Source organism: Urocitellus parryii, chromosome 1, assembly GCF_045843805.1.
Source record: "Urocitellus parryii isolate mUroPar1 chromosome 1, mUroPar1.hap1, whole genome shotgun sequence".
Lineage (NCBI taxonomy): Eukaryota > Metazoa > Chordata > Mammalia > Rodentia > Sciuridae > Urocitellus > Urocitellus parryii.
Genome location: NC_135531.1, coordinates 124,218,222 through 125,371,654, shown reverse-complemented (window position 1 = coordinate 125,371,654; position 1,153,433 = coordinate 124,218,222). Strand labels below are relative to the sequence as shown.

The 1,153,433-nt window shown below is 40.6% G+C and overlaps 6 protein-coding genes, 1 long non-coding RNA gene, 2 other non-coding genes and 1 pseudogene across 11 annotated transcripts; 4 read left to right on the top strand and 6 right to left on the bottom strand.

Moving 5' to 3' along the window:
- Positions 1 to 107,623: 107,623 nt before the first annotated feature.
- Positions 107,624 to 107,787, bottom strand: LOC113198099 (U1 spliceosomal RNA). The gene has a single exon (XR_003302800.1). It is a non-coding gene; the product is annotated as a U1 spliceosomal RNA (small nuclear RNA).
- Positions 107,788 to 267,410: 159,623 nt separating this feature from the next.
- On the bottom strand, positions 267,411 to 772,199 carry Spock1 (SPARC (osteonectin), cwcv and kazal like domains proteoglycan 1). 3 transcript variants are annotated; one of them, XM_026410690.2, is made up of 11 exons: positions 772,014 to 772,199; positions 677,706 to 677,714; positions 553,736 to 553,781; positions 427,235 to 427,349; positions 400,276 to 400,402; positions 345,918 to 346,032; positions 281,989 to 282,105; positions 277,947 to 278,168; positions 273,786 to 273,848; positions 268,194 to 268,331; positions 267,411 to 267,675 (listed from the first exon to the last, which is right to left on the bottom strand). In XM_026410690.2, exons 1-11 carry the CDS (start codon positions 772,197 to 772,199, stop codon positions 267,485 to 267,487), a joined length of 1,329 nt encoding a protein of 442 aa, XP_026266475.1. In that variant the 3' UTR covers positions 267,411 to 267,484. The 3 variants fall into 3 exon arrangements, with proteins under 3 accessions (XP_026266475.1, XP_026266474.1, XP_026266473.1); XM_026410689.2 differs by having other exon boundaries at positions 281,992 to 282,105; XM_026410688.2 differs by lacking the exon at positions 677,706 to 677,714.
- On the top strand, positions 412,695 to 413,442 carry LOC113198096 (small ribosomal subunit protein eS6 pseudogene; annotated as a pseudogene).
- Positions 772,200 to 872,506: 100,307 nt separating the features above from the next.
- On the bottom strand, positions 872,507 to 975,738 carry Klhl3 (kelch like family member 3). Its single transcript, XM_077796968.1, has 16 exons — positions 975,647 to 975,738; positions 958,676 to 958,795; positions 950,366 to 950,472; positions 940,007 to 940,128; positions 931,785 to 931,947; positions 927,241 to 927,243; positions 917,174 to 917,283; positions 904,802 to 904,918; positions 901,051 to 901,200; positions 887,984 to 888,101; positions 887,394 to 887,591; positions 885,506 to 885,607; positions 882,201 to 882,329; positions 878,985 to 879,125; positions 877,098 to 877,241; positions 872,507 to 873,270 (listed from the first exon to the last, which is right to left on the bottom strand). Exons 1-16 carry the CDS (start codon positions 975,658 to 975,660, stop codon positions 873,242 to 873,244), a joined length of 1,767 nt encoding a protein of 588 aa, XP_077653094.1. The 5' UTR covers positions 975,661 to 975,738; the 3' UTR covers positions 872,507 to 873,241.
- Positions 975,739 to 980,056: 4,318 nt separating this feature from the next.
- On the bottom strand, positions 980,057 to 980,165 carry LOC113198100 (U6 spliceosomal RNA). Its single transcript, XR_003302801.1, has one exon. It is a non-coding gene; the product is annotated as a U6 spliceosomal RNA (small nuclear RNA).
- An 11,964-nt stretch (positions 980,166 to 992,129) lies between these two features.
- Positions 992,130 to 994,657, bottom strand: Hnrnpa0 (heterogeneous nuclear ribonucleoprotein A0). The gene has a single exon (XM_026410691.2). It carries the CDS (start codon positions 994,567 to 994,569, stop codon positions 993,664 to 993,666), a length of 906 nt encoding a protein of 301 aa, XP_026266476.2. The 5' UTR covers positions 994,570 to 994,657; the 3' UTR covers positions 992,130 to 993,663.
- Positions 994,658 to 1,050,047: 55,390 nt separating this feature from the next.
- Positions 1,050,048 to 1,051,163, top strand: LOC113198093 (neuropeptide Y receptor type 6). The gene has a single exon (XM_026410685.2). The coding sequence runs from the start codon at positions 1,050,048 to 1,050,050 to the stop codon at positions 1,051,161 to 1,051,163; it is 1,116 nt and encodes a 371-aa protein (XP_026266470.2).
- A 44,875-nt stretch (positions 1,051,164 to 1,096,038) lies between these two features.
- LOC113175957 (uncharacterized) lies at positions 1,096,039 to 1,105,094 on the bottom strand. Its single transcript, XR_003300018.2, has 3 exons — positions 1,104,792 to 1,105,094; positions 1,101,260 to 1,101,368; positions 1,096,039 to 1,097,534 (listed from the first exon to the last, which is right to left on the bottom strand). It is a non-coding gene; the product is annotated as an uncharacterized LOC113175957 (long non-coding RNA).
- A 93-nt stretch (positions 1,105,095 to 1,105,187) lies between these two features.
- LOC113175953 (palladin-like) lies at positions 1,105,188 to 1,110,945 on the top strand. Its single transcript, XM_077798287.1, has 7 exons — positions 1,105,188 to 1,105,392; positions 1,105,789 to 1,105,906; positions 1,106,620 to 1,106,682; positions 1,108,128 to 1,108,269; positions 1,109,424 to 1,109,447; positions 1,110,482 to 1,110,601; positions 1,110,698 to 1,110,945. The coding sequence occupies exons 1-7, from the start codon at positions 1,105,385 to 1,105,387 to the stop codon at positions 1,110,943 to 1,110,945; spliced, it is 723 nt and encodes a 240-aa protein (XP_077654413.1). The 5' UTR covers positions 1,105,188 to 1,105,384.
- A 5,482-nt stretch (positions 1,110,946 to 1,116,427) lies between these two features.
- On the top strand, positions 1,116,428 to 1,133,549 carry Myot (myotilin). Its single transcript, XM_026380346.2, has 10 exons — positions 1,116,428 to 1,116,534; positions 1,119,542 to 1,120,114; positions 1,123,293 to 1,123,467; positions 1,124,340 to 1,124,441; positions 1,127,119 to 1,127,168; positions 1,127,741 to 1,127,873; positions 1,130,115 to 1,130,322; positions 1,131,918 to 1,132,083; positions 1,132,582 to 1,132,715; positions 1,132,922 to 1,133,549. The coding sequence occupies exons 2-10, from the start codon at positions 1,119,762 to 1,119,764 to the stop codon at positions 1,133,092 to 1,133,094; spliced, it is 1,494 nt and encodes a 497-aa protein (XP_026236131.2). The 5' UTR covers positions 1,116,428 to 1,116,534; positions 1,119,542 to 1,119,761; the 3' UTR covers positions 1,133,095 to 1,133,549.
- Positions 1,133,550 to 1,153,433: the final 19,884 nt, after the last annotated feature.

Genomic DNA, 1,153,433 nt, shown 5'->3' with positions numbered 1-1,153,433 from the left:
GTTGCCTCTCCACTCTTAATTGTCCTCTGTGCAGCTTCTAATTTTGATGTAGTCTAGGTTAGCTATTCCTGTCTTTTTTGGCCTGTACTTTGGGTATTGTATGCAAGAAATCATTGTCAAATCCAGTCTCAACCTTTTCCCCAGTTTTCTTCTAAGATGTTTTAGTTTCAGGTCTTGCATGAAGGTTTTTGATGCATTCCGTAGCACACACTTTTATAGTTACTGCAATTATGGAACAAAGGTCTGAGACACTCAGGCCTCAATCATTCATAGATGGATTCACAGTTACAGAGATAAACTAAATTTCCCAGGCAGTTTCTTCTCTTGACACAGGTTACTCAAAAGTCCTTAAAACCATACCTGGGCTCACAGGAAGTCCAGCTAGCCACTGCATGCTGTGAAACAGGTACAATCAAATCCAGAAAATATCACTGCCCTGTCGAGCTGTTTGCCATCTGTCATGCGCCTACTTTTTCATGAAACATGGCAGTTTCCCATAATCCACCACTGTCACTTCCACCAACTTACAGAAGGACCAACCACCAGCATGCTTCTGGGTCTTTTCAGGAGCCATAGCTGTGGTAGTGGTCTGGGTTGACACGGAGGAGCACAGCTTCCCCTCTTATGACACTACATGACCCTTAATTGGGTACACATTGGAGGTTTGGTTTTTGTTTTATTTATTATATAAACAGAATGCTTTCAGTATTTGCTGACTCCAACTTCCTCTCTCTCTAAAATACAAACTCATGACGTTGAGGCTGAGCTTGAGACGAAGCCAGTGGTAGGGCAGTCACAGTACCATGATTAGACCCAGCACTCCACTCCAATAGCAAATCTTTGCAATTGGTCACAGGTGATGGTTCCTAGATCCTCTTTCTCTCTGGATGAGTGCTTTTCCATAGATCCCGAGTCTCTTGTGCACAGAGACTTTTTCTACCTGTTCTTCCCATTAGTGTTCCACTGAGACCCCACCTGATTCTGTGAGAATGATCTAAGCTCAGAAAGCAGACTCCCAGCCAGGCTGCAGATCTGCTGTTAGTCACTGCACCAAATAAAGCTCCAATGTAGGATGTTCCCAAGCAGATTCATAAATCTAATCTATTTGGCACTTATGAAGAATCTTTATTCTTGATTTAGAAGGGATATTTATCATATACCATCCAATATTTATGAGTTAATTTGAATCTCACAATAAAACAAGATAAAAACTCTAATCAGAAAACACTAGTAATCCTTCGATTGTGCATCACTGTTAACTCGGTTCATTTCTTTCTCTTTGTAGTCTTATCACTGAAACTCTGGCATCTGTTTGGCAATAATTTAAAGTGGTCCAACCCAAGGAAGATGGGGAAAATGCAAAATAAGCAGGCAATGAAGCCAGGGAAAAAGCAGAGATAGGAATTCACCACCTGGATGCTAGAACCTATTGTTCATGCAGAAGGGTCAAGTGGCACCAACAGCCCCTGGAACTTTACCCAGGCTGAAGAGGAAAAGGGATATCCCTTCATGCCTAAATTCCTCATTGGCACATGTGTAATTGTCAGTTTGTATTAATAGAGGGCTGTTGTGAGGATTTAATAAGAAAATACAAAGGAAGCAGAAAGCATAGCTCAGTAAAGGGTTGTTTAAAATCGAACGTCCTATTATTTTTAAAATGCAGATTGAGGGCACGGGGTGGTGTGGAAGAAAGAAAATGAACTTTGTGATCCAGTAACACCTTCAAAGAATAATGAAATTAAATAAGATAAAATGGTACCTAGGAGACAGTACCTGGCCCATTGTAGAGAAGCAGTAATAAATGATGTTTATTGGTCATTAACTATATGTCTGTCTGACAGGTTGCTTAGCATCTTAAGTAAGTAATAGTATCTAGTTGAGAGAGAAGGAAACTGAAACCCTGACAGGTTAAGTGACTTGACCAAGGTCACAAAAAAATACTCATTTTTGAATTGAAACCATATGAGTTTGATGAGAAGCTGGTGAATTAATCACATTGTAATAGTTGACATGCTTCCTTATTGCAAGACCTTCTCCATTAATGTTTGGTGGTTTGAGATCAGAGAATCCAGATAGGGCGGTGTGAATGAGGGAAGGAATAAAGGAGTCAGAAAGATGGGAGACTGAAAGTCTGAAGGTACCATAGAATGCTTTGTTGAAATGGTTGTGAAATGATGGTAGACAAGAAATGTATGCACACAGGTGGATGGGGAAGGAGTGTTGGGATATGGGCATGAAACCAAAACACCGTAATGGACAGAGGCAATAGAGCAAATCTAAATGATTAGAAGGAAAGATGAAGTCCAGAGTCTAACCAAGATGTCTCAGCTGTTGATCCAATAATTCCCTAAGGCTTCCAAGAGAAAAATGGAAGAGTGCCTCTATGTTGTGCTGTCTAGATTCCCACAAGCATGAAAAATCATAGCAAGAAGAAGAAATCAGGGTAATCTCAGTATTGCTCACTGTGTAGAAATCCTTCCCTAAAAATTCTTGTTGAATAAAAATGCATGGATAAGAATTTTAAAATCACAAGATAAACAGAGTTAAGTAGACCAAGGTCACAGGGAACTTTATGAATGTTCTTAAAAAACTTATTCACCAATACGAAATGCATCCAATTCAAAAAATATCAAGTGCATTTAGCATATTTTAAATTAATAACTGCTAATATATGATTAAAGTATATGTGATATGAAAACTAATATTCTTCATTGTATATTAGAAAGATGCTTAGGATATATTTCAATTTACTGTTGCTTTTATTTTTCTCTATTTAATTTTAAATCCAAATGTTTACTTTTGATTGGATGATTTGGATTTTTTGCCACCTATCTCCCCAGGCTCTGGTTCTAGTGATGGTCCTGAGCACACACCATTGATACACACTTCAGTTTTGTACAATTCAGTTCTCACTTCCTAACAGATGTGAGGTGCAGCTCTGAGCATCAGGTCAAAATTTTCTCTCAATATTTCTTCATCATAAAAACTTCTGTTGTGCATTTCTATTTCCAAACCCAAATTTCTCCTTTTTTATGACTATTGCTGATAGTAATGACCCATATGCTATACCTAAAGTTCTTATGTATGTGTAAAAGTTAACACAAAAAATCTCTGTGCTCTCATATTTTAAACCTAGGTTGTACATTCGGTTCAGGAAGAATCATAACCTTGTGTTTTAGAGTTAATCAGAAGTGTTTCCCTGTTTTCCCACAGCAAAACATTTAAATTCAAGTTCATGGATATCTAGGGAATTCTCCCTCAGATAATGCTGTGAAAGTCATTTGTATTCAGTTGCCTTACTGTGGAGCCTCACAAAGACGAAATGTGTTCATTAGAGCTGTATATGAGGTTGTTTGATGTGGCACTGTTAATATACCCAAAGGATGAGAAGAGGACTGTAAGTATCATTTGATGCTAAATGAAACAATGAGAATGAAAGTTTGCCTGCAAATTAATTAAAAATATTGAAATGATATTGTTGGAAAGAGTATTTTTAAATGGGCACCAATATATGACCAGTGAAATCATCATTTGGTACCACCTTTCTAGAAAGAGCCTTAGCACTATGTTCTAAGAGTTTTTAAACTTGATTCCATATGCACCAAGTAAACTCTAATTTAAATTTGGATTCTTATTGCTACATCTTTGGGGAAGAGAGAACACTAGTCATGGCACTGAGAGAGTGAAATTTTTTAGTGTAAATTTAAAAATTGGCAGTATGCATCTATGAGAAGTGGAATGTGTGAGTCTGTACCTAAATGGCAGCTTTTCTTTGGAGATTCTAGCAAAATCAGGCTTCTGTACATGTGAGTTTAATGCTATCCTGTAGCCTATAGTAAATAGAACAAGTGTTCCCTAAGCAGCCCCTTGACAGCACCATAGGGGGCAATCCTTTGCAACACCCTAATCAACTCTTCCCTGTTCTTTCAAACTGCATCAGAAAACTAAGAGAAATATATTCTTTGAAAAGAAAAAAAATGATGTTCTTCAATGTTGGAATCTGAAGGAAAGATCCAAGAGAACAAAACAGAAGTATATCTTGAGAATTTGATAGGACCTGCAATCATAACCAACATGTTGCTTCCACCTGTTCTGAAACAGAAAATACACTTTCTGGAGTTTATGTTAGAAAAATAGAAATTAAGACAAAGATTTGTACATATGTGTGTACATTACAAAATCTTTTATTGAAGGTTCTACCAGGGATTGATCTCAGGGGCACTCAACCACTGAGCCACATCCCCATGTCTATTATTTTATTTAGAGACAAGTTCTAAGTCACTTAGCACCTCATTTTTTTAAAAAAAATATTCTAATTCGTTATATATGACATCAGAATTCATTTTGACTCATTGTACACAAATGAAGCACAACTTTTCATTTCTCTAGTTGTACACAATGTAGAGTCACAACATTCGTGCAATCATATATGTACCTAGAATAATGATGTCCATCTCATTCCATCATCTTTCCTATCCCCGTTCCTGATACCCACCTCTCCCTCACCTTTGTACAATCCAAAGTTCCTCCATTCTTCAAATTCATCCCCCCCCCATTACGGGTCAACATCCACTTATCAGAGAGAACATTTTGCCTTTGTTTTTTTTGGAATTGGCTTACTACGCTTAGCGTGATATTCTCCAATTCCACCCATTTACCTGAAAATGCCATAATTGTATTCTCTTTTAATGCTGAGTAATATCCCATTGTGTATATATACCACAGTTTCTTTATCCAGTCATCTATTGAAGGGAATATAGGTTGGTTCCACAGTTTAGCCATTATGAATTGAGTTGCTATAAACATTGATGTGGTTGTGTTACCGTAGATGCTGATTTTAAGTCCTATAGGTATAGACAGAGGAATGGGATAGCTGGATCAAATGGTGGTTCCATTCCAAGTTTTCTAAGGAATCTCCATACTACCTTCCAGAATGGCTGCACTAGTTAGCAGTCCCACCAGCAATGTATGAGTGTACCATTTTCTCCACATTCTCGCGAACATTTATTGTTGTTTTTCATAATAGCTGCCATTCTGACTGGAATGAGATGATATCTTAGAGTAGTTTTGATTTGCATTTCTCTAATTACTAGAGATGTTGAACATTTTTTCATATATTTATTGATCAATTATATATCTTATTTTGAGAAGTGTCTATTCAGGTACTTGATGGGGTTATTTGTTTGTTTATTTGTTGTTTTTTTTTTTTTGGTGTTAAGTTTTTTGAGTTCTTTATATAACCAGGAAATTAGAGTTCTATCTGATATGCGTGTGGTAAAGTTTTTCTCCCATTCTGTAGGCTTTCTCTTTACATTATTGATTGTTTCATTTGCTGAGAAGAAGCTTTTTAGTTTAAATCCATCCCATTTATTGATTCTTGATTTTATTTCATATGCTTATGAAGGAAGTCAGGACCTAATCCCACATGATGAAGATTTGGGCCTATTTTTCCTTCTATTAGGCACAAGGTTTCTGATCTAATTCCTAGGTCCTTAAACACTTTGAGTTGAGTTTTGTGCATGGTGAGAAATAAGGGTTTAATTTCACTTTATTGCATATGGATTTCCAGTTTTCCCAGCATCATCTTTTGAAGAGGCTATCTTTTTACCAATGTATGTTTTTGGCACCTTTGTCTAGTATGAGAAAACAATATTTATGTGGGTTTGTCTCTGTGTCTTCTATTTTGTACCATTGGTCTACATGTCTATTTTGGTGCCAGTACCATGCCATTTTTGTTACTATAGCTCTGTAATGTAGTATGAGGTCTAGTATTGTGATGTCTCCTGTTTTTCTCTTCTTGCTAAGGATTGCTTTGGCAGTTCTGGGTCTCTTATTTTTCCAAGTGAATTTCATGGTTGCTTTTCCTTTATCTATGTGTAATGTCATTGGGATTTTAATTGGAGTTGCATTAAATCTGTATAAAGCTTTCGGAAGTATGGCCATTGTGACAATATTAATTCTACCTATTCAAGTACAAGGGAGATCTTTCCATTGTCTAAGGTCTTCTTCAATTTTTTTCTTTGGTGTTCTGCAGTTTCATTGTAAAGGCCTTTCACCTCTTTTATTAGATTGATCCCCAAGTATTTTCTTTCTTTTCTTTTCTTTTGAGGCTATTGTGAATGGGATAGTTTTCCTAATTTCTCTTTCAAAGGGTTCATCACTGATGTATTGAAATGCATTTGATTTATGGGTATTGATTTTATATACTGCTACTTTGCTGAATTCATTTATTAGTTTTACAAGTTATCTGGTGGAATTTTTTGGATCCTCTAGATATAGAATCACATCGTTGGCAAATGGTGAGAGTTTGAGTTCTTCATTTCCTATTTGTATCCCTTTAATTTTTTTTTTTATCTGACTAATTGCTCTGGCTAGAGTTTCAAGGACTATATTGAATAGAAGTGGTGAAAGAGGGCATCCCTGCCTTGTTCCAGTTTTAAGAGGGAATGCATCCAATTTTTCTCCATTTAGAGTGGCATTGGCCTTGGGCGTAACATAGATAGTTTTTACAATATTGAGGTGTGTTCCTACTATCCCTAGTTTGTCTAGTGTTTCAAACATGAAAGGGTATTTTATTTTATCAAATGCTTTTTCTCCATCTATTAAGATGATCATATATGATTTTTATCTTTAAGTCTATTGTTGTGATGATTTATGTTTATTGATTTCTGCAAGTTGGTTCATTTCTATATGTTGCATGCCTGGGAGGAACCCCACTTGATCTTGGTACACTATCTTTTCAATGGGTTTTTTATGCAATTTACCAGAATTTTATTGAGAATTTTTGCATCTATATTAATCAAGGATATTGGTCTGAAGTTTTCTTTCCTTGATGTGTCTTTGTCTGGCTTAGGTTATCAGGATGATATTAACTTCATAGAATGAGTTTGAAAGGGTTCCTCCTTTTTCTATTTCATGGAATAATTTGAGGAGTATTGATATTAATTCTTCTTTGAAGGTCCTGTAGAACTTGGCTGAGAATCCGTCTGGTCCTAGGTTTTTCTTTGTTGGTAGGCTTTTGATGGCATCTTCTAGTTAATTGCTGGAAACTGATCTATTTAAATTGTGTATGTCCTCCCAATTCAGTTTGGGCAGATCATATGTCTCTAGAAATTTGTCAGTGTTATGAAGATTTTCTATTTTATTGGAGTATAAATTTTCAAAATAGTTTCTAATTATCTTCTGTATTTCAATAGTGTCTGCGGTGATAGTCCTTTTTCATCAAGAATTTTAATAATTTGAGGGTTTTTTCTTTCCTTCTTTTCACTGGTGTGGCTAAGGGTTTATCAATCTTATGTATTTTTTTCAAAGAACCAGCTTTTTGTTTTGTTAATTTTTTTCAATTGTTTCTTTTGTTTTCAGTTTCTTTGATTTCAGCCCTGATTTTCATTATTTCTTGTTTCTGCTACTTTTGATGTTCTAGGGCTTTGAGATGTAATGTCAGTTTGTTTATTTGTTGATTTTTATTCGTTTAATGAATAAGCTCAATTCAATGAACTTTCCCTTAGCACTGCCCTCATAGTGTCCCAGAAACTTTGATATGTTGTGTCAGAGTTCTAATTTACCTCTAAGAATTTTTTTTTAACTCCTCTCTGATGTCTTCTGCTATCCATGCATCATTCAATAGTGGTATCTATTTTTTACTTTGTCATTGATTTAGCACTTGCTTTTTCTGAGGCTGGCTTTGAACTCACAATCCTCCTACCTCAGACTCCTGAGCTGCTGGGTTTACAGGTTTGAGCCACCATACTGGATCATCACAAAATCTTTTTTAAATATTTTATTTTTTTATTTGTAGTTGGACACAATGCCTTTATTTTATTTATTTATTTTTATGTGGTGCTGAGGATTGAACCCAGGGCCTTGCACATGCTAGACAAGTGCTCTACTGCTGAGCCACAACACCAGCCCTCATTACAAAATCTTAACAGCTAAAGATGATGGAGGTAGTTAAATAACAATAAATTCTTATGATAGATTTTTATACTGCTTTGAGAAATGCCTTTCAAATTAAGAAAACAACAGCACACCACATTGATATACCTAGCCTAGTTATCTCATTAGATTAGAAGCCAGCTTGTCACAAGTTATGAAGGATTCATTTCTGTTTTCTGTAAAAATATCAGGATGTCTGTATGGCCTGGCCATTAGTTGATGTTGTAAAGCTGATTGGAATGCCTGCCCGTGCCCTGAACTCACCCAGGTCTGGTTTTCCCTGACCAGATAACAACCCTTTCCTAAACCTTAGTGACGCCTCATAAATTCTGGCCCTCCCTGGCCAGATAACGACCCTCTCTGAGTCTCTAAGATCTCCATAAATTCTGATGCCGGGGCCAGCAAAAATGTAAACTTGTGTTCTGCTCCTCAGAGTGTTGTTATCTGTAACCCCCCCCTTTGTGTAACTTTTTGGGCTATAAAACTGGGCCACAAAGAAGCCTCGGGGCTGTCTTGTTCCCGCTGTTTTGGGAGGGAAAGGCAGCCCGGCCGGTCGAAATAATAAGCTTGCTTTAATTTGATTTTAATTGGAGTCAGTGGTCTTTTCTTGCGTCCTGGTCTAACATTTTGGAGTTCCCCAGCGAGATGACCCTGCCCGGCCAGACCACAAGAGCAGACTGCTGGAAATCCTGAAGCCGGCCTTCGCTCCAGGGCTCCGGGCTGGAGAGCCACTCTAGGGGGTGCGCACCTTGAGACGTCCCAAGGCCTGGGAGTGAGCCTTCGTCCCTGGAGCACTGCAGTGAACTGCCGCACTAAACTATCAGCAAGCACCTGGGGGAGGAGGCCTCCATAGGTAAGTGGCGCCTTTATAACATCTGGTATCCGGTTAAGGGAGATCTCTTCTGATGACAGAGAGGTGGCCTGGCGAGGCTCACATATACTCCTGTCCGGACAGTAACGAGAAATCGTTCTGTCCTCTGTTCTGTTCTGTAGGGAATTCCTCTGGAAGGGTAGAGAGGTGCCGACGGGCACGCACGCACTCCTACCCCGGAGCTTTGGCAAGACGTTGCATTGCTCTTCTGTTTTTCTGTTTCGGCGCTGGGTTTCTGTTTTCTTGTGTTTTGTTCTGTGTTCTATATGTTTTTTGTTTGTTTGTTTTTGTGCGTTTTGTTGTGTGATTTCTGTGGTAAAAACTTAAGGATATTGGATGTGAAAATGGGTAATAAAGCAAGTCAGCCTGACACCCCTTTGGACTGTGTTTTAAGGAACTGCGATGAACTTTACCCCCCTTTGTTAAGCAGGAGGAGAGAAGCCCCTAGCTGGCTGCTGGAGCACACCCACTGCAGAAGGCAATGCCTGCTGGGGATCTAAGAACTGAGTATCTCCCAGGTTAACAAGTGAACCTCCTTTAAAACCCCTTGTCCCTCCAGATCAAGAGAGTCCCCTGTGTTTCTCCTTTGTTAGCAAAGCAATAAACCTCCCTTTTTCTTTTTCTCAAAACCCTGTCCTCATTATTAAATTGGCATTGATTGGCTCTAAGGTCAGGAATCGAACTCTCAGTTACAAATTTTGATACCACCGCCCCCCCCCCGCCCCTAACTTTTTGAGAACTGACTACTGAAATGCTAAGAGATGGAGTGTGCTTGGGGTGGAATCCTGTAAGTAAAAGGAGGGACTGAGGGACTCCCAGCAGCTGCTGAAGCCCTGTTGCTTCGGGGATTCCCTCCTTCCTTCCCTGTACTGTAAGGATTATGCCACCTTTGTCTTCTTGAAAAGAGAAAAAGAAAAAGGAGACACTTAATGCAGTAAAGTCACCATGGAGACCCTTGATTTTATATTTCAGGTTGCCCCTCTGTGAAAACATCTGGTCCCCTTGTGGGGACATCTATGGTGCCACTGGTGTAAGAGATTTTTCTCTTATCTGCTCTGTTTTAAATGGTTTCTGTCTGTCAGCCATAGTCTGGAGCTCCTCTCTGTCTGTCCTGTGTCTTTGTTTCTGACCCTTTAAGACATGTGCAATAGTGTGTTGATATTATAAATTGTTTCTTGGGAATGATCTTGGCTGAATGTGTGTCTAAAAGATGATGTTTTATTGTAACAATGTGGTATCTGAATGGGTTTTTGATGCATTGCACAATGCTGCAGTTAAAAGTTGGGTTTAGGTAATTGTTTAGTTTATGATTTCAGATAATTCATGCCAGAGAACTTAAATACTTAGGATGGAATAGTAAATCATAGTACGGTATCTGTTGACAAAACAAGATGTAAAGATATAAAATTTTGTGAATTGTATCTTAAACTTGTATCATAATTTTCAACATTCGAACCTGAAAATTATGACTTATAGTTAAAATGCCTTAGGCCTGAGGTGTCCACTCAGAATAGCAGTTTTTCCCTGCTCCTTCCAGACCTCAGCCAGGACTTATGTTGAAATGCAAATGAAAGAAGCCTGCAAGCTCAGTAGGAGACTGATCTGAGACCTAAGAAAAAAAAAGTAAATTGTATGGTATTTACTAATTACTGGCCAGTCATTTTTACTAGGACTCTTGTTTTTTTTCCTTAGATTCTGTATTTTTTTTTTTTGAGCTCATGATTTTGACCCTACAGACCTAGGTTAATGTTTTTCTGATCAGTCCTATCTTTGACCAACTGTGGAGTTTTTGAAACATTGCAATGGAGATTTCACCTGCGAAAAGCTACTAAGGCCTTTACTATTGTTATGTGTGCACACTTTTGTTATGTGTTGTATGTCTATATATACATATGTCCGTATATCATATATATGATATACAAATTAACATATATAAGGAGCGCTCATAAAAACAAATTTAAAAAAATGGATCCAAAGATCTTTAATTCATGTGATTTAAATGGTTCAATTTAAATTGGATAAACAGATAAAAATAAATGTCTTTAAAATTTAAGCTTACAAGTTTTTCTAGGTGTTCAAAAACCTCATAAAATATTAATGTCTATAAAATGTCTAATATGCCCTGGTTCTAGGACTTTTCCTTCAACAAAAAATGGTTTACACTGTTCAATACATTTGTCTAATATTTTGATAAATAAGTAAAGTAAATTTGATATGGGATTACTCATTCATGAGTACTTTTGTTGGATATCTGATTGATTTACTAAGGTCTGTATAAGATTGTAAAAATCAGTCATGTGTTAAAGAGACAAAAATTTGTTAAAACATAAGTTTACCAATAACATTGTGTTTATTAAGTTTTATTTTTTTCCTAGAGCAAGCAACCATAAAAATTAAACAACTGGTTAAATAAGAACTGTTATTTTAGAGCACTGTACTGCCATTTCTTTAAAAGTTAAACTTGGTTAATGTAGAAACATCAATGTAATTGTGATGCTATTAATGTGCTCATATTTTCCAGGTATACAAGTCTGTAAGGTAGAAACTTTGAAAGAGCATTATATCAAGCTGGTGTTCAGAAGTTGTATGGTAAAAAATATATTGGGGATTTATTTACCTGTTATCAATAAGATATGTAAAGTTTTGTTACTATTTACATTGGGGAACAATTTGAATGTATTCTTAAGTTAATGAGAGCCTAATCTATGTAAAGGTTAAAAACTTTCAGCCTTTCTTTAATTCATGTTTTAAATGTGATATCATATGGTGTTAGCTAATGTTCATGTGACCTCAAACAATTTATGTAAACTTTGTAAAATGATAATTTAAAATACAAAGATCAGCTTTAGAGCTAAAACACTTAAGATTTATAAAGAGCCCTGCCTCACCTGAGATAAGGCTCTGTGTCCCATCTTACTACATGTGAGAATGACTATAAAAGTAGTAGACCAGATTTTAGTTCATTTAAAGTTATGTTCAAAAGTTTGTTTTTTTCTGTCAAGATTACTAGGATATCAAACAGGGGATATAATGTATAACTCAGCCAAAAATTCAGGGTAGCTGTTACAGGAACTAAGTGTTTTTACTATTGTTAATTTTATTTTGTAATTTCCTTATAAGTGATCTAAAGATTCCCTGTTAGTGTTTTACAGAAGTGTTGCTTTAAGAACACAACATGGGTTAATTTGAGATAATAAGCCATCACCTACAAGACAGATAGGATAATACAGATCCCAATTAATAAAAAGATGAATAATTATAAAGTTATAGACATTAAAGCCCAGTACCCTTAATATAAGGCTGTTAAAATTTATTTGCTGGATGTTTAAGATTAAGTTTTTAAATTAAAGTTAAATTAAAAGGGCCAGAAAAACCAATATTTGGCTCTTGCCCTCTGAGTCAGTCTGAATCCAGGGAACAGGGGACTTCTCTAAAGAGCTTTGCAACTCTGGGCCACATAACCTCCCAATCAGGGAGACTAATGAGACCACTGGAGAACAGAAGCCAATCAGTGCATTTGCTATGAAGAGGAGAGTCATCAGAGAAGGGAGACATCCCTGATGCTTCCGAGAGAAGCCACATGGTCAAGCAAGACCTAGACCCATCCTAGCGCAAATGGCACTAGCAGAACTGAGAAGTTTCCCCAGGAATGACTCCCATAAAAGCTCAGCTGACTGTTAACAATAGATAGAAACAAAAGTCAGTTTGACTGCTTCATCTTAAACACTTAGCAAAGACATTAAAACCAAAATACAGCCATTCCTGGGCATTTTAAATAATAATAATAATAATAATAATAATAATAATAATAATATTTTAAGGTATACACTTTATGTTAGCCTCCCAAAATAAGTAAGACTGGAGGCTACAAAGAAGGATTCTCAGACAGAAATGCCTGATAACTATAAAAAGAGACTATCAAGAGGAGCTGCCAGAGACAGAAGTTTTTTTTTGTTTAAGACCTACAGATATTCCTATCCTACACAGGTAGGCTTCGTGTTTGTAGTATGATTATCCAGCCCTGAGTAACAGAATTAAAGGTTTCTCTATTAGACACAGAGCTCATACTAGTAGAAGAATTTTGCAAGATCAGATGACATTAAATTATTAAACTGTATCTTATGGGGAGGGACAACTGTAACACTAAAAGTTAAATGTTATGCTTACAATCCTGATAACTGGGAATGTTAAAGCCTGGTGAGGGAACTTCTATACAGTGACACGTTCCAGCTGCTGCAACATTTACTTAGTACTCATGGTTTTTGTTTCTCTCATAGAAGCACCATCCCCAGATGACTTTACAACCTGTTCTTCCCCAACTAGACTTCAAACCGAACTGACTTCTAAAAGGCAACTCATGTCCCTCACGCCGTGCCCCCTCACGTCACCCTCTCTCAGCTCAGAAGAAGCCAAAATGAGTGACACCTCTCTTCTTACAACAATGGAGCCAAAAATAAAAAGACTATCAATAAAAGTAATTAATTAAGTCAGGTAAAATCAGGGAGACCGGTTTTGGGTGAGTTCTAAAAATTTAGAGACTGTTACCTGAGGGATTAAAATTCCCACAGAGCTCTTCCCCTACCCTATCAAAGATTTGAAAGGGACACATAAGAAAAGGGGGGAATGATATACCTAGCCTAGTTATCTCATTAGATTAGAAGCCAGCTTGTCACAAGTTATGAAGGATTCATTTCTGTTTTCTGTAAAAATATCAGGATGTCTGTATGGCCTGGCCATTAGTTGATGTTGTAAAGCTGATTGGAATGCCTGCCCGTGCCCTGAACTCACCCAGGTCTGGTTTTCCCTGACCAGATAACAACCCTTTCCTAAACCTTAGTGACGCCTCATAAATTCTGGCCTTCCCTGGCCGGACAATGACCCTCTCTGAGTCTCTAAGATCTCCATAAATTCTGATGCCGGGGCCAGCAAAAATGTAAACTTGTGTTATGCTCCTCAGAGTGTTGTTATCTGTAACCCCCCCTTGTGTAACTTTTTGGGCTATAAAACTGGGCCACAAAGAAGCCTCGGGGCTGTCTTGTTCCCACTGTTTTGGGAGGGAAAGGCAGCCCGGCCGGTCGAAATAATAAGCTTGCTTTAATTTGATTTTAATTGGAGTCAGTGGTCTTTTCTTGCGTCCTGGTCTAACACACATATTTATTAAAATATTAAGCAGAAGAGAGAAGAATATAAAAATGAACATGTAAAATAAAATACAACTTTGAGATCACATGTGATATAACAGAACCACTTCAAAGCCAACAGCCTTGTCTGAACCTTCCTGCTTCGCTTAGTCTAGAGAGAAAAAGAGTTACTTGCCTACAGCCTTATACAAGGCGAGGGTTGGAGTAGAACCAAAGACAATAGCTGTTTCTGGAAAAGAAAGAAACTGCAAGAAGGCATGAGGCAGTCTTTTTGGGCTGTCAGAGGATACAAGCCCAGTATTGGAAATCACTGAGATGGGGACAATTTTCAAAAAGAAAACTGATACATCCCTCTTCTCCCTTGCTTATCCTGGCAGGGCCACGATGTCATAATCCCTGCAGAGTCTGATTCAAGTCTTTAAGGTTTGGCCATGATCACAGGGAAAGCAATTTGCTTCCATGCCTACTCCACGTCACCTCAGTGGCCACTGTAGTCCTCAGCTCACTGTTTCTGTCCCAGATTATCTTGGAACACAGTAATTTTGCAGAATCTAGCTGTTTGTGTTTTGCAGAAACAATTTATGGAAATTGATCATTAGCAACATGAATTGCCTAATCGCTCACTACATGCAATTTTATCTCTTATGTATTTATGGAAACAATAACGAAGCCTGCCTTCTTTCTCTAGGATATTAAAAAACAGTTAAAAATGGAGATGCTAGTATTTTTCGGAAAGCAAAATGTATTTCATTTAAATACATTTTAAAATGTGAAGCAGTTTAATTTGCTATTAAAAATGACAAGAGGCATATTTTATATATATATATATATATACATCACAAAAAGTAGTACATGAAATAAAGTATGAACACTACACCACGTATTACTGAGGTGTAGCAAAATTCATACAAAACCTACAAGTTTAAAAGCAACATTATCATAAATGGTAAAGCAGTGAAATAGAGTCTAATTTAGTTACGCATGCCTTGAGAGAGATTATAAAATTCATAAAAGGTATAATTTGAAGAAAAGAAACTTGATACACTGAATTTAAGCCACATGATGTATTTCATTAAATGTTTTTAAATGCAAGAAATATTAACTCCTACTGACTTTAAAAATAAGAAAATTACAGATCTGGTGTAAGGAGGCAAAGTCTAATTCAGGGTTGGTTTAGTCAGAGGTTCAACCACATCACGGGGACCCATGGGCTTTTCATCATCTCTGTACTGCCATGCACAGTGTCACATTCACCCTAAGGTTGTTCCATGCCATGGTGCAGTCGGGATGGCAGTCAGTTATACCTGGAGAAACTTCCCTCTTCATATCTAGGAAGAGAGGGAACTCTAGGCAAGGCATGGAACCAAAGTCCTTCCCTTCTTTTGGATGGACATTGTCATTTGTGGCCCCCACCTGATCTTGGCAGCTGCCAAAACACACCATGTACTTTTTGTCAAGAATCAGAATCTACCACAACGATTGTGGGATAGAGCCACTTTGCTGTGTGCAGTGGGAGGAAAGGTAGATAACTGAGCAAAATTGGAAAAAAGAAATGAGGAGATAAGTGGATGCTGAGTAGGCAAGGGCTAGTGATGACCACACCCATCTTTTTGGCTCCCCCAAACATGACATACCTACCTTTCCATACATACACTTCAGCATTTCTAAGATGCATGCAATAGTCTCACTCCTTGGCCTCATCTGTTCCCAACTCTAGGATCTCCTGATATGGGTAAGTCCTCCCCTTCAGATCTGAATTGTCTGGTCTCATAGGGCCAGTGGTTATTCTGGGCTTTGTGCGGCTCAAATCTTATACAATTTGGAAGGACCTATTTAAGAAAGATAATACTAAACTATAAACACCAAATTAGACACATAATGGGAATAATTACTTAGAATGAGGGAACAAATCACAAGATATTCTAAATTTTAAAAAGCTGACAAATAACCAAAAATAACAAAAAACCTAAAAAAAATATGTAGGCATTATTGTTAATTAACTGCCTGATTAATTTCTTTTACTACATTTTTTTTGTTGGTATACCTCTTAGTCACCTATTCATATGGCAATGATTTAAATTTCCATGAAAAGAATAGAAGGATAATATATTTTTATCAGTGAAAGAAATATTTTAAACTATTTATTTCACACTGGCTTTCTTGTTTTAATACTACAGTTTTTAGCAGACTCTTCAGTTTCTTACCCAGGTAGCCCTTTCTGTTTTGAGATAAGCTCTTAGAGATTTTGATCTCACAGGACACTGGTGCAGACTGCAGGCTCCATACCAGCCAGTTCAGCCTAGTCTTGGTACCCTCAGTTCCCCCTACCTTACCACTCTCATCCTAGGGTATAGGAGGTGAAGTTCTGGGTTGTTTTGTGCTTCAATCAGGGAGCAGAGTTGTTCAGATCTTCCTTCTTCGGTAATATGGTTCAATACAGGCAGACTGCCCCTGAGGGCCAGGCAGATGGAGAGGCAGCACTGATAGCCCATTGAAGAACCAAGGCCACACCTGTGAGTGCAGAATACATCCTCTTCTGTCTCTGGCTGCTGTGCCTTGTCTCCCTAAGACCCAAAGAAGGGGTGAGTCTATCTCTTACTATCATTAAAATATCATTTAAGAATTTCCAAGTGGATCACTATGCAATGGCAAAAAAGGAGTAGATTAATAATTCTATTAAAAATTATGAAAGAGATGTAATAGTAGCCACTGCTACTAGAGTATTCTGTTTGTTGGGCAAAACTTTTGAGAAACTTCTGTCCAGACAATGGAATATAGCTTCAACCAGTAGTCTTCCTATCCCTGATTGTACTGTCTGGGGTGATTCTATTGCTCCAGTTTCCTCCATGGCCCCCACTGATGTGTCCTGGGGTGGGGTAATGTGCACTTTACCTATAAAGATGCACAGCTTTTGCAGTTCACTTCCTGACATTATGAATGTCAAGGTCAAGGGGTTGCCTTAGAAATTAGGCATTATAAGCTATTGTCAGCCAGCCCAGAGCTATATTTGCAAATAGAACCAACCGCTGGTAAATTTAATGTTTCTAGTCTATTTGTTTCACCTGGCCTGAAAATGTAACTGTTTCATATTGAATCATTTCCAACCAACAGCTTTATCTGAATAATCAGCAAAAATAAGCCTCTCCTTGACCCCATGCTTCATCCTAAATATGTCTTCCCAATGCACATGATGATTCCCTTTCTGAGAGGTACCACTATGTCTTTTTCATCTCTTTCTCAGTCTCCTGCCTTTTCTAAGGTGAGCTTCAGCATTGGGCAGAGAATTCAACCTTTTCAAAGTCTCCAAATTGTTCAATTCATATTCAATCTGGATTTTTCAGACATGGGCAAAAAATATCTCCTTAGTAACGCTGCATTGTCTTACCACTTCACTCTTAGAATACAGTGTAGCCCAAATTTACCTCTTGTAAGATGGCTGAAAAAAAAAGTGGCTGAAAATATAACAAGTGCCTTCTTAAAGATATCCCTAAAGGTCTAGCCCTGTCTGGCTCCTAAGGTGCAATAGGCAACATTTTCAGCAAAATGTTTCCCAGCTACATCAGCACGTTAAGCAGTTTCCTAAATGGGAATAGTAGGTCCTCCAAACTGAAGGCATAAAGGGTTGAGCCATGCTGTGAATGACTGAAATGTAATTTAATATTTTTTGCTAGCTAGAGATAGCTATGTGGATTACAATGAGCTGCATATAAGAGAAACCAGATTAAAAGTGGCATGAATCTTAAAATAGTTGTTTAAAACAAATACCAAATACACAGATATGTGATTATAGGGTTGGTTCAGAGATTTACAAATGCCAAGGCTCTGTGTCTCCAGGCTGTAATGCTTTTGGTTTTTCTTCTGTTTTATTTGTTCTAATTAGTTATACATGACAGTAGAATGCATTTTGATATATCATACATAAATGGAGTATTCTTATTCTTCTGGTTGTACGTGATATAGAATTACACCGGTCATGTAATCATATATGCACTTAGGGTAATGTCTGATTTATCCTACTATCCTTTCTATCTCCAGACCCTTTTCCCCCTTCACTCCTCTCTTTCTAATCCAAAGAACTTCTATTCTTCCCTAGCCATGCCCTTATTGTGAATTAGCATCCGCTTATCAGAAAAAACATTTGGCCTTTGGTTCTTTGGAATTGGCTTATTTTGCTTAGCATGATATTCTCCAGCTCCATCCATTTACCAGCAAATGCAATAATTTCAGTCTTCTTTAAGGCTGAGTAAAATCCATTGTGTGTATACATCACAGTTTCTGTATCTACTCATCTGTTAAAGGGCACCTAAGTTGGTTCCATAGTTTAGTGATGTGAATTGATCTGCTATAAACGTTGATGTGGCTGTGTCATTGCCGTATGCTGATTTTAAGACCTTTGGGTATGAACTGAGGAGTGGGATAGCCGGGTCAAATGGTGGTTCCATTTCAAGTTTTCTGAAGAATCTCCATTCTCCTTTCAATAGTGGTTGCACTAATTTTTAGTCCCACCAGCAATGTATGAGTGTACCTTTCCCCCCACATCCTCACCAACGTTTATTGTTGCTTTCATTCTTGATAATTGTCATTCTGACAGCAGTGAGATGGGATCTCAGGGTAGTTTTGATGTGCATTTCTCTAATGGCTAGAGATTTGACTATTTTTTATATATTTGTTGACCATTTGTAGTTTTTCTTCCGTGAAGTGTCTGTTCAGTTCCTTAGCCCATTTATTGATTGGGTTATTTTTGTTAGTTTTTTTTAAGTTCTTTATGTAACCTGGAGATTAATGTTCCATCAGAGGTGAATGTGGTAAAAATTTTCTTTCATTCTGTAGGCTCTCTCTTTACGTTCTTGTTTCCTTTTCTGTTGAAGAAGCTTTTTACTTTGATTCCATCCAATTTATTGATTCTTGATTTTACTTCTTGTGCTTTAGGAGTCTTATTAAGGAAGTCAGTTCCTAAGCCAACATGATGGAGTTTGAGGCCTATTTTTCTTCTTTTAGGTGCAGGATCTCTGTTTTAGTGCCTATATCCTTGATCCACTTTGAGTTGAGTTTTGGGCAGGGTGAGAGATAGGGATTTTCTTTCATTTTGCTACATGTGGATTTCTAGTTTTCCCGGTACTATTTGTTGACCCTTTAATTCTTATCTCCAATGTATGTTTTTGGGGGGCCTTTGTCTAGTATGAGATAACTGTATTTATATGGGTTTGCCTCTGTGTCTTCTCTTCTGTTCCATTGGTCTTCATATTTCTTTGGGTGCCAATAACATGCCATTTTTATTGCTGTAGCTCTATAGTATAATTGAAGGCCTGGTATTGTGATGCCTCCTTCTTCAATTTTCTTTCTAAGGACTGCTTTGGCTATTTTGGACTCTTATTTTTTCAAACGAATTTTTATGACTGTTTTTTCTATTTCTACAAAGAACATCATTGAAATTTTAATAGGAATTTCAACAAATCTGTGTAGTACTTTCAATGTTTTAGCCATTTTGATAATATTAATCCTGCCTATCCAAGAACATGGGAGATCTTTCCATCTTCTAAGGTCTTCTTCAATTTCTTTCTTTGGTGTTCAGTAGTTGTCATTGTAGAGGTTTTTTACCTCTTTTGTTAGATTGATTCCCAAATATTTTTTAAGAATATTGTGAATGGGATAGTTTTCCTAATTTTTCTTTCAGTGGATTCAATGCTGATGTAGAGAATCACATTTAATTTAATTCTACTTTGCTGAATTCATTTATTAGTTCTAAAAGTTTTCTGGTGGAGTTTTTTGGATCTTCTAAATATAGAATCATGTCATCAGCAAATAGTGATAGCTTGAATTTCTCTTTTCTAATTGTATCACTTTAATTTCTTTTTTTCTGTTTAATTTCTCTGGCTAGAGTTTCAAGAACAATGTTGAATAAAAGTTGTGAAAGAGGGCATCCTTGTCTTGCTTCAGTTTTTAGAGGGAATGCTTTCAATTTTTCTCTTTGGGTTTAACACATATAGCTTTTACAATGATGAAGTATGTTCCTACTATCCCTAGTTTTTCTAGTGTTTTGAACATAAAAGGGTGCTGTATTTGTTCAAATGCTGTCTCTGCATCTATTGAGATAATCATGTGATTCTTGTCTTTAAGTCTACTAATGTGATGAATTACATTTATTGATTGCTGTATGTAGAATCAACCTTGCAACCTTGTGATGAATCCCAATTGATTGTGGTGCACTATCTTTTTAATATATTTTTGTATGCAATTTGCCAGAATTTTATTGAGAATTTTTGCATCTGTGTTCATCAAGGATATTAGTCTGAAGTTTTCTTTCCTTGATGTGTCTTTGTCTGGTTTTGGTATCAGAGTGATACTAGCTTCATAGAATGAGTTTGGAAGGGTTCCTCCTTTTTTATTTCATGGAATAATTTGAGGAATATTGGTGTTAATTCTTTTTTGAAGGTCTTTAGAACTCGGCTGTGAATCTGTCTGGACCTGGGCTTTTCTTAATTGATAGGCTTTTGATGGCATATTCTATTTCATTGCTTGAAATTGACCTGTTTAAATTGTGTAATGTCCTCCTGATTCTGTTTGGGTAGGTTATATATGTCTAGAAATTTGTCGATGTCTTTGAGATTCTCTATATTATTGGAGTATAAATTTTCAAAATAATTTCTGATTATCTTTTGTATTTCAGTACAGTTCATCATGAAATTTTCTTTTTCACCATGAATTTTAGTAAGTTATGTTTTCTCTCTCTTCATTAGCATGGCTAAGAGTTTATCAATTTAATTCATTTTTTCTAAGAATCAACTTTTTCTTTTGTTAGGTTTTTGAATTATTTCTTGTGTTTCCATTTCATTGATTTCGGCATTAAGGGTGAAAAGTTGTTTGCTGAAGTTTCAGTCAAACCATGGTTAAGCCATAGCGTCCTATGTAGGCTGTTAGGGCAGGAGCAGCAAATGGGTATCTTCCTCTGGCTATGTCTTTTCTTTTACCATGAAATTAAATCTTTCCTAGAAGTTCCCCCACCCTGAAGATCCTGTCTTAGTCTTACTGGGCAGAAATGAGTCACATAGGCATACCTCCAGCAATAACCAATCAAGAGGACTGGGATGACATGGGATTACATGGTGGATTAAACCTCCAGCCCCTGGGGTGTGAGAATGTCTCTCCCCTGAGCCCACTAATGTCCACAAGACTTGTTTCTGTTCACTAGAAAGATGTGGGAGTGGCTGAGAGAAAGGCATCTATCCTGAATTCCAGACACAGAAAGACTGAACAGTGAAGACAGTGCCTGGAGAATGTTAAATGTTTATGTAATCCTTTTGGAAATTTACCACATAAGCCTAAAAGCCACTTGAAGTTTCTGATCCACAGACTGAAAGCCTTAACAAGAAATAGACAATGGTGGGGGTCAGGATGGGGTGGGGGACATCAGCAGATGAGAGGGTAAAACAAAGGGATGCAAATTAAGAAATGAAAATGGGAAAGGAGGGGGGATTTGAAGAATACCAAGAGACAGAAGAGAGCCCCTTTTCCCTCAGATTTTTACAGTGAACAGTTAATAAAGGGTCTCAGAGGGAACTCCTGGGAGGAGGAACAAGGGGTAGGTACAGGAAGCAAGACTTTGTGAACAGGGCTTAATCTAGGTCCTATGGGACCTTAACTCTATGCAATTAGAAGGGTCTTCTTTAAGAAAAAGGAAAATATGCCGATGTACTACAAAATATGAAAGTGATTATTTACTTCAAGTGAGGAAAGAAATCTAAACAAACTATAAATTTTAAAAGTCTAACAAAAATCCAGGAAAAATAATATTACTTTTATTAACTAGCTGACACACCTCTTTAATATGCCTTTTCATGTTTATGATAAGCTTGAAACATTTTTTTTAGAAAGCTAAGGATAATTCTGTCTTCTTGCATAGTAAGTAAAAATGAAAAGGTATGTTTTATTCTAATTGGAATACATAAAACATATGACTTCCCACACAGATGTCCTCACTGGAGAATTGCTTCTGGCTTGTGCCCTATGCAGGCTGTCAGGAAAGTTCTGTTTCATAATATTCCATTTAGAAAAGGGAAGAACATGTATGGTTTGATTTTAATTGCATTTGAGGTATATTCGTGACAGAGGAGAATTTCTGTTTTGACAAGGTGACAATGAAAACCAAATCCTCTGCTTAGAATTTTACATATCTGATGATGAAGTTTTCCTGGATCAGCTTCTGTCCCCATATTTTAAAACTTTTTTGCCTCTACTAGCCACATATTCCCAATGCCAGGGCCCTGAAGCGTGAACTGATCTGGGTATGCTGCACCTTTGTTGCCATGAGACCCGGCGGGTGGGCCGAGAAGATCAGCAGTGTGCCTGGGTGCCATTCCTACTCCAGATGGCTGCAATAACTGTGCACAGAGATGATGTAAATACCATAGGCATATTCCTCCTAGACCCAAACTAGATGTGTTCAGAAGTCAACTTCTTAACCAGATCTGAAAAATTCATCACAGATAACTCCAGCACTACTCAAAACAAGATGAAAGGTGATAGAAGAGAAATTGGCCTGGAAAGAGACAGAGTCTTAAACAATTGTGGTGAAAACATTTATTTAAATTTCACAAAATATGTGATCATGTGAAGTTTTTGCTAGACCCCTACCCAGGACCTGAATCACAAGTTTCTTTTATTCAAGTAAACCTACCCATCTGGAGAGTACAATGGGTATAGATGGGATGATGGGTATTATCAGTAAATAATTTCACATCAATATTTTTTCCTTGGTCTACTCTTTTTACCAGCTTCCTGACTCAAGTACCCTTCCGTGATCAAAGTAAGACAACAAGTTATTCACCTTTGTTGTGAGCTCAGTCTAAAATCTTTTCCATCCTCAGACATTTGGTGAACTGGCTTCATTCAGGTCTACAATTTCTCTCCAGAAAGTATCTCCTGATCTGTAGAGTAAAGCAGACTCCTCTTCCTTCCTCTGATTTATTATCACAGCTCTTCCAACCTCCTCTCACACACCACTGGAATTAACCTACTTAGACTCTGAGTTCTTCTTCTTATTAGTATTATTCGTCTATTTAATTTGTTCTAATTAGCTATCCATGACAGTAGAATGTATCATTTCATTGTACACAAAGGGAGCACAACTTTTCATTTCTCTGGTTGTACATGATCTAGAATCCTACCATTTGTGCAATCATACATGTACCTAGGGTAATAATGCCCTTCTCATTCCACTATCTTTTCTTACCCTCACTATCCCTCCTCTTCCTCCCTTTTGACCAATCTAAAGTTCCTCCATTCTTCCCATGCCCCCTTCCACCATTATGGATCAGCATCCACTTACTAAAGAGAACATTCAGCCTTCAATTTGAGGGGATTGGCTCATTTTGCTTAGCATGATATTCTCCAGCTCCATCCATTTACTGGCAAGTGCCATAATTTCATTCTTCTTTAAGGCTGAGTAAAATCCATTGTGTGTATATACCACATTTTCTGTATCCACTCATCTGTTGAAGGGCATCTAAGTTGGTTCCATAGTTTAGTGATGTAAATTGATCTGCTATAAACATTGAGGTGGCTGTGTCATTGTAATTTGCTGATTTTAAGACCTTTGGGTATAAACCGAGGAGTGGGATAGCTGAGTCAAATGGTGGTTCCATTTCAAGTTTTCTGAAGAATCTCCATTCTGCTTTCAATAGTTATTTCACTAATTTTCAGTCCCATCAGCAATGTACCTTTTCTCCCACATCCTTGCCAACATTTGTTGTTGCTTTTATTTTTGATAATTGTCATTCTGACAGCAGTGAGATGGAATCTCAGGGTAGTTTTGATGTGCATTTCTCTAATGACTAGAGATGCTGAACATTTTTTATATATTTGTTGACTAGTTGTATTTTTCTCCTGTGAAGTGTCTGTTCAGTTCCTTAGCCCATTTATAGATCTGGGTTCTTTTGTCTCAGGAGGAAGGCATCAATACATCCCCAATGTTCAGCCTGGTACCCAGCACAGAGAGGATAACTCTAGAAATATCTTTAGAAAGAAAATCTGGAGAGAATATGCCTACTGTTAATATAAATAATGACCTTTCTAATAATTTCAGTAATAATAGGAGGCATAAGTTTTGAGCATTTATATGTGGCAAGCCACTTGATGGCCATTGTCTCATTTAATCTTTATAGTAGTTCTATGAAGTAGGGACAATTATCACTCCAACTTTATGCAGTTCAGAAAGTTGAAGTAGTTATACAACTAGTAAGAAGCAGAGCCAGGATTCCAATCTAAGTCCTTGCAACTCTTTAGGTTCATAAATAACACATTCATTTCTTATACCAAGATCACCATGGCTGACCCTATATAGATTATAGGGTACAGGAAAGTCAAATAAACTCTCTTCTGCTGGGTTCATAGTCAAAATCACTAGTAGATCAGGACCCTTTTAGCATCTTTTCTGGAAGTTTAGTCTACATCCATTTCCCCTAACCAATGAAAGAGGAAGAATTAAAACTTATGTTTCCTCCTGTACCAAGTCCATTCCCATGTTTGACAGATGTACTTGCTCAAGTCTACAGAAGGAATTTGTTCTAGGTCTAGGTCAAGGACCCAAGTCTCCACTCTCCATTCAGTGGATTTTAATCTACACTGGGTAGCTGGTAATCTCAATTTTGTTGCTCAAATTTTTTCTTTAAAAATTTTAAATTTTTAGTGCATTATAGTTACACATAATTGTGGGGCTCATTTTGACATATTCTTACATGCACATAATGATTTTCTCCATTGTAATCCCCAATACTACACCCTTCCCTCCCCTACTCCCTCTACCCTGATCTCCTTCCTCTATTCTACTGGTCTTCCCCCTATTTATTCATCTATTTTAATCAATGCTTTATTGTTATGTATAAAGTTGGAATGCACTGTGATATAATTATAAAACCAAAGAGCATAATTTGGTCAACTTCAGTCACCAAATTCCCTTCACTCCTCTCTCTCTCCCTTGGTCCCCTATTTCTACTCTATTGATCTCCCTTCTATGTTTGCAAGATCCTTCCTTTTTATTCATTTTTTCCTAGCTTCTGCATATGAGAGAAAATATTCTCCTCTTAACTTTCTGAATATGACTTATGTCACTTATCATAATGTTCTCCAATCTCATTTATGAGCAAATGCTATAATTTCATTATTCTTTATGGCTGAGTAGACCTCTGTTGTGTCTATATCCACAATTTTTGATCCTTTATATACTGGTACACAGCTAGGCTGGTTCTATAACTTCGCTATTGTGGATTGTGCTGCTATGATCATTGGTATGCATGTATCCCTACAGTATGCTGATTTTAGATCTGTCAGATGTAGAGCAAGAAGTGGGATAGCTAGATCATATGGTGATTCCATACCTAGTCTTTTAAGGAATTTCCACACTGCTTTCCAAAGTGGTTGTACTAATTTACATCCCCACCAACAATGTATACCTTTCCAGCAGTTATTATTACTTGTATTCTTGATGGTTGTCATTCTAATTAGAGATAAAATCTCAGTGTGGGTTTAATATGCATATTAAATAGCAGGCATAAGTTTTGAGCATTTACATGTGGCAAGCCTGATTGCCAAGAAATTTGAATATTTTTCATTTATTTGTTGGTCTTTTATGTTTCTTCTTTTGAAAAATATCTGTTTATATCTTTTTCCCATTATTGAGTGAATTATTAAGGTTTCATATGTGTGTGTGTATGCATATGTGTGTGTTGGGTTTTTAAAGTTCTTTATTAATTCTGATTATTAACCCCCTATTTGGAAGAGTAGTTAGAAAAATTTCATCCTATTCTAAAAGGTGCTGTCTTCATCCTCCTGATTGTTTCCTCTGCTGTGCAGAACCTTTTTAATTTGATGCTGTCTCATTTATTCTTGGTTTTGTTTCTTGAGCTTTAGGGGTCTTGCTAAGGTAGTCGGTGCCTGTGCCAATATTGACCCTGTTTTCCTCGATCAGTTTCACTATTTCTGGTCTCTTTTTATTGTTTTTTTTTAAAAAAATATTTATTTTTTAGTTGTAGTTAGACACAATACCTTTATTTTTTACTTATTTATATGTGGTGCTGAGGATTGAACCAAAGGCCTTGCATGTGTTAGGCATGCGCTCTACCTCTGAGCCATGACCCCAATCCCAGGTCACTTTTCTTGAGATATGAATCTTTAGAAGATATTCCCCATGAGTTAGTGTGATTTAGAAAATCTATTATAGTTGATTGCAAAGTGAGGCCTCTGTAAAGAGTTATATCCAGAATTTCTTCCAGTGATGTTTTATCTTATAACCCATCTAAATATAATGCGTATATATGTATAAAACTAATAATACACAATTATGTATTATATATGTTATTGGTAAATATGACTATATAAACATAACAGCTTAATGAACTGTAATTGGCTCCGCTCCTCTCTCCTCTTTCGGGGAAAATAATCTACTTTATCAGTTTTATGATGATTCATTCTTAGCCAGTCATATTAGATATATCAGTGGCAGAAGCTAATATGTTATGAGTGTTGAAAACTGAACTTGGAAGACAGCTTGATTCTCGGAATATTCCAACCTAATTTACATCAGAAAAATATAAAATCAATTTGGGCCAAAATGGAATGAAAATATCTAAAGTGCACTGATGTATAATAAATGCTTCAATGAAGCCACTAGAAATGAGCAAATGACTGACAAATCAGAAACTCTCTCCCTGGCGGCTCCTATGTCTCCTGTGCCCATGAGGCTGGCCTCTCCTCCAATTTCCTAAGTGACTCCCAGGACCCTCCTCAGACACTGCTCACAGACCTCCCTGATGAACCCTGCTGCTTCCCTCAGGTTCTCAGCTTTCCCTTCCCAACTGAAGCAAGTTCCCTTTATTCACCACTGGTTCTACATTTTGCCGTTCTGTTACTTACTCTTTCTTTTTCCCAAGCCAAGACAGTTTCAATTCCTCCATCCATTCCTCCCTCACATCCTGAAAGGTCTAGCTTTTGGGGACTACTTACATCCCAAAAAGTGAGGTTAGTGTTCATACTATCTAAGGGAAAGAGCACTGGTTAGATAATCACAGCAAGGTGCAGAGGTTGGACTTTTTATCATGAGGGCTCTGAACTCAACCATGGACTGATCCATTGATGGCTGATGGACCTAGCTGGAGGAGTAGGCTACTGGGGCTGTGCCCTGGGAGGGTTTATCTTATACCTGGCTTCTTACCCCCCCCCCCACCGCTCTCTTTCTCTTGCTCTCTATCTCTGTCTCTCCTGATTGCCATGAGCTGAGCAGCTTTCCTCTGCCACTCCCTTGTGCCATGATGTTCTATCTCACCTCAGGCCCGAAGAAATGCTGTTGGCTAGCCATGGACTCAATCCTTAAAATTGTGAGCCAAAACAAACTTTCCTCTGCTAAATTGTTCATGCCAGGTGTTTTGGTCACAACAACAAAAGGCTGACTAAGTAGATGTTGAGGAACTTGGCCTACACCTATAATGAATTCCTATTATAAAATGTGTGCTACCCCTGCTTTTGCAGTACAGCTATCAAGAAAAACATTCTCTCAGAGTTTTCAAGCCAAAAGAACACACTAGCAAACAGAGAGTTGATCAAGTTTGCCTTGATGAAACCTGCACATTGTCTCTGAATTTAAAGGGTCTCCAGGTCTTTGAGAAGCCCACTTTTGAGTTCTAGACGTTTGTACTACCACATCTCAGTACCCACCTCTCATCTTCTCTAAACCAGGATTCCTCAGGGTGGTTGTCAGTGGACACAAGTCTCTTAAATCTGCCTAATAACAAAAATGAATCCCAGTGGCATCCTGTGATTAAGTTCAAAGGCACCCACATTTAGGATCTCTAAAATTCAAAGTATGACCCTGGACTTCAGAACTGCAGGAAAGATACCCCAAGACTGGTGTTGAAAATTCAGCTCATGTCAATAAGTGTCAGCTGAGCTGAACCAAACTGAGCAAGAGCACTTCTGGTACCCTTCATGTTAGGCCTTGGTATTTCCACAGTCCTACTGCAGATGAAAAGACAGGACATAGAAAAAACAGCAGATGGTTACTAGCTGACACCTTAGGAAAGCAATAAGGCCATCCCTCTGTCCTCTGGAGTGTAGAAAAGGAAAGAATACTAATGTATATTAAGCTCTTGCTGCTTGCCAGGAGGTTCCAAGTGCCCTATAGACTTTGGTTGACTGTGGTCAACTTTCAAACAGGACAGACCATCCACATTCCAGTGGTACCACTGACTCAGGAGCAAGTAGTGGTTTTGACCTCTTTTGTAGTGGTGGGTATCTTACAAACTCCTCCACTTTCATCTTTCTTCCATAATCCCTGTGAGCCTGAGCACAGCAGGAGCCCAGCCCCCCGCACCCTTGCTTCCTATAACCGTTCTTAAGGTGCCAGACTGAAAGTTGGAGATGTGAAGTTACTTGGATACTTTCTGTCTAAGGATTTCCATCTCATTTAATGGTCCCCAAGGTATTCACCTAGGCCTGTTAAGATCTGTAGCCTGTCCACTAATTTAAGTCATAGAGTGCCTTTCTCCCGTTCCCTCCCTGCATGCATGCCTTCTTATATTTCATTCCGAGCCAGCATAAGAACCACAAAAAGTTGTTCTAGGCAGAGAGAAGAGCAAAGACCTTAAAGCCAGAAAAAGACTATGGGTATGCTCAAGGGCTTAGAAGAAGGTGGAGTTAAGCATGTGGGTTCTTGAGTTAAGTACTGCTGAGTTCAAATCTTTTCTTTTTTTTTTTTATTGTTGGTCGTTCAAAACATTACATAGTTCTTAATACATCATATTTCACAGTTTGATTCAAGTGGGTTATGAACTCCCAATTTTACCCCGTATACAGATTGCTGTATCACATCAGTTACCCTTCCATTGATTGACAAATTGCCTTTCTAGTGTCTGATGTATTCTGTTGTCTGTCCTATTCTCTACTATCCCCCCTCCCCACCCCTCCCCTCCCCTCCCCTCCCCTCCCCTTTTCTCTCTCTACCCCTTCTACTGTAAATCATTTCTTCCATTTGTATTATCTTGTCTTACCCCTCCTTTCCTCTTATATGACATTTTGTATAACCCTGAGGATCGCCTTCCATTTCCATGCAATTTCCCTTCTCACTCCCTTTCCCTCCCACCTCTCATCCCTGTTTAATGTAAATCTTCTTCTCAAGCTCTTCGTCCCTACCCTGTCCTTGTTTACTCCCCTTATAACAAAGGGGTCATTTGGTATTTGTTTTTTAAAGATTGACTAGCTTCACTTAGCATAATCTGCTCTAATGCCATCCATTTCCCTCCAAATTCTATGATTTTGTCATTTTTTAATGCAGAGTAATACTCCATTGTGTATAAATGCCACATTTTTTTTATCCATTCATCTATTGAAGGGCATCTAGGCTGAATCCACAATCTTGCTATCGTGAATTGTGCTGCTATGAACATTGATGTAGCAGTGTCCCTGTAGCATGCTCTTATTAGGTCTTTAGGGAATAGACCGAGAAGGGGAATAGCTGGGTCAAATGGTGGTTCCATTCCCAGCTTTCCATGAAATCTCCATACTGCTTTCCAAATTGGCTGCACCAATTTGCAGTCCCACCAGCAATGAACAAGAGTGCCCTTTTCCCCGCATCCTCGCCAACACTTATTGTTGTTTGACTTCCTAATGGCTGCCAATCTTACTGGAGTGAGATGGTATCTTAGGGTAGTTTTGATTTGCATTTCTCTGACTGCTAGCGATGGTGAGCATTTTTTCATGTACTTACTGATTGATTGTATGTCCTCCTCTGAGAAGTGTCTGTTCAGGTCCTTGGCCTATTTATTGATTGGGTTATTTGTTATCTTATTGTCTAATTTTTTGAGTTCTTTGTATATTCTGGTTATTAGGGCTCTATCTGAAGTGTGTGGAGTAAGATTTGTTCCCAGGATGTAGGCTCCCTGTTTATCTCTCTTATTGTTTCTTTTGCTGAGAAAAAACTTTTTAGTTTGAGTAAGTCCCATTTGTTGATTCTAGTTGTTAACTCTTGCGCTATGGGTGTCCTATTGAGGAATTTGGAGCCCGATCCCACAGCATGTAGATCATAACCAACTTTTTCTTCTATCAGATGCTGTGTCTCTGATTTGATATCAAGCTCCTTGATCCATTTTGAGTTAACTTTTGTGCATGGCGAGAGATAAGGATTCAGATTCATTTTGATGCAAATGGATTTCCAGTTTTCCCAGCATCATTTGTTGAAGATGCTATCCTTCCTCCATTGTATGCTTTTAGCCCCTTGATCAAATATAAGATAGTTGTAGTTTTGTGGATTGGTTACTGTGTCCTCTATTCTGTACCATTGGTCCACCCGCCTGTTTTGGTACCAGTACCATGCTGTTTTTGTTACTATTGCTCTGTAGTATAGTTTGAAGTCTGGTATCGCTATACCGCCTGATTCACACTTCCTGCTTAGCATTGTTTTTGCTATTCTGGGTCTTTTATTATTCCATATGAATTTCATGATTCTTTTATCTATTTCTACAGGAAATGCTGTTGGGATTTTGATTGGCATTGCATTGAACTTATAGAGAACTTTTGGTAATATCGCCATTTTGATGATGTTGGTTCTGCCTATCCATGAGCAGGGTATATTTTTCCATCTTCTAAGGTCTTCTTCTATATCTTTCTTTAGGGTTCTGTAATTTTCATTGTATTAATCTTTCACCTCTTTTGTTAGGTTGATTCCCAAGTATTTTATTTTTTGGGGGGATATTGTGAATGGAGTAGTTGTCCTCATTTCCGTTTCAGAGGATTTGTCACTGATATAAAGGAATGCCTTTGATTTATGCGTGTTGATCTTATATCCTGCCACTTTGCTGAATTCATTTATTAGCTCTAATAGCTTCTTTGCGGACCCTTTTGGGTCTGCTAGGTATAGAATCATATCATCTGCAAATAGTGATAATTTAAGTTCTTCTTTTCCTATTTTTATGCCTTTAATTTCTTTCGTCTGCCTAATTGCTCTGGCCAGTGTTTCGAGGACTATGTTGAATAGAAGTGGTGAGAGAGGGCATCCCTGTCTTGTACCAGATCTTAGAGGGAATGCCTTCAATTTTTCTCCATTCAGAATGATGCTGGCCTGTGGCTTATCATAGATTGCTTTTACAATGTTGAGGTATGATCCTGTTATCCCTAATTTTTCTAGAGTTTTGAACATAAAGGGATGCTGTACTTTGTCGAATGCTTTTTCTGCATCTATCGAGATGATCATATGGTTCTTATTTTTAAGTCTATTGATGTGGTGAATAACATTTTTTGATTTCCGTATATTGAACCAGCCTTGCATCCCAGGGATGAATCCTACTTGATCATGGTGTATAATTTTTTTGATATGTATTTGAATCCGATTCGCCACGATTTTGTTGAGGATTTTTGCGTCAAGGTTCATTAGAGATATTGGTCTGTAGTTTTCTTTCTTTGAAGTGTCTTTGTCTGGTTTCGGAATCAGGGTGATGTTGGTCTTGTAGAATGAATTTGGAAGTTCTCCCTCTTTTTCTATTTCCTGAAATAGCTTCAAAAGTATTGGTGTTAGTTCCTCTTTAAAGGTTTTGTAAAACTCTGCTGTATACCCATCCGGTCCTGGGCTTTTCTTAGTTGGTAGTCTTTTGATGGTTTCTTCTATTTCCTCTATTGTTATTGGTCTGTTTAGGTTGTCTATATCCTCCTGACTCAATCTGGGCAGATCATAAGACTTAAGGAATTTATCTATGCCTTCACTATCTTCTATTTTATTGGAGTATAAGGATTCAAAATAATTTCTGATTATCTTCTGTATTTCTGAAGTGTCTGTTGTGATATTGCCTTTTTCATCCCGTATGCTAGTAATTTGGGTTCTCTCTCTTCTTCTCTTCGTTAGCATGGCTAAGGGTCTGTCAATTTTATTTATTTTTTCAAGGAACCAACTTTTAGTTTTGTCAATTTTTTGAGTTGTTTCTTTTGTTTCAATTTCATTAATTTCAGCTCTGATTTTAATTATTTCTTGCCTTCTACTTCTTTTGCTGTTGTTTTGCTCTTCTTTTTCTAGGATTTTGAGGTGAAGTATGAGATCATTTATTTGTTGGTTTTTTCTTTTTTTTGAGGAATGAACTCCAAGCAATGAATTTTCCTCTTAGAACTGCTTTCAATGTGTCCCATAGATTCCGATATGTTGTGTCTGTGTTTTCATTTAACTCTAGGAAGTTTTTAATTTCCTCCTTGATGTCTTCTAAAACCCATTGATCATTCAGCAACCTATTGTTCATTCTCCAAGTGATGCTTGATTTTTCCTTCCTTCTTTTATCATTGATTTTCAGTTTCATTCCATTATGATCAGATAAGATGCATGGTATTATCTCAACCCCTTTATATTGTCTAAGAGTTGCCCTGTGACATAATATATGGTCTATTTTTGAGAAGGTTCCATGTGCTGCTGAGAAAAAAGTGTAACTACTTGATGTTGGGTGGTATAGTCTATATATGTCAATTAAGTCTAGGTTGTTAATTGCGTTATTGAGTTCTATAGTTTCCTTATTTAACTTTTGTTTGGTAGATCTGTCCAGTGGTGAGAGAGGTGTGTTGAAGTCTCCCATGATTATTGTATGGTGGTCTATTAGACTCTTGAACTTGAGAAGAGTTTGCTTGATGAACACAGCTGCACCATTATTTGGGGCATATATATTTATGATTGTTATGTCTTGTTGGTGTATGGTTCCCTTGAGCAGTATGAAGTGTCCTTCTTTATCCCTTTTGATTAACTTTGGCTTGAAATCTATTTTATTAGATATGAGTATGGACACTCCTGCTTTTTTCCGCAGTCCATATGAGTGGTATGATTTTTCCCAACCTTTCACCTTCAGTTTATGAATATCTTTTCCTATGAGATGCGTCTCCTGTAGGCAGCATATTGTTGGGTCTTGTTTTGTGATCCATTCTACTAGCCTGTGTCTCTTAATTGGTGAGTTTAAGCCATTAACATTTAGGGTTATTATTGAGATATGGTTTGTTCTTCCAGCCATATTTGTTTATTGATGTTACTAAACCTGATTTGTTATCCTCTTTGACTATTTTCCCCCCTTTACTGTCCTACCTCCCATTGTTGGTTTTCAATGTTATTTTCCATTTCCTCTTCCTGTAATGTTTTGCCAAGGATTTTTTGAAGAGATGGTTTTCTAGCTGCGAATTCTTTTAACTTTTGTTTATCGTGGAAGGTTTTAATTTCATCTTCTATCCTGAAGCTTAATTTCGCCGGATACACGATTCTTGGTTGGAACCCATTTTCTTTCAGTGTTTGAAATATGTTATTCCAGGATCTTCTAGCTTTCAGAGTCTGTGTTGAGAGATCAGCTGTTATCCTGATTGGTTTACCCCTAAATGTAATCTGCTTTCTTTCTCTTGCAGCTTTTAAAATTCTCTCCTTATTCTGTATGTTTGACATCTTCATTATAATGTGTCTAGGTGTGGATCTCTTATGATTTTGCACATTCGGCGTCCTGTAGGCTTCTAGGATTTGGGATTCTGTCTCATTCTTCAAGTCTGGGAAGTTTTCTCGTATTATTTCACTGAATAGACTGTTTATTCCTTTGGTTTGGAGCTCTGTGCCTTCCTGTATCCCAATGACTCTTAAATTTGGTCTTTTAATATTGTCCCATAATTCTTGGATGTTCTGCTCATGGTTTCTTAGCAGACTTGCTGAGCTGTCTATGTTCTTTTCCAGTTGAAATACTTTGTCTTCATTGTCTGATGTTCTCTCTTCTAAGTGATCTACTCTGCTGGTAGTATTCTCAATTGAGTTTTTAAGTTGGTTTATTGTTTCCTGCATTTCTAGGATTTCTATTTGTTTGTTTTTTTATTCCCTCTATCTCCCTGTGAAATTGATCTTTTACTTCCTGGATTTGTTTGTCAATGTGATCTTTCATTGTCTGATTTTGCTGTCTCATGTCTTCCTTGAGACTCCAGATCATCTGAAGCATATATATCCTGAACTCTTTATCTGACATCCCATCTGTTGCAGCTATTACCTCTTCTAAAGTTGAGTTGACCTGCATTGCTTGTGGTCCTTTCTTTCCTTGTCTTTTCATACTGCTCGCGTTTCTTTCTGCTTAGTGCAACTGTTGTGTTTTTGAAATTTACCCCCTATTTATTTATATTGCTCTTGTATAATTGGGAAGTCTCCCTTGCAGGGCGGGTAGTGGCTGTGCTCCTCCTCTAATTATGGTGGTCTGCCTACCAAGCTGATCGGTTGCAGGTCTGCCCCCCCTTCGGGCACGGGTGGCGGCCCTGCTCTGCCCCCATTCCAATTGTGGTAATGTAACTACCACGTCCTGGGGTCGTTGGTCCTGATCTGGATGTGGGTGGCGGCTCTGCTGGGTCCCCACTCCAATTGGTGTGACGTGTCTACCTCGCTGGCAGACCTCTAGGCCGGTGGGTCGCAGTTCTGCACAGCCCCCACTCCCAATGGGGGTACCTGTCTACCTCTCCAACGGGTCGCTGAGCCCCCTCCGGACCTGGGCGGCGACCCTGCTCCACCCCCACTCCAACCAGTGTGATGCGACTGCCTCGGTGTTGCGTGTCCACCACGCTGGCGGGCTACCGGGCCTGTCTTGCCAGTGGGCGGCAGGTCTGCCTGCCCTGCTTGCTCAGATGGCAGCTCTGCACAGCCCCTACTCCAAATGAGGTTACTTGGCTACTGTGCCGCGGGGTCGCTGGTCCTGTTCTAGGCGTGGGCGTCTACTCTCTTCAGCCCCAGCTGCATTTGGGGTGTCATGATACCACGCTGGCGGGTCACTTGGCCTGCTCTGAGTGCAGGTGGAAGCTCCTCTCTGCCCCCACAGCACCCAGCAGGACCCTGATTGAGAAGCAGTCACCGCCGGTTCCCTAGCCTTGGGCCAAAGCAACTTAGGTAGCCAGAACCCCGCCTCTCCTATCCCGCCTCACTCTCCGCTGGGAGCTGGCTCCAGCGAGCGACCCCCACGGGGTCCCCAGCCCCAGGCCAAAACTGTTCCGGGAGTCAGAACTCAGTCGCCCCAAGCTCAGCGCACGCTCCACTTGGAGCTGGCCTCCACCGGCAGTCTCCGCAGTTTCCTCAGACCTGGGCCAGGTTAGCCCCGGGAACCAGAATCCAGCTGCTCAGTGCCCGGTGCACGCCTTGCCAGGCACGAGCCTCTAGGAGTATTCTCCACAAGATCCCCAGTCCCGAGCCTGAGCAAGAAATCTGTCTGCTAGACGCAAGCAAATACCAGCCTGAAATCACCTGTTCCGTAGCTGAATTAGCTGAGATCAGTAGAACATGGGGATGATTACATCATCTCTCCGAAATGGCAGCTGCTGTCCTCCTCTGTGGTCCGACCGGTGTCTGGAACCATACTGGGCCGCTTCTCTCCTCTGTCTCAAAGCCGGAACTCAGCACTACGGGCTGCCAATGTACCACTGGCGGGAGCCCCCCGAATCCGTATCGCTGCTCCCCCGCTCCGGCACTTTGCCGCTCCCCAGCGCGCCACAGATTCCAGCCTCGGGGCGATCGCCTGTCAGGCTATGCGACCCTCCGTGCGGAGAAATGGAGCTCTCACAGCCGAACTTCGCACGATGGAAATCTGTCCACTAGATTCTGGAGCACCTCAATTTCACTGGAAATTCCCAACAAGATAGCCTTCAGCCGTTTCACATGGTCTTTCTCCCGCTTAGTGACACGGCGCACTGGGGTGATGCACTCCCTTCACCGCCATCTTTTTCCTCCCTGAGTTCAAATCTTGATTCGCTCCATCACAAGCTGTATAACCTTCAACTTATCTTTTAGGACCCTCCGTCTGCTCACAAAGCTTAGAAAACTAAATGAAATAAAGTTTTGTAAAGTGCCTGGTGTATTGTTGGGCACATAGAAAATGATTCACAAATATATATGTATAAGGGAGAGAAAAGATGTGGGCTTATTCAACCAATGGAAGAACTCTTGTTAGAGAAAATACAGATTTGGGTTTAGCAAATAATGGTCAGTTTGGGGTTATGAAAATCATAGGGTAATATGGAACAGAAATAAGAGAGAGAGAGATCTAGCTGAAGTAAGAAATTGATGGTGCTGGAATAATTGGTTATCCACACAGAGAAAAGTGAAACCGGTCACCTGTCTCTCACAAGCTACAAAGTTCAACTAAAATAGATGAAAGAGTTGAACACAGACTTTGAGAAGTATGCAACAACTAGAAGAAAACATAGGGCAAATACTTCAGAACACTGGAATGGGCTAGGAATTTTGGGATAAAACAAAGACAAAAATAGACAAATGGGAATTCATCAAACTAAAAAGTTACTGTACATCAAAGGAATAATCAACAGAGTAAAGTGATAACCTACAAAATGGAAGAAAATAAAAAAGATCAATAGCAAAATAAAAGGGATTTCAAGGTATTCAATTGATGTAAGCACACATTTCTCAAAATAAGACAGACATACAACATAAATGTAACCAAAGTGACCAACAGGTATATGAAAAATGCTTAGCCATACTAATCATCAGGGAAATGCAAATTAAAGCCATAATGAGATATCACCTTACTCATTGGTTATTATAAAGAATACAATAGATAACAAGTGTTGGCAAGGATTTAAAGAAAGGGGAATCCTTGAACAATGTTGGTGGGAATGTAATTAATTCAGCCATTATGGAAAAACATATGAAGGTTCCTCAAAAATTAAAAATAGAAATACATAAGATCCAGCAGTCCCAATGAGTATATATACAAAAGAAATGGAATTAGTATGACAAAGAGACATCTGCACTCCAATTCCCCCTGAAGTGCTATTCACAATAGCCAAGAAAGGGAAAGAACCTAAGTGTCTATCTACAGGTGAATGGATTAAGAAAATGTGGTACCTATCAACAATGGCTACTATTTGGCAACGGAAAAGAATGGAGTCTTGTCATTTGTGACATGCTTAGAACTGAATACTGTTAGGTTAAGTGAAAGAAGACAGGCACAGAAAGACAAGTACTGCATGATCTCATTCATATGTGGAATATAAAAATAGTTAAGCTCATAGAAATTGATATTGAACTGTGTTTATCAGAGGCTAAGGAGAGTAGGGATTGGAAAGGGATGGAGAAGGGTTGGTCAATGGGTACTAATTATCAGAGTAGGAAGTTCTGAAGTGCTATTGCACAGTAGCATGATTGTAGACAAAGATAATGTACTGTATATTTCAAAAAGCCAGAAGAAATGATTTAAAATATTTTCATCATAAACAATAAATTTTTGAGCAAATGTTCTCATACAATCTTTTTAAGACAGTAATTCAACTAATAACACCATTATTCAATCAATAAAGTCATAAAAATTGGAATGGTGAAAAAGGATTCAATTTTTCTCTCCTGTGGATAGAGGTCATTCCCCCCACACAGAATCCTAGTCTCCCACTCTGTTATTCCACCCTCTCTCTACACACAGGCTCTCTCCCCTGTCGCAGACTGTTCTCTCTAATCTTTTCAACACCATCAATTTCTTACTTCAGCTAGATCTCTCTCTCTTATTTCTGTTCCATATTACCCTATGATTTTCATAACCCCAAATTGACCATTATTTGCTAAACCCAAATCTGTATTTTGTCTAACAAGAGTTCTTCCATTGGTTGAATAAGCCCACATCTTTTCTCTCCCTTATACATATATATTTGTGAATCATTTTCTATGTGCCCAACAATACACCAGGCACTTTACAAAACTTTATTTCATTTAGTTTTCTAAGCTTTGTGAGCAGACGGAGGGTCCTAAAAAATCATCCTGCCTCCCATGTATGTTACCGCCATTTTTGAAAATCAGTTGGCTGTAGATGTGAAGATTTACTTCAAGGACATCTCTTTTGTTCCATTGACTTGTGTCTCTGTTATAATGCAATTTTATACTAGCCATGTGGCGTAATGTCTCCTGCCTGTTCTTTTGGCTCAAGATTGCTTTGACTATATGGGGATTTTTGTAATTCCATCTAAGTTTCAGAATTGTACTTTTCTAATTCTTTGGTTACTTTTATATTGTATGTCTGTCTTTTTTTGAGAAATGTGTGCTTACATCTGTGAAGAAGGTCTTTGGCATTTTGAAAGGGATTACATTGAATCTATAGATCACTTTGGTTAGTATGGACACTTAATATTACTTCTTTAAAATCAGAATGGAGATGTCTTTCAATTATTTTTTCTTCTTTGATTTTTTTATCAACATTTTATAATTTTCTCTTCTTGTAGAGATCTTCCTCTTCATGGTTTGTTTTTTTTTCCCTAGAAAGGTGTGTTTGTGTGTGTGTGTGTGTGTGTGTGTGTGTTATGAATGAGATTGCTTTCATAGTTTCTTTCTCATCATTGATGTTTAGAAAAACAATTGTGTTTTGTATGTTGACTTCGTATTCTGAATTCATTTATTAGTTCGAATTTTTTTTGATGGAGTTTTGGTGTTTCTATATATAAAATCACATCATCTACAATAAGTCACAATTTGAACACCATTTATTTATTTATCTGGTATGATTGCTATGGCTAGGAATTCAAGTACTATGCTGAATAAAAGTGGTGAAAAATGGGCATCCTTGACTCTTTCCAGAACAAGAAAGCTCTCACCTTTTCCGTATTTATACTAGCTATTACATTTATTATGTTCAGGTACATCCCTTCCATACATAATTTCTTCAGGGTTTTTATCATTAAAGTCTTGAATTTTATCAATGCTTTTTCTGCATCCACTGAGATAATCATATGGATTTAATTCTGTTCATGTGGTATACCATGTCATAGATTTGTGTATGCAAAAGCATCCTTGGGATGAATCCCACTTGATCATAGTGAATAATGTTTTTAATGTGCTGTTGGATTCACTTTGCAAATATTTTGTTGAGCATTTTTATACCCATGATCAAGATAGTGGCCTATGTCTCTTTTTTTTGTGCTCTCCTCTGGTTTTGCTATCAGGGTAATGCTTGCTTCATAGGATGTGTCTGGAAGAATTCCCATATCTTTAAGTTTTTTGAACAATTTAAGAATTAATATTAGTTCTTTGAATATTTGGTAAAATTCAGAAGTGAAGTCATCTGACTCTGGGAGTTTCTTTTTTAAAATATTTATTTATTTATTTTTAGGTGAACACAATATCTTTATTTTACATTTATGTGGTGCTGAGGACTGAACCCAGTGCCCCATGCATGCTAGGCAAGCACTTTACTGCTGAGCCACAACCCCAGCCCCTCTGGGAATTTCTTTGATGACAGATTTTTATTATCAATTCAATTTCATTACATGTTATTGATTTCTTCAGGTTTTCTATTTCTTCATGATTTGATTCTGGTACAGTGCATGTGTCCAAGAATTTGCCCATTTCTTCTAGATTATCAAATTTATTGGTATATAGTTTATAATAACATCTAATAATCCTTTATATTTCCATAGTATCACTTTTAATGTCTTCTTTTCAATCTCTGTTTTTGTTTATTTTGTTTTCTTGGGTTTTTTTTTAACCTAGCTGAGAGTTTGTCTGTTTTATCTTTTCAAAGAACCTGCTCTTTGTTTTATTGGATTTTGGATTATTTTTTGGTCTCCAATTTTTTAATTTCCTTCTACTAATTCTGGGTTTTATTTGTTCTTCTAGTTCCTTGAGGTGTAGCAATAGATTATTTATTTGAAATCTCTCTGCTTTTATGATGAAGCCATTGGTTGCTATAGACTTTCCTCTTGGTACTGCTTTTGCCGTATCCAATAGGTTTTGGTATGTTGCATCTTCATTTTTGTGTGTAAATGTTTAAATTTCTAAATGTACTTTTTTATTTCTTCTTTGATCTTCAGAAAGTCTGCCATATGCCCAGAACTGATGTCCAAGACTAATTCCTGTTGCTAGCTTTTATAACATACTGCCTAGCAAGTGGAATCCTGCATCCTTTGTTCTGCTCAAGTCTGGAGAAGAGTTCTATTGGGGGAAGTCCCTTGGCTGCTTTGATTAATGCAACTTCTGCAGTTCATTACTTGGGTTCTTGTCCTGGGCAGGAATCAGAGAGCTCTCTCCAGCAATGGGTTTTACTGTGGCAGCCCTGGAACTGGGCTTCAACTTTAAGGTGTGGATTTAAATTCCAAATTCCTTCTTCCTTTCCCAAGATGAAGGCATCTCTCTTTAAGCTGAGATGCTTGGAGTTGGTAGAGGGGTGACACAAGTAGCTTTTTGCTTTCTACCTTCTTCAATCCATTTTTTCTTATTGTTATACTAAAACCAGGCACCGTGGCTCTCACCTGCCTCCCATAGCTCTTGTGAAGGTAGTTTGGTTCATGAACATCTATTAAATTATTGTATTTTGGGGGAGACAATTGCTGGAGGATCTCACTCAGTCAAATTTGCTCCACTTTCCCAGTTAATTTTCTAAATGGAATTATTATGCACGTTAAAAATACTCATTTTAATACAGTTTTAGATTCTCAGAAAAATTATAAAGATAGTATGAAAAGCTCCCATATGCCTTTCATTATATTCCAAATTAAAAAAAATATTTTAGATTATTACGTTATACTTGTCAAAGTTAATGAGCCAATATTGCTGCCTAGGCAAAGTCTGTACTTAACTCATATTTCCTTAATTTTATCAAATGTCCCTCTTTTGTTCCAACATTCCATCCAGAACGCCAGAACAAATGTCATTGTCTTTTATTTTGTCTGAGTCCTTTCTGACTTACCTTGTTTTTGATGTGTTGATAATTTTGAAGGCAGTATTTGTCTAATGTTCTTCTCTTAAATAGATTTGGGTTATGGCTTGTGGGCAGAAAGACCACAGAGGTAAAGTGTCATTTTTATCATATTCTATCCAGCACACACACTGCTGATATGAATCTTGATCACCTTGCTGATGTAGTGGTTCTCAGGTGCCTGTAAAGTTATCCTATTATTCCAATTGAACTTGGTGTTCGATGGAAGAAAGTCACTATGCACAGCCTAAACTTAACAAGTGAAGACCTATGGTAGCTTTGATAGCAGAATATCTACACAAATTATTTAGGATTCTTCTGCATAGGAATTATGTCTGATTCATGTGTATTTGTTTAATCATTTCTTTATATCATATGGATTCATATGTTTTATACTTTAGGTTATAATCCAATACTTCGTTTATTTTGTTGCTTAAATTGTTTTAGTTGTGATCATTGTGAGTTCTTTCAGTGTTTCTTTGACATACACCTATCATGAATTTTGGTCTGGCTTGCTTGTTAACATTACAAAGTACTCCAGGATTATCTTTACTGTTTGATTCCAAGAAATAGCCATTTATCCAAGGAACCCTGGTTTTCTTTTCTTTCTTTCTTTCTTTCTTTTTTGTTTTACTTTTTCTTCTTTTTTTTTTTGAGATTAGAAAGCAAGATCTGAGCTTAGAAGTACTCAGAGCTACTATGTTTTCATTGAGTGTAGGCCCTCTTCCACTGACAAAGCAAACATATAAATGTGTATAGTGTATAGGTTAATCCTGTGTACCCATAGGTTTTTAATATTATGGCAAATGTGAATTCAGACAGATGTTTTCAACTAATCCATCATTATAACCTCCTTCCCTTGCTTATCTGTAACCTCTCACTTCTACAGTAAGAAATATGGCTCAACCATCCTCCACCCATTTACTTAATTCTTCAGTTCCAATATATACATATAGTAGTATCAAATTGTTAAGTCAAACTATAATGCAAAACAATTTTATCAGTGAGACTACAAAGTTTATGTATAGCTTATACTGACTTCAGTCTTAGAGACTCCACTGACTTCCAAAGCTAAGTTAGTTAATAACTTTTCTCCACTCCCTTTAGTGAGATTATCTCATGCATTTGTGATACAGTTAGATTATTTTATCACCTTTTCCATTGCATCTTGGAAAGCTCTCAATGAACTGTTTTAAATTTGTATATATTAACTCTTTGTGCAGTAAAGTTTTATGGGTTCTGGTGAATGACAGCAGTATATATTTACCATTAAAGCAGAGTTGTTCCCCTTTATCAGTGAGGGATGTGTTTGAGTGGATGTATGAAACTTAGACAGCTTTTTATCACTGTGAACAAAATACTTGATAAGAACAACTCAGAGGAGGAAAAGTTTATTTGGGTTTCAGACGTTTTAGTCAATGGTTAGCCAACTGCATTGCTCTCAGCCTGAGGAGAGGCAATGGGCATAGCAGAGAAAACTACTCAGCTCATGGTACACAGGAAGCAAACAAAAAGACAGACGACAGGCAGGCAGGCAGATAGAGCAAAGATTCAGGGGTAATACATATTCCTCAGGGGCATGCCCCCAGTAACCTCTGACACTCCAGCCATACCCCACTTGCCAACAGTTACCACTCAGTATTCTATTCTGCTTCTTGAGCTCTCACATGAAGTTACAGTTCTCATAATCCAATTTTTCCACCTCTTTCCTAGATCTAAGCCATAACAGAAACTGGATAGTACCAAATTCTATATACTAAGGTATATTTCAAAGATACTATGAATTAGGTTCCAGAATATGTCACCAAAGGGACTTTCATAATAAAGTAAGTAAAAAAAACCTTTTTTTCCAGTGCATATAAAAATTATGCTTTACTATACTAAAATATATTAAGTGTAAAATAGTTTCAAGTGTAAAAAAGGTACATATCTTAATTAAAAATTATTTCTTTCTAAAACTGATAGTGATCATCTGAGCCTTCAGAAAGTCATAATCAGTTTTGCTGGTAGGGAGTCTTATATTGATACTATGGCTACTGATTGATCAAGATGGTGGTCACTGAAGGCTGGGGTGGCTGTGGCAATTTCATAAGACAATATTGAAGTTTGCTGCATCAATTGCCTCTTTCTTGCATGAAATATTTCTCTGAGGTATGTGATACTGTTTGATAGCATTTTATCTACAGTAGAATGTCTTTAAAACTCTGCCACTGCTTTATCAACTAAATGTATGTAATATTCTAAATCCTTTGTTGTCATTTCAAGTGTTCACAGGATCTTTATCAGGAATAGATTTCATATCAAGAATCCCCTTTCTTTGTTCATTCATAAGAAGCAACTTCTCATTTATTTATTCAGTTATATCTTTAGGCTGTAGTTTTCTTAAAAGTTTTCATAGATCTAGTTCTAGTTCTTTTGCTGCTTCCAACACTGAAATTATGAACTCCTCAAAGTCATCCACAAAGATTGGAACTAGATTTTTCCAGAATTCTATAATAATACTTTGACCTTTTCCAGTGAATCATAAATATTCTTGAACTCAGAGGTGTTTAACCACTGAAATACATCCCTAGCACTTTTTTATACTTTATTTAGAGACAGGGTCTCAGCGAGTTGCTAAGTACCTTGCTAATCTGCCGAGACTGACTTTGAACTTGTGATCTTCCTGTCTCAGCCTCCCAAGTTGCTGGGATTACAGGCATGCACCACCGTGCCTGATACACAGATATTTTTAACGGCATGTAGAATGGTGAATTCTTTCCAAAAGGTATGAGTTTACTTCGCTGAGGGCCTTCCAAGGATTCACCATCTCTCACAACTATAGCCTTAAGAAGTTTATTTCTTAAATAGTAACACTTGAAAATCAAGATTACTCCTTGATCCATGGACTGAAGAATGGAAGTTGTGTTAATACACAAGAAAACAACATTAATCTCATTGTACATATCTTCAAGAGCTCTTGATCAAATACATTGCCAATGAGCAGTCATATTTTGAAAGAAATCTTTTCTTCTGAGCAATAGTTCTCAACAGTGGACTTAAAATATTCAGCAAACCATGTTGTCAATAGATGAGTATCTTCTAGGCTTTGTTGTTCCATCAAAAGCACACAGGAAGAGTAGATTTAGTATAATTTTCAAGGGCCTTAGGATTTTCTGAATGGTAAATTAATGATGGACTCAACTTCAAGGCAGCATCTGATCTGGATTAGCTCCTAACAAGTCTGTTAGCCTGTCCTTTGATGCCAGGCTCTCATTTCTCCTCTTAACCATGAAAGTCTGAGATGGCATCTTCTTCCAGCATAAAACTGTTTTATCTACATTGAAAATCCATTTTTAGTGAAACCGCCTTCACCAACTCTTTCTCCTGGATAATAACTTGCTGCAACTTCTACATCAGCACTTGCTACTTTCCCTGTACTTTCATATTTTGGAGACAGGTTCTTTCCTTATACCTCATGAACCAACCTCTACTAGCTTCAAACTTACTTTCTGCAGCTTCCTCACTTCTTTTAGCACTCATAGAATGAAAGGGCGTTGGGGTCTTGCTCTGGATTAGGCTTTGGGTAAAGGTGATATTGTGACTGGTTTGATCTATTGAGACTGCTAAATCTCCCTCCGTCTGAGCAGTGAGGCCATTTCATTTCCTTATGTCCGTGTGTTTTCTGGAGAAACGCTTTTCATTTCTTTGAACTTTTCATTTAACAACTAGACTACCTGTTTAGCCCAAGAGGCAAAGCTTTTGGCCTGTCATGGATTTCCACATGCCTTCCTCACTCGGCTTGATCATATCCAGGTTTATATTTAAAGTGAGAGGTAGGGAGCTCTCCAGGTGTTGCACTTGGATACTTAGAAGCCAAGGTAGGGTTCCTAATGGGCCTACTTTCAGCATTGTCATATCTTGTGAAAAAGGGAGGCCAGAGGAGAGGGAGAGAGATATGGAGTTTTGCCTATAATCATACCTTAATTAACCACACGTAATTAGAACCTCAGAAAACAAAATCTGGGATAAGGTATGGGGGACAGGGAGCTGTTGTATCATACAGAATAATTTCACAGCTCTAAAATCACCTGTAGGTGCTTGGCACCTATTCAATCCTCCTGTCCCTGAATTTACAATAACCAATGATCTGTTTCCCATCTCCAAAACTCTGCTTCTGCAGAATGACATATAGTTGGAATTATACAATACATAGGCTTTTTAGAAAGACTTTTCACACATAGAAATATGAATTTAAGATTCCTTCAATTCTTCTCATGGCTGGATAGATCATTTCTTTTTATTACTGAATAATATTACATTGAACAGATACAACAGAACAGAACAGAACAATCCAAATTTGTTTATCCATTCATTTAGTTAGATGAAGGACACTTTGATTGTTTGGGGGTTTTGGTGATCATGAATAAAAATGCCACAAACATTTATATGCAGGTTTTTGTGTGGACATAGGTTTTTGAGCTCTATTGGAAGAAAGATTGCTAGAACATGCAATTGGCTTTGTGAGAAATTGCTACACTCTCTTCCAAAGTGACAATTTCATTTGTATTCCAGCAGCAATGAATGAGAGTTCTTAGAGCTCTAGACTACTATTTGTTGCCATCAGTTTTTGGATTTCAGCTATTCTAGCAGAAGCAGAGTGATACCATTTGTTTGTTTTTGTACCTCCCTAGTGACATATGATATTACACATTTTTTTCTTTCTCTTACTTGCCACATGCATATCTTCTTCCATAGTGTGTTCAGGTCTTTTGCCCATTCTTTTTGGGTGGGTTTTTGTTGTTCTTGATGAGTTAAAAGAGTTTTGTGTATATTTTGGATAGAAGTCTTTATCCAGAGGTGTTTTTGCAAATATTTCCTTTCAGTGTACTTTTTCCCTCTGCATAGTTACTATATGATTCTATATGATTCCAACTATCTGACATTTGTAGTAATAGCTACAGAGATGGCAAACAGATTAGTGGTCGACAGGGATTAAACAGAGGGTAGAAAAATGAATAGTTCGGACAAAGAGGATTTTTAAGGTGGTGAAACTATTCTGCATGATGGTTACTTTTTACATCAACTTGATTGGGTCTTGGAGTGCCTAACTCTTGGGGCAAACATTATTCTTGTCAGTGTTTTAAATGATATTAGCATTTGAATAAGTAGATGGAGTAAAGCAAATTGCCCTTTCTAATAAGAGAGAATCTCATTCAATTACTTGAAAGCTTGACTAGGCTGCCTGTTCTGAGAGGAAGAGGAGATCTCCTCTGTCCTTATGCCTTTACCTACAAATTTTCTTTTCCTGCCTTTGGACTCAACTAAAACATTGGGTCTTCCTGTGTCTTGAACCTGCAGACATTTGGGATTGCATTGCAATGGTCTTTGTGGTCTCCAGTTTGCTGACTGCATATTTAGGGACTTGTAAGTTTCCATAATTGCATGAAACAAGCTCAACAAGCTCTCTCACTCCCTCTTTCTCTCCTGCCTCCCCACTGCCTCATCCCATTTGTTCTGTTTCTCTGTAGAACCCTAACAAGTATAATATGGCAGAAACATGACATCATGTATTTGTCAAAACCCATATAACTGAACAACACAAAGAGTAAACCATTATATAAACTGTTGTCTTGCTGTTGTTGTTCTTAATAATGTATAGATATCAGTTTAGTAATTGTAACAAATGTGCTACACTTAGCTAAGATGTTAATAAGGGCAGCTGAGGGGAGGAGGGATATGGGAACTCTCCATGTTATCTGTTCAATTTTTCTGGGAATATAAAACTATTGAAATACACAGTCCTTGGTATGTTGATGCTGTTTAAGGGAAATAAAGTTAGTAGTGGGATGATGGTGGCTGCTATCAGATATCAGAAGTACATTGATTTTTAATTAAAAGAAAGTCAGATGTTATAACTGGAAAAGACTGGGTGCAGTGCAGTGCTCCCCAATAATCTCCAGATGAATTGATAGTGGAGGTGATAATGGAAGTTGTACATCCTACACTTGGATACGGAATCTGAATCAATCAAGTACAAGTAATTTTGAAGTATTAGGGGACTTAGAATGGTATTGTGTACCCCACCCCTTCAGTAATTCCTGTAGGGCCCGAAGTCACCAAAAAAAAAAAAAGTAGATTAAATACAATGAGTTCACATACTGGGGAAATTCCTCAGCTGTTCCCTTATTCCACTTGCAGTTAAATGACTTCTGCCTTGGAGGGCTATCCAGGAGACTCTTCCTGGTTCTCCACTTGCCCTGCCCTACAGACTTTTCTGTCTTTTATCCTTTGGAAGCAAGTCCTGTTCTCTCCCCAGTACCCTCATCCCATCCCAAGTTCTCTGCAGCCAGTCAGCTCCCTCCTGCTGGTCTCCAGTGGTCTGCAGATGACACTCTGAGCCCTGTGAGGTTTTGCACAAGGCTCTGTCTCTCTACACTGGCCACAGAGACCCTTTACATGAGGGAGGAGGAAGAACAGAAACCCTACCTCGCTGCTGAACTATTATTACTATTGTTGTTGGTACTGGCAACTAGAATATCCTGCTTCTTGATTGCTTTTCTGTCCCTGCCAGGCCCTGGGTACGCCAATAGTAACCCCTTGTCCTTTGAAGGAACTTGAGTGAACCTCTGGGGAGAATGCCAATTGTCTCCAAACCCCTGATCTTCTTCTTTCAAGCAGCTCTTGCTCCAGGATGTGAGGAGGAAACACCGCACCAGGTGCAGCTCTCTCCACAGGAAACAGCAAAAGATAGACACCTGGATTCTCCCCTGACTTACCTCTTAATGAGAACTACTTGAAGAAGAAGGCAGCTTTGATGGGTGTTGAGAGCCACAGCCAAAGGGGCCCTAGCAAACTTCCAGCTGCCAGCAAACTTCCAGCTGCCGGCTGATGATTGGCTCACAGCGGCCCCAGCAACATCTAGCTGATTGGCTCCTCTGCGGTGATGTTCATTGGGCTGTTTCCCTGCCCTTCAGACTATGGAACTGCTCATTGGGGGACTTCTTTGGCTCCGCCCACGCGACCCAGCCAATCGGCCTCAAGAGCAGGAGGATTGTGGGAGGTGGTGTGGTTTGTGTGGAGAGAGGCTTGTGGAAGCCGGTGGTGGCAGTTGGGCTCTGAGGGTTTTTCCTGAGGAGCTGTTTTGCTTGGCGTTTGTAGTTTTAAAAATAAAGTTAGTTTCTTTTGACAAGTGGCTCCTGAATTGTGCCCAGCCAGACTGCGGCATTTGGTGGCTCGCAGGGGAGCGACTGAGGGTAAGTAAACTGCTCGCCCCTGAGGGCAGGGCGAGAGGATGGGTAGCCATTCTAAGTTTCCTCTTTTGTTTTGCTTCATTTTTGTTTTAACTTGCCTGTCCCTGGAGATGAGTGAGAGGGAAGAAAAACCGCTCACATCTGAGGAAAAACTATTTGCGTCTGAGGAACAGATAGGGAGAAAGGAAGGATGGACATTTCAGTCCCTGGAGATGAGTGAGACGGAAGAAAAACCGCTCACATTTGAGGAAAAACTATTTGCGTCTGAGGAACAGATAGGGAGAAAGGACGGATGCACATGTCAGGAGGATAGAAAGGCTATAATGAAATTTTGTTGTTCCATTTTTATTGGATTCTGTCTCGGTTTGGTTTGGTGTTATCTTGCTGGGTTGTATTATAGAAATACGGGATCAGCAATTAGTAAAAAACAAACCGAAAGAGTGTTAAGTAAATTGTTAGACGAAGGAGGCATCCCAGTAAAATCAAGAGCAGTCAGGGCATACGTTGATATAATACAAAAATATAGCCCATGGCTTTTTAAGGAGGAGTTGTTAGATATATCACAATGGAACCATCATGGTGAGGATTTAAAAAGAATAGAAAAGAAAAGCCCAGGGACTCTGCCAGTTGGCACATTGCCAATGTGGACACTCGTATCTGGCTTGCTTAGTCGAAAGCCTTCAGTTCAGACAAAGGTAGAGGAAGGAAGTTTAGAGCAGCAAAAGCCATCAGGGGAAAAGTTACAACAGGAGACTGCTAATAACACCATTCTATCACCAGAGGATGTAAATGTCCAATCAACAGCACCACCTCCATACGCTAGGAGGCTCCCAACCCCCGCAGTTGATAGTTGGGATCCAGATATTTGGATATTTGGATTCCAGAGAGATTAACCAAGGTCCTGACCCAGTGATTGTCTGGAGTCGGGGGGCCTGTTTGTGTGTTTCCACAGGGAGAACAGAAGCCGATTTGGATTCCAGAGAGATTGACTAAAGTGATTTCTACAGACCAAGAAGAAGATGATTTGGCTCAAATCCATAACAGCTGATATCCAAAACTCCAATTTGGCTATCCTTACATCTGCGACAGAACCAGGATGCTTTTTTCAATATCTGTTTTATTATTGCCCTTTCCCATATCATGAAGTTCTATTTTGTTTTTTGAGCTCATACAGACCTAGGTTAATGTTTTGCTGATCAGTTCTATTTGTTTTCTTTTTTGACTATTGAGTTTTTAAACATTGGAATGGAGATTTCACCTGTAAAAAGTTATAAGGCCTTTACTATTATGTTATGTGTTGTATGTATTATATGTGTGCACACTTGTGTTTTGTGTTATATGTTTGAATGTGCATATGTCCATATATCATATATGATGAGCGCTCATGAAAAAATGGATCCAAATATTTTTTTTTTATTCACGTGATTTAAATGGTTTAATTTAAATTGGGTAAATAACTGTTAAGAATTATTAACAAAAAAGGAGGTTATCAGATCTGTTTGTTTACTTTCACCTATCCTTTTCATTATATTTAATAATTATTTTCAAGATAATGTAAATTGTTAAGAAAATTGTTTTCTTTTAGTGCCTTCTAGAATGTTATACAATTATTAATATTAGCCATTATTGCCAAAATTCCTATCTTCATCCCAGTGCCGGTGAAGATAATGTAAATTGTTAAGAAAATTGTTTTCTTTTAGTGCCTTCTGGAATGTTACACAATGTTTTAAAATTGTTTTCTTTTAGTGCCTTCTGGAATGTTACACAATGTTTTCTTTAGCCATTATTGCCAGAATTTCTATCTTCATCCCAGTGCCAGTGAAGACAATGTAAATTGTTAAGAAAATTGTTTTCTTTTAGTACCTTCTAGAATGTTACACAATGTTTTCTTCATCCCTGTGCCGGTGAAGACAAAGATAAAACTAATCTACAGTTTCTGCAATAGCCATCACTGAACCGCTTACAGAACTTGCCTAAACTATGTGTCACTTGTATGCATTGTAAACTCACTTGTATGCATTGTGAACTATCTGTTGGTGCAGCGACTTGTGGTAGTGTTGGAGTATTTTTGCTGATGATGTCATCGGTGGTACAATTTTTCCAACAAGAGCTGTCGATTGGCTTGGTATATCTTCCTCCCTTCTGCTTGTCATGATCGTTCAGCTATTTGGGGGCCAACAGAGGTGAGGCAAAGAACCTCACCCCCCCGCTGGTACCTCTCCACAGGTGTGGCTGTATACCGGACCGGTAGTCAATGACGGGTAAGATCCAATTACAATGGTACCAACCTAAGACAGGAGGCTGACGCCCTGAGGTCAGCTCATCCGAAGACGGGTAAGGACCATATGTAGTATTGGACAACCTAAGGCAGGCACGGTCCCTAAGCCACATGCTTGTTGTTTAAACAGAGAGGGGGAGATGTTGAGAGCCACAGCCAAGGGGGCCCTAGCAAACTTCCAGCTGCCAGCAAACTTCCAGCTGCCGGCTGATGATTGGCTCACAGCGGCCCCAGCAACATCTAGCTGATTGGCTCCTCTGCGGTGATGTTCATTGGGCTGTTTCCCTGCCCTTCAGACTATGGAACTGCTCATTGGGGGACTTCTTTGGCTCCGCCCACGCGACCCAGCCAATCGGCCTCAAGAGCAGGAGGATTGTGGGAGGTGGTGTGGTTTGTGTGGAGAGAGGCTTGTGGAAGCCGGTGGTGGCAGTTGGGCTCTGAGGGTTTTTCCTGAGGAGCTGTTTTGCTTGGCATTTGTAGTTTTAAAAATAAAGTTAGTTTCTTTTGACAAGTGGCTCCTGAATTGTGCCCAGCCAGACTGCGGCAGATGGGTCTCTGCAGGGACAGACCCACCTGAATGTTATGCCGAGCTATTATTAGGAACATGGTCAGAACTGACGCAGCAGCTCTGCCTACCATGAGGTCTCCATGGCCATCTCCTTTCCGGGGATATTCACAGCCTGAAGGTTAGCTCCCCTCCCTGTCCAGTGGTCCCACCTGATGACTAGGGGCCAGCCTGCCCTCCAGTATCCCATTTAGATACACCAACCTCACATGTCAAGGGAGGATGAGCAATTTCTCTTTCTGCCCTGAAGGCCAGAATAAACAGACAGCATAATGCCAGCCCTTAGGGATCAGAGCCCTTTTATCCAATTCCTCCAAATTAACATTTCAAATCCAGAGAGCTGAATGCCTTTGTTCATAAAAGGTCACAAGAAGAGCATGTTGACTCCAATCAGCATTCTTAGCAATCCCTCTGGTCAGGCCATTCCTGAAGGGTCAGTCTCTAGAAAGCCACATCACACAATGACAAGAAACTCCAAGGGGCAATGGAGTGGAAAATCTTGTCTAATTACCCAAAGCCATAGCACCATATCAGAATAGGCCCTGAGCTCTGTTCCTGTTTCTGTCACATGCTTACCAGGTGACTTCTTTCCCTAGGGCCTTAGCTTTCTTTCTCTGAAAAGAAAGGATAGACCACTCTGGAATAAGCACCCCCAACCCTGGCTCCACTTTGGAATTACCTGGCAAGCATTTTTTATTTTCAATTTAATGAGTATGGATTCCTGGGCCCAGTGCCAGGCTTGCTAAGTCAGTATCTCTAGGGCTGTGGCCTGGGACCTTATACACTTAAGGAGAATCCCTGTGATGCTGAGGCAGCTAAATGAGTACCCACAAAACCTAGTTTGGAAGCCACTGACCTGAACAGCCTCTGTTTGCCCTTTGTTATATGATGGTTTTGAAGATACTTTATTTTAATAATGTGGGTAATTTTTAGAGAAAAAAAAGATAATCCTAAGGATAATAATTCTACCAGCTAAAGATTCCTTATGCATGGGTTTCTGGGAGCTTTGCTTTTGCTGGTTTGCATAATTATAACCAGATTACAAATACAAATCTGCATCTTGATTTTTTTACTCAGCATTATCTTAAAAACAACTCCTCACTTTATGTATTTTTGCATAGTGAACATTTTCAAAAGTAAATAGCATTAGCTGTAAGTATGGGCCCTTGTTTACTTTGTCACTCCCTTTTATTGGGTACTTTCAGCTAAAGAATTGGACCACTTCATGGCAGAGCTCTTCATCTGAGGGATGTGACAGCAAAAGATGGGCCAACTACTCTCCTGTTCTGGTCTTTGTGGAGCCCTGACAACCCACTTCCTGCCCACAAAGTGCCCTACTTCGGCATTTGTGCCAGATGAGGACAAGTTCCCTGAGTCAGACACTTCCATGGAAATCCAGCACAGAACCTCTCCATGGCTCTTGGATTCCTCTGCCTGAGTTCCCTGTATTATTGCTGCTGTTGGAACAAATTAGTGGAGAAATGGAAGGATCTGGCCTAGAAAACACCTTCTGATCATTCCCTGTCAGTTTTCATTTGCCGTGGCTTGTTTGGCCACTTTATAGGCTGCAGTGTGCTTCAATATTAATTGGTGAAATCTCAGGTCAGAAAGCTCATTCATCAACTCAATCACACGCCCCTCCAACTGAATAACGGGAACTCAGGGCTAGACTCTGGGCAGAGATGATGCTCAGGTACCAGCAGATCAGAGGCACCACTGTACCCACTAGAGTTTGCGTAGGTGATAAAACTACAGAAGCCATCTCACAGCACATTTTTCGAGGACGGAGATAAACTCAGGCAAAGGAACTAGTCTAGGGTCTTTCAGGGCATGTGTGGCAGAGCCTGTGTGCCAGGACTGGTTCCTGCTCTTACCTCCTGTCACCCGACATAGAAGTGCCAACACAGGCACTTCTGTGCCTATGTCTGTAACCACTGAGCTCACAGAGCCCCGTCAATTCTCCATATTCTCCAATCACCCACTTTACCTAAAGCCCATAGCAATCTGAAGTCCACATGCTCATCCTGCCTGTCCTTCCTTTCCTCCCTCCTTTCATACATTCCTCTCATCTTTTTTTCCTTTCTTTCACAAAATTTCCGTAGTATAAGAAAAATAACAGGTACTCTACTGGAGATTCAAAGGATCCACCGGCTAGTAGAGCACAGGCCGGCCAGCAGGCAGCTTCCTCTTCAGAGAGGTAAGTACCATAAAGAGGTATGGGAGTGCAGGGAAGGGCTCCAATCCCAGACCTGGGTGGGAGACTTCCTGGAGAAGGTGACCTCTAAACCAAATCCTGACCTGAAGCCTGCGTAGGAAAAGAGCATGATGAAATGTCAGCAAAGGAGGGAGATCTTTGCTCCTGGCAGGGAGAAGTGCATGTGCAAAGGTCTGTAGGTGAGGAAGCTCATGACTCCTAGGAGGGACTGCCAATCAATTCCACCTAGGGCCCGAAGAATTCACAGGGCAGTGTGTTTTGGGTTGGGGTGAGGATCAAAGCAAGAAAAGAAGACAAAATGCAAAGGCTACAGGTGACAGCAGCCTTACTCATACTTGGACATTAATACCTGTCCTTAGAGTGGTGGGGAAGGTGACAATCAGAGTGCACCTAGAACGTGTCTGTGGAGAGACTAAAACTCACATGAGAGACAGTGGTGGCCTTCGTCAGGTTTAGATTGTGGGGAAGAGAACACATCTGTCAACACCCCTGCTACAGGGCTTCAGGATTCCAAGAGAGTGCCCACTTCTGCTTCCAGGCAACCCACAAAGAGCCCCCAGAACAGACAATGAAGATACTGAGCTCAAATTGCTGAGCCCTGTCCTTCTCCAGCCACCCCACCCACCCAGGTCCTTGGTTCCCTGGAGCAACCAGTGAATCAGACACCTCAGGGCAGAGCCTGGCTGTTCACCAGTTCAGCCTTGGAGATTGACAGCCCCTGACCACAGATGGAAGGAAATATGCTCACCTTTGATGGGGACTAATTGAATTTTTGTGTCTCTAAATTCATTATTAACGGCCCTAAAAGGAGAAGCACTGGTGTTTTATTTTTCCTTGTAATCTAAATAAAATTGACATTTATGAAAATACAGCCCTTAAAGGATATAGCCAATTTTTCTATTGCCTCAAAAAAACATTGGTATTTTTTATACCCACTGGTAAGTTCATACTTAAAATTGCTCTTTACTATTATTTACTCTTATTCCCTTTCTCCAAAGGTGCTGTATTGCCTCATAGGTATAAGATGAAGGAGAAGGTCTTTTAGAAAATGCAAAGGGTGGGCTGGGAATGTAACTCATGGTGGGGCACCTGCTTAGCATGCACAGGCCATGGGTTATATCCCAAGCACTGTAAAAATGAAACAAAACAAAAATGCAAATGGTAAGTTTGCATCTGAGGTGAGGGGTGCAATGATGGGACATATTCTCTGGTAAGAGTGGTGTCCCCTTGCCACTGAGCATAAAGAGCAAAAATTTAACCATCACAATAAGCAGTAGGTAGCTGCTCCAACAGAAGAAAACTCTAGCTCTGTGCACCTGGGGAAGCTGAGGACTCCACCTGAGCTCTCCAAGGGAAGGAAATCTACTTTGATTGAATAATACCCACCGGAAGGCCTCTTTAAATTGTAGATGTAACTAGGAAGAAGCTATCATATTTAGTCATTTTGTTTGACATCTCTACTTTACTGTGCCTAATTAGGCAGGCACCCAGCTGGGCCTTGGGGTGATAGAAAATTGCTAGATTTTCTGGAAAAGAATCAGATAATATCTAGAGTAGAGCTTGACCAAGTGGAATACTGCTCTGAATGTTCCCAGGCAGCTGAAGGAGGAAGTCAGCTAAAGCAAAACACACCTGCAGCAAAGATTGACCTGGGCGCCAACTTGGCTTATCCTGGTCAACTGTGTCCTGCAAGACAATAGCATTATTCTCTCTGGGCACTTCGCTGCTTGCATCTAGTTTATTAGAACTCAAGAGTCATGGACAAGGCATGTTGTAATTATAGGATTTTTTAAAAAAAATTTTAATCAAGACAAATAATGATCTGAGCCTTCTATAGAGATAATCTACTTGGGAAAATTGGAACTCATTGTTTATAAAAATCACCTCCATTTGGGCCATGAGCTAATTCTGGGTGATTTCAGATATTGCCACCCTCCAGTAAAAATGATCACTAGACATTATCAACTAATCTGTTGATCAGCATTTGCTACTAAGGATCTTGTAGAGTTATTTCTTAGGCACATAGTTTAGCTGTTCTCTGGATAAACTGGAAGCAATTATAACCTGGGGACAGTCTAAAGACAACTGAATCCTACCACTCCCAGTGGCTTTTGTCTTTTTGTAATCCTCATTCTTTGAGTATGTGCAGAACCCTGTGCACATAATGGCTGATCAGATTCATGAGCAGACATGTTCCATGGCAAGTATTGTTCAGAGATAATGAAGGTTGACATTGAGTAATTAAAAGGGACATTATCCAGGTGGAACTGATCCAAGTATACAGCCCTGTCAAACTTACATGGAGAGGTCAGAGACACAGGAAGTGAGAGAGCTGAAGAAGGAAAGAGATTAGCACTGAGGACAAGTATCCATTGCTGACTTTGAAGTTGGAGAAGCAACACGGGTGGCCTTAGGATTGAGAGCATTGCTAAGCAAGAGTATGCAACTGATTGGAGCCTCAGTCCTACAGCCACCAGGAGCTGACTTCTGCCAATACCACATGTGCTTGGAAACCCAAGCTCTGGAGAGGAAGTCAGTCCAGCTGACACCTTGAGTACAGCCTTGTGAAAGCCTTGTACAAGAGTCCAGCTCTGCTGGATTTCTCACCTACACAAGCCAGGAGGAAATAAGTGACTATTATTTTAAACTTCTGGTTTGTTCACTGATTACATAGCAATAGAAAGTGAATACAGAAGATGATGAGCTAGAATTTAAAATTGAGACTGTCTGGACCTACGGCTGTGCTCCTCCCACTGCAAAGCAGCCTCTTTCTTCCGTGCAGGGAGAGGACGGACAATAAAATTCTACAAGTGCTTATTGAGAGCCAGTCTATGCTCAGCCATGGAGTAGGCAGTGGGTTTGCAAGATGATTAAGACTGGACAGAATCCCAAAAGGGGCTTTCTGCCTAGCAGATAGACAAGCAGCAGATGGTGATAATGTGAGAGAGCTTGTGGAGACCTGAAAGCAGTGTGTTTGAGAGCTGAGGTGGGGAAGGCTCCAAAGGAAAGAAGACTTGAGCTTGGACCTGAAGCCAGGGTAGGAGGCCATGGAAACAGAGTGGGAAGTGCGTGAGAGAAGGGGTAACAGCCCTGGCAAAAGCAGAGACAGAATATACACAGATAGTTTTTGTTCTAATAAATACCCTGTGGTATCTGGACTGGTAGGTATACATGGGCAAGTGGAAGATTGAGCTGGAAATCTGAAGTAGGCCAGATGGAGAGGGCTTTTCATGCCGTGATATGGCAGTTGTGCCATTTCTTCTAGGCAATGAGAATAATGTCTCTGTCCGACTGGTCCTCTCTGCCCAGAGACTCCACAAAAATCAATAGGCAACTTATTAGGTAGACAACATGCTAGGCTGTCTTAATAGACACTACATGCCAAATCTAAGACCTCAAATAGTGCTGTTTCTTTTCACTTCATTTAATCAGTAATTCATTCAACAAACATTCCCTGTGTTGCTTTTTTTGCTGGATACTGTTAGGCCCAGGAGGTACATAAATTCCCTCAGGTTGCTGATAAGGTGGGGAAGCTGCATTGATCCTATCTGGGGGTGGGAAAGGAGAAGGGGGAAGTATTAAGGAATTTTTTTCCTGAAGGACTAAACCCTGGAAGTAAAGCAGGAAGAAGCTGGAAGACATCAAAGACTTTCCTTTTACAGAACATTCTAGAATTCTCTACCCCAGAGGACTTGTTTCTTTTGATGAATAGTGATCAGACTTCAGCAGGAAAATTTATGCAGGTTACCATAACCAGTTCATAGCTGGCGACTGTGCCCAGCTTAATTGGATGCTCAGAGCTGAATTACCATAAATTCTTTGCCTTAATTGCATAATGGCTTCTTAATTAACATTTGGCATAATGACATCATAAGCAACAAAATATTTCAGGAGAGTTTTGGAAAGGGTTGTGTTCTTTCCTACAGCACACTTCCTCTCACCTTCTCACTCTCAGGGTTAGAGCTTTTCTATTTTTTAAAAATAAGAAATCTAGGGGAGTGGAATTGTTTTGTATCTTGACTACAGTGCCCAGTTCCTGGGTCAGCTCTAGCTGCCATAACAAAATACCCTAAACTGGATAACTTGAATGACAGACATTTATTTCTCACAGAGAAATTGGTGTCTCTTCTTATAAGCATACTAATACTCTCATCTAAGGGGCACCAGAGAGCTCTAAGAACACACTGAGAAGTCAGCAGTCTGCAACCTGCAAGAGGCTCTTACAGAACCTGGCCACTCTGGCACCTGATCTTGGTCTTCAAGTTTCCAGAACTTGAGATAATTAAGGCTAAATGAAGTCATCATAAGGGTGGTCCTAGACGGCTCTGTCTCTAGTACCAGCATAATGTGGATTAGAGCTTCAATTTACAGATTTGGGGTAGACACAATCTGGTCCATAGCATGTATAAATTTTCCAGAATGTAAAAAAAATTGCTTAATATGACTGCAGTTTATTATAAATAACCTATACATCTATAAAAATCATTTTTTAATGGAAGAGGTCCCCAACAACCAGATTTTGGCTCTACAGATTTAATACAAACTTTTTAATCTCCAAAAGGCCATGGGAGAACTGTGCTGTGAGTGAAAAATTCCAGGCACCTACTGGCCTAAAGGTGCCCTTGCAGGACATCCTCCAAAGCTGTCATCTTCCCAAGGGACTTCATGCTCTAATTTTTTACCCTGTTCTTGGATGTGTTTATGTTTTAGTTTCTACAGTCTCAGTTTTCATATAATGTACTGGTGGATAGTAATAACTTTCATGATGCTGAGTTGCCTCTTAATGTAAAAAAAGCAAAGCATTCTGGAGGTTGGATTTGAATCCTGATGCCTTCAATGTAATCCCTACTGAACTGCTGTTCATCTGCCCTACTACGCCGGAGGAATTGTTCTAAAACCCCCAAAGATTCAATTACTCAGATGATTATAGTCCTTCATTAATCATTCAGAAATAATATATCAAATTTCTGCTGCTCTCAGCACTGAGCACCCAGGAATGAATAAGATGGAGTTCCTATCCTTTAGGAAATCCGTCTGCCAGAGGCATGTAGACCTGCATTTTATGTAAATAGGTAAATGTCACAGAGGGCTGAAGGTGCCTTGATCCAAGTCATAGGATGTAGAAAAGCCCAAAGGAGGGAGATGTCAGTTCTCCCTCAGTCTCAACAGAGTGTCAAGGATAGTTCCAGAGACAGATTGACCAGCAAGTTCTGGAAGTGAAATGGTAATTTATTTTGAGAAGAGGAAACTACATTGAATAAGCCATGAACAAAATTTGGGAAGAGGAAGTTACATTAAAGGGAACAAATTCAAATTTAAGTACCTGGTTCTTTCTGCTACTCAACACTGCAACCTCATCTTTTCAGTTTCACAATGCTACTGCGCATGTCTACCATGCATAAGATATTTGGAGCAATGTAGAAAAGAGTTGTATAATGTTCTCCTTAAAATAGCATATGTAACACAGAGAATGTGATTACATATGCTGTGGCCCTTTCAACTTTGCAATTAACATTATCCTTTAAGAATCACTATTTTATGTTGTCTGGTGTAATTTTCTGGTGACAAAGCACAAACATCACAATAAAACCAAAATCTTATTGACCTGATACTCAGCACTTGACCAAAGCTTTGGCTTATATTTTCTTATGAGCAAAATAAAATGAGCTCTAAGGCTATCAGGTACTGTTCTTCTTGTACTCACATTTAAGTCACGTAACCCAACCTGTCATTCAAAGAGCGGTCCATTTTTGCAGTTACAGTGTTGGGTCTGCCATGTGCGTTTCCTGGAGAGTGACTTAGAATCCATAAATAAGAATCAATAGTCAATCTATTTTTATGCCAGGAAGATTTTTTCTCATAGATGTCTGAATATCTACCTCCAAATGTCAGAGGGAAAAGCAGCAACTAGATCCAGGTGAATAGTGTCAACATCACTCACATGACACTTGTGTGTTAATCGAAGGTGGATCATGTCATTTTAAGTCATTTGGAGCCAGAGCTGGGGTATCCAGGATCAGTGATATCCTGGATCATGGGAACCAAGAACCCCAGCCTCACTTCTTTTGGGACAGAGGGAGGGCAGGAGACTGGGAATGATCCTGAAGCCTAATCTGTGAAATCTCTGGAACTCCTACCTGGCCCTTTAGGAGAAAATTCTCTGTCCCTTTAAGAGAAAATTCCAGCCCTTCTATTCCATAGTAGTTGAGCCCAGGCCAACCTGGGGCTGGGGCAGGCATCACTAATCAATTGCAAGGCACTGATGTTGATCCCAGAGAAAACTTCAGACTCCTTTTCCATACAAATTTTCAGGAAATTACTCCTAATTCATAGGGTTGATACCAAGATGAAGACCATTTGCTACTTTTTGGCCCAGAGGATGAGGGAACACTTGCTTTGTCCTGTCCTTGTCTTGCTGCTTCCCACTGGATTCTCCTGCTGTTCCAAGCTTGGCTGCATACCCGTAGATTTCAAGCTATTAAGAAAAATGTCACATACTTGGATTTGGGTCAGTAAAGCTTTGCCATATATCTCTGCTCCTTCCTTCCTCTATCCTCAGCTCTTACCAACTGACTGATGAGCAAGCATTCTGTTCTCTTGGCCTTTGTCCATTTGCTTTTTTCCTTCACTCTGATTTGACCCATGCCCCTCTACCTGGCTGATCACTTGTCGGTCTTCTCTCTACCAGTTCCTGTTCTCTAATGATCTCCCCCCACACCGGAAAAAAATCAAATCTTGGTAAATGTAAACAGAGAGTAATTTCAGTTTTCTCTTTCATTGTTAATAACCCAGAGAATCGAACATGCCAGTGTGCTGGTTCCTCTAGCTCCAGTGTCTCTTAATTTATAACTAAAAACCCTGTCACCTGCTGCCTCACAATGTTTTATCGTCCACTATCTCATGAGGTCCCTGAGATGCTTGTTAGGTAATATTCCTCTTTTGGAGAGTTTCCTTTCCCTCCTTTGCCCTGAGTTCCCTTGACTTCTCAGGTTGGACCTAAATCTCCCACTACAGCAGGATGTCAGAGGAAGATGCCAGTAACAGGGCCTACGTGGCCTCAATTACTCTTAAGCCCAAAGGCTCTAGGGGATTGTTAGATAATTTCTGCTTCTTTTAGAGGAAAGAATTCAAATCTGGGTTTTCCTCCAAGAATGTTAATTTCACTCTGAAGGTGGTAATAATCTGTTTGGTCTATTTGCAATGAGAAGCCTTCAGGGCATACAGAAGAGGAGTGGACAGGCAGCCTTTGTCTTTGCTTCTGTCCCAGTGGGTGATGGATGTCTTTCTTATATTATAATATGTGAGACTTAAACCTGGTGGAGTGGAAGTAGAAGAAAGGGAAGAGGCAGAGGTGATGGCCTCCTTTGTCTAAAACCACTTAGTTTCAACTAAGTCATCACAAAACTTTAAGGACAATAGGTATCTGAGGTGTGCCTTGTCAAGACTCACAATGACTCAAAACAAAGCTCTACCTCTCCAGCCCTGCCCTCCTGGGTTCATCCTGCATTATCATGATTTTATGAAATGTAAGGCTCAGATTCTATCTCCAGTCTTGGAAAGGCCAGGTACATACAGAGCTCTGGGACAAGGGTCAGAGAAGTGATCTTAGGAGAGAGTGAACTCTGCATTGCCCATAAAGAATTAGAGAATTCATATCTGACAGATTCAGCAGTGGGGGCTGTGATGGTGTGCAGAAAAGTAAGAAGGAACTAGAAAACAAAAATCAAAGAGTTTGGAGTGGAGTTGTAGCTCAGTGGAAGAGCGCTTGCTTTGCACATCGAACCAGAGGCCCTGGTTCGATCCTCAGCACCACATAAATAAATAAATAAACAAACAAACAAATAAATAAGGGTATTGTGTCCATCTACAACGAAAAAAAATATTTTTTAAAAAATTAAAACAATCAAAGAGTTTGGCAAAATAGTAAAGTCATATTCTCAATCATCCAGTAAGTATCTACAGGGTCTCCCCCCCAAGCCGAGACTTCTGAGTGTACTTTTGGACAAGATCATGGGCTTTGGGGCCAGTGAGACAGCTGGTCTCTTGCCATATCTAGATGAGGCCAAAACACAGTTTGGAGGCTGCCCCCTCTTTTCTTCCAGGACTCTGGGCCTGACTAAGAAGCAACTCCAATGCACCCAGGTGGGAAGGAGCCTCTGTGCCTGTAGTAGTTCATTTGGAAGCAGTCACAGCCAGCTGTCAGCTCAGAGGCAGAAGAAGCCAAAAGCCAGGGGAGGCAGGGAGAGGGAGGGGAGAGGGAGGGAAGGTCAGACCCCAGAATGCCAAATGAGGCCTACTGGGGCAGCTGGGACAGGAGGGAGGAGGGGTGGGGAGTGTGAAGCCAGGTCAGCTCTGCAGGAGACATCTGATCTGAGCAGTGTGTGAAAATTGGGACTTCAGATTCAAGGGCAGGAAGAGCTTGTTAGCAAGTCAGGGCCAGTTTTCAGGACAGCTCCTTGGTTGGCTGGAAAAAAAACTGCTTCCAGAAGATAGAAGGCCAGAGCATCATCAGAGACCAAGCTCATCTTCATCCTTCCCCTTCTTCTGGAAGTTTCTACTGCCCCAGGTCTTAAAGGAACAGCCATCCAAAACTAGTGCCTGTTGTAGGTTGAGGAGCTGGCCAGTATTATACAAGCAGAAGTTATCAAGGATGTGTGGGGAAACCAAGAGGGGGTCTTTATCTTAGCAGAGAAATAGCCTGCATTCTTGACCTTGTGTGGTGGTGCACAGGGGTAAACTGGTCTCCTTAGTCCCCATCTGGGCATTTGCAGTAGCAAGTATTTTGTATTTCCTTAGCATTTTAAATTTTCTGTGATAAACTTTGGAACAATCACTTATCCTGAGATATCATAATACCAAATTTCAAAACCATAAACTTGAGCAGTATCCAAAGAGCTTTGAGGACACAAAGCACTGGACCAGCTCAGGTGCAACTTCCTTTCTTCCTCCAGTCCTCTGTGAGTATCTCCTAAGCACCTTTCCCCTTATCACACACACACACACACACACACACACACACACACACAGGCACACTTCTCACAGTATTCCAGCATTCTCTTTCCAGGGTCCCAGCTCTCCAGAGGTATTTAGAGCTGGCCAACATTTTCTATTCCATTCCTAAGTTAAGAACAAAAGGCAGAAAATGAGCTTTTGACGAGGAGGGTTAGGGAAATAGCCACTAGAAAGGCAAGAAAACCACACATGACTTAGGCCAGATAGTTAAGCACAGTGTTTATGATTTTTTTCTTCTCCATGATGTCTTTTTTGTCTCTTTGCCTAGAGGAGCACTTTCATACAATTTCCCAACTTTAGAATATGTGATTCAACAGGAAAAAGAGTTGGGCAGTCTAGTTTCCCACTGAGCGATCTGACTCATCCTTGTAATTTTTAATGGCCTTGATTTGTAATGCCCTTTACCTGACCTTGACTATCAGCAGAAGAAATTCTCTTATCAGCATGTCTGCAGCCTCAGCTCAGAGCCATCACCTGATCCTATAGGAAACCCAATCTTTGATGCTAGGTCTGATGAGGGTGTTCCTTAAGGAATAACCCTCTTTCCATCTTGCACAGGAATCTTCCCTCTCTGAAATATTCTTTCCTATCCTGGGCTAATCATCACCTACAAAGAGCACCCTAAGGGGTTTTTGATCCCAGTTTTCTTGAAAGGGTCTCAAAACTTGCTGAGTGTAACCCCTTATGAGGACCACATTCACCTCCCCAGAGTAGCCTCCTGTCCCCACTCTAGTCATTTTGTGCTGGGCCACAACTGGCTCATAAGGGCAGGCAATAAAATCCAGTCCTACACATGGAAAAGACATGTTCATGGGCACAAGATCCAGGTCACTGAACCTGTGACTTTGTTACAAAGAAGAAATAAGGTAATGTAAAACTTCATTTGAAAATTGTAAGTGTGCACAAAGGTAGATCTAAGGATAAACAGGATAGGGCTAGTGTCCTCCACGGCCTCTTCTCTTCTCTGTCCTCCACAAGCACTTCTGGAGCACCTCAGTGTGCCATGAGCTATGTTGAATGTCAAGGGTAGAGCAACTCACAAGAAAAAACCCATATCCTTGATCCCATTGGAAGTATACTTTTGAGATAAGCATTGCCCTGGCACGTGTTAGGCTGTCAGAGATGGCTAGTTGTTGATAATTGAATTATTCTATATCCTGAATACATATTGTATTCATTTAGTTGTGTCACTCTTTCTGATAAGTTTCACTTGCTGTTGGTGCTTTGCAGCCAGGGAGAGAACGAAAGAACTGGTTTCCTTTGCTCTGCAATTAATATAACATTCCCAGTAAGAGTTCAACAAAATGTTCATACTTAACTAACCACCGTTAGCAAAGCCCAACTTCCAGGAGGGAGTTTTTAGAAGAGTTTATAGTGGCAAGAGTAACACATGTCAAAACCACCTCCCATCCTTTGAGCTTTGGGTAGAAACAGAGAAGGAAAAAAGAAGAAAGATCCTTGCAGTTAGCTGGGTGAGACAGGGTGGAATCAAACAGAATAATCCAAAGCAAAGTCACACAAGCAGGTCACCCCCAGTGGAGAGTAGACTGAGGGGGACGCACATGCAAACAGAAGGATAGCCTTGTCAGATGTCTCTAAGAACTTATGTTTACTTTTCCCATTTTACTACTATGAGAATCCACCAGATAAGGATGTATGAGGAAAAGGGAAATGAGCCCACAAAATGTATTTGTTAACGCAGCGTGGCACAATGTCGGTGATTTTAGCAGCAGGTAGAAATAAGCTCCTTCAGTAAATTAATTCAATTGTAGTGACAAAGCATATTGAACCAGGGAGGCTGTTTCTGGCAAAGTTTCAGCTCCTTGGCAGCAGTGTTTAAACCCAACTTTGTATAATTAAAATAAGGGAACCTCCTTTCCAGGGGAGTAAGCCAGAAAACCAAAGAAAATGAATTCTCAAAATGAATTTTCTTTTCCCAATTAGTTCAAGAAAATGCTAATGGAATGGGCAGAATCAATTAATGGTGTTCCTAAAATAATAAAGCTGGGAGTCTCCTGCCCTCTCCTGTTAATAGGAACCTCTTACATCTCTCAGGTCATGTGCCCCCCAGCCGAGCTCCTCCTCAGCCAAAAACAAAATAGCAGAACCACACTGGGTTCACAGTGCTGTCTTTTCAACGACGTGACTTTCAGGAAAATCTGGACACCCCACCAGGAGAAACATAAATGGTTTCCAGCCTAGACTGGCTTTTGCTGCTTGTAAATCTCATCCATGTGGACACTCACATCATACAATTTTAGTTTTGCCACAAGTGTTAGAAGATGGCAGAGTGAGTGATGGTAAATGGACAAGGTGCCCCGCGTACTAGCTGGGGCCCAGGGCTGGGAGAGCGTGGCTTGGCACTCCCTGAAGCCGTGGAGATTCTCATCAGGACACACAGGCCTCTAAAGTCCAGTCCTTGCTTGCTTCTCCAGCTTCCATTCTGTTCATTTGAAATTGATCTGGGATCGCTGTTTCCTAGCTCCATGTCTCGTAGCAACTTGATTCCCTAATAGAATGTCTTCTCCCTTCCCCTTAGGACAACTGAGGATTCTATCCCCAGCCCCCAGGAACCCTCTTCTATGAATGGCTCGGCTAGCCTGGCCGCACACTTCCCAGGGCCTCTCTTGCATCTAGCCTGGCACTTTTCGTGTGCAGGTAGCACTTTGTTTTGTGGAGTTTGATTTTCATGTACAGATACTTTACTGCCTCTGAACTCTAAGCTCCTCAAAGGCAGAGACTGTGTTGATATTTGTTTGAACCTCCCACCCAGAAAGTGCCTCGAACACTACAATTGAGTAACTGGTGGTAGTAGAAAGAAGAGAGGAATTTTTACTTCATGTCTAGTACCAGGGAGAGGAAGATGACATATTTCAAGGCTTTAGTAAAAAAAAAAAAAAATGGAGGATTTTTGTGCAGTCCTTATTCCAAATAGGGAGACAGACTAGAATCAGGAAACCTGGGCTGTCATATATCCTATCTGTGACCATAGGCAAATTGCTTCACACTTTCATGCCTCAGTTTCTCCACGGCTAGAAATAAGCATTCCCAAATCTGTCACAGTAATGAAATTGTGTGATTTTAAGAATAGCACAATATAAAATAACTAAAAGCAACAATAACTACAGAGAAAAAATGTTTTCATCATTATTACTGAATATACACAGTCATTGAAAGGATTTATGGCTTAGACATTATTTACATTATAATCAGGAAATGTGACTCTGAAAACCATCATTAGCATAGTTCCTATTGGATGAACATTATTGGAACACAAGTCATGAAGTAAACTCCATTATTTTTGAAAATTTATTCTGAGACATATAGGAGCTCTTCTCCTCATTGGGGGAGATGAAGTAGAGGTGAAGAGGACTGACTTTCCCAGTTTCCTCTGGCTAACAGCAAGGAGCTCTGCCAAGTACATGTGTAAAAAGGTTATTGAGGGGAGAAAATAACTCAGTTTCTCAGTTTATTCAAGTTGCTGAATTTGAGCTCTAGGCTATTGAAATTTTCCATTTTCTTCCCCATTTTGGAATGATAACTGTCCGTAGGAACAAGGCACACACTCTTTGCTCAGTTTGAAATATTGGTTATTAAGGCAGGAAAGCCAGCTGGCATGTCTTTAAAAGATTCTGAACCCCACCTCTGAAACTGAAAAGCTTCACTGGCTACAACAGAGTTAACTAGAATATTCAGTTCTGAAGAACACCATGATTTACTGATATTTCTGGTTACTCAACATTTTGCTATATTTGGCATTGAAATGAGGGATCCATTGTTCAATACTTGATGAGATGCTGCCTGGCCCAACAGTGGAGGCTGGAAATAAGGCAACTTGGCTTTGTTTGTTTTGCGGAAAAGTAGCCTGGTGGCTTAGGAAAATTAACCTCTTTGAGGCTCAGAGAGCCAAACTGGAAAATTAAGGTATGAAATTAGAGGCTATCTAAAATTCTGTAGTTCTAAGTGCCTTGCACATGCTGAATCATTTACCAGGTACTACAATTGAAGCCGAGATGTCAGCTAGGAGTGATCTTCACAAAGCACCATGGGTCCTCTCAGTCCCTTCCCCAATCTGTTGATCATTTCCTAATGCATACTGAAGGCAGTCCTGGGAACAGGGTTGAAAGCTTTCTATCTATGATGACAATGGGAAAGGAGGAGGAAAGGAACTGCCTCTGATCCCAGGACAGGTAAGGTGAGAAATAAAAGTCTCTCTGACTATATCACTGCAATTGCTGCTGGGTTGAAATTCAATAGAGGGACACAGGGCTTTGAACAGCAAGGAACTCTGCCAAGTACCTATGTATAAAGGTCATTGAGGTGCCCCACTCGGCACTTAGAGACTCAGTGTCAGTGATGGCTAGGAGGACTCTGGGATTCTGGGCACTAGAAGCTACGGTCACTCAGCAGCTGATTACCAAGGCCAATTCCCTCTCCTTCTAGAAACACAGCTGGACTGTTTCCCTGCCTCTTTTGCAGCTAGGTGTGACTTTGCCACTGTACCTGTCCTATGGGTGGATAACACTTTTCTAGGGTTGACCCATGAAAACCTCTCACCCATTCTTCAATTTCCCCTCTCCATCCATCTGATGCCCAGGGCAACTGTGAAAGAAGCCGCACATTGAAGACGAAGGAGTCTGGATATTCCCCATTCCTGAACAAATAGCTTCCTCCACAGACTGCACTCTGTGAGAGTAAGAAATCAACCTCAGCTACTGAAGATCTGGAGTTTATTTGTTATAGCTGCTAGCCGTGTGTAGAAATGTCTGCCTGTGTATCAAAAACAGGTGTTTGTGCTGTTGATTTTTGTAGCATGGGGCAGTTAATGGTAGCTTTGGGGGCTTCACCTAAATCAGTTAAGCCACCCACTGTGGTTCTGATAGCAGTTTCTCAGGTCTTAATGAATGAATGAATACTGCACAAATCACTGGATAAATAAAGAATCAGGCCCATCACCAGTGGGTACCCGGGAGGGCAGAGTGGGGCAAGATGGCAAAAACATCTTCTCCCCTGGGCCTTCCTATTTATGTCTGGAACAGCTTGGAGCAGCCACTGATTTATTCCTTGGGAAGTGAGACATAAATCATAATGCAGGCCTCAGAGTCTCAGAGGCAGTTAACAAGAGGCCCAGAAAGAGACTGGCTGGCCTACAACTACTGCCCAGCAACCGAGAAGGGAGGAAGGAAATAGTGGGAGCAGGCCCATTAAATTAAGAGGCACCACAGTGCCACATTCTAGAATTGGGAAACAAAGAGCAGCTGTGTCCATCTGACTGTCCATCCTGCCAGCTACAGTGTTTCCAGTTATAATATTTAACGATTAAAAGCATGACTCAAAATATAGAATGACTATGTGTCCATGATTATTAACTAAATAATGTGGGGGCCCATAATGGTGAAGTTGGTGCATAGTATTTTTTAAAACATGGGTTACACCAGTTCACCACAAAAGGCACTCTGAAATAAATTAACTATTAGGAAAATGGAATTTGGAATCTTCATGTTCCATGTTACTCATTGTGTCTAACCCTGTAATAGCAGAGTCAATTCATTTCCCTCTGTATTAATTAGTCCTCAGAGAAGCCTGTGAAGCAATACTCCAGTGTGTTGTGCAAGGGACATGATGCCACCCATGCCTTACTTTCTGTTTTAAAATATTTTTCTTTCTTTTCAAAAATTTTATTTAGTTTTTTTTGTATTTTTTAAAAATATAAATGACAGCAGAATGCGCTACAATTCCTATTACACATATAAGCACAATTTTTCATATCTCTGGTTGTATATAAAGTATGTTGACACCAATTCATGTCTTCATGATGTCAGGGACTGGCTAGAATTTCCAGAATTATTTTTAGTTCAGAAGTAGACAGTTTCATGAAAGTAGCTGCTTTAGCGGAAGAAAACTATTTTAGATGACTGAATTAGTTGATGGAGATTTAATTGTAGTTATGTGTTTTAGAGTGTTATCATTTCCCAGTGTTCTATTTTTGATGGATATATGAAGAAATAGATTATTAGACAGCAATTCATGTACTTTAGATAATGATGTCTATCACATATTTTTCTTAACAGCCCCCTGTTTTGACCACAGATAATCTCCAAAGATTATTCTTGATCATAAAAAAAAAGTCTGGTCTCACTGTGTGTTAGTCTGATTATTTTCAAAGATGAAGCAGAAGAATTAAGAGACCATGAAATCCTCCTGGAGTATATGGTACTGAGCAACAGTTAAGACCAGAGAATTAACTTTTGTCTGGAAATTTCATTGAGGAATCTCAGGTTGGGCATTTTGAAAGACTTCATTATTTGATGTTCTTTCCTGAGGCTAGAAGTCAAGCCTGTGAAATTCCACCTGATTTAACAAGCAATACCTACAGACTTTGGTGAATTCTTCTCAGAGATTTTCTCTGTTTTATTAAGGGAACTGCTCTGTGTCTGGATAAGTCTCTATAAACATTCACTCCACATGTGAACTATAACTCTTTTGAGGGAGGCTTCTCATATCTGATTAAATGAAGCCAGCTTTCAACATGAGAATCCAGTTAGGGCCCTGGCTTCACAGTTAACTTTATAAATTAAATCTCAGTAAAAACAGAATCATATTCTCGCTAAACTTATGCAAATAACTACATTGCTGAGTAAATAAACTCTGTAAAAATATTAGTTTCTGAGTTCTGAAGTGTTGGCAAAATCAGACCATTAAAAGTGTCATATTTTAGTTTGCCTAAGCATAATCTAATTCTTCATATACCCATCAAAAATAGATCACTGGGAAATGATAATACTCTAAAACACATAACTACAATTAAATCTCTCATCAACTAATTCAGTCATCTGAAATTGTTTTCTTTCGCTATGTCTTAGGTCAGCAGCAACTTTCATGAAACTGCTTCTGAACTAAAAATAATTCTGGAAATTCTGGCCGGTCCCTGATATCATCTAATAGTCATCTACACAATGTTAGCCTTCACCTTGGCAGCTTGACTTGAAGTCCAGGCTTGAAGCCTCAGTAGTTACTTGTACCATCTATAGGCTTTTCCTCAAGACTCTGAACCTGTTTTTCATAGAAGATAGATCCAGCCTGTGGGCCTTTGTGAAATTGTCACAGGAAAGTGGAACCCATCAATAGGTGACACTGTATGTCCACGGTTCACTTTTTGTAGTGAACAATAACATCAAAATAGAGAAAAGTTAGATTTTCTGTTAGGTTACGATCCATAACTTTTTCCAAGAATTTGATCTGTTTGCTTCTTGGAAAAACCATATTAAGGTCAGTAAGAGTATTGTTGAGTCTCCAGGGCCTCCTAATCCGTCTGTAAAATGTATGTGCTCTGAAACATTAAAGATATTTTACCTATAAATAATTAACATTTAACTTGACAAATCAGTTTTTGTCAGTCAGCTTTTAGAACTGTGTTGAGCTAATGAATATGCAAAACAGACTTAATTATTTCTAGCTTCTCCTTGTTTCATAAGATTAAAGAATAAATCTTTGGGAGTTTCCTTGGGGACATAGAAAGATGCTTAGGTATAAAAGATATCCTGTTTCCTTTTGTTCTAAATTATGGCCCAATTTCAGGATAGCAAAATCAACAATTGAGAGATTTGGGCACTGGGTTAAGACAGAAACAATAACTTGGTTGCCTATTAATCAAAGTGACAATTATATTTTAAATAAACATTGTTGCACAATTTCATGGAACCTTATCTCTTTAGGAATCTAGGGCATAATAAAGTCACACAAAGCACAGGAAAGTTTCCTGGTGAGTAGAACCCTGGCCATGCAGGCAGATAACATAGTACAGACAGAATACCCTTTAGAGATCAGTAGAAAAGAGAAAGGGGACCTGGGTCAGAGGTGGGAATGGAGGGAGGAAGTGCTCGGGAGGGATGTTGGCCAAATCACATCATTATATTGTGTGCGAGTAAAATACGTAGCAACAAATCCTACCATTATGTATAACAATAAAAATGTGGAGAAAGAAATAATAAACTTTTATGTTCCCTCATAAAGGAGACCAATTTACCATTCTAACAGAAAGAAACTGAAGTCCACTTTTTCAATAATATTAGGGTTAGCAGGGAAGATTTGCAAACTTCTCCCACCCCTTTAATTAAACTCACCATTGAGCCCATCTCACTGAGTAGGGTCCTCCACAATCTGAATGTTCCTTGCTTTCCCTCAGAGTCATTATTTTTGGGTATTAGAGAGCAAGGTGAATAAAACATAATTTTACAAACCTTCTGCAACTACTATATCCAAGTTTTGTCATCCATTATTCCATTTCACATTATGGAACAATAATACACTGTGGGTCAAACTACCTTCCTTTTTTCCTCCGGTGATATGCACCTGTTTATCTTACAAACAATTGAAATTCTTTGCTATTATGCCTAATCTTAACCATATGTATTCATTAAAACTTGCAAATAAATTCTATTTTAAAGAAAGAACAGAGAAGGAAGAAGGGAATCGAGAAATACCTATCACACACAAGCAGTTAGGCAGACTCAAAAGTTCAGAGGAACATAGCATATTACCCCCAACAGCCACTTACATGCCTTTAATACCTTCTCCAAGTGACAAAAAGAAAGGTTTCCATTGATAGAACCCACTCTATGACATGAAAATAGGAAGCAGAAGTACACACTGAGACACTAAACTGTGCTCAATAACCAAGATTCCTATATGCACTTTTACTTAGAAATATCAAGCTAGTCATAGATCATTAACCAATTGACTCAATTTTATATTGATGCTTGGTTGTAAAGTTTACTATGGCTGTTGGAAATTATGTTCAGACAAACTGCGCACATAATTGCTGTTGATATAAAAAAGATTTATCAGAATTATAATTCAATTTAGTTCAAAAATTTTACATTTTTAAAGTCCTAAATATTATGTAGAAACAATATTAGCTTATCTGATAAGGAAATTAGTATAAAAAGTTTAGGAAGTTTAGATTAACTAGTTTTTTCAAGACAAAAGCATAAAAACCTTCAAAAAAATCTTGTATTATAACCCTTAGTGATAAAAACCACAGAAATTACATAAACTATTACTAAGTCAAAATGCTTAAATCAATCTGATTTGCCTAAGGATTTACTTTGAATTACCTAAATTTTGATTTAAAAAAAATGCCTCAGAATTTTCTATAAGAAAGGTTTCTCAAAAGCTAGCTCATTTAATATATCGGGAGTTTCAATTTAAAAAAATTTTTGCAGGCAATTCTGGGAATATTAGATTTATGTAAGTACTTAAAATCTCTATGAACCAATTAATTAATTTAAGAGAGGTTGTAATCTAATTTATTAATACCCTTCAGGGGAAGGAAAATATTTTACACACAGTGAGCAGTAAGGCTTTCCTTAGTTACACACATTCAAACCCACAGAGAGTTTCTAACTTCATTTCCCAAACTCAGTCACAGGTCAGGAACAGAACTGTGAAAACTCTCTGCTCCACATCTCAAAGGTCTGCTCCTTTGACTCACAAATGGTCAAACAGACAAACTGAAAAGGCAAAAACTGGACTCTTGGTTGTTTCTCACCCAAGAGAATAGGTCCCCTCATTCCAGCATTAATTCCCAAATGATCAGACTAAAACCTGAGTCCCAATGATGGCAGTCACCCATATTAAATAACTCCTGATCATGCATAAATCAGAACCAGAACTAAAGTTGGCCAAGGACCAGAAATAAATAATAATAATAATAATAATAATAATAGGTGGGAGGAGAGGTTGAGGGGAAGAAAGAGAGAGAAAGAAGAAGGTAAGTCAGGAAAGAAAGTTTTACTTGGTATCTATCCAAAGAGCCAAAATAGCATGCCAAGGATAAAACAGCCCATGAGGTGCACTTCCTGTAAAGCACATTTTAATTGGCACAGGCAGGTCTCAATGAAGCTCTAGACTGACAACTATAATTCCTTCAATTCTCAAAATGTTAAAAACACCCAGATATAGAATGAATATGTGTCAAAGACTAACTGATTCATTAACAAGGGAGCCAGTAAGATGGTAAAGCCAGTTAAAGAAGCATTTTTTCTTGTACAGGTTACATGATTTATTTATTTTCTTTGTTTGTAATCAATTTGCATTTGGGGAAACTGGGGTCATACAGTTTACCAAGAAAGGCACTGTGAAAAAATGGTTGTCATTCTATTGTAGCAGGCAGAAAAATGACCCACCAAAGATGCAAATGACCTCATCTCAGAAGCTGTGAATGTGGGACCTTACATGGCAAAAGGAATTTTGAAGATTAACATAAGGATCTTAAGTTTGAGAGATAATCCTGATTATCTGAGTGTGCTCAATTTAATGACATGAGTCCTTGAAAGTGGGAGAGTAAGGCAGAGTGAAGGTCAGAGTGATGTACATGAGAAGGACCTGCAGGTGCTGGCTTTGAAGATGGAGAAAGGAGAACTTGAACCAAGAAAAGTGGTGACCTCTAAAGGCTCGAATGGCCCTCCACTTTGACTCAGCAGGAACATGGCACCTCCATCACATGCCTTCAAGGAACTGAATTTTTCCAACAACTCAGAAAATAGAGTCTCCCCAGGACAAGCAAAACTTGCAGATACCTTGATTTTAGTCTGGTGAAACCTGTATTGGACTTCCGACCTCCATACTGCAAGGTGATTACTTTGTGCTGTTGTAAGCCACTGAATCTGTGGTAATTTGCTATGACAACAAGAACAAAGTAACACACTGGGGCCAAGATAAAATTTGTTAACATTCTATAGAACAATAAAACTGTAACGTTGAAGGTTATCTTTCTACCAGACAGGCACCCACACAGTGCATTTAACTCGATTTTGATTTTATAATAGTAAAGCACAAAATCAAACATAGGTACATTACTCTAGAGTATTAAATCATTTTTAGTAAGTGTATTAAACAATCAGTACGATATTGCAAGTCATGTCATGCACCTTGTTGTCTTATTTCTGACTTTAATTTTCCTAACAGAGAAGGTATTGTTCGATTTTATAGATTGTAAACTTCATGAGGGCAAGCATTGTATTTATAACAATAAATGTAGTCTTATCAGAGGCCAGCATGATGCCTGACACATAATCGGTGCTAAATTAATAGAGCGAACCTCTGAAACTTCATCTCTAAATATTTCCCTTATGTGATATCTGAGCCAGTTACACTCAATGCTTTGAATATAAAGAAGCCATGCACTTTTCTACTATGAGACTTCTCATTTGCTTTTGCCTCCACCTAGAACCCACATTTGCATTTGGTCTGGGTAACAAGCAAACATACCTTGGGTCTCAGCTCAGATATCACTTCCTCTGGGATGTAGTGTATGGTTGCCCTCATCTTCCCACATAGGGTTCTGCCTGCTCTCAAAGTCCCTATACTTACCCCCTTCACAGCACTTAAGCATTATACTTGCCTTGTATGCATACTCCTTGAAGGTCAGATGCAGAAAACTACAATAGTTTCTGCTTCAATCCCAGAGTCAGACTGCCTGACTTTGTAATTTACAAATTGTGTTATTTTAGGTAAGCTAATTAATCTGTGACTCAATTTTCTCATCTGCAAGACAGGGAAAATATCAATATGTTTTCTGTACAGAGTTACTGAATAAAGATTAAATGTCAAGGACTTAGGACAGAGACTGGCACACAGCTAGCACACCAGAAGCTTTTGCTGGTTTTGTGAGTTGCATGAAATCAGAAATACAGTATTGTTCAGCTCATCCTTAGTTTCTGACACTGAATGCCTGACATATTGTAAGTGTTCAGTATGCTCAGTATCCTTTGGTGACTTAAATGGAGTTGTGATCCTATAAAGACTGTCTTGTTTGACCAAAATTGTAGATAAAAGAGCAATGTCTTGACAATGAGATAAGCTACCTAATGACATTCAATTTCAAAGTCAGGAGAGCTCCCTGCTCTCAATCTAGAAATGTTTGAAAGTCAGCATACTCTAATGCTTTAATGTTCTCTGGAAGGGTCTGTTGACTCAGTCCTGGGATACAACACAGGTGCAAGTAGGTGCAAGCATCCATCCCCAAAGGATCATGAATTCTCAGCAATAGCACACCCTTCCCATTCCTATCTCCTCAACACACAAACTCACAGCCTTCCCTCCATACCATCCCCATGGCTTCTGGACTAGGAAATTCTCAAGAAGCCTTAAAATACATTATTCTGACCTAGGAATCAGTCTTTGAAAGTTCCCAAGAGCTTGCTCAGGCTGAGGGAACACAGTGCCACTCTTCTCTCTTTGGTTGTTTGATTTGCTAACTAAGCCATCACACCCCTGATGTTGTACACCCTCTTCACTATCCTCCTTCAGCCCTCTGTCCAGGTGGGTTGGAATCACCAACCCAGCCAGGAATAGCACAGATGGAAACCCACCAATGACTTAAACTCGTATCCTACAGGCATCTGCCTGCAGTCCCTACAGAGTGAAAAAGGATCAGAAATTATGAGAAAGGCACTGTCATTTTATATAAATTAGCCTGAGCCAGCATGGAATTTGTACCTGCACAGAATATATCAGAATTAATGTGAGTTTTTTAAAGGCCTAGTCATGCTATGTGCAGGATAGGTGTATGTGGCATCCAAAAAGGGTGAGAGGAAGCTTCACTTATGACAGTCTAAGCCCTCCTTCTTTCCATCTATAGAGTTTTATTATTATTACCTTTGCAATTTCCATTTTGATATTTCTATTGTGCCTATTACTAAAGAAATGTTAAATCTACATAAATAAAAACAGAACAAAACTAAATAGCATCCTTCTGAATTATTTTGCCTTTGAGAAAAATGAGCCGGAAAAGTTACATAATGTGTCAAAAGTTGTATAAGATGACAGGCAAAGAGTCCAGATTCCTAGGCTCCAGATTTTTAGGAATATTACCTCATCTAATCTGGATCAACCACAATTCAACAAGTTAGGTGCTACTGTCCCAATATTAGAGGACTAAGAAGTACTATGTTGAATGGAATAAGATTGGATTCTGAGGGTGTGTTAGTCAGCTTTTTGACATTGTGACCAAAATACCTGACAAGAATAACTCAGAGAAGAAAAAGTTTATTGTGGATCATGTTTCAGAGGTTCCATTTGTGGTTGGGTGATCCATTGCTCTAGGCCCAAGGTGAGGCAGAAAATCATGGTAGAAGGTTTTGCAGAGACGTGCTGCTCCACGTCTCTGCTGGGGAGGAGCTGCAGGGAAAATGAGCCCTTCCAGAGGAGCTCCCAGTGACCCACTGCCTCCAGCCACTCCTACTTACCTACAGTTACCACCCAATAGTAGTCCTTTGAAATTATTATTCCATCAATTGTATTAATTAGCTGATTAATTAATGGCTCTCATAGTCTAATAACTTCAGCTCAACATTCTTACATCAATAGGAGCTTTGGGGGGATACCTCATATGTCAACTGTAACAGAGGACAGATATTTAACAGAAAAAGAAAACAGAATTTTACATACCTGAGTGACTAGAAGGTAAATAAGAGCATTCAAAGGTATAGCAGTATTGGTGATGTGAGTCCCACATGCCATATCCAGGCTAATTTTCTTCCTCTCATCTCTAGCATGCATTTCATTGATATTTGAAGGGTTGCTGTCCCAGAAAACAGCTTTCTTGGCCCAAGAAACCAGCATAAATCATAAGACCAAGCTAAAAAGACACAAAGAAGTTCCTCTTTGGCTCCAGAAACCTCCCAGCTTCAATAGAAAAAACAAACAAACAAAAAAACACCTTAGTGACACTGCTTCATGATTTCCAAGACCAAGTTTGCATCAACCCTTTGAGCAATATTATCTTGAGTCCACCTCAAGAAAGAATAGGAGGTGTAATTTCTTCAAATGTAACCCCCTCCCCTAGAACTTTCCTCCCCTTTACCTCTCCCAGGAAGCTGGAGAGGAGGGGAGCAGTGACATAGCCAACCGGACAAGGTCACACCTGGGTACAAACAAGAATAGTATTTGTCCGAGGTCTCCTTTCCCAGGCTCTAAGTGAAAGTGTCTCATTGTCCCTTCACCAATCCCAGGAATGCCTCTTGGGCTGGTCTCTGTATGTTAGCCCTTTGCCATCTTTCCATCGTGGCTATCTCCCTCTCAACCTTCACTCCTGAGAGACTCACCCTGGCTGCTGCTTCCACAGAATCATGAAACTGCTGCCACAGAATCCTGAAGCAGAATCCTGAGCAAGTGAAATATTTCCCCTTATTATCTGTCAGTAGCTGGTATCGATTAATGTGCCCGCCCACTAGGCTTCGTATGTCTCTTTTCAAACAGGGGACTTCTTGAGACAGGACTTTAACCTGTAAGTGACATGATAGCTGAGGAAAGATTTGGTGGTGGAGGGGAGTCAATGGTTCCAGAACTAGCCCCACGTTGTCAACTGCCAACAACAACTTTCTCTGTCATTTGTTAAATTGTGATTCTACGTATACTCTGTTTTTCACACACACACACACACACACACACACACACACACACACACACCATCTCCACTGCTTGACTGCGTCATCAAGCGGGGGGCCAGGCGGAGACACCAGGCCTCAAAGAGCAATGTGTTTGAGTTAGCTTTATGTCACAAGACAAAAATGCAAGGAAAAATCAACTTAATGGAGGAAATACTTATTTTGACTCATGGTTTCTGAGGTTTCATTCCATGGTCACTGTTACCTTTGGCCTTGTGGTGAGGCAGAATATCATGGTGGGAGCACATGGCAGAGGAGATTGCTCACCTCATGGCAGAAAACAGAGAAATGAAGGGATGGGGCCCCAGTACCACCTTTAAGGACATATCTCCAATGACCTAACTTCCTTCTACTAGGCCTCATATACTAATGCATCCACCAACCTCCCAATAGCACCCCAGGCTGTGACCAAGAACTCAGCATTTTTACCCTTGGAGGACACTTAAGATCCAAACTATAACAGCATTTCCAAGCCTGGCTCACCACCAATGTCTGCTCAAGAAGGTAGGAAGACCCCATGGACTCTCTTAGCAGTTCTCATGCCTTTTATCCTGTTATCCCAGAGCATCCCTAATAGGTGTAGGTCTGGCAAACCCACATCCTCACCTGAGTCTTAACTGCAGGGGCAGAGGAGATGGAATAATCCAGATCATCAGCAACTCTGGGGAATAAAGAAGGAAAGTAAGTAAAGCCATGACCCATGAACTCTTGAGCTCTTTAAGGTGTGGAGTGGCACAAAGCACAGACTTTGAAACACAGCCACTTTCTGTGGCATAAGTAACCTGTAAGGTGAACACACAGAATTAAATATCACATGGCCAAGGGTACTATTCTTCAAGGTCGTCTTTTCGATGGACTTGATACTTGTTTCAAAAGTGCTTCATGATCTAACATGATTGACAAGCTCCAGCTTCAAAATTACTTCCAAAGCTTCTTTTGCTATCTTCATGTGATGTCAAGTCTTTGTCATGGGAAGATAGATTTAAATGTTGGAAAAAGAGCCCAAGGTTAGATCATCAAGAATCTAACCTGATGGGGAGTTTGTTGAATTATACTGTCCTTCAATGCCCCTTGCTTCCTTGCACAGTGATTGTGGAGAAATGAAGCCAAATTTTTTGTGCAATTAGTAATGTGAACCTAAGGATCGTCTGAAAATAGCAGAAGAAGAGTAACTGAAAGGTCTGTTGGGAACAATCAAGGCATCTCTGGAATAAGTACACGGCCTTCCAAAGTGAGTACTGAGAAGTGGGTAACGTCGCCAGGGTAAGAGGTCTGGGCAAGAAGTATTAAAAAAGTACGGGGCTGGGGATGTGGCTCAAGAGGTAGCTCCATCGCCTGGCATGCGTGCGGCCCGGGTTCGATCCTCAGCACCACATACCAACAGAGATGTTGTGTCCGCCGAAAACTAAAAAAAAAAAAATAAATATTAAAATTCTCTCTCTCTCTCTCTCTCTCTCTCTCTCTCTCTCACTCTCCTCTCTCTCACTCTCTCTTAAAAAAAAAAAAAGTACAACCATGGGCTGGGGATGTGGCTCAAGTGGTATCGCACTCGCCTGGCATGTGCGGGGCGCTGGGTTCGATCCTCAGCACCACATAAAAATAAAATAAAGATGTTGTGTCCACAGAAAACTAAAAATAAATATTTAAAAATTCTCTCTCTCTTTCTCTCTCTCTCTTAGAAAAAAAAAGTACAACCATCTTTTCTATCAGAGCCACAATAATAAACAAGTAGTGTTTTGTCTTGATACCACTTCTTAAAGCCTGAAGAAGGGAAATAGGCTTGTTAAAATCCAGAACTTTCCTAAAACCCTCTTTCTTTAAGTCCCTCCATGCACATGGGAGGCAGGAAGAGAATGAGAGAGACAGCATATGATCGCGTGCACATGGAAGAGAGAAATATAAAAAAAAAAAAAAAATTGCCAGAGACATGGAGATTTCTTTTTCCCACAGAGTCCTTTCCACTTGATAATTCACTGGGGATGGCTGAGTATTGGCTCATTTGCCTCCAAGCTCTTAAGACCAAAAATGTAAATTATAGCAATGTGTTTATTTAAATAAAATATAGTTATAAATCTGAAAAATAATTTATAAATCACACAGCAATCAAGTTTCTAGAAAAAACATATGGGTCATGCTTAGGATTGAAAAAGTCTAGTGATTTAGAAGCTGAATGCCAAAGGAATAAAGATGTTGAACACTACAACCCCTCTGTTCCTAATTGAGTAGAAGTAAATTTATTTGAATTGTTTTATTAGGTCTATTAGATTCTATTTCACATGTAACCAGCACACAGCTGGTCCTGGGAGACTCACTTACCACTAAATTGCTTCCTGGCCAGAAGGTCAAGTGCTATTTGTTGGCATTTGGTCCAATTAGAAATCCCCACCTCAGAGTGCTGGTCTAATCTCTGTCTCCCAATAGAGCAAAGCAGAAGTGGGTTGGCTGTGGACTGGTGCACACCTCATTAAGTCTGGGGATGTGTTGTCTGAGGAAGTCGGGAAGCTTGGGCTCCCCTCTAGTCTATCACACATGAATGCCTGCAATGTCTCCCATCCACCACGAGGACAGGACTCGGAACCAAAGCGTTGGGAAGAACCTGTTAGTGGACACAGGTCGAATGTCCTGGACAAAGTATGCTGTCCAAAGCCACTACTAGTGTTATCCGTTTTCCCATCCATGAGATCACAGATCTGTAGCCGATAGTCTCTTCACCTCTCTCAAGATTGCTAATTGACAGCTACTGTCTTAGTCTATTTTATGCTTCCACAATAAAACACCTGAAGCTGGAAAATGTTAAAGAAGAGAAATTTGTTTTATCACAATTCTGGAGGTTAGAAAGTACAAGATCAAGGTGTGGCGGGTTGGGCTTGTCTGGTGAGGGATACCCTTTTCTTCCAAGTTGGCACCTTGATGGGAAGGAACACTGTGTCCTCACATTGTGGAAGACAGGAGACTCAACCGTCATTGAGGAAAGTAGGATCCAAGAGCAAGTTCAAGGTCAAGATTGAGTCCGTTGCCTCACCACCTCCTCGCCCACTTTAAGATCCCTAGAATGCCCTTGAGAGACCCTGGAAGTTTCCCAACCCTGCCCAGAACACTCCTCTCTCCCAGTATCTCTGACCTTTGAGGGAAATAAAAGCCTCGAACATAGATGAGGTAAGATGGTATAAACGGTGCAACAAAAACCAGAAGAAATGGGCTCTCTCTCCTCTACCATCCCTGCAAAAGGAAAACGGGATGATAATTGCAAAGTTTTGAAAAGCAAATACCAAGTAGCAGCCATTTTATAGACATCACTGTGTTAATATCCTTAAAACCTTCATAAAGAGGGAAAACACCATCTTGATCTAGAAGAGTCAGCTCTTTAGATGCCAGGTCCTCACTTTGCCTGGCCTTCCTTCAGGGTGTGGCCTGGATGCCCCTTACACTGGAATAGCCTTCCTATCCCCCACCTCTCACAAGCTTAATGTCTTTCTCTGTGCTCTCACAACTCTCTGGGAGTTTCTCTATAAGAAAATGTGTCCCTTCACTAGGATTGTCAGTTACCTATGGCTGTCCTCCTCACTCACATTGTGAGCTGCAAGAGACAGGCTTTATTTGTCTCCATGAATCCAACCCAATCCAGTACCAAGGACTGATGTGTGCTCAGAAAGTGGTTATCAAGTAGGTCCCTGGATGGGTGGGTGGGAGGCTGGGTGGATGACAGATGGATGGATGGAGGGTGGATGGGTGGATACATAATCTACACACAATTTGGGCCTGGAGTCAACAGATATTGAACATCTCCTACACACCAGGCTCTGTGGTAGGTACTAAGAATTCAATAATGGACACAGAGATATGGTTTCTGCTTCTAAAGAGTTTCCCATCTGTTTAGATTCCAACCCCTTTCCTTCTCTTTACCTGGGGAACTTACCTGACAGCTTTGTGCTCAGTGTCTGGGCAACAGCCAGCCTCTTTTGCACATCAAGGACACAGCAGAGGTCTCAGCCACATTTCCACATTTACTGCAGCAAGTGTAATGACAGCCTAGAGATGGTCGTGGGAGAGAAGTTTGGCTATCTTTTGGTTACTCTTCAAAGGATCCAACAGTCCCTCTCGAGCCTTTAGCTGTTTCCCATCCAGGTGCCTACTGTCCTGCTAACCTCCCCAGCCAAAATCCAGTGCAGCAGACACCAGAACTTTCTGTCTCTCCATATTGGGTGCAAATCACATAGTATTAGGTGAGAGAGACACCAGAACTGACCACCCTCTGCCCCTTCCCCTTGGCACAAGGAAGTAGCTTTGTGCTAATGAGGAGGTGCAGTGCATCAGCTCTCAACTAACAGCAAAGTAAACATTTCAGTTTCCATCTGGAATGTCCCCCAAAAGCTCATGTGTTCAAAGTATGGTCCCCAACACTGCAAGGTTCAGAGATGCGCCTTTTAGGCAATGATAGGATCTTAAGGGTTCTGATCTCATGAATGGATTAATCCAATGGTAGCAGAATGGATTACTGAGAGGTGGGTCCTATTGGAGGAATCAGGTCACTGGGGTATGCTGTGGAAGGGTTTATCTTTACCCTGGCCTTCACCTCCCCTCTTCTCTGCTTTCCAGCTGCCACAAGCAGAACAGCTTCCCTCAGCCATACCCTTCCGCCATGATATTTCTGCCTCGCAGTCAAATGAGCGTGGACTGAATCCTCTGAAACCATGAGATAAATCTTTCCCCTTCTAAGTTATTCTTGTCAGGTGTTCTAGTCACACCAACAAGAAGCTGACGAGCACAATAAAGATCTCAGATATGGGGTCAAAGCTCTCAGACGTTGGGTAGACTAGTTTATTGCCAACAGAACTTAACTTGGGGCTTGCAGGATCCACAGCAAATGCTCATCCCACTCCACCAGGCTCTATGGAACAGAGTGAAGGGCTTTACCTCACACAAGCAGGGGGCAATTTGCTAAAACGACCAAACTTCAGTTCTTTGCAATCTTATGAAAGGCTGTGGTTTCCTTCTTTGGAACTGCAGTCTTCTCTCTTACGACCTAAAGAAAAAACAAATCTTCATTAGGTAAAAGAGAGCTGACTGGAAGAAGCTCAGGCAGGCTTACCAGGGTAATGCTAAATTGCCACTAAACAAGTGAGCTGTGGCAAATGCTTCACTCAAGATCAACTTTACAATCCACTTGGGGGCAGCATGTCACCTGCTATGCAAATGAGATTCCAGAAAAAGGCACTGATGTCAGAGTCGAATGGGGCTTTCTTCCCATAGCATGTTATGAGCTGACAGACTGTTGGGGTGATATTGAGACCCCAATGTGTCATGGTCATTTTCAACTATTGCAGCTAATATGTTGGGTGCCAACTCTGGACTGGACCCTAAATGTTCAGTCATGAAATTGGTAGTGCTCCTAGTTTGGTGAAGTGACAGATCAACAAACCTGAAATGGGTTACTCCGACTCACACGTCTGCAAGTGTGAATAGCAGCTCCTGCCCTCTGGGGCTTGCAGCCTCTATGCCTATGTAAGATAAAGGCACAAACTCCTGACAAGTGGCATTCAACAAACACCCGTAGATCAGTGAGAAGACAAGGCTAGCAGGACACAGGAAGCTTGTTACTTTGCCTGTGGTCATGAGCTGGCATGTGGCAGAAACAGGATTAGAAAGAATACTGTCCACTGGCCACCTAGCCTACATCTTTCTGTGGCACAGTGGATGCTGAAGTGACTAAGGTTGCCCTCTGAATGTATCTCAGGTATCTATGTTCATTTTGGGGTACTCCCATGGAGTTTGAAGAGATGCTCTGATGTAAGGTCAGTGGTTTGTTCAGGCAAGTTGACTCCAAGGCCTATAAAGGGCTCAAATGGTCACAGAAACTCTTGCTGGGAGTTTACACTTCAAGGAAGGGTTTGCTGCTCAGCTCCTGGGGAGTGCCATCAGCAGATGCCTCAGCTGTCACATCCTGCAGGACCTGCCTCAGCTGCAGACAGCCACCCAGCTGGGCTCACACCTTCCCAGGCAGCCTGTATGCAGGGCTCCAGGGCCCAGTTCATTTCAGCCCAACATGGAATGGTGGTACTTGTTCTCAGTCTTTCCACCAGGTTGGCCAAGGGTTCATCAGGCCTACTTTGTTGGCTCCTTCTACCCAAATCCCACTTCCTACCTTTCTTTCACAGGCATTCATCACTAATAGAGGCCTTGTATTCCACAGGTCATCTCAGCATCTTTTCAGAGTCTCCAACCTGCATGGCGTGTGGAACACCTTTAGGAGTATGTACGTGTGAGGGGCAGGATTGGGGAGGGTGATGGGTACTGACCGCATAGCCCTGGCTCTCTCTGGGCACAGTGTCCCTCATTAGGCAAAGGGGAGAGGTGTGAATGGTTTAGCTTAGATTCTAATCCTCCATACTGCTTTCCAGATTGGCTGCACCAATTTGCAGTCCCACCAGCAATGAACAAGAGTGCCCTTTTCCCCCCCGCATCCTCTCCAGCACTTATTGTTGTTTGACTTCCTAATGGCTGCCAGTCTTACTGGAGTGAGATGGTATCTTAGGGTAGTTTTGATTTGCATTTCTCTGACTGCTAGCGATGGTGAGCATTTTTTCATGTACTTATTGATTGATTGCATGTCCTCCTCTGAGAAGTGTCTGTTCAGGTCCTTGGCCCATTTATTGATTGGGTTATTTGTTATCTTATTGTCTAATTTTTTGAGTTCTTTGTATATTCTGGTTATTAGGGCTCTATCTGAAGTGTGTGGAGTAAAGATTTGTTCCCAGGATGTAGGCTCCCTGTTTATCTCTCTTATTGTTTCTTTTGCTGAGAAAAAACTTTTTAGTTTGAGTAAGTCCCATTTGTTGATTCTAGTTGTTAACTCTAGTGCTATGGGTGTCCTATTGAGGCCTCCTGCCTGTGCCGAGAACCAGCACAGCAACCACAGAGGGCTGGGGCCTCACAGGAGTCCAGGCCCCGGTCACCAGCATCTTCCTGGCTGATCTGCCATTGCATTGCTCACAACCTGATCTTATAGCCACTAACACTGTCTCGTCCAAGCCACCAGCATGTTTCTGGGGCTCCATCACTGATCCCTGTGCTTCCAGTTCTTCTCCATGTCACACACACCCACAGTAAACTCAAAATACAAAAGAGATCACCTCCCTCACTGTATCAAGAGCTGGTAAAGACAACATTCAGGCAGGTTTTGTGGAGAAATCAGTTCTGCTTGGGCATGTCAAGTTTAATATTTTATCTCCTTTGATCCTTCTTGAACTCACACCACTCATCCATCAGTTTCTATAAAATGCAAGCTGGTTTTACCTTGGGGCCTTTGCACTTGCTGTGCCTTCCACAAGATGCACCCCCTCCCTTACACAGGCAGTGGGGTGCAGCCATCTGAGAGGCAGACAGGGCTCTGACTCCCAGGCAGTTTCTTCCTTCAGGTCTCAGCATGACGATCACTTCTAGTCCCATGTGTTGAAAATACACCCCAATTACATTCCCAACTGTTCACCTGTTTTTATGGCATTTATCAATATCCATAATCTTGCTGTTTCTTTGTTTATCTCCTAGTCTCATGGCTCTGTGAGAGCTGGGACCATGTCTCTTCTACTCCCCGGTACCTAGCTCAGAAACCGGCACATAGCGGATGCTCAATAAACATTTGTTAAATTAATTTAACAGAGAATAGGAGTCATGGTTCTGTATCCCAGGGCCTCACTCCCAGGGAGAGGAGATGTCACTGAAGATTAGTCACAGGTGAGAAAGAGCAAGCACAGGCAGGGCTGAAAGCTGAAAGGGACACCTAACAAACAGGGGTGGGGGTGGGGGGTGGCAGAGCAGGGACAGAGACAAGATCCAGCAGAGAGAGCCCGGGCAAGGCCAGCTCAAGAGAAAACCTGGGCAGGAGGGAAAGCCATGCTTAGCAGAACAGGTAGGGCATGGTCAGCCAACCAAGGGAGGTGGGCAGGCCTTGGGAAGAGGGGAGGGAGGAAGGGTGAAGTGACCTTCCCTCCTCCGTGGAGCCAGCAGAGGGCAGTTGCACAGGGCTCCACCAGGCCCAGGGCAGGAAGCACCAGGCACAAAAATAGCAGGGATACCTGCAGCAAAGCATTCTGACTGCTCCTTCTCCCTGTGGTGGAGGGAGGCACCCATGCCATAAATCAGGATTAAGTACAGCTGTCATGCATAGGGTAATCCTCCAGCGGCTCATCACAGACACAGGAGGCAAGAAACCCCACTGGGTTGGCCACCGGCACAGGCCTTTGTATCTTCTAATAACATCCACTCTGTTTGACCCCCCAAACTGCAGTCAGAGCTTCCCAGAGAACTAGTTAGGACCTGGGAACCCCTCGCCTTGAATATGGTGGCCCTTCCCAGCCTCCAGCCAAGGTTAAGGCCTAAAGGAAACAGGGCTACTGAAATATAACACAATGTTCTCAGTATGCCAGCCTCCACCCACCCCACCGCTCCAGCTCCAGCTCCGGCCTGGGAGCCTGGGAGGTGTCTCTGAGCCTCTGCATGGGTGGGGCCAAGGAAAATGGCATTTCCATGTCATCAAGAGAACCAGTGGCCTGTGTCGGCTCAGAGCAGGGGGTGAGCAGTGGTGGGAGAGGGGATCCGGGCAGGGGCACCCCAGGACAGAGCCCATCTGGCACACCTCCTGGGAGCCACAGGGCTGACTGCTGAGGTCTTTGTTTAGCAGCAGCTTTTGGAGCTAAGGTTGAGTGGACCCCAGGATTCCTCTACCCTGCATATTTTTCCCTTAGGTTTCTGAGGTCTTAAAAAGCAAGGCCTTCCCTCCCCATGACTCTGGCTGGGGTCTGTGCAGGGTTAGACGAGCTCCCCTGAAGGCAGGACCCCACTGCATCAGCACTGTGTGTGATACAAAAGGGATACATACAATAGGAAGGACCCCCCACACCACCACCACCACACACACACACCCACATTTCAGAATACTGAGGGCCCCAGAGGCAGCCTTTGCACTTCTGAGGGAATTGGGAGCATATCCAAAAGTGTCACGGGGTCTCAGGGTGGCTGGCCCTCCGCAGGTTCCTCTCCTGGGATTTTAGATCCCTGGATATTCTTGGAGAGGCTTTCCTGGACCATCCTCCCTGACTGATGAGAATCCCAGCCTGGGCTCCTGGTACAGAGGCCCCAGCCACACTCCCAGTCTGGTCCTTTACCGCCCCCCAGTGGCTGTTGAGGCTCACTGCGGTTGAGTTGACTGTTTCCCTTGTTTTCCTTATACAAGGCAGTCCACCAGTTCCTGTCATAGGCTACCACCCTCCTTAGAGCAGCAAGGAGGACCCAGTGCCTGCCTTAAAAAAAGAATACCACAGCCTCTCCTTAACCACAGGAGATATGTTTCAGCTCCAGGGGATGCCTGAAACTTGATTGTTCTGAATCCTATTTATACTGTTTTTATTTTCCTATACATATCTATGAGTTTTAATTTAAAAATTAGGCACAGCAAGTGATGAGCAACAATACTTAATAATAAAACAGAACAATTATCACAATATATGCTACCGTGACAGTGGAACCAATAACTAAGTGACTAACAGTGGTGGTCCTGGACAAAAGGACACTTTGTATCTCAAGTCAGATGGAGCAGGATAGTGTAAGATTTCATCACATTACTCAGAATGGTGTAACATTTAAACCTTGTGAGTTGTTTATTTCTGGAATCATCATCATCATCATTTTTTTTTAGTATTTTCAGACTGTGTGGTTCACTGTGCTGCAGAAGGCAAAACCATGAGATAAGTGGAGGCTACTGTAGTCTCCCCAGCAGGTGAAGTCATGCCCTCCAGGGAACAAAAGAAGCCAACAAGACAGCATGTGCTTTTGGAGAAAGATAAGGTCATAGCATGGAGTGAGGAAGAAGTTCAAAAAGGATGTGAAACCATGGCACGCCTTAAAACATGCTGTGTGCCAGGGGTGGCGAGAATGGGAAGACCTCTGGAGACAAAGTCACCAATGTGGGTAAGGGATGGGAGGGGAAGGACCTGTGTGTACACAGGAAGGAAATGGGGCAGATGCATGACTGGGACTCACAGCCTGTCTGACTTGCTCCTCTTCCAGGGGAGAGGTTGGCAGGGACGCTGACCAAGACTTCCTAACTTATGGGATGCCTTGAAAGAGCCTTTCCCCTTCAAATGCTGGGACTCTCAAAACAGTGTTTCAGTAAGACAAACTTGACATCATGGACCACACCTGGAGATCACACCTGTAGACATGACAGGTTCCAGGAATGACAAGCACACAGGGCACCTGGAGATGCAGCCCATCAGCCCTGAAGTAGCTCATGCACCTGCCAAGACTCCAGTGCACCTGATCCTGCAGGCTTCTGATAGCCTGCTATCTTATTTAAGCCCCACAAGTGTCTTGATAGGGAAGCACAAAATTGTTGCCTTTCACAAGCAGGAAATCCAGGCTCAAAGAGGTTAAGTACAAGGTCACATAGTTGGAAAGTGTCCAGGGCAGAAGTTCAAGTACATCTGTTTCCACACTTTATGATGGAAGTGCTGCCCTTTATGACCACCACAGACTACCTTATGGTGAGTTTATAATCTTCAAGATACTTTTGTACATTTCATTTAGTTCAATCCTCATGTCAACCCCAGGAAGCTAGAGGCATTGATTCCATTTTATAGGTGAAAAAAATAAAATCTCATATAATATACCCCATGACTCATAATCTAATAAGTGATTAAGATTTAAAATCAAACACAGGTGTGTCTGGTAACCCAGGATTCTCTCGATCTGGGTCTCCTCCTGTCTGGGAATTGGGAGTTTTCCTACAGAAGCATTTCTGCTATCTCCCAGTCCAACCTGGATCTCACCTGAGCCTGTCCTCTTATTCATAAGTGTCTGCCCTTGCCAGAGAAAGTCAGTGGCATAGAAACTCAAAGGACAAGGAGCACCAGGCATAGCCCACATCACGTTGTCAGCAGATGCGACTGATGCTGTCAGTTTGCCACCTTTAGCCTTGAACATCTCCATTCCCAGATTCTGGAAGAAGACAAAGCTAGAAGCAAATCTCCCTGTGATTCTATGAGTGCCTATAAATCCCAGGCCATGGGTGAGGGGAGCCTGGAAGGGGTGATAGGGACATGTTTTGTGAGGTGTTCCTCCACCATTTCCCTGAGAATTTTTTTCCTGTAGAGGTGAAAATTTGTGAGGGATTACTTCTACCCAGGTGGACAGATGTCTGTGTGAAAGAAACATCTCCCAGCAACAGGAAAGGCATGGGAAGGTGAGACAAGCATCCTGAGAAGCAGGGGCAGTGATTCCCACTACCTGAGTGCAGATCAGGGATGACAAGCAACAGAAACAGAGGCACAGGGCCAACATTAAATATAGGATCAAAGCACAAGGTAATTTTACCTGATTAGCACTGGACATTCTTCACTCCATATAAATATTCTAACAACCCAGTAAGGTGAGAATTTTCATGTTCCCATTTTATAGAGGCAAATGTGGAGGCTCCGTAAGCTTGGGTAATTTGTTCAAGGCTTCAGAAGCCAGGGTGAATCTCTTCTCTTTGTTCAACATGGCATCTGATAAAAAAGCTACTCTCAGAATCATCCTGAAAGTTACACCTAGACTTTCTAACTTAATAGGTCTAGGGTATATGAACATTTGCACTTTTAACAAGTTACAAGATGACCCAGAAACTTTGAGAACTATTCTAGAGGTTGGAAGGCTAAGGGGTGGTTTTCTCAAAGTCTAGCCAAGTTCAGTGCCAAAAAGGGATTTATATCATCTTGCATTTGAGGGTGAACTGGGCTGGTGATGCTGGTGAGCTTCCTAGCTGTGGCAGCCTGCTCCCCTCCCTCATGTCTGGCTCCTGTGGAGCAGAGGCACTCCTGAGCCAGAAAAGATCTCAAGCAGCAGGCTCCACAGGGTAACATGTTACCAAGGACAATGCCAATGTGGTGGGCTTGAGAGGCTATGTCTGATTGCCAGTGAGTGCTGGAGGCTGCACAGAGGGAGACACCTTCCTCTAGGAGTACCTCCCAGGCAGCTTGATCCTACTCTCTACCTTGTTCAAACCACATGAATCCAAAGTGCACATCCCTGGAGGCTTGGCTTTACCATTTCAAGATAAAAGAGCAGATACTTGTTCTGCCTGCCGCTCCAAGGACTCAACCTGTCCCTGACCCACACATAGCTCAGAGGAGAGGTTGAAAATTGGTGCAGAAAAGGGAAGAATGGGATGCAGCAGCCAAGGGTGATGAATGGAGGACTGCAGAAGACCCCATGCCCTGTGTCCCAACACAATGCCCCTGTCAACTGAGAACTCACCAGTGTTGATTTGCAAGTGGTAGAAAGAGATTTAAATTCATAGTAAAAGAATGGTCCCCACATCATCCTATGTAGCTGCTCCTCTGCTCAGGTCAGGCTGGCCCTGGCCTCCTACTCTGGACAGGCAGTCTGAATGAAGATGTGTCGTCAATACCAGGAGCTGTCCACCTGGCAAATATGCTTCCTAAAAACTCCACACTTTAGATCTTCACGAACAGGGTAGTACAAAATCAAGAAAGCAAGTAATTTGTAGGAACTCTGTTTAAAAGCCTATGCTTGAAATTTCATTGCCTACAGCAACCACCCTTGATTCTAAGACTGAATGCTTTAAGGATGAGTGTCCAATACTAGCCCAGCAGTTGCAGACCTTTCCTGGGTCAGAGGGTAATATCCAAAAGAAAAATATAAGTGGTTTTCAAAGAAACATTTTAGTAAATAAAACATGCCCTGAAACCAGCTGTGTAGATTGAGAAGCGAAAGTCACAGTTGCATTTATTTTTTTTATAACGATATGAGATTCAGTTAAAATTTTAAATTAAGGTAAATATAAAACACAAAACAGAACAATGCCAACAAATAATGAAAAGGGAGAAAAAAGAGCTACTTGTATCTCTATGAGGCTGCACCACCAACTGCTGTGATGATAAACACTGGATTGCCCAGGAGAGGGGAGCCCAGGGGAACCAGGCAAAGCCAGAGCTCCCAGTCCTGCACCAGGAGGGGGCGCTCTAGGGGAGACTCACCTTCCCCAGCCCGTCTTCCCTGGCTGGCTGGACCAGGGCCCTGGAAGAAAGTCTAGTTTCCTAGGCTTGCAAGAGCTTGTGAAGGGCAAAAGACACTACTAATTCATTACCCTGACCAGCCGTTAGGGCCAGTGGTTCTTGTCTGTGGCTGAATATCAGAATTATCTAGGGAGCATTTAAAATCTTCAGGTCAAGTCACAGTCCAGAACAATCAGATTAGAATTGCTAAGAACCAGGCACCAAAGCTTTAAAAACTCTTCAAATAACTCAATGGGGTGCCCAAAGTTGAAAATCACTGCTCTCAGATAGCCTCGTTAACTGAACTTCCTGGATTTATTGGCAGATTTTGGTAATCTGTTTACTGTCATCATCCATGTGGTCATGTCGGACCTGGTACTGAATCCTCCTCACTGGCCATCTCTAACACTCTGTATTCTTATTTAATTTGCACTGATTTCCTCAAAATGGGCACGAATGGAGTCCAATAATTATTTATATTTAAAAAAATACAATTGAAAAATATTTCCCGGTTCCCCCAGCATATGATCTTCTAAGAATACAATGATATCCTATCCAGTTTCTTTAGCCACAAATCCCTCTGCAGAATAAACTTCCATCCTAAAACTATCAGCAAACCAAAGGAGGGTTCTTCTCCCATTTCCAATCAGTCTCTTGGTTTTTTTCTCCCTTGGAAAAAAAAGGAAAGAAAGAAAGAAGAAAGAAAGAAAGAAAGAAAGAAAGAAAGAAAGAAAGAAAGAAAGAAAGAAAGAAAGGAAGGAAGGAAGGAAGGAAGGAAGGAAGGAAGGAAGGAAGGAAGGAAGGAAGAAAGGAAGAAAGAAAGAGAGAGAGAAAGAAAGAGATTTCCTTTTGGAAGATCTGACATCTACCTCTTAAATAACTTTAAATATTTTTAGTACATGTGATAATGTAAGAGTTCTGATTTGAAAAATTATATAAGACAGTCTTAGATAATTTTTCCCACTTCATCATACTCTTGTCCTATTCTTTTGTAAGTTCTTTTGGAAGTGCGTCTTCTAATCAAAAGAGGGCCATTTATTTAGAGATCTCTAAATAGCTGTGATTCTTTAAGATTCTTCTAGAACATTGCATTCCTCTGACTCTCTGAAGGGTTGATTTTCCTCCTAAATTTCTTATTCCTATACAATCTTTTGAAAAAATATTCCCCTATGGGAAAATCTATGACAGATGCACCAATACAAGAGGGACCATGTCAAGTTCCCGGAGGGATGACAATTACTTAATAAATGGATGGAAAACAGTGAAGTGTCTTTTCACCCAGATACAGGTGTCAGTACTACTAACAACAACACATCCCTAGGTTAAGTGCATCTGCCACAATTCTCAAAACACACCCAGGAAGACAGCATTATTAAAAGCTGTGCCAGTGGTGATTTCCATGAACCAGTAGGGGGATTACTCAATCTCTACTTTCCTCTCTGTTGAATCTCAGACAGATTTGGGGGAAAACCAGTTTGAATTCAGAAGAAAGAGAACTCTTGAGATCATTTGGTGTCTTGGGGATTTGTTTATTGCTACTTAAGATATTAGATTATTTTTCAGTTTTTTTTTTCAATCAGCACATCTTATTTATGCATTAACATTTCTGTCTGGATCTTGCCTTCTACATCAGGCACGGTTTACAAGTTGACAACCACCAGTCTTTATGAATGGCTAATGTGATTCAGGAAATTTTTTTTCATAATTTTAATCAAGAAATGACTTGGTAACATGGCTAAAAGGGAGTCAACCTCCAGGAATTATGATCAGATGTCTAGTTAATCCATCTTCCCTAACCCAAGTCAGGTGTTTGATGGTCTCTTGGAGAGACTTGTGTTTTAGTCTACACTTTACTCTTTCAATAGGGATGCAACTTGTTCAAAAAGGAGCAAGAGAACTTTGTTTGGAAATTCAATCTTCATTTTGGATAGGAGAGCAGGGTTGGTTATCTATCTAATTGTTTTTATTGTTGATATGACTCAGTTTCCCCATAGTGATAAATTGTATTCGGAAACCAATTGATTTGGAGAGAACCCGTGATAAAACAGTCAGAGACCCATCAGCTACCTGTCATCCAGATTGTCTCAACATGCTGATCTATCTTTCACAAACATGTGTTTCTGTGCTTGGATTCTTTTCTAGTACTTCTAGGGAATATAAGTGGGATAGAAAGATTATTAATCTTCTTTGAGATATAAAACTTAACAAATGCCATCAAAACATTACCGGTGGGGCTGGGGTTGTGGCTCAGAGGTAGAGTGCTCGCCTAGCATGCATGAGGCACTGGGTTCGATCCTCAGCACCATGTAAATGTAAAAAAAAAAGATATTGTGTCCACCTAAAAAACTTAAGGATTAAAAACAAAACAAAACAAAAAACAAACAAACAAACAAAAAAACATTACCAGTGCAGGGGAAATCACTGACTTCAAGTTGAAAGCAAAAGCAGGTGGGCATTTCAAGGAAACCAAACATCAGCCAGAAAACAATCAGAATCTGAGTAGTTATTTCCCTTGTAGCTGTTGCCATTTGTGTCTGTCTCTGCCGCTAATGGTGAGTCATTCTTGCAAACAAAATGAATATTAGTAAATTTATTCACATAGCACGCTTTATATAAATCCTGAGTAGTGTTCACAGAAATAACAAGTTTTGCAAACAAAATTGGCAATTTTGACATGATTGTGTGTAGTGTCATTAATCTTGCTAGAAGATCTGAACACTGCATTATTGGAATACTATCAAATAATGTTTTGCTGGCATTTTCCAGTCTTTGAATATTGCTATAGGTTACAGTTCTTTGTAAAGACACTAAACTTAAATTTCCTTCTTCTTCTTCTTCTTGCTTATTCTTATTTATTAAATGCATCTTTCAGATAACAATAATAATGATTAAGGAATATGAAGAATGTTAAAAAGTGTTTTAAGAAAAAACTTGTGATTTTGGAAATTCCAGAAATTTCAATTTCTTGCTTCAGATTCTGGAGACCTTCAGGAATTTGGAAACATTGCTTTCAATAAATTCCCTAGTCTAGTACCCATGTCACTGCCTCTAATGTAAGATGCTGTGTCCCCATTAGATAAGGTTAACTGAACCAGACCCCTACTGGGTTCCACTTAGTCCATGCTCTATACCAGAGCCAGAGAGTGAGTTGCTCATTTCTCCCTCCCATTTAAGACAGTTTAATGGCTGCCCATATTTAAATGTGCTTAACTCCTTTAGTAACTTGAAAAAATAAAAGTTACAACCACAATTAGAGATCAGTACATACCAAGATTGACCAAAAAAATGTACTAATCCACAAGCAGAGAGAGAGTGTGTCTGTTTTGTTTTGTTTGCTTATGATTTTATTTATGAGATTATTACAATGCCAGACAATTAGTAGGTGCTTCATGCCTATCGGTAGTTGAAATGGGCAACCCGAAGATTTGGTCCCACTATTTATTTGGGTAAATGAATGAGAATGGCCCACACAAGAGCTTTCATTCTCTGATGTTGCCCATGGTTTCACTGATATACCTGGCAAAATAGAGGATCTTTCCGAGAGTCCTCTGGACTTTGCCTGCCATCCTTTTTCTTCTCCAAGCCTGACATTCAAAGATCCCTTTGTTTGTCAAATACCTTCTCCCATTAGAGTGGTGAAATCCATTCTTAGGAACCCCAGTTTTTCCATCTTGAATATTAGAAGACTCTATTAACATGCTTGGTGTTTCTTTCCTTTTGAAAAATTATCAAGCTATAACAAATTATATAAAAATTTACTTAAACATGTGCTAGCATTAGCAACACCATTTCCACCCTTCTTGTTGGATAGCCATGAGAAAATAAATGAGGTAATGCACATAAAGTTCTCCATAAAGCACAAGGTATCAGGCAACATCAATATCCAACATTATTAAATCAGCTGCCCTTTTACAAACACAATCCCGACCACCTAAATTTATATCTCAGGGCCTGGGTGAATTCAGCCTTAACCAACCTGGAGAGTACCTATCCAGTTCTCTTTGTCCTCTTTCGGGTGCCCAGAATTTGATATATAATTTCCATAATAAAGGTATTCATCATCTGACTTGGAGAAAAATAGATTTTAGAATCAAACATATCTGGTTTTGGAATTTTGGCTTTGCAGCTTGAAATTTCTTTGAAACTTGATCAATTTCTTCTTATTTCTGAGGCTCAGTTTCTGCATCTATAAAATTGGAATGATAATCTCTCCCTGGTTAAGGATTTTTGGAGGATTGAATTATAAAGCCACATGCTCAAAGTAGCTTCCTTACTATGTGATTCATAATGAATATACTTATTAGTTCCTTTCTATTTCCTTGAGTGATCTCAACTAATTGAAAAATTCATCTTTCCTAAAAGAAGAAGCCAAATGCAGAGTCTCTTGGGTAAAACAAAACAAAACAAAAAAGCAAATATCATATCAGATAAGATAGCAATCCAAAAACATTGAAAGAGATAGTCGCACAGAAGCCTAGCAGTCCCTCCCAAGACCATCAGATATTCTGGGGGGGTGCAAGAAAAGGAGCTGCCCTACTAAGCAAGGACCCTTGTCTGAAGGTATGATCTAGGAGTGTGATGAATTTCCTGGTCTCAGAATCATAGCCAGCCAGAACCGGCACCATCCTGGATTTGAGTGGACCATTTGAACACATTCTGGGAGCTCTGCCAACAAAATGTAGATACCAGCCTGTGGTCCTGAATTATGTATTCCTTAAACCTGGAGTTTCAGTCTAAGGATGTTTCCTCGTAGGCCAAGACCTGTAATAGGAACAGCCTATTGCGATAGAGTTTGCTGAGGCACTTTTGCAAGACCACACTCTCTGGGTGCTTTTTTCTATCCATATACAAACTATGTAGAATGGGCTTGGACAGTCTAAGGGCCCTCTCCATACTGTCTCCTGTTGATCAATATTATAAGCCTTCACCTGTGGCAGCTCATAGAATCAGTGATCTGTTTCTTTGGTTTTAAATCGCAATCATTCCTGCTGTATTTGAAAACTGCCCCTGCACCCCCCTCCCTTTTTGTTTTCATTTGCTGGAAGCTTCCAGAACCCTCATGCCTTTGGTTTCTGATCTTTTGCTTCACACACACTCTGAGGTCCTCAGCCTCAGCTGTGTGACCACCAGGGTGCTGGCTGTCAGCACAATGGTTGTCAGGCCATCCTGACATCAGCAAAGAATGCTCTATTCTCTGCCCTCTCCCCATCACTTTGACACAAACTAGTATCTGGTACACAATATGAAAGTTTGATAATTTCCACTCTGACTTCAGTACATCAATGGAATCAGAAGCTGCTTTGATCAGACACAAAAGGCTCCTCCTAGCTATAATAACCTCATGTCAAGGATTTTTCAGGATAGTCCCAATTTTAAATATTAGGCTCAATTTCTACATCAGGAGTTCTAATTTTCAATTATAAAGACAATTACTACCTTGAGGACGAAGAGAAGGAAAGTGGTTGTAAAGTTGACCTTGGTCAGAGATGTAAGCGATAAGGAAAGTCCATGCCTGTGAGTCAGAGCAGGATCCACCCTGACAGAAAGAAAGTGCAATTTAGCAAGCGCTTCTCACTCTAATGACCCCCAATGTGTGTGTGTTTTTATGTGTGTGGTTTTCCTGCCCTCTAGTGTCTCAGAGTACTAAGATGTGCTGAACCTGGAAATGCCTTCTTACCACTGACTTAACAGAGTCACAGATCATAAAATATGAGGGGGTAAAAAACACCTGAGAGAAACATCTAACAACCATCATCAACTTTTGACCTGAAGGGAAATTGAAAACCAGAGAGGAAAGGAGTTGCTCCGTCCGCCAAAATTAGAGACAGCAGGGAATGATCACCTCTTTCAGCCATTCATCTATTCACATGCAGCATATGCTCATTTTCTTGTGTAATATTGGATAAAATTAATTATATGCTTTGTTCCTTAAGTTAGAGCATTTTTTTTTTGAGGTTCCTGGCGACAGAAAGTTGTATCTCTCTGACTCCAGAGCCAGAATTCTTAACTCAAACTTTTATTCTAACCCCTTTATATTCCCTAGGAGCAAGGAAAGCATGTTCCTTCTCAGTCCCAACTGAATTCCAAGTACTTTGAACAGAAATTGGTGTATGTTACACGCTAAATCAATATTTGTTAAATCAATCAATCAATAAATGATTGGCAGAATAATTTGTTCAAGTATTTATTCCACGATTACTTAAGTTTAGTTAATTATTAATTGTTAATTAGATGTGGTTATTTTTATTGTTCTCATTGCTCTCATTAGGCAGTTTGTTGAGAGAGCAGAATTAACAAGGTCTAGTCATAGAGCAACACTATTCCAACCACTGCCCTTTTAAGGCTGCTTCGTGGGCTTGTATTTTGTTGTGGTTTTATTTTTGTCCTCACATTGGTTAAATCTAGGATGGATCACCTGACTTGGGGCTCTGTCTGGTCACTTTTAAACACAGTATTGAAACTTCCCCCCACTTGGAGGTAGGCTTCTCTACTGTTCCAGTGCCATTCTTGGACATGGGAGAGGACAGGAGGGGAATGAGGGGAAATTCAGATTTTGGGGCCTGCTAAGAAGGAGGAGACCTAGAAAATCCCAGAGTTTCGGTTGCAATCTCTTCCCCACAAAGATCCACACTGGATTAGGGTAGAATGAAGCTCAACTGCACTGTCAGGATTTGCCTCTAGGCCAGCTATCTGCCAGAAGTAACAGGAGGACCTCTCTGGAGGAAGATAACATCGCCCATGGTTCAACTGGTCTCTGCTGTGGTGTAATTGTAAGCACCATACTCAATCAAAACCAGCCAGAATACAGAACACAAGACCAAAAGCACCTTAGAATTTCTGAATATTGATGAGTCATCACATGGGCTGTAATTAATGTCTTCTGAGAAAAGACCAAATGGAAACTTAAAAAAAAAAAAAAAGGAACTATAAATCAGAAAATAAATACAATGGAAATTTTAGAACTGAAAAACAACAAAATAAAGATTTGGAATAGTTGAAAAGAGAGTTGATAAATTGAGATATGGATCAGAAGAATACATTCAGATTGAAGCACAGAGACGAAATAATGGAAAATACACAAAAGAAAAGTAAACACACTATTTGAGCCCAGAAATTCAGATGAGAAAGAATGGATTGGAAACAGTATTTGAAGACCTTTTCATATATGTGTTGGACATTTGCATTTCTTCTTTTGAGAAATGTTGTTTAGTTAAGTAAACCTATTTATTGGCTGGATGGTTGGGTTATACGTTTTCTTGGTGTTACCTTTTTTTTTTTTTTTTTGAGTTCTATTCTGGTATTTATCCAAAAGAACTAAAATCAGCATACTAGAAAGATATATTTATTCCAATGTTTATAGCAGTGCAATTCACAATAACCAAGTTATGGAATCAGCCCAGGTGCCTGGCATAAAGAAATGCATAAAGGAATGCAAAAAGGAATGCATAAACAAAATGTGATATATGTATATACACACACACCCCACTACACACAAACACAATGGAGTTCTACTCAGTCATAAGGAAGAATGAAATTATAACATTTGCTGACAAATCAATGGGACTGCAGAACATCATTCTAAGTGAAGTAAGCCAGACTCAGAAAGCTAAGAATCATATGTTTTCTCTCATATGCAGAAGCTAGAGAGAAAAAAATTAATTTTTTAAAAAAGGATCTCAATAATATAGAAGGGAAAACAGTAGACTACAGGAAGGGGATCTAGAAAGAGGGAGGATGGGAGGGAAAGAGGGGGTACTGGGGAATAAAATTGACCAAATATGTGCATGCATAAATATATTTTTTTGTATATTTTTTGTATACTTATAATGCACCAACTTAAAAATATAAATAGAATGAAGAACAGCAGAGTAGAGCAATGAGATCTGGGGATGGGAGGAAGAAAGGGAAAATACTGGGGAATGAAATGGAACAAACTATGTTAAGTACAAGTATGAAAATGTCCCTATGAGCCACACTATTATTTATAATTATAATGCACTAATAAAAACACAGAAAAGAAACAGCATTTGAAGAATCAATGGCTGAAAATATTCCAAGGCTATTAAAGAATTAAGCCATCTATTTCAGAAGCTCCACAAGCACTAGATAAGATAAACACAAAACAATTCCTCAGCCTGTCAAAATAAATCTTATGAAAATGAATAAAAATTAAATTGTATTATATTCATGCTATGGAATGGTATATTGGAGCGAGGACAAATGATTTATAATTACTTGTAACAGCATTTTTAGTGGCTATAATGTTTAGTAAATCAAGACATAAAATGAGTAGAATAATGGTTAACTTTGGAAGAGTAATAATGACTGAAAAATAAGGGACAGAAAGCATGGTAAATCATAAAAGAGATTGCATTAAATAACATTGGCTTATGGGATTTAAATGTATGCAAATAGATATGTACATGTGCATGTATAATAAATATTTTATTTTAGTATATTGAGTATATTTATACATAACAGTTATATTAAATTAGAAAGAAGTAACAAAAGATAAATTTAAAATTTTCCACGTATTTGCAAAATTTGGCAATATCCTTTCTGAATAAATCATTAGACAAAGAGAAAATTCTAAAGAAAAATAGAAACACTTTAAACAGATGATAAAAATATGACATATTAAAACTTGTGAAGTGTAACTAAAGCTGTGCTTAGAGAAGTATGAATGATCTTGAAGGCATATTTTGGAAATAAACATCTAAAAACTAATAACTTAGTTATCTCAAGCTATTAGGAAAGAAGAGTAAATTAAGCCTAAAGAAAGTACAGACAAGAAAACAATAAAAGTAAAATAAGAAATGAGTGAAGTAGAAAACACAAAATGGAAAGAATTGGCAAAATAAAAAACTGGGGTCTTTTCCCAAAATATCAATTAAATGGATACACTACCAACAAGAGTGAACCAGAGAAAATAAAGCAGAAGACACAATATTGTCAGAAATCAGAAGAGATCCAAACAGGTGGTAGAAATAATGAAAACATATCATATCAATCAGGTTAAAATTTACATGAAATGAATAATTTATCTTACCCTAATTGGCACAATTAAAAGTTAGAAAAGTTCAACTTTTGTTTAATTGTATCAAATATTAATATTTAAATGTCTTTCCAAAAGAAATCTCAAGACACACTCTTCATGAAGAAATTCTTCAGAAGTTTCAGAATGCAAAAATATCAAACATACACAAAACCTTCCAGATAATAGAATAAGTGATCCTAAGTCTTTTTATGAAACTGTAGCTCAAGTCACAAGGACATTGCAAAGAAAGATAAGTTACAGATCAATATATCTTAAGGATAAAGATGAAAAGAGCCTAAGCAAATGTTACCCAGCAGAATCCAACAAGATAAATATAAATACAGTCTTATATGTATATTATATATGACATTATACATTGCATATTTATATAATATTAATGTATTACATATAATATATTGTTATGTTATTATATTACATATGTACATATATATCACTGATTTCTGTTTGTTTACATTTGTTCAAGCTGTTTACATTTGTTTGTATGGACAATAGGTATGTATGTGTGTACATATATTTGTGTGTTTGTATATATACATATGTATTTATACACATTATTCAAACAAATAGGGTTAATTACAAGAACTAAGGGTTATTTAACTCCTGAAAATTAATCACTGTGTTTTGCCATATTCATATTAACAAAAAAGGAAATAAAAATTACATAGATCTTTTAAAAGATACCTAAAAGTCATTTAAAAAAATCATCATTCATTTGTGATTTTAAAACCTCTTAGCAAACTAGTGATAAAAACTTCTTTATTCTAATAAATAAGAGCTTCTAACAAATAATGCCTAATTATTTGTAATATGTAAATAATAGGCAGTACACACTTATAATTAGTGGTGAAATATTGAAAGTCTTCCTTTGAAATCAAGAACAAGACAGTAATTTTCATTAATACCACTTCCATTTAAAATTTATTGGAAATCCTAGACTATACAATACAGAAAGAAAAACAAATGAAGGCATAAAGATCAGAGAGGAAGAAATAAAAATATGATATATAGACAGCATGATTGTTAACTCTTAAGACTTAAGTTATATTATGATTATTGGATATAAAATCAATATTCAAAAATCACTAGCATTTCTACATATGTCCAATAGATAATTAGGAAATCAAATTTAATGAACACATTTTTAGAATAACATAAAAACTATAAATATATAGGTAAAATTTTAATGACAGATGAACAAGTACTCTACTTAGCAAAATACATTATTCAAAGAAAAAAACAAATGTGTGTATACCATGTTCATAGATTAGATGACTCAGTATTATAAATAAGTTTTTTTCCAAATTGATTCATATACTCAATACATTCTTGAAATTATTTTAATTCTACACCACTTTCCATGGAAGTTGAACACCTGAGTCTAAAATTTATATAAAATGCAGAGAGGCCAAGTATTGCCAAAACAATCTTAAAGATGAAACAAATTTGTATGAATTGCAAAACTGGATATCAAGGGTTAATGGCAGTAATTAAAACAGCATTGTATTGACACAAGAATGAAGAGTAGAAAATGGTATAAACTTTATTAAGGAATACTTGATTTTTTAACATAACAAAGAGTCTTTATTAAATATTTATAGATTCATAGGTTATCCATATATAAAAAGAAATATTTTATCCTTACCTCACACTACAAAAGTGAATTCTAAGTGTATTTTATATCTCACTGTGAAAGGGTAAGCATTAGGTATTCAAAAAAAATAACATAGCAGAATTTTTTCATGACATTGGAGCAGGTAAAGATTTCTTAAACAGGACATAAAAACAGTACCCATAAAAGAAGTTTTTGATTAATTGCTTGACATTTAAATTATGAATTTCAGCAGTCAACGGCCACCATCCAGGAAAGCTGAAGGATACACCGCCACTCTCCCACAGATTGCAACATCAAAACACCCAGCAGCAGGACCCTGGAGATCCAGGCCAACTGATTCTCGCGGCCTGCCCTGTGGCTACAGAAGGTGTGGCGCTGCAGAGAACCCATTAATTAGCAAGCAGGGAGATTAGGGACTGCCATTAGGTGGAATCCCGCCAGCCAAGCCCACACTGACCCTTGGGCTGAGTATGGGATTTCAGAAGGGGAAGGAAGCGGTACAGTCCCATCCCCCACAGCGGACACTCCACCGAGGCAGTCAGCGGCCACCATCTGGGAAAGCTGAAGTATCCACCACCAATCTCCAACAGATTGCAACAACAAAACAGGAGAAATCAAGACTAACAGGAGAAACCAGGAGACTAGAGGCAAGACCCTGGCCAGTGGGCGGCTGGAAACCGCAGGCCCACCTGCGACAGTTCACCCACTGCCTGCGTAACTGGGTGGTAGGAGAACGCCGCCCGCGGACGACCGATCACCCGCCAGCGGCCTGTGATACTGGGCGGCTGGAGACTGCCTGCCCGCGGTGACTGGGAACCGAAATCAAACAGAGGCAGTCCAGTCACACCCCCCTTTAGGACACCCCAGCAAGGAGCCTGGGGCCCGCCATAGCAGAGCAGTGTTGTCACTGGAGCTCGGACGTCAGAATTCCTTCCCAGCGGAATCCAAGTTAGCAGGCATAGTTTAACAACACAAAGGAGCGACATCAGAGTAATACAGAACCAAAACAAAGCTATAGAAGAGAGCAGAAACACGACAATCAAAAAGAGCTGGAAAGTAACGTGGACAACATGAGAAAACAAGGGAAAAAAGGAGTACAAACAATGCAAGACAACTTAATGCTACAGGAGGACATAGAAACATCAGAAGCAGGGATAGGGAAAGAACTCAAGGCATACCTAACTCAAATGGAAAGGAATATTAGAGAAGACGTGAGACAGCAAGTCCAAGAAATAAAAGTATATTTTGAAAATGAATTAAACAAACAAATTCAAATGGCAAAGAACGAGCTCTACCAGGAGATAGAGATCTTAAAAAAAAATCAAACGATAATCCTAGAATTGCAGGAAACTATAAACCAAATTAAAAATTCAAACGAGAATATTACAAATAGACTTGATCAAGTAGAAATCAGAACATCAGATAATGAAGACAAGGTTTATCAACTTGAAAAGAGTATAGTCAACACAGAAAAGATGCTTAAAACCCACGAGCAATCTATTCAAGAGATATGGGACGTCATAAAAAAAACAAATTTGAGAGTCATTGGGATAGAAGAAGGAACAGAGATTCAAACCAAAGGAATGGACAGCATATTAAATGAAATAATTGTAGAAAACTTCCCAGAGATGAAAGATAGAATGGATTGCCAAATCCTGGAAGCCTACAGGACCCCAAGCATTCAAAACCATAATAGACCAACTCCAAGACACATAATAATGAAGATAGCCAACATACAGAACAAGGAGAGAATATTAAAAGCTACGAGAGAAAAGAGGCAGATCACATTCAGGGGTAAACCAATTAGGTTAACGACTGATTTCTCATCACAGACTTTGAAAGCGAGAAGATCCTGGAACAATGTATTTCAAACACTGAAAAATAATGGATTCCAACCAAGAATACTGTATCCAGCAAAATTGAGCTTCAGATTTGACAACGAAATTAAAATCTTTCATGATAAACAAAAGCTAAAAGAATTCGCAGCAAGAAAACCAGCACTGCAAAGTATTTTGAGCAAAATACTACAAGAAGAGGAGTTGAAAAATAGTGCACAAAACCAATAGCAGGAAGTAGCTCAGTAAAGGGGGAGGAAAATAACCAAAAAGTAAAATTAGCCAAACTAAAATAAATAAATAAAGAAGCATGACTGGAAGTACAAATCATATCTCAATTGTAACCTTAAATGTTAATGGCCTAAACTCACCAATCAAGAGACATAGGCTAGTAACCTGGATCAAAAAAATAAATCCAACAATATGCTGCCTTCAGGAGACTCATATGATAGGAAAAGACATACACAGGCTGAAGGTAAAAGGTTGGGATAAATCATACCACTCACATGGCCCTTGGAAACAAGCAGGAGTGGCCATACTCATATCGAATAAAATCAACTTCAAACCTAAGTTAATCAAGAAAGATAAAGAAGGGCACTATATATATAGAATATATCAACCATCATCAAGTGTATACACTTTCTTCTCAGCAGTACATGGATCCTACTCAAAGATAGACCATATGTTATGCCATAAGGCAACTCTTAGTAAATATAAAGGTGTGGAGATTATACCATGCACCATATCTGACCATAATGGAATGAAATTGGAAATCAATGATAAAAGAAGGAAGGAAAAACCCTACACCACATGGAAAATGAACAATACGTTATTGAATGATCAATGGGTTACAGAGGACATAAAGGAGGAGATGAAAAAATTCTTAGAGTCAAATGATAATACAGACACAACATACCGGAATCTATGGGACACAATGAAAGCAGTTTTAAGAGGGAAATTCATTTCTTGGAGTTCTTTCCTCAAAAAAAGAAAAAACCAACAAATACATGATCTCACACTATGCCCCAAAAATCTAGAAAAGGAAGAGCAAAACAACAGCAAATGTAGTAGAAGACAAGAAATAATTAAAATTAGAGCAGAAATCAATGAAATTGAAACAAAAACAACCATTGAAAAAATAGATAAAACTAAAAGTTGGTTCTTTGAAAAAATAAATAAGATAGTCAAGCCCTTAGCCATACTAACGAAAAGAAGAAGAGAGAGAACTCAAATTACTAACATACGGGATGAAAAAGGCAATATCACAACAGACACTACAGAAATACAGAAGATAATTAGAAAGTATTTTGAAACCCTATATTCCAATAAAATAGAAGATAGTGAAGATATCGATAAATTTCTTAAGGCATATGATTTGCCCAGATTGAGACAGGAAGACACACACAATTTAAACAGACCGATAACAAAGGAAGAAATTGAAGAAGCCATAAAAAGACTACCAACCAAGAAAAGCCCTGGACCGGATGGGTATACAGCAGAGTTCTACAAAACCTTCAAAGAAGAATTAATACCAATACTTTTCAAGCTATTTCAAGAAATAGAAAAAGAAGGAGCTCTTCCAAATTCATTCTATGAGGCCAATATCACTCTGATCCCAAAACCAGACAAAGATACTTCAAGGAAAGAAAACTACAGACCAATATCTCTAATGAACTTGGATGGAAAAATTCTCAATAAAATTCTGGCGAATCGAATACAAAAACATATCAGAAAACTTGTGCACCATGACCAAGTAGGATTCATCCCTGGGATGCAAGGATGGTTCAATATAAGGAAATCAATAAATGCTATTCACCACATCAATAGACTTAAAGACAAGAACCATATGATCATCTCGATAGATGCAGAAAAAGCATTTGACAAAGTACAGCATCCCTTTATGTTCAAAACACTAGAAAAACTAGGGATAACAGGAACTTACCTCAACATTGTAAAAGCTATATATGCTAAACCTCAGGCTAGCATCATCCTAAATGGAGAAAAATTAAAGGCATTCCCCCTAAAATCTGTAACAAGACAGGGGTGCCCTCTATCACCACTTCTATTCAATTTAGTTCTCGAAGTACTAGCCAGAGCAATTAGACAGACAAAAGAAATTAAAGGCATAAAAATAGGAAAACAAGAAGTTAAATTATCGCCATTTGTGGATGACATGATAATATACTTAAGAGACCCAAAAGTGTCTACAAAGAAGCTGCTAGAGTTAATAAATGAATTCAGCAAAGTGGCAGGTTATAAAATCAACACGCATAAATCAAAGGCATTCCTGTATATCAGCAACAAAACCTCTGAAATGGAAATAAGGAAAACCACTCCATTCACAATATCTCCAAAGAAAATAAGATACTTGGGAATCAACCTAACAAAAGAGGTGAAAGATTTATACAATGAAAACTACAGAACCCTAAAGAGAGAAATAGAAGAAGAACTCAGAAGATGGAAAAATGTACCCTGTTCATGGATAGGCAGAACTAACATCATCAAAATGGTGATATTACCCAAAGTTCTCTACAGGTTTAATGCGATGCCAATCAAAATCCCAACGGCATTTCTTGAAGAAATAGATAAAGCAATCATGAAATTCATATGGAAAAACAAAAGACCCAGAATAGCAAAAGCAATTCTAAGCAGGAAGTGTGAATCTGGAGGTATAGCGATACCAGAGTTCAAACTGTATTACAAAGCAATAGTAACAAAAACAGCATGGTACTGGTACCAAAACAGGTGGGTGGACCAATGGTACAGAATAGAGGATACAGAGACTAATCCACAAAGTTACAACTATCTTATATTTGATAAAGGGGCTAAAAACATGCAATGGAGGAAGGATAGCATCTTCAACAAATGGTGCTGGGAAAATTGGAAATCCATATGCAACAAAATGAAATTGAATCTCTTTCTCTCACCAGCCACAAAAGTTAACTCAAAATGGATCAAGGAGCTAGATATCAAACCAGAGACACTGCGTCTGATAGAAGAAAAAGTTGGCTACGATCTACATATTGTGGGGTCGGGCTCCAAATTCCTTAATAGGACTCCCATAGCCCAAGAGTTAACAACAAGAATAAACAAATGGGACTTACTTAAACTAAAAAGTTTTTTCTCAGCAAGAGAAACAATAAAAGAGGTAAATAGAGAGCCTACATCCTGGGAACAAATTTTTACCCCCCACACATCAGATAGAGCCCCAATATCCAGAATGTACAAAGAACTCAAAAAATTAAATAATAAGATAACAAATAATCCAATCAACAAATGGGCCAAGGACCTGAACAGACATTTCTCAGAGGAGGACATACAATCAATCAACAAGTACATGAAAAAATGCTCACCATCATTAGCAATCAGAGAAATGCAAATCAAAACCACCCTAAGATACCATCTCACTCCAGTAAGATTGGCAGCCATTATGAAGTCAAACAACAATAAGTGTTGGCGAGGATGTGGGGAAAAGGGTACACTTGTACACTGCTGGTGGGACTGCAAAATGGTGAGGCCAATTTGGAAAGCAGTATGGAGATTCCTGGGAAAGCTGGGAATGGATCCACCATTTGACCCAGCTATAGCCCTTCTCGGACTATTCCCTGAGGACCTTAAAAGAGTGCACTATAGGGATACGGCCACATCAATGATTATAGCTGCACAATTCACAATAGCTAGACTGTGGAACCAACCTAGATGCCCTTCAATAGATGAATGGATAAAAAAATGTGGAATATATATACAATGGAGTATTATGCAGCAATAAGAAACGACAAAATCATAGAATTTGCAGGGAAATGGATGGCATTAGAGCAGATTATGCTAAGTGAAGCTAGCCAAGCCCTAAAAAACAAATGCCAAATGTCTCCTCTGATATAAAGAGAGCAACTAAGAACAAAACAGGAAGGAAGAGCATGAGGAAAAGACTCCCTGTAAACAAAGACAAATGGGGGGAGAGAAAGGGAGAGAGAAGGGAAAGGATTTGCAAATGGTAGGAGACCTTCAATGATACACAAAAGTATAAGAGGTTATGATGGGCAAGGGGGAGGGGGGAAAAAGGGAGAGAATTGAACAACAGCAGAGGAGGCAGAGAGGGAAGGTGGGAGGGGAGGGGAGGGGGGATAGTAGGGGTTAGGAAAGGTAGCAGATTAAGACAGTCACTAATATGCCATTATGTAAAAATGTGAGTATGTAACAGATGTGATTCTGCTATCTGTATTTGGGGTAGAAATGGGAGTTCAAAACCCAATAGAGTCAAATGTATGAAAGATGATTTATCAAGAGCTCTGTAATGTTTGGAACAATCAATAAAAAAAAAAAGAAAAATAAATAAATAAATAAACAAGCAAAAAACAAAAAAAAAAATAAATAAATTATGAATTTCAGATTTTAGAGGTGCATCATTAATAGAGTAAAAGGACAAGCCACAATGTGTGAAAACATGTCTGCAATTTATACTGCTCACAAAATACTTTTATCAATATGTAAAGAAATCCATTAGAAAAATGACAACTCAAAATAAGTGGATAAAAGTTATAACACTCACCAGATCAAAGAGATCCAAATGGCTAATACACACACACACACACACACACACACACACACACACATATAGATAGATAGATAGATGATTAACCTCGTTATTTATCAGAAAAATGCAAATTAATATCATAATGTGATTCCATTATACCCTACCAGAATCCTTGAAATAAAAATGGCTATCTTATCAAGTCTTAGCAAGGCTGGGGAACACTGATTTCTCATATGTTTATGATGGAGGTATACATTAGCAAACCACTTAGGAAAACTCTTCAGCAAACAGCAATATATGTATACTTTTAGATGTATATACAGAAAAAATATGTAATATGTGCACCAAAAACCATACAACTATATGTACACAACTGCACTCATAAGATCCAAAAATCATAAACAACCAAATGCCCACAAACTTTGATAATTAATATACAGCATTATGTCTAGATTGCTATAAAAACGTGTATGGACAATTCTGTTCAACATATGGCTGAGTCTCACAAAGCAAGTATTGAGCAAAAAAAGCCAGAACCCTTCCCTTCCAAAAAAATGCATACTAAGTGATCCCAGTGGTTATACTTTGGAAGAGATAGAGGATAGTGGCCAAGAGAGACATGCAGGAGCTTCCAAGGTACTGGCGATGTGCTCTCTCCTGATTTCCGTGATGATTATGTAGTTCTGTTCACTTGTGGGTAAGATGTACACTTACTTTGTATTCACTTAACTGTGTGTGTGTGCATGTGTGTGTGTGTGTGTGTAATATTACAGCAAGCTTTTGTTTAAAGATTGAATGTTTGAATAATTGGGCATAAACCAATGTGGTCAATTTCTAAAGGACAAAGTGCTAACATGCATTAAGAGTCTAGACATTTTCATATCCTAGGGTGTGGAAATTAGGTCAAAAATAGAAAATTATCAGATATTTCTTTTAGGTTTCTAATTGTGTTAAATAAACTGTTGAATTATATTCAACAAAACCTTTTTGAGTATTAAAAGCTGAACTGATTTGAGTTTTTCCTTTTTAATGCAGTTTTTGTCAGTACATTATAATTATGCATAATAGCGAGACTCATTGTGCCATATTTGTTACATGTGCATAACATAATTTGATTAATCTTATTTCCCCATTTTTTTCCTGGGGAGAGCACGAACACTGTCTCCCACTACCACAAATTATACAGTTGAATTTCCTGCATTTGGGGAAATCCCAGGGGTCAGCACATCTGGAGTACAATGGGTAAGCCTTGCCCTGGGAAAACCACCTTTGTGATCATGGTATCTCTCCTGCCAGGTAATTATCATTCCCCCATTTTTATTATCCTAACTTTGTTTTCTATAGCAACAACACTATGTAAGTTGTGGTATTTTTTAAGAGCAGGGGACCTGCGGGTTCTTATAATTGGCCTGATTCTGGGCGTTAAGGAAGTATGGATATGTATGGTACTGTATGGTACCTCCTATTGTTTCATGTTTAGGTTTCTGGCAGGGGGATGAATTATTTTATTCTGTCTGTCTAGCTCCCCTAATTCTGTGATCCAAAAGACCTTTTGAGTCTGGGAGCTGACTTGCTCTGTCATACATTTTTGCAGAGACAGCCTTTAAAAAAAATTTTTTTTTCTGGAACATTTTCCCATGGAAAGCAGCACTAGGTGGAAGTATCTGGGTATCCAAGAGGTGATCCAATGGTGAATCTAATTACTCTCTTCTGGGTCGTATCAGACTAAGCACAAACTATCATTAACCACATGAATTCTGAATCCAGGAAGTTACTAATGTGCAAAATATGGTGTTTGCAACTCAGGTGCAGTTTTAATTTTTTCTCTTTAGAGGCATAACCAGACGGAGTAGTAGGATAAGTAGGATTATGCCAGTACTGGCAGGATTTGAACTTTAGGTGATAAGACTGTTACAAAGTAATTTTGTACATAGCCCTCCATCCTGCTGGGGACAGCACGAACACTGTCTTCCTATAAATGCTCATCTACTCATGCAGTAAAGCTAAATACTGTTGCCATTTAGCCACCAACTTTGATTTTTACATGTAGAGATCTGGAGATGATAAAGCTGAATCTCTTTTAAAGAATAACTTCCTTGGAGTCAGGGAGATGTTGGTCAAAGGACACAAAATTTCACTTAGGAGCAATAAGTACAAGAGATCTGTTGTACAACATGGTCACTACAGTCAGTTAATGTGTTCCTAAAAATTGCTGTGAAAGTAGATTTTAAGTGTTCTCATTATAAAAAGTAATCAGAACGTGAAATATGCATGTTAGTTAACTTCATTTAGTCGTTCCACATAGACACATTTGAAAGTGTTGTTTCTGATAAATACATACAATTTTTATTTGTTAATAGAAATAAAGAGAAAATGGAAAAAAAAATATTTCTGTTGAGTATGTACCTTGACCCAGCACAGGGATATTCTTTTTACGACCTTACAGGGTACTTAATAAAACCCTATTTCTAGGCACAACGTTGTCAATGGTTACATGACTTGTTCAAGCACATTTTTAGTAATTAGTAAGGTCAGATCAGAATCCTCATCTCTCAACGCCAAACTAATTTTTCTTTTTTGATGGACCCTTGTTCTCCTCTTTTCTATAATGTTGTTAGACTGGCCTTTCCCAACATTTTGACAGTGATTTTCTGTAGGTGGGGTGACAGACTTGATTTTCATAGCCCTGAAGGCGTGCTACATCGACCCATGGAGTCCAGCAGCACACCCAGCCCAAAGGAGGCAGGCTGCCTGGCTTCCCTGCCCACCTCCCTGCCCCCTCTGCAAAAGGCACAGCTGATGCTTCCAGGGCACTCTCCTGGTGACTGGAGTGGAAAGACACAAAGAAGTCAAGCTGAGCAGCTTTTAATGCTTCTAATTGCCACGCATTGTATACCTACTTTCCCTCTAGAATTGACATTCATTTTAGGAAAGGGCAAAGAAAGTTCAGTTCCTCACAGTACATCCCAAATTTCTTGATTGGAGGAGTTAGTTCTCAGAATTTCCAGCTGTGACTCCTATGTGACTTTCAGGATCTCTCCCCAGGGCAGTCTGTGGGGAGCATACTGAAGTCACACTCAGCCTGCCATCAGTGTCTTTATTTGAACCTGAAAACTGCTCAACAGTGAATCCTTTGAGGACAAGGGCAACAGTTGACTAGCTTCCAGATGCTTGGCATAGTGCCCAGCATGTAGTAGGTGATGGTTAAAGGATTGCCGTGTAAGTCACTGTGCTGTCACCATTCCTTTGCCAAGCACTTCTGAGTCCTCTGCCTGTTAAATTTTCAAGCTTGATAGAATTTGAATAAAACACACACAGTCCCCAATTTACAGTGGTTCAGTATAACAATTTTTCAACTTCCTAATTATCCAAAAGCAATACGTATTTACTTTGATTTTGAATTTTGGTAGTTACCAGAGCCAGTGAAAAGCCATACCATAGTCTCTCATGACACTGGGCAATCAGCCCATGACCTGGAGGTGGAGAATCAAAGCTCTGCAGTGTGTATGTTGCTAAGCTATGATGTTCTGCAGGTTAGGTGTATTAAATGCATTTTTGAACTGCAGTATTTTCTTCTTACAATGGGCTTATCAGGACATATCCCCATTACAAATTGAGGAGCATCTGCAGTTGGAATAATGTAAGTAGAAATTTCACATCCCATTTTACAGGTGAAGAGTCTGAGGCACATGATAAAGCCAAGAGCTACATAAGCAGAACCAAAGGACGAAGGCAAAGACGGATCAGAAGTTATCAACAGAGGCTGGGGATGTGGCTCAAGTGGTAGCGCGCTCACCTGGCATGCATGCAGCCCAGATTCGATCCTCAGCACCACATACAAACAAAAGATGTTGTATCTGCTGAAAACTGAAAAATAAATGTTAAAAAAAAAATCTCTCTCTCTTAAAAAAAAGAAGTTATCAACAACTCTGTTCCCTCTTGCTTGGAGGATCCCCTTCCATTTCTCTGTCTGGTTCACTTTTTCTTTTCTTCTTTCCAATCCTACTATTTCAGAAGTTCCTCTTCTCTTAAACCAGTCCTGAAGGTACCGGCAACACAGTGTCAAAGATGCAAAAGCCCCTTGGTAAGGTTTGGATGTGGATGTGGCTTGTCTCCCAAGGGTTCATATATTGGAATTGGTCCCAGTGACTGAGTAGAGGTGGAGGGACCTTTAAGAGTTAAGGTCTAGTAGAAGGTGACTAGGTCATGGGTACCCCCTTCAAAAGGGATTAATGCCATCTTAAGAGAGTAGATCAGTTCTTGAAGGAGTGTGTTAGTTCCCACAAGAGTGGGTTTTCTCAAAAGAATAAACCTGGACTTTTTCATTCTCTTGCTTCCTGTCTCACCATGTGACTTCTCTCACCCTCTTATGTGCTCCCACAGTAATGCCATATACCATGTTGTGATGTAGACCGAAGACCTTTACCAGAAGCAGAACTGATGGGGTTTCCTAGTCTTTGACTTTCAGACTCCAACACTGTAAGCTAAATAAGACTCTTTTCTTAATAAAGTTCCCAGCATCAGGTATTCTCTGATAGCAACACAAGTGGACTAAGACACCATGTCTTTATCAAAATAAGAACAAAGACCAAAGTGAAGAGGAGTGAAGTACTCTCCCACTTAAGTTCCTGATGTTTCTTGGTCCATATGTGTCCCCATGGGGTTGTTGGAGCATAACAGAAAAACAGTATGGACTTGTGGAATTTTTAATAAACATAGACCACCAATCCTATGCTGTGGATTATTTGGGTAAGACAAATATGCTGTCTTTTTGGAGTCCACAGGATTACACCCAGTGGGTAGGCCCTTGTGGAATGAATGAAAGCAGGGCTAATGAGTGTTTTACATTATTTCATGAGTACTCTCCATGTGCTAAACACTAAGTTCAATGGGTTTCATGCATTATTTGAAAATGAATGGTAGGCAACAGAGCTAGAGAGTCAAACCATGCCCATGTCTGTTTTATTCTAAGGCCCAAACAATTAGAAAAAAAAAAAAAAGAAAAATGTGTGACATAAACCAAGTCAAATATATGACACATAGTAGGCAGCATGGTTGAGTGGAACAAATCTGGATTTGGAGTCAGAAGGACAAGGGGTTGTGTCTTACAGTGTCCACCTCTAGTTGTCTGTGATGATCAGCCACAGGGGTGAGTCCATGTCAAAGCACAGCCTTATCAGGCAGAAACTACTTCCTTCTTAGTATCTGAAAGAAAGACATTGATAGAATTCCATTATACTTATTTGACCAAAAACATCCTTTTTTTCGGCCAAGCACTCTTCCAGAATCTTAAGAAAAAGACTGAGATGGACAGATCTGCAAGAATCAAATAGCTGATTAATAATACCATTCTCACCGATAACACTACTAACATGACCGCTCTGTGTCCTTCAGTACCCTATTCAGAGCCTCTTTTCTATTTTATGAGGGAGAAAACCATAGCTCACAGCTCCATAGCCAGGGACTTGATCCCAGGCCCTGCTTTCTCACGCTCCTTCTCAGGAAAGCACCCTCCACCCAGTCCAGACTTCATTTAGGTGGACCAAAAGGTGTCGTCTGAAGATGAGCTTTGATGAGACTCAAAGCCCTCAAGACCTGAAGACTCTGTTTAATTGGGAAGCAGTCTCAATTAAGATAACAGAATTATTCTAATCCAACTCATACAGTCTCTGGGCCTCCCAGATCTTCTGCTAATAAAAACTTCTGTTCTGATCATTGTTTTCATGGGATTGTCTTTGCTACATTGATGTAGCTGTGTCACTGTAGTATGCTGGTTTTAACTGTTTATAAGGAACGAGCAGGGAGTAAGGAAAGCATAAGACATGGCACACCTGGAGTCTGCTAATAGTGGGACACTGTGAAGACCCAGAGCACTCGGGAGGGAAAGATAAGATCAGACAGAGACAGCTATGTGGCAAGGACCACCTGACAGGAAAAGGGGTAGTGTGACATTATGTGAGGGGAATGAAGACCTTGTTCCCTGGGCTCTCCCTCTCTGCCTGTGGCCTTCACTGGATAAACACAGCCAAAAACCAGTGAGCAAGGCTGCCATTGGTACGGTCAGCCTCCTAGCCCTGCACAGGGTGGGGAAGGGTAAAGGATATCTGAAGGGCAAACCTAAGACAGCCAGCCCAATCAGGAATGCACTCTTGTTTTCAAATATCCAGACATTAAAGGTTAGCATAGATCCTTTCAGACACTATTCAAAGTTGTTTCCTGTGTAATATATGCCTTCACAAAGTATGTGATTCTGTTCTGCTTGTGTGGGTGTGTGTGTTTTGTAAACAGTGTGGTACAATATGTATTGTCGAGCAACTTTGCTTTTTCACTCCACAATATGGCTTGGACTTGTTCCATGTCAGCAGGTAGAGACCTAAATTGTATTGAACCTCTGGGCGGTGTTCCCAGTGTGGTTGAAGAAAGGATTATTCTCCAGTATTCTAGTTCTCTCCCACTCTTCCTGGGCACACAGGAGCACAACAGTTTCTACCCCATTAAATTCAGGTGTGTCGGTGTGATTGCCTTTGGTCAAGAACATAAAAAACAAGTGTTGGCTACATGTGTCACTCACAGGCAAAAGCTTTCAGAGTCAACACACGCTTCACCATCTCTTTCTTCCTTTGCCACTGAGACTAGTGAGGTTCTAGGGTCAGCACTGTCTAGGCTGCTATGCAATTAAAAATGTTCTAGGGATGGGAAAAGGAAGGAATAGTGGAATGAAAGTGACCAAATTATCCTATGAACATATAGGAGTGTACTTCAGCGAATTTGACCTTTATGTATATCTATAATGCACTAATTTAAAAAAATCTATAAATAGATGAAAGACCAGTAGAACAGAGGAAAGGGAACAGAGAAGAGGGGAGGGAAAGAGGAAGAAGTACTAGGGACTGGATTAGAGCAAATTAGATCCCATGCTTGTATAATTATGTCAAAATTAACTCCCAATATTACATATAACTATAAATCACTAATAAAAAATGTTGAAATGTTCTGTAAGTCATATTTTTAAAATTTAAATATACACAAATTAAGTTTAATAATACATTTTCTTTCACCAATTTACCCAAACTACTATCATTTCAACATGCAATCAATATTAAATATTACTAGTAAGCTATTTTAAATTTTTTATTAAGCTTTGAAGTCAGTGTGTACTTCACACTTACAGTGTATATTAATTCAGACTAGCCACGTTTCAAGTGCTCAGAAGCCACATGTGACTATGGCCACCATTTAGAATAGCACAGATCTCCCCTAATCTTAAGATGACACACAGCTGAGTCCCCAACCAAACTGTGCTGTCCCAACATTGTGACTGAGAAGCCTTTTATGTTTTCTGAAGCCATCAAGATGTGACTGTGGTTTGCTCCCACAGAACTCCTTGCTTATGCAGATAAACACAGACATCATGATTCGTTTTACCATTCCCAATGGGTGGGCAAACATTTGTTTCTAATTTTTTGCTGTTATACAATGTGTCAGTGAATTTCTTTATGCTCAATTTTTTGTTCCCATATACAACTTTTTCTTTGGGATTATCCCCCAAGAATAAAAGCATATATACTTTTCTTATATTAACATTTTTTTCAAAAAGGCTGTCCAGAGCAACTTTACAAATTTTCATTTATGTCAAAAGTACATAAAAGTATCCATTTTGCCTGTTTCTTTACCAGTATCAACTAATTTATATCATCTAATTTTCTTATTTCAAAGATTTGCTTTTCTACTTTTTATATCCATCTCTGATATCATGCTTGACACAATCTAACATCATGCATTTTTATCCTGATTAAGTTTTTTCATAAACTTCATTTTTAAATTGTACCATAAAAACATGATATAGACATTAAAAGTCAATTTAACCATTTTATTCATGTTTTGGACATTCACATTGGGATTATTTCCACATTTTATTGTACATAATACTATAATGAATGTATTTATACATGCAACATTTTGTATATATTAGTTATTTTTTTCTTAGGATAAATTATAATAGTGTAGTTGTTGAGTCAATATACCCCTACCCTGTGTTTACAGTTCTTGATCTTTGCTAGCAGATTCTGTTTTTCCAGAAAAATTTCTAGCAATTGCATTCCTGAAAGGGCATTTCAGATTTTTAGATGACAAATGTTGGACATTTGCCACATGAAGATGTTCTTAGATGCATGATCATGTCTAGTGCTTATGAGGGTCCTGCAGGTTGGGACAAGGGGAAATGACCTGTCTGGGGCCACAGCTAAGTGAGAGGTGCTGACATTTGAACCCATGAATAATAAATTCAGGCTCTTTATTTTGCCTAATATGTCAACTGTCTCCTTTATTGTCTATGGAGAAATAGCCTTCCCCTTGATTCCCATTTCAGCTGTAACACTTGGTTCCAAATGATTGGTTAGTTTAGATCTTCAAGTTGAGAAAACTAATATTAACGATGGTTTATGTAGGAAAAACCTCCTCCGTGTTTGAAACAGAGAACATTAAACTATAACTTCAAGATTCCAGGAGAGGGCACTGCTGGCCCATGATATACCTCAGAAACAAACAGAAGAGCTCTCAAAGAGAGGCTGAGAATGTTTTAGATGGTTTCCCTGGGAGAGAGACCTTCCCTTCCACTGAAGGAATATTAAAGTGGTGGCGGGTGTACAGAGCTGTTTTCCAATGAAACTCATTGGGTTTCTCTATTTGGATGATTTATCTACACAAACCAACCACCTGATTTCACAATGACTGGGGAGCCATGATAAAATAGGACTCAAACTCCTTGAGATGGAAACCATCACAGATATTTGTGAGCATCGTTCTCACTATTGCCAACAACAATAAAATGCAAATTATGGGGAAAGAGGGCCAAATGCAAAATGTCTTTTTAGAGTTTGACAGAGTGGAATGTGTCAGAAAAGATCAGGAACAATCTCTCCACATTTTTATGTTTTATTCCTTGGACACTGTTGATACTCTGTAGCATCAGCTGAAAGCAGAATGATGGTTTGTGCTCTCTGAAGACATCCCTCCCTGTGGTGATCTGAGATCCTTTCTTGCCTGTATCATGGCCATACCTTTCTTATTAGTTTTTCTTCTCCCATTGCCACATTTCCGTCCCTGCTCACCCCTTGACCATACGCTGTAACCTGAATGAACTTTCTAAGAAAAGAACTGAATCCCATAGAATTTCTACTCAAAGCCCACCAGTGGTTTCCCACAACTTAGAAGATAAAAGCCTTTATCATCTCATGTCCTAAGCTACCTTCAAAATCAAGTCTCCTCCAGCTTTCTCAGCCCCATGTCATACCACTCGTCCTGCAGCCCTTCCTGGTATTCTGTTCCAGCTACACTGATTGTCTTATCTTCTGCTGTGGCCTAAATGTGTCCTGTCTTCCAAAATTCCTATGCTGGAAACTTAATCTCCAATGCAAGTTAGAAGGTGGGACCTAGTGGGAGGTATTGAGATCATGAGGTCTCTGCCCTTATCCACAGGCATATGCTGCCAGGAATGGTTTTGTGGAGGTGCATTAGCTCTTTCCTCTCTTCTTCCATGTAAGGATACAATGCTCCTCCTCTCTGAAGGATGCAGCCTGGGTGCCATGTTGGATCCAGAGGTCGAATTTACAGGCACCATGATCTTATATTTCTCAGCCTGCAGAATTGTGGGAAATCCATATCTGTTCTTTACAAATAACCCAGTCTTCTGTTACAGCAGCACTAAATGGACTAAGACATCTTACCCCAAATGTGCATGCTCTTTAAGACCTCAAACACTGTTTCCATATTCTTCATTCTGCCTGCTAGGTTCTTCACCATTTTATTTAACTCACCAAATTCCTGTTTATTCTTCAAAATCTAACTAACATCTCACCTCTGCTTAATGTCTTTCCCAAACCTCCAGATACAGATAAAGTCACTTGTATTTGTCAGAGTTCTCCACAGAAACAGAACCAATAGGGAACCAGGGAAACCAGTAGCATAGCTCTGTCCAAGACCAAGGGCTTGAAAAACTGGAAGTGAGTGGTGCAAGTCCTGGAGTCCAAAGTCCTGAGATTTCCTGTTTAAAGTCCTTGATTTCTGTTTAACAATTTTTATTGGCACATATTAATTGTACACATTAATGGAGTTCAGTGTGATATTTTATATGTGCATATAGTGTGCACTGATCAAGTCCAACCTCTCTTTTCCTACCCTTCCTCCCCTAACACATCCTTCCCAATTTCTAGAATTCACTATTCTATTTTTAAGTCGACCTGTTTACCTTCTACGTATGAGAAAGAACATTCAGTACTTGTCTTTTGGTGTTTGGTTTATTTCACTTAACATAATATCTCAGTTTTATCCATTTTGCTTCAAACCACAAGATTTTTGTGTTTTTTTGTGGCTGAATAATACTCTATTCTGCATGAATACCATATTTTCTTTATTCACCTATGAATAGGAAGCTAGGCTGAACATATCTTTTTTTAAAAGTTTTTATTGATTTTTTAAAAAATAAATGACAATGGAATGAATTACAATTTTATTATACATACACAACACAAATTTTCATACCTATGGTTGTATATAAAGTATGTTGACACCAACTCGTGTCTTCATACATGTACTTTGGATAATGATGTCTATCACATTCCACCATCCTTGCTAACCCCCTGCCCCCTCCCTTTCCCTCCTACCCCTCTGCCCTATCTAGAGTTTGTCTATTCCTCCCATGCTCCCCCTCCCTACCCTACTATGAATCATAGGCTGACCATATCTTAGCTATTTATAAATAGTGAAATAATGCCAAAGCAAACATGGATGCACAGGTATTTCCTGGGCATGCTGATTTCGTTTCCTTTGGATATATATATACCTGGGGTGGGATTGTTGCTAGCTAGGTCATGTGTTAGTTCTTTTGTTGTTATTGTTCTTTGTTTGTAATTTAGAAATCTCCATACTCTTTTCCATAGTGGTCATACTAATTTACATTCCCACCGATAGTGTATAAGAGTTTCTTTTTATCCATATTGTCTTCAGCACTTGTAATTTTTAAAAATATAGTATCAATTATAACTAGGGTGACGTGAAATCCTATTTTGGTTTTGATCTGCATTTCCATGGTGGCTAATGATACTGAGGATTTTTGTCACATATTTGTTGGCCATTTGTATATCATCTTTTGAGAGGTATCTATTTAGATAATTTACCTATTATAAAATTGGATTGCTTGTATTTTGTTTAGTTTTTGAGTTCCTTACACATTCTGAATATTAATTATCTTCTGTCAGAGGAGTACCTGGCAAATATTATCTCCCTTCTGTAGGTTGTTGTTTTCTCACTCTGTTTATTTTCCTTTTCTGTGCATAAACTTTTTAGTTCGATGTAACCCCATTTGTCAACTTTTCCTTTTTATTCTATGCTTTTGGACAAAGTCCTATCCAGAAAATGATTGTTTGCACAATGTCTTGAACTGTTTCTCCTCTGCTCAGAGTTTTGGGTCTTAGATCTTTCACCCATCTTGAGTTAATTAGTGTACAGAATGAAGATATAGGGGGAAAATTTTAATCTTCTGCATCTGAATATTCAGGTTTGTCATCACCATTGGGTAAAGAAGCTGTCCTTTCTCTAATGTATGCTTTTGACACTCTTGCTGAGAATCAGCGGGCTGGAGATTCCTGGGTTTGTCTCTGGGATCTGTATTCTTATCCATTGGTCTATGGGTCTGTTTTTATGACAACATCATGCTGTTTTGGTTACTATGACTGCAGTGCATCTTCAAACCAGGTATTGCAAAGCTTCTAACTTTGTTCTTTCTACTCAAGACTGATGTGGCTACTCTGGGTCTTTCATATGAACTTTAGGGTTGTTTTTTCTAGTTCTGTGAATGATGTCACTGATATTTTGATGAGGATTGCATTGAATCTGTAGATTGCTTTAGGTAGTATGGACATTTTTTAATGTAATTTTTTTATTTATATATGACAACAGAATGCATTACAATTCTTATTACATATGTAGAGCACAATTTTCATATCTCTGGTTGTATACATAGTATATTAACACCAATTTGTGTCTTCATACCTATATTTTGGATAGTAATGATCATCACATTCCACCATCATTAATTACCCCATGCCCCCTCCCTTCCCTTCCAACCCCCCTGCCCTAACATTATTAATTCTTCCAATCCATGAGCATAGAGGGGCGTTCCATCTTTTAATGATGTCTTCAGTTTCTTTCTTCAGGGTTTTGTGATTCACATTACAGCATAGATGCATAGGTTCCAGCATAGGTGCATAGGTGCATAGTTCTTCTACTTCATGGATTGTTTATTCCTATGTATTTTATTTATTTTCTTTTTATAAATACTGTGAATGGGATTTATTTTATGATTTCATTCCCAGCAAATGCATTATTTATGTATAGAAAGCTATTGATTTTTGTAGTTGATTTTGTATCCCAATATATTACTCAATTTACTTATCAGTTCTGATAGTCCTTTGGTGGAGTCATGGGTTTCTCTATATATAGAATATTATCTGCAAACAGAGATAGTTTGGGGCTGGAGATATGGCTCAAGCGGTAGCGCGCTCGCCTGGCATGCGTGCGGCCTGGGTTCGATCCTCAGCACCCCATACAAACAAAGATGTTATGTCCACAGAGATAGTTTGACTTTCTCCCTACTTATTCATATTACTGTTTTTTATTTCTCTTCTCTAATTAATCTAAAATTTCTAGTACTATGTTGAATGAGAGCAGTCAGAGTGGATTCCCATGTCTTGTTCCTGATCTTAAAGAAAATGTTTTCGGCTTTTCTCCCTAGAATATGATGTTGGCTGTTTGTCATTATAACATTTATTATGTTCAGGTATAATCCTTCTATACTAATTTGTTCATAAATTTTATCACGAAAGGACACTGAATTGTATGAAATGGTTTTTCTGCATCTATTAAGATGATTATATTCTCATTTTATATATTACATTTGTTAATTTGTGTATGTTAAACCATCCTTGCGTCCCTGAATCATGGTGAATGATCTTCTTAATATACTGTTAAATTTGATTTGCTAGCATTTTGTTGAGAATTTTCACATCTATCTTCACCAATAGTTTTATTTTTATGTCAAATACTTGTCTGATTTTAGTAACAATGTAATGCTAGCTTCATAAAATGCTTTCCTAAGGGTTCCTTCCCTATTGGTTCTTTGGAATAATTTGATGAGAATTGGGCATATTTCTTCTTTAAAAGTTTGGTACACTTCAGCAGTTAAGCCATCCAGTGATGGGCTTTTCTTTATCAGAAGACATTTTGGTACTGACTCTGTCTCATTAATTGTTATTAATCTATTTAAGTTTCTATGACTCCATGTTTTAATTTGGTAGATTATATATGTTCAGAAATTTGTTCATTTCTTCTAGGTTTTCCAATTTGTTAGCAAATTATTTTGCTAAATAATCCCTTTGTAGTCTAACTGAATCAACTTGTAATATCTTGTTTTTTATCTCTTGATTGTATTTATTTGGGTATTCTCCCTTTCTTATTCTTGGCTAGTTAGTAAAAAAAATTGTTGATTATTTTAATCTCTTTAAAAAAAACCAACTCTTTGTTTCATTAATTTTTTGTATTCTTTTTTTTTTCTTTTTCCTTTTTTTTCTTTTATTTCTGCTTGACTCTTTGTTATTTCTTTTTTCATAATAATTTTCAGTTTGGTTTGTTCTTTATTTTCTAAATCATGAAGATGTACCATTAGGATTTTTGTATGAAATATTTCTTTTCTTTCAATGTAGACACTTACTGCTATGAACGTCCCTGTTAATACTGCTTTTTCTGTCTCATTTGTTTTGGCATATATTTCCATTTTTATTTGTTTCCTGAAATGTTTTAATTTCATTTTTGATCTTTTCAGTGACCCATTGTTTGTTTAAAATGTGTTGTTCAGTCTCCATGTCTTTATATAATTTCCAAAATCTCTTTCATTATAGATGTCTACTTTTATTACATTGTGATCAAAGAAGTTATGGTGTACAATTTCATTTTTTTTTTCATTTGTTAAGCCTCGTTTTGTGAACTAATATATAGTCTATTTGAGGGAAAGTTCTATACACTGATGAAAAATGTATATTCTGCAGCTGTTCTTTTTTAATATTTATTTATTTATTTTTAAGGTGTAGATGGACATAACACAATGCCTTTATTTTTATGTGATGCTGAGGATTGAACCCGGGTCCCACCCATGCTAGGCGAGTGCTCTACTGCTGGGCCACAATCCCAGCCCCTCTGCAGCTGTTTGATGGATTATTCTGTAAATGTTATTTAGGTTTATTTGATCTATAGTATAATTTAACTCTGATGTTTCTTTGTTGATTTTTTTTTGTTTGCTTGTGTTTTTTTTAATTTTTTAAATTGTAGATGGACACAATACTTTTATTTTACTTATCTGTTTGTTTGTTTTTATGTGATGCTGAAGATGGAACCCAGTGCCTCACACATGCAGAAGAGTGCTGTACCACTGAGCTATAGCCCCAGCCCCAGCACCTGCTTGTTAGTTTTTTTGATTTGAATGAGAAAAGTGATAAAGGTAGGTTGCTGAATTATCCAACTGTTATTGTATTGGAGCCTGTCTCTTCCTTTAGATTCAATAGTATTGTTCTATAAAAATTGGGTGTTCTGGCATAGGTGCCTGTAGATTTAGAATCATTCTATCTTCTTTTTGAATTGATCCCTTGATCATTATATAGTGACCATCTTTGTCTTACAGTTTTTGTGTTTTTAAAGTCTGTTTGTATTTCTATATAAGTTTAGCTACTCCTGCTCATTTTAGTTTTTCATTTGCTTGGAATATCATTTTCCATTCTTTTACTTTCAGTCTCTGTGTGTCTTTACCAGTGAAATTAGTTTCTGGTAGCTTCATATTGTTGAATCTTGCTTTTAATCTACTCAATCAGTCCAACTTTTAATTGAATAATTTAATCCATGACATTCAATGTTATTATTGATAGGTAAGGACTTACTCCTGTTATTTTGTTTATTTTCTTCTAGTTTTTAAATATTCCTGTTCCTTGTTCTTTTCTTCCTGTCTTGTTCATCTTTGTGGCTTGGTTTTTTATTGAATTTATAGTGGTTGATTCTTTTACATGAAAAAGTAATACATACTTTTTCATAATACATACATATACATACTTTTACTCTTTCACTTTTGGATGTAGGACTCTCTTAATTGTCTTTTGTAAAGTGGATTTGGGAGTCATGAATTTTTTCCATTTTTACTTGTCTTGGAAGGACTTTATTTCTCCCTCATTTCTTGCTGGCTATCTTATTCATGGTTGTAATTATTCTGTTTCAAGATTTGATAGATAGCATTCCTTTCCCTGTTTGTCTGCAGGGTTTCTGCTGAGAAATCTGCTATTGGTCTGGTGGGGATACTCTCAAATTTGACTTGGTGATTTTTTTCATGCAGATTTTAGAATTTTTGTTTGATTTTTGGACTTTTGATAGCTTGACTATAATATGCTATGGTGTAGGTATTTTCTGATTATGTCTACTTGACATCCTATATCTTCCTGTATGTGGATACCCATATTTTCCCCAAGATTAAGGAAATTTTCTGCTATTATTTCATTGAATAGATTTTCTATGCAATTAATCCTTTTCTTCTCATCAGGTATTCAATGTTGTCCCACCCAAAGGTCTTGAATGCTGTCTTCATTCTGTTTTTTTTCACTTACTTTTTTTTTCTGTCTGTCTGAAATATCTCAAAAAATCCCATTTTGTAGTTCTGATATTCTTTCCTTCCACTTGATCTAGTCTGTTCCTCAGGTTTTTTATGTCTTTTGTTTGATTTATTGAGTTCTTCATTTGCAAAATTTCTATTTGGTTCTTTTTCAAGTAGTTATTTCTGCACTGACTTTTTCATTCATAGCCTGCATTTTCTTCCTAATTTTATTTAACTGTTTTTCTGCTGCTTTCTCCCTTTCCTGAATCTCATGGAGCTTTTTAAAATAATCATTTTTTTGTAACTCTTATCAGGCATTTTATCCATATCAATTTCTCTGGAATCTGTGGCTAGAAAGTTGTCATGTTCTTTTAGAGATACCATATTACCATTTTCCCCCTGTTTTTAATGCTCCTACAATAGTTTTATCTGATGAATCAGATATTTCTACCACCTTTATGAGGTGACCTTCTTGGTCAGTGGCTGACTCCTGAATATGTGTCTATAGGTGTCAGTTTGTTCTTCAATGTTGGGTTTATTTCCAGATAGGCACCATACTGTAGCCTCCCTGTAGCATCTTTGGCTATGATTAATGACTTTGGGCATAGTGTCTACCATGGCAGAGTTAGAAAGATCTACTTTCTCTGAGTGCCATGAAAGAGAGAATTCTAGCAGTGTAGATAGGTGTGTTGCAGACAGCAGTGAGTATGGGGAACCCACTGTGTGCCTACACCTACAGTGAGAGTGGTGGCCCCTACAGGTGACAGTGGTTTCTTCAGGCACTGTTGATGTCAGCTATGCTACTGGCTAGGGCCTCTGGCACTTGAAACCTCAGAGGGGTGAAGATTCTAAAGTATTTTTTTCTCTGACCAATCAGTGGTTCAGTTCAGATACTGCATGGGGAAAGTCAGTGGTGGAGAGTACAGTTCCTCCTCTGTGGCACCCACACCCAGTTCTGACAGCAGTATGTGTCAGACAAAGAGTGGGATTGGAATGGCAGTGGGAACCATGGTGTTTCTCTTTGCTGGTAGTAGCGCATGCCCAGGAGCAGGGCTATGACTAGCCCTGGGCAAAATTTCTCTCATGTCTCCTTGACCCTGAATTCCTGGAGGTGATATGATAGCTGGAGCAGGGCTTTTCTTCTCTACTTACAACTCTTTTAGAAATACATGGAGATTCAGAGTTTCTCTGGGTTCCTACAGAATACCCCTGTTTGCAGGGCAGCATGAGAATCAGTGTTTCTTCTGCACCGTGTCAGTAACAGACACCTGTGCATGGCTCAGTCATGCATTCAGTCCTGGTCCTGGTACTACACAGCTGCTCATATCCTTGGCCTCAGAGAGTAATTACCCAGATATTCTGGTTCTTGAGGGCATAGCTTTCTTTTTCTACCCATGTCACAACACCTGTCCTTTATAGTACAGGGCACCAACAGGTTTAGGTCATAGTCACTCTCATGGATCAAGTTGGGTTTACAAGGCAGTGCAGTGGCATGTCTATGGAGTTCAGAGATGGAAATATGTAGGGTTTCTGACCCCTAGAGCAATCCAAATATTGCTTTTCTCAAGATGGCTCCTGCCTACAGCTTTCTTGGTGTTTACTGGGAGACGTTAGATTCTTCTACAAAGAAAAACTACTATGCAGATTTCAAGTTACTTATTAGATGTGGTGTAAACCTGGGAAGTTTTTGAGACTTTTTAGTAGCTAGGATTGCCAATGTCCACACCAATGGAGTTTGGTGGGACTCTCTCTTTCAATTTAGTGGGACTTTCTCCTTAATGCTGGAAAGGGGAGATGTTCCCTCCCGCAACTGTAAAACTAGAGTGGCAGATGCTGGAATGTTTTGTTTCTTTTCTATGTTGTTGTCCGAGGTCTCTGAATCTTACAAAGGTCCACTCTCTCTATTGCTGATTTTCAGTGTTTTCCCATGGTCACTCACCTCAAAATGCAACAATATATTTTTACCTTAGTTCTTCTTTGTGGAGGGGAAGGTGACTGCTGAGTACCTCTATTCTATAATCTTGAATCCCCAAGAATCTTGATTTCTCATATCTAAGGGCAAAAGAAGATGGACATTCCAGCCCAAGAAGAGTGAGCAAATTTGACTTTTTGTTCTCTTGAGGCCTTTAATGAATTGGCTGGTGACATTGGATGACAGAGGATTCTTCTTCACTCAGTTTACTGATTCAAATGCCAATCTCTTATGGGGATACCCTCACAGATATCCCCAGAATTAATGCTTTACCTACTATTTGAATATCCCTTAATCCATTCCAGTTGACACCTGGAGTTAACCATGACATCACTCCTCTGTAGATCCACTCACAGGTGATCTTACGTTCATATCATGCTGCTATTTCTACCTTTGTGTTTATCAGCTGCTCTTAGAAAAGAGCTCCAACAGAAAAGAGACCATATCTCAGTCATCATTTAATTTCCAAATCTATGCTTATGGCTGACATGTAATCAACCTGTAATAAACTATTATTGTTATTTGCACTTGGATAGATAGAGAGGTTTCCCGTGAACTTCAATTTCTAGCCATATGTATCATTCTAAAATCTTTTGGAGGTCCTGTGACAACATTATTCTTAATTTTATCATTCACTCTTAAGATAATGTTTGCTTATGCTTACTTCTATTTTTTCTTTTTCTGGGTAATTTAGTTTCAACAGAAGGAAAGAGGATATATGAGGCTACAATTTGGGCCAATGCCAACATAGATTTTTTTTAAAAAAAGAAATGGAATTTAAATGAGAGGAGGGAGACTTCTCAGTGAGTAAAAAGGACATCCTGCTTCTAGCATTTCACAAAAGAAAGCAGAACAATTAAAGTGGAGAGGAGAACAAGGATCCTTGAGAGCAGTTTTGTCACACTCTAGAGAAGAGAGATGGAGTTAGAAAGGAGGGAAGCAATGATTTTTGGCATTTCTTCTTTATACAACTTCCATTGCTTCCCCAGTGGCAGACATTAACATGGGTGAAAAACAATTGTCAAGTTTCTGCCAACTCCCCCCATTCTTTCATGTGGTTATGAGTCCTGAATGATCATTCCATCTTCAAGTGTAGAAAGTCACTAAAGGAAACATTATTCATTCCGAGATCTAGGAAGACTATCACTTCACGATGTACACTGTTTTAACAAGTTTTGAAACTCTATCCTGGTCCTGTATCACACAGTCATGACCAACAGCCTCCATAACCACAGAGTGGCATAGGCCTGCACACATACAAACACAGGGTCTCACAAATCTAGCATTCTGCATGGCCTATGATTCCATTTTCCTACTGATGGTTGGAGTCCTTGTGTTTAGATGAACCATCTGTCTTCCAAATAGCATTACTAGTGCTTCAATCACGTCTCTAATAATCACTTTCCCTAAACACATTAGTGGGAAATGATGTAAAAAAATAATTAAGCATAACTACTCAGTGCATTAGAAATTGATGGTATCTATGTTTTATAAATTAGAGACATGTAAAAGAAAGTGATTATTCTCACATCTGATTGCTACAGAAAGATCTCTTAATTATCACAAAGCATTCATTCCAGGAACAGGAATATTTGAGAAGTTGATGTTTAAAAGGAAAAAAGTAAAGACTTTAAACAAAAGAGCTACTTAGAAAAATGGAGGAGACAGAGTTACTAGAAAGGTGAGAGGGAAAGTAGAAAAGGAGATTATACCAGCAACACCTGCTTCTCTATTGGGGAAATATAGTCTAGAATATATTGGCACAGCCCCTGTGACTCAGGAAACTCATAGACATTTGATCCTAGAAGGCTGATTCTGGCTCATAGTGAAATCTTCCCATAGCCTTAGACACAACTTTTTCATATTTATCACTAACTTACCTGTGAAAAATATGTTATCCTAAAGTAGGTAAGTAGAAACTTTATTCACTACTATGCACCAAGTTCAAACACACAGCCAAGGTCATGGAGCAACAGCTCTCAAGAGGAGATGACACTTTTTGGGGCAAAGTACTGCTCCCTCACTCCTTCAGGGCATTTCAAGCTCACACATTTTTTTCCCAGTGAACTGAATCTTATTCATGGACATAAACTCTGAGGAAACTACTAAACAAGATGTATGGTGAAAATGCCTGTGTGTGTGTGTGTGTGTGTGTGTGTGTGTGTGTGTGTGTGTGAAAGAGAGAGGGAGGGAGGGAGGGAGGGAGAGAGAGAGAGAGAGAGAGAGAGAGAGAGAGAGAGAGAGAGAGAGAACACTAGCATGTTTTTCCCATACTAGTTGAATGCCCAGTGGGAACAGGAAATTGGACTGGGAACTATGTTATTTGCTCTTTGATTATGAAATATGAGAAGAAAAGGTAATTTGAGTTCAAAGGTCCCAATGTTAAATGAATCTATAGCGACATTTGGCTTTAGATAAACCTCATTTATTCAAGCACATAGGATGAAAACTCTATGGAAACCATGAGAACATTCTACAAGACTGGTGAAGAAGGGTCTTATTATTCTATGCAGAGGAACAACAACACTTTGAAGATAATCTACTACAGAATAAAAGAGTTAGAAAATTATTTGTATGCATAATAGATGCCAGGGGAAGTTGGGCATAGTGGTGCATGCCTGTAATCTCAATGGTTAGGGAGGATGAGCAGGAGGATAGTGAGTTCAAAGCCAGCCTTAGCAAAAACAAAGTGCTAAACAACCCATTGAGATCCTGTCTCTAAATAAAATACAAAATAGGCCTGGGGATGTGGCTCAGCAGTTGAGTGCCCCTGAGCTCAATCCCTTGTACAAAAAAAAAAGCCACATAATATGGTTTTTAAGAAACAGAAACAGCAATTAATAAGGTTAGAATAAACTAAAGTGAAAAGACAACATGATAAGATGGAACAGAAGACAACAGATTACCATCAACTGAAAGTACTGAATTAAGTTTAAGTGGAAATCATTAAAGATCAGAAGTTGCAGGGAAAATCAATTTAGTTATGTAAGGAATCAATGTTTAAAAATATTTAATAATCAGAGGAATAGAATAAATACTTAAATGGAAATTATAATATATAGAAGGAAAACAGAAAGTAGACTGTTAGCAATTATAAGATTTTTCTAAGGAAAAAAACCCTGAGAATTGCTAATACTAAATCAATAATAAAGAACATAATAGAAGAAAGTTGTGCAGAGCTTTTTAAAAAGATGGACATTAATAGCAAGATATTGGGGAAATGGGGAGTCTTATTACATTCCCAGTTAGAATCAATGAGGTATGAACCAGATATAAACCAGATAAAAGATATTTTAATTATAAAGAAATTAAAAGAAGTAATTATAAAGAAATTTTAATTATAAAAAGAAAATTACCCATGTGTCCTTTCAGATGACTCACAAATGACCCACAAAGAAACATGTATCTGATTGGTTTAAAGTTTTCCTCTGTGATACTAAATTATTTAGAACAAAAGAGCCATCATTTGAGGGACAAACAATAAAATATGATAACCCATATGTAATAACATATATGAGATACATATGTGTTAAATATATGTGCCATTCACATATCCACATTCAAAAACTACTTGAAGAAACAAGTTGGCAAAAGGCCTGTAAGTCAAGAATTGGGATGACATTTAGAAAGCACTGATTTCTTCTGCCAATCAGAATCTCTTAACTTGAGGAAATAATTTTATATGCTAAGATTTATTGAACAAGATATTAATGGAAGCATTATTTTTAGCCAAATATTGTAAGCAAGCTAAATGTCCAACATCTTAGAAATATCAAAAGACAGATTGTTCTTTACTCATTAAAAATATTATTTAGGAAAAATCTTAAACATATGGCAAAATACTTATTATACACAGTTAAATGAAGATAACATGATCGACAGTTATGTAGAATAATATTTACTATGTAAAATAGATTTGAAGAAAATACAATGAATTTTAATTGTGAGTTCCTCTAAACAAGGGAATTAGGGACTAAGATTTATACTTTTATGCAGTTTCAAAACTTTCTAGGAAAACCTTGAGGAGAGGGATAGAGAAGGCGGAATGAATCAGAATTTTAGAACTTAAAAGGACTTTAGAGATGGTCTAATTTTGTGATTTCCAACCATGAAGCTATTTATGGAATTCCTCAAGCAATATTTAGTGCCTCAAATAATAGAAAGTTGCATTTATTACACATTCACAGAGTGTTAGTCACTATGATGATTCATTTACATATACTCCCTCCAAGTTTAAGAGTCATACATGTACTCATCCAAAAGCCTAGGACCTGTATCTCCGCTCTTTAATTACTGGCCTTCCTAATATTCTTAATTTGTACCACCGAAAGTGTTCTCGTGGGCTGATGGTCAATACACCTGGTTTTCACTGGTATATATCCCACTTTACTTCCAGGAGGAGAAACATGGGAGGTTTTTTGCAGAAGCAGTTGCAATGCAAAGTGCTGAGAGCCTGACAGAATTGGCATTCAAATATAACTCAAAAACTTAAAAGCTGGATGATTTTAGGCAAGTCAATTAACCTTTCTGAAATTCTCTATTATCATAGAAGTGTTCTAAGATTTAATTAGATGACACATATGGAGTGCCTGGCACACCGCCTGGCATGTAGACCCCGATTGTAACTATTGATTCTCTTCACCTCTTCACAGTGTCTTCAATATCTGTGTTGATGATCCTTTTGACACCGGGACCTCGTAATCTGGAAAGGGGAGCACTCTGTGCCCCATTTTCAAACATAATGGAACAGCTTTCCTCAACCCTGTAACTTGTTCCAAGTGCTCTCTTCTCTTATAATGTCTAATTGAACACCAAATACTGCAGATTCTCTTGGCAAGAGTTCTAAGGGGCTTCCTGCTTACTTGCAAATCTGCCTCTGATTTAGCCTATTTTCTTTGCCTCTAACAATGCCAGTGGTATCCTCCGTAGAGACTTCAAACAATGTTGTCTAAGCCACAGGGAGCAGGCACTACCTGATATGGAAAGAACTCCCATGCCACCCTGGCATGGATGCAGGCACTTCTGCTTTACTTGCTCCCTCCGGCTGAATCACACCAGGCTCAGACTCATTAATGGAGGGACTAATGTGCAGAACTGACATCTTTTTTTCTGTTTAATGGATATGTCCCAGGATACAGACAGGGAAGAAGATTGGCTCAGAGGCATATTTGGCCCCAAACTAATCTAACCCTTCCTCTCATCTTCTCAGTGACTGGAACATACCATTACAATCTCAGCAAACTTCTACCCACCCTGATCTTCCTTCTAGAACATTTTCCAACTCCCTTTGCAGTTCTCCACATTATAATAACCATCCTTTAGTCTTCAATTGCAATCCCATTTCCCCTAGGAAGCATTTTCTCATTACCCCAACCTTCTCCATCCCCTGCTTGAACAGTAGCCTTGTACCACTAGGTTACTGCTCTTATGCAACTGTCTTTGAAATTGAAGACTGGAGTTAGACATAATGAATCTCTTGACTCTTGTTCTCATTTTCTGTGTGATCTTGAGAGAGTGAGTAACATTTTCTAAATGCAAGTTTTATTTTCCATTTGTAAATTAGTAATATTAATAACATATACCTTAGAGGAGTGCTATGAAGATTAAACAAATAATCCATAAAAACACAACATATAAAATGTTTTTTATATAGTTAAGTGTTTAACGAGCATTTTCTAAGTCACTCAAAATTTTCACTGTAAGTTCTTACCATGCAACATCATCCATCCATCCATCCACGAGCCCATCCAAACTTCAACACTTTGGGACACAGAGATAAATCAAACCCAGTCTTTGTCCTCAAGGACAGTCTTACTGGGGAGTCAGAAAGGCAAACAGGTTTATCAGTATGTGATCCATCTGAAAGACTCAGAGCCTACCACTTTGGAACCTATCAGTTGACCCTAGTGATAGAACAGCTAAGACAGGGCATTCACATTTGACCACCCTGTGCTTCCTCCTCATCGCTCTTTGCTACTGAGGTCTCTTGAACCCAGACAAAAACTTGGATGCTATGGCTACACAGGGGTGTGGAGGGACTTGTTCCATGTCCTGATTTCATAGTAACCTTCTCTTTTGTCATGTGGAAAATGGAACAACTTCCCAGCATAAGCTGGTGAAATTCCTAGAAACTTTGCCAGAATTTTAGTTCATCCAAACTAATTATTCCAAGCTGAGGGGCAGTTCCAAATCTGGATGTAATCCTAGAATCAGACAGCAAAAGTTGCAGGTCAGCTGTGAAACCTATTCAATGCCTCTCATCCCTCAGGTTTATCTAAACCATACTAAACAAGGACTGAGATTAGTCCTTGGAAGATTTTCAGAGAAGTCAGTTCCACAGATGTCCTTTTCACTATGAGATTAATCATAAAACCTCTGAATCATCATGCAAAGCTGTGAGAGTGCACAAATATAGAAATAGTGTCCAATTAGCTCAGGGGATTACAACAGCCTGTGAGTGCAGTCTTAGGGCTGTGGTTCCCATGTAAGCCAGCTGGCCTTTCTTGATGCCAGCAGATCTAATGCTGATAGGATTAGAGCAGACCAAAAATCAAAAGCCATTTTCTGTATAGCCTCTGTGTCTTTGCAACATAGTGTTTTTCCCAATTGGCGCCTTTTGCCCACCTGGTCTACCTGTTCAAGGGCAGGGCTTATGTGTTCCCTTATGTGTCTTCCTTTCTGTGAAAGTACTGTTCAGGAAACTTTGGTAAGGTCTTGTTTTGGTTTCAGATATGCACATCGATATATTTTATTACTTCTGCACATGCCTATGTTCTCAGACTTGGACTCCTCAAAGGCAGGGGTGTCTTCTCTCTTCCAGTGCTCGACACAGAGTTGGTTCAGAAGAGATGAATAAATAGGACAAGATGAATAAGTAATAAGGTTAGAATTCCATTGGGGAATTGTTCTGGGAAAGGAATAGGACTGCCATCAGCAAAGAACTAAGACAAATGGAATTACCTCTGATAGTCTCCTGGGTTAGGAGGTGAAATGGGCAGCTTTTGAGTTGGAATGGAAGATATCAGCTCAGCCCCTTGTTGACTGTTTCCCACAGTTTAGCAACTCTTTAGTCTCCCAGAAACCCCCAGACACCTGGCTTTGCTTTTATTTTTTCCTAATTAACTTCCTATATTTTTTATTATCTATGTTCTTACATTATCAACATCTTTTTTATCTGTATGGTACACCATTATATACTATTTGACAACACAAATACAATAGATGTCAGTAGCCTTCAGAAAATAGATAAGAGTAAACTGTAGTAAAATAATTAGGAAATAAGTTTTGAGTACATTTTATCCTTTTAAAATGTAATTTAATATGTAATTCATTATAATTATGTATATATACTTCGTTAAATTGTAAATATACATAGATGCTCATCAATTTACAATGGGGCTATCTCTCAATAAGTTGAAAGTATTAAAATCGAAAATATGTTTACTATATGTAATCTACAGAATAACAGTAACTTAGCAACTCAGTATACGATACAGCATCTGTTTTTTTTGGGTTTTTTTTTTTTTTTTTTTGCCCTGCTGATCTTGTGGCTGTCTGGCAGCTGTGGCCACTACAGCTGCTTGGCAAGACAAGAGAATATCACATACTTCTTAGCCCAGGAACATATAAAAATTCAAAATTCAAAGTACAGTTTCAACTGAATGTATACTGCTTTTGTACCATCATAAAATACAAAAAAAAAAATCATAAGTGAAACCAATGTAAGACAGGGACCATCTGTAATTTAATTTTAACATGGCTGTGTTTTAACAACCAACTTGGTAAATTTCTAAATACATGACAATCAGCTCTTGTGAGTTGCATGAGTCAGCTCCAGCAAATCACTGACAGAATAACTAGCTCAGATCATTGCCTTGGACTATCCCTCTGGGACTCTGTGGACCATTGGGAGTATTTCTCATTCTGCCACAAGAGTCTTGAGCTTTAAATTTGTCTAGACATTTGCAAGATCAAAGAACTCTGGGCATCAAAGGAACTGTCACTCTACTCATCACATCCTAGGCTACAAAGAAGGCCCATCTTTATACCAGTTGCTACAGGTTTGGTCCCCTGGGGTCAGAGGGCTCTGACAGGGAGATGTGTGTTTGTTTGGGACTGCTATTGGGAATGATACCTGCAAGTGAGTGATGGAACAGGATTGGGCAGAGGAAGTTGAATTGGGATGTAGCTGCAATGAGGGCCCCAGCTGATCCCATGGGGATCTCCAAAGCTGAGAAGATCCTTGGAGTCATCCTGTATTTATGCAAAGTGGCCAGGCTTTTGTGTGACCCTGACCTGGTTCACTGGCTATGAGCCATTCCTGAGGAGGAAGTGTGGCATTGGACAGGCAGTAATTGAGGAGAGACTCAGCTGGGAGCCATCCAGCATGCTGAATACCACTGGGAGCTAGAAGATTAATGTTGTGATCCTATAGGGATGACTGGCCTGCACCCCATGGCATCCCTCCACTGGAACGGACCCTGGATTAGCATCGGTTGGTGTTATGGTTTGGATATTAGATGTCCCCCAAAAGCTCACATGTGAGACAATGCAAGAAGGTTTGGAGGAGAAATGATTGGGTTATAGCCTTAACATATCAATGAATTAATTCCTGATGGGATTAACTGGGCAGGAACTGGAAGCAGGAGTGTGGCAGTAGAAAGCCATTCATTGGGGGTATGGCTATGGGGCATATATTTCAACTCTAAGCAACTCCTCCTGACCCCAACCCCATGGCACTACAACTCTAACCCTTCTCTTCCTGCTGTGGACATCACCTACTGCCAACATCAGGCCTGCCTCACTGCTGTCTCTCCTCTTCTTGGTCTCAAGCTTTCTGTGTTCTCTGCAATGGTCAGGGTTCCAGGAGGAACAAAAATGTAGCCATAGGTTGGTTAATTGAGGGAAAATTTGGTAAAGGGACTTTTTGCAAAGATGTGGCCAGGATTTCAAGAAAAAACTAAGGATAGGGCAGTCATCCAGGGCTGGGAGTAGAAGCAGTGCTATTGGAACCTGAACAGCTATGGAGAAGGCCACATGATAGAAACTATGGCTTCTGCTCGAGGCTCACAGCCAACCTGGGACAGCAGAGATGGAGGCTAGGAAATCAACCCAGCATAAATCTTCTCCTCTCATCTGGTCTTCTGCAGTTGACTTGCACTGGCTGGACTCCACCAGAGGCTGGCAGGCAAGAGAGTCCACTGAAGCAATAAGCAGAGGTCCAATACCCAGGCACAGGGCAGCATTGAAGGGAAGTGGGGAATAGCTCCCAAGCCACAGAGAGGCACTCTCCATCTAGCCCTCTTTTTGTACCTACCAACTCAGGGAAAAGGAAAGTGATTATTTTATTCCAGGGAAAGTCATCTAATATAATAGACAGGCTTTTTTTTTTTTTGGTTTAATCTTATTTAACCTGCCATATAATTTTGAGAAAACCATTTAATCTGTATGCATCTGTTTTTACCTCTGCAAAATGATGATAATACGTATTGTATAGGATTTTTATGAGACCATTATGGTAGGTATAAAGCCCATAGAATGTGAGCTGGCATACAAGAGGCCTGGGTAAATGGCAAATATCCTTGCCAGGTCCATCTTTCATCATGTGTCCTTAATCATATCAGTATTCCCTCTTGCTTTTGCAGTTTCATTCTCTCCCAGAAATTATTCCCTTCTCTCAGCAAACATGCCTGGACATCCCTTTCCCTAATTCAACTTTCATCCAGTTCACAAAAATAAGTATGGCCATTGGCACATTTATAGCTCTGCTCACTACTCCTGGAGGGCCAGAGCCCGGGTGTGGAGGCAGCCCTGGACAACAAGCAAACTCATCATTTTTGATCCACTCAAGGACTACAACCAGCCAATAACCTCAGCTCTCTGATTGGGTCAGATGGCAGAAACCCAGTGAAGGTTAGATGTCTTAGCAAAGGTGGCACCAAAATAGGGCATCCCATTCAACCAGTTCCGGGTATGTTGAGCCAGAGAGGGGCAAAGACAAATCTGGAAAAGACTGGCTACCTTTGGATGTGATTAGCTACCCAGCATACATGTTTATAGTTTATTGGTCTTTTCCAATCACGTCTTGAGTGTGAACAATCCTCCAGTTCGAGGAGACAAGATGGGTTCTTTACTGATGATGTGATAAGAAAGTCACAGCCCTGAAGTAGATGTCTTGCTACCTTCAGGATTGACTGTTAGTTTGTGAGGGCTGCTATAACAAAGTACCACAGAGTGGATCCCTGGAACAGTGGAAATTATTGTGTCATAATTGTGGAGCCAAATATCCAAAATTGGAGTGTCAGCAGGATTGGTTCTTTCCATGTGTGGTGAGGGGAAGGTGGGTTCCAGACCATTCTTCTTTGACTATAGATGGCCATCTTCTCCCTATGCCTCTTCTCATCATCTTGCTTCTATGAATGTCTCTGAGTCCAAATTTCCCCTTCTAATGAGGACACCAGGCATACTGGACTAGATCCCATCCTAATGATCTGGTTTAAATTGATCACCAAATAAAGTTATATTTTCAGCTGTTAGGAATTAGGACTTCATTTGAACTCTGAGAAGACACATTCAACATATAACACTTTCTTAATGGCTCTTGAGTCCATGGAAGTGCATATAAATAAACATATCTAGAAAATTCTCAAGTTGGCTTCATTGCCATAAATTAATTTTCTAACCAGCTACTTTTTACCAAAGGCATACTCCTTTGTCCTACTCCTTTATCCTTTTTGTTAGTGTCTGTGTATGACAAATGGACCGAAGAATTCACACAGTCCAGAACGATTGACCACACTGACCTCTTCCCTGTGCACAGAGCTGGTCCCTGAAGAGCTCTGAATGAACTCACAGGCAGAGAACTCAGAGTTGCAGTCTGAGCCTGTCTATTTACCTGTATCTGCCTCTGTCACATCCTTGGGTAATACTGTCTGAGAGCCATTATTTATCTTGTCAACACAGACCAGGAATAGAACATTAAAGTTGAGCTCTACTTATTCTGCCTTTTCTGTATCTTGTCCTATACCTCAGGTCCAGAATCCCAGGGCAGTCCTGGCACCTACCCCCAAGGCAGTATGAAAAAAAGGTTTTTCTCTTCAGGGCTTGAAATGTTCAGATGGATTTCTCTGGCTCCAGGCTTCTGAGTCTACAGATGTTCTGCTGCAGAAAGTTAATATTTCTCTGCTCAAGACTGAAGCAGAGGCAGGCAGGATGCACACAGGGAATTCTATTTACCATACCCAGCATCTGCAGAGAACGATGTGCCAAGTGTTGGGTTAGGCACAGGGGAGACGGGCGGATGAACCACAAAACTCTGCTCTTAACAAGCCTACAACTCCTCTGAGGCTCATTATGGACTGCGAGGAATTGAGGCTGAGGGGAGGCTGGAAAGGAGGTGACCCATGCTCACATGGCCCTGCCTGGACTGGCCTATTTGTGTTCTACTTTGCGGGATGGATCTTACAGGTTCTTCTTAACACCAAATAGCCCAAACTATTGCATGTAGAAATGGTGACCTCTTGAATAATTTTTAGTTTAAACCTGTAATGTCAGACTGGTGGTGAGATTTCTCCTAGAAGGATTGAAGATATACATTGTCCATCATCCTGGGCAAAAAATGATTTGGAAGGCAGGCTCTAGGTTGGGACAAGACAAAAATTTCCCCCTTTGTCATGGTCCATCTGGTCCAAATTCTGAAGAATGTTTGAGTCTTGGTTGAGGAGTTGGGTGAGGTGCTGTACCCTGACAAGGAAGCCACTTGGTGATGAATAAATGAGATAGAAGATAGGTTCCTCAAGGATGGGTTTTGCCTGTCCAGCAGTTGAGTGCTGTTCCTCTGTATTACACTACTTTCTCAACATTCTTGAAACTTTGGTAGAATTTAAAAGTTATAGCCTGGCCTGTATCCTTTTACAGGAAATGACAGAGGGGAGAGAAGAGAGTCCTGATTAACAGGGAAGGAGATAAGGGAACTGAATGTCTTCCAGCACCAAATGGTGGCATCCTCTGGGGACAGGTAGAGAGTCATTTCCTGAAAGAGGAACTTGTGGAACACACGTCACTGCAATTCAAGTCGCATGGCAGTAAACAGTCAGTTGAAAAGTAGCCTGAAAAATTTTGTGCACCAGGTCAGCACAGGGAGAGTGTAGAATGCAAATGAGGTATACTTGAGTGGTTCTGAGCAAGAAAGTATGGCCAGGTGGTTACAGTGGCTCAGGAATAAGATAGCTTTGGCTTGCGGGCTTGCTGACTCTGTGCTTGTGGGTAAGTTGGCTCCCCTAAACTTCAGTTTCCTGATCTATAAAATGGAGATGATAATAACACCTTGTAAGAGTCTGGTAGAATACAGTGAGATACCATTTATAATTTAGAAGTAATGCATTGATCATTTGCAGGTATACCAGGTCTCTAAGTGCCAGAATCATCAGTGAATAAAAGCAGACAAAAACTCTGCTCCCAGCGCTCACACCCCACCCCGCTGCCACCACCAAGTTTACATCCATATAGTATTTAGCATGAAACCTCCAAAAAAGTTAACAAATGATGTTGTTCCTCAGATAGCATTGAGGAAAGGGATAAAAGAGTGATGGAGGAAATGAGAAAGGAGGTGAGGGAAAGGTGTTTGGGGCAGAGCCAGCCACACAAGCAAACTTGGGGATGACAGAACATACACAACTGGGACTTGGATAGGCTCTCCACATCTCACTATGACCAGCCATGGCAGCCAGTCCTGTGGAGTTGGAGAGCAGCTGGCTGACCTTGCAGCTTAGAAGCATCATGTCATCCCAGAAAATCCGATGGAGCTGAATGTGCTTTCAAATGGTCCTCAGGAAATGGTGAATCAGGCTGAACTGGAGTGAAATTCAGAAGGATCCTGTTTCACTATTCCGATTCTTGCAAATGGTGGTAGCCTTCCTATTATTTAACAGGATTGAGTGGTAAGAACAATTAGAGGGTAAGAAAATTATGCGGCACTTCAGCCTGAGAGAGCATAGAAATCAGTGATTGCATTATTGTCATGGAACATGTGACAAGGAAATTTTGAGAATGTTGATCCTCTTGCTGAGATAGCCAGCCTGTAGAAGATTCTGGCAACACTATAACAAACTATTTCCTAATTCAACTAACTAAAGGCTCTCACTGCCTAAGGAAATTGTGCAACATTCTTGCCATCACATCTCAGGACCCCCTGCCATTCAGAGTAAGTCAGTGTGACTGTGATGTCTGCAGGGCTCATCTGCAGAGAAATCTCCATTTGTTCCTGGCTTAAGCAGTTCACCAAGTGTCCTGAACCAGTCACCACCTGTGGTTTGTGAGCAGGTGGCTTGCCCTGTTTACTGTGCAAGAACATTTAACAGGATCCTGACATCTGCCTGGATCACAACATATCCCTCAGGGGAAAGCCAGGCAACAGGAAGTCAGCTCTGCACCATAGCATTCTGGAGCCAAGCACTGGCACTGCTTATTATGGAGCAAAATCCAGAGGGTGTCTCATAACCTGTCCAGAAGTGATAATTGTAGAAGAAGGCTAACATTAATTATGCAATGATTAGCACTAACCTAAGTTCTTACTATGAATAAAGTACCATTGTAAGCATTCCACATATGTTACTTAATCTTCACAAAACCTCTGTATGTTATGTACAATTATCAATTCTATTTGGCAGGTGAAGAAACTGAGACCATGAAAGTTTAAGTAACTGGTCCAAATCTGCTCAACGGATCAAGGTTGGAACCACGGCTTGAATCCAGATTGTCTCCCCTCAGGCCCTTGTTTCTGTAGTTCATCTGAAGTTTCTCCTCATGGTAAGCCTGACAGTCATTCATCTGGGGCCATAGGTGACCTTAATCTAAGGTATGTACTGATCAGAAAGATACCACTCAATTTTAGAGAATCAATTTAAATCCATGTCTCATCTGTGAGGGTCAATTCTTTACCCTGGTTGACATGCTTATCACTCACTTATTGAAATACAGCTGGAGTAGCTGGAGATCACTCAAACTCAGAGCTGAAGTGTTTAACTGAATTTACCTGTTTGAATCAAGACTTACATTGAGTCATTCTAACTGCTTGAGGAATCTGGGTGAGAAGACAGCCCAAGAAGATAGAATTCCCATTTTTCTGGCTCTGGTGACTTCTCTTCTCTATTTTACACATAAATGGGCAGACATGACTTGTATTGTTAAAATTATTCAATTGGGGAGCAGTGTCTTAAAGACACTATCCCTAGAGTAAGTTGCCAAGATTTTTTATTATTAATTTAGTTAAGCATTCACAAACCAGCATTCTTCTCTATGACCTGTGAAGCACAGGAGACCCTTACAATATAGTGGGAGTGGAAGGCTGAAATTGCAATGATGCCAATAGCCCTTGTCATCTTGAGCAAGTTCTAGAGTCTGCACAGAGAGTGTCAGGGGACCCAGACTTGGCCTGATGGGGCAGGTCTTTTCAGATTCCTCTCCAGGGAGAAGTGATGATTTTTTACCACATTGTGAAATGTTTGCCATCCTCCCTTGCAGAGTGCATAAGGATGCTAAGCCTCAGGGACAATACAGTCACTTGAGAGTGCACTCCTAGCACGTTCCCTCCAGAGAGACAGAGCTGCCTCCTTCTCAAGGCACACAGTGTACCTGGATGGAAAGAATTAGTGTTGTAAGATGTCAGTGTTCTGACTTCATCTGAATGTTTCAGTGAATCCTAAATCAAAATCCTAACAGAATATTTCATGAAGCCTGTCAAGTGGATAATAAAATGTAAAACAGAAAAAAAAAGTTTTAAAAGAAAAAAACTGTTGAAAGAGAAAGTGAGGGAGGTACTTGACCTAACATATATAAAAATATACAATAAAGGTAGAGTAATTAAAACAATATGACCTATACCTAATGGTCAATGTTTATAACAGCTCAATTCACAATAGCTAAACTATGGAACCAACCTAGGTGTCCTTAAATAGATAAATGGATGAAGAAAATGTGGTACATATATACAATGGAATATTACTCAGTTTTAAAGAAGAATGAAATTATGGAATTTTCCAGTAAGTGGATGAAGTTGGAGAATATCATGCTAAGTGAAATAAATCAATTCAAAAAAACCAAAAGCTATGGATGCTAATTCACAATAAGGGGAGCAGGGCACTAAAGAAAAATAGCATTACCTTAGATTAGTAGAGGGAAGTGAAGAAAGGGGAGGGGAGAGGATGTGGGGATAGGAAAGATAGTAGAACTAAACAGACATTATTACATTATGTATATATGTGACTGCATGACCAATATGATTCCACAACATGTACACTCAGAAAAATGAGAAATTATATCCCATTTATGTGTCTATAAATGCATTCTACTATCATGTCTAATTAAAGCAAATTTTAATTTTTTTAAAAAAATCAGTATGGTATTGGTGGAGAGGTCAATAAGTGAATCATTAAAATAAAGCAGTTTCCAAGTATACAAAGAAATTCAGCTTATGGGAAAATTGGAATTCCACATGGGTAGAAAATGAATAGACTACTTTGCCCTCAATTGGAGAGCAAATTTTCCCCAACATCATTAATGTAACAAAGGTAGAATGGTCCAACCCTCTGTTTCATTACCAAAATATACCTGAGGTAGTCTTAAAGAACTCTATATTTAAGGCAGTGGTAAAATTAGGCAAAAATGATAATATTTTCATTATCTTGTACTGAATGAAGTCTTCAGGTAAATGTCAAAATGTCAAAAGTTACAAAAACTTCTCACCGGTGCATATAATAAATTTAAACTTTGTTGAAAGAGAACAGTGAAAGGATATACTTAATCTGTATACAAAAGGCATTACAAGAAAATTTTAAGAAAAGAAAAGCATATTTTTTTCAGATTACTGAGTATTTGAAACTTTTCATAATAAAATTTGGGGTAAAATAAGCAACACACCAAGAAAAATGTTTATGACACAAATTATAGGTAGGATTAATATTCAGAACAAATGAAAATCTGTATAAATGCTAAAGAAAAGAAAAATTGAGGAAGAAGAGAGATAAGCAAGTAGCATGAAAATAAATGCCAACAGACTATAAACGTTTGAAAAGTTGTCCAAGTTAACTAGTAATCAGGGAAATGAAAATTAAATCCACAATTAGCTCACATTTCTTATCCATAAGATGGGAAATAATTAAACATATTGATCATGTTCAGAGTTGGTCAGGAAGCAGACACTCTCAATGCTATTGTTTGGAGTATTCATGGCAAAACCATTGGGAGGACAACGTGGTGGAAGTATTATCAACACATTAAATTTCACAGCCTTTAACCCAGAAAATCTATGTCTCAGAATTCATTCTAGAGAAAGACACATTTTCTTCAAGATTCAAATAAAAACATTAGGAAAAATGTCTCTCGTTAGAGGAATAAGCTACTGATATACCTAAACTACCTACTGTCACTAGAAAGAGATGTGGTAAATGTGTTGACACAGAAGTGTTTCCAAGGCATTTTTCTTCTTCAAAGAGGAATCGATTCGTAGAAAACGATTCCCATTATATATAGGGGAAACAGACATATTTGTTCTGCTTGAAAAGACTACTAGAAAGATGGCCATCATAATGTCTCCTCTCTTTCTGACCCAGCATTCTGGTCCTCTGAGCCTTTAGAACAGGCCAATCTCTTTCCCAACTCAGGACCTTTGTACTGCCCTGAAGTAGTCTTCCTCTAACTCTTCACAAGACTTCTCCCTGTATTTCTAGTGATTATTAAGCAGCGGTCTTCCCCCCACCTCCAGTAATATTTGTCCCGTTCCCTTTCCTGACAGGGACACAATGTGGTTTTTGGAAGGACCAACTCCAAGTTTAGTTCCTAAAGTGAGTCAGAACTGGCCTAAGTTAATCAGTATATCCCATCTCCTTGTGACCATCTCCCTTGTAAAGTATTGATTTGGAAATGGGCAAAGTTAGCCCGATCAGGCCAGCAAAATTTAATTGTAGGCCTCTCTGGTTTGTAGCATGGGTGAAGTAATGACTAGGAGTGAGAAAAGCAGCAGTCCCAGGAGCTGCTGGAAAATGCAACAGGTATGTGAAGATGCAATCCAGCTGAGAAGGGGACCCATGCAGAGGTAGATAAGCCAAAAAGAGGAGAGGGGATGCAGCTCCTGGATGATGACACGGAAATGCCTGGGTCAAGCTCTGTCTCTGGATGATTTGGTTAGTGTTACAGATTGAATATGAGTGTCCCCCAGAAGGAATGTTCAGAGGTCAAAGTATTAGATTATGAGGGCTGAAACCTAATCAATGGATTAACCCATTTGATGGATTAATAATTTTAATGGATTACCAGATTGTAACTATAAGCAGGTGGGACATAGATGGAAAAAGTAGGTCACTGGGTTTGTGCCCTAGGGAATTATATTTTGTCTCTGGATCCTCTCTCTCTCTCCCTCTTTCTCTCTCCCTATCTCACTCTCTTTCTCTCCCTTTCTCTCTCACTCTCTCACTTGCTCTCCACTTCCTGGCTGCCATGAGCTGGGCAGCTTTCCTCTGCCATGCTCTTCCACCATGATATTCTACCTCACCCCGGGCCCAGAGCAATGGAGTCAGCAGGGCAGGGACTGAAACCCTGAAACCATAAGCTCCAAATAAACTTTTTCTCTTCTAAGTTGTTCTTGTTGGGTATTTTTGTCACAATGATGCAAAGATGTCTGACACAGTTAGAATGCCTGGGTTTTCTGTTACTTGCAAAAGAAACAGAAGCACTCATATCTGAACTGTCCTCCTCTGTCCCATTTCCCCACACCCCTCATTTATTGTCTGGGTGCCCCTCTAGAATGTACACTCCCTAAGGCCATGTGTCTATATTAATTACTTCTTTAACTCCAGGGTTTAGTGCCAGATCTAAATCATCTATTCAATTATGATGAGATAAATGAATAAGTCAAAGAGAGGGATACCATGAGAGATTTATTTTTCATGTTTTGCTTTGTACACATATGTGCAAATTGACTCTTTTACCTAGAAGATATTTACTTTTGTAATGTTTATTAAAAGATTAAAAAAGACAATATACCTCCACATATTCATAGAAATTGTCTGATCTTTGGATTTTTTTTCATTTTCATATCTTTGAATTTTCCAAAATTTCTACAATGAATGTACATTGCCTATATTTCTAAGAACAATTTTTTAAAAAGAAATATTTTTTAAAGACTTTCTGAGCTCAACATCAAGGCTCCTGAAGTGTGAGTTGGACGTGAACAAGAACAATGATGATCAAAAGGAGTTAGCTCCTCAGAAACCCAGGTTAAGATTAGTAATAAGCCCCTTGATGTGGAACAGTAATGAGATTAAAAATAATGATTCTTTATAATTTGTTACATTTAACTTCATGCAATAAAGTTTCTCTGAAGTCTTTAATATATGGCAGAAAGTGCTGTTTGTTTTCCAATCTCTATTCTAGTCATCCTTAGCAAAAACAAAATAAAACAAAACAAACAAACAAAAGCACAGCTGTACACACACCCATTAGGATAAAGATTACATCTCCCATCTCTGAGCTTCCTTTGAAGCTAATGTGGCCGTGTCACTGAGTTTCAGGCAATGGATGAGAAGCATAAAGTGTATTATTCCTGTAGGAACAGGATGCCACCCATCCTTTTCTTTTTTTCTGCTGCCTAAAGTGTGGCTCAAAATAGCTAGAGCACAAGTGTTTGGGATCCTGAGCAGGAGGTCCATATGCTAAGGATGACAAGACAAGACAGAAGACAGAGGAAGGTTTGGTCCCCGATGCCAAAATCACCTTGCCAGCTCTGGGCTGCTGGCCTCCAGTGTTCTTTTATTGAGACAGAAACTTGTATCTTGCTCAAGCAGCCAGTGTTGTTTTTCCTTTTTTTTTTTTATCATAATGGAGCTGAACCTAAATCTAACTGAATATGGCCATCCTCAATAAATTCTTTTTCTTAGTCATTCTCTGTCAGTGTTCTTATCCTTTTCATACAATCCAAAGTTATGAAATCTGCTGAGTGCTAGTATACTTAGTTAACTGGACTGAGTAGACACTTCCATGAATAACTCAATAGAGCTTCATATATCGCACGGCCAAGGAAGTACCACCCCTAACTTCTGCATGGAGAGAACAGGTTTCACTAGGTGCCCTCTCTATGCCACTGACAGTGGATGTCCCAACAGAAGAAAGATAGGGACGGGGGGCAATTTTTCTTTTCTTTCTTTTTTCTTTCTTTCTTACTTTCTTTTTTTTTACAGTTTATCAAGGTAAACACTTGCACCTCATTTTTTATTTAAATAGAAAAAGAAACAATCTAACAAAGATAATGTAGAGTTTGGGTTACACAGAATAGATAAATAACATGAGAAATGCAATTCTCTTGCAAACACAGATAATGTATTGTGACCCAATATCTCAGGGGTGGAATGGATCTGAGAGGTTATCCATTACCATGAAGTTATTTTCATTATATAATTCTGAAGTAGATACCTTATCACTGTGGGTGGATTTTCAGAGGGGGATAAAGTTGAACGTGAATTTTGGGAGGAAGAATACCGTGCAGTGTGGACAGATGAAGCTTCTGGAGAAAATTAATCCCCTTGTTTCTGTCCTAATCTGCAAAGCAGCATCTGGCTGTGTTGAATGTGGTTATGCACAGGTGGAGTTTGGGGAAATTATGGGAGAAGCTCAGGGACATCACCCAGTGAATGTATAACATCACAGTCACTGCTTGAGTTTGGAATTCCCTCTCTGTCTCAAGGATCCATGAAGAACTGGTACTTGTCTAGGATTTTTTTTTCTCCACATGGAATTATAGAAGTAGCCCTTTATTTTAAAATGTTGAGTGTCTTTAGAAGAGGAGAAAAGGGCAAATAAAAGAAAATAAGCATCTCTTTTATGTCTGAATTGTTCTTTTTGAGTGGGTATGCAGGTTTTGTCCTGGGATTGAATGTGGAGGTTTTGCTCTATTTGATAAATAAGAATAGAAATCTAGAGGCTCAATAGAAAAAAAAATTATTGGTTCTTTATTCCTCCATTCTTGGAAGATTATTCAGGTCATTGGTTTTCATTCTGGGTCTTTTAGAGGAGTTAGAAATACCAGAAGGTAGGAAAGCAAAAGAGCCACTCCAAGTTTTTCCAAACTGTACGCACCTCAATGAACTTTCTTGATAGTGTGGCAACTGTTGTGTCTACATCTCTTCCTCTAGGAATTCTCTCCATCCATTCGTAGTCTCTTGAAAGGGCACAGCTAGACAGCCCTGACAGTGCCATATCCAGCTTTCAATTCAATTTGTTGCTTCAATAGTAACAAATCAAATTCTTTCTCCTGAGAATTCAACTGCCACAGGAACCAAAGCAGTCTCTTAGGGCCCTGGAGTTGACAGGCTCTGTAAAAAGTCAGGTCTGGGCTCAGTGCCAGGAAAATCCAAGTCAAACATGAGCCAAATGTAGAGGAGGACCAACTTAGCAAGACAGCCTACTGTCAGGGAGAGCAGAGTCCTTGTGAGAAAGGAGCTGGAAGAGACTGTGCCTATGGGATGGGGAAAAGGAGGAAAAAGGTTCAGAAACACAAACTCACAGGCTTCATGACTATACACAGTGAGAAGGGACTTGCAGTGGATATTTATGAGATTGCCTGCTTACAACAAATTTCCTAAAATAGGTGCTAATGTGGGTGACGTCTATTCCTTGTTGTCATAAGACACCTGTGTTTGATGAAAGTAATCCATCTTTCCATTCATACTTATTGGTGTGGAGAGAGAGAGAGAGAGAGAGAGAGAGAGAGAGAGAGAGAGAGAGAGAGAGAGAGAGAGAATGTGTGTGTATGCGCACGCGCACACAAGTTACCCCTAAGAGATTAGCAACTAGTCTATTCAAGCTTTCTTCTCCGCCAGTACAGACTTGTGGCCATGACCAGATAACTCCACTTAAGTAACAATTTTCAATTTAAGGACTGATTCTTTAAAATAAACTCAGCTCCTTTAGCATATGCTAAATATGATTTATAATACATGATTTTAAGGAAAATTTTATCTAAAACAAGGCCACTCTAAACACACAACCTATTCTTATCTGCCTCTCTCTGGCCAGCTACATCATTACCTTTGTCTTGCCGTGTTTTTCCACTATCGGGGACCTAGATTATAAGGTGCAATATTCTCCTTTGCAGATGAAGAACACTGAAGTCCAAGGAAGTAAACTGATCTACTTACTCCGGGTCCCAAAGTGATGTGGGACACACTTAGACTGGAATTCAGATGTCCTGAGCACCAAGCCCCCATGAACTCCCCTTGACTTGAGCAGCCTGATATTCCTAACCTGGCTACAATAGGCCCTACTTGTCCAGTTCAATCTAAACAAAGACATACTTTATTTCTTTTCCAGTGAAGTTTTTTCCATGTGTTCTTTTATATAATTGGTCCTCAGCTAGGAAAGTAAATGTATGCTGGTGTCAGGGGGTAAGCCCTCCAACTGTTCCAAACTTAGATTTCCACCCGCTACATTTTTCAGCTGCAGCCAAGTAAATCTAGGACAAATGCTCTCACAAATCACTGATGGGGTCTGTAAAGAAGGATGCTTCTAGGTCCTCTGAGGCCTGGCTTAAGAAATGCAAGTAGATTTAGAAAATGAGAAAGACTGCCACTTTTCAAACCAATATTTTGTCTACCCTCTGAATCTCTGACCTGCAAGCACAATATTTAGCTCAAACAAACAGGATGCACTCAGCTTCACCTGGCTTCTCATCTCAAATCCCTGTCCTGCAGAGCTTTGTACATGACGAATAAGACTGTCTGGAGACAGAAGGAACGACTGCATGGGAGCTAGAATAACAAGTCAAGGAGGAGCCAAAAGATGCCAGGGAGTCAGGTAGAGCAACTCTGCAATGGCTGGGAGCATGGAAGTACAGTGCAAGAGGCTCAGGAGTGTGAGGAAACCTGATTTCCCAGCCAGGTTCCTGCCCACAGTGCAGACTGTGTTGCTCGGCCCAGTTGTGTGCAAATGGAATAGACCAAAAGAAAGACACTGAATGAAACTTGTAAATTTTGGGGATGATGAAAGCAAAGCTTCAGAAAGGAAGCCAATCAGCCAGGCAAGGAGTGAGGGTCAGTTTTGAGCCTGAGCTTTGAGCCTGAGCTTTGAGCCGGTGCTAGGCCCTCCTCAGGGAAGCAAGCACTACCTGCAAGGCTCATCCCAAGCCCCTCCCAGCTCTGTTCCTTTGGTAATTTGTACAAATAGTACAGTACACCACGGATTGGGCTGGCATTTATCCTTGTTCTGTGCTGAGCATTCTTTATGTGCATTAGCTTTCATTTAATCTTCCCTGATACTTATCAGGCAGGTTGTTGCTATTATACCCATTTTCTGAGTGAAACAGAACTCTGCAAAGTCCAACAACTTTTCCAATTTTTTCTCTTGTAAAGGAGGAAAGTCTAGTTTTAAACCAAGGTCTCTCTGACCTAAAACCCTGAATTCTAAATCACCATGCTCATTATCTCTTGCAATGTATGTTTGTTCTATAAGCAATTGCTGACCCTCTTGATTACCAAGGTCAGATGCTGCCAAAGTAATTCATAGGGCCTAGGATTTTTAATTCTTTTCTTCATTTTTACCTGGCACCCTTCTTCTCTTTATTCTTATTATTCCTTTCTTTTTCTTTCCTCTACACCTCTTGAGAAGCTCTTCCTCACTCCCAACAATACTATTAAAACCAATATTTAATTTCCCGTGTCAAAATGTTTCCTGTCTGATAGCCAAGGTCACACTCCCCCTGTTCCTTTGGTAATTTCCAACCCTCTTTACCAGAATTTTCTTTCAAGGATCTAACACCTACAGGAAAGTGGAGTAGTTGTTGAGATGCACAAAGGAAATGCCTAGTGTTGTTAATAAAGAAACATTATTCAGGGGCCACAAACCACAAAAGAAATAAGAACAAAGAGGAGATGAAGTCACTAAGGAAAAGACTAAGCCACCAAGAAGAACTGGGGAATTCCCCAGGTCAATGGGTTAGAGATGTTTCCTTAGGTCTTATGATCAGGTGTCCCCCAAAAGCTCATGTGTGAGGCAATGCCGGAAAGCTTAGAGAGGTGAAATGATTACATTATGAGAGCCTTAACTGGATCAGCGCATCAATCCACTGAAGGGATCAACTGGGGGTAGCTATAGGCAGGGGTGGCTAGAGGAGGTGGTCTCTGGGAGGGGGCGTGCCTTTGGAGTTTATAATTTGTCAGTGGTGAGGAGAGCTCTCTGCTTCCTGATTGTCATATCCTGAGCTGCTCTCCTCCACCACGCTTTCCTCATGATGCCCTGCTTCACCTAGGGCCCAGAGCGATGGAGCTGGTCTGAGACCTCTGAAACTGTCAGTCCCATATAAACTTTTCCTCCTGTAACATTGTTCTTGTCAAGACTTTTGGTCACAACAGCAAAACAACTGACTAAAACACTAAGGGCTGGGTAGTGGGAAGGAGAGATGGTCGATGAGTCTGTTGACTCTCAATGCTCTTCCTTCTCCCGAGGCTGCCTCCCTGTAGCCCAGCCATGGAAACACCCAGTTTCTCTTATCCTATAGCATGATTTACCCACTGAGGTCCTAGAAAGAGTCTTTATGGACAACCTACCTCCCTTTGCCACCATAAGAAAGAACATTCCCAGAGATAAGTCTCAGAGTCTGCAACTTTTCACTGCTAGAGTGAGCAGTGCAGCTAAGGAAACTTTACACAATGTCACAGAATTATGAAGGCGGCCAACACCATGAGGACCATCACTCCTCATTCCTGTGTTTTATTACCTCAGTTCCACTGACTTAACTAGAACCGTCAGAAGCTCATTAAAATATCATGCAGCATGAGATGTAATTCTCAGAATCATGTTAACATCGCACAAGCAGTTAGGACACAGGATTGTTCCAACCCTGTGAGTGAAGAGGCATTTTGGTAGGCAAGCGCTCTGGTCACCAGTGGAGCTTGGCAACTGGGAGGAGGGAAAAGGGACATCTACAAAGGGGCTGATGCTGAGATGTTAGAAACTCCAAGTGGATTTAGCTAAATTTAGCCACAGTACAAATATCCAATTTCTTGAAATTTAATTCTTTTTAAAACCCGAGTCTATTGATAACTTATTTTCTAAATTGAATAAGAAATCAGTAATTTTTCCATACAAATCAACCACCACTTTTTAGAGAAGTTGTTGAATCAACCTTGGAGTCTGCCAACATCATCTTTCCCAAAGAGAGGATCGACCCTGTTGTGAGGCATCCTGGGAACCATCACTCAGCAAAGGACCTGCAGAAGTCATTGGTTTGGCACAGTATGAAGAACACAGCCACAGTTAGTTCTTACATATAGTCCTGTCCCAGGCACCGTGGTGGTTCATACAGTATGCCCCCAATTTCACGTCTACACAAACCATAAAAAGTGACTTTGTTTGGAAATGGGCTTCCACAGATATAATTAGCTAAATTAAGAGGAGGTCCTACTGGATTCGTGGGGTATACCACGAAGTTGTATCCTACAGAGGAAGGGAGGCATTCAGAGCCACATGGGGAAAGTCGTGGGAAGACAGAGGCAGAGGTTGAGTGTTGCAGCACCAAGGGATGGGGAGGGTCCTGGGACCAACAGAGTGAGGAAGCAGCGCCCGGAGCCTCTGAAGTGACCGTGACCCTTATTCTTATATTTGGATTTCTGGACCCCATAACTATGAGAGAAGACATTTCTGTTGTTTGAAGCCACCAAGGTTGTTGCAATGTGTAATTGCAGCCCTAGAAAGCTAATGGTCACATATCAACTGAGTAAACTTGAAATAGTTACTTATCCCCTCAGACTCTGTTTCTTTATCTGCAACAGAGTTTAGGACCATCATTTTGGGTAAATCCTATAACCAGCCTATTTTTTCATCTTAAGACGAGGATAATATATTTTTAAAATTTTTTATTTGTTCTTTTTAGTTATATATGAGAGTAGAATGTATTTTGCCATGTCATATATACATGGAGTATAACTTCTCAATTTTGTGGTTGTACATGATGGGGCATTACACTGCTTGTGTATTCATATATGAACACAGGAGAGTTATATCCAATGTATTCTACTGTCTTTCCCATTCCCATCCTCCCTCATTTCCCCTCCTACCCTCCATGCAATCCTGTGAACCTCCACTCCTCCCTCCTTCCCACTAATTTTGAGTCAGCATCTGCTTGTCAGAGAGACTATTTGGTCTTTGGTTTAAGGGGATTGGCTTATTTCACTTAGAATGATAATCTCCAGTTCCATCCATTTACCAACAAAGGTGACAATTTCATTCTTCTTTATGGATGAGTAATATTCCATTGTGTATACACACCACTTTTACTTTATACATACTTACACTTTTACTTTATACATTCATCTGTTGAAGGTCCTCCAGGTTCTAAGGCTTAGCTATTATGAATTTTTAAGCTGCTGTAAACATTGATGTGGCTGCATCACTGTAGTATGCTGATTTTAAGTCCTTTGGGCATATGTAGAGGAAAGGGATAACTGGGTCAAATAGTCATTTCATTCCAAGTTTTCAGAGGAATCTCCATACTGCATTCTAGAGTGTTTGTATCAATTTGGGGTCCCATCAGCAATGCATGAATCTACCTTTTCCCTCTACATCCTCACCAATATTTGTTGTTACTTGTATTCTTGATAATTGCCATTCTGACTGGAGTGAGATGAAATCTCAGTGTAGTTTTAATTTGCATTTACCTAATTGCTAGTGATGTTGAACATTTTTTTTCAAATATTTGTTGACCAATTATATTCCTTCTTTTGTGAAATCCAGTTCCTTTGCCCATTTCTTGATTGGGTTATTTGTTTTTCATTAAGTTTTTTGAGTTCTTTATATATCCTGGAGATTAATGCTCTATCTGAGATGTAGGTGGCAAAGATTTTCTCCCATTCTCTAGGCACTCTTTTCACATTCTCTTCTCTCTTGACGATTTCCTTTGCTGTAAAGAAGCTTTTTAGTTTGATATAATTCCATTTATTGATTCTTAATTTTACTTCTTGGACTTTAGGAGTCTTGTTGAGGAATTTGGTTTCTAAATTGACATGATGGAGATTTGTGCTCACTTTTTCTTCTAGTAGGTGCAGAGTCTCTGGCCTAATGCCTGGGTCCTTGATCCACTTTGAGTTGAGTTTTATGCATGATTAAGAAATAAGGGTCTGAACTCATTTTGTTATATATGGCTTTCCAGTTTTCCCAGCCCCATTTGTTGAAGAGGGTATCTTTTCTCCAATATATGCTTATGGCATCTTTGTCTAGTATGAAATAACAGTATTTATGTGCCTTTGTCTCTGTGTCTTCTATTCTATACCATTGGTCTTCAAGTGTGTTTTGGTGCCAATACCATGCTGTTTTTGTTACTATGACTCTGTAGTATAATTTAAGGTCTAGTATTGTATTGTATTCTGCTTTACTTTCCTCACTGAGAATTGCTTTGGCCATTTCTGAGCCTCTTATTTTTCCAAATGAATTTCATGACTGCCTTTTCTATTTTCATGAAGAATGTCATCATAACCATAATAGGACTATTAGTGGGGACTAATAGGACTGTTAGTGGGGAATAAAGAGAGAAAAAGAATCAAGGGAAACAGATATATAATATATATATAATATATAATATATATAATTTTTATTTATACTTTTTAATATATTTTTAATTTATACTTATATATAAGTATAAATAAAATAATACAAACCAAAAGTTAAATATACTAATTAAACATCCTAGTCCTCAAAACACTGATCCATAAAAATTAAATGGCTTCAAAAATGCTAAAAATGAAAAAAAAAACCAGCATGTATAAATGTCCATGAACCATGAAGTTCTCAATGAAAGAGAGAAAAGAGAAAAGAGAGAGAGAGAGAGAAAGAGAGAATAAAATATTGATGAAAAGTTAAAGAATTGTTTCCGTTGGAGCTCAAAAGATTCTCGGCTTCTCTTCTCGGCAGAGTTAGGTGGTGTCATCTGGAGCATGATGCTCCACCCTCCAGATTGCAGGAGTGAGGGAGATAATCTCATAGGCAGATTTCCTGAGGGCAGGGTTTAGGTTAGGTGGTCTCCATCTAATTGGTCTGGAGATTTTAAATCAGAGCACCTCCAATGCCCAGTATGTGCTGGCCCATTCTAGAAAACTGCATCCCAGGGACCTCCTCTGGTTTCCACTAGTGTGGTGGGAGAGCCAATTCCTAGTCCCCTGTGTCCCCTGTGAATCCCACGTTTCCTGGTCTCAGGTTCATTCATCAAAGAGTCTTTCCCACTCCTGCCTTTCTGAGTTCCCAGCCAGCTGCATCTCTCCCAGCTGGTCCTACAAGCCACAGGATTAGAGAACAAGGGGGAAAGCCAAGTGGGTTTCCATGACCAGTTGTCCTCTGTGTCAGCCTCTCTCCATATCTTATTTTCTCCTGATCACTTAGGCAAACTCTGTGTTGTACGGTGTGGGTTTTCCAGGCCTGTATTTCAGGCTAAACCCAGGTTTGCTAGGAATCAGCTCCCTCAGCTGCTGGTCCGGCAACTGCAGCTGCAAAATAGTTTCTTCCTCTGTCCTCTGCACACCACTAGGAGAGATGGCAGCTTCTTTCCTGCCTAAGGGTATTGTGTAGCCACCTTTCATTTTACTTGGGCAATGTCCTTGATCTCTAAATGCACCATACCCAGACATGCCTCAGGCCTCCTAAAAATGTGGGGTTCCTTTAATTCCCCCTGTCCTTCCACTTTGGTTATGGAAGGACCACTCTGGCTGGTACTTTTAGCTTTAGCAGTGGCTGTGGCACGGGAGATTTTTTCCTTATGTTTTCATATCTAACCTCCTAAGTTCCTGATCTGCTTTGAATGTTCAGTTTTAAATTCCTGTAAAATCTTCTCCTTTTTTTTTTTTTTTGTTATTGTTCACCCACCTTGCTGAGAAGCTGCCTGTGTGCTTTCATGGTTTCACACCATTGAGCAGCCAGAAAAGTGACCTTCTCTATTCCACCATCTTGAAAACCTAAAATGAGGATAGTATTACTTTTAAATAGAATTGAAGTTAACATGTGTTGAGCTCCTAGAAAATCATAAGTATTAATAGCCATCTCACTAAATATTTGTTGTCTATTTCTGACGTGATTTGGAAGTAAGATGAGATGGCTTAACAAATTCTTGCCATAAAGTATGATACATTTGGACAGAACTTTCATGCTAAGCTTTCCAATATAGAATGCAAAAGCGGAAACATGACATTTTATGTGATTCACATAGCCACAGGGTAAATTATCACAGTTTTTTCCAGGCATTCCTAGAAAAGATCTTAGTGACCTAAACCAAACCTTCCCATGGGTGTAGAGGTTTCCTATACATGCTACCAGATTTGATTTGGGCTCATATATTATTAAATTTCTACTGTGTGCAAGGCTGACAGTAGCAGGAGTAAGAAAAGACTTGACTCCTGCCCAAAAAGAACTTCCAGTGGAGTTTAGAGAACTGACATGCAATCACACAGGAAACGGATGTAAGGCAGAATAGGATCCTGTCTTCAGTCCTTTGAAGCTTGAAGGGATAGACAAGTCACTGCAATAACATTCCAACCCAACACAAGCTCATGTTTTATCTCACAGCAAGGGAAACTGTTTCCAATAAAACCATGGTCATCCCAAACATCATCTCACCTCCTACCCCATGCAGAGTAGTTTAGAAAATAAAGGTCTTCTTTTTTTTCTGAAAAACTTACTCAGAGTATTATGATTTAAAAGAAAATCAAAGTGTAGGAATTAAAGCAAGAAACAGTGTGCTAACTACTGGGAATAAACTGGTAGGTAAAGGCAGACAAGATTCTTGTCCTGAGAGTTTATATGCTAATAGGGGAGAAATAATCCTCTGATCATCTCCCAGTTGAAGGTGAATAGGTGCGTCTCTGAGAGTAGATAATAAAGATGATTGTTCTGGTTAAGGAAATCAGGGGAGTTGTCCCATAGATACGATATTTGAGCTGGTTGAAAGATAAGTATATTTTGTCTAGGAGAATAGGGAAGATGTTATAGTTTGGATATGAGGTGTTCCCCCAAAAGCTCTCATGGTAATGCACATGAAATGATCAGTGTATTAATCCTTTTAATGGATTAATAATTTGAATGGACCCACTCAGTGGTCACTGTAGAGAGGTGGAGTGTGACTGGAGAAGGTGAGTCCTTGGGGGCATATCCTGGAAGGGTTCATGTTCTCTGTCCCCCCCACACACACTTCCTGGCTGAGCTGCTTTCCATCATGCCCTTTTACCATGATGTTCAGCTCCAAATCAGGCCCAGAACAATGAAGTCATCCTCCTCTAAGTTGTTCTTGTCTGGTATTTTGGTCACAGAGATGAAAAGTTGACTAACACGTGTGAAAGGAGCATTTCAGGAACAAAGGCCCTGGGATGAATAGTTTGAGTAGCAGAAAGGACTGAGGAAAGGCCAACATCGATGCTTTTGAAAAAGCTCAGTAAGTCATGCAGGGAAGAGGAATCATATGGCAGCAAGACCACATGACGACCATTTTGGGTACCATTTTGTTCTGTCTTTATCCCAAGATAAAGATTTTTACAAAGGCAGAACCTTAGGCCAAACTGCATAGCTGCTGAAACAGAATCAGCAGCTCCCCAGGTCATTTTGTGCATATTAAAGTTTGAGAAGCTCTGGTTTAGAATGTTCTCAGGTAGTAGAAGAACTGTGAAGTGTTGAACATCAACTCAAACCAATTGTGTTAATAAATATCCATATATGTATGCATGTATCAAGAAGGGACAATCACAAATCCAATCACAGAATCATGATCAATGGTACCACACATCACTTTATTCCATGTACACTCTCCTTGAAAGTGATAACCATACTTCCTACTGCATCAAAGCTCCTCCATATACTTGAGATAGTACTGGGTATGTTTGGTATGCTCTATAATCATTGCATGACTCAAAGAAGTCTGTATCCATGTTGAGAACTCTGAGGCATTCAGTCCCTCAGTGGGGTCAGCTCCCACTCACAGAAGATATCTCTCATGAACCAAGCTCCTTCTGTAACTAACCTCCAGAGTTTAATTATGGCCTGAGATTCTCTCTAAGCAGATCTCTAGTGCATACGGATAGATCTGAAGACACACCCAAGATTAAGTGTGGGAGACCAACCTTGCACATGACTGAGTCATAGTCCCAGGCTGGATGCTGAGGTGCTCAGTTGCAGAAATGTGGCAGAGCTTTCCCCACCCTTCTTGGGTTCAAGGGTCGGTGTCTCATGCATGGGTGTGTCTTGCTACAGCCCCATGGTGAAGCTATGCTCACCTGTTTCTTTGTAATATAACCCCTTGCCCTGTTTAGGATAGAACTTCCATGTAAGTGCCTTGTGTGTCCCCTTCTCTTACTGTGTCCTTGGGTGTGGCCTACCCAGATGTCAGTCAACCTGGTGACAGTGGACATCATGAAAATAGACTCAGCCCCCTGAAACCTGACCCCTTGTCTCATTTGAATAGCTTCTCCTCAATAAAAGGGGTCAGCACATGCTCTCTCTCTCTCTTCCTGTGGACCCTTAAGATCAGAGGAGCCATCACAGCCACCCCAAAGAAAAAGGTATTTGTGCCTCTTGTGTGGTTATTTTGTGCAGCCCAGTCAGCCCAGTTTAACTGGAGTGACCCCTGAGCCTTTTAGTTGAGAACAGAAACCCAGCAATTAAGTCAATTTGCCACTCTCAATTTTGTTGCACAAGGTACAGAAACAAATGTTAGCAAAAATCCAAAATATTTGAAGCTTTCAATGTGTTTACTCAGGATCCCTCTAGCCTGCAAGTCTAATTTCTGAGAATATCATTCCAAGAGGGAAACAGAACCACACCCTTTTAGAGCTTGGCCACAGCAGCAGTGATGGTCATGCAGCAGACAACCCAACCAGGAGAGGAAGAATGTACATGGCTCTATGAATTTGCTTCCTACAGAGGCACCCTTGGCTCAGTAAAGAACAGCACTCTTCTTTGGGTCATGTAATGATTATGGAGCTTGCCAAAGATATTCAGCACTATCCCAAGTACACAGTGGAGTTCTGACATGGGAAGAAATGCAGTTATTGCTCTCAAGCAGTGCTTTCTCTTGGGGGAAGAAATCATTTGTTCTTTTTGAACCACTAGAGCTGCCTGTGGGTCTACAAAGAAGGATGACTGGAAGCTGTTCAGAAAGATGACTTAGTCTTCCTCCCACTGGGCACCTTCAGCAACCACAAGTTTAGACAGAGATGGATAAACTGTCAAACACCACAAAGCTAATCCTAAATCTCTCAACCATGCGAGCATCCCAGTAGCATGAATAGCCAGCCTAATTTTTCCCTAAAAGTGTTTATAAAAGGACAGACAAATCTTTCTCTCCCCCAACAAATGCATAGAGATGAATGACAAAACTGGATCTGCCACCAACTATGCCAAATCTAACATTTGGCCGATTCTTTCAAGTGCTACCATTTTTTTTTTCTGGGCCTCGGATATTTATGTGCAATCAAATGAAGTTGACTGTATTTATGAATGAATCGAATTCATTATTTTGAAGTTAAGTGGACTTGGCCTTGGTCAAGTTGTATCCATTTGATAAATTCAAAAGGAATACCGGGTGTTCTCTGAGTGTCCTTTTGAGTCCTAGGGATAAGAGAAACCAGCAAGAAACAAAGGACATAGCTCCATCCAAAAAAATCATTGCCATATAATTAAGTGACATTTTATTTACCCACATGACATCATCAGAGGCAAATACATGGGAAACTTAAAAATAATATCAAACCACAAAACAGGTTTGGGGTAGTGAGGAGGAATCCACAAATATCAATGGGGGCTGCAAGCTCAGAGGAAGAAGGGAAACTGGGGATGAATCCTGGGAGTTCAGAAGGGGAAAAAATAGTTGAAATGTTGCACAAGTCATTCAGTGGATATATATGTAGCTTCACTGAGCATTTTCAGAGGCTCCACTGATACTGTACCCTTTACCTATAGAGAACTTGGCCCATGGAGACAGTAAAAAAAAGGTACCAGGCTGACAAATTCTGGAAGAAAGATCCTCGAACAGATGGAAACATCTTCATTCTAAACATCAGAAGTCCTATGAAATCTCTCTGCAATGCTCAGAAAGATTTACTCTGGAATGCAAAAAGGTAGCAACTAATTCCAGCTATCATAGCTGAGTACTATAATTTCTATATTCCCCTGGGAGTTTTTCCCACCACAGTTTTATTTTATTACTGTGTTTGGGTTTATGCTCAACATGAAAACTTAAGACTTTGCACCACCAAATTCTGTGATGCTGATTCAATATTTTTTATAATTCAGCTAAACCCTCTGGGAAAAGTACTATTGAGATATATTCCTGTTTGAAAGAGCTATGATTTTTATTAATTTACACAAAGCCCACTGCTCAACAGAAGACGTGCATTTGAGTATACTTATTATGTATCTTTAGCATTGTATAAAGGCTCTGTACAGTAAGGGAAGTGTGAATTCATTCAGAAAGCTGGTCAATCAGATTTCAAATGGTGAGAGCATCTGGATGAGGTATGAAATTTAAATGAATTCTTTGAAATTTCATGAATGGGATGGGTTTGATGAGAAGTAGGGGGAATGCCTAAAGGAGTCTTAAATGTATTTAGTTGACTTTCTTGAGATGGATATCTGAAACCAGAACATGATCTATAGTTTAAGCAATAGATAGAAGCAATTCCAATAAAAAATGATACTCTGCCCAATTCTTATCAGAATATAATAGGGGGAAAGGCCATGTTTACATCTGGACTCCTCATTTTAAGAAGCATAAATATTCATGGGAATGTGTGCAGGGATGTGATGTATTCAGACACTGCGTCAGGTGAGGAATGACAGAGGGTATTTACCTAATGTTAATCCAGGGAGGAAGGCTCTGCAAAGAGTCTGAATGACTGAGGAGTAATTTTGTGGAAGCAAATCATTCTGTTTTTCTAGGAGGCCAGAAGCCATGAAGAAGTGAGCACATGATAGGATTTTTCAGTTGACCAGATCTGCCAGGGATTGAATCAGGGTGGCAGAAGCAGAACAATATGGAACAAAAAAAGAGAGAGCAAGAAAAGTAGGTCAAGGAGTAAGGAACTGAATGAACAAAGGTATTGGAGACCTGGCCCAAATCTCTACATAAAAGAAATCAGGACTCCCTGGGGCTGGCTTACTTTTTCAACAGATTTCATTTTTTAGAACAGTTATGGATATAAAAAGTTGAGGAGACAGTGAGATAGTTCTGGTTTCCTTTAGTATTAACCGCATGCATTGCTATGATACACTTGTTAGTTAATTATTTAATAAAACAATATTGACACATTCATATAGCATTCTCAACTATCTGCAAGTTCATACTTTATTCAGATTTAAATTGTATTTAATGCTTTTCTCTGTTTCAGGATCCCATCCAGGACACCACATGACAATGAGATGTCATGTCTCCTTAGGTTCCTTTGGGCTACAGCAGTTTCTCGTTGTTTTGATGCCTGACAGTTTTGAGGAGTAATGGCCAAATACAGTGGAGGATGCCTTCACGTGGGATTTGTCTGATGTTTCCCCTCATAACAGACTGAGATTATGGGACGGGCAAACAAGATCATAGAAACAAAGTGCCATTTGCAGCACATTTTATCCACATTGTTTATCACTGCTGACGTTGACCTTGGTCACATGGCTGAAGTCGTCGGCCTCATTAGGTTTCTCACTGTAGAGTTACTCTTTCCCCCCTCCATTTCCAAGATGCACACTTTGGAAGGAAGTCACATGTGACGCCTACACTTAAGGAGTGGGGGTTTTACGCTCCCCCTCCTTGAAGGTAGAGTATTTGCATGATTTATTTGAATTCTTCTGCAGGGAAATTTGTTTCTTCTCCATCAATTATTTATATATTCATTCAATCATTATTTATATCAGTATGGGCTCATGAATTTTTATGTTATATTTTGGTTTACACTCCACTACTACTATATTTTGTTCAAATTGTTCCAGCTTTGGCCACTGGGAGCTCTTTTCCGTCAACTTCTGTGTCCCTTTGACATGACCTCATCAATGTGGTGTGCTTTTGTTTGTTTAATTTTTAAGTACTTCCTTACTTTCTAGAATTGTAAAACTCCAGGTTCACCTTAGTTGTACTTAATGTTTCTTTTTTTTTCCTGTACATTTCCTGTCCTTACACTAGAATCAGCTATTTCTGCAAGATAGCCTGGCTCTTTTCAAAGGAAAATGGTATAATAGACCAAGATTTAGGTGCTAGGTATATACATTGCTACTGGGGTATTGTTTCTAGACCCTTTCACCTGAGAATACAAGGAAATATGTTTGCATATTAAACATGTGTGTACATTCATCCATAATATTTCTACATGTAACCATATGTGTCTGAATTCAGCTAAATATGAGTTCATGCTGATGTTTCTGAATCTAATCCAGTACTACATGGATCATTCTAGCCTCCTCCCCTTGCTTATCTGTAGCAAACTTGATCCTCACACTATCATTTAATGTACTTAATTTTTCAATGAAAGTATACATGGATAGTAGTTTACATGTAATGCAGTATTTAAATTATTAATCCATACTTCATTGAAAACAACTTTGTCAACTAACAATGCTATGTGAGTTCCTTTTTCCTTTAGTCCTAGAGACTTCACTTATAGACTCCAAAGTTTCCTAGGTCAATGCCTTTCCCTCCTATGTCCTTTAGTGATGTATTTTCATAAATTTGTAACGCAAAGTCTCCCAACAGTCTGAATTCCTTCCTGGGATCCCCTGAACTCATATTTTTAAATTTTGCATCAATAACTAAAGTTACTCTCTGAGCTATAGAATTCTATGAGTTTTGAAAATATTGTTATATCTACCATTATAGTACGCAGAATAGTTGCCCTGTCCTGAAGATATCCCGTATTTCACCTATTTAACCCTTTCCCCTCCCTGTGAAACTCAGACAAACACCAATCTGTTTACCATTACTATAGATTTCTCTTTTTCAAAATGTCACATAACTGGAATCATACAGTAAGTAGCCTTTTCAGATTGGCCTCTTTCACATAGCAATTCACATTTGAGGTTCATCTGTATCTTTCTGTGGCTTCATAGTTTGACTTTTTTTAAAATCATTGCATGAATGTCTACATATTCACTTATGGAATGATATCTTGGTGGCTCCCAGTTTTTTTCATTTATGAATAATGCTACCAATAACAGTTATCATTTTTTTCTAGACAATTTTTCAAATAAGTTGGGTAAATATCTGGGAGTATGATGGGTGGATTCTGGTAAGACTATGTGTAGCTTTATTTAAAAAACTCATAAACTGTCTTCCAACATGACAGTTTCATGCCCATAAGCAATGAGTGAGAACTCTTGTTGCTTTGTTTCTTCACCAACATATGCTATGGTCAGGTTTGGGGAGATTTTAGCCATTTTAATAGCTATGTGGCACTATCTCATTGTTGATCTAATTTCCTTAATGATAAGAAATGTTGAGAATCTTTTCATATGGCTATGTTTCCTCTGCCTATCTTCTTTGATGATGGGTCTGTTTAGATCTTTTGCCCATTTTTTAATTGTGTTGTTTGTTTTCCTATTATCAAACTTTAAGCATACTTGCATTTTGGATACAAATCAAGGAACTTATCAGCCATGTGTTCTGCAAATGTTTTCTTCCAGTCTGTGGTTGTCTTTTCATTCTTCTAATAGTGTCTTTCACAAACAAGCTTTTACTTTTAACAAAGTACCACTTATCTTTCTGTCACCTCCAAACCCAAAATCACTTAGATTTTTTCCTACATTTTCTGCTAGAAGCTGTATAATTTTGGAGTTTATAATTCAAATTCATGATCAATTTGAATTACTTTTTACAAATGGTGTAAGGTCATGTCTAGATGGTTTTGTGTGTATGTGTTTATTTGCTTTTGCATTTTGATCAGCCCAATTGTTCCAGCTTCATTTATTGAGAAGGATATCTTTTTTCCACTGAATTGTCTTTTACCCATTCATTGTAGATCAATTGACTTTATCTGTATGGGTCTATTTCTGGGCTTTCTATTCAGTTCTGTTGATTTGTGCATCTTTTCTTTGACCAATAGCATGCTGTCTTGATTACTGTACATTCACAGTGAGTCCTGAAATCATGCACTGTTGGTCCTCTAGTCTTGATCTTCAGTGAGTGTTGTATTGGCTATCCTGGGTTTTTTTTTTTACTTTTCATATGCACTTTGGAATCAGTGTGTTGATATCTACAAAATAGCCTGCTGGGATTTCGATTGGTATTGAATTGAAATTTCAGAACATGTTGGGAAGAATTGACATTCCCCAAATAGTGAATCTTCCTATTCATAAACACAGAATATCTCCATCTATTTTGATCTTTTACTTCTCTTATCAGAGTTTTATAGTTTTCTTCATATCGACTGTAAGGCAACATGTCACAAGTGAGGTTAAAATAAAAGCAAAGATAGGTTTATTTGGGTGCAGACTAGATTAGCAAGTTGAGAAACACAGATTCAGTTAGACTGAATATTTGCTCAGGGGAAGGAAGATGGACTTGGACTTTCATAAACTAAAGAAGTGGGTACATGCAGCTTAGTGTTCTTTGGGGGAGATAAGCAGGGTTGGGGTAAGTCCAACAGTTGAAAATCTGGGTGGTGGTAAATTTTGTGAGTGCTTTGGCATGTCCAGGTCAGGAGACAAACTATTCTCTCAGATTTTTCTCACACCTTGCAAGGCATTGTTAGATCCCATAAGGTTGTTCCCTCTGGCAGAATGAGTTACCAACATGTTGTCTGTGTGGTGATTTACTACTCTCAGCAAATCTCTGGGGCTCAGAAAAGGATTTTTGCTCTCTTTTCTATCATTCCACAGCCATTTCCTTTTCTCTCTCTCTCTCTTTCTTTCTTTCTTTCTTTCTTTCTTTCTTTCTTTCTTTCTTTCTTTCTTTCTCTTTGAAAACAGCACCAATTTTATTATATCATCTGAATATAATGAATATGCTAATTAATGATCGAAATAAATTGAATGCTAAAAGAGAAATAAGATGGGATTATCCCATGACAGTAAAATGGGTATTCCATGGCTCAGATATGTTTCTTTTTTTTTAAAAAAAAATGCAATTTAAAAAATTGATTCTTTTTAGTTACATATAATATTAGGATACATTTTGAGGAGATCACAAAAGCATGGAATATAATTTGTTCTAATTCAGTTTCCAGCACTCCTATCCTCTTCTCTTCCCCTGCTCCCTTCCAGATATTCTGCTGATCTTACTGCAATTTATTCATAATATTTTTTAATAGTGTCTTTTTCCTTTTTTTTAATTGGGCGGGGTCTTTTGCTTTTTTTTTTTTTGTTGTTGTTACTAGGTGTTGAATCCAGGGGTGCTTTACCACTGAGCTACATCCCTGCTTTTTTTTTGAGACTGTGTTTCCATGCTTGGCATCAACAAGCATTTTGGATTTTATGTTATCAGGACCCTGTATATATTTTGTTAGATTTATACCCATACATCTCATTTTGTCCTTCTGTAAATTATTTTATTTGTAATTTAAAATATCTTCAACAAATATTTCTTAGCTCCCTCCATCTTAAGGTGAGACAGAAATACTATAAGGGGACTGAAGTAGGTTATTTTCTTCTCTCCCTTCTGCCTAGGTAAGATGGGGTTCTAATTAAGTCTTCTTCATTGGAGAATAGTCCTTCCTTATGGAGAATGCTCCAGATGTATTTTACAATGGTTACTTTTTCCTTTCTACAGCTGGAACCATGAGATGATTTCCTTGGATCTTTACCCTGAGATGCTGGGGGTACCAGAAGTTAGAACCCACAACAGTCTAGGATTGTCACCCTCAGGAGTTTCTCAGTCTCAAGCTAGTCACATTCGGTCTCCAGTGATCATCAAAATTAGCATCAAAGCATTGCTATTAGTTTGTGGCTCCAGGGATTTCTGCTCTAGATAAACTAATCTTGGGTGTGATTTTTCTATATTCATCCATTTCTTCAGATCTGGGGGTGATGATTCATTCTGTAACCTTGATTCTTTGATGGGTCAAAGAAAAGCTGTTGATTTTCAGCTTGTTCAGCTTTTCATTCTTGTTGTAAGGACGGGGAGTAATGAATGACTTTCCAGCTCTTTGCAGGTCAGAGCTGAAAACAAAGACCTTGAGGGAATGAGACAAGAAACTAAATCACAAATGAAATGTGGATTCAGAATTTTGATTTTCATTCTCAGAAAAGGATTTCAGCTGTGTCCTATTTTTCTCATCAAATGAGGTAGGCTGTGTGCATACTGCATATGGTGTTGATGCTCAGCCATGGAGTTGGTTAGACACCCATTTACCCAATTTGAATTAACTAAACAACAGAGAAGACTTTACTCAGCTATGGCATGGAGAAGAGTGTTATTGTTCATGGTATCTATGTTAAATTGTGGATAGTACTCCAGCTGATGGCCCAAAGCTAGAACTCATGCTGTTTCTATTCTTGTGGGTTTTTTTTCTTTTGTTAAGCCCAAAGTTTTATTCACTAATTGTTAATATTTGTATCATTTGCTTTATTTTTCTCTTTATATGGATGGATACATTATTTTCGGAACCTCTTAAGGGTGGCAGATATCTAAATATTTTTGTACATGTCTCCAAAGACTATTCAGCTGCATAAGTACAAGACAATTATCACTTTCAGAAAATTTAATATAGATTCACATGCTTATTTAATATCCAAATCATTTCCAAATCTTCCCCCCAAAATTGCTTATGGTTTTGGTCCATTATCCAATCAAAAATCATGAATTGCATTTAATTGGTTATGTGTCTTTAGTTTTCTTCAATGTACAACACTTGTCCAAACTTTGTGTGTGTGTAGGTGGAAGGGCCCCTTTGATTATCTGAACAGTTTTTAAGAATCCAGACCATTACTCTTTTCAGAATGTCTGTAAGTTTGGGTTTGTCCAAATGCTTTTCAACAATTCAGTGCAGGTTGAACTTTTCAGGAAGAAATACCACTTTGGTTATGTGGTGCCCTTTTAAGTAGTCATTTCAGGGGACACAGAACGTCAGTTTTTCCTCCACTGATGATGTTAAATTTGATCTGTTGTTTAAGGTGGTGTTCATCAGGTTTTTCCATTATAAAAGAATCCTTCAAATTTGTAATTAATATGGAACAGACAGGGAGACATTTGATCTGTAAATATCCCAATCCTAAGCATTCTTTCTCTTAATAGCTAAAGTATCCACTAATGTTTACTGTTGGAATAAATTATTAATCTCTGGCTATGGAATTGTGATATTTCTATTTTTTTTCTTTTGCATTCATCCCTTGGCATTCTCTATGATAGGACTTTGTATCGCCCACCATACATGTTCTTAAAACCAGTAATTGTGTGGTGTATATGCATGTATCTACACATACTGGCTACTACAGGAATTTGAGGCCCCTGGCCCCTGTGGCCATAGATATTTATCAACATACACTCATGTGTTTTGTTTTAATCCATTCCTATTATTTTTCATTTTTATATTTAAGTTTCCCTAATTTGGCCAAGTAAGAACTTTTTAAAGCTGACTTTCGCATTCTTTTTAGTCTTTGAGCAAATTTTTATTTTTTATCCCAACAAGATGTTTCAGGTTTTCTTTGTTCTTTCTATGTAGAAGACCTAGAATTGGCCATTTGTCCAAACACCATATGTTTCTTTCAGTGGGAAATGGTATTAGAAATCAAGATCTGGGTACAAGGTGTACTCATTGCCAGGGGGTATCATTGCTCCTATGCCTTCAGTGGAAAAAACTAGAACATTTTTAGAATTACAAGTTTATACTATTATCTCTAATTCTGACCCAGTAGCATAGAATTCTTCCTCTTTTCCTTAAATTCCACATATGTATTTCCTTTCTCCCATGGTGAGAATTAATATTCTGTAAACATACTCACAACTCTGCTTCCCCATATCAGTACAGTTATTCATTTCTCAAATCTACAATACACAGATAAGTAGTTTCAGAATTGCTACACCAATACCACTTCCAACCAAAAAAAAAATCTCATAAAATAACTTTCAAGGTACTTTTGGTTGTTCTTTTCCTCTTTAAACTAAATCCCAACAAGGATATTTAGAGTAATGTGTTCAAAAGTTATCCAAGTAAGTTCTGTTTTACCTTTGCGTGGTTTTGCTCTTTGATATTAAAGTAGGAAAATTTGTATTTAAATCTAATTTTCACTTTCCTCCATCTTTATTTATTTATTTATTTTTATTACTTGAAGTATATAAACCATTAATTTAGAATCAAAGGCAAAGCTATACATACATTCAGAGAAGCTACAGTTCCTTTCCTTACACCTTCACCTTAATCCTACCCATCTCTCTTTCTTTTGCCAAAAATAACACACACACACACACACACACACTTACTTTATTATTCCCTATTTAGATTTTTAAGTCGTTAATTTTTTTAGAGCAATTTTAGGTTTACAGCAAAATTCAGAGGCAAATACAAGGATTTCCTGTAAAGTGCCTCACCCTACCCATGCACAGCACTACCCACTGACAATATCCCCACCAAACAGGTTCTTTTACTAAAGTTGCTAAACTCACATTGACACATCATTATTACCAAAGCCCATAGTATGTTGGGGTTCACTCTTGATTTTTTACATTTTTTGTGTGTTTGGACAGTGTATGACCCAATGCTATCATTATAATATCACAGAGTATTTTCACTATTCTAAAAATCCACCATACTCTCTTCCATCCCCGACCACAGGCAACCACTTTTTGTGTCTCCATAATTTTTCCTTTTCCAGAATGTCATATAGTTGGAACTATACAATAAGTACTTTTTTCAGAGTGGCTTCTGCTTTTAGTCATTTTCTATTGCTTCAACACTTGTTAATTGGTTAATTTACAGAAACAAAATGTCATTTTGGTTCATGATTTTGAAGTATGAGAAAGTCTTGGCAGATGTCTGCTCAGCTTTTGATGAGGACTTCATGCTGTATCAACTCATGGTGGAAACATCAAAGGGAAATTAGTGAGCACAGACAAGATGACATAGTGAAAGAGGAAATAAGAATGGCAAACAGGTGTGTGCAGAAGACGGCACATTTGTGCCTCCAACCACACCCTACCTGCCTTCAGTGACCACCCAGTTCATGCATTAAAGTGGATTCATGTCCCAATTAGGTTAAGGCTTTCAAAAGCAAATCATTTTACCTCTAAACTTTCTATATTGTCTCACATGTGAACTTTTGGGGAACAACTCATGTCTAAACCATAACAACTTGTTAGCTCATTTCTTCTTAGCATTCAACTATATTCACAATTTATTTATACATTCACCACTTCTTGGTTATTTTCAGGTATTGGCAATTATAAGTAAAGCTTCTATGAACATTTATTTTCAGGTTTTTATGTAGACATAAGTTTTTAACTCCTTTGGATTAATATAAAGAAGTTTCTGAGTTTGATTTTGTTTTCCATAAGACTAAAGTACTTCACTTAATATTTTGTACCTTGTTACGTTTTCCTTAAGGAGACATATCTTGGGAATCTGTCCAGGTCAGTTCATAAATACCATCCTCACTGACTTCTAAAAATGCATATCACTTTGCTGTGTGCCAGTGATGCTTTATGAATAAACATTTGATTCATTTCTGATATTTTTCTATAACAAATGATGCTTTAGTGAATAGCATTGTTCATCTAGGGGTTTGTTTGTCCACTTTTGGCATTGTCGAGAATCAATCTTTGGGGTAAATTCCTGGGAATGATATTGCCAAATTAAAATTTTTTCTAATTTATTTTCTCTTTGCTTGAATACTTTACTTTTGCTTTATTTTGAAAGCAAAATATGGCTTGTTTTGCCATATATGTATATATCTCCTAAAAAGGAAATAAGTGATAAAAGAACACTTTGCTTATACAAAATTGTCAAGGCTCAGGCAATAGGGAACTGTTTTAGTCAGCTTTTATATTACTGTGACCAAAAGATCTGACAAGAACAATTTGAGGAGGAAAAGTTAATTTTGACTCATAGTTTCAGAGATTCAGCCCAGAGATGGCCAAGGAAAGCTGTTCAGGAAATGAGAGCCAATAAGAAAACAGAGAGTTCTGTTCACCACAGACAAAATATGAACCCTAAAAGCATGTCTTCAGTGACCTACCTCCTCCAGCCACACCTTACTTGCCTATTGTTACCACCCAGTTAATCCACCAGTGGATTCTTCCACCAATCAGGTTAAAGTTCTCATAATCTAATCATTTAACCTCTGAACTTTCTTGCATTTTCTCAAGAGCTTTTGGGGGACATCTTATAGCTAAATAATAACAGAAGCTAAGCTTTAGCAAAATAATCTAGAAATTTAATTTTTTAGTTAACCTAAAATTTTACATTTGTCTGGCGCCCATTGCAAATGAGATTTTTCAGGATGAAGAGAAAGCAACCTGGTATTCTTATCTGGTGTTATGGTTTGGATGTGAAGTGTGTACCTACTCTGTGCCATAATAGACAGTCATGTTTATTACTTTCTGCAGAACCTCGTGTGATTTCCTCAACCTGAGATCAGCTTCCTCATCTGTAGTAAGGGAGCTGCTTGGAGCACTGACAACCTAGTCTAGGATAGCCTAGGACCAGCAGCACAAATGTCACCTGGGAACTTTTTAGAAAAGCATTTTCTCAGGCCCAAGCAGGGGTTAGCAGGAAGGGCTGGCAACTTGTGTTCTAACAAGCCTACCTGGGGGTTCTAAGATATGCCGGAGCCCAGAGAAGCAGTGGCATTTGGTTGAAAGTGTGGATTCTGCAGCTTGACTATGCTTTGTATCCCAGGCCTTCCCTACTTTTCAGCTTTCTCACCTGGTGTTATGGTTTGGATGTGAGGTGTCCCCCAAAAGCTCATGTGTGAGACAATGCAAGAAGATTCAGAGGAGAAATGATTGGGTTGTGAGAGTCTTAACCCAATCAGTGAATTAATCCCCTGATAGGGATTAACTGACTGGTAACTGAAATGGTGGGGTGTTGCTGGAGGAGGTGGGGAATTGGGGGCATGGCTTTGGGGTATATATTTGTATCTAGAAAGTGAAGATGGCTCTCTCTGCTTTCTGATCACCATGTGAGCTGCTTCCTTCCACCATACTCTTCTTCCATCATGATGTTCAGCCTCACCTTGACCCCAGAGAAATGGAGCCTGCTGTCTGTGGACTGAGACCTCTGAAACTAACCATAAGCCTCCAAATAAACTTTTCCTCCTCTACAATTGTGCTAGTGAGGTCTTTCAGTCACAGCAGTGAAAAAACTTACTAAAACACCTGGGTTATTTAATCTCTGGTTACTGAATCTGAGTTCACTCATCCATGAGATGGATTAATAATTGTACCTTCAATTTTGACATTGTTATGAACAGATAACACAGCAGTGCCTGGTACATACTGAGCATTGCAGTGAGTATTTTTTAGCTGTGAGTTAAACAGAATAAATAAAAATAGGGGTTACTGGGGGAAATCAGCTAATGTGTGTAAATTGTGCTTGGCCCCATTGTAAGTCCTCAACAGATGCTAACAATTATTATCATTAGGAGCAATAATGTCTTAATAACTTGTCCTAAAGTCCCAGAGTCACTAAAGGATAGCAGTAGAACTGGATGAGCTAGATCTGTTCCATGCCTCACCACAGGACACCCTGTTTCCCACATGATCACAGTTTCTGCTTTCAAAAGGCGATAAAAATAAGTGCACACTAAGCAGGTGGGCGTCATGGCAGAGAGAAACCTAGGAGCCCTGGGCAGTTACAAGCAGAGCTGCATGAAACTTAGAAGGAGGGATCAGGATGGGGGAAGCCATGGAGGGAGGAGGCTGATGGCCTGCTGGGTCAGGATTGAAAGGGACACACCATTTCAGCTGGAAACACTCAAAACATCATTATTTCGAAATTGCAGAGCAAATTCAATGGCTGGTATTGCTGTGCTAATGTGTTAATAATAATTCTGCAGTTAGAGACAAGCCTGGGCTGTTAGCATTCAAAGCCACTTAAATTTTAAAGAGTCATTTTATGGAAAGTTTTAATTAGCTCTGGATTGTAACTAACATTCTCTTTAAAACTGTTGTGGGCGTTTGATTAGGTCTGGGTTTCAGTGGATAGAAATGAGAGCTGGATTTTACTCATTGCTCTGCAATTGGGTCCAAAGCAGTTCATCTCTTTCCGGGCCTCGGCATGAGCTCTGTGTAGCCAGGAATTATGCTCATCATCGAATTCAGGCTCGTGTGTCCTCTTGTCCTTTGTGCAGAAAAAGAAGCGTAGCCGGATGCTCAAAGAGGAAGGTTGATCTGACCCTCAACTTTAGCCCCTGGCTCTCTCCTGCTGCAGCTTACACCACTGTTCCTAGAGCCCACATGCCCTTCCTAGCCTTCAGCTCAGCCTCCTGGTACAGCTGCATATTCCAGCTCCTTCAGAGCTCCCTTCAAAAATCCTACTTAGACTTGCAAGCCGGGCTGTTCACTACTCTTTTGCAGCATGGTGCAATAGTACCAACATCAACAGAATTCTGGTGGCCCTATGTTTGAAAACCAGCTTTGACACATATGTATATATGTTCTGTACCTTAGGTTCATCAATCTCTCAAGCTCCATTTTTTTCATGTATAAATGGATGTAAAATGCCAATCAGTGTCACTGTGAGGATTGGAGATAGCCCAGTGACTGGCACCTAATAAGGGTTAATATAGTAACTATTACAATCACTTCCAATCACACTAGCATTTGATTCTATTCTGCCCTTCTTGAGTTATTTTATGTCCTCTCTCCAACCCCTGAGGGCAAGGACCTGGCTGACTTCTCTAAAATCTCTTCCTACTTTCACACCTAGTTCTTTTTTTTTTTTTAAACTTTTCTAAGAACTGCAATTCTGTTTTTGAATTTCTATAGTCTCCAATTACTTTCTGTCTTAGTTGTTATTATTTCCTATCTTTCAAGTTATTAAATTAAATTAGTAATTATCACACCTAGTTCTTAACACAGTAATCAAATTTCCTTTTGACAGGCAGATCCCCTCCCGCACAGGACCCGAGCAACCTTGTTGATGGTGGAATTGGGGCCACTGCAAGTCACCAGCCTCAGGCTCAGAATGGAGGAGGATGAAATGCCTCCAAGGATCACAGCACTGAAGGAGAAAGGAAAACCATAAATCAAATTGGATATCTAGGACTTCCTGATCCATGCTGCCATGAAGAAAGGAAGCTCGGGTGCAAGGTGTGATTTGTGCAGGTCCTGCAGCTGCCCATTTTTTAAAGCTCACATGAATTCAAAGGATTCAGAGAGAGTAAAACAAGCCTCACCCACATCTACAACTAGGCAGCAGGGAGCAGGGAGCTCAGCAAAAGAGTGACTACATAGAATTGGACAACAGGGAAGATTGTGGCCTCAGGCAGCTTCTGATGGGGATCCTTTTTTTGCAGAACAGAAAGAAGGGAAAACCAAATGGAGCTAGTAAAAGATGGGTTGCACTAACACACACTTCTGGTAGGGGTATTCTAAGGAGCCTGCTGGGCTGTGTGTGTGTGTAGGGACTGTCCTTATGTTCCTCCCCCATGGTGAACCACCTAATACCTCATGACAATCTGCCTCTTTCTTGCCATATGGCTGTTCTAAATGTGGTCTTCATTTCTATTGGACTGGGAATTCCTTGGGACCTGAAGCTCTGATTTTGTATGTGTTGAATTCAGGGGTCTAGCTTGTGCTTGGGCCATAATATGGAAGTTATATGGACACAGGAAAAGAAATGAGCTTCCAAATTACCCAGACCTGAGTTTGAATTCAGACTATGGCATCTGCCTGCTTATTTGTATTGGACAAGTCAGTCATTTCTTTGCCTTAGTATCTCATCTTTAAGCAAAATAAGACTTATTTTTCAGCTGTGAGATTTCTTTGTTAAAGCACCTGTAGCATATTGCCCACTCATCGATGGTAGCTATTTGGTGCTCAGTCACATGGGTGGCTAGATAAGGTCTTAGCTTAGAAGATCCAGGGAATTGTTCAAGGGATGACTAGCTCCAAATGACTAAAACCCTTTTCCCCCCAGCTAATTTAGATCAGCCATGTTTAGCTAATGCAATCAGTTCTTAGTCACCAATGGATAAATTGTCCTCATCATAGGCTTAACCATGCAGCTAATACAGTTTTGAGATAGATTGATTAACAAAGCCCTAATTGAAGCCAAATAAATGAGATAAATCCACAAGTCTATAAGGCTAACTAGCAGTCCAGAAATGACCAGTGGCAAAATTGAGTTGCTAATTTATTTGGCAATATTTCAACAAATACTTATTCTACATCTACTTTGTGTATGGCAGGGATAGGACAGCATCCTTTGTTGAAGTTGAATGTTATGTGAATACATGCTCAGTTCTATTCATCTGAGTAGAGTATCATTGGGGAGGATGACCACTGTGGGCAGAACTAGAGCAAGAACTCCAAGACAAAGCAGGAATGTAGCCAAAGGTGAGAAGCCAATGCCAGGCAGCCCCCAGGAGTCAAAACTTCTCAAACCAAGAGATCCAGAGCTATTTGTCAGTCCACAGAAGTAGAAAAATCCAATAGGAAGGGTAGAATAGGGATCAAGCACCCGTGAGAAATGGAATGAGAGCAGGGAGGAGTGAACACACAGGCTTCTTTTATGGCCTGGCTGAGGAAAGGTGCATTTATGCATGCATGAATTAACACAGTTTTCAGGCACCAAATAGTCCACGAACTTGTTGAAATCAACGTCAAAGTTTCATTCTCCAGTTAAACATGAATGTTGACTTTATAGCCATAAATCTGCCTATCCTCCCCGATGAGCATATATAACTGTACAGACAAGAAAATGTGTGTGCATTTTCCTTGACTTTAATTGTCATCTCAGCGCTGAGCCCATGTTGTCTAAATTTACTGCATGCCACATTTTCTGAACAGGGCCATCTCACATACTTGCATAGCTTGCCAAAGTAGAATTTCTTGGCACTGGCTATGTGTCTTTTCCAATGTGAAGAAAAGCACTGTACAGCTTAGTAGAAGGATCAACTCAATGTTTACCACTTTATTTTATTTATTTATTTATTTATTTATTTTGGTACCAGGGATTGAACCCAGGGGCACTTAACCACGGAACCATGTCCCCATTTTTAATTTTTATTTATTTTTTTTTTGATACAGTGTCTTACTATGTTGCTTGGGGCATTTCTCATTTACTGAGGCTGACTTTGAACTTGTGATCCTCCTGCCTCAGCCTCTTGAGCCTCTGGGATTACAGGTGTGCACCACTGTTTCCAGTATCAGTATTTACTTTATTGTCCAATTTTAATCAGAGTTAGTGTTATTACCCTTTTCTCAGTAAAAAGTGTTTATCAATTTTTCACCCAAATTGTAACAACTCTGTCTCCTTTGGAAACAATGGATAAAAGAGAGAGGAGAATGTGATGGCTAATTTTATGTGTGAACTTCACTGGGCTAAGGGGTGCCCAGGTAGCTGGAAAATGTTATTTCTGGGTGTGTCTTCAGGAAGACGTTAGCATTTGAATGAGTAGACAGAGTGCAGAAGATGGCCCTCACCAAGGTGAGCAGGATCCCCAAACTCTTGAGAATAGAGAAAGGGCAAGTTTGTGCTCTGCTTGAGCTGTGCCATTCTTCTCAAGCCTTCAGATGTCAAGCCTGGTTCTCTGGCCTTCAGACTCAGACCACGTCCCACACCATTGGCTTCTCTGATTCTCAGACAAGGGTCTGAGAACCAGAACTCTTACTGGCACCTCAGACCAGAGGCCCAGCTAAATGGTGTGCCACAGACTGGATTCAATCACCCATCTGCATCAGAAACAGAGAAAACAGCATAAAGAGGAAAACGAATGTAATCATAGTTTGATCAAAGCTAGGAAGGCAGCTACCCTGCTTCTGACTTCCTTTAGTCCTATAGAAAGTTATAGTTTGTAGGAATGAAATCAGGAAATATAGGCATGTTGGTTAGCCAAGCTGGGCTAGCCACCGAAGTGATGCAATTCAGGTTTCATTGGCATGTGCAGGAGCCAGAGGCGGCTGCTTCTCAGTTTCCATTCTGAGCATGAGGAAGCTGAGATAGAGATATATAGGTTACCAGGAAATGAAAGAAAGAAAAACCAATTGGGGGTTTTTAATTCAAAGGGGCCCTTTTACAGAGCTACATTGCTGGTTTTCCTGGGCCTCAGGCTTGCAGACAGCAGATCATAGGATTTCTTAACCTCCATAATCCTGTAAGCCAGTCCTTCATAATAAATATCTTTGTATATGTTGATATCAATCTTATTGATTGTTTTGTGAAGAAGCCTGTCTAACACAGGGCCAGGGACCCTGTATCTCTCCTGGAAGGATTTAAATAGGCATTGACCACCTCTCTCCACCTCTCTGCAAACATTGCTCAGGTGAGGAGTTTAAACAGTCTTGCGTTTGTTCCGTTTTTGTGTTAGCAGGTGATGCACTCCAGTTTCAGCCTTTGGTTAGATCTGCTTCACGTGTTGGCTCACAGAGCTTACTTTGCTTGCCTAATATTTTTACATCTCAGGTGTTCAGTTCTGCCTCAGAGGATGTCTGCCATTTAACGGAAATAGTGTGTCGTGTGATACCAAATTGCCCTCCGTCTTTGGTTCTGCAAACTAAAGCTTCAGAAAAGCTGTCAGTTTAGGGAGGTCCCAGTAACAGTCCCAAGGGAAGTGAAAGTATTTTCCAGCAGTATGTCTCAGAATCCAGCTGGCTCCTGAATACAACCTAAATTATGTTTGATTTGGATATACTTAGTTGGGAATTTTGATGATCGGGAATTACATCCCAATATTGATTTGCAGCATTCGAGGACCTGGTGGGACCCAAGGAAAAGGTTTAGAGAGGGCGTTGTGCCCTCTAATTCTTTATACTCTTTTTGAGCCTCTATCTCCTTAAGTAAATGAGAAATAATTTCACTTCTTGAGTCCCATTTTAGAAATGCCACCTGAAAAAAGAAAGATCAGTTTTCCTAACTAATGTTTACATCTGAACCAAAGTGAAAGTCATGGGGGAAAATGGTCATTAATTTTCAGGGAAATCAGTGTCTTCTTCTCCTGGCTTCAGTTCTGAAGGTTACACCAGCCTCAGCAGAGGCTGCCTTAGGGGTACATTTGTATGTTCCCATCACAGATGCTAGGTATCAGCCATGGAGCCATTAATGCCACCAATTTGCTATTCTGAAATTAGAGTGAATGTGCTCTTAAGTCATCTGTCACGGGGAGTTGGAAGAAAAACCTGCAGCAGGACATTTTCCTAGAGGTCTATCAAGTGCATGGGTATTTGGAATCCTCTCACGTTCGCCTTAGCCCTTTTGCTTTGAGTTAGAAGGCAATTCCTTTGACAAAGAATTTGTTGATTTCTTTTGTTAGCTAATTATTTAAGTTGGTCCCCTGATTGTTCCCTCTCAGCTGCTGTAAACCACTATAGAATCCCGTTTCTCAGCTCCTCTACTTCTAATCTAAATTCTCAAAATGTATTTTTAGAACAAGTATGCTTAGAAGTAGGTTTTTGACATTTTCAAATATTAGAATTGGGAGAATTTTTTTTTCCTATATCAAATGCACAATGGCAGAATGTACTCTTAATTTCAAGACAACTCATTAAAAACTTCCATCTTGATACATAATTATTAAGAGTCAAAGTGGTCATGATTAGTCAAGCCTCACAATTAAAATCTTATTTGATGAACTTTTGAAATAAAATGCCATTATCATCTAAAACCTCAATCATCTATGATAATGAGGCTCTCAATTAATTCTTTTGTTCTTCACAAAAAGATTAATAATGCTAGTTCATAATTTTTTTAAAGTATCAACATCTGCAACAGGCATGCCATATAAACCATATGTAACTAATCTCTTCCAAGGGGAGCAAGAAATAGATTTAGGCATATGTTTCATGGATAGCTAATATTTTCCTACAATAACTGCTCATGTTAATTATCTTCCTTGAATTGATTATGTTTGCAATAAATTATCATCTTTATGATTATTACTAGTTTCAGGCAAGTATTCACAAAATAAATAGTGGTTGGTCTAAATGACCTGCACAGAGTTAGTGTTTCAGATAAGTGCCACATTGAGTGGATAATTGCTGTGATCTGATCCTCACTCTTCTATTAGCTTCTTCTGGTCCAGCTGCTATTTTGGAAATCTTGAACACCAAAGCTGAATTCTATGATTATTAAAACTTGTGAACATACTTTATATACAGTGTTAACAAAAAATTGTGCTCTATGTAGGTAATAATGAGTGGAATGCATTCCACTGTTGTCATGTATTTTAAAAAAAAAAGACAAAAAGGGTAGTGATAGGGTTTTCTAATTTGTGATTAGAATAAAATTTGCTAAATTTTTTACACTTAAATTTTGTTTTGGGGTAAATAATCTTTATTATGATTGAAGAACTTCTTTCTACTTTTGCTTTTCTTAAGCTCTTTGTACGAATGCCTGTTGAATTTTACCATGTGTCTTTCAGGCACTATTGATTGATTGCCTAATTTTGTCCCTTAATTCATGTGTGGGATGATTGGACACATTTCCTTCTATTAAGCCACTCTTACTTTTCTTTGCATGTGTTTTCATGATTGTTTTGTAAATTCCTAGAGAAATGTTTACCAAAATGTGTCAAATGTTAGTAGATATAATTTAATAAAAGGACATTATTCTACATAAACCTAAGGACTGTTGAGTAAGTCCTTAGGTTTATGTAGAATATTGTCCTACATAATTGTGACCATGGTGGTGGTCAAGGTAGTATGATTCATCGTGGAAGCAAAGGACTGACTGACACTTCATTTGCTTACATGATTAAAACGCTGTACCTGAGGCAATATTTGGTCATCTCTGTCTATAAATTCTACTAACACTGACAATCCTTATGATCGAGAATATTTTCTTTATAGTTTAAATTTGTTATTATAATTTATCTTCTATTCTAAAAATAAGCACTAGGTGTTCAAGTTTTATTGATTGTTAATAGACATTAAAAGAGAGAGAAAAACTATTTATGGAGAAGATTCACAAAGCTAACTGTACATATGGATTACCTATTGCAGGAAGGTCTCTGCAGGAGGCTTCCTATCAGATCACTCAGCAGATTACAATTCATAAAGTAATCAAGTTCAAGTAGGGTATAAGCTAAACATCTGAATCTACCCTCAGCAAAATTAACCTAGGATCCAGATATTTCTTTAGGTCTTACTTTCTACCCCTAAAATACCACACTGGCCCAACATTCAACAAAGATGTGCAGCGTTCAGTGGGCCAGACCCTGCATCTATTTCCCTGAGCAGTCTGCTGTGGGATATCAAATAGATAATCACAAAACAAGTTATGGTTAGGGTGGACATGGAACTGACTTGACACAGAGAGGTGCGCCTAGACCAGAGGGAGTTATGGAAGACAGGCTGGAAACAGTGACATCTGGGTGGAATTTTGAGTGATGCACAGGAATTAAGAGAAAGCAGTGTGCCTTCTGAGGGTTGGGGAGGAAAACAGAGAGTTTGTTCTGGGTTCTAACAATGGGAATTCTATGCCAAAGGCCAAGAGGGCTTAGCACATTTAAAGAACAGAAGTAGCTAGGCCTATAGAAGTACAAAGTTTGCATTTTATGTGTAAGGTAAAGGAGAGCCATTGCAGAATATTAGGAGTGGAATGATGTTATCAAATGTGCATTTTAGAAAACACATTCTGACTACAATGTGGACTATGGACTGAAGGAGCGGAGGGGAGACCTATAAACATGCTAGAAGCATATTCTTAGAATAAGAATGGAGCCCACTCTGATACCTCTTACTTTGCTGTGTTCCCTGCAAGGAAACAACCACTTTGGGAACCAAGTCAACAATTCAAGGTTGTTTTCAGTTATTCTGAGCAACAACATAATCTGCTTCAAAAGAGAAAAATGCTATTTGCCATAGTTGAAAAGTACTCAATTGGTAGTTCTCTGGGAGAAACTACTCAGTTTGCTAAAATTTAAATACCCACAGAGTAAAAACAAAGACAGCTAATAAGAAACGTGTCGTCGAAATTGAACAGAAACTAGAGAAGTCCCATTTCTTGTTCTTTTTATCTTTTCAAAAGCTTGGCTCTGCAGCAATTTACCAGCACTATCATTCATCCTTTGTATCATTAGCATTTGGGAAGATGCCTGAAACTGTCACCATGAGACAAGCAACATGTAGAAACTAAAAATGCAGTTTGAGAAAATTAGAAAATAAAACTCTTAAGGAAGAGGATTGAATGTTTCATTAAACATAAAGATGCTGCTAAAAAAATCCTTTCTGACTTCAAGAGTTATAGGCTACAGAAATGTTATCATCAATTACATCTTTTTTGCATGCTCTGTGGTGCAAAACCAATTACCCTGACAGTCCCCGTCCTTGAAACACCGAGACCACTGGTGTGGGCAGACCCAGCAAGAGCCAATTTTGATATAAACATATATTAAAGCAGGCATCATTTTTTAAAAAATTATTTATTCATTCACTCATTTATGCATTTAATCATTCATGCACTTACACACCATGCAAGGCAGGAGGTCTGGGGGAGAAGCCAGGAGAGCATGATATAGGTCATGCCTATAAGTAGGCTTAGTTGTTGTCTACTAGGAGCTATATCAGGGGCTTAACTGGGGTGGGTGGTGGGAGTGGAAAGTAGTAAGTACCTACAGAGACTGTTTCTATAATGCTAAGTGAAGTTAGCCAACCCCCCAAAAAACAAATGCTGTATGTTTTCTTTGATATAAGGAGGTTGATTCATAGTGGGGATAGGAAGGGGGAGCATGGGAGGAATAGACAAACTCTAGATAGGGCAGAGGTGTGGGAGGGGAAGGGAAGGAGCATGGGGTTATTAATGATGGTGGAATGGGATGATCATTATTATCCAAAGTACAGGTATGAAGACATGAATTGGTGTGAATATACTGTATATACAACCAGAGATATGAAAAATTGTGTTCCATGTAATAAGAATTATAATGCATTCCACTATCATATATAAATAAAATTTTAAAAATAGTGAGTGAGGAAGATGGCAGGAGATGTTGGGGAACAGTGAAGAGATAGAGGAACAAAATAATAGCATTTAACATTTTACCAGACCAGGCAAGTGTTAGTAGTGTGTGTGTGTGTGTGTGTGTGTGTGTGCGTGCACACTTGTGTTAGAGATTACCATTACTCATTTTAACATGAGGGAACTAAATTTTCGAAAGATTCAATAGTTCAATAGTTTCCTCATCCTGGGACCTTGTATAGAGCTAAGCCACAGTGATCACTACTCTGGTACTTTTTGAACTTCTAAGCACTTATTTTACTTCTGATGTACTCTAGAATTGAGATATCTGGGAAAGAAGACATATGAGTTTCAGAATTTTGCAGGCTTCGTAAGGTAAAGGAACCATTATCACATAATGTGTTTAACTTTGAGAATTCCACATATGCTCTTCAAGTAATGAGACAGCGGGCAGGAAGTGTGGAGTTGACGGGGTATAGAGTCCCCTCTGGTAAGGGACCAGGATGATCAATTCAGGTAACGAGCATTCTGAAATTCCAGAATTGAGATGTTAAGATGCCAAGGAAGTTTTCTTGGAGGAAATGGGACATATGTTGGGCCTTTGAAAGTAGGGCATGAGCCAAATAAAAGAACAAGGAAATTCTAGGAAGGGAAGAGAACAAATCCTGCATCCACTGGAGACTAATATTGTTTCTAGTTAAGACAAGAAAGCCATAGGGAAATCAAGAAGTAACACAATGAAGGGGCCACAGACCAGAGGCAGTCTGCGCCACGTGGATTGGGGAGATGTGATCTAGAGAAGCAGTGGATGGTGGACAAGGAAAGACTGATCCCTTGGTCTCCCCTTGCCTGCCCCTATCCTTGAATAGACACAGTGGACATTTTCTTAGTTTCAACAAATGCAGCTTTACCCCTCCTTCTTGCCCCACCCCAGCTTCCAATAAGAATGCCTACCTAAGCATCCCTTGAAGCTGCTACTTCAAAGAAGGGTGAGTTAAAAGGAAGAAGGCAGAAGAAACTAGAGTGTATCTTTCATTGGCTGTCACTGTCTCTTCCTCCATGGTAGATTTATTTACCTGGTTTATAGCTTTACTTCTGTCACTGGTTGAACATACCAAAAAAAAAAAAAAAAAAAAGATACTCAATGTCAGAGAGCTCTGTCCGAACATGGTATATTCCAGGAAAGGTTAGGGCACTGGGAGGAAAAGTCAACTGTTGAAGTTAGATCACAGGAATTGGAGACTATGGATGTTTTATGGCCATTGGGCTGAGATACAGGAATAAAGTGTGGAGTTTTTGTTTTGTTTTGTGTTTGTTTGTTTGTTTGTTTTAAGAGATTGGAGTAGCAAAGAATTACTTTTTTCTTTTTATTTATTTATTATTTCTTATATACATGACAATAGTGGAATTCATTACATTCATAATTATCCATTCACAGCACAATTTTTCCTAAATCTGTATATAAGTATGTTCAAACCAAATTATGCCATTATACATGAGCTCTCTTATTTTTTTTGCATTACAATTTTTAATACACCTTTATAGCACAATTTATCATATCTCTGTTTGTATATAAGGTATGTTGACACCAAATTCACATCTTCATACATGTATTTTGTATAATGATGACCATCTCCTTCCACCATCCTTGCTATTCCCTTTCTCCCTCCCTTTCCCTTCCACCCCTATTCCCTATCTAGAGGTAATCTTCCTCCCGTGCTCTCCCTCCCTACCCCACTTTGAGTCACCCTCCTTATATCAGAGAAAACATTCGGTATTTGTTTTTTGGGGATTGGTTAACTTCACTTACCATAATCTTCTCTAATGCCATCCATTTCCCTGCAAATGCCATGATCTTTTTTTTTAGTGCTGAGTAATATTCCATTGTGTATAAATGCCACATTTTTTTATCCATTCATCCACTGAAGGACATCTAGGTTGGCTCCACAGTTTAGCTATTGTGAATTGTGCTGCTATAAACATTAATGTGGCTGTGTCCCTGTTCATCACCTTCTTTATAGGAAAGCAGGTTGAAGGCAGTGTTGTATGGATATGTCCTATAAAAATCAGAAATACAGTAGAAGAAAGAGAGATGGCTTATTCTGTTTTCTGTTACTGTAACAGAATACCTGAGACTTGATAATTATAAGGAAAAGAGGTTTGTTTGGGCTCACAGTTATGAAGGCCATGAAGTCAAAGAGCATGGTGACAGCATCTGATGTCTTCTGTTGAGGGCTTCATGCCATCAACTCCTGGTGAAAAGTGAAAGGGCAAGCAGAGGCATTAGGAAGAAAGAGAAGATGAGGGGTGGACTTGCTTTATAAAAAAATAGCTTTTCTGGTAATGAATCTAGCCCTGAGAGGGTGAGAACTCCTACGGAAAGGCATTAATCCATTCCTGAAGATTCTTTCCTGTGACCCAAACACCTCCTGCCAGACTCCACCCCCAACACTGCCACACTGAGGCCCAGACATCAACCTGAATTTTGGCAGGGACAAACCATAGCAAGAGAAGAGAAGGGCTTTCTACTCCTCCACCTACATTTTGACTCTGACACTTGGCATGGCTGCCATTGGCAGATGACCAATAAATACAGTGAATTCTTAGAGCTCACTTCTGTCCATAATGGTGTTAATTCAGTTGAAATGGCCCTAGTATTCACAGGTAGAGTGAACTGTTGTGGTAGAAGACCCATGGACACCTACAATCTAGAGAAATAAAATACATTCAAAAGAAGGATGTACACAGCTTCAGAGGGGCCTTTGGAAAGACCTTGGGGAAGCAAGAAATTGCTTCAATCCTTCATCTCAATTTTGGGTTGGTAAAGAGACTAACCTGGTTTGGGGTGGGTTTTCTTTTTCTTTCTTTCTTTCTTTTTTTTTTTTAAAGGGAATATCATGCTCCAAAAATTCTTCATTTTATTTATGTATGTATGTATTTATTTATTTATAGTGCTGAAGATCAAACCCAGTGCCTCACACATGCTAGGCAAGTGCTCTACCACTGAACCACAACCCCAACCCTCCGGTAGGTTTTTCTGTAGGGAAGATAGGAATCTATGTTTTCTTTCACTGATACCTTTTGACATTTTAGATCTTCTTGGTCAATAGAGTTCTTTTTAAAGATCCCTTGTCTCTCTATATAGCTTTCTTCCTACCTTGCTATCTTTTAATACCCTATGGCCATTTTATTTTATTTATTTTATTTTTTATCTCCTAAACAAGAGTGGTCTGACTCCATTTGCAATACGAGGAGCTACTATCAAGGCCAATCTTTTTTAAGCACTGTGCCAGTTAAGCTGGTGCCCAAGCACAAAAAAATATGCAAAATTCTTGTTGAATTAAACAGAATATTGCAAAAGAGGGCAGGAACACAAACAGTAAGAATAAGCCAGGCATGGTGACGCACAACTGTAATTCCAGCGACTCAGGAGTCTGAGGCAGGAAGATTGCAGGTTCGAAGCCAGCCTCAACAACTGAGTGAGGCCCTAAGCAACTTATTATAACCCTGTCTCAAGATCAAAAATAAAAAGGGCTGGGATATGGCTCAGTGGTAAAGCAACCTGGGTTCAATCCCCATTACCAAAAAAGAAAAAAAAAAGAATAAAATATCTCATTTACTTTGAGTGTATTCATACTTGCCTCTTCCCAAGATTATAAAACATTTTCCTGTACTCTAGACATCACACAAAATAAGTCAATGGTACCATTCTGGTTTTGAAGAGCCAATCCACCTACGGCGGTACTTTGATGTGTTAGAAAAAAAGTCAACCCTATTATAAGTGGCTGAGTGAGAGTTCTGCTTTAGCTGTTATGTTATTGTTCTTCCAGTCTCCTTAATGAAATCAGTGGACAAAGCTGGAAGTGTAAATGTGATTAGGAAAGAGAAGGAAAAGAAAACTGAAGTACCTGTAAGGACTTGGTGGGAATTACCAATTAGGGAACAGGAAGGATTAATTAATGTTTCTCTGTCTAATCAATCCGTCCTGCTGCTGTGAACTAGGAAGTCAAAATGTAATGAATTAAAATATAATCGAATCTATTTCTTTGAAATATGCTTTACACAGGATTAGAACAAATTCTTGAACCATCTCTTTGTTGAAAAGGATCTACAAATTTAGTAATTACTTTGGTACAACTGCTAAACACTTTCAAAGTTAATTCTGTCCCTAACATGATGTGTCCAAATTATTTCCAGGGGAGCTAAATATTTAAGTATAAATATTTAGAACTTAAAACTACTTAAACAAGCTTGTTTATTCCAACATGATGTCAGAGACTGAACCCACCGGAGAGGGGACAAGAGAGGAGAAGTAACTGGATGACATGAATGCTCCCTAAAGCTTCCTTATACAATAGGCATTGTAAACAAATCTAAAAGGTATATAGTAAGAACTGGAAAAAAAAAAAAACCTCATCCTATGACAAAAGGCAAATATAGGGGGAGAAATAACAATAAATATTCAAATACCCAAAAATTATACAAAATGTATTCACCTCTCCTAGGCAACTCAAAGATACAGCAAAATGGCAAGTATTTTAAAACTAATGCAAGGGAGCAGCCCAGACTCTTTCAGTCACTGGTACTAAGAAATAATCTTTCTGGGTCAAAGGCACATGTTTCAAATTTGGTATATTATTTGGCCTAGAAATTTCATACTTAGGAATCTATCCTATAGAGTAATAACCAAAAACAAAGATAATAACAACAGTAGCAAGGAAAAAAAACACATAGCTAATACCTGCTACACATTTATTATGTGCATGTTATGAAAGCAATTTACTGGCTTTATTTCATTTATTATTCCCTACAACCTTATGAAAGTGGGACTATTATGTTGTATTTTTTATTTGTTTGAAGAAAGGGTCACCTAAGTTATAGAAAGTTGGAAAATCAAGTTTTTGATTATTAGGTATTTGGGGAAATCATAAAAAAAATATTTAAACAACTTTAAAGTCTGAGATAAGATTTTGTTAAGTGATGTCACAATTCTACTATGGAATTCAGCCATTCTGATATTGAAAATAATGGTGTAAAATACTGTGACCTACAAAGATGTCTATAATGTATTAAGTGTGAGAAAACGGGTTTTAAGAGACTATAAAGTATCATCTCACTTTTACCTAAAATATTGGTTTCTGTTTTAATCAGCTTTTTTGCTTCTGTGACTAAAAGACCTGACAAGAATGATTTTAGAGGAGAAAAAGGTTAGTTGGGGATTCATGGTTTGAGAGGACTCAGTCCATAGACAGCAGGCTCCATTCCTCAGGACTCAAGGTGAGACTGAACACGATGGTGTATGAGTGCGGTAGAAGGAAGTGACTCACATGATGATCAAGAAGCAGAGAGAGACTCCACTGGCCAGATATAAAATATATACCCCAAATTCATGCTCCCAGGGACCCACTCCTCCAGGAATACCCTACCCACCTTCAGTTACCACTCAGTTAATCCCATCAGGGGGGATTAATTCGATGATTGGGTTAAAGCTTTCATAACCCAATCATCTCACCTCTGAAAGTTCTTGCATTGTCTCACACATGAGCTTTTGGGAGACTCCCAATCTAAGATATAAGAGCCTCTATATATTCAGGCATATTTTTATAAGTCTCTATATATACAGGCACTTGTTTTATAAATTTCAAAGTATATACACAACTTAGAAAGATCCTGTCTGAAAATAAAAATAAAGAAATAAAAAAGACTGGGGTGTGGCTCAGTGAGTGGTTAAGTGTCCCTGGGTTCAATACGCAGTACTAAAAAGCAAACAACAACAACAAAAAACCTCAAAAAGAACAAAGTAAAGTAACAATTAACAACAGTGGTGTTCCACCACTAAGCTATTCCCGGCTCCTTTTTTAATTTTTATTTTTGAGACAGAGTCATGCTAAGTTGCAGAGGCTAGCTTTGAACCTGTAATCCTCCTGCCTCAGCTTCCTAAAGCACTTGTTTATTCTTACCTCAAGTTGAGAACAGAAGATCCAAATGTCTTGCACTTAATGGAAAACTTATCAAAGCTGGCTCAAGAAAAACAGGTTTCAGGCCTGGGGCTGGTGGCTCAGTGACAGAGCCTTGCCTAGTATATGTGAGACACTCACTGGGTTCAATTCTCAGCACCACATATAAGTGAATAAATAAAAATAAAGGTTCATCCACAACTAAGAAACAAAACAATTATATATATAATATATATTATATATATTATATATATACATATATATACACATATATAATATATAAATTTTATATGTATATATTACCTATTATATATAAATATTATATATTATATATATAAAGGTTTCAGTTGGATTCTGAAATATTTTTTGACCACCAAGGAGTGAAAATTGAAATGCCTAGTAGAGGTAGATGGTCAGGGCTATGTGGCTGTATGAACAGCAAATAGGAGTCTCTCTAAAGCTGAGTTGCTGTCAACAAGTGCCACCAACTGGAACACAGGTTCTAAACGTGGGGCAGATTAGGTGCACGAATAAATTAAGGGGCCCATGAACTTAGATGGAGGGAAACTACATTTTTATTTTTACTAATGTCTAGCTGCAAATTAGAATTTCCTTCAGTTATAAGTGTAGGCAAAGAACTCCCATTGTTGTGACTTTGTCACAAGTAGAAAACTCCTATATTTCATATCATATTACAAGTGTTCATATTATTTACATTTATTGTTACTTTGAAATTATTATATCTGCCCCTTGGTCTATTATTTGCTGCTACAGTAAAGCACATATACAGTTATATCACATCTTTTTTAAAAAAATACTTTGCTAACCATGTTTTAATAACATTGTTTACCTATGGAATCCTATGCATCATAATTTTGTGTGTCTAAAAATATGGTTCTGAGGGGCTTAGTGGCTCACAACCCTTGTCTCAGCAGTTCAGGAGGCCCTGGCAAGAGGGTCACAAGTTCAAAGCCAGCATCAGCAAGTTAGTGAGGCCCTAAACAATTTAGTGAGAACCTATGTCAAAACAAAAAATAAAAAATGCTGGGAATGTTTTGTGATTAAATAGCCCTGGTACAAAAAAAAAAAAATAGAAAAAAATCATGGTTTTAAGAAGAGACCCATAGATTTCACCAGAGTGCCAAAAAGATCTGTGGTGGTTAAAAGGCCCTGTTCTGAGATCTGTGGGTCAGATGATTCTGAATAGTCAGCAGACACCACCAGTCCTCTAAAGTCCTCAAGGAGCCCTCTGGCCCTGTGCCGGATGGATGGGTCACAGAGCTGGTTACAAAAGGGTGAGCACAGTAACTGCACACAGTAGGCCCGTTAATATATGTCTGTTGTTATCTTCACTCCTGTCCTTACCTACTTCATTAAGTGGCCAATGGTTATCCTTGCCTACAAGTCACTTCACAAGTAAGAAGTTAGTGACTGGCTATTTTCAAAACGGCCATCTGTTCACAGATTCACTGATGTGTAAAAAAAAAAAAAAAAAGTGATCCATTCAAACATCTGCAGAGCACACATCAGGAGCAAGGTCCATGGTATGGTCCTTTAGACACACACTGTTAACCCATGTCCTCAAGGAGAGTGCCATATGCAGGATAAAGGAGAGGAGCAAGCAAGCCATTGCCACAGAACCAGGGCGTCAGAAGGAGCATTTGAGCTTGATTTGGGGGGTATGGCTACACCCTTATTTCTAGGATATCTCACTTGTCTATTTATTTCTGAATAGAGCTTGGCTTAATTTGTGTGGTATTCTTGAGAAAGAACATCCAAAAAAAAAAAAAAAACGTACTGAACATACCAACTACCGTTCCTCACCTCTTGTGTGTGTTCTTCTGCCCTTTCCACTGGTAGATCTCCATACTTTCCTACTGATGACGACACAGTGGGTGCTCAAGGGCTCCTTGCTGGTGGATGAAGGTGGAAAGCATTCTAGTCTGCAAGGCACCTTCACATGGGTTGACTGATACTGGGGTTCATCAAAGTCAGGCCCATGAAACAGTTAGATTGCTAAAAGCAGATCCCTGGGACCTTCTGAGTCAGAACCTCTGAGATTTGGCCCTAGAAAACTGAATTTAAGCAAGTTCTCTCTCTTTTCCCTTTTTGGTCCACTTCCCCAGTAATTCTTATGCATGAAAATTAGAGAATTGCTATATTACATGATTGCCATAATAATCCCATAAATGAAATAGGACAAACACTATCAGCACATTCTAGAAAGTAGGAAAATGAACTTATGTGGTTTTGTTTAAAACGATACATTTATAACTTTGGGTATTATTCTCAGGGATGGGGCTCTGCAGGGAGGAAACAGAATTCCTGTCAGCCGGAAGCAGTGAATTCAGACACACAGAAGAGCAGTATGAGGTGGACGTGGCTGAAGTGTTAGGTTGGGTAGAAAGGCAGTTTAGGAGAATTCTTACAGTATACCTTGGCAAGGGGAACCAGTGGCTTTAGCAAGGGCAAGGGTATCAGGTAAGAGAAGAAGAAAGCATAGTCGGGTCTCATTATTCACAGATTCCATATATGCCAGTTTGCCTCCTGGCTAAAATTTATTTGTAACCTCAAAATCAATACCCAAGTTGCTTCCACTGATATTCATGGACATGCATGGAGAGTCAGAAAATTTGAGTTGACTGACACTCACATGCGCAGCTGAGATGAAGCAAAGAAATACTCTATCTTATTGTTGAAGTTCTCCAACTGTCAAGAAGTGTCCTTTTGGCAGTTATTTGATGCCATATGCTTTACATTTTTGCCATTTCATTGGTGATTGTGTGTTTAAAATGGCCTCCAAGCCTAATGCTTAGGTGCTGCCTAGTTTACATAAGTGCAAGAAGATGGTCGTGTGCCTTCTGGAGAAAATGCCGGAAGCCATCCATGAGCCATCTTTGAACTGTGCGTGAAATAAAACCACATGGAAGGCATTAGGCAGGAAAGTCTGGTATCGGGAACTCTCAGCAGCAACCCAGCAGGTTTGAGAGTGGCCTCATCATGTGACTTCCTACCTAGCTCTGTCACAAGTTCAGCACAGCATCAGAGATGGGGAGACCCACTGGAGCCACACAGCCTCTCAGAGATGGGTATGGTTGGCCAAAATGCCAACCAACCTGTTTACTGCAAGACCCCTGCCACACAGAGAAGCAAGACTCCTCCCGATGAAACCTTACCCCTGCCTTTGATGTACAACCCCCTTAAATAAAGAATTTGGGGCCATTTTTCAGTTGTTCAGACCCAACTCCTATCAGGACTGGAAGACCTAGCAGGCGCTCCACTCTATCTAATTTCTTACTAATTATTTCAGGATTTTCATTTCCCAGGCAGCTCGCACCTCCTGGGCAGGAACATACCCTGTGGCAGGGTACTGGTCATCCTGCAATAAGAAAATACTCTACATTAAATAAACTTCATTCAGGCACAAGTTATAATGATTTTGGCCATGAGTCCAATGTAGGTGCATCAATAAAGTACTAAATAATGCGTCATTAAACAGAAACCACCAAGAACAAGGATATAAGTTCATCAAGTGATGAAAATGTTTTGATCAGAGGCTCATAGGAGCCAGCCCTGTACTTCCTTGGGAACACTGGTTCAGTGTCTATGCCAACTTTATGAGCTATAACATAACTACCCTGAATAATGAGAATCAGCTGGAAGTATCTGCTCTGTATCAGTCCCTCTGTGCTTCAGTGGCAACACTATTAGATTCTACAACACCTGCAATGTGTTTGTCAGGAGTTACAGGGCAAGGATTAGGAAACTGAGGCTCAGAAATGTTGAGACTATCCTAACTCATTCGTGAAAGAAATGCTGAGCACGAGTTTGTGAAATTTCAGAGTCTAACCACCAGGGCTCACTTACTGCTGGGATGGGTGGGCAAGGAAGAGGGAGCGTTTTAAAAATAGTCCCAAAATGTCAAGTCCTGTTGACCAGGAATATGGTGGTGCCACTAGGAAGAAGAAAAGACTACAAGAAAAATACGTGCACTTGGTATATTGGACTTTAGACTTGACTTTAACCCCACATTTGGAAGTAATCCACAAAGATGCCCATTGAGACCTATGAGAGGATGAAACATAACCCCCTCCAGTGCCATCAGAAAAAGAGGAAAACTTGAAAATGTTTGTATTTAAGGAAGTGAAGGGAAGAAAGGGGAAAGCAAAAAAAATAATAATAATAATAAAGGAAAGAAACAAAAATGACCACCAGAAACAGAGAAAGAATATAGAAACTAGAATATAATGGGGAAAAAGCGAATTTTCCCAAAAAGGTGAGTAGGAGATGGTCCATAATGTGAGATACTCAGAAAGGTCAAACAGGATGAAAACTGAGAAAAGGTCACTGCATTTGCTGATCAGATGTCACTGGTGACCTTTGGGAGATTGGTTTCTGTTGGTGGGGACTGAAGACAGAAAGAAATAGTGAGTAGTTTGTGAAGAAATAGAGACTGCAGATGTGGACTGCTCCTCTCCCATCCCAAAACCCAGAGGGATGAGATGGTAACTGCAAGAAGAGATGGGAGCAATCTTGGACACAAGGAAATGGGGATCATGGAAAATGGAAAGGCAAGAGAAAATGTAGTTTCAAAACCCAGAAGGGAACAAAAGAGGAGGAACAGGTTTGTCCTCTAGAAAGTGATCTCTCCTCTTTTAAGAGTGCACAACAGTGGCACATACACCTAATCCCAGCAGCTTGGGAGGCTAAGACAGGAGAATCACAAGTTCAAAGCCAGCCTCAGCAAAAACAAGGGACTAAGCAACTCAGTGAGATCCTGTCTCTAAATAAAATAAAAAATAGGGCTGGAGATGCTGCTCAGTGATCGAGTGCCCTGAGTTCAAACCCTGGTATACCTCAAAAAAAAAAAAAAAGACATAGCTTGCTTGTGTTGATCTAGAGAGAGAAATGTGAAGTTCTTAAGTTAAGACCTCAGCCAGTGAACACGGTCATCTGAAAAACCAAATATGAATAAACTGAGAGAAAAAATGAGATGCCTTCCATTTGGAGTTTTCAGTCTCAGAGGGAACATGTCAGGACATCTTCATCCATTCTGACTGGAGAAGGTCTAGTCACTTAGGGAAACAATACTGTGGAAGAAACAGAGTATTATTTAAAGGCAGGTAGACTTACTTGGATAATTCTTGCAAAGCTGTGACCTAGAAATCTTGCTAAATCTGATTTTGCCATTGGTAATAACTATTAAGGAGTTGGCATTTTCAGGCAGACACCATCCTTAAGTTTATTACAAATAAAACAACAATAAAACCATTTAAATCTCTGAGGGAGGTTAAACACCACCCATTCTCACTTGTCTGTTTTCCTTATTCATTTGGAAAATCTTTTATCTACAGATGTTGCAGGAGCGAACTTCAACCAGGTTCAGGTTAAATTGTCACAAAACCCAAATTAATAAGACCTGACGGCCTCATGCTGCACAGATGCTGAACCCAAATAGTACTATTTCTCTGTCCATGGGCACAGGAGAGTAGGCAGGTGATGTTAGTGTGTCTTGATGATAAAATGCTTTCAGATATAGAAAGTTCCTAACAACCTGTTCCCTAGGAAATGAAATATAGAAGCTGATGGGTAATAGCCCCTCCCTCAGCCCAGCCCAGCATGAGAATTGAGATTCTAGTCACTCTCATCCTGGGTTTGATTCACAGGTGTTACTCTCTCTGTCCTGTCACTGGACACAGAAGGAAACAGCTCACCAGCACCTGATAGCCCTATACAGTGGCTCTCTGCTCAACCTATTGTTACCTGACAGCCCTGTAGCTATACTCCGTCCCTAGGCCTCCTGCAGTCAGCCAGACTTGGAACAAATCTCAACTATGTCACATTTCAGTGGTGAATTTCAGGCTACTTAGTAAGCACATTGGAGCCTGTATATGTGAGCATAGAGCTCTTCTGAGATGCAAACAGGTCTATGCAAAGCTCTTAGCAGGGGACACGATGCAGAGCAGGCAGCATATATTGGCTTGCTATTACCATTTAACACTCTGTGTTATTTTATAGGCCAAGTAATTTACTAATCCTAATTTTTAAATTATTCTCATCTTGGGTTCCAGTAACATGTGTTCCTTGTGACAAATCAAATGATACAGAGTTGTGCAAAGAAACCTTACTTTTCCTTTCTTTCCTTCCAGCACCTCACCCATGCTCCCACAAGCATCCAGTAATATGTTTTATGGATGTCTCTCACACTTTCGTCTCTACTCACACTAATGCATGTGTAAATATCAGGGACTACTTTCCCTAAGTTTGTGTATATTGTTCTTGTTGCTTTACAAAAACGGATCATACTGTCCTTTAATTTTTTACAATTCATAAACATCTGTCTATTGTCAATATTATAGATAAATGTATATTTTTAACAGTCACATGTTATCCTAAATGTTCTATTAATATCATAAGTACATCATCAAACACTACCATCATTCACCCAACAAGTCTCCTGTTGACAGAATGTCAGACTACTTTATATTTTGTTTCTCTGGCATATCTACTGTCATTAGTGTAATAGTAGTAGTAATACTCCATTGTGGTCATAAAACTGGACCTCTTGTAATATCACCATTTTGATGAAAAAAAAAACGAATCCATAATTAGCCCCATATTCTGCATTATCTCAGACCCTTCCTTGGTGTCCTTCCATCTACCTCTCCCTCTTTCTCCCTTCTCCATGCAGTTGCTTCTCACATACCTGGAAACAAGAGGGCTTAGACATTTGTTTTCATTTCTGCATTTTATTGGACCTGGACTTCAGAGATCCTGTACTCATTTTTATGACAAAGTTGTAAGAGGATTTTGCAATCCCTAAGCTAAAAGTCCTATATTATAAAGGAGTTAGCAGCCTCTGTTCTTGATTGGCAGATATGTTGTCCCATTCCTGATGGGTTCATTCTATTCCATTAGTTTCCCCAGAAAAAATCAGAAATGTAAGCATTCCCTTTAGCAGAGGAGAGCTCTCATTTTACTCTGAAGAAGCAACATTGGAAATTTTTTACAATTCTTATCATAAATTGAACTTGTGAATCTGTAGGCTGAGATGGGCACACTTTCTGAGATTTGGTTCACCCTGTTCTTCCCATAGCATCTGCCTCTGGTGCATGGACTAAGCTTGTTTTAAGGTCAGAGGACCCAACATCATGGCCATCTTGCTTCCCAGGGTGGTTCCTACAGGTGGCCAGCAGTGGACAAGGAACAACATAGTCCAGAGCTAGGGAAAGAGATGGGGCTGGTCCTGGTGGGGGCCAATACTGGTTCCTAGAACAAGAACTGGCTCAAACAAGCCTCATCCATGTGGCAAAAGAGAATTACATTTATATTGATCTACTATATTCTGTCCAACCTATAGTGTTTGAGTCACTTGTAGCTGAAAGAAATCTCTCCTAAGCATTGAGTCAAATTTACCCTCTGTTATTATTTATGAGCTATTTGTAATTCTAAGTGCCTGCTCTGCCTGCCCTGGTTTTGCGTGCGCGCGGGCGCACACACACACACACTTGCTGATTCTCCTTAAGAAACTGAAAGGCAGAAGGGTGGGGGATGTCTGCCCTTGCGCCTCTCTGCGCCCCTTCTCCCTGCTCTGAGAGCAAGAGGCAGGAAGCTTCCACCAGTCTTTCGTGGCCTCTGTGCCTCTGCCTTTGCCTGGCTTGGTATACTTGATATTTAACCTCCTTGTTATTTCCTCACCTGTTCCAGGCCCACAGGCATCTACCATGCCAGGTCTGGCCAGCAGGAGGTTGGGAAAAAGCTTTGCCACCTACTTCCTCACTCTGTCACCCTACCGTCTCTGCCGTTTGGTCTGTTTCACCCACAGGGCTACTGCTATGTAACACCAATTGAGAACTGAATACCAGTTCCTGTGTTCATAGTCATCCCTAAATTATCAAGAACATTCCCTGGAGATTACTCAGAGAAAGAAAACAGCTGGGAAATGTAGGTCTTGCTCCTCCTTGACTTTCCCCAGAGTTCCTCTTCTCTCTTTGCCAGTCTTTTTATTCCTTCTGTTTGGGTTGCAAAAGGCACTAAATCAGTTGAAATTTATTTTCAACTTGGTGTAGATTTGCAGAGGCTGTTCCCAGGAAGCATATTTCTTCTCTTTTGGAAGATGAAGGATATAGCCTCTCTGGCTATGAGCTGTGAAATGCCTTGACAACTGGGAACTGATGGGGTCAGGGACCAGTGGACAATCAGAAAGAGCAGTAAGGGCATCTTTTAGTGACACTTCACATCATTTTGTCCTATAATTCCATAATAAATTATGTGACCAAGTACTGAATGTAAGTTTTCCATCTGCTGGAAGAGGCAGTATTCTTCACGGCGGCAGAAATTGCGCTATGGTGCTACAGTTCATTCTTGCATCCTCAACACTTTGCACATGACCCGCCACACCACAGGTGCTCAGTTAGTATTTACAGAATGAATGAAGGAACTTCAAGCCAGTACCAGAAGTCAGAATCTGACTACATACAAGCGTGATTTCTACCAACCCCAGGAAGGCTGCCTGGTCTTCTCAGAGTCCAAGGCCAGAATACATGCCTGAGGTCAGGGCATCTAGAAAGAACAACTGGAGAAAGAGGGGAAAGGACCCAGCAAAAGGAAGAGATGTAATACCTGCTGGAGTGAGATGCCAAGTGTTTATGTCTGAGTATTAAGAATGAGAATTTTTGTCTGCTAGAGCAAGATCCCAGCTGTCATCAATGGCCATTTTCTATACCTTAGCTTGGGTTGAATTCATCAAGGAAAGCGAGAAAGGAATCTAAATCCCATCCACTTTGCTCTTTCATTTGAAAAGGCTTTGTCTGTATGCTTGGGTGCACGTGATTAAAATCCACAAGTATGGCATGCTCTCTTTAGTTTTATACCAGGGTTTGTTATTACCACATTTATGTGGGAGGCAATACAATACAGTGTTTAAGAGGGCTTAAAATCCAAATTCTGCCACTTCTTAGCTATTTTCTCTGTTACGGAACTCTCTAAGTCTTAGATTCATTATCAGCAAAACAAGAGAATGTGCTTGTAATAAACATTTAATAAATGTTAGCATCTGTCACAGGCAGAGCAAAAACATACCCCACAACTCTTGCCTCTTGTTGGTCAACCCAATTGCATTCATTCATTTACAAATGAAGATAATTTATAAATAGCATTTGGGGATTCTTTCAACTAATATTTCTTGAGCTACTGCTCTGTTTTAGATCCTGGAGCTCTACTATTGCAGCTCAGATTCTTGCTCAGATATTCACTGGTTAGGTCACTTTGGGCAAATCACTCTCTCTTTAAACCTCCATCTGCAAAGTGAGTATACCAATTGAATTTAGAATTTGGGATTTTGGACTCAGGGGTGAACAGAACCATGTATAATAATAATAATAATAATAATAATAATAATAAAAAGCGAGGCAAGACTGGTGCTGTTGAGGGGCAGACTGAAGGTGGCCAGGCTGGAAGTACAGGCAGGCACCAGATGGTACAGCCTTTGGAAGCAAGGTAAGGATTTTGCCATTGATCTAAAGAGCAGCAGAAGCCATCAAGGCAAACTCATGGGAGCAGGGGAGTGATATGGTAACTTCCTCTTACTGTCTTGTCTTTGGACAAGAACATGAGATGAGATGTGGACATGGGCTCTGGCCACTGAGTCACCTGACGCTTTCTCCTTCATGACTTCATCAGCTAAGCCATCTCAGCAGAGGCACAGCCAGGTACAAATCTTGGAAAACTCTAGGGGGCTGAACAATTTGAGTCTCCAACCATTCCTGTCTGGCATTCTCCCACTAGAGAACATGCTTCTAAATAAAAGTGGTAACAGTTATTTTTCTATTCTAATCAAACCCTGGGTGCCTAGATCAATCCACCAAAAATGGTGGATGTTCAGTACATCACCAATACTGATATTAGGGCCCAAGATCTCCAACCCAGATCATTTTTCATTCCTGCCCTTATGGTTAGTGGGCCGGCATGGGGCCTGCCTACTGGCCTTCCCTGAAGCCCTGGCACAGCTAAGGCAGAGTTGTTTCTGCTTTTAAGCAGCCCTGAGCTTCCCAGAGACAAGATGCTGTGACACTGCTTTGCTTCATTTCTATACTTTGCTTTGAGCAGCTATTTGTTCCCTCTCCTAGTATCTCTTTGAAAAGCTCCAGATTCCCTGGGAAGGATTGAAGCCATTTGCATTACAATGCATTGTATTCCGGAGCCCAGGTGTCTGTACAGAGAAACCTGCCCTTGATCAAGCACGAGGACTGCATAGACTGGAAAGGCACAGCGCTGTCTTTGCTATGCCTGAGGAGTATGTTTGGAGAAAACACTGCATTCTCTGTGTAACAAATCACACCTGTCAGGTAGGCTGCCCATCGTGGGGAGAATTAAGCGCAAGGCCAAACTCTGCAATCTTCCCTGGGCCGCAGCTGATTTCTGGAGGATTGATTAAACAGCAAATGCACAGTCTGTACAGACAAATATAGGTCAGTTCCCCCTTTGATGGCTGAATTGCTGTCATGCAGGGGACCTCCTGCATGTCAGATCCCTAACAAGGTTTTGTTTTACATTCTCCAAACAAGCTGACTCATAGAATCTTCTGCCACCCACGTAGGCTCCCACTCTTCAGCTCCCAGCGGCACAAACCTCTCCCCTCCTATCTTGATCCAAATGCAATGATGGTACAATTCAATTCAGATTCAGTTTAGGGAATATTTTTATTTTCTGGGTGAATAATTCTAGAAAAGATATAGGTTTAGTTCTGAGTCCAACTGGCTTATTGGATTTATGTATTTAAAAACAACTTTGATTTGCTTCATAGCTCACTTGAAACTAACCTGGGCTCCATCTGATTTGGAAAATGAGTGTGACTGTGATCCATCCCAACTTCCTGCTTGGTGTTCAGTTAAAGACCCTGCACCCCACATAGAAAGCTAAATGAAGCTCAGTTCTAAGAAATAAATCTTTCAGGGTCCTGGTCTAACTGTGCCTGGGATCCAAGGATATTTGAAAAGTCCCCTTTAAGCAAACAAGTTTGGTCTACAACCAATTTAATAAAAACAACCTTGCTTTTTTGTGGAGACCAAAAGAATGGCTTTCCATAAACTAAGAAAAGCTTAAAGGGATAGCAACTTCCCCCTGAAGCTTGGCAGCAGCTCTAAGTTCTTCCAGGAAATAGAGGAATTAACCTTGCCCAATTCTAACTAATCGTGATAGCCTCAATGCTTCTCTCAGATCCCTACAGTGTCTCTTTTCTCAGTCTCCTATTTTCTAGTTGATGATTCCTTTGCTATTCATTGAACAAATCACTGGGTGTAATATATAATAGGTGCTTGCTAGATGTGAGTTGTATTAAATCTAACACTTACCTTGCAGGAGTTAGGATTTGATTTGGCTGCAATGAGCAGACATCCCCCAAAGAGGGACCTAAACCAGACTGAGGTTGGTTTCTCTGTAGCATATAAGAACAGAGGATTTGTCATTGATACACAGAAATGCCTTTGATTTATGGTGCAGTCAATATGGAAAGCAGTATGGAGATTTCTTGGAAAATTGGAATGGAACCACCATTTGACCCAGCTATCCCTCTTCTCGGTCTATACCCAAAGGACTTACAAACAGCATACTACAGGGACACAGCCACATCAATGTTTATAGCAGCACAAATTCAGAATAACTAAACTGTGGAACCAACCTAAATGCCCTTCAATAGATGAATGGACAAAAAAAAATGTAGCATATATACACAATGGAATATTACTCAGCAATAAAAGAGAATAAAATCATGGCATTTACAGGTAAATGGATGGATTTAGAGAAGATAATGGTAAATGAAGTTAGCCAGTCCCAAAAAACCAAATGCCGAATGTTTTCTTTGATATAAGGAGGCTGATTCATAATGGGGTAGGGAAGGGGAAGGTGGGAGGAAAAGGTGAACTCTAAATAGGGCAGAGGGGTGGGAGAGAAAGGGAGGGGGCATGGGGTAATTAATGACAGTGGAATGTGATGATCATTACTTTCCAAAGTACAGGTATGAAGACATGAATTGGTGTGAATATACTTAGGATATGAAAATTGCCCTCTATATGTATAATAAGAATTGTAATACGTTCCGCTGTCATATATAAATAAAAAAATTTCTGCTCTACAAAATACACTGTAAGAATAAAAATGCAATGGATTAAAAAAAAAAAAAGAAGAAGAAGAAGGACAGAGGTAGGCAGTCCAGGCCTGACCTGGCATCATCATGATACCCAGAACCCAGTTTTCCCTTCTGTCTGTATCCCAGGGTCCTGCATAGAGCCTCTCCATAAGGACAAGGCAGTGGTTCACTTTTTTTGGCTCTCATTGGTCTCATGGATAGCCCAGGAATGATCCTGCAAACTTATCAGCATGTGGGAACATTTTTTCCAATTCTTCTTTATGCTTCTCTGATTAAGACACTGTGAAAGTGCTCTTGATATCACATGATTTTTCTTCACTCTGAAGTTACTTCATGTTCAAGAAATTCCCATGTTTGCAGGTAACTCCACGTTTCCTGGTTGCTCCACAGTTTAACTGACTGAACTGAGAGCTTTCCTGATTTCTGGTTTTCTTTTCCCTTTTTCAGTGCCTGGATATTTCTGGAAATTTCATCCTGAAGTATGATTTTCTCCATTTTTATTCTAGAGTTTCTTCCTAGGATTCTTTTCACTGCAGTCCCTGGGCCTGTTCTGAGCTCTGTAGAGAACTCGAACTTACTTTGCCTTAATAGAAACCAGGTGAGTCAGGAGGTGCTTAAGTGTAGTGTTCAATCCTCTCTGCTTCTCTAATTATTATTTTTATTTAGTGCTTTTCCATGTGGATTTTAGCTTGAATGATTTTTTTTGTAAATTACCTTCTCAAATCAGACATCCTTTTTTATAATTTACATTTTATGTCTCGTTTATTTGTAAGATTGAAATAAAATAGTCATTATTTATGCATAGTTATATAAGTAAAAGATCCCCCAAAAATCTATAGAGAAATGATTAGAATAAGTGAGCTTTTAAAAAATTATTGTGGATACAGTTTGTCAATTGTTGTGATACAAACTTTTTTTATATTCCACGGCTTTACTTTTTCATTCCCATAAGACTATTTTCTGATAGTATATGCCTTTACTTTTAATGTAGTCAAAATTAGCTTTATTGTGTGTGTGATTAGTGTCTTCCGTGTCTTAGTAAGAAATTTCTCTTTAACCTGGAATCATAAAGGAATTTTACCATTGTTTTCTAGATTTGCTATTTTTTCATATTTTGACTTCCTATCCTCCTAGGTCTGATTCTTATGTATGTGTGGAATAAGGTCAAGTGCTTCCCATTGGTCATGCAATAATTATAGAACTACTTATTTAAAAATCCATCATTTCCCCTCTTCTTGGCAGTTTCACCCTTTTTCATTAATTGGGTGTCCATATACATATGGGTGTGTTTCTGAGCTTTCTAATCTATTCCACTGATTTATTGGTCTCTCTCAGAAACACACCCAATACTGCATTGTAAAAATTGCTGCAGCTTTGTAGTAGGTCTTAATATTCAGTAAAGCCTGACTTTTTACTTTCTTCTTTAAGAATATCTTCACTTTTTCTGGCCCTTTGTATTTAATTTCAAAATTGGTTTATGAGGTTATCCGTGCCCACACATACACATGCATAAACCTCTTGGGGTCTTGATTGGAATTTCCTTAAATTTATAGATTAAATTTGGGGAGAACAGATAACATTGGTAGAGTACTGCATTTCAAATCTACACACTTGGCACATTTTTTTTTCTAATTGGGTCTTTGATTTTTCTCAATAATATTTTATGAATTTCTGTAATAACCTATATGTAAAAGCCTAATACAGGTTATTTCTAGTTATTTGATAACTTCACTGTTGTTATACCTTAAAATTTCACTTTCTTGTTGATATGCACAAATGAGATGAATGTTGATATTTTGATCATGTAGCCAATAATTTTTAAAAGCTCACTTATTCTAATCATTTCTCTATAGATTTTGGGGGGGATCTTTTACTTATATAACTGTATGCATAAATAATGACTATTTTATTTCAATCTTTCCAATCCTTATACCTTTTCATATTTTTATTATACTTTTTTTCATTGCCTTTTGTAAGACCTCTACTTCAGGGTTGAGTTGAAATAATAATAGCACCCTTTTGGGTTTGCGATCTCTCAGGGAACCCTTTCAACATTTCACCACTACATTGATTCTTTGCTGTAAGTTATTTGAAAGCATCACGTTTCAGACTGATAGGTACCTCTATTCTCAGGTTTTCAAAAATCATGAATGGTTGTTGGATTTTACCAACTAATTTCACTGTGTCTATTGAGAAAATCATATTATGTTTCTTTTTTACTTTTTTAATGTGGTGAATAACACTGAATTTTTTCCTCATGTGAAAACAAGCTTTCATTCCTGAAATCAACCCAACTTGCTTGTGGAATATTCTTTTTACATATTGTTGAAGTTGGATTGCTAATATTTTACTTAAAATTTTCACATCTATGTTCATAAATGATTTAGCTTTTACTATTCCTTTCTTAGGGTTCTTTGATGTTTTGGTTGTATAGTTATCCTGAGATCGTAAAAAGATTTGGGAAGTTATTTTTTATCTACTGGCTGAAAGAATTTGTGTAAAATTCATGATACTTTTTCCTTAAATATTTGGTAGAATTCTCTAAGGGGATTCTCTGTAGGAAGGTTTTATGGATCCAGTTTCTTTAATGAATAAAGCTATGCTAATTTTCCACTGCCGGTATTAGTTTTAAGGTATATTTTCTAAGAATTGAATAATTTCATCTGAATTTTCAGCTTCCTGGCATAATAACTTATCTTTTCAAGGTCTGTGGAACATGAATTGATGTGTCATTCTGACTTCTGCCATTTTACTTTGTTCAACTTGTTCTAAAAAGAAATTTATTAATTTTATTAAAAGGCTAACATTTAACTTTGATCCTCTCTATTTTGTCACGATAACATTTCACTACATTCCTTTATTTGTATGCACTTTCTTTCTAAAACCCTTTTGGGCTTTAATATCTTAGTGTTTTCTAACTTCTTTAGATAAATTGTAACTTTTTGATTTTTTTCACAGCCTTCCTTCTTTTCAAATATATGTATAAAGCTCTTTAACCATGGGTTTTTATGTGAATGTTTCCTTATCATTCAGTTGCAAACATTTTGTTCTTTAAACATGCAGTAATTTTTATTTTTTGACCTGTATATTTTTAAGACATTTATCTATAAACTTTCACACACTTAAGGACTTTGTATTTTTCATTTTTATTTATTTCTAGCAGAATTTTATCCTGGGCAGTATATATTATCTATGTTTTCAATCTTTGAAATTTGTTGAGACTTTTTTTCAGCCCAGCATATGGTCAACTTTTGTTAGCTAGTCTGTCTGCAATGTCCTAATGTAACCCTATTAAGTCAGGTAGAATAAGCTGTTACTCAAATCTTTTTTTATTACATATAAATTATAAATGTGTATAATTGTAGATTTTAATATTTCTCCAGATTTTTTTCTCATTTTAAAAAAATTTGAAACTATGCTATCATATATATTTAGGTATTAAACTCATGTATTTTTGATAAATTCCATTACTTATTTTGTAAAGCTTACCTTTTCATCTCCATTGAAGCTTTTTGACTTAAAGGTTTTTTTAACTTCTAGTTGTAGATGGACACACAATAACTTACTTTATTTATTTGTCTGTTTGTTTGTTTGTTTGTTTGTTTATTTATTTAATGTGGTGCTCAGGATTGAACCCAGTGCCTCACTCACATGTGCTAGGCAAGCGCTCTACAACTGAGAAACAACCCCAGCCCCATTGACTTAAATCTTGATGTTAATGTGACTACTAGCTGAACAGACACTTCTCAGAAGAAGATATACATTCGATCAACAAATATATGAAAAATTGCTTAACATCTCTAGTAATAAGAGAAATGCAATTCAAAATAAGATTTCATCTCATACCAGTAAGAATACAGTTATCAAGAACAGACAACAATAAATGGTGGCGAGGATATGGGGGAAAAGGCACACTCATTTATTGCTGGTGGTACTGCAAATTGGTTGCAACTAGTCTGGAAAGCATTATGGAGATTTCTTAGAAAACTTGGAATGGAACCATGATTTGACCTACCTATCCCACTGCTTGGACTTAAAATCAGCATACTATAGTAACACAGCCACATCAATGTTTATAGCAGTTCAATTCACAGTAACTAAACTGTGGAACCAACCTAGATATCCTTCAACAGATGAATGGATAAAGAAACTGTGATACACACACACACACACACACACACACACACAATGGAATATTACTCAGCAATAAAAGAGAATAAAATCATGGCATTTGTAGATAAATGGATGGAGTTGGAGAATATCATGCTAAGTGAAGTAAGCCAATCCCTAAAAACCAAAGGTGGAATGTTCTCTCTGATAAGTGGATGCTTATCCATAATGGGGAGGGGACATGGGAAAAATGGAGGGACTTTGGTGGGGCAAAGTGGAGGGAGGGTTGGGGAAAGGTAGGAAAGATGGTGGAATAAGATGGATATCTTTACCCCAGGTACATGTATAACTGCACATGTGGTACAACAGTACATCGTGTACACCCATAGAAATGTAAAGTTGTGCTGCAATTGTGTACAATGAATCAAAACACATTCTGCTGTCATATGTACCAAATTAAAATAAATTTTAAAAAAAGAAAAAAAATGTGACTATACTATTTTATCTTGTGGTTAATGTTTGCTTGGTATCTCTCATCTCTTTGCTAAACTTTATGGCCCTGAATTGGTGCCTTTACGTATTATGTAGGTCTTTTTCCCTACAGCTGGATGTTTTTTCTTAATACAATATGATAATTTTTGTCTGTTAATTGGCGATTTAAATCCAATTGTGATTAAGGAAAGTCCTGTTACATTTGGAGTTTTGATATTTTCTTTTCATCCTGATTATTCTTCATTTCTCTTTTTCCTCCTTTCTTGGTTGATTTGGGATTATTTTTGTTATTCCTTATTTCTCCTCCTTTATCTTGTCAATGAAGCAAGCTTTTGCTTCTTTATTTTGTAGTTGTTAACACAGAGATTATTACATGCAACCAGTTCTAGCATTAATAGTGACTTACAACCCCATTCCACACAATTCAGGGCCATAAGAAAACTCTAATTCTGTTGTCATGAATTTTGCTTATATATATTGTAACTTGCAAGAACTATTTTTAATGCACTTTAGATTTACTGTATTCACACATATGTTAAGCACTTGCTTTGCTTTTTATTTCTCTTTGCATCTCTGGGTCATTTTCTTCTATCTTCCTTTTTAAATTTTTTCTGTTGAGGTCAGTATAATTGTTGCCACACTGAAGGCAACATTAAAACATTTTTAAAAAAACATTCTATTTACCATTAAAGCTTTTCTCTTTTCTTGTATCAGAGATTTCACTATCATTTGCATACCTACTGATTTCTATTTATTTGACTTAGGGTTCAACATCCCTTCTAAATATATATTTCCATGTCTCATTAAATTTTGGAAAACACTCAGTCATTTTCTTTTCAAATATTGCTTCTGTCCCATTTCTCTCTCATTTCCTTCAGAAAATTATATGTACATTAGACCATTTAATTATTCTTTATGTCTCTTACCCTCTCTTCTGTGATTTCCTCTTTTTTAATCTCCCTGTGTTATTATATTTTTTCTCTCCTAAATTTTGACACACTGATTTTCTCTTTAGCTGTGTCTTATCTGAGTTAGGTTCACCTTTTGTTTTTCAGTTCCATAATTTCCATTTGATGCTTTTTGAAAACTATTGTTATTTTTTACAGTTTTCCAGATCTCTGCCAAAATTCACATAGCTGTTTTTTTAATCTATGAACATAGTAAGTCAGTCCACTTTCAATATTTGGAGACCTTCCCGATAGGATGTCTTCTTGTTGTCTAATATTTTTGTTTGCTCTTTTCCATTGTCTCATGAACATGGTTGTTTTTTATTGGATGTCAGTAATTGTGTCTAATAAAATAAAAACATAGAGACAATGTGAAAAGTAAGAAGATGATATCTTCTTTCAGAAAGAGTTTGTGTTTGCTTCTGCTGGCACCCTGAGGGCTCTAGTGATAAAGGACCCCTTACACCAGTTTTGAGGATTGAAATGATTTGAAGCTGGGTTGTTGTCCTGTGAGAGCTTGTCTACTTTACACTAAGCCCTGTAGGAGTCTCATCTCAATCAGAGGGTTTGTCAGAGAAAGTTCACTTCTTTGGCAGACCTTAGACTCAACTTTTATGCCTCTATTCCAATGAGACTATCAAAAGTACATCTCCGCTTCTTAGCAATCTCTGTTGGACTTTGAAATTCCCCTGGGAAAGAGTCACCTCCCATCACAGGCTCAGATCTCTATGTTTCTGTTCTCTGGTAGATCTTGGCCTAATAATTCTTTGCTTTGTTCTATTATTATCAGATGTATATGTTTCATTGGCCTAGATTTTCTAGCTTGTCATAGGCATCTATTCTTTCATTTTTATTAACAAACATTTTATTGAAATAGAATAAACATAGAGCAAAGTATACAAATCAAAAGTGGACAGCTTAACCAACTTGTGTAGTGACACACAAAATGAAAAACTAGAACATTTCTTCCCACTTTGAACCATCTTCCTAATACGACCACCCTATGGATTACGCACACATTGATTTTGCCTAGTTTTGACTTGGTTACCCATGGAGTCACTATGTCATAGCCTCTGTAGATATTCATTCTAGTGGCTACCACCATATACTCTAAGAGCTCACACCATGTTGCACTCCCATTATCCCATTTGGGCCACATCCTTGACATAACTTATTATTTTCTCCTCTTCATTTTTGTCATTTCTGTGGGTATAAGATTGTGGTTTTCATTGCATTTACCTAAAGAGTAATATATTTAAGCAAGAATTTCATGTTAATTTGCCATTTGAATATATTCTTTTGTGAAGTGCCTGTTCTTTTATCTATTTCTCTATTGCACTTTTTGTTTCTAATTGACTTGACTTTAAGAATTTCTTATATATTTTGGATAATTCTTTTGTAAAATATAAATTATAAGAGTCTTTTTACAGTTTTTGTTTTGAATTTTCATTCTCTTGAAGTTGTAATTTAATGAAGTTTTATTCTTAAAATAGTCTTCTGTATAGTTAAAACCCTGTGTCATATTTAAGAAATCTTTGTTTATCCCAAGGTTATAAAAAGTCCTCCTATGAGGTTTGTAAGGAAGGCAGAGGTTTATTAACAGCAAAAGTAACCCTTTAGGAGAGCAGAGTGGGCTGAACTGCAAAGTAGTCCAAGGCCCAGTCTGCACAGTGGAGCTTGATTTTATTGGACTGTGCTAGTTCTTCCCACTTTCCCCTGGGTGAATCTGGGGTTGATTGGCATCTTGATTGACAGCTGAATTTTAAATAATTTTTTTCTACTATTGATGCTGAAGCTTCTTTTTCTCCCAGAAGATGCACAGATGGGGAGCAAACCGCCATGTTAATGATATGTCAAATAGCAACAAGTTAATTTTAGTCCAGTTCCTTGGTCTATTGCACATGCCCAAGACTGGGGCTTTCCCTTTGTGGTCCTGAATTCCCCTTGTGGTCTCCAGAATTCTCCCTTTAATACCAAGATGGCTCGGCTTCCCTTCACAGGAAGGGACTTCAGGTGGAGTGCAGCTGGAAAGCCCTTTCCCATACCTTATCTCCTATCTACCACTTTCATTTATGTATCTTTCCCTGGGAAAATTTTAGTCACAAGCCCACACTAAGAGCAAGGGAGGCTGGACAATGTAGTACTTGAGTTGGGAGGACCTATGCTTAGCTAAAAATCCAGGTTTGGTTTGGAGAGAGAAAAGGATACTTGCTGGACCATAGAGAGTCTATATCATGAACTGTCGGATATTGCCACATCATCTGGGTGGAGGCTCTCGCTTTGCAGGCACTTGGTAAACTTTGCTTTCCTTAAACTTTGCTTTCCTCACTTATACCTCAGCTCCCAGGATGCTCCTCTTTATCTGACTGCTAAACTTTGTTTGTTTTTTTTTTTTCAAGAAGGTTTATTGCTTTGCTGGCAAAGGAGAAATACAGGGGACTCCTGTTTTAGAGGCTGTGATTCTTCCCATCAGGAGGAACAGAAGGCGCGCACGTGTGTGTGTGTGTGTGTGTGTGTGTGTGTGGGCCTTGTGCATGCAAGGCAAGAACTCTACCAACTGAGCCATATCCCCAGCCCTGATTGATAAACTTGTGACACTGGGCACACAATGTGGTGGGATGAGGGTCACTTACCACCAGAGAACACCATATTTCCTCTGGTAATTCTGTAAAGGAGCCTGGGATTTGTTTTAATTAGGCACAAAGACAGGAAAATGGCTATCTTGAAGGAAGGAGCTTTTATACTCATAGCTTCCAGAAACAAGTGACTGCCTGTGGGATCACGTGGGGGTGCACCAGCTTTGGTCAAGGGGCAGAGGGAATGAGGGGGAAGGGGTAAGAGCTTTATTATGTGGCAGGAAGGAACAGGTGAGGCACGGTGAGCAGTCTGAGGCTTGGCCAGTTTGAATAATTTCTGTAGGTGCTGGGATAGAGGGGATGTCACCTGACCCTGAGGTGATCTGGGTGATAGAATAGTGGCCTGGAGTATAAAAGCCTAAAAAATAATGGTTGGGTCTCTGAAATGGCTCTTGCTTATGAATTGTGCTTGCTGATGAGTCCTGGGCTGTCTCCAGGATCTGGCCAGGGCATTCTGGAAGGGGCATTCCCTCCAGGGTCAGCAAGGCCCCAGATGTCAAAGCATCCAAAAATAAAGAAAACAAAAAACATAGCTAATGCTCTGAGACACTAATTTATACTTGTTAAGTATGTTTTTAATAAAATAAATAACAAAATCTATGTCAAGTTTAAATTTTGGTGAATGTTAATAAATTATATACATAAAACTATCAGTACCATCAGAACAGTTTCTTCTCCCTAAAAATGTTTTCTCCTATTCCTCTTCAATGGTTTTCTCCTCCTCTGCAAGCTCTGCAAACCACTATTCTGCTTTCTAGCCTAGTTTTACCTTTTTCTAGAATTTTATATGTAAATGAATTGTGTAGAACATAGTTATTTATACTAAATTATTTCTCTTTGCAGGTTCATTAAGTTATACCATATATTCATCCAAGTTATACCATATATTAGTATTTGCTAAGTAGTGTTTTATAGTAGGAGTCTCAGAATTTCTTTATCCACTTAGCAATTTACGGACAAATGTGTTTTTTTTTTCAGATTTTTGTCTATTAAATAATGTTGCTATGGACAATTCCCATGCATAACATTGTGTGGACATATGTTATCAATTCTTTTGAGTACAATCCTGGGAGTGGAATCACTTAATATATGATATGCATATATTAAGCTGTAGAAAATACTGCCATACTGTTTTCCAAATTGACTGTTCAGGTTGTATTCACATTAGCAGAGGTTGAGAGTGAATTTCTACTGCCAATTATTTTAACATTAGCCATTCTGGTAAATATGTGGTGGAATCTCATTTTGGTTTTCACTTGCAGTTCTCTGAAGATTAGCAATGCTGAACATCTTTACATGAATTTTCTGGACATTTGCTCATTCTACTTTACAAAGCATCTGTTCAAATCTCATGTCTATTTTTAAGTTGGGATTTTTAGTCTTATTGAGTTGTAAAAATTCTTTATATATTTTAGAAACAATCCCTTCATGTGAGCATTAGTGTTCTCCAAAGAAAGAGAAACAATAGAAGAAAGATGGACAGACAGACATGCTCGCACATGCTCGGGCGCACATATATACACACACACACACACACACACAAACACGCACATACACAGGCACACCTTGAAAATGGTGTGTATTTTGTTCCAGATAGCCACAATAAGGAAAATATCCTAATAAAGTAAAACACATGAAATATTTTGGTTTCCCAAAGCATATGAAAATTTTGTTTATACTATACTGTATTCTTTTATGAAGTATGAAATAGCATTCTGTTTTAAAATTGTATGTGCTTTTTTAATTAAAACTACTTTATTGCTAAAAATTGTTAATAATCATCTGAGCCTGCAGAAAACCATGATAATTTCAATGGTGGAGGGTCTTGCCTTAGTGTTAATGGCTGTCGACTGATAAGGGTAGTAGTTGTTGAAGATTGGGGTGGTTGTGGCAAATTCATAGACTAGGACGATGAAGTTGGCCATATTGATTGATTCTTTCATGAAATATTTCTCTGTAACATGTAATAGAGTTTGACAAAATCTCACCCACAGTAGAACTTCTTTCAACACTGGAGTCCATTCCCTCAAACTCCACCACTACTTTATCAACTAAGTGTATGTAATATCCTGAATCCTTTGTTGTCATTTTAACAATGTTCACAGCACCTTTACCAGGAGTATGTTCTCAAGAAACCATTTTGCTCATTGATAAGAAGTGATTCCTCCTCTGTTCCAATGTTAGGATGAGATTGCGGCAATTCAGCCACATCTTTAGGCTCTACTTCGAATTGTAGTTCTCTTGCTATTTCCTCCACATCTGCAGTTACTTCCTCCACCGAATCTCAAACTCCTCAAAGGAGGGTTGAAATCGACCTCACCTGAATTTCTGTTAATGTTGATATTTTGAATCCCATCCTATGAATCATGAATATTCATTTACTGTGGCAAGTTCTTTCCAGAAGGTTTGCCCGGATCCATCGGAGAATTTGCTATCTATGACCACTATAGCATTATGAAATGTATTTCTTAAATAATGACTTGAAAGTCAAAATTATTATTATTATTATTATTATTAGATACAGAATGGACATTGTGATAGCTGACATGAAAACAACATTAATCTCCATCAGAGCTCTTAGGTGACCAGATGCATTGTCAATGAGAAGTAATTCTTTGAAAAGAATCTTTTCTTCTGGTCAAAAGCTCAGCAATTGGCTTAAAATATTCTGTAAACCATTTTGTAAACAGATGTACTGTTATTCAGACTAGGTTGGTCCCTTTATGAAACATTGACAGAGAAGACTGAATGTAATTCTTAAGGGCCCTAAAATTTTCAGAATGGTAAATGAATTGTTGACGTCAACTTCAAGAGGCCATCTGCATTAGTCATAGAGTCAGTCTGCCCTTTGAAGATTTGAAGCCAGGATTACTTTTCCTTCTCTCCTATGATTTTTCTCAAGAAGTGTAATACTTTTCGTTCTTACAATGGGCTTATGATTTATTTTGTGTGAAAGATTTTGCAATTGAGATAAGGGCTGAGATTTTGTTTCTTATGTTTGTTTTTATATAAGAGTAGCCAGTTGTTATAATTTGTTTAAAAGGATGTCTTTTCTCTATTAAATTACTTAAGATCTTTTGTCAAAAAAATTAGTTGACCATAAAAATGTAGCTAATTCTAAACAATTTTTTTTCCATTCAACTATGTGTGCATCCTTACACCACTACCACACTGTGTTGATTATGTGTAGCTTGAAATTACATAGTGGAGTTTCCTGTGCTATATTTTTCCCCAAAAATAGTTTTGGCAATTTTAATTCCTTTCTCAATTTCTTCTAAAAAAGTCTATTGATCTTTTGATTGAAATAAATTGCATTGAACCTATATATCAACTTAAGGAAAATATCAGCTTAGGAAAATAGAGTCATCGCATCAATGAACATATGTCTCCATTTATTTATGTCTCCCCTGATTTCCCTTTATTATATTTTGTAATTTCAGTTATTGCTTCAAGTTATTTCTAAGTATTTATGCTATGATAAATGGAGTTTTTAAATTTAATTTTCTAATCACTCATTGCTATCATATATAAATGCAATTAATGTGTATTCCCCTTTTCTGCATAATTTTGTATATGCAACCTTGTGATGTACACTTATTAACTCTAGTAACTTTTTGTGCATTAATTCTTTAAGGTTTTAGTCACACCTGGACATTATCATCTGCAAAGAAGAAGAATTTTCTTTCTTCATTTTCAATACTTTTAAAATGTAATTTTCTTTCTGCATTGCTCTGGCTAGAACCTCCAGTATTCAAGTGGTGACAGAGGATGTCCTTGCCTTGTTTGTGATCTTGAGAAGATATTACTAAGCCTCACAATATTATCTTCAGGATTTTCATAGATGCTTTTGACTTGGATTAAGAAATACCTCTCACTAATTCTTTTCTTTTTTTCTCTTTCTTTTCTTTTGAACCCCATGTTCTCTTTACCACTGAGATTATATGTTAGTCCTTTTTATTTATTTATTTATTTTTTTGAAACAGAATCTTCGTAAGTTGCTCAGACTGGCCTGAACTTGCAATCCTCTTGCCTCAGCCTCCTGAGTCTCAGGGATTATAGGTGTACACCATTGTACCCAGCAATTTCCCTTTTACTGCTAGTTTGTCAAAAGTTTTTACCATGAAAGGGTATCAGATTTGTGTGTTGAGAGGTGGGGTATTCTGCATCTATTGAAAATTTTCTCTTTTTTTACTAATATAGTCAATTGCATTGATGAAGTTTTCAGTCAATAAAATTGATTGATGTTCCTCCTACTCTGTTTTCCAGGACAGACAAATTAAAATTCTTTATTTCCTAAATATTTGATAGAATCCATCAACAAAGTCATCAGGCCCAGGAGGTTTTTTGTTGTTGTTGTTTATGGGAAGTTTTAAAATTATAAATTCAATTTTCTTAAGTAGTATAGATCTATTAAAGTTTTCTGCTTCTACTTGGGTCAGTTTTCACAGTTTGTGTCTTTCAGGGAATTTTTACACTTTTGTCTATATCATCAAATGTATTGTCATAAAGTTGCCCACAACATTCTCTTATTATCCTTTTAACATCTAAAGGAGCTATAGAGATATTATTATTGGGGGATATATTTTCCTGTTCTTGTCTGCTTGAAAGAAAAATTTTAGATAAGAAACATAAATAAGGGCTGGGGATGTGGCTCAAGCGGTAGCACGTTCACCTGGCATGCATATGGCCCAGGTTCGATCCTCAGCACCACATGCAAACAAAGATGTGTCTGCCGAAAACTAAAACATAAATATTAAAATTCTCTCTCTCTCTCTCTCTCTCTCTCTCTCTCTCTCTCTCTCTCTCTCTCTGTCTCTCTCCCTCTCTAAAAAGAAAGAAAAACAAATAAGAGAAGCATAAAGGGTTTATTTAATGAATGTAAAGGCCCCCCCCCAAAAAAAAAAGAGGAAGTGGCACGAGGTTTTTCCTTGTGACCAGTTTCCATGTTTGATCTGGAAACCTCCCTCCTCATGTACTATGCTTTTGGCTTGGCTACCACAGTTCCCCACCCCATGGATGAAGATTTCTCAGTCCTCGTTAACTGTTAAGGGCTTGGGATAGGGAATTTTAAGGCTCCTTAATTTAGCCTAGATAGGTTATCTGCCTAGATAGGGTTTTTGATGGCAGATGAGTACTGCAGAATCTTCGACCCACTTGGTCTAATACAGATGATGCTGGCAGCAGGGCCTTAGGCATAATAGGTTGGTAGTCACCTGCACGCCTCACCAGCATCTGGAGATTGACAGCTTATAGGTGGGAAGAGAGAAACTTAATGAGGAGTTTCAGTAAACAGGGCCCCCCCAAAATAAGCAAGAGGATTAAGAGTAATAGCCCTATAAAGGGGAGAAGCCAGGAGAACAATGTCTAATTCCCTTTCCAAGAGAGTCCATTGTGGGCTGCCTTCTCCCTAAATTGTGATGCCTAGTTGGTTGGTTTATGGTATTTTCTTAAACCTGTCCTGCTTTGTTCACCCAAAATACCACTCTTCTTGGAGCATTATACAGGCTCTTTCCTCTGAAGCAATGATCCTGTCTAAAGCTCAGGGAATTGACCAACTGTAAGCCAGTGAGAGCCTCCACCATGGTGTCAAGGCTATCAGCAATCTCAAGGCAGGTCAGTGTATAGGAGTGGGCTACCATGTAAGTGTTTAGAAAGGCTAAGCAGGAGATGAGCCTCTGGTGCAACATGGAGTCTGAGAAGAACAATAGCACTGGAACTGTTGTAATCAGAAGATACAAATTTTTCTGGGAAATTAAGAAGTATAGTAGCCAAAGGTCTTAATAGTGGTAACCACCAGGTGAGGTTAGGTAAGTAAATTGTAATACTTTCCCAACTGTATACATCTCAAGATTTCGGTGTTTTTAAAAGGATGGTCTGTTAGGTCAGACTTCCATTTGATCAGGCAAACTTATGATTTTGGTTTAGTCTCTTTCGATAATTATCATCATACATTTTTGCATAAGACCCCATTTTAATTTTGGTAGACGTGACACAGTGCACATTTTAAGACACAATTAAAAGAACCATTTTCTTTCCCTTTTAAATGTTCATGCATGACTGCTATATTTCTTTGTCTTTTCTTTTACTATCATATTGGTACATTTGTCTTTAGTTATATTTTCCTGTTGGGTATTTAAGAACAAGTAGGTGATCCCAATGTTGACCAAAAATAATAGGTTTTGGTTTTGGTTTTGTTTTACTGTTAATGTCAGCCAAGAATTTCTCAGGTATTAATTTTAGGAATATGAGAGAATACTCTTGGCTCCTTCAGTCTTCTTCTACCAATTGTGCTTTCTGCCTAGATAGGTTAGAGTCTTACTGACCACATGCGGCCTCCTTGGAAGCATTAGGGACATTTTACTTCCCAATGATCCCCTTCTTTAAAGAATGTACACTGGTTTCCTATTCTCTAAGAGTTTCATAATTTTCATCACTATCAGGTTGGGTGACTCCTGATTGGGACCCATTATTCCCTGATTGACCTGGGAGGACAAGGGTCAAAACATTGGCAAATCTTTAGCCCTTTTATTTTCTTTGACTGTGGTCTCCAAGTCTCAGTTGTTGAACATTCAGTCAGTTCCACCAGTATTGAAATACAAATGGTACATTTTAATATCTTTTATAATTTTTTACTTACCTTTCCATTTAATCAGGGTCAATATTTGCACTGGGAGTCAGTATCATATCCTATCTGTCCTGTAAGTTATGACTTCTTATCTGAAATCAACGCAGGTTATTCTGGTAGAAGTTGTACTTCTGCAAAACGCTAACAAGCAACAGTTATAGTTTTACATGAAAAAAAAAGAGTTTAGTTTGTGATTATCAGTGAATTCCAAGAATTTGGTCATATCTGACTATCTTGGTTCAAAGATGATAGCCATATATGCATGGCATATTTAGCCCTCAGATGTATGCAATCTCTATTCAGATAGAGTATCAAATACAACCTAAAATAATGGTTATTTATTTAGACTTGAAAAGCAATCATTTAAAAGATTTAAACTATAATTCTTTTGAGATTATTTTCCTAAGTAATGAAAACCCACTAGATACAAGAAATTATTTTGATACAGCACACATCTTTATTCTTTAAGTCAGTTCTTTACAGATGTTATCAATAATGCATAAATGTTTTAAGAAAACCTTGTTGCTTTAACATGAGAATTAGATTTTGGGTTATACAGAGATACAGGCAAGTAAGCTTGACAATGTCTTGTTTGTTTTTTCCCTTTTGAGGATCCATCACTCTCTTCACAACCAGCTCTACTGCCTGACTTCACCTTTCTACTTCCCAAGTGGGAGAGTCTACAGGTATTTTCATGTAACCCCCACCTGCCTCTGTGCATATAGTTTAGCCCAGGCTGAAAGCCTTGCAGAGGGGACCTTATTTATGTAGCTCCCTGGATCCCTCCTCCAAACCAGCAGATCGTTTTCCCACATTTGCATATTCTCTTCACTTGCCAGCACCTCAGGAAGGTGGGTTTTACATCCTATCCCCAATGAATGGTTGTTTTCTCTGGGAGATGGAGTTTGCCTTAATCCATTATATCCAGAATCAGAAATTTTCTCTAGAATCCGATTAGGGAGGTGTACAGAGAAGAAATCCAATGGCAGTGAGTTTAGACTGACCTACTAGTCTACCTGACATAAATGTTTCACCAATAAATGTCCTGGTTTTGACACTTGGGTAGGAATAACGGTATCAAACTTCATCTCCTCCTATCCAGAGTGCCCAGGCACAATGGCCTTCTGAGCAGGAGCCTCAAAGTGGGCCCCAGGCACATATCTACACTGACTGCATTTAGAAAGTTAATGGTATGGTCCATAGAACATGGATCAGGGCTGGCAATTAGAAGATCAGTTCCCATGAAGAGGAACTGTCCTGACCGTAGTCCCCAGTGTTCCCCAGTAAGGACAGCATACATATATATGGTGCATACATACATACATACATATATAGAAATAAATAAAGGAGAATTAGTAGGAGAGGCCAGAAACTGGGGAAAATGAAACTCACACTTGGAAACAGAAACATAAAAAGCACTGGAGTTTATTAAGAACTGACTTGTGGAACCATTCGGGAAATAAAGTTAGGAACAAACATGTAGGCAGAGAGAGAGGCTGTTTATTAGTCCATTTGGGGCATGCATCCCATAGGGAGGAAACCACTGGGTATTGAGTGCACGCAGTCTTCTGGCATTGCTGGGGCTGCCTCACGGCCCCTATTGGACAGAGAAGGAAACTGAACTTCAGATAATTGTTTGTTTTTTGTTTGTTTTTGTTACTGGGGATTTAACTCAGGGGCACTAGACCACTGAGCCACATCCCCAGCCCTGTTTTTGTAGTTTCTTTAGAGACAGGGTCTCACTGAGTTGCTTAGCGCCTCACTTTTGCTGAGGCTGGCTTTGAAGTTGCGATCCTCCTGTCTCAGCCTCCTGAGCTGCTGGGATTACAGGCATGCACCACTGCACCTGGAGAGCCTCAGATAGTTTTTATCACTTGCCCAAGATTTCTTAGGGGGGGGTGCCAAAGTCAGAATGGGAACCATGGACTGCTAGGCTCAGCCAAGGTGGGGAATAAGTGTGTAGGGAGGACTTTGACCCATTCCCTGGATTCAGAGGTTTTTTTTGCCTTTTCCATCTCTTAACATGGTTAGTGGATCTTTATTACCCACTCAAGAAAGCAAACTGAAAGATAAATGAGCAAGACTGATATTGTTAAAAATTAAGCATGAATCTCAATTTATTTAAGGGAGAAAGAAAGAAAAGAACCCATTTGCACATTTTAGTGTCTTGATCATTATTCATGACAAATTATGTGAGTCACCCCCTCATAATTTATCCTAACCCATCAGTGTGAGAGTGCAGGGCTGGGGAGTATCCACCCTGAGACAGGGAAATGGCCCATATTTGGATGCAGGCACTCCAGCAGGAAAGAAGCCGAATCCTCTCCTCCCTGCTTTGCAGCAGAGCAGTAACAGGCAGCCAACCAGAAGCTTGGTTTCTCCTTTCCGCCCCAGCCCCTCTCCTCCTCCTCAGCTTGCTCCTTGCCTGCAATCAATCTGGTCTTTTAGAGCTATTGACCAGGCTGCCCGAAAGCCATTGCCCAAATTCCATCTCCTCTCAAATCCATTTTCCCTGCCTCAGAGAGAGCCAATTGGATTTCTCAATTATCATTGTAGAGTTGTGAGCTTATATACTTCTAAGAGGTAATATGGTGTAAGTTTCTTTTCCATGGAAATGTCATACAGGCTCCTTTGGGGAGTGCATGGAATATTTAAAATACTCGTTCCTCCTCTATGGCCCATTAATAGGGATGCACAAGTGAAATGTACTGCTGGGGCTGCAGTAGAATCCTCTGTTCTTTAAGAACCTTTAAAGCGGTTTGCTTCACTGATAGCATAGTACCTAATCTTGTGTTATCTGTTTCTCTTTCTACTTTTCTACCCGGTTTTAAAAGTATATAAGTGGGCACATGAAATTTCACATAAAATTGAAACACATAGAATAATTTTGGCAATGTGTAGCATCTTTAAGAAATAATTAAATCAGTAATGCTTGTTTTCAGTTTTTTGTTTGTTTGTTTAAGTAAAAGCAACTACCATTTATTATTAATTTACTAGGCACTTTAAAGTGCTATATAATCTTTTTTGTTTTGGTACTGGGGATTGAACTTAGGGGCACTTGACCCTGAGCCACATCCCCAGCCCTATTTTGTATTTTATTTAGAGACAGGTTCTCACTGAGTTGCTTACTGCCTCACCTTTGCTGAGACAGGCTTTGAACTCACAAGCCTCCTGTCTCAGCCTCCCGAGATGCTGGGATTCCAGGTGTGGGCCACCATGCCTGGCATAAAAGTGCCAAATAATCTTTTTGTGTGTATGTGGAAATGTTTTTTTCTCTTTTTTTAAATTTTAATTTGTTATTTATGACAGCAGAATGCTTACAATTCATATTACACATATAAAGCACAACTTTTCATATCTCTAGTGGTACACAAAATAGAGTCACACCATTTGCGTCTTCATACACGTACTTAGGATAATGCTGTCCATCTCATTCCACCGTCTTTCCTAACTTCATGTCCTTTCCCTTCCCCTCCCTCCATTTTGCCCTATCTAGAGTTCATCTAGTCCTTCCATGCCCACCCCAACCCTTTTTATGAATCAGCATCATTAAATTAGAGAAAACATTCAGCATTTTTTGATTGACTAACTTCACTTAGCATTATATTCTCCATCTCAATCCATTTACCTGCAAATGCCATGATTTTATTCTCTTTTATTACTGAATAATATTCCATTGTGTATATATATACATTTTCTTTATCCACTCATCTACTGAAGGGCATCTAGGTTGGTTCCATCCACAGTTTAGCTGTTGTGTACTGTGCTGCTGTAAACATTGATATAGCTGTGTCCCTGTAGTGTGCTGTTTTTAAGTCCTTTGAGTATAACCAAGGAGTGAGACAGCTGAGTCAAATGATGGTTTCATTCCAAGTTTTCTGAAGAATCTCCATACTACTTTCCATAGTGGTTGCACCAATTTGCAGTCCTACCAGCAATGTATGAGTGTGCCTTTTCCCAAAAATCTTTGACAACACTTATTGTTGTTTGTATTATTAACAGCTGACATTCAGACTGAAGTGAAATTAAATCTTAGAGTAATCTTGATTTTCATTTCTCTGATTGCTAGAGATGTTGAGCATTTTTTCATATATTTGTTGATTGTATATCATCTTCCGAGAAGTGTCTGTTCAGTTCCTTGGCCCATTTATTGATTGGGTTATTTGGGTTTCTTGGTGTTAATATTTTTGTGTTCTTTATATATCTTAGAGATTAGTGCTCTGTCTGACATGTGTGTGTTAAAAATTTGCTCCCAAAATGTAGGCTCTCTACTTAGCTGATTGTTTCTTTTGCTGAGAAGAAGCTTTTTAGTTTGAATCCATCCCATTTATTGATTCTTGCTTTTAATTCTTGTGCTATAGGAGTCTTATTAAGGAAGTCAAAGCCTAATCTGACATGATGGAGATTTGGACCTACTTTTTCTTCTAATAGGCGCAGTTTCTCTGATTTAATTCCTAGGTCCTTGATCCATTTTGAGTAAATTTTGTGCATGGTGAGAGATAGGTGTTTAATATCATTAAACCCCATTTTGTTACATATGGATTTCCAGTTTTCCCAGCACCACTTGTTGAAGAGGCTATCTTTTCTCCAAAGTATGTTTTGGAGCCTTTGTCTAATATAAGATAACTGTAGTTATGTGGGTTTGTCTCTGTGTCCTCTATTCTGTATCACTGATCTACCTGTCTATTTTGGTGCCAATACCATGTAGTTTTTCTTACTATTGCTCTGTAGTATAGTTTAAAGTCTGGTATAGTGATGCCACCTGATTTACTCTTCTTGATAAGGATTGCTTTAGCTATTCTGGGTCTCTTATTTTTTCCAGATAAATTTCATGACTGTTTTTTCTATTTCTATAGGGAATGTCACTGGGATTTTGATTGGAATTGCATGAAATCTGTATAGTGCTTTTGGTAGTATGGTCATTTTGACAATATTAATTCTTCCTATCAAGGAACAAGAGAGATCTTTTCAGCTTCTAAGGTCTTCTTTAATTTCTTTCTTTAGCATTCTGTAGTTTTTGTTGTAGAGGTCTTTCAACTCTTTTCTTAAGTTGATTCCCAAGTGTTTGTTTGTTTGTTTATTGAGGCTATTGTAAATGGGGTAGTTTTCCTAGTTTCCCTTTCGGAGGATTTTTCATTGATGTACAGAAATACCTTTGATTTATGGGTGTTGATTTTATATCCTGCTACTTTGCTAGTTCTAGAAGTTTGCTACATTTACTAATTCTAGAAGTTTTCTGGTGTAATTTGTGGTATAGAATCATATCATCAGCAAATAGTGCTAATTTGAGTTCTTCTTTTCCTATCCATATCCCTTTAATTTTTTTTGTCTAATTGCTCTGGCCAGTGTTTCAAGAACTATGCTAAATAGAAGTGGTGAAAGAGGGCATCCATGTCTTGTTTCAGTTTTTAGATGGAATGCTTTCAATTTTCCTCCATTTAGAATGGTATTGGCCTGGGACTTAGCATAGATAGTTTATATGATGTTATCCCTCGTTTTTCTAGTGTTCTGAACATGAAGCAGTGCTATATTTTGTCAAATGCTTTTTCTGCATCTACCTAGATAATCATATGATTCTTATCTTTTTTCCTGGAATCTATATTTATTAAAAACCTAATATTGGCAATTAATGCTTGGAATTATTTTTATAATAGATAAAATTATTATAAAATATCTTATAGTTTTAACTTATTAAACATTTCAGTTTGTTTTCAAACTTTAAACTCTGAGGTTATTATATTAATTAATTCTCTTGCCCTGAACTGCATTCCATGGTGAGTTCTTGAAAATTAGAGTAATTGCAGTTTTCTTGTGATTAAATGTATAATTAATTCTTGGGAGATTATGAAACACAGGTTCAAAAGTTTCTAAAGGTGGAGTATTTCTGATCCAAAAATCCAAAGTCTGCTCCAAAATTTGAAACTTTCTGATCTTCTATATAAATATCCCTAAATCAAACATAATCCAAAATATGATTCTTATCTTTAAGTCTATTGATGTGATGAATTACACTTATTGATTTCCTATGTTGAACCAACCTTGCATCTCTTGGATGAATCCCATTGATTATAGTGCATAATCTTTTTGATATGTTTTTGTATTTGATTTGCCAGAATTATTATGAGTTTTTACATCTATGTTCATTAGAGATATTGGTCTGAAGTTTTCTTTTTTTCATGTGTCTTTGCCTGGTTTTGGAATCAGGGTAATGTTGGCTTCATAGAATGCGTTTGGAAATGCTCCCTTTTTTTCTATTTCCTGAAATTAATTGAAGAGTATTGGTATTAGTTTTTCTTGTAGAACTTGGCTGTGTATCCATGCAGTCCTGGGCTTTCCTTGGTTGGTAGGCTTCTGATGGTGTCTTCTATTTCATCACTTGAAATTCATCTGTTTAAATTGTGTATATCATCCTACTTCAATTTAGGCAAATCATATGACTCTAGAAATTTGTTGATGCCTTCAATATTTTCTATTTTATTGGAGTACAAGTTTTCAAAGTAATTTATAATTATCTTCTGTATTTCTGTAGTATCTGTTGTGATACTTCCTTTTTCATCATGTATGTTAGTGATTTGAGTTTTCTCTCCTCATCATTAGCATGGCTAAGGGTTTGTCAATTTTATTTATTTTTTCAAAGAATCAACTTTTTGTTCTGTCAATTTTTTCAATTGTTTCTTTTGTTTTAATTTCATTGATTTCAGCTCTGACTTTAAATATTTCTTGTCTTCTACTACTTTGAGTGTTGATTTGTTCAATTTTTTCCAGGGCTTTGAGATGTAATTTTAGGTTGTTTATTTGTTGACTTATTCTTCTTTTAAGAAATGAACTTCATGCAATGAACTTTTCTCTTAGTACTGCCTTCATAGTATCCCAGAGATTTTGATAGGTTATATCAGTATTCTCATTTACCTCTAAGAATTTTTAATCTCCTCTTTGATGTCTTTTGCATCCAATTGTTCATTCGGTAGCATATTATTTAGTCTCCAGGTGTTGGAATAGCTTTTATTTTTTATTTTATCATTGATTTCTAATTTCATTCCATTATGATCTGATAGAATGCATGATAGTATCTCTACTTTTTTGTTTACTTATAGTTGCTTTGTTGCATAATATATGGTCTATTTTAGAGAAGGATCTATGTGCTACTGAGAAGAAAGCATATTTGTTCATTAAAGGATGAAATATTCCATATATGTCAGTTAAGTCTAGGTTATTGATTGTATTCTTGAGTTCTATAGTTTCTTTGTTCAGCTTTTGTTTGGAAGATCTATCCAGTGGTGAAAGAGGTGTGTTAACATCACCCATGATTATTGTGTTGTGGTCAATTTGACTCTTGAACTTGAGAAGAGTTTGTTTAATGAACATAGATGCTCCATTGTTTGTGGCATATATATTTATAATTGTTATGTCTTGTTGGTGTATGGTTCCCTTGAGCAGTATTAAGTGTCCTTCTTTATCCCTTTTGATTAACTTTAGCTTGAAGTCTACTTTATTTGATATGAGGTTGGAAATCCCTGCATGCTTCCACTGTCCATGTGAGTGGTATGATTTTTCCCAACCTTTTACCTTCAGTCTGTGGATGTCTTTTCCTAGGAGAAGGGTCTCTTGGAGGAAGCATATTATTGAGTCATTTTTAAAAATACAATCTACCAGCCTATGTCTTTTGATTGATGAGTTTAGGCCAGTAACATTCAGGGTTATTACTGAGATATGATTTGTATTCCCAGCCATTTTTGTTTATTTTTGGTATTTATCTTGTCTTGGTTTCTCCTTTGATTAGTTTTTTCTTTATTGTAATACCTCTCTTTGCTGATTTTCATTGTTGTTTTTCAATGAGTATTCCTCTTCATGGAATATTTTGCCAAGGATATTATGTAGTGTAAGCTTTCGAGTGATACGAATTGACCTCCCCTTATATGTGATCTGATTCTTCTCTCTTGCAGCCTTTCAAATTCTATCCTTATTCTGTATGCTAGGCATTTTCATTATAATGTGTCTTGGTATAGATCTATTGTAATTTTGTATATTTGGTGTCCTATGAGCCTCTTGTATTTGATTTTCCAATTCATTCATGTTTGGGAAATTTTCAATAAAATTTCAATCAATATTATCTCATTAAAGAGATTGTGCATTACTTTGGTTTGAAACTCTGTATCTTCCTTTATCCCAATAACTGTTAGAGTTGGTCTTTTCATAATATCCCATAATTTTTGGATGCTCTCCTCATGGTTTCTTACCATCTTCAAACTGTGTTCAACTTTATTTTCTAGATGGTATATTTTGTCTTCATTATATGATGTTCTGTCTTCCAAGTGATTCAGACTGTTGGTGATGCTTTCTATTGAGTTTTTTATTTGGTTTATTGTTTCCTTCATTTCAAAGATTTCTGCTTTTTTTTTTTTTTTCAAAATCATTTTCTCTTTCTTGAAGTAATCTTTTGCTACCTATATTGGTTCCCTTATCTCTTTGTTAGTGTGATCAATGGATGCCTGTATTTGCTGTCTTATCTCTTTGTTGGAATGGTCATTTTTTGCTTGTATTTGCTCATTTGCTCATTTAATTCACAGATCATTTTAATTATGAACATCCTAAACTCCTTCTCTGACATTTCATCAACTTTGCTGTCCATGGGTTCTGTTATTATAGTGTCCTGGTTTGTTTGGGGCACTTTCCTCCCTTGTTTTTTCATGTTGTCTATGTGTCTTCCTTTCTTGCAGTGTGGTTCTGAGGTACTAAAGTTTCTACCCTATAATCCTGTAGTACCCGTGCAGATAATCTGTACCTCACCTTGGTGTTGGGCTTCCAGACCGCTCCAGTGACCCATGATGCATGTAACTAAAGGTGTTGGTGGCAATAGCAGAGGTAACTCAAGATAGCAGTGGAAATGCCCTAAGATGGATACAACATCTTTCAGAGATGAGGCTGAACTGGTGGACTTCACATTCTCTATAGGATGTCTGCTCCTAGATGCAGGACCTGTCTGTTGTTGCAAGGTAGAGGCTACTGCTTGGGGAAGGCTATGGCGATGGCTGAGGTGACCCAAGATGGAAATGGGTTAGGCCTGGGCTCCCAGGTGTCGGGGAATGGACCTTGCCCTACCTTGGGCCGGGGCTCATGTAGGTCTGTGAAGGTGAATCAGAGCCAGGGCCTGAGCTCTAGAAGGGGTCTGCTGTTGGAGGGATGGATCTGGGCTTACTCAGGGCCTGGGTTCCCGTGCAGGTTGATGGAGTTCTATAGTTCTTTGATCTGGCCAGTTGTCTGCGGGTCTGAGGAGGTGGATCTGGGCCAGAGCCTAAGCTTCTGCAGGGGTCTCAGTGCTATCTAATCTTAAAAACAAATTTTTGCTAATAAAAATATCTCAATACATCCTCCTTATAAAACTTCAAACACTTTTAACACTGAAGCCAAATTTGATCACAGTGCCTCTCCTCTGACTCAAGACTCTGCTGCCCTACCCCAAAGTAACACCTTTTCAGTGTGGTATGTCCTTCCAGAATTTTTTTATGCATTTACACACAGAGATTCCTATAGAAGCAAGATAGTGCTTTGTGTGTGTGTGTGTGTGTGTGTGTGTGTGTGTTCTGTAAGTAGAATTAACTATCTCTTTCATGCTATAATTTTCTTTTCACATTCAGCAGTGTGTCTTGGGTAAGAGTATTGGTAAGAGTTCTGGGTCACTCTTTTAAATTCCTGTTTTGTTTTTCCTAACAAGGTAGTACCACATTTTATTTCACTATTCCACTATTCACAATTAGGTTGTTTGTTCTCTTTTCTTTGCTATTACACACAAAGGAAAATTTCTATATTCCTCAGAGGATTTGGTGTCTTTTTGCTTCCTTGTTACCAACAACGACAGAAGTTGGCCAACCTTAGTGTGTAGATTACACAGACAAGATTTCAAAACCTAATTTCTAATGTAAGATTACAAGACTCTCTGTATTTTATTCTGAGGATGGTGGAAGAGAGACAAAGCTAAAAATACAAATGATAACCATTGAGATTTCACTTCTGGGATCAGTTACATATTTTTCAAACAATAAAAAGGACAACTGAACCCTAGGAAGCACATAGTTGTCATTTTCATTTTGGTTTCTTTGTGTCTTTAATTAGAAAGCAACAGAAATCTCCTGTAGAGATGAGGAAAACACACTCTTAATTAAGAAGAATGTGTGAGGTATGTGGAGACCTCATTCTTTCCAGACGCTCCATGTAAATGCTAATTCCTATGCACACCACAGGCACAGGCAGCATCCTATGGATTCAGCTCTGGGGGTGCTGCAATCCTCTCATGGCTGTGCATCTCACGGAGCTGCACTTCTGCCCTGCAGGCTTCCAGAGAACAAAACACAAACATTTGCATTTATCTGTTCAAAATTAATAGCTTTGTTTAGTGGGAGGTTTTATATAAACATGATTTATTTTCATATAAGATATTCAAGCATTATGGAAATGTAAAAAGAAGAAAGTCATAAAGCCATATTCCCCGATTTCTCTGCCCTAGTGTTAATTAATATTTTGGTAAGCATCTTCCAGACAGTGCAGTGTCAGTCATTCTCTGTCTCTGAAAAATATACTTTTCTATAAATGACTATATGTAGTTTTGTTTTGTTTTTTGAGAACTAGCTTTATTCACACCACAACATAGTCTACAGATCTTTCTTTAAAAATACTAATAGATGTGATTTGTCCTTGTTATTGACTATGTCATAATCAATCACATAGTGCTATGGTACATTTGATGGTTCATTCATTCATTCCTTCATCCATTTGTCTCCCATATCTTTGTTTTGTGACTTGTTACATGACAGGCAATATACTAAGCCCTGGGCAAAATGGTGAGCAAGATAGGCCCAGTATGACGCCCTTAGGAATTTAGTCCAGTAGAGAAAACAAATAGCAATAACAATGTGTGATAAATCTTATGGTACCTAGTTTAAGAGGTGTGGTTAGGGAGGCTTAGGTGACACAAGTAATGACCATGGTAAGTCACAGAGCACGGGGGAAGGGGGGCTTGCAAGGCAATAGAAGGGATGGTGGTTAAGCCAGGGGGAACAGCATTTGCAAAGACCTAGAAATGAGAGTGCTCCAAGCCATTTGGCAAAATGAACTTATTGCATCCAGCTGTAGCACAGTGTTTGGGAGGTAAGGGAAGAGAAGACAGGGGTATAGGTTGTCACATTAGCCTTGCTCTATGAACCTCTAAACTTAAACCAGCATTTATTTTCTAGGCATGAACATATATTATCCTTAAATCATCTACTTAAATTCAGACCTGAGCATAACTCAAGTAAGAAGGAAGAACAAATTAGCTCTATTTTGATAGAACTTGTGGAAAGTTAGAAATATGACCATTATAAATATGATCAAGGACTTTAGAAAGGATGTTCGAAATGAGATAGAATACTTTGGCAGTGAGAGATCATGCATTGATTCCTTCCTGGCACACAATATAGTTGAGTGGGACTGTAGAGCCAAGAAATTGAGTATGTCTGGGAATAATTGCCCAAAGACCTAGGTCTATATTGCTCAGCTCCTGCTGGTTTCATTATGATAGGCAGAAAAAAAAAATCTCATGAAGAATATGAAGGTATTACTTGTATGGAAACACTTGAACCCTGAACATTTTTAGCATTCAGAGCATATTGTGGTAAGACAAGACACTTGTAATCCAGCTTTGCATCCTATAACTCAGGAGCAAATGCAGGTCTGGAATTTAGTGAGGGGAATGGTCAACACAGAAGATTTGGGACATCTGAGTCAGGATGAGGATCAGAAGTGTTCCCATGAGAAAAGAAAGCAGCAGCACAGTCACCAGTTGTAGGTCAGTTCACCAGAGAAAGCAGGCCAGCACAGGAGCAGCCTGCAGAAGCAGGTCTCTCCTCATTAGGTGGAAGAGGTACTGAATCATGGCTCCTAGTTCTAGCTACTGATGGGAAGAATGTCTTCTACAGCTTGGGTTCCAGGGCAGAGAAGTCAGGGTTCTCACCTATGAGAACCCTAGGTCCTTGGCCTGTGTTTTTGCCTGGGTAGAGTGTCCTTTCTCATGGTATTTCTTGTTCTTTAGGATGAGCTAATGACACTCCCTTCCTGAAGTCAGGGATCTATAGGACTGGTGGTGGTTGGCAGTGGTGGTGACAGTCATGCTTACGATACCCACTAGAACACAAAATGGGAGACCAAAGGCAAGGAAGTTACTCCAGGGAAACATTCCTTCATGACTTTGATCCCCCCCCCCCACAAAGCTATAAAGAGAAGCTAAGCTGTACCAGGGAAGCAAAAGTGTTGATCTCTGCCAGAAGACAGGCTCTTCTTCCATTAAACACCTTCAGCAGGGAGAGAAGAGAAGCCACAAAGTGCCATCACTGCACTTCTAAAGCCCTGGTTGGGCAGAGTCTACCAGGCTTCCAAGTCTACACAGGAGCAAGACCTGGCCAGACATTGGTGTTAGGATTGCCAGCTCTGATGGTCCAAGGGTTAACTGGCAAGATTCTGATCTTAATGATGGGAATAAAAGAACTAATACAGGGAACCAGACAATAAACAATAATTCATATTTTTTTTTACATGTAAAAGTACCCCTATGCCAGGCATGATGGTGCACACCTGTAACCCAAGCCACTTTGAGTCTGAACAGGAGGATTGCAAGTTCAAGGTCGACTTCAGCAATATAGTGAGACCCTAAGATACTTGGTGAGACCCTGACTCAAAATAAAAAATAAAAAGGGCTGGGGATGCAGTTCAGTGGTAAAGTATTCTTGGGTCAAATTCCCAATACCAACCCTCACCCCTACCCCCACCCCCTGTAACCACCAGGGGTGGGGAGGAAGTATCCTTATTTCCGCAAGAATAGCTTTGGGAGATTTGTAATTTGGGAAACTCTCAGCAAAGAAAATTCTGGCAAATGAACGTAAAGCCATGATCCTGTTTGCTTTATAAATACTGAGTTTTCCTGAGCTTAGTGATTAAAATACCTATTTTTCCCTCTGCCCTGAACAAGCATGTTAAGTGCCTACCAGGATACCTAGGTAAGTTGGGCACTGTCCAAAGTACCAAAGGAGAAAATAGCTTTGATTATATTAGGACCCCAATAGTCAGGTTAGAAGCAAATCATTCTAAGACAGTAGGAAAGGATTTGAAAATGAATTAAATTCCAATGTGTACAGTACCACAGGCAGTTTGTACATTAGAAGGAAATGTTTACTGACTATATATTATACCAAGAAATAGAAAGGATAAATATTTGCACTTCCATTGAGACACATTTAAAATTCCCCAACACCTATTATATAATCTGCTAAGCAATTTACCCAACTGTTTTGCATTCTTTTTCTGAACAGGTGATTACAATAATATTTATTCTAGTCTGTGTAGGTTTGTTTTTGGTGATAATTTGTAATTGTTATTTATCTTTTGCTAGTTTTTTTTTGGTGAGGGGATGGAAACAACTGAAATTATACATAAATATTATAATAAATTTATTCTAATCTTTTAAAAATAAAATTCATTTTTTTCTTCATTGACATAATATACAAATCTACAGTCTTGAAAAATGTTTGTTATACAAAATATATTAGGTAGTGTTACTCTGTTTTTAAAGTCATGGGTTTTCTGGTTAATCAAATATACTGGTTGATAAAAAGCTATCACATGTATAATACACCTCAAATATAATAAAAGGTGTGACACTAAATTAAAATCAAATGTATTTTTTCTTTGCCTCAGGAGCTTAAAATTCCATGAGGGGCACCACCATGGGTCATTTCTTACTCTCTAGAGGATCCTTGGAGAGCTCAGATTAGGCTGGTGCTGAGGGGCACAGCTTGCCATAGGTTTTGCTCACTTGACATTTTGGTGTTCAGAGAGTGGATTTTCAGGACACTAAATGAAAGGGTATTTTAGGTATATTTGAACAGCAAGTATATACATGAAAGCCTGGGTTAAAAGTAAAGAGAAAGCTAGGTAAGATGGCCCATGCCTGTAATCTCAGCTACTCAAGAGGCTGATGCAGGAGGATTGCCAAATTTGGGGGCAACTTGGTGAGACCCTGTCTCAAAATAAGAAAGTTTTAAAAAGGGATTGGGATATAGCTCAGTGGTATAATACCCCTGGGATCAATCTCCGGTTTGGGGGTGGGGATAGGGGAGAAAAAGAGAAGAAGACCGAAAAACAGGAGGATGAAGGGAAAGAGAAGGAGAAATGGGAGATGTAGAGACCAGTTGTGAGGCTTCAGGATAAATCCAGACAGGAAGAGGAAGAGGTCTCCATGAACCTGAGGGCAATAGAGGTGAAAAGGAAAGGGTTAAATTAGGCCAAAAAACGGGGGAGATCCAAAAGAGTAAGGGGAAGATGTCAAGGACGCTCAAGTTTCAAGGCAATGGGGGTATATGCATTATGGGGAAAATAAAGCCTTTGGCATTTACTTTTGAGACCATAGCACTAAGAGACTTGGAGCTCCTTCCGACTGGCCACATTAGCACTCTATTTCTGAGAGCTCATGGACAGGATTTCATTAATTATAGAACTTTCCCTCTGAAGTGTACTTGCCTTTTGTCTTTCCCTTTCCCCTGGCCATGAGTTCTTTGATGGTGGCTCTTTAGCTCTCATCTTTGCATTCTTAAAGGACCTAGTGCTGTTGTGCCTGGTGCACAACAGGAACTTATTAAGTATTTGAAAAAGGAAAAATGTGAGAAAATTAAAGAAAACGAGAGATTGAGTAGAAAAGTATTTTTTTGTCATTTGATATTCATCTGAGAATTTAATAACTGAAAGAAATAAATTCTAGAGCAACATCTTTAGTTTACATAATACTAAACTGAGACACCCAGGCAAAAGAAGCAGCTTGTCCAAGCAAGGTCAAGTTGAGGCACTTAAAGGCAAAGATCAGGCTCATCCTTTCCTCTGTTCTCTCCCTGTCTGGCGAGCAATTCTGCCTCCATCCAGGGAACAGTGCCTATTTTACTTTGCCCAAAGTAAACAAGATTTGAAACACAAGGAAGTAAATACATGAACAATATCTTTTAATAAACAGAAAGTGAGCCGTGATGATTCCAACAGGGTGAGGTTCAAGCCCATAAGACTGAACACAGAAAACATTAGTTGGATATAGAAAATTGAATTTTTGAGATTTGATTAAATTTTTTGATATGTAATATAATCATATAGCTTGAAACCTTAAAAGAATAAACATGCATAAGTAAATAGGCACAGCGAGAAGTCTCCTTGCCTACCTTCCTTCCCTCCTCAACCAGTTTCTACCTGTAGCATAGATACACACTATTCCTCATTTCTTACTTACCTTCCAGAGTTTTTTATGCTTATAAAAGATAAATATGAATAAATATTCTTATTTACTTCTACTTGATCACACAAAAACTGGCATATTGCACATATTGATCTGTGCCTTGCTTTTTTTTTTTAACTTAAAATATATCTTGGAGAACTCTCATATTAATACCCAGAGAATACCTTTAGCTACAAAGCATTCTTTTGGATGGATGCAGCATAATTTAATTAAATGGCCCCTTATTGATGGGTGTCTGGGTTATTTCTAATCTTTTGATGTTAGAAAAAAATCCTTTAATGACTAACATTGTACATACTCCAAGCGTTTTGCATTTGCAATTTCGACATATTGCCAATTACCCTCCTAGTGGTTGTGCCAATTTACATTCAGGTCCTCAATCTGAGAGTACCTGATTCTTTACAGCCTCCACATCAGAGTGTTATCAACATTTAGGATATTAGCCAATCTGATGGGTGAAATTCATACTTCGGGTTGTTTAATTTGCATTTATTTTAGTAATGCTAGAAAATGGAACTACAGAATAAAACTAAAACAGAATCTATCTATACCAAAATGGAAAACTAGCATTCAGTTGGCTATAGAGGATAAGACCTCAGCCTCCTCTGAGTGACACTTGGACCAGACTACCCCTCACTGTAAGCACTTCACATGGATTAGCTCATTCAAAGTCACACAACTTTTAATGGTAGGCACCTGGAATTTCCATTTACAGATGAGAAAACTGGAGTTGAAAGAGAGCAGTTTTCCAGAGATCTGGTAAGTGACAGAGCAAGAGACTTGAACTTAGGTCTGGAGGATTCCAGGACCCTGGATGGCAACCACTAGCCTGCACTGTTTGGGATTCTGTATTTATGCATAGAGTTTGAATTAGGTCATTTGTATGCTGTTCTTCTCCCATTGGATTTATGCTCGTTTCCCTGGTCTAGCCATCTTCCAACTCTGCGCCTGGTTTGGAAGGACATATTTTTTCTTTAATATAGCTGTGGTTCATTGCTTTTCCCTGTAGAATTTTGAGATGCTGCAAGTTTACTCTTGGGTAGACTCTCCTTTTCTGCACTTTACCCTTTTCTGCTGGTGTCTTGATAAAAGCCCTTGTGTTGGTAGAAAATTATAAATATTGATCTGTTTTCTCTCTCACTGCCATATAAATACGGGAGTTGGAGCATTGAGCTGCATAATGCTAATAAAAAAGCAGCTGGGGAAAAAGTATTATTTTCTTGATTATACATAAGGAATGAGCATAATTGTGTAAGGATAAAATAATGCCAGACCGGATGATTTTCAACCTACTTATTAAATACAGATGGGCTTTTCCAGAATTACCTGGGAAACACTAGTTCTCCCAAAGTAGAACTATTATATTGGAAATAATGGGGAATTTAAAATTCAGTTTTCAAGATATGTAGCATATGTGTCTGAGCCACCATAGCCAGAGTGGATTGTTAGTCTTCCACTGAAGTGGTACTTACCCTGCTAGAGTGGATTGGGAGCCCTATCAGCAATAGGTATCTATTTAGGAAAATAACTAACATCTATTTGCTTCTCTCCTTTCCAGCTTTGCGAACCCTTCCAGCTTCCTTTGATCTCTCTGGCATCTGTTCTCTTTCCCAGTAACTTCATCCACAATTATCTGACAACCCAAGATGGCACTTCTACAGACTGTTCTGCCTTCTCCATCAGACCCTTGCTCCTTCCTACTGTTGTCCTGAAACCTCAATACTGCTGCTGTAGGAAGGTACGCCATGTGAAAGCCACGTCCCAAACTCACAAAACCTTATACCCAGCAGAATCTGAGTTTCCCAACCTGGGGTGATAACTGTCCTGGAAACCAAGGACCAGGTTAAGGCTGTTTCTAGTCAAAATCACTGGGGCAAAGCAAATCCAGAAAACTGTCATGAAAATGCACTCCAATGCCTGACATGCAGTTCATTTAAGAAATGAAGAAATTTAAAGAATTGCCACTCATGTCCCTATGCCATTTACCTCATCCTAAGAATTTCCCTCAGAGGTATGTCTTTTCTCCTAGGTGGAGGTGCTTGAGGAAGAAGGACTTGGCAGGAAGAAAGAGAAGAGGAATCAAAAGATAGGCATTTCTGGGGCTGGGGATTTTGCTCAAGGGTAGCGCGCGCGCCTGGCATGTGCGAGGCACTGGGTTCGATCCTCAGCACCACATAAAAATAAAAAAATAGAGATGTTGTGTCCACCAAAAAAAAAAAAAATTAAAAAATTCTCTCTCTCTCTCTTTAAAAAAAAAAAAAATAGGCACTTCTATTTTCTTCTCTGCTTCCACTGGGAACAACCTCCTTTTACTTTAAATAGTGATTCTCTCCTTGGCTGCACATTGGATTCACCTGGTGAGCTCTTAAATACTGATACCTGGATCCTGTTAGATTTGGATGGTCTATGGTGCCACCTGAATGCTCAGTTGCTTAAAAACTCCCCAGGAGGTGCGCCTGTGTTCATAGGAGCACTACTCACAATAGGTATCCACTGATGAATGAGTGGATAAACAAAATGTACACACTCACACAACCATGGAAAATTACTCATCCTTAAAAGTGAAGGAAATTCTGATATATGCTACATTATGGATGCCCTAGGAGAATCCCGTGGGGTCTCTGGCTTTCTTCTTATAAACCATAAACCCCAACTTTCAATGGTTAAGAGTGTTAAGGAGCCTGGCATGGTGGCACACGCCTGTATTCCCAGCGGCTTGGGAGGCTGAGGCAGGAGGATCACAAGTTCAAAGCCAGCGTCAGCAAAAATGAAGCTCTAAGCAGCTGTCTCTAAATAAAATACAAAATAGGTCTGTGGATGTGGCTCAGTGGTCAAGTGCCCTTGAGTTCAACCTACAGTACACCCTCCCCCGAAAAAAGTGTTAAGGATACAAACTTGAATAATCTCCCCCAAAGAATCCTCAGCTCTGCTTCCAGGTTTCCTTTCTGCCCGGAGGGAATTCTGCTGCTTCTCTGTTGGCTACAACCCTCCTCAACATTTGAGGCCCCTATTAACTTTAATCTCTTCCAGAAAACTTTCTTGGAATCCCTTCCTCATCATCATTCCTGCTATTGTCACCCACGTCCTGGCAGCTTATCACAATTAGTTATGAGCATTAGGGCTTTTTCTAGGATAGGGTGTGTAGATCTAGATCTCGCTCTTTTTAAAACTTATCTTTATTTGTTCCAATTAGTTATAAATGACAGTAGAATGCATTTTGATTCATTGTACATGAATGGAGCACAACTTTTCACTTCTCTGGTTGTACACAATGTAAAGTCACACCATTCATGCAATCAAACACGTACCTAGGGTAATGATGTCCATCTCATTCCACCATCTTTCCAACCCCCATGCCCCTCCCCTCCCATCACTCCCCTCTGCCTAATCCAAAATTCCTCCATTCTTCCCCTGCCACCCTCCAACAATATAGATCAGCATCCACATATTAGAGAGAACATTTGGCCTTTAGTTTTTGGGGGGATTGGCTTATTTTGCTTAGCATAATATTCTCCAACTCCATCCATTTATCTACAAATGCCATAATTCATTCTTTTTTTTAATGTTGAGTAATATTCCATTGTGTATATATACCACAATTTCTTTATCCATTCATCTATTGAAGGGCAGCTAGGTTGGTTCCATAGTTTAGCTACTGTGAATTGAGCTGCTATAAACATCGATGTGGCTGCATCTCTGTAATATGCTGATTTTGAGTCCTTTGGGTATAGACCAAGGAGTGGGATAGTTAGATCAAATGGTTTTTGTTCTTGACATTTCCAGGATATGGTCTCTTGCTGGAGTCTGAATATCTCTGGGACAATAAGGAGCTTCCCTGGTCCTAAGCATGATGCTTGGCTCAGAATAAATATTTGGTATTTATTATATTAAATTGAATTTAACTTTCCAGCTCAGAGTTTAGTTCTAAGCTACAGACAAGCATATCCCTATGATCCACGGGATTTCTCAACCTTTTAAACCAGAACACAGTCAAAACGAGTTCTTGATTTTTCCCTGCAGTTTTCCCCCTTCCTGATTCCCCTATCCCCACAATGGCAGCTCCATTGATCCAGTTAATTGCTCCAGACAGATTGATAGACACTACTTTTTATAAAACACCATAGTGTTCACCTCCTAATCCAGTCAGACATCAGGACCTGACAATCTACAAAAAAATAATAATAATAATAATAAATAAAAATTCATATACACTCCCTTTTCTCCCACTACAGGGTTTCATCTGTCTCTACCACCTGAAATGCCCCCCCCAGTCTCAAGCACCCACCCGCAACCCTTCCAGTTGGTTCCCCTCTGTGTGATGAGGCTGCAGTTTATAATGGGTCTGGTTATTTCACACCAATATTCCACCCTTCCAGCTCAAACCCTTTGCTGGCATTCCACTGCTCTTGACAGTCAGTCTTCACAGTGTCTGGATGGCTTTGCTTGATTGAGTTTGTCTGTGCCCCCTGCCACTCACCCTGCTTTGCTTCCTACTCTAGAAACACCAGTCTCACCACTATACTGTTTTTGGACCTTTTCTCTTTCCTTCTTCAGAAAATTTTCCCATAAGGATCACCCTGCCTGCAATGCTATCACTATACTTAAGGCTTCGGTTTTAATGTCACTGCCTCAGGGAGACCTATCCTCAGACCAAGTATAGGAGAACCCCTTGCTTACCTCCTCAGAGGACCGTGGATTTTCCCACTTTATAAGTATGCCTACTAAAAGTAATAATTTATTGGATATGCTCACTCTATTGGGATCTATCCCCAATTCTGCTTCTTTCTTCAAGCATAAAGGCTCAATAAATAGTTGTTGCATGAACCAACTCTGTTCAACCATACCATATATACTGTTTTGTTTTCCAGGCCCTACTTCTTTCCAATACCAAAGTAGAAAAAATTTATTAATATATCTTCCACAGAATTGTTACCTTTTTGATTAGTTTATACTAAACTAATCATTGATATATAAGGTGGGGAGGGCTGGCTTAGGAAAGGGAACAGCAGGAGTGGGTCCCTCATTATGGTAATCATCCTGCTGAAAAGAGTCCTCTGTCTCTCTGTGGCTAGAGCTCTCAGCACAATTGGGTCCCCTATGGCCAGGCTCTTAGCCTAACACTGGAGTTTGGAGAGAGGAAGGCCCCACCCCTTTCTTTGCCTCTCCAGGCACATTATCAAGAACAAAAGAGAGAGAAGGAGGATTATTTTCTTGAGATGAATGTTGCATTTTAAATGAAGTTCCTTAGGCATTTAAACAATCATATTTATTCTACATGCAACAGTAGTTTCATTATATATAGTGAAAATCCTTCTAAATGTTAATGTAACGTTGGCCCAAGGAACCTCACATTTGGAATGTATAAACTGAGATGTGGCCTCCCATCAGTGAAAACTTAACTGAGCCCAGTTTTCTGCTACAATTTGTTTTAGAGAGAAATCAAATTTTCATACTTGTAAGAAACATAGCCTTTGAAGTTGAAAAAAATTTGGATTTAAATTTTAACTCATGAACTGGTAACTTTAAAGTATTTATTATTTCTGAGCCCATGTATAGGGCTTTTGAAAGGATCGAATTAATGAAAATGTATCGACTCATTAGTACACAATGCTTTTAGCATAGACAGGTTGGGTATCCTTTATCAGATTTCAATATTTTTTGTGTGTATTTTGGAATATTTGCACATACAGATCTAAACACAAAATTCACTTGTTTCAGATATACTTTACACAGATAGCCTGAAGATAATTTTATCTAATACTTTTTATGGCACCTTTTAGTGTACCTGTTTTAACGACAACCTGTCATATGATGTCACAAGTGGACATTTTCCACTTGTGGTATCAGGTCAGCACTCAAAAATTTTGAATTTTGGAGTATTTCAGATTTAGGATTTTCAGGTTAGTTATGCCCAATCTGAAGTATAGTCACATTTTTTAATAAGTCACAATTTTAATATGTATGATGTAGAGTTAATATTCAATAAATGGTAACCATTAGTATTATAAATTCCTTATGTTCTAGCTCAGTAATAGAGCTTATATTTATTGCACTTTTGCTGTGCTTCAGGCAGTATATTAGATATTGGGTCATATTTTGGTGAATAAAATGAACATAGTTTCACCCTCATGGAGCTTAATATTCAATGGAAGGTAGAAAAACAAGTAAGCAAACCATTTAGCTATACAATATGGCAGGTGCTACAGAGAATGAGCTGTGCACTATGAGAAGAACCAGTGGGAGGAGCTAGATCCATGGGAAGAGCAGATAAGTGACAATGAACCACCGCAAGGCATGGCGGAGTCCTTGACTTATTCTTCTTTCCAACCTGGTATCATAAGAGATTTAAGTCAAACACTTTGCTTACACATCATAGTGCTTTCAAATTTTCTGATACCTTTTACAAAGCAAGCCTGTCTCTGATGCTCTAATATGACCAAAAAAAAAAAAAAGTGAACATGCTGTACACACCCACCACTCTCCTGGTTGGTAGTTTAAAAAAAAAAGAAAAAAGAAAAAAAGAAAATCTTTTAATAAAATGCTACAAAACAAAACTCAGCAGCATTTATTTGCATGAAATAGCCTATCACAACCAATTAGGTTTATTCCCAGATGTCAAAGATGGATTGACATAAGGAAGCCTAATATAATTTATCGTATCAGAGGAGTGGGTCAGACTGCATCCTCATCTCCTCCAAGTAGAACAATCCTTCATTGTATTCAGCATTCACAATAAGTCTTTCCCTTATTACTCATGCTGTGGTTATTTTGCCTGAAGTTCTAAGGCTTTTGACTACCAAGAATGCTGATTAAAAAAATCAAATTCTCAAGGTTAATGAAGAAAAAAAAAAACATTTAAGTGCATGGAGAGGGTGTAAGCTGGCCATTTCTACCAAGTTAGTTTAAGTGACATCAGTATCCACAAAATTTCAGAACAATATAAGAACCATTTCAGCTTAGCCCAAGAGCTGAGACAGAAGTCACAGGGGGGAAAAAAAAAACCCAGGCTATGGCCGCTCACGAGTGAGATGGTTTATGCCATTGTATAACCGACTGACAGCCTCCCTTTCTGAAATTAATTACTGTTCCGGAGTTAAATTTACTGATGATGCTTCTCACAAAAATATGAGGTCTTTACAGAGCAAATGCTCTAATTAAATAAGAATAAAGGCAGAAAACTTCCAGAACTAAATGAGATACATTTATTCCGTGTGTGTGGTTGAATCTTTAATAATTTGAAATGTAACAGCTCCTTCCCTCCTGGGATAGTGATGATATCTTGCTCTTGCCTGTATTTGCATCTCTCTCCCGTCTAATGTTTATGTATGACTGTGGCAAAGGGAAGAGATGCACTCACTTTGTTTTTCTCTCTACTCCTTGCCCAAGCTCTCAGACAGTGCTGAGTGCTGCCCCTCAAATTCATATTGATGCCCTAATCCCCAAAGTGTTTGTATTTGAAGATCGGGCTTTAGAAAGTAATTAAAGTTAAATGAGGTCCGAAGGGTAGGGACTGGTGGCCGCTGAAGGAGAAGACCTCTCCCTCTGCCTCACCTTCTCCTTTCCCCTCCAGGCATTGAGGAAAGGTCTCATGAACACACAGCCAGGAAGAGGGTCCCCGTCATTGTGGCTGCCTGATTCCAGAAGTGGGAGAAGACATGATTCTGTTGTTCAAGCCCCAGTCTAGAGTATTTTGTTAGGACAGCCTAAGCAAACTATGACATCCAGACAAGAGAGGCAGGGGTTGCTGGGAGTGTAAGCAGGGTGGGTGGGGACTGCACCTTTCTCTCCCTTCCTCCTTCATCTAAACAGTCTTTCCTGCTATCAGCCCTTGGTCCATTCAGGGAAGATAGGTGAGTGACTTGAGTCCTTTTAATTAGATTCTAGGGAATCAAAGGTTTGTATACGTTTACCTGCATGGGGCCCACAAATGTGACTGTTGTGCCAGAATCAATGTCTCTCATCTCTCCCTCTCTGTCTATTCTGCTTCACTACCTCTTCCTCCTCTGCATGCACCCCTTGCTTAGACTCTCTGGTCTACAGGGTGGACTATGGTGTCCCATACAGGCAATATTGCACGTTCTCATCTTAGCTGTCCAGAGACTTCTGGGTTACTTTTTCTTTATGTATCCCTAGGAGAGAGAACCTGGTAAGTCTTCCACCTTGGGTCAATTTACTGTGATTCACAGATGCAGGGGCTCAGAGTAAGCACAGCATGAGTTGAAGACAAAAAAAAAAGTCTCAAAAATGTTTATATCACAAAAAAAGGAGAGGAGGGAGCTCAGGAAAGAACACTGGCCAGCTTTTGTCACTGCCTTCCAACTATCTTACTGTGCTCTAGATGATATGATGAATGCAAGAGAATAAATCCTTGTACCCTATGGTCCTGGTTGGAGAGATCAGAGATACCTAGAAGAGATCATTTCTGAGCAACATGAAACAGAACTGAATTTATGTGGCCAAGATGCATTTTCTCAGAGGGCCAGAAGGTGAGCGGGGTCTATGGCAGTGAGGTAGAAACTCCAGTTCACTAGGCCAAGCATCTGCTAGATGTATTTATATGTTTATCTCATTCCAGCCTCTCAACAATGTACTGTAAGGTGAATGCTAGTTGAAACAACTTCCTGGAGGATGGAAGGAAAGAGCATTCTAGCAGAGCAGACTGCAAAGGTTTGGTAATAGGAAAGCCCATGGTTTGTGCAGGGGAGGTTCACATGATCAGTATGCATGAAACATAAAATGCTTTGGAAATGGTGGAGTTGGTAGGAAGAAGTTTAGTAAGAGCACAGACTGATGAAATCACATTCACTTATCAGTATGTCTCATGCTCACTCATATCCTGCTGGAATCATACCTACTCTACTGGGAGGGTAGAGAGAAGTGAGATGCTGCACAAACTTTGAGAAGTCCACAGTCTAGTGGGAAGAGGAGCAAATGTTGGAAACCATAGGCACGACCTTTGCACGTTTCAAAACTGAAGCATCAACTAAGGATTCTGGTTTCTCAGTATCTGAGCCATATTTTGCTAGATCATACAGAGAAGGCAGGAGAGGAAGCCTAGAAGGTCATTAGTGCAACCTCTTTGAGGCCTTATTATTTTAAAGGACACTTACGGAGATTTTAAAAAGAAATATATAATAATCTAATAGCTAAGACTTAGGGGATTTAAGGGTGAGCTGGGACCCCAAACCACCTGCCCAAGACACACATCTGTAGTACCAATTATAAAAAATACTCTTAAAAAGTTGATGCCACACCACTGGGTAGCAACTGTGTAATGCTGTTCATATAGAATAAATCTCATTTTTAATAAAAATGTATCTGTAAGATATACACAACGATTACCCTAGAAATAGATTGGACTGTCTATTATATTGATATATACACAATCTCAGAAATTTGTCTCTAGTGCCTGGTTTACTATACACCAACAGAATTTAGAGCTCCATAAAAATACTTTATGGCATTCAGGCAGCAACGTTCCTATTTCTTATGCGGATACATTGGAAATGTGGTTGGGGCTGTCATTCATCTCTGGCACTTAAATGTTTTTCACAAATAGTTGCTGCCTTAAGAAAGTATCACCAAATAAAATGTTTTTATTTGGTTCTTTGGTGATATGTCAATAGACATTAAAATAAAAACTTCCTTGTACTTAGGTATGATAGCTCCCTTCAAAATGTTTTCAAGGGGCGCTTGAGGGTCTCTAAGGACCCATCAGTGAGATGAGGAGGCAGAGCTGGGGGATTATTGCCTCTTGAAAGGATGGCTCTTTCTATTGGCCACTTCACCTTTATTGGCAAGGAGGGAGCCTAACAGAATTTTATAAGACAAATCCTCACATGTCCAGAGGATGGTCATATCCCTGTGCCTTGTGAATCTGCCAGCATAGAGGGAGCACACTTGTCCTCATCTTAAGAAACCAATGCTCTGCACAGGCCTCTTTCTGCAAACAAACTCAGTCTATGATGATGTCTTTACCCACTGAGTGTGTGGTTCAGGAGGAGTAGGATATGAAGATTTCACAAAATGAGTCTCGATAAGAGCTTTCTATCACTATAACAAAATACCTGAGGTAATTAACTTACAATTACAAAAGGTTTGTTTTGGACCCAGTTTTGGAGATTCCATGATCAATTGGACCCATTGCTTTGTGCCTGTGGCAAGGCGGCACACCATGGCAGGGAGTACATGGCAGAACAAAACTGCTCATTTCATCAGCCAGGAATCAAAAGGGAAACAGGATATCTGAGGACTCACAATCCCCCTTAGGGGCATGCTTCCAGTGACCTAACGACCTCCCACTAAACCCCACCTTTTAAAAGTTCTCCATTTCTCTATAACACCACTCTGGTGAGCAAGCCTTAACATATCCTTTGGGGATACTTATCCAAACCATAGTAAGAGGACATTAAAAATAAGCTTTTGCTTCCATAAATTACATTTGCCTTCCCAGTTTTATTGCTTGGAAAAGGTAGCCTATAGAGAATTTGGACTCTTGTCTTATTAGTAGTAATACAACTACTAAAAATAACAATAGTACTCCCTAGTCCCCTTTCTTGCCTTAGTTTTTTTTACACCACTTATAATTTGAAATACCATTATATTTTTTTGTTTATTGTTTGCCTCCTTCCATTCAAATGGGCAGACAAATATTTTATCCTTATAGACTAGAATACAACTAACTGGCTCAAAGCATGTGCTCAATAAATTCTTTTTTGAATAATGTGAAAAATAACCTTTTACATATATTTGTTGATCGATTGTACTTCTTCTGTGAAGTGTCTGTTCAGTTCCTCAGCCCATTTATTGATTGGATTATTTGGGGTTTTTTTTTTTTTGGTGTTTTTTGAGTTTCTTATATATCCTAGAAATTAATGCTTCATCAGAGGTGCATGTGGTAAAGATTTTCTCCCTAATATTAGAGATTTAACATAATCTCTAATTATATTAATTTAACATATTATATATTATATTAATCTCCAATTTCTCATCCTTGTGTAAATAACTCTTTTCTTTGTACCTCAGTTTCTCAATGTATAAGATCATTGTTCTTGGGCTGGGGATGTAGCTCAGTGGTAGAATGTTGCCTAGTAAGCATGTTCAATCTTCAGCACCACAAAAATATAAATAAAAAATTTTTAAAAATGCTTCAAAAAAAAAAAAAAGATTTTCTCCCAATCTGTATGCTCTCTCCTCACGTTTTTGTTTTCTTTGCTGAGAAGAAGCTTTTTAATTTGAATCCATCTTATTTATTGATTCTTGATTTTACTTCTTGTGTTTTAGGAGTCTTGTTAAGGAAATCAGCCTAGGCCAACGTGGTGAAGATTTGGGCCTATTTTTTTCTTCTATTAGGCGCAGGGTCTCTGTTCTAGTGCCTAAGTCTTTGATCCACTATGAGCTGATTTTTGTGTAGGGTGAGAGAGAGAGAGCGGTTTAAGATAGTAGAATAAAACAGATATTGTTACTGTATGTACATATGTGACTGCATGACCAATATATTCTGCAACATGTACACTCAGGAAAATGAGAAATTATATCCCACCTAGGTATGATATATCAAAGTGCATAAATGCATTCTACTGTCATGTATAACTAATTAAGACAAATAAAAAATAACCTTTTAAAAATCTTGACTGTATCCCTTACCTTATTTAATATAATAATATGAGCAATACTATTTGTTATTCACATATTGTGTGCTTAATAAAATAAAGACTTTTATATGAAGAGTTAAAATACCACTACTGCCCAGATTATGGTCTATAAATTTCACTTTCCACAGAACTGAGAAAAGACCTCCTAGAGAAATGGTTGATTTCAGAAAAGGGCTGGGAAATGTGCAGAATGAGTCTGGAACATCCTGTTATACAGAAATCAAGGAAGCTATCAAAGATGACTTGAGTTGTATCACAGGGTTAAGAGGCTCCCACTGGCCAAAGGTGAGGCAATATGGGTATAAAAAGAATAACTGCAATAGATGGAGAATCTTAAAATGTTAAAATCCATTAGTTCATACTGCTACTTAAAAATAGTGCCTGATTGGTCACCTTTGGAAAATGCTAGGGAACAAACTCTTTATTCTGATAGTGGTAAATAAAAGAATCAAGACTTCCAGTTTTAGCTCAGAAACAGAGCCAAAAAAAAAAAAAAAAAAAAAAAAAACACAGCATTGTTCCCACAGTGACAGAAGATGAAAAAAATAGGGGGAAGGAAAAAAAAAAGCTTGATAAACTACAAATGAATGACTTTTCTTAAATTTCCAAAGAATCAAGGTCACAGAACAAATAGCTAAACTGAAATTTGGTGTCAAAGACAAAATGTGCCAGACTATTAAGGACATGATTATATTCAGGCTACTGCAATATGGAGAACACCTGAGATTCAAAGAGCAGAGTGTCTCGGCTCTTTGCCTTAGACTATTAGAGAGAGGAGTAGACCAGGTACAGGTGGGCTGATTTGCAGATGGAATTGTTCTGCAGTCCCATCCAGCTGAACTGGAAATGTTTACCTCTATATCTCTCTGGTTTTAGTGAAACAAAGAATTCTAACTAGTTACTCGGGAAGCAAACTTGTAGGCAAATTTCTTGTGCTTTGCTGGCCGCTGAAGGTGCAGGAATTAGGTGAAGTTCTACACTGTCTTTGGAGAGAGGGAGAAATAAAACCAAAGCAGTACCTTACTTGGGTAGACTACCACTACCACAGCCCATTGACAGAGCCAGGTAGAAGACTTAAAGGAATAGGAAAAGCTGGAGTTGACTTTGATTTGAATCCTTTAGGGGATGTAGACATGAACAGGTTTGCAAAGGCTGGACAAGCATGGGTCCCCTCAGGAGCCCCCTTAGCTGACTGGGCTGGGGGACAGCAGCTCCTGTTGACGCTCCACTGAAACCTGCTTTTATAAAACAAGTCAATCTTCAGAAAGAAGAGCAACAAAAACTATAGCCTATGGTGCTAGAGGCAATCCATTGCAGCTGGGAAAAGATAAATAAAAGCTCCGCCTCCTGGGGCAGAAGGGCAGGAAGAATGTGAAGCTGGGCCCTAGTCTGGAGGCCACCCCCCCTAAGATCAGGCGCAGTGATTGCCCACAACTAATATCAACCAGAGGATTAGAGAACATCACTGGGAAAAAGTAGCCCTGGAGCACGGAAGGGGGCAGCAAAACAGAAATGTTCTCTGGGAAGCAGGGCGAAGGAAAACCAATGATGAGCAAGGAGATGAAAAGCCAAGCAGGAGCAGAACTGGAGAAATACCCTTCAGCAAATTAGCCTCTACCCTAAACAAGGAAGGATGAGTCATGATGGAAACAGGTTTTTAAATCCATTTTCACATTTTGTCTTGTTTTTGCCTTAACAGTTAGCTTTGTTGATATCTCCTGCCTTATATTTTCATCACTTTGATGTCACTTCGTTTCAGATATACTTTTTTGTAAGAGCATGTGGCCACTTTTGTTGTTATGTTGTATCGCTTTTTTATAATGGACTTTTTTGAATCCCTCCAGACCTTTTTGAAAGGGTTGATAGGATCGTAAGCTTGGTTAAAGCAGCTTGCTGGGCACCATGATCTGCTGGGACATTTCCCTTAACTTCCATAATTCTCTTGCTTAGTGTGGGTCTCAATCATATGATAGCCACATCTCTAGGAAGCAGGCATGCATCTAGAATTTCCTTAACCCAATGTCCTTTTGTGATAGCTGGTGGTTCCAGCAAGGTGAGCAAACTCCTCTGCTTCCAAAGCATCCTGAAGTTATGCACTGCTCCGGAAGCATGGCTGCTATCCGTGTCTATGTTTACTCTCTGATCCTTGGCTAGTTCATAAACTGCAGTAAGTACAGTTAAGTCCTGGCACTAGGGCTGATTCAGGTGAGGACTATTATCTGAAGAAGTACTTAGACTAGTGGTAGCTCATCCTGCTTGATAGGTTTAGTTTCAGTTTTGAGGTATGACCCATCAGATAACATCACATCTAGGTTTACTTACTGGGAGTCTTTAGTACTCTAAGTAAGGTACCGGCACCGAGTTCCCCAACAGAGAATAGACAATCATGAGTCTCCACCCTCATAGGGGCAGGAGAGTGGGAGGCTTCTGGTGTTGCAGAAGCAGATACTCAGGTGAGAGGGAGACAGTATTAAATCTCCTAAGAGTTTAAACAGCTGACTGAAAAGTGTCCTGCCTTTAAGTCAATAGTGCTATCCATAGAGCAGGAGGACTATGAGGCTAAAGAGGGAAACAAGAGATAGTTCAGCAGAAAATTCAAGCTTGTAGCAGCAGCTTAGCTTTTGCCATGGGGTCAAGGGAAAAGCTACAATAAATGATGGGTTTTGATGGTTTCCATGAAGCTGAGTTAAAACCCAAGGGCTTTCCAGAATACTCATGCAGAAATAGGTAGAATGATTTTTTGAAACTAGAGATGCTTAGAAAAGGAGGCTGTGGAAGAGGCTCTCCTTCATCCTATAAGACCTGTTCATGTTTATCTCTCTGAGCAGAGGGTCTTTACCTATCATAATCATAAATAGGTTTTGCAGTCTCAGAAAAGGTTGGTACCCATGGTCCACAAAGCCCAGTTAAATATAGACATCCTCAGTTCTCATTTGAAAAATTTCTAGGATAAGTTTGAATAGCCTTCAGTCTATCAACAGAGAGGGCCTCCCCGTCTTTAGATCCTGCCCTAAATAGCTCTTCTGGCAAAATTACAATATATCTTTTAAAACTTTATGTCCCCCTTTTCCATGATAAGCAATAAGTAAATGAAATCTGTTTTATAGGCTTCTTTGTTCTCTGAACAAAGGTCATATACACATAGTATGTGAACTGAATCACAAAGGAAACTTAGATTTTATCGGTCTTCAGAAGCACTTGGAAAAAGTAAAAGACCTCAGTAAGCCCCTAGGGCAGGACTGTGTAGGTGCTCTCTTGTCTTCCTAGGGGAAGGCAAAGAGGCCTTGACTCTTGACTCTCCTGGTCTAGAAGCATGCTAAAAAAGAGCAAAGGTCCACCATGGTGAAGCAAGTGACCTCAAGAGGAATAGGGACACAATGGTGTTGGGATTAGATACTTCTGGGAAGCAAGCGCTAATAGTATTGTTGATGGCCCAAGGTCTTGAACAAAACATGTCATTACTCATTTTGTGTTCTTGACTCTCAGGAGTATTACAAGGGCTAGAGCAGAGTGTGAGAAGACTATGAATCTGTAGACTTGGGCTTTCAACTTTAAATTTGATCCCTTGCTTTGCATTTGTCTTTAAGGAAAACGGGGAAGTTTAAATAATGGTTTGGTAGAATTTGAGTTTTTAAAGGTTCTTCAAATATTTTGCCTATATCAATGAAATTTTCAGCCCATGACATGTCAAGTCCAATGTCAAGATCCTTATCCAGGGCATATATTAAATATAATGGAGGAAGCAATGGTATATAAACAGCAGGCATAACCTGACTATGAATGGGGGAATATTCTGGAACCTTAAGAAATGGTCCCTCTGTTGGGCACTGTTCCATTTGCAAAATATACCTCTCAACACTGAATTTGCAGTGGTCATATAACAGCAGGAAAGATTTTTTTTTTTTTCAGTGCAAGGCCCATGAATTAGGTTGAAAGCTGGGAGACAGGGAAAATCTATAGGTTATTTGAAATACCTACCACCTGCGTGGCAAATATGCTCTGAGGAAAATGTTGAGTAACAGCAATAGGGTGTGTTGCAGAAGGAGTATCAGGAATTGATGAGGGTGACATATTTATAGTTAATTCACCTTGAGTGCTTAAGGGATTTTGAGTACTTTTGCCTTCCTTGAGTACCCCCATTGATCCTAATTAAGGAACTTTTTGACTTTGTCTTTTCCGGCACAAAATGGAATAATCTTTCTTCCACTGTCTCTTCTATTAACAATTCTAGAAATGTCCTTGTCATTAGGTAGCTACTTGGGGAATGATCCACCCAGCTGTTTAATCTCCAGGGTCATAAGTTTACTTTGGGTCTTATCTCATTTTTGTCCTAAAGCCCTATCAAAATGTTATATCAGGTATGGTAGATTAGAAAAAGAAGACATTTTCTAATTTGGATTAGGTCTGTAAGTTCAAGTTTAACTTCACTGACTAAACAAGACAAAAGGGCTTCTGTTCTCAGCACCCTCTGTTCCAGTGTGATGTCTGAAGGGATTTCCCAGTCTGTCTTGAAAAGCTCCCGTAGTTTAATGGGCGGTGTGTGTGTGTCTTTGCATGATTCAAAGACAGTTCCATCAATTTTTACTGGAAATGTTTCAGGTGAGTTTGAGAAAACTTTGAGCTGCTTTTCTAGCCCATCTTTGAACCTCAGGTTTGTTGTGGGAAAAGGATTCTGTAGTTTCTTTTCTGGGTCAGTCCATCAGGATTTAGCATCCGAGGTTCAGAGCAACATGTGTGCAAGTTGGTCTAGGGCAGGTAACCCCAGATTGTACATACCCCAAAGAATCCTAAATCTTCTATGAATATTTGCTGTCCTGTTTGGGTTCAGAGAAATCTTTAATTATAGCTCTTAATTCACCCCAGGCCCAAGGTTCTACAGTTGCCTGCATGCTTAGCTCCCCCGGGAGGGGTGGAACTCCCCAGGCAACTGGCATTGTGGGATTTTAGGAGGGCTGTTGGGAAATAGTATTGGTGTCTAGACAGGGGAGAGAGGAAGGTAGATTTGCACAGAAAGATCAGAAAGAGAAGAGAGAGCTGGATGTACAGAGGCAGCTTCAGGACAAGGACAGGGAGAGTTCACTATGGAAATTAGTCTGCTCTTAAGTTTGTCATTTTGGTCTTTTGGTTCAGTCAAAGAATCTTTTAGTGATGCCGTTTTTTTATTCAGAATTTTATTTGGAAGTCTCTGAATGCTAATTTAAAAATGCTGCCCAGGGGGTTTATAGAATCTTTAGTTCCTTTCTTTTCTCAGGTGCCTCCCAAATGGACAATTCTGTCCAAATCAGACGTCCCCCAGAGGGGTACTGAAAGCCTAACTTATTCTTGGTGAAGTATGTCAATTAGGCCCAGGAATAAGGGTTGTGATCAGAATACATTCTATTTTTTTTTTTTAAAGAGAGAGAGAGAGAGAGAGAGAGAGAGAGAGAGAGAGAGAGAATTTTTAATATTTATTTTTTTTAGTTCTCGGCAGACACAACATCTTTGTTGGTATGTGGTGCTGAGGATCGAACCCGGGCCGCACGCATGCCAGGCGAGCGCCCTACCGCTTGAGCCACATCCCCAGCCCCAGAATACATTCTAAAAGCAAGATTTTTTCCAAGCAGGGAGGATTTAGAAGACTCCTGGGTGACAGTGTGGTTAGTAGCCATGTAGTATTTATACATCTCCTATCTCCAACCTCCACCTTAGAGGTTGGAGATAGGAGATGTATAAATACTACAGCTTCCTCTGAACACAGACCCGACAGTCAGTGCCCCTGGCAGATGGGGAAGTAGAAAGAACACTTTTTGGATCAAAGCCAAACTCTCAGTAAACAAAATCGAATTGGAAGGAGAACTTCACCTGGATTGTTGGTGACCCACAGTAGTCTATCTAATGTCCAGTGGGAACTGAAAACTATGATTTGTAAGGCCAGCTCCAAAAACAGGCTTACAGGAAATTGTCTGTTCTCCACCCTGATTCTCCTCCTGATGACAAAAAACATTTTTAGACAGCACAGCACAAAACAGGAATGCGTGTCAACCTAAAATAACAACAGAGAGAGTGGCTTTCCAATGAAATGAATTTGCTTAGGGACAAGTCAGGGAACTATGCTATAGGATGTGCATACTGTGGCAGATCATAGGCCATCCCAGGAGGATGAGGCAAGTAGAAACTTTAAAGGCAAAGAGAAGAAGTACATGCAGGTTGTTTTGAAATGAGAGTTCATGGATTACAAAGGCTTCTCACAGGTGATGACATGTATACTGGCCATTGCTAGGAGGGGGTATTCAGAGAAGCATCCCCAACTATAAGCTTGTATTTTAGTAACGCTACTAGCTAGGTGGTGGTTAGGACTGGATGTTTCTGAAAAGATGTCCTCATAGAAATGGCCTTAACTACAAGGTTGACCACAACCTCTTGGCAGAGTCTTTTGCAGCAGTTCTTGTTAACAAGCAAGCGTGTGAGGAGCAACTGCCTTCATGGCCTGCTGACTCCATTTTATTAGGGTTTGACATAGTAACTCTTGATTGTGACAAATTTCACAAACAAAATACATCAAAAAAAAAAAGGAGGAAAAGGAATGACCTGATTCAGCCAAGGATGCCAAACAAATAGGATCCAATAACAAAGCCTGTAATCCAACAGGATGAATAACCAAGGGACTGGGCACAAAGGGGCAGAGTTCAGAGCCAGCACTGCCTTAGAGCTGGAAAGCCATGAGCAGGGAGGTACTCGGGGCCTCTGGGTACTGTTGACGATGGGGTGTGTGCAGGGCACAGTGCAGATGGGGTCTTTGTGAGCCTCCAAAATGACTTTGGGAATAAATGAAGATCAATCAAATGAGAACAGGCAGAGCTTATTTATTTAGAACTTGCTATAGCAAGGAGGTCATCCACCATCACCTATGCTTAGGGTGACTCAAAAGGCAGGCAGAGTTGTACAAAAAGGAGAAGGGTTCAGCCTGATGGTGGCTGGTAAGGGGAGGACCGAGGGAGGGTAACTGATAGTGAGACAGCCTATGGGGGTACATATTGGCTTTCTCCGGTCCTAAGATGGGATAAAATTAGGGGAATCATCAGTTATTAGCAAAGTCCTTGCTGTTTAGAGATAGTTCTTACAGGTGTTATTGCTTGGTTATTGTTGTTAGAGATCGTGTCTGACTTTGTACAAATCTGACTTAGGATTTCTATAGAAAATAGCTTGGCTTCCTGGGCTGGCTAGGACAGAATATGGGTCAGGATTTGGTTCTTACATATAGTTTGACCAATTTCTATTTGAATTATCAGTCTTTCATGGCAATCTGGTTTATTCACATATAGGTATTCTGTGTTTTCCTAGCAGATTTTGGAGTTTCACGTGAATCTTTGATACTGTCTTGCATGACACTTTTAATAGTCCCTTGCAAACTGAAGACTTGTTGACCTTCAGTTCTTGGCTATTCTTTCTTATTTCTTTTCTTTGTTTTCTTCTTTTTTCCCCCCAAGGATTGAACTCAATGGTGCTTAACCACTGAGCCATATCCCCACCCATTTTTTATGTTTTATTTTAAGATAAGGTCTCACCGAGTTGCTTTAGGATCTTGCTAAGTTGCTGAAGCTGGCTTTGAACTCATGATCCTCTTGCTTCAGCCTCCCAAGCCAAAGGGATTACAGGTGTGTGCCACCACACCTGGCTTCTTTCTTATTTCTATCCTTTCATTATTGATTCTCACCCTCTCTATAACTCCCATTAATAGCTTGTTTGTTTTGGATCTCTCTTTCACATTTAAGTTATCTTTCCTCCTTTTCATCTGATTACCACTTGGCTACATTCTGGAAGAATTCCTTCATTCAGTCTTTCAGCTTGCTAATTTTCTTTCTTTGATGTTTCCGCTCATCTATTAAAAAAATTTTCCTCATCAATTATGTTTGTTTCTGAACATCTTCTAGTAGAGTTGCTAATATTTCATAAAAGTCTTACATAACTTTGATTCATGTAATATATATTTGGTTGCATTATAAATGGTGTCTTTATTTATTACATTTTCTAGAATTTGATAACATAGAGAAATGTAATTAAGCTGTGGCACGATTCCCTTTCCACCTTATCCTCAGCACCTATCTGTCCTCTCTTTGCTTTATTTTCTCCGCACATAACACTCTCTAATATACTGTATAATTTTATTATTTTGTTCATTATATGTTTTCCTTTGCAAAAATCTAAGTTGCTGAGGCAGAGAATTGTATCTGTTTTATTTGCTGTTCTCTAGCACCCAGAACAATGCTTCACTTATGAAAGTAGGTCTTCTGTTGAACAAATGAGTGAACTCTCATTCTAATAACTCATTTTAAGAATCGTTGGGGTCATTCTATGAGGTCAAATCCTATCAAACACAATTAATGATAGTCTAAGTGCTTCCTTTCGATCCATGCCTTTATTGTTGTCTTGTTGCCCAGGTAACTTTCCTTCTTATAGAACTGGATGGAATTTGATACTGAGCATGGTGGTAGTCTTTCCTTGGTATGGATTTTAAAACATAAAATGTCTACCATTTCTCTCCCACACACGAGTGGTATGTGTACTTCTAATGGAGGACATTTCTTTATCAGTTTTAGAAAGCTTCCTTTTATTCCTAGTTTGATAATTTAAAAATATTTTTAAATAACTACATTATTTAGTGTGTTGTATATATACTATTGATTGTAGGTGAAAAACCAGTCAGTTGGTTTAGCATGGTAAAAAATGAATTAATAGTTTCTGATATTAAACCTATGTTGAATTTCTGGGATAAACTAGACTCAGTCCTGATGTATTTCTTATTTTCTTATGTTGCATTCTTATGTGAAATGCAGTATGTTCTTCTTTTATTCCATTTATTTATTTATTTATTTACTTATTTATTTTTTGGTCCCAGGGATTGAGCTCAGGAGTGCTCAACCACTGAGCCACATCCCCAGCCCTTTTTTTTTTTTTTTGTATTTTATTTAGAGACCGGGTCTCACTGAGTTGCTTAGCACCTTGCTTTTGCTGAGGCTGGCTTTGAATTCGTGATCCTCCTGTCTCAGCCTCCAGAGCTGCTGGGATTACAGGTGTGTGCCACTGTGCCTGGCTGTTTTTATTCTTAAGGAATTTTACATCTATGTTAATGAGTAAGGCTGAGCTGTAATTCTTTTATTTCCTGTAATTTACTTCCCTGATTTTGGTATCAAGCTCATACTAACTTCAAAGGATTTTCAGTATTACCTTTGTGTTGTTCTCCAAAAAGTTTGTGTAGATCATAAACCTTTTCTTTAGTATTTCATAAAATGCCTCTGTAAATCATCTGAGTCTGTGTATGCTTGATGAAAAGTTTGTCTTTTAAAACTAATTAATTTTAAAAGAGTTTTACATTTTTTTTCTTGCAACAACTATAGTTTATTTTTTCCCCCTGAGTGTTTAATTTCATCTGGGTTCTAAAATTGATTGGCATGAAATTTATACTTATTTTTGTTGTACTTTAAATCTTGGATCTATCTAGAGTTATGTTCCATTCCCATTTCTAACATATAGTTGTATTTTTCCTCCTTTTTGTTATTGCTAGATAATTATTTCTATTTTTTAAAAGATTCAATATTGATTTTTGTTGATCTTCATCTTTTTATTCTATATTTTTTCTCAATCTCATTAGTTACTCCTAAATTTCAAACATATGGGTTTTTCTTCCATTTACATTTTATTATTGATGTCTAACTTTGAGATCAGAGAATAGGTCTGTGTGATAGTTATTGCTTGAAACTTATTGAACTCTGCTTTATGTCCTGGTATATACATGTGTTTTCTCACATAGGATTTAGTTCTATACCTATCTGTTAAATTTGGATCCTATGGCATTCAGTTCTTTTATAACCTTACTATTCCTGTTTGATTTATCACTGAGAGGCATGTTTTAAAGTCTATTATTATGGTGAGTTTGTCAATTTCGCCTAGTGGTCATTCAATTTTTTGCTTGTTCGGGTTTGAAGTATGTTATTAGATACATACAAACTCAGAATTTTAATTCACTTGTTTTAAATTTTCTGTTGTGTTTACTGCTTTATTGATAGTGTCAAGCATAGTAGAGTCCCAAAAGTGTTTGTTGGTCTTCATCTGTTCTGTTCTATATACATAGAATTCGTGATCCTTCTGTGTGTGTGTGTGTGTGTGTGTGTGTGTGTGTGTATTTGAAATATTATTAGGTCTGAAACCATATTCCAGATCTACTGAATCCAAAATCTGCAACTGAAGTTTAGGAATGTGTTTCTGAAAATTCACCAGGAGACTGGTCACACACATACATAGTAGACTCCCCAAAACATTCATTGAGCAAACTGAAGTTTTTTATTAACATATAGCAATTCTATAAATTTAAGTAATTTCTTATATTGTAAAGTGTGTTTTAAAAGTAACAGAACTGTAAAAACAATCTTTGTATTCATTTAGTTTTTTATTTTTTATTTTATTTAATATATTTTTTATTTTTTTAATTTTTTATTGGTTGTTCAAAACATTACAAAGCTCTTGACAAATCACATTTCATACATTAGATTCAAGTGGGTTATGAACTCCCATTTTTACCCCCAATACAGATACAGATTGCATAATCACATCTTTGTATTCATTTAATACAGTTTTTGTATCATTTTCCTTTTAACTTTTCTAATATCCTTGTGTTTTAACTGCATCTTATGAAGAGCAGGATCTTATTTTTCTGAATCCAATATGATAGTCTATATGTAGTTATTAGAGAATTTTGTTGATATTGACTTTGTTTTCTGGCATATTTAGATTCTTATTATTTTTTCCTTTTTTTTTTTTTTTTTTTGGTACTTGTGATTAAACATAGGGACACTTTACCACTGAGCCACATCCCCAGCCTTTTTATTTTTCATTCTGAGACAGGATTTCTTTAAGTTGCTGAGGCTGCCTTTGAATTTACAATTCTCCTGCCTCAGCCTCACGAGCCACTGGGATTACATGCATGTGCCAGCACACCTGCTACTTTTTTCTTTTTGTGAGTTTGTTTGGAATATTTTTCTCTCATTTCATACTTTCCTGTTAACTAATTTGGTGTTATATACTCTTTTACTGATCTTACAGTAAATGCACTGGAAATATATATATATATATATATATATTAATTATTAGGTCTGAAACCATATTCCAGATCTACTGAATCCAAAATCTGCAACTGAAGTTTAGGAATGTGTTTCTGAAAATTCACCAGGAGACTGGTCATAGTGGTGCATTCCTGTAATCATAGTACTCAGGAGACTGAGGCAGGAGGATGGCAAGTTTGAGGTCAACAACTTAGTAAGACACTGTTTCAAAATAAAAGATAAAAAGGTCTGAGAATGTGGCTCAGTGGTAGAGCACCCCGGATTCAACCCCTAGTACCAAAAAATAAGATAAAATAAAATGTCTGCCAGTTATTTCTGCAATACTAAATTTGATACTTCATGATCCAATTGTTATTCCTTTGAAGGATGAAGGTAACACATCATTTATTTCTAGCTGCCTTTAAGGTTTTTTGTTTGTTTCCAGATACACTATGATATATCTAGGAATGGATTATCTATTTCAATGGAATTTCTTAGACTTTGGTGACTTAATTAATTTTTGGAAGATTTCAACAGTGAGTTCTAAGCCTTGGAGTTATCTGAGCCTTGGAACATAATTAGTAATTCGAGTGCATGTGAGACCTGGTTTATTATTTTCCTTTTTCTCACCCTGCCTGCCGCCCCCACTTTAAAAAAAGTTGCATTGAGCATCCAAACCAACCAAAAGGCCCAGGCTATGCTTTCTGTGTGATATAGAAGTGGCCTCTTCTGATGGTTGATCAGGAGCCTCCAAAACTCCAGTTAGACTTCTATTTGACTTCCTCACCTTATATTCCTTATTTTTAAATAATTTCCCTGTATTTTTCATATCTTTGGTATCTTCACTACACATGCAGTCATTTCTTCATCTGTGCCTAAATATTTGAATGTGCTTCTGCTAGGGACTCATTAATTTTGATTTTTTTTTCTTGGGGTTTTAGATCACAAAGGCAATATGAATCGTGGACTTTTCAAAAATTCTCGTAGAAAATGGTTTCCCTGCTTTTATCCTACTCGGTAGGGAGGCAAGGCCAAGACTGGCATGTCAATCCTCCAATACCCTGCCCATTTCTCTATTCTGCTTTTATTTATTAACAAATTAGTTCACTCAGAGGCAAAATAGATATCTTACTATTTTTAAAATATAGCATTATCCTGGTACAGTGGCACAGGCCTGTAAACCCAGGGACTCAGGAGGCTGAAGCAGGAGTATCACAAGTTCAAAGCCAGTCAGCAATTTAGGCCCTAAGCAAGATCCTGTCTCAAAATTAAAAAATAAAAAGTACTGGGATATGGTTCAGTGGTTAAGGGCCCTGGGCTCAATCCCCAGTACCAAAAAATAAAATAACACAAACACACAAACGCACACATATAATACTTTGAATGATTTTAAACTCTAAAGGTTTCAGAAATTCAAAGTTGATTTCTGTTACCAGGAATTGAATTTAGTATGTATATACATTCTCCAACTATAATTGCAATAGCTAAAATAATGCTAACATTTTTATAGCACTGAGATTAATTAATTCTCTAAACCAAACTCATATATACATCATTTTTAATAGAATTTAAAAAATTTTTATAATATAAAACATAAATTTTTTAAATTAATAGGGTACCATATATTACTCTACACATGTATAAGAAGTTACTGTGTTTTTTTATTATTAGTTGTTCAAGACATTACATAGCTCTTGACATATCTATTTCATACATTTGATTCAAGTGGGTTATGAACTCCCTATATACAGATTACAGAATCACATCGGTTATACATCCACATTTTTACATACTGCCATACTAGTGTCTGTTGTATTCTGCTGCCTTTTCTATCCTCTACTATCCCCCCTCCCCTCCCTTCCCCTCCCCTCTCATATTCTCTCTCTACCCCATCTACTATAATTCATTTCTCTCCCTTGTTTTTTTTCCCTTTCCCCTCACTTCCTCTTATATGTATTTTTGTATAATGATGAGGGTCTCCTTCCATTTCCATGCAATTTCCCTTCTCTCTCCCTTTCCCTCCCACCTCTTGTTCCTGTTTAATGTTAATCTTCTTCTCATGCTCTTCCTCCCTGCTCTGTTCTTAGTATCAAAGAAGACATTTGTCATTCGTTTTTTAGGGATTGGCTAGCTTCACTTAGCATAATCTGCTCTAGTGCCCATTTTCTAGTTCCCAATTTTTCTAAGCTTACCCCCATCCTGCTGAGGCCTAGCTTTAACTACTAATTCCCTATGAACAGACTATTAGTACACAGCTAGAGACCATTGAAAGATTAGCAGGAGCACAGGGTTGGACATCTGCACCTCCGCCAGAGCAGTACTAACTCCAGAGATGGGAGTTCAAATCATTCCCACAGGGGTAAAAGGACCTCTTCCCAAAGGAACAGTAGGCTTATTATTGGGACGCAGCTCCCTCTGGTTTGTCTGATGAGGGATCTGATGGACAATGTGTCCTGGGCACTACCCTGATGGGGTTGCTGGGTTCCTCCAGTGCTCCGTATATTTGTGGTTTGGGGCCCCGGAGCATTGGGCCCCCCTGTCCATTTTTTGGCAACGGAGCCCCATGCCTTTCTCCACGATATTGTGGATAAACACCTGGTCCTTGTTCGTTTTTTGATAATGGAGTACCCTCTATTGTGGTTTGAGAACGGCATTCATTAGCCCAATGTCTCCCTCTACGGGAAAATGATGGAGTAGAATCACCAATCCATTGGCTATCTTGGGTCTAGCAACTGTGGTGCCCTCAGACAGAGGGGCCATAAGAGTTGGAGAGTTGGGAAGATCTCTCTGCTCTGAACGTCACAGATTCTAGAATGGAGGAAAAATCATAAATGAATACAGTATGAAAGAGTACTATAATAAATGTTGAATGGATCAAGTTCACAGAGATTTATCTGAGCTTTGGAACATATTTAGTAATTCTAATGCATGATAGACCTGGTTTATTATTTTCCTTCCCTGCCCCCTCCCCCCACTGCCGCCTCCACTTTCTAAAAGAGTTGCATTGAGCATCCAAACCAACCAAAAGGCCCAGACTATGCTTTCTGTGTGACAGAGAAGTGGCCTATTCTGATGTTTGAGGGGGAGCCACATGGGGTAGTAGAATATCACCTCAAAGACGTCAGGGCCAGGCATGGGCTTTGGCCAAGCCCTGGCCTGAGATGGGGAAGTGAGGGAGTATTTCAGCAACAGAGAAAACCCACAATCAAATAAAAGTAAATCAGGTTGAGGGAAAAGATGAAAAGGGAAAAGGAGGCCAGGTCCAATGATGCTAGGCCTTGTAGACATTGAAAACCAGCTGTGGAGTTTGTGTGGTGTTTATGTAGCCAAAGAGAGTCATGGGCTTCTGACCACAAATGGTCTGGGATATTTTCATATTAACAAAGGTGGTTGACTGAAACCATAGATAGGCCAAGAATTTGATGATGGAATTTCAGGGCGTCCTTAGAGTTCCTGGGAGTGATTGGTGAGGTTGTATCTAGATGAGGTGGTCTATGTGGCAGCTGGAGGACTGTCTCCCATGGCCAGCTGGTTGTGACATTATAGAGCATCTGTACTTTTCACCCAGACCCTGAAAAGTGGCTTCATTTCTGCTGGGTAACCAGCCAGCTCCTAAATCCTGGTCTGGTGCTCATCCAGAGTGCTAAGTTCCTTTCCTCATGAACTATTTGTTAAAGTATAAAACGACTTGGGAATTATTCCGCATGAAATGTCAAGTGGCAGAATAAATAACCATTCCCCTCATTAATCCCTACGGGCAGCGTCTGTTTGAGAGCTTTGCTTTTCCATAATGAAAATATGTCAGCTCTGAATATATGTTTGCGCTATTGAGACTGAACAGTGAAATGAAATGAATTCTCCACTCAGCTGCAAGTGAAATATGGCAGTTTGTGGTGAACAGGGCACTGCGAAGTTGAGACCTGGACTTTGAGAAACCATAGGGAGGCTAAGATGGAGCGAGAGAAGGAGGGCAGTGTGTGATGGAAGTGTAAAGCAATTCTCCAAACAAAATTCATCTTAATTCACCCCCATTTGTAAGAGAAAGCTACTCCCTGTGGTGCAGCTTGTGTTTAAGAAATATGTGGAGTTTTGTTGTCCTTGAAGCTGTGAAAATCAGAGAAAATCCAATGGGTGTAAGTTAGAGATGCAGAAAGTATGTTGTACAGGGAGCCCTGAGACCACAGGCTGCCGGTGAGTACAGAATCATAGAACCTCAAACACCAGCAAATCCAGTCTGTTCATTTCACAGGGGAAAACTGAGTCCCAGAAAGGGAAGATACTGACCTGAGGAGCCAATGAGAGTCCGGAAAATTCTCACCCAAGATGTCTTTGTTCAAACTAGCCTATTAACACCCCACTAAGTGTGAGGTACCTGATGGTCCATCTTCTCTCTCCTGCAAGGGAAATTCTTTCAAAGTCTCATTTCCTCCTCTTAAAATGCTAGGTACCTGGTGGCTGATAAATGTGAATTGATGTATTGTTGGACTTTCCCCCAAAGTTTAGGGAGTCCACTTTGTTGTGCATGTGTGTGTATGTAGTTACCTTCCATTTAATCTATTTTTATTTTTTGTAAGTAAAATCACACAGCCTTACAGCATAACAGCCCCATTGCATGAGCTTTGGAAACTACCTATGTGGATTTTAGATCCTCACTGCCATTAACTAGCTGTGTGATTTTAGAAAATTGCTTAACTTCTCTATAAAATAAGAAGAATCATTGTATCTATCCACAGAACTATCATGAGAATTCCATGAGATAATTTAGACATAAAAGCAGCTTACAGTATTAGCATCAAATTGTAGTTATCAACATTTCCCTTTTATCCCAACTTAAACCTACACCAGTTGTCCCATGGCAAACAGTGCTGTACCAAGGTTGCACTTTGACTATTTTGGATACGGTGTTCTCATAGCATCGCTCTACAAATTCATTAAGTCCCAAATTTTCAATTCTGCAAATGAAATTGACACAGGTGCATTAAAGTAGGTTGGAAATCATAATCAAGAGTTTAAGTATCTTTTCTTATCATTAAGAACAAAATGTATGCCTGGCATAGTGGTGCACACCTGTAATCCCAATGGCTCAGGAGGATGAGGTAGGAGATTTGCAAGTTCAAAACCAGCCTCAGCAACGTAATGAGGCCCTAAGCAACTTAATGAGACCCTGTCTCAAAATAATAAAAAAAGAAAAAGGGCTAGGGATGTAGGTCAGTGGTTGAGATACCCTGGATTCAATCTAGTTACCAAAAAAAAAAAATTGTCCTATACATAGGACACTGGGACAATATAGTGTCCTATAGATAGGACATTAGACAGATGATATCTGGGATGATGGGACAAAACTTAAGGCACTATTTTTTTTTCTAGCTTTCAAAGATAGTACCTGACAGTGTTCTTCTCAATGTGAGAAGAATGTGAGCTGCTGAGTAGACTTAAATTGACATAACTTTTGATTTTTGAAAACAGGCAACAATAATCAAAAGGTGAATGAAAACTGCCTTGAGCCTCAGATCTACAAGCCACATCATCAGATCACATCAGATTACACAGACATATCATCCAGATCTCTATTTTAAGAAGTGATCAGAATTTTCATGAGAACTGAGACTTGAGTTTTAATTAGTCTCAATTTTTTTTCCTGAATGTGATTAGTGATATGATTTAAAAAAAAAAAAAAAGTAAATGTAGATTGGATAAACTTCTTAAAAGTAAGTTTAGACAATTCAAATTAGTGGAAAATAAGAGAGAAAAGAATTTTTTATTGCAAATAATCACATTTTCAGTTCTTTTTAGAAGGAAAAGGTGGGTGGTGAATGGTTAAACCAGGAATATTAGGGTAGAATAGCAGGAATGTCAGGGAGAGAGAACAACTTTCTGACTTTGGAGGGCACATGTTGTTACCTGTTTTAACTCTCAAACCCATGGTGGAAAACCTTACAGATCATTACTTAGCACCAGGGTTACCATCTGAATCTGTAATCTTCATGCTGTGAACAATAGAAAGCCCTGAGAGCAGATTTGTCATCAGTGGTCCTATATAAAGCCCACATGTGCCACTCTATTAATACCAAGAGTTCACGAAAGACAGGAAGTAGTTGGCAGTCTCCTGGGGCTCAGGGTGGGAAAGGGAAGGACTGTGAAACAGAACCTGGGGTTTCTTCTTGGGGCAGTGGAAATGTTGGAAAATTAGATGTGGTGTGGTTAATTACCACCAATTTAATAAAAGTCACACTTAAAATGGATGGTTTCTTACCAAATGCATTATAACTCAATAGAGCTATTTTAAAAATTCAACTTTTATGAATTCAAACTGTGGAAAGTTATTGATCAAATGTCATCCTTCCTATGAGGTCTTAAAAAAACAAAAAGCTTTTCAGGCAGAATTAATTGGCCAGTCTTTTTTGCTTCTATTACTATTTGCTTATTCATATTCATCCAACAGACAATACTGGTCACCTGCCATGTTTTGAGCACTGAGAAGGAGAAAGACCAGGACAGAAAGACATTTTTCTCTTTTTTAAAAAATCCTGTCACATACTATGCACAGCATAAAACTTACTATTTTGACCATTTTTTTCAGTGTACATGATATGGGATGAAGTATACTCTCATTGCTATGTAGCCATCACTTCTATCCATCTCCAGAACTTCTTCATCAGCCAAAGCTGAGACTCTAAACCCATTAAACGGGAAATTCCCATGGTCCACCCCCCAGCTGCAATTTTATTCTAATTAATTATCATGACAGTAAAATGCATTTTGACACATTGTACACAAATGGAGCATAACTTCTCATTCATCTGGCTGTATGTGGTGCTGAGTCACACCAGTAGTATAATCACAAATGTATGTAGGGTAATAATGTCTGTCTCATTCTACGTCCTTCCCATCCCCACCACCTCACCCCTCTACCACTCCCCTCTGCCCAATCCAAAGTTTCTTCATTCTTCCATCCCCCTCCCCTGACTATGAAACAGCATCCACTTATCAGAGAAAGCATATGGCCTTCGGTTTTGGGGGATTGGCTTATTTCATTTAGCATGATATTGTCTAGTTCCATCCATTTACTTGAAAATGCCATAGTTTCATTTTTCTTTAAGGTGAGTAATATTCCATTGTGTATATATACCACATTTTCTTTATCCATTCATCTATTGAAGGGCATCTAGTTTGGTTCCATAGTTTATCTATTGTAAATTGAGCTGCTATAAACATGGATGTGGCTGTTTTATTGTAGTATGCTGATTTTTAAGTCCTTTGGGCATAAATCAAGAAGAGGGATAGCTGGGTGAAATGGTGATAAAGAATTTTCTCCTATTTCATGGGATGCCTTTTTATTCTATTGATTGTGTCCTTTGATGCACAAAAGTTTTTAATTTTTATAAAGTTATGCCTATTTTTTTCTGTTATTGTTTGCACTTGCAGTGTTACATCCAAGAAATCTTTACCAAATCCAGTATCACAACATATTTTTTCTTTTCAGAGTTTTGGCCACTCACATTTGCATACACCTATAATTCCAGCAACTTGAGAGGCAGAGGTAAAAGGATCACAAGTCCAAGACCAGCCTTAGCAATTTAGTGAGGTCCTAAGTACCTTAGCAAGATCCTGAATTAAAATAAAAATAAAGCAGACTGGGGATGTAACTAAGTGGTAAAGGACCCCTGATTCAGTCTATAGTACCAAATAAATAAATAACCCCATAGAAATAAAAGTGTTAGGAACCCGAATTACAGTGTACTGGTTTTTTAATTTGACCATGTAGTACCTTTACCAGAGAACTTTTTTGTCTTTGTATGGCTTTGGTTTACTATCTAGCATTGTTTCAGGTCAACTTGACTTCACTTAGCATTCCTTAGAGGGACAATCTAATGATACAGAAATTCCCCAGCTTTTGTTTACCTGGGAAGTGGCCTAATTTCTCCCATTTTTAAAGGATACTTTTACTGGATTTAGACTTCCTGGTAAACAGATTGGACTTTTTTCTTTGAGCACTTTAAATATTATTCCTCTGCTTTCAGTTCTACAAGGTTTCTGAGAAACCACCTTATAATCTTATTAAGGATCCTTTGTCCATGATGAGTCACTTCTTTCATGCTGCTTTCAAGATTCTCTCTTTGGTTTTGACTTTGAATAGTCTGATGATAGCAGCCTTGAACATGTCTCTTTAAGTTTGTCCTACTTGAAGTTCATGGTGCTGCTTGGATTTGTAGATTCATGACTTTCCTCAAAGTTAGGATTCCCCTCTCCACGACCCCCACCAGTAATATCTGTATCCCTTCCTTCCTTTCTTCTTGGATTCCCAAAATATGCCTATTGGTTCACTTCATGGTGGCCTCTAACTCCTGGAGGAGTTCAGTTTCACTCATTCCCTTTTCTTTTTTGTTTCTCCTATTGATCATTTCAAATGTCATATTTTCAAGTTTACTGATTGTTTCCTCTACCTGCTTAAATACTCTAGTAAACTCTTCTTATGAATTTTTGACTCAGTTATTGTGTTTATCAGCTCCAAATTTGCCTGCTTCCTTTTCATAATTTCTATTTTGATCATATTCTCATTTTTTTCAAGTATCATTTTCCAGCTGGAAGTGGTGTAATCCCAGCAGCTTGGGAGGTTGAGACAGGAGAATCTTGAGTTCAAAGCCAGCCTCAGCAACTTCAAGGCACTAAGCAACTCAGTGACCCTGTCTTGACCCTGTCTCTAAATAAAATACAAAATAGGGCTGGGGATGTGGCCCCATGGTCAAGTGTACCTGAATTCAATCGCCAGTACAAAAAAAAAAAACCCAAATATCATTTTCCTTTGTTTTTTTATCCACCTGTTTCCACATGCAGTGGAAACCAGTCTCCATACCTCCACCACTCAAGGCTAAGGGTGCTCAACTTCTATATGGCAGCTCCTGACTCCTTTAAATGGGCCATGTTTCTATATTGCTTTGTATACCTTGGTTTTTGTCATCGTTGAAAATCAGGTATATTGTAAAAAAAAAAAAAACCTGCCACCTCTCTTTTCAGATTGGCACTGTGCCAGGGTAGTCTTTGATTAATTAATTAGGCATATCTCAGTCTTGGAATTAACTCAGGCTGGAAATTTAAGGTTGTATCACTCATTTGTTTTACCTGAGTTATTTGTCTTGATTGGGATTGTATGTATGGCTTTTTCAAAACCTCCATATGCATAGCTGCTTTTGTTTTTTTTCCCCCTTTTTTTATTGTTGGTCGTTCAAAACATTACACAGTTCTTAATATATCATATTTCACAGTTTGATTCAAGTGGGTTATGAACTCCCATTTTTACCCCGTATACAGATTGCTGTATCACATCAGTTACCCTTCCATTGATTGACATATTGCCATTCTAGTGTCTGATGTATTCAGCTGTCTATTCTATTCTCTACTATCCCCCCTCCCCTCCCCTCCCCTCCCCTTTTCTCTCTCTACCCCTTCTACTGTAAATCATTTCTTCCACTTGTATTATTCTTCTCTTACCCCTCCTTTCCTCTTATATGTAATTTTGTATAACCCTGAGGATCAACTTCCATTTTCATGCAATTTCCCTTCTCTCTCCCTTTCCCTCCCACCTCTCATCCCTGTTTAATGTTAATCTTCTTCTCTAGCTCTTCGTCCCTACCCTGTCCTTAGTTATTCCCCTTATATCAATGAAGTCATTTGGCATTTGTTTTTTAAGGATTGGCTAGCTTCACTTAGCATAATCTGCTCCAATGCCATCCATTCCCCTCCAAATTCTATGATTTTGTTGTTTCTTAATGCAGAGTAATACTCCATTGTGTATAAATGCCACATTTTTTTTTATCCATTCATCTATTGAAGGGCATCTAGGCTGGTTCCACAATCTTGCTATCGTGAATTGTGCTGCTATGAACATCGATGTAGCAGTGTCCCTGTAACATGCTCTTATTAGGTCTTTAGGGAATAGACCGAGAAGGGGAATAGCTAGGTCAAATGGTGGTTCCATTCCCAACTTTACAAGAAATCTCCATACTGCTTTCCAAATTGGCTGCACTAATTTGCAGTCCCACCAACAATGTACAAGTGTACCCTTTTCCCCACATCCTCTCCAGCACTTGTTGTTGTTGGACTTCCTAATGGCTGCCAATCTTACTGGAGTGAGATGGTATCTTAGGGTGGTTTTGATTTGCATTTCTCTGACTGCTAGCGATGGTGAGCATTTTTTCATGTACTTGTTGATTGATTGTATGTCCTCCTCTGAGAAGTGTCTGTTCAGGTCCTTGGCCCATTTGTTGATTGGATTATTTGTTATCTTATTGTCTAATTTTTTGAGTTCTTTGTATACCCTGGATATTAGGGCTCTATCTGAAGTGTGAGGAGTAAAGATTTGTTCCCAGGATGTAGGCTCCCTGTTTACCTGTCTTATTGTTTCTTTTGCTGAGAAAAAACTTTTTAGTTTGAGTAAGTCCCATTTGTTGATTCTAGTTGTTAACTCTTGCGCTATGGGTGTCCTATTGAGGAATTTGGAGCCTGACCCCACAGTATGTAGATCATAGCCAACTTTTTCTTCTATCAGATGCCACGTCTCTGATTTAATATCAAGCTCCTTGATCCATTTTGAGTTAACTTTTGTGCATGGTGAGAGAAAGGGATTCAATTTCATTTTGTTGCATATGGATTTCCAGTTTTCCCAGCACCATTTGTTGAAGATGGTATCCTTCCGCCATTGCATGCTTTTAGCCCCTTTATCAAATATAAGATAGTTGTAATTTTGTGGATTGGTTTCTGTGTCCTCTATTCTGTACCATTGGTCCACCCGCCTGTTTTGGTACCAGTACCATGCTGTTTTTGTTACTATTGCTCTATAGTATAGTTTGAAGTCTGGTATCGATGCATAGCTGCTTTTGAATGTCATTTTTCCAAAGAAGCTTCTCCTAATTTTTTAAAGAAGCCTCTCCTTGGAATCTTAAGTGGCCTACTGCATTCCTGTACTCATAACCTCTTGTTCCAGGCAAGTGTATGTCTGTAGGTCTACTGCACCTTTCATGAACATTGCCTGCTCCTTTTGCCTACCAGAGATTCAAGTGAAGTTCTTTATGTAGGCTTCAAAAAGATTAGGCAATTTCAAATAAGATCTACTCTGTTTCTTCTGGTTGAGGTAGGGGATTGGTTACTAGGCTGCAACCTTCTGTAGAACAAGACCATACTGTACCAAGCAGGGGATCAACAGTAAGTTAAAGCACTAAAGATCTCTGTTTTCAATGTACCCATTTCTTGATTGGAAATTCACTTAATTGATGCAAACCTTTACCTATTTTACAGAGTTCCCATAAGGTTATGTGTGTGTGTGTGTGTGTGTGTGTGTGTGTGTGTGTGTGTGTGTCTTTGTGGCAAATAGTGCTGGGGAGCTTCCTAGTTCACCATTTTGTCATCACTCATTTTCCAACAGCTTTTATTTGAATGAACAGTTGAACATGGGAAATAAACAAGAGCTATGTCATAGGTGTATAGGGTGCCAGAGGAAGAGTAGAGGCATGCTTGTTCCTCTGAGAACAATCTAGAAGAGTTTCTAAACAATGATTAATTGAGCCAAGTTTCCATTCCTTTGAAAGAACTAGAGGTTCTTGGGGGGGAAGTTAGAATTTGAAATGTGAGTAAAGAACCCATATATTCTCAAAAGCAAAAAATATCTAACAACATTATCAGAAAGCATGGGTGTCAGCCATCTTATTAATGGAATGGTTCTATTGATGCTTTACTAAGCTAAGGGAAAAGATATCTAAAAGGGAAAAAGTTGTTATTTAAAGTCCTATTAATAGTAGGCACTGTACCTGATCATCCTGAATCTGTCTGTTATGAAAATGTCAAGATTGTAATTTTACCTCCAAATACAACCCCAATGCTTCAGCCACTTGACCATAGATAGGGCTGCCAAGGTCACATACCCCCACCTGGCCCTTGATCACATTCAGTCAGCAATTGATACAGATCCTAATCTTGATATAAGGCAGTGCTGGAAATCATTCACAACTACTGACACAAAAACATTCATCAAAGCTGCAATGGATGTATTAAAATGAGAAACCATACATGTCTACTGGGAGAACTTATGAAGTTATGAATGATTTTAAAGGCTTCCTAGGGATTGATGGAGAAGTTAGAAAAATCATTTACATAGCAAGACAAGTTGGTAGAGAAGGATTTGCTGACACACTTAATGAAGAAGTGGAAGAACATACTGAAGGCCAGTGACAATTATTAACAGGAATTGGAAGAACTTGTGGAGTTATCTAAAGAGGAAGAAGGAGAAAATTAAACAGAATGAGCACTGTGGACATTACTGAAATTTGCCAAAATGTTTCATATTGCATAGAAATATACAAAATACACTCACATGGACATTAGGACAAAATTATGGAGTATGATCCTTGTATGGAATGCAGCAGGGTGTTCCTGTATTAAAGTCACCCAGATGGTCATTAATGGCTTACAATCTCTTCAGCAACACATTTATGAATTAAAAAGAAATAGAAAACAACTTCCAATTACACGGTTTTTCTAAAAGACTTTGGAAGAAAAAAAAAAAAAACCCAACCACCCTGCAACTATCAAGGATCCCCAGTTATTTACATCATCTGTTCCTGATTATCATCAACATTGTTGCAGTTTGAACCAGAATAACCCCAAACAGATGATCCTCCTTTCTGATGTAAAGTCATAAAGTCAAGACTAGACTGATCATGCATCACAGTGCTCATGCCATTCACCTCACTTTGTCTAATCACATCATCACCGTATCATCTCACATCGTCACAAGAAGGTATTGGTGCAACAAGGTATTGGTGGGGGGCAATATTCACATAATTTTTATTATAATAACATTGTTTTAATTGTTCTATTTTAATTGTTCTCTTACTGTTAATCTCTTACTGTGCTTAACTTTATCTTAAGTATGTACGCATAGCAAAAAACCATGGTGTTAGTTCTAACCACAGTTTCACGTATCCGTTGGAGTTCTTGGAATATATTCCCCGCAGATAAGATGGGACTACTGTAGTTTATATTTGGACCACAAATTGATGGAAAATTTGAAATTAAGTGGGGACAGTGACACAATCAATATTGCCCTTGAGAATTACTCTGGTGGCAGCATCAGGGAAGATGGAATGGAGCTGGGCAAGAACAGTTACTAGTGAAGAAATTGAGAGGCGATGGGACAGAGAGGAAGAGATGCTTAGAATTGACAGAATCCACTGACTTCTCGCTGGTTGAGTGGGAGAGAGAGGCACAGATGGCAGTGCCATTCCTGAGACTCAGGGCTGGGGAAGAGGCATTGTGAATGATGAATGCTGTTTTTCTTATTTTCTTAAAATCACACAAGATGATATGATGTATTGCTTTGTGACAAAACAAAACTTAGAAATGAGGCTAATGTCCATGCCCTCATGGGCCATCAGCCCCAATCCCTGTTCTTCCCTTAGGTTACTCAGTTGTCAGGTTGGTGTGTACCCTTTAAGTCCTCCTTCTGTGCATTTCTACCTCTGCCCCAAGAAGTATCACTTTTTAGATAAATAACTTGCATATTTCATACTTTGTCCCTTGACTTTTCCCCTCATATAACTAACATTTTAGAGGTTTTTAAGTCAGTACATATAAAGTTACTACATTCTTTTTGATCAGAGTATAGACTCACTTACGGTCCCTTTTGCTGGGTAGTTTCTTTCTCAATTCTCCATTCTAACAAGTGATGCTGCAATGGATACTTTTACAGATATCCTTGTAAACTGCTATAATTTTTTTTCCCCTCTGGGAGTAGCTAATGAGAAGTGAAATTTCTAGGTCCTAGAGTGTACATCCTTACATTGGTAGCAATTGCCAAACTGCCTTTCACATGATTCCGCAGTACACAGGAACACCCCTTAGCCCACACTCACATCGACACTTGACATGATGGTGATTTTTTTTTTCTTAGTGATACATAATACACCGTTGCTTTAATTTCCACTACTTCAATCATGGGTGAAATTGGGCATGGTTTCATTGCCTTTTGTATGTTTTCTATGAATTGCTTGATTTTATCTTTTATCCACTCGTCTGTTGGCTGTATTTTTCTTATGAATTTATAGGCGTTTTAAAAAGATACTTTATCCCCTAATCCTTCATCTGTTTTATGTCACCAATATCTTCTTTAGCCTCTTGTTTATATTTTAGGTTTGTTTATGATGTGTCATTAATTTTTATGGAAGCACATTTATTCATCTTTTTCTTTATGGCTTGTGTTTGTTAGGACTTAAGAAAAGCCTTGCAGACACCTATTGCATAGGCATATTCACCATTTTTCTATTTTTTAAGCCTTCAAATTGAGATTCCAGTGGGAAATTCAAGTAGAATAATATAAACAGCAGATGATGGTTGAGAAAGGAGAAGTCAAAACCTGAAGATACCCACTAAGTCTTCTTCAGGGTTCGAAACCATAGGCATAAGACTATCCAGAGAAAGCATGGAAAACTAAAGTGCAGTGGATCAGGAATGCAGATCTGAGTACCAGCAATATTAACAATGGATTGAACAAAAGGATATTGAGGAGATGGAAAATGAATGGCCCAAGGGGTAGGAGAAAATCCAGGAAATGATGGGTAAAGGAACAAAGGAAGGCAAGCTTTACTAAGGTTTGGGTTGCCACTGGCATTGGTGATGACATCCCTCCACCTACTTTTGTCACAATGCTTTACTGTGTCTTTTATCAAGGAGATAAATCTACAGAGCAGGCAGTTGGTCTATTTTTACATTCGTAGAGCTGTTTGGCCTACCCACATTGACATACATTCATCCAACTTGGATCAGTCTATAAATCTACTAATGAGACTAGAAGGGCCTGGTGATTGAATAAATTTTGAAATCTTCCCCTTTCTCTGAATAACTGCATCAAAACAAATCTAGGGTCAAACATATTCAGAAATTACTACTACCTTTTTGCTTAGGCGCAAAACCAAAGATGAAGACCTGGCTTCTGGTCTCTTTCTCTTGGTCTCAGCCTTAAAAGAACCAAGGTGCCATCCAGGAAGGTGTAACTTTAGGCTTTGTAATTATGGGGCTTTGACTGGGTATGGTGGAGCACACCTGAAATCCCAGCAGCTCGGGAGGCCTAGGTAGGAGGATCGAAAGTTCAAAGCATGCCTCAGCAAGTTAGTGAGCCCTAAACAACTTAGCAATTCCCTGACTCAAAATATAAAAAGGGCTGGGGATCTGTCTCAGAGGTTAAGCATCCCTGAGTTCAATATCTTGTACCCATAAAAAGAAAAGAAATATGGTGCTTTACTTATAAAACACCTGCTCATTGCAGAGGACTTTGGGGTATGTCTGCAAAGGCTGACAACTCTTGAATGGACCATTTACTACCTTGGAGGCATCCTTTTAGTCATTTTTTTCTCCTGACATTAGTTACTCTGTGAATATATGAAGCACTTTTTCTTGAACTGTCAATGTGTAAATTGTAAAATCTCATCCATGGGGTAAAGGAATGGAATTATTTATGTGATAATTTCTACCTCAGTTTATGATGAAATTACTCACTCAAGTTGTAATTAAGTCATAGACACACTTTCCCCAGTGAGGATAAAAGTAGAGAGGGAATAGTGGCTGTTCTAATCTGGGTACTTAGGGATGTTTGACAGGCATCTGGTGTGTAACTTTATGAATGGAGCAGAAGTTAGGGTCTTTGTAAAAAGGAGAAATGCCCCTCCCCCCAAGGAGTACAGGAGAATAACTGGCTGGAGAGGAAGGGAATAAGTAAAGTTGTAAATAGGATGTCAGTAGGGACATCTGGTGGATAAGGAATAAAGTTGGGGCCTGAGACAAGTAATAGCAGCTAACAGAGGGGCCATGTGGTATGGCTCTGAGCAGAGACAGCACATGCATGTGCCAGGGAGTGATAAGTAAGATCAGGAGGTGGACCACGAGCAGATCAACTTCCCCATGATGGCAGTGTTGCGCGAGCACCTTGGTGGCAATTCCCTTTGGCTGCCCAGACTGTTCAATAGTAATTGTGTGGTGATGTGGTAAGTTCACATCCAAGCTAACACAATAAGAACACTTAGGTATTGCAGACAAAGTAAAATTTATTGAGACAGACAGAAATGCACCTACTCAGGACTACAGTTAAGCATTTGCTCTTAACCAAAGAGTTGTGTTCACATTCCAGATAAGTCTATGTGGAAAAGCATTCAGAATACTAGTTTTTCTACATCACTATTTCATCTACAATAGGGACAACAAACTGACACTTTGGATTTGATGAGCTCTTGTTACAACGCTACACATTTAACAGGGACAAACATCAGTGACTTTGAGAAAAAGGTATAAAAAGACCAAAACCACCCACTGTAGAAAGGGCTCTTGGATGTTGCTGTGCAGTGTGATCAAGATAAAGCGGAACTGAAACCAAATGTGCATGGCATCCTGGGAAGAGCAGAGGGGCAGACCTGGAGACACATGTGGTCACTTGTTTCTGGGGGGAGGGAAAGGGGCATAAAGGAGGAGAAACTGATAAAACCCCTCAAATCCAGTATTAAGGTATTCCCATGCCTAGAAAATATTTGTAGAAACAAAAAGACATTTACATGGCAGACAACTAACCATGGTGGAAGAAGATTCTGAGGCTCAAATTGGCTGCCACAATAATGGAATTAAGTAAAGAACTATTTATAAAATAAGAATGAAACTATTCTCTCTACAGAGTTTCCCAAAATGAGTGAGAATCCAACTCAACATCTGTCTCAAAAAGGGACTGGATTATCAATAATACTATTTTCTTTTTTTTTTTTTTAAATCAATCTTAGGTATACTTGGTCACTGTAACTAAAGGACCCATTTGAAAAAATAAAAATTTGACTTTTAAGGATTGGGAAACTCAAAATCTCAAAATCTAAAGAACTTGTGGAAAGTACTAAAGATCACTAAAAAACCTAATGCCGACATGCCAAAGTAAGGCATGAAAAGCATTGTTAATGTTGCTTCATTGGTTTGGGGTCCAGTCTTAAGAGGGCTTTTTATTTAATATTTTAATGAATCAAAACATCTTCTTGGAATATATGTGAAAATGGCATCTCATTTTCCTGGGAATTGCCTACAGAACACTCTTCTCCATCATTAAGTTAATGCTAAGGATCTTTAAGTGTCATCTTAATTTGATACTTGTCATAAGATAATTAGGCAAATTAAAATCAGTGGTTCACTCTGATCACAGAGGTTTCTCTAAGTGAAATCAATTTGTCAATTTTAATTTGTTCTCTTGTGCATTTTTCCAAGCTTGAGGAAATAGTAACAATGGTTTTCTTTGATGGTCTAACCTGAGATTCTTTAATATGTCTTATTTTTAATGTACTCTATTGTAATTTAGCGGCAATTAAACACCTGTCTTCTAAACTATGCTCTCAGAGTTTTGTCTGAGGAAAAAAATATGGAAACAGAGGTGATGGAGTTGAGATCCCAATGCAGAGCTTGCCTATCCTATGGTCTCTACTTGGGGAGAGTATACACAGATCCTCAGGATCCTGGCTGTAATTTGTATCTTCCAAGCCAAAGGAGTTAGCAACACTAAGTGTATTCATTTTCCATCTGGGACCAACTCAGAGGAGAATGCCACTTTGTCCAGTCTATCGCAAGGAGTGGAAAATGCTAATTTTAGTAGGTTACTACATACCGAATGGTCAATTTGGGGTGGGTTGAGGGCTGGCCAGCCACATGGTGAGCATGATTTGGCCAAATATACTTTTTGCCTGAGTTGATGTGGTTGTCATGTGGCTTGGTTGAAGCTCATGTGGAAGACCAGAGAGATGTGGCCCTGGCTAGTTAGGGTAAACGGGTCTGTAGAAAACCAATACAGGAGCTTATGGAATGGGGCCATTGTGAAGACTACTCTTTGGTACTTGCGCAAGAAAAATCCTAAAGGATATACAGACGATGCCCCTACCAAATTTGGAACTAGACTCCAATCACAAGGAAGAAAAATGCAATGCTGTAAAGCTTTCTTCAGTAGTTATCCAGACATTTGTGGGGAGGGGGAGGGGGAGGACCAGCACTTAAAAACCTAGCCCTAGCATCCATGTGTTTCTATGAAATTTTTTTTCTAGGACTCCATTTGGGACTCTTTACAAAGGATGGAGAGTGAGAAAAAAATAATCTCTACAACTTTTGTACCCTCATCACAATTCATGGATAGAAAGGCGGGAAAGCAAAATATTAAGAACCCTAATTGTTTTTCTTCTAAGGAATACCATGGTACTATCTTCTCAGAGAACAGGGTGAGTGTGTGCACACCTTAGAAAAAGCCCTTGAGTAGGTAGGGAAGGGAAGGGAGATGCAACAGACAGCGCTGCTGCAGCCTGAGGGGGGCTTTGAGCTGAAAATGATGAGGATGGCTTGTGAAGCTGCCCGAGTGGGAGTTACATGGCTTCTGCAAGGAAAATGATTCAGGCAAATGGAGGCTTATCCAAATCAAAGAGGCTTCCAGTAACTCTGCTAATGCATAGAGAAGAAACCTCCTCAGCCTACAGGCTACAAGGGTTGACTGTTAGTGCAAAATAGGACTTTGATACAAATTTTTCTTATTCCAGAAATTGTGTTCCAGGTCTGGACAAGTTGACAAATTTGTTATTGTATTTCAATGAATTTTTAATAGCTAACCAGACACTTTTTCTCAGAGGTGTGTGTTTGTGCAATGCACGTACATATGGTCTCCCCTGTACATGCATATGTAAGCACATGCAGAAAGAATCATTCAGACACCAATTTTTAATAAAGAAGATGAGTTCCCCAAAGGGACTCTTTGACTGAATTAAGGCTGTTGTTTGTAGGAAGCCGGGTATAGTGATGTGGAAAAAAATCTTTTTAATAATAAACACCAGGGGTGGTGGGGCAGGAGGAAAAGGTACAGTGTGGTGTGTTTTCCACGACAGCTACAGGACACAAGAAAAGCACTGAGACACCGTAAGGCTGGGAACCATGCTGTGATAACCACCGATGTGGGTAATCAAAAAGGGTCTTTGACGTTTCAGAGGGTGGGGGCTCCCTGCACTGCTGGAATTCCAATAAATCACATGCTTGTGGCAGAAATCTCACAGGAGGGAAGAAGGCTCTAATTAAGCCAACCGTTCTCTTGTCAAAAACATAAAAAAGAAAAAAAATAATAAAAGTAAAACCCAAAACAACACCTTTCTCCCACACAACTGTATGCAAAATCAGAAAGCTCTGGGGACAGGCAGTTGACTTCCAAACCTTAGGTTGGGTACAGAGAGCAACAGTGGAGAAGACCTTGGTGCCTTGGAGTCTTAGATACAAATGCAGGAACAGGAAGTGTCTTGCAATATTGAGCAAAACGCATGTCCTCTTCCTCATGGGGGCACTACCATATGTACCCAACCTCGTCTTCTTTGTCGTCATCCTCATCCTCGTCGTCCTCTGTCACAGCTCGGGTGTGCACCCTCAGCTTCCCCCCTTTGTCCTTTGGTCCCAGCTCCCGTTCATCCTCTAGGTCATCCAGCAAGACCACGGAGCCACCACTGCCAAAGTCCCCGGAGGTTTCCTGCTCCTCTTCTGACACAGGGGAAAAAAAAATGGTTTCAGGTTGGTTTCTACGTATATCTCATGTCCCACATTGGGAGGTTCCTTCTGCCTGAGACTTAAATGGTAGGGTACAATGCATGGAAATTACTTCTGATGATGTAAATCTCATCACCACCCAGGGAGGGTGAGTCTCTACAGCATGGACCATAGCTGTTTGGATATGAACCCTCAGATTTTTGAGTTGATTCTACATTCTTAGGAGATTTACTATCCTAAGGAGATTTACTATCCTAAGTGAGAAGTGACAACAGCCTATTTCTCTGTGCCACTGACAGTTCCCTGTCAAAAACTGTTGTCTAACCCATAGGTCCTACCCCTTGCAAAATTAGCAATGGGTGAGCTCCTTCAACTTTTGGGTTCATGTGTATCTATCGTAAACTCGCTGAAGACCAGAGCTAACTCTTGAAATTCTTCTGTGATCCTTCCATGTCCAGGACCCACAGGTCACCCAGGGTCACTGTGGAGTTCATGCAGAAGGTCCTACTCACCACAGCTCACAGCACCCTGTTTCCTGGAGCCAGCCAGCTCATTCCCGTATTTATCCACACACCAGCACTGTCCTGTGCTGCCATGGCACTGGGTGGCTTTGTAATAGCCATCCTCATTGCACCGTGGTATGAATGCCCCTAGGGGAACAGGAAGTCCAACTTTAATCAGAGAAGCACAGACACATTTAGGTTTAATCCCATCCAAGACAGAGAAGAGAATTCACACATCAGGACAAATATTTGCTGCAGGGCTGGCAGGAGAGAATGTGGCTGCTTGGTGATTAGTCAAGATTATAGGGACCATGGCCTTTAAGAGCCCAAATGAATTGAACTCAGTTTTCCAAAGGGCTTGATAATAGCTGTCAGGTGTTGAATGCTGACATGTATTCTGGGCACTAAGACATGCACATATACAAATATGTATATACATATACAAATACAATCTCCATGAGTCTAAGGCATATGTATCCTTGCTACTTTTTAGTAAATAGGACACTGAAATACGGGAAAATTAAGTAATCTGCCTCAGGCACCCTCTAGAAAATATCAAGTCCAGATTTATGTCAGTCATTCTGAATCTAAAGCAATGCTTCTTCAACTTCTATAATGAAGAACGTACTTGTTTTAACTTCCAATCTATTGTGGACCAATCCTTGATCCAACCACATATGATGACACTGCTATTAAAGTTTCTAAATGTATCAATTTCTGTGCTTACTTCTGAGCAGTAATGTGTTCTGTAAATTACCACAGAGCACATAGTTGCCAGCCTTTCACCTTCCCTGCCATCCTGCCTATAAAAAGGCAATGATAGCTAAGAGCTTTCCTTGCATTATTTCATAGCGTCATCCTAGTATCACCAAAGATGTCGGTGCTGTGTCTACCTCCCTGTTTACATATGGAAGAAATGATGAATTACTTGCCCAAGGTTAGTCGGGATTCCTTCTTTCATGAATTCTTACATTTCCCTTTAAGTGGGTACTACTGTTAATTGCTTTTATTAATACTTGAGAAAAATCATGGTTTTTATCTTTATATACTATTAATGAAATGAATACTGGAAAACATTTAGAATGCTCCTTTCTGTGGATTTAATGTGGATTCTTTTATAAACATGTTACTATTAAAAGCCTTTTTTTGTAAAACGGAAAAAAACCCCTCCTAATTTATTTATAAAATGATTTGGGTAATTTTCTATATGCTGGACATTTTATATAAAATGAGAGTGATATCTTCCTTGAGGATTTTTCCATAAAAATATTCTGGGCCTGTTGTTGCCTATTCCGGCAGGTGAGAGCAGCATTTTGATTCATTTCATGGTTTTGACTAATTGCTGTCCTCTCATTTTTGTGACCAAAAGTTGGTAACTGATAGTATCCATTCCATCTAGGTTTTCATGATTGTTTAATTTCTTTTTCTTTTTTTTTTTTTTTAGCACTAGTTATCAAACTTTGGCCCCAGGACTAGCAACAGAATCTGGTAATCCCTTAGAAATACAAATGCTGGGGCCCCATGCTCAAAGCACTGAGCCAAAAACTTGAGAGGGTGGGGCCCAGCAGTCTCTGCTTTGAAAAACCCTCCAAGCTGTTTGAGAGCCACAAATCCAGGTTCCTCCCATTTATATCACTCAAATATTTGAGCTTTTTCACCTCATTGTCCCAGATTTCTCCATTTCATTATTTTTTTCGAAGAAACCACTTCTGATTTGCTGTTGTGTTATTTATTATCTTATTGTTTTATGCTTTAATCTTATCATTTCAGTTTACTGTATTGTCTTGTTAATTTTATTTTGATCTTCATTTTCCACAAATGCACCAGAAGGTAAGTAGATTCCTCTAAGCTTCACCTTAGTTGTTTCCAATAGGTTTTGGTACACAGTGCTTTTCAGTTTCATTTTACTTCTATTATTTATCTGAAATTTGTTGACTTTGTGGCATAGTCCATGGAAGGACATTTCATGTATATTTGAAAGACTGTATACTTTATGCCTATCTGCAGGGATACATATATAAATGTGAATGATAATTTGCTGTTCAGTTCTTCTCTATCCTTTTTTTTTTTGTCTAGTTGAACTGTAATTTTCCAAGGCTCTAAGTATGATTATGGAAATGACAGTTCTTCTTTGCAATTCTATGACAATTTGTTTTAAAGTTGTGATTACATCATCAGTTTGATGGTATAATAGGGCAAAAGGAACATTTTGACAAGATGATACTCTTTGCTTTTTAGAATGCAAAGTATTTGATTTTGTCAGATATGAACACTTATAAAAAGGAATATTTTCTATCTTTAAACTTCAGCTTCCATGGAATTGTTTTAAGTCTAACTTTCTTTTAAAATACCAATCAATAGTTTTGGTCTCATAATAAATGAGATTGGCCCATTTACATTTATTGTGATGATGGATGGCTTACTCTTATGTTTCCCATTTCCTGCCTTCTGTGGAAATCATCCAGTTTAATTTTCTCCATGTTTTCTATGCATTTAAAAACTATCTTAATATTTTTGTGGTTACTTTTAAGTTTTCTAGAGAAGCAGTTTTTCCTAGCAAGATCTAAAGTTAATTTATACTTTCTTACTGAAGAAACAAACAAACAAAATCCCAGACACATTTATACCATGTTTGTTCATTGCCCCCAATAAGCTGAAATTTTAATTATGGTTTGCTATTTTTGCGGGGGTGGGGATACTGGTGGTTAAACTCAGTGGCACTCAGACTGAGCCTCATCCCCAGCCCTATTTTGTATTTTATTTAGAGACCAGGTCTCACTGAATTGCTTAGTGCCTTGCTTTTGCTGAGGCTGGCTTTGAACTCGTATTCCTCTTGCCTCAGCCTCCCAAGCCGCTGGGATTACAAGTGTGTACCACCACACCCAGCAGTTTGCTATATTTTTGTAGACTATTTTTATTTTGAGTGAGCAGCATGTCATTTCTTCTTTTTTTTTGTAGTTGAATCTGTAATTCTGGGATAATTTGCCTGGTAGAGTAGGTCCTTTATTGATATTTTATTAAGTCTATGATTGTTAAGCCTACTGACTCTCAGTTTGAGAATCACTCTGTCATCACACTTGAATGATCATTGGGATAAGTTTAAAATTGTAGGTTTAAAGTTCTTTCCCTTTAGCACTTAGGAAATACAATTTTCTTTAAATTAGCTTTGCCACTAACAAGTTTGATGTCCACCTGACAGTCTTTGTGATTGTTTTGCAGTTTTTGTTTTCCTAACAAGATATCTGAGTGTGCTTCGTGACTGTGTGCTCATCTTCTGTGGGAGGATTCTTAGTGTTACCTTTTCCTCAACCTCATGAGCACAAGCCCCTGCTTTTGTGGCTTTCTACTCCCTAATCTTATTTCTGTGTCTTTTAGAGGGACTGAGTTTTCAAATCTACTTTCTATTTCATGGAATGATCCCAGAAAAAGAGTGTGGCATTTCGACAAATTGGAACCAGAATTTAAACATTTTACTCACCAGACTATTCCAACATGACCAGGGTCTCAGAGATCAAATGAGATCCTGGAGAGGAAGGTACCCTGGGGACCCTCAACACCATAGTAAGCAATAAGGAAAGGATGCTGATGCCCCAGTTCGAGGCTCTTAGGTGCACATGCCAGTGTGCATTATCCCTAGTTTTCAGAGAATGGTAGAGGAAATAGAGATAGTACATGCTGTCAATAGTCCCCAAAACCAAAGGGAAAAAAGGAAATAGAGAAAATACATGCTGTCAATAGTCCCCAAAACCAAGGGGAAGAGAAATTTGTGAACAGATTCTCAAAGACTGCAAAGAAAGAGAACAAGCAGAGAGTAGGGAAATGTTGATCCTCCCCCTGGAGCTATAGTTAGAAAACAACAGCACTCAATCGACCTAAAACAAATAAATAAAAATTGGGCCGAGCCCCTGGGTTGGTAAGAAGCAGGTGCTGCACTAAATCTATAATTTAACAAGATTACTGCTTTTTCTAAGTAGGGAGTAATTATAACTGATTATAATTTGTTGCTTGAATATCCCTGAATATGGTTATTATATTAGTATGGTTATTATATTAGATTTCCCCATGCATAAAATAATTGGTAAGCAAATAAATGGCTTTTTTTTTTTTAGCCAGTATGAACTCTGTATATACAAGATGTGAAAAGACAATGTGTCTTTCTCCTAGTAGGAGAAAGGCATTTTATTCACGTGTGCTAGGGTAAATGGAAAAATGAGACATCTCAGATGACAGACCTTATAGTTTTCTCATTAATTATTAAATAATGAGGCAATAACAAGATATTCATATCCCATGGAAACTTTTAAAAATATATATACTAATTTCATAATGTCATGTAGATCTTAGGTACGTCACTGAAATCCAAAAGGTTATCTCATGTGGAGGAGCAAGATCAGCCAGCCTAAGTCCCTGCACTGGAAAACGTATGCAGGAGAAATCCAGCCACTTTGTCTTCAGGCCAGGGTGATGTCTTTTTCACACAGGAGAAGAACCTAGACTCCAAGTTAAAAATCAAGACATCTTTAGAGTCTTTTCTGAGTTGAGTGGGGTGTTATCAGAAGTCAAAGGTATGAAGCAAACCAGGGAAGTAATTTTCAAATGTAGAAGGAAGACAGAATATTTACTTTGATTTGATCAAGAAATCGAGAAATCTCCAGAATCCATAGCCTGCTACATTTTACAGTCTGCGAGAAAATTTGCCGGTTTCTTTCAAATAACTAGATAAACTTCTGAAACGGCAGGCTGCTTAGGGAGCGCACCTGCCTCTGCATGCTTAACAAGGAGAATTCTGGATTATTGTGTTGCAGCTGTCAGCTCTTTTAAAAAGCAAAGCAAAGTAGGCTCCTTTTTTTCAGAAAATGAGGTTTGCCAATGTCTTGGTGACAGCCTCTTCTGAATGCCACCATTCCCCCAAGTGGTGGAGCCAGGAAGGCTCAAACAGGCCTGTGTGTCACAGACTTGCATATTAGGGAAACAGGCACAACTCCCTTGTCTATGCCTTAACACTGGAGGTGAAATGAGCAGTTTATAAACAGCCTGAGTGCTTTCCTCCAGGGATTGGGTGAAAGCAGAAATAGGGAAAATTGCAGACACCCCTCAGCCCTCCCTGATTGATAAACTCTGAAGGGGGTACAGCTTGTCTTCCTCCTTGAATGGACAGCTTACTTTGGAGACTAGAAGACATGCTCTCATTTATAGGCCTCATACGTTTAGAGCTGAAAAGAATATTTGAGAACTCCTTTTGATGCCTCTACCTGAAAGAAGAGAAAGCCAAGGTTTGCTGTAGCCCAATATCAGGCAGGACCTAGCAGGAGAGATGGTACTGGCTTTTCAGCTTGACTGAGCTGCCCATTAGACCCAGCCTGACCTGTGGTTCCTCCCGGTGGTAGAGCATGCAGCAGTTCTTAGCCAGCCAGTCCCATTTATGGCCAGATGTCTGTGGCATACTACCAGCTGCCTGTGAGAGCTTGGCCTGGGCCAAAACGAAACATTTCCTTCATGAGACACTGGCCTTAATTGAATAACCATTGCAGGGCTGAACGTTACAAGGGACATGGATGGTTTAATTAGTTGTTTAAACGGGTGGCAAGAAATTGTACTTACCCAACAGGCTTTTCCCCTTGCTCAGCTTCTGAATTCTGTTCATTTCATTCTGGCAAGGGAGACCTAAAAAATAATTTATGGAAGTCAGTTTCCAGATGGTATGGATATAATCTCTAATGATTGACTTCACTCTGGATGTGAAATGCAGACAATGACACACCTGGGAGTAGAACTGCTCCATATGCTGCTATTATGCAACAAAACAAATTCAGGCCATTAGAGTTACTAATTAAAAAAGAAACCATATCACGAGGTACTTAAAATAGTATTTAGGGGCTACTTGCATTGTAACAGGAATTTTTCTTCCTTCTAGCAACTCAAGCAAATGCCTAGTGTCTAATAGGTGATTTGCAAATCGACTTTTCCCCTTTATATCGAGAAGGAAGACTTCAGCAAAGGCTTCTGTGAGCTGAAAACTGGGACTAAGGCTTATTAGTGGGTAAGTGTTCTGAAGCCCCAGACCAAATAAGCAGAGGTGACAAATTTGTGATCTACCCCACGTCTTGCTACTAGAGGAAGAGGACTAAAACTACCCCCAGGACAAGGATGAAAATACAGAAGAGATCTAGAGAGGCAATGCCCATCACAGTTAAGAGCCTTTAAATTTAGGATCTGCCCCTACTCTGAGTACTCTGGCCAGCCTCTCTACCTCTGTCAGCCACTAAGTCCTTAGTTATAAAATGCATGTTGTATGAGCCCCCACGAAACCATCAGGTTTCAAGGAAAGTATGTAGCACTCTCTCCTCCCTAGAAAACTGATTTCCTTTCCAAACATAGTGATGCAACCTCCTTAAATCTCTAGAATTTGACTCTGACTTGCTTTGGCAGGTCTTGCATCTCTGGGAGGTTCTGCTATTTGCTTATGATCCTTTGGGCCACTGTTCCAGTTCCCTGGACTCCTATTGACTCTTTCTACAAGTCCCACACATATGAAGGATCTAAGTGCCTCTTAGATCCTTCATATGTGTGGGACTTCTATCTCTTACTTTGTGAATTTCACAATACTATCTGGTCTTCCTGTGAGAGAAACAGGTTATATTAGGACTTCTGGTTTTAGGATGCTTTCAGAGTAAAGGAGAAAGATCCAAAGTGAAAGACAACAAATACGAGTAGAACCAAATTCCATCTGTGACTATGAAAGGTAGCATTTATTACAACAAATAATTACCATTTTACTGAACTGTTAAAAATGTGCCAGGCAGTGTTCAAGAACCTTACAGGTCTTCATTGCATCCTCACAACCACCCTACAAGCTAGGTACCTATATTATTTCTCTTTTGCAAATGGAAATTCTCTTCTTTATAACTATTTAGAAAGATGAGAAGAAACTGGGTGTTTGGAATGCTGCTCCTGAAAATGAGGAACATCAAAATCATTCATAAACACCGTGTCAGACAATTTACTATGAAGCAAGTTTCCAATTTCTTTCAAATTGTCCTATAGCAATTTTTAAGACTCTTAAGGAAAAAATTAACTGACAAAATCTACTCAAAAATGGGGGGGGGGGGAGGAGATAAAACTCCAAAGGGAGACATGTTCATCATAGATTCCTCTAAGAAAGCAAGGATTTTAATGAAAACTAAACTGTGTAAAGCAAGATTTCAATGCACAGATGTATAGACTAAAGGATAAAAATGACATGGAAGAGAATTAGGCCATTAAAGAAATGAAGGCCACCTCCAAAGCAACAAAATTTATAAGAAACATCCATGTCATCAATGTTCTTGAGGAAGGAAGAATCAGACAAAACAAAGACAGTTTTCAAGGATAAAGTTAAGTTCCCTGAAAACTAGGATTAAAAAAAAAAAAAGAATTCAGTTCAAAGGAGCATAACACATCTCGGGGGAAAAGTGACAGTGACACAGAACATGCTTTAGTTTTTCTCTAAGAAATGAATGTGCTTGAAAAGAAGAGAAAGACTGCCTTTAGCTTCCAGGAGAAACATGGCTAGTACTTAACAGCAATTTGTACATACTAGCTGATGTCATTAGAAAACAAAGAAATGAAGTATTAAAAAGTAAAAGAAATTATTTGCAGATGATGGCATCCCATACCTGAAGAATCCAAGCAAACCAACCAGAATATCTTTATGAACACAATGAGAAGGTATAAAGATGGTTAGACATGAAATTGGTACAACCACTAGTGAGAAAGTTCAATGGAAAAAAAGTAGATTTCATTTACGATAACAGTAAAAACAAGAGAAATATAATGGTGAGAACAAAGCTTAAAAATGTAATTCCAGTGGTTGAGGACAAATCCTCTTCTAAGATAAAAAGAGTCAATATTATATAGCTAACAGGAACTTTGTTTTAATTGGACAAATGGCTTCGAAAGTTCACAGTGGAAGAGAAATATATGAAGAGTCAAGAAAATTTTGGAAAAAAAAATTAATGCTACAAGAGAATTGGCCTACCGGATATTAGAACTTACTGTAAAACAACTGAGATGTAATAGTGTAGAATTGATTTATGATTAGGACAGAGTATTCAGGAAGATCTATATCTTATAGGTACCATTTCAAATTGCCGGGAGAAAGATTAACCAATAAATGACACACAAGGACATCTGGATAACTATCTCTAGGGTTGGGGTGGAACTGAGTCCTTACTTGATTTTGTTTAGATACTTGCACAATCTAGAGTGATACAAGATTTAAATAAGCAACAAAAACTAAAGGTATTGAAGAAAGCATAAGAGGACTTGTTTACTATCTTAAAAATTACAAATACCTTTCTAAGGCTAATGTAAGATTTATGATTTAAAAAAAAACAAAATAAAAAAAAAATGGAGACATTCAACTGTCTCAATTTCTCTCTAGAAAAAAAATCTATGGTCAAAGGTGGGGAAAATATTTACAATATGACTAAAACAGTTCTAATTTCCTTAATATATTGTTTCCTATTAAAACACAAAATTCTGATAAAGTGTATAATGAACATAAACATTTATAAACATTTCAAAAATAAAGGAAATCTAAGAGTGCCACAAAGATGCTCAACCTAACTCAGGATTTATTTCATTTCTATTATCATATTTGGACATAATATTTCTTTCCACTGGGCAATGATCACAGTTTGGTTATTCCATGGAGAAATAGGTATTCTTAGGTATTTTGAGTAAGAATAAAAACTAGTGTAACACTTTAAGGGCAAATTCAAAATAATGCCCAAATTAAAGATGTGTTTACTTTTCTCTGGTAATTCTGATTCTAGGAATGTATCTTAATCCTATAAATGTGTACATAGGAAATCATTCAGTGAAAATCCACTGAATGCCCTTTTGTAGTGCCCACAGTTTTATTATGTGTGTATGTTGTCCGTGGATATATAAATAAAAATATATACATAATTTAAATACTATTAGTAGCCATCCTTTTTTCCCAGGGGTGGGGTCGGCCATCCCTGCCTGTAGTAGATTGTCCTTTATACCTCACTCATGCTGAACCAGATTTTCCTGTGGCTTGGAATTAGAATTCCAAAGCAAACCAAGCTGTGCTGGCTCCTTAAACTGTACATACCCCAAGGAAATTGAGACAGATGTAAGTAAAGGGAGGCCCCAGAGCCTCATAGGAAGTCAAGACATCTGCAACAGGATTCCTGCGAGTTCCTGTCTGAGTGTGGGTTACATGAGATATAGATATATTCTTCAAATCTTGTCTTTTTCTTTCAATAGCTGCAATTTATTTATAACTAAAATGTCCTTGTCTGAGACACTAAGTATAATACTTGCAAGTAACCTTCACTTAAGGGAAAATGGAGAATTCACGTCACAATGGGGATTATAATGCCCTTACATTTGCACAGTATTTTTCAACACAGAGAATCTCTTAATGACCTTGGGGATTATGCAGTGAAGGTTTATACACATCCATTTTACAGGTAAAAATATTGAGATACAATAGGGTTGGAGACTTTCCTAAAGAAAGGAACAACTCAAATAAGAGACTCCTTGATTATATTCTTAGTTTTTTAATGTACCATGTTATAAATAAGGAGAAATGAGCCATTGGGATGGCCTTTAAATGGTATGAGCTCTGCCTTCTCCAGCTGTGTCTTTCTATGCACTGGTCCCTGTTCACCTGCTTGCTATGTGATGGGGTCTTCCCTGGCACTCACTTGGCTGCCCTGGGCTCTGAAGCCCACCTCCCTCCAGCCTTACCTCCAGGCTTCTGGAAGCAGTAGCACCACTCGTTGTTAGACAGCTTGCCATCCTTGAAGGAGTCACAAGAGTTGAAGAGTGGCTTGATACAGGGCTCGTACTTATCCAGGTAGATGGCATTGATCTCTGAGTGGTCAAGCAGCAGGTCATAGTTCATGTCCAACTTATTGAACATCCAGCCCAGGGAGTCTTTGCAGATGGGCAGGATGCTGGTATCAAATCCTGCAAGAAAAAGGCTCATCTCAGGTACCACCCAGCCTGGCCTTTCCCACCCTGCCGATCTTCAGATTTCTGCCCCCAGGAGAGACAAGGGCTGGGCTCCACCTCATCCTGGACTCAGGCTGGTTTCTTGCCCAGATATAGTCTCCTTAGTCTGATGGAATATTTTCTTCTTGTTGTGGGTTTCTTAAATGAAACCTATTAAAATGTGCTAAAACAGAAGTCAGTGTTTGAGGAAAATATCTGCTAAAGAAAACAAATCCCCAATTCTAATTTATCTGTGATGTAAATATGGGTTTTCATTTACTAGATCTGCTTAAAACAGGGTATGCCTGAAACGAAGGATACAAATGTCCTGAAAACTACACTTCTCTATTTAGGAAAAAAAAAATGAAAAAACCAACACAAAATATTGTGAAAAGGATAGCAGTGAAATGAAACTATGTAGTGTAATCCAGAAGCACTGATTATATCCCAAAGGGCTGTTAAATCCAAACAGTCTGAACATTAATGGCAAAACAAGCCAGGTACTGCCTTCGTCCCCATTCTTCTTTTCTGCAATCCCCTAAAGAGATGCATGAGATGGAATCCAAACCAACTCAGACAATCATTTCTTTCTTATTTCCCCAGGGGAGGGGAAGTAGTTTTCTTAAAGAATTATTTGTTTCCACAATGGAAACTGTATGCACTTGAATAACAATACTTAGCTCAACACTTGGGACATTGAGACCACTGTAGACAACCCCCCCCCCAGAAGACATGCCCCAAATCTAAATCTCATCTTTCTTTCAGAGTCAAAGGCATGATACAATCTCAGGTTATTTTATAAATTGGATTTCTAGGACTGGTTTCATTTTCCTGGAATACTGTGATAAAAGTTAACTTTTGTATTGCTATATACAAAGCTCTCCTTTAAGCATTTTAGACTTAATTATCTCACTAAATCCTTGTAGCAGTCCTATGGAATGGTACCACCTGGTCTCTATGGATGAAAAAAATAAGGCTCAAGGTTTGAGTTACTTGTACAAGATCCTGTAATTGTAGAGCTGGAATTCAAACCCAGGCAGCCCAATCCAGAGTCTGTGTCCTCAGTGACTCCTCTCCCAGGGTTACCTTGGTATTCCTACCCTCAGGACATCCACTTGGCTCAGGATGCCATATTCGGGGACAGCCCAAGAAAAACGGTGATACAATGACTATTATGAAGGGTCCTAATGGGTTCAGTTGCCTACTCCATCAGTCCCTACCGACAGCCTGGTCATCAGGTTCTTTATGTACCTTCAGGAGCCCCTGCTCAGGCAGTAGGATATGAGATGCAGGAAAGTGTACCCAACCTTATAAAAGTTGTAACTGGAAAGAAGTCTTCACTGTCCAGAAGTCAATAAAATGAGTTTAACACCTCCCCTCTGAGCTTTCAGAGAGCCCAGTGCTGCCCCTCATTGTCCACACTTATTCATCAGATTTTTAAATACCCCGAGGGCAAAGAATGTCTTAACCCATTCCGTAGAGTCACCATGACAGTCACATGGTCAGTGTCATTAAAACAAGCCAAGGCCTGCCTCAGTCACCACCATCCCCTTTCATTATTATGATTATTGCTGAGAGAAGTTTTCTAGCTACTTTTAAGTTTACCTTTTCCAACATAAAATATCTGCAATTTAAAATTCATTAATTTTGATATGTCAGAATATATCTTTAAAAATCCCCCCTTTCTAGAATGGAAGACATAATGTGTCCCCTTCTCTGATTGAACATGATGACTGTCAAGAGTCTCTATGCTGATGAGGACCCTAAGGGCTGCTACAGGATGACTGACACTAACACCTGGCTCTACACTTTTATAGGCGATATTTTACATTATCTGAATCAATTTTATAGGATATTGACATTTTATACGTAGAAAAGAGGGGTTTATTGCTGATGGGTCATCAAAAAGATTTCCCAAGCTAGTTAGCTAATAATCAAAAGGTTGAGCCCACTCTGCACTCATTCAAAATTTCTAGAAAGAGGCACCTGTATCTGGCATCTGTGGCTACCAGGGGCAGAGGGCCTAGCTGGCCTCAAGTGCACAGGGCCCAGCACAATTCCAAAGCTCCCCCTTCAATGCTCCTGGATTAATAAAAATGTTGCTCCCTCTCTGGACTTCAGGGCTAACCATGCATCCTTCCTCTATATTCCCTCCACACCAATTGCTTCAGGACATCAAACCTAAAGCCTCTTTGGGGACTTTATTTGCTCCTGGCCAAACAAGTCTTTTGCAGGATCCTTGCTGTCTGTGGAAGGAGTCTCCTGGGACTGCAGGCTGTAAGGAGCAGCTCTCTTCACATCAATCTGCTCTCTGTTGAAAGGTTGTTCTGAAAGCCCAAGGGCCAGGCTGCTCCTAGAGGACCCAGGGAAAAAGTTTCCCTAGATCATCTGAGAATTAATTGCCTACAAACTCCCAAAGAACCTCTGCAGGAATGCAAAATAAATTATCTCACTTCACCCTTCCTATAGATACAACCATCCAATAACCAGCCTTCCCATCTAGATCCTGGGAAAAAAATGCTACCTTGCCCTTAGGATAAAAGATTAAAACTATTAAAATAAATATCCCCTAGGTATACATTCTTCATGGTATTTCTAGAAGGTTATGAGCAGCAAAGAACAATCAAAGATTAAGGTGGGTTTGTTGTTGTTGTTATTATGATGTCTGAGATGGATCTTGCTGTGTTGCCCAGACGGGATCCTAATAGTGGGCAATATAAATTCTTACCTTCTGCATTGAACCAGGAGCATTATTTTTGAAAATTCCATCCAAACAAATGGAGGATCAGGGATGGGATAAAATGCTTTGTTTTAAACAACATGTTTTTATATTTTGACCAAGTAATATCTAAGTGGCTATACAGAATAGGTTGTGGCAGAACTACATGCATCTGAACAATTGTGTCGCTCAGCAATATATTCTGTGCCAGTTGACCACAGTGTGGAGAGCCCATCTCTAACCACCATTGAGTTAAATGCATAGAGGGACTCCATTGAAGTGCAAATACTGGTGGCCCAGGAGCCTCTTTTCTGGCTGATGACAGGGCAGAATATGGCTTCTGCCCATTCAGCAGCCTGGGCCAATGGTGGCTCCTTGAGGAAACTATAGGGTGATGCGGGGTAGGGCCCACTTGTCTGGGAGTTTGAAGAGATAACAAAATGCAGTCTGACCAATGTATACAAAGACATTAGCAAAGATACTTGCAACAGTGTTGGTTTAGCTAAACCTTACCAACAACCTAAACTCCCCAAAATAAAGGTCTACATAAATATATTGTTATATCTAAAAATTAGAATTCTATGTAGCTATTGCAAAGAATACTTCTCAACAATATGACTGAATAGTCATATTTCTAAATAAAAGGTCATAAGACAATCTTAAAGTTTGACCCAAACTTTGTAATCAGTCATACACATAAGCACATGTACTTTCACACAGGACAAGGAAAAGCCCTCCGAGTTTATACTGGGGCATGCTCATAGTTATTAAAATGGTGGGAGTATATATTTTTCCTTTTCTTTTTGTACACCAAATGTGTTTTCCAAAATGTCTATAGTAAACACAATATTTTAAATTAGCCTTTTCAAAACACAAACTGTTTTTTGAGTCCAAAGCATTGCTTCCTTCTCCACATTTTAATATTTCTAAAATTGGGACATATTTTAAAATCAACATGTACATTTAATGTAGGGTTTCTTTAACCCCAAAATGCTATTGTTAAATCAATAAAGTCTAATAACTGAAGAAATGTGATACTTGCAGTGAGATAAATTAGCAAAAGTAGAGTGGTCTTACTGCCTTGGGCTGTGTCGGAGCTGGTGGGCTTGATGACCCTGTTTGCATCCTCATGCAGAGCTCCAAACCAGTCTTTCAGCCGGGAGGCAAGATTCCTCAGTTCCTTGTCCGTGCAGGCTGGAAAAAAGCAAATAGAACAAACAGTGAGTCCTGAGTTTTCTGCCCTCAGTGTGCAAGGCTATTGGGAAAGTCACGTTCAAAGCAAACCTCAAACACAATGTAAATCCCACCTTTGCTCTGAAAGTACCCCAAAGGATGCTGCCATCACAAGTAGAGTAAAATAAAGAAGAGCCTAAATTCCCAGGACAGCCAGCATTGTTCAGACTTAAATTTGGATAGCCTGCATGCTGGTAAAGCAAGCTGCACAAGCCTCTCAGTTGTGTGTGCAGCATCCTCAGAAGACCAACACTGATCCTTTTTGCTAACCACATACAACTTGCTATTGCACATTTGCCAGAGCAAATTACATTTTCCACTATACTCATGCCAAGAGATTAACACCAAGCAATAGCTAATGCTCTTAGGGAGAGGCTGCTTAGGACACCAAAAGATTCCAGTAATAGCAGACTCTCCAGTTTGTTTTAGCTCAAGAGTTGAATTTGAGTTTGGGACTTATTTTTCTTCCTATGGACTCAGTCTTACTTTCCATTATTGACAGATGGATGCCTTCTCCATGGAAGAGTCTTTTATGTCTCAGCCCATCTATAACTATCTGGCTCATTTTGGGGGATATGAGTTGGGGCAGATGGATACTCCTGAGGAAAGAAAATACAGATGGATGGATGCACAGGCAGGTGAGCAGGTGAGTACAGCTATTTGAAGTTGTCTTAGAAGTCTGGAATAAGACTTGATAGGAGAAACCATAAAGCAGAGAAAAGGATGCAGACAGGAGCCGACTTTGCCTATTTTCCTGACTTTGCCTCAGTGAATGCTTTAATTCTGAGTTTGAGAATCCTGGCAAAGGATTCAGGCAGTGGGCCGCTACCAAGAGACAGAAAAACCAGCAATGCATTTTGTGGCCTTTAGCAATTGGGGAGAGAAATTAGAAACCCACATAGCCAAAATCCCAATGAATAAGGGATGTGGGGAGGAACACCACAACTGTCACTTTTCCCAAATTCTAAAGCTCCACAAGCAAGCAGCTAAGCAGTCAAAAGCTCAGTGTTGCACAGTGAGCCAAGTTCTGAGTGTCTCTGATGCTAAAGGCTCAGAAGCCACCACACATCTAGACTCATCCTCACCTGGGTACCTAACCAGCCTCCAAACAGCACAGACCCTGACTGAATTGAGGTGCCTAGCTACCATCTGCCTTGCAAAGGCCAGGTGACTCTTCACCAGAAGAAAACACCACCATACAGAGCCTCTCCTTATTTCTGTTTTCCATGTCTGCTTCATAGTCCAGCTCATCTTTCCTAAGCCTGGAGCCTGGTAGAAAAGCCAGCTTCCCAGACCTCCGGCAGGAAAGATGTCTCATTCACCAGTGACTAGGCCCAGACTAGCTCTATGCAACCTAAAAGCTACTTTCATTCCAGCTAATATCCAAACTTTAAACTCTGCAAAGTACCACCTGGATGTGTGTTCAGTGCTTATACCCAAGTTGCTAATTACCTCAAGACACTTCCTTGCTTTTACCAACTAGGACATGACCATATTTTAAAACAGCCACTAAGAAATGTCTTCACAGACCGCATAAAAGGATGTGGGATCTGTGGTCAATCTCACATTTGAAATTGGAAAATTCATAGCATCTATGTTTTCTCTCGCTATGCACACCATCTATTCCAAATGTTCTCTGAGCAGAGAAAATTGCCAAGTCAACTTGCAAAGGAAATCACTCACTGCAAGATAAATTACTCAGTTGTGTTTCACTAAACCCTGACAGATGTGCAGGTAATCTGTATCTTCACAAGACTCCTGGATTTCCCATAGGCTTCCCAAAGTACACAGGCTGTGGACGGTCGATGGAATCAGGCACTGGAATCTTGAAAGAGTGAATCTGTCACTCAGGGACAGATCCACAAGCAGGGAGCTGTTGGCATGGATAGAGAGAGATTGGAAAACCAAAATGGAGATAGGTCCTCAACAGAGAAGTCCAAAACCCTGTTCACTCATAGTGCCCTCAACAGAGAAGTCCTTGGGAGGAGAAAGTCAGGCATATCCAGCCTAGAGCTTGCTATATTCCAGAGGAAAAAAAATAATCAAAGATGACAGCCTGCAGAGAGCCATTTGTTCAGATTTGGTTCTCCAGCCACAGTACACAGCTGTACATGGGAGGAAAACACTTGCCTTTTAAGGGTTCATCACCACCCCGAACAAAATTTCTAACCTGTGATTCTTGCTTTCAGAAGTGAGGGACCCAAGAGTCCTTGCAATATACTTAGTACCTTCCTAGGGAAAATTAATTTTTTTTAAGAGAGAGAGAGAGAGAGAATTTTTTTAATATTTTTTTTTTTTTTTTTTTTTTTAGTTTTCGGCGGACACAACATCTTTGTATGTAGTGCTGAGGATCGAACCCGGGCCGCATGCATGCCAGGCGAGCCCGCTACCACTTGAGCCACATCCCCAGCCCCTAGGAAAATTAATTTTATGGGGAAGAAAGTGTAAAATCATATCCACCTGCTGTTCCTGCACTCTGCCCTGAAGTGGGCCAGTCTTATCATTTCTAATGAGGAGTCCTGCTGCTCTCCACCCTTCCTGGTGAGAGATGAAGGTGCTCAGCATCAGTCTTCAGAGGAAATATGGTGCTGTCTAGGGAAGCATTTGGTTAAGTCATGAAGATCAGAGAGCTGAGCTATTTTTCCACTACATTACTTTCCTGAGTGGATGACTACCAGCTAGCCCCCTTCTTCTCCCATGTTCAGTTATATCCCCCTCTGGCTTCCACCTGGATTTCAGCTTGCTTTGCGTTGTTCTCATTCTCCCAGTAGTCTCTGCTCAGAATCTTCCATCTCAATGATGTTTCCCCATTTGCCTTTCTTGTTTCTCCAGGTCACTTCGTACCTTTCTTACGTGACCCCAATCTGCTCCAACATGGCTGGTACATTGGCATCATTTTGGGGATCCACTGATTCCCAAGGTGAGCCTCTTCTCACAGGAGGTACCCAGATATTCAAAGCCTCAGGTAAACACTTAGGAATTGTCCTAGATTTGTCTTCTGCACTCTCCTTATCAGTGGGCCACAGAATGTTTGCTTCTTGCTATCTCTGCCTTTATTCCGGTCCATAATGCCCAGGGACATCTATACAGGCTCCAAATTGAACTCCCATCTTTCTCCCCACATTCTCTTTTTCATCCAGCAGCTAGAGTGACCTTTCTAAAATGGACATTTGTCACTTTCCTGCTTGAGCTACTTCAAAGGCTCACACTTACTCTGTAAGTTAAGTCATAACTTCATGGTATGACCTAAGTGATGGTAGGGTCCATCACTGAAGACCTTGCTGTCTCCATTCTGCATTCACCTGCCTTGGCCTCCATGTTCTGTCCTTCCTCCCATTCCTTCACTCTTTCACCTGGACATACCTCTCCTTGTCTCCTTGACAATGCCAATGTCTCCATTATATCTTAGTTTTAAGGTTACTTCCTCTCTGAGTACTTCCTAACACTCGGACTTGCTCCTCAGATGACTTTTATCCCACCTCTGATTTCTCATTCAATGCCCATATCCCCCTAGATCATAGCAACATAAACATGTTCTGAGATTCCTCAACATCAAACACAGCCTGGCATAGAAATGCTCTCAATATATACCTACTGCTGGGCTGTCATAACCCCCTTGTTGCCTTTTGAAAGTTACATTTTTTCCATCTGCAAAATGGCATAATAAAACTTAGCTAATAGCATCAGTAGAACATGGCTCATAGCTTCTGGCCTATAGCAGGGACTCAATAAATTTATATTCTCCTTTCCATACCGCAACAGTCTACATAATGTTAGAATTGTATTGTTATGCTTTATTTTTAAGCCCTGGGGAGTTGCTGGTAGCATAAAGAGTAACATGTCTCCTTACTTCTTTTATAGGCAAGTCAGTCAGAAGTTCAAGAGATTTGGGTTGCAATTTCTGCCTGCCTTCTCTCAAGTGGATAAACTCCACAGTGGGGGGATAGGTCTGACTTGCCCACACCTATGTTCCTATTACTTACCATAAAGTGTATGTAGTAGTTGTTCAAAAGAAAACATGAATGAAAGGACACATGAGTTACAAATTCCCAAGGTCAAATGCTATTATGTTGTAGAGTCGGGACTTGAATGCCATCCCTGTGTGTGGGACTGGTTTCCTGGATAGATTTGGCTTACAAGTTTTTAGTCCTCATGTATGCCATTAATATACATGGTCCAAGCTCTGGGTTGAAAGAAGTACAAATGTCAGGTCCTCGCATGTAAAGGATGCTCTATAATGACACAGGCAGGCAGCTTGCTGAGCGATACAGGACAGAGCAAGCCCTTACCTTCATTAGCTTTGGTGTGAGAACAATGGCCTTTTGGGAGGACTGCCAGAACAGCCTGCTACACGTCACATGGGCAGCCACTAGGGCTTCATTAGAGAAAAGCATAGTGCCATTGCACATTACTCCACAATGTGAAAAAAAGACAGGTCCCTCCCCTAGAAAAGCAGAGCACACAGGCAGGGAAGGGCCCAGGTAATCTGAGGCTCTCCCAATGGACTTTGCCTGTCTGGAAAATATGACTGAAATGCAATAAGCAAATGTAAATGAGGCACATGCCATATCCATGGAAGGTAGATAGCACCGGGAAACAGATGTGATGGCCATTTCCACCTGGGCACCTTCTCGCCCCTCCATCCAAGGGTGTGGAGCTTTAAAGCACCATGAGCTAGCCTGGATTTGAATGCAGACAGCATTGAAGAAAAGCCTGAAGTACAGCATAAGCAACCCAGTTGACAGAAGTGGAAAGGACTCACTGTTGCCAATAAGGTAGAAGAAGCTCTTCCAGGGTTACTGCAGCAGCCCTGGAGGTTAGAGAAGGCCAAGGGAGAGGACTGATCTCATAATATTTGCTTATGGGGCAGTTAGGCTGCCTGGGCAGCAGATAATGGGGGAGGAAAGGCATTGCTTCTGATCTGAATGAATGTCACTAGCCTATCTCCGCCTAACCCTGGCCCCTGTGTTCCATCCTCCCTCCCAAAGTCAAGGGCTAATGAAGAGCTAGGAAGAAAGTTTCAAAATTTTGGAAGGAGAAAACCAATTTTCAATTAGAAAATTGAAGCTTCTTTAAAAAGTACTCCCAAAGGCTCTAACTGGTATCTAAGCCTGTTTTCAGCTTATTGATGACTTTGGGGGCAGAATGATACTCTCAGCAAGACCTTTCAGAGGATTAGACTTAAAGGGAAAGAAAGAGGTACAGAAAATACTGGGCAGGTGATATTAAGAAATAAATAGAAGTAGGAACAGGATAAAAAGACTATATTCAAAGCTGGATTGCTAATATCTACCAGAGGGAGACAGGGAGCAAGTGTGACCGGGTGTGTGTCTGTATTAGCAATCCTAACTGAAGCCACATTTGAACACTTGACTGGGGATGCCTCAAAATGGCAAATCTGACATATAAGCATCATAGAATATCTATAAACTTGTGCTAGGAAACCAATTACTGGTCTGCTCTTGAATGTATGGAATCCTTCAGGTAAAGGGCCCAAGGAAAAAATACCTCAAAACACACACACACACACACACACACACACACACACACACCGATCTCCCTCTCCCACCCAGCCTCACTGATGCTGAACTCAGGGTTCTGGTAGAAGCTAATATGAAAACAACCAGGATTTAATTTAAACTTTAGTGCCTCTGAAGGTAATTAAAGAGTTGGGCCAGGCTCAAGTTCTCCCTGGGAGCAGGCTGGGAGGCCTCTCAGCAATGGAGACCTGGGGCTGGCCCTTTCACACTAATCTCCTTCAGCCCTCCTAGGTGCTGTTGGGAATAATTACTTCATCAGAGCAGCTCTGGATCAATGCACCCAGAGTGTTTGCAATTAGCAGTTCCTGAAAAAGGTCCAGCTGAGCCTTCTGTAGGGCCGAGAGTAGAAGCTGGGATAACACTTCCTGAGCCTGGAATGGAGCAAAGGCGAGATGCCTTCTTAAACTGCCTTTCTTGGGCCCAGCCTCTTCCCTGCACTATTGCATTCTCAGGCTGCTGGTAGCCTGCAGGACTCTAGAATCCTCCTCACCAACATCACTCGGTCCCTCCTGTTGTATATCTGGTCCACAGCCGGTAACCCAGTGCTGGAGCAATCTGCAGAAGTGCTGAGGATGCTGCACACCATGGAACTTGAAAGAGGGAGAAACAGCGAGTCTACAATTCCCTTAGGCACGTGGGCTCTAATAAACTGGAACACAAATAGGTTACAGTTGATGCTGCTTAATACAGTTTTAAGAGCAATAACCAGACTCATTGAACTTTCAAAGAACCCTGGGGAGGCAGGAGAGACTAAGTAGGTTTTGGAATCCGGTGGAACTAAGCACAATCCCTTTTTTGCCACCCCAGCTGGGACTGTGGAAAAGTTAGTTTCAAATCACAATCTCCTCATCTGCAGAAGGAAAGTGAAAAGCAAACTAGTTACCAGGATTATAAAGGTTAAGCTGGAATGTACTTAAGCACTCAGCACCAGATCTGCCACATCGTCCACACGCAGTAGCTGCTGGCCATGATCTTTGTGTTTGTGGACACAGGGTAGCATGGTGATCAACCAGTTTGTGAACTGAGATCCTAGATATGGTATTTGCACAGGAAATGGTCTCCTGAAGCCATCCAGCAAGATACAATTCTCCTCTGTCTTGTTTCAGAGAAGTTCAATGATCTCTCCCAGAACCTACAGATGGTCAATGGCAAAATGGAGATGACACCCAGCTCTCTTAACTAGGAGTTCACTCATCTGCTCTTAGGGCATGACCCAAGTCTCCCAGAGCTGCCTGTATTTGCTCTTGCACAGTCCCCAGAGGCGCACTATGAGGGCCTATGCCATAAGGTAACAATCTCGCACTTAAGTTAAAGGGTTGGAACTTCAGGTTTCTGCGTCTGAATACCAGTGTTGTTGTTTGTCAGGAAAGTCAGGGATCTTCTCTGAGCCTCTGCCTTCTTATCTGTAAAATGGGGATGGCCATAGTACAGGCACCATCAACCACTCAGGCTGCATAAGTGCTTAGCATGAATATTAAGCTATCAAAAATTATCAGGTAGCCACTGTCATCTTCTGCTCTGAGGATGTTCAGGAACTTGTAGCATTCACCCTTGAGAGGCTAATAGTATGCTCCCAGCCACAACCAACTGCAATGACAGAAAACGCACTTGGGGCTCAAGGAAGGGACTTCCAAAGCATACACGGATGAATCCCATTTCTAATTGGAGCTCATCTGACAGGGATTTGAGCCAGGTTATGTCTGCTCAAATTAAATTGTATTATATGCAATTCCAGTTTTTACTTTTCAGTGCCTAAAACATCAATATATATTCATGTTCTTTTACCCTCAGAGAAGGCATCATTTTATATAAAAATGGGCATGAGGAAAGGAATCAGGACCCTATTATTCAGGCGCTTGCTAACAAAGTCTTTTTTTTTTTTTTTTAAGAGAGAGTGAGAGAGGAGAGAGAGACAGAGAGAGAAAGAATTTTTTTTAATACTTATTTTTTAGTTCTCGGTGGACACAACATCTTTGTTGGTATGTGGTGCTGAGGATCGAACCTGGGCCGCACGCATGCCAGGCGAGCGCGCTACCGCTTGAGCCACATCCCCAGCCCACAAAGTCTTTTTTAAAACACAGTTTTTGCAAGAGCTTAAAATACTGACATTAAACTTAGAAGATGAGTTAAACTAATTAATGCTACAACCTACAAGCAAAGATGGATAAATCTCCCTATTAAAGCCATTAAGACTATTCTTGGTAACCTGATTTGAGGTGACTTTAATGTTTCCCTTGATTCTAATGGTAATCCTTCATCTGGAAAAAGAAATACATTTAGAACTTGCACAATACTGGTAAATGTGCATTAGTGGAGTAACACTTACTTTTCCCCCTGAATAATATAGAGCAGAAAGGTTAGTTAGAAAAAATAAGCTTTTAAAGCGTCTGATAAAATCCAGTCTTTTCCACATTCTGCCCCCCCCCCAAAAAAAAGAATATGCAAAATGTTGGTTAGAAATGCCAACTTGGGATTTAATTGTATTTCCTAGCTAATGGTTCAGCATTTCCTTTTCCTCATATGTATGGGAGACCTGGAACAGATTGGCAGTGAATGTAGAAAACAGAATTATAATGATCAGTTTTACTGAAGGAGTCAATGGCCAACCAAACTACTTAGGTCTTCAACTAATAAAGATGAAACTTGAAAAATAATAGTAGGTGCTACAAGACGAGACATGAATGGGCTCATCCAGGACTACTGAGAGCCAGGATGGACAGAGCCCTGGGAAAGGGGTTGGTGTAGTGATAGCTGATCTCTGCCTGGGCCACATCCCTGCAGAAAGAGTATGAAAGTCACTGTGACTTTTGGTAATGTGTAAACTCGAGTAGCCAATGGCAGTCAAGGAAGGCTTCTGGGAGGAAGCAGAAGTTGAGCTGAGGTTCACATGTAGGGAGGAGGTAGGGAAACATTCTAGGCAGGTTTTCAAAACAACAAAGACAGTTTGAATGAAGTGATTGATTGATTGGTTAAGCTGATTTATACTTAAGATTAGCTTTACTCAAATCAATTTTAATAGGATTAAATCTATTTCTTATCTAGTGTGGTGGTATATGCCTGTAACCCCAGTGGCTTGGGAGGCTGAGGCAGAAGGATTGCAGCCTCAGCAATTTAGTGAGGCTGTAAGCAACCTAGTAAGATGCTGTCTCAAAATAAAAGATAAAAAGAGCTGGGGATGTGGGTCAGTGGTTGAGTGCCCTTGGGTTCAATCCCTGGTACCAGAAAAGAAGAAAAAAAAAACTATTTCTAAACTGTAAATGTATATAAAAATATGAATGCACATAGGTGTGTCTGTTAATTTCTGTTTATCTATTTTAAAATATTCTGCTCTACTACACACCACATATGTACATATACATTCCAAGGGATGATTTCTGACACAGCACTATTCCAGGACTCATCCTGAAGCCTAAATCTGTAAGTGGCTTTTAGGTACATAAATAGAAAATGTGTTTTTAAGATACATATAAGAAGAACCTCTATTCCCAATGGGCAATTTGCATCCAGTTTCACCATCTTGAATTCTGAGTCCAAATCTAGGTGCTATTAAACATAGCTTTAGCTTCTGTTTTTCAATGCTTAAAACATCAACATATGCATGCATGTTTTTACTCTTATAAAGGAGGCTAACCTACGTTGTTATTTAATGTGTCATGAAGCCACAGGGATTGGTGGAAGACCATGAGTGACAAACTTGAGAACTTAGATCTTATCCTGACAATATAGGAAGCTTAAGAGGCATTGGGAAACTGAATGGTTCTTTTACTTGGGGGTGAAAGAAGGACACAACTGGAAACCTCCATACACAGATTTGGTGGTGGACCACAAGTGGACTTAGGTACATGAGCTCCTCTTACTTCTCTCAGATCCTCCCCAAGACCCTACCCTGACCTAGATGGATGGTGACATCAGTGGACAGGCTGGTTGGTTGGACAGGTGGGAGCTCCATGCTCTTCTGTAACAAAGGTCCACCAGCATCTCCAGGGGTCTAGGCTGAAGCTGGCATTGAGGACCTGGAGAAGCCTGGGCCAAATGCAGCCTGACTTTTTCACTTTTATACATCTAATAGACAAACTAGTAAAAATATCATTATAAACAAATCAGGAGCCCAAGAAGAACCTTCTGAAACCATAAAGTGTGTCTTAGGCTACTGTTAATGCCACCAGGATGAGTACTTGACTCATGAATTCTCCTACCCTTCAGATCATACAACTCATTCTCAGTTTGTCCCCTCTCTTCCTCAGGGCATGAATGGGAACAGTGACCTGGTATAAGAAGCAGCTGGCAACCAGCCTCAAGGACCTCCTCTGGACTCATAGAAAACCTTGTGACTGACACAGAGATAAAATATTAGCTATTATTATTTCTGTTTCTAGTAAAATTGTTGTATTTGCTCAAACTGTGGGTTGAGAGATACAGTGTCTAACCAGGTGGTAGGACAGAATACAGCTAGCAACTTCTCTCTTCCCCTCCTGCATATCAGATATAATTAACAATGAAAACAGGGAGACAAGTCATATATTTCACTTCCACTTACACTAAAAAAAGAAAGAGAGCCTCTAGGCTTCAACAGTATAGCAGAAGCCACCCAGATGGAAATTAAAAAGTAAAAGGTCCAAGTGGGCCAATAAAAAAGCAAACAAATAAAAATCAGCACAAATATCTTTCCCACAGGCAAAGGGTTCCTTATGAAGTGATAGACCAAAAGTTCCTGCTCAGCAAGAACTAAGGGATAGGTGAGAGTTGAAATGAAAAGGTAGGATAGAGGAAAATGGCCCAGGGGCCCCGGATCTCAGAAGATGCCTACAAAATTGTTTCTGTGTAAGGAAGAAGCTCATTGCAAAGCACTTAGTTGGCACAGCCAGAGAACGAGAGAGGGGGTGAACACAGCTGAGGAGAGAAACTCTTTGGGGCCCCATCTGTTTCATAGGAACAGAAAAAGATAGGACTAGCTAGAGGAGCCATTTTAATAGGAATTCATCTGTCACGGGTGAACCACTCAAGCTAGGGGCTGTTGGACTCTGAAGTCCGTGGGTGGCCTCGTTCCTCAGTTTCATCCACAGGACTCCTTTATGAATAAGCAGACCAGTAAAACCTAACTTATTCCAATAATAGTTTTTTGTTGTTGTTGTTATAAAAGTGGCTGATACGTTGATTTTAAAAATTAATTAAAATTTTGAGAAAAGGGCATCAAAACTTACCACATAACAATGAGCAGAAAATCATGAAAATATGGACCAATTATAATATCATGTATCCAAGTGAAACAATCACCCATTGGAAAGGAGGAGGCAGGGGGTTAGCAAGGAATGTGATGGATATCATTATTCCAAGTACATGTATAAAGACACGAATTGATGTGGACATACTTTATACACAGAGATATGAAAATTGTGTTATATATGTGTTATAAAAATTGTAATGCATTCTGCTGTCATTTATTTTTTAAAAAATAAATTAGAAAACTAAAAAAAAAAAAAAAGACAATGAAGTGTACAAAAACTCAGAGATGAGGAGACAGTTCAGGTGATGAAGCCAGAACTGGAAGAAGTACAGAAAACACAGTAAGAGGGAAGGATGTCCGAAAGAAAAGAGGAAATCCCAATGGTTTAGAGAATAAGTGAGAGCTTTAGAGAAGAGGCACGGGAAACCTCACATGAGGCTGATTCCCCCTAAGAGACCATTGAAAATGATGGAACAGGACACATTTAAAATATAATCCATCTAAACATTCCTGAAATAAAGAAGAATTGAATCCACATAAGAAAAAGGCCTAGTGTGCACCAGGGAAATGGACCTGGAATGGTCAATACTAAAGTTCATCCTAATTAAATTATGTACTAGATTTTCAAAATAAAGAAATATCAACATGGTAGCAGAAGTATGTGCAAGTAACTTGTGAGACTTAAGAGAAATAAGGCTGCCCTGAGATTTTAGTACAGCAATATTCAAAGCCTGAAGTCAACAACAGAGCAGTATCTACAAGTTACATAAGAATAGAATGCAAAATCTAGGGTTTTATGTCTATCTGAACTCTCCTTGAAGAATAAATAACACAGAAAAGAGGTTCTGAATACAGAACTTGAGGACTATTGTTCCCATGAGCCCTTCCAAAGGACCTACTAGGTGACTCATGCCAGCTGTGAAGGTGACTTGAAAAATACATTTTCTTCCAATAAACAAAGGTGAAAATTTGGCAACAGAATGCTCTAGCAATGAGGAAGTGGTAAAAGTAACAACAAAACAGGCAGAGGGAAGAAGTAGGTCCAGCTTGTGAGTTACTTAATCTGTAATAACTGGTGCAGCATAAAAGCATCAAAAGACGAAAAATCAATGAAATTTTATAGAACAAAGGTAAACCCTAAAATGATAAATATATTAATTATCAAGTGGTAGAAGAAGGGGAGGGGACAGAGAGAGGCAGAATTTCATCACTGTTCAAAGTGATAATACTTTGAACTCCTAAATATCAGAATAATTATACACACATGCCCTCTCACAAAGAAGACAGAATACATAGTGAGAAAAAAATACACAAAGGAAACCAAAAACCAACAGAACTGTTGTGACCAAACTTTTTATATCAGTAAATATAAATGAGTCAAAATTTACCCCGCAAACAAATAAGATTATAATTTCAGACCTGGTCACAAAGAAAAGCGTGACCATATACTGATTACAAATAATAGAACAATAGTAAAGGGATTTAAAAGGTTGCTAGCTGTTTTGATTCTCAAATTTCCCTGTGGGATTCAGATTTACACTCACAAATACCTATTTGCAGCAACACTACTGTATTGTTTAAAATAGCAAAACCTGGAAATACTTCAAATATCCACAGTTAAATCAGCTATAATATGCCCACACAATAGAAAATGACACAGCTATATGATGTGCTAGAATTTTCAAGATATATTAAATTAAAACAGCAAAGTACAGCATATATCATATATGACTATGTTAAGGGGAAAGGGCCAAGTATTTGTGTTTGTTTCTATATGCATCAAGAACCTTATCAAGGGGAGCCAGGTACAGTGGCTCATGCCTGTAATCCCAGCAACTCCAGTGAGTGAGGCAGGAGGATTCCAAGTTCAAGGCCAACCCCAGCAACTTGGTGACACCCTGTTGCAAAATTAAAAAAAAAAAAAAACACAAAGGGCTAGAATGTAGCTCAGTGGTGGAACACCCTGGATTCAAGCCCAGTAGTGCAAACAACAACAACAACAACAACAACAAACCTCTCTTGAAGGATAGATAAAAAACTAATAATCATGGCTTCTATTTGTGGAGGAGGCGGGAAGTCAGGCTGATGGGAGACAGGAATGGGAGGGACAATTTCTGTATTTCTTTGAATGATTTTGGTTGTGATATAAATATATATCTTCAAAAAATTAAAGTTTGTTTCCTTGTTACCTCCCTCACCAAACCACAGGCTCTCAGAAAATAGGTATCATGTCCTACTCACTCAGTTATCTCCTTGGCACTGTGTTCAAGACCTGAAACAACCCAACACTAGTAGCTGGGTGAGGTTTGCTGAGTGGTTGAGTAAATGGAGGAACGTAGTACAGGGCCACAGGCCCAAGGTGGGAGAGAGTGTGAGTGACAGGACCACAGGAGACTTGTTAGATGTAACTCAAGAGAGTTCGCACGGCTCCATCAGTTCTCATGCCACATGCTAACATTTTTCTTTTTAGCCCAAAGGGGAAAAATAATCCCTAAATGCAGGATTTTTTAATCAACACAATCAGTGTACTGTTCTCCATTCTGCCCTGGGACCTTGGGCAGATCTAAATTCAATTCCAGCACTCCCTGAGCCAGACACTCTGGGGGATACAGAGATGATTAAGACACAGCCCTTGCCTGGTGTTGGGTCTCCCCTCTCCTGATTTGTAAAAGGAGAATACTTGCTCTCCATTGAGTTGGTGGAATTTTAATGAGGGAGACGCAAGCTGTTTCTCTCCCAGAATGCTCCTTCCTGGAGAACCAAGGCTCTGCTCAAATATATCTTCATCTAGGGAATCTCCTCTCAACATCCACCCAGGAAGATTCCTGGGGATGTCCGCGGGTGCAGGTCCCACAGGTGCCGCTTCTGTGCATCATTACACAACCTGTTGTCCACTCTGGACTGAGTGCAGAGTAGCGAGGATGCTAGATAGTCACATCTAACTGCCCCCAGTTCCCAGCAGAGAGCCTGGATGAAAGCAGACAGGGATAAATTTGAAGAAGGCACAAAAGAAAAGAAGTAAATATTTTAAACCAAGTGTAAGCACTGTTTCTGTTACCATAAAACCACCACTAGTATACATGGTAAAATGGCTTAACAATCAAGTGACCATTGTATACCTTTGAGGATGAGGTGGAAAGCTAAAACTATCATGCTTGACAGCTCCAAATTCAGAGATTTCCTGTGCTGAAATTGGGTCTCCTGGTTTTCAGATTGGTGCTAACTCCTACTGCTAACATCTCAGACCTCAGCCCAACCTGGCAACAGCCTGGGGGTCCCTCAAATCTTATTTCCGTGTTTCTTTGTATATTATGATCGAATGATGCTAGACCTATTGCACACACCTGGCTTGTTTCCACACTGGCATCTCATTCCTGTCTTTATAGTTACCACCACATAATTTAGTTTGTCTGTGTCTCTGCAAGCTTATTTGGAAACCATGGAACGCTGCTTACAGAAAATTAAGCTTCATTTTCTTGAAGCATCCAGCCAATAGTGCAGGCAGAAAATGGTGATTTGGAGGTAACTGGCTTATGCATATGTAAACATGATGCATTTAGTAAATTATGTAGACTTCACACCTCAGAGCATTGAAGAAAACAAAGGTACCTTCCAAGAAAACTTTGGTGCAATAGAGTCATTCTGAAAGGAATACTGAATTATTGTTTGGAAGAATACTTGAGCTCACATATGAATGGAAAATAATGGTTTCTAATGCAAAGCATGAGCATGAACAAGAATTTGAACAGGTCTAATTTTAAAAGGTATTATAGCATCTCTAAGGACTCCCAGGAGTTATAGCCCATAACGTGTCTTGAGATTGAATTCATGGTGTGATGAGGTTGTACAATTCAGACTCAATTCCACAGTGACTCCTCGTACTTCACACAATTTCCCAGTACATATTTTTCTCCATGGGCCTAGAGAGAAAATTCTAGGCCCACCCTCAGCTCAAAAACCATTACAATAGTTAAAACATTCCTGCAATCTATTACACACAGTTTCCATTCTCCACCAGGACCTGTTGCCTCAATCCCTTCTAATAATCTCATCAGCAATAAATCACACTGAAGATGTAATTAAAAGCTTGACTTCTGTAAGGAAAACATTAAAAGCCTACATTGTAGACTTTAAAATTCCTGCACAATTCACGTCATAGTAGATGAGCTTAAGTGGCTCCCAATTTGTAGGCTTACAGAAGAGGTGGTTCATTTGTCTGCAGGCATTGCATCTACAGGGCTAGTTAATTTCCAATGCTCAAACTGCCAGCTATAGACTTCAAGAGTCTATGTGGTACCTGTGCAGCTCCAGCACTCGACACTGGGAGTAATAATATGCCCCAAGAGCTGCCATGTGTGAAACAATGCCAAGACCACACTAGTGCTCTCTCTACCCTCGCCCCCCATCCTAGTGATAACCCTTGGGAGTCATTATTATTATTTATATCTTACTAATGTAGACACTGAAGCAGAGGGACAGTAAGTGACTTTTTTTTCTGGTTCCTGCTGACCATTTATTATAACACAGGCATTGCACACACACACAACCTCATGAATTATCACACCAACTCTATGAGGTGGGGACTTCGGCTGTGAATGAGAAGAGATTACATATCTACATCCAGGAGCTCCTATGTGGCAGAGCTGGGTGACACATTCAGGGTTCAGCCAAGTCTATCCTGCTATGTCCTTCATTCTCACCATTTAAAAATGGGTCCCCACTGCCAGAAAATGAGGGAGACCTTGGGGAAAAATGTCTTGTGCATGCAGAGGTCATGCTGGTCCCTGTCACTCAGTACTTCCCCTTTGTCCTCCTGTCTATCCCACAAAACATGCAACATACACAAGTACACACACATGATTACAAGTTAAATCCTAACCACAGTTCAATAAGGCAGGCACTCTGATCTTTCCCATTTTATAGCTATTAAGACTGAGGTTTGGGAAAGTTATGTGACCTATTGAAATTAAGCAAACTGTTAAGTGCAGGGTCAGGGTTTGTACCAAAGCTGTCTGACTCGAGGTCTTATACTTTCTGACACAACTTATATATTAGAAAATCTAATAAGAGACCATTGCTCATCAGCTAGCTCTAACTAGGATTGTCTCAGGATGAGAAACAAACTGTGAAAATTATCATGCTTTAGTAGATCTTCTATAAAACCTAAATCAAATTAGCATAGATGGATTCAAACATTTAATTATTCACTTACAAATGACAACAACATATATAACAGGAATAAAAACAAACCAAAAAGCCTCACCCAGAAACAAATGTTTATAGTATTAGGAATTACAGCATGGAAATATGTTGGAAGACTAAGAAGCCATTACAAAGTATGAGAAAGAAGGACCTCATAATGTGGAAAATACTTACATTCATTGGAGAAAAAGCAAATTACAGCAGTATCTCTGATTTGATCCCACTTTTCGGATATGAGATGGGTAGTGTGAAAACATGTGAGAGACTGATGGGAGGGCAACAGGGAGATACAACCACAGGCTAACAACAGGGCCACTCCACAGGAGGAGCATGCTGAGTGTGTTCTAACTTTCTTCCCTTAACATTCTATCCATCATTTTGTGATTTTTTTTAAAAAAAAAAACTTGGATTTTTTAGGCCCAACAACTTGGATATAGCTGAGGGTAAGACAAAATGGCCCAGTAAGTCTAGAAAAGGTAACTGGGGACCACACCAACATTTCAGAGTCTAGAGTATGTGGATATTTTCAGAAACATGTTTCATGGTGACATTTATTTGGCAAATTTTCCATCTTTCTTTGGTGACTTGCATTCCAGTCTCCTGTCAGGACGTATTTAAAGTTTGCTTAATTAGGTTTCCTAATTTATATAAACATGGAATATTTTTATGTAGGGGAACTGATTGGTATTACGCAGATCTGAGGAAGCCAGATTGGGAAATGTGTTCCTGTAAAACAATATTCATCGTTACAGGCCATGCATATAGTCCAAATGCCAAACTCTCTTTCTAGGAATTTCCTCTCTCACCAGAGAAACTAATGAAACTTTTCCTCTCTGAAAACCCTATGAATACTTTTAGAATCTAAGTCAAAGAAGCCAGGTTCTTAATCATTCTAGGGGTGAGACAGCTGGATCTGCGCTTAAGACATTTTGAAAGTATGAGACACTTTCTTTTTTCAGTGCTGTAGCTGCTAACATCACCAAGAGTGTTGTCACTAAGAGCTATACTTTTTTTGAGAGCTGGCCTAGGAGTCCTATTATCAAGCCTCAATATTACTCAGAGGAGAGCAACAGGGGGTTGGGACAGTTGTGGCCTGATATTATGGAATAAGTATGTGGCGGAGCAGTGGCGATGGCTCTGGTTATCTTGGTTCCTCACTGACCCTCTTTCTTTGGCCATGTGGTTCCAGGTGGGGGTGTGACCTACAGACATCCAAGATCACTGTGTATCCTTGCCAGTCCATGAATGGGGGTCTCTGAGCATCATAATTTGGGATCAGGTAGTTGAGCCTGCTGTGCCCAAACTGTGTCTGAGGTAGAGGGAGGAGAGGACACACTGCTAGGTCTTTAAGAGCAATCTAAAGGAGGGTCTTTCTATGTCCATATACCTGAGCTTATCACCCACCATGGACTATGTACATAGCTAAGACCCATTAATCCAGTTTTCTATCTCAAAGGATATTAGAATCCTGACAAGAACAAACTCCTGAGAGGGTCGAAATACATCATCTTTTATTTAGGTTTGTTTTGCTTTTGTAATCCTGTGTAATGATGTGAAAAACCCCCAATGACTCTGACAGAAATCACCCACTTATCTGACAGTTATATTACAGTACATTCAGCAAGGGTCTCATGGAGAAAAGGTAAATGGACAAAGGCCAAATCTGTCTGAAGGAGACTTCTCCAAGATGGGCAGATTTTCTCCTGTGAAATTAGGCTGGAACTAATTCAGACCTCTCTGGGTAAAAGTGAATTCTGAAAGCCTCATTTTTCTCTCTTCACCAAGAGGTGCCTTAAGTATCTGTAGAAAAGAGTTTATAGCATGGTTATCACATTAGTCTTGGGAAAGAAATTAGTCTGCTTTTTTTTTTTTTTTACAGAGCAGAGCAAGGATTCAGACATTAATGTTTTGTAATATACACATTTGCATTCAGGGCACATTCTCTCCCAAACAGAAGGCTGATGGATCTGAAGACATGCTGGAAAGCACAGGTGGAACCCTAAAAGGTCAGGACCTTCTGACACAGTTGCCTCTTGCCAGTTCTTGGCATGGAATAAAAGTAGGGTCTGTTATTTGCATATACACATGTGAATACAGTAGACCACAGAGGGCAATTCCTTTCCCACCCTTCTGCACTCATATCCTCAGGAGGTGCCATGTTTGTTTGGGCCACAGGTGTTACCTGCCACCTGGAGGTATGGGTAGATGGGGAAGGGGCCAAAAAGAGGACTGGTTTTACATCATCCAGGTCAGCACACCATCTTAGAAAGCCCTGGCACTTCAGCATCTGACACAGAGCCTTCTGACACAGATGGCTTGAAGAGAAAGCATCCAGCACTGAGGGAGAGAAGACAGAGTGTTCCATACTTTGGAGACATTTTTTTTCAGAGTCTGAAGGGTAATTTTATTGAAATAGCTAGATTTAGGGAGGTCAACTTTGCTGCTGAAAAGGGAAAGGGCTTTGGGCAGAGAGGGTGTGTGTGGTATCAAGATGCATAGGTCCCTCTGGAACAAGGCCACTTTCATTGCAAAACCAGATCACCAAGGAAAGCCCTGTGCATTCCTGTCTGTGGATATTTGCAAATGTGACCATTTCTCATAAGCTGCTGTGCTCTCCTTGTGTGCTCTGATGTGACACTCGTGTACATCCTGGAAAAATAATGTCCCCACCTCTCCCACTGTCATGCAGATTAGTGAAGGTGATGCACGACCTCAAGTGTGAGCACAGCATGTTGTGGGTGGTTGTCAGGTGTTTCAAGGACATTATTCTCTGGCTTACATGCTTAGGACTCATTGAAACTGAAAAGATGAAAAGAAAATACATTCACAAGTTCAAATTCAAATAGTAGTTCCAAATAAGCAGACATAGAAATCTGTAGAAAATAGGCTCATACCAATAGCAAAACCCAGATTATAAGAACTTGGAAAAATCAGACAGTTAACTTGATACCAACAGATGTCAACCAGCTATGACACAAAGGAGTCACCTACTTCTTACATAGTTTTGACCAGAGGGGCTGGATATGGTTTTCTAGACTCCTGGAAGGAAACCAATCAACCCATCTTATAATTAAGAACTAGGTCAAGGAAAGACTGCTCAGGCACCCAATGAGGCTGCCCAGGGTCAAAACCATTTGCCAAATTCTACAGTACAAAATAATCAATCATAAACACTCCTCCAATATGGCCCCAGTAGTGTGAGATGCCTGAGGAGGTCCTATGAAGGGAGCCTAGGAGGAGTAAAGATAGGAAACCCAAGAATGAGAGAAGCTTTGCTTGGAGAACAGGTGCTGAACCAATCCTGGGTGCTCACACACATGGGGTACCTCCAACTGGTGAGTCCAGGAAGCCCCAGGCATGCTGTATACAGAGTCTTCCTCCCCATTATTCTAGTTGGCATCACTATCTAGAGGAAAGAAGGCTAGCCACAGGGAGCCTCACAGTCCTGGTGTTCTGCAACAGGGGGTCTGTGGCTGGTTCTCAAGGCTGCTGCTGCTACCCTGAAGGAGACTCCAGCAACCCTGGAGCAAGGAGGGAAAGAGTCGCATGGGCCAGAGGAGGCAGTGCCCATGGTTTCCTCTTTGAAGTCTGTCTCTCTGCCTGACTGCAGCAGTCACAGACAGCATGATGGTTGCCTCTTATGGTAGTCCCTTGACGCGGTAGGAGTTTAATATACACTTTCGACCAATGAAGAGAGTCTGAGACGGCCAGTCTTTGCCACTTTTCTTAGTCAAATTCCAAAAGAAAACTTTAAATGTTTTTCAAAAAACTCACAAAAGAAAAGTAGGATGAAATATTTGAGTTATATAGATTCCCACTGTCTACCTAGGTGTTGTGTGTAAATAATTAATGTACAAAGAGCTTCTTTGCTCTAATAATTAAAAACATAATACTATAAGACTCTTGACAGAATCTTGAAACAGAACGTATGACTCTGTAAAAGTAATAATGAATGTCTTAAGGAGCAGAATGGAATTATTCAAGCAATGGCATCATTACGTTTGTCATTTTAAAAGAAAAAAAAAACTGCAAAAAGTTAAAGCCGTACCTCACAAATCACATCAATGTGAGTTTTATAGGGATTAAAGGCTTAGGGTAAAAACAATTAACAGTGCCAATTATTAGAAGATGAATAAAGAGGGACTCTGCACATATCAAGGCAACAAAAGTAGTTACCAAGAAAAATATTAATAAAATTGAATATAAAAATGAAAAATTTTCTTAAAAGGTTTGCTATAGCCTCCCACTGTGGAAGGAAGACCTGTGGCTGACCAGCCACCATTCCATCAAATTGACATCAAAACAATTTGGGCCTGAAATTCTCCCAATTGTAATCCAATCTAAAGTTCCCCAAAATCTAGAAGGAAACCTCTGGTTTTCAATGCCCTGTGTCAATTTACAGTGGTTCTCAACTAGGGCCAATTTTGTCCCTAAGAGGACATTTGGTTATGTCTGGGACATTTTTTGGCAACTGGAACAATAATTCTGGCATTTAGCAGCCAGGGCTGCTGCTAAACATCCAGCACAAACATTATCTCACCCTCCAGGCACAGTGGCTGGCGAATGCCTATAATCCCAGCAGCTTGGGAGGCTGAGCTTGGAAGATTGAAAGTTCAAAGCCAGCCTCAGCAAAAAGCAAGGTGCTAAGCAACTCAGTGAGACCCTGTCTCTAAATAAAAATACAAAAGAGGGCTAGGGATGTTGAGTGCCTTTGAATTCAATCCCAAGTAACCACCCCCACACATACCAAAATTTTATCTCACCCCAAATGAGACTTGTTGCCCAGGTTGAGAAACCCCAACCTACAAGAGGAAAGAGATCAATCTTTGATATTCACAACTTATAATCATCATTCAGGTGATAGGGAGGAAGAAATAGATGTAGGACCAGACCTCAGGACTTCTGGCAAAAAGTGGAACTACCATCGTGTTAATTCCTAGTAGACGCTGTATAGACTTGAGTAGAGGAGTGATTTCTAATGCTTTCCTTCCTCTTTGTCCACCAAACCCAAATGTAGGATATGGTGACGGGGGGCTATATTAGCCATTAAATATATAGATCCAAAGATTTCCACACAAACATCCACAGAGTGACTCTGAGACAAATCACCCCCATTCATCATCAGTTAAAATCTCCAAAGAGATACTCTTCATTCTCTTATGCTTTTTCAAACCTTATTTTAGAGGCACATTTCATTAATTTCTCTCTCCTTATCCTCAAAATATATATTAGAATCTCTTTGAATATCTAGACTACCCTGTTTATGGTTAGTACTTTCTTTTTTTCCAAATGTATACCTGAATCATTTTTAAATGAGAAAATTAAAAGAAACACATTATTATAAATATTAAAAGACAAGTCAGAAAACAATTTGAAAAAAGGCAGAGTCAATATTCTTAATATATAAAGAGCCCTTACAAATCAATAGGAAAGCCATTAAGAATGTAATTGAAAAATCGACAGTGGGTATGAGCAAATGCTCTAAAGCAAGAAGAAATACAAATGGCCAATAAACGCAGACATAAAAAGTGTTTGATTTCAACAGTAATTAAAATAATGTAAATGGAAATAATAATGAAATACCTCTAGACACTTACAGAATTGGCAGACAGTTAAAAATATAACTGCTTGTCATATACTGCTGGGGTTGGATGTGGGTGTAAATGATCCAGGCTTCTTGAAAATAATTTTGAATATAAGTCATTTATAAATCAAATCATTGGTTTTGAGTTATGAACACTTTGCTTGTAGAGAAAGTTTATAAAATATCAAAAAGTATAAACATGAAAATAAAAAACACCAATCATTTCAATACCTGAGAAAGAATTTTAACTTTTTTGCTGTATCATTCCTAGGCTTTCTTCATGTTTGTGTCAGTGTGTGTAGTATATAGTACCCACAGTTTGGTACCTTGTTCTTCATCCCTTAGTTATTCTGTGATGATCATGTTCTTTTTCGACTGGTATATCTTTTAAAACAAGATAATTCCTGGAAGTGTAATGCCATATGAATGTATTGGTGAAATTATCCACTCCCTGACTATTGGACATGTAGATTTTTTAAATCCTCCTCCCTTCCTCCTCCCCTTCTTCTTCCTCCTCCTCACCTTTTTCCTGCTCCTCCTCCTCCTCTTCCACCTTCTTCCCCCCATCATGAATAATGCCATGCAGATCATCATCAGGCCCCAATATTTTCTGTATCTTTGATGATTGCTATCTACCTAGATTATACTTAGATTTACAGGTGACTACAGATATTGCAACAAGCAAATCAGATACTTTGTCATTAACAGGCTTTTACCATAGAAATCGCCAAAGGGTAAACTTCAGATAGAAGAAAATGGTTACACACAAGATTTCTGAAGGATAAAAAGGGATGGGACAAAGCAAAGGCAAATATAGAGTTAAAATTAAAAGAAAACAATGATAACATTTTAGGAGTTCAAAGAAAAACATAAAACAAAAATCCATATCAGCACCACCATATAAGTAAGCATTAAAATGCTCTAGGGTTCTGTCTGGGTTGTCTGCGAGGAGAGCAAAGATACTGAGAATGTTTAGACTCCAGGAAATAGTGTGTGTGTGTGTGTGTGTGTGTGTGTGTGTGTGTGTGTGTGTCAGAATTTCTAAATTAGTTACTGTAAGGGTAACTGAAGATTTCAAATTTGGTGGAGCAAGCGAAAAATTAGAAAAAAAAACTCTAAAAGGAAAAAAAAGAAGAAATAAATCATGGAAAAGGCAAAACAAAAAAGCAGAAAATATTAATAAGAAAGTAGAATTATGATAAATATATGTGAGCCAAATGCTTTTGTTAAGACAAATATTTTAAGACAATAAAAAATAAAACCTAGCTATTTCCTGATAACAGATAACCTAGAAAAGGGGATAAGGGAATAGTGAATGCAAAGGATAAAAAATGGCACACATAGTACACACCAGGAGAGCTCCTGTGGCTATGTGATCAGAATATCAGAACTGCAATATTGGAATTCTTAATTGTCTAAAATTAGAAGCAAAAAGACTATCAAAATATCCAGAATATAATGATTAGAGGTAAGCCAGTAAGCAAGGTCTTCTTCAATGGGACAAAAGTCAACCCAGGCATATTGCACACTTATATATCAAGGAAAACATTATAAAGATTTTAGAAGAAAAAATAATGGAATAATAATGGAATATATTATATGGCTTCAAGGTAGGGAAGGTACAAAATTAACAATTTCTATGTATTAAAAGGTGCCACAAAGAGAATAAAAGAGAAGCAGCCCACAAACTTTGAGAAGGTATTTGGAGCATATAACAAAAATAAAGGTTAGTATCCAGAATAGAAATTTTTTTCCTATATATAAAAAGAAGGAAAAAATGACTTTGTACAAAAATCAATGAGACCTGAAAAAAAGATCTTATTGAATAAGAAAACCAGGACTAAAAAAACAATAAGAAGAAAAGATTCTAATAAATACCAAAGAAAATCAAAACTAGGTATCATTTCACAAACATCAGGTTGGTAACAATGAAAACAAACAACAAGCATCCAGAAAGTGAATTTTGGTGAGGAATGTAAAGGAATGCAAACGTTCATATCCTAGGAAAGTATAAAAGGGAACAATATCTGTGGAACAGAATTTAGCTTTTATAATAAAATCAAAAACAAGCATTTGTTATACCTCATCAATTTCAATGCAAGATATGTACCCTGAGAATAAGTTTGTGCATGTACACCTGGAGACATGTAAGTATTTAAAATGTCACCACTGGTTTTGAGAGGAAGGGAAAATATATAGAAAAGAGAAATGCCTATCACAAAGTACGCTATGTTTATAATATTGAATACTATTTAGCAGTGAATGTGAGTGAAATCCAGCTACCCACAGCAACATAGATAAATCTTGAGAATGTAGCATTTTCTGAAAGAATGCAGTATGATTTTCCACTATGAAAATGTTCTAAAGCAAGCAAAACTAAACAAAATACCATTAAGAGATGAAGTATGTAGTAGAGCATAAAGAAAATTAATGTAGCAATAAACACAGGAATCAGGATAACAGTTACCTCAAACTAGAGAGGAAAAGAAATTGGGTCAGGAAGTGACATGAGGTGACTATGAAGTTACTGGCAACCATCTCTTAATGTTGATAGTGTTCCCTGTCTTCTTACTATTTATTCCTTATACATGTTTCATGAATAAAAAATAATTTATACTAAAAATTATTTATACTAAATAAAATAATTCCAACAAATTAAAAACAAATATGATGGTTAGAAGTGTTTATTCACTAAGGTACACCTGAACCTAAACCAATTCACAATAATCTGGTAAAGGATGAGGAGGCAGCTCTCTGTGAACTCTAGAACACCAAGATGGAATTCAACTAACCATACTATGAATTTTTGTGGTTATGTTTAACATTCCTGGAATTACAGTAAATTGTTTATGCTTAGCTTGAGACAAAGAAGAAAATATTTTCTGTTGATTGATACTACTCAAGATGCATACTTGATTTTTGTTTGATACTCAGGATGTCTCACTGGAAAAACAGCTGATATCGATGATGAATTGAAAGAGAAATATCTATGCTGACAGAAATATATGCTTGATGGAGAAGCTTCAGCTGTAAAAGAAAGGAATTGGGGAAAAAATGACATGTCAGACTGCATTTTCCAAATAGGACCCAAACATGCTCTTTCCTTATGATATGACCTTGATGTAACTCACATAGGGAGGTGGAGTCTATTTCTTCCCCTTGACCTTGGACAGATATTTGTGATGAACAGACAATGGAAGGCATAATGACCTGTGGCTTCAAGTCTGGGTCATTAAAAGTGATAAGCCTCCTCTCTTCCCCTCTCCACGCCTTTCTTCTCCCTTTCTCTCTCTCCCTCCTTCCACCTCCCCCCTGTACTCTCTCTCTACTCCCTCTCTTTGTTTCTTTCTAGAAACTTGCTCTTAGAATCTAGCTGCCAAGCTGTAAGGAAGTGCAAGAGAGACCACAGATTGGGGTTTCCTGGTTTCCAGCCAGGATCAATGCTAACCCTTTTAATATGCTTTTAATATGACTCCAACTCCAGCCATCATCCGACTACAACCACAGAGTCCCCAAGTGCAAACCACCCAATTGAACCCAGCCAACCCCAGGAACCATACCAGGTAATAACAATTGATAACAATTTGTTATTTTTTGCCCCAAGGGGGTGTTTTGTTACACCACAGTAGGTAACTGGAACAAACTCTTTTTAAGCTCCCTTGAGGCAAGTAAAGGAACAATGATGGGGAATGTAAAACTTGTATCAGAACCTAGTATGTTAAACGTGACCCTTACACTAAATAGCTGTGTACCCCCATTTCTCTATAAGCTTCAACTTCTGTAAGTGAAAAGTTGTTGTGGATTAATATCACCTTAGGTGGTACATGCCTATAATCCCAGTGACTTGGGAGGCTGAGACAGGAGGATTGAGAGTTCAAACCCAGCCTCAGCAAAGACAAGGTGCTAAGCAACTCAATGAGACCCTGTCTCTAAATAAAATGCAAAAATAAGATTGGAAATGTGGCTCAGTGGTCCAGTGCACCTGAGTTCAATCACACACACATCACACACAAAGTCACCTTAGACCTCTCCAGGCTTTTCAAACATGGGGAATCTGATGTCACATAAAAATGTTTTGTGCAACGTTTACTGAAAACAATAGATGTTGATATTATTGGTGTTGATAAATTTCATCTGGCTGGCTCCAGTTCTTTTCCATATCTCCTCCATTCTCCTATGAGCCATGGGTAGAATTCCCCATTGCTTACTGACCATTTCTGCTCCTCTCCTATAAGGAATCATTTGATTCAACTTTTCTCTCACAGTTTTTTTTTTCTCCCATTCCTTGGCCATTAGAACAGACAACAGCATAACACAGCGACCAAGAGCACAGACTCTGAAGCCTCAATGCTGAGTCTGAATTCTGGCTTGGCTTCTTACCAACTTTGCAATCTTGGGAAAATGGTATGTTTCCTGTGCCTCATTTCTCCTTAAGCGTGGAATTAATAATAGTATCTACTTCAAAGGGCTATGGTGATGATTAAATTAAATGAATTAACATATATGGTGCTCAGAACTGGTTCACAGGAGGACTTGGTAAGCCTTGAGAGTGCTTGCTCACTGAATTAGATGGAGGGAAGCAGCTTATTTTGGTAATGCTAAAAGTAGACCTCAGTAAAACAGAAGTCTGGCTTCACTTCCAGCCAGTCACCCATTGTAAAGCAGGTTTTGGCCAGAGGGCTGTGTTCCTCTACAGTGACATCTTGTTAAGAAACTAAGGTAACCATTGTTGAACAGCCAGGAGGGGTAGATTTGCAGGCAGGGTTTGACAGACAAACTATTACTCTACTTTTAAAGTCTGTAACACATGAAATGTTCTCCAAAAGAATTGACATGGAAAGTGTGACTCACAAACCAGACAGGAGCTAGAAGAATGGTTTAGAAAATAGGAATCAAATTTTGCTACTGATGGAGAAAAGGTGCCGTGAGGCAGGTCTCCTTTCATCCACGATGCGTGCTCAGACATGTTCAATACCCTCATTATCACAAGGGAGAAAAAAATGCCAATTCCTTCTCATCCTAAGTGATGCTCTTTTTCTGTCCCTTTACCCTTTCTGCTCTCACAGAAAGGAATGAGAATGGAGCTGATTTAGCTCATTTAAAAGACTCCCCCACACCCAATAGGCTGAGTATCCTTAGCAAGAAATGCTTCTATGGCACAATGCAAATCAAGTTAGTAAAATTCACATAACCATAGCAGGTGATGGTGGTGAAATTGGATCTAATTAGCAAATGTCAATATAGTATTCTTTGCTAACTTTCACACTTGCATTCTCTGCTATTTCAGGACGTCTGCATAAGATTTTGTTAGTCATACATGCAACCTAACAGCTTGTACTTCCTATTAAGTCGCTTTATATTAATAAGGTAGCTTCTCTCTGAAATTAAAGTGCCAAGCAGTTCCCTAAATGACAAGGAAGAAAACTCTGGCTTTTGACCAATGAAATTTAGCAGGGTAGGTACTGCTACCCCGATAAGGTTAGCACAGAATGAGAGAGTGCGGCCGAGGGTGACAAGTGTAATTAAAATTATGTTCGGCTGCTGATCTGCCAGACAGATAAATTCCATAAGCACCAAATTGCATCAGTTTACTTGGAAAAAAAAGTTACAATTGACTGCTCATTTCTTGTTAAATACAACATTGATTTAAAGCTGGGATCCTGGAACTCAGCTGTGATTAATGAAATCTCACCAGGTTTTTGGAATAAAAGAAACACCAACCTTTGACCCATCAAAATATTTTAAGGTATTCATGCAGAACATGAGAGAAAATGCCTTGCTTACAGTTATCTACTGTTGCCCAACAATTTGAACACCTTAATCATAATCATGAAAACTAATTTCCGGTTGTGTAGAGCAAGCCCTAGGAAGGGATCCACCTGATATGTAAGAAAAGTAGGAGGGTCAGGGAGCTAGAGAGAGAAAAAAAAAAAAAAGACTGAATATCCACTCATCTCATATGTCAATCAACTCTACCATGCAGTTGATATAAGACTGGAGGAAACTACCATATAATCCAGCAATCCTATTTCTGGGCATTCAACCAAAAAATGGAAATTAGAATCTCACAGAGAGCATTCTCATGTTCATTGCAGTACTGTTCACCATAGCCAAGATGTAGAAACTTCCTAAATGTCCACTGACAGATGAATGGATCAAGAAAACATGATATTAAGTTCTAGAGATCTGCTGTACTAACTATAGTAACCATATGAATTGGATACTTAGACTTCTGTTAAGAGGGCAGATCTCATCTGAAGTGTTCTTACCACACAGATGCATATAAGACTGGAGGCATCCCAGGTGAGAGAAGGCCTGGAAAGAGCCTTCACAGCAAGCTGAACTGCACTAGGGAAGAAACCCACACTTAAAGCATCTGCTACTATCACCTCTGCCCCATCAGTGCTGTTGAATATTTGACATTTAATCTACAGTTATTTCATGAGCATATGTGATATTCTATGGACTGCTGTATTTACACAACGAAAACTAAAACAGAGATCCTATATTCAAAGACAAAGGGCAAAAAGACCAAGAGGAAATTCCAAAACTAAATGAAAAGTGCTACGAAGGTTAAGGAGACAACTGTTATCCCATTTTTCCAATTAAGACTTAAAGAGGTTAGGGTAGGCCAGAGATAGATAGAAACAAGGCTGCAGTCCATGTCTGCCTAAATCCAAACCCATGATATTTCCACATTATCAGGAGCTTCCTCCTAGCTGCAGGAGGGAGAAGAAACTAGGTAGGGTAGCTTGAGAAATGATACCCCCATTGAGGACTGCCTGGTCAAGGAAATTGGTCTCCAAGACTACCCTATATTGTTATGGTTTGGATCTGGAATGTCACCTAAGGGCTCATGTGTTGAAAGCTTGGTCCTGAGCTGGTGGCATAATTGGGAGGCAGTAGAAACTAAAGGAGGTAGGTCCTAGTTGAAAAGGGGGTAGGTCTTTGAGATAGCCCACTAATACTCTATATCAAACAGGCAAGAATGCTGCTGGTTAATTTAACCGGTCATCATAGATAAGGCCATGGGACCCCGATAATTGATCAAATATTATTCTAGATATTTCTGTGATGGTATCTTTTTAGACAAGATTAATATTTAAATCAGTAGACTAAATAAAGCAGATTATTCTCCATAATGTGGGTGGGCATCTAATTAGCATAAGACCTTATGAGGAAAAAAAAAAGACTTCTCACAAGGAAGAGGGGAGTTCTGTCAACAGACTGCCTTTGGACTTGAACTGTGGCATCAACTGTTCCCTGAATGCCATTCTCCATAATCTCATGAGACAACCCCTTAAAATCAATCTCCTTTTCCTCTTTTCTCCAACATCTTTCTCCTTATTAGTCTTGTTTCTCCAGGGACCCTCACTAACACGAGTACATTAAGATATAGAACTAGGAAACCTGTTCCAATAACCTTGACAATCCAAGTGTGCTGGGAGCATAATTAACCCAAAGATACCTCACATGTGCTGGTCTGAGCTGCTGGGCCCAGGACCTCTAAAGATTTATGGAGAATAAAGAAGAACAAGAAGACTGAATGGTTTGGTGGATTTTAGAGGTAATTCATCAATTCCTTTGATAGATATTTATTGAATGTCCATTGTAATCACCCCTGAAGCAATGCTGTCCAGGAGAATTTTGTGGTTATGGAAATGTTTTGTATCATCAGAATCCAATATGGTAGCCAGTAGCCATGAGTGGCTATTGAGCACTTGAAATGTGGACTAGTGTGATCAAGTGATTGAATTTTGGGTTTGACTTAATTTTTATGTATTTTAACAGGCACAAATATTTTAACATTGTATGTGGCTAGTGGTACAAGGGTATTTAACAGATCAGGTCTTTCCAGGTGTGGGGACATTCCTTCCACCAACCCAGTTAGAGCCAGAGGAACTCATAAGCAATCTGTCTGGCTATAATCCCTCCTCCTGCCCCACTACTTATCACCCCTTTTGTTTTTTTCTTGCATAATGTCAGCAGGGAGCTAAGCCTTAGTAGACACCTTGAGGCTGCTTTGCTAAAAGGCCTGCTGGGCAAGGAACTGAGGAGATGACAAAATGGACCACAGAGGGGAAGAAGGGAGAAGTGGAGTTCAGTGGTTGAAATAAACTTAATCACTCTCCAGTCCTTATTTCCTTCCAATTTCAGAAAGTCAATTTTTGAAATCAGCCAGAAATACTACAACTGAAAGAGAAGGGGCTTTCTGCCTTGGGCCACCCACTCCTCCTTGGCTCCTCTAAGTGAGGGTTATTCTCACACATCAGAGAATTTAGCTGTCAGAGTTGTGAATCTCCTCTGTGCGATGCAAACTGCTTTCTCGGGGAACAGAGGTGAAGGGCTGAAGAAGTGGCAATTACAGTGCAAGGGCACCTGTTCCCCAGCCATGTGAAACAGTAGGGAGATAATCTCAGCCAGATTTTCACTGGGCAAAATGTTATGTCCCAAAAGAAATGTAATTCGCACCACTACCAAATGCTGACTTAAATGACAGAATACAGAATGTGGCAGATAATGTTCCCTGGAAAAGGCCCCTTTTAGCATGACAACATGAGGCTGGTAGCTTTTAATGTGCTTATAAATATGTTCTGTGGCTCCTTTGAGCAACAAGAAACCCTTCAGTTTTCTTCCAGCTCCCTGGAGACAAAGAAAGATAAAAAAAAAAAATATATATATATATATATATATATATTGCTGGACATGTCATCCCTGTGAGTAGGGTTCATATCCCAAATCACTACTTAAAGTAGGAAGTTTGCAGATGGCCCATAGGGTAGAGAGATGAACAAGACATGTACCTTTCACCTACAAACTCACTCCAAGGTGCTCCAGAAATGAGACTGGTCTTAAAGAGGTAAATGAAAGAATCAATATGCAAGGGGACACATGCAAAATCCCGCACAGAGCTTTGGTCCCAGATGACTTATTGGTAACTAACAGCAGTTTAAAGACACTGAAATGACCAAACAGCTGATTTGTCAATAAGAAAAGGAAGTGATAAGTATGGAACCAAGAAGAAAATGACATCTTGACAGGCAAGAACTGGCAGTGTCCATCAAATAACTCCTTAAAGGTGATAGGACCGTGGTCCATGGATGCTCAAGTAAGCAAGACTAATCCTTTAAGATGAGCAAATCCCAAGTTATAGTAGCTGGGAATAAGGGGCCTGGATTCTTATGACCAGCTAAGTCCTTTCCTTCAATTCCCTGCTCATTTAATAAGCACTAATAATCTGACCCTGGCAGGAACTCCCACTTTTCACCCACCAAGGGAGAGAAGAACTGATCTATGCTTTGAGTATTCCAGTCTCTATCTATTTGACAACTGTCCAGACTTGATAGGCAACTTTGTTTATAGGTTTTACGATGGTCTCTTAAGAATTTGGCTAATTCGATCTCATCCCTGAGAGAGTGAGTCAGTCTCATTGTGGAAATAAAATCAAGTTTCAGATCTGTAAAACTAAAATTAACAGATTCAAACTAATAATTTGTTGAAGTAAAAACTATTCTGCATGACCTTTTGTCATAATGAGCCAACCAGACTCCCTTAATGATAAGCCCCTATTATTTTACCACCGATAATTATAATAGCTATTGTTTAATATCTACTCTGCCCCAGATACTTTAAATCATCATATTTGACATTTTAAATAATCCTTATGAGGCAAGGTTTATTTGTCCATTTAAACAACTGAGACCTAGAAAAGATAAATAAGGAGCCTAAGAATTTTCAAGTGGAAGAGTTGAGATTGGGACCTTGAGTCTGCCTGGCTTCAAAGTCCTTGCCCACCTGATTCCAGCAGGGATTTTCAAACTTGTATAGGCACAGGTCAACCATTATGCTAAGGGCAAGGTAGAGGCCAAGAAGAAAGTAAGTCTATTAGCATCTATAGAAACATTCTATAGATGTTTGGCTTTGCTTTCCACAAAATGAATTTGACCTGTTTGATACTTCCCAAAGGAAGCATGAGAGAATAGATATGCACCTAAGAAATAAGGTGAGATGGGCTGCTCCTGCTACTTTGTGAACCCCTATGTACTTAATATGAGTCAAAAATAAGTTTAGTCTATTACCCTTTCAAAGATGGACTTGTGTTCCAAAAACTTTCCTTTCATGGGTTAACATATCATGTTGTAAATTTTTCTCCTTTAGACTAAACTTATTGAGAACAGGAGCTAAAACCTAATACATAGCTTGGCACACTGGAAAATACATTGGGTAGAATGATGGATGGAGTAATGTTCTCTACTAGGGATAACAGCTATTAGCTCTTGGTACTATGACCATCTAACATTATGATTCATTTAGAATTTATTCAACCAGATTTGTTTCTCCACATATGATCAGTTCAAAGATCTGGTCCAAGATGACTCAATACAGCTTAACAAACAATTAGTGACCATGTCTCTATTCAATGCAAGAGATGTTTACTATGCCCTCTAAGTACCAAGGACATAAACAGGAATTTACAATAGAACTATAGCTTGTCAAATAAAATAGAGAAAATGTTCACCCTCACTAGGGTTTCTGCAAATCTTCCCCAGAACTACAAATTAAAACAGGAATCAATTTCTGCAGAGGTCTAGCAAATAGGTAACATTTTTTAAAAAACTTGCATCTTTTGAAACATTGTTCAGGACTGAAAATGACTAACAAAGTGGGAGTATAAATTCGTATGGCATTTCTATTGGCAGATAAGTTGGCAGTACAAAAGTATCAAAACACCTAGAATTATCTGTATTTCTGACCCATTATTTTATCACAACCATTTATCTTCAAGGCATATAAAATATATGTATAAAGATGTTTATGAGCAGGCATGATGGCATTTATTTGTAATCTCAGCTACTTGTGAGGCAGAGGCAGAGATATTTACACAAGTTCAAGGCCAGCCTGGGTAACTTAAAGAGACTCTGACTCAAAACAAAATTTTTAAAAAAGGCTGAGATGTTGCTTGTTGGTAGAGTATCCCTGGGTTCAATTCCAAGTATTACAAAAATTTTAAAAAATTATGAAAGAATTATTTAGAATAGTCAAAAAATGTAAACCTAAACCTGGTAAATGATTAAGTACTTAATATTACAATGATATACTGCCATCAAAATTTAAAAATCCCCTCGCCCAATGCTGATCTGGGGAAATTTTTCTATTCCATTTCAAAGCACTAGCTATAAAGTCATTTTATTTATTTATTTATTTATTTTTACTAAATGCGTTTGCTTGTTTTTATGTGGTACTAGGATCGAATCCAGTGTTTCACACTTGTGAGGCAAGTGCTCACCTATCACTGAGCTACAACTCCTGCCCTCAGTTTTGAATTTTAAAAAATTACTATTTTCTACCTTTTTATGTATTTACTCTATGTTCAAATAATATCTCTTAAATATTCAATGACTACTATATATGAGTTTCTAATTATTTTCAAAATGGCATAAGCTTTGCAAATAAACGTGTGGGACTTTTTAACACTTTCTAACTCTCTCTTTACTTCCCACAGTCCTAACTTAGAAAGAGAAGAAATCACTTGCCCAATGCTTTCTGTTTACTAAAAGTGAGCCAGATCTCATGCCCTGGTACGTCATTTCAGGAGTAGAATTCTTCCCATTACACTTATATTCTGTCAGTCAGGCAATTCTTTGGATCCTGAGTTGAACTTCTCAGAGTCACCATAATTGACTTTGAGATCAGCAAATGTAATTATGCCATTTCTCTCTATGTAAATACTCCCCAATGGGAAAACATATAGCAGCTACTTTTTTAAAAAAAATATCTAATTCTTCCAAAAGATATTTTTTAAATGATAATATGTTAAACTAATGAAGAGTTTTGTTTTATAAGTGTTTTCCCTTAGAATCATGAAAGCACATTCTTTCTTGTAAATTATACATGGTATAATTGCCAAGAAAGCCCATGTTTGGGGTCTAATTTCAAAGACATTCCATTTGAAAGCATTTCCTTTAATAAACACAAAACCCCACCAGCCACCACTGTGGAGATATCAGAAATAACAAACCCTATTTTTAAACAGCAAATACATCTCAGGGAGAAAATATCAAATACACAAAGCCCAAGTTTTATCCCTGCAAAACTCCTTTCATCATAATCCTGAAGTCAGGAATTAAGAGGGTGGTAAAAATGACAGTCGGGGGAATAATGAACAAATGTACAGAGTATGAGTCTCACTCATGGGTGAACTGTCAAAGGGTAGTTTAGAATATAACAATATATATCATTGTATTCCACAGGCAAGAGGGCCATTATTTTTAACTTTATCCATATCTGTCTATCTCCTTAGACACACTATAAAAACTTTTGAACTACATGATACAAGATAGGAAATCAATAAATATTTGCTGAGTACCTGTGAGTCAAACAAGAAAGATGTCCCACTAAAAACAACATTTCCACCGACAGCGCATAAGAGTTGCTTTTTCTCCACATCCTCACCAGTTATTATGGTTTAGATATGAGGTATTCTCCAAAAGCTCACGGTGCAATAGAGGTGAAGTGATTGGGTTATGAAAGCTGTAACCTAATCAGTGAATTGACCCAATGATATGAATTAACTGTGTGGAAGCTATAGGCAGGTACGATGTGGCTGGAGGAAGTAGGTCACTTGATTTTTTTTTTTTTTTTGGAGGGGGGGTGGTATTTTGTCTCTGTTGAATGAAGCTCTCTCTCTGCTTCCTGGTTGCCATGTCTGAGTTTCCTCTGCCATGTTCTTCTGCCTCACATCAGGTACAGAGCTATTAAAATGGCTGACCATAGATTAAACCTCTAAAACTGTGAGCCAAAATAAACTTTTACTCTGCTAAGTTGTTCTTGTCAGGTCTTTGGGTCATAGCAATGCAAAAAGTTGACTATAACAAAAATTGGTACCAAGAAGTGGGGTTGTTGCTGTGACAAATTTGGCCCTGTAGCTCAGAAGCCTTTGTTGCTGGTTTGTGAGATTAGTTTTAAAAAGGTTAGAGATACAAGCCAGAAAAGCTTTAGAATGTTGTAAGCAGAGCTTAATGGGCCATTCTGGTGGGAACTCAATAAAACAGAATGTAGATAGGACTGTGAACAGTAAAGACTGGGTTTATTAGGTTTCAGAGAAGAAGGAGGCCTCTGTTGAAAATTGGACTAGAAGCCAATGATGTTATGTTCTGGCAAAAAAAAGTTGTCTACATTTAGCCCATGTCCTGATATTCTCTGTGACACTAAATTTAGCCCATCTCCTGATACTTTCTGATGAACTGATAAATCTGGTGAAGGCAATATTAAGGCAGCACAACATTCAGGCAGTAGTATCAGTATTGCTGGCACCTTTTAGCTAACTTTACTGTAGTAACCCAGGTGCAGAGAGTAAAGAAATATTTGAAAACTTTGTATTTCAGCCAGCAAAGTGTCAGTAAAACAGGGCTCAGGAAGGTGTGGTTTTTAAAGGGCTTATAACCATTAACGAGATGCTAAGTGACTTGCATAGGGATAATAGGAAAGATGACTTGAGGATATCTATGACTCACTTTAAGAAGTGACCATGGGGGGCACTCTGCTTTCACAGGGGAGCCTAGAAAGTTCTTTCACCTCAGCCACTCAGAGGCTGCTGCAGCCATGGTCCCAGGAGGCTTGGCTACTGCTCAAGATGGTAGTACACCTTGGCATTGACCATGTTGTGCTGGTTCTGCAGGAATGCAAGATACTGGAGTTAGGAAATCATAGAGGCTTCCACTGGGAGGAAAGACCTGGGAGGTCAGGCAAAGTGTACCTGGGTTAGAATCCCACAGGCAACCCTTGATAAGGCAATGTATGAAGATGTGAGAAGAAAGTCAAAGCTGCAATGGAAAATGGACCCCCAAGATCAAAAGATACCAGTAACTGGAACATCTGACACGGAAAACTGCAAGAATGAGGCAGAGACAAGTGAAGAGAGAGGCCATGTAGTCTACAGCCTGTAAGGCTGTAGGGGCAAAGTTACTCAAGCTCTTTGGAGAGAATGTCACAATGTCATGTACCCTAGATGCTGGACATCAAGTTTCCTAACCTACTTATTTGTCCGACTGGATTCCAGTCTTGCTTTAGTTCCATTCCTTCTCCCCCACATTGTTCCCTTGTAGATTGGAAATATTTACTCTATGCCATAATATATTGGGTATTCGGAGCTTACTTTTGTTCTTTACATGGAAAAACATCATGAGTTTACCTAGAGTCTCAGATGAGATTTTGGACTTAGATTTTTAGGGAGTGCTGGAACTGTTAAGAATATGGGGACTCTTGGAAATGGACTAAATGTACTTTGCATTGTGAGATGGTCATGATCTTTGGGGGACAAGGGGAGGAATGTTGTAATTTTGATATGAAGTGGCTCCCAAAAGCTCATGTGTGAGACAATGCAAGAATGTTCACAGGTGAATTGATTATGAGAGATATGGCTAATTCACATACTGGGTGGTGACTACAGGCAGGGAGGTTGTGAACGGAGGAAGTAGGTCACTGGGGACCTAACTTTGGGTTTTATATTTTGTTCCTGGTGAGTGAAGTTCTCTCTCTGCTTCCCAGCTGTTGTGAACCCAATAACTCTCCTTCACCACACCCATCAGCTATGATGTTCTGTCTCACCACAGGCTCTCAGTTTTGGAGCCAGCTATCAGTAGATTGAACCTCTGAAACTGTGAGCCAAAATAACCTTTTCTTCTTTTAAGTTGTTCTTGTCAGGTGTTTTGGTCACAGCAATAAAAATCTGACTAAACACTAGTATTAGTTATTTTGTTTGTTTGGTAATAGTGATTCTGTCAGGTGTGAGATAGTATCTCACTGTAGTTTATATTTGAATTTCCCTGGTAGCTAAAAATAATGAGCTTTTTTTTTCATGTATTTGTTGGCCATCTGTATTCCTTCTTTTGAGAAGTATCTATTCAGATCATCTGCCCATTTTAAAATCAGATTACTTGTTCTTCTATTGTTAAATTTTTTAAGTTCCTTATATAAAGAACAGCCATTATGATGAACAGTGTGTAGATTCTTCAAAGAACTAAAAATAGAACTATGATATGATCCAGCTACCTCACTTCTGAATATATATCAGAAGAAAATAAAATAAGCATACCAAAGAGAACTGGATATCCATGTTTCTTATAACACTATTCACAATAGCTAAGATAGGAAATCAGCCTAAGTGCTCATCCCCAATTGAACAGATAAAGAAAATGTGATATAAGTATATAATGGAGTATTATTCAGTCATAAAGAAGAATGAAATCCTGTTGTTTTCAGCAAAATATATGGAATTGGAAGATATCACATTATGTGAAATAAATCAGACAGAAAGACAAATACTTCATATTCTTTCTAACATGTGGAAGACAAAACAAAAAGCTGACCTGAATATAGAATGGCGATTACTAAAGGTTGGGAAAGAGGTCTGGGGGTGTATAAAGGAAGGTTAGATTCAATCAGCGTACACTGTATATATGTGCAGAAACACCACACTATATCTTAACCCCATTGATATGTGCAGTTAACACATCTTAATCAAAAGTAAAATAATTATTTTTAAAAAATGGTTAAAAATATATAATATTTCATAAGAGAAATCCATTAGTTTGGTTGGTTTGTGGTTTGACAAAGAGAAGCCTTGTTCCAAGCTTGGGAACTATATAGCTAGAGTCACACCAATTTCAGGATATAGAGAGGTAATGAACATGGTTATGCCCAAAAGGAGGCACAATAGTTCCCAAAGCAGTAGTTTTAAAACACTAATGTAGAATTGGGGTCCAGGGGAATAGGAGGAAAAAAAGAAAAGGCAGGAAGGCGGTAGGCAGGCTGTTGCATCAGGAGCTGGAGGTCACTAGGCAGGAAAAAGCCTGACACTTCTCTAATGAGCAGAGGTCATGCACTAGCCCAGTGCTGAGAACAACAGCACGAGTGAGAAGCACCCAGGGAAGGAGAAATTGGCACAATCAAAGGGGAGGTCCTGAAATCAGCTAGGAAGGAGGGAGAAGGGGTCTCAGAAGGGACAAGGTGGTCAGCACCCTCAAATTCTACCAAGAGGTCACAGAGAAAGAAGTGTGGACAAGCAGCCCAGGGACTCAGCCCCCAGGACTGCTGTGGAGGAGTGAGCAGAGAACCAAAAGATTCTACGCAGTGAAGGAAGTCAGAGGGTTAGAAGGTGTTGGAGATGGCTGAGGACAGGACAAGTACAGAGGGAGGGGCAGCAGGAAAGAGGAAGACGGGCGTCCATGGGGATGCAGGTTCCTCTTCCTGTTCCTGAGAAGGAAGGTTGGAGGATCTTCACTGCCTCACTGTAGCCAAGTCAGAAGCAGGTTCACCTGCTAGAGGGCTGAGGGCAGTCAGAGAAGAAGCAAGTCTACATTTATGCTTGGCAGGATGACAGAGGGCCCAGGTGAGGTCACCTGGGCCAAGCAGTTGAACAAGGGTCCAGAGAGTCAGAAGTTATTAATTCCTTCAAGGGAGCTAAGGATCTGTGTGAGGCAAGAGGATAGAGCAACTAGTGATCTGAAAGAGGGGGCTCCAGGCCAGGATGCTGCATCCTGGAGTGGAGGGAAAGCCAGGAGAGCTGGAACACTGTGGGGCCACAGTGTCAGCCAGGGGCTGGACTCCACAGAGGACACTGGATAGCAGTAGATGGACATGCCACGTGCCCAGAGTTTGCACGCCTTTGCATTTGCGGCCATACTGGAGGCTCTTCCCTCACTCGCCCTCCTTGAATCGAATCCATCTATTCCTCCTTCCCTGGCACCCATCCTACGTGCTCTCTTAAAGTCCTCCAATGTAAGAAGGTGCCTCCCTACTTGTAGCCTCAGTCTAGCTTTTTTCCTCAGCCTTGCTGATCCCTACAAATCCTTCCAACTTCAGATCTGATCCAAGATGACTTCCTAATGAAGCCCTCCTTCCATGACCCAGCCCAGATAAAAATCAAGGCCCACTGCTTGTCTCTCTCACGGCATATTATGCTTAATCTCCAGGCAGCCTCTTAATATGCTTATCACACTCCTGATCATGTACTAGGTTTTTTATAATTGCACCATAAATGTCCATGTCTACCATTATACTATAAGCTCAACAAGAGCAGAGACTATTTTTTACTATTCCCCGCTCTCCTAGCATGATGGCTGGCCCGAGCAGGCACTCAGGATGTTCTTGCCAAATAAATAGCAGGTGCACAAGTTGTCTTTAATTATTCCCATGCCATGCTCTCTCCTACATAGGAGGACAGACTCTGGAGGCAAGACTGTGTCAGGCATCTGTGGTTCAGGACCTAGCACACAGAAGGTCTCTGTCACCAAAGAGTGCTTGGCCTAGGAGAAGAACAAGGCTTTTCCATAAGGAATGAAGAATATGGCGAGGATACCCTGTATAGGGCTGAGAGACAATCTCCCCACCATTCAGAATCAATGGAAGAAACTTCTTGTCATTGGTGAGAACTTAGCAGGTGCCACATTCAGTGTAGGCACTTTACTAGGATGATCTCAGGGAGCCCCTCACAATACCCCAAAGTGAGCCAAGAAGAGGGGGTTCTCCATGAAAGGGCTATAGATCCCCACACACAGCTCTCTGTTGGCAGGACCCGTTGCACTGATGATAACAATGACAACAGGTAGCACGATTGTGCACTTACTATAATCCAAGCCCAGCATTGAACATTTCATAGGCATCGTCTTGCATCTTTGTCAACTCCTGAAGGCTGAGTGTTATCATTATATCTGTTTTACAGCTGGGAGAACTGATATTGGCTCTGAGAGGTTAAATGATTTGTCCAGTCACAAAGCTAGGAGGTAACAGAATAAGGCATGAAACCCAGGTCTGTGGAACTCCAGGGCAAATATTAGGCTGCAGTTTAGGAAATATTCCATCCACAGAGAAGCACATGGTGATGACAGATCAATAGCTGAGAAAGGGCACTGTGGATCTGGCATCAGGGGCAAGGCTGGCCTGGACAGCAGACATGGAAGACAGCAGCTGTCCTTTCCAGCTGACAAACCCTGCTTGGGAAGAAACAGGAGAGCACAGAATGCTATGTGCAGGTGGCCAGGGGTCCAGGTGTGGCTGACAGAGCCTTTAGGGCTAGAAGGGTCCCAGGATGCTTCCAGAGCAGACTCGGCTGCTGAGGTTTGCCGCTCCCTGAGCTCTTCTGTCACACATGCTCCTTGCCCACTAGTGAGACCAAAAGCAGCTCCTCAGGCTGAGCCTGGCCCACAGGACTACTGTGAGTCAACACCTGAATTTAAATCAGACCAAATTAGTGCTATTTCTGCAGGTAGCTGTGCTGTGACTTGTTTCCCTCCTTTGCCCAAAGGAGGAGGGGGAAAGCTAGAAGCCTAGCAGCATGCCACATCAGGGCGAGAGTTGTATAGCCCGCCAGTCCCATGGCTCTCCCCACCAGTGGGGCTGGCAGTCTAAGCCAAGAATCCCAGGGAAGTTTCGGGGAAGAGAGGCCAATTGCCAGGATGGGAGCAGTCCTGCATTTTTTATCTGCTTGGATACCTTCTATATGTCAGCCAATGCTCCATGCTGGGGATTAACCAGGAACAGTACAGCGGTGGAGCTGCCTTCATGGAGCACCCAGTAAGGATAAGATGGAGGTTCCTAGTATAAAGGAGAAGGGGTTGTGAGAATATCACACAGAGGAGGAAGGAAAGAAAGCCAGGCTCCCATGGGAAGCGGTGTGGCCCTCACAGTAGAAAAGGCTGAGCCACACCTGAGAGTGGAGGACAAGAGCAGTGTGTCTACTTTCCAAGGGAGATGGAGCTGGGCTCCTAGGCTGGTCTATACTATGCCATGTTCTAATTCACCCTTACCCATCAAGTGTCCCTGAGCAAGTGCTAATGGTATAGTCCTGGATTTCTCAGCCTTGTCCAGGACTTGACCAATTTTTTTTTCCTCACTATCAGCAACTCTTAGAAAAATAGTTCATGACAAGAAATCTGAAGATGTCCTTCTGTCCCATGAGGAGGCCCTCACTATGGCATCTACCCTTCTGTCCTCCCTAAGCTCCACTTCCCTCCATCCTATCCTATCCTATCATACAACTCTCACCAGCTCTGTGACTGTGTTTCCTGAAAACAGGAGCTATTCGAGGGCAGGGATGGTGAGCAGCCAGCACTCAACACAGTGCCCAGCAAATGAATCATGGAATAAATGGGTGAATGAACGTCATTCCCTCTTACCCTCATGCACATGCCAATTCATTAGGCTGACTCAAAAAGCCCAGGCAGGAGGCAAAAAATCACCTTGGAAGACAGGAAGGCAAGGATGGGGTGGGAGGGAGGGCTCTCACCTCAGAGACTTTTCCTACTGTAGGCTCTTAGGTGCCCCTGAGCTAAGTCCCCTGGGAACCTGCTTCATAAACACTTACTTAGCAAGACATTTAAAATGCTATTGATTTCTCTCCTCAAGAGGAGAGGTGAGACAGTGATAGACACGGTGAGCAGTTAGCAACAATGAGTTCCATCCACCCCCAACCACAAGTTATTTCCCTTTCAGATTACCAGCCTGGCAGCCTTGGAGGGGAGGCAGCCCGCTAATGGAGGCAGCGCTGGAACCAGCAGGTGCTCTGGCTCCGATAGCAGAAATTAGAGGCTTAAGCTCCCTTTTCTATGAGACAATGAAAAATAAAGCTGATTTCTAGTATATACTTGCTTGCAAGGCATCTTCCTCCCCTGCTTAGGAAGAAAGACAGGAGCTCTACCTCCCCAGGAGCCAGGATCAGGAGCCTCTGATCCATGTCATTCACAATGGTTTTAAGCTCTTTTTAAGTTCTGGCCATGGGAATAGGTCTCCGGGACATGGAAGCACATAAAAACATGGCCCTTGTCCCCTGTGGTGAGCCACTGTGTGGGCAGAACACACGTGTATGCACATGCTAAACAGATGAGTGTCACCCTAGGAGTCCAATTCCATGGAAGCAAACCTTCCTCTGCATCCTTTTTTGTTAGGATCCCAGCACATAGCACAACTATTGTCTCATAGCAGGTGCTCAATAAATACTCTTTGAATTAATTTCTGTATTGGTTGGGGCAATGACAACTACTTCTTAAAATTTTAGTGTTTTTAGTATAAGGAAGTGCATAACCATCCATTATTTCCAAGGAAGAGCAAGATCAGCAGACATGTTCTCCCTGGGCCTCATTTGCAGATTTCTCTGCAGTAGGCTGTGCCCCTTGAACTCACAGGAATCACTGGCCTAAAAGGAAAGTTTTCTGATACATAGACATGTGTTGGGAATAAGAGAGAAATGAAGTTTCAGAAACTCTAGTCACCTCTCCCCGATGTTAGGGGCCAAGGTAAGGTGAGCAGAAAGAGGTGACCCAGAGGTGCCAGTCTCATTCACATTGGTGGTGTGCTGCCGGTGTCAGCATTTACATATTTTAATGATCACCTAAATAGGGGTTTGTGGCAGAGGCTACATCAAATTTGTAACAGAACAGAAAATTGCCTTTGGAAAACTAGGGATTAGGAAATAGCATTCCCTTATTCCTAACAGCAAGATGAGTTGGAATATTTTCTCTTGCCTGGGAGTAGGGGCATCTCCCTCAAGGGCCTGTTATAGGGGAAGAATCTCTCAGGGTGGGATTAGAAAGTGAAATGGCACAGAATTCTCTCACTTTTTAACACAAAGAGGGTAAGAATAGCTTCATAAGAAGTTACTCAAGATCCATACTTTAGGTCATCCAAGTCTGGGATTCATGGAAAATCTCACTGGATACCAAATTACTCTGTCCCAGGGATAATCTGCACCTCACAATCCCCTTCTGCTAAATACAGGATGCTGGCATCTGGCAGGAAAGAAGCAGGTAATGCCCATAACCAGGCCTGGGAAGGGATGAAAAACATAAGAAACATGTTTTCCCCCTCCTCCTGCAGAAATCTTCTGAGTACTAAGATTTCAACTGACCAGGTAGCTTGGGAGTTAGAACGGAAAGATGGAATGTGGGAATTCAAGGAATAAAGGAAGAAGAAAGGAAAAGGGAGAAGCATACAGCCACTCAATACCAGAACCAAACAATGGTAAGTGAGGAGCCCTGGCTTTGATTTGCTCCTGTGTCCTTGGGCTTGCCATGGAAACAGTATTCTAGTGGTGCAGATTGACCAGTTATATGAGTCAAGGACACAACCTGTGGGTCAGGGCTATTGGTAAGGAGTTGAATACCATTACTTTGGTTTTCCCTGCAATTAAAAATCACATGTTACTTTTCCTCATTTTTATGTTTATTATTGAAATGTAATGAATTGATGACTTTTTACCCCTTGAAGCTTTATGAGCAGAAACTCAACCATGTGTGCATGTCTGTACATGCTTAAATACGTCCCATGTGTTCCAGGAATCAAGAGGGGTATTCTGATTTAGATTTATGTAAAGAATTGGTGAAAGATAATGGAAAGGATATTGTTATGTGGATCTGCCTGTCACTGTTAGCAATGCAGATGATGGTGGTGGTGGTGGTAATAAAGTCATTTGGTATGAGGTTATGTATCAAGCCCCATTCTTGGTGCTTTACTTTGAATTTTTTCCCCATTCAATCTTAAAACAACTCCATGAAACTGTTTTATGACTTAAATTTCATTCAAACAGGCAAAGAATTTGCTAGAAGTCACGCAACAAATAAGTTTCTAAACTGAACACACATTTGTTTGGCTCTAGAAAAATGATTTTCACCACTCTGCTTGTCTGCCTGCCACACATTCTTTGCAACAGAGACATTCTGCCTGTACTGGGAAATCAGGAGAACAGGAGCAAACCTGAAACATGTGCAGACAAAAGAAGTTATGGATTTGGATTCTTGAGGACCGCAATGACCATATCTACACAAATGACCCATTGAGTGCTTGAATTTCAGTTATTACTTCTCTTCATTACTCCACCAGGTATGCTGGCTTTTGCAGAAGACCCAAACTGAGAACTGAAAATTCCTATCATAAGTCCTCATCTGCCACTTTTTGGCTCCCTCACACCCAGAATATCCATGGACCAGGTCCCCATGGTCAGGGTCCATATCATCATCAGGCAAAGTTTTGCTAATGATGGCTACAAGAGTGGAGCAGCCCTGGCATCCAGCTCTCAGAATGCTTTAGCCTATAGGCCTCAGATCCCCAAAGCTTCTCTTGAGCCACCATATTGGAACAGGTTCTGCTGGAAAAGAACAGAGCAGCCCAGTCAAAGGGAACATCCTAGGCACCAGGGCCAATGCTGGATATCTACAGGTGTGCAGCTGGTTGGCTACCACCTGAACAAGCTTCCCTTCCATGCCAGCCTTCCTCTGGTTAAGACCAAATATCCCTGCAGGCAACCTGTTCATTGTTCTCACACTTTGAAGAGTAATAAAACCAGCTGCAGATTTGGGGCTGCCAAGAATCCCTTCCAGGAGAGTTTGCTAAAGGTTAATGTGGAACTATCCCACACAGCCAGATTTTCATTGGGTTTCTTTCATTTCTCCTGCACTTGGTTCCCTGCACAGGGTGCCCAGCAGCTGTCCAGTGCCTGCTGGATATCTTTGCCAATAGAGACTGGGCTCTGAGCCTGGAGCCAAAAGTACTGTCAGTACTGATTGGCTTCCAGCTGAAGTGGGCCCACCCAGTGATCCAAAGAGGTGACGAGGATAGTGTTAACAGCAGGCTAGCACTTCATGAGGGCTTGGACTACTGTTCTAATGCATCCTGATGAGCGCCATCTGCTGCCAATCCACAATGGGCATATGTCTCCTGGCCCTAGCACTGCACTGTAGCTGAAAATTCATTACAAAGCATGCATATGCCTTGCAGAGAAGAGACAATCTCAAAGCAAAAGAGAAGACAGGTGGGGAAAACGTATGGCAGATATTGACCCACAAAATGCACAGAGGATGAACATCTCCCTAGACATCCATCAAGTCCAAGTTTGCCAGACAACACAGAGCAAAACATGTGACCCATACGTTTTTACACTCACCGACACCTATTTCATGAACAACTTTTCTTATTTCCATATGAAATAAGATAATTTTATCTCATCCTTATTCAATTATGAGTTCCAGTTTGTCCCATTTTTTTTTTTTTTTGGTTAAGAACCATCAGTTTCTTGAACCTTTTCATCTCTCTTCAGATTAACCATCAGTACTAGGAATCAATTCTCTCTTGGAAGCTACAAGTGTTTATTGCCTCATGAGAGATGCTAAGGTACAATGGCCCACTGAGATGGCCATACCTAGCCATCTGTGACTCACTCTCAGGACATTCTCTCCAAAGTCTTCTTAGGCAGTCTGCAAGTGACAGGTGAAGACCTATAATATGCTTGGTCAGCACTGGATTATCCAAAGTACATGTTTCAGGAAAAAGGCTAGGAATCATACATATTTTCTTTTTAAAATATATTTTATATTACATTTTTATAAGAGTACTTTAATAGTGAAGAAAGAAAATACAAATAGGAAGGCTCATACTACAAGATTTCTAAGTTGATGGTACTTTAAGGCTATAATAATTAGTGTAGCTGTGGCGAAGAAGCAGACAGAATAGAATAAAAGACTGATATATAGACCTATATAGTTATAGTCAATTGATGTCATTAAAAGACACAAAGGCAACTCAATAGAGAAAGGATAATCTTCTCAAGTAATGGTGCTGGGACAACTGAACGTCCAAATACAAAGAACAAACACAGAGACTGTACACCTTGCAAAAACATTAACTGAAAACAGACAATAGCCTTTAATGTTAATTGCAAACCATAAAATGTTTAGAAGAAAATAAAAGATAAAATTTATGTGACCTGGAGTTTGGTGATAAGTTTTTAGATACAACACCAAAAGCACAATCTATGAAAGAAAAAAATAGATAATTTGCACTTTAGGAAATTAAAAACTTGTGCTCTGTGGATAACACTGTTAAGAAAAATAAAAACATAAGCCACATCCTAGAAGGAAATATTTGTAAAACACATCTCTGATAAAAAAGGATGTATATCCTAGACACAAATACTCTTAGAACTCAACAACAGGAAAACAACCCAGTTAAAAATGTATGAAATATATGAAGAGATACCTCACCACATATGATGGAAAATAACCATATAAAAGATCCTCAACATCATTTGTCATTAAGAAATGCAAAATGAAACAAGATGACAAGCCACTGCACACATAATTCCTAAAACAAAAACAAAAAATGAAAACCTGATAATTCCAATTGCAGACAAGCATGCAAAGCAACAGAGATTGTGCTGGTGGGAATGCAAAATGGTTTCAGCTGCTTTGGCACCATCCTATAAAACTAAACAAAGTACCATATAATCCAGCAACCCAGTCCTAAGTATTTACCCAACTGATTTCAAAATTTATGGTAACACAAAAACAAGCTATCACACAACAAAAAGACACAGATAGATCTGAAATGAATATTGCTAAGTAAAAGAAGCCAGTACAAGGAGCTCTATGATGTGCGGTTTCATTTATATGACATTTTGGGAAAGACAAACTATTATAGAAGGTAAAGAAATCTATGGTAAAGATACAGTACTTAAAAGGGCAGAGTACATTAAGAAATTTTTAGAGTGGTGACCCTAGTCTTTATGATACTGGAAGGGTCAATAATAAGACACTATAAATTTTTCAAAACCCATGTACCTTATAGCATAAGGAGTGAACATTTAATTATTCCAAACTTAAAAAAATCATTGAAGAGACCAAAAGATACTAGGATAATATGTTGTGACAAAACCATCTAAATGTATTATTGTATTATTAATGTATGCTCACCTGAGATAAACAGCATTGAAAATTAGTGGGGTCTATAAAACTAAAGGCAAAAATAATCACATATATATAGATATCTTTATCTACCTACACTGAGAGAGAGAGAGAGAAATATTTTTTTTTTTATTGGTCGTTCATAACATTACATAGTTCTTAATACATCATATTACACGGTTTGATTCAAGTGGATTATGAACTCCCGCTTTTACCCCGTATACAAATTGCTGTATCACATCAGTTACCCTTCCATTGATTGACATATTGCCTTTCTAGTGTCTGATGTATTCTGCTGTCTGTCCTATTGTCTACTATCCCCCCTCCCCTCCCCTCCCCTCCCCTCCCCTCCCCTTTTCTCTCTCTACCCCTTCTACTGTAAATCATGTCTTCCATTTGTATTCTCTTGACTTACCCCTCCTTACCTCTTATATGACATTTTGTATAACCCTGAGGATCGCCTTCCATTTCCATGCAATTTCCCTTCTCACTCCCTTTCCCTCCCATCTCTCATCCCTGTTTACTGTAAATATTCTTCTCAAGCTCTTCGTCCCTACCCTGTCCTTGTTTACACCCCATATATATATATATATATATATATATATATATATATATCTCCATCCTTATTCTGCAATGACAATTCAGTGGTAGTGAGCACACCTAGTGTCCAGATCTTGGTTTCTAAATACTATTCTCCAATAAAAGGAAGCTTAGAGAGAGCAGCTTAGAGACATAGCTGATTCTATGACTTGGATGAGGAGTATACGAGATGAGCCTGGAGCATCTTTCAGTGCCAGAAATTAAAGAATTACTCAAAACTAAGTAAACAAAATAAACCATAATCTGAACACGTCAAAGATACACAGGACCTCAACAAATAGCTTCCAATGGCCAAAACTTGAATGATTTAAACAACAAAATCTTAGAAATCTTAGTACTAGATTAATAGCCTCAAGTATAAGATAAATGTCCATGACCCATATTTTTATAAGTGAATGATTAAAGGAATAAATATGGGTGAAAGAGACATCTCCCATACAGAAGAATCCCAAATAATTACGTAGACACTTGGCCCTCAAGATTCCACAGAAGGAGACGAAGCATTACCCTCTCCTTAAGTATGAGTTCTGTGTGGGGACTTTCTTGCAAAAGAATATGATATGGGAAGGAAGAGAAATTAGTACCTTCCAGTGCTGAAACCTCATTCAGTGATCAGGTTCATGTCAACAGTGCTATGTCACATAGAGAGCTATGCCCCTGAACTGAAGTGAAGAGAGTGGCACTTGACCTCTTAAGTTTGCACCAATTAAATGTTCACTTCTTATGGTCTTCCTCCTCCAAACCCATCACCACAATCTATACATGAGAGTAACATGAAACAAATCCCAACTGAGGGACATTCTAGAAAGTAACTGCCTGGTATGCAAAACGTCTTGGTCAGCAAAAACAAGACAAATGAGAGAGAAGCCTAAGAGACATGATGACTCAATGCTGCTCTCTGGTATCCTGGATGGGATTCTAAAACAGAAAAAAGAAATCTGATAAGAAACAAGGAAATACAAATTAAAATGTGGACTTTAATTGATTCTAGTTCATTGATACTGGTTCATTACTGCAGCAAATGTACCATACCAACATAAGATGTTAATGATAAAGGAACTGGACACAGGGTAGTATCTGGAAACTCTGTGAGTACACAGAGTGCACAATGTTTATGTAAAGCTAAAACTTTTCTAAAGTAAAGTTTAAATTAAAAAAAATAAGCAATAAGGTAATAAGGAAAATAGTAGAGCTTTGTTGGGTAACAATTGCTAAAGAGAAAAATAAAAAGAAAGAAAATAGGCATGGGGTATAAGTGTATAGTGCTTTAAGCACAAGGAATGTTGGAGAATTGACCAAACCAAGACATGAGGAGGGCCTCTACAAGCAATGCAGCCAGTCTAATCACAGGGGTCAGATTATGCAAAGGCCTTCCCAGCCCTGACTCATACTTATACACCTGAGAGAAATGAAAGATGACCCTACCATGGGCCAAGCAACCAAGTGCTATTATTTATTCCATTCTGGAAGTTGTCATCAAAGCATTAAGATGCAAAAAGAAACATAGCATGCATCTAGCTAAGGGAGTCAAGTACTCAAATCTCTAGATTTAGGAGTCAAATGATCTGGCTCCAAACCTTGAATCTGCCCTTTGCTAAATGTGTGACTTGGAACAATTTGAATTTTAGAAGGTTTAATCTTCCATGTTTAAAATGGAGAAAACTTCACCTCCATCACTGGGCATTTGGGATGATTAAATGGAAAATAAGGTACACAGAGTCTAGCAATAGTTAATAAATAGCAAATGTTTCTTAAAATTCACATTGGACAAGAAGACCAAAATACCCATTATCTGCAGATGATATAGTTTCCTACATAAAATCCCAAATGATAAAGTTAAAAAAAAATACTACCAGGATAAAGATTTCTTATGTGAAAGAAATAATTATTTTAACAAAAAAAAAAAGGAAAACAGATTTCATTCACAAAAAGCAATCACAAACATCAACTCTCAAGTTGTGGATGCAGTGTGGAAGATGCAAGCCAACATAAAAGGGAACTGCAGACACTTCCTTCCTGAGGAAACCTGGGTAAGGAGATGTGTCGTGTTTCCAGATGGAACAACCTAATTGGAAAGTTATCAACTGTTCTCAAATTACTTTGCAAATCCAATCTGCATCCCATTTTTTTTAAAGTTTTTGAAAATGACTTTGAATATCATCTGGGAGAATGAATAGGTAGGGCTACCCATGCAAAAATTGAAAAGATGAATTATGGAGCAAAAATCATTTTAAAAAGTGGCTATTTGAAAGAGAAAAAAATGGATCCATTTCTCATATCCTGAAAAGTATCAGATGGATTAAAACAGTGTTTTTCCAACCCCGAGGTTGCAAATCCATGAGTGTATCCTGAACATAACTTTCTAAAACATAAAGCAGATGAGAGAGAATAGAGAACAGCATATTCTACAGTGTATGCTGAGCATTACTTGGTGAAAGCTTCAAGTGCTGGCTCATAGTGGAACTGTTTCTGTTTCTTCCTGTGTGGATGCCATGGGCCTAATGCATCAAACATGAACAATTCAAGCCATGGAAGAACAAAATGAAAACAGGTGAAACTTTTACCTGGCCTTATAGGAGGGGAGAGGTTTCTACACACACATCAAAGCCAGAAACTCTAAAGGAATAAACAAAAGACCTGAATGGATACAAACCTCAAAATCTTAGTCTTACAAAAAAAAAAAAAAATACCATTAAAGGCAAATGACCCATTTTTAAAAAGTGAAATATATATAAAGGATTCCTACACATTTATAAGGAGGATAAATACATATGAAAGATTCACATATATTATGTAAATATATAAAAACCTATATGTAATATGTATGTAAAAATGCATACATAATATTAAAAGAACTGCTTTATAAACTATTGAGGAAAAAGATCTGTGCTCTAAAAAAGAGCAGACAGGGATATGGGACAATTTTAAAAGAATTACAAGTAGCATTTATGCATGTGCACGTGCCCACACACACGCCCCTTAAACTTGCAGTGTAATCAAAAAAGTGAAAAATCAAAATTTAACAGTCAGATAATTACCTCTCAACATCCATTTTTCTGCTTTTCTCTGGTAATAAGAACCTTGATTTTCAGCTGGCTTGTTGCTTTCCAGCTTCACAGTCTACATTTCCCAGCATCTAAAGTAGGACCCTGTGTGTGACTAGTCTCAGACTAAATTCCAACTGACTTGGCCACTGAGAAATAAGCAGAATTATATCCAAATTCTCAGAGGTATGCATGCAGCAAAGGAGCATACTTTGCTCTTTGATTTCTCCAGCTGACTGGACTACAGATGGAAGGGTTGGATCCCTACTGACATCTTGGACCATGGGGTAAACTCAGAGTATCTATATGGAAGGAGGCCAGTTCCCTGATGATAGACATTGCCCCATACCAACCCTAGACTTTGTACCACTTGACTTAGTGATAATGAGATAAACCCTCTTCTGTTCAAACCACTGTTATTTATCAATTCCATATGTTAACTAAATTCTAGTTAATAAAGCTACCATTTTTCTTAATCTACAAAGTAGAAAGATTCTTTAAGAGTTATAGTACCCAAAGGTGACAAAGGATTTTTGAAGAGGCATTTTTCAATACATTGCTTGTGGAACATCTTTTCTGGAAGAAATCCTGACAGTATTTAACAAAAGACTAACAATATGGATACACTTTTACCCAGAGATTATCCTGCTAGGAACATTCCTATGAAAGTAATTAAGATGTCTGCACAATTAATATACAACTATGTTCATAAAAGCAGTGTTTATAATGATGAAAAATTAGAGGAAAGCTAAATGTTCAATAACAGAGGACTAGTTATAAAAATTATAGTACATTTATATAATCAAATACCATGAAGCCATTAGAAATAATGTTCTAAAGAAATAATGGATGATATGGGAATACTATTAAGTATTATTAAGCTAATAATAAAGGTACTAAAATAGTGTGTGATTATATTCAGTTTGGGAGGCCAGGTAATTTTTAAAAATGTATTCTTTTTATTTTTCAGTGTTTTAAAAATGATGTATAACAAACATGTCTAACTCTTCTTTTTTGAATCCTACTTTAAATCTTGCCTGTATCTGCAGTCTTATACCACATGCTTGTCTTCTCCAGTTGGGCAGCCTCTCTCCTTCACATGCTGGATTAGCAAATCCAGCATGTTTCACTAGTTTGAACCATGGGACATGCGTCTCTGCTCGTCTGTCAGTAGTCATGGCAAAGAATGAGTAACCATACTTACTAGTCAGTTGCTCTCACTCCAGGCCATGCTAAGCCCCTTCACATAGATCTGGAAACCACATGCTTCCTAGACGCTCAGGATTCCTCACAACACTCTGAATGTGGCCACTGAGGTTATCTAGGTCTCCTCCTTCTAGTTGCCATTATCCCTGACTCCTTGGGATTTCCAGGCCTAATAGCAATACTGCCCATGTCAAAGGAAATGGTCTTTAAAAGGGATGCACTCTATGTCTATGAGCAAACATGTTTAGCTGCAAATAACGGAAAGCTTAATTAATAGAGGTGTAAGTTCTTGAAGATTTACTTATGACATAAGAAGTTAGGAGAGAAGCAGTCATGTTTCTAGTTCAGCTGCTCCATGATGCTACCAAAGACCCAGGTTCTTTCTGAGCTCTGTTCTGTCATCTCTCAGTGGTGGACTGTAATCATCAGGCTTGGTATCTTGCAGTTACAAAAGTGCTGCTGTGTCTCCATTCATACCTCTATGAGGTGGAAGTCCTCACTGCCTGTGATGCAGCATGAAGGTAAAACTTTCCCCAGAAATCAACAGAAGGTTTGACCTGCATCCCATGAGTCAGAACTGAATCACAGGGCCACAGCCTTTGCTGCAAGAGTCTGAGAAAATAAGAATGCAGCCCAGTATATTCTTCCTTGAAGAGAAGCAAGATTAAATGGGCATGGGGTAGGCAGCTGACAGTGTTGGCAAGACTGTTCTAGAATTTCCAAGATCTTTCCAAAGAACAGATTTAGGTTTTGGGGTGTGTGTGTGTAAAAAAAAAAAAAAAAAAAAAAAAAAAAAAAAACCAACATTCATTAAGCACCTTGCATAACTAGCTGCTGAATTAATTTCTCATTGAATTCATTTCATTTTCTCAAGGTAGACTAATTCTCTTTATTTTTACAGATAAGGAATTTAGACTCAGAAAAGTCAAGCAGCTTGCCCAAAGCTGCAAAGCTAGTAAGTCTTGGAGCTAGACTTCATTTCCACAGCTGACTGGCTTCAGAGGCCACACACATCCTCTAGTACATTAAGCTGCCTCTCAACAAGACCCATCATGCATAACTGAAGGGCAAACAATTGAGTACAAACAAGTTTGCCTAAAACATGAAGATACAGTTAAAGACCCATGGGAGGTCAGGTGAAGAGAAGACGTCCTAAGAAAAACAGAAAGCAATATGTGTGCTAGAGGCCAAGGGTCTGAGATATCCCTTAACTGCTTCCCATGGACAAGCAGTCAAGGCCAGGTACACAGGGCCAAAAGGGCCATGTGGTTACTCCTGGTTATCACAGAAAGCAAGTTCAAGGAGCAGGTGGGTCTCCACACATGTAGGATTAATAACTCATGATAGACAGACAGACACTAAATTTAACCCAGATATTTATTTATTTAAATATCATTACAATAAAATACATAACAGATATGTGTCAAAATAATCCTTATACTTAGTTGTATCCATGTATTCAATAGAGTGTATGCTAGAAAAATAAAGATAAGTTAGCCATAATTCCTGTTTCAGGATCCAAAATGTAACAGTATTGACTATCTTTTTAAGTTAGAACTGATCACAGAAATGACAAAGGAAGGAGATCAAAATTATACAAAAGTACTCAGAAAGATGCATATATTAAAAAAAACTCGGAGTCTGGGGCTTATAAAACCAACTCCATAAAGAGACAGAATAAGCAGTTCAGCTCCAGATAATTATGATCTTGAGACATAAGCAAGCTCTAAATGCAGACAAACAAACAACTCATTATTGTGCTAGGTATGAAGATTTCTTGTTCTACCACTCTTAATGAAGAAGCAGCACAGGATCTGGGCACATAATGAGCACTTAATAAATGCTGGCTTCCATAGATGATGGATGGATGGATGGAAGGAAGGATGAAAATGCATTACTGCTATCAACAGACTCAATCTCTCCCTTGCTTTTAGGGGAAAATAGCTCAATTTTAGGGGGAAAAAGTACTTTGGATATTACCTTCAACTTTTTAAAATAGAACTCAGAGGTCTTCAGAAGCAAGGTGTATGAAATAACAGATTAGTGTTATTTTAGTTCACTATATTTCTCCTGAATAGGCAAGTTTCCTACTGAGCACAGTGGTAATTGGATTTGAATCCAACTATCTCACAACATATAACTATGTATGATTCTTGTACCAGAAACTCGAGACTCAAATGAGAACAAATTCTTGCAATCTCCATATAATCCCTCCTTCACCTAGAAATGTTCTTAGTGTTGTCCCAGGGGCCCAAAGAAACACTGCACAGCAAGCTCCATTCCAAAGAATGCTACACTTCTGCAACTGGCACAAAGGTATTTGCTTCCTATGAAACCTCAAGCCCTTTCTCCAAGTCAGGGGAGCAGGATGCAAGGAAAGAGCAGAAATTTCCGAGCCTGGTTGGGATGAGAGCAACTGTTTCCAAACCAGATGGAAATGTGTAGATGCCTGTGGTACGTTCCTATCGTTAATAATTCATTCTACCTCCATGAACTTGGCCTAATCTACATCATGTACATGCACTGAGCTGGGAATGGTGCACACAGCAGTGAACAGTGTGTGAGGAAAGCTGGGGCTGGAGATCACGTAGAGAGAACAAAACCAGCAGGTGTGAATTACAGGATCCTGGCAGACAAAGAGACACTACAGCAGCCACTCATCAATATAGGGGCAGGGGGAGAGGAGCCTGTGGGTAGTACAGATGCTAGGTCCTGGAGATTGGGATAGCCAACAGTACCCCCAGCTGGAAGGAATGAGGCCACAGACTGGGATCCGGAGGCAGTTAAGGCCAAGGAAGTCAGGAGACAGGATGCTGTCCCTGCTAAGCTGCCTTACTTAAGGTCTGAAAACTCCCTAGTTAACATGGCTTAGAAGAGAATCTACTCAATTCTAAGATTTGAAGAAATATAGGGACAGGGATCCAGGCATCTTCAGCCTCGTTGACATCTTCAGCTTAGTGGTTCCACAGGATTGGTAGCCCTCGAAAAACAACTTAAAAAAAAAAAAAAAAAACTGGACTGAAAGCAACTTTGGAAGTCATTTTTGTGGGGAGCATTTATTGGCCCTGTGCCATGGCACATGAACAGAATTATGATCAAACCCTTGTTGGCATTAATTTTCAGGCTTTTGACATCCAAATTCTAAGTCTGATCTCACATCAGCATCCCTTGCCTAGCCTGGCCAAGGAGGTCACCATAAATGCATACTCCCTCCTCTGGGTCAGGAGGAGATAGGGACACACAACTACCTTTTGGGGATCCAAGCCTGATGTGCAAGAAGAGGACTGGATTTTTTTTTCTTCAAAGATCCTTCCACATAGTAAAAATATACTCAAAGATGAAGGACTTTTCCCTAGCAAGACCCACAATTGTGAAACTGAGAACTTGAAAAGTAGTTTCATGTCTCAATATCCCAGTGTTTCCCCTAAACTGTCTGAAGCTATTTCTCCTTTTAGCTCTTTCGAGTTCTTAAAATAATGAGAAGCATGAGTAGAACTCCTCCTATGTAAGTAGCCCTCTCTTGCCATACCACTCCCTCTTTTTTAAGAAGGAGGGGGAAAAACACAAGGTTTCACTCTAATTACACCATCACAATTTGGACACATCTCTCAGCTCCCTCTTTTTCCTGTTAGTTTCTTCAGACAAGTCAGTTCCTTGTTGTTATTTTGTTTTGGTTTTGGCTGCCGTTCTAACTGATCTGATATCTATTACTACATATGTAGACAACTACTTATTCTGGGCTTACATACTCTTCAAATACATACTCCTCAAGTAAAATAAAGTGATATTCCTGCCTCCTTTATGCCTAGATGCTACTTGAGTTTTGAAACAGAGAATCATTATCATCATCACCATCATCATCATCATCATCATCACCATTAACACCATCATGAAAATGACAATACTACACAGGCAAGGGATGCCAGTGTCCCACTAATGAAAAGTAGCTATATTTTGTAAACTCTAACTGCATTTTTACAGTGAAAATCCAGCTCCTTTGATTCTCACCTGTTAGGAGTGAGTGGGGCTGAACCTTTCTTTGCTCCCTGCCCTGTCCAAGGCCCAGCTCCCATTTCAACTCCTGAATGTTGGAAATAGTCCTTCCAACATTTTATTAAGCAGCCTGCTTCATGGGTTGGCAGCCACTTGCTTTCTTCTGATTATAATTTTAATTTACTTTATATTGTAATGCTGTCTTTTCTTTTCACAGCAATAGATAGCAGGCAGGACAGATTACAAGTGAATTTTTATCTTTAAGGAGCTAGGTGGGAAACTTGTGGCTATCAGAGAAGCATAATGTGGAGGTGAACAATGAGCCCATGCCACTGTTTTGATAAACTTCAGAGAGCTAAGCATGCTTGCACAAAGAAAGAGAAGAAAATGAATGAGGGTATTAATTCTCTCACCTTGGAAAAATCCCATCAGTGAGGACTGTGATATCAGTAAAGGGCTACATTCTTTGGGTACAAAAAGCATAGTAAAATTTAGTTTAAACTGTTCATGTGTGTATGTGCATTTGTTTCTCTTTCCAAAGAAGCCTGTCTTTTTTGATGGACATTCAGTTTAGGTTACTAACACAGTAAAACATGTGAGTTAGAATACACGTTTCAGGAAAAGGCTTTGACCCCCTGCTCCATCATTTAGTATCTGGGTGGCTGGCCATAGGAAGGTACTGAACCAATCCAAGTCTCAAATGTTCTCACCAGCAGTAAAAATATAATTGTGTGGTTGTCAGAGGAAGTAAACATATGTACAAAGTACTTAGCACAGTGCGCAAATTAAGCACCTTATACAGATTATCTTGCGTCATAATAATTTTTAAACTATTCCAAACATTGTAAATTTGAAAAGTTGTAATTAACAACATTTTTAAAAAGAATCAATAGATTTGTTAAACAGGTGGCAATTATTGATAATCTAGACAAAACTTCTCAGGTAGCTTTCATTCTGGTGGACAAGACAGATAATAAATAACACAGGTAGGCAAACTAACAGATTAGAAGGTGATAAACAGACACAGCAGGGAAGAAGGATAGGAGGTGCTGGGGAAGGTTCCTGACAAGGTGACAGCTGTACAAAGACTTAGACATGACTGGCAGAATGAGTTATGGGGGTATCTGGGAAAGATGTTCTAAACTGAGGGGACAGTAGTGTGTACACACAGCTAAGGGCCCCATGGAGGTCTGTGTGTCTGTAAGCAACAAACTTGGGAACAGAAGATGGGGACAGAGACATGATATATACAGCTTTGCAGGTCACCAAAAGGTCATAAACTTTTCTTCTTAATCTGAACAAGGTAGGAAATCACTGGAGTGTCTTGGACAGGGAACTTCACTGAATCAGTTGAACTACTGTGTTCAAAAGAAAAGGTATGATATGACCAGGAGATCAATTAGGAAGCTATTAAAATAGAAGGTGAGGATGTCCTGAACCTCTAGGGTGGTCACAGTTGGGGTGATGGCAAGTGTCTATATGTGAAAATCTATTTGAAAGTACAGTCATTGAGATTGGCTAATGGGATTATATGTGTATATGAGAGAGAGAGAGAGAGGAGTTTTTACTTCAGCAAATAGAAAAATGGATCCGCCATGAATTAAAATGGCAAATCCTGCAGGAGCAAGGAGCAGATCTGGGAGGAAGACTGGGAGTTTGTCTTTGGACATGTCAAGCTTGCTGTGCCTATGGGGCATCCAAGTGGAAATGCTGAGCCATCACTATGGGTTTAAGTCTGAATGTCAAGGCAGTACTGAGAGCAGGATGGTTGGTGATTGGTAGAAAGAGAGAAATGGATACACGCGTGCTCAGATGCATGAGTAGATCTGTGTGTATGCTCAAGAAATAAATCTATGATATATAAAAGGTTATAAAACAGAATTTGGTTCCAATTTTCGATGAGTGAAATGTTAAAAGTCAATGTGGATATAAAAAATAATTGCAGATGTGCAGAAAAAGTTAAGGTAACATAACTGGGAATATGAACACATTTACCCTTAACATTTAGATTCCGGATAAGAATGTATGTTAACTTGTGAACTTTTTTTTTAAAAGTAGAAAACAGGGGAAAAAGACTGTTGGTTTGAGCAAACTATCAAAACTGTTTTGGTTTGGATCTGGGATATGCCCCCCCCAAATCTCATGTGTAGAAAGCCTGGTCCTCCTTGCAGCCATGGTGAGAGGTGAAACTTTCAGGCAATGACTGAATCTTGAGGGTTCTGTCCTCATCAATACATTAATCCATTTGGTGAATTAATCCACTGATAGTATGCAGTTGGAGGAAGTAGGTTGCTGGAAGTGTGCCCTAGAAGGTCTAATCTTCTCTCAGGCCCCTTCCCTGTCCCTCCTGTGCTTCCTGGACCCCATGAGCTGAGCAGCTTCCCTCTGCTGCGTCCTTCCACCATGATGTTTTGCCTCATCTCTGGCTCAGATCAATGGAGTTCGCCAACCATGGACTGAATCCCCTGAAACTGTGAGTCAAAAATCTTTCCTCCTCTAAGTTGTTCTTGTCAGGTATCATGAGCACAGTGATGCAAACCTGACTAATACAGAGACCTACTACTTTCTAGCACAAACCTCTATCCTCTCCTCAACTCCAATTATGATTCCAGTTCCCCTCTGCCTCAGTTTACTCCTCTTTCTCTTTCTACCTTTAGCTCTCCACAGACTGTTGCTGACAAACAGGCTTCAGAAGGAACAGGAGAACCTGGTGCCCAGAGCTGATTTCACAGAATGGGAAGAACCAGAGATCAAAGCCAACATCACCGCTTACCTCTGAGTCCTGATGAATGAGCTTTTCTTTGATGCAGTTGCGAATTTAATTTTCTAGCTTTTTCTTTTTTCTTTTAAGGTCATGACATTTAGAATAACAAGTCCCTAAAACTTAAATATTCCTTTATATGTTTAATGCCTGACTATAATATAGTACTGAATAATAAGTGACTGAAGTTGAATGGGTATGGAAAGGTTAATAGAAACTGCTTTTAAATTGCAGGTTTGCAAGCCCGAGGCCTTCGTCCTGTTACACAATAGGCATTAAAGAGAAATGTTCTTTCCTGCATGCAAAGATAAATCTCCATTTTTCTAGGTGCCTCTGCAGCAGGATTCTTTCAGGATTTTTCCATTGAGACATTACAGCTAGGAGGAACTCTTTACCCCATCTCTTTTGCATTGCCTCCTATTCCCCATTTAAACACATTTCCCCAACTTCACTTGTGATAAGTAATAGAATTAGACAACCGTCTGTCAACCCAAGACGTTTTTTTTTTTTCTCTCCAGAATCTAGCCCTCAGGTTGAAAACACCATCTGAGGGGGAAAAAAATCATTGTAGATGATTTTTCTCCTATTCCAAATAGCTCTGCTGGAGGCAAGTTGTTATTTCCTTTTTAGCACAGCCTGCTGGGAAAAGGTGCAGTTCTCCTTCCTCCCTGAACAAAAGTGCCCTGCCCTGTGCCTATTTTCTTGCATGTGTCAGTCTAGTAAAGGGAAACCACACTAGTCTTCTCCAGGATTTCTTAGGTTGGTTAGTTGAACCTACATCCCTTCTTGCAAAGCTAGTCTAAGCCAACTGAAGAAAAGAAGAGAACGGTTCTCTCTGTTTCCTCCTCCAGAGACAGAGTGGAGGAGAGGATGGGATAGATTCTACAGAGTACCATTCAAAACCTTGCTGGTTGCAGGAAGACAATGACATTTTCTACTTCTGGTTGACATTAAAAGTTTCAGGCAAGAGATTTCAGGCCCAGGAGAAATTAAATTTAACTTCCACTATATAGACCTTTTAATCATCTTCAGGCTGAGAACTCAGCTGTGACTTGAGGTTGTATATAAAATAGTAGCAACAACTGTGCCTGACCTGGAGACAAATGGCCCAATGTCTGACCCTAGGCAAGTGTCTCTCTCTCTCTCTCTCTCTCTCTCTCTCTCTCTCTCTCTCTCTCTCTCTCTCTCAGCTCTCCAGTGTTCTCTTTTGGTATATGGAGATTGAATAAGGATCACTGGTGGTTAAACTCTGCTACAGATGTAATTTAGTATGGTAAAGCATAAAATGGGGTCATGCTGAGGGAGGGCTGAGGCCCCAGGCATGCAGCCTTCCCAGGTATTTATGGGGATTCTTGAAGCAGCTTTGAGGAACAGAGGGTTCCTCTTGACATGGTATTGTGGAAAACAAATGAAACCCTTCCCAAATTGAAATTCTACTTCTCTGCAAGGTTCTCACCTCAGCCTGGGGAAGCTCCAAATCCCTCCTTAGAAGAGGAGTAACTCATGAGATGGCACCTCCATGGTGCCCAAGAACAAGGCTGCCAAGCTCAGACCAAGAGGGTAATGGTCTGACTTCTGAAAAGTGGGGAGGTGAGGCAGGAGAGGGAGATGCTCAGGTCTAGATAAGTGTTAGTTGACAAATGCACCTTTAGAGCCTCTCATTTTAAGAGACCTCTATTTTTTCTTTCTTAGACTTTTTTTTCACCACTGTAAAGAATCAAGAAACTAGTACCTCTGACTTTCCTCAAGGCCTTTGCTGAGGATAGAAGTGAAAATAGCAGCGATACCCTGGAGCTAAGAAGTAGGGTTCCATCTAAGAAGTAACTTCCTGACCGATCTGGCTCTTGGGTACTAGAAAATACCACTGGGAGAGATTTTTCCTGAAAAACTCAGGCTTAATGTATTCAATACATATAGTTCCATTTTGCCTTTTTTTCCCCTCTTTTTCTCTTACTCCCTCTCTTCTTTCCTTCCTTTCCTTTCCCTTTTTAATTCCTTCCATCCTTCCTTCCTTCTGCTCATCCATGCTGGAGGCTGAACCAAGAGCTTCACACATGCTAAGCATGTGCTCTATTCTGTTTTGTTTAGATAATCATTACTTTATTTTCTAGAGGCTGTACAGGCTTTATAAGATCAAAGTGATAAAGTAATTAAGCAACGTGCCCAAGGTTATAAGGTAATTGAGAAGGGTGATAGGAAAGATTCAGGGGTATTAAAGTATGACCCCACCCACCAACAGCTCTTGGGAAGACATTTCAAAGGAAAGATCCAGAAAAACAAACAAAAATCAACCACTTGGTTTTGACTTAAAAAAAAATTCTGCTGAAACAATAGAGACAAAAGAACTGATTTGCAAGAATTGGGCGTATATTAATTCAGAGGACCAAAGGCTAAAAGAAGCAAAACACTTTGACATGAAGAGCGAGTGAGTTAAACCCTGCCCTCACACACTCTCCACATCCGACTCCAGTACTGGTCAACTTTGGAGCTAGGAGCTGGGAAGATCAGGTAAAGGCAAGTGAATTCACAGGAAAACTTGTGCTCACCATAGTTCTTGCAATCTCTTACCCAATTCTGGGTCCTGGATTGGGAAGAGGATTTCCTGAAAAGCAAGACAAGGGGAGAGGCCCTTTGGTAGTACAGAGGACCTGTGTTTTGCTACCAATCTGAAAACCAGTTAAAGGCAGGACAGGAATGGCTACAGGTAGATCCATGAAGTAAAGTATAAAATGAGGTTATGCTGAGGGAGGGCTGAGGCCCCAGGTATGTCACCTTCCCAGGTATTTATGGGGAATCTTGAAGCAGCTTTGAGACTCCAATCTTTCTTGAGGCCATGGAATCACAGAAGGGCATCCTCAAGCTTTCTGTGCCCTTGAAGGGAGCCATTAATGGGTGTGAAAGAGCTAGTAATCCAAAAGAGGCTGACATAGCAGAAAGAGGACTCTCTGTGATCTTAATGGGCATGGTGTGCTGAGATCATGGCTAAAATGTCCAACATCTCTTACTGGACACTGGTGAGAATAAACACTGGTAGCCAACTAAACAAAAATGTCAAGAACTCAGCATAGGCAGCTAGATGCCAAAGAGTAACAGACACCATCCAGAAAGGTCTCCCACCAATGTCACAGCTCATAAATCTTCACCTCACCCCTACTTCCTGGAGCTCAGATAGAATTCTGAATTAACAGAATCTGCCTACAAGTAGCTCCATGAGTTTTTTCATGACCAGATGGAACTGAGGTTCAAAACAGAGGCAACATTGAAAACAAGAGCAAAAGCACAACTATTGCCACGTTTTTGACTGACATGCATTTGCGAATCTATGAAATATCTTTTCTGCAACAGGCTAGAAACAAGAGAGCTCCTGACACAGTCCAAAGCCACGATGGATGTGTCTCACAGAGGCAGAAACTGTCATGGACAGCCTGCCCACAGCTTTCAGCTTCTGGAAGGGCTACTGACAGGTAAGGGGACTGGGCTTCCTGCTCTGTGCTTCCTCCCGCCTCCCTCCGCCCCACAGCTGACACATCAACAGAAAGCTGCCTTTTATGTCACTTCTGAGCTCTCACTTTCCTCCAGCCCTTCTCTGTTATTCTGACTGCCCAACCTCAGCCCAGCCCTCACTGACTCTCATAAATAACTGTGAGAGCTGTGTGGAAAGAAGGGTCAGATCAAAGGAAAAGGTTGGCCTTTCCTTGATCAAATTTGTCAAGTTAAAATGTTACTAATTTAAAGGTTTCATTTCACATGATGACCCTGGGGATGGTCAATGCCCTCATCGCCATGATATATCCTCATCCTCCAGGGAAACTTGGATCAAATCCATGTGAAATATTGAACATCATTATCTCCTATAGGGGATTCTGCTTTCCTCCATTAGGATACCATTGGACACTGTAGTAAGTTAACTATGGCCATGAAGTTTTACCTTCAACAGGTGCTTTCTGCTTCCCCTCATGCTTATGTGAAAATGCTGCTATAAATTGTAGCCCAGAAATCAGATTTTTAACAAAGAAGGACATTCTCAGAACCCAATGGGAAATAATTATATAGGACCCAAGCAACTGAGGAGGAGATAAAATCTTGGTTGTTTTGGAATAGTGCTGGTATGAGTTAACATTCATTTTTTTCTGATATGATGAAGTTCCTTCTTATTCTTCTGAACTGTCTTTTACTTTTAACTTCATAATCTACACTTTTGCAAATGTCTCGAAACATTTTTAAACAGTAATCTTGTTCTCATGACCTTTCGGAAATCAGGATCAATGCTCTCCCTAAGTCTCTTTATGCTTAATGGCAATGTGCTTATTTACATAGGTTAAATAAGAATCTGTTTTAATTTTTGCAAGTAAATTGGTTGCACAAACAGAGAGAACATGGCAAGGTCATACCTGGTGTGTCCTATTTAAGAGTATATCTCATATAGTCAGGTATGAGGACCAATAGTGAGAAACAAAGGTTGTTCTTCATTTGAGAAACTAAAAATCTCCCCCCTGAAAATGGTCCATCTTAAATTGTTATGGCAAGTGAGGCAACCTTCGCAGATCTGCAGGTCCTTAAGAGCGAGGCCTTCACCCTCATCTATAGATAACTACAAGCAAAAAGCAGAGATGGCCTTTGTGGTTTGCTCCCCAGCTTCAGAAGGAAGAGCAAATAAAAGCAACAAACAAAATGCCTGGAATAGTAGAAGTTACTGAATTTTCCTAAGAAGATTCTTGAGAAATTTCCAGATGGAAAAGTTAATTTTCTGAATACGTAGATACTTATTAACCCCACAGCTTTAGATTTTCTGACCAGATTACAAGGAGGCTTACGTCCATTAACTTTTCTTGCAGCAACCATGAAAAGCAATGAAACCAGCTTTTTGGAAATCAAGAATAACCTTTGGAAATGAGTTGTGGTCCCAGTGCTTTATGATTGATACCATCTTTCACATCCTGAGTTCAACCTCCCAAAGAGCCTTTACACATAATCTTCCTGAAGTTACCACGGACAAATTTAGACTTGAACCCTTTATCTATTTGCCATGGAAAAGACAGCTTATAAAGAAGCAAAGGATGATCCCTCTCACCTGGTTTGGTCTCCTCCATTTCAAATGGTTTCTGTCTTTAGAATACATGAGTGGACACTCACAGGCACACCCACTTACACACAGGCACACATAGAACAGCCAGATATAGCTGAGAAAGTTCAGCTCCACAGAAGGCAAATTCAAGCTTCCTTCTCAGGTCTCATTAAGGAAAGCTTAGAAAAGGGCTGAGGCCGATGGGATGATGTAACTTTCCACATCATGAAAACATGCAAAGAAGTCCAACCTTTCTTGCTCCTCTCAGCCACAAAGGGTAAACAGCAGCCCCTAAGGAGGTATTCTCTTTCATCTGCCCCCTAGCTCTGTGCCGCACTCCAAGAAGAATATATTAATAATGAAATGCTTTATGGGAGAATACTCTCCACTGTTGTGACATCTCTGTGGTTTCTGTTTTGATATTTGGCCTTGAGAAGTTCAAAGGATTTGAGAGATTACAGTTCAAAAAAGACTATAATATAGAATCCAGGGCAGGCCCTGGTCTTAGATACTGAAAAATCTGCCTCGCCCACATCATGCCCAATTTGACCTCCAAAGGAACCCAGTACATATCTTGATCTAAACAGAATTATTTTCAGAGACTCTCAATTCTTCTTTTTCTCTTTAGTGGCAGTTGAAGACAATTCGGTTTAGGGTTGCTGAACAGGCTGGAGGACCTACTTACCAAGTCAGCCCATTTCTCCAGCTTGGGCCCCAACAGCTCTGTTGAATGACAGGTTCCTGGTAGCGGGGACAAGCTGGACCGCACCAGCCTGCCCTGACTGCCCATATCCCCTGCAGGGAGTTCCCCAAGATCCCCACTCACCATTCTTTTCTGCCTTGTGTTTTGGTGGCTCAGGCTCCGGGAGACATGGACAAGGCCCATCACAGAGGCTGGTGAGGCTTTTGCTAGTAGAACAAGCATGGAACTCCAACTTGCACTACAGGAGAGAGAGACAGAGGAGGCCATGAAAATGCAGTCACCAGAAATGCCTGCTCAGTTCCCAGGAAAACAGCCAGTGCCCTTTGTTTCAGGGGAGCAAGACAGAATGAAGTCATCTCGGTTAAAGGTCTGAATTACAGAATACTAAGTAAGAAAAGGACTTTCATGTTTGTTTTTTTTTTTCCAAATGCACAGGATAACTTCTAAAACACCATGTAAGCACTGGAAGGCTTATTTTAATAAATGACAAACTGAACTGTCACTATTTATAAAATAAGATTATTAATATGAAACATTACACCTGCAGAGTCCCATATGGTCCAGGAAGCCCTCCCACCTCAGCACTGAAGGCATCTTCCCCACACTTCCTCCCACATATGGAAGGCTCTGCGTGTAGAACACACCTCACAGCTTGCTCACCCCTCTTGCTGGGGAAGAGTGACAGTCTCTTCTGTAAGTTTGGATATCTGAGGCTTGGCCCCTTCTTCTTGGGACCAATGTGAAATGAATATTTTTGCTTCCGTTGCTTAAAACCTGAGTTTTGATCACTCCCTGGTTGGAGGATGCCTGTGGTTGTCTAACCAACCAGTAACTCAGTTAACTATCATCTACCTAATTCTGGGATTCAATATTAGAATCCCACTAGCTGTATTCTCCTGCCACTCCCCCATCAGCAATAGTCATATTTTGCTTAGTTTCTTCCTGGCTCTTTACTTTTAGGTCTCAACAGATGCAGGAGAGAGGAATGGTATTTATAGTTGCAACACATCCAACCAGGTACCAGCATTTTTATTATTCCCACATTATGGAAGAGGAAATTGAGACTCAGAGAAGTTGAATAACATGTGAAAGGTCATTACCTTCATGAAAAGTCATGTCTGACTGCAAGGCTAAGCCCTCAAGGGTCCCAGGACACTTCTCATCATGTGGCCATCTCAGAGCACAGACATTCCAAGTGTCGTATCCTGGGCGTGGCTAATTAGGCATCTTTGCTATTGGTCTAGATCTGAGCCGCTGGAAAACCTGCTCTTTTTTGCCTGTAAAATTTTCCGGATCAAAAGCCCAGTGTAATCAGTCCTCTGTAAAGTCCCACACCCAACACCATGTGAGTATCTGGTGGAAGTTCAAAGGAAGAAGAGATAGGTGAAATTTACTGAGCACCCACCGTGCATGCAGCTCTTATCAAGTGCCATGGGGGATCTTTTAAAAGAAAGAAAAGAGGAGATACAGTCCTTGCCCTTGGAAAACACAAATGCATAGCTTTGGGGAAAAAGAAAAGGCCACCAGCATTTGCAAAGCAACACACACGAGTGCAGATGAATACTGGCTCCTTGTGAGAGGACTGGCTATTCAGTCAGCATACTGATTACAAACCCCGAAGAGAGTGTTTTAAACCTGTTTCTAATGCACTGGAGGCACTCTGCGTAACTCCAACTGTCACCCATCCAGCCACTGGCTACCCTCGCAGGGAGAGAGTGACAGAGCAAGCCTACAGAGTGCTGGTTTTCTCTTGATGCAAAACCCCATTTCGTACATGCTTGTGAAGTGTCCAGAATGTGCCCCATGGGGTAGCAGGTCTATGGGGACTATATAAAAAGAAGCTAAGGCCCAAGCCTCTAACATCAACAGACTTAGTGATGAAGAAAAAAAGGAGCATGTCCTTCTAAAGCCATGTGGACATGACCATGAGGTGAGACAGAATGTCTGCAGGCACAGAGCACCGAAGAGGCCCATAGGTATGGGTCTGCTACAGACAACCCACATGGATTGCAGGTGAGTGGAGAGGAATGCCACAAGTGACAGGTGAGCCACTAGTGTAAGAAGCTTCTTTTCAGACAGCACAGCATATGTGTCCACGCCTGGGACCAGAGTGAGGACCATAGCAGCTGGCCCCTGTGTTAGCTCTCTGGAATAAACATTTGTCTCAGGCTAGTGGATTTCAAACCATGTTCTCAATGGGATCTCTAATTTAGGGAGAAAATATGTTTTTGTGTATAAATTGATTTTATATGTTAAAATTATTACATTTATTTATCAGAAAGCCTTATCATACTCTTTACTGTAACTGCAGGCTTATATCTATGATAGATGGTAATGCATTTCCCAAATCACCTCTGCACTCCTGGAAGAATCTACGCTTCTGCTCATAGCTCTTTGTCTTTTAGTAGGGAACCTCCCTATTGAAGGCTTGATTTCTCCTTCCCAGGGTACCAGCTCTGACTATGTGACATGCTCTCCTGGGTGGATCGTCAACAGAAGTGATGAAGCCAAGTTTAAGCAGATACTTCAAGAACCACTGTCTAGTTTCATCACCTCACTTGCTCTTTTCCATGTAAGTGATGTGAGCCAGAAAATGATGTTTGCTCTTGCCTAAAACCCAGAAGTCAGAGGACATGGGACAGAGCTAAAGCGAACCCACAGCAATCATGCAACATGGATAGGGAAATAAACTTCTGTCTTAAGCCAGTGATGATTGGGGATCATTTGTTACTGCAGCAGAACTGAGCAAAACCTAGGAAGTGGCTGACTTCCTGCTACATGATGAAATACACTGCATCAGGAAAAGCTTGTGCCACGGTCTTATCCCCAGCATGATATATTACACAGCTAGCTCTGGCACATAATAGATGTTCAGTAAATAGCCTTTTAAATGATAAAGGCAAGAAGGAAGGGTGGCAGTATTCATTCTGCTGCTCTAAATTCCATTTTTCCCACTAGGAGGCTCCCAACCTGCCTCCACAAGGAATGCAGGTGCTACAGATCTGACTTTGCCCTGCTCATCCTGCCCCATCCTTCTTCCACATCTACTCTAAGTCCTCTCTCTGAGCTCCACAGTCAGCTCTCTTGCTCTCAGTCTTCTTGTTCACCTCAGCCTATTGCTGTAGTCAGAGCCTAGTCTACCTGCCTCCAGATTCCCAGACATCTATTCCTGAGGTGACCCTACCTTGACCAGGAGCCCTGTGACTTTAACTTCTCTATCACCTCCTTGGCTGGGCTGCAGCACCCTTTCCCCTGCTCAGCCCCTGACAGCAATCAGTGGATACATCTAGCTCTCTCACTGACTGCCACCGAGAAAACAGTACTTACATGCACCAGCAAAATCCAAGTTTCAAGGGCACAGATCTGTTTTCTATCTTCTGGGACAATATGTAGCATTTAAATGAAGCTCAAAAGGCTATGATTCCATCTCTTTATAAAGTTCAAAACAGGCATTTAGAGATTCAGACATAGTTGTTAAAAACTCCTCTCAAAGGGGGATGACAAATACCATCAAGGCAGGGGTCACTTCCCCAGGAAGGCAACAGGGTGAGGCAGACAGGAGCCCACAGGAAGCAGCACAAAAATGGGCATGTTTGGTTCGGGGACTTTTGCTTTGTTACCAGGCTTGACAACTGCTATAAATAATATAGATATTTTATTCCCCAAATACTTTACAATAAAATCTAAACAAAATACATAGGCTTCTCTGGAGGTGAAAGCAAGCTAGAACCACATCTCTCCTGGGAAACTCATCACGACAAGTGACAGTGCATATGTGAGGGGCCTTCTGGGAACAGTGGAGAGTGCAAATCTCTGAACCTGAGTCCTGAATCATCACTGGGCAGAGGCCTCCGGCATCTCACAAATGTTTCCTTCCTCCAGCTCACGTCCCATCCTCTTAGTCACCTTCTCAGTCATTTACCATTCTCCTTTTTCTCCCAGGCACCTGCTTCTGCTAGAGCAGAACAGACACAGAAACCAAAAGTGTTCCCCATTCCAGCTTTATCCAATGGGCTTCCTGCCAAGTGGTCCGTACAATGAGTGGGACCTTAACAGCAAATAGAGGCATCCAACTCCCTCTCCCATGCTGCATGTCATACATCCCCAGCTGGAGAGAATGCACAGACCTGGCTAGACCTTGCAAACATGTGCCCTGGTCTGCACACACACAGAAACCCAAAGCAGGTATGCTGCACTGTGAGTACAGGCCTGCCAAGACAACAAGAACCAAGAGGAAAAGAGGCAGCCGTGGTAGCTTTCCAATGCAGCAATCTCGTTCTCTGCTAGATACAGGTGCACGATCCAAGAGAGGCCGGGCTCCCATCGATCAAGACAGATACAGCTTTGAATGTGTATGATTTTTATTTGTCAATTGTCCAGCTCTCCATATAGCTGGAACAATTACAAATAGAGGCCTAAATAATCCTTCCTGGAAAAGAGATGGCTGGGAACAGAAAATAAGAGAATAGAAGGATTTTCCTAGGGAGACGCAAGGAGGGAGAAATTAGCACCACCCAAGCCACAGGGACATCACTGGCTCCCTCCTGAGTTGAAGACCAAATGACAGGGATTCAGCATCTTCCCTCTTACACTGTGCTCAAAACAGGAGCTGAAACTTGTAAAATAAGGGATGATGATTGCTTTGCATAAGAACTTGCTCAGACAGCCTTTGTGTCCCGCCTCTACATCTACCCTGGGGTAGGGAGGCTCCAGGCACAGTCGGAACATGCAGAGCTCCCAGGCACTGATGGCGAGCCACCCATCACACATGTACAGCCTAGAGTTTGAAAACCAAGAACCAGACTAAAAACAATGACCTTCTTGGGGGTAATAAGGATATATCCAGGAAGACAGATTGCCATCAGTGGCCACTGTTGCCCTCTGGGGAGGGTCTTTCCTCCAGCCCTGGCCAACACCAGCAATGGAACTGAGGGGAGGAATGGCTCCTGCTCTGCAGCAAAGCCCCTGCTCACCCACCTAAAGGTGCAACTTGCTGCCTGTTAGGAGTTTGATGTGCGTCCTTCACAAAAGACACCTGTGAGTTCCACCCAGTAGTAACTCGGAACGGGCCCTCATTTGACAATAAGGTCTTAACAGAGGTAACCAACCTAAAATGGGCTTGTTAGGGTAAGCCCTGCTCCAATATTACTGGTGTCCTTGGATACAGAAACAAATCCTCGAGTTAGGTAGGCACTAGCAAGGAGCAGAGGAATGCATGGCAAGGTCACAGGTTTAAGTTAGTTTTCTTTAAGTTGCTGCCAAGGCAGATAAATAAATCAGATGTAGTAGATAATCTGTAGAAAAAAATACCAGTTCACAAACCTTGAGGATAAACAAATAAAAGTAAAAGAGGTAATGGCCAGGGTGGGAAAGACCTCTAGAAAGAAGGATTGATAGGACTCTTAATAGGATCCATAAAGGTCAAAATAAAACTGGGAGTTATGGCCCCCAGTGTCCCCTACTGTCTCAGAAGCGGGTATTATTCCGTGGCTCAGATATAGTAAGGTAATCTCTGACTGACTACTGGCCCCAAAGCCCACATTAACATGGGATTTACTTATAGATGAAGCCCCCCTAAATAGGATGGCCACCATGACAGTTAAGGAGAGGACCAACCAAGGTCAAAAAAACTCCACCGCCCGACGTGAAGGAGGAGTTGAACACCGGATTGGCAAAGAGTGCAGAAGGTGGCCCCCAGCTCCGTTGTCGGAACACAAGAACCGAGATTTGGAGTTTCAGGTCCCCAGTCTTCTGTGGCATCCAGAGAGGGAAGGTGCTGTAAGGAGACAGCCATCTATAAACCAAGGGACACCTGGCGCCACCAGGAGCAAAGAGAGAGGCAACAGATTCTCCCTCACCACCCTCAGAAGGAACCAGACATGATTCAGTTCTCTGATTTCAGACTTCGGGCCTCCAGGAGGGTGAGGCCATAAATCTCCATTGTTTACACCACCCGGTTTGCAGTACTTTGTTGTCTCAGCCCTGGCAAACCAATATACTTTCCATCCAGATTTTTAAAGAGATAGACTCAAAGGAATGGAAATGCTTTATCTTCGGTTTAAAAACCATAGATCTTTGTGCAAGATGGTTCAGGTGTACTGGCCAGAAAAAAAAAAAAATAACAAAAACCCTGGAGCGGCACTCTCAGGATGGGAGGTGGTTGGACCTAGAGAACTTGGCCATAGTTGGATTGGTGGTCACTCATGCCCAGAAAATAGGACATACAAAACATTCAAGCATTTATGTTGATTTTATGATAAGGCAGTTAAGTAAATAATTAGTACTAACTCTTTAAAGGAGGAGAGTGAGAAACTGAGAAATAAGTTAAGGGCTTTGAAACATGTACTGGCACCCCATACCCAGACTGACAACTCCAAGACTTCAGACCTTTGACCTACTAGAACATAGAAACAGAGAGCCGTAGACTTCACGAACAGGCAGAAATATTCAAAATACTGACCTACTTAAAAATAAAGGTGCTAGCAGATTTCCCAACCAATCTCTGCTTCTGTTTTGTGTAACACACAAATACGTTGGAATGAGTGAATGTTTTCTTGCAAATGGCCCGTAAATCTTTCTCTTCAATGATTTGTAAAGCAAAACTAATAACTTCTCTCTGGTTCGTTGCTCACGCAGGTCTTGACTGAGTACATTTCTCCACCACACCACACTCCTCACTTTGCCTCGCCTGTTTGGGTATTATTTTTAACATTTTATTTAAATTGCTTTCTCCACTGTATTTCATCAACCTATCATCTATTTTTAAACCAGACTGTTGACAGTGCAGAGTTGACAATTTTGTTCACAGTTGATGAATTCTGATTTGTTTTTATTCGGCCAAAATCATGTCACAGGAGAGGGGGGAAGTAATTCCCAGGCTTTGCTGGCTTTAATATTTGGGTGTGAATTGAGAGGCTGCCGACAGCAGGGCTCGGATGTTCCCTTCTCCTCTCTCCTCTTTAGCCACATGGGTTTCTTTGCTCTCTCTCAAGTGTTGTCAGAACCTTCCACTTCAGGGCCTTCGCATTTCCCTTTGCTTAGACCAACCCCTTCCCCCAGAGAGTAGCACAGCTCACTTTATTCTGTTCTCTGCTCAGATGTTGCCTTGCCAGAAGATTTTATTACCCCATGTACAAGACCAGCTCCCTCACCACTCTTCTCTATTTCTCTTTTTCTTTCATTAGCACCTGCCATATCAAGTTCATCGGAACCACCTTTGTCCTACTGGTTCAGGGTTGGGACTAGCAGGTGCTCTGTGACAATTTGGTGAATGCACCAAAGCATGCGCGCGCATGCACACACACACACACACACACACATACACACATGAATACTCATTTGGGCTTTGAGTGATACCAAGGACCTCTCCCTTGTTTCTCTGCATGGTTCCTTTCAGATGATCTCTGAGTCACTCAAGCCCAAGGCAGAGACAGGTGGTTGCTCTTCCATCAGCCAGGGACCATGGTAGCTGAACTGATGGTTGACCTGCGTGTGACCCATCGCTGAGTCTTGTATGCATGAGCTCCCCCTCCTCATTCACACACTCATGAGTTAAGAGTTCCAAAAGAAGTCAGAACTTTAACCTTTAAAACCAAGCTGATAAGACTGAAATCAAGGAAAAAGCCCTTTTTATATAAAAAGAATGCCAGCCAAATAAATTTAGAAGGAAGACCAGAATTAGAAAATCACCATTGCCAATGCCCTGTGTAATAACTGCATCAGGAAAAGGTCATTTCATGTTTGCAAAAAAAGAAAGAAAGAAAAAAATGGGGTAAAAATGGTTGGGGAGCAAGACATTCACATAGACTCAGTGCCCCACAGAATACTTGATGACTACAGAGAGGAGAATGCACATTTCCAATAAAACATATGGCAGTCACCCCTTAAGAAAGGGATCTAGGGACCAAGTTAGTGCCACTGTAGGGCAACTGGTATGTGCTTCCTGATGTGCCACAAAATTACATGCTGGCACTTAGGAAGAGCTGGTGCCAAAAATGCCGCCGCTGAGACCACTCAGGAAGAAACAGACAAACTCAAATTGAGGATGCTTTGTAAGATGACTGCCTGGACTCCCTCTAAAAAGAAAACAATAAAACAACTACAAACATGGGGTAGGGGTAGATCATTATTCCAGATTCAAAGATTAGGGGGGAAAATGCAATGAATAAAACTTGATTAGTTCTTGAATAATAGTAAGGACACAGAACTATAAGGGTGTTTTGGGAAAAACAGTGATTTTAATTTGAACTGTGTATTTGGCGATGTTGTAAAATTATTCATCTTTTAAGTGTAATAATACCAACATGGTTATACAGAAGAAGACCCCCCCCCTTTGATTTTCTTAGGGATGAGGCATCACAATGTCTATAAATTTTCTTCTAAATCATTCAAGGAAAAGTGTGTATGCGTATACAGAAGGCAGGTGGAACGGGGTGGCAAGTGTGGTCAAATGTTACCAACTGTCACATCATGGTGATGACCTTCCAGGGCTCACTGCATTATTATTTAGGCTATGCATGTGTGTGCTGAATGATTATTAATTTGAGAGCAGAAGGAAAATTTTTAATTTGCATCACCTAGTTGTGCTAGGGGAACATTTCCCAGAAACCACTCCTGCTGCTCCCCAGGACTTGCCTCTCCGCCACTGCCATCCCTTTTTCCTCGGCCAGCTTCCCACTAGGGGGCAGGCTACTTGAGGGATGCGACTAGATCCTGTTTTCTGCTACATCAGGGACATGGCCTACACTTGCAAAGAAGCAGGCCTACAATAAAGAATTGTTAAAGGGAAAATGATTGAGGTTTTCCTGAAGCACAAATCCTTTTAACTGATGTCAGCTAGCAACACCACAATTAGAAGGCCAAACACAGATGCACAGAATTGCAGCAGTTTAGATCTTCAAGGACACCCTTTCCGGTGACCCAGGGAGAAACTGAGACTGGGAAAAGATAGACCTCTTGTCCGTGGTTATTCTTTTAAATAACTTCCTCACCTTCTCCTTCCCTTGTGTATCTTGTCAATTTAGCAAACCACTTTTCAGAAAGCAAGGAAGCAAATTTCAGTTCGGTTCACATACAACTTGTCATAGGTTTGCTTTTAGAGGCAAAGATGAATAAGATTTCTCTGGATTTTGTAACAAAACCAGTTCAGAGTCTTGCACATAAAACGCCAAAGGAAGATGTAAGAATCCATGTGAGGGAGGCTGAGAAAAAGATGCCATCTCCCCAGGGGTGGGAATGCATATGACAGGTTCCAACTCTGAGCAACCCCTATAGCCTCCAACTGGGGACTCCTCTGTGCCATGGGAGTTGGTGAGGAGAGCTGCTCTCCCAGGTGTATGCCCTGCCCACATGCACTCTGCACTCCCTTGTGGCTGGCTTCAGTCATGGGCCCTGTTCTGACTCCCCACATCATACCACTGGGGCTTCCTTGACTGGTACTCTCTATTTCTCACTGTCAGGTCCTTCCCTGCTGCCTGCTCTGCCTGGGACTATCTGAGGACCTTATAATGCATTATAATTTTACATTTCTGTGGGATGTTTCCTCCAACTGGACTGAAGGGGACAGATAAAGAAGAACTTGGAGTTCCCAGGCTGCTTTCTATCACTACCTAGTACAGTACCTGGACACACTAGGTGCTCCATAAAAATATATCGAGTAAAGAGATGAACAAAAACAATGGCCTATGTGCCGAGGTGACTGGCAGAACCGCATGTCCCCCCCAACCCCAAGGCTTTGACTGTGAGTAGCTGCTCACACCTCGACAGGAACCTGTGGAGGATGCAAATCCGTAAACGATCAATATCAAGTTTCTTCCCGGCTGTATAATGCAAGGACTCAAACACACATGCAGCTGATTTACACAGAAGTGAAGAAGTATGCTATTTCAGGGACACCAAGTCAGACTTGCTTCAGCCTCCCCCACTTCCTTGCCTACTCCAGTTTTCTTCTTCCAGGCAGGATTTCAGGAGCTCTGGGCCTCAGTCTGTGCCCCAGGGTGAGTCTCTCTCCCTCCCTCTTCTCTCCTCCATAGCGCTCAGTACACTGAGCTTCTCTGTTTGCTTATCTGCCTCTTGAGGGAAACAGGCATCTTGGTCCACAGCCTAGCACACAGCCTGCACCTAGTTCATGTTTGTTTATTCAAGAAATGTACCTTCCGTAGCCCCACATGAGAGCAGATGTCAGCATGTTCGTTTTATAGATTAAGACACTGAAACCTAGAGAATGCAAATGACTGCCTTAAGGCCAGGAAATAGCAGATTCCATTTTAATCCAATCCCTCAACTTCTCCCTCGCCCAATGGTGCCTGTGATGACTCACAGATTTCTACAAAAGCAAGGGCTTTGGCAAAACCTTTTGGGGAACCTCAGGAAAGCTGAATGACAAGGCAGAGGACAGAGAAGCATGGAGAAATAACAAGATGTCAGAGAAGGAGAAAGGGAGAAGGGTCAGGAACCCCTGCTGGAGGCTGACATGGTGCAGTGTTGCAGGGAGAAAATGGAGCCCACAGGCCACTTCTCCCATGATGCCCCATGAAAACCTGCTTGTCAACTGTAACTTGTCACTCATGATAATGACATTAGTCAAAAATAATCAAATGGTTGCTAATAGCAAAGGGAGCTTACAAAAGTGAAGTTATTAGGCCACAGGGCTAGATCAGAGGATGCAGGCACTCCCTTAGTGTTCCAGAAACTCACGGCACCCTGACTTCACCTCTCCTAGAGGTATAAAGACCACTGTCAATGCTCCCATGGAAACTCTCTGGATCAAAGCATTTCCAGCAGTGTGCGGTTCATAGGAGCTGGAAATGAACCTGTGCCTCAAAATTGCAGAGGAAGGATTTACTGAAATTAACTAGCCATCTTGCCAGAAACTCTACAATCTAGACTATCAACTCTATTTGAGAGAGAGAGATAAGAGGAAAAAAGATAAGAAGGCTCACACCTAAGAATCCAAGAAGGAGAGGACAAGAAAAGAAGTCAGAGGTGGCATGGCAGAAAAAAGAGGAGGGATAAAAAGTGGAAGAAAAGCAAGGGATAAGGCTCAGAAGATGCTCTAGTGTGGGGAAATGCACAGAACACCCAGGAGGGACTGCGGGAGGAATAGGAGGTGGCGGAGACCCAGGACCCGGGCCACATTTCTCACACCCGGCCTGGTTGTATGTGGGCTCAGGCGGCTCCAGGAGGAAGGAAGAAATGTTCTGAAGTACCAGCACTTGCTTAAAATAATATCTCCACTGCTATAAATGCCCCCGCAATGCCTGTCTCTCTGTGGCCCTGGTTTCCTGGGAAGGGCCCCGTCCACACTAAACCTTCTCTCCCATCTGGTTGTGCCCCCACCTGCTGGGGAAGTGTTCGCCACAGACAGGATCCACAGGAGATGGAGGGCAAGCTGAGGTGGCACCTCCTATCTATGATGGTCTCACCTCTTGGGCTGTGATGCCAGAAGGAGAGGGACTTCCTACCCAGGGTGCATCTGCAGCTCTCACTGCAAACCTAGCAGGGAAGTTGGCATCCCAGCTCCACCGATAATAGCAGTGAGAATCAAAGCAATTTGCACGTTTCCAAGTCTCCATTTCCTTACCACTAAATAAAATAATCCCGCCCCCTGCAGCTGTCAGGAGGACAGACAGATAACTAAGGGACCCCCTGGCAGCATTCCTGGCACTGGGCAGACAATAAATCTTCCTCCTTTTTTCCACCTCCCTCCAGCCCCATCTTCATTTTTTAACCTTCCTCCAATGGCGTCATAGCTGAGTGGTCTTTGTAAAATGCAAATTTGTTTGTGACACCCACCCACCAGCAGCTTACAACCATTCCTTGCTTTCTGTAGACTCAGATGAAAAGTAAAGCTTTATAGCCCAGGAGAAAAGGCTCCTGGCGATTCACACCCCACATATCCCTCCACCCACATCCCTGGTGTCTCTCCCAATCAGTACCCGCTCAGCTCCAGATCTGAGGCTCCCATGCCCCCAGGTAGATGACACATGGTCCACCCAGGACTATGTTGCTCAAGGCTCCCTCTAGGTGCCTGGCTTTGTCTGCAGTCACCAGGCAGCCTGTGGAAGGCCTTCCCAGGTACTGCCAGCTTCTGTGCCCACTTCTCACAGGGTCTCATGCCCTGTATCTTGATGACACACCTTTTTTTGCCTATCTCTAACAAGCACCAAAAAGTCTACATTTTAATTCACTTGTTTAGCCCTGGCACCCATCAAAAAAAAAAAAAAAGCTAAAATAGAGCAAAAAATGTTGGACAGATAAATAGATGCACAGGCAAGTGGACAGATGGACACCAGTCCCACCTATCTTAATGGTTTGCAGAAAAATTCCACAGAGCTTTGTTGTTTTCCTCTCAGGTCAAGTTCAAATGAAGTCATCTCTTGCCATCTAACTGCAGGCTTGCCATCCAACTCTAGGCTCTGTGAATTGCATTACAGCCCTCATAGTCCAGCAGGTGCAAAGCCTAGATGGCCCCTCCTGCTGCTCCATCTGATGATTCTACTGCTTCTCAGGAAGTCAACCCACAATCCCAAACCCTTAACATTTTCCTCACCAGCCCTGATTAAAACCTAAGTCCTCCTTTTGGAGGCCAGTTTTTTGCTTTCCAGCAATATCAACACGCTCAGGCCTTCAACCTCACCCTCCCTTTTCCAGTCCCTACTCCATACCTATGTTCTGCTCACCTGGTGCGGTTACTGGTACCCCAGGCCAGAGGCCCTGATTGGGATTCCAACCGACTAGATTTGCTTGCCTCCACTCATCCCCAAATAAGCAAAGAATGTAACAAGAAAAAATTAATATAATCACTATTTAGGCACAAACTAATCACTGGGAAGGCAGCTAACCTACCTCCTCCAGCCCTAGAGAAGCTGGTAAAATTTGTAGAAACAAAAGTCAGAAAATATACATATGTAGCATAATCAGCAAACACGTGACAATCCAGTTTTTTAACTTTTGCTGATACCTGCCAAGTCTTTGGGACCAGTTACTCAGCTTCCATTCTAAGTATGAGGAAACAAAGATTTTTTTTAAAAAAAGTAATACAAACTTAAACCAGGAAATGGGAGGGAAAAATCAATTGGGGGCTTTTAATTTCAAAGGGGTTCTCTTATAAATCCTTTCTTTTTTCCCCCCATCCTAAACTTTACCCCTCCAGGTGTGCCCACTCTGGATGCTTCCTCACCACTGGCTTCCTGCAGACCCCTCTTGCTTGCAGCCACGTTTCCAACCTGCTCTCCTAAGCCACCTATTCCATGCCTGCTCCTCTTGTTTCCTCAAAATTAGAATTTAACTGCTGGACATCAGGACTTTTATAATAAATCTATGTATCCTTCATGGTACATATATGAGCACCAAGTATTTCTATATCCTTAAACAGTGCTGGTAGCAATAGTTTACGAAGTCAATGTTATTTGTAAGGTTTACTGGAACTAATCATGAATGTGGTGTTATGCTGAAAACTTTACCTATACTTTCTCCTTTAACTTTCACCCCAGATGCTACATGATAAGAACTGTAACACCCATCTATTGCATGAGGAGACTGAGGCTCAGAAATGTTGCTTACTCATTGTAAGCCAGCTCTATGGTGAGGAGCCAGAATGCAAACCCCGGCTATCAGTCTCTAAAATCTGTCCTCTGAAGAGGTTAAATGTGTGATCTCACCTTAAGATGTTTTACAACTTCAGTGATTCTGACGGCCAATGGCACTGGAAGGAACTACTATTGCCCAAGAAAGCCACTCCACAAAACAGTTGTGAATTTGCTGTGAAATATGCCAGGGTAGCTTGCATTTAGGTTTACATCATTGTGCATCTGGAAAGACAGAGAGGGGGGCATCTCTCCCAAGTGTCTCTACAGAGTCCTTGCCACAATCCCATTGGAACATAGGCTCCTGAAGGGTAGGGATCTTGCTCTTTTTATCTCCAGATCATTTCCTTTCATGCACTTAGAAGAGTGCCCAGCTCATAGTGGGTACCCTTCAATCATTAGTTTAATGAATGAATGAATAAGAAAACAACCCTCCAGCCCCCAAACTCTGCCAGATTTATCACCAAAGAAAGAATGAATTTGTTGGAGAACTGAACAGAGAGAAGGCAGGTTCCACAGGCACTTTATCGCTGGAGCTCAGACAGTAGATAATAGAGTCTGGGCTCATTCCTATGTCCTTAGCAAGAGGGCTTGCACTCCACCTGGGACACCTGTGGGTCAGCCTTTGGAGGGGAGGTTCCAGATCAGGGCTGACCCCCCCTCAGAGAATTTCTTTCTCATCAGCAACACAACACCGAGGGCAGGCTCCTGATTCTTGGTTTTTGAAGCAAAAGCCTTTCTTGGAGTTTCTGCACAAAATACCCTCCCTTCACTTACCTACACTTCACAGATAAGGGAGGAAAAATGCAGATGGACAAAGAGGAGAAGCAGATTTCTTAAGTGATAGAGTCTATATTGCATCCATTCCCAGTTGCACTCTGAAGAATGAAAAAAATCAGTGCCTGCTAAACATACCCACCACCCCCTGCTCAAAGCTAACAGTTCCCAAGGTCAAAAAAAAAAAAAAACAACATTAAAACCTCACCTTGGCCACCTATTTAGCCTCATTTTACATCTGTTCTTCAGCCCAATTTCTTCCTCTCTCTTCCTTTACTTGCTCATGAAAAATAAACCTCAAATATCTTTTTGGATAAAGCTTGTATATGTTCATAAGAACCAACAGAAATAAAACCATGGATAAAGGTGACCAAAAACACCAAAGGAGGCTTTTGACCAAATGCAACAAGATTAAGGTGATATTTTTAAAAAAATGAAACAGTAACTTAAACTTTGAATTACTGCCTGATTTCACTGCTTAGAGATGAAAGACCCTGTAATGCTGAACGAAAAAGCCATATAACTCAAAGAGGATTTTCTTTGCTTGACATCACCTCTGTGGAAAATACATTTAAGTAATAAAACGCCCTTGTAAGAGTCCATTCTCTGTTGATGGAGCTGAGGTGTGAAACTGGTGAGGGCTAGGCAAAGACTGTCATTTTTTTTCCCTTTCTTTTGATTACACAGTTTTCCCCCATCGGGTCTGATCTCATTTTTCCCAGAACCTGATGAAAGATGAGCCAGCTAAACCAGGTGTCCCAAGAGTTTTCCCTGGTGACCATTCTGCCCTATAAGGCAAGTTGGGAACTGATGGTTCCCACCCACTGTGACTCATTCCAGAAATGTCTAAGTCTCACCATTCATGGGAAGTTCTCCCTTCTTTTCTACTGTATTGTATTCTGAGGCCAGAATTCTAGGCCCAGTGATCCTGAGATGGTCATGACTTGACACAGGCAAACTCAAGAGGCTGGGTGTCAGGGTAGGAATCTGATCCTGGAAATTCCTTGGAATATACAGAATAAAGCAGAACTGAAACCATGGGGTCAGCAGATAGGGCCGGGGGAATACAGGCTACTTGCTAAAAGCTCAGTCTTGGGAGGAGATGCCAAGATCCTCACCAGGTGGGTAAGGATAGTTATGGAAATAAAGCCACAAGGTGAGCAACTGGATGGGTCCAGACAGGAGTGCAGGAATAGGAACCCAGCTACGAGGAGCCATGTATACAGGGAGAAGAAGCCATTGGAAGTCCCAGGGAGAATCTCAGGGGATGGTGAGTTTAAAGGAGGGCACATCACAGGCATCCAGGTTCTAAGGAAGTGGGACACAAGGGAAGCAGTTGCTGCAGTTTTGAGGGCCAATCAACCTTAGATTTCCATCCAGGCTGTGTGTCCTTGGCCATGGAATGGGGCCAAGAAGGCTTCAGAGTCTTGCGGGGATGGGGCCCCGGCCTACAGAGTTCTGAGCAAAGTGGGCAGCTTCAAAGACCCAAGAGCTCATTACACATTCAGCCCTCAGTTCCCAGTTCCACATGCACCATCTCTTCCCCTGATTTCAAAGTTAGAAATTGTGAACTGGTCTCCTCCCATCCCTACAAAGTTTCTCCTTGCATATTTTGATGTTAATCCGGAACCTGTGTTAATCAGGCCAAAATTCATTAATGAAGTTCCACTGATCTCCAGGAAGCGAGCTGCTCTCCATCTAATATAATTTGTGTTTCATACAGCCGAGTGATTTTTTCAAACACCATAAGACCAAGCTCTGGGCAGGGGGTTGGGGGGGTCCCTTGTGAATAAACGGGAACGGCTCCTGCCTTGCGGCGCCTATGGCAATATGTGTGCTCTTGTTTTGGGGGAATTTTGGGCTGCTAAGTAATGACAAGCACTCATGGTGTGGCACCCTCATCATGTCATTGCTACAGATAATTAAGCTCATCAATTATCTCCTTCTCTTCACTGCCTTAGGAGGATGTCACTTGAGGGGCTCACAGGGAAGCCAATACATCAGCCACTAAATCCTCGGGAACTGCATTGCTGATTTCCCAGAATGGCAGAGGGGTGGAATTTAAAACTCTAGAATAAACCAACTTGGGTTCAAACCTCAACTGGCTCTAATGTTACTCGCTATGAGAAAATTAATGAAGCCTCCTGTGCCTCAGTTTCCTGATGTGTGAAATGTAGAACCGATTTAAATATTGGTTAAATAAATGGCTGCTGCACACCATCTATTTAACCAATATTTGTGGAGCACCTACTATGTGTCAGGCAGTGTTCTCATGGCTAGGGATACAGTGGTGAACTCCTGTCCCCTTGGGGCATGCATTCAGAGAAAGAAGTCAGATATCAGAAAAAGAAATCCACATTAAATGAAACAATGTGTATAAAGCATTCAACACAATGCCAGCCACAGAGCCCTAATTTTGTGTGAGCTGGAAACCTCATGATACATCTCTCCTTCTATATTAGCCCATGAAGGGAATGGGTATTCTTTTAGCTTCAGTACTGGGGAAGTACTGGGCTTTTGTCCTTTCAGAGGGGCAGGAATAAGTGACAATACAGCCAGAGTTCTCCTGGGGCCAAGAACAAGGCAATATCGTAGAAAAGAATGTGGAGGCAGATGAACATGGGCTGGAACCCTGGCTCCTGCTTGCTTACTTGGTGACCCTGAGCAAGTCACTTAGCCCTTTGACATTTAAGTGTCCACATTTGCAAAATGGGAGTAATAAGAGTAAACAGTACCTCTTTGAGTCATTCTGAGTATTAGCCAGAATTATAACAAGGGCCGAGCCCAGTACCTGGCTTGGAGTTCATATGCTCACCCTCACCCCTACACACGCTTAGGGAGCTGTGAGTGGATAGTGTAGGTGACTCCATTCCACTTCCAAGACTGTGTTCAAGATCTTACTCTCAACTGCAAAGATGCCATAAATTCCACCCCCACAAGGTGGCTTTGCCCCTAGTGCTCGCTGGTGTGGAACAGGGTACAGGAAGGGGACCTCTTAGAGGCTGCAGAATGATTGGGGAAGCACATGTCCCAGAGACTTGCCATTGAACCTGAGGCCACAGCAGGGCTAGCTTCTCTGTTCTGTCCTGTGGTCTATGGGCCCCTGGAGGGTAGAGGCTCACCACCTCCCTGAGTGCCAGGGCCAGGTGTGTTGCTGGGACAAGGAAATGCCTGAAGTAGGCAAGCAAGCTGACGCAGAATCTGTCCAGGGGACACTGAGAAGCCACTATTAGAGAGGGACATGTCTAATAGTCTTTGATTATCCTACATAAAGTCCTCTGTAGGAAGAATTAGTAGAAATTAATACTCTGCTAAAGACTTTATAGGAGGAAGTTAAATCACAAAGACCTATTAAACATTTTTTAAAGGGAAAAGAAAGTCTCTATGGGATTCATCAATCACCGCCAAGAGTTCCCCTCAGCTGCCGAGTCCCACTCTGGGCAACCCCACTTCACCAGCTCTGGATGCTTCTTCTCTGACCCCTCACACTCATATCCCTTAAGGAAGCAAAAGAATTACTTTCTTTGGGATCTGCCATCAGCAGAAGGCAAGTAGTTTATACAAAGCAAAACATTTCCCAGTCACACCAATGGTCTCCATGTCTTCTAATAAGGAAGAGCAGTGAAAAACCCCTCAAGATTTAAAATAACACAATGTTCCATGCATCTTGAAGATAAGCAAATATGCAATTCTACAGCAAGGACCTCCAGCACCTAGAGTGAAGGACCACAAGAGGAAGTCACAAGGAGCCTCAAGATGTGACGGTTCCCTGAGTGGCACCCTGAGAGCACCCAGCAGCCTGACTGCTTCACACGTGCACAGGGACAGCCACTAAGAAGAGCCAGTGTGAAGCAGACCTGGTAGCTGTTGGGAAGGACCTATGAGTTGCAAGAAAGAAAAGGCCAACATTTAAATTTAGAGCCATTTCTAACCACAGCTCTGAAGCCTTTGAAAAGCAAGAGCAGAGTGACATTTCCTCCAAGGAGCAGCTCAGCCTCAGCAAGAGTAGCCTTCTCACCATGCCATCTGCACCCGTGTAGAGATGCTGCCACCCCCATCCAGGATGAAGGCAGGGGAGCTGAGAGAGGGCTCAGGGGCTGGTTTTGTAAAAGGGACCACTGTCCTGCTGAGCACTAAGAACAGTTCTGGTCTCCACGCTGTCAAGGAAGAACATGCACCTTCTAGGAGGAGGAGACAAAGGAAGGTCAAGCCACGTCCAGGCCCATACCTAAGGGGAAGGCCACTCCCCTCCCTCAGCCACTACTAAAGTGAGTGCCCAATGGTGGTGACAATGACAGAAGCCATGGGTAATAACACCAGCAGTGTGTCTATCCACAGGTTCACGTAGTCCTCTCAGGTAAGCCTGCTGGCTCCTTAAACTCTCCACAGTTCTGCTGGGCAGAGTCTGTCCCTCCCAGGTTACCACCTCACCTGCAGCAGGCACACCCCCCCACACACCTCTTCATGAGGCCATTGAAGGCTGGGGACATGGGCAGGACAGACCTCTGTTTGATCCTAATTCTGCCACACACTACTTGAGTCCAGCTCTCCTATTTGTAGACAGAAATTAATAGTGCCTACTTCAAGGTCTATTACATTTAAGGCAAGTAAAATTAAAATTCCTCATAAAGCACTTAGCACAGAGGCTCCCTATGTGGCGCCTCTCCCTTTTCTCCAGCCTGGAAGAGCCCTACATCTTCCCATCCCACTTCTTGATGCCTAATGGTGGAGGACACCTGAGCTCCACCAAGCAGTCAAAGAATTTCTGCCTGAACTTCTGGCTCCTTCCTTCTGCTTGTCTCCACTTCCCTCCTACAACTCACACTCTGCCCAAGCACAAGGTTTCTCTTAGGGACAAAATAAGCTACCCTAGGGCTACCAGATGTCAAGGGTTCCTCTTCCCTTTACGATCCCCATCAAGGTGGGGCTGGAAACTGAGCAAGGACAGTAGCAGTGTCTGCTGGGGGAGAAGGCACAGCCCTGGTCACAAAGGCCACCCAAAGTCTAGCAGACTCTGTAGCCCTCAATAAAATTTCTTGCAGGAGGAGATCATACAGGAGGCTCAAACAGGAAGAGGCAGCTCTTGGTCTGCTCTGGAAGTGGGCAAAATCATGCATGAGGGGCAGAGTGCAATCTAAGAGAATCTGAACTAAACAAAGGCTCTCTGGAGAGGTGGTTTGCTGGGGCCCTATGCACTCTGTGGAGTGACCACTCACAGGGCATTCTTCCCTCCCATCATGCATTATGCATCTATCAAGCTACTGGTCATCCACTTATGCTTACTGACACCCGGCACATGCCTGGCATCACTAGGCACTTGCACTCCTATAATGAACAAGATAATGGCAGCTCTAACTCCTGCTCTCAGAAAGTTTAAATTTCAGTTCAAGTTTCTAAAAAATTGAAGAAGCACCTCACTTTCTCTTATACCTCATTCTTGAGAAAGCATCTTCCCTTCCACATTTTGGGCTGTGTGCAGCAGGCCTCCCAGGCACAAAGGAAGGTACTGTCAGCTCATAGGCTGAATGTAGAAACAGGGAAATCAGAGGATTTGCCCACAGATAGTAGGATGATAGAAGGTAAAGCTGAGACTTGAATATTTTTTTTGAGTCTTCATCAGATGCACTTATTATGTAACAAGCTGTCATTTCCCCAGCTGCTAGGGAAATCCTTGTAGATATTTGTTGAAATAAATTAAATCAATACAATAAGAAGCCATCAAGGAAAAGCTCCCTACAGAGCATAAGAGCTGGACATGGCCTTTTTTTTTTCTTTCCCTCCCATCTAATCAACTGCAAAGGGGCCACTGGGTGACCCCTTTCTTCCATAAAGGTGAAGGCCATGTGTGTAGCTGCACTTGAAAAGGCTACCTTGAAGAAGAGCTCTGGGGGTGAGATCAAGCTGCATGATGCTACACCCCAGACGCTGCACCTTTCCAAGCATCTGTGCCCTCCTCTAAAGGAGAAATTGTAGTTCTGACATCTTTGGTCCATGTACTAAGCTATATCATAGAGGGGAAGCTCATGGCACAGTGCAGTGCTCCATAAATGGTAACTATTTTATCATAACCATCACCATCATTATTAATATTGTCACTGTGTTATAAAGTTCATTCAAAGAGCTACTTCCCCAACATAGCCCACCCTCAAAATCCCTGAATCCTTGGGCCCCCAGATGACCAGGAGGAGAGCTGGGTATTTGATTCTCTGTGAAGCGGAGGTTATAACACCTTTTCTAGTGAATGGTACAGAGTGTGTGCAGGGAGACAGGGGAGCACCAGAGCCATGCCACACAGGAGGGGCTGGAGTCAAGAGCCCCATCATACCTGCATCATTCTGGGGGCCCAAAGAAGGTTTCTCCAGACCCGGGGTGGTAGGGGGGAGGGGGATAATACTGAGGAAACATAGAAAGGAGATCAAGAAACAGACAGAAAAAGTTACAATAATAAAATATGCAAACCAGGAGAAACATATTGGTAGCTCTATATAGGAACCTCCCACCCAGGATCTCTGTTAAAAAAAAACAAAACAAAACAAAAAAAAACCTTTCTGTAAAAAAATTCAGCTGCCTTTACTATGTGTTTTCTCTAAGTGCCCAGAGCATGCACCACCCTCCCATACAAAGCCCTTGGTAGGAAGTCAGGACACCTGAGTTTTGGTCTCTCCTTAGGCAATAACCCAGATTCTCAGGCCTCATTTTCCACATTGGTTAAAAGGGGTGGGGGGTGTCATAAAGTGAAGACCAGGGAAGGAGGGACAAGAGGAATTCTAGACTTCCTACTGGCCCAAGTATACTGCGACTTCACCAGCCAATAGAATGTCCCACCAGGGAGGACCCAGTTCCTCTCCAGGGCGGGGTTACGGCTTCCACTCCTACAAGCCTTCCCACAGAGTGTGAATGAAGTCTCCGAGCTCTGTGGTGGGCTTGAAGTCATACCCTCGTCTCCTGCACGCTCCTTAGGGAAACTTCACTTCTGAAGTCCATTGGTGTTTTCAACATAAGGTAGTTGGCTGTATGTTTTTCATATACTTAGCAATCTCTCACACATTTGAAAGATGGTATGTGTCTGTCTCCATATGCGCTTGTTTCTACTTTGGGATTAAATCACCTGATCAGCTTCCTCCCAAGCATTTGTAAAGATAAAAAAGAACAGTATCTGGTGGTCAAATCTATCAACCTCAGAGAAAAAGTTAGACAATCCTCCTGCCCCTCATCTCATCCAACATCACACTCACCTTTGCTTTGGTGGAGAATGTGTTTTGAGAGACACGAGCAAAAAAAATGGCAAAGTCATGGTCCCTGCCCTCAAAGTGGTTTCAAGCAGACCAAAGGATGGATGAACTAGTGACACCAGAATGGTGGTGAGTATGGTAGACCATGACAAGGGGACCCTAAGAATGGTGGGAGTTAGGGATGGAAAACCCTGTGGGCAGACTAGGAGCAAAGAAGCACTTAGGGAGGTGTCGAATTTGGACTAGAGCCTGTTCGTCTTGTGAGGAGCAAAAAAAAAAAAAAAAATAGTGACTGCGGGTTCTCACACAAAAGAGAGGCCTGGTTCCTGTGATAAGAGAGGAGGCTTGGAAGGGCACTATGGGAAGGAAGAGTTGGAGCATGCAGAGGGACTGAAACAGGGAGCTAGACCAGGCCCAGAACAAAGAAGGGAGGGTTTGTGCCTAGCTGGGCCTCCACATCCCCACCCTGTCAGGTTCCCCATCCCTCTCTCTTCCATTTATGAATGTCAAAGTCTTTGATACTCCTTCTGAATCAATCTGAAACATAAACAAACAAAAACAACCTTTCAAAAGCCACTTTGTCTCCATAGCACCTTCCAACTTTCTGGTTAGCCCTGCCAGGGAAGGCAGGTACAAGAAATGATTGCAGGTTACCTAACTCAAAATTGGGGTGTCAACTCATACCTCAGATTAAATATACTAGCCACCCTGGCTGACATATTAACTCACAGGGGGGTCACTCTCTTCCCCCTCTCATGCCTGAGCAAGGTGATGGCAGGGGGCCTTGGAACAAGTAACCTCAGGGCAGTGAGACACCAATGAGGTTTCCTTTACACACAGGACAGGGGGAACTATTCAACTGTCTTTCACTGCCTTCTCAGTAACCTAGCTCATCCTCACCTGCTTGTGTCAGAAGTTACCAAGAAAATCAGAGGTTGGTTCTTGGAAGTCATGTAAAGAACATGATGCTTTAATAGGAAAATATTTCCACTAAAAGTGGATATTCCCTCTTTTGGTCCATTTTCTGCAGTTGTAACAAAATACCTGAGGCTATGTAATATATAACAAAAAAGGTTCATTTAATTCACAGTTTTGAAGGCTGAAAATCCAAGATCAAGTGGCCCTATATGCTCTCTGATGAGGCCCCTCTGGCTATGTCACAATGTGGCAGAGAAGGGAAAAGGGAAATCACTGGGTAGAGAAGGGGCCTGATATTATAAGAATGCATTCTCATGAGAAACAACCCACTCTGCAAGTCCAGCATTAATCCTTCCTGAAGGTGGTGTCCTCATGATCAATTATCTTGCACCTGATCCCATCTCTCAAAGCCTCCACCAACTCAACATCATCATGCTGGGGACCACGCTTCCAGCACATGAACCTCTGGGGAATGCATTCAACCCATATCCAAACCATAGGATTCCGTCCAGACTCCAAGTTTTACTTCTTCTCATATTGCAAAATAAAACCATTTCATCCTCAATAGTCCCAAACTCCTATAACCACACAGAAGAACATCTGGGAATCAAAGCAAACCCCTTCCAGCTATGAGCCTGTTGAATCTAAAACAAGTTACTTGCGTCCAAGATAGAACGGCACAGGCACAGGGCAAACATTCTACTCTAAAGAAAGGAACAGTCCTCAGCAAGACTAAAATCCAGCACAACAGATGTTAAATGTGAAGCTCCAAATCCAGCATCCTATGCATATTGTGGCAGGGGTAAGCCCCTCAGGAAGTTCCACCTGCATGGCTTTACTGGTCACATGGCTGCTCTATAAGGTAACCTTTGCAAGCTGATGCCCGAAGTTTTCCTATATGGGCCTGGCATGCTGCCAGTGGATGCCACATGGATGTCAAGGTTTACCATTTGCTCCTTTAGTGTCTATGACAGAGCCATTTCTGAGCTCCCTTGAACCATGCTGGAGTGGCCATTGAGTGTTTTGCTGAAAAGCAGGGAGCAGCATCCCAAGGCAGCCCATGGAGTGTGCCCCAGGCCTATTCCCCGAAACTGCTCTAGGCCTCTGGATTGTGATGGCAAATGTGGCCTCACATTTCTGGGTTGCCATCTGGGTCTTTTTCCCCTTGTGGTGATGCAACGCACCTGGCTTCTTTTTAATCCATGCTAATCTCTGCACATGTTGTGGCCCAGCTGCACCCTTACATGCTTTTTATCTGCTCTTTTCCTGGTCAGGGTGTGAGTTTTCCAAATCTTTGTACTCTGATTACCATTTTTTAAAATATTTTTTTAGTTTTTTTTTTTAGGTGGACACAATATCTTTATTTTATTTCTATATGGGCTGGGGATGTGGCTCAAGTGATTACCTTTTAATTATAAATCTACCTTTAGGTCACACCATTGCTCCTGAATCCTACCATATCCAGTTAAAAGTACACAGGCAGTTCTAACTATATTTTTGTTAGAAATTTCTTTTGCCAGATACCCTAGATCATCACTTTTAAATTCAGCTTTCCATACAGCCCGAGGATATGGACATAGTTCATCCAAGTTCTTTGCAATAGTGTAACAAGGATGACCTTTACTCCAATTTCCAATAGAATATTCTACAACTATGTCTAAGACTTCATTAGCATTCTGGTCACAGCCAAGTATTCAATCTGTAAGACATTTGAGTTCCTTCCTAGCTTTATCTTCTATGCCCTCACCATAATCACCCATAATTCTCCATTTATAGCATTCTAGACTTGTTTTAGCCAGCTTCTCCAAATTCCTCCATCCTCTGCCCTTACCCAGTTCCAATACCACTAACATATTTCCGAATATTGGGGGCACCAGCAAGTACCCCGTTCTCAGTACAGATTTTCTGCATTAGTCCATTTTCTCTTGTTATAACAAAATGCAAGAAGCTGAGGACTTTATAACAGAAAGAGGTTTATTTAAATCACAGTTTTGCAGACTGAAAATCCAAGATTGGGTTGTCCCATCTGTTCAGTCTCTGGAGAGGGCTACCCAGGCTTAACCACATAGAAGAAAAGCAGAGAGGGAAACAACTCCTTGTAGCAGAGACCAAGTGAGTGCATGGCCTCTCTTCATAATAACCCACTCTCCTGAGAACTAATTCATTCTGTGAAACTAGCATTCATCTCTTCCAAAGGTGACATTCCCATGACCCAATTACTTTACATTAGGCTTCACCTCTTAAAAGTACCACTACAGTGGGGAACAAGCTTCTAGCATGAGAACTTTTGGGGATACAAACTATACCCAAAGCAAACCCAAACCAGAGCATCCCATCAACTCCAAAGTCTCAAAGATTCACCTCTTATATTAAGACAAAAACATCATCAAATATACACTGATTTTAGCAATAAAATAAGTAAAAGATTTGAGGGAAAGCTTTTAGAAATTAAATTTCTAAACATACTTTCTGAAGCCTTAGGTTATAGGGCTTTATAGCTGCAAGATAGCTCCACTTTTGACCTGAAACAAAGAAATGAAGCCCATCTTATGAAATTACCCAGGACATGAGTCAGGGATGTGACAGAGGTCACCAGCAGGATGGAGGATTTCACTTCCTAAATAACCCAGCTGAGTGTAAGCAACAGAATCTAACACCTAGATATTTGGCATTTTTACCCTCTGACGTGGATGCTAGAGACCTGAACCAGACTCGGAGATGGTCCATCATTTAGTGCAACAGAGATGAAAGCAATAGTTTCTCCAACAAAACGCATGAATCCCTCGCAAGACATGCTGCTGGTTTAAGATTCTATTTTGATGAAAAAGGGTTGCGCCTTCCTCAAGAACAAACAAATCACTTATTTCAAAAGGGCAATTTGAAGTTCATCCTTTTGTCAACAAAATGGTTGTGTAATTTCAAAGCTTCTCACAGAGAAATGGTTAGACAGTAGACAGTTCTGAGTCCCAAAACACCTCTCTTTTCCAAGTTGGTAAGAGGGAATGTCATTCTCAGGCTCTGTCTGTAGTACATCCAGGCCTTCCTCCCTCTGTAGACCATATCACATCTGGCACTCAAATGTAAAGTACTTCAGGGACACATGACCTGTGACCTTCTACTGCAGTGGTACTCAGCGTCCAGCCAGCATAAGATAAATATCAGCTCCTTGAGGACAGGGACTGCATCCAGCCCCCCCCCCCCCCGTCCCCACCAGAATCTAGTACACATTCCTGCTGGCTGCAATTAATGCAAGAGTAGAATCTGTTCAAGATCAGCTGCTATGTAGGGTTTCACTATGAAAGTATAAAACACCCCTCAAATGTTCCATATTCCCCAAGCTGGGAGAAAAAAAGGGGTCATGGTACAGAATAGGCAGGGTTTTGTTCTTTGAAGGAAAAGTTCTTTGTTCCCCTGGGCTTTTATGCAAGGGACTTTGACAAGATGCAACTTGATTCTCCTGAAACTCTTAGGCACCTGTAGTCATGAAGCATCGTCTCATTTGTACAGGGCTCTCTGGCTCAGTTTCAAACTCCAGTCTAAACCCTTCCCCTGCCTGCCTCCCACCTCCTTACATCCTAATCCTGCCATGGAACAGAGCCAAGACCAGGCAGCACAAATGCAAATAAAATTGGGCCATAGGCTACTCCATGTTCCACTCCTCTGTGCTCAGTGGCCAAGAGGAAAAGGAGAGCTGAAGGACCCCAAGGAAAGGCACAGGGGATTTGGCTAAATGGGATGCAAAGATACGCGTAACATATCACTGGGTTTCTGTGAGTATGGGGATTCTGTAGTCAAGCTTGGCAGCTTGTAAGTCATTTTGTTCCTCTTCCCAAAGACTAACTCCACTGCCTCCCATCCTTCCGCCAAATGCAACCGAACACCTGCTAGCTGCTAGGCACTGTGGTAGGTGCTTGGGGATATAAAACTAAGGCTCTATCAGAACAGTGTCAAGCCAAGATGAGAAGACAACCCCAAGAGGAAACTAAACGAATAATAAAACCCTCACTGGAGATGAGACCGAGGCACAATTCCTTCATAATAACATCAATGCCAGACAGGTACATGCCTGGGGCTGTGCGTGGAGAAGGCGTGTACTCAGCTCCTCTGAGGAATGTGCCCACTGGCTGCCTTTACATTTATGTCTTGGTATCTGGGTAAGGAAAAAATAAAAATAACCGTTTTTTGGATGGCCACATTTAATTTAATTGCTCCCCTTGGCTCACGGGCTGTCTGAGGCTCCCTCTGCCTCAGCAGTCAAGCTTCCCCACACAATCACAGATTGGTCCTCCCCTCCAAATGGAGATCACCTCCAGACAGGGACCTTGAACTGTTCCTCTTTGTCATTCCCAGAGCTGGACACAAAGCCTGGCATCAAAGCATGTGAAAACTGAACAGAGAATTGAAAAAATATCTGCAGATGGGAGCTCAGTTGTCCTTACAGATTCTTCATAATATATAGTCATGAAGTTATTCCATCCACCAAGGCAAGGAAGAACCCTGAAAGCGCTAAATCACGTCAGCTCCAATAAACACAAGAAATGCACATTTCCATTGTTTTCCTGTCAAGTCTCTCAGCAGGCCACATAGTGACTCTCCTGAGCTGATGCTTGCTCATCTCTCCAGCTCCGTCTCTCCTTCTGCCCCAACCACCTGCCTCCTAATACGCAAGTATCTGTTGAGTCATTTCCCTGAGGCAGGCATTGAATAAGATGCTGGGGATAAAATGGACCACCAAAAACTAAGTTCCAAATTCCAGTTCCAAATTCCTCATGGTTTATAAAGAGAGAGGGGTAATAATTAAATGAGTTTTACAAATGCAAAATTAAATTATAACTTTGATGAATGCCAAGAAAAAGACAGGTGGTACTGCTGAGATGGGTAAAGAAGGACCCGGGCTGACTAGGGGCATCAGGGAAGGCATCTGAAAACCATGTGATCTAGAAGCTGACATCTAAAGGATGAGTGGGTGTTTGCCACAGGTGTGCAGAGGGAAGGGTGGAGCATCCAGGGCTGGCTCCCACCTCTGTGCTTCTGCCTACGCTGTTCTCTCTGCAAGAAGTCCTTCACACTTCCCTTGCATAACTCAGCCACTGCCTCTTCGAGAGACCCTCCCTGATTACTAAGTGAGGCCACGTGCTTTCCTACTACATATCAACATGGTGCTTGGTACCATTCCGCTTTTCTCAGGCTTCTTAACACATGCACTTGGCCATCTCTCCATCTGTACTGGGAGTTCCATAAGGTCAGGGACTTTATCTAGTATCAAGAGAGGAACAAGAAGGGATAGGTGAAAAGATAGATGGATAATGAAGTTCTAGCCACTCACACTAGCTCCCCCCACCTCTTTCAGGCATGTGTGTTTGCATAAAGCATTCCTGCATTTAGTATCATGATCCTGTGCTCTCCTAGACTCCCTGGGGTCCCAGAAGAGCAATCAGGAAAGGCCAGCCTTCTAGAACAAAAGAAGTCCAAGAGTGTACCCAGTCACTACACTGTAGAGAGGGTGCTCCAAGCATTTGATCTTTGATTCACAAGAGCATCCATTGTGTGTTGGCCCCTATTATAGCAACTCAGCTGGAAATAAGATGGGTATGGTCTTGCCCTCATACAGCATATAGTCTTGAGCAGCAAGTGAAATGAGATTATTTCAGATATAGGTGATTCGTATGGAGAAGATGGAAACTGGCTAGAAAGAACTGAAGGAAAGCTGGCTCTGAGGTGGGTTGCTCAGGAAGGTCACTCAGAGATGACCTTTTAGCTAAGAACAGAAAGATGACAAGAATTCAGTCATGGGACATTCAAGGAGAATAGCAGTCAAGCAGGGGAAATGGTATACACGAAAACCCCTATGTGGGAGGCAGAAAATCATGCCAAGATGCCTAGAGCTGAGCAATGAAGAGAAAGATGTGTTAAGACATGACAAGACAGGTCTGATCAAGGAGAACCTGGGGGAGCAGGGTGAGGGCATCATTCATGAGTGAAAGGATAACACTGGGCCCCTTGAACTGACCACTCAGCTGGTCTGTGAAGAACAGACCACAAGCCAGTACAGATGAAAAGGGAGAAACCGACACGGAGGCCATGTGAGGGCCCAGGTACAGAAGAAAGTGGCTTGCACCAGTGTTGTAAGACTAGCAATGGTGTTCAGTGTTTGAAACTGAGATAAGGTCTAGAGGTAAAGAAGACAAGGCTTGCTAATGGATTGGCTGAAGAGGATGAGAAAAATAGAAGAATCAAAGATGACTCCAAGGTCTTTGACCTGAGTCACTGGGTGGAGTGTAGGGTCGCTGACAGATTGGGGGAGGCACCAGTGGCTGACGGGAATCAAAGCTCTCTTTTGGCCATGGTGAATGTAAGATGCTGTTTGGGTTTAGATCTTAAATGTCCCCCAAAAGCTCATGTGTAATAAAAGCAAACTTTCTGTAAATACCAGGAATGTGTAATATGTTATATGCTGCAAGTACTGACAGAAGACCAAAATTACTTGGGTTCAGCTACATCTGTGCTCAAGATCCACCTCTGCTGTCTGTCACATAAGGTTGTAAGATCCTAGGCACAGTACAACCTATTAGTGGGTAACTCCATCTGTTGAAGCCAAAATAGGCCTGTGCATCCCAGAACTGTTGGGAGGACAGGATATACTGGTGAGCACCAACGGCCAGGGCAATTACAGGCCCAGAGAGTGCAGGCACATGGCTGACCCCATGCTCCCTGAGAGGCAGGCCCCACTATCGAGGAGCACAGCGAGGTCAGCTCAGCTTCTCCATTCTTACCATTAGCTATTAGTATCCTTGGGTGGATAGAAACCTTATGAAAGAAAAAGGCCCAGAAATTCCAAAGCGATACAGTAATACTGTTTTGAGTGACTGAAATGGCAGGTCAAGAAAAATGACAGCTACAGGGATAAAAATGTGGATCTACAAAACATGCAATCAAGAAAACCTGTGAGCTGTGAAAACCAAGTAACCTCGGGAACCTTTATTCCCTCCCACACTGTACTATTCTGTACCAACAGAAGAATCTGGGTGGGTGGTGAGTGGGCAGGGGGAAGGGGAAAGCCTTTCTTACTGATGGGGCGGGACATTGAGAAGACTAGATTTCAGGAGACTGACAGTACTGGGAATGCAAGACAGAAGCACTCTGTTCATATGATAAGGTAATCCGTGGTATGATTAGGGGCCTGAAGGGCACCTGTGGTACCCCCATCCTCAGCCTCCCTCTGTTTACAATGACCTCAGAATTACTCAGTAGTATGCTATACTTATTCATTGGCACTCCTCTCTTCAGCATCAATAAAACAATGACCTCTGCCCAAGACAAAAAAAAAAAATGGGTTTCTATGACAACCACTTTGGAGTGATGAACTTGGGAGATAGCGCCCCGCACAGAGGCTGTGTCAACAGGGACACTTACATCCTTGGGGACAGAACCCTCTATCCACTCCCATCAACACCCAGCCTCCCTAGCTCAGGATTCTGCAATACCACCCCGGGATGGGTTAGGGTGGTCCAATTACACATTGAGAAAGAAAAGGTCCACTCTAGGGGAGGAGTTAATGTAGACCCAACTGCAGCAGGAGCACTTCAACCACTCAGGAACACAAACTGCTGGTGGCACTTGGGAACAAATCATTATAGCAGCAGAGCTAAATCTAAAAAATCGATGACCCAGCCCACACTATTATTTGTACTTATTTGCCCAGGCAGGATTAATAGACACTCAGTGTGCAGCCATAATATTTCTTGAAATTTATTTTTTTAAGAATGCTTTTAAAAAATATTTAAGGGTTCATTTTATTGCCATTTCTAACTGAATCCGACCCCTCTCTGATATTGTCTTTGGGACTTTGAGTAATACCGTGCTGAAGGGTGACAGGAATGATCCTCTCCCGACCCACCCCCTCTCTCTGTCATTCAAAAAAGAGTCTTGGTACTAGGGCCCACCTCATAGGAGAGTTTTGTAATGTCATGGCATGAGCACAGCACAGCAGATGGCACACAGTTGTACTGGATGTGTCATGGTTACTGGTGCTCCTGTGGATTGGATGGCACCTGATTGGTCAATACGGCAAACATGGAGGAGCTGGGATATGATGCCAGATTGAGGGATGGGAGGCTGTCCTCTAGAGAGGGGCTCTGGTTCATGTCCTGGTCTCTGGCCCTGTGAGTAGAGGCATGGTCTTTGCTTAATTTCTTAGGCTGAAGGGCTTCCCAGGCAGGAGGAGACCTAAGCTCAGTTGCCTCTCCCCTTGCACATCTGGAAGACTTGGGCAGATTCCAGCACAGGCATGCTCCTCGGTCCAGCAACCAAAGCTGCAGGTCACTTAGTCCTCCAAAAGGATGCTGCCTCAAAGGTATGTGAGCCTGGGCTTAGAAACCTTAACAAAGCCCAAATGTCTATTCCCAAGTTCTGTAAAGTATAGCCAGCTTGATCCACACACCTCAGCATCCTGTACACATGCTGAGGACTTCAGAGCTCAGCAAGCATCTGACAGCTGGATGACTAGTGACGTGGAGATGAGTTGATATCATGGGGAGCCTTAGACAAACGAGTGTGCAAAAAATGTTCCCACCTGCAATGCTGAGCAAGTTTTCATCCACTTCCTACTACCTCATAACCTATGAAAGATCATTCCAAGCTTAGGCCTACCCTGGTTTCACTAATAGGCATTTGGCCATGCCTGAGTTTGTTGTGGACTACTGCTCACTCCATGTTGACCAAATGAATTGCAAACGGACTTCAGTGCCATTTCATACCAAAAGCTTGAGCACGCACCATGTTGGGGGCTGTCACAGGATCAACAAGTAAGAAAATGCTTGCCACAGCCAGTGCCTGCTGCAGAGTATGCCCTCAACAAGAGATCCCTGCTGTCATTATCATCAGGATTACCACCTCCATTGTTCAGAAAATGGCACGATTTCACCTACTTGGAAGTGGGAGGCAGAAAAGACTTATGAAGAAAATAGAAAATGTGATGTAAAGCTGAGCCATTGGGGCCAGAGGGAGGACTAAGGATGGATCAACGAATATTTATAGATGGGTTATCAATATGACAGACACTATTCTAAGAACTTAATATAGATTAACTAATTCATTTTTCACCAAAATCCTTTGCTATAGATATTATCATCATCCTGAATTTGTAGACAAGCCAACTGGAGTCCAGAGAGGTTCTATAACTTGCTCAAGGTCACATACCTAACAAGTCAAGTTAGGACTTGAGTCTTCAGCATCCAATTCCATTGGACAAGCTCTGAACTATGGCACTGATGATGTGCTAGCCTTCCTTGGTCCTTCCACATAGCATCTCCTCCTGCTCAGACCTCCACGATCTCACCTGACTGACCTACAGAACTGTTTCACTGTACGCCTTCCCCAGAACCAGGGTGCAAACTTGGGATAGGACAGATGCCCAGCGAGTGTCTAGTATGTGTTAGGTATATTTGTTATCTCTGGGGAGCCACCCTGGAAGTGGCCCCCAGAAAAGTTGGTGGCCTCTTCTAGATGATTATTGAGTCAATGAAGGGAGCCAGAACCCCTACAGAGTCAGAAGACAAAGCAGATCCTCTCAACCACAAGGCATTCAGAGGGCCCATCTCCCTTTCTCTCCTGTTACCTACAGGATGAATGGCTTTGTCACATCAGTCACAGAGGCCATGTCAAACATTTTGCTCTTCCCTCACCTGCAATGACCATTGATTCTTGTCTTAGATAGTTACACACTTTAAATAGTTTCTTCTTGTCATGCAATGAACATTCACTGTCCCTCCCAGCTAATCAGGTTTTCTCCAAAATGCCACTGGATCCACAGGCTCTACAGGACACCCCAGGAGACCTGTTTTGCAACCACAGCTATTCCTTGGTTGGGCTCTTCTGACTGCTGTTCAGTCCCACAAGACCTCTTCTTCTCAAAGATAGGGCAGAAGGGCAACATCAACAAATGAAAACTGGGCTTCCTACCCAAAGGGATGCTAAAACCCAGGATACACTTCAAGCACAGAAAACTCTCCATAAAAGAAAAATCCAGAGTGCTAGAGTTTTCAGGTTAACTCCATATGATCTTTATCTTTTAATTTTTCACTGGAAAAGCACTTGAAAGTGTCAGCTATATTTTCTGTCATTACTCAGCTTAGATAAGAGAACAAAGTAGGATCTTTCTAAATGACAGATCATCAAAAGTGACCAACGTGGGGCAAAACATGGGTAACATGGGTAACACTGGACATCCTCTTACAGGTCCAACACAGATTTTTAACTTTGTAAACAGCTTTCCTGGGAGTATAATTGATATATAAGAAACTATGTATATTTAAAGTATACAATTCAAGGACCTTTGATAAGCAAAAATACAATGTGTAGAAAACCAACAACATAATCCAGATAATTAACAGAAACATCATTCTCCAGAGTTTTTTCATACCCTTTGAAATCTCTCCTCCCTACCCTACCTCTCTGCCCACCATAGCAAACCACTGATCTGCTTGTTAGTACAGACAAGCTTATATTTTCTGAGGTTTCATATCAACTTACTCAAATAATAAATACTATTTTGGCTTGGTTTTTCCTCAGCATAATTATTTTAGCATTATGTTGTTATGTGCATCAATAGTTCACGATGTTTTATTTCTGGGTAGTACTTGATTGTATGATACTATAGCTTGATGGTAGGGTGCTATGATAGGGTGTAAAGGTCACAAGTTGGAACCTAATTCCTCAGTAAAGTAGTATTGGGAGGTGCAGGTCTACTGGGAGGTGTTTGGGTCCTGGAGGGCTCTGTCCTCATTAATGAATTAGTGCCTTTTTTATGAAAATACATTAGCTATTGCAGCAATTTGACCTTCTTTTCTCTCTCTTGCCCCTTCTGACTTCTGCCATCTTATAAAGCAATGCAAGGCCTCCAGAACCATGAGCTAAAACAAACCTTTTTACATTATGAATTATCCAGTCTGAGTTATTTTGTTAAAGCAAGGAAAATGGACTGAGACATATGGATACAGCATATTTAACATTCACTTGTCGATGAACATTTGAGTTGCTTTTAGTTTGGGGCTATTACAAATGATGTTGCTATGTAATAGGTATTTCTTTGGACATAAACTTTTATTTCTCTTGGTTAAGTATCTAGAAGTGGAATGGCTTGATCATATAGTAGTTTTTAAAACAATTCCAAGTTTTTTCCCCAAATTGTTGTACCATTTTACATTCCCACCAGTGGCATAGTAGAATGTCAGTTTTTTCACATCTTTTCTAACACATGATAGTTTATTTTTTACAGTTTCACAAATGACTTTTTCTTTCTCTATTCAGAGTCCAAGTTGAGACAGTTAAATGTTGCTGTTGCCCTGTTTCATCATCAGGCAGATTTTTTTTTTTTTTTAATGATCTAAACTACCCTTGAAATCAGGGTGAATGTACTAAAAGTACAGCTCCAACTTTCCACCTTCTTAGGATTTAAGAATTGTCTGCCATCTGCATGCAGCTTTAACTTTTAAAGTTACCCCAAAGCCTCTTGATTAGATTAGCTTCTTACCTCCCCACCCATCAGAGCAATGGTCAATAATCTAATCAAGAGTTGAGGCCCTGCAAATAAAATCTAGTACCTGGAGCTTGAGGCAAGAGAGGCTTCATCTATTCTACCCTATTCTAATGTATTAAAACGCAACAACAACAACAACAACACCAAAAGAGGATTGGGTGTGCAGACTTATTAGCATATGCGAAGCCCTGAGTTCAGTTCCTAGAACAGAAAAAAAGTGATGCTTCCTCTCTATCTGTCCATCCCCTACCTGATCCTTGTTTGGTGCCAAGGAACTGGATTATGTATTGGTTTACTCTAAAGAGGGACTGGATAGCTGGTCTAGACCACTTCTAGTAGGAAAAGGTCAAAGACAAAAGGAAAGGTACAGCCTGTCTTGCTCAGAGCCACCTTTGAGGCATCACCCCTTCACTGATGCACAGTAACATTATTCCATCTTCTTTTCTAGGAAGAAAAAGCAAAGAAACTTTTCTAATGAGCTCCCTCTGATTAAACTGGTAAGGGTCCTAGGTTCCTATAGCACCTGTTTTCTCCTCTGGCTACCAGTGCACAGCCTGCTGTTGGGGAGTTCTGGATTCCAAATCAGTCCTCAAGAACTTTGGAGAAGAACTTGGGAAACCTCACTCTTTTGGACACAAGATCTCTCCTGATGCTGTTCCAAGCACTTCAGTGAGAATGCATTAGCTCTTGCAGTGGTTTGACCTCCTTTTCCCTCTTCTGTATGTTTCTACTTGCCCCTTCTGACTTCCAACAGCTTCAACTTCAGTGAACACGACCTAGCATCTCAAGAAGGCCACCCTTGCCCAGAGGAGGCATTCTGTTTCGCACATGGCACTCAAAGATTCCAAAATGTTGGAAGAACATCTTGCTTTGTTGAAAATGAGAACATCATTAAAGACATTACCTCCAATATTCAATTATGGCAACAATTCATAGTAAGTTTTAACCCAATTCTAATTAAAGAATAAGGAATTCTTTAATTCCCTCACATAACATGCAGGTCTTAGCCTAAGGCTTAGAAAATGAGCTCAGCTTCTCTGAGCACTACCCCTATCTGGTGCTGAAATGTTCTCTTGGAAAATGTTGAAAGAAGTCTGACTATTCACAGGTCAACAGGGAATATTTTGTTTGTTCCTTTTAAAGAAAAACGAAAGCAACATGATTATGAGCTTAATTAAAGTTGTTCGTAATGATTTAATTACATTTATCGCACTGTATGTATCCATTCTGGCCAGGGACCTCTTTGTCTTTTAAAGGATTGGTAGGTAGAGATCTCATGTGCTTTGCAATCTTACCTAATCCTTAATCTCATCTCCTGATAGGGGAGGCCAAGCGTCATCATGTTCAGGTAATTGCTTTATCAAATAGCTTAATTATGCATTCAACACAACTGACAACAAGAAAGTTATTCTTCCTAATGTGTTTTTAACAAAAGCGCTAACTAATTACATGGCGTTGTACTCAGGGCATTTGAGGAGAAGAAATGAAAACCTATTCTGCAAATCTCGGTTAAATGTGTGTTTGCATATAGAACATAGAAATAAGTGGTGAAATCATTAGTTGAATTGCTTCCTTCTGTTCTAACTTCATGACGAATCTGCAGGCTGCAGTAGTCTGTGTGAATCCCATAGATGTCTTATCACCGTGGACGGCATCTGAACATCTGTGTTCTCTTAAAATGTCACAATAACCATTTTGCCTGAAAGTCTATCCTCGGGAGCCAAAATGACTATGCTATCTTGGCATGTTCTAAGAAGAAATAAAGGCTGAAGAGAATTGAGGATAAACGTACCCTGTGATCAGAAGAAAGTATTAAAAGCATTAGGCCAAATGGGTTGAAAGAATTCTGAGTTAAAATGACACTGAATCTGCTTTATTTTAGATAAACTTCCTCTTTAAGTAGACAACAGGCCTGGTATAAAAATGTATCTTGTATGCCTCTTGTGAATGTCTTTCCTAGATAGACAACATCCCTTAATCCTGGCTCAAAGGAATGTCACTTAGATGAAAACTTCAAGGAGGCTAGCATATTTGGTATTTTAAAAAGTGATTTGAAGCTTATCACATTTTACATTTTAACCTCTTTAGCATACATTCTTTTTTTCCATCTTCTTTTACTAAAAATATCTTTCATTCAGAGTTAAGATGGAGGTGAGGAGACTCAAGTGACCCGAGTAGACCAATCATAGAACCTCATCAGCCTGGACATCATATTTGATGACGGGATGAACACCAGATTCCAATGACAGGATGAATACCAGATTCCAAGGAGCTGACTAGAATTCTTTCCTGGGATTGAAACACACTATAAAATTCTTGGGAATTTCTAGTTTGGGAACCAGTGAATCTGGACCTTCCAAAATTCATATTCTCTGCAAAAGAGAAAGAGACACTTTGCAGAGAGAAGGGAAGCAGAGACAGAGAAGAGAGAGCAGGAAAGGCAGTTACCAGTAGAGAAGTTTCGTTCTTTCTCCTAGGCCTGGTAACCCCACTATACTTTGTAGCTTTTTATACCAAAAATCTTAATTTTTGATTTAGGATGAGTTATATGTTTCTGTTACTTAAAAGCATCCTGATGATTACACCTGGTATTTTACATCACTTATCAGATGGCTTTTTCACTCTTGGAAGTAATTCCTGTAACTCCAGAGTCAGGCTGGGATTCAAGTATCTTCTGTTACTTGCTAGCTGTGTTCATCTTGGAAAAGCTTTGTAGATTTAGTTGTGTCATTTCTACCTTGGAACTAATAATAGCACCCATGTCAAAGGTCTATTATAAAATGAGATGAAGTAATATAATAGGGAAAATAAAATAATACTGTGGCACTTAGCACAACATCACAGTATTTAACACATGCTCAATAACTAAATACTCTTCTTGTTGTCACTGTCATTATTGCTATTTAAATGTAACTACAGTCGTGAATCCCAGATAGCCCCAATGTTCACTCTGCCCTTTTTTCAAACCATACAACTCATATATTTGGATGGGCACATAATTGCCTAGAATAAAAATTACCTTCTCCAGCCTCCTGTGTAGGTGAGTGCAGCCTACAACTACGTTCTAGCCAGTGGAACATGAGCAGAAATGATGCTCGTGAATTCCAGGCTGTGCCTCCTTTTCTTTCTCTCTTCCTACTAGCTGGGCACAGCAGCCATTCTCAACTCAGACATGGAAGCTCAACGATTCCAATTACAGAGAAAGTGAATAACAAGCTAAAAGGTTCTTGGTCATCAAAAGTCTGTAGGTAGCATTTTGGCCTTGGGCCGCTCATGTGTGGAATGTTTACATGAGAGAGAAACAAAAGAGGATCCTATTTAAGTTTCTGTTTCATTTGGGTTTTTGTCCAGCAGCCAGAAACTATATCCTGAATAATGCATAATTAATATTTTAAACGTTATTCACACTTGTTCCTTCCAAAAGCCCTGTGAAGGAAGAAAGGGGACCAGGACAACAAAACAGGGGCAAGAATTCTATTTAAAATAACAGTTGAGGGTCTTCACACCAGGTAAACGGGCTCTCATTATCAAATGATATTTGACTCCCCAGACAAAGGAAATGAAGTTATAAGTGAACAAAACCTAAGGGGAAAAATGCAAAATCAGGGCATCTGCCATGGGGGATTTGTCCCGAAAACTCCAACTGTTTAATATATAAAGCGAAATTGCTTAGAGTTGGCTAGATGCCTTAGAGTATATCTCTAAGGTCATAAAAGCTCTACTGTTGGCCTCTTCTAGGAAAGAGGAAAAAAAGTAATGAAATCTACTACCTGAGCCCTTTCTCAGACTGCTGGTGCCCACTGGGATCTATCTGCACATGATTCTTTTCTTCCACTATCATCTGAGTACGCGCTTGGATGGGGTCAGGAACTTCTCCCTGCAGTGCTGCCCAGAGCAGAGCATGCCTGGCTTGCCTGGTTGCTGCTGCCCTTGGTCACTGTGCCTGAGCAGAGCATGCCTGGCTTGCCTGGTTGCTGCTGCCCTTGGTCACTGTGCCTGTACTACTGCCACTGTCTTCTGTCCTGCAGGGTATGGAATGTACAAATGCAAGCCCTCTCCCCTCAGCTTCTACCTTCTACGACCTACGTTCTGCAAGGTCCCTGCAGATGAGCCATTTTCAAGGAAAGATCATTCTCAATCCACAGGTCTGGAGGGAGTGGCCGACCCCAAATATCCCCCCCCACACACACACACAAACAACTGACAACCTCAATTCTGCCACACATGAAAACCTTTCATGCCTGACATGCTCACAGGGTCAGAAGTCTGGGAGAAAGACAGAGTGAGCCTGAAGCCATCTGGAGAATTCTCACAAATCCACACCCTTAGTTGGCTCCAACCCTGAGAATAGCCTGTTCTTGGGAAATGCCGGCCAACAGAGACTGCACTTGCCAAGAACTTCAAACGTGACCTTTTCTGGGTAGCAATTGTTGGAAACTATTAAGATGCCTCTGAAAAAAATAATACAGTCTGCAGCGACAATACGCTGCAAGAAATGCCAACCTTGTAAAGCAAGTGCTCCCTACCCCTCCCTCACGTGTGCACATTCAGAACGGAAGAGAAACATTTTCCTCTACAGAGGTTCTTAACTCCGCATCTCTCTTCCCTGTCTAGACATAAATGAGCCATTTGCTAATTGTTTAACAGCAATTAAGGAAGAAAATGTGAGGGGGAGGAGGAGGGAGAGCAGATGGGCGTTTGCCTGCTTGGTTGCCAATTACCAATAGCTAGGCTGATGCCAGAGAATAGGGCTGGCTCTCGGGACACCTGACACCACCCAGGGAGCCCTCTCCTCAGAGGCCAGGTTGAGCACTGGGCTTTGTGCTGGAAAGGGAGCAGGCACAGCCTGCATGTCTGATCTTCGGTCAGGTGGGCAGGTTTTGGACAAGTCAGCGAAGTGCTAGGGAAGGATGCCTGGCAGTGAGACCCCCCTCCCCTGTCCCTTTCTGAGCCTCCAAAACATTAGCATCATATCAAATCTGTCCCTGTTTTCCAAAACAGCTTTGCCCTCTGGGGTGAAAAACCCTAGGGTAGCCCCCTGAAGGATATCTAGATTCTAGTCAAATGATGTCAAAGTCTAGTCAGCAGAATCCAGGCCTCTCTTCTTGCAGATAGAATTAAAAATTAGCAGCCAGGACCCTTTTCCAGCCCCGCTTCTGTACGCCTTCATCTTTCTGTGCATTTAACAGCAGAGATCCAAAAGCACTTCAGAGACAATGGGTCCTCAGACACACCAAGCAGCAGCGAGGCCATGGAGCTGTTGGCAGGATTTGCAAGTCCAGCCAAGAGGAAGATGGTGAAGATGTCCTGAGCTCAGAGATAAGCTGGCCTTCTATATTTGAAATTTAAACAGTCCCGAGGTCAGCTTTAACTTCCTCAAGACCTCTGCAGACTGTTTTCTACCCATCTCTGAAGCTACCATGGCTCATGACTTACACAGTCACCTGCCTCTCTAGTCCTGCTCCAAACTTTCCTATGCTACACCAGTACAGGAAAATTCAAAACAACACGCTCCAATGGGATCCCCACAGCTCTCCAGGTAAAGTCCAGCCCCCTTCTTATGGTCTTCAAAGGGCTGCTGAGTGTGTCCCTGATTATTTGTCAAGCCTCATTTCTGTGTTGGTTCATCCCTACCCTCACTCCACAAGTGACCCGGCCACACCGATACTGCACCAGTGTCAAGGTGCCTCTCTTTTCTTTCATCCTTTTGAAGCCCCTCCTCCTTCTGACCCAATGAATCCCTGGCCCCACTCCTGCTCTGGTAGGTTCTTTCCAGCCTTAAGTTTTCAATGGCATCACCACTTCCTTTAAGAAGACTGCTCATACTTCCAAACTGGCACAGGTGGCCCTATTCAGCACTACTGAAGCACCCCAAATTTCTCTTATCTAAGTATCTACTGTCTAAATCTACTTTCTGTTATTATAACAAAATACCTGAGATTGGGTAATGTATAAAGAAAATATTTTTACTTAGCTCACAGGGCTACCTTGGCTACATATGCATCATGGTATGAGTTGGGATCACATGGAAAGACAGGAACTCAGAGCCCAAGGAGGGGCCAGTCTTGCTCTGCTTAATAACCCATCCCCAAAAGAACTTAATCCACCATATCCGTTTCATCCCTCCCAAGGTCAGCAGCCTCAACAACCGAATTACCTTGCACAATGTTCCAATTCTTAAAGGTTTCACCACTTTAACAATGCCTCACTGGTTGGTGGGGAGGAGAACCATAGGAATGATTATAATGAAAGTCAGTTACTTTTCAATTTGTCTATCTTCCTTGTTAGTTCCATGAAAAGGGAAACTTGGCCTATTTTGTCCTTTGCCCCATCCCTGGTATTTAGCACAATGCACGAACAGAGTAAGGAAGAACTCAATCAATATTTACTGAATTTCTGTACTATATCAGTTTTCCTGGCTGGAATAATGTGACATTAAGGACAGTTAAGAAGTGACTTAGGGTGGTATGATATGATACTGCCTGGAAGTGAGGTCCAGGGTCAGGCCATGCTTCACCTTCTCTGACCGGTGATGGCATTGGCCTTCCATGTGTCCATCCCAACAGTGCCCTTCCGTTCCTTATCTTTTACGGGCTCTACTCTGTAGAGTTGGAATGAACATTGATTGTCATGTAACATCTCTTACCTCTACTCTGGGCAGTCTTGTGAACTTTATTTTGGATCCTCAGGGAGTCACAGAGCTCTGAGTGCTATCACAAGTATTGGGACAGAAGAGACCTGCTATAGAATGAGACTCCTAAATGCAGACCCTAGTTCTAGAAGCCTCTACCAGGGGCCAAGGAGTAGAAGGAAAGCTTGTTTTATGTGACTTGAAGACAGACATGAGCATCAAGGACAAGTCAGTGATCAGGCTTCTTCTTCTTCCTCTGATAATGCCCCTCAGCTCTGAAGGGGAAAAAAATGTACCTGGACAAGTGTGATTATTCATCATGGGGTATGGTGATAATAGGACTCAGACTATAATATATTTTTGCCCAAATTATTTTTTAAGACTTTGACCTACTGATATCAAGTTGTCTCTGGTTACACATGAAGCAGGGTCCCATCTGTCCTGTTTTCTGACAGCAATGATCCCAAAACGGCCACAACATTTAGGATGAGAAGTCATCTGTCCATTTATAGTTAACCCATTCACTTCTATTAGTCAAGAATTCACCTGTGTCCTTCAGTGCTCTGTATGTGAGATTAAATGTCCTTTAGAACCTCAACAAAAGACATGTGACCATATATTTAAGGGCGATAGTTAAAACACTCCAGTACTAAACTTGATCAGAGCAAAATATGACCCTGGGAGAAAGCCTTACTGACTAGCACAGGGGCTGGGCTTCAAGGTCTTGAGCAATCAGCACACAGCTTCTGACTGAGTCATATTTGCTCAATTACATTCAGAAAGAAGGCTAGGACACAAAGGCCAAGCACCAACACAATTTTTTACTGTAATGCTGCCCCTCTTACCATCCCTCTTCTGGTTTTAACTTCAGATATAAGTAGGTAGATCACAAAAAGTCAGAAGGGCAGGGGTGTCAAATTCTGCTACCTGCCTTATCCCTTGAGGCCTATGGTCTGGCTCTTAAATATCCCTCAAATTCCTACTATGTGTTCAAGTCTTGGTCACCAGCTAGTGGTACCACTGGGAAGTGGTGGAACCTTCAGGAGGCATGGTCTAGTGTGAGGAAGCTAGGTCACTGGGAACATGTTTGGAGGGAATATGAAGATCCTGTCCCTTTCCTATTTCTCTCTTTGCTTCCTGGCTGCCATGAAGTGAACAGGCTTCTTCTGCCACATGCTCCTGCTATGGTGAATTGTGCTTCCACAGGACCAAGCCGGGAAGGATTGAAATCTTTAAAATTGTAAGCCAACAATTTCACCTTTCTTCCTAATAATACCAAATTTGTTGATTATCTCGGTCATTTTGTTATAGCAATAGAAAACTAAGATACCACATATGGAAAATAGGAGAAAGATACTACAATTTCTGATAAGGCAGCTTTAGGTCTCTTCTTTTGTTCCTGGAAAAGAGTTGAGCAGGTCTGGAAGACTCAGATCTCAGTCAAACTAAGGCAGGAATTGAAAGACTCTATTGTCCCAGCAGCAGCCTACTGAGGAAGGCCTCATGGCTCTGCTCAACACTATATAGGAAAACACTGTCTTGTGAAGATTAATCAAGAGTCATTGCAGAGCTGGGCGCAGTGGTGCACACCTGTGTCCCATAGGCTCAGGAGGCTGAGGCAGGAAGATTGCAAATTCAAAGCCAGCCTCAGCAATGGTAAGGTACTGAGCAACTCAGAGAGACCCTGTCTCTAAATAAAATATAAAATAGGGCTAGGAATATGGCCCAGGATCGAGTGCCCCTGAGTTCAATCCCCAGTATATATATAAAAAAAGTCATTACAGATGGTTCTTTTAAACTCTAATCCTGTCTCTTAAATTAGCTATTTGCCAGCACCTGAGAGCGGCAACCTTCTCATATCCAAAAAGCCAACTTCCCTACCTAGACCCTTGGGGTTCTGGACCAATGAATATTTCCAAAAACATTCCCTAGGCAATTGACAGATTGCTATCATTCCTTGTGCTCAGGGGTCATGGGAAGCCGGCCTTTCAAGCTCCTCTGTGACTGTGAGATAAAGTGTTTGGGGGCTCAAGGTTTCAGAGATCTTATCCATAAATAGCTGGCTCCATTTGGGGGGCTCTAATTAAAGCAGGACATCATGATGGAAGTGTGTGGCAGAGGAAAGCAGGTTATGGAATGGCTACCAAGAAGCAGAGAAAGGGAAACTCCACTTACCAGATACAAAATACAAACCCCAAAAGCATGCCCCTAATGACCCACCTCCTCCAGCCACACCCTACCTGCTTAGGGTTACCCCCTTGTTATTCCTTAACAGGAGATTGGTTCACCGATCGGCTTAAGACTCTCATAATGCAATCATTTCACCTTCTTGCCATGTCTTGCACATGAGTTTTTGGGGAATACCTAATATCTAAACCATAACAGCAGGCTTTTGTGGGGGCTTGATGTGCAATCTGCCACTTGCCCAAACAGCCATAATTCTCACTGACATCCCATGTCTCCCATCTCAGGCTTGAGGATCAGAAGGTTTACTCCAGAGCTGGAGGGAATGATTTAAATGGCACAAGCTGGAACCATTGTAAAGAGAGAAGAAAGAAGGAGGCACCAACTCTCTGCCAGAGCCCCAGGCTGGGGATTTAGCTAAGCAACTTGGCCAGGATGGGGATGGCTTATTTCTCTTGGTCACTAAGCTCTGTCCATCCTGTGCTCTCAAATCCAGAATGAGATAGGCAGACTGGAGTCTTCCTAGTCCTCCTCAGCTAGAGCCCTGGTTGGCTCCTCTCTGGTCACTGATCCTTACTGAGCACCCATTACATCCCACACCCCACGCCTAGAGGAGATGGTGACGAGCATTGTCTCTGCTTTGGGGATTTCACATTTTTAAGGCAGTTGAAACACTCATTTTCCCATAAGCCTAGAATTTCTCTACCAACTTCTCATCTTCCAGTTTGCTAAATGTCCTCTCTTAGACTATTCTTTTTTTTTTTTTCTTTTTAAATTGGTTTATTTCATTTAGCATGTTTTTAAGGTTCTTTCACATGGAAATATATGTAAGTACTTAATTCCATTTTATCAACTAATTTTTATTCCATTGTATGGATATTCCATCTAATCTTCAATGATTTATTTATTTATCAGTTCATCAGTTGGTGAACATTGGGTTATTTACATTTTTGCTATTAAAAATATTACTAATTTTTTTAAAATATTACTAGAAATGTTCGTCTACAAAATTTTATGTGGACATAGTTTTCTATTCTCTTCATTTCAATTTTAAGAGTGGAATTGTTGGCTCATATGGTAAATCAAAACTTAACTTTTGCTAAGCTATTTTCCTAAGTGGTTGCACCATTTTGAAATCCTATCAGTAATATGAGAGTTAAAATTCACCCACGTCTTCGTCAATATTTGTTATTGTCTTTTTTTAGTTTAGCCATCTTAGTGGAAATAAAATAGTATTTTGTTGTAGTTTTCATTCTGCATTTCCCAAATAGCTAGTGAAGTCAAGTAACTTTTCATGTGTTTATTAGCCATTTGCATTTCTTTTTTTTGAGAAATATTTATTCAAATCCATTGCACTTTCTAAATTGGATTGTCTTTTTATGTTGAATTATAATAATTATATACTGTGGATAGAACTCTTATCAGGTGTTTGATTTACAAATATTTTCTTCATTTATGTGGTCTTTTCATATTCTTAAATATGTCCTTTGAATCATAAGTTTTTAATTCTGATTAGGTCCAGATATATATTTTTTCTTTTGTAACTTGTGCCTTTAGTGTCATTTTGAAGAAGTTATTGCCTAATACAAGGTTCTAAAGATTTTCTTTCATGAAGGTTGAGAAGTTGTTCAGCTATTATTTCTCCAGTATTCTTTTTTTTTTCTTTATTCTCCTTTTATTCTTTTTTTTTTTATTGTTGGTCGTTCAAAACATTACATAGTTCCTCATACATCATATTTCACAGTTTGATTCAAATGAGTTATGAACTCCCAATTTTATCCCGTATACAGATTGCTGTATCACATCAGTTACCCTTCCATTGATTGACATATTGCCTTTCTAGTGTCTGATGTATTCTGCTGTCTGTATTATTCTCTACTATCCCCCCTCCCCTCCCCTCCCCTCCCCTTTTCTCTCTCTACCCCTTCTACTGTAAATCACTTCTTCCATTTGAATTATCTTGTCTTACCCCTCCTTTCCTCTTATATGTCATTTTGTATAACCCTGAGGATCGCCTTCCATTTCCATGCGATTCCCCTTCTCGTTTCCTTTCCCTCCCACCTCTCAACCCTGTTAATGAAAATCTTCGTCTCAAGCTCTTCGTCCCTACCCTGTCCTTGTTTCCTCCCCTTATATCAGAGGAGTCATTTGGTATTTGTTTTTTAAAGATTGACTAGCTTCACTTAGCATAATCTGCTCTAATGCCATCCATTTCCCTCCAAATTCTATGATTTTGTCATTTTTAAATGCAGAGTAATACTCCATTGTGTATAAATGCCACATTTTTTTAATCCATTCATCTATTGAAGGGCATCTAGGCTGATTCCACAATCTTGCTATCGTGAATTGTGCTGCTATGAACATCGATGTAGCAGTGTCCCTGTAGCATGCTCTTATTAGGTCTTTAGGGAATAGACCGAGAAGGGGAATAGCTGGGTCAAATGGTGGTTCCATTCCCAGCTTTCCAAGAAATCTCCATACTGCTTTCCAAATTGGCTGCACCAATTTGCAGTCCCACCAGCAATGAACAAGAGTGCCCTTTTCCCCACATCCTCTCCAGCACTTATTGTTGTTTGACTTCCTAATGGCTGCCAATCTTACTGGAGTGAGATGGTATCTTAGGGTAGTTTTGATTTGCATTTCTCTGACTGCTAGCGATGGTGAGCATTTTTTCATGTACTTATTGATTGATTGTATGTCCTCTTCTGAGAAGTGTCTGTTCAGGTCCTTTGCCCATTTATTGATTGGGTTACTTGTTGTCTTATTGTCTAATTTTTTGAGTTCTTTATATATTCTGGTTATTAGGGCTCTATCTGAAGTGTGTGGAGTAAAGATTTGTTCCCAGGATGTAGGCTCCCTGTTTATCTCTCTTATTGTTTCTTTTGCTGAGAAAAAACTTTTTAGTTTGAGTAAGTCCCATTTGTTGATTCTAGTTGTTAACTCTTGCGCTATGGGTGTCCTATTGAGGAATTTGGAGCCTGCTCCCACAGTATGTAGATCATAACCAACTTTTTCTTCTATCAGATGCCGTGTCTCTGATTTAATATCAAGCTCCTTGATCCATTTTGAGTTAACTTTTGTGCAAGGCGAGAGATAGGGATTCAGATTCATTTTGATGCAAATGGATTTCCAGTTTTCCCAGCACCATTTGTTGAAGATGCTATCCTTCCTCCATTGCATGCTTTTAGCCCCTTTATCAAATATAAGATAGTTGTAGTTTTGTGGATTGGTTACTGTGTCCTCTATTCTGTACCATTGGTCCACCCGCCTGTTTTGGTACCAGTACCATGCTGTTTTTGTTACTATTGCTCTGTAGTATAGTTTGAAGTCCGGTATCGCTATACCGCCTGATTCACACTTCCTGCTTAGTATTGTTTTTGCTATTCTGGGTCTTTTATTATTCCATATGAATTTCATGATTCTTTTATCTATTTCTACAAGAAATGCAGCTGGGATTTTGATTGGCATTGCATTGAACTTATAGAGAACTTTTGGTAATATCGCCATTTTGATGATGTTGGATCTGCCTATCCATGAGCAGGGTATATTTTTCCATCTTCTAAGGTCTTCTTCTATGTCTTTCTTTAGGGTTTTGTAATTTTCATTGTATAAATCTTTCACCTCTTTTGTTAGGTTGATTCCCAAGTATTTTATTTTTGGGGGGGATATTGTGAATGGAGTAGTTGTCCTCATTTCCGTTTCAGAGGATTTGTCGCTGATATACAGGAATGCCTTTGATTTATGCGTGTTGATCTTATATCCTGCCACTTTGCTGAATTCATTTATTAGCTCTAATAGCTTCTCTGTAGACCCTTTTGGGTCTGCTAGGTATAGAATCATATCATCTGCAAATAGTGATAATTTAAGTTCTTCTTTTCCAATTTTTATCCCTTTAATTTCTTTCGTCTGTCTAATTGCTCTGGCCAGTGTTTCGAGGACTATGTTGAACAGAAGTGGTGAGAGAGGGCATCCCTGTCTTGTACCAGATCTTAGAGGGAATGCCTTCAATTTTTCTCCATTCAGAATGATGCTGGCCTGTGGCTTATCATATATTGCTTTTACAATGTTGAGGTATGATCCTGTTATCCCTAATTTTTCTAGAGTTTTGAACATAAAGGGATGCTGTACTTTGTCGAATGCTTTTTCTGCGTCTATCGAGACTATCATATGGTTCTTATTTTTTAGTCTATTGATGTGGTGGATAACATTTATTGATTTCCGTATATTGAACCAGCCTTGCATCCCATGGATGAATCCTACTTGATCATGGTGTATAATTTTTTTGATATGTATTTGAATCCGGTTCGCCAGAATTTTATTGAGGATTTTTGCATCAAGGTTCATTAGAGATATTGGTCTGTAGTTTTCTTTCTTTGAAGTGTCTTTGTCTGGTTTCGGAATCAGGGTGATGTTGGCCTCGTAGAATGAATTTGGAAGTTCTCCCTCTTTTTCTATTTCCTGAAATAGCTTGAAAAGTATTGGTGTTAGTTCCTCTTTAAAGGTTTTGTAAAACTCTGCTGTATACCCATCCGGTCCTGGGCTTTTCTTAGTTGGTAGTCTTTTGATGGTTTCTTCTATTTCTTCTATTGTTATTGGTCTGTTTAGGTTGTCTATATCCTCCTGGTTCAGTCTGGGCAGATCGTAAGACTTAAGGAATTTATCTATGCCTTCACTATCTTCTATTTTATTGGAGTATAAGGCTTCAAAATAGTCTCTGATTATCTTCTGTATTTCTGAAGTGTCTGTTGTGATATTGCCTTTTTCATCCCGTATGCTAGTAATCTGGGTTCTCTCTCTTCTTCTCTTCGTTAGCATGGCTAAGGGTCTGTCAATTTTATTTATTTTTTCAAAGAACCAGCTTTTAGTTTTGTCAATTTTTTCAATTGTTTCTTTTGTTTCAATTTCATTAATTTCAGCTCTGATTTTGATTATTTCTTGCCTTCTACTTCTTTTGCTGTTGTTTTGCTCCTCTTTTTCTAGGATTTTGAGATGAAGTATGAGATCATTTATTTGTTGGTTTTTTCTTTTTTTGAGGAATGAACTCCAAGCAATGAATTTTCCTCTTAGAACTGCTTTCAATGTGTCCCATAGATTCCGATATGTTGTGTCCGTGTTTTCATTTAACTCTAGGAATTTTTTAATTTCCTCCTTGATGTCTTCAATAACCCATATGTCATTCAGCAACCTGTTGTTCATTCTCCAAGTGATGCTTGATTTTTCCTTTCTTCTTTTATCATTGATTTTCAGTTTCATTCCATTATGATCAGATAAGATGCATGGTATTATCTCTACCCCTTTATATTGTCTAAGAGTTGTCCTGTGACATAATATATGGTCTATTTTTGAGAAGGTTCCATGTGCTGCTGAAAAAAAAGTGTAACTACTTGATGTTGGGTGGTAAAGTCTATATATGTCAATTAAGTCTAGGTTATTAATTGTGTTGTTGAGTTCTATAGTTTCCTTGTTTAACTTTTGTTTGGAAGATCTGTCCAGTGGTGAGAGAGGTGTGTTGAAGTCTCCCATGATGATTGTATGGTGGTCTATCAGACTCTTGAACTTGAGAAGAGTTTGCTTGATGAACGCCGCTGCACCATTATTTGGGGCATATATATTTATGATTGTTATGTCTTGTTGGTTTATGGTTCCCTTGAGCAGTATGAAGTGTCCTTCTTTATCCCTTTTGATTAGCTTTGGCTTGAAATCTATTTTATTAGATATGAGTATGGACACGCCTGCTTGTTTCCGCTGTCCATATGAGTGGTATGATTTTTCCCAACCTTTCACCTTCAGTCTATGGATATCTTTTTCTATCAGATGCGTCTCCTGTAGACAGCATATTGTTGGGTCTTGTTTTGTGATCCATTCTACTAGCCTGTGTCTCTTAATTGGTGAGTTTAAGCCATTGACATTTAGGGTTATTATTGAGATATGGTTTGTACTTCTATCCATATTTGTTTGTTGATGTTACTAAACCTGATTTGTTATCCTCTTTGACTACTTTCCCCCCTTTACTGTCCTACCTCCCATTGTTGGTTTTCAATGTTATTTTCCATTTCCTCTTCCTGCAATGTTTTGCCCAGGATTTTTTGAAGAGATGGTTTTCTAGCTGCGAATTCTTTTAACTTTTGTTTATCATGGAAGGTTTTAATTTCATCTTCTAACCTGAAGCTTAATTTTGCCGGATACACGATTCTTGGTTGGAACCCATTTTCTTTCAGTGTTTGAAATATGTTATTCCAGGATCTTCTAGCTTTCAGAGTCTGTGTTGAGAGATCAGCTGTTATCCTGATTGGTTTACCCCTAAATGTAATCTGCTTCCTTTCCCTTGTAGCTTTTAAAATTCTTTCCTTATTCTGTATGTTGGACATCTTCACTATAATGTGTCTAGGTGTGGATCTCTTATGGTTTTGTACATTCGGCGTCCTGTAGGCTTCTAGGATTTGGGATTCTGTCTCATTCTTCAAGTCTGGGAAGTTTTCTCGTATTATTTCATTGAATAGGCTGTGTATTCCTCTGGTGTGGAGCTCTGTGCCTTCCTGTATCCCCATGACTCTTAGATTTGGTCTTTTGATATTGTCCCATATTTCTTGGATGTTCTGTTCATGGTTTCTTAGCAGACTTGCTGAGCTGTCTATGTTCTTTTCCAGTTGAAATACTTTGTCTTCATTGTCTGATGTTCTCTCTTCTAAGTGATCTACTCTGCTGGTAGTATTCTCAATTGAGTTTTTAAGTTGGTTTATTTTTTCCTGCATTTCTAGTATTTCTATTTGTTTGTTTTTTATTTCCTCTATCTCCCTGTGAAATTGATCTTTTACTTCCTGGATTTGTTTGTCAATGTGATCTTTCATTATCTGATTTTGCTGTCTCATGTCTTCCTTGAGACTCCAGATCATCTGAAGCATGTATATCCTGATCTCTCTATCTGACATTCTATCTGTTGCACCTATTACCTCTTCTAAAGTTGAGTTGACCTGCATTGCCTGTGGTCCTTTCTTTCCTTGTCTTTTCATACTGCTGGCGTTTCTTTCTGCTTGGTGAAACTGTTGTGTTTTGAAATTTTCCCTCTATTTATTTATATTGCTCTTGTATAGTTGAATAATCACCCTTGCAGGGCATGTAGTGGCTGTGATCCTCCTCCAATTGGTGTGATCCGTCTACCACGCTGGCAGGCCCTAGGTCTGCTCTGCTGGTCGGTCAAAGGTCCGCCTACCCGGCAGGCACGAGGGGCACCTCTATCACTCCGCAGGTTGCTGGGCCTAACCTCCCGATGGGTCGAAGGTTCGCCTAGCTTGCAGGGGGCTGCTCCCGGAGCGAGAGCTAGGCCTCCCGGGGGAGCCCGGATGGTGGAGGCCGACTGCCGGTTCAGGCGGGGCGGGCCAAGCCGCACTGGGTGCCGGCGGCTTGCAAACGCGGCTGGTATCAGCAGGACTTAACTCCTGCACCCGCTGCGGGGGCACCTTTATCGCCGAGTAGCTGCGGTCGCGTGGTTGGGAACTGGGCGGGTGGGGCCGCTTCTCCCAGGGCGAGAGCTGGGCCTCCCGGGGGAGCCCGGATGGCGGAGGACTGCCGGTTCAGGCGGGGCGGGCCAAGCCGCTCCGGGATCCCGCGGGTTGCAAAGGTGGCTGGCGTCTGCAGGACTTAACTTCTGCACCTGCTGCCGGTTCGGGCGGGGCGGGCCAAGCCGCTCAGGGATCCCGCTGGTTGCAAAGGCGGTTGGCGTCTGCAGGACTTAACTTCTGCACCCGCCGCCGGTTCGGGCGGGGCGGGCCAAGCCGCTCAGGGTTCCCGCGAGTTGCAAAGGTGGCTGGCGTCTGCAGGACTTAACTTCTGCACCCGCCACGTGGGCACCTTTATTGTCGAGTAGCTGTGGCTGCCTGGTTAGGAACCGGGCGGGTGGGGCCGCTTTTCCCTGCGCGAGAGCTAGGCCTCCCGGGGGAGCCCGTATGGTGGAGGACTGCCGGTTCGGGCGGGGCGGGCCAAGCCGCTCAGGGATCCCGCGGGTTGCAAAGGCGGTTGGCGTCTGCAGGACTTAACTTCTGCACCCGCCGCCGGTTCGGGCGGGGCGGGCCAAGCCGCTCAGCGTTCCCGCGGGTTGCAAAGGCGGCTGGCGTCTGCAGGACTTAACTTCTGCACCCGCCACGTGGGCACCTTTATTGCCTAGTAGCTGTGGCTGCCTGGTTAGGAACCGGGCGGGTGGGGCCGCTTTTCCCAGGGCGAGAGCTAGGCCTCCCGGGGGAGCCTGTGTGGCGGAGGACTGCCGGTTCGGGCGGGGCGGGCCAAGCCGCTCAGGGATCCCGCGGGTTGCAAAGGTGGCTGGCGTCTGCAGGACTTAACTTCTGCACCCGCCACGAGGGCACCTTTATCTCCTCTTAGACTATTCTTGACATCTTCCCTGTACCCTTCATCTCACATGCCTGCCTCTCTCCTCATCTTTAGAGCCAAGTGGGAATCTTCTCAGTCCTGCAAAGACATCATGCTGCCTTAGTGCCCTTGCCCATGCCATTCTGTCTGGAATATCCTATCCCTCCATTCTCAGCTGAAAGGATACCTCCTTAGAGAGAATTTTCTTCACTGGCCCCTACAAAGCAGGTCTCTCTCCACTTCTTTCCTAGCACCAAACCTTATAGTACTTATTAACATTTGAAATTACAATTAATGTGCTTTGCTACTTATTTACTTCTGTCTCTCCTACCAGACAGTGACCTCCACGTGTGCAGGAATGATATCCATTTTGTTCCCAACTCTCCCACTATCCATCATCTTTTGCACAATACCTAGATGAACTGGAGGTATTTGACAAGCAGCTATTGAATAAATGGATGAAGAAAGGTTCTTTCTGTGGGTGATTTTGAAGTAGGAACAAGTCAGACTCTGGAGGGTTTTGTTAGTGATGATGAAGAGTCAGTTCAGTTCTAGCAGCAAAACTTCCCAAACAGTGAAGCAGGGGAGACACACCAGCAGACTTTTCCTACAGAATTATCCCCTCTTCTTTTATGTGCAAATGGACTCCAAGCTTGGAGAAGTGAAGATGAAGGTAGGGATGCCTATTAGGAGATGGCTGTACAAGCTGAAGTCGCTGCCACTCAAAATGGGGTCTTTAAACCAGCAGCCTGGCCGTCACCAGGAAACCTGTCAGAAATGCAAAATCTCAGGTCCCAACCTAGACCCGCTATATCCGAATCTGCATTTTTACAGGACCTCTCAGCACTGTCTATACACCCAGCATCTGGACCCTGGTGAAAGACAATGATGCCTTTGTGATGGGGGATAAAAATTATTTATCAGTGTCCCCTGTATATCTACTATTCCAGATGTGTTTAAGGTGTCACAAGTGAGGCCCATCACTGCAAGCTGTTGCAAACTTTGATTCTATCAGAGATGAAGGAGAGGAAAGAAAGGGGGAAAAGTGAGTTAAGCTTGGGGATGGGGCTATTTAGCCAGGAGGTACCAGCTGTGACCCTGGGTAGAGAAGTTCTAACTCACAGGGAAGTTCTACAGTGGGGGAGGTAAGAATTACTGATTCAAGTCATGAAAAGAGTCAGATTTTTATTCCTACTATAAGTGTCCCCAGCACCTAGCACAGTGCCTGGAACTTCAGAAGGCTCAAATGATAGTTTTTAAATAAATTAAGGAAATAAATGATTGTATAATGGCTATGCTACTGAGGTCCTCAAGTAAATTACATGGGTCTGAGTACAAGCCAGACTGAGGTATACTTTCTGGCTTCCTGTTTTGCAAGATGTATTCCCCTTAGTTGGTGGGGAAGAAAGGTAGAAATCTGGTTGGAATAAAATTCTGTTTTCAATGAATAAAAATACAGGACCTATGTATGCATTGCAAAATCCCCAGGGAAGAGCTGCCATAGCCTCAAAGTGACCCATGTAAACCTTTGAGAATGGCAGGCAGTAAGGGTCTACCTCAGCATGTGGACTGTGGAATCTCCATGGTGTGAGGACCAGCATGGGGCTTACTGAGAATACAGACCACCAACTGTGAGCAGGGCAAGGACAAATAAGGCACCCAGTAGAAAAGCTCAAAATCACAGGTCAGTATGGTCAAAAGTATCCTGTTTATTCCTACTTATGGCAACTCCTTAGCCACAGACTACTCTGCAAGAGGAACCTTACAGAGGAACAGTGACAGATAAAGGCCTTGCAGCACTGGTTGGAGGACAGCAGCTCCACCCCTGCAGCATGTCATACAGAAAATTCCCGAGATATGTACCCATATACCAGTGTCCTAAGCCATCCATGGGCTGTTGTGTGTGAGCTATGCACATTTGAGTGTATCAGGGGACTTGCATTGCATGCTGATTGGGCTGTGCGATACAAATGTGCCTTTCTTCATGCTCTGCCTGTGATCCCACACAGCACCTGAGATGGGTATGACTTGCCAAGATAGCAATCAATCTGCTGACCACAAGACATCACAAAGCAAGACTCCACCTTCGAAACCCTATTCCCTGCCTTATTTGGTGAAGAACATTCCATGGGACCTCCTTTGTGTGTGTCCCCCCTATAAAATAAAAAGAATCTGGGCACACACTCTCCTTCTAGCACTGCCAGCATGGAGCTGACTCTTGGGATCACTGAGCAGTCCCACCCTCCATCTTAGAAACTCATGTTCATGTGCTGTGTGGTTTCTTTGCCGTTTTCTTAGTTATTGATACAGCCAGTTCCTTTGAACCCAGCTCATCTTGCCAGCCCAGCCAACTGGCGACACACCAGCTCCTTGACACCTAGCACGAGGCCAGATCCCAAGGCGGTGCTGGGTATGAAATACGAACTTGTCAAGTAAGCAAACTCTTAGATCATTTGGTTTCCCTTTCTTTAATTCATATGCCAGTGAAATGCACCCATTCTCAAATACAGGTGGACAACTTTACCGGAGAGTGTTTGAAATTCCAAGAACAAAGTATCACCTCCTTTCTCCACCCTGACCCCTGTGCCTCCCTGCTTATAAATCCTGCTTAACAAGCCCAGTTCAATGCTCTCTGCAAAGCTGCTCCTCAGCCCTCCAATAAGAATAAATAGACCTGCCTTACCTTGGCCCCTTTTATATGAAACCCCTTTCTTTTTGTTGGTTTGGGCTAAAATGTCACATCACCATACTTTCCTCGGTCCTTTGAGACTGGGAGTCCCCAAATGTCCCTAAGAAATAAGCAGTACCATATTAAGGGCCCATGCAATGCTGGGTGAGTCCTAGATGCCCAGAAGTGCTGACAAACATGGGCTGACATCACAGTCCTTCCTTCCATGGCACCGTCCACTAAGCAGCAACCCAAGCTATCCTCCCTGGGTTGCTCCACATCAGCTAAGCTGTGTGTGCTACCTCATCTCTAGGTTCCTCTACATTAACATTGGGATCACACACTATTCACAGAACCACCTTTCCCCTAAGCCTTGGACAGTCCAATTACATAGGACTAACATTTTTATTTTGCTTGCCTCCTTGGTCAGAGAATATCTCTGTGTCTATTTATGTAACAGCTTCTCCAAGGCAGGGCCCAGAGTTCTTGAACCTTTCCAGGTCCCTGTTTTGGCAGAGATTTGACAAGAAGACCTACAGTATTTTTATGATCAATAATAATAATAACAATAAGATAATGAAGACCCACCTTGGACGTGTAGGTGTGACCATCAGAGCCACAGACCATGGCCGACGGAGCCACAGGGCAGGGCTTGCACTTGACCAAATTTGAAGGTCCAACCCAGTGTTTGTGGGCCACGTTCCCCTTCTTTTGCCTGAAGATGAAAAAAAAAAAAAAACGGGATAGGTTAGTTAAAACTCCAGTTCTCATTTGTCTTTCCTCCAGGTTTTCAGAATCCAAGGTCAAATGAACAAATGGAGCGAAAGAGCAGTGGACAATGGAATCCCAGGGGCCCTTAGACAGCACTCCCACTTTTTCCAGCTCATCAAAGGAGGTGGAAGAGTTTGTTCCAAAAGCTGAGGCTTAACTTCACAGCTGGACCAAAGAAACAGTGTGGCCACTAAATATTAAGCATTATTTGCTGACATACAAAGACATAAACAATATATTTTAAAGAAACAATAAGGGAGGGTGGCTCAATCAGCTCCAATGCCAGGTGTGGCATATCATAAGTGCCCAGAATAGCTCTTTGGAGCCTTCGAATCTCCTGGGGCTGATGGGCAGCCTTCCATTTGGGTGATACACAGGCTACTCCATGAGTGCTTTAGATAGAAACGCATCTCCAAACACAACCGAAAGACTTCATCACAGCTGCAGAAAACTATCTCTGGATACATTTTAAAGCAATTTCAGTCTGGCTTCCAATTTGCCACTCAATAGAAGCTCTGAGGTGATGTCACTTCCAACTGTTAAAATAATCAGAATTCTACTCTTTCATGCCAGCTCTAGCTTCCCCTCTTTCTAACCTATGTCATAATGATAAATGGCACTATTAGGATGGCTTATGTCCACAGAAGGAACCCCATCTCTGCATCATAAACCACAGAAATAGGGCCTGCAGTAACTGCCACCCTTCTCCCTTTAGCTGAAGCTGTTCTCCTGCAAAGCCACTTGGAGCAAATCCCATGGCCCAAGGGCTGAGTTCTGGATAGAGGACAAGTGTCTTTGGGCTGCCCATCAATCAGGCAATTATGGTGCCCTTGAAGTGTTTTGCCCTGGCAGTTCTACACAGTGGTTAGCATCTGGATTCTCAAAAAAAGACAAGCTCAAACTCAGCTCTGCTACTTCTTCATGGCACGACGTTGGCAAGATATTTAATCCTTAAAGTCTCAGTTTCCGCATCTATAAATGGGTGAAAATAGAATCTACTTCGAGCAGATATTAAGAAGATTAAATGAGCTGATGATGCATACAAAACAGGCAGCAGTAAAAATAGTACCTATGACTACAATTATTATTTTCCCCAATAGAGGAGATAATAGAGAATAGAATTACCATTGTCATAGAAATGTGATTGGTCCCTTCAAGCCCTAGGTTTGGAAAGACATCCATGTCCCAAAAGAATCCATGAAGGCAGAAGGAGGATATCTTTTCTACCAAGTGAGAAATGATTCTCCGGATCCTCAGGAATTTGGGTTTGATGTTGAAAATGACCTACCCTCTTCTAAATGATGGGAACTGAACAAGAAAGAAGGACAAATAAAGCAAGGAAGCACCCACTAATGTGGTTCTTATTATATGTCAAATGTGTCCCAGCAGTATTTGAGAGGCAGTAAGAAGGAGGAGGTCTGTTTGGTGGATTATATTTGAGAGTGACTTCACAGAGGACCAAATGTGCATCCACAACCCAGTCTTTGGGGCCACTGAGGATTCAGGCTGGAGAAGCCACTGTGCTGACCCTGGGTAAACCCTGGAGAAGAAAGTCCCACAAGGATCCTTTGAGATCACCTAGTTCAATGTGCTCCTTTTTACTAAAGAGGGAAACTCTTTAAAGAGGAGAAGAGTCTTGCCTGAAGCCATGTAGCTGACTTGTAGCAAGACCTAGAGTGGCATTCACACAGCTGTGGAACAGCACTCAAGGATGAATCTCTCCTCCTTGACCCATCTCACTCCAACCTAGAATACTAGCTTAAATATTCTACAGGGATACCCACTTGGGTGCTCTTGGGGTCTTCAATGTCACTCTGCTTTCACAGAAGCTGCCCACCTTAGCCTTGCCCCTCTGTATGTAATAAGAAACATCATTTGCATTTATAAACCACATGGATTTGAGGTCTATCATCATCCTTCATCAGAAACACCTGACTCTTTCAGTGTTTATTCTGGACTGCTGGTAAAGGAATGGAGTGGGGGAGGGGACTTCTGCAACAGAGGGGCAGGCTGTCAGCATGGGGTTAACCTTAGAGTACATGGTTCCTTCCACAGAACACCTCACATTTATCATCATTCACACAGCAGATTGTCTGACACTGATAATGAATCAGCAAATGCAGGAAGAAGTTCTGGCATCTGGCAGCCCCTCTCCTGGGTAGCTAAAGTAGTTCTTGTTATAAGTTCCCAGAAAGGGACAATAAAGTCCAAAGAGTGGCAGCTTTGCTGGAGCAAACAACCGTGTACAATGATGCCCCAGAGAAAAGAAGCCTAACGGAGCTTAGCCAAAGGCAGGGGAGGAAGAAGCAAACACTGAATCCGTGGCTTTGAGGAAAAGATGGAGCCAGCTGCCAATCACCCAGTTAATGACAAGTCATCTCTGTCTCTGGGAAGGCAGTGGGGTGAAGCTGACCAGTGTGCTCTAGAAGGCCTGGTGCACCCTAGGTGCTCAAGATTTCACTGTGGCCCTTGGATAGGTCTGTCCATGCTGATCACTGCAGTGGTTCCTCAGTAAAGCATCACAAATCCACAGAATGTCAGAACCAGAAAACACCTTCAAACTAATCTAGTCCAGCCACTTTATTGTGTAGATGAGGAATTAGAGGCAGAGGGAAAGTGACTTGCAATGTCACAGAGGCCCGTGGCAGTTACAACAGACGTATGTGCCAAATCGAGACTGTCAAAGGAAAGCATTGTACAGATCCAGAGCCATTTCAATCTCCAGTTTTGGAATCTGTACTTTCATTACCAATATTCAATTTTATAAATAGAACTCCTTTGAAACACTGTCCCCATAGCTAACTACCCACTATCTTTGACTTCTCCATTCTAGAATGCCTTGGGTGCTTTTGGTACAAAGGCTAAGCCACTCTGGATTTTCCTAATTCTAAAGAAACTAGCATACCTGTTGGTTGGGATAAGTCCAGGTGGTCTTAACCTCAATGAGGTAGGGCCCTAGAGATGGCACCAAAAGCTGTGGTCTTTTTCCAGAGGCCAAGTGTATAAGTTTATGTATCTTTGAATCTAATAAGGTATAACTTCCCCTGATATTATATGTATATTTCAATCCCCGCAAGTGAATGCAAATCATAAAAAGTGACCAACCAGTCAAGGCAAAAGACTAAGATTTCTGACCCACAATTCTAATTCTTAAGTTGATGAAGAATAAAACGCAATGAAGACATCTTGATGAGATTGCAATGTCACAGAAATCAGTCAACGGGGGTGACACAGTGATCTAGTCTGTAAGCAGGCCCTGTTCTGTTGTCCTTCCTACTCACCACCAAGCCCCGACCCTGCCTCAGCCTGGCTGGTGCTGAGGGGCAGCCTCGCCTCCTGCAGATTCATGGTACCACACAGAAAACCCCAAGCAACAAGCTCTCCTTCTCACGGAAAGAAGTCAGACACCTGAGATTTCACCAGCGTTTCCTATTGCCATCTGTTAAACTATTTACTCCCAATCTTTTTAAAAAATCTATCAAAATTCTTAGCATTTATACTTTTCAAGCAAAAGAATGGTTCTATTGCTGTATCACATCAGTTACCCTTCCATTTCATAACCCACCTGAATCAAACTGTGAAATATGATGTATTAAGAACTATGTAATGTTTAAGGGTAACTGTTGTGTTACAGCAATCTGTATACGGGGTAAAATTGGGAGTTCATAACCCACCTGAATCAAACTGTGAAATATGATGTATTAAGAACTATGTAATGTTTTGAACGACCAATAATAAAAAAAAAAGAAAAAAAAAAAAAAGAATGGTTCTAAGAGTAGATATTATCACAAGACTTCCGGGTTTAGAACGTCCATTTTCTCCTCTCAGGGTATAATCTAAATTCACAGGTTCAGTATTTCCTGTGCTCCCATCCCCCCAAAACAGGTGTATACAACACACACACACACACACACACACACACACACACACACACACCATGATTGCCACCAATTATTGTTCTAGCCACATGTACTTTTTTCTCCACTTGATACACTTTCATTTCTTCCCTCCAACCTCCTTTTCTCAAAGCCAACTCAAATACCACCTTCCCGGGAACCATCTCTTGGGGACCCCTTTATAGGCACTATAATCTCTTGCAGCAGGGTCAGGCTCCTCAACTTATCTCCAAGCAAGCACCTCAATTCTACCCAACAAAGAATGAAAAGGCTACTGTTATTCTAACAAGGCATGGGGCACTCCTAGGCTGAGAGCCTGGGAGCCACCCTAGATTCCTCCCACCCCTGCTCTTACCACCTTCCCCATCACTCAGTCCTATTGCTTCCATCTCTAGTGGCCACATCCACTTGTCTCTTCCATGTGCTGTTCACATTAAAGTCTAAAGAACTTGGTAACTGCTTTATGTGCAGAGCAAATGTCCATTTCTTGTTCAAGCTTCAAATCCATTGCCCTCCGGTGAAGCCCTTTCCAATCCTGTGACCTGCACCCCAGATAGAGTTAATCATGACACTGTTCAAATATCCACCATCACCAACAATGCCCAGTTGCTTTCACACAGTTCACACAGATCCCAGGACTGTTTGATGACATCGGTAATGACCGGGCAATACACTTGGCCACTGTTTAAAAGTTGCTGAAATGATCAGTTTCTCAATCATATTTCTCAATGTCTTATATGTTTTTTTAAAAAAAGTGAGAAATATAAAATTTAGTTGTATTTATAAAGAATTGCAGCCTAGAAATTCAAACACTGGAAGCTGTCAGACAATATCATTTGGTTGTACTCAAATAGCACAACATTCAGATCTTCTAACAAGTTAACAGGATCCCAGAGAATCATGTGCTGAAACTGTCAATTTAAGGACTTACTCTGCTCTAAAACTGCTTTTTTGGAATACCACTCTGAAGACTTCCTTAAGATATATATGTCTCGTTAGGCCCAATGGTGACATTCACCACAGTGCATGTATCCTCCTCAATATACTGTGCACTCAGGGTGATGACTGGGGTTTCATAATTTTGTGCTCCTGGTACTTGGAAACATGGTTAGCCTTTAGCATATGGACCTGCTCCAAAATAAGTGAACTTATTAATTTGAACCTTTAGAAATTTCTTCATTTATTTCCAGAAATTAGTAGTACTAACAAGAAGACAAAAATAGTATGTGATTTAAGAAACAAGAATTCATCAGGCTCCTTTTCTCCAGAAATCCTAATTCAGATTGGGAGAAATGACAATCGGCAAAAAAAGAACTCTAGTGACCACTGGGAAGTGGGAAGAGAGGGCTCTCCTGGGCAGAGAGGGCAGGACAGATTCACACTATGGCAATCAGACTTTCCCCAAGATGCTTGAAGACCTCTGATGCAGTGGTTCCAAGATGCCAACAGACATTAACCTTCAGAATTTGAGAGAAGAAATCAGAATTCCAGGAATTCTTAAAAGTTGCTGAAATGATCAGTTTCTCTATATTTCTCAATGTCTTATATGTTTTTTTAAAAAAAGTGAGAAATATAAAATTTAGTTGTATTTATAAAGAATTGCAGCCTAGAAATTCAAACACTGGAAGCTGTCAGACAATATCATTTGGTTGTACTCAAATAGCACAACATTCAGATCTTCTAACAAGTTAACAGGATCCCAGAGAATTATGTGCTGAAACTGTCAATTTAAGGACTTACTCTGCTCTAAAACTGCTTTTTTGGAATACCACTCTGAAGACTTCCTTAAGATATATAATGCACAATACATATAGTTTTATTTATAGATTTAAAAAACAAAATTATTTAAAAAGGTAAAAAGATATGTAATGTAAGTCAATCTATTTATAGACATTTTATTTACAAGAACAACTCAATAGAGTGGCTAAGATCACATTCTTACAACAGTGACCAGCAAGACTGACCAGCTCATGACAACTCTCTTCAAGGTACACCTGTCCAGTTGCCTGGAAATGGGACCCCTTAACCTCATCTCCACGTGTCACTGTTTCTTGCTCTTGCTTTAAAGTGGGCCTGGTTGCTCCCCAGTCAGATATCCACCATCACCAACCATGCCCAGTTGCTTTCACACAGTTCACACAGATCCCAGGACTGTTTGATGACATCGGTAGTGACCTGGCAATACACTTGGCCATTGTAGAGTGGTGCCATGGTAAGGACCCATAGCAAGAAAGTGGTAGGACAGCAAAGTTTTTTCAGCATTAAATACCTGTGCAAGAATAAATTTCCTGACATAATGCTGCTGAATTCAATTCAAGAATCTGTGTCCAAAATATTTTAATGATTTGGGGGAAATGGGAAAGAAGGATTGCTAAAAACATTCCAATTCTACTGAATTGTTGGCTTTTTTCTTTCAGTCAGTGAAGAAGGGTCATTCATTTTATTCCATATGCTTGTGAACTCTAACATGTTTGCATAACTCCAGGTAGTTTTATTCTGCATGTAAAAAGTTGGTGAAGGAATAAAGTGATTCCAAATAATAAAGATTATAAATAATGACAGTGGCACTCCACTTGCTTTGTGTGACCACTACATGCCAGTCTACATACCCTAAATGCATCTTCCTGCTTCCTCATACACAATGCCCATCTGAGGGTAGAGGCTCCCCGTTCATAGGTAGAAAACTGAGGCTTACATAACCAGACACTGGGCCTTCTTTTCTGCCCTGCTTTTGTTCTCTCACCAGATCTACAAGACAGACCTGTCAGTGGAGGACCCATTGAAGAATGATCCCTTCCCAGTAATAACGGTGTTTGTTCGCTGGCACAAAGGGTCTGCAAGCATTTGATTTTCATGTTAATATCAAACTGCCCATTCAAAAATAAAATTGAATTTGTTTACAAAATCAAAACTAATTGCTTCTAAAGCAGAGTGGAAGATACTCAGATAGCTGACATAGTAGCGTATTTTGAACCAGAGACAAAATAATGAACATTAATTGAAATGGAAAACATGTTAAACATTGAATAATCTGTCATGGAAAATGATGCTATAATTCCTCTGTTGTTAGGGTTATTTCAGTCATTATGCTAAGTCATAAAATGATACAGGAAAGGCATAATAGCCTGTGTCATCTACAAATGCTGCTCTGATGAAAGGGACAGACTTCCACACGACAGATTCTTCATTCTGTATCATGGGCTCAGGGGTCCCTTTCTTTTCCAAATGGAGAAGGTCCTAGACATGAGATCCTATCCAAAGACAAGTTCAATTTTCCTAATAAGGCAAAGACGACTGCAAAAGGTGAATCATTACCATGAGCCAGGTAATGTCCCAAGTGTCACTGTATACTGTTTACAGAAGACATACTGTTTACAGAAGCTTGACATTTAAAAGGACAAATATATAATAATGATATCAGTAGCTAAACATCTATTGGGGTTTTCCTATGTTGCTGTTGGTACTATGGCCATTCTTACTACTAGTGATGATTAACATGACGGGTGATGTGCCTCTACAATATTCCAAGCATTGCTTTAAGCCTTTTCATGAACTGCCTCACCTACTTCTCCCAAAATGGCCCTAAGAGGGACAAAAGTTATAGCAGAGCATGAGAAGCAGTTGGGGGAATGAGCTTGGGAGACGTCATGGGCAAAGCAGATCTGCAGCAATGGGAAGGACCTGCCCTCCTAAGGAGAGCTCTATCTGTCAGATGGATTGCATCCACTGACTCAAGCTGGTCCATCTAGGTCTACTACAGGAAAGCTGGTGCCCTTCTGAGGCTTACCCCATTGTGATTGGTCAGGGTGATGGCCATAACACATCCTAGATAAAGGCTTGGACGTGACAAGAGAGAAAAGCAGGCCGAGAACAAGCAGAGATCTGTTAGCCAGCCCTGAGTCAGGTTCTTAAAGCATCCTCAACCAGTTAACAGAGCACATATTTTAAAGGTCCTAGTGCAGAGTCAGGGTCATCAAAAATGTGCCCAATATACATGCAGCTCTCAAAGTGTGAATATCTCAGGATAAACCTGCATGCCAATCTCTAGACTGTGGTTCATGTTAACTTTGGATTCCATGACCTGCTCGTCACCTGAGCTGTAGAATGGCCAATGCAGATGGGGAAGAATCTACTTTTCATAAATGAGCAGATTCAATAGCCCTGAATAAGAATTTCCTCAAACTGTACATGCTTATGTAAATTGAGGGAAAATGATTCAGGAGATACATACCAAACATGGGACGTGACCTTGGTCAGGCTAGAGAAACAGGATTGAGGATATGATAAACAGAACACATGCTTTGTGATTTTATGTCTTTCTGTTGTGTGAGCTTCTTACAACCATGTCTTGCTGCTCTAATTGATTCAAAATCTAAAAATTAAATGCATTTCCAGAGTTTTTAAAGAAGTGCAAGCTTCTGAACTCACACCTACTTACCAGCCCTCATTTCTCTAGAAATATTTAAAGAGAGTGCCCAAGCTGAATTAAATGAGGGTGGGGGGAGAGTTGACATACACAAAAACTCTCTGACCAGTCCTCAAAGGTTTCAGTGGAGACCAAGACTTAGGTTCCACCTTAGGAAAATTAAATTTTCACATTAATATTTTGAGAATCTGTTTAAGCAAAGTTATCAATCCTGAAGATATAAACAGTCCAAACATGGTTAGGAATTTAGAGAGAGTACATTATTCATAAGTGTTAAAAAAATAAAAACTATGTGCCAGAAATTGAGCAAAGAATGCAAAGTCTAGAATTGTATTAAATATAATTCTCTAATATATGTTAAATGTAGTGATTAGTATTAAACATAATGATATTTAATTATTCCAAATAGCTGAATTTATTCAGAAGAGGTACTACCTTACTGGTTTGTTCTTACTCATATTTCAAGACACTAAAGAATCACAGACTGCTAACTTCCCCCCCCCAAAAAAAAATCTGTCAAGAAATTTGCTGTTAATTTCAAGAATTCTTCAAGTCCTTCTACACTTAAGAGAACCAGGAGCAGATGTGTGGTGAAGGGAAAACAGCATGAAGAAAAGGAGCCTGCCTGGTCACAATCCAGATCTCTGGTGGGTCAGACATCTTTTTTCCATTACTTGCATTAAGGTTTCTTTAGACTTGAAACCAAGTATATATGTCCAGGGATCTGGTCAAACTTACCTCTAGCCGTAAACTCACAAATGCTCTCAGTGTTTTCTGACTGGATAATGAAGATTAGCAGGTTGATGTGATTATGAAAATGCCACTAACTGGTTGGAGACTGCATCTGTAGTCACCTTCCATTAAGAGAGTAACAGACCATAACCAGTGGCAGCTGGTGACAGCCAGGGGCTTTGTAAAGCAGGCACTGGTGGGGGTTTAACTTAAAGTTTGGTTTGATGACAAGCATAGCTACTGGGACCTACATGCAAAGATTGTACACACAGACACACAGACACACACACAGACACACACACATACACACACACACACACACAGAGAGAGAGAGAGAGAGAGAGAGAGAGAGAGACTTAAAGGCTCCAACTAAAATTCTGCTTTGTTAAGGAAAATTGCCATGCCAGCAGTGTAATGGCAAGCTATTAGGGAAATGTAAACTAACAGTTGAGATTTTTTTTTTTTACTCCCTTAGGATAATGGTTAGTGATGTACTCTGTTTTCAAAATCCATTTATTCCTAACAAGGGGCAGAAAAGAAATTGTTACTTTTACCCACTAACCTTTGGCATTATGGTTTGATTTCCTATTTTGTTGCTATTCTTTGTTCACTGGCCCAGTGAAGAGAGGGCCATCTCTAACCCTGAGACCTTAGAGGAAATCTTTAGTACTGGATGAACTAATTGGAAGAAAGTAAATAATAATCAAGCAAGCCCAGGGTTGAGAATTTCATTTTGTGATTCCCTCTCTAAGCATTCATAATTCTTTCTCTTCACAGGAGGGGCCAGAGCAGCAGGGGGGTTGCTAACACAGCTTCTGGCTAAGTGTTTGTAAGCTCAGGTGTGCACAAGAGGGTAGGACTAGCCCATGCAATTCCACGTGGGTTCTGCTGTTATAATCCAAGAAAACATTTGCTTGCATTTCTTGGGGGTAATTAATTATCATGGGAGGAATGTAAGTGAGGAGGGAAAAAAAAACACCTTTATTTGTTTTCTAGTCACCAGGAGCAAAAACCCCTCTCTGGGAGGGTTGTATGAGATCTGACTTGCAAGTCAGCAAAATGGAGCAGAAGTGGCACACGATAACTTTTAGCACAGGTTTGGAGAGAGGCTGGATATGGATTGAGACATGGGATTTGAGGAGCTCAGGCAGAACATCAGCACCCACCAGCCATCAACATTGGTCATTCACAAAAATTGCAATAGGAGCCAGGTGCAATCAGGTAAGCATACATCGTGTCCCCTTCTCTGAAGCTTTCCTCATAGTCAGAGTTGGGGGGAGAGGATGGACTCTTGGAAAAGCTCCTCCCAGCTTTGAGGACCCAACAGGTAGGGGTTTTTCTGCATGAGTGGCCAAGAGCTAAGCCTAGATTCCTTGGTTTTGTTACATTGATCTTTTTCTACAAGTAGTCTCCCACCCTTGCCCACAGGCCAGCAAAGTTGCCACCCCTCTCTAAGAATGTGGAGTGCAGGCCCACTTCTACCCCTCAGCATGCTTGCCTATGTTTATACGGCAGCTCTTTATCACTGGTCACATTGGACTATCATCAGAGGCGGGCCCAGATGTCCCCCAGGTAGAGAAGAGATGCTCAAGGATGTGGTGGCACAGGAAGTACGCAGCTAACATGTCACAATGCTGTATCAGAGTGGAACCTGGACCTAATGTGTTCAAGTTACCAAGAACAAAGCCTTTTGCCTCTCCCTAAAGAAGGAACCTCAAATGCTGAGTGGGAGCTGTTCAAAGACAAAGAGGTGCTACTTCAAAAAGATGGGAAGGAAGACTCTCAATACTGCAAGAGCTCAAGCAGAGGTCACCTAGGGGAATAATGTAATCAACTGCACTTCACATCCTTATACATAAACCTTTAGTGTATTGTCCATAAGAAGGGTTCTCCAAAATGAAATCAGGAGATCAATAAAGCCAAATGCCTACCAGAATTGTACAGTGTACTCCCAATGTCAAGGCTCAGCAGGGAGCACTACTACTGATGGAGAACTACTCCATCACCCACCCTGCATTCCATCAGTAATACCAGGATTGAAGTGAGAATTGCTCTGGTGGCCCACAGAGTGGATGCATCAAAGGGTTTGGACATACCACAAGAGGACCATAGATAATCAGAAGAATCGGTGGGAACAAAAAGCCCCTTCCCCCTCATAACAAGAGAAGAAACTGGCCCCTGGAAAAACTGATAAAGTTGGAGAGCAGATATATTGGCAAGAAACCCCATATCACCACAGCATATTTCAATAGGTCTGCAGTTGTATCCCAGGCTCGTGTGTGACAGAGAGCAGAGAGCAGTATCATCAGTGTGTAGTTCATTACCCAGCCCTGTGTACTGAGCTTCTCCCTGCCCAGACAGTGAAGATAAGAATACTGCTCACTGCATTCCCAGGCTTCCTTCAGGTGGAGAGTTTGATACGGGCCTCAGGCAGCTCTTTTCTTTGCTATTCCAAAAGGCTGGGAAGGCAAATATCCTGGGACAATGGGATAAGATTCTAGAGAGAAAAGATTCTGGAGCTTGCAAGTCTGCTGGCCTGAGAAGTCCTTGAGGATAGATTTCAGCCCATCAAGAAAGGACCCAAGGGGCCCAAGGACTCAGCAGTAGTAAAGTCAGGCCTGGTGGAGATGGCCAGCAGAGCAGGTATCCTTTTCCTTGGTTCCCTGTGGCAGATCCAAAAGGCCATTCTGTATACTCTAAAGATCACCAAACTGACTCTAAGGGACTCCTGGGTCAATGGAAAAAAATGACATTTTATTCATGGCCCCGTAGGAGAGATGACCTTTAAATACATCTAGTCACTAAGCACAGGGAGAAAGTAGACAAAACCCTGAAGAAACAGGCAGCAGGTCAGGCAGGATACAGAGTCTGGAAACATTGCTTTTTCCCAAGAACAAGGTCACTTTCACACCAGACTGACATGTTACCTCCAATTTTCCTGGGGAGTTTCATAGGCATTTTCTGAGTTTTTTGTGTGTGCCCAAGAATGTTAGGTTCAATGCAGAAAACAAAGGGAAATGGATATACTTCATGATGTCAAAAACCTTAAGCTTGCCCTGGTTATCATTCTGCAACTCGGCTGACCTGTCCCTGCTCCTAATGAAACATACCAATCTATTCCTGCATCTCCAGGAACTCTCTTAACCAATTCATTCATCTATTAAATACGTTGTGGCTCCAAGATGCAGCTGAATATCTCCTTCCATGCCACTGGCTGTCAGAAACTCATTGAAGTGGAACAATGAATGCAAACTTCATACTTTTTATAAGAAGCTTATGATCACAGAAGTTGCTGCAGATGCTCTGGGTGAAGAATGGAAGGGTTATGTGGTCCGAATCAGTGGCGGGGACGACAAACAAGGTTTTCCCATGAAGCAGGGTATCTTGACCCGTGGCCGTGTTCGTCTACTACTGATTAAGGGGCACTCCTATTATAGACCCAGGCAAACTGGGGAGAGAAAGTGCAAATCTGTTCGAGGTTGCATTGTGGATGCCAATATGAGCATTCTCAACTTGGTTATTGTAAAAAAAAAGGAGAGAAGGATATTCCTGGACTTACTGATACTACTGTACCTTGAAGACTGGGACCCAAAAGAGCTAGTAGAATCCATAAACTTTTCAATCTCTCTAAGGAAGATGATGTCCACCAATATGTTGTCAGGAAACCCTTAAACTAGGAAGGTAAAAAACCCAGGACCAAAGCACCAAAGATTCAGCGTCTTGTTACTCCACGTGTCCTGCAACACAAGCGCCGGCGTATTGCTCTGAAGAAACAGCGTACTAAGAAGAATAAGGAAGAGGGTGCAGAATATGCCAAATTTTTGGCCAAGAGAATGAAAAGAAGCCAAAGAAAAATGCCAGGAACAGATTGCCAAGGGACACAGGCTGTCTTCTCTGAGAGCTTCTACTTCTGAGTCCAGTCAAAAATAAGAATTTTTATCAGTAACAAATAAATAAGATCAGATCTTCAAATTTGACTTGTCATTACTGACTTGACATAACTAGAAAATGGATGGAAAAACATGTCAGAAAGGGAAGCAGTGGAAGAAGTCTGCTTACAGGAGATGCATGAAATGATGTTCTTTAAATTCAGAGACTGACATGACGCTAGTTGACCAGCAAAGGTTTCTTTTTGAAGATGAGTGGCTCAGGAAAGGATTCTTAATATAAAACATTTACCTTTGCAGAAAGTCATAACTTAAGGTAAATAAAAAACTACCATCATTTAAAAAAAAATACGCTGTGAACATCCCAGCGCACCAAAGTCTAAATCAGGCATACAAAAGTGATCAGGTTCTGTCCTGAAGATGGGGGTGACATTCAGAGTGAGTCTGATCACTGTAACTGGGATGAGCACAGCAAGGAGAGGAGTGTGCGTTCAACCAGTAGAGAACGAAAGGTGACAATGCTACAGACTGAAAGCTTGTGGCACCCCTAAATTCATGTGCTAAAGGCCTAACTTCCAAGGGATAGAGCCTTTGGGAGGTGATTAGGTTTTGAGGTCAGAGCCCTCATGAATGGAATTAGTGCTCAGTAAAAGAGAACACAGAAAACCAGTTATTCCTTCCCACAAGGTGAGAACACAGTGAGAAGAAGCCATCTGTGAGGAATGGAACCTCACCAGACACTGCATCTGCAAGTGCCTTGACTCTGGACTCCCTGACTTTCAGAGCTGTAAGGAACCAATGTCTGTTGTTTAAAACCACACAATATATGCTATTTGGGTTACAGCAGCCAAAGGGGACTCGGACAGAAACTGGCACCAAGCAACAGAGTGCTGATATAACAAGCATACAAATATAGAAATGTTTGGGGATCTGGATAATGCATAGAGGCAGGAAGGGTTTTGAGGTATGTGCTAGAAAGAGCCCACATTTTTATGAGCAGACCTTTAAAGGAAATCCTGGTGAGGACCCTAAAAGAAGAAAAAGGCTGTAGAGATAGCTTCAACCTTCTTAGAGGATATCTGAGAAATCATGAACAGAATTTTGGTAGAATTGATAGTGATGTTTATTCTTATGAGGGCTGAGATGGAATTGAGGAACATGTTATTAGAAACTGGAGAAAAGGCCACACTTCTTATAAAGTGGACAAGATCCAAAGTACATGTATGAAGACATGAACTGGTGTGAACATACTTTATATACAGAGATATGAAAAATTATTCTCTACATGTGTAATAAGAATTGTAATGCATTCTGCTGTCATGTATTTTAAAAATAAAATCAATTAAAAATAAATTTTTTTAAAAAAAAGAAAAAAGTAAACTGTAAATGGATTAAAGAAGGATTGGTGGAGGGAGGGAGGGAAGTTGGGGGAATGCTGGGAACTGAACTTAAGCAGGTTGTGTTCCACGCTTTTGTGATTATGTCAGGGGGTATCATGGTGTTGTGTATAACTTAAAAGAATAAATTTTAAAATAGAGGTATGTTACCAAATAAAGAACATTTTTAAAGTTAAAAAAAGTGGACAAGAATTTGGCTGAATTGTATCTGTATCTTAATGTTTTGTGGCAGCTAAAACTAGCAAACAGTGAAAGTAGACATTTGGCTAAGGAAATATCTAACGTATTGAAACGTGGTGTGCTTCCCCCTCCCTATGGAAAAATAATTTAAGGATGGAATTGTTAATCTAAGGGGCAGCAGAACTTAGAGATTTGGAAAATTCTTGGCCTATTCATACCTTAAAGAATGAGAAAGCATGTTCAGGAGAAAAAGCTCAGGATGTGGGCAACCAATCCCATTAGGGGATAAGTATGGGCCAGCCATCTTAACACCTCTGGGTCTCCTTTCTAGTAAGGATCTCTTCCCCTCTCTCTCCCAGACAGCCTACCTATATTAGAAGAATGTTCTCTAAATCAAGAGAGACATCTAAGAAGCCATCAGGACTACCATTCCCATCATAGATCCAGAGAGCATGAGCCCTAGCAAGTGCTACTGGGCTACCACAAAGAGTTCCCATTGGCACTTTTCAATTTGTTAGCTGCCAGTGGAACAAAGCGAGTGGAGTCATCCCCACAACCCCAAACCAGTGGAGCCTAGTACACAACTCCACACCAGGGGAGTCATGGACATAAGACCGACATACAATGTCACCGTGGGGTGAGGGTCTCCTTTTGCCTCAAAGTCTTGACTCTTTCTCAACAACAATGGTGGGGTGACCAATACCACACCCAAGTGGGTCCAGAAGGTGAGATGCCTGCCCCTGTGGATCTGAAAGGCAGGACCTCTGCCCAAGTGGGTCTTAAAGATAGAACACTAAGTCAAAGAAGATCATTCTTGAGCCTTGAGTTTTAGTATGGTCTGTACTTTCAGGGTTTAGACTTCCTTGGAACCTGTTATTCTTTTATTAACTATTTCTCTTTTAGAATAGGAATGCTTAGTGCTTATTTCATGCCTGCCCACCTTGTGATTTTTTAAGCATAGGACATGTTGGTTTCACAGGCTTATAGCTAGTGAGCACTTTGCCTGAGGATAAATTGTACTGCAAATCTCACACATGTGTTGTTTAGATGACATTTAGATGAAAGTTGTCCTTAGACTTTAAAGTTGATACTGAAATGAGTTGAAAATTTTGGGTACTATTGGAATAAAATGAGTGAATTTGAGAGGTAGCAGATAGATATGAGTGGTGGGAACATAAAGTTAAAAAGATAATTCTATAAATTGGGCCTACATGCTGGCCCTTCACGTTTTCTTTTAAAAAGCAGTTTACCCAAGGCCATTACAGCTCTGCTCTGGTTTAAGTCAATAGGATATATTAAATTCCTCAACAAATAACCTGTTATCTGCAGGGCTTTTCTTGGGACTGTGGAATGTATGTCCTTGATTGGAAGAACCCATGTTACGCTGAAAGAGGACTTCTGAGACCTTTATGTAGACCAAAATTTCTAAGAATCAGGAAGACAAGATGATTAAAAGCAAACTGCCATAAACTCTGTAAAACCAAGTTCCAATTACAATGGGTTAGAGCAGGCTAGAATGACCCAGGGCTGCCTTTAGCATCCTTTAGGGGATGAGTATGGGTCAGCCATCTTAACACCTCTGGGTCTCCTTTAGCATGTCATTTAAAATCTCATTGTAACGGTAAAAGTTCTCTCCTCTGTGGGTTTTGCTTGAGTACCTGTGGATAAAGTCATGAGCAGTAGACATTTTAAAATCTGATGCAAAAGTTAAGAGGTAGTACCAGAGCAGGACTCTCTAGAAACTTCCCTAAAATGTCAATAAAAAGCTAGGGGACAGAGGGACATGATGTTGGTCTCCTCTTTGAGAGGGGACAACTTGTGCCTTAAAGGCATCTTTGCTTTCTCTCACTCTCAATCTTTCTCTCTCTTTACACACACACACACACACACACACACACACACACACACACGATTGAACCCAGGAGGGTTAAGTTTTTTTTGTTTTTTTGATTTTGAGACAGGGTCTCATTAAGTTGCTGAGGGTCTTGCTAAATTGCTAAGGCTCCCCTGGAACTTGTGATCCTCCTGCCCTAGCCTCCTGAATCACTGGGAATACAGATATGTGCCACCAAAACAATTTTCCTTTCCCCTCTAAAATACTTTGCTATATAGATTTCTACTATTAATATGTCCTACCTGAAATCTTCTCCTGCAGGAACATGAGTCAAAAGTCACAACAGGATCCCCAGTTACAACTCTGTGGAAACCCCAGCTGAAAACTGTGCATGTAGAAGGACATGAATTTGCATAGAGCAGAATGTTAGAGATTGAATGCTTTGGCTTCTCTCTCCCTCAAATTTGTATTTCAACATCTAATTCCAAATGTGAGGGTATTTGAAGGTGGAGCCTTTAGGAGGAGATTAGGTCCTGAGAGATGGCCCCTCAGGAATGGGATGAATGACCTTCTAAAGGGGCCTCGGTGATAGGTCTGGCCCCTCCCACCATGTGAGGATGCAGCAAAAACATAGTTATGTAGGAACCAGAAAGCATTAGCTTGTTTATCAGTTACCTAGTCTATGGTATTTTGCTATAGGAACCCAAATGACCAAGACAGCAATGGATACCATCCAGAACATTGAAAACTGCAGAGCCCTTGGCACATATGGTCTTCTACAAGCATGAAGAACTGTGAGGGTATCAATTATTATTATCCCCATCTGATTGCTCCTTGAGGAACTAGAGGCTCAGATGTGTGACTAAATTTATTAAGCACCTACTAGACACCAGTGCTATGCTCCCTGATTTCCTTAAAACAAAGTCATGATGCCAAGTTTAAAGTCATCATTTTATAAAGAAAAGCATGCAAGTGGCTTGAGGGCAGAGGAGCTCTTCCATAGAAGATGGGTTTGGGGGAAACACTGTGCTGGTCCTCATTTCTGTCACTAAACAGCTGTCAATATCACAGTAGATCTGAGAGTCATCACAAGCTCTTAAGACACCTGTGAATACTAATGAATACCACCAATTGATGCTGCCCCTTCTCTGCCTTCCACTCTTCCTCAACCCCCAATGAGAGTAGAAGTGGTCATTCACTTCTGAGAACTTCAGTTTTACATCCTGAGATTTTTTTCCTTTCTTAGTTGATGAAACACATTTATATCCCTCATCTCATCCACTAGGATGCAAACTCAACAAGGAGAGCTTTAGGAATTTTGTATGTGTATGTACACACACACACACACACACACACACACACACACACACCCCTCCAGCCTCCCTCACATAGCATAGAATTTGCATTAAAGAAGAAGTGAGGCTGCCCTCACTTCCCTTCCCCTCCTTCTGGACTGGTGGCCTTTGCTGAAGCTGTCCCTTGCACTGAGAACACGTCCCTACTCTTTGCCCTGCTGGGATTTATCACTCTTCTCCTCCCCAAGAGACCTTCCCTGTTCAACCAACCTGAAGCAATTCTATGGCACCCTGCTCTGATACTAATGAACACTTATCATAAGTGATTAGATACTTAATAATATCATCAGCACCTTCCAATAAACTTTAATATCTACAAGGGTAGAATATGGCCACTCATCACAGAACTCCAAACCCACAGCACAGTATCTAGCACCTGGAAGGCAGCCATAAATACTTGTTGATTTAAGAAATTATTACTAACTCCAACATAGAAGAATCTGAATTAGCGACCTTTGACACACCATCCCCAGTGCATCTGAGCAGTTTTCTGAACTAGCCTAGCAAACTTACAGCAGGAAAAACTGAAGCCCTGAGGACCTTCCTGACCATAACCATATTCACCAATGGCCTTCCTGGTCCCTGCCTAGAGAAGAGATCTAGTTTCATCCCAGAGGGGAGGAGAGCCCCCACTATCTTGCTTTCCACTTGAGGGTTTCTCAAGGGTATGGGACATTTGACCCACTAGGCAGATATCACCAGAGACTAGCCCTGTACTTCACTGAGAAGCATGACACTCCAGTCCCCCAGCTGTGAGCAGGCCTTTTATCACTTGGTCACAAAGCCACATCAGGTTCATTGTGCACCTGTGAACACACCATAAGAGATCCTTGGAAAAGTACCAAGGTCCCCAGACTAATTAACTTTCATCTCTCCTGTCCCTCTGTGCCTGGAGGGGCTGCCCTCTGTCCATCCCCTCCATGAAGAACATTAAAGACAGATCATTAGTTTGAGAACATTCTATTTAAAACACCAGGCCTCCTAAAGATAGCCTTGGATGTCCATCTAAATCATCCTGAGTACATTTTCTGGCCCAAGAACCTGCGTGTGCCCCAGATGGGCCCTACTATGGTGGCTGATATCCATGAAGAATGTCTTTCACAGTTCAGTGGTTGAATCAATCTGATATAAAATGTCTAAACTGAATACCTGTAAGTTGGGATTCTGATGAGTTTTGCAGAGCAGCAAGCAGGTGACAGTAGATTTATTAATAACAATGGAAAAGGGATAAGATTTGAGAAAATTAAAACAGATAAAAGCAGAACTGGAAAAATTCAATCCGATAACTTTTGTTCAGGATGACACAGGCCCTGATGTACCTGGATGCTATGCAGCTCCAGAATTCATAGGGATTCCAGCCCTCCTGATGGGCAGCTTAACATCTTCAGCAAACTACAAGGGGCTCAAGCTTGTTTATTTCTCAATGTGTAGGGACAGGTAGGCTAATATGATTCACACCTGATCTGTGGTAGAAATCATAGCTAGTGATTATCTATTCAAAATGGGCATACTCACCTCAACCTCCTATTTCTAAAACACTTAAATCTAAGGAAGAAAATATTCCAGTCTGCACGTAACTTAATGCACAAGGACACCCATAAATGCAGCTCCATCACCCAGTCAGCATCACAGTGTACTATGTGCCTTTTTCCAGAGATGGAGGTAGGAAATGAAAGGATGTCATTAATCAACCCTTGGCTCTGTAAACAGCCACTCCCAGCTCCAGAGACACCCAGCTTATTAACATCTGGGCATGCACACATCCTGGAAATTCAACCATAAAACATCTATCGTCTACAGATAGGAATTGGCTTGGAAAGAAAAAAAAAAAAAAGTCAGACAATGATTCAATGCTTTGGAATCAGCGGGAACAAGAATCGCCCCTGCTGGGAGGCAACCCAGTCCAAGAGCCTAGGAAGGAGAGATGACAAGCTTCCAGAACAGAGGCTCTGGTCCTTGAGGGCCATACCCCAAAACTGCCCCACAGGCAGAAGAGACTTAAGGAGCCTTTGCTGAGTAAGCCTGCCCCACCCCACCCCCTTCTGATGGCTGTGAAAAGAGCTTATTTTAAAAAAAAAAAAGTGTTGGTGGGGGGAGCCAGGATAGGACACGATATGGGTGTGGTACATTTTATTGGAAGTCTTGCATTTGTTATTTTTAAAATTATACCTGTAAACCTAGCCTAGTGAATTTTTCTTAAATGTAATATCTGATTCTTACTCTGTCCCCTGCTCCAAAGACTAAAAGTTCCATGCAAAAACATTCACACAATTATTTGCATCTCCATCATGAACAGCTTCTTAGTCTCTGCTGTTCTTGTCCTCAAGATCATCTCACCAATACCTTTGGTTTCAGAGAAGAAAACAAAGGAATGGAGAAGTTGAGTAGCTTGCTTGAGTTAGGAATTCATGTTCCACAACAGTCCTAGGAGAAGTTGGGCAGAGCAAGACAAGACCTTTTCTTTTTTCTTTCTTATTGTGTCTTGTGGGTTTGAAGTAATTAAATACTTCTATATTTAAGAGACATGTGAAAGAATCACAAAGGGGAATAATGAACCTAGAGTCACTGCTTTAGAAAGGAGAAGACGGTTTAGAAGCTAGGACCACAAGATAGCAGCACTTCTAGGACCACAAGCACACTGGCTGGTGGGATTTGGCTAGGAATGAAGCAAACTAGCTCTCTGAGAGTTCACCCCTAATACCCCACTGCAGAGGCAGCTTTGAAGTGACTGCCAATCTGGTTTCCAATCCACCCCTTCCTGTTCCTGTGCAAGGAGGGCAGTTATTTAGAGAAGTTGAATAGTCCCATCTGCAAAGTGGATGTTATAATACAGACCTGGCCCACCTGCTGTGAGAAGTCCACCAGCTCTCCCTGCAAAGTGTGCCTAACAGGGTAAGTGCTCAGTAAGTACTTCTCTTGAAAGAGCTGCTTTCCCTCCTGTCATGTCTCTTCTTCAGCAACAGGAACTTGGCATGTGGTTGGAACAACACATGAAGAGGTATGCATTTGCAAAATAATGGACCACAGTGAAGTGTTTCTTCTGTTTACAAAAGAGACTGACTTAGAGTAAGGCACACCCAAAACTCAGCTGCAAGCATCCTAGAAACAGCACCAATCTCTCATTAGCGCTGTCTTCAGACCCACAGCATGGTTAATGAAGGTCCTCTGAGCTTAAAAAGAACCCAAGGCAATGCATGGGCCCTATGGAGAAAGGGCATGAGCTACACAAATATAAAATCGTGGTAATGATTGTGGGTACAGTGGCACATTGGTAATTGGCAAGGCCTTGAGATGTAAAGCACCAGAAATCCATCCAGGCACCCAGGAATTACCCACCTTCTGCATGGCCACTTGTCTTCCAAACCTCAACAGATATGTGTATGCATAATCAATCGGTTCAAAGCCCCTGTAGCAGGAGGCAGTGCTTTGTTGTAAAACAAAACTGAGATGAAATAACCGTCATCCTTTCAAATATCCTCTGAGAGTTTGGTATTTGAGGCACATTCTGTGATGTACTTCTCTCTGACCTCAAACACTTTGATTCTTTTTTTCAAGTTCACATAAAAGAGAGAAAGCTCTCAGATTGGTCTACTGTACCGAAAGCCTCGACTGGATCTGAATTCTTTGCTAGTGCAGAGAATTAGTTGTTATTCCAGATAGTTAGGAAGCGAAGATGAAGGGCTATTACATTAGAGAGGCCCAGCCCTTTGGGAAGTTGGGCCATCTCGATCCTTATTTAAAAATAGATGAGTTCCCACTGCTCCCCAAGGCTTTGAAGGGTACACTTAGATATTGTAAGTCCCATCCTGACATGCTTTCTTCCCATTCACAATACACTTGCAGAATTTGAGAATGTGGCTTGTTCTGGAAGCTTAGAACAAATGCTTCAATTTTCTATTTTCTGAATGAAAATCAATAGCAACAGAGAGGTAAAATCAATGTTCAGCACTCCACAGGGGAAATCCCACCCTTACCCTATCTCCTACTCACACAGAACAATGAATCTGAACCAGCCATCCCAATTGGTGGAGAAACCCTGAGCACAGAGTCCTCTGCAGGTCTGAGGACTTTCTATCATCCTATCTCCTAAGAGAAAATTTTCCTTAAGAACTCCTCAGGGTATATATGTATTTAAAACCTGCCAAAAAGAATAATACTCCATTGTAATAAAGCCTTTTTAAATTTTATTTTAACAAACAAACCCATTGACCAGTGGGATCTCTGGCATCTAAGACCAGAGTTTGACTTCATTTTTTCCAGAAGGATCTACTTCATTATCAAGCCTTGTAGCCTTAGGCAACCACTGACCATGATCATCTTCCTCTTTTCAAGCAAATAGTGAGGGATTTTCTGTCACCATAGATGAGTTTTTATGTTTTCTAAATTTTCATGTAAGTGGAAATCATACAGTATTATGCTTGGTTTTTGGTCTTTTTTTTCCCCTTCCACTCAAAATAATAATCGGATCCATTTATGTTGTTGGATGTATCAATAGCCCCTTTGTTATTTATTGCAGAGTAGTAATCCATTATATTGGATGGACCTCAATGTTTTTATCCATTTATACAGTGATAAAACTTCAGGGTTTTGTTGTTGTTGTTCTGTTTGATTTGTGTTTTTTGTTTTGTTTTTGTTTTTGCTACTACAAATAAAGCTGAACATCCATGAGTACATGTGCTTTCATTACCTATTTCAGAATCAAATCTTTTGTGGTATGTGCTTTGCGGAATTTTCTTCTAGGGTGACTTGCCTTTTTAGTTTTGTAAAAGTATCTTCAGAAGATCAGACATTTTTAATCTTGGTGAAATTTAATTTGTTCTTTCTTTTTGCATCTATTGCTCATGGCTTTTGTGCCCTACTTAATAAATTTCTGTCAAAACCAAGGTCACTGCTCCTGTTTTCTTCTAGAAGTTTTATAGTTTTAGCTCTTACATTTAAATTTATGACCTACCTCAAGTTAACTTCTTTTGTATAGTACGTTATTAGTCATTAAAATTTGCATACATAGTTTGTAGTATCAAAAAAAATCTCTTATATAAATTAATTAAGAGGGTCCAATCCAAATTTTTATATGCAGTATGTTACTGCTTGTTAATTAAAAACAACTCACCTAACAAAACCTATGGCAAGAAGAAATAAAAGACAGAAATACATTGGGAAAATTTTATTATTGTTTTTAGATACAGTGACCCCTACTTCTTTCCTTTGGGTTATTTTTTAAATTTTTCTAACTTTTAATGTTTCCTATAATAGGCATTGACTATAGTTAAATCAAAAATAGCCTGGAGTATTTTTGGAAAAGTCACTTAAGAGAAGGTTTCCTGATCCAAGCCACTGCACACTGTTCTTTAGTGCATAAATGTCCCTGGAGACCTTGAGGGGGGACATGCTACCCAAAATCAGCCTTCTCCCACCCCTGCCAATATTGCTAAATGATAAGAAGTAAAACAAAGAATTTCCAGAATTCTTCAAAAACAACATGAATTGAGCTGAAGCTTCAGAATGAAACCAAATACATATCCTAATACAAATACCACCTCAATCAAGGAGAAGATTCCAGCAAAAGGAGGGCTGTGTTGCCCTGCCCTATTACACAACCCTCTACCCGCTCCACAATCCCCGACAAAATTGCTTGGTTGGCCCTGAAATGCTGTGGTCACAGATGTGTGCACCCAAGGGCTTCTCCAATCACTCAATCTGCACCAACCAAAAAAAAAAAAAAAAACCCAAAAGCTAATGAAATTCTGTCAATGATTCGTTCACTGTCCTTCTGTCTTCCGCTTGCAAAGGCAACCTAAATCTGGAGTCTCATACTCAGCCTAAGGCTGGCTCAGCCGCCTCTCCACATGTGCACACTCCTGACTGTCTGGAGGGCGGGATTCACCCACTGTGCTGCTGTAGAGGCCAGCTTGGCTGGCACAATTGTCCACAGATGTTTTGAAGAAAGAAAGATTACTTTCCTGATTGATGAATAAATAGAGTTGTCAACATGGTTTCCCTGATCAGAGGGGACCCCTGAAGTATAATGTGGAAGGACAGATGTTTCATCTGGGAAGATGTCCAAGACCCTCAGAAGATGTATGCAATCGGCTGATCATGTGGGCTGAGTAATTCAGCCTCTGAGAGGTCGAGGACAAGGCTGGACCCACAACCACAGCGAACACCACTGCAGGAGCCACTCCACCTCCCAGTCCCAACAAGGGAAGTAGGCATGTCCCCTCAGTCAAAGCTGCCTCTTTGAAATATTTTTCCAGTAAATGTCCTAGTATTAGAAATGCAGCCATTTTCTTGGTCCTTACCTGTGTGAATCATCAAGGGGACAACAGAAGTGCACTGTAATCCTCACACTTACCCTTGCAAGAACAGTAAAGACAGCACCGTGAGCCTTAGAGGGGAAAGGCATCTGTAGGGAGCTATTTTTTCTTAGGAGTATGCAGATTTGGGGATTTCTAGCTTAAATTGCAAAATGAACCTTACAGTAACAATAACTATTATAGTCATTGTTTCAATAAGTGGAACAATATCTAACATTTTTTTTGACATTACACTGTGTATGTTATCCCCTATGTAAGTGCAACTATCAAACCCATTTAACAGGTGAAGAAACACAAATTCAGAAGTAAAGTAACTTGCCAAGGTCACATAGTCAAATAGTAGCCAAGATGAGACTTGAGCCCAGATTGGTCTTATTCCCAAATCCATGCTCTAAGCCACTATGATTTTGTGGTCACCAGGAGATATGGGAGATGAAGATTAAACTTTTCACATAGGCAAAAATGTGATGATCAGAAACATGACTTGCCCAGGAAAATATCATTTACCTGGATATGTCTGAATACAAGCAAGGTTGCTGCCTTGGTCTCAAACAGATTTGAATTTAAAACCACAAACCTCTACTCTGGTATTTCTAAAAAAAGTCTGAATTTTGAAATCTAGGAAGAAACAAGCAAGGGATATTCTCTCTCTCTCTCTCTCTCTCTCTCTCTCTCTCTCTCTCTCTCTCTCACACACACACACACACACACACACACACACACACACAACCAGATAACTGAACAACCTAGACACTATCTCAGAGAGAAATTGGGAATTTTCAACAAAGGAAACCACATTTCTCTCCATCAGGGAAGGCAGAAATCACATGCAGCAGGAGATTGAGGCATGTTTTCTTAGAGTACATAACCTTTAAAAGAATTTCAAATATCAACCAAAATACCTTTTTTACATCAAAGTTCCCAGTGACCTTGATTTTCCTTGAGTATATGAATAGGACCTCCTGAAACCCTGGGGCCTAACAAAAGCCTGGCACACAGTAGGTATTCCACAGCTTTTTGCTGAATAACAGCAAATAAACCATAGACAAGGGAAGGTATAATGAAAAGGCTAACATATTGTAGTAGTGAAAAATGTAAGCTTTAGAGCTAGATAGATAATCCTGGGTTTGAATAATGGTTGCCACTTGTTAGATATACAAGCAAATCACGAATGCTTCACTCTGCCTCAGTTCTCTCTTTTGTAGAGTGGAGATTAAAAAAAAATACCAAATTTAAAAAAGAATTCAAGGACAAGGATGCTGAGCACAACACCTGGAATGTGCTACACATTCCAGGGACAGGATGGGTCTTTATTAAAGGAAGAACCTTCCAGTTAGGAGGACAAGAAAAGCTCATTATAATACCTTGCATTTTTGTCTGACTATGCTTAAAACAACCTTGAAAGTCTTGTTGAACAAGACGATTCTGAAGGAGAAGAGGGAGATGAAGGTCAGGTCTATGGTTGCAGGGGCCATGCTTAGAGAAGCCAGAGATGGCAGAGTCACCCTATGATAGGAGTACTGTCTTTCTGCCAGATCATGATCCCAGGGGTGGCACTTCCACAGGCATGTTTAGAGAAAATCACTTAGGGGAGGAAGGGCAATTAAAATGTATTTTAACGAGAACAGCCTAAAGGAGCCTGCACTGGTTAGACTTTAAGGATTAAGAGAGGGAAGAGTACCCATCCTTCAGGATCTCAGGTGGTTAATCTAGAGCTAATAAAGCGAAAGTTCTAGGGAGGTCAATTTCAGTGGGAATGAAGTTAAGGAAGCCTGCTATATTTTCCTAAGTTATGGTGCATTCCAGGTGAGTGGCAGAGCAAGCTGCTCAAGACACAACTGGGCGAAACTCCGACATGGTGTTGCTGCACTGCTCACTTGCACAAGCAGTTCAAGGGGGAGTGTAGAAAGGGCATTGAAATCACCTTCCTCTCACCTCCACTCAGCCCCTTTCTTAAAGAAAGCCTCTGTGTGTGTGTGTGTGTGTGTGTGTGTGTGTGTGCGCGTGCGCACGAGTGCACGCACACGTTTGTGTGTCTGATTTCTTGTTTTGAATGTTCTTATGGGACTGAAAATATAAGCAGCCTGAATTCAAGTCTGTTTCCATCATTGTTAAGTCTAAGCCTTCTGGGTGGCTAGTGCTGGGTGGGGTGGCATTGAGAATCAGGGCTATAAGGAAGAAGAGAAAATTGGGGAGAACTCCCCCTGGGCTTGGTAAATAGGGATAGGCCTGCTATACCCCAGCAAATAGCAAGACATAATCTAGGAAAGAATGGTAGTGTGGCAGGAGGTAGAAGGTAGAAGGTAGAATGGTAGAAGGCAGGAGGGTTATGGCAGCAGAGACCCTCTGGCCTCAAGGTCTCAAAGGATTAGCATAATCAGATACAACCAGGGGACAAAAGGTCCAACCTCTGATTTCTTAGCAATAACCTTAGTGGATCTTAAGGTCACTCATGGAAAAGGAAGGTACAAAATAATGACCAAGAATGGATTTCTGTTCATCTGCTCAGATGAGAATGCAGAATAAAAATTAAGTAGATTTAAAGGAATTAAGATGAATGTTCTTTGCAAATTTGTGTTTGAAAACTGAGATTCATACCATTAGGCAAGGATATAGGCACCAAATATCCTACGAAATGGCAGCACAAACACTATGCTCTCCCTTTTCCTATGTTCCCCAATCGAGTCCAGGTACCCTTAGATCTACCAACTGCAGAGCGCCTCCCACCCTCCACCCACCTTGCTTCCTGTCTTACCTGGGCAGCAGGTGCTTGCGGCTGACACACAGGGCTGTCTGGTAGTCCTGGGTCACACACACTTTGTGAGGGCTGCATTTCACCTTCAGGCAGGGGTCCTTGGATGGGTCCAGGGCTGAGGCGAAAGGAGAAAGAAGAGGGGCATGAGGACCTCCAAGGAAATTTAATTTCCACTGCTATTCAAATAAACAAATGGGAAATAAACCAATTGTGTGTTTGCACAGAGAAAACTCTGTGCTGTTTTCTGAGACTGGTGGGGATTGAAATGAAAACCCAAGCCAGAGGGAATTCTGTGTCTATCACGCATGCTCTTCTTGAACATCAGGATAGTGATTCCTTGGTGCTTTGGGAGTTTTAGTATCTTCATTTCAAGCAGGAATTACTGTAAAAAAAAATCCTTTAGAATCTTACATGATCGGAGGAACAAGAGCTACCAAAGCTTCCCCATTTGGTTATTTATCTGGTGTTGGTTTTTATGATTTCATTCATGCTTAATTTTACTTATTTCCTATCACCTAAAAAGCCCTTAAGGACATAGGTTTTTGCTTCAGTTCAATAAATACAGGCCATGTGCATTAATAACCTATTTTAAGTTTGTAGAGAACTTCCAGATGAGTAAGACAGTTTTGTGCCACACAAAGTTACAACGTAACAGGGAGGGAGAGGGGGGGAAAAACTTACACATAAATATTTATTGTGCAAAGCAGAATTAGATAAGGGCCATGATGGGCATATAAAATGATAACAGAGCTTGAGAGAAAAATAGAGATCAATTTCTAGGGCAAAGTTTAGTGACGCATTAATATGTGAATTGGATCTTGAAGGATGGGTAGGATTTTGAAAAGCAAAGATAGAACAGGCAAACCAGGCAGGGAGACAAGCATAGGCAAATGCAGGAAGGCCTGTGTGGGCAATCATGAGAAATTCAATGACTGTTAAGTGTGGTCTGTGGGTGGGTAATGAGGGAAAGGGAGTTGACTCAAAGAAGTAACTCAAGAAAGCATCCCCAAAGACAGAGGTTCATATACAGCAACATATTCTGGAATAAGCTTGAGCAGCAGGCTCCTGGATAATCAGCACTTAGCATGCTGAGGTGCACATGCTCATCTTAGGCCCAGAAGAGGCCCAAAGGAACTTCCTGCAAAACAAAAGCAATTGTGCCATATCCCAGATCTGGAGCCTAATGTCTATTAGGAGGTAAATCTTTCATAACTGCTCTCTACAGCCAGGGATGTGAGGTTTCTCAATTTCCTCCCCATGCAGACATTTGGTTAAATGAAATGGCATTGCAAGCAGGGATAGCAAAACTCCATGACAAATGCCATCATCCACTCCACCAGTTCGTTCAGCTGTCACAGAGAGAAGAGCAGTTTCCCTCCTCACGCCCAGGTCCAGGCTCTGAGCACCATTTCCTTCAGAGGGTTGCCAAGAACTCCTCAAAAATCCTGAACACAGAGCAAACCGGCATTTCTGCTGTGTGAACAGCTCAAGGCAGCTCCCTCCCAAAGCAACTGTAAATGGGACCAGGGTACATTCTTAGGTTAGTCAGGACAGCAACAAGATCCAGGTCCTGGTCCAAGAGAAGCCACTGGAAAAGCCTAACCCTCAAAAGATGTTCTCTGATACAGAAAGAGGCACAAAAAAAGAGAAGCTGATTCAAGTGCCAAGGCCCACATGCTCATTCCTTGTTCTTAAGCTGAGGGCTGCCTTGGAGACAAATTGGAGAGAGGTCTATATCTGCCCTCAGATTCCTCCAAGGCTAGGCCTTCTAGAAATTTGAAGCAAGAGCTTCCTGGCCCCAAATAGAACTTCCTTAGTTTCTAGGGATGTCTGCTTGAGAAGCTAGGAGGATGGTATAATTTCTGCCAGTGACTTTTCCTTATGCATAATTCTCCACCCCCACCTCCAGAGCTGCAGCCAAGTCAACATGGGCTTACCTTCCAAGACTTTTACAAAACTGAGTCAACAATTAAAAGGATTACCAGATGACCACCAACAATGGCCATGCCCATTCTCACACTTCCATCCACCACTATGAATCTCAGGAAACCTGGGGACCCAATGACTAGCAGTCCCGCCATAGTTACCAGTGTAGGCTATTTTCCTAGTAGGTGCCAAGAGCTGTAGAGACCTTGGGATCTGCACTAAGTAGTTCTCAGAGATGGAGGTTAGTAGGCTGGCCAAGAAGAATGGGCATTGAAATCTGCAGTAGGACATGACAAGCTTTGAGGCAGAATCTGAACTATTTTTGCTTCTATAGACAACTTCTCAACTATGTAATGTTCATACTGCCAACTCTGATTGGATGGTGCAGTCACAAAGAAAGTCAATCAGCTGAGCAGAAATAAAAGGAAAGAGAACAGACTCCAGAGTAGGCCTTCTGGGATGGGGCCCTGGCTATGCAATTTACTAACCTTTCTATACCTCAATTTCCTCTTCTGTAAGAGAGGAATAATAACATCTATCATGGCTGGTTGGTTGACTTAAGTATCAAATGAGTTAATATCTGCAAGTGCTTACAACAGACCTGGTATGTGTTAAGCACCTCTTATGGGTTAGGTTCTTCAGGTTTGTATTTTGTTCCCAGACTGAATAGTAAGCCTTCATAATCACAAGAACAATAGTTAGCACCACTGAGTGCTTCTGACATGCAACCAGTGAACCCAGCCCTCTAATTGGATTACCTTGCTTAATCCTTGCAAGCATCCAAGGAGGTGGCTGCTGCTAATATCCCCATTTTATAAACACAGGTCTGAGAAAAAAGCTGCTGATGAGAGGTGCAGAGGGTATTTGAAAACCAGGTCTGTGAACCTGAACTCCTCACTACGTGACTCCAGCATGGGAAACAACTAGGATCTTTGTTGGGCAAGGGTCCAACCTTACCCAGGTTTGAAGCTCAGATGGCACCATATTCTTGAGAGCCCTGAAAGGCAACTGAGATTTAATGGCCAAAAGTAAGAGGGAGCTGCCAGGGCATCGGGTGCTGCTGAAACTGTGATAGCAATACCCTGCCTGTATGCCCCCAGGACTAGGTTACCAGTCTCATTCCCCAGAGGGTAGGATGGACATCTCCAAACAACCGCCCTCTCTGGATGCAGCAATCCTCCAAATGAGTCACCTGACCTGTGGTCTGGTCAACTCTTCTTCTGCAATCTTGTCATCCTGCCATTAATCTAACTAGTATAGATAACCCTTGGGATCCTAGAAGCTGACATTTCTTAACAAATAAAAAAATAATAATAAAAAAATCCAACAAAAAGTAATAATAATGAAATTATCATTTAACTCCACACACATACTTAACAATTTGCATACAGAAATCAAGTCTGCTAGAAATTAATTACTAGGGTCTGAATACTTGAAACATGTATGCGAATTATTTAGAGTAAATGAACTTCACAGAACAACAAAACAGTAACAAATCAAGCTGTCAGCATTTGTTTAATCACCAGGATGCATTTTGATTTTGAAAAACAGCAATATGGGGATTGAAAGGGGATGTGAGGGCGTCATTTCCATTTCAATGCAGCAGTGACACTCCTGAAAGGCTCCCACAACCACTGGTCCTGGACAGGGATGTGTGGCTCCTCTTTCTAAAGGGAATGATAAGAGATCTGAATAGTAAGTGGCATTTAAGAAGCCTTTTCATAAGATGGAGGTGAGAAGGTAGGGAGAAAGCACTGAGTGTCAGTGAGAGCCCAAAGCCAGGCTCAAAGCCTCCCTGTCATGGTGCTGATGATTTCCTGGAGATTATGCTGCAAGTTTTAATCTCCCTCTGCACATGCTTGGTAACAGCATGCAGCACTCTCTAGAAGATGAGTGTCCTGTACCACTTGCATCACCATACCTGTAAGACTCATGTGGACCTAAACTCGGACAATGTGCCTAGCACAGAGCAGGCATGCATTGAAGGTTAATTCCATCTTTCCTGCCTGTCTTCTTGCAAAAGCCAATCAAGGGTCAAACGGTATGGGACGCATGTCCAATTATCTTTCTCAAATAAATTTTACAAAAACTTTTCTCAAAGAAAAAAATCCCAAGAATGAATTAATTTAAAGAGATTTGTTGAGCTGCAGAGTATTGAATTCAAAAGCCAGTTAATTACCAGTTCCATCTAAGTTTCTTTTTTTTTTAATTAATTTTATTTTTTGAGCTCACTGCTTGGTCTCAATTAAGGTGCTGATATTTTAATTATCTTAATTGTTTCTGAACTTGTTTTCAGTTCAATGAGTTATTTTTTAATTAGCTACATTGATTTTAAAATCCGAAAATCAAGACTTTTCTCTGTCCTTGGGCACACTGTGTAGGCTAATTGGCAAAGGATCATGGTACCAGGAATAGCAGAGCTTGATACTACCTCACAGATGTTGAGACAAGAGGAAGGTTCCATTTTGTGGGTTGTCCCAAAGGGTCCCTCAGTCACTTAGGGACATCACACATGCTTGTGTGTGTTTAATATTTGCAGAGAATCATTTTATGTGAGCCACCTCTGCAGGCTGGAGGCCAGCACCTCTGTATTGCACACAAGATGTCCTACCTGCTCTCTAGGGCTCACAACTAGAGAGGAGACAGGGGGAGGTAGGAGATGCCTGACCCAGCTTTTCAGAGGGTGAGGTAAGATTTCCTGGAAAAACTCACATCTGTGGAAAAGTGGTTTGAACCAGGCAATAGGGTGAAAAGGAAGTTCTCCTCCCAGGGGTATGCGAGATCTTGGCAAGCAAAGTTGAGGAAGTGAAGAGTTTCAATAGGTTGGTAGCAAGTTGAAGTGGGGGTAGTGCGTGGTAAGGCTCGATAGGGTGATCAGGCATGTTCCATGGAGGGCCTAGAAGCCACAGCAAGAATTCTGGGCAGCCATGGCCTCCAAGTTCCACAGCAACTTCAAACATGGCAGAACCTGGTGACCTGGCAGAACCATAGCACACCTTGGCATTCCAAAACTGGAAGAGAGGAACAATGTACACATATGATATTTAGAAAATGGCACTTTAATAAGAACAGATGCAAGTAAATCTGGGATGGAGGGCCCAATGGGGCTCCCTTTCCTTCTTAGAGAAGTTTCCCTACTCCCCCTCCCCAGGAACATCAAGCATTCTGGGAAGCCACAAGTCCACCCTCTGAGACCAGTAAGCAAAAAACTTATCAAAACCAACTCTCGAAACTCATGGTCCAGTCTGGTAACTCCCAGAAGCTTTTTCAGAAAAAAAAGGTCCCTTAATTTGCAAAATGTCTCCAAATTAATGATGACCTGTTGTCTCCTCCTTGCTTTTAAGATTGCCCTCTGTCTGAATCATGCACACCCAAGACTCTTCTGAAGAGCAAATAGGGCCAGTGATTCATTAGGAGTGACTTAATGGATGACTGACAAAGAAATTATTCGCAACTGTGAAAACCTCATCAGGCTAGGATTCTGAACATTTATTACAGCTTGTCTGTCCCCATGGTAACCTAAGCATGCATCTTGTCTCCCCACCTCTCTAGAGGGGCTTGTTTACCAGCTGATGAGAGAGTGTCATAGAATACAAAATAGAAGATTCTGCCCATTGAATTTTGCTGTAACCAGGGAAGAATGGCAGCTAAGAAAGCTTACTTCACTATTCTCAGTTTTCATATTCAAGGGATTGGCTAAGTTCTTTGAAGCCAAACAAAGGGGACTACTGGTTATGAGTCCAGATAGGGCAGTCAGTTGAGTGACACGGAAGGCTATACTGGTGTGCCCAAGGACTGGACAATGAGAAAGAAGGGGCCACGGCACAGAGAAGACAAAGAGGCACAGGATGAGAAGACGCATCTGGCCAAAGATTGCACTCCTTTTATTTTTCCTGTAAACTGTGAGCCTGAGGACTCTTTTCTTTATGTGCCAATTGTGTCAAAGCATCTTCGCTGATACTTTATTAGTATGTTTCAGGTGGGGCTGCAGATAAACTGATAACAGCCTGTTTGGGAAGGTACTCTATTAATTTCAATGATAACAGTGGTTAAAACTACATGGATGAGTGTGTAGGCATTTACTATATTATCCTCTCAGCTTTTTAGTGTATGCCAAATATTAATAAAAGATATTTTAATATACAAAAGAAATATGATGACCCAGCAGGTTAACACATTAGGCAAAGATAGTTTATAATAAGAAACAATTATAAATAATTTGAATATTCATCTATATTAATCTACTCAGGCTGCTATAACAAAATACAACAGAATAGGTGGTTTAAAACAAAAAAAAATTATTTTCTCACAGCTTTTGAAGTTGAAAATTTGAGACAAGGGTGAAAGAGTAGTTTGGTTGTATGAGGGCTCTCCTCCTGGTTTGAAGATGGACAACTTTGACTCGTGTCCTCAGATAGCCTTTCCTTAGTTCAGAAAAAGAGAGAAATAGAAGATGAGCTTTCTGATTTTTTGTTTGTTTGAAGTACTAGGGATTGAACCCAGGGACACTATTATTAAGCCAAATTCTGGCCCTTTAAAAAATTTTTTAAAAATTTTTATTTTGAGTCATAATCTAAGTTGCCCAAGCTGGCCTCAAACTTGTGATTCTATTGCCTCAGGCTCCAGAGTTGCAGGGGTTACAGGTATGTGCCAGCCTTTCTTAAAAAGATACTAAACCTATTGGATTAGGATTCTACCCTTATAACTTCATGTAATGTTAATTCTGTCCTTAGTGGTCCCATCTCCAAATATAACCATTCTGGGATATGGTGCCTGAACATATGAATTTGGAGGGATTCATAAATATTCCATCTATAACACCAACTATAGGTTAATTATTTAGTTAATTATAGGGTATTCATTTATGAAATAGCATGCAGGAATTTCAAGGAAGCAAGTAGATCTTTATGTACTAATATGGCTAGATGTTTGTGATGAATTAAGTAGAAAAGTAAGTTGAGAAAACCAACCAGCAAGTAACTTCTCAGCACCACGAAGTTCTAATGGCAAAGCCAAGACTCAAAACCAGACTCATTCTTTCCAAAGAAGGCACCCTCTCCCTTCTAAATCCTGCTTCCCTTGAAAAGAAGCTCCCACCACCACCACTAGCCCCAGTTTCCACCTCACTCCCAGTTTTTTCTGATTAACTGTTCTCTGTCTCCTGGGACCAACCATGAAATAGACCCTAAACTAACTCAAACTCCTAGAGATCCCAGGCCAACACCACTGCTGTCTGTCACTGACTGGAAAACTATCTGCAAAAGACACAGTCCTCCTTTTCAAGCCCTGGAGAATCCTGCCTGCAGCCAGGAGACACTGAGTCATGACCATAGCCAAAGGTAATATCCATCCCTGGGAGATTCTGGCATTCGCTTCTGAGATAAAGGAGTTAAGACTACCCAGGACTGGCTAGAACTAATGACAGATGCTAGGAAGAGCTTGGACCCTCTGTTCACATACAAAACAAGACATTATGGGCAGCCACTGATAAGCCCAACATGGTAATTTACACATCCTGATCATTAGAAAAGAAAGCATTAAGAGGAATCTGCTAGAGCAGCTGTGGAAATGTGCCCCATAAAATCAGTGGCCACAAAATTTTATTAGCCTGGCCAGCCATCCGCCCTTTCGTAGCCTGCTTCCCAGCTGCTCTGGGGATGTGAAGACGGGACCTCCATGAATAATCCCAACAAGAACCTGAGTTCCCTTTGAAGTGGGAGGGGGAAGAGGAGGCCAAAGAGAGCAGGGGAGAGGAATTCAGTAGAAAGGAAGAGGAAGCATTTTATTATATAATACATCAGCTAATTAAGGGGATAATGATGGAAACAGTGACATCCACCAATCTGTAGAACAATGTACCAGTGCCCATTCTAATTTAACAATTAGCAAACTGACACAGAGATCAGTTTACTCTTAATTTATTGGTAACTGATGGAGATTTTAATTAAGGAATCTGATTGTGACCATACCACCAGTGAGCCTGGATTTCGATCATGGTACGTCTCACACTAAAGCTGATGCTCAGAGCCACTAGGCTAAAGGTGAAGACAACAGTGCTGAGCAGCAGCACACCAAACTACTATGGCCACCTTCCCTAGGAATCACGCCACCCAGAAGACCCCAGGGGAAACTTCTTCTGTGTAGAACACACTGATTGCACTATCAGAAACTAAAGTCATATTGTTAGATTTTTTTTAAGAAACTTCTGTTACTTTTATAATGAATATAAGAGTCAATGTTTCTTTCAAAAGCATTGCTGCTGACCAGTGAACTTAACTCTGACTTAAGAAATAGCAAGGCCAGGTGAACCATGTATGTGTGGTTCCTTCTACGAGGGGTTTTCAGTTCACATCGTAGAAAGGGAGACTCATGAAACCTGGTGTCAATACAAAACAGGGCAGCGTGAATAATAGGATTAGAGCAGGTAGGGAGGTGGAATGAGCAAAGGGGCTAGAGGGAGAGAAAACAGGGCTCAGTGTCAAGTGGCAGAAGATGGTTCCACTTCAGAAAACCACACACATAAGCTGCCTCCTTCGTGGTCAGATACTTATTTTCTTAAAACTAGAGAAACTGGGAATGATATTGACCAAATGACATTGTAATATCGTGTGCAAGTATGAATACGTAACAACAAATTCCACTATGGTGTAATATTATAATGCACCAATAAAAATACAGAAATAAAGGAAAAAAAAAACTTTAATACAACAGGGAAAAAAGGAAGAAAGAAAGTAGTTGTAACCAGCTTAAGGGAGTTTCAACCTCAAAGTGTGTGCAAAGGACAGAGGCCTTGTCATCTGGGTCTCCCTGGGTCCCTTATATTATTTACACTGTGGTTTGGACCCTCTGGGTTTCACTTAGGTATTGGCGGGAAATTTTCTAACATGGCAGAATCATCACGGGTGCACTGAGCTATGGCAGGAAGCCACAGTAACCACTCCTGATACATAATGCACACGGAAGGAGGTTTCCAAACCCCATATGAAAGCTGACCACTTGGAAAACCCTGGGCTACCTCCTCTCTTGGGACACCCTGCTTCACATTTCCTGCAGAGTACTTTCACTTCACTAAATAAATGTTCTGTGCTTCTTCTATCTATGTCTCCCACCTGAAATCCTTCTTTCTGGAAGACACAAACTGAGAAACATATCACCTGGTAATGACAGCACCTGAGACTGATCTCATCTCTCAGTAGAGGGACAAGACACCATCCACAGAGAAGTCTTAACATACTCATCCATCAAAATGGCCAGGATTTATTAAAATATTATAGCAGTACAAGTACTTGGATTCTATTTCATTATAATTGGCATAAATTATTCATAAGACATTTATGAGCAGAGGAGTAAGAATTACTCAAAATACAAAAGAACCAAATTCTATAACCTAGGAGAATAAGAGGTCATAAAAAAACACAATAAAAATCAACTATTTCCAGGAAAAAGGTATACTTAAAAGATCACTGTGGCTCATAAAGTCTATCTTTTGTATCTGTGCTTCATTTAAATGCAATTAAAAATTCCCATTAAATGTGGAGTTTTTCCTAAACCAAAGGCATCCAGAGAACTAACTCCTTTGGTACTGGTTATTCTGTTATTATTCGGCAGCTATGATTGTTGACCATAAAAGGATTGGAAAACTCAGAAGCTTCAAGAATTCCCCTCACCCTTCAAGATTTTTAGTGCATGTAGAATATAATTACTGGTGGGACTGCAAATTGGTGCAACCACTATGGAAAGCAGTATAAAGATTCCTTTCAGAAAATTGGGAATGGAACCACCATTTGACCCAGCTATCCCACTCCATGGTTTATACCCAAAGGACTTAAAATCAGATTACTATAATGGTTATAGCAGCTCAATTCGTAATAGCTAAACTGTGGAACCAACCTAGATGTCCCTCAATAGATGAAAGGATAAAGAAAATGTGTTATATACACTCAATGGAATATTACTCAGCTTTAAATCATGGAATTTTCCAGTAAATGGTTGCAGTTGGAGAATATCATGCTAAGTGAAATAAGCCAATACCACAAAACCAAAGGCCAAATGTTTTCTCTAATACGCGGGGTGCTAATTCACAATAAGGCTGGGGGCACTAACAAAGAATAGCATTACCTTAGATAAGGTAGAGGGAAGTGAAAGGAGGGGAGGGGATGTGGGGATAGGAAAGACAGTAAAATGAAACAGACATTATTACTGTATGTATGTATGTGACTACATGACCAATATGATTCTGCAACATGTACACTCAGAAAAATGAAAAATTATATCCCATCTATGTATGATATATCAAAGTGCATAAATGCATTCTACTGTCATATATAATTAATTAAAACAAATTAAATTAAAAAAAAAGAATAGAAGGATCAAGATCAGAGAGATGTGGGTTTGAGAGGAAAGGTGCTACTTTGCAACCTCCTGCCTGCGTGAGATCTCATCAGGTTCCTTGACTGAGTCAGTTGCAGACAAACAGACCCACTTCACTGTAGTCTTGTGAGGATCCGATGGGATAATGTATTAAAGGTGCTCAGCACAGGAACACACTCAGTTGTCATCCTCATCACTCTTACCCACTCCTTTTAGCTTGCTCCTGAAGTACAGAAAAGGGATATCCCCCAAGGGGAAGGGACCTTGAACATTTAAGAGAGGCAAGATCCTGAGGCCATGATTCTGTTTGGTCTTTCTAATCCCCAAATGGTATATTCATCTCTATAAGAAGAAATACTGAAGCTTCATTTTTAGCATCTAGCACAGGGTCCATATTGTCTAGAAAACTCTTGCTAATTAATTACCCAGGTCTACACCACTGCTAAAACCCTGACAGGACAAGAAAGGAGTTCATGTATCTCTAGTGGAGCCCTGTCTCCTCCCAAAGAATTAAAAGGCTGAGAATGAAAGATGAAAATAACCCCCCTAACTGTGCACTAAGGTCTCACAATGCCTCGTATACAACATACACCACTAGACTATTTGTTTGTTTGTTTGTTTTCAAGAGAAGGTCTAAGGGCTTTGAAAAATCTGTACTGGAGAGTCCTGCAATTTGAGTGTTAAAGTACCCTAAGAACATACATGTAAACACTGTTGGTAAAAGGTTTTGGGGAAAAAAGGAGCCTGATTCAAGACAAAAAGAATCTGGTAAAGATTGTTTACTCAAGAAGACCAGGGTCTGAGTCCAGGGAAGTTAGTAACATATATTTTGGGGACAGCTGGATGGGCAAGTTCAGCAAGGTAGGCTGCATATATAAAGTTGGTGCTTTCTGATCTTCAGTCGACCTGATGCCTTCTGCCCTGTCCTATAAAGCTCAGCAGGAACAGGTATGAACAGAAACCAGAACAGTAAAAGGAAAAACCTGCCCCAAATTAGAGATGGTGATACTCAAATGACTCTCAAAGCCTCAAGTGAGGCTGTCACTTCAGTAGTGTGGCATCCATGGAGCCAAACTTCAGTGCAGAACTCTGGTGAGGCCACATGCTGATCCTTCACTGGTCACCTCTCTGAAAAACCTAAAACCAAGCTGAAGAGAAAGAAACAGGCAGACCCACATTGCATGTATTTAGCACAGCCTGTCCCACCCTCTCTTTTTCTTGTTTTCCCACAATCAAATCTAAGTCTTGGCTCTCAGAATGTATGGGAGGTCAAACAGAACACAAATCTACAATCTCCCTGCAGCATCTATTTTACTAGATGGTGAGTAACTTAAAACCTACCTATATCATGGCAGTCACCCATCTACTAAGAACAGAATGCAAAATTCATTTAAATGGGTATAGAAGAGATTTCAAGAATGCATGTGCCCATGGCGTGTTCTGTCCCCAGAGCATCAGAGTGTTTGCTCACACTTGCTCTTAGAAGATCTTTGGGAGAAAAGTTTGAAAAGTGTTGGAAGTGTTTACCAAGTTTACAGGGGGCCAAGAAGGAAGCAGAGAGCTCTCCAGGGTACTGATATCTAAGATGGAAAATCAATGCCAGTAAAAGTACATACAAAGAACCTTTAGAAGCAAATGGTTTATTCTTGTGGGATCAGAAAACAGCTACCATTAGAGCTGATTAATCAGAAATGTATCCTATGTCCCCAGAATAAACTTCCATGCTTCTTCCCAGGGATCTCAGTCCCACAGAGAAAAAAGTCCTAGGGTGGTTCAGAGCACTGACCCTGCATAATTTAAAGCTTTTTTGAGAACCTTCTATGTGGCAAACATGGGACAAGATATATAAGTGAGTTATAAAGCATTTGTGGCTCCCCAGGTATCAAATTTAATATCATAATTAAAGCTGTTATTACTTTTGTCCCTCCCACGGTTAATTTTTCAGAAACCCTTGGCTGAAGATTTATAAATGAGTAATCAGAGACTATTCATTTCCAAGTCCTTTCTTTACCCAATTATGGCAGATTCATTTCTGCTTCTTTGGATGTTTCCCAAGGCCATTAAATGTCATTCCTTAACTGAGAACACTGAAGTAATCATGACAAAGTTAGTGCTGAATGCAGGCAGGGTTTCTTGGGGCATCTTCTACAATATTAGAAACCATCTCAAGCTGAGAGAAGAATGTTGCCTCTCCCTCTGTAGTGCTTGGTAAGTGCTATACCATGTAATTCTTATTTATTCTTGTTCTTGTTTGAGTGTGTGTCCCATGATATTCAGTCACTGCTAAAATATGTCATTTGCACCCAAATAAGCCAAACAATTCATGTTCCAAACTTGCCCATAACTAGCTCTCTTCTGTACATGTCTCTCTACCAATGTGCAACTCAATGGCAATTCCTTCCCTTATTTTATTCTAAGATAAAATCTAAAGCACTAATATAAAATATAAATCAGGCCTTAACCATGCACAGAAGGCAGATGCAACACTAAATAATGGGAAAATACCAATGGGTTCTCCTAAGACAAACATGAAACAAACACAAGGAGTAAAGTCTTTTATTTTTGTTCTGCAGCAAAAAAATACAAAGTATACAGCAGGAAAGACAGAATAGCAAGAAGAACATTCCCAGATATCATAGGGCTATAGCATTCCTTCCACCAAAAGAGGGGAGTTGATATTTTTGTTTTCCATACAGACTCCAAATTGAGGAAAGAATTTCATGACTATGTCCTCTGTAGTCTGATCCAGACTTTTTAGTTCCCATTCCATGCCCACAATGTCTTTATCACCCAATACTCACCTGACTTTCAGTTACCTTAAATAACTCACACATTCTCAAACATGTGGTATCTTTTTTGCCTCATCCAGAGGGCACTGTCCAATGCAAAGTATCACTTCCTTCTGACAATTACAGAATGAGTCCAATATATCCACACTTGACAAGAAAAAGAAACAAAATTAGATCTTGCCAAAGACCATGCAACTAAAGGGCCAATCTGAAATATGACTCCAAGTCTGTCTCAATCCAGTCGAAGGCTTGAAAGATCAGAGATAATGCATCCTCTTCACTACCACATGTCTCGCACCATAAACAGTGCCTGGAGTATCATGGGGTTTGTTACAGGTATTAAGCCCAGGTCCATGGGCTTCACCCTTTCTTTAGCCTGCTCTGTGAGGCCAGGGACCAAGTTTGCTCACCATATCTGACTTGAAGTCTCCTGACATGTGTCTACTTCAAATGATGTGCTCAGTTCATGCTGGATAAACTCTGTGCAAGGGGCAGTTTGGGATGGATCTCCCCTAGATTTCTAAATCACAAAGTTCAGAGTTGCAAGAGACCCAGAGGTATCTCCAGCCCAACATGTAGAATAGTAACATAGGGAAGACCTTACTTCATCACTTCTACACACATTTATGAAACTCATTTTATATACCAAGTAATATACTATAGGCACTGGGCACTCAGAGATAGTTAAGACAAAATCCTTGCTCTTAGGGAACATACATTCTTGTAGAGAGATGAGGAGAAATGAAAGAAAGGGGGAGGGAAAGGAAGGGAGAACTGAAGAAGATAAAGAGGTGAGGAGGAAATATTAGATAAGGATGGAAGCTTAACAGCTGGTTTTAAAAGAGCAATGCCATTCAGAACTCCTGGGTGGTCACTTTGGATCAAGTGGTCAGGAACATTTTCTCAGAGGAAGTGATATTTCAGCTATGACCTGACAAGACCTTTTGAAGATCAGATGAGGAACATTCCAGTAGAGGGACAGTAGAGGCCCCGGGTGAGAAATGACCCTGCAGTGTTAGATAAAGGGACATGCCTCAATAGATTTTAGGATTTTTCCAAGGACATACCACTGTGGTGGAGCAGAACTTAGGTCTAAAAATGACCAGTTCTCAGATGTGTATCCTTAGAACAATGAGTGACCAGATATCGGATTGACATGTTGATTTCTAGTGGAGATATATCAGCAGCAAAGTGCTGGCCTTGCTCCAGACCTGGACTCATCTTCAGGATCACCACTGTGATGTGACAGGCCAGGGCTCTGCTTCAGTATGGGATCTTGAAGGGCCACTTCTCAGGTTGCCAAAGCCAAATGATCTAAAGAGAACCCAGATCTCAAGCTTCCTGGACAGTCTCTTTACTCGACGACCAAGTCACCAATATGTGTGATGTGAATGATAGGAAAAGGTCAAAGGAACATGAATTTTGGAACTGACCAAGCCAGATCCATACTTAAGCTCAGCTCCTTGGGTGCTACGTGACCATGGACAAGTTACACAGCTTCTCTGAGCTCTAAAGGGAAATAGCAATATCTCCTTTATGTGGCAGTTGGAGGCTTGATGAGACACTGTGTCCAGTGCCTAACAATGATCTTAACAAGTCCTCAGTAAATGTTACCTCCCATCTTTGCCATAGGATTTCTCTTAAACATTCCTCACAGCTGCAAATTAAGCCCTTTTCTTCTCCAAGTTATCTTTAAACTGAAGCACAGTCCTGAAATCACCTAGTCTCTAATCTCTGCTTCCAGAACTGTACTCTCCATGATAAGCCGCCCCTGGCCCAGTCCCCCTCTCAGGGGCCTGGACTCCACCCTCACAACTCCCTGATTCAGAAACCAGATCACTCCACTGCCATCACCCACACAGTCAACGAGGAATGGGTGGTTTTATGGCTTTCACTCAGTAAGGCCCAGCTTAAAATCTATACCTGGCACCCATGAACTTCAGGTACAGCACGAAAGGAGAAGAAAACTGATGATATAATGGAGAGTCCCTTTTCCCCAAATACTCCTTCCCCTTGCAAATGTTTGACAGAGATTTTTGGCACCAGATTCCACTGGCTGGGACTAAACCAGCCATCAGGCCTTTTGTGATCCTGAAAAAGCTAATGAGAGTATGTGTTGCTGTGTAACCCAAACACTAGCCATTTCATGCCCAATCGTTTTTTAAATGGGCAACAAATCTCCCTGGTGTGTTCCTTTCTCTGACAAACAAAAGCTCTGTCTGGTCTCTTTGTGGGCCCTGTCCAATCAACAAGGGCAAGAGGTCTTGGATGCTAATTCAAAGTCCCAGTCACAATGGCAGATCCACCAGGCCCCCAAGCTCCAGCCTTACAAGTTTTCCTTATAGGAAGTCAAGTCAAAATCCAGAATTTTGAACTAAGGCTGATGAAGCACACCACTGATTTTAAGTAATTTTTGTATAGTAAGCTTTTTGGATGAAGTTTCAAAATGAGCTAGTATTCCAAGCAGTGGCATTGATGGACAAAGAATGATAAGACTTCATGGTATCAGGAATGGGTAGAAATTCCCAGCCCCACAAAGAAGGGGCTTCAGGAGTGCATTCATGGTTCTTTAGGTACTGAGGAAGCAGAAGTACCTTTGCACCCTGAGAAGAGGGTGGGCCTGTGGCAGAAGGTTCACAGAGTATTGCTGCAAAAATGAAGTGGTGAGTTGGACACGGTCTGCTGGACAGCAGCTGGTGACTGGTACTATAGGCTTCCAGGGCCATGAGTACATCTGCCCTCAACCCATTCCAGCTCACTGCTGAGTTTGCATGTTCTCCTCCTGTTGTGCCTCTGGGTTCTTTTTCATTCACCAAAGGAGTTTTCTATTTTGGTTTTTAACATGTTCCTTGGCAACTGAAATATTTCTTATCCAGAAGTTCTGTGAGTTTCCTAAAAACACCTTTTATGACAACCCATCCCCCCTTTATTTCCAAAGAGGAAAACAGCAGGGGAAACTGTGTTTACTCAAATACCAGTAATTGATTTATTTCTTAGACAGAGATCTTCACTGAGCACCAACTACATGCCAGGCATCATTTCACGTGCTGAACAAAGGAGGGCCAATCCCTCTGCTTGTGACACTTTCAGACCTGTGAGAGTTACCACGAGCACATATGACCTAGTGGGATCCTTAGAGCAATGCCAGAGAACAGGGCCGACCTTTCTCCTCATTTCACAACCAAGGTCACAGAGACATCCGTTAAAGACAGGACACAGAATTTGCTCAAGTGCCCAGAACAAAAAAGGGACAGAGCAAGAATTTAACCAGGGGTAGACTCAGAGCCACCCTGTCCCTGAGGCCAGAACAAGCAGGGCCTGCAGGTATGCTCTGACCACCACAAAAGGAGCTCTTAAGATAAGCTGCTAGAGTCCGCATATGGGGAGAATCTTTTCTCGTCTTTTCAAGTTTTAGTTGTCTTTTTGAGCCTGGCTTCTTTTGCTTAACCTGATGATTTCTGGTTCCAAAAAGATGACATTAAAGTAGAAATGATACAATTAAAAAAAAAAAAAGAGGAAGAGGATCAGGGGAGAGTAGAGGAGAGGAGAAGGGGGATAACAGGACCATGGAAATCATCAATGCGTGTTCCATGCATTTACCACAGTGAAGCCTATTATTCTGTGTATCTAATAGGCAATAATTTTTAAAAAAGTTGCAAGCAATGAAACATGGTTCAAAAATCTGGTAAAAATTTCTGGATGATGTTTAACTGGAAGGTCTGGCTGCACTTGGGCTTGTCCTTCCACAGGGCTGCCTCCTTCGCTGGTTTCCTCTCCTAGCCTTCCTCCCTCCCTCTATCCTTCAGTGGTACATGAACTGCCCACTGGCCTCAGAGGCACTTGTGTTTGTACACCTCGAGCTCCACAAGAACATAGCTTTTCTTCAAAAAATAAACAACCACACTGTTCACATCCCATGCTGCTTTTACTCAGCAAGACTCCCAGGACGCCAGGGATGGGAAAGCTCCAGGAGGATTTGTTCTCTGTAGTTGAAAAGCAATTCCCAAACCTTAGCACTTCCCGATTTGGCAAACAACCTAATAACTTCTTTTTTAGCTTCAACAGGCTAATTATTTCTCCTTTCAATTTTGCTAAACTTCAAGTAATTAAGTAATCCTCTATCCACACAATATGCCCTCCTCCTAACAGGCTTTACTCTTTTTTTTTTTTTTTTCCAGTCTTCACTGGGCCATCTTAAATGCTGTCAGATCCCAGAGGTGACTCTACACCACAGAAGCAACCATGGGATCTCTTCTACCCAGTAATGTCTCCTGGGCTGATCTTCTGTCATTGCATAACCAAAGGAGGCAACTGAGGTTATTGTCTACATAGTTCCTCTCCGTAGAGCTTTTTTGTTTTCCCCCCAATACTGAGGGTTGAACTCAGGGACACTCGGCCACTGAACCACATCCCAAGCCCTATTTTGTATTTTATTTAGAGACAGGGTCTCACTGAGTTGCTTAGTGCCTTGCTGTTGCTGAGGCCAGCTTTGAACTAGTGACTCTCCAGTCTCAGCTTCCTGAGCTGCTGGGTTTACAAACTTATTCTCAGTAGAGCTTTTTGTTCATCACTTTGTCTCAGTCCCATTTCCTGGGCACTGACCTTAGAAATGCAAATGAATGAAGAGAAATCCCTTTGGATGAAAGGTTGTTGACCAGAAATCTGTGGGCAGGCTTCAGTGGGTCTAAAACCCATGCACAAAATTTTATGGGAACTTTTGTGGTGCAAGGAACCCAGAGTGGGTTTATTTTGAACCCTTTAACCCTCCCCTTCCTAACAATACTCTTCTTCCCTCACACCAAAGCATCTTTTCCTGTTGCGTGCAGACTGAGTGCAACAGTGGTTCCAAATGCCTACTCTCCACTGAAAAGTCACTTGATCCTTCCCTTCCCTGCCCTGGATCATTCAATCCCAGTGATCTTCCAGAGACTGAAGGAGCAGCTCCAGGGTAGGAGGGACACTCAGGGTAATCAGTCTGTGACTCCTGCTGCCTACCCCTTTGGCCTTTCCCATGTCTTCTTAGTCCTTTCCCATGTTCAAGCCAGGTTTTCTAGCCTCTCATGGACCCTGCAAGCTGTGGCTGTCCTTCACATGATACTTGAGTCATGTTCCGTTGTTTGCACCCAAAGAAATATAACAACATTGGTTCATTCTCTCCAGGGAACTTCAAAGGGGTCTGTGGTTAGAAACCACAGTTTGGACGATGGAACATCTCATATCAGTTGAAATCAAGCCCCATCTGGACAGGTTCATGCACTAAACCTTAATTTCTGTGAAGGTTCCAGTGATGGCGGTGAGCGGATCCTTTTCCACAACACACCTCACAGAAAGCTGTCCTGTGGAGATGAAGAACACTGTGCATGTCACCAAACTGGGTATGACATGATTTACACAGAACAGTTTCAGGAAGAGCAGCTGTGAAGGGGTGGGTAGCTGTGCCACAGAAGGGGAAGAATCCTAGGAACATTGTGACAAGGACGGAACCAGGGAGAAAGGGCAGGCTGGGGGTGTGAGAAAACTGCAAGTAAACCGCATCCAGGTCACAGGGTGGCCCTGCAATGACCTGTTCCTCAGGTGAGTGCCTGGATCTCCTCAGAGATGGTCAAGTGTCCACTTCTCACGAGGCTTCTCTAGGCTTCATGGAGAAAATGGCTGCCATGGCTCCCAGATTGATATGGACAACCCCAGATGCTACCCTACCCAACTAAAGACCAAGCTTCCAACACATTGAATCTTTGGGGGACAAATCACATCCATGGGTAGATTTTTCTTTTTTTTTTTTTTTTTAAAGAGAGAGTGAGAGAGAGGGGGGAGAGAGAGAGAGAGAGAGAGAGAGAGAGAGAGAGAGAGAGAGAGAATTTTTAATATTTATTTTTTAGTTCTCGGCGGACACAACATCTTTGTTTGTATGTGGTGCTGAGGATCGAACCCAGGCCGCACGCTTGATGGAGATACAATGTTCCTAGAGAATGGGAAGCCGAGAACTAGGAAAATTCAAAGGACATCAACTTCAGGAGGAGGCAATGAGGCAAGTTTCAAAACTGCAATCACCTCAACTTTGAATATTCTAAGCCACTGGAATAAACAGTTCATAGCCGACACTTAATATCAAATGTGCATTGTCTCACCAGTCTCCACATCATAGTCAGCTTCTCAATGCTTTAGTCAAAGTCTGGTCAGGGTATTAGGCTGTGTTCCTCACAAGCCTCTAAACTCTGTCTTCAGGTAAGACTGCCAGCCTGAGCCATGCCTGTGTTTCCCAGGGCTCCACTGAGGCTATAAAATCTGCACCCCTTTCATTTAAATTTTTTCTTGTGATTTATATATTTTGATTTATGATTCTTGCCTGCTTTTGTCTTGTGACACCTACCAAATTGTGAGCTCATGTCTTATAAATATCTTTTATTCTTCTCTAAGAACCCAGCATTATACATTTGTTGAAAAAATATTATCAACAAGTTTAGAATAAATGCCTTGTTTATACTATCGTGGCACCACTGAAAATGTTTCTGTCTCCAAACAGTTTTTGTATTAAAACATCTCTTGCCCACGTCTAAGATGTGAGCAAGATGGAAGGTTTCTTTAAATGTATCTTTTTCATCAAGTATTCAGTCCCACAGCTACCCAATTTCCATGATGTAAGAATAAGATCCAATAGCTGTCATATTCTAGGTAAGATCTAAGAGTTGTCATTCCCTATTCTCATCTTTGGTGATATATTAGACATGGAATTATCTCAGTGTGAATTCAGGTCCCCAGCAAAATACTTGGGCTAGTTTTACATTTTTTTTCACTTTCAAGCTGGTAAGAAGGTTGTTTTCTTTTTCTTTTTTTATTTCCCCCATCCCTAGGGGGAAAAGAAGCCTCTGATCAATATACTATTTCCATTTGCTCTGATCTCCTGAGAAAACCTTCCCTCCTCTTGTAACACCATGAACAAAGGCTATGAGAGAATGCTAGCTAACATCAGGGATGCCCTCCCCTTGCCTGCCCTTCAGGAGACACTGCAAAATGTCAGGAGACATGTTTGCTCATCACAACTGATACATAGGGCTGGGGGGAATGCTACTGGCTTTTAGTGGGCTGAGGCCAGGAAGGGTCCAAAGGAGCTACACTGTGTACAGCAGAGCTACCAGGCCAAACTGCCCATCTGCAAAGGCTGAGAAAACAGAGCTTAGGTGTACAAGATGTGTTGGGAGGAGCTAAAATCTTCTTTGAGTCTGGAGTCATAGCTGTGGAGGGCTAATAAGTGAGCCTGTCTGGGACTGGAAACAGAAAAGCAAGAAACTGGGTTTATTTTTTATGAATTTCCAGAAAACATACATATTCCATGTCGGCACTGGAAGGATCTTTCGTAAATTATAGAAACCAATTTCCTCATGATAATGTTGAGTAACTGAGGTGCAGAAAGGGGAGGGTGACTTGTCTAAGTCTCTGAAGCAAGTTAGCCACAGAGCAGAAACTAGAACCCTGATCTCACATCCCACCTCAGCACCTCATCTATCTACTCCATCAGGCTGATGATGAAAAGAAGGAAAAAACAAACAAACAAACAAAAAAACAGAAAAACAAATCCAGGTCCCAAACTACCACTGGTGTTTAAATTCATTAAGAGAGATGAGGCATGGGAAGAGACCTTGATGGCCCAAAGAACAACAAGATGCACCGTCTAAAGATTGGAAACTGATAAATTTATTGAACAACAGATATATATTTAGCACCTACAATATGAAAAGCACTGGTTTAGGCATTAGAAGCATAGCAGTGGATGAGAGCAACAAGGTACCTATCATCCTGGGATTTGCTTTCCAGAGATACACGCAAAAGTGGTCATCAGAGAAAGGCAGCGAAGCTAAACAGAAGTCTAAGGTCAGTCTTATTCCCTGAAATCTTCTGCAGGGCTCAACGTCAGGTAAAATACATTTATTAAGATACAATAAATACATTTACAAAGGTGACTTAGGATGATGCATCATTGTGATTGAAGCTCCAAAAATTTCATGGAACACTAACAATTTCATTATTAGCTAATGCAATAGTAATAACAAGAACATTGGGCAAGGGCTGGGGATATAGCTCAGTTGGTAGAGTGCTTGCCTCGTGTGCTCAAGACCCTGGGTTCAGTTCCCAGCACTGCCAAAAAAAAAAAAAAAAACATTGGCTAACTTTTCCTGGGCACAGACACATGTACAGAATACTGTGCTATGTGCCTGACATCAAGCCCTCATAGTAATTCTGTGCTGTAGATATCATCCCAATCTATAGACAGACCCTTGGGTTCCATGACAAAATAATTAGTCCAAAATCATACAGTCAGAGAAGCTCATTCCTGGGTCTGCTGCCTCCCAGGATGATGCCCTTAACGAGCAGGCTGGGTAGCATCAAGAGTCTTTGAACTTCCAGAGCTAATGTCAAACCATCAGCACAGCAGCCACTCCACACCAACACGTGGCTCAGTTCCCCTGTTCCTCCACCATGGTCCAATCTGTATATGTGTATCATCCACAAGGTCTTACACCAAACAACAGTCTTCATGAATATATCATTTATTTCTGTTTAAGTGCCGTCTCAGAAAATTGAAGTTGCTAACAGACTGTGCATTACAAACTCAGTATCTCATACCAAACATAAAAAAAGAAAAAAACACATGAGTGAAGACCACCTTGTTTGAAATGTAAATGCTCATATGCTGTCGAACTCTGAAAATCAGGGAGGTTATATGAAGTGCTCATTTGTGCCTCTGAACAACATCAGGCAAGACGGATTGTTTGCTGCCCCATAAATTTTCCCCACTAGATTAAATTTTGTTAATGGGACCAAGAACATTCAAAATAACCCATTTTTCTTTGTGAATATTTGATCTAAGTCATTGCTTCTCTATCAGATTTAGTTTATCTTTATTTTTTTTTAATTCCCACCAGGAATATCATTAAATGGCTACCTGAACAGGCAAACCCCGACTGGGGCCAGAAAGTCCACATAAAGAGCAGCAGAATCAGGGAACCTGGGAGGTAAGACTGCAGGGTAGTCTGCAGTCTTACCTGCAGCTACTGCTGCACAGAGAAAGGTCTGAGGACTCATTCAGCCAACATTTGAAGAATATTCACTACATATCAGAAAACACAGATGCTTTCACCTGATTTGCCTCAGATAACCTCATCAGAAATCTGAAAAGAGTTACTATTGCCAACAAGAGAAAAAAAAAAAGTCTCAGAGCTCCGAGACTTTAGGTTATTGCTCTGGGGCACACAGCTAGCATACAGTCAGGCCAAGATTCAAATCTACTGCTCTAAATCCAAGTTTGCCATTCTTTCTCCTTTCACTGGCATTTTCCATTATAATAATCATGTAAGTAATCACACAAATACAATACTGCCCAGGACTTGAGGAGCTTGTAATTGTATAGGGAAAAGAGATGTACCAGGAAACTACAGAGTCAATATTTACAGAATATAAGTGTACCTCCTGCTAGTTACTGGACTAGGCTTTCCATAAAATGTCAGTGAAAGAGAACAAACAATGGAGAACTTGGATTCCGAACAACAGATTTGAATCTTGGCCTGGGTCCTAGCTGTGTGCCCCGGAGCAGTAACCAAAAGTCTCTGAGCCTCTCTTTCTGCCGTTGTTGTTGAGATGGGAACAGTAACTCTTCTCAAACTTCTGATGAGGTTATATGAAGGAAACCACAGGGAACTGTCATGTTTTTTTCCTGGTTTTATCTAGTGAAAACCAGTTGGAATGGGTCGGCTATAGATTGAATTGTGTTCCCCAGTTGAGCCTCATATGTTGAAGCTCCAATCCCAATAAGAAGGAATTTGGAATTGGGGTCTTTAGGGGGTGATTAGGCTTACATGAGATGCTAAGGGTAGGGCTGCATGATCATATAATTTCCTTTATAGGAAGAGATATAGAAGAGCTTGTTAATGTCTCTGTCTCTCTCTCTCCTCCCTTCCTCTCCCTGTCTCTGTACTGAGGAAAGGCCTTTCATGAGCACAATAAGAAGACAGCCAGGTCAAGCCAGGAAGAGCACCCTGACTAGAGTCTGACCATGTTGGTTCTCTCAGCTCATACTTGCAGCTTCCAGAATTAGGAGAAAATACATTTCTGTTGTTTAGGCCACTCCGACGATAGCATTATATTACAGTGTCCCAAGCTAAGGAACATGCTTTTACTCTGAACAGTTTAAGGATAAGGAAGCTGAACTTCAGAGAGGCTAAGCAGCTCTCCTAAGTGAGTTATAAACTTTGATCCAGAGCCTTCTGAAGGTAACTGTATAGTCCTTACCATTTATCACCATGCTGTAAACCCACCACTTCCACAGTGAGCAGGGAAGAGACCATCACTGCAGTAGGATGTGAATGAGTATGTCCTGGAAGTCCCCAGGGGGAGCATGTCCTAGAGCTTGCAGAAAGAGCCTCCAATGAAACTCAAACAGAACAGACCTTCAGAGAGAGAGCAAGTTCCCTTGATGCACCTCAGGCCACATGGCCATGATCCGGTTAGGCATCAACATGGACAAGCCCACCTCTGACTACAGGGCTTGTGTCTAGACAGCCTCCCAAGGTCCATGTTCAACTTCACAGGCAGGGGAAGTCATGCAGTCATTTTTTTTCCATGTCTGCTCATCTTTGTCCCTAACTTGAGCTCCTCAAGGACAGAGAAGAGATCTCATTCATCTCCGTATGCCCACTGGCTGCCCCTGTGCCAGCCATGAAGCAAGCATCAATCAACATTTGCTGAACTGAGAAGTGACCTTCTGGAAACCACCACATGAAATCACCACCTCATTAAAGGAGGGGCCACATGATCAACGTGAAGGGTCAGGGGGTAGCTCATATTAGGCATTCCATAAATGTTTGCTGAACCAAGAAACATCCACTCATCCATTTTCAGTAATGGAGACCTATCTGTATTTACACCCAGAAGGCTTCAACTTATTCTTGGACCTATGTAGTTGTTACAAAACAATTATAAATGACAAGAAGTTAAAAAATGAAGACAAGAGAGGAAAACCCCATGCTGGCACACAGTAGGCACTCAATTAGTGCTCCTTGACCTTCTGAACTTATCGCTAACAACTACAAAGAAAAGCTCCAGCTAGAGTTTGGATTGCTGTTCACATCAGAGATGGCTACATACCGCCCATCCTGCCTTCTCTAATAAACATATGTTATCTCTGTGCCTCCAATTAGAAAGGTGACTGCAACTTAAAATTCCATTAAAAGCACCAGAGCAGCTGCTCCTGTCATGCCCTTCTAACATATTAAATCACCACGGACAATTCGCCTCTGTGGCCAGCTAATGGCCTGAGCACATGGCCTTTGAGTTGCAGATTTTCATACTTCACTTGCATAAAGAGCTTTCTGGAGGAATTCAACAATGACTTCATTTATATACCTAGCACCATCAAATAATGCAGCCCTGGTCTTCCACACCCAACTCACATCATTTCTAAATCTTTCAGACAGATAAGAAAACAGCATACTACTTCACCATTTTTTAAAAAACTGGTCAGAATGTTCCTCAAACTCAACTCACAAGAAGAACCTGATCCTGCAAGCTGATTTATATGAAAATGCTAGTACTTCTCTGTGCCCTTTCATTCATTTTGAGGCCTCAGTGATGAAAGGATAATAAGGATTTGGAAAACAAGAATCACTTGGGTCCATCCCTCCATTACCAGACAAGGCTTTATGCAGTAAGAGGAATAGTAACAATATTTCTAAGCTATCTCTGTTGCTATGTAGAAAAACCAATTATACAGAGGCTCCTCTCCCCTGCAGGAGGGTGAGCTCTCTGTACATCAATATTTCATGCACTGTCATCTGTGCATTATTTAATAAAGCAATTGAGGGGACGAGTTTATTTTATTTTTCAACCTTTCCACCAGAGACCCTAAGCCTGCAGTACACACAGTGCTGCAAGTCAGCTGGCAATGATAGAAATGCATTTGCTGAGTTTCTGAGGCCAAGGGGCTGTTTCTAGTCTTAACTACATTCTCCCAGTGTCTAATACATGTTCTTTACCCCAGGGACTCTCAGTCCGCCTCTATTTATGGTGACAGAGGTGAACTCACTTCAGAATCCAATGAGCAATGATATAATTGATCACTGGACATTGACTGAGTGCCACTTTGGGGAATACAAAGCCAAGGTCCCTGTCTCCGCAGAGGATCCGGATTGTAAAGGACACAGTGGGTAATCTATATTTTTTTTAATTCTAGTGGGTATCTATATTTTTTTAATTCTCCCACCTAATATTTTTAATATCTTGTATGATGGGTTGGTGGGAATACAATTTCCACTGGTGCTTGCTTGTCATCCTGTAAGTAAAGATACTGAGCCCCCTCTTGTCCTGAATCCTGGCATAGCTGTGGGAAGGCACATTGCTGAGCTCAGCACCAGACTTCCTTCTGGGACCTCCAAAATTGTAGGGAGTGACTCAAAGAAACTTTAAAGATCAAATATACCACAGCCAAGTTGGTCTCCTGGGAGACCCTGTCATTCTAATGAATCACCCTTTTCTTAAGTTTGCCAGCACTGTTTCCTACTTCCTGAACCGAGTTCCTGACCAATCCAGTACTCAATAAGTGTTTATTGAATGAAAAGACTGAAGCTATGATCTACTTGCTCCTCTACCTCATCAGCAGCAGAATGAGCATGTGCTTAGGATACCAAAAATAAGACTGTGATATTTCAAAAACAAAAACTAAACCATACCAAGCTGTGAACTGGAATCATGGTAAATATCAGCAACAATACAGATTGTTGTTTTGTGCATTTACTTTATAGTTTAGCATTGTTTTTATTTTGAATTGCATGTGAGGTCAAAGCTTCAGGATCTTGAATATTTCAGGCTGGCTCTGTTTAGTAAACAAATATTTGTGCATTAGTCAATTTTCCTTAACCAGGGTACTGATTGCTTCAGAGTAAAGGCTGAACAATATTTATTATCTCAAATATCTAGCCACCATGTATCTTTTAGTAAAAGATATTAAATTTGGGGTGTACTTGTTATCATTTAATCTTCACATCAATGCCACAAAATATGCATTATTACTAGCTTATAATAGAGGGGATAGAAGCCTAAAAGGATAAGTATCTGGCCCCCACTCACATAGCTGATAAAAGACAGCTGAGACCTGAACCTACCTTATGAGGAAAACATCTGTGTCTAATCTAACTATCAAGTTACATCATTTAATGATTACTCTCAGGCACATATTAAGGTTCTTCTCACAGTTAATTCTAATGACCAAGTTCTGGGGACAAAGAGAAACTTGAGGCACACCTAGGACAACTATCAGCTTCTGTTTAAGTATTTCTTCTGGAAAAGGAAAGCACCTTTGTGACAGGTCATGCCAGGAGGTAACAATTGCACACTTAGCTGAAACCCTTCCTCCCAAGTTTAAACATGTTTCTCTTCTTCTCCACAGGGAAGAGACGAGCTGACCTAACTTGGTGGTAAATTGGCTTTCATATGCTTCAAGACAATTGCTAGATCTCCCTGCAGGCTTCTTTTCCTGAGGCTACAATTCCTAATTATTTTTCATACATGCCCTAATTTCCAGCTCCACAATCAAATCTGTTGCTCTCCTTTAAGCCATATCCTGGCTGTCCTTTGCAGTCAGTGGTTCTGACACATGGGCACTGTGCCCTGGGGCCCGATCTTATCCATCCTTTCATGCCTGAATTAGGCATCCACATCAGAGGGCCAAGAAGTGAAAAGGCTCATTCCAGAAAGTGATGACAGTCCCAATTCCAAAAGGAAGCATTTGCCTTCCTTTTGGAAGATTCTGTTCCAAAGTCAAGTCACTGGCTGGCCAAGTACCCATAATCTGATATTGGCCAGGGAAGACATACTATCCTGGTTGGGAATAAGAGAAGTCCTGAACTTTTACCAGCCTCAGAATCCTCTAATGAATGATCGAGACAGACAAAGAGAAGGGCCCCTAAACATGCCATAAAAGGAGTGAAAGGATAAAGGGTACCAAGTCTCTCATAGAGAGGGCATTCCCCAAGGACTGGTTCCATGCCAGGATGAAGCCATCACCACCATCTTACGCAGTCAACTTCACAGGGTCCTCACCCCAATCCCGTCACACAACTTTTGCAGGGCTAATTCCTATTCATTCTGTAGAAATCTACAATTTAGTTTTGGCCTCAAGGGGTTTATGAAAAGAAAGGTGCCAGATGTCACAAGAAAAAAAAGTGACAAATTACTATGGAAATGAAAGCTACAAAGAGGGAGAAATTACTACCTATATTAGGCATGAAGGCAGCCTTATAGAAAGGGGTCACTGGAGGTAGGGATGGTGCAGGTGGCTCCAAAAAATGGGTAGTACAAGGTACAAATAAATTGTGGGTAACGTTACCAAAGGACCAAAGGCCACAAAAGCACTAGAAGGTTGCGTAGGCAGGGGACAACTGAGGCTTCTGAGCAAAAATCATAACAAGATTGGAATTGCACATGATTCCGGTCTTGTATAAATGCAAATGTTCTCTCTCTATTATTAACACATAAGCTGCTTAAGGGCAGAGCATATGATTGTGCCAGGGAATTGAATTGTAGGAAATTAATAAATGTTTGTTATGGTTTGATTTATCCACTACTGGGAATTGCCAGATTGTTCTATTGAGTGTTACTATCAGACAGTCCAGCATAGTAAATAAAAGCTTGGGCTCCAGGTTCTAATCCTAGCTTCACCATTTACTAACTCTGTGATTTTGAATAAGTTACTTGACTCTACTTGACCTCAGTTCCTTTATCTTTGAATTGGAAAAATAATTATAGCTATCTCACTGGACTGTCAAATACTATAGCAGGCAGTCCATGGAAAGTGCTTTGAAGAGTACCTGGAATTCAGAATGTGCTCAACCAAGCTCCCAACACATCACCTCCATCCCCACCAAAGTCCTCCACCATGCATGAGCATTATTCAGACATCCATATGTGGATATGCTTCAATACACACACACACACACACACACACACACACACACGCACGCACGCACGCACGCACGCACACACATTTGCATGCTTAAGGCAATCAGTAAACAGCAACTTCTTTGAAGAAATGTATAATTTGTTCAAAACTCACAGCAGATCTAAAACTTTGTGTCAGGGGCTGGGGTTGTGGCTCAGTGGTAGAGTGTTCACCTAGCACACGTGAGACACTGCATTCGATCCTCAGCACCACACAAAAATAAATAAAGGTATTATGTCCATCTACAACTAAAAAAAAATAAAACCAACTTTGTGTCATAAGAGTAAATACAGGAGGCTCACATGGCCCCACATCTATTTGCAACTATGCTTATGCTAACTCTAATGCCACAGAAAAAAGATTTTGGACCTGGTTTTTAAACATAGTGGAATGCCAACAGTATTAAACTTCTATCCAATATTCCTCATGACTGAATTAATCTAAGGCAACAACCATTAACTGCCACCCTCTTGCTTTACAAACTCCTAGAATAACAAGACCCCAGCAAATCCCACAACATTCCATTTGTCTTTAAGGAAGGAAGACTCTGTTCCTTAATCACACAAATGGTCAGTATGTCTTCAATTCACTTCAGTGTCTGCTATCAAGGTCATCTGGAACAGGCTCAGAGCCAGGTACTGTCCTTATGCACCTTAAAAACCACTGGAAGAAAAAGACTTAATCTTTCCTTGGCAGTAAATACAATAACATGAGTTGGCAAAACCCCGAGAAGTTGAGAAGTCTTTGGATGTCTTGTTACCATTTAGACCTTGCAAAAATGAGCTTGAAATATTATAATAGTAAAGAGAGCAACTAAGAACAGAACAGGGAGGAAGAGCATGAGGAAAAGATTAACATTAAACAAAGACGGGTGGGGGGAGAGAAAGGGAGAGAGAAGGGAAAGCATATGGAAATGTTAGGAGACCCTCAATGTTACACAAAATTACATAGAAGAGGATGTGAGGGGAAAGGGGGGGGAAATAAGGGAGAGAATTGAACAACAGCAGATGAGGTAGAGAGGGATGATGGGTGGGGAGGGGAGGGGGGATAGTAAGGGATAGGAAAGGTAGCAGAATACAACAGTCACTAATATGCCATTATGTAAAAATGTGAGTGTGTAACCGATGTGATTCTGCAATTTGTATTTGGGGTAAAAATGGGAGTTCATAACCCAATTGAGTCAAATGTATGAAAGATGATATATCATGAGCTTTGTAATGTTTTGAACAACCAATAAAAAATATTTAAAAAAGAAAAAAAAAGAAATATTATAATAGAAAGGCTCAGAATCCTGATAGGCTTTCAGTAATTGCAAAAATCTCCCTCACCACAATCTACTGTGTATGTAAGCATGTATGTACATGCATGTGTGCATATACACACATATGTGTAATTACTCACCTTACTAGAAAGATACATTTTGCATCAATAATTAAAAATGATGGTAAGAACCCCTTACTTATTAAGTCTTTGTAAAGGTGAATCCTTCATTAGAAAAGGCAATAAACTACAATGATGCTCTCATCAATACAAATTAGCTAGAGGGGCAAGACAGGCAGAAGGCTAGCATGGATAGAAAAGAAAAAATGGTGCTTATAAACTGTATATGGAGCTAATAAGTGGTATATAGTTTATGAAATGCAACAATAGTTGATGAACTGCCAACAAAACTCCAAGAACCCTTTTCCCCTTCTTAAAATCATATTTTCCTAAAGGGCGTTTGTGGTGATTGTGGTGATTAAGGGTGGGCAGAGGGATGGTGATCAGGCCTTCCAACGTTATAACCACAATCCTTTTTGCTTTCTTCTCTTTTTTTCAAGTTCAGAATATGTCCTTTTCTCCCAGAATTTCTTCAGCAATACCTAAAGTCTAGGAATAACTTATGGAAAGAAGTAAATTCCCAGACACTAAAGGAAGAAATTAATTAACCTTAAGTCTGGTTACAGTGTGCTCAGAGAATGGGAGATGAGTAAATGGCCTTACAGAGTGGCATCTGCCCCTCAATAATTGAATGCTGGGTATGCTTTAGTACCTGCAGAAATTCCCCCCAGCAAAAATCCACCATGTGGAGTTAAAGACAACATTTGCTTTCTTTGAAATCAGGGCAACTTCAGCCAGTGGGCAAATAAGTGTCCTGTGGTCCAGGTCTGCCGGGGGCCATCCAGCATTATCAAAGGCATCTTCAAAGGGGTGTGCGGGCAGGAGGAGGCCAGAGGCCCCTTCACTTAGAAAACAGCCCTTGGCCACAGTTGGGTTAAGAAGCTCTGAAGATTCAGTGTGGGCAGAGAGAAAGTGAGGGCGAGAGAAAACCCAGGAGGAATCAGAACCAGAAGAGCTGAGAGTCAAGAGGGAGTGGTGAAGAGGAAAGGAGAAAAATAGGCCAGGAGAGAACAGGACACAGGCTTTGGGAAAAGAGCTCCAGGAGGCTGGGGCAGGGAAATGTCAGGTTTGGGAAGGAAAGGATGGAGAGCATATAAGATAACAAAGTTTAAAACTTCCTGTAATGTTAATGCCCATTAAAAAAAAAAAAAAAAAAAAAAAAAAAAACCTCCACAAACAGAAATGCCACTGGACTCAAGGCTAAGAGGAAGGGAAGCCTCAAGCGTTCACGTTGAAAAGAGCCTTTTTAAGAACTATGGTTATGGTTGGCGTCTGCAGATAAAATGGCGGAGTGGGAGGAAAAGGAGATCTTTGATAGAGAGGAGGCCCAGGAGAGAGAGATAACCACCTAAAGAGTGTCCCAAATGGGGCTGACAGAGGAAAGCCAAGTACCCATGTCCTTCTGTCCTAAATGGAGCCAGTGTAGGTAAGAAAAGATGTAGTGATAAAGCCCAGGGGAAACAGAAGAACTTCAAGGACCACAAGTTGACAGGGAAGTGTTCTAGGACCCAGGCTTTCTTTAGGAAATCCCCTCCAAAGCCTGGAACGTGAGCAGAGAAAAGGGGAACCTCTGAAACACTTCATGCCCATGCACATCTCTGCCCAGCTCAGTGCCAAGGCCGCTTCCTCCAAGTCCTCCACCATCCCACCACTTTACCATGAAGATGCTCTCATGCTGGCTGATCTATGTGTTTGGGTATTTACCATTTTTTCTCTGACTGAATGTGAGCACCATGAAAAGAGGGAATTTGTCTGTCTGTTGATCTGTCAATCCCCTGTATTTGATATAAGGTAAACACATGCTTTACAGAACGTGTGAACAATTCCAACCCTTGATCACATGAATAGTGCTGTTGGCACCATCTTTTCGGGGGCATGAGAAGCAGTGTCCTGTGTTTGACACTTGGTTGAAGGGGCACATGAGGGCAATCAATCCTAACAGCTTCCCATGAGGAAACATCAGGAGCCACAACTTACATTTAAGTTGTCTAAGGGTCAGAGGTCAAATGCCTTTGACACTTTGCTTAACTGAGGAAGAAGGACTTAGAAGAAAGGGATCAGGGGGAAGGAGGTAGTACTGGAGATTGAAACAGAGCAAGTTATGTTATCTGCATTTATAAATATGTCAGAATGAATCCCGCAGAATGTAAAACTGGTGTCCACAGTTTTACACAAAATCATACACAAATAATAATAACAAAATAATAAATAACAAAACATAATACATAATTTTTTTTAAAAAAAATTATCTTTTAAAATATTATTTTGAATAAAGACCAAGTTCCTTTAACTACAGAGTCCTGGGTAAGGAGGGGGATGGCAGGGTCTAGTGTCAGCCTAACCAGCTTACTTTCCTCTGAGGAATCAGAGCTGGGACCACCCCCACACCAGTCTTGTACTCTCAGGGTGGGAAAGGAACAGAAATAAGAAGTTTGCTTCGTTCAGATGTAGTTGACCACTGCCCCATCCCTGGCCTGGCCTCCCAGCTGTACTCTGTCCCAGGAAAGAGCATATCCAGGAATCCAGGAGACAAGGATCTTTCCTATTTTGTTAACCATCAGGATCCCTGGGCCCAGCATGGGGTGGGAGCTCAGTAGGACCTTAGTGAAGGGCTAAATGCCCCTCTCTATCCCTAGGGACTGCCACAGAGTGGGGTCAGAAAAGCAGGTCTTCATACATTAATGATGTGTGGGGCAATGAATAGTGACTTCTGTTTCCCAGCTGGTTAACAAATGTCTAGTTAAGGAGCATTTCAGGCTACTTAAACTCTGGGATTATTTTTCCTCCAATTAAAAATAGATTTTTGTTACAAAAATGGGACTATGCAAAAAGGCAGAATTCATCCTCGGCCCATTAAGAGCCACTTCTATGTTGAGAAGGAAGGAAGGAAGGAAAGAAGGCAGGCAGGCAGACAGGCAGAAAAGAAGGGGTAAAGAGATAGGTTTCTAACCATATTGAATGAAAAAATATATATATCTCTCCCCTTTTCCCCATTTGATCTAAAAATAAAGGCCCTGGCTCTGAATGCCTCCTGAGAGCATCTGATTTCATCTCTGATTTCATTGCAGAAAAGGCACCGACATTTGCTCTCCCTTAATAGGGTATAATGCCACCAATTAGTTAACTTACACGTTTAAGTTGTCACACAGGGTGAATTACAGGCTCACAGGGATGGCAGACCTGCAGGATTCATCCAGTTTCTTCTTCACTTTATCAGTGTCCTGGAGTCCTGGTTCCGTCTTCCTCTCATGACACCTGCTCCTCTAACCAATTGTAGCTAAAATTTTTTCCCTGTAGCAGCCTAAACTTTGCATAGTATCATGATGGATTGTTCACCTTGCTTTACCCCCAGCAGAGATTGCATTAAGCTCATTCCCAGGGGTGGAACCTGGGACAGAAGATGCTTTTAACCTCTATCTACTAACTTCCCAGCTGTAAGATCCAGGGCAGGTCCCTGACTTTGCTTTAAAAAGGAGGAGGAGGATCAATAGAACTGGCTGTACTTACTTCACAAGGTTTCTGTGAGGATTAAACAGGAGAGACCACCTTTCCCATTGGGCCATATGCTCCCTAAGAAAGAAGCCCTGCTTCCCTCTTACCCTGCCACTTGCTAATATCTGCTATTCCTCACTAGATGCCAGGCAATGGAATGCCACAGGAACAAATTCCCCTCATCCTCAGAAAAAAAAAAAAAAAACACCATGAAGTTATTATTAGTATCTTAATTTTACAGTGAAGAAACTGAGGCTCAGAAAGTTAAGGCACTTGCCCAAGGTCTCACAGCTCCTGAGTGACTGAGGGGGCACACTTCTGGAAATGACAGAGGCAGAAGCTCAGCTATTCAGCCTCCAGCTGCCTCTTAGTCATCTCTGAGTCTTCCCAGTCTGGCTGGCGAGACCCAGCAGGCACACGGCACATGTGAGCACTTACCAAGTTAGTGTAACATATTTATAAAGCAAAAAGAAAGATGCATGTATAAAATGCAATACTAATTAATATTACCCTTTATGATAGGAATGTTGGTAAGTCTGCTCTCTATCAGCTTAAATAAAGGGGTAATAACAGGGTAGGGTGGAAAAGGGAGAAGAAATATTTGTCTGCAAGAAAAAGGCACCCAGATTACTTTATTGGATCCTTCAATGGATCTGATCTAAACATTATTATCATCATCTTATAGGAGGAACACCAAGCTGAAAGAAATCTCCAGCTTCTTAAACCTAAAACTAGTGAGTTTTATTTTCCAAAGTCACTGTTAGAAAAATTCCAAGTGCTTACAATCACTCTTCCAAGGGGATTCACTGGCACAATTTCCTTTGCCACCCCATAAATACCTCTAGCTATGGCTAAGACACGCTCCCTCACCCTGGTTTGTTTGAAAGGAAACCAGGTAAGCCATTAGTTCCAGAATATTCAGGTCAGAACTGTTGAGGAGGCCTAATTTCCCCTCCTTAGCTTTCCTCCTGCCCACACTCTGACGAATACAGTCTCAAAATAGAAACCCCCAGGGTTCAGGCACCAGCATGATGGGAAACACAAAAGGCCGCGAGTGAGCTGTTCATTTCCTGGTCCTCAGGATGGAAAAATTGAACTAATGTGTGATCCAGTGGATGGCCTAGCAGGTTTGACCTGAAATGGAATTCAATCCCACTTTCTCATCATGAGCTGCCTGTGAGGCCTTAGGCTCGGCACTGGGGAGAGACGGGGCGTAAAGGTGACCTCAAGATCATGAGTTTGAGGATCTTCCAACTTATCATGCCAACCTCATAAACACCTCTAACAAGTACAAAATCAGAGAGGGAAACAAAGATGCCAACCAGCAGAAATGGAAAGGCCTCGTGGAGTACTAGGATTATGTTGGGTGCACATCACCAAAGGATACAGGGGATTTCCAGGAGATGGAAGTGAGGCATTCTGGGTAGAAGCAGTGGCGTGAGCAAACACAGGGAGGAGAGTAAGCTGAGGCCTAGTGTAGCACATTACTATCTGTATGTGTGTGTGGACACATAGGATGGTCTAATCTGGAACTAGAATGTGAAGAATTATAAGCACTGTGCTAGTAACTTGATTCATTATCAGTGAGAGCCACTGTGAGTTTCTGAGGAGAGGAGTGACACAAAAGGACTGCTGTAGGGTCCTTTATTCTATGAGCAATGGGAACTCCAGTAGACTACAAGCATCAGTCCATAGGGACTGTGGTTCTGTTCACAAAACAGGGCTCTCTCCAATTCCTGACTTGGAAATTGGCTAGAAACTGGCTGTTCTGGATTCAGGGAGTGATAGAAAGTCACAGGGAAAGACTGGGGAGAGGACACCCATGCCAATTTCTCATCCTAGAAACTTCCAGCTTGCCATCATCTCTCCAACTCCCTTTTGCTGCATTTGAATAAAACATTGAACAGAGTTGAAAACATGGTCCCCATGGGGGCTGAAAACTTTAGAGCATTAGCTGACAAACAGGCTTGCTGCTGTGTAAACTCCCAGGGCAAATGCAAAGTGTGAGCTAATCTTGCCACCATCACAAGTTCTCTGAGCTGAGGATAATGTATGATAATCTAAATCGGGCTGGGCAGATGCCTGCCTGGGAAATCTGATTAGGATTTGCTTGATGATTCCCTTTCATCCCCCAGGAGACCATAGGACATGGCAGACAGGACCTGGCTATGAAGTTAACATGCCCCCACTGGTCCAGCCCCTAAAACACTCATCTGCTAAACTTCCATTGGTAGCTAAAAGGAACATGAGGACATAATCTGCAAATAATTTTGCAGCAGTGGGCTCATGGAAACAGTCCTAAGCTGGATTAAGGCATAACTAAATAGATCAGAGCTTCTCTGTGTATGTGGAACACATATATAAGGCAAAAGGCTCAATGGTGCCAACTCTTTGCTTAATAGCCTTCAGTTGATAACATCAATTCTGGAATAAGGTGTAAAATACATACCTTTCTAGCCTTCACCACCTGTGGCTCCCTGCCCCCTAATACTTCCTGTTGCTGTTTTGGATTCTGTTTTATTTTATTTGATACTGGAGATGGAACCCAGGGATGCTCTATCACTGAAATATACCCCTAGCCCTTAGCTTCCCAGATATCTAGGATTCTGTAACCCAACTTCTGTGCGTCAAAACACCCAGTGCCACCTAACACTTCATGCCTCAGTAAAAATACAACACCCTCATACACCACAGGCACCTTCAGGCCTTTGATGTTGTACTTCCCTACATCTGAAAAGCCCCTCTTGTGGCTAAATCTTACTTGTTCTTCAAAACAGAATTCAGATGTCTTCTTTTTTGGGGGAGTCTTCTTTGGGACAGTATCCCAGCTATCATTCCATCAATGTCGGTCCCTCTTTACTTTCTGAATATGCTCAGTACTATTACAATCCCTACTTTGTGATGAGGGAGAGCAGACAATTTTACCTGCTGAAGGCCACACAGAAATAGCCTGGATTCACCCCACATTCCAGTCTAGATTTCAGAGCCCTTGTCTGAACAACATCCTTCCCACACTTAGCCTCTGGGTCAACACCTGTGGTTTGGGGTTTGTCTTTTCCATTAGCCTGTGAACTCCTGGAGGGCAGAGATGATCAGACCTATCTTTCTGACCAGTATGGTGCTGCTGGGCTGCTTCAGGTGCTCAGTCAAGAGGCCCTGAACTGAAAGTCAGTACAGGTAACCACGGCACCATCAGGCTGAACTCTTAAACTCGACATCCTCCCCTCTAAACTCATCCACAAATCTCTCCAACTACCTTCCAGGCTATGTCATTGATGTCCATGGAGACTAAGTGAAGGAATGTTAAAGAGTAATTGCATGGAAGATGGAAGGAGACCCTCATCGTTATACAGATTACATGTATGATGATGTGAGGGGAAAAAAAAAAGAAGTGTGTCACATTAGATTGGGTAGAGAGAAGGGATGAGAGGGAAGTGGAGGGGAAGGGGGGATAGAAAGGACAGCAGAATAAATTAGACACTAGTATTGCTGTAAGTATATACGTGACTGTATAACCAATGGGATTCTGCAACCTGTACACTAAGAAAAATGAGAAATTATACCCCATTTAATTCAAATGTGTGATATGTCAAGATCATTGTACTGTCATGTGTAACTAACTAAAACAAATAAAAAAGGGAAAAAATAAAAAAATAAAAATAAAATATATACATCATAAAAAAGAAAGAAATTGACACTCTACCTTCTGCCAGCCTCTTCTCCCTTTTTGTAGTCAAATTTGAAGGGTATCCAAATGAGTTCACTAACCTTTCTCCACCAAATCATTTCTTGGGTGCTTTCCAACTTACATCCTGAATACTTAAATCCTTAAAATGACTCTTTTTGCTCTATCAGCAGTCATTCCCACCACCTCCAAAATCAAAGTTTAGTAAAGTCCTCCAAAAAACAAGCCAGAGTCTATGGTTTACATACTCCCAATATTTTAGCAAGTTGCAAACCATTTATTTAGCCTGCAAAACTTGCCTCCTGACATTCTATCATTGTTCTTTCCTAGATCTAGCAATACAATAAATAGTATATATTCTTGTTCTCAAAATTTATTCCCTCCCCTGGCTTCCTGTCTATATGATCTCTCTCTCTTGCACACACTCCCATCAGGTTGCTGTCTGCCATGATATGACAGAAAAGAAGACCTTCATAAGAGCTGAACCAATAGAGCTGCCCAATCTTGGACTTTCAATCTACAAAACTATAAACTAAATAAAATAACTGTAAGCCAAATAAAACTATTTTCTTTGTAAGCTAAAAAAAAAAAGAGTAAGTGGAAATCCACCCCATAATCTAAAAAAAAAAAAAGTTCCTTGTATGTATACTGGTACAAGACACCTTCATTGTGTTTTCTATATTTATGGCTACAATTCAAGCATAAGGACCCCATTTAGGTACCTACAGTCTCCACCAGGAAAGAATCAGTAACTCCATGTGCAAACACATTTTCCTATGTATCATTTCAAACATCCATTAATCCCATGGACCTTTATGGCATACTCAGCATATAGCAGAGACTATGATTAAAAAGTAACCATCTTCATTCAGCAATTGGTAAGAGGGAGCAGGTGCTAAGGTCTGTGTATACATGGATTGACAGACCTGCATGGAGTCAAGTGGAGCAAAGGCCAGTTCTACTAAGAGGAGTGTCAGGAAAAAGTCCACAAAGGGGGAAAGAAGATATTCTGTCCTGCAAACCATCATCAGTGTCAACATCTGGACCTGCCTTCAAAATACAGATCCCTAGATCTCACCTACAATTAAGACTTTTGGTGGTGGCACTCAAGATCCTGCACTTTTAAGTTGCATGGGTGACTGTTTGCAGTCTGTTTGGTACTGGTATGGGGCTGGGGTGTGGGAGCCACTGGTTTAGGCCATCAGAGACCTGCTGGAGGGAGCTCAGGGAAGACTGAGAAAGCCTCAGATTTTAAGACAAAGTCAGTTGAGTCCTCTGGCTGGCTGCATAACTGGGTAAGTCCCTTAGCCTCTCAGGAACTCCTTGGGAGCAGAAAGAAGAGCACCTAGACTGTAAGCCATGTTGCCTGGACTAAAGTCCCAACTCCATTTTCCCAGCTGAGTAACTTGGACACATCTCTTAGCCCCATCTGTGCTTACAGTTTCCTCATTTATAGATTGGAATCATAAGTATCATCCACCCCATAGCAGATGACCCATCTAATATGTTCCACACAGGCGGACACCTGACATCACCAAATGCTTATCTGCAGCTATCATCAGCAGAAGCTTTAGCCTGCACTAGAGGTTGGCCTCAGTGACTGACAGCAGGAGAGTTTCCCAGGACAAGAGCAAATTTTACCAATGTTAGAACATAATCTTACTTTCTTTAATTATTGTATAAAGTAGGCAATCTCCAATGGGCTTTGACTTTCTGCCACAGGAATACAGCTGTGTTGAGGAGCCTGGACAAATGAGCTTATAAGTAGACATGATTTGCATAACTACAGTCCAAGGAAACCAAAGAGGCAGGCACAAGCCTGGTGCAGGGATGTTTTAGCTGCTCTTTTTGACTGATCCAAGTGTCACCTTGGGAAGCCCTTTTCTGCCCTGGCTTTTATACAAGATACTAAAAACTCAGACATGGTACCCCTTCTCTTGTGCCATCAGCTCTTGGTACCTGCTAACCAGCTTGGCCCACACTTCTGTTTGGGAGAAGCTGGCAAGTTCCAGTTCCACAGAAGCTGTGCATGGGTTCAGGCAAAGCCAGCATCCCATCCATAAACTGTTGAAATCAAACCAGAGGCCCTTGCCCTTCAGAGCCCAGTACTGGTAATATTAGGGGAACCACATCAAAGTGCAGCCCTGGGGATGGGGATGGAAGGCCAAGAATGAGAATCCAAAGGTAAATGCCTACAACTCACCACCCTACAACAAGAATGAGAATCCAAAGGTAAATGCCTACAACTCACCACCCTTCCTTCTGCCTCCTCACCTCTACACCCAATGCCTCTTTTACAATCCTTCCTCCTGGGAGGACTTGGGAATGATGCTCCCTCCAGATATCCTCTGCCTGGTTCCTTCCTACCCACAGGCTTCACCTTGTCCAACATGCCCCCATCTCTAAAGCACCACTCCTCATGGGTGCCCCTTTCCTTCTCTATCATGGGAGCCTCCTTACTCCCTCCTCAGAGCTGAACCATGTTTGTCATCAGCTTGTATCTCAGCACCCAGCACAGCAGATGGTGTAGAGTGAATGAAAGAAGGACACATAAAGGAAGGGGCAAGGCTGAGGTCCTGCAGTAGGAGGGAACGGGAGACGAGAGAGAAAGGACAGAGAGGGCAAAACAGAGGAGAAACAGCCTTTCTTGTATCCTGGGTGGCCAGGGATATTTTTATTTCTTGTTCTTTGGGGCTTGGAGGACAATGAAGGCATGGCTCCATATATTTCAAATTTACCCATTCCAGGGCTGAGGCCACCTGCTCAGAAGCCCTTGGCACCAAATTACAGCCATGGCAGCTCCCACCGCCTGCCTGGCTGCCCTCGGGAGGAGCCTGTGGGTGGTGAGCCAAGGCAGGATCTTGGAATTCCTCATGCACATGGCTCTGGCTCTGGCACTAAGGCATCTCAGCAATTATTTTAATTTGTTGAGTTTCTCTTTTTAACTCGGGAAACAGAGCAGACAAATTAGCTACAGTTGTATGGCTTTAATACCTGACAGCTTTGTAGCAATCGCTTTTCGATCCAGAGCCCTCTGAGGCTCCTAAGTCTTAATAAAATAGAGAAATAAAGAAAATCTTCTAAAGGAATGAGCTGAACAGGGTAGGGATTGGTGTGTGATTAGGTGACAGACTACCATGGTGCTGGGGTACCCAGAGGAGACCATCCTGCTGAAGGGCAGAAAATAGATGTGAGCCGGGCCAGCCTCTGGGGAGGCCCCTGTAGGACGGCAGAGTGGCACTGTGCAGGGAAGATGCACACTGTGCCTCTGTTAGATAAGGCCTTTCAAAGTACATCCCAGTAATTGAAAAACAGAATGAATGTGGTATTGCTACAAGACAGGTGGGAACAAAATACAGTGCTTGTCCTGATAAGTCATGAGAAGCGAAGTCTCCTAAAGGGACCAAAGACAGGATGGCAGCACATGGAAGCAAATTCCCTCTGAGACCAAATTTATCTGCACCACAGAAAGAGGAGATTATTGAGAATCCATAATGTCCCTGTCCTCATAGGCACAAAGCTTCCTTCAGTCCAGATGTGCATACGGGGCTGCTGATCAGGCTTGAATCACCCCATCTTAAGCAAGAAAACTCTCAGGCCCACAACCCCTTTGGGCTATTTTCCTCTCTCACTTTTCTTTTACAATCAGCCTTTTTGAAGAAGTTTGTGAAGAAATAATACTGACAAACATGTAGAGACTTGATAACCTGGACAAAGCACTTTCATCAGTGACCCTTCCTCCAGCCCTCAGAGTAGGGCTACTTGAGTAGCTAGATGGCGACATGGAGGACAGAACTGCTTTTGCTCCAGCTGATCTGGATTGCACTGTTGTCACCAGAGTCACCTTGGGAAGACTAAATTCTACTCCATGAAAACATCTGCAAAGCTCTCCATCAAACTGGACAAGATAATATTGGCAACATTCCTCCAGCCCCACAAGACAATGGCAAAATGATGGATGTCATGAAGCATAGAGGGCTGCAACAGTTATTATGACTTTAGGAAACCTCACTTGCTGACCAGGCAGGTTGATCACATTGGACTGCTTCCATCACGAAGGGGTAATACTGTCTCCAGAACAGACATACTTCTGGAGAGGCACTTAGTTTCCCTGCAATAATGCTTCTGCCAAAACTACTACTGGTGGGCTTACAGAGAGCCTTAGCCACTTTCATGGTATTCTGCACAGCACTGCTTCTAACCACAGAACACACTTCATGGCTGGAGTGCACCCAAGCTCATGGAATTGTCTAGTCTCACCACACTGCCTACTATCCTGAAGCAACTGGCCCAAGATGGAGCTGAACGGCCTTCTGAAGAGGAGGTTGCAATACAACTACATAATAATATGATACAGGGATGAATAAAGATTCTTAAGAAGGCTTGATAATGTTGGAATTGATGTCCAATACATGGTAGTTTTTCCCATAGCCAGGACTCATGAGTCCAGAAACCATAGGATAGAAATGAGAGTGACACCATTCTCCATTACTCCTAATGACCTGGGGCAAAAAATGTTTGCTTCTTGTTCCTACAAGCTTGTAGTCTGTTGGCCTTAGTTCCAAAGTGGGGAATGCTTCTACCAGGAGGCACAAGAGTGACTCCATTGAACTGGTAGTTAAGACTGCCACCTCACCACTTTGAGCTCCTCAGGCCTGTGAGTCAACAGACCAAGAAGGGAGTTATGGTATTGACTAGGGTACTTGAATGTTATAGTTTGGATATAAGTGTCCTCCAAAAGTTTCTGTGTTAAATGCAGGAATATTCAGAGGTAAAATGATTAGGTTATGAGAGCTTTAACCTAATCAGTCCATCTTAGTTTAGGTGGTAACTATAGGCAGGAGGAGCATGGCTGTAGCAGATGGGTCATTCGGGCATGCCCTATAAAGGCTCATATTCACGATGGCCCCTTCCCCTCCATGTCTGACTTTCCTCTGCTCTGCCCTTTGGCCATGATTTTTTGCCTCAACTTTGGCCCAGACTAATGTTTCCCTAAGTTGTTCATATTGAGTATTTTGCTCACAACAATAAAAAACTGAATAACACAGAAATTGATACCAAGAAGTGGGGTCATTGCTCTGTACTAAGATGAGCATGTGAGAAACATTTGCAAATGGTTTGTGGGAGAGGTTTTTTTGAATTATTTTTTAAATGAAAAAAAGATTTAAAAATTTATTCTGTTTAGTTACACATGACAGTAGAATATATTTTGACATATCACACATACATAAAGTATAACAACCCATTCTTGTGGTTGTACATGATATGGAGTTAACACTTGTTGTGTATTCATATGTGAACATAGGAAAGTTATATCTAATTCATTCTACAGACTTTCCCATCTACATCTCTCCTCTCTTTCCCCATCTTCCCCAAGTCCAATCCAATAAAACTTTGTGGGAGGAATTTGGAAAAGTTTTGAAATACAGACTGAAAAAGCTTTAAGATGTTGTAAGAAGAACTTAATGGGTGATTCTGGGGGAAGGTCAAAAGACCAGAATGCCTATAGGAATGCAAACTGTGCTCATAAGGTTTTAGAGGGACATGAGAATACATTTGGGAATACACATGTTATATTCTGGAAAAAAAAAGTCTACATTGTGAGACTTTGTGTGAGGTTGAATTTAAAGGTGATGTACTAATTAATCTGGCAAAAGGAATTTCAAGGCCACACAACATTCGGTCCATTTTGTGTATCGCTATCAGATTTATCCAGGTTTAATGTGAAAATGGAAGCAGAAATCAGAGCTGAAGAATTTTTAAAACTTGCTCTTAAAAGTGTATGTAAAACTAGGGCCAAGGAAGGTATGACTGTTAAGGAGATTATAGTCACTAAATAGATGCTAAGCACTTCCCATAGAGACAAAAGGAAAGATGGTTTCAAAGCATTTTAGGAATTTGCAAGGATATACCCACTATAGGTTCAAGGATATAGAAGGAAAATTTTCTTTAAGAAGAGGTTTTGGGGCATCCTGCTCACACAGGGAGGCCTAGGAAGTCATTTTACCATGTTTAGCCATTCAGAGGCCTATCCAAAACAGCATTCCATAGGATTACAAGAGATCTCACAGAATGTTTCCTTAGTCTTATCATGCCTTATGATTAAACCTACAACAACTCAATCCAAGCAGGAGCACTAATGGTCCAGTCTCTTCAGGAACAAAGGTGTCGGTCATCTCACCAGGCAAAGAATGGTAATCTAATGAGGTGTTTGTGAAGGCAAAGCAAATGTAGGATGGAGAATAGAAGAAAGTAGTTACAAATTCCATCTATGACCAGTTACAAAAATGAAGACCATAATTATCATGACTATTTCCTCCCTATTTTGTTACAAAAATGTTTGTACATATATACACATACATTGATAAATGTTTGTTTCCTCTCATTCCTTTTCATGTATATAAGATTTATTGATTTTATATCAATACTTAATTACTGCTAAATTTATATCATATTATTTAATTCATGGGCTATTAGAAAAGTAAGCATCTCTCAAACTTTACTTCATCTTCTGGGGAAGGGATTGTTGTGGTTTTGGTGGTACACAGGATACTTGCATCAGGCTACAGTGGAATTATGACCCCACCCTACTGCCTTTATTCAAAGATTAAGTATGGCTTATACATATGTGTTCGGGTGACAAATTGATAAGAGAATTTCAATGGTAAATTTTGGGTGTCATATTGACCATATTGAGGGATACTTAGAGAACTGGTACAGCATTATTTCTGTTACCAGAGAAGATGGGCATGTGGGTCAGAAAACTGAGTAGGAAAGATACACCTTCATTGTGGCTCATATCATTCAATAGGCTAAGGGCCCAGGTGGAATATGAAAGCAGAAGGAGTCTGTGTCTCTATCTCTGTTTCCCTCTCCTCTCTCTCCCTGTCTCTGTCTCTCTCTCCCTCCCTCCCTCCTCCTCTCCCCCTCCCCCTCCTTCCTTCTCCCTTTCTCCCTCTCTCACTCTTCCTTCCAGAGAAAGTAGCTTTTTCCCTATTGCTGTACTTTGACATCACTTGTTCATATGAGAACATGATCCATAGTGGATTAAGAACCACCCATGTGATGTTATCTTAGTAATCCTTTAAATGATGCCACCATTTTCAGATTCTGTGTTCCCAAGACTTTAGTACTTTTTGCATATTTCTCCCTTGCCTAAAATATTTTTTTTTCATTCTGTCAACTAGTTTTTAGGTCCTTTGGATCCTATGTTATAGTCCAAGAAATCTTGGCCAACCACTTCCCTCCTCGGTGATCCTAGAGCCCTATTTCTCTACAGTCTTCTTATTGCTCCTCCATACAATTAAGGACAGGGCTGAGCAGAGCTGCTGTCTGATCCAGCCACTGGCAATGGATATAGCTCCATATATATTTTCTGAACAACCCAAAGAGAGTTCATTGTTGGGGTCCACCTCTTGCAGAGTCTTAAGAAACAAACATGCTCAAGATAAGGAGAAGACAACCTTGAAGGAGTTTCCTGTCTGAGTCGTTCCTTTGCATCTGAGGATGCAACCTGGTTGCAGGTTGGCTTCTCTGTCTTGTTTTCCTACTTTGAGTCAGCAGAGGGCCCACTCCAGTTCCCCCAGGCTATGTGATCTTGAACAAATTTCTCAACCCAAGTGTTTCCTCTTTTGTAGAACAGAAACATAAAACATCCCCACAAATGGGCTTTATGAAGATTAAGTAAGTAATCATGTGGCTTGCAGAGCCCAGAGTTAATACGTAACTTCCCTGCATCACCCACCCCACCCCCACTTTTTTGCCATCCTCTTTAAACAAACCACACCATCTCACACTCACTGGTGTTCAGGGAAGACTTGCTCTATGACAAAAACCTGTTACAGAGGACCCCAAGACATGGCATGTATCTTGAGGCTAAGCTGAGAAGTCTGATATACTTGGATTTTGAACATACAAATTTTTGTTTGAAAAAAATGCTCACTTCTAATGGTGATTTGAAACATTTGCATCCATCACAAATTTCTTTTTCAAAGAAGCAAAATATGGCCTAAAATATCAATAGGTCAATCATACCCTTTCATCATCCAGACAGCACCAATAGCCTATCAGGTGGAATGAACTTGAAGTTACTTTCCATTATAGAAAATGGGTTTCTATGAGCCACACACACCACTGACCTCACTTCTGTGGACAAGGTCATTGGAGATATTGATGAGTGGAAGGCAATTTGGAGAAAACGGTGCTTAAAGCCCATGAGTCTTAAAACTGAGGTGTCTGGTTCCACAAAAATTCCCAATGTCTGCATGCCAGGTCTGCATTCCAACAAACTCACCAACTGTCCTTAGAGATATATGAAAATGATGACCAAAAAGTAAGCAGCATTAAAAGCAAGTCAAAGAAACTCCTTCCTGGGTCTTTATGCTGTGTATAGAGATTGAGGGGAGTGAGACGCATGGGAGAGCTAGGCACAGGTAGAAACCTGGAAATGGAGCATTGACTGGTCCTCTAGACACAAATTCAGGGCAGCAGGGTCCAGTATTATCTATCAGAGCATCCACTGCCAGGTGGGAACAGGGGAGCTATGAAGCTAGCATAAGTTAAAAGGGTCCCTCCCACTCCCAGGGCTTCCCTCATTCCCAAGATTGGCCTGTGTTTTCATCCTGTGTGGTCACTGGCTTGGACACTGCACACAAGGCAATCCTTCTATGCAAGCCACTAAAGAGCTAAAAGCAAAGAAGAATCATGCATTGATTTACACTTTGAAAAGATGACTCAAAATCCATCTTCAAAGGATAGACAAATGAATTGTGTACACATTAGTCCAGAAGTTAATGTGGATGAGCTAGCAATACATGGATCAACATGAAAAAATCCTCAAAAATATTTCAAGAAACAAAACATAATGTGATAGCATTTATGTGAGGTTTGATACATGTAAAATAAGAGTCTGTATATATGCTTACAGAGACATATGTACATAATAAAAACATAAGTGTGGGCATGGCCAGATTCAGGACTGTAGTTTCCACTGAGGAAAAAGAAGAAAATGAGATCTGGGAAGGGCAGAAGGGCATATTGGGTCATCATTTATAAGTCCATGATGTTCTGTTTCTTTAAATAAAAGCCCTAAAGCTAATATGACTGTGTAAAAACTGATAGGTGGACACAGAGATGATTTGAAAAAGCTGAGTTATAAAGGACAAAGTATCACTCTGAATGGTTATATGGCAAACGGACTGGAGGGGAGGGGACAAGACTGGAAGCAACTGGACTGATAAGACAGTTTCTGCAATAGTCCAGACAATGGAGAAGAGAAGTGGACAGAATCTGTACAGGTCTTAGAAAGGACCCGAAGCCTTGGATGTTGATGGGATATCAGGAGGAGGTGGAAGTGGATGGAAGGGGAGGAGGCATTTTGACATTCCATTTTCTGGTTACTGTACCTGAGTGGTGGAGGCCCTTGAATAGGCAGAAGGCAGTGGCCACTCCAGGGATAGTTTCAGAACGAACCATTCCCAGAACTGTTTTCTAGCAAATGAAATGAGACACAAACACCTCCCAGACCCATAATGGGCTGTCACCAACAAATGCGGAGAGAATTCTTTTAGAAGGATGTTGGGTACCCGCTTTAGATGAAATAACCCAATTAAAGAAGGAAAATGGAAAGGATAGAACTGAAGCTCCCAAATAGTAAGGCAGCCAGAGCTTAATTCTGCCCTCAAACCTTTGAGTTCAACCAGCAGAGAAAAATGGGAGGTCTGGATGGTGTCCATGAATACTTGATAGCTCAATATAGCTTTCGGGGTGCAGATGACGATGAAATATGAACAGCGCCTGGCTGCCCCTGAGAAGTTACATTAGTGGTAATAACACAGAGGGCTATAGGTACAGGGCCCTGTTAATTTATTTCCCCTTTAAGGATATGTTAGGAAAGGCAGATTTAATAGTGTGGAAATCAGAATGGGTGAGAGTTGACACAGCAATCATACAGATAACCTATTAGGCAATTCCAGCCCCCTCACCAGTGGTCCTAAGTCTGCTCTCCTCCCCTGTAGGCAGGACTGAGCCCTTCTGAACAGCTCCCTCCCTTCCCTGCAAAATGCATACCCCACTCTCTTGGGTAGGGCAGGAAAGCATTTCATTGCTCATCTAATTTATAGGTGCTCAGGGTCTTGGTTTTCAGTGCACCCACTATGCCAATGGGCCTGTTTCAGAGGAGCAGTCCCATAAGGTGTGAATCTGGGCCACTCCATACAGTATCACCATAGATGGAAAAAAGACACCAGAGCAGAAGCTTCCCTTGCTTGATGCTTTGCAGATTCAACAGCCCTTTTCTCCTCACTGAAAAAAAGTAGCAGCTTCAAGGCTGTTAATGAGGTATTTAGTATGGACCAACTTGCCAGGGTGTTAGCTAGAAGGAGGTAATAGAGTGATCCTGGCCAAGGCCACATCTTGTGTAAGACCCAGGACAATGTGAATCTGCTGCCTGCGAGGGGACCTGCGGCAACTCTTCAGGGAGGGGCAGGTGAGAAGTGCAGAGAGCTGAGAGTGGAAGGGTCCATGAGAGCACTGGGCTTTACTTTCCCTGGACCCAGCTCTGGGCCACCCTATTCTGGGCAGTTAGAGAGATGAGCCAAATTTTCCTCACTTTCTCCCAAGACAAGACCTTGGCTCCTTACACCAGGCCCTTTGTGATTCCCCTCCAGGAGGTCAGCTCTTACCAAGGGATCATCCCTCCTCTACAGTCCTTCCCAGGCCCAGAAAAGAACCAGGATTTGACCAGAGATCCTATCTGCTCTTTCCATAAATAGCATCTCCCCATCTCTCTGGGAAGCAGTTATTCTTTCCGTTTCTGATCAGAACCATCAGATAGAGAATGTTACCACCATGCACAGCACTACAAGAAAACCTGGTCCTGTCTGAGGAGGTGACAGGTTAAACACAATGGGAGCAGCCATAGGCTCTCCCGATTTCATTCAGACTCTTATATCTAACATGAAAACAAGGAAGACAGAACAGCCAGGTACCATTCTGTGATTGAATCCACCATGGAGCAAAGTGGTCATCCATCATTTCTTTTGTTTTCTTCCACTCTAACCATGTAAAATGACCCTCTTAAACCAAAGTAAATAAACTGCTTTAGCCTGTCCTTTAAATGCCCCTTTACTAAAAGCACAGCTACCACATGTGCCCCCGCCTGAGGTTTCCAATATCCCCTTCTGAGGTTATAGATTTTTTTTCCAATTTAAAGGATATTCTGCCTTCAGAGGTTTGGGTTCCAAGGAAGACTCTGTCTCAGATACTCCCTTGCCAACTCTCCCCGATATAGGAAATGGGCAATTTACCCGATTTTTATAGATATGTAAAAATGGTTACTTTACAGGATTGTGTTCTTACCTCGTGTTAAATTTCTAAAAAGACATCTTAATGAAGTAGAGATGGCTGTGAAATTAGCTCTGAGACCCAGCCCTAATGTCACTGTCATTCTGACCAGGCAGAAGAAGACATGGAGCTGAAGCAGTAGATAAAGGATGAGGACTGGGCTGGACAGACACCTTATTTGGACACAGGCTTGAGTAGGTCACCCTTGAGCTTAGACTGCCATCAGTAGGCATGTCATGCCCTGAGTCTGCCCACAGTTCCAGAGAGTACATGACTGGTCAGCAGCACCAAGGTTTATAGCCCTCCAGAGATGACTGGTATAAGCTCATCCAAGTCAAGAGAGCCTATGTCAACCCTCCAGGTGGCAACAGATACACAGAATCTTGTGCACCTCCCAGGCTCCCAGAAGTGTCTTAGAGCTATAATCACAAACAAAGTGCAACTCCTAAAGTAACTAAGATGTCACACTTGGGGAGGTGGCAAATGAGGAGGAGAGATAATAGCTCTTTCAGGCCTTCTGAGTGCCCTTGAGTCAACCACAGTAATGTTTACTAGGTGCCCCCGGACAACACTATGTGCTGTGGAGGATACTAAAAAATTGGAGACTTGGAAACTCCTTCCCCACCCATTAGCTCATCAATTATGACCTCAGGCCTTCCTACACCTCTCTGTGGAGTCCATCCCCCTGCCAGCACCTCTAGCACCATCTTTTCCTAGGCAAACCTAAGACTGGCTAAGACAATCTCCTGCTGCAGTCCCCAAATCCCAGCCCTCCCTCTCCAACCCATCCTCCACATTTCAACTAGGAAGAGCTTTTTAAAAGAAAATGTTGTCACCTAACCCTCCACACCCACCCATAAAGCAAGCTTTCAGTGGGTTCCTCCCACTGCTAGAATGACATACTCTAGACTAGGATGAGGGACTGTATGCAGCTCCATGTGGTCTGGCCTCACCTGTTCTCTCCACCTCACCTCCAAGCAGGCATCCCAGTGCTCTCTGCGCTGTGGCTCTCATTCAAATGCTCCTACCCTACTGCCTTAGGCCACAGGGATTTACACACACTTTTTCCTCCAGTTACAATGTACTTTCTCTTCTGCCTGATCTGTGCCTCTCAGCTTGAATGCCACCTCCTCAGGGAAGCCTTTTCTGGCCACTTCTAACTGTCAAATCTTCCTTTTTAAAACTTCTGCAGCATTGTAGTCCTCTTCTTGGTACATATCACTGTTTAAAACTTCCATGTGATCATGTGGTCAATTAATTAATATATCTCTCTCCTAAACTATAAGTTTCAAGAGAGCAAGAACCATGCTAGTTTTCATGGATGTATGGCCAGCATCAGCAGGATTCCCAGCACACAATATTAACTTAGTAAATATTTGTTCAAAGAATCCTGGCATGGAGGGGCTTGCAAAGGTAATCTAGTTCATGAGATGATCCACATCTAATTTCAAGAAAATTGACCACCAGCATTGAAAATATCATAGTCATCCCGAAGAATTGGAGAAAACCAAGCCATGATGATGACGAAAGCTCCCTGTGACCTGAAGAGAACAAATCAGGCAGAGTATCCACCAGAGGCCACTGTCACCTTAATCCTCCTCAAATGATCAGGCTCTTAAGCCCTTTGAACACTGTGGGAAACTCAGTGATTCTGAGAAGTCTCTCCAATTGGACAACCAAAACCTATTCTGGACCTTGTATATCCAGGAGGTCTAGAACCCTCTTGCATGAGTAAAAACTGTCTGTCTTGAGTAACTGCAGGTGCCTGTTTGGTTTTGCTCCACTGAAAAGACATGGCTCAGAAGACATGTCTCAGAAAGATCATGGTCCTCTGCAGGGAGAAGTCTGAGGGCACCTGCTTGGAAAGGAAGCACAGCTATGAATCCCAACCCCACCATGCAATGGCTACATGATCACAGAGAAGTTGCTGTGCCACTCTGGGTCAGTTTCCTCATGCATGAAATCAAGATAGGAATCTTAATATCTATGTTCAAAAGATTGCTGTGAGGATTAAATAAGATAATGTGTGTGGTATGCCTGCAATGGTGCAGATATTCAAATTTCAGTTTCCATCAAAAGAATTCCTACTTCATAGGACTTCTCTATGTATTCTTTTAAATTTTTTACTTTACTTTTCAATGATTATCATAATACATTTTTATTGAGAAGCATGTGGAACAAGAGATGAGAACACATTAAGTGAGTTCAAATCCAGCTTCGTTTCCTAATAGTTGTTCAAACTTTAGCAAATTATTTAACTCTCAGAATTTGGTCTTTAAATCTATAAAATGGGGATGATGGTATTTCTCAATTTATAGCCTGGTTGTGGAACATGAATTAGAGAAACTATATAAAGCTCTTGATACAATGTCTAACATAATGTAAGGACTCAGCAAACTTTATTAAAATCCTTATCTTTGTTGTAAAGAAAAGTATAAAAAGAAGAAAGGTAAAATAATTTGTAATACCTCACCCACACATAAACATTTTAGAATGCTTTTCCTTATATTCACATCAATATTTTCTTTCACAAAATTGGGGTCATGCAATATAAATTTTGTCATATCTTGACTTTTGCATTTTTCTTACTTCACTGTTATTAAAAAAGCACCATGTAAATGTTTCCATACTACTACATTATATGGTAGTTCCATAATTAATCCATCACAATAGTTCATCACTACTTTTTTACTAAATGTTGATTTTATAAATAATGCTGCAATAAATGTATTTCTGATATGTCCTTGTCCTAATTTCAAGCTATTTCTTTAGAACAGACTCTTAAAAGATGAACTACATTTAGCAGAACACATGGATTTTTAAAAATTCTCAATAAGTGGCAAATGCTTTCCAGAATTTAAACTTCTATGGTGTCTTAGCACATTTCCTACCATATTGAGGGGCTGGATATTCAGCTGTCAAAAGGAGAAAGGATAGTAAATATCATCTTATTACAAAATATTGGCTAATAATTGAGGTGCTCCAGAATCTAGTGGACAGATTTCCATCGTGAGAAGTTCGGCTCTGAGAGCTCCATTTCCCCGCACGGAGGGTCGCATAGCCTGACAGGCGATCGCCCGGAGGCTGGAGTCTGTGGCGCGCGCCGGGGAGCGGCAGGGTGCCGGAGCGGGGGAACAGCGATACGGATCCGGGGGGGCTCCCGCCAGTGGTACATCGGAGCCCTTAGCGCTGAGTTCCGGCTTTGAAACAGAGGAGAGAAGAGGCCCAGTTTGGCTCCAGACACCGGTCGGACCACAGTGGAGAACAGCAGCCGCCATTTCGGAGAGATGATGTAATCATCCCCGTGTTCTACTGATCTCAGCCCATTCAACTACGAACAGGTGATATCAGGCTGGTATTTGCCTGCGTCTAGCAGACAGATTTTCTGCTCAGGCTCAGGGCGGGGGTTCTTGTGGAGAATACTCCTAGAGGCTCGTGCCTGGCAAGGCGTGCGCCGGGCACTGAGCAGCTGGATTCGGGTTCCCGGGGCTAACCTGGCCCAGGTCTGAGGAAACTGCGGAGACTGCCGGCGGAGGCCAGCTCCAAGTGGAGCGTGCGCTGAGCTTGGGGCGACTGGGTTCTAACTCCTGGAACAGTTTTGGCCTGGGGCTGGGGAACCCGTGGGGGTCGCTCCTTGGAGCCAGCTCCCAGCGGAGAGTGTATCAGATCGGAGAGGCGGGGTTCCGGCTACCTAAGCTGCTTTGGCCCAAGGCTAGGGAACCGGCGGTGACTGCTTCTCAATCAGGGTCCGGCGGGGTGTTGTAGGGACAGAGTGGATCTTCCTCCTGCGCCCAGAGCAGGCCAAGTGACCCGCCGGCGTGGTGCCATGACACCCCAAACGCAGCTGGGGCTGAAGAGAGCAGCCGCCCACGCCTAGAATAGGACCAGCGATTCCGCGGCGCAGTAGCCAAGTAACCTCATTTGGAGTAGGGGCTGTGCGGAGCTGCCATCCGAGCAAGCAGGGCAGGCAGACCTGCCGCCAACTGGCAAGACAGGCCAGGTAGCTTGCCAGCGGGGTGGACACGTAACACCGAGGCAGTCGCGTCACACTGGTTGGAGTGGGGGTGGAGCAGGGTCGCCGCCCGGGTCCGGAGGGGGCTCAGCGACCCGTTGGAGAGGTAGTTAGGTACCCCCATTGGGAGTGGGGGCTGTGCAGAACTGCGACCCACCGACCTAGAGGTCTGCCAGCGCGGTAGACTCGTCACACCAATTGGAGCAGGGGTCCAGCTGAGCCGCCACCCACATCCAGATCAGGACCAACGATCCCAGGGCGTGGTAGCTACCTTACCACAATTGGAGTGGGGGCAGAGCAAAGCCACCAACCGTGCCCGCAGCGGGGGCAGACCTGCGACCGATCAGCGGGGTAGACAGACCACCATAATTAGAGGAGGAGCACAGCCAATACCCACCCTGCAAGGGAGACTTCCCAACTATACAAGAGCAACATAAATAAATAGGGGGTAAATTTCAAAAACGCAACAGTGGCACCAAGCAGAAAGAAACGTCAGCAGTATGAAAAGACAAGGAAAGAAAGGACCACAAGCAATGCAGGTCAACTCAACTTTAGAGGAGGTAATAGCTGCAACAGATGGAATGTCAGATAAAGGCATCAGGATTTATATGCTTCAGATGATCTGGAGTCTCAAGGAAGACATGAGACAGCAAAATCAGACAATGAAAGATCACATTGACAAACAAATCCAGGAAGTAAAAGATCAATTTCACAGGGAGATAGAGGTAATAAAAAACAAATAGAAATTCTAGAAATGCAGGAAGCTATAAACCAACTTAAAAACTCAATTGAGAATACTACCAGCAGAGTAGATCACTTAGAAGAGAGAACATCAGACAATGAAGACAAAGTATTTCAACTGGAAAAGAACATAGACAGCTCAGCAAGTCTGCTAAGAAACCATGAGCAGAACATCCAAAAATTATGGGATAATATCAAAAGACCAAATTTAAGAGTCATTGGGATACAGGAAGGCACAGAGCTCCAAACCAAAGGAATAAAAAGTCTTTTCAGTGAAATAATACGAGAAAACTTCCCAGACTTGAAGAATGAGACAGAATCCCAAATCCTAGAAGCCTACAGGACGCCGAATGTGCAAAATCTTAAGAGATCCACACCTAGACACATTATAATGAAAATGTCCAACATACAGAATAAGGAGAGAATTTTAAAAGCTGCAAGAGAAAGAAAGCAGATTACATTTAGGGGTAAACCAGGATAACAGCTGATCTCTCAACACAGACTCTGAGAGCTAGAAGATCCTGGAATAACATATTTCAAACACTGAAAGAAAATGGGTTCCAACCAAGAATTGTGTATCCGGCGAAATTAAGCTTCAGATTAGAAGATGAAATTAAAACCTTCCACGATAAACAAAAGTTAAAAGAATTCGCAGCTAGAAAACCATCTCTTCAAAAAATCCTTGGCAAAACATTACAGGAAGAGGAAATGGAAAATAACATTGAAAACCAACAATGGGTGGTAGGACAGTAAAGGGGGGAAAGTAGTCAAAGAGGATAACAAATCAGGTTTAGTAACATCAATAAACAAATATGGATAGAAGAACAAACCATATCTCAATAATAACCCTAAATGTTAATGGCTTAAACTCACCAATTAAGAGACACAGGCTAGTAGAATGGATCAAAAAACAAGACCCAACAATATGCTGTCTACAGGAGACGCATTTGATAGGAAAAGATATACATAGACTGAAGGTGAAAGGTTGGGAAAAATCATATCACTCATATGGACCGCGGAAACAAGCAGGAGTGTCCATACTCATATCTAATAAAATAGATTTCAAGCCAAAGCTAATCAAAAGGGATATAGAAGGACACTTCATACTGCTCAAGGGAACCATACACCAACAAGACATAACAATCATAAATATATATGCCCCAAATAATGGTGCAGCTGTGTTCATCAAGCAAACTCTTCTCAAGTTCAAGAGTCTAATAGACCACCATACAATAATCATGGGAGACTTCAACACACCTCTCTCACCACTGGGCAGATCTTCCAAACAAAAGTTAAATAAGGAAACTATAGAACTCAATAACACAATTAACAACCTAGACTTAATTGACATATATAGACTATACCACCCAACATCAAGTAGCTACACTTTTTTCTCAGCAGCACATGGAACCTTCTCAAAAATAGACCATATACTATGTCACAGGGCAACTCTTAGACAATACAAAGGGGTAGAGATAATACCATGCATCTTATCTGATCATAATGGAATGAAACTGAAAATCAATGATAAAAGAAGAAAGGAAAAATCAAGCATCACCTGGAGAATGAACAATAGGTTGCTGAGTGATCAATGGGTTTTAGAAGACATCAAGGAGGAAATTAAAAAATTCCTAGAGTTAAATGAAAACACAGACACAACATATCGGAATCTATGGGACACATTGAAAGCAGTTCTAAGAGGAAAATTCATTGCTTGGAGTTCATTCCTCAAAAAAAGAAAAAACCAACAAATAAATGATCTCATACTTCATCTCAAAATCCTAGAAAAAGAAGAGCAAAACAACAGCAAAAGAAGTAGAAGGCAAGAAATAATTAAAATCAGAGCTGAAATTAATGAAATTGAAACAAAAGAAACAATTGAAAAAATTGACAAAACTAAAAGCTGGTTCTTTGAAAAAATAAATAAAATTGACAGACCCTTAGCCATGCTAACGAAGAGAAGAAGAGAGAGAACCCAAATTACTAGCATACGGGATGAAAAAGGCAATATCACAACAGACACTTCAGAAATACAGAAGATAATCAGAAATTACTTTGAATCCTTATACTCCAATAAAATAGAAGATAGTGAAGGCATAGATAAATTCCTTGAGTCCTATGATCTGCCCAGATTGAGCCAGGAGGATATAGACAACCTAAACAGACCAATAACAATAGAGGAAATAGAAGAAACCATCAAAAGACTACCAACTAAGAAAAGCCCAGGACCGGATGGGTATACAGCAGAGTTTTACAAAACCTTTAAAGAGGAACTAACACCAATACTTTTCAAGCTATTTCAGGAAATAGAAAAAGAGGGAGAACTTCCAAATTCATTCTACGAGGCCAACATCACCCTGATTCCGAAACCAGACAAAGACACTTCAAAGAAGGAAAACTACAGACCAATATCTCTAATGAACCTTGACGCAAAAATCCTCAATAAAATTCTGGCGAATCGGATTCAAATACATATCAAAAAAATTATACATCATGATCAAGTAGGATTCATCCCTGGGATGCAAGGCTGGTTTAATATACGGAAATCAATAAATGTTATTCACCACATCAATAGACTTAAAAATAAGAACCATATGATCATCTCAATAGATGCAGAAAAAGCATTCGACAAAGTACAGCATCCCTTTATGTTCAAAACGCTAGAAAAATTAGGGATAACAGGATCATACCTCAACATTGTAAAAGCAATCTATGATAAGCCACAGGCCAGCATCATTCTGAATGGAGAAAAATTGAAGGCATTCCCTCTAAGATCTGGTACAAGACAGGGATGCCCTCTCTCACCACTTCTGTTCAACATAGTCCTCGAAACACTGGCTAGAGCAATTTGACAGACAAAAGAAATTAAAGGCATAAAAATAGGAAAAGAAGAACTTAAATTATCACTATTTGCAGATGATATGATTCTATACCTAGCAGACCCAAAAGGGTCTACAAAGAAGCTATTAGAGCTAATAAATGAATTCAGCAAAGTGGCAGGATATAAGATCAACACGCATAAATCAAAGGCATTCCTGTATATCAGCGACAAATCCTCTGAAACGGAAATGAGGACAACTACTCCATTCACAATATCCCCCAAAAAAATAAAATACTTGGGAATCAACCTAACAAAAGAGGTGAAAGATTTATACAATGAAAATTACAGAACCCTAAAGAAAGACATAGAAGAAGACCTTAGAAGATGGAAAAATATACCCTGCTCATGGATAGGCAGAACTAACATCATCAAAATGGCGATATTACCAAAAGTTCTCTATAAGTTCAATGCAATGCCAATCAAAATCCCAACAGCATATCTTGTAGAAATAGATAAAAGAATCATGAAATTCATATGGAATAATAAAAGACCCAGAATAGCAAAAACAATACTAAGCAGGAAGTGTGAATCAGGCGGTATAGCGATACCAGACTTCAAACTATACTACAGAGCAATAGTAACAAAAACAGCATGGTACTGGTACCAAAACAGGCGGGTGGACCAATGGTACAGAATAGAGGACACAGTAACCAATCCACAAAACTACAACTATCTTATATTTGATAAAGGGGCTAAAAGCATGCAATGGAGGAAGGATAGCATCTTCAACAAATGGTGCTGGGAAAACTGGAAATCCATTTGCACCAAAATGAATCTGAATCCCTATCTCTCGCCGTGCACAAAAGTTAACTCAAAATGGATCAAGGAGCTTGATATTAAATCAGAGACACGGCATCTGATAGAAGAAAAAGTTGGTTATGATCTACACGCTGTGGGATCGGGCTCCAAATTCCTCAATAGGACACCCATAGCGCTAGAGTTAACAAATAGAATCAACAAATGGGACTTACTCAAACTAAAAAGTTTTTTCTCAGCAAAAGAAACAATAAGAGAGATAAACAGGGAGCCTACATCCTGGGAACAAATCTTTACTCCACACACTTCAGATAGAGCCCTAATAACCAGAATATACAAAGAACTCAAAAAATTAGACAATAAGATAACAAATAACCCAATCAATAAATGGGCCAAGGACCTGAACAGACACTTCTCAGAGGAGGACATACAATCAATCAACAAGTACATGAAAAAATGCTCACCATCGCTAGCAGTCAGAGAAATGCAAATCAAAACTACCCTAAGATACCATCTCACTCCAGTAAGACTGGCAGCCATTAGGAAGTCAAACAACAATAAGTGCTGGAGAGGATGCGGGGAAAAGGGCACTCTTGTTCATTGCTGGTGGGACTGCAAATTGGTGCAGCCAATTTGGAAAGCAGTATGGAGATTTGTCGGAAAGCTGGGAATGGAACCACCATTTGACCCAGCTATTCCCCTTCTCGGTCTATTCCCTAAAGCCCTAACAAGAGCATGCTACAGGGACACTGCTACATGGATGTTCATAGCAGCTCAATTCACGATAGCAAGACTGTGGAACCAGCCTAGATGCCCTTCAATAGATGAATGGATAAAAAAAATGTGGCATTTATATACAATGGAGTATTATTCTGCATTAAAAAATGACAAAATCATAGAATTTGGAGGGAAATGGATGGCATTAGAGCAGATTATGCTAAGTGAAGCTAGTCAATCTTTAAAAAACAAATACCAAATGACTCCTTTGATATAAGGGGAGTTAACAAGGACAGGGTAGGGACGAAGAGCTTGAGAAGAATATTTACATTAAACAGGGATGAGAGGTGGGAGGGAAAGGGAGTGAGAAGGGAAATTGCATGGAAATGGAAGGCGATCCTCAGGGTTATACAAAATGTCATATAAGAGGAAAGGAGGGGTAAGACAAGATAATACAAATGGAAGAAATGATTTACAGTAAAAGGGGTAGAGAGAGAAAAGGGGAGGGGAGGGGAGGGGAGGGGAGGGGGGATAGTAGAGAATAGGACAGACAGCAGAATACATCAGACACTAGAAAGGCAATATGTCAATCAATGGAAGGGTAACTGATGTGATACAGCAATTTGTATACGGGGTAAAAGTGGGAGTTCATAATCCACTTGAATTAAACCGTGTAATATGATGTATTAAGAACTATGTAATGTTATGAACGACCAATAAAAAAAAAAAAAAGAATAGACTGTTTAACCAGAACAGTTCAGGGAAAAAAAAGAACATCAAAAAAAAAACAAACAAACAAAAAAAAAATATTGGCTAATAATAGAACAATTGCATTTTGTTTCATTTTACATTTCTCTGAATATAAATGAAGTTGAACATTTTTTCTTATTGTCTATATTTTGTCTAGGATTTCTTTTTTTGCCAATGTCTTTACCAAAGTTTTAAGCACTTTAATGATTTGTAAATGCTTTTTATGTAGTAAGACTATCATCTCTTTGATTTACTTGTGGAGATATTTTTTTTAATTTGCTTTGTATTTTCTTTTGTTTCATTTTGACAGATAATGTTTAATTTTAGTGTAGCCAATGACCAACTTTTAAGACCTACGATTTTTATGGTAGGTGAAAATTCAACCTCATCTTCTTATTTTGTATACGTAACTCCTCTAGATACTCAGTAATTAGATAGATGCATTTTGCTGGTTGGCATGAAATGACTATCTACCTGAAAGCATTTGCAGTCTCCCAGCACCATCTGTAGAGTGATATGTGTGTATGTGTGTGTGTGTGTGTGTGTGTGTGAGTGTGTGTATGTGTGTGTATGATGCTGCAATAACCATATGCCACAGACCTACCAACAATCATCAGAGTTCATTTCTGCCTTGTTTTAGCCCATTGTTTTAACTGCTGATTCCTTTCATCATTCACACTGAGCTTTTATGGGAAAAAAACTCACCTCCTCAGAAATCAAGGCAGCAGATCCTGGCACACTGTGATCCAGAAGAACACAGGGTGCTTTTCCCTTCCTGTATATGATGGTGTCCTGCCACAGAGCCAACCTGCACATGAATGCAAAGCCCCTGTGCTGCAGAGGAACAGGGTGCCATTTTGACACATGTCTCTGGTGTCATTTACACCATGCAGGCTAGCAATCACCCTCCTCACCTCTTGGATTCTCTTTCACACTGAAGTCTGGTTTTGTTCTCTGCATATATCACCTAGAGTCCAGGTGGGTTAGAAAAGAGCCTCCTGGACTGCATGAGTCACCGCACAACCAGTTTGTTGAGCAAAATGTTAGCCAGGGTAGCTGGTTCTCAGCTATTGGTGAAACATCTTTAGCTCTCAATCTCTGCTTCACCAGACTATCAGCTACATTTAATCCAATTGATCTCTACCTTCTCCTTGAACTATTTCTTTATGTGGCTTCCAGGACTCCACATACCCTGATTTTCCTCCTCACTTCAAGCAGTTCCCTCTCAGCCTCTACTATTACTGCTTCCTCATTTTCCCAACTTCTGAACATCATAGACCCTCGTTCCTAGACATCAGCCCTCTCTATGCTTTTCTGCCCACCCTCATTCCCAAGGTGACTGCACCCAGTGTCACAGTTCTAAACACCAACTACAGACGGATGACTTCCAAATGTTTACAGGCTCAACTCAGTCTCTCCCCAGAGAGTCAGACTGATATTTTCAACCATCAACATCTGAACCTTCAACACATCCTGAAATGGACTCCAGGATCTATACCTGCTACTAAACCACCCATCTGAGTCCATTGGTAAACCCACTGTAGCCCCCACTCCCAGCAACCTGGGCTCCACCCCCAGAACCCAGGCCTGCGCTGGAGCAAGTCACCTGAGCTTTCCCCTGCACTTCCTTCACTTGCCCACACCACCCTTTATTCTCAACCCAGTAGGCAATGATCTCACTTTTAGCCCATTCACGGTTAAAGTCCTTACTATGTGGCTATGGCCTATGGACTCTCTTACTGCCTGAAACACTCCCTACTGCTCACCTTCCCAGACATTCCAGTGACTCCTGCAACATGCCAGACACGGGCCCACCTTCAGTCTCTGTTCCTGCTAACCCTCTAACCAGGGGTCCTTTTATTTGGTTCCCCTTTGCATCTGGTCTTTGCTCACTGTGACCTTCTCAGTAAGACCTTCCCAGATCTGATCTAAAACGTCAACCTCTTCCCAATGAATACAAAATAGAATGTCAAATCCCCACTTCAGATCCACCTCTCCTGCCTTGCTTTTCCTCCTTGACCATTTTACTAATAATCTCCACATTTTACTTTTCCTTTTAAGCTTGACTGTTGATCCCCTTCTCCACAGAATCTAAGCCCTACAAAGGCAGCATATTCTCTGCTAGTTGTTGGACCTATAGTGCTAGTACAGTGCTTGGCATGCAGTAGGTACTTACTAGTCAGTGAATCCATGAGTAAACATATGGATAAAGGAACCTCTCATACAAGGAAATGGAAGCTTAGAGAACTATAAAACCTCCCCAAGGATTGAATTTGAACTCAGAATTGATTCTCTACCAAGGTCTCTGTTTATAATACTGCAAATGTGAATTGAGGCTTTGGGATGGTGGTACTGCCAATAGAAAGTAAATCTATTTAGCAAGTCCCATCCTGTTTTATAATGCAGAGGGAGAGCTGTCCACTGGCATCATCAGAATACACTTTCTTGGCAGGGCTGTGTGGGGGGTGGGCAGCATAAACATCAAAGCAACTATCCTGTTGAGTGGGCTCAGGAAGGGGAAAAGGCATCATCGTCAAGGCAATGCCCAGCACTGAGTGAGATGTGAGGGAAGAGTCTGATTGACAGGCAAGAAGAAGAATTATTTCATCAGAACAAAAGAGACCAGAAGGGCTGGACCAGCAGAGGAGCCTGGTATGTGTCTAGGGGCTCCATGGATGGAGTGATTACAAAACAAAACAGTCCTAATAAGATTACAGCTGATAATGAATCTGCTACAAAACTCTGCAACGGTGTTAGGATTTTAATAAGCATCCCCCAAAGAGCATTCAGTCAATTTCACAAATGCCCATTCTCATCATTAAATTCTAAAGGGGAAGAAGGACCGCTCTACCTAGCTGTTTTTAAATTAATAATGTGCTTCATTCCTGTTATGCCCCTGAAACAAAGCCACTGTAACATTTCAAACTGTTTGGGGGAAAATTTTAATATTCTCCCTGCTAATATAAACAGAACCTTATTAACTAAGTCCCAGAGATGCCACAATTGGGATGTAATCCAGCCCTGGTGCCGATTCCAATGTTTAACTTTTGAAAATACTTCATGTGCATGCTTCATTTGAACAAGTAAGGCGATGCAAACTTTCCCCTAGAAAAATGGAAAGAGTAACCAAATAATTACCTGTACCCCATCGAGAAAGACCACTTAATCCCAAGGAGGATAAACTACAGCAAATGGCACACGCTGTCTCTTCCTGATTTACATAACATCTATTCCCCCTTAACTCTAAAGAACTTTACTGAAAATACAGCCAGCTCTGTTCCACAGAAGGAAAAATGAACAGAGAAAATTCATGTGACTTAAATACAGATTCAAAGTACATCACAGCAGGCCACACAGCCCTCAGCCTAACAGAGGCCCAGATGTGAACTGGTACCTCGGCTCCCAGCCCACTAGTTTCACAGTCTGAGCCTGAACACTCCACTGCACAGGAACATTCAGGCTGCCAAAGAACAATATGTCGCCAATCATCAGGGCAGAGCACGTGCTTCCCATCACTGGATGCAATCATTCCCAAATAATACAGATCCCGTTCTCACAACCCAGCTCCTAATGACAACCACGATGGTGGCAGCTGTGGCGATGATGCTCATGACTTCCCATCCCAACACAGGAAAAGCAACTAACAGAACAGTGAAAAGGCAAAGTGAAAGAAAAAGTAGTTCGTGAAGGCAAGGTTTGTCTACGTTTTCATAAAACTGGACAAAAGACCTATTATATTGACATATGGCTAATACAAATTTAATTTTTAAAAAAATATTCTTATGTTGGAAATAAAGAGAAAGCCAGAAGGCTTCATATAAACCAGAGAAGCCAGACATGCCCAGGAAAAGCTGGTATTCAACTCCTCCCTGAGATTAGATTTTATGCATCCCGATATAGATGTATGCAGGAATATACAGACACAAATGTACATGACATGTCAATTTCTTGGTGTTCCCAGCATGTATCAACGCCTCCAGGAGAACCAAATGAGTAAAAAAATTTGTGTTGACTAGGACTTAGAGGCTTTGAATTCAAAAATCATTTCCTCCGCTTGTAAATGAGTTAGTTAGACATTTGTGGGCTGCAACGTCTCCTTCATTTGAGGAACTTGGGTTCCGAAAAGAAAAATAACAGCAAGGCGTTCTCTTCCTGGAATTAAAAATCAGGTCACAGTAAACTCAAAAATAACTTTGTAAAGGCTAAGGATGGGAATAGAAGAGTTATTCTATAAATAATCCTTAGCATCCATATTCATTGTGAGCCTTTTAGACTTGCTGGACAAGCAGCCTCACAAAAAAAGCTGCCGTGGATCTGAATGCATTGCTTTAAGAACGTCATACATATTCAAGTCCTTGATGTGCTCTAATCAACAAATCCAAGTACTCGACTAATTAAATGTTGATTGCTTGTTGCACAAAGGTGAAAGTCAACCTTCTCAGCTAAGGTTTGAGTTATTCTAAGAAATGATGATAGTTAAGCTTTTTCAAGCCATTTTATACTTAATGAGTACATTACCCTTAATGAAACTTCATTTAGTCTAACGATTACCTTGGTTTAACAAATAACTAGCTGATGTCAGTCTGTCTTCTAAAGCCTTGGATGTGGTAACTGACACTGAGGGCAAGGTTGATCAACTTTGATCACTTTTCTGGGTTTGGACATTAGCAGTCAAAGAATGTTCTGATGCCCCACTCTCCTACCCCCAAATGATGGTTCAGACTCATGGTTGAAGGAAAAGGGACATCTGATCTGATACCTTTACTAAAAAGGTTCATGAGCACTTTGGCTTTGCTGTCCATTTGTGATGAGAACATTTTCCAAAATCAAGGTGACAAGGCAAAGGGCATCAGAATGACTGCCTTGAAGCAAAAAAGGGCAAGGGACATATTTCGGACCTGAGCTTCCTACTGTTAACTCCCCAGGGAAGTCCCATAGCACTGCATCTAATTACTGATGTTCAGTATATGATTTCCTCATCATTACTGCTATTTACACTTTTTTCCCCCTTAGGATGGCATTACCATGTTTACCTGAAGGCTAATGCACACTTTAGCTAAATGAGAAAATCATTTTCTCTCTCTAATCCTCGAGAACGTCGCATATGATGCTGTGTAAATGAATTTAAAGTATCTCACCAAGTCATCAACAGAAGTTATTTACTCTACCCAGCTTACAACTTTTTGATTTATAGGGTGCTTTCTAACGTTGCACATGTAAACAAGAAACTACTTAGATCAGGAGCAATGTCACTCTTGCATAACTGTCTCTCCTTCATAAATTAATCAGGCTGATTGGAGGGACATTGTGAAAAATCCCCGTAAAGTAAGGTGGATTAGTGATTCCTGCCACTTTCAAAGGGGAGGGAAATAGAAACCTTCTGAAATGAAAAGCTGCCAAGATGCAAAGAACTCTGGAGAGTGGGGGAAGAGCTTAGGCTCTGGATTCTGACAGATTTGGATTGAAATCCTATACTAGCCACTTATTTCATGACCTGGGGCTCCTTATTTAACCAATACAAAGCCTTGGTTTTCTCCTCTATAAAATGGAAATGACTACTCTTGATTTGTTATGAGGCATCAATTAACATCATGTCTTCAAAGTCTGGCTAAATATTGGGTGCTAATATTATTTTTAATTACATTCTTCTAGTTCTTAGTGATGTCTAGCCATTGATGCAAGTGTTTACCAATAAACAGATGAGTTTATAAACTTGACTGAATGAAACCTAAAGACCTTTATGCATTCCCATTCTGTATGTGGAGAGAGAACTGTTCTGCCAGAAATGGCTTTGCTCTGATGGAGAAGCATGGCAGCAGATTAATAAGGAGGTGAACACCATCCCGCACCTGGTGGTCAAATTGAGGAGCCATACTTAATTTCACCTCTTTTTTCTTATCCCCTTGTTCAACCCATCATTTGGTATCATAGATTCTGCCTTCAAAACGTGCCTCAAATCATGCCCTCCTCTCTCATACTTCCAAGCCACCATCTGCAACATTGCAACTAGTCTTGTAACAAACGTCTCTATTTCCAAACTTATGGCACTCTCCTTTCCCAACAAATCCAATCTCCATCCAACAGCTATACTTGTCTGCTTAAAACTATTGAATGGTTTTCTACTGCCTTCTGAATAACATCCAAATCCCAAGAAACCTCTGCAGACCCACCCCTGTAATCTCACATCCCACCTCTCCCCCATGACAATACACTCCATGAGTACCCAACTCCATTTTTCAAACATGCTCAGCCTGATGTCACCTCAAGGCCACATACACATGTGCTTCCTCTGCATGAAAGCTAACTCCTCCATCCCCAACCCTTTTCTTCACTGGTCCCCTCTTTATCATCAAGATGCAACCAAAACATTTCCTCCAAAGAAGCCATAATCCCAATGACTCCAGAGAAGATGCTTTACTCCCTATCATACAATCCTATTTGTTTCTTTACAACAATGTTCTCAAGGCAGTGATACTTTTCCTTTTTTTTCCCTTACCCATCTTCTCATTAGACTGTAGACGTCACGAGAGTGATCATAGTCTCTTTTTCATTCACTGCCATGGTGCCTGCACATAGCATAGTATTTGGCACAGTACTTGGTAAGAATGAATTATTAAAATGTTGTCATTGTGCAAAGTGAGATCTGTGGTTTTTTTCTGCATGGTTTCACAATAAAGAGAAAAATCATATGAGTGGAAAGCACGAGGGAGCTGACTGCACATCAGTACAAGGAAGCCATCTTCCTCTCCAAAGAGCTGCCTGCTCTGAGAGTAGTGAGTTTCCCAACCCTGAAAGTGTTAAAGCAGGGATTAGTCAATAGTTCATAGGAAATGATTGATTGGACTACACAGCCTGGCAGGGGGCTTTCACCTCTGTGACTCTGAGAAGAAAAAGGCCCTGCTCTTGGCAGTGATGAATCATCCCAGTGGGGTGGTAGGAGAGGAGACAGCAGGACTATGCACTTGGGATGCAGCAGGTCTCTCAGCTGCCACTGTGATTGCAAGTGTCCCAGTGTCCTCAGATCCTGAAACACAGCTTCCTGGCCTCAGTTCTAGAGAAGATGCTAAAGGCAAAAACAACACTTCTTACTTGTTACAAACAACAAATGATGCTTTACAGAGTATTCGCATGCACTTGGCACAGTTCTAAGCATTCTGTAGGCATTTATTCATCTAGTCTTCACCACACCCCTATGAGAAAGGAATGATCCCTGCCACCATGGATGAATGAGAACGTCAAGACACCAAGGGAGGTCAACACACAATATTCAAGGTCAAATATCCTACAAGTGGCAAAGCCAGGAAGAGCAACCAGGCAGACTGACGGGAAAACACAATGGTAAACCCCACACCATCCAGCAGCCGAGGAACTCAAAGGCAAGAAGATTCAGTATGTACCAATCCTTTGCAATTCATCTAGTAGAATCATTGTTCATTTAAAAAAATCTATTTAATATTCTTGTGGCAAATTTATTCCATAATTAAACCTCCTATTATATATAATTATAATTACCAATAAAAATTAAATATAAAGAAAAAAATCCTTGTGAAGACTACCAGGCTAGGCTAGATTCCCCTAAACCCATAAAAACCTCTAAATCAGAACACTTAGGGTTAGGTTAAAGAAGGGGTTCCTGACAAATCTCTCCCGATTTTCCTATCTCCCCTGCCCTCCCTGAAAGCACAGACCCCAGACCTTCAGCATGATCTGGGAACTCCCTCCAGACCCATGGAGTTTCCTGCACTGGGCCACTGACCATCCATTACCAGGTTCTCCTGCATGTCCCTGCAGGTGCTTTCAAATTGCCTGCCAAATGCAGAAAAAGGCTGGTTGGGAGTCCTTACCATGGAGAAGGCAACAAAGGGAAATTATTTTAGTGAGGTACATAGCAGAATAGGAGAAGACCTGGCTGTGACTTAGTTGGAATCTTGGTCCTATTTATCAGCTAGGGTACATGAAGCAAGAGATTTGTCCCAGTGTGTCTTTGTTTTCTCACCTGTACACCCAACCACTTCTCAGAGCTGTTGTGAGATAAAAGCTAGTATTTAGGAAATGCTAAGATAAACCTACAAATTAAAGTTGCTCTTAATACATTATAACCATCATAATTCACATAGACAGAAAAAAAACTTCTAAGCTAACACATTCATTGAGCATTAACTACATGCCAGGCAATGTTTTATGTAGTATATTTCACTTGCTTTATTGAGTCCTCAGAGGTCCCATAAAGATAGCACAATTATGAACCCTATTTTACAACTGGGGAAACTGAGAACCATATAGATGAAAGAACTGGCCAAAGGCACATGAGGACTAAAGACAGAACCTAGATTTGAACCCAGCCAAGTGATTCCAGAGGCCATATGCTGAACCACAGATTCTACCAGTTGGTCAAGAACATGAGAGAATGACATGTTGGGCCCTGAATAGAAATATATTTAAAAATTAATAGTCCTTTGTCCTCGGTAATGTTGATTTCCTCAGACCCACTCTCAGGTCTCAGGAATCTCCTCTTGTCCGGGTTCTCTGGAATCCATTCTGGGGGATCTGAGTTGCCTATCTGATGAAGCCCTTCCATGCTTACCATGGATCAGTACTGCTGTCACTCTGCCTATGTCACTGGCAGCCCCAGCTGTCTAGAACGAACACCTGCAGGCCTGGAGCAGGCCCACCAGTATGGAACTTGCCAGAGGAGAGACTTTCCAATGGGGGTACTCTAATTTGGAGCCAACATCCCGTGCCAGCATGCTCTTGATTTTGTGTCATGATTAAGGATGGTGTATACCTGATTTATAGATGCATTTACATTTCATGATTCTTTTCAATCTAACATTTTATTTTTTAACTGCCAGGAAAGAGGTACAGGCTTTGGTTGCAGCATTTCATTTAGGGGTGGCCCTGGAATTGTATTTGCTTTAACTAGTTTGGATATGAGATATCCCCTAAAAAGCTCATGTGGTGATGCAGCAATGTTCTGAGGCGAGATGCTCAGAGTATGATAGCTGTAACCTAATTAGTAGATTCATCCACATGGTAGATTAATAATTTGAAAGGATTACTCAGTGGTAACTGCGGGCAGGTGGGGTATGGCTAGAGGAAGTAGGTACTAGGTGTGGGCATGCCTTTGGGGATTATATTCATCCCCTGCTCCTCAGTCTCTGTTTCCTGGATGCCATGGGGCAAATTTCCTCTATTAAGCCCTTTTGCCATGATGTTCTGACTCGTCTCAGGCTCAGAGCAAAAGAATCAGCTGACCATGGATGAAGCCTCAGAAACTGCAAGCCCTCAAATAAACTTTTCCTCCTCTAAGTTGTTCTTGTTAGGTACTTTGGCCACAGTGACAAGAAACTGACTTAACAAACTCCAGATAATAACAGGTCACCTGGGTTCCCCATTCAATCACTGTGGGCCTCCATATCCCTACAGCAGAAGCAGAGACAGGGAGGAGGGGGCTATCCTGCAGTGCAATTCAGGGACAAGAAAGGGGATCTGGAGCTAGCATTTACTGAACACAACAGATGCATTGGTTTCTGTCCTTCGGCTTCCTGGGAATGATGGCAGGTTAAATGATAGAACACATGAGAGGGCTCAGCCAGGGGCCTACTCAGCGTATGTTCTACACATGCTGATCGTGCCTTTGTGATTTACTGTATCTCTTATTTTTTTTATTGTTATGGTTTGGATATGAGGTCTCCCCAAAAAACTGCTATATGAATGCAGGAATATTCAGAGGTAAAATGGTTGGATAAGAAAGCTTTAGCCTCTTCAGTCCATCCTACTTTGAATGGACTACCTGGGTGCTAACTGGAGGCAGGTGTGGCATAGCTGGGGGAGGTGGGTCACTGGGGTGTGCCCTGGAAGGATGCAGCTTCCCTGCAGCCCTCTCCCCTTGTTCTCTCTGCTTCCTGGCTGCCATGATTGGAGCAGCGCTCCTCCACCTTCTGCCATGTCATTCTGGCTCATCTTGGATCCAGAGCAATGCAGTCAACCCACTACAGACTGAACCTCTGAAACCATGAGCCAAAAGAAAAATGTCCTCCTTTAAGTTGTTTTTGTTGGGAGTTTTGACCACAGCATGAAAATGACTAATAAATTGTTATACTCTAAGAATCCAAAATCCCACATGGTTTAAACTCAGAGCACAGTACATTCATTTAAAAGCAAGGAATTTCTGTTTCTAAAATCATTTTTAAAGGAACTAAATACATCATCTCCATCCATAGAGATAAAACCCCTGCCCCACCCATCTACTGTCCTCACATCCACAGAATAGGTGGCCTCACTATGTGCACTCCCCAAGAAACCCCTTCTCCTCTCTCTATCTAAATTTTGCTTGTTTGTTGGTCTCTAGTTATTTTGACTGGCTTAACCTCTCTCCCAACAACAACAACAAAATTTCCCCTATTCATATGGAAGAGGAGGGGAAAAAATGGGACCAGAAATTACAGGATTCTCTTTGGTGGCTGGTGAGGAGGGGCCTCTGTGGATGTGCCCATGTTAAGAACTTTCATCCTATCTCAGTCTTACCAATATGGGTAACCACGTGAACCTGGGGATATTGTCCCCACTCTTTAGATGAGGAGATGATGTCTAAGAGGTTGAAGAAAGGCTGCCCAACTCAGATAGGATGCCGAGTTTTTCCCTCAGAAAGACTGTACCATCCAAAACATCTCTTTTTGTATTTGAAATAAAACTGAACATATTTCAGGTCTCATGAAGTAGAGGGAGGAACACAGGCTGCAGAGTTAGTGTAAAGCCAGTTTCATTCTTTCCTGATGCAGTTGGTCAGCACATCTCCTTTTGACCTCCATTTCCTCATTTGTAAAACCAGAGATAAGAATGCCTAGTTCACAGGAGCATTGTGAGAATTCCAAGAGCATTCTCAGTAAATGTTATTTCCTCCCTTCAACCTGATGAGCCATCTTAAAAAAAAAATCACTATGTGTCCCCCAAAATGTAGCAGCAACAACTTTTTCTTTCAATATCAAATTTCAAATCCCACGCCATGTTAGGAATTACTCATAAAGAGTATTTACTATTTCCTATTTCCAAAGCATATTTTGCATTAGGTAATTCAAAACTATTAAGGCTGCCAAAGCCCTAAACAGCCAGACCGCATCAGAGCCAGCATTGCATGACCTGCACACCATAAATGAATTGCTTCTCGGCATACATTAGATGGGGAGGTAGGTTGATTTTGCTCTGATATGACTCAAACTGATAGAAACACTGTAAATATCCTTCCTAAAGTTGGAAGCAGGCAACATTACCATTGGCAGCAAATGTGAAACCATTTTCATAATAATTTCTGGAGCCAAGAACCTTGAGAGTGGCTTGTGTGACAGATGAGGAGGCACGGGGCTTGATTGAATCAGACTAACCACATATTGCTTGACTGTATTTTGCTTCCATTATGGGTCCCCTGAGAATTCAGTCTCAGTGTCAGTCAAATAGGATACAAAACAAGAACCCAATCTTCAGCCAAAGAATAGCCAGGAAAGCTATACTGTATTAGAAGGTAAAAAATAAATTCATCTAGTCAATTAGTATAAACTTACTGGGGTTAAGTTAAGAAACACATAAAACATTTTATATACAAAAACAAAACCACAGGAAATTCAGGCAAAGATGAACTTTCTCAACCACTCAAGGTAATAAATCCATATTTATGTTCTTGGGCATTAAGACTCTAGGATTTTAGTGCTCTCAATGTTCCACTATAGTCTTTTCAAACTTGTGTATTTGCCAACACAACTAGATTTGCTATTGATTTTTTGTTACAAAGCCAGAAACTGAAAGATTCTGGGACCAAATGTGTGATCGAGATCAGCAATTTTTTCTTTCTTGCATTTCCAATTCTATAAAATTTCAGAGCGACACTTTCACCCTGTTTTACATAGGACAATCGAGGGTAGATGGGAAGATGTTAGTTGTATAATATCAGCTAAGTGAGTGTCAGTTACATTCTGGGTTTGGTCAGCTTCCTCCTTCTTTAAGGATTAGGCATGCACATCCTCCTCCTCTCATACAATAGGCAAAACAAACAGGACCAAGTTTTTTTTTTAATTAATTAATCTCAAAGAAATACTGAAAATGGGATGATCTGAAGAAGAAAGCAGAAAGCTACCTTGCTTTCTTAATACTTCCGAGGTTAGAACTGGGTAAGCTGTTTATCGATAGGACTCTTAAAGTAATATCAGTTCTTAGTCTTTGAAGAATTAAAAATTAACCATGTGTGCTGGTTTGGGAAATGTTTTAGAAATATCAGTTTTGCTTGAGTTGTTTCTTTCCATTCTTTAGAGCCTTCTAGCAACCCTTTTTATTAACTTAAGAAGGTGTCAGAGAAAACACGGGGGCGGGGAGGTATATTTACACAGAATAAAAGATACAGGTCAGATAACCAGTCTGGGACCAGGGGGCATCTGGAGAAGTACAGATGAGACTTTACCAATAAGCCACCACTGTGAGCCCTGGGCTTTCATCTTCTGGATAACCCAGTCACCAGGAGGAGGCAAAAGGGAGCATTCCATTTTATAGCTTTCTTCTTCCAATTTGGTATTTGGATTCCCCCTTTCTTGATTGGTGCCAGTTATGGAAGAGAGATATCTACAGCTAAACTGCCAATAAGTCTGGCCTGAATAAGTGACTGGAGTTTGTGGGCTTAATCCTAAGGTTGCTCATTCCCTAGTACTCTATCCAAAAGTCAGTTAACTGAGACTCTTTAATGAGCCAAGCACTACGGAAACATAGTTCTCCTCATTCTCAACAGAAGGAAGAGGAGATCAGGTCAGCCTTCAGCCCTACCTGACACCCACAGAGAAAGATGAACAGGCAAGACATCTCTGGAGGGGATCTCCAGAGCCCCCACTCTATAATTTCCTTGAAGATTTTTTAAAAAGAGGCCTGGATAGGTAAAGATACTTGAGTCACCATCACTCTGAATCTTCTTTGAGCATAAGATTTAAGAGCAGAATCTTCAAAGTCCAACACATTTCAGATTTCTACTTCAGCTTCCCCTTAGCTGTGTAACACTTAAGCAAGGCACTGAGCTGAGGTTCCATATCATATAATGAAAGGTTCATTATACAAGGAATAATGGTCCCAATATCAAGAGGGGTTCTGCTAAGTGTGATAGATAAATAAATTAATTTGTGTGTGTGTGTGTGTATTTGGTACCTGCTTTTGATTTCTACCACAAAGCTCCTAAAATTCCTTATTGATGGGGGACCCAAGAGGATATATTGTTGTAGTATTTGATCTTTGGCTCTGGTTCCTGGCACATGATTTCTAAAACCCTTGAAATCTCCACAGTGTTGAGTGATTTTTATAGGCTAACGAGATGGCTGGTGGCTGGGACCCTTAGTAACCATATGATGGGGGCTGATCACCAACCGGAAAGACCAAGGCATGATTAGAGGCTTGAGACTTTCAGCCTCATGCCCCAACCTCTGGGCCTCCCCAATGGCCAGTTGTGTAATCAGTCATGCCTATGCAGTGAAGCCTCATAACAACCCCAAAGGATAGGGTTCAGAACTTTCAGATTGCTGAACAGGCCAAGAGGCTCCTGGAAGGTGGCATGGCCGGAGAGGGCATGCCAGCCCCATATCCCTCCCCACATGCATCTCTTCTACCTGGCTGCTCAGCTGTACACCCTGTAATTAATATCCTTTATGACAAATGGGCAAGTGAGAGTGAAGCGGTTCCCTGGATTCTGTGAGCTGCTTTGCTGAATTAATAAAATATGAGGAGAGGTTCTTGGAGACCCCAACTTAGTCAAAAGAACAAATCACAACCTGAGGCTTATGATGGGCATCTGAAGTGAACAACTGAGCCCTAAATCTGTGGGATGCAACTGTTACTCTAGGGAGATGGTGTTAGATTCGTGTGATCTATAGGACATGCAGCTAGAGTCTGCTGGAGAATTGGTGGAGAGAGATGCCCACACATTTTTGGTGACCAATGGTGAAATATTCTGCAATGAGTGTATTCATTTGTGAGAGTTGAGAAAAACACTGTTTCCTCTTAAACTCTCAGACCAAGAATAAGTGATAATTCATAGGAAGTGTTTAGCACAGTGCCTGGCATATAAGTATGCACTATGCTAAAACTAACACAATGATGATGGCATAATTTCTTAGCATTCCTTAAAACCACAGTGCTTTCAGGACTAATTTTATTCTCTCTCTCTCTCTCTCTCTCTCTCTCTCTCTCTCTATATATATATATATATATATATATATATATATATATATATATTGAACATATACTTTGTGGCAAGCACTGTGGATCTGACTGTGGCAGAATCAGACAGCAGCAGGCACCATGCATTGACCTTGGCTGGAACTGCTTACATGGTGCCTTGTTAACAAGCTTGTCTTGGTCAGGTAAGGACCCCACGTGGCTAAATACTCAGTCCAAAACTAATCTAGAAACCCTGGCCCCAAGGCAAGGAGGCTTAGACCTTTGGGCTGCATTCCCAAAATTCCCCTAAGTTTGCATATTGTGCCAGATTTACTTCCTCTTGCAGTTGAACTTTCTTGTAGTACACAAGGTCAGAGGCTCAGACTTCTTGCATGTGATAACAGCCCTGACTGGTTGTTTGGATCAAGAAAGGTTCACCTTCTGTCCAGACCTACAGACCTGAGCTGCTACTGTCCGGGAGGCAAGTGCTGAACCAGTCTGGGGAGGTCAAGGCAAGGAGCCCTGGTTTCCGTGCAAAGCAAGGGCCTTTGCAACTCACTGCAGGTCCTTTCAGGAAGGAGAGAGGCCAGCTAATGCAACTGCTAGGAAGCATGAAAGGACAAATCAGAGGCACGTGTTCATAAGTTTCATTCTAGATGAGGGCAAAGAGTAGTGAAGCAAAGCAAAACAATCAACCTCATCACCATCACATGATAACTAACCTTTACTAAGCATTTGCTATTCAGACTATTTGTGTTCATGATGACTATCCCCACTTACTCACGAGAAAACTGAGGCTTAGAGAATATAAGTAGCTAACCCAGGGCCACACAAGTGGCAGAAACCAACCTCACACTCAGGACATCCCACACTGACTATACTGACAACATGCTGAATGGCTCATATTTCTAGACTTATGAGCTAAGCTCTGTACAAAGAAATTACAATGATTTATATTACCTCCATTAAAACCTCTATCCAAGAAGTACTATTGTTATCCCTTTACAGAAGAGGAAACTGAAACTCAAGACATGTCATGTGCATGAGTGACAAGATTAGTCTCCCCTCTAACCACTATGTTCATGAGAGTGCTAGATTAAAAATTAGGAAACCTGGTTGTAGCCCTATCAGCACCCTTCACTGGCCACAGCCATTGCATAAGTGAGAAATCTTGATGGACCTCTCTGGTATTCCCATCTGTGAAATGGAACAACAGTACCAGCTTTTGGAGTTCGGTGCTACAATGCTAGGGTGTGACATACACACACAGGAAAGTGGTTGCTACTATGATAAGAAGGGCTCTGCCTCCCATCTGTGGTTGCTGTTGAGTACAGCAGAGCTCCAGACTCAAATCTTGTCACAGTACAAATCATTTTCATTCACTGCATTCTTAAAGCAAGAATACTGCCAACAGAATTACTACAAAACAATAATAAAACCACCAAGTATTGAATGTGCACCTATTCAGGTCTGCATTCAATTATATTAGCATCAAGAGACTTGGAATAAATAAGATGACTTCTACAACTCTTTAGGGGAAATGGCCTTTGTCACTGTTAAATATCCTATACTTAGTCCCTGACTATAACACAATGGGAGCACAAACATTTCTAAATACTAATAAATAGCTATAGAAAGAGATTATTTTTATTACTATTTTGCACATAAAAAAAAACCCTGAAGTTCAGAGGGGAGAAAGAAGTTGGCCAAACTTAGTATGCAGTGGTGCCAGAACTGAAACCCAGGCCTGTGCAAATGAGGACGAGAGCCTCTATACAACATTGCCATCCAAGCGCAATGAAAACCATCCCAACTCCAGGAGGTTCCCACAGGACTGAAAGTGCCCTTGAGGAAGCATGGGGCTTCATTATTCATTTAGAAAGAAGCCATCATATTTATCTGCTTCACCATTTCCCCCTACAGCCTAGCACAGTTTTGTAACATCACATTCACTTTATAACAACAGAAAGGGTCAAATGACTGATTGAATAAGTATTTATTGTACGCTGTGGTCTATACTCTCAACCCAATTAGGATAAATAATAAGACAAAGTCATAACAGATAAACAGAAACAATAAATACCTCACATACCATTTTTCAGCGTCAGGATACAAATGATAAGGGATAATGAAGATTGGAGGAGAAATAGTAGGGCCTGAGGTGGTCACAGAGCTATGCTGGAGCTGAATTCTAAAGAAAGTCACTAGAAAGCTAATAATAATATTAAGAAGAGATAATGATAAGAAGAGATGATATGAGGCAAAATTCATACCATGTGAAACCATGAACATTTTGTAGTAGAAATAACCCATTCCTGTACAAACATATGCTGGGATTAGCAAATACTACCCTTGAACTTTAAAAAAAAAATTATTGCATTCATTTCAAGGGATATTATGCCCATTTCAAAGAATATTATGCCTTAAACACAAAAATGCACTATGGCCCATGTAAATGAAAGACAGTCTTACCCACAGAAGGTTCTGGGTAAATATTGGCTGGATTGGGATGGGTGACAAGATGTACAATTTCAATGGGAGAAAACAACATCTTTGAACACTTACTATGTGCCAAGAATGAGGTTTTTCACAGACTTTCTTTTATGAGATCTACGAGGAAGTTGTGTTTACCTCTATAGAAAACAGGCAAATTATTTCCAAGTTGATATTAAGAATCTGGCTCTCCCAGGGCAAAGAGTTTAATTGTCTTCTAAGCAGCCTCATCCCCTTAATGAACTCAAGCTCCACCAAGGTCAAGCCTTTAAGACTACAAAGGGAGAACCATGCTCTGCAGGACCCCTGATATAAGAAGTCCCCACCTCCACATACATGCATGGAAGATGCACATCAACCATGCTTTGGGAGAGATATGGGGAAGCCAGAACGCCAACATACCTAATTTGCAAGGAGAACTAGCAAAGCTGTGAGAGCACTTTCCTGGAACATAAATTTTATACATTTTCATACCAAAGTAAACACAGATACATTAAGGAGTAGAATTCAAAATGCGTATGGATTTTTAAGATGAAACATAAGACATCAAAGAAATTCAAGGTTCCTGGAAGACTGCTTTAGGCCACACCTCAAATCTTTTGACAATAGTGTTTGTGTTCCCCTGCCATGAGAAGCTTATAGTGGAAAGTTCTGTAAATCTCTTGGTCTGTCAAACTTTGCAAATCTGGTAGCAACAGGGTATTTTGATGATAACTATACATTCTTACCTGATGCATGAAGGTTCCTTTTGGAGGTGAATCCTTGGATACTAGACTAACTAAAAGTTCTTGGAAACATACAAGAGATGCATAATAAAAAGATGGTTCACCACAAAGCATCCCCTGTCAAATAAATGTAGCAGAAGATGGGAACACCGAGGTGGACCCAAAATGGTAGAAAGAACCCCAGGCAGAGGAGAGAATGGGCAATATTCTGCAGGTGAAGATCTTCTTGAGCAAAGACTGTGGACCATTTGTGGCTTTCATTTAGCACAGCCTCAGGAGTGGGGGATCTGATCTCTAACAACCTGCATTCAAGTCCTGATGCCATCACTGACTAGTTGAACCTTCCACAGTATTTATTTATCTTTCCTAACCTCAGTTTTTCTCAGCTCTCCTTTGGGGATCCTAAATGACACTACCACTCAAGGATCTCAAAATAATCAAATAGGATGTTTGTAGACGGCCTAACACAGTATTAGGTGTAGAGTGAGCATGCAATGTGTATTAACTATTAGGGCTCCATCAGTCAGACGTTCAAACACTTATTAAATACTCGCTCCAGGATAAATAATTGTCTAATGCAGCATCCTTTCCTCCAAGGATCATGCAATGTATTAGTAAAATAAACAAGAATGAAATGAGAGCGGAGTAGAGGAAATCGAAACGCCACGAAATGCTGCCTGCAGGAGTCTGGAATTTTGGTTGGTTTAAGATCATCACCAGGAAAGGTTTTGAAAAGGGAACACAGGGGCTATCTTTCAGGATAAGTAGAAAATCACAATGAAAAGGTAGGGGGGAAAGGCATTCCAAGGGAAGGAGAAGAAATGGACAAAAGCCTGGGAGCCCCCAAATTGCAGCCTGGTGTGGCTGGGTAGCAGGGGTCATGCATCCTGGGGCCACAGGGAGCCCCAGGTGTATAACAGAGGTCTGGCTTTAAAATAGGCATCAGTCAGGGCTTTGCAGGCTTGAGGTCAGGGGGAGGAGTACAGAACGTGGTAGCGTGGCATGGAGGGGCTCACAGCAAGGATGCTGAAGACCTGATGGGGGAGATGCAGGGGGAGAGCTCAGACCTGACACCAGGAACAGAGACAGTCAGGGAGGGCCCCCTGGGGAAGCCACAAACCGAGATGGAACAACAAAGAAAACAAAACTCAGTTGACTGAAGCATTTCTTTCCAGTACTGGAGGCTCTTCTCAAACATAATGAATAAATAAATACTCTTCCAGTGACTACAAAGCAGCACTTTACTTCCATCTAAATTGCTCCCCAGAGCCCGTGGCTGCAGAGCAGTGAGTGAGCACCATTACACAGAGCCAGGTCTCCCTCCTGCACAGCCCTTGAGCTGACCAGCACTAGCAGAGGGGAGACAGGGGCCAAGAAAGGGCTAGAGGCTGACACCGATCTCACTGTGTTTCCACCTCATCTGGGACACAGGATAAGGCCCTCCCCAACCAGAGCCTCAGTTTCCTACCTATAAAATATGGGCTCTGATCCCTTCTATCTCAAATGTTCTATGATTCTGAAAATGATTTTCTTTGCCAGAAAAGGTCTGCAATCTACCTCTGAACTGTTCTGAGGTTGTCCTTTACCTCCATAATGTCAGAAAATCACATTGTGGTTTGGAACTAAAAACTATTTTGCAAAGTCAGCCCCCATTACTGAAGGAAGTACAAGCTGTACTTCTTTTATTAGTAATATCAGCTTGATTATATTTTTATTGATCATCGACTATGCAAAGTACTAAGTACCTGACTCCATCCTCATAACAATCTTATGAATGAAAGACTACAGTATTCTTTTACTCATGAGAAAAATCACAGCCTAAGGAGGCTAAGTAACTTACCAACTCCAAATCTGTATGGTTCCAACTCCATTCTTCTCCTCCAAGTTATTCCTCTCCCCTGTGCTGTGCTACTTCACTTGCAAACCCCACTGCTTCTATGTTACTATTTAGGTATCAGATGCAAAAGGGGCCTTCAAATCATCTGGCTTAGCCATATCACACTCACCTTTTCCATACCTATGACAAACACAGCTAGTCAATCACAGAATTCTTTCCCACTGTGACCACAGATCCATTTTTAACTAATCAGAATTCAAGATGAAACCTGATCTTTTGTCTTTATTTCTGCCCAGAAACACTGAATCCTGTCAGAGGGATGTGATTGGTTTAAAGTAACACAACTTCTCAGCGACAAAGCGGAAATTAGAATCGTGCAGGGTGGTGTTAAGATCTCTCTATGCAATGGACAGTGCCTTTTCTTTTCTAGCTGACTCAGATAAATGGTAAAATAGAGGTACCAAAGGTGACCGCATGGAGTGCCAGGAGGAAACTTCTAAATCCAGCCCTGACATATTAAAATGATATTGCAAGTTATCCAATTAGTGGGCCACTATGAAATAGCTCTCCTGCTTTGTTCTGACTGGAATAAATAATTTATAAAATTATTTGCTGCCAAATAAACCTTTTTTCAAACTAATGAATACAAATAACCCTTTTTTTTTTCAAGGTAACAAATATTTGAACTGGGACTCCCCAAAAATTCACAAATTAAACAAAAGAACCATAATGCCACTTATTTACTACCCTCTGAAGGGACTAGATTTTTTTTTCAAGTTTTGCAGGGAAAACTGACATGTTTTATGACTCAGCTACAAAAACCTTCAGTGCCATTTCTGTGTAACAAGCTCCCAGAACTGGGTCCTGTAGGATCCAGCCAGACTCTTCCCCTATCCTTGAAGCATACAAAAACAGACAGTTGCAGGTCTGTCCAAGTAAGGGTTTCCTTCTCATCAGACCACTACAGTGGAAGAGAAGATGGGGAATCTCAGACAACACCTCAAGAGGGAAGGAGCAGCCTCCAGGTACCTAATTAAGCAGGCAGATATGAAGACATGAAGGAAGATCATTGGTATGGTTTAAATATGCCCCCCGAAATTCATGTGTTAAAACTTAATGCCCAAATTCATACTTTAATGAAATTTGAAGGTGAAGCCTTATGGGAAGTAGTTGGTAATAGATGATGTCTTGAGAATACGGTTCCCAGGATGACATTAAAGGTTTTACAAGAAGAGGGGGAGAGAGCCAAGCTAGCATGCTTGAGGCATGTCACCATGTGATGCCCTCTGCCATGTTATGATGCAACAAGAAGGTCCTCAACAGATTGCTAGGCAGATGGCAGTGCCATGCTCTTGGAATTCCCGGCAGTCAGGGCCTATTTAGAACCTATCTTTTAGGAGTTATCCAGTCTCAGTTATTTTACTGAAGCAACAGAAAATGGACAATCATAAGGAAGAAAGCAGTGTCCAGGTTGGCTCCCAGTGGGCAGAAGTGGGGCAATCAGAAAGTACAGGGTTCCCAACAGAGCACTCCTTTTTTGTAAGCCCTTGGTTGGGGGGGGGGGGAAGAGAGGACTTTAAGGAGGTACATCAGAAGAAATCTGTTTGATACAAAAATTTCTTCCCTGGGAGCTCACCTGGAATTATTCCAAAGAGATGATAGTGGATAAATTTGCACCCAGGAAGTGCTATCATTGCCTTATCAATCTGCCTAGTAGCCTATTTACACAAGGACGCTGGGTCTTTATGTGAACAGGAATAATGATGCTAAGATGATAAAAACCACTCATCTAAAATTATTTGCAGAGTGGCAAGTAAGCAGAACTCTGGCAATGGGAGTCTCAAAGGTCCTTTCATTAAATATTAACTCTTACTTGTATAAAGCAGAGCTGATTGGGGGCTACCGGGAACGGGAAATGTAAGCACATCCCAATTCTTGCAGGGTCTGCCCCAGGGAAAGCCATATATCTCCCTGCTAGGATGGGCCTAATGAGCCAAGAGTTGGCATTTCTGCAAATATGTTTCTTTCTAAAAGGGGAACTCATTATTCCTGAAGTTGTGTTTCTGAATTCATGAAGGTAAAATTACACCAATTAAGAATCATGCCTTTTCTTCTCCAAATGAATAGAAGCTCAAAATACTGCCAAACAAAATCTCAGGTCCAATTCCTTGGGAAAGTATACCCTATTACCAGAAAAGCACACAGACGTAGAGAAACAATAACTGGCACAGTGCCTTTATCCAATACTCACCATGATCAAGAGATTCATCTATCCCCCGAACGCCTTCATTCATTCATTCCACAAATGTCTATCATGAATGGGACCCTGTGCTAACTGCTTCAGAAGCTGAGATCTTGGCCCCTCATGAGCTCCCAGTCCAGTTTACTGAAAGTAAACTAGTATGGCTTTCTTTCCCCCCTGGAGAAACATGATAATTTTATAAGGTCTCCATCCTGTCACTTAGAGTTGCTTTGTTTCCCAAGAGAGGTGGATGCTGAAGACGTCAACTGAAGATGGGAACTTTCGCAGAGCCGCATATGTCAAGAGTCTTCTGCCCTCAAGTCTAAGCCTTGGGCAATGCATCTAGTATTCCACCCAGCAGCATGTTCTCTGAGGAGATCTCTGGATGCCTAGATAACTCCAGTGGGACCACCAACATCTCCTGACCATGAAATGTGTTGTTTCTTAGCAGAGCATTAAAAACCAATGTTTGTGGGTGGGGAGGAGGAACAGAAGGGTGCAGAAACACAGCCATGCCAAACAAAATGAAATGACTTCAAAAATCATACCTTCATATCTCATATTAGCAATTCCTCCTCTCCCAAAAGCACCATTTTATCAATTATGTGGAAGAAGAAAATAACTTTACCATCCTTTTCTGGGTGCATACAATTAATTCATTCATCTGAGTTGCCCTACCTGATGGTGCTTTCCTGGATATTTTTTGAACCTGTCTGTGCATCTATTGAATGGATCATGATTTTCTAAGCAATACCAGGTAGAAGGCCCTATACTTTGCATGAATTTACATTATTTATTCTTTTTCAAGGAACCGGTGAGGTTGTTACTATTTGAATCCCACTTTACAGGTGAATCAAGTCACAGAGAATATAAGTGGTCACGCTGTTACCTAAGTTTAGTGTCTTCACCACCGTGGTCTCCACTCTTCCTACTATAATTGCTGGACAAAACTGTGAGGACACTGAGTGCTAGGACTAAGCTGCATTGAGCTCGCTCTCCCCAGAACCTTGCAGAAGGACCAGCAGTCAGCAGACACTGAGCAAATGATCACCAAGCGTGGGTATGAAGAATCAAGAGCAAGCAGGTCAGTCAAGGTTTCAGAGCTTCATACTGAATCCCCCACCTCTGGGAGGTGTCTAATCAGTTCCAGAGAAGAAAAAAAAAAGCAAAAACTAACAGGTCTTTTTCAAATAAAAAATTTCCTCAACTATTTTTATCATTAATATATTTGCCCTAATACCCATGTTTTCAAGGAATTTTTCTAATGATTCCCTTAAAATTACTCACTTAACACTCCACCAATAGTTACAGAAACATGGCCAGCAGAAATACGTCTGCTCAGACAGGTGTGCTTCACAATGAGAACACTGGGATCAGAAGATCTAAATGTCTGTGTAAATATAAATGAAGGTAGGCATTAAAGTTTAAAAAGGATTTACCCTGAGTTTCCTCTGAACACCCTGTTGCCTTGGAAATTTCAGTTTTCAATGTCTGATTGCAGCACCCTTAAAAATCCTATCTTCTAAACTTCAATCCGTTCCAAAGCAAATGATCATTAGATATAAAAACTAAGAAGAAAGCAGGGTTCGTATTATAAAAGTTCAGGACAATATCAGAAACTGGCAGGTGCATTGGTCTGTAACAAAGTCTCAAAGATGACATCCCTCATTCCACTAAGCTGAGAATTACTAGAGGGTGGTATATATGACATACTTAAGTCTCATTTCAAGCAATCTGTTCCAACAAAGCAAATAAAAACTTCAAAGCCTTGTCACTTCCTCTCAATAAGAGAGACAACAATAGAGTCCAATTTTAGGAACTTAACTTTATTATAGAATGAGGGTCAGACCATCAGAACCATTCATTACGATGTTTGCTTAGAGTGTAATTAAATTCATTTTCTTGGTATGAATATTCATATTTTTCTTTAATTGTTGGTATAAAAGTGTGAATGTCAATCTTCTCTTCCAAGGAAATTAGCATCTGAAATATATCTGTGGAGAAAAAAAGGCTACTAAGATGAATGAATGCTTCCTCTTCTGGGTGCACATACAACCAGTTATTCCTCCTAAGAAAGGGAAGAAAGGGAGTAGAAGCTGTTTTTGAGGAATGAAAAAAAGAAAATCTCCCAGGTTTCAGACACCAAGTCTGTATGTGATGAGAGAGCCTCGGTCATATTCCATTCTGAGAGGGTCATCCTAGTGTCTGGCATCTTAGTGGACATGCACCAATTGTTCTGCTTCTACTATCAAGCACATTGCATGACCTTGAGTGTTCTTGTTTTATTTAATGCACTTGAAACTACTGGCTTTTATCATGCAACACACATGATAGATATCAGGGCAGAGGACAGAGAGGCTGTAGAGTATCAAGCAAAATGAAAACACAGCAGAGTACTTAGGCATATCCAGGGCACATTAAGATTTGTTGAAGTGCCTCTATTTGGTTCCCACTGCCACTCTGGAGTACACAGGGAAATGTTCTGTTTGGGTAAGGCCATATTTGGGGCCCAGCAAAACATTTTCAGGGGCTCTGTAAATCCAGTTTCAGTACCACAGCTAAAGTAAAGACAGAGTCTAATGGAGGCTGTTAGTAAGAACATTTAGTAAACTTGTGCATTGGTTTTCTCTGTCTATGTTAATCATCAGGATGAATTGACTAGAGGTTTAAATAAAGCCCTCAATTAAAATATTCTCTCCCCCAGAAAATCAAGAACTCAAAACGGGGAAGACTTAATACTACCACAAGAACAACTCCCTTCAAAACCTGTCAAGTCATGTGTTTGACCTTTACTGAAAAAAATCTAAAATCAGACACGTGGAAAGTGCAAAAATATTACTTAGGCATGGGTTTAACAGCTTTCCTGAAGATAGACATTCTAGATAAGTCGAATTAGTGCAACACAAATTTATTGAATACCTACTATATTCCAGGCATTTTTTTAATACTAGATCTAGAGGATGCATTCTCAAAGGGACATTGTCCTTCAAGGGGGTAGAAGCACTTTTTCAGGCATGAAAAGAATATTGTACTCCTTTTATGTATAAAGCACACACATATAACACACATAGACAACATATAAACAGAAACACAATACATTTGAGGTATTCAACTTCCATGGAGGGCGTAGGTGTTATGTAGAAAAATATCTGAAAAGTCTCCTTAGGGGGAGCGATAGTGAAATAAAGTTGAGAAACTCTGGCCTGGATGATGAATAAAACAGACAAAAATTCCTTTTCTTTCTAATACTCTACTGCATACTGATGATCAACAGGAAATAAAATGTGTACTTTATTAAGTACAAATGCTATGAAAATATAAAGCGGGGGCAGAGATGAAGAAAGGCCCAGGATGAGAGAGAGTAGCATGACAAGTATCCATTTCCATCAACTGATCCGTCAACTTTTTCCTAATCATGATGCTAATGAAATCTATGACTTCAATGTGAAAGAAAAGAAATTCTAATGGCAAGTTAAAAGGATAGCCCCCATAGACTAGGGCAGCCCTGTGCATAATGTGCTACAGTACAAAAACAAGATTAAAAAACTAAAAAGTGTGACAATCAAAACAACAGATTTACATGTTTTAAGGGAGGGTGATTGTCTGGTCCCCAGTGTCAAAAACAGCATAACAATGTGGCTTTTTAAACACCATCTTAGATAACATATTTTTTTTAGCATTTCATCTGTGCCCTTTAATTTTCGTTTTTTCCTCACAATTGAATACCCAGTTGACTGTTTTAATACCAGTGTCCATCCATTTGAGACTAATGAGTTGCCATTGGGGGCACCCTTAATGATTCCCAGTATTTTCTCCATTTTCATGAGACCCAAGTTTCAGCACCGTTATTCTTATTTTGTCATACATGTTTAAGAGATAATGAGCAAAATCAAAATGCACTAAACTTTCAAGAAGTTGCCCAAATATGTAAGGTTGTACAAGCAAAGGTGATGATCTGGTCAAAAACATGAACTGTTAGCTGTCGGGTCAGAGCTGAGAATGTCAGACAGTCAGGCAAACATCTGAACAAAGATATAACTAGTGATGGAAAGGTCATTCATGGGCATTAATTCATAATGTGCTAAAGTACAATTTATGCAGTAGTTGAATCTGACCAAAAAAAAAAAAAAAAAAAAAGACTCCCTTAGAGTATTCACCTATGGGATAATAAGTTATCTAAGAGTTACTTGAGGAATGCCACAAAGTTTCCAACTCTGTTACACTCCAACATTGTTCCAGATGCTAAACAAAGTTATTCTCCAAGGGAGCAGCTGCTTATTTGAAAGGAAGAACAGCATAGCTCAGCACTGTTTGTAGGCTAAGTTCAGCCTCCCTGCAGCTTTGCCACATCTTTTCTATGGGGAAATTAACAAGAAAAGCTCTTGGCTTAATATGTTATTGGAACTTGGCTATAAGCTAATTGGGAGAGTGAAATCAGGGGAGAATGCAGTCCATTGCTGGACCGCTCTCATACAGTGGTGAGACAGATAATGGACAGAAGATTGCTTCACATGTAGGCAGGCAGGTAAATGTGACTTACTCCACACTTAGGCAGACGCTTCCTTGGAATAAGTGACATGCTTTCAAAGGACAGACTGCAAAATTGGGGTCCACAAGGAGAAAAGAGCCAAACAGCAATCTTTAAAGAATGTTAGCTGGGAAAGGAAGCTGTTATAAAATCAAAAGGCCAGTTCATACCTCAGTCTCAAAGCACTCACCTTCCTACAGATTTCTGAAACAGAGAAAAACTTGAAAAACTATCATTCATCCACCTGGAAGCAGCAAGCTGAGATTTAGAAGAGATCTCCGCTAAGCCTAATAAAACAAAATCTCATATACATGGCTTCATGAAGACTTCTGAACCTCCTAAATAAAATGAAATTGTTACTGCCACCTGTTTATTAACAAGAAGAAAGTCCACAGAGATATGTAGGCAGCACAAGACCCCTGTCCCTCCTGCAGGCTGTTGCAACAACCTAGGGAGGCTATTAACCAGCTTTCCCCCTGCCGCTTAGCTCCCCATTTTAATAGCCTATATCACAGGAGGCTGGGAGCACAGGTGAGCCCAATTTAATAGGCAGTGGTTCACTTGTGATGCATTTCAAGTGTAAAATAGCTCGTTTCATTTTCTTGGTTCCTGTTTGTGCTTCTAGAAGTTACTCTTGGAGGGAAGATTAAGTACTATTCTCCCCCAAGAGCATCAAAGCCCTTCATGCTCAATCTCTTTGCAGGCTTGATATAGAAACACCTCAACCAAGCCAGCTCAAAAATCCCGTGCAGGAAATTCACGTGTTCCTGCAATCGACCATCCCCAGAAGAGCTGAGAGAAGAGCAGAGTATGACAGAGATGAAACTACACTAGTGAAGCACAGACCTGGGCTGTGGTTCTTTCTGTCTTTGCCATTTTCTGGTTGGGTGAAATTGAGCAAATTAATTAACTGCTGTGAGCCTCGCTTTGAGACATCATAAAATGGAGACAGGAAATGCCACTAACTCAAAGGGGTTACTATGGAAATATAATGAGATAATGCCTGTAAGGATTGACAAAGTGACTGTTAGATATCGTCACCTACATCAACGTTAGGTATCAAGGGGTGTTAAAGAACCCCCTGTCCCATATAATGACTTTCCTACACAGAGCCTTCTCTAAACATGTATACTCAATCTCAAACACAAGTTTAGCTCACCCAACCTCCTATATGCTAAAGCATGGGGTATGAGGCCTTAGCAGGCACATTTGATGAAACAGTGGCTTCCCCTTGAACAGGCATCAGAATCTCCTGCAAGACTTGTAAAAACACAGGTTCCTGTTCTCTCCTGCTGCTGGTTCAGTATATCTGAGGTAGAACCCTATAGCCTGCATGTCTGACTCCACCAATCCAGAGTCCACATTTGAGGACCACTGTGATAACTGAAAGGAGGAAGAAGGCCAAGCTCAAGGACTCAGAAAGGGACATGTGGAAACCAAAGCCCATCCTGAGAAGCCCCCAACCAAAGGGAGCACAGCCTTCAAAGAAGACAGGAAGCAGCCCCACTAAGCCTGAGGACATTGCCCCACCACATCCCTGGGACTCAGCCCAACAGGGACATCCAGACCAAAGCTGGACCCTGAATGATATGGGCTTTCTAAAAGAAGGCTATCAGCAGGTTGCACACCATTCTGTTCATTCATCTTCTGCTCCTCCATGTCAACACAATTCCGTGGCATAATGATTCTTTGCAGGGAGATTGATGGGCATATTTCATGCTAATTCTTTCTGGAGTTGGGAAGCCTTTATTTTCCTCATGTCAAAAAGAAAATGATGGCAGACATTTCCAGGAGAAATGCCACTGCATTCTTTATAATGTCATTCAGCTTTTGCCAGAATTAAACTATTGACCAAATTAATCTGTTTACCACACACATTGTGGTTTGATCTTCTTGCCCTGAGGGCTAAAGTGTCATGCTGCAGAGACATCCATATTTATTCTCAGTAAGTGATGCTGAACTACAAAGTGCCACCTACATAGTATGAGTCTGTAAGTTTTGGGAAACAATTGGAGGGTCTTTGCTGTGTGCTCAACAGTGTCTCCATACCTCACCCATCATAGCAATCATGTTGCTGATCATTATTTGTACCCTGATTGTAAGCTTTCTGAGGCTAAATGTCATATCTAATAAAGTACCCCATAAAACATCTCACGTGACAGGTGCTCAACAAACAGTTACAAATGAGTCAACGAAGCCACTCCCTTCCATTTGCGAAGCCTCCCTCCTTTATCCATCTACAAAATGAGAAATTTTGATTGAGGACTTTAAAACAAGATTTGTGACCAAGGGGCTGGAGAGTAGCTACAAGACAAAGTTCAGAGCATGAGGGGAATCAGAAGACCCTGCTCCAAGCCAAAATCTGTCCTTTGTGATCTGTTTATCCCTCAGGCTTCAGGCCAGTCAAGAAGGACTCAGAGCCAGCATCCCTCAAAGCAGAAACCCTGAAACCCTAGGGTTATAAGAAATTGCTTCAAAATCTATCATAGAAGTTAAGGGACAAGCTAATCTTAGAAATTCTGCCTTAATAGGTATTATGTACTCAATTCTAGGTGAGATTTCCTTTGGGAGAAAATTCTTGTTGCCACTTGCGAGAGAGAGAGAGAGAGAGAGAGAGAGAGAGAGAGAGAGAGAGAGAGAGAAATCTGAAAGGCCAAGCTTTGTTTTGTCCAGTTGATCAGCTGCCTTGTCTCCGGGAAGAAGGTTTTCTGGGAATAGAAAACAACTGCTCACTGAATTATGATTTAAGCCAGATCCTATCGCAAGGTCTTGAAATTCTGATGATCCTCAAGTTCTGGAATCATCAGAACAAAATAAGAATCTTTGGGAATATGATATCTATTGCCCAGCTCAGCACCAGATGTTGAGGACTGAGAAGGAGCCTCCATTCTGGAGGAAGAAACAAAACCACCCACACAGCCACGTGTGGAGGGATGAAACACGGGCAGTAATCTAATCTCAGCGACACTCTGAAGAAAGGTCTCAGCTTCACCTCAGCCCCCTGGACTGTGTAAAAACAGGTGAGGGGGTAATGGTAGGCCTTCAGGAGCAAAGCAACAGCTAACACCACCAGTCCCCCCAGAATGCAGACCACAAAAGTGGATTGGTACCAAAAGTGTGGGTCTCTCAGACCCTCCCCTCCTTTGGGTCTTTCTTGTTCCACTCCTTGGGGCCCATTGTGACATGCATGTATCTATGGGGAGGAACCACAAAACTCTGTGATCTGGACATTTCTCCATTCACATCCAATAAAAATAAGGTACAAATTCCATTTCCTTAAAAAAAAAAAAGCCCATGTCACTAGAAATGCAAAGAGGGGTGAACCAAGCCTGTTTGCTTCTGTCTCTTCCCTCTTTACTTACGGCAAACAGGAATGCCTGGCTTCCTGATCCATGCCAGTTGACCTGAGCATCCCTGAATGATTCAAATGAGCTGTGAGACTTACAAATGTCACACAGCTAGTACAAACAATGAGGGGGTCTTTGGCCAAAATCAATGATCGAGGTGGCTATAGCTACAGACTGTAGACATGGCTCCTGAGCCACAGGAAAAGCCCAGCCTTCTTAGGGGGACCTCAGGCTGCACAGACCACAGAAGCACCTGTTTGCAAGACCCCACCCACACAAAACAGAAATAGTAATCATCTTTGCAATATTGCTTTGATGTTATTTAGGTAGAAATGCAGTACAGAAGTGCCAGGATTTTAAAAATCACCTCTAAGAACATTTAAAATATATTTTGCTAAGGGGGAGAAAGCATGCACAAATATAATATTTTCAGTGTAATTACTATATGGCAGCGCTTACCCAGATAATGGATTTACCTTGAAGCAATGTCAGAAATTGGGAACAATCTAAATATACCTCTGCCATCACCGACTGGTCCTGATCCATGAATTGGTTAGTACTTGGCCTGACTGATGACATCCATCTCTCCAGCAACAAGATGAGCTCATGCACTGCAACCAGAGGCACTGGGAGCCCCTGGGCCTTTTTCGTTCTGATAATGGTCTGACTGGAGCTGTTCCGGAAGAAGCACTTGATCCTCACCAGACACACAAAGGGAAATTTTCAACTGACTTTGTCTGGAACTCAGAAGGGAACTTTAAAAACATAAAAATGATCTACTTCTTTTGATATCTCTGTCTACCGCTAATTACAATAAGATATAGGGGTGAAAAAAAGAAAAAGAATGATGAATATTGATCTTGAGGAGAGTATGAATCAGACACTTGAATGCATGTGAAGGAAACTCAACATGGGAAGGCGATACTCTCAGTTGAGTCACCAGGTCAGAGGAAGAGTGGCACATCTCCAAGAAAGATGAATCACTGCCCATTTGGGGAGGATGAAACAATGGATGCCCATTACAGAAAGCTCAGAGGAGGGCAGCTTTGTCACTGGGCTGTAGAATAGTGATCAATGAGGACCACCTTTGGCCTCTGAAGAAAGGCAATCCAAGACTCGAAATTCTACTCTGAACAAAAGGGGCTTGTTATAGACAGGATTGCTCCCCCATCTTATATACAAACATCTCCTGGCAAACCTATTCAGGTTACCAGCTAATAGCAACTCAGATGTGCTGGGGGCACAGAGGAAGCAAGCTTGGCTATAGTCTCTTGAGCTGCTAGCTTCTTAAATTTTGTACAAGAGGCTTGTCTCAAACCACCAGAATTCCTACAGAAAAGCAACCTCTGTTCACTTGCAGAAAGAGCTTCACAACAAGGGGCTTGGGGATTTTGTGTGGAAAGAAAAGTCATCTTTCCAGTCCACAACAAAATTAGTGATCAGGGGAACTAACGGGAGTAAAAGAAAACACCATGGTCTGAGCTAGCTACCAAAAAGCATATATATACATACTATTTATTGTATTCTTTGGGCTTATATATAAATTTAAAATACAAGGAACCCTCAGTATTTATGTAAGAAGAAAAATAAAACTTTATCTTAAAAATATATAACATCATTAGATCAAAAGAATTTATAGCTGTATGTGTATGTGCATGCGTGCGTGTAGTGTGTGTTTGTGTATAGTGTGCATGTGTGTGTGTGTGTGTGTGTGTAACTTTCTGTTAATCTATCAACTCTGGGAACAGGAATTAAAGATGCCATAATGATTACTTAGTCTTTTTCTATATTCTCTCCTGAAAATCTCATGGTAGGACATATTAATTATTTTTAGTACTTTCAGATCATACTATATCTGATATCACTATATCACATAACTTTTTTCATTGAAATTATTATTGAGATTATTGTGGATTTACACCACACAGTTGTAGGAAATAATCCGGAGACATCACATATACCATTCACCGACAAAGGAAATATCTTGTAACACTGTAGTATGTTATCACAATCAGGATATTAACATTGAAAGAATTCATTGATCTTATTCATATTTCTCCAATTTAAATTGTACTGTGTGTGTGTGTGTGTGTGTGTGTGTATGTGTTGGTTCCCTATATTTTATCACATTCATCGGTTCCTATATCCACTACCAAGGTTAAAATGCAAAACAGTCACGTCACAATGATCCCAGTTGTTGCCCGTTTATAACTATACCTCCCTCCTTCCTGACCCCTATTCTCTTCTACCGTCCCAAATCCCTGGCAACCAGTAATCGTTCCTCCATTTCTAAAATTTTAGCACCTCAAAATGTTATATAAAATGGAACTGCATGGTATGTAACCTTTCTGAGATTGACTTGTTTTACTCAGCAAAATTCCATGAAGATTCACTCAGGTTGTTGCATCAATCCCTAGTGCTTTCTTTTCTTTTCTTTTCTTTTTATTGCCTAGTACTATTTCCAAAGTATGGATGTATCACATTTTGTGTAATCACTCACCCACTGAAGAACATCTGGCCTGGTTCCAGTTTTTAGTTATTACAAATAAATCTGTTATAAATATTCATATGCAGGGTTTTGTAGGAACAAAAGTTTTCATTTTTCTGGGATAAATGTCCATGAGAGAAACTGCTCGGTTGTACGGCACTTGCATTCCAGATTGACCATGCCACTTTGCATTCCTACCAGTGGTACGCAGCATCTCGGTTTCTCCACGACCTTGCCAGCAATGAGTGTTGCTGTTATTTTTCATTTTAGCCATTCGGATTGTTATGAAGTGATATCTCACTGCTGAATTCTAACTTGCATTTCTCTGATGGCTAGTGGTATTGAACAACATTTCATATATTTATTCATCATCTGTTTAGTTCCTTGGTGAAATGTCTCTTCATGTCTTTTGCTCACTTCGAACTGGCTTTTTAAAAACCCTCTTGAGTTTAGAGAGTTCTTTACATATTCTAGATATTAGCTCTTTACTGCATGTGTAGTTTGCAGATATTTTCCAGTCTACAGTTTATCCTTTCACATTTTTAATGTTTGAACGGAGGACAAGTTTTTGTTTAATTTTGAGGAAGTATAATTTATCAAACTTTGTTTTGCAGACCATTGTCAAGTCTAAGAGCTTGACATAGGGCTAGATCCTGAAGATTACATTTTCTTAAAAGTTATATCATTCTACATTTCATATTTAAGTGCTTGAGCCATTTTGTCTAATTTATACAATTTGTCTAAATTTGTTTAAATTTATACAATTTAGACAGGAATTTCTTTAAATCTATTATGTAGATTTCAGGAGAATAGGCATCTTTATGTTCAATCTCCCAATCCACAAATAAGACATGTCTTTTTAAGTTTTTAGTGGTTTCATTAATGTTTCACAGTGTTCAGCGTACAGATCACATGCATTTTCTTTAAGTTATATCTAAATTCTTCATTTAAAATTTTTCTTTAGTTATAGGTGGACATAATACCTTTATTTTATTTATTTATGTTTATGTTGTGCTGAGAATTGAGCTCAGTGCTTCACATATGCTAGGCAAGCACTCTACCACTGAGCCACCTCCCCAACCCCTAAATACTTCATTTTTAGAGTAATCATAAATAGTATTGTTTTAAATTTCAATTTTCACATATCCGTTGTGAGTTTGCAGCTATGTGATTGATTTGTGTGTATTGATCTTATATCCCCCGACCTTGCTGAGTTCACTTATTGGTTCTGGTGGGCTTTTTTTTTCTTTTTAAATATTCTTTGGAATATTTTATGTAGACAATGTGTCATCTATAAATAGACACCATTTTCTTTCATCCTTTCTTTTCTTACCTTATTGCAATGACTAGAATTTCCAGTACTATGTTGAATAAGAGCGGTGACAGCCAACATTCTTGTCTGGTCTCCCCAGACTGGGCCATCTGGTATCACTGGGCTGTGAAGGAGAGTTGGAGGTTCATGGGGATGAGAAGACTTTCTCGAGTGCTTGCTATAGTTGGATGCCCTCTTGCAGTACCTCCCAGCTGCCCAAGAGGCTCTGGGTAGGGAAAGAAGTCTCAGGCTCACAAGGAGAAAGAGGCTTCCCAGGTTGGGCCACTTGTGGGGTAAGGCTTCTTTTGCTGGTGGAACTCAGCCACAGTGGAGGACAGGACTCAGACTGTCAGGAAGATGGTATTTCCCATGGCTGCTGTTATTAACGGAGCCCAGGTGCTAGGTTTACCTAATGTTGTCAAAGGAACTTCTATGGCATCAAGGAGGGATGAACCTACCTGGGCTGCCTTCTGTTGCTAGGTTATGGATCAGGAAATGCCATACCTGTTTCAGCTTCTCCCACGAGGTGAGGGAAAGACACAGTGAAGTTGCTACTCACTGCTCCAGCCCTGTGATCCCAAACCAACTCACCTGCTTCTCATCATCTCTCGGAGCTCTCCTCTACTTGTCTCTTATGCAATTCCCAGTTTTTATTGTTGTAATACTTAACAGGGAGAAGGAACAAGCCTGCATCTTCTTGTCCAGACCAAAGATAAGTCACACCAATTACCTCTCTATATCTTCTTAAAAGTTAGGGTGAGCAAATTCTTTCATTAGAATTCCAAATAATGTATGTAGATATTGGTCCCTGCAGAAGAAAGAAACTAATACCTGTCTTCTTCCCCTTGAGGGTAGCCTGGAGTAGTGACTTGCTTCTAAAGAGAGAGAGAGGAGGCAGCTGGGGAGCTGAGGCAGGAGGATTACAAGTTGAAAGCCAGCCAGCCTCAGAAAAAGTGAGGTGCTAAGCAACTCAGTGAGATCCTGCCTCTTAATAAAATACAAAATAGGGCTGGAGTGGAGATGTGGCTCATTGATTGAATGCCCCTGAGTTCAATCCCTAGTACCTCCTTCCCACCACCGGGGGGGGCGGGGGGGGAAGACCACCAAGAGAGGAAGGAAAGGGGAAAGTATTAGCTTTTCAGAGGAAAATCCTGGAAAACATGACTTTTAGCAGCTGAATAATGTCTGGAGTTCAGTTAATTAGTAGTATCCTAATGTCAGTGTCTTGGCCTTTACACAGATACTACTAAATACCAAACATGCTTTCCAATAAGAATATCTTACCACACATTGAACATTTCTTTAAGCCGACAAGACGCTGACATTAAAGGGCTCTGGCCCAAATAAGCACACTAAGCACATGTTGTTCCATCTCAGGGACAGCGCTGACATCAAAGTGTCTAAGAAGAGTGAACTGCTCATGACTGCCTTCCTTCCAGTGGGCACTGACCTGGAGATGAGTTGTTAGGAACTGAGTCACTGACAAAGCGGGAGTGAGGCTCACGGGGAGATCCAGCATCACTTAACCTTCCCTGTGTGGTTTCCTCGTATGGCTTCTCTGATGTGGGATATTTTTAGGAATTCTGAATGCTGTTCCTGAAGCCTCCAGATAAGGGAACCAAAACCAAGTGCAGTGCCCTGCTGAATGACAACTGTCAACCTTCAGAAAGAGTGTGTGTCACCTACAGAGACAAGGCAGGTATCAGGGTAATTATGTCCAGAGTACTTTATGGTCATCAATAAGAGCAATATGACCAGTTTTCATTATCTGCTAATTAATTTTAATGGTACCTACAGAGGGGAGGATGGGAAAGGTTGATCAATGGATACAAAATTACATACAGAAGGGAAAAATAAACACTGATGGCATATTGCACATAAGAATAACTATAGTTAACAATAACATACTGGATATTTCAAAATAGCTACGGGAAGTTTTTTAATGCTCTCACCAAAGGAAATGATAAATACATGAGGTGATGGATATGCTAATTAGCCTGATCTAATCATTATGCCACATATTCATGCATTAAAACATCACATTGTACCCTAAAATATATATTCAATCATTATGTGTCAATTTTAAAAAATATAAATAACTGCATTTTCAAACCCTAAAGCCTCATTTTAGCCACAACTTTCAACCTGACTCCTGGTAACACCAATTATTATGACTACTGACAAGAAAAACATGGTAAGTATCAGTGCATGTTAGAGAAATGAGTATGGGCAGAAGGGCGCCTGGGTGTGGAGATATACCCACAAGCAGTGTTGACAGGTTGCATATGTGTGCATGGCTTGTAGATGCACATGTCCATGTGAAGATGCCTGCTGGTCAAGATCTATGGCAGGTGTCTGGGAATGGGTGCCATAGAAAGGAAGACAGGTGAAAATTCCTGAGTCTGTGTAGTTATACACAAAAGCAGAGCTAGTGTGTATGCTAGGAGCACTGGAGTGTGTAAGAATGGAATGTGTAAGACAGGTAGTTCATAAGTGGCTCAGCTTGTGATCATCAGCACACGTGTCTGTCTGTGTGGGGTGTACATGAACACCAGAGCTGTGTTTAGAGCCCCTCCTCTGACTGAAGCCCTGGTAAAGAAAACATGCCATCTGACCAGCACTGTCCTAGGACAAAGGCAGTGGGAGCCTATTCCGCCCCTCATCTGGCTGTGTCCCTCCCACAGGGGTGGGGCTTCCCTGGGGCCAAGAAGACACATCCTTCCAGAGCTCAGGCTTTCGCTTTCTAGATGTGTCTTTGGTCCCTGGGATCCCAGAATTCCCTGCCCAAATGGCCCTGGGCCAACTCCAGAGCTATCTGGGCCTTTTCTCCAGCCCATCCTTTCCAGATGGCCAGAGCTGCCAATGATAGCCCTGTAGGCCCAGGAGAGGCCACAGGGCAGTGGTGTGCCGTGAGGAGGAGGGATATGATCTGAGCGTGCACAAGGTGAGCTGTCTGCACGCAAGGCACACACCAGGCCCTTTGTGGAGCAGAATGAAGCCAAGAATGAGAAGAGAAGCAAGGCTGTCCCCCTGGTGCCACACCCCGGTCATGGCTGAGGTTAATTAACAAGGCAGGAGGACAGAACACACGTTACTATTACACAGCAGGTGAACTTGATCTATGATTCAGTCATTAGACCCAGAAATATGAACCTCCACTTATGCTCCGCTATGGGTCCTGAAAATGTTACAGGTAGGCTGTGCACAGGTGTACGTACGTGCAGGCTTCCTGGGCTTCTTTGTGTTCCGATAATCCCAGTTGGGGCGTGGTGGTATCTGACCTGAACTAGAGAACATGGGGTTTACTTGAGTCGGTTCACACAAAGGCACACACCCTAAAATCTTTGGAGTGGCTTTATCATATCAAATCCCCATAGCCGTATACATGTTTGCACTCCAGAAATCCCTGCTGGGCACAGAAATAAATCTAGCTTGGGAACTCCCAGATATAATTAAGTAGTAGTTTCAGGGGGCTGAGGTTGATAGAGCACTTGCCTTAGCACATGGGATGCACTGGGGTGGGGGGGCGGAAAGAGAGAGGGAAGGAGGGAGGGAGGAGGAAAGAAAGAAAGGACGGAGGGAATATAGGGAAGGAAAGAAAGAAAACAAAGAAGGAAAGGGGGAGGGAGAAAGGAAGAAAGAATGAGTTTCAGCAAACTACCTGGTCACTGGCAAACCCACAGTGTACTCATAGCCCCAAACCGATGCCATTCAGATCTAATTACTCTGGGGGTGACAACCAATGCAGGAATGAGAGGGACTTTATCGGAAACCACTTTAGTGCGGCTCCAGCTCATAGCCACGCTGCCCTCTGTAATGACTTCACCCAATTAGCTTGTAAGCAGCCTTCCTTTTGTAAATCAGTGATGCCAGGGAAATGAATTCTACATCCAGAAGGGAAGGGCAAGCGACTGGCAACTGCATGGAAATCATTAATTGGATTGAGCCTTTTAGGTTAAATGAATTATCATTACTTACTTGGTTTAGTGGCATTGTACAGAGATGAGGTCAAGTGGGCAGCCCACCATGATTTCGCCTTCCTCCCCGCATTTGCTCATTCTGGGAGGCAGAGGACTGAGGGGCTAGGTCTCTGCCTTCACAGTCTGTCCTCCATCCACTTGGACCCAGGAAGTGCTTATATATCATGCATAGAGGCCATACATGGAAAACGTGCACATCCGCAAACTGCTTTAACTCCTAGAATGAAGTCTCATTAGTTTGCTTAAAACCTCTGTCTAGACTGAGGCTGCGAGTAAATGATGCTCTATTGACATTTCACAAGAGTGTTTAATTCTCACAAGTCTCACAGGGAGGCAGGCTCAGCAAATACTCCCTTTTGTGAGCAAGCCATATGGTGTCAAACAAATGATTAGCCTCTATTTCTGGAGAGTAAATGGAGAAAATAAAGAATATTTTGCCCTTGTTTATAGAGTCAACAAGTTAGTAACTCCTAACATTGAGGCTGCAGAAGGGAAGAAAAGTATGGGATCTCTAAGGCAATGGTTCTCAGACTTTGATGTACTGGAGGATCGATCACCTGGAGGCCTTAGTAGAACAGAGGCTACAGGAGCTCATCTCCCTGAGTTTCTGCCTCAGTTCATATTGGGAAGGAGGATGAGAATGTGCATTTCTGACAAGTTGCTGGATGATTTCTATGCTGTTGGTCTGGGGACTGCATTTTAAGGCGACTGCTTCAGGAAATAATTTTCTTACTTCTAATTACCTCTAAAAAACTCAACTTGCTTTAAAGAATATATCATGGTAGTTAAAAATATGGATGCTAGAATCAAATAGATCCATGTTTTAATGTGATTCCAACCTTTACTACCTGTGTGATCTTGGGTAGACTATTGAAATCTGTTTTCTCTAAGTTGAAAGCAATTCCTCATATGAATGAACAAAGGATAAAAATGAGCTAGTGTATGTAAAGCCAACCTACTATATACTTAATTACCAATATATTTTCTTATTAGTACTAATGAAGTGTTGATAAATTATAGTCCATGCTTTGTATTTACAGACAAATCCTATCTTCATTAAATTTAAAATTCACTTAGATTCAGGAACACAATTCAGTCTTTGAAGCCACTTTTATTTTTTATTTTTTAAGAAGTTTTTTCTTTTTAGTTGCAGATTGACACAACACCTTTATTTTATTTGTTTTTATTTTTATGTGGTGCCGGGGATCAAACCCAGTGCCTTATTCATGCTAGGCAAGTGCTCTACCACTGAGCCACAACCTTGGCCCCGAATTCTTCTTCTTCTTCTTCTTCTTTTTTTTTTTTTATAAGCTAAACATGCTCCTTACAATCTTACTCACAGTGTAAGATTATTTGGGAAACTGTCTTTCACAGAAAAAAAAAATCTAAGTTGTTTGAAATAGGAGCAAAACCTTATAATTATAACACATAAAAGAAAACTCTAGATGTATCTAAATTCATGACTATCAGAGAACAAAAAAATAACACATAGAATCAAGGATTTCAATAAAAGAATGAAATATCATGAGCAGAGTTTAAACGAGGAACTCAACGGTTGCTCAGTGTTAGTAAATATGCTAGTTTCTGTTTTTCTGGAGTAAAATCAAGTAACCATCCCAAAGATGAGCAAAATTTGATCATCATTGTTGATTAGAGTAACTGCAGGTGCTCAATGTAAAAGGAACAGACGTATACTTCCTTGACAGATAAAATATTTTTACCTCCATCCCAAAGCTAGGATCACACTTAGTGGCATAAGAGTCAAATACATGTGTAATGCTGTACTATAATAAGAAACATATGTTTAGTCTTCCTTCTTCTTTCCTGGAACAAAAGTATTAAAACCCGTGGAATTTCCTTAGTGATATGGGTGAGAGGAACATCTTTTGTTATTTACAGTAAAACTCTTTCAGCCATACCTGAGTTTGTGCTAATGAATCTGCTCTAAGAGGATAGGGGCTGGTTGCTAGAGAAACCACTATGTGATATTATCAGAAGATTGGAACTTTCAATCCCCTGCCCCTAATTTCCAGGGAAGGAAGAGTGGCTAGGAGACTAACTTGATCACCAATGGCCAATGATGTAATCCATCATTGCTATGCTAACACAAGCTTCTATATAAGCCCTAAAAGATGGGGTTCCATGAATTTCTGGGTGAATGCACCCACTTGCCAAGACAGTGGTATTGCCCAACTGCACAGGGCAGAAACCCCCACACTCCAGACCATTCCAGGCCTTGCCCTATGTATTTCTTTATCTTACTGCTTATACATATCCTTCTTACTCCTTCAGAATGAACCTGTAATAAGTAAAGTGTTGCCCTGAGTACTGTAACCCATGACAGCAAACATGGGAAGAGAGTAGAAGGAATCTTGGGAAGAACAACTTTCATTAGAAGTACAGTAGTCAACCTGTTACCGGCACCTGAAGTGAGGGCATCTCATGGGACTGAATCCTTTCACCTGTGGGACATGCCCAACTTGTGACACTAACCCTAGGTAGACAGTGTCAGAATTAAGTAGAATCAGAGGACACCCCATTAGTGTTTGTAGAGAATGGATTTGTTTGTGTAGTGAAACAATTTTCCCTTTAATATGTGAGCAAGAGAACAAAAACAAGGAAAAACTAAAACAAACAATCAAAACCTAAAGAAAACTAAAACAAGGAGATTATTATCACCATTACTAATTTACATAATATAAGATGAACCAGGGAAAGCTGAAATAAACATAAAAATTGGAAAGGAATAAATAAAACCCAAACTATTGAAAAACGAATGATTATATGCTTAGAAAGTCAAAAAGAATACAAAAAAAATTGAGAAATCTAGCAAAGTACAAACAATTTGCAAATATTCATAGCTTTTTTTTTACATATAAACCTCTACCAGTCAGTATACTTATAAGAAGAAACAAATCCCATTTAATATAGTACACATGAAATAGCATACCAAGGAGCTAAGAAATGTGCAAGATCTATTAGAAGAAATGTTCAACTCCTCTCAAGGGACACAAAAGAAAACTTGCAGAGATCAGAGGGCATACCATGTTCTTATACAGGAGAAAAATTCACAGAGTTGTCAATTCTTCTTGAGGTAATTCATAAATGCTTTTTGACTGAGAACACTGATTTTAGTTTGGAGATTAAACAAGTTTATCATTATTAAGCACATTTATAAAAATAAATATGTAAGCCCATAAAGAAAAAGGAAAACAAATCTGAAGTAGGTAAGTCATGAAGAAGAAGAGCTCTGGCAGTATATTACAGAGCAGTGATTAAAATAGTGTGGTTCTAGTACTGAAATATGGCTAGATGACAAATGGACCAAAATACAAAGACCAGAAATCACACATAATACAATGGGAATGCAACATAAAGTAAAAGTGGCATCACAAATCCGTGTGCAAAATGGTCTATTCAACTACTGATATAACAGAAACTGAACAGCACCTCAAGAAGAAAGTCAGTTCTACATCTTACATCAAAATCAATTCCATGTGTATTAAAAGATGATGAGAGGAAAAAAATTCCTTACTAACTCCTTGAAAAGAACACCTTTCAAATCATTCCTAAATATCTAGAATCCAAGAAATTTAGAGTTAATAAATTTGAATGAATGAAAATGAAAATTTACTTGGCCCTAAGTAAAGTCAAAGGACAAATACCACCACTGAGAGTTTCCTTTTTACATTCAAATTATAGATAAGAAACAAATCTATCACTATATAAAGAGCTTCTAGAAATGAACAAGACCAAGAATCCAACAGGAAAGTGGATAAATAATACAAATAGAAATATCTATTAACAAGGCTGTTTGGAACAGTTATTTTTAAATACCTTACCAGAGGCAGAAATTCGGCAATAGTCACCAAAATGACAAATGAACGTATTTTCAACCCAGAAACTCCTCTTCTGGGAATATATAGCATGTTGAAGAATTGGCAAATAAGTGTGAAACAATAGTTTATACAAGGTTATTTGTTGCACTTCTGCTAATGACAGTACAGTACTGGAAACAACTCAACTGCCCGTCAATAGGGAATACATTAAATAGAGTATATTTGCACATTGAAACACCAAACACATTGAAAGAAGAAAGTACTCAATGATAGTCTCTATGAGTAAATAGAGAAGCACCTCCAAGACATATTCTTTCTTGCAAAAGCAAAAGTGGAGAACATTGTGCAAAACAGGCTGACATTTATGTCTTTAAAATAGGAAAAAGAATAGGCATATGTATGTTAATGCATGTATCAAAACATCTCTGGAAAGCAACTACTACAATAGTGACCCTAGGATGAGAATAGTGGGCACAAAGAGCCCTTTTACTATATTCCTATTTATTTTTATTTTGAAACTAACTGAATATATCACCTACTTAAGAACTATACTCAACAAAAAACATAAAAAGCAATGTGATCTTTTGTGGGATGATTATTTGGAAATCACTATACAATCATGCCCTGGGGAGTGCCTCATCACCCTTGCTCTCTCTTGAGCCCCATGTTTTCCTTGGGGGAAGCACACTGAGGTCTTAAGATGCCATATAATTGGCAGGTATTTTTTAAGCCTTTTAGAATTATGATGAATTTCACCCAAATGTCAAAGACAGTCTAATATTCCATGTTTTAAATTTTCAGTCTCATTTCCCAAAGACCACAGACATCATCAAGAGGTGATTTTCCAAGATCAGTAGAAGAAAGGTTAGTATGCAAACGTGGACTGCCACATGATACGTGAGGATCAACCTGAAAAAACTGGTTGAAGTCCCTGAAATAATGGAAGACCAATTCACACAGAAAACTTCTTAGCATCCTGTATTACCCAAAGATGTTCAGCAAACCCACCTAAGAAATATTTCTGCCCATATTTTTACTTCTGCATTTTATAGGAATTCTACAGGAAAAAATGCCATAATTTAATGCACTGATGGTACTGCTGATTCAATTTTCTGCTTGCATAAATATCTGTTAAATCCCTTATTATGAATGAACACGGCTGGCCACAGGTATGAGACCTCCAGTTCTAATCGCCACAGCCACCAGAACTAATGATGCTGTAACGACTGAAAACTGATAAACTAGCAGGCTGGCCTTCCCCTCCATGCTGTTCTGTGGGCTTGTACTAACAGCCCTGCCTAAGAGAGGCAGAGTCTATGGGCAATGAACAGGGATTGAAGGATTATCTAACAAGATAAAAGCAACGAGAATGAAGCCTTTTCTAATAAGGTGGCATAAGCTCTCTGTCCCAACAGAAACTGCAATCTCAGTAAATATTCCAGAGAAGGGAGTTGCAGCTTGTGCTATTATTGATGAAAGATAGAATTCTAATAAAAATTCAGTGAGTATTGAAAATGTCAGAGATGGTTTCATTTCATGTGTAATAAAGTAAGGCACATAAAAATAACATGTTGCCTATAAAGAGACTATTGCGTTCAATACATATGTACAAAACACAAAGTTAGGGACTTGGGAGAGTCTGCTGGCGGCATAGGGATCCACAAAAAGCAAAATCCCAAAGCTCAGTGTGTACAAAATTCTGATGTGAGCTGGGTCTTGGAGAGACTGCTGTGAGAAACATACTGTCCTTTAGGTAATTGCAGGGCCCTGGCTTCCACTGTACGATTTTCAAAATAAAGGACTTCAGGAGGAAGAAATGAAAGTCCAATTTGAAGGGAAAAAAAAATGTACTGATATATCTGAAAAAATAGACACAAATTAGATCTAAATTCTAGATACATTCAAAAAAGCTGAAACAATAAAATGGAAATGCTGATTTCTGAGAGAAGAACCAAAACACAGGAATAAGTTGTCTTGAGTATGAAACCACGAGAATGTCAAGTCTGTGAGTCTCAGTTAAGGGATGCCCTGCCAGTAGTCAGAGTCCCACCTGACCCTGGCCACTCAGGTTTGGTTCTGGTCTCACACCAGTGGGAAGGAACTTGAACTCCTGGACCACAAATCCCTGCTGGGTCTGCCTTAGGTGCAAAGGGCTATTATCCAGGTATCCCTGTAACCTGGGAGGCCAGGTGCTCTCTGCCACGTCAACTTCTGTCACATTCACCTAGTGTCCTCCAACCTGGGGACTAGAGTTCAAAGACTATAGAGTAGGAAGTCAGACTCTTCCAAACAAGACCTTTCTTATAGGATTATTTAAAAATATTAATTCTATTACTTATCAATGTCTATGGTACAATTTACCTCTATATCTAATAAGAAAAAAAAATCAATGGTATGATTTTTAACTCAGTAAGGCCAAATCATCCTCTGTAGACTTAAATAACATGATAATTACTTGCTTTCCAGCTGATCTCCCACAAAATTGAGGCAGCATTAGTGAACATGACAACTTGTCCCACTAGAAGTAGAAAATAAATTTTATGGGAATTAGGTTTCCAGGTGAGAGCTAACATAATTAATAGTAAACACATCCTGTTTCCTTGAGATTTTTCTTGATGCCAGTATTTAAAAAAAAAAAACAATGATCTTTTCAACTTAATAACCAATCTGAAAACCAATTTAAAAAAAATAATTGGTTCACAAATGGGGAAAAAAAAAACACATAGATGTAAGTGTATCTTTCCATTACTTTCTGATGCTTTACGAGGCCATTCCCAGGACTCATGGAACTTTATAAGAAATAATTATACTTCTAATGATTATTACACCAATTGTTGGTTCTAATCAATAGTTAAGGGCATAAGAAGAGGGAATTAATTAAACATTCAAAATTGCTCTTTAAAAATGAGAGCAAAATTGGAAGCAATACAGGCATTAAGAACCCACAGGAGTGACAGAAGTCCACCCTCTGGTGTGAAAGTTCCCTAGAACAGAGGGCTTCAGTTTTGCAGAGGTCACCAGGTAGTGATAGAATCGGAATCCCTGAGATGGCAATAACCTCCAGGGGCCTCACATGACCAGTTGTAGTATAAATATGGTTCCCATCAAAACTCATGTTGAGGCTTAATTCTTAAAGGTAGCAGTGTCGGGCCTAGAGGGAGGTTTTGGGTCATGAGGCTGGGACCCTCACGCATAGTTCAATACTCTTCTTATCACAATGGCTTTGCTATAGTGGGAGTTCAGGACTCCTTCCTCTTCTGAACATTCCTACTTAATCTTCTGCTTTCCACCATGATGCAGCACAAGGCCCTCAGCAGATGTGGCTGCCTGATCTTGACCTTTCCAGCCTCCAGAATAATGAGCCCAAATGAACCTCCTTTCTTTGTGAATTACCCAGTCTCATATGTTATAGCAACAGAAAAACGGACTAAGACACAGCTCCTCCATGAATTTCCTAGAGCATACATGATCTCACAGCTGCATTTCTTCTAAGAAATATCTTCTAAGAAGCTTTAACTTCCTTGAGACATTCTTTAGAAATATGACCTATGGTCAAATAAGTTTGGAGATCACTATATACCTGCCTCTCTTTGAAGAAGCATCATGTCCATTAACATACTAAAGACTCTGAGAAGTCCTGGACTGAAGAAGCCAAATTAATATTTTAATATTCTCAACTTCTCTCACCGACATGTGTGTGTGTGGGTGTGTGTGTGTGTGTGTGTGTGTGTGTACCTATTAATACCTGTTAACAGGGTAAGGAACATCCTTAGGTCCTTAGGAAGGGTTTATCTCTGATTTTCTTAGTGGTCTCCTATATTCTAATCAGATAGATAGTGACAGAACTTAACCACTCTCTAAGCAGTCCATCCAATCACTATGGACAACTCTAATTATTGAAAGGATATTGTTGGATTCACTTCAGGTTTTAATGTGAATCTGATCAAATATTCAAATTCACACTATCCCCTTAACCACTGTAACATTACCAACCTCTTTACTCACCTGTAAGCCTTAGTTACATCATTTATAAGGTGGTATATATATAAATCTTAGACATTCTATCTATAAAGTGACTATAAATTACTCGGGGTCTATTATATTATTAGTCTTATATGAAATTTTCCTTATATTGAACTAAAGTTGGCCTCCCTATACCTTACACCTACTGAGACTAGTTCTACTTACTGGAATCAAATGGAACATATCTTATCCCACTTCCACCTATCACATTGGCTTTTTTCCAAAATCAACATCCTGAGTTCTTCCAACACTCCTCCAAGGCTTTCAGACCCTCCATGGTCACCTCCACATTTCAGTGCTTCTCATTGTCTCCAACACTGTGACTCACTGTGTTGTGTTAAACTCCCTTTCTGATGGGTCTGGCAAGGTCTGGGTGAAGACAGTGATTTGAAGGGATCTTCACACTTGGAGCTGTGCATCAGTGATCACTTCCACCCACCACTCCAGATCTTATTCTGTTATACAAATTCTGCCTGAAGTTGTCTAAGCTACCTCACCTGGGACATAAGAGGGAGTACATGGAAGAACTCGAGACAAAGCTGAAGGTCAGAGTGGGTTTCTGGCTGCTGCACTGAGTCACATTTATGGAGTTTCTGCTACACAAGTCCTTAAGGTAGGTCCTTGGGTCAAATAAATCAAAGACCCCATAATAGGTCTACAGAATCCAATCTCTGTGGGTAGAATCCAAGATCCACATTTTTATCAAGCATGATATTAAAACTGGAGGACCAGCCTGGAGCATTGGTGTATGCCTGGAATCCCAGCAGCTCAGGAGGCAGGAAGATCGCAAGTTCAAAGCCAACCTCAGCAATGGCAAGGCACTAAGCAACTCAGTGGGACCCTGTCTCTAAATAAAATACAAAATAGGGCTGGGGATGTGGTTCAGTGGTCAAGTGCCCCCAAGTTCAATCCCCAGTACCAAATTAACTAATTAAATAAATAAAACTAAAAGAACACTACCTGCAGTTTGGAGGACATCTAAAGTTTAACTTCACTTTGCAAAACTGTCTGATGGACTAAGGAAGAGAAATTAACTGGGTTAAGGAAGAGATTGAGGAGGGAGGAGGAACAAGGCAGGCAGAGGCCATGAACAAGGCTCTGAGAAAAGCCTCTTGGGGGAGGGTACTGCAAAGAGAAGCTGCAGGTGAAGGTTTGGGTCTGGTCCAGGGCCTGGCATGTAGCAAGTTCAGCTCACTGAAACCTAGAAGAGCCCCCTGAGATCTCATTTGCTTGCAGGTCAGTGACAAAAACACCAAGTTTAGGCTCTCCTTTGGTTCAGGGGCCAACATCTGAGTAGAAATGATGACTCTGCTATGAGGAGTCCCTCACCCTGTTTGTGGAACTGATGCCAATCATCAACTGATACAATCATATACTTTCTTTGCAATCTCTCTTCTGCTTATATATACATCATCGACCACAGTGCAGGAGACTTAACACCTATATCTCCTGGACCCAAGGTACACAACCAGTCATCACCATAGGTGTTCACAGAACACTTAAAAAACAACGACGACAACAAGACTAATGTTTCTTTACTACAAAAAAAGATTCTCATATGAACTCTTCTGACCTGTTTTTCCACACATGACTTGGAGGCTTAGGATTAGTTACCAAACAAAGTTTCAACATATTTTTTTTTAATGTACTATTCTTTTGGTTTCATGACTAAGTGAGAACATGTAGAGAAGTATGAACTTTCTGAGCCCGCTTCACACTTAAAGACTTACGGCATCCTAATCTTTATAGCCCATTACCTAATAATATGAAACCTTGGCATATTCTCCGCTTAATGCATAGTTGTCAAATTCATTCACTCACTCAGTCAACACTGCTGAGCACTCTTCTCTGCTCGGGTCATAAGCGTGAGTGACTTACCATCCTGATCTTGGGATTCAAAGCACAGTAGGAAAGCCTTTCCATAACTGGTCATGAAATGAAGCAGGAGCAATATCTTCCATTATAGCCTCCTTCCTAACCAACTGACCCATCTCTATGACAACGTAGATGATACTAATAAAATTCTGAGATAGCTAGTGATAGAAGACAATATTCTTGGGGATAGTTTAGAAGTCCACTCCGGGTTCAGAGCCTGGCTCTACAATCTATTTGTACTGTGACCCTGCGCCTCATTTTCCTCATCTGAATACAGGGATGAGAATAGCTATAGTCTTACAGAGTCAATGCACAAATTCAAAGATGATCACATCAAGGGCTTAGCATAGAAGCCAGAACATAGGACACAGCCAGTCCTCAAAATTAGCAGATGTCGATGGATCCATAGGCTTAGAGGATCCGTCAGGCTTAGAGGAATAGTGACTAAGATTAGCTACAGTTTTCACAAACCATAAATGCTTCCCTATCAGAGAATTCTGGACATATAGGCCCAAAAAATACAACTCAATTTTTTTTAATGATCTTTAAGAAAAGGTGACTTTTCTTTAAACAGATGTCAAGATCATGATGAGATCTGGAGCCCAAAACTTTAGTGTCACCATGTGCTAATTCCCCACAAACTCTTCTGAAGAGGAAACATGGCCTATTTTCCTCACCAAACAGAAAATAACAGACAACTGGAAACATCACAGGAGACAAGAGGGACTCGGTTTCCCACCTGCAACGCTGTTTGTTGTGGACATTTTCAGCTCAGGCAAATAAATTCCTCAAAATTTAATGTTGGAAAAATATTCATGTAACAAAAAATTGCACATTTCCTTTAATATACTGACTTCACTTCTAGGAATTTATCCTACAGTAGTAAGTACAGAAGCATGATAGATTTCATTACAGTGCATTCTATGAACCATCTTTGATAATAACTAAAAACTGGAAACAATTAAAATTCAACAATGAGAACATAGTTAAATAAGAAACTATAATTTAGAAGTACATACACAGTAGAAGACTATTTAAAATAATGTATTGGATGAACAGTCAACAAATTTTTAAAAAGATGTTCAGCATCTCTTGCAATTAGACAGAGGGGAATGAAGGGAGGGGAGGAGGCGTGGGGATAGGAAGGATAATAGCATGAATTGGACATCATTATCCTATGTGCATATGTGATTACATGACCAGTTTAATTCCACATCATATACAATTGGGAGAGTGAGAAGTTATATTCCATTTATGTATGATGTGTCAAAAATGCATTCTATTGTCATGTATAACTAATTGGAATAAATAAAAAATTTTTTAAAAAAGAAAACCTGGGGAGCCCAACTCCTGAAGAAGGCATCCACCAGTGGAATAATTGAACAGCACTTTTTTGTCCTTCTTCCATGTAAAGACAGAGCAGGACTGCCCTCACTACACATTGATACCAGCACCTTGACCTGAGACTGTTCAGCCTCCAGAACTATAATAAATAAATTTCAACTAAAAAAAAAAAAACTACACTCAGATTCCATCTTCTTCCCATCAGAATGGCAGTACAAGTAACAATAAATTTTGGCAAGGGTGTAGGGAAAAAGGTACACTCATACATTGCTGGTGGGACTACAAATTGATTTAACCTCTCTGGAAAGCAGTATGGAGATTCCTCAGATACTTGGAATGGAACCACCATTTACCCAGCGATCCTAACTCCTCAGTATACATTCAAAGGTCTTAAGATCAGCATTCTATGGTAATGCAGCCACATCTATGTTTATAGTAGCATAATTCAAGCTATGGAGCTCACTTAGGTGCCCTTCAACAGAAGAATAAATTCTTAAAAATTGTGATTTTTATACCTCACACATGTTTTTTCACTTTAAAAACCTTTATATTTACACACACACACACACACACACACACACACACACACACACACATATATATATATATATATATATATATATATATATATACATTTATATATACATATCTATAATGGAGTATTAATCAGCCATAAAGAATGAATGATTTCATGACATTTTCAGGTAAATGGTTGTAACTGGAGACCATCATGCTAAGTGAAGTAAATCAATCCTCAAAAAACAAAGGTTGGAACTGATATGTGAAAGCTAACCCACAATAATGGGGAGAGAAGAAGAATAGAAGTTCAATGGATTAGACCAAGTGCAATAAAGGGAAGAGAGGGTGTAGGAAAAGAAAAGACAGTGGAATGAACCTAACATAACTTTCCTATGTACATATATGAATCTCAGCATCATGTCCATCAGCAAATTATAGTATGCTGTACAAGACTGGAGTCCTAACTAGAATAAGGTATATTCCATGCTTGGGTAATAATATCAAAATGGATTCTACTGTCATGCATACCCAAAAAGAACCAATAAAATTTTTAAAAAGTAATGTCTTGATGGATGAATTCACATGAACAGCTCTCTAGAAAGAGTTAGCATGCATTAAAAATGAATATGTTTACACACGTACTGCTCTAATCACAGAGTCAACTTCTAAAGGGGGTTACCTGAGAAGCTGTTAATAGTAGAATCTATGAGAAGAATAATTATGGAATAAAGGGGAACCAAAGAGTAAAAGAAATTTAAGTTCGTTTTTTACACTTTTGAAGTATTTGAAGTTTTTATACCTCACACATGTTTTTTTTCCCTTAAAAAAAAAACCTTTACATTTACAAGTTGTCAGTTCAAAAGCCAAAATTCATCACCAAATTACAATTAACACTGAGCTAAAAGAAAAAGTTCAGAAGAAATTAAAAGTTGGCCTTTCTGGAAAAACTTGACAAACACCATGATGAAGGCAGGTAGTACATTTAGACTTCTTTTCTTAGAAACAAACCATTTGACAATCAGGTCCCTCTCTCCTTACATGCAGCATAACATAGTGGAGACACCTGGGTCTCTGAGGGGACCCTCAGCTAGGAGTCAACAACCTGTCGTTCAAGGCCAAATCTGGCTCACCACATGCTTTGTATGACCCATGAATTAGGAATGATTTTCACATTTTTAAGTAATTGAAAAATGTAAAACAATCTTTCCTAACACATGAAAAGTATATGGAATTCAAAGTTCAGTTTCCATAAATAAAGTTTAATAAATAAATAAAGTTTAGTGGAACCCAGCCACACCACTCATTTGCATGTTGTCTATGTCCACTTCCATCCCCCAAGGCAGAATTCAGTTGTTCTGATAGAAACCCAAAGCTTAGAATACTATTTGACCTTCTATAGAAAAAGTTTGCTCAATTTCCATGTCTGTAAAACAGGTATCATAATACCCCCAATTCACAAAGAAGTTGTAAAGAGTGAATGTCATAAGTGAAACACTCAGAACTTACTGGGGTTTTTAAATTCTATTTATTTATTTGTCTGTCTATTTACTTATTTATTTATTCATTCATTCATGCATTTATGCATGCAGTACTGGGGATTGAACCCAGGGCCTCAGGAATGCTAGGCAAGCACTCTTATGACTGAGATATATCTGCAGCCCTGTTTGGTTTATAATATTTTAAATGTGGAAATCAGTAGGATTTTTGTTTGTTGGTCTTGTTTTTTTAAACAATTAATGGATGACAGTATGATTCATTTGGGGGTTGTCTTAGTGGTCTATAAAATAGAGTTGTACCTTAGATGAAGGAAATCTGAGTCTGCCCCTGTTGGTTACCTAATGCTTTGTCTGTGGTCACGATGATCATTACTCTGACCACTAAAGTCTCCACATGATTATCCCACTCAGGGGTGATGCCTAGTGATCACCTCCTTTTACAGAACCAGTCTTTTAGGGAGATTTGCGTGGCCCCTTCACAGAAGCTGAGTAGGCCTCATTGTGCAATCTTCTGGCTGCTCCCTCAGCTACACCCTCCTCTTTTTCTAGACAACACAAGCTGATTGTGTCCAGAGCCTTGGAAAAGCTGAGTGTTTCCAAGACATCCTCAGGAGGACACGTGGAACAGCCTCGGCATTCAGGCAGTGTCTGCACTCTGCTAGTGTGGAAGGGGGAGAACCAACGCAGCCTGAAGAGTGTGAGAGAAAGTAAGAGCGCTGCCAGCCTATGAGGATCAGAGCAGACACGTGTCCCAAGGTGGATTGTGCAGCTAACACCGTATAACTCAACTCTCACCGACACTGGCTCCTGACTGATTTTTCCAACAACTCTGCAGGTTAGGTATCACCATACCAATTCTACACAGCCAGGCGAGCCATGTGCCGTAAGTCAGGTCCCAGCCAACAACAGGGTAGCACTGGAAGGCAAAGGCCCATTTTCTTTCCATTTTTCCAGTGGTTCTCAATTTTGAGTGGGCATCAGAATGACCCAGAGGGCTTGTTCCAACATGAATTGCTGACCCTCTACCCATAGTCTCTGATCCAGCAGGTCTGAGCAGAGCTGGAGAATTTGCATATTTAGCAAGTCCTCAAGTGATGCCCATGCTGGTATCTGGGGGCCACACTTTTGCAAACTACTAAATTATAATCCCAAGTAACTGGTTTTTTTGTTTGTTTGTTTGTTTTTGTTTTTTATTTTATTTATTTATTTATTCTGTACTGGGAAATATAAAGCCCTTACCCAGTCACCACATTTTCTACCTCCTACTTGCCCCCACCCCAAATCCTACCCAACCACATCTACACAACAGGATACATTATTATTTATCTGAGGGATAAAAAGATTCCATCGTTGTCTTGACAGGGCTGAGGGCAAAACCTTTTGCTGAGGGCCCAAGGCCAGTCTTCATTGGCCAATAACCAGCTGGGGAATTTGGGGCAAGTGATTTCTCCTGTCTGGCCTCATTTTCCTCTCTCAGCAGTGCAAGTACAAATTAGATGATTTCCAAGAGTCCTCCCTGCAGAACAATAAGGCGAATGCTCCAAAGCCAGCAGAACAGCCACCCTGCCCCCTGCTCACTGTTGATCCCCACAGCTCCTAGAGGGCTTCCTCTCCATAATGACCACACCACTGGGAATTTATTAGGTAGGAATTAAACAGCCACCTGTGAAATGATGGCCACTCCTTTTGGCTGCTCACTCATATGACCGCTGATTCTAGATGGTTACATACGCTTGCATATCATTAACGACAGGATGATGAAAACAATTCGGACTATACCATCCCTCCTAAATGAAGGGGAGTTTCCCTTCGGTTGTGCTATCATAGATGGCTCCTCACACCGGGTACCTTCTCCAGACCTCCCCTCTCTCCTGGTTCTTGCCTCTCTAACAGTCTAACTAATGCCAGTCTCTGTAGCTCTGTCTCTTTAAGAAGCTTTGGTCAGGGAAAAGGTGATGCATGGCTTCCCTTGTGCTAAGTTCACTGGGCACTGAAATGACTGGCCTCAGAGTGCTCTGAGTCCACTGCTCCTAGACCAGTGTTGGGCATCTACCACCTGCATGGCTGACGTCCTGGCGAGGCTGAGGTGATGGGACCAGTCGTCAGGGAGTCGGAGCCTCTGGTGAAGAGGACTGGCTGCGCCCCTAGAGCAGGGCCCCTCTACCTCAGCACTGTCTAGGCACCTGTCAGGGAGACCATTCCGGGCAGGGTAAGTATGGAGGAGTCTTCCAGCCTTTACCCTATCCCAACTGTGATGACCCAGAATGTCTACAGATATTGCCAAATGTCCCCTGGGAGTAAAACTCCCCCACTGAGAATCACTTTTCTAGACAAGAGAGGGTGGTGTGAACAGCACATTTAAATCCCCCTGACCAGCACACACACAACCAGGCTGCCTTTCTCTCTTTTTATTTAGAAACAGAAAGGCTCGAATTAAATTTTTCAAATGACAACATTCAAAATTATACAAAGCAAAAAGTAAAGATCCTCATGGCCCTCCCAGTCAATTCCTCAGAGATAACTAGTGACGATTTGGTGTTGATTCAGATGTTTTATATATAAATGGAAGCACTCATCAGATGTACACATACATAAACACTTGTTTTACATAAGGAGAATCATATTAGACACACTGCTTGCTTTTTGATACTCATATCATGAATACTTTTCCAGATCACTACATATGAATGTCCTCAACATTTTAAAAATCCTCTGAGTATTCTAGTCTCAAGAAATGAACTATTTCTCAGTTGTAAAATAGGAGCAACCATGGCTGTAGGTTCTTGCTAAGATTATATATACATACTCTCTCCCTCTCTCTCTCTCTCTCTCTCTCTCTCTCTCTCATAAAAATGCATTTTTAGAGAAGAGTAGAGTAGGAGAATAAGTGCTCATCAAGTGACAATTATTTAACATTTACTAACTTAGCATTTACTTAGTGTCCAGTCCTATGCTGGACTCTAGAAATACAGCAGTATGTGGGACATAAGTAAGCTTGCTCCCCAAAAGATCTTTCTCTAGCTGTGAAAGCAAATAGTAGATGAGTCTTTAAGATTATTACATGGCAGATGCATACTAAACATTTTTTAACATTTATTTATTTATTTTTTTAGGTGTAGACAAACTTTATTTTTATGTGGTGCTGAGGATCAAACCCGGGTCCGGCCCTTGCTAGGCGAGCACTCTATAGCTGAGCCACAATCCCAGCCCATAATAAATATTTCTTCCTGAGAAAAAAGTTGTTAAATTATAGTTATGTGACAATGCTGAACATAGGCTATTAGGAGAAGGTGAACCAAAAAAAGTCTTAGGGTCAAATAGAAAGCCTTCCTCAAATGAGTAGCCTATAAAACTGAGAGCTCAATAATGAATTGGACAGGCCACAGGAAGGGGCACAGGACTAAGCTGGGGGACAGAAGGTGTGGAGACCCCAGGTCAAGCTGTGAACTAACCATAATATCATACTACACTCTTTTTTTTTTTTTTTTTTAGTGTAACAGTAGGATTTATTGAAGAACAGGAACAGAACTCTTGTAGTTCAAGAGTGACCCATAGCAGGTTTTATCTGCCTGAGTGTGCTAGTCTAGGAGCTTATATAGTATATGATTCACTGCTATTGGTCCCAACTTATGCTAATTAGGGTTTGAAAAAGTACCAATGCTATTGGCCCAAATTTATGCTAATTAGGGCTTGGAAATGCTATAGGACATTCTTTTTTTAATATTTATTTTTTTAGTTTTCGGTGAACCCAATATCTTTATTTTATTTTTATGTGGTGCTGAGGATCAAACCCAGTGCCCCGCACTTGCCAGGTGAGCGCGCTACCACTTGAGCCACATCCCCAGCCCCCTGTTATAGGACATTCTTAAAGGAACTTCCAATGAGCTAAGAGATGAGGGACCTATAACTCGGTTTCTTAATTAAAACTGTATCTCCCACCATATCACCTAGGAAGTTATACCACCAGTATAAATTTTCATTTAGTACAGTTGGGAAAATATGGTTCTAAGAAAAATGGAACAGAAGGAAAAGGCAGGTAACAGAGTCATAAGCATACAAAACCCAGAGAATATTCTACTGAAAAGTTCCTACAGAGTGACTGGCCAGACAGCTGCATTATCTTGAGTGTTCCCCAGCCTTAGAATCTTGAACCTGAAGGACCTTGGAGGAAGAAGCAGTCCCTCTCCTTTCTCCTCCAGGGAAGTCCAGCTCAGTGATGGCCAGAATGCGGCTCTACCATTCAAAGCTGGGGAAGAGACCACTGGTCAATGCTGGGCTTTCCTTGAGAACAGAGGCCAGGCTAATCTACTCTCCAGGTGCTCAATGGGTACTCTGTAAAGATGTGGTCTTTCCAGATCCTTCTTCATTCACATCCCCCCACCTTCCTCCGTGTAAGGGGAAAGCATTCCCTTCTCAATAGAAGACACCAATCTTTACATGAGTCACACTAAGAAATTGCACAGCATTTGGAAATGTATGCCTTTATCTTCAGCTCTGGCAAGACAAAACACGGCTCCAGGGTCATTTATTTGCCTGCCATTCTTGCCAAAGACAATACAACCCATTCCAAGGAATAGGTTGGTTCCAAATTCATGAAACCGAAGCTCTAAACTGACGGGTTAGATTACTTTTCTTTACTAGGAACATACAGTAATTCAGCTATTTTTTATCTCAGTCCCTTCTATTTGCAGTGAATGAGGCTTGGACTATATAACTAACCCATTTATTTAGTTGTCTTGCAAGCTGCACAGTCATGACTTTGGTAAACTAAATACACCTCAGACATAGCAGCTAGGCAGGTTGTTTGGGAAATCCTAGGAGGAATCACTTCAAAAGGAAATTACCACCTCTCATCAGATCTGCCTTTTCCAAGAACTACATAAAATCAAGGTCAGAAGCAATGATAACGGTACCCCACCCCATCTGGTGCTCAATTTCCATGAGGCTGCCCACTCTTCAGTGTGTGCATCCCAGGGATGGTGACTTGGTTTCCTCCATGGCAGTCTTATGCTCTCCCTACAGGTCTCATGCTACAAAAATTCTATAACTGGACGGAGCCAGAATCCCTCCCTTTGTAACTCCCTCCCACTCATTTCAGAGCTACCATCCGTAGCAAACACCCTCAGTGTCCCCACTACCAACAATGTTCTGAGTACCCAGGCACAGCTCTTGGGTTGGAAGAAGTTTAAAACTCCATGCACTGCACTGTGTGATCCTGAGCTTGCCCACCCCTCATGGGGTTCTAGCACCCACCACTGCTTTAACACCTGTACATTAACTCACTTGAACTCATTTCAGGACAAAAAAAATATGGGCCTTGCTATGACAGCAGAATGATGAGCATTCACCTCTAACTTGAAAGAATCATTGCATCCTCATGAACTGGGAATTTTTCCTCCTATCTTATCACAGATAGAAAACAATGACTCAGACTAGGCACAGTGGCCCATGCCTGTAATCTCAGTGGCTCAGGAGGCTGAGGCAGGAGGACGGCAAGTTCAAAGTCAGCCTCAGCAACTTAGTGAGGCCCTAAGCAACTTAGTGAGACCCTGCCTCTAAAAAAAAAAAAGGTCTGGGAATGTGACTCAGTGCTTAAGTGCCCTTTGGTTCAATCACCAGTATGATAGGGAGGGAATGGGTGGGGGGGAGAGAGAAGAGGAGAGGAGAGGAAGGGGATAGTGGGCTGTTTAGCTAAGAAAGAAAGAAAAAGAAAGGAAGAAAGGAAGAAAGGAAGAAAGGACTCAGGATTGACCTTGTTGAAAGCAAAACTCATAATTATTAGCATAATCCTGCCAACATTTATGTGGCTTATATCCAAAAAGTGTATTTTCCCCAAGGGTATTGTTTTACAAATAATTTATCCTAGTTGAATCACAAAAAAAGAAATGTGACTTAGAATTAGGTATTCTGTGAATTTCTATTGAGGTTTTTTTTTATGTTGGTTTCATAACCCTTGCTTCAAAACATCTAAAATAATATTCCTATATCTATACATTATTGCAATGTGTCCAATTTTTTCTACCATGAGGATCCCTTCTTACTATTACAAAAAAGAAAAAGAAAAAGAAACTTTGTGAACTACACCTCTCCCCCACCCCTCCAAAAGTAACCATCATGCTAATGGCTCTCTTAGTGACAATTCTGTAACAAGATCTAAAATGAATTTGGTATTGTCTTTAGATAAAATGTGGAACTCATCAGGCATATTGGTATCTGAACACATTTGGAAATTGGAAGTGTAATTATACACGTCTGTGCAAGAAGAGTGTTTTCCACACAGATAAAGCCCACATCACACTGTGAAGCTCCACCTGATACCACTGTATCTGCCTGAGATTCCATGTCCGCAGGGAAGAATGTGGCTATTCTCAACCACCCACTTGTCTGTGGTTGACTTGACCTCAGCATGAAGGAAAGTGACCCTACATTCAGATATCAAAATCCGGCTTGGATTCTGAAATGTCTGACCCAGAGCGTCTCTGCCTGCCACTTGAATGAAAACTGAAGATCCATTGGCTTCCACTAATGTGCAGCACAGATCACTCAAATTCTCTAGTCCTTCCAGGAAAAGTCCAGAACTCCCTGTTCCCAATGCTTAACAGTTACCAGAAACAAAACCATCAGAATATTCCCTGGCCGAGGTGCAGGCCAATGAGAGGTTGTCAATTTTACCCATCTATCAAGCCAGACCTTTAGAGGACCGTGGATTCTATATTACGGGATTAACTGATAGAACTGTACTTTGGCACTAAGCCCTGTCCCATGCTGAGAGTTGTGGAGAAAGATCTCTGTTCCTGTCAGATGCACCCTGGCACACCCTCTCCTGAGAACCCACAGGGGAAGGCAGCTTCAGTCTCAGTGTCAGGGACACCTCTAGTTCACGTTCTTTTCACCTGGCATTAACATGGGGCTTCGGGCTTCATTCTCTGCTTCAGTTGGTAGGTAATCCGGGGTTTACTCCTGTCAGTGCACAGAAAACTCTTGTACCTGGTTTTTGAGTTGTACCTTTGTTGTGGCTTGATTTAGTGTGCCTCCTTTTTCCTTATGTTCAAAGGTCACCGTCTATTCATCTTACCACTTGACGGTCACATACGCCTGTAAGTTACCTTTTGATGAATGAGGCAGCAAAGAGAAATTTTAAAAAAGAATAAATCCAGGTCAGACTATCATGCATTTGATTACAGATCTGAGAATAACTAAGTGCCATTTCAAGTAAATTCCTGCAAGAAAACGGAGCATTTCCTGAAGTGGATGCCAGAGGGAAAGGCATTGATCAACATCCTGGAGTCAGAGAGGCAAAGAGAGGGACAGGAGCAGAGAGCAGACTGAGGACCCATGTGATGGAGGGGGTAAGCCCTGGGCAAATTCAAGGCTGGAATGTCACAGTGGCTTCAGGAGCCTCAGAGAACAATTCTTCATCCGACTGGGGAATCTTCTTGAACTGGCTGACTACATCTGACATGTTCCACCTTCAGTATCTTTGGGGTGAAAGACATGCAGGAATGGCAAGGGCCATCTGCATAGCTCCCACCCTCTTATGAATAGCTCCTCCTGGCCAGGCTGTCAGGCCAGATGCTGCCCCGCCCTCTGGAGAACAAGAAAACTCAGCTCCACCCATTGGTGCTCTTGAGATCAAACAGGCTCCTCCCAGGTTCTTAGAGCAGTGGTTGATGTTTCTAAATCCTAACACCATATTCTGTGTAAGTTTTACACATGTGAGGGCGCATGCATGTGGACACACGTGAGTTTCCCTCTTCTAGAGACTAAAACAATCCATTTCAAAGTGGAAACAGCAGGCACGATCCACCACTCTGCAGGACACTGGGCCTCACCATTCAGACTTGTATGCTTATTTCATGTGGCCTTAGGCCTCCTGGTCCCCGAGCATGCTCCAAACAAAGACAACTTCAGCTTAAGGTAATGTGTCCCCAGTTCTGCTAGGTGCTACCTCCACCCCTTAGGCCACCCAGCTGCTCCAGGTCAGAGGGACTCCAAGGACTCATCAGCCTCCAGCACTTACACACACACACTGAGACAAAAGACCAGGTCAAGCCACCAAGAGCCCAAAGACACACCGACCCTGTCTGGTATTCTTTTAAATAACTGCTTGGCCAGCAATGAAGAACAAGTAGATTTCAAACGTCCAAAAGCATCTTTATGCTTTAGCTACCCCGAGACGTTAGAAGTTCTGGGAGTACCTAGCTTAGCCGTCAAGAATACCTCAGCCAAGTCAGGTCATGGTTGCTCTCCAGAGAAACGGGTACAAGGGGTCAAAATTCCCCATTCCTCAGGCACTGCATCAGGTCCCCCCTGCTGCTAAGGATTGGCTCAAGGGGCACTACAAGATGCCCATCAGAAAGAGTCTTCAGAGATAAGTAGGTAAAGAGTGAGATAGCCTGCTAAATAGTAAATTGTATGCACTTCCTATCTCTTAATAAGTATTTCCAAGCTGGGTGTGGTGATGCACACCTGTAATCCCAGCTACTTGGGAGGCCAAGGCAGGACGGTCAGAAGTTCGAGGCCAGCCTGGGCAACTTAGTGAGACCCTGTCTCAAAATTAAAAAATTTAAAAATTTAAAATGGCTGGGGATGGAGTTCAGTGGTAGAGTTTCCCTGGATTCCCTCCCCAACATGCTCACATTAAATTACACACACACACACACACACACACACACACACACACACACACACGCATATTTTTAAAGAGAGGCATACTATCTGCAGGTCTAATGAGGTAGGGCCCTCATAATAACCTCACCATGCTCCCACCTGGATCTTATACTTACAGCTTCCAGAACTGTGAGAAATACAAGTCAATTGTTTGTGAATTACTCAGTCATGGCTTTTTTGTCATAGTAGCCCCCACTGGCCAAAGCATTGTCACACTTCACTTCTATACTGAATGACCACTATCAGAACATATTTTCCATCACATCCTCCCCCTCCTGTTCACCCCCAAACATCTGCTGATCTTTAGAGGCTCCCAGGTCACTTCTAGGATTGTTTTCCTGACCTTGACCTTCACTCACTAGGGCTAAGTCTCCACTTTGCAAGCTCCTGTCAAGATACCTCAAATGGCTGATTTTATTTCAGATGTTTCTCTCCAGGCTACATAAACCACAATCAGCACAGCCCCTACAAGGTGATCCATAAGTAATTGGTTCAATGATTAATGGATCAATTAGCTCACACTCTGACAGGATAAGTAGATACATCCAAAAGTGCTAAGATCCTTCCAAATCTGAGTCTCCAAAACAAAACTTCAGTCCTTTATCTTATGTCACAGCTTTCTTATCTTTATCGTATTTTTTTAGATTAGATCAGGAGTTTTAAAGATCCCTCATGTCATAGATGCAATAAATGCCATAACTTCTGTTTTACAGATAAGGAAACTGGATCCCAGAGAAGTTTGGCACTAGCCTTGGTACACACAGCTATTCAAAGGGAGAGGTGGGAACTGGGCCTGATCTCTCTCACTGCAAAGCCTAGAGTTTTCCATCACACTACGTCTCTGCCCATCCACACTTGGTCACTGGGACAGAGGGAACATTCCACAGGTCCTCAGCAATGCACTGCAGCATATAGTACAACTGAGGGCCTCACACAAAACAAAACCCTCTTTTTGGGTATAGGAGGAATGGGGCACACTAGGGGTTTCAGCAGTTTTCTTGGAGAGGCCCTCTCCCTCCTGGGAAAACACTTTAATCTGCTCTATGCTCTCCAAGAAGAAAAATCTAAGCAGCGATATTGATCAATTTTAAAATTCAACTGACACTTTTTTCCCCTATTGAGAATTTACCCAAACCAAAGCTGGTTCATTAAGACTCAACAAATACAGTATAATTAATTCAGGGGCTATTCTACCTAGCAGGTGGAAGAGCAGCAAAGAGGTCCCCCCCCCCTTTTTTATAAAACACCACATTTCATGAGTTTGGGGAAAGGTAATAAACATGTCTTTAAAATGGATTTGATGGTGCTGAAAGAACCTCTTAAACACAGCAATAGAAAGCCACAGTGCCCCATAATTGCAAGGTGGATTTTATATGCTCATGATTCTCTATTACTTCATTCAAAGGGTGGAACACAACCCTTTGAAACCAGAATGGCTTTTGTTCTAGAAACCCAGGGTCCTGGGAGCTCACTGAGAAGCCACAGCAGAACACTCACAGGGCCACCCCAGCACCCTGCACCCGAGTCCATGGTGAGGAAGTGGAGCCTATGCAGTTGGGCTTGGCAGAGTTGACTGAGGCAGGAAAAAAAATGCAAGTGGCCTTTTGCAAACATAATCACATTAGTATCTACAAATGCCCTAAAAAATAGGAGCCAATAGACCCAATCTACATATGAGAAAGTAAAGTTTAGATGAAGCAAACTACTCTAATGTAGGCAAGCTAATGCAACTGTTTAAATTTGACTTGAGCCTTTTAAACCCCTGCTCTTTCCTCCCAACCTTGCAGTGTCCCACAGGACCCTATGAGAAGAGAAATTACTTCCTACTGTGCCTACTATCTGCTGTTTATCCTAAGCCTCCTTGTATAACGCCCTTCTCTTCTTGGCCAAAAGGCCCACTTAATTCTACTGGTTTTATTGAAGTTATATTCACACCTCATTGGTTAAACTGTAACCTTTGAAATAAGAACATTATTCAAAGTTTTCATCTTTCCTTCATAAGAAAACATACACAGAAACCTAGGGGGCCTGAATTGAACTATCATAGACGGCAAGGGTTTCAGGAACCATTTAGTTCACCCCCTTTATTTCAAAGATGGACAGACTGAGGTCAGGAAAGTCCATGTGATGTGCCCAAAGTGACCCATTTTAACAGTGGCAGAGCCATATCCCACTTGGACCATCTTCCTGAGATACATCTCTCCAGGCTCAGGGGTAGATGGAAGTGTCAGTATGTTTAAAATGTTTTAAAAAGCAGTCCCAGCAGCAGAGCAAATGACATAAATGTCCATCAGTGGGGGATAATTAGATAAACCATGGCATACTACGAAAATGACATAATAGGTGTCAGTCACATCTATAAGTATCTAAAGAGAAAGCACCAAAAAAACAACATTAGGTGAACTAAACAGATTAGGGAAAGAAATATTATTTTCTACTGTAAAATGTATAATTTAGTGTAATGTACGTGGCCACACACTTATGGCATAAAAGTATCAAAACACGGATCAATGATCTAGTCACCTTTAGAAAAAAAAGAAAATGGAAAGGGACCCAGAGAACATGCATGGGATTTCAATCTTGGGCTTTATTTCTCAAAAATAAGCAAACAGGCAAAAATCAGACAAAGATCAAATAGGAATGTTTTAACTTGATCTGACATCAAAGCAGACAGTCTAAGTGAAAGCCAGTGCACACCAATATCTGAATGAACAGTTTTCCATTTCTTTTCTGCTAGAATCGAGTCAGAACATTTACAAGTCAGTCCTCCACAAACATTTTTTAAATGGTAACTATTTTAGTGTCAGGATCAAGACACAAAGGGAATGGCAATGGGAAAGAGCCAAATCGGGCTGGCATGGGAGGCAGTCTGGAGCAGGGTGTAGGTGAACAAGAAGAGTTGGTGTAGGAAATGCATCTCTGTTATAGGGAAAAAGAGTCTATAACAGGAGACACCAATCCTGCCAAATGTGAGGGAGTCAAGAGAAAATGATTAAGATGTGCCCCACAAACCAGGCCAGCTGCCTCTGAAAATCAGGGATCAGAGAAGGTGGATGGATTCTTAAAAAAAAAAAATTTTTTTCAAGGTCCTATGAATGCAAATCAGAGGCTCTTTGCGGGGTGAGGTTTAATTCCACATCGGAGAACTGCTACAGACTCAACATTTCTATCAGGCTTATCATATAAATTTTCCCATTCATCTAAAGAAAAAAATACCTAAAGAACAATCCTAGAAATAAGGAATTCTGACCCCACCCCCACCCCCACTTGTAAACCTTGGCAAAACACCAACGCTGCAGTAATCCAAGGGCTCTGGTTCTGGAAACGCAGGTAGAACAGGGGAAGAACTTTCTCCTTTTGAGTTGTAGGATTTCTACCTTCAAACAGTTCCGGGCTTTGGTCAGGATTTGAGCTTGTCAAGATGCCAGTATAATAGGCTGGAAGTCAAAGGGCCAGGGTTTTCTTCTTTTCTTCTATTCAAGTGAACAGCATGAGGAACAGGGGTCCCGGGCAACATAGGCTTTATTTTAATCTGGAGATCAATTTCCACCCACTCCTATTCTGCTCTGAAGATCCCTGGCCTCGGCTGAGGGTTAGCTGCAGATGGGCTGTCCGAGAAGAATTAGAATTCACTCCAGAAGAAAAAAAATCTATCATCCTTAAAGCCTGTGGCTGCACACTTTCTCTAAATTCCTCATTTATGTCACTTTAAAGGAACCCTGTTTCGCATCAGTTCTGTGAGTAACGTCTGCAGGCAGGTCTCCTCATGTGGCTAGAGGGGAACGTAACACCCAAACACACTCCTTCCCAAGAGGACCAGGGCTACTTCAGAGAAGCTCAGCTCATTTGCATCCCATCACTTTGGGACATCTTCATGTAATCAGAATTTCATCCTAAAGTAGTGAGGTGGTGATTATATACATAACGTTACCTTTTATGTAGAAATTTATATATATAAGTCTTTATGTATACATATATAAATTGCCCCAAATACAACAACAGTAGCAGCAAAACGCTTTTATCTAGGAAAAAAAAAATACTGTGGCTTAGCTTTGATTTTATTTTTCAAAAAGGACTAGTAAGAACTAGTAAGGAGCTCTGAAGCAACTTGATAAAATCCATTTTGCATTTTGTTCATCCCCAAATGAATCCCCAAAGCAATACATTTTTTGGGGGGGATGGGGTACCAGGGATTGAACTCAGGGGCACTTGACCACTGAGCCACAGCCCCAGCCCTATTTTGTATTTGATTTAGAGAAAGGGTCTCACTGAGTCGCTTAAGGCCTCAGTTGCTGAGGCTGGCTTTGAATGTGCAATCCTCCTGCCTCAGCCTCCCAAGCTGCTGGGATTACAGGTGCCTGCCACGGTGCCCAGATTTTTTTTTTTAATGGTTCAATAAATTCTATCTCCTCCACCCAGGTCTTTTGAATAACCTTTCTCATCAACCCTGAAAGGAAGAAGAAAGAAAGGGACACCACCTCTTAATTTCACCAAGGGTGATTGTGATCAGCACGGTTAGTTGTGCAGCACCACAGAGCCTGGTCCACAGACTGGAGGCCCAGAACGCCCAGGCCGCAGTGAAACCAAAGAACACACCATCACTGCTACAGGCTGTGTCGCCTGTAGGAACGCTTGATACCTCAGGGCTTTCTCAGTTACCCAGACTCACCGCCCTCACGCCCCCCCCACCCCTTGCTCACTCTTGCTCCCTAGCCCACCAGCCCCAGGGCTTACACACACTCCATTCCTGTACAAGACAGCAGGTCGATGTCTTGGGATGCGTAACTAGGAGTGCCCTGGAGAGGGGTCTTCCTCACTGCTGTGCTGTTATCCAGCACAGTGGGCTTCAACATGGAGCATGGGATAACTATTTATGGGGTGACTGTATAAATGCATCAAGAGCCTGAACTCTGAAGCTGGCTGATGGTGCATACCTGTAATCCCAGCAAGTTCAAAGCCAGCCTCAGCAACTTAGCGAGGCCCTAAGCAACTCAGTGAGATCCTGTCTCTAAATAAAATACAAAATAGGGCTGGGGAGGTGGCTCAGTGGTTGAGCACCCCTGGGTTCAATCCCCGGTAGCAAGAAAGAAAAGGAGCCAGAACCTCTTCAGCTCTGATAACAGGAAACAGGGGAGTAGCACCACAGTGGCCCACCTAGAGCAGAATAGGCCAGCGCCAATTCAGCCCCAAGAGAGTCAGAGCACCCCAACGCTGAGGCCTCTAGAAGGAAACAAAGGAGAAAGAACTAAAACCTGCATGGGAAGGGACAGGCAGGTACACAGGAGAAAATGAAAAGCATCCACTACTTGCTAAATCAGCACTTGCTACACAAATTAATTCGGTACGAATTAACTCATTTAATCTTCTCTACTATTACTTACTATTACTATTACTATTTATTACTATTTCATTTCCAGATAGAAAGACTTAGAATCAGAGAAGTTAAGCTACTTGCCTAGAATCACACAGCTAGGTACTGGCAGCCATGTTCTAAATTGAGAGAGAATCTGATTCTGAACTGCAAGACCTCACACTACATTTACCAAAGTGCACCCCGCAGAATACACTACCTCCTCTGGGTAACCAGGAAGTGTATCATGTATCCACAAAAATGAAAACAGGTGGTTAAAGCAAAGTTAAAAAATGGTAAGTTAATTGATTTTTCCCTTCTTTTGTACTTATTTATTTAGATATTTTTTTTGGTACCAGGAATTGAACCCAAGGGTGCTTAACCACTGAGCCACATCTCCAGCCCTTTTGATTTTGAGACAGGATCTCTCTAAGTAGCTAAGAGCTTCACTAAGTTGCTGAAGCTGGTCTCAAAAACTTGCAATCCTCCTGCCTCAGCCTCGGGAATTGCTGGGATAACATTGCTGGAATCACCACACCTGGCTTCAGTGAACATTTTTACTGAAAACTTTTTTTTTTTCAGAGTTTTGAGATTGCCAATGACCATGAGGAATCTGCAAGAGATGACTGAGTACATGAGTGTTCCACACTAGGGACGGGGATGAGATCCCACTTTGAGAAGCAATGCCCTGGTCTGAGCTCCTGGGTTGGCCCGGGGCCACTGGAGGGAGCATGTGACTAACAGGGCAATGCAGCACAGGCTCTGGAAAACTCTGCAGCCACTCAGAACTCTGTACCTGGGCCCTCTTCCTGCAGAGTCCAGTCCTGGGCCTCCCCTGCTCCTGCCTGTGCAAGACAGGAAAGGCCTCTGCAATGGCCCAGGGCTCCCCCCAGCTGTGCCCACCTGCTGCTCTCAGCAGGGCGTCATTCTTGGTGGACCTCACAAAGAAAATTTCTCATCTGAGTTAATAATTCTTCCCTTCAATTTTCTGAACGGCTGTCCATCCCTTCTGCAAGGAGATTTGGCATTAAATCATTACAAAAAAAAAAGATAGACTCCCTTATCCTAATCTCAGAAAGAATTCGTCTTTGAAAGCCTGAAGTTGATGGCTATTATATTTCACGGACAGAGCATTAATGATTCGTTTCAAGATAACAAGTTAAAGAAATTGGAGCCTCATTTTAGAGGCCGGGTAAGGCACTTTTCTTCTAACTGCTTTAGAGTCGATTACATGATGATAAGTGCAGGCTCCAGAAAACCCTGTTGTGCAAAGTTCAGTACATATCTTTAAGCAGAGAGCAATTACAGCCCAGCAACGACTTCTTGAGTATTTTAAGTCTTCTAACTATTCACATGAACATCTCAGATAATCAGAGGCCACAGGGGCATTTCAAAGGTCAAGCTAGAAAGCTGGGTTCCAAATTCTGACTACCTGTGACAGCCAGAGCCCAGGGTTCTATGACCATGGATGACGACTTGAAGAAGTTATGTATGCAAGAGTCCTACAGGAGTAACATCCATTAGCAAGTATTCTGAGGTTCCTAATCACAAGTATCACATCACCAAACAAAATCCTCCAAAATATTGCCTTCCTTATGTCACTCATCTGCTTAAGAACTTTCTATGGCTCCCTGTTGCTGAGAAAACAAAGTTTAAATTTGGTAGATTGGTATGGAATGACCTCCATCATCTGTCTCCCATCACTTTATGACTGCAATGCACGAAAATGCCCCATGCTGGGTCCTCCCTCTCCACCCGCCTGCCCACCCCGCTGCAGGCCCACCTCTATCATGAAGCCTCTTCCACCCCCTTGTATCCCATATTTGTCCTCTGGAACTCTGAAAGTGCTTTTCAACAAGTTCTATTCCGACAAAGAATAAGATTCCCACCACAAACCCACTACATTTGAGTCTCTTTTCAGTTTAGGAGGGGAAAAGGACTTCTCTCTGCTGCTGACAACTTGCACTGGATCTCAGCAATTCTCCTATTTTCTGGAAGATGAAATGCTCTGCATCTTCCACGCCTGTGGTTTATATTTCACCCAGTCGTGTCAGCCCTGATAGAGTGACCTCCCATTTTTATTGAGCAGCCCACAGTGTAATGGATGACATCTGCTGGGGCTGATATTTTAAGTGAAGGCTATTCTCAGCCCTCGGCCTGCTCTCCCCAGGGCTCTGTATAGAAATAGCCAACAGGGCTGGGGATGTGGCTCAGCGGTAGCGCGCTCGCCTGGCATGCGTGCGGCCCGGGTTCAATCCTCAGCACCACATACCAACAAAGATGTTGTGTCCGCCGAGAACTAAAAAATAAATATTAAAAAAATTATCTCTCTCTCTCTCCCTCTCTCTCTCTTAAAAAAAAAAAAAAAAAAGAAATAGCCAACAGCAGCTACACCTCAGGTACGAAATGGGGCTACTCACGAAGGCCCTCTACCAACCCCATAAAGCCATGAGATTTTTCTGGAAGGATTCATTTGAGCAGACCCAGTTTTTAAGCCTGCAAGCTCAAAAAAGCCAGCAGGGGATGGACCATCACTTCTAGGAGAGAAAAATCCTTGTTTGCATCTTTTTCCTAAGCGAATTTAAATATCGGGTTGTTTTGGGTGCCTCAAGTTTCTGTGTGACCCCCTGTGCCCACAGAAGTAATCATTTATACTCCCAGTAATGAAATGATGCCCACCTTTCATGTACTCCCTTCTTCTATGTACATTAGAGAAAATAAAAATGTCTGTCCTGGTCAGGGTTCTATACTTGTTTGCAATCCGGGGATCTGACAGCTATTTGATCCTTGTAGGACAAGAACCTATTTCTGGTTCTTAACTTAAAAAAAAAAAAAAATCAGTTCACTGTAACCATCAGTCGAGTTGCCTTTGTGAGCAAAAGCCTGCTAGGGACATCTGTAGAAGGGCTCATTTATCAGACAGGGACAGGGAATTTGGAATTTGTGGCTCAGCATCTATGAATATTCTTCAAAAATCAAGGTTTATCCTTTTAAAGAAACTTCTCTAATTTTGATCATTTTTCATGGGAAATCCCTAAACTAAATTACTAATACCTTCATACACATCAGGGTGAATGATTGAGATGTTTCAGCCATGGTTAGATCTGGAAAGCAGTGAGGCCTGGCAGCCCAGGGCATGGAGAACCCAGACAGCCTAGAAAGCAAAGTCTTCCTGTACACCCACCTTCACACCCCTAGAGTCCCCACCTGCCGAGTCCCATGCTGCTTCTCCCACCCGTTAACATATCCCACCCACTGCAACTGACCTGCTCCTCTCTCCCTGCTCCTCCTTGCTGAGCTCCCCTGGGGTAGGCACCTCAGCTTCTTTGCTCTCTCCTCAGTATCTTGGTGACTTGTACAACCAGGGTGAGCTCAGTAAAGATCTGAGAGGGATGGGATGGTCGAATGCATGCACGAATGCACAAACTATTGCACTCCTTCAAGGCATCAGTCAAAAGCACATATGAAAAATTTAATACTAGTTCTGTTGGTAGGAAAGCCAGAGTCCAGAGTGAGTGGTCAATTAAAGTGACAAAGCAGAGGGCAGAAAAGGGCACTCCACACCCATGACACGTCAATACCTCCCTTCAAATTGACCGCGCCGTCTCATTTAGTACTCAAGCCACGCACTAGAGCTGATTCTCAGAAGCATGGGCCCTCGGAGACACGGGAGGCAATATCTTCCTCTGAGTCTCAGCGTCACGGCAGGAATGTACTTCAAGTGCAACCTACCATCATTTTCAGCAGCAGGGGCTGTGTCAAGAGCAGCCCCACGTGGAAGGATGGGAGCAGGGACCTGATTCATGGCAGGTCCTTGTTGTGTCTTAAATAACTCACATGAGGATGTGGTTAGTGATTTACAACAGCCATCAAGCTACTATTCTATGCCTGATGGGGTGTATGAAAAGAGCCCTCTGAGGACCCAGTGAAACCCAAATGGTCAGTCACTGCAGAAACAGATTTCTATTTAGAAACCATGAAGTAGGTACTTAACAAATGAAGTATCAGTGCCTTTGAAAACCTCCAGGATCAACGTTTTCCTTAGAAAGTTTCATTTTTATTACTCATGTGAATTGAAGAACATTTCTAGGCACGGGTTCTGGGGCTAAAAGCACTAGATTCAGCCCATTATTCACCAGCTCAGTCTGATAATCAGTCCACTATTTTTGTTATTCTAAACAAAACTAATCAATGATTGTACTGGTCAATTCAATTAAAAAAAAAAACTGTCTAAATTGGTCCTAGACATAACCTTAAATAACCACCTTGATAAAATAATTGTTATTACCCTACTCAATTCGGTCCCCCAAATCAATAATACAAGACAGCTAGCTGGCCTTTGTAAGCATTAACTCAGCACACGAGGAAGGAAAAGACAGTATTTCTCATAGACTATACACAGCAAGACATGTTGCATTCCTTACCTTGGTCAAAGGGCTTGTTGGGATTCCAGTTTCTGAAATAATCATCCTAAAAGGAAAAAAAAAATAGAAAACCAAGGTCAGGTTTCAGGAAGCTTCTCACACAACTGCATAAACACTTGTCCTCCCCATTTTCCAAAACACAAAGGAAAACACAACTTGGAAGTCTTTCCCTAAATAGGCATAAATGTCCAATCAAAAATACCAGTTGACTTTTCAAATACTTATATTTTATACTGTTTGCATTAAACACTTAAAATAGCAAAAACATTCCAGTCTAAAATGGAAACAGCACTGCTCTTCTTGGTTTGACACATAAACCCAGACACCTTCTATGAGCAAGGTGCATTTGCTATCAAGTATACCACAGGTGCTGCCTGGCTGCTCTCACTTATGATTAAGCCTCTGGGTTTTTAACAGCTGATAATTCAACTGTCAACATTTCTTTTACATAGAGGCATGTATCTTGCAGTGCAGTTTCAGCTTTCCAACACTCACAAAGCCTACACAGAGGGCCATTCAAACGTTAGAATTAAGCAAAGCACACATTCAGCTTAATACCATTTGTTCTGGGCATGCAAGGATGAAAAAATGAAAGGCCAGTCAATCTAGTCTATTCATAACCACGTCTGTCTTGCACATAGTTTGCATCAATTTATTCTCCAAGGCTGGGCACTTTGTTACTTTGAAATTGTAAGAGCTAGGTCACTCACTGCTTCAGAGTTATATTAATCCCTTACCCACAATTTTTGTTTTTTTTTTTTTTTTTTTGGTACTGGGGATTGAACTCAGGGGCACTCGACAACTGAGCCACATCCCCAACCTATTTTGTATTTTATTTAAAGATAGGGTCCCACTGAATTGCTTAGGGCCTTGCTAAGTTAATGAGGTTGGCTTAGAACTCGAGATCCTCCTGCCTCAGTCTCCTGAGCCGCTGGGATTATAGGTGTGCGCCACCGCACCTGGCTTCTTCCCCACTTCTAATAACCCTTCCCTTCAGATAGCCACTCACTTGGTCCTTCCCCTCCACACTTCTTGGCCCCACTGTTCCCCAGTACACCACTGTCAACAAAACCGAATAGTTTGCCAGGAGAAGAGATGTCACTCCTTCCTATCGACTTCAGACTGCCTCTAAGACCTCGGCCGCTTTCTAGTTAATATCCAGCTTATTTGCTCTGTTTTTTGGCAGATGCCTTGCATGCTGCAGATACTTTCAAAAAGATTTTCAAAATAAGGCCTCAATTTCTCTTCCGGAGAAGTTAATTTACATCAAAGTACACAATTAGTTTAAATTATTGTCCAGACTGTCTCCTGCTGCAGTTTATCTCCAACAAAATCTCCTGTGAATTTTATCAGCCTCTGTGTTGTTCAATTACCTGGCTTTATTAGATCCTCGTTGAGTTCACCTAAGCCTTTAAATAGATTTTAGGAAACTGGATTTAGAGTAAAATCAGAACATATTGCTTCTTGGCCAGTGACTCCATCTTCCAGAGCATGAATAAACATGAACGGGTTCCTCTGGATCCTGGAGATGCAGCATTAAACTATTTTGAACTCCAAGGAATTGGCCCACTTTGTTCTGGCTTTAATTTTCTGGCATAACTGACCTCCTCACCCAACTGGTTAGGGAGTCTCCAAGATCTACACCATGAAATATCACTGAGAAAGTTTAAAACAATCTCTCTTCAACATCTCCCTCCACTTTTTATTTCTTTTTATTTTGAAATTCTGCTAAAAGGACAACCAGTATTAAATTATTTTAACTTAAGGACTGAAGGGTGGGTAAGAAATTTAGAACCTGATGTCTGGGTCTGATGCCAGTGTACTCTTACCTGACACAACCCTCCTACCAATGGATGGTGCTGTTCACCAGGGTAAGAGAAGAAAGAACCCAAAATGAACTTGTTCTTACCACTGGAGGGAAAAAAGTAACACACTGTCCATCCTTCCAACTGCAGTTTATCAATGCTCTGTCCACACGCAGGGGACAGCGCCATGTCCAATGGCAATGTGACAGCTTACGAAACCTTTTCTATTTGAGTATGCTGTACTGATACATAGAAGCCCTTGGAAGCTTGGGATGTGAGTCTGACAGGGAAGGGCTGGAGCCAAAGACCAGTCCCTCTGCTTCAATTTCACATGTCACATTCTCTTTGATGTCAAAGAAAGGTTGGAGCAAGTCTCAAGAACTGAATATTCTCTAATCATCCCAACACACTCCATAACTGGGAGGAAATATGCTTCTGGACCTTGTCACTTTCCCAGGTTAACTACGATTGTCATTTTATACATTTCTTGGGGGAAACCATGGGTTTAAATGTATACCCTCTTAAATCAGATATTTGCATTAGAATATTTAAAACCTACTGCAAATGTAATAACACTGCCTAATTACTGTCAAAATGTGAAAGAACACCTTGAGTAAAAACTCATTATGCAAAATAAGCCCTTCAAACAGTCCCCTGCCCAGCAAGGCCAAACAGGGAAGGAAACTTATTTCCCACATCTGATTGCTTCTGCTCTGCCTCAGGAAAGGAGATTGCCAAAGCAAAAACCAATGAGCCAGAAGCGGGCGAAATCTTGGGTGTCACGGCTTTGGCTGCAGCTGATAGAAAAGCCCCATCAGGGGTCAAGATCTTGAGCACGTGTAAATATTCTACGCACCAGAGCCCACTTGGGGGATGGTCAATGACCATGGGGGAGGGGACTCTGCAGTCACTGCTACTGTCAAGGTCACAGTATAAGCCATCGAGGCACACGTGATCACCCTTCCACACACACCAGCCACACAGTGAGTTCACACAGGCTGGGGCTGCTTAGATGAATTCTGTGAATCTGGGAGAATTGCTGGCAAGGCAATATCAAACCTATGTACAAAAACCTTAAAATAACAGAAGGCATCTCCCAGAGTTTCACCTCCTGACAATTTGCTAATCCTTGTGCCCTGCCTAAAAATGGAGTCTCCCAGGACATAAAGACAGCTGTATGTGGTCTTGAACCAGTGCTCTACCAATACCACAGCTAGTCACTTCTCCAGGGCCTATGACCCAGGAGACATAAGCCAAGCTTTTATCTTACTTTCTAACTTAATTAAAATATACAGGATATATGAGCTATTGCCGGTTCTTTTGTTTCCACCCTGGGAGACAGTGTGCTTGTCCCCACACACCTAGCCCTACATTATCTGAAAGTGTGTTCTTGTAGCATGGACCTCAAAGTCTAGTCCAGATGTCAGCAAGGTCCAGGACTTTAAGAGCTCTTATCTCTGACCTCCCTCATAGCCCATGAAAGTTGCAGCCTATTGAAATTCAGACTTTGGTGAAAGGCGTATTGGGTAGATGAAACTTGTCAGATGAAATGTGTCTGAGTTGGCCTCTTGACTGGTAATTTTATCACCTAGTGATGAAGCTTTTTTTTTTTTTTTTTTTTTTAAGAAACATGCAGAGACCACAGCAACAGTTGACTAAAACATAAACCTTACTAGAAAGATGCATATCTAAATATAGCCATTTATTAAATTGAATAACTCCCATTAATGTATTATACTGGTTTAGCGATGAAGGATGGCAGTGTTACTTCCCATCTATATTTTACGGTCCACGTTGCAGAACATAATTGTGTCAGGCCTCCACTGGACAAAGTGGAGAACAGTTTGCTCTAAATTCTAACTAATCCATAGGAGGAAAGGCCGATTCCATTCCACTAGAACATTTTATAATTGAAACTTATCCAACTCTTTTTTTAGGGACTGATAAAAAATACAGAAGAAACTATTAATTTAAACAGAGACTCAAACTTGAGCACACTGATGGATGTCCAAAATCATGAAGTATTCCAAGGCAGCAGGAAAATAATCCTAAAAAGTCAGCACAAAGATCATAGCAAGAAAGTGCTGAATCATTACAGGTCTAGGTGAGGATGAAGGAAGGAGGTAGAGTTAAGGGTAGAAGAATTAGAAGCTGGTAGTGACCCTTGCTACTATTATTTTGTTACCCTCTACAGCTGATTGACATAGATAAAACAATATTTCTCCATTCATATCACTAACTAAATATCATATTATGATAAGGATGGAGCTTACAAAACTTTTGGCTCCCAGTAGCTGGTACAAAGGAATTAACTCTGGGTTTTCAACTACTTTAGAGATATTCTGTTCTGATCAGCATCCATGAGAAAGAAAAAAAAATATGTATACATATATGTGTGTGTGTGTGTATATATATATATATATATATATATATATATATATATATATATATATATACTGCATATATAACCCTACAAATTACATATAATAGACATTAGTAAAGACATGTCTACTAATAGTTAATAGGAGTAGCTAGGAGTAGCGTAGATGATGTAACACACACAGAGTTGGCTTTCTGTATCCTTAGATTCAACTGACAAGGATCAAAATTATTTGAAAGAAAAATGTGTCTGTCTTGAATATGTATAGGCGTTTTTTGTTATTATTCCTTAACTAATATAGTTTAACAACTATATCTTTAGTTTTACATTTTCATAATACATTTATATTGTATTAGGTGAGTCATCTCAAGATGATTTAAAGTATATGGGGAAGATGGAGCAGGATACATGCAAATGCTACACTATTTTATATAAGGGACTTGAGAATCTGCAGATATTGGTATCCTCAGGGGTCCTGGAACCAATATCCCAAAGACATTAAGGGATGACAGTACATGCCAAGAACATCCCATTCTATAATGCATCTTCTAATGTAATCTTTAAGTGTGTCTAACACGAAATGACACCAAAATACTCCTGCTATAATATGGGTACTTAAGTCTTTTGATCAGGGATGATCATAAGCAATGGGAAAGTCTATGGTTACAGCCCATTTAGAATGGGAATGTGAATTTCCTTTCCCTGTGCCAAGCCCAAAAATGGCTGATGCAATTTAGCTCAAATATTCCCCAGGGATTTGCCTTTCAAGCGGCGCCTATCTCAGCTCCAAAGAACGTCAAAGCCAACTCAGAGCAAGAGCTGGGGGGAAGAAACAAACACAAGCCACTCTGGAAACCCAACTGCTTTGGCTGCTGATTATGAGGATGAGGGTATAATTTATTATATACCACAGCTTCAGATGCCACAGATCAAAGGCATTTAGCTCACATGAAACAGATAATTTCTCCCTCATACATATTTTAGCTAAACCGTTTGAACCCTGCAGTTCTATCAGAAGATTACCTGAGATAATACAAATTACCAGCCTAGAAAGTGAATGGGAGCTGGGGTGAGCCAGGCAGCCCTGAACAGAAGGAAGCCAGGTACAGCAAGGCATGGCAGCCACTGTGGGGTCACCTGTGGGCCCACTGCAAGGAAATACCAACAGGAGAAGCCCTGCTCTACCAGGTCAAGGAGACTAAGGCCAGGTCTGCAGATCCCAGATGAAGGCTGACTTTGCTACACAAAACCCAAAACTTTCAGAAAGAAATCAATTAAGGGACTGTAGCCAAATTGTTATCAAGGGGATTCAGTGCAAACTAGTTCATTTTTCAAACTGCTTGACTGGGGGAAAAAGGAAGATGGGCTGGGTGGTGGGTGAGAGGAATATCCCTACAATGACGACAGAAATCACTAGAAAAGTGATATTTTCAGACAATACTATGTAAGGGTACCCACTATATAATGCAATTTTTCATTGTCATTTAATTTTTGTGCAATGGAAATCCCTGATAATCAAGCTACTATGAGGTACAAAACACTTTGTTCACTGAAAAAGAAGTTAGTTACCCATACAGTCACCTTACCTCTCTATGTCCATTCACATCTCTGGACAAGCAGTGTGCTCTCTGTGTACTTCAGGCAGGCCTGTCCCTCCCCATCCCTGGAGAAGGCCCTAGTGGGAATTCTTCTGAATGAAACAGCCCAGTCACCTGGCCCAGCTTGGACAGTGATTTGAGATTCTCAGACACCACCCGTGAGACCCCTGTCCACCAGGAACTAGGAGCTATGTGCACTATAGTCCTTCCCTGTGCACATATTACCCCCACACCTGGCTCGTCTGCTGAGCAGGGCCATCCTTTACTTACCTTCATAATCCCTAAGGCATCACTCAACAGCACTTGATAAATCCCTGCTGAACTGCATCAAATGGTAAGGAAGCTGTTTCAGCTCCCATAACATCTCTGCAATCCCTGTGAAATTCCCATAAGTGCTGCTGGTGTGTGTAAGCACAGGTGGGTGTATGTTTATACACACACGCTAAATCACTTTCACCCTAAATAGAGCAATTCTTTGATAAATTGATCTGACATTTGGTGTAAAGTCCTGCAGGCCTTAGACAAAATGATTTAGAAAATAACAATGTCAGTTGCTCTGCTCTTTCAATAAATAACCCACCAGTAAAACACAGATAATAACTGACAATCATACTTGTACTGTAACTAATGAGAAAAGATAAAGCAGCAAATGGACTGTTTATATGCATTTGATAAATTGCATCTCCTGGATATACCAATGAAAGACAAATGTGTGTGATACCGGTTCACTGAACAAAAACAAATATTTACCACCAAGATTTAGGATGCAGGATAAAATTTACATGTCATTTGGCAACTACTTTGATGCTATGTCTACATACAGTGGAAAAGTCAAAAACCTACCTCAACTTCCTGAGCACGAAAGCATTATGAATGAGAAAAAAAATAAAAGAATCACATCAAACAATAGGAAAGAATGTATACAATTTTGATAATTGCATTAAAATTTCAAATTCTCATAACATTAGAAAGGTCATAGCTAGATACGTTCTCTTAAGTTACCTACCATCATTCCTTTGCAAAGGTCCCATCATTCATGAAGTTCACGGGAAAGGACTAGAAGTTATGGGGTAGAATAGCCAAAATGGGAGAAATCTGAGTGTGTTCCGTGATCTATGCACTATTACAAAAGGACTAGCAAAATCATGATGAAATCCAAACATCCAGCCCTGGTGGTCATCTGCAGGAATTTCAATGGGCCTGTGACATCCGTCCAGAGGGCAAAATTCAATTAAAGAAAAAAATATCAAGATAACATTAGGGACCAAGAATAATAGACCTTTTACATTCCTGCAAAGAAATTGTTTTGCCTTGCAGCATCAAAATATCTTGGAGGTGGGCTCAGACCTAAGAAAAACATGAATTTATGGTCTTAGGACGTATGTGAAATGAATAGGATTGGTATGACCCCTCCAGCTGATTAAACGACTAGTGCCATCACAAGGAGCTTTCCCTGCTTGGGGACTTTTTGTCAGCCCATCGAAGCCAAGGTGAAGGGAAGTGACTCACTAACTTGCTCTTTTCCCAAATAGAAAAAAAGTTAAGCCTGAACAAGGTTTCTTCTTAAAGCTCTGCTTTGCATTTGGGATTTTCTTCTGGGGATATAAATGGGCACAGGATGCTCCATATGTACTCTGACCAAGACAAGCATGTCTTTGCAGACGCAAAAACACCAATACCTTTCATTCTATTAGCAAAATTATCAAATTGTCTGAGCTAACCAAGAGCAATCTTCTCAGTATCTTGGAAGAAGAGAAGAGGTTAAGGAAAAGGAAATACTAGAAACAGGACAGGCTTTGAAGTAGATGAGGGTTCAACTTCCAGCTCTAGCACTCACCCGCTGTGTGGCCTTGCACAACCCACTTGGCTTCTCAGAGTCCATTTCCTTATCTATAAAACAAGCCACTTGACAAAACCACCCTAAGATACCATATCACTCCAGTAAAATTGGCAGCCATTAGGAAGTCAAACAACAACAAGTGCTGGCGAGGATGTGGGGAAAAGGGTACACTTGTACATTGCTGGTGGGACTGCAAATTGGTGCGGCCAATTTGGAAAGCAGTATGGAGATTTCTTGGAAAGCTGGGAATGGAACCACCATTTGACCCAGCTATTCCCCTTCTCGGTCTATTCCCCAAAGACCTAAAAAGAGCATACTACAGGGACACTGCTACATCGATGTTCATAGCAGCACAATTCACAATAGCAAGACTGTGGAACCAACCTAGATGCCCTTCAATAGACGAATAGGTAAAAAAAAAAAAATGTGGCATTTATACACAATGGAGTATTACTCGGCATTAAAAAATGAATCATAGAATTTGGAGGGAAATGGATGGCATTAGAGCAGATTATGCTAAGTGAAGCTAGCCAATCCCTAAATCAACAAGTACATGAAAAAATGCTCACCATCTCTAGCAGTCAGAGAAATGCAAATCAAAACCACCCTAAGATACCATCTCACTCCAGTAAGATTGGCAGCCATTATGAAATCAAACAACAACAAGTGCTGGCAAGGATGTGGGGAAAAGGGTACACTTGTACATTGTTGGTGGGACTGCAAATTGGTGCGGCCAATTTGGAAAGCAGTATGGAGATTTCTTGGAAAGCTGGGAATGGAACCACCATTTGACCCAGCTATCCCCCTTCTCAGTCTATTCCCTAAAGACCTAAAAAAAGCATACTACAGGGACACTGCTACATCGATGTTCATAGCAGCACAATTCACAATAGCAAGACTGTGGAAGCAACCTAGATGCCCTTCAATAGACGAATGGATAAAAAAAATGTGACATTTATACACAATGGAGTATTACTCTGCATTAAAAAATGACAAAATCATAGAATTTGGAAGGAAATGGATGGCATTAGAGCAGATTATGCTAAGTGAAGCTAGCCAATCCCTAAAAAACAAATACAAAATGTTTTCTTTGATATAAGGAGAGTAACTAAGAACAGAGTTGGGAGGAAGAGCATGAGAAGAAGACTAACATTAAACAGGGGTGAGAGGTGGGAGGGAAAGGGAGAGCGAAGGGAAATTGCATGGAAATGGAAGGAGAACCTCAGGGTTATACAAAATTACATACAAGAGGAAGTGAGGGGAAAGGGAAAAATAATACAAGAGGGAGAAATGAATTACAGTAGAGGGGATAGAGGGGAGGGGAGGGGAGGGGAGGGGGGATAGTAGAGGATAGGAAAGGCAGCAGAATACAACAGACATGAGTATGTCAATATGTAAATCAATGGAAGTGTAACTGATGTGATTCTGCAATCTGTATATGGGGTAAAAATGGGAGTTCATAACCCATTTGAATCAAAGTGTGAAATATGATATATCAAGAACTATGTAATGTTTTGAACAACCAACAACCAACAATAAAAATTAAAAAAAAAAAAAACAAGCCACTTCAACCTACCTTGAAGGATGATCTCAAAGATTCACAATCATATACAAAGTGCCCAGTATATTATCTGGCACATAAAATTAATAAATAAAAGCAATCATTACCATAGGTACTTGTATGACTGCACATATGTACGACACTACATCATGTACAACCAGAGAATTGAAACATTGTTTTTTGCAATTGTGTACAATGAATTGAAATGCATTCTGCTGTCATATAGACCTAATTTAAATTAATTAATTAATTGATTGATTGATTAATTAAACAAACAAAAAGCAATGTTCACATTCGTCTCCAGAGGTTTATGTTAGTGGGACATCCCAGGTACATAAGGAAACTTGGGTTTGTGAAAATAATGATATGTTTAAAATGTCAGTAATGTGACTTCTTATACATTTGAATTTTACCAATTAGGCCCAAGTGAAGGGAGACCAATTGCAACTGGAAAAATAATTATGAAATATTTTAAGTGCATGTAATTTTATTAGTCTCACATATGAGGAGTGCTTGAGAAAAAAAAATTCAGTGAAATATGAAGACTCAAGCAGGCATGATTCTGTTTAAAGTCCAGATTCCCACTCTCTTAAGCTCAGTGACCCCCACCTATTAAATGGACCTGTCTATAATGCTCACCATTGGGCTCTTTTGTTTATCAAAAGTGTGGTGTTTGGACCACTGTGAGGTATTAGATATCATATAAACAAATTAAAGTTTCAAATACGATTAACTGCAGCCTGATAAGGAAATGACCCCGAACAGGCCAAAGTTCTGTGTAATCATCAATTTACACTGAAAACAGATGGGGGAACCCTGAAAGGGTCCATCTCGCTGGCACACCAAACAAGGCCCTTGCCATCTTGTATCATGTAAAGCTTTGTTTCCCAGAAAGTACAAGTTACACTGGCCTGAGGCCCAGCCTTGTCCAAGTATCACAGATTCCAAATTAACTAGGTCCTGCCATCTTTCTGAGAATGCCCCCTACCCCCACCCCCAGAGCTGGCAGGCCTCCATGAGCAAGGCAGATGCTGCCTTTTAGAAAACTAAACATGAGCTAGGAATGCATCCCTCACTCTTTCCTCCCCACTCATTCTCTCTGGGAGGCACCAATCTCAGGGGCTGGCAAAGGCTGTGTTGATTGATGACTGAGGTGACAGAGGAACTTGACATCATTCCCCTGTTTAAAATATCAGCGCAACTTCCAGGCTCATGACAACCCACTAGCTCCACTTGTAGAACCTCCCCAAGACTTAAACCCTGCAAAGCCTTACTATCTCCCTGGGGGCATGCTCCAAGGAGATAGTAAATGAGCTGATTTTTGACCTGCAATGGCCCACACTCTCAATTTTCAAAACTCTGCCCCTTCTGCCCCATTCTGTGCCTGAAACAGGCTTCCTCACCCCTCCTTGATTAACGTGTATTGTTTTACAGAACCCCAGTTTAGACACCGCTTCCTGTGGAAAGCTCCACCTTGTCCCTAATCCCTCTGCACCTGACTAAATGATCTGTGCCCCTATGCTGCCCCCTACCAAGTGCTGAGTGCTGAAATACCCACATAACCACAGCTGGCTACTCTTCTGTGGCTTGGCTCCCTGAGTGGAAATGCCCAGGGCCAGGGCTGGGTGGCCTCCCCACAGAACCTCAGCACCTAGGGCAATTTTTATTCTTAACAAGTGCATGCAAACATCTACTGAATAAGCACAGGCAACTCAGCCTGGCTTTTTATGTCAGTATCTTTGGTTGCCATTCCCTAATTTCTTTCCCTTTAACTAAAGACCATAGGCTCTGTGCCTGGAGTTTTCTGAGGAAGGTAAAATAACAACATAAACCTGGGGGACCAGTGGAAATGATGTCAGAAGGGTTCAGCAGGATAGGTCAGGTTACACATGAGGTGTATAGAGGAATCTCTACTTGATATCCTCACCCCACTGATGCCCCAAGTCACCCAAGGAACATGCACACTTTAAGTCTTGGTTTACCAGAGCTAAACTAAAATCGGATGCAAGAATTCAGCACCTGCATCCAATGGAAGTACAAATCCAAAAAAATGAATTCCAATTTAAAAAAAACAGTAATATTAATAATTATCACTACAATAATAGCAGCTACCACTTAGTGGTTGGAATCTATTTGCCCCAATGCTGATTTGTGTTTTGTTTAACCCTTGCAATAACTACCTGAGTAGAGCACAAATCACCACCCCTGCATCATCATTGGGGAAACTGAAGCTTAGATGAAAATCACACAGCAAGTGAGAAGCAGAACCAGGATTTGAGCTCCAATTTTGCTAGGCTTTAAAGATGATGTTTTCCCCACTACACACCCTGCCTCGATGGCACCATGTGAAGGGAGGAGCTGTGAGGCATGTGAAGACTGGAGACCCTAGAGAAAGGGCATGGAGCTGGCTACCACACAGAGATGGACTATGATGCTTACAGGAGACATCAAGAGATGGGAGAGATGAGCGCCCAGACCAGAGTCCTCCCGCAAAAGAATTAATACCACTGTTGGGATCTTAGTCAATCTGAAGCCTCAGCTTTTCCATATGAGAAATGGGAGAATGGAAACACCTGCCTCACCAAGTCTCTGTGAAACTGGACGGAAAGTCCATCTGTTGTTCTGACCCAGGAAAGCAGGAAGGATGCTCTGACTTCCCAATCTACACTTACCCCAGGCCCAGCCTCACTAAGATGGCTCCCCTGGCAGAAAGATGGCCTTCAGGACCAAGGACAGCAGCCTTGATAGCTGGCCTCCAGAGGTGTAATGGAGTCCCTTGGACTGCGTGCTACCTCAAACCTGTCTGCCGCTGGCACTCCCAGAAGCCCAGTTCCAAGTGACACACCCAACACTGACATCAAAGTACTGAACAAGGAATGGCAGCCTGGGCACCAGGTCTCTCTGGAAATCTACAACCATAGCCTCAGCACGAAATTTCCATTAGCTGCATAGCTCTGGCTGCCACCACAGCTCCCAACCCTAATGTTCAACCCCTTCTCTTCCAAGGAACATCCCAAAAGGGCTGCAATAAATATTCCCTTCAAAATATCCTAGAACTGTCCCAGCACCACTCTGCCAATGATCTTCTACATCCTGAGGCCCCAGACTTCAGACCACTTATGGAACAGATGCTCCTTAACAAAGACCCCAAAATAAAAACCTTAATAAAGAACCCGAGGTCTTTTGTCCACTCCAGACTCACAGTGGTAGTCAGGATTTGAAGGCTCTTGTGTGAAATCTGCAATTTCTGAGTCAACATTTCCCCGTGATGAGGGGTAAGCAGAGTAAGCAAGCCTGCCAAAAATGGGCCCACCTGCCCCGACCCGCCTGCCTCTGCAGTTACCAGCAGGTTTCCATGGAGGAGGGTTACTACCAGGGCTAAAATCAGGGTTCAGCGCATGGGTACGAGAGTTTCCTGAGACTTACTGAAGATTTTACCCATATTCTCAAAGTCTGCTGGGCCCAAGAAAACCTGGATCCTAGAGACCTGAGCCACACTGCCTGTCTCCCAATAAGCTTTGATGGAACTTTGTAGTGAATTGTCTCTCAATCCCAGAACTCCCCCAAAATAAGCCTGATATACTCAGAAGATGTAGAGAGATGACCACAGGCACTTGAGCCAGGCTCCTCCCCTAAGAACTAGCTCACCTGGCTGTGGGACATAAAGATACCATACTTTTGTCATAGGAACAAGACGGAACTGTAAGAGAATCATCCTTACACCAAGAGCAATATGCTGGGTCCCCCAGTAGGAGTCTACTCTATGGACATATAGCTGTCTTGTCACCCTCCAGGCACATTTCCATGATCCAGGCATGCTCACTGCAAGACTGGGGCACCCACAGAGGCAGAGTAAAGTTAGAAAGAACCCAGGGCTGGAGACTCAACACCTGCATTCCTGATGAGACAACCAGACTGAATCTACAGGCACTGGAGAATGACTCATTAAAACTGATATCTTCCGAAACATTCTCATCCCTGTGTGGGGAGAGATTAGAGGGAGCCCAAGTAAAAACAAGAGTCCCAATGAAAAAGTTCATTGTACAAGTTTACCATCGTCATGCTGAATAACAACCAACCCATACTTAATGCAGCCCACAGTGTCTACCTATCAGATAGGAAACTGGACATGCAAGTAGATAAAGCAGAGCAGTACCTTATAAATGTGGTCTTTTAAAAAAAAAAAAAAAAAAAAAAAGATCAAAGGAGAAAGCCACCAATCACTCCAGGGAGACAGGGCAGACCCTACTGAGAAAGAGGCATCAAGCTGTGTCTTGAAGGACAGAAGTGCATTCCAGGGAAGGAGCATACAGCGGGGCAGAAGCAACCATTGCAGATAGGCACCCAGAACAGACCAGCATGTGCAGTCTTTGCAGCAAGTGCCCTCAGCTCCTGAAAAAGGCAGCGACACCTGAGCCCAGGTGCCATGATGGAGAAGAGACAGCAGGAGGCACAAAGGTCCCTTCACCTCTCAGTCTACCCTCTGTTCTGAGACTAGCAAGCTCTGTTGCTACTGGGACTGGTTTGGAGAGGCACATGATGACAATCATAATCTGCCAATTTAGCTGAAAGGTTAAGCAATGGCATCGTGTCTAGAAGAACATATTGACCCATGGCATGCCACTCCAGGGACCAGAGCAAGCCCGCAGCCTGGCCTGTCCATCCCATCAGCAAGAATCCCCATGCCACCTGCTAAGAGCATGTGGGCATCATTATGAAACACAATTAGAACTGACTGCCCTGGCTGTCTGCTCTCCCTCCTCCAGAGAAGACATATTGACAGCTTGCTCCACCTTCTCTTCATTAAGTAATTAAGCGAGGTTCCCACTGAGGATGAGCTTCTGGTGAATAAGGACCATGTCATGTGACCCCACTCTGGAATATAGGACCCTGAAGGATCCCCTCCCAACCCTCAGACAGTGAAAACAACTAATGGCCTTTTGTTCTCACACTACCTTTGAAAGGCCCCACACTTGCTTGCAGAGGAGTTCCTTGGTCCCCATCTTTTAAAATCAAAATCCTCCAGGGTAAAATGATCAGGTGAGATCATTTATATGGTAACAAAATACACATCAATGAGGACATATTTATTTCTTGTGGGGGAGCACTCAGCGGGCAGAAGCCATGTAATACTTTTATTTTTACGCTTTCTTTTCATTTATTATTTGGGGAATAACAATGCAAATCCCTTGCAGTCCTAAAATTCTATGATTCCAAGTATGTCAAATAATAAATCAAATATGCCTGAAAGCTTTGTGTAAATAAAGTAGGAACATTTTTTTTCAGGCACTAGCAAGGAATAGAACATACTGATAGAATCCAAGGTGGACCAAAGCAATAAGCTGTTTTTGCTCTGATTTTTATTTTTGCTTTTAAATTTTAAGGACCTAAAATGAACACACATAGTAATTGTATCCTAGATCTTTATAACCCCTTGTCTAATAAATAACTTATGAACATTAGGAGAGATTCCAGTTGGGTTTTATGCGTGATGCACAGAACTACTGAGACAATCTCCTGAGCAAATTCCAAGACCAGTGGCATGCCGTGGGTCAATATGTTCTTCTAGACCCGATGCCATTGCTCAACCTTAGCAAAATTGACCCCTGCATGTTGAAGACTTAGCAAAATTAACCTCTGCATGTTGAAGACTCCTAAAGGAAGGTTACACAGGAAGATAAGGGGAGAATATTGGGGGGTGGAGGCGGAGGGGGTGGAAAAAGATGCAACAGTGGCTACTTCCCCTATCCTACAGACACACCCTCCTAGTACCCCAAGTCCCTCCCGCTAGGAGCCTACAGAAGAACAAGGGTATCCCTGTCCACCTACATGCTCCAAGCCAGGGCAACTGGCTGCACTTTTCTGGTTCTGGGATTTGTTATAATTGTTCATCTTATGTAGTCAGTTGCAAGATCAACTTTTCTAGGATCTCAACTCTCTTTCAATGTTCCCATTATCCATTAAGAAGAAATGAAGTAAATACAGAAAAGGGTAACAGTGGTTATCAATAGTTGTGAGAATATGAGGGTTTTCTTCATGTTTGTATTTTTTTTTATTGCTTCTCAACATGTATATTGTCTCCTTATTCATACATTTAAAGTCCTATGGGATGAGTACAATCCAAATAGCATTACCCTAATATTACAATCTGGGAGATAATAGCCTGAAGAGGTAAAGTCATTCTTACATGAATTCACACAGCATTAATACTTGCTATCAAAGAGCCATGTACACCAGTTGTTAGACTCCTAGAAACGTACCCACCAGCCAGACATGGGAAGTCAGAATGAAGCACTTCTTGGGCCAGTCCAAGGACAAAGCCCAGGAACACTTCCAGCAGCTCAATGAAACCACAGACTCTGATAATTAGCCTGTTTCTGGGATGGTAAACATTGCCACCCATTAATTTATCCCTTTTATTCTGGCATTTCTGCTACCTTATTAAGAAATGAAGGATCTGAAACAAGCAGGGGTGACCCTCAGCTCACCCACAGGCCTGCAGCCCACGGCCCCTGCCAGAACCATGCAGGAGAAAGGCCCAGGGCTCACAGAAGAAATCACACGTTTCCCACGAGGCAGTGACAGCTCCTGCAACAAACCCAAATTGTGGCTCGATTTAATAAGGCATTCTCGGCCCAGATACCTCATCTAATTTACCAGCGGGACACACAAATCACAGCTAGAATCAGAGGCACCTTGTCAGGGCTGCCTGCTGGAATTATTTGGGAGCAATACTGCATGGGTTATTTTCACATTGCCCATCAGAGCCTCAGACGGCCGTTTCTCACGCCTCTCATTTCACAAAACTCAGCTCTCAGCCCAGCTTGGAACTGAAATCAATGGTTCTGCTTCCCAATCGAAAACATAAAATACATAAACACCCACGGCAGTTTCTTAACTGGTAACTCCTCTTGACGTTCCCACTGCCATCGCCTAAGTGACTCTGGACAAGTGACTTCACCTGTCCGAGCTTCAGCCTCCTCCATCTGTGATATGAGGACAGCGGTGCCTGCTCCCAAGGATGATCAGCTACATACACGCCAGATGGCCCGCAAAGAACATGCACCAAGAAACGGCAACTACATTTTTTAATTGATCCCAGCATATCCTCTGCTCCGAGCTGATAACAAGAGTTTTAAAAATGTGCCGCTGGTTTCCTCTGGATTAGTATATTTGTGATGTTGCCATCCGGACTCTAAGGAGATTTTTAAGACATCAAATCTGGGTGATGGTTGCTTTGCAAAAACAGCAGCCACCGCTCTGTGAGAAAGTGTAAATAAAATGCCACTTATGTAATCACATTACTAACAGCTGAACGCACGTGACCCAGAGCTGCAAATGCGCGTGTGTGATGGATTTCTCATTATCTGTTGGCTGCCACTGCGGTCCATTCAGCTGTCTGCAGGCTTCCTGGCTGGGAACATCTACGTTAGCAGGAGCACAGGCCCCTCCAGGAGCTATCAGTATGGACAGACTCAGCAGGAAGGGGCAATGCCTTCATAATAAGGTGATAAGATGAACAGAAATGTTTGTCTGGGGAAGAGCTGCCAGGTCCCCAGTTAGCCACTAAAGGTGCCTTCCTCAGCTTTCAGGGTGTCCCAGGGCCACATTTGCAGGAGGAAATCTCTAGCTTAATCTTTCTAGCTCCTACCAGGTGGGGTGCAGCCTCCTCCCAGGCTGAGGTTTTGCCTCCTTTTGACTCAGCAGTGCCAAGTGGCAGACCAAGTCAAAGGAGGCAGCCAGTCCCAGTCATGCTGTTCTAAGACCTGGCTTCTCCCCAAAGAGGACCTCAGAAATCCCATGGGTTCCCCTTGATTAAGGCTGCCTTGCGAAGTGCCAAGAACTAGCTGGGTGTGCCATTTATGCTCTGGATAAATGCAGAACTTCTAAAAAGGCCACTTCAGGATGCCTCTGCAGTCTGTAGTCCAGAAGTGGGCGTTATTCCCTGGAGCTATGCTCCCTGCAAATGGGTGACTTTGATTAGGGCAAGGCTTGACCTCAGAGACTCTACTCTTCTTGCCTCCACCTCCCAGTGGGACTTTTGGGCCCTCATGATCATCCCCCCCTAATCTTGTTCATCGAAACTTGTTCCTGGATGCTTCCCTTCAGAGTCAAGAGGGTGAAACAGCTCTCAGGCCAATCACACTGCATTAAGAATCTAAGTCTCAAGTGACAATCCTGCCAATGTGTCTGCCCCCAAGTCTATGGCATACTTGTCAGCCTGAGTCCAGGAAAGGATGGAAGGTGAACACAGTGAAGGACCATTAGACAGGGGAAAAGGGAAAAATGTTCTGTAAGTAGCCTTCCTAGAAAATGAGCATGGCCAAGGTGAGACTATGCTCTACTACAGACCTGAGATGGACAAGTAGGTGGCAGAGCAAGGGCCCAGGTCCTAGGGGAAGTACTGTACCCACCAGGCTAAGGAAGAGCAACCTGAGCCTGTGTTTAACCTACAGGGGGAAGCAAACGAATGCTCACTGAACATCCACTGCCTGCCAAGCACTGTGGCCTGCACTTGGCAGAGATGATCCCAGAGTTACAGCAAGGATGGTGCAAAGATGGACAGAACTCCACATTTTACTTGAGGAGACTATGGTTCAAGAGAGGGGAAGTAATTTGTTCTGGGTCACACAGGCAGAAGGCAGCAGGATAGGGACTGGAAGTCAGTTCTAACTACAGAGCCCTGGGCTCTTTCCCTGCACCATGACAGCCTAGCACTGCATGGTGGCTGAGGATCCCACCGAGCCCTGGAGGGCAGGTGATGCTCCACCCAACTCAGATCTGAGTAACCAGTGGAGACTGAGAACAGCTGTCAGTGGAATGGAAGCTGGTTTAATTATGCACACGTTTGAGCTTCTCTTAGAGGCTAGCAATTCTACTCATTTGAAAGGAAAGGACCACCCTTGATAAAACTCAGGGAAGCTGAGCCTCAAGGGCTAAAATAGGGAACCCAGAGGCTAAAAAGAGAGGAGAACAACTGAACTCTCAGGAGACATCTGGAGGGATGGGGAAGGGAAGAGAAGGAAGGAAGGTGCCTGGCTTGGCTCTGCACCAGAGTATCACTGCGAGAAAGCCAGCAAAGGGGAAGGGCTCTTAATGGCAGGGAGACCTCAAAGGGAGAAAATACACATTTAGTACATTTTGAGACTGTCTGCTGTCACGTGTGTGAGGTGAGACCTACCCTCAGACTCCCACACAAGGTCTTGGATGAATTCCCGGGGGCTGGCTAATATCTGTTATGCAAGTAAGTTCTCCTTGAGGAAGGGGCTGTGGGTTTGAAGAGGGGCCAGTTCTGTGATTAGGTGAGGGCAGAGCAAGCAGAGGTTGTGAGGGAAGTTCCAGCAGCCCCAGGACGAGGACAGCTGCTCCACACCAGCCTGCCTTCCTTGGAGACCTCTGTGTGCCTGTTGCAGTGGAGGACTGGGGATCAAAGGGGGATCTCCCTGGTGAGGTGGACGGCCAAATCTCAATCTGCTGAGGCCAACTAGCTGAGGAACACCAGTCCTCAGTCTGATCCCTCATCATCCTGGACAAGTTTGCCTCTTCCCTGTTATGGTTGGGATGTGAGGTGTCCCCCAAAAGCTCACAAGTGAGACAACGACGAAGGTTGAAAGGAGAAATGATTGTATTGTAAGAGTCTTAACCCATTCAGTGAATTAATCCCCTGGTAGGGATTCACTGAGTGGTAACTGAAGTGGTGGGGTGTGGCTGAGGGAGGTAGCAATTGGGCCATGGCTTTGGGCATATATTTGTATCTGGTAAGAGGACTTGCTCTCTGCTTCCTGATCACACGTGAGCTGCTTCCCTCTGCCACACTCTTCCACCATGATGTTCTGTCTCACTTCAAGCCCTGAGGAATGAAACTGGCCTTCTATGGACTAAGACTTCTAAAACCGTGAGCCTTCAAAGAAACTCCTCCTCCTCTATAATTGTGCTGGTCAGGTCCTTTAGTCACAGCAGTGAAAAAGGTGACTAAAACATTCCCTGAGCAGCAGTGCAAACCCAGACCTGGTCCAACAGCCAAGTCGGCTATTGGTGCCATGAGTTAAAAATCCTGAGGTCCACTTTACCAAACATTGGATACAAATTTGATTTTTTCATTGCTTGCATTCCTGTGGCTTCTGTATTCTTCTTCCACACAACAATTATGCGTGAATGACAGAACTGGAGAAAATATTAAATAAATTATGAACACATACTCAACCACAGCCAGACAGACCTTGTGTGCTTGTTAACACTGTCTCTCTGCTCTTTAGAGGACCACATTATTCTTGACTCTTTTGCAACTAAAATCTACTTGGGAACATAAATCTTCCTCATCATAATGTGAACCAGTCTCGTAACCACAGGAGCAGTTCATTACCAAGCCATCGTGGATTATATTTCTCTAAGAAAATAAATAACCAGTTTAAAGACCATCAGTGAAACTCAGCTTAAACATGATAATTTATGAGAAATTACCCAAAGCCACTCACATCTGCTATAATGAGCACAGGTGGTCCACCATGAGCTTTGAACTCAGAGAGAGGAAAATGACATCCCATACAGGATGCCTATGAATTTCTGTTTTGATTAGATTTTCATGTTTGGCCCTCACTGGCCTTTGTGGCTGTGAAATAGAAACTTTGGGCACCAAATGTTTAGGCAGGGACGACTCAAAGAGGGTTCACCCTCCAAGACAGAGCTGGTTGCACAAGTTGCTCACCTCATAAGAATACAAAGTCAGGAAAGAAGTGAGGGGTTGAAATACCACCTGCACTGCACTCAGTAACCAAGCACCTTGGAGCTGGGCTTCACCCACCCAGAGGGGTCCCCTTCTTGTATTTCTCACTAAGGCCCCAAGGTAGCTGCTGTAGTCCTGCTAGGGTACCTCCCAACAATGCAAGATGAGAGAGGAGGAGCCCCACCAAAAGCCAGGGGAGTCTACAGCCTGGAACAGTGAAAGGAGAATTTACCGAGTTCATGTGGGTACAATCACAGAGCAAAGAGGGCAGGGAAGCAGGTGACAGAAACACAGGCATCAGTCTCAGTCAACCTTAGAACAGAGTGTTGCCTTAAGCTGAAAGACAGATCACTAAACTGTGTGAATTCACAGACTCCATTATTTCAGTAGGTGGTAATAAGGAAAAGAGGTATTGTAAAGGAAGAGTTATACAAATTCTAATGAGCTCAGCAGACACTCATTGACTCTTGGTGATCAGTGCAGCGTTCCTTCCAGGAAGTCAGGAGGTGCTGAAAGCATCCCTAATGCCCTGGAATTTGCTCTGTGGGAGCCAAGCTGAACAACAGGCTGAGCCCAGAAGAGGAGCCAGAGCCCACAGTGACAGGTTTTCCAGTGGTCCCACTGGCCCCTCCACCCCATGGGGCCATCATCCCTCTCTCCAGAAACCAAACATTGTGGGGGCCCCAGGGACCCTTACACTTCCATGGCACACATTGTGTCTGTACCCAAAACTCTTAGGCCAAAGACAGCCAGGGTCAGCCCCAAGACTGACCTCAGGTCCCAAGTCCCCTCCTGGCTTAGACTTTCAGGAGGTAAACTGACCAGGTGCCCCATGAGGCCCTGCACACATAGTCCAGGCCTGGGCAAGACTTCCTTGGAGTGACAGGGCCCCATCAGAGCCTTGAAGCACCGGGTGGCTGCCTTCCTCCTTTTTCCTGCCCAACCAAGGCAAAAACATCAACTCAAAAAGTTGCTTTCCAGAGACCGCAGCAGGTGAAGATTTAGTTAAATTGTTAGGAATTAGTTAACAAATGAAAGAAACTACTTGCTCTTTATTTTTTTTCATTTCTGAATCCAAGGACAAGATCTTTTCTCAGATGCCCCTAAAAGTTTCTTCAATTTTCTCTAGACAGACACTAGTGAGAAGAGAAAGCAAATTGCTCTCTGCAATTACTAAGCTCTGAACTCCCTAAACCGCCCATCTTTATGCTGCCATTGTATTTGTGTCTACGGACGGCTGGTTCAGGCAGGGGCAATCATTCCCAGAGCCCTTTACTACTGCTAAATGTTCAAAAGCAATGTGGAAAATTACCCAGAAAACAGCTGTTTAGGCTCTAGATGGTGCCTTATGGGGAGAGAGGCAATGGGTGGGTGGAAGCCACCAGCCAGAACATGAGAAAACACTCTTTGCAAGTTAAATGTGAAGAGAAGTACCACGGGGAGAGGTGACCAATGGCACAAGAAGATAGGACCCTCTGGTGAAAGGGAGAAGGAAAGTGGTCAGGAGCCATCTCCAGATCACAAGTAACTGTGCTACACTGGTCCCAGAGACTTCACTTCAACACTGTCATGGCCCCAAGAGCATTGAAGATGCTTCACCCAGCAAAAGGAAGCCAAGCCTGGTCCCTGGCTCCTGTGTAACTATTTCCTTTTGTGTACATAACTGTATGACATAGATGTGGTTTCTAAATGAACTTTGGTGGTGTACACCTCAACACAGTGCTATTGACGTTTTATAAGATCAGTAGTGATGCACCTGCTACTCCCTTCCAGCCAGAAGCCAAGAACATCAAGGAATTGGAAACCCTTGGATGTAGCCAATCCCAACTGTCCCAGGTCCTGACAATGCAGACCACAACACAGACCAACAGAGCATCCCGAGTCCTAATCAAGGCTTCTTCCCCAGCTCCTCCACCATGGCCAATTCCAGCTCTCTGCTTTGACCTCATCCGAGCTGTCGTCAGAGCTGTGAGCATTTGGCCAGGAGACTAGAAAGTAGGGACATTCACCCAGTGAACAGAGAGAGGGTGTGGAAGCAGCCTGAGGTTCTGATCACTGGCCTGAGTTCCTGAGGCCTAGCAGTCATTTGCTGCTACATGTGGATTCCAGGCTACCCTTAAAAGAAAAATGTGGATGATGTAGGATAGAAGAGGCCAGACACTGAGGTATTTTCAGGAAGGCTTATCGACTGCACAGTCCAGAGGAGCTATTGCCCAAATCTTTCTCTGGACCAAGAGTCTAGAAATTCTTTGGACCTTATATCCAGTGGGGTGGGGGTGGAGGGCTTGGAGGTTTATGTTTTTGCAAGAGTCTACATAAAATTAATTTTTTTTCTTTGAGTTCTCAGAAAATGCTTTTTGCTTCTTTTTTTTTTTTTTTAGAACAATCAGAAGTTTCACATGTTTTACCACAAAACCAGTAGTAACATCAGTAAGCCCTCAATTAAAGTTAGCTTTTGGAAGACAGAACAACAGGAAATAGGAAGTTCCAACCACACTGAACTCTTTTGCAGAAACCTTTGCTGATATTCTGTTAACAAGAACAATTATGGTGAGGGTCTTCTGGGTGGGGCTCTCTGGCCTGCTTCATGGATACACAATGATTTTTACATACATAGATCTAGGCCAGGCTATTACTAAGTGTTGAAGACCACCATGGTTGACCCTGACCTCTCAGTCCCACTGACCACCAGGGGAACAAGATGTTCTGCCTTCAGAATGAATAAGAACAAACCTTCAAAGGCACTACAGAGACATTCAACTTCATTGATTGATTTCTGTGATGAAGAACTGGGGAGGGACGAGCTACCAATCTGTCATCAGTCCCAGGCTGCTGGCACAGAAGGTATGGGATGTACTTTGGTTTGATCCACATTGGAAAGGGCAAGGAGGTGCCTTCCCTGGCATAGCAGAGCTGTAGAGTCCTTGGCTCTGTTGGTCCATAGCCCAGTTTGAATCTTGTCTCTAACATTTATTGACTATGCAACCTCAAAATGATATAGAACCCCACTTTTCTTGCCTCTAAATGAGGGTATCAACAGGACAGCGTCCTAGGTTAACCAAGTGCCAACGAGTTAACCCACATGAAGCACAAAACAAAGAACTCACAACAGCTCATTATCAGCAGATACAGCATGTAATAGATGATTAGCAATTGTGTTCATTTTAACAACTCCTCTGCTTTTCCAGGCCTGCCCATCACATCACCATTTAAGGGAGAAAATGTTAAAGGAAACCTGCTGCTTTTCTTGAATACATGGGTACCCTGGCACCATGGTCTAAAACCTCGTCCAGAGTCAGTGAATTAGAGTCTTTTAAAAAGAAGATGACCTAACACAAGCCAGAGGCTAAGGTGATGGAAGGTGGTCCTGTCTTAACATAAAGAAAGAATTTAGGGTAAAAGACCACAAGTCTTCTAACTGGAGGCTCACTAGCCAAAGCCAGAGCAAAGCCAGAGAGAGATGTGCACTCTGCTTATCACAAAAAGGAAAACCACACAGCCTCACATGTTTCTGTAAAGTTCATAACAATAAAGCAACACAGAGGAGAAAATTCATGAAGCATCTTCCTCATGGAAGAACATATAAGTGAGAGGAGATATTTGCACATTTAAAATCAACAAATGGCTTGCATCCAGAAGGCACAAGGTACGTACACAAATCAGTAAGAAAAAGACAAACAACCCAATTAAAAATAAGAGGCAAGAGGTCTGAGTACATAGCTCACAAAGATAGGATTCCCATGGGACCAAGTAGACCAGAATGGCTGAAAACTAAAGTACGTCTATACCACATAAAAGAAAAGATGTCAAGCCACTGGAACCCTCATACTGTGCGAGCAGGGGTGTGACAGAAGAGCCCAAGTCTCTCCAGACAACTGTGATGGTATCAACTGAAGACACACTCATAAACCTGCAACAGCACCGCAGGGAGCACACCCAGCAAAAACGAGCCCAGGTGCAGAGACAGACACACATGAGAAGGTTCATAGGCAGAAAGACTTCAGAGTCCTCTCTCTTTTTTTTTTTTTAAGAGAGAGAGAGAGAGAGAGAGAGAGAGAGAGAGAGAGAGAGAGAATTTTTTTAATCTTTATTTTTTAGTTTTCGGCGGACACAACATCTTTGTATGTGGTGCTAAGGATGGAACCCGAGCCGCACGCATGCCAGGCAAGCGCGCTACCACTTGAGCCACATCCCCAGCCCCCAGAGTCCTCTCTTGAAGCAATTAAACATCCAGTGCTGGGTTCACAAAATGAAATCCCAGAAGGCAGAAAAAACCCAGGAGCTCACGGTGCACTTGGAGGATTTCACATGTGTGGCACTGAGTGGGAAAGGCCAGACATGGAAGAATATAAACTGCATGATCCAATTTATATAAAGTCCATCAAAGGGTGAAACTAACGCACGCACGATGAACAGTTGGAACAGCAGGGACCCTGGAAAGAATTAGGCAGGGTCAGGTTGGTAATGCTCCTCCACCGCAGCTGCCTACCCGGGAGGGCTTGCTGGGTGACGTGTCTCTTCTGTCCAAGCCCTTTGTACATGTGCATGTGATACTTCAATTAACAAGATGACAAGGCAGAGGGGGGCGAAGGGAGGGGATGGGAATGGGAAAGACAGTAAATGAATCAGGCATAACTTTCCTAGGTTCATACATGAATACACAACCAATGTAACTCCACATCATGTACAACCACAAGAGTGGGAAGCTATACCCCACGTGTATATGATATGTCAAAATGCGTTCTACTGTCGTGTGTAACTAAGAAGAACAAATTTTTTAAAAAGGTGAAGATGTGAGAAAAACAAAGAATCTATTCTGTTGTGGTCATGTGATCTAGCTGGGTCATTGCTTATTTGGAAATAAAGAAAGACTCTGAGCCAGATGAGGGCATTTCCAGATGGGCACACCCCACAGTCAGGGAGGGGCAGGGCACTGTCCAGTCTCAGTCCTGACATGTCTGGCAGCAAAACAGGGGCATGGGAAGCCTAGTATGGGCACAAATAATTAACACATCCGTCCCTTACACCATGCTGGTATCACTCTAAATGCTTAAAATAAATTAACTCATGTAACCCTCCTTCCAAGTTCCTGTTTCATTTTTCAAGTGGGTGACTAAACACAGAGGAGTTTAGGGGCCTGCCTGAGGTCACACAGCTATGAAGAGGCTGAGCCTGGATGCTTTCCAGGTCTTTCTCCAAAAGCCACACACTTGACAATAGCGGTACCAGTCCCTGATGATGTATGGGACAGGCAGTCCACTCGCCTGCCTCAGCACAAGGTCCCCTGTGCACGGCCAGGGGCTAAGTGTGTGTCCATGCCAGATGGGGTTGGATTCTCACAGCTGCCCTCAGATATAGCTCCTGTTGTTATTATTTCTATCTGAGATAAGAAGAAAGTTGAAGTTCAGAGAAGTGAAGTAATTCCACATGGCCAGAGAGGGCACAGGCAGGACACGGGCCCATGACTCCTTCACTCGGAAGGCCAGTGATGTCTCCAAGGTCCCCTAGGCCCTGAGGTCATGTGTTTCCATGGAAACTCCAGGGAGGCCCCCACCACTGATGTGATGGGTGGGGGTGGGGGGCAGTCATTCCTACATGGGTGCTTTACAGGCCCAGGCCCAGGCCACAGTCAAACCCAGCAAGCAGGAGTGGAGCTCTCCTACGCAGGAACAGGAGTGGGCTGAGCTCTGAGGATCCAACACAGATAAAAGCTAAAGGGAGACCCAAAGATGGCCTCTGGGGAGATGGAGCTGGGGAGATATGTTTTGACAGTCCCATAAGTGTGCCTCCTTCTTCTAAGGAAACCCTTAACCTACCCCACTCCAGCCCTGCCACATGGAACTAGATGTCCGGGATGTGACCAATATGAATTCACCCTCCTTGCCACAGTGATTCATCCATCCCTAGCAAGAGTCCTCCCGGGGTTTGCATATGGATGCCCAAAAGGATCTCCATGTGACACTATTAGGAAGGGGCTCTCTTGCAACTGCCCGAGAACAACTTCCCTGCCACATGAGAAAAGCGTCTCTGAGAATAAAGACAATGAGTTGAAGGAGCTGTAGCCAAAAGATGAGAAGAAAGTGACAGCAGCCCTGATACAGGCATGCCTCATGCCCACACACTGGGTTCTCAAATTATGGGAAATGATAACCTGGCCTTGTATTTAAGCTATTGTATGAACTGGGTTTCATTCATTTGCAACCATAAAAGTCCTAACACAGTGCAGATCTCTAAGTACAGTCTGATGTAGGGACATTTAAATCAAGCAACTGCAGAGTGAATGAGGTAAAACTAAGCAAACTTAATTATATTGGAGGAGGCTTTTAAATTGGAATTAGTGTCCGGGCACAGTGGTGCATGTCTATAATCCCAGCAGCTCGGGAGGTTGAGGTAGGAGGAACACAGGTTCAAAGCCAACCTCAGCAATTTGATGAGGCCCTAAGTAACTTAGCAAGAACCTGTATCAAAATAAAAAATAAAAAGGGCTGAGCATGTGGCTCCGTGGTTAAGTGCTAGTGGGTTAAATCTCTATTACCAAAAACTAAAAAAAAAAAAAAAAATTAAAAATTAAGAAACTAATCTAAAATTTTTTTTAAAAGGAAACTGGTTAAGAAGGAAAAAAAAAGAAAACCCTAAACCACTGCTCAGTGTTATGGACTGGTTCTGGACTGTCCCCCTGTCCAGAAAGCATGTCCCCCAGTGTTGATAACATGGTCCCCAATGCAGCCAGGCTCAAAGGTGGGGCTTTCAGGCAATGACTGGTTCATGAGGGCTCTGACCCCATCCATCCACTGGATTAATCCACTGGTAGCTGGAGGCACTAGTGGAGGGACCTGGTCACTGGGGACATGCCCTGGAAGGGTTTCTCTTCTCCCCAGCCTCTCTGTCCCTGTGTCGCTCAGCATCCATGAGCCGAGGAGCTTTCTTCTACCATGACTTCTCTGCCTTGGAGCTGACTGACCACAGGCTGAAGCATCTGGAACTGTGAGCCAAAGCACATCCTTCCTCCCTCAAGTTGTTCCCTGCTGGTATTTTGGTCACAATGAAGAAAACACAGACGAACATACCGGCTTCTGGGAAAGGAAGGTTTGGTTTCATGAAAAGTCTCTACGCTGTCTCCACTCACTAGTGTAGCACCCAAGGGCAGAGATGGAGGATGCAGTTGTGATCTGCAACAGGTGAGTCACCCGTCATCCCCGTCATGGCCAGTCAGATCACAACCCTTGCATGGCACAGCCGAGGCCCAGACAGGCTCGTCCTCAACACATGAATCTCTACAGCATAATGAATTGACTCCTCTTTAACAAGATTTTCCTGTGATTTTAATTCCACAGAGGATTCAGCCCTGGAGACTGAACAAAACGGTATTTTACTACCTGTAGGCACACACCCTAACTTTTAAATTCATGTCTTTGGATGGGAAAGGAACCGGCAATGAGAGGAAATTAAATCCATAAATCCTTTGATTTATCGCTGGACACACACACAACTGGCACCCTGACAGTAAACTCTACGCAGGCCACATTTCCCCCAGAGTCACCGCAAACACAGTGGCAAATCCCGATTTGGAATGAGAAATAATTCCATTTTAATCTTGTTTGTCTTCTTGGTCTAGTAACCTCCTGTGGCCAGGGCCCATCTGGCCCACTCGCTTAACGAAACTGTGGCCACTGATGTTTAATTCAATTTTGTGGTTGGTTTGTTGAAAAAAAATTTTTTTTTCTGACATATACTATAGGCCTTTGGGTACTGGGCTTTTTTTTTTTTTTTTTTTTTAGTAAATTTAATAAACCAACGCAGAGCACCATTTATTTCAGGAATATTTTGAAAGTACAAACAACTCGTTGGCAGCTTTTATTCAAGCACATGAAATGCTATCTGCCGGGGAGTTATCAGAGCCCAACAAATTAGTGTAATCTCAAGTGGACCACGAGGAAGGGGAGTGATCCGCCACAGCAATATGCAATTAGTAATAATATTCTGCAATTTTGTAGCTCGCCTCATCTGAGCGTCTTCGGAGGCGCCACGTGCCTTAATTAATTCTGACAATGCCCTGTAGAGCCCCAAGCTCAAACTTCAGCCCGCGTCAGAAGCACAGAGGAAATGGTTGAGAAGGCTCCCCGGTGCCTCACCCTCAGAAATTCCAAGTCATGGAACTTGTCATGGAGCTCCAAAATCCCCCTGCCCTTCTCCCCAGAGGGACGTCATCTTGGAGGTGTGACAGCACCATGCAATGCCACCATTAAGAAAGGGATTGCCACTGTCCCCTCACACACGGATCAGAGCTTGGAACAGGTGAAGTTTGCCATGGCTCTAGAGCAGCTCCGGCCAAAGAACAGGCACCGAGCTGGGCATGTTCCACAGTCCGTACTGTACTGTTCCACGTGGTGGCCACGCCTGGCTGCCCACCACTTGAAACATAACTAGGGTGGCAGAAAAATTTGGTGTTCAGTTGTATTTAAGTTCTATTAATTGTCACTTAAATAAACAGAACTGCCTTTACCTGCTTTATTGAACCCTGCAGCTCTAGATAAACAGCAGCATCTAAGAAAAAACACATTGAAAGTACACCAGTTTAGACCGTATTCCTCTCTGTCATGGCAAGTTCAGAGCAAATTTCTTCTATCAATAGCCAGAGGCAAAACAGCTTGGTTTGAGTACCTATTGTATTTGTAACTGTCTCAAAAGGTCGGACAGGTCCATTGTATAGATGAGGAACCTGAGGCTTAAGGAGGCTGGGTGATCTCCCAAGGTCACAGGGATGGATCTGACAGAGTCAAGGGTGGTAGTCAAGTCCTGCAATTCCAACACCTGTGCCATTTCTATAAAGACACAACACCTGGCCTCCATGGGGATAAGCCCTACTTGAAGCACAAAGCTCAGGAAGTTTTTACCTCCCTTCTCTAAACTCCTGACATTTTTCATTATCTTCCACATATCAAATAGCATTCCTGTGCAGGGTTCTACAAATAAAGAGAGTGCCACAGTGAGAAAGGAAAAGGTCCTCAGAGCTGTCAATGTGTAACACCATAGGTCTTGCGGCTTCTACTTTCCAGCTCTCCTTCTAGTTCATTCTGCTCCAAGCACACTGATCTGCTGCCACTGATCTCCTGCAGGCACACTCCTGCCTCAGGACCTTTACACCTGCTGATATCTTACCTGAAATGCTCTTCCTTCACATATGACATGGCTTACCTCCTCCTCCTTGAGATCAGTTCAACTTTTGTAAGTGAATCCCTATACATGAGTCCTTCCTTCACCATTAAAAAATAGCAACAAATCCTCTTTCTACTCCACAAAGCACTACTCTGGCACTGTCTTTCTCTGATGATCTTTCTCTGTAGTATCCACCACTCATTCCTCACCTGGCTTGTCTGCTCACACTGGGACAGGAGCTGAGGGCAGGAATAGACTCTGATGCCCCAGCACCTACCCCCTCAAGAGGCTCCTTGTGAACATTCCAAATGAATGCAACAAAGATGCAACAAAGTTTATTTCCATATTTCCAATACAGCTGTTACTTTTTGTCCTTCATACTTTTGTGTCTCTCTCTAAATTTCTACAATAAGCATTTCCCTCTGAGACCAGCCTAAATTAACATATTTCCTTCCTGTAGCCCTCCTCAGCCTCACACCTGCCCTCCTCTCCACTTTTCCTCCTTGGAGCTCCTGGAACAATGACACAGAGCTAACATCCCTTGAAACAGAGGTGGTAACTGTTGCATTTCACCAAATCTACAACACCAAGGAGCTCAACCACAGGGCTGGCCAATGAATGTTCTCAGCTAAAGAAAACGAAAACCAGCTTAATTTTGCAATTACATCAGAGGCGACAAATTAAAAGACCCAGCACTTGTTGAAATAGCTACATGGATGTTTTCCACAGCAAAGGCCAACTATACACACCAGTCATAGTGCTGGCATCAGGAAGGTAGGGGAGTACACACCTCACTGACCGAGCATGCTAACACAGTGCTTTATCCTTGAAGAAATATTATATAGATACAGATTTTTTTCTTTTTAGTACTTTTTAGTTATACATAACAGTAGAGTCTATTTCAATATATTTATACAAACATGGACTATATCTTATTCTAATTAGGATCCCATTCTTGTGGATGTACCCAATGTTGAGATTCACTGTGGCACATTCATAAATTTCTTAGGAAAGCTATAGATTTATTAATTACTGGATGTTACCTCTGATTTGTATTCATCAAGCATCAGAGGCGTTACATCATATATAAAAAAAATAAATGCATGCAGCCTACCACTTTGCCAAGTGCTCTCTCTGATGGGTCCCCTCACTGAATCTTCTGACCCACTCACCTTCCTGCTAAGAAGTCGCTGGTCTGCAGGTAAGTGTCCCCTCCAAATCCACATGCTGCAGCTCACCTCCAACACAAGGCTGGGTGGCAGTGGGCCTTCAGGAGGTGACTGGTAGAGGAGGTTCAGGGATTAGCACTCTTCCCACAGCCCAGAGATCCCCTGGCCCTCTGCCATGTGAGGTCAGAGGGAAGGCTCTTGGGAGAAGCAGCCCATCACCCTACACGGAATCAGCCAGTGCCTTAATCTTGGACTTCCAACCTCTTGCAAGAAATAAATTCCTGGTATTTATAGGCCATCTGGCTTATGGTATTTTTGCTACAGGAGCCCAAACTAAGAAGGGAGTCTAAGGACACCTCTGAAATACCACAGGCCACCTAGGTAGACAGAGGTGGAGCCCAGTGTTAACCCTGCATCCACTGGAGCTCAAGCACAAAACATCTAGTCTGGAGAGCCTCGAGCAGAGCAGCAAGGAAGGCCGTCCAAGTCCCACAGGATCCAGGAGGTGCCACAGATCACAGCACGCCCACGGCACGAGGACCACAGGGGCATCCAGGTATGGAGTGGGCTCCTGGCTCGGCCTGTGAACACTGCTGTCTGGCAAGTGCCTCCCAGTGAATCTGGAGATGGAAAAGCTCTCCTGCTGGCCTGACATGGATGCAAGCCTTGTAAGTAAATAGCTCTCTTCTATGACAAGCACAGATAAATCTCAGTTTGGGGCTCTCCCCAGGAAGGGGGGTGGAGGTGTTCCAGTGCTCTATTCAGACCATCCATCATCCCAGGGAGACGGGTTAAAAGGTATATTCAACACCATGCAGAATCTTGACATAGGTCACATGCAGGGACTGAGGACTGGATTTTTTTTTTTTTTTTTTTTTTTTGTACTGGGGATTAAACCCAGGGGGCACTTTAGCAAGTTGTTGAGGCTGGTCTCAAACTTGCAATCCTCCTGCTTCAGCCTCCCAAGTTGCTGGAATTACAGACATGCACTACTGCACCCAGTTGAGGATGGGATTTGAAGAGCAGAGACCGCCACAGCAGGCTTCCTGATACAACACTATGAGAGTCCTCCAGCAAAAGGGCAAGCAGCACAGCTAACCCTCATGGACTTTGCATAAAAATTTTTAGCTTGTGTGAACCTCAAAAATGACAAGACAAAATGTGTATGTTCACATACATGTGGATATATACACATACATATTACATGCACACATGTAAACACATGAAGATAGATTTTGCTTTGACTTTTTTTGAAAGTCCAATCAAGAATAAGCTTCAGTTAATGTACATGTATATGTGCATGTGTGTGAACATATACATACACATTATACACACCTATATGTATAATATATACATCAAAGTGCCTGCGTGTGTGTACTCATCCCTTTCATTTAGGCTGATCCTCAGAACAAATCTCCTCTGGAATTAACAGAATGAGCTATAATCCATTTATTCAATGGTATAGCACACATCCTCTAAAAAGGATGCTTCCAAAGAGTCTGCAGTCATAAGGACAAAGCTTTATGAAGTTATCAGAAGAAATCGGAAGATTTTAAAGTATGTACAACAGGGAAAGAGTGAAAGCAAAGACAAAAGCAATTGTTAAGAGTGGTGACCCTAGGAGGCTGGGGATATAGCTCAGTTGGTAGAGTTCTTGCCTTGTAGGCATAAGGCCTGAGGTTCAATCCCTAGAACCACCAGAAAAAAAAAAAAAAAGGTGATGACTCTTGGTCCTGAGAGCTGTTTCCTCCTTTATGATTTCCTGGAGGCAGCAGGAATTTGATGATGAAGAGGGAGGAGCCCGTCAGCTCAGTACAGTGCCTGACACACAGAGGGCACTGAAATCCTGAGGAACAGGGGATGAGATGGGGAGGAGGTAGGAGTGCAGATCTGGGAGACACGGTGCAGCACACACGTGGGCAGAGCCAGGTTCACCAGGGCTTTCACACCCAGCTTGGGGGAGAAAGTCAGTGGATGTCCTCAAAAGGATGCTAAGAAAGGATTCTGTGCATAATTTTAATAGAAAAATAGAAACTAGATGAAAAGGTCCAACTAAGATACACAAGAAACGAATTTTCAACAGAAAAGATCATGGTACACTTCCAAAATATTATTAAGAAAGAAAAGGCAATGCATAGAAATACAACGAGCAGGCCATATTTCCACAGGGTCCAGAGTAGTCTCTCTATGAAATCAGAGAGAGGGGCCCTAACCTCAGCGCTCCCACCCACTGACTGGGAAACTGGGCAAGATACTTGAGCTTTCTGAGCCTCAACAGTCTCACCTCTAGAGGAGGGACAGCTATATGAGTTGATGCAGCTAAGGTACTTGATACATGGTGCTACTTCTGCACAAAGGGGCTTGGTGAACGTCACTGCCTTCTCCAGTCACTGGGTGGACTCGCCATTCCCCACCTGGAGTTCAGGCTCTCCTTCCACTTTGGACGCCAGAAAGGACGTTCCCAGGCTCACATGGGAATTACAGACAAAGTACCATTTAATTCCCTTTATTTGGATATAAGTTTCTATTTTATTGATAGTGATTTCTACTTCAATCCACTGTGGACAAAGAACAAATTGTAAGATTTGAAACCTTTGACATTTGAGTTTTATTTATGACACAGGATGGTCTCTTGCAAAAAAAAAATCCATTCACATTTATTAAAAATTTGCATACTATTCTATGAAATCAATTAGGTTAAGGTGGTTGGTTGTGTTTTTTGTGTTCTGTTTTTTTCCCCAGTTGTTCCACCAATGTTGAGAGAAGAGTATTGAAATCTCCAGCTACAGAGTAAAACCCATCTAACTCTCCCTTTAATTATCTGTTGGTGTCTCTAAGTTGAAACTCTGTTATTCAGCACATACATACTCATGATTGATAGGTCTCCTGGGTAAACTGACCCTCTGATGAGATGTCCCTCTATCTCAGGTAATACTCTTGTCTTGAGGTGGACTATTTAATATTAAAACTGTCACTCCAGTTTTCTTACTTTTTCCTAGTCTACCTCTACTTTTTTACTTTCAACTTACCCATCCCTCTGTAGACAGCCTTGAGTACCTTACCTTCCTACCCGGTCTGACAGTCTCTGCTTTTGGCATGACTGGTTAATCTATTCACATGTAATATAATTGTTGATACAGCTGGATTTAGGTCTTACCTTTTTTATTTGTTCTTATTGGGAAGGGGGTTGTTTGGAGACAGGGTCTGTGTCCCCCAGGCTGGCCTCCCCTCTCGGGCTCAAGCCATCCTTCCACCTCTGCCTCCAGACTAGTTGGGACAACAGGCACAGCACTATGTGTTTCTTGTTCCTTCTTTATTTGTCTAATATCCCTTTCTCCTTTCCTTTGGGGTATACTGAATATTTTAAAGATACCAGTTTAATTCTTCTACTGGCTGTTTTGGCTGTATCTTTTAATTTACTTTTTTAAATGACCGATATGGTGAATTATCACCATATCCTTGATTTATAACAGTCTACTCAGGACTCATCTTGTACCACTTAATGAAGGAAACAAAATAATTCTAATTACCTTCTTCATCCATCCTGTTCCTATTGGCTATTGCCGGTGTTCATACATAAGAATATATGTGAATATATGCATATCTGACTTACACAAATTATACACTTTTAAAATTTTTATTTTATATAGTAATTTGAGGGCTGGGGGTATAGCTTAGTGGTAGAACTCTTGCCTAGCAGAAAAATGCCCTGTGTTCAATCCCCAGTTTCAGAAAGTAAAAAGTAGTTGGTAGAGTCATCTCCTTTTTAAATCAAGAGAAACACAAACATAAACATACACACACACACACCCTTTGATCTTTCCTTTAGCATACCCTGAAGTATGGTCTTGGCAGTGCAAAGTTCTTTGCATTTACTTATCTGAAAATACTTTTTCATGTTCATTTTTGATGAATATTTTTATTGCATTTAAGAGTTGACTTTTTAAAATGTTCTTTTAGTATTTAAAATATGTTGTTCTATTATACTGGTCTCTGTTATTTCTAATAAGGAATCACATTTCTAAACTATCCTTATCCTCATAATAAATAATGTATTTTCCCCCTATTTTCAAAATCTCTCTCTCTATGGTTTTTAGTGCTTTGACTGTACTGCATCTTAATGCAGATTTCTTTGTCTATGTTCTTCTTTGGAGTTTTCTGTATCTAACTTTTTCACAAGTTTTAGGAAATGCTAAGTCATTATTTCTTCAAATACTTTTCTGCCCCATTTTCCTCTCTCTTACCTCCCTCTGGAATGCCTATTATAAATATATTAGAGTACTTCACATTGCCCTACAGGTCCCAACTGATCCATTCATTGTTTTGTTTTGTTTTGTTTTTTGCTTTTCATATTGTACTTTTTCACTGATCCAATTTTTCATTGATTCAATGACTCTTCTGCCATTTTCAACATGCTACTACCCCCTGCAATAAATTTTATTTTGGGCACTATATTTCTGTACTAGAATGTCCTTGTTTTTATTTGTTCTAATTATTTATACATGACAGCAGAATGCATTTTTGACACATTGCACACAAATAGAGCATGACTTCTCATTCCTCAGACATGGTGTGGTTATACCGTCCATGCAATCATACGGGTACATAGGGTAACAATGTCCATCTCATTCCACCACCCTTCCCACCCCATCCCCTTACCTCACTCCCTTCTTCCTAATCCAGAGTTCCTCCATTCTTTCCTCCCTCCCACCCCATATGGATCAGCATCCGCTTATCAGAGAAAACATTTGGCCTTTGGTTTTAGAGGTTTGGCTTATTATGTTAAGCACGATATCTCCAGCTCCAACCATTTACCTGCAAATGCCATAATTTCATTCTTCTTTAAGGCTGAGTAATATTCCATTGTGTATATATGTACCATGTTTTCTTTATCCATTCATCTGTTGAAGGGGCATCCAGGTTGGTTCCATAATTTAGCTATTCTGAATTGAGCTACAATAAACATCTATGTGGCTGTGTCACTGCAGTATGATTTTAAGTCGTTTGGGTAGAATTTTCATCTTTTAAAATAGTTTCTCCACTTATATTCTTCACCCTGTTTACTCATTAAACTCAGTTTTCCTTTATATCTTTGAACATATTTATAATGGTTGTTACAAAGTACTTGTCTCTTATTTCCAACATATGGATTATCTCAGGGTCAGTTTTGTCTAATTATTTCATCTCATAACCATGATTTATATCCTACTGTTTATGTGTCTAGTAATTTTCACCATATGGCAGAAATTGTTGACAACACAGTCTAGGCTCATTTATCTAATTTTTTATGTTGATTCTGTGTTCTAACAGCTTATCTGGCTTGGCTCAAACTCCAAACTACTTCCCCTGAAATAGGTGGCAGCTGAAACTACCCAGTTCCTTCCAGCTGTTGCATTTTGCTAGGAACACTGGAGTCTCTCCCCTTCATGTGGACTCAGAGGTGGTGCAATAATTTGGGTAGAGCTTACAATGGTTTGGTCCCCACTTCTGTGGCTCTCTCCTTTCTTAAATTTCCCCCCTCACTTTCCAGCTGTTCTGACAATTCTGAATTCTGTCCTCTCACTTCTCAAGCCTGTACTAGCATAGTTTTCTGCTCAACTTCTGCCACCCGATGCTCATAAATGGAAAGTACCCTCCAGCAAAATACAAACCCAAATGTTACCAAGTATAATTCTTTTTTTAATGGTCAATTCCCCTCTGGTTTCTGGTAGCACATCTAAGCCAGTGGGTTTGTTCCTAAGAGATAAGAGACTGCGTTGGGACTCTAGTCTGAGACTGTGAGATCTTCATAAAGGAAAAGACTCATCCTTAGTCAGACAAGAAAGAAATAGAGAGACATCTTTGAAAACCTTCCAGTACCTTAACCTCTTGGTCTCTTTAATCCATGCCTCATCCATAAATGAGAACTCTCTTACTACCTTGGAATCCACACTTGGGATGTCTGGTGCCTAAATAGCATCCCAAAAGGAAACTGACATTGCACTACTGACATCCTCAGGATCTTCTCTTGGAACCTGATCAAAAAGGAGATCCTATAGATACCCATAGCTGTCGATGAACTGGTAGGGATTGCTGTTACGACAAGCCATTCTCCAACTGAGAGGCATCCATGACAATTCTACTGTTTATACCTGAGACAGCCAGAGGGGAACTATTTGGAGCAAGACTGCGTGTAGAGATTCTTAGAAGCATGAATAACCCCACGTGAACCTTCCTTCAACCTCCACTGTCAGTCCTCCCTGGTCTGCTCTGGAACATTCAGTAACTACTAAGGCAATATCTCATCTTTTTCTTGGATATGAACTCTGGTTGCAATCATAAGGCGCTATCAGCAAACAATTAAGCATTTAGTCATTGCTGTTTTAAGAGTATTCTCATTTTTGTCAAGATCTAATCAGGGCAAAAGAGGAAGAACAATCACACAGTTTACTAATGTTGGCAAGATGATGATTTTATGCTCTACACAATTTCCTATATATAAGAAGAGGCAATCTAGAGAACAAAGGAAACCAGATTGATTTCAGTTTTATATTTTGACAACCCCATATTCACAAATTTCCCCTACACATCACTGCTTTAGAGTTTTGAGTAAATCATCTAAACACTGGGAGTACAGGAGAAGATGGGAGTATGGTGACTGACATCCTCAAACCCACTCTAGGTGGCCCCTAGTGCTGAAGGCCATGATGTTTCTAAAACAACATGCTTACAACTGTTATAAAAGATCTGGCTCTTGAAGAGGCATCAGAAATGGCCTGAACTTACTACCAGATAATAATGCAGGACCTATAAACAGACTTCCAGAAATTTAAGCTAGCTCTACAGCAGGGAAGTGGGATTTTTAGAATTAGAATGTAAAGGCAAGGAGAAAATAAAATTAGATTTTAAGTAGTTTTGAACAGATAACTTGTGGCAAGGCATCTATATTGATGAAGACTCCTTTGCAAAAAGGATTTTACCTTGAATTTCCTTTAAGTCTGTTCTAGACACCATTAAAACTCTAATTCAACTGTATTTTTCTCCCAAGGAAAAAAGTATATACACATATAGATAGGTTACAAATCAGGAGTTGGGTACTCCCTCCACAATGTCCGGGTACTTTCACATCCCTTAGGAGTTCCTAGTTCAAGGTCAAGGAGCTCAAGTTAAAGTAGTTGTCTCTCCATTCCCAAACCTGTCATCCCACTCCACTTTGGGCAGTTTTGTAGCTATGTTTGTTCCAGTCACTTTCAAGATAGTGTTTTCAGGACTATCACAAGGTAGGTGCTCAATAAATACTGGTGGTTGGAAATGCAGGGCATCCCTTATACAAAATGCTTGAGATCAGAAGTGTTTCAGGTTTCTATTCTTTCACTTTGGAATATTCACATACTTTATAATGAGATATCTTGGGGATGAACCCAAGTCATACATGAAATTCATTTATGTCTCATACGTATCTTATACACATAGCCTGAAAGTCAAGTACGCCCATGTTGGAAGTTATGTGCGCTGTGCACCCAATAATCAAAAATAAAAAAACAAATTTCCTCAACCATGCTTGAAGACTGAAGTATCTTTATAATCTCTCTGTAGAGAATACTACCAAACTGATGTCATATGAAGAGATGAACAAAGCACATGCAGCAAAAACATATAGGGAAAATTTACTAGAGAGATATATTGGGCAATTATTTACAACAAAAATCTGCTTTTTCTGGACTGGATATTTATAATATGCATAAGCTTTTAAAAATATGTAATTTGCAAAAAAAAATGGATGTAACTGGAGAATACCATGCTAAGTGAAATAAGCCAATTCCCCCCCCCAAATCTGCATATCTCTTTGGTATGCAGATGCTAACACACAATATGGAGGGGGCGGGGAGAACAGGGAAGAGTAGAAGTAATTTGGATCAGACAAAGAGGAATGAAGGGGGAATGGGAATAGAAAAGACAGTAGGATGAATCATGTGTTATCTTCCTATGTTCATATATAAATACATAACCAACATAATTCCATATCATGTATAACCACAAGAACCAGAAGTCATACTCCATGTACGTATGTCATATGACAAAACATATTCTACTGTCACATAAACCTAAAAGAATTTTTTAAAAAGTACATTTCCCTTCAGATGATGATTTTTAAGAGCAAGATTCCCCAATAAATGCATAAGAGCAAAAAAAAATGTAATTTTGAGATTGTTCATTTTCTCAGACTAAACAAGTAATTTCACTTCTCCATTTATATATAATATGTAATATATATATTATACGCACATACACATACTCCTGTGGGGTTTTAATACCAAAAGGGCCCTACATTTGCATGGGCTTTGGGCCCCATAAAAGCTGGATCCATAGATGCTTAAACTATGCTGGGTCTATGCTCCCTCTGAAAAATCCAGGATCTGATGGTGCATTGCGCCCATATCAGTGTCAAGTAGCCCTCAGGCAGGCCCACTTGAGTGTCAAGACAGACTCCACCATCACCCACCTCCATCATTTGGTGGTTGTTCATCTAACCTCTTTTGAGCCTCAATCTCCTTGGATGTAAAATGAGAATAATTTATGTGGCAATGTATGTATCTAGTCCCAGAGAAATGCTACTCAATGTCTGAGTAGTAGGCTAGAGAGACCGAGAGAGACTCACAATCAAAAAGAAGACAGGAAGACGTGGCCCTTTTTGTTCTGGAAGCCTGCAGGGAAAGCAGGCCTCTGCTGACATGACAGCCGATCCACTTAACCACGGATTCCACAATCTTTTCCTAACAACCCAAACTGCACCGACAACGGTACAGTTTTAACATGTGTCTACTTTTCTCCAAGAACTGTTTATGCCCCAGCCAGGAAGAAGAAGCACAGCTCACAGTGCAGACAAAACTCTCAGAGAGGGCACTATGAGCCCCTCTCCAGAGTTGTCTGGTTGCCCTGCTGTGGCCTCTTTTTTCATCATTTAGTTTGTGCCCTGGTCGGCACTTCTTGCCCACTGTGGGTATCATGTGTAATGGTTTGCAAAGGGTGTCCAGCAAAGGAAGAACCTGGTGTTAGGGTAACATGGAAGTTTTCCAAATGAAAACCCGAAAGATGCAGAGAGGAATGAGGCACCACACGGGTGACATAGAGAGGACATCAGAATGACCTCTACAGCCTGGGTGGACTATCCCACAACTGGCAGAAATGGGGAGTGGGACAAGTATGGACAGACACCTGTCATGGCTTTGGGAATGTGCTCAGAAGGGTGACTGCCAACATTTGAAGCATCAGGGGACGTGCCCTTCCAGAGTGCTGATTCAGTGAGCACTTTCATTTCCAGGAACATATTCTGCATGGAATGAAGTATGCATTTATATAATGGCAAATGGAGGCAAATGTTAAAAAGAAATGGAATGTGGTGCAATGAGCTATGAAGACTAAATTGGTAATAGACATAAAGAGCTGAGCACAGTGCCCGGCAGTTAGCAGGTGCTCAACAAACTGCAGCTAGTAGCATTCTTGTGTTCTCTCCGCTAAACTCGACATGGAGCAGGGCTCCTATGTGCCAGTTCTTTGCATCCCAACTGGACTTGAGCCAGTGCAAGGCACAACAATACAGCTAAAAAGATATATTCTTCCAAGTTTTCTCAGATACACACTAGCCTTTAAACTAAGTCATCTGATTCCCAGCCATGCTAGTCATTTACCTATTTGATCTCAGAATGGTCCCTTGCTCTTCCCAACTCTGTTCTAGAGCAGAGAGAAGACAGTTCTCATACTCTCTGACCTCCACTTGCCTCAAGGCATTTCATCCAATGGGCAGCCAGATGAAAGGATACAGGGGGGACACGTGGAGAAGTTGGGGGGGTGTCTTCTTGCCCCTTCTTTGAGTGACACTTCAGCTATAATTGCAGCCTTTCCACCACCCCAGTGTCTCACATCTGGCTGGACTGCCCAGCTAGGAATCTAGCTCCCCACCAAAAACCCTGGGCTCCTGACCTCTGTCATCACCTCCTTCCTGCTTTGGACTAGCCCAGGAAAGGCTGCAAATTCCTGCTGCTCTCAATTCTTCCATCTTCTCTGGCCAAGTCCCGGTATTACATTTTCTCCATTGAAAACCCCTAAAAAAGGCTCCTGTTTCCTTCCCTGGACCCTGATCAATACACTATGCAAAGAGGAAAGTTTGTACAACCATTGCACAGAGCACATTGGCGGCCCTTAGAACAGTAATATACCCCTGAAAATGCTGACATGAGTGACGTGTGCTGTGACTGAGAGCTGTGCTAAGGGAACCAGCCCTGCACCCAGACACAGACAGCAAGAGCTGGATGCATGTATGCCCCTGAATAGCTGTCGAAACATCCAGAACATTTTGAATGCAGTTGTTTCCAGCTGGGGAGACTATATAGATTTTGTTTCATTTTTTTGTGCTTTTCTGAAGACTTTGAACATAGGAAGAGTTCCTATGTTCTAAAGAGTCTGCAAAAGTTAAAACATAGGAATTACATCTATATCAGAAACCCTCTCCATAAAAAAAAAATACAATTCCATTTTTTGGGAGAAAGTCATCCAAAAGGAGAAAGATCTTCAGGAAGGAGCGAAGGACACCTACTCCAATGCCATCTGCCTTTTTCCTCCGCAACACTCAGACTCCTAGCAGGAAAGTCTTTTCCACCATGTTCCTGGCACAGAGGAAGGAAGCAGAGAGCCTGCAGGGAGAGGGCATGGGTGATGAGAAGCGAGAAGGGCAAAGAGTTTCCAGAATCTCTGCTCAGGGTGCCAGGCGCCATGTGCCTCCTCCTGCTGTCCCAGACAGGCCTCGGGGCTTTGCACACACCAACCTCTTCCCCAGCAGCAGCTGCAGCTCCTTCCTAACCAAAGTCAATCTCTCTTCCCACTCTCCTCCGCCAGCAGCTATTATTCTTCCCTCTTGGATAACTAGTAAACACAGTGCTAACTAAACACACTGATCCTCTGTCATGGATTGGCATGATCCTCACTCACTGTAATTATTTGTTTATAATAAGCTCAGAAAATGAGTCTAAATCCTGACTCTGACGCTTTGGATTTGTGTGTTCTTGAGCACATCTTTATCTTCACCGAGCGATGAATTAAGGCTACAGACACTTATCACATAGGATTATCACAAAGATTAAATAAGAAAACTCACATGACAAATCTAGTATCACACCTGCCAAGGTATTCAAACCAGGAGTCTCCCCCACAATTTATATAGGTCCTGCTTTCACAAGAAGGGTTGACACACAGCACACTGTAGGCACTTTATAAATAGGTGTTATTTGATATCCCTTCTCACACATCCCTGCCACAAACCTAGTCGTGAAGAAACCCTCACATGACAATGCCTACCTCTTGGGACTATAACCTAAGTGACACAAAAGTCTAAATACTGCATGGATTTTAGAGTCAGAGTCCTGGGCTTTATCTTCAGCTTGCACCATTCATTAACCGTGTGTCTTAGTTACAGAACCTCCCTGAGCTGATCTTGTAAAATGGAAACACCATCAGCTTCCTCAAAACAATTCTTGGGCTGGGGATGTGGCTCAAGCAGTAACGCACTCTCCTGGCATGTGTGGGGCACTGGGTTTGATCCTCAGCACCACATAAAGATAAAATGAAGGGATGTTGTGTCCAACGAAAGCTGAAAAATAGATATTGGAATATTCTCTCTCTCTCTCTCTCTCCTCTCTTTTTTCTCTCTCTCTCTTTAAAAAAAAAGAGAGGTGGGGTTGTGACTCAGTGGTAAAGTACTTGCCTAGCACATGTGAGGCACTGGAGTTTATCCTCAGCATCACGTGAAGAAATAAATAAATAAAATAAAGTTATGTATACCTATAAGAAAAAAATATTTTCTAAAAAAAATTCTTCTGAGAATTAAATGAGGAAAGTATATGATGTGCTTAATACATCTCCTGGTGTAAGAGGCTTCTACAAATATTAATCTTCATTCATGTAGTCTTTTCTGAGCTTACAAAAAAAAGCAAGCCAACCTCGATACAATTATTAATACTGCGACATAATGGCATCCAGGTGGAACCACACTAGTATCATCTTCATTTAAGAATTTTTACATTGTCAACGGATTTATTAACCCTAAGAAGCAATTCCCCACGGGAGATTACAGTTGAACTAATTGTTTTCAAGAAAGTAGGGTGGACCAACATACCAGAATCATTAATCACCAAAACAGCAACATGCCTTTGATGAGCTAGCCTCCATAAAACTCTCTTTCTGTGACAAAGGAGGATTTGCACAAAAATCTATAGCCATGTCATCCAACAATTCATCAGCGTCTCCCCCATCCCTGCCCTGTTCCACCTGAGGGTGGGACGTGCATCTGAGAACACCAGATGCAGGGAAGGATGGGCTTTTCCATCAATCATCACAAAGCAGCAAGAGTTTAATGGGTTTATTAATGAATTAATAACTTAGAGAATATTTACTGGCTATTTTCTACTGAATAATGTCCATGAAATATTGCAAAAGCAACCCAGGAAGTGAGAGGCTGTGATGCCGAACAGGAGGAAAAAAACTGCCTCCGCTTGAAGCAGGTAAGACACAAGCTTTCAAATCAATTTGGCTCTTATTAGAAAAGAACAGGAAAGATTGCTCTGTTCCCAAACACGGGCACCCTCTGTGAGCAGACAGACCCCAGGGAACCCTTCTCTCATTCTGGAGCAAACCTCCAACAGACCAGCCCAAAAATCTATGTTGTTTTCATCTTGAAAAGCACATGTTTCAAAGTAGGGACTAATCTCTCAGGCCACAAGACAGAGCCTCTGGTGTTGGTTTAACAAACACAGCTAATCCAAAAGGGATGAATTCAAAGTCTTTCTTTTTTCCGCATTTGCTTCAGAATGTCGGGGTTTTAATGTAATCAGAAGTAAAATACTGCTTCCGTGAAAAAGATGGCTAACCATTTTTATGTGTGTGTTTTCATACATGTACTTAGGGTAATGATGTCTGTCTCATTCCATCATCTTTCCCACCCCATGACACCTCCCTTTCCCTCCCTCCCCTTTGCCCCATCTAAAGTTCCTCTATTTCTCCCACGCTGCCCCCAGCATCCCCTTATGAACCAACATCCTCATATCAAAGAAGACATTCAGCATTTGGTTTTTGTGGATTGCCTTATTTCACTTAGAATTATATTCTCCAACTTCATCCATTTACCTGCAAATGCCATAATTCTATTCTTTTAATGCTGAGTAATATTCCATTGTATATATATACCACATTTTCTTTATCCATTTATCCACCAAAAGGCATCTAGGTTGATTCCACAGTTTAGCTGTTGTGAATTGTGCTGCTATAAACATTGATGTGGATGCATCACTGTAGCATGCTGTTTTTAAGTCCTTTGAGTATAAAGGTATGGGATAGCAGAGTCAAACAGTGGTTCCATTCCCAGTTTCTAAGGAATCTCCATACTGCTTTCCATATTGGCTGCACCAATTTGCAGTCCTACCACCAATGTATGAGTGTGCCTTTTCCCCTACATCTTCACCAACAGTTATTGTTGTTTGTATTCTGAATAGCTGCCATTCTGACTGGAGTGAGATGAAATCTTGGGGTGGTTTTGATTTGCATTTCTCTAATTGCTAGAGATGATGAACATTTTCTCACATATTTGTTGTTGATTGATTGTATATCCTTTTCTGAGAAGTGTCTGTTCAGTTCCTTGGCCCATTTGTTGATTGGGTTATTTGATTTTTGGTATTAAGATTTTTGAGTTCTTTATGTATCTTAGAGATTAGTGCTCTATCTGATGTGCAGGTGGTGCTAACCATTTTTTAAGCACAAACTATGTGTGAAGCAGCACCCCAGATTCTTTCTGTGGGGGAGGTTCATTCCTGATGATTTATGTGTTATGTTTGTTCATGAATGGTTGGTTGTTAATCCTGGCATGCGCACACACACACACTCTCTCTATATATAGATGTGTGTGTATGTATATACATACACACACACATATATACACACTTATATATATACACACACACATATATACATATACACATATATATACATACACACACATATATAAACATGTATATATGTGTGTATACATCATATATATGTATATACTTATATATATATACACACACACAATACACACACATACACACACGCACACACCATCTGGAGAGTGTTAAAAAAATACTGCCATCTTAGATTCTTTACAAAGAATCTTCTCATTTCATAATTACAATAAGCCTGTATAACAGATAAAGCTATTCCTGTTCTGCTGAGTCTCAGTTTCTTCATCTGTTAGCATATGTAATTTGTCCAACATAATTTAAAATAATTTCAAAGTATGTCTTTCTCTTTTTCTTGGGTCTAATCTTTACACAAAGCACACTTACTGACTTTTCTTCTTTTGTTTGAAAACTATGATGTATACCCTAAAAATAGCATAAATAGATAAAAATAAAGAAAAAAATAATCACCTACAGGCTAAACTCCCAGAAAGAGCCACTGTTAACATTTGGATGTCTGCCTTGTCAGTCTTTTTCTATACTTCCTTTTAAATTACAAGCAAAATAGGATAATTCTGCACCCACTCTTTTGTAACCTGCTTTTTACACTTAATAAAGCATGAACTTTTCTCCATGTCATTAAATATTCTACAGCATCATTTTAGTGGCTGCCTAGTATTGCCATGAATGCCTCTGCCCTAATTTACTTAGCTCGTCTGAATTAATTAGGCTTTACTGTCTGGCAAAAGTTAGTCTTCCATTTCTATCCCCAAACTGGAAAAATCAGGTAGTCAGGTATTTGAAAATGTGGAGACATTTTCATTGCTTGGCATGTAGCTGCATTAACATGCCAGTTCTTTAGGGGCACTTCTTTTTCAAAGGGATCCCAGACACATCTCATTTAAAAAAAATGCCTGGAAACCCCCTAGGATATGGCTCAGTATTCAAACTCAGCTCCCCTAAATCTGCAGCAGTGGGGCTTCCTGGGAAGGGCTGAAATGCTGCTAGGCTCCAGGCGCCTTGACTCAGAGCCATGTGTTGCTGAAGGAGAGAACACAGTGAGTTCCGGCCCAGGTTTGGCTCTGACGAGGCTCCGGACCTCTGGGGGTCTCATCCCACAGCACTCAAAGGAGAGTGTCTCTCCTCAGCCAGCACAGCCCTCCTCTGGAAGGTTTGAGAATTTAGTAAAATGTTCCTAAAACCTGCAGGGAAACCAGGCACTAAATATTCAAAGGCCATTACCGCCACACCAGTGCGGAAGCAGCAAGACTGAGTTTTTATTTTTCTTAATCTAAGTTCAGAAACAAGTTAAAAGCCAGATGACCCACCCCGCTGCCTCCCCAAAAGAGTCAGGACAAGAGCATATAGCAGTCAGGAAGCCAGGGAAAATCTGGGCTGGGAATCTGAGCTCCTTCAGAAGCAACAGCCCATCTTTCAGGCACACAGCAGGTGGGGTATGGTGGTTGGCCCAGAAGCCTGCTAAAGCTCAGAGTCTCCAGATTCTGAATGAAATGCTTTCTCTGCTCCAAATTCCTAAATCAACTCTACCCCACCAGGAGGTTAGCTGTGTGAGAAAGCCTTTCTGAAGAGTAAATGGCCCTGGAGGAAGAGCACCACTTCTGCATAGATTTGCCAATCTCAGTTCCCACCAGACAATGGAAGACTGGGTGGGCCTGTTTTCCCACCATCAGGTCACCATTTATCCCAACCAAAAGCATTCCTGCCCTTGCAGCACCCGAGATTAAAAGCAGGCTGGACCCAGCAGAACACGGTGCTGCCTGCACAGGGCATCAGAGGGTGGCCTGAAGCATCCTGGACCACAGGGTATCTCCACATTCATTCCCAGTGGAACCTGAAATCCACACATTAGAGTCTCCCCAAGGAAACAAGTGGGGATGAGTGAGTTTTAATACAGGCAAAATATAATATATATCAGTCCTGCTAAATTAGTTAATTCAACACTCATCTAGTTAGCAACAGAGCTGAGGTATAGGCAGACAGAAGAGCTTGATGGGAGCACAAGGTCAAAGACAACATAGAGCTGGCGCAAGGTGTACAAGGTGCCTCCCCTGCTCCAAGGGGTGGTCTGAGGGAATCACCAAAGAGCAGGTTGGCACCTGGAAGCCACATCCAAGGAAATGAACAACAGCAGCCTCAGAGGGCACCCTGTAGGAGTCCTAGGATCTAACCTCCTTCATTTGTCACCTCAAAATGAACCTGGCCCCATTCCTCTAAGCTCCCACAACACATTGCTACTTCACACAAATAAGGATACTCTGGGGGAAAACAGTTGTAACCCATCCATTGCGTGTGTTACAGTTTGGACCTAAAAATGTCCCCTAAAGAGCTCATGTGTTAGGCAATGTAGCAATTCTTCAGAGATGAAAAGACTAGAGTATGGAAGCTGTGGATTAATCCATCTGATGAATTCATAATCTGAATGAACTACTGGGTGGTAACTGCAGGCAGGTGGGGCATGACTGGAGGAAGCAGGTCACTGGGGCATAGCCTTAGACTATGTCAATCCTTAGCCTCTTCCCTCTTCTGTTTCCCAGCTGTCATGAGAGATGAGTAGCTTTCCTCTGCCATGATGTTCTGCCTCACCTCAGACTCAGAGCAATGGAGTCAGCTGACCATAGATTGAACCTCTAAAAACCATGAATCAAAAAAAAAAAAAACCTTTCTTCCCCTAAGTTGCTCTGGCCAAGTATTTTGGTCACAGCAACAAAAGCTGACTAACGCAGCTTGACCAGGACCCCAGCCTGGCCTGCACTGCTGCTCCCTACAGTGCTTTCAGTTCCCCAGGCAAGGGCATATTCAGTACACTTGTGTTCATGCAGGACAAGAGAAAGGCTATTTTGGATTATTTGCTGCAAGACCTGGTGGCTGCGCATCCCAGAGGAAGTAAAGAAGCATCTGCAAATGCATCCCGTGGAACACAGCAGAATGGACAGAAGCCCCCCACGGGGTGGTGCAGAGCCTCTGGCCATTCCCACTTCTTGTTCTCCCAGGGGTATTCTGTACCCAGTGCCCAGCAAACACTCAGGCTCAAGCTCTGTTTCTCCTTCCTCTCCCTTTCTGTTTCCTTTCCCTAAAGCATTTCAGTTCAGTCTGGTATCAGGCTGTGAGCCCTACCCTTTAGGATGCCCTGCCCAGGGGTTTTATCCTGACTTACCCTCCTTTTCTCCTCCACCCTTTCGAAGCCCAGCAGCCTCTAAGGATGAGCAGTCCCACCTTATTCCCTCTGCTTGGTTTATTTCACTTAACGAAGCAACCAGTCACATCATTGCTTATGGGCTGGTAAGAACACGGAAGCATCATTCTCTCTCCTATGATGTTAGGAGAATCCCCATTTCTCCAACCACAGTTCAAAGACCTCCAAGTCCAACCTCGCAAACACTACTCCCTTTGCCTGACAATAATCCCACTAGCTTCTCTGGGCTTGACACCTGGTTCAGCAGAAAGAAGACAGGACCTGGCAGGTGACAAAGCTGCACTGGAGTTCCAGCTTTACCAATGAAACATTTTCAGAGCCCCATTTTCCTCACGTGTTACAACAAAGATAATAAAAACTGCTATGGAATTTTTAAAAAATTAATTAGAAATGCCACCAATAAAGCACACAGCACAGTGTTCTGGAACACTCTGCTATCTATGAAAAGTAGTCATTATAACTTTTGGTCACCAGTCTCCCAGGCCAGGATCTTTAGTGACTGAGTTACAGGCAATAGAGTTACAGCAAGTCTCTATTTAAAAGGACAGAAAAGATCCTGCCATATTCAAAAGTTGTAGAGCACCTGGACCACGTTTTCCATTGTCTCCTCATTCCATTACTGCATCTCGCCCTGAGCTCAGCACCAAGCTGGGGCTCTATAAATTAAGCTCACAGGACAGCCCCAGCTAGCTCACATCTTTAATTGGCTCTAGTGAGATCGATAGCATTTAGAGCTATCTTCTCCACTTCTGTACAGCTCAGTCTCAATACCCGAAAGAATCAAGTTGTCTTCAGCAACATTTGAAACAATTGTTGTATGTTCCAAACCTCAATACGGGTGAGATCCTGTGGCTTCCTTAAAGTAGGAGTCCTCACCTGCCTGCATATCCTGCCAACTCCCACAGGCACCTCCTCTCCTCCTCTTGAATTGTCAATGACCCTCTGCAGCTCAGACAGGAACAAAGAATGACAAAAGCTAGAGCTGGAACTATGCCAGCCAAGAGCTGCATTATCTCAGCTAAAAATCCGTCTTCCTCTGCTAGGAAGCCTTCCAAGATCCACCCTGGACAGAATTCAATGCTGATCCTCGGGGCCTCACTGAAATTCATGTTGCATGGTAAGGGAGATATAGAAGGGCTTAGGCACCCAGGGCAAAATGGTCAGTGAAGAAGGCAGTTGGGGGGGCGGGAGGCAGGGCCAGAACAAAGGAGCATAGAGAGGGTCTTCTGATGAAGTCAACTTCCTGGTTGACGAAAGTGCTCATGGACACAAGAGGGAGACCCAAGCAGATAGACACCTCTGTACTAGAGCTCCTAAGCAGGGAATCCAATAACAACACTAGAAGAGATTGTGGACAGAGGGGACACCAATAGTGAGGAGAGTGTGGACAGGGGAAGAGATAAGGAAATTCCAGAAACCATAAAAAGAACAGGCTAAAACTCCCCCATGGGATTTCTAGCTCTGCAGCCCCTTCTCTTCAGAGAAGTCTATCTCTGTCGCTTGTGCAATAAACCTGGGGCTGGCTTGCTATCTCTGTGTCCTGTTCTTCAATTCTTTGCTGAATGGAGACAACAAACCCTTATAGACAGTAACAATGGGGCTGTAATTTCCTCTTCATCTTGTCTGTCATCCACATGAAGCTGTGAGCTCCAAGGATCTGTCTTTATCCCAGCACTGGGTATGATGATGAGTGCAGAACAGGGCTGCAGCAAACTTTTAGGGAACAACCTACCAGCCTTGATTAAAAGATAGTGCTTTCCCTGCTGTTTTGTGCTTGAGGAAACAATAGCTGGGGAAGGCTGAGTTCTTGATCCCCTTTGCTTTACCAAGAAGGGAAAGAACTGCTGTATGCCTATGTGGGGATACCTGCGGCAGAGCAGGGCTCCTGTTGCACTGACCGCAGCTCTCCAGGAACCCCGATGAGATCATTCTGTTTCACTTTGTGATCATGATGTGCCATCCTCCTCCTAAATGCCTAGCGCTCTGAGACTAAGCACAAGTCTTTCTTTGTGCACTATGTCCAGCAGTAGCAGGGTGGCCAGGCTAGGTTCCTGTGGAGATTTGTTAAAATAATGCAGACAGCTCCCCTGCCTCTCCCTGCTTCTTAGACTTCCTTATTAATACTGTCTCCCAAAGGAGCTCGTTTAAATGCAGATTTTTGACTGACAGATAGGTAGTCTAGGGTGAGGCCTGAGTGTCAGCATGTCTAGCCAGCTCCCAGGTGGTGTCAAGGCTCTGGCTGCCACTTCAGGGAAACAGACCTCACTCTGAGAGGTCAGGCTCAAGCTGTAGGAGGCTTGGCTAGCTGGAGTTTCTCCTCTTCTTTTCAAAAAGGTACTTCCATTTTCCACTCCTGGGCACTTGGAGTTGTCCTTTCTTTTAGTCTTCCCTGCTGGTCCCGGAATATCATATGATTCAGGGAATTCAGAGCAAAGCCTCAGTCCCAAAGAGCTAAGAGCCAGAGAGCCTTCCAGGTTCAACGCCCTTTCTGCTAGCTTCCAGCCCACAGACAGGACTTTCAGCTCACACAGCTCATTACTAACAACCTGGCTGTGGCAGCAGGGGATCTGGTGGAAGGCTTTACTTTTAAATCCCTGGAATTCAGACCTGTACATGCAAAACCTTATACTAGCTCCTTTTTCCCCTATGGGTTTCATCTCGAGCTCCTCTGCTCTCTGAATATTTCATTCATGCCCAGGATGGAGTCTTAAATTGCAGGAAACCACAATTCTGCAGATCAATTAGCCTAACTCACACATGTCATTTCTCTCATTTAACAATTAATTAACACCATTTCTGAGTTCAGTATGGGCACACCGGTGAACAAATCTACCTGCCTTTGGAGTCCCCATGGAACCACGTCATCTAAGAGGGGTGACACTTTAGACCCTTCTGAGGATGACTCTTTTTTCCAAGCTGATAAGAGCCTTGAATAGTCACTTGTCCCAGCTGCCTGAGCAGAGCCCTGCTCCTTCTGAAGACTCTAGCTATTATACAACCAATCACAGATTTCACTGTTGGAAGAGTGGAGTGTTGGTGTCCTAGAGGGAGAGTCCCTGGTCACCTATCTCCCTCTCTAGTTTCCACAGCACTATGTCAACACAAAGGGCTTTGGAAAAAAAATGTGAAGCCACAAAGCGTAAAAAAAATCTTTTGTTCCTAGCTCCTCTAGCAAAGTTGCTGGAACTCCTTGCCTCTTTATCCTTCCTGTTGCATGGCCATAGCATGAGAGTAGAGAGAGCTGGCAGTCTCCAACCTTCACGAGCTCCAAGGGATTTGTCCCTGACCTATATGGCTGCTGCTTTGGTGCATGCAAGACACTGAAAATCATGGGCCTCAGTAGATCAGAAAAAGGTGAGCTTCAAGAACAGAGGCAGATGGTGAACCAGCCAGCATGGTGATGCACGCCTGTAATCCCAGAAACTCTTGGGAGGCTGAGACAGGAAGAGGGCAAGTTCAAGGCTGGCCTCAGCAACTTGGGGAGACACTGTCTCAAAAAGTAAAAAGAACTGGGGATGTGGCTCAGTGGCTCAGTAAAGCACCCCAGTACCAAACAAACAAACTGGTAACAGAGAGTGGCTTAGAGAAAATGAGAGAAACATGTTGAGAGGAAAAAAAAAAAAAAAAACCTAAGCTTAATGGTATGAATGAACTTATAGCAGAGTTGAACTGTGCCTGTCAACAGATCCTCTTGGAAACACCCTGTCTCAGACAATGAAGGTCCAGCTCAGCAGGTGTCATTCTTCACTGTGTCTGGCAAACCAATCCTACAAGTCAGCAGGGTGAAGGGAAGTCTGGCTCTTGCAAAAATAAAACATGACTCGCAAGGCCACCTCCTCCCTCCAGAATATGACACATTGAGGACAAAACAGTTCATTTACCAAATACAAATGAAAGCAAGAAACAATGGGCTTATTTTCTCTTATTTTAGTCCATCAGATGAAATTAGCTCCCAAATCTGCAAAGCTATAATTTCCCCTCTCAGTATATACTTTTCTTCCCCTCCGTAGACACTATTTTTGTAAGCTCTACCCACTTTTGTTGTGATAGCTTACTAGAACCTGGGGTAACAAATACTTTTAATTTGATTATTTTAAAAGTCTCATTAATTTTTCAAGGCTTACAACACACATGGGCACAAATGTACGCACCAGACATTTGCAACCAGTGAAGGTTAATAGTCATTTAATGTACCTGCATTCGTTACAAGCAATCTTCCTGTCCCACTGCATTTTCAAAGACCACATAAATATGTAATCTATTCCTCTCTTTTCCTATCACAACATTCCACTGGGGCGATTCTGATGAGCTGTCCCCCTGCTGCCTCCAAAGTAAAGTGCTGCACAGAGGCTGATGGATAGATACTGGGTGTGAGTGAAGAGGATTTCTGCAGCCATCCATAAACTCAGCTCATTTAAATTGCTAGCTGTCGACTACCTGAGAGGAAAGAAAAAGCTGTCTTTAAATAATAAAAAAGTGTGGCTTTATTGTCTGGAATGTCAAGCAGAATTCCTATTTCCAGGCAGCAGCCCTGAAGGGACCACCTGATTGAGATGTGGGGGCTCCGTCGGTCTTCTCAGCTCCCTCCCCCAGGAGCCCTTCTCAGTATCTTGAGAAAAGGTAAAGTAAGCAAGTTCGAGGTTCTCCCTGTGACCAAGTCTCTGGCAGATGGTGAACCAATTCATTGTATAGATGGCTGAACAGAACTTAAGTGGGAACACAGATTGAGAATGTTACCAGGGATCCACCCCTTGGTGAGATGGGAATCAAAGATGAAATAAGGATTGCCTATTGCTTAATTTTGCCTCCTTTCCCAATAGCGTAATTGAGGGTCAAGCTAAGACTCCAAAAACCAGAGCATGCACAAGAAAAATACACCATAGGCACATATTGAACATTTCACCCAGTTGACAAAAAAATTTTTCCTGCCGCCAAGGGCAGAGGCACTCAGTAGTGTAGATTTGCTGACCAATTCACCTGCTTCCCTACAGGAAATAAAACTTCATTCATTCACAGACTTGCTCAGTCACAGAGAACATTTTGTGGATGTCGTTCTACCTAGGGCATACAATTCATGCTTTAGCCCCTAAAATTTGCCAACCAATGCAGTTGTAAGCTAAAAAATGGTAATAAGTCACTTCCTCCATCTCAGCAGTTCAAGTTTGTCCATTCTCTGCCTCAGAGAAAAGAGTAGGTACACGCAGACAAATTCCATGGCTGTATATCATGAAGGTTATGGAGGCTAGATGAGACATCACAAAAATCATCCAGCTGAATTTTAAGCTGCTTCTCCACAGAGAACTGAAGATTCATAGATCCCAGGGAAAATGCATTTGGAGAAAAATCTCTCTGCAAGTAAAAACCCATAGAGTTCAATCATGGAGATTTCCCTTGGCCTTTAATTGATGTGCGAGTAACTCTGGCTACCTTTAAATGAATTATCTATTAATTTAAAGTTCTTCATTATCTCTTTCTTTCATCTGACACATCTTCCCAGCGTGTTTATTGATCACTATAGGTAATGGATTGACATCTCTTGAAGAAAAGTTACTTTTAATATTTGTGAAATATGATCTTAGAAGGAAGCTATGATTCCAATAAAGTGATGCTAAAACATAATTTTATGAAAGGCCATAAGATGTACTTGCTGTTCAAGTCACATAAGCCAGATGAAAAAAGAGGAAGCTCCCTCCCCGTTCCCACACAAAAACACATATTATTATATGTGGCCTATATGAGAACTTCAGAAATCCATGAAAAAGCCACCATCCCAGCAAGCTCAAGACCAAGAATTATTATATCAAAATGGGTAACAAAAGCCGTAATCTCAACTTGTAGAATCTCTCTTAGGAGGGAAAAAGGGGAGTGAAACGTTTATTCAATGTGCTAGATCTTCAGGGGCTGCCCAAGGGACAGGTTCTGTCTTGCCTGACTCAGAGAAAACAGGGAGCTGGCATACTGTGGACACCTGGAGACCACAAGGAGCAAAAGCAAACTGGGCAGCTGTGGCAGCACCAGAGAACTATGAATACCACACTAAGAAGCCAGAAGAGCTTCCACAACTGAGAGAACACACCCAGCTCATGACTTCTCCACTGGGAAGGAAATGGAAAAGTGAAATGTGCATCCAAGTTTCTGGCTCTGCAGGGATCACCTGGGAGCCTTGTTCTATCTTGCTTGATTCAGAGAACTGACAGATCCAAAAAAACTTGGATACTTGGGAACTTGGTGGCAGAAAATATTACCAGAAAACCGGCAATACTCAGACACCAGAGGGAGCAAAAGACTACAACCTCCTAAAAATATATGAATAGACAATACCTCTCTAATTGGGAAATTATAAGCACATGCCCAGAGAAGACACCTCCACAGAAAATATTTGAGAGACTCCTAGGATCTCTAGCTGTGGTGACTGGTGAAGGTTTTTCCCTGTGAGGAACATATCCCTTAGACTGTAAAAGGTGATGTTTTTCAAATCTGCAAATCTCAACATAAAATGACAAGGCTCACAAAGAAACAGGGAAACAAGATCCAATCAAAATAGCAATAGAAATATCCAGAAACTGATCTTAAAGAAGCAGAAGCATATAAATTACCTGACAAATTCAAAATAACCATTATAAAGATGTTCAATGAGTTTAGAAAAACTATGCATAACAAAATGAGAATATTAAGAACATTTTTTAGAGAAAAAATTTTGGACATGAAAAACACAATAACTAAATTGAAAAACATTACAGAGATTCAAAGGAGAATTATTGGCAAGAAAGGATGAATGTACTCAAAAACAGGTCAATTGAAATTATTCAGCCATAGGAGAAAAAAGAAAATGAAGAGTAAAATGAAACTACAAAGCTCACTGGTAAAGTAAGTATAAGAAAACCTAAGGGACTTATGGCACACAATGAAGCAGACTAATATGTGTATTATGGATATTCTAAAAGAAGAAGAGAGAGATAAGAGGGCAGTAAGCTTATATTAAGTAATAATGGTCCAAAACTAGCCAATTCTGAAAAAAAAAAGAAAAAGAAAGAAAGAAATGGACATCTATTTCCAACAAGTCCAATGTATCCCAACTAGGGTAAGCCCTGAGAATTCCACACTGAGAAACATAATAATCAAATTGTTAAAATCAGGCAGAGAGAGAATTTTGGAAGAAGAAAAAAAAAGTGACTCATCTTGTATAATGGTGCCCCCATAAGACTATTGGCATATTTCTCAGCAAAAACCTTCCAAAGTCAGAAGGGATGATGTGTTCAAAGTTCTGGATGAGGAAAAAAATGCCGATAAAGTATCATATATTTGGCAAAACTGACCCTCAAAAATGAAGAAACACAGAAGAAACATAACCGAAGGAGTTTATCATTATGCTTTTCTCACAAGAAAAGCTAAGGGAAATCCTCCAGGTTGAAAAGAAAGGATACTAGGTAACAACACAAAAGCATATGAAACTACAAAGGTTACTGGTAAAGTAAATATATAGACAAATACAGAATACTGTGATACTTTAACAATGGCAGGAAAACTATTTTTAATTCTGGTATAGGAGTTGAAACACCAAAGTATGACACCATTTTATCAGATAAACAAGCAAAAATATGTATTTGTGACATTATAACAAAAATGTGGGGAAATAAATAATAGGTTTTTTATGTGATGGAATTAGGTTATCAACTTAAAATACATTATTATAAATATTAAATATTTCGCACAATCCCCTATGATAAACCCCCCAGTATACAAACTATAGACAACAAAAGAGAAAAAGATGAATAAAGCTGAAGACCTCGTATTTCCCAACTTAAAAACATATTATAAAAGTATAATAATCAAAACAGTATGGTGGGGGCATAAAGACACATATATACTGATTAAACAGAATACAGCCGAGACATAACTCAAACATAGGTAACAAGTGATCTTCAACCAGGTTGCTGAGACCATACAACTTGGAAAGAACAGTCTCTTAGATGTAGCAATGGGAAAACTGGATGCACATGCAACAGAATGAAACTGGACATTATATTACAACCTATACAAAAATCAACTCCTAGAAGAAAGCAAAGGGAGGCAAGATATATAACACTGGTGACTGCTTTAAGGCAGCAATTTCTTAGATATGACACAAAAGCATCAACAATAGCAAATATTGACAAGTGGGACAACATCCAACTAGAAAGTTTCAGGGAACAAAGGAAACAAATCAACACAATGAAAAGACAATCTGCAGAATGAGTGAAAATACTTACAAACCAAAAAATGGTAAGGGGTCAATACCTACAACATAAAAGGAGCTCCTTCAATTCAGTAAGAGAAACAACTTGATTTAAATATGGACAATAAAATTGAATATATATTTCTGTAAAGAAGACAGCTCACCAACAAGGAGATGAAAGGTGTTCCGTGTTATTAATCATCAAGCAAACGCAAATGAGGTACCACCTCACATCTGTTAGGATGGCCACTTTAAAAATAAATAAAGTCCTAGCAAGGATGTAGAGAAAAGGCAATGTGTGCACTACTGATGGGAATGTAAAATATGTGAAAAGGAGCAGCTGCTATGCAAAACAATAGGGAGGGTCCTCAAAAATTTACATATAGGACTACCATCTGATTCAGCAGTCCTACTTCCAAGAACATATCTGAGAGAATTGAAAGTGGGATCTCTTAGAGATATTTATACTCCATACTCAGTGCAGCATTATTCATAATAGTCAAAAATAACTTAATGTCCATCTCTAGATGGAATAGACTAATAAGACATAGGATATGTATACACTGGAACATAATTCTTTTTAAAAGAATGGAATTGTGTCACATGCTGTAACATGGATGAACCTGGAGGACATTTTGCTAAGTGGAATAAGTCATTCATGGGAGGACAGATATTGCAAGATTCTACTCAAATGAGATACTAAAGTAGTCAAAGTCCAGCAGTGGTTGCATGGGCTAAGGGTGGGGAGGGAATGGGAGTTGCTGTTCAGTGAGTGCAGGGCTTCAGTTATGCAAGAAGACAAGTCTAAGAAATCAGCTTACAATGATGCATGCACAGTTAACTGTGCAGCACACTCAAATTTTTATGAAGTTAGACATTGTGTTATTTTTACAATAAAAACAGGCTATGCTTCCTGTGTAAGCTCAAAGTCTCTGAAAAATCTGAACACAAGCCATTTCACAGGTAGTTTTCTCCATCCCCAAATTTAGCTTCCAAAGGAGCAGAGAGCAAAGTACCACCAACACTAAGGTGTGTAGACAAGTGTAATGGTTCAGTCCAAAAATGGCACAAGGGATTTGCACAACCAAGGAATCTAAAACATCATCAATCCCACTGCAGCCCTGGAGTCCGAGATGTGTATATGTAGACACACAAAATTGTACCTGGAAATCTATGTAATGAAAACACTGTCATTCTGGGAGGAGGGGGGAATGGGGCAGGGGGCAACTGGAATACGAGATTGTCAAGATAGTTGAGTCTTATGAGTAATATTAGAATAGTTTTAAAGAAAAATTTTAATGATTTAATTGGATAATTTGAAGTAATGAAAATAATATTTCTTGATTAAAAATCTGTTTGCCAGTCAGCTGTGATATTAGCTCTCAGGGTATGTTCTTGATAATATAAAAATACACAAGTCTTCCCTGTCATGACACCCCTTCTCAGGTCCAGGGAATCTCACCGGGCATGAGGAAGCCACATGGTTCCTGACCCTTCTGCTCACTGTCCTTTATGCTTTGAGGCCAAGCCAGGGCACCCTCACCCTATCTTTTCAGGGGAGCCAGATCTGCATAAGGACACTACTCTAAGAGTAGCCGAGCCTCTGCCCGGACTGATTTCTGCATACATGGGTGCTGAGAACCCAACTCTCAGGCTTTGATTTCCAGAACAGAATTGCTTCAAGACAGTAACTTGTAATATATTATCCAACAATTATTTAGGAAACACCCTCTTTGTTCAAGACAGAGCCCTGGTGAGTGCTGGGAATACAGCAAACAAAAAAATCAAAGACCCCGCCCTCTGAGAACCCACACTCATGGGGAGACTGGCACACACAGTCACTTATAGATATTTAACCATGCCGGGGAGTTAAGAGAGAATGGAGAGAACCAAATCTGGTAAATAATTGGTAGAGTAATGGGTGGAGATAGTTTACCCAGGGCACTCAGTTAGGATCTCTCTGAGAAAATAGCTTCTGAGCCAAAGATTGAAATAAAAAGAGCAAGGAAGCTTCACAGACGTGTGGAGAAAAGCAAAAGTGTAGAGGAAGTCACAAGTACCAAGGCTCAGGGACTTTTAGCTTGGTAGGAGGTCAACAAATTGACCTCTAAAATGGATGCACTGATTCACACTCCATCAGCAATACCCCCCTACATTTTTACCACCACTCATTTATCCATATTGCCTTTATTTTCTACACAACTAATTACCACCGTATTCTCTTCAAGAGCTTTGAAGAGACCGATGCAAAGGTTTAGATGGGAGGAGAAGAAATGAAAGGGAGGCAGCTTCCATTCAGCACTTCCTGTCTCAGGCCCTGTGTGCCCCACTGTGCAATTCATCCTCAAGTCGATCCTCTGAGAGAAGACTTAGAGCCATGCTTCTACATGCAATCAATCAATCAATCAATCAATCAAATCTGAAGCTTGGAGACTTTAGGAAGTCAGGCCAAGGGCACTTGACCCTTGGAATACTGGATAGGACCCCAAGTAAGCCTGAGTCTAGGGCCTTAGCTCTTTCCACCCCAGGCTTCCTCCTAGGTCTCGGACATTAAAATGCTTTGGGGACAATACCATACAAGGGGATCCCAGCCTGAATGGAAATGGTTGCCCTCCATTATTTCGTGCATATGCATTTGATTTTCCTTTCACTGGATTTTTTTTTTTTAACAGCAGAAGCCAATATTCCCCAGTGTGCCAGGAATTTATCTAAAGCTGAAGTAAGTTACTGTCAGGAAGATGTGGATACGAATAATTAAGCCCCTATTAAACATGCACACATCTTGTAATAAATCTCAAATTAGAATGTGCCAAGATCTTGTTAAACCTGCCAACACATATTCTTAAATAAGGTGGGAATATAATTTGGAGCTTATCAGGAAATTCAACCTTTCATGAAAGATTCGATTTCACTGTTCAGAATTTTAATCTGGAGATTACCTGAATTTGTCTCATCTATCATTCCATTGTGTTTATGCCTATTGTAAAAATCAGCCAAGTAATTTCTCTCAGGATGTCCTCAAACAGGGTGCATTTTAATACATATTGCACTAAACCTCATTATTCTGATGAGATATTGTCCCAAACAGGCTCACTCGGGATACACTTCACTTAAATTCTAAAAAATAATCATTTACATTCATCATTGACTTCAATGGAAGTTTTTAAAAAGCACCAATGTTACCCTTTCTGGTACAGGGAGGGATAAAACACTATGGTTAAGAGTATGAACTTGAGTCAGGCTGGTTTCCTGTCCTAGCTCCCTGGTGGCAGTGTGTACTGTACAGGGTGATTTAAAAGATTGCTTTAGTTATGCACCTGCAATGTTGCTCGCCCCATAATATTCAATAAGTGTCAGAGACAATTATTATCTGGAATAATGAAATGCTGGAAACTCAAATCCCAAAAATAGAAACTGATGCTAATAAAAACATTGAGCTAAAGGTTTTTAATAGCATCTTATTTTGCTGATATAAAAAATATAGGTTTATTTTCATAATCTTATAAACATCCCACAAGAATACATAATAAGTATTAGGTATAAACTATCGGAGTGTTAAACACCCCTTGACACTGTCAGAAGCCCACACAATTTCATCCATTTCACTTTCAGGAAAACTGAGACACCAAGAGAGGAGACAGCTGGTCTCAACCTCCCAGAAAAGAGGAAGACAATTGGGAGAAAGAGGCCCAGCCTTTCCCAACTCCTTAAATGATTCTTTGGGGCTTCCTATTCCAATAAACCAGTACATTCTTTAAATACAAGCCTTAATTCTTGTATGCAAGCTATATAACCTTGGGCAAAGCAAATAAATAACCCGTCTGTGTTTCCATCTTTCTCCTTGTTACAGTGGGAAAAAATAAGGGTGCCCAGGCTCTAGGGGTACTCTGAAGAAAATGAAGCACTGGAGCAGACAAATCCTGCCCTGCACACACAGCACTGGCCAGGCTTAGCTCTGGAAAGCCATGTCCACCTGTCCTCATAACTTGGGAAAGTGTCTGGATTCTCAATCTACAGAATAAAAAAAAAAAAATAGGGAAAAGCCTTGGTAGAAGAAAAAGACATGCCATTTTGTTCCTACCTATTCTGCCCATCACACTTTGAAACTCACCATCCATTACTCATCCGAGCTATGATTCCATTTAAGGAGGAAAGAGCAGTAGCTTCTCTGTGGCCTGCCATCCGACTGACTGTTGTTAGTAACTGGAGAACAAACTGTGAAATGTGATTGGACCCATCGATGCAGGTGTGCCAGTAGCCCACCTGAAGGTCAGCCTCAGGGTTCTGCACACTCTTTGACTCACCCAACTGGGTGGCAAACAAGCTGGGCATGCATGGGTCAGAGACCTGAGAAACCTGAGCCAATGTCACCAGCTAGGACCTCACCTACATGTCCTTATCCTCACCAGCACTCTGGGGACAGCAGTAGCAAGACAAGCTTAGGAAAAGTGACAGTTCATAAGGATGACCCAAAGGTGGCAGATGTCTCTTACACGATAAAAGAAAAACCTAGAAGAGAAAACAGGAACCCTGTAGTCTTCTGGGTAAGAAAACAAATCATATCCTGAGACCTGAACCCTGCTCCTAAGCACAGGCTACATGGGAACACGTGCAGACAAAGCACTTAATATCATGCCAGGCTCAGTGTTCACTAATAAATGTTGACTCCAGTCAATCCTCATTGACACAGAACAACAGGCAGCACACCACACCCCAGGCACAATGCTAAGTGCTTCATATGCATGATCTTATCTTTTCCTCACAACAACTCTGAGGAGCAGGTGCCATTATCCTTCACATTTTCCAGCTGAGATAACTGCACTCCTAGAGGCTAGGAGACTTGCCAGAATCACACAATTGATAAGTGGCAGAGCTAAACCACCAGCGGAAGCCCCCTGCATCACTACATTTAAACTGAATCATTTTCATATATCAGAGCATCTTTTAAAAATTGTTAAGCTACCCCTGAGCTGGTACATTTTCCTCCAACCCAGCCTTTGGATGCCATGATGTTTAATTTTACATATCAACCTGACTGAGTTATGGGGTGCCCAGATTTTTATCTGCACATTATTCTGGGTATGTCTGTGCAGTGTTTCTGGATGACATTAATTTGGGTAGAGTAGATTATCTTCCCTAATGAAAGTACTAAACAATCAATTGAAGACCTGGAAGAAACAAATAGGATAAGAGGGAATTTCTCCTGCCTGACCTTTTGAACTGGGACATTAATTATTTTCTGTCTTTGGACATGGATTGAAAAATAGGCAAAAGTCTTCAGCCTGCCAGATTCTGGCCCGGAACTTATACCATCCACTCTCCTGGGCCTTTAACTTGCCGATGGCAGATCTTGAAACTTCTCAGACTCCAGCCAATTCCTTACAATAAATCTCTTTTTTATATAAGTAATATACATTTATATGAGTATATATCTATCTTCTCCTAGTTCTGTTTCTCTGGAGAAGCCTCATGAATACAGATGTCAATCATCACAAAAATCCAACTAAAGTCCTCACAGCAGAGATTTTTTACACATTGTTTAAATGCCAAGTATTCAAAAGTCCAGTTTTTAAAAACTAAACTTTAGAGAAACATCCAGCCAGGAAGAAGCAAAGCAAAACATTTTTCTCTGGAAACAAAACGGGAAATGATGGCAGGCGTGGGCTATGGTGATGGTGGGGTGTGGGGCAGCTTGTGGGGAGCAAGTGCTCTAGTGCTCCTGTGAGCCTTCCTGCATGGCGGCTTTGTTGTCTCCTGTAACACCACGTTCCTCTGCACACTTTCTGTGTGCTGCCATGTGAGCCTGAGAAGCTACCTTCATGGGGCTCTTAGCCCACTGCCCACTGGTCTCCCAGATAAGGGTCTGGGAGAGTCTGAACAAATGGCAGAAAGAAAAGCTATTTTGAGATCAGAAGCTTCTTTGCAATTCCTGTTTCTCTCTCCCATTTACAAGACAGACACCTCTGGCCTACAAACTGGGCTCCGTGGGAATGAATCTGTTAGGGGACTGCAGTCAGATCAGTGCTCTTGCATGGCATATAAGAAACCCGAGCTGGGAGCATCCCCCTGTTCCACCAGGCCTCCCACCAGGCCACTGCCCCTGAAAATTAGCTCTTTCATCATGACAAGCTGCTGAAAGCTCAGGAAGTAAGAGATGACATGTGGGCCCAATTTATAATATTTATGTTGCGGCCACTTTCCTGCATGCTATCTCTGCTCTGTACCTTTGGCTGGCTGGCTCTGAGATGCCTAGACACCACAGGGGAAGTTGTCCAGTGGTGGGAGATGTTTTAGGTGAAGTCGACGCACCTATAGGCCTCCTGCCTTTCCAGCTCCTTCCACCAGCTTCTGCCAAAGAGCAAACCAACAACTCCTCTTTTGTAACATCAGAGGAAAGCCAGTTTAATCCACTCCTTACGTACATCAGCATCTATTTTAAAGTCACATGTCTCTTAGATTTCAAGACACAATACTGACCAAAACCTATCACCACATTCCTTCTGAAAATCCACATGGAAAGCTAGAAGCTAAAGTCAAGAATGAACATCAGTGCAAGGCTGATGCTAGGGTGTGTCATCTGCTTTAAGTTCTTGATAAGAAAAATATTCACCAAGACAACACTTCATGAAATGCTGAGGAACTACTATGTGCCAGGCAGGGGCCGTAGAGAAACTGAGAGATGAGGTCATGCCCACAAGAGCTCCTTGTTATTAATGGACACCTTCAATCCCCACCTCAGTTTGAACTAATTTTACAAGTGAGAGGGAGTTAGAGAGGTTAAAATGACCTGCCCAAAGTCAACCAATGAGCTAAGGGTGGGTGGTGAAGGTAGGATTCATAGTCCCAGTCTGATGGCGAAGTATACATCTTCCTGGGCATCCACTGGGATCCCCAAGGGGTTCACTGGAGGCCTACTCCTCATGTGGCTGTATGACAACCCTCACACTATTTTGAGACCAAGAGACTCTGTCTGAAAAGAGGACCAGGGGGTTCATTGGCAAGGCTGTTGCTGCAGGTTCCACGTCAGCTACATCCCCCTCTCTGAGTCTGCCTCGTCACCTATCTAATGAGCACACTGAACAAGGGCAGCCCTAACACGTTCCTACTCATGCTAATAGTATGCAGCACCACAACCAGCCCTTCACAGGGGTCCGGCAAGATACACTGGCCCCATAAACCCTGTGTCAGCCACATTCCATTAGGACACAAACCCTCACCAGGGCCCCACTGCCCTTCATGCTCCTGCTGTTTACTTTTACTTGACAACATAGAGGTACTGTTTATATATTCAAGTTTTATTTAACTCAGATAACACTACTCTTTTGTATTAAAAGTAGCACTTTTCACTTTTATGTAAGTAACAACACTTTTAGCCAGCCCTAATGTAGCTAAGAGAACTCCTAAGCAGGGCCTGGGAGGTCCCAGTGGTCACTCTGGCTCCTTCTCCCCTCTCTGGCCTGGCCTTGGCCCTCACTCCCCTGGCTCACCACTGCAACTCACCAATTCTGCAAGCTCTTTCCCTCGTTGGACCCCCGCTCTTCTGTCTGTGATACTACTCCTTCCCTCTTCACAAGACTGTACCCTTCCTTTGACCTGGGCTTACAGGCCTTCTGGTCTGAGAGGCTCTCTCAGACGCTATTTGTTATTCCATTCCTCTGACTGGTGTTTTGCAGTAATATCACAATTATTCATGTTTCTACTTCGGTTCATGGCTCCTCTCTCCAAGAAGTCTCTGCTTTGTCCACCATGGGCACCCAGCACATAGCAGAGTGCCTAAAGCCAGACCAGTAGTCCATAACGCTCACCAAATGTCAAAAGAACAAATACTGCTAATTTCCACAGGCCCTATCAGTGAGTGGCTGGCCAACACCAGGAGTCCTTCTCGGCTTCTACAGGCTTGGTCGGTAAGGAGATAAGGTACTTATGCAGAAATCAGGGTCTCTGTTCTTTAGCAGTAAGGTAACACACACAAAAGTGTTTTTTCAGCCTATAAATTGCTATGCAAATATAAAGGATTTTAAAATATACAGCTAAGTGTGAAAATACATATATGACGAACATGTAAATCCAAAGAAGAATATGCTAAGTGTAAAGTAAGCATCACAAATTATAAGTGTTCAAAAATGAGGGGGGGGTGTTAAGAAGAAGCAAGGGAGGTTCCCTAGAGAAAAAGGACTTCAGTCAGGCACCAAGAAGTGGCACGGCATATAGATGTGAGCAGCTAGAAGAGTGTCAGTGTGGCCCCTATCCCCTGGAGTCAGCATTACCTGAGCTGTTGGTTAAACACATCCCTGAGTGACAGCATGAGCTTTGAGAGTTGAGCCTGGGAGTCTGCACGTTCACCACAGGCTCCAGAGATTCTGCTGCACATTAAAGGCAAATACCAACTGAGCCCACCAGGCAAAAGAGCCTAAATGCACACAGCTGTGTCTAAGGACAGTAATTTGAAAGAATATGGTTTAAAAGGAATAAAAACTTAGAAATGCAAACTTCAATGCTTATCTTAAGGTTGTACAATGGAAGGCTTTGAATGCCAGAGGCTGATCTGGATATTCCAAAAAGCCGGTGAGGTAGCTCAGGAGGGGCTGGAAGATTGCTAAGGGAGGAGGGAAATAATCAGGAGGTCACCAAGGCTCTGGCAGACACCAGACCCAACAGAGCCCTTCCCCATTTCACCACCAGGTAGTACAACATGAGCTAGCCAGGGCCAACATTATCTCTAGAGTCAAGCAAAGACACTGGAGAAGACTCCCAGGTCTCCTGCAGAGGCTTCTGCTCTGGCCTTGCTGATAAATGCAGGCCTAAGGGTGCATGACAAAAGAAACACCAAGGGTTTCAAGGAATGAACGAGAACATCTTATTTATGGGCCAAGAGAGTAAGAGATTCTTCAGAATTCGAGTGCTCAGGCACTGGTATTTGGCAGGGATATGAAGTATATCAGGCGCCCCAGTTCTTGGAAACAAATACATAATCAGTGTTAATCCAGTCAGAGCTGAGAACCTGCTTTGCTGGGGAAAACCCACACATGCATCTTATATCTATAATTATACAAATATTTCTATGAAGACTAAGTAGTGCGATATTTTCCAAACAGATGTTGTCCATTGGTTGGGAGATGAATCTCCATGGTCTCTACCACTCAAAAGAAAAACAGAAAGGGGAAAAAATGAAGGAGAAAAATTAAGGGTGGGAAGATATATAAATATCACATGTGAAGCATCATTATTAAAATGAAGCAGTTTCTGTACTAACTGGGAAGTTTAAATGATGCCCCACTTGGCCCCAGGGGAGCTTCACTCTCCTGGGGTCTCCACCAACAGAGCCACACATCCCTCTCTCCCTGTGACTATGTGGTTCTTCCCTGAGAGTTTAAAGGGGAGGGGGGAAGAAAATGCTATCTTCACAAGAGTGCATGGATTCTCTGAGACAGACTTGCCTCAAAACAATGTAGATACATAACTGGGACTCAAGATGACAGAGTGCAAGAGCATCCAAACAAGTTTCTTTTCTGCTGAGATAATAGAATAGGTGATTTTTTAAAAGCTTTCCTTTTTTGAAAAGCATGAACAAGGTTCCAGGCAGAGAGAACTACATCATTTCCACCTGTCTGAAGGCAGACAGGCTGTAAACATCCCAGTAAGATTTTCTGGGAGTTTTCTAATCTCTGAGTAAGAAAGTAAATGGTTCGAGAAAGGTCTCTAATTAGCTGAGTGCAAAGGGAGAGCCAAAGTGTTTGAATTCTGGGAGCAGGGAGGATTCTGTCACAGCACCGGGTCCCTGTGCTTCTTGCCCTGTTGCTCCACACTCTTTCCAAAGCAGAACAATGTTTTTCTGGCCTTCTGGTTTCAAAGATAACCTTCATGGGGAAAATCAATAATTGCAACATAGTCTTTGGTTCAAGATGAAGCAGTAACCCAGGGCTTGAGATGAGGTCCCTGCTGAGGTCAACGAGATGCTGACATTGACGCCTCATTTTCTCCTCTCAGTCATGTTAACATTTGTAATCGCTGCCCTCTGGGCACTCAGGCAAGAATCCAACTGGATCCTGAGCATAGACACCTATGCTGCCCTGCCTTTCCCCAGAGAGAGGGATGCGTACAGAATTCACACTGCAGTTCCCAAGGTGGTGAAAGGAGCTGCACCTTTAAGAATATTTAAACCAGTCACTGGCACAATATGGGCACTCCAGTGTGGCCCCCAAGGAAGCCCTCCCAGTGATGGGGCTGCCACTTTACACGGAGGGGACGAAGCCAGACGCAAAAGACCACACATGGCATGATTACATCCCTATAAAATGTCCCCAGATGGCACATTTGGAGAGGCATAAAGCAGAACTGCAGTTGCCTGGGGCCAGGGGTGGAAAGGGGAACTCGGAATTGGGGGACTAATGGAAATGTTCTCAAACTGGATTGTGATGATGGTTGTACAACCTGAAAATTTTACTAAAACTCATGGAATTGCACACTTGAAATGGGCTAATGTTATGATACTGAATTATACCTCAACAAAACTGTAAGAGAAATGCATTCATTGAGTAGTTAATGGTATGTGGAAAATAAAATAAAAAGGCAACATAGAATATCAAATATCATTTGCTCCTAACTTTAAGAATACACATCCTGGCACACATAAGCATAAGAGAAAGAAGAGAAAGAAATATGCCAGAAGGTTTATAATGATTATTCTCTATGCAGTGGGATTATAGATGCTTTTCATTTTCTTCTTCATACTTTCTGCATATCCAAATTTCTATCATGGAAGGGAACCACTTTCAGAATCAAGAATTGCAACTGTGATTGGGTAAAGCAGCTACACAGCAACTCAGAGGATATAACAAAGAGAATTAGCAGCAATGTTTAAGAAGATGCCACTTTAGGTTTCTGCCACTGAGCAGGTATTTAATACCCTGGTTGTTGCTGAAACTCAGGGACCTAAAAGAATGAAGACTCCCCCCTCCAACCAGAAAGATTGTATTCCCTCTCCTCAGAGGTCCACTTCATGTGTTCCCAGAGGGGGTCGGGTCCCGCACAGGAAGAGCAAATGTTAATTAAGTCACATATGGCACATGCATACACCAGCTCCCTGTTAACACACCTCAATTCAATCTGAGCAAGAGTAGCTGGATCTACACTAAGACGCCCAAGCCCGGAGGTGCCCATCCCCAACCCGGAGCAGCGTATTTGTACAAATGCTCTCCTTTCTCCATGAGAAAGGCTCTTTATTTTCTTGAAATACACAGTCTTACTGTAACAGAGGATTTACTGACCCCAACTAATGATTTTCTATCCTTGGGAATTAATAACACACACTGGATCTCTAGGTACTCTGCTGACACGGAATTTTCTAAGACAATAAATACTTTGTACCATGCTAACACAGGAGTTTCTCCATCATAGGTGTTGAGACTGAGAACAAAGGTCAGCTGAGGCCAATTCTGCATTTTAGTAGTGTAAAGTAGTATTCTAAACTGAAGCAAAAAAACACACACAAAAAAAACCCAAAAAACAAAAAATGGTTCCTTGACCTACCCAGCTAGAAACCTCGAGGGTGGTGTCCTCAGTCTCAGCATTTGTCTAAGAAACTCCCCTATCCCCACCCTATCTCTGATACTGGTCCCACAGCCTGGCTGGCACTACAGAACCCACCTTCCCCTCTCAGACAGCAATTGGTAGGGCAGTAAGCAGATCCCTGGCCCAATTGTTCTCTCTTCTGATGTTAGGTACTAGAATTTGCAATATTATTGCTCTCTTCTGATCAATTGAAAGATGGATCTATAAATTCTGGAACTACAGCACGGTCATTTTCCACCAATGTACACAGTAAAGCATGGAAATCAGGCTCAAGACAGCAGGGCAAGGCAGTAAAGCCGAGAACACAGATATAAGAGACTGTTATGGTTTGGATCTGGAATGTCCCCAAAGTCTCATGAGGTGTAATCTTGGTGCCCAGTGTAGCAATATCCAGAAGTGGGATTTTAGTAAATTATTGGATCATGAAGGCTCTAACTTCATCAGTGGATTAGTACATTTGATGGATTAATAATTTGAATGGACTACTGGGAGTTAGGAGAAATTGCAGGCAGATGAGATATTATTGAAGAAATTAGAATACTGGATGCATGTCCTTGGGAACTATATCTTATCCCTGGCACCTCCTTCTCCTTTTTTTCTCTCTGGTTCTTGGCTGCGAGGAGCTGACAGCTCTCCTCTACCACACCTTTCCACCATGATGTTCTACCTTGCCTCAGGTCCAAAACAATGGAGCCAACCAACCATGAACTGAAATCTCTGAAATCATGAGTCAAAATAAATATCCCCTTCTCTAAGTTATTCTTGTCATGTGTTTTGGTCACAGCAATGAAAAACTGACTAACAAAGAAACTGAGCATGGCTTTGACTCCAGTAGGTCACTAGGTCCTGGTGACAGTCCCTGTGAGTCAGTTCTCAGGCTGCACAAAATATCCCTGGAGTCTGATAATTTCTCCTCCTTTTAGTCTGAATGACTTTTGTGACTTACATCCAAAGAAGCCTTGAATAAAAAAACCTATAAAATAAATTCCACTCTGAAAATAAGAAATTCTTCCCTCAGCTCTCTGCTTGAAGGTACTAGCCAAAAGACAACCAGAGGAATGAAACATTTTCCTCTCCAGGGATGGAGGCCCACAGAGCTTCAAAAAGCACCTCCTAAGGAAAGGGCTCCCAGGGCAAGTGTTGAGCAAGAAGCCCAGTGGAGCTTCGGGAGTGATTGATCCCCGCAATAAAGATCAGAATGAGAGTTTCCCCAGGGCAGGGCCAGGGACAATGCCTGCCTTGCTTGTCACTGTATCTCCTACACCTAAAACAGCACCTGACACAAAGTGGAGGTTAATCTGCTACCTGCTGGATGAGCTAATGGGTATGTAAGTATCTGATGAGCATCCGCTTTTTGCAAAAATTAATTCCAGGCACAGGCTCCAAAAGTTGCATACACCAAAGTCGAAGTTGAAAGGCACATTTATCTGCCCAGGAAACAGGAAGATGCTGCAAAATCTTCTGGAGCAGCAGGAATAGTTAGAGGAGTAAGTTTATGCAATATCTCTCGTTCTATGTCACACACTATGAAAATATTAAGTCTACTGAACCTTGTGGTCTACATGATCCATCACTTCCAGATGTTCTAATCATAGGTACATAACTCAGGGTCCAAAGATATAGCATCAGTTGCACCATCCATCCAACTAAGGCAAAGAACAAGTATCAATTCACACTAAAACAAGTATTCAACTCTCTTCATTCCTATAAGAGCACATATACAAAGGTATACATGCACATACAAATAGTGAGAGAATTTAGTTTACAATTGTGTTGAGTTCTGACCCTCCTAAATTAAGATGCTTTTCTGTTGCTCTTGGTCTGTCAAGAGGCATTAATCAACATCTAATTATCTGGCACATGAGTATGTCCACAGAAGAGGGAGAATAATTTGGTAGCCAGAGTACTGGCCACTAGGTCAGACAGACTTATCATCATGTCCTCTCTGCTAACTTTGCAACATGGCATTCACTTCCCAGAGTGTATTTCTCCATTTGTAAAGTGGATAACAGTCTCTGGTAAAGGCCTCGTCAGAAAATGGACAGCAAGGTATCTAATGGTGCGTGTTAGTGATTCAATGATGATCACAATCATTACTATAACTATATTAAGTATAAGGTGTCATGTCAGTGGAAGCACATGGCCAGGGTACAAATACATATCTACTTTAGGAATATATTTGAAAGCATACTCTCAAGGGAATGGAGGAACCAAAGATGTGTGAGACAGTAAACATTTTTATATTATGGTCACTAGCAAACATATCCCCTTCTTTGTATTCCTTTGGGGAACCATATCTGCCACATCAGTTCTTGACTTTGTGCCAGACTCTGCACCAACTCCAGGATAAAGTGTATGACTAAGATCTATGCCAACCAATACACTGCCTTTTCCTGGCCAAAGTGACTGGCTCATGGATGGACACATGATCCAATGAGAGTCAAAGAAATGCAATGATATGTTTGCCAGAATGGCTAAAAGACATTTTCTTCCAGGGCTCTAAGACTGGATCTGCTACAGCTGGCTTACCCCATAAGGGCAGGGCCGCCCAAGAAAAACCCAATGCATAGAAGAGAACAGATCTCAGAGATGAGAAGCTGGAACCCAGGTCTTGATAGCATCTATGACCCCTGTATCAAAGTAATTAAATTAAATTTCTTTAAAAAAATTTTAGTTGTAGATAAATAAATAAAATAAAGGTTATGTCTATTTTTATGTGGTGCTGAGGATCGAACTTAGTGCCTCACATGTGCTAGGCAAGCGCTCTACCACTGAGCTACAGCCCCAGCCCCCAAAGTACATTTGAAGTCAGAACTACCTCTTGAATTCTTGGTTGTGCCTTAAAATTTCTTTTTTCAAATTCCTTCTGAAATAAGTATTTTGTCTCATCCTGCTGGGTGACTCTGGACTGATAAATGGAGTGAGTGGGGCTGGGTAGAGAGGTAGGAAGAGTGAGCAGAGATTGCTCAAATGATGCTTGCTGAGCTACCATTCCTCCTCCAAGCCAAGCCTCAATCCATACTGGACAATGGAAAAGATGCCCTGAAGAAGTGGCTGAGAAATGGCAAATCTGAGCCTCCTGGTATATGTGCTCCTAACTTGAGGACAACACTCTCCAAACCCAAGAGCCACAGGCCTCCCCACAGTGTCCAGCTCAGATGTGACATACACTGTGCTCCTGTATCTAATAGCTTCCAAATTCCTATTTGTCTCATCCTTGCAGGTGGGCAGTACCGTGACATTTACAAGGGCCATGTTCTCCGGAGCACAGTGTGGAAGCTCCTCATAAATTCTATCTTACTGACTAAACAAAAAAAAAAAAATACTTGGTTAAAGCACACACAGAAGGTAGGCAGTTAAGGGACTTTTGATCTCCAGCTGTCATCACTGAAGGAGATCTTGTTCTTGGATTTTAGCAAGAAAGAGGAACTGGAACAGTTTGGATGACATGCTTTCCTCCACTGCACAGGGGCAACACAACATTAGCTTAACATTATCACAACATTTGAACTTTCCCTCTGATCCCTCTCTTCTGGATCCTGTCCCCAGCTCTCCCCAGGCAGGTCCTTACCTGAGGCAACGTAGAAGAGGGGTTAGCGCCACAAATTAGCTCCAGTAAAGCCAGAGCTGGTGGATTCCCAATCTCATCACTATCCATGACCACCTAACACAAGTCATTCTACCTCTCTGGGCTTTAAATTCTACATATGCAAATAAGAACAATGGTAGTACCCCCTCATCAAATAGCTATAAGGATTAAACAAGGAGTTGGGTGGGCAGCAGGTCTTAACTTCAGTTTCACATGCAAGAAGACTGACATTCAAAGTGGCTTTGTGATCACTAAGTCTCAGAGCTAATAATTGCAAGATTTAGGTCTGCCATCAGACCTCTTCCCCGCTGCATCCCTGCACAGAACTGAAAGGCTGGTCTCTCGGAAACTCCATCACTACATTGGTGATACTCTCTTAGCCATCTCTACCTACTATAGCATCCAGGTTCTGGTCTCCTGGAGGGGGAACTTCAAGTGTCCATATGCTTGGCAGAAACTACACTCTTCAAGGCAAGGTCTCGGAAGCAAGAAGCAAGTTCCATGTTTTCCTACGTGTGTGTGTGTGCGCGCGCTTGAGGTGCCTTCCAGGTACAAATGTAGTTTTATTTAAGGTCTGCTCAGAATAAACAAAACCTGTTCACAGAGTCTTTGCTCTTCCTAAGTGTCAAGAAAACTCAGCCATTGAACAGTTGTATCATCAAACAAAAGGAATCAGGATGCTGCCACGGAAGACAGCTTAGGCCTCAGGGATGTGATCGTGTCTCATGTTAGGAAAAACTGTGGCAAAGAAAGCAAAATGAAATGTGTCAACCTCTTATTGTTTGAGGTTGTGCCTACTAGTATGACTTACATCACATGTGTCTGAACTAAGTTTGACAAAACGATCAAATTTTTAAAACAAACCTTCTCTTATCTACATGTTTTATTAATTTTTACAGAGCTCCTATGTGCCAGGTTCTGGAGCCCATACCCCTGAATGTGCCAGACACAGCCCTTGCCCTCATGCTGAGAGCAGAGATATCACTGCCTGGCATCTCCTGCCAGTGGCTCACATAGATTTGCAAAAACCTCATGTTCCCAATGTTGTGGGTAACATCTATCCCAGGAGAAAATTATTTCATAGAGCAACATTTCTAAAACCTTGTTCCTTCTAATAAAAGTGTCATGGGAGAAAAATAAAAGGTTTTGTGGTCAAATTAGTTGAGAATGAGTGGTTTAAAAACTGACAAAACAGTCTCTTTAATGCAGAAGCTCTCTGATTCTTTACCTTGTGAACATGCTCAGTGACTGGCCAAGGGAAAGCCTGGGCTATAGCATGTGGGCACCCAGGGCTGCCCAACTCCAGGAGATGAGCAAACCTTGCAGAAATGTACCACACTGATAAATTATTATCCATGGGACATTTCAAGGGATGATGTTCTTTGAAAAAACACTGAAGTTGAAGAAGGGGTATGAAGGAGACCTACTGTGAGCATGGAAATTCACCATCACCCTATCCCTCTTCACCTGTGCATGCCCTGTCCCCACATGCCAATGGGCAATCCCAGTTTATTTTAGAACAAGAGTTTTTTTCAATGGGAGAACATGAAATGAAGACTCTGGAAAGCATTTTCTATTTTATGCCACTAAAAGACATCTTGTTTGGGGCACTTCTTTCAGCTCACCCCCTGGAATTGATCACCATGAATAATTGAAAACATAAATAAAAAATTCATCTGTTTAGCCCAGCCAATCTCTATTGTGTCCATTGAGGGTGGTAATAACTGTAAACTCAAGAGGGATGTTTCCTGACCTCCTTCCTACTCATTCAGAACTAAATAAAATAGAGGTCCAACGGAAGGACGTAAGGGAAAAGTGGGAACAGTACCGCTGTAGAACAACAGAGGCAGTAGGCTTCTGCAAGGGAAGGAGGATCTTCACAGATTATTTAAAAATGAAGAAATGAGGCTCAGGTTTCAGACTAGCAGAGGAGAGCAGATTAGAAGGGTAGGTGATTGGTTATTCACAGAAATTACCTGTGGCTCAGGAAGGAGTCAGAGGACTTTGCACTTTGATAACACTGGTCAAGTAGAAACTTCTATTATCAGCTCTGGTCTCTATGTTCTGTGCCTGTTCTTGTTTTGTTTTGTTTTCCCCTCCTGGCTTTTTGTTCTATTCCTTGCTCTTACCTGACCCTCTCCATAATGCGATATCTCTATTTTCCTCTTGCTGCAAAATCTGATCTCAGAAATGAGCTGACCTTCCAACGTATCAAAATGCAACAATGTATTCTAGATAAATGATCTGATGCCACATCCAGCATTAGCCAAAATTACTGCACCCCCAAATTAGGCTCTTTGGCATCAGAGGGCCGGGGAGTGAGTGTCTCTGAGCAGAAAGCCTTCAACGAAATGCAAGTACATCCTAACCTTTGGTCAACACCGTGGGTGTCAGAGGAAGCCACAGGGGTACCAGTCACCTAAGGGACAGATGATAGGGCTGGCTGGATCCTGTCTAGGCTCATCTACAACAGAAGAGATACGAAACCCACACAGTGGTGAGGTTATCACTGCCCTAGAGAGATCCAAGTTCTACCTCCTATTCAACAGTAGAATAAACAGGCCCCAAGAAGTCCAGGGACTTTTCCAGAGCACACAGAGAACCAGCGGAAGAGGCCTGTGGAAATTTCCTGGTTTCTTCCAACCCACTCAACTGCCTCTATTCAGAAGCTCCATCATAGCCACTGGGAAGCTCTTAGGCTCTCATCCCTGCTGTGAAATCCCTGATCAAACAGACCATGCTCACACAGAACCTCTTTGGGGTCGGTACCAACCCTCTTCTTTTAAAGAACATGAATCAGTCACCTCTACAATACCCATTCATCCTGCAATGAGTTCCCCTGGTGTCTGTCTGTTCCAGTGAGATCCCTGTCCTAGAATGAGAAGATAAGAGGTGCTACAAGACAGTTCTATAGGAAGTCCTGATGGGTTCTCCCCAGTTATCTACCTTTCATTGGAAGTGTTGAATGCCAGTAGAGTAATGCCCCTTATCTTCAAAGAATATGTTCCAAGACCCCCAGTGGATGCCTAAAATCATGGGTAGTGTTAAATCCTATTTATACTATCCATTTTCCTATATATATATATATATATATATATATATATATATATATATATATATACACACACACCTAAGATGAAGTTTAATCTATAATTAGGCATGGTAAGAGATTAACAAAATAACCAAAAAGTAAAATAGAGCAATTAAAACAGTATACTATCATGGAAGTTATGTAAATGTGAGCTCTCTTTCTCTCTCAAAATGTCTTATTCTACTGTAATCATCATTCTTCTTCTTCTTGTGGCCATGAGAGATGACACCATGCCTACATGATAACCTAACCAAAATGGCTATTAAAGTGATCAGTGGGTAGGTAGTGTATACACCATGGATACACTGAACAAAGGGATGATTCCTATCCCCAGAAGGATGGTGTAAGATTTCATCATACTACTCAGAATTGAAAATTTATGAGTTGCTCATTTCTGGAATTTCCCATTTATATCTATAAGTCACAGACGATTGCAGGTAACTGAAATGGCAGAAAGCAAAACCATGATAAGGGAAGACAAGTGCAGTCATCTCTGGGACAGTCAGACCAGGTGCCACACGGGGGACTTCAGCTCTACTTCCTAGAACAGGCTCAGCAACATTCATGCAAACAGGCTGGAATCCACACGAACACCCAGCAAATTTCCTATCCTTTCCCACAGTAAGTGTCTTCTGTAATTATTGTGGAATATTTGTTGTCTGTGCAGAATTATATTTCACACAATAGGCAGCATCTTCCCACAACTGGAAAAGCTAATAGAATTTAATTATTTCAAAGAGATTCTAAGGGAAAAGAAGCAACACTTCCCCTCCACCCTTTTCCCCAAAGACCTCTAGGCTCAAGCCATGTGAAGCTGACATATCCACCCCAGAAAGGCCCCCTGAGGATGTTTGTGTGGTGCTCAGAGGCTCCCACCAATGTAGTGGGTTGTAGTGGGTTGTTAATGCCAATCCAATCTTTACAACTCTCCTCTCTGACTATTTAAAAACCAAAACAAAGATCATGAAGCCTGATTGTTTTAGTCCACTAACAAGTCAAAAGTCATTCCACATTTTCATTAATAACCTTCTATGAAGGCAGTTGTCACATCTCAACTTTCAGTGACCTTATGGCACATGCTGTCACTAAAATGGGCTGAATGTCCAAGGTACACTTTAGAACAGCAGTTGTTCAGCAGGAGTGGTTTTGTCCTCCAGGGGACATTTGGCAGTGTCTGGAAATAATTCTTATTGTCACAAATGGGGAGGAGGGAATGCTACTGACATTTAGTGGAAGAGGTCAGGGATGTGACTTAACATTCTGCACTGCACAGGACAGCTGCCACAGCGAGGAATCATCCTCTGAAAAAGTTAACAGTGCCAAGGTTGAGAAACCGGACCACAGAATAATGGTTTTCAAACAACACTGGGCTTAAAGTTCATATACCGGAATTCCCATAAACACAGGTTTTTGGATCCGATCCTCTGAGGTTCTGTTTCAGTTGGTCTAGAGGGAATTTATCTTAAAAAAAAAAAAAAGAACATAATTCTTCTGGCCACACTGATCTTGATGCAAATTTGAGGCAAATAAGACTCAGAGTCCCAGAGCTGAGCATTTCAGGGAGACAGAGCCCCTTCCCTGAAGATCTCCTCCCAGTTATGGGCTGGGCCCATCTCTGCCTTTGAACACATCTCCAGCTTCTTATGTCTCTTGTACCCAATACCCCCACAGAAGGACATTACCTGGATCCTATAACCCAGTGCCACTCCAACTTGCTTTATGCTGAGAATCACCCAGGGTTTGGCAAAAATACAGGTTGTCACTCTGAAGAGTGCCCCACAGTTCATCTGAAGCAGACTGAGAATCTATATTTAGCAAACTTTCTAAAGTGAGCCTAGATGACTCAGTAGCTCTGGCTGTATTCCAAACTGTCCCAAAATGTAAACTCTGAAAAAGCCAAGTGGGCACCATTGCAGACCAGCCCAACTCTCTGGGGGTTTATTTAACAAACTCCTGAATGATTCTGGTGCACATTAAGTTTGAGAGCCCTAGCATTCTATGTGGAAATCCTATACCACACTTTGCCCTTCCTTGCCTGATGGAAGCGCTATCTCTAATAAGGCTGGGGTAGAGGATGCTTGATAGACATAAATACATCGACATTGTTCGCTGATGCTGGGGGACACTACTCTAATGAGTCTTCATCTACCTGCCCTGACCCTCACACACCTGTGCTCCTCAGACTTAGAGGAGCTAAGCACCCCCCCAAGTTCATGGGGCCAGTGATTCCAACTCAGACTCCTTTTCTTCTTTTACCCAAGCTACCTAAGTTATCTCTCAAGAGGAAATTTCAGAAAGGCCTCTACCTCCCTTTCTCCTGCACCAAATTCCTTTCAGCTTCCTCTCTCAGGACACAGCCAAATAGATCCCAAAGGAGAAGCCCTGGAGTCTTGGAGACTGTTTCCCTGGGGGCTCCTCCTGCCCTGGGGAGCCTGTTTCTAGAAGCCTTAGCCCCAGAGTCAGCAGCAGCTTCTTTCCTCCCTTCCTTTTGCTTTTCCTTTCTTCTGAACGGTTACCTCCAATGGGAGGCATGACTTTGACTCAACACTGACCCCCAACCTGCTTCCAGCTGCAACTCCCAAGTCAAAATGCAAGAAGTCAGAACAGGGAGGAGAGAAAGACTAAGATAATCAGACCTTGATTAACACTGAGCTGTGAACGCACAACCTTTTCTAAAACTGCACAGAGTGTGAGGAATGCAAATGAGACCATGCTTATGAAAATGCTGCCTGAACTGTGAAGTACAGTACAAACAGGAATTATCACTCGAACTAGAGAAAACCCAATGGGAAACCCAGCTTTCCCAGCCAAGTCCCCGAGGTTCACCTTGGTCAACCAAGGAAGGTCAAGTTCTCCTGAAAAGTGGTCCACACCTCAAAATAGGGAAGCGATGGCTAGATAGCATTATATGCACATCTCTGTGCTAGGCAATGTAAATCAAGCAAAAATGCATAAGACACACCCCTGTCTTTGAGAAACTAATGATCTGATGAAGAGGGGAACTGAGAAATACTCCAAAACCACACATCACAGACCTGGTGGGACAGCCTCTAGGATGTAAGAATCAGAAAAGGTTGCTGGACCCTCTGAAGGGTACCAGCCAGTGGCCCGTCTTGGTGGATGCCCCCTTGACCTTCCCTCCCCAACTCTCATGTCCTTCCAGTGCTGCCCCTAAAGCAGGTCTCAAAGGTATCCATTTACTCACCATGGTAACATCACCCTGGGCCAGGCCTGTCATCTGCAGCATGGACAGCCCTCTGCTCTTCCTTGCATTAATGCTTCTCCCTTCCACAGTCCAATCATGCTTTTAAATCCAACCAGGTTTAAATGCCTCAAAGGCTCCTCATCACCTCTGGGGAAAGTTCAAACTTCTTGTCGGGAGACCTAAAGCCTCTTTCAGCTTCCCACGTTGCCCCCTAGCACTCTGAGCTCCAGCTACAAAGCCTGTAGTTCCTCCAATAGGCTGCAACCTGTCACCACAGAGTTTAAGCACATATCTCTGACTAGAACCAGACAGCTCACACACCCACCCAATCTCTGTCTGGTTCATTCTTCTTTATTCTTCTAGTCTCAGATGAAATGGTCTCTTCCTTCCAAAGGCTCTCCCATTTCACGTAGCTCTTTCCTGTTCTGTCTTCTCAGAATGCCCTGAGGTTGCCCTACCCACATGTCTTCACACCATACTCTAATTACTCAATGAAAGTGGATTTCCTATCTATAGGAATAAGAATCATCTGGCAATTCTACTAAGCTGCACATATTCTGGTTTGGAGTGAGCCTGTGATGCTACATTTCTAACCAGCTCCTAAGTGATGCCAACACTGCTGGGCCCTGGACCATGACCCAGTTTAGACCTTGCTACTCAAAGACAGCAAGAGTCATGCTCTTCTTGGTCACCACCTGTCCCTAGCATCCAACACAAACCTACCCCATGTGGACACTCAGAATGAATACACGAAAAAAGTAGAGAATGGAGGTAGACACTTGGAAATTTGGGGTTTCTGATTGTTTCATCAGGACCACAGGAACAATGACCTTGACAATGTCTACAAAATTAACACTGTCCCTTACAACTCGGACCTTCCTGGTGATATGTAAGAATCCATCTATAAAGTTGATTATTTGCCTAAAACAAATACATAAAGCAAATACAAAGACCAAAATAAAACATTTGAACTTGGTGATGCTGTGCCCTTTACTAAAGCTAAATAAATTGTCACTTGCTGCCATCCCAGACAGGGGGCCATTGCGCCTATGCTTAACTGTGAATTATTAATGTGAAAGATTTACATGTGCTTTTTATGATTATACTATCTTTGATGTCTTTGTGCCCTGCTTAGGGCTTCCACACACAACTATAATTTCTTTGCAAGGAGGAAAAAAACAATTTGCATAGACCAAGTATAGGAAATGTGTTGAAGTCATTTCAATATAAAATAAATTGCAACAATTATATGGCTCCTCTGTTGCCAAGAGTAATCCAGATGCTCTGAAAGGATAGAGCACAGGGACTTGTTCAAATTACCATCAAGAGGAAAAATAGTACAACATATCTTTGGAAATCTGACTCTTAACTCTGCAGACCAGTGATTTCAGTATCACTGAATGGGAAAAATGGAAGTAAGCATTTGCAACAACTTCAATAACCCACTTCAGATCAATACAGCTCTGAAACGGCCATGCTCGACCTAAGCTTTCCAAAGAGCTCAGCCAAACTTGCAAGATGCGTTACAAAGGCCACATTGTATAATTCAACACATTGGTTCAGGTCACACACAATGAAGAAGAAACTGGTGAAAAGAGAACTTTTAGGTAACTCTCTCAAGTCAAAATCAATAGTTCTCTGAAGAATAGAAAGGCAGGCAGGCTGCTGAGTCCTTATTTACATATATGTGACTCTCAATACATGCCTGCCCCATGGCTGAAAGAAGAAATCAATAGTTCTTCTCAGGAAACCTGAAGTACAGAGGGAATGGGATGGATATAAAAGATGTTTAGGGTTTGCATCTCTTTTTAATTCCAATTCTGCACATCCTCAGGATAATATCTATAATTGCCAAAAGACCTGCAGTATTTGAGGGCATCTATTTAAATAGTCAATACTATCGAGTGCCTAACATCAAGCCAGTCCAGTTCTTGAAGCTGAGGATTCAGATTCTGGCTTGAGCGAATAGAGACATTGTGAAGTGATTTGCTGAGACCAAGACTGTAGGGGAAGGTTAAGTTTGCAGCACAGATGGTGTAGGGGAGTTTATTAGCTTTCTAGGGCTGCTGTAACATAGTACCACAAAGTGGGTGGATTAAACAACAGAAATTTATTGTCTTGCAATTCTGGAGGGTAGAAGTCCAAGATCAAGGCTGGCAGGGCTAATTCCTACTGAGGGCTGCAGAAAGAATCTGTTCCATGCCTCTCTCCTAGCCTTAAGTGGTATATTGACAAACTCTGGCATCCAGGGCTCATAAATGCACCACCCCAATCTCTGCCTTCAAATTTACATAGCTGTGGCTCTTCACAGTCTTCCTGATGTGCAGGTTTGCATCAGCATACAAATTTCTCCTTTTCATGAGGACCCCAGTCATACTGGATTAAGAGTCCACCCTAATAATCTCATTTTAATTTGATTATCTCTTTAAAGACCCTAGTTCCAGTTCAGTCCCATTCAGAGGTACTGGGGATGAGGACTGCAGCAAATCTCTTTGGGGGAGGCAAAAGCACAGACATGGAGGTCAGGGAAGATTTTGAGCCCAGTTAAGCATACTGAGGGTGGGCTACCTGTGCATGCTTGGGTCCTGAGATCAAAGGAAAATTTTCACAAGAGATACATATTGAGCTGAGAGAAGTAGGTTCATTTACTGGTTCAAACAGAAAGATGCTCGAGGGTCGGGTGCTGAGTGTGCATGGTGTGGCTGAAACCACAGACATGAGTAGGATTTCTCCAAGAGGTTACAGGGCTATGGAGAGAAGGGGAAGACAGCCCTCAGATTTTCAGCACTTCAGAAATAGATGACGGAAGAGTGTCTGCCAAAGAGGCAAGAGAAAACCCAGAACATTTTCAGAACCAAGGGATAAGATGGTCTGAAGGGAAGGGCCGCTTCCCAGTTCAATTATGGTATCCCTGTTATCTACTACCGTGGAACAAACTCAGAGGCTTCAAACTGCCACTTTTTCTATGACATGATTCTGTGCCTCAGGAATACATGTAGAGTTAACTGAGAAGCAGTTCTTTTCCATGTGGCATCACCTGAGATCACTCAGTGGGATTCACCCAGAGAATGGGCTGCTCGGGAAAGTCCAACGTGGCTTCACTCGTGTCTGGCTGTCTGGCCTCTAGTGGGGTGGGCTGTGGAGGAAATGAGCTGAAAGCTGGGCTCAGTTGCAATTGTCCAGGCGAGTGCCCAACATGGCTGCTCCAACTGGAGGGCTCAGGAGCAGGGCTGAGGACAGGGCTCTGACTGGTTCACATCTCTTCATCCTTCTGTTCTTAGCAGAAGCAATTGTTAGCAGCAAAATGGATTTGTGAGGTCAAATAAAAAATAAAAATGAGTTACCTTGTTATTCAAAAAGCAAGAAAATGGCCAAGCACAACGGTGCACACCTGTAATCCCAGCAGCTCAGGAGGCTAAGGCAGGAGGATCAGAAGTTCAAAGTCAGTCTCAGCAAATTGGTAAGGCCCTAAGTAACTTTAGTGAGACCCTGTCTCAAAAAATAAAAAGGGCTGGGGATGTGGCTTAGTGGTTAAGCATCCCTGGGTTCAATCCCTGGTACCAAGAAAAATGAGGGTGGGGGGAAAGAAAACAGATCTTTAAAAGTGGAAAGCTTGGCAAATAGCCACATGTGCTTCAGAAAACAGCTGTAATAATAAGCCAGACCCACAAAGGACCACAATCATGTAAGCTGGACTAAGAGAAAGAAGAAATATGGATGAAGACAAGAGCCTCAGAGTGGCAGGATGCTGGATTGAGAAGATGCTCTGATCTACATGACAATATCTCTTTAGTGTTTCAAGGGGTGTGTTACATTTAAGAGGCTTTTAGTGTTTAAGTGCTTTTTGCTGTTTTTAAAGCATGCTTTCTTGGATGTTGAGATGTTTGATTGCAGCAATGTACCTGAACTCACTGGCCTCTGATGTGGTGAAAACATGACCCTCTCCTGGAAACAATTTCACTCACTGAGAGTCAGGCCCTTTTGCTAGGCAGAGAGCTGGATGTGTCACATGACTGGGAGGGACTTTGCAGGCAAGATCCCAGAGTGTCTTGCCTGAGATGAGGAGGCAGGGTACAGTAGTTGTTGGTTTGGGTCCCAGCCTCTGCATCAGGAGGTGGACAACAGTGGACTGTGGTTCTTAAGGGGAACCACTGGAATCAACAACATGACAATGAGAATATCTGCTACAGAGGATGCTTTCCACCAACCAGCTGCAGTTGTCACCACGACAGAAAGAAGAGGGCATTGTGTTTCATCTTAGCAGCTGAGATTGAGCAGCCAAGTGTGTGGCCTAGCAGCACACAGCCACTGAGTGACAGGGTCAGCACATCTGACTGCACCCTTTCCCTATGAGCCTGTCTTCTCTGGTGAGAAGCAGGAATCCAGCCTCAGCAGTCTACCTCCCCAGGTCATCCCATTTCCAACTCATCTAAACCAAAACCACATGACAGACATGAAGGATCATCACTCATAACCTGGCCTCCAACCAGCCTTGCTCTAGAAGGCACCTCTGAGAAGCAGAGGCCCTGGAAGAAGGGAGGCCCTGTAGAGAGATGCAGAGGGCTCAGGTTCTAGAACCAGACAGGACAGACAGAATTAGAATCCTCTCTGCCATTTATCGGCTGTGTTACATGGAACAAGTCTCCTAACTTCTCTGTGCCTTCTCTTCTTCCTCATGAGTAAAATCCAGCCTTGCTGAGTTGTCAAGAAGGCTTGAGACAATTCAGGAGAAATATCTAAAGCGAGAGCTGATGTACCACAGGCCTCCAACTAAAGTCAACTACTCTTGTTATTATTATGCCAGTAAATATTTAAATAGACAAAATGTTTTTCCTTCAAGGCACAGAACTAAATTCCATCTTTAGAAAATCTCTGCTAATCACTCATTAAATATTTAATAAGCCCCTAATACAGTCAACTATTGTGGGGGTAGAAAAAGAAGATGCACGGTGCCTCATCTCAAGGTAGGCATAATGTGGTGAGTGCTCAGGGCTCATCATTCTTAGGCTGACGATTTGTGGGGAATTTCTGGTATTTTTCATCAAGTTGTTAATGCTTGTTTTATGCACAGGACTGTCCCTCCCTGGAAGGACCAGACCACATCTGTTACAGGGCTAGTAGGGTGCCTGGCACAGCTTCTGTGGGAGCTCAGTGACATGGAGAGGCTGTAGCCAAGGAGAATCTGTCATTTCTTGCCAAAGCAAGTGAAATAAGTTCTCTATTCTAACACATAAGTAGGGAAGGTAGAGTGGGTGATTTTCCACAAGTGGATTGAAAGGGCATTTTGAAGGCTTTCTGGCATTTGCACAACAAACATCTTTAGGGTTCTGGACTTACCAAGAATTACTATAGGACTAGTCAAGTCAGAGATCACGGACTGGCAGAGGGCAAATACAAAGGACCTGGATGAGAAGTGGACCAATAAACCAGGCAGACAGCCTGATCACAGACCCTCCTGCTGCCCCACACCTGCCACCAAACCCCTCAGCAGTTGGGTTTTCTGAACACATCAAAACAAAGGTCTGATCAGATAACAGAGGGCTCCCCTTTGACAGACACAAATTATTCAGTCCTTTCAAACTCTAACTTCTATCAGATCCCTCCTGGGAACTAACTTTGCAATCCTACCAACAGGGACTACAGAGACGTTCAAATCAAAGGTCCCCAGAACACTCAGCCAGTGTTTCACAGCGCTCCTTCATGGCCTAAAACTAATTCCTAGATGGGAGGCTCAGCAGGGGCAAGAAGAGGTATCCCCCTTCTCATTACCCAACTAAATTCTCTCTGTGGGAGGCCCATCTCATCCAGAGGGCAACACCCAAGTTTTTACTCCTTGTCTACTATCCTGCCTCCACAGACACGTGCTGCACCATGTAGCAAAGCTAAATGCCACATCTTCCCTCCCAGATCATCACCAGCTTGACTTCCTGATGTCTACCTAGGACAAAAGCTGAAAAGATACTCCAAGATGCTGCCTCTAAGAAATTCTTATGTCTTCCATTTCCTTTCTCTTCCTACCATCTTCACTCAAGTTCAGACCTTCAGGAACTCTGTAATCAGAACTCCCCACTCCAACATCATCCCACTTCCAACACCAGCCCCAAATCATCCTAAGATGTGCCTCCCTAGCCCACTACTGCACAGAAACCAACAACGGGTTCCTCACCATACTCTAAGCACAAATCCCTATTCCCGGTCTCTTCCCTTCTAGTTTCCTCCATTCCTATAGTTACATCCTTTCCTCCAGCCAAACCTTCCCAGAATGCCCACCATGGGTTTTAGCCTTCATTGGTACAGTCCCCACTCCTCAAGGATACCTCAAACCTTACCTCCCACTGAGGTCTCTCCACTCCATAGTTCCCTAAGATGATATGAGTACCATCCCTTTAACCTTCCAGGTGGCCTCAGTAGTTTCTCCTGGAGTCACACCCCTGTCCTGTGTTACTCATGTGCTCTACTTCCCCACCACACACACACGCATATACAACATCCCCAACTCCGAACTCCTTGAAGTCAGGACTATGTCATACCCACCCTGTGTGCTCTCATGGTGCAGAGAGCTACCCACACCGCAAGCTTTTGATCACTGTCTGGTAACAGACCAGCTACTCAATCCTTACCAGCAGAAAGCTTGAGAACAAGGTCTTTGGCATCAGCTGCAAATGTCATGCCTTTCATTTGTGGATAGCTTTGTTTTGTGTTTTAACCACCAGAGAAATATTCAAGGACATGGACCTATTTTCTTGTCCCCTGCTGGATCCCAATGCCCAGAAGTAGACCCAGATCCTACAAGGCACTCAGTAAATACTTTATTAACTGAACAACTTACTTTCAAGCCTTGCTTATTGCTGTGTCCCCTTGGGAAAGCGGCTAGCTCTCAGTCTTGGTTCTCATCTTAGTAAAATTGGGGAACAGGACAGAACCATCTCAAAGAGTCATATTGGGGAGTTAGTAGGGTACAGAAGGAGAGCATGTCATGGGGCTAGACAGGACACACATGCAGAGACATCCTGGAGAGTTGGGCCATTGTGTCCCTACCCCCCCAACATACCTCTTTCACCCCAGTTTGCTTTAAAAATCTGAACCATACTCTTCTGATAGGTCCTTCTGCTCTCATGCCTCCTGTCTCCTTCTCTGGCTCAGATCAGAGCCCACTCCCACATGGGGTCCTGCATATGGTCATCTTAAAGAGTCAAGAATGGCCACCAGAGCTCGGGGCAGTAGCTGGTGAACACAATGGACTAAATGGACCAGGTGCCTGTGGGCAGCTTGCCACCTGGGTCACATCTGCTGGGATGCAGAGAATGCTCCTCCCAGGAGGTCACAGACTAGAAGAGAGGCTTAATTCTATGGCTGTAACTCACTTCCATCACCCTTCTCTGAGAACCTGCATGGACCAGCCCTACCCCAAGCTGGCCCTTTGAGAATGGACTCCACTAAATCATAACACCCCAAGCACCCAGAACTCATTTGCATCCACTTCATCTCACTGCAGGTGGGACTGAGCCAACTATTCTGTTTCCCTTTGACTAACACCAACTCAGCTCCAATTTAGCCAAACAAGCCTACCACCACAAAGTCCACTTATTAACTAAGGTAAACTGCCAAGTGAGATCAATTTATAATTTAAATCTACACTGCATAATGCATAAGATATCTTGTTATAAATTATTCACCCGAAAATTGCCATCTGGACATTTAAGGTACTTGGTGGGAAATTTAAAAGGCAGCAGGCATTTGCCTAGCATCATGCCAGGAAGCAAAGGGCACTTGTTTTTGCTCTTGCTGTCGAGCTTTTTGTCAGGAACCTGAGCAGATGGATTCCATTAACCTCCTCCTAAAACCATTTTAGAGTTGTGTGAGAACCATTCTAAGGGCAGACTATGTGTCCCTGTTGCCTCTCCGCCTTCTGTTTTCTCTCCCAGCCCCCAGATCCAGGGCTCTACCTTCACAATAGCTGCAGCGTGCATTGATCATAGCAGCCTACCTTGCCTCCCAAGTATACCAAGGGAAACCATATTCACTGCAGGCCTGGTATGTAAGAGCTGAGACTTCTGCTCCCTATTCCTCCCCATCCCTCATATGGCTGCAAAGAAATGATTTCTGCACACAGTGAAATCTGCTCACCCACAGCTCAGAATCAGTGGTGGAAGTTCCTCTGAACAGAGAATAAGAACTTACTGTGGCATCCAGTGAAGGACACACTGACAAACACCCATTGCATTTGCCTTCTAACATGAATATTTCTTGATGTCACTGTGCTGAGTCTATCCATGCAGTTAATCATAACTGCATATCTATAACTTTGATACGGATGGTTTGCTGAGGACACAGAGATGAATAGAAGACATTCTCTGTTATTAAGTTCACACATCAGAAAGGTAGTTGTGCCCGTAAATAGACCATTACAAAACAAATTAGCCCTGATGTCCACTTTGTTATGGACCTAGAAGGCCCTGGGGGGTGAGAATAATAACCACTATATGTTCTAGGTCTGTGGGAATACAAAGAAGTGTGATCGACTCTGTTGTGGAATGAGAAGATCAAGGCAAGCTGAACAGAAAAAGAGATGACTGAGCTGGGTCTTGAAGGGTAAGGAGTTTGCCAGGAAGACAAGGAGAAAGGATGCTGTGAGAAGGACCAACATGTGCAAAGTTCCTGAACCATACACTGGTGTCCATGTGGGAAGCTGAAGGCAGGTTAACATACACCGATGCTTTAAGGGACAGAATGAAACTTGGCTTGTACCACTGGGACCTGCTGTACATACACTATTTCCTTTAAAGAGGTCAGTGTGTTTCCACCTCATCCATGACTAATGGTTCTGAAGCTGGAAGGAAATGGAATTTTTCTCATTTCTTCTTAACAGAATAATTGGAACCTTTGCAATCTCCTCTCCTTACCCTCTGTTAATAATCCATCTTCCATCAGAATAAAACATTATTACCCTAAGGTTCCATTCCATTTAAACCTTATGGATCTTCCTGGGAATCAAGAAATCATTGCCAGACTCACTTCACCCTGAAAGGCAAAAGGGGGGCGGGCAGTGGCAGGAATAAGTTTGCCTTCCCACAAGGACTCCTGAAGCCCTGTTTCCTTCCTGAGGACTACACCAATCATTGCAAATCCTTAAGGCTTCTTTATACAGAAATCAGAGAGCAACAAATGACCCAATTAGGCCTACAGAGTTGGGAGGGGTAAAGGAGTTGTGTGGCTGCATGCTATGTGTCCCTGAGAGAAATCACTGAGCAACAAACAAGACCAAATTGTCTCTTTCCCATAAATGTCTCTTTCCCATAAATGTCTCTTTCCCATCATCCTTTGTACCTGCCAAGTGACAGAAAATGACACAGCACTGACCTCGGGCAACACTGTCTTGCCCCACATCTGTATGAGACATTTAGTCTGGTTACCTTCATGCAATATAGACAGACAGACAGACAGGCTTCGTCCCCATAATATGCCCCCAGACAGCATAACTGTCTACCAACCATGGTAAGAAATTGAATTTCTCCCACAGGTCTTTAGCTGTTTCCTGCAAAAATGGAGTGCTCCAGGTGGTTGTGTGTTTAAAAGATATTCTCTGTTGGCTTTTGATAAACTGTTTATATCAGAGTTTGATATTCTTTGGCTGAACCTTTTCTGAGATTCTGTTCAAACAGATTAAATGCTCAAAACTCTGAAGGGTTTTTTCTCTGCCTCCTGGACAAAATTTCAAGACTTAGACCATCAAATCAAGAATCTAGGTACCCTGAACTCCAATTTAATAGGTGCTTTTGGATAGTTCTGAAAGTATGAACTCATCACAAAGTCTTCGGTGGAGAACAGAGGACAGCAGCTCAAGGTATCATTTCTGGGATGAAGGCTAAAAATTGTCTATCACAGCCAGTTAGTTTCAAAGGATGTCTAAATAAATCAAGCCCACAGGGAGCCTATGGTATAAGACCTATATTAGGAGCAATCTTTTGAGCAATGTGTCCATAAGAAATAAGAATTCTCCCTCTAACTGGGGCAAAGGATCCTCTCCAGAATAAAACTTTGGATCACTTTACAGTAGTATTACTGTATCTTAGAAAGCAATATAGAAATTGAGCCAGTAATTTGCATGTGGATGATACTCTCATTTGGAGTAAAATACTTCCCTATTTATTCATCACCAGGACAGCAACTGTCCCCAGGAAGGTGAGCAAGACACCAGCCTGCATTCTCAGCAACAGCTCCAACTCTTACTAAAGACCAAAATATGGAAGATCCAGAGGATATAAAATCAATTAAGAGAGTTAATATATGCAAAGCACTTTGAACCCCGAATCAAAATTAGCTATTATATCAATAAAAATAATAGCTTCCACTTATTGAGTACCTACTATACAGCAGGCTGTAGGTTGAGGACATGTGCTCTCTAATTTAATCCTAACAGCAAACCCTACAGGGTAGTGATAACTCCCACATTTTACAGATGAAGGTGAGGAAATGCAAATTTTGTTAGTTTCTTCCTTGCTTGCAGGCTTTTGCTAATGAAAAGTCATTTTTATTTTATTTTTTTAATAAAGCACTGCAGTCCATACTAAGAAGCAAATGCAGTCAGCATTTTTATATGCTTGCCTGACCTGGATAAAGATAAAAAGTCAAGACGAAATACACAAGATACATTTTCTGAATTACATATTTTTTTTCTGTTTACATGTTGTTGTTGTTTTTTTCTGAACTTAATATAGCACTGAACTTTCTTCAAAGAACTATGTGGCTTCCCTGTCTACTGCTGGGAGGCAGCTGCGACCCATAGATTCATCCTACAGCAACTTTACTGATCTTCATGGTGACATATGTACTCCTATGTTATGATGCCGCACCTCACATATACCCCTTTCCACACTGATCCAGTGGTCATATGAACCCACATGGACTTTGAACACCTCCAAAGTGGCCAGAAGGCATACAGAAACCCTGATTTCATAACAGTACTGCTGGATCTCCATAAACCAAGACCATCTCTAAATACTACCCTTTCTAGGGCATGCTCCTAAATCTAGATAGGGGATTCCCTTGGGAACATGCCTCTTGTTTCAGAAATATGCTCAATATGATCAAATGAGTCTGCCTGCTTTTATCTCAGCAGTGCCTCACGTCACTTCTAAAGTGCCCCATGCTAGGAAGACTGTCTTAACAATAACGCAGCACGGCAATATTTGCAGTTCTGCCACTGACAGTAACTACTTATTTCCTTTCCTTACATCTCATTCTAGCACACATTTCCTGGAAGACTGCCTACTGCTCCAAAGAGACATGGCAGATCAACACTCCTCAAGCGTCTTCCAAAGGGATGTCCCTGAAGCTGACACCAGCAGCCTCTGGGAAGCTTTGTTTCTTCACCTTTCCAACAGCAGTGATGTGGCCCCTCTGCACATGCCCACATAGCCTCTGCTTTCCCCCATTAAAGGATTATCACACGGTGTTTGTTATGAAATGAACGCTGTATTCCCTCTCTCCTAAATTCTTATATTGAAAAACCCTGAACCTCAATGCAATCCTGCTTGGAGGTAGAATCTTGGGAAGGTGATTGGGCTTAGATGAGGTCATCATGATAGAGCCCCCATGATGAGATGATGGACTCTATAAGAGGCTCTTATAAGAGGAGGGGGAGATTCTAAAGCATCCTCTCTCCACCATGTAAGGATACAGCAAGAGGTTGACTGGAGCTAAGAAGAGAGCCTCACTGAGAACCAAATCTGCTGGCTCCTTGATCTTGGACTTTCTACCCTCCAGAACTGAGAAAGTAAATGTCTCTTGTTTAACCCACCCAGTCTGTGGTATTTTGTTATAGCAGTCCACGCTGACTAAGACAATGTTACAATGATGAATGATCTGTCTATACTCCCTACTAGAGACTGTGAGCTCCGTAAGGGAGGCATAAGGTCTAGTTGTGCTCATCACTGCATCCCCGACACCTAGCACAGGGCTTGAGATCTAAAGAGGCACTAAAGACACGTCTGTTGCATGGATGGATGGGTGCATGGGGGAGGAGGGGAATTAGATGAGCTGGTGAGTGGAGGTACATGTACATGAACAGATTAAGATTTTGAAGAACATTCAATATCGGAGGAAATGGTTATAAGAAAAAATGTAGGAAATAAAATTACATAAACAATATGATTTTAATTATGTAAACATTTACACATGATTAAGCATCCGGAAAGAAATATGCTGAAAATGTTAATAGTGGTTATCTCTGGGTGCTAAGATTTGGACTGATTGCTACAGTTTTCTTCATCTCTCATGTTTCCACAAATTGCATGTGTTACACTTATAATCCATACAAAAAGTACACTTTTAAGAAGGAAATCACTAAGAAAGAAATACAGACTGCCCTGTGGTGGGTGTGGCTGAAGGAGGTGGGAATTGGGGCATAGTTCTGGGGTATATATTTGTATCTGGCAAGTGGAGACTCCTCTCCGTGCTTCCTGATCATCATGTGAGCTGCTCTCTTCCGCCACACTCTTCCACCATGATGTCCTGCTTCACACTGAGCCCTGAGGAATAGAGCCAGCTGTCTATGGGCTGAGACCTCTGAAACTGTGAGCCCTTACATAAACTTTTCTTCCCCTAAAATTATTCTTGTCAGATCTTTTAATCATAGCAGTGAAAAAACTGACTAAAACAGAAGCCAAGCAGCAAACTGCACCATAAGGAGCCCCTAGCAGGAGTCCCTGTACTGGGTCACAGTTTAGCTTTATGGTTAAGAACACAAGGAGGACTGAAGAACCTGGATTGGAATCCCAGCTCTGTGAGTAATCCCAGTTCTGGGGTAAATGACCAATTTGCTTTAAGCTTCAGCCACTTCACCTGCATACCAAGTTAGGACTTGGTATTGTCCTAGGGTGGCTTGGAGACAAAATGGTGGTACCAGGGGGCAGGGACTATTTTTGTCTTATCCATCATCATCATATTCACAACACCAGGCACTAAGCAGATGCAAACTAAAGGAAGAGACATGGATAAAAGTGGAAACTTTCTGAAATCACCTAAGTCAATAGAAAAATAGGACTTCTTTGACAAAAAAAAAAAAAAAATCCTAGAAAAAGATATCTAAGATAGTTGGCTTGTGAAGCCAGCTTGGAAGAGCCTTGAGATGCATAAATTCATCCTGGGAGTGAGCCTGGGAGGCCATTTACTGCCAGAGGCAGGTGTGGGTGAGAGTAAAAGTGAACATCCTATATGCCAGACACAATGGCCTTATCACCCTCTCAGGGTGTGGAGACAAGGCTCTGGTTCACCCATTGCCACACAAACAGCCTGAGATACCTGGGTCCTGATCCCACCTCTAAGCTCCCAGCTGCTTACTTCCCTAAACAGCTGCCTCCAACTTTTGACTCTGCGACTCTGACCTGATTTACTCCAACAAACAGAGGACTATGCTCCCACCTGCCTACTCCCTCCATGGGCCTTGATGGGGGCAGGGGTAAATAGAGGAGCAAGGTGGAGGGCGGGGGTTCCACGCCAGATTTACAAGCAGTTTTCTCTAGGGCTAAACCACCATCTGCACACCTGTGGCTGCAACCTCCAAAGCCAAGGCAAAGGAATGTGGAAGGTAAATGATACATCTCGCATCAGCAATGTGTCCAGCAGGGGCCATGAGGCGGAGCATTCAGCTTATATGATTTTAACTTATTTTATTTTAGTTTGCAACCCTGAAGAGTAGGTATTTTCACCTTTTTTTTAAAACCAGGAATTGAATCCAGGGGTGCTTAACCACTGAGCCATATCCCCAGCTCTTTTTATTTTTTATTTCGAAACAAGGTCTTGCTAAGTTGCTTAGGGCCTCCCTAAGTGCCTGAGGCTGGCTTTGAAATTGTGATCCTCCTGCCTCAGCCTTCCAAGCCAGTGGGACTACAGATGTGTGCCACCTGGCTTCATCCTGACCAAGTTTATTTGACTCCCTCTCCCACCTTTGCCCAAGGCACTGGGCAGCCAGCTTCCCCCCTAAATACACTCATTTATTCCACTTCCCCTTTGTCCACTATATGCCAGCCACAATGGCCTTATCATCCTCTCCTTTCCTATCCCTGGATCTTTCCTTTATGGCAATAGTATTCCAATGACAGGGCAGATGACTATTCATTTACGGGTTGTTTCCCATCCAGGATATGGGTTCCACGAAGGCAGTAACTACGTCCATCATTTACACCTTTAATCCCCAGGAACTGACACAGAGTTCCAGCTCAATTCTATCTGTGGAATGAATAAATGAATGAAGGAACAAACAAATGAATGCACGAATAAACAAACTGCTACCCATATTTGTTCCCTAGATATTTCAGAAGGACCAAATACCATCTTCCTGGAGTTGAGCAAAAACTTTAATAATACATATACATACACACACACACGAATTTATTACCCACTTTAAATTCTTGAAAAGTAAGACTACAAATCACCCACCAGTCTTTTCCAATCACAGCATAGCCCTACCCTGTAGAAAAATGATGGCTGCCTTCATACCGAGCCCTGTGCATTTCATTTCTAAATGGTACTGCCACTTTGGTTTATCTGCCATTTGATACCCGAGTGACCTGATGGAAAAATCCACAAAAAGCCAAAGAAAAATACAGTCATTTTTATAAAGCCTTTGGGTTGGGGTGATTTCACGCAAATCTGCAGAACATGAGGAGCTTTTACACAAAGGTCCCACAGCCCTGGTGATAGTGGCCAACAGACAATGGGATAAATTTACCTAGTCTTCTCATGTAACACCTATGCTGCTGGTACATAAGAAGGGCCAAACTCAGAACCACCCCTCCTGGGGACTCTGCTGTCAGGACTGTGCTCAATACTTACTGCTTATCGCACACGGCCCTGTGGCAGTAGCTACCTTTTCATACTGAGTAGCAGGCAGGATTTAAAAGCCAAGGCTTGGGATTTGGTAAAGGTGGATTCCAACCATGACTCTATACTTGTGCGGCCTGAAGTTGCCTCACCTATGAAATGGAACTGATAAGAGGTGCAGAGAGGACAAGGGGCCTGGAGGCCTGCAAACTATCCACAAGTGCTCACTGCAGGGGTGCTGTCATTGCCCCTGATGGAACGGAGCTCCTCACAGACGGAATCATGCCCAAGCACCCAGCACAGAGCCTGCACTCAGCAGGACTTTAGGTCATGCTTTGATGAGGACATTGACCCAGCATTGGGGCTGCATGGACAGAGCGCTCAGCTTTTAGCAGCTGCTCCTTGCTCAGCAGCCCCTCCACCCCGGCTGCATTTCTCAGCCCCAGGCCTCTGCCAAGATTCTTCCAAGGGCAACACTATGTCGGGTGAACAGATTAAGGGAAGCCTCCACCATTCGTTTTGTCACCTCCAGAGTCTCTGTCAGCTTCAGTTAATCTTGGTTTCTTCTCAGCCTTTGAACAGACTCTATGGTCAAGTGTACACATGCACATGCACACGCACACACACACACACACACACACACACACACACACACACACCACACAGGGGCTCTGTCTCAAACCTTTATGAGTCACATTTTAGAAGAATTCTAGAATTTACGTTAGAATTTTCGAAAGCAGGTAGCTCCTCTTCCCTGCAAGATTTCCCTGTTTAAATAAAGGACCCTGAGATGTTACTTTAAAAGAAATACTGACATTGGAACAACCTCCCCTTTTAGAGGGTCCTAGGCTAAAATCCTCCTTCAAAAAAAAAAAAACCAATTGTGGAGAAATCTGCCTCCTAATCCATTCATAAATCAGACATTCAAGTCTTAGAATAATTTCCCCATAATTCATGTTAATCATTCCACTCTCGTAGCATGAATCATCTGTTTAATGGAAAACTTTCACCACAACGGGCAAGAGCCACTGGATCTTGCTTTAAAAATCTCTCCAGAGCTCAGAAGGTTTTCCATTATTGACAGAAAAGTTACTGTATTTTTAGCAGGCACTTTAAATATTACTCATGCAATCAAAGTGTTTTCCTAACTCAACTTATACAGTTTTCAAACATGTATTACAGTTGACCTTATTAAATATTCTGTAGCGTCACTTATACACAGCGGCACACAAAAGTACAGCCCCCAAACTTCTCGCAGCACTGGGAAAAAGAAAATCCTCAGGAATTGTCCCAGAGGGAATGGCCAAGACTCTGTGCTGGGTATTGGTTCCCTTGGGGGGAGACAGGGATAAGGGACAGGTTTCCAGAGGAGTTATCTTTATGGAGGTGAATGAACAGACAAACAGAGCAAAGGTGGAGGCTCTTTGTGTGCTAATCAAGAAAGTCATGGACATCTCCCCAAGAATATTCTCCCATGGCTCCAAGGACAAGGTAGCAGTTTGCAAAATCGTATTAAGTTCTAGGATGTTACAGGGGAAACGGGACAATTTTGACATTTTCAAAATAGAAAACTTGAGACTGTCTCAAGTCACTGGGTATTTATTCTGTCTTATCAGAACCTGTAAGCTAGAAAACATACCCTAAGTAGCTATCATTTATTGAATACTCATCCCCAGGCATTGTAGTAAATAGTGTAGAGATAAATAAGATCTCATTTCATCCTGTGGTATCACCCTATTTAATTTCTAGATAAGATGGAGATATTAACACACTTGCCCATGACCCAGGAAGAGCCAGGTAGGAGCAGAGTATGCTGGCTGGACTCTAACTGCTGTGCCCTAAATGCTTTCAACCAAACTGGCCTGGAAGGCCAAAGCTCAAGGCCTATTCCATGCCAGCTCTATCATGTAGGATTTTGTTCAGTGGAAAGGAGTCTGAATCATTAACACTGATCAACTGCTTGTCAGATTAGTTGAGCTCCTTTGAATGGGCAGGTCACTGAGTAATGTGGAGACATGAATGATTAAACAGGAGTTGATGATTACATAGCCGTTGGGGCAGGGGAATCCGTCATAGGCCTCTGCAGGGGAAGTCAGAATCAGAAGGAAGAGAAGCCAGCTCGGAGAAAAGGTGAGAAAGGGTGATAGATCACTAAGTGGGGACCAACTATCAGCAAAACAAGGAAAAGAAAAGAAAGCAGACCAAGCAAATAAAAATAGCAAATGATTGTGGTTTCAATTTTTAAACATCAGACCTTAGATTGCTTAAATTGCTGAACCACAGTTGCAAGTACCTAGGGTGGGGGGTGAGGGGCAACTTGGTAAAATGGCAGTGACTCTGGACTTCTCAGGTTCCTATCTATTCCCCTACTTGTGTGTTTTACAGTATATGAAGTAAGATGGCCTGGACTGCACTTGCCTGTCTCAGCCCTGGACGCAGGAAAGGGATGTGCCTGTTATTCTGCTTTGCCTCCATTGTATGGCTTTGCCATCTGAGCTAACATGCTCCTTTTGCTACCCAGAGCGAAACACCAAGGATCACCAAGTGGCAACAACTAGTACAAAACACATGATCCACAGAAGGAGTCCCAGCCTCTCCTCAACCCCCATACGGCTACATACAACACCCCTAAACAGCCACACTCACCACTCCAGGCAACACTCAGAAAGAGGAAGCAGCATCCGTCGGCAAGAAGAGCTCTGTGCATGGAGCAAAATAAAGTTGACGCTTAAAGAATTCAAGTCACTGGGTATTTATAGAGCAGCCCCAGGAGATCGCAGCCCAAGATGAGACAGATGGGCAATACTTTCTCTTGAGAAGTTTATAGTTTAATGGAAAAAATATAAACTGTTCAAGACATGCCCCAGGAACACCAGATGAGCTCGCAGACACCAGGAAGAGACCACTGAAGTGCCATAATGTGATCTATTAACACCAGGATCGTCAAATGTTAGGCTCTCCGTGGCTGCCCATTTTTATCTGTCCACAGCCCTTCATGCCAAACCCTCTAAACCACACACCCCAATAAAGCTTCTCAGCCCAAAGGGTTTGGAAACATCCCTGTTGCATCTTCTTTCACTTGTTAGTTTGGGGTCAACTATCAAGAACTGTGCCAACCTTTTGGGATGCTAAGATAAAGAGAAATTCCTGCCCTTGAAGGCAGAGCACCTACCACCCTGGCAGGAAAAAAGGGCTGTAACCAAGGTGAGGACAAAGGGGACAGGGGCCCTTCTAGTGAGACAAATGCAATGGGAATTTCTGGCCCCAAGTCTGCTCTCCACCAATGGGCAGCTGCCCAATCACACAACCTCTCACAACACGGCTTAAACTCAGAGTAACACTTGATCCTAGAAGACACACTCAGGAGACCAAAACAGTCCAACTGAATTCTGGCTCAAATATGTGTACCTTATGGTCACAGAGATTGTGGTGTGCTCATGTCGGCAAGTGGACCAGAAAATGTTGAGCCAGGGTAGGAATATTTGTTTCAGACCTGAGCACATTGAAAAACAAGCACAGAAACTCCAGGTGCTTAAGTAGAAGAATAAACCAGGTGAGCAAAAGAGAGAGGAGAGAGATTACATTATAATTGATGATTAAATTACAGCTGGAAAGTGCCAAGGAGGAGGGGTACATGGAGTTCTGAGAGGAAACAGTGAACACTGATGACCTCATCTGAAAGATCCTTAAGACGGCTCAAGGGACCTGAAAAAAGAGTGAGAGTTAACTACACAGAGAGGATGATCCAGGCAGAAGAACAGCAGGCACAAAGGTCCCATGCAGCCCCCAACACAGCTGGCCAGGCTAGAGAGCAGGGCACAAGGGTACACACTCCACAGTCCACACACAATATCAGGGGATCACAAACTGCTAGAAGCCCACCCTGCACCAAGGTCAAGGACCCTGCACCAAGGTCAAGGACCCTGCCATAATGCTACCCTTCCTCCCCTGAAGTCTCTTGGGCTGCTGTCCCTGCTGCCTCCGTCCCTACTGCATCTCCCTTCATGGCTGCACACAGGACTGTGTGCTCCGGAGGATCTGTGATCTGCTCCCTGATTAATCGTGCTGTATCTTATTAAAACAGCCTGGTGCCTGCCTGGTGTTATTCTGCACAGAGCAGCAGGGTTCATGAGACAAGAGGCAGCTGGGTGAGCTGCATTTCATTTCTTTTGTGTTGGAGGAATGACCTAGATGCTGCTCTGTACAGCAGACTCATACTTGCAGACCTTAACCCTTTCTTTGCCATCCAGCCTGACTCTCAGCAGGCAGCAGAGGTTTGGGTGCCTCGTCAGGTGGTGTCAGCTTATAAAGTAGGCTGAGCTGGACCCATGAGGAAGAGGACAACATGACATTCCGAGGGCTGTTCCAGATGACCCAGGCCATTCCCTCTATGGGTGGGTGCTTCTAGAGAGGCCAGGTACGCTGACTTTGGTAGGAACTGTCATTCACAGACTCATGCATAGGACCTGAATGAAGACAACAGGGAGTGACTCATGCCTCCTCCGTGCTCTTCTGTCCTTAGTGATTTCCACCCCAGCCTGTCATGTCCATTCATTCATTGTGATGTATCTCCTCAAGGTCTACTCTCCATACAGCTTTGTGAGGAACCCAGAGATAAGCAACAGAACCATAAGAGATCCTCCCAAGGAGGACACAAATTAAACAACAATAACAACAATCATCCACAAGCAATAAACACAGAAGGAGAGAGGAGCTAAAGAGACCACTAAATAGCTGGTACCCCCAGATTGACCTGGGGGTGCCACTTACTGACTGGGGACCTTGTGTCAGTGTCTCCATGTTGTAGACCACTATCTTAGCTCAGGCTACCTAAACAAAATACTATAGACTGGGTGGCTGAAACAACAGGAATTCATTTTCAAAAATCTAAGATCAAGATGCTGGCCAATTCAGTTCCCTGATGAGGGCTCTATCCTTGGTTTGCAGAAGGCTGTCTTCTATGTCCTCAAAAGACCAGGAGAGAGAGAAAAGCAAGATCTCTGGTGTCTCTTCTTATAAGGTCGCAAACCCCATCACAAGGGACCCACCCTCATGACCTCATCTTAACCTTTTTACCTCCCAACGGCCCCATCTCCCAATACCATCATGTGGTGGTTTAGGGCTTCAACATGAATTTGGGAGAGGGGTACAGAGATACCTGGGATTCCCCAGTTACAGCACTGAGCACACTGCTGTGCCATGTAAATGCCACACTAGCCTGCCTAAGTATGTAAGTATGCCTCAGGTCCACAGCAGATAGAATTTGCCTCCCAGACCCCAGCTTGCCTCTCAGCACAAGCAAGCCCAACAGATTCTGCAGCCCCTCCGGCTCCCTGCCTCCACCTGCTGAGCTGGAGCGTGACTTGGAATTGAACTTTTCCCCCTCCGGGGGTCTGAAAAGAAAATGAAAGCACAAGAGATGTGATTAAATGCTGAGCTGGTCATCATGCCACGATCCGACAGTCACACGCCGACCAAATCCGGTGATTTTCCACCTCTTAATCACGTCCCTGCCAGATTTAAAATGCAATGAACATCAATGAGAACAAATGCTAATAAGGCTCTAACAGCCATCGGATGTCAAGAGGTGAGGAATAAACCTTGCATATTTTGACTGAACGGGGGTCAAAGAGGAAATAACCAGGATACTAAATAGAAATCTTTTATTCAACGGCAGCGGTTTCCCTGAAAGGCAGTTGCTCCAATCAGTGACACTCACTCATTAAAGAACGTGCTGGGTAAGTGTCCCACAGCCAGCTCTATGACATGTATCTTTCCTGCCATTTAGTGATAAAGTCACCAGCAAATTTATATCAGGCCTCAATGGAAGAGAAGGTCCTTTTGTGACACACAACGGTGCAGTCATTGGAGTTCAGCTGTGGTTAGATTTTTTTTTTTTCCAAGAAAACAGTGGAGTTTTGGAAATGTTGTACCAAATGCCTCCCTTAAGCAGCATCGGCAAAGTGGATGTGTTGATCAAGGGTCTCCACCTCTCCAGTCTCCTGCAAAGACTTCTAGTGGACAGGCCTCGGGCCCATGGAAAAATCATACCAGATCTGCCTGGCTGAGACAGAAGGCAGGCCCAGGAACACAGCTGTGCTGCTCTCAAGCTGGTCAGAGCCTGGCCACCATGGAGTTCATGCTGGGTCTGAAGCCCAGTTCAGCCTCAGCATGAAGATTCTCAACCATTTACTGAGTTTCCTGTACCTCTCCAGGGTCTCAGACATTCTGAAATACCCAGTCTGTGTTGCATAAGGTTCCAGGATTGCAAGAAATTTGCTTTCAATTTTAATGAGGCAGAATAGAGACTATGATAACTTCAGAATCAGAAGACCTGGGTTCCACCAAGCTTAACTCCCTCACACCCTGGCTAGGAAACTTTGAGCATGTTACCTATTCTAAATCTTGCTCACTCCACTGTAAATTGGGAAGGCCAGCACTAGTCCTGAGAACCATCATGAGCATTAAATAAAGGAATATATGAAAGCACTTACCATAGAGCTATGATAAAAGTGTCATAAAGGTTAGCTATTTATAACTTCTTACATAAAAAATTGATTTTTTGATCCATTATAATAGTTAAAGTAGCTGGGAGAATAAGCAAACCTCTGGGGATTCTACAGAGCAATTTGCAGGGAGAAGCCTTCCCTTTAGGTAACAAGGTTTGCTCAGTAGTGAACCAACAACCATTAAAAATACAAACGTGAAGCCAAGGTGAGTAGGATTACTTATAACACCTGAGCACCCCAAATTACATACAACCTCTCAGGAAGGAGGAAGATCAATTCACCTACAACCACAGCCCAAATGTCTCCAACCGAAATTTTCTCAGCTTAGGTTGTCACCTTGGATGAGAAAATGAGGATGAGCCAGGTACCAAGCTAAACATCATTCACTCTGTAACCACTTAACCCTCAAAATGACCCAGGAAGAAGAGGTTGTTATCATCCTTAATCAAGATGGGCACTGTCCAAGAGCATTATGCCAAATTTGATCACAAATGTAAGCCATGGATTTACTTTAAATTTTCTAGCAACCACGCTAAAAAGAAACAGGCAAAAGCAATTTCAATATTTAATTTAACCCAACACATCTAAAGTATCATTTGAACATACCATCATTATTTTAAAGTATAAATGATTATTCATATTAAGACTTCAAAATCTAGGATCTGTGTTTATGCTCATAGCACATCTCAACTCAGACACAGACTTATTTCAAGGGTTTTGTAGCTGCTCCTGGCTGGTGGTTACTGTACTAGATATAAAGGTTAAAAGAGTAATGAAGGAAGCCAGCCAGGACCCCACTTGGACTCAGGTAGGCTGTGTCTAGGGCCCATTTCCTAAGTACTACATTTTGCAGACTCAACTCTGCTGAATCCACCACCTTCCCCAAGAAACAGGAGCATTGTCCCTCATCACAGGGACTTCACACCCTGTCCTGCATGATAAGAAAGCACAGAGAGACACCTGCTACCTAACTCTTAAAGGTAAATCCTGACAAGGAACCATGACTAGACCCTGTTGTAAAGGACTCCAGGATGAGAAATAGCTAGGAAGAGGACCCCAGCACTTAAGCAATAGCATCCAATTGATGTCAGAGGGTGGTTCCTGAGCTATCCAAAAAGAGAAAAATCAACTCTGTAATCAATTGCAGAACAAGAGGGTGAACATTACAGAGATTAGCTATGATTGGGTAAGAATTCAAATATAAAATACCAGAAAACAACACAGGAAAGCACGGAATAAACGAGGAGACAATACATACTTCAGTAGCAATGGGTAAATATATATTTAACTGGAGACAGAGCAGGGAATGGATTGGGGGCAGGCAAAGAAGGCCAGGAGAAGAGCAGCCACTAACTGTCCCATGTCTCACATCATACACTCTTGAGTTGTCACCTCAAAAACAGGGCAATAGGGGGCTGGGATTGTGGCTCAGTGGTAGAACACTTGCCTAGCTCGGGCGGGACCCGGGTTTGATCCTAAGCACCACATACAAATAAAGGCATTGTGCTGTGTCCATCTACACCTTAAAAAATAAATATTAAAAAAAAAACAGGGCAATGCTTAGGGACAGAAACTTTTTCAGCTACCATTTGTGATACAATAGCATAGTGGCAATGAACTTGCTGCCAATCGTGTTGTGAGTGAAAGCGCGTTCAAGAAAGATGGCCTTAAAAGTCTTCATGAGGTTAACACAATCCACCATCTCTTCCCACAGTGTTTCCTAGTGGGAACTTAAATAGAAATTGAAAGAGAAAGAAGATGAAAATCCCCAAAGTATGGACAGTCCTTGGCTTAACTGCAGGACCAATGCAAGGTTCCTGTAGCAAGGGTGGGTTTCACTTTCCACTCCCCCAACCCCCTATAGAAAGGTTCAGCACTGAAATGTCTGCCCAATACAGGTAGCACCAGGATGAAGGAGTAGACTGATATCCATCACAAGTCCTCTGCCTTTCCAGGTCATCAGGGGGCAGCCAAGACCTGGGGCCATACAGATAAGGGTCCTGAATGACCCCCACCTGGGGAGCAGGGCATGTTCCACATGCTTCCCACAGCATGCCAGGTCCACAACCACAGGGACAGACAACCGCTTAGCATCACATCCTGTCTCCTCTATCAGCCCAAACCTGGACCTCCGTCCCTTCAAGAGAGGCCTCCAACTCTTGTATAGGGGACAGGTGTCAGCAGGATCTCGTATCCAATAGACCTGGCTCACATGTGGCCTCATGTGAGTTATGTAACTGCTCTAAGTTTCAGTTTTTCTTCTTAAATAAAATCATTCATTCATTTTAAAAACAGTAATTTAGCTTATATTCTTCCTGCTCCTAGCAATAATAGTAAAGAAAAAAGACCCCCCCCCCAATGAAATTTACTTCTAGATAAAAGGGGGAGGTGCCCAGTTCACAAATCAACACGTGTAAACAAATACAATAACCATACCTACCTCACAGAGCTTTGTGAAAATTAATATAACACATCCAATGTAGACTGTATGCACTAAATAAATGCTATTTGCTGTCATTACAAGTAGTAACAATGTAATACCTAAACCTTCCAGCTACACCTGAGTCTGGGCCTGGTTCCAAAAGTCCAATTTGGCTGGAAGCCAAGGTAGAATAAAAGCACAGAAGGGGCTTCATTCTTCATGTCCTAATGTCTTCCTGGATTCCCAGTATTCATGCCATAAGAACCTGATGCCACAAAGATGCCCTAGATGGTTTTCTTCAACAAACTCAACAGTCCTGCCAAGCCCAGATACATATGAAAAGGTGAGTCTGGAAAATAGGGCTCTGGGGATACAGTTCCACCAGCAGGCGTGTTAATCAACTTTTTATCACAGTGACAAAATACCTGAGAAAAACAAGAAAGAGAGATTTTAGCTATTTCAGAAGTTTCAGTCCGTGATTGGCCAGCTCCATTGCTCTGGGCCTGAGGTGAGACACAACATCATGGTGTGAGGTGTGGCAGAGGAAAGCTGCTCAGCTCATGGGAACCAGGAGGAGAGAGAAGAAGGAAGAGGCCAAAGTTAAGATACACCATTCCAGGGAATGACCCCAGTGACCCAATTCCTCCACCTAGAATCCCACCACCTACAATTTTCACTACTTTCCAATCAGGTCCTGAAATTATAAATCTGTAATGGATTAATCAGCTGATAAGGTTAGAGCCCTCATGATTCAATCACTTCCCCCAAATCCCCTCTAAACACTGCTGCATTAAAGATCAAGTCTTCAACCCATGGGCCTTGGGAGGACATTCAAGATCCAGACCATAATACCAAAATAGTGCCAGCTTTCTGCAGGGTCCATGTCAAGCCATATGCCTGCCTCCAAACTAGCAGAGAGAAAACTAACAGAAAGAAAAGCCTCAGAAACACTCCAACAGGCCGTGGCATATCACATATTCATGTGACTTTGGAGACAGTAGGGGCAGGGGGCAGTTAACCCTGTCACTGGCGTGAAGCCAGCCTTTCCAGTGGTGCCCTGGAGAGTACTTGGAATGGGCAGAGACAGAAATGATGCCAACTACAATGATGACAGCAGCATTACCACAGCATTTCTGACACACATGGCTGAATGTGCTGCACTTATCTTAACCCTATAATATACGAACTCATTTTTTTTTAACATCTCCATTTTGCAGATAAGGAAAGTGAGGTTAAATAATTTGCCCAAGAAGGCACAGCAAAGAGAAACTTAGCAGGCAGCCCAGTTCCAGAAACCAGGTCCTAAACCAGGGAGGTAAACCACCTCACCTAAGGGCCGCCGGGCACAGGAGAAAGGGAGACAATGAGGTCGCGTCCAGCTACCTGCCCCCAGTTCAGTCACAGCTATTCTGTGAATGGATTCATTTCTGTGAATGAAATTTTCTTTGGATAAAAAGAGAGATCCACTGCTAATCCTTTAAAATCACTCGAATGAATGATGGCAAATATCAGAAAATGACTTATATGCCAAACTTTACCAAAAAAAGAAATCAAAAAATAAATACCCAACAAAATTAGGATAGATAAACTGTGGTAATAAAGTTACATAAAGAAATATAATAGAACAATAAAAATGAAAACGAGCCATTGACAGACACCATAACATGACCATCTCACAGACATCATGAGTGAGAAAAGACAGATAAATAATAAGATATATTCTGTATTTATTTGGGTGCTAGGGATTGGATTTAGAGGTGCTGCAGCACTGAGCCACATCTATCTATTTACTTGTTTTTTGATACAGGATCTCACTAAGTTGCTGGAACTGGTTTCCAAATTGTGATCCTCTTGCCTCAGCCTCCTGAGCCACTGGATTAGAGGCTGTTACCACTGGGTCTGGCTATATAGTCTCATTTTTTATCAAATTCAAAAATAGGCAAAAACTAATATTAGTGATAGAAGTTAGAGAGTGGTCATTAGTAAAGGAGTACTGCTGTGAAGGGCATGGTGGGGGGTATTATGGGGAGCTGGAAATGTTTTATATCAATCTGGATGAGGCTAGGGAGGAGTATTTAGAGGTATATATACACTGATGGTATATTTAAGATCTCTATACTGTTTATCTATGTATATGATAACCCCAAATAAAGACTCAAGAGTATCTCAATAAATTATTTGATCCAAGATTCTACTTTTGGGTCAGAATAAGCTCAGGCTTCTTGAAGAAAGAAAGCAATGGTCTGTCTTGGTTCTAAAAGACAGACTTTTAAAAAAATAATTCCCCCTCAAATATTTCAGCAACAATAATAAAACACTCAAGCAATGGAGTCAGCTCACAGGAGCCTTGTGCTCCAGCTTTGCATGGGCTATGTATGACCTCCAGCCACCCTCAGCCCACCTGCTGGGGAGAGCCACAGTTTGATTCTCAGAAGACATGTCCACAGAGAACAAAGCCCAGTCTGCCACTTCAAAGAGGCTTAGAAGAATATTCCCTTCCTATGCACCCAGGAACATCAGGTGCTTTTAAGAAGGCACCACAAGAAACTCAAAAGCAATCTAAAAAGCATTGAATGCAATAAAACTGTCAAGGGCCATCTCAACAACCAAGCTCATGAGGTAAAATGGGCATAGATAACAAAAGGAAACCAATGGCCCACCAGGCTCTCACTATACAACAGACCACTGCAGGCATACTTGCCTCTAATTATTTCCAGGTTCGGGAGCAAGCTGGGTTTAGAATAAAAGTCCAGGCACATGCCCAGTTACAGCCCCAGCAAGGAATCCAGAACCCTGGGTATTTCTGGTCCTAGCAAGAAGTAGCACAGGTGCCCTCAGGCCACCTGCCACCCTCCCCCAACAGCCAACACCCGGCTGCCTTTCCCTCCCACACTTCCCAGCTTATTAAAAGTGAAGCTGGCCTGCCAAGAATCACAGGCTGTGCGTGCTCGCCTTTCTTGCTGTCAGTGTGAGTGGTTTTGATGCAAGAGGCAAAGGAGTAATGAGAGTCACTTGGTTTGATCACAATCACACTCTGATTTGAATTGCAGTTCCGCAATTACAAGGTCCTCAGTCAGTAGAGCTCTCCCAGGGTTTGGGGGTGCGGGGGGGTGTTAAAAAGGAAATTAGACCCACCAGATGAACAGGTTTCACTCTTAAGCTCCTTGTGGAAGAGTCTTTGACACAGAAACCCTCTTCTAGTGCAGGGAGGAAGCAAAGAAACCTTATGGGAAAAGTCACTTCTAGATCTATCTCATTTTCAGGCCATTGTTTTCCCTTTGGATCAGTTTCTTTTATTAAATATATCTGTATGCTGGATCTCTGTGATCCTCCATTTTTCTGATGTACCTCTGAACAGACTGATCAAACAAAAAAACAACAACAACAAAAAAAAACACATTAAGAGGTCAACCATAACCTGTCAGTAGCTGTTAAGAATGGTGGGCAGGACCACAAGTGACCCATGCATTCTTCATACTTGTGCATTAAAAGGGCAAACAGAATATCAGTGGTATATTCTGTACATTGTTTTTGCTGCAGATTCTCAGCAATCTGTCCCTGTGCTTCTCTAACCCATGATGGAGAGACTAGCTTGAAGTTCCCTAAGGCCTGAGTTCTTCTTGTTCCACAAAAGGGTAAATATAATTATTTTTGGTCTTCAGAATGAGGAGGAGGAACAGATAGATAAGCCCTACTCTGATTTTTGTATTTTCAATTTCTTGGCCCAATGAGGGAAATTTAACTTAGCAGGACCTCCAAATGGAAAGAGGCAAAGGTCTGTGCTTCAAGCCCTGAGCCAGGGGATGGCCTTACTCAGGCTTGGAGAAGTGGTCCAGGGTGCTCTGTGGCTGCCAATGGGGGAGCTGGACTCCTGTGGAACACAGGGCTCAGCAGGGCAATGAGCTCATGCGGGGAAGGCCTGGCGGTGGCCCAGGAGGAGGGAGCATTCCGTGCCAGGCCCTGCAGGACGCCTGCTCCCCCATCCTGAATCTCACAGATCCTGACCACAGAAAGGGCTTTGAGGAGTGCCTGATACTGTTTTTTCTCATCTATCTCAGCAAGTTATGTTTAAAGTTGATTTAACTTTAGGGGGAACAAAATGTAATGTATGACATCTTACTAAGTATCAAGGAACCATTTGTTCCTGTTACATTATTTTTTAATTTTCTACAAGGAACAAGTATTACTTGTGGAATAATAAATTAAGTTTTTGGAACCAGGCAAGACATAAGCAATTAAATAAGCTGACAGATAAATCGTTGGAGGGGGTCTACTTCTTATGCTTCGGCATGACCACCAGCTGCAGTGGAATTCAGAATTCTCTGACAATGTTCAGAAGAAACTGTCTGACATTCTCTGTAATGGACAAATTCCAAAGTCAACAAATTAGCCAAATCAGTGCTGAAAGTAAGTCTGTGTCCTAAAGAGAAATCAGACATGGTTTTAAAAGAAATCAGACAGGACTAAATGAGAATCAGGAGATGGAGCAGCTGGCAGAAATGCAAAGCAGTCACCTCTTTCCTTCTACCCTTCAGCTTTGTTCTGCATGAGAATTACCACCTAAAGGAAACAGGCTGTGACAGCCACAGGAACAGGGATGGGTTCTGCAGTTGGAGGAGGAAGTCTGGTCTAGTGGGAAGTGGGAGAGAAGTAACCCTGAATATACAGGTGGGACTGGCACAGCCACTCCACCTCTATCAACTATGGATGGGCTCGTTGATCAGAAACTATCTCAAATGGTGGGCTAAATGACAATAAGTTGTCTCAGGCATATAGGGGTACAGCCTCTGAGCTGGAAATAGGAATGAACCCAAAGGTCCTCCATGCAAATGAGGTTGGAATCCCCACCTGAGTTGGAGAAGAACCTAAGGTATAAGGGCTACACTCTGATGGCCTCTTTTTAAGCAAATCAGCCAGACAGGGCTCCATGACCACAGGTGAGCATGTGTGGTTCCAGGTAGTCCTTCCTCGTGGCCACAGCCAACCAAGTCAGGGCTGGGAGCCTGAGGCAAAGCCTGTCCTTTACAGACTAGCTAGCAACATGATCATTAGAAATAACACAAGGTCCTCTTAGAGAGTTTGAATGAGGCTGAAGATAGAATGAGCCAGCAGCCAGAAAGAGAAAAGCAGCAGAGAGGCAGCAAGTCACCAGGGAAACAAACTGTTACCTTCTGAGATGTCCATGGAGCCAGACCCCCAAGACAGATTGCTGCTGGATCCTGGGCCCAGGGCTCCATACGGATGGCCAGTGGCAGGATTTGGTTTTTGTGCAATTAAGGCTGTTTCCTGAGCCTCTTCAACTATTCTCCCCCTCTGTAGCTATGCAATATATTCAGGTCTTCTACAGGATCCTGAGCAAGCCTCTGCTGCTAGCAGCCTGGATATGCACTGTCCCATCACCATCAACCTAAAACACTTGACTATAGGACTGGGGGGATGCTATGCAAATAGCAGTTGGCAAGGAGTACCTGCCACTCCACCCCCACCCTGGGACTGATAATGTCAGGTTCATGTTTTGAAGTCGACAGAATGAAAACTCATTCTAGATTTCCATCACAACAGACTAATCATTTCAAGAGAGTTTCATCATAATGAATCTATTTTAATCTCCTTCAAACACAAGTCAGATCAAACATACAGATTTATCTTCACTGGGAAAAAAATAATCCTGAGTAATATACGAATGTATTTCTGAGCAATCCCATGGCTTTAACAAAAAAAAGGGAGGGTTTAATGTTGAGAAAGACACTGCGCAAGTGACAAGGTCTCATAATACCTTTTCCCACCCACCCCCACAAGCTTCTGAGTACCATTCATTGCTAACCAGAGGGATTTCAGTTCTACTTAAAAAATCACACAAGACAAGTCAGTGATTTTAAACTTTACTCATTTCTTTGGCTTAGCAGTCATAAATCACACATTAAATCAGCACCTAATTTGAATATGAAATGTTCCTTGGAATGAGCCAAAATATACCTGGCATTACTGCTGCATCAGTCATTAGCCAGGGCTTGAATGACAACAGAAGCTATGGGGTCAGTGGCATTTAAGACTTTCTTCTTTTCCTGAAGTCCAAATAAACTCATCTCTCAGGTAATTCAGACTTCAGTGGTGGATCAATTCATGAGCCCCAATGGTGATGGCACTAAAACCAATTCCCCTGCTCAGACGGAATCATCAAACTAAATACTGCCACTTTAACACTTAGTGGGCGAGAATTAGAAAGTCAGGGAAGAGCTTTCCAAGCATTCATCACTCTCCTTTTTTCCTCTAAAGATATTCATATAGCAACTCCCTGAGATCTACACTGAATAAACTCACCAGACCAACCAACAGCCTGGCAGAGCTAATGCTCCATGCGTGGCTTATGCTTCGGGTACGGCGTTAATACACGCACCCTCCACCAGGAGGAGAGCAGAGAGGTGGGGCTGGGACAGGTCAGACAACACCCAAAGCTGAAAACGGATATAATCCAACAGGAAGCTCATTGGTGGAATTGCTTCTTTGGTATCATCCTTGTGATACCTTCCAGATGTACTTTTCTAAGCAATGAGAAAGAGAAGGCAGAAGACAAAGTGCCTGTAGGTATCTAATATAGCTTCTGAAGGATGCCAAAGCTGGGAAAGTGAGGGGAGGGTGGGCAGCACTGCCCAGAGGAGGAGCTTAACATTTAAAATAAAGCATGTGATATGACAGGGCTTCAAAGTCTGGTTAACTGGGTCATGATCCATGACAATTATGAAACAAGTAAAGTTTCCCCTTCCACAGTCTACATGTGAACACCAGCCAGGCAGCATCTTTGGTGACCTCCCACCTGGCCTGCTCCTCCCAAGCAGCACCTCAGGCTCCAGAAGCAGCAGTTAAAGCACAGCATTTGGAGTCAGAAAGATGATGGGTACAAAAGGCAGCACAGTCCCTTGCTGTGAGTCCTTGGGCTAGTCTCTTAAGACTTCAGACTTTGAGCTTCCTTTTTCCCTCTGGGAAATGGAGATGTGAGGACTTATCTCAAAGAACTGCTGTGATGTTCAAGTTTAATTAAAACGTGCAAAAAAAAATGTTAAAATCTTAGCACAATGCCTAGTAGGGCTCAACAAATGGCAACTTCAATCATCTCTCCCCTCCCCACCCTCTGGCCCACCCACCTCTCAGTTTCCCCTGTGATCTGATGAAGTGCCATTTCTGAAAATAACTGGCAGCATTTCAACCATCCTTACATCCAAAGAAAGTGAGGAACAGGTTTGCAGGAAACCTTTGGCAGCTCTCTGACTACCTGCCTCACTCCACAAATGTATGTACGTGTCCAGCCAGCCTATGTGCAAGGCAGGTTTTGCGGGTGGTCCAATCAGGGTGATTTCCTCTTCCCTGTTAAAACAGTCCTCAAACTGAGACAAACCAAGGCCGTGCAAGAATGAAGAGAACAGTGGCCCAGGCTTGGGCCAAATGGGTGTGCCCACTGATGAGGAGAGAAATGATCCTGGAGGAGTCTGAGCCATAATTAACTGTGAAGGCCCTGGAGATCCAGACCATTCTCTGTGCCAACAGGCACCTATGACAGGCCTTTAGGTGCTGCAGCCTGAGAAGGTCAGCCAGTGGCCTCCTCTCAGGATGTGCATCCACTCCTTGGGCCTTGGGGTCAGTTTTACCTCCTGGCTTTCCCTGAGATCTCTGAATTATGTGCAATTTTAAACAAAGTACCTAAACTCAGCACTGGATCCTTCCTCATCAGTCAAACCAAAGTCAGTGTTCTTTCAAGGACAACAGAAGGCATACGCTGTCCTCCTTATCCTCCAGACCTGTTATCTCCACAGCCTGTGCTCCAGGCTATGTTTTCCAGGGCCACCCTCTAAGTCCTCAGCTGGCAAAAGCTACATGGGCTCTGTTCCAGCTAAAAGGGTCATGACCAGGGACTGTCAGCCCAGCAAGGACATATGTCCAGCAAGTTCCCTGTGGGGATTCCACCTGGACCTCTGGACACAAGAGGCAGAGGGGTGCTTGCCCTCTGTGACTGAGAAAAAAGCATCTGAGAATTATAAAAGCTCCCTTAGAATGTGCTCTGCCCATAACAGTGTGGTAATCATGTTCCTCTCTCCTTGAACCCAAATCAGTCTCCAGCATCCTAAAGCAGAGTTTGAATCCAAGTTCACCAGGTGTGCCACCCTGGGCAACTAACTCAATTGTCTATGTAGAATGATGAATGTACCTATATTAGTTCCCTGTGGCTGCTAGTGCAAATAACCAGAGACCTGGTAGCTTAAATTTATTTATTTTTTCCTGGTATTTCTGGAGGCCACGAGTCCAAAATCCAGGTGCCAAGCAGGCTGTAGGAGATAATCATTCTTTGCCTCTTCCAGTTCCTGGTGGTACCTGTGATTCCTTGGTTGTAGCAACATTATCTGAATCTTGGCCTCTGTCTTCATATGGCCATCCCTTTTGTGTGTCTATCACATGTCCCTTTTCCTTCTCATAAGGACATTAGTCACTGAATTTGTGAACCACACTAAATCATAGATGATTCCATCACAAAATTCTTAATTATACCTGAAAGACCCCCTTTCCAAATAAGGTCAACTTCACAGGTATCAAGAGTTAGAACTTGAATGCAACTATTATGGAATGAGGTTGGGGGTGACAGAGTTCAACCCTGCAGAGCCAATCCCATGAGCACATGGGCTTATTCAGATTAAAAGAGACAAAGGCGGCAGCAGCAGGCTTTGCATAGTATCAGGCATACAATAAGCAATAAATGTTATGTTACTAATATCAGTCATCATCTTCACCTCCTCCTTCTCCAGAATGCCATCTTGATATCTCATTGAAAAAAAAAATTGAGACATTTCAGACTCTCTCTAGGTTACAATCACCTTGAGAGCAAGGACCATGCTTGTTGCTATCCACTTACAAAGTACCTCTAAGAGTGCAGAGACAATTGGACTCAGAGGCAAGATCATATCATGGGTTTCTGCTTCAGAAAGACCCATGCTAGAACCTTGCTCTACCACTTTTTAATAATGAAATATCATATGTGGAAATTACTATGTAGGCCTCACCAATATCATCTGAAGAATAGGAGTACTGCCAGCTTTGTAGATGTTATGAATATCTCAGAAAATGCATGCACAGCACCCAAAAGCAAATAACCCATGCTCCATAACTAAAATAATAATTAATTTCTGGTACTCTGTAATTGTTCAATAAATGTCTGATAACTAAATAAATGGACACCACTAGCCACTCTTCCTTCTAATCCATTGGTGGTGCCAGATCACATTAAATCTTCTATATCCCTGTGTAGACCTTTGGTTCTCAGAGGCAGTGCTGGGATTAAACCCACAGCCTACCTCCTCCACGGCCCATAGGAGTGAATATCCTATATACAGAATGTTAAACCATTTCATTCATTCATTTTTCAGGCAATTACTGAACACATACTCTGACAGTTACCTACTGTGTCTCAAGCACCTCCTGAAATCTCTTGAATAGAGATCAACAAACATTTTCTCTAAAGGGCCAGATAGTAAATATTTTAGGATTTCTGGGCCATATGGTCTCTGTTCAGTTCTGCTGTTATAGTATTAAAACTGCCACAGACAACATGTAAACAAATGAGCAAGGCTGTATTCCAATAAAACTTTACTTATAAGAACAGGTGGTAGCTAATAAGTGGTTGAAGCAAGGTTTCAGAATATAAGGATACTAAATTAAAGTCAATCACTTTCATTTCTGCCAGCAACTAACAATTAGAATTTTAAATTAAAAACACAATAATACTGACATTAGCACCCAAAAATATATACTAAGGTATAAGTCTAAAGAAAAAATGTACAAGGTCTGTATAAGGTAAACTAAAAAAAAATTGATTAATCAAAGAACTGAATTGAGAGACATTCTATGTTCATGGATAGGAAGAAAATACTGTCAAGATGTCAGTTCTTCCCAACTTAATCTATAGTTTCATTGTAACCCTAGTCAAAAATCATAGTTTTTAATATTGAAATTTTATACTGATAAACTGACTCTAAAGTTTCTGTGGGGGGAAAACTCAAAAGAACATTTCAACAATACTGAAAAAGAAGAGCATATTGGAGGACTCGTTACCCAACCTTAAGACTTACTATGAAGCTACAGTTATAAAGACAGCACAGAACACAGCATCCAGAAATAGACTCATGTAAGCAAAGTCAATGAATGTTTGAAAAAGAAGCAACTGGAGAAAAGGTAGCCTTTTCAATGAATGGTACTGAAACAAAGTGGACATCTGTATGATATAAAAGAGAGACAGAGAAAAACAAAGAAAACAAGACTCTAGACACAGACATTATACCCTTCACAAAAATCAACTCAAAGTGGATCTCAGTCCTACATGGAAAACACTAAATTATATAACTCCTAGAAGATAACACAGGAGAAAAATCTACATAATCTTGGATTTGATGAGACTATTTGGATATACTGAAGGCACAGTCCATGAAGGAAACAATTGGTAAGCAAGACTTCATTAAAGTTAAAATTTTCTTCTCTGCAAAAGGCACTGTCAAGAGAATAAAAAAGAAAATCCAATGATTGAAAAAATATATTTTCAAAAGCCATATGTGATAAACAACTCTTATTCAAAATATGCAAACAACTCTTAAAACTCAACAATAAGAAAACAAACAATCCAATTGAAAAACAGACCAAATACCTAACAGAGACCTCCTCAAGGAAGACATGCAGATGCAGGCAGACAAGCAAATAAAAAGATGCTTCACATCATGTCATTAAATTTGCTTTAATGTGAATTAAAATGCCAGCAAGATACCACTGTACATGTATTAGAATGGCTGAAATCCAGAACACTGACAACATGGAATGTTGACGAGGACATGGAGGAATAGGAACTCTTGTTCATTGCTGGAGAGAATGCAAAAATGGCACAGCCCTTTTGGGCATATTGTTACCATGCCATCTGGCAATCACCCTCCTTGATATTTTCCCAAAGGAGTTAAAAACTTATATCCACACAAAAACCAACAGATATTTACAGCAGCTTTATTCATAACTGTCAAAATTTGGAAACAATATGTCCTTCAGTAGGTGAATAGATACTATTCACCCAGCACAAATAAATGAGCTACCGAGTTCACTGAAATGACAAGAGGAACTTTATATGCACATTACTAAGTGAAAGAAACAAAACTGATAAGGCTACACACTATGAGAGTCTAACTATATAATGTCCTGAGAAAAGTCAAAACTATGGAGACAGGAAGATATTCAGTGGTTGCTGGGGGTTAGAGGGAAAGGGGATTGAGCAGGTAGAGCACAGAGGATTTACAGGTAACTGAAACTACTCAGAACAATACTACGATGACTACATGTCATTACACAATTGTACAAACACATAAAATGTACAAGAAGAAAGACTGCAGTAATGTAAATTATGGACTCTGAGTGATAATGATATGTCACTGTAGGTTCATCAATTGTAAAATGTGGGGGGGGGGGTCTCGTGGGGGCTGTTGATAGTGAGGGAGACTGTGCCTAGAGGCTATGTAGAGATTTGGTATCCTCACAATGATGAGAAAATTCAAACAGAGAAGAGAAAATGCTAAGAGGAGAATTCAAGTCTCCCATTCCCCCATCAGGCTGTTGAACTGTGTCCTACATGGTCCATTCAGGATCAATTCAAAGTGCCCTTAATGGACAAAGTGGGAAGAGTACACCAAAATATTTGTCAGGTGGCATAAGGGAAATATTCACAACAAAAAAATCCAATCAACAAATATGAAGAGTCTGCTCATGGAACTCAAAAGTCATTTATTGCGTTCCCTGTATGCTGGGCCACTACAAGGCACTAGGGGTGTAACAGGAAGCAAAGCAGACCCAGTCTCTCATGGAGCCTGTGACCCAGTGGTCAGAGTGTGATCCCCTGGTGACAGATCTCTACTAGATGTTATCTGAAAACACAGATGTCACAACCACGTGGCATAAAAGAAATTCCACAAACACTAAGCCCAGTTCTTCTGTGCTCTTTGATGCTACCCTGGAGAATAAGGAGCATGGAGAGAGCTGCTGTTGAATTCACCTGATACTGTACAGCAAAAGCAAGGTTCACAGAACAATAATCTTAAATACAAAACACTTTTTTCCTGATATTCAGCCAAAAGTCCAGGGTTATGGGTCTATGATGACACATGCCATTCCTGGTCCTCAAAGTGCACACAATGTGACAGCATTTCAGGCCACAGACAGGTTTGCTCAGTGGCCTGGATGGCTATTCTCACACTCCAGCTCTACATGGACATGTCCCCAGTTTCCATCGGGGTGTGGCACTCACACTTCACCCTGAACTTGATGCTTTTGGTGCCTCTGCCAGAACTCCAGAATCTGTTCTGAAAACCCCACGTCTGTTCAGCAACCTCTTTAAAAACAGTCAAATTTATCTTAGACAAACATTTACGAGGAAAAAAAGGAGGACTTGCCAACACTCCCAATTCTGACACTGAAGAGAAAAGGGCTGCGGAAGAGAGAATTCACCACCTACGATCCGCTTGTCATCAGACCCAGCACTTTGCACAAATTGGCATAATGTAGGTAGGCAAGCAAAGAGGACAGCTACAGCCGAACACCTAAGGCTCATTCCAAAGACCAATCAGGACAGGATGCAAGAAGTCCAAAGCTCACTGCCACGCGTACTGGGAGATGGTTTTATCACAGGCTTACAAATGATAATACAAATAAGCATACTTCCATGTATATTAGCCCCCTTTAAAATAACCCAGAAATATCTCCAACTTCTCATAAACTCACACAGGACTACCAGAAGGGCCAGGAGCTTTCAAGAATTCTAGGAACAAAAAAAAAAAAATTAAAATTAAAGAATTCCAGGGACACTTGGCCCAAGTCCTGTATGTCTCTCAGAAGCTGATACTTCCTGTCTTGTGGTGAGCACCGCCTTTGTGGACCCCATCTATACTGCTCTGACTTAAGTTTCTGATGCTACAATGAATCCCGGGGCCACACACCCTTCAATCGAAGTTCAAGGTGTCATTGGTGACATTAGCCAGAAGCTGGAGCAACCCCTGACTCTGTGGATATAATATATATGGTCCCAACTCTTGGAAAAAACTGTTGGGTGCTAAGAGCCTAATGCTGCCAGCCAAGCTTACGAATTCTTATCAAAGTTTGAAAGGAGACATGTAGGTTTCAGTCACTCTTGATGGCATTCTGTGAGGAGAATCCTAGGTGACAAATGTATCAACAAATTCTGGGATGACAATGTCTACAGTTTCCTCCACATGCAAGGACACCACTGACCCTGCCCCCTACCCTATCTACCAGAGCACTGTCCACGCAGTTCCATATGATGGAGAGGGGTCTCTATGTCCTCTCAGCTTAATGCAGGATTCTGCATTTTCCTGGCTCTCGTATAAAAATTTCCCATGTCTTTGTCCTGTGTTCCCTATTAGAGGAGAACCTTTCTCCTCTTCTTTCCACAAGGCATTTTGCAACCTAGAGGTACTTAGGGATTTTCTATTTAATAAAAAAGGCAAAATACAAGACAAGTGAGCAGATAAAAATCCCCCATGGTCTAAAACAAGGTCACAAGGAAGTCAGTGTGAGGAAATGATGCTTGCCTGGAAACCGTATGTATCTATAAGCAGATAAAGGACATTTGTTCCCGTGGCTGCTAAACGCAATGACCCCTGGGACCTGAACAGCTTCCCAGCCTAACTCGTATATATTTTTAATGAAAAATTGCAAATTAGATTAGCTTAATTTGACCACATCTGCCTTTTTAAACAAAGGAAATTACCATTTTAATAGGAATACCAGCTATTTGTCTAAAGGAAAAAGGTCCTCATGAGGTCTGCTTTGTCTGCTCTATTTCCATTTCTAAAAAAAAGAGAGAGAGGACACTGGGGCAGAGGACAGGAGGCCAGGCTTAAAAAAGGACACAGTGGTTCTCCTGATGACCAACACGAAGGGGCGGAAATTCTGGAGGAATCCCCACTGACACTGATGCTCTCCGTTCCCACGGGCAATAGGGCCTCCTTCTGTGTGTCACCAGACCTGTCTCAATTTCCTTCGGAAAATCTGTGCTGAGCCCCTACTGTGTGCTGGGCAGGTATCAGGGCTGGGATTTAGCAGAGAACAAGGCACTTCCTGGAGGAGGAGCACAGAACACAGTCACAGGCTAGCCATCTGAACAAAGGCCAGGAGACAGGGGGACCTGGCGGGTGAAACAGAACAAGCTCCCAAGGCAGAAGGTATGGCTGGATGAGGCTGAAGAACCAGCAGAAATCCTTAAGGCCACCTTAAGGAGAGGAAGCCACTCTGAGGGAGTGTGTAAGGTCTTATTTCTAGAAGGCCCGCTGGCTCCTGTGTGACAATCTGTTAAAGCATTGCAGCAATGATGCCACTGTCCTGCATCTGAGAGGGGCTTCTTACCCTTTCTCCCAGCCCCACCTAAACTCAAAGTCACTCAGGGTCTTCCCACAGGGGTCCCCTGTCTCTCTCCCTCCATACCTCATGGCTAATTCCTCCTCCTCTGCGGGTTTTGTGTTCCTCCTGGACTTGCTCCTTCCTGTGTTCCTCCTGGACTTGCTCATTCCTGTGTCCCTCCTGGACTTGCTCCTTCCTGTGTTCCTCCTGGACTTGCTCCTTCCTGTGTCCCTCCTGGACTTGCTCCTTCCTGTGTTCCTCCTGGACTTGCTCCTTCCTGTGTTCCTCCTGGACTTGCTCCTTCCTGTGTTCCTCCTGGACTTGCTCCTTTAATCAGCCCCTCTCTGAGCACCCTCAGTCATGGTGTCCCCTTCTACTCACTGACACACAGAGGGCCCTCTTCCTTAGTCCTGCTGCCCCACAAAGCTCCTGCTTTGACCACCAACCCCCCTGGGCACAGGCTCTAAATCTGACACTGTCCCCTGTCCTCCAGGTGGTTCCATAGCTCCCTCGAGGCCACCCTCTCCCACACTCCCAATGACCTCCAAACTGCCAACCCTAGAACTCTTCTCAATTCCCTTCCCATATCTTTTCCCACTAGGGACCCTACACCATTCCTCCATCTTGAAAGGCTTCCCCTTCAGTCTGGAAGAAACGACAGGTTTCCCTGTGTGTGTCCAACCTGCCATTCGGGTCACTCCTTTATTGGCTCTGCTTTCTTTTCACACAAGTAAACCTGACTCCAGGCTCTTTTATCAGCCTTCTTTGATCCTTACATTTTCCTTCCCTGGAACCCATCCTTCAGGTCCAGGGCTTTTCTGCTCTTCCATCCACAGTCCAGAGACATCCAACTGCCCAAAGCACATCTGAATTCAACTTAACCTCCGCGACTTTAAAACCCCAACATGCAAAATGATTGTCACCTAGTGTTCCAATCTGTCAAAAGTACTACTCCTAGACTACAGCATTCAGTTATTTCTGTGACTTATCTCTTTCTCTCTTTTCTTCCATAGTGTCATCAAGTCTCACAGCAAATTCCCTCAGTGGCACCTCCTGGAGTCACAGTGCGCCTGCAGGCTCCGGAGGCAACTGGCATGGCTCACAGCCCAGCACTCCCACCAGGAGGCTGTGTGACCTTGAATAAGATGCTTAATCACTGTGCCTCAGGTTTCCCAGTCTGTTAAAGGGAATAACAGGAGCACTTCTCTGAGGATTGCAGGCAAATGTGTAGCATAGCACCTAGCAGCCAGTAAGAATCCAATCCCCAAAGCCAGTGTAATCCATCTACCTGGCCCATCTTCTCCTTTCCATGTCCTTCTACCTCTGTGCCCACGCTTGGATTACTCCAACACACAGTAACTTCTCTCCCTTTCTCCAGCCTCTATTCACCCAAATGCATCCCAAATATTACTTTTAGATTTACTTTTCGAGGCAGGTCCTATTCCAATTATATCATCCTCCATTATTGAAAAGTCCAACTTCTTTCTCCTCGTACATAAAGCCCTCCACGTTCCCTGTATCCCTGGCAAATGACTGACCCAATCCCAATATGCAGTGCTGCTCCACACCTTTGCCAACACACACCCATGTCTAATCTCCTAACCATCTACAGGCATGTAATAATGTAATAGAATCCTGAGCAGAATTAAGAATTTTTACTGAAGTAGATCAATTGCATTAAATGCCCCAATTCTTCACCCTTCTCTGTATACACTTCCCTGACCATGCCTCTAAACAGTGACACAAGAAGAAGCTTAAAAAAGGCACCTGAGTGTTTCAGCTTCTGCTCTTGTGTGTGGGCATCTCCATGAGAATACACCAGTGCTGGATGCTGGGGAGATGAGCTGCATAAAGCTGTTCTAGCAGAGGCCATCCTACATCAGTGGCAGCCAGAAGACCCACAGACATGCCATAAGACCAGCCAGATAAAGAAATACCAACTGACTACAGATATAAACACTCATTATAGTCTATCCATGAGGTTCTATGATGACTGAATATACCACAGATAGCTGACACACACAGTAAGTATCATGAAGAAAAATTCACAGTACATTACAAAGCAAAGCAATGACCCAGAGCATGGATCCAGCTGTGTCTGTGTGTGCTTACCTGCACAGTAGGTAATACAGCTGCAATTATAGATTTATAATAATTGTTTGTCTAATGCCTGTCTCCCAGCCTAGAAGACAATATTCTTGAGAAACTATATTAACTTCATTTACTATAGACTTATACTATAGACTTAAGTGACTAACTCAAGGCCAGGAGCCTTGTATATTCTCAATATTTATTTTTCTTTTCTTCCATATTGTCATCAAGTGCCATCAAAAGAGGAAATTTCCATATATGTGCACGCATCCAAAGATTAAGAGGTTTTATATCAAATGACCAAAAATGTTATCTCCACATGCTTAAATGATGGATGGTAGTATGTGTTTTAGGTTTGTTTCTTAATAATTAGTATTTTCTATTTTTCTACAGCTGAAATGGATAATCTGTACAATAAAAAGAGTTACAATTAATAATTACAAGAGTTTTATCATTTAACCTCTCTATACACTACACCATACCATAGCAATTAATGACCAACTTTCTAAAAACTCCTACATGAGCAGATCTAACTGTCACAATGTGGAGAGGCAGAAAGTGTAAGAATTAGTGACCTTAAAGAAACTGAGGCACAATGACGTGTCTAGGATACCAAAGAACAAAATTCTTCACAACATAAAGTTAGAATCAGACCTCAGGGATCTCTATAATGTTGTTGTCCCACCCCTGTGGCCTTCTCCCACCTCCAGGCTGGTGACCACATGAACCACCCCCCTAGGAGATGAGCTGCAAATATGGAGAACGATCTCATTCACCTTTACAACTCTCCTCTGATCCAGTGTCTAGTGTGTAATGCAGCTCAGTCAATGTTCGCTAAGCTGAACCAGGAAAACAGAGCTCATGTGAGTGAGAAAGTAAGCTCTCAGGCCAGTTCTCCCTGTCTCTCTGTGACGGAAGAGTGCTCCAGAGTCTAATGAGGTCTTGAGATGGTCTCTTGCACAGGAAGAAACTGTAGGGCTCATTAGGTCGGGAAGTCCTTAAGCTGAGGCCCTTGAAGCCCATGAGGTCTTCCAAGGGTCCACCAAGCCTTGGCACTATGTGAGAAATGCTTCTTGGATGTGTACACATTTTCCAGGGAGAGGGCAAAGCTTTTATCAGATACTTGAGCAGAGTCAACCACCCAGAAAAGGTACAATCCAAGAAGATGAAATGACAAATGGTGGCCAATGGGCAGAGCTGTGGACAAACCCAGACCTTCTCATTTCTATCCTGGGGTTTCTCTCTTCCTTTTAGACTGTGCACTAGGTAGCATATTTATGCCAATGACACAGTCCCAGCATACTGCATGTCTGCAGCTCAGAAGGACAGTCAGAGAGCTTTATAGCCTTATCAGATTTTGTTTTCCGCAGACCGCAATATTTTGTAATGGTGAAATATTTCTGATGTGATCTGGATTCATTCCTTTAATTCATCAGCAATTCATATAGATGTCAAGCATGCCAAAGTAATTTTCTTTAAAGTGATAGATCAGCTATGTGAATACCAGTCATCCCATCTGATCTCTGGAATTAAAAGCACATTTCTCTTCAGAAGAGAATGAAAGCACAGTCTTGACAAACAGGACACATTTTCCCTGGTCTGGGATGAGCTGATCTCCATGAGCAATCACAGGAGGACACATGCTCCCCACATCTCATCCACACCCAGTCAGGCACTTCAGACCTGCTGACTCAATCCCAACTGACTGTGCTCAATAACTAAGACAATCGCCCATCTACCTGCCAAAATGTAGGCAGCTGCTACATAGTGCATGCGCTGGAACAAAGGAGAACCCAGGGTCATGGTGAGGGAAGGCAGTTGACTGAGCAGAAATAGTGTCCCTGCAGTGCAGCTTGGAAGAGATACAAGTCAACTCCTGCCAGGCCTGGGCACTGCATTCCTAAGAGGTGAGGAGGAGTTGGTCCCGGGAGCCAGTGCTAAGCATGCTGCTAGCCTGGGTGGGATTTTATCTTGTCCCTTGAGAAATGCCTAGGCAGGAAAGTTAACCAAAGTCATTCACTAAACTTCCTCCTAGAAGGATCCCAAATGTCCCAACACTAACAAGAAGACCACACGTTAGTGGCATAACACTGAATGCCTCTTCAGTGTAAGTCGCAGTTCTTTGCAACCAGCAATGCTGCTCAGTTTTTACAACTTTGTCAAAGACCCTTTCAGCTGAGGCTTTTGAGTTCCACTATCTACAGAGAGATGGAGGGTTCAAACCTCAGGACCCACATGCTAAATGGGATTTGGGTTTCCCTGCTGAAAGTCACCCAGTTCTATTCTTCAAACTTCCTCAGGTATGAACTTTCCCACTACCAAACTCCCTCCTATAAAATACCTGGAGTATTTCTTTTTTTTTTTAATTTGTTCTTTTTAGTTATCATGACAGGAGAATATATTTTGACATACCATACATACATGGAATATAACTTCCCATTCTTGTGGTTGTGCATAATATGGAGTTACACTGGTCAGGTATTCATATATGAACATAGGAAAGTTATGTCAAATTCATTCTACAGTCTTTCCCACTCCCACCCCACCCCAACCCCGTCTAATTCATCGAAACTCCACTCCTCTCCCCTATCCAACCCCCACCTATTGTGAGTCAGCATCCTCATATCAAAGAGAACGTTTGGCCTTTAGTTTTTGGGAATTGGCTTATTTCACTTAGCATGATAGTCTCAAGTTTCATTCATTTGCCAGCAAATTCCATAATTTCATTCTTTTTTACAACTGAGTAAAATTCCACTGTCTATATGTACAACATTTTCTTTATCCATTCGTCAGTTGAAAGGTACCTTGTGGGTTCCATAGCTTAGCTATTGTGAATTGAGCTGCTATGAACAATGATGTGACCATGTCATTATAGTATGCTGATTTTAAGTCCTTTGGGTATATGTTGAGGAGTGAGATAACTGGGTCAAATGGTGATTCTGTTCCAAGTTTTCTGAGGAATCTCCTAGAGTATTTATTAATGAGACGTTAACAGAAAACCCTGCCAGTAAATAGGAAGGTATCTCAAAGGGATTTGATGAGCACCATGTTTCTCAAAATATGAAACACACATATTGAAGATATGTATAAGTATGTGGGGAGTACACATACACCATAGAAATAATTTATGTTAATGTGCACTGAACCTATGGTTCCACATGCATTATTACTTAAGACTAAGTTGGAAGAAAGGGGGATTTATTTAATAACAAATATTTTTAAATAAATTCATTTGTCTGATAATGTGGCAGAAATTAGGACAATGCCATTCACAAGTCACTAGACTGGAAGACCCATACCTGCTGTACCTGAAGCTATCTATGAACATACACAGCATCTAAGGTGGGGGAGGGCTGCTAACATTCTCTGGGCATTTTCTCTGCTTCATGAGGCTTCATGAGGCTTCAGGAGGCTTTCATGCATCATCTTATATAATTTTTATAACAACTGTGCAAGGTAGAATTCAGTCTCATTTACTTTGTAGTCATGGGAGAGACAGAGAGACACTAAGTGCCCATCCAAAGTGACTAATTAATAATGCTGTGTGTAGTAAGTGACTCATCTGGCCTTAAAATATGGTAGGGCCAATTCACAGCCACCCCAGAGCGGGTCTCAGTGGCCATTATCCTCCTCTCACCAGCAAACTTGGAAAGTGTAATGATGTTAAGAATTAACTCTGCAAAGAGCCTTACACTAAAACTACTGTGAATCCTTCAAAATACTTTCATATCCATCAATGTCTACTTACCTTAAGGTACATATTACTTTCATTTAACAAATGAAGAAAACAGGGCCCGGAAGTATTACGTAAATTGCCAACATCACCGAGAAGTGTGCAATAGAGGCAGGCTTAGAACTCATGTTTCCAGATTCTTGGTGCAAAAGCCAAAAACCCTGCTCTGCCGTCCTTCCACTCTGCTAGATCAATGAGCCAGAGTTTTTTCAAGAAATTCCTTTAGGAAATGGGGTACAGGGAGCTCCATGGCTGGCTGGAGACCCTCTAGAAGAGCAGTGGCATCCCATGCAGCAAAGGCTGGTATCCAAGACTGAAGGAGCCACAGCCACCCCTTCTCCCAGTTTGAGAACCATACCCCGCTGTGGCACATGTTCAGGCCAGTGTGTACAGCTGCTTGCTGTCCTCTCCCAGAGACTGATATCTGGGGAGTACCTGTGGCTGTACTTACCTGTTTCTATCAACAAGAGCTTTCCCAGTCTTACTTTCCTAACAGGATCATCAACTCCTTAAGGATGATGATCAAGACTCTCTCATCCCAAGCTCCCCTTCCCTCACAGAGCCAGCCTAAGGGAGGTGGGGCTTGTTCGCTGTCCTCTCTCCACACAAATGGGTACTCCGTTTCCTTGCCAACAGTGGGTCAAATTGTAGATGCTGCCCACGTCCACTGGTAATGCTTTGAGAATATGGGCTCCAGAGGGTCATCAAAAGACATTAGCTCCTAACACTGGGCAAGTTACTTACCCTCTCTGAAATTCAGTCGCTCCTTCACTGAGTGGGAATAACATCAGTGCCCATCACTTAGTGTTATTAGGTGGTCCAATTAAGCTAATTCATGCAAATCCATGCACCTGGCTCTCTTACACATCCTTTAGGACTTGGCTCAGACCTAGCTTGCTCCAGAAACCCTTCTCCTGCCCACAGCAGATAGTACTATACCCAGCATAGAGTAGAAGCTCAATAAATTCTCATCAAGTGAATGTTGAAAATTTTCCAAAAAGGGGGGAAAAAATCATCAGAACCTAAAAGAAGGAAGACAAACTACTGGAATGACAATGGTAGGCCCAATCTTCAGTAGTCTAGAGAGCCTGCCCAGGACCAGCTTGCACCTTACAGATAGCTACCAATATCATCAACGCATAAGCCCATTCTGCTAACTGAAAACCCTTTCCCTTAGGATGGCCTGCCTGACATTTCTGGGCACATGCAAAGCTTAGTGAGGCAGCCTTGTTAGCTGATGGGTTGCAACGAGGTGGCACCATGACAATAACTCGTGTCTGAAATAATTGGTGCCTGGAGACCAAGTGCTCAGTCCAAGACAAAGTGGCATGAGGCAGGTTCCCATCACCCCAGGAGATGGGCCAGAGAAACCTGAGCTGCAATCCATCCCCTGTTCCCCCAGGAAAAGCAGAACTTAATGTGATTGTATCTGGCATTAAGCAATGTATCTGGCCTTGGATCATTAACTTATATGGCTCACAAAAATACAGTAACAAATCTGAAATATTTGCTTAATTTATCTCCCTGCCCCAATCCCTTCAAGCAGCTACTGATAGGATATGCAGAACACATTCTTCTCCCAGGAAGACAGAAACAAATCTTTGGGGAAATTATGAGTGTAAATAAAGCAGGAGTCACCCAGAGACCACAGCTAAACAAATATTCAACAAATCTAATTGATTCTCTAATTTGAAAATTTGGCAGATTAACAGGGGTTTATGGCGATTTTATGGATAATATTTCCATAATTTCTTCCTAGTTAAGTGATCGATAAAATCTAATACTATAACACTTGTTTATTTCTGAAAATGAATAAGCAGCACGAAAAATTCTTTATGAAGGATTCCAAATGGGTCCATCTGTCATAACCTGCAGTCGCAGGCAAGACAAAGACCAACCCAACAGGTACAGCATGCACCAAGCCATTGGGATTTTCAAAGAAAACCTCACAATGCAGGCGACTAGGGAGAACTGAAGAAGGCCTGAGATTTTTGCCAACTGAATCAGAGGGAGGAGGACCATCTGCATGCAAATGACCCTATCCTCAATTGTGAACAATGACAGGCAAGGAGACAGCATGTGCCACCTGAGAGACACACTTGCATTTATATTTTATTAAACTATTTTTCCTGAAAGTTCAATTTTTTTCTGAGTACCAATAGCCCATATTAGGACTCTGAAGGTAATGCCAGACAAGGTGTGAAATATGTCAGGAGTGGGGATTTCAAAGAAAGAATCTAAAAATATAGCCATGATCATAATACTGAGGACTGGGGAGCAGCAAGCTTTTGCAAGCACGAGTTCATTGAACTCTAACACACCCCAGGGACTGTCCAATGCCCAGACCCTTCATTGCTGGGCTACTTTGTCTCCTTACTGATTTTTAACTACTTTATTGAGGTCTGATTGACAATTCGATAAGTTTAGAGATCAGTGTGTATTACAATCTTACTATTACTATATTACCTCTTTAAGTATTAAAAAAAAATCTGTAACTTTGATTCCACCATGAAAAACATATTTCCTGCAGAAGTCTGCCATCCCTCCACACCTCCCAACCACGTGAGCAGATGCACCCCAAAGATCAGGCCTAGTTTGGGCTAGGAGCAATTGCACTGTAAAGAGAAAACCCTGCTAAAAGCAGAAGAAAGCTTTAGGCCCTGACTAAAAGTCAACCTTTTCAAACTGTATTTCAAAAGCTGATGTCATTTAGATTTTTATTTTAAAACTGGAATTTTGTTTGTCTGTTTTGGTACCAGGAATTGAACCCAGGGGTGCTTAAGCAGTGAACCACATCCCCACTGTTTTTGTTTTTTATTTTGAGACAGGGTGTTGCTAAGTTGCTTAGAACCTCACTAAATTGCTGATTTTGAACTTGTCCTCCTTCTACCTCCACCTCCTGAGCCCTAGAGATTACAGACACGAGTATAACTTGATTTTTAATAAAGAATAAATAAACCACCAGGCTTGTTAATGCTGGGAGAGTTTAATTTCTTTCCTGGACTCATCATATCTCAGGTCAACATTTCCTAAAAATCAGAATTACTTTTCAATCTCTCAAGATTTTCTGCCCCAAAACTCATCTCTTCTACTGAACTGCAAATAACCTGACTCATGTACAAGTGCCGGGTTTCACCATGGGTAGGAAGATGGCTGTTGTCTCCTTATCCCTTCACGTGGGTGTGGTCACAGACACGACAGTGTCTTACCAGCTCAGGTCACAGGGTAAAAGAGGACAGCATTCCACATACAGTCCCCCATGTGCAGATTCTTGCTGCTTGTCTCTACAGCCAGTCTGTACCTAGCCAGACTAGAGAGACCCCGCAGGACTCAGGAAAGACCTTCCTTATGCTGGAGGCTGCAATGAGAAGGAGCCCAGGCCAGCTCTGAATGGAAAGATTCACAAATGGATAAGGAGACACTGAGGTCTGCCTACACCTGTGCTGAGAGCCATCTGCTCCCGCCTTATCCACCACCCATCGAGAACAGCAAATCTACAAGATTCACGGTACTTCCTAGAAAATGGGCCTTGGATTATAACATATTACCCCTGCTTCAAGGGATCAAGAGGAAGAGCTTTCAGCCTAACTGGTCTTTGGGGTTTTATAGAGAGCTGTGGCAGGCTGATGGCCATGGCAGCTTTCAAAAGCATCTTTGCAGGGCCCTCAGCACACAGGGTACTCAGAACTTTTGAGGGCTCTAGAGGGGACTTAAGCACTGCCTCTCAGCCAAGGAGCTGGGTGCTCCATGGGCAAATACCCAAACACAATGTTCCAAAGAACTGCTGGTGAGGAGGAGGGGGAGGAGGTGGGGGAGGGGGAGGAGGAGGGAGTGGAGGAGGAGGGGGAGGAAGATGACAAAGAAAAGGAAAACTCCAGCTGCACAAATCAGGGGTGGCTTCTGCTGCTCAGAGGGAGTCCTCTCCAGACTCGCCCACTGAGCATCCCCTGGAAGCCCCTCCCAGACCCACCCTCTAATGTTCTGCTTTGGCAGTAGCCAGATTCAGTGGATGTACAGGTAGTGCAAAGACAGGACCAATCTCGCAGCAGGCACTGTGGTGCATCCTGGCATCAAACCCCACCTACAGCTGCCGGCTGAGACCCTGGGGCCCTTCCTTACAATCCATATGGAGCAATGGGAACTGCGGCAACAGAGATGATGGGTACCAGGTCCCAGGCATAGAAACACTGAAGCAGAAGGAAACGCAATGCTCAGGAAGCTTCTATGTATCTTTCCGTTGTTCCGACAGAGGTAAGGATTAGTGAGATGCAGGTAGATAAGGGGAAACTAAGGAAAATGATAATTAATAAGAGCTAATGCTTTTTAAGGGTGAGTCATGTTCTAGTTCTATATGCATTGCCCTATTGAGTGCTTGGATAGACCCTATTTATCAGGTACTATAAAAGTCATTTCAAAGTTGGGAAATGGAAACTCAAGAGAGGTTATATAGCTTAGCCAAAGTCACACAGCAAATACCAAAAAAATCTGGATATGAGAGCACATGTGTGTACATGTGCACAAACTCCCCATGCCCTGCTCTCTCACCTGCCTTCCTTTGAGTCCCTGGATCTTTCTTCTAGGGGTAAGTTAAAGGTGTCTTCACTCAGGAAAAGCTTCCATTCCATCTAAGATCTCCAGATTCCAGACTCAGGTTTCCTTGGGCAGAAGGGGCTACTGTGAAATGGCACATTTATTAGTGTTATCTCAGAGGTATTCTATCTCCCTCCCAAAGAGCTACAAGGAGCCCCATCTGTTCATGACAATTTCACCTTGAGGCCGGCACTGAAAAGCCAAAGGAGCCAGGTTACCAGTGCAGCACTGCCGCCGTGTCTTAGAGAAAATAGGCCCATTTATTTCAGCTCCCCTGAGTCAGAAGGGTTTTCGTTTGTTTCGGTAGAAGCTTTTAGGTTTCTCTTGAAAAAACTTTCAGAAAAATATATACCCATTGTAGATACTCTAGTTCATTTGAGATTGATATACTCACAGGCATTAGAACAAAACAGACGAGCATGTCTCCTCCAAAACAAATTTAAATTATGGAAGAAAGCGTTTCACGAGCTTGGATTTAGTCAGCATTTTTAAATGTCACTTTTTATTGACATCCATCTGGAGTGGGAATGAGGTGTGTTTTATGCCACTTGGCCAAGGCCAAGGTTGGCCTGTGTTGTTTCATATTTAACTATAATTAATTCTCTATCAGGAAGCAGAAATGGAAATGGAAATTGGTACTACATTAGACACCACAGTATGAATTCTGGCTCCCCAAAGCAGCCACATAGGTGAGAACTCGGCCTATCCCTCCCAAACCCCCAAGAAGGACCATTAAAACCATGGCTAAGGCAGCATCTAGGACACTTTGGAACCATGCTGCAATTCACTGGGTGCAGAGAAAATATCTGGACTCAGAAAAGACTACTGAAAATCTGAAGCGTTAAGAAAAAAGCATATCTTCAATATCATTGATTCAGGTTTAGGAAACAGCTGCAAGAGAGGTCCGGGGAGAGGCACAGTGATCCTGCAGGCACTCCTGCTAAGTGCAAGACACCGGCTGCTATACCAGGATCTTGTTAGAGCTATCGTTGGACAGCACTACAGAGCTGCAAATGATCTCGAACAATCTCTCCAACAACAGGCTTACCTTGTACATGGTAGAGCCCAGAAATGGGCCTGAGGTCCCCAGCTCAATGACTCAGAGCTCTGCAACTATTTCTTCCCCCCTTTCTCTATTCCTTCTTGGCTCTCTTTGTCACATATGCTGCCATCTTGACTCTCATTTACAGAGAAAGGGCAGAAAAACAAGGAGACTGAGTATAGCAAACCAGACCAAGGGGAAGCGCTGGGATCTGGCTCTTCCATCTGGGCTGCATAGATTCAGGCTACCACTTCCTCCACTGAGGTTGCTGCTAAGTGGCACAGAGATCCCAGCTCCAAATGGCCTGCCCAGGAAGCTCTCAGGAAACTCTGTGATTTCAACAATATTGACAGCAGACCTTTCTTTTTTTAATTACTTAATTATTTATTCTAATTAGATATATTTGACTGCAGAATGCATTTTGATTCATTGTACAAAATTGCAGCACAATTTTTCAGTTCTCTGGTTGTATACAATGTAGCGTCACACCATAGGTGCAGTCATACATGTACCTAAGGTAATGATGTCCATCTCATTCCATCTTTTCTGCCCCCATGCCCCCTCCCCGCCCCTTCCTTCCCTTTGCCCAATCAAAGTTCCTTCATTTTTCCCATGCCCCCCCATTATGGATCAATATACACTTAGCATAGAGAACATTCCGCCTTTGGATTTGGGGGACTGGCTTACTTCCCTTAACATGATATTCTCCAACTCCATCAATTTACCTACAAATGCCATAATTTTGTTACCTTTTAATGCTTAGTAATATTCCATGTGTATATATACAAATAGTGCTGGGAGAACTGGAAATCCAAATGCAGCAAAATGAAACTAAATCCCTATCTCTCACCAGGCACAAAACTCAACTCAAAGTAGATCAAGGACCTAGAAATTAGACCAGAGATCTTGCACCTAATAAAGGAAAAAGCAGGCCCAAATCTTCATCACCTCAGATTAGGCTCTGACTTCCTTAACAAGACTCCTAAGATGCAAAAAATAAAATCAAGAATTAATAAATGGAATGGATTCAAACTAAAAAGCTTCTTCTCAGCAAAAGACATAATCGTTGAGGTGAAGAGAGAGCCTATGTTTTGGGATCAAATTTTTGACACATGTACATCAGATAGAGCACTAATCTCCAGGATATATAAAGAACTCAAAAAACACCAAATAAAAAAAAAAAAAAAAAACCAAACAACCCAGTCAATAAATGGGCTAAGGAGCTGAACGGATACTTCTCAGAAGATGATGTTCATTTGATCAACAAATATATGGAAAAATGGTCAACATCTCTAGTAATTAGAGAAATGCAGATCAAAACTACTCTAAGATTTCATCTCAGCAGAACTTCTTGAATGCTGTGGTGTGAGGCATTGCTCACGGGACTCAGGATGAAGCAATCAGTGTCGAATTCACATTCCAGCAAGAGAAGAGAAAAATTAGATACGATTTTTTTAAAAAAATCCAATGTGTTTAAAACAGAATAAATGCTTAGAGAAATGAAAAAGTAGGGCCAGCTCAGGGGGAATGAGAAATTCAGGGCGTGGGATAAGAGTAGGTCACAGTAATAAATAAGAAGGCCAGGTGCAGCCTCAGAGAAAAGGGGAGATTTGAGCCAAGACCTCAAGGAAGGAAAGAAGTAGCCGTGCAGGCATCTAGGGTAGAGTGTTCCTGGCGGAATGGGCAAGCAGCCTAAGGTCTGGCATGTTCAAGAAACAGCAAGGGTGTCAGTATGGCTGGAACAGAGTGAGTGAGGGGGATAGAAGGGGACCAGTTCAGAGAGAGAACAGGGGGCTAATCATCATAGCCCTGTTAGATATTGTGAGCACTTTGGCTTTTCTTCTGAGGGATATGAGGAGCCAGAGCAGGCTTTTGAACAGAAGAGTGATATGTTCCAACATGTTTTAAAGGAACCAACCTGACTTCTGGGCCGAGCATAGACTGGGGGTGTGGGAGACCTAAGGACACAGGTAGAAAAAGGCAGGCCTGTTGGAAGGTGCCTGCAGTAGCCCTGATGAGAAGTGTTTACCTGAGCCAGAATGGGTGTGACAGAGCTCATGAGCGAAAGTCCCTGAGCAAGGCCACCTTCGCTAGTCCAGTCCTGGAGTGACAAACTCAAATGCCAGCTGAGGTCAAACTGCAAACTGCAAACTTCCAAAAGCAAAGTAGATGAGGGGCAAACCAAGTAAAGCTGAACAGTGGAGGGGCAGCCACTACTCAACAGCAGCCACCTGCCTCCCTCCATAAGGGACTGTGGACAGGAGGTCCATGTCTGAGAAATAAGAAAATCATACATAGGAATTCTTCATGATATGTTCTCATTTTTTTTAAAACAATATTTTTAACATACTGTACAGGCCTCACAAAACATATCTGCAAGCCAGACTGACCCTGTGGGTTTGTCACCCCTGGTGCTAATGATCTGACGAATCATTGAAAACTGGCCTGCTAATACATGAAGAGTCACACCACATCAGCACTGCCCACAAAGTCATGCTTTTCAGGTGCTCCGGTGTTTTCATCTGTAAGATCGCTCCATCGTTCCCTTTGAATCTGGCTGCCAATGCCAAGAACATTTATAACAGGAGGCAGCAGGCTGAGGTCCTTCCAGGTGATGCTCTTAACAAATATTTAATAATTAGGAAAATGAAGACATCGCAGCCCTTTCAAAGACACAGGGAGCCTTTGGTCACCCACAGTGCTGGAAGACTTCCTCAGAAACCCCACCTAAAGATGAGCTTGTTACAAAGCGACAGATGCAGAGATCAGAAGTTATTCTGAACTGGAAAAGGCTAATGTCTAAATTCATCACTGTTTAGGTCAAGAAAGTGAAATCAACGTGAAATGATTTTGCGAGCATCCAAGGGAAGAACAGGGAAAGCCCCTCATCAATTTATATAATTACTGACAACTCCCATAATGAGCTTATCTTAGCCCCATAAATCAGCTGAACTGCTCGTTATTAAGTCACTGAAAGGCGGGAGATCCTGGGCTGTGCTTTCTGGGAGAGGCCAGAGGCAAGGTGGCAGCCGTTTCTCCTCCGTCCTCTCCTCCAGGCAGAAACAAGGGTTCTCTGGGGGCAGCCCAGGGCCCAGGAGCAGCCACAGAACCTGCTCCTCAGTCCAGCCCCTCTGGGCATGAATAAGCCACAAAGCAAGGAAGGCGCTCTCTGTTCTCTTCCCAGGTGTGAGTCTTCAGATAGAGATGGACCAAAAGGAACAGGCCCATTAACCAAACCCCAACTAGAGAGGGCAAAGGGAAGAGAAAAACCTGACGAATTCCTTTTCCCTTTTAGACAAATATTTGAATTTCTAATTTGAGAGGACGCCTCTTGATTCCTCATTAGCAAAGGAAGCAAGGGCCACAGTGCGGTGTGGTGGATCAGATGTGCCACTCCCACACACATCTGGAAACCCAGCCTGGTGGGCTGCAAGGCTCCACAGGCTTCCTGCATTGGCCGAGTCCCCAGCTCTACCCTGCTGGCCAACATGGCCCAGACATCAGAAAGGAAAGAGAAAACAGAAGAGTTTGTGACTGGACAGTGTCCTGATTCTGTCACCATCCCATGTTCATCCCACGTCCTCAGGGAACTTGCTGCTGTCCAAGCTCATGTCACAATGGCTAACAGGATGTCCTCCGTTTCAAGGGAGCATGATGAGAAAACTCATGCTCCTGGCTGGAGGAGCCCAGCATCCTGCAGAGCCATCTCACCATGAAAGAGGCTCCCAGCCCAGGGGCCAGGCATCCTGACAAAGGCAGCCACTCACTAGGACAGTCACACCTAGTGACATGTGAAAGTGGTGTCAGACCCAGTATTCCATGCTGGCACCAAACCACATGGCTGCCAAGGTCATCCTAAGGAAAACAGGAATGCACGGGCTGAGGAGCACATCCAGGAGAGAGCACCCCGGCAGGAGCCACAGAGCCCAGCAGGAGCAGATGCCTGTCCAGGTACGGAAGGCAGTTGTCTGGGGGATCGTGGCAGACCAACACTTTTCAGGTAGTTTTACCTTGTCAACACCTCACAACTTACCATGCAGACCATCTCGGGCACTGGGTGCCACCAGACTGTCACCATCAGCAGAAAGTTCATTTGGATTCATGCTTCTCCCCTTCTATGTAGAAGGCTTCCAAGAGGACAACTCCTCAGGATTCTTTTTAAAAATTTTTTATTTGTTCTACTTAGTTGTACATGACAGCTGAATGCATTTCAATTCATCATACACAAATGGAACGCAACATTTCAATTCTCTGGTTGTACTTGGTGTAGAGATACACCATTCACGCAATCATACAAGGTAATGATGTCCATCTCATTCCAACATCTTTCCTATCCTCATAACCCCTCTCCACTCTCCTTTTGCCCAATCCAAAGTTCCTCCATTCTTCCCATGCCCCCACTCCCAATCACAGATCAGCATCCATTAATCAGAGAAAACATTGGGCCTTTAGTTTTGGGGATTGGCTTACTTCACAAAGCATGATATTCTCCAACTCTATCCATTTACCTGCAAATGTCATAATTTTACTCTCTTTTAATCCTGAGTAATATTCCATTGTGTATCTATATACCACAGTTTCTTTGTCCATTCATTTATTGATGGACACCTAGGTTGTGAATTCAGCTGCTATAAACATTGGTGTGGCTAGGTCACTACAGTATGCTGATTTTAAGTCTTTTAGGTATAGACCGAGGAGTGGGATAGTTGGGTCAAACGGTGGTTTCATTCCAAGTTTTCTGAGGAATCTCCACACTGCTTTCCTGAGTGGTTGCACAAATTTGCAACCTACCAGTAATGTATGAGTGTACCTTTTTCCCCACATTCTCTCCAACATTTATTGTTGCTTGTATTCTTGATAACTGCTATTCTGACTGGGCTGGGATAAAATCAGAGTAGTTTTGATCTGCATTTCTCTACTTATTAAATATGATCATTTTTTCATATATTTGTTGATCGCTTATAAATCTTCTTCTGAGAAGTGTCTATTCAGTTCCTTAGCCCATTTATAGATTGGGTTGTTTGGAGTTTTTTGGTTGTTTTGTTTTGGTTTGGGTTTTTTTTGGTATTAAGTTTTTTGAGTTCTTTATATATCCTGGAGATTAGTGCTCTCTCTGACATAAATTTGCTCCCAAAATGTAGGCTCTCTCTTCACCTCAATAATTGTTTCTTTTGCTGGGAAGAAGCTTTTTAGTTTCAATTCATCCCATTTATTGATTCTTGATTTTATTTCTTGCACTTTAGGAGTCTTATTAAGGAAGTCAAGGACTAAACTGATGTGATAAAGATTTGGGCCTGCATTTTCCTCCATTAAACGCAGGGTCTCTAGTCTAATTCCTAGGTCCTTGATCCATTTTGAGTTGAGTTTTGTGCCTGGTGAGAGATAGGGATTTAGTTTCATTTTGCAGCATATGGATTTCCAGTTTTTCCAGCACCATCTGTTGAAGAGACTATCTTTTCTCCAATGTATGTTTTTGGTGCCTTTGTCTAGTATGAGATAACTGTATTTATGTGGGTTTGTCTCTGTGTCTTCTATTCTGTACCACTGGTCTACATGTCTATTTTGGTACCAATACCATGCTGTTTTTGTTACTATTTCTCTGTAGTATAGTTTAAGGTCTGGTATTGTGTTGCCTCCTGCTTCATTTTCCTTGCTGAGGATTGTTTGGGCTATTATGAGTCTCTTATTTTCCCTCATGAATTTCATGATTGCTTTTTCGAGTTCTATGAAGAATGTCATTGGGATTTTAATAGAAATTGCATTAAATCTGTATAACAGTTATGGTAGTATGGCCATTTTGACAATATTAACTCTGCCTATCCAAAAATATGGGAGATCTTTCCATCTTCTAAGGTTTTCTTCAATTTCCTTCTTGAGTGTTCTATGGTTTTTGTTGTAGAGATCTTTCAACTCTTTTGTTAGACTGATACTGGGGACTCCTCAGAATTTAAGGAAGACAGATGAGCATTGGCTATGTGACAGCCACATATTTTTCCATTGAATTCTCACAGTGACCTCAGAAAGAGGCTCGATGAATAAGTTTAGTTAGTTGCTCAGAGCACAGATCCCAGCTACTTTCTAGTAGAAGAAATGGTCTCACATCAGGGACTTGGTGTTCAAAGCCATAAAATGGAAATAACAACGGTTCTTGCCATACAGGATTATTAAAAGGAATAAATGAATTATTCAAGACAGTGCTTCTGTAGCCTAAGTAGGAATGCTAGCTTCCATTAGCTTCTGCTATGATATCAATTTTATATTGAAGACACTGACACTCACAGAAGAAAGAAATTTGCCTAAGGCCAAAAAGGTAGTAAGTGGCAGAGCTGGGTCTGGAACTGAGGTCTCAACCTTAGACACTCTGAAGCCTTAACAGCATCCTGGGGTGCTGCTAAAATACGGCGGAAATAAACCCGTACAGAATTAACAGCTTAATTATACCAGTGAAATACGTACTGGAGCAGGATCTAATTTTATGGTCTGGAAAAACAGATATTAGATCTTTACTTCAACTCCACAGCTGTCACTTTGAACCAGCTGCTGTCCAAGGAGAATAAGCAATTTTAGAGCAATTGATCTTGGTCTCAAGGGAAAGAAGACAACAATGCTTTTTTACTTCAAGCTACATTTCACAATTGGGGAGAAACTTGGGAAGATACAGGAGACAGAGAAAGGGCAGCACTGACAGGCTTAACCCAGAGGGCAGGATGGTACATAAAAATTAGACCTGCCTGGGACACAGGACCCTGAGGGTCTTGCCGTTACTCACTAGCTGGGTGAAACTGACAAGGGGAAGTTGGTGATTAGTTAGGGAACCAGGCAATAGTAGCATTAGATAGTGACTCAGAGATGCCTAAATCATGCCTGGGCCCATCTCCCCCTACCAAGGTCTCTGTGAAAAATATATGGCAACAGAAGCATTGCTTTCCTGAACTCAGACTCCAACAGAAAATACCAGTGATTCAGACTGGATTCTGCAGAGAACTCCTATCCCCCAGGCTAGCACAAAGGACCTCCTTTTCTTCCCACCCTCACACAAAACCAGATCTCAAGTGTTTCTGCTCTGTACAAACGCACAAGTCGTTGTCCTCCTACCAGCTCAGAGAAAAACGGAGCCAGAGAACATCTGGAACCAATGTCAGATCACATCATTCCCTGGCCTGAAACCCCTCAGCAGTTCCTCCATGCTGAGAATGACATCCAAAGTTCTGCTGCTAAGCCCCCAAGGCCCTGCAGGGCCTGTGCCAATTCGTCCCCTCTCCTGCCTCCAGACTCCCGGCCTCCTTGCAGCCCCTGCAACAGGCCAAGTTCTGCGCCACCTGGGAGCCTTTGCAGATGCTATTTCATTTCTCTGGAAGGTTATTTCACTGCATTTTGATTTATATCCTTCATAGCACTTACCACTACCTGAAAATAGATGATTTGTTTGTTTGTTGGCTATTTGCTCTAGTAGACTATAAGGCCCATGAGGACCAAGGTCCTGACTGTTACTCAGTGCTGTGTGCCAGCACTCCCCATGAATTACAGCAGGCAGAAGCAGCTAGGTCTCCCCTAACTCCATCATGAATGGTGGGCTCTGAAAACTGGATGAAGGGAGTGAGGATAGGGAGGAGAGAGAGGTGCATGGATATCTCTGTTTCCTCTCACATGAGCTCAACAATGATACTCAACCCAGTAACTACAAAGAGAAACAGAGAAAAGAGATCACACCACTTTGCTGTGATTATTATCACCTTAAAAGTTCCATTCTAGAATGCAATGCCCCTGAAATGCTCTTGACCCTGAAACACATCACTCCTTGCCCTCCTTACAATGAGCTCGGTTTGTCTTTGAACCCAACTTGAGAAAAGTAAAGGGAAGAGGGAACGGTCTCAGCTCCTAGTTATGGCAAACATGGAAAAAAAAACTTACTCTTTCTGAAACCTGCCTGTTTTTATTTTGTATACTGAGTAACTCTTAGGGTCACTTTCAGCTCAAATATTTCTAACTTTATGTCACCACAAAGGACTCCATTTTCTACCAAGAACTGATTTCCCCAGAAAGCTGAAAAAAGGTCAAAGAAAGAACATGGATCCCTACTGAGACAGACAGGGAGCATCCCAGCTCTGCCACCTACTAGCTGTGTGACCCTGACTGTATTCTTAGCCTCTCTGAGCCTCAGCTTTCCCATCTAACAGTAGGATAATTCCACCCACCTCACTAGGTACATGGGAGAACAACACATGACTGGTGCACAATTTACGTGTCATGAACTCAGTTCCCATCAGCTTCCCAAACACAGCACAGAACACAGCTCTCCAGATTTCTGAAAAGGAACTTCCAAGCCTGAGGGAAGTTCCTTTATAAGGAACCTCTGGACCCCATATAATCTCTATTACATCCCCAACTTCATCCAGGAAATGCAAACCTGGCTGCCCCCTCCCATTCCCAAAGAGGATTTTTGCTTTTTTATTAACAGCCTGAAGGAGGCAGTACCATTGCAAGAATTGAAAAGGGCTGGATAAGCCCTCTGTTACCACCCTAGACAGGGGAGGTGAAAAGCAGGATTTGGGCAAGGCCATATCCATGGCCAATGTGTGGGTGGAGAGAGAACCTGCCCTGTGCATGCCATCATAGGGCTCCCATGGGGCTAGACTGAGGAGTACTGGGCTAAAGGAGATGTGGAGGAGGCAGTTCGCTGGGCAGCCATTCAGAGCACAGGATCTAGAGTCAGACAACCCAGGCACACAGCCCAAATCTGCAATGTGCTAGCCTCTGTTTTCCACTGTGTGGAACAGCATAAGAATACCTACTTCACAGGCTTGTCTGCAGGAGTCAGATGAAATTAACCTTAGCAGCGTTTTAACACACACACTATAATCACAGCACTTAGCACATGGTAAATACTATCTGGGTATTCGGGTAGCATATGTGTTGCTGCTCACTGAAGACGAGCCCTGTGTTCACAATTATTAGGTTGGTACAGTTAGTTTTGTTTCTTGTTTTAGAAGCCTATAACATACACGTACTTCATTCATTCAATCATTGGATGTCTATTAAGTGCTTGGCTCAGTTCTAACTGCTGAGCAAAATAGACATCTGGCCCTTGGGGAACTTATGGTCAAGAGGAAATTCAGTTTAGCTCTATTTAGCATTTACCAACTACATCCTGTGTTGCAGGCCAGGGGTAAGAATTGGATGGAATGAAGACAAGACAAGTCAGATGTACTCTGTAAATGGACCGTCATGAGCCACTCCAGGTGACACTGTGCAGCTGGCCCAAGCCCCAGCTGCCCCCTCAAGCCTTGAAAACTTTACTTCCTCCCTTTGCTTGACTGCATCCCAAATTGTTGCACCACAGACTTGATTACCTTTCCAAGTCTCCCCATTTTCTACCCTTATTATCATGCTCCTGGTATTCAGCATTCACAGGCACTTAATCAACGTGCTCTGCTGGTTTATTACAACATCTTCCAGCTGATATATTTCTCCTTATCTGGGAACTCCACCACAGCGCCTGTGAGTGTTTAAAAAGATCTTTCCCAGGTATCATTTGACTTGTTCCTGATGATAATTAATTTCAAGAACTGATCAAGATGTTAAGGGGAATCAGCCTGAGGAAACGGATGGCCATGTAGGTTTATCATGACAACAGGCCCTTTTTAAGACTTCACAAGGAGGCTGTTGCAGAAAGAGAGAGAAGCTGCTTTTTGATAACCTTCGCAGTGGCTGCATGGATCGTCACTGTCAGCTTTCATCATTAGTTTCATTATTCCCAGTAAGTTCTGTTCCGTGCCCACTGGATAACTAGCCCAGGAGACATCTCTGCATTTTATTGCAGCCAACAAGTACTAAATGGAGACTGCACCCCACACACTGTTGGGCAGCTCTGGGATTGTGTAGAGCACCCATAGAGAGCAGGCAGTCAAGGTGGGCATGGACACTAGATCATGTGAAGAGGGCAGCGTGCCATGCAGGTCCCTTGTGGGCAAGGTCTCTGAGGCAAGGTCAGAGACAGACTGCACACAGACAAAGGAGACTGCCTTCTCTTCTAGAAGGCCCACATGGGCAGGGAAGCAGCAATGAAGACAGAGAGAGCAGGGGGGACATAAGAAAAAGGCAGAAATGCCACCCTGATCAGAACGCCAAGCCTCACAGATAAGCACATCAAGTTTGGGAGCCTCAGAAAAGAATGTTTCCTAGCATCTCACAAATGGTAGGAAATCAAGTCACAAATCCCCATGCTTCTCAAAGCCAGTGGCAGCATGGCTCCATGCCAGAAATGCTTTACCCAGCAACTTCTAATGCTGAGGACATGCTGGGCCCTACTGAAGACAGCATAGAGTACAAGACAGATGAGATCCCTTCCTCACAGCCCAGTGGGGACACACAGACACAGGCCATTACTATTCTGTAGAGAGGGTGCTGTATGAGCCATTGGGACAGCTGTTGAAATCAGGCTGGGGTGAGCCAAGACTCGCCCAGACATAGGGAGCTCTGAGCAGGGTCCTGAAGGACAGGTTGTGATCAGACACAGGAGGATGGGCAGGGAGAGGAGCCTGTTCACAGAGCAAGGTGCAGGATGGAGCACGTTGTATAAGGCTGGAGAAGAGATCTGAGATGAGGAGGGCACCTGTGATGGGGACAGAGAGGGAGGCAGCACCAAATCACCAACCACTCTCACTTGGCTTATTGAGAGCTGGGTGTTACTCTGAAGGTGACCAGGAGCCTCAAAAGATTTTGAAGACAGGAAAGACATGCTTAGATTGGCATTTAAAAAACATCCTTCTGAGGAGACAACATGATGTTCTGGAAGGCACCCTGGACTTGAAACTAAGAGATTCAGGGCTTCTTTCCTCACTGCCTTTTCCCAGCTGTATTTTTAATGGATAAATCACTTCCCCTCATGAGCCTCACTTTATCATCTGTAAAATGGGGTTAACCACAACTGGGCCCTGTGGATCTCCCCAGGGCATCATGAAGCTGCAAACAACAGTACCTAAGGTGCAACAAGTTAACAAATTCAATAACTAATAACAACTCCCGATACAGTAGCTTGAACCTTCTCAAAAAGAAAATTCTACTTGGACCAAAAAAACAAGGTTGAATGTGCTTCCCAGTGCTCTTTACAGCTCTCACCCCTTCAGAAAAGAAAAGATTCTGCAGCTATCACAGTAGCCAGAGAAGAGGGGACAAGGGGCAGTCTGTAAGGTAGAGCCTCAGAATCCAAGTGACCCCCAAGATAAGCAATCTACCCAAACTACAAAAAGTTGAGGGAAATAACTACATGTCATAAAGATGGAGTATGTGAGCCCAATGTAGCTGTGACCTCAAAGGCTCTCCTCTCACCAGGCAATCATTTTCCAGGACCTCAGAGCCCCACACAGCTCAGACAAATTCTCTAAGTTAGAGCACAGGTGTGCACCCTGCAGGCCCACTCTGCCTCAGGCCTCACTGACAAGGGGCCAGTGCAGAGCTGATGTTGTCGTCCAATTTCTGCACACTGGGGTTCCTTGCACCAAACAGAACATCTGGCCATCCTAGAAAAGTTAGGCCAAAGTAAAATGTTAGTTAGATTTCCATTTCATACCTGACTAAGCTGAAAAAGACAACTCATGGGAGATAGCTAAGTATAGGTAGATGATGTCCAAACAAAATTTGCTACCTTGACATTAAAGAATCAGAAAATAACTGCATGGCTGTCCACTAAGGGACACAAGGGAAGCACAAGGTCTCAGTCTGGAAAACGTCATTCTTAGGCCATCTGGAAAGAGCTGCATCAACTCACTGGTGTCCCTCAGGCTCAGGAAGGTCAGTACTTCATGGGACAGAAAGAGGACAATTCCTCACAGCAGAGGAAGCCTGGGAACTTCAATGAAGCTTCAACCAGGAGCATGGGGTACCTATTACGGGCCTCTAGCACAGCAGTGGAGATGCCACCCTCCAGAGAGCACACCAAGATAACTGTGCATGAACATCCTCGACACACTGTAATGGGAGACAGGTGCAAAGGGTCTAAATTTCCTTTATCAGAAGACTTGGAAAGTAGAGTCCAAGGTACTCTAATAATCTGACCAGATCTCTATACTATAATCCAAAATGCTGTCTAAAATCTAGTATTAAAGGGAGGGGGAAATGTGTTTTTAAAAAAAAAAAAAAACTAAAAACAATAACAATGTGTAGAATCTAATTTTATTTTTGTCAAATCATAAAAGTGAATATTTTGGGGTGTGGTACCAAGAATTAAAAGTCATCATCTCATATACTTCTCTATGGGTCAGGCACTATTGCCTGATTTTATAAATGGGGACATTAAATCAACATTCTTTTCTTCTCAATCAAGTCTACGGAATGAAGAATTAGACTTGGCTTCTCATAAACCAGTACAAGCATCAGTAGTTTATCTTGAGAATATTTCCTAGCATTAAACTTCATTCTAAATATTGTGTGTGTGTGTGTGTGTGTATTCCTCTACAGAACAAGTAATAAGATTCTCTTTTGAAAAAAAAATCACAAGCAAAAATAACAATCCAAAAAAATCCCACCTGACTGTACTCTCTTCTTTTATTTCAAAACTTGCTGTGATACTTAACAGTTTTAATAAGTTGATAATTAATAGATGAGTGAACAGATGATGGGGTTTCTCTTCACCCCTGGGTAGTCTCTGGCTGATGATCTCTGCCACACCTGCTCTTTCTCAGGTCTTGGATTGAGCTCCATCCCACCTGAGTACAAATCACAGCCTTCAACCAAGACGGAGTCACACCTTTGGAGGGAGCCATCCCATGTCTGGCTGTTGTTATGACCATATTTGCCAATCTTCTCCCCCTACGTAAACTTCAATACCAAACACCTGATTAAATCTTCCTCCCTTCATCTACTTGAAATGCCAAACAGTTCCCATCAACAACTAATTTGTGGATCTGAAGGGTTCACCAGATTTGGGGATGCACTTGGCTCTTCACCACATATTTTTCAGAGATTACCCCCCTTTTCACTCACCTATTCTCCCTAAATCCTGCCCCTCCAATTTGCCTAAAACTGAAATCTGAACACCTGCTGGTCAAATAGCCTATACCCCAAGAGTTCCAAAATAGATCATCTGAAGACAAACTATTGCTGGAAAATGGTGCCAAATGCAAATAAAGCATGTCCCTGTACACATGCACATACACATACACAAACACAAATGCTTTGCTCAACTCACAATGATTTGAACAACTTCAATGCAGGAGAGCAAAAAAATTAACCCAATGGGTCAGGCAGATTTGACTTCTTCCTATTCTCCTGTGCCCTTCACAGTGGTGTCTGCAGTCACATAGCTTCTCTCTGCCAGTGAGTGCACTGGCTGGGTGAGAGGAGCAAGCAGGCCAGTGTCTTTGGGTGGTGAGAGACAGTGACCAGACATCCTGTCCTTTGTCACTAATCACCTTTTGAGCTTCCCCTTCTGCCAAGCCATCTGCAGGAAAATGTCAACATGTGCTGCAGGGAGAAAATGTATTTGCTAATTTATGTGCTGGGTAAATTCACTTATTCAGTAGAATAATAAAAATGTGACTGCTCACCACCCTTCCCTTCGAGAGTAAAGACATCTTTATTAATGATTTTAAAGCCTGAAGAAACAGAATGCTTGCTCTGTTTACATTTCCCCATACCAAGTGAAAGACATTCACTTGCTGGTGGCAAAACACTGAAAATATGCTTCTGATCATGATTTATTGCTGGAGAGATTGTATTAAATTGGGATAGGACCATGTGTCCACCTATCAATTACTTCGTGGGGAAAAGAAAACAATAAGAGATTTACATTTTCAGTAAATACTGGAATAAATGCTCTGTTTTCCTGGGAGGAATTTTTTTTAAAGACATTTTCTAAGGCTTCATATTTAAACACGAAGGTCCATAGTTTCAAATGCTGCGTGTTCTGGTGCTAACAGAGTCACAAATAATCTTCAGTATGTCCCTGCCTCCCTTAATAATGGGAGGATATTCCATTCTGTCTCTCATGTGCTGTATCCTTACTGATCAAATCCTGTTCCATCACAGGCCTTTTTGATTCTGAATTTGGCCTGAACCTATAAATGAGCACTCAATTAAAACCAGAGAAGTATTGAAATATGGGAATTAGCACAATTATAAGTAAACCAGAAGCCCTACCTCGAAGCCCTACCTGGAGAATACAAGCCATTTGAGAATTAGATTTCAAGTAGATAATGGAAGAAGATACTTTAGGATATAAATGTAAATAGAGATTTATGAATAATTCCTGAATAAGAAAGAAGGCAAGACAGAGAGGGTCCCAAATGATTTGGTATTTCTAGCATAAAAGGCAGTCCTTTATCTTACAAGCACACATATTTCTGAATTGAATCAATGCTACTGGGTACCCTCTGGACTGGCTTTTTAAATTGGGTCTGTTAGAGAAGAGGATAAACCCAAACCAGGTGTTTGTGTGGCTGTTGAAGGTCACTAGGTAAGGGGCAAACTGTGACCTTCACAGGCCTAGGGCAGAGGGACCCATGTAGGGTCAATGAAATCCAGATCTTGTCTTCTCCCTTCACTGTAAACTATAGTGGAAACCATATCATCCCCAAAATGTGTAAGCAGGCAGTTGGTTTTGGGTCCAGATGAATCATTCACCAGACCTTAATGAGCACTGAGCAAGAAAACAAATGGAAAATCTCTAACTGGTCAACTGCCCAGATGAACCAAAATTAAAATAAAATCCTTCATTTTCCTAACCAAGAGTCTGCCAGCAAGTCACTTAAGGCTTCTGAAAAAGAGAAAAACTCTTATTGAACTATATTCACTTACTTTCCTGCTTACTAAATGAATGGGAATACATTAACTGGCACTCTTGGGAGTTACCTTGGCAACTCTAAGAAATCACATACTCCTAAATATCTCAGATTCTCGGATCACCTCATTAGTTTTCAGAAGCCTAGGCATAGAATATTATAAACCCATCTCAATGAACCTAAAGCACAAGAAATATGAAGAAACCATACAAAGTCACATCATAAACTGCTAAAACCAGTAGTAAAGAGACAATATTAACAGCAGGTGAAAAGAAAGTAGACTTGTTCCATACAAAGTAACCACTGAAAAGGAAAATTTTCTTGGTTTTAAATAATGCAAACAAGAATATGGAAAGCAACATCTTTAAAGTATTTAAGGGGGAAAAAAGTCAAGCTAAAATTCTATACCCAGCAAAAATATCCTTCAAAACTGAAGTTGAAATTAAAAACTTCTTGGACTTACAAAACTATTTTAGTTTATTTTAAACTATTTTAGTTTATTTTAAACTATTTTAGTTTATTTTAAACTATTTTAGTTTATTTTTAAACTATTTTAGTTTATTTTAATTCATCAATAGCAGACAGCACCAAAACAAAAATTTAACTCCTTTAAGCAAAAAAGAATATAGTACCAGATAGAAACCTGGATTTACATAAAGATATGAAAAGTTCTAGAAATGGTAAGTAGTTGGATTCATTCATTCACATTCCCTCATCCTCTCTCCACCACCAAAATAAGAAACTGCCAAATATTTTTCCAGAGTGGGTATACCATTTTACATTCTTATCAACAATTAATGAGATTTCTATGTGTTACACATCCTCACCAACATTGGGGATTGTCAGGGTTTTTGTTTTTTTTAATGTTAAGCACTATCATGAAGGTGAAAGAATATATTGTTATGGTGAAATTTGTATTTGGTGACTGATGATTTTGAACAACTTTTCATGCGTTAATCGGCCACCTACAGATTCCCTTTCGTGATGTATTTGTTCAAATATTTTTCTCATTTCATGCAAATCAAAACTATACTGAGATGTCATCTTACACCAGTCAGAATGACATCAAAACTACAAACAATAATAAATTCTTGGGAAGATGTGAGAAAAAGGATAACTTTTACACTGTTGGTGGGATTGCAAATTAGTACAACCACTAATGGAAATCAGTATGAAGGCTCCTCAAAAGATTAAGCATGGAACCACGGTATAACCTAGCTATATCACTTTTGGTATTTATTCTAAAGATTAAAGTCATCATACTCTAGTGATATATGCAAACCTGTGTTTATAGCAGCACAATTCACAACAGCCAAACTGTGGAACCAGCCTAGGTTCCATCAACAGATGAATGGACAAAGACAATGTGGTGTATATACACAATGGAGTTTTACTTCAGTCATAAAGAAAAAGAAATACATATCATTTGCAGGAAAATAGATGGAACTTAAGACCATTATGATAAGCAAAACAAGCCAAGCTCAGAACATCAAGGTTGTATGTTTTCTTTCATATGTGGAAGCTAGAGAGAGAGAGAGAGAAAAGAAAGATGGTGGTGGAGATATTCTCTTGAAAATTAAAAGGAGATGAGTAGAATACAGAAAAGGAACTAGGGGCTGGAAGATGTGGAGGGAGTAGGGAAGTCTTGAGGAATGATATTGGCCAAATTATATGGTTATAATGTATGCATGTATGAGTATGTAACAACAAAACCCACCATGTGTACAATTATAATGCAACAATAAAATAATATGGGAAAAAACAAATATTTTGCCCAGTTCCTTATTGGATTGCCTTCTCATTATGAAGCTGTAATACTTCTTTATATAATCTATATTCGACCTTGTCATATATATGCATACACACACATATGAGTATATTTGACCTTTGTATATATACAAAATCTTTTCTTCTAGCCTGTCTTGTCTTTTCATTTTCTTAATGGGGCCTTTCAAAAACGATATGTTTTGAATGCCCATGAAGTCCTGTTACTTTTCTTATATGGTTAATGCTCTTGGTATTTCATTTTAAAAATCTTTGTCTAGACCCAGGTAATGAAGATTTTCTTCTGTTTTCTCCTAGAGGTTTTATACCTTTACATTTTACTTTTACTTTCAGGTGTGTAACCCATTTCAAGCATATTTTGCACATATTGTGGCATTTGAGTCAAGATTTTTTTCCATACAAATATCTGTTTATCTCAGCAGTGTTTATTGAAAAGACTATCTTTTCCCCAGTGAATTACTTTGATATTCTTGTTTTTTTTAAAAAATCAACTGATCATAAACATGCAGGTCTATTTCTGGACTCTATCTTTTTTCAGTGATCTATAAATGTATCCCAATTTGCCCAAGAGGAACTAAAAGTTTTGTTCATGAATATTTATACACTCCTATAACTAATAGTCCCAAGCTAGAAACAACCCAAATTCCAGCAACAAATAAATGAATAAAGAATTTATATTAAAACCGGCTAGCAATAAAAAAGAATCACTGATATACAGAATAATGTGGAAAAATCTAAAAAAATCATGCTAAGCAAAAGACTCCAGACACAAAATGTTAGATACTATATCATTCCATTTATATGCAAAACTTATCGACAGTGACAGAAAGTAGATTAACGGTCTCCTGGGGCTGAGGGACTGATTGCAAAGGAACATGAAGAAACTTGTGGTGATGAAAATGTTCTAAATCTTGATTGTGTTGCGATTTACATGGATCTACACATTTGTTAAATCTCAAACTATATACTTTAAATGGGTACATTTTGTTGCATGCAAATTATTCCCCAATGTAACTGATTTTTAAAAGATCAGGCTTCCCTATTATCAATATGGGTTTCCTATTCTAAAACTCTACCAAAAAGTCTATGTTCATAAATATAAAAGATACAGTTATAAAGATGTCAGGCTGCCCTTTGTTTCTATTGAATATTTCTAAAATGCTTTCACAAAGCGAATATTTTAAACTAACACTTAAGATTGGGCTTAATACAAAGAATGGCCTTACCTAGTGGAGATACATTTATTACTAATGCACTTATTGATCTGTCTTGGCTGTTTGTTTTCTGGATTCCCATAAAGTCACTGGTATGGCAAAAGATGATGATGTTAGAGACACAGCAAAATATTCAACACAGATATATCCTACTGCAGAGGATATATCTTGTGAATCTTTCCATCTATGTCACCAGGCAAATGTCCTCCATGACCTGCCCTTAAAAAACAGAAAGACCTGGAATTCTGCTGCCAAATTCATCTCTAAAAAAGAAATATATGTGTATGTTTAGTGAAGCAAACAGCTCCAATAATGTTGATGAATAGCAATACAACACAGCTCTGCAGAGAACCGAAGCTTGTCCAATCATCTGTTTGCACCCTGGTTCCTGGACACTGATATCACATCTATAACCTCTAGTTTAGCCAAACATAGACCCCAGCTTCTCCAGCTGAGACCTGCCTACCCCTGTCAGTGCTCTGCCTGTTACCCGTGAGCACAGCAAGCCACAAAATAATGGTGCATCTTATCTGGAGTATCAATTTTACATGGAAATTTAAAAAGGAAGAAATGTTTTTATGGTGCCACAGTTACACTACCTTATAGAATGGAAAGCAAAATTCACATAATTTGTTAGATTTTTAAAAGATACTTCAAAGACATTTGCCACCTTCAAGAGATGCCGCAGGTTAAACTCTAAAACCCCTTTGGAATATATATTCTCTGTTTATATTGTTCAGGGTGCATTCCAAAAATAATGACCAGAATAATAATAGAAAGAAAGAAATCGAAGTTGTTACCAGAAGACAACAGGATATGATCAAAACAACCAGACTGATGGGGCTCAAATCCCTGCATGTTCCTAGCCTCCCACCAACTCATCTGGCTGTGCTCTTCTTCAGAAGGCAGTTGCTAGACCCAGCGGCTGAGCTCTGACCCTGCCTTGGTCACATCTCTATAGTACTACCTCAGAAAAACTGCCCTACTTTGTATCCCTTATACAGAGATGACAACAGTAACTGGCTTGTAAAGCACATTTCAGTTCAGACACCTGGCCAATAGTAAGTGATCAATAAATGCCAGGTGCCTATCATTGTTACTATCATTTAACTATTGTTTTGAATCTACGTACACCATGGCGTTACTATTTTACACACCAACTGCAATCCATTCAGTAATCAGATTATTGACTGCTTGTCCTCAAATATACAGGGAGGGAACAAGAATTCTGGACACCCAATCTGAAAGCACAGCTTCTCAGGACTTAATCTTACTCAGACATAGTTATTCTATAGCATATCAGCTAACAGTGAACATTGGTAAAAGAAAGAAGGGCTCTTCTGGGCTGAGCTTCAAAACATGACCTGAAGCAAGCTCCTCAATAGCACTGTGGTAAAGATAGGGTTAAGAATTGACTCGTTCTTTTTTGAACACAAATAAGATCAACTTATAACTCAGACTATCCAGTGATACATTAGTATACAACAGGAGTATCTATGATCCAGAGCCAGACAACCACCCAAAGAGGCCCCTTTGTGCTGGGCTCCACACAGATCAGAAGTGTGTCTATGAGTACAAGATGAGAGACAAGACAATGGCAAGTTTTCAAAAGATGTTCCTAACCATGGCAGCCTGATGAGTTATTCTCCTACATGTTTCAAGGGTACATCTATTGAAAGAATTTGGATAATCCCCTAGCAAAACACTGGGAAATTCTTACCAACTGTAGCTTGAATTTCCGTGATGTAAGACCTCCTGCTTCCAGAAGTCTCATCCTGATATTTCTAGGAGTCCTTGAGGGTCTCACCAAGAATCCTTCTATTTTGGTTTAGATATGAGGTGACCTCGAAAAACTAGAGTCAGACCGCAAGGTCTCCTCTGCCACAGGTAGACACTCCTGGAGAACTCCCAAAAGGTGTACAAAATATTGCGACATGTGGCACAGAGAGTAAAGGGTTCATCAAACATTCATGTTCCACAGAGCAGAGGGGTTGCTGGAAAACAGTCACCAAGCCAAGGGCTCCATTTCCTGGGACTTGGTTGCACCAATTAAAGTCAGTAGAAATAAAGTATGTCACTTCCAGGTCAAAGGGTTTCAAAGCTGATACGTCTTCTTAGTGCTGCTCCTTTCTCCGTTCACCAACAGAGAGAGCAACCCACAAATAGCTAAGTCCCAGAACTGGAGTCAGTCATCTCCGAACTGAGAAAGACCTGGGAGCAGAGCTATCCCCCCCAACCCACTGAGATGTCAGGATTTATTTCCTAGAGCAGCCAGCATTATTTTAAGCAAAAATACTATGGTGTGGTAGGAAGAAGTCACTTCTCTCCAACGTCACTTGATACTTTGATGCTTGGGACCCAAAGCAGTGTATGCTATACTCATATATTTCACCAAGGGCCCCATAACAACAAGGTTGGATTCCTTTATTTTACTCTGGAGGGAACAGGTAAGTGGTGACAGAGTTAGGAAGAAGCCAAGGATATAGGTGAGGGACAAGCTCTCCATTGTGTCCTTGTTTCCTACAAGTGCAATTGAGAGATTGGAATGTCCCGGGGGTACAATGCCAACAACACAAAGAATCTTGAACTGTGGTCTCTCTACCACTTCCACTCAGGTCAAAATCCAGAAATGACTTATTCTACCACAGAAGACAGTATTCTGGCTACTCACCCTGGCCACATTCAGGTTCCATGCTCTAAGTTCTTGCTGTGCCAGAACGACTTTTCTGTACTGGTACCTGCACTGTAGGGTCTCAGAGTATTCCACCTCTCTCTGCTTCAGAGCTTTTCACTGACCAACCAAGCCATGACATTCTATAAGCTATACTGCCAACATACCCACCTCTTCATATCCTGCCACACTCAGTTTACATGGAGAGGGAAAAAAGCAAATAAGAGTGGTAGAGGGAGGGTAAGAGGGGAGGTTGAGTCCTTTAGACAACAAAGATCTTGCAGGATCTTAACCACTTGAGCAAGAAGTTTCTGAGATATATTCACATTACTGGGAGAGTCATATGGGGGAACCATCAGGCAAGAAGCCCACACAGGAGGCCATCATCACGGCTGACCCAACTGCAGAGATGGCCAGGAGAGAACCCACCCCCAGTCCACTCAGAGCCATCCCTCACCTCTTCCTGGGATTCCTGAAGCTTGGCTGTCTGAAGTCTAAGTTCCCTGCATTCTGCTCCCATCAATCACCTCATCCTGTATCTTTTCCTGGGACATCTGTAGGCTCTATTCATTAAACAGAAATCTTATGTTCTCTTTCAAATGAGCTTTAAAAATGGACCAGCTCATTCCAGTTCAGTAAGTCATCCCCTTGGTGTTCAGCTGCCTACCTCTGATTCCCTTCTTGCTCTCCCCGCCTGGTCCCTAGCCTACCCCAGCCCCAAAGACAGATGACCAGAATGGTGGGAGCTGTCCTTACTCCTCCTCCTTTCTGATTCCTTTGTCACTTCTCCCTCCTGAATCTCCCTCAAGGCCTTCAGCCCCTCTCCTTCTCCACTTTGGCACCGTCACTCAAGACAGCTCTCACATGGTCTGGAAGCAACCCCTTCCACCAGCTTTGCCCTCCTCCAACCTGTTTTCCAGGAAGCACAGTAAAAGGGGTCTTTCAGAGACTTAGAGCTAATCGCAGTACTTTTCCCCTACCTTGATTGGCTTCCTATTACTGTTAGGATAGCTTCCCACATTTCCACATGGTACTCAGGACACTGTGATGGCCCAGTCCTTACTTCTATAGCAGGGGTTCTGCTTTTCTCCTATTCACTCATTTTACTCCCCCCAGCAGGTCTGCATTCAGTTCCTGAAATACAGAAGGATTCTAAATTTCTCAGGTTGCTCCATCTCTGAAATATTTTTGTGATCCCACATCTCATTTTCCATCTCACTCCTATATGCTTTTTATTTTTTTCAGTACTACAGATTGAACCCAGAGGTACTTAACCACGGAGCCACATCCCCAGCCCATTTTTGTATTTTATTTAGAGACAGGGTCTCACTGAGTTGCTTAGGGCCTCACTAAATTCCTGAGGCTCGCTTTGAATTTGCTATCCTCCTGCTTCAGCCTCCTGAGTTGCTGGGATAACAGGCGTACACCACCACGCCCAGATTATGTACCCTTTCATATATGGCCCATGTGTCTTTCTCCATCCAGGACAGAAAATCCAAGTCCTTAAGAAGTCAGGAAAGCATTTTTACAGTGAGAAGACACCATTCCCCCAGGCAGCCAGCAAACAGTGTTTGATAAGGTTGATAAACACATGATACTGATCTTACCACACAGCGCTGTGTTCAACATCCCAGCACACGGAGCCACATGGCAGGTCATCCATCTTAAAAAGATGGCATTGCTGGCTAACTGATTTCTGCCAGCAGTGTATTTACTAGGAATTAAATTTTGATTTAAATGTACCTATAGTATTATTATTGAATATACCAAAGGCTCTATTCACATGTGGGCACAAAAGTCATCCATCACCCAGCTCATAATCGATTCACAGCTTCTTCCTGCCTCATCCAGCAAAGCTGTGTATCCTGGAAGCATTTCTGCCACTGGCATATTAAAAGGATGCTACAGCCAATTCTGTAATCACCTATTATTTTCCCCATGATATTTCAATCTCTGAGAATTGACCAATGATGAGAGACAGCCTGTACCCCAGGAGACACCCAGCATAGCCCTCCATGATCTACTAGGTGATTTTATATAAAAATTCCATCCATCTTTCCTGGTATTATCATTAGTACTTTATATGCTTCTCTGAGTCTAAGAAGAATTTTATGTAAAATTTGTTCCCAGTTAAAATTAGGCTGAGGTTTAATTCCCCTCATTTTGGCTTTAGAATTCTAAGTAGAGGGGAATGGACCATGGCTTCCTCTGGAAACCACACCATGGCAGATGGTTACGTGGCTTCCCCAAAGCAAACCCCCTTATTCCCCCTCACTGCAGGACTTCCATGGTCAGACACCTACCCGCCAGCATCCCTTTCATAGACAGGTCATGATATGACCTGGTTCCAGTCACTGCAATGTCTGTGGGAATCTATTTGCAGCTTGTAGGAAAGCTTTTACTTTGATTTTAAAAAGAGCTGGCTTAGCCCTTCATCTTCCTCATCTTCATCAAGATGAAGCAATATAAAAGCCCTCTTGCAGACAGGAAGCCACCACAAGAAAGGCCCAAAGAATCAGAGATGTTAGTCCTAATGTTGAGCTGCTGAGAGGAGAAGAGGAGTGAAATCCCTCGGATTACTTATTTTTAAATCTTTTATTAGTACCTTTTAATTATACAGAATAATGGGTTTCACTGTGGCATATCTGTATGTGCATAACATACTTTTTTTTTAAAGAGACTACTTATTAAGTAAGAAAAACAAATCCCTGGTTGTTAGAACCATGGTAGGAAGGTTTTCTTTTACCTGCAGCCAAACAGTCCTGGAATGTATAGTTCAAGGTATGATTAAGCACATGAACTTTGAACTACACACACTTGGGTTTGTGTACCAACTCAATCACTTGCTAGCTACATGGGCCTGGACAAGTTATTTAAACACCTTGGAGTTCAGTTTCCATCTTCAATAAAATGAAAATATTTTAACTGCCTATATTACAGATTTGTGGCTAGGAATAATTGAGACAATGCACATAAAGAGTTGTCTGTGCAATGCCTAGCAAAATAACTATTCCAATGACAAAGTGAGATCAATCATCCCATTAAAAGAGGCTCACTATCACTCATAATTAGAATTCCAGCCAAAACCAGAATGAGGTACCAGTTCACACCCATTTACAAAAGAAAAAGAAAATAGCAAGTGTTGGCAAAGATTTATAGGAAGTGGGATGCTTGCATACTACTGATGGGAATGTAAAATGGTGTAGCACTTGTGGAACAGAGCAGGGATGCTCTTCCAGATATTACACATAAAATATTAATATATGATTCAGCAACTGCACTTTTTATCCCAAAGAGCTGAAAGCACGGACTTAAAAACATATCAGTGCACTCTGTGTTCATATGAGCATCAACTCATATGTCTCTCAGAATACGAATAAGCAAATGGTATATACATGCAATAGAATATTATTTGGCTTTAAAAAGGAGAGAAATTACGACACATACTGCAAGATGAATGAACCTTGAACACATTATGTAAGTGACACAAAGCTGATCACAAAATAGGCAAATACTATACAATTCTACTCAGATGTAGTACACAGACTAGTCACATTTAAATAGCGAGTAGAACGGTGGCTTCTTGGGACTCGGAGGAAAGATAAACAGTATTTCCACTTTGCAAGATGAAAATAGTTTCTGAGATGGCTGGTGGTGATACCTGCACAGCAATGGAAATGTATTTCTTGAGGCTGAACTCACACAGAAATGGTTAGAATCGTGATTTTTTAATATTTTATTGTGCTTTAAAATTATTTTTAATAAAAGACAAACAATTTTTCATTAAAATTATAGCCTGCAATTTTGACACTAACATCTTAATGAACTCATAAGTTGTTAGACACCACCACTGGCCGATTACCACCCTGGGTCATGTCCCATTTGGATCTGTCCCAAATCAATATCTAAAGGGTATTTTATTTACGCAGGAAACAGACCCACTTCTTTGTCTCCGTAGGAAACCAAAGATGAGTCAAATAGTTTCCTCCCCTTAAAGAAAGCAAAAGACATCCACAAACAGCCCTGTGCAAAGCAGGATGCGACACTTTCCATGAGGGAGCCGAAGACAAGCAGGGCATCTTCAGAAAGCAGACACTGCTTCTGGCTTTCAGTTTTGAGTTAAGTTTCAAAGAAAAGATACCGCTGGAGCTGGGCTGAAGTAGGAGTTTTAAAGATGTTTCCAGGTAGAAATAGCAATAACGTGAGTGGAGATGGCGGAGTGTCTTGTTTGGCTGGAGGAAATCAAGCATTAGGATGAATAGAAAAGACAAGAGCCAGGCGCAGCGTGGGGAAGTCATGCCTTGATTTCACAGGGAAGACAGGGATGTGTATTGGCATCCACATCACCTAAGACTCTTCTACACACACCTTTAAGTTTTCAAAAACTGTCGACCCCTTCGGCAGCACCTGGAGAGCCCTCCAAATGACTAGCATTGACTAAGGCAGGTCCCGTTCTGCTGCCAAGACCACCTCTTACATGCCCATATCATGTCCGCTTCTGCCAAGAGATGAAGGAGCCATAGCAAACACACAGACACTCAAACACCTTAAAAGGTCTTTGGTTAGTGATGGATACTGCAGGTCAGTCCTAACCCCCCAAAAGCCTCTATCATGCATGCCCCCAGGAGGGGGTCTAACCAACCAGAGCAATGAACACTGAGCCCACACTCCCAGTACAGCCCAAACCTGGACATTTTGAGAGAAGGACAGGTGTCCTTCTCTATATGAAAGACAAAGGAACCAGCACAAGAAACTTAGAAAAAAATGCACAAGGGGACCCAATCAGGAAAAAAAAAAATGTATTCAATTGAGTCCAATTTTAAGAAATTATTTCAAAGTTCTAATCGCTATAAGTGATGAAACAATTCATGACAGAAATTGCAATTACCAAAGAAATGATCGGTTCTGCAACAGCAATTTTAGTGACATTTATAACACACAAGAAATCATGAAGCTTAATTATTTGAATTTACTGGGGCTACAGATGCCGTGTTGAAATCTAATTAAATAGATCCACAGAAACTGGCCGTCTGAAGAAATGGCAGAGCTGCTGAACCGTGCACTGGTTTTTAAAAGTAGTTCGTGAATAGCCTCCAAATGGGCAGTGAGTAATGGTCTATCTTTCTTTCTCAACTGTAATTTGTGGGGGAAAAAGAGACATTTTGATATTGATCTTCAGTCCTTCACAATAGAATTTACTTCAGCTCCTAAAACACATCCTCCATTCCAATGATCTCCAGTAGATCTCTAGGATAAATAGAAAACCCTCTCACCGTTCACCTTTGAGGTCTTACAGCCAGACTACAGCAGGTCTCAAGGAAGCAGGTTCAAATCTTCAAGTGGTTGAGAAAAAGATTCCCTTTTTCAGTTTCTTAAAAATGTCAACTCTTAAATATTTACAGACAAAAGAAGTTGTATAATATCAATGAATTGTTTGCTAAGTATTCCAAGAAAATAAGAGTCTGACTATAAACCTAATATGTGCTCAAAGAAATAACCCAATCAACAAATGGGCCAAGGACCTGAACAGACACTTCACAGAGGAGGACATACAGTCAATCAATAAGTACATGAAAAAAATGCTCACCATCTCTAGCAGTCAGAGAAATGCAAATCAAAACCACCCTAAGATACCACCTCACTCCAGTAAGATTGGCAGCCATTATGAAGTCAAACAACAATAAGTGTTGGCGAGGATGTGGGGAAAAGGGTACACCTATACACTGCTGGTGGGACTGCAAATTGGTGAGACCAATTTGGAAAGCAGTATGGAGATTCCTGGGAAAGCTGGGAATGGATCCACCATTTGACCCAGCTATCGCCCTTCTCGGACTATTCCCTGAGGATCTTAAAAGAGCGTACTATAGGGATACTGCCACATCAATGATCATGGCGGCACAATTCACAATAGCTAGACTGTGGAACCAACCTAGATGCCCTTCAATAGATGAATGGATAAAAAAAATGTGGCATCTATACACAATGGAGTATTACGCAGCACTAAAAAATGACAAAATCATAGAATTTGCAGGGAAATGGATGGCATTAGAACAGATTATGCTAAGCGAAGCTAGCCAATCCTTAAAAAACAAATGCCAAATGTCTTCTTTGATATAAAGAGAGCAACTAAGAACAGAACAGGGAGGAAGAGCATGAGGAAAAGATTAACATTAAACAAAGATGAGTGGGAGGAGAGAAAGGGAGAGAGAAGGGAAAGCATATGGAAATGGTAGACGACCCTCAATGTTACACAAAATTACATATAAGAGGTTGTGAGGGGAAAGCGGGGGGAACAAGGGAGAGAATTGAACAACAGCAGATGAGGTAGAGAGGGAAGATGGGAGGGGAGGGGAGGGGGGATAGTAGGGGATAGGAAAGGTAGTAGAATACAACAGTCACTAATATGCCATTATGTAAAAACATGAGTGTGTAACCAATGTGATTCTGCAATTTGTATTTGGGGTAAAAATGGGAGTTCATAACCCAACTGAGTCAAATGTATGAAAGATGATATATCATGAGCTTTGTAATGTTTTGAACAACCAATAAAAAAGAGAAAAAAAATAAAAAATAAAAAAATAAATCTAAAATCTAAAAAAAATCTAAAATAAATAAATAAATAAAAATAAAATAGTAAAAAAAAAGAAGAAAATATACAAAATTCATGAAAATATGAAGAAGAAAATTAAGATTGCCAATAATTTCACCAACCATGTACAATTACAATTAATGTTTTGGTCTCTGTTCTTCTAATGAATGTTCTAAGTCTACTCACTTTATAGTGTGTAAACATGATATACTTATAATCTTACAATCTTACATCTTATTCTATCAGTAAGCATTATATAAAGACATTATAAAGTACATTTAACATGATTTCTTTAAGTCTAGCAATACGGGTTATTTAAAAAGCTCTCTCAATTTTTAAACTTGCACCAATAAATTGCCTCACATGCACATAAGTAAGCCTATGGTTGCTTTGCTAATTAATTCTTTAAGAGGGATTCTCAAAAAGAAACTCTTGGGACAATGTTCATTGACTTTTTAAGGTTCCTAATAAGATCTGCCAAATTGCTTTAACTAAAAGTTATGCCAATCTACATTTCTACCAACAATGTAATGAATAGTCCAAATTGAAAAATGCTTTTTTTCCCCCTTTCCAATAGCATCATTAAACTTTCAGGATATTCCTTACCAATTTTTGTGTGTGCTTCTCATTGTTCTAAATATTTTGGAGATGCTGTTTTGTCTCCTGTTGTTTCCTCTTCACATTACACTCATTTCCCTAGAATATTGAGGGTTTTTTGAAAACACGATTCTCTACATAAGCACATACACATAAAGTGTAGTTTTTCAGCAAGGTGAGAGGTGTTGAAAAGTTGGAAACTTTTTCATGTTTGTCCTATTTATTGCCAGCTTACATCTTTTGCCATTTTACCCACTAGTGTTTTAATGTTGTTCCTATTCATTAATATATTAAAAAATCAATCCTTTGTTGCAAATGTCTTTCCAAGTATTTTTTTTAAATCAGCATCTTAATTTGGGGGGCAAATTTTTTTACTTAAAGAAGTGTTAATCTTATGGGAAACAATGAGTCATTTTCCTCTACTGACATTTTTCTTCTATTGACTTTCCTGATATTGGCCAGGCACAATTGTTCCTAGATTTTATTTTTGTATAATTGCAAATTTTGCATCCAAACAGAATAAATTTTGGATTTAAAGAAATCGAACCAAAATTTATTCTGATATGTTGTATAAGGAAAGGCTTTAATTATTAGTTTTCCAAGTAGGTAATTTTGAATATGTTAATTCATCCTTTCCCTTCATTGTGCACTAAGCCCTCATTCACATTAGGTTCTGTTTCTGGATCACTCTGTTCCATGCATGGGTATGTTCCTGCACTGGTAACCACATGGTCTTAATTAGCGTCATTTGAGTACATTTTATATCTGGAAATGCAAATCTCCTCTGATTATACATCATTTTCAAAATTTTCTTGGCAATTCCAGCCAGTTTATTCTTCAAGTATTTGAGAACAATTTGACGCATTCCAAAAAAGGAAGAAAGAAAGAAAACCCCAGCTGAGACATTGATTAGAATGGGGTGAAATGATACATTACTTTGGAAAGAACTGACATCTTTATCACACTGAGAGAAACTGGCAGTGCACATCTCCATTTGTTGAAGTCTTCTTTTGTCAGTAAATTTTTGTGATTTTCTTCATATGGATTCTGCAACACTTCTTGCTAAATTATTCCTGTTTTATATATTTCTACTCCTAAGCAAACTACTCCATGTCTAGGGAAGGTATGTCTACATTCTAATGCCACAGAGCGAGAGACATGCTTCTCTCTCCACAGCCTGAAAGAAAGGGCTCAGTATTTCCTGAATGAATGAGTGACTACTGAGTCCAAAAGCCCTAGTATCTGAGCAGAACTGAGTTGGTTAGACCATGTAGCGGACTCACCATGATTCTCTCATGTTCAATGCTAACTTTGTACTTTCAAAAATAGATAAGTCATCTTAAAACAATCATGCAACCGTCATTGGTAGTTCCACCATCATGGTAGATTCTCCCACCTCTCCTGATCCTGTAGACCATCTGAAGGAGTGAGCACAACCAAGCCAAAGCCTTTCAGGGACTTCAGTTTTCAACACAATGACACTGACCTTTGGAACCAAGCCAAGGAATAACTCCCCATGAAAACTACCTGTAAGTTCCTGCAGGGGAGCACAGAAAAAAGAGGGTCTGCAATAAAAAGAGAAAATTTTTAACAATTTTAATGAGACATCAGACACATACTATGCAATTCACTCATTTAAATATCGGTGCACACCTGTGATCCCAGCTACTCAGGAGGCTGAAGCAGAAAGATGGAGGCCAGCCTCAACAAGTCTTAAGATTTTTAAAAAGTGGGGGCTAAGGATGTAGCTCAGAAAGAGGGTGTCCCAGGTTTGATCCTCAGTACCACAAAATGAATAGAGTGCACAATTCAATGGGATTTCGTTTTGTTTTGTTTTGTTTTTTGAAAGTACAGAGGTATGCACTATCACCACAGTGGATTTTAGAATATTTTTATCACCCTCACCCCCGCAAAGAAATACTACATATACTATGAATTTTTTACTTGTAGTATAAAACACATAACATTTACCATCTTAACCAGTTTTAAATGTACAGTTAAGTAGTGGTAAGTCTATTCATACTGTTATACAACCAATCTCCAAAACTCTTTTATCTTATGAAACCAAAAGTCTACGCTCATTAAACAACTCTTTAATTTCTTCACTCCACAGCCATCATCTACCGTTCTACTTTGTGTCTGATTTTTTTGCATGCTCTAAGTTCTTTGGAGGTGAGATCATAAAGTATTTATTTGGGTGTCACTGGTTCGTTTCACTTCATGTCCTCGAGGTTCGGCCATGTTTTCACATGTGTTAGAAATTCCTTCTATTTCAAGGATAAATTCATTATAAGCTTTTCTAAAGGAAAGAAAATAAGGTAGGGGGAAGTAAGGACAAAGTGAGAGAGAGAAAACGGGAGCAAGGAAGGAGGCCAGCAGTTGGGAGGCTCCCACAGTGGACAGGCAGGAGATAACAGTGACCCGCCCAGGAAGAGATGGGGGAATGAACAGCAGTGGGTGGATTTAAGATACATTTTGAATTAATAAAACAAAAGAATGGCAGGGTTTGTGATGGATTTGATGAGGGAGTAAAAGTTGAATGGTTAAGGACAACACTTTGACTACCACAGAGGGGAGACCTCAAGGGATAGAGGTAGGAGAAAAGGAGGAAGCAAGCATCAAGGGGCTCCTGGGTGCTACTCCAGAGTAACTCCAAGAAGAAACAGAAGTGCTCCAAATTTGTGAAACCAGTGCTCAACACAATGACACTGACTTTTGGAACCAAGCCAAGGAGTAATCAGTCATCAGGGTCAAATCACAGTTTGACCCAGTTATCCCACTCCTCAAAAAAAGAACGTCTATAGTCTCTCTCCCTCTTAGAATGTATTAGCCACTTGCGCACTGTCATTTGCCTTCATAAGAAGACTTCATTTCCAGAAGAACTCAAACCATCCCTATTTGCCGACAACATGATTCTCTATGTAGAAGACCCCAAAAAAACTCCACCAGAAAACTTCTAGAACTCAGAGCTGGGGTCGTGGCTCAGTGCTAGAGCACTCGCCTAGCACGCGTGAGGCACTGGGTTCAATCTTCAGCACCACATAAAAATAAACAAATAAAAGTAAAGGCATTATGTTCACCGACTTTAAAAAGAAATATAAAACTTCTAGAACTCATAAATGAATTCAGTAAAGTAGTAGGATATAAAATTAACACCCAATCAATCATGTTCCAACTCATACATGATGAATCACCTGAAAGAGGAATTAGGAAAACTATCCCATTCACAATACCCTGGGAAAAAAAATAAAATATTTGCAATTAATGTAACAAAAGAAGTAAAAGACTTCTACAATAAAAACTACAGAACACTAAAGAAAGAAATTTAAAGAAGACCTTAGAAGAAAAAAAGATCTCCCATGCTCTTGGATAGTCAGAATTAATATTATCAAAATGGCCATACTATCAAAAGCACTATACAGATTGAATGCAATTCCTATTAAAATTCCAATGACATTTTTCATAGAAATAGAAAAAGCAGATATGAAATTCATTTGGAAAAATAAGAGGCCCAGAATAGCCAAAGCAATCTTCAGAAAAGTGAAGCAGGAGGCATCACAATACCAGACCTTAAGTTATACTACAGAGCTACAGTAACAAAAATGGCATGGTATTAGCACCAAAATAGACATGAAGACCAATGGAACAGAATAGAAGACATAGAGACAAATGCACATAAATACTGGTATTTTATACTACACAAAGGCACCATAAACATACAATGAAGAAAAGACAGCCTCTTCAACAAATGGTTCTGGGAAAACTAGAAATCCATATGTAGCAGAACAAAATTTAATTTCTACTTCTCACGCTGTATAAAACTCAACTCAACATGGATCAAGGATGTAGGCATTAGACCAGAAACCCCGTACCTATGAGAAGAAAAAGTAGGCCCAAATCTCCATCATGTCAACTTAGGAACTGACTTCCTTAACCACACTCCTACAGCACAAGAAGTAAAGTCAAGAATCAATAAATGGGACGCTATCAAACTAAAAAGCGTCTTCACAGCAAAGGAAACAATCAAGAATGTAAACAGACAGCCTACAGAGTAGGAGAAAATCTCTGCCACCTGCATATTAGATAGAGCATTAATCTCAAAGATATGTAAAGAACTCAAAAATCTTAACACCAAAATAATAAGAAGCAGCAGCCAGTCAATGAAGGGCAAAGAAACTGAACAGACACTTCTCAGAGAAGAAATACAATTGTTCAGAAAATATATGAAAAAACATTCAACATTTCTAGAAATTAGAGAAATGAAAATTAAAACTACACTGAGATTTCATCTCACTCTGATCAATTATCAAGAATATAAGTAACACTAAATGTGGTTGTGGATGTAGGGGAAAACAAACTCTTACATTGCTGGTGGGACTGCAAATTAGTGCAAGCCCTCTGGAAATCAGTTTGGAGATTCCTCAGAAAACTTGGAATGGAACCACAATTTGACCCAGTTATCCCACTCCTCAGTATATACCCAATGGACTTAAAATCTGCATACCATAGGGACATGGCCTCATCAATGTTTGTAGCAGTTCAATTCACAATAGCTAAACTATGGAAGCAACCTTGATACCCTTCAACAGAGGAATGGATAAAGAAAATGTGGTATACATACACAACAGAATATTATTCAGCCATAAAGAAGAATAAAATCATTGCATTTGCGGGTAAATGGATGGAACTGGAGACTATCATGCTAAGTGACATAAGCCAATCTCAAAAAACCAAAGGCCAAATTTTCTCTCTGATATGGGGACACTAAGATACAATAAGGGAGGGGGAGGGAAGAATAGAAGTTCATTCATAGATAAAGGGAAATAAAGGGAAGGGAAAGGGGATAAGAATAGGAAAGACAGTGGAATGAATTGGACATAACTTTCCTATATTCATATTTGAATACATGACCAGTGTAACTCCACATTATGTACAACCAACCACAAGAACAGGAAGTTCTACTCTATGTATGTATATGTCAAAATACAATTTACTGTCATGTATAATTTTAAAAGAACAAACTTAAAAAATTAAAAAAATATATGAACAAGTTCTTCTTTTAAAAAAATTTTTTTCAGAATCTTCTATTTGTCATGACTTCACCCAAATGCCTGTATTTGTCCTATCAAGCTTCCTCATCACCTGTTAGTATATTTCTACTGTCTGTGGAAAACTTTTCCACCACATACCAGGCTCAGTCTGCCCTTAATTGCTCAAGGATTCACTCCAGGAATCATCTTTCTCCCTAGCATCAGCAACTCCTCCTTTGGACTGGATTTTACCATTAGCATGTTAATAAGTCACACTCCAATGCAGTGAGTGCATCATCCCATCAGTAACGTTCCTTCAGTATAGGATGCTTTGCCCTGAAGTCTAACCATCTGGCCATCTCTTCACCTCCTTCAGTGTAGGGAGACAGTGGGTTTTTTTGTTTTGTTTTTTTTTTTCCTCAAATGTGACCTTCTCAATGACCAGTATTTAGAGTTGCACGTTCATTCCAAAATCCTTTCCTCTTTGATTACATAATTCAAAAAATTTCCCAACTACTATATGTAACTATAAAGCTCTAATATCAAAGATGCTAAAAAATTATTTAAAACCAAAAAAGAAAGAAAACTCCATTTCCAAAATTTCACTGTGAGGCATTTACACATGTATACACACTCATGAACATGAAAGCCACAGAGCTGAGCCTGTTGACCTGCTGAATTGTCACTAGTAGCTAAGAAAAGGAAGGAATATAAAGTGCCCCTTCCCAGCCCAAGTGACTTGAGGGACAGGCTGCCACACCATAGAGCATGATTAGAGGTGGATCAGACGATCGTGTCCCGGTGATAACCCAAATAGCCATTATTTAGGTTTCCCAAGTCATACCAACTGTCAAAAACTACCATAAACACAGGTACGTTTTACAGATGTTCATTTTGGAAGGCAGAGCCCAACATGTGACCTATGAGGACACACGGTAAGGGTTAAGAGTTTGCACTTGGAGGAAGACACCAGCTCTACCACCAAATAGCTCTGTGGCCAAGGGCGAGTCTTATCATCTCAGTTTCAGTTTCCTTATTTGTAAAATAAAGATAATCAAGTCAAGTCAACTCAGAGGATTTGTAGACGGGTTCAATAAAACAGAGAGAGGAAGGGAGGTGGAGTGGTATAGGACAGAGGAGGAAAAAGGGGAGAGGGTTGGACTGTTTTTGCATCCACGTGGACACACGTGCCTTTTACCTAGTGGCTAGGCATGCAGGGTAGATTCAATGCTGGAGGAGTCGTCGAAAGACCTGGCTTCTAGGTTCTCTACCAACCAGTCACATGACCACAGACAACTCCCCTCCATTCTCAAGCCTTGGGCTTCCTCCCTCATGAAAGTCTCAGCTGAGTGAACTGAATTGTAGAGGAGGAACAGGGGAAGCTAAGAACCAACCCATTTAACATGGCACATCCTAAAAGGCTGAGGACTTCATGCTGTTCGTTTCTCCACAGGTGTGGTGAGAGGCAGAGAAAGGAAGGATGATTAATCGAAACTCTGATCAAGCAGTAGTCAGGTCATCAATGCCCTCTGCCACGCTGCATAAATGAGCTACATGCTCCTCTACCGCAGCAAAGCCCAGAAGGTTGATGAACAGGTACATCAGAGGGTGTCTTAGGGACTCCAGGATCAGGATGAGCACTGAGGCACCTCACTTAAAAAAAAAAACAGATTCAGCAAGCAAAGGTCCTCACACATGGACCCACTCCCCAAAACCTCCCAGGTACCCATTCCTAGGGACACGGGAAGCTCCACCTTCACTCGCCAGGCAGGAGATGCTGAGAGACTTCTCCAGGGAGTCTGAGCAGCCCACGAGGACAGACCTAGAGACACCAACACGGATGCTTAATCCTGCCAGGCAGGCGGATCCCTGTTCTGTGAGGCTCAGAGTGAACAAGCCCACCCACACACCAAAGTCCCAGACAGCTCTGTAGGCCCTGACAACTGGACCAGCAATTTGATATTATCTAACATTAGAGGAAAACAAGAATTCAATTCAGAGGAGAAAAGAAAGTAAGAAACCTGGAAGACGACCCTAAAGGGAGGAGGAGAAACTTAAACATAATTACCATTAATATCTCAGAGAGAAAAGAAAGGATATTGTAACCATGAAATAATCATAGTATGGCATAATAGAAGGCCACCTGGAAATGGAAAATTTAATAGAGAGTTTGGATACAAACTTGGGAAAAGCTCTTAGAAAGTAGGGAAGGAAGGAGAGATAGGAAGTGAAAGATGGAGAAAGGAGAGAGGAAGGGAAGGAGGACATCAAGTTTCCATAGCCCAAGAACAATGTGACTGTAAGGAAGAAGGTATACAGCTGGCTCTGGAGGTATGTTCCTTAAAGAGAAAAGGCAAAACCAACAGGAATGGTCAGACAACAGACTTCCCAACATGGAATCATCTAATATGCCATGGGTTAATCCGTGTTTGTTTTAATGACCTCTTTAACTTATCTGAGTGCCATCTCCTGGGCATAACTCATCTTGGCTACACAGAATCCTCTTACAGAACTCAGAACCAACTTTTCAATCGAAACCACATTATGGTGAAGTGTTGATATAAATGGAAACAGTGTAGTGATTTGATTCCCTAGAAGTTATATTTTATTTTTTTATACCTAAATTTGATTCAAGCTTTTATTTTTATAATCTGGCAGCTTTACTTTCCCTCCCCCAAAAAAGCTTATTTCTCCAAAAGCAAATTCCAGAAAAAAAAATAAGCCTGTCTAATATGGAAAGAGAAATGTCTTATGAAAATGATGTCTGTTGACCCAGATTCTGCTGAGTGAACAAGAGGATCACTGGGTGCAAACAAGGCACTTACTGCTGCCATTCAGCCTCGGGAGGCCTCATCTGTTATGTGACTGTTGGAGGGCACTAATAGTTCTTTAATAAACTGAAGAGCAAAGGAGTTTTCTAACATGACAACTCATCCTCACACACTTGTCTGTAAACGGTTGAACACTCGTCACAACTACTGTGATTCTGGATGGGAAAAAACCAACACTCAGTGTCAGTGTCTGAGAAGGAACCCACCCAACAGCAACAGTCATGGGAAGACCAATGAGTTCTTTCTAATCTCTTTATAATCTTCTTTCCCATGTTCCTGGGCACTTGCCACTGAGTCATCTGAAGTGGTGGCACAGAAAAATCCCTGGGGTGTAAGGCAGAGGACTACTACAGCCCTCCCTCTGAGTCTCCTCAAGACCTAGTCAAGGAAATTCCCTTTTCTCCCAGCCTCACATTTCCTCAGCTGCAAGATAAAGGAAATGAACCAAAGTTCTTTCCAGCTTCCAAAATCTGTGATTGCAACTTTTATCAAATGACACTACTAAGTAAGATAAATCAAATCAGCAGTCTTAGCCACCTGCCAGGCTTAAACCATTGCTCACCACAGGCAAGTGAGCAAATGTGTGTTTGCAGGACTGCCTAGAATACAGAAAGGGGACAGGAGAGTGGCTAATGGCAAGGCTTTGTAATCACTTGGAAGCTCTGACCTCAGGTCCCAGCCACACAGGGCTGGCAGCTGTGACTTACGCTGCATGCACTGCAACACCAATCCAGCGTGCATGGGCCATTGGCTCCTGAGTAATTCATTAGCAAAAGAGCACAGAACCACCCTGGTGACAAAAGAAAATCCATAAGCAAGAAGCCTCAAACAAAGGAAATGTTTCTATGTGTTAAGACACTGACTTTTAAAAGGACACTTCAAGTCTCTGGGGAGGAGCAGTTATCTATTCACAATTAGGCAGGTGCAGAGCTCCCAAAAGAGCCAGAAAGCATGCACCCTGCAATAATGAAGGGCCCCAGGACTGCCCCCAAAGGCCACAGAGTTTGGTGGCATCATAATTTCCTGCATCTTAGAAATAGCCTCATCATAATAACTGAAATAAGCCAGACTCAGAAAGTCAAGGGCAGAATGTTTTCTTTCATGTGTGGAGGCTAGAGATGATAAAAAGGAAAACAGAGCTCTCAACAAAATTAGAAGGGAGACCAGGAGAGTAGAGGAAAGAGACTGAGAGGGTGTGAGGAGGGGAGGGTAGAGAGAGGGGCTGAGGAATGAAATTATGCTATGTTCATACCACATAGCATATGAAAATATACCACAATGAATCTGCTTTTATATATAATTATAATGTACTAATTAAAAAATAATAATAAAAGGGAGACCAGTAGAGTCAATCAAAGGAATTAGGGGGAGAGGGAGGGAAGAGAAAGGGGAGGTACTGGGGAATTAGACTGATCAAATTATGTTATGTGCATGTATGGATATGGCATAATGAGTCCCACTATTATGCATGATTGTAATGCACCAATCCAAAAACTGAAGCAAAAGAACAAAGCCTGCTGGTGATGGGCCTGGAACATTCACTTACTGATGATATTCCTGCACATCTTGATCCACTAACACATTAACTCCAGCTAATCCCCCGGCCTCAGCTACTCTACTGCAGACTGAACCTCTGCACAAGTTGCTTCAACTCTTTGGGGTTATTCAACCAGTTACTTCTTAAGCAGGCTTGGTAGCCCTTTGAGGTCTTCAAGAATAATCATAGCTTATATAAGAAAATAGATTCAGGCCAAGAAGACTGACTTCGATAAGACGCTAACCCAGAGCAAATAAAGGAAGATATAAAGAATAACCAGGAAGGTTAGAGTTGGATTCAAATCCTGAACTTGACGATTATTAGTCACAGGATCTTGAGCAAATGAACTTTCCTGATTAGTGGAGAAACGATAATGGTAAAATGAATGGTAATATCACCTAGCTCACAGTGTGTTAAGGAATAAATAATGTGTGTACAACACTCAAGTGCATTACCTTGCACACAATAGGTATTCATAAAATATTAGATGTGGGTGTGTGCTCATTCAAACTGAGGACCCCCACAAACTCTTCAAACTGCACTTATGTGGTTTTAACACCAGTATCTAAGATCTGATCCATCATGGGCACTCAAGAAAGAAAAAAATAGACTCATTTACCAACAAGAAAAAAAAAAAAAACACCAGAATTAATTATAGTTGGTCCTCTGTGCCTTGTATCCAACAGAAAATCAGTTTGTTACTAGGCTTCTTTTCTGGTCACAATTCACATTGCAATTAAACCACTGGCATTGTTTTCCATGTTCCATTTAAAACAGCCTCCTTGTCCATATCTCTATTATGTGGCATGCTCAGTGGGACCAGCAGAGAAATGAGGTCAGTGGCCACCATCAGACTCATACCTGCAAGGGTCAAATTCCTCCAATTTGACATCTGCCCAACTTGCTGAAGTCACCTGAAAGAGAAGAGTTTTCTGGGTTCTGAACTTCCATCTCAGCTGCAACAATTTCATGGATGGAAAAGACAGGTCTGTCAATGGAGCTGGATAGCTAACCTTAAGTATGTTATTTGAACTCTGAGCCATAAATATAGCTAATACGACCCAACCACAAGGTTGTTTGGGCTTAAAGGGTGAGATACATGAAACCTGCAGCATGGTGGACCTTAGGTACATGGCCACAGCTATTCTAGCCATGCCCTGAGATTTCCTCCTCCCTCTCTGGTGATCTCTGATCACTGTCCTTTGTGTGCATTACCTTTTTTCCTGCACCCTCTAAAGGCTAGTATCCTCACAGCTGCTTCTTTACCTTTACCCTCTTTCCTGACACACAGTCTCCCTAGATAGTCTAATTCTTGCCCATGGTTCCATCTAGCACCCAGAGATGAATGACTCCCAGATGGCTGAATACTGTCCAGCCATATCACCTGGACCCCAGATGACTATTTCCAGTTCCACACTTCCCTATCTGGCTTCCTCTTATCCCTAAACCATGGATCTAAAACAAACCTGAAAGCCATTCCACCAAAGCCTGTTCTCATTCAGCTATCCTCATAGCCCCCTCTGCACATAGTCACGGGTTCACAAAGCACTTTGGTGTATACCTTCTTGCTAGCTGCCATTACTGCTCCTTCTCCCCTGCCATTACCACTGCTTAGCTCAGTGTTTCTCACGCACCTGACCGCCCCTCATGGTTCCTGCTCCACCACCTTGCCTTTGCCTGAGTCATCTCCTTAACCTCAAAGCTCTGTCATTCTAATGTTTAAAATTCTGCAGTGAGAACTGTGATCTACAAGTAGAATGAAGATAGCATTTATAATCAAACATTGACACTTTTAAGGCAGGGGTGGGGGGAGGACTGTTCACCATTATACCAGTGTAATAGGCATAAGCTGAGGAAAATCGATGGACAATCCTGTGATCCATGAAAGGTACACCTAACAGGATCACAAGGCCCTTCAGATCTGGCTCCTGCCTGGGGTACAACTTGCCTCCCATTATCTAACACCACCTCCTCTGGTCTCTTAGACCTTTCCCTGCCCCCATGTGTCATGTTCTCCAAGCCAGGCACATGCTCCTACTGTCCACCAGGCAAGTTCCACTTACCCTCCCATGGTGCCTTCTCTGTGATGTGCATCCCTGGTCACACCACCAAGGTCCTGCATGTATACCCTCAGTCTGAGCATGTACTACAGGGACTCTGCCTGGTGTCACAGCAGCATCTGGTGCCAAAAGTAGCAGCACAGGTGTCCATGGTTGATCAAATGAATATGGAAGCATCCAACCAATGATCCCCTCTCTTAGGTTCTAACCCCAGGTCCAGTGGAGGTATTGAATCCCAGCAGAGATGACTGATGAACCCAGGCACACTGGGACCAATCACTAAGCCTGGCCTTTGAGATCAGAACCAAACCTCTCCAAAAAGCTTTTGTTATACAAAACCTCTCCCAGTTCCTAGTCTGAATTTCCAGGAAAGAGGCTTTGATGAGCCCGCCTTGGGTCAGGGGCCCATTCTAGCTCAACCAAGTATAGATATAAGGTAAAATGCTTCAAGACAAAATGGCTCTGTTGGTGCCCATTACTATAAATGGTGGGGAATGGGGTGGAGTGGCCCTAGGCAGGTTGCATTCTCCCCCTTTCTCTATGTTCCCTTCCCCCTGAGTATGCATTTTTTCCTCAGCAAGAACTCTCTAAATTCTCCTTCAGAACTGAGACCAATTTCACCTCATCCATGAAGATTTGTATGGCTAATTCTATCCAGTTACAAAACACTGCTCACAGTGCTTAAGGAAGCTGCATTTTATTGGTCATACGTTTTCTTCAACCATGAGAATGGGCTATTTCAATTCAGTACAGCCAGACTGAAAATGTCCCTCCTGTTTGTTGGGCACTAAGCTAGAGGACACAGAGGGTCTCCCTATAACCTCATAGGGAATAACTCACAAGGTACCTGAAGAGTATCACGTAAGTGCAAGTACAGAAGAGTAAGAGGGGGTCAAAGATGAAAGTAAACATTATTTCCCGAGAAACATTAATTCAAGGGTATTATTTTTCATGTTATAGAAGAACTTATCCATTTCTGAAATGATTTAATCCAGAAGTTTTCTAATAGTCAACTCCTTGGAAGTACTAGATCCAAAATCTGGCATTTACACATGGCATCAGAAGCACATTTTTCTGAATAAAGGGAGAACAAGCCGCATAGGTCTACAAACATGGTGAACAGTCACTTTGTCCAGCTAACAGACTGGGCACACAATCACTTCAAGCTAATAGATACATTATGCTCTGAAATAAATGGTGTCCGGCTCACTCCCTGGAATTAAAAACATTTCATAAATTCCAAGAGGATGCCTCAAGGAATAGGAGATCACAATTCAGCTAGGACATAAGCCTAGTCCTTGCTCCACTGTTAACAACTTCCTTAATCGGGGCTCTAAACCTATCCTCTGTTAAAAAAAAAAAATAGGGGCTGGGGATGTGGCTCAAGCGGTAGCACGCTCGCCTGGCATGCGTGCAGCCTGGGTTCGATCCTCAGCACCACATACAAACGAAAGATGTTGTGTCCGCCGAAAAACTAAAAAATAAATATTAAAATTCTCTCTCTCTCTCTCTCTCTCTCTCTCTCTCTCTCTCTCTCTCTCTCTCTCTTTCTCTCTCTCCCTCTCCTCTCTCTCTCTCTCTCTCCTCTCTCTCTCTTTAAAAAAAATTAAAGGAAGTTTATATAAAAGATTTCGGAGATCTCTTCCAGAATTAAAATTCTATGTTCTACATTCAATTATGTATACACAGGCACCACAATATCCCTTTGGACTTAAAAATCATACCAAAAAGCAGTGCTGGGCATTTATTAGCAGTAAAAATTCAAATGATACAGAAAAATGGTTACATTTTATCTTTGGGGGAAGAAGCAAGTACCCACAGACTTTTTTCCTTCTGTACCTTGTGCAAATTTGTTAAAAGCAGAACCACAGCAATTAAACCAAACCTAATGATGCAACTAATCAATGCAGCTGCAGAAAATGACACTACATTTGAATCTTGGGAGAGCAGTTGGATCTAAAAAAAAAAAAAAACCACAACTCATAGATGCTGCCCAGATATGGCAACTAGAAGCCCATCACAGCAGGGGCCCCAAGCCAAGGCAGCCTTCCCTTTGGTCTCTGCAGGATCCCACAGGTAAGAAATCCCAAACTGAGTCTAACCTGGATTCTAAGGAATTACCCCAGGAGGAAGGTATGTGAGCTGCACAGTAAGATAAAACTGGGAATGTACCAACACTGGATGAAAGACAGGCACCAGCCAACCATTGATTTATGGACTACAGATGATCCCTTTTAAGTTGTGGTTAAAAAATACACATACTATAGAATTTATCATCATAACCAATTTTATCAATAATGTTATATTCAGAACTTTTTCATCTTTTTGAACAAACTCTATGTCCTTTAGACAATTCTTCACAGCCTCCTTCCCCATCTCTTGGCAACCACCATCCTTTCCATTTCTATGACTCCAACTAGTTTAAATCCCCTTAAAATGGAATCAGAAAGCAGTTGTAGTTTTACGGCTGAAACCAGAAAAATAAGCTTTCACTAGCATAATATCCTCAATCTTCTTCCACATCGTACCATGTGACACAATTTCCTTCCTTTTTAAGGCTGAATGATACTCCATTGTATGTATCTATATCATTTGTTTATCCGTTCTTCCAAGTGTGATGAGTATGCAGATGGCTTCCCCCTGTGGATTACTGTAAACAATATGATATGATATGAAAATGAGTGCACCAATGTGGTGACAATTCTTTTATGAATCACCCACCTTTATTAGGCCAGCCAGAAATATTAACAGCCCCAAGGAATATGATAGAGTCTGGCTCTGTTCAAGAGACCAGGGACTAGATCTCCGGTTTTTCCTAATGTTCACATTCAGTCTCTAACATCAAGTATGCATTACACACTGGTATGTAAAAATAAAGAAATACAAATTCACTTGGTATCTCAATAAGAACCACATTCGCCCTCATAGCTGGGCCACTAAGAAGCACACACCCTAAGGGTAAGGCTGGGCCCATCCCTCTTCTTACAAAATCATTTGTTAAGAAATCTGGCAATTCCTTCAGGTCTCCTGGGCAGGAAGGACTGGACAAAAGAATTCCACTGTGAAGTGCAACCTGTGATATCCCCAAACATCTGCAGATGCATCTGATCCCAGTGTGCATGGGTGCTTGGGGACAAGTCTCAGCAGACCCCTTTCCATCAGGCACAGCTATACATAAAATTCAAGTACATGTAAGGAAGGATGAGTAAAAGATAATCAGACATATTTTTCAATTTTACTAGTAAGAGTCCCCTGGACTTAAGTTTTCAAATAGCACTATATTTAAGGCATATTTTTTTCCCTATCAGTTTGAACTGTTATTTTAGAACTAATTCAATGAGGGATTTTGGATTCCAATATATCAGGTTCTCCATTCTCCTACTGTTCACAGAGTTAGAAGACACTTAAACACAACCTACATTTGGAAAATTCTCTACTTTCTGTCCCTTCCCAATTTTTCTCCTTCAGATTGGCCAACGCCCTATCCAAAAAAAAAAAAAATAGCCCTGCATGGGGGAAGAAAGTCTGCCAGTCAGAAGCCATCTGGCCTGAGATCTGATTTCTGATGAGACATTTACTGGATCAGTTGCCCTGGTGCCCTTTCCAGCCTGCCATTTGGTCACAATCACAAATTGGAAAATGACTTCTTGTCAACTGATCCAAGGAGTCCAAAAGTTTCTGCCTAGTGAGGCAAAGACAGAATCAGCCTCATGAAGCAGACAGTGGCACCCCTGGGCTACCATGTTGGGAATGCTTGCTACCTACACCATAACTGTAACCCCTGAATGTCCTCAGCCTTGCCTCACCTTTCTGCCAGGCCCTGTAAACAATAGCCAGTCAGTTCCTCAGCAGGTAGTTTTAGCATCAGCTCTGCCGAACTTGAAAAAAAAAAAAAGAACCTTTTTCATGGTTCTGTGTTTATATGGCCATCACAAGGACACAGCATCAGAGAGATGGACTCTGTTAATTGGCAGCTGTGTCATTTTAAAGACTCTTGCCTCTCTAAGCCCCAGACGCCTCATTTGTAAAATGATGTAAGCAGTCACATCTAAGGATTAAATGAGCTGGCATTCATTAAAACTCTATAGGAGACTGAGTCTAACACAAACATGGTAGATACCCACACCCCCCAAAATCTTTTTCACCCAATGCAAAACAGTCCAGAGACTCTTCAAGCTATATCCTTGGGAGAGAGACACATCAGAGAAGGGTCAGAAGGTTGAACTCCTTCCAAAGAGTTCTTGGTGTTAATAGTTTTCATTCAAATTTTAATTGGGAGCAAATTTCAAGAGGATTTCTGGCTCCCTACCTATTGTTGAGAACTGATCACATGAGATAAGAAGCCCATTGCCAACACTGGAATAGACTGGATTCAATTCCACCTAGAGATTGTTATCTTTTTCAGTCTTGGTCTCTCTACTCTGGAATCCAGCAACCACAGCATGAGAACCTGTTTCATACTGTTATCTGGGCATTCCAAGGCACATTTCGGTGCCTCTGGGTCAATCAAGGCAGGGTGTGTGACTTGCGCATTCAAGTAGGTCTCATGGCTAGAAGGACCTTTGTCTGCTGCTACCATCTTAAAGTTTTTAATTTTTTAATGAATTTAATCTTACACTGGGTCCTAAAAATTGGATTCTGAGTTCCATATTTCACAGCATTCAGCTTTTCTCAAAATTTTCTCTCCCTCTCTGTTCTTAATGGCACCTCTATCTTTCCCCATTACCTGGGTTTTAAATCATAACCCTTCCTCCTCATCAGCCCTCTATATCCAGGTGCTTTCAATTCTATTTTGCTTTCACATCTTCCTATCCATTCCCATTGCACACTCATGCTCACATACATGTGCGCTCTCTGCACCCCCCAACTGGTCTCCCGCCCCTAGGTTTCTGTACAGTTTATCTACCCTGCCCACTCATGCCAGATTAATATCAGTGAGGCAAGAGTGATCAGAGCATTTCCCTGCTCAAAGCCCCTCACAGTCCTGTATAGTGGCTCCACTGCTCCATAGCTACTGATAACACCCACCCCTGGCCAGCCTAGGAACAGATCCACCCCGATCCAGGGTACTCATACCTCATACCTTTCAGAAACTGGGTCCCCTCTCCCTCCTTGATTTTTATTCCAAAACAGGACAGTTTGCACGCTCACACATATGCTAGTGTACACACACACACACACACACACACACACACCGCCACTTCTGATTTATACATCATTCTTATTGTACTGTGTGCTTCCTGATGTCAGAATCCAAGCTTGATCACTCCATCTCTGCTTACCTCAAGCACTCCTGCACGATGCAAAAAATGTTACAAATGACTCATAGTACACATTTTCAGTGTTACCCCAAGCTGGAATTTTAGCCTGAGCAGGGATGAACTCAATGTCATCACAGCACTTTTTACCATGTATTCAATTTTGCAGGACATCTGTCATCTTCTTTGTTCCTTCATATTTTTTTAGTCACAAAACACACAGAGGAATTATATTAAGCATAAACAGACTCTTGAAATCTACCTTAAAGTAAAATGAAACATCTTCACTAATCCAGTTAATGTGCTTTCCCTCCAAAACCCAATGAAATCAAATTCTCATTTGAATATTTAACAAGCATCATCATGGTAAACTTCTTTCCCTTGGTTGATATAGAAATAAAAAATGGATTTACCCCATTCAGACTGCATTTGGACGTGTGCAGACATTTTATACCTCCTCTCACAACCTTAATCCTACTGCAGCACCTTAACTCTGGTGTGCATGAAATGAATCCATTGGTTTACTCCACTCCATTTTGGTAAGTTTCCTTCAGTGAGTCTTATAATGTCTTAGCTCAGTAAGAATGCATGTATGTTACCTAGTTCTACAGATTAGTATAATTTCAGACACTAAAACAACTGTGTATTTTAGGTCACTAACCATATAGAGAATCTTAGGCATATGTTTTGTAAAAGAAACCAAGATCTAATGATCTACATAATTGCTCCATCAATCACTATATGTTTTGAATCACAATGATAATATGATTAGATGAGTTTTTTGCCAATGAATTTTGTTTTTAATCAATTCTGCTGTCTTATTTTTGCACAGACAGAGGTAATTTTAAAAATGGAGTGTTTGTCAAGTCATTATGAAGCTGTCGTGTTTAAAAGGTGGGGTCTATTGGCTTCTAAGAAACTTAGTTATCTTTTTCCCATATGAACTGGCTATTACCTATTGCCACTTAGGAACATAATGAAAGTGAATCTAAGTCAAGAATTATAACATCATAGTTTTGAAAGAACACCCTCATTAATTTGAATGCATCTTACAAACCCTAATGATTAATATTACAAAGTGTGTGGGTAACATGCCTCATCCTATAGCTCTTGTAATAACTTTTGGTGGAAAAAATATCATAGTACTACACTATGGTTCTGACCCACAATGTTAATTTTATTTTTATCACTTACATTTTGGATACAAAGATAGAGCTTCATTCTCATTACATGACATCCTTAGCACATCAGCAATGACTTATCCTGTGTCTGTTTTCTCCACTGTACTCTTGGTTCAATGAAGGTCCAGCTATAAGCTATTAATAAATACGTATTAAATTGAATATCATTCTTGGTGCTTTTATCAAAGTGGCACATGGGTGAAGAAAAAAGCCCTCACTTGTTTCCTGGAAATTTGTCTAAGTCCCTAAAACTCCAGAGTGCCTTCGAGGACAATTTCATGAATCTGAGTTTTAGAAAAAGATAAGGTAGAGGTTATTTGACTTTAAAATGTTAAAAATTCTTTTCTGTTTTCATCACCTTCATTCAAACCAAAGGCAAATATTAGAGGACTGTTTTCTTCAAATGTCACTGCTAGCTGACTTGCTAAGCAAAATACATGATGCTTCTAAAATAAAACTGAAAACCAGAGCCCATTTGGTGCTTTCAGAAAGTGATTACAAAATTTACTGTCAATGCAAACAGCACCAGAAACACATCCCAAACCCCCTGATTCCACTAAGGAGCAGTACAGAGAATTCAGAGTGAGAAGCTGCTTCACATACACCTCTCATTAAAAATAATTGTCAATTCCCTGTGTGCGCTCTGTGATACTCTTGGGTGGATACAAGAAAGGAAAAAATAAAAACAAGAGCTTTATCTACCAAAAATAGCCCAGAAGCGAGAAACTCTCCCAATATTTAAGACCAAGAGAACTTGGATTCAAAAATATCAAGGTACTGAAACATTATTTGGGCTCAAACCAGTAAAACAATTATCCTCGATTTTCTATGTCTTGAGTGGGGCAAAATCCAGCAATGGGAATATATAGCTCTAAGCACAAAGGGCAAAAGATTTCATTCCACCCAAGGCTGTGTTCTTGTTCAACAGTTTTCTTTCACATCTACCAGAACCATGGACAGTTCCAAGGAATTTGTCCAGCAAGGAATGCTACCTCACAGCTCCCTAAGTTTCCATATTACTATAATGATACAACTTAGAGGGTAAAAGGGGGATTAAAGTATCACTGCATGTTTTATTTTATCTTGTTCAATGAGGCAGAGGTGAACAAAATAGAAAGTAAATGAATAATCAAGGTCTCAGAAATCTAATGTGACTGCCGTGGAGTCCCCTTATCCCGTGGGCTTCACTTTTCCAAGCTAAATTTAGCTATTTGTGCTTGGATGAATGCAAATGCATACCATGCTCATGAGTGTCAAATGTTTTGGTATATAAGGATATCATAAGCAAGAATAAAAGATCCCATTCTTTGGTATCAGGAAAAGAAATGTAAGGAAAACAAAATCTGAGTCCATCCATTGTATTTAAGGGCAGAATAAGTGATAATAGCAAAAGCAAATCTTTGTAGGATAAAATGGAATCACAATTGTCTCTGTTAGTGTGACCTAGCTCACACAAATTGAGAATGGCTTATCTGACGAGCAAACCTGTGCCTGAATTTGGTATTGATATGGGCTCAGCAACAGAAAGGAAGCCAGACCTAAGAGGGCAGCCGGCCTTACACTTGTGGACAATTTCATCACCATCAGGTGAAGTCTGAGGCAACTACAAAGATTCCTACTCCATAGCCGACCAAAAAATACGTAGAAGAATAGGAAACACATTCAGAGAATCACTCAGCTGCTGCTTAATATGAGTCAATAACATTCACATGAACAATGACTAAAACTCTTTTACAGCACCAATACACCCTGAATCCAGTGCTACATCCTTGCAAATCCATCCAAGTGCCTAAAAACCTGGTGAGGGATGTGGAAGTGACAGTGCATAAAGAGATTTGCTAGGGTTATGAGGCAAGTCCCCTAGAAAGATTCAAAATGACTTCTCCCAGCAATGTTTGAGAGGGGCTCATAATGATTAGCACTCTCATTCAAAAGTGGATATTGATTCCTCTATGGAAGGATTAATAAACATGAAAGTTACATGGTTTGCATGATGAGAATGTTGTTTTCCTTAATTTTGTTTTGGCAAAGTACAATGAAGTCCCTTACAATTAATCACAATTGCTGAATTATAGCAATAACTGACAGATCTTTTATAATCCCAGACCACGAATGCTGTCAAATCACATATATATGCAAAGGGGGAATTTTTGCCTTTAGATACGAGCTTTTTGAAAAGCTGTCAAATATAATTTGGAGCACTTGAAGATAAAGCTTAAATCTATCTGTTCCACTGTTTTTGTACTCGGGGAAAATAATATATGAGAAAATGGTCTCTGTTTTCCAAATTAAATTTATCACCCAAACAGTCCTCTGATGTCTTAAAGGCCTATTCAGATAACACATTCCGTTCTCAAACCTCTATAGGATCAGGACATTGAGCTAAAAATTATGGAGAAATGAGGCTAAGTTTTGAAGCTTTAACAGACTACAGCTTAACACAAAAGAATGCACCTGCTTATCATCATTATCAACTCAAAGGATATACCACCTTATTATGAGGATGATGAAGAATTTATCTTCTCTGAAGGGATTTCAGGTGGAGGAACTTGCCCAGGGTCCCACAATAACTCATCAAGGAAGATCCTTCCCTACAGAAGCTTTTGTTTCTAGGGTAGTGCTGTAGACACCAGGATGCCTGAATCAAACTAAGAAAGTTGCTCCCAGAATATCATGTGTGTCTCCTAGGAGACAGCACCCATGCTGGCCTAACAGGGTAGGTGAAAGAAACAGCTGCTTCATGGAGCCTAAATAAAGACAGTACTAAAGAAGTAGCCAGCCAAATCCATAGCCCTGAGATGTCATTAAACAACAGCAGCCATTCACCATGAATGTGAGTGTGACTATGGTCCACAATGACAGGTCCATGTCTCTAGTACCTGCATCCCCTGGCATCTGAGGCACTTGGAAGATCTGCTCTTAAAATGGGATGATTCCTTCCTATAGCCACCACTTTTCTTCGTGGCTTAGCATTTAGAGAAAAAAAATTATTTTCCTAGTCTAATTTAACAAGCTAGACTGGTCACATTAGAGGCCACAGTATGAACCTGAGAAACCTCTGTAGCTGCCCCAAGGTGCTTAATCATTGCTGCTCTCTGGAGTTTCTCCAGTGTTTAGGGAGATTCCTACCTCATCTTTGGTTCATAACTCTCATTTTGACAGGAGAGGAAATACAATTTTATGGTATCATAAAACTCATATAACTCATGTATCACGATTTATGTAGTTTCTTGCACATACTTTTAATTCTGACAAATGTAATAATTTTTCTCTAGTTTTGGTAAATTGAAGGCAATGTGCCCTTTATGATTTCCCACTGAATCTCCAACTATTTGAAATACTAAGAAATACGGGCAAATCCTAATTCCAAATGGTGTCTTCATATTAAACTACTCAATGGTGCTTTTTCACCCACCAGCTTAATTAAGACTTTTGATGTATTTATTTAATCAACAAATTCTGAACAGTGCTATGGACTAGCACAATTATCACCACTAGAAATGTGCATGAAAACAGAAAGTCTTTGTCCTCAGGAAAATACTAATTGATGGAAGCATGGACCCATAATCAGTAAAATGTTGATCTTTAGGGACAGAGAGATGTCTGTAATGATACCAGGGTGGACCCAAACAGTAGTCACCTTGAGCCAATAAGAAGTTTCTATGAATTTTATTTTTATCTCTGAGACTATAATAATGATACCAAGTATATGACTATAATACAGAAAAGCTTGATGTCTACAGAAAAAAATTCATTGTTAACACACACTACCAACTCCTGGTGGGTATATTATATTAACCTTTGTTTCAAGAAACCATGCAATAAATCTGAAAGAAGTCTGAAGTTGTTTAGCCTTCTAATAGTCATCCATTTAATGATCCAGAGTTTCTCAGTTTAGCTCAAATATCCAGGAGAGAATAAACCGAAATTTGAGAATGAGTCATCTGATAGGGAAAAAAAACCACTTGTTAGGATGAAGCTTCACTATCAAGAAGGAGTTTCACATATGACTGGTTCTGAGCAGAAACCCACACCTAGGCAGATACCTGCAGAGGTCCTTACAAATTTTTCAGAGGAAGATCAAAGAGAAGATAGGCATGAGTGGGTTGAAGCAGAATGAGACATCCATGCAGGATGAGTTTAAGCAGAACACAATGTTTCCAGGCTGGAAGAGACACATCAGCAATATCAGAACAGGATAGTAGGAGAGCATGAGCAGATCCCAAGCTTCCACACTCAATGCCAATCTGAATTTTTAAAAACCATATCAAGAACCAAGACAGCATTCAAATCACGTACCTTAGTTAACTACCACTTTTGGACAAAGCTGCTGTCCTCAGCCACAGAGCAAGCAGCACATGTGCAAGTTGCCCTGGGTGACACTTTTCAATGAGATAAACCAATGAGGATGTGTCGCTGTTTAATTCAGTAATTTGCCCAACCTTCCTTGCTTGAGTGCCTACTATGTGCTAAGGAGTATGAAAGCCATTGAGGAAGCAAGGATTAAAGAGCACTTCGCCCACTTCCATAGACTCACCACAGCTCTTTTACTGCTCTAAGGATGTGTTTGCTTTTCTAATTATCTCAGAGAAACAAGAGGAATCTGTTCCTCCAACAAGATAAATATCTTTCAGTTTTAAATAAAATGGGAACTGCATATGGTGGACAAACTGAAGGATACAAAATAAGAAAATCCACAGAAATGACTCAATTCTGCCTGGTGGTTACTGAAAATAAAACTAACAGTGGAAGTCAGTACACTGCCAGGAAATACAAGCAGATACTTCAAGAAATGTGGAGGTGTCTTTTTTTCTAAAGAGAGACAGCATGGACTACGGCATCGTCATTCCTTGTTCTTGAGGAACTGGCACGTGGTTAGCTTGGATTGGTTGGAGAAGTACACCTCAAAGGGAAAAGCATGGGAGAGGGGACCTGGCAAATGACTCACATTAATACACACTCTCACATTAGGTTCCAAGGATAGCATAGTGAGCCATCAAAATGCTGCTCAAGAAGCCACAAGCTTTGGTCATCATTTCCAGAAGTGGAGCTTTATCTAGTAAGGTTCTCTTTCCTGGCCCAGAGCAGTCTTAGGAAAAAAGAAAGTTCACTCTATCTTCTGAGTTTCCTATGATGAATATATGTGTGATTTTCATTTTTGCAATAGATCATTTTTTAAACAGGAAGTCCTAAATACTCCTTGGGATAACATCTTTCAGCTCCAGTCACCTTAATTTTGTAAAATAATCCACTTTTCTCGAGAAAGTCAGTGAATCTCAGCCTTTGATTATGTTTTCATAAGATACAGCAAGAACTCGTGTGCTATGAGATTTAGAAAACATTGCTTTATTCAATTATCTCATTTTGCTACATTCAAATTTCTCCTATAGTTAAGAGATTCATTTCTTGCATTTCTAGCTTTTACTACAAAGGGTTTCTCCCTTTTTGTAATATCCTTGTGTATATCCAATCTCCCCTTTGAGGAAACATATTATCTATAGGCACAAAGGAAGCACTTAATCAAAAAACACACAGATCAACCTTCTAGCTAGTATAAAACACTATAGAAGCACATCAAAATGAATACTAGAGGAAGCTGATTTGGGTAATTTTACCATATTTTAAGTTCATAAGGATGGACCACCAAGTTAGCTGTGTTTATTTGAAACAAAATTTACAATACAGAAACAGAACACACACAAGAAGGAACTAATATGCATTCCTCATATTCTGGCTGCATCTTACCATTTCTCAGTGAAGCTAGACACACAATTTCAGGTGGCTGGGCAGGCCAGGTCATTTGACCAGGCAGCCCAGATCGGAAGCTCTATTGTGACAGTCTATTGGTCACTGCATGTTGAACCAGATAGAGGCCTCCTTTTGTTCAAGATGAGTGGGGGTAGATGTATGTGTCATCTAGTCTCCTAGGAACTAAAACAAGACTCATTACTGAATTCAAGGACAGGAGAAGCTCCTTGATGTCTGAGACAAGTATATTTATCAAACCAATGTCAGAAACAGTCTCTGTGACCAGGCCCCACCATCTCCAGAATTGACATTCCTCCAAGGACAAAAAACTCCAAACTTTAGGGGAATTTTCCCCTCAATGAGGGATTGTTCCGAGAATGAGATACCCTTGCCCTCTACAAAAGGACAGAGGCTAACTCAAGGGTTAAGGGAAGATTAACCTCTACTCAGGGTTGGGAGACTTAGCTCAGTGATATAACACATGCTTAGCATGTCTGAAGCCCTGGATTCAAACTCTAACACCAAAAATAAATAAGTAAACCAACACTCCCCACACCTGCAGTTCCAAGGAGTTGTTTCAATAAGGGACTCCCTTTTGCCACTATCTGTGAAGCTAGCAGGAACTGCCTAGGAATTTAAGTGATGCTTTATCTTTCTGACAGTTTCATCTGGAATGTCCTTCTACCCTGACCTACCTGAAGGAGGTGAATGTGGCTCCCAGCTTATTCAGATTCCCACTATCCCTGAGGTTTTTATCAACACCATCAATAATGTAAGTGCCATGCCATCTCCAAGTTGATGGAACGTTGAAAAATACAAGGAAAAAAAAGTTACCATCTTATGAGGCCATTATTAGAACCCCCCAAACTGTAAGCACTAGAGCTTCTCAGAGGTATTCAAAAGAGCCTCATGAACTACATCAGTTGGGAAAGATGTCCTGGTGGGGCAGGTCTGCAACTGGAAATTAAAGGTGTACCTATGGTATTAGGACAATGGGAAAGGTGTTCTAGAAGGGTGTGTCATGTAGGAATGCAGAACACGTAAGCGATATTTAAAGATTGCAAGTAAACATATCATATGGGAAAGGGTCCATGTAGGAGAAGATGGGGTAGTAAGTAGGACTGATTCGTAAAGGACCTTAAAGGCCAAGTTAAGGGTGTGGGTTTAATTCATTGATACTGGGCCATCTTGGAAAGCACTCAAGTAGGTACTTTTGAGGATGACATGGAAGATCAGCATGAAGCAGTCTGTGAGATGATGTGGGTGGGGAAAGTCCATGCTGGGGAATGGGTAGAGACTCAGGAAGCCCGGCACACCTCACTCCACAATCTGCAGGGCTGAGAAGGTTATTGAGCACGACCCTCCTGTCCATACCTCTGTATGCCTGACAGTGTTCTTGGCAGAAAAGCAAGTCTTTGGGTTGGGAGGCCTCCAGAGAGTCTTCCCGGTCAAGGAACAGATCGAGGATCAGGCTGTTCAATGCAATTAGGGGACACAGAGGAGCCAGGAGGTATAGCTCAGCAGCTGCCACGGGCCCTCTCTGGGCACCCTGACCTTACAGAAGACATAAAACAAGTTTGTCCAGCCAGCCAAAAGATTTAATTCAAGTTCCAGGCTGAATCCTGGACACACAGGAAGAACAGCAGAGACTTTCTCTCACGAGGAATTACAAAACTCTCCAGGCAACTCCACTTTGGGTTTCCACTTGCTGTACTTGAACTTAAGGTATAGAGAAGGTGCTAACTTCAAATAAAATTCAGTTCCATACACTGGTCCACAAGACCTGGGGTAATCTAAAAACCCTGCCTGCCCATTCCCATTACTCCTGCTCACTTCATGCACTCCGGACATGCTGTTTGACCCTCAGTTCGTTCCCCCCCCTGAGTGTCTACACTTGCTGCTTCTCCATCCACCATGCCTGTCCCCATATCACGACTTGGCTGGCTCTGCTCACCTTGCAACTCTTCAGTGAGGCCTTTGGAACTGTTCTTATTTCGCCTGTGTGCCCTCAAAGAGGCGCATCACACCCATCACACCACCCTGCCTCATCTTCTTCACTGTACTGAGCTCTACCAGAATTTCTAACTTGCATCTCTGCTTGGTTTTGTTGCCCATGTCCTTATTAAGGATGGAAAACCCAGGAGGGCAGGGACTTTCTGCAGTCTTGTTCTCATCTGCCTCTCTGATGTCTATAAAAGTGCCTGGCACACAGCAGCTCTCAATAAATATTTGTTAAATAAGTGGAATAATTAATCAATCAGTCCATGTCTTAGAAAATCCATGAAACTCTACCTCATGGGTAGAAAATCTGTTTAAAAGTATGTGACGCTCAAGCAAAGCTTACAGAGAATGCAGCTACAGAATTTCTAGTTTCTTTTAAACCATCTGTATCCAAAACATTGGCAGCTGGATACTGCATGTATTACATCAAACGGAGGCAAGCAATAGGGAACATGCTGAACACACAGTCAGTGAGAAAAGAAACTTCCCGAATGTATTCATTAATGAAGCAGCTTATGGGGGAAGCCCCTTGAAATGCTGTCAAGGTTGGTAATATAATTCCCATAACATGAAGTTAAGGGCTGGGAAAAGAAGGGTAAAATTACCAGCAAACATTGCACTGCAACTGAAATAAGAAGGTGTCCTGGAAGGCTTAGGCCGTAAGGGGCCCTTTGTCTTTGCTCTGCCCCCATCTCTGGGCTCTAATGAGGCTTTATAAAAAGCAGATCTGCCTTTTAAGAAAATTTGTCCCTAGCCTAGAAACTGAAAAATGCAGCTACATCTCACTTACTGGTCTAACGAGATGGAGAGACAATAAATGAAACCGTTAGATAATTCAGAAACATCTTCCAGCCAAACCTCTCCATGATCTAATAATAAAACTACTTCCATTTCTATAGCATTTGATCACTCACACAATACTTTCACATCCCATCATCTTGCGTGATTCTCAAACTCTCTTGGAGGTCAGAATTTTGCAGATAAAGACACTGTGGCTCAGGGAGATAAGGAGACAGGCATAGAGTCCCAGAGAGGAGGCCAAAGGAGGTCTCAAACAAGATTCTCTGCCTCTGCTGAGGAGGGTGACCTCCAGTCTGCACCTGCTCACATACAAGGTTGCAAATGAGAGTAACTACCATGACCTACAAATCCCTGTGCTCAGCCTTCTGTGCCAGGGACACCATGAGGCTCACAGCCAGGTTTGCCCTGAGTCCATACAGATGGCTCCCTCCAGTTGTTCCAAGCATGCACATTTGTCCACAAAAAAACAGGGCACAGAAAGGTCCCAAAGGTAGTAACCCTGTCTGCTGTTTTGGGGGGTGGTTTTTTGTTTTTTGTTTTTGGGGGGTTTTTTTGGCTGTAGTCAGAGCCTGGTGCTTCCAGACACTCAGAACTTTCTGGCCCAATAGTCCAGAGCATCCAGATGCAGACAAAGCTCACACACAGGGGAGAAAGGTATGCTCACCTCAGACCAATTCCTCCAAGCCCCCAACACTGAGAAGCTAGACAGTGCTTTGGTTAAAGGGCAGATTCATAGTCAGACTGGCAGAATAGAATCACAGCATGGCCACTTTCCACCTGAGTGACCCAGAGCAAGTCACTTAACTTGTGCCTTGTTTTCTTATCTGAAAATAAGGACAACAGCAGTATGGACCTCATGAGACCACTACTGTGAGAATTAAGTGAGAAAACACTGCAATCGTGTAGAATGGAGCCTAACACTAACACTGTTAATCAGGGGCTTCATACATATTAGCTATTCTCATAATTGCTCATTTCAAATACCATGCTCCTGGAAGGTTAAGAAAGTCTTCCAGGAAAGAAGAAGCACACATAAGTTAGAATGCAGTGTGCTTAATCTTTCGGAGAGATGAACAAAACAGATGAAGGGAGAAATACAAAACCACACATCCACTAGATTGAGCTCATTCCAGCACCAGGACCTTTGCATTTGCTGTTTCCTTTGCTTGGAGAGGTCTATCCCCAGTTCCTACCAAGGCTGGCTCAAATGTCTCCTTAGAGGAGCCGTCTATGCTTTTGATGTTACCCTGCTATATGTCCTCACAGTACCCATCAATTGGAAATGACCTTATGTGTCCACATGCTTACTACCCAACTCATCAGAATATAAGCTGCATGCAGCAGGAAGTTTGGTCTGTTTTTTTCTCAATTCACTCTCAGGACCTAGAACCATGACTACCATATAGTAGATGCTCAATAAAGTTGCTGCATTGATGACTAGATACCAAATGGAATCTTAAAGAATGAGAAATTTTTCCAAATTGAGAAAGGAGGTAATAGAAAAGGAGGAAACTATGATAGAAAATGTATGCTGACCTTAATTATTTCCCATGGTCTAGGCCTCTGGGACTCTCTAAGGTCAATGACGTTCTCCCATGGCATGGGCTCCAAAGTGCGGCAAAGGTCTACTTAGGCTCTGACCCACCACTCAGTCTTTCTAGAGCAAAGCATTCAGGCAGTTCAGCCAGATAATTCATACTCTGTGCCCCAATATTCCTCACCCAGCAGAAGCAAGGGCTCTCCAGCACCAGGGGACATCCACCATGAGCAGTAGAAAGACCCTAGTCTTCACCCACTGCTGTGAGGAAAAGACAGTAGATGTGTGCATCTGGCAACCTTCTCACAGCCTGGGCTTCCTCCAGCAAACTGTCAGGATCATAAGGAGCTAGAATCTACTAGGAGATCTCTTCCCCAGCCTTGGTGGGAAACACACTTGTATTGAAATGTTGACATCAAAACATTTCACTGGGAGAAAATGCTTGAAAATTAATCATTGTATTAACAAAGAACTGACATTTTAGTTTATTTTGCAACAACTGTAAACTCTGAATTTATAATACAAAAATTATACACAAATGGAATTTTCCATTCAGTCATTCTTTCATTCATCAAACATTTATTAGGTATACTATACCAGACATTCAGATACTGCCCCAGACATTAAGACATACCAATAAATAAGTCATAGATCATTTCCTCAAAGTACTGAAACCAAATTATACATGAGCCTCAGAGTTAACAATAATTTAGGTTTAGGTTTAGGTTTAGGTTTCACAGTCTGGGTGTAGCCTAAGTAAGTACGGTGACCAATCCTACTTGCATAGGGCAAAAAAAATCAAATCATAAATCATACAGTAATAACTATAATAATGATCACGTAAGCAATTAAGATTTTTTGAACATATTCTCAATCGGTATCCTAAGGTACTCTTCATTTATTTAATCTTCCCAACAAATGTATGAAATGTTATTACCTATATTTTACAGGGGAGAAAACCAAGACATGAGAAAGTGCAGTAACTTGGTCACACAGCTCATCAAAGACTGCAGAGGTTGATTGTGCTTACCTTGGTACCAAGAAAAGAGTTCACCAGGCAGTACGGCAGTGCTTCTCTCCTTCAGCACTACTGACTTCTTGGACCTGAGAATCCATTGTGAAGCCTGCCCTGTGCATTATCAGAGGTTTAGTGGCATCTCTGGACTCTGCTCACCTGAGGCCAGGAGCAACTCCTTCCCCTTCTCCCTCCTATTATGACTACCACAAATGTCTTCAGACATTTACAAATGTCCCCCAGGGGGGGAAAGTCCCATCCAAAAGAGGACCTGCTCAAGGTACCGTGGCAGGAAACAGAACATCAGCTCTGGGGAACAACAAGGTTTGATGTGGCTAGAAGCTGGGGTACAATTCAGGAAATACAAAGGATAAGGCTAAAGGGGTGAGCAGAAACCAAGTTGTACACGAGCCTCAGAGTTGACAATAGGAATTCAGACATAATTCTGAGGACAATGGGGAACCAATGAAGCATATTAAGCTGTGAGCAGACTTAGGTTTCAGAAATATAGAGCTGGAAGCAAGCTCCATAGGAAAGGTGACTTGAAGAGGCTTCGGGAAAAAAAATAAAACAATAAAGGCCTAAATTAAGAGAATAACATGAAGCTAGCGAAGAAAAGGTGGATTGGAGAGCAATCAAAAGGGTGCAATGGACAGGTCTGGGTAGGGTGGGATGAAGAACCTAGGGATAATGACAGTCTCCTGACCTGGATGACTTGGATGGATGGCAATGCCACTTACGCAGACAAGGAAAGATGAGGAAATGGGACAGGTCTAGGAAGAAAAGGAGCACTGTTTTGCACATGCTGAGTGTGAGCTGCCAAGGAGGAGGGCCTTCCAAGTGGCAAGGTCACTGAGCAGCTGGACCAGCCCTGTCTTTAACCCAAGAGAGCAACCTAAGCTGGAGACACGTACTGAGAGCAGGAGCACACATATGGTAGTTAAAAGCTTCCCTGGAAAATTCAATTACCCAGGAGACACTAATGAAGTAAGAAGAGGTCCGAGGGAAGGATCCTGGGGAATCACCAATAAATATTGAATCTTGGAAGAACACAACCTGGACAGAAAACAGAGCGAGAGCTATCCAAGAGGCCACATCAGAAAGCCATGAGAGAACTGTGTTATAGAAGCCAGTGGAAGAGAAGAGGGTTCCAGAAATCACCAGAATTCAGGACTCACAGCTGAACGGGAAGAACTAGCAAGTAGCCGGGGCCATCAATTTTGGTTACATTCACAAAATTCCATGAAGAAAATATAAGATACCAATATCAATGAACACATTTCTCCAAATTGCCGAAGAGATGCTCAGATACAATACACTAATTCAATTCATTTGTGATCTGAGGTTAAAAAAAAAAAACTACTATAGTATCCAAAAACTTCCAAATTATGACAGCTAAAAAAAATATTAAAGTCCTGACAGCTGAACAGGATGGGCAAAGTAAAGGCTTGCAATATAAAATCCAACTTCCATCCAAATTCCTTCTCATGACAACATTAGGATTAATGTCCAAGCTTTATACTTTTTGAAAAATCGTAAACTGATCTTCTCCTAACAACCCAAACTTGATCCTTGTTTATCTGGAAAAGTTCCGTTGATCCTTGGGGTTTTTTACTGTGAGACACACAGGTACATTTCCAGAATAAAAGGTCTTATGTGAAGCGACATTTCACATAGTTACACACTCGATACATGCTTTATACCCAATACTTCTTTGCAATCTATACATGCCTGGCTATTTGTCCATCACTCAAAATGAATCTGAGTGAGCAATTATGATGCAACTCCACGGTGCACAAGAAAGTTGGCAAAAATCAATTCCGAGGCAGGAGATAAACAAGCACACCAGAGGACGGGGAAACAGACAACAACGAAGTTTGCTCTTCCAAGATTCCTGTGGAACAACACATATTCCAGAATCCAGGGCTCAGAATCAATGTGCACACAAAATTAGCTCCCAGTACAAGACCTTGGAACTGCATAACCCAAATCCACAGTGATCTTATACAACATTCATCTTTTTCCCCAAAAGTCTTACATTCTACTCTGTTGTATTTTTAGATAGATAAATGAGAGGAAAGGGAACATAAGCTTTCAAGGCTTTATTACTGGTTAAAATATTCACCATAGCACAATCTGCCTCAGACAAACCCGAGTCTTGGGTTAAATGTGCAAACAATTACTCAATTTAATTTCATCATGCAGAAGTTGAAAAACAAGCTATAATCACGGTGGATGTGCTCATTTTATTCCAAAGCCACCATCTTTTATGTTCCTGATTGGATTTTATTCTTGGACACAAGAGGAGTGGCTGACTTGGAATTTCTCCCTGGGCTTTCACACTAAGCATGCTAATTTGCAGGGCATTAAGAGGGTCATGCCTAAATAGTGACAGCTGGATTTCTCCTAAAGGGGTTTATTCCAGCTCCTTAAAGAGATAGGGTCCAGGCTGAGCCATTGCCCAAATCCCCAGCCTCAGCAATCCCACATTCTACCCTCCCTGAGTCTGGGATGCCCACAATCAGGTGCCCTGGTGACTGAGGAAGGAGCCCAGCACCACCCTGGGTTAGATTTTTCCTTTAAAGTGATGATGAAGAGCACAGGATCCAGGATTACACTAGCAGTGCTCTGCCAAGACCTTTAGCAAGTTACTTCACCTCTCTCCACCTTATTTTTCTCATCTGTAAAATGAAAATAACAAAACCTACATCACAGAGTCAAAGTGAGTAATAGATAAGAGTGTGCATGGTAAGTGCTCACCACCAGACCTGGTATATATTAAGTTCTCATGGTCAGATTAATATTCTCTAATAAGCTAATAGAGAAAAATCTGTGTGTTGGTTATCTATGGCTATATAATTATCTCCAAAAATTAGTGGCTTAAAACAATAAAACTTTATTATCTCAGTTTGTGGGTCAGGAACCTAAACACAGTTTAGCTCAAAGCCTGTTCCTTGAGATTTCTCCCAAGCTGCCATCAAGGGATTGTTCAGGGTCTCCTCTGAAACATCAGCAGAGAGGAGACCTCCTCAAAGTTCACTCACATGGTGTTGGCAGGATTCAGTTCCTTTTGGGTATGTGCCTGAGGTCTTGATTCTTCCCTGGCAGGCAACCATAAGATTCCATCAATTCCTTCCCACATGGTGCAGGCTTCTCATAGGGAGGCTTACAACACTGCAGCTAGTTTCCATCAGAAAAAGCAAACAAGAGAAAGCACATGGGGCAGAATCCAAAAGCAAATTTCAAAAGAGAAATCCAATGCTGCTGCCTTTGGACAAACTAGTTTGCAGGAACAGTTTGCAAGAGTGTAGAGAAAGATAGGGAAGCCCTAGAATGCTCTAAGCAGATCTTGATGGGCAATTCTGGTGAGGATTCAGAGGACCAGAATGCTGATAGGAATGCGGAGTAAAGGCTGCGCTAATGAGGTTCCAGATGGGAGTGAGGACTGGGAATTGGATTAGAGACCATTCACATTACTTTCTGGGAGAGAATTTGTCTGCATTTTGCCAGTGCCCTGAGATTTTGTGAGAGACTAAGTTTAAAGGTAATGGACTTTATCTGCTAGAGAAAATTTCAAGGCAGCACAGCATTCAAGCTGTGCATGGGTATTGCTGGCTGCTTTGGGCCAAATTTATAGTGAGAATCACTGTAAGTGAAAATTAGGAGTAAAAAGCAGAGGAGAAAGATTTGAACAATTTGCAGTTTGGCCAGGAAAGAAGCACATTCAAAGTTGCAGCCAAGGAGGGTGCTAAAATGATTAGTCCCATTAAAAAGAAGCCAAGGGGAGATGGAGTAGTGGACATCTGTAATCCCAGTCATTTGGGAAGTTGAGGCAGGAGAATCACAAGTTTAAGGCCAGTCTCAGCAACATAGTGAGATCCTGTCTCAAAAAGTAAAAACGGTAGAGAATGAGGTCCCAGCTCCCATCCACAGTAGCAACAAAAAAAAAAAAAAAAAAAGAAAGAAAAATTTTTTAAACAGTCAAGTACTTTGCGCTGAGACAATCAGAACAAAATGTCTTGAGGGCATCTCAGGAATTAGTAAGACCCCAATAACCAAGGCAGAGTCAAAGACTTTTGTTTGATAACCTTGGAAAAGTGCAGTTAGCTTTTCCTTTCACTGTTATGACCAAAATACCTGACAATAACAACCTCGTGGAGGAAAGGTTTATCTTGGCTCACAGTTTCTGAGGATTCTGCCCGTTAGCAGCTGGCTCTCAGGCAGAAACATCCATGGCAGAAGGGGGTGGCAAAGAAAAGCTACTCAACTCCTGGTAGCTGGAAAGCAGAGAAAAAAAAATGGAGGGAGAAGATAAGCCCTTCCAGAGTACCCCTCCCCTGATCTATTTCCTCCAACCAGGTCCCACTTCTCAGTTGTCCATTCAGCCATTAACAAATTAATCCACTGATGAGGTCAGGCCCCTCAGGATCCAATCACTCCCCAAAAGCCCCATCTCGGAGCATGACAGACTTGGGGACATTGCAGAACTAAACCCTGACAGGTGCCCTGCTTGCATAGGGCTGCCTTGGGGATTGTTTCCCTGAGATTCATTTCCTCATGTTCTGCGGCTGAGCCAAGCTGTTTCCCAAGCTGCTGCTTGAGCCCACAGCAGACCTTGGCATCATCCACAAGATGCTGGTTTTGTAAGTAGACAGAATGCAAGAGCTGTAGGGTCATGGAGGCTTCCATCGAGACTTCCACGGAAAGCCCGAGAGGCGAGAAAGTGGGGCATAGGGTCAGAGACTCTGCAAGCTTCTGCTAATAGGGTGATGCATGAAACTGAGAGTGAAGTTGAAGCTGCAGTGAAAAGCCCAGGAAATTAGAGATGACAGGGCCATGGAACACCTGCCAAGAGAAGCTGCAGGCAGCAAGCAGAGCCAGCCCCCCAGAGTGACCATGTAGACTGCAGCGGACAAGCCCTTAAGGGCAGGACTACCCAAGCCCTTTGAAGCTCACATCATGTCACTGTGTGCCCTGGATGCCAGTCAGAGAGCTGTAGGACTTAATGTTGGCCCTATTGGGTTTCATTTGCTTTGGTCTGATTGCCATTGTTATTTTCACAATCCTCCTTTTTGAAAATGGAATAGTTACCCAGGGCCCTTGTATCTTGGAAGTATGTAATTTGTTGTTCCTTTTTTAAAATAGGGGATCATAGTCAAGGGTTTGTCTTCAGTTTCAGAGGAGATTTTGGACTTGGACTTTTGAGCAATGCTGGAACTATGAAGACTTTGGGGGCTCTGGAAGCTAGGCCAAATGCACTTGGCATTGTGAGATGGACATGAGTCTTTGGAAGCCAGGGGTAGAATGTTACGGTTTGAATCTTCCATGTCCCCAAAAGGCTTGGTCATCAGTCTGTGGCACTACTGAAAGGTAGAGGAATGTTTAAAAGGTGGTGCCTGGTTAGAGGAAGGTAGGTTACTACGTGCATGCCCTTGGAGGGAAGATCAGGACACTGGTCCCTTCCTCCACGTGTCTCTTTTTCTCTCCTTCCTGGCCACCATGAGGAAAGCAGCTCTGCAGCACCATGTACTCTCTTTGATGACATTCTGCCTCACCACACACCCGAAGCAACAGGGCCAGGCAACCATGGCCAGAAACTTCTGAAACCATGAGCCAAAAAAAAAAAACCTTTCCTCTTTATAAATTCATCTTCTCAGATATTGTGCCACAGCAGCAGAAAGCCGACAAACACACAGGCTCTTCAAAATGGGATGGAAAGAGGTATGTGTCCAAGCAACCCTGAACAGGAACATTGCAAACTGGTCTGTTCTCAACCAAATCATATTTATAAAATATAATTTAGATATTTGGGCATTTTATGGTTGAAGGTAGACCCAAAACAAATTATAGAGATTAAATAGAGTTAATAAAACCCACTTCAGTTTCCATCTTCCAGACTTTTAAACCTCCAGTGCCGTGAGGGTTAAGGGTTATATTTTAATAAGTTGTCATGAGGACAGTGTTACATAATAGGACACACTGCCCCTAACCAAAATGGGATCTCATTCCAATGGTTTCCTGCTAACCAAAAGACAGCCACTTAGAATAATGAAGACTACTTTCTCATTCCATTTCATTAAATGCAATCAATTTTTCCATGAATAATAGTGCTAAATGACTCCTGGGATTAAAGAGAACAGGGATACACTGATAAATGGCAGAAGCAAGACTGAAACACTCAAAGATGGTTTTCTGTTGATTCCCAAGGTTAGAGATTAGGCCCAGAAATAGATGCAGCCCAGCTGGTGAGTTTAAACAAAGAACTTTCTTCCAAGGCATTCAAATTCTGCTCAATGCGCTCTCCAGCTTACCACCAAGATGTAGGTTCAAGTGTCAAACAGCTATAAAAGGACATATTTCAATACACAAGAAATCTAATACAATTGGACAGGAAAAGAAATTAGTGACTACTTATATCCATGTTAACCTGGGCTGATAAATGGCTCGCATTGTAATCCTATCAACAAAGGACCACATTTCCTATTGATGCTGTGAAAACCTCAAGTACTCTGTCAGTAGTCAATATATCCAGAATAATGCAATTAAGGTTTGAGAGTTGGTAAGATGTGTTTATTATGCTAAAAAATATTGAATGTCATCCATAAGCCAGCTCTGGGAACAGCATGCCTCCAGCCCCATTTCTCTCAGACCTAACACCAGGATGGAATTCCCAAGGTAAAATCCACAGACAGAACAAAGCAGAAGTGATCAAAGTTGCATGCTTTCCTGGGGCAAGAAGCTGTAGTGAGATAAAACCAAAGAAGAGCAGCACCCACCACCCCCACACAAACACACATATTTTCTCTCTCTCTCTCTCTCTCTCTCTCTCTCTCTCTCTCTCTCTCTCTCTCTCTCTCACTCTCTCACACACACACACACACACACACACACACACACACAGCATAAAACACCTGTCAACAGTTGTTGTATCACCCCCTTCAACACGGCTAAGGTCCATGATAATGTGGAGAAGGGAAGTCAAGAGGTATGTGCCAGGAGAAAATTACTTAATAAAGAAGTTCATTAAGCTTTTAAAGTTGTTTTGGGAAGCAGCAGGAGGCAGAAGGACCCTAAATTTGGTGTTTGTTGGCTGGCAAAACAAATCTCTGGCTGGAAGTTGAAAGAACTGGATTCCAGACTCAACTAATTAACTTTTTGGCCTTTAAAAAACATCTTCAATCAATCAATTAACAAGTAATTATTGAGTAGTTATTATACAGCAAGCACCAAGAAAGCAGTAGGGCTGATACAAAGAGAGTTCAGATTCCAATTCTTGCCCTCAAGCAACTTAACATTCTTCACTCAGAAGGAAAAAAAAATATGTAATAAAACCTCAGTTTTCCAAAACCTGCAGAAATGACTCTTATTTGGCCCTCAGAGAATTGGTAGTCACATTTTTAAGTAAAAGAGCTTTTAACAGTTCAGTACTTATAAGATGAAAATCTTCCAGAAATATACTATCATTTATGATTTCCAAAGTTGTTCTTTTTTTTAAAAGTATACACACTGGTTCTTTGGAGTATTAATAAGAGTTATGAAAAAAAGGAAAATGATGGGAAAGTCTCATGGTCAAATAAATTCGGAAAACAGGTTCTTTAACTATAGGACTTCATAGAGTCTTTAAAAAATGAATCTGTGAGCATCTAAGGGGATATACAATGTCCTTCTCCAGGAAACCAGTGCATGGGGTGAAGGTTCTACACAATGTTCCTTGGAAGGACTGGGCTACACAGGTCCTTTACTCCATAAGTCAAATGATCTCAAAAGCTCAGTATCATCTCCTTGTGGGCCTCAGTATTGCAATGGGTTGCTGAGGATGAGCTGCTGCATAGAAGATTCCTCCTCTGCCCTGGCCACCCATGCTATAATGAGCTGCTCACCGATGGCAGCTCTGGATACCGTTCAACCGTGCTCGGCTACTGACATCCCTACTAATGGGTGGGCTCTCAGAGAAGCTCACCCATGATAATGCGTTCTGCACCCAGAGACAGGCTGTGAAACCCTCCTGGGTCCTATAACTCTCTTCCCCCATGTGCTTTTCCACCCTTGAAGTCCCACCACCTTTAGAAAGACCCCAGTCTACACTGACCTTTTTCTGCTCCCTGCAGACAACAAAGGGCCCACACCATGTTCTTGGCACTCACCTAGGCACTGCCTGCAAAACTTCCCATGGTTCCATTGATGACTACTGTTCTCTGTGACCATCTCATGGTGGATGGATGTTTGGGTATATCTTCAATTAAACCATATGTTCCACAAGGGCAGAGTCTCTGTGCCTTCCTACAGCACTGAAAACATACTCTCAAATTTTTGCTGACTGTCCAAGAAAAAATTAAGGAAAAATAAAGAATAGTGTTTTAAAGAGAGATCAGTAAAGCTGGGTAAGCCAGCCTGGTGGTGGCCCTCTTGAGATCAAAACTGAGCTGTTTGTCTTCTATCTGGCACAGTTTTGGCGCTGAAGCTGTCCCCCACTGTGATGCTGGCATCAGTAAGAAGGTCAAACCCAAAGGGGTAGATGATAAGTACAGCACCCTCAAGACCACAAAAGGCTCAACAGGTGGCTCAAGCTGCTCAAGGGTCATGTGCACTGCAGCCCATGGAAACTGGCTTGGTAACTGGGCCAGCAAGACAGAAAGGAAGTCTGCCTTTTTTAAATCACTGGTCGCTATTTCAACTAACAGCAAATAATAACAATTCTGGTCTCTTTCTCTCCAGTACTGGAAGGGAAGATCTGGAGGAAATTGCCTGGTGGACTGGTGACATTTCCCCATCCTCTTGGGAGGCAGTAGAGCAAGATAGTTAGGAGCCTGGGTAACTAGAGGCAGACTGACCAGGGTTGAACCATGGCTCTCTAGTGATGAACCTTCCATCTTTGGGCAACTTGATTAATGTTCTGAGCATCAGTCTCATGTGAAAATAGTTCTTTTTTCATAAGGTTGTTGTGAGAGTATGTGGGATAATTGCAGAGTGCTTAGCCCAGCATGGGGCACATAATAACTACTCACTAAACAGTGGCATTATTAATCAACATCTCCCCCTAGCCGCTGCTTGCTCTGTGCAGGTTTTAACTCTGCTCAGCTCTCCCTCCCTGGCTGAGGTCCCACAAGGGGTGATCCCAGACTGATCTATTCAGATGATATATGTTTGAAAAGTGAACATTGTTTTTCACATAATTAGGCTGGCAGATTTTGCTGCCCTCCTTACCAAATTGTAAACAGTCTACTTGCATGTGTGTTTTCTTGCTTTGCCCTTCAATAGCTATAAGGATCCGGGCAGACTCCTCAGCTGTAAAAATAGAGATAATGAGGGCACTTAATTCATTCAGTTGTGACAAAGGTTTGATGGAGATACAAGAAAAGCACTCAGCACACGATAAATTCCCAATTGATAGCAGCCACATTGCTATTTGTGTCGTTATATTCACCAGAATGAAGAGAAAGATCTACTACCAATTCCTTGGCTACTTTTGTGTCGGTAACAAACATTGTAAGAGCCTGCATGGCCTGATAGGCTATTCTGGAATAACGTAAAAACCCAAAAGCGGGATTTTTGCCACCCAGAAGAAAGAACGATGCACCTGAGGCCAGCTGGGTGCCATCAGTTAGCAGATTAGACCCATGGCAAAGTGCAACCAAGTCCGGGAGGGCAGGGTGTGTATCTCTCCTGAACAGGAGGGGCCCCTGCAGACTCTCCATCTCTCAGCAGGGAAATAAGAGGCTGAGAACAAGGTGATGAGGGAACTCTGCAGCCTTGCAATCAGGAGAGAGGTAATCACATGTCATGGGACCTTAAGGGCATGGAAAATAACAGAGCAGAGTGATTTAGTCCAGGTAGATTGGGCAGGAGAGGGAAGAGAGCGCAACTAACAGGGTGAGCAGAAATGACAGTGATAACAGCATCCCTCAAGTCCCAAGCTGTGGTCCCAGAGTCAAGTTCTGCCCACTAAGGGAGTCACCTGGAGGACAGGTCACCAAGAACCACCATGAATTCATGGAAGGACACACCACCAGGGAGCCTGGCTCAAGCACTGCCATCAGACTGTGTGCACACATGCAGAGTCCCTTGGGAATGGGGACTTCGGGAATGGTTTGACATGTGGCTGCAATTCCCCAGAGGCAGAATTTCTGTTAACAGGAGAGATCCCTGCTATATCATCATCTTTTCCAGGAAGACAGGAGTTCTGCCAGGGAAGAAAAGGCCCAAACTTTAAAAGAACATAGGAGATGGTAAAACAGGAAAATAAGTACAAATGTCACTGTACACAAAAATTGTTCCATGCAAATTTACACTTCATTGAGATCTTATGTGTCACCTATTAGAAGGCAATAATCCAGTTGGCTTAGGAGGCTGTGAAATAGGTGCTCATATACACTACTGGCATGGGTGTTAACTGGGGCAATCATGGAAGGGGAACATAATTTTAAAAATCCATTAAAGTAACCAACCCATACACACTTTGACCAAGCAAATCCACTTCTGAAATTTAACTGAAAGACAAAGTGAAGTGAAGTTTCCATATTATATATTGTAGCAATATTTTAACAGCAAAACATAAGAAACAACCTCAGATTCCACTAATAGGAGAAAAGATAATTTATTTTAAAGTTTATCTAGAAAATGGAGTACTATGAAACATTTTTAAAAGTATAAAAAGGAATGAGGATCCAATAGAAAAAAAATAGGCAAAATTTATAAACAGTCTATAGAACAAAAACATGTAAGATATATTTAAAGATATTGTACTTCATTAACAATAAGAGAAATATATGTATATAGACTATACCATGAACTGGGCATGGTGGTACATACCTATAATCCCAGGTACTTGATGAGGTAAGGCAGAAGGTTCTCAAGTTCAAGGCCATCACAGCAACTTAGCAAGACCCAGTCTCAAAATTTAAAAGAGAAATTTTTTAAAAGAGCCAGTGATAGCTCAGTGGTGTGGTGGAGCAGTTGCTTAGTATGACTAAGGGCCTGGGTTCAATCTACCACAGCACCAAAAAACAACAAACAAATAAATAAAAATGCTGTGAAGCAATTTCTTACCTACCCTATTTTGGAAAATCCAAAAGCTTCAACAAATATTATGTCAGTAAAGATATGGGAAACCAAGCACTATTATATCTTGCTTTTTATAGTGCAAAATGTCTTAGCCCCATGGTGGGGGATTTGGTAGCTTTCAAAACTGCATATGCTTCTTCTCTGACCAGCAATTCCACTTCTAGGAATTTACCCCTAAGATATACCTCCACAAATACAAAACAACAGATGCACAATTATTCACTTGCCATCATGAAAATGCCAGCCAATGTTGAAACAACCTAAATCCCCTCCAGAGAAGACTGAACAAATAAAGTACTATTAAAGCACACAATATAAACAATTCTGTAGCCACACAAACCACTTAATTGGGGAAAACCAATCAAGATAAAGGGTACATATGAGATATACACATACATAACACATACGTTACACAGAGACATATATAAATCTATACATCCATGTGCCACATAAGGATATTTCAATCAGTGTTGGACCACATGCATAACCATAGGCCCATGACATGATATCACCTAAAGATACCTTAGCCGTCTTGATTTATATAACCACATTCTGTGATGTTTGCACAATGAAGAAGCCATCTAACAGTGCATTTCTTGAATATTCCTATCATTAAGCAACACATGACTTTATATACACAACAAAACACATGTACATACTTGTGTTTGTAGAAAAAGACATAGAAATTAAAAAAAAATCCTGAAAGCTAATAAAAGTGGTTATCTATAGTGGGTATGTTGGAACAGAGAAGAAATTCAGAGAGCAATAGGGTTTACAATTTTTAGGTACACAATTTTATACAAATTCAGTTTTGAACATGTAAATATGTCTTCAAGAAATAAATTTTAAAATGACAAAAAATCAAAGAATGAAGTTGATTACAAATAGTAATAAACCTAATTATATATTTTGGTAACAAAATCACTTATAATATTTTGTTCAAGTATTTTCAACACACAACTCTGACTATAAAACCTTTAGTGGTATATAGTCTAAGAATAGAAAGAAATGCACAGAAGTCTTGAACTTCAGTAGGTTTGTTGTGAGTGTAATTCCTAGGCTCCTGTATGTATTGTAGAATAAAATAAATAAATTAGTACATTCAATGTTATTGTGAATCAGGATTCTCACTGTGGGGAAAAAATAGATTTATGGAATCCAATGGTTTAGTATTAGATTTACATTGAATATATCAATATAAGCTCATAATTTATGTGATTTCTACCTTTGTGTACTTAAAGTGCCTAAGAGTAATTGCAAGTCCCCATAGTAATAAACATATCCAGCTCTTGGCTTATAAATACCAGTTCTCATTAGGAGGAACTGAGAATCTTAAAATGAATGCCCAATTCCAGGAATGGGAGAATATAAGGGAGGGACTAGAACATCTTAATACATCAAAAAAATTAAGAATGCCAAAAAGGACACAAAAGCAAACTTGAAAGGACTTCCATAACCAAACTTGGGGCAATTTGAGCATCAAGAGGGAAAAAGGTAGTAATGACAATACACTGAATGATAACACGATGAATTGGAAATATGTACCTCCACAAGAAGTGGAGCTCTTCTTTTCTATTTTTTTTAATTTATTTTTTAAATACATGACAATAGTGGAATGCATTACATTCATTATTACCCATATACAGCACCATTTTTCATAACTATGTATATAAAGTATGTTCATGCCAAATTATGCCATTAAACATATAAATACTTTTTTGCATTGCAATTCTTAATACACATATATAAGGTATAAAAATGCTAGGTCAAAAATGTAGGAATAATGGTAGAATCAAAAAATCATCTCTTTGTAATCTCCCAGTGGAATGACTGATACAGGCAAAACCATCAATGGATGCTAAATCCATTGGGAAAAAGATTGTTGAAGCACAGGATATTCACATGGCCTCTAAATTCCATCTCACGGATTTAATGAATACATAAAAAGGAAATAGGGCAATTTTACAATGAGAGATATGGCAGAAGCCACCTTAACCAAGTGATCAAACTAAGCATGCCCAATAGTAGGACAAAGTGGCATCAGGTGCCTTATGTAATATAGTGGGAAGTACATAATATCACCCATGTGATCTTCTTGTCAAAAGACTTGATCTAAATCCCATTATGAAGAAGTAATCAGACAAAGAGTGAGTACCACTCAAAAGGACAACTGGTCTCAGATCTTCAAAAATGTTAATATCCTGAAAGATCCTCCCTCCCCAAAAGGTAAAGGTACTCTTCTCTTTTCCACACAAAAGGTTCCATGATAATCAAATTCAATATTCACTACCTGACTAGATCCTGGAATAAAAATAAGTTATATATGATGCTTTTGGAAAGTAAGAAAATGTTTAACGTATACTAGGTAGCATTGTATTAATGTTAAATTTCTTGAGTCTGATAACTTTTGAAAATGTAGAGTCCTTAGGAAATAAGTCAGCTAAGGTATCTTTAAACAAAGAATGAAGATGTGTTCTATGTTATTTTACATCTCTTTACCATAATTTATGTAAAAAACCTTGATACGGAATAGTTTATATAAAATCTAAACTTGGTCTAAAAAGTTGATGGGATAAATTATACAGTCTTATTTGCTTGGATATGTACATGTAATTTATAGAAGAATGTAAAAGAAATTAATAAAAGTGGTTACCTGTAGTAGGTTATAAAGCAGAGTAGCAAACAGAAGGCAGATTAAGAGACAGAGGTGGGAAGAAATATATATGCTGTATGATTTTTAAAATATTTTGAATAATGCATAGGTATTGACTCAAAAGAAAAAGAGTGAAAATTATACATTAGAATAGAAATCTGAGGACCAAGAAAGTGGAAGGAATCATCAAAAAAACCCAGGGACCTTCAGAAAAGAGAGGCCCTTAAGGTTTTCTAGAGGTATCAATGATGTCTTCCTTACTGTAAAACAAGTTCTCAGGCTGAGTACACACAGCAGATATACCCTTCAATAAAACACATGAAATTCTTACAATGTTATGAGCCAAGTGGGTTGTGGCTCAGCAGTTAGAGCACTGGTCTAGCATGTGTGATCCCTAGTTCCACAAAAAAAAGTCACATTTTTGCATATTCTTATTTCACAGCAATTCTTTTTTTTTTTTTATCCCAAGGAAGTAATTATAAGGATGGATAGAGAGTAAATCCACCAAAAATGCTCATCACAGCTTTGTTATAATAGGAAAAAACTGAAATCATTTCCAATGTTTAACCAAAATTTAAATAAATTATTGGAATATCCACCAAAGGAATATGAGAAAGATGTGGTAAAAGTTTATCGCATGACCTATAAAGATGTTTATATAGTCTTTTAAAAGGAAAAAAAAGGCCATATTTGGTACATTTTTATTTAAAAGTGCACACATGTAGGTATATAAATGCATTAAGCAATAAAACTATCTTGGGATGACAGATTACAGGTACTTTATATTTTTCCTCCTATTTTTTTCCTCACCAAAAAAAATGAGTTATTTTTTAGTAAATTGTTCTTTTCTTTAAGTTGTGAATTTATTTTTATAAGTGATACTGGAAAGTCATTTGCAGAAAGCTCTGGAGAGGTATAATCTGCATGCCTTTCTCACCAGTTTCAGAGTCGAGTCGTGGAGGCTCTTGCACACCACTCAGATTTGCGGGTAGCTGAGTCCTGCATCTGGTTCATGTAACATTCTCAGTATGACTCCCAGAAAGAAAGGGGGTGGGACCCGCCTGCGGCCAGGATACAAAGCAAATCTGTCAACCTGCCAACAACCCCAACAAGCAGCTCAGCAAGAGTAGGTCAGCATCCGCTGGACCATGACAACACTGCCCTGCTTCCTCCCCAGGGAACAATCACATCTGAGGGGGAAACCTAGCTCATTTCAACAGAGTGCCCCTGCTAAGCTCCACATGTCAGCTCAGACAGCTCCTGAGGCTAAGGACTGCTGTAAAGAGCTGACAGAGGCAGCTCCCACACATCAGTGTATCTTTGTGACTCTGGGAAGAGGGATGCTGGCTTCACGTAACCAAGCTGTAGGTGTCCCAGGTCCTGTCAACATGCTGGCTGCCAAGCCAGTCAATAGAATGTGGTTTACTCCATTCAGCAGCACAGCATGCTCAGGAAGTTACGAGTAGAGTCATACCCAGGTTAGGGCAAGCCACTTCACCAATCTGAGTCTTAGATTCCATCTTCCAGTAGAGCTTCAGAGGTTAGTTGAGCTATGTATAAAATGCCTAGAGGAGGAGTTCAGTGTATGTGTGGATATTCACTTGCACAAAAGGAAGACTGATAAACAGAGCCAAATGATGACAAGGCTATCCTGCAACAGCACCTGGCACATACAGTCTCAGCAAATATTAGCTGTCGCTATTGTTCCATTAAGAACTGGTGAACCAACATTCACCAGCAGGTCAGACAGACCACACACCTGTAGCAAGATTTGATGTCTCCAGGGGATAAGATGGTGTCAGTATCCCCAAAAGTGGAAAAAGTTTCTGAATTAAGAAAAAATATATCCATATCTAACATATCATCACAGACATTCAGATTTGAAATAATCACCAGTTTTACTTTAAATGGACAAATAAGTTTTTCTTTAAATAACCCTATAAAATATTTGGTTTAAAAGAAATTAAACAAGCTTTCCTCCCTAGTATGTGGTAAATTTGAGCAGGAAAAGAAATTTGCATTCAAAGTTCCAGTTAACACCAATACAAGCAGAGTAACAAATCCAGAAGATTTTAAAACTGGCACATATTAGTAAGATTTTATATTTATCAATGAACTACTATGCTGCCAAGCACAGGGTTAAGACCCTTATAATGGAGGTTTGTTGTTCAAGTGGGACTTATGTGCCCCCCATTTCTGACCAAAGATCAAAGCTGAACTCCTAATTCTTGAACATTCTTAAAAGCAGGGGGTTAGGCGACAAACTTCCAGATGTTAAAGAACAATTGTTAGCTAGAAAGCTTCATTAAAGGGGACAGAAAGAACTGACCCCAACCAATATTCCACACTAGCCCACCCCTCCCCAGCCCCTAGTTTGCATGAAGAGAGGACTGGAGAGGGGAGGCCAAGGTCACCGGGCTTTGGGGACAAGCAATGTTCTCCAATGCAGTGAATGGCTTAACTGAGTGCCATTTAAGGGGCTATTATATAAGAACGGGCTCAAAACCTGGAGCCCCTGCAAGAAGGAAAGATTTGTTTCACTATTTGGGCTATCTTTTGGGCAATGAGTTTGCTAATCTGTCTGGTGACTAACTAAAAACATGGAAAAGAAAATTTAACAGGACTGGTCCAACTGGGAGAAGGGACAGCCTTAGGGAAACCTCTGTCCCCAGGATTTAGAGAGCAAGGAGATGAGATTAAAAAACCAAAAACAACAACAACAAAAGGAGCAGCTTGGGGGGAGCCACCGCGTCACGTCTCTCCATGGGGACATATCTCCAGGGTCAGAGGGCCTTATGAGTTTAAGGCAGTGGGGTAGATCTCCAGAAGATGTCATTGGGGACGCATTAATGCCACTGGCAAGCATGTGACTTTTCCCTTTCTATGTTCATTGCCTTTAACTGCCCCTTGGATGTGAGTTCTGGCCAGGTGACTTGCTTTGCTCTTATCTAAGAGGTACTGAACTGCTAAAGGAAGGCCCCTGGCACACTCTTCCTTCTGCCAGTGACGATAAATGCATCCCATGGAGCCTGGAGCCACCCACTGTACAGAGACATCACTGATCACAGCCCCTCCTGGCCCATGAGAGATGGGCACCATGAGGTAGAAACGAACCTTTGTTGCTTTAAACCAAAAAATGTGGTTTTTGGAGTTGTTACCACAGCAATACACTTAACCCATTCTGACTAATAAGAGGGGACAAGAGCAAGAGGTCAACCTGGAGTCATACCACCACATCAAGGAATTGTGTAAAAGGCAGATTCCCTGCTGGGCCCTCCAGACGGCCCACCTTGACCTCAATCTTGGGAAGAAGAGAGTTAAATAACCAGCCATGCCTTCATCAACACAAGCTCCTCAAGCCACAAGTCTAGTCTGCAGGGAACAGAAAGAGAAAGTCCCAAATCTGATATGAGATAGGAGTTTCAACAAGTGAACTTAGTTTTCAAGATAAAAAATGAGGGAAAACTACAGAGTCTACCAAGATGTTATTAAGGGAAGGTGATTAAAAACAAAATTGCCTCCCATTTATTCCCCAGATTGAAATTCCTCAAACTAACTAGTTGCCCATACATGTTTGGTAAAAGAGAGATGTGGGTGTGTGACTGGTCTCAGAAAGCTGCAGCTGTTCACATCTGCAATCCTTAAAGCACACAGGGACACACACCACCACACATATTGCTGCAATCATTTTCAAAAGACAATCAATACTGCCCCAAGACAATCAGTTCTAATCAGCCCTACCAGCTGCAGTGTACTAATCCTATTATGCAGCCTTCCCGCTTCTTTTAGAGATATCGTTGTTCTACACTGCACAGAGAGGGTATACCCTACAGAGACAGAGATTAAGATGTCTGAAAATCATGTGTCCAGACAAGTGGATTAGAGCTCGACTATCGTTACTAAGCAGAGTGAGTACTGAATAGCCATGGTATGGCCCTCGGGGCTGACAGGGTGATTTATTAACACATCAAGGTCCCCCTACTTCTCCCCTCCTCTTGCCCACCAAAGAACACTTTTGTCTTTTTCCAGCCTGGGAGTCAGGAGGGGAGAACACCTAAGAATTTCAAGGAAAGCATAAAGTATGTAGCCAGGTACAAGTTGAGAAAATGAGGCACTGAGAGAAGGGGAAGGAAGAGTGTCATGGTATTGTCTTAGAAGAGTCTTGAGCACATCCAGGGACCAAAAGAACAATGAGGAGGAAGAGAAGAGGGCTTGTGAGAACCAGGGCTGTGGATTATGATGAATAGAATAGAATAGATTATTCTATTCTTCAAAAGATAGAAGCAGAAACTGAAATTCTTTAAATCCTTTGTTTTCCAGAACGTGCAACTGTGAATGGGACCTTAAACAAACCCTTGACTCTGGAAGGCCCTGGGGTTTACCAGGTGGCAGATTCTTCTACAGAAAATCTTCACTGACAACCTCCTTCCCCCCGCTGCCTTCTGTAACTGATTTTCTCTGGAAGGCACTTCACAATTCAGAGCAGGTGCCTCCTCCTCGCTAGCTTCCTTGACCTCACCAGTGGGAACGATGACCTTCCCTGGGGCTCCCACAGAGGGAGCGTCCCTAGCGTAACTCATGTCATGTCACCTTGCATTACCATTGTCTCTTTACCTGTTTATCCAAGTAGAACATCTGCTGCTCAGAGCCAAGATTTAGTCTTGAATTTCTACACCTTCAAGCCTGGCGCCATGCCTAATTCACAGGTATTCAATAACCAAGACATCCTATTCTCAAACTCAGAAATTTACTTGACCCAAATAATGGGCGAAATGTGATCCTTACCTGTCCCCCTTGTCCATAGAACACAAGCCAAATTTATTTCCTCTGCATCAACACCTGTTATTTCTGCAGAGAACAACTATTCTGTGGGTCAGCTTTATGTACTAAGAAAACATTTTGCATGAAGACTAATTGTGCAGTGGGGAAGGGAACACAGGAGAAAGAATAAGACTTGAAAAACTTCTAAAAAGTTACCCCAGAAGATTAGTCTGAGGGTCAAGGTCCCAGGTGAGACAACTGTTAATAGCGGCAAAACCACTTGCATGTCTGTATGAGAACCAAGTAGAAAGTGGTTCTCCACAACTGTGGTCAGGGGAACAGGTGATGGGAGCAAAGGACTTCTCTTTCATCCATGCCTTTTAAACCATGCCAAAAAGCTAAATGGGCCTTGTGAAGTTAACTCAAAGCTAGAAAGGACAAAGGTACATTTACCTTACCATTGAATAGGAGTTATATTAGCCTGAAGTGAATCCTCAAGCTTGAAAAGGGCTTTTAGATCAAACCAAAAAGATGGCCTTCTTCCACACTGCTACCCATGCCCACCACACTGAACCTTGCATAGGGATGGGACCAGTCAAGCAAAGAGAGCAACCCAGACTGGATGTCAGCATAGTCACGCTTGGGAAGGGATGCAGAATAAAGATGGGGGAGGGGGGACAATGGAACATACCCAAGGGAACTCTCCCCCAGCTCCAGGGTGGGCCTTATGATTCACCCTATCATCCTAAGACTCGCATCCAGAACAGAAACTACAAAAACATCCAAACAGACCAAAGGCATTACTCTCCCCATCTCCAGCATTACAAGGACTAACTGTGGACTCACAGACTACTTGAACCAAAGTAAAAGCAGGAGAGGACATCCTCTGTGAAGCTTCATCACTTTGTCATGGGTTGTGTTTCTGTTTCTGCCCCAACAAAGAGGGCAAAAGCCTCCAATCACTTCCTCAAATATGTAATGAACATGTCAGGAGCCTTAGAGAGGCTAAAACATGTGCCCAGACCCCAAATAAAGGAGCTCAGAATCCACATGTACTTCTAATAGGCCAAATTGGAGACAATGTGTAAAACATAGACCCCAAAGATGAGTCACATGGACCTGCTGTCACTGCTGCAAAACTCAGAGGAGCAGGTCATCAAAAGTGTGCTGTGCAGCATATGAAAAAGAGGTGAGTTGTGAACAAGGATCATCTTGTTGGAAATAATGGATAGACCCCAAGATGTGCAGCGAAACAAGAATCAAGGCACAGTGGATACCAGCCCATTCATCTGGAGACTGTCAGTTACTTTGGGGAAGTGAAATATTTTTATGCTAGATTTTCTGCACTCCTCGGGGTACCACAATCCAACAGGATCTCTGACTCACAGTGCAGCCAATCTACTGTGACTCACAGGTAAAGACACAACATCTCCCACAACAACTCCCCATTGCCATTTATCTTGGCAAAAATAATAAAAATTTTATGGTCTTTATTAAACAAAATTGGCTGCAATAATCTGTCAAATCTCCCCAGCACATGAAAGATATTCATTCAATTCTTTCTGCCTTTTTTTAAAAATTTATTTTAGTTGTAGAGGGAAACAAGATATCTTCATTTATTAATTTATTTTTTATGTGGTGCTGAGGATCAAAACAGTACCTCACACATGCTAGACAAGCGCACTGCTACAGCCCCATCCCGCCGTCTTCTCTTTTGATTCTGGCAACGTCAAGAGTCTCAAGAGCAGCTCTATACCCTAGAATAAGTTCCATGAGAAAAAGGTGTTTTGTCTGTCTGATTTGTGTCTATATCCCACAGCCTTGAAAAGTATCTGGAGCATTTATTTCTTAAAAGAATAAAGGAAAGAATGGCTAATAATATGCTTCCCTTTCCCAACTTCATCCATGTGAACTATACTTTGCATTAATATATATATATATATATATATATATATTTTTTTTCACAACCCTGACTCCACAGACCATTTGTTTCCTGAGGTGGGGAGGCTGTCCTTTGCATAGGAGGATGTTTAGCAACACTGCTGGCATTTTCTCACAACATGTCAGTAGCATCCTTCCCGCCCAGTTATGGTCCAAAACTGTCTCCATGGGACACAATCTTACCCAGCTGAGAATCCCTGTTGTTGGCCCACAGAGGGCTCCCAAAGACCTGACCCAGACCCAGAAAACTGTTGTTTTTCATCTCATTCATGATCCTGAGATAGCGTTAGAGGAAATCCTACCTACTCCCTGCCCACTCTGAGGTGAATGCACCAGACAGGCCTGTGGTGAGAGCTGTGGGTGGGAGGAAATATTTGGTAATGAAAAGCAGGCAGATGTCTTAGACACAGATGAAGACTGATCCTTGGGCCCAGGCCTTGTCTGTATTCCACAGGAGAAGCCCCTGCTGCCGAAGTGAGGGTGGACTTGGTTTTTAATGATCTCCTCTAACCCTTCTCCACCACAAGGGCATTAAAGCATCTAGACATTGTACCAGTAGCAGGGGATCCATCAGCAGCAACTTCACTTAAAATCCAGCTTGGAGCATCTGCTCCTAATTATAAGCAAGGCTGAGATTCATTAATATCACCACAACGAGTTCAACAGGCTCTTCAGAGAACAGGCTCTGCCCAGCGCTCGCAAGACCAGGCCAGGCGCAAATGTGAGGAAAGGCAACTGGTTCTGCTCCCAACTGTGGACAAGCTGAACCTCTCACACCTGTTTCCCTGGCAAAACACCCAGGGATCAGAGAAACAGCCCAGCCAGTAAGACTTGAGGACTATGCCTCTCACCTGGGCTGAATCAGTGCCTGCACATGTCTTGGCAAATGGGGTCTCTATTCCATCCTCCTTCTTGGCCAAACAAACAAAGCAAAGCAAAAAAATAACAAAAACAAACCACTAATACCCAATCCTGGGGCAAGGATGCAGTAAAACACACATTCTATAATTCTAGGGGTGAGACTTGTACAGCGTGGTAACTAACATATGTAGATGGTCTTTGAAATGCATATGCCAGTATACCAAGCATTTCAACTTCTGGGAATATATCAAAAAGAAATAATTCAAATGAAGTTAGACTCATGTGCCCCAAACATTCGTTATACAATTATTTGGAAAAAACAGAAATAACTAATTCCTATCATCAGACACATTGGTTTGCTATGTTGTAGGATATACAATCACTGGACTAATACATACCAATAAAATGTCATTTACAAAGACTAATATCATATTAAAATGTTAATATTGTGCTATTAAATGAAGGATAGAGAAAGAGAGGGAGAGAGAATGCATCAGATCATAAAAACAGCACAATACGAACCATGAAAATAAAAACTTTGGTATTAAAAAGTCTACTGACAGGGGCTGGGGTGGTGGCTCAGTGGTAGAGCACTTGCCTAGCATGTGTGAGGCACTGGGTTAGATTCTCAGCACCACATATACATAAATAAAAAATAAAGTTCTATCAATAACTAAAAAAAATTAAAAATTTTAAAAATTAAAAGTCTATTGACAACAAATAGATGTCCCCCAAAAAGGATTAAAAGTGCAGTATTTTGGAGGATACCTTCTAAATTATCCTTAAAAATTATCTATTTCTTTAAATTAGGACTGGAGTTGTAGCTCAGTGGTAGAGCACTTGTCTATGATGGGTAAGGCAGTAGGTTCAATCCTCAGCACCACATAAAAATAAATAAATAAAATAAAGGTATGGGGTCCATCTACAACTAAATTTTTTTTAAAAAAAAGGTGCAACATAAAGTCAAAAAATAATGGAAAACCAATGATTAGAGCATAAATTCATGGCTTCTATCGTCCCTTCTGTATTGTTCCCTTTCCCCACTAGAGCAAAAGCCCCATAAAGGAAGGCAAGTGCTTGACACACAGCAGATGCTCAACACATTCTGGAAATTTGGATATATGAGTTAGACTATAGGTTTGCTTTTTTAAAAAATTTCTCAATCAGTAAAACAAAAATATTGTTACCAGTGAACTTTCATATACTAGAAGTGAAAGAGTAAACTAGACCAATCATTTTGGAAAACTATTTAACCACCTCAGTTAAAACTGAATGTTCTTCTGGTGACTGGTGGGGCAGGAACACAGCTCAGCGGTAGCACATCTGCTTAGTATGCACAAGGCCCCACGTTCAACCCCCAGTGTATTGAGAGGAAAAAAAAAAGTTCATGGTAACCAGAGTATTGCACACCTAGAAATGTACCTGAATATGGAGTCACCAGAAGACATGCCCAAGAGGATGCTATCACATAATAACCAAACCCGGGCAACTACCACAATGCCCCTCAATAATAGAACAAGCAAATCATTTGTGGAGCATCCATACCACTGAGAATGAAGAAACAGCAGCATGTGCAGGGAGTGCCAAATTAGATGTTGATTCCAAGAAGCCATGCACAAAATGGCACATCCTTATGGTTCCATTTGTGAAAGGATAAGAGCAGGCACAACTAATCCATGGTGTTAGAAGCCAAGAGTGTTCTTCCTGCCAGGGGGACAGGCAGTGACTGCAAGAAGCACAAGGTGGACTTCTCAGATACTCGTAATATTCTGCCTCTTGACCTGTTTGCTGGTTGTAGGGTGGATTCAATTTGGGTACCTGGGATCTCTTATATTTCAATGAAACACACTCCCCAGCCACTCAGGGCTGCTGAGGCCAGGGGATCTTTTTCATGATTATGTCACCATTTGCTGCACACCTTGACCTAGAGCCCTGACAAGGCTAAATTCATTCCACTTCAGCATTTATGCATACATCAAGCTCTGCCTCGTCTAAACCTTCCCCTTCAAGTGTACAGACTGACACCCTTCCTCCTATTGGCAGTATTCAGGTCCCTAGACACTGGCAAAACAGCAGAGGTTGCAGATGTATTTTAGTAAGAGTCTAGGTAAGCTGAGGTCACTAAATCACCAGTCAGATAGAGATGAAGGCTTAAGTGACCATCAGTCAGAAATGGCCCAGGGTCACAAGAAGGACAATGCCTTGGGAAATCCAGTTCCCAGGACAGTGTTAGTCCATTTGCAAACTTTTTCTTCGTAGAATAACTTCCATCAGGTTTCCCAACCACTGTACAACTCTTTTTCTGTGCTTTGTCTCAGAAAGGAATCATGTATATTTCTCTCCTGCTATGTCCTAAGTGAGCCTAAAACAGGAGCCTTGCCACGAAGGCAAAGAACAATAAAACCCACTGAATTAGGGTCCAGGGTAACCATGGAAGGAGACTAAAGATAAGGCTCAAACAATCAGAGCAAAGCTCTTCCTGAGGTACCAATGTCTTTAAGCCACCAACCCAGCACATAAAAATCTCACAATTTCTCAAACACCAGAGAATATAGCATTATCTTTACTGTGAAAAGCATTTTCACTTTCATTCACTGAAAGTAACACAGGCCTCATTTAAGAGGGCTGGTCAAAGGTTACGGACCAGATCCCCAAGTCCAAGCAAGGCTGGCCGGCTCTGATGCGGAGTGATGTTGTGACCTAAAGAAAGAGCTGGACACCAACCAACCAAGCCCACCAAAGTCCCAAAGGAGTCACCATGTCCAATGAGACCTTAACAAGGGGCAGAAGGCCTTAACAAGGGGGCAACAGAAAGACGCTAGAGAGCCACACAAGTCTCTTCAATAGCCTTAACTGCTTTCTCCCTCTTGGCAACAGTTTTATCAATTTTAGGTTATCATTAATGAGCTATTAATTACAGGAGATTCAGCCAAATATACAGTAAAGCAAAGTTTCAGAGTTTGCTCAGGGAGCAATGGAAGGGCTTCAGAAGAAGGAATGCAGCCAACTCTTGTTTTCCAAATTTTAATGAATCTGTTTTTGATACCCTCTGATCTTTCCAAAATAATCTGAGCAACCAAACAAAATGATTTCTACACCAAGGAGAGGATCAAGTGGTGCCATCGTGCAGGGCAGATCCTTCAGACATTCTGAGCTTCCAGCATTTGCATCTCTGTGCCTAAGAGCATACTTCCTATGACAGCAAACACCTTTTGTTATCATTCACCACTCCTTGTCTATTATGTGCCCTTAACACCACTTCCAATTCAATACCCTTTTCACTGTACACTAAAACCAAAGCCAGAGTCAATTTCCTTCAGTTCTTCTATGCAGAAAACATACCAATTCTGTTAGAGAAGATGCAAAGCCACACTACAGTCGAATGGAATTGGGCAAGCCCTCTGGAGACAGGAAGATTTGCTGAGATGATCCCCCTAAGATTTTATCTATGGAGGATCCCATATCAGTTCCACTATGCTCTTGTGTGCAAGTATCCCTATGCCCTTGGTACAGGTCAAAGGTTAACTGTTATTCCACTCTAGGGAAACCATCACAGACACACACACTGGAAGATAAGATCTTTCTTTCTGCTGATATCAATGGGCCCTACTGGCATAAAAGAAAATAACTACACTCATAATAATCTACTGCAAATCTTCAAAATAAAATATTCATTTGTCTAATATATTACTTGTTGGAGCTATCAGTGTTGGCTCTTTGGAATAAATAGTTATTCTCCAGGAGTTTTCTAAAAATGCAATCTGATAACACCTGCATCAGAATCATCTGGACTGATTATTTAAAATGCAGGTTCCTGGATGCCATTCCTGACCTACTGACATCTGTGCTCTAGACCAGCAGGCTGAAATCTGTACCTAAAACAAGCCCTGACAGTGACTTTCTAAGATTACAGAGGTATCAGTCTGAAAATGCTGCTGCGGAACATCCATCCCTCAGGGCACTTCCATTTTCACCTTGGGCTCCCTTAGGAATGGGTTCAAGTGATTCCATCTACAGTGTGGGACGGAAAGGGTACAGCTAAAAAAAGAGAGAGAGAGAGTCGAGTCCTCTGCTGTCTGCACAAATGTTTTCTCCATGTTTTATTAGTGCCCACATCGTCTGGGACACCTGTAATACGCTCTGCTCCCTGATCTACTGCACAGATACCAACAGACTCTGCATAAATGGCTGTTTACCCCCATGTCATTAAGTGGGGTGCCATTGACAGTGCTTGCTGTAGTGTGATATGTCAAAATCACACAGGAAGAATCTGTTGTATAACTCATCCTTCTTTCCTTTCCCAGTGCATCAAAGTTCACTTTCAAGCATCAAATGGGAGAGGGTCTCCTTAGGAATATATTTTCACAGAACCATAAGAAAAGTTAACCCAAGCAAATTAGTATGGACACCAGTATCATCTTTCTAGAAAAATTCCTGATGGGCTGGAGATGTGGCTCAAACTATAGCGCACTCACTTGGCATGCTGGGTTCGATCCTCAGCCCCACATAAAAATAAAGATGTTGTGTCCACCGAAAACTAAAAAAAAAAAAAAAAAAAAAAAAAAAAAAAAAAAAAAATTAAAAAATTCTCTCTCTCTCTCTCAAAAAAAAAAGAAAAAAGAAAAAGAAAAAAAGAAAAAAAAAAGAAAAATTCCTGATCTGTGAATGAGACACCATTATATTCATGTCTGATGGATAGAGAGAAAAGTTATGCCCTGAGCCACTGAACAGATTGTTACTCTTTCAGATTTCTGGTTTAAATGCAGATCCAAGGGCTGTAAAAAGCACATGCCACACAGCACTCCCCATGGGCCACCACAGTGATTGCCTGTGTGTCAGTCTCTCCCCCAAACTGTGATCCCTGAAGCTGAAAAGCTTGTTTTTCATCTTTAGCCTCAAAGTCTGGCCCCCAGTTGGTTCTCAGCAGTAGGGGTGGGGGTGGGGACAAGGAGCAGCCCCATGAATACTAATGTCATTTTTGAAAGATAAACATGACAAATCATCACTCTGTCCAGAAAACTCTACAGTGTCCTTATTTCTAAACAGCAGTGGGAATTGTCAGAGCTCTAAAGTCTAGGACTCTTGACCCCAGCAGGAAGGAAAAACTCATAGACTAAAGACACTAGAGAAGTAGTAAGTATTCTGGGGATAGGAGGACTGAGAAAGCAAGGTGCACACAACAAGAGAAAGTCGCAGAAAAAAAAAAAAAGTCGCAGAAGAGGGGAGAAAAGAACAGGCCATCCTTCCAAGAACTGGGGCCATCTGTGTGCCTCACTTTCTACAGCTGACTCACTTCCCTGCCCCTCACAAAATGTTTGTTAAATTGAAAATGTATGGAGCATGCTTTCAAAGCACCCTAAGGAAGAGCTTGCCATTTGCAGGAATCTTGGGGCAAACACATCGATGGAAGCTCCTCAAAGGATTTCCCATTTCAGAACCTTCAGACCTGCTGGCCCCACTGCCTGGAATGCAATCGCCTCCGCTCCTTACCTGGCTGGCTCCTGCCATCCTTGGGGCTCAGCCTGGGAGCCTTTCTCATGCATTGAGTTCCTCCCCCTCCCTGGTATGCATTCTAAAAGCAACAGCGTCTCTACCTACTTAGCACTTTTCTCAGCCACACCAATGTAACTGTTTTGTGATTGTTTATCTGTCTACCACACTAAACCAGGACGGTATGAGCCCTGTCTGTCTTCTGCACCCAGCACCTAGCAAAGAAATGGCATAGCTGGCATTTTGGAAGAATTTTCACAACAACAAACCACCCTGCCCTGCGTGAACTATTTGTTATTGTTTGGGTTTTCCTAAACCACAGCAAATCTGTTTCAGCTGCAGGGAAGTCTAGGCCCTCTGACTATCTGGCATGATCTGAAACGGAAGAGGTGGGTCTTTGAAAAGAAGGAACGAACGAAGGTCTGGCCAAGCTTACTAGTATTTCCAGGTAGTTCTGAAGCCAAACCTAGAGCCTGAGGACTGCCTAAACACCAACAAGAAACATTGCTAACTGCCACAGATGCTACCCCAAGGACAATGATACTAACGTCACCAAGACCAAACTGCAAGCATCTGATAACAAAGGATGCAAGGAAGCCACAGTAACACACAGACTGGCTGGACCATTTGCCTCAAAATGGACCCCATCCCCCTTCCTGCCTATACAGCCAGCCTGGGACCATGCGGCAGGAGGAGATGAGGTTCTCTCTCCTAAGATGGGCTAAGGGCAACTGGATCAGAGATTACAGACAATTAAAGCTTAGCTGGTGTAACAGGTCCCCCAGGGCCTTCACGTAACTAGGATTTGGGCAGAGCCGAGCACAAACCCCATCCCAGATATTTCATGATGGTAGTTGCTGGTTTCAGGAGGGACCCCAGCGTCATATGAAATATGATGGAGAGGTCTTCTCTGCCAGGATCTACAAATGGAAAGTAACAGAATGGGAAGTAATCTCACACAGCCTTCCAAATGGGCAACCAATGGAGCAAAGACAGGCTCAAGGATCATGGAATGAATTTCCCCAACATGCTTCTAAGACAGAAAGCAGCATCCATGGCTGTATGCCATGGCCCACACTCATGAGGCAGAATAGAAGTGAGCCTCGGAAAACAAATCAAAACATCAGGGACACTGGCCACTCAGAGATCAGGAGCATCCCAAGTATGCCCAAGTCAAAGACTCAAGCTTATCCGGGACAAGACTAGATTGAGAACTGTCATTAAGAGTGGGCTTTTAACCATGATCTCACTCAGCCACAAGGAGCTCTGTACAGGATGGGAGACTGTGCCTAAATGGTGAGGGAGTTTTTCGGATTTTTTTCCCCTGTATCAGATTCCTCCTGCCTCTCAAAGACACTCAATATGTTGGTACCCACCACCACTGTCAATTACTAATAGAATGAGCACATATTCAAAGCTAGTATGAATTACTGGGGTCACCCCTTTACAATGAACCCCCACAATCCATGGTGGTATGGAAAGTTCCCTCATGGATTCTAATTCATCTAAACATTCCCTGAGCAGCTTCCTGCCCTGGGCTCTATAGCAAAGGTCTGGAGATAGCAAGTTCTTTATAATAGTGTATCCTGAAAGGAATTACAAAGTTGTGAAGTCCTGGCTTAGAGATAGAGGTTGGCCAAAAAAGAAAAAAAAATAGTTTTTCAATGTGTGTGACACCTAGAATTCTCACCTATCAGACCACTAGCACCCCATGTGCTTATTGTATTCCAAAAGACTTTCCTTCCCCAGGGATTGATCCAGGAGGTGTGCTTAGGATGCAATTCAAGTCAACAAAATGCTGACCACCTGCTGTGTGCAAGACATGAGAGTTAGGATCTTACTTCAAGAAGCTATTAAAGAAGCTAGAATATAGGCATACACAACTATGAATTGAAGAATAATAATGCATAAAAATGCTATAGAAGTTAATATTAATAAAAATAACAGCCTCCTCTTATCGAGCATTTAATAAGCCAGACAATGCATTAAGCCAATTTACTCTTCATGCCAAACCAGTGCAGCCAGTCAACATAATGGACATCTATTGACATCTGTCCTCCAGGCACGCATTTCTCCTTAAGGAATTGCCCTTCTACCACTCTCAAAACATGGGACCCAGTGAAGCCTGACCACCACTAGTGCCAATTCTCAGTTCCAGCTCTGGGCATGTAACACAGCCCTGCAAAATCTTCATATTCTACCAACTTGGGCAAAGGGACTGAGGAATGGGTACATAACACAGGTAAATCTGACAAGTCTCATTCATTCTAGAACTTTTATTGGCACTGCTGAGACAAAAATTATACAATGATGTAACTTTGATACTATAGAAATTAATGAGCTACTATATGGAATTAATCAGCCTGAGAATAAAACTAACATAAAATAAAGTCCAAAGGCAGAGGGGCAGGAGAGAGAATGACAGACATACACAAACTCCAAATCCCATGATATTAACTTGAGCCCCTGGGTGTAGCCTTACAAGAAACCACAGTTTATCAGTAGAATTTTCAGTTACACACTAAGTTTTCTAATCTATTTAAGCCAGCTTGGACTAGATTTCAGTCACTTTCCAAGTCCTCAACAATAGTATATTGTATTGTATTCTCCCAATAAAACAGATGAGGAGTCAGAGGCTCAGAGACAAGCAACTTAAGACTGCTTTAAATTAACTATGTAATGATATGGTGCATTTAAACCAGAAATCTGCAAGAGTATCAATCTGTTCAGTGGCTCAGGGCATAACTTTTCTCTCTATCCATCAATGACAAAATGGAGACAGGTGATTTGTCTGGCTGTGGTCACTTTCATTTGTGATGGGTTAATTTCATGCTTACCTCCACAATGAGGGTGCTGGCCTCTGCAGTCTATCTTTCTGCAGGGATCTATTAAACTTTTCATCCTGAGCACATCTTATATTTTGGTGTCATACTAGATAACATATGGTTAAAAAAAAAAAGAATACTTGTATGCTTAGGCAAATTATTTAACCTCTTATAGGAAATTTCTTTTGTTTGTAATTATCTCACCTGGGGAGATATGATCAAGCATGATCTTGAATCTGAGGAATTGCCCAAGGAACACATAGTAGAACTTACCATAGGTAAGGTAAAATAAGTCCTTCTGAATATGTCCAATGTGAGATACTAAGTTGGGTTTGAAATGCACTATATTGAGTAAATAAATAAGAAATGATGTGTTATAAAATATTTAATTACTAACATTACTTTGTCTCAAGCAAGATAAAATAGTTGAGCTAATGATTAGGTCCCATTGCTCTAGGGGAATATTATAGGTCCAATTATCCACTTGGAGCCACTTCTTGGTTTTAAAAACAGCCTCATCAGCAGAGAGGGAAGTACTTATCCTCCCAGCAACGCAGTCCAGCTGAAATCCTGTGGGGTTGAGGAGACCCAGGAAAGAGAGGGCATTCAGCCTGAGAAGGTCAACTGGGGCAAAAAGCTCTACCACACCTACCAGGCAAGACCTAGCTTTTCTCTGGCAAGGGAGAACTGAAGGTAAGGACAGAAAAGACAAGAATGCTCTTAGGCCTATCCACTTTCAAACTGTCCCTTTATAAGGATCTCTGTGAAATAATTTTTTCTATCAGTGGTCATCTGGTACAAGGGATTTAAGATAGTGGGTTCATTAAAGAGAGTCAGGATCACAGACTCATTTAAGTCTCCTTGAACCTGTTTAATCAAAATGATTTTCTGCTACTCTCCATTACAAGCTGAGTTTCTGTGGTGACAGATTAATGACTGATCCACTAAGCCATACCACCTCTCTTGTAATCAGCCCCACCAACTGAGCCAGCCCCTGTTCTATCAATAAGCTTCACTTGCCCTTGAAACTCATTATAGCTGAGATGCTAAGATCAAATGAGCAGATCTGATGCTTGCTGCCACCCCAGTTCTGCTACAGAGACCACCGAATTCCACAGGGTATGCACCAGAAGGAAAAAAGAGCGTAGGCTGGTCCTTGCACTCTCATTAGAATTACAAACCCAGGTCACTCTGGAGTAAGATAAATGCCAGCCAAGGCAACACTTCTGAGTCTCTGGGCCTGATAAAGGCAATTATCCTGGAGTTAAATGTCAGGGCTAGTTTCATGTGTGTAAAAGAAAGAAAATGCCATGTTTAGTGTAAGCAACAATATTATTTTAATCAAATCCAAAGCTTATTAGTAGGAGCCGATAAGGGCTGACATGACTTCTGCAATAAGCTGTGTCCATCTGGCTTCCTACTGCACTTTGTCTTAGCCTAAGGTTCTCCATTGATGGCTCTCAGGCTCTAAGCAGGGAAGATTTGTAATGTGATGTCAATAGAATTGCACACTCAAATCCACCCAGCCCTTGAGTGGCTGTGGAACCCAGGCTCCTCCACATCCCAGCTCTGAAATTTTAACCAAGAGACTTAAACCTCCCAGCAAATAGGGAATAATAGCACTTCTTTTATAGGATTGTTATGAATAGTAATTGAAATAACATATAGTACATATAGGAAGTACTTTTAACAATGCCTGGCACAATAAGTGTTCTATACATGTTAGCTATTATCTATTTCTGCAATATTTTACCCTTTCAATTACAACCAGAACATATTTCCTTTATAAGAAAAACCGAAATTTAAAAAAAAAATGAAAGAGAAATGTATAGCAGCCTAAGAATGGATGAGAGGTTACATAAGAGATTTCATTTATTAATCCCATTCACCTTTACAACCTAGTGCCTAGCACGTGGTAAGCAAGTATTTGTTGGAACAAATGAATGAAAAATGAACAGAATGATTTTCCTTGTGGTAAAGGTCATGAAAGTCAAAGTCATATCAGATTAGTAGTATCTTGATGTCTAAATCTCAAACCACAAAGGAGTTACGCTGTATGACATCTAGAGACAAGAATTTATTACAAGCAATACAAACATTTGCCTTTTTCATATCCTCCTCCTTTATACTGTATTTGTACAAAAGTTCAGGCCTCCCTATGACCAAAAACATCCCAATTTCTAGTCTTTGTAAAAGAATAATGACCAAACTAATAGAACACAAATGCATTTAGGAGCAATCATCTGAATGTTGTTATATTTCTCCTGGATCCTTAACTGTAGTCAACAAGCCATGAAGGTTTTACTTCTGAAACAGAGATAGTAGATATTTGTGTGCCTAGAGCACACAAGTGATAAGTAGAGGCTGCTTAGTTGTCTCTGGCTATATCACAGCACACACAGTAGTCAAGGGAGCATGGAATACACATCTCGCCATCATATCCATTTCAATGTTGGCCCAGTAAAAACCACCAATGAATGTCATCACCTCTCCAAAAAGAGCTCTTAGCTTTCAGTTTCCCACATTCAAATTTAACTTCTATATATCTTTCCCCAAAGTTGAACAAATTGGCAAGCAGAGGGTAATGCAAGTAGTTTCTCACACAATGAGTTTCAAAAATTGACAAGCATCTTAACAGTAATCTTAGGACACAGCCTTTCAAAGTTATCCAAGGCTCTGGAAAAACAACAATAATAAAAACCATAGCAAAGAGGCGGAGGCTTTCTCAACCTAAAGCAAGGCCTGGCTCAGCGAAAAAGATCAGCCTGATTGAGCAACTGCAGCACTAACTGGGACTATTGTCCGCTGAGTAGCTGATTTCTAGAGAAAGCAACATTTTACTTTCTGATCCCAGAGGACTCTGGCTTTGTGGTTATTCCAAGTAAACGACCCAACTGAAGACACTTGAACTTGCCCTAAAAGAGCATCTGGTCTGAATTTTGCAATACTTTCAAGAGGTTAATGGCAGTAAATTGTGTCTGAGCCACTGCTGGTATAAGATGAAGCATATAAAAAGGTTGATGATTGATGATGTTTGAGATTGTTTTAGACATTTTTTAGATGTTTTTAATGTTATTCTGGATCGAATCATCTTTTTTACAAATGATATACTGCTAAAAATAGTAGTTTAAAACCTAAAACTGGTCCAGAAACAAAATGCAATGTATTTGAACATTAAAAGTGTCTCTTTTCATTGGTAAGCCTCGAATTTTTTTTACAATAGCTAAGGCAGTATTTCTTAAACATAGGGATTACCTTGTATATTTGTTTAAAATATGAATCCTAGCACTCACCCCAGAAATATGGAATCAGAACCTACAGGAGGGAAGAGCCTGGGTGCTATAATTTAGCAAACACCCCAGGTAGGCCTCATCATCAATCAGGTTTAGGAAAAAACATTGATCCAAGGATATAAAATGTCAGCACTACCCGTAAGCAAGATTAGAAATGAAGCCCAATTTTTAAAAATATAAAAGTAAAGGAGAATTAAGAATGTCACATTTAAGATACCGTGAGAAAGAAACCTTAAAGAAGCACGAAAGCAGGGTAGACTTTTCCACAATCCAAAGATCCCAACAAGCACAAGGCACTCCCACCATTCCACCCCTGCTCTGGGAATCAAGGTACCGGCAAAGGTAGCCCTTCACCTCTACACCTGGCCCAATTTGCCCAGCTCTAGCAGAGTTTAGCATCTGCCCTTTCCAACTATCTAAAACTGGTAAAACAAACCAAAAGCACCAAGCAAAATTATTTCTACCTAGGTGTGTCAACAAACAAAAGCTTCATGATTTGGGCATCTTTTTCAGTCATAAGTCAAAGGTAGTCAGTGCAGGGCTCCTCAGATCTGAGCAGAAAAGGGGCCCAAGGATGGTTAACAGAGCAGGCCAGAACATGTGGTGGAGTGGGAGAGGACTTCCGGGAGTATATCGGCTACAAAAGTAGTACCCCAAATAACTGTGGAAGTTCAATGAAAGTGCTCCAAGGTCCCTTTCTAGGAGAAGCAGCCCACCATCAACTATGGTAAAAAGAAAGAATGGGGAATAGAGAGATAAGCAAACCCCACTCAAGGCTATGAGTCCATCTGCTGCTCTAAAATGGGACCTGAGGGGGATGCTCTTTAGAAAGCACAAGGAAACAAACGTCTGACATTCATTCAATTCCCTACACCTTCTCCCTGCCAGGGATACTGGAAATGGGACTATGAGGAATCCAGTGGAGATGAGTAGAAGACCTCCACTTATCTCCCACCTCGAAGAACCTATAAACATGCCTATGACAAAACGGAGGGCTATGTGGTATGGATCAAGCTATTTAAAAACACATGCATGCTGCTAAAAATATTAGTTTAACAGTAATTTAGCAAACATATTAATGGAACCTAAAACTGCTCCAGAAACAAAACAATGCATTTGAACATAAAAATTTTCTTTTTGTTAAGTATTAGACATTTTACAATATTTAAGGCATATATAGGAGAGACAAAACCTTCTAATGTTAAGTACCATAAAATATCACATTTCCAAGTCCCCTTGAAGAGCATGGCCCCAGCCACCTGGGGCAGTCTTTGAAGGAGCTGGCAGAAGCTCCCACTACACAGAAGGGATGCCATCTGCTGAAAGACTGAACTGGTGCCTCTTGCTCCCACATCTTCTGGGGCACACCTGGGAAGTGGCAGCCAATCCTGGGGTAGAAACAGGTAGCACAGGTGCTTCTGAGTCCAGGAGTGAGTTTCTTCCTTCCCAGGCTTCTCCTTCAGGGATTTGGGCCAATTCCATGGGCCACCTCCTCTCTTTCCCCCTTCCCTAAAGATTCAAAGGGTCAAAACCTCCATGGTCCTTCCCAATATTTTATCAGGCCCATTGTCAGGGCAGCCCTCCACCATGACTCCTCTCATACCATCCATAACTGGTTCTGAAATAAATGATCTTGGCTCATCCCCAAGCCTAAGCTCTCCAGTAAAAATTTTCTAATACACCCCAAAAATGGCCCAAATCACTGCTGCCCCAGGAAGCTTCTCCCTTGGGCTTGGCAAAGTCAGTCATTGCCATCGGGAGAATTCAGAAGCTTAGAGAGTCTGTCTCTCCACAGTTGGCTTGGGTTTGTGCTGTATATTAGTGCGATCACCTGCCCCAGTCCTACAAATACATACACCTGAACAACAGGTAACGGGCAAGAGCATCAAGCCTTCAAAGTTCCCTTTAAAGTTCCTCTCCGGCAAGACGCACCCACTGACGCCCTCCCTGGGAGGTCTGCACCTGACAACCTTCCCACCAGGCCCCAGGGCCCTCCTCTCCCAGAGACCCCTCCCCTGCCCCGCAGGATCTAGCAGCAGCAGTACTCACGTCTCGGAAGCGGTTCCAGTATTTGTCCCGGTCATACTGAGAGACGGTGCTCAGCCACTGGTCATTGTCCAGGAAATTGCCGTTGTCGAGGCCCGCGCCTCGGGCGAAAGCGTCCAGGTGCCGGCTCTCGACTTGGAGGAAGCACCACGCCGCGGCGGCCGCCGCGAGCACCGCGATCGCTGGCATCTGCGGAGCAAGGGCACGACCGACCCTTGAGTCCCTAGGGCGACCGTGAGCCTCTCGCCCGGGGACCCCGCGTCTGAGCGCTTCGGAAACCGGCCCCAGCCGTAGAGGTGGAGACCTCACAGCGGGGACCGGGTCGTCCCTAGCACACCTGGGGCGCTTCCGCGGAGCTAGAGACCTTGGGACCTGTGTCACGCATGGGGACTGGGCTACAAATGCAGAGGCTGGGGCATAAATTAGGTGCAGCTAGCAAACTACAGAGGACCCCTCTCACCTGTTCTCTGGGTGCCCCACAGAATACTGCTCTCGGGTCAGGAGTGTGGGTACCCCTCCTCAAAAACCCGGAGCCCGGGATCCGCAAGCCGCACTCGCACAGACGGTGCCCACAGCTTTGAGGCTTGGAGAGGGTGAGCAGGGTTTCCAGCAGCAGCGCAGGCTCTGGGCAAAATTGGAAGCGGGGGTGGATGCCCGCCACTGGGGTCTCCAGTCCCTAGCTAAGGGAAAGGAAAGCTTCGCCAGCCCAGCGGTTTCGGATGTAAGAGGGGCGTGCGGAGATACCCCCAGGCCCTGACTCTGCCATCCCTCCGGGTGGGCAAGGAAGGTCCCAACTACGCCAACTTGGGGAGCTGGGTTCGGCGGGGCACGTACCTTGGGGGGCCGGCCCGGGTCCCCGCGTCCGAGTTGCTCGAGCTCCTTGGCGCGGTCGCAGAGAAAGCTGATCTCTGGCTGGCTTCCCGACGCTCCTGCCACCAGCCGCCGCCGCCGCGCGTCCGGCCGCTTTGTGAGCCCGCAGCGCTCTGGCTTGGCTCGCTCGCCGGCTCGGGCGCGGCGTCCGCGGGCGGAGAAGCTGGAGAGCGGGAGCTGAGGCCTCTGGCGCCCCCTGGCGGCTATGTGCTGCCGTGCGGCCCGCTGGGCAGTCAGGACGCCAGAGCCGGGAATGTGGGTTATTCACATCTCAATGCAGGGCAGACACCAGCTTTCAGGCCCTGGCTGGTGCAAGATAGTTGAGGGAACTGAGGATAGAAGGCCAAGAGGATTCCAGCGCTGAGGCATTCTCAGAAGAGAGGTCGTCGGATCACTCGGCTCAGAATCATCTTGATGAAGACTGGAGAGAGTTTCTTTAAAATAGGATTGCTAGCTATGTGTTGAACCAATGTGTTGAATCAGCATTCCTTAGGAGGGTCTCCAAGAGTCTGCATTTTTTAACAGGCTCCCTGATGCTTTTTATGCACCACAGAGTTTGAGTTAATTTCTGCTCTGCTTGTCCAAAGTTATGCACCTACTACATATCTGCATTCTATGCTCCCTAGGGGCCCACAGCTGTTAGTCCCCTGTGAAAGCCTTCTATCATTTCTACATTCTTGTCCCTGCATTAACCCTGTGGTATCCCTCAGTGTTGATTCTGTCCCCACCCCTTGAGAACTGGCCCCAGCACTAGCCTGTTGGGTTTTCCCAGAGGGGGGTGAAAGGGAAAGAGGAGAACTGGATGAGGCTTTGGGATAGAGACAAGCAGAAAACTACTCTGCCCCCCGCCCACCCCTGACCCCTTCCCAAATATTCATTTGTATTTGATAAAATAAGATTGGGAGGACTTTTCACCTTCTGCCTGCACCTTCTCTGTACTACAGACCTATTCTTCAGATAGACACCAAGTGTTCTTTTAGAACAAGTCTGGCCACACTGTCACACACCCCCACACAACACAAACTCAGAACACTTCATGATACTCTCCTGAGAAAGGACAAAGTCCTGGCTGCAGCCCTAGGCCCTGAACATCTGACCCCTGTCCACCCCACTACCCCTGTCCACCCCACTACCCCTGTCCACCCCACTGCCTCTCACCTACCTCTCACCCCACTCCTCCTCCAGCCCTGACTTTTGGGATAGGCTGGCCTTTACCTCTGTCTGGACCAATGTTTACCCCAACTCGAGCCTCATTAATGTACCCCTCCACTTATTTGTCCTCAGTTTTTCTGAGACTTGCTAGCTTGTAGACCAGGCAAGGACCCTGCTGATACTGTTCTTGAGAATATAATATTGCTCTAGCTGCAAGCTCACTACACTGGAAGTCGCTTATTCCATGTCTATCCTTTCCATGAGGACAGTAATCTTGCCCACAGCTGCTCCCAGTGTCCAGGACATACTCCCCTAGCACATAGCAGCACTGAAACAATATTTGATGAATGAGCACCCCAGCAAGCTGAACCACACTCTCAGCCAACAACTGGGATACAGCCAGTTGTGAGTTGTGCTGCCATAATTTGGTTGTGTGTATTTTATCATGGAAATGTTTTAGGTATTCAATGTCATGACCTGAGTCAGGAGAGAGGCTTAGAAATGATACAAAGAATGTTTCTTCTGTTCATAGAAACCCAGGCAATCAGCACTTTCTTATTGCTCTGTCCAGTTTGACAGCAAAACTTCTCCAAAGAGTCATCCCTGGATGTCATTTTTGCTTCCTCACCTCCAACTGGTTCCTCAACCCGCCCCAATCAGCCTGTCAGCTTCGCTAACTGAATAGACTTGTCATTTCAGCAGTCACCTCCAAGCCTCCCCTAGGGGCCCTTTGAGCAATTTCTGTGGGCTCCTGTAGTGCTGTCCCTCCTGGCTTTCCTGTCCCCATTGGTCATTCCTGCATCTATACCAGGGCTTTTTAGGGTGCAGAATGAGACCTTGTGCTATCACCATCTGAGCCCTTCCCTAGGTTCTCACATCTGTCCAGTCCTCCACTGAGAATACACAGGTGCAAGCCCAGCCTGCAAGTATTCTCAGGACTTGCACTATACATCCAGCTTTATACTGGACCTCTCTTCCAGATGACCCCTGGGTATGACAGACTTTCCCTCCAAACCTGTACTCTGCAGTAAAGGTATTCATCCACATGGATGCTTAAGCCAGATGCCTGTGGATCATCTTCGGTTTCTCCATTTCCTTACCCCGCATTTCCTGTGCCTCAGCAAGCGGTTTGTTCCACTTGCAAGTGCCCTTGAATGCATCTACTTCATGCCGACTCTGTGGGTACCACCCAGTCCACTTGACCATCACTTCTCACCCAAAGGACCACAGTAATTTCCTTACTAATTTTCTTGATTTTTTTTCTTTCCTCTACAGCCAGTTAGTTATCCTACTCATGAGTGAGAGCAATATTTTTGTAACAGAATTACCAATCACTGGAATCGGAAAAGCTTTCAATGACTTGCCATAACAACAAAACAAAAACCCAAACTCCTTCCCATGACTGACAAAGCCCTGCACTATACAATCCTTTGTCCCTGCCCTTTGTGCCCTAAGTTCTGGGCACATTCTTCCTTATGTTTCTGCCAACACACCAAACGTGTTTAGCATCTCTTCCTCAATGCAATCTTAATTCCAAGAGAACAAATGTATTATCTGTTTTGCTCCTGTATCCCCCGGCTTACCTCATAGCCCAACATTCAGTGGGCACTCAATAAATACTTATCCAGTGATCGAATGAATGAATTAAGCAAATCCCATAACCCCTAATGCATCCTAAATTTCAAAAACTCTGTCGACAGCATCTCCTTTGGATGCCCTGAAATCCCTTGTTCTACAATGTCGATCTCTTTTTTCCGGGGGGGTGGGGAACCTGTCCCCAGTTTGATGGGAGGGCATCTACTCTTGGCCACCTTCCAACCTCACAACTGGAATCTTCCCCGTAACCAGCATGAGTCAGAAGGGCAGCCAGCACAGCCCGGGGAGGGATGGGGGTGCTAGAGCCCGCCTGAGCCAAGAAAGGACATAACCTTGGAGTAGGGTAGGGAGGCTGGAAGCTGGAGACCTGCCATCCGCTCCACCTGCACTCCTGGGGAGGAATGTCAGATTTATTCGGCTGCGGGAAGCACCGGGGACCAAGATCGATACTGAGCCTTGGGGCTGTATTTCTGCTTTTCATTGGCTTATGCACAACTATAATAACTCCTTGTTTTAACATAGTTCTTATTTCCAAAGTGCCCCACATGTTTTATTTTCAGTTTAATGGATCCTCAAACATGTGCTCCCCGCGAGACTGAAACAGACATAGCCATCACAGCTTTAAGTGGAGGAAAGGGGAGCACAGAAAGGCTAAATTGTGAAGGTCACAGCCACAGAGAAAGATGGTCTAGCGATGGAAAGTTCTAGGTGTAGCACCCCCTCACAACGCTATCCCAGCTAGAATTAGAACCACCCTCGGGGCTGCATCAGATTAAAAGGGTGACTATAACTCTTATCAACCTGGATTTATTTTTAGCTGCAAACTCATGTGTCAATCTGCTACCTGGCATCTCCATTTCACTGTCTCTTAATACCTGAAGTTGATGTGTCTAAATGGAATGCTTGAGCTGCCTCTCCTGGCCAGACCTGCTCCCTTCGTCCATCCCTACTTCAGGAAGACAACCCCCCCCAAAAAAAAACCCTAGGGTCACTTTGACCTCAGTTCACCTTTAATGGCTCCCCCATTGATCAAGCCTTATTTTATTTACACTATTTCCAATTCCCCTTATCCTCCCTCACTGCTGAACCCCGAGAGCCTCTTCACCCCCCCCTTCTCACCTGTATGCCATCGAGCCCCTGACTGGAGTCTCCTTCTCTCAGATCACCATATGTCATTCTTCCTCCACACAGGAGACAGAGTGGTCCTTCTCCATATGAATGTGACCATTTATCTTTACTTATTGTTCTTCCTGTGCTCACAGGTCAAAGACCTGGCACTTCACTTTGACACCATGTGCCTCCTGCTAAGCTCAGAGGTCTCCAAGCCCCTCTTTCCCCACCCAGTCCTGTCCCTCCTTCTCTGATCACCACCCTTGCACCACAGAGCCCTTCCTGTGGGGCTCCTTAGGGTCTGGATGTTCTCTGTGCCCACCCTTCTCCTGGCCAGCCTCCACTCCCCCCTTAGGCCATAGCTTTACTCCAAGTCCCCAGGAAAGATTCCCTTGATCCCCACAGGTTCAAGGCCCTCACCACAGCTGCAGAGTTGCTAAATGTCCATCTCCTGCCAGACACTTGGTGGCACATGGGCAGGGGCTAGGAATGGATCTATCTCACTTGGTACTGAATCCATGGTGCTTTTAAAAAAGCATCTGGTGCATAGTAGGTGCACAATAAATACTAACTGAATCAATGAATGCTCCAAGCTCAGTGTATGTAGTTTCTTTCCTTCTTAGAAGCAAAGAAACTCTGAGGTTTAATTCAGAGATTTTAACCCCTGAACACTCCTCTGATTGAGGGTGCAAACAATGAGGTAATGACAATAATCTTTCCACTCCCAGGCTTTGGGGATGCTATGGGAATATATCTGGGCCCAAGAAGAGAAGAATGAAATAGATGCATTCCTTGGCATTGTGGAAAACAGCTCACCCAGCAAGGGCCTGTAACTTTTATGAACACATCGATTTCACCTATTGATTATATGTATTCAGCAGAGCCAGACTCACTCCATCTCTTCACATCCCCCAGAGACATCCCCACCCCCCTACATAGAGCTTCTTTCTTTCTTCTTCCCGTGCAGAGCCAGGGTGAATGGGCAACTTGGCTCAGGAGGAATTGATTTTAAGCAAATGAAAATAACCACCAAAAAGACCTAATGTCCAAGCAACTATGCAGGGACAGAGAAGAGGATACCAAAGTCCTGACCACAGAGAAAAAAAAAAAGTCATGAAAACAACAATGCTAATAACAACATGGCCTGGTTCATATGAGCACTTAAAACATGCTGAAACTGTTCCATGGGGTAGGGGAGATTGACCCATGAGTGCTTTATCACTAAGCAACATTCCCCACCTTTTTTTTTTTTTTTGGTATCAGGGATTGAACTCAGGAGTACTCAACCACTGAGCCATATCCCCAGCCCTATTTTGTATTTTACTTACAAACAGGGAGGGTCTCGATGAGTTGCTTAGTGCCTCATAGTTGCTGAGGCTGGCTTTGAACTCGAAATTCTCCTGCCTCAGCCTCCCAAGTCACTGGGATTACAGGTGTGTGCCACCATGCCTGGCTTCCCAACCCTTTTTATTTTTTATTTTGAGACAAGAGTCTCACTAAGTTGCTTAGGGCCTCACTAAGTTGCTGAAGCTGGCCTTGATCTTGCAATCCTCTTGCCTCAGCCTCCTAAATTTCTGGGATTACAGGTGTGTACCTCTATGCCCAGCTATGTGTTATCTGATTTAATCCTCGTGGGCATTCCTTGTGTAGTTGGCATTATAATAAGTCCAAATTGTCAGGTGAAATCTTGAGTCCCATAATTGTGTTACCACCTGTATTAGTCCATTTTCCTTTGCTATAACAAAATGTCTGAGTCTGGTATATATATAAAGAACAGAGGTATATTTAGCTCAGTTTTGGAGCTGAAAAACCAAGATCAGCCTGCCCCATCTATTGAGTTTCTTAGTACGGTTCCCCATGGCTATGTCACAACATGGCAAAACAATGAAATGGGAACCACTGAAATACAGAAGGGGCCAAAATACATGAGGTAGCCTCACAAAAACCCACTCTCTTGAGAACTCACTCCTCAAGCTCAGCATTAATCCCTTCCAAGTGTGATGCTCTGGTTACTTAACAGCCTCCCACTAGGCCCTATCTCTTAAAACTTCCACCCCCTCTCAACATCACCACAGTGGGGACCAAGCTTCCAGTATGAGAAACTTTTAGGAACAAACCATATCCAAACCACAGCATCACTCACCCCAAATCCCTCAGAGTAAATGAAAGAGCCAGGATTTGAACCAAGGACCAAGTGATGTCAAGGTTCCCACTGTGACCTACCCCAGCACTCAACTCCACAGCTGCCATCTCCCACCATACTCACTGTGACTAGTGAAAAGTCACCATTTGGTCTGCACAGGATTTTATGCATAATGTGTGGATTGTAGTGTCTATTCCATGAAATATGTGGTTTACTGAGCAAAACACTAAGTGGGAACTATTTTCAATTAAGATTGTACATGCACCAAAAGATACCGACAACTGTGACTCGCTAAACACAGTACCAAAGGACTTTGTGTGACTCGTGTTCCATAATGATGATGGAACCTCCCCCTCCCCACCACACACACTAATAGTAATGACAGCTACATAATAACCTGGTGAAATAGCATAAGGTTGTGTCTTGACCCTTGTCTAGTGCTCTGCGCAAACTCTAACAAGATGGCCAGAGAAAGACTTCTAGAGACTGATGCATTTGTGAAAAGTCACTGAGGTGGGGAGGGAAGACCTGAGTTGCTGGGGGGAAGGCAATTCCTCAAAATCTTCATCTGATCATTCAATAATCAACTTCTCAGTTGACTCTTTTGTACCAGACTAGATGATTCTGGGGACACACCAGGGGACTAAGACAGACAGGGCCCATCTTCGTGGAGTTTATTCCAATAGGGGAAGACTTCAACCTGTTCACAACACTAGAGGAAAGCTTTTTTCACCCAGCTGGAAAGGGTTTATCTTTGACTCCTCTGTGTGCTGGCAGGTTCCCAATAAACTCTGATCTCCTTCTGTCTGGAATGTCCTACCCTCCAAATTTCCAATGACTGAAATAATCACTGTAATTTATAAGACATTGTCAGTTGTCATATGCATCCCAATTTCAGAGAAGCTAAAATAGTATGCATCTTAGAATCTGGAAAGCAATATAATGCCTGCCTCATAGGATTATCAAGAAGATTAAACAAGTTTAAATTTGCACTGTGCCTAGAACAAGGTCTTCCACATAGTAAATGCTATGTACGTGCTTATTTGTCAAGTTAAAAGTGCAAAAAGGCCTCACCTAAAAACACGAAGGAGAGGCCACCATCGTCCCTTTCTACAGCTAAGGATCCTGAGGTTTGCAGAGGCTAAATGGCTTGCTCAAGATTATAAGGCATCTGAACCCAGAAAAATACTCTTTCTGTTTCCTGAGTCCATGGTCTAAGCCTTCATGCACTCTCTCCCCCACATTACACTCTAAGGTGGACATGTGAAGCGCTTGATCTCTTGTGATTGTGTAACAAGCCCTCCTCTGAGGCTTCAAGACAATTTTCTATTCCCTTTCTCAGAAAAGTCATCCCAACTCCCTTCCTTTTTTCTCTTACTCTGTATCCATTTAAAGAGAAATGCACCCATGTGTTGGCATCTGCCTCTATGCACACTACAAAGCTTTGAAATAGGCTGGGAGGGGCATTCTCCTCTCTCAGGGTCCCGCCAGATCACTGCCTTAAGAACAGTCTCACAGCACGGATACAATGCAGATTCACTCCTTGGAGACTTGAAGGCCTGTAAATGTTAAATCAACAGAGAGCTTGGCCATGCCTCCAAAAGACACAATCGCTAAAAAGTGGCCTCGGCTCGGCAAAGAGCCCAAGACAGAGAGCAAAGTGAGTTTCCTGTGGAAGAAGCTCTTCAAGAAACTTTCAAGCTGGGATGGAAACAAGAAAGCAAAACTGGAGCTGGAGGAGCCTCGCAGGGCCTAATCCGTCTGGTAAATACAACAAACGAACCAAATTAGTGTGCTGAGGCCCAAAGAGACACACTCTTCTTGGAACACAAAATTTCTAAAACTACCCAGGTCAAACCAAAACCAAACTTTCTATAAATATTTCCTACCCAAATTTCTAAAATAGAGTATAGAGAGGTCAGCAAGGTCTATGTGCTAAATGGAACCAGCTCAAGCACTCAGGAAGGCATGAGCTTTCATTATCATCATTATCACCACCACCACCACTACCACCACCATCATCATCAACATAAGAACATAAGATCCACCCTCTTAACAGATTTTTAAGTATACAACACAATATTATAATCTATAGGCATAATCTTATACAGCAGATCTCTAGAACTGACTTATCTCCTATAAATTGAAATGTTGCACCCATTGATAAGCAACTCTTCATTTTCCCCTCTTCCTAATCCCTGAAAACCCTCATTCTCTCTGAGTTTGACTATGTTAGATACGCCATGTATGAACTCATGCAGTGTTTGTCCTTCCGTCACTGGCTTATGTCATTTACCTGATTTCCTCCAGGTTTATCTATACTGACACACACTGTAGGATTTCCTTCTTTTTCAGACTGAATAATATTCCATTATGTATCTATCACACTTTCTTTATCCATTCACCCATCAATGGACATTTAGGTTATTTCCACATCTTGGCTAGTGTGACCAGGGCTTTAATGAACATGAGAGCACTAATTCCTCTTTGAGATTCTGACCGAAGTTCTTTTGAATGAATACTCAAAAATGGTACAGCTGGATTGTATCTTAGTTCTATTTTTAATTTTTTGAGGACCCTTCCTACTGTTTTCCACAATGGCTACACCATTTTGCATTTCCATCAACAGTGCACAAAGGTACCAATTTCTCCACATCCTCACCTCTACTTGTTGTATGTTGTTTTATTGATAATAGCCATCCTGACAGGTATGAGGTGATATCGCATTGTGGCTCTCATTTGCATTTTCCCTGATGATTAATGTTATTGAGCATCTTTTCATATACCTGTCATCCATTTGTATGTCTCCTGTGGAGAAATATCTATTCAAGTCCTTTAGCCCATTTTTTAAATCCAATTATTGAATTTTGCTATTGGTTTTTAGGAACTCTGTATATATTTGGAATAATATCATCTGAAGGCAAAATAGTCCCAGAATGCCCTGATGCCAACAGGAAGACACAAGCTTCCATCATTGTGCCATTAATGCAGGTTCACATTCTGGCAAAACTTGGTTCAAATACTGATTTCTATCTCCTACTATCTATGGACCCTCATACAAGTTGATTAACCTTTCTGGGCCCATTTGCTTATTTATAAAATGGGAATGATGTGCACTCTTCCTAGGACTGTGGGGGGAAGATTAACTCATTTTGTCCCACTTTCCTGGAAGTAGAGCACCTCTGAAAACTTAAATATAGTATATAATACATAAAACAATTGAATAATAGCAAGAATTATTAATTGATTATAATATTAATTAACACAATAATATATAAGCTCTAGAATATTATTCCATCCCACTTTAATGCATCTGTGTCAATTTCATTGAAATATTCACAGAATTAAACACCTGGGACTTAATGGGTTAAGAGGTATTTAAAGCCCACAGTGTAGAGAGTCAGCCCATGAGAAACATTATATATGATATGGCAGTGTCAATGCCATTCTAAGAAGATGCATTTTGACTTACCATGAAATTTCTTATTAAAGTCTCATGAAGGAGCTTCCCACAGCAGGTTGTTTCACCCCTTTATAGACTGAGAAACTGAATTTTTAACTACTTCCACACTCATCTCCACTAGATTTTTCTTAGGGTCAAAGTGTTAGGAAGGATTTACCTGGCTACACACATATTCACATATAATGTACAGATGCCTACAATTATGAAAGACATCCTTAGGCAATTTGCAAGTTGAATTTGTTTCATTTCACTCAAAGCATGAAGTGAAAAGGGAATTATCCATCCAGGAAGAATTGCAGGGGAAACAGCAGGGGTCCCCAGAAATTCTCCCAACATCTTCAGTGGAAGAACACTAAATTCAAGAATTTAGCATCTGCCCAACAAAGGAATATTATGCAAGGCATTAAAATGATGGCTGTAAAATCCATGAAACAACATGGAGAAATGTAGAGTGGAAAAAAATCAAGTTACAGAATTGAATGTACAGAATGTTTTCAGCAGGAACAGAAAAAAGTGAAAGGAAGCACATGGGAATGAGTGGTAACTGTTACAACACAATAGTGCAATTGTGGATAATGACTTTTTGTTTTTTTTCAAAGTTGATTTAACATGGAATTTTTTTTTACCTGGGAATTGAACCCAGAGACTCTCTACCAATGAGCTATATCCTCAGATCTTTTTATTCTTTATTTTGAAATAAGCTCCCATTAAGTTGCTTAGGGCCTCACTAATTTCCTGAGGCTGACCTCAAACTTGTAATCCTCCTGTATCAGCACCCCCACCCCAAGTCACTGGGATTACAGGCATGCACCATTACACCTGGTTTAACATGGAATTTAACTTACACAATGTAATATTCATTAAAATCATATATTCTGGAATGTATGACTTTAACCTCAACTCCATCATGAATAGCTGTATGAGCTCCACAAGTGCTTTATCTTCTGTGTCTTCAGAATCTTTATTTGTAAACTGGTGACAATTACATCATGAACCCATCAGGATGTTAAGAAGATGAGATCAAATATGAACAATGCTTTGGACCATATCAGACACCTACCAAGTGTTCAATTAATGTTAACTGGCTATTCATAAGAAAAAGCAGAAATCTCACTCCTCATCAGTGGCAATTGGCCAATATTGGCTGCTATCTATTGATTCTTTTCAGTTCTCACTTCTGCTGAAGGTGGAGGAGAAAAAACTGCATTCAGAGCAACAGGCTTGGGCTCAATTAATGATGCATATTTCTGGTTGACCCTGGGACTTGGTTTCTTCTCCTGCAAAATGAGGGAACAGGATTGTGGTACCTCTGCCTTGGCATTTTACTCTCTATAGAGGTATGTGGTGCCTTCCAATCTACTACTGGAAGTTCCATGCTCTTTGAATCAATTTGAATCTTTGAATCAAAGAAAGCTCAAATAAATTAATGAGAAAAGAAGTACATCAAAGGAAAAATAGGCAAAAGCCTTGGAAAGGCAATTTTCCAAAGAAATACAAATGGCCAAACTAAAAATGAGGCAACCGCCCAGTAACTGAAATAAACATATTAAAATAATAAGTCATCTATCAAATTTGCAGGCTTTTTCAATCATTATTCTCTGGCTGGCAAATATGGAGAAAAGCTGCTCTCTTATACTGCTTCTGAGCTCTAAATGATCCTCCTGGAAACCAAGTTCATGATATTTATGCTAAGAGCCACAAGATTGATATGGTTTGGATATGAGGCGTCCCCCAAAAGCTCACCTGTGAGACAATGCAAGAAGTTTCAGAGGAGAAATGATTGGATTGTGAGAGTCTTAACCCAATCAGAGAATTAATTCCTGATGGGATTAACTGAGTGGTGACTAGAAGGAGGTGGGGTGTGTCTGGAGGAAGTGATTCATTGGGGGTGTGACTATGGGGTATATATTTTGTATCTGGAGCTGGAATTTCTCTCTCTGCTTCCAGATGTGAGCTGCTTCCTTCTGCCATATTCACCCACCATGGTGTTCTGCCTTACCTCGACCCCAGAGGAATGGAGCTGGCCTCCTATGGACTAAGACCTCTGAAACCATGAGCCCTCAAATAAACTTTTCCTCCTTACAGTTGTTGTTCTAGTCAGATCTTTTAGTCACAGCAGAAAAAAAAACTGACTAAAACAAAATGTTGGCGACCTTTGACTTGGTATCTTCCTCTATAGGAATTTAACTAAAAAAGATAATTAAGAATGTTTATAAGTATTTATCAGTAAGGGCATTTTCTTCTCTGCATTATTTAAAATAGCAAAAACTGGGAATCAATCTAAATGTCTAGAAAGAAATGATTGGTTCAATAAACTATAATTATATATCAAAACACCATGTGGACATGAAAAGACATGGTATAAGACATGGTATTGGGGAACATTTAACGGTCAGAAAAATATGTCATTAATTGAATTAAAATGGACCAATTTGCATCATCTTGGGCTGGTTCTCCAGCTGTGGCACCTGAAGCATGTATTCATAAGGAAGTGACTGACTGAGAGTGTGCTTTAGGGAAGTAAGGCACAAGAAAGAGCCAAAAAAGAGCATGCATTGGGAGTGATGGTGAGCAGGATGCTCCTTCTTCCACCCCTCCATCCTTCCTTGACTTGTGTATTCTGTCTCCCTGGGACACACCATCATATAACACCCATGGTTTAAGATACAACTCAATCTATAGGATGCTGCCTTATTCTTATAGGATATCATGCCTAAACTGGTCTCTCCACTACACTTCCAAAAGGCTGTTCCAATCAGTCCAGCAGCTTTGGGATGTTCATATATAAAAGAATTTCAGTGGATTCCATATATCTGCTTACTATCATATCTCCTTTGACATGAAATGGACCTTGGTCCAAGATAATGTGGTATGCCATGTCAGGAGATCAGAATGATCTGATCCCTAGTGTAGTGGTACTGCTGAGATGCTGCAGGCAGTGTCTGATTCTTAAATATGTGTTAACCCCAGTTAGAACAAACTGTTTCCCATTTCAAGCTGGAAGAGGTCTGCGCTATAAAGAGCTGAGCAAGGGTCTCTCTTTCTGCAGGTTGAGCAATGACAATGTGTCAATAACTTAGCCTCAGGGAAAAGGAAGTCCTATGGTTGGGATCATACATAGCTCTCTTCTCTGCCATCATGGTGACTCCATTTATTAAGCTATTGTGCAGGAAATAAACACAGGTGTTTTAGTCAGCTATTTTTTTGTCTCTGTGACCAAAAGAACAATATAGAGGAAAAAACGTTTTTTTTGGCTCACAGTTTCAGAGGTTCAGTCCATTGTCAGCTGACTCCATATCTCTGGTCCCTAGCTGAGGCAGAACATCATGGCAGAAAGGAGTGGCCAAGGAAATCAGCTCAGGACATGACACCCAGGAAGCAAAGAGAGGGCTCCCCTCTCCATATCAAAATACAAGCCTGAAAGGCATAACCTCAGTGACCTGCTTCCTTCAGCCACATCCTACCTGCCTGCAGTTACTGCCTTATTAATCCAAATCAGTGGATAAATCTGCTGATTAAGGTTATACTTTTCATAATCTGATAATTTCATTTCTGAAACATTCTTGCATTGTCTCACACATGAGCTTTTGGGGGATACCTCATATCTAATCCATAACAATGAGGGTTTCTGCATGGATTAGTATACATATTTCTTGGCTTTATTTATGGAGAGGGTCTACAATAATCCCACTCCAGTGGCAAAGAGCATACTTAGTGCCAACCTTTAAACCCCATTCTCTAATAAAAGAAATTAGGACCCCTTGCAAAGTGGTTGGTTCTAGTGCCAAGGCAGGGAAAAATACAAGATGAGCCTGTAACACCTTGTAGTGCCAGAAAACAAGGAAGTACTCAAAAAGGATGTTGACATGTCAAAAAAAAAATGGAATCTGGATAAAAAATTATGGTACACTCAGACAATGGAATCTTATTCAACACTAAAAAGAAATGAGCTGTCAGCCCATAAGTCATGAAGGAATCTTAAATGCATATTACTAAGTTAAAGAAGCCAATCTGAAAAGACTCATACTGTGTGACTACAACTACATGTCACTCTGGAGAAGGCAAATATATGGAGGAAATAAAAATATCAGTGGTTTCTAGGGATAGGAGGGAAGAATGAATAAGCAAAGCTCAAAGCATTTTTAGAGCAGCAAAACTATTCCGTCTGATACTATAATGTTGAATACATGTCATAATACATTTGCCCAAACTCATAAAATGTGAAACATCAAGAGTTAACCCCAGCCAGGCACAATGGCGCATACCTGTAATCCCAGCAGCTGAGCAGGCTGAGGCAGGAGGATCAAGAATTCAAAGCCAGCCTCAGAAAAAGCAAGGTGCTAAGCAACTCAGTGAGACCCTGTCTCTAAATAAAATACAAAATATGGCTGGGGATGTGGCTCAGTGGTCGAGTGCCCTGAGTTCAATCCCCAGTACCAAAAAAAAGTGAACCCCAATATAAATTATTGACTTTGGAAAATAATGGTGTGTCAGTACAGATTCACCCATTTCAATGCATGTATCACTCTGGTAGGGGATGTTGATAATGGGGGGATGAGATTGTACATGTTTTGGGGGCAGAAACTATTTAGGAAATCTCTGTACCTTCCACTGAACTTTGCTCTTAGCCTAAAATTGCTCTAAAATATAAATTTCGTTGAATAAAGGAATAAAGGAATAGGGTCCAACCTAAAGGAGTTCCTAATTGTCAAAGCCAGAAAACTTTTGGAAATAAAATGATGATAGTATTGGATTTAACCCATAAAATAAAAATATATAATTCTACTTAATAAATGTAGAAGGAAGGCAGGAAATAGAAAATCATTGTTCGGGGGCTGAGGTTGTGGCTCAGTGGTAGAGCACTCACCTAGCATGTGGGATATCCTGGGTTCAATCCTCAGCACCACATAAAAATAAATAAAATAAATGTATTGTGTACAAATAAAAAATAAATATTTTTTAAAAAGAAAATCATTGTTGGGCAAAATCTATTATACTAATTGCTGCAAACAAGATCTACCAAGGAATGATAAAATAAGCACATGACAGTTTGAAGAGGCACAGGATTTGCATAGTCTCAAATTATCTCCTCCAAGATAATTAGTTAACTACAAAGGGAAGGGAAGAAATTTTAGAAACCACCTTAACCAAGTGATGAAGGTGAACATCACCAGTAAAAAGACATACTGATATCATGAACCTTTGATCGGGTGCATGGAGGACATAACTCATTTCTTTGGTGTTTCACCAAAAATGTATAACCTCATTCCAAGCCTGAGAAAACACCAGACAAACTCAAATTTAGGGTATTCACACACACACATACACACACAAAAAAATAATTAATCAGTATTCCTCAAAAGAGGCAAGATCATAAAAAACTGAGGAATTCTTAAAAATTAGAGATTAAAAATAAATAACAACTATGGGCTGGGGTTGTGGCTCAGTGGTGGAACACTTGCCTTGCACATGTGAGGCACTGGGTTCATCCTCAGCACCACATAAAAATAAAGGCAAAAGTAAATAAACAAATAAATAAATGTGGGGTTTATGAAACAGAAAACGGAGACCTTAGTGGAAAACCAATGAAATTCAAATAAAGTCTATAGTTTAGTTCATAGTATTGTGTCCATGTTAGTTTCCTGGGGTTATTGGTTATATAATGTTAACATTAAGATAAACTGGGAAAGAAATGAAAAGGTACTCTATATACTATTTTGCAACTATTCTATGTCTAAAGTTGTTCAGAATGGAAGTTTTAAAAAAACAAAACAAAAAATAAAATACATTTTATAATTTTAAACAGAGAGAGAGAGAAAGAGGGAGAGAGAGAGAATAGACCCAAATCATGCAAATTTCTCTTAGTATTATCTAAGCTCAAACAAGATAAATAACACAGGTAGAAAAATAAAAACTTATGTCCACTCCTTAAACCAAACAGAAGTATATTTAGAGCTTCCTCGTGCTGTGTTGTTCTGTTAGCATGGATAATTGGAAATTGACTGTGTTTAGAAATGATGCCCAGTTTCTCTCTTTGGGTACCACAGAAGACAAGTTCCCAGGGCAATGGCCTATGATATTGAATTCAACAGTAATTAAGTTAATGTATCCTATCTTGTGTGTAGAGATGGAATTCAGGTGGTACAAATCTTTTGTTGAACTCAAATTCAATAGTCATGTACATTTCCCCTATTTGTGGTGTATCCAAAGGTTGTAGGCAAATTATAAAAGGTGATACATTATAATTATATTCTTATGAAGGTTGAGTATTTTCACTCGGTGCGAGCCTTCCATGGGGCACTCTTTCATTTGCACAAAGGAAAATGTTCAGGTGAGAAAACGTCAGCACATTACAAATGGAGCAGAGACCTGTGGCTTTTGCCTGCCCAGTATTCTTTTTTCTTCTGCTAAATATGCCATCTCCTCCCCTCTCAGCCTATATGAATCAGGTGCCCACAGAGCTAGGCTCAGGGACCCAGCTGCCCAAAGAGCACAGTCAGCCCACAGCTGCTACAGGTTTGCATCTATGGATTCAGCAAGGCTCAAATCAAAAATATTCAAATTATTTTTTTCCAAGAAAGTTCGAGAAAGTAAAACCTGATTTTTTCATGCACCAAGCACACACTAAATCCACACAAATGAAGAAATGCGCAGGCACACCCTGCAGCAGCCTCCTGGAGAGAGAGAGAGCCTCAGTCTCTCTCCAGCACTCACTGGAGCAGTGTTTGCCTCAAGTCTGTGTATTTAGGCTTACCAGATTGTGTATGTACTGACCACATATAGACCTTTTTTCTTACTATTATTCTCTAAACAATACTGTATCACAATTATTTACATACCGTTTACATTTAATGAGGTATTATAACTAATCTAGAAATTACTTAAAGCATCAGGAGGATGTGTACAGTTTATGTGCAAACACTATGCCATTTTATATAAGAACTCAACAATTTGCAAATCTTACCTCATCCCAGAGCAGACGAGTATCCCACCTTCCCCAGGTGGTGTTACACATTTGAAACCTCTAATGCAGACTGAATTTTTTCTTAGCTCTAAAATAACACACACACACACACACACACACACACACACACACACACATATATATATATATATATATATATATATATTTTTTTTTTTAATGAGTAAAAGAGAGGGAGAAAGACTTTCAGAGTCTGGGGTTAAACTTCAAGGTTTATTGCAACAGGAGAGGCAGCCAGATTACAAGTGGCCATGGCTGTGTTTTGTGTAGTCATGGATTCTGATACCCATAGAGGTCCAGAAACCAATCTCCTGCGAATGCTGAGGAACATCTGGAATCTCTCCAACAGTAGTCATTCACTCAGGACTTGAGTCTGGCTGATGAGGTGCAATTCTAGAGCTTTTGTTGGGATTATTCAGAACAAGAAAGTCTCTGTTCAATGATGACACTAAGGTGACCAGAGTTAGGGTGGCCATCTTGCCATTCTTGGAAGTGAACCTGACTGAGGCCCACAGGTGGGAAAGCAGAGCCCAGAAGGAGGGCCCTGGAGCAGCCCTGGACATTTGTCAGCACATCCCTTCTTTCTTTATTTTGTTTGTTTTTCTTTCCTTAAGCCACTTTAATTGGGTTTCTAACACTTACTAATATAGTAAACCATTACAAATAAAGAATTCTAGACCAAGAAAAAAGGCTTTTATTTGAAGTTTCTAAATGTACCCACTCTATTATGCCATTATAATTCTGATCTTTGTAACTACATCCCCTAGTATTCCCCCTCACTCAGACTCAACATCATTTCCAAATGTCACCTCTTCCCAGAGCAGACAAATGTCCCACCTGCCTCCTTCCCCAGGTGTCTGTCACATTTGAAACCTCTGTAACTCAGACTGAATTTTCTTTCAACTCTGAAATAAATAGTATTACTTTAAAGATGAGGAAAAGATGGAGAGAAAGACTTGAGTGGTCTGGGTTAAACTTGGAGGTTTATCCTAACAGGAGGGGCAGCCAGAATACAAGTGGCCAAGGCTGTGTTTTAGTGCCAGCCACCACCAACTCCCAGGCTCAGTTACCTTGGGCAAAGCACCTAATGGCACAGGACTTACCAATATGTGGAGGTTATACTGATGGGGAAGGAACTTTTTTCCTCTAATGGTGTTTAAATCACATCAAATCGTCTTCCAGAAGGTTCCAGGAGAAAGCCAATCTTCCACTGTACAGCACTAGATTATCTTGCTGAGACTGAGTGCCACGTTCTGATCAGACCTTAACAGTAGACTCTCCCTCCCCTGTTAACCAGTCTCCAAAGGGCAAGACTATCTACTGTGAACAACAAAAAAACAATAACAAAAAGGAAATAGCATATATTCCCTGTGCACTTACCACATGCCAGGCACTAAAGTAGACATGCTTCAGGCAATATCTTCAGTCCTCAGAGCAATCCTTTGCTGTAGGTCACCTGAATCTCCTTTGTTAAAAAAGGACAAGTTCAAAGAGGTTAAGTAACTTAACTGAGATTCTACTGCAAGGAAATGGCAGCATTTATGTTCTTCCCCAGGTCTGAAAGGCTCCTTTCCTCTATGCCATGTTCCTCTGCAGAGAAACTTCTGTGCATTCTCAACTTCCAATTTGACCAGAAAAGCCACAAACAGGCAGGCTGGTATTTCAGTCGGTGTCATTGGAGGTGGCCTAGAGCAATGGGGAGAGGAGACAGAACGCTCCACACCTCTCGCCTGGCATTCCAGATAAAACACCAATGCCAAACACTTTGTATCTAACAATGATGAATGAAAAGTTTTAATTTACAATATGTCCAAAGGGGCTCATCCTAACACTACTGATAATCAAGAGAAAACCCAGAATTCTCCCCCTGGGAGTGGGGGGGGGATTACTAGGATGGAGATCCTGCCCTAAAAATAAATATTTACTATTGTGTATATATATGAAACAGTATCAAGAAAAATGTAGAAAACAAAAGAATAACATCAAAAAAGAATAACAAAATGATTTTTGATCACTTACTATGTGCAGATAAAGTGACCAGCGCATCATGCATTACTTCACTAAGTCCTCAACTATAACTCTGAGGTAGATGTTAATATTTATCTCCATTTTTGGGGTGAGGAAATATGAGACTCAGGTTAAGTAAAATGCCCATTCAACTGGAACCCATTTTAGAAGACAGAAAATTTGAGTCAAGTGACTTCTCTTTTAGAAGCTATTTTTACTGTATGAAAATATAAGTATGAACATATATATTCAGTAACCATGTAGAGATGCCTATATGTGCTAGGCCTTTTTTTTTTTTTAGTTCTGGGATACAGAATTAACAAAAAGAAGCAGGTAATATTTCTCATGGACGTTGCCTTCCGGTAGAACAGTTGAAGGAGGAGATAGACAGATGTAGCTGGTAGAGATAAGGATAGTGACTAAAACCAATCAGGGCAAAAGGATAGGGAGTGGGTGGGAAGGGAGCTAGTTTAATTATGGTCACCTGGAAAGGCTTTGGGGGGAAGGTAACTTTTGAGTAGAATAAGGAGAGTCCAAGCATTCAGCTGAACTGGGGCCAGGGGTGGAAGTGGGGGTGCTTCAAGATATTACGTGGAAGGTGCTGAGGAAGGACTCACCTGTGTGTTGCAGAACAGTAAGAACAAGGTAGTGGAAGGGTAGGTTAACAAGGTAGGTCAGAAGGGTAGGGGTGGGGGAGATCCTGAAGGACTCCACAGTCCTGGCAAGGCCCTTGGATTCCATGAAGTGGGAGAAACCGTCGTAGGATTGGAGCAGAGGAGGACATGATCTGACAGGTTTTAGAAGGATTGTTCTGGCTGCTGTGGGGAGAATAGACCCACAAGGCAGGCGAGCAGCAGTGGTAAGAATTGATAGGGTTCTGGGTATCATTCAAAAACATAGTTGACACAATTTTCTCATGGTTTGGATGTTACACTTGGGGGTGGAAAAAGATGAATCAAAGATGACTCCAAAGGAAGATCTACTGTAAAGGGTGAAGAGGAAACATACAAAAAATGTTTTAAGTATAGAGTATTTTTCTGTAAAATATTTGAATATATAGTGAATTCTATATCATTAAGTTAAAGTGATAGAAATAATCATGGATATATTCAGTAAAATAGTGCAGTCACTATGAAAAACAATATGACAATTCCTAATAAAAAATTAAAAGAACAGAACTACCATATTACCCAGCAATTCTGCTTCTAGGTGAATACCCCAAAAGAATTGAAAATAGGGACTCAAACACTTCTTTGTACACCCATACAAAGCAGCATTACTCATCATAACCAAAAGGTGGAAGCAACACAAATGTATATTGATAGATAAACATATAAACAAAAGATGGCATATACACAGAAGAGAACAATAGTCAGACTTAAATTGCGCCATATGCTTCAGCAAGGATGAACCTTGAAGACATGGTGCTGAGTGAAAGAAGCCCATCACAAAAGGGGCAAATGTCGCATGTCACTGGTATGAGGTTCCTGGCATAGTGCAATTTGTATAGACAGAAAGTAGAGTGGTTGCTGACAATGGGTGGGAGAGAGGAGCCTGGGAAGTTAGTGGGTTCAGAGTTTAAATTCAAGAAAATGAAAACAATCCTGGAGATTGATGTTGTTGATGATTGCACAAAAACGTGAATATATATCCTGAGACACTTTTTGAATGCTTAAAGTGGTTAAAATGGTAAATTTTATGTTGTGTACATTCTATCACTATTTAAAATAAATATATATACATACATACATATTCACAATTAAGCATATTTTTTACTCCTGTTTCCTGAAGCATCATGAGGAATAAAGAAAAAAAAAAGAATCTCAGGATTTGTCAGTCAAAAGGAAAAGGGGTTTTGACAGATAAATGGAAACACTAAGTGTAGTAGATACACACAATAGAATATTATTTAGCCTCACAAAGAAAGGAAAGTCTGCCATGCACTACTACATAGATGAACTCTGAGGACATTATACTAGGGAAGCAAGCCAGTCCCCAAGAGACAATAATTGTATGGTTCCATTTACATGAAGCACATAGAGTAGTCAAATTTATACAGACAGAAAGTAGGGTGGTGGTTGCCAGGAACACGTGAAGGAGTGGGGGATTATCTTTTAATAGGTACAGAAATTTAGTTGTCAAGATCAAGATGTTCTGGAGATTGCAGGTGATGATTGCACAACAATATGAATGTATATAATCCCAATGAACTATATACTTAGAAATGGCTAACGTGAGAAGCATTATGTTATGTGGATTTGATCACAATAAAAAATTGTGTTAATTCATAGCCACATCTCCACCAACCCGAGGCAGAGCCTTGGTTTGGTGACAGATGCAGGACTCCTCCCACACCAATTGTAAACTGCCCTAGAAGCCTTCAGTGCACTGGGGCAGGAAAGTCTGGGGAGAAGCTCTTGGCTTCTTTCTGACAGCTCAGGTATCTCAAAGAGAAACAGTGACAGAGTGCTAATATATGGTGTGTTGTTCAAGTATCTATTACAAGAACAAATGACGGGTTCTATTCCAATCTAATGAAGCAGTGATCATGAAACACACTTTTCAAGCTATAAAACATCCCTTCTCATTGCAGGATCCCCAGGGGGAGGTTGCAGAATAGATGGGAGTTAATATCTGAAGATTAAATAACACGATAGCACACTTGATATGTTTGACCTACTTTTCGAAAAGGGATGAAGGGTTTTTTTTTTTTCAGTTTTACTCATCACCTTGTAATAAACAGCCACTCTAACAGGATGGTGGGACGAGAAGAGAAGCATGTGGGTATCCACTGACTACAAGAACCATATGAAATGTGGGGTGAACACCCAAAGAGGAGGAACACCTCAAAGTGGGCTGACAGAACCTCAGCAGGGACTCAGCATGTCCTGGGATTCTCCCTTCAGGACACAGGAGAGGAAATGGCTTCCTGCTTTATCATTACTCAACTGGAGGAGACAGCTCACAACGACAGCCTGCTACCCAAATACACACCCTCCTTCTTGTGGGCCTAAAAGGGACCAAACTCAAAATATATGAAGTGGGTAAACCCTCTTAAGGGCACTCATCCATCTACAGATGGGCAAATTGGTCCCAAAGAAGTCTGACCCGAGGTCAAACAGCAAGCATATCTGAGAAAGCCAGGTCCTTTGAGTACCTGTTTGGGCAAAGGAAAAGACATCTCAATGTTGAAATTAAAAGGAATAAGGAACAAGTGACCTCTTCAGACACAAGGTCACTGGGTTCCTGTGAATCCCAGTATTTTTTTATGTAACTCACAATTTCTTACAGAAAATAAATTAAGACCTGTACACTTTTCTCCATGTGCTAATGCACTGTTGTGTGCATTGGAGAAACCATGTGTGCCCATCTGAGAAATTTTGCTGGTTCCAAGTTGTCAGAATCTAAATGATTGGCTTTCAGGTCTATCTTACAAATCACCACATACTCACCCCAACCCTTCCTAGCACAGTCCCTTTCACACTCTACCAATCTCACTGCACCCCTCTCTACCACATGTCCCTGTTCCGTTTTCTTCATAACTGATGTCACCAATTTTCTCATTTATTCATCTACTGGCTAGCTGCTGTGTTCCCAGTATTTAAAATAGCATCTCTTACATAGGCTCGTCCTCTGTGGTTGTTGACTGACTTGGCTTGAAATTGAAGACCTTCCACAAGGTGATTCCCAAAGGACCCCTGTGACGCTGTCTTCTCTACGTAGAACAACTTGAATACAATTCTGCCAGTGGGCAAAGAGTTGGGGCACAGGAACCTCTTAAGACCTTATTATTTTTTAGAATTGTTTGATGTCTGCCTATGTCTATTTGCCACTGGCAGACGCTGTCATTTACAAGAAAAGACAATGAGACAGCAGCATGTTCCATTACCCTGCAAGGCCATAATCCCATGCAAAATTGCACAATCTGGTCAAGCAGTTGAATCTCAACTCTTGGAATGGAAAGAAAAAGAGAGCTTTTTACACTCAAGAGCTAAGACTAAAATATGTAAAGAAAAATAACAACGTTGGCAGTAAGTATTGGCAGTTTCTCTGACAGCAAAATTCAATTAAAAAAAAAAATCAGGGCAGCTCTTCAAACTAGAGCCAGACTTCAGGAAATTAGGGTTTGTGATCAAGTGGGCACATTACAATTTCATAAAAAAATTGTCTTAGCTATTCCTCTGCTGTGGACTTTGCAAGATAATGATGCACTTAATGTTTCTGATTACGTTGCTAGGCAAATCGGGGACCATGGAATAATTGGAAAAGCAGGGACTGAAAAGTGTTCAGAAAAAAAAAAAAAAAAAACAGAGCCAACCCACAAGACTTATGTCCTAGGCTTCCAACTGGTCCAGCCCTTGAGGCCACTCCTAGGTCACTCACACTTTTACTGGGAATCCTTTCAGTCAAGTTCAACCAAAAGGGACAGAAAAGCCTGTGTTCGCTTCACCAAGCACTCTTCCATTTTCAAATAAGCAATGCTTTATTGTGTGACAAATGTCCTCATGGGTGAAATCGGCAGGGAGTCCCTTTCTCTGAGAGCAAAGCACCATGGTTCCTACCAAACCAAGATTATTCCAGGTTAAGACATTTCGCAGGAGAATTTAGGTTTTATCTCCTAGCCAGGAGACCTCATTCGTGTAAATCCAGAAATGCTTTGCTTTAAGAACACCAGCATCAAGAAGATCAGATCCCATGACTCAGAAATAGTACTAAGGCAGCCCAACTTTCTTTCATTTCACATGGGAGGCAACTGAGGCTCCAAGCCGTGCCCAAAGTGATTGGCCCAAGCCAAGCCAAGATCCCAGGTTTCTTACTCCCAGTTAGGGTGGTCAACTATCCCGGATTTCCCAGACTTGTACCCATTTTATTATTACAAAGCCCTTATGTGACTTCCAGTTTCTCATCTGGCATGTAAGGAATTTGGAAGTTGTCATTCTGTCCTAGCAGAAAGGTAAACAAACTGAAAAACAACCACCCATCTTCGATCTGTCATAGAAATAAAGCCACAGGTAAAATGACCACCCCCAAATTGGAGTCCCAGACAAGGGAGAAAAAAAAAAATAACAATTGTCCAAAGCAGAAGCTCATGAATAGACACTCTTTGGCCACCAGTGCAGGGATGAGAAAGCCTGAACTACACTTCACTCATTGCTAGAGGCTCAGACAAGGCTGAGAGTTATAAATTCCAGGGGCCCAGTTTTAGGGAGGCACTCACACTTGTGTCAGTTTTACCACCCGGATCTTACAGAGTTCTCAAAAAGAAGATGGGATAATGATCCCCTCATGCTGCTAGCAGAAAGATGGGGGAAGTGGCCACTTTGAAATACACCAGAGCACTCTGTTCTTTTATTATTCGGTACTTGCAATTTAACCCAGGGGCACTTTACAACTACACCCAGCCTTCTTTTTTTTTTTTAATTTTATTTTTCTCTTTTCCTGACATCCCCAGGGTTTTTTTTTTAATTTTGATAATTCTCATTGTATATATGTTAATACCTTTTACACTCATCCTCATAGTTCTTGGATACTGTGTACCCCCTTTTCTCAATCCCTTTTTCTCTTTGCTTTTCATTTCTGGAAGTTTCTATTTACATAGCCTCGTGTTCAGAGATTCTTTTCTCAGTTGTTCTAATTTACTACTTAGCCCTTGGAAGGCATTCTCCACTTCTGTCTCATGGTTTTTATCTCTAGAATTTCTGTTTGATTCTTAGAATTTCCATATTGCTTTTATATTACCCATTTGTTCTTGATTTCTCCATTAGAATCCTTCCTTACCATATAAATCACAGCTGTCCTAAATCCTGGTCTGGGAATTCCAACATTCCTGAAATATTTGACCTTGGTTCTGATGTTTGTTTGTTATCTCTCTTTAAGCTATCTTTTAGTTGCTTTTTTTTTTTTTTTTTTTTTTTGGCTTGGCTATACCTGATGGATGTACGGGGTAAAAAGAGTTATGATAAATAGGCATCTGTTCATATGGTGCAGGGTGTGAGGGAAAGGGAAGTGCTCTATAGGTCTGTGATTAACTTGCAGCCTTTTGGCAAGCTTGTGTCCCTGAACCATGGACTTCATAATTTTTCTTAGTATTTCCCTAATCCTTCTATGGGGCAGGATAGCTAGAGTGGGTTGGAGTTGGCTATTTCCCTCCCTCTGGCAAATAGACTCTGATAAAACCCCAGTAGGCCAGGCTCTGGTAAAATCATTTCTTTGGTAGGAGCCCTTGTTAAAAAGAACGGAATGTGCTGAGTGTGGTGATGCACACCTGTAATCCCAGCGGCTTGAGAGGCTGCGACAGGAGGATGGCCAACTCAAGACCAGCCTCAGCATCTTATTATCAAAACTAAAAGGAAGAAAGGCAATATTAAATTGCACACTGGAAATGTGCCAAGACAGTGGACATTAGGTATTTTTTTTACCAGAAAAAGCAATAATATGGGCTGATAAATATCAATTCACTATGTATGAAGATAACTACACAAACATCATGTTGTATACCTTAAATACGTCCAATAAAAAAGAACAAAGTTGGAGGATTGACACAACCCAACTTCAAGACTAACTATAAAAACGGTGTGGTATTAGTGAAAGAATAGACAAATAGATAAATGTAACAGAATAGAGAATCCATAAATAGATATACATAAATATAGGTAACTGATCTTAGACAAAGAAGCAAAGGTGATACAATGGAGAAAAGATTACCTTTTAAATCAATGATGCTGGAACAATTAGACACACTGGAAAAAAAATGAATCTAGATTCAGACTTTATGCCCTTCACAAAAATTAACTAAAATGGATCATATATTCAAATGTAAAACATAACACTACAAAACTCTTAGAAGAAAATCTGGATTATCGGGGAATAGTAATTCTTCATAGACGTGATACTCAAAGGCACGATCTGTGAAAGAAACAATTGATGATGTGGATTTCATCATAATTGAAGTTGTCTGTTCCATGAAAATACTATCAAGAGAACGAAAATACAAACTAGAAGAAAAATATTGCCAAAGATATATCTAATAAAAAATTTTCAACCAAAATACACAAAGAACTCTTAAAAATCAATAATAAGAACAACAGATTGAAAAATAACAAGAGACCTGAACAGATACCTCACATAAAAAAGATCTACAGATAGAAAATAAATATATGAAGAGAGGCATCAAATGTCATTAGGGAATTGAAAATTAAAACAACAATGATAAAACACCATACACCCATTAGAATGACCAAAATTTCTTTAAGAAGACTAACACCACCAAATACTGGTTAGGATACAAAGTTTCAGGAATTTTAATTAATTATTGGTGGTTCTGCAACCTTGAAAGAAAGTTTGACAATTTCCTACAAAACTAAACATGTTCTTGCCATGCCATTCAGCAATCATGCCCCTAGGTATTCAGTGAGTTGAAAACTTATATCCATATAAAAACCAGCACATGGATGTTTATAGCTGCCTTATTTATGATTGCCCAAACTTTGAAGCAATTGAGATGTCCTTCAGAAGGCAAATAGATAAATTAATTCATTTCCAGAGAATGAAATATTACTCATCACTAAAAAGAAACAAACTATCATGGTAGAAGCTTAAAAACAAAAACATTGATCACACAGAATTAGAAAGTAGATAGCGATCCCTAGAGGCTAGGAAGGGCTAGGGAGATGGGGATGGAGAGAAGGTGAATAATCGATGTCAAAATGCTCTTAGAGGAGAGAAAGTAGTTCTAGCGTCCTTTTGCACAGCAGGGTAATTACAGTCTACAACAATTAATCATATGTTTTCAAATAACTAGAGGGGAAGAGTTTGAAAGTTCCCAACACATAAAACTGATATTTGAGGAGATGGAAATGCTAATTACACTGATTCGATGGTTACACACTATATACATGTGTTTAACTATAATACTGTATCCCATAAATAAGTACAAATACTATGTCAATTAAATTAAAAGACAAATAAAAAGAATTAACATTTAAAAAAGAAATGAATGAAAAATCCATAAACATACACGAAGGAACCTTAAATGTCTATTAGTAAGTGAAAGAGACCTGTGTAGAAACGCTGCATACTGTGTGATCCCAACAATGTGGCACCCTGGGAAAAGTCCTGCTGTGGAGACAGGAAAAGTGTTCACCAAGGAATCTAAGGGAGGGAGGAGTGAGTCCATGGTACTCAAGAGAAGCAAAACCACTCTATATGATAGTACAATGGTGGATACACATCATCACTCGTCAAAACTCACAGAATATAAAACACCAGCAGCAAGCCCTGATCAAACTATGGACTTGGGGTGATAATGCTGTGTCAGTGTCGATTCATCAGTTGTAAGAAATCCCTACTCCCGTGGGGAATGTCCACAGTGGGGGAGGTTCTGAATGTGTAGGGGCAAGGGCTCTATGGGAACTCTTACTTTGGGCTCACTTGTGCTGTGAATCTAAAAATTGCTCTTAAAAATTTAATTTTTAAAAGATTCTAATCCCAGGGAAATACCTCAGTTCCAGGCAAACAGGGACAGTTGATCACCCTATGTTCCCAAGTTAGTGTAAATTCTGTTTATGCCTCACTCAGAAATGGGGGTAAAGAGCCTCCAGATGACTGCAGTGATCAATGGGAGAAACCAGCTTGATTTCAGATATTATCGTTCAAGAGAAGTCTTCTAAAAGGACATATCTATCTTTAAAATCCTTGTAAAACAAACATCTGAAAACAGATTTCTTAAATCCTGGGCTAAAATGAATAACACCAACGTGTCTGTCCTTGGCGATGTTCCAACCTCCCAGAAAAAAGCATCTCCCAAAATCAGTCTATTCACCTCCACACAAAATGATTTATAGATTATTTTGTACAAACCTTACTGAACTGAGGGGAAGAAAAAAGGAAGACTCACCTTCTAAAACATATGTTTTAAGACTTTTAGAGAAATCACATTTTGTCTGTTAAAAAGTCACCTCCCCTCACCTGAGAAGACCCAGATCCCTCAGGGCTGCACAGGTTAGATAAGGAGATGATGAAAGGGATTTGGAGAAAGAGAAGAAATGCCATGGGTATCCTTTGGCTGTGGAGAGACCAGTCCTGTGGAGTCAGGTGAGCACAGGAGGATCCCTGCTCTCTTCCAGGTCTGCCCCTTGATACCCTTTCCCCTGAAGTCGTGCACCCTGCCAGGCCCCTGGGAGCACTTTTCAAAATGTGATATCAAAGGGGTCCAAATGCCACTAGGCCCTTTCTTGTATGTGGAATGTTCCCTGGTTCTTTGTTGTGCTCTAGCAGGCATTCTCAATGATTGTGCCCAGAAAACCAAAATTAAGTCCATGCCGGAAACACCTAACAGGAGGTTGGTAATTATACTGATGAAAACAACATTTCTCATTCTTCAGCTTGCATCCAAATCACCTGGGATCCTGCAAACTGCAGGTTCTGATTCAGTGGGTCAGGGTGATGAGGTCTGGGATCCTGTTTTTGACAAGCTCCCAGGAGATGCCAATGCCGCTGCTCCAAGAAATGATGGGAACTGAAGCGTCTCATCCCAGGGACCACAAAATCCTCCATCCAGACAGGATTCCAGTTTTTCTGCACAACTGAACCCTTGTTCCTGGAGGCTAAGAAACATTGTCTCATGGCTTTAAAGACCTTCTGTTTGCTGACGACTCCCAGTTCACATCTCTTGTCTAGATGTCTCTGTCAGTTCCAGATTTATGAGTCCCACTACCTTAGTATCTCCCTGATGTCCCAAAGACACTCCAAATTAAGATGTCCAAGATTGAGCTGCAGAGCTATCCCACCAAAAAAGAACAAAATTTAAACAGCTAATCAACCAGCCAATCAAACTCTGCTGCACCATCAGCCTTCCCCAACCCATGGAAGGCAGTGCACTCTTCCAACTTCTCCCATCAACAACGTGGAATCCTTCTTCACTCTGTCATCGAGCTCTCTGGCTGTGCACAACTTCTCTGGCTACCACTCTGGCCTCATTCCTTATCACCTCCCACCTGGATTTCTGAAGTCCCTATTGATCTCCCTGCTTCTGCCCTTGATCCCAGGAGTGGGCTGAATGACTCCCCAGCAGTCATTTTCCCACACCCTCATCCTGTATCCTGTGATGATGACTTTATTTCAAAAGGGGACTTTACTACTGTAACTAAGTTGCAAGGATCCCTAGATGAGATCACCCAGGAGTCTGAAAAACCTAAATCCAGAGGCAAATGTCCTTTGAAGACCCAAGCAGAAGGAAATTTGAGACAGAGAAGGGCAGACCATGTGATAAGAAAAGCAGAAATTAGAAATATACAGCCACAAACCAAGGGATTCTAGCCCAGAGACACTGTAAAAGGTTGATCTTATGAGTCTGTTTGACTGGGCCACAGTTGCCCAGATATTTGATCAAAACTTATTCTGTGTGTCTGTGTGGGTTCTTTCCTAATGAGAGTAACGTCTGAACCAGTAGATCGAGTAAAGCAGATTGCTGTTCCTAACGTGAGTGAGCCTCAGCCAATCAGTTGAATATAACAAAAAACAGAAAACAATAAGGGGTACTGCTACATCGATGTTCATAGCAGCACAATTCACAACAGCTAGACTGTGGAACCAACCTAGATGCCCTTCAATAGATGAATGGATTAAAAATGTGGCATTTATACACAATGGAGTATTACTCAGCACAAAAAAAAATGACAAAATCATGGCATTTGCAGGGAAATGAATGGCATTAGAGCAGATTATGCTAAGTGAAGCTAGCCAATCCCTAAAATACAAATGCCAAATGTCTTCTTTGATATAAGGAGAGCAACTAAGAACAGAGCAGGGAGGAAGAGCATGAGAAGAAGATTGCCATTAAACAGGGGGACAAGAGGTGGGAGGGAAAGGGAAAGAGAAGGGAAATTGCATGGAAATGGAAGGAAACCCTCATCGTTATACAAAATTACATATAAGAGGAAGTGAGGGGAAAGGGAAAAAAACAAGGGAGAGAAATGAATTACAGTAGATGGGGTAGAGAGAGAATATGAGAGGGGAGGGGAGGGGAGGGGAGGGGGGATAGTAGAGGATAGAAAAGGCAGCAGAATACAACAGACACTAGTATGGCAGTATGTAAAACAGTGGATGTGTAACCAATGTGATTCTGCAATCTGTATACAGGGTAAAAATGGGAGTTCATAACCCACTTGAATCAAATGTATGAAATATGATATGTCAAGAGCTTTGTAATGTTTTGAACAGCCAATAATAATAAAAAAAAAGAAAACAAAACAAATCCCTGAGTAACAGGGAACTTCTCCTACCTGACAGACTGAGCTGGGACATTGATTTTTTTCTTGCTTTAGACTCAAACTGAAGCATCATCTCTTCCAACTCTCAGGCCTGCTGGCTTTCAGACTAGAACATTCACCATGGTATCTGCTGGTTGGAAGGCCTTCAGATTTGTACCAGAACAGCACGTTGGCCTCCTGGGTGTCCAGCTTGCTGACCACAGATCCTGGGACTCCTCAGCCATCACAATCACATGGGCCAGTTCCTTATAATCTATTTATATACTTACACACACACACACACACACACACACACACACACACAATATTGTATGTTATTGGTTCTGTCTCTGTGGAGAACTCTGACCAGTTCAGACCCAGGTGTTGGCAGCCTGGCCATCTCTACTTCAGGCTTCTTGCCTCCAGGACTGTGAGAGCCACCCTATTTGTGGTCATTTGTTGTGGCAGCCACAGGAAGCGAGTACAAAACACTATAGCCTGAACTCAACCAGTGGCCAGAGGGTTCTTGTCAATCAGAAGTCAAATCTGATCCTTCCTTTGCTCATGAGAGAAGCTCCTCAGTGACTTCTCATTTCTCCATGAGCAAAAACCAAAGTAGGTACAAAAGCCCTGCCCGATCTGCTTCCTGCCCCCCGAGGTCAGCTTTCTGATGGCCCCCTGCTCACATTTGTCTTGCCCTCCACATCAGCCACACTGGCACCTCACTGTTCCTTGAACACATGGGGGACAACTCACCTTGACTTGGTGCCCTGAGCTTCTCAGAGGTCTGGTTGGCCAATTCCTTCAGCTCCTTCCAGTCTGATGAAATGTCACTTTCTCAATGAGCCCTGTCCTGACCTTCCATTTTAAAGCCACAACCCACAATGCCCAAAGGCCTTACTCTGCTCTGCATTTTACTTCTCTACAGCACTTATCACCTTCTAACATATTATATAATTTCCACATTTACCATGTACAATATTTACTATCTGGCTCCACCAGAAGGCTATAAGCACCCAGGTGGCAGGAATTTTTATTCCTCTGTTCACTATGACAGCATTAATGCCTTAAATAATGCCAGGCAAAGAGTAGGCGCTCAATGCATATTGAAGGAATAAATGAATGAGTGAATGAATTCAACTTTGCCAAGAACACAGTAAATGGTAGACCTGAGACTCAAACCCCAGACTGTCTGGCTCCAAGACCCATATTATTCCCAATCCATGCCACTTCCTTAGATTTTTGTTGCAATCTGCCCTTGAAATAACCCCTTGGGATATCCTTACAGGTGAAACTCTAAGAGGAGGTCCTTCTAGAATTCTCAATGTATACATGCTTGAAGAGGGTAGGGTGCAGGGCAGATCAACAGTTGCCATAGCAAGAACTACAAAGCAGAGGAAGATATAAGCTCTGTGCACAAGGACATGGAGCAGTGGAGGACAGGGTAGAGGTGAGACACCTGGTCATTAGAAAATAAAACAAGAAGCCCTTTCAGTAATACCACAGGCAGCAAATCAGACTTCCAAGATTGGAAAGGGGTTGAAGGGTACCTAAAGCCAAATACCCACTCACATTTGAATTGCCTCTACAGAAATCCCTCCAAGAATGTAACTCAGCTCTTACCTTCAATTAATGCAATAAATTTTGACCTTACTTTTGTAAAAGTATACCTTCTTAAAGTCTGCACCCTCGGTTCCTCCAAATTGGGCCTCATTCCCAGGGCTTAGCACACTTTTTGTTTAAAAGGATCAGATAGTAAATATTTTAGGCTTATTATGGACCAGATGGTCTCTTTGGCAACTATTCAGCACTGCTATCACAGCGTAAAGCTGCCAGAAATAGTATATAATATAAAGGAATGGGTGTGGTTGGGGTTCCAAAAAAACTTTATGTATAAAAAACAGGCAGCAGACCTTAGTTTGCTGACCCCAGTATTAGACCACAGAGAACAAGTCAAATCTCATTCATGGGTCAGTCTCATTGATACTTTAAACTAAGTACAAGAACCCTTCTCATTGGTATGGTCTCCAGTTCATCCAAGGTCTGATCCTTTTCTAATATCCTCTGTTTATCTGTGCAGTTCTCAGTGGGGTGTGGGTGGGGTCCTGATCTGAGTAGGATGCTCCAACATGACAGGTCCCCAGGGGGATTGTCACCTCCTTCACTCCAGTAGTCATACCTCTAATAACATAACAAGGGATTACTTTTTTTCCATGCATCCCAGATGGGAGGGACGAATGACAGATTCAGGGATGACACATACACAGAATGGGGAAGGAGGGATTTAGCCTGTGTATGTGATTTGGGGCTGTACCTGACTGTGAGTGCATTCTATGTGTGTGTCATTTGTATTGAAGGCCTTACTTTAGCCCCCATAGTTTTTGCCTTATGAGAGTCCCGACTTTAGCTTCATCTAGTCAAGATCTCTGTGACCCCTGAATCTGTCCTGCATCCCTCTCATCTCTGTCATCCACAAATTTGTGAGAAGACTGTCTCCACCTTCATGCAAAACTTTGATAAGAAATCTCCTATCAACAGACATGACCACTTCCTCCCTGGTCCCTGGCATGTCTACTCTCCCGTGCGGTCCCCTCTGTGATTCAGAATGACATTCATAATGACACCCAGAGTCACGGTTCCCTGACTGCTTTTCCTCTCCTATGGACACTCTATCTCAGGGGAAGAAACACCTGACAGGTCAGCACAGGACTGTGTGGAGCATGTTTGTGGTATTCAGAGGAGAGAGAGGAAGGGAGAGGATTTCTGTGAGACTCTAGCGTAAAGAATTCAGTAGTTAAACTCTCCCATATTTGAAAACCAAAGATCCAACTGTGCCCCCCCCGCCCTTTTTTTTAAATAACCATGACTTCGGGAATTTCACATGAACTTTCTAACTTTCTGAGTGATAACAGGTGGAGAAAATATAGGAATTGGTGGCTTCTTTCCACCAAGTCATTGAAAATTGTAACTTTTTCCAGAGTCTAGATTGGCTGGGCTTTCAAGAGATTAAAAATTTGTTTTGTTTTTTTTCTTCTTTTAAAAGTATTTTTAGATAACAAAGTAGTTGCTTTTCAATAGGTACAAATCATTGATTTTTTTTTTTTTTTTAAGATTTTCAACCTCATTTCTACTGGGATCCAATTCAGAAGAAAGGCTGGACTCTCCCTTGTCAGTCAATCTTAGATCATCCTTGGCTCTGTGGTGCATCAAAATCTGACTTTCAAAATCAGAGCAGGACACTCAGGCTTGAGGTAGTTGTCTTTGGGAAAAGGCAGACTGTCAGAGCCCTGTCACTAAAACCTAGGGAAGGCTCTCTGGCTGTGTTTTCCCTCAAACAGCTACATGGATTTCCTATTTAAATGTACAGTTGTAAGACTTCTTTTTTTGTTAATTTTTTGTGGGGGTATTGAATTCTTTTGAATTGTTTTGTAGTTGTAGATGGACAGAATGCCTTTGTTTTATTTGTTTTTTCTTATGTGGTGCTGAGGATCAAACCCAGTGCCTCATGCATGCTAGGCAAGCACTCAGCCGCTGAGCTACAGCCCCAGACCTGAGTATTGACTTTTTCTATGCCTGATTAATATTTTTAATTTTTTTGGCTCTACTATAATGATACATATATGGCCCTAACTAGTGAGAATCATCAAACCTAGACTGATAGTGGCCTTTACTTCTACTTGAATAGACGGAGACAGGCTCGGAGTGTGTATGTGTGAGTGTGTGTGTGCTTCCAGCCAGTTACCCAAATAGAATTTGGTATTCATGAGTTTTATATTTGTCTGTTTAAGGATGCTCAGACATAAATGGATCTTTAATTACACAGGTCTAAATATAACCCCATCTCCTCACACACGAATCCCACCTTTCATCAAATACATTCATTTGCTCCTACTAACACTGGCTTCCAGAGAAAAGTCTAGAGTGAATCAGGAAGGAACTTCTGGCATACAAAGGGAAGACCCTCCCCAATAAGGGAGCCCTTGCCTCTTTTCTATGAGTCTCCCCCTTTCTAAGAAAAGTGGTGTGTAAGGAGACAGCAGCTGCCTAATTATGGCCCGCCTGTCTGCTCTTTGTGAATGTTAGTGTTTTTCAGGCTGAGCAGCTTTGCCTTATAAAAGGGGGGTGTTATTAAGTGGAGACCCCCCTTCCATGACCCAGGACTTCATAGAGCATGGAAACTTGGGTCTGAGAGGAGCAAAGGCCAGAATATCACCGCCCCCATCACTAAGCCCGAGGAAGGTCTCAGGATCTGGCTTCCTGAGCATGTGGTAAAGCTTGTCTCTTCCCTTCAGCATTGATGTCCAGCAGCTACTCTGACTCCCTGTTTGAGTAGAGAAGTGATTCTGAGCTGTGGAGCCCAGGAATAGTGATACAGGAGCTGCATGTGAGCAGAATCTGGCTGAACTTGCCTGTTAGATTTGCTGTCATTGGGCCGCTTTCTGGGCACACTCCAAGGCTCCCCTCCCCTGCCTCCACTCCCTGAGTTTCCAACCCCACACTTCTGTGTGCTCCACCTCGGCCTTTGAACCCTCTCTTGGTAACCCCTGCTTCCTTTTCTTCCTTTTCTTCCTCTGATCAGCTCGGATTGCCCAAGGGAGTCAGGCAAGGCAAGATTCCAATTTATTTCCTTGAGCTTCAAACCTGAGACCTGTTCATCCCTAGAATGGAAAGTCCTAATAGCTGGCGTGCCATCCCAACCGCCCGGCGCTGCAGCAGAGGCAATTTGCGTTTCAAAAGTAATATAGAGTAAATTGCAGAGGAAATATTTTATGCAAATTAACCAAGCTTAACATTTTGATAAAGGGCTTTTCTTTTAAATGAACCGAGGAATCCAATACTCCAATGCAAGTTTAACACAAAAGAAAATTTCAAAAGCCTGAATTTTTAAAGTATGTGACAGCCAGAGATATTTAGCCTGGTAGGTGACAGCAAGAGACATTAACCACCCCTAAGATGGAATATGGGAACCAAAGTGCATAAAGCTATTAGTTCTAAACAACATTTATGTGAGCTTATGGATTAAGGTGTTTCAATAATTTAAATAATTCTCTGCCTTCTTTTGAGTGGACTCGTTGCTAAGCCAAAATATATTTGCTGTGAGATCAATCCTACATCTGTAAGTGACTTTGGAACCTGCCATCAAATAAAGGAGGGAAGGGGAGAAGAGCAAAGATTTATTGAGCATGAACTATAGGCCAGGCCCTGTGCTAGGTAGCTCACATACGTTATCTCCTCTAACCAGGCATGCTCTAGAGTCCCCTGGAGGAAACGACAAAGGGCCCAGGAAAAGCCACATGCTTATTGTGCTGGGTAAAGACACTTCCATTTGGAAAGAAAATGTTTGGGAAGAATACAGTTAATATTCTTTTCACCTACTCCCAAGACACTTAAAGGAGAGGCTCTTCAAAAAAAATTTTTTTTAAAAAAAAAAGATAAGATAGAGACAAAAGCTTTTAAAAGTCTGCTGGTCCTCCTGCTTCCCAGAAGCCTCAAGCCTGTGTCCCCCACCATTCCCAGTGGAAAGCAGTTTAGAGGAAGGGGCAGTTTCAGTATAGGTAAAATAGCTGAGTCTCTGCTCTGTCTTTGAAGATGTGGTTCCCAAGAAGGGGGCTCCCAAACCTACACAGCTTTGAGATTTTTACAGGGGTCAAGCATCCGCCTCACATAAGACTTTGCCTGTAGACACAATACATGCAGCACACAATAGGTGCACATTTTCTCAAAACATATAGAAGGTGCTGTGGTAATTGATACAAGGCAAATTCTTTTTAAATTAACTGAATTTGTAGGAGTTTTTAGTCATTATGTATTTTCCATCACCAGACTCTAAAAGTACAATCTTTATCGTGGGGGGAGGGGGGTCCACTATTTTTTTACTTTAAACAGAGCTCCTTGACACAATAAAGTTAGAAAGCAATGACTCTGGAAGGAGTGAAATAATTGCTACCAAGCTCATATATTCAAATGTAGAAAAATCTCACAGGTCCACAGTGCGGTCTCATTTATTCTTATTTTATAAGGAATTTTATGATGCCTGATATTCATTTTCCAGAACTAAATGTGTCAGATTAGGAAACGGGATAACACAGAGGTAAGCACTCAATTGATTTGACCTTATAACATCTTATAGTTCCTGTGTACTAAACTTTTTTCCATAAAAATTAAAATCATAAACTAAGAAAAAAGCATATGAAATAAACATAAGTAAAACAGTTAATAGCCTTATTATATAAAGAACACATACAAATATATAAACAGAACAGAGAGCACCAAATCAATAAAGGACATGAACAAAACATTTATGCACAGAAGTACAAATGTCTGTGAGACCTTTTTTAAGGTTTAAACTTGCCGGAAATGAAACCTGTATAAAATAACACAGTCAGATACGCTTTTTTACCTATTCAGTCTATCAGCTTAAAAAGTACAATATCTGAAAATGTCCATAATTTGGTGAGAAAAATATTTGCACACACACTCTTAGTTAGAATATTAACTGATATTGTCCATATTTTAAATGTACTATTTAATAAATTTTGACACATATATACCTGTGAAACTATCAACACAATTAATACAGCAAACATATCCATTGCCCCTAAAAGTGTTCTTATAATCCTTTATAAGTCCTTATCACACTTCTTCTCATTCACCCTCATCACAAGGCAACCATTGATATGCCTTCTGTTACTATAGATTAGTTTGCATTTTTTTAGAGTTTTAAATAAACAGAATCATACAATATGTTCTTTTTGGGGGGGTTCTGGCTTTTTTCACTCAACAAAATGATATTGAAATTCATCCATGCTGTTGCATGTAAAAATAGTTGGTTTCTCTTTATTGCTGAGTAGTATTCCATTGTGCAGATATACTAGAATTTATCTATCTGCCAGCTGATGGGATTTGGGTTTATTTCCAATTTTTGTCTGTTACAAAATAAAATAAAACTGCTATTAGCTTTTATGTGAAAGTCTTTGTGTAGACATGAACTTCCTCTTTTCTTAAGTAAATGCCTAGGAGCAAATGCCTGGGTTACATAGTAGGTGTATGTCTAGCTTCTTAGGAAAATGACAAGGTGTTTTCTAAACACGACGTACCATTTTACATTCTCACAAGCAATGTGTGAGAGACTCATCACCAACAATGTGTATGGGCAGTCTAAAAAGCTGGGCTATATGTGTCAAGAGCTTAAAAGTAGATCCAAACTCTAAGGCCTAATCTATTAGTCTTGTATCTGATAATTCATCCTTTAGAAAAATTAGAAAAGAGGGCAAAGATAACCCAAAATGCTCATCATATCATTAATTAGTTTAGAAATTGCAAGTCAGCTGAATGTTAAATCATAACAGACAAGTTAAATTAAAATTCCACATTTTATAATGCAACTATCACTTTGCAAAAAAGCTCAATAATACATTTTATACACACACACACAAACACACATTCTTCATCTATTTTCTGTTGCTATAACAGTATCTATGACTAGATAATTCATAAAGGAAAAAAGCTTATTTAGCTCATGGTTCTGGAGGCTGGGAAGTCCAAGAACATGGAGCCAGCCTTTGCTCAGATCCTGGTGAAGGCCTGATGCAACACAGCAGAAGGGCTGTCAGCCCCAGGCATCAGAGACAGCATTTTAGGGATGGACTTGCTTTATAACAACCCACTCCCACAAGAAAGACAATCACCCCTTTCATCTACCTAATCACCTCTAACAGGCCCCACCACCTCTCACTACCTGTTACACTTGGAATCAAATTTCAACATGAGTTTTGGAGAATCAAACCACATTCAAACCACAGCACATGCACCTTCAGTGTGATTGAATTTTTATACATACATGGAAAGAAAGAGGGAAAACTGGATGAGAGAAAAATGCTTTCTTCATATTTGTATTTTTCTGACTTTTTATGTAAATTTGGTCATTACAATCTGTTATGGTTTGGGATGTAAGGTGTCACCCAAAAGCTCTCTGTGTGAACCATGTACGAAGGTTTGGAGCAGAAATGATTGGGTTACAGCCTTCAGCTAATCAGGGGGCATGGCTGTATATTTTGTGTCTGTAGAGTGAAGTCTCTCTCTGCTTTCTAATCATTATGTGAGTTTCTTCTCTCTGCCACACTCTTCCCCATGATGTTCTGCCTCACCTCAAGCCCCCCAAAATGGAGCTGGCCTTCTGTGGACTAAGACCTCTGACACAGTGAGCCCTTAAATAAACTTTTCCTCCCCCTACCATTGTTCTGGTTGGGTTGTTTAGTCACAGCAGCAAAAAAAAACTATTATTAAAAGTTAACTAAACAGAAACCGATCAAAGCAAAATGCAAACTGAAAGGAAAAATGCTTGCTTATGCCTAAGCCAAGATACATTCTTCTATTCTAATTGTAGCTACGTAATATTTTGTTTCTTTGAATAATGATTCCTGTTTTGTAACCACAAAGTACTGTGAGCCTGCCAAAAAGAAAAGTATATATGATCGACTTCACAAGTAAAGATTGGGATTCGGCACCTTCAAAAAAAATTTAAAAAAAATAAAATACAATCAGAAAAATTTTAACAGTTTTAAGAGTGAAAAAGTAAAAAGTAGGAGGCAAAGACATGAGAAGTGATAGCCAGATGAAGAAGAGGTTGAAAAAAAGCAGGCACAGAGCTGGAAAAGTCTAGTTCAACAAGATGCAGATTTTTTAATGGAAGGAAATATATATATATATATATATATATATATATATATATTACACTTGGAATCAAATTTCAACATGAGTGTTGAAGGAGACAAACCACATTCAAACCACAGCACATGCACCTTCAGTATGATTGAATTTTTATACATACCTGGAAAGAAAAAGGGAAAACTGGATGAGAAAAAATACTTTCTGCATACTTGTATTTTCAGCTTTATATTTGCATTTGACACAGTGAGCCCTCAGTGTGATTGAATTTTTATATAAAGATATAGATATAGTATAGATATATCTTCCAATAGGATTAATAAATCCTATTGTTCCTACTCAGAGTGTCCAATACTTTGATTATACAGGCAAGTAATTTTATAATATAATTTTAAAATATTTCCATTGAAAATGTGGTTGAAGCAAAAAAGGTTCTGTCCATGAAAGGATTAAATTCCTTTTGATGATATTAGGCCACTGTGCATATGGAAACTGTTGCCCCAACAGGAGATTCTTCTTTTTTTTTTTTTTAGTTGTAGTTGGACACAATACTTTTATTTTATTTTTCTGTGGTGCTGAGGATTGAACCCAGGGCCTCACATGTACTAGACGAGCACTCTACTACTGAGCCACAATTCAAGCCCAACAGGAGATGAACATAAAGAGATCTAGGACAGATGTAGAAACTCCAATAGGTGTCATAGGAGGAGACGTTCATGTAAACTTATATTGTCACCCAGCGAAGCACAGGGCCCTTGGCAATGGAGGGAGGGTGGAAACTGGCATCATTGAAAGGGAGACTGGAGTAGGAGCTACTACCTGAAGGAGCAGGAGACAGGTGTGAGAGTCCCAGCAGACACTGAGCACCAGGTGTGGTATTGCCAAAAAGACGGGGGGCCATGGAAACCAAATACTTATCTTTAGCCTAAAATCTGAGAAATCTGCCCACCAGGGACCAGGCTCCTCCTCTCCGCCTTATTTTTCCTGGAGAGGGTGAAGACTGAGACTATTCCTGTGAGTAGGGAGCAGCAAAAGGTGTTTACTTCAAGAGAATGAAAGAAAACACTCTAGGCTGTAGGTTCAGCCACTGAGTTGTTAGGGGTTGAGGACAATATAAACAGAACCAGAGCTGACCAGGCATCTCTGCCCAGCAGGCCTTTTGGACTTCAAGCCTCACATAGTGGAACTCAGAAATCAATGACCCCTTCTCAACAGAGGGCTCCCATACATTTCCACCCATGTCACATTCCAGGGAGCACACACCCCAGAAGAAAACTGGGAGGTGATGAAGTCCCCAGGGACGGGTCCCCATCAGTGGGCTTGAGAAAACTGGAAGCTAATCATGAATGATTTGCTGGCTTTTCTTTTTCAAGTCACAGCCCTGAGGTGCAGATTCCTGCTGTAGAGAGAGCAATTCCCAGAGGGCTGATGGTTAGTGATATCCAGGAAAAGAATAAAGCTGTTATTTGGGTTCCCAGACTCTTGAACTGAGTTACAGTGAATTCAACATTCAGATGGCCACTACGGGTCAGGCATGGTGGCACAGGACTGTGATCCCTGGAAGCTCAGGAAGAAGAATCACAAGTTCAAAGCCAGCCTCGGCAGCTTAGTGAGACCCTAAGCAACTTAACGAGGCCTTGTCTCTAAATAAAATATAACAAAAGGATTGGAGATGTGGCTCAGTGGTTAAGGGCCCCTGGATTCAATCCCTGACACTAAAAAGAGAAAGAAAGAAAGAAGAAAGAAAGAAAGAAAGAAAGAAAGAAAGAAAGAAAGAAAGAAAGAAAGAAAGAAAGAAAGAAACAGATAGCCACTTTATCCAAAGCCTGCTGGCCTCTCTGTCCTATAGATGGAAATAAAGACATATTGAACTTAAAAACTTAGAGCCCTTCCTCTTTCCTTCCCACATACAAAAGTCCTCAGTCCCTGGAGATCCTCTATCTCCTAATGATCTCCAAGGAGCATCCCCAGTAAGCCCAAAAACCTACTATCATCTGTGGTCACTGTGCAAGATCTGCATGTCCTTCCTCTGACCCATCAATGTCCTCCTTGCACACTGCCTACAGTCTCATCCCTGTTGTTCCCAACAGTGTCCACCATGAACACATCAGCACATGCCAACATCCACTCCCAAAGTGCTTTCTCTCTCTCCTGATGCCCCAGTGCTTACAGAGCCATCCTGCCTCCTACACCCCAATGGGAGAACATCCTCTCTGATCCTATGTCAACTGTCACATGGACAAAGAACATCCTCGAGCACCTCTATGACACCTGGGTCCTTTGTGAAAACAACAACTTCAGCTTCTAATCCTAAGCCTTCTCAACATGAAATTTAGGGACTGGGCAGGAACTGACACGAGGCTAACCCTGCATGCTTGCCTGCTCCTCGGCTCCAGGTGCTCCTGGAAGTCAGTTCCTTTCTTTCAGCCAAAATTTTAAAATCCCCATCGATTGCAGCTCATGAAGTAAAGAACTAAAGGGTCCAAAGTGGTTAAATCTCTTAAGGTCTATATTTTCTGGTGGAGATCTCTACTTCCATGTCCTACCTCTCCTTAGACTCAACATGAGTACTCTAAAATCTTGCTGTAAACCCAGTTCCCATCCTTTCCTCTTAATCCTGTCTGTCAACCTCACTCCTAGCCACCAAGTCCTAATGAGCCTTTCCTCCTAGTCTTGCTCCCCCACCATCCTCAGTACTGCCAGCCTCACACCTAGACAAATGAGACAGCCCCTAACAAGATGGTGTCCACTGCTGGTCCATGAGACCAGCACTGTGCCAGAGCAAGGCAGCTATCTGAGCCCAATCAGGCTGCTGCTATAGCAAAATAATCTTAGGCTGGGTAACATATTAACAATAGTAATTTATTGCTCTGTTCTGGAGACTGAAAAGTCTAATATCAAGGCAGCAGAAGATTTGGAGTCTGGTGAGGCCTTGCTCCTTGTAACTGGTGACTTCTATGCATCCTCACATGGCAAAAGAGGAAGGCAAGCTCCCTCAGGTCTCTTTTATAAAAGCACTAATACCATTCATGAGGTCTCCACCTTCATGACTTCATCACCTCCAACAAGGTCCCACACCTTTGTACCACCGATTGGAGATTAGGTAATGCAGATTATGACATATGGATTTGGGAAGAACACAAACATTCAGGACATGGCAGCTGCTAAAATGCATCACTGGTCAAGTCCATTCAACACACACAGCAATGCTGCGACAGCCAGTTTCCCATGCAGCAGAGAAGGTATGGCCACGTCACCCCATGAGTATCAGCAGCAGTGGCCATTTGATGTACCCCAGCATCAGATACTTTAAACAACTTATTTTATCAATTCTCACCCAGTTCTGCGAGGTAGTAGCTGTTGTTCCAATTTACAAATAAGAAGAATGAGTCTCAGGTATTTAAATTACTCCAAACATGGAGATTCTGAACCTATTGGAGGTACAAAGGCCTATGAGAACCTGACAATAGCTAAGGAGACAATGAAGGCAATCCATCACTCCCTACATCAGTGTAGCCCAGACTAAGAACCCTGCCTTGGCCATATCTTCCACTCTCCCCAGAAGCAGGCATCTGGGGTTTCAATTTTATTCTCATGATCTTGGAGATTTGGTGTCCACCCCCAGATCTTTACTTTGCAGCACATTCTTTACTGCTGGAATTGGGCTAAAGCACCCTACTCAGAACTCCAAAAGAAGGGAAAGAGAAAGGGAGGAGTAGCCTTAACTCCCAACACTGCCCCTCAACCTCCCATGAAAAGCCAGTTCCCTCTTCCCTAAATATGAGGAAGTGTCTTCTCTGGGCAGTGATGTGGCTTTTAGAAAGGAACAGGGCGAGACAGAAATTGCATGGAAAGACACCCACAAGGTCAAAAAACCAAGGATTTCCTTTCAGAAGAACAAGGTATAATCTGATTGGTGTCAAAAATACTTACTGTGACTCCAGCATTTAAACCCATGGCACCAAGAACACAGTGACCGGCCAGCCACATAATCACTAAACTGCCCTCACCAGCCCCAGGTTAATGGACTGTCATTCAGAACTCAGGTTTAGCCAGAAACAAAGCACAGCAACAGGAAAACAAAGGCTTTTCATCTCCTCACTCACGCATCCATCCACCCATCCCAACATTTGTTGGGTACCTATTGAATGCCTGGGAAATTCAGATGTGTTCCTGTTTTTTGATGAGAGCACAGCCTGGAGGGAGAGACAGATGATTAAATGGATAATTATAGTGCCACATAAATGTGGCTAAATGTGAATTATAAGGGACAGGTTGAATCAATCATGAAAAGCCATACAAAAGAGTCCTACATAGCCATTAAAAAGAGCAATGGAGCACCATGTTCATTGACACGGAAAGATCTCCCCAGTATACTAAGTGAAGGTGGGAAAATAGATCGCAAAACAACAGTTACAGGATTTTACTCTCTGAAAAATTGTATTTTACACACACACAAATACTGAAAGAATGTTCACCCAGTTGTCTACTAGCTAGCTCTGGGTGGTGGGTTTTCACAAAATTTCTATTTTATCCTTTATGCCTTTCTGTTTTTGTTTATGTAATTTTAAAATTTTCAAAATGAAACAGCATTCTATGGTAAAAATGAGTAAACGTTCACGGCAGAAAATTCAGTAATGGAGATGCTCAGGAACACACAAAGGCACACACACTCCAACAGAACCCTGTTGGTGAACAGGATTCTCCCAAGATATCTGAAAGGTAAATGATGGCGTCTAGAATCTCTTCCACTTTTGGTTAGCTAACTATTAGGAACTAATATTACAAACTAGTTTCCAAGCTAAAGATTTTGGAAAATAAGAAAAGATGCCAAATAGTCCACAGTGTTTAGTAGTCTCTTCATGCCTCAAACTGAGACCCTGATAACCAAAACAAATTGCATCATCAAACTCCACCTGGCCCCTCACACCTGCTACCCCTCCAAACTGTCTACAAAATACAAAAACAGGACACAAGGTGTGACCCTGGCCCCAGAGGGTTTCCTTGCTCTCACATATACACCAGATCTGGGTTTATTTATTTACTTAGCAAACCCTTCAAGAGCCTCCTCTCCTCTGTGCTTGGCTTTGCTTAGGAGCTCTGGCATAGAAGTGAACAAAACAGGCACCACCTCTTTCCCCACAGAACTCAGGATCTGGAGGAGAGAAGGAACTCACAAAGTGGCTCTGGAGGCAAAAACCTCTGAGTTCAAATCCTAGCTCCTCACTTTACAGGTGGGTGGACTAGTCATTAGTTAATTAACCTCTCTGGACTTCAGCTTCCTGTCTGATCAAGGGCATGATAAACTGATAAGGATGTTATGGGGATCCAACTAGATGATGCATGTAAAATGCTTGGCACGGGGCCTGGCACGAAGTGGCCCTGGAGGAAGGTTAATTAATACTGTCATAAGCACTTATGCTCGTAATGAATGGCTGTGAAAGAACAGAGGGTACAGAAGAGGGACTGGGAGCTCATAACAGGAAAACCACTGAGCAGCCATCTCCCAGGGTCATTGCTCACCTTTCCTGGAAATACAGGCCCATAGGAAGAAGGGACAATCTGACCAGACTTGGCACCATTACTCTTTTTAGTTAAAATCATGGCCATTGAGAATCCACACCAATGATCAATCTCCTGACCACCTGGGCAACACCATAAGAAATGCAGAGAAAGGATGCTAATACCTCTCGTTCTGGGAAAATATATTGTAGGGGCCCCACCATGCTGACCTTTTCAGCACAGAGTATTTTGATTAACTGGCTGCTGATTCCTCCCCTGCAGGTCTAGGAGACTATAAACAGAGGGGTGAATGGTCAGCCAATCAAATTTTTGGTTCGCTGAAAAGGTTAAGAGAGTGCAGTAAAGCATAGTGACTGGAGGAGAGTGGAACCGGAGGAGAGTGGAACCGCCTCTGCAGTCCTGGAAGTGGGAAGCGGGAAGGTGGAGCTGCCTGGTGAGCCTGGTGCAGGAGATTGACAGCTCCGCTCCTGGTCCTGAGCCAGGCGCAGCCTTTCTGTGGGCCGGTTAATTGCAGGCACCAACATCTGCCCTAAATTCTTCAAGGTAATTAGCGCCACATGTTATCAACAGGAAGTTGGTACCCAAGGGCACCTGAGATAATTGTTTCAACACTGGCACATCACTGCCTACAGTGAAAGGTCACTGCAAATATAACCCCACTATCCCTCCATCCTTCTCATTAAATGAAAAAAAAAAAAAGCTGTCCTTTGTCACTGCAGTCACATCAAGACCTGGGTGCAGGGTTCAGGGCATTCAGGCAAAGGCTTCTTTAGCAGTAAGGGTGCTCCAGAGTACGTAATAATTACTTTCTGTAATTTCTGATGCCCCGTGTGTCAAGGTCCCCTCATATAAGCAGTAATTGAAAAACAACTTGGTTTGGTGGACATGGGATCTGGTTGCTCAGAAGACAAAATATAATTGTGTTGGATGACTGTGACCCAAATTGTTCAGGATCCCTCTCCACATGCCACCCCCACCACCCACTTTCTAGGGAATCCTCTCCAGCAGAGCTAGGGAAAGGGGAGATTTGTCAAGCTCCTTTGCCCAGGCCTGCACCTATGCTGCTGTCATGCAGACAATACAACTGCATGGAAAATTGTCTGCGCCCATAGGTCTAGCAGACAGGCACAGCAGCAAGAAATTCAGTATTTCCCAGGCAGCCGGGGTTTACCCATCAGGCCTTCTGCCAGAGGGCAGTAAAATGGGACATTCCTGTGCAGACATTCCCACCTGCCCAGCATTTCAATGACATCAGGCAGTGACCACACCAAGTCATGGTTTAGGAAGGCTTTCCTGTCCCCCGTAATCTCCATCAACTCTCCCACAAACCACCCCAAGATCTAAATTAAATTATACTCTTGTTCTGTCTCCCTCTCTCCCAAGAAAGAGATTCTGGAGATCCTGCTACCCTTAAGGATCAAGGTCAAATCCTTCCTGTGGCCCAGCCCTGCCACTTCTCCAGCCTCCCACACATGTCCCCAGCCCTCACCACCCAGGCTCTGGCCAGGCTGGGGCTTCTGGGAAGCACCCACACCCCTGGATAACAGCTCTGAGATTTGGCTCATGCCTTTGTATCCTTCAAAGCACCCTCAATCCTACACACACACACACACACACACACACACACACACACACGGAGGGGCAAAGCTCCAGGGCACCGTGCTTCTCTCCTGCACAGTCTTTCTCCGTTATGATTTTGCACCAGGTGTCTACATATTTGATCAGTGCTGGTTCCCACCCATGCCACTAGACCAACAAGGTCCTGAGGGATGGGCTAGACCAGGTCTACTTTGACTCCCCATCATCCCATTGCCACCACTCAAACCGCACACAAAAATGATCTGTGGACAGAAGGAATGCATCAGCTGATGGTAAGTTAGCATTACCTCTTAAGGAAACGTTAATGAGTTAATAAATGAAGGTTTGAGAAATTCTGCACACTCCCACCTCACAATACATGTAAGCATATCAAATAAAAACTCAGCCCTGCAGAGGAGAAACTGTTCAATGCACCATTTCCCAGCTTAGCTAAGTATGAAATCCTTTTCTCATGCCTTTCCACATCCTAAAACGGGGCCTTGAAACACCAATTTGGAAACACTATACAGGAGACTGTTTCTGTGTTTAGGTAATCTATTTTTTAAAATCAGTGAATATACAATTTCTCAAGAGTAGTCTGAGCCATAATAGCATGGGGATCCATAGGGACTTGGAGACACCAGCCTGCACCCTGAGGCCCTCCCTGCCCCGCCCTCAGTGGTCTGTACTATAATGGGCTTGGGGACTCACACTGGCAGATTGTGGACAGAGCCCCAAGCCTCATAACCCCAGAACCTGTGAAGGTTCAGGATTCCTTCACAACACATAAAGTAAGAAGAGTAATTGGCAGCTATACTTTTCCAATCAAGGTTATTGATGTTCTCCTCTTGTCTCACAGGAAACCTAGTAAGTAAGTCAGATATAATTTTCCTTACTTAAAAGGATAAAGAAAATGAAACCTATGGAGTTAGTGTGGCTTGTTCAATGTCACCCAGTTCCAGAAGAGCACAGCATGAATAGTACAGCCCCTATGCCTCTCCAATCCAGGTTCCTTCCTCTACATGACAAGGTCACACTTTCAAACTAAAATAAGCCCTGAAGAGGTGGCTGCTGGCAAAGCAGGCCTGGAAATGCAGGACAGGAACTTGAGCTTATCACAAGCAGAAGAGCCAGAGGCATCTAAAGTAGAGGCTGCAAGCTGGCCTACAGCTGAATCTGGTAAAAGTGTTTTATTCCACCCCAAAGTGGAGTTGTTTGTTTTGTTTTGTTTTTAGTTGTTGTTAGACCTTTATTTTATTTATTTGAATGTGGTGCTGAGAATCGAACCCAGTGCCTCACACATGCCAGGCAAGTGCACTACCACTGAGCCACAACCCAAGCCCAGTGGACTTGTTTCTGAGTTACCTTAGAGTATGGATGCCAGCTTCTCTTGGGTTGGTCAGCTTTCCACCGCTGTGGCAAAATACCCAGGAATAACAATTTAAAGAAGAAAAGGTTCATGTTCAGAAGTTTCAGAGGTTTCGGTCCATGTCAGCTGGTTCCATTGACTTTAGACCCACGGGGAGGCAGAGCATAATGGCAGAAGAACACAGTGGCGGAAAGCTGTTCACCTCCCAGCAACCAGGAAGCAAAGAGAGAACAAGGAAGGGACCAGGAGCAAGATGAACCTTTCCAGCACACACCTACAGTGACCTACTTTTTCCAACAAGGCCTCACCTCTTTCAGTTTCTATCTCCTTCCAAAAGTGCATTATGAACCCAGCAATGGATTAATCCATTGATGAGATCAGAGTTCTTACGATCCAGTCATTTTCCAAAAGCCCCACCTCTCAACATTGCTGCATTGGAGATCAAGCCTTCACCACATGAGCTTTTGGAGGACTTTGCAGCTCCAAATTGGAACACCTTGAAACCTTGGAGGCCTGGCACCCTGGGTCTGCAACCTTGAGTGGCTCGCCCACTAGCAAGTAGCAACTGCCCCTTCTGACAGACATACCTGCTCCGGTTCACTCCCACCACCCCCCACCCCAGCCAAAGTAACATTTATTTACCTCTGGACCTTGCTTTGTAAATGATAGGCACCTGTTCCCAAGACTGCCAGACACAGAGTTGGGATGAGCAGAGGAACAGAGGGATTACTAAAGAAAGAGCAAGAACGCACCCAGAAGGACATCTTGTGATGTCTGGGATAACAACCGCCACCAAAAATAAAAACATGTTTCTGCAACAGAGAGAAAATGAGGACATAAATTCCCTTTAACCAGCAGCCAAATGTTTTAATATTTATGCCTAGACTTTCCCAGGCAATTTTAATTCACATTTATGCTTTTCCTATAGAAAATAAAAAAGGAAGACAGGGGTTATAGAATGTGAAAAAAATATTCAAAATGCCATCATCTAAATGGAATTGAATCCTTTTCAAAACACTCTGTCCAGAGAAGCCGCCGCCTCAGAGGTGTTTTGTCAGCTCCGTGCACCACTCAGAACCCACTGAAGGCTATAAAAAGCACCTGCCGTCTTCAGTGAACTCCAAATCCATTTTCTCTGGGGTTGGATTCTAATGTGCCCCTTTGCAGTAGAAGCAGAGCTGGGGGCGACAGCTGAGGAACCGCACAGGCCTGTGACAGGTGAACTTGTTATATTACACTTCAAAGTCACACGCTGTCATAAAGAGAGGCAATGCCATCTGGGGGCTGCAGCATCCCAAACCCAACTTTGTCAGGCCTGGCTGGCAGCAGGGGGCCGAGCACTGAGGCAGAAATAGCCCAGCACACTTTTTCAAGTCCTTCTGAGTTCAGGAGTTCAAGTTGGTCCTTTATTCCAGCAAATCCTCCTCACTCAGACTGACTGCAGGTTGGAGGGCTGGTTTTATATGAGGATGGGGATTAATTTCTCCTCAAAGTGAACTCTCAACATCAGCCCACCTTCCAGGCACAGATTCACCACTGTGTCCTCCAGGAGGTCTCCACCATCTCTCCAACCCCACTTTCCCTGCTCCCCACTTTTCTCCCAATTGCTGGAGTCCTCAGTCTTTCTAATATTTACTTTGCACCTTGAATGATGACTTACCGTTTTTAACTGAGGACCTCCGTGACTTGTAGCTAAACAGCTGGCATCTCAGGGCAGACACAGGGTTTCCTACTTCTCTATCACACACTTAGGAGGAACTCAATGGGAACAATTAGACCCTGGACACTAGGCTCAGGGGTATCGAAGAAACAGGAGGCACAGGGGTCTAAAGGACCATATGGCTGGGAGGATGATGGTAGAGTGGCCAAAGGCCAGGGCCTTATCAGCCCTTTGGTACTGCCTGAGACCTGGTACCTGACACTCCCCTGAGGAGAGGAAGTGATGCAAAGCCTAAGAATAACTGAGCCTGAATTTCTAATAGCCTGGTAGGATGGGGACTGAGAGTCATAGAAAAGAAGACATGTTTTAACTCTAGTGTATGACCTGAGACTCCCACTGGCCTCCAATCTAGCTGAAGGAAGGATGCAGGGAACTAAGAAAAAGGATGCAGCCTCATTGCAAGGAGGGAGTCACTGAGAACATGTGAGAAGGCACTGTGACACAGGCTCTAGTGGCAGAGAAGGGATGTAATTGAGTCCCAGATCTGAGACTAGTGGCCCAAATTTGACCCAAAACCACACAGTGGCTATTTAGAAATCATTTCCAAAATTATCTCAGTAGGTATCTGGACCCAAATTGTCAATCCCCCAGGACAAACCCCAGGGAAGTAGCATGTCCTCTGAACAGATCAGAAAGTCTCATCCCCAGGGGAAGATGCTGAGGTACAAAGTCATGCAGTGTCACATTGCAAGTGGCTGCCTCCCATAAAACCCTAGGACATGAACCAAGGTGCCTGAATCCCCTTCACCAGCAACAAAAACAGGCACATGATTGAATGAACAACCAATGAGTGAGTCAGTCCAGCAGGGATGCCTGCGTCTTCCATTCACTCATTAAAGGAATGCTTGCTCAGCAGTCACCACAATGCCACACATCCTGCTCTTGCATGAGAGATGCATCAGTGAACCAGATAGACGAGGATGGACATGGTCCCTGACCTTGTGGAAATTGTCCAGTGGGAAGAGGAGATCACCAAAAACCAAGAAGTAAATCACCCCCATGTAAGGAACAGTGCAATGCAAGAAAAGCAAAGCAAGGTGAGAGAATTTTTAAAGTGTGGGAAGAAAGGCCACCTGCAGAAAGGTGGCCTTGGAACAGAGACATTTGTGAAGATCTGAGGAGGAGGAGTCCATGAAGAGGGAAGATCGGGAATGAAAGCTCTAAGACAGGAGGAAGTTTGCCCGAAAAAGCAAGCTGACCAGTGCGGCTGAAGTAGAGGGAGGGGGCAGTAGGAGGGGCCACGCCTTGCTGGAACTCGTTATCCATGTGTATGCCTAAGGACAGGCTGCCTGTCACTCATCTTCCTACCCCATGCCTGATCCAGGAGGGACGGGAGGAAGCTGCTCCTGCCCCCAATCTCAGTTTCCAGCACCATCAACACCCCACAAACCCTGCCAATCAGAGAAAGCCCACAGAGTGCTCCCCTAGACGAGAGAAAATGGAGTGTTTTCCAGCCCAGAACTTTGTGAACATCCCCTTCGGGGCTCAACATTTACATTTGATATCAGCTCAAAGGAAATTTTCTCTAGAAGCATTAGTTACATCTGTTCTGTTATTTTTGCATCTAGGGAAGCAGGAAATCCAAATAGTGCTTCAGTTTAAAGAACGATTCTGGAGGCTTCTCTTTCCTATGCTTGAATCATTGAACTGATGCTGAGCTCCCCAGATGGAAACATCAAGGGGGGAGAGATGAGAGGAAAAGGCGACTGACGTCCTGAATTAGGAGCTGCAATTGGGCCTGAGGGGACCTTGGCTAGGGACCTGTCACAGAGGAGCAAGTAAAAGAAAAGCCCTGGTGTGTCCCTTATATATGCCCTTGACCCCTTCCTTAAGCTGCTACCTGTCAAACTGTCTCAGCTCTCATGGAGACCATGACCACAGGGGCATTTCTCCTCCTAACGCACGCTGCCAGCTCTGCAGTGAGGGATGGCTCTGAAATGTGCAAGTCACCTCGTTACTCCTGGTTTAAAACCTTCAAAGGTTCCCCATGGCCCCAAGGACAGAATCTGAGCACCTTGCACAGTCCTGTCCCCACAGCCTCCCGCTGTCTCCCACTCCCTGCACGCAGCACAGCAGACAGCACTTCTCACACACCTATGTCTGCCTGCAGCACAAGGTTCATTTTGCAGGGACCCCAGTGCATGTACTCACATCGGTTTCCATAAACAGTGACACTCACTAGATACCATGTGCCCTGATGATTTCAGCCCCATCTTCTTCTATTTGTTTTTTAAAGGTGGTCATGACATACTAAATTGATTTCATGACTCATTAACAAATCATGACCTGCAGTCTGTAAAACAGTGTACTAAATTGACTTCTGCCATCCATCCACATCATCTTTCCCTCTCTCCCTTCTGAGGTTTCACACTTGCCACCATTTCTGGTGGGTTCATTTTTTCCTTCCCTACTCCTGCCTTGATTACTCCAGTCGTCTTCCATGTTGGCTACATATTAGAATTTCAAGGGATACCTTAAAACTATATCAATGCCTGGGCCCAGCATTCCATCCCTACCCCCACTCTGAGACTCTGATTTTATTGGCCAGGGTAGAACCCTGACTCACAGATGATTCCTAGGTACAGACAGGATTGAGAAACCCTGGACCTACTTCTACTCAGTCTTCAATATTCATCTGCAACATCACCTCTAAGAAACAAGGAACTTGCTCTGCCAGCCCCTATACACACACAAAGTCTGGGTTTGATGACCCTCTCATGAGCTTGTAACCCTCTCTGCTTCAGTCTCTATAGTACACATTTTGTTCCATTTGTTTGCATCTTGTTTGTCTGTCCTCTGGGGGGTAAGCAGCTTGATGATGGGGATGTATCACATCTTATCTCTGTAAACTCACTGTGCTTAGCACAAAAGGAGATCAGTAAATATTTGCTACATGACCCTATGAGGCAGGTCCTGTTATCATCCCATTTTGCTGATAAGGAAACTGACATCCAGAAGCCTAAATAAATTATCCAGTGTTGTACAGCTAGCAGTGGTGGGTATGGGATGAGATCTGCCAGTTCCAGGGTCAGAGCTTTCTCGTCAGTACATAAGAGTCACCATGAGTCCACAGATCCAACCCCCAGATGCTCCCAGTCCTTACAGATGGGAGAAAACCATGACATTTGGCAGCAGGATTATTTTTTTCTGGGGCTTCCTTCTGGTCCTCAGTTCACACAGGCAACCACAAGGGACTTTGTCCCTGATGCTCTTGTATTATCACTCTGCTCTCTCACCAGGGAAGTCCCAACCCTGCTTCTATACTCCTAATGCTGGATGGTCACTTCCAGATGACACTGACCCATCACAAACTCATTCTCTTCCATGGGTCATTTCCAAACAGTCTCCCCTCCCCCCTTCTCTTAATGCTTCAAATTATCTAAGTTCAAAATATCACAACTACAATAGTGCTGATCTGACCCCCTCTTCCACACTACCCCAAGTTATTCTGCCAGGCACCTGGAATTGTTGTTCTCCACTTACCATTTATTGGCCCTATCATTCCACTGGCCAATGACCATCCTGCTCCCAGTCATCACCACTCCCCTGGACTGCAGAAGTGGTCTCAAATAATTCTTTCTGTTCCCAGGCTTCCCCTACCTATCAACACCCAAACACATACACACACACACACACACAAAAAAAAAAAAAGTTTGACACATATTACAAAGCCCAATTCTGGCCAGGTCTCTTCTTCACTAGCACATACTGGTAGGTCACTTTCCAGTCTCATCTCACCATGAACTTTCCACATGTGCTGTACTCCCAGCCACAGGTCTTCCAAGTATGTCATTTCTCATAATTGTCCCCTACTTCATCCTGCTCCAGGCACCCTGGTTCGGTATCACCCAGTTGCAGGCAGAGAGCTGAATGGAATTTAATACTATCAGGAAGATCATCCCAAGAAGCCAAATGACAAAGGCATTGACTGCCTGCTGTCCATGTTAGGACCCAATGGCTTCAAGCCCTAGGTTGGATTCATTTGTGAGTGAACAGCAGAGCCACGGGAGCATGAAACCCTGGTCATGTCAACCATGAAAACAAGGTGAAGATAGTTAAGGTTTCTATTGGAGTTATGAGAAAGACAGGTATGGGTAAGGCAGCAAAAATTATGACAATGGGGAATATCACAGCTTGGAAATTTTGCCAGGTCATGGGACCCCCCAGTGTGCTACAAGAGAAGGCAGTACTGGCCTGCGATGTGCATTCAAGTGAGTCACATTTTCATAAGGGGAGGAAGTTCTACAGCATGTCTGTCTGCTCTCAATAGATAAGACTCAGAGAAGTCTCCAGGAAAACGGCACGGCTTTCCTTCCTCCCCAAACCTGAGATCCTACCACACATAAGGAATCAGTACCTAGAGACCCATCCTGTGACCAAACTCTTCTCCTGGACACCCAGGGGTCCCTAAATCAACCCCCACCCACTTCAGCCTGTCCCTGTGTCAGGCCTGACCCTGCCTTACGCGGTTTGTGTTGACTGGGGTTCCTACTTTGGCATTCCAAATGCCTAATTGGGAATAATTGCGACTCTTAATTACAGTTCAGTCATTACATACCAACACCACAGCTGCCTTTAAGTTTTACTTTTCATTAAAGCAATGTTTTCAAGAGCTTTTTTTAAAGGAGGGAGAAAAAACTACTGAATAATCATTTATAATTTAAAAGTAAATAAGAACAAATTATGATCATGTTTATGAAACAAAACATTCTATCCAATCCAGCTAGTTATCAACCTAAAAAACTCTTTGGATCACCTGGAGTTTCAGGTTCATGCACCAAGATCATTAATTCTGACTTGAAGATTCCAGGCTTAGTTTTCAGTAATAAAATTCTAGGGCCAATGCAATGGAGATTGCAGGAAAGCATGTGGTGAAGTAGTCCAAAGTAGGAGACTCCTGAAGACAACCCCTCATGTTGATCTGACAGGGCCACCTTAGAATATATTCAGATGTTCATAATTCAAGCCTCATTTTATTTGGTAGTTATTAAGATTTTAAAGGTATGATTATAATGAAAACACTTTCCCAGAAAAATACACATGCACCAAACATACACAGGATTTTTTATGCAATTTTAAGAGATTCACAAGTCCAATAAGTCCATCCATGAATTCCTTAAGATTTGTGAATTACAAGGTGTTCAGTGTTCATTACTTTATTTCTAATAAATGTATGAAGGCATGTGCAAATTATATGTACCATGAAATTTTCAGGCGGGACTCTTTACCGCTCATTGTACACACATTAACTGAGTGCCTGCTGTGTTGTCAGAAGAGAGTAAGGATGTGACAATGAAATAAACGGGATCCTTTAAGGAGCTCAGTTCAGTAGGGAGGAAGAGGAAGTGCTGGGAGACATGGTTACATCATTAGCCTGTGGGGCTGCTAAGCTTGGACTTGCCACCTCATGAAGGCTGCAAATGGGATGGGAGGACCAGAAAGGACTCCACAAAACCTGCACAATGGGCTGGGGATGTGGCTCAAGCGGTATCGCGCTCGCCTGGCATGAGTATGGCCTGGGTTCGATCCTCGGCACCACATACAACCAAAGCTGTTGTGTCCACCAAAAACTAAAAATAAATATTAAAAAATTCTCTCTCTCTCTCTCTCTCTCTCTCTCTCAAAAAAAAAATTTTTTAAAAAAACAAACCTGCACAATGGTATCAATATCAAAACCCAAGTCCAAGGCTAAGAGTGGCAATCCCTTAAAGACCAGCTTCTAAACCTGCAATGTGACCAATCCATCCATTAGTTACCAATGATATCCTGTCTTCTAAGTATTCTACACACTGACTACAAGGATGGAAATTCATGACTGAGGTATTTTCTTTAAGAAAGGCAAAAAGTAAGGGAAAATGTTATGTGTGACCGTGGTCATAGCTAGTTCATTGGGATGTCTGTTCCCTGTGACATTCTAATCCCCTAAAGCAGAGCTCAGCTTTTGGCATATTACAACCTGCTATTTCTACAAGTGAATACTCATTTGACTACTATTTACTATCATGATTGTTTTTAATCAAAGAAACTTCACCAAGACTTAAGAATAAAAAAAAAAAAAAAAACAGCCTCATCACGAAGGCTAGAACTTCACACCATGCGTCTACTCACACTATACATGAGCACATGTTTACATTGCTTATTGTTCTAAAAACCAGTGAGATTTTAATAATGCTCAGCATCAGTTCACAGAAGTACTTTTGAGTTGGAGAATCACAGGGTTTGGGGAAGAAAACAAGAGCAAAGTCTCTAAGGAGCAATCAGCACTGCCCAGGACAGGTTTCCATGGTGGAGCTTTCTGGATCAGGTGCTAAAGATGGATGGGAAGAGCTCAGGCTGGTGGGGTTGCCAGAATAGGTAGACACAGTGGAAGCAATGGAAGGCAGTTGGTGAGAAGCACAATGTATGACCTCATTTTTAAAAAAATTCTTATATCTCTCACCAGTCCTTCATGTTCATGTTTATGACTTTTTTATCTTAAACATTTTGTTACCTTTAAGTTGCTTTTGCATTCCAAAGCCAGACAAATTACTCAAGGTGTTACCGGGCGGCCTTATTCTCTAAACAATAGTTCAATTTTGTTAGCTTTATTATATTTACATCTAATTCTTTATTTTTATCTTACAAATATTTTAATATTAGGTTGTGGAGAAAAGAATTATGGCCTATTCCTAAAGGAAAAAAGCATATATACATACTGTACCATTTGGGGAAAAAAGATAGGATTTATTTAGAAAGGCAAGAGCCATACATTTTTGGTCCCAATAGTGTTCAATGAACTTAAGCCAGTCATGTATGTGTTCAATTTTTTAAAAGAACAAAAACATGAACATATAAAATTTCCAGTTAAGTATGACTAATTTACCACAGTTACTGTTTCACCTTCTCAAAATCCCACTACAATAATAGTAAAGAAAAATTTTTTTTCTTTTTTTAAGAAAACATTTTAATTCCCCGAGGGAAAAGAGAATAAAAAAGGAGAAATGGTGAATTAAAATTTCCAAAAACTTTAGAAAGACAAAATGAATTGAGAATTCCTCAGCAGGGCAGAGGAATGTACCATAATTTTCCCATACAATGGAGATAGCTATGAAAAATAAGCCAATTCCTCCCTCCCCATACCTCACCCATAGCATCCCAGACAGGCTCAAGACTTCAGGTTCTAGATGCAGTGAAACTGGGGAGTCTGAGACCCAAATCTGAAAAGGAGGATTTCTGAAAAGTTCAATACAGAAGCACTTGCAGTGCCCCACATTCCCCACTCAACCCCACAGTCAGCTGACTATCTCCACTCACATTATTTCCAAGAAGACGAAAGTTTCATTCTCCAAGAAAATTAGACCGGAGAGGCCCTGGAATTTTTTTTTAAATCAGCATATTAGATATAAAGGTAAGTTAATTTAATATCTGCAATTCCCATTCCTCCACCTTATTCCCAGAATGTTAAAAATGAGCATTCTCCTCCCAGGCTGAAGACTAGGCAATTTTTATCCAGAGAAAAGATGACCAAATTTTTACATTTCTTTTTTGTCACTAGTGCAATACAGTGAAGCCTATTAATTGGTGGTGTCTCCCCTCACCCACCCCTATTCTCTCTCTTACACACACACACACAAACACACACACACACACACACACATACACTAAACATCCCTTTAGAACCTTATTGTTAAATATTCACAGTGAGCAGATGATCAATTAGTATTTAAAGAATTCCATCAATACAAAAGAACAAAACAAAAAAGAAGGAAAGAAGCAGGTAAACTGAGTTAATAAAAAGAAGAAATGTCAAATTTTTTTCATAAAAAAATAAGACACTGTATCCAAAAATAAGAATAGAATTCTATACTTTAAAAAAATAGAGCTCAAGAAAGGACATTAAAATTTAAAATAAACTCTAATAGAAAATTCAGTGAAGATTTCAAAGACCAAAGTAAAAAATTTACCCCAGAAGTAGTTTTTGCCTACTTTGCTCTTTTCTAGACAGACAAACCAAAGAAAGGGAGTAAATTGAACATGGAGTGCAAAAGACAAATGGAGCACCGAGATTTTATAACTAGTTGAACTATCACTTGTGTAAGAGTAAACAAGCACATTTGAGACTTGAAAGAACTCAAAACTTAAGCTGAGAATCTGAAACAGAAAAGCTACAGTATCCATGAATGACTCTGTGCTGGAGGCCTAAAGAATATTTGGTCCAAATAAGAAGCAGGAAAATAGGAGTTTTCAGGGAGGAACAACACTAGTAGGAAAACACCACCATCACAGAGCAATAGAATATCTATGTGTGAGTATCTTTTTTAAGATTCTTGACAGAAGTGTGAAGCTTTTTAATGAAAATAAATAAGGTATGTCCAAAGAAAACTGGGAAGAAAATGTGGGAAGAAAAAAGAGAGATACAATCTAGGAAGAGCAAAAATTTTCAAAGAATGAAAATAATGGTAACACTTTACTTGGCTAATCAATGAACTACAATTACATAATCATAATAATATAACCACAGACTTTTAACTCAACCAAAACACATTATGTAATTTTACTAGAATAAGGGAATGCCACAATGAGGCGAGATATGGAAAGTGGGTAGGAGGTCATAAATAAGCCTTATTAAACCTACTCATCTTTAACAAGAATCCAGTAATGCCCAATATGGTTGAGTAGAGAAATAGCAGTATTAGCATATTATTTACAATTATGGAGGTAAATCTCCAAAAGAAATGTTATAGGTATTAAAAGTAATTGACTCTGTGGACAGAAATGAAAAGGGATGCTTCCTTCTACTGCTCATTATAAGCTCCTTAATGTATGAGTATATATTACTTTGATCAAAGTACATTTTATATTTTAAAATAACACCCAGAAAACATTACCATATTAGTTAAGATTATGTTTAACTAACGTGAAATGTTTGAAGGATTTTGTTCTTCTTTTTTCAGTTCTGAGAACAGAGACTTTCTTGTAACACATAAGTTCATTGTTCAACAGGCACCTATTCAATTTTCACCTATACTTTCAGGTCTGTGTTATGTACAAAGGCAGAGATTTTTCTGTTAACATTTTTTTACCACTCGGTGGCTAATGGCTCCCAGTGCTCTGCAGCTCTGAGTCCAGGCTTCTACTAATAGTTTCATAGTTGGCTCAGCCTGTCTGACCCACACACTAATGACCCATTCATTCTTCCCTATGATAACAATAGGCTGAGTCAGAATAGCTGGATCCCTGAGCAGCCCACCACACCAGACCAACGCTACTGTCTGCTCAGGCATCCTCAGAAAGAGCTGAGAAGTCACTGGTGCCAACTTGTGCCACTGGTGCCTGCTTGCTCCTCTGACTTAACACTGAGGACCATGTCCTCTCCCAATACAACCAGGAAGATGATCAAAGTGACATTTTTCAAAGTAATAATTCCATAACTGGGGCTGGAGATGTGGCTCAGCGGTAGCGCGCTCGCCTGGCATGCGTGCGGCCCGGGTTCGATCCTCAGCACCACATACCAACAAAGATGTTGTGTCCGCCGAGAACTAAAAAATAAATATTAAAAATTCTCTCTCTCTCTCTCTCTCTCTCTCTCTCTCTCTCTCTCTCTCTCTCCTCTCTCACTCTCTCTTTAAAAAAAAAAATAATTCCATAACTGTAATGATTAATAATCTCCCAGAATGAATATCAATCACATCTCCCCCCAAAGCCTGTAGCAGTTAGAATCTGAGAATCCCTGTGGATCTGGGGACCAGAATACCCATGCCATTAATCCCCTCTTTCCCAGAAGTGCCAGTGACTGTTCTGTCCCCATATGGATACCAGTATATGGGAAATGATCTTGCCATGGAATTTGATCAATAGACAACCTGTTAAGAAAATTTCTCTGCTGGCCTCCAATCTGGCCAAAAAAAAGTTCCTCCCTCTTCTCTCCCCACCTTGGCTCCCAGCCCATCAGACCAACCTTGCACAGACAGAAGAAAATGGGTATTTTCAGGACTTAAAGATATTGGGAAAGGAAAAGCAGAACTACTGAGTCAGAAGAATCAAGATCCTCTGCTGTCCCAGTCCGCTGGCCCCTATAGAGCAGATGCAGTAATGTTCCAAAAGCATTGTGGCCATCATTGCTACTGGGTCAAGCCAGACCCAGGCTTGTCTCCACTGTGGCTAATGCATGCCTGCTCTGAAGGACCCTGCTGCCACTCTGGAGGAAGAGTCACTATCAGCCATTCATTTCTTCAAATATACTCATTAAGAACCTGCCATGTGCTAGGCATTGAAATGGGCACTAGACTTAGTGGTGACCAAAACTGGCAAGTTTCCTGCCCATTGGAGTTTAGAGTCCAGAGGTGGATTCAGAGCAAGCCAATAATCTCACATGTAAATGTAGAGGGACACCTTGTAATAAGGGACAAAGGGTGAAAATGTCAGGTTTGATGAGAATATGGAGAGTTGGCTTAATGTAAATTAGGGGTCAGAGAGGGCCTCCCTGGGGGCAGCTGGGATTGAATATGAATTTGCTGGACATAGAGAAAAATAGCATTCCAGCCAAAGATCAGTCTGTATTGTGACCCTGAGTGGGACTTTGGTAAGAGGTTGGTGCAGCTGAAATAGCCAGCAGTAGGGGCAAGACGAAGCCACAGACATCCACAGGAGCTGGGTCATGCTGGACCATGTAGGCCATGGCAAGGGAGTTGGATTTTATCCTAAGCACAATGGAAAGTTACTTATGCACAGGACAGCTCTTTCTATCATTTGGAGACATTTGGACTTTATAACTTTGTGGAAGAATTCCTACTTTACTCTTTTGTGAAACACTTTCTTGGCATACATTTATTCATCCAGCAAATTTATACCAAGGTAATAAGACTCATACACCTCTGAGAAAATCAGCCTCACATGGTCAATGGAAAAGTTGGTCCTGAAGAATGGCTGGGTGCTTCATTCTGCCCAGGGACACAGAAAACACAACTCCTGTCCTCAAAAGGCCAGAGGGAAAGGTAGGTCACTATGGGGCCCTCAAACAGGAAAAGGCCCTTCCAGACCACACACTTCTACATCAGTTCTTTTAACTTCAGCCTTCAAAAGTGAACAAGACAAGTTGAAAGGAACTGAACTTGAACTTTGGAATGAGAATTCTGAAAAATGTCCCTAGCAATCCATTTCACATGGACATACACATTTGAATTTCAATGTAAGATATTCTCTGCTAAGGGATGGTACAGATAGTTCTGTAAGAATTAAGAGGAGGAGGGGTGGACCAGAAAAAGTTTCAGATGGAAAAGCAAGAAAATGTAGCTTTCTCAGCCCCTTCCTGCCCCCATGTAGCTCATCTCAGCCCCATTAACTTATCCTCTATACAAAAGTTATTCACAAAGTCACTTTACAGAGAATCATAGTTGAACACTTCAAAAAACTCAATGCTGAAGATGCTTTTTGATGGGGCTGGGGGTAATATCTGTAGTCCTAAGAGTCTGCATTGGCATCAGCAGCCAGTACCAAGTCTTTAAGGTGACCTAACTCCTGTGAACAGCTCTTTAAAAAAAAAATGGAAATGGGACCCTACCTTATCCATTGCAGCATGAATGCTGTGCCTATTACCCAAACTGCCAGGTGTGATAGGAGAGAACATGAGACGGCAGTCACAATGAAAGCTACAATTACCCATGGCTCCAGCTCACCTCTGCACTCCCCCATCTTGGCTGCTGTTCAATTCTGTATTCTTTCAAAACCCACTGAAACTCAAGCACTGGGCAAGATTCCTGCCTGTTGCCAGAGCTCTCTCCTAAATCTCTTGGGAAGACCAGAGGCCCCCAAATTCTTGTTCTATCTTGCTCCTCTTGTCTGAGGACACTGGGTGGCAATCACAAGCCTCATCAAAGTTTCCTTTTGGAAAGTCAGGTCCCAGGGAGCCTCTCTCTGCAGAGCAAGGGGTGAGAGCAGGTGAAGAAGTGGGAAGAAAGGACCCTTTTGGCTGTGAGGGAAGCAGGGGCTATAATGGGACTTGTGATCCAAGAATTCTCAGAAGTTCAAAGGGTTTACACCACCAAGCAAATCAATCCATGGTACAAATTTAACTTGATCCCTCTTTTCAGTTCTTCTGCCTTTGCCTGAATGGAATGACTCACTGCCCATCTTCTTGGCTGTTCTAGCCATCTCTCTGCCTCTTGCCTTATCCTCTCAATCCAATTCCCAGATGAGAACCACACACTTCCATGAATGTTTCTCTCAAACTGGGTTCTGACCTGTCACTCCTACACTGAATGCTACTGAGTAACCACTTACTGCCCATTGGAGAAAGTCCAAGCAAGCCTGGAGGAACACACATGGCCTTCTCTGATCCATTTTCTGCAATTCCCACTGGCTCATCACTCCCAACTCTCCTCTTTTCCCATAGTACACAACCTTCCTGCTCAATAGAAATGCAGAACCAGAGGCAGTTCTCAAAATGAGCCTGAGCCTTTGTATATGCTGTTCTCTCTGCCTGGCATACTTTGTACCACTGCTTTATATAACCATAAAACTTCTTCCCAATGAACTCTCCTCAGTGTCCCCTCTCTCTGAAGCTGATCTCTGATGATTGACTTCTTCCTCCATTGTACAGTAGGGCCTGTTCCAAATGACAAGTGTTGGCTTACAGGTCTGTCTGCCCCATTTGACTGAGTTTCTTAGAACACAGATTAAAATTTCTTCCTTTCCCAGTCTCTTACCTAGCTCCTAGAATGAAAGGATCTTTTCAATGGCCCATAATTAGGTATAATGATTCCCATCTGCAGTTGAGAAAACTGAGGCTTAAAGAGATAAGACTCTCAATGCCAGTAAACAATAGATTTCGAACTAGAAGTCAGTTTTTCCAATTCCTAATCTAGTGTTTTCCACCAAGGTTACTCGCCCACATGGGGCAGGCCACCTATCTCTGCAGAAGGTGCCATCCCCAAATTTAAGTCCCCCTCAGCCAGACTCGTATGATACAGAGATCTCTGAGGTCTGAGTATCGAGATCAAAACACAGGGTACCACCTGGCACTGCCACGGGAACCTCACTGCCTTTTTCTCCTCTTTCCAGAGAGTTCACTCAACTTCCCTGGCAATAGCTTAGCTCCAGAGACCTAAACTCACCCAGACTCCTGAGGGAGCATGGTAGACATCTTTCTAAGTGCTATTTGACAAGAAATAGAAAAGTGGCCCAGTTGGGTGTCCTTGGACAGAGGGTTAAGGGAGAGACTCCGCATCAGGGCTGAGAACATCTATATGCCTCACATTGTCTTCACCTCCCAGAGTCATAAGCAGGGAAGGCCATTGGGAGGGAGTGCTTAATTACCTGCAGGTGTCCCAATTAAGCAACATTGCCTCCCCAATTAGCAGTCCTTTCCATTGGAAATCATTAGGCTTAATTCCATTTCCCAGGAAACATCTTAATCAAGCAAGCTCTGTCCCCTACTCCTGAGACAGCCACGTTCCCACTAACGTCAGTCTGGTCCTCTCTGGCTTGGATGATGATACTAAAAATGGGCTATGGGTCAATTTCCCAATTAAACACATCCCTTTAATTGCACTGTTTTCTAATGCTTAGTCAGACTAAGCATCTCTGTTTCTTAAATTATTTACTAAATGTAGAGCTCATTTTAAGAAGGGCCTTCCCTGATCAAAGAGATAAACTTTTGTGTGCAAACTTAATATAAAAAAAAACTTATATATAAAAAATAAATCTGAAACACCACAATGTGATATCTACGAAGCACAGGAAATCTACAGGCTCATTGTCAAAGCCAGAAGAGCCCTCAATTTCTTCTCCCTCTTTTTTCCCCTTTACTCTGCCCCAAAATGATTAAAACTGAGGAAGAGAATCTTAGGAGAGGAGAGACCTTTCCAGGTGTAGATACCCACAGATGGCTTTTAAAGTACCCAAGGCCTTTTACTCAAAAGGCAAGGGAAAGGAAATGGAGGAAGAACAGGATCTGGATGTGTCCCACATGGACAACTGAGGATGGAATTGTAGCTGATTACACGTCACCATAAAAGCCAGCAGGTTTATAATTTTTTCCAGTTATAATATTTTTAATACAAGTATTGCTGCTATTACTTTGAAAATACAGCAAAGGTTTATAATTTTTTAAAGAGATGGCCTTCTTGTTTGTGTCCAATTCTCCAACCAAGATTACAGACACCTTCTCATGCTGGCAAAGGGTTCATGGCCAATCAAGGGAATCATTTCCCCTGTCTACAACCAGCCTGAAATTTGTCACAATGGAATTTGTCACAATGAAATTTGCCAAAGTGGCTTTCCTGCCCAACGCCCTGCCCCCATGGCATCCTCCCCACATTCTGGAGGTTGAACTCTTCCCTAATTGTCCTTCATTCTCAGCAGATCTACACCTCCAGGAAAGGGGATAGGAAAGGGGGAAAAGTATAAGATGCAATTGGTTCCATCACAATTTAGAGTCCCTTGGAGACCTTTCTGCTAAAATCCTACAAATACATCTTAACTTTCACTCTGCAATAGACTATGAAGTTCAAATTAAATTCTGTTTCCTTTAACTTTTTTCATATCCATGTTAATCACATTCTATGAAACTGAAGAGAGAGAAGTGCCCCTCTCCTTGATACTAAATTTAATATGGGGATGATTAGAAGTGCATTTGTCATTGTTGCTTGGAGAGCTTCATACATTAGCCCTCCTGAAATTGGGTTAACACCTAATCATTTCCTGCTACTCCCCAGGTCTTCAATGTGGTGCCAAGACTCTACAATAATTGCCCTCCATTGATTTTTTTCCCAAATTATTTATTTTTTTAAAGTTTGTAATCAACTTACATTAATACATTACTACTTGTTTTTTAACTTTATAATCAACTTATCTCAACTCATTTCTATGCAACTCTTAGTGACAAACATCAATTCTAAGGGACTCTGATTCTGTTCTCTATTAGACTATATATATATATATATATATATATATATATATATATATACACACACACACACACACACACATACATACATACATACTTATAGAGATAAATTATCCTGAAGTCAGTTGTGTTCTATTGATGTTGACCATTTCTTCCTTCTCTTCACCAAAGACAAATTTATTTATATCTGATCTAGCACGTGATTGAAAAATGTGACTTCTCCAATAGAGAAATAGAGATGTTACCTATAATTTGCCACTGGGTTAAGTTCCAAAGCTTTCTGGTTGGGGAAAATGGGACTCTTCAAATTTACCTTAACATAGTTACAAACCACCCCTAGGAAGTCAGATAACTTGAGTCTCATGTCTCAGAGATGTGTGAATCTCATGTCTCACAGATCCATATTTTCAGGATTTCTGTACTGGCTCCAGGAAGTAAGTCAGGTAAAAACTATAGTGATAATAGTTCAGGTGGCCCTAACACTAATACTTCCATTGTTAATAGTTAATATTGGAGCCCTTTCTATGTCCCCCCCAAAACAATTGAAAATGCTCTTCCTGTATTAGCTCACAATAGATATTACCCACATTTTACAGGAAAGGAAAGGAAATTTAGAAAAGTAAGCAATTGTACCCAGGATTTAAATGCAGTTTGTTCTTTTGCCAAGTTGTCTGAAGCCTCAGAGTAAACAAGAGAGGAAGTTAACATTGAGCTGGGACTGGCATCTACCATCTTACATGAAAACCCTCTCTCCCTGTCTTGCTTCACAAATTAATTCATTACATTAGACCTGACCTTGGACTCAGATTCTGACTTCAGGAGAATCAATTTTCCTCTAAGTCTGTTTTCTAATGGAAGCAATGAAGATACAGGACTGGATGACCCCATGGAAAATTTTCAATTCTTAGGGTCTGGGATTTCGGAACAGAAATTTAAAACTAGAGAAGCCCTGGAGGTGATTTAATGTAGGTATGTCAAATGCATAGTAAGCATACCTGCTGCCTCTTCCCCATGATGTGCTGCGGGTAGACATCATGGCCCATGATCTTCTTTCTTATGAACCCAGTTACAACTTCAGAATCCTTTTCAATTATGTGCTGACACAGCAACTGAATACGACAACACCCCAGAGAATTAACATACTTACTATCCCTGACATTAACCAACCTGCTTAATTTACATATGAGGAAACTGAGATGCCAAGATGATAAGGAATTCAATAAACCTCTCTTGAACAATTAATGTGTGTCAGGTCTTGTGTTAGGTCTGAGGTAAAAAGAGGAACAAGACCTAGTGTTGCCCTGTAACAATTTTTAGGTTAGTATCAAACACAAGCTGTTAAGCAATTACGATACTAAGTATTATTTGACCACATGGGAAGACATCTAATCTAGACGAGCAGATTCACAGAAGGCTTCCTGCAGGGAGTCGCACTTCACCTAAAACTTGAAGGGAATTAGGAGTTTGTCAGATGAAGAAAGGGTAGGAAGGCCATTCTAAATGCAGAAAAGAATCCAACAGTGCAAGAGAGCTCAGACTATTCACAGAGTTATAAGTTGCTAAGGAACATAAAATGTAATGAGTTTGGAAATGTTGAACAGGAAGGGCAGCCAGGGCTAGTCATGAAGGGCCACACACACTATGGTCTCTACCATCCTTCACTCTGATTGTGTTAGAAGACATGTACAAATTCTTTGATGTTCCTGCCATTGACACATGAGGTCTGTGCGTGCTGTCCTGGAAACTTGACAGGACTCTAAAAGCTTCAAGCAATAAAGTATTATGGAAATGATGCTACATGACTTCCAAGTCTGTGCCATAAAACCACAAAGCTTCCACCTTGTTCCCCGGATTCTCTGCTTGACACCATGAGCCACTATGAAAAAATATCACCTACCCTAAGATCACTATCCTAGAGGTGCCACATGAACATGCTCCAGCTGATAGCCCCAGCTAAGCCCAGTTGTCTGGCCCTCTCCACCAAAGTGCTATACCTCTAAGTTAAGCCATCTTGAGTGGAGCCCATTACCAGCTGAATGCCACCAACTGACCTCTGTTGATGCCCCCATCAAACAGAAGAATCACCCAGCCAAGTCTTACCTGAATTCTTGATTCACAAATTATGAGATATAATAAAATAGTTGTTTTAAGCCAGAAAATTTTGAGGGCTTGTTTTATGCACCAATATATAACCTGAACAGCAAAGGAACACTGAAGATATTTAGGAAGGAAAATGGCATGATTGTATTTGTTTTGGAAGGAACGCCCTGGCTGCTATGTGGAGGATGGATTGGAAAGCGGGAGAATGAAGCAGAACAACTCTTTGGGCTACTGCAGGGGTAGAGGTGAGTGATGACCGTGGCAGTGAAGGGGAGAGAGGTGCTGGGCTGATTTACTATGCACAGAGAAGGTGGAGGCAACACGATACATGACTGATGGGTGCGTGAGGGACAGAGAGAGTCAAGAAAGATTCCTCGTTTTCTGACTCAGATGGCGGGGTGGATGGTGGCATTGATGGAGAAGCTTAGAGGGGAGCATGTATGGGCAGCCTGGGGAAGGAGATGATTTCATTTTAGGCATTAGGGGACATGATGCCACAGGAGTGGTCAGTAATTAGAGGTCTCAAGAGCTCCTTCTGGGGTAGAGAGCCAGATTTGAGAACCATCCACTAAGGGAAGGGGATGGAAGCCATGAGAGGAAAGGGACCAGGAACCTCACTGGGAGGGATAAGAAGAGATAAACAGAGGGCACAACAGCAGAAGTGGCAAAACTGAGACCAGCAGGGACAGAGCACAGCCTCCGGAAGTTCAAGGGTGAACTCCACAAGTTGCTTACCCTGCCCTATCTTCTGTCCCCTGGGGCCTGCAGAGCTTTAAACATGGCAAACACCATGACTGAGAAAACTGTGGGGTATAGCTCTTTTCTGTCATTCAGCAGACTTGCATATGCCACCCGGTGCCAAGTTTTTAAATTTTATAAATACTCTGCTTTATCCTCCTCCCTCCATTCCCTCTAGTCTGATTGTTTTCTTTTAAAATGCTCCTCATTTCTTTCCCATTTCATTTTCTTTCATATGCAACCTGCTATTAAGGTTGTTTTCCCCACAGCTATTTTGACACCAAAGCAGCTTAATCTGTTCTCCTAATTAGCTTGTGAAACATACACAGAGCCCAACATCTCCTGCACAATAGCATTCTCTCCAGTCATCTCCCATGACTCCCACATAAAGGAGGGAGCATTCCTTCTTCTGCATGCTTCCTTTTTTTTTTTTTTTTTTTACTTCCTGTTCCCAAGGTTCCTCCAGCCAGTTCTTTCTCTCCATGGTTAGAAGACCTGGACCTGGACCTGGACCATTGACCTGCCCAGGAAGTGGGCACCTTTAGAGTTAGTCCATGGACTGATACATTGTGGGCATAAATCCCCTAAAAGAATGCACACCTAAGAATTGAGCAGCCAGCAAGAGGTATCAACACTATGTCAGGTAAGCTTTCTTGGAAAGTTAACAAACTCAAATGAGGTAGGAAATCTTATACATAGGGAAAACTCAAGATGTTGAATGAAGGAACCAAACTCAAGTCCAAAATGAAGCAAAAGGTTAAGATGAACCAGGGGAGTAGACAGCCTGATCTAGGATGTGCCATGGGTAAAGGGTTGTGAAAACAAAGAACTCAAAATTAAAACAGAGTTGCCTCTATTGAGGAGGCAGTAAGGCAGCCTCATAAATTCAATGGGCCTCTAATCACACACATGCACATACACACACACACACACACACACACACACACACAAAATTACTCCCCCACACAGGTTTCCTGATGTAGCTGATAAGCCTGAGCTGGCCGAACTCACCTTAGAGCTGTTCACAATTGTCTGAGTGTAGCCTCAGCACAAGAGAGACTAGGAAGAAGCTGAAACAGAGACCAAAATTTCATGCCTCTCTTTGAATTCCCCACCCCCTGCATTGAACTTCTTGACAATTAACAAAATACCAAAACTACATCTGCTTCATGGCCATCCCAAGCATCCTCCTCGTGTTAAAGAGGCTTAGAGGCAACACCTTGGCTGAAAGGCTGGATGATGACTTAGCCTTTCCTGGATCCCCAAGGTTCCCTCTAACCCAGCCTAGACCTGAGGACCATGCCATGAGGTAGGTATTGTTTAAGATGGTACATACACTGGGATTTACACAGGCCTAAGCCATACTGGGCCTGCATGAATGGCTTCTCTAGCTTCAAATGCCACAGCTCTTTCCTTCGTGCTTCACAGTATGCTGAAAAGCCAAAGGTCCCACAGGACTGCTACGATGTCACCTAGAGTGCTCTAACACTGTCCTTAACATAATCTGGGTATGTCACTCTATTGCCTACTATGCAACCCAGAAGCTGCACCCAGTGCTACTTCTGAACATACCTTGCTCCTTAATCCCAAGAACAGCCTCTGTGAGTTGAATCCCATCCCAAGCTGCCTATGAAAAGAACCACTTCTCAAAGTGTATACATTTTCCAGATAGCTGGAAAATGGTGGGGAGCAAAGCTTACAATTCACTTGCTATTTTACATGGACCTTTGATCTATTATGATTCCAAAAACTGTCATTTTGTCATGCAGTTTCAGAGATAGCTGGAAAATGGTCATCAGCAAGTATTTAGTCCAAAATCCAAACCATATATGTGGGGAAAATTCATCATTTATTTAACAAACACCCTATCTACATTGTATCCCAGACCATTTTTTCTCCCTAAGTGACTTCTACTCATTCTCCCAAATGGTAATGCATTCATTCAATCAGCAAATATTTAATGAGTACCTACTATGTGCCAGGAAGCCTGCGGGGGGGGACGACAAATGTCATGGGCAAAAATATCTTTGACTTCATGAAACTTGCATCCTAGTCAGGGAAGGCAGATGGTAAATAAATAAATGAATGGTTTAGAGAAAGACCCAGACAGGTTCAGGTGAGATGGAGCATGGGGAAGAGGGCATCCTCCCATTTATATACAGAAGACAGAGAAGGTCTGGCTCACAGGGCTTTGCACAGAGGCCTGAAGAGATGAGGGAAAAGTGTCCCAGGAAGAGGAATCCACAAATGCAAAGGCCCCCGGGTGGAGATATTGTTGCAGACCAGCAAGGCAATCAGAGCATGTGCCATGGCTTTATCCAAGTGAAAGCACAGAAAGGCCAGGGATGCAGTGGGAGGCCTGATCGAGTAGGAACTGTAGCCATGGCAGCAACGAGCGCCCACTCTGGATAGACAGCAGTTGGTGAGGGCTGTGAGCAGAAGAGAGACCTAAGAAAACGCCAGCTTTTAAAGGCTCGCTCTGGTTGCTGTGCTGAGAATGAGCTGCATGGATGGCAAAGGAAAGGCAAGGAATCCGTGAGAAGGTTCCTGCATGTTTCCAGGAGAGGGCAGATGGTGGGCCAGGAGGTGGCATGGGGGTGGGGAGCGAAGCTCACAATTCACTTGCTACAGGAAGCCTCTTCTTCCCCGTCCCTGTGCTTATCCACCACAGCACCCTTCACCCCATCTTTCAATTGTCTTTTGACCTTCACTGATCCTGAGTGCCTGGAGGTAAGGACCATGCTTAGCACTGGTACCCCGGCTTAATAAAATGAGCAGCTTTCGTCCTTACACTACATGCCAAATATGGTAGGGGTGAACACCAGTGGTCTATGACCCCAGAGAAGGTAGCATTGGAAAATTATGCTATTCGAGAGTGACCCTGAAGGCCTTTGGTTTATCATTGTGCTGAGGCACAAATTTGAATTTCTTGTTTGAAAACTGGTAGTAAGAAATGTATACTTCCCTAGTGACTGAGCCACACTGACTACCCAGGATACACACTGAGTTTTTCTCTTCAATTTGGCTTTTCTCTACTTTTTCCCTCAGTGACATTTTACAGAGGGGCTCACATGTTTCAGGATCAACAGAGAGCTCCCTACTGAAACTCAAGAATCATAAGACCAAGTCTCTACCTTCATCAGACTCCTATTTTAGCAGGGAAAAATGAACTTTAATAAAATAAGTAAATACAATAGAATAAAATGAAATATAAAAATGAGGTGGAAATCTGGAAAAGAGACATAGAAGCTATTTAATATCTGAAAATCATTAAAGTAATATGCTATATAAAAAGAATTAAAAAACAAATACCACATGATTATCTCAATAGATACATAAAAAGCATCGGGAAAAAATCCAGTTCTACTTCATGATTTAAGAAAACCCTCAACCATAAGGAATAGAAGTCAACATGCTCAACAACACAATAAAGGGAATCTACAAAAATCCAACAGTTAACATCATATGTAATGATTTAAAAACTGTGTGCTTTCCTCCTAAGATCAGGAGAAACAGAAGATGTTCACTCTCACCACTTTTATCCAATATTGTATCAGATGTTCTAAATAGGGCAATCAGGAAAGAAAATGAAATAAGAAATGTCCAAATTGTAAAGAAAGAACTAAAACTATATTTGCAGATGACATGATCTTGTATATAGAAAATGCTAAGGAATCCACTAAAAATCTACTAATAAATGAGTTCAGCAATGCCACAGAATCAAAGATCAATTTAAAGAAATCATTCATATTTCTATACCCTTAGCTATCTGAAAATGAAATTAAGAACACAATTTCATTTACAACATCAAAAACATACTTAGAAATAACTTTAACTATAAGGACAAAACTTACCCTCCAAAAACTATAAATCATTTTTACAGGAAACAAAGACCTAGATAAATAGAAAGACATCTCTAATTCATGGATCAGAAGGCTTAATATTGTTAAGATGGCAATACTCCATCTACAGATTCAAGGCAATCTCTGTCAAACTCCCAGCTGGTTTCTTTGTAAAACTTGACAAGCTGATCTCAAAATTCACATGGAAACAGAAGAGACCCAGAATAGCCAAAACTCTCTTGGAAAAGGAGAATAAAATTGGAGGACTCACAATTCCTGATTTTGAAACAGAATGGAGAGGGCACTGATTCCCCTGCCAAGGTTTTCTCCCCCAAAATAAGCTGGGGTTTTTTTGCAGAATATGTCCACAGATAACCAGATCCAGGAACTGCCTGCTTCCTCCAAAGCTTACAAAAGAACCCCCTACCAAATGTCCTGCTCTAACCTCAATATGACCTTCTAGGGTGGCAGTTGTGAGCCCTTCTTCATCGTTTTTCTGAGAATGGAGCACAAATGGACCCATAGCACATGAGCAAGGTATGAGGGCAGACCTTGAGGCCGAGAGCAAATATCAGACAAGGCATAGGCAGGAATCCTGCAATAACTGCCTGTGTATCTGTGCAGAGACAGCACAATAAACTGTCCAACACCTCCTCAGAGAACCAGTCCAGGGATGCTTACCCATGCACTGACACCCTTTGCTGCAGCATAAGTCCCAATAAAGCCTTGTCTGCCTCTCACAAGTTGAATTGATCAAAAGAGGCTTGGGCTAATTGCTCACAATTTCAGAACTTACTATAAAGCTACAGTAATTCAGACTGTCTTATTGATATAAGAACACACATTTTGATCAACGGAATGTAATTGAGAATCCAAAAATAAGTCTGTACATTTGTGATGCATTAATTTTCACAAAGGATCTGTGTGGAAAGCACACTTTTTTAAATGGTGTTGGGAAGACTGGATAGGCAAGGCAAAAAATATAAAGTTTTACCCTTACCTCACACCATATATACAAACATTATCCCGAAATGTATCAATACCTAAATGTAAAAAACAGGACTGTACAAGTCTTAGAAGAAAACATAAGGATAAATCTCTTCAATGTTGAACTAAGCAATGGTTCTTAAATACACAAGCAATGAAAGAAAAAATGTATATATGGGACTTCACCAAAATTAAAAACACTTTTGCTTCAGAGGACACCATCAAAAAGATGAAAGATGAAAGACAACTGATGACATTGGAGAAAATATTTGCAAACCATACTGATGAGGGACTTATATCTAAAACATATAAAAACACACTTAAAAAAAACCCAGATAACCCAATTTTAAAATAGGCAAAAATCTGAGTAGATGTTTCTTCAAAGAATATATACAAATGGCCAGTAATCATGCTTAAAAATATGCTCAGCTTTATTAGTTTTCAGGAAAAATGCAAATTGAGATCACAGTGGGATACCACTTCACATGGAATTGCATGTTGAATGGTTATAATTTTTAAAAAGTCAGATAATAACATGTGTTACAAAGGTTTGGAGAAATGAGACTTTGTGAGTGTACATGTAAAATGGTGAATTCACTTTGGAAAACTATAAGCTCCTCAAAAAGTTAAGTGCAAAGTTACTGGTTGACCCAATAATTACTCCTTAGTATAAACCCAAGGAAATGAAAACATATGTCCACTCAAAAATTTACACATGAACATTTACAGTAGCATTAGTTGTAATAATTAAAAGGTAGAAACAACCTATATATCAACTGATGAATATATAAACAAATTGTGGTATATCTGTTGAATGGAATAATAGGTAGCCATAAAAAGGAACAAAGCACTGATACATTTATACATAGATGAATTTTGAAGATATTTTCCTAAGTGAAAGAACCTACAAGCAAAAGACCGCATTGTATTTACGCAAAATGTCCAACGCATGAAAATATATACAGAAAGAAAGTACACTTATGGCTGCTTAGGGTTGGGTAGGATGGGAATTGAGAGATGATGGAGATGGTAGTTAAAGGTCATGGGATTTCTTTTTCAGGTAATTAAAAGTTCTAAGACTGATTCTGGTAATTGTTTTGCAACTCTACAGGAAATATGAAGAAATCATAGAACTATATACTTTAAATTGGTGGACAGTGTGGTGTGTTAATTACTTCTCAATATAAGATGTTACAGGGAGATAGAGTGAATAACATCTAACATGTTTCACCAGAATTCCAAAAGTAAGAGAGAAGAGAAAATGAGCCAGAGACAAAGATTGGAGAAAATTTTCCAGAACATATATAAAGGATGCCCAACAAATCCCAAGGTTAAGTTTTAAAATAAATCACCTTGAGATGTGTTGTTAGTGAAACTACGGAACACAAAGGTAAAATTTTAAAAAAACACAAAAGAATTTGGAGGAAAATGACAAAGAAGAATTAATTCAATCAGCAGCTGATTTATGAGCAGTACAATGAGAACCTGAACATGTGTTGAAAGAAAACCACTACCAGTCTAGATCTGGAGAAATAAAGACAAATGAAAACAGATAATTCAACTCTAGCAGAATAAGGTGACAGGAATCTTTCTGGGGGAAATGTCTGGAATAATTTTTGCATGTAGTGGAGGAGAAGGTTTAGCAATGAAACCTCAAGACCTGAATTTGTACTGACCCTGTTTACTATTGAGAAGATAAAAGTTGGGCATGTCGCAGAACCTCTTGGTAACTCTGTTCCCATCATCTGTATCACAGAATGTCTGCCCACTTACATAACAGGGTGGTTGAAATCCTGAATGGAATCACATATCCTAAGGACCTTCATTAGCAATAGAAAATGAGGTCATTAGATGTGTCCTCACACAGGACATCTTGTGAATTGAAGAAGAGACATAATAACATGTATGGCAGGCTACTACTTGTGTATAAAGAGGAATAAACATTGTAAGCATATGTTTTTATATGCATAGAACAATTCTGGAAGGATTCACAAGAAATAGGTAACAACAATTACCTGTGGAAAATAAGTAGATATTGGAAAACAGACAACAAGAGAGAGACTTGAAATTTTTCATAACATTTAAAAAATAAAATCATAAAAGTGTTAGAAAAAATATAGCAATATATATTTTATGATTTTATAACTTGTATCATTTTAAAGTCAAAGCCTTTTTAAAACACAACACACACACAAAAAGAAAGAAAAACGGGGGGAAAAAACATGACACAAAACCAAAATACCATAAAAGAACAAATGGACCAATTCAAATTACCAAAAGTTAAAGGATCCTGCATCACAATAAAAATATCACAACATCTTTTATACATTTAGAATTTTATATGTAATTATATGTTCCACATGTAATTAATATTTAAATGTTTTGAATTTCTGACATTATAATGTCTTTATAACACCCCTGACCCTCTCTCTACCATCCATCCCAGGGCCAGTTCTGGGCAGCAAAGCATCTTGCTGTCACTCCCCAACAGAGATCCTCTCTTATCCGTAGCTATTTGGGGGACAGTATTCTACCATATTAGATTCTTCCTAACTTCTGGGTGATGTTTCTGATATTTGTATTATTATTGCTCTTCTAGCTCTGTGACATTCTATAAACTACACAAGCTAGTGGCAGTCAATTTGCATCTCACCTGTAGGTCAGTTGACCCTACTCCTATGAGAAGAAAGTGCACACCCTTCCCACCCCATTACTTTGGGAAATGTCCACAGAGCTCCTTTCGGCAGACAACAGCTCCCTTGACCAAGCTCTCACTGCTTTCCACTAAGGAATACGAGACCCCACCTCAGCCCCCCAACTCCAGTCAAGTCAACTCTGGATTTTTCTTCCTTTCTTTCTTTATCCCAGATCTCATCAACTGTCACAGAATCCTCGCACCCTTTTCACAGCCGGCAACAATTAACTCTGACACAAATTTTGGCTGGGGCTTTCAGGCTGCTAGGAATAAAACATTTTCTTTTCTAGAACAACAGGGGACATATGAGTCCACTTTCAGCCCTTTAGCTTCTAAATGAGATTTTAAACTTTTTCTACAGGTTTTTCATCCTGCCCTAAGGTGATGCTGTTGAATGCATTTTAATTAAGCAGAAGGGTAGATCTGCAGATAGTTATACCTGCATGAAGCGCTGTCCGTGGTTCTGGTCCTGCTTGAGGACCTGCTCCTTAGGTTTTTCTTCTCACCTGTCACAGCAGTGACCACTGAGCAACCTTCTCAAAGAACTCTGAATGAGGGAAAAGGGAGGGGTGGAAGAGAAGAGGAGAATGAGGGGAAACAGGGAGGAGGAGAAAGACGGAGAAACTAACAAAAACAATTGCAAGAGTGGAGACTGCTGAAAGATTATCCAAGTGAAAGAGAAGACTTTTATATTGCTTCATTGTTCAGACAATTGTTCTTACCAAGAAGCCACAGCCAACCATAACTGAAATAGGAATTGCAAAATTGCTAAAGGAAAGTAAGAAATTTATCACAAGTACCAAGTGATGCTGAGGTTTTCTGGTGTTGACAGAAGAACCTAAGCTCTTAGGGCTGGTTGAGAACAGCAGGCAGGTGGACACGGTATGATTGAATCATGTTGTACCAGTGTTTTCATGGTTTTTCTTTTTATATTTTGATGCAAATTTGGTTTTCTGTATCACAATTTACACAGCCTTTTTCAGGTACTCGTGAAAGCCCCATCACGGTTCCAACAGCTAAATTATTTTTCTGTTTGAGAGGCTGAGGGGCACCCCTTCCTTGTCTTCCTCCTCCCCTGCTCATACTTCCCGAAGGCCAGTGCTGACAGCACACACCACAGCGAGGACACTCAGCCCACTCAGCGGCTGAAAGTTGACAAATTGCCAGTTTCTTTCAGCAGATAACAATTCTTCATAGTTTATTTTCAAAACACTTGAACTCTATAATGTATGCTCACTCTGCTACAAGGAATTACAGAAAATTGATACACTCCTCAATACCAAGAAACAGAATTATTGTTCTTGGTCTGGTTGTTTACGTGTTGTCTGAGCTTCCGGGCACATGAGGAGAAACTGCAAAATTGAGGGCAATGTTCAAGGGGCTTGGAGCATTAGCAGTTGAGAATGGCTCAGAGGCTGGGGAGGACCAGGCTGCAAAGTAATCACAGCCACCAGCACAGAGGTGCCACAGTTAGAGATTAAGGCCAGCTGGAGTGTTCTGCATGGGAGATAATTCCATTCAGCCCACTTTGGTGGGCCTTTTCATTCTCAATATAATTTCTCAATTTTCCAGAATGTCAGAGCTAGAAAGAAGTCTAAAGAAAGTTCACATTTTCAATGCTCTCATTTATAAGCAAACAATACAAAACAACCCCCCAAAAAAAAACTCCACTGAAACTCAGAGAAATTGATTGACTTCCAAGGTCACAGAATTCGTTCAATAATCAATAACCAGTTTCTGATCCCAATCGAGTGCTTACTCAATATTCTCTGATCTCTCCAGCTCTCCCACTCCCCATCTGCATATCTTTTAATAAGCTTATTACCTTCTCTGTGCCCTGATTTTCCCACATGTTGAAGTGGGACAACTGTAGCACCTTTCTTTTTGGGTTCCGTGAGGATCAAATGAGGTTATTCATGTAAAGTGCCTTACACAGTATCCTGGCTCCGTGAATATTCAGTTACATAGAAATTCATTATTATTGCTAATGCTGTGATTAACATTTTCACATTACCTATGAAGAAACTAAGTATTAGAGCTTCAAAAAGGCTTGGCAAGACAACCGGATTCTAAAATAATTACTTTTGAACTCTAAACCCTAACTTGTTGTGAATGGTGACATTATTACTCTCTGGAACATGCTTTGGAGGACATACACAGATTGAAGGCAGAAAGAATGTACCTCTCATGCTCCCAGAGCCCCAGAGACTGGAATGAGAACAACATCCAGAAAGAAAAGCAAACTGTTTCCTTATCCTCAATCCTGAGACTGGGTAATGAAGCCATCAGCAGACTAAAATTCCATGTTTTGTGATCCTGACCTGCCTGTAGTTTTAATTGCTGGAAATCCTGATTTTTGTTAATCCTTTAACCTGATTAATGAAGCATAATAACTATTTGAGGATTAATGAACATATTGATGAGAAAGAACAGGTGATTTTTAGCAAGGATGCCTGGAAGATAAAAGAATAAAAGCCGTTGAAGAAAAAATAGTAAAAGATGTGATTAACTGTACCTAAGGAAGATGCTATTACCATTGCTGTTTTCAAAAAGAACCTCATCACATGCATCAAACTAAATTGCCCCTTTTTCCTGCAAATAAACCAAAGACTTGTCTCTTCTGTAATGGAATTCAACCCTCAGCTCTTATGAATCAGGATCAGATTGTAACACACTCATGCAATAAGTCTCGAATTATTTCCAGCCAATTCAGAAGCAGTTCACTTTTGGTTATACAGATCATTACCAGAAGTGAAATATAGGGGGAGATGCCCAGCTTTCACACATATCAGGGGAGAGGGAAGAGAAGGGGGAAGAAAGTCTGCATGTGGGAATGAATTAGACCAGCTCAGAGCATTTACATACTTTGAGACTCACTTAAAGGGACAAACCAAACCCTAACTCATACTCCCACTCACAGTTCATCCTTGAAACCTTATTCCTCTAGCAGAAAAATTCACTTTAGGCACGGAAGACATGGTACAGACAGGAGAGAGGGATGGTGCCTTCTACTCGCCAGACATTTTACACTTTGCAATGCCCTTTTCTGCACGATTCCATTTAAAATTTGTTTCCAAAGCTTACCTGTGAGCTAAGTAGGCAGACATGCCTGGAAATTGTGTCCCCAAGAAGTCCTGAGATTTGACCAAGGTGTTGTTTTTGTTTTGTTTTTGTTTTCCAACAGTATCAGAACAAGAATTCAAGTTCAAGTTTTGTAGGTTTCCAATGAAATTGGAAATCCTCTAAGAAACCCCCCTTATTACCTTAATATAATAAGAGAAAACCTAGCAGAACATGGGAGTGGTCGGCACAGAGGAAAGACATTAAATTACTGAACACCTACTATGAGCCAAACCCTCTGCTGGGCCCATTACATACTCTGTGTCCCCACCCCAGCTCTGCAAAGGGGATGTTAATGTCCCCATTTAGCAGGCAAGGAAACTGGGTCACAGCAAAGGGAAATTGCTTGTTTGCACTTCAGTCGCTTCACCTATGAAACTACAGGATCGAACTTCATGATCTCCAAGGCCCCTTTCATCTCTAAGAATTTGTGATTTCAAGAAAAGCAAAGACACTGCCTCCACCACACGGTGAAGGGGAACATAGGTTCACATCTCCTGCCGTCCCCACCAGCTCTCTCTTACATGTGCAGGAGCCAGTCGCCATGGTCTAAAGGTCTCATAAGTCAGAAGAGAAGAGGTATCCCCTGAGAAGTGGGAAATCCAGAGGAAGACTTTTTTCTTTTTTTTTTTTTGTCCCCCTCTAGATAATATATTCCACAGTTCTCCGAACACAGCCCAGAACTACCAGCCCCTGGATTCCCATGGAAATGTGGCTCCCAGCCAAGCAGCCCCATATGCTGAGTGGGAGCCCAACCAGAACAAACTTCCTGAGAGCCCCACAGGGCCACCAGATTTCCATGCACCTCCCCACAGCCCACCTACCTCAGTCTTCCACTCCTCCCAGCGGGAACCCACAGTACCCAAGACGGAGGCACACCACAGAGGGGATTTGTGGAAGTGTCTGGCCCACCAATGTTCATTTCCTTTTCCCGACACCAATCCTAGCAGCAGCAGTTGTTCCATCTGTGCGTGTCACCGCGTGCCAAGCACTGTCCTAAGTGCTTTTTAGGTTTGGCCCCCTGCAGCCTTCGACACCACTCTGCTTTGGGCACCATTATAACCCCTTTATACAGATGAGAAAACCGAGGACTAGAATTTGAATCAGTGGCCTGATGTCGCACTGCTAATCAGCAATGGACTTGGGAACAAATCTGGGACTTAGTGACCTGACAGCTTGCGCTTCTAACAGCGTCCCCCAGGGTCTGGCACCATGCCTGGTGCTCACCAAGTGCATGTTGAGAAGTGAGTATGTCCATATGGTACAAGGACAGGGAGCCCTTCACGGGAAGAGTGGCAGATCACACAGCGCTCTGGGAGGACACGCACACGTGCCTGCCACCACATTGCAAGAGAAGGAGGGAGGCCCTGCACAGCCCTCTGGGAAAGGTGCCACGGCCCTTGCCAAAGGCTGGAAGTGAGTGGAGATATGGGGAGGGTAGCGCCTGGTGTTGAATCTATGTGAGCTGCTTTTCTCCTGTCAATTTACTATTCAGTGAAAATTCACAAGTTTCAAAAAATACCAGGAAATCATCTCCAGAGAAGCTCTTTGAGAAGAAAAGGGTGGGGTAAAACCAATGTTGGGGAAAGAGAGAAATTTTCACTCGTATACTCTGCAAACAACTTTGAGCACCTACTATATACCCGTGTCTCTATGCAAGACCGTTCTAGACCCCTCAGGCTGCTAGGGAGAGATACTGAATGGAACAAGGTAAAAAAATACACATGTAATTAACAACAACAGGATGTCATGAAAGAAATGTAAATCTTTTTTTTTAAAAAATATTTATTTTTGAGTTGTAGGTGGATACAATATCTTCATTTCATTTTCATGTGGTGCTGAGGATTGAACCCAGTGCCTCCCGTGTGCTAGGCGAGTGCTCTACCACTGAGCCACAACCCCAGCCCCAAGAAATGTGAATCTTGAGGGTGTTTAATATAGTAATTTGAATTAGTTTGATAGGATCATGACAGGCCTGAAGACCCAGAAGCAGAAACATAGAAGATGAGTGGGACGTCATCAAGCCAAGGAGGGTGGAGGTGGGAAAAGCATCGCAAGGTGAGGGAACAACATGTGCCAAGTCCTAGCAGCTGAGACACTGAAGAGAGGGGCTGGTGTGGCCGCAGTGTGGTGAGGTGAGGAGGAGGGTCCGGCACTTGGAGCTCTGTTCCGAGCGTTGTACTGCATTTCCAGCAACAGGAGAAATAACTTGGCTGGCAAGAGACAAGAGCAGTTTCCCTGCAAAGGTCAACCCTCGCTGCGGTGCAGAGTATGCATGGGGGCTGGAGGGAAGCAGGAAGCAGAGAGATTAACTGTGAGGCTAACGGCTTCATCCAGGGGAGCAGAAGGAAGCCCTCAGAAGGCGGTAGATTGAAATGGTTAGTGAGAGATGTGCTGGGTCTGATGACATTTCAGTGAGGATTAGTGTGAGGGGGGTAGCGAGCAAGACTGAGAAGAGCCAAGCCTGGCAGCACTCCAGGGGCAATAGCCCAACCATGAGTGCTACAATGGGGTGAGAGTCTCAGCCTCTCCAACCACCACCCCTCGTACCTGGGAGAAAGCCAAGGGCAGCTCTGGGTACTCAATCCCCATCTTTCTCCCTCATGGGGGTCCTTCCCCACTGACAGCTAAAAGGCTGTCCCTAATCACGGTTTCTTGGGGCCAGGGAAGAATGTGGCACTCCTGAGGGGAAAACAGGAAAAATAAAGATGTCTGTCACCAGTGTGCCGCACAAGAAAACAAGAGGCAGGAAAATCCAACCCAAACCTGACCAAATCCCAAATCAGTGTTTTCTATTGAGTTTTTTATTTTTTGGTACCAGAGATTGAACGCAGGGGCAGTTAACCATTGAGCCACATCCCCAGCCCTTTTTTATATATATTTTTTTTATTTAGAGATGGGGTCTCCCTGAGTTGCTTAGGACCTTGCTAAATTGCTGAGGCTGGCTTTGAACTTGTAATCCTTCTTCCTCAGCCTCCCAAGCTACTGGGATTACAGGTGCGTGCTACTGTGCCCGGCTCCAAATTAATGTTTTGTAAAGAAACAGATAACTAGTCATTTATAAATGCTATCCTTTATCTCAACTCAAACTAGGGAAGATCAATAGTCCTTATCAAATGTTTGAATTCGAGAAAGGAGAAGAGGCCACAATTCTACCTACAGATGGCACCATGCCCAGGGAGCCAACGGCTAGGCTAAGCTGCTCCCACTTTTGGATCAGGCCCTTGGGACAGCCCCAAGCCCTCCACAAGCCCCTGTTCTCTCACCCCGACCCCACAGGGTGACAGGTTCCATCATTACTCTACTCATGATAATAATAGCTACAATTTATTGAAAGCCTATTGGAAGCCAGACCCATAGTTCAGAAAAGTAGTGTCATCCCAGATGAGGAATCTGAGACTCAGAAGAGTTAAGCAACTCTTGATGTCTTAGCCTGGACTCCAGCCCTGGGTCCATCTGACTTCTGAACTCTGCCCCAATCTTGTTGCAAACCTCCTGGTGGGGCCCTCATGAGCTACTCTCTCCTCGTCAGCTGGGAGCCAGCAGTGGGAAGACTGGATGGCAGCTCCCTCTTCTGCAATGGCGGTGAGAACAGAGGAATTCTTTCCTCTACCATACAGCAGGCCTGTCATTGCTTGCTGGGCTGACACAAGGAGAGAGACCACCTTAGAGCTGAAAGCCAAGGGCTGGGTGCTAGGTTGCCTGAGGCCATGGGAATGCATCTCTCAGAAAGGAAAGGCTTAGGAGTCCCAAATCCAGGACTGAGGCTGATGGTTCTCCTTCCCCTCTCCACCTGTCACCAGGCTGACACTGTTACACCACCTCCACGTGCCTCCAAGCCTATGGTAGAGAGGTCAAACTGGGCATGGTCCCCTGCCTTCAGACCCTTCCAAGGCAGAGAGAAGCAATGAAGAGCAGTGGTTAAGAGTGAAGCACTGAAGTCGAGCCACCAGGACCACAATCTCAGGAACCTTGGGAAAATCTCTTCCCTTTTCTGAGTCTCAGTTTTCTTACCTGCAAAAATAGGAATGACCATGATAATATTCACTGCATGGAGCTGTTGAGAGGAGAAGATAAGATAAGGCAGGCACCTTGTGGCACACAGCTGGTTCTTGGCTGGCTTCACACCTTCTGTTCTGAAAGAGGCCTCATCCATCTGGTGAGAATGGAGTTGATCAGGTCATTCTGTCCTAAAAAGTCTTTCTGGATGTGGGTGTGTCCTTGACCACATGCAGGAGAGTGGGGTTATGCACCACTCCTCCATCTGACCAGCATGGAACCTCATCAGAGCCCTTAGAGATCACACTGTCTCTCCACAGATGTGGCAATGGAGTCCCAGAGAAGGGAGCATCTAGTGGGAACCAGAAATCAGGCCCAGATCCAGTGCACGTCCCATCACTTCACACCCTTTCTTGGTTTCTTCCTGCCTAGAGCATACTAAAGAGCATTTTACTGTTCATTTATGGAGACCATATTCTGGGCCAGAAATTATTCTAGTCTCTATCCTCATAGATCTCAAGGTCTGCTGGGGACAGATAAGCCTGCCATCATAAACAGATGACTGTAATTCCAGTGCAGGTACTTCCCAAGACCCTGCACGAAGTCCTTTCAGGATACAAAGAGGGTAGCAACAAACCCTTCTAGAGAGGGGAGGGTCAAAAGCATAGGCTTTCAAGGAGAAGAAACACCTGGACCAGGAAAGAAAATGTGGTTGAGGAGAGCATTCCAGAACCAGGATTTGAGGGCTGTTTCCAAGGCCTACAATTGAAGCAGCCACTTTGCCTGTGTTCCCATCTTCATGGATCTGTGTAGTGGCCCAGCCCACTCTCCTAAGGTGCCACCTGACTAGTACCCAGCAGTGACCCCAGCTCGTTCCTCAGACCACCTAATGCTCACCCAACCAGGAGCCATGATATGCCAGCAAGTGGCCACCCTCCAGGCCACAGTGGTCTGGGGGTGCTTGTCTACTAACACTGGCTAGAGAAGCCAAAGAGGCTCAAGTATCAGTGGTCTCACGTTCACATGAAATCCTCCCTTTCTGTCTTCCTCCAGGGCTGCTTTTGGGCCACGAGCTGGGACTATGGTGGCACTTGTAGTGGCAATAGCAGGCTGAGCCACATGACTTGACCCTGGGAAGCCATCTCCTCCAGCTCCAGCTCCAGGGTTCTCCCAGGCTTCACTGAGCCAGCTGATTCTGCTACTTTACTATTATCAACAACTTCTACAATTTTTCAATGCCTCCTAGATTCTAGGCGTGCATGAGTAAGCAAGAGAGAGAGAGAGAGAGAGAGAGAGAGAGAGAGAGAGAGAGAGAGAGAGGTGGGTGGGGGGAGGAAATGAATATTCTGCCCAAGACCTGCATCTCATGGTAACACACATATTACCCCAAGAAAGATGAGAGTAGAATCTGTCCCCTTCATAGGAACACTCAGCTCCTCCTTAGCTGATAACACTTTCCTCTGGAGCAATGGAACAACCCAGTACTCCCACTCCAGAAAGCACACATATTTCAGGATTATTTCAAGAACCAAATGACTCTGTGCTAACAATCTACATTCTCTCCCTCCAAATGTGGGCCTGTAGTAATGATTAAAATGACAGACAGGCCACCTATTTCCCAGCAATTTGGAAAGACTGCAGCAATATACCCCAAAGTACCCCCGGAGATAACAGTGTAAGATTAAATAATTTGAAGATAATTTCTTCCATGAAAAGAATAATGTTGCCATCAAAATGAAAACCCTTGTAATAAAACCAAATTATGCTGGGACCCTGGGAGCGCTCTGCCTCTCTCCTGCCATTTCCAGATAGCACTTCTGCAAAAACAGTGCTGGAATTGGCAGCACAGAGCTTGCGCGGGAGGTGGAGCCGGGGACGCAGACGCCCATGCCGCAGGTCCTGAGGTTGGTTTGCTCCACTGGATAGCACAGGGCCCAGGTCTAATATGAAGTGCCAAGCAAGCAGGCATGCAAGGAGTTTGCTCCAGGGCCCAGGTCTAATATCACATGCTAATATTGAGTGCCGAAGTCTAATAGCAACAGAAAGAGCCAGGCCAATACCAAGGAAGTCACACCAACCTCTGGGGCCTGGAAGAAATCCAGTGTCACAAACAGCAGCAGCAGTACTTCTTTCTCTTCCATATTTGGGATCAGTGAGTTGGAATGAAGCTTTCTCATTTGGTTTGGGGTCTTTAGCAAACTGTTCCCAAAGCTAGAGGAAAGGCAACTAACTGAGCAGAGGAAGGCTTTAAGTAAGTGCATAAAGAAAATTATATTTGTCTTAGCACAACAAACAAAAAGGGCTGGAGATTTTTTTTTCCCTCCTATTTAAGAGTACATTTGAGAGAGTCTGACATAAACACAGGCCTATAGAATAGTTGCTTCCCCCCCACACACACACTGCTGCTGAAACTAGAGCCCAGAGCCTCCCACATGCTAGGCAAGTGGCTCCAGCACTGAGCCACACCCCAAGGCCCCACATAGTTGTCACTTTGAAAGCAGCAAAAGGGGACCTCTTCCTTCAAAGTAGTTGAAAGCAGCGTATAGCTATTGACATCCAAGGGACAGCCCCTTGGTTTGTGATGGGGCAGCCTCTTCCCAGGCAGTGAGCAGCACCAGCAATTTACCTCTTTCGTGATGTTTAATAATTTATCTGAGCCACAAAGGGGGAGGAGCTAATCTTCCCAACTAGCCAAACAGAGGACAGAGATAAAGATACCAGAACATGGCCTGAAGCTCTGGTAGGACTCAGCCCCAAAGGGGTCCTCTCCTCACATGCCCCCACCTCCAGTGGCTGCAGTTTTCATGCACACCTATCGTTGTCCCCCCTCTGAAGGTGACTGCCCAGAGGCAGTTCTGACCCATGTGGGTAAACCCAGAGCCCAGCACAGTTTGGCACACAATGGACACTTGAGGTGGGGGTTGTTTGTCCAGGTCTCAGGCAGAAAGTCCATGAGGTCAGTGCAACTTGACTTTGCCTCTCCCAGCTCACCGGCTCCACTCTTCCCCTGCCCTGCTGAGCTCCCCACCTCTCAAGTTCTGCTTTCCAGAAGGATCTGCCGCCAGCACTTACTTAGCTCTTAGGAAATTTTCTCTGCCCCAGAACTCCTGTGTTTTCACAGAGTCCCTGAGACATAGACGCTCTCCCTCCCAGCCTTTGCAGACTAAGAGGAGAGGGATGGAGAGAGCCTGAAAGTGAAAAATGTTTGGTTTTGTGTCAGCAAAAGACAGGAGAAGGCGGGGGCGGGGGAGAAGCAGAAGAACAACCCAGAAATTCCCAAACCAAGAGCAGCCCACCACCTGAAGGAGAGACTAGAGAGAATATTAACTAAAGCTTTGACGACAGAGAGACCTGGATTCATATTCTAGTATGGCCACTTACTAGCTGTGCCATGGTGGACAAGTTACTTCAACACTCTCATCCTTCATCATCAGTAGAATGAGGAGGTTAATACTAGTTCCTTAGGTCTGTTGTGAGGAGTAAATGTGCTGATATAAATAAGCCATTCAGGGGAGTGTCTGATACACGTGAGAGTTCAAGAGCTCGTAGCTATTAAACTTGGCCTATCTAAATCAAAGAGGGGCCTCTGGTGTGCAAGCAAGGTAATTTCTTAAGCCCTGAGATGGAACTGACTTATAAAATATTTGAAAATCTCTTCACACAAAGGAAAAAGCTTCTAGGATCTAAGATCTGGGAATAGGGGAGAAAACAGCTTTTTGAGGGAAAAACACTTGGGGAGGACACAGACAGCTCGGTGCTAAATCTTCCTACCTAGCACCGTTCATGGTCCTTTTTTTTTCAAACAGGAAAAAATTGCAACTTTCACACTACTGCAGGAAGACATGACTTGTTTTGTTTTATAATGTAGCCAATTTCAAGTGCTTTTGACAGTTGTAGTATATTCTTATACTGTGATTCTCTTCCCCAGCCCCTCACCCGCTACATCTGAAACATCAGCACAATGTATTGTATTATATCTGCACCAAAGAACACAAGGAAGAGTACTTAAAACTGAAAAGGCAAATCAGTGGCATCTCTGGTGCCAACTTTGATTGATGGCAAGGACTGCCTGCTGCCTTGTCTTATAGGAGTCAATAAACCAGAGTATCAAAATTGATTAGTGACGTCTGCCTTAGAGTTAGGATAGGACATGAGAGGCTGTCTTGGTATGTATTTGATATTATTAGATACTACCCAACTCTTCAGATACTTAGAAGATTAGGAATACCAACAATAATGATCAGATTCTGCTCACTGATTAAGAAAGCAGCGAGGCTGGCCTGGAGAGAGACACTACTGTCAGGAAGAGGATTGCCCCATGCTGCATGCTGCTCAGGAGGAAATGGAAAAGCAGAGCTTGGACAACTGGGACTGACAAGAGGCATCTGTGATCAAAATAGTTATTTTGATAACAGTAGTCTTTAAGAAAAAAAAACCCTTTTAAAAATTCTTTTAAGAGTCTTTTAAAATTTTCTTTTTCCATCAGCAAATGCAGCAACAGGTTGTGCCAGAGAGAACCAAGAACCATTCACTGGCAAGTCTCCCAAGTCTCTGCCTTCTTGTGAAAAACTGAAGAGCAGATGGGAATGAAGGAAAGTGAATACAGGCTCCTGTTGGTCTCCTCCAAATCTGATAAGGACTTTGGCTTCATTTCCAAATATTTGGAGATTCTTTCCCCCTCTTTAGATATCCTATTATTATTGATTTCCAATTCAGTTCCATGTGGCCAGAGAATCTGCTCTGCATGACTTCAATACTTTAAAATGGGTTGGGACATGTTTCATGGCCCTGCATATTGTGGTACAGCTAAACTGGCCATTGATTCTTCATCCCCCAAAAGATAGAGTCTACTCCTTCAACCCTTGAGTCTGGGTTGGCTGTGCAGCTTGCTTGGCTCAATTGCACATCAGCAGATGTAACATAAATATAGGATGAGGCTTGACCTCTTGCTGTGGCCAAAGCCCTGAGACTACTATGTGAATAGGCCTGAGCTAGCCGGCTAGAAAGAGGGACACCCCCATCCAGCAACCTGCTAAACACCAGATATTTGAATAATGTTTGATTGATTCTTGATCTCCAGCCACTTACTGACCTACCAGCTGATGACATTCATGAGCAAGCCCACAGAGATCAGATGAACCATGTCAGACCAGAAAAACTATTCAGCTGATCCATACAATGATGAGAAATAATAAATGGTGATTGTGTTAAGCCACTAAGTTTTAGAGTGCTTGTCATGCATCAATAAGTAGCAGATGATGTGTGTTAGTACATGTGTATGTTGTATAACACACATACAAACATATATACACATACACCACAATTAGCCTTTTCCTTCTTCTTTTTTTTTTTCATCATATATTTTTATGGGCCAAACTATGTTGCTTGACCAGACAAACTCCATTTTTACCCTGAGACTCCATTTCATGTAAGAAACGCTTCTCCCATGAGAAAACCCCACCTCTGCCACCTCCTGCCAAGCACACCCTCTTTGGTTTCTGTTATTCCTATACAATGTATTATTAAGGAATGCATTTGTAAGATGTTCTCCTTTAAGTTCCCATTTTTTTCTTGGGCAGTGTACTATACCCTAAACTGAGTCATTCTGATGCACTTCCTACATTGCTATGGGTTTGACTTACCGGTAGCTTGTGGTTGGGGCTATAAAAGAGATACCCTACCTTTTGCAAGGCTTGAGATTGCAGAGGCAACTTGGTTGCTGCTCCTTGGCCTGCCAGTGAATAGAATCCCATTCCCTGCTTCAAGACTGACCTGGTGATTAATTTCAAACATGCCACAGCACTATAGGCTCTGGTATACACTGTGGTTGTTAGCTTTATATTTAGTCTTAAAGCTATATAATATCAAGCCAAATGGCCACTGAACTTAGAAAAGAATAATGTCATCTAGAGAGGCAGTAACTGAGAAAGTTGGAGCTTCCCCTCTGAAGAAGAGGTTTAAGCACATAGTGAGCTTTGATGGGGACAGTTGCATTAGGTTGGCAAGGAAGCAAGTTGTTACCACTGTTGTTTAGACACGTGGCGTAGAGGTATGGATGGATGGACGCTGAATAGACAAATGGGAGGAATATGGCAGATCATGAGGACCAAAATAGCTCAGCGTGCATTCCAATCCCCTTCTATCACACAGAGGCTGGAAAGCTAAAAACTACATTTCCCAGCTTCATTTGTAGCTAGGGTTTCAGATGTGGTTTAGGTTCAGCTAATCAGATGCTTGAGGCACAGGGGTTGAGCGTGGAGGATGTGGGGAGAGGTAGAGTGCCCATGATCCTGGTGTGGGCATCACAGGTGGCATGCATCCCACAGAAGCTGTGTGGCTCTGGCTGATTCTAAAGCCTCCTGGGCTGGGGGGGGGGGGGGCAGAGGCAGCACTCCTGCGACAGCAGAGCTTAGCAGCCCAGTTTTGAGACCATCGCACACTAGAGTCTGTTTATTCATTTCTCCCAGCAACTTCACAAGTCACTAAATGACCTGACCACCCACTCCCCCCACCCCTGGTCTGATAACTGAGCCCTGATTTAGACAAGGACCAAATCCCCTCCATTGCCACGAGGATCTAACCCCTCACATACGTCGATGTTATCCTAAGGATGACAAAGAGAGCGGAACTGGACAATTATGAAAGACTGAGCATTTCTACCTAAGAAGGCTGAGAACTGCTGAAAAAGATGATTTCAACTTTTGAATAAGACTAAATTTATCTAAAATTGAAGAGTTTCTCCTCCCACTAGCTAGCAAGTGGGAGGCTTGTGAGGAAAATCAGAGCACTATTGGAGAAACAGAGGCTGCCTCTCTCTGCTCTTATGATTATATTTGTATTTACCTGCCATAATTGTAGTGTTGAATTTAATGTTTCCAACAACTAGGTGAGTTGAGAACAATTATTACCCCATTTCAAAGCTGAGGTAGCCGATGCGAAGAGACTGTACCCAAGACTGTACACACAGCAGCAGTAAGGAGACAAGTGCATCTCCAGAGCCCTCTTAACCACTTTGCTATCCTGATCTTTGGATTCCCACTGTCTGCTCCCTTGGCCACCATGTAGGTCCCCAGTGTCCTTTGTTTCCTCCCCTTTTCAAATTTGCTTGGGCATCCACACTGAGCTAGGAGTGACTGTTGAGGCTGTTAATGTTGGCAAGCAGGGTATTTGCATTTTCCTATTGTCAACATTCTCCTTAGCTGAGCTCTAAGGATGAAACCTCAGGTTATAGTGACATACACTAGAGTGACATAAGCGGGTCCTTCCTGGGGTCTTGAAAATCATACCACAGTTATCTAATCTGAAAAGTGTCTTTCCAGGTGTTTACTCTGTCTCCCCAACCCCCACCCATGAACCTCCTCCCACCCTCTCCCATGTGGAGAAAAATCTACCCAAGGCAACCCAGATGCACCTAGCAACAACCAGGAAGTATCCAAGAGGTACCCATAAGGGGCCTTGGAAATAGCAAGATGGCACATATGTCAAGGATAATGTCCTTGATTCTCTATCAGCTGCAACGAAGCAGCTTCGTGGGGAAAACAGCAGTCAAATTGCATCTCCATCAGCCCTGACTTCAATTTATTGAAATCCATAACTCTCCCCATGTCATCAAGGGAATGTGCTTAGGTGTGGGAACATCTGACAGGACACTGAAATATTGATGAAGTCTATAATTTTTTTTGATAAATAAGATGCCTTTCCATACTAGATTTTCAGTACAAACAAGTTGTCAAAGTATAAGCAAAATTTTTGCATCCAAAAACAAGATTAAAAATGAAGAAATTCTGTTTATCCCCTTAGTTTGCCTCCTATGGCCACATATTAGTGGTGGTGTGGCACATATTAGTTAGCAGTTGGGACGGGAACTCTTTATTTCAGTTTAGTAAATATTTTTGAGCACCTTCTTTATGCTGTGTTCTGGGTGCTGAGGCATGTCCTCAGTTTTAAATAAATTTATCTTTCTGCGGACACAATCTGTAAATGCATCAACACAAAACAGCATGGAATCCTGAAGGGACACACCTTCAGCCTCAGTCGGACATGAGCTCACATTTCTGTTCAAGTTCCCGTTAGCCATTGAGACCTGGTGCTAGTTGTTCAGCCTCTTGGAGCTTCAGTTCACTTATCTGAATTGTGGGTAGTAATGCCCGTCACTTAGGGTGGTCATGAAGTTTTTGTGCTAAAGTGGCCATCTGTGACACACACACCTCCCAGCCTGCTTGAAGTGTGGTCTGCTAGTGACCTACAGCTGAGACCCTCTGCAGACATTGCCCACTACCAAAGGGGGCTGCCTCACCCAACATGATATGACCTGTGAGGTGGGGGTGGTGTGCACAGTCAACAAGTTTCTTCAACTGAAGTCATAATATACATAATCTATGTTCCATAAAAGTTTGCCCATTTAAAGTACAATTCAGTGACTTTAGTGCATTTGCAAAGTTGTACAAGCATCACCACTAATTCCAAAACATTTTCATCACCCCCAAAAGATACACTAAGTTGCCACATGTCCACTGACATCCCTCTTTCCCACAGCCCTCTTATCAGATACATGATTTGCGAATATTCTCTCCCATTCTGTAAGCTGTCTTTACACTTTCTCAATTGTACCATTTAAAGCTCAAAAGTTTTTAATTTCAATGAAGTCTAAGCTTTCTTACTTTTTCTTTGGTTGCCTAGGCTTTGGGTGTCAATGACTGGTTTTTCAGGGAAACAATAGATTTGTCCCTTGGGTCAACTCAGGACAACACTGAAGGGCCACCCAACTCCAGAACTCCCGAGGCTGAGTCCTCTGCTGCTGTTGTATCGTATGGTCTGCTTCTCCCTCTGTCCTGTCCTGTCTCCCTCAATTTTTCCTGGGTATCACTGCCAAAGGGGCTACCCTGAATAACCTTCTGCATGAAAATCTCAGCATTTCAGAGGGGAAACTCAGCCCTAGACACTTTTGATGTTTCCCTACTGACTTTAAGACAGTCACCATGGTTTCAAGTCCTTTGAGTCCTTGTGTGGCATGGCTCCTTTCCAGACTCTTCTCTGTGCACCTTCTCCTTATCCTCCATGATTCAGCCACGCTCAACTACTTGTGCTTTCTCAAAAAGGTCATCTCCCTAGCCTCTGGGCCTCTGCTGTAGCAACTGCTTCCTCCTCCCTCCACAACACGTCCTTCCCTCCCTTTACCTGGCTAAACACGCATCATCTATCCAATGCAAGGACTCAGCTGACTGTCATTCCCATCAGAACACTGTCCCCAACCCTTTTTTGTGATTCCACAGGTCTCCTGACTCCCCACCCTTATGCTTATCATACTGCATTGAAATTCCTTGTTTACAACTTTATCTCCACAATTTCCTCACGAGGACAGGCATTTTGTCATTTATACTATATCTGTAGAGCAGGGCCATAGCCTGACATACAGAAAGAGCTTGATAAATATACAGCAAATGCATGACACATATAAAATACAGAATCCATGCAGAGAAGGCAGCCACTGTACCGCTTCAAGAAGAAAATGGCTGCTATTCGGGGCTTCAGAGCAGACAGGGATGCCTAGGCCAGCAGTGGGAGAGCTCTGCTGATGCTCTTGCAGAGTTTTAGAGCTCACTTTGGCCCAGTAAAGCCCTACTCATCTTCTCCCCAGCACCCAAACCTGTGTCAGGCCTCCTGGAGTCAACCTGGAGCTGGCCCTGCTACATTCACAGGCTACTGGTGCCTAGCAGAACTGGGCAGATCCAGGCAGAAAATGTCTTCTAGAAGCTGCTAGAAATCAAGCCGCCCTTCCTAGGACATGCATAAAGCTTTGTCTGGCTGCCTGGAGATGGTTTTATGGGCTTCCTTATCAGGGCTCTGCAGCAGTCGCCAGCACCAGGACAGTCAGTTCCTTAGTTAATCATTCAAATAGGAGGCCGAGTTACATTAAAATGATGGATCTGTGGCTGCAAAACACATTGAATGCCCTCTGGAGCCTCAGCCCTTCCCCTGTGTTCCTCACCTCAAACCCAGGCCACTGCACCAAAGTGGAGGTGAGGCCAGAACTGGGGAAGGGCCTTCAAGGGGGCTTTTAGTAGCCAGAGGGCATGGGTCCCTCACTTCGGCCATTCAATGCTGGTGATAACCTGCCTGTCCTGGGATGGCCTGCATTTATGACCAGGATTACATGGCCAGGAATTGGTGGCCAAGGATTCAAATCCACACTGCACCTCTCAGAGCCTGTGCTCCTGACAATTATGACAAAGACATTTTGAGACTAGGTCTTCCAGTTCTCAGTCCACTCTTCTTGCTGCCTCTAGATCTCTTTGTGAGGTGCAGGGCAAGGTTCCTGCCCCTGCATCCCGTGCAAATATTCCTTTCTCGTAGCTCCGTGCCAAGGCTGGAGTCAGAGTAATACAGTCAGGACAGACAGAACAGTGCCCTGGCAACTAGGCTGTGCACATCATTTTTGTGGCCTCCTTCAATTTAGCTCAGCTGCCGACACCCCTTGATGTGCTACCATCCAATGTGAAGATGTCCTGGAGGACAGGAGGACAAGGGAGTTGGGAAAATTACCTCCAAGATGCCCAAACCACATCTCTCCCACCTCCGCCTTCCAGTTTGCAGCCGAGAAAGATTTATGGTGCTGCCCAGATGGGTCATTCTTGAGATAAAGGTCATAGATCTTGCAGCTGACAGGCCTCCTCAATCAGTGCTTCAGGAAAACTTCCACTGCTGATAAATGAGCTGTCTCAAAAGCCTCAGCCACGGGCTCCTAAAGGTCTCCATTTCTAGGGATTTCTCATTTATCCTGCAAGAGGGACATCCACCCTTGATGTCACATAAGGAATATGGGTTGGAGTGGGGCTCTGAGAAGCTTCCCCTGCCCCTCCTGACAGGAGCCCCGGCTCTGTGTCCCCTCAGCAGAGGCTGGGCCTGCGGGGAGCATCATTAGCACTCACAGACAAGGAGCCCTGCATACAGGCAGGTCCAGCTAAAATAATCTACAGGAAGATGCTAGAGGGTGGGCCACAAAGATGGGGACTTTTGGATCCAATAAGGCAAAGTACAAGCTGACCAGTGGAGAGGAAGCCCCATGACATTTGGAGACAAAGGCTAACAGGAGTTTTGACTATGGCCAACATTGCCACTTGTCCCCTCAGTATCTGACCTCCCTTCCTTTTTTCCAAGCTGAACTCAGCTTGTTTTGGGGAAGCAACACACCCAGTTAACAGTATCCCTCTACCCCAACGCATTTGTTGCTGGGGCACTGCAAGAGCTATCAGCACTACTCTACTAGGGATTTCTGGAAAGATTTTTGCTTTCTTGCCACAGGCATTACACCCTCTACCTTCCACTCCATTATTTTCATGCTAGCTTTGCTAATATAGAAATAGCTACAGAGCATCTATCTTGCAACATGTTAGGGACGGAAGGACAGAAGGACCTGGAACACAACAGCATTGTGGAACTACTGCACCGACCCTGAAATCCTACCTCCAGACTTGTGGTTATGCAAACAAAATAACCCTCTCTTTTGTTAAGGCACAGGGGTCATTATGCTGTCATATGGTACTAAACATAATCCTGGGTTATAGAGTTCAAGCTCTTATGACTGGGAATTTAACACATTGCATTAGCCTGTTTTCCCCATCTACAGGAGGGAGATGACAAGAATAATAATTGTGACTATGCACAGGCACCATGAGGAATGTTTGGCAGGCATTACCCACTGAATTGAGAAAGCCACCCCTGTATACAATAGGCAGAGACACAGTGTGCACAAGAATGCCCACTTGGGGGCTGGGGTGGTGGCTCAGGGGTAGAAGGCTCACCTAGCACGTGCAAGGTGCTGGGGTGGATCCTTAGCACCATGTAAAAATAAACAAGTTAAAGGTATTGTGTCCAACTACAACTAAAAAATATTTCAAAAAGGAATGCCCCCTGGAGCTGCCTTGTGGGACTCCTGTGAGGCTCAAGTGAGACAAGGCTCCAAATGCCTCAGCAATGAGACCTGTTCTGTAGGTACTTATCAAAGCCCACGTTGCCTGGAGCAGACAGAGGCAGAGGCAGAGGCAGAGCCAGGGGGAAGCAGCCCTACCTCAGCACAGGAAGGAAAGTTATGGATTCATGCCCCCCACTCCCACTCAGAGGGAAGAAGGAAACAAAGAGATTTCAGCTCAGTTGTGCAAAATAGAAAAGCCAAGTCGCTGCCAGGAGAAACCAGGCCTTCCATATGGCTTCACGTGGGCCTCCTGCAGAAATGAAGGCCCAAGTGCCTGCCCACAGGCGAGACCCTGGAACCCAGAGCTGGTCCTCTTCCTCGTGCATACCTCCCCTTCACAGGCCCCAGCACCCCGGGCCTGCCTGCCATCAGCACCTCTCCAGCCACCATAAGACACTCAGCCTCATTCCAAGGGCTGCCCCTGCCCAGGGCCTGTCTTGGAATGGGAAGTGGCTGCCTTCTGTTCAAGATTTCTCATCTTCATCTTCTCCAGTGCCCATAAACCAGTACATTGCCCATGTTTTACAGGTCAGGGCACTAATCCACAGGATACCCTTGCAGGAATTCAGGCCTGAACTCCTGTCTCCAGGCTCTAAAGCTTCTGATATGAACCACCATACTGATCTGTGAAATGCAGGGGAAGAGAAACAGGGGGAAGACAGGAGGGGGGTGAAAACGGAAGCACTAGGGGTTAGAGACAATTATATTCCATGCATGTGTGATTATGTCAAAATGGCCCCAATATTCTATAGAACTATAATGCAGTAATAACATAAAAAAATGATTGTTGCTTTTGTCTCTGTGGGCCTCTGCATCTGTATTTCTGAATGGGTGTTCTTTGTTCTCTGTCTCTTGACGTTTGTGTGTGTATGTGAACGGAAGGTGGGAGGCTCAGCCCAGTGCTGTGGTTAATGGGGAAGGCACCTTGTGTCCCCCCAGCACCCTCCCGTCTCACATCGTTTACCCCAGGCCTGGGTCTGTCTGTCCTGTTGCTCCCTGTGACTCCGTCTCTTGGGGGCATCCCACTGGCACACCACACTGTGGCTGCCTGGCCCTCTAACCTCCGTGTCCTCAGAGCCATCTGCTTTGTTGGCAGTTGGTTCTCAAGTGCCTGGTACAACACACAGTGTGGGCTCTGAATCTATTTTTGTTGAAGGAATAAGTATTTGTTGGACATACTGAAAAGGGAGGATGATACCCCCAGCACTAGGGAAGATGGTAGGGTCTCTCCTAGCAGCTGGGAACTGGGAATGGGAGGGTAGGAAAAAGTCTAAAGCCAAATTCTCCATCCCTTAGCATGTTTACAATTAGAGGATCTGTCAGAACATCATGTGCTTATTGGCAGGACTCAGTGGTCTGGGAGATTAAAAACACAGGTATTACAGTGGTCGAAACTGCCATGGAAGATGGAGGTTCAAACCTCAGCTCCCTCTATCCCTTGGCCTCTCTGAGCCTCATCTCTTGCTTGTCAATGGGAACGAGGACAGGACCTAGCAAGTGGAGTAAATCCTCATTTTATAGATGAGGAATCAAAGAGGGTAAAAGATGTCCTGCAGGTCACACAGCTATGAACAAGGTTTCCTTCCACTCTGGATCAGTGGAAGACTCTGACCCCTAAGAGGGAAAGTCAAGATCTCCAGCGAGCAGCCTTTGAGGGCCAGACATTAGCAACCCCCTACTCCAAAATGCACTCAGAATTTAAGAATGACACATCTCAACAACAGCCTCAATAGGAGGGGACCTGCACCTTTTCTCATGGATCTGTTAATGGGACCCTGTGGCACTGAATTAGAGCAAAATGGTGTCATGTCATCTGCTTCCATGAGGTATGTGATAAACTGGAATTGAAGTGCTCAGCACAGGGCCTGGCACACGGTAAATGCACAGTAAATACTAAAGATAATGCTAATACATAGCTGCTATGATTACTGAAACAGCTGTAGCCCAGGCCCTCTTAAGGTGATTCTCAGATGGATGGGTCAAGGAGCTAGCTGGTTCTTTCTGGGTCTGCTCCACTGCTCACAACACCCCCACAGATAAATGGACTCTCCTCTCTGGCCCTCCTCTACCCTGTGGGGACACAAAGTGCCCTGCCTATTACCCACAGGACTGGGCTGAGCCTCCCACCTTCCGTTCACCTTTTCACCCCTTGGAGGGGTGAAAGAGCAGAGGCTAGGGTCAGGTCAGCCAAGGGAAGGGAGAGGAGGTGGGGCAGAGGAAGCCACCATGCCTGAGCCACACTCACATGTCTGTCCTCCCTCCTCCTATCTTCTGCATGCCGGCCAAGTGCTGGGAACAAGGGGTGCAGACTAAGTCAAGTGGGCTGTGCCCTCTGGTGTGTGAAATTCACTCCCCAAATATGAGGAATCTGGCTGAGAGGCTCCCACTCACACCTAGGGTCTCTCCTGCATGCAGATGAGCCTGAGCTCTCTGTGCAGTCCATCTGTCACCTGAAAGACAGTGCCTCCAACAATCTGAAGGAGCCTGGGTCTGCTGTCACAACCGAGACAACCATCCACATCTACTTCACAAGAGGCTCATCCCCCACAAAGTCGTACCCAGTGTAGCTGGCACCTTCCCCTCCGGGCCCAATTACCAATGATTGCCAGTCACAGCCATTGCCCAAACCACCTTGCAGCTCCCAGAGGAACTGTCCTGTCTAGGCCTCATTAAAGAAGGTCTTTGTGGGTCTGTGCCAGGACCGGGCAACAGAGACCAAGAAAACCCAGACCCTGCCCAGCAGATCTTAAACTGATAAATCTTTAAATCTGAAGACATGCAGGAATAAGTCTTTTCTTTTTCGTGTCTGAGACGTAGTGGAAGGCTTGGCTATAGAAAGGAAATACCAAGAAAGGTTCTCATAGTTTAGTTTATTAAAGTGAAACACACAATATGGGGGAACCAGAACTTGATTCCCTGTTAAAATAATACATTTGAGGAAATGTTTCTCCAACTATCACTGTAACTGATCAAGCATGTGACATTGTTCTTTTACAAGATATATAGTTCCTAACACCCATGCAGAGAAGACCGGATCGAGGACCTTACCTGTGCAATATGTTGTGTGGGGTGCCAGTGATTCAGTTGATTGCCTGTGACAAGCAGAGACAAAGAGCCCACACAGACATACATATTCAGTGTCTTGAGTTTTCTTTCAAAGAAAGTATTTCACACGTCATGTACAAATTAAACACAAAGTCCAACAAGAGTCCTTTATTGCCACTGAAAAGGGGGGAAATAATTTACAATCTCATAACCAAAGGCAAGAACAGAGCCCTAGGGCAATTTGTTTCTGCAAATGCCATAGTCCCATGCGTTCCTGCCAGTTGATGGTGCATCCCAGTCACTGAGTCCCAAGACAAAGGTTGAACAAGGTCATGAGGTTGTGATTATCCACCCTGGAAGAAGCCTCTTTTGTTCCCAGATGCCGGAAGTGCTGCCGCTCTCCTGCTTGGTCAGTAGATACACAACACAGCTGAATACGAGGGGCTCAGGACTCTAAATAGTGCAAACACTTAAAAAATATACATTCCAACCTCCTTGCTTCTACTGGCAAACAGAGCCTCAAAAACTCCACCTAACTGGAATATGAGTGTGCTCAGCCTCCCAACTTGATCCAACGAGGTGCAAATGGGGAGCATGGAGGTGATTTAAATGGCACCTGTCCCAACAACAATACAAATAAATGTTTAAAAAAAAACATGAGGCTATGTTAGTTAAATACACAAAACAGAGCCTGGAGTGGAGACACAGCTCGGGAGAGAAGTCCCAAGTGTAGCGTGAGCATCTGCAGAGCGCATGCTGAACACGTTCTTCTTAGGGACCATGGTGGACCCCTCCAGGTGAGACAGGGACAGACGCTTCCAAAAAAGACCTGGCAGCAAATACCTTAGGTCCTGGAAGTTTCAGAAGAATAAGAGAACAGAACAGAATGAGGAATGGTCTGCTGGACCCAGAAAACTCAAAGAGTGTGGGCTGCCGGGCAGGCCACACTCTGCAGTTGTTCCATGCCCATGGGCCAGGCTCAGTACCAGACAGTAAGAGCTACCAAGAGGTGGGCCAACCCAGCCTCACCCCTCAGGAAGCAGACTCCAAAAAAACAGCTAGACAGACAGACAGACAGACAAGCAGTATAGTTGGGTAAGTGCTAAGTTAAGCTTAACATTAGGCCCTAGCAATTTAAGAAACACCAGTGACTGCAGTTTCTTTTCCCCCCACCCCTTGGTGGCGGGGATTGAACTCAGGGGCTCATGCATGCTAGGCAAGCACTCTACTGAGCAACATCCCAGCCCAATTGCATTTAAATTTAACAGTTTCCCTTGAATATGGTATAAAAATGGAGGCCCATCTACCCGGAGCTCCTGAAAATCTGTTTGAGGAGGGGGAGAAACAAAGGGAAGACAGCAACAGGTACAGATTGTGTGTGAGACTGAATGAAGTATAGAACATAACATTTCATCACGGTGGACAATAAAAAGCAAGTCAGATATTTGAAAAATGATCTTATAAAAATATCTACATTAAAATTTTAGCCTGAAAGCTATAGCTTCAATTTTATAAAAAGACAATCTTTGAAAGGATCTGGCTCAGAAATATACAAACATTACACAACAGATACCAAAGTAAGACAGCTCAGAAAGCATCTGAGGGGATATTGCAACTGGCTTGTCATGAAATAGAATTAAGTATTCTTATTGCATAGCAGAAAATGAGGTCACTTCATTTGCATAATACTGCAACTTTTGAGATGAAGAGATGCCATTGGGTACTTAAGAGAAATAACTTTGGAATTCACAAGCTGATTTCTACACTGTCCAAATCAGTATCCAAGTGGCGTCTAAGCTGCTTCTAACCTTGGGCCTCAATTCCATTTCCCCACCGCAATCAGATTCCAGATATGCCACTGGCAAAGCCGCTTTTGCAAGCAGTAGTGGCCACCCCAATGGGGGTGGGAAGGGGGAGATGTCACCTACCATGTGACCTGCACTGACTTAAAGTCAGTCTGATGTATCCACTGTGGGGAAAGAATAATACCTGGGGGTAAAGAGACAGCAGTTTCAGGATGGCATCTGTGAGCAGCCACAGAAGAGTGGCTTTTTGGTAGTGACATGCCAGTGTCCTAGTCCCCATGAGAAAGGATGCATGAGGATGAAATAAACACGCCTCAGCAGCACTGCCAGCAGGGACAGCGCCTCCTAGGCAGGGAGATGCCAGGTGGGGCCAACAGCGAAAACCCAAAGGCAGAAAACACAGCTGACTAGCTTTCAGGGGAGGGATCTTTCTGGGAAGATGACACATAAAAACTAGCCTTCCCCATGTAAGCACAAATGTCTAGCTTCTTGGTGGTGGGAGAGGGGATGGGAATTCACCTCTCTTCTGATTGGAGGGCTTGTGTGAACAGCATACCTCAACCTCATTCTTACTACACGTACCGTCCCCCAAACAAGTGCTAGAACTTCTTTGGAGAGAGAGGAAGGACATTTGGAATAAAAAGCTTATTCTATCAACTTCCAACCCAGGGATAGGCAGAGCTCTGAAAATCACAGCCATCCCTGCTGTGAGACAAATCCCTGCTGGGTAAGACCAGAGCACCTAACTCAAGCATGCCTTGATTCCTCCAGAAACATCTTCTAGTTCCACCCAAGCTGTACTAAAACATCCTCTTACCAAGGCTATAAAATCTCCTGGGTACCTTGATGCTCTCCAAACATCTCACTGAAATAACACTTGCTAAATACTGGGAAGAGAAATTTCAACTTTAGTCAAAGTGGTCAACTAGCGGGGGAGAGTCCTAGGTTTCTAACTGCAAGGGCAAGGGACAGAGGGGTGCCAATCTCCTGGAATATCTGCTTGGAAGAAGCACAATTGTATCAGAAAGCCAACATCAGGGTTCATAAAGTCCCTTGGCTTCCTGACATCAGGAAAGGTTAACCCAGCTCCTAAAGTGTGAGACTATTCAAGACACAAAATGTCAATGTCACAATTCCAACATGAATAGTTTTCTAGCTTGGAAACTGCATGGCTTTAAGGTTTTGTTTTTTTAGTACAAATGACCCCCTGCACCCTCAAATATGCCACTCCAGATGCTTGAAATTCTATCATTGATAATCCTGACCAATGACTCAGCAAAGCTCTCATCAAACTCCTCTTTTAAAATGCAAGTGTCCTGGGAAGAGATCTCAAATCTAGGGTCCACTGCCATCTCCCCCCTCACAAGGGAAGCAAAGAGGGAAGGTGTCCTGAAGGCTGAGGCACAAACCCTGAATTGGAAGGAGAGCACAAGAAAAGGGAGAGAAGCATGAGACAGACCTGACCCTTGTCACAAAGTCCAAGGGCTGACACCAGTGGGTATACTCCTTGAAGTCCTTCATGGCCATCCCAATCATATGACCCCAGCCAACACAGAGACAGACTATCTCTGGGTTTGATGGAAGGGTGACCTGTTACTTATCCTCTAAATCAGAACACTTGTCAGTATAATTTGGTGCTGTGAATAATGAGACCCAAATGATAAGTATACATGGGGGCTGTCCTGTCCTGGGAAACCCAGAAGTCAGACCCCTTTCTGAGACCACTGTGGGCAGGGATTGAATCCTTACCACTTTGGTTTTTTGTTTTTGTTTTTTTCTTGTCTATTTTTTTTTCTCCAGTGTGATACCTGGGCTTCTCTGAAGAATTTGTTTTCCCTATGGAAGAGACACAAAATCTTCCAAACCCAGAATCCATGACATCAAAGATCAGAGGCCCAGATATGAAGACTGGGCCATTCTCACCTTCCCAGAGGAGAGCCTGAGGAAGAATGTCTGGCGAGGAGCACAGATTCTGTTTGCTCCCTGGCCTGGTACCCAGAGGACATGGCAGCTTCAAGAAAGGCCCAGAGCTACAGTAGTCAAGTCACCTGTACAGGTACGGTCAGAGGACTGCCCTGCCCTGGCCGATTACTCCTAGACATGCCCAGCCTATCCAAGTGGATCCCCAGAAGACAGCAGCTATGGCAGTCTTGGGGTTTCCATGGGACAAATCCAGAAGAGAGGTTTCTGTGATTTTGAGTTTTAGCATGGTGAAGGGATCAGTAGTAAAGAAATCAAGTGGGACGATCACACATCACACATCCCCACACCCCAGCCGAGAGAAACACCATGTTTTACACACACACACACACACACACACACACACACACACACACGGTTCTTTGTTGTCCCTGTAGAAACAAGAAAAAAAAGCCCAAAGGTGCTGCTGAGGCTGTCAGGAAATCCGCTGCTCAGGGTGGAGGCCAAAGCACCTTGGGGGAGAGGGAGGTGGGTCATCCAAGTCCATGCTGCGAGAGGCTGCACCGGTGGGAGAGGGTGCTGCTCACACCACCTCGGACCCTCCCAGTGAGTTGAATCCGGTCGTTAGGGTCCCGCGGCTCCCGGTCACAGGCAGCACTTGCTCCTTCCTCCGTCTCCTAACAGTGGGAGTTTGGGTCACAAGGACTTGTGGATCACAGCAACACCTAACATGAAAGGGGAAGAAAGTGATCACCTTAGCTTCTCCAAAGTTATTCAGAGTCCCAGGGAGGACAGCCTAAGTCACAGCTGAGGGAAATGGGTACACTTTTTATCCAAATATTAAAGGGTTTGTGAACCTGGGCTCCCAGCACTCAGCTATTTCTCACTCTAACAGCCAAGTCCTGGCAAGACATTTAAACCCACGGGCACAGTCCCTCAAACACTGCAGGTGTTTTAAGACTCACTGGGCAGGTGGGTGGACTCATCCTACACCATCACAAAGATCATTCAGATCTGAGACATCTCAGCTAATCTGCAGGCAGCACCCTCATTGAGAATACAGAGGTCCTGCACAGCTCTGTACTTGTGTCACCACAGAGAAGTGATTTGTGTCTGATTTTAGAAGACACTGAAATGAATTAGGAAGAACAGAAGACTGACTTCATGGAAGCAAAAAAAAAATATTGAATATAACCCTAGCTCTGCTACCTGTCATCCTGCACTGTGGCCTTAAGCCAAGTCCAGCCACCTCCTTACACCTAGTTCCCACACTATTTAATGTCATCTTACCAAGAGGCTCTTCCAGTGCTAAATTCTTTAAATTCTTTCAGCACCTAACTTGGTAAAAGGTGAAAGAGTACGACTTGGTGAATCCATGTGTGTGACCTACAATCTCTCCGTAGTAGACTGACACTACATGAAAGACACTGTAGACCAAGTCCTCTGCCACAGACACCAGCCAGTTACATGCTTAGATTCCCAGACTACTCTGCAGCTGGAAGTGCCAGGTGGTCCAGCTGTGGCCAATGACATTGTGAATGCAGGTCAGCCAGTGTTGCAGCCTGGACTTGTCCTCATCCTTCCTGGGATGCTTATGCAAGGTCAAGCTATGAGAAAGCTGGCAAAGGAAAATGGAGGGAGATACCTGGTTCTTCAGTGACAGTCTGGGTCACCAGTGAAACTGTGGATTTCTTCCTACCTGAGACAAATACACTTCCTTTCTTATACAAGCAACAGTCTGTCAGTTTTTCTGGCACCTGCTGCTAAACAAAATCCTAACTAAAACAGTGTCTACAGATAAGATGGTTATGGGAGCCTTGTTTTAACATATTCTCACAACTATAAAATGTTCTGGTTGAAGAGAACACTGCTAAAAGAAAGCCCAGGATACCTCATAAGAGAGATTCTGCCAAACATCCTTTCCTGGATAATGGTGACAACAAAGATGCGTGGAAGCAGAGAATCCTGAGTCTGGAAAAAGGCATGCTATATGACCTTGACAACATCTCACCTCCACCCTGGACAACTCTTTCATAAGGTAGTTTTTGTTTTTTGATTTGATTTTTTTTTTTGTACCAAGGATTGAACCTAAGGACACTTAAACACTGAGCACATCCTCAGCCCTTTTTATATTTTATTTAGAGACAGGGTCTTGCTGAGTTGCTTTACAGCCTCACTAAGCTGCTGAGGCTGGCTTTGAATTTATAATCCTCCTACCTCAGCCTCCCAAGCTGCTGGGATTACAGGCATGCCCACCACACCCAGCAGGTAACATTTTTTAAAGCAGGCTCCTGTATTGCTTTTTTTATGTAAGCATTCTCTTTTGATTATAAAAATAATATATTCTCATTATGGAAAATGTAGAACACAAAGAAAAAAATCTTTCAGCCTTTCACACAAAAACAACTGCCACTACATTTTTGGATTATTTCCTAGCTTCTAATTTGCGTAGTGATTATTTCTTAGCTTCACATTTGTTTACTGAGAGGGGTTCGGTGCCAGGCAGGCGCTGTGCAAAGCGCTGTACACATATTATCCCATTTCATTCTCACAACATCCCTCAGAGGCTCAGTGTAGTTTTGTTCCCATTTTACAAGTGATACAACAGAGGTTAAGTCAGACTGAATACCTGGTCCAGAGACCCAGGGCTAGCGGCAGAGCCAGGATTCAAGTTCAGATCTGACTCCATTATCCATTCCCAGAAGCAGTACCTGTTCAAGCCCACCACTGCCCCAAGGCAGAGCTACAGGACTGAACAGGGTTCACACTGCCCAGCTCCCTTTAACTGAATACCTGTCGCAAATATTTTCTCATGACATTAAAAATACACTTCTTGTAATGTTTTGAACAAACAACAATAAAAAAAATAAAATAAAAATACACTTCTGAAAAAATAGCCCAAAGATTAAGTATTTTCCTTATGAAAGACATTAAGTAGTTCTTGGTTTTTTGCTAAATAATTAACACTCCAATAAATAACTCTCTGAATCTTTACTTTTCTGAGAATGTCCCCAGACTTTAAGACTCACTGGGGCAAGGGATTGAACACAAAATTACATGCTTGTTTGTCTGCTTCCCACCTACATCTGGTGTAGGTAGAGAGTGAAAACAGGCACATGAAATATTCAGTACATGTAGGAAATTCTCACCAGCCATAGTGAAGCCCTCCTCTCTCATTAAGGCACATGTAGAACCAAGGGGAGATCCCACCAGTGTCTCAATGTCTTATCATAGAAAACAGCCTGCTCATCTCTCTACAATTTAAGAAAGTGATGGTGCTGATTTTCATAATTAGCCATTGGAACAGAATCGCTCTAGGAACAAAATGCTTCTAAAATCTTTCCTATTTAGCTAAAACAAAACAACAACAAAAAAACATTTTTTCCTACAAAAGGAAAAAAGTGAAAGAAGTTCATTGCAATAGGAGCCTTGTGCTGAAAGAATGTGATAAAACCCTTTGGAGCCTGCCTGATACCAATGGAGTCCAGATGAGGACTAAATGAGAAAATGTTTATAAATATTCAGGATGAATATCTGGTACATTGTGTGTGCTCAATAAGTAAGTGTCTGGCCTAACTATTCCAGTTTCTGGAGACCAGATTCAGGAGCTGGGCTACATCGTGGCTATACATTTGCTTGCCTCCCCAAAGAACCTGGACTTTTACAATATCAGCCCTGATGTCTCCCCAGCCCCTGTACCTTAGCAAACCCCACACACACTCCACAAGAAATAGGTAGACTCCATATCAGCCTACCATTATTCCTACTGACCTCTTACCCCAATCCTGAGCCAGGGTAGTATAAGGTGTATAGCTTAGAAGTCAAACCCAAGACTGAATTCTGACTTTGCCATATGTTAGTTTTGTGGCCTTTGCCAAGTTAAACTCTCAAAGCTCAGTTTTATTATCTGTAAAATGGAAGGATACAGTCCCATTCAGCCTTAGGGTGGATGGAAAAGAAGAAGGTAAATGTGTACACTGTACCTAACACATCCTCCCATGGCACAGAGAGGGGCTCCCAGCAAAGGGCAGTTCTTTGTGTCATTGTGACCCACTGTTAAGGATTGATGGAGCCCATCTCCTCCAGGTGGAGGTCCAGAACCTGCCAATTCTCAATTTATTATCCTATAAAGATGTACAGGGCATTCCACTCATAACTCATGTGTACTTCATCTTGTATTTCCCCTGTTCTGTGCAGATAGGGCTTATCTTTCCAACTCAACTTCCGGAGAGCAAGAACTGTACTTGTGCCACCTGGGAGCCTGGTACAAAATAAGCCAGGAATGGCAATGAAACTCTAAAGTGTTTTGTGGCAGTGCAAATCATTTGGAAGAAGCTCCCTGAAACACTACAATAAGAATGCTAAGGCTACATTTAGGTTCACAGGGGACAGGTTAATTATCAGCATCTTTCCTGGGCACAGAGTGAAGGAGTGGTAACAATGTGACAATTACCTGCCACCCCAGGAGGAGGCACTCAGTCCCAAGTTAAGCAAGCTCACATCTCTCCTCCTCCCCTCCCCAGCCCAGGGTGGGTGGAGCTGGAACACAGACCTGCATAGCTCCGGCCAGTACTCATATTGGTTGGTAGCAGTGTCCACTTGTCCGTGACAGGATTGTAGTACTCCACCGAAGCCAGATTGCAGGATCCATCGTCTCCTCCAACCACATACAGGAGCCCATTCACTGCACAGACCCCTGGAAGTCAAACAGAAGTCACCGGAGACATTAGGGCACCAGAGACCTGGATTGCAGCAGATGCATGCTGGCTGCCCTGGAGGTTCATTCTCTCACACATGGTGGGACCATGGAGATCCAGCTCCGCAGGTCTGGGTTTGCTCAGAGGCAGCACATGCTGCCAACAGCCACTACTAGGCTCTGAGGATCCCCTATCCTAATAGTTATTTCTCTCACTACCACACAGTCCCTCAGATGTTCCCTCCATGCCTTCTGATAGAGCATTGTGAGTTCTCTCAATGAATACTGAGCACCCAGCACAAAGACCTCCTAGCCCCACAAGCTGGAGAACAAAACAGTTGAGTGATTTTGTACATGTTACTAATTCTCTGCTTGTAAGCTTTCCCCTGTGTGGTGCTAATGGCAGTGTCTGTAACCCCTTCACAAGACAGAGTTCTAAACTCACACACCATTCCTAGGGTCCAGGCTCCCCTCCTATCCTTAATGGGATTACTTAATGGGATTAGATTACTCCTAATCTCAGAGTAAACCAGTTGCAGGGCAAGGTCTCAAGAAGTGGGGACTAAAGATTAAGAACGTATAACTAAGATGATGCCCTAAAAAGTAGTGTTGGTATCAGTGTTGGTGAGGATACTCTCAATATTAGTGAGAGAATAAAACGGACCACCTTCCTGAATGCACAGGTGCTCCCTCTGACTCAAAATTTCACTTTTCACCTTTTATTATAAGAAATAATTTCAAATATGTGCATTGATTTAACTACAAGAACCATTTACAATAACCAAACTACTACTTAGACTCTAAGACAAGAAAATAATGTAAACAAATTCAGCGTCTCATAGGATGTTGATGAAAGATGGTGAAGGGAGCTTTTAAAAGCAGTTATAAAACAGTGTTATAGTGTGACTCCATATTTGTTATTAACAGAAATATCTATATGTGAAAATTTGCATATACTCCTGTTTACATTTAAACTTTTTCTCAGACTTCAGATCCTGCCTTAGGGTCTGTAATTCCCTGCTCATGTGGCTTAAGGTCAAATGCCAAGTTAAATCACGGCAGACTCAGGCACTGAGTAAATCAGTAAACTTCCCCTCCGTTTATACTTCCAACAAGTCAGCCACAAATGGGTTTAGCAAACAGGTAATGTGAGAATGAAGGTAATAATTCTGCCTGAAAGAAACCTGTTTGTCTTTCCAGCCTGGGAGGGTGGGCTCAGCTGATGCTTTCCCAAAGCACAGAGGCATGACCAAAAGGACAAAACTCCAAAAGGAAATAGCTTGACAGGACTCTCAGGCTCCAGAAGATACACATCTAAACCCCCTAGGGAAGGAACAGTGGAAGGGAAAGAAAGGACAAGAGACACAGGAAGTACAAAGAAGGGAATAAAGGAAGTGGTTCTCCTGGAGAACAGTCAAGGGTCCACCTTTCCCTGTAAGGAAGGAGACAGTTGACATTACTTCTGTCAACTGCATGCAGTAAAATAATCACCGTTCATGGGGGGATGGGGTGGGGGGGGGGGGGATGACGACCCTTGTGCATCTAAATGCAGAGACTTGTGGCAAGTATTTTGTGTCCTGAGCTCTCCCCTCCCCTCACCTAGAGCCTACCCAGCAGATGGATACTCCCTCCCTATTCAGTGTTCGAGCTCAGCTTGAGATGCTGAGAGTCTCTCCCCTCTTCCTCTCATGGAGAGCTGTTACATGCAGAGCAAAGAGGCCCAGGACTCCCACGTCCCATTACCTGCATTGCGTCGGCACATGTTCATGTCCGCCACCTGCTTCCAGGTGTTTGTTCCAGGATCGTAAACTTCAACACTCTTCCTCACCAAGGGCCCATCATGACCGCCTGTGGCATACAGCTGTCCGCTGAGCACCCCAACCCCTGAAAGGCAGAGCGGTGTCCGGGCCTTAGGCTGGCTACAGGAACCAGACACCATGAGGCTTGATGTCCAGCCCCAGATGGTCACCACCAGCAGGTGACTTGGGGAGTGCTGTTTTACCTCCCTGGACTTCAGTGTTCTCATCTGTAAAACAGATACAATGATACCCTTCCCGCCTCCTCAAGAGATTGCCAACGTGGAAATGTTGAAATATACGGCAAATATGACCCCATTCCTGTTTTAAAAACATAAAAAAAAGACTGAAATTCACCCAGACATTCAAAGTAGTTATTTCTGGGGAGTAAAATCACATTTCTTTCTTTTTTGCCTACCTATAATGCCTTGCCTTCCAAAACTGTTGCATTACTCAGCATTGTAATAATCGAGTCAAAGGGTTAAAAATTGAAACTAGCCATGCAGTAAGTGTGCTAAGATCATTACCAAAGAGACCTCCCTCATAGTCTTGAGCGGAAGCTGTTTTTCTGCCCACTTCTCTCCTGGATACCAGAGGGCATTAGACCAGGCACTGAGCTGGCCAGCCTGAGGCATCATTTACAAGCTTCAGTGCAACCTTTTAAAATCCTTTAATACAAGTCAAGGAGACAAAAATCAATAAAGGAGGGTGGTGGCACCTAGAAAGAGCAACTGGCCTGGTGACTGGGACACCTGGGTTCTAGACCTGCCTCTAATTCCTCCATTGGGTGATCCTTTCCTTTCTGGGCCTCAGTTTTCCCATTTATGATGGAAGGGGGATGGAATGGGTCAGAAATGCCTGTGGACTACTCCCCTTGATGGACAGGCTGCATCTCCAACAGCTGGGGGATTTCTGAGAAGGTAGGTTCTAGGGCTTCACTCCCAGACACACTGGTCAAGAGCCTAGAAAAGTTCCACGGGTAATTAGGATGTGCAGCCAGGTTTCAAATTCAAGAACTAAATTTGTAAAACATAAACTTCATATGGACAGAGAACTGTCTTATCCTTGCCTTGTTCCCTGTGCCAGGTAGTTTAAGTCCTCAGCAGACATTTGAATGACAAAGTGTGTAAAATTCCCTTCAGCAATTAGGTTAGCAAACTAGTGGTTCCTAGCAATTGCCCTAAACTAACAGCAGATGGAGCTATTGTACCGGCGATGGCTAGCTAATGGATGCAGGCCTAGCAAGTCAAATGGGTTCCTAAGCTCCACCTTCCCTTCCTCCAAGGTGGGCAAGAACTGCTACCCCTGGAACCCTGAGATGGCCTTCTTTCCCCTAAATATCCTCTGGTGTTGCCCACACCCTGCTGAGGAAGGAAGCAGTCTTCCAGGCACTCGTGGGCGGCCTGATCCATGAACTCAGATGCAGAGGTTTCCCGTATCTAGAGCCCAGCCTGGGTACCTCCAAGGGTCTCAGGCACCTGGAAGACAGGGCCTTTGGTCTCTGGGCCCTCAGCCACCAAAAAACACCCCTAAGACAAGTATGTGGGTTCCCAAGTAGGGGGTGAGACTTGCCAGGGGTGAAGTAGCCAGGGCGACAATAATCTGAGGAAAGAGTTCATTCCCTAAGTCAAGGTCACTGTATCTCCTAGGGACAAAGGTATTGGGATGACATAATCCTGGGTCTTTTTTAGCTAGGTTTAAAAGGCAATATCAGAGCTTAGTAACATCCACTCAACAGTAACCTTCTAAGCAGCTTACAGACAAAGGTTACTTCATCCACATGGATGAGCGTGAACTTTCAGAGGCAGGTGAGAAGTCCTAGTTTCAGTAGATCTGCCTCAGCACACTTTCCCCTGGGGAGCTTCCTCAGAACAGCCGAGCAGGACAGTGTGCATAACCTGCTCTTCTGAGCTGTTCATACATGCGTGAGCCTTGAGCACCTGCTCTCATGCCTGGAGAACAGGAGAGGACTTCTGGGAAGTATAATGTATGGACTCTAAAAATCCTAAGTTACTACAGGAGTTTTATGGAAGGGAAGAATCATGGGATCTGTTGAACTGGTCCTTAAGGAACATCTGCTCCAACCCACTCATTTCATATCTGAGAAACTGAAGATCAGAAATGGAGGGGGTCTTATCCAAGGTCACAGAGCAAGTTAGAACAGACCCAGCACTGAAGCCCAAGTTTCCTAACTGCCAGGCATCTGCTCCACACTCAGGAAGGGCTGATCTGTCAGGATCCGCAGAGGCAAGCTCCTGAAAATAGCACTCCAAACAGGAACATACCAGAGGGGGTGGGGGAAGAGGGGAGAGAGAGGAGGGGGAGGGGAGAACAGATGGTTACTTTGAGTTGTGGCTGGGAATCAGTAGCCACACACCAGAGGAACTGCATCCATGGCCTCTGCCTACCCCCTAGTCCTTTTCCTGGGGCCTCTAGGAACATGGAGAGACCAAGCAGGGAAAGAGGGACTGCTGCCACAGCTCCTGAAACAGCCCAAAGGACCACAGAAGCACTAGTGGAAAACCACTTGGAAGTCATCCTCTTCCCATGTTGGAAGGGGGTAGATGTGAGGCAAAGGGGGGATGAGGGAGGGACACAGGTTTATTTCCAGATGTGAAGACTTCCAACCTCAAGACAGGGATTTCAGACAGGCAGGCTGGGCTGTGTCCACTAAAGTCTGGGCGCTTGTCCTACTACTTCACAGGAATGAGCCTCTCGTGATTAATCTAGGGGTTAAAAGACAACTCTGGAGAGAGAATTCCAACTCTGGCAATTATTCAACCCTTAGTAGACTTACTTCCAAAATCTGGTAAGTGGAATCAATATTATCAATATTGTAATATAACCAATATTGTATCTGCTGACTAAATATAATACTGATGCACAGAAAGGGCCTGGTCCCTAGTAAGCCTTCACTTTGAGGAAATATAGACCCTCCATACAAACAGGGTGATGATAAAGAACATTATTTCTTCCACTCTCTAGCAAAAGGATCTCTGGGAAAGGTGCACTTACAAGCACTGTAGCTGCAAAGGTGCTAATGGGATTATATACAGTAGAAGGAAAAAAAGAAGAAAAGTAAACTAAAATGTAAGGTTATGTCACTGGGCTCCAGACCTGGCTGTGCGCCAAGCAGCCAGTCTGCACCCTGAGACTCCCCTACCTGCACCACTGCGGCGGGTGCTCATGTCAGCCACATATGTCCACTCGTTGGTCGCTGGGTTGTACTGCTCCACGGTGCTCAGACACTGGCGGGAGGCCCCATCATAACCCCCAACGGCATAAAGCTTCCCTGGAACAGACAAAGAGGATGAGGATGGTGCCAGGGACGCTAGCAGGGCACTGAAGCTTGGCTGACGCCCACCTTTAACCCATAGGGCACTCTTACTTTAGACTGCTGGGCCCCCTTCCTCCAGAGGAATGCAGGCTTATGTCCCCAGCAGGGGAAACCGTCTTCACATTTCTGCCTTCTACTTGCTCCTAAGTCCTGAGCTCTCTAGAAGCAATTCTGAACCTCGTTCTAAATAAGAACTCCAAAGACCCAGTTGAACCTATGACTTGGCACCACCAGGCTCAACATATTCTTGCTGGTGAACTAGGTTAATGCTTCTCTAGAACAGAGCACCTGTACTGGATAGATGGAGAGCTGGAGGGCTCTCGGCGATTACCAGGCAGGCTAACCATCTGGCTAACGGCTTCCAATAACAGATGGGATAAATGTGGAAAAATCTTCTTCAGTGAGAGCCCAGACTCGAGCACATAGCCACTGTTTCTGTTCTTTCCATATTTTCACAGGCAGAGCTTGTGTGTGGAGTGCACTATGTAGATTCTGGGCTGAGGTGGCTGGACTTTTGTGCAGACAACGCTGGGAGCTCCAAGCCATGCATGAGGGCCCTGAAGCACCATCATCTATTTTTAAAATAAAAATACCACAAAGCTATTACCCAGTAGCATCATTTCTTCCTGGGGCCGGGGACTAGGAGCAAGATGGGACAAAGGAGCAGAAAATTGGTATTCTAGCTGCTTGACAACAGAGATTTGAACCTTTTGGATTTAATATTTAGTCTTAGAATGCGATGGGACAGCCCTTTCTGTAGGGGAGAGGAAGTAACCCTACTTCACCTGATCTTGGGGGGCGGGGAGCATGAGTTACAGAACAAGGATGTTGAAAACCAGCTATAGGCTGAGTAAACACTACCAAGTGCAAATCTTTTTGACAGGATTATTTAATCAATACATTTTGGGGGTCATTATATGCTTATATAAGAGTACAACAAAAATGAGAAAACCTGAAATAAATACTTGAAGTTAAATTTTTAGGCTCAAAACTATACCCTACCACCAGGGTTACTGATGTATGTAAGAAATGTACAATTATTCTTCTATTGTCACTGGGCCTGGTTTTGTTTTCTTCCCCAGAGTCCTCTCCACTGACACTTCTGAAAAAAATAGACCTCTCCTGCTCGTTCAGCCCTCACCAAAGTCAAAGCAAAAAAACACAAAACCAAACACAAAACAAACAACAACAACAAACCAGGCCACCCACATGGTGTGGCTGGTTCACTGTGACCTTTCCTTAATACACCCCCACTCTGCTAGGGAGCTTCTGCCTACACTCTGATCCTAATACTCTCTTTTCCTGAGCAGAGATTCTTCCAAGAAGCCAGGAGAAACTATCCTAATTTCCTCCATGTTTTCTAAGTGTCCTTCAGACTCCACAGCGTGCAGGAGAGGATGCCATTTAGGGAAGCAAACCAGACAATGCACAGAGCTGCATTCCTGCCTCCACACCTAGTCCCACTGCTGCCCCAGGTGACTCACAGCCCACGGAGCTTCACATTCAGGAGGGGAAAGAAAAGTGAGTTCCAATCTGTCCTCCACCTCCACAGGGCAGGCTCCAAGACAGTGCTTCTTCCACACACAGAACATGCTCACAAAAGCCTTTGTCAAGGGGAGTATTCTAAATTACTACCATTAAGGCACCTCCTCTAACCCCCACCAGCCATTCCAACCCTGCATCAGCTGAAAAAAATACCTACTCAAGGTATATCCTTGACTCTATTAACAGGGATTTGCTATTTTTAAGCCCTGGTCTATTGTTTCATATTCCTGGCTGAGGAACAAGGGGGGAATGGGAAGGTGGCTAGACAAAGCACTTAGATTTGGCAGACAAATCAATTTCTGTTCCACCAAGAGGATGAGACTGCAAGAAACAATTTATCTTGGTTGGCGGAAAAAAAATCCTTGTAGTCACTTAAGATGACTTGTTTTGTGTGTTAAAATAGCTTTAAATGAAAATTTAAACTATGCAAACCAGTACAGAAAAAGAATATTTCTATTATTGTCTAACTGCATATTCCACTCTGCCCAAAGCATGTGTACATGGGCGTGTTCTTGCTGTGTGCATGAGAGAGAGAGAGAGAAAGAGAGAGAGCAAGAGAGAGAGAGAGAAGAGAGAGAGAACACACATCTGTGTACACGTCCAAGTGAAGAAATCTTCCAGTTGTCCCCACGCATCAGGACAGGCTAATCGGCTAATGACATCCCATAAACTCTAGCCTTTTTGGTTCAAAAAATACTTTATGCCTTGGCATGTTGAATTCACACATATTTGTAAAACTCCTACCCATTAGCACTTGTTAATGGTCTGAAGGAGCAGAGACAGCACAGAACAGTGGAAGAGCATTGGGCTGGAGCTGGGAGACAGGCTGAGGACTGGCTGCACAGTTCCCTACCACCGCAGTGTGCAGCTCATCCCTGAAACTCTTTGGGACTCAGTTTCTCCATCTGGAGAGAGTGGAGAAACTCTGAGTTCTGCCTATCTTCTTCAGAAGAGTTTTGGGAATAAAATGAGAGATGGATAATTTACAAACAACTGCACACTGTCTGGCCAGGCCCCCAGCCAGCCTCCTGCCTCACCCCGCACACTTCCAACTGCCCTGCGGAGAGAGTTGTCAGACCGGAGAAGAGGCTCTGCTTAATGTGCCATGTTTGCACATATGAGAAAAATGTTCAGTAGGGGGTGGGGTTGTGGCTCAGTGGTAGAGTACTTGTCTAACAAGTGTGAGGCGCTGGGTTCAATCCTCAGCACCATATTTTAATAAATGAAGTCCCATTAACAACTAACAAAATATTTTTTAAAAATTAATCCAAGAAAATTAATCCACCACAGTGGGGACTCTGGATTCCTACCCTCAGCAGAGCTGTTGACAAGTGGACAGAGACAGGATGGCATTTCCTCTGGGCTCTTCCTGTTTTCCCCAACCCAATCAAACACCTCTCAGCCCTCGGCTAAAGCTTCACCTCCCTCGTCTCAACCACCCTCTTCTGTTAAATCAGGAACAATGGCTCCTAACTCAGCAGTGATCTGAAAAAACGGAGCCATGTTAGAGCATCGAACATGATGCCAGACCCAGCACAAGGTCTGGGGGCCAGGGTAGGGCTGGCCGCCCATTACTGCCTCCTTACCCTCCACAACGCCCACACCCACACTGCTGCGCCGCGTGTTCATCGGGGCCACAAAGAACCACTCGTTGGTCTTGTAGCTGTAGGCTTCCACCGACGCCAGGCCTGGGAGACAAGAGACTCGTGAGATTCTGCCGCACCAGGCCTCTGCTGACAGTGGGGAGTCCAAACCTGGGGGCTGCAGACCTGCATGCATGGCCTGGTGCCACCTCTGCCTCTCCATGTGGCCCTTGACGACTCCCTGAAACACATCTGCAGTGGCCACCTGAGGGGACACTAAGACTTGACTCAGAGGACGGGTTATGAGTGGACGGGGGTGTGCCTGAGCTGTTCTGCCAAGGTAAATAAGTCACTGAACTCACAGAAAGGAACGCTTTGATTCCAAGCAGAGACGTGAGGCTGCCTCATCGAGCCCCTGTTCCAACCCCCTTTTCCCTGGTCTTCCTCTGCCTCCAGAGCTAGAAAGTTAAAAACTTGTCTTTGAAGATTCCCTTGCAGCTAGGGGTGACCAAGTCAATGATATCTAAGTAGAAATCTCATTGGGATTTTTGAAATAACCTTTACTTTTCTGAGATAGGTATCACTCTTTCTTGCTTCTTGTTACCTGGAACACAAATGTATTGACTGGAAATAGAACAGCCACATTGTGATTAGAAGGAAAAGGCCCAGAGAATCTTAGGAACTTGGCCCCAATTTCCTTGAGCAATTAGATCAAGTCAGGAACTCCTTTTCTTGTTTCTCAAAAATAAAACAAAAATTCTTTATTTTAAAGCCATAGTATAGTTGGACTTTCTACTTAGAACCAAAAAAGCAGGTCCTAAATGAAGCAATGTACCACTATCCCTTCTGCTCAATAAACATAGCCTCTAGAAAAGCTAAAGAAAATGGAATTTGTGAAGCAACATGAAGAATGAGAAACATCACCAAATTGTGAAGACATAAATGAAACTTTAGAGAAGTAAAAAATATTGTGTTTTTACTTTTTCTTCCCTTGTGGCTGAAGAACACCATTTTATTTTAGTGAGTTGGTGTCTACACAGACATCTACCCAGCAGTATGAGTACAGATGAGATCTTCTCTCCAAGTCCATGTCTTCTAATGGTTCAGACTGAAATTTTTGAAGCAAGGTAAAATCCAGGAGCAAGGAGTCCACCTGTGGTGGCCCAGTCTAGTGAGACTCAGTGGGGCAGTAGAAAGGGCAATGGACAAGTCTGGCTGCCAGTGTGGCCTGAGCCAGGCTTCTTCCCACTGCTGAGCCTTTGTTCCCTTATTTGTTCAGTAGAAGGTGCAGACTAGGCACACTTGAGTGTAGGCTCCTTCCCAGAGCCCTAGAGATCATACATGGAGACTTTCATAGTCTGTATGAATATGTTCCTATTCTGTGGGGGCCTGGCTATGGCTCCAAAAGCTGGGTAAGGAAGGATGGTGCCGTAGTTTGGTTTCTATTGCCCCCAAAGGCCCATTGTTGAAGGCTTGGTCCCTGGATCAGTGCTATAGGGTACCTTCAGCAGAAGGGGCCTTGAAGGAGGTCTCCGGGTCTCTAGGAGTGTGCCCTTGATGGCAGTGTGGGTCCCACTTCCTGTTCCTTTTGCTGCCTGGTGATGAGCCAGGCAGGTTTGCTTGGCCATGTGCTCCTTCCATGAGGTGCTGCCTCACCACAGGCCTAAAGCAAAGGGTGACCTGAGCAGAGACTTGACCTTCAAAACCATAAGCCAAAATAAATCTTCTCCTTATAACTATCCCAGAGGAAAGCTGAGTAACACGGATGTGTGTGTTGCTGCGACAGTGCTGCAGAAGGACAGAGGTCAGCCCAGCAACTGGCTGGACAAAATGAGGCTGCATGGAGGGTGTACCCAGGTGGGGATGGGGAGGGAATAGGTCCTGGACCTACCAGTACTGCCATCGAAGCCTCCCACCGCGTACAGCAGGTCATTGAGCACAGCCGCACCCAGTGTGCTCCGGCGCTCCTGCATGCTGGCAATGGACGTCCACTGGTCCTTCACACCGTCATACACGTCCACGGTCCGCACCCGCAGGGAGCCATTAAATCCGCCCACAGCATACACGTGGCCGGCCATGAACACCACACCTGAGGCACAGGAAACCAAGGCACGAAGGTTAGGTTAGGTGGCTGGCTGAGCGTGTTGATGCATGATAACGTGGGAGCAGGCAGGCAACACATAACTCACCACAGAAGACGATCTCCGACTACAGACACCTGGGGGTCACTGTGGGGCTCACTGGATTTCTTTTCCCATTTGCTTTTCTAATTTTGCTTGATTCAAGCAAATGCCTGAATTTGCTTACTCTCCCAGCTACGAAAGAACTGACCGCAGAAGGGACAGCCCAAAACCGAGCAGGTAGGGAAGGCAAGGGAGCCTGAAACACACAGGTGTCTGAAGAACTAAGGAGCACTGTGTGACTTCCAACACAGGGTACTAACCAGCCAGGAAAACGCAGCTGCTGGACTGGGGGACTCACCGGCTCTGCATCTCCTGGATGGAAGCTCTGCAATCTGATCCCACCGGTCCTCCTCAAAATCATAGCACTCCACGCTGCGGATTGCCTTAGGTGCTTGGCCACCAACCACAATCATGACCTCCAGAAAGACAAGGGAACATTAGCTGGATCTTCCTAACACCAGATTAATGGGTGATCTATCCCTGGTTCTTCTACATGCTTAGTGCCCAGGGGCTGAGCGTTGTCTGAGCTCACAGTTACAGAAGTACGTATGTGAAGATGCTGCCACAAGTCACCAACATATATGAATATTAAAGAAAAAACTAACCAGCATCTTCCTACAGAAACACAACCACAAGTTCTATATTTCCAAAATACCCTAGTTGGGGCAATGGTGGGGGTACATTAAGCTTAAGCATCCTCCGCCATCTCAGTATCCTGGAGGACTGGGATGGGAAGTTCAATTTTACAGTGAAACAAACTTGAATATATTTTAGAAGAGTGCAGATTTGGATGCATTAAGAAAAAATTATTATTTAAAAGTATTTCTAAATGTCTAGCTTGCAGGGCACACTCATTGCAGTATAGAAAAAAATATTTGTACAATAGTGTATGTGTGATGGTTATCACAAAACTTATTTAACTGATGATGCTTTGAAAAATGGCACTAACAGTGGCTATTTCCACAGGTACAGCAGTCACTATCATATCGGGCAGTGTTAAGTGTGTCGTCATTCACTTGTCACCATGACCCTGTGAGACAGACATTATCATCCACGTTGACAGATGAGGGGAGTAATCTCAGAGAACAAGGCCCAAGGTCACACATGTAGGGGTGGCAGAAGAGAGGCTAAAACTGCAGGCAACCTGACACAGGCCTGAGGCTGGCCCTACCCCCCCTGTTCTGAAGACTAGGTCCGTAGCCCATGAAAACACAGGTCATTGCATCTGTTTGTCAAAATGTAGGTCACATTTCATTAGTGGGTTATGAAATCAATTCAGTGGGTTACAACTAGTGTATTTTTGTAAACAGGACAGAAAATACCATAGCAAGGATGCTATGTCATGAAATAGCCAGGACACCTGTGTGTCCTCCAGATGGCATTTCCTACTGCAGGACTTGGTCAAAAAAAGGAAAGCCATCGCTAAACTGTGGAACCAACCGAGATGCCCTTCAGTTGATGAATGGATAAAGAAAATTTGGTATGTATACAAATGGAATACTATTAAGCATTAAAAGAAAATAAAATCATGGCATTTGAAGGTAAATGGATGGAGTTGGAAAATATAATGCTAAGTGAAGCTAGCCAATCTAAAAAAAAAAAAAACCCAAATGCCAAATGTTTTCTCTGATATAAAGATGCTGATTTACAATGGGGTTGGGGGGACAGCATGGGTGGATTAGATGAACTCTAGATAGAGAAAGGGGAAGGAGGGGAAGGGAGGGGGAATGGGGGTAGGAAAGAGGGTAGAATGAGATGGATATCATTACCATAAGTACATGTATGAAGACATGAATGGTGTGACTACTTTGTGTACAACCAGAATTATGAAAAATTGTGCTCTATATGTGTAATATGAATTGTAATATATTCTGCTGTCATATATAACAAATCAGAATAAAAGAAATAAAGGAAAGCCATCACTCTGACTGCATTCATTAACAGAACTGCAGTGCGTACCTAACTGTGGCACATCCCCATTATTGAGACTCTTGTCACATGCCACCACTAAATAAGAATTAAAATACCAGAGCTAACTGTAGTTTACACATTTTAATAACTGGGCACATTCACACTGTTACTGTATGACACAGTACATTCAATTGCACCCCAATACATTTTCCTGAGCAGAGAGAAAAGGGTAGAGGCCACAGGCAGCCAATACAAGCCACAGGATTGTTTCCTGCAACCTGTCTTATTCACCCAATGGTTCCCAAAATTCAGTGTGCATCAGGTTCACCTGAAGGGCTGTGAAAACACAAACTGTGGTCCCTCACTCAGAATTTCTAATTTAGCAGGTCTAGAGTAGGGTTGATAATATAAATTTATAACAAATTCCCAAGTGATGCTGCTGCTCTGTTCTAGCCTTCATACTCGGAGAACAACTTTTTTAACTCATGGCCTATAGGAATTTCATAATGATACTAATGGTATGCCATCAACAATTTTTGCCATTACTAATAATCATAGTGCTTTTTACTTTCCCACAATGTACTCTGGGGGAGAGGACAGATCATCAAAACCTGCATGAGCACACAGGAGCACAACTCTCAGATGGACATTATCTACCATAAGGGGAAGCAAAACCAGATCAGACAACCATTGCTCAAGATCAACCATTTATGCCCCAAGATGCCAGATTAGGCTCATGCACTGCTCACATGGTGACTGCTGATCACCAGAGTTAGCCCACCAAATGTGAGTCATAAAACTTTCAAAGCTCAGAAATCAGTTCTAACTTCTAAAGCATTCCACAGGAACTCGGGACACAGGTCAGGCTTAAACTACTACTGCTTCCAGGCAGGCTTTCTTCCATGCCTCAACTCAGAAGGTCCCACTGCTCTGTGTCAAGAGCAGCCTTTTTCAGAGAAAAGCTGGATTCTTCCCATCTGTGATTCTTTGCTTACATAGGCAGCCATAAGCAGGTCCAGGGTATACTAATGAACACAGCCTCTTAGCAAACTTCAGATTATGCCCAATGTACTCCTCCAGAGCAGAAAGGCTAGTCCTGTGTTCATAAGCATACCTAGAACTTGCATTGTCCTAAACTAAACTGAAGACAAGATGTTGCAAGGATTTTCTTTGAAATCTAATTTCTGGAGTTGAGAGGGAATAAACCCAGATTTTAGTTTTCTCTCTGCAGGATGCCACCCCTCGCTCTTGCATACAACATTCCATCTACTTTAAATATTCTTCCTTTTTTTGATCCTTTTGCTTTAACACCTGCTTATCTTCCAGGTCTTAGTTTACATGTCTCTTCTCCAGAGAGGGCTTCTTTGACTCTGTGTCTGAGTTGCATGTCCCTCCACAGAGTGCTCAGCTACCCTGCGTGCTCTGCCTTGTGCTGTGACCATTTAGTGATTTGTCTGTCTTCCCACCCAGACAGTAAACCCTAGCAGGACAGAAAATCTGTCTGCATCAATTACCAAAATAATCCAAATAATGTCCTTATATTGTCAGGTAAAACTGAGGGCTCAGATGTTTCTTTGAAATTAAAAAATTAATGAATAAAAAGTAAATAGCAAGGAGTCGAATGAAAAAAAATAATCAAATGAAAAAAAATATAAAACTGGAATGTCACTTTCTTTGGTTAAGATGTGTTGGAACACTAGATTACAATTCTGGCAATATTGAGGAAAACAAATGATATAAAAAAGGAAAAGTAAGAGATTTTCCCACCTTTTGACTCAACCATCAGAACAAAGCATTACTTGTTCCTTGCACAAAGTATCAAGCTTTTTCTTTAAATTAAAAAAAAATAAAGGTAAAGCTTTCAGGAAACCTCACCATGTCCTAGAAACTGTCTCCTGCCAAGTGAGGGGGCACATTCATACTGGAGAAAATCCATCACTTGTGGAAGAACTTTCATTGTAACACAGAAACAATATTACAGAAATGGAAAGTTTCTCCTGTTAAAATAAAACCTGAGTACAAGGACAAAAATAATACAGGACACATTTTCAAAATAAACTTGCCTCTGAGCTCACAAAAACACTGATGAGAAATGACTTTTAACATTCAAACCTTGTATGATAGTCTTAAAAGAGGAACTGTAAAGGTTTTGGTAGAGTAGGATGGTCACTTCTGGGGGGGATGGTGGATCAAAGCAGCAAGGAGAAGCGAGTATACATTCTGCTTCTTTGCAGGTATAAGAAATCCAATTTTTATGGCAGTTATTGCAAGAAGCCATTTGTACAAGGAGCACAGTATCCCCCATTGTGGTGATCATGCAGAGTATAAAGAATAAATTTCCTATCTTGACTACTATAGAGAAGTTGTTTCCATAGATACCTGATCTTAACAACCAATTAGGCAAATATGAGTATTCCCAAAGTCTACATGTGTTACATCTCTGAAATTACAAACTTCTTGCTGCTTAAGACCACAGGCTGTTAGGGCAAGGACAGACTTAAACCATTTTCTCTGGGGAGCCCTCACCCAGGCCCAGGTAGTTCAACAGGGATATCCCTTTCTTTCCCCAACACTGATAAACCCCAGCTTACTAAAGACTTATGAGGTCTTCAACAAAGACAATGGAATCACATCAGCTTCTTTTTTTGATCACTATTTTTTAAAAAGTGACAGGGTCTCACTATGTTGCCTAGGTTGGCCCTGAACTCTTAGGCTCTAGTTTTGTCCTCTGCCTCAGCCTTCCCAGGACTACAGGCGCCATCCATCACACTTAGCAATGATTACTATTTTTTAACATTTTGTATAAGCATAATTGGTAATATAGGAATCCTAATAAGCCCAAGAACTGGTTCTGGTCTAACAATGATGCTGGACTGAACATCATTTAATCACCCCTGAGGTCTGCAATGTCCTTGGGAGTCTTGCTAGTTGCCTCAGGGTCCTGATCCCAGGTCTCCACTGTGTTAAAGGCTGCAGACATTCTGGTGCCTGGAAAGCTCTGGTTTGTAGAACATGAGTGGTTATTCGACATCTCTCAAAGAAAACACCCTCTCACTTCGGAAGGTAAAAGGGACATTTGCTTTAGTGAGACCATGGAAAGACAACCTGATTTCTTAGAAAAGAAATTCCAGAATAACAAGTTTTTCATGCATATATAATGTTCTTTTGCATAGATCATCCTGGTTCTACCAGTATGACTGGGATTGAAGGCATGTTGGTCTCTCCTCACTGAAATGATAACCACTCTGTCTAAGAACCATTAGGTAGGAGAGACTAGTCAGGAAAAGGGACAGTTGGTGAACAGAACAGAGCTGTCAAGACCCTAACCCTGGCCTAGGGCTACAGAAGTAATTGGCATCTCCACTCAGGTGAAAGGAGCAACCTGGGTTCTGCACAGTTTCTTCACAGGGCAAGAGCAGAGTATGTCCAAACTCTATTCCATGACCAGCGAGCTGGGCAGAAGGCAGGCCCAGCCAGTCGGTCCCTCGGGCCAGGGCAGGAAGTGAGTCTCTCTTACCCTGGTGCGTGGGGCCGCAGGGCTAACACCAAAAATTCATCCGAAGGAGGACGTCCAGGTCGAGCCAGCAGACTTGTCCCAGCAGGTTCCTGAGCAACAGCTGCTCCCGGTAAGTATCAACAGGCAAGGTGCAGAGACAATGGGGGTTTGAGAACCAGGCAACATGAGAGCAAAGCCCAGGGAGAGGATGGAAAGGATGAAAAAATGGGCATTGGCTTGAGACACCTCTGGACTCACATGTCACTAATCAGCTGCGTGACCACAGGCAAGACGTTTAACCTTGCTAAGCCTTATTTTCAACACCCACAGCATCATGATAACAGGATATTTCTCATAGGGTGTCAGGAGGCTTAAATAATATAAAATACATCTTGGTAAATAGTAACTACTAAATTTTAGATCATATTATTAGATCAACACCAGAATCATTATTATTGTTTAAAACAGTTGCTTAAAAAACAAACTCTTGGGCTGGGGATGTGGCTCAAGCGGTAACGCGCTCGCCTGGTATGCGTGCGGCCCGGGGTTCAATCCCAGCACCACATACAAACAAAGATGTTGTGTCCACCGAAAACTGAAAAATAAATATTAAAATTCTCATTCTCTCTCTCTCTCTCTCTCTCTCTCTCTCTCTTAAAAAAACACAAAAAAACAAACTCTTAACAAGTCATAGAAAAGAAACTTACGGATGGAATTATAAGTACTACTAAAAATTCCAGGGGTGATACGGGCACATTTTCAAGATCTGCCACCCCCCAGGATTTTTGCTAGGGTATGGACCAACATGGAAGAGAGGCAGTGCCTATTGAGGAACCTGGCCCAGATGAGAGGTCATCCTACCCACCTGCCAGCAGCCTCTACTCCCAACATCATCTGAAAGCAGGCCAGCCCACTCAGAAGCAAGCTGTCTCCTTCCAGCCTGAATGACTTTTTGGTGTCATTTTTAAAGAGTTGAGCATGGATGCCAACTGAACAAGAATGACAGTGAAAAGTGCCAGGTTCAGTACACTTGTAAAGGATTCATTTACATCTTCCTGGAACCTCATTTCTCTGCTGCCATCTGTGGAGCAGGGCGACGTAGGAGGGCTCCAAGTGGCTGAGAGACAGCCTCTGGTTGTCCATGGCAACCCAGCCTCAGGGAAAGTGCAGGGTGGTGAATGTGTGGGAGCCAAGATGATGCTATTAGCTGTTCCAGCTTGAATGTGTCAGTATGATTTGTGCATCAACAGCTCAGAAAAAAACACCCTTATAACCTTCTACAGGGATCTCAAGGCACAATCCCATTCCTTTCAGGGAAGGGACTTGGCTGGTAAATTGACTCACTGGCAAGAATTGCAAAGGATGGTGCAAATGTCTCTCCACCAGTTCCTTTCCTGAAGTTGCTCTTTCAGAAAACCTATCTGGACTGAATTCATAAAAGCCCAGAAGTCCTTGGAATTCCTGAGGCTGCTCCTCCAACTAGCGTAATTACCTCCTGACTCCTCCTCTTCCTCCACTTATTTGGTCTTTGACAAAGTTCTATCTTTAAGGAGTCTCTAAAGGGTAGGAATCAGTTTACTTTCCATACATGACCCATCTAAAAGCCTACTGTGGAGCTGAGAAGCAATATCATAGAACAGTTCAGAGCTTAGGTCTAGGGCCAGTTGTTCAAGGCTTAAATTTGAACTCAGCCATTGACTACTTGTGCTTTAAAGATCACAAATTTAAAGATTTGGTCACAAATCTTTTGATCCTCCTACACTCACATATGGGCGTTATTCCTTTCCCCCTGAGTGCAGGCTAGTCTTAATGATTTGCATCTAGTAAATAAAATATGCAAAAGTAATAGGCATTGATTTTGATGTGAGGTTATAAAAAGGCTGAAGTTTCTGCCTCTCATTTTCTTGCTCTAGAGTCACATGCTCTGCAGAAGCCAGCTACCACGTCATGAGGATTCTCAAATGGCTTATGGAGAGGCCCATGTCCAGAATCTGAGGTCTGCCAGCAGCCATGTGAGCAAGCTTAGAATCAGGTCGTTCCCAAATAAGCCTGTCGATGACTGCAACCCTGACCAATACCTTGACTTTATGAGAGACCCAGAGAATGAAGGGCCCAGCTAAGCCACTCTGGGATGCCTGCCCACAGAAACTATGAGATAAACAATGTTTTTATGATAAGCCACCAAGGTTAGGGAAAATTGTAATGCAGAAATAGATAACTAATGAGCAGGTGATATAACCTAAGATCCAATTTCCTTATGTGCAAAATTGGGATAATTACAATTATGAAAATCCTGTGAGATAATAAATGAAAATCACTTAGCCCAGTGTTTGGCACATCATGAGAGCTTAGTAACTGAGATGTGCTGTTACCATCACTGTAGGGATTAGTACTGTACAATGCTAAAAAGCCTAGGCTTCAAGGTTACCAAATTTGGATTCAAGTCCTTGCACTGCCACCTAAGAGCTATAAAAGTCTAGGCAAATCACTTAGTCTTACTGGGTCTCAATTTTCTCCAACATCAGCACTTCCACACTCATTGTGAAGACAAAATCATATATATTTAGAGTTTAAACTACAAACAAACTGCTCAGTCATTGACATTTAAACAATACTACTTCATCATCATCAATGCTTTTGGTGATATGAACAATGACCCAGGAAGAAACAAAATGTAAAGTACACATAACCCTACGTGGCCATCAGAAGGTATGAGCCAGTTCTCTCCTCTGGTCCTCTGAACCAGGTTCTGGGTGTGTGCTCCCAGGGACAATTTGTGTTTGACCTTGAAGATTCAGCTCAGGCTTTAGCTCCTACTGCAAGTTTTCCTCCTAGAGTACCCTGACAGTCCCCCTCGGTGGCACTGAAATTTTACCCTCTAGTTATCCTTCACATCTGTCTACCCTCTTCCCCAGCCAGAGAATTCCTTAGATGAGAGACCACCTCACAAGAGCCCTTGAGGCACTAGCACCTACCTCACTGCCTAGCAATTAGTGATTTCTCTACAGAAGTGTGTTAGATGAGTGAATTAATAAGTTAATATGTGACAGCCTATAGATTGTTGCTGAGTTTTAGAGGGAAGTTGTTTGTTCAATCCAGGTTCCTCACAATTCTTCTAATCTCTCATGAATGAAGGCAATATTGAATGCCTTTGGGGTTGAACCAAATTTCTAGGCCTAACCTACATTAGTGATCAAAAGAGGCTATAAAGACATAAATACTTATTACATCGATGCAAAAGCTCATGTATAAATGTCAAAAGCATTGGGGGAAATAGTGAGGGATGATATAAATGGTCAGGTCTAAAGCTCCATAAAATTACTTCTTTAAAAATATATCTTTCATTCATGAAAATGTTTACTATTGCCCACCCTGTGCCAAGATCTGGGCTGGGTGCCAAGGACACAGATGAGTAATGCCTGCTGTCATGGAACCAACAGTTTAGTGGAAGAACTGATACTATAGAAGACAAGTCCAAAAAATCTGCCCAGAGAGTCAGCCTTGGGTACTCAGCAATCTCCTGAAGATACTTGCCTTATGTTCAGACTCCAGTGAAGTCATCACCACCTAAACCCTTCCTTCTCCATTAAATAACCTTTCTACCAATTGCATTTCTACATATTAGAAATAAACTATTAAAATTTTGAATTTAAAGACACTGAAAATAGCATAAAAATTTAATTTCTGTTCTTTCAAGTATAGCCATTATGAAAAAGAAAATGGAGGTTACTCAAAAATTAAGGATAAATCTGACAAAAGCCATGTAAGACCCGTACATGGACAACTATAAGTCATCAGAGAGAAAGGCAGGTGTGGTGGCACATGCCTGTAATCCCAGCAGCTCTGGAGGCTAAGACAGGAAGATCACAAGTTTAAAGCCAGGCTTAGCTACTTAGTGGGTTCCTAAGGAACTCAGCAAGACACTGTCTCTAAATAAAATATAAAAAGAGCTTGGGGGAACTGGGGCTGTGGCTCAGTGGGAGAGCACTCTCCTAGCATATGTGAGGCCCTGAGTTCGATCCTCAGCACCACATGTAAATAAATAAAATAAAGGTATTGTGTCCACCTGCAACTAAAAAACAAATTTAAAAGGGGGGGGGGAGGCTGGGGGATGTGGCTCAGTGGTTAAGTGCCACTGGGTTTAATCCCTACCAAAAAAAAAAAAAAAATCAGTGAGAGGAATCAAAGGAAATCTGAATGAAAGGAAATACATGGTGTGTTCATGAATCAAAAGATTTGGTATTGATGGAAATTTCCTTTAGTTATATTTAGAGATTAAATATAACTCTAATCAAATCTGCATACCTTATTTGTAGAAATAATTAAGCTGATTCTTAAATTAAAGGGACTTTAGAATAAAAAAAATTTTTGAAGAACTGGAAAACTTATACTATACTATCTCGACTTACTATAAAGTTAGTAACCAAGGAAAGATGGTATTGGTATAAAGACAGACAAATTGAAAAATGGAACAGAACAGAATCCAGAAATAGACTAACACATATATTATTATTATGTGTTAATTAATTATTTACAACAAAAGTGAAGTATTTGATGGAAGAAGAATCTTTCCCATAAATGGTATGAAACAACTGTATATTAACATGCAAAATAAATGAAACTTGATTCTTAACTCTCATACCATATTTTAAAAAACCAACTACACAAAATGGACTATAGACGTAAATGTAAAATCTAAAACTTTGAAACTTCAAGAAGAAAATACAGGAGAAAATCTTTGTGATGTTAGGCAAGACAAAGATTTTTTTAAAAGATAGAATACAAAACAAACTATATCAACAAAACTAGAAAAAATAATAATTTCTGTACTTTCAAGTATAGCCATTATGAAAAAGAAAATGGAAATTACTCAAAAAATTAAAAGTAGGACTATTATACAATCCAGCAACCCCATTACTAAGAATATATCTGAAATCAGTATGCCGCAAATATACCCTGCACTCCTGTATTCACTGCAAATTATTCACAATAGCTAAAAGATAGAGTCATCCTTTGTCCATCAACGGATGAGGAGATAAGAAAAATGTGGTGTATATGCACAGTGGAATATCACTCCAGCTTTAAAAAGAAGTACACCTTTTTATTTACAGCATGGTTGGATCTGAAGGACATAAGTGAAAAGAAGCCAGGCCAGAACAACATATATTGCATGATCTCTCATAGATGCATAATCTTGAAAAAGCAAACTTCCAGAGGCAGAGTAGAATGGTTCCTAGGAGATGAGGGGAAGGAGCAGGGTTGGAGAGGTATTGATCAAAGGATACAAAATTTTGTTTAGACAGGAGGAATAAGCTCAAGAGCTCTATTGTACAACACGGTAACTTTAGTTAGTTGTATTGTTATATTGTTGCAAATCAATAAAAGAGTAAATTTTAAGTGTTCTCACTCTAAAAATGATAAGTATGTGAGGTAATGCATAGGTTAGGTAGCTTAATTTAGCTATTCAACAATGTACACATATTTCAAATCATCCTGTTGTACATGACAAATACATATAATCTTTCCCTATTAATTCAAATTATCAAAAAGAATTTAAATCTGCTCTTCCAAAGATACTGTTAAGAAAATGAAAAGGCAGATTGGGAGAAAATACTACAAAGTTAAGAAGTAACCTGTAAACTAAGAAGAAAATACTTGAAGTACATACATACAGAGGCCTCATCTCTTTAATGTAGAAAGGGCCCTTTAAAACTATTAATAAAAAACACAATCCAACAGAAAAATGGGCAAGGACACGAAAAAAGATTCCCTCCAACAGAAATACAAAAGACAACAGTCATATGAAACTGAGATTAATCTCACAATTAAAGCAATGCAAACTAAAACAAAATGTCATCTAATAAAGAATATTTGGCACAGAAATGTTCATAATACAAAAAATGGAAAATACTGCAAAGTCCACCAAGAGCGGACAATTAAATACATAGGTACAGAAAACACAAATACTATGTACCCATTACAATTTAAATGCTGGTTTCACCCATGTTGATATCACATTAAAAGTAATCTATGGCATATAGATGTGTGGGGGAAAACATTTCAATCTGTATAACAAGAGCGTTAATCTGAAAGTATACATTTTCATCTATTTGTGAGTAAGTGTACAGAGATAAATGTTGGAAAGAAAACTCACCAAAATAGTAGCAGTGATTGTCCCTGGGAGAGAGTTCAGGTGTCTTTAACTTTATTTTTACATTGTAGCATCCTTTAAATAAACTACAATGAGCACATACTTCAATTGTTAAAGAAAGCTAAGTTACTTTTACTTAAAGAAAATCAGATGTTTCAATGCAAAATTTCAACAACAACAAAATTAAAAAGGGCATCAAGTTGTAGCCAGACAAATGGCCAAACAGGCCAAGGCCCTCTCCTTGAGGCTGCACCTTCCTCTGACCAGCACTGGACACATGGGAAGACAACTAAGTGTACACTATCAGATACACAGGCAAAGCTAGGTACAGAAGGACAGAGTTCACAGAGGGTTTGGAGGGTGAGGATGACTCAGTGAAAACATAGGTTCTACCACATTAACAGTGGTGATGTCAGGACAAATCACCTCAATATCCTTCTTTGTAGACCAGGGTAATAACTTGTCTCTACCTCTTGGGGTGTGAAGTTTAAATGAGACACACATGTGAGCTGGGCATGGTGATGTACACTGCATCTTGCGGCGAGGGGGGATGACAAGGGAGGCTAGGGGGGTGGGGGGTAAGGGGGCAAGGCAGGAGGATTGCAGCCTAGGCAACTTAGCAAGACCTGACTCAAAGTAAAATAAAAATTTTAGAAAGGGCTGGGGATGTAGCTCAGTGGTAGAGTGTTTCCTCAGTGTGTGCAAGACCCTGGTTTCAATCCCCAGTACCATGAAAATAAAAAGCTACATATGTGACACCTTCACTTAGGGCTTAGCCCATAACGTGCACTTAAGATCAGCTGTTTATATTATTATCTGGGACATTTGTGACAGTTGTTCACATTGCCACACTCTATTCGCCATGATCCAGGGTCATGGAACAGAGTGTAAAGAAGGAACTTCAAACCTCAGAGAATCCCAACATCAAGTTTTGGACAACAAAACCTATTGTTCTCTATCCCTACGGAACTGTCTTAGAAGCAGCAGGCAAAGAGGATGGCAGCCAGCTAGAGAGGGGAGGATGACGACAAAGCAAGGGCCTAAATAATTTCCTGTGCTACCCACTGTGCCATCCTCTCCTCCCAACTTCCCTCCCATGTTGCCTGGGACCTTTCCCCACACAACACTATGTCAGGATCCCAGAAAGACTGATCAATTGCTATATCCCTTTCTCTGCAAATAAGGGACCTGAGGGCCAGAGGCAAGAACCCTACCGAGAACCAAGCAGTCAGCAAGCCTCTCAACCAGAGGGTCCCCTCCTGTGCTCGTCCTTCCCTCTGCTGGCTGCTTCTTCACAAGTTCTCATTTCCCCTACTTCCTCCCCCTACTTCATTACCTGTTGGGATTCTTCAAGGCCCCTTCTCTTCTCTGGCAGCCCTAATGGTCCTTTATGTACCTCCCTGTGGTGAGAGAGGAACCGAACTGGGACTTTTCTGACTTGAAGAATAGTACACTATAAGAATGTTTACGGCTGTCACTAAGTGAAGACCAACAGAGCCATCCCTCTTCTAATAGGAAGGAAGCACAAACCATGGCATTAAATGAGAAGGTGGGGCAGGATGGAAGAGTTATAAGTTATTCTCACCCCCAATGACACTGGAGATTTCCTTGAAACTCCTAGGAAAGGAATACCCCAGAAGAGAGGGGTACTAGCAAAGGAACCAGCAGATTCTGTGTCCTAGGTCTTAAATGCAACCAAGATGTAGGTAGGGTAGGTAGGAGTGAGGAAGGATGTGGAGTGTGAATGGAAAAAGCATTTTTCTAGGATGTGGTCCTGACTCTGGGCAGTGGCCAGGCTGGGGCTTACCTTAGGCAGGCTTACTGGAGTCCTGGGCTTGGTTCTAGGGTTCTTAATCAAGAGTCTCTGATCCAGGGGGAGCAGATGGTATTTCATGGCCTCGATGAGGAAGTCCTTACAGGTGTTGTTATTCTTTATCAAAGCCTCTTCTTCAACTGTCTGGAGGTAACAACCCACAGGTAACACTGGAACAGAGCCTGGCCCCATTTCTCAAGCCCTGTCTCTGGGGTGGGTCATTCCTGGATTCTCTCATTCATTTCTGTATCATCTCATCTCACACCCAAAGAGAAAGATCCACAGAGTTACAATTTAGTGCTCACCTCCTGGATTTTAAGAGCACAGGATTAAGTGATCAAGCTCTGGCCTAAGACAGGGATGCAAATCCCAGCTGCACCACTCATCTCTGATCCTCAGTTTTCTCATCTGTAAAACCCGTGTATTAAAAGCACCTAAAACCCCATTAGTTTTGTTTGCTTTTACGTTGAGGTTTAGATGAATTTATGCAAAATAAAAAATAAGGAGTTGCCTGAAAATCTCTTCCCACATTCCTCTTGGTTTGAATGCTTTATAATGTATAGGGCAAATGGTCAGAGATCTGAGAGAAGAGGGAGAGAGGGAGGGAAAGAAGAAAGAAGACAGGATCCAAGGGCCAAACTTTGAAGGCACTGGTAAAATAAAATGGTCAAGATGGTCATCCATTTTCTTATAGCAAAAGTTTCAGGGAGAAAACTGGCCAGTGAGGCTCTAACTGAGTACTGACACTAGAGCAGAAAGACTGTTCTATACAAAATCCCATCTACTGACCTCATCTGATACCCCATCTACGCTGGGATCTTGCTTCTCTACCTGGTATTCAGACCTCAGGACCTAAGCAGGACTTCAGCAAATGCAAGCCTACATGCTCCATGAGTAGGCAAGGGTGCATTCTGGTACTCTGGCTCTTAAATAGCATCTCTTCAGCCCAGCTCACATCACTATGTGACATATCTGGAATGAACAGCAGGGTCTTCTGAGGCCACTTGATGGTGGGAAACATCAATTCCATTCAACAGCTAACACTGATTGGATGTCTCCTGGTTGGGCAGTCCTGTGCTGGCCCCCAGGAAAAAAATGATGAATAAGACAAGGTTTCTGACCTGAGGATTGGACCTGATTCAAATCCAGTCACAGAATGAGAAAGGGCTCCCACTTCAATCATCTCAACCCTCCAAACAATCAGCACAAGGCCTGGCTGAGCCTCTCCTGGGACCCCATCTATTGCTAAAAATGAAAATAGGGCCAGGGTCATCATCCACTGGGCAATGCTGGAGCTGGCAGGAAAAAGAAGAATTGGCAAGTCAAAGCCTCTGCCACCTCTGGGCATCTTCTTCCTCAAGAAAACTCCCTACAGCCTTGAAAGATTTTTTTTTAACCTTCCCATTAGGGGCCTAACCCAGGATGGTACAAATCATAAATGTGGGGGGGGGGTTAAAAAATAAAAGGGGTGGGAGAAAATCTCTAGAAAAGCTAGGGAGAAAGGAAAATTGCTCAAGCAGCTACTTTTCCCAAAGAATTCATTCAGCTTGAAATAAAAACTCCCCTCTAGAGAGTTCATAGGTACAGAGTTTCAATGTGGGATGATGAAAGTTTTGGAAATGGATATGGTGATGGTTGTGCAGCACTGTGAATATAATAAATGCCCTGTATCATATACTCAAAAACAGTCAAAATCACAAAGTTTGACAGGCATGGTAGAACACGCCTATAATCCCAGTGGCTCAGGAGGCTGAGGTAGGAAGATCAAGAATTCAAAGCCAGCCTCAGCAACTAAGCAAGGCCCTAAGCAACTCAGAAAGACCCTGTCTCTAAATAAAATATTTAAAGGGGCTAGGGAGGTGTCTCAGTGGTTAAGCACCTATGGGTTCAATCCCTGGTACCAAAAAAAAAAAAAAAAAATCACAAAGTTTATGTTAAATATGTGTATGTGTTTATTATCAAAACATGTTATAAATTTAGAATATCTAAAAATGCTTAGTAAAAGCCTAATTAACTTTAGCTATTGTGAGGCGCAGATGCCAGGCAGTGTTGGTTGCAAGAGTTTTCCCTCTCTCCTTTCCTCTTGCATCATGGTCAGCCATCCCCAGCAGGTCTGAAGTTTCAAGGGCAAATGAATGCTGAGGAAACATCCTTTCCCAAAAGTGTTCACCCTGTGAGGCCTAATAAAAGTCCTTTTAGAAAAGGAGTCCCACACAACAGTTCTCACACCCAGTGCCTTTGACCTCCTCCTTTTCCAGGTCCAGACCATATTTTGCCATAATAATCCAGGAACTATCTCCTAATATCTTTGTTAAGTTTCAGTCGTGGACACTTAATGGAGGTTTCTAAGTCCCCTTTACCTTTCACTGGAACCCAGGTCCCTGGCTGCCCACCCTGCTTTCAGTCAGTTTCCCACAGGACAGTGGGAAGACCTACTGTGACAATGAGAGGCAAGTTCAGTCCCTCTGCTTCCCTTTCCTACAGCAGGGTTACCATGCCACCAGGTGGCACTAGTATCCTCCAAGGTAGCATGCAGGGCCCTTACAGAGGCTTCAAGGGTGTCCCTCAGTGCTGCAAAGAAGGCTGAGGTGTACAGATTCAGAGGACATTGTACTGACGCCTTAGGCCTATGGCCAGCAGCGTCAGGAGCAGAGGACTTTACAAGTGCTCACAAGAACAGCATGGTACTTGTAGTCCCAAGGACAGCGGTAATATTAACTAGTATTCACTGATCACTGTGTGACAGGCTTTATGTGGACCATCTCATTTTGCTCCAAACTATCCTACCAGGGCAAGTGCTATTTTGACCAGATGAGAAAACTGAGGTTTCAAGGGGTTAAGTATGGCACAGGGTAACAGGAGCTGGCTGTCAGACTGCTAAGCCTCCTCATTTATTCTTGCATCATACCTTTCTTTCCTTCCAGAGACCCTCCAGGACAGCCTACTTCCTCCATGTTTAGTTTGGTTCACATATTTTAAGTTTTGACTCCCCACTTGTAAGAGTATCTAATGCCATTTACTGTTCAAAATGAGCCATGTAATGGGGAAATGGAATAAAGAGCAACAAAGGTGGCAGCTGGCAGAACCCTGTGCCTCAGGGTCTGGCTGCTGTGGATTTGAATCCTGGCTCTCCCCAGGTGGTTGGTGACCCCTGAGGGCAACCCAATCCACAGCCTCAAGGGCCAAAGTGGTAAATAGAGTGTTGTAATATTTGCCTCACAGGCTGATTACAAGGTTTAAGTAAGGAAATAGGTGGAACTATAGGGACATCCCATAATTTTAAAATTTCTTTCCTTTCTTGGAAGAAGTAGAGGTAGTCTGTGTTCTAGGCACCTGTGAAAAGCTGATTTTCACAGTCCTGAGTTGGGTTCCAACTTGTTTAGAGCAGAAGGGTAACATAGAAATATTATGAAAATGACTCTTCTGGCTTTGGGCATCTATAGGGAAAGCAGCTAATTTTATAGAACACTTGTTAAGCCAGGCTTCAGGCTTACATACTGACAACTTGTTTCTGGAAGGAGATATTGAGGCTTGAATAAAAACTCAAAACTAGTAAGTAGTAGAGCATGGACTGAAACCTACACAGCTTATCCTCAAACCTATGCTTTTAAGCTCTACTTCAAACTTAACCCAGTTGGTTGGTGCCCCCCAACACACACAGAAGATCTATTGATCTCAATTATGCCATGCAACCAGAGTGGCCTCTGCTATCCCTTGAGGCTTCGGTAGACAGGCCAGCACGCACCTGCACTAGATAATCCCTGGGCAAGAGAGGGAGTCGGACGTGTTCCATCAGTTTTGCCATATGCTCTAAACGGGTCTCTTTCTCATAATTGATCCAGGAAATCACAGCTTCAAACACCTATAAAGAAAAGAAGGAACACTTTCAAATAACTTGCTCAATAAATAACTTGCTCAATCTATAAAAAGAAAAAAGTTAGAATTCATCTGCAAAAGTGTTTAACATAAGATTCAACATTTAAAATAAAACAAAAGCTTTTTTATTAAATGTTCTCAAGAGTGAATACGCACATATATGCCTGCAATAAACCTGCTCTCCCCAATGTAGAATCATCGTGGTTCATTCTAAAATAAAAATCAGTTCCAATAGTTATTTAAGGGTAGAAATACAGAGCAATAACTGTGAACCAAATGTTTAAAGGTGGCTGCAAAGAACCAGATGTCCTGGGGGCAATGCCACACTCCTCCAGCATTGCTCTCCTCTCTAATCTCCCCTGCACATTCAGTGCAAAATGAAAATTGTAAGAGGGCCTTCTGCCTGCAGCTGGCTGTGATGATGACTGTGACACCGAATACAGAGAAGGGCAGACATTTCTCCTTGGATTTAACTTCTCTCTTGAGGAGAGATTTCATTTCTATGTAAATCAAAACTGGAGGGCTTGGAACCAAAAAGAGGATAGTTGTTTTGGATGTTTATTTTGCTCAAAGCTAAGTCTAAATTCAAACTCTGCACCACCATGCACAGAAAAGAAAAAAAAAAAAAACAGTGTTGGTGAGGCTGTGGGGAAACCAGTAATGTCAGTGGAAATTTACTAGATAAATATGGCTTTTTAAGACAAGAGGGAAGAATTTGGCAATATCAATCAAAAGTGTAAATGTGCATATTGTGACCTAGAAATGCCACTTCTAGAGCCCCAGACTACAAAAACACTCATAGAAGAGCACAAGAACAACACGTGTCCAAGATGTTTGCTGCAGCACTTTCATAAAAGGACAAAAAAGGAACAACCTAAAGTCCACTAACAAAGAAGTTATTAAAATATCATCTCTATTATTGGTTTTAGCTTTCAAAAAGAATAAAACAAGACGCCTTCTTGTACATGAAAACAAGAAAGTGCTCTCAGAAACTGTGGTATACACACTGGAATATTTCTCAGCATTAGAAGAAAATAAAATTATGACATTTGCAGGTATATGGATGGAGTTGGAGAATATCATGCTAAACCAATGCCCAAAAAACAAAGGCCAAATGTTCTCTCTAATAATGGTGGAAAGTGGGCGGAGGGGGGGGGAAACACATGTTGGGAGAATAAAGGAACTCTGGGAAGAGGGGGGGGTATGGGAGAAGGAAAGATGGTGGAATGAGATGAACATTACCCTAAGTACATGAATGACCCCACATATGATACGACTCTACATTGTGTATAATCAGAGAAATGAAAAGTTGTGCTCCCTTTGTGTACAATGAATCAAAAAATGCATCTGTCTTGTATAACTAATTAGAACAAATTTAAAAAGGGGAAAAAAGTGCTCTCAGATTAAAGAGGACATGCCAAAAGGACACAGAAATAACTCGATGGGACCTTCACTGCCAACACTTGGAACAACTCAAACATCAAAGAGAATAATGAAAAAATGAGATCAGGGCTGCTCTGGTGGGGTGAGATTTCAGGAAATGACTAGGGAAGAGGCCAAAGATTTTTGGAGGTAATGGATATGTATCTTTATAGGGTAGACACTATATGTCATACACATTTGTCAAAACTAAGCAGATTGTACCTTAATATCTGTACATTTCACTGTGTGCAAACCATACCTCAACAGAATCTTAGTTTTAAAAATATAGTAATGGATTACAATACAATAAATTTTCTAAAGAAACCATTAATTCCTAGGATAATTTGAAAAGTATCAGAAGGGCTCTTCTTTAGAAAAGTGGTAAATGAGAAGGAATGACAAAATTAGAAAAACAGTATTTTGCAAAAACCACCAATGTGATAACTGATTCAGCAAGGATCACCAATGAAAGCTAGAATCAAAAGTTTTTGTGAAACAAGAAATTCACAAACTATCATCCCAAAGATTTATTTACACAGCGGGGGAAAGATACCCTCAAACAGGAGAACAGATGAATATCACCTTAAACAAGGGATCAAACTTACCACCAATAATAGGACAAACTTATATTCCTGATTGTGATTTAATGGAGAGGACACAGCACCCCCAATGTGTATTTTTACGATAATGTTTAACCTGAATGTTATAGTACAGAGACAATCAGACAAATCAGTTTGGAGCCTCTACAAGATGGTTGGGCTGAATTCCTCAAAATGTAATATAATGAAAAACGAAAAAGAATCAGAGGGATGGTTATAGATTAATGAGATTTTGAGACATGATAACTAACTACCATACACAAACCTTTGGATTATGGATTAAAAATAGGGGGACCATTAGGAAAATCTGAATACTGATTATTTGGTAGACAACACTTATGTTATCAATGTTAAATTTCTTTGGCATAAGAACGATTTTATGGTTAGAAAAAAATGTCTGGGAGGTACATACTAAAATATTTAGGAGTTAAGTATCATGTATCTACAATTTACTGCTAAATGGTTCATCAAAATGAGACATCAAGTCTGTAGAGAGAAAAATAAAGTAAAATATTAACTAGTGAATCTCAGTAAAAAGTATGTAAAGTTCTTTCAAACTTTACAATATGTTCGATGTTTTCAAAATAAAAAGTGAAGAAAAAAAGATAAATTATAAGGGAAAATGATAGATGGGGCAATAAAATTTACAACCTGACATAAAGTTGAAATAAAAGCTTATCTACTAAGAGAAAAAAAATTCCAATTTTTCTTATTTTTTCTTTATGTTTGCTACATTAATAATGCTTTGTACCTAAAATTCTTAGTTCTATTTCCTAGATACATCTTAAGTCTGAACAGGCATAACTTTATTTTATTTTATTTTGAGAGAGAGAATTTTTTAATATTTATTTTTTAGTTTTTGGCGAACACAACATCTTTGTTTGTATGTGGTGCTGAGGATTGAACCCAGGCCGCATGCATGCCAGGCGAGCATGCTACCACTTGAGCCACATCCTCAGCCCAGGCATAACTTTAATTGGGCAAGGAATCATAAAGTTGTCAGAAAGGTAAAGAAGGGAACAGAGACAAATGGTAAGGAGAGGTTGATCAGTGGATATGAAGTTAGATTGGAGTAAGAAACTCTGGTGTAGGAAGCACTGTACAGTAGGGTGACTATCAATAATGGACTATACATTTCAAAAAGCTAGAGAACAGGGCTGGGAATGTGACTCAAGCGGTATCGCACTCATCTGTCATGTGTGAGGCACTGGGTTCGATCCTCAGCACCACATAAAAATAAATAAGTGAAATAAAGGTATTGTGTTCAACTACAACTAAAAAATAGATTATTTTTTAAAAAAAGCTAGAGAACAGGATTTTGAATCATAAAGAATCATAAAATTTTGAATCATAACAAAAAGATACTTTGAGGAGACAGGAAGTTTACCCTGACTTAAACATTATACAATGTATACATGTTTCAAAACATCACATGGCATGCCATAAATATTTTTTTTTGTTGTTTTTATGGAACACAGCAAAAGGAAAGGAGCAATGTGTGTGCATATGTGTATGTGTGTCTATGTAGTTGGCTCACATTTCTGAATAAAATAACCTATATCTTGATATAAGCCTATAAACACCATGGAAATCCTCCTTGCCTAGAACATTTCAGAAATACAAACTTTCCTACAATTATGGTCCTTACTCTCATAGCATTGTTTTGTCAATGTGTTTTCCCCACCAGCCCTTTATTAAAAGATCCATGAGAACAGGGACCTTGTCCTATTTGCTGGCACATAATATATATTCAAATACTATTTTAATGAATGAATGGACACATAAATTCTTAATAAGTCAGTAGGGAGTAGGGTGGGACCTGCCCAGGCTACAGCAGAGAGCATAACTGGGAACACGGGGCTGGAACCTTGGCGAGGAGGGCAGAGCTGGAGGCTGATGGAGAAGCTGGCCTTGCTGAAGGAGGAGATGGGCAGCCACATTAATATTCTGCCTTGCATGTGGTTATCCACACTTCTTCCTACTCCCCTCCACCAGACCAAGAGCTTTTGCAGGAGGAGAAGGGTATTTGCTCTGTCTCTGGGCCTCCTTCCCACACACTGCCAAGTAAAGCTCCAAGTGGCTGGCCAACAAAGCTTTGCTGAACAATGAAGTACAAGTCCTTGAGTAGTAGGGTTGATTTATTGATCACATTCTTCTCCCATCGACCAGCTTAATCATTGCTATAAAAGCTAAAAAGCAAGCTGAGTCTACCAAAGTCGATATTTAACCTTATCTCCATTTTTGGCTTGACTAGTCTAACAGGTTCCGCTTAGTTGCACTGTTTACCTACTCAGCCATGAAAAGCCACAGTGGTCAGCAATAGCAGTGACCTTCTAGCAGCTAGAGAAGGCCTCATATGTATATATATTTTTTTCATTTAGATGTCATGTTTGAAAAAGAAACAAGCAAATAAACATTTAAATAGCTTGCCTTCAAAGTATCCAATGTCATTCCCAATAGCCCTTCCCAAAAAGGACTCTTTGGAGACATTATCTTCCTGAATTCTCATGATAATCCAATGATTAGTTTCTCTTACCCTTTATAAAGTGATTTGCCCAAGTCCCAGAGCTAGAAAAGAGGCAGAACAAACCTAGCTCTAATGCTCATACTCTTAGCTGCCTCTCAAATGTCTACTAGCAGGGGTTGACTTATTACAGCCCAGGAGCCAAATCCTGCACCTGCTTTGGTAAATAAAATTATACTGGAACATGGCCATACTCATGTGTTTACAGACCATCTGGGCTGCTTTCTTGCTACAACAGCAGAGCCGAGAATCTATTAACCAACAAAACTAAAATATTCACTATCTGGACCTTTGCTGGAAAATTTTGTTAACTCCTGCTCTAAAATCTAAGCAGGGCAGGATGATGTTCTCTCAAATGATAATACCTTTCATGGATCCCATGAGAAAATAATCAGCTACCCACAAGACAGGCTTGGGGTTTCACTTTCAAACAAAGAAATAATATCATTTCCTCACTCACAATTTCTTGGGTGCTACAAGGTTGTTATGTGCAGAAGAGTTAGAGAAAAAGACTTTACAGTTCACAGGTCACCATACTTCTGATATAAGCACAAGACTTGGCCAGAGGACACCAGATTAACTGGATCCTTCCACCCCACCTTCTGGTTAGTCAAGCAGCCAAGGCAGGTTGGACCTGATATGTGGATGCTAATTCACAATAGGGGTGGGGGGGTGGGCATGTGCCAGGGGAAAACAAGAGTTATTTTAGGTAGATGGGAATGAAGGGAAGGGAAGGGATATGAGGATAGGAAGGATAGTAGAAATGAAGCAGACATTATTACCTTATGTACATATATGACTGCATAACCAATATGATTCTACAACACATATGATCAGAAAAAATGAGAAATTATACCCCATTTATATATAAAATATCAAAGTGCACAATACTACTGTCATGTATAACTAATTAAAATAAATTTTAAAAAGAAAAAATGAGGGATTCTAGCTTTCAAAATGTTTTTTAAAAATCAAGAAGGGGAACTCAAAAAGGCAGGGTGATTGATGATTTGGCAATGTGAGGGGTCAAGTTAAGGGTGACTGTTATCAAAATGGGGGAGAAGCTAACTTTGACAAATGAGATGGGGGGACTAGGTCCTGCAGGACCTTATTTGTTAGTCAGGATTGAAGGAGGACTAATCTTATCAATAACACATACAATGCTAGACGTTTTTACATGCATGATCTCATTTAATCCACAAAAATAATTCTATGAAGGTGTTACTATTCACATTTTACAGATGAGGAAATAGCCTCAGAGAGATAGCTAGTTGTTCAAGGTCACACCATCAGGAAGTAGTGGATCTGGGCTGTGAATTCAGTTCTAACCCCAAAAACCAAGGTTCAAATGTTATGCAATAGTGCCTCTAAGAGGCAGAATTCGTTGAACATCCGGGGCAGACTACTGAATTGGGAAACCAAGTTCTTAATTCTATAATACCAATGAAGCCCTCCACACCCTCCTGGGACATCAACTCTGAGGATCCTGCTCCTTTCCCAGGGATTGAGGCAATAACACTGGCCCAATCTGCTGCCATGTTTTTAAATCAAGAAGATGACACTTGATTTTGAGAGCCTTCTGGTTTTATTTCTTAAAGGAAAGCTTAACAAGAGCTACAGTAGCCATATTCCCACCTCACAGTCACATACAACACAGGGACAACAGTGGGCAGTTGGAGCTCATTGTGCATGTCTCTTCCCAACTGAGGGTTTATTGACATTACACTGGTGGTTTGAAATCAGCCTTGGTGAATATATTTACACTGTGGCAATCAGCAAGTGAATCATCAAATGAATCAGGGCTTTTAGATTTTACTCTGTTCTTTATTTGTTTATTTACTTGTTTTTTGGAAAGCCAATTGTTAAACTACTAGCTGGGAGATGTCCTGGTCTGAAGGCTCCCCCGCCCCCTTGAAACCTACCCAATTGCATGTATCTATCTGGCAACACCATTATCTCAAGGTTTTGTATAACACCTAAGAGCTCTTTCTTGTAGTTGCTTCATCTCATATTCACAAGTGCCATGCAGAAGAGCTAGGTTGTTCACTTACAAAAGGACAAAATGAGGCAGAAAGTGACCAACTACTTTCCCAAATATTTCCCAGCTAACTGTGAGAGGGCACCTATAAACACCTTGCAATATTGTGGTTTAATGGGACACAGCTGACATGAATCTAAAGAAGAAGGTTCCCTCTTTACAGACCCCTACTCCATAATCAGCCTCATCTCCCACAATCCCCTCTTTAAATATCCTCAATTCTCATTACACAGGGTACTCCCTCTCCCAAGCACAATAAGCATTGCTGACTTCTATGTCTTTATTCCTACTATCCCTCCAAGATGAATGGCTTTCCAAAATCCTAACTTCACATTCCAAGTTTGAGCTCAGATATTTCCTTTTCCATGATGCCTTTCATACCCAACAACTGGGAGTAAAATAGTCCAAGGTGTTTTCTTTGATCTTTGATTATAAGCAATAACTTCTTTCAGTCACATAGTATAGATACATATTTCCAGTATGTTGCCCACCCAAGGAGGAGCTACAGAAGAGTAATGACTAGGTATCATTCATCCCTGTATCCTCCTATCAGGGTGCTGCACTGAAGAAGGGCAGGGTCTTAAAAGGCAGACACAGCTTCAAATCACAGAGCTATCTGATGCTAATAAATTATGTCCCTCACTGAACTTTAGTTTCTTTCCTCCTCTGCAAAACAGAGACAATAACCTCTGCCTTGCAAGTCACTGTGGAGATTAAAAGAGATATGCTGAACAGTATGCTGGACAAAAGAAATCAAATACAAAAGTATTTGTATTCCATTATTACAATTATATAAAGTTCCAGAACTGGTAAAATTCACCTATGGTAGAAGAAGTAATTACCCTTCCTGGGCCTGGTGAACTGAGAGGAAAGGAGCCCTGGATCTGCTTCTTGATGTGGGTGCTAGTTATGTGGACATTTTACTTTGTAAAGTGCTGAGCTTCATACATTTTACTTCTCTATGAACTTACCACAATACAAACTTCATCTTTAAAAAACAATGTGCAAAATGTGCCTGGAGAACAGTGGGTCATAGTGGTAAATTTTTGCTCATAGTTCTGTGGTATTCTGCACATAGTTGATTATGGAGTTGCTTTCTCCAAAGAAAAGCCAAAAGAAGAACACAGAGGCAAGATCCCAGGCCAAATCACCATCTGCAGGCTAAGAAGCTGGCAACTGACCTCAGAAGATGGCAGGACTGCCCACAGCTCAGCCTAGACAGTGAAAGGTACCTACTTGGTCACCAGATAACACATCCCACAGCAATCACTAAAGCCCAGCCGACTGGCCAAGGCTTTCTAGCCTGCATCCCACAGCCAGCAGCCTGCATCCCTCAGCCAAAGCTAGAAATTCAGACAGAAGGGCAAACAGCACTAATGATCCTGGAAGACAAAGACACAGTCCCTACCAGAACATAAAATGCTACAATCTGGCTCCTAACATGCAGTGCAGCACTAACCTATAGTTCTCATTAAAACACATAGTCTAATTTTTTAAAGAGCCTCAACTAATTTCTTTCTGACTGATAACTAAAATGCAGGCCATTTCCCACCAATACTCACTCAGAGCTATCTCTGAAAAGCCTTGATAGTGTTTCCTAAGAAACATGGGATTCCTAAGATATAAAAACATTCACTAACTAAGAAAGTAAAGATTCAGAGAAATCCAATAACTGGCGAGGTCCTGCAGCAATTCAATGGCAGAACACACTAGGACTCAGGAGTCATATCCATTTCTTTTTTCCTTACAGTATGTTAGGCTGGAAGGTTGCTCACCCTTTCCCTAAGACATTAAGGATGCCCAAGGCCAAAACCTCTCAAAGGAAAATATGCTCAGCAGGCTGTCTGCTCACAAGCTTAGCTCTGTCCCTACTGCACCACCCAAGCAAAGAACTCAGATGCCAGGGAGGGGTTTGCTTTAACTTGGTGGGGGTGAGGTGGGGTGGGGATGGGAGGGTCCTATCCAAAGAAATAGTAAGATTCCATAAGACCTACCAGATCCACCTGTCCTCTCTCAAGAAACAGGGATTTTTAAACAGAAAACACAAGAAGGAAAAACAAGAGAAATGACAAAGGCCAAAGACCTCCCCTGCCCTCTAGTTCACCTATCTGTCCTATTCTCTGGAAAAAAATATTAAAATGATTCCTGTATCCTCAGCTAGCTCAGGCCAGAGTCCAGCCTGTCTGCTTCATCACTCCCTCAGACAACATCTGCTGAGCACCTCCATGGCACCTCCTAGGGCATGTATCAGCATTGTGCATGACACAAAGATAACCATGGGATCCTCAGCTTCAAGGAGAATGAGTTCAGTGGAGGATGAGAGTCCAGGAAAAAGTGAGCAACGTTGGAAGAAGCATAATCTCTGAGCTGTGGGAGAGGCCCAGACGAGACTGGAGATGCTAGGGAAGCTGGGGAGCATGAGGTCACTACCACTCCCAGCCCCTCTGGGCACTGAACCCCAGGTTACACCAATAGCCCCAACCAACATGGGCACTAGAAAAAACTTCCCCCTGACAAAAGCCCAGGTCAACATTTATTACTAGCAGTAGTAACAGTAATAATAGTTAAGCAGTGGTAACAATAATAATAACAGCAATAATAGTATCTTACAGTAGCAAACACTTCCTGTGTTCTAGGCATTTCTCAAATGTTATCTCATTTCATTCTTAGAACATCTCTACAGATAGATACTTACACAGTCACTATCTTTTACAGATGAAAAAATTGAGCTTTAAAGAGATTCTTTTATTTACTCATTCAACAAATATTTTCTGTGTCAACCAGAAACTTCATACTACTGTAACAGTGAAAATTAGACAGAAAAAGTCTTGCACTATGTGGTGCATACATTCTGGTGGGTACTTATTCAAGTAAGGAAGATGGGATTCAAATCCAGCCACTTTGACCATAGAACCTATCCAGTAGGCCACTGCTACTTTCACTTATCATTAACAATAAAATACCATACATCTCCTAGTTTAAGATGCACAGCTTTTTCCCACTTTCATGTCTGTAATTTATAATATATGTTGAAAGACATATGTGGGCTGTGGGCAGGGAAGTAAGTCATGATATAGCTCATATTACTATTCAAGTAAGGATTTAGATGAACACGGTTATTTGATTATGAACTCAGTTGATTTTCTTACAAAAATTAACACTATCTAGAGTTGAATTTTCACTTAAATTAACATCCTAACATTACTTCAAACACATACCCAAATCCCACTATGAAACAATATTGAAAGGAAAAGCTATTGAACGTACAAGAGATCACTTATCACATGCAATATGATTAAAGGGAGTAGAAATCACAAAATTTGGAACAGACACAGAATCTTCAAAGCCTAAAGGATGAGTATTCAGATGACAAACATCCAATTGTCAGAAGTCTTTAGTTATTTAGCTTCCAGCAATACTTGATCTGTCAAGGGAAAATAAAACTATGGATTTAGCCAATGAGAAATACAGACAAAAACCTACTACTCTTTGATAAGAGTAAAATTATGCTGCCAGTGTAAAGGTACTAAAGGGATCAAGAGCACAAATAATACGCTTTATGAAAAGTATCACATAATCCTAAATTTATACATAATTTCTTACAACCAAACATTTCAGAATTTCATTAATGTGAAAAACACTCTGCTTATACAGAAAAAACAATTCATATATAAGCATGTTAATTAATGAGAGCCACTAGAAACAATTTTTAAGAGTGTACATTTAAAGTCATATTTCCAAAAAGATTCAGCTAACTCAAAGGCATATTTTAACATTATCAATGACAAAACTGATACCATTATTATTATCAACGGTATCTCAGAATGGAGAATTATGGCAATTATGACAACTTCCATTTATTCAGTACCTGCCAAACACTATCTGGTATTTTACATCTGAGGATTGAACAAGTGCCTTGCACATGCTTGGCAAGCACTCTATCACTGAGCCACAACTTTAGCCCTATAGACCCTTTCTTGAAGAAAACTTACTTATGATCTCAGAGCAGGATAGGCCAGCATGAATTCAAGGTAGCAGGGTGACAGCCAACCCAAACACTTCTGAACACTCTTTTGTTTATATGACTTCTTCTGTTTCTCAGTTTACAGTTGAGAATATGCTCAAACAGGCCCCAAATTCACCAACTGCCTCATCATTCACACAGCCAATTAACTGACTGGTTCATTCCTTCCAAATGTGCCAATTTGGAAGCAAAACCCAGAGATGACAGTAAATACACTTGAAAAGAAGCAAAGGCGTCCGCTCAGTTTCTGAGGTTAAAGCAGGAAAGGAACTATGTATGACCTGGCCAGAGCACTGTTTTCCCTGGAGGCACTGTTTCATATCAGAGATACTAGAAGCAGAGGCCTCCTCCCCATGGGAGTGTGGAGCTTGCTGTGCTAGTCACTTTCTAGGGATCCACTGGAGGGAGGAATCAGGGCCCACAGTTGTGCTAGTCACCTTTGGGGATCCACTGGAGGACTCGGGGACCAATAAACAACTGCTCTTCTTCTCAATCAAACCTTCCCAGCATGAAAGGTAGGGACTTGCGAATATGTCCCCCATTCTCTAGACCCATGCCATTGGGCAGTTTGGTGTGATGTAAAATCTTTTTCAAGTGTTTTCCTTGAATATTATCTCAGGAAAGGACCTCAAGTTGGGATACTAACAGTGGACTAAGATGATTCAAGAAATATTTACTGAGGATGAAGAAATAAGATTAAGGACCTAATAGTTGGGTATAGGAAGTAAGATTAGCTTAGAACTAACTACAGAAGGACAAGGTGAGTGTTATCCTGTTATACTAGAGGAAGAAACTGATTCCAGGTGCAAGGTCAAGAATAAACTCATCTGATACTGACCAAGCACCAACTAGGTACAGTACCAGGCATTTTGTGTACAATATTATCCCATTTAATCACCTCAAAGGCTCTGAAGAATCTATTCTAATACCAATATCCTCACTTTACCAGTAAGGGAACGGAGGAGAGGCAAAGTTCCTCACTCAAGGTCACACAGCTAATTTGTAAACACTGAAGTTGTTGGCCAACACGGAAGCTTCTGCTATTTTCACTGTAGCAGACTATGTCCCCTGGAGCAAAGAAGTTCTTCCTGGACGAAGAGGAATCAGAACTAGTTTTCCTCTTTTTAACAAGGGTATGACAGCAAGGCCTGCTTCTCAAGGATATGGTTAAGGCTGAATGGACTGAAGATCATAAAGACTTCACACAGAGTTTGACAAACTACGGTGCACAGTAAATAGAAGCAGCTTTGCCATCACCACCATAACCTCTGCCATTTCTTCTTTTTTTCTTAAGGTTTTTTTTTAATAATTTTTTTTAGTTGTAATTGGACACAATACCTTTATTTGATTTATATATTTTTATGTGGTGCTGAGGATCAAACCCAGGGCCTCACATGTGCTAGGCGAGTGCTCTACTGCTGAGCCACAACCCCAGCCCCTGCCATTTCTTCTTTAAAAGGTACAGAATATAATGATCATTAGTCAAAAACCACCACCACTTCTGTTTTAGGAGGATGAAAAAAATAGTAAGTTTTTTTTCCTGCCTCTGAATAAAAGATCTTACTGAACCACGAGTTCATCCCATGACCACCTCAAAAGCGAGGTTCCTGTTTCACCCAAAGCCCACTCCATACCTTCTCTTCTGAAGAAACGGTCAGCTTGTCACTGGATATCAAGCTGCACACCTGGTCCAGACTTAGGCTAAGAAATTCTTCCCCCAGCATCACCTCTGGAAAGTGCTGCTCTGTTCCAAAAAAAAAAGAAAAAGAAAAAAAGAAAAAAAAAGTACTAGTAGTAGTGGTAAAGAAAACAAAGTTACAGCACACTCCAGGCTCTTCCAAGAGCCAAGGCCATGCCAAACTGTGGACTCAGGCTGGAGGATCTGGGGCCAGGGTGGAGGAAGAAGGAGAGACAAAGAGGAATCTGGCCAAAGGAAAACCGGCTTGTTAATTCAGCAGCACAGGCATCCATCGCCCTGTGTGATCCTGTGTTCTGAATATCAACACAGAAAAATATGGGGCAGAGAAATCTGAGGTTATATATTTTTCATGCTCCATGAGATTAATAATGGCATTGCAGAGCCCCACTGGGACCTGTCTACATAATTGAGCTCATTTCCCCTCAAGGCACAAACACCGTTGCCCCTTGCAGCTCAGTCAAACCCAAGTGGTCAGAACAGCTGGTTGACTAGAAGTCTCTGAGAATTCTTTTAAGTGGTCAACACTAGGAGATCAGAAGATGGGATCATATTTTTTTGCCCAAAGTCACACCTATTATATTAGGTTTCTGGTTCACCAGCAGTACCAAACTAACACCCAGCTATAAGGTGTAAAGCTTTAAGATGGAAGAGAATTGGGGGACAATTAGAACAAAGCAATACCCACAGGTGTGAGGTCCACACAAGGAAAACTCCAGGGGCAGTTCCTACCCTGACATTTGCCCGGGGCCATCATCCTGCTAGTACTGAGCATTATATTCAGTGAAATGCCACCTGCTTCAGAAAGAAGGAACCTATGTTCAAATTTTGGCTTTGCCATTTATGAGTTGTGTCCTTGGGACAAAAGCATCACTTCCCTAGGTTTCACAACTGCCTTCTGTAAAATGAAAGTGACACTACCTGTCTTGCTTCACTCCCTTGCCCCGATGAGAACAGATCTGTGTCTTATAAGCTCTTCCAAAGTGAATTCACCCAAAGATAGATGATTTCTAGTTTGGCAAGCTCTGGGGATCACAGGATCTTTGTCATTTGTCCTAGACCTCGCTCCTTTCTCAGTTGTCTCATAACCCTGCACCATGGAGGAACACATGTGCTCCTCGCCCTCCAAGCCTCCCACTTCTTTCTTTGCAACTCCACCCAACCTGGTAACCTCTTGGATTCTCTTCTGGGCTTCATCACCCAATTCTCACTAGAGAGCATCCCTACTTGGTCTAGCTTAAAATATTTTTTCAGTTGTTTATAGACCTTTATTTTATTTATTACTTATAGATGGTATTGAGAATCGAACCCAGTGCCTCACACATGCTAGGTAAATGCTCTGCCACTGAGCTACAACCCCAGCCCTGGTCTGGCTACCCTTTTGAATGAGATTCAGGGTCCCTCCATCCCAGGGAGGCTCCTGAAATTTCAAGCCAGCTGTACTTACATAATGAAAAATAAAATCAGATCATGGGTAAGCCCCTTTCACACTCATCAACTTCTCAAAAATCAAAGAAATTAAGATGTAATTATTTCTTGCAAAAATCACTGTTAACTTTCTATATGAAAATAACTTCAGACTCTTGTGTGAATTCCCCTCATCCCAGATTCTTTTTTTTTTAATGTTGACAATTTGTATATTTATTATTTGTACATCTTTTTAAAAATTATTCTAATTTGTTATGACAGCAGAATGCATTTCAATTCATATTACACATATATAGCACAACTTTTCTGGACACAACATACAGTCACACTATTCATGTCTTCATACATGTACTTAGAGTAATGATGTCATCCCAGAAACTTTAAATGTTACTAGTTTATTCTCAAAGATGGGGTTATAAACAATCTCTTTTGTCTTTCACTAACAACAACAACAAAAAAAAAGCTCTCCACTTGCTCCTTGCCAGCCTAATGATTTCTGTCAAAACTATTAAAACCTCTCCATCCTGAAACTTGGGACTATGTTTGTACATAACAAGAAAAACCTAAAAGTCAGATTCTTTCTTTTCATGGTGTTAGGGATAGAACCCAGGGCCTCATGTATGCTAGACAAGTGCTGTACCATTGAACCACACTCTCACCCTGATTTTTATTTTATTTTATTTTATTTTGAGACAGGTCTCGCTAGTTGCTACGACAGACCTCCAACTTGCAATCCTCCTTCCTCAGCCTCCAAAGTCACTGGAACTACAGGTATGCCACTACACCCAACCTAAAGGTCAGATTCTTCATAAAGGGAAACAACTGCCAGCGTCAGCAGGGTAGGAAGCTGGTCTTTGCTTTTGTAAGTCAGCAGGAAAGCCTATAGCTTTCAGGTTCAGAGGAGAGTCCTGCACACTGCAGTAACCTATCTGGTCCAGAGCCACATCTGGCCTTCCCATGTTTGTGTTTGGTTGAGTAAAGAACTATCATTTGAAGAGGAAAAATAATGAAGAAAACAGGAAGAGATAAGAAAGTAAGTTCTATGCTGTGGGGAAAAAAAAAAAAAAAAAAGGTTTTTTCCTTACAGGCTCATAAAGCCCAAAGTAGATGGGCTTGGATTTTGAAAAGAAAGACAACGGATATGCAGAAATGCATATTCTAGGTGGTATGAGGAAAAAACCAGAAAGCCTCAGAGCTAAATGAAGGCAGAAAGTAATCATCTTCCACATATTTCCATCTCTAGCTTTGTGGGCCTGACAGATTTAATCTAGGTCCCTTCTTTCCAGAGTGGACTGCTTCTTTGTTCATACAGAACCATCCCCTGAAATCCTCCCGAGATGCAGTATCTGGTAGGGAGCATGCAATAAGGGGATCAATGTCAGTAGCCTCTCATCCGAGGTTGGTGCCCATGAACCCAGGAATTTGCAGAGAAAGGGATCAAAGAAGTAATCTCACTGCTCTTAGAGCCTGTGAGATCTGCTAGGAAGAGGGCATGTACAAGGCAAATGCATCTGGAGGGCCTCCATGCAAGGCCACTTTTATTGGCCATGAGCAGAGTTTCTGGAACCAAAGTGAGCAGATAGCTGTTCCTAAAATTGAAGATGTTTATGCCCAAGATGAAACAAATTCTACTTGGACAAGAGATGAAGTTATGTATACAAAGCAAAGAACAACACGGTGACTCCTGGGGGGGAAACTGACCAAAACCAGAGTAATCCGGGGAAAAGTAATTGGTGCCCATGGAAATGACCACAGGCATCACTTGTGCCAAAATTAGAAGAAACCTTCCTGTAAAGGTCACAGAATATATGTAATGCTATACCACTCAAAGATTAAAACTAATTAAAATTAAATAAGTAAAGGTGGATTGAAAAGGAAAGATGCAAATAAGGAGAGGGAGGAAAACACCATCTTCTTTTCTCTTTTAAATCTAAAGAGTCAAGGTGGAGCCCCTAAATTTTTGGCCAGAGTCCCCTTTCTGTTAGCAACACTTAAGAAACAACAGAGCCAGGCACACACCTATAATCCCAGCTACTTGGGAAGCTGAGGCAGGAGGATTACAAGTTCAGGGCCAGCCTGGGCCACTGAGTACAACACTGTCTCACTAAATAAATAGACAGACAGACAGACAGATAGATAGATAGATAGATAGATAGATAGATAGGGCTGGGAATATAGCTCAGTGGCAGAAGACTTGCCTAGCATATATGAGTGGAGGGGGGTGGGATGCGGAGGAGAGATGGGAAAGAGGGGAGAGAGGAAAGAGAGAGAGAGAGTCACAGACAGACACAGACACACACACACACACACACACACACACACACACACACACACACACGATTGCCCTTGATTTTCTGGGAAGAGGATTCTGGTAGAAGATTATTACTCAGCTCTCTTAACAGCTGCTTCCCAGAAAGTATTTACTCTGCTTCCAGAAGATACTTCCCTGAGAGTCATCATCTACTTTTAACAATTACTTGGTTTTTTGTTCATTTTGCTTTTCCTTGATTGTACTAATGGAGAACATGATGAAGAGCTTTGGCTAAGAGAAAAGCTGGCTAAGTGATCTCCTATGGTTACTTCTTTCCACACCTTGTCTTCTTCATCCATAAAATGGAAGAACACATGACCTATGTCTTGAGATTGTTCACTTGAAGGTCAAAGATGAGACTTATTAGTCTACTTTGGAATCTTTAAGAAGCTCTTAAGATTGGAATTGCATTTGATCTATATAGTGCTTTTGGAAGTAGGGTCATTTTGACAATATTAATTCTGCCTAAATGCAAGGTAGATCTTTCCATCTTCTAAGGTCTTCTTTACTTTCTTTCTTTAGCAATCTGTAGTTTTCATTGTAGAGGTCTTTCACCTCTTTCATTAAGTTTATTCCCAAGTATTTTATTTTATTTTTTGAGGCTATTGTAAATAGGGTAGTTTTCCTTATTTCCCTTTCAGAGGATTTGTCACTCATATACAGAAATGCTTTTGATTTATGGGTGTTGATTTTATATCCTGCTACTTTACTGAATTCATTTACTAGTTCTAGAAGTTTTCTGGTGGAATTTTTTGGGCCTTCTAGGTATAGAATCATATTGTCAGCAAATAGTGCTATTTTGAGTTCTTCTTTTCCTATACGTATCCCTTTAATTTCTTTCGTTTAATTTCTCTGGCCAGTATTTCAAGAATTATGTTAAACAGAAGAGGTGAAAGAGGGCATCCCTGTCTTGTTCCAATTTTTAGAGGGAATGCTTTCAGGTTTTCTCCATATAGAATTATGTTGGCCTGAGGCTTAGCATAGATAGCCTTTATGATGTTGAGATATGTTCCTGTTATCCCTAATTTTTCTAGTGTTTTGAACATGAAAGAATGCTGTATTTTGTCAAGTGCTTTTTCTGCATCTATTGAGATGATCACATGTTTCTTATCTATTGAGATGATGAATTATATTTATTTATTTCCATATGTTGAACCATCCCTGGGATAAACCCCACTTAATCGTGGTACACTATCTTTTTGATATATTTTTGTACTTGATTTGCCAGAATTTTATTGAGAATTTTTGCATCTATGTTCATTAGAGATATGGTCTGAAGTTTTCTTTCTTTGATGTGTCTTTCCCTGATTTTGGAATCAGGTGATACTGGCCTCATAGAATGAATTTGGAAATGCTCCTTCTTTTTCTATCTCATGAAATAATTTGAAGAATATTGGTATTAGTTCTTCTTTAAAGGTGTTGTAGAACTCAGTTGTGTATCCATCTGGTCCTGAGCTTTTCTCAGTTGGTAGGCTTCTGATTGGTGTCTTCTATTTTATCACTTGAAATTTATCTGTTTAAATTGTGTGTATCATTTGGGCAAATCATTTGCCTATTCAATTTGGGCAAATCATATGACTCTAGAATTTTGTCGATGCCTTCAATACTTTCTATTTTATAGGAGTACAAGTTTTCAAAATAATTTCTAGTTATCTTCTGTATTTCTGTAGTGTCTGTTTTGATATTTACTTTTTTATCACATTAGTAATTTGAGTTTTCTCTGTACTTCTCTTCATTAGCATGGCTGAACAGACACTTATCAGAAGAAGATATATAATCAATCAACAAATATATTAAAAAATGCTCAATATCTCTAGCAATTAGAGAAATGCAAATCAAAACTAAGATTTTATCCCACTCCAGTCAGAATGGCAGATATTAAGAATACAAACAACAATAAGTGTTGGTGAGGATGTGGGGAAAAGGGCACACTTTTACATTGCTGGTGGGACTGCAAAATGGTGCAGCCAATCTGGAAAGCAGTATGGAGATTCCTTGGGAAGCTGGGAATGGAACCACCATTTAACCCAGCTATCCCACTCCTAGGTCTATACCTAAAGAACTTAAAAATAGCATACTTCAGGGACACAGCCTCATCAATGTTTATAGCAGCACAATTCACAATAGCTAATTTGTGGATCCAACCTAGATGCCCTTCAGTAAATGAATGGATAAAGAAAATGTGGCATATATATACACGATGGAATATTATTCAATATTAAAAGATAAGAAAATCATGGCATTTGCAGGTAAATGGATAGAGTTGGAGAATATAATGCTAAGTGAAGTAAGCCAATCCCCAAAAAACAAATGCTGAATGTCTTGTCTGATATGAGGATGCTGATTCATAACGGGGATGAATCAGTGGCGGGGCGGGAGCATAGGAGGAACAGATGAACTTTAGATAGGGCAAAGGCAGGGGAGAGGAAATGGGCATCGGATAGAAAAGATGGTGGAATGAGACAGTGAACTCATTATTACCCTAAGTACATATTTAAAAACACAAATGGTGTGACTCTACTTTGTGTTCAACCAGAGACATGAAAAATTGTGCTCTATTTGTGTAATATGAATTGAATTACATTCTGCTATCATTTATAACTAATTAGAATAAATAAAATTAAAACATTTTTTAAAAAAGAAACTCTTTAGAAACAAAGGATGACTATTACCAACCCATGTTTCTGTTTCAAAGTCCAGTTCTAGGGGCAGCATCACTCTAACAGAAAAGTTTTTCCATAGCATCAAGACATCCTCTAGGACTACAAGACTGTGGACCTGCAATGTCTTACCAACCAAGTTTAATTCCATTGAGTTCAACAAACTTTCTTTGTAATGCAAGTTATTCAAGTTCCTCTGGCAGCAGTTTTCTCACCTACTAAGTGGCACTAATTATAGTATATATCTCATAAAAGTATTATAGGCTAATAAGCAAATATATAAAACTCATGTTTATTGAAACTATTGTAAAAACTAGATAACTGTTAATGCCTGATGTAGCAAATGCAGCATTGCTTCAAAAAAGAAGAAAAACAAGCTGATGCCCACAAGGGGCCTCCTGGCTCATAAGAAGATAAGGCAAGGCATCAATATTCCCAACCCAAGTCCACAAGGTCATAACAGGGAGAAGCACTTCAAGTAGAAACAAAAGCAGAGAAGCAGGAAAATTCAGAGCACATGTAAAGAACAGCAGTAGTGGAGTCTAGTGAGCACCTACACTATACTATGTCAGTCTCCTGACAAAGGTTTACTGAGCACTCACTGAGTCAGGACCTGTGCCAGGCGCCAGGATATGCAATGGAGAGACAGGCAAGGCTAGATCACAGGGAAGAGCCAAATGCCCACAAGGCAAGGCATTCTTTAACCACAGGCTAGCTCCTTACAGGGGAGCGCTCCAGTAATAAACTAACTTTTCTTGTCTTTTTGCTTCTTCCTTAACCAAAACTAGAAACAGTGGAAAAAGTGTTAATTAACTAAGATTCTAGTTAAGAGCCTTAATTAGCTAGACTTTAACTAAAAAGTTTAAGTTCTAAATCCTAGTTCATGAAACATTATGTGTTTGCTCCTTTCCATTAGGATGAGAAATTATAGAGAAGAGGAAGAGCCAACATGTAACTTCCAGTCTTTTCCCCCACCATGCAACACACACACACACACACACACACACACACACACACACACACACTTCCAGTGTTAAAAGGATGAGAAAACTGGTGGCATCCCAGAAAAAAAGATTTCTCTGGAGGCCTAGGTAGAGGAGGTTGAGGCATCTCCTAATAGTAGCTACCACATACTACTGAAGTGCATATCAACATCCCCATTTTACAGATGGAGAAACAGAAGCTTACCTAATAGTAAGAGGTAGAGGCAGGTCTTGAAACCAAGGCTACATGATCATAACAAATATTCTGATGAGTACCTTAATCCCTAAGATCATAAAAACCAGTCCTGAGCAAGACATTGGGGTAAAGCTCAATATGGAAACCATAAAATCCTAAGAATTCTTCTCAGGGGTGCTAGAGAGAAAGAAAGTTGTTCTAAGCATTTTGGAGTCGGTCCTATGTTCCAAAGTCAGACCTAACCTATCACTTAGATCTTTCTCACGGGGCATGGTGGCACACACCTGTAATCCCAGTAACTCAGAAGGCTGAGGCAGGAGGATCACAGGTTGGAGGCCAGCCTCAGCAACTGAAGCCCTGAGCAACTCAGCAAAACCCTGTCCCTAAATAAAATATAACAAAGACTGGAGATGTGGCTCAGTGGTTAAGCACCCCTGGGTTCAATCCCTGGTGTATGTATGTATGTATGTGTGTGTATATATATATATATATATTTAATTTATAAATATATATGTATGTGTATATATATGTGTGCACATACATATATATATCTTTCTCCAACAGGCTACATAAAGTGGTATTCAATATTCCCAAATACCCAAAAACAGGAAATAATAATTTGTCATATCACCAATCGCCGTGCCTTACCATATGAAGTCTGTTTGGGACTGCAGCCCCAAAAGGCATGTCTGCCTTGTTGGAAGCTGAATCTTCAGTGTTCAATACAATGTCTGAAATAATTACTAGCTCTGAAATAATTACTGCAATTACCTTCACATTCTTCAGGACTGTCTAAGACTCAGGCTACCTCCCAAGTTAGTCTCAAGCTTGTTCCTTTCTCTTTATGGGAAGAAGTAAACCAAATCCCTTGATCTGGATCATCTAAGCTATCATCCCAGAACAAATGGAACTGATAATCCACTTGTGATTTCTTTGACCTGCAGAGATGAAATGAACCCTATAATCCCCAGGGCCTGTGGCCCCAGGGAACATGTGTGAGTGCCTCTGAGTTGAACCACTGGTCACAACTACAGGAGAACTCAGCTGAATACAGGTGAGCACATAAACAGAATTAAAACATTTGGCAAGATTAAAAAAAAATGAAATAGAACTGCCGTAAGTCTCTCTCTTCTGGTCCTCATTATCCTATTTTTGGAGAGTGGAGGCAAGCTTTCTTGAGTCAATATTTGATTTTCCAGGCCCACAGTTTCTCTGCTTCAGGGAGAAGATTCTGCTGCCACAGGGAAGTAAAGGAGACCTACTTTGACCTCTTTCCAGAAGGGCCACAACCACCAGCCCTCAGACTAAATATAATTATATCCGCCCTCCCCAGGGATGAAAGGAAATGAGTTTTCTTTCCATATTGACTCTCTTTTCCATTTTTGAATCCAGAACTATATGTACTGTCCCACCTTTCCTCTCTCTCTTTCCCCTCATGCACACATATAGAGCCAAGCGTTATATTGAAATTGCCCAGTTATCAGTGCCATGGATGCAACACTGAAGTTCCCTGTTACCTAGAAAATAGAAGAAACAAAGGAAGTGTCCTGAAATTACCAAAAAAAAGAAGAGCTAGCAGCAAAAGCTATCTGTGTCTGCACTGCTACTGCATTTTCCAGCTTCAAGATAGAAGGGAAAATCAAAGGGAGGCAGGGGGAGGCAACCACTAGCAGCAGACAGATTGCACTGGCCAGTGCAGGAGGGGAGGTAAGTAGAGGCTCAGAGCACAGGCCTCTGAAGTCAGACAGCCTCACCATGAACCTTGGCACTGCCACTCACGAGCTGTGTCATCTTGGGCAAGTTACTAAACCTCTCTGAGTTTCTGTGTCTTCACCTGTAGACTAAGCAAATAACAGGCTCCCTTATAGTTAGGTGACTAAAATGAGTCAATGCCCATGAAGTGTGTGCACCCCAGCAAGTGTTCAAAAATGGTAAAACCTCCCACCACCACCACCACCACCACCACTTCTTGATGCCTAGTTGGGGGCAGCAGTTTTATAAGAAGATCCTCAGTGAGTCAGAGGTCAATGACTTTAAAATGCTTTGCCAAACTTTCCTACAGCCCTTAATTTAATTACTTCATTCCAAGGTCTCAAATGACTCAATCAATTTGGTGGGGGAGGAGCCCATTTCTCTCCATGAGCACGTGAAATCCAATGGCTTTTCCATCCTGTGGCTGGAGGGTTTCAGCTCAACTTTGGCAGACTGATGTAAACAACATGTTCAAAGAATTTTAATTGCCATCTCATTAATGAGGTCCCATTAACATCCCTCCCCACCAGCTCTGCTGATAGCCCAGTGCATGGCCAAATAACAATAACCTGGGCCCTGGCCTCTGAGGTTAAAAATTAAGCAGTCCTTGGAAACAACAATAATGATATATAAGAAATAGGCTGCATAAGATACTAGGGTCCCTTTCCCAGCTACCAGCTACACAGGAGGACTGGGAGAGTGTCACTTGGGAGCAGGAATCTGAACAGGCAGCCTCTAAATGTGGGCCCCACTCTTTTCCACCACAGAACAAATATCATAGTAAAAACCCAGGGGTATCACTCTAAGAGGGAAACCAGATTTACAGGAAGTAGAAGGGACTTCAGGAGTCAGGGACCTAAACAGCCTCCTGGAGAAAGGAAGGTGCTCCAGCCCCCTCCCAAAGTCCTGCTCTCACCAGGGAGGCTGAAGACTTCTCAGAAAGCCAGAACTGGCCTTAAAAATAAGGTTCCTTTGTTTTACTGAGAGAGAAATTTGGCAATACCTATAAATTCATTCATTTATGTGGTGCCAGGGATGGAACCCAGGGTGCTGTGCATGCCAGCTAAGTGTTCTAAACTGAATACATCCCCAACTCCATCAGAATGTTTAAAAATGCACATTCTCTTTGGTCCAACAATCAATAGTATCAAAGCGGCATCCCTACAGGAGTACTAGCAAACATATTCCAAATTATCATAAGAATTCTCACTGAAGCATTTTCTATAAGAAAAAATTGAAAACATTAGTGTCCATCGACAGAGGACTAGTTAAATAAATTATACTTCATCCACATGATACAGCAGATAAAAAATTATAATAAGATACAGCCATCCACAAGGATCTGGAAACAATTCCAAGACTTTGTTTTTAGTCAAACAAAAACACAATGAGTACAGAATGATTCTATTTATGTCAGTTAAAAAAAATCATGATATACAAATTTTATATGGCTACCTAATATATTCCCTTTGTCCTCTTCAAAGAGAGGGCCTAGAAGATGGACTTTGCTCTTTTATGTATGTACTGTTTGCACAAGTGTAAGTTGCTTTTACTGACTACATTCTCTAAAGTTTTAAAACAATGGTAAAGAAATGTATCTGCCAACATGGGTAATGGCTAAGGATTTTTTTTAAGCTGGAAAACACACATATACAATGAGAAAGATCCAGATGGCCTCAGAAAGATATACATCAAGGTGTTGGTCGTGGTTCTCTTTGGGTAGATGGTGGTGCTTTTCATGTTCTTTTTTGCCTATCCACTTTTTCTGTACTGATCAGGGATGGGTTTTGTATTTAAGTAGAATAGCAGCAATAATAACAGAAAAAGAAATCTTTCACTGGAAAAGGAACAAGCAGACAAGTGAAGGCACAGCCCAGCTGGCCAGAGCCTGGGGAGGATGAGGAAGCAGTAAGGACATATTTGCCTGGGGCACCTGGAGAAAAAGAAACCAAAGGCAGAAATCCTTGGAAATGATCCTCCATCCCCAAATTGTGTGTGGCTTACAGCACTAGTGGAGGTAGCTCAAGGACTTCTGCTTTCTAGCCTAGACTCGGCTTTGAGACTCTCAGTGCAAATGAGGAGGCTGGCAGGAGGACTGCAGAGCCCAGCCCAGGGTGTCTGCTCGGCCTCTCCTCCTTGACCCTATCTCCAAACCATCCTAGAAACAGGACAGAATGGACTACACCCATCATAGAGGAGAAAAGGAGCCCAGGGTCAATTAGCTCCAAAGAATTAGATAGTTGCCTTACAATCTATTGGCTTGAAACACCTAACAAAAGTCAGGGCCCAGGAGACCAGTGATCACTGGGCAGAACAACACTGTCTCTTGGGGGTGCCTACCTTTATGAAGGGACAAAGCAGCCGGTACCTCTCAAGAAGCAGCAATGGTAAAGAGCACCAGGCCCCATTTAAACACCAGTGTGCAAGACCAAGAAAACAAAGCAGAGCCACATCACTGCAAGGGGTAGGCACACATAACACATTGTACTTTCATTCTAGACACTACAGGCTTCCTGCCCTTCACTTCTAATTTCTTCTCATCATTGTCTTAACTTCTGCACCATCCCATTACATAACCTCCTTCGTGTGCACAGCTGAGGGCTGCAAAGAAAGCCATCCGGGAGATGGTCATGGGCCTGCACACAGGGAGGAAGCCCTCAGCCTGAGGATGATAATGACTGAGCTAGGGAAAGTGAGACAGCTCCCTCCTGCAGTGAGGCAACAGGCAACATGTGTGGGGAGGAAACAGCCCAACCATGAAGAGAAGGAGACGCCCACATGATGCTTCCCTACTCCAAAATGACTAGACACCCTGTGTTTAGCAGACAGCTGGGTGTCTGTCTGTTCTTGGAATCTGGTGACTACATGGCACAGGTTTCCAGGCACACACTTCTAAAGGAAAACGCCATCTGCAGCCACCTGCACTCCTCACTCATTGACTCACAAGGTCTCTTACGTCCAAATGGGGCCTGGAAGCTGTAGACAGTGGTAGTACAAATGTCAGCTCTGGAGTAACTGTCTGGGTTTGAATTCCACTTCTGTCCCTGCTAGCTATATGGCTTCATGTTATTTTACCTCTCTGTGGTTTCCTCATCTGTTCTGTGAATTAAACAAAGTAATGCCCATAAAATGCTTCACACAGGATGTGACCCAAAGCGAGAGCTCATCAAATGCTAGGCTAAAGAGAATCCATCGGGGTATCTGCACATGCACATGCACCCTCAATGCTGCCCGAAACCAAACACTATGACAGCATCAGCACCAGGAAACACAATGACGGTGGACATCGTCCTAACTGCATCCTCCCCTCTCTCCCACAGATGCATTTGCACCACCAGATAGAAAAAAGGGCAAAGGGAGAATATAGATGTTGAAAGAGGGGAAAAGCCAAGCCACATGAGCCTTGGAGCCTTTGTTAAAAGTGAGAGTTCATCACATTCCCTAAATCTCAGACAATCCTATCAGTCAACTACAGAAGGATGGAACATGTGCTGCATGTGCACGGATCCATGCACACACTGGGCAGAAGGAAAGGGCTGGTGAGAGAGACAAAGGAGGAGCCACAGAATTCCTGGCACCTGAGCACTCCTTCTTTGCCACCACACAAGCAAACAGCCGTGGCCAAGCTCTCAAGTCCTGCTGGAGAAAAGCCAGAGCACATCCATCAAGAAAGTGGCCTCTGCAGAGGTTGGGCTGGGGAACCATCACTCTGAAGAGAAAGGGGAACCTAAGAAAAGGCAGAAGTCTGGTGGGGAAATGCAAGGGAAAGGACAGCACAAGAGGGACAGCAGAGAAACAGGAGAGTCGAGGTTCAGACTGGCAAGAGGCAACAGGATTCAGAAGTGAGGCTACTAGGGAATGTCCTTACAAATGTCATAACCACCAAGCCCATTTTAACAACCAGTCCTATCTGTGCCCTCACAGAGTCAGGGCAAAATGAGAATCTGTGCAGTCTCCTGGAGTCAGGGGTTTGGTGAGAAAACAAAAGGATGCCGAGAGACACAGCACACACTAATTACCTCATGAACCACAGGGAGCTACAGGTGGGCATCCAGCTGGTCCTCCGCTCCCTGCCACACACTGCTGGACAGGAGGCAGAGAACAGAGTTTGTCTGGGGAGTGGGTAAAATGAAGCTTTTTATTGCAAGGACAGGAGGCAGCCAAAAGTGAATCTATCAAAAAAAATGTGGGGACCTGTTTCCCAGGTCCCTTATGATCTGTCCTTTAACTAAAAAAAAAAAAAAAAAAATGGTAATGAAGATTTCTGTCCTGCTAAACATGGTGGGCTGAATTTTCAGTTCATCTCTATTCCCTCCAGGGTCCCATTAAAATAACGGAATGCTCTAGCAGGGAGAATGTCTCCCAGAAAACTAAAATGGAATCAACACATTATCAGATTGAGGATTGTTCAGTTGTATTTGACAAAAACTAGATAGAGGTTGTAGCACTGATATGCAAAAGAAAAACACAATTACTAGCTTTCTGTCTAATTTGAAGGAAAATAAAGAATTTTCTGATTAAAAATTAACACATGACTTGGTTCATTTGTGAGAGTGACTGTCAAATAATGAAGAGCAGGTGAGTGTGTGGACAAGGATAAGGTTTAGAAAGCCCAGTGGGATTTTTGTGCAGAAGTCAACACATAATTTCTAAAGTCAACAAACCAAAAATTAATGGTAGGAACAAACTGCTTAGATCAATGGAGGTAGATAGCAGATGAAGCAGGTTTTAAGCTGAGTCAGAACCTGCATTTTAGTTGTTAGGACTGAAAGTAAGTAGCCTAGAAAGCAAGACAGTGTGGAAAGGAAGAGCAGGGGATGTGTTTATCAATAGAAGGCTAGCAACAAACAGTATCTGACTTTTAACTTCATGTTTACAGAACATGCTGTAAAATTAAAATCATGACCAAAATTAAAATCGTCTTCAATAACAACAAAAGATCTCTTTCAACACTTAGTTCAATTTATTGTGCCCCAAAGACTTCTCAGATCTCCTTCCTCTACTATACCACCCATCTAGCAATTAATCATATTCTACTTGGCAATGAGCTAAATGCACCTATTGCTAATTACCTTCCTACCTGTGCTTTGTCTCCTAACTAAATCAGAGCTGCTTCACAACAGAGACCACTTCTCATAATCTTTGAGGAGTCCACAGCAGGCCAGGAGATTAAATCCACAAGCCCACAGAGGAGGTGCAGTGTTCCAGTTCCCGGTTACCTGCATAGGCATTGGCCTGCTGCAGAAGGTCGGTGCAGGTGTGCACATCTGCAAATGCACGGATGCCCAGGCAATTGGTGGGATGCAACTGAGACTGCAGGAAGTCACAGCAGTTCTGCCGAACATCCATGAGCTGCAGCAAGCTGGCTGCTGGGAGCAGCACCTAAAAGAGAAGGTGACATTCTAAGACACGATATCCCACTGGCAGGGACTATTCCAATCATGTTCCCAAGCTCAAGATCTATTCATGGCTCGACACTGCCTATTAGGTCCAAACTTCCCTGCATTATTTCCCACTGCTCTCTTCATTTCATCAACCCAAAGCACCAGGGGATTCTCTATCCCCAAGACACACTGCAGACACATGGTGATATCAATCAGTGAGATCTTATTCGGATCAGATTCTGACTCAGTAGGTCTAGAGTGGGACCTGAGAGCTCATATTTCTAACAAAAACCCAAGTAATGCTTGTAGCTACTGGTTCATGAATCATGCTTAAAGTAATATAGCCTCATGTGACACACACACGGTATGGCACTTGTTCTCAGATAAATCTTGGAGTTAAGACTGAGTCAACAAATCATCCTGACTTTCCTGGCACCTTGCCAGTTTTAGCACAAGTCACACGTCCCAGGAGATTCCTCAGTTGTAGTCAAACTGCAACACTGGAGTTTAATACTCATGTATAGATGTCACTTCCAAAGATTCCAACTTATAGGCACTGGGTATGGCCTGGGCATTGAGATGTTGCTAAAGCTCTCCAGGAGCTTTTAACGGACAGCCAAGTGTGAGAACTATCGCCCTACGCATTCAGAAAGGACTTGAGCAGCTCGCTAGCTCTCTCACTACTTAGCTGCTGAGCCTCCGTGTGTTGTGCACTGGTCTAGGCTCTAAAGTTCCATGGTAAACAAAACAAACCAGATCCTACTGTCATGGAGCTTATATCTACTGGAATAAGAGACTCACCCCCAAATCCCTCAGGACTCAGGCATATTTATCCTCCTATCTAGCAGATAAAATGTGAAGTCTACCTCTGGATACATTCTTAGAGAGCGAGTTTTCTTTCAAAAGGTCACAAGACACATGAATATTTACACCCTATCCTGCAAGGCAGAAGCAGTTCTTGCTCAGGTGTATGTGCATGTGTTTTTCCGAGCAGTCAGGGAAGACTGGCTGGAACAGGCTCAGACTGCCAGCCTCAGTCAAGCTTCCCTAGGATTTCCCTACAGCTGCTGAAGTCTGCTCTCTGGATCAAAATAAGGATGAAGGCCAAAGTCCTACTCCATCTAGCTCTGCTCCCCTGGCCTACCCCCATCAGAGGAACATATATAATTCCTAAAAAGAAATTTAGAAAAAAAAATACGGAGCAGAATAATTTGATGGCTACTTAGTTTGTGGACCCCTCCTCCTACCCCCAGCATCCACTCACACTAAAACAATCCCCTCGTCCCAGGCCCTTGCTCTCAGAGTGACTGAGAACAGCCAGACTCCAGCTGTTCCCATCCACAAGGCTTGCCCAGAAAGATACAGTCTGCAGATCATTTGCTCTTTACTCTGGGCACCATGAAAGTCTTTAAATGATTTAGATTCTGGACCCTGACTTTCTCCCAAAACAGCTCTGGGCCCTCAGCTCTGACTCTCATCACCTACAAGTGCACACGTAATGTCCCTACTCTTAGGACTTGTCCCTTCACGAGGGTAATCAATTGTCCTGGTTTTCCCAGGACTGCAGGGTTTCCCAAGTCTCTCAGTGCTAAAACTGGGAGAATCAGTCCCCCTTTATCATCCCTGCCCATGTGAGTAATCACCAAGGCCCCCACTACCAGTGTCTACTAGTAGTCAACAAGGAGGGCTCTGCCTCCTAACAGCTAAAAGTCCCCCTCACCACAACTGAGTTTGAGAAAACCCGCTCCTTCTCCCCTCCTCCACTTGCCTATGTCCCCAGTGGAAAGCAATAAATTAGCTCCATGTCCTTGGTATTTTGTGGCCCACTGATTAATTCCTGGGGAAGAAAAAAAGATAAAAATCACCCTAGCCGGAGAGTTTCAAACATAAGTGAACACAGCCAGGATCCAAATCTAACCACTTCCCCCACCTCTATCCCCAGTAGGCAGTCACCAGCCCCCCAAGCAGCCATAAACTAGGAAACTCAATTAATCTGTGAGCTTGCTCAGCCTGGGTTGAGCTTGATCCCAAGACCAGATTAGTCTCTGCTTGCTGGTTAAATGGAGATCCATTAACTATTCTTGCCGAATACACACCAGGAATGGAAAGCCCTGTTCCAAGTTCCCAAATGACCTCCATGGCACACCCTGACCAAGCACCAGTGACAAAGCCTGCAGTTAAGACTGTAGGTCAACAAGTCATCATCCTGACTTTCCTGGGGCCTTGCCAGTTTTAACACAAGTCACATGTCTCAGGAGATGGCTCAGTTGTAGTCAAACTGCAACACTTGCCTGCCCTAGGCTGGGGTAACCAGGAAGTCCAAGGATACCTGAGAGTCCAGTCTATCCCCAGAGTCATGCACTCCCTGACAAGTCCCAGCAAGATCATGCCAGCAACACACTCCCTCCCCTTTCTCTTCTTCTTCACCAGGAAGACAGTAGCTTGAGGTGCTCAAATTCTCAGGTTGTCATGAGACAACCAATCTGAGAAATATAATAATAAATATTTCCTGAACACACTCCTTAGGTTACACTTTCAGGTTTGTTTGTTGTTTTTTTTTGTTGTTTTTTTTTTTTTTTAAGAGAGAGAGAGGAGAATTTTTAAATATTTATTTTTTAGTTTTAAGTGGACACAACATCTTTATTTTATTTTTATGTGGTGCTGAGGATCGAACCCAGTGCCCCACACATGCCAGGCGAGCGCGCTACCGCTTGAGCCACATCCCCAGCCCCTACACTTTCAGTTTTTAAAACATCCCTGGAGGTTATACAAAATGTCATATAAGAGGAAAGGAGGGGTAAGACAAGATAATACAAATGGAAGAAAGGATGTACAGTAGAAGGGGTAGAGAGAGAAAAGGGGAGGGGAGGGGAGGGGAGGGGAGGGGGGACAGTAGAGAATAGGACAGACAGCAGAATACATCAGACACTAGAAAGGCAATATGTCAATTAATGGAAGGGAAACTGGTGTGATACAGCAATCTGTATATGGGGTAAAAGCGGGAGTTCATAATCCACTTGAATCAAACCGTGTAATATGATGTATTAAGAACCATGTAGTGTTATGAACGACCAATAAAAAAAATAAAAAAATAAAAAAATAAAAAAAAATAAAACATCCCTGGATACAGCTACCCACATAGCTTTCATCTTCCTTTCTGGTCACAAAACCCACTTACTGGGCAAAAATTATGAGGCTTCCCACCTCTCCACAACACCCATCATGTTGGGTCCACTCCCTCCAAAAGCATTCCTGAACAGGCTTCCTAAAATGAACAGGGCTTGTGGCTTCTCTGATTGCTCAAGTCCCTCTCTTTTGATCTTTCACTGCGATCAGCGGTGAGTCAAAGGCCCTTTTCTTTCTTCACTTCATACAAGAGGCATGAAAAAAGTCAAGAAAGTCAGAAAGCTGAGGGGGATGATTCGGAGGCCAGGAGGTACACCACTGCATCTCAGGGGTACAGTGGGGCCCAATTAGACAGAGCCCTGGGGTCTGGGCACAAACGCAAGGCAAATCGCCACCTAGCAAAATATCCATGAGGTGACTCTCAAGTTCCCTGCTCTGACATCAGGAGGCTTCCAGAGGATTTCCTCTTCTCTTGTCAAACACTTCTTCCTCGAGTGACAGCAGGAACGAGGTCATGAACATGAGACCAGCTCAGGCACTCAGCTTGGAGTGAGACTGCCCTGGTGGCATCACTAGTCAGTACTCCCTCTTCCTAAGGAGAGGAAGCTGGAACCACCCATAAAGATGGAGGAGTACCCCAAGTCAAAATGTTCCTTGCTGGCCTATTGCTGCCTCTGCATTATGTCTGGGAGGACGGGCACTCAAGTTGCCCTCAGCAAAGAGCCTTTGGGCTCCCCTTCAGCCTGCAAATGGTCAACCCTCCATTTTTCACGTGCAGGCCCAGTTTTGTTTTTTCTCTCCCTCGGATAACATGAAAACACAGCAGAGGATATCCCGTCACAGAGTTTGTTTCCTTTAGCAAAAACAAAAGGAAATGCCCTGCCTCAGAAAGCACCTACTGCTGTAACTACAGGGAGGCAGGGGCCAGGCACAGGGGGAGGTGACAGGACCACCAGGGTCTCTAGGCCAGCCATGGAGTGGGCTGGCACAGAAACAGTGCTAAATTGAAACCTGTTGAGAGAAAGAAAAGCGAATGGAAGAGAGGAGGGGTGCACAGATGAACAGGACAGTGGACAGAACAGCACTGACATTACAAGGGTCACTTGGAATTTTGCCTTCTCCACTTACCAACCATGTAACTGAGGACAAATTACTTAACCTCTCTGTCTCTTCAACAGGAGAGTAAAGATAATAACGGTACTGCTTTAAATGCTTGTGAGGATCAAATGAGGCAATTCATTTAAACAGTGAACATAGTGCTTGGTACAAAGACAGTGCTCAGTTATCAGCTTTTATTATGATTAATCATTATGAGCAGAAGCCAAGGTTCATTCATTTAGCAAAGATGTGAGCTCACCACAGCTGCAGAACATAGTAGGAGAGAGCCAGGTCCAGCTCCCCACTGTACCACTTATTCCCTCTGTGACTGTAGCAGGTCACTTCCCTCTCTGTGCATCAGCTTCTTCAACTGTATAAGATGGGTCATATTAGTTGTGACTTTCATCTACCTGGCTTATAATGAATATTAATAAGCATCAGTTAGGATTGTTGTGATCTCTGCCCCAGGAAGACAACTCAATGTCTCTTCCAAGCTACAAATTTCTTGGAGAGACCAAGTGTGGCTCCCATGGTCATTAAACCAAGACCCAAATCTCTGACACAGCAAGAGCCCCTGGGACTCCATGCTCATCTCCTCAGTGCACAAATCCTCAACAAATTATGTCTTTGTAGACAATGGGTAAGCAGCTGCCTCAGCAGAAATGTAAGAGCATGATGAGGAATCTACATTTTGATCCAGACTCTCTCCTCAACCTTTCTTGATTTGTTTTTCCTCAAGGTCATCCCTGACCTTACCACATTTCAGAGTGAGGAAGAAAAGAAAAAGGAATAGTTTTACCATATATTGCACTGATTCCAAATGACAGTTCCCCTATAGTCCCACGTGATGCCTCTCCATGGAGCCCTGCACATGCTGCCCCCGCCCCACTCCACAGCAGGCCCTGAGGGTCACAGGCCAGTGGGTCACAGCTAGGTCTGGCCACTCAGGCTTCCTTCAAGATTCGGCCCAAATATTTGGTAATTCCTCAGTTAGGTGTGACCTGACGGCCCTCATCAGGGCAGCCCACCCTGACCCCCACCCCGCCATGCTGGAGGACACCCACATGTTCAGCCATCTGTTTCCACCTGCAGCCCAGCTGCTCCTTGGGAAGCAGCCTGTCATGGCACCCTCTTTGCCCACAGGGCAGGAGCTCAGAAGACATGTTTTGAATGACTGACCAAATAAAGGAGTAAGATGAGACTCTACAAAACCAGCCACAAAGAAGGAGAGGGACCAGCCCCTTCCCCGGTGCCTTCTACAGCATGCTTCCCCTCCACCTAACTATTTAGCAGCTCCTTTAAAGGGCCTTTGCCTCAGAGCAGCAGCTGGCAGCTGGCCTTGGCCTCTGTCCTTGCCAAGCATTCCAGGCACACCCAGAGCAGGAGGTATCCCAAACTATCCTCTGCTTGGGACAATTCCCAGCCACTTCCAGGCCAGATCAGGTTAATCCGTACCTCCCATGCCTTATCATGGTGCCTACACCCTCTCTGACTCTTCCCTTTCAGTCCTCATCAGCCCTAAGCAGAGGAGAAATCAGACAAATCCTTCTACACTTATGTGACTCCATGAGCACCTCCACATTTTAGGTAACAATAGCCAACATTTATTGTTTACCATGTGTCAGGCACTGTTCTAAGTGCTTTACCTATATCAATACATTTAATCCTTACACTATAACTATGCCCATATTAGAGATAAAAACACTGAAGCACAGAGAGGTTAAGCAACTTGCTAGGGCCACACAGACAGAAAATGGCAAAGGTAGGATTTGAACACAGGCAGTCTATAACTCACTGACTGTTGTGATTCCTGCTCTGCAGATGAGAAAACTGGATCTGTGAGACAGAGTGTCAGTGGGAGTACTGGAGAAGCTCTGTAGGAGATAGGCAGCATGAATGCCTTCCCTGGCCAGAGGTCACAGAGCCAGGCCCTCACTTTATAGATGAGGAAACAGACATCCTGCAGGGGGAAAGCACCAGGGCAAGAACCCTCTGTGAACCAGTGCCCAGGCTGAGCTGGGATCCAGGTCATCCTTGCTACTCCAGTCCCACCTCGCCCCTATTTCCACCAGTTGTCTGAGCTCATATCTTCACTTTCCCTCCCCACAAAGTACTTTTCAGAGCAGTGATGAAGCCATTTTCTCCCAAGTCCTCTGGCTGGGCTGGCTGCTTCTCTATCTTAAAATACTCATTTAAGCTAATTTAGAGAGAGACAGACACCGGGTTAGACCAAAAAACATCACCTTATTACTTTACTACCAATTATTACCTCGTTACTTTTTACTTATTTATACCTTAGTTATTATTACTTATTACCTTACTACTATTATTACCATATTGCTATTATTGCCTTATTACCTAAGCAGGCAATAACAATCTAGAGCAGAACGTCTTCTAATTATCCAAATTTGTAAATACTTTATACTCTACAGGGAAAAAGTTATTAAATAATGACGAAAAGAGAAGAAAATAGGTTCTAATCAGATAGCTCTATGACCTCCCCTCTAATCATCTGATACTAAAATTATTTTGCACTTACTGTTACTGGCCAAAACTCATTCAGCTGTCTGGACTCTCACTGGACCCAGCATATAACCACTGCACTGCCCATTTTACTCTGGACAGGAAAGACCAGTAACAAAACAGAGTGGCTGTGCATTCCAGCACACATAAAATACACTTCCACTAAAAAAGGGAGGGGGAGGATTAAGCCAAATGGATATAGAAATTGTTATCACCCAGAAGATGATCTCAGGGGCCAGAGACAAGGCAGGCTCTGCAAGACTCAATGCATTGCACCTCAGATGCTCTGCTGACCTGCACCCTGACCCCGGTGAGCATGCTTCACCACACGGAGCTAACATCCAACTCATGCTATAGCCCCAGCTTAAAGTTTATGTCCTGAAACCAACTTTCCAAGATCCCTTCCTCCATCCAAATGCAGCTGCCTGATTCTCTCTCACTGGGACATGTTCTTTTCCTTCAAAGGACTTATCACAATTTGTGCACAGACATTATTGGTGTGCTTCGTTTCTGAATGCCTTCTTCACCCTTGGACTGCAAACTCCCTAAGGGCAGGCAATAGGATCAGCCCTGTTCACTGCTGCTACCACAAGAGCTAAACAAAATGCATGGCAGATAATGGGAACTCAAACATTTGGAATGAACTGAGAGAATAAACAATTTTCAATTCAGCCTCTCAAATACATAGATCTTGGAAAACGGGGTGATATTCTGGAAAAGGGAAATAGTTTTTTTTTTTATTTTTGTCACTACAGAGGTTTCAGCTTCAAGTAAATATGAAGTTTTATGCTAAAAAAAAAAAAAAACAGAAAAACCCTTCTTATGAGATGGAAGATGACCTGGAGATGGAGAGGTCACCCAAGTTCCTGATTCTTCCTTCATGAGATACTGAATCAACATGAATTAAAAATTCTTCACTCCCAAAGGCTGGGATTGTGGTTCAATGTGACTTGTAGAGTGCTTGCCTAGCACATGTGAGGCACTGGGTTCAATCCTCAGCACCACATATAAATAAATAAACAAAGGTATTGTGTCCAACTACAAAAGAAAAAAAAAAAAACACTTTAAAATTTCTTCACTCCTAGAACCCAGAGTTATCCTGGCTTAGTGGTTAAGAACATGGCTGCCCATGCCAACCAGGCAGGAGTTTAGGGACCAGCTGGCCCACCTACTGGCCATATGACCCAGGAAGGCACCCAGTCTCTCTGCGGTGTTGGTTTCTTCTTCAGTGACCCCTGAGTTGTGAGGGTTAAATGAAACAATGCTAGAAAAAGGCAGGTCCCAAGCATGCAATTCACTGATAGGCTCACCTGCACATTCTCTTCAGTCACCTCAATTTCTGCAGTATAGATGTAATCAATCAGCTTCCTAAGCGTATGCCCATCCACATCCTTGATTTCAATCTTCTTGGCTTTACTCTCAGACATGTCACCTGCAGTTCACAACAAGAACAAAAAGGACACAAATCTGGCACCTATGGTATAGTTAACTTCTAAGAGGCCTCCTGCCTTGTCATGGAAATAGGAAAACAGGGCCTGAGCTCTGCGAAGCAGAAGGAACTGAGGCAAAGATTGTAAGCCACTGATGGGAAGGCCACATAGCCTTGAGTCTCTGACCACCCACAAACCCCATCTTAACCATCCCCTACTTTTAGTGTGAAGGCAAATCAATGTGCAGTAGCTCATTCAACCAATGTTTACTGCAAACTTGTACACATAGGGCCATGAACAAAACCTGCACCTGTGCTCCAAGAGCACAGGTTCTAGTAAGAGATACATAAAAAGATTTATAAAAGAATAAGAACTTGGGGCTGAGGTGGTGGCTCAGTGGTAGAGTGCTTGTTTAGCACATGTGAGGCCCTGGGCCCAATCCTCAGCACCACATAAAAATAAATAAATAAATAAAGGTATTGTGTCCTACAACTAAATTAAAAAAAAAAAAAAAAAAAAGAATAAGAACTCAGCAAAGGTAAGTACAAAGTACCAAAATGACAAGAAAAAAATAACACTTGTTGAGTGCTAATGAAACCCCACTTTAAATTGTTGCCTCCTTCAATCCACATAACCACCTATTGGGCTTATTAATATTATCCCCATTTTACACAAAAAGAAAATGAGACACAGGAGGGAAGGTAGTTCATCTTGCCCTTGGTCACACATGTAGGAAGGGACCAGGATGGGGTGAACGCCAGGGAGTCTGATTTAAGAGCCCACGTTTATAACCACTATGCTAAATCCCACGAATACGGAGAAAGTGCAACAAACCCCACCTGGGAACTCCAGAGAGGCAGTAGGGGATCACAATTGAGCTGGGCATTAGAGGATGAGCAGGATATGGGCCCCATATGGATACAGGGAAGAAAATACCAGAAGGATACATCAGGGGAATGGTGAGAGGCTGCTGTGGCTGCACACGGGTCATGGTGCGAAGAAGGAAGCTCAAGAGGTGGTTGAGGGCAGGACTTGCAGAGCCCTACAAGTTGTGCAAATGAACTTGGACTTCATCCAGAGGCCAGCACCACTGAGAGGTTTTAAACAGGGGAATGACATCAACAGATGGCTATTTCTGAATGAAATTTTGGAAGCAGGGAGGAAGCTGGATCGACCCAGGGAGAACAGTTGGGAGGCCCTGATAATAAAACAAGAAATAAAGGATACAGGGCTATGAACAAGGGTTGTAGCAGCAGCAGCACATTCCTGCCTGCACTATAAAGACAGCACTTAGGTTTCCCTAGTGCCAGTTTCCTCCAGCAAGTGCTGATTTCAGAAGGAAACAGAGAGCACATGAAATAAAGGACAACCTGACTGCAAAAAACAAGTCACTCAGAAGCCCTAACGTGAGTGGTAAAACAGCCTGGGCAGTTGTTTTCAACCAATGTTTACTGTGGAATTCAAGGAACTGAAGCCAAGAAAATAAAGTACAGTACAGCATGTGGGTTGCAGACACCCACCTCCAAGCTGCTCGGACTGCACACGATTCCTCTGACACAGTTCTAGATCTGAGTGACTGTGGAACAGGGAGGCAAGTGGACAGCAGGAGTGATTTCCAAATCCTGCCCACTGGCTTCACTGCCAGACCAGGAGGACCAGAGACCCTCTCTCTACTTTGTTCTCTCTTCTCTAACTGCTATGGAGACCAGTGAAAAAGGTCCCAGCACAATGAGCCCTGGTGCAGGATGAAGGGGAAACAGGAAAAGATGGTAGATTCTTCCTACACCCATAAGCTAGGTTCGCAATCTCTCAAATTTATGCTGAGACACACAAACAAAAACAAGCATAGACAAAGAAATCAGTGGTTAAATTCTCACTCTCTCCCTCTCTCTCAACAGCTAATAAGAAGTTCATTAAAGGGCTGGGGTTGTGGCTCAGTGGTAGAGCACTCACCTAGCATGTGTGAGGCCCTGGGATTAATCCTCAGCACCACATAAAAATAAATAGATAAATAAAGGTATTGTGTCCATCTACAACTTAAAAAAAAAAGTAGTTCATTAAAGAGGGTCCAATTGGTAAATATACTGCAAAAGATAATCAAATAGAGCTAATTCTTGGTTTAAGATCTTAGACTTACAAAATGATACTGAAAAAAGCAGCAGGCTGACTATAAGAACCAAGAGGCTGAGAAGCCCTCCTGTAAGAGTGCAACTGGAACCTGGGCTGATTGGTTTCTGGGGTGGACTTTGTGCTTGGGGGTCAGGTGAGGGGTTTATAACTTTGAGGTAAACAAAGGGAAACTCCTGAAATTGTATAAAATATTTGTATACATACACAAAAGTATTTTGTTTTTTTCTGAAAGGAAGATGGATCATTTAAAAAAATTTTTTTTTAGTTGTACATGGTCTCAATGCCTTTATTTGTTTTTATGTGGTGTTAGGATCAAACCCAGTGCCTCACACTTGCGAGGCAAGTGCTCTACCTCTGAGTTACAACTCCAGCCCAAGACAGATCATTTTTACCAGACTCTTAACAGGTTTTCATACTCCACAAAAGATTAGTACACTGTTTTCTGAACAGTGGGACTTATATGGACCTTTTCTTGCTTCTTTGCATAACTCTGAAATTTTTCATTTTCTACATTAAGCACCTAAAATTTTAATAAGTTGCCCAAAAAAATGACACCATAAAAGAAAAACTAGGGGTTTGAATGATAGTTATCTTCTAAGAAAGCTCTCTTAGAGACTGGTATAGGTCACACAGACTTATAGAATCCAATCTTATTGCTTCTTGTGAATCAGCAAAAACAATTACACCAAATTAAGATTTCAGTTTAAACAGGCCCTAAAAATGGGAATAGGTATAGTCACTACTGTGTACCATCCCCTCTACTAAGGGTTCATGCACATTATTTCATTGAATTCTCCCAACAAACCCTGAAAGTGGATAATTGCTGCCACTTGACAAATTATAGAACTGGCACTTTAAGATATATTTGCATGTAGACAGTAGGGAGCAGAGCTGGGATTGGAAGCTGGGCCTAACTCTGTATCCTGAATCATTTCTAATAAACCCCTCTATAATTTAAATATGACCCTAACCATGACCTTAATAAACACATTCCCAAATTCAAAGCATCGTTCCAAATTCTGGAGACAAGATAGCACTTAATATATTTCAAGCAAGAACCTAATGGGCCAGGACCTTGCTAGGCTTATTAGTAAAGATATCCTCAACATGTAATAAAGTGTTTGGCATAAAATAAGCACTTTGAAAATTATTATTGGAGTCAGAGGAAAAAAAAGGAAGAAGGGAGGTTTTCTCTTGATATCTCAAGTCCATGGGCTTCAATACCTCCTGAGGGGTAGAAACAATCAAGGGCTTGATCATTTTTGCTTCTTCACACACATCTAACAGTTTGACAAAATATTTCTAGAAAAGAGAACATGCATTCCATAAGTTTTTTCCATCTCTAACATTAATACAAGAGCCCTGCTCTGCTAGTTCTTCACAAGGGGCCCTAGCAGCTATCTCAGGATCTGAACTTTCAAAGATGTACATCAGCTGCATATCCTTTTGGCACTTGCCATCTTCCACTTGTTGTATGTAAATATACATGTTCTCTAAATCATTTTCTCCAAACAGAACAAGATCCACTCAGGGTAATACTGGTTCATTCATTCAGCAAGCATATATCAAATGTGCCTCCGTGAGCTAAGCACTATGCTAGGCCCAGAGGACACAAAGATGACCAAGTCCTCACCCTGCCCTCATGAATCTGTCTAGCAGAGAAGAGACAAGTACTCAACAACTACAAAGAGTGTCAAATGCAAGAATAGGAGATTCTGCTTCAAAAGTTCTTCAGTAAGGGATTCCTGCATCCTAAAGCTGTGTGCAAAGTGATAAACACATGGGAGCACATGCCTGCTTTTCTAGGGAGAATCCATTGTTCTCTTTGGATTGATTCACAGTAGTTAAGAACAACTGCTCTGGAGGAGTTACAATTATTCAGGAGAGAAGTGAGAATGAGGGAAAAGCACTCCTAAGAGAATAGTATATGGAAAGGTCTGGAAGTAAGAAAGAACAAGGCCTGCTGGGAGCCATAATAAGTTCAGTCTAGCTGGAGCACAGCTTGCAAAAGGAGGGAGAGTGAAACAAAGCTGGAGACAGAGGCAGGGTCTGGACCAATTGAGGGTCTTGCAGCCCATGCTAAGGAGTTCAGACTTCATCTCAAAGGTAACTGGAAGCCCCTGACAGGTTTTAGGAGGCGAGGGATACATCAGATTGCTATTTGGGGGAGACTACTATAGCTACAATGTGGAAAATGAGTTGGGATGGACAAACAGAAGTGGAAGCAGGTTAAACAACTGGAAGACTGCAGCAGAATATCAAGTAGAAGATGCTACGGCCAGGTCTAAGGGACAGTGTCTTAAACTTCTTTAAACTATTGGACCCTACCTTAGGGTCCTCCAAGAACCAAAGAGATCCCAGGAGAGCAAATAATTCCACACCTATCAAGATGAATGCTACAGTCATGTATAACTAAAAAGAACCAATTAAAAAAAAAAATTCCACACCTCTATCAGGTACAAGTGTTCAAGTCTTAATCCTAGATCCTAGCAAGCATACCATGTGTACAACTGAGATCTTTATAGGTGAAAAATTGCCAAAGAAGAGCAAGAAGGAGGAGGCTCAACTTGAGGAGTAAAAGGAAAAAATATTTTACCATCACTGAAAATTCAAGAAATCTGGAGGAAAACAAATCACTGACTCATCATCCAGGTCACTGGTATAAACTCAATGCTATTATTAAATAAATGAAGCCCTGAGAATGGGAAAGCAATGGTAGATTGGCTGGCAGGTCTCTCTGACGAACCAAAGCTAAGCCACCAGGCCCCTACAAAACTGGATGTCCTCAAAGAGAAGAAAAAGGTGCACTCAAGAGTTCTTACATTATGGAATTCTTCCTCATTCCCAATTTGGCTCTTCTGTGCTGCAATTTATAATCTTGTATGGTAGGTAGAAAGAAAACAGGCGAACCTTATCTTTTGTACAATGATCCTTCATGTATGTTAAAATGATATTGAAGTGTCTTCTCCCTAACCCTCATCCATCTATGTCCTAATCTCTGAATTGCCAACTTGTTTGGATAGAGCTGAGCATTAAGGCCTATGTCAAGTGTTAACCTCATATATGAGAAAGAAATGCTCTGCCCTCTCCTTGTATCCAAGCCAATCCTCCTGCAAATCAGAGGTCTGGACCATTTGACTGCACAAGTCTGACCTCTGTTTCCTGTGAAATAAGGACATTCCCTGCCCTGCCTTATTTTCTGGGCTAAATGAGACAAAGAGAGAAAGTTGGGACAGCAGGATCCTGCAGAGCCACAGTGGTAGGTATCACCTCATCACCCACCTTCCTTGGAATCTCAGACCTCCTCCACCTGCACAGGTCTCTCTGCCCAGCTAGTGACAGAAGGAAACACCTATGTAGCCACATAAACATTTCATATCAATCCTAAACACCATCAGGATGGTGAGTTTCATAGCTACCCCTTAAATTATAAGTGCTTTGGAAATGATGAATTGCTCTACAAATAAGAGTAAACTGCATTAAGTACCTATTCTGTGCTGGGTGCCTTAAACCCATTACCTATATTTGCTCTGTAGCTATTATTACTCCAGTCTCACAGATAAGAAAACTGAGGACCAAAGAGGGTGAGTGAGTTCCTTGGTTCAGGGCTGAGAATAGAATTGGAAGCCAGGTCATTGTGGCTCCAAAGCCCTCTCCAAGATACCATGCTATCTCCCAAGCAAGGTAGCATCAGCACTTTAGTGTTAAATCCTTAGCAAAAAGGCCTCTATATCATATCACTTCCTGTTAACATTCATAAAACATTCCTTAGCAAAAGTGACCTCCCATGATGATGTGTATTTTAAGGCTGAGCTCTAAGCTCACACAAGTCTTCCCTAAGCCATCTCAGTCAAACCAGGTGCAACTTAATGGGGAGATGCTGAGGATAAATGGCAGTCTCCATTCCTAGGCAATAAAAAGGCCTCTGTGGAACCACAATCCAAATCACTGCTTAAAAAGCCATTTCTACATCAAGACAGTGATATGGTAGATACCTTATTATTATCTAATAATAAGTTACATTATTAGACATAACTATTGTATTGTATTTCTCAGTCCCCATTCTGAGTCTTCTAAGCTAGAAAAGGATGTCTGACTTTGATGTGATATTTCAAGGATAGGAAGAAGAAACCCTACATCACTGTCATTTGTCCAAAGGTGACTGACTCAAGAAGATAGTCACATGGAAGGTGAGGCCATTAGTCATTATTGGAGTACCACATTACTCTGGTACCTAGAGCATTTAATGAAATATTCTGTCAAATCTCTGACTCAATAGAGGCAAAGCTCTCAGAAACCAGAGCCTATCTTGTACTTCTACTACCTCCAGGCCCTAAGAAAGGACTCAGATCCCTGGTTCTCCTTCCCTCTATGCCCTGTTGTCTATGTTAGATTTTGCTGAGTTCCTGCACTGACAAACCACACAATCACGCAGGACACAGGCACAGGCCATGAACTGGGGCCTGGGAGGGTCTGGTAGGCAGAAAGGGTAAAACAAATGTTCTATGGAATAAGTGCATGCCTAGGGGTAACAGAGCCAGGCCCTTGTTGTTCTACTTTGTGAATGACTGGTGTCCACTCAAATTCTAACCCCCTTGCCTCTAAAACCTCAGCACACTCCTGACCTCTTCTCCCTATTTCTACTCATATGTTCAAAGGAATGAGTTGAACATCAGGCTAAATCTAATACAAACTGGATCATGACTCATTGAAATCAATACAGTATATAGTACAAAAAAATCAGAAGAGTGTAGGACATAACACTCCCAGGTCTTCATGTGGGATTAACCCCAAACATCTTTGAGCCTTAATAATGGATGTAAGACCCTGAGCCCCAATATTCTTTAGACCTCAGTTCCTTTAACACCAGAAAATGGGGATGACATGTCAGAGACTCATATGGAGTGCAAATACTATAGTGCATAGAGAGCCCAGAGTAAAAGGCATGATAAAAAAAATTGATTAGTCCAGTAGCCGGGTGCAGTGGTACATGCCTGTAATCCCAGCAGCATAGGAGGCTGAGGCAGGAGGATCATGAGTTCAAGCAAACTCAGCAAAACCCTATCTCTAAATAGAATATAAAAAAGGGCTGAAGAGGGCTGGGATTGCAGCCCAGTGGTAGAGCACTTGCTTAGCATGTTTGAGGCACTGAGTTCGATTCTCAGCACTACATATAAATAAATGAAATAAAGGTCCATAATCCAAAAAAAAAGGGGGGGGGAACTAAAGATGTGACTCAGTGATTAAGTACCCGTAGGTTCAATCTCTGGTAAAATGCATATATCTAGCCCATTCTATAGGAAAATTGCATCCCCTGGAATGGAGATATTAGATGGGGAGAGTGGAAAAGCTGTAAGTATTCCATACTTACAGGACAAAGGTAGGCAGCATACACACTACCCATGTTATCCTGAAAGGAACAGAAGGCAGGTAAGGTGACTGCCCATCTTAGATCTTCTTACACCCTGGCTGGATTTGAACACTCTCTGGAGAGACACTCAGTTTCACCATTTGTATTCCATGTGGACAGGACATGGTCAAGGAGTATAGAGCTGGTATTTGGAACTGCCACAGGAAATTTGGACAACATGAACTCAAAGGACAAAAAATATACACATAAAAACACCTAAGCCTGACTAAAAGATCAAAATCATACAACTCAGTTGGAATAAAACCATGTGTATTTTCTTTGGGCCCTAAACATGCTGATGGAAATAGATTTAACAAGAGTCAGCTGGGCCTTTTCACAATGAACTTTATGCATTTCAAAGCCAAATCTGATAATTGGAACAGAATTTTGCAATGTTTTTCATATCTATTTAAGCAAAGCCAAGGGGCCTCAAGAATATACAAATCTCATTTAGTGCTGATGGGAGTACAGGCTGGAACAGCTGAAGGGTGACACATCTTACAGCTCTTCAAATATGCATGGCCTTTAACCACGTATTTCCTGTTCTAGGGATCTATTATAAGGAAATAATCAAAATGAAGATTAAGATGCAAGGATGCCCATTAGAGCATTATTTACAATAGGAAAATATTAAAACTATAACTTCCAACAAATGAAGAGATGGATTTTCTATTAGGATACATATGATGGAATCTTACAAAGTCATTGAAATTAGGAATGTAGGTATGATTTCATCAACATGGGAAGATATTCATAATATAATACCAACTTCAATTAAACATTTTTATTAAGCACTTATTGCATGGAAGACTACGGTAGGCAATAAAGTTGCATCAGTTAAGAAGTACAATTCTTAGCCTCATAGAGCTTATAATTGATCAGGGAAATCAGATACTGAGATTAGGAATAATACTAGAAAATAGTAGTATAAGGTACATTGGAAGTAAGTAACAAAGGGATTTAACCTAGTCTGAGGGGTCATGGAAGGCCCTCCTGAGGAAGGGATGCTTGTGGGGTAATGAAAGACAAATAGGAGCTACATGGGCAAAGAGGCAAGAAAAACACCTCAGAAAATGAATAGTAGTTTTAAAAATTATACCTATCAAAAAAGACATTTCAACTGTACATGTAAAATGAACTTACTTATGTTGAAAAATGATTTTGTATATGTCCATTTTATAAATATAAAATATGAAAGGATATAAACCATAATCTTACCTAGGAGATGTAATACATGTAATTTTTTACTTATTTATTTTTACTTTTGCTTGCTAACATTTTCTGATCTTTTCTTGTAATCTGCATATGTGGATAGTGTTTTCAAGGATGGGCAAATGGATGGATGAGTGGAAGGATGAATGAGTGGATGGAACAATGGATGGTAACCAGACCCAAGGGAAGGACTGAGCTGGGCATCACATGAGACTAGCTTTCTTCTCTTGCAGTCTCCCTTCAATTACTAGAATCCAAGACCTGCTCCGGAAGCATGTGTTCTCCCAAGCTCTAAAATCACTTTGTCTTTTCTAAGGCATTTCATCTATCCTAGAAACAAGTTCATCAGTCAAAAGCAAAGCCAACACTACAATTCACTGCAATTCCAAACAGGTTTCTCTCAATACTGGACTTTCAAACCACACACACACACAAAGAGCTATATTGGCATAGCTATTCATTAATGTTTCACCTAAATAACTGTTGGCGACAAGATAAATTATTTTAGAAAGAGATGGATGAAGGAAAGGGGTAAAAAGGAAATAAAAACCTTGAAACTGAGTTTGTGATCATTCCAAAGAGAGTGTTACACCAGGAAACAGACCAGAGAAACAGAATGCAGAGTGATGGTCACTACATTCAGAGCAGGAAAATGGTTCTTGGAAAACATGAGATAGGCACACCTGACCAAGTCAGAGGGTCCTTTGAGCTCTGATGGCACTCCTTCTATCAGCAGTGATTTATACAGCACTGCATGTATCTGATTCAGGGGAGGTGCTATGAGGAACTACAGATGGGAAGCCTGTGGATTTCAAGAAATTCAGCCCAGAGTTTTAAGTGTAAAATGTGATCCTTTCCTACATGTGCCCAGGAAGCGGATCCCTGGGGAGTTGGCAAAGGTGCTGAAACTATGCTAGATTTTGATCATTCTCATGTCTCAATACCAATCCCCACCATCATTTCTTCAAATCTCTTCCACACCTCTATAAAGGCTAGAGGAGACCCCAGGTGCTTGCCTGGAAGGAAAGGCTAAGGAAGAACAAGATGTGGGTCCAATGATAGAGCACTAGGCCAGGTGTCAAGAATCCAAGTCCCATTCATTCACTGTATGACCTTGGGCAAGTCCCTTCCCCTCACTCAGCCTCAGTGTCCCTCATGCAAAATGGGAGACCAGAAGGCCTGGCAATGAACATAGACTGCATTGTTAACAAGCTCCCTAATTTTAGTGCATGCTAAAGCTTGAGAACTAATGGACTACACGATTCCACCTCTCTTCCTCGTAGTGGTCAAGGGTCTACATGTCCAGCTGGCTTGGTTGAGACTTTGGTTCCAGAAGTTCTCTATGGTACAAAGCTGAGAAAGGGAAGCTCCTCACAGTAAGCTTCACAGCCTTCTCATTCCTCCCTCCCCTTGTGCCACCACCATCAATCTCCTCCCACGGGGGCAGCAGCCCCACACCATAGGTTATTGTGTGCCCCTCACCATACCTGTGAACATCGCACAGAAGTAGGGACTGCAGGCTGCCAGGACCACACGGTGGGCTTCTATTTCCACATCTTCTGCCACAATCATCACGTCACACAACAGCTGCTTACTGCAAGACACCAGGGAAGGGACAGGATGGGTCACAGCACGAACACCTACCCACATCATACCAGGATATTGTTTTCTCCCACCCAGACTTCACACCGGTTTGCCACATGAAGTAGCCAGAGAAATTTGCTCTATCTTGAGTTAAGCAAAGGGATGGGCTCCTTCATTCAAGTATTTGATAAATCTTCCACAAAGAGATATCCAACTACTCTGTGGCTGTAAGTCAGGCTGCTTCATTAATCTTCACTCTCTGTTCCCAATACCATCAGCTCTGAGAATTAGGAGGACAAAGGCTCAGAAAGCAGTGGCAATACCTCAGGCTGCTAGTGATGACTGAATGCTGAGGTACACGAGCACACCACCAAGTGTGCCACCAGCAAGACTGAGTGCTAACAACTCCCCAAGGGTTCACCCACATGCAAAACTGTAAGAGGCAAGCCAGACTCCAGCATGTCTCTTCACATCCAGATTTAACACTATAACCAAGAGCCCTCTACCTGCACACACATACTGAAGACCCTTTGCAAGTTCCAATCACTACAACTGTCAAGGTAAAGCTTTACCCTGCATTTTTCTGGATAAGTGAATGAATAAATGGGAATCAACTCATATTCATAGACAGATGGATATTTAAAGATTGACAGGGAGCCATAATACCCTGTCAAACCAAGAATTTTTCCTTTATCAGCCTTCCAAGTTGTTATCATGTCTGTAATTAATATAATGGATAACATTTATTGAGTTATATGTGCCAGGAACTGTTCTAAGCATTTTTAACACATATTAGTTCACTTATTCCTCTCTACAACATGATGATATGGGGCTAATTGTTATTTTCCACATAAAAAATGAGGACACTGAGGCCCAGAGAAATTAAGTAACTTTCCCAAGGTCCCACAGAAAGGGAGTATAGAAAGTGGAAACAGCATTTTCATGCACATATCTCATCCCTAGAACTCATTCTATGGTACCTAATCCTACTAGTGCCTCCTTTAGATGAAAGCACTGCAGATAGGAGGGAAGACCAGGACAACAAACACATCTCAACCATGATTCACTGGTAGTGGTTGTTTAGCACACATATACTGGTACAAAAAATCTGAAGTCATGTCTGGGTTTTATGTGAGGATGTTGAAACCAGTTAATGAGTCTGCCATGCTTGGCAGATGGAAGAGAAACTACATATTTGCCATCTCAGATCTAGTACATTAAGCCACTGTCAACTATTAAGATAGGTTCACTTAGAGAATTGTGATCATAAAGCCTGAGACAGCTGGAGCTGCAGTGCCCTGAGAGGTTGTGTGGTCTATGAAGCCCAGAGAAGTGAAGAGACGCCTGAGAAGGCCGATTCTCGACTCCAGAAATAGTGCTTTTCCCACTCGACCATGATGCCTCACAAGTGGCTGACACTCAGAATGGGAAAAAACAGAAGACAATGGGCTTCCAACACAACAGGTGTTCAGGAAATGTCCACCACATGGCGTAAAGTACGAGTGGTAGGCTTCTAAGAAGGTAAGACCTGCAGGAACCAAGAGGTAAAACCCAGGAGTTAGGACCTCACCCCACAGTGGGCCGCAGACCTCACACACCAACCTTATCAGAATACATCAGCACAAACAGGAACACAACTGATGCTGCCCCTATGAGAACATGAACAAATAAGCTTGCCACAGCTTTCGCACCTGTCTTAGTAGCCCTTAGGACACATATCACAGAAATAAAATGGAGTGGCAGAAAGTCACCTAAGAACAGGCTGTTTTTTTAAGTCTGGTCAAAACTATTGTAAAAACTATATACCTAACATGAATAGACAAACCTTGGATACTTTCACTTCTATTAAGGATTTTAGGAGACTTTAGTTACTGCTATTTATAGTTGCTATAGTTACTGCTATTTATGAATAATAATAATTTTTTTAGATACCAATATTTTAAAGAGAAACAAAAAAGAGTCAAATTTTCAGTGCTAGAAGCAAACAAACAAATGTCAGAATGAAATTTATTGCAGATATCCAAAAAGGCTGATAATTTGTGAACAAATGAGAAAGAGATAAGAAGGAATGGGGAATAGAGATGATCCAGTTAAATAAATGAAAGAGAGCAGTTCCAACAGGTGAAAAATAAAACTCAAGGCCAAATAAATCTACCTGGATAAATGGTCAAGAGAAATTTGCCGAAAAGTCAAGGTAAGCTTTTCCTGAAGGTAGGGAAAAGGCAGTACCAAAGCACTACAAGGCTCACAAGCACTTCTGTTTCAGTTACCAAAAATCCTATGGATTCCTTTCATTTTTTTCTGAGCTATGATACTACTCCAAAGAACAATCTTAAGGAGAGAAAAGTGGACTATATGCTTTACCATTTGTAGAAAAGTATAGTGTAGCTGTTAGGAAGGTGCTCAGGTATTAGAATCGAACTAACTGAAATTCAAAACTCTGTCCCACTGCTCTCTAGCATAGGAGAGTTACACCATCTCCAGAGTATCACAGAATTGAGATATATCATAAAAGACATAATGCACAGTGCTAATAGTAAATACTTGGCAAATATTAGTTTATTCTTTTTCTTCTTTATTCCCACAAGGTATTTTCTTTAAGAATAGAAGTTTTGGACATGATAAATGTGAGTTGTCTATTGGGCATCTAAGTAGGGTTATCAAGTAAGCAGATCTGGAGTCCAAAGATGGGAGATGGGTAAGAGGATGAAGGCCAAGCACAGTGAAGTGATGCATGCCTACAGTCCAGGCTACTAAGGAGTCTGAGTCATGAGGATCACAAGTATGAGGACAGCCTGGGCAATAGAGTAAGATCCTGATTCTATTTTTGAAAAAGTATGTGTGTGCACATGTGTTTGGGTGTGTGTGTGTGTGTGTGTGTGTGTGTGTGTGTGTATGGAGGGACAGTCAGCAAAAAATACAATGTAGAATGAGCATAAAGATAACTATACATATCAAAAGAACAGAATTGAGAGTCCAGAAATTGATTTTGATTCTTTTACAAGGGCACCAAGAACTTTAGCTGGGATAATTGATTATCAATAGGTAAAAGAATCAAGTTGGATCCCTACCGCCTACCATATGTAAGAATTAATTTACAATGATCAAAGACCTAAGTGTAAGAGCTACAACTATAAAGCTCTTAGGAAAAAAAACACAGGAGTAAAGCCCATGATTTTAGGAAAGGCAATGTTTTCTTAAATGACACCAAAAACAAACAACAAAAGAAAAAAATGACAGACATCTAAATTTAAAACATTTGTACTTTTCAAAGGACACCATCAGGAATACAAAAAGCCAATCCACAAAATGAGAACAACTTTTTACAAATCATCTATCTGATACTGGGGTTTTATCTAGAACACAAAAACCCAAACTCTGGGAACTCAATAAAAAACATAAAAATAATCCATTTTTTTTTTTTAGGAAATTGAGCAATGGAGCTGAATAGACTTTTCTCAAAATAAGATATAGAAATTGTTCATATGCACATTAACTCATTTTCAACATCATGAGTCACCAAAGAAACGCAAATCAAAACAATAATAAGATATCATCTCACACCCACTAGGATGGCTATAATAAAAAAAAGATAATAATGAGTGTTAAGAGAGGAATTGGAGAAATTAAAATCTTCATTCACTGCTTATGAAATAAAAATGGTACAGCTCTTTTGGAAAGTAGTCTGGCATTTCCTGCAAAGGTTAAACATAACCATATGACCCCGTAAATCCCTCTCCTAAATATAAACTCCAGAGAAATGAAAACACATATCCACACAGAAACATGTACGTGAATGTTTGAAGAAGAATTATTCAATATTGCCAAAAGTGCTGTGTCTATATAATGAAATATTATTCAGCAATAAAAAGGAATAAGAGCTGAGATATGCTACAACATGGATGAACCCTAAAAATCATTATGCTCAGTGAAAGGAAGGCAAACATAAAAGACTACATGTGGCATGATTCTAAAATAGGTCAATCTATAGAGACAGAAAGTAGACTAGTAATTGCCTGGAGCTAAAGTGGGAAAGGGATGAAGACAGGGGAAGAAGTGGGAGTGGGTAACTACTAAAGTACACTGGGTTTCTTGGTGAGGGGGGGAGCAACAAAAATATTCTAAAATTGACTATGGTTGTATAACACTGAAAATTCAAAGTGATTAAACTGTATACCTTAAATAGGTGAACTGTATGGCATGTTAATTCAATCTTTATAAAGCTGTCACTAAAAAAAAAAACAGAAAGTAATGTGTTTAGATGGTTCGTTGCTGGCAATAAAGGCATAATGTCAGGGCATCCAAATTTAAAAAAAAAAATGAGGACTGGGAACTGTTTCCAATGTTGAAATGAGAGGTTAAAATTGTGAAGGGGATAGTATGAAGCTAGTGGTAGAGCACATGCTTAATATGTGCCAAGACCCAGGTTCAATCCCCTGGCAAAGTGGGGGAGTGGGGAGGCCTGTTGAGTCGAAATAGGAAATACTGTGGGTTCTAAATACTCATTGGTTGCTTTGTCCTTCCTGCTTCCTTCTTTTCAGGACCAGTCAGGGTATGCCATTCGAAAGGACCACATCCCCACTACTGGCTGGATGGTAAGTCAGGGGCCAAAGAGTCACTAGGACTCTGCTGCCAGAGGCACTGTGGTTTGACTAGAGCAGAGCAATTTAGTGCTAAAGGGAGAGAAAGCTGGGTGGTTACCATGCCAACAGCCCTTTCTCTACCATGGCAGTAAAAAATAATAGGAAACTCGTGAATTGTGTGATTCATAAATTGCAAAAAAAAAAAAAAGTGTGCTTGAGCTAATATAGCATAAAATTAAGAGAGGGGAATGTGAAAACAACAAAAAAAATAACCCCAGATCCCTGGAATATCATATAACATTTCATTAGCTTAATCCTTCATGGCAAAATGCTTTACCAGGCCTTCTTCTAAACAAAGTATGCCCACCCTCTCTCCATTTCCCATTAAAGTCACCCAGATCAATCAAGTATCAATCCAGGTCCCCTTTCTGCCTGCTTCATCTATTTCACTACAGTTTTTAGAAGACTATCATTTAAATATCTTGGAATTTGATACAGCCTTTTGAACACCATGAGAACAAAAGCTCCATAGAGGGAAAGACTTCGGTTCTCTTACCTACTGTCATATTCCGGCCACCTAGTAGAGTGTTTACCTCCTCCTCCTTCTCATCATCAGATAGCTGACACACAATATTCACTGTGTGCCAGGGCCTCACAGCAACATCTAAGGAATAGTTAGTATTATACTATAGACCATGGAAATTGGCAATTCTACTTCTAAGAATTAATTCCATAGAAATAACCGTGAATGTGCACAAATATTTAGCAATAGTAATAAATGTGCTATCACTGTTCTAAGTACTTTATTCATTAATCCTCTTAACAACCCAGCAAGACTGGTACTATTATTAGCCTCCTTTTACGGGTAACAAAAGTAAGACCAGGGAGATTAATTAACTTGCCCAGGGTTGCACAGTTAGTTAGCACTAGAGCCAAGATTTAAAACCAAAGTCTATGTGACCACTACGTTATACTGCTACAAAGATAACCACTGAAGATATTTTTTATATATGGAATGGGGAAAACCTAGACTTCCCACACCTGGGAACTGTTTTTGTTTTGTTTTGTTTTGTTTTTTAAATAAAGCAAAAAAAGAATATCATTCATTCAATGTTATAAAACAGTGACTATTTGACACAGTGCTACATGAATAAAAAAATCAGGTTTAGACATTTTAAAGAGAAAATAGGGGGCTGAGATTGTGGCTCAGTGGTGCAGTGCTCACCTGGCATGCCCTGGGTTCAAACCTCAGCACCACATAAATGTAAAATAAAGATACTGTGTCCACCTAAAACTAAAAAAAATATATATATAAAAAAGAGAAAATATTCTCCAAAGTATTAACAATGGTTACCACTAATATTAAAACCATAAGTGACTTTTTGTTCATCTGTATTTTCTAAATGTTCTGCAATAAATACATTCCTTTTATAAAAATTAATTAATTAATTAATTTTAAAAAGTGAAAGTGAAATTCATGCCTAAATTTGAATTAAAAATTTCCTAGGCAAATACATACAGACTGTGGTCCATTTGATCAATCAAAAAGAAGAAAAACAGATTATTTACTTAAATTTCAGCAGAGGACTATGTTTCATGTTTAGATCAGCATTTTCCAAACAAATTTCACAATATACTCGGTCTTTACCTAACAACACTCAATTATGTGTGGGAAATGTTCAAACAAGTATATTGCACATGCCTAAATACATTATGCACCTCAGAGAGGTGTAGTAAATAGCCTTTTTCAAACTCATTTGGGTATGGGTCTCTTTTATCCCACAGAGCATCCTGAGGAAACAAACACTACTCAGAACAAACTATGGCAAATGTTGAATAATACAAAAGAGAAGCATCGCATAACTGTGGGAGATTAAATCCAAGTCAAGCCCTACTCTTGGGGAAAGATACAAATGCTAGTAACTTGTAACAAAAGCAGAGAGGACATAGGATGACTTTTTTTTTTTAAGCTGCTGAAGAAAATGAAATGATGCTAGTAATGGGAAGTGGGGATAGGAAGAATCCTCTATGCACATCTATTCCCTCAGCTCTCCCTTTCAATGGTCACCAGAGTTGGCTGCACCAGGCAAAATAAGGCCTGATGAGAGAATTAGACTCTTAAGTAGATTCTTAAATCAGACAAAGGACACAAGTCATACCCCAAAAAACTAAGTTGGGATTCAAATAGTGTCTAGAGAACAACACACAAAGTCTTTAGTGACAAGAGACCAAGTCCATAGACATGAACATCAGCTCTGCCCTATGGCTAAGACAGCTAGGGGCAAAGCTTCCAAGAAATCTGGCAGGAGGCCTAATAAAAATTGAGCAGTAGAGCATAAGACAAATTTAATTAAACTTGTTTTTTAATGCCAAAGACTAGGCTGTGCAAAAAGAAGAAATGAAGAAACAAACATAGAATCAAACTTTCAAAAGTAGCTCATGCCCCACTTAACAGACACTTCTTTGGCTATATGCCATTTCTCAGGCTAGAAGGTTTCTCCCTACCTCCAATATCCTTCATGTCTTTAACTCTGACTCAATCTTCCACATTCAGTTCAAGCATCATCTCTCTTTAAGAAGTATTCTCCGAAGTTAGTCAACATACTTGTTTCTTCTGCATTATTTAAGAAACAAATTATTGCATACCTACCACCTGTCAGACACCTATTGTATTCCTCCTTCATAAGACCCAGTCACACTATAGAAAGATGATTTTTATTAACCTATTTACATTTCTGATTTGTTTTTCTACCCACCCATCCCAAGGCCTAGGCAGTACCTTTGGGCATCTTTGGTTAAAAAAAACGAAAGAAAAAAAATCAAATCTTTTATGACGTACCAAGTGCTAGAGATCAAAATTACTCAGAAGTTGTCCCTGTCCGCTGGGAACTCAAGAGCTACAAAGAAAAAAGGTGGTAAACAATTTCACTTTATAATACAATAAAGAATCCAGTAAATAAAGGTGGGCAACGGAAGCTACCGAGCTCTTTGGTAAGGAAGATTGCATGTGCAGAATTCATAAAGAAAAATATGTTCAGTGCCCTAAACCTGTATTGCAACAAGCTTGTCACACACACACACATTGGCCTTCCCAACAGCCTGCAGACCCTCACTATTTAGTTCTATGAGGATGAGTACATTTGTGTGTCATTTCTTTCTTTACAGAGTCAAACTGCATTTAGGGAACTAGGTATTCTTCCATTCATGTAGCTGTCCTGCCAAGCTAAGCTCAACCCGAGGCATGAAAGAGAGGCGAAAAGAAAATATATAACATCTACAATCTTTAGTTTGCAATTGTGTGTAGGTGTCGAAGTTCTATTATTGGTTTTTAAGCAGCTGGTTCAGTTGGAAATCAAGTTTAGGAACAGACCTGCTTTAACTACAAAGGAATTTTCCCCTGTGATTAATCACTAAAATGATAGGTGTTAAATAAATATAAAGGAAAGAGATTTTCTGGCAAAGTTGTTCTGTCTCAGAATTTGAAAAGGGGAAGGAAGCCAAGTGACTGAGAGTGGGTGGGGAAGAGTCATAATTCACTAGGTGGTGGCGTTCTGACTTCTGTTCTTGGTCCCTGATAAAGCTTCCCTGCAAGTTCCTTCTGAAAGGGCACAGGCAAGATAGGAAAAGTACCTCCGAAGCTCATTCATAACCTTGAAGGCCTTTCCCATATGGGCTGGATTGACAGTGACTGTCCTCTGGTTCTTCTCATCATCCCCAGCCTGTATCTGTGGCTGGGAGTTTGGCTTGACACTGTAAACAGGAAGGAAGAGGGAGGGGAAAGAGAACACATTAGTAAACCCATTCATGGGACTGCCATAAGTCTGTGTATTTGCCCACCCACCAGGGACATCTCTGTCAGGCTATTCTCCTCATCACAGACCAACAGAAAAGGAAATACACTGTCCAGCATTTCTGCAGGATCTTGCATTACAAAGTGCATTCCAATGAAAAAAGTCAGGTTCTAGCTCTGCTTCTTCCACAAATTTGGAGTGACTTGGTGAAAGATCCTCATGCTGTCCCTAACCTCCCTTCCCAAACTGGAGGGAGACTAAGCACTCTATCACTAAGCACTCTATCACTACCACACTGGAATATTTGTTAATTAATACTTTAATTAACAAATTAATATTAATTGAATATTTTAATGCAGACAGAATGAGGATGTAGCTCAATGATAGAATGCTTGCCTAGCTTGCAGGAGGTTCCAGGTTTAATTCCCAGTATTGCAAAAGAGAAAAAAAAAGGGTACAAGTATTAAAATATTTAATATTTTATTAAATATTAAAATATTTAATGGAGGCAACTATGTGTCAAGTTCCATATTTAAGTTTAAGGAAAGCAAACAAATAAAGCACAATATCTGCTGTCCCAAAGCCATTCAAACAGCCAAGTCCAATGGAGCAGAAAGCCAAGTAAACATTCAAACATCACATTTTAAGTATCATGATCCAATTGAGAAACTATCCCAGTGATGCCAGATTGAGAGAAAATTTCTAAAAGAAAAGATTCGGAGGAAGAGCAGAAATTAGCCAGGTAAAAAGGAAGTCAGACAGGAAATAGTATGCATAAAGACCTAAAGGAGAAAAGGAGCAAAGTGTGTTCAAAGCCTAGGCAGTTCAGTAAAACTAGAGAGCACAGGAAGAGTATCAAGAAGACTAGGGAGTTTGGATCTCTTTCCAAAACGATGAGAAGACATCAAAGTGTTTCAGAGAAGTGGGAAACAGGAACAGATGAACGAACTTGTGCTTTAGAAATATCACATTGGCTATAGTATGGAGAATAGTGGCACAATAGTTTAAGTTTCTAAGAAACCATAATCCTATAGAGAGACAAGGGACTATAATTGATGTGAAAAGAAAGGACATCTGGATAGGCTAACTGAGCAAGTGAGCAGGTAGTGACCAGCAAGACTCACCCATAATCTCAACACCCTCTCTCTACTGAAAGCAAGAGACAAAACACTCAAATCCCTATGGGAAACCAGATAACTACCCAACTATCTTGAATTATCTGTTAACTTCATGGGGTAGGATGGCGGGGTAGAGGTTGGAAGAACCACCAAAAGAATGGGCAAGGAAAGGATATTCTCTCCAAACAGGTGAAATTATTTGGCTCCAAGGCCCCAGACTTACCCTGGAGCTATGTTTCAACCAAGCTAAGCTTTATTTTGCTAGTACGAAAACAGAACCTCCTCGGCTTGTGTAGATTTGGGGATCCACAGTTTATGCCAACTCTAGGACACTGTAGCCTCCTTTGACTTGCCCTAGCGGACCTCTGTCCATCCTTACTCCCTGTCCTTGCCAAATGGCTAGAGAAAGGAGCTGTTATAATTAAGAGAATGTTCCAGAAGCCTACACAGATCTCACACTGAGATTCAACTATAAGCAGCATATCAAACCACAGCTTGTCTGACCATAACAGACTCCTCCTCTGGCTTCCATCCCTACCTCAGTTCAGCATGTAAATATAAGCCATAGATATCTGAACTAGGAACTGTTTGGATCCTGGATACAAGGAAATTAGCTGAGCAGAGGAAGATAAATATTGAGAGATATACAAGAAAGATTACTACCTGCTTATGCAGGTAAGGAAAATCTCAAGCCAGAAAATGTGATCAGAGAGGAAGCACCCAGCAAAGATGAAAAACTTCATATAAAAAAAATCCTACACACCTTATTTTAGAGTTAGTATCCTTCCTTATTCCAAAGCCAGAAAAATAATTAATTTGTTTTCTACTAAAAGTTGAACATTTGCCCTTGATATTTAAGCCCTAATTTCATGTGATATTCTTTTATATGTCATGAGGTGAAACAAAAATCCAATTTTTCCCATAAGCTCCATTAACTGATACTTATTTTTCCCCCACTCATCTGTAATGCCACCTTGGGTCACAAATTAAAGTTCCAAATATACAGGGATCTAACCTATTCCACTGGTCACTTTGTGTCTCTGGACCAGTACCACTTTTTTCTTTTTTTCTGTAGCTTCATAATAAGGCCTGATATCTGATAAGGCAAGTCCCAAATGCTATTATTATTATTAGGAAATCTCTTGTCTATTATAGTTTCTTCACTCATTCATACAAATTTTAGCATGAGCTTATCTAGTTCCATGAAAAACCCTGATGTGGTTCTCATAGGAACTACACTGAATTTGTAGATCAGTTTGGACAGAACCAACACCTTTCTTATAGTATGCCTTCCTATCCACAAACATGGGATATCTATTTACTAGACTCCCTTAAATGTCACCCAAATTTTATTTTTTCTATAGAATGACTTTACACATTTGATTAGAATTATTCTCAAGTATGTTATAGTTTTTAACAAAATTGTCTTTTTAAAGATATATTTCCTGATTATCATAGTTCATAAAATACAATCAAATTATGCAAATTGACCTTATATATCCAGCTACCTTACCAAATGAGCCTATTATTCCTAACAATTTGACCACAGATTCAATCAGGAAAATCAGATTACTTGCATATCATGCCAGAGTTTTTTCCCCCTATATTCCAATTCTTACAGGTCTCATTTCTTCCTTTTTTTCTTTTGGTACTGGGGATTGAACTCAGGAGCATTCGACCACGGAGCTACATCCCCAGCCCTATTTTGTATTTTATTTAAAGACAGGGTCTCACTGAGTTGCTTAACGCCTAGCTTTTGCTGAGGCTGCCTTTGAACTCACGATCCTCTTGCCTCAGCCTCCGGAGCCACTGGGATTACAGGTGTGTACCACCACGCCCAGCCCTTTCATTTTGAAAGAAATTTTGCACTGACTATCGATGTCCACACAATGTCAAATAGAAAAGGTGATAGTATTCTTGCAATATTCATGATTTTAAAGATGCCTGTTGTGTTTTCCCATTATATATGTTTGTTACATGATTTTTATATATGCTCCTTATCATATTAAGAAAATCCCCTTCTACTTTTAGTAAAGATTTTTTTAAATAACAACAATATACTGGATTTTACCCAATGGTTTTATTTATCTAATAAGATGATGATGTGAGTTTTTTTCCTTTAATCTTTCAATGTGTTACAACAAATACTTTTTAATACTAAACCATACTTGCATTCATGGCATAAATATTCACTACAAATATTGTCTCCAAACTAGAGAGAGACTTAAAAGCAAAGATGAATAAACAAAATTTGGTATGGATCAAGGAACCACTGAAAGGTTTTGACAGGAAATGAACAAGATTAGAATTCAGAAAATATTAACTCCACTTTACAAATGTGGAAGAGGTGTAGAGCAAGTAGGGCCACTTTGGAAGTACTGAGAATAATCTCCACTGTGGTTAATGAACAGGAAAGCTCATTATTCCTTTTGTTGCTCTTTGTACTTTCCAGCCTTCCAGAATGGTCCAATAACAGTATAAATCCCCATTAATACAATCTTGTATTTACCAACATTGCTAAACATTGATTGCCTATTGTCAGAGGATTAAAGTCCAACAAAATGCAATTCACACTATGGCCTCCCTGCAAAAGCAGTGTCTTGCTGATGACCATAGGGTTGCCCAGGCAAAGGACATCAGTTTCCCCAATCCATCCAAACTCGTTTCCACCCTTGATGCAAAAGGACATCAGAAGGAAACCAAGGCCTTTTTCTTCCCCTGCTCTGCAACTCTGTGAAGACACAGGAAGGCTGAAGAGTTCTGGATCCCTGGTTTCTAGAAGGTATAAGTTTCTTGGCAACTCATTGATCTTCAAGAGGAACACAATGTTAAAGAGAGTGTCTGAGGGATCTGAGAAGTTAAGAATCTCATACAAGATAATACAAACATCCTCAAACTATTTCCTCCACACACACACACCAGCAATAGAGTAGATGCATGTACATAAATGCACTCACACACACACACACACACACACACACACACACACACACACACACACCTCAGCCTAGGACATGCCCAGAAACAAGAGTTGCTAGATTTTACATTTCCTCCCCAACCTTTTCTCCCTCAACTCATAGCAGATCTTGACTTAGTTGCAGTAGATTGTCCATCATCTATCAAGGCCCAATCCCCAGTATTCTCAGTTCTTGATCCCAAATAAGCAGGTAGATCCACTCTCATTGCTGCAAAACACAGACCACACTGAGTTATATTACCAACCTCTTGTCCAAGTCCAAGACCTTGGACTTTACTTTCCCTCTACTCACTTTCATGAAATTCTCTGGGAAGACTCAGCCACAGATGCTTTATGACAAAAAAGTATTTATCAGTAAACATCCTTACTACAAACACATAGTGGTTGAATTCTCCAAAGCAAACACTAACTCCAGCCCCATTAAAATCACACCAGCCTCCAAGAATCTCCATCTAGATCAACTGAGGTGAGTTAGTCTTTATCATATCATGATCTGACAAGAGGTATGCTACCTACAAAATTCCCTCCATATCAATTTATCTATGTTCCTCTCAAGACTTGAAGCTCTGGTTGCTGAACAAAGGAGACTTCACCTACACCCCGATGTCCAAAGTTCCAGAAACATTCTAGTTAAACATAGTTAGCATTCAAATTTGTCATCAGTCATAGATGTAGTGAGAAAGTATGGACCAGGAAAACTCCCACTCCTTCCTATCGAAATATAAAGAAATGATCATCTAAGCCATTTTCTAGACAAGCTACAGCAGAATCAGAACATACCAAACTAGTCAACTTTGTAAAACTACTAAGTATCTGGTTGAATAATTTAATCAATTCCACACAATGACCTGTTCCTCAAAAACATACTCGTTTGAACTAACGCTGGTGCAATGGTGAACTCACTTAAGTGAATTATTCCCCTAGCCCAACTGGTAAAAAGGCCAACAACCTATCAACAGCCCACAGAAAGAGAGTGTGGAAAGGGGGTTCAGATAATCTCCCAATCTCTCAAATACCTATTGACCTCATTTAGGAAATCATACATGTGAGATGGTCAAGACTCATAGCCATAAGGATAGACAAAGCTGGCCCTGGACCTTTCTTCCTGGGCTTTCTGCTTCTTTTCTTTCCAGGCTTATACAACTATAGTGGCTTCCCACCTGCTCTTCCCCATTCCAGATGCCCTCTCTTCAAGTGCTTCCTGCACACCATTGCCAAATGGATCTTCTAAAAGGCCACTGGGATCATGTCTTTCAGATCCTCACTGTCCATAGATCTCTTCCCAGTAGGCATGAGGATTATGTGCTGGAGGTTCTGTCAGAACTATTTATTTTATATATCAGTGTCTATGTAAGATTTCCTTCAAAAGGACTCTACAAATAACAAGTTGAAAATTCATCAGCCTGTAGGATAAAGTCACAATTCCTGCATAGTATGCAAGGCCCCCTAAAACCGAACTGCACATCAGCTTTGCCTTACTTACTCAAATATTTACTAAGAATCTATTATGTATCAAGCAGACAAACAATCCATTGCAAAAATATTTCCTTGATCTCCCTGTGTCATAACCTAAACACCTGTTCTCCAAGGAACAGTTAAGCCTTGCCTCCTCTAGGATGCCTTATGAACACTTCAGTCTGAAGTGATCTCTTCCTTCCCTAAATTCTTAATAGTATTTCTGGTCTATAACTCAACTAGCATACAGAATACTGCCCTGTGTTTGATTCCTTTTTCATGGTACAAATCTCACCACTTATTTCCCTCACAATAGATTCAACATATCTGGAGGGCGAGGACCATGTGTGTGAGGACTCTTTGTACAACTCAGCCTGCCTGGCATAGGGCCACACAAACAGTGGACCCTCATTACATTTTTGTCATCAATGAGTTCTGACCTGAAAGCCCTTCACTTGGATAGTGCGACCCAACCACTGCCAACAATTAAATACAGTTGGCCTTCAGAACTAAACTATAAATATACATAAAATACTGATTACAAAAGTTAAAAATAAAAATACATAAGTTCTAAAATATACATATGTAAGGTCTAAATATCAGTGCCCTTCTCATAACAAACCCACCTTCCCTATCCTCTAAATGTCATATAACATACCCAATGTCTTACTTAACTTCACTTAGAGGTTAGATAAGTAACTCATACATATCCAAAATTGATGTTCTTTGCCATTTCCTTCAAACCATCCAAAATCAATGCTCCCCACCCTCTCTCAAGCCAATTCTTTCTTCTCTATTCTTGATCTCAGAGGCATAACCAACTACCGATCCACCATCCAAGACAGAAACCAGGCTGTTATCCTTGGTAGTTCTTTCTTATACATGTCCCTCACAAACAGCCACCAATTCTATCAGTCTTATGTCTTTTCTGTGCCCCATTCCCTTTTCACAGTCACTAACACCACAACCACAGTACAGGCTAGTATGATCTCTTGCCTGGATCAATTCAATAACCTCCTCTCAAAACCCAGAAGGATCTTTCCAGAATGCCGATATGGTTGAGGCATTTTTATGTGAAGTATCTTGCTGATCTCTCATTACCTTCAGAATGAATCTGGCAGGATACTAACTAACTAAAAAACAACAACTACTAAGTAAATAGTAGAAAGATCAATGGAGTGGAAGGAAGAGAACAGGGGTTGGAAGGAAGAGAAATGCAAGTACTGGGGATTGAATTAGAACAAATTCGATTCCATGTTACTATAATCATGTCAAAATAAATTCTAGTGTCATGTATGACTAAAAAGAACCAATCAAAAAAATTTTAAATAAATGAATCTGAGAAAATAATCCTATCACTGCCTTGGGAACGTCTCCTTACTGCAGTACTAAAATGCTTAAAATTACCTAAATATGCTAGGTTCTTCTGCCTGAAGTTTTGTATGCCTAGAGAACGTTCTATCCCCACCTTTCCTTCCCTGAATCTAGTTAGTTCCTACCAGTCCCTCAAATCTCCTCCTGGAAGCCTTCCCTATCATCCTCCTCCACCCACGAGATTCTTTTCCCTTCTTCTGTGTTCCCACAGTACTCTGTGCTTCCCTCTATTGTACTGAAAACACCTCTTACTTGTCTCTCTCCCCCTCACAGTGTGTGCTGGTAAATGTTTAACAGTTGGTTAGGGGAAAGGGATCTCTGATTTATAACATTTGTCAATTTCCATGGTATAAATAGTCCCACTATGGCAGACTCCAAATGATGTCACTGAACATGGGATTTGGAAAGAGATGTGTGTTGCTGCCAAATGAATATATAATATTGCTTATATAAGATATGGCAGACATTCTCTCAAAGGTATAACATTGAAATAAATAGGAAGTAATGAGTTGTGAGTATTTATTATATTTGTTTCTAATATAATTTGTTACATAATTTGATTTTTAATAATGGCTATATTTAATAGCAGTTACAAAATTCCTGAAAATTCCATAACCCTTTGCCAAGTTTAACTCTGAGACTCTGGGTTCCATGAGAACTAGGATGGTGCCTTAGTTCCCTGTATTCTTAGCATGGAGCACATGATAGGTACTCAGTAATGACTATAGAGTAAATTAATAGATGGATAAGTAAATGAGGTATAACTACTGACTACTGCATCTTTCCTCATTTCTCCTCATTAGATAATTATGACTTTTTCTCCCTCAACTTCCCTCACCATAGTGGGGGGCAGATTATATAATCCAGTTCCCTGTAATTGTGATACAAAACCAGGAGGAAGTGAGGAGATAGGAAGCCAGCACTGACTAAAGAGGAGAACAGAAAAGAATTTTGGCTTACTATATCAGTTGTTAGGCTCTTTTTTTTCCCTGAGGAAAATCCAGGCAATGAGTGAAAATGACACTAAAAATCAAGCCAGATAGACAGGGGACTGAAGATTCTCCAAGCAGGTCTGACAGGCTGACTATGCAGGTGACTAGGGGATCTAACAAATGAGGAGCTCCAGAGCATCTAGAGAGAGAGAATATGGGGAGGGGAGGAAAGAAGAATCTGAGAAATTCTGAAAAAGGCTATAGATTATTTTCCTATGAAAGTCTTTAAGAGATGAAAACAAAGTTTGGAAATCATGGGCTGACAGTGGCCCAGAACATTATATTCAAACTAGAGATGAGACAGAGTAAAGAGGGCAGAATGGTGCTAAACTAAATTAAGACTATGCTAGATACATTAGAATTCCTCAATAGGTGCTGGGGTTGTGGTGGGGCTCAGTGGTAGAGTACTTGCCTAGCATGTGTGAGGCACTGGGTTCGATCCACAGCACCACACAAAAATAAATAAAGTATTATGTCTATCTACGACTTAAAAAAAAAAAACTCTTAGCAAAGAAAGGGTGCTTTAGAAAGGAATAATCAAAAACTAACAATCATGGGCTGGGAATGGGGCTCAGTGGTAGCACACTTGACTGACATGTGTGAGGCACTGGGTTCAATTCTCAGCACCACATATAAATATATAAAATAAAGGTTTATCAAAAAATACATATATATATATATATTAAAAAAAAAACTAACAATCAGGGCTGGGGATGTGGCTCGGTGGTAGAATGCTCGCCTAGCATGTAGGAGGCACTGGGTTTGATTCTCAGCACCACATAAAAATAAATGAATAAAATATAGGTCTACCAACATTTAAAAAATATTTCTTAAAAAATTAAGAATCAGAAAACCTTAGGTCCAGCCCATCTCGCACTATCTAGGAAGAAAGGTGATTTAATCATGGGATATCAGCTTTTCATTCAGCCTCAGATGAGATCCTATTTGTGGAACTTAAAGCCTATAAATGCTCAAACGCCATAACTCAGGTCCATAACCCAGTTTTTAGCCAATTGGGCCTCCCCAACCGTTCTCCTTTAGAGAGAAAGTGGTAGCAGGCCCTCAGGAATACGTCACCAGTAATAGTTTTCACTAAAAATTAGTAAATGGACATGCTGACTGTCATACTTCAGGTTCTCATGATGTCATCAGCATGACTCTGCTTCTTCAGGTTTGGACAGCAATGGGACACTATCAAAACAAGATATATGAGGGCTGGGGATGTGGCTCAAGCGGTAACACGCTCGCCTGGCATGCGCAGGGCGCTGGGTTCGATCCTCAGCACCACATAAAAATAAAAAAGATGTTGTGTCCACCAAAAACTGAAAAATAAATATTAAAAAATTATCTCTCTCTCTTCTCTCTCTCTTTAAAAAAAAGATATATGAAAAACTCAAAAAGCTTAACACCAAAAAAACAAACAACCCAATCAATAAATGGGCAAAGGAACTGAACAGACACTTTACACAAAAAGAAATACTACTGGTCAACAAATATATGAAAAGAATGTTCAATATCACTTGCAATTAGAGAAATGTAAATTAAAACTACACTAAGATTTCATCTCACTCTAGTCAGAATGGTAATTATCAAGTTACAAGTAATAATAAATGCTGGCGAGGATGTGGGGAAAAAGGCACACTCATCCATTGCTGGTGGGACTGCAAATTGGTGTAACCACACTAGAAAGCAGTATGGATATTCCCCAGAAAACTTGAAATGGAACCACCATTTGAAACAGTTATCCTACTCTTTGACATATATCCAAAGGACTTAAAATCAGCATATTAAAGTGATGCAGCCATGTCAATGTTTATAGCAGCTCAATTCACAATAGCTAAGCTATGGAACCAACCTAGATGCCCTTCAATAGATGAATGGATAAAGAAAATGTGGTATATATACAAAATGGAATATTACTCAGCCACAAAGAACACCACAACTATGACATTTGCTGGTAAATGGATGGAACTGGAGACAATCATGCTAAATGAAATAAGCCAATCCCAAAAAACCAAAGGCTGAATGTTCTCTCTGATATATGGGTGCTAACACACAATAAGTGGGGAGAGAAGAATAGAAGTTCATTAGATTAGACAAAGGTGAATGAAGGGAAGGGATAGGGATAGGAAAAGATAGAGTGAATCAGACATAACTTTCCTGTGTTCACATATGAATGCATGGCCAGTGTAACTCAACATCATGTACAACCACAAGAATGGGAAGTTAGACTACATGTATGTATAAGTCAAAATACACTCTATTGTCATGTGTATCTAAAAAGAACAAATTTTAAAATTAACAACAAAATGGCCTGGGGTTGTGGCTCAGTGGTAGAGTGCTCACCTAGTATGTGTGAGACCCTGGGTTTGATCCTCACCACCACATAAAAATCAAGAAATAAAATAGAGGTATCATGTCCAACTATAACTAAAAAATAATTATTAAAAAAAATTAACAAAAAAAATAGAATTCCTGAGTCCATGGAACTCTAGGAAAACTGTATTTCTATAAGTATCCTAGCCCTAGCTGGGAACAGTGGAACATTCCTGTAATCCCAGAGGCTAGGGAGACTGAGACAGGAGGATTCTAAGTTCAAAGCCAGCCTTCGCAACAGCGGCGGTGGTGTGGTGCTAAGCAACTCAGTGAGACCCTGTCTCTAAATAGAATACAAAATAGGGCTAGGGATGTGGCTCAATGGTTGAGTGCCCCTGAGTTCAATCCCTGGTACCACCACACACTCGGCAAAAAAAGTATCCTAACCCTAAAGTTCAAGACCAAAGTGATCAAATTTAAATTTCAGCTTCTTGGTTAATGAAGGACCTGGCAGCAGGATCCAGGACTGGATGGGCAGTCTTGCCATCAGGAAATACCATTTATGCAGATGCTACCACAGAGCCCCATACCTGTCATAATCTTTCAGCAGAGATACCCTGGTTCTGCATTAGCCTGACGCTATGAAATACAAGCCCACATGGATACAGAAGACTTGTATCAGTAAGTTACAGTTCCCAGGTAACTGTTAATCACAGTAGTGGACAATATATTAAAGTACTTTACCTCCATTTTCTCATTTTATCTTTAGAATAATCCTATGAGGTAGTTGTTATGATCTCCTGAAGCACTGACATAAAGTTTGTCTAAAGGTCCCATATAACTAGAAAATAAAGAACTGACATTCAAACCCATGTCTATCTGACCCCAAGGCCTAAGCTCTTAATAACAATGTTCACTGACTTAGGATAAAGCCCATAGACCATCAGGCCAAGGGGAATGCAATCCCTTGTGTCTCACTCCTGGAGTTCCTTCCTGTGTGGCCAAAATAGGCTAAATTAAAAAAAAAAAATTAAAAATCTTCTGGGACCTATGATAGAGCCCTATTTTACTCGACTGATTGTGAGTAATTACAGAGTGTACTGAAGCCAATCAATGTTATCAACTAGTTTGAACTTAGAATTTCCATACTTGGGGCTTCACACAAACCAATATGATTCATGAAAGCTGACCAGCAGCTGCTGCCCTTCCTATAATGTCCTCTTTCATAAACAAGCTCACAAACAGGTATGTGACTAATCACATTCCTAAAGGCCCTGTTCATGACTGCTTTCTTCAAAACTAAGAGAAAGCCAGGCATGGTGGCACACTTCTGTAATAATCCCAGAGACTCAAGAGGATAAAACAGGAAGATTGCAGGTTGGAAGACAGGATGAGCAAATTAGCAAGACCCCAAATCAAAATAAAAATGAAAAGGACTATGAAACACTAGCAAAACACTTGAGTTTAGACAGAAAGAACTAAACAAGAGAGAAAGACTAAATAAAAATATCCCTCGTTTATGTGATATCTTGGAAGCCAAGTTTTTTTGACTTGAATGGGAAAGGTGAGCTCTCGTATAGAAAATACAAAATATATTTTCACAAGTTAAAAAGAAACATCCAGGAATGCTGTGCTGAGAATCTGAAAATTCTCATCAATTATGAAAAGCTACAGATTTCTAACCTGAGAGCCACTGAACTTATTTAACAAGAAAAAAATCTAAGGACAAAGTATGTTTGAGTTATTTTTTATATAGTTTATTAATGGTCTATTCATTTTAACCTAGTTTTAGGGTTTATCTAGATATTGAAAAAAAATTAGGTCAATTCTATAACAGCAAATTTCATAAAGTAGAGCACTTGCTTTAGAAAACTTACACAAAATTTCTTGTCTGGGTCTGTCCTAACAATCTAAAACTTAGCAAGAAAAATTCTCAACAGCCAACAGGTTTCTTGTTTTTACAGTTGAAAACCATATTTTACAAAAAAAAGTATTTTCAAAATGGAAAATTTGGTTCCGATTATCATTGAAATGTACAGACATCTGCTTCAGAAAGCAGTCATGCCCAAAAATTTCTACAAAAGTTTCTACTTGTGACTTTTAAAAGTGGGAGGGGTAAAGAGACATTAAATGACTTGCCAGTGGGAATAGAAAAAGTTGCTCAACACTTGCTCTTCCCTGGGTCTTGCCAGAGTTCTACAGGCATTGCAGAACCCAGCATTTAGGGAGCACTGACTTTCAAAGTCATATCTCCTCCAAATATATTATTTATTTTGTTTTTCTTAGATCAAGGATAAATAGATAAGTACCTTCTTCAGCTCAGAAGCTCCCTGTGGTCCAGGGGTAGGCTCTCCCTGGTAGGAACCAGCCATGAAGAACTGTCCTCTGAGGACACCTGATAAAAATGCATGGCACAAGCCTGGGTACATGGTGCCACTATCAAGTTGGAGCATCACAATGCTTCCGATGAAGAAAATGAGCACAATTTTAAGAAAAATGGACAACTGATTTCCTCTTCAAATTGCTTCTTCCAAAAGTTGTGGTTCTCTGAAACTCTTACAGGTCTTTCAGAGTCTGTCCCTAAAACTGTGCAGGTATGTGAGTGGTAAAATACATTTAACATAAAATTTACAAATCATTTTTCACTATATAATAGCATTAATTACATTCACATTGTCATAAAACCATTACCACTATTCAACTCTAAAACTTTTTCATCTTTCCAAAGTGAAACACCATACCCATTAAACAATACCCATTCCTCCCCTTCTTCAGTCTCTGACAAGCATATCACTTTCTGCCTCTATGAATCTAACTGCAATTATGTAAGTGGGAAATTTGTTTTAATCCACCCACAAGGTTGATTTCTAGAACTGAAATAAATCCCAATAGCAAGGGCAAGTGCCATTTTCAATTCTATCTCCTCTACACACACACCAACACAAGCATGATTTATCACTGTAGCAGTTAAGAGTCAGAGATCCTTTTCCTTTGCAAAACAAAAGACAAAGTCACTTTCCTGTGACTGATCAAGCCACAGTGATTCTCCCAAGAAGGAAGCTGGGAAATATTTAGCATCAGAACGTCCAGGAGAGAGCTAGAGAGCTTGGGGAATGCAGCAAAAGTAAGCACCAATTCACAAGTTCTTCTTAAGATCTTGGCCTGAAAAGGGGAATATCCAGGTCAGGATTCCAAACCACTAAGGCTTCTAGATAAGGTGTCTATAAAAGGGAAGGTTAAGGTAGATCTTGGTGAAACCTAAAAAAGAGGAAATGCCAAACTACAGGAGGTATCTTATTATAAGGAGATAATTTATATAAAAAGATGATGGCCTGCTAAGCTCTCCTTAGCTTTCCCATGAGAATGGTCCCACACAATCTGTTTCAGATGATACATATAAGAAAACCCTAAAATATACCCTTGTCAGTATCCCAGCAGCAAGTCATAGGATAAAACAGCAATAGTTGGTTACCAATGATAACAACAACTAAACTTAGTACTGAGTATTTACTCAGTGCCAGAAACATTTACTAGGTATTTTGCACAGACTTTAATATTTAATATTCACAACAACTCCATGAAGTATAGAAACTGTTATTACTCCATTTACACAGAAAATACAAGTTAATTCTGTAAATCAGGCATAAATTTCCTATGTTCATATATGAATACATCAGCAGGGAAACCTAGTGTATACAACCACAAGAATGGGATCCTAATTAGAATAAATTATACTCCCATGTATGTATAATGTCAAAATACACTCTACTGTCATGTGTATCTAAAAACAACAAAAATAATTAATTCTGTAAAAATGTGACACACTCAAGATCATACCGATTATAAAGAAGTTTCACTACAAGGTCTATGTCTCCAAAGCCTATGCTTTTAATTAACAGCCTTTCAAGGTAGAAGGTAATTTCATGCCCTCATGGCCAAGAAAGAAAATTACTATTCATTAGAAATCTCTTGATTGAAAATTGTTTATGCTTAAAAGCAGCCCAAATTAAGCTTCAGGTTAAATGTGGAACAAGGGCAAGATTCAGGATCCAGTCCCTGGAGGTTGGACATGTGATCCTAGTCCGTCATTCAAGCTCTGTAGCCTCAGTTTCCAGGGTACTTACAAAACAAGGTTATTTCCCTCCGCACTCCCCCTACCTCAAAACATTTCATGAGGTCAATTACCTGTGGTGAGATAAGGCTGATATCCAAGGATGAACCTATGGCCAAAGGTTTCAATCTCTTTCTCAATAATTTTCTTTCTACTTATTAGATTTTCTCACAAAAGTTATCAGTTAACCAACAAACAACTGCCCAATACCTGCTATTTGTGCAGTGATATGATAGTCAATAAATAGTATTCTAAAAAATACAAAGTACCATCCTTGGTCTGAAGACCTATCTCCAAGTTTGGGAATTTAAAAGATAAATGAAACAAAAGCACCCAATTGTGAGATACAGCCTAGAGATATTAAGAACACCAGCAGGAACTAGAAAAGTTCAGGTTTTCCAAAACAAAGTGAAATTCTAAAACATCCTTAAGAGATAACTTGTGTGAGGGGGGAGAGGCAACCAGCAAAAGGAACCCTGGGAACCACAAATTAGAGTTTAGATGGAGTAATGTACAGAATGGGTAACCACAAAAAAGACTAATTCATTTCCTCAATTCTTAGTGGGCATATAAGTAGTGATAATGAAGAGAGAAGCCAGGTATCAGAACATTTTAATGCTTGGCATGTAAGCTAAACTTGGAGTAGGAAAAAAGGCAATGAGCTCTGTGACCTGATGACACTGGAAGTACTTGGTTTGAATTTCTTTTCTACTCTCTGCCTCTAATAGAAGAAAAGCAAAAGAACATTTGCAACCAGGTGTCCTAAAGCCACAGACATCATGGACGTTCTATTCCAGCTGAGAGCACCCGGGAACATTGTGCCAAAGAGCTCTTGGGGTGCAAGGGATCATTACATTTCTGAACACAGAACTGGGAACATAGTCAGTGACCCAAAGTGCCAATCAACTGCTGATAGTCTCATGTCAGTCTCTCAGCCCCAAGAGGCTACAAACAAAGGTCAAGCAAACAGGTGTGATTCAGAATCTCTACACCATCAAAACATCACCCTGCCCTCTGCTAGCTATTATATCAACAAGGTCCTGATGAAGACACAAGGAGATCCTGTAGTAAAGAGCAAAAGAGGATGCACTAGCAGCATTCTTGATCTGAAAATTCCCAGACTCTTCCTGTTGGAGTAACATCAAGAAGTACAGTCCTGAGCCTGTCCAAACAGGAGGTTGAGATGACACCTAACATGCTAGTTCTAATAGGGTCTAAAGTTGTTTAATGATATCACTCTGCCCCATTATAGGCACATGCAAAGGAAAGTGTTTATCAAGGTGCTCTCCAGACAGAGCTTAGTTGAGACTGTTCTCATTTAACCAGCCAGTTATTGTTTGCATCAAACCTACAACTCAGAGCAACAGCCTCCCCCTCAGCAGTACACTGCCATGGCTTGAGCTCTCCCTTAAGTCTTCTGTCCTCAAGGTAAATGGTAAGCCCTGTTCTCAACCAGCACATACCCGAAGAACGAAGACATAGCCTAACATTTCTAATCCAGACAGAGGAATGACCCACCCCAGCACTGTACTGAATACCTTAATAAGGCAAAAATCAGATCCTCAGATAATAATTTAAAAATTTATATGAATGTGCCTGCCAGGAAATAAACCCTGGTTAGTTTTCGCTCAACACAATAACTTAAAACCCTTCTTTTGATCCCTATTTAATAAAAAGTCTCACATAAACTTTTCAATACAGATAAAATTTGATGGGCATGGTAGCATACACCTGTAATACTAGGAGCTCCGGAGGCTGAGACAGGAGGATCACAATTTCAAGGCCAGCCTCAGCAACTTAGTGAGACCCTGTCTCGAAATTAAAAAAAAAAAAAAAAAAAAAAAAAGGCTGAGGATTTAACTCAGTAGTAAATTGCCCCTGGGTTAAATCCACAGTTATCTGCCTTCCAAATACTAAAGTGTCATCTGACTGAGTTTCTCTCCATCCTTGAAAACACACACACACACACACACACACACACACACACACACACACACACACATTTTTTAGGAAAGAGATCAGCACTGCATACTTCCTGAAGATTTGGGCACTTGAGTATAAAAAAATCCAACTGCTCTATGCCAGGCCAGCCCTGCTATGACATCAAAACCCCCCACCAAAGAAACACCCCGGGAATGACGCCAAGAAAGGGAAACGCCTCCTTGAAACAGCCTGAGAAAGGTAATCCTGATTCAGCCCAGTGCTGAAACTATTCCTCAACACCAGCCAGGAAGTCCCTTCTTTTCGTGTGCCCAGCAAACCCAGATCTGCCTTTGCGGAATCCCATCTCTGGAGCTTCTGTAAGGGGTGGGTTTAGAAAGGGGCTTCCCTGCTCTGAAGCCCTTTGGGATCCATCAGTGGCCAGGTTTTCCAACCCCGCCTAACCAATGCAAACACAAAAGCTAGTGGCTATACCACAAGCATACATTTACTTACACATACAAAACAGGCACTTATACATACATACCTTTCACCCTCCATTGTGCGAGGCCCAGCAGGGGTGGTAGCTGCTGAACAGTGCGTATACACGGCGATCCTAGCTCAGTTCCCTAGCTCAGTTCCCGGTTCTCCCAGCAGCCCAGCAGGAGATCTGATCAGCAACAGTGATTCAGCATGGCTGCAACTGAAGCCTCCTCCCTCTCGATCCTCCTTCCTCTGACTTACTCGCGGCAGTTTCTACTGCAGAAGCAACGGCAGTAGAAAATGTCTTACCCAGAGCTCCCTGCAGTCCTTTCAGCTGCTAAAAGCAGCAACCCACTTGCTCCCCCTCCCCCCGCAGGCTTGCTGCTTCTCTGTCTCCTAGGAACAGCGGCAGCTTCTGCGACCAAGTGCAGTGCCACCTTTCCAGCTGCTTCTGCATCTGCCCAGGCATCCCCAGCTCAAGCAGCTAGCCCACTCAGGGGCTCCTGCCTCCTCTGCCTATGCTGCAAAGGATCCAGCAGTTCTTCACTAGCCCAAGAAATATTGACCCCTCCTTCCCCCACCCCTCCTCATAGCCTATGAGTCTGTCAGCCTAGCCAGATTGCTGGAATGAGGAGGCCCCTCTGTGGACTGTAGTGGAGTTTATCCACCTGGGGAAATTCACTGTGGGTTACAGTTCAGGTTCCAATTCCTCCTCCCAAAATCTACAGTAGCCCTGAGTCTGACAGATGGAGAGAAATAAGGGGAAAGAACGTGATAGAACTGAAAAGAACACAAGAGGAAAAGAACATAGAATTAGAAAAAGAGAGGTGGTAGAAATAGGTGAAAATGAAACAAACCCTATTTTACTGCAAGAGGCCAAAGTCTATTGCAGCAAAGCCACCACAATGAATATTACACAGGCTTACTGCCCTAGGCCATGCTGAAAGACCACCGATTTCACAGTACAACCCTAAAACATCTTCCTAAAGTCTGTTATACTGAAATTTATTTAACTTGTGGCTCAAAATAGCAAGTCTTCCACTAAATCTCTTATGTCCTCTAATCTCCAGATCTGGACCCCATGCTCAGTTCCTTGTTCAAACAAGGGATCACACCAGTCTCTAATGCCTTTTTAGCTCTAAAATCACTTCATTCTAAAGGTTTTTAACATCCCATTTTTTTTCTCAGTGTAATCTGTGTGATTATTTGAAAAATATTTAATGGACTCAAGTTTTGTATGGAGCTTCAGGGAAGATATAGCATGATGCATATAAAAGCAAGAGAGATGCTCAGTATATCTATTATTCTTATTCTGATTTTCACTGTTACAAAGCCCTGAAATCTCAGAGTGGAGGGAAGAACATTGAGTTGAGTTGACAAAGACTTAAAAACAAAACAAAACAAAGCAAAAAAAAACCACTTAAACTCTACACAGCCTCCTGAACTCAAACCAGCTAGGATGTCATTCTCCAAGACTAACCCCCTTGATATCTGTGTCCTCTTAGGTGAGGCCATCCCCCAACTCACTTTTCCTCAAGTGAGAAGTGGCCTGGGTATCTTATCTACACTCTATAGCACTGTAGCTTCGTGTATTCTTTCCACAATACCCCTCATATCTTTCTCCCTTTATGTCCCTTTATGCCCCTTCCTCCTCTAATCAGCCTTGTAGCTCTGCTCCATGTTTCCTCTTGAGGTCAATCACAGGGACCACAAAAAGCTGAACATCACAAACAAGGAAACTGAATCCCAGAATCCGTGCCAGAGCACAGGCATCCACCAGGAAAACAACTGGGTGATTCATAAGAGGAACATAAGAATGAGATGACTTGTCCTTTGTACATATCCTCATTCACATCTTCATCATGCAGGAAAGAGAGGAAATGCCACATCTAACAAACCAGATAAAGAAAAAAGTTCAGAAAAGGAAATACTTAAGGGCTGAGCATATTCAGGTTTTAAAATACAACTATTAAGAGCCAGTGTAAAGATCCTACAGAATTTCCTTTGCAATCTACTTTTGCCATGCTAAACAAAATCACTATAATGTGTGTAAAAATCATATTGCTACCTACCCATTGAACACTTTATTCACCACTCACTATCCAGAGAACAATCAGAGAAAGCCATCTAGAAAAGAAAGATCATCTAGCAAAACCAAGTACAGAATCAAAAGTCTCTGGACTCCTTACACAATCTCTGGACTCCTGTTGTAAATCCTCTCTGGTTTCAAAGCTCCATTTCTCATTTTCTACCTGATTACCCAAACGTTCTCTGGGACAAAGCCTGAATCTATTGCCTCTAGGCTAATTTTTCTGACTAGTCTTTAGATTAAGGAGTATTGCTGTTGAATTCTTACAGAAGAAAGTCAAAGGAACCAAAGTAATGTCTGCCTGAAGAAGGCCCCATCCTTGGAGTGCCCAGCAGTATCTAAGCCCAAAGTTCCTTCCAGGCTTCACAGTTTGCCAAGTATAGTTAGTGACCCCAAATCTCCACCCCAAAGTGATTTATCTCCCCCTGTACATCAACTGTGTTTAAAATCTTTAAGCTCATGTGTTGCTTGGGGAAAAAATCATATTGATAGAAGAAAAAACTTTTAAGCCAGGTTTAGTCTGGAAAGTTCTCTCTTTCATACTCCATCTGTATGCTATACCAGTATACAGATAGTTCATCAAGAGACAGCTAGACCAATCATTCTTCCTTTTAATTGCCTTTTTCTTTTTTTTTCCCCACTTTTATCTACCTTTCCCAGGACTTGAAATCCTCATATTTGCAGTCACCATAACACAGTACAGTGGTCCTATATCCATCTGTGCATCAGAAACATCAGCTCATCTAGATAGAAGTATAGACATTTTGGGTTCAATCCCTAGTACATTAAAAAAAATTAATAAATTTTTAAAAATAAAGGGTAGGCATCATGGGATCAAAAGGCACAAAGAAACTTTTTAGGGTTATGAAAATGTTCCATATCTTGATTGTCTTAATAATTAGACTGTATAAGGGCTGGGATTGTGGCTCAGCAATAGAGTGCTTGCCTAGCATGTGTGAGGTGCTGGGTTCGATCCTCAGCACCACATAAAAACAAATAAAGGTATTGTGTCCAACTACAACTAAAACCAATATTTTTAAATAATAATAATTAGACTGTATACAACTACTATGGTTTTCAAACTATACATGGCTGTATTTTATTTTATGTAAATTTTACCTCAATGAATTTAGAAAAACAAAACAAAACACTGGAGGGTCAGGTTGACCTCACACTATAGAATCAGAGCACAGGAGCAGGAATTTTAATGAGTTTCCTCAGTGGCTATGATGCACAGCTAGAGCAAAGACTACTTAGAACAATGAAAAAAACCTAGACCGTTAGATAGTACAGGATCCAAATGTACTTACCAGAATCATGACCCTAAGCAAGTTACTTTAGAAGCCTTAATTTCATCATAAAAAAATAATAACAATAATAACACCTCCCAGGGTTGTTAAGGTTTAAATGTGAAAGTATACAAAGCATTTGGCAGACAATTGGGCCTATAATAAGCGCTCAGTAACCATTAGCAGCTACTATTTCATTGTCTATGCCAGTGCTACCAAACTATGCCTCTGTGAGCTCTGAGTCCTGGAATCAAGCAAAAACTTGGCCAGGATAGGAGCTACACTGGAGCCATTTTAACATCTCCAATGGTCACTATTACCTAGAGATCAGCAAGGACTAGAAAAGACCAAAGCTAAATTAAGGCCCACCCACACCTTTAACCACTAAAACTTCCCCTCAGATTCTGGACTACTTGCTGAATAGGCTATCCCTACAACTGCTTAGAGTACCCCCCAAAAAAGCCAGGCAAAAGCTGAAAAAGGAACTTCAGGCCCCAAAATGTCAAAAGGTAAACAGAACAGCATCTTATCCAGATGGCTTTTCTCAGGACTAGTCCTCTGAGGATGTAAGAATCCATGTCCTGCCAGGCACGGTGGCAAACACTTGTAATCCCGGCGGCTTGGGAGGCTGAGGCAGGAGGATTGCAGGTTCACAGCCAGCCTGAGCAATGGCAAGGCACTAAGCAACTTAGTGAGACCCTGTCTCTAAGTAAAATACAAAAATAGGATTGGGGATATGGCTCAATAGTTGAGTACCCAGGAGTTCAATTCCCAGTACCCTCCCCATGAAAAAAAGAATCCATGTCCTGAAAAGATTCAAAAATAAAATCATGCCAGGCACAATGGTGCAGGCCTGTGACCCCAGTACTTTAGAAGGCTGAAAACAGGAGGGCTGCAGGTTCAAAGACAGCCTCAGTAATGTTGAGGCACATAGCAATTCAGTGAGACTCTGTCTCTGATAAAATACAAAACAGGGCTGGGGATGTGGCTCAGTGGTTGAGTGCTCCCAAGTTCAATCCCTGGAACCAAACACTAAAATAAAATCACCCATGATGTTTATGTTGCACTTTTAAGCTTCCAAATCTTTTTCTTTTTCTTTAATATGGAACGCTTCACAAATTTGCACATCATCCTTGAGCAGGAACCATGCTAATCTTCTCTGTGTATCATTTCAATTTTACTACATATGCTGCTGAAGTGAGCACTTAATCTTACAAATTCTCCATGTCCATAATTTCCTCTGACTCAAGATAACATTCCCCTGAATAATAACTCCTATTTCTTGAATTTTTACTCTGGGCTAGACCCTGAACTCTGAAGTTCACATGTATCACTCTTATTGAATTCTTAACCTTATGCAGGTTATGTGAGAGAACTGAGGTTCTGAGAGTTAAATAACTTGACCAAGGCCCATAGGTAGTAAATGACAGAGCCGGAATTTGAACCCAGGTCTGCCAAACCCCACAGGCAACTATTTGTTATTGTACAGGGCAGGCTCTATCCCTATCTTATTACCTTTATTTTAGAGAGAAGCCAATTGAGATAGAGACAACTGTCAACTCAGAAGGCCAAAGCTAGGTATGAGTCAAGACCTCTCCTAATGCCCTTTCCATGTCACCTCTAGAGGAACAACAGCATTTGAACCCCTAAAAATATTACATAGAAGCTGGCACTGGAGGCTTCTAAATACCTAGTATTAGGAAGGAAGGAAGGAAGGAAGGAAGGAAGGAAGGAAGGAAGGAAGGAAGGAAGGAAGGAAGGAGAGAGAAAAAGAAAAAATGGTCTCTGTTCATCTAGCTTACCAGTCAGACCTAGCAAAAGACTGCTCTTGGGGAGAACTACAGAAGCACCACTGGACCTCAGGAGAGTCAAAAGTCAGGCCAAACATAGCAACAAGAAGGGGCTTCACACATACTGGTAGTACATTGCAGTCTGAGTCTTCCTGAGAATTCCTTCTTCTCCCAAATCTGCAACTGATGCCCTCTGCTGGTAAAAGTGTACATCTCTCCATAACAAAAATGAAACAATTTTACGCCAGTGGTTTAGGAAGGTTTAGGTGGGTAAAAAATTCATTTCCTTCTCATTCTACTGAAGAATGAGCATTAATTCTTTCTTATGACTTTTACACAGGTACATGCTAGTTTAAATCAACTGTCTTGATTCTCTTATCTACTGCCCTTGCCTTACTTCTCCAGTTCCTTCCTCTGGGTACAAAGAAAACAGGACTGTTTTACATAAGAAAGCAAAATAGAAATGACACATAGCCCCAAAGTCAATGTAGTGATGTGTATGTTGGTGAGGGTCAGATCTGCACATCTAGCAGGTACAGAGTAGGCGCATGCTTAAAATAAGGAAAAACCCATGTGCAAATATGCAAAAAAAAATTGATAAATCTCTACCTTCATACATGTTTATAATTCAGTCAAAAAGTTCTCACTGAATATCTCTTCTCTCTCTCTATGCTGCACCAGGAAGTCGCGACATAAATCCCATATGAATATAATGCCAAAGAACTATTTGAGAAAATTTCAGACATACATAATGGTGAAAAATAAGACTCAAGAGAAGTGCAAAAAAGGTACTAGGGGAACTCAGTAGGAGACAATTTTCAGTTTGGGGAAAAGAGGAAGAAGATATGAGGAATAGAACTAAAGCTGAGAACTTAATAAATTATTCTGTGGCTCTTTTTGGCCCAGTATTAGGGGACAAATCCAGAAACCCTCTACCAAGCTACACCACAAGCCCTATTTATTTATTTAAAATTTTGTTTTTAGTTGTAGGTGGACACAATACCTTTATTTATTTTTATGTGGCGCTGAGGATCAAATCCAGTACCTCACAAGTGCTAGGCAAGCGCTTTGCCACTGAGCTACAACCACAGACCTATTTATTTATTTTTATTTCAAGACAGGGTCTTGCTAAATTGCTCAAGCTGGCCTTGAACTCTATCCTTCTGCCTCAGCCTTCTAAGTCACTGTGATTACAGACGCATGCCACTGCACTTGGCTTTTCTGTGGCATTTTTAAAAGGGCATTTGTAATTCTAAATAATTGCAATTAGGTAATTTCAATTCCCCATGATATTATTTTAAATGTTTTTATTTTAAAGATGTAATTTTAAATCCCACTACTCTAATATATTTACATATTACATTAATATTAGGTTACAATTTTATCATAGTAAAATACATATTAAAACTTGCAATGTTAACCACTTTTAAACGTTCATGTTGTTGATTCAGTATCTTCATATTACTATATTAAGTATATTTACAATGTTGTACAACCATGCCACTTCCTATTCCCACTTCCACAACTACTTCATCATCCCAAGAAGCTGTATACTCATTCAACAGTAACTCCTTGTTGCCTCCTCCTGGGTCCTGCTAACCTCTATTCAACTGTTTTTTGTTTTTCCTTTTTTTTTTTTTTTTTTTTTGCAATACTGGAGATTGAACCCAGGGCCTCACTAATGCTAGACAAGCCCTCTACCTCCAAGCTACATCCCTAGCCTTATTCTATTTTCTATCTCTATGAATCTGCCTGTCTTAGCTATCTCATATGACTGCAATCTTTCACTAAATATTTGTCCTTTTGGTCTGCCTTAATTTGCTTAGTAAATCTTGTTTTAATGTTTATCCACATTATAACACATACCAGAACTTGATTCCTTCTTATGGCTGAATAATATTCCATTGTACATGCACACCATATTTTGTTTACCCATTCACCTGTTGATAGACATTAGGTTAGTATTTCACCTTCTCACAGAGCACAATTTAGATTTTACTATTTTCCAAATGTTTGACATTTATATGGTTTCCGACTTTTTGCAACATTATAATGATCATTTTTATGCAAGGACTTTTTTCCTCTCAATTGAATTGTTTTCTTAGGTTAAATTCCTAATAATAGAGTCCCAGAGCCAAAAAAAAACATAAATTCTTTAATTTTTAATTAAGTTTTTACTAAATAAATCTGTATTTTAGATGACCCTCCTGTTCAACACTCTTCCCACTCTGATAAGTTACTGTTGGCAATTTCAATAAATAAAGTACAAAATTTAATTTTACTAAAGTACAAAAACGTGACTAGAACCAATCAAAGGGAAGTTTTTAGAGAAAGGAATTAACAAAACAGAAATAGCTCAGAGGAACTCTCCACTAGACAGTTGGCAGATTTACGTGATAAGTTGCCCAAACAGCAATTTTTATCTATAACCTGATGTTTTCCAAAAATTTGGTTACAGTTAAAAAAAAAAAAAAAAGATACCTGTGTCAGGAATCCTTAAGATCACATGTTCAGAGATTTGTTAGGACTTACAGAACTCCACAATGCTAATTATTACACCCATAGCTAAAGTTTGTTACAGTGATACGAAAAGTGCACACAGTAGGACTTTATACGAAGTACCCAGATACCTCAAAAACTACTGCTTTCCTTCTCTTTCCTTAGCAACAGCCACCCTGAACAAGTTGTTTTTCTTCAGAGACCAGGGGCAATCCTGCCTCCCAATTTTTGCTCTCCTAATCCTTTACCTGGAATAATGTTCTTCTAAACATTTTTGTATCTATATCACTCCATTTCCTTCAATTCCTTGCTCTAATGCCGCTTTCTCAGAAAACTACCCATACCACCCATTTTAAATTGCACAATCCTCACAGCACATCCTGCCTTGCAGTACTCCCAACCCCTCAATTTTTTCCGTACCACTCATCTTTTATCATATAATTTATTGTTGTATTGTCTCTCCCCACTAAATATAAGCTCTATGAGGGCATGGATTTTTGTCTCTTTTGTTCTCTGCTGTATTATCACTGGAATCATCAAGCAAGAATAATAAATTTTACCAGATGGTAAAATTTACTGACACTGCATTTCAAAAATGGAGGGGAAACTCCTGACACATAGGGATAGTCAAAACCATGTCTTCTCCAAGTGTGGTGATATGTAGACGATCAAGTCATTAGAAAATACGGAGGGGATTAAACAAATTGCACTGAAGAGATAACAAATGATGATGCACTCGAATAGTTACTGAAGTTTTCATAAAAGGCACTACTTACAAGGGTGTCAGCACAGATTAAGGGACATCAACAAAATCTGGCAAACTATCTTAGGGTTAGGAAGCCTGATATAGCAATAGGAGATGGTGGTTATCACAAGCCAGAAAAGACCAGGAGCTATAAAAGATGGACAAGGGAACAGAACTGTGGACATCAACTATCTGTTGCTGAGGAATCGTATTTAGGGAAATGAAAAAACAAATATTTTGATCTCTCCTTCACTTACACTCCAAAAACCACCTGCTGGCAGTAATTTTGATTCAATTACTCCCCTCTCCCTTATGGGCATTTACCAAATACCCAATCATTTGCCAGTTATACTTTCATAATTTCCCTCAAATTCCTTTAGTCTATTTTTTTAAATAAACTTTTTTTTTCTTTATTTTTATGTGGTTCTGAGGAGGGAACCCAGTGCCTCACACATGCTAGGCAAGCATTCTAGTGCTGAGCCACAACCCCAGACCCTCTTTAGTCTATTTCTAATGCTAACTCTTTGTTCACATTCAAATTCTTTTTCCTCATTAACAGAAGTTGTCTTAATAGTTTTGCTACCTGAAACATCTCCCACTGACATTTATTTTACTGGGTGCTACTGGAATAATCTTACTGAATTAGTTTCACAATTACTGTAGCTCAAAAACCTTTAGTGACTTCCACTGCCCACCAAATAAAGTTCCAAATTCCTTAACCTTCTACTTGAGATCTCAGTAACATGATTCCAACTTACTTTTCCCTAATTAAATTTTCATAACTCTTTTTTTTTGAGAGAGAGAGAGAGAGAGAGAGAGAGAGAGAGGAAGAATTTTTTTTTAATATTTATTTTCTAGTTCTCGGCGGACACAACATCTTTGTTGGTATGTGGTGCTGAGGATCGAACCCGGGCCGCACGCATGCCAGGCGAGCGCGCTACCGCCTGAGCCACATCCCCAGCCCCAATTTTCATAACTCTTAACACATATTGCTAGTTATTTGGAATCCAATACATATTGCTAGTTATTTGTAAGCCAATATTTAGTGCTAAGAGTATGACCACAGATTACTGACAACTTGATTCACTATTATTTCACCAGTTAGGTGCCCCTGGAAAAACTTAACCTTTCTGAGATGAGCTCCCCAGCTACCTTCTCTGTGGAGGGCTACTGAATGGCTCCAACAAGAACATTTTAAATGTGTCTTCTATGGTGTGTAGCCCATAATAGGCGTACTTCTCTGTTCCATGTCTCTGCCTATTTGTTCTTACCTGAAGTGTCCTCTTTTCTCCTCTTGCCTCTCTATGAGACCAATAAGGCTAAACATTTTATCAACCACATGCTTTTCTTTATCCTTTTTCCTACCTAGAAGTCACCTCTCCCCAACATTCATATTCACTTTTACCTTCTGGATAGTAATAAATAATTATAGCTAACGAGATTCAGCTCTTTCCTACTTGAGTTAAAGTAGCAGAAGTTTAGGAAGCTCCCAACACTCCGTCAACAAGTGAGGGAAGTTTCAGTTACTAAGAATGCTACATGGACAACATATGTATACATCACAACTCTCTTCAAAATAGTTATTAATATCATTAACTGTGCAAATACTATATGATAGGGTGAGGGTGAAATAAAGGTGTATATTTTGCAAGTCTGTCTTATCTCCCTATCAGGGGGCATACTATTAACATTACTATTTACCAGAATCTAAGTAAGCCCTTTATGTGCATTCTTATAAGCCCTATAAGGCAGTTATTACCGGTAGTTTAGTCTCTTTTTTAATTTTTTTTAAGAGATAAGAAAATGAGGCACAGATCAATTTATACTAGATCAGAGCTGGAAAGTAACCAGGTCTGGAATGGAACCTTGTCTACTTCATGCCAAAATGTACATCCTTACAGACTATGAAATATTAAATCAGATGCTATAAGGCAAATCACATTTGCAACATAAGTACCAAAGACAAAAGGCACCTTTCATTTGGTATCAAACAACCAATGAAAGAGAGAAGAACATTAATTTTAATCAAGAGAATATATATTCAATGGCAATAACTTCTATTTGTTTGGAAAGTGTGAATAATCTTAAGACCACAATGCTGAAAAGGAAAAGTTGCATCATTTTATGATGAATTTCAACCACGATGTTACATTATATGAAGACAGCAACAAAGTTTGTCCCACTGCTATGCATCTGCAAATCATAAGTGTTCTGCACAAAGAAGGTGCTCAATAAACACCTGATGAAACTGATAGTGAACACTGGGAAATAAACATACTGTCTAAATGGCTCAAATTCACATTAGCCAATTTGAGAGCAGGAAGTGACACTTAATTTCAGGTAGTGTTTTGCTTGTTTATTTTTTAACTAAATCATACAAACTGGTGAAAGAATCAAAGGAGCTAAAGAAAGCCTTAGTAGAGAAGTTAAGACTTCTTAGCTGGGTGCAGTGGTACACGTCTGTATTCCCAGCAGCTTGGGAGACTGAGGCAGGAAGATCACAAGTTCAGGGTCAGCCTTGGCAATTAGCAAGACCCTGTCTCAACATAAAAGGAAAAATAATGGGGATTGAGAATATGGCTAAGAGATACAGTGTCACTGGTTCAATTCAAAGTAATTCAAAAAAAAAAAAAAGGAAAAGATAAAAAGGAAGAAAATGGGGCTGGGGATATAGTTCAGATGGCAAAATGCGTGCCTTGCAATGTACAAGGCCCTGGGTTCAAACCTAAGCCCCCCTCCCCCACCAAAAAAAAAGAAGAAAATGTCTAGCCTGGCACAGCATCTTCCAGAATCCTTTTCCTCTCTCAAGATTCAAATCAAGATTCAGGTGAGTTTTAAAAAATGGGTGAAAAAAGCTGAGAGACTCAATTGCCCTCTTTAGCCTTTCCAGTTTGAAATTTCTTTTTAAGTAACAGCTTTCAAATACCTTCTTTTTATAATCAATGTTTATCTTGTAGCATTTAAACTCTCACTTTCAGAGCATATGAAGTTCACTCAACAGCAGGTTCAATGTCAAAGACTAATTTTTCAAACCAGATCTGTGCCTCTTCATGGAATGAGCCATAAATTCTATTTCCACAGTAAAATCTTCCACACGTTACATTTAGTAAAGAGACTAAATTTAAGCCTAAGAACACTCACAATATGCTAACCTCAATTTGAGGCTAATAATCCATGCCCATTTATCACTTTTCAAACTACCGATCTCCCCCCCAAAATTACACAGTTAACTATTTTAAAATGAAATTTTGGATATACATAATCTTTCAATTATAGCAAATTGTCTCATCTTCATCAAAAACTGATTAAATCATTGCAAAAAAATTTATAAAATTACCTATTAAATCAAAATATGGAGAACATGTAAGAAAATTCAAGAACAGCAAACACACGGTGTAGCTTAATAAGTCTCCAAAAGTGACCCTCTTTATTAAGCTACAGCAATCCATAAGTTGCTCCAATTCACAACTTATGAATATTTTCGTAAGTAGCTCCAATTTGTGACTTATATAAATCTACAATGACTACCATTTCAAGATCTCAACTGACTTATATTTCTATCATTGAAAATACTTTCGGGGCTGGGGATGTGGCTCAAGCGGTAGTGCGCTCGCCTGGCATGCGTGCAGCCCGGGTTCCATCCTCAGCACCACATATAAACAAAGATGTTGTATCCGCCAAAAAATAAAAAATAAATATTAAAAAATTCTCTCTCTTAAAAAAAAAAAAAAAGAAAATACTTTAAAGTTCTGCTTCCCACACCAGTTTTGTTATTAATACTTGGGCAAAACTCAAAAAACAATCCATAAAACAGATGATATTCGTTTAAGATACTTGTGATGTATCAGGTCTTTGTGATGTAACAATCTAAGGGAGGAAAAAAAAAGGTTAAGAAAGCCAATACTTTGTCCTCTTCATTTGAGCATAAATCATGGAATGCCCTTTTCAAATGTCAAAACTAATCTAAATGCCTTCTCTGCATTCTACCTTTCCCCACACTGTCGCTACAGCTCAAGTATCTCTGACTAAAAAAAAATCCCACCAAACTAAACTATGGGTACTTTAAACAGGGTTTGGTCCTAATTAATATTCAGTAAATTTTGTTGAATGCATTTAATAATGAATCTAAGAGTTCCTCTTGAAGGTTGTTAATAAATACCAAATAGGACTAAAGAACAAAAGTTTCAAGTTGGAAAGGACCTAATCAATTATAAAATAGAGAAAATAAGTTGACTTACCAAGGTTACAAGCAAGATCTGAATCCACATTTCAACTAGAAATTCACATTTTGGTGTTGTCCACCTCTGATCCAGATGAAACCTCTCCCAGTATACCCTTTCCAGTCTGTTTGCTTTGCTCTCTCAAGAAAGCTTCATGAGAATATTTAATAAATCATTTAAAATTTAAATAAAGACAATTTCTGCACTGAAAACCCTCTATTAACACACCACTAGAATATCATGCCATAAATTTTGAGGATAAAATAGAAAAGAACAAATGGCATATGCCTACTTATAAAATAATCCCAAACCTCAATGTATAATCCCTTCAGAAAATAAGAGTACTAAGGCTTGTTTTTAATGGAAACACGTTATGTTCTTAAATTAAGTCTCAAAAAAATGAAAACAAAAATTTTGGGGGAAAATTATAACACAAAATTAAAATATTAAGACTGTAGGAGCTGGGGTTGTAGCTCAGTGGTTGAGCACTTGCCTCACATGCACGAGTCACTAGGTTCAATCCTCAGTGCCACATAAAAAAATAAATAAAAAGAAATAAAACTAGTGTCCATCCACAACTAAAAACAAAAATGTTAAAAAAAAAAAAAATCTTAAAAAAAAAGACTATAGACTACCCAAAATTTCTTGTGGGGCTCTCACAGATTTCCTGGATACCACTATAACAAATGAGTTTGGCCAAGGGTTTTTTTCTTCTTCGTTTTGTTCTAAAATGGTAATCCAAATACTGCAAAAGGAGCTTATAATTATAAGTGGAAGAAAAACCAGAATGTGCTTATCAATAAATCTCAATAAATCATGGTGTAGCTAGGCAACAGAAGACCACACAGGTATGATAAGAGTAATATGTACAGGTAAAGATGTCTTTGATGTAAAATATACATTTATGCATATGAATATTACATATATAAAATGATCCTAGTTTTGTTCTACAAGACTATATATATAAAAATTTCATGAAAATAAGCGCTATAAGAAAACAAACCAAATAAAGGTTATTTCTGGACACTGCAAGTTAAAAGCTAAGCTAAAAGATCTTATTCTCACAATCTTGAGTAAATTACCTAAGTTTTAAGTCTGTATATCAATCTGAGTTCATATACAATTGTGCAAAATACAAAAGGTTTCCTTCCTAGAATTACTGGGAACAAAAATAAGTGAAATGATGCATATAAAGTACTTACCACAGTGCAAGGCACATAGCAAACTTTCAATACTATTCTTCAAATAGTAACAAAATTTAAGTGATAAATGCAGACATCATATAGAGAAATTGAGAAATACTATGCAGGAAAACTACTAAAGAAAACAAAGGGGAAAATAGCAATACAATGGTTGTCATAGGTCACTAATACTGTATTATTATATATGATCTAGCTTTGAAATTTTTTCAGTAAAATTTTGAAAATTTGCAGTAAATTTAGTTGTTTACCAAGGCTTTTTAAAAGCCACAAATATGTACATTTTGTGTATACTAGGATTTGAAAAACACTGTATTGAGAAATGCTGATTCTCATTATCTAGCACATTTAACTTTAGTAGCTATTGCATCAACTAAGAAGTATACATTTGATGAGAAAGAACACAGCTGCAAGGCTAACCATCACCTCATGTTTTAAAATAGCAAGAAATGGAAGAAGCAAAGTCTACCAACAGAATATTCTAAGTTATAGCAGAAACTATGCTATGGAACATTATATAGACATTAATAGGTCTACTTGTCTTTATATGCAAGAATGTTTATGATATAAACAACAAAAATATTAACTTAGGTGCACACAAAAAGGATGTAGCTGGTTATACACCTAATAATGATTACCCAGGAAAGAGATTTGCTCGTATAGTAGGACTACTTGCTTTTTTAGTCTGTTTTACAAGCAGTTATTGAATTTTACTTTAAAAATATAGACCAGCTCTAAAAAGCAGTGAGGTTTCGGTGTTTTATGTTCCCTAGCAATACTGAAATATTTTCTGTGACTTGAAATGCAATCCAAATGTTATGCAATTTTTTAAATGACAAAAGTAAAAATTACATTTTTTAGGCCTTATGCACTTTCAAGGAATTATATCCCCAGCCCCTTCAAGGAACTTTTTACTTGGGAAAAATATACATAATGTTTTTTCATGAGACAACCACACATCTAAGTAACCTGCAAAAAGACACTAAGGAAAAAGCATTCCTGGTCTTCACTGCCCTGTTTCAAAAGGCCAAAATAGAATTGAGAGGAAATTTTTCCCAACGAGATCATACTGTAACAGTGATAAAATGGTTAGTATGAAAGAGACTTACTCTTATGGACAAATGTTGTCTTTGGGGGTAAAATCCATATATTGTCTAGATGCAGTTATGCTCAAACCAATCTAGAATCTAAAAACCCACTTACAACCAGCAAACACAAAAATCAAATTTAACTTAAAATGCAAATTTGAGAAGCTTAAACACACTTAAAAGGTAAATAAATAAACCTACAAACCAAACAACTGACACTATTACTTCTAGTCTTGGGAGAATCATAAATTCAAAATTCTCAAGCATCCTTAATCCTTTAACCTTGCTAAAAATAAAAATAACTGAATTGGGTTTAAATATGAAAGGTATATTCAAAGTCACTAAGTTACAGAAAGAAACAATTAGTGTACTCAAATTTGAGTTAGCTCTACAAACCTTAGCCATTTGTAAACTAAGACTTGAAATCATTACCATCTTTAAAAAGCCTTTACACTACTTTCAACATATTACTTCAGAATTTACACTAAAAAAAGTAACAAAAATATTTACATTAAGACAAAGAGATTCATTTTAAATTTATCTCCCAAATTAAATTTAAGGCACAAAAATTGTACTCAATATTGGCTATGTTCTGCACCACCTCCTACCATTGATTCTTGAATCTGATGTTGTGATTAGTTCCCATAAGGAAAAAAAAAAAAAAGTTGACCTACCCATTCACCCATCCAAAAAGCACATTCCAAAAACATCCACATAAAAACTCACAAATCAAACCCAAGAAAGAATAAATATCACTATGTTTTTTTCCTTCACTAGATGCCAGTCCAGGTTATAGAAATTTTTAAGGGTAGACATGATACCAAAATGTTAATATACCACAAACAGAATAGGTTGATTTTCTAATTAACAGGACATCTTTTTACATAATTCATTTGCCAACTTTTTATGTGTTACTCTGGGACTACAAGGTGATAATATGCTTATTAGACTAAAAAAACCTCCAAAAAATAAACTATTCCAACTGATCCAGAAGTAGGTCTTTCCACCAAAATTAAGTCAAGGAAAATGCTTAACAACAAACATTGAAAATTTTAAGCAAATCATTTTCTGAATCCTAGTGGTCCCAAATGAAGCTAGACCAAATTATCAAGCATAGCCTATGTGTAAAAAAAATAAAGCAGAAATCTAAGGAAACTGTATAACTATTTGACAGCAAAAGATTTCAATTTTTTTAACTTCTCTCAATGAACAAACACCTATCCCATTTGTCAGAGGTACATCTATATTTGTGCCAAGCATTAGCCATCCTTTGTCAAAGCAACTATCCAGAAGCCATAACCTAGACTACCAATCATCTCTTTAAAAGTAAAGCCCAACAATTTTAAAAATTTTGGCAAGTATTAGACCTTGGGAATTAGTGACAATAATTAAAAATGTGTGAACATTAAAATATTCTTATACTTAAAACCCAGTTTTCTCCTTTCCAGAAAGTTTCTTAGAATATAGCTTTGGGCTTCCAAATTCAAGATGAGTCCAATATTTTAAGCTAACATAAAATCAAGTTAAGTACACTAAATTAATAGTCACTCTGAACCCGCCCACCAGGTTATACATACTCTCACTCAATCATGTAAAGAATTGAATTCTTTATTTGTGATATCCATAAACGTTGCTATTCTAGATTTCTATCCAGGAAGGCAGTTTTCTCCTATTATGTTTTTTTTTTTTTATATATAAACAACAACTTGAATTCTAGCGCATGAAAGGGCTACAAATATACATTTGTTAACCAAGCAGAACACAGATATTTTGATTTACAACTTGCACCTAAGATACCAGTACACACAGCTGGTTCATTAGTTGTCATAGCAATTTGGAGCTTCTGCCCAAGCTATGTATAGCAGTTTACATTTTAAAATCTCATGTAAAATAAGGGCGACTGTGATAGGGACTCATAACTACATTTCTGTGAAGCCCAACTTAGTTACAAGTAAATATGTAACTTCCAAGTTTGCACAGATTTTTGACTGCAAACCTTCTAAATCTGATGCAATTGTCCTGAACAGATTTAACAAATTATTTTACAGCTATACTGTCATTCTGCCATTAGATGGTGCTACAAAGACTGGGAGAAGGATTTTCATGAAGACAACAGTTCAGTTATAGGAAAAAAACGTTTTTAAACCTACTCTGAAAATACAAAAATGCATTTAGTGAGGGTAAAATATAACCCTTATTTGTAACCATTCATTACAGACAAACCAATAAAAGGGATGAAACTAGGCCATCTGAAAAGTTTTAAACAGTTTATATGAATGAAAACACATGCTTAACACAAACTATTTCGTTTAGAACTACACAGTACATACTTTTAAGTAAATTCTCATAGAAAGTGACCAACCATGGCAAGATGATAAGCAAATCGCTTAGTACAAGAGATGGATGCACAGAAACTAAGATTTTTTAAAAGCTACATCCACCACTTTAAAAGTTTTGCCTGTAAGGGATAAAATTCAACAAGTCACTAGCAGGGCAACGGGAAAAGAATAAAAAAAACCCACAGGACCTTTTAAGTTTCTCAAAGTACACATCAAGAATTAACACGAAAAATCTCAACTAATATCCCTTAAAACGGTACGGAATGGATCCTAGAAAAAAAATGTTGGACATGTACGGTCAAACACAATGATTTATTAAAAATAAAACGTAAAAATGATTTTTTTACATATGCTTCCAAATTTCAGGCATGGGATCCAAGTAGGTTTCATAGAAAACGCTGTAGCCAGGTATCAAGTCCTTACAACAAAGTAAACTACCCCCTCCCGCCCCAACCCCCGCCCAGGTTTTGCTACAGAATCAGCAAGTTCACTCCCTCCCCCCCAAAAAAAAAACACAAATTAAAACAAGACATTTTGCTAGTATAAAAACGACCAAGGTCCAAGTAATAATAAAAAAATAGAGTCCATCAATGACTGTAACACAAAAATGTGTATGTGGGGCCGAGTCCATTCTCGCAGGGAGAGACAAGAGAGGTGGCAGGCAAACAGGGGAACACCCCCCAAGGGTTAGCAGCCTTAGAAGCGGCTCCCCCAAGGGCAAAAAGGAGAAGGCGGTGGGAGGGGGAAGGGACTTAGGAGTTGACCCCACCTGGGTTGTTGAAAAGAGCTACCCCTATAGCCACTCCCAGACATTTTCAATTTTTTAGAAGGAGCTGCCTCCATAGCCACCCCCACCGCCATAGCCGCCTCTGTAAGGTCCACTGTTACTGCGACCGCCCCAGCTGCTGCCTCCGCCTCCGCCGCTCTTCATCGGCCCGTAGGAGGACTGGTGCTGGCTGTAGCTGCCGAAGCCGCCGAAGCCGTTCCCGTAGTCGCTTCCCCCGTAGGACGACCCGCCTCCGCCGCCTCCGTAGGCGTTGTAGCCACCGCCGCCACCGCCGCCGTAACCTCCGTAGCTGTTGTAACCGCCGCCGCCGCCCTTGGACAGGCCGTTCTGGTCTCGCCCACCGCCGCGGCCCCGGCCGCCGCGACCACCGCGGGAAGAGCGAGAGCCGCCGCCTCCGCCGGCGTGGATATCCTCCTTGGGGACCGCCTTCTTCACCTCCACGCGGTGGCCCTGGATGGGGTGGAACTTGACCACCGCGGCCTTGTCAGCCGCGTCGTGGTTCTGAAAATACACGAAGCCGAAGCCGCGCTTCTTGCCCGACTGCTTGTCGGCAATGATCTCGGCCTTCTCCACTGTGCCGAACTGCGAGAAGTGCTCGATCAGGTCGCCCTCGGCCACGTCTCCCTTAAGGCCACCGACAAAGAGCTTCTTAACCTTGGCGTGGGCGCCGGGCCTCGCCGAATCCTCCCGGGACACCGCCCGCTTCAGCTCCACCGTGTTGCCGTCCACGGCGTGAGGCGAGGCGGCCATGGCGGCGTCGGCCTCCTCCACATTGGAGTAGGTCACGAAGCCGAAGCAACGGGAGCGCTTGGTCTGGGGGTTCACCACCACCACGCAGTCCGTCAGAGTCCCAAAGGCCTCAAAGTGGCCGCGCAGGCCCGACTCACTCGTCTGCACATTGAGGCCGCCGATGAACAGCTTACACAACTGGGAATTCTCCATCTCCACCGCTCGGGCCTTCCCCCCGCCCTGCGAGCTCCGGGGTTTCGCCGTCGCCGCCGTTATCGTTAGCGGAGGCCTCTTCACAGCTCGGGCCCAGCCGTTGCTGGAGCCGCCACCGACGGGGAAGGGAGGAAGGGAAGGGGAGGGAAGGAAGGAGAAGAGGAAGGGGGAGGGAAGGGGAGAGGTGCCGGCTAGAGGGCGAGCCGAGGAGACTGGAAGACAACCAAGGCCGCCGCTACCGCCACCTCCGCTCCCCAATCTGGGCACCACACAAAGAGGCCGCTGAAGGCGCGCGCACCCTCCCCGAGGCGTGCGTCACCAGCGACGTACGGTAGCCCAGGGCTGCCAGCCAATCCCCGCCTCGTTCTCCTTAATCCCGCCTACCGCGCCGCAGCGCCGCTCTCGATCACGGACTCCCCGCCCTCCGCGGTCTATTCAAGCCTTGGGCCTGGTGTGCTTCCACCGCTTTTCGTACCGCCCGGCTTTCATTCCCTGTAGTCCCAGTGTACCAGGACGAGGGACTCTTCCTGCGCTCTGCGCACCTCCGCGGTTCATTTCCTTCCAGCCTCGCGGCTGTTCCCACTGATTCTCCCCCTCCCCTTTCCTTATCCCCTCGCCCAACTCCGCAGTGGCGTTCGCGCCAGCCCCTTGAGAGACATGTCAGTTCAGCCAATCACCGCGATCCCCTTGCACCCACTTCCGTTTTCGGCGACCGCTGGACGGGCGCGCTCCCCGGTGCGCGCTTCCCCCGGCTCCCCCTGTGTGCAGAGCCTGCCTCTCACCCCCGCGCCTCCTCCCGCCTACGGCTTGACAGGGGAGGGAATGAGGGGCGCGCTGGGGGCCGTTCCCAACGGATACGGCCTGGGGCTCCACGCGCGGGCTTTTTGAAAACTTGACTGTTGGGGTTGGGGGCCTGTATCCACCCGCCGCGTCTGGGCCGGCCGGGTACACCTGGCGTCCCCGCCCCTCCTGTTCACACAAAGATGGAGGGCAGAGGCCTAGTCCAGAAAGGCGGTTATTAACCGTTTACAGTGGGCCTGACGCGTGGTTAATCTAAAATATTTGACACGTGGTCCTGTGCAAAGAGAGCCCGAGCCAGGGTGAGACAACAGGGCGCCAAAAGCACCTCAGACCTTAGGACCCCGACGAGGCGTGAAATCCCCACAAACTTCCTGCCATCCTTGAACCTTAGCTTGAAACCTACAGTTCCCCTTTGCACGGTCCAGCAGACATTTTCATTTTACCTCCATGAACCCTTTAAATGCTTTATTTAGTGCATCTATGCGCTGCTTCCTTTCAACTAAAATGCTAGCTTTTTTAAGCTGTGGTATCAGACCTAGGGAATTAAACAGAAGAATACTCTTTACAAAGATCACACACCCAGTTACTGCCTTAAGAATCCTCACTCAGGCAGGAAGGAATACAAAAGATAATCCATTAATTGAATTTTTGGGGTGTCAACAAAGATACACGGAAAGGGACTTAGCTATATGAAGTGTTATGTGACCAACAGCCTCCAAAGCCATGTGGAAAATATTGAAGAAGGGGAATTCATATCCTGAAATATTCAGGTATAATTAAGGGCAGAGGTGATGTTGCACTGAACCTCAGAGTCAAAGGCTAGATAAGATCTCCATAGGGAGTTCATCTAAGCAAAATTTGAAGGAAAACTTCAAGAGCAGGTGTTTTGGGGTATAAATTAGAAACAAGGTAGGTTGAGGGTCTTTGATATTTTCTGTCTTAAAACTTAGATTGAGGAATTTGAATGTTATGAATGTATAAATGGGCTTAAGGTTTAGGGGGAATCTGGCTCTACCACTTACTTTATGAACAATCAGTTGTGTGGCTTTGGGCAAGTTATTTAGTCTTTCAAAAAATATAACTCACTGGGCACAGATACTCAGGATATTTAGGCAGGATCTTTGGAACCCATGAGTTCAAGGCTGTCCTGGGCAACACAACCAGACCTTATCTCAAGGGGGAACAAAAAACGAGGGGAAAGAAAGAAAAGAAAAAGAAACAATTTTATTATCTTAAAATGGAACTAATGAAAGACCTCTTTCATGTGATAAAATTAAGTGAGATATTGTATGTAAGCATTACCCTAGTAAGTGCTTGTTAAAAGTTTGGATCCGGTTTGTCTCAGAAAAGTTCATGTGTTGAAAGCTTGGTCTCCATCAATGTTCAGAAGGGGGCTTTTGGGGAAGTGAGTGGATCATGAGGGCTCTAATATCATGGATGGATTAATCCCTGAAAGCTATATCTTGACCCCCAAGCCTTTTTTTTCCTTCTGCCTTGCCCTGTGGTCTAAAGCAATGGAACCAGCCAACCCACCCACCTGGATCTGAAACCTTAAACCAAAATAAATCTTTCCTCCTTTTAGGTTGTTTTTCTCAGGTACTTTGTCAACAGTGATAGAAAGTTAACATGGTGTGGAATTTATCCTGTGGGAGTATGGCAATAAACAATAGACAAAATTCTGTCTTCATGAAGCTTACATTCTAGCGGGGAGAAGCAGACAATAAATAAACAAGAATGCTGAATTGCATGCTAGATAATGATAGGTGCCATTGGAACAACTGAAAGAGGCAAGGATAGTAGGAAGCTATTAACTATTATTACACGCATACACACTCATATACAAGTCAAGTTTGTCGGAATTTCCTACTTGATTGATAACAAAGAAAGGAAAAAATAAAAGGATAACAGTGGAATCTGGAAGCATAAAATGCCAACATGATGGAATAAAATCCAAGAAATGGAACTCTGATTTCAGAGAGGTTGAGAGAGATGATGAAAATAGTCGTAATTGTGACTATAGCTCAGATGAGACATACTACCTTAAGAAATTTATTTTATCGTCATTCAAATGAAAGAGTGTAATATGAATTCCTGAAGTAATAAAGACTATAACTTATTTTTCTACCTAAATTAGAATTCCAAAAGTAACAGTTTTCTGCTGTATTGTTTTAAAATAATAGTCTACACCACCTAAGTGGGGATCCATTCATGGTTTATTCTTTATTGACTAAGAGCTCCATAGAGGTATGACTGGTATTGACCATATGTATAAAAGTGGCTAAAGATAATGGAGAAAACAAAACATATTTGGGAACATTAAGAAAGTCAGGATAGGGCTGGGCATGTGGCTCGGTGGTAGAGTACTCGCCTGCATGCGTGAGGCACTAGGTTTGATCCTCAGCACCGCTTAAAAATAAAATAAAGGTATTGTGTCCACCTATTAAAAAAAATACCTATTTGGAAAAAAAAAAAACCGAAAGTCAAGATAAATGTAATATGATTTAATTTTAAATTTCTTTTGGATAGGTAAAGACAGGGATAGTCTGTAAGGAATATAAACACTGCAATTGCAAAAAGGCAATCTTCTACCCTTCAGACCATTTAGTAGGAAAAACGTTTTTCTACTTTACTTTTTCTATCATTACCTAAGTTTGTTTACTTTGTTTCTTGGCTCTAACTTACTAATAGGTGCTTCAGCCTTCCAAAACAAACAAACAAAAAATTAAAAATATAACTGAAATATAGACATTTTATTCCTATCCATCCTGTAAACTTGATTATAAAAACCTAATTGGATGTGGTAGTTACACAACACTTAGAAGGGTCTATTTTGTTGAGAGCCACAGAGTCGGAATGGCCCCTGGCATTTTGCCAGAAGTAATGGTTGAAAGGCGAGCCATTAAGATGATACTGGATTGAAACAGGTTGTGTATTCAATTGTATATAGACCCCTGCTGTCCGCCTTGGGCACCGCTACCCTTGGGCACCGCTACTTTGGAGTTCACAGGGTTTCCTGGGGAGTTCGAGTTGGTTGGTGAAGTTCCGGTGTTGGGAGTTCTGGTTGGTGTGTGGTGTGCCTAGGAGGGCCGCGTTTGGGGAGTTTGGAAAATAAAGTTTGTTCCTGCTTGAGTGGCTTGTGATTTGTGCCCAGCCAGACTATGGCACTATTTTACTGTACCTAAATTATACCTAGAAAAAGAGAGAAAGAGAGAAAAAGTGAACTGAGAAAGAAAGGGAAAACTGTGGCCTTATATATTTCCAGAAAGCATTAACTCTGATTTTCTCATTTAATCAACTTTTTATTATACTCAAGGTTTGTTTTTGTAGTTGGTGTTCTGTTACAAACTAAATTATGTCCCCATACATACCCAAATTCATATATTAAAGACCTAACCACTAGTGCCTCCAAATGTAACTATAATTGAAAATAAGGTCTTTAGAGAGATAATTAAGTTAAAATGAGGCCATTAAGGCAGAGCTTTAATTCAATATGATTTATAGGAAAAGGAAGAAACTCTAGGGACACACATACACAAAGCAGGGACCATTTAAAAAGATAGCAAGAGGATGGCCATCTGTGAGCCAAAAGGAGAAAAATAACTCAGAAGACCCCAACCTTGCCAGCATTTGACTTTAACACTTATTCATTGGATTATGGTCCCCTCACTCTTCTCAAAGCCACTTGAGACTTTTTCACATTGTCTCACTCTGATGTTAACTCCTCTATCTTCCAGGGCAATGGACTGAATGTGTCACCTTAAGTTAGAAACTCTAATCCTCATGTGATGGTATTTGGGTGCAGAGACCTTGGGAGATAGTTAGATTAACAGAATGGAGCCCTTATGAATGGGATTAGTGCCCTTATAAGAAGCAGCCAGAAAGCTAGCCAACTCTCTTTCCACCATGTGAAGAATTAATGAGTAGTCAACAGACAACAAGCTGGAAAAAGTCCCTCACCAGAACCCAAAACTGGCTGGCACTCTGATCTTGAACTTCCAGTCTCCAGAACTGGGAGAAATAAATTTTTGCTATTTAAGCCTCCCAGTTTGCGGTATTTGTTAGAGTAGCCCAAACTAAGACACCAGGATAATTTATTTTAAATCCTGTTGATAAGAAACCTTAATCCTATCAATAATCTTAATTCACCCTTGTCATGTAATTATAACATAATTATAGGTCCCAGAGCTTTAAAAAGTGGATATTTTCCTACCTCAGAAGTGAACAAGAAAAGATGAGGTGGAAAGGTAAGTAAGGGATGAATCAAGAAAGATGGCTAGAGTGTGTGTGTGTGTGTATGGGTGTGTGTAGATACCATATCATACCATTTAATTTGAGTCTGTGTTTCTGGGCCATGGTCAGTCATATTTGTACCATCATCATAATAAATATATAATGAATAATAAATATATAATAAATATATATATATATATATATATATATCTTGTTAATGATTTCAGCTTTTAATCCTATAAAGAACATGGTGCCATTCGAGAGTTTTAAGGCGAAAGATAACAATTATATTTAGAAAGTTGTCCTGTAGGCAGCATGACTACTAGACAAAACTCTTTGGATATTGAACAAACTTGGTAGACACCTGTCCTCCATCAACCCTAAAGCTAAGAATGTGATAACATCTGAATCCTGTGAAAGATTTTCTTACCTTGTTAAACATTTGAATCTTGGAGATGAGCTATTTCTGCCTCTTTGTTATCAACTTAGCTTAAGGACCCCATCTACTTTCTTTTTTAAAAAATTTTTTTATTAGTTGCTTAAAACATTACAATGATCTTGACATATCATACATTTGATTCATTGCCACCTACTTTCTTTTGTGACTGCAAAAGCTCACTTAACTTCTTCTGTGGAAGAACCATGTTGTTCCATTGAACCTGAATCTGTTTCTTTGTTGTATTTGTCTCACCATGAACCATTGTCTTATGTCCTCAAAGCAGAGTTTCTATTTTCCTTGACAGATGGGAAGGATGAATTATTTAAGAGAGATTTAGGAGTAGGAATTTACTTGATATGATGATCAATTAATTTGAGTGGATAAATTTTCTTATTTTTGATAAGGTAGATCATGATTTATTCTCCAAAAGTGGGAGCAGGGAGAAGGCAGAGCAGATGGATTTTTTTGTTTAATAGCTATGATTATTTGGGGGAAACTAGTATATGAAAGGGGAGAGTAGAGATGTGGTCTACCCCTTCTAATTCGTAATAGAGCCCATGATTTTTAGTTGGGCACTTGGCTGCAAGGTTTAAAGACATTTCCCAACCCTTCTTGCAGCTAGTTGTAGTCACATATCTAAGTTATAGACAGACTGTAAGCAAAAGTATTAAGTGGAAGTTTCTAGGAAGCACTCTCCAAAGACAACTAACACATGTTTTTTTTCTAACTTCTTTGCAACTACCTCTATCTCTCTATTTTGCTGCTTACAATGTGGGTAGGATGACTGGTGCCCTAGTAACTCTCCTGCATGGAGAAGCTGAGAGTCACACCCTTTTGATGAAATAAGAAATGCAAGAAGGAGACTGGATCCCAGAATATCAAGGAACTGCTATATCAGCTGGATTGCCTAATCTTAGGCTTTTAGGTCAGAGAGGAATAAAATGTCTACCTTGCTTAAACCTCTAATCCTAATTGATAAAAGAGGATTTCTTTTCTCCATGTCTTGCTAAATTGCTGAGGCTATTCTTGAACCTGCAATTCTCTGTCCTCCCTCACTGAATAGCTGGGAATACAGGTGTGTGCCACCACACCCATGGATAAAAGAGGATTAGATGTCTACTTTTGTCTGGCAAATGTTCACTGGAACTTTAATGTTATTCAGTGCCTTGAGCTAAATATCACATATTATTGAATTCTCACAAGAATCTTGTGAGGTGTTTTTTAATACTGTGCTAATATTTCAGTTGAAAAATACTGAGCCTTTAAGACATTAAGTTACCCACAGTCTTCCATCTATTTGCTACCCTGCCTAATATCACACACAAAAAGGTTATGCTCAATCTGTTAAGCAGAAGAAATGCAATGGACTATAAGCAGGATATAGATTCATGATTACATTTTTCTGAATCTCTTCCTTCTTGACTTCAAAATTTATAAATCTTTTAAGAATTCAGTGAAGATATTGTCATTTTTATATCACTAATATACCTCATCTGAGCATAGCTTGTAGTGTAGTTGTACACTACATCATGTTTCAGTCAAGAATTGACCACAAATACAACAGCAATCCTGTAAGATTGTATCACCTAATGAGTTAGTTGGCTTTGCATGACTGTGACCACAATACTCAAGAACAAAGAGGAAAAGTTTATTTTGGCTCATGATTTCAGAAGTTTAGTCCATGGTGGGCTGATTTTATTGCTCTGGGTCCAAGGTGAAGCAGAAATCATGGAAGAAGGGCATGTTAGGGGAGCACTATTGAGTTTATGGCATCCAGGAAGCACAGAGAGAAATGGGAAGGAACTGTAGAAAAGATGAACCCTTCCAGGGCACACTCCTGGTGACCACCTGCTTTAGTCACGCCCTACCTGCCTACAGTTACCACTCAATTCATCCAACTTGGATGGACTGATTAGGTCATCTCTCTCTTAATCTAACACTTAGATAATTTTTACCTCTGAACATTCCTGCATAATACCAAGTGACATCATAGCTATCTTAGCTTGTATGAGCGCATTCTGATATTCACAACCACAAAATCACCTAATGATATGTTTCATAGAATGTATCCTTATGGTTAAATTATGCATAACTGTAGTTGCAAAATAGTAACTTTAGCAAAGAGAGAACTTACTATTTAACCTAAATTTGCATCTTCATATTTGAGGAATCTTCTAGTGAAGGAGGCACAGAGGAAAAATTAAAAGATGGAAGCACAAAAGATAGGGTCAGAAGGAGAAGAGAGAAGTTGAGCCCCACGCTCAAGAGAATAAAATCTAATGATAGAATCCTTAGATTTTATTTATTTATCTCAAAATGATTCAGGAACTACAATTGAAAAAATTTCACAAATGCACAAATTTGAACTAAATATATGTAATTTCTGTAGCTCCTAAAATTCCATTGAAATGACAGGTAAAGATTTTAGAGGGCATAAACCCTTGTGAGGGACTGAATTGTATCTCCTTATATTCACACATTGAAGTGCTAATCTCCAGCATGACTGTATTTTGGGGGTAGGGCTTTTAAAGAGGTAACTATATTTAAAACAAGTCATGGATGGGGTTGTACTCTGATAGGACTGGCATGTCCTTATAAGAGGAGAGACACCGGAGACCTGTTTCTGCACAGGCAAGAGAAGAGGCCATCTGAGGAAACAGGGAGAAAGTAGCCATCCAAAAACAAGAATAAGAAGTCTCACCAAAAATCAGCTCTGATGCCACCTTGATTTGGGGCTTCTAACCTCCAAAACTATGAGAAAATTCATTTATTTTAAGTTAGCCAGTCTGTGGTGTTTTGTTATGGCAGCCTGATAATACTAATATAATCCTTACGAACAAAAGAAGGGGGGAAAAGAACATGAACATATTTAGGGAAATCTGACAAGCAGATAACTAATCAAGATTAACAAAATAGCAGAGAAAACTGAAGTTTAGTTTACTTTGCAAAATCTCAAAAGAATTCAGAAATCGGTGGCATCATATCACTCTGAAAGTAAGTATAACTATGAGATTGAAAATAGGAAGGTTTCACAAAAGCACATAATTGAAACACTCAGATCCCCCAAATCCTCACATCTCCCCGGTTACAAGTATACATCAGTCTCTTGCCTCCCCTCGTAAATTAGAAACCCTACTCTCTAAAAAGGCCAAGTTAAAGCAACTCTGCTTATTATTTACCAGGAAAAGTAGGGGTTTGTCTTACTGCTAAGTGAGGAATAAGTGAAATCCTTACAATACCAAATATTGACATGTCTAGCACTGTTCCCCATTTTGTTGCCAGAATACTAGTAACCAGACTTAAAACTGCAAGAGATTGGAGGATTCCTCATGAGAAAATAACCAGACCAAGAGAAAAAAATTTCCGATATTCACAACTCAGTCACCCTTGACTTAAGTCTGATACTTACAGAGCCTCTAATCATCTTTTTTTAGTGGCTTATTGTTTAATATGAACAAACAGCTAAGGATTACCAGACACTAGAAGAAATCCTTTAATGTGAGACCAAAACCCATGAAGAGTAAATAGGAACTCAGAGGAAATAAAATCAATGTAAGAAGCAGCAGGGAAATTTTTTTTTAACCAGCAACAAAAACAACTGGGTTTTCAGTAAAATAAAAAGAAGACATAGAATCTCTGAAAAAAAGACAGGAGATTTAAAAATGGGAACATGGAGAGAATAACAAAGAACTCTTTGAAACTAAACAGGACAACAGAGATGAGACAACAACAATGACAACAACAACAACAAAAAACTTGAAATATAAGGCTAAGGAAATATCACAGAAAGCAAAACAAGGACAAACACATCCAAAGGGATGGAAAGACTTCATAAGACAATAACTTTTCATATAAAATATTCCCTCATTTTATCCCAGACCCACAATCCTCTTAATGTTTACTATAAATAAAGCTCTGAAATAATAGCTGCCACTTATTGAGTATCTACAATACATTAGTAACATTTTCACACACAGTCTATTATTTTACAATCTTCAACATGGTTCTGCAAACAGTGTTGTCCACAAAGAATCAAGGAGGAAAGTGAGGCTCAGAGAGCATCATGTGTCCTAGTTTCACAATCAATAAATAACAGCCAGATGTGAACTCAGTCTATTTCCAGACCCTAAATCTTTGTAGAGCTCTGCTACCTATCTGAGTACTACAACCCATAACTTAATAACACTTCCCATGATTTTGGCCTGAAAACAGCAAGAGCAGTGGGAGAAAGGAAGACTGGACCCTACTTTGCTACCAGATTTGTTTGGAAGATGAATAACCACATGAAATAGAGAGTGTGTTGTCCCATGAACAGAAGGGAACCTGGGACTGCTGCAAGAAAGACCAGGACCTAGTCTTGAGTCATTCAGAGTCAGAAAGGAGGTTTGAAGCTATGCAAAGCAAAGGCATATTCAGTTTCCTGAAATTGATTAAAAAAAAACATTTTTGCATTTTGCCTGTTTGCTTTCTTATTCCTTTGTCAATGATAATTGAACAGATTCTTATTCGTCAGGAGTTGTGATTTATTACAGACGTCCTCACATTAGAACTTAGGGAGGGGATAAATCCATGGGCTGGTTTCTATCCCACTGCACCTGCCCCACCTCCCATTCTTACATTGAGGTCATAACCCTAGTACCTCAGAATGTGACTCTATTTGGAGACAGAATTTTTTTTTTTGCACCGGAGATTGAACCCAGGGGGGCTTAGCCACATCCCCAGCCCTTTTAATGTTTTATTTTAAGACAGGATCTGGCTAAGTTGCTGTGGCCCTCACTAAGTTGCTGTGGCTGGCTTTGAACTCATCATCCTCCTGCCTCAGCCTCCAGAGCTGCTGGGATTACAGGTGTTTGCCACCGCACCCAGCAGGAGACAAGATCTTTAAAGAGGTAATATGAGTAAAATGAGTTTGTTAGGGTGGGGCCCAATCCAATATGGTTCATGTCCTCTTAAGAAGAGGAGATTCCGACTCAGATACAGAGGGAAGACTGCATGAAGACACAAGAAGACAGCCTTCTGCAAGCTGAAGAGAGATATCCCAGAGGGAACGAACCCTGCTGACACCTTGACTTCAAGACTTTTAATCTCCAGAATTGTGAGAAAACAAAATTCTGTTCTTGAAGCCACTTGGTTTTGTAAAAACACTATGTACTTTGTTGTGGCAGCACTATCAAACTGCTACATTCACCTAAAGAAGGTATCCACTTTCAAGGCTATCAGACCTTACTCAGGTACTTGCAAAGCTGTCCCTACACTTTGTCTAGATTTCTCCAAGGCCTGTTTGTCAGGGTATATCAGATTTATTTGTTTATTTATTTATTTAGGTATGGGGTTTGAACCCAGGGGTGCTAACCACTGAGCCACATCCCAGCCTCTTCTGTATTTATTTAGAGACAGAGTGTCACTGAGTTGCTTAGGGCCTCACTAAGTTGCTGAGGCTGACCTTGAACTGTGATCCTCCTATGTCAGCCTCCTAAATCGCTGGGATTACCGGTGTGCACCACCATGCTGACAGATTTAGTAATTTATAAAGAATGAATTCTATAAAGGGTTACAGATTAATTCCTTAAAATTTCACAAATTAGGACTGGGGTTGTAGCTCAGTGGTGGAGCGCTTGCCTAGCATGTGTGAGGCACTGGGTTCAGATCTCAGCATGGCATATAAATAAATAAATAAAGGTCCAACATGATGGAGATTTGGATCTACTTTTTCTTCTATTAATAGACACAATGTCTCTGGTTTAATTCCTAGGTCCTTGATCCACTTTGAGTTGAGTTTTGTGCATGGTGAGAGATAGAGGTTTAATTTCATTTTGTTGCATGTGGATTTCCAATTTTCCCAGCACCATTTGTTGAAGAGGCTATCTTTTCTCCAATGTATGTTCTTGGCGTCTTTGTCTAATATAAGATAACTGTAAATATGTGGGTTAGTCTCTGTGTCCGCTATTCTGTACCACTGGTCTACCAGTCTATTTTGGTAGGTTTCCGAGGCTGGCCTGCTCCATTCTCATTTCCAAGTATACAGTGAATGTAGCAAAGGGAGATTTGTCTACTCACTTGACTGCAAGAGTGCTATATAGTGATAGTTGTTCAGTGAATTCAGAGTATGTATAAAACCAATACCATGCTGTTTTTATTACAATTGCTCTGTAGTATAGTTTAAGGTCTGTGATGCCACCTGCTTCACTCTTCTTGCTAAGGAGTGCTTTAGCTATTCTGGATCTCTTATTTTTCAAGATGAATTTCATGACTGCTTTTTCTATTTCTATGAGAAATGTCATTTGGATTTTGATTGGAATTGCATTAAATCTGTACAATGCTTTCCTTATAAGACTCCTGTAGCACAAGAATTAAAATCAAGAATCAATAAATGGGATGGATTCAAACTAAAAAGCTTCTTCTCAGCAAAAGAAACAATCAGTGAGGTGAAGAGAGAGCCTACATTTGGGGAGCAAATTTTACCACATGCATATCAGATAGAGCACTAATCTCTAGGATATATGAAGAACTCAAAAATCTAAACACCAAAAAAAAACACAAATAATTCAATCAATAAATGAGACAAGGAACTGAACAAAGATTTCTCAGAAGATTATATACAATTAATCAACAAATATATATATATATATATGTTCAATATCTCTAGCAATTAGAGAAATGCAAATCAGAATACTGTAAAATTTTATCTCACTCTAGTCAGAATGGCAGCTATTAAGATTACAAACAACAATAAGTGTTGGCAAGGATGTGGGGGAAAAGGTACACTCATACATTGCTGGTGGGACTGCAAATTGCTACAATCACTCTGGAAAGCAGTATGGATATTCCTTGGAAATCTGGGAATGGACCCACCATTTGACCCAGCTATCCTACTTCTTGGTCTATACCCAAAGGCCTTAAAAACAGCATACTACAGGGACACAGCTACATCAATGTTTATAGCAGCACAATTTACAATAGCTAAACTGTGGAACCAAACTAGATGCCCTTCAGTAGATGAATGGATAAAGAAAATGTGGTATATATACACAATGGAATACTATTCAACATTAAAAGAGAAGAAAATCATGGCATTTGCAGGTAAATGGATGGAGTTGGAAAATGTAATGCTAAGTGAAGTAAGCCAATCCCCCCAAAATAAATGCTGAATGTTTTATCTGCTATAAAGAGGTTGATTCATAATGGTGTTGGGAGTGGGAGTACGGGAGGATTAGACAAACTCTAGATAGGGCAAAGAGGTGGGTGGGGAAGTGAGGGGAGTATGGGGATAGGAAAGATGATGGAATGAGATGGACATCATTACCCTAAGCACATGTATGAAGACGCGAATGGTGTGACTACTTTGTGTACAACCAGAGATATGAAAAATTGTGCTCTATATGTGTAATATGAATTGTAATTCATTCTGCTGTCATACATAACAAATTAGAATTTTAAAAGTCCATTGACAACTTTAAAAAGTATTTAAAAAATTGCACAAATTACTTGACTTTTTGTTTTAGATTTTATTGCTTTTATTTATATTTAAATAAGTAAATATTTATATTACCCTAAAAGTTTATTTTATTTATGTATTATATTTCTTTTATTTTCTTTATTTGGGGGGGCACCATACTTAGTCCAGTAAGAACTCTGAAATGTCTTGACTATTTATTTCCTTCAGCAGAATTTTTAATGAATATTTTTATATCCATGGAGCATATGTCAGACCAATGTGAAAAGGAAGCTTTTTTTTTATTTTTTATTTTTTTTTATTGGTCGTTCATAACATTACATAGTTCTTAATACATCATATTACACGGTTTGATTCAAGTGGATTATGAACTCCCGCTTTTACCCCGTATACAGATTGCTGTATCACATCAGTTTCCCTTCCATTGATTGACATATTGCCTTTCTAGTGTCTGATGTATTCTGCTGTCTGTCCTATTCTCTACTATCCCCCCTCCCCTCCCCTCCCCTCCCCTCCCCTTTTCTCTCTCTACCCCTTCTACTGTAAATCATTTCTTCCATTTGTATTAACTTGTCTTACCCCTCCTTTCATCTTATATGACATTTTGTATAACCCTGAGGATCGCCTTCCATTTCCATGCAATTTCCCTTCTCACTCCTTTTCCCTCCCACCTCTCATCCCTGTTTAATGTAAATCTTCTCAAGCTCTTCGTCCCTACCCTGTCCTTGTTTACCCCCCTTATATCAAAGGAGTCATTTGGTATTTGTTTTTTAAATATTGACTAGCTTCACTTAGCATAATCTGCTCTAATGCCATCCATTTCCCTCCAAATTCTATGATTTTGTCATTTTTTAATGCAGAATAATACTCCATAGTATATAAATGCCACATTTTTTTTATCCATTCATCTATTGAAGGGCATCTAGGCTGGTTCCACAGTCTTGCTATCGTGAATTGAGCTGCTATGAACATCGATGTAGCAGTGTCCCTGTAGCATGCTCTTGTTAGGGCTTTAGGGAATAGACCGAGAAGGGGAATAGCTGGGTCAAATGGTGGTTCCATTCCCAGCTTTCCGAGAAATCTCCATACTGCTTTCCAGATTGGCTGCACCAATTTGCAGTCCCACCAGCAATGAACAAGAGTGCCCTTTTCCCCGCATCCTCTCCAGCACTTATCGTTGTTTGACTTCCTAATGGCTGCCAGTCTTACTGGAGTGAGATGGTATCTTAGGGTAGTTTTGATTTGCATTTCTCTGACTGCTAGCGATGGTGAGCATTTTTTCATGTACTTGTTGATTGATTGTATGTCCTCCTCTGAGAAGTGTCTGTTCAGGTCCTTGGCCCATTTATTGATTGGGTTATTTGTTATCTTATTGTCTAATTTTTTGAGTTCTTTGTATATTCTGGTTATTAGGGCTCTATCTGAAGTGTGTGGAGTAAAGATTTGTTCCCAGGATGTAGGCTCCCTGTTTATCTCTCTTATTGTGTCTTTTGCTGAGAAAAAACTTTTTAGTTTGAGTAAGTCCCATTTGTTGATTCTATTTGTTAACTCTAGCACTATGGGTGTCCTATTGAGGAATTTGGAGCCAGATCCCACAGCGTGTAGATCATAACCAACTTTTTCTTCTATCAGATGCCATGTCTCTGATTTAATATCAAGCTCCTTGATCCATTTTGAGTTAACTTTTGTGCACGGCGAGAGATAGGGATTCAGATTCATTTTGGTGCAAATGGATTTCCAGTTTTCCCAGCACCATTTGTTGAAGATGCTATCTTTCCTCCATTGCATGCTTTTAGCCCCTTTATCAAAAATAAGATAGTTGTAGTTTTGTGGATTGGTTACTGTGTCCTCAATTCTGTACCATTGGTCCACCCGCCTGTTTTGGTACCAGTACCATGCTGTTTTTGTTACTATTGCTCTGTAGTATAGTTTGAAGTCTGGTATCGCTATACCGCCTGATTCACACTTCCTGCTTAGTATTGTTTTTGCTATTCTGGGTCTTTTATTATTCCATATGAATTTCATGATTCTTTTATCAATTTCTACAAGATATGCTGTTGGGATTTTGATTGGCATTGCATTGAACTTATATAGGACTTTTGGTAATATCGCCATTTTGATGATGTTAGTTCTGCCTATCCATGAGCAGGGTATATTTTTCCATCTTCTAAGGTCTTCTTCTATGTCTTTCTTTAGGGTTCTGTAATTTTCATTGTATAAGTCTTTCACCTCTTTTGTTAGGTTGATTCCCAAGTATTTTATTTTTTGGGGGGATATTGTGAATGGAGTAGTTGTCCTCATTTCCGTTTCAGAGGATTTGTCGCTGATATACAGGAATGCCTTTGATTTATGCGTGTTGATCTTATATCCTGCCACTTTGCTGAATTCATTTATTAGCTCTAATAGCATCTTTGTAGACCCTTTAGGGTCTGCTAGGTATAGAATCATATCATCTGCAAATAGTGATAATTTAAGTTCTTCTTTTCCTATTTTTATGCCTTTAATTTCTTTCGTCTGCCTAATTGCTCTGGCCAGTGTTTCGAGGACTATGTTGAACAGAAGTGGTGAGAGAGGGCATCCCTGTCTTGTACCAGATCTTAGAGGGAATGCCTTCAATTTTTCTCCATTCAGAATGATGCTGGCCTGTGGCTTATCATAGATTGCTTTTACAATGTTGAGGTATGATCCAGTTATCCCTAATTTTTCTAGAGTTTTGAACATAAAGGGATGCTGTACTTTGTCGAATGCTTTTTCTGCATCTATCGAGATGATCATATGGTTCTTATTTTTAAGTCTATTGATGTGGTGGATAACATTTATTGATTTCCGTATATTGAACCAACCTTGCATACCAGGGATGAATCCTACTTGATCATGGTGTATAATTTTTTTGATATGTATTTGAATCCGATTCGCCAGAATTTTATTGAGGATTTTTGCATCAAGGTTCATTAGAGATATTGGTCTGTAGTTTTCTTTCTTTGAGGTGTCTTTGTCTGGTTTCGGAATCAGGGTGATGTTGGCCTCGTAGAATGAATTTGGAAGTTCTCCCTCTTTTTCTATTTCCTGAAATAGCTTGAAAAGTATTGGTGTTAGTTCCTCTTTAAAGGTTTTGTAAAACTCTGCTGTATACCCGTCCGGTCCTGGGCTTTTCTTAGTTGGTAATCTTTTGATGGTTTCTTCTATTTCCTCTATTGTTATTGGTCTGTTTAGGTTGTCTATATCCTCCTGACTCAATCTGGGCAGATCATAAGACTTAAGGAATTTATCTATGCCTTCACTATCTTCTATTTTATTGGAGTATAAGGATTCAAAATAATTTCTGATTATCTTCTGTATTTCTGAAGTGTCTGTTGTGATATTGCCTTTTTCATCCCGTATGCTAGTAATTTGGGTTCTCTCTCTTCTTCTCTTTGTTAGCATGGCTAAGGGTCTGTCAATTTTATTTATTTTTTCAAAGAACCAACTTTTAGTTTTGTCAATTTTTTCAATTGTTTCTTTTGTTTCAATTTCATTAATTTCAGCTCTGATTTTAATAATTTCTTGCCTTCTACTTCTTTTGCTGTTGTTTTGCTCTTCTTTTTCTAGGATTTTGAGATGAAGTATGAGATCATTTATTTGTTGGTTTTTTCTTTTTTTGAGGAATGAACTCCAAGCAATGAATTTTCCTCTTAGAACTGCTTTCAATGTGTCCCATAGGTTCCGATATGTTGTGTCTGTGTTTTCATTTAACTCTAAGAAGTTTTTAATTTCCTCCTTGATGTCTTCTAAAACCCATTGATCATTCAGCAACCTATTGTTCATTCTCCAAGTGATGCTTGATTTTTCCTTCCTATTTTTATCGTTGAATTTCAGTTTCATTCCATTGTGATCAGATAAGATGCATGGTGTTATCTCTACCCCTTTATATTGTCTAAGAGTTGCCCTGTGACATAATATATGGTCTATTTTTGAGAAGGTTCCATGTGCTGCTGAGAAAAGAGTGTAACTACTTGATGTTGGGTGGTATAGTCTATATATGTCAATTAAGTCTAGATTGTTAATTGTGTTATTGAGTTCTATAGTTTCCTTATTTAACTTTTGTTTGGAAGATCTGTCCAGTGGTGAGAGAGGTGTGTTGAAGTCTCCCATGATTATTGTATGGTGGTCTATTAGACTCTTAAACTTGAGAAGAGTTTGCTTGATGAACACAGCTGCGCCATTATTTGGGGCATATATATTTATGATTGTCATGTCTTGTTGGTGTATGGTTCCCTTGAGCAGTATGAAGTGTCCTTCTTTATCCCTTTTGATTAACTTTGGTTTGAAATCTATTTTATTAGATATGAGTATGGCCACTCCTGCTTGTTTCCGCAGTCCATATGAGTGGTATGATTTTTCCCAACCTTTCACCTTCAGTCTATGAATATCTTTTCCTATCAGATGCGTCTCCTGTAGGCAGCATATTGTTGGGTCTTGTTTTGTGATCCATTCTGCTTGCCTGTGTCTCTTGATTGGTGAGTTTAAGCCATTAACATTTAGGGTTATTATTGAGATATGGTTTGTTCTTCTAGCCATATTTATTTATTGATGTTACTAAACCTGATTTGTTATCCTCTTTGACTACTTTCCCCCCTTTACTGTCCTACCTCCCATTGTTGGTTTTCAATGTTATTTTCCATTTCCTCTTCCTGTAATGTTTTGCCAAGGATTTTTTGAAGAGATGGTTTTCTAGCTGCGAATTCTTTTAACTTTTGTTTATCGTGGAAGGTTTTAATTTCATCTTCTATCCTGAAGCTTAATTTCGCCGGATACACGATTCTTGGTTGGAACCCATTTTCTTTCAGTGTTTGAAATATGTTATTCCAGGATCTTCTAGCTTTCAGAGTCTGTGTTGAGAGATCAGCTGTTATCCTGATTGGTTTACCCCTAAATGTAATCTGCTTTCTTTCTCTTGCAGCTTTTAAAATTCTCTCCTTATTCTGTATGTTGGACATTTTCATTATAATGTGTCTAGGTGTGGATCTCTTATGATTTTGCATATTCGGCGTCCTGTAGGCTTCTAGGATTTGGGATTCTGTCTCATTCTTCAAGTCTGGGAAGTTTTCTCGTATTATTTCACTGAATAGACTGTTTATTCCTTTGGTTTGGAGCTCTGTGCCTTCTTGCATCCCAATGACTCTTAAATTTGGTCTTTTGATATTGTCCCATATTTCTTGGATGTTCTGCTCATGGTTTCTTAGCAGACTTGCTGAGCTGTCTATGTTCTTTTCCAGTTGAAATACTTTGTCTTCATTGTCTGATGTTCTCTCTTCTAAGTGATCTACTCTGCTGGTAGTATTCTCAATTGAGTTTTTAAGTTGGTTTATTGTTTCCTGCATTTCTAGGATTTCTATTTGTTTGTTTTTTATTACCTCTATCTCCCTGTGAAATTGATCTTTTACTTCCTGGATTTGTTTGTCAATGTGATCTTTCATTGTCTGATTTTGCTGTCTCATGTCTTCCTTGAGACTCCAGATCATCTGAAGCATGTATATCCTGAACTCTTTATCTGACATTCCATCAGTTGCAGCTATTACCTCTTCTAATGTTGAGTTGACCTGCATAGCTTGTAATCCTTTCTTTCCTTGTCTTTTCATACTGCTCGCGTTTCTTTCTGCTTGGTGCAACTGTTGCGTTTTTGAAATTTACCCCCTGGCCTGTCTTTCCAGTGGGCCGCAGGTATCTTTGCTCCCCCCGCTCTGGCACCTTGCCGCTCCCCAGTGCGCGCCACAGACTCCAGCCGCAGGGCGATTGCCTATCAGGCTATGCGCCCCTCCGTGCAGAGAAAAGGAGCTCCCGCAGCCGAACTTTGCACGATGGAAATCTGTCTGGAGCCCCTCGATTTCGCTGGAAATTGGCGGCGGCCGACTACGGGTTCGGGCGGGGCGGCCCAAGCCGCTCAGGGTGACCGCCGCTTGCAAAAGCGGTTGCTGGCTCCGGGACTTGATTTATGCACCCGCCGCGGTGCTACCTCTGGAGCCGGGTAGCTGCGGCCGCGTGGTTAGGGACCCGGAGGGAGAAGCAGCTGCTCCCAGAGTGAGCGCTATGCCTTCCGGGGGAGCCCGGATGGCGGAGGCCCACTGCGGGTTCGGGCGGGGCAGCCCAAGCCGCTCAGGGTGACCGCCGCTTGCAAAAGCGATTGTTGGCTCCGGGACTTGACTTCTGCACCCGCCGCGTTGCCACCTGTGGAGCCGGTTAGCTGTGGCCGCGTGGTTAGGGACCGGGATGGAGAAACAGCTGCTCCCAGAGCGAGCACTATGCCTTCCGGGGGAGCCCGGATGGCGGAGGCCCACTGCGGGTTCGGGCGGGGGGGCCCAAGCCGCTCAGGGTAACCGCCGCTTGCTAAAGCGATTTCTGGCTCCGGGACTTGACTTCTGCACCCGCCGCGTTGCCACCTGTGGAGCTGGTTAGCTGTGGCCGCGTGGTTAGGAACCAGACAAGTGGGGTGGCTGCTTGCAAAGCGAGAGCTAGGCCTCCCGGGGGAGCCCCTTGCCGGGGTGGCTAATGTCTGCGGACTAGACCTCTGTGCCCGAGTGGCCGCCCAAGATCCACTTCTCTGGGACAAACTGTCACTTCCAATAAACCTACCAGATCACGGCTGTTCTCCTCTAAAGGGAATTTTGCTAGGAGTTCCTCCATATGTAGGCTGCAGCTGTCCAGGTGGGTCTTTCTTATCCCGTTAAAGTGGAGACGTTGGAGTCGCTGCTTCCTCGCCGGCCGCCATGTTGGATCCCCGAAAAGGAAGCTTTTAATCTTACCTGTTAAACACATTTCAACTTCTAGTTTCAACCCATAGTATAGTTAGAAATGTGAAGAACAATTTAGAAATCTTCTCTTCTTCACTTATGCAGAAAAAGGAAATCACATATACTAAGATCAAATTTCCATCATCCTAAAAAGTGTAATAATGTAACCTCTCAAGGCTGAGGTTGTGGCTCAGTGGTAGAGCACTTGCCTAGCATGCATGAGGCACTGGGTTTGATCCTCAGCACCACATAAAAATAAAATAAAGATATTGTGTCCAACTAAAAAATAAGTATTAAAAAATATAACCTCTCCTGTACTTAGAGCTATAAATGAAGTAACATTCTTATTTACCTTGTACATGTTGAGTCCTGAGAAATCTGATTCTTCCTCATTTTTTTTTAAGTGGTGGGAGGGAGGCGGTAAGGGTGAGTAGGTATGCTGGGGGATTGAACCTAGCTAGGGGCAATTTACCACTGAGACACATCCCCAGTTCTTTTCATTTAATTTTGAAGAGGGTCTCACTAAGTTGCTGAGGCTGGCCTGGTACTTTCTCATTTCCAAGTATACAGTGAATGTAGCAAAGAGAGGTTTGTCTACTCACTTGACTGCAAGACTCTATATAGTGGTAGTTGTTCAGTGAATTCAGAGTATGTATAAAGCCTTTCTGGATCATTCAATATATATAGAACATTTTTAAGTATTCTTTTTATTTTGTTTATTTGTTTAGTTTTATTTATATATGACAGCCGAATGCATTACAATTCTTTTTACACATATAGAGCACAATTTTTCATATCTCTGGTTGTATACAAAGTATATTCACATCAACTCGAGTCTTCATACCTGTACTTTGGATAATAATAATCATCACATTCCACCATCATTAATAACCCCATGCCCTCTCCCTTCCCCTCCAACCCCGCCACCCTATCTAGAGTTCGTCTATTCCTTCCATGCTCACACTCCGTATCCCACTATGAATCAGCCTCCTTTTATCAAAGAAAACATTTGGCATTTGGTTTTTTGAGATTGACTAACTTCACTTAGCATTATCCATTTACCTGCAAATGCTATGATTTTATTCTCTTTTATTGCTGAGTAATAAAAAAATATATATGTCACATTTTCTTTATCCATTCATCAACTGAAGGATATTTAGGTTGGATCCACAGTTTAGCTATTGTGAATTGTGCTGCTACAAACATTGATGTGGCTGTGTCCCTGTAGTATGCTGTTTTTAAGTCTTTTAAAGAATATTTTTAATTAAGTGATATTTTTATCATACTTTCAGCACATAAGTATTAGAGAAACAAAATTACATGCATCTTGTTTTTCAACTAAAACTGAAAAAAAACAGTGGAAAAAATAATAATTATCCAAAACTTAGATAAGCAGCAATGCAATGAAGATTAGTGATTATGAAATTAAGCTGCTAATAAAATGTGGTCTGTGCAGAACCTATTCCCACTAGTGAGCACTGGTGGAAATCTCCCACATGTACAGCCATGGTTGGTTGGTTTTGCATTGGCTAAGGGTACAGACTGCCTTATGAGAAACCTATTTTACCTTTGCAGCCCAGGACTTAATTATGCTCATTTTCCAGCTTCTGAAATAACATATAAAGCACTTTTCATTCATCAGTATCAATTAAAGGGGCTTCTTTCAATGATGAAAATTGCATATAATTCGGTTCCAATTATAATATTTTGCTAATTTCCATCATTTGTTTGAACAGATTTTTTTTTTTAAAAAGCTAGCATTATGAATTATCTGCTGTACTAAACCAAAATGTATAGTTGTTCATTTTCTAAGTTTTGGGGCGTAATTCTGTAAAAGCACTACATTGATCTTATACATTTAAAATTTCCATGAAAAATAATAAATTTCTTTATACTTATGCATATACTATAGATAAGGTCCCATATAACCCTCCATTTCAATTTCAAAAGGGTCTCTTATTCTACATTATAAAATTATAAAAATAAACATGACATTCAGTGGCCATCCAGTTCAAAACAGAGTTAAATGATATGCCCAGGGCCACAGACAGGTAATGACAGTCACAACCTCTAATCTGCAGTCAGCTGGAGTTTTCACACATGGTAAATACATAACTCTTTTGTTCATTTATTTCCTGTATAAGCATCCTGATTTAGAAAATAGAAACATTGTTAAAGCAAGAGAGTGGGTCTTCCTTGTATCCTTTCAGTCATCATTTATAGAAGTTTTTTCAAAATCTGTCACAGTGGAATTTCCAGGGCTCAGTCTCTTTCATATCAAACTAAAATGAAAGAAATAGGAAGGTTAGGTATTTCGATGAGACTTTGCACCCAGAAGATAAAGCTGTAAGAATATTGGAATGGAACTGGTATTTACCCCAGTCTTGCTCTCAGCCCCAAGTCAGTTCAAAGTTCTGACAAAGGGAAGAGAATTGAAGAAAGTCATCTACCTACTTCTACCAAATGTCAGACTAGCTTTCTTCTTCCTTTCCATCACTTCAACTTTTGAGTTAGAAAGAATAAAAGAAAACCAAGCTTGTTAAGGCATCCTGAGTTCATCTGGCATTCATTCCTAGGACACATATCAAACACCCTTTCATCCATTCTCTCTCAGAAAAGGTACAACTAAAAACTTATATGGAATATTTCTGAAAAAAAGGCCTTTTCAAATGTAAGAAATTTTCTTGCAAACATTGGGAGCTGTGAATATGATGAAGATTATTTCACAGTTCTAGGTGAAGAAAATATCACATTATTTTCATATTATCAAATCTAAACCACTATTCCTCAGTCAGCTCCAGAGCAGTATCCCATCCCAAGGGCAAAGACCCTGGGTTTAACAGTCCAGAGTGCTCAGGAAGAGCCCTCTGATCTTTTTGGTCCAGACTGGTTACTGCTAAGAATCATGGTCCAGGACCACACGGTCCCTTACAGAAAGATGGCTCTGCTGCTTCCTGAAACTAGTCCTCAAACTTAAGCTTGGGCTCCTTACCAAGGCTGGGAACCCCAACATCAACGGCTCAGCTTTTCCACTTTGCCACAAAGCCATTCCACATTAAGGATGGGTCACTTCCTGGGGATTACAAGGAAGCAGCACATAGGGGCTAAATCCTGGTTCCTGTTACTCCATAGTTACAGGAACAGTATTTTGCTCCTCAAATAAATTCCTCTTGGAGGCCTCCTTAGTAGATACTCCCTCCTAGGCTCTTGCCTGTTTTCCTTCTTCTCTGGGACCACCTGAGTGGTTCTCACTTCAATGATTTTAGGCTTTTAAAAATGAAAGGCAGTTATATTGTTGTACTTGTGCTTTGACCCTGCTGAATAAAAGCTCAAAGAAAGAAAGTAGAAAATATTCTTAAAATGGGGCAGGAAAACAGAACTAAAGGCAAATTCATATTTCAATAAATTATCCTATCACATGTGTCTCTTATAAAGTGTCCTTTTTGCTAAATTATTTGAAAACTAATACAGAGTAGCCTCCTCTTCCATTCCTCTTCACATTTCTGAGATGCACTTTCTGGAGGCACAAGTTGGGGCAAGTTGTGATTGAATTCTGAGGTTAAGCAGCATCCAGTTTCTAGTCCAAAGGTTGTCATAATTAGTTGGAGTGCATCCTTGCTAATGTTTTGCTTTTGGTTATCAGTTTTAGGGCTATAGAAGTGAATTATCATGTGACCCCTATCAGTGAGCAGACCCACCATCCAGCAAAGTTAACCATCTTCATTTGACAATTGTGCCCACATCAATTCTACTTTCCAGACGTGCCAAACTGCTTGCGGTTCTAAAACATGTGCTGTCTGAGCTCCGGGCCTTTGCATAGATGGCTCCCAGTGCCTAAAATAATGTTTCACAAAAATTTTAATATCAGTGCACACAGGAAAGAATATTTGTGAACTGGAAATATGGTTCCATGGCAGAGTGTTTGCCTATCATGTTCAATCCCCAGAACTGGTAAAGAAAAGGAGAAGAGGAAAAATATGTGTATAATACAGAGGGATAAACTGGAAAGAATTTGTAATTATCTATATAGGTCTGGTTGAAAAAAATTCAGTGGGGAAGATATAAAAAAAAATTCAGTGGGGAAGATATAAGATATCAAAACATTTTCATAAGAAACTTTAGCTTTCTAATATAAATCTAACTTGTTTCTTTTGAAATCATTTAAAACCTATAAAAGTTGCAACAATGGTACAAATAACATTTTTACTGAAACAAGCCAGAATAAATTGTTAATGATATACAACAGTGCCCACAGCTAAAGCTGGGTATAATTGCTTCCTACAAACAAGGACATTCTCTTACATAACCACAATATAACCATTACAGTCAGGAAATTTAAGACTGATCCATTACTGCTAACTAATCCACAAGGCCCATTCAAGTTTTGACAATTGTGAGAAGAGATCTCATCCAGGATCACACTTTGCATTTTGTTTTCATGTTCCTTTAGTCTCCTTGACTTTGTTGAATTTGACTCTTGAAGATTATAGCCTTCAAAACCAGTGATTTTGTATAATATCCCAAATACAAGACAATTTGGATTTGTAAGATATTTCTTCATCAAACAAAATTATGCATTTTTGGCATGAACGTCACAGAAGTGACAATGAATCCTATCAGGTGGTAAGGATTTCTATTTGTCCCATTATTGGTGATGTTAACTTTCAGCAAGGTGGTGTCTGATAGATTTCTCCATCATTAGTTTCTTTTTACCTCAACTTTGTCACTATAAAGTATTTTGTATGGAGGTATTTTAGGTCTACATAATATCCTTTTCTTCAATAAACTACCATTGCTAAATGTTATTATAGTAGTACTGGGACTTGAACTCAGGACCTCCTAAATACTAGGCAAGCATTTCGAAGAATATTTTATTTCAAAAAATATTTTATTTTGAAATAGTCTCTCTAAATAGCCCAGGTTGTCCTCAAATTTGTAATCCTCTTTCCTTAGCCTGTCAAGAAACTGGGATCACTAATTTTTTAAGATTCATTGATGTTTCTCGGCTGAATTAATTATTATCTGATGACTTTATTTTATATTGGGGATTGAATCCAGGGCTTTGCACATGTCAGACAAACTTTCTTCCACTGAGCTACATCCCCAGCTATATCCTGATATTTTCTAAATGATGATTTTCTTAATAATTCCTCTTACATTTATTAATTGTCTTCTCTCCAACTATGTATTCATTTGTGTGTATCAGTATGTACCCATAGATGCCTATTTTATTTAATGAGCTGAGCTGTAATCTGCTATTATCATTATTTATTTTGATGCCCAAAGTATACCAGATTTGATCATTAGGAACTCATTCAAGATGACTTCAGTGGTCTTTTGATATTACCCCACAATTCTTGGAGTACTTTTTGATTTCGGGCCTAATGAGATATTTCAAACTCATCTGAGACTTTCCCTGCTCTGCTCTGGAATAGACTAATAAGGATTCTTGATTCCCTTTAATGGAGAATGGTACTTAGACACCAAGACATAGGCACTAAATGTGTTTCTGACTATTGGGAGTGTTGCTGCTTTCAGAGCTAGAAAATATATTTATGTATCATACACATTGTTCATTATGTTCATACCTACACTTATGTATGAAACTAATGTATTTACATCTGTATTTATTTCTACATACATCTATGTAGCCATGAGTTCATACTAATATTTCAATGCCAATCCAGTATCCCAAAATCCATTCTAGTTCCTTTTCTTTTCCGTTTTTAAATATCTCTCTTCTCTGACAATGGAAAAACTGACCTTCATTTCCCTCAATATATTTACTTATTAGCTCAGTCCTGCCTGCTGTTATCAGTTTCCTTCACTGCTACCACTCACTCACAGAGATTTCCTCCTTGCTCTGGGTTATGGTTTAGATATGAGATGTCTCCCAAAAGCTCATGTGTAAGAAATGCAAAAAATTTCAGAGGTGAGATGATTGGGTTATGAGAATCTTAAACTAATAAGGATTAACTGGTTGGTGACTTTAGGCTGGGGGGCTATGACTGGAGGAGGTGGATCACTGTGGGCATGCCTTTAAGGTTTACATTTTGTCCATGGTGAGCAGAGCTCTCTCTGCTTCTGGGTCACCGAGTCCTGAACTGTTTTCTTGCTCCACAATCTTCTGCCATGATATTCTGTCTCATCTGGGGGCCAGAGCAATGGAGTCTGCTGTCTGTGGACTGAGACCTCTGAAATCATGAGTGCCAAATAAACTTTTCCTCCTCTAAAATTGTTATTGTCAGAGTTTTTGGTCAGAGAAATAAAAATCTGACTCAAACACCCTGCTCATAATGTGATACACTGTGGTGGCCCATCCTTGCTGCCACAGGCTCTCCCAGGTAGATGCCTTCCTTACCCTGTTGGGCTTCAGTGCCCCCACACCAAGCCATCATCTTCCTGTGGCAGAGATGACCTCCCCATCCTAGTCAAGCTCTGACACATGGTGCCAAGCCAGTAAGCATCCTTCTTATCCCACTTAGTCTCCAATATTTATCAATGAGCTCCCAACTCCATACTCAAACTAGGCACCTTCTTTCCCTCACTCAACTCCACACCCTGTGCCAGGTTGCCACTGTCACCAGCATTCTGTGCAGAAAACCTGCTCACCTCTCTAGGCTCCATTTGCAAATTGGGCCACTGCCACCTCCCGCTACACACTCCTTTCTTGCTCCATACAGGCTCTGATGCCCTTGCCAGGCTGCCACCACCACCGCCACCCTCTCACTTCAGTACAGATGTCTACTTTGCTCAGCACTACCTAATTGTTTTTAGATTACTTGGTAAGGAAAGGAAAAGAAGGACACAGGTTTGAGACTTGAAATGGCTATGTGCAATTCCTGATCAAGACATTTTTAAAATTTTTTTGTTCTTCTTAGTTGTACATGACAACAGAATGCATTTCAATTCATTGCTAATAAATGGAGTGCAATATTTCAATTTTCTGGTTATACACCGTGTAGAGACATACCATTAGTGCAATCATACTTGTACCTAGGGTAATGATGTCCATCTCATTCCACCATCTTTCCTATATTTGCCCAATCCAAAAGTCTTCCATTCTTCCCAAGTCCCCCACCCCCATCATAGATCAGCATCCACTAATCAGAGAAAACATTCAGCCTTTAGTTTTTTGGGATTGGCTAACTTCGCTTAGTATGACATTCTCCAACTCCATCCATTTACCTGCAAATATCATAATTTTATTCTCTTTTAATGCTGAGAAATATTCCATTGTGTATTTGTGTGTGTGTATATATATGTATGTATGTGTGTGTGTATATAAATATATATACACATATATATATATTAAAGTTTCTTTATCCATTCATCTATTGATGGGCATCTAGGTTGGTTCCACAGTTTAGCTATGGTGAATTCAGCTGCTATAAACATTGGTGTGTTTATGACACTATAGTATGCTGATTTAAAGTCCTTTGGGTGTAGACCCAGGAGTGGGATAGCTAGGTCAAATGGTGGTTCCATTTAAAGTTTTCTGAGGAATCTCTACCACTTGTAGAGATGAAAGAAACCACTCTAAAAGTGGTTACACCAATTTGCAGTCTCACCAGCAGTGTATGAGTGTACATCCTCTCCTGCCGCAATCCAGCTGGGCAAAGTAACCAGGAGGTGACAAGCAAATGTGAAAGTTGAAGCGGGAACTGAAGGGAACTGAAGGGAACAGCTTTATTGCGGAACAGCAGAGGTATATGTATCTAACTGATTTACATAAAGCATGACTCAATCAGCATCATCTAATCATAGCATTGCTCCCCTACAGATACAGCAATCAGCCAGTAAGGAGTTCCCACCATCTTGATGGCTCGGTGGCGTAGACTCACAAGCCACTCCTCCTGGCAAACTGCCAGGCGCCATCTTGACTTGGTCTGGGCCTCCAACACTCTCCAACACTTATTATTGCTTGCATTCTTGATAACTGTCATTCTGACTGGCGTGAGATGAAATCTTAGAGTAGTTTTGATTTGCATTTCTCTAATTGCTAGAAAAGTTGAACACTTTTTCATATTTTTTTGATTGCTTGTATATCTTCTTCTGAGAAGTGTCTGTTCAATTTCTTAGCCCATTTATGTTTTGTGTGTTTGTTTTTTTGGTATTAAGTTTTTTGAGTTCTTTATATATCTGAGAGATTAGTGTTCTATCTGATGTAAAAGTGGTAAAAATTTGCTCCCATACTATACCTCTTCATCTCAGTGATTGTTTCTTTTCTGAGAAGAAGCTTTTAGTTTGAATCCATCCCATTTATTGATTCTTGATTTTATTTTTTGTGCTTTAGGAGTCTTGTTAATGAAGTTGGGACCTAAAATGACATGACGAAGATTTGGGTGCACTTTTTCTTCTATTAGGTGCAGGGTCTCTGGTCTAATTCCTAGAGTTTTGTATATGGTGAGAGATAGAGGTTTAATCTCATTTTGCTTCGTATGGATTTCCAGTTTTCCCAGCATCATTTGTTGAAAAGGCTATCTTTTCTCCAATGTATGTTTTTGGTGCCTTTGTCTAGTATGAGATGTCTGTATTTATGTGGGTTGGTCTCTGTGTCTTCTATTCTGTACCATCGGTCTACCTGTCTATTTTGGTGCCAATAGCATGCTGTTTTTGTTATTATTGCTCTGTAGTATAGTTTAAGGTCTAGTATTGTGATGCCTCCTGCTTCACTTTTTTTGCTAAGGATTGCTTTGGATGTTCTGGGTCTCTTATTTTTCTAAATGAATTTCATGATTGCTTTTTCTATTTCTGTAAGGAATGATGTTGGGATATTAATAGGAATTGCATTAAATTTGTTTAACAGTTTTGGTAGTATGGCCATTTTGACAATATTAACTCTGCCTATCCAAGAGCATGGGAGATCTTTCCATCTTCTAAGGTCTTCTTCAATTTCCTTCTTTAGTGTTCTGTAGTTTTTCATTGTAGAGGTCTTTCATCTCTTCTGTTACATTGATTCCCAAGTATTTTATATTTTTTGAGGTTATTTTGAATGGGGTAATTTTTCTAAATTCTCTCTCAGTGGATTCATCATTTCGGTATAGAAATGCAATTCATTTATGGGTATTGATTTAATATCCTGCTATTTTGCTGAATTCATTTATTAGTTCTAGAAGTTTTCTGGTGGAATTTCTTGGATCTTCTAAATATAGAATTATGTTGTTGGCAAATAGTGATGGTTGGAGTTCTTCTCTTCCTACGCATATCCCTTTAATTTCTTTGGTCTGTCTGATTGCTCTGGCTAGAATTTCAAGGACTGTGTTGAATAAAAGTGGTGAAAGAGGGCATCCCTGTCTTGTTCCAGTTTTTAGAGGGAATGCTTCCAATTTTTCTCCAGTTAGAATGATGTCGGCCTTGGGCTTAGCATAGATAGCTCTTACAATTTTGAGGTATAATCCTACTATTCCTAGATTTCTAGTGTTTTGAACATGAAGAGGTGCTGTATTTTATCAAATGCTTTTTCAGCATCTATTGAGATAATCATATGATTCTTGTCGTTAAGTCAATTGATGGATGTATCACATTTATTGATTTCTGTATGTTGAACCAAACTTTCATCCCTAGGATGAACCCAATTTGATTGTGGTGCACTATCTTTTTAACATATTTTTTATGTGATTGGACAGGATTTTATTAAGAATTTTTGTGTCTATGTTCATCAGGGATATTGATCTAAAGTTTTCTTTCCTTGATGTGTCTTTGGTTTTGGTATCAGGGTGATGCTAGCCTCATAGAATGAATTTGGAAGGGTTTTCTCCTTTTCTATTTCATGGAATAATTTGAGAAGTATTGGTATTAGTTCTTCTTGGAAGGTCTTATAGAACTTGGCTGAGAATCAGTTTTTCATGGTTCATAGACTTTTGATGGTCTCTTTAAATTGTATATGTCCTCTTGATTCAGTTTGAGTAGATCATATGTTTCTAGAAATTTGTCAAAGTCATTGAGAATTTCTTTTTTATTGGACTATCCATTTTCAAAATCATTTCTAATTATCTTCTGTACTTCAGTAGTATCCATTGTGATATTTCCTTTTTCATCACAAATTTTAATAATTTGAGTTTCCTCTTTCTTTAATTAGCATGGCTAAGTGTTTACCAATTGTATTTATTTTTTTTTAAAGAACCAACTTTTTGTTTTGTCAATTTTTAAAATTGTTTCTTTTGTTTCAATTTCATTGATTTCAGCTCTGATTTTAATTATTTCCTGTCTTCTATGCTTTTGGTGTTGATTTGTTCTTTTTCTAGGGCTTTGAGATGTAATGTTAGGTCATTTATTGTTGACTTTTTATTCTTTTGATGAATGAGCTCATGCATTGAACTTTCCTCTTAGCATTGCCTTCATAGTGTCCCAGAGATTTTGATTTGTTGTATCAGTGTTCTCATTTAGCTCTAGGAATTTTTTTATCTCCTCCCTGATGTCTTCTACTATCTATTGCTCACTCAATATCATATTATTTTGTCTCCAGGTGTTGGAGTAGCTTCTATTATATATTTTACCATTGATTCCTACTTTCATTCCATTATGATATTATAGAATACAGGGTAGTATCTTTTTTTTTTTTTTGTATTTTCCGAGAGTTGCTTTGTGGCATATATATGGTCTATTTTAGAGAATGATCCGTGTGCTGCTGAGAAGAAGGTGTATTCGTTCAATGATGGATGAAATACTCTCTATAAGTCTAAATCATTGATTGTATTATTGAATTATATAGTTTCTTTATTTAGTTTTTGTTTGGAAGATCTATCCAGTGGTGAGAGAGCTGTGTTAAAGTCACTCAGTATTATTGTGTTGTGATCTATTTGCTTCTTGAAATTGAGAAGAGTTTGTTTTATATATATAGATGCTCCATTGTTTGGGACATAGTTATTATGATTGTTATGTCTTGTTGATGTATGTTTCCCTTAAGCAGTATGAAATGTCCTCCTTTATCTCTTCTGACTAACTTTGGTTTGAAGTCCACTTTATCTGATATTAGGATGGAAAACCCTGCTTGTTTACATGGCCCATGTGAGTGGGTATCTGTTTTTCCCATCCTTTCACCTTTAGTCTGTGGATGTCTTTTCCTATAAGATGAGTCTCTTGAAGGCAGAATATTGTTGGATATATTTTTTAATCCAGTCTGCAAGGCTATGTCTTTTAATTGATGAGTTTAGGTCATTAACATTTAGGGTTATTTTTGAGATATGGTTTGTATTCCCAGATATTTTGGTTTATTTTTGGTTTCTAACTTGAGTTGTTTTCTCCTTTGATTGGGTTTTCCTTTAGTATAGTTCTCCCCTTTGCTGATTTTCATTGTTGTTTTTCAATTCCTCCTCATGGAATATTTTGCTGAGAATATTCTTGTAGTTTAGGCTTTCTTGTTGTAAATTCTTTCAATTTTTGTTTATCATGGAAGGTTTTTATTTCATCATCAAATATGAAGCTTAATTTTGCTAGGTATAAGATTCTTGTTTGGCATCCATTTTCTTTCAGAGCTTGATATATGTTGTTCCAGGATCTCCTAGCTTTGATGATCTGGTTTAAATCTGCAAAGATCCAAATTGGTTTCTCCCTGTATGTAATTTGAAACTTTTCTCTTGCGGCCTTTAAAATTCTATCCTTATTCTATCTGATAGGAATTTTCATTATAATGTGACTTGGTGAGGATCTATTGTAACTTTGTATATCTTGTGTCCTGTAAGCCTCTTGTATTTGATTTTCCAATTCATTCTTCATGTTTGGGAAATTTTCTGATATTATTTCTTTGAAGAGATTGTGCATTCCTTTGGTTTATATCTCTGTCCTTTCCTCTATCCTGATAATTCTTATATTTGTTCTTTTCATGTTGTCCCACAATTCCTGGGGGTTTTGTTTATGGTTTCTCATCATCTTCACTGTGTGGTCAACTTTATTTTTAAGATTATATATTTTGTTTTCATTGCCTGAGGTTCTGTCTTCCAAGTGATCTAGTCTCTTATTGATGCTTTATATTGAATTTTTAATTTGGGTTATTGTTTCTTTTATTTCCTTTATTTCTGCTTTTTTTTTTTGTTTTGAGTCTTCATCTCTTTCTTGAAGTAATCTTTTGCTACCTGTATTTCCTTTCTTATTTCTTTGTTGCAGCCATCAAATTTTTCCTGTATTTACTCTCTTAATTCATGCTTTGCTTCACAGATAATTTTAATTATGTACATTCTGAACTCCTTCTCTGACATTTTATCTATTGTGCTATCAATGAAATCTATTATTGTATCAGCTTTGTTTGTTTGGGGCACTTTCTTCCCTTGTTTATTCATATCATCTGTATGTCTTCCTCTCTAGCAATGTGGATTCAAGGGATGTTCTGCTCCTAGTGAGCATGTGCAGTGGCTTTACTCCTACTGCCTAGGACAGGAGGCAGGTGTCCTTGTGTATTCTTTTTGGAATATGTTAAGTCTGAAATCTCCATTAGATAGTCAAAGAAGAGTTGAATAAGCAAATGAATATAGGGGTTAGGGCTAATGATGTAAATTTGGAAGTAATTTGCATACCATATTTAAAGACATGTGATAACACTACATAGCAAAATGTCTTAAGACAGAACTACTCTGGTGTTTAGAAGTTTAGTTTAAGAAAAGCAGAAAGAAGAGGAAAACATACAAATACTAAGAAAGAGTAGTAAGTGAGGTAGAAGAAAAATCAGGAAAGTGTCATGTCTTAGAAGCCACTGCAAGAAAGTATCTCAAGAATGAGGGAGAGGATCACTATAATAAAAAAATGTAAAATGGGACAGACACTTTGGAAAACAGGTTGGTAGTTCCTCAAACATAGGGCCAACAGTCCACATTAGTGTTATACGTCCAAGAAAAATGAAAATATATGTCCACACAAAAACCTGTACACAAATGTTCATAGCAGTATTATTTATAATTGCTTTAAAATGGACACAACTCAAGTGTCTATGAACTGATAAATAGATATGGAATACTATTTGACAATTAAAAGGGATAAAATACTGACACATGTTACAATATGGATGAACTTAGAGACCAGTATGGTAAGCGAAAGAAGTCAGTCACAAAAGATCACAAGTGTCATGATTTCATGTACATAAGATGTTCAGAATAGGAGAGTCTAGAGATACAGAAAGTGGATTAGTGTTTACATAAAGCTAGGAGAGAGAAAGGATGGGGAAATGAAGAGTGATTGCTAATAGATACTTGGTTTTGATTGGGGATACAAAATATCCTAAAATTACATTGGCTTGTGGTGATTGTTGCATAACTAAAAGCGTTGACTTGTACAATTTAAATGAGTGAATTATATGGTATGTAAATTATATCTTGATAAAACTGTTTTAAAAACAAACTGGAATAGGGCTGGGGTTGTGGCTCAGTGGCAGAGTGCTTGTCTAGCATGCATGATGTACTGGGTTCGATCCTTAGAGCCACATAAATGTAAAATAAAGATATTGTGTCCATCTAAAACTAAAAGATAAATATAAAAAAAACTAGAATAAGTATTGCTAAGTTTCAATTGGAGTTGAAGCCACTAGATTGAACATGGAGGTCACTGGTGACCTTGATGACCAAATGTTCAGTGGTGTAATGGTGACAAGGCAATTAAGGTGGTCTGAGAGGGAATGAGAATTAAGGGAGTAGAGTCAAAGCAGTTTTGTTGGAAAGGGCTATTAAGAAATGGGGTTATTTCTACAGAAGCATATGGAATAAATAGAAGGGTTTTTTTGTAAGATGAGAGATAATGGAAAATGTTTGTTGATGAGAACGAATCAATAGAGGGAGAAACTGATATTTCAGGAGAAAAAAATATTTGTTGTTGATCAAAGTCCTTGAAAAGGGACTGTGGAAGGCAGAGAGCCTAGGCACAGATGGCCCTGGATTGCAAATAGCATCAGGAAGACCAGAGAACTGCTGCTGTTTTCTCCTCATCTGCTCATCCCGCACCGTTATTAATCTTTCCATGTCAGGAACCATGAGCCACCCTCCATATGACTGGCATTCAATCAGTATATTATCAGTACGTATATTGCTTAGGGCCTCACTAAATTCCTAATCCTCCTGCCTCAGCCTCCAGAGTTGCTGGGATTACAGCCATGCGCCACCACGCTTGGCTTGTGTTAGCTTTCTATATTTGCTGTAACAAATTACCATGAGCCTAGTGACCTATAACAATACAAATTAATACCTTACAGTGTTGTAGGCCAGAAATCTGATGTGGGCTTCATTGGGCTTAAATTAAGGTTTTAGCCACCGCACATGCCCTGTAATGCCAGTGGCTCGGGAGGCTGAGACAGGAGGATCATGAGTTCAAAGCCAGCCTCAGCAAAATCGAGGCACTACACAACTTAGCAACTCCCTGTCTCTAAATAAAATACAAAATAGGGCTAGAGCTGTGGCTCAGTGGTTGAGTGCTTCTGAGTTCAATCCCCTGTATTCTCCCAAAATAATAATAATAATAATAATAATAATAATAATAATAGGGCTGGGGATGTGGCTCAGGCGGTAGTGTGCTCACCTGGCATGCGTGGGGCGCTGGGTTCCATCCTCAGCATCACATAAAAATAGAATAAAGATGTTTTGTCCACTGAAAACTAAAAAATAAATATTAAAAAATTCTCTCTCTCTCTCTCTCTCTCTCTCTCTTTAAAAAATAATAATAATAATAAAATAAAGGTTTCAGCAGGGCTGTGTTCCTTTCTAGGGGAAAATTTGTCTGCTTGTAGAAACCACCCACATTCCTTGGTTTATGGCCTCCTTCCTTGATCTTCAAAGCCAGCAACTACAAATCTAGTTATTTTCATACCTTACATTCTTCTGCCATTCTTCCACTGTCACAATCTCTCTGTTTCTCTCTTTCCTTCATCAGGAGAGGGGTCATGTGATTACATTGTCCCCATCCAGATAATCCAAAATAATCTCCCCAACTCGAAGTACATAGTCTTTTTTGGGGGGGAGCGGGGTTACTGGGGATTGAATCCAGGGGTGCTTATCCACTGAGCCACATCCCCAGCCCTTTTTTATATTATATTTAGAGACAGGGTCTCACTGAGTTGCTTAGGGCCTTGTTAAGTTTCTGAGGCTGACTTTGATCAATCCTCCAGCCTCTGCCTCCCAAACCACGGGGATTACAGGCATGCACCTCCAGGCCAGGCTCCTTAGTCTTAATCACATCTGCAAAGTACAAAGCACTTCTCACCAGGTAAGGTATAAGATGACATATTCATAGGCTCTAGAGACTGGGATATGGACTTCTTTGGGGAAGGGGACTATTATTCTGCCTACCCCAAGGCTAGACATGAAAGAGAAGAACATGCACAAGTGGGAGTGAAAGGAAGCCACTCATATGTACAAGGTTATTAAGTCAAAATTGGATTTAATTAAAGGAAGTACTAAAGGAAAAATTTAAGTTTGATTATTTAATTTAATTATCACTACTTTTGAGGTTTAAAATACCCAGTGTTGAAGCAGAGCAAGAAGGATAAAGAAAAGAGTGGGCAGAGAATCCTGAAAATAACACACACAGGAAAAAATTCTGTGCCCTAAAATTACTGCTGTGCTTTAATGGTTTCAAAGTTTGGAATCACAAATGCACACAACCATATGTTGTTTTTTCAGCAAGTTAAATATTTTTAAAAACTCAATTTCTTATCCATCCAAATACAGTTTTCCATTAACATGCCACCAGATGGCAGAAAAGAGCAGAAAATAAATTCCTTTTAAAAAAAAAAAGAAGAAAAGACCCCACTCTTACACTTGGAGAACTCTATCCCTACGGACAGGGAATAAACACAACCCTCTTAAAAAAATAAATAAAAAGCACCTTGTTTTTGAAGGCTTCCAGAGACATCAATTTCAAAATTTGTCTCTAATTGATAGTTAGAAAACCCATTTAAAAATGTGTGCCAGTATGACACAGTCAAGTGGAACTCAGGATAGTTAGGCAAATTCATAAATCCTGAAAGAACTCAGAAGCTCTTTAGCTTTGCCAGGCATTCTGGCACATGCCTCTCATCCCAGCAACTGGGGAGACGGGGGGGGGGGGGGGGGGGCAGGAACATGGCAAGTTCGAGACCAGCCTCAGTAACTTAGCAAGACCCTGTCTCAAAACTAAAATAAAAGGGCTGGGGATGTGGCTCAGCAGTTAAGTGACCCTGAGTGAACTCAGTACTCAAACCAAAGCAAACAAACAAAAAACATAAAAAGAACCACTTTAGCTTAAAAACAAGCTTCCACCAAAGGTTTGACAACCTACTGTCCTAATACCTTGAGAAATCCCTCAACCACCTCAAATTCAGTTTGTCCCAAATCAAACTCACCATATTCTTTTTCCTCCAGTTCTCTACTTCAGTTAAGAATGCTTTTATCCACCAAGTTCCCAAGTCCAGAAACACTAAATTCAACCTTGTTGCTTTTCTAACTCTCAACTTACAAAGAATGAGTATTTTATTTTCTCTTTTTCGTCAACTACTGGTTTGGGAATAATACATGGTTTTTATTCTTTTAGTAGTTATCCTAGAAAATATCTCATATGCCAAACTAATATTCCAAACTAAAGTTAAGGAATATATTTATCCTACCCTCGATGACATCAGTAGCATTTAAAATCCAGTTATTCTCTTTTGGATTATTTTGTGGTTATTATTGTGCATTTTAATTTTTTAACCACTAGGTCACTCTTTTATACTATGAAAGTTATCAAATTAAAATGAAGTTACTATGTGTAAAAAACCCACAAATGAAGCCAGGAGGTTATGAAGGAAAGGGTACTCATGTATGATAGCCTGATACTATTACAAAAGACTTTTCTAGAACCACACCTTGCACAAAAGCCAAGACAACCTTATACAAAACAGTATTTCTGCAAGGATTCTGTCCCACTATTGTCTATTCAACCTCCGACTGGAGTTATCTATGCTTGTTATTAATCCTTGTAGCCGAAGGATCATTGTAATTCTCCTCATTTTTGCCCTTAAAAACTTGCCCTTGCCTGAACCTTTTTGAAGATGCTCATAGTTTACTGTGGCATTTGTATGCCTATTGCAATGCTTTATTACTCCCAAATAATATCCTTATTTCTTGAAAAAAAAAAAAACTTCTCTCTGATTGTTATTTAGGTTCCAGTGTTAACAGTGTTTATTCAGAATTACCCATATATTTGCCACTTTTCTTGCTCTTCTTTTCTTCTTGCATCTTCTATCTTCTCTGTAGGATTACTTTCTTTCTGTTTGTAATATATTATTTAGAATTTCCTTTAGTGAGAATCAGCCAGAGATGGTCTCTCTCAGTTTTTGTTTTTTAAAAATGTCTTTTTGTTCCCTCACTCTTGAAAGATATTTTTTGTTTAGTGTAAGTACTAGATTGACAGCTATTTTTTCAACCCTTTAAAGATACTCTTCCACTGTCGTCTGGCTTCCATTGCCACTGTTAGGAAATCAACTGTTGGTACAACCGTTACTCTGTTGAAAGCAATCCAGTCTTTCTTCTGGTGCTTTTAATATTTTTCTCTTTGTCTATTGTTTGTTGTAGTTTTCATGAGAGGTCTTGTGTAGATTTGTCTTGAGTTATCCTACTTGGTATTTATTTATTTATTTATTATTTAATTCATTCTGAAATATTTTTAGTCATCCCATCTTTATTCCCTCCACCTATTCCATCTTTCCTTTCCTTTGTAATCCCAATTAAATGAACAGTAGTCTCTTTTCTTCCATATATCTTAATTTCTCTTCCTTACTTTCCATCTTTTTGTCTCTCTTCAAAGCATCCTGGACAGTATCTTCTGATCTGTCCTCTAGTTTACTAATTTTCTCTTTAATTTAGCTCAGTCTTCTGTCAATCTTTTTCACTGAGTTTGTATTTGGTAATTTCTCATTTCCAGACATTCTATTTGGTTCTTTTTCAAATATTTTTTGTTCCTTTTTATATCATCCTGTTCCCCATTGATATTTCCAGGTTTGTATTTCCTCTCTTTAAACACTATAAGCTTAGTTGTTTTAATCATGGAAGTCCAGGTTATGTGGCAGTTATACACGAATCCTCTATCTGAAAGACTTAGAATAATGAAAGTTTGGTTTTTGTTCTGTGTTCATTGTGGATGAACACATCCATGGAATTTAGAAGATTTGATATTGGAAACATTTCAGTTTTCCCCAAATGAATTACAGATTCAATTCAATCCTAGTAAACAACCATTGGCAATCTACTTATAAGTTTGAGATGCTGATTCTAAAATCAATAAGGAAATGCAAAGACTTAAGAAAAACCATGACATTTATACAAGGATGGTCAAAAAAGAACAAAATAACCAAAACTAAACTTACATATTGTTTTAATCAGTTCAGGGCTGCTAATAACAATGTACCATAGACTGTCCAGCTTATAAACAACAGAAACTTATCACATGGTTCTGGCAGTTGGAAGTCTGAGATCAAGGTGCCATTATAATTGGGTTCTGGAGAGGACCATCTTCAGAAATCTGAGATTGTAGACTACTGATTTTCGTTTGTATCTTCATACTATGGAAAGAGCCAGAGCTATTGGCCACTTCTTATAAGGTCACTAATGCCATACATGAAGTCTCCACTCTTACAACCTAACTACTTACCAAAGCCTCACCTCAACACCATCACACTGGAATGATGGTTTCAATACATGAATTGTGGGAGAACACACACACAAAAAAATCCATCCACCGCAAACATATAAACCCTGGATATATAAACAAGTGGCACTGTGAAGCAGTAGGAGAAAGAATTCCCCTTGTACTAAATGGTACTGGAAGAATCAAATATCTCTGAGAACAAAATAAAACTGTAATTCTGCATTACAAGTAGAATATACTGAAATCCCACAAAGTTGAAAAAGCAATGGTTAAAGTGGCAATGGAGAGTTGGAAATAAATAACTGAATTCCCATTATTTGCAGTAGTTATGTTCTCTAAAGCTGTGATGAACAGGGGATTCATGAAGTGTTGCCCCTGGAGGCAATGCAGAGTTAGGTTCCCATGAGACTCTGGCCATTATGTTCTCAACAACCAATCAATACATAACTTTTATGAGCATTTTTTGCTTAATTGTACTTTATTTAATGTACTCATGACAATAGCAATATAATTTGTTCCTGATTGAAGCTCATCTAACAAACATTTTCTCTATAAAGCACATCATAGCTTTCTTGCACTTAAGAACCCTAGATAGTACTTCAGCCATTTTAAACAGGGAAATCACACACACACACACACACACACACACACACACACACACACAGAGCACAGCATAAAAAATGTGAAAAACATGATACTAAATAGACCACAAAATGGAGTCCATTTTGCAGTATGAGAATTTAAACAAGGAGGCAGAATGTTGCCTTTTTCTTCAACCGGAAATGAGTCATTGGGTGTTTCAATTTTGTGTCCACCTTGTATATAACTACAGATGACTCTGAATATTGGTTTGAGGGTCACAAATAATTCTAGTAGGTAAGTGAGTTCATAAATTCACAATCCTTGAATCAGGCTCAATTGAATATATATATATATATTTGATAACACATATATATTCCTTTCTATGAGTCCTGGACTATATGAGAATGCACATTTAAGTCAGCAAATGAATCTGTTCTCAGAGAAGCACATATGAAGTGCTAAACAAAGTGAGCAAATGGGCAAGAGGATAGAGGAGGGGTGCTTTGTCTGAATGGGCTTACATTTTCAGAAAACTGTTGATAACAAAAATGAAAGTAATATTTGGAATTAACTGGTCCCAACATTCCAAATGAAACCCTAGTAAAAAGTTCCTTCAGAGGAATTGTGCTTTGACATATTTATCTACTATGGCAACATAGGGTATGTGAGGATATATAATGTATGTTCAAACATCAGTGTATCACTAAAAAAATAAAATCTGACATTTTAATTTCGTGTTTGTTTGTTTGTTTATTTACTTACTTATTTATTATTTGGTACTAGGGATTAAGACTAAGGGCACTTAATCACTGAGCCACATCCCCAGCCCTTTTTATTTATTTATTTATCTATTGAGACGGGGGTCTTACTAAGTTGCTTGGCCTTACTAAGTTGCTGAGGCTAGCTTTGAATTTGCAATCCTTTTGCCTCAGCTTCCTGAGTCACTGGGATTACAGACATGTGCCACTGCACCCAGCATTAATTTACACTTTTAAGAGTATTTTAAATGTTTTATTAGTGAATTATATTCATACATAACAGTGGGGCTCATTTTGACATATTCATAATTGCATATAACATATCTGTGCCTAATGTTTTCAGAGTCCAGTGCCATAGTATAAATGAAAGCCCATACTACATTTCTAGAAGTGTAAAAGTTATAAAACAATTTGTTGAATAAGATGTTTAATTAGGAAGCTTGATAAAAATTTTAGAGATATATGTAACGTTATGGCCAGGTGCAGTGGCACACTCTTTAAATCCCAGCAACTGAAGGCTGAGGCAGAAGAATCACAAGTTCAACCTAGCAAGAACCTGTCTCAAAATAAAAATTAAAAAGGCCTGGGGATATATAGCTCAGTGGTAAAGTGACCCTGAGTTCAATCCCCAGTAACAAAAAAAAATTTTTTAAATGTGTAAAGTTACGATTTTCACATAACTAAAAGTTGGCAAACTATCTAACCCCATTGAATTTAACTAAGAATTATCATTGCACATGTCTGGATATAACATTGGTGAGCTGGTGACTTTTGAATGAATAATAGGATAAAGACATGTAATTCATAAATAAAAATATATTCCAGGAAACTTATTTTTCTTACCTTATTTTGATCTAAATTATGAATCATGTTTTTATTAAAAAGTTTTTCTCATAATTTGTGTCATTTTACCATTAAGGATCTAAAGCATTAATAATTATAATTTATTTAAAGTGTATAACATTTTTAATAATTTATTCTTGAAAATTGCTGAGAGAATAGTCTTTAAATGTTCTTATCATAAAAAAATTAAAAGGATCTGAGGTGATGGGTATATCAATTAGCTTGATTTAATCATTCTACAATTTATACGTATATCAAAACATCACATAGTATACCATGGATATAAACAAATTTTTCATTTGTCAATTAAAAAATTGTTGATATAAGAAAAACTGCATAAAATCTGAATACATCATAAAAATGTATGTTAAATACTTAAAAATTTAAATTATGTTTGTATTTGCTTTCAAATGTCACCTTTCTTCTAAAATACTGAAAATTATAAAAGTTAAAAGGCAAAGTACAAGTAATAATTAGCAAATCCCAAATTTTAAGTGAAGTTATTATAATAAAGTTTAAACTTTTATGTAAATTAAAAAGAATCAAAGTCCTATTATATATTTTTACAAAAAATAGAACTACTTACAAATCTCGGGTTCAAGGCTCATCTATTGCCAATATCAGCAATGTCTGGACCTTCACATATAATGTTTGAGAGGAATATGAATTGTTTTATGTTGCAAATAGTCTTCAACGGCCATGGGCCACTGTTGCAAATATCATCCTAAATTTATGAGTATCTCCTGAACTCCATATTGGAATTCAAAGAGAAATAAGTAAATGGAAGCTCAGCTGTAATGGGAGCTAGGACCTCATTATACAAGAATCTATCATATTTGTGCTAAGTTAATTAGTCTTTTCTCTTACTTAAGAATTTCTCCCACAATCCAAAGCAGAATTCATAGCCTCAATAGCCCACATGCTTCATAATGTTTGCACATAACCACCTTTTGTTTCAAGATCACAGAGCCAGAGATGAGGAGGAGTGTTATCTGTGGTATTAGTCACCACAGGGGATGTTTGGGTTACAGGCTGTACTGTTCTGCTGAGTGCTGCATCCCAAATGACATTCGTTTTTTCAAAACAAGATTCAAGTCAAGGCCACTCTTGCCCAGGTCTTCAGGTGGCATGCTAAGCTTTAGTGAGTAAATATTTCATCTAGGAAGTACAGAAAAAAAAATTCAAACAGGTTACATAACAGCTTTTCTTTTTAAAAACATATATCAGAGAGCTGTTAACAAAGTCAAAAGGATCCTTGATAGAAATAAGGACAGCTGCAGCCCAGTGAAGAAAACAAAACAAAAAGCCAGGAACCTCTTTTTACCAAACCCCTGCCATAATTGATCAATTATATAGCACAGATGCCTGGGATTTGAATTTAGAATGTACTACTTGTATTTTTCAAGCGCTTCTTAAGCTTGAAAAATATGGGCTCAGAGATTCACCTAATGTTTTAATTTAAAATTAAAGTATTTCAGATTAGAGACAACAAAATGTGTTTGATAACTAAATTCAATACAATACAAGCATTCAATACAATAAGAACAGATGTAAGTGCTGAAGGGCTCTGGAGAGATGGGAGATACAGTTTTAATTCTTTCTTAAGGTCTTTTCATCAACTATATTGCCTGTTGTCCCAGGCTATTACTCTCCAAACTAATTTCTTTAAATTAGAGCAGTGAATTTTAGCTTGAGGCAAACAAAATCCTAATGCTTGCTAAATTTTATTACCAACAAATACAGTACAGAGAAACTTAAGCTTTCAACATTGTATGCCTAAAAAAAAAAAAAAATAAAAAACAATATTCTTCCAATTATGAAATATTTTTCCAGTTATGAAAATAACTCATACATATAGAAAAGTGGAAAAATACAGAAAAATATAAAACATCATTCAGTATAAAAATCATCCATAATTCTAACCCTAGAAATAAACCATTAAATTGGTATATTTTCCTTATTCTATAAATTGTTTTATATATTTGAGATCATCTATATCCAGGGATTTTATATCATGCCTTTTTTACTTAACTTTATGTCAGTGGTATTCTTCTTTTTCTTTTCCCCCTGGTGCTGGGGATAAAATCCAGGGCCTTGCACATGTAAGGTGAGCACTCTACTAACTGAGCTATATCCCTAACTCCAATGATACTCTTTAAATACCAGTTTCAAAGGCTGCATAACAGTCTAACATACAGGTATACTCTAATTTGCTTAGCTTTTTCCCTACTGTTGGAAGTTTAGGTTGATTTTTTTTTTACTATATAAATAATATTGCAATTAATATCTTCATGTAAAAATCTTTACCTACATTTCCAAATATTTCCTTAGAGAACATTTCTGCAACTAGAAGTACTGGGATTAAGGAAATAAGTCGTTTTTAAGGCTCCTGGATGTTTGCCCTCAATTTTTTAATATGGTGCTCCACATTATATTTCACCAATAATGTAAATAGTACCCCTTCACTCTGTATTCAGGATAGGGTATTTTCCTGTTTTTTTCAGTGTTTGATGTTTTGACAAATGAAAATGAAAATTCATTGCTGTTTTGTTTTCTATTTCTCTAACTAATTAAGTTGAAACTTTTTTTTATTCAAATATTTAATTCATATTTTCTCTTGTTAATTGTCCATATCATTTGCCTATTTACATATCAGGATCTTAGTATTTTTCTTGTCAATTCAAATATATGTTGATAATGTAAAATATTGTCTTTTGTATCATACTTGTTGCAAATATTTCTCCCCTTTTTGTGTCTTAATTTAGATAATGTCAACATTTTAGAAGCAAAAGTTTGAAAAAAATTTTTTTTCTGGTACCAGGGATTGAAATCAGAGGCACTTAACCACTGAGCCGAATCCCCAGCCCTTTTTATATTTAATTTTGAGACAGGATCTTGCTGAGTTGCTTAGGGCCTCACTAAGTTGCTGAGGCTGGCTTTGAAATTGTAATCGTGGGGCTGGGGATGTGGCTCAAGTGGTAGCGCGCCATGCCTGGCATGCGTGCTGCCCAGGTTCGATCCTCAGCACCACATACCAACAAAGATGTTGTGTCCGCTGAGAACTAAAAATAAATATTAAAAAATTCTCTCTCTCTCTCTCTCTCTCTCTCTCTCTCTCTCTCTTTAAAAAAAAAAAAAAAAAGAAATTGTAATCGTCCTGCCTCAGCCTCCCAGGCTGCTGGGATTACAGACATGTGCCACCATGCCCGACCTAAAATTTATTTAAAGAGGAAACTCAGTTAACCTTTACTTTGTGCTTTCTTCTATTGAGTTCAAGCACATTCATTAATTCATTCAACAAATATTCACTGAAGACTTACTATTTTCCAAGAACACTGAATTTGTAGCAGTAAATAAGACAGAGTTCTTGGCCTTAACAGCATTTTAGTAAGAAAGGCAATAAATGATCAGGCTGATACACTTTAAAAAAAATATCACTATAGATTATTATATGTGCAATTAAGGAAATAAAATTGGGTGCCATAGTAGAGAATAAAGCAGTGGGGGTGGACTATGTAGACAGGGTGATGAAGGAAGAGTTCCTTGATGAGATTACACATAAATTGGAAGAAGTTTCAAAAATCCTTCTCCATCTAGAGATCATATATTTACTTGTGTATTGAGCAACTTTTAGTCTATTTTCTTATTTCAAATTATTTTTCTAGTTTTTTTTAAAAAAATTAGTGTTTTGTGGCTATCCATGAAGGTGAGATTCAAAGTGGTATGTGTGTGTGTATATATATATATATATATATATACATATATATATATATATATATATATATATGAAAGTTAGGTCAGATTCACTCCACTGTTCTTCCCTTATCCCATCTCTTCTCCCTCCCCATCAATCCTCTCTCTTTACTCCATTGATCTTTCTTCTATTCCATCAATGGAATCTCCCTTTTCTTTTCATTTTTATTTTTTCCCTTATGTTGGATGGCTTTTGCCTATCAGAGAAAACATGTACCCTTTGACTTACTAGGTCTGACTTATTTCACTTAGCACAATAGTCTCCAGTTCCATCTGTTTATCATCAAATACCATATTTCATTCTTCTTTATGAAGAATACTTTATGAGTACTACTCTATTGTGTATATATATCACATTTCCTTATCCATTCATTCTTTAAGGGCACCTAAGTTGGTTCCATAGTTTGGTTATTGTGAACTAACTGTGCTGCTGTAAACATTGACGTAGCTGCATCCCTACAGTATGCTGATTTTAGGTCTTTTGGAAATATACTGAAGATGGGATAGTTGGGTCATACGGTAGTTCTAGTCTTATTTTTTTGAGGAATCTCCAACTACTTTCCAAAGTGGTTGCAATAACTTGCAGTCCCATGAACAATATAGTGTACCTTTTCCCCATATCCTCACCAACACTTCTTATTATTTGTAGTCTTGACAACTGCCATTCTGATTGGAGTGAGATGAAATCTCAGAGGAGGAAATTAAAGAGATACACATAAGAAAAAAAGAGATCAAATTATCTCTGCTGATGACATGATCTTATATTTAAAAGATCAAAAAATGCCACCAGAAGACCTCTAGAGATGATAAACAAATTTTGTAAAGTAACAAGATACAAGACCAACATACATAAATCAATTGCATTCCTATATTCCAATAATGAATCTGCTGAAAAATAATATCCCATACACAATAACCTAAAATAAACCCCTTGGGAATTAATCTAAAAAGGAGATGAAGGATCTCTACAATGAAAACTGAATACTGAAGAAGACTTTAGAAGATGGAAAGATTTTACATGTTAGGTAGGCAGAATCCATATTGTCAAAAGTGTCATATTACCAAACATGCATACTGATTCCATGTAATCCTAATCAAAATACTAATGAAAACTTTCACAGAACTAGAAAAATCAGTTATAAAATTTCATTTGGAAAAATAAGAGATCCAGAATAACCAAAGCAATCCTGAGGAAAAAGAGCTTTGCTGGAGTCACCACAATACCAGACCTCAAATTATACTACAGAGCTAAAGTAACAAAAGCAGCATGGTACCAGCATCAAAACAGCCATGAAGACCAATGGAATAGAATACAAGACCCAGAGACAAACCCACATAAATACAGTTATCTGATACTAGACAAAGTTACCAAAAATGTACACAGGGGAATAGATATCCTTTTAAGCAAATGGTACTGAAAAAACTGGAAATCCATATGTAGAAGAATAAAAACTTGACCCCTAGCTTTCACCCTGTACAAAAGTCAACTCAAAGTGGATCAAAGACCTAGCACTTAGACCAGAAACTCTGCAACTGCTAGAAGACAATGTAGGCCCAATACTTCAATATGTTGTCATAGGAACTGACTTCCTTAACAATACTTTAAATTCTTTGGTCTGGAACTTATTCTGGTATACAGTATGAGATTAAATTAAAAATATTTTTATATACAGAATGGAACCAAATTAATATTTTTTTCTAGACCCTTAATTGATTACTCTCAGTAATCACAAAATAATTCTTGTTTTCCCCAGAAAGCCTTACTGCTTTCTCTATCAGATATTAACAATTTATGAAGGAAGAGGAAGGGAAGAGTGAGGGAAGCCAGAAATAGGTACCAAAAAATACAAGTTACATAGGAGGAATAAGTTCTAAGGTTCTGAAGAACAGGCAGGTGACTATAGTTCACAATAATCTCTCATATGTATGATATACCTAGCCTAGTTATCTCATTAGATTAGAAGCCAGCTTGTCACAAGTTATGAAGGATTCATTTCTGTTTTCTGTAAAAATATCAGGATGTCTGTATGGCCTGGCCATTAGTTGATGTTGTAAAGCTGATTGGAATGCCTGCCCGTGCCCTGAACTCACCCAGGTCCGGTTTTCCCTGACCATATAACAACCCTTTCCTAAACCTTAGTGACGCCTCATAAATTCTGGCCCTCCCTGGCCAGATAACGACCCTCTCTGAGTCTCTAAGATCTCCATAAATTCTGATGCCGGGACCAGCAAAAATGTAAACTTGTGTTATGCTCTTCAGAATGTTATCTGTAACCCCCCCTTTGTGTAACTTTTTGGGCTATAAAACTGGGCCACAAAGAAGCCTCGGGGCTGTCCTTGGCTCCCACGATTTTGAGGGGCAAGGCAGCCCAGCCGGTCGAAATAATAAGCTTGCTTTAATTTGATTTTAATTGGAGTCAGTGGTCTTTTCTTGCGTCGTGGTCTAACATGTATCATTTATATTGAACCAGAGAGAGGAGTTCAAAGTTTCCCGATACAAAGAAATGATAAACGTTTAAGGAGATGGAAATGCTAACTTCTATGATAAGATCATTATATATTTTATATATATATATAAAATAACCAGACTGTGCCCCATAAATATATGTAATTATTATATGCAAATAAAATTATAAACAAAATAAAAATTTTATATGATATTAAGTGTATTTCTTCTTTGTTTCATTGATCTAATTCTTGATCCAGCATTACACTAACTTAATTGCTGATACTTTGTAATATTTTAAAATATTTAATGTAGTTAATCTTGATTTTCATCTTAGTCACTCAATTTTTAAAGCTATTCTCACTTATATATTCTTTTGTAAGACATTTTTTTGAATTGTTTCTACAATTTAACTTAGGAAGAAATGACATATTTATAATATTTGGTCTTCCTATCCCAATGTGCCTGCTTTCCTTTTCTTGAAGGCATTTATGATTGCCAGGTGATTCTAAAAACAGCCAATCTTGATGTCAAAGCAGTTTCTTTGAGGAAGAGAAAATAAACAGACACTTCATCAGCTCATTATAAACCAAGTTGTAAAACAAATTATAACTCTCTTTGTACCTAGGTGAGAAAAAGTGATAATAAAAATGGACCTTCACCTAGAACAAATATACCAAATATCCGTTTTGAAATTAAAGCTACCATGGTGCTACCATGATATTTCCTACACTTATTCTAGACTTTCTTTGGGAAAGGATATAGGAACAGAAAACAATGAACTCTGAACTCTGCTCTTATTCCAGGTTATATCTTTATTCTAAGGAAAATTCTCAGAAACAACAATGACTACCATTTAATGAAGATAGATAGATAGATAGATAGATAGATAGATAGATAGATAGATTATAGATATATATAATATATCCTATCATTAACCTTCAAAATTATCCTGCAAGATAGGTAGCAATTTTTACCTTATAGAAAATGAATTAAAAGCTCAGAGAGATGCTCACAGCTCCCCATCTAGGTGACACAAGAGAATCCATTCAGAGATGGCTCTATCCAACTCAAGCTGCCTCCCAAAATCTTTATCAATATTACATACGGTTAAGATGATCTCTTAGTATCCACCAAACCTGTGGCCACTGCTAGTTTTTTCTATCATTTGAAAAGATATACTTTTTTCAATAAGCCCTACAATCTTCCAAAGTTTTCTGCACTCTCCATATTTCAACTAGAAACAGATAAATAAGTAATAGGAATACTGCTACAAGGTGACCAGGGAAAGATAGGTATGGGCCTCTGCATCCTCCAGAGGAATAGATTGGCTTCAACTCCTTCAGTACACCCCTCATCTACCCTACCTTCTATTTCACCCCGCCAGTGGCCTGGTAGGGTTCTATAAAACACAGAGACATAATTTTAACAATGCTGACCACCTGAGAACTTTTAGTTTTTGTTGGTTGGTTTGATGTTTTGGGTAGAGAAACAGAATTGATTCTCCGGGCTTAGTTCTAAAATTTGGGGCTCCATTATTGAATCCTTAGGTTAGGAAATATTTCCAAATGCCATTTGCCAATCCATTAATTCATGCCTGAAATATTTTTAACCATACTTAATACTCTACAACCTTGTTTCTAGAGTCTTCAAACATTCACCAGAAGGCACTGGTGTACATTTTCTGTCTGTTCCTAACTGGAGTATGTCTAAATCTTACTTTTCTGGCCTTTTGTAACAATAAGGAATAGCCCCCTTCTTATGATAATTTTTCAAATACAGGAAAAGTGCTTTTCAGTCCCCACTTTGAGTTACAGTCCAAAAGCAGCTCAGTTGTCAGTTTCAAGATGTTAGACAAAAATCTTGTATTATAATGCATACTTTACTGAGAAAAATAGGATTAATTTCAATTTTAAAGGTATTTCTATTAATCTCGTAAATTATAGAAAAACCTGGAATAAATTCCATCTCTTAACTACTGGTAAATTCTCTAAGAACAACAATTAATGTGAAGACTCCTCCCCTCTTTTTTTTTTTTTTGATACCAGGGATTGAACCAGGGCACTTAACCACTAAACCACATCCCTAGCCCCCTCCCCCCCTTTTTTTAAATTTAGAGACAGGGTCTTGCTGAGTTGCTTAGGGTCTGGATAAATTGATGAGAATGGCTTTGAACTCATGATCCTCCTGCCTCTGCCTCCACAGCCTCTGGGATTACAGGTCTGTACCACCACGTCCAGTTCAACAACTATTAATGTTTACTTAAAATTTTCCAGGAAGGGGGTTGTGGTTGTGGATTGGTGGTACAGTGCTTGCCTAGCATGTGTGAGGCACTGGGTTCAATTCTCAGCACCACATCTAAATAAATAAATAAATAAAAATTTTTCCCCAGGAATATTTAAGTCAAATGTCTGATTTTGGCAAAGATAAATTTTTTAAATAAGCATAAATATAAAATAGATACTTCAAAGGAGTATAATATGCTATTATGTATGTGTATGTATGTGTGTGCTAGAAAATGGCACAGAATTTCAAGATGCCCTCTTATTATCATTGCTACAAAATGATGGAAAGCTACATTGTGAATGCATGTCTTGAACAGCTGCATCTAATCTCACTGCTGCTGAGATTCCTGACTCCTCCCTTCCAGCTCCTCAGTGGCTTCAGCGCCACTGGATTCCAGAGCTGGGTCCTCGGTGCAATGATTCCAACTCTAGGGAGCAGCTTCTGAAATGAAGGTATACATTGTTTAGTGGATTCATAAGCTAAGAAGGGATGTTGGGACTTGGAGAGATGGCTAATATGTCTTCCTTTGACAGAGAAATAAACTCAAAATAGTAATAATGGGAATGAAGAAAGAAAACATGTAGAAGAGGAAAAGAATAGCAATAGAACTGAAAATTTCCAACAGGTAAGAAATTGGGAAACCCACCTCAAAAATGCTGAAAAAAAATCTTGCAGATGTGTTTTTCAGATAGGTATTTCATGTTTAAATATTCCAGTTTTAAAATATGTGAAAATCATTAAACACTGAAATTGCAATGCTTTTAGGCTTAATTGTAGCAATTGTATTTTTTTCTTTTTTTAAATGTGATCTGAAAAACAACTCTACAGCTTTCAAATGCACCAATGTAGAAAAACTGTCAAAAGGAATCACCAAAAGCTAGTTCTGGCACAATGTGATTTTGATTACTGTTGTTTATCAGTTAGTAAATAAACACCTGGTAGACTTATTTTCATTGACAGAGTTAAGCTCTCCTTTTTTGATGTATTTGATGTAATGTTATTTTAAGAACTAAAAACCTCAACATCCCTAAAATGGCAAGCTCAGTCATTAATCTTCAAAGAAAATTAAAGCCAATTCAGACACAATCTGTGTTGGCTTGATTTTAAGACTAGCTTTGGGAACCAAAATGTGTATATTTTCCATAGACACTTTATATCCGCTCAGGCAACTGTCAAATTCTAGAAAAAACACATAACCTATTTCCAGCAGAGAAAATCCAACTATGTGTAATAAAAGAATGCATGGGTCAAATGTAATCCTTACATTTTTAAAGATAGCACACATTTCTACAATAGACACAAAATGGTTTTTTTTTGAATGAGTAAATAATTGAATAGGATAATGAGTTTGTGTAATGTTGAATAACCAGACCAATTATACTTTTTAATAAGGCTGTGAGAGAGGAGGGATTTGTTTCTAGGTGCTTATTGTGGATACTTAATGTAATGCTGTGTTCTTAGCATAAGCTCTAAGATGTATCTTTACAGAGATTCCAGTTCTTTTTTTGTTTCCATGGTACAGAAAAGATTAGTTGGGCTGATTTCTTTTTTCTTTTTCTTTTTTTTTTTTTTTACAAAATGAAATGGCCAAATAAACTAGAAATATTGGTTTGTATATTATTTAAAAAATAGAAGTCTTATTTCTGGCTTAGCTACTAAGTATGCAAACATGAGCAAGTCTTACTTCTATGTTTGTAAATTAGTATTAAATATTATTACTATCTGAAGTTCAAGACTGCCATAGAGCCCAAGAAAACCCACCTGGTCAGCACTGGTATTCTAGATGAATTAAGTAAGGGATGGGCCAGTAATTTGAAAATCACTGAGCCCTAGACAAGGGTGAGACATTATCTGCATCAGCATGATCAAAGAATCTATAATCCTAGAAATTTAAGGAAAGGGAAAGAGAATTCAGGGAGGGGGAGTTTGCATTGTGTTTCTGATTTTGAGCCTCTCACATGCATACTTGGGGAGTAAGGCATGTGCAAAATTTCATTTTGTCTAAAGTTAAAGAAAAAAATAGAAAATTTTGTTTGAGTAATTTTAAAATTAAAAATAGGAAATACTGAACTTTATTCAAGAAATATAAAACAGGAGGCAGCAGAAAATAGTGGAAAGAACATGTAACTCTGAGAGCTGTGGCATCTGTAAAAAGAGATATATGTAAGACCTTCAGAGTCTTTTCCAGTTCAACATGTAGTTGCAAATAATCTGAAATATACTTTTTTTTTTTTTGGTGTTATAGATAATTAAAGGAAAGGGGGAAAACAGGGTAGAGATGACAGATAAACAGAAAGAGAGGAAGATAATGAATGGTCAGGAGAAAACATTGAGAAAGCCCAAAGGGCAAATCCACAGAAAGTCTACCCCTACCCCCTACCCAAAAGAGAATTATATGGCTAAAAAGAAAAAGATACATGCTAACAAAAAGACATTCATACACAGAAATAAATATGTCCAGAGAGATTTTAGTGGACATTATGCTCTTATTTAATTCATCATGAAACTTGCAAACACAAAATTATAAAAAATTAATGCATTGTTGTTGTAGTATTTCATTAGGAGACAAAAATAGAACCAGTTCCAGGTAGGTGCAATAAATTACTGGCATTTTTCAAAGCAAAAAAATGTTGTTTGTTAATTTGAGATGTCAATCTCTGGGTCATTTTCAATCAAGCTAGCCAGAGATGAACTTTCCTAAAATAGAAATGTATCCCAAGAATTTTTTTAAGAATCAGGGGTTAACATTACTTTGCTTTCAGATAGGCTAGATTTAAATATTTTAACTTCATAGTTACCAATTATGTAAAGTGTAATCCATGTTGCAATTTAACGTCCATATTTGGGGATTTTCCTATTAATCTTCTCTGAATTGTGCAGAGGGCAACTGGATAATGTAACTCTTGCACTCCTCTTTGAGTCCCTCCCAGATGAAGCCCATCTAATCTTCTTCTGGCCTTTCTGAGCTCCAAGCCTCTATAGGAATTTATAAACTGGGAGCAAATGTTTACTTTGCTCCTAGTCAGCATACAGGAAAGAAGGGTCTCCATGAAGTTTCAGACTTGCTATTGCAGGACGGTGAGTGATTCCCCATGCGCTAGGAAGACATCCCAAATCAACAAGAATGGGCAATACAAGGGTTACCAACTTTATTCCCATCTCTTACCAATCAACCAAGAACTCTGCAAAATTATGTGAATTTTTACATCTGTAAAGAGAAAACTGTGATTCAGACCTACCTTTGCAGAATTCATAGGAAGCTTTTCTTTATTATAATAATAAGAGTTGGGGGAAAAAAACCACTCAAAAGACTGATGATTTTGTATGGTGTGAGCTAACTCCTGGGCCTTTCTGTGCATTGGTTGCTCTATGAGATGTAGGTATAATATTCCCACCCCTTCCCAACAAAAACTTGATGTTGGAGAAATAAATAGTACAGCAGATATAAAATCACTTTCAGCCCTTTGTTGGATGGGGGTGTTGGGGTGAGGGCAAGGCTTAGGCCCAGGAACTTAGGTTCAAGGATCTGGCAATTGAAAGAAAATGCAAGGCACATTAGGAATATTGGTCATCCTTTATTTGGAAGTGGCCATAGCCATTAGCCATCCCTACTTCTCCACCCGAGCCATTTTCATAGGCTCTTTTTATATACAGTTCAAACAAAGAAGGCACACTGGCTTACATAGAGAGGGGAGCATGCTCACATGTTAATGTTTATGACCTCTTGTCTATGTGCTGAATCAGAGTGCTTCTGGCTTTGACTAACCATAACATAGCTGGTTCCCAGCTTTGGCTACACACAAAGAAACATGTTAGTCCATCGGAAGTGTTGGTGAGGGACCCTGACTTCAGCCATTTTGGGCCTGCCCCAACAGGGGCTAGATCAATTCCACCCACACTACTGACATATTCAACAAGAATAATAATAACAATAATGAGCACTGTATTTGCACAGTTTTTAACAGCTTCTAAAATGTTTTTAATATATTATTTTATTGCCCCTTTTAACAAGATGTGAAATAGGTAGGACATTTTAAAATTTCATTGTACAGATGAAGAAACTGAGGCCAAGAAAAGTGGCTTGCCCAAAATCAAATAGTCAGCAGCAGGACATGAGTCCTGAGAGAAAGTACAGTGTCATTTGAGAGTACCAAGCTATCCATTTAGTCATTACTCATTTCCTTTTCATTTCTTTCCTCCTCCAAGTGGGAAGTGCTTGGTAGGAGGCCTCTAATTAGCAATCAAAGCTTTCTGTTTCTCATTTTTAGTTCTAGTCTATCAACTGTCATAAAGACCTTTAATCTATCTTAAAATTCCCCTTCAGCCAGGATCCCTGAGCCTTTCCAGGTCTATTGGACCCCTGAATCACCCAAGCCTGAGACCATTATTTTTTGCTATTACCACCCTCCTAAGTATTGCTCTTTCTCCTTATCACCACATCACATTGGGGCCACAGACAAGTCCCTGGATCTTTCTTTGTAAAACACACTGTCTTTATCAACAGTTTCCATTCATCTATGGTATTTTAACAGTGTTCTTTATTGTGGTATCAGTTGTTGAAAGAGTTACAGACATAGTATTCTTAAGGTGATTTATTTCCAATAACAATCTGCTAAGCCTTTGAACTCAGGGAGAATGTGTGAATAGGCCAGGTAATTTCAAACAGCAAATATAGTTCTTTTTCATTCTTATTGCTTAGTTCCTTTTGCCAATGTCATTATGGTTTTTCTTTTCTTTCTCAACTTCTAAAGAATAAGCCAACTTGGAAAGTTGGTTGGGTTCCCACCTCAACCCCCCCCCCTTCCACTTTGACTTCTTACCATGTGTTCTCTTTGGGCCCGAAATCTCAGCACTTAGGATGAATGGCAGAGAGTTCATCACGCCTGTTGTGCACCCTTATATGGAATATGACCACCATATACTATGCTAAGCTTTAGGACCAAGGCCCCTCTTTCCTTTAGAAGTCAGTCAGAAGGGATCTGGAAGAAGAAGAATTGGAGGAATAGTTTCTAAATAAAGTTAATTCTAAGTAGTAGCTCACTAGGTACTAGCAGTCTTGCTTTGACCCCCAGAATCTGAAGAGTGTACCCCAAAATTGCCTGTACAAAGTATGACTTCAGCCCCAGAGAATAGAAAAAGTGAAAAGAAGAGAAGACAAATGTTATTCCATAGCAACCAAATGATGAACTCTGCCATTCATTCTAAGTACTGAGATTTCCGGTCCAAAGAGAACACATGGTAAGAGGTCAAAGTGGAAGGGGGAAAAGAAAACCCAACCAACTTTCCATGTTGGCTTATTCTTTAGGAAGTTGATTAAAAAAAAAAAAAGCGTAATGACATTGGTAAAAGAAACTGAGCAATAAGAATGAAAGAGAACGTGTATTTGCTGTGATTTTAGCCCTCAATCTAAAGGCTATAGATGAGCTTTAGACAGTGGAGCTGACAAATTTTATTCAACATACATATTCTGAGCACCTATTCTGTGCTCTACATTGAGAATTTAGTTGCATGATCTTATTATGCATGATCTCCTCAAAACAACTCAGATTTTTTTTTACAGATAGAAAATTGAAGAGGAAAGGTAATTGATTTATGCCAAAGCCATACAGATACCACAGAGCAATGCCCTAATTTGAACACGTCTTAGTGCCTTTGTGCTACAGATGCCACAGACTGCAGAATTTATAAACTTTGGAAATTTATTTCTCACAGTTGTAGGGGTCTGGGAATTTCAAGATCAAGGTGCTGGCAGGTATGGGATCTGGCGAGGGCTGCTCTCTGCTTCCAGAATGGTTGTTGCTACATTCTCTGATGGGGAAGAATTGTGTGTTCTCACGTGACAGAAGGGGCAAATTTACTCCTTCAATTCCTTTTTATGAGGCACTAATCCATCATGAGGGTAAAACCCATATAGGCTAATCAACTCTTAAAAGCTCCACTTCTTAATAGTGTTGTACTGGGACATGAATTTTAGAGGGAATGCAAACATTTAAACCATACTAGTTCCCAATTCCAAAAACAGTACTTTGACTTCCATAGCATAATTTGTTTCCTTATGATTTTAAAGTCTGTGGGCTCAAGTGGCTACATACTTGTATGACCCTGAAAAAAAAATAGACAGATGTTAATGGGATGCAAATGTGTATTTGAGATGTCTTACCCAGTTAATGGGGTGCCATCACATTTCCTGCCTCACCATCTCTAAAGACTATGCTGATGGACCCTGAAATGAGATAAGAAGAGGGTAAAAATACAAGAGACCCACTGGATATTTGTCTATGTCCTCAAGGGTCATTGTTCCACCTACAGAATTATCCATATGGTTAAGAATTTGCATTAATATTCTGGCTTGTTTTTAATTTTTAGGGTCTCAAGATCAGGCTCAAGTCTTTCATGTTTTCATCAAACACAATCAGAGATCAGGGAAGATTAAACTACTAATTACTCATTGGAAGCCTCAGAACAAGGTACCTCCAAGAATTGATTGTCAAAATCCTATCCAAGCACACTTAGAAAACCTCTTCTTATCCATCCTGACATAATGGAAGCTTCCCTCAACCAGCCAGCATCTAATAAAACCAGTGCAAAGAGCAATAACTCTGCATTTTTCTACTTTGAGTCCTGTCAACCCCCTTATCTTGCCTTACTATTGTTACTCATAGTCTATACTGTGGTCTTAATTGTGGGCCTCTTTGGAAACCTCTCTCTTATCATCATCATTTTTAAGAAGCAGAGAGAAGCTCAGAACGTCACTAACATACTGATTGCCAATCTCTCCCTCTCTGACATCTTGGTGTGTATCATGTGCATCCCTTTCACAGTCGTCTACACTCTGATGGACCACTGGATATTTGGAAACACCATGTGCAAACTCACTTCCTATGTGCAGAGTGTCTCAATCTCTGTGTCCATTTTCTCACTTGTATTAATTGCTATCGAAAGATATCAGCTTATTGTCAACCCCCGTGGCTGGAAGCCCAGCATCTCTCATGCCTACTGGGGCATCACCTTTATTTGGCTCATTTCCCTTCTGTTATCTATTCCCTTGTTCCTGTCCTACCACCTCACTGATGAGCCCTTTCGCAACCTCTCTCTCCCCACGGACATTTACACCCACAGAGTGGCCTGTATAGAGAAGTGGCCCTCCAAAATAAACCAGCTCCTCTTTTCCACTTCCTTGTTTATGCTCCAGTATTTTGTTCCTCTGGGCTTCATCCTCATCTGCTACCTGAAGATTGTTATCTGCCTCCGCAAGAGAAACAGGAAAGTAGACTGGAAGAGGGAAAATGAGAGCCGGCTCAGTGAGAACAAGAGGATCAACACAATGCTGATCTCCATCGTGGTGACGTTTGGAGCCTGCTGGCTGCCCTTGAACATCTTCAATGTAATCTTTGACTGGTATCACGAGGTGCTGATGAGCTGCCAACATAACCTGGTATTTGTAGTTTGCCACTTGGTTGCTATGGTTTCTACATGCATAAACCCTCTCTTTTATGGCTTCCTCAACAAAAATTTCCAGAAGGACCTGGTGGTGTTAATTCACCACTGTTGGTGCTTTGCACCTCGGGAAAGATATGAAAATATTGCCATCTCCGCTATGCACACAGATGAATCCAAGGGATCTTTAAAACTGGCTCACCTACCAACAGGTATATAAAAATTGATGATGTTTTATACCAAAGCTCTTCTTCGATGAAAGATGGGGAGGTTGTGGTGAGGAAAATGGCAGAGTGCAGAAAGAAACCAAAACCAAAAAATGTAACAACTTTATACTCAGTCTTGCTTCAGATTAGCCTGTCTGTCTCATAAGCCCCAATGTACACTCTAACACACAGAGGCTTAGATCAACCGTTTTGCCTTTTCTTAAAAGAATAACTCTAATAATTCAACCCAGCCACCAGCATTTTTGGTGGAGAATAAAATGAGAAAGCAGACAGAAAGACAAGCAGTAGAGATGGCAGAGAACAACACTCCCAGAGTCTGTTGTTCAGTGGATTATCCACGGAAATTATTACCAAGGATATGCCTAGTGAAAGCAATGCCATACCTTTTTAGTAGTGAGTCGCTTCTACTTTCAGGTGGAAACTGTAACTTTCACTCAAGTAACTTCAATTTAATTAGACAAGTCATAATTTATTAATCAGGTAACTAATTAAGTTTATATTAAAGCTGAAGGGATTTTTTAAAATTTCAAAATATTTATAGAAAAACAATTTACCACAACATTCCTATACCACAAATATACCATAGGATTCTAATAACCAATAAAAATATACAAAGCCTATCCTGAAAATATAATTGGAAGTATTTAATATATAGGCCCATGAGGATAGAGCTGAGTAATTAAAAATGTTAGTCCTTGGTAACACAGACTATTTGGTAATTAACAAAGGGTGACTCTTGGCATCAGACTGCAATTAACTGGGAGGAGGACCAGCTTTATAAACTGCAGGCATGCCAATTTATTCTTTCCAGAATTTAAAAAGAGGGGGAAAAATTCAGGTTTCTAAATCACATAGTTATCATGTTAGGGATCTGGGCCTGCTTCATCTCTTCAGGTATATCTCCCAATAAATTCCCTCCTTAGAATTTAGATGCATTGGCTCATCCCTAACAAAACTGCAAATAGCAGTTTCAAACAAGGTTAAAGTTGGGAAGTTTAAAAAAAGTATTTAAAATGAAATAACCAATTAGTTTTCTGTACTTTATGTGAATTTAGGTTTATTTCCCCTCTCACCCAACATGCATGTTAAAAGAAAACCAAAATTCAACACACATTCACTCACCCACAGATTACTCCAAGCTAATTCTAATTCTTGGAGTAACATCTCTAATGGCCAAGTCATGAACCCCTGAAAATAGGGGGGGAAACCCAGATTGAAGGGATGGTTTTAACATAACATTTGAACCATGTATTGTAATTGCAATTTATTCCCATGCCTGAATCAGATTCTCTAGTTTATGGCAACAGTACATTTTCTTTACTACAATGCCATACATGTTATTAGAACTGACCACAAATTCTTTAGCACTCCAATTTTGCTAGAAATCACTTTAACTAACCTCTAATGGCCAATAGAGATAGAGCTTCCAATACAAAATGGCTTTATATCCTGAATTGGTTATGTATACTAAATAAGGGTCATTATGACTCTTTTATTAGGTCTAAGTAGCAACTTTATAATTATCCCCAGTTTTTTTAAAACCTTGCATATATCTTGTCACTTAAACATTTTTAAAAGATCCCTCATCCCAACAGAGTCACTTATACACGGGAATCAGATTGTTTTCAAAAACACATGGGAATAATAAGAATTCATACCCCTTTTAACACAATTGTATGATAGATGATATGTCAAGATCAATGTAATGTTTTGAGCAACTAATAAATTTCTGATGTTTAAAAAAATAAAAATTTAAAAATTTAAAAAAGATGCTGAAAAAAAAAGTTACTAAACTACTGTTTAAACAGCCATTTGCTCAGAGACTTTCATTAAATTCTCATGAGCTTTATCACTTCGTTGGATGAATCTCCCTTATACCTATAAAATTTGAAATGCAGTTTATTTCTGTAAAAATGTATTTTCTTTTGAATTCAATATTCTCTGAATACCTGTGATTTTTTTTTCTTCTGGTGAAAATTTTTCCTCCCATTCTGTCTTCCTTTCTCTCTTTCTTCTGCTCCCCTTCTTTTGTCTTCCCCTCCATTCTTTCCCTCCCTCCCTCTTTCTTTTTCCCTCTATATAATCCCCTTCAGCTTTTTATTTTATTTTCATTTTGGAATAAATGAACAACAAAAGCATTTCAATGAACTAAAACATAACAGTCTTACAGTACTGGTTACAAATATTCTTAGCTAAATACCAAGTCCAAATGGTGTCAGCTTAGAATCCTAAAGTTCAGGACTGTTACCCCTAATCCAGGAAGCAGTCAGTCTCCCTGGATACCCTTTCCATGTCTTGTGATGGTGGTTAGTCCTATAACTAAGATCCGATGTGACATTTGATTTACTTGATAAAGAAATACTGATTCTGGTTTCCTTATCAAACCACTAAACGCAGGAAAGAGCATTAGACCCTACTACCTACTCCCTCATGGCACCCACACTCATATGCCCAGTCTCCTCTAACACTGACTCCACCTGCAGCACTCACAAGAAATCCCTGTATATGGTTAAATATGAATTCTGTCTGGCTCCATGACAAGAGCAATTTTCCTCTGTAAAGCTCTTTTGTTTTTCCTTTTAAACTTTGCTTGAGCTCCTGTGAAATGAGTCACTAGTGGTATAACTATCAATAATAGTCTTTTCTGTGTTTATTTATTTCAAAAAAAAGTGGTGAAGAAAATGGACTTTTAAAATGGTCGTCTCTACCCTCAAAGGGACTTACCTTATGATAAGCAGGAGAACATAGGTATGTAAGTAGCTCGTAAAAAAGGTATCATGGAAATATAAACCAAGAGGCCCCATAGAGATGAAACTCATATGAGAGTTCCAGGGAAATCAGCCTTGTTTCCTCTGTTTTTACAGTATCTGTGGATGGTTCACATCAGCTTGGTGTACCACTGAGCCACCTAATAAATGACATAAGACTTCCTCTTCTCAGTTGCTTCACTGCAGTGCCAGATGGCCTATATTCCCCTTTTTAGGAATCTGGATGACGTTTGCCATGTTGTCCTAGAAACAGACTTCTCTAGCTAGTACTCCAAAAATCTTCTATCCTCTGACCTCTAATCATTTTGAGATGGAGTGATTTCCCATATCTTTGGAAGTTTCTAGTGGGGAGGGAGTGGGAAGACTGTTACTAGGATCAAAAAAAAAAAAAAAAAAAGATCCATGTAAAACACTCAAAGAACCAGTAAACTAACTAGTCTGCATGTTCCTATCCAGGGAACCAGAGATGAATGAGAAAATGCTAAAACATTCTTGCAATAAGTACCCTCGGTTTTCTTTCTGCCTGCCCCTAAAAGATCTCCAGCAGAATTACCCAATTTCCAAGATGGATAATCAACAACAAAAGTTATTCAAAATATAGATTATATAAATGTGGTTTAAATGTGTTCAGTATATGGGATATGTATATTCTGAAAAGGGTGGAAATAACTTGATGAATCAACCTGCAGAAGGATTCAGCAGTAAGAAGCTGCTAAGGTTCAACAGCATAGTTCAACAGCCTAAGGAAAAGGCTTGTCTCTCTTCCTGCAAGCTTTGGTTTTTACAGAATAATAATAAATCAAGAAAAACATATTAAGCCTTTATAATGTACTTGGCACTGTGTGAGGTAAAGAAAAACTGTAAGGCACAGCTTTAAAGAATTTTCATTCTCACTGAAGCTTTTGCCAGAGGGGTAATTCAATGTCTCAGTTTCGAAGGCTTTAATTTTTTTTTAATTTACTCTTTCATATACAATCTAGTTGACAAATAAAAGTTATATACATATACAAGGTACAATGTGCTTTGATAGGTCTATACATTGAAATTGGTAAATCAAGCTAATTAACATATCCATCATCTCACATACTTTTCATTTTTGTTATGAGAACATTTAAGATGTAGTCAGCAATTTTCAAGAATAATATGTTGTTATTAAACTACAGTCACTATGATGCACAGCAATTCTCCTGAATTTATTCCTCCTATCTAACTGAAATTTTGTATCCTTTTTTGGACATTTTCCCAATCCTACCCACTCCCAGCTCCTAGTAACTACCATTTTACCCTATGGTTTTATGAGTTTAACTTTTTTTAGATTTCCTATGTAAGTGAGATCATACAATATTTGTTTTTCTGGGCCTGGTTTATTTCACTTAGCATAACATTGTCCTGGTGCATCCATGTTGTCACAACTAACATATTTCCTTTTTTTTTTTAAAGACATAGTAGTTTGCCTGTGTGTGTGTGTGTGTGTGTGTGTGTGTGTGTGTGTGTGTGTTTTCTTTAACCATTCAACCATCAGTTACCACTTGGATTGATTCTCTATCTTGGCTACTATGGATAGTGCTCCAATGAGCGCAGGAGTACAGACAACTCTCTGACATACTGATTTCAATTCCTTCAAATATGTACTCAAAGTGGGATTGCTGGATCATACGGTAGTTCTATTTTTAAGTTTTTGAGGACCCTCTACACTGCTTTCCATAATGGATGTACTAATTTAATTCCTGCCAACAATGCAGGAATTAAATTAGTACATCCAGCTTTTTAATGTATTTTAAGTTAGGTTGAAAGCTGCCTGAAAAAAGTTCAGAGTGACTAAAATAGTTCATATCAAAGAAAAGTCTCAAGCCAGGTGTGGCGGTACACAATTGTAATCCCAGCAGCTCAGTAGGCTGAGACAGGAGGATCACAAGTTCAAAGCCTCAGCAAAAGTGAAGTGCTAAGCAACTCAGTGGGACCCTGTCTCTAAATAAAATACAAAATAAGGCTGAGGGTGTGGCTCAGTGGTCGAGTGCCCCTAAGTTCAATCCCTGGTATGCACCCCCCTCTGCCAAAAAAATGACTCAGTTTACTTTCATACTCATAAGTGAGAATAAACTAAGGAAAGAAGTGGATATACACTAAAAGAGAGAGAAAAAAAAAGTGTTTCAAGATTGATATGAAGGGGCTGGGGTTGTGGCTCAGTGGCAGAGCTCTTGCCTAGCATGAGTGAGGCACTGGGTTCGATTCTCAGCACCACATAAAAATAAATAAATAAATTAAATAAAGGTCCATCAACATCTAAAACATTTTTTTTAAAAAAAAAGATTGATATGAAGAATTCATAAAATCCTCCCTGGAATCACCCATACAATAAACTGGAGAAAAAAGATGAGCATTTCCAATGGGGTAAGGAGGGTCTCTTTTCCCTCTTCCTATACCCAAATCAAATTCCTTGAAGCTGGGGTAGTGTTTCCCCTGAGGGAGAAGGAAAAGACACCTGGTACTGGTGAGAGGAAGCCATCCATCTTCCATCTGTCTGTTGATTATTTCCTGATGTCCTCTGTTAGGCAGATAAATCTGTTCTTCTCAGCTGAATGGTGAACTTTCGAAGACTTTCTCTTACATCTTTTATTCATTCTCTACCAGACTCCTCACTGCTTCCAGAGTGCATAAGGTAGGAACAGGCAAGGAAAGAGCATTCAATACAAATATATTTTTTAAAATTATTTCTTTAAAAAAAGTTGGGCAGTACTTACATGTTGGATGCCTGAATGTTTTCAAATCTGTGTTTCATTAATTATCTAATGAGAGCATAAAGGCATACTCTTAATTACACAGAGATTTTAGTAATGCCAACAATCCTCAAAATATTTGCTAAATGTTTCTCAACAACCTCCTGTAATTCCTCAGAGCTATTAGTATGCCCTCCACCACTGCTCCCCGAGTACCCTGGGTAGACTGCTGTTGCAGGGGACGGACATTCAAGACACCAAGTAGGAACAGGAAACAGATTTTTATTGCCTCTAGCCAGGTTCAGAGGGCAAAGCTTTCGCTGTAATCAATCAATCCCCCTGAACCCCGTATTCAGGCAGTTTCAGAACTTTATATACAGCATGTAAGGGGAGGGGCTCAGAAGTTCAGTCTGCAGAAGTTCATATAAAACCAGCTTTTCCTTTCACTGTTCTGGGCAAGTTAACCCTTCAAGGACAGTACCTGAGAAGGGGAAAGCTTCTTCTCCCCTTTCTCTCCTCCCCTTGCCAGCTGTTCCCATGGAGCCCAATTTGTAACTTCTCTTATCTTAGAAATGTATACGTCTCTGTGAAGCTCCAGCTCAAGACCAGAGGCCTTGTTAAAGGATCTGTCTTTTTTTTTTCTAATCACACTTTGCATTTGTAAACACACTTCTACAAACTACTGTACATGCTTATAAAAAAGTAGTAAGGGGATTGACTTATTTTGCTTAGCATGATATTCTCCAACTCCAACCATTTACTAATATGTGGATGCTAATTCACAATAAGGCACGGGGTGGGGGGGGCACTAGGAAAGAATAGCGTTACCTTAGATTAGGTAGAGGGAAGTGATGGGAGGAGAGAGAGGGGATGTTGGGATGGAAAAGATAGTAGATGAAACAGACGTTATTACTATTATTACTGTGTTATATGTGACTACATGACCAATATGATTCTGCAACATGTACACTCAGAAAAATGAGAAATTATATCCCTTCTATGTATGATATATCAAAGTGCATAAATGCATTCTACTGTCATGTATAACTAATTAAAACAAATAATAATTAAAAAAAAACTAATAGGGAGCACTGATCTCTTCCTGGCCAGGACCAAGTAAAATAGAGCAACAGGAAAATAGGAGCTACACTGAACTCTTTTGTAGAGATTCTATCGCTAATAGTTCTAAAATCAATTATGGTGAAGATTTCTGGAGAAGCTTAGTTAAGATTTTCTGTGGAGAAGGGGATGCCACTACACTACCACATGCACAGTTCCATGAAGACCAGTTCACATGTGTGCCTCCCCACAAAACATTTTAATTCCCTGAAGGAAAGGACTTGTATATTATTTGCTTTAGTAGTTCCAGTGCCAAGTTCAGCATCTGGCACAAAGTCATGGCAGAGTAAATACCTGTAACCAGTAGATGTAGAATAACATCTGGGGACAACAGATCTTTGCTTGTCTTTTTTGAAGTAAGGATTCACATACATAGTGAGTGAGGCTTACCCTCCCTAGACTCAGTATCTGAAGAAGAAGATGCCAAGCATCCATGTGAAATATAAGAGGTTGAGAAATATGCACAAGAACAAGAACAAACAAAAACATACTTTAGTCATAGGAAGGTTTAAGGGCAAAGTGGACTTCTCTGGCTCAAATGTCATTTGGCGGTAAGAGTTGTGCCTTAACTGAGCAGCTAACTGGGAAGATCCTAGAACTGGAAGGAAATTCTCTATTAATTTCTAATTAGCTGCATTGGTAGGTTCTTGGAATGGCTAGCTTTTAGAAAGAAAAGGCCATCCAGGGCAACCAGCATCCAGGAGAGTGGCACCATTAATAATTCTATTAGAGAAGCCAGACTTTCTCTAAAGGGCCAATGCAGAGCACAACTGAAATCATTTCCAGTAAGCCAATTCTTCTTCCCTAGTGAGAAATAAAAGCAAAAGACTAAAGCAAAAATTATTGAATTACTGATTAGGAAGCCATTTTCGCATCCTGAGGTCTCAGAAGATGCCATCTGTTTTCCTACAGCAGCGGTGTCCCTGACTCCTAGACTGTCCTCAGTCCTTTCTCTTGATGAGTCAAGTTATGCACTTTTTATATATTGTATGAAATTTCTCAACTTAAAAATAAAGACAAATATTTGAACATATGTTTGTTCATGAACATGTACAGAGCACCCAGGAAAATATCTGAAAGGAAACATTCCAGAGCACTGGCTGTGTTTATCCCCAGATGATAAGACTTTTAGGCAAAATAGCTTTCTTTCCTCTTTGTTTCATTTGCCTTCTTTTTTTAAAGGTTAAAAACCCCACAAATATCATTTATTTATTTATTATTTTTGATACTGGGGATCGAACTCAAAGCCTTGCACATGCTGAGCATACCTTCTATTACTGAGCCGCACACCCAGCCCTCTGATAAATTATTCATTGTTAGTATGTAAAAATACCAGTAATTTTTATGTTGACCTTATATTCTGTGTTCTTACAAGTTTACTTACTTAGTAAATTCTAATGGTTTACTTGTAGCTTATTTCTAATTTTCTGTGAATATGATTGTGTCATTTGATAATAATGGCTGTTTTATATTCTGTTCTTATTCTTGCATTTTTAATTTATTATTTGTGTCTTACTGTCCAGCAGGGGCCAACAAACAATTTCTTTGTTCAAAAATGAGTATGTGCATTTATTTTAACTTTTACTTTTGAAGAATATTTTAATGGGATCTAGAATTACAAATTGGTAATCATTTATTATTTTAAAGTTATTCTTCCCTAAATTCAGTTGGGAAAATCAACTGTCTTATACTTACTCTTTTTAAGATAATGTATCTTTTATTCACTGGCTTTAAGATGTTCTTATTGTCTTTACATCTAGCCTTCTAAATTCTACCACCCCCTTGTTTTTAATCCTTTTGCTCATTTTTATCTTCTAAATATTCTATTAGGAACATGTGTTATTTGTATAAAGTTTTTTAATGGAAGAGAGAAAAACAAAAACTTAAGGGAAAAAAACTTTAGAATTCAAACTGCCTGTCCATGAGGCAACTGTGGTACAAGAATTCAAGAGATATAAAGTTTAGCTTAGACTTTGGGCCAATTGCTTCAGTTTCCTCATCTATAAAGTTAATCCATCTATTCATTCAACAAATAAATATTTAATAAGTATCTACTATGTGTTTTAATAGAATAGTGTGCAGGAATGATATAATCCCTGCCCTTAAGCAGTTTACAATGTATCAGAGATTATATTTTTTAGAAAATAAATTGAGGACTGCGGTTGTGGCTCAGTGGTAGATTGCTTGCCTATATGAGGCACTGGGTTTGAACCTCAGCACCATATAAAAATAAATAAATAAAATAAAGGTATTGGGTCCATCTACAACTAAAAAAATATATTTAAAAACAAAGTAAATTGAGATGGTAGAGGATGTAGCTCAGTGGTAGAGCACTGGCCTAGAATATGTGCAAAAAAAGAAAAAGAAATTGAATTTTAGCAAGAGTACAAAGGCCATAAATAAGAAAATATAATATTATAAAGGAACTTAGCAAGAAAAATTAACTTAGTGTGAGGGAAATGGGGAAAAGAAGTAGACAGGGAAACTACTTAGAAGAAATCATTTTTAAACTGAGATCAAAAGAATGATTAGGCCTTTGCCAGACAAAAGTGGGGCTAATTGGTCTCCTAGTTCTTTGTGATTTTGTGATTCTGTGTTCCATGCTGCCCAGTCCAAACAATATCATGCATCTTGTATGCCCATTCATTAACTCACTTAATCCTAAAGTACTTTTGTGGATAGGTAATGTTTTTCTAGTTTACAAATAAGGAAACTGTTAGTTAAATTGCCTAAAGTTCGTAAATCTTCGAATCCACCCTCTTATTGATCATTTAGGTATAATTTACTAAGTATCTGCAAATTCTCTGCTACACATTGAAGATAAAGAGACCAATAAAATTAGATTCCTGCCTTTGAAGAATGCACTGTTTAAGGCAGGATATTGAAATTGTCAGTAATCCAGACAATTACAACGTAAGTATTTAGGAAAGAGAGACAGAGTGGGAATACATATATTCACTAGAATCTAATTCTCTATCTTCTGAAGAAAATCTGGGGGGTACATCCTCACTCAGATTATATGAATTGGTAAATTTGCAAAGCAGGAACTGAAGCCCAGTATTCCTGACTGGTCCAATATCTCTGCTCTGTGCTATAACATTAGGTAGATCAAAACTGGCAGTCTGTTCAAATAAAAATCTTCCAGGGAAGTGGATGTCCAGATGGTAAGTATTCCTCTTACTATGCAGAATAAGCATGTTTTTTCACAAAGTGATGAATTTTTTTTGAAAAAAGAAATATGTCCTCTGTCTCAGATTTCAGGAAAATGAGAAAAGTATGAAACCAAGATTTCAGAATTGGTCCTGGAAGATATTCAAACAAAATCTTTCAGCAAATGTTAGATCTGATTTTAGAGCCTAATGAACTGCTGAGCCTCTAGTTTGGTGGCCTGAGTCTGGGATATGACTTAGGAATTAATGATTCAGTAGAACCTAGACCGACAGTTGAGGAACCTCAATTCCTCTACAGAACAAGTAATAAGAAACAGTCATAGATCTCATTTTTTTTTCATCCTCCTGAGAGGTCACGGGGGGCTACATGCTCATACAATAAAATTGTCTTTGGTGTTAATGCAATAGGAACTAACAACATTCCTTTAAAACCAGGAGTTAAGACTCTCATCCCAAGTCTTCCACGAACTTATTTTGCAGCCCTATGCATATCACTTAATTGTCAGTTCAGCCATCTATGAAAGGGGATTCCCGGATGCTCAGAAGTTCATTAGGCTCTAAAAAGACATGTGGGTGAGAAGAGGCTTTGTCAAAGAATGACCATGAAGTGCTCCGGGGTTCTGGTGGCCAAGATTTAGCTTATATGTGTCTGAGTCCAAGCTGCTAATGCTGAGATTTTTCATCACTCTGAGAAGAAACAAAGAGCAAACATTTTAATTTTTAAAAAAATGTTTGTGGTTCCAGGGATTGAACCAAGGGCTTTGTATATGTGAGACAAACACTCTACCAACTGATCTATATCCCCAGCCCTTGAACTAACCAATCTTGAAACAAGAGTTCACATTATCTATTGTCAATTCCTTTGTCATTTTGAGGATTATCTGTGAATTCTCAGCACCACACACACACAAAAAAAGGTTAGTTCAAGGACTAGAGTGTAACAATGACTGCATTTAAATTTGCATAAGTAATTTAAAAGCATGGTCTTTCAAAGAACAAATTGATATGTGGACTTCATCAGAATTTAAAATGTTTTCTCTTGAAAAATACTGTTAAGAGAACAAAAGAACAGAGGACTTCCCTGCCGAACTGCAGTCTCAAGCTGGAGCCCAGGCCTAGGATGGCCCTTGCCTACCCAGGTGGGAGCCCAGGCCCAGGTTAGGCCCAGGACTGCACCTGCCCCAACCGACCTGCTGACCCACCTGGGAGCCCAGGCCTAGCCCACTTCCATCTTGGTATACTGCAGCAGCCATTGCCATAGCTCTTACCACATATTAGCTTCCACCTTGGGCCAATAGATAGGGCCTGGAGGCAGTTGCATCTCCAATCAGGCATCTCAAAGTTGTTGTAAGGCCCACCCTTTCAGCCTCATCTCTGAAAGTGGTTGTATCCATCTTGGAACACCTCCACTGTTATCTTGAGTTACCTCCCCTATTGCTGCCACCACATTTAGTTGCAGTGGCATCCATCGTGGGACACTGGCCAGGAACAGGAAGCCCAACACCAAAGTGAGGTACAGGTAATCTATAAGGACACTACAAAATTATAGAGTAGAAACTATAATACCACAGATCCACACTGCAAGAAACAAAGACACATAGACAACATGAAAAAACAAGGGAAGAAAGTGTCCCAAGCAAACCAGGATACTACAATAACAGAATCCATGGATAGCACAGTTGATGAAATGTCAGAGAAGGAGTTCAGAATGTACATAATTAAAATAATCTGCAGATTAAAGAATGACATAAGTGACCAAATACAGGCAAAAATTGATCACTCCAACAAAGAGATAAGAGAGCAAGTACAGTAGCAAAAGAGTACTTCAAGAAAGAAATAGAGATTCTGGAAAAAAAATCAGAGATCCTTGAAATAAAGGAAACAAACAAACAAACAAAAAAAGAAATAAAAAACTCAATGGAAAGTATCACCAACAGACTAGATTGCTTGGAAGACAGAACATCAGATAATGAAGACAAAATATACAATCTTGAAAATAAAGTTGACCACACAACGAAGATGGTAAGAAACCATGAACAGAACATCCAAGAATTATGGGATAACATCAAAAAACCAATCTAAGATTTATTAGAATATGAGAAGGCAGAGATTCATACCAAAGGAATGTACAATCTCCTCAATGAAATAATATCAGAAAATTTCCCAAACATAAAGAATGAATTGAAGCATAAAGGACACCAGATGTACAAAATTACAATAGATCTACACCAAGGCACATTATAATGAAAATGCTTAGCATACAGAATAAGGATAGAACCTTAAAGGCTGCAAGAGAGAAATCAGATCACATATAGGAGGAGACCAATTAGTATCTCAACAGGTTTCTCAACCCAGACCCTCAAAACCATGAGATCCTGGGACAACATATACCAAGCTCTGAAAGAAAATGGATGCCAACCAAGAATCTTATATCCACCAAAATGAAGCTTCATATTTGATTGCTAAATAAAAACCTTTAGGGATAAACAAAAGTTAAAAGAATTTACAGTGAAAAACCTGCACTATAGAGCATTCTCAGCAAAACATTCTGGAAGGAGGAAATGAAAAACAATAATGAAAATCATCAAAGGGAGGAACTTACACTAAAGGAAAGGCCAATCAAAGGAGAAACCAAGTCAAGCTTAAAACCAAAATTAAACCAAAATGTCTGGGAATACAAATCATATTTCAATAATAACTCTAAATATGAATGGCCTAAATTCATCAATTAAAAGTCATAGATTGACAGATTGGATTTTAAAAAGGACCCAACAATGTGCTGCCTTCAAAAGACTCATCTCACAGGAAAAGATATCCACAGACAGAAGGTGAAATGGTGGGAAAAAACATACCACTCACATGGACTATGTAAACAAGCCATCATAATATCAGATAAAGTAGACTTCAAACCAAATCTAGTGAAAAGAGATAAAGAAGGACATTTCATACTGCTTAAGGGTTTTATATATCAACATGACATAACAATCATAAGTATCTATGCCCCAAACAATGGGGCATCTATGTATATCAAACAAGCACTTCTCAACTACAAGAACCAAATAGACCACAACACAATACTGGGCAACTTTAATATACCTCTCTCACATTGGATAGATCTTCCAAACAAAAACTAAGCAAAGAAACTATAGAACTCAATAATACAATCAATAATTTAGACTTAACAGACATCCATCAATGATCGAATATACTTTCTTCTCAGGAGCACGTGGATCCTTCTCCAAAATAGACCATATGCCACGAAGCAAATCTTAGCAAAGACAAAAAAATAGACTTACTCTTCTGCATTCTATCTGAGCATATTTGGAATGAAATTAGAAGTCAATGATAAAATAAAATATAGAAGCTACTCTAACACCTGGAGATTAAACAATAAACTATTGAATGACACATGGAAAACAGAAGACATCAGGGAGGAGATAAAAATAATTCTTAGAGTTAAAGGAGAACTCTGATACAACTTGTCAAAATCTATGGGACACTATGAAGGCAGTGCTATGAGGAAAGTTCCTTGATTAAGCTCATTCATTTAAAGAAGAAAAAGTCAATAAATAAATGAACTGACATTATATCTCAAAGCCCTAGAAAAAGAAGAACAAACCAACACCAAAAGTAGAATACAGGAAATAATTAAAATCAGGGCAAAAAATCAATGAAATTGAAACAAAAGATTCAATTCAAAAAATTGACAAAATAAAAAGTTTGTTCTTTGAAAAAATAAATAAAATTGACAAACCCTTAGCCACCCTAACAAAAAGAAGAAAAAGGAAACTCAAATTACTAAAATTTACAATGAAAAGGAACTATCATAACAGGAACTATTGAAATACAGAAGACAATTAGAAACTATTTTGAAAATTTATACTCCAGTAAAACAGAAAACCTCGAAGACATAAACAAATTTCTAGAGGCATATGATCTACCCAAACTGAGTCAAGGGGCACAATTTAAACAGATCAATTTCAAGCAAGGTAATAGAAGATGCCATCAAAAGCCTACCAACCAAGAAAAGCCCAGGACCAGACAGATTCTCAGCTGAGTTCTACAAGACAAAGAAGAATTAATACCAATACTCCTCAAATTATTACTTGAAACAGAAAAGGAGGGAACCCTTTTAACCTCATTCTATGAAGCTAATATCATCCTAATGCCAAAACCAAGCAGAGACACATCAAGAAAATAAAATTTCAGACCAATATCCCTGATGAACAATGATGCAAAAATTCTCAATAAATTTCTGGCAAATCACATACAAAAACATATTTAAAAAATAGTGCATCATGATCAAGTGGAGTTCATCCCAGGGATGCAAGGTTGGTTCAACATATGGAAATCAATGAATGTAATTCATCACATCAATAGACTTAACGACAAGAATCATATGATTATATCAATTGATGCAGAGAAAGCATTTGACCAAATACAGCACCCTTTCATGTTCAAAACACTAGAAAAACTAGGGATAGTAGTAACATACCTCAACATTGTAAAAGGTATCTATGCTAAACCCAAGGCCAACATCATTCTAAATGGAGAAAAATTAGAAGCATTCCCTTCAAAAAATGGAACAAGACAGAGATGCCCTCTTTCACCACTTCTATTCAATATAGTCCTTAAAACTAGTCAGAGCAATTAAACAGATAAAAGAAATTAAAAAGATACAAATAGGAAAAGAAGAACTCAAAACTATCATTATTTGTTGACAACATGATTCTAAACTTAGAGGATCCAAAAAACTCCACCAGAAAATGTCTAGAATTAATAAATGAATTCAGCAAAATAGCAGGATATAAAATCAATACCCATAAATCAAATGCATTTCTATACACCAGTGATGAATCCTCTGAAAGAGAAATTAGGAAAACTACCCATTCACAATAGTCTCTAAAAGTATAAAATACATGGGAATCATAACAAGAGAAGTGAAAGACCTCTACAATGAAAACCACCAAACACTAAAAAAAGAAATTGAAGAAGACCTTAGAAGATGGAAAGATCTTCCATGCTCTTGGATAGGCAAAATTAATATTGTCAAAATGGCCATACTACCCAAAGCACCATATAGATTCAATGCAACTCCAATTAAAATCCCAATGTCATTCCTTATAGAAATAGAAAAAGCAATCATGAAATTCAGTTGGAAAAATAAGAGACCCAGAATAGCCAAAGCAATCCTTGGCAAAAAAAAAGTGAAGCAGAAGGCATCACAATACCAGACCTTAAACTATACTACAGAGCAATAGTAATAAAAACAGCATGCTATTGGCACCAAAATAGACAGGTAGACCAATGGTACAGAATAGAAGACACAGAGACCAACCCACATAAATACAGACATCTCATACTAGACAAAGGCACTAAAAACATACATTGGATAAAAGATAGCCTCTTCAACAAATGGTGCTGGGAGAACTGGAAATCCATATGCAGCAAAATGAAAATAAACTCTTTATCTCTCACCAGGCACAAAACTCAACTCGAAGTGGATCAAGGACTTAGGAATTAGACCAGAGACCCTGTGCCTAATAGAGGAAAAAGTAAGCCCAAATCTTCATCACGTCAGATTAGGCCCCAACTTCCATAACAAAACACCTAAAGCTCAAGAAATAAAATCAAGAATCAATAAATGGGATGGATTCAAACTAAAAGCTTCTTCCCAGAAAAAAAAAAAAAATCAACGAGATGAAGAAAAAGTCTAAGTTTGGGAAGCAAATTTTTGCCCCATGCATATCAGATATAGCACTAATCTCCAGGATATATAAAGAACCCAAAAAACTTAACACCAAAAAACCAAACAACCCAATCAATAAATGGGCTAAGGAGCTAAACAGATGGTTCTCAGAAAAAGATATACAATCTATCAACAAATATATGAAAAAATGTTCAATATCCCTATTAATTAGAGAAATGCAAATCAAAACTACTCTAAAATTTCATCTCTGGGCTGGGGATGTGGCTCAAGCTGTAGCGTGCTCGCCTGGCATGTGTGCGGCCCGGGTTCGATCCCCAGCACCACATACAAACAAAGATGTTGTGTCCACTGATAACTAAAAAAAATAAATAAATAAATAAAAAATATTAAAAAAAAATTTAAAAAAAATAAAATTTCATCTCATGCCAGTCAGAATGGCAGTTATCAAAAATACAAAGAGTAAATGTTGACGAGGATATGGGGGGAAAGACACACTCATACATTGCTGGTGGGACTGCAAATTGGTACAACCAACCTGAAAAGCAGTATGGAGATTCCTTAGAAAACTTGGAATGAAACCACCATTTGACCCAGCTATCCCATTCCTCTGTCTATACCCAAAGGACTTAAAATCAGCACGCTATAGTAACACATCTTTCCTGCTCTCATGCCCTATCTCCTTTTCTCCCTCCCCTTTGCCCAAAGTATACATGTGCTGAGGGCCCCCAAAAGTTGGGGTATGAAGCAGGGCTGATGAAGAAAGACCCTTTAGAGACATGAGTCTTTGCCTAGACCTTGAAGAAAGCTGTAGATCAAAATTTATTGCTTTCTAGACCAGACAAAGAGCATCCTGGGGGAAGGGCCAGAGACTGCAGTGCCTAGATGTTACAAGTAAGTGACTGTCTTAACTGGAAAATGTGGTCATTGCAAAGCCCAGGTCTTTATCTTCCCAGGGGAATACTGGGAAGATCAAGGTGTGGGCTTTGCATTCCTTTTTAATATCAGACCATTAAAACACACAGTGCAGTTCATTAAAAGACACATAGGGCTGATCCTCCTGTCCTGATCTCTGGGATTGTGATTTCAAGGATTATGGATTTTATTTCCAGTTATCTTCTTGACCATTTTTAAAGCTATGTTTTTGAAATGGTGCTGAGCCAAGAAAGACTCTAGACAAGCAGAAATAACTTAGGATGGAAAGAAGACTTTTTACTATGTTTGGAAGAGGCTATATAAGCTGATTTTTTTTGTAAATTAATTAATGCTTCTATGAGCACCAATATGGAGGTCACTTGGAGCAAACATATTCATGAGAAGAGAAAAAGGATAAAGGCTGACTAGCAAACCTGTTATCCTCAGAATTTGAGAAAATAAAAAACGGTGGCTCTACAATCAGATAATAATAGAATTATAATCATTAAATCTAATTTCTATTGGCTAATGGGCTGTGAATAAAAAATTCATGCCTGTCATATTTAGGCCAAAGCATTTAACTGCTGGCACAGCTCTCCTTTTCCTTGCTCAGATAAGTTCATTTATTTCAGGTAGAAGAGCCACAGATGGCGAGTCCCACTATCTTGGGTCCTGAGAGTATTGTTGGTATTTTTTTTTTTAACCATAGAATATAGTAGCCTATCCTGACAAATATGTTCATTTTGCTCACTCTCTCTTTATCTTCACTCTTTTCTTGGATTTGGAGAAAGCTTGTATCCATCCCCTAGGAAGTAGGGGGAATGAGTTGAACAGGTAGATTTGAGAGGGAGGGAAAAGAGAGGGTAGATTTAGCTAGCAGCAGTGACTATAGAATTGCTTCAGGTTCTTGCAAGGGCAAGAGAAGGAGGAAGAAAGGATAGATAAAGAGATTACTGAGGTCTACGTGGTTTTATTTATTTATTTATTTATTTATTTATTTTAATCATTCCTGTGAGTTATGGTCCATCTTGGGGAGATCAGGAGCTACAAATGCTGATAGCTGCCGAGCTTTCTCAATTCCCACACCTTTGTCTATATGAAGAGGTCCTGCCCTTGAGAAGGCTTTGAGTGGTAATTGAGTAGAAAGAAAACTGGTGTGGAAATCTTGACTGAGCTTCCAATGGCTCTGACCCTAGATGCTCATAAAATTGCTTTGAGGACTTGCTGTGGGTACAAAAGTTAGCTTATCTGGCTGCATTGTCTGTGAAGTTGTTATGGAAATTCAGTCCCTGTTCCTGATGCTGACTCAATAGCAAGGAGAAGGTTTTGAGAAAAAGGGAAAAGAAGTTTTATTGATTTTTTTCTAAAAAATAAGAAAAGCAGGCTCAAGTCTCAGGATTTTCCCTGCCACGGGAGCAGAAGAGTTTTGGTTTGGGGTTTTGTTTGTTTGTTTTTATTAAAAGAATTATAGTTATACACAGTAATTGGGTTCATCCTAACAAAATCAAACCTGCATGGAATCTGACTCACTGCATTTCAGTCTCTGCTCCTCCCCTTCCCCCTCCCTATCCTTCCTCTATTGTATCCCCCTTTGCTAATTCATTTATCCACCCTCGATTGGTTCTTTCCACACACATATCAAGGTGAAATTTCCTGTGGTCTATTTATATGAGTACAAAATGTGATTTTGTTAAATTCATTCCACATTTCCTACTCTTTCCCATCCCTCCTGCCTCCCTCGGGATCTCCTCCTTCTACTCCAGTGATCTTCCCTATAAATTTATGATATTCCATCCCCCCTCCCTTATTTTGCTCTAGCTTCAATATATGAGAGAAAACATTCAACCCTTGATTTTCTGAGTCTGGCTTATTTCAGTTAGCATGATTTCCTCCATTTCCATTCATTTACTGGCAAATGCCATAATTTCGTTCTTCTTTATGGCTGAGTAAAACACCATTGTGAGTATACTTAACATTTTCTTAATCCATTCATTTACTGACGGGCACCTGGGTGATTCCATAATTTGGCTATTGTTAATTGTACTGCTAGAAACATTGAAGTAGCTATATAATATAGTTGTTTTTAGTTCTTTTGGATAAATACTGAGGAGTGGAATAGCTGGATCATATGGTGGTTCCATTCATAGAATTTTTGAGGAATCTTCATACTGCTTTCCAAAGTGGCTGTACTAATTTGCAGTCTCACCAGCAATGTATGAGTGTAAGTTTTCCCCCCACATCCTCACCAGCATTTATTATAATTTGTATTCGTAATCATTGCTATTCTGACTGGAATGAGATAAAACCTTAACATAGCTTTGATTTGCATTTTCCTGGTTTTTAGAGATGTTGAACTTTTCTTCATATATTTGTTGGCCATTTGTATTTCTTCTCTTAAGAAATGTCTATTTCATTCTTTTGCCCATTTATTGATTGAGTTATCTGTTTTGTTTATTTATTTACTTTTTTGATTTTAAGGTTTTTGAGCTTATAGAATGGGAGAAAATCTGGTTCTCTCTTCACATTATTAATCATTTCCTTTTCTGTGCAAAAGCTTTTCAATTTGATGGCTTTAAATTTGATTCTTGGTTTTATTTCTTGAGCTTTAGGGGTCTTGTTAAGGAAGTCAGTGCCTGCACCAATATGCTGGAGTCTTGACTATGTTTTCTTCTAGCAGTTTCTGGTCTAATTCCTAAGTCTTTGATCCATTTTGATTTGGCTTTTTGCAGGGATCTAGTTTCATTCTTCCACATGGTGCTATCCAGTTTTCCAAGCATCATTTATTAGCAAGGCTATCTTTTCTCCAACATTTTTGGCACCTTGGTCAAGTATTGGATGACTGTAAGTATATGGGTTTGTCTCCATGTTTTCCGTTTTACTCTATTGGTCTTTGCTCCATTGGTGAGATTCTTTGCTGAATTTCAGCAGGAGATTGTTTACTTGGTTTTTTTTATGTTTTCAGAGGTCTTGGATTTGTACATCATTTGAGATGGACTGCCCTTTCTCTTTTATACATGTGTTTTTTTGTGTGTAGTTTTGTTTTTTAATTTTTGTCTTAGTTGTTGATGCACCTTTATTTTATTCATTTATTTATATGTGGTTCTGAGAATTGAATCCAGTGACTCACACATGTGAGGCAAGTGCTCTACTACTGAGCCACAACCCAAGCCCTAGTTATCTTTTTTTGTTCTGGGACTTCTCTCTGTTTTTGATATATGAGTAGATGTCCAGGAGTGGAGCCTGAGGTTTCCCTCTGGTTATTCCTCTTTGTGGCCTGTTTGTTGGTTTGGGGGTTTTGTCTCCCTGATTCTATGTGTTGAAGTATTATGGAGGCTCAGGTGGGGCTAGATTTTGTGTGTGGTGAGATTTGTGGTTACTTGGCTGAGTGGTGAGTATTGCTCAGCAGGAGGCTTTCTACTCTGTGAACTTGAACTGTCCCAAGTCCTCTTAGAGGAAGGGAAAGCCAAGAATTGCACTAATGCAAGCAACAGATGTACAGCCTTTAGATAAATTTTCAGTATCCACTTTGACATCTATAACACCAATTGCCACTTATATAGAAATGGTGGGATCAGCATCAGTAATCAAAAATTTAAAATAATCAAAAAATTTTTTAAAAACCACATGAACTAGATTGGGCATTAAACAGCAGGTTATTACATCATCCACTGTATTAACAATCAGGGCACCATGTATGGGGTAGGAATTACACCAATTATATTATTTTATTAGATAGTGGGATTATAGTTTTTTAAATGAAGAGAAAATAGGCTAGAAAGGCAAGAGAAAGTTTGAAATATTTAAAAAATGTGAATGAACAGAGTAGAGGCAGGAGAAGATAGGTAGTAAATGTCAATTGTAAAGAAGGAGAAATAAAAAATGAACTAAAAGAAATTTTAAAAATGAAAGAGAGAAAGAGGGAACTAGAAAATTTCCCAATTATTAAAAGAAGAGACTAAAGAAGGGGAAATAAGAGAGACAAAAACCGAGTACAGGGCTGGGGTTATAGCTCAGTTGGTAGAATACTCGCCTCATATGTGGGAGGCGCTGGATTCGATCCTCAGTACCACATAAAAATAAAATAAAGGTTTAAAAAAACTAAGTACAAACAAGCAAATGTAAGATCAAAACAATTCAAATCCATGTATAACTCTACCCTACCAAGACAAAATAAGTCTAAATAACAAACTGGTACAGAAGAAAGCAATTAAGATGAAGGTAAAACTATATGTATATATGTATACACATACACATTTTTTTAAGAGAGAGAGAATTTTTTAATATTTATTTTTTAGGTTTTCGGTGGACACAACATATTTATTTGATTTTTATGTGGTGCTGACGATTGAACCCAGTTTCCAGGCTTGGAGTCTTTTTGAGTTTTGTGAACAGTGGAACTGAAGGACAGATCACTTGGCTTAGGATAGGAAGAAAGTTAAACTTGCTTCTTCCACAGTTAGGAGGGGGAAGAGAAAGGGGGAAAAATATGTTTTAAAATAAGCCACCAGTGGTCAAATGAAAAAAAAATTATGTTTAAAGCAAGAAGTGGATTGCTGTTACAAAATCTCTGTGTGAGCTTACGAATCCTCAGTCATTAGACACTAAAGTAAGCTCAGTTTGAAAGAAAATACTGATATGGTACAATTTGCTCCCAAAATCTTTCTAGGTGGGGGTCCAGAAAACTGTCTTTATTTTGTTTTGCCACTGATGAAATCTGTGGTAATAGCAAGTCACTTTCCCCTCTGAGCCTCAGTCCTTCCTATAAAGCTGTCTTAATCCTGATATTCCAGAGCTCTGAGATGAGAGCATGTAGATGAGAGCATGTGGGGGTGAGGATGAGAGAGGGAGAGAGGAATAGTGCTGATTTTGTTTCATATTTTACCTTTTGGGTTCCCTTACTGTCTGAGGCCATCCTTGTTCCCTCCCCCAGAGGATTGTGACAATATAGCACATGCGTGGAATTGCTCTAAAGTGCCTCAAGGTCAGGAACTGGGTTTCATTTGTCTTCGCCTCTCCCATGTGGGACAGAGTTCTTGTTGCAAGGTAGTGGCAAAAAAAAAAAAAAAAAAAAAAAAAAAAAAAAAAATGTTTGCTGACTTTGACTTGGAGGGAATGCTTTGTGATTTCTTGTTCTTTAAAAAAAATATTTTTAGCAGCTTGATTGTAGTTCTTTGATATACAAAAAATTGGACATAGGTAAGGTGTGCAATTTGATAAGGTTTGTCACATGTATGTGCCTGTCAAGTCATTACTACAATCAGGATACTTAGCATATGTTTTAGTCAGCTTTTTCACTGTTCAGAATAATTATAGAGGAGGAAAAATTTATTTGGAGGCTTACAGTTTCGGAGGTCTCAATCCACAGACAGTTGGCTTTATTCCTCAGGGCTTGAGGTGAGACAGACATCATGGCAGAAGAGTGTGGTAGAGGGAACCAGCCCACATCATTATCAGAAAGGAAAGAGAAAGAGAAAGAGAAAGAGAGAGAGAGGGAGAGAGGAGAGAGAGAGAGAGAGAGAGAGAGAGAGAGAGAGAGAGAGAGAGAGAGAGAGAGAGACTGACTCCATTCTCCAGATACAAAATATATACCCTAGAGCCACACCCTCAATGAAGCACTTCCTCCAGCCACACTCCACCTGCCTCTAGTTACCACTCAGGTTAAGTTAGGTTAAGGCTATAACCCAATCATTTCTCCTATGAACCTTTTGTGTTGTCTCACATGTGAGCTTTTGGGGGACACCTCACATCCAAACCACAACATTATATCCATGTCCCCCAAAGTTTTCTCCTCTCCCTATGCAATACTTCCCTTCCAATTCTTCCTCTCTTCAATCACTGATTTGCTCTCTGTCACTATATGAGTTTGCATTCTCAAGAATTTTATATAAAAAGAATCATGCAGTATGTATGCTTCTTCTTTCCTTTTTTATTAACCTTGTTTCTTTCAATCAGCAAAATTATTTGAAGATTTATCCATTGTTATGGTTTAGCTATTAGGTGTCCCCCTAAAACTCAACAATGCAAAAATACTCAGAGGTGAAATGATTAGGTTATAAAAGCCTTAACCCAATCAGTGAATTAATCCCCTAATGGGATTTAACTGAATGGAAACTGAAGGTGGGTAGGGTGTGGCTGGCAGAGGTGGGTCATTGAGGGCATGCCTTTGAGGTATGTATTTTGTATTTGGTGAGTGGAGTCTCTCTCTGTTTCTTGATCATCATGTGAGCCCCTTCCCTCCCCCACACTCTTCCACCATGATGTTCAGCCTCACCTCAGGCCCCAAGGAATGGACCCAGCTGTCTAGTCTATGGACTGAGACCTCTGACACTGTGAGCCCTCAAATAAACTTTTCCTCCTCTAACATTGTTATTGTCAGGTCTTTTTGTCACAGGAGGAAAAAAAAAAAAAAGGTGACTAAAACATCCATGTTGCAGCTTGTATCAATAGTACATTTCTTTTTCCTGCTAAATATACCATGGATTTAAAAAGTTCATTTACCTGTTAATGGACATCAAGTTACTTATGATTTGGGGTTATTGCATATAAAGCTGCTATGAACATTTATGTACAAGTTTTTGTGTAGGCATATGCTTTTATTTCTATTAAGGGAGCACCTAAAAGTGGATAGACGGATCAGAGAGCTAGTTATCTCTGTGCCTTTGAACATGTTTTCTTTGCCTGAGGTCCCCTTCACATTATGTGCACTATCTCTTTTAATCCTTACCACAACTTTCTATTGTGGAGGTAATGATAATAATACCAAAGTAACGGATAATACTTACAAAGTGCTTACCATGTATCATGCATGGTTCTTGTTAACAACTTAATAATCATTATAAAACTATGAATTAGGACTTTTAATTTAATTATTATTATTCTAAGTATACAGACCATATAGTTGATTTATACAGAGGTCAAACAAATTTGTACAAGGTGACTAGCTAAAAAGGTAGGTTCTTTTATCCTCATTTTATAGATCAGAAAACTGGAACTTATGAAAACTGCATATGAAAGTAAGTAACTGGGGCAGGCTTTGAACCCATATCTGTTGGACTCTCAAGTCCATCTTCTTTTATTCTACCCCTCTTTACCTTTATGTGGAATATCAATAGTGAGTGTTCAAGGTGGCGTCCCTCAGTCTTACCATCTTTTGCCAGAAGTCAGGGTATACTGAGAATGGCCTCATTTGAACATGTACCTCTGGGAAAAATATAATTGGGAGGGCAAAGCTAATGCCGCAGCCTTTTTTTCTGAAGTCAGTCCTTCAATATGCCATGGAGGCTCTGCCCGAGAGTTTCTAAAGCATGTCTTTCAGACCTTTGGGGGCTCCTAATTACGTGCTCTGGCAACATTTCTTCAAAAGATCTTTCAAATCGATGTTATATAGAGGTTTCTTATCACCTTCTGCCTCAGAAAGTCCTCAAAATTCTTTCTACTGCAAGAGTCAAAACTGCTTCAAGGGCTGAGGTTGTGGCTCAAAGGAAGAGTGCTTACCTAGCATGCATGAGGTACTGTGTTCAATCCTTGGCACCACATAAAAATAAAATAAAGGTATTGTGTCCACCTACAACTAAAAAATAAATATTAAAAAAAAACTGCTTCAAGCCCCCCGAAACATTTTCAGAGACTGTACCATAAGAAGAAATCTGGCTGAAGTCTTACCTCTTGGATAAACTGATTACTTCATCTTGGACAAATTTCCCTTCCCTGAGTCTTTTCAATACTGGAGAAAGTACTCCCAGAATCTGGTTTGAGAATGTGGGTCCTTTGAGAAACTATTTAATATGGCATTGAGAGGCATTTGGTGGAGTGAAAAATGGAGGAAGTGGAAAAGAAATGTAATCAGCCCTCATATCCATAGGTTGCACATCCATGGTGGGTTGAATTCTTGATCATTTTTTTCATATTTTTTTATTGGTGCATTATAGTTACACATCATGGTGGGATTTGTTGTTACACGTTCATACATGAACACACTATAACAATATAATTTGGATACTGTCATTCCCCAGGGTTTCCCCTTTCTCTCTCCTCCCCTCTTCCCCAGTCTTTTTCCTTAACTCACCAGATCTCCCTTCCATTTTCATGAGACCTGTCCCCTCCCAACTTTCTTTTCCGTTTTCCTCCCTAGCTTCCACAGATGAGAGAAAACATGTGTCCTTGATCATTTTAAAAAATTGCATTTGTACTGACCCTTTATCTTGTTATTATTCCTTAAACAATATGGCATAAAAGCTGTTTCCATAGCATTTACATTGTATTAGGTGTTATGAGTAATCTGGAGATGATTTAAAGTTTATGGGAGAATGTGTGAGGGTAATATGGACACACTATGCCTATTTATAAAAAAAAATTGAGAATCATTGTATTATGATATCGGTTGAGGTCCTGCAACCAATCCCAAGCAGATATAAAGGGACAAACTATAAATTGTCTTCACCTTTAGAGAACAGAGCATTGCCAACATCCACAGACCTTTCCTATTTTCTCCCTAGGTCTATCCACCACTGAAAACAGGAGCAAAGATAGGATCCTGCTGCCACCTTGTGGCACATAAGGCAATACAGTAAGAAAGACTTGCTCAGCCTGAGTTTAGCAACCCAGATTCCCCTGAGGAATTCCCGCATCCTTTTTCTCCCCTATATTTGCACCGAGATTGATAATTCACAAAACATTCTTCAAACCTATTATCTCATTTTATTCTCCCAACAACTATGGGGGGGGTGGCAGGGCAAGAGGTGTGACTCCACTTCACAATGGAAGAATCCGAAGCTCAGGGAGACTTATGTGGCTCACCTTAAGGTTGTGTAGTTGGTAACTGGCAGTCTGGACTGGAACCACTATCTCTTGACTAATTCTGTTCACTTCAAATCAAGTGATTCATTCCCTGCTGTGTACTCTGCTGTGTTTGACAGCCTGGGGAAGGTTATGGAACTTTCCCAAGCCTTCATTTCCAGATCTGTAAAGTGGGTGTCATAAAAATGCCCATTTGAAAAGATTTTTTTCGAGTCAGGTGACATGATATATGCAAAGCTTTGGGCTTACCCACAGTAAATAGCAACTGATATTAATGTTAACTGTGTCCACCTTTGGTCAAGTTCTCTTTACCAGAGATGCCTTCACCTTCTCAAAATGTTCCACTCCTATTTTTCCATCAGATCCATTGCAAAGTTCTCTTTTTTGGAGTGCAGAAAGTCCTGCTGGCTGTTACCCACTGAATGCTCAGAACCCTCACTCACACTTCCTTTAGTGTACTACTATGTGATATCAACTTTGTTTGTTGTAAGTCTGTTCTTCAAGTCTATGATGCTCCAGAAGGCAGGAGCTAGGTCTTACTCATTTTACCCAAACACAGTTGAGTAGAGAAATGATGGTTGAATAATTGTATTTGGTCTGTGCCTTAGATAAATAATTGGGAATTAAAGCATACTTCTGAACAGCCTTTTTAATGTGAATGATGACCTATTAGTATTGTACATAAATCCCTTGGGATATACTAGAATTGATGATCAAGGATTAGCCTTTAAGATGAGCTAGCAAGCAAAACCAAAGTGAACTAAACTTTCATTAGGGGAAGTTAGAGGTTGATGCTCAGATGGATGGAAGGACCCGGAGCCAGGCAGCAGCTCAGCAAACTGGTGCATGACTTCCTGGGATAAGCAAGGGTGTTCGAAGTGTCAGGTGAGGGAAGGGAATCACTTTAGAAGGGGATAAGAAATTTAGGGACAGAAAAAAGAAGAAGAAAACAAAAACACAAACACTGAAATTTTTCTAGGATAGTCTTAAGGGAAGAGCACAATATTCCATATAGAAGTCACCATGTAGTCTAAAAGAGCTAGTTTATAAATTATAGCTTTCTGCCTTCTCATCATGAAGCCATTCTCTTTCTCTGCAGAGTTTTTGTCTAAAAAAAGATGTTTCCAAGTCCTTTAAAATACATGAAGTATTTCTCAGTCATTATTTATTGGAAGGTTTTTCTGGTGTCTCTGTCCTCCAAGTCATTGTCCATTCTCCAAGCCAATTCATAATAGATAAACTGACATTGTCCTATAGCCTCACTGATAATGTTCTCTTTTTATCCAGTCTTTTTTCTCTGTGTTTTATTTTGGGTAGTAATGCCTTCAATTCAACTGATCTTTTCTTTTATTGCATCTAATCTGCTGTTAATCCCATTCAATATTCTCATTTCAAACATTTATTTTTTGTTTCTAGAAATTTGATGTCTTTTTTTTTTTAGCTTTGTAGTTACACATAGTAGTTAGGTTCATCCCAACAAACTCATGATGCATGAAATTTGATTTCAGTTCATGATACCTCCCTTTTTCCTTCTCTTTTCCCTACCGTCTCCCATTCTCCTTCCTCTACTCAACTAGACTACTTTTGCTCATCTATTTATTTATATTTGATTGGTTCTTTCTACCTCTGCATAAAGGTGAAGCTCCCTATGGTGTTTGAGTCATATATGTCTCTTGCATTTCTCTCCTTGTAATGCTTATGTTTTCCTCTGTTGAACATGTGAAGCATATCTATAAGAGCTGTTTTAATATCTTCACCTTCTAATTTTATAATCTGTGTTATTCCTGTAATCTGTTTCTATTAATTGAGGATTATCCATGTTATGGATTATATTATCCCACTTCTTTGCATGTCTACTAATTTTTCACTAAATGCAAACATTGTGTCATTACCCTTCCTTTAAGGATGTGACTATGGTCAGTGATGCTTGCTGTCCAGTGTCTAAAACTCATTGTTTCATAAATCTTGTTGGGTTTTTTAGTTGTTTAAGGTAAGAGGGTAAATTAAAAGGTCCTGCAACTGCTAATAAATTACTGTATCTAGGTACTAAGCAGCAGCAATTGCTAACATCACAAATGGAGAGATAACCAGGCAGAATGTGTCACCTGTTAGGGAAACACAACATCACAGCATCACTTATGAGAGGTCTTGCAAAAAGAAAAAAAATCAAATCTGAATATTATCAGTTCTCTAGATCCAATTATCAGTTTAGGAAATACAGATGACAGAAGAACATCTTAAACTGTACTACAGGTATCCAATCAACAAAATCAAAACTACAGCAAACTCTATAGGGTAATCAGCTAGTTTTTCAACAATTAAATTATAAGAAAACAAAAAATATATGGAGGAAAACTAGGGGTTGAAAGAGACTTAAAAGATATATCAATCTTTTGTAAAGTGTGGACTTCCTGATTCAAGCCAATGAATTGTAAAGAAAAAAATTATGGCATTTATGAGACAATGGGCAATTGTCTAAATAGTTGATGGTTTTAAGGAATTCTTATTAATTTTTAGGTGTGATGGTACTACTAAGGTTATGTTTTTCAAAGAGACATCTTTTAGATAAACATCCTGATATATTTATAGGTGAAATAATATGATGTTTAGTATTTGTCTCAAAATAATATACAGGGGTAGGCAAAAAGGTGGGGACATAGATGAAATAAGACTGGTTTAATTTTAAAAGCTGAGATAGATGCATATACATCTATACATGTATATATTTGAAATTTTCTATTATAAAAGGTTAAAAAATTTTTAAAGAGTCATGAAATTAAGATATGTGTTCTAAATCTGGCTCTGACATCATTCTGCTCTGAGCCTGTGGGCAAATCATTTCTCTGGTGGCCTAGATTTTCTCTGTTAAATATGAAATATGAAACTCACTCCAGTATCCATTTCATTACTGTATATCTACTCATGAGCTATGTCACATACAAAAGTTACTTAATCTTTTTAAGCTTCAGTTTCCTTTTCTATAAAAGGTGATGAAAATAGTAACTAATTTTTTAAAATAGGAGTTATTTTCCTTTATTCTTTCTTACAGGGTAAATGCTATCATTTTTAAGACTGTTGTGTGAGTTACATTGGATGTTGGATGTTTGCCTTCAATGTGGTGCCTAGCACAAAGTAAGCACTCAATAAATATTATTATTATAATTATCATCATCATCATCTTGCTGTATCAATTCAATAGATGGATTCTATAATTTTTAAAAATGACTTCTATAGTTTCTGATCTTGTTATCCCTTCCCTCCCCCATATCTCCTTTCTTTAGGCAAGAAAATCTGAAACTTCCCCTCTAAAATTCTGTGGAACAATATGCCTATTAGCACAAGCCAGGAGCAAAGAAGCTTGGCTCCCCTTCCCAGTGAGAGTCATTGCTGTGGGTCTGGAAAAAACAGAGGCGCCACTTTCGTCATTTTCAGAATATAGTACGCAGCTGCTGTCCTGGAATGCTACACATCCTGAGGTTGCTCCCAAGGGCTAAAAACAGAGCTCAGGCCATCAGCCTAGTGCAGCCAAGCTCATTCTTTTCCAAAGTGGCCCCGTTTCAAATAAAATGGGCACTGTCTTTGTATCCCTTTTCCAACCAAGAGTTGCTCATCCTACTAGAGTGTAAGGTCTTTGAAGGCAAAGCTAATTTATCTTATAGCTTACACTCCTGGCAAAGCACCTGGGACAGATCAAGTACTCCATAAACATCCTTATTTTGAAGCAGGGTCTCTCTGTTGCCCAAGCTGGCCTTGACCTCCTAGGCTCAAGCGATCCTCCTGCCTCAGCTTCCCAAGTATCTGAGACTATAAGCAAGCTAATGAATGTGAAATGAAGGAACTAATGATTTATTATTTTGTTTTATTTGGAGTGACATAGGAGTGTGATAGTGAAAGCAAAAGTGACTCCATTTTGTTTAGTAACTCCATTTTGTAAAATAACCATGCCAAGTAGAAGGGTCATGATCAGGGTAAGATGTTCTTTTCCTTTTGCTATAGAAACCTTTAAGAACACAGAACTACCTAATGGGGCATTGTTTCTGTAACTAGGGTAACAGGGCTCTGTTTCTATAACTGGGATGACTGGGCTAATGATGATTGGCTAAGCGTCCCTCCACCTGACTGCACTCTCCCGCTTCTGTAACCTGGCTTGCTTGCATTGGCTGGACCCCCAAACATCCTTTTTTGCGGTTTTCAGGCTTACAAGGAGCGTCCTTGCAATTGTTCGGGGCTGATCAGGGGAACGGCTTTATGTTCTGGTCAGCCACCACCGGTGTGCTTCAATAAAGGCTTGATTCCATTACACGTGAGTGGTCTGGAAGTCAATTTTTGAAACCCCGGGAAGGAAGCTTTAACTATTACGGGAGTGGGAAAAGAACATTTGTAGGCATATAAAGAACTAATCAGCATTCCACTGTCATTTATTTTTTAAAAAATCAATTAAAAAAAGAACTAATCCTTGAGGGGGTCTTTCTAACAATTTAACAGTTTTTATTGAAAAATGCAAACTTGATAACAACTTCCAATTCATTATCCTTCTCCCAATACATCTTTCTGATCCAGTAATCATGCTATTCCTTCCACCTGTTGGTCTGTCTGTGTGTCTCTTCTCAGTATTGACATCCTTCAGACTTGGCTCCAGGACCTCCCTGAACACTTTAGATTTAGCTTGAGGGACTTGTGACATCTCATCACAGGCTGAGACTGGTTATATAGGTTTCATAATTTTTACAAGACTGAGAGCAAAGTTCATCTTTTAATTTCTTAGGTATCCGGCACTGTGTTTTGTACATACCAGATATCTGGTAAGTTTCTGGTATATTTACTGGCTAAATTTTAAAGAATAAGAAATACAATATTCAGCCCAATTTTAAGTATAAAATAAGTGGGCCTTAAAATATGTGTTTTATTTTTAAATGTTTTATGTTTAAATGTTCATTTATTTAAGTAAATAAACATTTAAATAAATGTTATTTAGTTAAAATGTTTTATTTTTAAGATCTTTCCCCCCCAAAAAAATTAGATACATCATTTTGGAAGTTTTGCTGCCTTATTAGGCAATATCCTCTTTTCCTGGAATCCTAAAAACAAAAACAAAAGCAAAAAACCCTGTACAAGGCATATGGGGTTTTGTTTTGTTTTTGGTTTTTGTGTTTGTTTGTTTTGTAGTACTGGAGATTGAACCCAGAGCCTCACGCAGGCTAGACAAGCACTCTACCACTGAGTACATACCCAGCCCAGCATGTGTATTCTTTAACCAAATGAATTTCAAAGAAAAATTCACTATATTAAGATTTGAATATAAGACAACCCAGGGCACCAAAAAGACTGAGAAATACAAGATTGAGAAACATGAAGAATCTCTACACAATTGCACTAGACAATTGTTCTTGGCTTTCTGAACGCTGGCCTTCTCAAACTACTTCTCAGCAGAGTCATGGCACAGACAAGAGAAGAACTCTGAGAAACTATAAAATATCAAGTCCCTTCTGGTATAATACTTCTCAAAGGAAAGGCCAGGAGGAAGGAAGTTTTAGTTCTTAGAGTCAGGGGTGGGCTGAGGCTAAAGAGTCTAAAGTCTGGAGAGACTGTGTTACCCAGCCAATGGCAGATCCATGATAGAATCTTGTATTTTCTAACTCTCAGTTCTCAACATAAGACCAAACACACAGCTGTCTAGGCATACAGATGACCTTCGACAAACGTTTTGTTGAACGGGGATGAATATTTGTCGAATGGATATTTATCTTGTCCCATATGTTAATCAGTGCATTATAGTTGTACATAATGGTGGGATTCGTTGTTACATACTTATACATGCATATGATATGACAATATAATTTGGACAATATTATTCCCCAGTATTTTTCCTTTCCCTCTCCTCCCTCCTCCATCATTCTAGTCCTTTCCTCTACTCAACAAATAGCTCTTCAGTTTTCATGAGATCTGCCCCACCCCACCCCCAACATCTTTCTTTTCTTTTTTCCTGTCTGGCTTCCACACATGAGACAAAATATATGACCCTTGACCTTCTAAATTGGGCTTATTCTGCTTAACATCATGTTCTCAAGTTCCTTCTGTTTTTCCTGCAAATGACATGATTTCATTCTTCCTTATGGCTGAATAAAACATGGTGTATACATACCCGATTTTCTTTACCCAATCATACACCAAGGCTGGTTGCATAGTTTGGCTATTGTGAATTGTGCTGCTATAAACATGGGTGTGCATGTATCACTATACTATACTGATTTTAATTCTTTAGGATAAACACTGGGGAGGGGACAGCAGGGTCCTATGGTGGTTCTATTCCTAGTCCTTTGAGGAGCCTGATTTCCATAGTGATTGTACTAATTTATCCCACCAACAATTAGTCTCTTGAAAGGAGACTAGCTTATTTCTTCTTTGATAAAAATAACTTGCTGCCCAAGTAGGATATGGAAGGAAGAGGTGAACGTGTTTTCCTGAGCACTGTGGCTCACAGGCCATAGGATAAACACTTGGGAGCAATAGCCTGAGTTCTGATCTGCATTCCACTACTGCCTACCCGTTTGACGTTGGGGAAATTGCTTTCCATTTCTTAACCTCCTTTTCTTCATTTATAAAATGAAGATAATCACAATAATTACCTCAAAGGAGTGTTCATTCAGTCAGTCAATGCAGGGCCAGGACACATGTTAGGGTGCAAAAATGGACACAGAAAGACAAAATCCAATCTCAGGAACTGACTTTCTTCTGGGATTAAAACACCTAGTAGACAATCTGGCATCTAATGAATGTTCAATAAATATCAATGGCTGTTGTGGCTGTTGTTGGCGTTAGTAAAAATGTACCACATGTGCACATTTAAAAAGCAAATCAGCAAATAAATCTTGCAAAGAAACAGCTCCAAGCAAGATTGTAGGGCATAAAACAGCTCACACAGCAGTGTTTCACAAGGACAGAGATTATCACCATGGCAACGTTTTTTTTTTGAGTTCTTTAACAGCCCTTGCCTGAAGACCCAGGCATGGTCTGTAAAAAACGCCATGCAAAGACAGTCATGTAGCGGGTAGAGAAAATCCTTTCCAGTCTGCCTCCAAAACAGAGAACTTTCTAGAGGTAATGAAAATTAAGACATGAAATATGAAATTAAGAAACATAAATTAGGGGATAATTACTTTTAATACTATGGGTGTCATCAAATATTTCTTTTCAAAAGTCAGCTCCCCTAGTAGATTAAAAAAATGCATCATTCAAAATTCTGTGTGATTAATAAATACATAAAATCAACATCCATAGTTACTGAGGAAATCAAAACCACAAATATGTATCACTGCATGCCCACTCGGTGGGTATGATTTAAAAAACAGAAAATAAGGAAATAAGGGTTGACAAAGATATGGAAATACTAGAACCGTCACTCATTGTCGGTAGAAATGTAAATCAATCTATCCTCTATGGAAAGCTTGGCAGTTCCTCCAAAAGCTAAACAGAACTTCCATGTGAGGCCAAAATTTCACTCCTAGAGACATACCCAGAAGAACTGAAAATGAGATGCACACAAGTACATACCCATGCATGCTCACAGAAGTACTATTCACATTAGTTAAAAGGTAGAAACAGCCATATGTCCAGCCATATTCATTCAGCCATCATTAGTTGAATGGATATACCCATTGTAGTATATATATACAGTGGAATATTATTCAGCCATAAAAAGGAATGAAGTACTGATCTATGCTACCACGTGGATAGACTTTAAAACATTATGTTCAATGAAAGCATTCAAACACATTCCAATTATATGAAATATCCAGAACAGGAAATTTCATAGAGAGAGAATCCAGATGGGTGGTTGTGAGGAGGAAGGAGAGTGAGGAATGAAGAGAAACTTCTTAATGGGTAAGGTGTTTCATTTTGAATTGATGAAAAAAATTTTTTTTTTGTACTAGAAATTGAACCCAGGGGCACTTAACCACTGAGCCACATCCCCAACCATTTTTTAAAATATTTTATTTGAGACAGGGTCTTGCTTAGTTGCTTAGGGCCTTGCTAAGTTGCTGAGGCTGGCTTTGAACTCAAGATTCTCCTGCCTCAGCCTCCTGAGCCACTGTGATTATAGTCAAGCACCACCATGACCAGCAAAATGTTTTGAAAGTAGATAATGTTTTACACTAAATTAAGAATGTACTAAATGCCACTGAAATACTTATTTCAAAAAATTGTTAATTTTATGTTCCATGAACTTAACCATAATAAATTATTTTTTTAAAAAAGTTGTTACTTACAATGCATGGTCAATGAAGACATGAAAATGTGATCTAAAAAATTACACAAAAAAAATTGCTTACTCATTTCAGAAACTCATATAATTGGTGCCAATGTCTATTCTCAATTAAGAAAGTGTTTAAATAGAACATACAGGAGGCCATTGTCCATACCCCTTTGGTGCATTATGATTAGACATAATAGTGGAATTCATTGTTACATATTTATACATGCACTCAATATAACACTATGATTTTGATGACTTCATTCCCCAGTGAGTCCATTGTTTTAGACTGAGCTCCTACACTGGTCCCCCAGAAAACAAGCCAAATGGAGTCTCATACTATGTTCTATATAATTGCATCAAAACTTTAATGAAGCAGGTAGAACCCCAAACAGTTTTTCGTACAAACAGAAGATTCCAAGTAATTTAGAAGAGCTAGCATCATAAGGAAATCCACTCTGATTTGATTCTTACAAGAAAAGTAACCTGATAATAACCAATCTGCTTTTTAAATTATTCTGTTTTCTTATTCTCACCTTTAAAAAAAAAACTGTATTGTCAAGGTCAGTGGAGCACCTATTCCATTTTACAGAATGAGATGCTGTCCTGATTCATGAATCACTAGTAAAAGCCAATTATATCTCTAAATTTGTTGAAATATTGTTGTTTTAATAGAAACAATAGAGAGTGTTACTAAAATTTTGTGGGTTTTTTTTTGGTAAAAGATAAATTTTAAAGTAAACTTATAACTGTCATACTAATATAAAATGAACACGTCAAAGGGTTTATTTAACCTATTTAATTAACTGTACCAGTAAGATGTTAAAAACTGCTTCTACAGGCAACTAAAAATACGGAAGTAAACTTAAAAGATGCAAAACTAATCGCTTGTGTGTAGGAGGTAGTGATCGGTACAAGACAAATTTCATTTTGCTTTTCAAGAGACAAGAATAATTTGCATTAACCCTCGGTTTCCTACAACTTTACGGCGTTTAAAATTGTTCAAAGATAGTGAAAGATATAGATTGCTATAGGATCCTATAACCTGGAAAGGTCCACTAGTCCATGCTTAGCATTCTGAAGGAAGGAGAGAAACTTCTGAATGGGTAAGGTGTTTCGTTTTGGTATGATGAAAATGTTTTGAAACCAGATAATGGTTTAATTCTTTTTTTTCCAAATAGTACAACTTTTGGCTGACATTCCTCTGATAGCAACTGGCTCTCTTGCCAAATATCGATCTCTTCTTTGACCTCAGGTTCTTATGTTTAAAAAGTGTTTGGAGGAAGTGTTGGCCTGGGTGACCTGAGGCTCACCTTGGGCTCCAATGGCTGCTAAGAGCCTGCTTTCCAGGGGCCACATGCTGAGTCACAGATTCCTGCAGGTAACAGAGCCCTTTAGCTGTCAGCACTCATGATCACATTGCATAAATTACTACTCTTATGATAGGACATGCCATCCTTGGATGAGGGAGACTACGCTTTTAATGGATCATTCCAGCACAGTGCCCTGAGCTCCTGTCCTGACCAACAAGCATTGTTTGATTTTTAAACAATTGGCTGAAACTAGAAAGAAAAGGAGTCTGGAGATGTGAAACTAAACAAGATAAAGGAAATCCAAGATATTTTTTTTAAAAAATACACTCACTGAGGTGAGTGGCTGTCGAAATATGGACACCACGCACGTCCCATGCTCTGCTCACTTAAGTTACTGTAAATGGTACTAGTAGGACATTTACGCTTTTTCCTTTTCTTTGATCTCCCATTACACTCTCCAGCTGCTCACTATTGGGCAGGCAGTAGGTCCTCAATGAAAACTTGCTATTGAATACTAAAATTTATTACAGAGAATGGAAGTCTACACTTCTCACCGAAATTTTCAGCTTGCTCATGATAATAGGAAAGTTCTTTATGTATTGAACTTTCACTCTTTTTATTGTACTTTAAGTTTATTGGTTAATTTAGCACAGTCAAATGCACATCCACCAACAGCACCTAGAACAGAGATTTTTAAGTTTCCAAGAAAGAAAGCGGACCGTGTGACAATTAAATTCGCCTCTCTACGAGTAGATAGTTAACAGAAGCCAGAGATGGAGAAGGAAGGTGGTCAGGGAAAGAGGAAATATAGTTCAACAGGTAAAAAGTTTTAGTTTGAGAGGAAAAATAAATCCCGGTGTTCTCTTACCCCAGCAAGGTGACCACAATTAAAAATAGGGGGTGGGGTTGTGGTTTAGTGTTAGAGTACCTGCCTAGCATATGGAGGAACTGGGTTCAATCCTCAGCACCACATAAATAAATCAAATAAAGATATTGTGTCCATCGACAACTAAAAATTTTTTTTAAATAATGTACTATTTTTTTAAAAAAAGCCAAAAAAAAGAGTATTTTAACTGTTCTCACAACAAAGTAATGATAAATACGTATGGTGATAGATTCTTTAGTTATCCTGGCTTTAGTTTTCTACAATGTACACATGTATTGAAACATCACATTGTACCCCACACATATATGCAGTTATTTGTCAAAATAAAATTAGACGTAAAAGACATTTCCATAAGATCTACAACATTGCAGAGATCCTCCACTAAAGCCAACGCTAAGGTGGATATTAGATTTCTGAAATCAGTAAAATTATAATCCTGACCCAAACAACTGTGAGCTGTCTCCTGTCTTTGGGATGCAGAGGAAGGGCAGCTTGAATTTCCTTTCAATGCCAATACCAAAATTCTTTACATTCCAGCTAAAAATGTTTCCTTTCCCTAGGAGCCTTTGGCTCTGCCCTGCCTTTTATCTCCTTGTCCCCATTTATACTTGATGTATAATTATTAGTGGTTAACTCGAGGTCGCATATTTTCAGTCCTCTGTTGGGAGGATGAGCACCCCCCACCACCACCACCCAAGTGTGATAAATTGAAAGCTGTGATTGCAGCAAATAGAATGAAATAGGGAGACCCTTCCCCATCCCTTCCAGTTGATCCCTTAACCTCCTGGAACACAGCTGCCATCCCACTCGATGCCCCTTCTTGCCAGAGAGCAGGGATCTGCCTGGAGGGGCTCTCTCTGGGAACAACAGGAGGAGAAAACCAGACAGACATCGTGGAGGCTGTGAGTACCTTTGGAACCAAGACTGCTGGTTGGCTGGGTTTTCCCATATTGATCCTACAGATTAGGAGAATCAAGTGATTTTAATTCCGTGGGCACAGTACCAAGAATACAATCCTAAGGCTTTTATGGGAAGTCAGTACCGTGGCTTCTGACGACTATCGTCAGAACCAAACACATTTCCTCACTCCCACCTTCATCAATAAAAACACTTAACTAGTGTCTCTTATTTAAAGAACTAAGAAAAATTCAGGAGGGTGTTCAAAGATATGTTGGAGCTCAATATTCCTCTGACTTCAAACATCAGGAGCCAGGTCAATGGACCTTCCCAGGTCTCCCATACCGAGTGAGTGGGAGACTAGAGAAAGCAGCCCTGTCCCTATTTGTCCTTTCTTTCTCTTTATCGGTTCCTGGGTCCTTGACTTTACCCCAGGGAAGTCAGGCAAAATCTACTGGTGACTTTAAGATGGGAAATGATGACTAGCAGGGAAAGATGAAGAGGAAATGTCCTGATAACAGCCAGAAAGAAAGGAAGAGTGACGTGTGCCCAAGAGACGAAGGTGATGATAGGAGAATGTTAATATCTGATCTCTACCAGGGACGGCAGGGGGACTTTGACTCCCCTTTAAGAGCTCAGCTCTGAGGGCCTGACTGCTGCCTATCTGTGAAGGGGCTGTACAGGAGGAGGGTGCATTAAAAAGTCCCTTATATATATTATGGTAACTGCAGAGAAAGGATGGAAACATGAGTAAGTACCTATTGATGTTTCTTGCCAGCCCACAGATTCAATTAGAAAAAAAAAAAAAAAACCAAAAAACTAAAGAAACCCAGAGATTTGTTTTGTGAGCTGGATCTTGGTTGCATTTTCCTTCCTTCTGTATTTTCCAAGTTTTTTTTTTTTTTTTAATGATGAGAATGCTCTTTTCTTTTTCTTTCTTTTGTAGAAATATTTAAATAAATTATTTTACAAAAATAAAAACAAACACTCCTGACTTAGAAAGAGAGAGCCCTCAGTCAGACTGGGATGACACCCCAGAGCTCCTGGGGTTCTCAGAATGAACCTCTGCCAAGATCTGATTGCTTTTCTGAACATCTGCCTTGCTTACAGACTTGGTTCTGATCACGGGCTAAATGTGTCAAAGCACTTTGTGAGTATCAAGCACTTGATCAGGGTGAGAAAGCATTATCTGAGTTAAATACAACTTGCTATAACTAAAAGAGAGCAAGGACAGATGTAAAGAAGGAAGGGATTTGCATGGGGTTTCCTCCCATTTTAGTTCAAATGAGAGCTGTAGATTCTGACTTGGCAAAAGCTTCTGTGGAGAACATCTGAAGCGACGACAGAAACAAAAAAACCACTAATCAGACTCCTTGTTCAGTGTGAGGCAACTTGGATCAATGTGAAATCTTCAGATTCCAGAGAAATGAGCTCCTGAGAAGTCTTCCAACATTTCCAGCTCTGGTAGAATCTGACCCCCTGGGGGAAACACTGAAACCTAACTGACATAGAGATCCAGCAAAAACATATTTGAAACTAGGAGAGACCAAGTGATTTCCCCTGAGATTAGCCCTGAGTTTGGTTTCCAGTTCTCACTTTGTTGGACCTAACCATCTCCTAGAGGAGGTACAGGGACCAATTAACTGAATATGGCCAAGAACAACAGTAGGTATAACAGGACAAGGACGGAGGACTCACTGACCCCAATCCATGCCAAGTCTGTTCCTCACTCTGCCTCCTATTTGCAGTGTATCAGGGGAATAGATGATGTCAACACCTCTGGGCAGACAAGTTATCTCAATACTCAACTTCTGGCAGGAGAATTTGTGCCCTGATTTATTTTTAGTGCATTTGTACCTTAGTAATCCAGTCAACTGAAGAAGGGCCAGCAACCTGACTATCCTCTGAGCTCAACACCCTTATTTATTCCTTAACAATTAGAAAGATATTTAGCCACCTGGGGGAGACTCTCCTGGGAGTTTGGGGTCCCATCATTTGCCAACTTTCAGAGGCCACATAGGATTTTTATCCCAACCCAAGTGGAAGTGAGGGCCTCACTATTTCATTGGTAGCAACCTTTTACTCAATGGAGAAAGAGAAAGAAAGAAAGGTTGCTAACAAAATCAGGTTTGTATAGGCTATCATTTTATCAGCAGGGTGGAGGATGGGGTGAAAAGCAAGAATCATACTTTAACTTTTATGAACTGTTAAACTTTAAGTTAGGGCACACATTCTACTAATCTTAAGCTCCAAACAGGACTATTGCTAGGAGCTTACAACGAATAATGCCTTTTCACCAAGATGCAGAAAGTGAAATGTCAAAAGATTAATCAGTCCTTTCCATGTCTTTGCATTTGAATTTAACCTCAAATATTTAATTTTATTTCAATCTCATACAGCTTGTGAAGACAGATTTATCCAACACCAGCTGTTCTCATATTTAAAAGCTGTACCACAAAGATAAAATTAGAATCAAGTGAGGATCATATTCCTCAGCAAGAATTCTGGTCTATGTCCCCCTGATGCCCTGAGCCACAACTGTCAGACCAAATACCAGCATTGTTGTTTTTCTTGGACACTTCCTAAACAGCCATAGAAGAGAAAGTGAATACACCACAAAAAGAGGCATAAGCCCTAAACTTGGAGTTATATACATAAGAACAAGTTTATTTGCAAGGTTATTTCTCTCAGAAGTGGGAGGCGAGTAATGTACTGTTTTGACAGAGTTGGGAGAAAATGTAGTCAATTATCACAACCCACCCCCGTGTGTATGTGTGTGTATGTGTGTGTGTGTGTGTGTGTGTGTGCATGTGTGCACACACACACTTTCCACTTCAGGAATTTTCCAAACTTCTATGAGGCTCAAAATAGATTAGAGTCTGGGTAAAGTGCAACTGTTCCTTAAATCCAATAGGAAAAACCAAATGTCATCATCTTAGTGTTAGATATTTGGTGAAACAATGTATTATACAAGAAAAAGAAAGGGGATAAAAAGAAATATAATCTCAAGTTTCTAAAATATGATTTGTTAAATGTCCACCTGGAAGGCAGAGTAATTGTGAAAATGTAGCTGTAAAAATACATTCTCGATGTTCTATGTTGAGTCTGGAGGCATTTTATAAATGAAGGAAGAAGAGACCAATAAACACACAAAAAAAGATATAGCACTTCATTTTTTATTATAAAATGCAAGTCTACAAAACAAGGAGATACCCTATTTCGAGGATTAGGAGTATTTGTACTCAAAAAACTGATGAGGAAGTACTATTTTAGAAAAGGACAATTTGACCATAACCATTCAAATTTTAAACACATGTTTCCCCCATGTAAGTATATTTATTCCCTGGTATAAATATACTTATACAGGTACACAAAGTTAAACTTACAAAGATAATTACTTAAGTCTTGTTTTGATCAATCCACATTTTCTTCATCAGGGAACTGATTAAATTAACTATCATGAACCATATAAAAAACTATGTAGAAATTTAGAAGAATAAATTAGATTTTTTATGTGCTATTATCCAATATAGTAAGTGAAAAAACAAAATATAGAATAGTATATGTAATATAATCCCATTTTTGAAAAAATAAGATAAAATTACATAAATAACTGGATGAGCAGATAAATTTACTGGAAGAATATAAGAAACTGTTAGTAGTAGTAGAAATTGGGTAGTAGAAAGGATCAACTATTCCTTCTCACTTTATACTCTTTATACTCTCTGAATTTTTAGAATTTTTGCCTCACACATCTACTATTTTTTTAATATTTATTTTTTAGAAGTAGTTGAACACAATACCTTTATTTTGTTTATTTATTTTTATGTGATGCTGAGGATGGAACCCAGGGCCTTGTACATGCTAGACAAGCGATCTACCACTGAACCATAATCCAAGCCCTACTAATTTTCTTTTTAAAAATATTTTGGCACTAGTAATTTGGTTTCAGTTGTCTGGAAAACTCATTTGTGTGTGTGTGTAACACCCAATTTCCTAAACTATGTCATGCACCAAAAGAATTAAATTATATTCAAAGTAGTTTTAGCACTGACTATATTTTATTACATTCTAAGTTCCTGAAAATTAGCAATTTCTTTATGTTCAGTAGAGTGGGCCAGAATTGCAATCACTTACGCAAACAGGTAACAAAAAGAGAACAGTTTTCATATATCATTTTCATTTTGAAAGTGGATTTGACTTCTCAGAATGTATTTCTTTATGCCTTGGTACCATTTCAATGATTAGGAAAGCTTTAATGTCTGGTGAATATTAAGTATGACAATACTCAGAGCATATTAAATTCTTCTAAGAGACTCATAAAGCAAGCCCTGGCCCCAGTTTCAAGAATCCAAGTATGCAACTCTGAGTAAGTGACCTGCTGTGAAAGCACTCTGTAAACTACCAAATGGAGCAGAAATTTAGATAGTAGAATGTTGGTGTATTTTGTTGGGGCTGCTACTGCCTTACCTGATCTCACCAAGCATCAGGTCAGACATATTATAACTATTTAAATTATCTGCATCCTGACATTATTCTACACAGAAAAGCCCTCCATAGGTATAGGCTGATGTAGCAACTTTAGTTCCCTCCACACTGTAGACAGGAGGATTGTCCATGAAGTATGAATGTGTGTGTTCATGTAGTTTTTCTAATAGTCCTCAGGTGCACAAAAAATACAATAACCATATTTTGAATTATTAATTAACATGTATGACTTCTACTTTCTCTTATCTACTGACTTATTTCTTTTTCTTTATTAATATTATTAGTAGTAGTAGTGCTGAGAATTAAACCTGGGGCACTTTACCTCTGAGCTACATCCACAGTCTTTTTTATCTATTTATTTATTTCCTTATTTTTGGTACTGGAGATTGAACCCAGGGTCGCTTTACCACTGAGCTATATCCCCAGCCTCTTTTTATTTTTTTATTTTTTGGCAAAGTCTTGCTAAGTTGCTTTGGGCCTTGCTAAATTGTGAGGCTGGCTTTGAACTCACAATCTTCCTGCCTTAGCCTCCTGAGTCGTTGGGATTATAGGTGTGCATTACACAACTGGCTCGTTTCTTTATTTTAAAAAAATATAACAAACCCCATGAACCCATCACTCAACCCAAGAACTAGATAGTATTAATAATCACATTATCTATGTTGATCTTCTTTCTCCTACCCTTCCCCAAGTGTAATCACTATCCTGTATTTTGCCTTTATCATGTCCTTACTTTGTACATATTCTTATCAAGATTATATATTTACATGTTAAATTAAAATAGGAGATTTAAGCAGAATGGATTCCTTCATTCACCATTAACATGAGTTTGATGAAGGGTAGGACCTGCATTAAAGATTCCAGGAGGGACTGGGGTTGTGGCTCAGTGATAGAGCACTTGCCTAGCATGTATGAAGCACTGCATTGGATCCTCAGCACTACATAAAAATAAATAAACAAAGGTATTGTATCCATGTACAAAAAAAATTAAAAAATAAAAAGATTCCAGGAGATACACAAATGCCTGTTATGGCAGAGCACTGTACTTGGCACTTAATTCATTTTTTAAAATTAGATCTAGCAGAGAAATTTGGCAATTAAATATTTGATGACTGAATCCTTAAAAAAGCAAGAGATTGTGGACTGGGGTCATAGCTCAATGGTAGAGCACTTGCCTAGCCTGCATAAGCCACTGGGTTCAATCCCCAGCACCACATAAAAATAAATAAATAAATAAACAAACAAAATAAAGGTATTTTAAAAAATGATACCATGTTTAAAAAAAAAAAGCAAGAGATTGGCAAGGATCTCTTGGAATTTGGACATACTGAAGAAATTTATGATCCAAATAACTCCTAACCTGCCAACTCAGGGCCAGTTTGCAAAGCTATAGGACTTCCGTATTGCCAGTCCCCACATCTCTCCTTTCTGAAACTTTTTGTCACTTGGCATTAAGGGCCAGGAGTTGAATCTCTGCTACTTGATACCTAATATGAAACTTCTACTCCATCTGTCCTATACATGACGACAGATAAATCTCCCTTAAGTACAGGTCCTATCATATCACTCTCGGCCTAGTACAGAAACCTGCATTGATTCTTTCACATGTAATATGTAAATCCTTAATGTGACATTCAAGGCTTTTTGAGATCTGATCCTAATCAATATTTTCCAGGAAACCAAATTCCTCACTATTCTCAGTGCATGCTTTCCACATTAACCAATGTTTAGGCTGTTTCTCAAAGTGTAGTCTACAGATCAGTAGCATCAGTTTTACCAAGAAGTCAGTGAGAAACGTAAATTCCTAGATCCCATCCCAGGCTTACTGAATCAGCATCTGCATTTTAAAAACATTTGCAGGTAATGCATATTCACATTAAATTTTGAGGGTGTGATGGGGCTTGACCCAGTGATATTTGAGGGGCTTTTATTATCATTTTTTATTTCCCTGCAGAATGTTTGGGCACCTAGAAAGCAAAAGGTTATCCAAATTATGTGCCTAAAATATGTTGGCCAGTCCTCAGAAACAAGGGAATACATTGAATGGCAACTATAAATATCTATAGATTGACTAATTTCATTCTAGTGGCTACAAAGTTAACCAAAATTACAAATTCCCATTCTATTGTCTGATAGATCAGGCCCAATGACCTAAACATCTCCTTCATACAAACATTCATGGGGTCTTTTATGGATAGAATTTGTGTGTGTATGTGTGTTGTGTGTGCATGCATGTGTATGTTTGTATGGTATGCTGGGGATTGAACCCAGGGCCTCATGTATGCTAGGCAAGTGTTCTACCACTGAACTATATCCTTAGGCCTTGGGTAGGATATTAAACAGGAAAGTAAATTCCAAAGGAAAGTGACCTTAAAGCCTAATTTGAAAATCAGACATGAAAGCTGTGTGGGGGCCAACTGGAAAACTGTGTAAGTTCCCTTTAAATTAAAATTAAGAGAATAGGTTTACTTGATGGGTTCCAAGGTTATATGGGACTCTAATATTCAATGATTGTATGACTCTAGGGATACCACTTCTGTACTGTCTCGGAAATGACTGTAGAAACCAGGACAACCATGAGATAAACTGTGAAGCTACAAACCCTGCCTGCCTCACTCCATTCCATTTAAGCCTCATTTTCTTCGTGACCTCAATTCCAAAAGCTCCTGCCCTACCTGGGTGTCTCTTCTCACATCCTGGCACTTCAGACTGTCCCTTGACTCATGAGCTTGTCACTGTCTCTTTTCAACTCTGTACCACAGCTTCTCAGTCTTCCCACAGTTCAACACTGTCAGGGTGGCAAATAGCTAAATGAAACCGTGCTAATAGAAGAAAGTTCTGGAGAAAGACATCCTGCTAACCTGCCCTAATCCCCCTTCTCCTCCCCTGTGTTATTCTTCACGACTTTCTTGAGAAAACCATGGTGGGATATCATTACATCATATTCTACAGTGAGGGGCCTGGACCTAGTGATAATTTACTCTTTGGGCTGCTTAATTATATTTAGTTCCTGAACACACTTTCTCTTCTGCCTTCACTAAGGCCTCTGACCAAGGTCTTTGGGACTTTAACCCAACCATGTTTCGCATCAAAAAAAAAAAAAAATAGAATCAGCACAATTATTACATATCTCTCCCAGATTTAACAAACAGCTTTTACACACTGCAAAGTTCAATTTATCTTGACAACACATGTATTTTCTAATACATCCAAGCAATAAACAGAGCCCATTCTCAGAGTTAAGTTTATGACCCAGCATCCTGTGTATGTGAGGGCTAATGATGGACATTTCTGTTCGTAATCTTACGAGGTCTCTCCTAAAACCGAAGGCTGGATATAAAGTAGAACTTCAGGCTACTCTTCAGAGCCTAGGTCTCCTTTCCCCTAACCTCCCAATCTGTACAAATTGGGAGGACATATTGCACAGGTCAAGGAAGTACATCTGTATGATTGATAGAGGTTAAGAACTCTCTGTTTTAAAGATGCATTGGGTGGATTTTATTCCTGGTTTCTTCATTTACTAGAAAATTTATATAAACTCTCAGAGTTTTTCCTTATTTGTAAACAGGAATAATAATATCCCTACATGTTGGGGTTATTGTGAAGAGCGAATGAGGTTATGTATATAAAGTGGTTAATACAGCGCCTGTATGATTAACTTCATTTTGCAGTTATTAAAAATAAAGCTCAAAGAGGGTGGTTGTGCTAGGTCTTTTTCTTTAATTTGCAAAGCCTGCTTAATGCCACAGATTCTCCTTTTAGGAGTCTTCTAGTTATACAGAGCTCCAGCACATGTGGTGGGTAACCTAACACCCAGCTAATGACAGTGTGTGGTCTTAACTGTCCTTATGCACACAACACTATTCCTCTTGGCAATCACTTGTGTGTGTGTGTGTGTGTGTGTGTGTATTGGGGCGGGGGGTAGGGGTGGGGGACAAACAGAAGTGCCATGACTGCTTTTAAAAATTGGGCATGACTTTATAACATAAAAACGTATTACTAAAAGACAAACATCCTCTTCCTATTTGAGACAAACATCTAAGGACATAAAGTTTTGGGGTTAAATATGCAGGTCCCTTCTGCATTCAGCAGGATATACAAGACATTCAAGACATTAAAAGGAATCTGATCTTCCCCATCTCTGAGAGGCCTTGTCTGCTTCAGAATGCCTCCACGGGATCGGGTGTCACAGGGTTGAAGAGAGAGCTCTTCCAGTTTAAACACAAATGGAGGGATGGGAGGTGTTCATGAAGACACCGTGTCTTTGAACCAGTCTATTAGAATAAAACACATCAGTTTTGATGTACCCTTGAGAAGAGATCTGTTTGGAGGGATAAGTCTAAAGGAAGAAAACACGTGTGTACGGGAGAGAGATCTAGGGAGGGATCAGACCAAAGTGTAGTGGCAGAATTTTGCTAAGAATTGGATGGAAAAGATATTTATTTCTTCCAAGACAATAAGGCTCTTAATCCTAGGCAACTTTTCTTTTGATATCACTCATCAGCTTGATGACTGTACGTGTTGGAGAAAAGAGACCCAAAAAGCACTGTAGATCACTCACTTGAAATGTGGGCTTCTGACCTACTATTCCTTTGCCCCAAGGCCATTTGATGTCATTATTTTATGATCAAATTTAACAAAGTATCCAAAATCCAATCTTTACCTGAAATTGATATTTCCCTAACAAAACAAGAAATACCTTGCCATATAATTCAAATGAAACACCCATTGAACTTAGTATTTGAGTCCTAAGGCCTGAATTTTTTATATGGAAAAATTCTACAAAATGGGCTTTTAAAACTAGTTCCTGTATTTCCAAAATTGAGAGTCTGAGAAATGACAACAAAACAAAGTGGAAGAACTTTTCATTTAAAAGCGCTGGCTCTTGGAACACTTGCTTCTAGAGCCCGAAGCCTCCATTTAAGGAATCCAACTTCTCTAAGGTCACCATGCTGTGAGAAGCCCTCATCACATGGAGAGGCCCTGAAGACTGAGACACTCTGTGGAGAGAGAAGGAAACCAAGGTGACAGACTTGAGAGTGAAGAAATCGTGGTGGACACGCATGATCAAGCCCTATCTGCTAGCCCACAGATTAGAGATGAACTGCCCAGCTAGCTCTTCTTGAATTCCTGATCCCAAACAACAAGCCACAGGAGAAAAACTGCATGTCCCAGAAGAGCCTCCCAGGGAGCAGTCGTTAAGATAAGACCCAGTTGTTTCCAAGTCCACTAGGATCTCCGCATCACGGGGAAGAGCAGCAACATGCGTGATTCATGACCTGGTCTCCTATCCTTTGATGAAGAAGCCATCTGAGAAAGCCCATGAATGGTGAGGACCTTAACAAGAAGAAAACAATTACAGTAAGGGTTAGGCGACATAGATACCCAGTAGAAAGTACCCTTTTTATAACAGGTATCTTTTATGATAACTTGTGGAGTTATTAGAAACTCTATCAAAATACTGATGAGATATTAAAGGAAACTAAAAATCAGAACAGTGAGTATTTTATTCTAAAATGGAGAGATAGATGATCAATAATGCCAGAATAGACTTCCTTCTTCTCCTTTTTTTTTCACATACTTTAATGTAATTTATTTATTTCTCTGATGCTGAGGATCCAACCCAGGGTCTTGCACGTGCTAGGCAAGTGCTCTACCACTGAACCACAACCCCAGCCCCCAGACTTCTTTCTTTTCACTGAGCAAAATCCAGAAACTTGATAAAACTCTGGGTCAGAGGCCAAATTTTAAGTGCAACCAAGTAAAATTTCAAATCATCCAGAAAACAATAGCTCAATCTTGACATTAGCTTAATATGTTAGAGATTTTTAAAAATGTAATTTATTTTTCTAAAAGACAAAAAAGGGGAGAGACAGAGACAAATATGAAGGATGTATGGTAAAGAATCAAGAGATCTAGAAAAATTAAAATCAGTAGAAATTGGTCTACATAAACTAGGGAGGAAATGGTAAGGCATGTCTTTAGAATTTTCCATATACCAAAACTTCCTTAAGAATGTTTCAAAGGCAACATCAAGATATTTATTTGGGACTAGGAGTATATCCAGGACATATATAACATATATAATTATTAAATAATATTACATACTATTATATAATAATGTGATATATAACTAGTTGTTCTAATTAATATTAACATATTACATTCTACATTGATATAATATTATACATTAATAATAACCATATTAAGTGTATTACTATATATGTAAATATATTTATAGCTAAAATTAAAAACAAGCATCTTTCACGATAACTGTTGCTTTATGGAGACTTCAAATTAATTATCTTTATGGGAATAAATGTTATTTAGTGTGGTATCTGTTACCAAGTAGGAAATAAATATTTAAAATAAACATAGAATCATAAAATAGGCCAATCCAACAAAAGAAAATTGATTGGAATAGCACAATAAAATTTGTCACCAAGTCAAATAACTTAAGTAACATTTTAAAAGAACATACCAACTTTAGCTTATTGTATAGTCAAAGCAATCTCACTAAGGTGATATTTTAAAACTTTTAAAATATTATGCATTACTAAACCCCTCTTTACCTCATTTCTCTTTTTTTCCCATTTGTTTCTAATAGAACTACTATCAAATTCTTGAGTTGTTCACTTCTAAATAGATTGAATGCCTTATTTTTCAGATCACTGAACTCACATAATATTCACGAAGCTAGTACAACTCTGCATACACCCTAGCTATTCAGGCAATGCCATGAGAGCATCATCATTGTTCATTTGTATGATGTCCATGTATCTTGTCATCTTTCCAATGTAACATTGCCAAGATCTTGGACTCTTCATTTGGTGGAGTCTAATTCTGTTCTCTTTACAAAGAGCTAGGGTTACACTCAGCAAAGGTTACCATTTACGTGAGACATGAAGCCTGCAAGCATAACTCATCACCAAAGTAAAATTCCTAGCTATTTTTTCTCTCAAGGACATCCCCAGTGCTACCTAAAATCAAGAAGGAATACTTCAGGGCAGTTTGCATTGTAGGGACCACATTTTTATTTTGATATTCTGGAGTATGGTATATTCATAGTAGTCAAACAAAAGACATTATATTCTTTTGAAAATCTGCTCTTCTATTCCTTAGAGGGAAATATAGAGGAATCAAATACAAAGATTACAGCGACTTTAGCAAGAGAACCCAATATTTAAGAGTGAGATTTTTTTCAGAAATTATTCCTTTGTATGTTTGATTTTGTTTTTATCACTTACTTTAAATGAATTCTGAAAGAGCTATTTTAACAAATAAATAACTTTTTTTTAACTATTTAAGTAATTTCTAAGGCTCAACATGAAGGAGTGGCAGGCAAAGCCACTGTCCCAGGCACTAACTGCTCCTGCTTTTAGCACCAACATCTTTCTTCCTCTTACTTGGTACAGATTTCCTCTACTCTGGCATTTCTGAAGATCAGAGACTTAAAAGCATGGTCAGACCCTCAAATTAAAAAAAAAAATGTTTTAAAAGAACAAATATTAGGCCTAGAAGAGCCTTTAGAGAGTATCTCACTTCTCATCAGATATGAGATAACTGAGACTCCAAAGTTTTTTTCCAAAGTCATAACCAATTAATGACATTTAAAACCACAATTCAGACTTCCTTAGTGTTGAATTAGTGCTCTCTCCCAACACGACGATTTCTTTATATCTTGTCCATTTCTACACTGATCTTCAGACAGATTTTTCAACTCAGTGGCACACCCCCAGTAAGATTGAGGGCATTTCTTGATCCCATTAGTTATCATTTTCACCTTTCATTGGTTGGAAGATCTGAGGCAGGAAATTGGAAGTCCTACTTGGCCTCCTCGTCCCAGGGATTAAAAGAAAAGTGTGGGCTGCCTAGTGCCTTGCCTATGAAGTTGGATTGCTCATTCTTGGAACAGGAAGCATCTGGAATGTTGGGAGGCCCCCCTCATGATTTCCCTTGGATAAGATTAGATTTTGTTCTTGTTGTTTTTCTCATTAGCCTAGGGGCATAGGACAATTTCCAGTGGTAAAACCTGAATCCCACTTACCACCAAAATAATTCTGTTAATATTTTCCAGCTTCTCCTTTAAGAATGCCAAGGAGCTTAGAGGAAATTTTAGCCTCTTGCACCAACTGACCTTATATTTATTTATAAAGCGTGGTTCTTCCAAGAAGTTCCAGAAGTTTCATGCACATTCTCTCACTTAATCCTTCTCTTCCCATGGGGGGAAGCATTACATTTTTATCTTTCTGCCACAGCCAGTTTCTCTGTTGTTTATTGGGTTTCTCTCTAGACTTTGCTACTTGAAGGTTAGATATTCTCAAGTCAAAAACATTCTCAGCTGAAATCTCAACCAATACTGCTAACAAAAACACACTCATTCATCATACATATATATACTGTTCGCCTCTTGTCTGACACTATTCTAGGCACTAGAGATACAGGAATGAGCAAAACAGACTGTCTCTGACCTCATGGAGTTTACATTCAGTAAAATGGCTGTTGTATTACCCAGTAAATTCAAAATTATAAATACACTCTAATCTGATAACAAGAAAACTAATTTCAACTTTATGGGTTTTTTAAATTTAATTTAATTTTTTGGTACCAGGGATTAAACTCAGGGGCACTTAACCACTGAACCATCTCCAGTCCTTTTTTTGTGAGACAGGTTCTCACTGCGTTGCCTAGGGCCTAAGTCATAAAGGCTGGCTTTGAACTCATGGTCCTAGTGCCTTCTGAGCCAGTGGGATTACAGTCATGTGCCATCATGCCTGGCTCTAATTTCAATTTTACAGACTAATGGCCATAGTTTCAAACATATATGATAATAAAGCCCAATGGCATAGGCTTGTAGGGATTGCACTGAAAGACAGGAGACTTATATTCTAATCCTGAGTCTTCTACCAACAGTTTGTATGACCTGAGCCAATAATATCATCTCTCTGATACCAGATAAATGACATAAAAAATACCAGACAAAAAGATTTCTCATGCCTTCTCTTGGTCTACAATTCTATGGTTAATTAATTGTACATAGGTTATGCAGTGTTAGGACTTACTGCCAAGGTCAAAAGAGGAGAAATTCTTCTGCATCAGTTGCTTTTATGTGTAGGGTGGGATTGAGGGAAACACCACAAAGCAATGCTTGCTTCCCAGGAAAACTAATCACTGCAAAAACAAACAAACAACAACAACCAATAAAATAAATCAATAAAACCAATCAACTCTACACCTATTATGTATTCAATTCGAGACTAGATACTTTGGGGATGGTAGATATGTAAAAAGATCTCTGAATTTAAGAAGCTTCCAAACAAAAGTATATGATAGTAGATGGTTAAAAATAAAAGTGTATTTTTATAATACAAGGTTCTAAGTTTACAAGAGGGCAAAAAACCAAGAAGAACTAGATTAGAATCCTCTGAGGAAAGGCAGCATATCACCTGTATCTCTAACGACCATCACAATAATAATAGCAACTAACATTTATTGAGTGCTTGATATATGCCATATTTGAATTAAGTGATTTGTGGGATATTTTATTTAATCCTCAAAACAACCCTAGAAATAAACAACACTATTTTTCCTGTTACAAATGGAGAAAACTAGACTTCCAAGGAAGTCTAAGGTACCTAATGGTACAGCCAGGCAAGCAACCCCAGAGTTCTTAACTTCATTTAATGGTTATGGACGGCTTTCCCACATATGAGATAAGGGGATAGCACAGTACATGGAACATAGTTTAGTGTTTCAAAATTTTGCTTCCTTCCTTCTAAATCCTCTGTCCTTCACTGCCACTTGCTCCCAAACCCTTTTCCTCATTCACATCCATGTCCTTCCTTTTCCAACTTTAAATATTCTGCAAAGTTCAGTTGAAGATCTACCCTGTGCAAGAAGTGCTTCTAGACCAACTGAGCTTCTGTCCCCTTATTTATTTCAAACATCTACTTCAAATATCCTGTGAGGTAATCATGTGCTCTCTTATGATGTCACTGTCACTACTTAATGTCCTTTGATATTAATCTTACTGATGTCTTATGGCATTTTATCATGAAACTTATATTATTACTATGTATATCTTGCATTATTGAGCTTTGCTATGGTTTGAATATGTGGAGTCCCTAACAGCTCATGTGTGAGACCAATGCAAGAATATTCAGAGGTGAGATGAGTAGATACTGAGAGCTGCAACTCATAAATGGCTTAATCCACTGATAGGAATTAACTGGGCAGGCAGGGTGTGGTTGGAGAAGGTAGGTCCCTGGGGCTGTGTCTTTGGGTTATATATTTTGTTTCTGGTGAGTGGAGCACTCTATGGTTTCTGACTACCATGTCCTGAGCTATTTTCCTCTTCCACACTCTTCCACCATGATGTTCTGCCTCACCTTAGGCCTACAACTATGGAGTCAGCCAATCACATACTGAATCTCTGAAACCATGAGCCAAAATAAATGTTTCCTCCTCTAATTGTTCTTGTCAGCTCTTTTGGTTATAGTGACAAAAATGCTGACTAAAACAAGCTTCATATAATGTAACTGTGTCAACTAACTCCAGACTCTTTTGTGTTGCTCCTGGAGTCCTGGCATAGAAGATATCCAGAAGCATTCACCACTGCAAGAGTTTGAGTGTTTGTGAAGTTTTCATTCATAGAAAAATGATCCAAGCCCAGCAAATGCAGCTCTTTTAGGTTGAATCCACCTTGTGTATTATGGCATTTTATCATGAAACTTATATTATTACTATGTATATCTTGCATTATTGAGCTTCATTTAATGGTTATGGATGGCTTTTCCACAAATGAGATAAAGGGATAGCACAGTACATGGCACATAGTTTAGCGTTTCAAAATTTTACTTCCTTCCTTCTAAATCCTCTATCCTTCACTGCCACTCTTTCTGTTTGTGCACAATTTTGGACTAAAAAAAAAAAGAAAAGAAAGAAAGAAGGAAAAGGTAACTAATCAACTCTTACAAATATAAAACAATAGGCAGCTCCAGCCCATAGATTTATTTTTAATCTTACAAATGTATTATGAGATATTTTATACAAAGGAGTAAACATATGTGTGTGTGCGTGTGTATACATACACACACATACACACACACACACACACACACACACACATATATATATATATATAAACTGTATACATGTATGTGTTTGTGTGTGTATGTGTATGTGTGTATATATATATATATATATATATATATATATATATATAGTTTTAAAAAACCCAAATATATGTTCTGTAACCACTATCCACCTTAAGAAATAAAACATGAAGTAGTATTAGCAAATCTTGTACATCACCTAAATTGTTGTCTAAAGCAATTAGCAAGCTGATATCAGGTCATAAAACTTCAAAATGATCAGGAGTTTTTGAAGACTGAAAAAAGTCATGAGTATGAAGGGATTTATGTATTAAGATTAGGAGGAGATTAGACAAATCTACTCCCAATGATAATGTCAAACACAATATGCACAATTACCATTAAAGGGGGAGCTAATTTTTTTCATTAAAGTATTGTGGTATAAAGTAATTTTATGGTCTGAAATAGTTAAAATCTTAAATATCAATTTTAAATCTTAACTAATTTTAACTATTCTATTTCTATAAACTAATAGCTTTCATAATATAATATATTGTTATGAAAGCTAATCTACATCTTCCAATCTACCTGTCCTGGTAATAACATAAAAGTTCTTAAAAGTGGAGCCATGGGATCTAAATGTTGATTTAGAAAAATAAATTACCCTAGCTACAGATTTATTTTTAAAGGATCAGTTTACAAGTCCAGAAGATCCTAACTCTCATATCTGTAGAACTATTGATTCTGAAGGTAACTCTAAACTTTCAAGTAGCTAACACAGAAAGAAACATATCAATACTAAGATTCACAGTGTCTATGAAGAGAAACTAAACTTATCACATGGGAGAAGCCCAATTATTCCTGATACTAACAAATGAGATACATTTCTCTAGAAAATCATCACAGAGATTATAAGAACATTGGCAACATCTTCTATGGTCTGAATGTTGATATTCCCCTAAAATTCATTTGTTGGAATCCAATACTCATTGTGATGGTATTAAGAGTTAGGATCTTTGGGAAGTGGTTAGATCAGAAGGGATCCAACCTCACAAATGGAATTAATATCCCTATGAAAGAGACTCCAGAGAGTTCCCTTAACCCTTCTGCCATGTGAAGATGCAGCAACAAGGCACCATTTACAAAGTAGAGAACCCTCACTGAACATCACATCTGCTGGCTCCTTAATCTTGAACTTCTCAGCCTCCAAAACTGAGTTGCATTGTTTATAAGCTACTTAATCTAAGGTAGTTTGTCATGGTAGCCACCCCAAAACCAAGACAGCATTCTTCCTTATTGTAAGTACAACAAGGTGTTTCAGTAAGGTACACTACAAGGTATTTCAATGGATTCCTTATCACAAATATGCTGTAGGCCTCAGATCAAAACATAATTTCACAGACATGAATCTATGTCTTCTGTCTTAGTCTGTTTTTGGTTGCTATAACAGAATACCTAAGACTGGATGATTTATAAAGAAAATATGTCTATTCAGACTCACAGTTCTGGAGGCAGGGGAATTCAAGATTGAGTAGCCACTTCTGGTAAAGTCCTTGGGGTGCTTCATAACATACCTGAAATTGAAAGGGGTACTGGGCACATGCAAAAGAAGCAAAACACAAGGGTCAGTCTCACTTTACAACAACCCACTATTGGGGTAACTAATCCTTTGAGAAAGGCCTTAATTCCTCTAATCACCTCTTAAGAGCCCCACCTTCCAAAACCCTGACAAGGGCAATCAAATTTCAACCTGAGTTTCAGAAGGAAAAAGCCATAACATCCTTTGAAATGATGTTTTTGAGAAATGACTCAACACCTTTTCTAGGTACAAGCTTTATAATTGTGTAAAGGTAAACATCTGGACTTTTCGAACTGAGAATTTTCCATCCTTAAGAATTCCAATGTTCTGGATTAACCTGCTGTCTGTAACTAACTTGCTGGTCCTAAATACCATATACATAACCTATTTTTTATGAAATGCTAGCAAAATTTAGACAGAGTTTCTTTTCTTTTTTCTTTTTTCTTTCATGTAGGTGCCCAAGAAAGTAAGAAAAAGTATCATCTCTGGAATTGTGCTTGGAATATGCAACAGACATGTCAGAGTAAGCACAGAATCACATGTGGATGTGCATTTGTTGTATATGAATATAGGAGAAATTCCACTTAAAAAATAAATACCCTAAGACTTCCCAGAGAAACTCTGAAGTGTCTATTTGCTTTATGAATTATTTCTTCTGGATAATTTATTTCACAATAGTCCATTGATTACTACATTAAGGCAAAGAAAATTTAAAGTGAAATTATTGGGAGATATAATTCTCTAATAATCTATTTCCAAGGGGGGGAAGGCATTGAAATTATTACTAAAATCTAGAGAAAACTAAGAAATATAAGCAAAAATATGTGCTATGTTCAAAAGTATATAGTAAGGCTGTGCTGTCAAAGTCACCTTGAATCTTTCTCTTACTGGGTTTTGTTTGCTTTTGATTTCTCCACAGGATAAAGAAGAAAACCACTAGAGTTTCTCTGACCATCAGTTCTCCAGTTAATGAAAACTCCAACATCAGATCAAGTTATTCTACGTTAGTTCAACCATTGTGTATTGACCCCCAGAGGGTAGGTTTCATTAAAATGAAACCTTCTGAAAGGGTACCAGTAATGGAGGCTGAGGTCAAGAAAAAAAGTTGATACAACTTTCTTTAAAAGCGTGCACGAGAACAGCTCCATGTACACAACCTCAGAAGGAACAGGAAAGGCAACTCATGGGTGTCAGGAATAACTCCAGGGCAGCTCTGTGACTTGGCCATTTGTCTGTGTGCCAGACCAGAGCAACAGTTCCCTAACAGAGCATTCCAATAATCCAAGGAATGAATTCCCTTTTAATTAAAAAAAAAAAAAAAAAAGGCCGGAGATGCCTTTTTTAAAAAAAAAAAAAAACTACCAGAGCAACTGTATGAAGAGAGAAAAAAAATTTAGTCGGTAAAATTTAGAAGTTATTTAAACCTTTAACATGCAGTCTCTAAGTGCATGCCAGTAACCATTTCTCAAAGGCAATTGCTCAGTGTTCTATTTCATCGTCTCCGCTGATGGAATGCTGGAAGAAAAAGAAGAAAGGGTGGCGTCAGAGCAGACATCCAAACTGACATTTAAATTAGAAGTCTCATCCTTTCCAAAAAGGAAACTCGGGGTAGGGTGGGTAGTGGCTAAAACTGGACTAGTTCATAGTAACTAGAACGGATGCAGTTAGTTTATGGCCACTAAGTACTTGGGTTTGGGGGCCTTGATAGAATGGATGATGGCATCATGTTCTCTTTTATTCTCCAACACAGATGCAGAGCCCCTGCAGTAGCCTGTCAGGATCCATTTGTGTTGTGGCCCCTGTGTTCACCAAGGTAACCTATCCGTACTGCATGATAGAATTTGGATTTTATAGATAAATGGTAGACTTTAATGAAGGAGTAAGAAGAAGGAAAGAGAAACCAGAAGAGATTTCAGAGATTATTATCATTTCATATAGGAGAAAACTGAGGCCAGGAAAGAGTAAAAAGATTGGCTCGATGTCCCAGAGCAACTCTTGGTTTATCCCATGCTCTTTAGACTTTTGCTCTGTGTCAATCCTCTAGCTCTGGAGAACAATGCTTAGACCAACTTTTTTAGGGAGACTGTGCTCTGCCAGACCTTAAGATACAGTCAAATTCTCCCAGTGATTCATAAGATGCCCTTCTGATAGAGTCAACCAGCAAGGTAGTAGCTACTTCCTGCTAAGGTCATGGTCAGAGGCCACTATTTCCCCAGCCATCCACTGAAAACATCTGAATTCAATCACGTAGGTTAAAACAAAACTAGACCTGAGCCTTCTCTGGTCAGTCTCCTAGTTATGAAATCTAACAGAACCGGAACCACTGCCCACTGCTGGCCCAAAGCATGAAGAGCAGGGCCAGGATTTAACCGGCATTTCCTCCTCATGAGGCACACATCTGTCAGCAGGTGTCAAGGTTAGGCTGTCTTTAGGTCTCATGTAGGTCTGACCTGACAGAGGATCTAGATACATCCTTTTCTTGCCTCAGAACCAAGTTATAAACTGGAATGTAATTCTGGGTTTTAGAAGACCTTGGGGTTGCAGGTAGGGAAGGAAGAGGGATCCGGATTTAAGATGTAGGTTCACCACCAACACCACTCACTCGCTCATTTGTGCATCGTGAGACTGAACTAGCTATGGTTGATAAACACGTCTTATATATCAATATAACTTTTAGGCCTCACAGAAAGTTTTTAGATTATTTATATGAAATGAGCCTCAAATCCTCCAGGTAGGATGTGCATTTTGCTAGCCCTGTTTCACAAAGAACCTGAGTTCCTCAGAGGCTGAGTCTTTTCTACGTCCCTAGAACCAGCTTCCACCAGCCAGTGACAGTTGAGATTTTGGCCCAGGTCCTGTAAATCATGATTCAGGGGCTTTCAAAATCAACAATATTGTCCATACTACCATAAACAAAACAATAAAGACCAAATCTGTGACTAGATACGTACTCCACAAAACAATCAAATTCATCACAACAAAGGCGTTTCCACTAATCTCTTTTCTAATTTGAAAAAAATGGCTCTGAGGGAAGCAAACAACAAATTTTTTTTTTATTGTACACTATGAAGTTAAGATGAAAATGACTTACACTTGACTGTAAAATATAAGGTCCCAAACAATGCCCAGCAGCTCCTCGTTTTGCTTAACATGCAGTCAGTGCTCAACAGTCACGGTGCCAAAGTGTGCACATGTCCTGCAGGTGGCACATGGTACAGGAGCTTCTTCCTTTCAGCGAACTCTGTTTCTGTTCTTCAGCATCTTCAAGACATCTCTACAACCAGAGGTCAGATTGTCGTGTTTGAATGCCGAGTGCAGGCCACGGCTTCAGTTCAAGTTCACTGGTACAGAGAGGAAGAGCAGATTGCCAGCTCAGATGACTTCCGGATTCTGAGGAAAAGTATCATGACAAAATTTTCAGTTGCATTTACTTAACCTTGAAATCAAATTCATGTTTTTAAGTAGTTCAATAGCTGATGTGTTACAGGCTAAATCATTTCTACTGTTAAATAATTGTTTTTTCAAATCCAGATAATTCCTCATCAAAAACAACTTGGGGATAGAGCTCACTTGGTAGAGTTCTTGCCTGGCACACACAAGGCCCTGGGGTCAATCCCCAGCAACACACACACACACACACACACACACACACACACGAAAAGATAACTGTTTGTTTTAATGAAAGAATACATTTTTTTTGAGGTGGCATATGTCTATGTTGTCTAGGCTGGCCTTGAACCCCTGGGCTCCTATGCTTCTCCTGACTCAGCCTCCTCTGCAGATGGGATTATTGATGTATGTCACAGCACTCAACTGAAAAAAAATAATTTTAATAGCTATTAAAAGACTGGTTTATTTTCATAAAGTCATCCTAATTCTCTTCTTAAGGAGTCCTTGGCATATAAATAAAAAAGAAATGTGAGACTAAACATATTTTTTCAAGGGTAAAATGGATGAAAATCGGTGCACAACTTTCTATACATTTTATTGCATAATTTTTCTAAAAATAATTAGGGAAGTGTAGCAAGAATGATGATCTACCTCATGTTAAAGTCTGAGTTTATGCTTTATAAACAACTTTTCATATACATTTTTGATATATGTTATTACCCCCATTTTATTAGTGAGAAAACTGCTATCAGAAATACAATCAGAAAAATTTAATTTAAAAATTTAATCAGAAAAATTAAAATGATTCTTTGGGGAAAAAAATGTGTCTCACCAATGGTTCACACCCAGAGAAGAGATATTTATTTAGTCTTCGTTTCGTATCAGAGATGAAGTTCTAAGTTCTAGAGAAGTAAAGTAATTTTTAAAATTCACAGAGCAATTTCGTGGTAGAGCCAGGACAAAAATTAAGTTCTAGCACTTTCCCAATCATTCGTTCCATTATGCACATTTTCAGAATTTCTAATGAATTTATAATCTGTGACTCCAGACTTCAGTCAATCTTTTATTTTGCCTTTGGTTATTTCTCATACATTCATGGCCCCTTCTCCCAACTAAATTAATTATCGTCATTTAAATTCTCTTTTCTCCTGTTTTATCTTCCAGAAGCTTGTTTATCATCCATTCCTGGTAAGTACTATTCTTCAACATCTTAATAATCAATTAAATCAAAATTAGCATCAATAACCTTTGTCTCCTAAGTCACTGTTGCCCTCACGTGCTCTTTTGGAGCTACCCTGTGCCAGCTCTGAACTGAAACAACAGAAGCAAGGAACCTGGGATTTGTCGGTGCAGTTATTCATTTATTCACTCATCAACAAGTTTACTGAGCACATACTATGGATAGGTTCTTTTTTGCACTAAGAAGACAGCAATGAGCCAGACTGATAAGATCCCTGTCCTCAAAGACCATACATTCCCCTCTAATTCTACTTGATTTAGTATTTGTGACTCAGCAACTTGACACAGAAGCAGTCTTGGTATCAAACACCCAACCGTTCTCTGTATAGCTATAAGTGGGGTGTCCATCACACAGAATTAGGTCTAAGCACCAAGGAAATGATAATTTTTAGGTCGGTTCAGAAAATGTTTCTAAAGTACTTTTATGCTAAGCACTAAAGCTACAGAAATATAGAAGTCAAGGAATAAAGTGCTTTTGTTTTGATTTGGTTTGGTTTGGTTTGGGGTTTTTTGGTACTGAGGATTGAACCCAAAGTTACTTTACCACTGAGCCACATCCCCGGTCCTTTTTATTTTTCATTTTGAGACAGGGTCTTGCTAAGTGGTTAGGGCCTCACTGAGTTGCTGAGGCTGGCCTCCAACTTGTGATTCTTCTGCCTCAGCCTCCCTGATCACTGGGACCACAGGTGTGATTATCCTGCCATATATAATCCCAGCTTTCAAAGACCTCATTCTAAAAGAGAAAACAGACATGTCTGAGAGTCCAGGAAGAAGAACTATACAGGGATTGTTTTAGGCTGTATTTTTGAGATTTATAGTCATAAGCCTACTCAGATGGCAAAATATATAATTGGATAGATTTTTTTTTTAATTCCCAAAAATCGATTCTTAATCACCACTCTCCCTGGTATCATCCTAAGTTTTGGTTTTTGAACTTGGAGCATCCTAATGTGCCAATAAAGTTGGATTTCTTTCCTTTACAGAGGAAGTCTGCACCTTGATTATCACGGAAGCATTTCCTGAAGACTCTGGGGAGTTCAAGTGCATTGCAGAAAATGAGGCTGGAACCGCAGTTTCGGCAGCCAGACTCTTTGTTTCCCCAGGTAATTACCCTTAGAAATCTCCTTCTTCCAATTCAGCTTTGAGCCAAAAGAAAAAGCATGTTTCTACCTTAACTGTTGATTAATTGTATTTTTCAGAAGGAAAAGAAGTAGAAAAATCTAAGAGTTCTCCCAAGTTTTCCATGAGCAAATTCTCTCCCAAACTGGCCTCCTTCCCCTGGGAAAATGAAGGCTACACAAAGGACAAAAATCCAGACGATACCCCAATAAACCTTATGCCATCTAATCCTGAACCAGCCACTTACAATGAACATGAGATCCAGGTGGTAAAAACGGATGTCTGCACCATCAATGGAAATTCCCCCGAGGTACAACCACAATGGTAAGGACAGACAGACCTAACATTAACTCCTTCAGCAAAACCGTTGGTCCTGTAGGTCTATGGTGACAAAACACCTGCCCTTGGGGAGTTTGCATTCCAAGATGAATCACTTTATCTTTGTCAATCCTCCCTTGACATCTGGTGCACCTTTACCATGGTATCGCAAGTCTCGTGCTTACATGCACTTTTAAGAGACTTGTTGAAAAACATTATTAATGCTGAAATGGCATGAGATATTAAAGAATTAGAATCTTTTCCCCAAATAGAATTCAGTGTCCCATTTCAATATAAATACTTAAAATATTTTGTGATATGGATTTCTTCATTTTCAATCTTAGAATAAAGAGAGAATTGTTCTAGGGTTTAAAGGATAAATGCAAAAATGAAGAGGTAATTCAGTAAGTGAATTTTCCAGCCAGATTATGTTTAAAATAACACAATTCACCATATTTTGACCAGTCCTCACACCAAACACAGCACAAACCTCAAACAAAAATACTGATTTAAAGAAACCAACCTAAAAATTAATGCACATTTTAAATTTAAATTTTGTTTTAGCAATATTTAACATATGACACTAAATACTGCACCAACCTAAATGTTATCTTTAATTTAAACACTTTTAAAAACTTAATATCTCATCATACTTGACTACTAAGTATAACTAATTGTGGCCTCTGTTAACCAGAAAATAAAAAGATAATAGAATCACCAGGCATCCTGGCACATGCCTATAATCCAAGCAACTCAGGAGGCTGAGGCAGGAGGATCACGAGTTCAAAGCCAGCCTCAGGAAAAGCAAGGTGCTAAGCAACTCAATGAGACCCTGTCTCTAAATAAAAAACAAAATCGGGCTGGGCATGGGGCTCAGTAGTTGAATACCCCTGACATGAGTGGCATGTTTTACCTGAGTTCAATCCCTGGTGCTCCCCAGCAAAAAAAAAAAAAAAAAAAGATATTGAAATCCTTTTTAAGAAAATTTTTCTTGGGTGGGTGGCACATATCTGTAATCCCAGCAACTCTGAAGATTAAGGTGGAAGCTTGGCATGCTCAAAATAAAAAATAAAAAGGGCTGAGTATGTAGCTTAGAGATAAAGTATGTTTGAGTTCCTCCAATCCAAGAAAGAAAGAAAGAAAAAAAGAAAGAAAGAAGGAAGGAAGGAAGGAAGGAAGGAAGGAAGGAAGGAAGGAAGGAAGGAAGGAAAAGAAAAGAAAAGAAAAGAAAAGGAGAGAAGAGAAGAGAGAGGGAAAAAAGAAAAGATTTCTTGGGTAGTATTTAGGTCTATGAGGTAAGAGAAATATATCATGTTTGATAGAAACAACTAGAGGCCATCTGCTTCAAGTTTTTAATTCTACAAATGACACAAATTGCAGATCAGCTCATGTTGTCGAGGGCTCCTTCCTCATGTTTCCATGACCTTGGGATACATACTTCAAGTTTTCCTTGCAATGAAGACAGTGAGGGACTTTGGACTTGGAAACTAATAGACCCAAAACAAAGTATGTGAACATAGTAGGGACTCAATAAATAACAAGAGGAGTGGGAAGTAGCTCAGTTGCAGATCACTCCCCTAGCTTGCACAAGACCCTGGGTTCAATCCCCAGCACTGCAAATATAAATAAATAAGTGGTAGCTATTACTTTACTACACTAAACATGCTCTCATTGCATTGTTTTCTTTTTAATCAGGAACAATAGGTCTCCAGTAAGGGCCCATGACTGTGGTTTCCGGGTTAGTCTCCAGGAATCACTCTAGCTTCTGGTATCTCTAGTTACCCAAGCAGTAACTACTTCTATAAATAAAGATTCCTGATGGGGTCCAGGAAGAGTGGGTGGGTGGAACAATAGATAAGACTGCAATTTATTCAACAATCATTTATTAACCACATTCTGTATGTTTGTCTGTTTTTGTGCTAGACTTGCCTTGGAAGTTGGCCAATACTGACATCTTAAAGGTTTCTTCATGAGTATCAGTGAGCCTTTAAGGTTTTACAGGCATTGAATTTGTAAGATGGTATCTTTTATGGGAGATTACCATCTTTGGTTGTTGTTATTATTTAAGGATTGTTAAATGTAAAATTGTACATTATACCTGTAATCCCAGCAGCTTGGAAGGCAGGGACGGAGGATTGTGAGTTCAAAGCCAGCCTCAGCAATGGCAAGACGCAAAGCAACTCAGTGAGACCCTGTCTCCAAATAAAATACAAAAGAGGGCTGGGGATGTGGCTCAGTGGTTGGGTGCCCTGAGTTCAATCCCTGGTACCAAAAAAAAAAAAAAAAAGGAAAGAAAAGAAATATTGAATATCCATTTGCATATTGAAATTCTCTGATAACAAAGTGAGACATGAACTTCTATTATTTATTTATTTATCTATTTATTAATTTTATAAAATCATCTGTGGAGAAAACTATTGAGTAAAATTTCCATAAAAGCGAACAAAATTTTCCTGTCTACTATGAGCTATACTTTGCCAATCAAAAAGATAAATAATTAAACAGCCCCTCCTTCAGAAATATTTGAATCTGGTTGAGGAGGTATATTGTGCCCATAGGACAGTCTGTATATGACTTCCCATTTCAAGTCCCTCACCATCATCTTGTTTAGGTTGGTAAAGCAGGCACTAGCTCCATTTTCAATTGGTTATTAAAGATTGAAGTTCAAGCAACTTGACTAAGTGTACATAGCAAGTATGTGGTAGAATATTCCCACTCCTGTCTCTAAAACAGATTATAAAAAAGGTAATATGTCAAGAAAGTTTTAGAACATTAGTCAAATTAATGTTATTATCATTTTTACTCTTTGATGCCAAATTCAGTGGAGTACATTTTCATTTCTTGCTTGAGAAGATTATCAGATCAAGTCAAATGGCAAACTGGGTATTTCAAATTATAAATGCCATCAAATGGAGATCATTTTACTCAACTGACCCAATCTTCAGGTCACCTGCCTCCATCCACCACCTTCATTGTTTTGAACATTTCTTCTTCTATAAAAGTCAAATTCCTTTTCACTATATCTCTGTGCAGAATCTCAATAACCATAATAAATTATGTGTACCCTGAAGTAAATACAATTTCATTAATTAGTCCTTTCAGTTGACATAACAGAAATGATCTTTATCATGGACATCTGACTATGACTTTAGAAGTATCTCACAGAATCAATCTTTTTTTCGAATATACACTTTACATTTAAAAAAAACAATAATAGCTATATATAAAGAAGAGTGAATGACAGCTGAATAGTAATCCTGTTTCCTCTGACAATAGGTCAAAGAATTCCCCTAATCTGCAGTAGGGAAGATTTCAAAGAGATAGTAGGGAATAACCGCATTGGATTGATTTTTTAGAGTCCCTAACTGATAACTTAGAAAAAGAAATGAAAACAGTTGGAATAAGGTTCATCCACTTGCTATCTTCCTGATTCTTTTCAGTCTTAGGATTCTAAGATTTTTCTTAAAAAGATAAAAGCAGTGGCTATTTTTCTCAAATAACCATTCAAATAGCCACATTTGTGACTTAAACTTAAAACACAATTCAAAAAAGTAAACAATTCATTAAAAAGTAGAAAAAAACAGACTCATAATATATTATTAAATGTGAATCCTTAACTGTTAAGTACGGTGTCACAAAATACACCTGAATCATGCCTTAATCCCCTTATTATAGGAAGAACACTAGCCTTGATGAACACTGGAGGTGGCCACATGTATTACATTGCAGCCCACATTATATCTTGCAAACCCCTAAAGATAAGAAGAGGCAAATATTGAAGGACAAAGTATAACCAGAACTGAAATTCTTCCTCAATTATAGTATTTTCAGAATCTACTATAATTGGGGATTAGCAGTTTTTCTGGCCATCTTACCTACTTGGCAAGTGCATTTCAAATTTTTTTGTACTGAGAGACCTAAAATCTAATAGCTCCTCTTCCTTACCCTCATCAAATCCTGTTCTCAGGCAGCACCAAATGGCAGTCACATATATGACATTTAAAATACTTAGAATAGCATCTTATTCATAGTAGATGCTGTTATGTGTTAGCTATTATTATTTCTATGTCACTTGCATCTCATTTTAATTTGGATTGAAAGGTTTTGTTCCTGTTAATGGAATTTGAAATATCAATGAGCAGATGTGGAGAAATATTTTGGGAGATTCCTAAAATAAGAATTTGTAGGCAGCCACCTACTCATCAAGTGTAGCATGCTTTCTCTACTAAGTAATGGCTGCATGCTCAGGCAGTGATTACCAAACTTTCACTGAGTATCAAAGGAAGGAACCCCAACATGGTCAGTCGTGATGAGTTTTACGTGTGTTTTAATGTGTTCAAACATCTATTTGTTGGACTTGAAGGCACGTGGTAATTAAATCCAGATTGGAGTATCTACCTGTGAGGGAGGGGGACTGAAATCATTAAATGGAGATAATTCTACTCCATTGGCCTGATCCTCAGGCCACCTACCTCACTCCACCATTTTTATTGATTTGAAGGTTTCTTCCATAGTTTTTTACTTACATGTGTAAAAAATGAATAAGTAAAATTTCAATTAGAAAAAAAGGAAGTCTAGGGTTGGGGCTGTAGCTCAGTGGTAGAGCACTTGCCTAGTACGCATGAGGCATTGGGTTCGATCTTCAGCACCACATCCAAATAAACGAATAAAATAAAATAATAAAGGAAGTCTAAATGCTATAATGGTCTCCATGAGAAAAATAGAAAGGAAACTAACTGTTGGGAGAAAAGAGAGAATAAAAGAAAAAGAAAGGAAGGAAGGAAGATTGACAGCCTGCATGGATTGCTTATTTGTTTGGTTGTTCCTTAAGTATTTCAAAACTCTTTTAGAATAAAAGTTGTAAGTCAAAGGGGCATACACCAGACAGATTCAGAAACTTGCTTAGAAAGCTAAATTATGTTTTCCCATCTGCCTACTTTCCCAGTGACATATCAGCATGACCCTGCTCTTCTGCCTCTGCCCAGACCACACCTCCTCTTTGAACAAACTGCTTGAATCAAACTCCACCCTCACTCTCATTAGGCAAGTGGAAAAAGAGCTTTCAGATGAAGAATGATGCAATACAAGTCGATTTGGAACCAGTCCACCACTGGTCTTATCACTGGAGAAGTTTTACTAGATAGAAAACCTTATCTTAGAATGCTGTTTTTCCTTTAGTTCTTGTCTCTTCAACAGGGAAGAATCCAAGTCCCCATCACAGTAAATAAATTGAGTTTTCTTTATACTTTTTCCCATTTCCCAATTTACTGCTCTTCCCCCGACAGAAGCTTGCTAAGCTCATAGTCAAACTTCGTGTCTAAAATAAAGAGGCCTGCAAGAGAAGCTCATGTAATCCCACTCCTTAAATATCACTAAGACATCTGAGATATTGTTTAGATTGTGGACTCTTACTTTGATATGCCAGCATAGGTAGATGGACAGGCAAGCACATCAGATGTCACTGTTTGGCAGCTGATAAAAGTCAGTGGTGCTATAATACTAAGCACAGAGCCACTAGATTAGCCCGTGAGGGAAGGAGATGCCTTTTCCTTCCCTTCAATAGTGGGTTAAACCCAGCTGGCAACTTCTGGAACCACGGGTAAGTCCCTTCTTTATTCATGCTACAGTTTGGAGTTTTGCTTTTGTTTTTTGTCCAAATCAGAGGGATGGGTCCAAAGACAATCTGCAGTTAAAAAGTCTGAAAGTCCCAATATTAAATCTTTGTTTTATAAAGATTTAAAGAGAAAGTAACCTATTCATTCCATGGAAACTGGAAGGCATTTATACAAAGGTCAGAGAGAAAGATGGTTGTGTGTCATTATTTTTAAAGCATCATTTTTCCTTGAAACGCTTGATCTGACTGCAATTGTGATGATGTCCTATGGTCTCAAAAACCCTCCCCCTATTTTTCGTGCAGTCTCTGCTCTATTAGAAATATTTTTAATAGTTAATATTTTTAAAATATTTTAAGTTAGTATTTTTTAAGTAGGAGACTATTTTATTTATAAAATCTTTGAATTGACTCAACAATACTTGGAATAAAAGAATACTGTCTTGTAACCAAACCTCTGATAGAATTGGATTGTTGAAGAGTAACTACAAATAAAAAAAAAAAGACTTTTGGAGTTATCTGTTTAAGTATTTGCATAAAAGTTTATTGAGACATAGATAAAATGAAACTCTTAAAAGATCATATTTTTAACTGAGCTTTAAAAAGTATCAGAAATTATGTAGGTCCATCCCCAAAATGTACAAGATAGTTGACATTCTTGAAACCATATGTTTAAAAAATAAAAAGAGAGAGAGAGAAAAAAAAATGTATGTAAAGATATTCTGAAAATTAGTATAAAGAAAAATAGGAAACTCTTTTGGGAAAATATGTACTGGCTATTTGTTAAATAGTTTATTCCTTGTTACTTGAAATGAGTTACTTGAATGAGTCCAAATAATGTATCTACCCAGAAAAGAAATTAGGAAATAAACTCTAGATTCACTTCTGCAATGGAGTGAATAAACCCGTAACTACAGAACGACTTGCCTTAAAATAGAAACCTTTTATTTGAGGAGACTGACTTAAAGCCCTCTGGATGTTTTCCCCCAACAATTTAAAGGCCTAAGTTCTCTGGTTGAAGGCATTTGTGTTCATAAACTTTAAATTAAGGAATATAAATCTTTTAAGTGTCCTCTTTCAAGAGACTCTTTTGCTTGACTATTTAGTTGTATTTTATTCTTTCCTAAAAATGCCAGTTTTAATTTAACTCTAAGCTACATATACAACCTTAGAATGAAGTTGGTTTGATCTGGAAAAAAATGCTAATACTGATATTTTCTTTCAGTTTTAACTCAAATAATTATAAGACTTTGTTTCAATGATGATAAACAATTTGGTTGATTTTTTTTTGGTTAAAAGTTTGATTTATCATTATCTTAGTATTGTTTCATACTATGTGAAACAAACCAAACATACTTTGAATTAAATTATCTGATATTTTGAATAAAAATAGGGTCAATGTTACAATAATATATATGGCTAATCTTTGTGTATTATGTCTATTTATAATCTTGCTTAGATTTTTCATAGTAATGAAAAAAATCAGCAGCAAATATAATCCTACAAGGTTTTGTTGTTGTTTTGTTTTGCTTTTGTGTGTGTGTGTGTGTGTGTGTGTGTGTGTGCTGGGGATTGAACCCAGGACCTTGTGCATGCTAGGCATGGATTCTTACCACTGAGCCTCATCCCCAGCCCTAACTGCTATTAATCAAGTTTACTTTAATGGCAAATAAATAAAAAGATAAGAATCTACTACTGTAGGAAGGCAAGAAGGCCACTGCAGAGCCAAGTAAGGAAAATAGTATCATCTTTTCCAAGGACAGACTAACTTCTTAAGTGCTTTCCATCTCTACTTCCTATTTGCTATTTTAAAAGAATAAGTAAGAGAAGCTAAAACCTTTCCAAAATTAGTCTAAAAGACATCCTAAACAACTAATAAAAGGTAAAACTCTAAGAGAACATCAAGACCAATAACTAGAAAGTATAATCTATAAATAACAGAAAAAAAATTTACTAGTGGCTTTGTAATGCAGTCTGTAACTTATATACAGAGACAAGCATACACAAAGGCAATCCTTAATTACCATCTAGGTTAGCCAACTTGGAATTAAGGGGAAAGAAAGAGACAGTGAACTGTAAGACTGAAAAAAATCCACTTGAAGTTGATAAAAAATGAGTTGTAGATGTTCACCCTACTTTGTAAAATTGAGAAAGGGCAAAAGAATAAAGAATAAATACTAAAGTCATGTTCTTCATAAATGAAGCATATTGCTTCCCTTGTTTTACCAAGATGTTGTTCATCAGAGACCATCAGGATATTAATTAATTGGTATATCAGAAGGACAATTAATCTGTTTAGATGAGCAATGGGAAGACTTCATACTGAACAGAGGCTGACCTTATATATTTAGCTGCTATTATTTATCTTTTTATTTATTTATGCTTTTGTGAAACTAGGGATTGAACCCAGGGCCCTGAACATGCCAGTCAAGTCTTCTACCACTGAGCTACATTCTCAACCCTAACTGCTATTAATTTTAAATCATAAAATCTCTATGGTTAATAAATCTTCAGCATCTGGGTAAAAGTTAATTATGAGATTATACACTTATCACACTGAGCATCATCAAAGAATTTCTTTTTAAAAATAACCTCTTGGAGGGGCTGAGGCTGTAGCTCAGTGGTAGAGTGCTTACCCCACACTGTGAGGCACTGGGTTCGATCCTCAGCCCCACATAAAAATAAATAAAGATATTGTGTTCATCTACAACTAAAAAATATTTTTAGAAAACAACCTCTCGGAAAAGACAATTTTATGCTTTTACATTTTGAAGCCCCTATATAAGCTATTCCCCGGGGTAAACAAACACTAATGAATCATTTTTACCTATTCTCAGGGGGAAAGTCATGTGTGCAAAGATACAGATAAAGGGAGGGAAAGTCCAGAAGCCAGAAAGTCCTACAACCTTAAAAGCAAAAAAAAAAAAAAAAAAAGTCAAATAAACAATATTGTTTAAATAAAAATTACAACTTAATTATTTTTTTCCTTTTGAAGGAACAATATTCATCAAGAGAAGCCCACTCTACCAAAGCCAGAAGCACACTATTCCCAAGATCCCAGCAAGGAGGGCAAGGAGGGGCAGACCAAGGCTGCTTCTGATTTGTTAAGACCTTCCCTAATTCCAGACTTGCAGCCCCACATTCAGGACCCCGCCTTTCCAGGAACAAATCATTGTAGTAATAACTTGCCTTCATCTTCCATCTGCCAGCTAAGCATGTTTAACTACGAACGTCCAAAACACTTCATCCAGTCCCAAAACCCATGTGGCTCCAGACTGCAGCCTCCTGGACCGGAAACATCCAGCTTCTCTAGCCAGACCAAACAGTCTTCCATTATGATCCAGCCCCGCCAGTGCACAGAACAAAGGTTTTCTGCCACCTCCACAGTGAGCTCTCACATCACCATGTCCTCCTCAGCTTTCCCTGCTTCCCAGCCGCTTGCTGGCTCCAACCCAGGCCAAAGGGTTACAGGCACCTATAACCAGTCCCCGGCCAGCTTCCTCAGCTCCATATTACCATCACAGCCTGATTACAGTACCAGTAAAACCCCTTCCACTGTGGAATCCAAGTAAGTGATTTTTTTATATATATACTGTATGTACAGTGAACCTGTATCTGAGGTGCTTGGGGGGAGGGGGATGGATTGCAATTCATTCTGTACTATGTAAAAATGCAATGTGACCTTACAGTCTCCTCCCATAATCCTCCTAGAACACATTGAACCAGAGTACTGGCAACAAGAAGTCAATCTGATCCTTTCTCCAGTGTCCAGGCTGAGCTGAACTCAAATTACCTCTTACCCCATACTATTACTTACCTATTATTTTCCATCTTAAAAAAAAAAAAAGAACAAGATTTCTAACATACCCAAGAACAGTGAACTTTTTGTTAAGGTCTAAGCTAAGTCTCTCTTGCTGTAAATTTAATTCCTCTGGTCTGGGCTCAACTGAGATGAAGAACACCTGTCTACTCTTCTTCAGATAGGATTTCCTCTCACATAAGCAAAGGCTATTAAGTTTCTTTTCAGCCTTAGTCTTTTCTTCCTATCCATTTCCCCCTCTAATCCTAAATATCTATTTGGCTCAAAGAATTTTAAATTAACAATTTTTTAAAAAATCTGGGATTCAGACACTCACATGTATGAATTTTGTTTACCATGAGCAAAAGGAAGGCTTGTTATAGGTGAAGACTTAGAACTTTAAGGCTTCCTTTGGAAATTAAAACCATAACTTGTTTAAATTCATTGGGTGATCTAAATCCAGGGAAAAATACCTGCAGCGTTAGGCAAGCATGTACTATTTCCACAGCCTAAGACTGTCCTGGGAGAACCTGATATGAAGAAGGAAATGGTGGTTGGGCTTTTTTTAAAACATGAACTGAATACTTCATGCTTATGCATACTTAGGGCTATCAGTTTTCCTATTTCTTGGCTGGCTAGGACGTCAGAGAATTCAATCAGAGGCATCTCATAAATTGGTGGAATATGTCTTGTTGTAGGCATATTGACACATTCCCTGGAACTCTTGCTAATTTCTATCAGTCTTCTCTAAAGGCTAATTTTTCTGGAAAGTCTAGTATTGGTGACAACATTGGAAACCTAATTGAACCGAGTACACACATTCAACCTGCAAATAAACCTTTTCCATATTTCAAAAAATAGTCAGAGAAGCCAAAATCACATGTTAGAATCATACGGATATTAGGCTAAAACATTTGAAATGGCTGATACTCAACTGTTTTTGAGCTATAAAAATGGCATTCTCATAGACCTGACCTAATTTTTTAAAAAATTGTTTTAGTTGTTGAAGAACCTTTATTTTATTTATATGTGGTGCTGAGAATTGAACCCACTGCCTCACACATGCTAGACAAGGGCTCTACCACTGAGCCACAACCCCAGCCCTTGACCTAATATTTTTGAAGGATGCCTTCAAGAATTAAGAGCTCCTTGCTCTCTTCCTTCCCAAATTCCATCATTCCCATATCATACATCGTAGATCTTTCTTGGTTACATTTACCCAGATAATCATTTTCATCTATGTTTAAATCTAAAATAATCTTTCCTGACTATAATGTTTCTCTTAGTCAAGTCTTTCAATTCCATTCCAAATTCCTGCCCAGGAAAGAAAGTTATAAAACAAATATTCACAGAGGCTCAATCATGTACTCAGCTCTGTGCACAGACCTAAGAAGAGAGGAAGAAAGACAAAAATAGAGAGAATAAGAAAGAAAGCCTAGGAGATCTCCAAACCAAAGATCAAAGATCCAGCTTTAGCTGTTCCATTTTCAGCAACCAGAGACACCTCTTTTAATCTTCCCATAGCTACATGATACCCGTTCTGTGTTCAGCTGTACAGGGTGGAAAGCCCTGGCCCTTTGAACATTAGTGCACAACTCCCTCATTGTTATGATGGGCTCAAGTTTGCTCTGTCTTCCAAGATAATCCCTTGAATTCTGACCTAAAGAAGTTTGAAAGCTTTATTTAGCTTTTCATTGGTAGGAAGCCTGTAAGCAAACATTTCATTCAGTTAATCAAATCACACACAATAGAAATTGAGAGGAATTTCTAAGTATTCCTTCTTTTAAAAATGTGCTTTGTAATATTCAACAAGTGCCACACTTGCTCAATGATTCAGTTTTCTGATCTGTAACAAAATTAAGGGTTGGGCTAATTGGTGATAGAAAATCAGACTCATAAAGCTGTGTACAAATAAAATATTAGTTTATAAATAGGAACAGGTATCAACTGTTAACACTCAAGCCATCTAAGCTGGAAATTATGGGAATATTCAGTGAATAAAGTATCTGAGGTTTCAGAGATATCGGTGATTCTCAGGCTTGCTTTTGTTAATCCTCCAGGATTTCTAAGAGGTATCATGATAGTCTGAAAATTAGAATTACCTAATTCTAATTTGCTTTAACAAATGTGTGATTTTTATGAAGATGGCAGGCTGGTATTAAAAAACACACAATAGGCTAAATTTTCAGACAGCTGGAGTAAATTGAGATCTATATGACGAAAGGAATTGTGCAATTTTAGCCCAGGAATTCAATCTGGAGGGGGCAAAAAACCAAAAATTCCACTGTTTATTTAAACACTTGGTTTGGCTATTAACTGAACAAATCAGACTTTAGTTAAGGATTAATAGAGTCAAAATAAGAAAACTGAAATGGAAGGAGGGAAAATGTACATCAACAACTCCAACACATAATATCTTGAGTACAATGAAAAACATCCACTCAGTTGACAATATCTCCTATGCCTGTGCTTTGTGAATATAAAATGATACAATGATCAAATGATAAGTAATAAGACACCATTTTTTTCTTCAATCTGTTTACAATCTAGTGATTCCTAATCAAGACTCTAAAGACAGCTTAAGTGAAGTCTCGCTCCACTGGGAGGAGCTATGTTTCCATTTAGCCCAGAAGTTTTTTTAATGAATATTTGGACAGGAACATGTCAGAAAACAGACCAAGACTGTCACATTTGTATAACCAGGGAACATTCATTATGATCATGGCAAAATACTCATTAGGGCAGTGGCCAGTTTTCCCATGAAGGAATATTTGTGGGCTAGTCCATATTATTCTGCATGAAATATCCTAATTTCCCATATATTTTGTGTTTTTAATAACACTAGTAGTTCTTTGTGGTGCTCTCACCATATCTGCAGATGACTTACAAAATGAAGTTGATTCTATTTTTTTTAAATTTTGAAGTTTTCTTCTTTTTCCTTTATAAGCTATCAACAATCTTCGGTTGGTCAACCTGTAAATGCTAAGCCATCCCAAACTGCAAATGCTAAGCCCACACCAAGGACTCCTGACCAGGAAATACAGGGATCTAAAGAAGCTTTGATTCAAGATTTGGAGAGGAAGCTGAAATGCAAGGACACCATTCTTCATAATGGAAATCAAGTAAAGATATCTATTTTGTACAAAAGGCCAATTAAACTATAAAAATCTAATTTCAATAAGAAAGTTATTTCTGTCTCACAAATCTTTGTTCATATAAGCAACAAGGAATAGGGTTATCTAAAAAGAAGGAATATTTGTGGGCTAGTTCATATTATTTTGCATGAAATCACTGATTGGTTTTCAATAGTAAAAGAATAAATCTAATGAAAAATCAATCTGAATGATTTAATGAAAATTTTGTTTTAAGCATCACCCTCATAAAATGTCTGATGGCCAAATAATGAATAGAAAATGTTGTCAACCCAACTTCTTCATGTTCTTTGTTATATAATATTGATGGATAAATACATCAAGCTATAATTTTTATGTAGCACTTACAGTGTACATTGGTATTATCACTGATCTTTGAAACAGTGCTATCTCCTTTTAATCCAAGTACATTTAGCGTATCAGTTGCACTGGTATCAATCAGAAGTGTGCACAATCAAATGATCAGTGTTTCACTTAATAAAAATTTATTTTTGAATGTGAAGTTATACAATACTATATTTTAAAAAGAAGGAGACTAGAATATGCAAAATAAGGAGGAAAGGAAAGATTTCCTCCTTACTTTGGAGGGTCTTATCTAAGGGTGATTATGCCTGTTTTTCTTAGGAGCAAATAGAAATCCTACAGGAATCTTTATTAGACATGAGAGAAATAGTACAAAGATGGAAAATAATGTTTTGAATGGCTTAAAACATAGAATCTATAATTCAATGGACAGAACCATGCTTCTTTGAAGTTCTGACTTACAGTAGTAGTTTTAAGGTAAATCTGTTTGAATACCTTGTAGTAAATCTGATGCTCATCTTCTACTGACTTCTTTAAAGCGACTAACATATGAGGAGAAGATGGCTCGAAGATTGCTGGGACCACAGAATGCAGCTGCTGTATTTCAGGCTCAGAATAGTGATGCACAGGATTCACCACAGGTAAATTAAAATAACCTTTATCTGAGTAAAACTTTTTTCTTTCTTTCTTTCTTTTGTTTTTTAGATAGGTTCATGCTATATTGCTCAAGATGCCTCAAATTCCTGTGACTACAAGCACAGATCACAACACCCAGCTTAAAGCACTTTTATTCTGTGCAATTTTTAAATGTCTGATTTTCTAAATGCTTATAAACAGCACTGCAAATAAAAGCCAATCACTTCCATTCTCCATTAGAATATACAAAGGCCATCATGGATGGCGAGTAGGTATAGGTGCGGGTGTGAAATTTTACCACATTTTCTGTAGTCCTAATGTCTGCAGATGAGCTGACATAAAATCAAAACACCAGGCTGATGATATTACTTTTTATCTGGACATTTAGGAGTCAGGTAGACCTAGGACTCTTTCTACAGGGGCAGAGACTTTGTGTTGTAAACCTTTAACAGGACAAAAGTTAAAGCTCAAAGTAATTAAAACCTTTTCTCATAAATGTCAATCATCTCAATGTTTTAAATTATACTCCTGGTACTAATGAAATGTTCAATTCCTTTTGTCATGTTCCTGTATTTAAAACAAAACAAAACAAAAAACTCTTACAAGTAATGACTCTCAGATTAACAAAAGAATCCTTTGCACGAAGAGGTTAATTTTACAGAGGGCATAAAACGAATATCCCAAAGGATTGTGTCTGACCAATCTGTTTTTAATGATTAACTTAACCTAAAGGAAAATATACAGTTGAAGAAGCAGCTAGACAAGTGCTCTACCACTGGGCTACATCCTCAGTCCTTTTTGTTATTTTTATTTTGAGAGGGGGGGTCTCCCTAACTTCCCCAGGCTGGCCTCAAACTTGGTGATCGTTCTGCCTCAGCATCCTGGGTCACTGGGATTACAGGCCTGTGCCCCAAGATGCACATATCTTCCTTTTATAATTAGCACTAATGCCCTACAGAAAAGTCCACAAGAAACTGGGACTCATGGGAAGGAAATGGGAAACTCAAGAATTCCAAGCTTCCAAGTATAGAAAATTGAAAATCAGGTTTTGGTTTCTGTTAAATGCAATTAGACCTATGAAAAAGGATGAGCACGATCGAATGAAGAAAAAAGTAAACATTGAAGATAGAACTTATATTTCATCTTGGTGACTGCAGTTTGTTCATTCATTAATTCAGCATATTTACATGGAACACCCATTAGTTATTGGGCTCCAAACTTGGTGCAGGAAATTACAACAAGAATAAGACACAAACCCATCTGTATAGTAGAAATTACTCAGAGCAACATTATGTTGATGACAGTTTATCTTATAAATGCACAGTATATTATATATCCCAAGGGTGGGAATCTATTGTTTTCTCATTCATTCATTCATTCTTTAAAACCTTTAAAATGAAGCCAAAAGTACCAGAAAAAAAGAACAATATAAATATCATTTGGAATCAGAAAAGATAACTCTTACTTCAAATACTATACCTAAATAATACAAAATGTCATCAAATTACGGTACAACAGAAATACTTCATCTCTGAATACAATATATTCAAACCAGAGCCAAAACAATTTGAATAATATTTAACCAAAAAAATATTATTGGATTTTTTGGATCACTGAAATGAATCGTTGTTTTGACATTTTAAAGAACCTTAAGCCTAGCCAAAAATTGTTAGAGTTGTTAAGACTTGTTTAAAAATGACAAGACAGGGGCTGGGGTTGTGGCTTAGTGGTAGGGCACTTGCCTAGCACATGAGAGACACTGGGTTCGATCTTCAGAACTACATAAAAACAAATTTTAAAAATAAAGTCATTGTGTCCATTTATAACTAAGACATATTAACTAAAGAGATTCAGCCCAAAATATATTTTTATATTGAGATTTTCTATGTTCCCATATGGATTATTTCAGGTATTTATTTGAACAGGGACTGTATATTTCACTGCTTTTTATCTCCCACTGTTCCAAGAACAGTGAAATACACAAAAGTGTCCCTAAATAATTAATTAATTATATTATAATTTCCATCAATTTCTGACTTTTTTCTCAAACAGAAATAATTTTCTGATACTTGGATATAAATCCTAAAAGATATTTGCTTAAAGTAAATATATCTTTATTAACAGGAAGTTATCCATGCTGGTTTTCAAAGCTTTCTTTTACAGTTTTACACCTATCTCCAATGGCAACCCATAGGACTTTGTGACACGAGCTATAAAGAGAAGTATTTTCCAGTCTAATGTGTGTTTACTGATGTTGGTGCCACTTTTGAGCAGCAGGCATAAGACCCTGTATCTACTGCCAACAAAAGTGACTTCATGTCTATTCCTGTTTTACTCAAGGACAATCTGTCCCATGTGCTCCCATTTCAAACACATCAGGGGGATCACATCACCCTTTGTCACAAAATAGTTATGTTAAAAAATGAACCCTCATCAATCCCAAGTGTAGCTAATTTTTATAAATAATACCTGTTAAATAGTAGTATTTATTGTAGGCATTTCTTGCTAGAGTAAGAAGTTTGTAGTCTATTTAAAATGTTTAAAAATTGAATATATAAAACTAACCATGACTGTACAAACACAGCCAAAGAGACAAGTTCTTTTCAACTACAACTGCTTAATTCTGCTTCATGTTAAGCTAATACCTGTGTGTTAACATTCTCACTATGTTTTGATTTCAAGCATCACAACCCAGAGCATGCACGACTGCAGGTTCCTACATCACAAGTAAGGTAAAAAAAATTTAAAAAAAAAAGTTTAACATTTTTGATGTTTTGCTACCTAGAATATTTTTAGCTTAAAAATGCAATATTTACAAAACCCTCAAGTTTACTACTTTACTTTTTAAAACACAATGTGAATTTTCTCATGTCAGAGATGATGAGCCAAAATTTTATATTAATAGTAATTAAATTTTATATTAATACTAAGTAGAATTAATTAATATTAATCAGATTTATATTGAGGAAGTTTTTAAAAATGTTTTGGTAATATAGGCCAAGATTATGTTTTCTTGTTAAACAACTTTCTCATGACAATGAGAAATTGTCCAAATTCTAATAAATCTTTGCAGATGATAAGAATAATCTGTGGAGTACTCATGGATCAGCTTCTTCATTAATTCAAGGCAATCATTTCCTGCAAAAATGTACCAAATGTTTGAATTGCTACCATTTCTAATAGTCCAGCCCATTGTTACTATACTAACAAATCAAACAGTAGGTTCTGGGCTTTCAAACTTCATGACCAAACTATACTTGCATGACAACATTTATGCATTGTTATTATTAAAATGTTTTTGTAGAAGTAGATCATCCTCAAGAGGAGATGTGAATGATCAGGATGCAATCCAGGAGAAATTTTACCCACCTCGTTTCATTCAAGTGCCAGAAAACATGTCAATTGAAGAAGGAAGATTCTGCAGAATGGACTTCAAAGTAAGAGAAGAGTTTAACATTCTGGGGGAAGATTGACCATGAGATATCAAATTTTGAAAATTATATTTTCTTCCTACTGTATAGCTTGGTACACAGCTTGAAAAGTAGAGTATGTTCCACTATAGAAATCAGAATGCAGGGGCCTCAAAAGGCTGGGAATGGAACCACCATATGACCCAGCTATAACACTGCTTGGTATTTATCCTAAAGAATTAAACTCATCATACTATAGGAATACACGCATACCCAAGTAGCACAATTCATAATAGCCAAACTATGGAACCAGTCTAGGTCTTCATAACTGAATGAATGGATAAAGAAAATGTGGCATTTATATACAATGGAGTTTTATTCAGCCATAAAGAAGAACAAAATTATGTCATTTTCAGGAAAACAAATGGAACTTAAGAATATTATGTTAAGTGAAATGAGCCAATCTCAGAAAAAGTCAAAGGTTGTAGTTTTTCTCTCACATATAAAAACGAGAGAGAAGAAAAGCAGGTGAAGGAGACAGAGTTCTCATGAAAATAGAAGTGAAACAGTAGCGTAGAGGAAGGGAGGAGAGGAGGTAAAAGGGAAGTACAGGGGAATGAAATTGTATGCATATATGAACATGTAACAACAAATCCCACTAATATGTATAATTATGATGCACCAATAAATATTTTTTTGGAAAGACAAAAATTCCAAAAAAGAAAAGGGAAAGACCGGAAAAGTAGTACATATAAATAAATAAGAGCACAAATTCTGGAGCTGAACTGATATGAGTTTGAATCCTGACTCTGACTCTGCCTCTTTTCAGCTGTGTAAACTTAGACAAGTCACTTAACTGCTGTCTTAGTCAGCTATTTCTTTGCTGTGACCAAAAGACGTGACAAGAACAATGAGAGAAGGAAAAGTTTATTTGGCACTCATGGTTTCAGAGGTCTCAGTCCCTAGACAGCCAACTTCATTGCAGCGGGCCCAAGGTGATGCAGAACATCTAGGAAGAAGGGTGTGACAAAGGAAAAGCAGCTCTGGACATGACAGGAAGGAGAGGGGAGGTGGGGGGGAGTGAGAGAGGGGAGGTGGGGGGAGAGGGAGAGAGAAGAGGGGGGAGATTCTCTCATCAGGGGCAAAATATATACCAAAGGCACATTCCTCAGTGTCCTCCAGGCACACCCAACCTCCCTACAGTTACCACCCAGTTAATCCATTCAAGTGAATTATGCACTGATATAGGTCAAAGCTTTTGTAACCCAATCATTTCCCTTTGAATTTTTTAATTTTTAAAATTTGTTCTTTTTAGATACACATGACAATAGAGTGTATTTTAACACATTATACATACCTGAAGTATAACCTCCCATTCCTGTCACTTTGAACTTTCTTGCATTGTCTCAGATGTGAGTTTTGGGTGGAATATCTCCTATCCAAACCATAACAACTACTCTGTGCTTTTGTCTCCTCTTCTGTAAAATGGGAATGACGAAGACACGTACCTTATAAACTTATAATGATTAATTGAGTAAATAGGTATACCCTATTAATACTCTATATAAACCAAAGGTCTCATAACAGTAGGAATTCTAAAGTATGATGCAGCTCTAATTCTCCTCCATCAAAAAATTTAAGCTACCCTGCTTTCTATTGGCCTAGAAGAGGTGTTTAATTTTTTTTTTAGGCTAGAACAGCTCTTTAGAAAAGACTACATTTTTTATTATTCTCATTTTGGAAATCTTATTCTTAGAAAATGCTTTTTTCAGATTTCTTATCAATAAAAGTTAGTGTTAAGGCTTATCCAAAAATGTTTAACAAACTGCCGTTTAACAAACTGTAGCTGAAGAATGCTGTTTTTGAAAAGTTACTCATTCAATCAACAATTAGATAAGTGCCGCTGGGACTTCCTTTGCAGTCACATTCAGCCAGAAAAGCCATACGACTTCCATATTCCTTGAGGAGACCAACGTAACACAAATTAATGTTGTCAATATACTAATTAAGATCGTAAAGAGCTTGAGGTTGTATATGAAAGTTAGATGGGACTTGAGCTAGTCTGAAAATAATATATTAACTTCATGGGTTTTAATTCCACTCTTTCGTTTTTTTAAATTACAAATAACTTTTCAAGCTCTTGCTTTGCATTTTTTATCACAAACCCACTCAGATAACTGAAATTGTTAAAAATTCCTAAGTGGACAAGTGGGTTCCCATGATGCCATACTTTTATAATTCTGTCATGCCCTGTGTTTTTGTTTCTAGGTGAGTGGCCTGCCGGCTCCTGATGTGTCATGGTATCTAAATGGAAGACCAGTTCAGTCGGATGAGTTGCACAAGATGATAGTATCTGAGAAGGGTTTCCATTCACTCATCTTTGAAGTGGTCAGAGCTTCAGATGCAGGGGCTTATGCATGTGTTGCCAGGAACAGAGCAGGGGAAGCCACCTTCACCGTGCAGCTGGATGTCCTTGGTAAGACTGAAGAGAGCCTTCAAATCCAGCAGTACAGAAAAAGTATTTAAAAAAAGAAAAGAAAACCCCAAAAGAATTCATGCTCCAGGTTGATGTCTACCCAGCCTAGAAGAATGCCAATTTTTATCTACAAGAACAACAACAATTTTTAAAAAAGACATCTTGAGGGAAAGTCAGTGAAATTAGAATGACAGATCTACCATCAAAGCTTTTCTAGAAAAGAAATCATAAAATTTTAGACAGACTAAATTTGAACCTATGGGGGTTCAAAGTAAAAACTTTATATTATTTATCTGGTCTATAGTCTAAAATGACCAACCTGACTCATGTTATTACAGAATTGTCATAAACTATCATAATTTTAAATGAGTTAATGGCAATATTTATTTATGCTGGAGATTGAACCCAAGGATGCTTTACCACTGAGCTATATATCTTTAAAAATTTTATTTTTAAAAAATAAAACTTTAAAAATTTTATTTTTTATTTTGCGACTAAGTTTCTGAGGCTGACCTTGACGGTCCTCCTGCCACAGCCTCTCAAGTTACTGGGATTATAGATGAGTATCATCATACCTGGCTAAATGGTAACTTTTCTAGGAAATCAGTCTCTAATTATAACAAAAATATATTCACTTGTTTTAGTAAACAGGCATGACAAAACTTATGCCTCAAATTTCTTTTTGGTAGAAGAGTTCTTAAAAAACTCATGGTCTGTTTTACAATGTAAGTACTTTAAACATACCACATTTAAAATGGTTTAAACTATGGTATTATCATATATGGGATATTTTGCCTTAATTCACTGTTTATTATATAAAATACTTGATCAGGTTAAAAGACAGACATTTTGAGTTTGTATTATGTCAAAATTAAATAAAAATCTTTTAATATTTTTCTATGATAGTCTGAAAAGGCCTGAAAATCTAAGAGAAAATCTAGTGACCTAGGAATAAAACATAATAAACACATAATTCAAGTGATTAAACTTTGGGCAAGTCTATTTGTGCTGATGGCTTCAGAAATTCTGTATTACAGCTCAAAGAGACCGTGGCTGGCATCTGTCCAGCCTCCTCATTTCTCCTTCAGAAAAGCCAGAATTACAGTACTCTACCATCACTTTTTCCTTCACTCATGTGCTTCACAAAGTCATAATAATTACAGATATTTGCCTATTTTTTTAAAAAAATTGTAGTTTTAAATGAACAGAATGCCTTTATTTGTTTATTTTTATGTGGTGCTGAGGATGGAACCCAGTGCCTCACACATGCTAGGCAAGTGCCACTGAGCTACATGCCCCCAACAGAGAAGATGAACCCAAGTCTAGAACTATTACCACCACGCATGCTACTTCCCTACAGATCAATGACTTAAATTCTTTGAATAAAACATAATTATAAATTCAATGAGTCATTATGTTACAATTAAAGAATTCAACATCATGAAATAGTAATGTATGTTGTAGCATTTTAACTAAAACTAAAAAAGTTTCTAATTCTGTTGCTGCTTTTAAAAACTTTAATGTCAACATACACAAGTTTGATTTATATCATTTTATAATATTCAGAACACTTGATTTTTTTTATTAATGTGTAGCAAAAGAACATAAACGAGCACCAATGTTTATCTACAAACCACAGAGCAAAAAAGTTTTTGAGGGAGAATCAGTGAAACTAGAATGCCAGATCTCAGCTATACCTCCACCAAAGCTTTTCTGGAAAAGGAATAATGAAATGGTACAATTCAACACTGACCGAATAAGGTAGGATAAGTATTTCTAGATTTGCCTGGAGTTGATTTGGATGAATACAGTTATACTTTAACATACATTATAAATGGCATGCAATTATAGTCTCAATTTGTCTAATTTTTTAAAATGCATAAAGAAATGTAATGAAAATTCATTAAGTTAGAGTCCACTAATCTGAAATTTTAAATAGCCTAGGATTTACCTTTGTATTAACAATGAAGAAAGATGGCTGAACGAAATATATAACAAGATGAATGGGGATGGCTTTTTTGTGTGTGTGGTGCTGAGTATTGAATCCAGAGCTTTCTACTTAGTAGGTGAGCACTAAGCTACACCCACAGGTGACATGTTTAATTCAAGAAAACCAATAGCTATTTGGCAATGATCAGATACAGCCTTGGAATTTTCGACTATTTTTCTTCTTATTAGTCTGACTTGGTAGGTCAGAGACATCCTTAAACTTTCACCAAAAAAAAAATTAATTCCTATATTTGTTTGTTGTTCATTTAGCTTATATCATGACAATGCTGGGAGAGTGACTTTACTGATAAAAGATGTAAACAAGAAAGATGCTGGGTGGTATACCGTGTCTGCAGTGAATGAAGCTGGGGTGACCACATGTAACACGAGATTAGATGTTACAGGTAAGTCGCACTATCGACCCCAGCGCTAGAAAGAATCTAACCAGGAAGCTTTAATGAGAAACACCAGTCTCAGTATAGCATAAATCCTAAGGGACTTTCCCCATAATCATTTTTTTTCTTGAAAGTCTGATTATGAATACCAAGTGTAACTGACTTACTTGTTTAGAATAGGTTTTCTGAATTAACTTTAATTTGATCTATTTCAGCCCGTCCAAACCAAACACTTCCAGCTCCTAAACAGCTGCGTGTTCGACCAACTTTCAGCAAATATTTAGCACTCAATGGGAAAGGTTTGGATGTGAAACAAGCTTTTAACCCAGAAGGAGAGTTTCAGCGTCTGGCAGCTCAATCTGGACTCTATGAAAGTGACGAACTTTAATAATTTTACCAACATTGGAAAACACCACTACACTATTAGTAATGCATTTAATTACATTTTTGAAATAAACCCATAGCTGTTTTAACAGATTATGGCTTTAACTAGGTAATATAAGTAATATACATTCATAATATTATTTATCCTTTGATTCTTGCACATTCTATCTACTTCTCTGATTTGCAAAGCCAATGGTAAATCTGGCTATATGGATTTGTACTGTAGAAGACAATCTTAAAATGTGGGAACTTAACATTTAAGTCATATACAGTTAACATTTACAGGTTATGAATTAATAACTTTTAAACACATCGACTGTTTGCATTAAGGTTTACTGCTAGTGCTTCCTACATAGTCTTACCTGTTTTCTCTTGTAGGAATACTAACATGACATAGATTATCTGAGTGTTCCATAGTTTTATGTCAAAAAAGAATAAACTTCAAATAGTTAAAAAAGACTGTCTCCTCTTCATCAAAGTATAAATCTTCATAATAAAAATCAGCAAAAACTACAAATAATCAGTTCCAAAAGGGCAACAGTACTATTTCCTAGAACAGTGTGAAATTCACGGCTCCTAAAAGTGAACTGGACTTTCCATGGCTTATGTTTCAAAGAAATTACAGAAATTTAAATCATGACTGAATTTCTCCTAGATTTGTAATTTTGTGTTCACAGAATAGGTCTCTAATCTTCTGAGATTTTTGTATCCACAGAGTTTAGTGGGACAAAAGTTTCTGAAGATCATCTGCCTAATTCTTACATTTAGTGTAAATTTGAATACCTATATTTGGGTTTTTCCCCCTCCCACAATTTCAAGCTCAAATAACCTATTATATTAGACAACACAATTTTATTAGTCTCTGAGAGTCCAAGTATAGGAAAGCACGAATTCTTTTTATTAAACAATATTCAACTCAGACAATAGCTTTGTCTTGCTCAGAGGCCTCTAGTCCCTTGGAGGTCAGGCCTTTCACTTGGCCTCTCCTGTTCCTTTCATCAATAATAGTTTTTGCCAGTCACTACTGCATGGCCTGGTTTTGCTTTTTATCTGTACATAAAACAGTGTTTATCAACACCACACTCCACTTCTTTCAGGGAAATAACAAAAGTGGCTTTATCTTTTACTTTCAAAACAGCTTAGTGGTTTTCTTTGCAGCCTCCCTAGAGCCTTTGGAAAGAATTCTCTTTTATTTTCCATTTTACCACTATAAGAATCCCTCCTGTCTTATATCCTAGAAGGATTTGGGCTGCCTTAATGTACAGCCAAATTTTCTTGATCTTTTCTATAGCTTGTTTACAAACCACATCTTTGCAAATCTTCTGGGCCAGGTGTGGAATCCCAATCCCCAAGGACCATTGTCTTTGCTCACTCTTTCATATAACCACTGGTTTTGTTTGGTCTTTTAAATCTTTTTTTTTAATATCTATTTTTTAGGTGTTTTTTTTAGGTGAACACAATATTTTTATTTTATTTGTATGTGGTGCTGAGGATTGAAACCAGTGCCTCACGTGTGCTAGGCAAGCACTTTATTACCTGAGCCACAACCACAGCCCATAGTCATTTAAATCTTGTTTTGGTTTTTAAATCTTGTTCAGAGCTGGGTGAATGGAGTGGAAACTATTTCTGGCAACACCTCTTGTTTAATAACATCCACTGCTTGCAAGTAGCCACAGGACGAGAGGTCATGGTAAGGCATAAGGGCTTTGGTGTTCAGTACGCTGTGCCCTGACTTTGAGCAAACTATTTTATCTCTCACCACCTCAATTTCTTCAGGCCTTTAAATGAGGACAAAAACTCTAATGTTCCAGGGAGGTGGATGTGAGACTAAACAAGGTGGTGAATGTGAAAGGTACTCAAGAAAGAGAAGCCTGTTAGAATTAATCACACAATTTTTTAAGCTCTCAACTGGAAGTCGGTTTCCAAGGTGGAGGGAGGAAGTACTATCCAAGGGACCTTCTTTCTGCATTCTCTGGCATTCTGTGATACTATGGGGCTGCCAGGAAAGGAGCTTGCCCAGCATGCAGATTCAGTCCTGGCTAAATTGGAGAGTTTGCTAAGACACCTCCGCAGCCACTTTCATGCCCTTTTCTTCTCTGGAGACCAGCGCTCTTACTTCTACTACTACTACTTCTTCTTCTTCTTCCTCCTCTTCTTCTTCCCCTCCTCCTCCCCCTTCCCTTCATTCTCCTTCTCCTATAAAACCTGCTTTCAGAAGAGTCTGAAATGTACTCACAAGGTGTCATATTGGCCACAAGTATCTGCGTATAAATAGGGGGTAAACCTTAAGGAAAAGTTAAGGCTAGAATGACCAAGGCTGGAACAGTCTCCACACCTTGACTAAATACCTGGAAGGGAAACTCCAAGAGAACTATAGCTGTAATAAAAGATTTTACTTCATAAACTCTGACCTTGAGGATGTGGATGTCTTTATGTATTTGTGGATATCTCTTTCCTCTTACAAAAAACCTTACTTTTTGTACCTTTATTTCTCTTTTTATTTCCTTCGTTTTCTTTTTATTATTTTCTCTTAATAGGCTATAATATATTGAAAAAACTTGTTAGTTGTTAGCTTTATCAGATAGTTACATTTTCTAGATATTTTATCTTTAAAGTGAAACAGCACACACCTGGAATCCCAATGGCTCAGAAGGCTGATCACAAGTGGGAAGCCAGTCTCAGTAACTGAGGCTGGCCCTAAGCAATTTAGTGAGACCCTGTCTCAAAATAAAAAAAAAAAAAAATTAAAAAGGGCTGAGGATGTGGCCCAATGGTTAAGTGCCCCTGGGTTCAATATCCTAGGTTCAAAAAAAAAAAAAAAGAGAGAAAGAAATAAAAAGAAAATGAAGAAAGAAAATGCGTAACTTCAAATTCAACAAATATGAAAAAAATATGGAATACTTCACTAGTCTTATAGAAAACAGAAAAGGAATAAAAGGGAAAAAAGACAGAAAAGAGAGTAAATATAAGACTTAGATAAATTCAAATGTACCAAAATCACTATAGGAGACAATTGAATAGAACTCATTTATTAAAGGATCAAAAACACCCATTTCATTTGTAGCAAGCAAACAAATAAATCTACATAGGTCTGAGGCTGGCAGTATAGCCTCATGGTAAAGCACTAACCTATCATCCACAGGGCACTGGGTTTGATCCCTAGCACTGCAAAAATAAATAAATAAATAAAAACAATACCCTAAAGTTCAAGATGCACATACAAAATCATCCAGAAACTTGAAAATAAAAGTAAAAATAGATGTAAGAAATACAAATGAAAAAAAAAGACTATGCAGAAATGTTAACAGCATTTAACAGACTTAATAGAAAGTGAATGGAATTAGAAACGAGAAGTGTCATTTGGAATAAAAAGTAAAACTCTTTAATGATAAAAGAATTATTTACTGGAAGACATAACAATTAAGAACTAGTATTTCCACATAAATAAAGGGAAAAATCATAGAATTAGGATGAAGAAGTAAATCTTAATTAATTGACAGATGAAGCTGGCCAAAAAATAAAAATAGTAGAGAACTACAAAGTAGAGCTTCCCATTGGATGCACCATAAGGCATTGATCCCATTAAGTCATACAGTGAGTGGGCAGAACAGGGTCTTGATGGCTGAAGTCTCTGCACTGTGACAAATCGCATGAACATTAACTAAGCAAGGATGTGGGAAAAATGAGAACTCTTGCATATTACTGCTGGGAATCTAAATTATTGCAACCATTTTGGAGAGATATCTGGCAAAATTAAAGTTGAAGAAAAACACACCCAGCAACTCTATTTGTAGATATATATCAGAAAAACTCTCATTTAAGTGCATAAGTAGATAAGAACATGAACATTCTTTGTAGCATTTTTTTATACCTGGGAAATAGTTTAGATGTGCAACAATAGAAAAAATAGGTTTGCTAAAGTTAAATTTTACATTGAGGTTAAAATGGATTATCTAGAGTATAGTAAAAATGAGACAAATTATAAATACATATTGTGAAGAGGAAAAAGGGAGATTGCAAAATGATGAGTAGAGTATGAGAACATTTAAAATTTTAAATTATGCACAACAATTAGGTCATTCATAGACACATATGAATGTGGTAAAAATCCAAAAAAAAATGCATGAGAATGACATACAAAAGTATTTATAGAATGATCAACCAAGAAAGGGAGAGAAAAAAATTAGAAATAAATTTCCAAACTTTTAGTTTTAAAAATAAATAGGATTATAGGATAAGTGCTTCTAGAGTGAATTCCATACTCTGTAAATAAATATACTTATAGGATAAGAGTAGGCTTACTAAAGCCAAGTTTACATAAGTCTAAGAAAATGATCTGAAGTCACTAGAATGCCACAGATACATGTATGTTATCAGTGTTCAGAATTGCTGCAGCAGTTGTATCAACAGGCACTAATTAATTTATATTCTTGAGAAATCTGGCAAATGGAAATAATGTGTTGCTTTTTGCTGAGTTTTATTTCATTTAATAATCACATAAACACACTCAAATCAGGTTAGTATGACTTAGGTAGAATTAATCAGTCTGCAGTTTCCTCTTTTCTAAATGACACCTCTGCAAGGTATTATGGAATGTTCCAAATGAAGAGAAAATATTTTCCCTACTTTCAATGAACTTCAAAATCTAATTTTAGAGATAAAGCCAACAGAGAAAAATAAAACCAACTGTTGGCTACCTTGTATGTCACATATTATAAGAATTCAGAAAAGCTGAAGACCAGGATTGGCTCTGGTAGCAGTAGGTGAAGCTTCATGAAGTAAGTGAAATCTGAGTTGGGATTTCTAAAATGAGAAGAATTTATTCTGGTTCAGATACAAAGTTTAAAAGTAAGACTTTCCTCAGGTTGTGTAATTCACTTTTTTTAAATTGTCAGTGCAGGAGATTTTTTTGATAATTGAAATAAAATTAATCTCACAAAGGCTGGGATTGTAGCTTAGTGATAGAACACTTGCCTAGCACGTGTGAGGCCCTGGGTTCGATTCTCAGCACCACATGTAAAAAATAAAATAAGGGTCCATCAGCAACTAAAAAGAAAAAAAATACATTTATATATATATATATATATATATATATACACACACACACACACACACACACACATACATACTATCTATGTATCTGTGTGTACATAAATATATATTGGCAAATCTTATATATACATATGTGTATATTCATATATATATGTATGTATGTGTATATATATATACTGTATATATATAGATATATATACTGTTCCTTTACAAAGTTTTCAGTAAAGCCTGCAAAAACAACTAATATTTTTTATATCTTTATTTTATTTTTTTATGTGGTGCTGAGGATCCAACCTTGTGCCTCATGCATGTGAGGCAAATGCTCAACCACTGAGCTACAACCCCAGCCCCTCAAACAACTAATCTTTAAAAAAAGTTCATCTCACATGATGGATGTTGAACAAATTATAGCAAAGCACTAACTGTAAAATAGTAACAAGAGAAAAAATTTCTTTTATAAAGCAAAACATTGCAGATGATTATATTCAATGGAGATAATCTAGGCAGAATTTTAACTATTCTCTCCTTCTCAAGTAGCCTAGATGAATAATTACTATTTTTAAAAAGGAGAAGAATCCAGAAAATAGAGTCAGAAAACACAGGAAGACAAATCTTGAGTGTCTCTAGAAGTCTCAGAAGAATCCATAGGATCAATATCCTCCACAACAAGATGAGCGGTAGCAGCAGCCATACCATACCTGCCCCGATATATCCCAGACCACCATAGCCACAGCCCAGGCGTCCATGGTAATTGCTATAGTAGCTCATGTTGTTTAGAGTGGAAGGTTCTGTCAGGGATTAGGGAACCAATATCTTTAGTTGGAACGTTAATATCTGCCAAGGGCTTCAAAGTGGGTGGAGCGGACCACAGGATTGTTGGGACTCATAATTCACTCTGTTTTATATTTTAAAACTTCCTTATTTTCATGTTTCTCTAAGCAAAGAATTCACACTGGCTACATGTGTTTTGCCTTCAGTCAGGATTCTCATGATCAAACCATGTGACTAATTATAAATAATTGCCATATTGGCAAATCTGAATAAAACTGGGCTAGTTAGTGAAAATTCACTTACCAGAATTTTATAGAATTTCAAAAAAATGCTAGGTGCTCATGTGGGTGTATGTGTGCAGGGGCAGATTTTTTTTAACTGTAGTAAATATTTTGTCAAAATACCTATGTAACTTTTTCCACATTTTTTATTGGTGTATTATAGTTGTACATAATGATGGGATTTGTTGTTACATATTCATACATGAGCACAGTATAACAATATAATTTGGTCAATATCACTCCCAAACACATCCCTCTTCCTTCCCTCCTCCCACCCTGTGATCGCTTACCTCTTCTGAGCTCCCTTTGATTTTTCTTAGATTCCCCATCCCCAAACTTTGTTTTCCTTTTTCCTTTCTAGCTTCCACACTTGAGAGAAAACATATGACCTTTGACCTTCTGAGTTTGGCTTATTTCACTTAATATAGTAGTCTCAAGTTCCATTCATTTTCCTGCAAATGATAAAATTTCATTTTTCTTTATGGCTGAATAAAACTCCATTGTGTATACATATCACATTTTCCTTATCCAATCATCCATTGATGGACACCTAGGCTGGTTCCATAGTTTGGCTATTGTGAATTGTGCTTCTAGAAACATGGGTATGCAATATCCCTGTAATATGATGACTTTAATTCTTTAGGATAAATACCAAGTAGAGGTATAGCGGGGGCATATGGTGGTTCCATATCTAGTCTTTTGAAGAACCGCCATACAGATTTCCACAGTAGTTGTACTAATTGACAATCCCACCAACAGTGTTAAAGTGTTCCTTTTTCTCCACATCCTCTCCAGCTGTTATTATTTGTATTTTTGATGACTACCATTCTGACTGGTATAAGATGAAAGCTTGGTATAGTTTTGATTTGCATTTCCCTAATTGCTAATGCTGTTGAACAGTTTTTCATATATTTTGGCCATTTGTATTTCTTCTTTTGAGAAATGTTTAATTCACTTATCCACTTATTAGTAGGGTTATTTGGTTGGGGGTTTTTTGGTGTTAAGTTGTTCGAATTCTTTATATATTCTAGCTATTAATACTAGGTCAGAAGAGTAGCCAGCAAATATTTTCTCCCATTCTGTAGGTTCTCAATATATATTCCTACTTATTTCCTTTGCTGTGCAGAAGCTTTCTAATTTGATGCCATCCCATTTGTTACCTCTTGGCTATTATTTCCTGAGCTTTAGGGATCCTATAGAAAAGGTCATAGTCTGAGCCTACATGCTGGAGTGTTGACCTTACATTTTCTTTTAGGAGTTGCAGTTTCTGGTCTAATTCTGAGGTCTTTGATTCATTTTTAGTTAAGGGTAAGAGATAAGGGACTAATTTCATTCTTCTACTTATGGATAGCAGTTATCTCAGCACCATTTGTCAAAAAGCCTGTCTTTAATGTACATTTTTGGCACCTTTGTCAGGAACCAGATGATTGTAAATATGTGGGTTTGTCTCTGTGTGTTCTATTCTGTACCATTGGTCTATGTATCTGTTTTGATACCAGTACCATGCAATTTTTGTTACTATAGCTCTGTAGTATAATTTGAAGTCAGGTATTGTGATACCTACAGCATTGCTTTTTTGGCTTAGGGTTTCTTTGGCTATTCTGGGTCTTTTATTCTGCCAAATGAATTTCAGGACTATTTTTTCTAATTCTTTGAAGAATGTCATTGGTATTTTGTTAAGGATTGCATTGAATCTATATATTGCTTTTGTTAGTACACCCATTTTACAAGTATTAATTCTGTCAGGCTGTGTTTTTGTTCCAGAACTGAGGAAGATTTACTTCTATCAATCATTGGCCTTGGTTTAGAAGCATCTCAACTTATAAAACATTAGCCAGTAGAGAACATTGGGGTTGCATAACTCAGTACTTAGCTCCTTCTGTGCCCAAATGTTTTTACTAGGTGGAAAATCAAAATGAGAATAAGGATTATGCCATTCCTCTTTCTTTTTAATTATTTTTAGTTGTAGGTGAACACAATATCTTTATTATTTTATGTGGCACTGAGGATCGAACCCAGGGACTCACATGTGCTAGGCAGGTGCTCTACCACTGAGCCACAACCCCAATCCTGACATTCCTCTTTCTGTCCCATTAGAGCCTAATATGACTTATAGAAGACCAGAAACCCACTCAAATGTGCAAGGTAAAAACAAAGAGCTCTAGGCTGGGGTTGTGGCTCAACTGTAAAGCACTTGCTTAGCACATTCGAGGCCCTGGGTTTGATCCTCAGCACCACATAAAAATAAATACAATACAGGTATTGTGTCCAATTACAACTAGTAAGTAAGTAAGTAAGTAAGTAAGTAAATAAATAAATAAATAAATAGAGCTTACTGAACACATGTTGAGGTGTAGTAGAGCTTGAAATTACTCTCTCTGCCTTCTCATTTCTTTTTCCCTTTTGTTTTTTGGTTTCTATTTTTTGTTTTCTCATTTGGATTCCTCTGTCTTGCACATAGCCCAAATGTCAGGCATTATCTATCAAAACTTCAGATGCACATTCCTTTTGCCTTTGCAATATATCTTTGGAATTTATGTTGTAGACAAGCCCATACAAGTGTGTGTGAAGAAAAAAAAAGAATGTATAAAAATCTTTCAAAAGCAAACAATCTGGAAGCAATCTAAAAGTCTGATAACAAGGGTCTGCTTATTGGGCATGGAAGTGCATGCTTATAGCGCCAGCTACTCACTGAAATGGGAGGATCACTTGAGCTCAGGAGTCAGAGATGAGCCCAGACAACACAGCAATGACATCACAAATGAATGAATGAATAAATAAAATAATAAGAACATGGAGGTGTAGCTCAGTGGTATGGCATTTTCCTGGAATGCATGAGGCCCTGGGTTCAATCCCTAGCACCACGAATAAAAGGTAGAGGCAGCTCTCTTTTATACTATGGTTACTTCCTGAATGATATATATGGTAGAAGTTTCTAGTACTCATTTCTAGTATATTTCTTTTTCTTTTCCTTCTTTTTTTTTTCTTTTCTTTTGTTTCTTTGTTTGTTTGTTTGTTACCAGAAATTGAACCCAGAGCTGCTTGGCCACTGAGACACATCCCCAGCCCTTTTGATTTTTTATTTTGAGACCGGATCTCACTAGGTTGCTTACAGTTGCTTAGGACCTTACTAAGTTGCTGAGGCTGGCTTCAAACTTGAAGTCCTCCTGCATCAGCCTCCCAAGCTGCTGGGATTACAGACATGCACCACCGTGCCTGGCTTCTCATACATTTCTCAATACCTTCTCCTTTTGGGTGCACAGAAAAATTATTCACATCCCTGCCCCTTTTTGGTTTTGCATGACAATGTGATTTTCTTTGGCCCCTGAAATTTGAGAAGTATTTTAAGGGCCCATTGAGATTCTATATGCTCTCTTTTGCTGTAGCAATTGTATATTACGATGGAAGGTCATGAGGTGGAAGTAACCCAGCCACTGAGCCATCACAGGGAAGACAGCAGACTTCACAATACAGAAGAAATTTTTTTTTAATGTTTTGATGGTGTTTGTTATCACAACATAACTTAGATCATCCTGACTAATACAGTACATTATGCAACCAATACAATGAATGGGGTAGATAGAATGTATGATAAAATGGAAAATGTCCAGAATATATTCAGTTAAAAAATAACAGGGACATAACTATGCACAGAATTATTCTATTTGTGGGCTGGAGATGTAGCTCAATGGCAAAGTGTCTGCCTAGAATTGTTACATTTATGATTAAAAAAAATACCAATAGGAAAAGAAAAGCTGAGGACTCTTCCAGAGTAAAGGACAATAAAGAGAAATAATATCTAAAGGCAATATAAATTTTGGATAGAATCCTGGGCCAAAAAAAAATTGCTTCCTTTTTTTTTTTTTGCTATAAAAGACTTTACTGGGATAATTAATGAAATTTGAATAAGGTCTATAGATTTGTTAATAATATAATATTGTTGCTCATTTCTTGATTTTTTATAATTTTACTATGGTTATTGAGTAAAATGTTTGTTTTTAGGAAATATATCCTGATATTTTGTGTTCAAGAGGCGTTACATTTTTAACCTAATCTCAAATTGTTAGAAAAAATACATGGAAAGGATAAGATATCAAATATGGTAAAACACTAACATTTGGGGAGTCTGGGTGAAGGGTATGTATTTTTTTGTGTCTTGTTTTTGTAATTTTTCTGTAAATCTAAATTTATTTCAAAACAAGAAGCCCCAAATGTTACCTTGCTACCTGTGTGTATATTTGCATATGCTTAGAGATATTCTGGAAACTATAGAATATAATTATCTTTATATGAGTGGATAGGTAGATGGGTCTGCTATCCTGGGATAGAAGGGGAAGAAAGGAGATGTCTACTTTTCCTGTGCACCCTTTTGCTCTGCATGCATTCCCTAGTGGTAATAAATATCAGTGGTTGTTTCTAACACTATATAGCTTTTTGAAGTAATTTGTTTAGTTTACTAATATACCAGGTGACTCCTAGCAAAATAGAAACTGCTGCAGGAGAAATACAACAACCTGAACTGCAATCACAGGAAGTAAAAGAAGATTGGTTGAGATCCAATTGTAGCATGAAATAGTTTCTGGAAACCTTAAGCATAAGTTTCTGATTTTAAAATTTAGCAGATATATTTAAATAAATGGTAGAAATGGTGAAGAAAAAAAGCAATAGAAATGGTGAAAAACATAAGACTTGGAAGACAGATCCTGGAGATGCAACAAGTAATTATTAAGAGTATCTGTAGTATACTCTTTTTAGGTCTTTTGAGTATAGTCCGAGAAGGGGAATAGTTGGGTCAAATCATGGTTCCATTCCCAGCTTTCCAAGGAATCTCCATACTGCTTTCCAAATTGGCTGCACCAATTTGTAGTCCCACAAGCAATGTATAAGCATACCTTTCCCCCTGAATCCTTGCCAGCACTTATTGTTGTTTGACTTCATAATGGCTGCCATTCTTATTGGAGTGAGATGGTATCTTAGAGTAGTTTTAATTTGTATTTCTCTGATTGCTAGAGATGGTGAGCGTTTTTTCATGTATTTGTTGATTGATTGTATATCCTCTTCTGAGAAGTGTCTGTTCAGGTCCTTGGCTCATTTGTTGATTGGGTTATTTATTTTTTTGTTGTTTAACTTTTTTAGTTCTTTGTGTACTCTAGAGATTAGAGCTCTATCTGATGTGTGAGGGCCTAAAAAGAGCATACTACAGGGACACAGTCACATCAATGTTTATAGCAGCACAATTCACAATAGCTAGACTGTGGAACAACCTAGATGCCCTTCAATAGATAAATGGATAAAAAAAAATGTGGCATTTATACACGATGGAATATTACTCAGCACTAAAAAATAACAAGATCATGGCATTTGCAGGGAAATGGATGGCATTAGAGCAGATTATGCTAAGTGAAGTTAGCCAATCCCTAAAACACAAATGCTGAATGTCTTCTCTGATATAAGGGGCGGGGGTGACTCAAAATGGGATAGGGAGGAAGAGCATGAGAAGAAGATTACCACTAAATAGGGAAGAGAGGTTGGAGGGAAAAGGAGGGAGAAGGGGATGTGCACGGAAGATGGAAGGAGACCTTCATCTTTATACAGAATACATGTATGATGTTGTTAGGAGAAAAAAAAGAAGTGTGTTACATTAGATTGGGTAGAGAGAAGTGATGGTAGGGGAGAGGAGGGAAAGGGGGGATAGGAAGGACAGCAGAATAAAATAGACATTATTATTGCTGTATGTATATACGTGTCTGTATAACCAATGTGATTCTGCAACCTGATCAATAAGAAAAATGAGAAATTATACCTCATTTGATTCAAATGTATGAATTGTCAAGATAAAAAAAAGAAAACTATATAGAAACTAAAAGTTGTTTATATGAAAAAAAGAATCATGTAATAAAAAAGAGTATGTGAAGGAGAAAAGGAACAAGTTGGAGGATAGAGGTAATTTTAAAATAGAAGAAAAATTATCTGAGCTCAAGAACAATTGAGTATTCCAAATTTCAATCAGACTGATTATAAAACAACAACAGACAATAGAACCTAAAAATATACTTACAGGCATGTTTTGGGAAATTTCCAGAACTCCAAATAATAAAAAAGATAAATTTAGAATCTGTTGGATTCTAAGAAAAGATTATTATTTAAAAAGGGAAAATATCAGCCAGGCATCACATTTCTCATTAAAAACCTGAAGATATAGAGAATAAAATAAAATTCACAAACTGCTAAGAGAAAAAAAAAAAATTCCAAACAACTCTATTCAAGAATCTATCGAGATTCAGAAGTCTTCCTTGGATGATGCAGATGACAACTGAGTCAGAGCTGGGGTAAGAAAGGGCCAGTTAATTTAATATTAATATCAATTAATATTAACTTATTTACTGTTAAAAATAATAGTAAACTGTAATAAAAAATCTGTTTCTGATCCAGAACTCCTTATGTGTGTATTCAAGGTAAAATTAATAAAGGTAATGAATATATATAAATTTTATATAAAATATAATATATTAATAAAGATGAATAAATATAAAAATACAACAATCACTTTTTCCCAAAGTGCAACAATTGAAAGAACAGTGAAGCTGGGCTCTGTGGCGCACACAGCAGCTTGGTAGGCTGAGGCAGGAGATACGAGTTCAAAGCCAACCTCAGCAAAAGCAAGGCACTAAGCAACTCAGTGAGATCTTGTCCCTAAATAAAACACAAACTAGGGCTGGGGATATGGCTCAGTGTTCCAGTTCCCCTGAGTTCAATCCTGGAATCTGAAAACAAAACAAACAAAAAGAACAGTGACTTTATGGCTGGAAGCAATGGGGTAAGCACAGAAGCACACATGCTTGCGTATTACCTTTGGATCTGTGAATTCAATGCAGACTATAGCGAACACAATCTGGCAGTACCTTTTAAAATAAAAACTATTACATTCCTTGGCCATAGTACTCTCACTTCTGCTAGTCCTTAGAAATAAATGCAGCATTATGTAAGAACATACATAACTGAATTTTATTGTAGCATGTTTTGTAGGAATAAAAACTAGAAACACTAGAGAAAAGGAACACACAGTATTTAAATAGGTAGTTTAAAATTATAGAGTTTATTATAGAATTTACCTGAGGTGCAAGTATAATACACTTTCCCCCACCCCACCCACCTGACTTCAGATGATTTTTTTTTCAGAAGAGCTCAAATATGCAAAAACTCCACTTATTTAGTCAATTCTAAAAACATGTATATATTTTTCAGGGACAAAATAGAGATTTCCAATCCGCACTGTATACTCAGCTCAACTGTTCCAACTAGTTTTCATTGCTATTTGGTACAAATGTTAACAGAACCACTTTTCAAGCTGTAGTGTTCCTTACATGTTCTATACCTGTTCTTTGTATAGTATAATCACAGCTTATTTCAGTAGCTTTCACCACTTGCCTTCTCAAAGATGAACTAAAATTTAATTTCACAGAAAGGACAAACATATCCAGCAAGACATTTTTTCCCAAAAAAATAATAAATCAAGTTTTTTGTCATTTGGTCAATAATGTGAATTCTCAATGAAATTCTCATAGTTTCTCTTTTGGAGCTCAAAACGTGGAGCAGTTTCTGCTGTTTATGCTCATTTTAAATGTGTGGGGGTTTGTTTGTTTGTTTGTTTTTAATTCTCAGTGACTTGTATTATGTTGAATCCTCTGCAGTCTGTTGTCTTAACACAATTGTTAACGGATATGTGGACCCTCTCTGAAAATGTGTGGTGGTATCTTGAGGTCAGCTGTTCTGAACTTGGCACCCTTTTAATGCAGATGTTGCCAGCATGTCCACTGGAGAAGACCGTCTCCTTCCCAGTTGTAGTCCTCACTGAGGGTGGTTTGTGGGGCTTTACAGGAGTGCATCTGCAGAGAATCTCTTCCTCCAGATCTTGAGTAAACATACCAAACTCTATCTGGAACAATTTCAGTTTGTTTTCTATCATTAATCATGGTGTGTGGGGAGGGCGTGGGGGGATTCAGCTTTGGGGGAGGTTTTTGCCTAAATTAGTATATAAAAAAGCTAACTTACAAATACTGGGAAGCAGTTTTAAAGGGTATGAGAGTTTGTTGAGAAAATTTTAGGTTTGTATTTCGAAGTCTTGGTGTGTCTGGCATTTGGTTAAGGAGAGAAGTTAATGGACATGACACTGTTCTAACCCAGGACCTACTGGTACTGTCGTGGCACCCCGTTTCTCCACAGAAAAGTCTTAACTGGGCTTCTCCAGAAATCTTTACCATGGCTGATTTAGGACTGTCAGCGAAAGAGTCTCTACAAAATAGTTCAATGTAGATAAACTTCCTATTTTTGTATTGTTCTATTTTACTTGGCCTCTGGCCAGGAAGAAATCAACACTCCAGGTGCTGGACACCCCCTTACTAATTTTTCACAACATGTATCCAGTATAGTAGTTTGTAGAAATGTGTAAATAAGGCCTCTGGCCTTAAGCTGAAGCTTCACAGAGATGTCTACATTTCTAAGATAAAAAGAAGTTACCAATTGGGCTCCAAGGTAACAGCTGGCAGGGGGAGGAAAAAAAGGGGAGATGAAGCTCTCCCCTTCTCAGGTGTTGTCCTTGAAGGGTTAACTTGCCCAAAACAGTAAAAGAAAAAGCTGCTTTTATGTGAACTTCTGCAGACTGTGAACTTCTGAGCCCCTCCCCTTACATGCTGGGTATAAAATTCTGAAACTCCCTGAATTCGGGGTTCAGGGGATTAATTGATTACAAACAAGGTGCCTTGCCTTATTTGTCCCTACAACAGTCCTGCCTCCTAGACCTCTGTGTCTAGACATCAGCAGCCTTTCCAGGTTGGGTTTTGCAGCCGCCATGTTTTTCTTGGTGCACATGCAACTCAGGTTTACAGCTGGCCCACTAGATGTTTTAACTTTATGTTCCTTTAATGTGCTGTCCATGGCTGAGTTTATTATCAGCTTATGGGCTTAGCAACCACAAAATGTTTTATTAAGAACCCAATTCAAAGATAAAAATTTGTGTGTGGTGGGGGGCAGATTACTGGGGATTGAACTCAGGGGCACTCAACCACTGAGACACATCCCCATCCCTATTTTGTATTTTATTTAGAGACGGGGTCTCACTGAGTTGCTTAACACCTCGACATTGCTGAGGCTGGCTTTGAACTCATGATCCTCCTGCCTCAGGCTCTTGAGCAGCTAGGATTACAGGCATGCGTCACTGCACCCTGCTCAAAGATAAATTTGCACTGCTGATTTTTCTTGCCCTATTCCTCTCCGTAAAACAAGGGTAAAGTGCTCAAAGAATCTTGATTTTTTTCCCCATTATGCAATGCAAGGCGTCCTTGATAGAAGTCTTAACTCCTGTGTTCAGGGAGATCCAGTCCGAGACCTGTCTGCTGGCATTGCAGTGAATCAGGAAAGTGGACACTATGACCTGTTCTGCTGTTCACAAGCTAAGCCATATGTACATAATCTAGATTTTGTTTTCATAGTTTTGCACTTTTTATAGCCTATTTTTGAAGATTAACACATTTGCAAGATGATTGATTCCGTCTTTGACTAATCCAGTGGGTGTTACAGAAAGCTTGCTGTGACTGAAAATGTAAATCTTAAAAGGGAGCATGTGATAATAGTGGGCTGAAACCTATATATTTTTTTAAAGAAATAACCAAATCTATTTGAAAACAAGGGAGTTTGTGTTATGCTGAAATTTTGGGGGCTTTCAGATCTCTCTTTTCCAACCATGTCTTAATGGACAAAAATATAAATTTTTTTTACAGCCCTATGTACTTCAAAGTATGGTTTTTGTTCAGTATTAACTATTGGGATACTACTGGTTTTGTATGTGTTTTTTCCCTTGAGACAACAGTACATATAATAGAGGTATAATTTGTTGGATTTGTGTGTATTTATTTCATTGTTTGATTTGTTTAATTGTTGATACTTAAGTTGTGAAACAGTAAACATGACTTGTTTTATTTATGATATATTTCAGCTTAACATTATGTTGTTATATTTGGATGTAAATATAGATTGGGTATTTTACAAAACAACAACAACAAAAAAACTGGAAACAAAGTGTATGCCCATTAATAACAAAATGATTGACAAAGTTGTAGTATTTCCACCTCATTGAATATCAAGGGACATAGAACATTAGATAACCAAAAGAGTAAGTGAACTCTATCCGTTGAGTTGGATTTTCACTAAGAAAAGGAAATTCAGAAAAATGATAGCCTTTTATTTTGGAAAACAATGAGAAAAATCTCCATGTGGGATGTGTGTGTGTGTGTGTGTGTGTGTGTGTGTGTGTGTGTGTGTGTTTTATAGGGTAGGAGTAGATATGCAAGGATGTACACTGCGTAGCTAACATTTCCAGAAATAGTGGGTTGGAGCTAGAAAAAAGAGGGAAGAGAGGGGGAGGTAAGCAAGACTGGGAACATAAGCAGGGCAGTGGAAGGAAGTAATAATACAGTACTTCATTGTAAGTGCAGCAGCTATACAGAGTGGGCTGCTGCTTTGCAAATAAAACTTTAAATTTGTTAAAACTATCATATGTTTCTGCATTGCTTTTATGGCTGTGGCTGAATGAATATACTGTCTAAATTAGAGATGCATGCTGTATTATTAAAGGTTAGCAATGCAAATTCTCTTCTGTAGAAAACTGAATGAACAGATTTTATTGTAGGTCCTGAAATAAGGCTAGACTGCATTATTTTGAAAACTGGCAGTCTGCCCTTTCGGTCATAATTTGCCATTCTTTCCCAAATAAATGTATCTGAAGAAATGATATTCAGAAGCTAGAAGTAGATGATCTTTTTGATTTATATAATTTTGGAAACTATAAATTTATGGTTCAAATAACCCCACTGTCCTGAACATAATGGTAGAGATGGAAAAATGTTTGGAAATTAACAATCTCCTTTTACATATTAATATGTCATGACTTGGACTATATAAACATAAAATTTGTCTACATTATTTATTCCCAGAGTGGATCTCTTCATTGACTTGTACTAATGTTTCCTATTAAAAGTTGGAAAAATTTGCTTTTAGAAAGCCATTTACTAATAAAAACAATGAAACTCTTTTAAGTAATAAAATAGAGGGTACTATTTTTTTTTCTTAAATTTCTTAATAAAAAGTCTATCTGGGTAAATTTTAGTATAGTAATACTCTTCATGGACATTTGCATTTTTAAAAGGAAAAATGCATTAAGGCTAGGGATAATATTCTGAAACAGTATTATAGACATTAATGAAAATTAGGATTTGACCTCTATTGGTGAAGGAGCAATTAGAACCAAGAACCAAGGAAGTGGATTCTATTCCTCCTGTCTGCCTGGCTCCTTGTCTATAAGCCAACTCCATTCCTCAGAGTCCTCTAGCTAATAAAGGCCAGATGTAAACTCTCTTGTTTTGATTAGAGCAATTACCAAATTTTTTTTGTTCATTTCCAACTTGATCTTTTATTACTCTGCCTCTGACTTGGAAAGCATAAGCTTTTTGCCCAGTAGTCTCCTTCCAGTTCCAAACCCCAGATCCTGATTTTTCCTGGGACCATCTAAGTCTGGTGTTGCACTTACCCTACTAGGTACAGTTCAGCTTTCCTCTCTCTCAAATAGTTTTGATCTGGACCATTTCCTCTCCTTGTCGGGGCCCTAAGTAGTACTGACAGAAAGCAACATATGATGTAAAACTGCATCTCAAGATTGCTTGTAGAGTGTTGAGTTGTGTGTTAGTCCTCTTTTCATTGCTGCAACCAAAATATTCTGACTAAGCAACTTAAAGGAGGAAAAGTTTATTTGGGGCTTATTTTCAGAGGTCTCTTGTCCTGGTTGGCCATGCTCTATTCGTTGCTCTGGGCCTGAGGTGAAGCAGAACATCATGCTGAAAGGGCATGGTAGAGGAGCGCTGCTCAGCTCTGGCAGCTAGGGAGCAGAGAGAAAGAGAGAAAGGGGCCAGGAAGAAGATAAACCCTTCCAGGACACTCTCTGAGTGGCCATCTTCCTCCAAGTGGGTCCCACCTCCCATTAAGCTATTCAGCTTTCAATAGATTAATTAGTGAAATAAGGCTAGAGACCTTATGATCCACTCATTGTGTAAAAACCCCACCTCTGAACCTTACTGTGTTGGGACCATGCTTTCAACATGAGACTTTGGGGGCTGTTCCAGATCCAAACCATAACAAGATGAAATGGAGCCTAAGTAAGGTGATTTGAAAGGTTTGAAATCCTATTAAAATCATTACATACATGGAAGTACTGTCAAGGAAATGGTAGGGTTGATGACTCATTGTGTCACCAGTCTGTGGGGCTCAGAGGCAGTGCTAAATGCTCCATCTCAAATCTCTTTCTTGTCTGTACACTGTTGACTATAGTTCTTTTAGACTCACTGTTAGGCAATTGCATAATTCAGCTCTTCCTGGTTGGACCTATGGGACAGTTTTCTGCAGATACGTTTATTTCACTATATGTTGATTTTACTATTGGAATCAGAGAGTTTTCAAATTCTCTTCTTTAGTGCTGAATGAGTGGGGTCTAAGTTTTGATCTTCATTTCCAAGATTGCCCTCTTGCTTTGGACTGATGCTCTAATCCTGATAAACATCTGTTACCATCTTAAAGCTTAATTTTTTTTCTTACTGCTGCTTTATTTTCCTAATAATTATTGTATTAGTCAGCTTTTCATCACTGTAATGAAATACCTGAGACAGGCTACTTAAGAAGAAAAAGGAGGTTTATTTGGTTTATAGTTTTGGAGGTTAAAGTACATGATGGTGGCATTTGGCCAGCTCTGTCAAGGGCCCTCTTGTATGCATCATATCATAATGAATGACAAAAGGGGGAGTTCATAAGGGACTAAATGAAGACATCACCAAATGGGAAGAAAGAGAGCTGAGTGGGCCCAGCTCGGGTTTTAATAACCCTTTTTAGAGACCTTCCAAGGTGCTCCACAAGAAATACCTTAATCTCTTCTAAGGACATGTCCCCAATAATTCAAAAATCTCCCTTTAGACTCTATTTCTTAAATATTCCATAACATCTCCCACCACCACACTGAGGACACAGCTTCCAGCACATGGAACTTTGAAATTCAAATCACACCCAAACCATGGCAACTATAGACCCCAGGTTTTCATGTAGACCTCTCACTTGATTCCCCAAAATACAGGAAGGGCAAGCACACCTAGTGTGTTAGCCAAGACTCATGAGTAGAGACAGAAACTTAGCTTAAATGGCTTTAAGGAACAATAACAATAAATGATAGCAAAGGAAAATGTGTTGACTAGTGCAATTAAAAATCCAAGGATATCTGAAGTACAAGTCTTATTTGGATTTCAGGACTCAAACAATATGATCAGAAATTGGTTTCTCCTTATCCCTTGCCCCTGCTTTTTTTCTGTTTTGGCTTCCTTTTCAAGCAGACTTTCCTGAGTGGGAGCAGTCTTTAGCCCAACAGAAAGAAGTCCCAAAACATCTAGCACTGGGTCTTTTGCATCTTGTCTTAGATGCCTATCTTGCCCCTTAAATAATCACTGTTACAAGTGCTCTTGGTGTTTGTAGGCTAGGAAAGAATTGTTGGAGGTAAAGAATCCATCCCACCCAGGGACACATGAATGAGAGAGTGGGGGAAGAGTTGTTCCTGAAGGAAAAACAACTTCATGTCACCAGAGGGAAAATGGATGCTGAGAAATTAAAAGAAAGAAAGAAAAAAGTCATATTCTCATTACACTTATGCATTAACAAATAAAATTATTATAAAAATTTTTTTAAAAATCCAGTTCTGGGATTGTGGCTCAGTGATAGAGCGCTTGCCTAGCACATGTGAAGCACTGGGTTCAATCCCCAGCATCACATTAAAAAACTAAATAAACAAAATAAAGGTATTGTGTCCATCTACAAATAAAAAATTAAAAAGAAAATCCACTCCACCTGGCAGGTCATGGTGACACATACCTGTAATCCCAGTGACTTGTGGGATTGAGGCAGGAGGATCTCAAATTCAAAGCCAGCCTCAGGAACTTAGTGAGGCCCTAAGCAACTTGGAGAGACCCTGTCTCTAAATAAAATATAAAAAATGCTGAGGATGTGGCTCGGTGGTTCAGTGCCCTTGGGTCAAATCCCTAGTACAAAAACAAAACAAAACACCTTAAAGTTAATGCATATTGATCCCTATTGCCCAGGTGTTGAAGAATGACCACCTGACAAATGCTGAGGCAAGAGTAAAAAGTTTTGTTTCAAG

Excerpts from the sequence above, each read along its gene's own strand:
- LOC113198093 (XM_026410685.2), top strand. The coding sequence starts at position 1,050,048 with ATGGAAGCTTCCCTCAACCAGCCAGCATCTAATAAAACCAGTGCAAAG.
- Myot (XM_026380346.2), top strand. The coding sequence starts at position 1,119,762 with ATGTTTAACTACGAACGTCCAAAACACTTCATCCAGTCCCAAAACCCA. Across the intron at positions 1,130,323-1,131,917 it reads CGTGCAGCTGGATGTCCTTG|CAAAAGAACATAAACGAGCA; the intron begins GTAAGACTGAAG and ends ATTAATGTGTAG. Across the intron at positions 1,132,716-1,132,921 it reads CACGAGATTAGATGTTACAG|CCCGTCCAAACCAAACACTT; the intron begins GTAAGTCGCACT and ends GATCTATTTCAG.
- Spock1 (XM_026410690.2), bottom strand. The coding sequence starts at position 772,199 with ATGCCAGCGATCGCGGTGCTCGCGGCGGCCGCCGCGGCGTGGTGCTTC. Across the intron at positions 273,849-277,946 it reads CTGCTTCCAGAAGCCTGGAG|GTCTCCCTTGCCAGAATGAA; the intron begins GTAAGGCTGGAG and ends ATTATTTTTTAG. Across the intron at positions 268,332-273,785 it reads CAAGGGGAAAAGCCTGTTGG|GGGCATTCATACCACGGTGC; the intron begins GTAAGTACAATT and ends CTGTTCCCCTAG.
- LOC113175953 (XM_077798287.1), top strand. Across the intron at positions 1,108,270-1,109,423 it reads CTTCCGGATTCTGAGGAAAA|AAGCTTGTTTATCATCCATT; the intron begins GTATCATGACAA and ends TTTATCTTCCAG. Across the intron at positions 1,110,602-1,110,697 it reads CAGACTCTTTGTTTCCCCAG|AAGGAAAAGAAGTAGAAAAA; the intron begins GTAATTACCCTT and ends TGTATTTTTCAG.
- Klhl3 (XM_077796968.1), bottom strand. Across the intron at positions 950,473-958,675 it reads GTTATGAATGAGCTTCGGAG|TAAGCAGCTGTTGTGTGACG; the intron begins GTACTTTTCCTA and ends GGTGTCTTGCAG. Across the intron at positions 882,330-885,505 it reads GGGTGTGGGCGTTGTGGAGG|GGAAGCTTTATGCCGTTGGG; the intron begins GTAAGGAGGCAG and ends TGTCTGTTCCAG.
- Hnrnpa0 (XM_026410691.2), bottom strand. The coding sequence starts at position 994,569 with ATGGAGAATTCCCAGTTGTGTAAGCTGTTCATCGGCGGCCTCAATGTG.